This window comes from Cetorhinus maximus, chromosome 3, assembly GCF_964194155.1.
Source record: "Cetorhinus maximus chromosome 3, sCetMax3.hap1.1, whole genome shotgun sequence".
NCBI classification, from domain to species: Eukaryota; Metazoa; Chordata; class Chondrichthyes; order Lamniformes; family Cetorhinidae; genus Cetorhinus; species Cetorhinus maximus.
Genome location: NC_135881.1, coordinates 114,106,527 through 115,259,959, shown reverse-complemented (window position 1 = coordinate 115,259,959; position 1,153,433 = coordinate 114,106,527). Strand labels below are relative to the sequence as shown.

The following is a 1,153,433-nucleotide window of genomic DNA, read 5'->3' as shown; positions in this document are numbered from 1 at the left end:
CACACCCTCAACGTCTCTCTTCCCCCCACCACCCCCCCCACCCCCCCCCCCCCCCCCCCCGCCCCTTAAACCAGTTTATATTTCTCCCTTCTCCTAACTATGCTTCAGTTCTGCCGAAGGGCCATGAAGGCTCGAAACGTTAACTGATTTTTTCTCCGCCGATGCTGCCAGACCTGCTGAGTTTTTCCAGGTAATTCTGTTTTTGTTTTAGCTTGCTGATCATCTCATTCTGTTGGTTCCTGGGGTGACTCTGCCTGTCCGGGGAATGTCGTTGTCTTGGCAACTGTTGCCGCTGATCCATTGCATTTGTTGGGGAGCAGTTGACCTCTGAGACTGATGGTCGTTCCGTTCTTTGTTCAGTTGGCAAAATCAACTCTTCCTCATCAGCTATCTGCTGTGAAGGAGCAGCTTCTCTGGTTGCACGTATGCATCTGCAGTTGTGAATATATATCTGGTCGCTTCCCTTCTTTGTGTACAATTGAGGTGACAACTGCTTTACACAGGTTCCAAGTTGCCAAGTGGGTTGACTTTTGTTTGCATTGAATGTTTGCACTCTGACTGGCTCTCCAACTCTCAAATCTAGCAATAACTTGCCTGCTTTATCAAAGGGCAGAGTCTTCCAGTCGGCGAGCAGGGGCGGGACCCGCTTGCCACCGCATAAAATGACGGGGGGTGACGTCGGGTGGAACTCCCCGATGTTACCCCGCGTCATTTCCATTTTCAGGTTGGTGGGGGCGCAGCTGAGTCAGATGTGCACCCGCCGACCTGTCAACAGCCCATTAAGGCCGCTAGAAAACCAATTCAGCTCATTAATGGACCTGCCCGTCCAACCTTAAGGTTGGTGGGCAGGCCAGGAGCCCAGGTGGGCTTGTGAAAAAACATGAAACCTCATCCACTGGTGGGATGAGGTTACATGAGGGTATTTAAATTTTAATGAAAGGTTTAAATAAATGTTGCGGACATGTCCCAACTCATGTGACAGTGTCACATGAGGGGACATGGCAGGGAAATTTTTTAAACTCCTTTATTAAAAGTTGAAAATCTGAGCCGATCTCCTTGAGGCAGCACTTAGCCTCAGGCAGATCTGTGCGCTTTTTCGTGCGCATGTGTGAAAAAACACACTCCCAGCTGAGGGGAATTCCCCCTCCACCGCCCGCACAGGGAGTGCATAGCGCTTCCTGGCGGACGTCATGCTGGGTGGGCCTTAATTGGCCCACCCACATAAAATGGTGGCGTGCCCCCAAACAGGGGCGGCGATCGGAAACCCAGCCACTCGTGCCCATTCCTGCTCTTCCCCCACAATGGTGGGGGGGGAAATTTTGCCCAAAGTGAAATTTGGCTTACTCCCAGTTCACTTTGATTTGTCACTGGCTCCTATTACTACTTCCAGCTTCAGTAGTGTCCATGCCTTCAGTAGGTGTGTTTCTCCACTGTAGGATTGCCTTGTATACATCTGTGCTGGATCTACTCGATTTTTTGATAATTCCTCTAGCAATTTTAACCGCTGCTTCGGCCTTTGCTTTTGACTGGGGATAGTGTGGAGATGATGTGTAGTGCTGAATTTCCCAATCATTTATGGGGGCTCAGATTTTCGTTCCCAGATCGGGTGCGCAGAAATGATAGAATTCTCAGCTCTGCAAAACCAACCTTTAAAAATGGCCACCAGCAGGTCAGATTTTCATTCCAAGGGAGCAGGCTGGATTGGAAGTCAGGCCTGCTGGCCCCAGAATGAATGTGGAAGCTACTGAATGCAGAGGCAGGCTAGGTGGAAGGCCTGCCTCTGTGCTGCGGAACTTTGTTGAAATAAGTAAATAAGAAGAATAAAACGAAAAACAACCCCTCCCCTACACACACTTTCTATGCCCCATCCATACCAACCTATGCCAATCCATGACCCTACCTACCCCCATGGTACCACATACCCCCTTGCCAGCCATGTTCCTCTACCCACCCCTATGACCCCTCCTATCCCTATGCTAACTTAGTGCCAACTCATGTCAACCCATGAGCCTAACCACCACCCTTTGCCCTTGCCCCTCCATGCCAACTCACCTAGTATCCTTTGACAATTCCTGGATAGTTTTGACAGTTCCTTTACGGCTTTGACAGGTTTGACAGCTTTGACATTTTTTTGACAGCTGGACATTTCTTTGACAGTCCCTTGACACCTGGACAGTTCTCTGACAGCTGGACAGTTTCAATGAGTTTGTGCATAAAAAGTGCATAATCATGTTCACTTTTAACAATCCCAAAGGGTGTCTTGACAAATTCTTTGGGATACCTTACCACCCCCAGATATGTCCTGCAACCCTATCCTTAGGGCTATCTTACCTCTCCAAAGAGGTACCCTGGCTATCCAGATTAATTCACCAAGCTCAGACCTCCTCTTACCTCTTCAAATCTGCACTCTCCGGGTTTCACACTCCTGGCCTACCAAAATCCCACTTCAGTGGAAGCCACTGGTGATTTAAATGTCCAGCTCCCTCTGTGAATTGTGCATGTGTGAACCCAGCCCCGATTCCAGTCCCGCCCCTGTGAAGGTGGGAAATGCCATGTTCCGTGTGGTATGGAGGTGGGCAAATCTTAGTATTTTTAGCTGTTTCTGGGATTTTTGCTGTGATGGAAAACCTCACAGACGCAGCGCAAATCTGGGCCAAAGTGTCTGAATTCTTCACTCGTGAATGGAGTGCCATTGTCGCTCATCACAATGACAGGAATGTCATGATGACTGAAGTGAGCTTTCAGGCATTCTATGATCTCACTGGCAATCGTTGATATCAGCTTGAACTTTAGCTTTGGCTTCATTTTTGGATCATCATCTTGAGCAACTACACACAGGCTTGCGAAACTCATGATCTTGCACATGGCACCAGTGTCTATCTGACACTTTACATGAACTTGATGTTCACCTTCTGCAGTCATCATTCCAATAGTTACGAGGACATTTTGTTATCCTGACACTTGACGATGCCAACCCATTCCAGGTGTAGAGTGATTCATCAGAATCAACGTCCGACATCTTCCAGCAACCATCTGTTAGGCTTGCTTTTCTTCTTTCCAGCAAAACACTTGCATGCAAAGTGATTCAGCATCTTGCAATTACAGCAGTGCTTTCCTCACGCTGTACATGCTTCCTTTTTTGTGTGGTGTCCTCTGCAATATTTACATCCAGTATTCTGGCCTTAATCTTCCTGCTGGCCTTTTTGTAAATAGTTCTTCCTCTTCTCCATTGTCTTGTGCTTGTAAGGCCTGGACTGCCTCTCTGCATAGCGCAAAGCCTCATCAGTTCTCCCATCAATACTCTTCAGCTGATAATTCATCACTTCAGAGCTTCTCCACACATCAGTAGGTTTCTTGAGAGTAAATTTCTCTTCTCTCAGACGTGCTCGCATGGATCTCTTGTTCATGAATCTCTTGTTGTCTGATCAGATCATCCTTCAGTTGCTCAAACTTACAATATTCAACTAGACATCTCGGTACAGTCACATACTGATCAATATTCTCCCCCCCCATCCTGAGGCCTCCAAAATTTCACAAGACTGGCTTTTCTGCTCCCCGGTGAGGTAGAGTGAAATACTACTTGTGGCACTCTTTTCCCATCACTGATAACAGAGTTGTTCCTCTTATTTGTTCAGATTTCTTGTTTAACTCTGTGGAAATTTCATAGTTCTACCATGGAGACCGGAAGAATTTCCAATTCATTCTCAAACCTGCCTTTATCACCACAGGAGCTGGAACTGGAACCTTCAAAGCCATACTGACTCACCCAGCAGCCAATGTCCTGTACAAAGTTGCAGACTGAAGTTTTAATCATTCTCTGCTCTTCCTTACAGTGCTTGGCTCTCTTCCAGTGATTAAAATCCACTCAATTTCAGCTGCACTGTCCTGATACCATGTCCATGTGATGGGTAAAATGGCTTCTGCCTCAATCCTTTACACACAAATATGGCAATAACTATGGCAAGCAACAGCGCACAACGGCAACCGTGCATAAAGGCATTTCTCTGAACAGTTTGGACTCGAGCAAAATATAAAAGCCAGCATGGATTTGTTGGGCCGATTGGTCTGTTTCTGTGACATATATATTCAAAGTAACACTTACCTGGCACCTCCAGTAGTGCAGCACTCCCTATGTATGACACTGGAGTGTCAGCTTGATTTTGTGCTCAGATCTACGGAGTGGGACTTAAATTCAGATCTTTGGCAATTTTCCCAGTCCCTTTGAGATGGTTTTGGAGGAAGAGGGGGCAGGAAAATTGTGGAAAAATGCACCAGGTTGGTCTCCCAAGTCCCACCTCTAGCCAATTTCCCTAAGGGTGGGCTGGGGTTGATGCCGGTAACCTACCCATCCTTGGCAGGAACCCAATTCATCAAGTCCTCAATTACTGATGATTTTTTTGCTAGGAAAGCAAGTTTGCCAGCATTGCACAGGACCCTTGCTGTGTTAAGAGCCCAGCTGCACATTGGAAGGCTTTATAGTGAGAGGTCGGAATGCCAGCATATTATCTTGAGAATTCACATGTTAAGAAGCAAAAAGGTTACATGCAGCAAATCTGGAGGCATTTGGAGCTGTTTCCCCTGCCCACTGCTCCCCAAGATGGTTCTAGATATTGATAGGATGCCTTTTGGCCCTTTAGGTGAGCATATCCAGCTTTTGGTGCTTCTTGCTCTCTATCCACTGAACAACACTCACCCTTCCCGGTGGTACAGCCAGCCAGCCCTCCTTTTGAAATCTCTGATTTCCGGTGTCCATGAGGCAAATGTGAAGGTAATTGGCCACCTCCTGTAAAATTAAGTTGGTGGGGACACTACCCAAACGTGTGGGCTGAGGACATGGAAGTGGTCAGGTCCCGCCACCCACAGGAAAATTTAGCCCCCTGTCTCAGATGTGAGAGTGTTATCAGCTCAGCCATGGTTGACACACATTCACAGTTCACCAAGTTTTGCAGTTGGATTGAAACTGATTTCCACACTCAATATCCTTTCAAAGCTTTTCAGCAAACTAGTTGGGATCAGATGATATATAGAATGTAAAACCAGTATAACCACTCACATGTCCTTGGCAAGAAGTGTTAAAATTATTTCATCTTTGTCATTGTCTGTTAATGTTAACAGGCAGTGTTATGTTCTTGTTACCAATAGCAACAGTCATAATGAGATATGCTTTAGGACTGATAAATTTTGATTGGTAGGCTGGTAGCTTCATACACTGGAAGATTTGTTGATACCCAAATGGTAAACATTATTTTCTTGTTAATTTTAATGTGGCTTGAGAGCATTGCAAGTAACAGTAACACATGCACAATCTTTCTGAGAACTACTTTATTCTCATCTATAAACAACAAGTTTGCAGGGATATTCCAATTCTCTATCACAACAGTTATTTCGTTGTTATTAATAAAATGTTAAAATAAAATAAAATGCTTAGGTGCTGGTATTTATAATTCTGATAAAATGTCAATCCTCTTGACTTATTAAACATCTTCCAATCTGTTACTTTGACTAACAAAATTGCACTGTTTTATACTCAGCTCCATATACAATTGAAGTAACTGCTTTTAATATCAGAAACTAAATAGGGAGCATGGGGAATAATTAATTCGAAGTGTCGATGAATGTCAGTATGGAGCAATAATTCCTGTGTCATTCCTAAAAGAGATCCTTCACCAGTCTAAGTTTGAAATCATTATATTACCACAAAAATTGCAATCAAAGTAATGGCAAGGCTAACAACGCTTGCCATTATTTACGAGTAAATGCCATAGCAACTTCAGATGAGGGCAGGTGTATGATTAAAGGCAGGAATTGACAAATTGCTGTTAGAAATGCTCTGCTCTGCTGTTAGCTTCATGGAAACTATATCTCACTGTCTGGCTTTCCACTCAAACATATTGAGTGGTGTGAGATGCCTGTCTTTGCAGTTAAATACAAAGTAAAGTTGAAGTGTTTATTTCAAGCCGAGGCACCCTTTAATGATGTGAAAAGTGTTAATTAGTACCAGTCAACCTCTCCAGCACTGAAAATTAATTAATACAAATGTGGAGTCTCATTCCTTCAGGTTTTAATTGTTGATGGATATTTATTTTTTAAATTATCTTTCAATATTCTTAACTTTTACTTATTCTATTTTTCTCCCTCTCAATTCAATCGTTTCCTCCCTTTACTTCCTTTTCTGTACCTCATTTGACATTGATTTACCCACTTTAACCTATACTTGCTTGTTCAAACCTTGTTGTCCACCTCAAAATCCTTCCGCCTGATTGGCAAAGGAAATATGCAGTTGCTTGCGTTGTTCACTCAGATCCCAGATGCCCTCTAAAGATCACGGTGTTGTTTCCATCTTATACTTTCAGAAACTTGCCATGCAAAATATTGTGGAGATTAAAGGAGCAAGCCTAACTAACAGAAGGCACCTTTAGTTGGCCAATTACAGGAATTTTGTGGCCATTGTCATGACTTACCTTGAAGTAATGCTCAGGATTTATCTTTTCTACACTGCTTACTATCTTGTGTACTTCCATAAGGTTCTGCAGTCAACTTTTTTCGAGGGAAGACAAGGAACTCTGGTTGCTGTACTCTTTGCACATAATTCAGCTCTCTGCATTAGCACCATAACTTGACTGTTCTGCTTACGTGTTGGTGATCAAAATTGAACAGACTATTGACGGTGCAGTTAACCATGGCACTATACAGTTTGAGCAGAATCTCCTCTAGCCTGTACTTTGCTGATTCGATACAATTTAACATTCTACTGCATTCATTTTGTTGTTTGCTGCACTAGAGTGATTTGATGAGTTAGGCAACGAATCTAATGCACTTTAGTGGCTTTTGACCTTATTTAGGCTACTCCTGCACCATTATTTTTTCTTCCAATGTGCAGTATCTTACAGCTGCCTGATTTTTCATGATCTAATTGATTATACAAGTGTCTTAGGTATTCATCATCTATCTGACTTGATCATATTTTATGAAGCTTCACTCTGCCAGAATTGTGGCAAAATCATCCTCAAGGGCAAAGATAATCACTGGCTCCTTTACTCCTCCATTCTTACCTATCCTATCATAGACAGATGCTCTCTGCAAACAGCTTCTCTTTCCCCACTTTCCTTCACCTTTGGAGTCTTTCATGATTTCATCTGTGATGACTCACATTCTGGGAAAAGCCTATATTTTGTTTTGTATGATGCCCCTTTAAGAACAAAATGTGCTGTGGACTATTTTGAAAGATCATTAATTGGTTTCCTGATTATGATAGCATTAGGTTCCAAGAAATGCCCATATGATATGGAGTTACCACAGGGATGAACAGCTAAGAAGCAAAGGGTAAATAGAAAGCTAATTGTGGTGGGTGGGGTCAGCCTGTTTTTCTCTTTGGCAGTTCAGAAGACTAGAAATTCATGCAAAGAGAAAACAAGCTAGGTGCTCTCTGAATGAAAGAGTTTTCTATTTGGCAGTCTTCAAACAGAACCTGGTGTTGAAAGAGGTCTCTGACATTCAATGTCACGGCTATTTTGTTACTGATCCACCTTCATTCCAGTTTGATCTGGGACAAGAAAATCCATCCCTCTAGAGTCAGTCTCACACGTGCATTAATGACACTCACCTCTACCTCTCTTAACACCCTCCACCCCCACCACAACCACTGCTGCTTTGGGCCTTTTCTGATATCCAGAGGGTCAATTTCAGCAGTACTTTCAGATGTCTATTTATTAATATATCTGAAAAATTCAAGTGATTATTTTTACTGTCTTCCAAAGCGGTTTTTATTGGTGATTTTAATTTTTCACGAAATGTATCACTTCTGCCTCTCTGTAAAGTCAGGTGCTTCCTATCCATTCCAGTCTTTAACAGAGGCATTGAACAATTTAATTTAATTCTCTACAGTCATTGAAGGCCAGGGTGAGGTAGTGGAATATATGGGCAGAGCAACCTTCTACAGAAGGACCAACATGAAGTAAGAGTGAATAAAGGCTGTGCACCAGATGATTTGGATTCAGTGGTTACTATAAATCATAGATGGATGCATGCTTGGCGGAGTGATTTCTGGGAGACATAAGGTAATTTTTATGAATTAGTGATCCTGGTGTAAATCATGAGCCTGAAGCACAAGGGAAAAATTTTCCCCTTGTTAGGGGGGGAAGTGCAGGAGTGGGCGTGGGCAGGCGTGCCTCCGATCAGCGCCCCCAATCGGGGGCACGCCACCATTTTAAGTGGGTGGGCCAATTAAGGCCCGCCCAGCGTGACATCCGCCAGGAAGCGCTATGCGCTCCCTGTGGGGGTGGGGGGGTTCTCTCAGCTGGGAGTGTGCTCTTTCATGCATGCGTGCCAATGAGTGCACTGATCTCCCTGAGGCTAAGTGCTGCCACAGGGAGATCAGCTCAGAATTAAAACTTTTAAGGTAAATGTTTAAAAAATTTCCCTGACATGTCCCCTCATGTGACACTGTCACATGAGTTGGGACATGTCCATCATTTTAACTCAAACCTTTATTAAATATTTAAAAACCCTCTTGAAACCTCATCCCGTCCGTGGATGAGGTGCAGGATGAGGTTTCATTGCTTTCTCTTAAGCCCACCAGGGCTCCCGGCCCTGTCAATAACCGAAAATGTTTTATTAATGGCCTCAATAGGCCTTTGACAGGTCGGCAGGCGCACGGCTGACTCGGTTGCGCCCCCGCCGATCTGAAAATGGAAATGACGCGGGGTGACGTCAGGAGTTCGGACCGAATTCATCCCGTGTCATTTTACGTGTTGGCGACCGGGCCCCGAGCCCCACTCGCTGACCTAAAGATCCTGCCCACAATATAAGCAGACAAATTCCAAATTCTCGAAAGATGAGCTTATTGCATGAAGCTCTATGCAGTGAATGCTTTCAACACATTGTCTTCAGGTTTCTCAGATCCTGGAATGTTCATACGTCCTTTGATAAGGTGCTGCACAGGAGTCTGCTCAGTAAGATAAGAGCCCATGGTGTTAAAGGCAAGGTACTAGCATGAATAGAAGATTGGCTGTCTGGCAGGAGGCAGAGTGTGGGGATAAGGCTGGCAGCCGATGACTAGTGGAGTTCCGCAGGGGTCAGTGTTGGGACCACAACTTTTCACTTTATACATTAATGATCTAGATGAAGGAACTGAGGGCATTCTGACTAAGTTTGCAGATGATACAAAGATAGGTGGAGGGACAGGTAGTATCAAGGAGGCGGGGAGGCTGCAGAAGGATTTAGACAGGTTAGGAGAATGGGCAAAGAAGTGGTAGACCGAATACAACGTGGGGAAGTGTGAGGTCATGCACTTTGGTAAGAAGAATAGAGGCATAGGCTATTTTCTAAATGGGGAGAGAATTCAGAAATCTAGAGTGCAAAGGGACTTGGGAGTCCTAGTCCAGGATTCTCTTAAGGTTAACTTGCAGGTTGAGTCGGTAGTTAGGAAGGCAAATGCAATGTTGGCATTTATTTCAAGAGGACTAGAATATAAAAGCAGGGCTGTGCTGCTGAGGCTTTATAAGGCTCTGGTCAGATCACATTTAGAATATTGTGAGCAATTTTAGGCCCCGTATCTCAGGAAGGATGTGCTGGCCCTGGAGAGGGTCCAGAGGAGGTTCACGAGAATGATCCCAGGAATGAAAGGCTTAACATATGAGGAACGTTTGAGGACTCTGGGTCTATACTCAATGGAGTTTAGAAGGATGAGGGGGGATCTGATTGAAACTTACAGAATACTGAAAGGCCTGGATAGAGTGGACGTGGGGAAGATGTTTCCATCAGTAGGAGAGACTAGGACCCGAGGGCACAGCCTCAGAGTAAAGGGAAGACCTTTTAGAACAGAGATGAGGAGAAACTTCTTTAGCCAGAGAGTGGTGAATCTATAAAATTCATTGCCACAGAAGGCTGTGGAGGCCAGGTCATTGAGTGTATTTAAGACCGAGATAGATAGGTTCTTGATTGGTAAGGGGATCAAAGATTACGGGGAGAAGGTGGGAGAATGGGGTTGAGAAACTTATCAGCCATGATTAAATGGAGGAGCAGACTCGATGGGCCGAATAGCCTAATTTCTGCTCCTATGTCTTATGGTCTTATGGTCCTTTGTTTTTTCAGTCTTGATACCTCTGTCTATCACTTTTTCAGGTGATCTGCTATATAATTCTGCTAATGCTTCTCCTTTGTCCTTTTTTTTTAAGTATGTGTTTTACAACTTTTCTGATCCTATTAATATGTTTGTCAGTCTCTTATTTTACCATTTTGAAAAAGGTAGCACGTACTGACTCTCTGTCCTCTTTCACAGATGCTGAATACATGCATCAAACACATGCAGGGTGGATAAAGAGGAAGCAGTAGATGTAGTGTATTTGGATTTCCAAAAGGCATTTGATAAGTTGCCACATCAAAGAGCTTATGGTGTTGGGGGTGATGTATTAGCATAGAAAGAGGACTGGCTAACAGGAAACAGAGTAGGAATAAATGGGTAATTTTCAGGATGGAAAACTGTAACCAGCAGAGTATTGGAGGCAAAAACACTGGAGTCATTTAAGAAATAATTGTATGCTTCAGTGGAGGGTCAGTGTATCTTTAGATGGTTGAATTAAAATGGGTTAAATAGTCACCTTAATCCAAAATCTTGTGATCTTCTGAAGTTGGAAAATATTGTTGGTGTAGATGAACCATAAAATACAAATACAAATGCAATAAGTGCACATTACACTGCTACAGTCTGCATCTCAACTGTCTTCCACTGTTCCTCTGGGCTTTTGATCTTCTAGCACTTCTAGTGCCACTTGCATTACATATGGAAGCAACCTATCTGTGGTCATTTGCAGAAAGTATTGTAGCTGTTCTGCTTCACTTTTGGCAGCCCGAGTCATGGAATGATGGAGCAAAGAAGGGTGCCTCCTGGCCCACTGTGTTAGTGCCAGCTCTGAAAGAAGTATGCATTTAGTCACATTTTCCCTTATAATTTAAAAAAATATATATTTATAAATTTCTCTTTTAAAAGTTATTATGGATTTTACTTCCACCATTGCGTCTTGTTTAATAACTCTCTTCATTTTTAAAAAAATCTTAGCCTGTCCCTTCATTCTTTTGAAGTCTAAAATTTATAATCTATAATTGCCAACTCACTGCCAACTTATTTAATTTTTTTCCCGATTTACTTTATGAACAGCCTTTCAAATGTTAGAATTAGTCAATCAGCTCTCCTCTAAATTTTCACTTTCTTGCATAAAGTTCCAGCTTCGTTGATCTCTTATCTTAAAATCTCTTATCCATCATCCATATCAGTAAATTCATTCTTTAGCCTCATCATAGCCCTGACATCCCCCCCCACTATAGCAGGATGCCCAAAACTGGATACAATGTTCCAACTGTGGCTTAACTAATTAATTATCTGTTATTCTTCAGCATCCTCTCTTTTAATACTAACAGGCAGAGTCAACATAGTTTTGTAAAAGGGAAATTGTGTTTGACAAATTTATTAGAGCACTTTGAGGATGTAACAAGCAGGGTGGATAAAGGGGAAACAGTAGATGTAGTGCATTTGGGTTTTCAAAAGGCATTTGATAAGGTGTGACATAGAAGAGCTTACAGTGTTGGGGGTGATATATTAGCATAGATAGAGGACTGTCTAACTAGCAGGAAACAGTGAGTGGCAATAAATGGGTCATTTTCAAGATGGCAAACTGTAACCAGTAGAATGCCCCAATAATTGTTGGGGCATCAACTATTTACAATCTATATTAATGACATGGATGAAGGGACCAATTGTATTGCAGCCAAATTTGCTGATGATATGAAAATAGGAAAGCAAGTTGTGAGGACGATACAATGAGCATAATTTTGCAGCCTCATCACAGTGGGGCAGGGCCGTAAAATGTGGTGAGCCGTTCAAAAGTCCATTGACTTTAGTGGGACCGTAAAATTCTGCCAAATGAGTCACAAAGGGATATAGATAAGTTGAGTGGTCAAAAATTTGGCAGTTGATGTATAATGTTTGAAAATGAGAGGTTGTCCATTTTGGCAAGAAGAATAGAAAAGCAGAATATTATTTAAATGGAGAGAGGCTACAGAATACTGCAGTTCGGAGGGCTCTGAGTGTCCTTGTGCATGAATCACAACAAGTTATCATGCAGGTACAGCAAGTAATTAGAATGGCAAATGGAATGTTGACATTTATTACAAGGAGAATGGAGAATAACAGTAGGAAAGACTTGCTAAACTATGCAGGGCATTGGTGAAACCACACTTTAGGGTACTGTATATAGTTTTGGTCACCTTACTTAAGCGGGGTACATTCTTGCATTGGAAGCAATTCAGAGAAGGTTCACTCGGCTGATTCCTGAGATGAGGGCATTGGTTGAGGAAAGGTTGAACAGGTTGGGGCTATACTCATTGGAGTTTAGAAGAATGAGAGGTAATCTTATTGAAACATATAAGATTCTGAGGGGGCTTGACAGGGTAGATGCTGAGAGGATGTTTCCCACCAAGGGGGATCTTAGAATGATGGAGCATAGTTTAAAAATAAGGGGTCTCCCATTTAAGGTGGAGATGAGGTGGAATTTCTTCTCTCAGAGGGTCAATCGTTTTTGGAATTCTGTTCTTTAGCGATCAGTGGAGGCTGTATCACTGAATATATTCAAGGCTGAGTTAGACAGATTTTTGATTGACAAGGGAATCAAGGGGAACCTGGGGGAGGGGGGTGGGGGACAGGCAGGAAAGTGGGACTTAAGGCCACAATCAGCTCAGCCATGATCTTATTGAATGGCAGAGCAGGCTTGAGGGACCAAATGTCTACTCCTGTTTCTTGTGTTCTCTAGATTTATTGCTCTCTGCCTCATTTATAAAACCTAGAATATTGTCCTATTCAATACAAAGCTTTATCAATTTGTCTGCAAAACAAATAACTGATACCATCTCCACAATTCCTCCATCTTCCATGAAAGAATCTCATCTTTCATCTCTAATTGACTATAATTTTTTTCTATCAATATGCTTTACTTTTTGTTTTCACAAAATCCTTTTCTTATGCTGGTCTTTCTTCATACTACCACTTAGCCTTTTAATTTTTACTTTATATTTTCTGTTTGATTTGTGTTATTAGTCCTAGAATTATCATACATCTCTCTTGATGTCTCATTTTAATGTCTCTATTTGGCCGAGGAAATCCAGTGTGAGGTACCTCAGTGCCTAAGTCTAATATGAATTAAAAACATGTCCCTTTGTGCTGCAAGAGCTGCACCTGATAATTGTCCTAATAGTAAAAACAAAGGATGTAAGAGGGTTGGGGAGGGGGTGCAAAGGTCAGAAACCTGCAATACAGAGACATTGTGTATGTAATGTTTCTTTAATTGGATAATGGGGTTTTGGGTGCAAAACCAGTTGTTGAATTAAGAAGGGTCAATAGTTTTTGAACAGAAGCAGAAAGTATAAGAAAGGGGTCCCAATTGTCAATCAGAGCAGAAGAACTGAGGGAAACTAAAGAGATACCTAGGAAATAGGCCAGAAATGAAAGACAGCAGTGTGAACACTTACAGCTACGACCCCTACACATGGTACAATGGAAATAATGCAAAACTCAATTGTACCCTGAGAACAGTTGCTCAAATACTGAATGTACTAAGCCTCACTTATGCTTAAATAAACTCATAACCATTACCACTGTGCAATCAGCTTTGCACCATTGATCAGGAACTCCAAAATGTTATTTCTGCAATGTTGAGCCAGCAGGAATTCATTATTTGTTATTGACATATTTTGGTGTAAGTGGGACTGGCCTGGTTAATCACCTAACTGGTCAAGGAAGGAAATCTTCAGGAAGTGTAGGACACCTTCACTTACCAACAGTATTGTGGCAATTCACGAATGATGATGATGTTGAGAGGGCCAGAGATAAGAAATTTGAGAAGCGTGACAGATTTAGTGTCATTTTTGAGCTGTTCAGAAGGGGACTTATATTGAAGGGTGATGGACTGAATGCAGAACTAAAAAACTGACCAAAATCAAATTCAATAAAGGAAGGCATTTGTTGCATTATACAGCCCATATTTGTGAGCAATGTGGCAATATAAAGGAAAATAACTATCAGAAAGGTGAAATTGAGAGAGGGAACAGGAATGCCAGCAGCTAGAAATCAGGAATGGTGATGCAAGCAGTATGCTAACAGAACTCCAGGTGGTAGCACTGGCACAAGCTCCAGGAGCTGAACAAACAAAAGAGAACAAGGAGTTTGTAAACCAAAACGACTTGTTGAGACAACAGTTCAAAAGATGAAAGAAAAAATACTTAAAGTTGTAACCATCACTGAAGCTGATGTGATTGCTAATGTTGCCAGCTTCTGTGCCAAGAAAAATGAGAACTACTGTGTGAAAGGAAATTAAAGGATGCTAATTTCAACTTGTGTGCTTGTGCAGAAATTTCCAAACCACGAATGTATAACAAGTTACAGCATTTTTTTTGTTTGAAAGTTTGTCTTTAAAAAGCCTGGTTTGTATTTGATTGTAACCACCTCCCACAGTTCTGTGCACAGAGGTAAAAGCCAATTTACCTTCTGTAGTCTTATCATTGTTATCTTAAATTGTTTATTGCTTTCTCCATATATATATACACAAATATCTTATTTATGAGATACCGGAGCCATGTTTTTGGTTTTTGAACTTATTTAAATCATATGAATATTTCCTGAGCTCACAACCTGGGAATATCGCATAAAAAGTTGGCACTTTTGAGTTCTTAATTCATCTTATATGTGAATGTGGTTGATTGAATATGTTCATTTCAACTTAATACTAATCATCAAGAATTGGGATTAAAAAACCTTTTCTGAACTACATTTTAAGCTAAAAATGTAGGTGTGGATTTATTTTGACTAAAGCTTGCTGGTGCAACAGGAAAAAAGTGCGTTAGGTCAATCTGAACTTTTCAAAGTATTGTTTTAATTGGAGTATAGCTAACAATTGCTAGTGCTTTATGAATTACTGCCCTTTGTATAACCATTATGATTCCTAATCCAGAGTTAAAATGACCTCTGGCCATGTCCCAGTATCCATGTCCTGTGGAGAAGTTTACAGTTTGATCGTACTGGCTGGTTTCACAGGACTCAGATGGGTAACCAGCACACTTATAACTGACCGTAGCGAACATAAGATTGTAAATTGGTTTGAGAGAAAAAAAACAATAAATTATTCTATGATGGAATAAAGAAACAGAAAGGAAAAGATCCTGTCTCTTTACTGTCAAAGGCTGCAATATTTCAATGTAAAGGGTCTTTAAAAAGTCGGTGTGAATGATTTGGTGGGTGACTCTGCCCTCTTTTCTCTTTTGTGTAAGATTTTTATTTAAAAATTGTTTAACTGTGAAAGCTAACTTTTTCTTCAGTTATATTACAATTTTGAAAAGGCATCTGAAGAAAGAACAAGAAGAAAATTGCGCATGTAGATTTTTGTAAACAGGTGCTTTTTTGTTTTATCTATTGTGTTATGTTTAGTCTGATTCAAATTGGAATTATTAAATAACCTGTTAAATTGTGAAAACCAGACTTTTTTGTAACTACTGTGAAATTCTGGTTATTGTTCTAAATTATGCGAGAGCCTTTAGTTCCAGAAATGAGACTATACCACAAAATTTCGCAGTTCTGAATTTCATCAATGTTTAATGATTTGAATTGGGGTTTTGGGACATTTGAGGTTATTCTGCTTGTTTAATCATCTTGTTTGTACTGGAAAATTTTGGGTTGGAAATCTCTTTAAATAATTCTAAAAGCAATTAAAGAAAATGGGCCATGAAATGCATTCGTATAGCTCCGCTTCCAGTGGTATAAGTCTGGCTACACAGACCTATCTGCAGAGTTGTAGCATGGCAGGCACTGGGTGTGTCCCCTGCATGTGCCCAAAGTTGTTGAATGGACAAGATCATGATGTCATTGACATCAACAGGCTGAAGCAATGCAAGAATATCAAAATCAGTCAAGAAATGTGCAGGCAACAGCTTTCTTATTCACTCCTGAACCAATGAGCATTAGGAGGCAAAAAGAGCCATGATCTAAGGCTATTAAAAGGGCTGCTAAACAATTTGCAGTTGAGGTAAATTTGACATACTTGCGCTCAGGCAAAGTTGGTGATAGCACTGTGGTGAGCTGCTGCAGGAGTCCAGAGGTTTCTGCCAGTGTCATGAAAATAGTGGGGTTTGTGTTATTTTCTCTGCATGAGGGTGTGCATGTGGGGGATTTAATTGAATTGGAGGCAGCTGGTCTGAGGCTTTTGAGTTATCAAAAGGGAAGCTAAGTTTGAAATGCTCAATACATAAACCTGGTTGAAGTTTTAGAATGTGAAGTGGGAGGAACATTTGCATTTTTAGACAAACCAGAGTAGTGAATTTCAAAGAGATGGTAAGTTGTCACACCTAACCAAAAGAGGCTGAGCCAAACAGTGTGTTTATTTTTCCCAAAGGTTACCGATAATATGAATACTACGAAAGATTTATATTGAGAAAGTAAAGTTGCAAAGACATATAGGAACAATGGAGTTAACATTAAAAGGGATAAACATGTATGAAGGAGATCAGATTATGTGTAAGGGAGAAGGCATTCTACGATCTAACACAAATGTGAAAAGTCTTCAGCCTCTATACATTAAGTTGCTGTCTACAGAAACCAAAGCTAAGAAAACTCACTGCAAATATCACTGTCCAGGGTATTGTGTGCTTTGCCTGGGTCTGTTGAAATTTGTTTGTTTTTACTGTTGCCTTAACAAAGATGTAACTGGAAGTCAGATTAATTAGGGGAGCTAGGAGTTATCATAGTAGTAATTTGTAGGCCAATGTATGTGCTTAAAATCTTTTCTTCTATTAATAAATGTTTAATTTAGTTTTGTAAAAAAAAACCTCTAAGACTTGATGGACTTATTACAACTGAATTCAAGGCACACATCTTGAAATAAAATACAAATTGCAAAAATAATTATGGCAGCTGTTTTAAGTTTCCCTCTGGGATTTGAGCAGCTCAGCATTTACCATCCGCTGTGCCATAACACTGATCACAGAAAGACAAAAATAAAATTGGCTTGCAAAGGTGTATGGGCAGTAGTTGCAGTGCAACATGAGCAGTACATGCAGAGAAGGAAGCAGAAAGGGGAAGCTTTGGGAAGAGAAAGAGGGCTCACTTTAGAAGTCCCTACTCTGACAGGATCTTCCAGAGTGCCACTCATTTTTGCAATTAGCTAGAAGCAGTGTGTCAGGAGGCTTCACTTAAGAGGCTGTGACAGAGTTAAGTCACCTTCTTCGCAATGACTTGGAGCTGTAAAGCACCTCTGTCAACTTCCATATGTTTCTGTGGATGGTGAAATGTAACACGTTGCTAACGTTGCCAATTCTCAGCTGGAAGGAATTGTTGCGAAGAAGGACAGGGCGATGGTGAACTTCAGAGCCATGGGGAGGGCCATCCTCATGTAGAGGAGACTTCATCTTTTTCTCTGAGGAGGAAGACCAGGATGAGAGGGCACGTAGGTTTTCTAGGATAGCAGACTTCCCAATGATTAAGAGCGCATTTGATGACAGTGTTGCAGCACAAGGGAGAGATGCCACAACTATAAGAACCACCACTCCCTTAATGTGCAGTTAGTGTGTGTCCACACCAAGAAATTCAACTCAATGAATGCCTGGTCTGCTGGTAGTACCCACAGTGCTTTTATCCTGTATAGTCTGCAATTTCCACTGTCTTCAGACCTCCAAGGCAGACAACAGGATAGCTGATTAGTGACAAGGGCTATGACCTCCGCACATGGCTGATGACCACCTTCTACCAGATTGAGAGCCTTTAACAAGTGGCATGAAACCACGTGCAGCACCATGGAACAAACCAATGGGCTCCTAAAGCTGAAATTTTGCTGCTTAGGTCGCTTGGGTTGTGGGGTGTGGGATCTCTGCAATACACACCTGAAAAGGTCTCCATGTTTGTGGTGGTGTGTTCCGTCCTGCGCAACCTTGCAATTATGAGGAAGCAGCCACTACCTCCTGGGAGCTGGAGGCCAGGAGTAAGAAGAAGAGGAGGAGGAGTGGAGTAGGCCACATCCACCATGTGCAACTGAATGAAGCGAGATGGACCGCATTGTGAGGCTTCACTTCAGTTAAAAGAAATTTCCCCATCCCCAACTTGGACCCAACATTCCTTAATAGGACATCCATTTCAGACTCCCCTTAACAAATTCAGCTTGGCCACATCAATCAAGGCCAACAGCAAAAACCCTCACACAACAACTTTATAAATCAATACATCAATAATATGGAGAAAAAAAAGCGAATCACCTTTTTGTATCCCCTTAGTGCCTGTATTGTAGGTGCCCTTTCCTGGCCTAATGCTCCTAAGCAGTGCTAGAACAGTGGCTACAGGATGGCTGATGGATGGCTGCTAACTTCACTGGGGGATACGACAGATGGCCTTGGAGGATGATATGGAACAGCTGTGGGCCTTGAAATTCCAACCTTGGACCACAACACCTCAGCATGGATGGAAACAATCTGGGCGGGCTAGCTGAGAGGCAATAGGCAAGAGCACTGGCAGAGTGGCAGGAATATGAATGCTGTCATGTTGAGAGAAAATGGCATGTTTGTGCTTTATGGTGCCACTGCCACTCCCATGAGTTGACATCTTGGCAATCCTCGTAACCTGCTGGAGCTCTCTTCCTCCTTTTGTCCTTTGAGGCTACAGGGGGATGATCAGCCAATAGCTCAAGTATTGAAAGCACAAAAGCATAAGAATGCAGGGATGAGGGAAGGGGGTGGTGGGGAGGAATGCAGAATGCCCAGTGTAACTCCATCTATCATTTCTTTTTCATGGCCCTTTCAGGATGAGGATGGGGAGTTAGTGGAGAAGGTGAATAAGGAAGCAACCTACCACCATCCAGAATAGCAACAGCACAAGCAGCCACTGACTCTGTGCCACTGATGCCCATGGTCCTGCGTATCATCTGCTCAGGGGCACTGATGGGATGGATTTGTGGTGATCCTCCCCTGGTCATCTGCCTTGCTCATCTGTTGTGGGTGACCTTCTCCTGCAAGAGAGGGGAGAATGCCAGTAACTGTCAGTGAAGTTGGGTCTTTTGTCCGCCATAGCTGAATAGCTGGAGTTATGTGGAGGCAGTGAGAAATGGATGTGTGAGGGTGGGCTGTAGTGTAAAGATGTTAGAAGTGAGTCCTGGGTGAATGATCAGGGTGTGGTATTTTGAGCTGAGAGAGAAGTGTTTAATATGATGGGTGAGGGATGTGATGTGCAGATGCATTCATGCACCTTGATCACTCCAGTGAGGCCATTAAACATTTTGTAATACTGCTGCCAGGTTTGTGGGCATTGCCCACCCTTGCCACCATCTCCCATTCTCTTTGGAGGCTACACAGAGGTGCCTCAGGGAGATAAGTTAAGGTTAAACATAGAAACATAGACATAGAAACATAGAAACTAGGAGCAGGAGTAGGCCATTCGGCCCTTCGAGCCTGCTCCGCCATTCATTATGATCATGGCTGATCATCCAACTCAATAGCCTGCTCCCACTTTCTCCCCATATCCTTTGATCCCTTTTGCCCCAAGAGCTATATCTAACTCCTTCTTGAAAACATACAATGTTCTGGTCTCAACTACTTTCTGTGGTAACGAATTCCACAGGCTCACCACCCTCTGGGTGAAGAAATGGTCTACCCCATATCCTCAGACTGTGACCCCGGTTCTGGACTCCCCCACCATCGGGAACATCCTTCCTGCATCTACCCTGTCTAGTCCTGTTAGAATTTTATAGGTTTCTATGAGATTCCCCCCTCATTCTTCTGAACTCCAGCGAATATAATCCTAATTGACTCAATCTCTCCTCATATGTCAGTCCCGCCATCCCAGGAATCAGTCGGGTAAACCTTCGCTGCACTTCCTCTATAGCAAGTACATCCTTCCTCAGATGAGACCAAAACTGCACACAATATTCCAGGTGTGGTCTCACCAAGGCCCTGTACAATTGCAGCAAGACATCCCTGTTCCTGTACTCAAATCCTCTGGCTATGAAGGCCAACATACCTTTTGCCTTCTTTACTGCCTGCTGCACCTGCATGCTTACCCTTCAGCGATTGGTGTACAAGGACACCCAGGTCTCGTTGCACATTCCCCTCTCTCAAGTTATAGCCATTCAGATAATCTGCCTTCCTGTTTTTGCTACCAAAATGGATAACCTCACATTTATCCACATTATACTGCATCTGCCATACATTTGCCCACTCACTCAGCTTGTCCAAATCACACTGAAGCATCTCTGCATCCTCCTCACAGCTCACCCTCCAGCTTTGTGTCATCTGCAAATTTGGAGATATTACTTTTAATTCCCTCATCTAAATCATTAATATATATTGTGAATAGCTGGGGTCCCAGCACCGATCCCTGCGGTACCCCACTAGTCACTGCCTGCCATTCGGAAAAAGACCCGTTTATTCCTACTCTTTGTTTCCTGTCTGCCAACCAGTTTTCTACCCATCTCAATACACTACCCCCAATCCCATGCGCTTTAATTTTACACACCAATCTCTTATGTGGGACTTTGTCGAAAGCCTTCTGAAAGTCCAAATAAACCACATCCACTGGCTCCCCATCATCAACTCTACTAGTTACATCCTCAAAAACTTCCAGTAGATTTGTCAAGCATGATTTCCCTTTCATAAATCCATGCTGACTCTGTCCGATTCTGCCACTGTTTTCCATGTGTACAGCTATTAAATCTTCTATAATGGACTCTAGAATTTTCCCCACTACCGACGTCAGGCTGACTGGTCTATAATTCCGTGTTTTCTCTCTACCTCCCTTTTTAAATAGTGGGATTACATTAGCTACCGTCCAATCTGTAGGAACTGTTCCAGAGTCTATAGAATCTCAGAAGATGACCACCAAATGCATCCACTATTTCTAGGGCCTCTTCCTTAAGTACTCTGGGATGTAGAATATCAGGCCCCGGGGATTTATTGGCCTTCAATCCCATCAATTTCCCCAACACCATTTCCCTACTAATACTGATTTCTTTCAGTTCCTCCCTCTCACTAAACCCTGTGTTCCCCAACATTTCTGGTATATTATTAGTGTCCTCCTTTGTGAAGACAGAACCAAAGTATGTATTTAGTTGGTCAGCTATTTCTTTGTTCCCCATTATAAATTCCCCTGTTTCTGACTGTAAGGGACCTACATTTGTCTTTAACAATCTTTTTCTCTTCACATACCTATAGAAACTTTTACAGTCAGTTTTTATGTTCCCTGCAAGCTTACTCTCGTACTCTATTTTCCCCTTCTTAATCAATCCCTTGGTCCTCCTTTGCTGAATTCTAAACTGCTCCCAATCCTCAGGTCTGTTGTTTTTTCTGGCCAATTTGTATGCCTCTTTCTTGCATCTAATACTATCTCTAATTTCCCTTGTAAGCCATGGTTTGGCCACCTTTCCTGTTTTACTTTTGCACCAGACAGGAATAAACAATTGTTGCAGTTCACCCATGCGCTCTTTGAATGTTTGCCATTGTTTAAAACAGTTTAATAAAATGGTGAAAATTTTTTTATGTCATGTCCCTTCACATGAGCTGTGACATGTGCATTAATTTTAATAAAATTTTTGTGAAAATCATTCATGAAACCTCATCCCGCCCATGGATGTGGTTCCATGAAAAATGTGAAGGCTGCCTGGGCTCTTCGCCTGCCCGACAACCTTAAGGTTGGACAGGCAGCTCAGGTAATTGCTTACGTGGCTTTTTAAATGGCTTTAATAGGCCTTTGACAGTTCGGCGGGTCCGTCTGCGTGCCCGCCGAGCTGAAACTCTAAACGACGTGCGGTGACATCAGGACGCACGCCCGACATCACCCCGCGTCATTTTACGCCTCGGCAAGCGGGCCCTGCCCCCACTCCCTGAGCCGAAGATTCTGCCCATGAAAACAGTAAGGAATGTGTCATGGTGTACTCAGAGTGAAAAGTTTCCAAACAGTTTTTTTTAAAGTACAAAAATGTTTATTCAAAAAATCCCTAGTGTCAAATTACATATCCACAAACTGTTATTAAACTACAAAGGTTGACAAAACTGTGTGTAATGTGCACCAGAGAATTTGAAAAAAAACACCAATAAAAGGAGACCATAGTTATTTCATTTTGGGCTACATGGCTTCCTTTTAAATAGCTTGCTTAATAGTTATAACCTCAAGAACAGAATCCCAAAATACAGGTAATGCTTCAAAGCTCAGTTATTTCACATCAGTTCTTCTACACAAAAGGAAGGCTATCCTACAGTTTCCATTTGATTTGGAATCACAACCTCTTCTACTGCAACCATACAGGTAAGGGAACAGGCCCTACAAACTACACGTTGAACTTGGTCAAGCTGCTGCTAATCATTTTCACCTTCTCCCGATTCAGATTCTAGAAAGAAAACAAAAGTCATACATTTTTGTTAAGTGCTACATCCTTTATTAGTATTCTGAAAAGTGAATGACAAATCACTTCAGCTATTGTTGGTTTGATATCTGCATAATGTGTATGATCAATATTTCAAATGTATCATCAATACTTACTAACTCAATGCAAATCTTCAATAATTGTGGTGTTTTCTTCTTCTCTGGAATTTTAACTGTACTATTTAAATTCATGTCTTATCAGACTTTTTGTAGATATATTTATGAAAAGCTGTGTGCATTTTGTGAGCTTTACTAATATTTAGTAGATGCAGTTTATATGCAACTAACTGTCATGTACAATTCTATTCTTGGTTTCTTACAACTTCAATTCTCAATGTTTTCTCCCAGTGAGATCACTTCTAGGTGGGTAGTTGCAAAATAAACCAGTTAAAATTGCATTTACTTCAATGGCAAATTTGCAAAATGTTACTTTTGGAAACAACAATTTTCAGTACCATGTACTGAGGATCTTTCTATTGCTCAAGTTTCAAAGACAGCACATCCTTGCAGCAAGCATCATGTATTTTAACGAAATACTCTACTGCAAAAATTGACAATTAACAGCAATAAATATTGAATTATTCAATTAATTTGAATTAAGCATACAGCAACTTGGAAATTTAGTTCTAAAATTATAAATTAATTGATAATTTGAATAAGAACTTTGTCTTTACAGTCTACTGTTAATTTTCTAAAAATTGGTATATAATGGCAAGGAAGGAGAATAGACCAGACCAATAAACAAAATCCATTTGAGCTTAGATTAGACTTTACCAGGCTCCTGAAGCTTGTTTCACTTTGCCAGATTTTCCTGCTTCCATTTCTACCTGTTTTACCTTGCCTCCTTCAGCTATTTATGGTGTGTCTGTCTGTCTGTGTCCATGTGTTTTCCTCACTCCCTTCCTTTCTATGTTCCTTTTTAAATGGTCATCCATAGCACCTGCCACTTTTAATGGTGGCTTCATGCCTGAAAAATTGCCTCATCCATTCTCTCCATAGCTACTGACCTGCTGAATAATAAACACAATTGAAATCATCCTGTTTATAATTAAGGGTAGAAATTGCTTTTGAAACATTGAAACTTGGTAATGCAAACAAACAACTGAATCAGGTTGTCAATGCAATTACCTGAAAAAAATCTCTCATTAATTAGGATGGTGTGATCCTCCAACGTCAGTGAAATGGTTTACAAAGATCTTTAATTATGGTGATGCTCTGCAGCAAGCAACTATGCAGCAGCTGATGACAGTCACATGCTCTTCAGCTGCTGGAATGATTAACAATGAACCTTTGTTTTTAAAAAACAATTTCAGTGGCCACGTTAGAAACGTGGTGGTGTAGTGTTCTCAGCACTCAAGAAATATCTCCTCCCTATACTCTCCATCCCCAATAAAATCTATCCTGAAATTTCTGGAAGTCACATATTGCTATGAGTTTTCACACAAAGCTGGCAGGATTTATTAAAGGGCTGAATCTAGTAAATGTGTTCACTTAGCGACAGGAGTAGGCCATTTGGCCCTTCAAACCTGCCCCACCATTCAGTACGATCATGGCTGAGCTGCTAGCTCAATTTCACCTTCCTACACTATCTCCATATCCCTTAGCATCCAAAAATTGATCGATCTTGGTCTTCAACATACTCAACGACTGAGCATCCACAGCCCTCTGGGGGCAGAGAATTCCTAAAATTAACCAATCTTCAATCCATGCCAATATATATTACCCCAATCCCATGAGCCCTAATTTTGTGTAATAATGTCTTCTGTAGCACCTTATTGAATGTTTTTTGAAAATTCCAATACATTACATTCATTGCTTCCCCTTCATCAACTCTGCTAGCTAGGGCTTCAAAAAAACCCTGAACAGATTTCTCAAACATGACTATTCTTTCATAATCCATGTTGACTTTGCCTAGTCTTAGTGCTCTATTACCACGCCATTAGTAATAGATTTTAGTATTTTCCCTACTATTGATGTGAAGCTTACTGGCCCATTGTTCCATTTTTCTCTCTTCCTCCTTTCTTGAACAATGAGGTTACTTTGCTCCCTTCCAATCCATAGGAACTGTTCTGGAATCTAGTCGATTCTGGAAGATCAAAACCAATGCATCCACTTTCCCTGTAGCCACCTTTTTTAAACCCCTAGGATGCAGGCCATCAGTTCCAGGGCATGTGGCAATATTAAGTCCCATTAATTTCTCAAGTACTATTTCTTTAGCAACAATTATAGCGAGTTCCTCATTTCCACTAAACCTTTGGCTTTCCATTATTTCTAGGAGATTTGTCCATTAAAGACAACAGATACTAAACATGCGTTTAATGCTTCTGCCATTTTCTTTTCCCATTAAAATTTCTCCTGTCTCTGCTTCTCAGGGACCCTGTTTGCCAAATTCTTCCTTTTTTTACATACCTCAGGAACTTTTACAATCTGCACTGGAGGCGGTTCAAAGGAGGTTCACTAGATTGATTCCAGAGTTGCAGGGCTAGTTTTATGAGGAGAGATTGAGCAGTTTAGGCCTATACTTGCTAGAGTTTAGAAGGACGAGAGGAGATCTAATTGAGGTATATAAAATGCTAAAGGGGATAGACAAGGAGCGGATGTTTCCCCTTGTGGGGCATCCTAGAATGAGAGGCCATAGTCTTAGGCTAAGGGGTGGTAGATTTAAATCAGAGATGAAGAGGAATTACTTTTCTCAAAGGGTCGTGAATCTGTGGAATTCACTACCTCAGAGTGCAGTGGATGCCGGGACACTGAATAAATTTAAGGAGAAGTTAGACAGATTTTTAATTAGTAACAGGTTGAAAGATTATGGGGAAAGGGCAGGAAATTGGAGTTGAGGACGAAATGAGATCAGCCATGATCGTATTGAATGGTGGGGCAGGCTCAAGGGGCTGAATTGCCTATTCTTGCTCCTCGTTCTTATGTTCTTAATTCTTTGTATCTTTTGCTTGTTTACTCTCATATTTATCTCTATCAGCTTCATTGTTATCCTTTGTTGAATTCTAAAATTCTCTGACTCACTATCTTTTTGGCAACATAAGCCTCTTTCTTTAATCCAATCTTATCCTTAACTTCTCTACTTAGCCACAGTCAGACCTCCTTTCCCATGGAATTTGTATTCTTTAGCAGAATGAATATTTGTTGCATATTATGAATTAATTCTTTAAATGTTTGCCATTGCTTATCAACCATCATATCTTTCAATTTAGTTTCCTAATCTATATTGGCCAACTTGCTTTTCATACTTATGTAATTTGCTTTTTTGGATTTAAGGCCCTAGTTTCACACTCAACTAAATCACTCTCAAACTCAATATAAAATGTTACAACTCTTCCCCAGAGGCCTCTTTACTATTAATTAACCCTTTCTCATTTCACAATACTAGATTTAAAATAGAGTCTTCCGAATTGGTTTCCTGACATGTTGTTTTCTTCCTTGAGAAGAAATTGACAATGTCCATCATCTGGGGTGTTTAGTAGGGCTCTAGTGGATACCTGGATGACTGCTAACACCAATTTGCGCCCAGAAGGTTCTGCTTGTTGCAAATAGGGCAAGATAACACACCAATTGAGCTTTGGGTGAGCTGCTGGCTTGGGATTCTCTCTCCTTGTGTTTCTCTCTGCCTCTGTGCTCGCTTTCGAAGGAGGCTGCACCCTTTTTTATTTGGTTGTGCCAGGTGCAGCAATCCTGGGCAAGCTTCTCCCAGGACTCGGGGTCGATATCAAAACTCCTCAGCAAAGCTTTCAGAGTGTCCTTGTAGCACTTCCTTTGACCGCAACGGCAGTGCACCCCAGACTTAAGCTTTCCATAGATTTGCTTTGTTAAGTAGGCATTAGGCAAGTAAGCGTTAGGCATTCTACTTACTCAGCAATAACCTGCTCACTGTCACACAGTTCAGGTTCTGCCAAGATCACTCAGCTCTTGACCTCATTATAGCCTTGGTCCAAACATGGACAAAACAGCTAAATTCCAGATGTGAGGGAAGACTGGCTCTCCTTGACATCAAGGCAGCATTTGACCAAGCGTGGCATCAAGGAGCCCTAGCAAAACTGGAGAGAGATTGGAAACCAAGCCTAGAAGCAACATGCCTGCTCTGTAACCGGTTCAGAAGTAGCACTAATAAAGATGTGCAAAGCAGATAGGGGTCACTCTTTTAGGACAGAGATGAGGAGAAATTTCTTTTGAGGGTTGTGCAACTTTGGAAGTCTGCCTCAGAAGGCGGTGGAAGCGGGAAATCAAAGGTTATCGGTGGTAGATGGGAATGTGGAATTTGAAACAAACAGATCAGCAATGATCTTATTGAAAGGCGGAGGAGGCTGAAGGGGCTGAATGGCCTACTTCTGCTCCTATTTCATAAGTTTATATGTACTTTTGTAGATACCAGGGTATGTCTACAGTCTGTCTAACTAAGTACCATACCTAGAGTCCAAGATAGAAAGACCATCTCAGAACACAATGCAGAAGTTTTTGATTTAATTTGTTTTGAAATTTTGGTTGTAGATATAAATTCTAAAGAGAGAAGCGAATCTGTTAATTTATATTAGTGGTGGTCATCAACTGGGGATTCACTTATGCCCCATAAATAGACAAAGACGGACACTGTTGATGTTGAATTAGGTGGTGTATGCTCGTAATATGTAACTAAATAAATGCTTATAAAAATGTGCAAACACTGGCCCCCATTCTATCCTTCACCAACTGGCTTTCTGGAGTATAACAGAGATTCAGGTAGTTTGCCTGTGCGTTCACAGTAGGCGGTGTGTAGCTCAGGGAGAAAGTAGAGAGGTTTGAAATCTTCACAAAAAATAAATACATTGCTGAAAGCAGATTGTGGCAAGCAGGGAAGAACAGAGAAAAATATAAAAGGAGGAAATGAGATTTGCTATGTTCCAAGAAGATGCCAACTGTTATACAATCCAACTTACTATGTAACAGAATGTTAAGACATGGATTTATGTGAGCATAGAAAGAGAAAATCTAAAAGCTAGAGTATGGCAAAACTGACTTATAGATATTGCATTTATGTGATATTTTGCACTCTTTTCATACTTTCAAGCCTCAAATTGAGACACTGGCTGGGATTTTCCAGTCCCGTCGTGGCAGGATCCACTGCAGGAGATTCGGCGGCCCAGCCAGAAGTCCATTAACTTTCGGCAGGGCTGGCAAATCCCGCCATGTGTGTGTGTGTGTGTAATCACACTGATGGGAAAATCAGCAATGTCTTCAAATTTCATGGCTCCAGTTATGTTCTCACTCAATGAAAACAAGAATACACTGACTATTTAAAAGAAAATAAAACAGAAGGATTATTTCACTTATTTCAACAGATGTGTTTGCCAAGGGTATGGAATTTGGTGCAGGGGAAGAAAAGAGATATTGTATGGCTTTGCGTTGTAAATACACAAATAAAAATATTTTGTCTAATACTACCTTCTTCAGCATTTTGTAGCCACTCGACAAATTTCTTCATCTGCTCAAGAAACATGCTTTTGCCTTTGGCCACATGTGCTTCCTTGTACCATTTTAGGATGGCTTCTTCACTTAGAACATCAGCTGCAATTCAGAGCAGTCAACAGAACATCAACATCCTTTACAATAACAAAATACACACAATTTCTAGCAAAATAAAATGCTGCCCTTCGCCTTTACCACAGCTACTGAACTCAGAGCACATTTTATGCTAGGGTAATTATCTCTTCTAATGGGCTGACACAGATGCTCAGCGATATTTAAAGGCTATTGACTCAGCAGTGTGTTGAACTGTTCTACTAAGTGCAATAGCTCAACAGATGTTCTTGTTATAAATCTGTCATACGGCAAAACAAATAAAGACTAATTTTTCTAGATTCCACTAAGCATGGGGACTTACTAAATAGGATCATGTGTCAGAGATAGGGCTATTGTACCACATAGCTACAATAGTACTGGTTGAATCTGTACTTGTGTTACTAACCTTGGCTAGAGTGATTAAGATTCATTAAATAACTTTTATCTTAGTCACAGAGGCTACTTCAAATTGGCTCCATGAAATAGGCTCCTTTGACTTCTTCTGAAACTTAACGCAGCAAGGCATGTGCAAGTAATTGCTCATCTCTTGCAATGCATGCGAACAGTGGTCGGAGTTTCAAAGGAAACAGAAAATCTCAGTTCATGGTGTCACCTCAACCTGTATTATAACTAATACTAGCTAAAATTGACAACTCATGCTAATGAGTAGGTTGTGTTTGGATGAATTCACAATTAATTTATAGAATCTGGAGTGTCAAGTTGGCTTCAGCTGTTACACTGCAACCAGCACATGTTTCTCTACCCCCAGTCCACCATCTGGATGTTGATCTTGGTGAAGTTAGAACAACCAAATAACACAAGATTCAGTGGCTCTGTGCAAGGATTTTCAACAGCATATAAACTGTTCCAGGAACAGAAAAATCCAGGAGCACTTATGCATTTTTAATGCCCATATTCAAATTGGCAGAGGCAAGATAGAAAATCATCCTTTTGGTTGGGATGGTGTTAGCTTGGGGAGAGAACCAAAAAAAAAGTGAAGAGAAAGAAATAATCTTCTAGTGTAAAATACCTCTTGCCCCTTAGGACAATTCACAACCACACTCCTCCCTACATCCTCAACATTTGAGATCATTGAGCATACATCAGTAATAGGTACCAGTAGGTTCTATATCGACAGTAGGAATAGAATCCTTAAGGGTGTTGAATACCAATTTACGGTAGCCATTTAATCGCTGAATCAGTAGCAACGAAGTGTGACAGGACACATTCTGGGAATGAACTGTGTCTTTAGAATCAAATTTGTTGCAGCATAAAACCATGGGAACGTTTTTACAAAAAATGTTTCTCCTCTCGTACTAACTGCTGAAAAGGGTATTCTGACACCTGGTTTTTTTATTCATGGGATGTGGGCTTCGCTGGCTGGGCCAGCATTTATTGCCCGTCCCTATTTGCCTTTGAGAAAATGGTGATGAGCTGCCTTCTTGAGCCACTGCAGAGAAGAGCTGTATGAGAAGAGCTTGAAAGGTTTACCCACTGCAGTATTTCCTCACAGGTATTTATTGTAATGTTGCTTACTGATGAGATTGTATTATACAGGATGTACTATAAAATGACTATAATTTTATTCAAACAATTCCATGGAGAAATTAAATTACCTTAAAGAACTAAAACTGCTAATTTTCCACTATCCATTAGTTCTCTCCTTTTAAGAGTGAAAAGTTGGGAAGGCAATTGCTCCTAGGTCTCCAGTAGAATTTGAGAACAGGTTGCATCAACATCTTCCAATTTTGACTGCTTTTGTGTAAAAAAAAGTACCCAATCTCTCTTAATCACTGTCTACTGGCAGTTCCACGATCAGCTAAAACTAAGAACTTGATGCATGGAGGAAAATGTCAGGGATGAAGCCATGTCTGATCATTCTGACAGTCTGTTATTACAACAATATCCTGCAGTGATGTGCCATCACATTCATTACTCTCATCTCTCCCCATTTTCAACAACATTGCCATTATTGCTGAAAAAAGAGATATGTCTAAGCATTTCATCTTGCACTCATCAGGTAACTCGTAAGAATACCAAAATAAGGGGAAAACAACAATTGTTGCGAGTGCCCTGATGAGTGCAAGATGAAATGCTTAGACATGTCTCTTTTTTCAGCAGTACTCAAGTTCTGTACTACCAAACATTTACCATTGGTGAATCCCCCACTACCAACATCCTGCAGATTACTACTGACCAGAAACTTCACTGGGCAAGCCATATAAATATTGTAGCTACAAGATCAGGTCAGAAACTGGGAATTCTGCAGCAAGTAACTCAGCTCCTGACTCCCCAAAGCCTGTCCACCATCTTAAAGGCACAAGTCAAGAGTATGATGAAATGCTCTCTACTTGGCTAGATTTGTGCAGCTCTAACAACATTCAAGAAGCTCAACACCATCCAGTGCAAAATAGCCTGCTTAATAGGCACACCATCCACTGCTTAACCTCTAACAGCAGTGTACCATCTACAAGATGCACTGCAGCAACTCAGCAAGCCTCCTTCAAAAGCTTGTGTTTGGATGAATTCACAATTAATTTATAGATTTTGGAGTGTCAAGTTGGCTTCAGCTGTTACACTGCAACCAGCACATGTTCTCTACCCCCAGTCCACCATCTGGGTGTTGATCTTGGTGAAGTTAGAACAACCAAATAACACAAGATTCAGTGGCTCTATGCAAGGATTTTCAACAGCATATAAACTGTTCTAGGAACAGAAAAATCCAGGGGCACTTCTGCATTCCAAACCAACAACTACCACCTAGAAGGAAAAGGACAGCAGACCCATGGGAACACCATCATCTGCAAGCTCCCCCTTTCCACCCTCAAGTCATACACCACCCTGACCTGGAACTATATCACCGTTCCTTCACTGTCACTGGGTCAAAATCAGGGAACTCCCTTCCTAACAGCACTATGAGTGTACCTATACCACAAGGAGTATGGCAGTTCAAGGCGGCAGCTCACCACCTTCTCAAGAGCAATTAGGAAAAGGAAATAAATGCTGGTCTTGCCAGCAATGCTCAAATTGCATGAAATAATTTTTTTTTTAAATTCGCTGAATCTTTGCGATATGAAAAAAAAGTACAGGCGTCATTAAAAGCTCACCGTAATACAAATTTAACAACAATGAAAATAATTGAGCTGCATAATGCAGTGATAAACTATAAACAAACACCATTCCAAATAAAATAAAGGATATTTGAAAAAGGGGTAGCCTTTCATTTCAGTGCTGCTGATAGTTATAGACTACGTACACCAGCATTTTAGAAACAAAAAGTGCAACATCTTTAGGGGAATTGGGACATGTGTAGCAGTCATTCAGGAAAAGGTAATATTATAGCAACTTTCCCTGGGTCTAGTAGAAATTAAATGCTTCTGGTTGCTATTCAACAGCCTTGCTGTAAGAAAAAAATTACAAATATTAGTTGAGAATGAAGTGAGGCTTTGTTGTAATAACACAGAAAATGCTGGAAAAACTCAGCAGGTTCTGGTAGCATCTGTGGAGAGAGAAAGAGTTAACGTTTCAAGTCTGTATGACTTTTCTTCAGAGCTGACCGTTTCTCTCTTGCTGCCAGGCCTGCTGAGTTTTTCCAGCATTTTCTGTTTTTATTTCAGATTTCCAGCATCTGCAGTATTTTGCTTTTATCTTGAGGCTTAGTTGTGGTGGATCCCACGTTTGAACAGCCTGTTGACAAGTCTCCAGGCTCATGTTTTTGAAATGGCCACTCGGTGAAGTACAGGCTAGGGGTTCTGTCATCTATATGGTTGTATCCCTCCCTTACAAGTCAATATCTTCAGAGCAGACTGAGATAAGGGGAGGCAAACTGGAAGGAAATTTAGAGAGATGAAAACACTTGAACATGTTTCCTGATGTTCACAAGTTTCTCCTAGCCCCATAGAATTATGCAAGATTCTTGATTCAATGTACTTGAAATGCAAGAGCATGATTGCTTTGGCACAAGATAACATAACAAGAGAACATCGCTCATACAACAGTTTCAGCACAAGTTACTGTCATACTGTCACTGCTAATGCTATGTTCATGATTATCTGATGTCTTCTCAAACAGGTTTTTCAGGATCCTCTTATGTTTTAACATTCCATTAACGTGGGGATTACCAATGTCTCCATGCTTCTTCTCGTTCTGTTTATTTATATCATTAACCTCCTGTGCTCGTCATCCAACCTGGCCCACTCTTTTCTGATGATTCCACTCACCATTTATTACTTCAACTCTCATACCGCTGCTGACAATTCCAGAGTTCTCACAGTGCAATGGTTGAATCCAAGCAACTTAATCTTCTCTGCTTTTCAATTGGTACTAAAAAGTTTTTTTCTTGCATTTCCTACAGGGGAGGTGATGGCGTAGTGGTATTGTCGCTGGACTAATAATCCAGCGACCCGGAGCAATATTCTGGGGACCTGGGTTCAAATCCCACCACGGCAGATGGTGATGTTTGTTGGCAGATGGTGACATTTGTAATTCATTAAAAATCTGGAATTAAAAATCTAATCTCATTCATTTAGGGAAGGAAATCTGGCCTACAAGTAACTCCAGACCAACAGACTCTTAAATGCCCTCTGAACAAGGGCAATTAGGGATGGGCAATAAATGCTGGCCTAGCCAGTGACGCCCACACCCCATGAATTATTCTGCCATTTATATATTGTATATATACTGTGCAAGTTCTTTCAATTCTTCTTTCTGGTATGGCTAACTGAATAATTACCATCTTTGATGGTTCCACCCTTCTTTTTCTGTCAAAATTCTTTGCTATCTTCTTTGATCATAAATGAGACTCTCACATTCCTTCCATTGCTATACCTGCCTCCACGAAGCTTCCTTTTCCTTTTTATGCTTAATACTTGTTTTCACCCACAAACAATCTTAGATATATATATAGTCTATATAAAAAATCCAAATCTCTTGCACATCGAACCTTTTACTCCAATTCTCTCTTTTCCAGGACCTTAAAACCATGGATCTCCTCATCTTCCTCAGTTTTTCTTTCATCTTGAGATTTTAAAATCCAGGTTTAGATTAAACTAATCATTCCTGATTAACCTTGACTTTTCTATCGCTCTTTTGATGGTGTCCTGAACTCAGTTTCTTGATAAGAAATTCCCATACGTAAAGGTCATATATTCGTAAAGTCTGCAAGCCAAGATGAACTAACATGATTCTAAGATGCACGTTTATTACAGACATAGTATCTAATTTACAGCTGTTAGGTATAAATTGTAACAGTTTGCTCCTTGAAGAAAACTTGCCAATTCAAAGCGTACCTTTGTAAAAAAGCACAATGATCTTCTGGAAAGCCTTCATAAAGTGGATATTGTCATAGCAATATTCCTGAATCTTCTGGAGTAGGGTCAACTCTGACTGACCTTGGGTACAGAATACTGCAAGGAGTGGTGCATATTGCTGAAAATGATTACAAGTGTATTTAGCTGTCTACAGTTGGCAAATGACTCTGGCTGCTTGCCTCCACTATCAATTGTTACTGAGAATTGTTACTTCTTTCACAAATGTTCTGAATTATAAAAGATAGATTGGGGTACATTTTTTTTCTTCAATGCTATTGATGGAGTGCTGGATGAGCACATTGGAAATTTGGGTATGTGTCTTCTATGAATTTCCATTCATTCAAGTGTACGTAAAATCAGGGATACGTGTTTGTCCATTTTCCCAATACATCCCTGACATGTGATGCTCTGCACCAGGAGCACTGAAGACAAAAATGTATCCATCTTGATTTTTTTCCCAAATATATAAGTTAACAAAATTCTCAGCTAGCATAATAGATAAAAAGATACACTCAAATTTATATCCATTGCCTAAGAGTTAAATAACCAGAAAATATTTATTACAAAAATCTTCAATTTTAAAAATAGTTTGACAATGACTGGGATAATTAATGGATAAAATAGTTTCCAGAAAACCACATTCTGGTAATAGTTTGGGGGAGAAAGGCGACACTAAGATGGGTTAAATTGAACACCCTTTCATCTCTGGAGCCTGATCTATATGCTACTTGTCAGCTGCCCACTAGCAGAAAGCGGGCAGCTGGACAGTGCGTGCAAGCCAAAGATCAGGTGCCCAGCACCAAACAACGGCTTTCCGAGATAGTTGGGTTCTTGGTTGGTAAGGGGATCAAAGGTTACGGGGAGAAGGCGGGAGAATGGGGTTGAGAAACTTATCAGCCATGATTGAATGGCGGAGCAGACTCGATGAGCCGAATGGCCTAATTTCTGCTCCTATGTCTTATGGTCTTATGTCTTGCCATCATATATGCAAGTTGCAGGGAGTGATGTAAAGAAGGTCTTGCAGGAGAGGGGAGCCTGGAGTCGGAAGAGAAGCAACTTTCCTTATGGGGTCTGCCAACAGCTACCGACTTGCCTTCACTTGATATGGCTGGCCTCAATGCAGAAGGTGGAGTTAAAATTCAATTGGGTTCTCAATACATAATGTGCACTGCTTCTTGTGACAGCCAGTGAACTTTAGTGAAAAATTAAAATGGTGACCAGAGGGATTCCAGCAGGAAAGGGCATTAAGGCCTGAATGCTTTATTTTAAAGGATGAATAGTCCATTTTAGAGGCCTATGTCCCATTCAGAATGGTCCAGGAGAGTGCAAATTCCTCCCTAGATGTTTGAAATGAGCAAGAGCTCCAATCGTTAGTGTTAATCTGCTTTGAGCACAAGAATTTACTCTCAACAAACCCGGGGTCACCCTACAAATTTTGCACAATTAAGCAGATACGTAGCACATAGAGAAGTTTGATTTTATTATAACATTAATTACATGCTACACTTGAGTGTGGGACCAAAATTCAGCAGCTGCAATGACTGCAGTTTCAGATATCAAATGTAATCTGTTAGAATTGGTGGCAGGCCATTGTTCAAGCATCTATACGCAACATGTTGGTAAAAGTTTGATTGTAATTCAGTGTGTATCAACCAGCTTGTTTTAATACATTAAGCACAAATAGAATAGGTTATAAATTTATTAGTATTTTCACAGTGACTTTAATTAAACAGTAAACATTTAACCTAACATTAGTTCTTTGAAACAGGTAAAGCATAAAATGCTTCAGTTCTGGTGGTCGTTGGATTACTATCAGCAGAAGCACTCTGCAAGCACTGATACCCCCTTTGTGCCTTTTCAATTTATTAATTTTCAGAACATGCAACGATCATAAAATTATGAGCAGGAGCAGTGAAGTGCAAGATATGTAATATTTTTATACACTGAAGTTTAATGCTTTTAACCATAATTCAGCAGATAAAGGTTCATAAACATGAGCTACCAAGTGCCTCTAAATTATTTCTTTAAGTAGCCACTATGTTCTTAAAATCCCATGCCTAATTAATCTAGAAACGATTTGAGTTAGAAGAATGTAATAACCACATTACCACAGCTCATTAAGGGTCAAAAATTCCAAAAGAATCTATCATCTCATGTTCTTACATCCAAATGAGTTATCATACAAAGCATTGTTCATTTAGATTCATACCTTTAGATGTTTCAGAGCTTGTTCTGTGACTAACTCCTCTTTCTTGTTCCATTCAACAGCATTCATTACACAGGCCCACAGTAGTCCAATCACAGCCTGTTCTGGCAGATCATTTCTCTTCATCTCTTCCTTGACATACAAGACTATCTAAAGACAACAAGTTTAAGTAAAATGATGCTCGCCTGGAAATAACCACTTCATTTTCCTCTCCCCATCTTTCCCCCTGTCCCTTTCCCTGAAAGTGTGATTATTTGGTGCAGAATGTTTTATCATGCCAGTTGCTCTCTCAGACCTCAACCATATTCTTATGCTAGTCTTGGGCAGCAAATGTCACCAGAGTATTTCACTTTGGGTGCATCATGAACATGCCCACTCAAGTTGCCATATTCACATGTATTTCAAGGGTCACTGCATTGTTATCCCCTCCCTAGTTGAGAGATTCTGAAGCCAATAGTAGCTCTGTCACCATCGCAGCTGAGATCAGTTAACTCAGCACCCACTGATGAAACTTATTTGGCCATTAGAGAAGCCAGGCACACTCCCACTTCCACAATAAACAAGTCTATGATAGTTCATCTGCTTTATTTAAAAAAAGATTCTGCATCTTCCCAATTTATGCTATTCAAGATGGCAAGACAATTATCATTTAAAGCTGCTATTTGCATTGTTTGCAATGTCCATAAAGCAAAGCAAAGCAAAGATTTTTTTTTGGCTTCTGCCCTTTTATGAAGTAATGACTAATTTAGGGAGGTGGATGGCACTGAACCTTTTTTTCCAAACGGGGGCTTCTCCTAACAAAAAGGGGAACAGCTTTCTGCCTATCACCTCAATTCTGTACTTCTGTATATTTACATACTCGTGCACTGGGATAGAATGACATAGGGTGGTGGGAGTAGATTAAAATTTCAAAACTCCCGCCATTCTCACTTCCAGTTTTACTGAAATCGAGTTTGGGAACAGGTGACCACCATGTTCTCAGGAGGCAGGTCCATTATTTAATAATGTTTTTGAGGCTGTATGTCTCAAATTACAACAACATTACAGGCTGGGTTTCCCAGGACTTGGGAAATCCGGCAGCTGAAGGGGGACGCAAAGGGCTGAATCTAACTGGTGAGTCCATTTCCAATAACAATTTGGATATTATTTAGTGCCTTTAATGTCATAAAACGTCCCACAATGCTTCACAGAAGCTTTATAAAACAAAATATGACACCAAGCCATTTAAGGAGATGTAAGGTCAGATGACCAAAAGTTTGGCCAAAGAGGTAGGTCTTAAGGAGTGTCTTAAAGGAAGAAAGTGAGGTGGAGAGGCAGAGAGATGTAGGGAGGGCATTCCAGAGATTAGACCTAGACAGCTGAAGGCATGGCAACCAATGGTGGAGCAATTAAGATTGGGGATGGTCAAGAGGCGAAAATTAGAGGAATCCAGATATCTCTTAGGGTTGCTTATGGGCAATTCCTCAAGCAAACCTGCCCTACTCCATGCTCAGATCTCCCTTGTAAGTATTTTGATAATACTAATTTTTAGGGTTCAAACCATAGAAAGGTTATGGTGCAGAAAAAGGCCATTCAGCCCATCATGTCTGTGCCAGCCAGAAAAAGATGAAAAAGAAACTCGTCGTTCATTTTAATCCCACTTTCCAGCACCTGGTCCGTAGCCTTGCAAGTTACAGCACTTCAGATGCAGATCCAAATGCCTTTTAAATGAGTTGAGTGTTTCAGCCTTAACCACTGATTTAGGCTGTGAAGTCCAGGCGGCCATCACCCTCTGGGTGAAAAAGTTTTTCCTCATGTCCCCTCTAATCCTTCTATCAATCACCTTAAATCTATTCCCCCTGGTAATTGACTCCTCAGCTAGGGGAAACAAGTCTTTCCTGTCTACCCTATCTAGGCCCCTCAATTTTGTACACCTCAATTAGGTCACCCCTCAGCCTCCTCTATTCTAAGGAAAACAACCCTAGCCTATCCAATCTTTCCTCATAGTTGCAATTTTCAAGCCCTGGCAACATCCTTGTAAATCATTTCTGTATTCTCTCCAGAGCAGTTATGTATTTCCTGTAATATGGTGACCAGAACTGTACAAAAATTCCAGCTGTGGCCTAACCAGTTTCCATCATTACATCTCTGCTTTTGTATTCAATATCTCATCCAATAAAGGAAAGCATTCCACATGCTTTCTTTACCACCTTAACCACCTGTCCTGCCACCTTCAGGGGCCTATGGACATGCACTCCAAGGTGTCTCACTTCTTCAACCACTCTTTGTTTGCCCTCCCCAAATGCATTACCTCACACTTTTCCAGACTGAATTACATTTGCCACTTTTCTACCCACTCAGCCAAACCATTGATATAATTCTGGAAACAATGGCTATCCTCTTCACTATCAACTACACAGCCAATCTTTGTATCAACGTAGGGTTCTACGTAAGGCAAGCTGGGAGCAGGAAGGTAGTTACTTGTAAGAAGCTATTCTTGATGGATTTTATGAATTTGAAGATACTCAAAAGATCTGGGCTCAAGCAGTTGTATTTTGTCTTAACTACACTATGTGCAATTATGTGCCTTTTTGCCAGCTTTGAAGAAATATAAGAAAAGGTTTGAGCTCAGCAGCTTGAACTTAGTATGACACCTTATCTTTAAACAAGAGCAACATTTTAATAGGTTTTGGTTTACTAAGTGCCTCATTTGATTAACCATATTTGTAAGATAAAATACCTAAACAAAAACAAAAATACCTGGAAAAACTCAGCAGGTCTGGCAGCATCTGCGGAGAGGAACACAGTTAACGTTTCTAGTCCGAATGACCCTTCAACAGAAATAAGTAAAAATAGAAGAGAGGTGAAATATAAGCTGGTTGAAGGGGAGGGGGGCAAGTAGAGCTGGATAGAGGGCCAGTGATAGGTGGAAATAACCAAAAGATGTCACAGACAAAAGGACAAAGAGCTGTTGAAGGTGGTGATATTATCTAAGGAATGTGCTAATTAAGGGTAGAAAGCAGGACAAGCAAGGTACAGATAGCCCTAGTGGGGGTGGGGTGGGGTGAAGGAATCAAAAAAGGCTAAAAGGTAGAGATAAAACAATTCATGGAAATACATTTAAAAATAATGGAAATAGGTGGCAAAAGAAAAATCTATATAAATTATTGGAAAATAAAGGGGGGGGGATCGGAAAGTGGGTGGGGATGGAGGAGAGAGTTCATGATCTAAAATTGTTGAACTCAATATTCAGTCCGGAAGGCTGTGTAAAGTGCCTAGTCGGAAGATGAGGTGCTGTTCCTCCAGTTTGCGTTGAGCTTCACTGGAACGATGCAGCAGGCCAAGGACGGACATGTGGGCATGAGAGCAGGGTGGAGTGTTGAAATGGCAAGCGACAGGGAGGTCTGGGTCATGCTTGCGGACAGACCGAAGGTGTTCTGCAAAGAGGTCACCTAGTCTGCGTTTGGTCTCTCCACTGTAGAGGAAACCACATTGGGAGCAACAAATGCAATAGGCTAAATTGAGGGAAGAGCAAGTGAAATGCTGCTTCACTTGAAAGGAGTGTTTGGGGCCTTGGACGGTGAGGAGAGGGGAAGTAAAGGGGCAAGTGTTGCACCTTCTGCGGTTGCATGGGAAGGTGTCGTGGGAGGGGGTTGAGGTGTAGGGGGTGATGGAGGAGTGGACCAGGGTGTCCCGGAGGGAACGATCCCTACGGAATGCCGCCGGGGGGGGGGGTGAAGGGAAGATGTGTTTGGTGGTGGCATCATGCTGGAGTTGGCAGAAATGGCGGAGGATGATCCTTTGAATGCGGAGGCTGGTGGGGTGATAAGTGAGGACCAGGGGGACCCTATCATGTTTCTGGGAGGGAGAGGAAGGTGTGAGGGCGGATGCGGGGGATATGGGCCGGACACGGTTGAGGGCCCTGTCAACCACCGTGGGTGGAAAACCTCGGTTAAGGAAGAAGGAAGACATGTCAGAGGAACTGTTTTTGAAAGTGGCATCATCAGAACAGATGCGATGGGGGCGAAGGAACTGAGAGAATGGGATGAAGTCTTTACAGGAAGCGAGGTGTGAGGAGCTGTAGTTGAGGTAGCTGTGGGAGTCGGTAGGCTTGTAATGGATATTGGTGGACAGTCTATCACCAGAAATTGAGACAGAGAGGTCAAGGAAGGGAAGGGAAGTGTCAGAGATGGACCATGTGAAAATGATGGAGGGGTGGAAATTGGAAGCAAAATTAATAAATTTTTCCAGGTCCCGACGAGAGCATGAAGCAGCACCAAAGTAATCATCGATGTACCGGAGAAAGAGTTGTGGGAGGGGGTCGGAGTAGGACTGGAACAAGGAATGTTCCACATACCCCATAAAGAGACAGGCATAACTGGGGCCCATGCGGGTACCCATAGCCACACTTTTTTTTTGGAGGAAGTGAGAGGAGTTTAAAGAGAAATTGTTCAGTGTGAGAACAAATTCAGCCAGACGGAGGAGAGTAGTGGTGGATGGGGATTGTTTGGGCCTCTGTTCGAGGAAGAAGCAGAGAGCCCTCAGACCATCCCGGTGGGGGATGGAGGCTTAGAGGGATTGAACGTCCATGGTGAAGAGAAGACGGTTGGGGCCAGGGAACTGGAAATTGTTGACATGATGTAGGGTGTCAGAGGAATCACGGATGTAGGTGGGAAGGGACTGGACAAGGGGGGAGAGAATAGAGTCAAGATAGCAAGAAATGAGTTCCATGGGGCAGGAACAAGCTGACATGATCGGTCTGCCGGGACAGTCCTGTTTGTGGATTTTGGGTAGGAGGTAGAAGTGGGCCGTCCGAGGTTGAGAGACTAACAGGTTGGAAGCTGTGGAAGGAAGATCTCCAGAGGAGATGAGGTCAGTAACAGTCCTGGAAACAATGGCTTGATGTTCAGTGGTGGGGTCATGGTCCGGGGGAGGTAGGAGGAAGTGTCTGCGAGTTGACGCTCAGCCTCTGCGAGGTAGAGGTCAGTGCGCCAGACAACAACAACACCACCCTTGTCAACGGGTTTGATGACAATGTCAGGGTTGGACCTGAGAGAACAGAGTGCAGCAAGTTCAGAGAGAGACAGGTTAGAGTGGGTGAGAGGAGCAGAGAAATTGAGACGACTAATGTCACGCCGACAGTTCTCAATGAAAAGATCAAGAGAAGGTAAGAATCCAGAGGGAGGGGTCCAGGTGGAGGGAGAATATTGGAGGTGGGTAAAAGGATCCGTTGAACGGGGAGAGGACTTCTGCCCAAAGAAGTGAGCACGGAGACTAAGGTGGCAGAAGAAGAGTTCAGAATCGTGCCGAGCCCGAAATTCATTGAGATGAGGGCGTAAGGGTATGAAACTTAGTCCTTTGCTGAGCACTGAACGTTCAGCGTCGGAGAGGGGAAGGTCAGGGGGTATGGTGAATACACGGCCGAGGCTGGGATTGGAAGACGGGATGGGGACAGAGAGCCAGGCAGGGGTGGAGGATCCTGGATGGGTGTTGGTGTTGATGAGTTGTATACCTATATTATTATTATAAAATACCTATATTATTTGTTCTTAATTGTCTTGGTATGTGTGGGAATGGGTTAATATGTATTATGTGAATTGTTTACAATAGGTTGTGTTATTGATGAGGATGTATCATTGTTTGGACAACTGCTCTGTATCAAAAGAATGTGTCATTTGTTCACAATAGAATGCACCTCTGGGGGCCCAAGGAATAATAGTCTTCAGTCTACATGACTCTAGCTAAAGACGTGGGGTGACACCAGATGACCCTCACCCTAAACAATGAAAGAGGCTAATTTAGACTTTCTAAATAAGGAAGAGGGACAGTCAGAATTAGGGATAAAAGTTGGAAATCAGAATCTTTGTTGGCACGGTTTTGCCATCGCTTCTGTGGTATAATTCTTCTAAAACACAGTTCAATGTAACGCCACTTCAGAGACAGAAGAAGAAAGGCATCACTTGTGCTGGCAGCACTCGAGGAATTCCAGAACCTTGAGGGATAAAAACCTTCCATGTTGTCCTCGCTGCTTTTTATTAAGTATATGAAACATTTGCTTAATAAATTCTGCTTGGTTCATAAATACTAGTCATTCGTACCTTGTTATGTCAGGCACAACCGAGAACCCCATTGTTAGAAATTAAAATATCTAAGTTCTGAATTCTTAAGGAGGATGTTACACCACAAAACCCCTCCCCCTGCCTGCCAGCCCACGCTCTGATTATCATGCTCCCACCCACCACCTGCACTCTGACTTCCATCCGACCATCCCGACCTCAAATCAAATGCTTTCTATACCATAGCTTATAATAGTTTCAAGAATGGTGATTTTTTTTTTAATGATAGGCTTATTCTGTTACATTTGCTACAAAAGACTTGTGATCTTTTGATAGTATTTACTGCTAATATGCCAATTATTTGGCAACTAGAATAGTGAATTATTCAAGCCACCTCATTTCTAACATACCTCCTTTATGGGGCATTCCTGAGAAAGTTTTTCTTTAAGTTCTTTTTGCAGTTCTTTGCGAGTTCCCAGTGATTGTTGGACTCGAAGGAAGTCAGATAGTTCTTTCAGACCTGCATCAGTAAAGTATGTGGCAAAATGTTCAAAGTTTTGTTTATTTGCTGGGAAGAGTTCCTGTGGAAGACATAAGAGTTATGTTTTTGTAAAATAGTTCACAGTATAATAAAAATGCCCAGTGTTCATGGTTTAAATTGGGATGTACACTAATCCACTCCTGATAACTCAATCATGTACACTTGTCATGAAGCTATTAATGTATATAATATTTTGGAAAATATTTTTCTTTTAAAATAGAGGTTTAGTCTGCATGTATGCCTTAATTGGATTAAAGTCAGCTAGTCTGAGTGTTTTAATATGTACTAATTTTAATATGTAAGAGAGATAGCGTGCATTTGCATTTTTTGAATAGAGCATTCAAGAAATGGGGTGAAAACTTGATGCCTTTCTAGCAGCTACCATGCCATGTGTTTATATTACTAATAAAATTGGTACAATGAATGGGGTTTCATTGTTAAAAGGTAAAATTCAAAGAGAGTGGTGAGACAATGAGAATTTGAATTCAAATCAGTGGTGGTAGGTATAACTCCAGTAGTTTTCGGGTGTGCAGAGCAGAGGCAATATAAGATCAAAAGGCAGCTGCAAGCCTCCATCTGGTTCCACAGTGAAAATAACCTTATTCTGAATTCATAACGTGAAAATGCTTTGCCTGGTGTTTGGTTAAGTCTATGGGTTGCTGTTGCCTTAATGGAGATTAGTTTGGGAATTTGTCAAAAGCTATGATAGTAGTAATTTGTAGGCACGTGTACATATATTTTAACCTGTGTAAATTGATAAAAATGTTTCAATTAATTTAATGTAAAGCCTCGAGAACTAGTGGTCTGATTGCTGAATTTAGAACCGCATAACACTTAAAAATATGGGTTATGACAGTTGTTTAAAGCTTCCCTCTGGGATTTTTAAATAACTCCACTTTACCATCTGCATCGGTCATAACAAATTCCAAGCTGTACATATTTTCAGACTCTGATTTCTTATAAAATATCAATTGTGCTAATAACTTACATGTGGACAACAAACAATATTTCAGGAGAAGCAATTGGAAATCTTATTGCCCCCCTTCCTATCCCACGGGTGCTAAAGCCAATTGCACTGAATGAATGAACACTTTGGCCAAAATCAGCTAACTGAGCAAGGACTATGATTTGAACTTGGGATCTTTCTGATAGCTATGGCTCAGCTACCCACTGCCTTAACAAGCTGTGCCATTAAGAAGTAAGTAACCTTGTTTTAATTATCTCTCATGTGACGTTTTAGAGATTTCCATTTCTGACAGGAAATCACAGCAAGCTTTGGTGATTTTGAATTGGAAATAAATCTCTTAATTCCTTTCTTTCATTGAATTTTTTTTTAAACACGGACTCTTCATTCAATATATTCATAGTTTGGGGCATGCATAATTGTAGAAATCATAATCATTTGATTTGGATTAAGTATCATCCCACAGCAAATTATTTAAGGTATCTATTGACCTGCATTTTACCTTATAAAACTTTCAAATGCAGATGCAAGTGGATAATTCAGACTGAACATTTAGCAATACATTACATAAAATTATTTTTTTATCCATGTCTCTTAGCTGATATTGCAAGCATACCTTCATTTTCTCCATTGTTGTAATCTCTTACCTTAATTTCCTTTCCCTTACTGAATAAAACACCTAAAACTTGCAAAATTTACTGTCAAGCTGGCTTTTTTAAAAATTAAGGTATGTAATTCTGTTCTAGAATGCCTGGCTCAGACATACTCACCAACAGCCTCTTGTCCAAGTTGGATTTTCTGAGTGATGAGGTAACAGCATTAGCATCTTTTTCTGCCATCCAAGCTTTAAAAACCTTTACAGCGAATGAAGACGATATTCCTGTTTTAAGGGGAAAAAATAAGTTTAAAAAACCTCTTTGCTTGAAAGCCTGATAAAGCAGGCAGATACAGCTTGAAGCAGATGGTTCAAAGGCCATAGTGCCAGCTATGGTTCAGTTGGTAGCACTCTCACTTCCGAGTCACAAGGTTTTGGGTTCCAGTCTCACTCCAGACACTTGAGCACAAAATCTAGGCTGACACTCCAACGCAATACTGCACTGTAGGAGGTGTGTCTTTCAGATGCGACATTAAAGAGAGGTCCTGTCTGCTTTCCAAAGTGGACAAAAAAGACTATTTTGAAGAACAGGGGAGTTATCTGGTCATTATCGATTACTGTTTGTGGGAGCTTGCTATTGACAAATTGGCTGCCACATTTCCTACTTTAAATAGTTTTTAAGTGTAGTCACTGCTTAAACGTAAAGTTATTTATGGCATAGAAGGAGGCCATTCAGCCCACTGAACATAGGAAATAGGAGGAGAAGGACATTCGACCCCTCGAGCCTGCTCCACCATTCAACTAGATCATGGCTGATCTTCTAACTCTCTGCCATTTTCCCACACTAACCCCATATTCCTTGATACCTTTAATATCTAGAAACCTATCAATCAATCACTGTTTTGAATATACTCAGTAACAGTCACCACAGCCCTCTGGGGCAGAGAATTTCACCACCCTCAGTGGAGAAATTCCTCATCTCAGTCCTAAATGACCTATATTTTAATCTGAGACTGTGTCATTACCACTCACTTCATTGGCTGTAAAGGGCTTTGAAACATTTAGGTTGTGAAAGACGCGATAAAAAATATAGTCTTTCTTTCACATCGTGAAAGACAAAACTCATTTCATACGGGATTAAGGCTAGAGGAGACTTTTATCCTCAGCTGGATTTGATTTTAGTTAGTAGCTTTGATCATTCATTCTTTCTGTTGGAATCGTCATGATCCAATGTGTGAGTCCTGTACTTAAGACAGTTCTGGTATACCCATTAGGAAAAGGAACACACTTCATCATGTAACAATAACTTTTCCCTCACTTTTCAATTATGCCATGAATCACAAAACAGTACAAGTAATTGGCATTTAAGACAAGATTAATGTTAACGAACAGCATTTACTCATGATGGTGTTTTGTTTGAATGAATTCTTTGGTCGATCAAAGTAAGCGCTGTAGGCAATGAGAAATGGTATGGCTTTTCATTTGCACACCACGGATGTAAATTTAACTAGCTTATTGGGCGGGAATGCCGTGGGATTGGTCAATATTATATCCCACCTAATATTACCCTCCATGACTTCAGTGGAGTGTAAATTTGGACTGGGTGTAAAACCAGATTTCCACCCAATCTTGTCACTTTCCCAATGTGCAGGTTAGGGATGTATCAGAATCAAGCAATCTTTCTGAATACACACAATTGTTAGATGCAGAGAGAAGCTTCCCCAATAACATGTTTAAACTCCAAACTTGAAAGAGCATCTCACTGAACCAATGTGACATTTCTCCATTTACCATGCCAGTCACCCTATTGTCTCTATTGATAATTGAGGCCTGATTTAGGGTCAGTTTTCAACTGACCATGCTGATCAGGACTTGGGTTCAGACAAAACTCATTTCACAGGGATTAAGGCTAGAGCTAGAGGAGACTTTAATCCTCGGCTGGATTTGATTTAAACCCAAGTCTCAGGTCCCAAGACAGTGAACAATCTATTGCACAGTTCTGTTTCTTAAACTCTATTTTGTTTATGATCTAATGATGTTCGAATGAATTCTTACCTAAAACTTTCTGAAAGCAAACTGTTAAACCGAGTTTAGAGGAAACAGTGATTTATCTAAAAAAAAGTACTGGGAGCTAGGTCCTGCATTTAAGTTAAAATTCAAGCATTCTCCAAATAACCCCAATCTGCAATAGTTACCAACCACCACAAACTTGTTGCTGTAGAATTTAAGAAAAGAATGTCCTTAAATTTATAGCCAACTTTTCCATTCTGGCTTCAAAAGGTGCAGTTTGTTTATATCCATATTTTAAGAAATTTGGAATTAACTGTATACACTTAGCCAGCACTTTACTCCACTTATTTATTTGTAACTGAAGTCTATCACATTATTGCATAAAGGTTTATGAAAAATATTTTAGACACACTTAAACCTGTTACTTTCTGAATATTGAGTGTTCTTTGCTGCTTTTAAAGTCTAAACAATGTTTCTTATAAAACATCTGTTATGCTTGTCACAAATACTATTATAGTCTTTGATGGCAATTCATGGGAAATTAAAGTATGATAGCAGTCACAATATCTATAAAATTGAAAAAGAAAATATGGACATGTAGTTAATGAAGGAAGACCTTTCCTTTCAGAACTATTGAAATTATATTTTTAATGACAAAAATGGGCATTGTCGTTTCTCACTGCAACATAAAAGCTCAATAAAATTATAATTTGTAATAATCATTATGATAATTTATAGTACTACAGTAATATTGTTCTCCAAGGGAATGAAACAGGCACACCATAAGTATACATACATTTTATTTACAATTAGGTTTATGGTCTATTTCAGTAGAATACACGTGTCCCTTTGAAGATATGGCACCCCATTATACATGTTTTTCCAAGCCATAGGCAGGAGATAAAGAAGTCTGAAATAACAAAGTGCTTCAGCACCATTCCTTTGCGAAAAGATTCAAGTCTTTTCCTCTTAGATTACTACTAACTAGAGTCACAATGGAAGCACGAACAGCAGGGGGCAGCTTTGTAAATAGTTCTTTCAAATGAAAGAAAGGTCAGAAAAATAATTTCAAGGGTTCGTTGCTACAGGTGTTATCTATATGTGGGTGGAATGGGAAGTTGGGGAATTGTGAAGTTTTAAATATCTTCAGAAATGAAAAGAAATTTTCTGTCAAACCAGCTACTAAATAGACCAGCGTTATGAATGTTTTAATTTCTTAATTTACAATTGCCAGTATTATAATTTAAGTAGTTCAAAAGCAGTGAAAAGCTGGTTGCTATAACTTTAACAATTTTGGAAGCGCATTTGTTGCTCTTCTTTCTAGTACTTCCATTTAACATGTGCATATGATTAATAGCTGAGCTGTTCTTTCAGCAAAACAGGGTTCAGCTCTAGGCCCAGAGGCAAGTGATTATTTATTTCAATTTAACACCAGCTTTAGCTCTGGAACTACTTTAAAAAATTATGAAAGTATCCTCAAGTATTACCTTCTTTAACCAAATTATCCGAAAATAGGCTTGTTAAAATCGTGGCTGGAAGTGATCCATTGGCCAACAGGATACCAGTGAGTGTTGCCAACTTAGTCTGTTCTGAAGCTGAAAATGCTTTCAGGAATAGCAATAACTGAGAAAGGATAACAAAAATATATATATATTTTAAATAGATGTAGTATGGGAAGAAGGCATAATATGAGATATATTTGATATTACTTGCATCATCTTAAACCTTTTTTGTACTTTCATATTCATCTATGTCCTTTAAATGTTATTTATGGATATCCCAAACTTGAACACAAACTAGTTACTGGAATATAACTATACCTAATTATTGTGCAATTCGGAGGCTGCAGAGTGTTTTAAATGTGTCTCCATGGCCTCATTTGCATGCCAGTGGATTTTGGATGTGCAGCACAGCTGCAGTAGTTAATTTTTATTTCCACTGCCTTATTTAAGTATAAAACGGTTTGCTAATTCACTACCACATAATTGCACAATGTTAAAATCTGCCTCACTGACTTATTATTGTGCTCTTGTGGCTGCTTGTTTCTTACTTGCGCAATATGACTATTAAGTATTTTTGTAACTTAATGTACCTAAATATACTGCTTTAAAACAACTTTCAAATATCCTTCCTATTTCCATATCTTTATTATCTTTAAAACTACTCCCATATACTTATCCTAAACATACTCACTCTCACCAGTAATTTTCCCCAAGGGTCCTCAATCTCCTGCCATAATTTTGACAGAACGCTTGTTCACAACATTTTTCTGGGGCTTCCACCGAAGTTAGGGCAGCAGATACAAGAATCACCTCATGGAAATTCTACCCCTTTATCTTTTACAGAAAAAACTACTCAAAAGGTGGGAGGGCCTAAATAAAACTTTACACTTTTGCAAAGCAGAAACCTGCATTCAGTTTTTCCTCACAATGATTTCCAGATCAAATATACACGTCTAATTCAACATGAGCAACAGAAACAAGTCCCAGTATGCACCCTCCTCTATATTCATCCACTTTATAACTTCATTTGAATCCCTTATTCTGACTATTGTATTATATTCACTCCAGAAACAGTCCTTTTCTATACAAAGGCTCTCTCAGCCATCCTCCCCCACATCTTCTTAAGCCACTGATTCATGCTGTTTGCTGGTCCAAACTACAACTTTGATGTGTTCATGTGAGCTCGGAGAGTGAGCATTGGCAGGCTATTCCACTGCGGAGGCCATCAGAGCTGACCTCACTCCAGGTCCACATGTGCACACTTACAGCAGGTGACACTGGATAGCAAATAGAAGCAGGACTGCAGTACAGTCCTGAAGCCAAATGCAGTGCCCCAACTGATGTCCCAGTTGAACTCAGCAGATATAGGAGATAGGGATATTATGATTTGAATGATTCAGCTCTATGTGCAGCCTTATCAGTAACTGTTAAAAGCATTCAGCACTATAATGAATTAATTCAATTCCATAAAGTAAAACCGAATAAAGGTTGAAAGGAAGTTTGTAATTTCTTCAGAATCCCTGAAAAAGAAAACATTACATTTATTTCACTATAAAAGTTACCTTTTTAATTGCATCTTCAAATGCTTTTTCCAGATACTTGTAACGCCTGATGAGCTTATTGAGGACCTAAAGGAAAAACAAAAAATTAAGGAACATCGCCAAATGTTCAGCCTGTGAATGAAATTAAATCTATACCTTTTTATCTCAAGATTAAAAATAACATAGTACTGGCTTTATGTAGCTACATTGTCAGCCCCTATTCCTGCCTTTATACACAGAGACAGAATGTTTATGTGGAAGATTTTACATCAGTTGATGTGACTCTCTGATGCAATAAGTAGCATGCTATGGGACAAGTTTGTGGAAATGCTTCTCATCCACAAAAAGCAGTACACTAATATTTTTTTATATCAGCAGACATGGTGTTCACTGGAAGGCAGGAGCTTCCAGCAGCTCTGCAAAAGCTTAGAAAAAGGCTTTTTAAAATGACTGTCGAAGCTGCTCTTGCCTCGCTCACAGCGAGGCTTCCGGGGAGGGAAGCAGTGAGTAGCAGCATTTAAATAAAAACATGGATTGTAGCAGCCCCAGCTTGGTACTTCTGCACCATCAGCACTCACATTTCCACAACATTGGAGCTCTGGCTTTGAATCAGATCAGGATCTTGAATGGGAACACAAGTCAAGGAATTGGAAGCGGCGATAGAGCAAGTCAGGGGGCGGGAGCTTCTGTTCTGCAAGAGGGTGGGTCAGAGAACTGGGGGTGGGAGAGAGGCCACAACTCTAAGGTTTAGGGGGGGGAGACCCCGCAATGCTGAGTGTAGGGGAGGAGGATCTGCAGTGACCAGGAGGGAGAATCAGGGAGCAGGAGGTTCAGGAAGGAGGATTGGTGGCAGGCAGGAGGTACTGTAAGTAGAAAGTTACATTTATCTTTTAAAATAAAATAAGTATAAAAATATAAAAGTTATTTCATTTACCAATGTAGGAATTTAGCTCTTCCAGTTTTTAAAGTAAGTTTTGCATTATTCATTTTTAAAAAAGTTTACTTGCATAGGTGCATTTTATTTCCCTGGCTTTTGTCTTATAAATGTTGTACTTCTAAAAAAATTGTACACATGTAGTTATTTTTAAGCATGTGATTTTGTTTTAGTTACACGCATCGCTCTGTAACATTACATTAAGAAGGAGCAGTAAGCAATGATAACTTAGTTGTCCATGTTGCTCTCGCATTACAGGTTTTTTGTTAGGGGCCCTTACTTGAAAAATAGTGAAGATCACTACTCTAGGCTGGAAGCATGGGACCATATTTCTGGCAGCACAGATATGACCAGTTTCAAACTGATCGTGTCCAAATTGGGACAGGGTGAAGAAAGTTGAAAGGGTAGCTGGCAATCCTGTCTTCGTCTCTTCATTGAATTCTCAGCTACGCCATTTATGAAATAAACTTACTAAACTGGGAGTTGCCCTGAATGTAAAATGTTATTTTTTAAAAATAAAACAAAGAAAGGAAATGTTTCTTGTATCCCTGAACTAACTAATACATTTCAAATTTCTTTTCAGTAAACTAAACAATGTTAAGTTGATAAATTGTACTTTGTGTTGCCTCTAGATATCACTGACTAACATGGTTATGTTGCAAGGTTGCAGGCAGGGACCGGTTGGTCTCATCTCTAATAGTTTTAGACAGTGACCGCTTCACAGCCTTGTGCCAAAGCACCTATTTACCTGAGCATAGTTTCGGATTGTTTGCTGATCTTCAGTGGCACCAAACACACAGTATTCAGTCACCTTGGTTTTGTCTCCATCGTCAATACGTGTTCCTCCTGGGGCTACAAGATAACAAACAGCTTTGTTTTAAAAATGTCACATGGTAGCAACTGCCAGTCACATCTTTGAAGTTCACAACAGTATTCAAGCGTATCTTCACACCACCGGTAGGTTGACTCTATTTTAAAAACTGGGTATGTAAATATAATTGCACAAATATCTGTACTTCAATTCTATCTAATGGGCCTTTCTACACCCTGTACAGCTCAGAGCATTGGGACAATGTAATAATTAATTGACCAATTAATCTTAATTACTGACAGCAGCTTCAGTCTCACTTTAGTTCAACAATTTGCATTTATATAGTGCCCTTAAAACAGTAAAACATCTTAAAGCGCTTCACAGGAGTGTAAATGGGCAAAAAAATTGGCACCAAGCCAAAGAAGGAGGTATGAGAGCAGGTGACCATAAGTTGTCATAGAGATAGGCTTTAAAGAGCATCTTAGAGGAGGAGAGAGGGGTTTCGGGAAGAAATTGTATTTAGTGCCTAGACAGCAGTAGGCATGGTGGCCAATAATGGGGCAGAGGAAGTTGGGGAGGAAGAGGAATCCAAAATTAGAAGAAAACCAGACTTGAGTGTTGTAGAGCTGAAGAAGGTTAGAGAGAAAGGGAGGATCAATGGCATGGAGGGATTTGAACAGGGTTATGGGAATTTTAAACTTGAAGTGTTGATAGGCTGGGAGGCAGTGTAGGTCAACAAGTACAGGACTGACGTGCGAACTGGACTTGGTGCCAATTAAATAAGGGCAGAGTTTTGGATCAATTCAAGTTTATGGAAGATGGGAGGCCAGGCAGGAGAGCATTGGAATAGTCAGGTCTGGAGGTAACAAAAGTATGAATGGGGGTTTTAGCAGAAGATGACCTGAAGCAGGACACAGACAAGTGATATCTTAGAGGTGGAAATAGGTGATCTTGTTGGAGAGGATATGGAGCTGCAAGTTCAGCCCATGGTCAAGGATGAAGGCTAAGGTTGCTAACAGTGGTCAGGCAGAGGGAAAGAACTATTGGCTAGGAATCGTCATTTAATTAGAGTAAATCGCTGCTCATGCAGTATTGGCTGCCAGGGAAGCAGCCTGACAACAACTATGCAGTGGAGGGGTCAAGAAAGGGGGTGGTGAGGTAGAGGTAGTCAATGTGTATATGGGATCTAACATTGTGTTTTCAGATATGTCCTCAAGAGGCAGCATGTAGATTAGAAATAGAATGGAGCCCTAAGATAGATCATTGAAGGACTCAAGAGTTGACTGTACAGGGGCAGAAATTTTATGGCTACGGGCGAATAGTTAAGAATGAAACTATAGAGGGCAGTCCCACTTAGTTGGAAAATAGAGGAGAAGCACTGGAGGAGGACGGTGTCGTTGGCTGAGTAAAAGGCTGCACTCAGGTCAAGAAGGATGAGGATCGTGTACCTCGATCACAGTAACAAAAGATGTCATCTGTAGTTTTGATTAGGGCCATTTGAGTGCTATGACAATGATGAAAATCTGACTGAAGAGATTCAAACATGGAGTCCTAGGAAAGATTGATCACAAATGATCTTACTTTTACATCAATAAATTTGGGAAAAGATTTGAGAGGAAGTTTGGTTGGTATTTCTACAGAATCAGGACAATTTCTGTCTCATGAGGCTATTAAAAACATTTTGCAATACTGCTCATTCACTGACTCTTCCCTTCAAACCAGCTGCAACTATTAGTAAAATTTACTGCGCTCAGGTTAGTGCCCTGAATAAATTAGAATTGTTTTAAAAATGTAAAGGGAAAAAGGCTGCAGTTTGATTGAAGCTGTCAAATGCAATAACAAGCTGGAATAAATGGTTTTTGTTACCATAAGCACACGCTATTCTAAGTTAACACATTCATACAATAAAGCATTGAATACAATACTGCCTCTGAGGGATCAAAGTTTACTTTAGCTACTGTCCTTTTTACATACAATACAATACTGCATTTTTAGTTTCTGAATTGATTATCTTTTTCATGGTTTGGCCTCTTCCCTCCCCCATTCATTATGGGGGGGTCTCAAATCCTGCCATTTTCCTCTCTATCCCCACTTCTTCAAGCTATGCACACCTGCAAAAGATGACAAATTTACATCTAGGAGTTGCAAAGAGTAGTGAGCCTGAGGATTGGGAGTATTTTTGGTTAACCTATGCTGGTTTCTAAAAGTTGATAAAAAGGGGAAAAGAATTAAATTAAACTAACCAGGAATAAAAAACAGATTGTAAGGGCTTTTACAAATATGTAAAAAGGACAGTAGCTAAAGTAAACTTTGATCCCTTAGAGGCAGAGACAGTAGAAATGATCATGGGGAATAAGGAAATGGCAGAGACATTGAACAAATTTTTTGCATCCGTCTTCACAAAAGACCATACAAATTACATACCAGAAATAGAAGGTAACCAAGGGGACTAATAAGAGTGAAGAACTTAAGGTAATTATCAGAGAAAAAGTTTTCCATAAATTTAAGGGGGTAAAAGCAGACAAAACCGTGGGACCTTATGGCCCACATTGTAGGGTTCTAAAAGAGACAGCTGCAGTGATAGTGGATATGCTGGTTATGATTTTCTAAAATTCCCTAGATTCTAGAATGCCCGCAGCAGATTGGAAGTTAGAAAATGTAACCATGATTCAAGAAAGGAGGAAGAGAGAAAACAGTGAACTACAGATCAGTGCCTAACATCATTCATTGGGAAAATGCTGGAATTTATTATTAAGGAAATATTAACAATGCACTCAAAATCATCGTATGATCACACAAAGTTAACATGATTTTACAAAAGAGAAATTGCGTTTGACAAATTTATTGGAGTTTTTTGAGGATATAAATCGTAGGGTAGATAAAGGGGAAATGAAGTAAAATTGGATTTTCAAAAGGATTTTGATAACACGCCACACAATGTTGTAATATTGAGATAGCAGCATGACATCACTGGAAGGGAAGTGTGTCACACAATCCAGTCTTAGTTTCACTTCTGCTCTTGAGCTAAGCGCGCACGCACAGCTCTGCTGCTGATGTCTTCAAGCTTTCTATCCACACATATCTGTTCTTATGTGCCTAGTCTAAATAAATGAACCCTTATGGGTGATTGGTGCCTATATCGTTATAACAACACAACATGGCGCTCAGCGGTGATCAAACAGCCTGGCAGCAAGATTAAGTACAATACAACATGGTGAACAGCTTTAGATCGTGTTACAAGGTGACCCTTGACATCTGGTCAGACCACAGTGGAGTTTCAGTGTCAGAGTGTTTAAACTGCAGCATGGGGACTATGCACAAAAGCTTTGAAGAGACAATGCAGGATTGTACTCAAATAAAGGGCTGGCAAGCCATCAGATCCCTAGTGGTGAGATTACAGTGCACAGCCTGTCAGTCAGTGAGTGGGGCAGCGTATTAAGGGGATTAGCACTTGGTTAGCTCAGTCAGGCGGCAAGTCCCCAAGTTTGGGCCAAATCAATAGCAAACGAGGGAGACTCAATCAAAAATGTCATAAAAATCAGGACAGATAAGGGATATTGTCAAAATGTCCACAAAATTCCCCAGTTTGAACTGGGATGCAGCTGATCTACTATACAAATTTGCAATGTTTAAACAGCATACAGAGCCATTGTTTCTTGATTCAGGTATGCCTAAACCAGGCAAGCAAGCCATAAAAATTAGCATAGCAATTGGGATTGAAGGTATACACAGGCTGAACACGTCAGGATGAACAGCAGAAGAACTAAAGGATGAAAGACCAGTTCAGAATTAGGTTAAACTTCCATATTCCTCAACCAGAGTTCATGTCATTTCGACAACAGCCTAAAGAATCCATAGACACCCTTTTCTCTGCATCTGCTGGCAAAGTGATGTACTGTGATTTTTCAAATACAGAGCTAGCAGAGTTGATGATCTCCTCCATTCCCATTGAAACATTCCAAAAAGATCTGCTAGACAAGCCAAAAATGTATAGCATCAAAGAACTACTCAAGAACGGACATAAGTATGAAGCGATCCTCACAGGCCCTGTAAGCTTGACTGACCTAAGTACAACCCCAACTGTTGACCCACTCACTAGAACACCCAAATCTAGGAAGGCATGAGGAAGGTGTGGCCTTCTGCATGCACCAATGGAATATCCAGCAATTCTGCAAAGAATGTGGCAAAAAGGGCCATCGGCAGCGGCAGTGTATTAGAACAAAGGCTAATGCAACAGCAAAGAGCCATGCACTGATCCAAACAGACTGTACACAATGAGTACCTTCAAGCAATAAGAATGGCCATCTGTTATCCCGTCAGAAATATATACACGAGGTGATGTGCAGGGCAAGACAAAGAGCGGTGTTTCACACCACTAATCTTATGGAAAACATAGATGCCGTTGCCGCCATCCAAAGTTTGTCAAGATACAAATTATCTGCCTTAAGCAAGTTGATAACTATTCATTATTGGCCAAGATTGACACGGGGCAATTGCCAAAATACTGACCCTGCGAATTCTAAAAGGCATGGAAGGCCATAGCAAAACCTACTACTGTGAAACTTCCAGCGTACAATGGTTCACTAATTTCATGTGCAGGATCCATAGTCCTGGAGTGCAAATACAATCAGCCCTCCTGGGTGTCACAGATGTTCTACATTGTGGAAGCTAAAGGCCTATTAATTATAGGCCTACCAGCATGCCATGACCTCAGACTAGTACAATCCATGGAATTCATCAGACATCACAAGGCAGACAAACTTCAGAAACTACTCCTATTGCCTCAGTTCATGACCTAACATCAAAATATCCAGAATGTTTCGACAAACTTGGCAGTTTCAAGGGAGCTGCAACATTACACTTGTAGGAGAATGCAATCCCATCAATTGATCCACCACATAAGTGCAGTAACCATTTACAAGACAAACTGATGGTTGAACTAGACAAAATGGAGAAAGATGGAATCATTAAAAGATTACAAGAGCAGAGTCTGGTGCATCTCAATTATCTGTGTCATAAAGGAGGACAGATAATTGAGAGTTTGCCTCAATCCACGATGTTTAAATGCAGCTTTGAAACGTTATCCTTACAAAATACCAAATTAGAAGAGTTAATTTTAAGATCTGCAGGTGCAAAATTTTCCTTATAGCTTGATGCCAAGCATGGCTACTGGTCAGCATATCTCGCAGAGAAGTCCAAAGGCTTATTACATTCTGTACCCCATTCAGATGATACAGTTTTCAACGAATTTCTTTTGGGTTGTTAGCCAGGATCGTTTTCAAGCTCACATGTGCCAAGATGCATCTTATTGTCGATGACATTGCTGTCTTAGGAAGAACAAAGCAAGAACATGACTATAATCTACACTTATTGATGCAACTAAGATTTGGTGTTCAACATCTGAAATGTGCCATAAATGTGCAGCAGGTCAATTTTTGGTTATATTTATTCTAGTGCTGGAAGGTGTCCAGATCCAAGTGAAATAGAGGATACTAAAGCCATGCCAATTCCTCAAGATAAGGATGATCTTTGAAGATGTCTAGGTCTCTTTTCTATGCATTTCCAATTTCACTCAAAAAATAGTTATTGCTAAGGGAGTTGTTGAGAGAGAGGCTGTACCTTTCCTGCGGCACAAAGACCAGCAATAACTGAAACAATTATCAGAAGCATCAGCGTTGCAATCTTATGAATTAACCTGGAGATAGATGCCTCACAGAAAGGTCTGGGAGCATGCATACTACAGAAGGCATATCGATTACGTTTGCTTCAAAATCCATCTGTAACACAATCCAATTACATCAACATTAAAGCTAGTGTTTCCCGCTCAATGTTTGGAATCATACATTTTCATACCTATCCATTTGGCAAAAAATTGATGGTACAGATTGACCACAAGCCACTGGAGGTGATTTGGCAAAAACCATTGCAATCTTGGCAGCACATTGATAAAGATTCAAGGTTATGACTGAGAGATTAGGTATAAGCCAGGTAACTTGATGGTCACTTTAGATGCATTTAGCAGATTGCCTAACCCAACAAAGACAGAAGATATATCCTTACAAGTTGATCTGATCGACATCAAACTTAAAGATACTCTCTAAATTGATCTGGTACATTTGGCGTGACATAAATGCCAGCAGATACAAGAACAAACAGCAAAAGATTCCACATTACAGAAACTGTGAAACACCATTTTGACGGATGGCCTGATTCAACTCAGCATGTCCATGAACACACAAAACCATTGTGGCCTTACCAGGCCAAGCTAGGCTTCTCCAGGAGTAATTTTTAAAGGCAGGCAGGCCATCATACCGGAATCTTTGCGACCCAATATTCTTCAACAACTTCATCACTCACATATGCATAGAACAGATGAGATGACTTGAAAGACAGTCTATTGGCTGGGTGTGAACAATTATACTGAAGTAATCATCAAGAAGTGTGAGGCACGTCAAGAGCACATGCAAAGTCAGCACAAAGAACCACCGATTCCACATGACGTTCCTATCCATCTTTGGTCCAAAATTGTATCCGAACTCTTTCATGTCTGTGGCACTAACTTCATTGTCAACTACTTTATTATTTGACAATTGCACAATACGTCAAGCATAACTGTTGCTCACACTCTAGGTGTTATTTTCGGTTGATTTGGTGTGCCTAGAGAGATCATTATGGTTAATGGTCAGCAATTTATTGGTAAGCCATTTTAGGATGTGTGTGAGAAATGGACCATTGATCACACTACTACTTCTTCTCATTACCCTAGATCTAACGGCCGAGCTGAACGAATAATTCGCATGGTGAAATCCCTAATTCTCAAATGTAGGCAGACCAAGCAAGATCTACACATTGCAATGTTACTTCCGAGAGTGACACCTTTAAGTGCAACTATTCCATCACCGGCACAGCTCATATTTGGCAGACCAATGTGTATCAATTTACCTACTCTTACCCATTCCACACTCTCAGAAATTAAAGAGCAACATTTAAAACTGCAAGATGACCAACGTATATGATAAAAATTCAGATAAAGAATTACTAAGTTTACAGTACGGACAAGCATGGACAACAAGTTTGCATCCTTGATTCCACAAAAGGTACATGGCAACTAGCCAAGGTGACAAAGATTTGTTCAGAACAAAGGTCCTATGAAGTCATTACACACTCACCACAATGGTATGGCATAACAGAGTACAAATCGGACCCACTTCGCCACTGTGCAGCCCTATTGCATCGAGGGCAAGATCCCAAATGCAATCAGGAACAACATCCAAGAATGACAATCCCACGATCACTGTAAGCAATTAAAGATACCTCCATGTAAGGTTACCATCACAAGATCTGGGCCTACCAGCAGATTACATCTGCTTTCAAGACTCAGATTCACCAGTCCTATACACTTCTGTAATGGAAACTAAACATGAATATGTAACATACAAAGTTATACTTCTCTGGATGGGGGAAAGTATCTTTAAAAGGAAGGGGAGATGTTGTAATATGCGTTTAAGGGACAGCAGCATGACATCACTAGAAGGGAATTGTCTCTTGTGATCCAGTCTTAGTTTCACTTTTGCTTTTGAGCAGAACAGACATACACACACACACAAAGAGCTCTGCTGATATCTTCAAGCTTTCTATCCATGTATATCTGTTCTCATGTGCCTAGTCTAAATAAATGAACCCACAATATGTTCATCCAATCCCTTGAGTGATTGGTTCCTATATCATAACAACAACATAACACAAAAGGTTAAGCAAAGTTTAATGGAGTTGGGGATGATATATTAGCATGAAGAGGATTGGTTAGCAAAGAGCAGGGTAAATGGGAAATGTTCAAGTTGGCAGGCTGTGACTAGTGGAGTGCTGCAAGGATCGGTGCTAAGGCCTCAACTATTTACAATCTATATTAATGGCTTAAATGAAGAGACAGGGTAGTGTACCCAAGTTTACTGACAATACAAGGTGACAAAGCTAAGTGGGACTGAAACTGAGGAAGACACAAGAGGCTGAAAATAGACGCAGACTGGTTAAGTAAATGGGCAACAAGGTGGCAGGAGGGTATAATGTGGGAAAATGTGAGGTTATTCAAACTGAATCAGAATAGCAATGCAGAAATATTTTTCAAAAGGTGTGAACATTTTAAATGCTGCAGTTCAGAGAGACTTGGGTGTACTTGTAGTAACACAGAAAGCTAACATGCTAGCACAGGAAGCAATTAGGAAGGTAAATAGTATATTAGCCTTTATTGCAATGATATTGGAGTACAAGAAATATATGAGGCATGCTACAATTTTATAGGGCTTTGGTGAGACCGTCCCAGGAGTGCTGTGTGCAGTTTTGGTCTCCATATCTAAGGAAATGTAAACTTGCATTGGAGGTGGTGCTGTGAATGTTCATTAAATTAGTCCCGGAGATGAAAGGATTGGCCTATGATAAGAAACTGAGTAAACTGAGCCCATATTCTCTGGAGTTTAGAAGAATAAGAGGTGATCTCACTGAAACATGCAAGATTCTGAAGGGTCTTGACAGGGTTGACAAAAGGGTCATTCCCCCTGGCTGGGGAATCTAGAACATAGGGGCACAGTTTCAGGATATGGGGTCAATCACTTTGGACTGAAATAAACAATTTCTTCACTGAGGGTAGTGAATCTTTGGAATTCTCTACCCCAGAGGATTGTGCATTAGTCTATCAAAGGCTGATTTTAGTCATATCTTTGGTATCCCGGGTAATCAAGGGATATGGAAAGTGGGCAGGAATGTGGAGTTGAGGCAGAAGATCAGCCATGAAAGGCAGAACAAACTCAAAGGACTTCATGGTTGACTCCTGCTCCCATTCCTTGTATTCTTATTCACAGTCAATAGCCCTAAACAGAAATATGGGAGGATCTGCTATTTAGCATCATTCAGTTGTTTAATCATACATTGTAACTGACACTATTCAGTGGTATGCATATTCAAATGTCACTAATCAATCTTATTCACACAATTGTAAGTGACACTATTCAGTGGTATGCATATTCAAATGTCACTAATCAATGTTATTCACACAAATGGGATACAATGCAGCAACTTTGAGAGAGATTCCTTCAGCAGCAGCAACAATTTAGATTAATCTATCACCTTTAATGTAATAAAGCATCTCAAGGAGCTTTACTGAAGCATTAGAAAGAAAAATTGGACACCAAGTCACACTTGGAGATATTAGGCCAAGTGGCCAAAAGCTTGGCCAAAGAAGTAGGTTTAAAAAGAGTGACTTAAAGTTGGAAAGAGAGGGGAAGAGCGGTGGAGAGTAGTAAGGAGGGACTTACAGAGCTTAGGGCCTTGGCAGCTTGGCCATAAATGGTGGAGTGATTAAAGTCAATGATGTTCAAGAGGCCAGAATCAGACAAGCACAGATATCTTGGAGGGTTGTGGGTCTGGAAAAGATTAGAATAGGGCAAGGCCATGAAGCGATTTGAAAACAACAATAAGAACCTTAAAATCAAGGAGCATTTAACCAGGAGCTGGTGTAGGTCAGTGAGCACAGGTATAACAGGTTAGGACGACTTTCACTGAGATGATCCATGATTAAGGCATGTTACTGCCTTCTCAAATTGCACCTCATGCTCATCCTGCATGCTCAAGGTAGTGTGACCATAGAAATGTTCCCTCACCCCAATCCTCCACTACTGATTTGATGCTTTCAGATACCAAAGAGCAGTGCCTGCCCAGCCACAGCAGCTTCAGGAGGAAGAAAGAGAGCAACAGCACACCAGGGGTGAAGAAGCTCCGTCACTTAGCTGACACACTCAGCCACCAGCTCACATTTTTTTTTGGAATATATATTCATCCATGGAATGTGGTAGGCCAGCACATCTTTCCCATCCCTAGTTGCCCTTGAGAAGGTGGTGTTGAGCTGCCTTCTTGAACCGCTGCAGTCATGTGGTGTAGGTACGCCCACAGTGCTGTTAGGGAGGGAGTTCCAGAATTTTGACACAGCGACAGTGAAAGAACGGCAAAATATTTCCAAGTCAGGATGGTCTGTGGCTTGGAGGGCAACACCACCATCTGGAATTGCAAGTTCCCATGTGTCTGCTTCCCTTGTCCTTCTAGATGGTAGCAATCATGGGTTTGAAAAGTGCTGTCTCAGGAGCATTGGTGAGCTCCTGCAGTGCATCTTGTAGATCATACACACTACTGCTGCTGTGCGTTGGTGGTGGAAGGAGTGAATGTTTGTGGATGGGGTGCCTATCAAGCAGGCTGCTTTGTCCTGGATGGTGTCAAGCTTCTTGAATGTTGTTGGAGTTGCATTCATTCAGGCAAGTGGAGGGTATTTCATTACATTCCTGACTTGGAGAGCATAGTCGGAGAGTTAAAAGAGCGTGAAAAGGAGAGAGACAGAGTAGAGCCGGAGAGTTAGGAGAGCACGAGAAGGGGCAAGACTGAGAGTGGAGTCGGAGAGTTAAAAGAGCGCAAGGGGCGAGACTGAGATAAACACAGGAAATAGTATATATATGAATTATTCTAAGTTAAGATAATTATTAAAATAAATTAATAAATAATGTAGTAAATGCTTTATACCAAGTATAAGGTATATCAGTGCAGCTCGACCATGTGGAATGTGCATCTTGCAGGATGTGGGTAATGGTGCATGCACAAAGTGCCCTCAATGACTATATCTGCAGGAAGTGTCACCAGCTGCAGAAACCTGAGCTCCAAGTTGCGGAGCTTGAGCGGTGGCTGGAGTCGCTGTGGTGCATCCACAAGGCTGAGGATTTCATAGATAGCACATTTAGAGATGTTGTCACACTGCAGCTAAGTAGTACACAAGCAGAGAGGGATTGGGTGACCAGCAGAGTATCCAATAGAAACAGGCAGGTAGTGCAGGAATCCCCTGAGGCTATCTCGCTCTCTAACCGCTTTTCCATTTTGGATACCGGTAAGCGAGATGGTTCCTCACAGGGCTGTAGCAAGAGCAAGTCCGTGGCACAATAGGTGGCTCAGCTGCACAGGAGGGGAGGAGGAAGAGTGGAAGTGCTATGTTAATAGGGGATTCCAAAGTCTGGGGAGCAGACAGGCATTTCCGCGGCTGTAGATGTGACTCCAGGATGGTATGTTGCCTCCCTAATGCCAGGGTCAAGGATGTCAAAGAGCGGCTGCAGGACATTCTTTTGGGGGAAGGTGAACAACCAGTGGTCGTGGTTCACATTGGGACCAATGACATAGGTAGGAAAGGGGATGAGGTCCCGAAAGCAGATTTTAGGGAGTCAGGAAGGCAATTAAAAAGCAGGGCCTCAGGAGCAGTGATCTCAGGATTACTCCCAGTGCCATGTGCTAGTGAACATAAGAATAGGAAAATTGAGCAGTTTACCACGTGGCTGGCGAAATGGAGTAGGAGGGAGGGCTTTAGATTTCTGAGGCATTGGGATCGGTTCTGGGGCAGGTGGAACCTTTACAAGGAGGACGGGTTACACCTCAACAGGACTGGGACTAGTGTCCTCGCGGGGAGGATTACTAGCGCTGTTGGGGAGTGTTTAAACTAGATTGGGAAGGGGATGGGAACCGGCATGGGGGACATTCAGAGTGCAGAGGAGAAAAACTGGCAGTGGGACGAAGTGAAGTATTAACTGATAATGAGGATGTATCAGAGAGTTGCATCAAGGTAGATAGAATACTTGGAGAGTGTGATAGAATTAGAGTAGGCAATGAGTAGAAGGGAGGGCTTTAGATTTCAGAGGCATTGGAATCGGTTCTGGGGCAGGTGGGACCTTTATAAGAAGGACGGGTTACACCTCAACAAGGCTACTGACTGGTCATTAGGGTCAGAATAAGCAAGAAAGTAAAAAAGCCTAAATCAGGGCTATTGTGTACCTATGAGAAAGCACGGAGTGATTAATAAGATTGGTGAAATGAAAGCACAGGTTGACAAACGGAATTATGATATTACTGCTATAAGACAGACCTGGTTCAAAGAAGGGCAGGACTGGGCGTTAAATATTCATGGGCACAAGGTGTTTAGGAGAGACAAGGAGGAAGAAAGGGGATGGGGGGCAGGGAGTGCCAATATTGGTTAAAGGTGGCATTGCAGTACTGAAGAGAGGATGTTCCAGAGGGGCCAAGGATAGAATCTCTCTGGCTAGAGGTAAGGAATGGGAAAGGTGCAATAAGAATGATTGGTGTAATATATAGACCACCAACTAGTGGAAGAGATGTGAAGAAACAAATTTGCAAAGAAATTACAGAGAGGTGCAAGAGTTATAGAGTAATCATAATGGGGGACCTCAATTATCCAAATATTGACTGGGATAAGAATAGTAAAAAACGACAAGAGGGGTGAGTGTTCCTGGAATGTGTTCAAGATAATTTTCTACAGCAGTATGTTTCCAGTCCAAGGAGAGGACATGCACTTTTGGACCTGGTTCTGGGGAATAAGTTGGCCCAAGTGGATCAAATATCAGTGGGAGAGCCTCCAGGGGACAGTGACCATTGTATCATAAGGTTTAGGTTAATCATGGGAAAGGACAGAACAATCCAGAGCAGTGATAATTAATTGTGGGAACACCAACTTCGATGGGATGAGAATGCATCGAATGAGTTGGAGTCAAATGTTGGCAGAAAAGACAATGGCTGAACAATGGGCCACCTTCAAAGAAAAAATATTGCGGGCAATGTCAAGGCAAATTCCCTTGAAGGGGAAAGGTAGGACAAATACGCCCTGGATGACGAGAGAGATAGAGGTGAAAAGCTGAAAAGGAAGAAGTGCATGTATGACAGATGTCAGGTAGAAAATACAATAGAGAATCAGGCTGAATATAGAAGGACCAGAGGGGAAGTGAAGCAACTAATAACAAAAGCAAGGAGAGAGCATGAAAAAAGCTGGCAGGTGAACAGAAGGGAATCCCAAGGTCTTCTATAAGTATGTGTATATTAGAAGGATAGTTAAAGAAAGAGTAGGGCTGATTAGGGGCAAAAAAAAAAGGGGACTTGCATGTGGAGACTGGAGAAATAGCATAGGTGTTGAACGAGTACTTTGCATCTGTTTTTACAATGGAAGAACTTGCTACCCAGGCTGAGGTGAGAGAGCAGATAACTAGTAAACTAGAAGAACTTACAATCAAGAGGAAGGGGGTGTTGGAAAGGCTATATTTACTTAAAATAGATAAGGTACCAGGATCGGATGTGATGCATCCAAGGGTACTGAGAGAAGTGAGTGTGGAAATTGTAGAGGCACTAGTGATAATCTTCCAGTCTTCCTTAGACACAGGGGAGATGCCAGAGAACTGGAGAACTGTGAATGTTACATCCTTGTTCAAAAAGGGGCGCAAGAATAAAGCTGGCAACTACAGGCCAGTCTGTTTAAGCTCAGTGGTAGGGAAACCTCTGGAAACTATAGTATGCAATAAAATCATTAATCACTTAGACAAGTGCAGGATAGTTAAGGAAAGTCACCATGGATTCATCAAGGGAAAATCATGTTTAACTAACTTGCTGGAGTCTTTTGAGGAGGCAAGGTTGATAAAGGAAACACTGTTGATGTGGTGTATATGGACTTTCATAACGCATTTGATATATTGCCACACAACAAACTTGAGCAAAATTCTAGGTCATGGAATAAAAGGGAAAGTAGGCACTTGGATAAGAAATTGGCCGAGTGACAGAAAACAGAGTAGTGATAAATGGTTGTTTTTCAGATTGGAGCAAGATTTGCAGTGACATTCCTCCGGGGTCAATGTTGAGACCCTCGCTCTACATTGACGACCTAGACTGTGGTGTGCAGGGCAGGATTCCAAAATTTGCAGATGATACCAAGATTGGAAATGTTGTCAACTGTGATGTGGATTGTCTTGAACTTCAAAAAGGACACAGACATGTTGGTGGATTGGGCAGACAAGTGGCAAATGAAGAAGTTCAATGCAGAGAAGTGTGAGGTGATTTGTTTTGGCAGGAAAGGTATGGCGAGACAGTTTAAAACAAAGCGCGAGCCCCTAAAGGAGATGCAGGAACAGAGGGACCTCGGTGGATATGTACATGGATCACTGAAGGTGGCAGAACATGTTGACAGAGCAGTAAATAAAGCATATAGTATCTTAGGTTTTATTAATAGAGGCATTGAGTACAAGAGTGAGGAGGTCATGTTGAACTTGTACAAGACACTAGTTAGGCCTCATCTGGAGTACTGCATCCAGTTCTGGGCACCAAACTTGAGGAAGGATGTGAAGACATTGGGGAAAGTACAGAGGAGATTCACAAGAATGATTCCCTGGATGAAGAACTGTCACTATGAGAATAGGTTAGAGGGGTTGGAGCTGCTTTCCTTGGAGAAAAGAAGGCTGAGAGGAGACTTGATAGAGGCATTCAAGATCCTGAGGGGTATGGGCAGGGTAAAGAGAGAGAAACTGTTCCCACTTAGGAGAACATCAAGAACAAGGGGGCACAGATTCAAAATAATTGACAAAAGGAGTAAATGTGATGGGAGGAAAGATTTTTTCACCCAGAGAGCAGTGGGAGCCAAGAACAAATTTCCTGAAGGAGTGGTAGAGGCAGGTTCGATCAAGGTATTCAAAAGGGAACTGGACTGTTGTCTGAAAAGAGAAAGAATGTGCAAGATTACAGGGATAAGGCAGGGGAGTGGGACTAGGTGGAATGCTCTTACAGAGAGCCAGTGCAGACTTGATAGGCTGAATGGCCTCCTTCTGCACTGTAAAAATATAGTAATACCGTGATTCTGCCTCACAGATGGTGAACAGGCTTTGGGGAGTCAGGAGGTGAGTTACTCACCACAGGATTCCTAACTCTGAACTGCTTTTATAGCCACAATATTTATATGGCTGATCCTGTTCAATTTCTGGTCAATGGTAACCCTCAAGATGTTGATAGTAGGGGATTCAGCGATGCCAATGCCATTGAATGTCAAGAGGCAATGGTTAGATTCTCTTGTTGGAGATGGTTATTGACTGGCACTTGTGTAGCATGAATGTTACTTGCCACTTGTCAGCCCAAGCCTGGATATTGTCAAGGTCTTGCTGAATTTGCACATGGACTGTTTCAATGTCTGAGGAGTCGTGAATGGTGCTGGACATTGCACAATCAGCAGCGAACATCCCCACTTCTGACCTTATGATGGAAGGAAGGTCATTGATGGAAGCAGCTGAAGATGGTTGAGCTGAGCAGACTGCCCTGACAAACTCCTGCAGTGATATCCTGGAACTGTGATGATTGACCTCCAACACCCACAAAGCATCCTTTGTGCTAGGTATGACTCCAACCACTGGTGAGTTCCCTCAATTCCCATTGACTCCAGTTTAGCTGGGGCTCCTTGATGCCACAATTGGTCAAATTCTGCCTTGATGTCAAAGGCAGTCACTCTCACCTTATGAGTTCAGCTCTTTTGTCCATGTCTGAACCAAGGCTATAATGAGAACAGGAGCCAAGTGAGCCTGGCAGAACCCAAACTGAGCATCAGTGAGCAGCTAATTGCAGCTTGACAGCACTGTTGATGGTCCCTTCCATCATTTTACTGATGATCAAGAGTAGACTGATGGGGCGGTTATTGGCCAGGTTGGATCTGTCTTGCTTTTGGTGTACAGGACATACCTGGGCAATTTTCCACATTGACGGGTATACACTAGTGTTGTTGATGTACTGGAACAGCTTGGCTAGGGGTGCGGCAAGTTCTGGAGCATAAGTTTTCATTACTATAACTGGAATATTGTCAGGGCCCATAGCCTTTGCAGTATCCAGTGCCTTCAGCTGTTTCTTGACATCACATGGAGTGAATCAAATTGGCTCAAGACTGGCATCTGTGATGTTGTGGACTTCCAGATGGGTCCGAGATAGATCATCCATTTGACACTTCCGGCTGAAGATTGTTGCAGATGCTTCAGCCTTATCTTTTGCACTGATGTGCTGGGCTCCTCTATCATTCAGAAAGGGGATATTTGTGGAGCATCCTCCATCAGGCAGTTGCTTAATTGTCCATCACCATTCATGACTGAATTTGGCAGGACTACAGAGCTTAGAACTGATCTGATGGTTGTGGGACTGTTTAGCTCTATCGTATGCTGCTTGGCATGCAAGTAGCCCTTTGTTGTAGCTTCACCAGGCTGACACCTCATTTTTAGGTATTTTTAGTAGCCTGGTGCTGCTACTGGCATGCTCTCCTGCACTCTTCATTGAGCCAGATACTGGCATTGTGTGAACTTTAGAGCCGGGATCAGCATACAGGGAGTCACTAGGCATGAGTGAGCTGCAGGCAGGTCAGAGGGAAAGGATAACTCATGTTCCAGCTCCCTGGACAACGAGGACAAGGTCACTGACAACTTCTGCTACACGGGATTCAAGGACTACAGGAGAACACTCACGATACACACCAAGGTGCTTGATGCATTGGCAGACCTGTCAGGCAGCTTCCTGTCACTGTCAAGGAGTATGGAGGATTTCAGCCCCGGCAAGGCACATGGCATTGTGCAGAGTTTAGAGCCCATGCTTTCCGCCATGAAAGTGGTTGCTAACTCCAAGACAACACAAGCAGATCCAACTGTGATGTACAATCTGGTGGTCACCATCTCAGCTACCACTGCAGCTCAAGCTGAAGCCACCCAACATATCAGTGCTGCAGTGGAGGTTCAGGTGTTAGTCATGAGATCCATGCTTTCTGTTGTGCAAGATCAGACTGCTGTCATCTTGCCAACAGATCTGAGTGTTCAAAGGGGCTCTCAGCTGTCCAACGATCTTTCCTTCAACAGATTACTGGAATTGAGAGGTGTCATCCCAGAGGAGGGACAATGGCATTGCCTAACACGAACAGGCCACCCTCTTAGGATAATAGCATTCATCTTCTCACTACAAGTAAGAGAAGTGTTCTCGAAAAAGCCCAGGAGGGTACAAGCTTTGTATGCTCTCCTCCTCCTCCCTCTTGGCAAAGCTTTCCCTCTCTGCAGCCTTCACTCCTTTTGCTGGTAAAGTTGCATATCAGGAGGTACTGCAATCCCCAGACCTGGAATAATAGAAGTTACAACACAGGTGGTGGCCATTCAGCCTGTTGTGTGCATGCTGGCTCTCTAAAATCAACTCAGCAGTCCCACTACCCATCCTTTCCCCGTGGCCCTGCAGATTTCTATTCTCTTCAGGTGCTTATCCAATTCCCTTTCTAAAGCCATGATTGAATCTGACTCCACCACACTCACAGGCAGTGCATTAACCACATCTGTGTAAAAATGTTTTATTCTTAAAGTGTGATGGTCCTTAACTTCCGAGCTCCTGAGCTGTCTGACAGGTCTGCCAATTCACCAAGCGCCTTGGTGTGTATCACCATGAGCATTCTCCTGTAGTACGAGTACCGAGTAGTAGAACTTGTCTGTGAACTTGTCCTCGCTGTCCAGGGAGCTGGAAGACGAGTTATCCTTTCCCTCTTGCCTGGCTACATCCTACTGATGCCTTGTGACTCTCCATGTGCTGATCCTTACTCTAAAATTCACACAGTGCCAGTAACTGTGATGGCCGGGAGTTTCAGATAAGTGATGGTGCTTCTTCATCACTGGTGTGCTGTTGCTCTCTTTCTTCCTCCTGAGGCTGCTGGACATGGCAGGAACAGCTCTTTGAAGCATCAAGTCAGAAGAGGAGGATTGGGATGAGGGAACAATGGTCCCACCACTTTGAGCTTGCACATCATCCTGGGTAGCAGGATGAAAGTGAGGTGGGATTTGAGAAGGGCCATAAGGCAGGAACATGCCTTTATCCTGGATTGTCTCAGTGATTCTGGATTCTGTCTCTGGACTCTGTCGCAGCCAGCACACAAGTGATAGGAAGGTCGGGCGAGATAGGATCGAAGAAAAACTGAGGTAAATAATTAGGCACGGGGTGGCAATCTGATGCTAATTGCCACTCTGAGAAATTTCAGGCCTGATAATGCCTTTTATATTGTTTACGCTGGATCTCTGAATTGACTTCCAAATGGTACTGCAGGGTTCCCACAGAATCAGTGGCAAGAAGGATGCAGAGTGACTGTGAAAGACTGGATCCAACGGCATCAATTTGTGACATTATGAAGCACAACATCTGCCATAATTTGGAGCATAACATTAATAAGGCTGTGCACCAATGTTGTGGTGCTGTGCTTTTTTGAGCATAGTTAGACCAGTGGTAGGCACTTTGGCCCAGGGGACACAGGACTTCCAAGTGACCCAACCACTTTAACAGAATCCAACATTTTTGCCATCTTATTCACACTTGCTCTCAGGGCATGCGAAAAATAGGAGAGAGAAAAACACAAGAGGCCTCAAGATACCCTTCCTTCCCTGAGCCGGGCAGCTTTAGCTTCATTTGGCTGCAGCCTGCAGAAGACAGGAGCCAATAACAGAAGAACATAATACATAAATATCAAATATATTTCATGTGGAACAAAGCCACAGAGAGCTTATACTCCAGTACAGCCTAGGTATAACCATTGACACCATTAAGAGTAGGGACACAGGAGGTCCTGGATTCTCTCTGCTTCAAATTTTCTACTATACTTCTATTTATTTGCTATCCTCCTCCTTCACTGCTTTTCTCTTTCCTCTCTCTTTCTGTTCACTCATCTTTCACCATACTTTTGTCTTTCTCTTTCACTTATGTCTTCTCTCTATTACTTTTCCTTTTCACCCTTGTACCAGTTGTCCTTTTTTGTTTATTTTGTACAATATTGGCCTGGCCGTGTGCAGAGCAAGGAGCAGTGTGGGGATGACTGATGAGCTAGGGAATGGATTTTAAACAGAGTTGGGAATGCGCTATTGAAATGAAACTTGACAAGCCAGCTCATGCTAAATGGTTGCATTAGTGGGACACAGCAGAACAACAGAAAGCCTATTCCCCAGCAGAACTGCAGAGTAACTTGGGGAGGAGGGATGGGGATGGGGGGTTGGTGGTGGTGGTTGTGGTTTGGCAAGGGTGCATCATTTTTATGTGAGCGTCAGAAAGAGGGGATGGTGATATAGTGGTAATGATACTGGACTAGTAATCCAGAGGCCCAGGCTAATGCTCTGTGGACACTGATTCAAATCCCACCACAGCTGGTAGAATTTAAATTCAATTAATAAAATCCGAAATTTAAAGCTACACTCAGTAATGGTGACCATGAAACTATCAATTGTCGTAAAAACCCACCTGGTTCACTAATGTCCTTTAGGAGAAGGAAGTTTGCTGTCCTTACATGGTCTGGCCTACATGTGACTGCAGATCCACAGTAGTGTGCTCAACTCTTAACCGCCCTCTGAAATGGCCCAGCATGTTCAACAGCAATTACGGATAGGTGATAAATGCTGGTGTTGCCAGTAACGCCCACATCCCATCCATGTGTAAATGTATAAATACATTTTTTTTTTTATAAAGAGACTTTGATTTGAACATCAAAAATTGGCTGCTGAACTATGTTATATGTGTCTAATGTCCTAGGTTTATATGTTTTAGAGGTATAGTTTTTTAGTTTTAGAAATTGAGTTTTAAATGAAAGTTCCTTGGGAAAAAATTCCCTTGAAAACATTTAGAGGCTGGCAAACTATGCAAGCTTAAGATAATTACAATCCAAATGGTAACTAGATGAAGCCAGAGTAAAACAGAGAGTCATAAAATGGTAGGCGGTCTTACTTAGCTAAAGAACTGGAGGCATGACATCTGCAGTTATTCCAAAGAAGGATTCATGTTGTTCATGGGGTTTCCCAGAATTAAGGAAAGTTTGGAATGAAAAGCTTGTTAATTTGCATTTCTACCTGGGAACAGGCCGCATATGCCACATTGCAATGGAGATGCGTGGAAATAGTGAGATTCTTTGTTTTGAGTTTATCTTTGTGATTTCAGTTAGGGCATAGCCAGCAGGCAAGTCTGGTTGATTATTGGAAAAACAGCTGAGATTGTGTCATCTTTGGGTCTTACGTAGCTTGTAGCTCCTTGGAAGTCAACAGATAAATCCAGACCTTCACCTGAAGTAGAGTAAATGTTAGATCTCTCGTCCATGACACAGCCTGCAATTGAGTATTCAGCATAAGACAAAGTTGGTAAAGGTGGGAGGAAATGACTGAAAAACTAAAGGGAGAAATCTATAATAATCCTCAGTGGAAGGCAGTTAAACTTGTTGCAGTTGGAGTTCTGGAAGTAATCCGTTTAGTTGCAGTTTGAAACCATAGCAGCGAGCTATAGGAAACCAAGAGTGTTTTCTTATTTTTTAAGCCACTCCACAGGTGTCGCAGGGAGGTCCGTGCTTGAACACTGGAGTCGCAGGGAGACCTGTGCTCGAGCTATGGAATCCAGACTCGTGAGGTTGGTATAGAAATTGGAGGGTCGCTTAGCCAAAAGCCAATTGAAGGACCCTCAAGAAATCCCATACCTTGACGAATAATTGGAACATTGAAGAGAAATCAGAGTGAATTCCAGAGAGCAGTGATATATCTTTTTGGTTTGGTCCCAGGAAAAGGAGAATGAGCCTTCAAGATTTCATAAGATGAGGGAGCTCTTAGTGGGTGTGGTGTAGGATCAGAATCCCCTCCAACTAGACTTTAAATATAAAGCCCCAAAAAAAACTTCGCTTCATGGACATAAATACTGCAAAACAATAAGGCCAAACCTCAACGCACAGAGGCAGGCTGTACTGCCTGGGGTTATTTTCAAAGCATGTCAATGTCAAAACCAAGTCGATACTATGTAAAGAAACTGGGATATTATCATCTCAAAGACACAAAGCAGGTGCCATCAGGCAATCCAATTAGAGAAACTGGGAGACCAGCATAGCAGATGGCCCCTGACAACAGCCATTACATAAACAAACATCGACAACAACTAAGGAGAAATGGACTTCATCACATGCACATCAACTTGGGAGCCAGAGACATCACACCTGGATGGGGTCCATTATTTCAGTCATGGATACAGCATCACAATGAATGGGTTTGTCTGGACCAAAGCAGGAACCGGACTAAAGAGATTAAACGGATGCTAAGCACCAACCATCCAAACAGAATGTCTCCAGGAAATATGTTTTGATATTTTAGATTAAGTTTGTTATAAAAGGCCAAGGCCGTAGGGTCTGGCACTGTAGTCACCAAGAAGGATCAGGAACAGTCAACCTGATTCACGGACCTACAGCTCGCACCAGAACGACCAACCGTATGGGGAGTTGTAAATATCAGCCAGACCTGAAGGATATTGAGGCTGAGGTTTAGGGATAGTTTTAATGGTAGCAACTAAATCCTGAGGGGGTTTGAGTTGGACCGAGAAAGCCTTGGTGCAGAAATGCAGCATTTTGCCTAGGGGTTTTTCTTTTCAGTGGAGGCTATTAATAAGTCGTGGTTTTGAGTGTTGCGTGACGTCGTTACACTAATTTAGAGCTCTTATATTAGGGCATTGCGGCGCTTTGTTAACGAACAAGTTTGTGGTTGAGCCTAAAACCCTGTGTCTGTGCAAGTTTGTCCTTTTATAAAATCCAAAAGTCAAGAACTAACAGTAAGGGTGAACCGGCTTACCAAGAACCCCTTAGTGGAAATAGAAAGTAGAGCTGAGTTTATAGTATAAGTCTTTATAAGCTATATAGTGTTTAAGTTAACAGTGCTTACTTTCTTCAATTCTTCTTGATATAAAGTTTATTTTTGTTAAAAACATGGAATCTTGTGGCATAGTTCTGTCAGTTAATTATTGGGTGTTTGGATTTCTACTTTAAGTGTTAACAGTCCGAACAGGATGGTAACAACTATTAGAAAAACAGTGAGTGATATAACCTGGATTGAAGTAGGGGAAGGGAATCAGAGGATATAGCAACCAAATATAGTTCCAGCCTTGAGAGAGAAGGCAATGAAAGAAAGAAAAGTACAACAGTAAATGTTTAGGCAATCTTTAGCAAAATATGTAAATGTTTAAAGTTTGCGTAATGTTACAAACTTAATTTTTCATTTTACACAGAACAAAATATAAATATATAGAGCTTAAAATAGTGAATGGAAGACTTATGTAAATACATTTTCAGTGATTTGATTGGTTCAACATCTGTTCCCCTCTCCCACCCATTTTTGGTAGATGTTCACAACTAGAACTCAGAACCAAGGAACACTTCAAATTCAATTGTCAACTGTGTTATAGTAAAGATTTGTGTGGCTGTTTACACAAAATTCAATGCATCAAACTTTTTCAATTATATGTTCATTGCTTTGTGAAATGTATTCGAAGATTACTGCAGCTTTTGCTGGCCAGTCCCCTTGCTGTTTGGAGCTTTATTTCCAAATTCAGCTACATCTAAAGCTTTTCAAAAAGAATAAAGCTACCAAACTTAACAGCAAAATGGTTGTTCAAAATAAAATGCAACTTTCTGAAAAACAGGATTTTCCTCAGGACATATATGATGGATATTCTGGCATTAGTCCTTGTTACTGTCACAATTTAAATTGACCACTATATGTTGCACCCATAATCACAAGTGCTAAATTGTACTCTTGCAGCTAAGGACTTACATGGGTTAAAATACTGTAATAGAACTGTCTGTTTTCAGATGACATAGGAAACACAAACTGTAGAACTGCCCCAGTTGATATACATACAATCGTATTATAACACCAGTTTAGGTGATTTGTGACCGTGGTAAAATAAGTGATGTTTGTTAGAAAACCCACTGCAAATAGAAGGCATTTCACAGTGAGTGATGGGAACAAAGCCCAAATCAAACCGTCCAGTTAGCACAGTGTAACAGAAATCCAGTTGTTCTGAAGATATGGTTATACAATGCTGATCTTCATATGTCATTATTTTGTTGTTCTTTTAAATCTTTAACACATGGGCCTATACTTTTTTACTGACTGAAAAGCTACCAAGCCAGCCATCTATGAATTTTTTTTAAATAGTATCACCTGGATAATTTTACTGTGCCATTTCGAAACGAAGCAGCTTCACATTGAAAAAATATTGAATTAACTCTAATAAAAGGCAGAGAGTTTTCCTTGCATTTCTTTCCTTCTTTGCAAAACCTGCTATTTATGATAAGGCTCTTCAGTAATTGAAAGAGATAACAAATGATGCTCTTGACAATGGTTTAAAATAAATGGCATAAGAATTCAATTAGCTAAGCTAGTTGTAATTCCCAGTCTCAGGGCCAGATTTTCATGGAATCAAGACAACTCTGGACACTTTTAAAAACGGCAGACGAGACCAGGGTGCAGAAGTCCTGCCCCCATTTCTAGCCAATACAATTTTTACTGGTAGGGGAAAGGGGATGGGGCGTGAATCGCACAAGCATGGAATATGAATCTGTTGGGCCATTTGAAAATAGTGCTGAGTTTAAGCAGTCGCATTTTGCTTTTCCAATATCTTTAATCCACACTGTAGGAGTCACAAATTTATGGAGAAGAGGTAAAAAATCGAAGGGCAGAAAAGGTCTGTTTAAGTGTCATGATCCAAAGTTACTTAATGCACAGCCCTTTAAGAATTAAAAAAAGACTAGGCTGCAGCTGTCAGTTAGAGTTAAAACACATGCTGGTAGAGTACATTGATTGACAGGTGATTTGGCGTTGCTAAGAAAATAAAATTACCATCTATTCCTGCAGTTTCAATAGTCTTCATTGTTGTTATTTCCCCAAGGGTTTTTATTACTGCTGAGCCCATTATGAATGCTTGGCTGAGCTTCAATATGTCTAAAACAACTCATCTCAGCAGGTGGGCTGAGTTCACATTTTGATTCAGTTTTAAAGAGGCTGTTAAAGGATTAGCTGTCTTTGATGTGGTTACTGAATAGAAGTTTGTTTGTTTATAAAACAGATTGACCACTTGAGGGATTTAGAATCTTTGAATAGGTTTCATGAATGAGTGTTTTGTTTTTCTGTTTCAAGTGCGTATGAGCAAGAGCTCTATTAGATTATTGGAAGTTTAGAGATTTTTTTCATGTCAACATAGCTCCTGAGGTCTGCCCGTAGTGGACAATGGCTGACTAGTTGTCCAGGTGGCATTAGGGTATGAGGTGGCATGGAAGAGGAGCTTGGGGGTGGGTGGTGAGGTGAGAGATGAGGGCTAGAGGGCTTCAAAGCTTTTTATAAAATTGGGCTGAAGTCTCAGAGAAGCAAGGTGGGCCTTTTAGCCAGCCCACCTTGGTATTTGCCTATCTCCATGGCCACCTCCAAACTGCCTCCAGAGGCAGCAGGCCTGACTTGATCATGCCCCCACCTCCCCAGAGTAAAAACTGCATATGATAGGGCCCTTTATATAGAGGCAGATCTGCTGAGTTGGAAAATTTCCTGACTCAAGTTACCCACCTTCAGTGAAAATCTGGTCCTGAGTGCTTCATGACATAAACTTCCTTACATGTTCTGAGAATCACTGAATAAACTGGTATAAACACTGCCCATTTCATTTCAATATACATTTTGTTACAATGTTAAATGGACAAATATCATCAGTGTAGTGCCTCTTCATGATGAGGAAAATAAAGATTTGGATGAGGGAGATAACGCTTGTTCAATTTAGTTAAAACGGTGGTGATACATTTCAGATGATTATCCATTATCTAATGTGATGCGAATGCCCTTACTTGGTTCCATGCTTACCTATCCAATCGTATCCAGAGTAGCTCTACCAAAGGCTTCTCTTTTCACCTTGTACCAATTGCTGAGCAGTCCCTCAAGGATCGATCTTTGTATCCTACTCTTCCTTGTCTTGATATCATCATTTATAGGCATGAGTTCAGCAAACAATTGTACACTGACGACACCAAACCCACCTAGTTTGATCCCCTCCATTGCCTGTGTTGTCATACTGCTTGTCGAATACTCAGTCTTGGATGAACTGCAATTTCCTCCAGTTAAACAATGAAAAAGCTGAAGCCATTATTTTGTTCCCCTCCACAGCATCGGATGGTCACCATCTACTCCATTTCCACTCTCCCTGGCCACTGACTCAAGTTGAACCACATGATTTGTAACCTTAGTATCCTGTTGAACCGCAAGCTAAACTTTCAATGCTAACCATTGCAAAGAATGCCCATCTCAAAAATCTCTCACCTCTACCCTTCAGCTCATGATGCTAAACCCACATTCATGCCTTTGCCACTTTCAGACTCAACTAATCCAATGCTCTCCAAGTTGACCTCACATCCTTCCTCCTCTGTAAACTTTAGATCATCCAAAACTCTGTTATCCATATCCTAACGCCACCAAGTCCAGTTTGCCTATCATTCCCATCCTCACTGATCTTCATTGGTTCTAAATTATTCCAGCACCTCATAATTATCATCTTCATTATTGTATTTAAATCACTTTCAATACACTATATCTGTTACCTCCTCTGGGATATAACTCCAAGAACTCTTGAATTCCTTTGGCATATGCATCTTGTGCATGGTATCTCCTTTCACCCTGTTATTATGGGTATGCCTTCAGCAGACAAAGCCCTACACTCTGGAATTCCCTCCATAAACCCTCTACCTTTCCACCTACCATCCTCCTTTAAGATCTGCATTAAAATCCACCTCTTCGATCAGTCTTTCAATATCTCATCCTATGTCTTTCTTTTCCTTACACCTCCAAGAGCCTTGCAACGTTTTTCTACATTAAATAAGTTAAAATTGCAGTAGCAGCAGCAGCTAGGGACAGTTTATTAAAAACTGCTCCATAACAAAAAATTCCTTGCTTCTGGTATTTCGCATAAATGCTTTATTAGTTCTAAGTATGACCTTTCAAAAAATCTTCCCAGGAATAAACCAGTAGAATGAAGACATAGAGGAAACAATCATTCTCAAAAACTGTAGCTTTTTGATTCTGGTCTAAATAAGTGAGTAAATCTTCATAGTTCTTAAGGATAAACCCCTTAACAGTTACAGTTAAATCACATTTAATTTCATTAGTTACCGATCTATAAAAGAAGCTTGAATTCATATTTACCTAGCATGCTCCCAGCTATCAATATATCAAAGAGTGTGTCTGCATAACGACGGTAATCTAGTCTTGAGCCCGTTACATCCAGAAATTTGGATACTGCCTCAAGGTCACTCCCAGCCTCATTGAGACCTTGAATGATTGTGTCTCTGAAGACTGTTGGTTCGAACTTCTCCTTTTCATCTGCACAAGAGATATTATTTCAGTCACATACTACTTCCAATCTTCCCAGGTAGCAATATAAAATTTCTACCATACTTAAGTCATCAGTCTTTTAAAGCAGCATAGTCACTATGTATTGAGGAAATAGAATAGTTGATCTTTAGTGGAGAGAAAGGCAGAGTTAACGTTTCGCATCCATATGACTCTTCTTCAGAACCATAGGGACATACAGTCATACGGACTCGAAACGTTAACTCTGTCTTTCTCTCCACAGATGCTGTCAGTCCTGCAGAATTTTTTCAGCACTTTTTGTTTTAGATTTCCAGCATCCGCAGTATTTTGCCTTTTTCTGATCATTAGTGTTATGAGACAATTTTTGTGGTGATTGGCATCCTGAAAGAAATTAAGTAATTGTGGTATCAGCTAACTATATATTGTATTCAGTCATTGACTAGTTGACAGACAAATAAATCTCTCCATTTGATTTTACAGACAAAAGAATAAAATTGCATCTTTCTCATTTACTGGTTTGACCAATCAAGATCTTCCATTATTAAAAAAATATTAAGCGCACAATTCTATAGATGACTTTAAAAGTTCCTTGGACTGATCTCTATTTTTTGTGATTGCGAATAAGAATAATGTTAATCTGATTGACAACAGTGCAACTACCTTGATGCATCTATGCTACTTCACAAGTGAAAGAACAAGGCTGGAACGCTTACCCCTCTTCCTGGTCTTGAACCGCTGGCCTGTTAGCACTGGCTTCTGCAACTTACTCATAAACTTTCTGTGGGGTTAAAAAATAAATTAGACACAGCAAAAACCAGTATGAAAATGGAATTCATGATAATTCACAAGATAATACATTGAATGTTTCTATCTCAAGTTCTCAATGTTAATTGGGCTGCTAGGCAGGCAGCTCCCAAACAGAAACCAGCCATCTGGTCACAGGACAAGAAATTGGAGGAATTTAGTCCATGTGTAACTCTTTCACTTACCTACAAGCAGCCAGTGAAGATCAGCTTTCTCTGTTGCGGGAAGGTAGCCTCAAGATTTTTTTAAAACAAGTTCTACTTTAAAAGCTTTAACAGTTTAAAAAAGGAACCATTTCCCAAAGGCTCTCCTATAAATCTTATTGTCTTGGTTCCTGTCGGCTGCCTGTTCCATTGCCTATGTGTCTCATTGATTATCAGTGATGTTTTATTAGAAGATCCTTGCTCATCTGGACCGTAGATTTCAGAATTCTTCTCCAACAATGCCTGTTCAGTTTGCCTGGTAAATTGTTGTTCTGGTCATTGCAAATTGTCACTAGCTCAGTTAAAAATAGTGAAGACCCAGTCATGTTGCCAGCCAAATCATCTACTCACAGCTAGCACCTGCTTAGAACACCTGATCAGCTCCGGACTCACACTGTCAAGTGTCCAGAATTCCTGAAAAAGTACATAACTGTTTCAAATTCTGCTAATTATCTGCAGCCAGCTTATTTTCAGAAAGCCAAACACATGCTGTGTTCACTGATTAGCTGTGGCACTACCTTCTTAAAAAAAAACTTTCAGGCTCAAGTCTATTCTTTTTACTCGTTCTCTGTATCAGAGGGTTGCTGGCATGAACTGCATTTATTATGTATCCCTAGTTGCCCTCAAGAACATAGTGGTTAAGCCTTCTACTTGATTCGCTGCAGCTCATGAAGTGAAAGTAATCCTGCAATTGCTGTTGGATAGGGAGTCCCAGGAATTTGGCCCAGCAACAGTGAAGGAGCGAAGATATATTTTGAAGTTGGGATGGTGCATAACTGGTAGGCGTACTTAAAGGTAATGGAGTTCCGGTGCATTTGATTCCCTTGTTCCTCTAGGTGGTGGAGGTCAAAGGTTATTAAGGTGCTGTAAAAAAAAGCCTTGGCAACGCATTGCAGTGCATCCTGTTGCTGCATTGATAGTGGAGAGATGCTTAAGGTGGTCGATGGACTGATCAAGGAAATTTAGGAAGAGTAATGTCCAACACACAGGGATCAATTTAAACCTCCAACATAGAGGGCACACAGCAATGTTTTCTGGAATGCTGGGGGGTGGCATTTACCAAGAAAACTGCATATGTTAAAGATTGGCTGGTATTTTGGTTTGAAAGCAGCAATTTTACTGTGTTCATGTAGGAATACTCACAGAACCCTTTTACAGATGCCCTTTCATCCTGCCTGCTCCAATGCCCACCTCTGGTTCTCCATCCTGATAGCCTAACTGAACGGTATACCTTTACCTAATTAAGTTCTGACTCCGGGAAAAATAAAAATTGCTGCCACCTCCATTTTCGTGACAAAGGCAGGTTTACAAACTGGAGTCAACCCTCGTTTCCCGTCTCCCATGAAAAAATCCAGCCCCAAGTATCCAAATGTGTCTTCAAATGTTCTGAACGAGGAAATGAGTTCCATTTGAGAACCTCAGAAGCCCCGCTATATTCTACTTGACTTTACAAAATGTTATTTTACAACTTTAGAGTGAAAAAGATTAAGATTTAAAGTTTACCTTCAAATAAAAGTAGACTCGAATTTGACAAGATGAATTCCAAGAATCCTTGATGCAAAAAATATCAGAATTTGGTACATTCCCTATTTTGTTAAGTCCTCTAGGTTTAATAATATCTCAAATTTCTCTCCCCTCCAACAGAAAAAGTTCTTAGCTGCAAACTTGCCCCAGAAATCAAAGAGCTATAAATTATTTCTGCCAATGATCTAAATCATTTAGCCATTACCTGGCAACCATCTCCCACAACTTTCTTTTATCATCCAGTTGCTCCAATAGTTGAATTGGAAATTAATGATCCCTTGGCACTTCTTGAGAAGCAGTTCATTCTGTAAATGTATTGGCTTACATTCCTCATCAACCAATGCCATTAAAAGCTAGTGAACAGGGCACTCAAAGTGCATACCTCTGCCAAGCTGTTTTAACTCAACATTATTACAATTACGCAGCTCTTTACTGAGGCTTTTCCCTGCCTGGTTGATGTTCTGTAGCTACAAAACTGAAAAAAAAGTATTTTTTAGTAAGAGCTTCCATCTCACTGAGGAGGCTTCAGGCCAATCCACATCCAACAACCTGCTCCAAAAACTCTGCTCCATTTTGACAGCTGTGACAAATTGCACCACGACAACTGAGACAATCCACAACATCTAAAACAATCAAATCAACAACATTTTTAAAAAAAAGTCAATTACCCTCTCTCTATGTTGATGGATCCTTCAAAAAATTCCAGGATCCAAATCTGGACCAACATCTTCACCAAAGGAAAAACATCAATCCTTCCTCAGGCCATACGTTTTGTTGAAATCCATTAGTTTTTTAAAAAAACATATTGTTTATAGACAAACAAGGATGAAAACATCCCTCTGCCCACCTTCAGTGCCAGAGGTAATAACAGATCAATCCATCATGCATTTCGTTGTGTTTTGTGGGATCTTGTTGCTGCACAATAGCTATCAAGTTTGCATACAGGTCATCTTCCTCATCGTGTACAATGAACTGGAGTTTTGTATATAATTTACTCACATAAATCAAATATACTGCTATACCTGAACCAGCAGGATATCCATTTCTAGTCAAATTGTACTCAAATAAATATTTCATCTTGGCTTGGTCTTCAGCATGAGATACCGAATGGAGCAAGATTATTACCCACATTGAGTGAAAGCAGAAATGTAAGAGTCCCACACCAGTCTATCTGTATCAGGTTTTAAACAAAGTCTTTACTACAGGAAATGAGTTTCTTTGTGAACTTGGTTTTGTTTGGGTGAGGACAAAGAGAAGAAAAAACTTTAAAAATATGAATTTCAGCCATGATAGTCTTCTTCTCCTTCCTCCGGGCCTCCTCTCCTGTGCTTTGTAAGACCAAAGGCAGTCAGTCTTTGAAGAAGCCTATGTGCAAGGGTCATATCAACTCATCTACTGGAACACTGGTTCTCAAATTTTTTTGGTTGAAAGATGCTTTTCCATATGAATGAGTAATCACATACCCTCACCACTGCCATCTAATTATAGTACTATATAATACTCAATGTGAAAGTACTCCATGTAAAGTAAATAATGTTTTTAAGCAAATTAGTATTAATTACACATTTCAGTGAGTTGGATGTGCTGGTTTCTCACTGCAGTCTGCTTGTTCTTGGGAGGAACACCAAATGGGCAAGAGCATGAAAAGACCAGAGAATATAGAGAGCACTAGGGGAGCAAGAGAAGAGGAAGAGCACAGGGTGAGCAAAGCACACCTCTGGTTAACACTCATTTGATTACTTTTGACTTTGACTCCCTGGACAGTTGCCCACCATAAAGCCAGCCCTGTGTCGCAGACCCTCGGAAAGACTTTACAGAATAATTTGAGAACGACTTTGTGAGAGAATAGTGTGAAAGTAGGAGAAACCCAAGTAATAAAATACTATAAAAGAAAATATAGATCAACTCAGTCATTGTCTATTCTTATCTCACACATTTAATCATTGGTTCCTACATAGATTTACTTCTTGTGATTCTTGTTCTTACACATGGCCCAGTCAACAAAGTAAGTGCATCAGCAGCTTCAATTAAAAGATCTTCCAATACAATGGATAAAATCAAAAGAATAACTGTGCGAAATACAATAACCTACTCCCTTATCACCCGAACATCTGCAATAAATATTACGAAGCAACATGTATAGAAAACTTATGTAGCCAATGTCACTTTTTTCTATAGCTTATTTTTGAGTTTGAAAGGTTTGAAGTTGACTAGTTTTATTTTGCTTGTTCTGAAGAATCCCAAGGGTATCACCATTTGCAGCTCAACTACTGCTTCCATTTATCTTTATTTTTATCCTTAGCGGGTCAAACAATTAATTGGAGTCTCAAGAGCAAGTGAACACAAAGTAAAAAGACGGTCACACAAATTATATACATTTTTGGAAAAAAATTGATAGTGTAGCATTTGCTGACATGCAAAGGAAGATGCTCAGTAATGAGAAATTATGAAAAAATTAAGGTCACACGTTAAATTCCTTTTTAATACCTTTCTATTAATTACATATTTGGTAATGACACAGAGCAGTGAATGACACTGTACATAATATTCTTTTTGGACACTGCAAGAACCACCATGTGTTCCTATTGGCATTTGTCCAACAATAAATTTATCACCAGGACTCACTCGCAGGAGGTCTCAAAAGGACATACAATTATTATATACAGCAACATTCCATCTCATTTTAGTACAGCTTCCCACGAGTGTGTTTGCTTGCCTTGTGACTCAAACTACTCAATCAGATATTTTTCTGAGCTCTGATATACACAACTTCCCACACGCTCCCCATACGCACATGCACATCTTGTGCTTTTTTTAAAATCATGTTGTCAAAGCCAACTGGCCTCCATCATCCATGGTGAGTCAAAATTGTTGCAAATTAATATACAAATACAAGGACTAGACATGTAAGTATCTGTAAATACGTTACAAATTCAAAAGATCCATGTCTGAACTGAGAATTAAGGCATTTTCCAATGTATTGCCGTGCAATCAAAACACTAAGTTAAAACCAGCATGCCCATTTATTACTAACAATATATTGAGAGAAATTTCCAGGCGCCCCAATAAAATTGTAAGAAAGTGGTTAATGTAATTTTTACTGTACTTACACATTCATAATGCTCAGAGCCATTGACCAACTGAATTGCTGAATTTTAAAAGGAAGCTTATACTTGAATACTGTGGTTAACATTTGCTTAAAGTTTGATAAAGCATTAACTATCCAGAAACTGGAATCATATCTGCAATACCATGTATCTGCATATCCAGTTCACTGAACTTGACACAAAGGTTTTAGCTTAAAAATAAACACACTGAAGACATGAATTGTCTGTTGGGTTAAAAGGGAGTACAAGGTAAGTTTGTATTCCTATTGATGCTTTCCAGTTAATAGAGAAAGGTGATCTTACCTAAATTGTATAACATTGTGTTCTTTACAGACAATTACTGTTAATGTTTCACCAGTTAGATGTGTTGTGCAGCATTCACATTACATTATGTAAGGCAACTACAAACACTTAAATCAATGTTGTTTGGTAACTTAGTATTCATAACTAGCAAGCAGTTTTTCCCAACTTCATTGAAGTTTGGGTTTATGCAAAATAAATTGCTTCCATTCAGATTATAACACTTTCAACTAATTTCCACATCAAGACGACCCTGAAGAAATTTTGTTTATGCCACAATGAATTACTTCAGGCATTTGTTGGCTGTGGATTTGACAAAGCTGGAATGCACTGCTGTCACGAAGCTATTAATGTATATATTTTGGAAAATATTTTTCTTTTGTCTGCGGGTGTGTCTTAGTTGGGATTAAAGCCAGCTAGTCTGGGTGCTTTGATATGTACAAGTTTTGATATATAAGAAAGATAGCGTGCATTTGCATTTTTTGAACAGAGCATTTAAGGTGAAAATTGACACCTTTCTAGCAGCTACCAAGCAATATGTTTATATTACTAATAAAAATTGGTATTATGAAAGGCATTTCATTGTTAAAAGGGAAAGTTCAAAAAGGTTGTTGATACAATGAGAATTAACATTAATAATATAGATAAAGAGTAATGTTTGTCGACTGTACAAAGCTAGGTGGAATGTAAGCTGTGAGGAGGACACAGAGGCTGCGAAGAGATATAGATAGGTTAAGTGAGTGGGCAACAAGGTGGCAGATGGAGTATACTGTGGGAAGTGTGAAGCTATTCACCTTGAAAGTAAGAACAAAAAAGCAGAATATGTTCTAAAAGACGTGAAACATAAAATGTTCAGAGGGACTTGGGTGAACTCATAGGAACACAAAATTAGCATGTAAATACAGCAAGCAAATAGTATCTTGGACTTTATTGCAAGGGGACTGGAGTGCACGAATAAAGACGTTTTGTTACCATTGTACAGGGCTTTGCTGTCGCCACACCTCGAGTACTGTATGAGTACAGGGGATGGTAGGGTTGTAGTGGACGGAGTGGCTGCTGCACATGCTCATGACATCAGTCCACTGGTGCAACCCAAATGAACCTTATATTAAAAAGGGTATCCCTCACAGGAGTATAAGCAGTTAATGCTGCATCACTCTAGATATCACTTTCTTCCTTGGAATCATTCAAAGGGCATCTGAGCACTGCACCTTCATCCTCATGGGCTCCAAAATCCAGCAGTCATCAACCAAGAGCACAACAGTCAGAGCAGGGATCTGAGCAGCCTGCCTCTCCCTCTGCTCAGGTCACAAGAGATGCACCACATGGGAGTGGTAGGAAAATGAAGAATAAGGCTTTGCAGTGGCACAAGGGTAGTATGCATGTGGGTAGAAGCTGAATTGTAATTTTTGTTAAGCTTCTGTTATTTAGTTAAAACAAATAAATGTTATTCTTCTGCACTGCTTTGCCACCTTGCCCATTCTTGTTTGCTGTGTGATAAGGTGACTTTTAACTTATTTAATGATGATGAATGGGAAGACATGCATTGATAGGAACCAATGAATTGGGTGGGGGGAGGGGAAGATGTGCAAGGGGTGATAAATTGGACTGGTTGTTTGCGGGACTGTTTTGTGACAATGGCATAGCTAGGGGAATGAGAGCATGGGGTGCGGAGTTATGGAAAAGTGGCTATTGCTGTACTTTCAGCACTACTTCACGGGTGCAACCTCAGTGAACCTTGCATTAATAAGGGCATCTCTAGTGTAATGCCCTCGTCACCATTCTCCTCTTCAGTATCATCCAGAGGGCATCGGAGCTCTACAACATGTTCCTCCTGCAGGTCCCAAACCTTGCAGCTGCATAATGTTGCACAGAGCGCAGCACACGGTGACCATTCCGGATACCTTGTCTGGTGCCAAGAATATGGATCTAAGACAGGCAAATGGAGCTTAGGTCCAGATCAGCTCTGATCTAACTGAATTGCATAATATTTTTAAGTTTGAAAGGCTGAATGGCCCACTCACGTTGCTATTAGAATAATTATAGATAATTAAATACACAGTGTAGGATCCTATAGTAATAATGTGTTGAATGCAGATTTTGAGCTTCAGACAATGTAGGCTGTAGTGGTTATGCAGCATCCTGAGAGTTTTTTGGGTTATATTTGGAGACTATGGAGATGTTTGAAAAATTTCGCTTTTGGAAATTTTGTAAAAAAAAACACGATCTGTTCACCAACGTCCGTTAGGGGAGGAAATCTGCCATCCTTGCCTGGTCTGGCCTACACATGACTCCAGATCCACAGCAATGTGGTTGACACTTAACTGCCCTCAGAAATGGTCTAGAAAGCCACTCAGTTCAAGGGCAACAAAAGCTGGCCTTGCCTACAGCACCCACATCCCTTGAAACAATAAATAAAATTTTACCTTTTAAAAAAAATGGCACAGGCACCATAATGACTTGTGCCAATTGCACCTTTTTTCACCCCAAATAAAACGAGAATATGCAAGAGATATCTTTGAAGATCATAACACTTGGAATCTTATCTTATAACTGCAAAACAAATCCCTTCTTTATGCTGTCCTGCGAAACATGCAACATCACCCACTGTAATGGGTCATATAATTTAACAAATAGGCTGTCATATACAACAGACTTCCTGAATGGTAAGAGCCTACTAATGATGATATGTGTTATAGTACAATGAAAATAAATATGAGCAGATCAAAGGAAAAATGTAGTTTTTGGCTCCAGATGGCTTCCATTAAGTAGCCTAAGTTGTCTCTCACTATTTATGATATATTTTCCCCTGCTAACAAGTGATTAAAGTTCACAATTATAACTGACTTTTCATTCCAAATGGCATTAGGAAGAACAAGGTAACCTTTTTTATCAAATAAACAAACCTCTGTCCTTGGGAGGCTTCTTTCACCCATGAACTAAAGATTCAGTTGGCTGACTTGCTGTAAAACGAGCCACTGTTACATCAGCCCACAGCCAGCTGGAGCACATGTATCCAATACTGAAGGTTAAACTACTTCTGCTTTACCTCACTGTTCTTATTTTCACGATTGTTCTTAAACGACAAACTAGTAGGCAGAAAATCAATTTGAGGCAGCACGTGACTATTAATCTCTATTTATATATCATGGAAAAGTTGGAAGAAATTAACTTGTGAATACATTTCTTACTACAATATGTTTTTGTCTCCATTTTCACTTGGCAGCGCTCTTGTCCTGCAATCTCTGCTCGTGTCATTATCTGAGAATGCCATTATCTGAGAATGCTCTGTACAACTGCATGTTGGCCAACACATGACAAATAATCATTACTTCATAATTTCAAGTACAGAACAAAATTAAACTAATTGTACATAACCACCAGCAGATTAAAAAGGAACAGAATGAGATGTCCCTTCCTGCTATCTTCTTTTATACGGTGAGCAGGCTATTAAAACACAATGCCACATTACCATTTTGGAAATAGTAATTTGCAATTATCTACAACTTGTCAGTTACTAACCCACAGTATTTTGATTTGCTAGCAGGACTCAGCTAACACAGCTAATAAAAAAAAGTAAAAGTAATGAACCCTGGAGGCAGTACAACTTGGAAAATGGTGTGGTGCGTACTTGTAACTGGTGAGGTCTCAGGATCAATTTCTGATTCTATTGAGTTAGTCTAATTTTAACTGAACTAGTTTTAGTGGCACTTACATTAACTTCAAAATGTTTAATTCCCTAGTTAAGGAAATGAGGCAAGAATCAGCCAGATTTCCCAAGTCTCATAGTTACTCAGTGACCCCACCCTACCCCTTCACTACAAAAAGATGTGTGAGCATAACAGAAGAGCAGAATGGGATAGATTGTAATCCCTCCCATAGTCACCTTCCGACTCTCATTGTTTCGACTCACATGTGATTGACCACGTGGACAAGGCATTGATAGGCTGATGGGAACGACTGTGAAATCTGTAAATTAGGATAACTGAGGGACTTGAATCAGGTGTCCTTTATTTGCAGATGTCCTGATTTTCAAAATAATCATTGTATGTAAACCAACTGAGTTTAATATCCCAGGATTTATTTCCCCACTTTCACTTGGGACTATGCGTAATTCTGCAGCCCTACCAGTAGGATGTAATTTCAGTTCATTTTTTGCTTGTTGGGCTTCCTCATCCATCACCATCCCTTGGCCCTTTTCCGTCGAGGGAGGGGTGTCCCTATCCTGGGATCTGCGAAGTTGACAGCCTGCACAAGGCAACATGGCTGTGGTAGGGCCAGAGTGCCTGACAGAGCCCAGCCAAATTGGGACTGGGTGGGGGCCCAGCAGACCCCTTTCCAAGACATCCAAGACGACTTCTGAAGTGCTGAGGATGGTGGTAGTAGTATGGAGCTGTTAATAGCACATCAGTACTTGATGTACTAGTGGGGTAGGGCTACTGGAGCTTTGATTATGTGATGTTCTGACCACATGATATTGGATCATGTGACATCAGATCATATGACTTCTATAACTTTCACAAAGATCCCCTGTGGTCCCGGATTTTATGGTTTTGCAGCAGCAGTGGCTGTGTCAGAAGTCCCAAGAACCAGGAGGCCATCAGAGAGCAGGTGAAGGGGAGAACCCATGGACCAGCGACAAAGGAACCACTCTCTCCAACTCTCCCTCCCAAGAGCCAGTCTCCATCACTGTCCCCCAGTGCTTATTCCAGTCTTCATCTCCCCATTCAACTCGTAAGGATCCCAAGGGCAGAATTTTACAACAGTGGGATTTTACGTTCCCACTGTCGTCAATGGGATTTATAATGGCTTGCCACATTTTACGGCCCTGTCCCCGCTGAAACAGGGCTGTAAAATTCTGCCCCAAGAGTTCAGCATCACTCCTCTTGGCATGCTTAGCACCGTCTGCATGTTCAGGTCACCTTCCCAAAATTCTAGGGTTTCCAATTCCTGACTCCTACTACTCGCGATTGGCAGATCCTGGTTTTTGTATAGAGCTGATCTTTTTATCCAGCATCCATAGCAGCAGAGAAACCCCTCTATCCCTGTATCAAAGAGTTAGAGGTGATCCTCTGCTTCTAGGCATGCTGAATGGAGAGATCCCCAGTACACAACAGCTGTTTCTTTGCGCTGCCACCTCGTAATTATTTGCATGCTTGATGTTTTAATTTGTAAATTGGCTTGATGCATCGAAGGCTGTCCATGGTTAATAACGTGAGTGTGTCTGTTTCAAGTGGGAAGTTTGAATCTATTATACCGCAATCTAATTGGGACCAAGGGGCCTTTTGTCACTGGTGTCCATTTTTGCAGGTTTCACTGTACATTCCAGTTAAATTAATGCTTTCAGGAAAGGAGAGAAAACTGAGAAAAATATTTGCACTGTAATGCACTGTCACTAAACATTTACAGCAATGTTAAATCACTAAAACACAATTGGTCAATGTTCTTCAAAATAGCCTGGAATACAACTCTCCATATGGGAAAACGGGTATAAATAAATTACTAATTTACTGAATATCTAACCGCTGCCACCACCACCCCCATCAAACCATGGTAGCAGGAAGCTTTAGCTCAGTTTTGTGTGGTAAATCCATTCATTCACATGGCCCAGCTGAGGAATTCCTTGAAGCCAATTCTCCCATTCAGATCAATAACATTCTTGAGAAAATTCCAAATAATCAAAACATTGATTTAGCATTTAGTTGTATTTAAATCTGATTATTTTAAAGGGCACTACCTGACCTATGAAAGAGATCATCACAAATAGCACATACAACATAGCATTGATCATAGTTGTTTTAATGCTGTGGGTGTTTCTGCAAAGGATTTCTGGTTGAGGTGGAGAACTGAGGCTCTCTATATAAAAACAGTAATCTAGGACACAAACAGCAGTCCACCCTTCCCCATCTGTAAGGCTGCATAAACTTTTAGTCAAACTGTTTTAATTTCAACCTTCAAAAAGCACCCCTTATTTCCTCAAAGAACTATTTTCATCTCCTACCATCTGCACTTATTGCCTTCAATAATGAAGAGTGCAGGAGGGCATCCCAGGAGCAGCACCAGGCATACCTAAAAACGAGGTGTCAACCTGGTGAAGCTACAACACAGGACGACTTGCGTGTCAAACAGCATAAGCAGCAAGCGATAGAGAGAGATAAGCGATTCCACAACCAACGGCTCAGATCTAAGCTCTGCAGTCCTGCCACATCCAGTCGTGAATGGTGGTGACAACCAAACAACTCACTGGAGGAGGTGGCTCCACAAATATCCCCATCCTCAATGATGGAGGAGCCCAGCACCAGTGCAAAAGATAATGCTGAAGGATTTGCAACAATCTTCAGCCAGAAGTGCCGAATAGATAGTCCAACTCGGCCTCCTCTGGAGGTCCCCAGTATCAAAGATGCCAGTCTTCAGCCAATTTGATTCACTCCACATGATTATCAAGGAACGGCCAAAGGCACTGGATACTGTGAAGGCTATGGGCCCTGACAATATTCTGGCAATAGTACTGAAGACTTCTGTTTCAGAACTTGCCACACCCCTAGCCAAGCTGTCCCAGTGCAGCTATAACGCTGACATCTACCCAGCAATGTGAAAAATTGCCCAGATATGTCCTGTATCCACAAAGCAGGACAAATCTTACCCGACCAATTACCGCCCCATCAGTCTACTCTTGTTCATCAGTAAAGTGATGGAATGGATCATCAACAGTGCTCCCAAGTGACGCTTGCTTAACAATAACCTGCTCACTGACGCTCAGTTTGGGTTCCGCGAGCGTAACTCAGCTCCTGACCTCATTACAGCCTTGGTTCAAACATGGACAAAAGAGCTGAACTCCCAAGATGAGGTGAGAGTGACTTCCCTTAACATCAAGACCGCATTTGACTGAGTGTGGCATCAAGGAGCCCTAGTAAAACTGGAATCAATGTGAATCAAGGGAAAAATCTCCACTGGTTGGAGTCATACCTAGCACAAAGGAAGATGGTTATGGTTGTTGGAAGTCAGTCCAGGAGGTCATCTCAGTTCCTAGACATCACTGTAGGAGTTCCTCAGGGTAGTGTCCTAGGTCTAACCATCTTCAGCTGATCCATCAATAACTTTCCTTCTATCATAAGGTCAGAAGTAGGGATGGTCGCTGTTGATTAGACAATGTTCAGCACCATTTGTGACTCCTCAGATACTGAAAAAGTCAATGTGCAAATGCAGCAAGACCTGGGCAACATCCAGGCTCGGGCTGACAAGTGGCCAGTAACATTTGTGCCACACAAGTGCCGGGCAATGAATGTCTCCAACAAGAGAGAATCTAACCATCATCCCTTAATATTCAATGGCATTACCACCACTGAATCACCCACTATCAACATCCTGGAGGTTACCATTGACCAAAAACTGAACTGGACTAGCCATATAAATACTGTGGCTACAGAAGCACGTCAGAGGCTAGGAATCCTATGGCGAGTAACTCACCTCCTGACACCCCAAAGCCTGTCCATCATCTACAAGGCACAGGTCAGGAATGTGATGGAATACTCTTCATTTGCCTGGAAGAGTGCAGCTTCAACAACATTCAGGAAGCTTGACACAATCCAAGACAAAGCAGCCCGCTTTATTGGCACCCCATCCACAAACATATACTCCCTCCACCGCCAACACACAGTGGCAGCAGTGTGTACCATCTACAAGATGCACTGCAGGAACTTAAACAGCACCTCCCACATCACTACCATCTAGAAGGACAAGGGCAGCAAATAGATGGGAACACCACCACCTGTAAGTTTCCCTCCAAGCCACTCGCCATCCTGACTTGGAAATATATCACCGTTCCTTCACTGTCACTGGGTCAAAATCCTGGAACTCCCTTCCTAACAGCACTGTGGGTGTACCTACAGCACATGGACTGCAGCGATTCAAGAAGGCATCTCACTACCACCTTCTCAAGGGCAATTGAGGATAGATAATAAATGCTGGCCTAGCCAGCGACGCCCACATCCCATGAATGAATTTAAATAAAATACAAAAAACAGCAAAATTAAAAGAGGATTGTAAACAAGACTTCCACAAGAACTGGACTAAAGTTTTACATATTCATTTTATTTAGATGATGGACAACCTTTGCAGGGTCTATGAATGAATGGACTGGCCATGAGACATTGTAGTTGAGGTAGTTAGGACCCAAAGAATACTATAGTATAAATTAGCAGGGCTATGGAAAAACACAACTTCACAACTAATTCTGTGAAAGCCCAGATTAATGAATCATACCAATAAGAATATAGAAATACAGTGATAGATTAATGCTTATCTTTAAATTAAAATTACCAGTAAATAACAAAAGTTCCTTCTGCACTTCAAAAATCAGGCATGGGTGTTTTGTGCATGACACTTAGTTTCACCCATTCCTAAGTACTCCCACTGGTTTATGGAGACAAACTGTTGGAAATTCCATATTCTTTTGCCAATTTTTTTTTTAAAAAAACAAATTTAACAATTTTCCAGGATTTTCAGTGTTTTGGGAATTGTATTTTGTGATTCCATCCCCTTTTCTAGGAAAACACAGATAAGTAGCCTTGATTATAACTGATGAAAAGGATCCAGACCTGAAATATTACCTCTGTTTTTCACCCCACAGATACGATCAGACCTGCTGAGTTCTTTCCAGGATTTTAGCTTTTCATTTCAGGTTTGCAGCACCTGCAGCACTTTTTCTTCTGATTATAAATAAGTTTGCTCCCTGCTGTTGCAAGTTCACTTACTAATTAAAAAAACTCAAACAAAGTTGAAGTTAAAAGCAATGCAAAAATTTGGGAGTTCTGTCCCTATACACTTTTTAGAACAATGCCATTTAGCCTATATGGCCTATCCCTATCCTTCTACCAAATGCTTCACCTCACATTTTCTCTGTATTAAATTCCATCAGTGACCTGTCTGCCCATTCTGCTGTCCTAATGATATCCTGTTGCAGTCCATTGGTATCGCCTTCATTGCTTGCAACACCTCCATGTTTGGTATCATACATCAAATCTGACATTTTATCTGTATTCCAATACCCAAGTCATTTATATTACATGTGTGTATATGATTTTTGGGGATAACCATTGTCTACCATCCTCCAGTCTGAAAAACAACAATTTATCATGACTCACTGTTTTCTGCCCTTAAGCCATTTTTTCTTTATCCAAGCTGATACTGATTCTTCTACACCACGGGAATATTATTAATAAGCCATTTATTTTGTCATGTTCTTAAAATCCATATGGACACCATCCATTGCTTTCCCTTCATCAACTTTCTCTGTTACTACATCAAAGAATTCAAATTAGTCAAGCACAATTGCCTTTTACAAATCCATGAAAACCTCTCCAAGTGCCTGTTATTTTTTTCCCTGATCATTGTTTCTAAAACCTTATCCACTATTGATGTTAAGCTAAACTGAACCTGTCGCTAGCTACCAGGAATGTCCTAACACACTTTCTTGAATAAGGGTGTCACATCTGCTACTCTCTGATCCTTTGACATCTCTTCCGTATTAAGGGAAGATTGGAAGATTATGGCCAGCCTTTCCATTATGGCCATCCCCACTTCCTTTAGCAACCCAGGTTAAGCCATCTGGACCAGGTGATTTATCCACCCCAAGCATAACAAGCCTTTCCAGCGCATCTTTCCTAGCAATTTTCGCCCAATCCATTCCACTACCATCTCTGCCACCTCTGCATCTACTGATATTTTGTCAGAATCCTCTTCCTTCATAACCACTGATACAAAGAGTTCATTAAGTATTCTAGGCTTGCCATGCATCTCTAAGCATATAAAACTGTGTCCCAAATAGGACACCCCCCACTTACTATTTACAGGCCAGTATAAGGATTTTGTGCTCCTTTTTATGTTAGCTGCCATTCTATTCTCATTCTCTCTTTGATAGTCTTCTTTTCCTCTTCGCTTCCCTTTTTAAATTATTGCATTTGGCCTGGTTCTCACTTGAAGAATTCACCTGACATGCATCACACCCTCACTTTTGTTTCATCGTTTTCTCCATCTCTCTTGCCACCCAAGGAGCCCTGGTTTTGGTTCCCTTACCTTTTGCCCTTGTTAGAATGTACCTAGCCTCTACCTGAAACATCTCCTCCTTAAAGATCACCCAATGCTTCATGCTAGTTTTTCCTGTCAGTCATTGGTTCCATTTTACCCTGGCTTGATCCCTTCTCATCATCCCTCTTCCAATTTAGAAGTTCTACTTTAGATTATTCCTTGTTCTTCTCCATTAACTTAAGCCTTATTGTATGATGATCACTTTTACCTGAGTATTCTCCCACAGACACTTGGTCCACTTCATTCCCCAGAATCAGATCTGGCAATGCCTCCTTCCTAGTTAGACCAAGAACATACAGGTCAAGGGAGATTCTAGCAGAACTACATTGATGAAACTCGAAGAATCCTTCTACCCTCAAACATAATGCAGAATGAACAGCACAAACTTCATTATTTGCGGTAGTTCAATCCTTATTTTCCGACCTACTCATTTTTCCTGCGTATTTTCTTCCTATCTCTTCTACTCAAAGCACTAATGCCTTGCTGACATACGAGTACAAAATGTTGATATCCTTTGTACCTAAAATAGCTGTGTTTACTCTTAGTACAAGAACCTCAAAGAATATGTCAGCAAACATTTCCAGCAAGGTGGCTAGACAGCAATAGGAGCAAGAACCCTGCACTATTTTCTTTTTCCTGATCTAGGAGCACAGGGGTCAATTGGCCAGGCTAAGATTAGCTAACTCGATACAGACCAGCCTGAGTCATGTGCTATTTGCAGTCTGACATTGTCTCATACACATACACACCTTAAAAAGATAACTTATTTGGATAAGGCACCCCTTGAAGTAGAGGGGAAAAGTCAAGTTCAATTTTCTTTTAAGAAATATGTGTCCTTACTTGGATAACTAAAATTAACTACTGCAACTAGCTTCCAAGAAAAGTACTATGTTGATTTTCAGGTGACCATATAGCACACAAATCCTTGTAAATTACATCAACATCTGTCAAAGCTGCATCATTGTAATGGGGATTATTACATCTTTCACTTGTCAAAATTTCAGCATAATTGTCAAAAAATGAAAGTAGTGTTTTTAATAAATAATATATTTACATCCTATTATTTGTCTTTGTTTGAATCTATTCTGTTTAGGTACAGCATGTACAGCAGCAATTTTACAAAAAATGAACCAATTGTTTGAATACTATTAAGATTACTACATTGTAACCAACCTTAATGTATTTTCAGAGTCCTGGAATAAACAACTTTTCATCCTTGATGATCTCAACTTCCATCTCAACTCATCACGCTCTCTGCCCTCTAACTTCACTGCCCTCTTATCTTCCCTGAATTTCTCCCTCCATGTAAACTCCCCAGCCCATTTTCACAGCTACTGTTTAGACTTTGCCATTTCACGTGGACCTGCTACTGCCATCATATGAATCACAGACAGGCCATCTCTGATCCATTTCATTCAAACACACTCCACCCACATCCCCCTTCCACATCCCGACCCACCCCTGCAAAAAACTATCCTTAGTTCACTCACAACTGCACTTAAAATCCCAACAGCGATCACCATGGTATTTGATGCGTAATGCTTTGCTCAACCACACCTCACCTCCACCTTTTCCTGTCCTGGTCCCCAATAAAACCGTTATTCTCTCTCAGCCTGACCTCTCTCTTCCACTCTTAAGTCCAAAGGACACAAACTTAACAGGTATGGCGGACAACTGGTTTAGCCATTCATCGCCAGATCAGCTGGACCATGTAAAACACTATCTGGCCCTCTCTCCTCTACTAAAACTGCTCGCTATTCCAGGCCCATCCTGGAATACAAAAGATAACTCCCTCAATTTCTTTACTCAATTGTAATCTGCCTTTTCAAACCCCTCTCCCCCATCTCCTCCAACAATAAGTGTAAGGAGCTCAATAACTTCTTTGTTTATAAGGTTGAGACCACCAGATCAGCTATCTCTTCCAATTCCTTCCCTTCCACAGATTTACCAGGCCAAACTTCCTCTAAGGATCCCCCTAGCTCAAGCCCCTAGCTCAAGCCCTGAACTCAAATCTTTCTCCACTTTCTCGATTTCTGACTTCTTGCCCTCTCCAAGCTCAACTTGTCCATAAGACCCACCTCCTCCTCCTCCTCCCTTGACCTGCTCCCACTAAGTTGCTGATCACCCAATTTCCCCATCTGATTCCCATGTTGGCTGATATTGTAAGCATTTTTTTCTATTCAGATACGGTCCCTCTCCTTTAAAACTTCTATGCAATCTCTAACCTCTCTTTCCCCTCCAAAGTCCTTGAGCATGTTATTGTCCCCCAATCAATGCCCATCTTTCTTGGAACTCCATGTTTCAATCCAATCAGGTTTCTCCGCCCTCACCTGCGCACTCCATCCCACCCGCCATAATACCGTAATAGCTTTTGTCAGGGTCACAAAATACACCCTATATGACTGTAATAAAGGTAATCTGTTCCTCTTCATCTTGTCTGCAGCCTTTGACATGGCAGGCCATGCCATCCTTCTACAATTTCTCTCCAGTGTCACCCAGCTCAGTGGGACTGCTCTCACCAGGTTCCAGTCTTATCTATCTCACGGTAGCAAGAGGATCACTTGTAATGGCTTCTATTCTTGCTCCCATTCCATTATCTTTGGCCCCCTATTTTTCAGCTACCTGCTGTCCCTCAATGACATTACCTGAAAAAACAGCAGTTTTCACATGCACACTGCCAACCACCTACACTGTTGCTAAATTGTCAGACTGCTTGTCAGTACTGGTTGAGTAGAAATTTCCTCCAATTAAACACTGAATAGACTGAAGTCATTATCTTTGGTACCCTCCCCAAACTCCGTTCCCTAGCTACTAATTCCATCCCTCTCCTCCCCAACTGTCTTTGGCTTAACCAGACTGTTTGCAATCTTGGTATCATATTTCACACCAAGTTGATCTTCCAATCGTATATCCACACCATCCAGAGACCGTCTTATTTCCAGCTCTGTGTCATTGCCTGACTTCACCCCGTTGCAGTTCATATACTGCTGAAACTTTCAACCGTGCATTTGTTACCTTTAGACTTGAGTATTTCAATGCAATCCTGATTGGTCTCCCATATTCTACCCTCCATAAACTTGAGGTCATCCAAAACTCTGATGTCTTTGTCCCTACTTCCACCAAGTCATCTTCACCAATCACCACAAGCTTGCTGACTGACACTGGCTCCCTGTCTAGCAATGCTTCAATTTTAAAATGTATTTTTTTCACAAATTCTTCAATGGTCTTGCCCCTCCCTATCTCTAATCTCCCCCAGCCTTCCAACTTTCCAAGATATATGTGCTCATCTAATTTTGGCCTCCCAGACTTAATGTCACAGTCCTAAGGAGTGTGCACAACAGAAGGGCCTGGGGGTTCATGCACATAGATCTTTCATTGTGGCAGGGCAAATTGGGAAATTCAGTGGCATATGGGGTCAAGTGCCTCATAAATAGAGATGTGAGGACAAACGCTGAACATTTATAAAACTCTGGTTAGGCTACAACTAAAGAATTGCATCCAGTTCTAGTCATCACACCAGGAAGGATGAGAGCGTCCTTCAGAATGGGCAGAGGAGATTTACCAGAATGGTTCGAGGAATGAGGGATTTTAGCTACAAGGTTAGGCTGAATACACTGGGGTTGTTGTTCTCCTTGGAACAAGGGAGATTGAGCAGACATTGATAGAGGTGTACAGGATTATGATAGGTTTAGAGAAGGCAGATAAAGAAAAGCTGTTCCCATTAGCTGTTAATTCAAGGACAAGGGGGCACAGATTTAAGGTTTAGAGCAAGGGGTGCAGGGGGATGTAAGGAAGAACTTTTATTTTGCACAATGAGTGACAATGATCTGGAACTCATTGCCTATGGGGGAGGGGGGGTGGCAAAAATGGAGATGATCAATGATTTCAAAAGGAATTTGGATGGACACTGGAAGGGTATAGGGCTGGGTATGGAGAGAGGGAGTGGGACTGGCTGGATCGCTCTACAGATAAATGACATGGACTTGATGGGCTGATTGGCCTCTTTCTTTACCATAATGACTGTTAAACGCTCCTGATTTTAATTGTCCCACTTGTGGCCATACCTTCAGTTGACTAGACCCCAAGTTCTGGAATTTCCTATCAAAACTCTCTGCCTTTAAGACCCTCCTTTAAACCTACCTCTGAGAAAACTTTTGGCCATTTGCCTGAACACTCTTGTGTGGTCTGGCGTCAAATTTGTTTTATTACACTCCTGTGAAGCACACTGGCATGTCTTATATTACAGATGCTATATAAATACAGGCTATCAGAGTAACCATGCGAAAACAATCACAGTGGCATTTCTCAAACAGGATTAATAGCAGCTAAGTCATACTTTCCTCGGTAAGGCTTCCTACAGTCTAAATGGATTTACACAACAGCCAATGCTTACAATTAGGATGTCATTTAATAATCTAGGACACAAGTTCAAGTTGCTAGAGAGGACATGAATCCAGGTAATCCAATGCTAATTGACTGGTATATCCTTTTTCATATTCCACTTTGAGTGTCCCTTTTAAATATCATAATATATGAACTGTCAAGTGCTGGAATCTCTGAAAATAAGCAGAGAAATGCTACGGTAACAATTTTTAAAAAATTCATTCATGGGATGTGGACATCACTGGCTAGGCTAGCATTTTATTGTCCATCCCTAACTGCCTTTGTTCAGAGGGCATTTAAGAATCTACCACATTGCTTTGGGTCTGGAGTCACATGTTGGCCAGACCAGGTAAGGCCGGCAGATTTCCTTCCCTAAAGGACATTAGTGAACTTGATGGGTTTTTACGACAATCACCAATATTATTTAAAACATTCGTAAAACCAGAGGTTTTTTTTATTATATTGTACTCCACATTATACCAGTAGGACTCAATACTGATTTTCCACTTGCTCAGTGTTGCAAGTTATCATCCAATTCAAATGAGTTTTCTCCAGTTGGCTGGTAGCCTCAGTGCTGACAAGTTCAGAGGCACTGATTCATGCAAACTGAGCTGCCTTATGCCAATACTCTTCAATCTATTACTTTTTTAAACTTTGCTCTGTTTACAGTTAAAGAGAAGATAGCTCTAATTTGTTGAACTAAAAATGTTTGGAGTAAAGAGAAAATAATTGGTCGATATTTACTGTAAAATAATTACCACACTTCTGATTCTCCATTCCTCCCACATTCTCATTTGCTATTTATGTACTGCGGTAGTCAGTCATATACTAATAATATATGTAGGCACAAGAGCTGCTCTCTCACAGCTGCAATATGTAATGAGTTTACAAATTATGTGTAAAGTGAAACAGTAATGCTAGAAATATCAGCTCCAGTTATTAGCTATTCACTATAAACACACTCAGGGTGCTTTTTCTCTAGGAAAGCTGGACAAACAGAATCATTATAAAATACAAGAAATGGCAACAGAATAATACATACCCTTTCTGTTCATCTTAATTTCACTTAAAAAGCCAAAAGTGCAGCAGCATGCAACAATTAATTCTTAATTTAACTTGTCCTCCCTCTCACTCTTTTCAACTTTGGTGGCAGCCTGCACTATCACATTGGCCCTTCATTTCCAGTATATATTTAAGAACTAAAATAAAAGCAAAAAACTGCGGATGCTGGAAATCCAAAACAAAAGAAGAAATACCTGGAAAAACTCAGCAGGTCTGGCAACATCTGCGGAGAGGAGAACGGTTAACATTTCAAGTCCGAATGACCCTTCAACAGAACGAAGTAAAAATAGAACAGAGGTGAAATATAAGCTGGTTTAAGGGGAGGTGGGACAAGTAGAGCTGGATAAAGGTGGAGATAACCAAAAGATGTCACAGACAAATGGACAAAGAGGTGTTGAAGGTGGTGATATTATCTAAGGAATGTGCCAAGGGTAAAAAGCATGACAAGCAAGGTACAGATAGCCCTAGTGGGGGTGGGGTGGGGTGAAGGAATCAAAAAAGGCTAAAAGGTAGAGATAAAACAGTGGATGGAAATACATTTAAAAATAAAGGAAGTAGGTGGGAATAGAAAAATCTATATAAATTATTGGGAAAAAAAGGCGGGGGAAATCGGAAAGGGGGTGGGGATGGAGGAGAGAGTTCATGATCTAAAATTGTTGAACTCAATATTCAGTCCGGAAGGCTGTAAAGTGCCTAGTCGGAAGATGAGGTGCTGTTCCTCCAGTTTGCATTGAGCTTCACTGGCCGGGGGGGGTGAAGGGAAGATGTGTTTGGTGTGCCCTCACACCTTCTTCTTCCTCCCAGAAACATGGTAGGGTCCTCCTTGTCCTCACTTATCACCCCACCAGCCTCCACATTCAAAGGATCATGCTCCGCCATTTCCGCCAACTCCAGCATGATTCCACCACCAAACTCATCTTCCCTTCACCCCCCCCCGGCGGCATTCCACAGGGATCGTTCCCTCCGGGACACCTTGGTCCACTCCTCCATCACCCCCTACACCTCAAACCCCTCCCACGGCACCAACCAATGCAACCGCAGAAGGTGCAACACCTGCCCCTTTACTTCCCCTCTCCTCACCGTCCAAGGGCCCAAACACTCCTTTCAAGTGAAGCAGCATTTCACTTGCACTTCCCTCAATTTAGTCTACTGCATTAGTTGCTCCCAATGCGGTTTCCTCTACATTGGAGAGACCAAACGCAGACTGGGTGACCGCTTTGCAGAACACCTTCGGTCTGTCCGCAAGCATTACCCAGACCTCCCTGTCGCTTGCCATTTCAACACCCCACCCTGCTCTCATGCCCACATGTCCGTCCTTGGCTTGCTGCATTGTTCCAGTGAAGCTCAACGCAAACTGGAGGAACAGCACCTCATCTTCCGACTAGGCACTTCACAGCCTTCCGGACTGAATATTGAGTTCAACAATTTTAGATCATGAACATTCTCCTCCATCCCCACCCACTTTCCGATTCCCCCCCTTTTTTTCCCCCAATAATCTATATAGATTTTTCTTTTGCCACCTACTTCCTTTATTTTTAAATGTATTTCCATGAATTGTTTTATCTCTACCTTTTAGCCTTTTTTGATTCCTTCACTCCATCCCACCCCCACTAGGGTCATCTGTACCTTGCTTGTCCTGCTTTCTACCCTTAATTAGCACATTCCTTAGATAATATCACCACCTTCAACACCTCTTTGGCCTTTTGTCTGTGACATCTTTTGGTTATCTCCACCTATCACTGGCCCTCTATCCAGCTCTTCTTGTCCCACCCCCCCTTAAACCAGCTTATACTTCACCTCTCTTCTATTTATATTTAAGAACTGTTGCTTCTATTTTTCATATTGTTGCTACATAGACTTTAGTCTATTAACTGCAAAGTAAACATGAATCTAAAGTAAAAATTACATTGGATACCATTTTTGCAACAATTTGTTTTAGAGAAGGTGCAGAAAGGATTCAGATTCCAAGGATGAGGAACTTCAGTTACATGGACAGATTGGAAAAGCTAGGACTGTTCTCTTTGAAGAGTAGAGTAAGAGAAGATTTGACAGAGGTGTTTAAAATCACAAGGGGCCTGGGCAGAGTAGATAGGGAGAAACCCTAAGCGCTGGCAAAAGGATCTTTTATACACAAGGTTAGGAGGTGGAATGTACTGACTGAGAGAGTGTGGTGGAAGCAAATTCAACCATGGTTTTCAAAAGAGAATTCGACAACTAGGGGAGGCGATGGCATAGTGTAATTGTCGCCGGTCTAGTGATCCAGAGACCCAGGGTAATGCTCTGGGCTTCCAGGTTCAAATCCCGACACAATGGTGGAATTTAAATTCAATAAAAATCTGGAATTAAAAGACTAATGATGACCATGAAACCATTGTCGATTGTTGTAATAATCCATCTGGTTCACTAATCACCTTTAGGGAAGGAAATCTGTTGTCCTTACCTGGTCTAGTCTACATGTGAACCTCCAGACCCACAGCAATGTGGTTGACTCTTAAATGCCCTCTGAAATGGCATAGCAAGCCACTCAGTTGTATCAAACCGATACAAAGTCACAAAAAAGGAATGAAACCTGACGGACCACTCAGCATCGACCTAGGCACCGGAAACAACAACGGCAATCTTAGCCCTGTCGACCCTGCAAAGTCCTCCTTACTAACATCTGGGGGCTTGTGCCAAAATTGGGAGAGCTGTCTCACAGACTAGTCAAGCAACAGCCTGACATAGTCATCCTCATGGAATCACACCTTACAGGTAATGTCCCAGACTCCTCCATCACCATCCCTGGGTATGTCCTGTCCCACTGGCAGGACAGACCCAGCAGAGGTGGCAGCACAGTGGTATACAGTCAGGAAGGAGTTGCCCTGGGAGTCCTCAACATCGACTCCAGACCCCACTAAGTCTCATGGCATCAGGTCAAACATGGGCAAGGAAACCTCCTGCTGATTACCATGCACCGCCTTCTCTCAACTGATGAATCAGTGCTCCTCTATGTTGGGTACCACTTGGAGGAAGCCTTGAGAGAGGCAAGGGCGCAGAATGTACTCTGGGTGGGGGACTTCAACGTCCACCACCAAGAGTGACTCGGTAGCACCACAACTGACTGAGCTGGCTGAGTTCTAAAGGACATAGCTGCTAGACTGGGTCTGCGGCAGGTGATGAGGGAACCAACAAGAAGGAAAAACATACTTGACCTTATCCTCAGCAATCTGCCTGCTGCAGATACATCTGTCCATGACAGTGTCGGTAGGAGTGACCACTGCACAGTCATTGTGGGGGTGAAGTCCTGCCTTCACATTGAGTATACCCTCCATCATGTTGTGTGGCACTACCACCGCGCTAAATGGGATAAATTTCAAACCATTGAAGAACTCAAGACTGGGCATCGATGAGGCGCTGTGGGCCATCAGCAGCAGCAGAATTGTACTCGAACACAATCTGTAACCTCATGGACCGTCAAAGCCCCCACTCTACCAATACCATCAAGCCAGGAGAGCAACCATGGTTCAATGAAGAGTGCAGGAGGGCATGCCAGGAATACCTAAAAATGAGGTGTCAATCTGGTGAAGCTATAACACAGGGCTACTTGCGTGTCAAACAGCATTAGCAGCAAGTGACAGACAGGGCTAAGTGATCCCACAACCAACAGATTAGCTCTAAGCTCTGCAGTCCTGCCACATCCAGTCGTGAATGGTGGTGGACAATTAAATAACTGACTGGAGGAGGAGGCTTCACAAATATCCCCATCCTCAATGATGAAGGAGCCCTGCAAATCAGTGCAAAACAAGGCTGAAGCATTTGCTACAATCTTCAGCCAGAAGTGCTGAGTGGATTATCCATCTCGGCCTCCTCTGGAGGTCCCCAGCATCACAGATGCCAGTCTTCAACCAATTCGATTTACTCCATGTGATATCAAGAAACGGCTGAAGGCACTGGATAATGCAAAGGCTATGGGCCCTGACAATATTCCGGCAATATTACTGAAGACTTGTGCTCCATAGCTTGCCGCGCCCCTAGCCAAGCTGTTCCAGTACAGCTACAACACTGGCATCTACCCAGCTATGTGGAAAATTGCCCAGGTATGTCCTGTACACAAAAAGCAGAACAAATACAACCCAGCTAATTACCACCCCATCAGTCTACGCTCGATCATCAGTTAAATAATGGAAGGGGTCATCAACAGTGCTATCAAGTGGCACTTGCTTAGCAATAACCTGCTCACTGAAGCCCAGTTTGGGTTCCACCAGGGCCACTCAGTTCCTGACCTCATTACAGCCTTGGCTCAAACATGGACAAAAGAGCTGAATTCCCAAGGTGAAGTGAGAGTGGCTGCCCTTGACATCAAGGCAGCATTTGACCAAGTGTGGCATCATGGAGCCCTCGCAAAACTGGAGTCAATGGGAATCAGGGGGAAAACTCTCCGCTGGTTGGATTCATACCTAGCATAAAGGAAGATGACTGTGGTTGTTAGAGATCAGTCATCTAAGCTCCAGGACATCACTGCAGGAGTTCCTCTGGGTGGTGCCCTCAGCCGAACTATCTTCAGCTGCTTCATCAATGACCTTCCTTCCATAAGATCAAAAGTGGGGATGTTCACTGATGATTGCACAATGTTCAGCACCATTCGCGACACCTCAGATACTGAAGCAGTCTACGTCCAAACGCAGCAACACATGGACAATATCCAGGCTTGGCTTGAGAAGGGACAAGTAACATTCGCGCCACACAAGTGTCAGGCAATGACCATCTTCAACAAGAGAGAATACAAACATCTTCCCTTGATGTTCAATGGCATTACCATCACTGAATCCCGCACTATCAACATCCTCGGGGTTACCATTGACCAGAAACCGAACTGGACTAGCCATATAAATACTGTGGCTACAAGAGCAGGTCAGAGGCTAGGAATAGTGCGACGAGCAGCCCACCTCCTGACTCCCCAAAGCCTGTCCACCATCGACATGGGACAAGTCAGGAGTGTGATGGAATACTCCCCACTTGCCTGAATGAGTGCAGCTCCCACAACACTCAAGAAGTTCAGGACAAAACAGCCTGCTTGATTGGCACCACATCCACAAACATCCACTCCCTCCACCACCGATGCACAGTAGCAGCAGTGTGTACCATCTACACGATGCACTACAGGAATTCACCAAGGCTCCTTAGACAGCACATTCCAAACCCAAGACCACTGCCATCTAGAAGGACAAGGGCAGCAAATAGATGGGAACACCACCATCTAGAAGTTCTCCTCCAAGTCACTCACCATCCTGACTTGGAAATATTTCGCCGTTTCTTCACTGTCGCTGGGTCAAAATCCTGGAACTCCCTTCCTAACAGCACTGTTGGTGTACCCACACCACATGGACTGCAGCAGTTCAAGAAAGCAGTTCATCACCACCTTCTCAAGGGCAACTAGGGTTGGGCAATAAATGCTGGCCCAGCCAGTGAAGCCCACATCTCATGAATGAATTTTTTAAAAATTATCTGATGAGAGAAAAATTGCAGGGCCACAGAGAATAAGCAGGATTTTAGGAAACTCATGACTTTTCCCATCACTAATATCTGAAAAATCCTTTATGGCAAGTTAAAGGCAGGTTCAATTTCCAAAACAAAATCCAATCTTTCTCCCGCACCTCCCAACACCCCACCCCCACCTGCTTCCAGACAACACTCATCTTTGTTATTGTTTCACAGCTATGTCGTTGGGGTTTTCCAGTATCTTACCCAGATGGCCAATCTTTATTTGTGAGCACGGATTGTATCACTAGAATTACTTAACCATGATGGGCATCTTAGGTGAATGTGATTCTATTTTGTTCACCTGCTCGCCAAGGTTGCATGTTTCCCCAGGAGTCAGGCAGCAATCCAGGAGCTCCAGTTAGTTTCTTTCATTTGTCTCATCCTAAAATCCTGAGACCAAGCGTAGTGCTCCAAACCCATCACAGTTGCAATTAATGATCTCAGCATGCACATGAAGTAAAACAAAAACAGAATTACCTGGAAAAATTCAGCAGGTCTGACAGCATCGGATGCTGCCAGACCTGCTGAGTTTTTCCAGGTAATTCTGTTTTTGTTTTGGATTTCCAGCATCCGCAGTTTTTTGTTTTTATGCACATGAAGTAAACTTTGTGGCACTTCCTACCCTGTACTTTGCAGGTAAGGCATTTACCCACTGTATGTTTGAAGTGCTCTCAAATATTTTACTTTTTTTTGTTCACATTTCACCATCTTCTTTGATCAACTGTTTCCGAGAAGTTTACTTTACCCCTTTGTGGAAAACAACCTTTTTTTTTTAAACAGAGCTCATAAATCTATCCAAGATTTGAATATTGTTCCAATAAATGGGAAGCTTATACTAGCACCTCACACATACACCTGAATTGAACACAAGCAAATGTCCAACTGCTCCAATCTCTATTTTTGTCACACCTCTGTCAATGATACAACAGTCCCTGCACCTCTGAACCTGTGTTTTATTTCCTGAGCATTAAATGCATATATGTTCCCATAGAGTGTTCCTCCACTACATGAGAACAAAGCTCACAGTTGCTTAGATGCTATCTTCACTAAAATCTGAAAACTGAGCAACTCTCTCTCCATCTTATAATTTCACTTAAAAGGCCAAAGTGCGGCAGCATGCAACAATTAATTCTTACTTTAACTTGTCCTCCCTCACTCTTTTCAACTTTGGTGGCAGCCTGCACTATCATGTTGGTCCTTCATTCCCAGTATATATTTAAGAACTGTTGCTTCTACTTTTCATATTGTTGCAGTTAATCAACTAAAGTCTATGTAACAAAGTAAATATGAATCTAAAGTAAAAATGACATCAGATACCATCTTTGCAACAATTTGATTTAGAGGTGTAGAAAAGATTCAGATTCTTAGTATGAGGAACTTCAGTTACATGTATAGATTAGAAAAGCTGGGACTGTTCTCCTTGAAGAGTAGATTAAGCAAGGATTTGACAGAGGCGTTTAAAATCATGAAGAGTCTGGACAGAGTAGATAGGGAGAAACTGCATTGGCAAAAGAATCTTTTTTTACATAAGGTTAGGATGTGGAATGCACTGCCTGAGAATGTGGTGGAAGCAGATTCAACCATGGTTTTCAAATGAGAATTCGACAATTATCTGACGGGAGAAAAATTGCAGGGCTATAGGGAATAGACAGGAGAGTGGGATTTTAGAGAAGATAGCATGTCGGAGACCATGAGCTTTGTTCTCATGTAGTGGAGGAACATTCTCTGGGAATGTATATACATTTAATATTCAGGAAATAAAACACACAGAAAGGTTCAAAGGTGCAGGGACCGTTGTATTATTGAGAGAGGCGTGACAAAAAGAGATTGGAGCAGTTGGACTTTTTCTTGTGTTCAATCCAGGTTTATGTGCGAGGTGCTAGTATAGGCTTCCCATTTATTGGAACAATATTTAAGTTGCTCTTGCAGACAGTTGACATGAACACGATGGGCTGAATGGCCTCCTTCTGTACTGTAACCACCATGAAAAATTCCCTACAATAATTTATGATATTGTGCTTGCCCTATCAATTTACTAATTGTATCTCAGATTTCCACAGATTGGCTGGCTGGGTCCACGTGAGCAAACACAATCCAAACGTCGAATCCAAAATCATGGCATGTTGCTTCAGCTATAAAAATCTCACTATCTACTGTTCCTGCGGTAAGATTCTTAATTCCTTCTACACAAACATACACAATTCACTGCTGCTCCTCTAACACAATGAAGTCGATAGATTATCGTGTGCGACATTCCTCTAATGTACAGGCTAGCTAAATACAGCAAAGATGGTCTGGATTGGTGTAACCTTTATCTATAAAGTAAGGAACTTAAGCCAACTGTAGACCATCGTGCACATGCGTAAATCTTCACTGTTACAGTCAGTCACACTGCATTTCTATTAATTCTAGTTTTCAGTGTTAGCGATTATCACCAAACGTCTGGGAATGCTATGTGGGTCTGAGGGCGGATTAAATCGTGGCAACTCTCTTAAATATACACATCAATTTTTTTTCGAAAATTGGCACTTCTAGTTACACATTCAGCAAAATCGTATTAAAAGATTGGTTAAAAATACGGCACTGCATTTAAAAGCGGTTTACAGCACAATACGTCCAAAAATCCACTTGGCCAGTGCGTGACTAGTAACTCACTCAGGCAACTTTGCTTTTTTCCCTTTGGGGGTTAATACGTTTCTAAATTCGGCGACAACTGGATAAATCTGCATCCGTCTCAAACTCAGACAGAAGATAAAAGGGGTTATGAGCTCAACTGTCTCTGGGGATAAATGTTGTATCAAACCAACGGCAACTTGCACTCGGGGAATGGGGGCCACCCCTGTTTTTATAAAGCCAATGGTACAATCACAAACATGTCGAGAATGTTACCCGTTGTCATCAAAACTTCCAACACACCTTAACTGGACCCAAATGCAGAAAATAATTCTACACTCTATGACATAAATCTCATTGCATTTTCATGTGTCTTTAATTAATCTGCAAACCGCGAATACTACCTCCCTACTTGACATTCACTCAAAATCGTTTTCACGCTATAGCGGCAAAGCACATTAGTGCATCTGTTAGGACATATACAGTAACTTAATAAACATTAAATAAATATATGCAAACCGATGCTTTCATTACAGATACATGACATTAACGAGGTATCATTTCTAAAATACACACGTCGTTAAGGTCAGAACTTGTTCTATTATTAAACACAATGGCAATACATCGTGGAATCTGCTGACCTGCTAATGCAAACATAATCTGTCCAAGTCAGCCCACCGCAGAAACATGAAAGAAGATAAACTATTAAAAGTACAGTCTCTTTTCCAAAAGATTTGAGTAGTTTGGTGCAATTTAACCAACAATTCGCAACATGTCTAAAGCCCGTTCTTTCTATCTCCGTCGACGTTTTGGTAACCATCCGTTCTAATCGTTTTCTTTAATACACAGTATGAAATATAAAACCTCCCAGGTTATGAAAATTACTTGTAATCGTGAGTCTCTCCCCTCCCCACCTTTAATGAAGTTACAGTGTCTTCAAACGCATGCAATGCAGGAGGGCTGTTTTCCCCTTCCCTGTCTAAGTTCAGACTTGACCTGCTTGGTTCAGCTGCAGTTGCCCCTATTATTCTGCTCTGTACTCAGGAGACAACCCGGGCCAACGTTCGAACTGATTGTTGTTTTGCCCGCTCCGCGTTCCAACCGGCCAACACAACGTTCCAAAGCACTCTGAACAATGCAGAGCGGCCAGGCCCACTACACATGCGCGGGACACTCAGCTCCGGAGGGGCGGGGCTGACAAACACTGCTGGCGCTACCACTGTACCTATGTAGGGGGAAAGGAAATCACTGAAACAGCAAAAGTCTGAGCTGTTTCCCGTATTCTTCATTATAAGGATCATATAACATAGAATCTGAGATGACATATTTATATACGTTGAAAATGCTCTCTACTAAAGAGAGTTATTTTTTCCTGCTAGGTCTCCTCTGACAGGAACCCCTCTGTGTCTCTCTGGGCAGTGGCTTTGCTCCAGTTGCAGGCAGGAGGTTGCATTTTCTTTGCAGCGGGGCTGCTGGTGAGGAGTCTGAAGTCTGTGTCTGCTGACAAGCGGCTGTGTTTGAGCTCCTCTTTCCCCCCTTAAGCATTTAACTGTTGATCTGAAGCATGGCTCCTCACAAGAAAGGAGAGGTGACAGCCGAGGAGAGTGAATTACTGCAAGTCATTTCTGAAGGTGATGTAGGACTGGCAGCCGCGGCCCCGCTCTTTCTCAAAGACATCAGTGTTAATGGTTCGAGACTGGTTAGTGCGGAGGGGAGAAAAAAAAACAAAGAATTGACCGGGATATTTTCCCCCCTGTTAATCGATAAGGTGAATGTTTGGGGGTGGGCAGTGACGAAAACGGGTTGTCACGGCTAAATGGGGCCCAGCAGGATGGATGAATGAGCGCTGCCCTTTCACATTTCAGCATCTTATATTCCAGCACTTTCTAAACTCACAACACGTGGAACTTGCTTGAGGTTGAAACTTAACATGCATGTGAGGGTTCTGGCGAATAAAGGTCTCGGCTCTAATGGTCCGTCGCCCTTTGGAGTAGTTGCTGGCATGTTGGCTGTTGATGTGCGCCATGCTGCATTGGTCTCGTGTGTGTGTTTCTGTTGGTTCGTGTTTTTACAGCCGTCAACAGGAAGTTTTTATGTGTTGGGGAAGCAAACTTGTTAATCGTGAGCTAATTCCAAGGTTTAATAGTGTATTTGCTGGTGTGTCACACAGAAACAACCCCTCACATGGGAATGTGGTATAATGGCTTACGTTACATAGGATTTGGAAAATCAAGCCTGGATTTTCTAGGAATAAGTATGATATTGTACCTGATGGTAAAGTATGCAGGTATGCATTCATATATTCAGGGTTTGATGCTTAGCTCGATTGAGTTGCAGAGAAGCAAGCAGTCATTGATGGCGCTTCGCCCTTCAAACTGGTGGTGATGCACTCAGTTTTGAGGTGGTATTCACGAGGAGTTGCTAGTATTTCTAAGTCCAAAAACCTATTATTGTCAATAATTAGATGACCAATTATGACTGTCTTCCATATGGAGTATTGAGGTAAGTAGGAACTCTTTGGGGTCAACTTGATTTCAAGCCTGCCTGATCGGAAATTAGAATTAAGTCCATCATCTGTGGCAGATTGAGTGATTAACCAGTCAACCTGGTTCATTGATGGAACCTGGGAGGTTACGCTTATCACTGGAACCATCCTAGGGTATTGAAGGAGTTGCCCATGGAAATAGTGGATGCATTGGTTGTCATCTTTCAAAATTCTGTAGATTCTGGAACAGTTCCAGCAGATTAGAGGGTGGCAAATGTAGCCCCACTATTTAAAAAAGGAGGGAGGGAAAAAAACAGCGAATTACAGACCGGTTAACCTAACATCAGTAGTAGGGAAAATACTACAGACTGTTATAAAGGATGTGATAACAGGACACTTAGAAAATATCAACAGAATTAGAGAAAGTCAACATGGATTTATGAAAAGGAAATCATGTTTGACAAACCTACTGGAATTTTTTTGAGTGTAACTAACAGCATAGATAAGACAGAACCAGTGGATGTGGTATATTTGGATTTTCAGGAAGCTTTTGATAAAGTCACACAAGAGAGATTAGTGTGCAAAATTAAAGCACATGCGATTTGGGGTAATATATTGACATGGGTTGAGAATTGTTTAGCAGACAGGAAACAGAGTAGGAATAAATGGATCTTTTCCAGTGGTGGTGACTAGTGGGGTACAGCAGGGATCAGTGCTTGGGACCCAGCTATTCACAATGTATATCAATGATTTGGATGAGAGAACCAAATGTAATATTTCCAAATTTGCCGACGACACAAAACTAGGTGGGAATGTGAGCGGTGAGGAGAATGTCAAGAGGCTTCGAGGCGATTTAGACAAGTTGAGTGAGTGGGCAAATACATGACAGATGCAGTATAACGTGGATAAGTTTGAAGTTATCCACTTCAGTAGGAAAAACAGAATGGCAGAGTATTATTTAAATGGTGATAGATTGGGAAATGTTGATGTACAAAGGGACTTGGATGTCCTTGTACACCAATCACTGAAAGCAGGCATGCAGGTGCAGCAAGCAGTTCAGAATGCAAATGGCATGTTGGCCTTCATTGAAAGAGGGCTTGAGTACAGGAGCAAGGATGAATTACTACAGCTGTACAGGGCCTTGGTGGGACCACAGGTGGAGTATTGTGTGTAGTTTTGGCCTCCTTACCTAAGAAAGGATACACTTGCCAGAGAGGAAGTGCAGTGAAAGTTCACCAGACTGATTACTGGGATGGCAGGATTGTCGTATGAGGAGAGATTGTCCGACTAGGCCTGTATTCACTGGAGTTCAGAAGAATGAGAGAGGACCTCATTGAAATGTATAATACTCTGACAAGGCTGGATGCAGGGATGATGTTTCCTCTGGCTGGGGGTCTAGAACAAGGGGTCACAATCTCAGGATACAGGGTAGGCCATTTAGGACTGAGACGAGGAGAAACTTCTTCACGCAGAGGGTGGTGAACCTGTGGAATTCTCTAACACAGAAGGCTGTGGAGGCAAGTCACTGAATATATTTAAGAAGGAACTAGATAGATTGCTGGACTCTAAAGGCATCAAGGGGTATGGGGAGAGTACAGGAGTATGGTGTTGTGATAGAGGATAAGCCATGATGATATTGAAGGCTGAGCAGGTTCAAAGGGCTGAATAACCTACTCCTGCTTCTGTTTTCTATGTTTCTAATTCTTTCTCGCTTTTATTTTGTCTTTTTATTTATGTATTAATCAGATGTAGATGTCACTGACAACGTCAGCATTTATTGCCCATCCCTAGTTGTATTTGAGAAGGTGTTGAGTTAACTCCTTGAAGCACTGCAGCCCCTGTAGTGAAAGTGAACCCCCCCCCCCCCCCCCCCCCACCCCGGGCACTGTTGGATAGGGAGTTCCAGGATTTTAATCCATGAATGATAAGAAATAGGAGCAGAAGTAGATCAATCGGCCCATTCTCCACCATCCAGTAACATCATGGCTCATCTTCCACCTCAGCTACACTTTTGTGCATGATGCCAATTCCCTTAGTTTTCAAAAACCAGTTGATCTTTGACTTGAATACATTTGAGGTCTGAGCATCCACAGCTCTCTGGAGTAGAGAATTCAAAAGGTTCACAGCTCCTTGAGTGAAGAAATTTCTCATCTCAATCCTAAATGGCTGATCATTTATTTTGAGACCATGACTCCTAGTTCTGGGCTCCCCAGCTATGGGAGAGATCCTCTCAGTATCTACCCTGTCAAGCCCCTTAATAATTGTATATGTTTCAATGAGATCGTCTCTCATTCTTCTAAATTCTAGAGAATATAGGCCTACTCAACTCAATTTCTCCTCATAGGACAATCCCCTCATTCCAAGAATCAGTCTAGTGAAAGCTTGTTGCATCCCCTCTAAGGTAAGTATATCCTTCCTTAGGTAAGGAGACCAAAGCTACACACACTGCTCCAGGTGTGGTCTCACCAAGATGCATACAATTGTAATAAGACTTCTTTACTCTGATACTCCAATTCTTTTGTAATAATGCACCATTTGCTTTCCTAATTGCTTGCTGTACCTGCATGTCAACTTTGTGATTTGTGTACAAGGACACCCAAGTCCCTCTGAATACCAACATTGCCCAATCTCTCACTATTTAAAGAAAAAAATCTGCTTTTCTATTTTTCCCACCAAAAGTGAATAATTTCAGATTTCCTCACGTTATATTCCATCTGCCACGTTCTTGCTCAATCACTTAAATTGTTTAAATTACTTTGCAACTTCTCCGCATTCTCCTCACAGCTTACTTTCCCATCTAATTTGTATTGTCAGCCAACTTGGATACACTACACTTGGTCCCTCATTTGAGTCATTGACATAGATGGTAAATAACTGAAGCCCAAGCATTGATCTTTGCAGTACCCTTCTAGCTGCAGCCTTCCAATCCATTTATTCCCACACTGTTTTATATCTGCTAACCAGTCCTCAATCCATGATGATATATTGCCTTGATCCCATGATGCTAATTTTCTACAGCATCTTATTAAATGCCTTTGAAAATCCAAATACACTATCCACTGACTTCCTCTTATGCACTCATAGTTACAACTTGAAAAAATCCTGTCAAATATGATTTCTCTTTCATAAATCTATGTTGACTCTGCATGATCATGTTATGATTTTCGTAAACCCTTAAAATTACATTCCTAATAATATGCTTATAGCATTTTCCTTACTTCTGTTAGGTTAATTGCCCATAATTCTGTTTTCTCTGCCGCTCTTTATTTAAATAGCAGGGTATTTTTATTCATTCATGGGATGTGGGCATTGCTGGTAATGCAGCATTTATTGCCCATCTAGAATTGTCTTTGAGAAGGAGGTGGTGATCCATTCTCTTGAACTGCTGTGGCCCATGTTATAAAGATACACCCACAGTGCTGTTAGGGAGAAGTGCCACGATTTTGACCTAGCGATGATGGACAAATAGTGATATATTTACAAGTTTTGAATATTGGCAAACGTGAGGACCAAGAGGGAAAACTGGGTGGTCAGCAATTTAGTCGGAATAAGATCAAGGGAATAGGAGGTGGGTCTCATGGACAAGTTGAGCTCAAAAAGGGCAGGCATAGAGATGGAGATAAACTAAAGAAAAATGCAAGTTCAGGGCTAGGGCAAGGGGCGATTAAAGGAAGTTTGTCCAAGTGGACTAGTGGAAGGGAGGGATATGGCTGAGGCAGCTGATCAGATTGTCCCAATCTTAGTAACAAAGAAGTCCATGAGCTCCTCACACTTGCTGTTGGAGGTGAGGGTGAAAGGGACAGGAATGGAGTTTCAGAAAATGTTTTGCAGTAGAGAAAATAAGCCACGGGTTATCTTTGCTTTCCAGGATGGTCCTGGAATAGTGAGCAGTTTTGGCAGATGAAAGCAAGTCCTGATGGTGTTTTTTAAGTGGTCAGGTTAGTGGATGGTGGTGGTGGATGGCTAAACCAGTTGTCCACCATATCTTTTCAAGCCTGTGTCCCTTAGACTTAAGGGAGCAAGAATGAGAACCGTACCAGGGGCAACAGTCAGTGAGAGAGAGCCATGCTTTTATTGGGGACTAATGTATCAAAAGTGAAGGTGAGGGCATGGTTGAGTGCATCAGTAGCTGCAGAAATGTGGTGGATGAAGGGCCAAAGGCTAGATGGTTCAAATTTTAAAGTGAGGTTGCAAGTGAATTAGGGCATAGTTCTTTTGCAGGGTTGAATACAGAAGGAGGTAGGATTGGGGTGTGAAAGGGTAATACAAGGAATTGACCAGAGGTGGCCTTATCTGTAATTCATTCAGTAGGTTGAATAAAACCACATGAGATGACAAGGTCAAGTGGGGTGGCCGTGACTATGCGTTGGGGAGTTTACATGGAGGCAGATATTTCCGGAAGTTAGGAGGGCAGTAAACTCAGAGGTGAGAAAACATGAGTTGAGTAGGAGTTTGAAATCACTGAGGATAAGAAGTTGCAAAAGAATTTTTTTTTAAAGCCAGTGGTGTGCAAAAGGCAGTGGTACTGACCATACTCAGCCATCCCATGCTTGCAAACTCAGAACATAATATCCAAGGTTAGATGTGAATCTGTGTTTGGACAGCACTGGCTGAGCAATCCCGAGTGTGCTAAGAATTACACTGTCAGTTGGGCTTGCAATGGGGCCCACTTACAAATATATGTAACTCCTAAGAAGTGTATGCAAGGATATGTCCTCTGCAGGCAAAAGGAATCTATCCAAGCACTGCACCTTTTTTGAATTAAACAAAAGCATGGGGGAGCAGTAGTTCTGTGGTACATTTTGCATGCCAATGCTTTGACCAATCAGTATAACTGTTGCTTCCTTTGAAATTTGACATTCTTGTGAATCTGCCCTGATGACTGCAAGATGAAAAGCTTCAACAGCGTGACTCTTTTTTTCAGCAATACTTGAGTTCGGTACTACCAAGTGTCTCTTTGGATGTCTGTTGCTTATTGCGAATTAATTATGTAAATATTTGCCCCTGCCTGTGTGCCATCATATCTTTTAATTTAGTTTCCCAATCTATCTAAGCTAACTTGTTCCTCATAGCTATATCATTTGCTTTAAGATTTAAGACCTTGCTTTCATATTTAAATAAAGCGCTCTCAAACCAAGTACAAAATTCTATTGTATTATGATCATTGTTACCCGATGACTCCTTTACAACAAGATTATTAATTAACCCTGTCTGATTTCAAAATATTAGATTTAAATTGATCTGTTCCCTAGTTGGTTCCTTGACACGCTGATCTAGAAAATTATCTTGAATGCATTCCATGAATCCATCCTCCACATTATAATCACAAATTTAGTTTGTCCAGTCTGTATGAAAATTATTGATTATTGCGTTACCCTTGTTACATGCATCTCTTTAATTTCCTGATTTTCGTTCTGCTCAACACCACAGTTACTTTAGGGGTCCAATAAGCTGCGTGCAATATTGTTTTATACCTCTTGTTTCTTAGCTCCACCCAAATTTCTACATTGCGATTGCCTGAGTTAAAGTACTTCCTTTCTGCAGCCTTTTTCCCTTCATTTATTATCAGGGCTAACTCTCCTCAATTTACATTTTTTCTTTCTCTTCTGGAAGTCAGGTATCCTGGATTAGTTAAATCTCAACCGCGGTCACTTTGCAGTCAAGTCTCCATAATGGCTATTGGATCAATCCATTAACTTCTGTCAGTTTTATTGATTCATCTGCATTTTTGCAGATGCTTCATGCAAGTATAAGTGCCGTTAGCTGTTTTACTAATTTTCTTTTATGTCATCCGAGTTATTAATGCCCCACCCCAGCTTTGTTAAGCCTTCTGTCACTTTCTGACCCACTCTGCTTATCTTTTTATTACCCAAATCTCCACCCTGCTATCCAGCCTTGACATTTCTGTTATTGCTTTTAAATTTTCCCTTTACTAGTTTAAAGTCCTATGTACCACCCTAGTTATTTGATTCACCAGGGCACTGACGCCAGTCTGGTTTAAGTGGAGCCTGTTCCGGTGAAACAACTCCCTCTCTCTCGCCAGAACGGGTATCAGTACCTTATGTATAAAACAGCGGCTTCACTCATCTGTCTTTCAGACAGACATTTTACCCAATCTGTTTCCCTGCAAGTCAACCATCTATAAGTTCTTGTGTTTTAATTTCAAACCTAGCCCCCTCAGCTTTCTCAGCAGAATCTAGTTCCTAGCTCTGCCTATGTCATTAGTTCCTACTTGGACCACAGCAACTGGATTCTATCCTCTCTCTCCCAAATTCTTCTCCAGCTGTGAGGACATGCCCTTAACCCTGGCGTCAGGCAGGCAATATGACCATTGTTACTTCAGGCTGCAGAGAACAGTATCAAGTCTATAATGACTCATATGAATGTACAAATTAGGACCAGGAGTAGGGCATTCAGCCCCTCCAGCCTGCTCCGCCATTTGATAAGATCATGGATGTTCTGATTGTGGCCTCAACTCTACTTTCCTGTCTACCTGCCATACCTTTGACTCCCTTGCCAATCAAGAATCTATCGAACTTGGCCTTAAAAACATTCAATGGCCCTGCCTCCACAGCTCTCCAGGGGAAGAAAATTTCACAAACTAACGACCCTCTGAGAGAACAAACTTTTCCTCATCCCTGTCTTAAATGGGAGACCCCTTATTTTTAAATTGTGCCCCCTAGCTTTAGCCTCTCCCACAAGGGGAAACATCCTCTCAGCATCCACAATGTCAAGTCCCCTCAGGATCTTGTATATTTCAATCAGATCACCTCTCATTATTCTAAACACCAATGGATACAGGCTCAACCCACCTATACATTTCTCATTAGATGACCCTCTCATCCCAGGAATCAGTCAGGTGAATCTTCTCTGATTTGCTTCAAGTGCTATTATATCCTCTCTCAAGTAAGGGGACCAAAACTCTGCACAATACTCTAGATGTGATTTCACCAATGCCCTATATAATTGTAACAAAACTTCCCTTCTTTTATATTCCATTCCCCTTGCAATAAACGGCAGCATTCCATTTGCCTTCCTAATCACTTGCTGTACCTGCATACTAACCTTTTGTGGCTTATGCACCAGGACACCCAGATCCCTCTGTACTCTCAAGTTTTGCAATCTTTCTCCATTTAAATAAAATACTGTTTTTCTATTCTTCCTGCCAAAGTGGACAAGTTCTCATTTTCCCACATTATACTCCATTTGCCAAATGTTTGCCTGCTCACTTAATTTATAAAAATCTCTTTGTAAACTCTTTATGTCCTCCTCACAATTTATTTTCCTAACTAACCTTGTGTCATCTGCAAATTTAGCAACCAAACGTTCAGTCCCTTCATCATAATCATTTAGATTGTAAATAGCTAAGGTCTCAGCACTGATCTTTGTGGCACTTCACTGTTTATAGCTTACCAATCCAAAAAAGACCCATTTATCCCTACTCTCTGCTTCCTGTTAGTCAATCCTCTATCCATGCTAATATGTTATCTCTCTACAACATGTGCTCTTATCTTGGCACCTTATCAACTGCCTTTTGGAAACCCCAGTGCACCATGTTCACCTTTATCCATGTTACTCATTTCTTCCTCAAATAACTCGAATAAATTAGTCAAACATGACTTCCCTTTCACAAAACCATTTTGACTAACAGATGTTAGGTTAACTGGCATGTAGTTACCTGCTTTCTGTCTCCTCCGTTTTAGTTCAGCTGAAGACTGTCTCAACGGTAGAGCTCCTACTTGCCCTAGTACTGGTGCCAGTGGCCCCATGAACTGAAACCCAGCAATCTCCCACACCAATCTTTGAGCCATGCATTCAACTCCCTAAGCTTATTTACTCTTTCACAGTTTGCTCGTGGCTCAGGTAATTATCCAGAGGTTATTACCTTTGAGGTTTTGCTTTTTAATTTAGCCTGTAGCTGCTCGTGCTCCCTATGCAGGGCCTCTTTCCTGGTCTTATATATGTTGGTATCCATGTGGACCACAACAACTGGATCCTCCCCCTCCCTCTGCTCTCTATCACTACAGCATCCCCTCTCACTCCCCCTACTTGAATGGCCTCCTGTATTATGGTGCCATGAACAGTTTTCTCATCCACCCCGCAGACCTTTTCCCTTATCTACACACAGGCAGCAAAAAAACCTTGTAGTTTTTAAATAAGGGTAAAGGCCGAAACTCTAAGGCACTGTACTTGGGGTCCTCCTACCTGCCCGACTCTCAGTCATACCCTTCTGTCCACGACATGGACCATTATCTTAACTAAAGGTTGTGCTTACCTCCTGGATCAAAATGTCCTAAGTAACCCTTCCACTCTGCACCCCAATATCTGCAACTTGGACTCCAGCTGAACAATTCTGATCTGAAGTTTGTGATGCACCGACTGCCTATGTGTTTGTCCGTGTACATTATGCTCTCCTCAAACTCCCACTTGCTACAGCCATGGCACGCCACCTGCCCTGACAACCCTGTCTGTCTTTGATTTATTTAATTAATTAAAGTTTATGTGTTTACTCACATACATAAGATATACAGCACAGAAACAGGCCATTCTACCAAACCGGAATGCCGTGTAGGTTTACTAGAATAATATCTGGTCTCCAAGGGTTAAATTGAGGAGGAATCACACAAACGAGAGTTATATTCCCTTGAATTTGGAACGTTAAAAGGTGATTTGATCAAAGTTTTCACCGTACTAAGGGAAACAAATAGGGTACATGGAAATTGTTTCCAATGGTTGGCAAGTCTATGTCTAGGAGGCATGATCTAAAATTTAGACCAGAACTCTTGGGAGTAAAATTAGGAAACGCTTAAGAAATTTGGAATCTATCATAAATGGCAATTGATGCCAGATAAATTGTTAATTTTAAATCTGAGATTGGTTACGAAAATCTATCAAAGGTATTAAGGGATATATTGAGTCAGGTTGCAGATCAGTCATGATCTCATTTTAATAGTGGAATAGGTTTGAGGTACTAGATGGCCTACTTCTCTTCCAATGTCTTTAACAAGTGATTCAGATTTATCAGCTCAAACTACAGTAGGATCTGTCCAGACACTTGGTTCTTGTTGTTGAAGTTAAGTTCTCGGCAAGTAGAAATATGGGACATAGTGCACACTCTAGACAACTGAAAAGTAATTTGGGTCCCTGTCAACATTTCCGTTACAAAATCCTGTGTAAACTTGTCACACTGTTATTACATCCTCCTACCAATGGAGATGCTCTAGTTCCACCATTTGCAGGGTGTAATTATAATACGATCAGCATTTTCCATTTATAAATATGCATGTAGAGTTGGAATGTATGAGATTAAAATGGGAACTAAATTATATTTTCACACCATATCCAATAATCCCCAGGTTTTAGCCTTCCTTCACCTGAAGGCTATGTTTGGATGCAATGCTAGAGGAGATCAACTTGATTTCTTTTTTTTTTACTTACTGCAGGAAATGTTCAGGAGGCTGGAAGGTTGCTAGGCAGTAAAAATGTCCGTGTCAACTGTTTAGATCAGGTAAGATTACTTAAAATGAATTTTTGTTTCAGTTAATAATACAAGGGTATTATCAGTTTCCTTCAATGGGAATGTGCACTTTCAGTTTTGATTCTCATTTCGTATCTTTGGACGATTTTCTTCTTCCACACACATTTCATATGGAAAAGTGAAATGTTATGTCTGAGAAGTTCCTTTTACATTATACGCAATATTTCAACTCTCTTTATGTTTTGTGCCTCATATCAATATACATATTCTGTATGTGTGCATCACTGATTTTGTTGACAATATATCACTATGCTGAAGTCAGAAGGTCACGGGCTCAATTCCCTCTACAGAGAGTTAAGCACTTAATCCAGACTGACAGTTCACTCAGTTTGGAGGGAGTGCTACACTGTTGGAGATGTTGTCTTTCGGATGAAACGATAAACTGAGGTTCCATCCACCTACGGGTGACTTTCCACTATTTGCTACTGAAACAGGTTATCTGATCACTTATATTCATGCTGTTTGTGTGATCCGGCAGGGCACAAACTGGGTGTCACATTTCTCTTCATTATAAAGTTAACAGCGTCTTACAATACTTCCTTTTCTGTAAAGCGTTTAGGGACATCCTAAGGATGTGAATAATACCAAATATTTTTCATTTGGCTTTTCTTTCCTTTCAAGAAATAAATATTGAAGGGGACCAGTAGGTTGTCATAGTTCAGGATTCTGACCATTTTTTTCCTACAAATGTGGTGCAGACATGAGCTTTCTTAAAATGCATTTTGAGTAGAAGCTTGCCTAAAAGTGTACAGCTTACCTAGGTGTCATGCAGCATTGTCGACCCAGTGGCTGTCAATAGGTGTTTTCAATGTGAGATGTGAAGTTAATTCTCTTGGGACCAAATTAGCACCTTAGTTCTCATATACTTTGCTAGTGTCTGCAGAAGGGCTTTTTAAAAAACTGGCACTGACTAATCTTCAGTAAAGCAACAGGCTGAAAAAAGAATCCAGGCAGCAGAAGGGCTGTGGGGGAGAATTAACCTTGTACCATCAGTAGGACAGATAGCAGAGCAAATCTGTCTTTCTAAGCTATGTGAATATGTCAAAGGGGATTGATATATTTGCCTGCCCTTTATTTTTGTGAAAGTACATAAAGAAAAGTTGAACTGAATGTACCAAGTGCCGTTTGTTATACTCTGTGTATTGCCTGTCTTACCTACTGCAGAATGAAGCAAATTAAATCAAACAACAAAGTGAGTAGGAGCAGTGAAAAATGGAAGGTAGAATAAATTCAATAAGCCACATTAAGTTAGACAGGTGAAATAGATTGGGAGAGGCATATTCAAAAAGAGCAGTGGAGGTGGAAAGCCTTGATGTGAGCTAATTGTTTAAAAAAAAACCTCATTGTCCATTGGAGTCCACATTTCTAACACTAATGAGTGATATAAAGTATATATTGTGCATCAAGCTTCAGCATACATAAATGTAAGGGTTTATAGAAGAACAAACTCAAAACCATATGTTCATTGCTGGGTTATAAGCATCTTTTTCTACATGGTTTAACAGAGGTGAATTTCAGGTGGCAAAAATTGTTTCAAAGCAAAATAGAAGCGGGAATAAAGGGGCCAAGAACAAAGGAAAATTCGCAGCAAATGAAACAATCAAAAGCTTGATCAAAAGACATGTTTCTTTAAAATGTCTTGAGGAACAATTCCAGATTTGAGGGAACTTTTGGAAGATTATAGAATGGTTACAGCACAGAAGGCGTCCATTTGGCCCATCAAGTCTATGCTGGATCTCCATATGACTTGCCCCCTTTTTTTTACTTCTAGGACATATTGTTGCAGAGAACTGTCCCAGACACACTCAAGAAATTCACTATCTTTCTGACATCTGCTGGTCTGGTTATACCAATCTATATGAAAATTAAATTGTCCCATTAAAACAACTCTGCGCTAATCTAAGAATTTGTACAAGCTAATACTTCACAGCAGCTATCAGGGGCCTATACACAAGTCCTGCTACAGTATTAAATCTATTTCCATTTCTTAATTCTACACCCAGTTTCCACTACCTGCTTACTCTGGTTTTATCCTCTCTTATCATGGAAATGATTTCATCCATAATCATTAAGGTTACTCTTCCCTTTAAGCAATTTCCCCATCTTTCCTGATGACCTTATATATTTGGTTCTCAGTCTTGATATTTCGCAGCCATGTCTCTGTAATGGCCACCATGATTAAACCTCCAAATTTAATTACTGTTGGCAATTCATTTAGTTTGTTTCTCAGTGTGTTTGTCTAAAGAATGCTATTTGGGCCACACACCCCAACTTGTCCTTCTGCTCTGATGTTTTCTTTTGCGTTTCCTATTTCCATCTTCTGGTTTGATTATATTTTATAGTTTTCCCTTTACCTGTAGTACCAAAAGCACGTTTTCTGACTATCACTTTACTCTCTTCCCTTTTGTTATTTTCTGGAAGGATTGTCTATACTACCTTCTCCAGCCGAGCATTCGTCATTCACCTGCTGCCCTCCGCCCCCCCACAACCCATTATTAGTTTAAAGTCCTGTGACTGCCATATTTATCCTTTCCACTAGGACTCTGGTTCCAGCTTGGTTCATGTGGAGCCCATGCCAACAGTGCAGTTCTTTCCTGTCCTGGTACTGGTGTTGAGCCCCGTGTAATGGAACCCCTCCTCCCCACACCTTCGGCCACATATTTACCTCTCTAATCTGATTGTGCCTGTGTCTTGGGTAATAGCCCAGGCATCATACCCCTTGAGATTCTGTCCTTTAATTTATCCCCTAGTTCCTGGTACTCTCCAAACAGGACCTCTTGTCTACCCTTCCCTTTATTGTTCGTCCTAATGTGGGGGACCACGATGACTGGATCATCCCCCTCCCTCTCCATTATTCTTTCAATTTGGTTTGCGATGACCCTCACCTTGGCACAGGTAGGCAACAAACCATCCTGGTCTCTCAATTCCATTTCCAAAGGAATTGTTTGACTTTGATTATTCAGCAGGTTGCTTCTTTTGCTAATACTTGCTTTGCTCCTACATTGTTATATTTGTGTGATCTTACTGTTAAACATATATTCTCTACTGTTTGGGGGAGGGACAAAAACACACAGTGATGGATTTTATAGTGAATGTGACCAGCCTAATTACAAATAACAGAAGATTACAGCACAAGAGGCAGCTATACATCATGGGGGGGAGGGGTCTAGAAACAGGGAGCACAGTTTCAAAATAATTTCTTAAATTCCTCCTCATCTCAGTCCTAAATGGACTGCCCCTTATTTTGAAACTGTGCTCCCTGGTTCTAGACCGCCCCCATGATGTATAGCTGCCTCCTGTGCTGTAATCTTCTGTGATTTGTAATTAGACTGAATCTTTGGAATTCTCTGTCCCAGAGGACTGTGGGGGCTCAGTCATTGAGTATGTTCAAGACTGAGGGCGATAGATTTCTACATATTAAAACATCAGGGGATATGGGGGCGTGCTGGAAAATGGTGTTGAAAAAGAAGATTCACCATGATCCCATTGAATGGCCTGCTCCTCCTATTTCTTATGCCCTTGTGATAGATTATGTATATTATGTATGTGTACAACTGAATTTAAATAATGTAAATAATTTAGACTAAGAAATGGCATAGCAGGTTGAATCCCTACTGACTACCATATTGGACTCTTCCTCCTCCTCCTTCACTGCCCCCCTTTGGACAGCCTCCTGCTCCCAGTACCATGATCTGCATTCCGGCTATCTGTCTCACAGTCTTTATCCTCACCCTCTTATATACACAGGTAGTTAAGTACTTGTACCTATTGGATAGGACAAGTTTTTGTGGGTCCTCGTTCTCTGTCCCACCCTTGCTCTGTACACTTGGTCACAGCAACCCCATTCTGAACCTGTAGCTTTCTACCAGACTCTGGAGCAAACTGTACAGATACTGCTCCCCCCTCCCCCCCCTTATGCATCAGAATGTCTCCAATTTGCACTCTCACAAAACTACTCTGAACCGGAGAGATTTGTGACTGAGATATCTATTGATGTATTCGCTCAAGGCAGTTTTGCTGTGCACAAACTCTCACATGCTGCAGTCTAGACACACAATGTGCTCTGCCATATCTTAATCTAAATTATGTGCATCATAATAGTCGCATTCATTGTAAAACCCATCATTGTGTTTTTCGTCCCTTGGCCATCTGGCAGAGAATATATGTTTAAAAGTAACATTGTAGAAAAAGAACTTTGTAGGAGCAAAGCAAGTATTAGCAAAACAACTGTTAAATATCTAAAGTGCAAACTAATTCTTACAAGCTACTGTTATGATATGGCAGGTGGTAATTGCCAGGCAGACCAAATCCCAAAGGGAAACTTGGGCAAGCTATCACAACAATTTGCAATTTGTATTTTTAAGATGAGAAGGTATGTGCACTGAAATCAGAAGTGAAGATTCCACTACCACTTTGGGAGATTTTAAATATTAAATTAAACCCATTATTAACAAAAGAAAACTTAAACACACAAGATTACAGTCATACAGTTAAATTTAGTCTTACAACATTTTCCAAAAGAATTCTACCTAGCTAGACTCCCAAATAAACACCATTTTCCAGGCAACAGCCCAAATGGATTCTTAATATTACTGGATGTTTTATATATTACCGCAAGACACCAACTGTTGTTATTAGGGAGGTATTTCACGAGCTTCCCTCTCCCTCTCACTCGACAATGGAGATCCAAGGCTTTTAACAAAACTTTGCTTTCTGGAACAAACAAGCCCTTCTCTGGAGTGGCTAAAGGCTGCTTTTCAGAGGTCTGTCTTCGCACAGCCCACCTTTCAAGATCTCGCATGGCTACTCACATACAGTTTTCAATCTTTCCTTGAATATATTTTCTCACTTTTGATCTTTAAACCCATTGTTTTAACTTTCTTTGGAAGTTACCTTTCCCAGAATATAAAAAATCTTTAATGTTGTCATTATGGCCAGCACTTGCAGGGCAAAATAAACTTAATAACTTTGCCTTATCCATTTACGATCTTTGCCAGTTGTAAAATATCCTGTTACACCTCTTTGAAATTCAACAGTTAACAATTCACTCATCACTTATTCCCTGATGCAAATTCCCATTCATACTGTATCTGCTGGGGTCTCATCTTAGCTTGTCCGTCTCCATTTCAAAATGCCTGCTTTTACACCTAAACCCTTTGATGATTTAAGCCTTGCAGTCTGACTGTCTTCAATTTAATTAAATTAGTCACACAACACACACACAACCCCCACAAGCCTGCTTCACAGCTTGCCACATTAATATTAGGAAAAATGGTATTCTCTTTACACTACCTTTCCCTCTGGAATCCAACAGAAATAGCTGTCAGGACCCTGGGAACACCTTTGTTCTTATTCTTGATCCTGACATCTTCCTGTAGGTTCCAATAGACTAATAGGTTTGTCGGTCTCTCCCCTCTAAGCTGCACTAGAATTTGACCCTGGTTGCAAAGGAATTGAAGTCTTGCCACAGCTTTACAGAGATTTGGTGAGACCACATCTGGAATATTCTGTGCAATTTTGGTCTCCAAACTTGCATTGGTGGTAGTACAGCAAAGGCTCACTGGATTGGTCGCTGGGGTGAGAAGGTTGTCGTGTGATGAGAGCCTGAGTAAATTGGGTTTATATTTTCTAAACTTTAGAAGAATGAGAGGTGATGTAATTTAAACATACAAGATTCTGAAGGGGCTTGACAGGATCAACACTGAGAGGTTGTTTCCCAGGCTGGGGAATCTAGAACACGGGGCACAGTCTCAGGATAAGAGTTCGATCATTTAGGACTGAGATGAGGAGAACTTCTTCACTGGAATTATCTACTCAAAGGGCTGTGGCTGCTCCATTATTGAATATATTTAAGGCTGAGCTAGAGAGATCTTTGGTGTCTTGGAATCAATGGATATCGGGGAAAGTGGGGTTGAAGCCAAAGATCAGCCATGATCATATTAAATGGACTGTACGGCCTACTCCTGTTCCTGTTTCTTAAGTTCTTATAACCTGTATCAAACACTGGTTTGACCTCGACTGGAGTATTGTGTCTAGTTCTTATATGAAGGCATCAGGGAGGGCGCTGAAAAGATTTATGAGGAACTTGAGTTACATGGATAGATTAGCGACGTTGGGGCTGTTCTCCTTGGAGAAGAGAATATTAAGAGGTGATTTGTTAGAGGTTTTCAAAATCACGAGGGAAGTGCACAGAGTAGATAGAAATAAACTTTCCATTGGTGAAACACTGATTTTAAGTTGATTGACAAAAGAAGCAATGGCAATGTGAAAACTTTTTTTACACAGCGAGCGTTTAGGGTCTGGAATGCACTGCCTGAGAGTGTGGTAGCTGCAGATTCAATCAAGGCATTCAAAAGGGAATCAGACAATTGAAGAGAAATAATTTGAAGGACTTACTGGGAAAAGGCAGGGCAGTGGAACTAAGTGATTTGTTCTTGCAGAGATCCGACCTGAGCTGACAGGCCAATTGGCCGCCTCCTGTGTTGTAACCATTCTATGATTCTATTCTAAATTCCGAGAATCTTGTTGCAAGTAGCTTCAGGAGCCTGCAAAAAAAAGGTAATGCCTTCTGCAAAGGCTAAACAGGCTCCTCCCTGCATCTTGTTAACAAATTTCACGTTGTTAAACATAACAAGTACTTTCACTTTCTGCCTGTTCAAATATGCATAAAAGATCCCAGGACACAATTCAAATAAAAAAGGACCCCCCTCCCCCCACCAAGTGTCCTGGTCAAGATTCACCCCTCGATTAACTCTACCAAAAACAGACAGCTTCTCATTTAGTTCTTTGCTGTTTACGAACTTATGCTGTACAGAAATCTCAGTCTTTCAGCATATCTCTCGATTCCCTTTTATCATGTATTTGCCTGGTTTTCTTTTGAAACCATCAAAGTTATTTATCTCACTATTTGTGGTTGCAAGTTCCACATTTATCTACCTAACAACAATGACTACAGTTTACAAGTCGTTAATTGGCTACAGAGTGCTTTGGAATATCCTCCAAGACACTATATAAATGCAAGTTCTTTCTTTCTTACCAATAATATTTAAAATTTGAATGACTGTTAACAACATAAACTGAATTTTCCATTCTGAGGAAGAGTGCAATGGGGCTCTGAAACTATGTAGAATATATAGCACAGAAACTGGCCATTCAGCCCATCTAGTCTGTGCTAGTGTTTATACTCCAGACACTTTCCTCATCTCAGCCTTTCAGCATATCTTTCTATTCCCTTTTCTCATGTATTCATCTATTTCCTTTGAAAGCATCTATGTTATTTATCTCACTATTTGTGGTTGCAAGTTCGACATTCTAAGTCATCTGAGTAAAGAAATTTTTCCTTGTTTCCCTATTGAATTATTAGTAGCTATCTTTCATTTATGGCCCGTGGTTTTGGATTCTCATTTCCGAAAATATTCTCTCAAATCTATTCTGTCCAACCCATTCATAATGTGATTGAGTTTGTAATTGAATGACCATGGGCTTGAATCCATCGACGCAAATGCCACAAGTTGTAAACACTCACTAAATTTCACTTGACTCTGAGTGAGTGCATTGCGACCATAAAGTTACACTCATTACTGTCATGTTAGAGCTTTCAGTCCTTCTGAATCAAAATCCATCTCTTCAACAAGTTTTCGGTCACCCAACCTAATCTCTCCTTTCCTAGTTCAGTGCCCATTTTCTTAATACTGTTTCGGGAAGTGCCTTGGGACTTTTTTACATTAAAGTTGTTATGATAATGCAGGTTTTAGTTAGATAGTAAAACACCCAGGAGGTGTGGACCCCTTTCTGTTCACTACCGACGCACTCAAACCTTGTGCCGCCAGAGCAACCTTGGTTCAGATTACTAAACGGGTAGGCCTATCCATCCATTCATCAGCTGTTACAGGCACTCCTCGATGGTACATCTCGCAAATTAAATTAAAAACCAAGCTAACCCTGCCACAGCAAACTTGATAATCCAGTACCTGAGTTAGGGAGTTTGCATACTTCAGATTATTACTGATGATGCTTTGGCAAGTTTGATTTTCTTGTGGAACTTGGAGGAATGGGTCTGTCACTGGATTTTTTTCTTCTTGGCTCCATATAATCTTGGCCTGCGGGCAAGGTCATCCTAGCTGGACAAACAGTAGGAAACTGGCCAGTTACTTGCTTTGGTAATCAATATGGTTGTAACTGGTTAAACCACTGTCGTACTCCTGTGTAGTCCATGGATTTCTTGAGCCTTGGCTCTGAAACTTGTACCTAAACTCTCTGCGCTTGGATGAATTAGATGTGTTCTCATCGGGAATGTTGTGTGCACTTCCTTTTGGGTAAATAAATTTTTCAGGGCAGTGTAGATTTCTTGGCAGTTTGGTTTGGAGACTCATGAATGTGGCACTTGATTTCCATGTTCCAGCTGACTTGACCACAAAATATTCCAATTCCGACTCCTAAATCAACCGGAGGTTATGAAGCTTAACGGGAATTTATTTTTGCTCTACTCTGGATTTCTAAAGTGCTTTTTAAGCATTTTTTTTTTAAAGTAGCAATATTTGTTGAACATAATACTTTGGTTTTAAAGCTAAAGTTGGCCTAACTTGTAAGGTGTCCTATGTACTCTGAATGAGACACACGTGCTCCACATAATGCAGGAGTAATTATAGGTTTTCTCAAGGAGAAATAATTTGTTATAGTCTCTTTTTAAAGTATTTTTGATATCCAGTTGCTACCTGTGTGGCTCCCCCTTTCTATGCTATCAAGTCATCCCTGTGAGGAGGGAAGGTTTATCTGCAATTAATCAAGTGAAGCCGTCTGGCTTTGATTGTATTTCCCTGGAATTTTTTCTTCAACTAGGCCCCAAGAGACTCCAATGGCCGGCGGAACTGTACATCAGTACCGTGGAATTGGGATACGTTCCAAAAGCATGGCATGAGGAAATGGCCATTGCCACACTCAAACTGGACAAGCCAGCCACCTGACCAGGGAAACTATACACCAGTATCACCCTGTGTATGACCTGAAACTGATCGGCCTTTGGAGGATCATCCTTCCCATTAAGTCACTAATCTCCAAAGAACAAATTGGATTCCAAACAAATGACAGTTGCTGTGACCAAATTTTGGTCCTTAACATTGAGGCCAGATTCCAGAAGAAATCCAAGACCGACACAGTCTTTGTAGACATGTCGCAGGCCTATGACATGGTCCAGATTAAAGGGCTGATGCTGAAATTCGCAAGGATCATCTCCTACTGTCTATGGTCAATGCTGAGCAATAATTAGTTTGCACCAGTTCCTCAACAACGGACTGCCACAAGGTTAGGTACTCAAACTGACACTCCTCAATGTCGACATAAGTTACATGCTGCCAAGGAAGTCACACAAATTTAGGGGTACTATAACATAGTGGTTATCTTACTGGTTTAGTAATCCAGAGACATGAGTTCAAATGTTATCACAAAAGTTGCAAAATTTAAATTCAACTAATTGAATAAAAGCTAGAATTTAGAAAAAAGCTAATATCAGTCCTTGTGACCTTGGAGTTACTGGATTGCCATAAAAATCGATCTGATTCACAAGTAGGGAAGGAAATATGGTGCCCTTGCCCAGTCTGGCCAAGATGCGACTTCAGACCTACATCAATGTGGTTGATTCTTACAATAAAACAGAAAATGCTGGAAACATGGGCTGAATTTTCCCCCCAGTTTGGGGGTGGTGGGGGGGTGGGGGGGGGCGCAGTTGATGGGCTGGCGCATACGGGCACGCTTCCGATCGGCGCCCCCGATCGGAGGCGTGGCGCCATTTTACATGGGTGGGCCAATTAAGACCCGCCCAGCATGACGTTCTCAGAGAAGCGCTATGTGCTCCCTGTGCAGGTGGGGGGGGATTCCTAAAATCAAGAGTGCGCTCTTTCGTGCATGCGCACGAAAGAGCGCACTCATCTCCCTGAGGCTAAGTGCAGCCTCAGGGAGATTGGCTCTAAATGTGAAAAAGCTCAAAATAGAAAAACAAAATTTCCTTAACATGTCCCCTCATGCGACAATGTCACATGAGTTGGGACACATTCATAATTTCCAAAAAAAACTTTATTAAAATTTTTAAAACCCTACATGAAACCTCATCCCGCCCGTGGATGAGGTTTCATGCTTTTTCTAGTTCGCGCCGGGGCTCCTGGCCTACCCACCAACCTTAAGGTTGGAAGGGCAGGTCCACTAACTACTTTAATTGCTCGGTCAATGGCCTCAATTAGCCATTGACAGGTCGGTGGGCGTGCAATTTATATTGCTGCGCCCCCGCCTTCCTGAAAATTTAAATGGGGCACAGTGACGTTGGGAGTTCCGCCTGACATCACTGTGCATCATTTTACGCGTCGATGAGTGGGACCTGCCCCCGCTCGCGGACGGTAAAATCCAGCCCTAAGAGTGTGGAGAGAAACAGTTAACTTTTCAGGTCAGTGACCCTGTCACTCATGAAGGATCATCCACCTGAAACGTTAGCTCTGTTTCTCTCCACTGATGCTGTCAGATCTGCTGAGTATTCCCAGCATTTCCTGCTTTTATTTCGGATTTCCAGCATCTGCAGTGTTTTGCTTTTGAATTAATGGTTGTCTCTTAACTGCCCTTTGTCCTGTGAAATGATCAAGGAAACCACTCAGTTATATTCAAGAAGCTAATTCCTCACCATCTTCTCAAGGATAATTAGGGATGGGCAATAAATGCCTGCCTCACCAGCAACACCAAAATCTAGTGAATAAATAATTGTGTATGCAGATGACCTTGCCCTGGCAATGCAAGCAGCCAACATCAAGGCATTGAGTTCACCTTGAAGGGGACCTAAACACATAAAGGAATATTTCTAGCAATGGAAGTTCAAGCCAAACCCCTCAAAACTACAGTCACTGCATTCCATCTTGATAACGAGAGTATCATGCGCACCCTGAAAGAGATCTTCTGTGACATGATCTCACACTGACCTATCTCCAAATGGAGCTGGGCTGCAAATAACTTCCACAACCACCAAAAGAATGTAACTGCCAAGACAAAAACAAGGGCCAAACTGCTGCAGAAACTGGCAAGTCCATCAGCATCAGTGCTTTAAACACCAGCGATGGATCTTGTGTGCTCTGCAGTCAAGTACTGTGCATCAGTGTGGACCAGAAATAGCCACACTCAACTTATTAATGCCCAACTGTACACTGCAGCTCTCCAGTCAACCAGTTGTTATAACCACAGCTGGTGTTAATTGCTGCACAAACCAAATCCCAGAGGGATTGGCTTATGGGCCATAACCATTTTTTTTTGTGTTCTGATAACAAGAAGACGACGTACAGTAAGAGGTCCAGTAACATTTTTGGTATTTTAAGTTAAAAATAAAACTTTTATTAACAAGAATTTTTAAAAACTTACTTGCACAAGATTACAGCTACACCATGAAGGTTAGTCTGACAAAACATTCCCCAAAAAGACACTCTACTTGGTCAGACCTACAAGTAAACACCTTCAGGCAACTCTCCTTTATAGATGTTAACTATATTTTAAAAATCTGGTAATATTACACAAGGCAAACTGCTGTGGCTTCAATACAGGCATACCACATGACCTCTAATCTTATCTACTCTGCGATGGAATCTAAACATCAGAATAAAACTGCTTGTTTCAGCCCAAGACTTTTCTGGCTTGACTGGATGGCTGGTTCAAATGGCATCCTCTCCCAGCCTAGAGCTCCAACTACAGCTCAAACAGCTCCAGCTATCTCTATCCTAAGCTCTCCACAGTAACATTAAAACACCCTTTGTTCCCCATTCATTTCCAGTTCCATTGTTCTCACACCTCTTTGAAACTCAAATCCTTCCAAATATAAAATCTTTTATGTCTCTAGCTTGCCTTTGCTTTTGGGTCAATAAAATATAACATCCTCACTACTATTTACCTATGGTCCTCCAACAAGATGCAAACATGTTTCTTTCTCTGACTCCCCTTTGATATTCAAACAAACTCTCAACTTATCTGAAAATGCAAATGTTAGATCTAAACTATTTACTTGTACCTCAAACTTAGCACCTCTATCCATTTCATTTTTAAACCCCCCCCAGACAGCCAGACTCCTATTAACCTCTGCCCAGCTTAATTAAATCACACACACACACACACGCAAACACAGTCACTCGCACATCGTTCCATTATTCATTCATGGGATGTGGGCATTGCTGGCTAGGCCAATAATTTTATTGCCCTTGAGAATGTGGTCATGAGTCACCTTCTTGAACTGCTGCAGTCCATGTGGTGTAGGTACACCCACAGTGCTGTTAGGAAAGGTGTTCCAGGATTTTGACCCAACAACCGTGAAGGAACAGCGATATAGTTCCAAGTCAGGATGGTTTGTGTTTTTGAGGGAAACTTGCAGGTGGTGGTGTTCCGATGAATCTTTTTAAAATTTGTTCTTGGGACGCCCATTCCTAATTGCCCTTGAGAAGGTGGTGGTGAGCTGCCTTCTTGAAATGCTGCAGTCCATGTGGTGTAGGTACAACCACAGTGCTATTAGGGAGGGAGTTCCAGGCTTCTGACCCAGCGACAGTGAAGGAACGTTGATATATTTCCAAGTCAGGATGGTGAGTGGCTTGGAGGGGAATTTCCAGGCGGTGGTGCTCCCATGTGTCTGCTGCCCTTGTCCTTCTAAATGGTAGTGGTTGTGCATTTGGAAGGTGCTGTCTAAGGGGCCTTGTTGAGTTCCTGCAGTGCATCTTGCAGATGGTACACACTGCGACCACTGTGAATCGGTGGTGGAGGAAATGAATGTTTCTGGATGGGGTGCCAATCAAGCGGGCTGCTTTGTCTTGGATGGTGTCAAGCTTCTTGAGTGTTGTTGGCGCTACACTCATCTAGGCAAGTGGTGCGTATTCCATCACACTCCAGATTTGTGCCTTGGAGATGGTGGACAGGCTTTGGGGAGTCAGGAGGTGAAGCACTTGATGCAGTGTTCCTAGCCTCTGACCTGCTCTTATAGCCACCGTATTTACGTGGCTGGTCCAGTTCAGTTTCTGATCAATGGGAACCCCCCCACAAGATGTTGATAGTGGGGGATTCAGTGATGGTAATGCCATTGAATGTCAAGGGGAGATGGTTGGATTCTCTCTTATTGGTGATGCTCATTGCTCGGCACTTGTGTGACACAAATGTTACTTGTCACTTCTCAGCCCAAGCCTGAATGTTGTCCAGGGTTTGCTGCCTATTGGCTTGGACTGCTTCAGTATCTGAGGAGTTGCTAATAGTGTTGCACAATGTGCAACCCCCACTTACCTTATCATGGAGTGAAAATCATTGATGAAGCAGCTGAAGACGATTGAGTCTAGGACACTACCCTGAGGAACTCCTGCAGTGATGTCCTGGAACTGAGATGATTGACCTCCAACAACCACAACCATCTTCCTTTGCACTAGATTTGACTCCAACCACCAGTAAGTTTTCCCCCTGATTGCCGTTGACTCCAGTTTTGCTAGGGCTCCTTGATGTCACACTCGGTCAAATTCCAACTTGATGTCAAGGGTAGTCACTCTCATCCTGCCTCTTGAATTCAGCTCTTTTGTCTATGTTTGGTCAGGAGCTGAGTTGCTCTGGCAGAACCCAAACTAAGCCTCTGAGCAAGTTGTTTTTGAGTGAGTGCCACTTGATAGCACTGTCAACGTCTCTTTACATCACTTTACTAATAATTGAGAGTGGACTGATCGGGAGGTAATTGGCCGGATTGGATTTGTCCTGCTGTTTGTGGACCTCAGTGCTGAATGGCCGCAAGTCCAGCAAATTGAGGATAGCAGATGTCTTCCTATTTCCAGGACCTTAACTTCATTTGACACTGCTTGAAGTTACACAAGCCCTTTTGGACCCATTTGCTTGATGTTCAAAAATGCGACTTGAACCCTGATGCAGTTTAATAAGATGTCAGAAATAAACATCTTATGAAAGATCTGACGCAGAAGATCCATAGCGTTAATCAGCCACTAAACCCTTGGCTAACTTTAAACTGCATCCGCACAAACCATGTAGTTATTTGATGCACAAATGCAAGATCAAAACTGTTCAGCGTGTAACTGTTCTCACCCAGAAAAACACCATGTAACATAATGACTCAGTGCCTGAATAGCAAATATAAAGGAGGCATCACAGTGATTCAATCTGCTACTCCTGATGCAATTAATTGGTTTAACCAGCTGAATATAAGATTGTTGTTGTAGTTGCTCTAAATTTACATATGAAATAGTAGTAGGAGGAAACCATACAGCTCCGCCAATCAATACGATCATGGATGATTTTCTGCCTCAAGTCCATTTTCCTGCCCACTCCCCCTCTCCCATGATTCCCTGAGACACCAAAAATCTGTCTATCTCAGCCTTAAATATATTCAATGATGGAGTATCACTGGGGAGGCGATGGCGAAGTGGTATTGTCGCTGGACTGGTAATCCAGAGATCCAGGGTAATGCTCTGGGGACCTGGGTTCGAATCCCGGCAGATTCGAAAGGCAGATGGTGGAATTTGACTTCAGTAAAAATCTGGAATTAAAAGTCTAATGATGACCATTAAACTGTTGTCAATTGCCCTTTAAGGTAGGAAATCTGCCATACTTACCTCCAGACCCACATTGACTCTTAAATGCCCTCTGAACTGGCCTAGCAGCTGTATCAAACCACCACAAAGTCTCAATGAAACTGGCAACACACCGACCACCCAGCATCGACCTAGGCACCGGAAACGACAACGGCAAACTCAGCCGTGTCAACCATGCAAAGTCCTCCATAGTAACACCTGGGGTCTAGTCTGTCTCACAACCTGACATAGTCATCCTCACGGAATCATACCTTACTGATAATGTCCCAGACACCACCATCACCATCCCTGGGTATGTCCTGTCCCACTGGCAGAGGTGGCAACACAGTGGCACCCAATGTGGGAAGGAGTTGCCCTGGGAATCCTCAACCTCAACTCTGGACCCCATGAAGTCTCATGGCATCAGGTCAAACATGGACAAGGAAACTTTCTGCTGATGAATCAGTGCTCCTCCATGTCGAATGGCAGATTCCATCACTTGGAGGAAGCACTGAGGGCGGCAACGGCACAGAATGTACTCTGGGTGGGGGATTTCTATGCCCATCACCAAGAGTGGATCAGTAGCACCACTACTGACCGAGGTGGCCCGAGTCCTAAAGGACATAGCTGCTAGACTTGACTGAACATGCTTGACCTCATCCCCACCAACCTGCTTGCCGCAGATACATCTGTCCATGATAGTATCGGCAGGAGTGACCACCGCACAGTTGTGGAGACGAAGTCCCGCCTTCACATTGAGGACACCCTCCATCGTGTTGTGTGGCACCACCGTGGTAAATGGGATAGATTTCGAACAGATTTGGCAACTCAAGACTGGGCATCCATGAGGCGCTGTGGGCCATCAGCAGCAGCAGAATTGTACTCAAAACACAATCTGTACCCTCATAGCTTGGCATACCCCCCACTCTATCATTACCAACAAGCCAGGTTCAATAAAGAGTGCAGGAGGGTATACCAGGAGCAACACCAGGCACACCTAAAAATGAGATGTCAGCCTGATGAAGCTGTAGTACATGGTTACTTGCGTGCCAAACAGCATAAGCAGCAAGTGGTAGACAGAGCTAAGCGATCCTACAACCGGCAGATCAGATCTAAGCTCTGCAGTCCTGCCACATCCAGTCGTGAATGGTGGTGGACAATTAAACAACTGACTGGAGGAGGAGGCTCCACAAATACCCCCATCCTCAATGATGGGAGAGCCCAGCTCATCAATGCAAAAGATAAGGCATCTTCAGCCAGAAGTGCCGTGTGGGTAATCCATCTCGGTCTCCTCCGGAGGTCCCAAGCATCACTGATGCCAGTCTTCAGCCAATTGAATTCACTCCACGTGATATCAAGAAATGGCTGAAGGCACTGAATAGTGCAAAGGTTTTGGGCCTTCCGGCAATAGTACTAAAGACTTGTGCTCCAGAATTTGCCGCGCCCCTATCAAGCTGTTCCTGTACAGCTACAACACTGGCATCTACCCAGCTATGTGGGAAATTGCCCAGGCATGTCCTGTACACAAAAAGCAGGACAAATCCAACCCAGCTAATTACCGCCCTATCAGCCTACTATCCATCATCAGTAAAGTAATGGATGGGGTCATCAACAGTGCTATCAAGCGGCACTTGCTTAGCAATAACCTGCTTACTGATGCCCAGTTTGGGTTCCGCCAGGACCACTCAACTCCTGACCTCATTACAGCCTTGGTTCAAACATGGACAAAAGAGCTGAACTCCCAAGGTGAGGTGAGAGTGACTGTCCTTGACATCAAATCACATTTGACCAAGTGTGGCATCAAGGAGTCCTAGCAAAATTGGAGTCAATGGGAATCAGGGGGAAAACTCTCCACTGGTCGGAATCATACTGAGCGCAGAGGAAGATGGTTGTGATTGTTGGAGGTCAGCCATCTCAGCTCCAGGACATCACGGCAGGAGTTCCTCAGGGTAGTGTCCTCGACCCAACCATCTTCAGCTGCTTCATCAATGACCTTCCTTCCATCATAAGGTCAGAAGTGGGGATGTTTACTGATGATTTTACAATGTTCTGCACCATTTGTGACTCCTCACATACTGGAGCAGTCCATGTCCAAATCCAGCAAATTCTGGACAATATCCAGGCTTGGACTGACAAGTGCTAAGTAATATTGACACCATACTAGTGCCAGGCAATGACCATCTCCAACAAGAGGGAATCTAACCATTACCTCTTGGTGTTCAATGGCATTGGCATCATTGAATCCCCCACTGTCAACATCCTGGGGATTACTACTGATCAGATATCGAACTGGACTAGCCATATAAATACTGTGGCTACAAGAGGAGGTCAGAGGCTAGGAATCCTGTGATGAGTAACTCACCTCCTGGCTCCCTAAAGCCTGTCCACCATCTACAAGGCACAAGTCACAAGTGTGATGGAATACCCACAACTTGCCTGGATGAGTGCAGCTCCCACTACACTGAAGAAGCTTGACACCATCCAAGACAAAGTAGCCCACTTGATTGGCACCACATCCACATTCACTCCCCCCACCACCAACACACAGTAGCAGCAATGTGCATCATCTACAAGATGCACTGCAGAAACTCACCAAGGCTACTTAAGCAGCACCTTCCAAACGCATGACCACTACCATCTAGAAGGATAAGAGCAACAGATACATGGGAATACCAACACCTGGAAGTTACCCTCCAAACCAATCACCATCCTGACTTGGAAATATATCACCATTCCTTCACTGTCGCTGGGTAAAAATCCTGGAACTCCTCCCTAACACCCCAGGGACTGCAGCAGTTCAAGAAGGCAGCTCACCACCACCTTCTCAGGGGCAACCAGGGATGGGCAATAAATGCTGGCCCAGCCAGCGAAGTCCACATTCCATGAATGAATATAAAGCAAACCCTCTGGGATAGAGAATTCCAAAGATTTACAACCCTTTGAGTGAAGAAAGTTCTCCTTACCTCAGTCCTAAATGATCGGCATCTTATCCTGACTGTGCCTCCTTATTGTAGATTCCCTAGCCAGGGAAAACAGCCTCTCAGTATCCACCATTAGCATAACAAAGAGAGATTGGGCGATCCCCTTGAGCTGATGATTTTATTCTTCTGTTGGAGCATACATACATACTGACGTGAAGGCTAAATAGTCATGTATAAATAAATCCCCAACAAGAAGAAAGGAAGTGTGCAGTATAGATGTTTCCTGCTGATAAAGATCATATTATATAGTCAAAATTATTTTCTTTATTCAACTGTCTCTACAGATAACAGGACTCTGACCCAGTTTTACTTAAGCAGCACTTTTGATCTTATTCAAAAGTTTTCTGCCTTCCGTTGTAAATGCAAAATGCAAATGTGTCATAGTTACCTTCAAAAACATCATATCCCAGTAATCTAACTAATGACAGAGGTCTAAGGTTTTATGAAGCCGTCTAGCTCTGGCAATGAATAAGATGAGGCCTTTTTGCATCTAAATTGTGCATTCTGATTTTTAACGAGGCAAATGAAAATATTTTATACAGCAAATATGGTTTCAACATGGGTGAGTTCCATGTGCTCATGCTTCACAAAAGCAACCACCTCATCCACTAGCTTAAACATCAACTCTTTTCAACCCTGTTGTACTCTGGTTGCAGTGTGTACTATCTGCTGGATGCACATCAGCAAGTTACTAAAGCCTTTTCAACAGCACCTACTGAATCCATATCTGCTATCACCTAGAAGGACAAAGGGCAGCAGGTGCCTAGGAACGCCATCACCTCCGAGTCACATACCATCCTGACTTGGTCACGCATTGCTGTTCCTATGTTATTGCTGGACCAAATCCTGGGCCAGAATTTCCCAGGTGGGGGATGGGACCCACTTGCCGACGTGTAAAATGACGTGGGATGACGTCGGACAGAACTCCCGACGTCACCCCACCTCATTTCAATTTTCAGGTTAGTGGGGACTCAGCTGAATCAGCTGTGCGCCCGCCAACCTGTCAATGGTCTATTGAGGCCATTGTCAAAGTAATTAATGTAATTAGTGGACCTGCCCGTCCAACCTTAAGGTTGGCGGGCAGGCCAGGAACCCTGGCGGGCATTGGAAAAGCATGAAACCTCATCCGTGGGTGGGATGAGGTTTCATGTAGGTTTTTAAAAATTTAATAAAAGTGTATCTAAAAGTGATGGACATGTCCCAACTCATGTGACAGTGTCACATGAAGGGACCTGTCAGGGAAATTTTTTTTCCTGTTTTTTACACTTTTGAATTTGGCGCCGATCTCCCTGAGGCCGCACTTAGCATCAGAGAGATGAGTGTGCTCTTTCGCTTGCATGCGCGAAAGATGACACTCTCGGTTCAGGGAATACCCCCCCATAGTGCGCATAGCACTCCCTTGCAGACATTACGCTGAGCAGGCCTTAATTGGCCCGCCCACGTAAAGTGGCGGTGCACTCCCAATTGGGGGCCCGCTCCTGAACATCTCCTCCTCCCCCCCCCCCCCCCCCCCCCCCCCCCCCAGCCAAAGGGGGGGAAATTCTGCCCCTGGATTTCCCAATTGTATTGTGAGAATACCATCATCAATGGTTCAAGGAGACACTTTACCACCACCTTCTCAAGATCAACTAAGGATGGATAATAAATGTTGGCCTTGCCAACAATGCCCACATCCTGAAGAATGATTTTTTTTTTAAAATACCGCAAGTGCTGGAAGAAATGTTTTCTGTCTGTGGTACTTTAAAAATCATTTGCGCTGGTGTCCCCCAATTGTCTGGCTTTTGTAACCTCCACATCCATCACTTGTCAAATCCGCATAAATAACCTGAAGGAACATAATAGCTTTTTTTCAGGAATTGAACCAAATGTTTTTGACATTTGACAGTTTGGTTCAAGTAATCATTTCACTGGAGAGTTCTATATTGAGCATCTAACCTGAATACAGTGCTGGAGCATCTGGTACGGATACCCTGTTTTCAAGTGTCGGGTGGTAGAATTTCAGTGGCTGTGATTTTCAAGTAATCATCACCATTTCAATATTCATACAGTCATTGCACAGAAGTTTTTTTTTTATTCAATTTTTTAAAAAATTTTATAAAGCAAAACTTGGGAATGAAGGTAAATTATTGCCTTCCTAACGTGAAACGTTGCTCTTATCAGGAAAGGCCTCTTTTGCCTTATTTCAATTTCTCCACCATCTTCCCCCAACTTGCCTGTTTTTTCCCTTCTTTGAGTTTTCCCCATACCTTTCAGCATCAAATGTTAACGTTTTTGTTTTTATGGAAGCTGATTCCCCCAGCCCCCCCACCACCGCCTGCCATTGGAAATTTGTTAAGCATGACCATTTTACCTTTCCTTTATATTTGATATTCTGATGTGTGGTTTTCAGTGCTGCAGCCTCACTGAGCCCAGCAAAGGAAACCTCTTTGTAACTGGATGTAGTTAATACTTGTTGTCTACCGCTGGTCCAGTAATTGCAAACTCAACTGCCCTGCTTCTGCTGAGATCCAAGGATATAATCCAGATGCTGTAAGTTTTCCTTGGTTTCATTGGTTTCCTGTTTTGGAGCAATCCCAATTTCCAAAGACAATTTTAGTTGATGGATATGTATGTTCTGACGTCTGTTTGCCAGCTGATGAAATCTTAAAAGGATGAAGCTGCAAGCAGGTTAATTAGCAGCTTAGGCTTTTCACAGGCTGCAATAGTGTGAAAAACAAAGATTTCAATGGGGTGGAGTTCAGGACGAAAGCGAAACGCACCATCTACATTTAGCACTGCAAGAGGATTAGTAATTTTAGTTGTGTTTTGTCTCACATGGTTTTGTTGAATATTACTCAATGATGGTTAGATTTTCTCTTGCCTCATCCCCAGTCACTGAAGTGGTAAGCTTATTCAGGATGGTAACATGTTAAGTTATGGGTTTATTCAGTGGGTAGAGAAATGTATAGCTTTAACGTAATGCTCGAACATGTACAACGTGCTATGAATAATACGAAAGAAAGCAACTTGTAAATTACTAATGTTATAGACTCTGTTGCTGCATTATAGTTCCCTTTATTCATTTGTGGGATGCGGGTATTGCTTTCTACGCCAGCCTTTATTGCCCTCAAGATGATGCCACCTTGAACTACTGCAGCCCGTGTGGTGTTGGTTCACTCACAGTGCTGTCAGGAAGGGAATTCCAGGATTTTGACCCAGTGACAATGAAGGAAAGACAATATAGTTCCCAGTCAGGATGGTGTATGACTTGGAGGGGAACTTGCGTCGTGTTCTCATGCGACTGTTGTCCTTGTCTTTCTAGCTGGTAGAGACCATGGGTTTGGAAGGTGCTGTTGAAGAGGCTTAATGAGTTGTTGCAGCGTACCTTGTAGATCGTGCACTGCTGCCGCTGTGCATTGATGATGGAGGGAGTGAATGTTTATGGTGGTGGATGGGGTGCCAATCATGCGGGCAGCTTTATCCAGGATGGTGTCAACCTTCTTAAATGTTGTTGGCGCTGCACTCATCCAGGTAAGTAGTGAGTATCCCATCATACTCCTGACTTGCGCCGTTGTAGATAGTGGAGAGGCTTTGGGGAGTCGGGAGTGAGCTGCTCACCACAAAATTCCCAGCTCCTGACCTACTCACTTTATTTATATAGCTGGTCCATTTAAGTTTCTGGTTGTTTTGGGGGGGAATTCAGCAATAGTACCATAGATGTCGGTGTATAAATTGACCTTTGAACCTCAGAAAATCTCTCAAAAAATGGGAGTCAACTTATGTGCCGAGTATAAAAGTGAACCACTGGTGTGGGTGGTCGCCATCTTTGTCATTCGCCACGTAGGGTCTGCTCTGTGTGGGTGCGTCTTAAATCCCTGTGCATCATTGCCTGCTTGATCCCAGGCACCCAGTTATAAGATACCGATAAGTAAAACATCCCTTTGTGGGGTGAAAAATTGAGGCTGACTGCTAATCAGAGCATAGCACATCATGGCTGAAAAGGGGGATTCACTTATATGCCGAGTATATGCAGAAACATTATTTTTGGGGCCTAAAAAATGGGATCGTCATATACAATGGGTTGACTGATATGCTGTGATCTACAGTAATTCTGTTGCAAATAATGGCGAGATGGTAAGATTCTCTCTCACCCTGAATGTTATCCAGGTCTTGCTGCATACGGGCAAGGACCTTGCGTATCTTGACAAGTTGCAAATGGTACTGAACAGCACCTTCCAAACCCAGTACAGCTACCATCTAGAAGGACAAGGGCAGCAGACACATGGGAACACCACCACCTGGAAGTTCCCCTACAAGCCACTCACCATCCTAATTTGGAAACATATTGCCGTTCCTTCACGGTCGCTGGGTCAAAATCCTGGAACTCCTTCCCTAACAGCACTGTGGGTGTACCTACACCAAATGGACTTCAGCGGTTCAAGAAGGTAGCTCACCACTACCTTCTCAAGGACAATTAAGGATAGGCAATAAATGCTGGCCCAGACAGTGACGCCCACATCCGTAAAGTAATATATTAAAAAAATGTGTGTAAACAACAATGAACATCCCCACTTCTGACCTTATGATGGAGGTAAGGTCATTGATGAAGCATAATTGTAGATCCTTAGAGGCTAAAGGAAGAACAGCAAGTATGTTTGTGATGCATATTGATACATATATAATGATTGTGGTGATGTTGCATACAGTGTAGTTGGTACAGAATTATGTACTTTTGATGATAACAGGCACATCGACAACATGTTTCTTTATTTGAATATTCAGAGTAAGAAGATTGTTAGGGCATGGTAAATTTTTGAATGCTGAGGATAAGTTTGCAATTGATGGATATTTGATCATTGTTTTAAGATGGTTCGGCGGGTAATGATAAGCTCTTTGTAGTAAAGTACAAAGAAGGGTGGCACACTCGCTGACTCAGGACTATTCATGGTGGTTAGGGACACACGCACAGTTTCTGAAATTAAGTATCTGATGACACAGTTGTTCAATGGGTATTAGTAAAAGCTTCAGTTAATCAGAATAAAATGAACTATCATATACTTTAATGAGTAACGTATTTAGATCTAACTAATCCAATGTTCTATCCATTCATTTCTCTTCTGTAATGCTTTGAATCTTGTACAATTTTTCATAAGGATGTGTAACTTCTACAAGCCGTAGAGTAGCGATGCCAGTAAAAATATAACCGCTCCTTGTTGTTCTTGATAAGTGTTTTGAAATACATTGCGGACAGCTAGATTTTTGTTCAGTTTGCATTGGATATTAATATATATATGGGGTGAGGTAGCCTAATTGGTCTGTAGCAGAACCAATGCCATGGACTCAGAGTGCACACCATAGGAATCTCTTGGCTGATGCTGCCCTGTCTGGTTAGGGCCACTGCTGCTGGAGACAATTAAAATTTGTAATATGTCCAATTATCATATTTTGTTTAAGGGCTGAGGTAATATTGTGATATGAATATACAGAGAATTGTTTTTTTTCCAAAACCCATGATCATAATTCTACTTTGTTTTGTTTATAATCTAAAATAAATTCCATTACTCTAATTAACCAAGAAGCTGGTGGAAGAAGCCGAGAAACAGAGAAAGGATGCAATTTAGTGAGGGAGGGGTAAGAAATAGTCAAGATATTTATATACTTATTGAAAATTTTCAGCCCACATGCTATTGCACATGGGAACACCACACTACCTGCAAGTCACAGATGACTGACTTGGAAATATATCGCCCGTTCCTTCATCATCACTGGGTCAAAAAACCCAAGAACTCCCTACTTCACAGCACATGAACTGCAGCAATTCAAGGAGGTGGCTCACCACCATCTGCTTGGGACAAAATAGGGATAGACAATAAATCCTGGCCTTGCCAAAGAGGCTCATGTGTCATGGATGATTTTTTTTTAACTGGAGTACTCCGGTATAAGGATAACAGTTTATAATACGTAATCCACAATTTCCCTTTAAAATTGCAAAAAAGGTTTTGATCGACAGCTTAAAATGATTGGTTTCATGATTAGAATTTGTGTTCAGGGTCTACCTCTCAATTGGTCTTCTTAGCCTTAAAGTGACACCCACACTTTCACATAAGAATATGTAATATAATGTTTGCATTTTAGAAAATCACAATGAAAACAGTATGTGTCTATATGTTAAACAAAAACAGAATTACCTGGAAAAACTCAGCAGGTCTGGCAGCATCGGCGGAGAAGAAAAGAGTTGACGTTTCGAGGCCTCATGACCCTTCAACAGAACTGAGTAATATTAGGAGAGGGGTGAAATATAAGCTGGTTTAAGGTGTGGGGGGGAGGGGGGTGGTGGTTGTAGGGACAAGCAAGCAGTGATAGGAGCAGATAATCAAAAGATGTCACAGACAAAGGAACAAAGAGGTGTTGAAAGTGGTGATATTATCTAAACGAATGTGCTGATTAAGAATGGATGGCAGGACACTCAAGGTACTCAAGGGGGGCCCCAGTTATGCCTGTCTCTTTATGGGGTATGTGGAACATTCCTTGTTCCAGTCCTACTCTGGCCCCCTCCCACAACTCCCTTTCTCCGGTACATCGATGATTAATTCGGTGCTGCTTCATGCTCTCGTCGGGACCTGGAAAAATTTATTAATTTTGCTTCCAATCTCCACCCCTTCATCATTTTCACATGGTCCATCTCTGACACTTCCCTTCCCTTCCTTGACCTCTCTGTCTCAATTTCTGGTGATAGACTGTCCACCAATATCCATTACAAGCCTACCGACTCCCACGGCTATCTCGACTACAGCTCCTCACACCCCGCTTCCTGTAAGGACTCCATCCCATTCCCTCAGTTTCTTCGCCTCCGTCGCATCTGTTCTGATGATGCTACCTTCAAAAACAGTTCCTCTGACATGTCCTCCTTCTTCCTTAACCGAGGTTTTCCACCCACGGTCGTTGACAGGGCCCTCAACCGTGTCCGGCCCATCTCCCGCGCATCCGCCCTCACGCCTTCTCCTCCCTCCCAGAAACATGATAGGGTCCCCCTTGTCCTCACTTATCACCCCACCAGCCTCCGCATTCAAAGGATCATCCTCCGCCATTTCCGCCAACTCCAGCATGATGCCACCACCAAACACATCTTCCCTTCACCCCCCCCCCGGCGGCATTCCATAGGGATCGTTCCCTCCGGGACACCCTGGTCCACTCCTCCATCACCCCCTACTCCTCAACCTCCACCTATGGCACCTCCCCATGCCCACGCAAAAGATGCAACACCTGCCCCTTCACTTCCTCTCTCCTCACCGTCCAAGGGCCCAAACACTCCTTTCAAGTGAAGCAGCATTTCACTTGCATTTCCCCCAACTTAGTCTACTGCATTCGTTGCTCCCAATGCGGTCTCCTCTACATTGGAGAGACCAAACGTAAACTGGGCGACCGCTTTGCAGAACACCTGCGGTCTGTCTGCAAGAAAGACCCAAACGTCCCTGTCGCTTGCCATTTTAACACTCCACCCTGCTCTCTTGCCCATATGTCTGTCCTTGGCTTGCTGCATTGTTCCAGTGAAGCCCAACGCAAACTGGAGGAACAGCACCTCATCTTCCGACTAGGCACTTTACAGCCTTCGGGACTGAATATTGAATTCAACAACTTTAGATCTTGAACTCCCTCCTCCATCCCCACCCCCTTTCCGTTTCCTCCCCCTCCCTTTTGTTTTTTCCAATAATTTATATAGATTTTTCTTTTCCCACCTATTTCCATGATTTTTAAATCTATACCTTTAATGCCCTGTTAATCTTTCCACCCCACCCCCACTAGAGCTGTACTTTGAGTGTCCTGCCATCCATTCTTAATTAGCACATTCGTTTAGATAGTATCACCACCTTCAACACCTCTTTGTTCCTTTGTCTGTGACATCTTTTGATTATCTGCTCCTATCACTGTTTGCTTGTCCCTACAACCACCTCCCCCCCCAACTTCTCTCCCCCCACCCCTCCCCCCCCACCTTAAACCAGCTTATATTTCACCCCTCTCCTGATATTACTCAGTTCTGTTGAAGGGTCATGAGGACTCGAAACGTCAACTCTTTTATTCTCCGCCGATGCTGCCAGACCTGCTGAGTTTTTCCACGTAATTCTGTTTTGTTTTGGATTTCCAGCATCCGCAGTTTTTTGTTTTTATCTCTGTGTCTATATGTTTACTGTCTGCCCTAATTGTTACTAGGTAAACAGAGCATCGGGTGAATCAGAGTTTAATTGTTTGCAGGAACTTTGAAGGATGGGGTCAATCAAGAGTTCATTCCTTTTTCAGAATGTAGCTCAGAACCCAAGATAAAATTTCTGTCCTATTCTAAGCATGTTCGCCAGGAAAGCATTCCAACTCCAACGCTTAAAATTTGCCTATATTTGACAATTGAATAATCTTGTTTATAATTCTGACATGACTGACGGGAAATACATGCACGCAATAACTTTTAGCAAACCCTCTTTGATTTTGCTAAATCAAAGTATTAGTTTTATGACAAACATATCACTCTTATGCTAAACTGTAGATGTTTGTCCTCGTAACAGTACAGAATCAAATTGTTAGGTAAACACTAGCTTAATTCATTTCAAGGTTAATTGCTATTCAGTTGCTTTAGGCTGGAGACTGGAAAACAGGTTTTGTTTGTCCTTCTAAGAAATGCAAACATTTGTGCAATGCGTTGCGCTCTAGTGTCTCTTTGTCGATTCAAAATTACTTCTTTGATTTCTTTATTCTTGCTTTTTGAAGTGTGACTGAAATTAGCCTTAGACAGGGTTTGCCATCAAAACTGTGGGCACCTGAAGTGTGACAATGTTCACACAATGTTTGAATAAATCTCCCAAGGGGCTATCATGTAAGTTTGAGAATGTGTGTTATTTTTTAAGACTGGAGCACTATGCCACGTAAAATACAATGCAGTGTTCTTTAAAGTGTAGGTGTGTGTCTCTTTAAGGCCACAATGCCTAATTTTTGTTAAGTGAACACTGGCTGAATCTGAATTACCTGGAAAAACTCAGCAGGTCTGGCAGCATCGGTGGAGAAAAGGATCAAAGAGGTGTTGAAGGTGGTGATATTATCTAAGAAAAGTGCTAATTAAGAATGGATGGCAGGATACTCAAGGTACAGCTCTAGTGGGGATGGGGTGGAAAGACTAACAAGGTATTAGTTGTAGATTTAAAAATAATGGAAATAGGTGGGAAAAGAAGAATCTATATAAATTATTGAAAAAAAAAACGAAAGGGAGGGGGAAGAAACGGGGTGGGGTTGGGAGGAGGGGGAGTTTAAGATCTAAATACAAGTGAAATGCTGCTTCACTTGAAAGGAGTGTTTGGGCCCTTGGACGGTGAGGAGAGAGGAAGTGAAGGGGCAGGTGTTGCATCTTCTGCGTGGGCATGGGGAGGTGCCATAGGTGGGGGTTGAGGAGTAGGGGGTGATGGAGGAGTGGACCAGGGTGTCCCAGAGGGAAAGATCCCTACGGAATGCCGCCAGGGGGGGTGAAGGGAAGATGTGTTTGGTGGTCCTCCCTCCCAGAAACATGACAGGGTCCCCCTTGTCCTTACTTATCACCCCACCAGCCTCCGCATTCAAAGGATCATCCTCCGCCATTTCCGCCAACTCCAGCATGATGCCACCACCAAACACATCTTCAACACCTCTTTGATCCTTTTGTCTGTGACATCTTTTGATTATCTGCTCCTATCACTGCTTGCTTGTCCCCACAACCACCCCACCCTCAACTTCTCTCTCCCCCCGCCCCCCACCTTAAACCAGCTTATATTTCACCTCTCTCCTAACTATACTTCAGTTCTGTTGAAGGGTCATGTGGACCCGAAACGTCAGCTCTTTTCTTCTCCACCGATGCTGCCAGACCTGCTGAGTTTTTCCAGGTAATTCTGTTTTTGTTTTGGATTTCCAGCATCCTCAGTAGCTTTTTGTTTTTATACTGGCTGAATCTGTACTGCTGTCAATTAAGAAACCGCAGCACGTAATTTCAGGGAGAGAAGTGGAGAGGAGCGGAGATGCAGGAGAAGCATAGACCGGGGAGCGGATAAATAAAGCTCAAGGAGTGAGACTGATAGCGCTAACCTTCAGGCAGAAGTCCAGGAGCACCCTGAGTTTGGGAAAAAAAGTGAACATATGAAAGCTGTAAGTTGATTGGCTGTTGAGTATTGCTGTTTAGGGACTGAATCTAAACAACTGGCAGTTTAACAAATGTTATAAATATTAACTAGTAATAACAAGTAACTGGTAAGTAACTGGTGAATCTTATCTTCTATTTTAAACTAAGGTTTATTACCACTCATAAGGTGTATTAAATATTAGTAGAGTATATCAGTATTAGTAAGGTTTATTAATAGCAGTAAGGTTTATTAATATTGGTAAAGTTTAATAGGGAGATGTGTATGTGAAGTAAGGAGCTGGTGAATCTACTGTATTATTTCATTTTAAAGTGGTGAGGTTTATTGTATTACCAGGGTTTAAAGTAGTATGTTAATTGGTGATGAGGAGAGGCATTAATTAAAAAAATTAAGGAAGTAAGTAATTAGCTAATTGGAACGTCAGGAAGAAGCAAGAGTTGAGCAGGGCATAAAAAGCAACCGGTGAGAGTGGAGCACAGGCAGAGTTTGAAACAAGACGTCAGGAATAAAAAGTGACATTGGTACAGGGGAAGGAGCTGATTGGTGAGTAGCTAGTGAGTAATTCTACTTTTCTTTTTCTAGCCTCCAGTTTATAATAAATGGTCTATAAAGTAAAGGCATAATAGGGCAGCTTGACTGTGTGGAATGTGCATCCTGAGATATGTGGGAAGTCATGGATGCTTCCCATGGCCTAGTCAACCATGTGTGCAGGAAGTGTCACCAGTTGCAGAAACATGACCTCCAGGTTTCTGATCTCATGGTGTGGCTAGAGTCACCTTTTGGCGCATCGATGAGGCTGAGGACTATGTGGAAAGCACCTTTAGGGAGTTGGTTACGCTGCAGTTTAAGGGAGTGCGGGTAGAGAGGGAACGGGTGACTGCCAGACAGTCTAGGAGGACCAGGCAGGTACTGCATGAGTCCTGAGTCCATTCTCACTTATTAACTGGTTTTTCATTTTGGATACTGGTAAGGGTGATGGTTCCTCACAGCAGTGCAACCAAAGCCAAGTCCATATCATCCACATGTAGCTCAGTAGCATAGATGGGGAGGAAGGGGAGTGGAAGAGCAATAGTGATAGGGATTCAGTATTTAGGTGAACAGACAGGCATTTCTGTGGCTGTAGACGTGGCTCCAGGATGGTATTTTCCCTCCCTGGTGCCCGTGTCAAGCATGTCATTGAGCGGCTGCAGGACATTCTTATGGGGGAGAGTGAACAGCCAGAGGTCGTGGTCGACATTAGTAACAATGACATAGGTAGAAAGAGAGATGAGGTCCTGAAGGCAGCTTTTAGAGAGCTAGGAAAGAGATTTAAAAATAGGACTTGTGCAACAGTAATCTCAGTGTCACATGCTAGCAAGCACAGAAATAGGAGAGTAGAGCAAATGAATGTGTGGCTGGAGAGATGGTGCAAGAATAAGAGGCATTGGGACCAGTTCAGGGGGAGGTGGGACCTGAATAAGGAGGACAGTTTACACTTTAGAACCAGGACCAATATCCTGGCAGGGAGATTTGCTAGTGCAAGGGAGAGTTTAAACTAGCTTGGCAGGGGTGTGGATATCTGAGAGGGAATTCAGATCTTCACAGAGGAAGATACAAAAACCTCCCAGAAGTACTAGAGAACCAAGGGACTAGTGAGAATGAGGAACTGAAAGAAATTAGTATAAGTAAAAAAGTAGTATTGAAGAAATTAATGGGACTGAAAGTTAGTAAACCCTCTGGACCCAATGAACTACATCCCAGAATGTTGAAAGAGGTGGCTGTAGAGAGAGTGCAGATTGAGAGAAAGCTGATATAATCCCACTATTTAAGAAAGGAGCAAGAGAGAAAACAAGGAACTAAGGATCTGTTAGCCTGACATCAGTAGTAGGGAAAATACCAGAATCTATTATAAAGAATGTGATAACTGGACACTTAGAAAATAATGGTAGGATTGGGCAGAGTCAACAGGGATTTATGAAAGGGAAATCATGTTTGACAAATTTGTTGGAGTTTTTTTAAGATCTAACAAGCAGAATATATAAGGGAGAACCAATGGATGTGGTGTATTTGGATTTTCAGAAGGCTTTCGATAGGGCCCCGCACAAGAGGTTAGTAAACAAAATTGGAGCACATGGAGTTGGGGGTAATATACTGGATTGAGAATTGGTTAACAGACAGAAAACAGAGTAGGGATAAACGGCTTTTTCTCAGCTTAGCAGGCTGTGACTAGTGGGGTACTGCAAGGATCATTGCTTGGGCCCCAGCTATTAACAATCCATATCAAATGAGTTGGATGTGTGGACCGAATGTAATATTTCCAAGTTTGCTGATGACACAAAACTAGGTGGGAATGTGAGTTGTGAGGAGGATGCAAAGAGACTTCAAGGGGATTTAGACAGGCTAAGTGAATGGACAAGAACATGGCAGATGGAGTACAATGTGAAAAATTCTGAAGGTAGGAGAAACAGAAATGATAAGAGTATTTGTAAAATAATTAGAGATTGTGAAGTGTTGATGTCCAAACGGACCCGGATGTCCTTGTTCGTAAGACACTGAAAGCTAACATGCAGGTGCAGCAAGCAATTAGGAAGGCAAATAGTATGTTGGCCTTTATTGCAAGATGATTTGAGTACAGGAGTAAAGATGTCTTGCAGAATTGTATAGAGCCTTGGTGAGACCGAACCTTGAGTATTGTGTACAGTTTTGGTCTCCTTCCCCTAAGGAAGGATATACTTGCCATAGATGGAGTGAAACAGAGGTTCACTAGACTGATTCCTGGGATGGCAGGGTTGTCCAATGAGGAGAGATTGAGTAGAATGTGCTTGTATTTTGTAGAGTTTGAGAGGTGATCTCATTGAAACTTGAAAATTTTTACAGGGTTTGACAGGGTGGATGTAGGAGGGATGTTTTCCCTGGCTGGGGGTAGGGGGATTAGGGTGGTGGTGGTGGTAGTGTCTAGAACAAGGGGACGCAATCTCAGAATGAGGGGTAGGCCACTTAAGGCTAAGATGAGGAAATTCTTCACTCGGAGGGCAGTGAAACTTCGGAATTCTCTACCTAAGATGGCTGTGGAGGCTCGGTCATCAAGTACGTTCAAGACAGACATCGATAGATTTCTAGATATTGGGTGTGATTTTCCAGCCCTGCCCATCACCGGGATTGTCTGGTCTTGCAGAAATTCGGCTAGGCCACCGAATCTCCCGCGGTGGATCCCACCACGACAGGCAGAAAATCTCGGCCATTGGAGGCATTAGGGATATGGGGATATGCAGGAAAAATTGTGTTGAGATAGAAGATCAGCCATGATCTAGTCGAATAGTGGAGAAGGCTCAAGGGGCCGGTTGGCCTGCTGCTGCTCCTATTCCCTATGTTCCTATACCCTAGCTCTGAGATATTATGCCCCTGGAGAGTTACTTTATTAGGTGATGGGGATGGGGGTTAGTGAGCACTGGGAGGCAGATACTGAATGAAACAATGCCATTGAGAAAAATTAAGAGGGAACTTTAAAGGGCTGCATTGGAAGTGTGAATTGGAAAACTGGTGTATATTTGTTAAAGTGGTTACTACACTTTTGCTATCTCAGTAGAAGCTTGTGCAGTTTGAAGAATTTTAACCTAGACCCTGAATTATAGACCAAAACATAGGCCCAGATCTTCTGGTCTCTGGATAGCCTGAATCTGGACAGAACTACAGGACCCCTTGGAAGCCCTAACACACTGACTCTGTGGGAATTTCCCAGGAAGTTTGAACTTCCGATGGGCAATTTCCCTGCTCCCTGTGACCCCCCCCCCCCCAGAAAAAGTCTCTGAATTAGAATCGGAGCCTTTGGATGATTTCAACTTATTTACCTGGATAGTTACCCAGGAAATGTTAGACAGAAAAATCCTAACATAACTCTTGGGTAACTATACAACTGAACCCCCAATCACTCATCCTGTCCTGACCCCACCACCCAACACCCCGAGCTGACCAAACCCCACCACTCGACTCCCATTGGACTAACCGTCTCTCTCCTCCCCACCCAGCGCCCAACCCAACCTGACTAGCCTCCAACCTGACAACCCCTCTCATCCCAATCCACTTACTCACTCACCCACCTGCCTGCCTTGCTACCCGCCCTAGCCCCTTATACGTTTAAGTTTTCTTGGTAGCTTTTCAAAGAAATTTCGGTACAAACTCTTTACCTACCAGAATACAGCAGCTAGTGCTGTAAGAAAGGGGAGTAGCTTGTCTTCACCCAGCAATCCAGCACCACGAACAGTTCTACTTCAGGTCTGCTCCACAATTCTGAAGAAGCTGGGATCTGAAGTCCCAGCCAGAAATGCAGGGCTCCGGCATTGAACAGAAAAGTAGGAGCAGAGTGGCAATCCGACCACTCTGGTGGTGATTGCCACTCTCTGGAAGATTCGGGCCATAATGTTGGAAGCTTATTGGAAGAACACATTGTAAGGAACATATCTTTTTATTTCTGTTGGACTGTTGTAAATAACATTTTTTTCTCTTCTGTTGGACTGTGGATTAGAATTCCAATGGCTGCAGGTTGAAAGACATGTACACTGGAACAGGATGAGAGATAAATACAATGTTGCAGTCCTGGAACAGTGTGTGCCATGAAAGACAGGATGGTGCCAGAAAGGAGCCCTGGACCAAGGGCAGCATTTTAATTGGCCCCTGACCAGGTGACCAGGTTTTGTGTGAGTGCAGCAGAATAGCTCCTAGCCTGAAAGGAACAAGACCTAAAACCCCTTTCTCCTGTTAGTGGAAGATTCCAGTAATTCCACACGAATAGCTAGCAGAAAGCTCCTGGCCTGCCAAGAGAAAACACCTTAAATCTCTTTTCCTCATATCTCTCTGAAAATCCCTGTCAAGAGAAAAAGGGGAAAATCACCATTAGAGACATTGAAAAGCAAGTGCTCAAGCAGTGAACTAAATACTGAAAGTGCTGGAAGACCACCTCGTGTCATCAACAAAGAACTGAAAGGAATTTGGAAGACATCGATCAAAATCAACCCATCAAATCCTGTACTCCGGAATTGGTGCTATTGAACTGTTTTATCCCACCCTTAAAATCTGTGTGTGTGTGTGTGTGTGTGTGTGTGTGTGTGTGTGTGTGTGTGTGTGTGTGTGTGTGTGTGTGTGGATTTAAGAAGGGGGTAGAGTTTAAGTTATAGTGTTAGCAGTTCATATTTCTTTCTTTTGCCACCAGTTAAAGACAATTTGTTCAGTAAAGAGTTATTTACTTATTACGTTTACAAACCTGGTGCTCGTATTCTGTTAACATAAATTAAACAGTTAAGTAGAATTGGCATTCTGCTGGCTTGGTCAAACTTTTCACATTTGTCACGGCTCGGGAAGAGGGGACTTGATATTACAGCGCACTATCCCCAGTGAGTCATGACAACATTGGCTTGAGAAAGGAGGTGAGAGTAGCATGAATGAGTGGCGAGCACAAGGAGAAACCCAATATGAAAATGGAAAATGTTGGAAATATTCAGCAAGTCTGGCAGCATCCGTGGAGAGAGAAAGAGAGTTAACATTTCATGTCAATGGCATTTCATCAGTTCCTAGTTAAAACCTATTACGTTTCTAACTTTTTCCCAGTTCTGATGAAAGCTCATAACCTGAAATATTACTCTGTTTTTCTATCTCCACAGATGCTGCCAGAACTGCTGAGTCTGCACAGCATTTTGGATTTTATTTCGGATTTCCAGCATCCGTGGTGTTTTGGCTTTGTATTAGGAGAAAACCATTTTTGCTTTGCACAGAAATACTTATAGACGACCGGAAGGAGGAGCAAGGGGTAAATACAAAGCAAAGGACACAATTGGAAATCCTATATAAGAAGGAAAAGGTCCCCATTGATTTTGCTGGAGAAGTCTCTATTAGTTAAAGCTGCAACAGTATTTATACTGTACTGAAGATTGCAATCTGAATAGTAGAGGCATCTTGAAAGTGGTATGTCCTCTAGGGAATGTTGCACTTACCAAGCAAGACCCAGTTCACAGTTTTGGCCAAGTGCATGGCTTTTGCAGGGTATTGGCCATTTCTAGGTTATGATGGTAGGAGGAAACAGCCAGCTGTGGTCAAGACACAGAAGTGGGAAAAGCTCAAGGGGCCAAATGGCCTACTCCTCATTTCGTGAGAACGGAGGTGATACGTTGAGTCATTGGCCCAATGTTGACATGCCTGAGTCAAGTAATGCTGTTGTGCGCTCAGCTGTCTGTCTTGAAGGTGCAACTGGGAACACTCATTCGGAAATAAGTATTATACATAGGTGAGTTTTGCAGATAGATGCACACTGTACGAATTTTTTATTAATATGGATGGAAGCTTTTCAAAGCATCATTGCACAAAATTAAAATGTGATCTCAACACTGCTAGAGAATTGATCAGGCTTTCTGTTCATACTTGTTATTTGGTCAAATCATGATTGCTCTCTAAAAATGTTCTGATTTGTATGTGACCGTGGGGGGAGAAGAATGTTTTTTAAAGTTGCCTTTTGTAGATGGTGATTTAATTGAAAACCTAAATAAATTTAGGCATTATAACTTTGACAGTATCAGCTATTTAGTTGAAATGGAACATAGAGGAAAAATTTATCAGTGCTTTACAAGATTGGGGCTGACGGTGAATGGATACTTAACAGGAAATGAAGGAACTGAAGGCACAACTGAATAAGGTTTTGAAGATGCTTTTGAACAGGAAAGATAGCAAAAAAAATGGCTTGGAAGAGGATTCCAGTGGGATGTAGTGACAGCAAATTAGTCTCCAATAATGGAGCAGAGGGCATAGGAATTGAGCAGTAATCTAAATTTTTAGGAACTGAAGGTGAGGGCTGGGATATATGACTGGAGAAGATTTCCTAAGGACAAGGATGTCAATATTAATTTGCTTAGACACAGGGAGCCTCTGGAGTTGGCAAGCATAGTAAAGGGATAATGGGTGTTTGGGTCTTTTCACCAGAGCTCTCCTACACAGTCGTGCTGATTAGCTGCAGCTTTTGAAGCATGGCTGTGGAAGACCAATGAGAGCGTTTTAAAGATATAAAATGGGTGAATTGTGTTCTTTTTCTTTATAACTTTTTTTTGCAGCATGGAATGACTCCTTTGATGCATGCTGCATATAAAGGCAAAGCTGAGATGTGCAAGCTACTCCTGCAACATGGTGCAGATGTGAATTGCAATGAACATGAGCATGGTTATACGGCTCTTATGTTTGCTGGACTTTCAGGTAAACTCTTTGTTTAATATTGTGCATCGTGTTACATTGAAAAGATCCCTGGTATCTGGTGAATGGGTTGAGTTCTTAACTTAAAATAATTGGTAAGTGATGTGTATGATTTATATTACACTAGTTTTATAGTAATAAGAATTGGATGGAAATATTCTCTCCTCTCTGCATTGCATAAATTAAAACTAAATAGCACTGGTTAAGCCATGGAAGCAGCAAAAAGGAACCTTCATTAATGTAAAGAATCCAAGTGTTGATTGTTACTACAGTAGATGAACCACTTGAGGTTGTCTTGACCTGGCAACAGAGATGACAGAATGTGGTAATTAGAGTATTTGAGCCAAACAAATTTTCTAACCACCCTAATCTATTCACATATTGTTGCACATATGGGTAATGTTGTGTGGCAGTTGCCTCTTGCTGTGTGATGGCTTAAGAATAAAATGGTTGCTCTGGCTGTTGTTTTTGCCCCTTACCACTTGTATACCATTTGTGAAATGCCCCTCTTATGGAAGTGTATCCTGCAATTCATCTGAATTCTGTTGTTCTTGGTTAGTGTTTGAAACACTGATTTCATCCAGTTCCCTTTTTTTGAGTTATCTAAGCTGTCTTTATCCTTGGACATTGTAATTCACCCTTCGCCTGAAGATGTACTTGTTTAGGGTGTGGATGAAACTTCTGTGAATATAGAAATTGTAAAATCTTTGCATAGAGTGAGGGATTGAGGGAAACTATAGACAGAATCTGCTCTGCACTACAGATCGTTGTGCTATTGTACATAACTGAGATATGGCATTTACCAAATGTTCTCCTTACATTCTAAATTCTTCACCAAGCTTTGTAATCCACAGTTTCCTAATGTCAACAAGCTGCTCTGTTGCTACATTAAATCATGATACTTTTGTTAGCCGTATTTTTTTTTTCTTTTGTGAAACAGGACTAAGCAATCTGACAATATAACAAAACTGAGTTAATTTAATCATAAAATTGTGAAACAGAACAGTGAACTTGCACATTGAAATACTGATGCAAGATCCTACAGAGTTGGAAGAACCATTATCTATTCACTTACCAATCTTTAAGATCATTCTGTCAAACAAAAGGAAAATCTAACCAAATTATGATCACAAAACTACTATTGTGCATTTCCTGTCATCTAGCCAAAGAGGACAATGTCTGAAAATAGATCTTTGACTCGTCTCTTTGGTAATAGGAAGAGGAGTAGACCATTAAGACCTTCAAACCTATTCTGCCATTCAGTCAGATCATGGTTGATTCATCAATTGCAGTTTTCTGTTTCAGTTGCCTTGCATCCACAACCTTTTGGGGAATAGTGTTCCTGATTTCACTCTTAAATTGATGAGCTTTAATTTTAAGGTTGTTTCCCTTGTTCTGGATTTCCACCACCAGAGGAAATAGTTTCTCTGCATCTACGCTATCAAACCATTTTATCATATTAGATACATTAATTAGATCACCCCTCAATCTTCTAATCTTGAGGAATTATAAGCCTGGTTTATGTGAACTATTCCTTTAAACCCAATTTATTTGGGTGAATCTGCAGTATACTTCCAAGTGCACTCTATCCTTCCTAAGGTTTGGTGCCCAGTACTGAACACAGTATTCTAGATGGGCTCTAGCCAAGGCCCTATACAGCTTAAGCATCACTTTGCATTCCAAACCCCCTTGAGATAAAAGCTAACATTCCATTAGCTTTTTGATTACGTTTTGTACCTGTGCCCTAGCTTTTAGTGAAGTGTGCACAGCCACCCAAATCTCTTTGCTTCTCCACAATTCTTAGTCTTTCACCTGAATACAATACTCTGAATTTTCTTTCTTGAACCCAAAGTCAATGCCCTCACACTGTCCTATATTAAACTCCATCTGACACAGTGTTACCTGCTCAATTTGTCTATATCCCTTCATAAATTCCTGTATAAGAACATAAGAAATAGAAACAGGAGTAGACCATTTGGCCCCTTGAGCCTGCACCGCATTTCAGCAAGAACATGGCTGATCATCTTGTGTTTCAATTTCCACATTCCATCTGACTCCGATGATCTTTGATTCCCTTGCCTAGCAAGAGTCTATCTACCTCTGCCTTAAAAATATTCATTGACCCCGCCTTTACCACCTTCTGAGGCAGAGAATTCCAAAGTCGCACAACCCTCTGAGAAAAAATTTCTCCTCATCTCTGTCCTAAAAGGGCGACCCCTAATTTTAAAACAGTGCCCCCTAGTTCTGGACTCACCCATAAGAGGAAACATCCTTTCGACGTCCACCTTGTCAAAGCCGTTCGGGATTTTGTATTCAATCATATCACCCCTCACTCTTCTAAACTCCAGTGGAAACAAGCCTCGTCTATCCAACTTTTCCTCATAAGACAACCCACTCATCCCAGGTATCAATCTAGTAAAATAAAAGCAAAATACCGCAGATGCTGGAAATCTGAAACAAAAACAGAAAATGCTGGAAAAATTCAGCAGGTCTGACAACACCTGTAGAAAGAGAAAAACAAGGTTAACGTTTCGAGTCCATATGACCCTTCTTCAGAGCTCTCCATGCCAATATGTTACCCCCATACCGTGAGCTTTTATTTTCCGCAGTAACCTTTGGTGTGGTACTTTATCAAATTCATTCTGGAAATCTAAGTCCAGTATGTCCACTGGTTCCCCTTTATCCGCAGCACATATTATTTCCTCAAAGATCTCCAATAAGTTGGTTAAACATGATTTCCCTTTCACAAAACCATGTTGACTCTGCCTGATTACCTGGAACTTATCCAAGTGCCCTGCTATAGCTTATTTAATAATAGCTTCTAACATTTTCCCTACGACAGATGTTAAGCTAACTGGCCTGTAGTTTCTGGCTTTCTGTCTGTCTCCCTTTTTGAATAATGGAGTTACGTTTGCTATCTTCCAATCTAATGGACCCTTTCCCGGATCCAGGGAGTTTCAGAAAATTAAAACGAATGCGCAAGTATTGAATGAAGTCCATCAGGACCCAGGCACTTGTCAGCCCGCAGCTCCAACAATTTACTCAGTACCACTTCTCTGGTGATTGTAATTTTCCTGAGTTCCTCCCTCCCTTCCATTTCCTGATTTATAGCTGCTTCTGGGGTGTTACTTGTATCCTCTATAGTGAAGACTGATGCAAAATACCTTTTCAATTCTTCTACCATTTCCTTGTTTTCCATTATCAATTCGCCAGACCCAATTTCTATAGGACCAATGCTCACTTTGTTAACTTGTTCCTTGTTTAAATATTCATAGAAAGCCTTACTATCCATTTCTATATCTCTGGCTATCTTTCTCTCATACTCTAATTTTTCCCTCCTTAGTAATCTTTTAGTCATCCTTTGCTGTTCCTTATATTCTGTCCAAACTTCTGCCCTTCCACTTATCTTTGCACAATTATATGCTTTTTCTTTAAGCTTGATACTATATTTAACCTTTCCAATTAACCGCGGATGGTGTGTCTGTCCCTTGGACTTTTTCTTACTTGTTGGAAAATATCTATTCTGTGTATTCTTGAAATATCTCCTTAAATGTTTGCCACTGCATCTCTATTTACCTAGCCCTTAACCTAATTTGTCAATTCACTTCAGCCAGCTCTGCTTTCATGCCCTCAAAATTGTCCTTATTTAAGTTTAAAAACATAGTCTCGGGCCCACTCCCCTCTCCCTCAAACTGAATATAAAATTCAAGTATATTATGGTCACTGCTACCTAGGGATGCCTTCACTATGAGATCATTAATCCCATCTAGTATAGCCTGCTCTCTGGTTGGCCCCAGGACATGATGTTCTAAGAAACTATCCCAGAAACATTCTATGAACTCCTCATCTAGGCTACCTTTGCCCATCTGACTTTTCCAGTCTATATGTAGATTAAAATCTCCCATGATTATTGCCGTGCCTTTCTGACTTGACAAGCTCCCTTTATTTCTTCCTTTATGCTCCATTCTACCATGTGGTTACTATTAGTGGGCCTGTAAACAACTCCCACAAATGACTTCTTGCCTTTACCATTTCTCATCTCTACCCAAACTGTTTCCACATCCTTGTTTCCTGAACTTAGGCCACCCCTCTCCATTGTGCTAATACCATCATTAACTATTAGGGCCACCGCTCCACCTTCTCCTCGCTTCCTGTCCTTCCTAAATGTCCTATACCCTTTAATATTCCCAATCCATGTCCTCCTGCAGACATGTCTCTTTAATGGCTATCAAATCATACTTATTTATTTCTATGCGCACTCTCCGTTCATCTGTTTTGTTTCGAATACTTCATGCATTCAGATACAGAGCCTTTAATTTGATCCTTTTATTCTTTTTATAACCTCTAGTCTCATCTGTTGATTTACTGTTAGATTTGTACTCTCTATCCCTTCCTGTCACGGTCTGTTTTTCATTTCCCATAATAACACCTTTCTCTTTTGCCTTGATCCACTCTTTGATTTACCACATCTTCCCAAATTTGTACCCTTGCCCCACTACTTAGTTTAAAACCTTCTTTACTTCTCTAGTTATGTGACTCGCAAGAACACTGGTCCCACCTCGGTTCAGGTGTAGACCGTCCCAACGGTTCAGATCCCACTTTCCCCAGTATTGGTGCCAGTGCCCCACAAACCGGAACCCAATTCTCCCATGCCAGGCTTTGAGCCACACATTCATCTCCCTAATCTTATTTGCCCTGTGCCAATTTGCACATGGCTCAGGTAATAATCCAGAAATTATGACCTTTGAGGTTTTGCTTCTTAATTTGGTGCCAAGCTCCTCATACTATCTATGCAGAACCTCCTTCTTTGTCCTGCCAATGTCATTGGCACCAACATGGACCACGACGAGTGAACCCGCCTTCTCCCACTGCAAGTTCCTCACTATCCCCGAGCAGATGTCCCAAACCCTGGCACTGGGCAGGCAACACAGCCGCCTGGACTCATTCTCTTTGCTGCAGAGAACGGTGTCAATCCCTCTGACTATACTGTCCCCTACTGCCACTACATTCCTTGTAACTCCTCATCTCCATCCTAAGGGGTGTGACCGCTTCCTGGAATTAAGTGTCCACATAACTTTTCCCCCTCCCTGATATGCTGCAGCTCGGCCTCCAGCTCAATAACTTGGAGCTAAATTCCTGCACCGGCAAACACTTAATCTAGATGTGTTTTGCCCTGGATCAAACTGGTATCTAGAAGCTCCCACATCCTACAATTGGAGCACATCACCTGCCCAGCCAGCTCCAACATCTGTTAATTAATCAATTGCTAATAATTTATTTAATTGTAATTAATTAAATAAAGCTTACACTTCCCAACAGGTTTTGGCTCTGCCAGTAAACTTTACAATACTAATAGAACTAGTAACACCAGTTGCTGCTTTACCTACTTCTGCTGCAGCAAAGTGGAAATCAAACACTGGAGGCTGAAAAAAAGTAGAAGGAAGAAAAAAGCACCTCCTCCCTGCCCTTCACTGAATTCCCCACTCAGCACACTTGACTTCTTGCAGTAAACTTTATCTAAAGCACCTCTTTCCTCCTGTGCACCGAGTTCCCACTTTGAACCAAATTCCCAAATATACTCACTCGGTCTCTGTCTCCCCCAGGCGAAGTCTCCCTTCTGTGACCGTGCGCCTCTTACATTCCTTTCGCCCTCGTCCATATCTGGTGAAAAGCTGAGGCCTCGGTAAAGACCTGTGGCATTCAACACTCATTACATCCTGACACTTAAGAGAATATTCCTGTCATCCCAATTCTGTGACACAAGTCCCAACCAATTACCATACCCTGTCACAAGGTTACCACCAGTTCTGTTTGCTTGTATTTTTTTTCTAACAGTGTCATGCTGCATTGGGATAGTAGCCCAGAACAGCAGTAAAATAATTGGGACATATTAAGGCCTTCATGTGATGTTAAATGCCCTTTGCAATTAAATACTTTTATTTAAAAAGTTACATTCTATTTACTTTAAAATGTTTCATTAGAGGGCTGTTTTATTTCACTACAGGTAGCAAAGAGATAACAAGGATGATATTGGAAGCTGGAGCTGAAACAGATGTTGTAAACTCTGTTGGACGAACTGCGGCACAGATGGCTGCCTTTGTCGGTAAGTTATTGGAAAGTACAAGTATATAGTTTTATATATGCAGCTTATTGCTGTCTAGCCCTCATCTACCGAGATTTTTTAAAATGCTAAGACGAAAGGGAATATTTAATAAATAATGGGTAGAAGTTAATATTATGGGTACTTGCATCAATTGTGGAAATATATGAGTAACTGTTGTTACAGACGGGAGGAGAAATAATCTGAAACTCTCAATTCCCTTTCCTTACTGTCTCCAATCGGTTTTTTTTTGGAAGGGTAGATGAGTGTTTCTAAGCCCCCTTTAGCGTGTGGTTAATTTAAAGAACCAGCAGCAGACTTTCATGGGTTTAAATAAAGAGGATTATTTATTCTCACACACATTCAAAAATCTAGACGCTACATCAGTCGCACAGCACACACTCAAGAAAGATACAATTAAAGAAGATGGTACACTTCAAGTGTTAAACCAGAAGAATAGTTAACAATTCACATGTTTGGCTTGTTGTAGGAACTCAGTAATTGATATACAATAGGAGATAGACTGTGCCTTTCACACTTACTTCTGATCTCCTCTGCTCTCTTTTGTGAAGCGTTGGTCTTGGAGATGAGAAGTCTAGAGGTCTGTCGACTTTAAGTTTTGGGTAAATCACAGGCAATAGTGCATGTAAATCCCATGGTCTTGGTATGTCCATTCTAGGAGGAGGCCCCACACCCAGAGTGATTCAATTAGAACTTTCCAGAAGCTTGAGGTAGTCTGTGTTGAATAAGGTCACCTGCCTCTTGGCAGCCACCTTGTGAGTGTCCATTTTATAATATAAAAGGCAGTTCCACAAGTTCTTGCAGGAACACAGTCCGTATTTAAAGTTACCAATAGGATATGCCTTCTTTTAGATGTAGAATCTTCGTGATAATCCTGTATTCCATAACTAAGGCTTTATGACTGTTATGGATGTTATTAAATATGACTAAATACTAGAAAGTCCCTACTTACTCCCTGTACTAAGTATATGCACTAACAAAACCGGTTACTTTGAAAGGTCCCACTGAGATTTTCTCGAGGAAGCCTTTATGTTGAGATCACTTGAATTATTAGCAACACAGTCAAGTCACTTTATTTTGAAACCTTTGGTTCTCCCCCTTTATTAAAAACGAAAGTGAGTTGCCATTGTAATACCACAGGATACGGACTATTGTAAAACCCAATTCCTATGCATACCTATTTTCTTGGAGATGTTGTCAGTTGGTAAATTGAAATCTCATTGTCTAAGTATTGTTACTATTATGAATTAGATATAGTTTAAGTAAATTATAAATGTATCTGTGTATGTTAGGAATAAGGTTTATCTTTAATTTGTATTTTTGTATTGGTGTGTTAAGAAAGGAGGGAACTTGAGTTTTGGTTTCACTTTAAAAGATGCCTGCATTTTAATGAGCTTTTATGACTCTTGAAGAGAAGTTAAAATGAACACAAGGTAGAATAAACTGTGCTGTTGCATAGTAACAGGGGTCCAGAGAGAGGGACACACAGACACCGAGAAACTGAAAGTAGTTTGAGTTCAGTTGATGACTATGCTTCAAGGTAAAGGAAGCAGTTTAAGTATCTCTCTAGTGGGACATACTAACAGATTGATGAGGGAAATAAGTCGGAGAATCTTAGATGAGTTGCTCTAAAGTTAAAGTAACAGTGAACGTCGCGTGAGTTCTGGATCTCAAGGGAAGCATCAAGTTGTCAGCAGTCTACCGGAAGAGGGAATTACAGAGAGCAGGCCCTAAAGGAGAAAGAGAAAGACCTCAAGCTTTTTAAGTTAAATCAAAGGACAAGGACAGGAATCTGGAACAAGACCCTGTTCAGTGGAGGTGAAAGCAAGGAGCAGAGAGGAAGGCTCCAAGCTTGAAGGGAGAAAGCTGCAGGATGCAGATTTATAGCAAAATAGGCTTGCAAGAAGCCAGGAGATCCGAGGAGACAGTCAAGGTTGGTGACTCCTTACTATGGACATGTGAAGCAGTGGTGTTCTGTTGGCACGGCTGAGTATCTGAAAGAGAGTACATGGAAGAAAACTTGAATGCATATGGTGATCCAGGGGAGAGGAAAATCAGAAGGAGAGTTCAAAACCATGGAAGTGGACCCTTGGAAGATGTCTGAGAGAAGTCATAATTCGGGAGAAGATTCGAAAAGTGGGTTCTTCAAGAGTGAAGATTAGAAACCCTCGTGTGAAAGATGGAGTTCAGTGAGACCGGTTGGCTCATGATGTGACAAGCATCTGAGGGGGAGTTGATGAAAGATCCATAGCATCTGTTTGGAGTGGCATCATGGACTGTGTGCTTACAGTGAACATGAGAGTATAAGATAGCTTTTGTAACTTGTGTTATTTTTACAAATCTGTATATATCTGTAAAGGTATAGTTGTGGGTGAAGGAGTATTGTAAAATAGTTCATTTTTTCTTGTTTAATAAATGTTTTATTCTTTTGTTAAAAGTTCATCAGCTGACTCCTGTGACCCCGTTCAGTAGCCACTCTCCATGTTTCTAAACAAAAAATAAAAGTTAAGGATCTACCAAGCTGGGATCTGGCTTGTCCTGTAGTAACATCAGCTGGGATCATCACATTACATTATGGAAATTTATTATTTGGGTGAAACTTGATCATGGATTTTACAAATTACGATGTGAGCTTTTTCAAAGCTTGGAGGTCAAAGTAACAGAAATTCCATTTCTGGGAGGTATAATTTTGTGTTGATTTTCAGATGATATGGCAATCATGTTGTACTGAAAAGTGTAATTGATTGTTTTTCTCTCTTTAGGCCAGCATGACTGCGTAACTATTATCAACAATTTCTTTTCTCGTGAAAGATTGGACTGCTACACAAAACCACAAGGCCTTGACAAAGAACCCAAGCTTCCGGTCAAATTAGCGGGACCCTTGCACAAGATCATCATAACAACAAACTTACACCCTGTTGCGGTTAGATATCTTTGCTCATGATCCATATAAAAATCAGACCATGCTGCAGGTCTTATTTTAGTATGTATTTTCCTTTTTCGTGCTTTTTCTTTGTTCTTAGCTCCTTTTTAACTTTCACCGGTTGCATATAATTTCCAAGCTGGAAGGGTGGTAAGTCTGCCTGTTTCTTCTCTTCAGCTAGCCCCGCAGCGGTATGCAATATTTAACCCACAATATCTCTGAATCCCTTTGTAAGTAATTTGTTCTCTACTCCTGCTTGCCATCTGCTATTCAACATGATTGTGATTAGACTTATGCCATCGGGGAATTATAGGGCCAATTTTGGGCATATTTCATGTCATAGCTCTAGATCACTGACCTGTCCTACTTTGGAAGTTTTTATTGGCCTTTCTTAAATCTCATTAAAACATTTTATTTTTTTAAAAATTCAGAAAGGTTTTTTGAATTTCTAGGATGTAAGGCTGTGATTTTCGAAAATTATTTATATATAATTTAAGTGCATCATGTTATAAATTATATCGCTTACACTAGGTTTCACATAAACAGGTGTATCGGGATTTTAAAAATGGAGCTACATCGGCTGCTCCTGACAAGTTCTTTTGCCTTATTATATGGGTATAACTAATCCACATTTACATTCTGCAGTGGACACTGGCATTCGAAGATAGTGCAGCTTTATAATATAGCCTATGGACAGACTCCATAATGTCACAATTGTTCAATTTCTTTGAATACTATATGCAGGAGTAGCATAAAGGTGTTACCTGTTAAGAGAGATCCATAGGAGGTATTCCATTGCTGAGTGTTGGTTATTATTTCACTATTAACTATTGTGACAAGATTGTGATTTGACTGTGGGAGGAGGGTGACGGGGCAGGAGGGAAGGACCTGGCTTTTATTTAAAAGGAAATGAAGGATATCACAGAATGGGAGCTTGGTTTCTTAAGTTTACTCTCGTGCCCCTGTATTTTCATCTATGAGTTGTGAGGTACAGAGTTGAGCTCGCCACTCCCCAGTGAGCAGGAGGGAGTGAGAACAGTGTTGTGTGTCTTTTTTTTCTGTCCTTGTTAGATTTTTGCAGCATCTTTGATGCGGGCAGCTGCCTGAATCACTGTTAGTGGCATCACAGGCACTGCAACTGCATGTGTGGGGAGTGCGCCTTCTGCAGTTGCAGCATCAGCAAACATAGCCTTCAAAAAATGGTACAAGATAAGCCCTGTATTCATGTTCATGTTCATCTGATTATCTTACTCCTGTACAGATTTCCATCTTTCAATAAATGTGATTTATAGCTTCTGCTTGAGCTATGCATGGTGTATTTCCACCTATTGAAGTGATCAGGAGCATAATAAAGGCATCTAGTACATCTTCAATGGAAAGTATTTGGTAAAAGTGTAACACTTAATCCTGCAAAACATTTTCATTTTACCCACAAAATTTCCCTGTTCTGGTTCACATGTGGCTCTGCGCTACCTATGGAGATTGCCTTGTTTCCATGAACTTGAATTAAATTCCTGAAAGAAAACCCAAATTTTAAACATTACTGGAATGCAAGCTCAATTTTTAGATGTTTTGTGAGATTTGTTTTGAAGTGTAGCTTTAATGTTTCATGAACTTCCAAAACCATAATCTGTTTCTGAGGGCTCAAAGGTTTATTTTTGCACATCATGCTGCAAGTCCATATAGTTCAGGCTAAGGCAACATTATTTTTATTGTAAGATGCAAATTTAGATACAAGTAAGAGAAACCAGCAGACAACAGCGATACAGTACTTGCATGAGTGCTTTAAATAATTTTCTGAAACTTGAATTTCCACGTTCTCTGACCTTTTGATTTAAGTGTCTTGTTTTCTGCTCTTGAATGCACTTTGAGTGAAAGAAGAAATTTTATTCATTGAAAGTACATTGCAGTGTGGATCATGTTGTTTTCAAATCCCAATCAATTTGTGCTTACACAGAATATCCCATAATTTCCAAAATGATAACCTAGACTTGGGTTTTGTTGCAAATTCAAGAGTTTCTGTTTTTTGCATTTTATTGCCCATCCTTAATTCTTGTTCAGAGGGCAGTTAAGAGTCAACCACATTGCTGTGGGTCTGGAGTTACATGTAGGCCAGACCAGATAAGGTCAGAAGATTTCCTTCTCGAAAGGACATTAGTGAACCAGATGAGTTTTTACGACAATCAGCAATGGTTTCATGGTCACCATCTAGATTTTTATTTAATAAAAATTTCACCATTTGCCTTGGTGGGATTTGAACCCAGGTCTCAGAAATACTAGTCCAGTGACAATACCACTATGCCACCACCTCCCCTTGTACACCAAAGAACTGAATTACTTGTTATCTGTGTTTCTCTGTAGATTGTGCTCATGGTTAAGGAAAATCCTTTACTGACAGATGTTGAGGCACTGAGCAAGTGCTATAGAGTGTTGGACCTCATAACTGAAAAGTGTATGAAACAAAGGGAGATCAATGAAGTGCTGGCAATGAAGATGCACTACCTCAGCTACATCTTCCAGAAGTGTAGGAGTTTCTTAAAGGAACAAGAAAATACACTTGATGGGCTTATTAAAAGGTAGACAATTGTTTGGGCATAACCTAAAATAAAAAGGAAGTATTTCCCAGTTATTAGTAATGAAATTATGTGCAGATTGAGCTTTTTTTTAAAATTGTAGTACATCCTTCTTTGGGGAGACAGTTAATTTACAGAGATTCCTGCATTGTCCACTTTTAGTCGAGGAACAGCCGGTTCCTGTGGTAACTTTTGTTTTATTGTCGTGCCTCTGTAGTTTGTATCATAAAATTGAAACAGTATCAAATTGTATTGCAATGCAAAAACAAATACTTTGTATAACGTACAGAATGTATACTTTTCTGGTTTTTGAAATTGTATGGTGTAACATAGAAATATAAATAGATTTATGGCACTGAAAGAGGCTATTCAGCCCATCTTATAGTCAAGGATGTAATCCTGCTTCCAAAATTATTTGATACTATAGACTGGGTGCTATACAACCAAATGGATTATTAGTAGAATGCTAATTATAAATCTCTTTGGATCTTCCACTGAAATAATTTTGGCTGCTAAAAGCCCTTAATGGAATTTATATAATTGCTAAAAGCATAGTCACTTAATATAGTAAATGTATGTTCAGCAGTTAACATAATTGTAGATGTGTTGACAGTTTTATGCAGCCTGAATTAAGTTTCCTTGCTTGTTATTATTTTGCACAGCTTGTTAAAAGGACGTGACACAGATGGTTTCCCATATTACCAAGAGAAATTTATAAGAGAATGTATCCGGAAGTTTCCATGGTGTGAAGCCACGCTTCTACAGCAGCTTGTAAGAACCATTGCTCCTGTTGAAATAGTAAGTTATTTTGGTACTGTTAATCGTTTCAAAAAATATAGTGCTCAGCAACGTTTCTTATGAACATTGTACTATCTCTCAATTTTTCTTAATTCATAAGTGGCAAGTGTTGAAATATAAAAGCAAAAAACTGCGGATGCTGGAAATCCAAAACAAAAACAAAAATACCTGGAAAAACTCAGCAGGTCTGGCAGCATTTGCGGAGAGGAACACAGTTAACGTTTCGAGTCCAAATGACCCTTCAACAGAACTAAGTAAAAATAGAAGAGAGGTGAAATATAAGCTGGTTTAAGGGGGGGTGGGACAAGTAGAGCTGGATAGAGGGCCAGTGATAGGTGGAGATAACCAAAAGATGTCACAGACAAAAGGACAAAGAGTTGTTGAAGGTGGTGATATTATCTAAGGAATGTGCTAATTAAGGGTAGAAAGCAGGACAAGCAAGGTACAGATAGCTCTAGTTGGGGTGGGGTGAAGGAATCGAAAAAGGCTAAAAGGTAGAGATAAAACAATGGATGGAAACACATTTATAAGTAATGGAAATAGGTGGGAAAAGGAAAATCTATATAAATTATTGGGGAAAAAAGTGGGGGTGGATCGGAAAGGGGGTGGAGATGGAGGAGAGAGTTCATGATCTAAAATTGTTGAACTCAATATTCAGTCTGGAACGCCTCCTCTTCACCACGGATGTCCAATCCCTCTACACTTCCATCCCCCACCAGGATGGTCTGATGGCTCTACGCTTCTTCCTTGAACAGAGGCCCAAACAATCCCCATCCACCACTACTCTCCTCCATCTGACTGAACTTGTTCTCACACTGAACAATTTCTCCTTAAACTCCTCTCACTTACTCCAAATAAAAGGTGTGGCTATGGGTACCCGCATGGGCCCCAGCTATGCCTGTCTCTTTATGGGATATGTGGAACAGGCCCTCCATGAATTAAGTAGCCAGTTAAGGCCCTTGAGATACCTATTGTCTCTGAGTCTACGTAGCCCATGTGATTTTCAGGCTGTCGCACGGGCTAAACGGGCAGGCCACAATTTCAAAAACCTCATCCACGGGTGGGATAAGAGGGGTCAGTGGGCTTGTAAATGCAAATAGTGTGTAGTTTAGAATATAACTTGCTGCTGCTGCTTGCTTGTGTGAACAGGGCATCTACATTATGCTTCAGAGCTGCATTGACAGAAATAAGAAGCTTCAGTTCAGGACTCAGTGTTGTTTTCCAGGCCCCCAGAGGCCTCATACCACTTGGGCACTTACAGGTATCAGACAGCCTTCCCTTACCCTGGGTATGGGGATTGTGGTCTCCGCTGGAGGCAACTCCTCTGAGGAGGAAGAGAGGGCCAGATGGGGGAGGAGACCAGGTGTCCTAATGCAGCTTCCAGGGGAATGACCTGTGGGAGGAGAGGCGCAGCACAAGTGGGGAAGTCCAAGGTGGAAGGTGCCACAGAAGATGCCACTATCCTGCTGCCAGGGTTTACAGGTGGTGATACAGCCACCTCAATATGTCTGAGGTGCAATGCCAAAGGAGGCGCTGCCTCTCAAGGGAGACGGTGACCTCCATTTGTCAGAGGATCAGCCCTGAGTTCAGCTCCAACTGTGGGTGGGCACCCCATGCCAGTGGCGCTGAAGGTCATGGTGGCCCTCAACTTCTATGCCTCCGGCTTCTTCCAGGGCTCAATGGGGGATCTGTATGGACTGTCCCAATCATCTGTCCACAGTTGTGTCAAGCTAGTGACAGAAGCTCTGTTCAGGCATGCAATGACTTTCATTCACTACCTTATGGACGAGGCAAGCCAGGCAGAGCGAGCCAGAGTCCTTGCAGCGATCGCTGGGTTCCCCCACGTCCAGGGTGCAATCGACTGGCCATCAAGGCACCAGCGGGTCAGCCGGGTGCCTTCGTCAACAGGAAGGTATTCCACTCCATGAACGTGCAGATAGTGTGTGATTACAGGATGCTGATTCTGCAAGTCTGTGCAAGGTACCCTGGCAGCTCCCATGACGCTTTCATCCTCAGACGCTCCCAGGTGCCGAGGCTGTTCAGTGCTCTAGCCCGACTGGATGGATGGCTGCTGGGTGACAAGGGCTATCCCCTCCAAAAGGTGGCATATGGCGCATCTCCACCACCCTAGAACAGAGGCCAAGTAAGGTACAATAGGAGCCATGCCTCCACAGGGGCAGTGGTAGAGAGAACCAAGGCCTTCTCAAGAGGCACATCCGATCCCTGGACTGTTCAGGGGGTGCACTCCAATAGCCTTCAGATCATGTGTCATTGATAGTGGTTACATGCTGCGCTCTCCACAATTTGGCGCTGGAAGGAGGGGATGCAGTGGAGGAGGAAGATCTTGACCAGCTGCTCAGGCAACAGACGATGAGTCCAGTAGTGAGTCCAAGGACGAGCACGCTCAGGAGAATGCTGAGGGCATAGACACTGACCTAGGAAACCTCCAGGGAGGCAGGGACATCTGGGGCGCTTTGATCCAACGCTTCTTCAGCTAGCCTAGCAAATAAGAACCACCACCACATGCTAGGGCTGCAGGCTCCATACTCGATCCCTGACAGGACCAGTTCCTTGGTCAACAACATACACTATGTACCATTTCAATAAAGTTTAAGGAGAAACACGTCCATCATAACATGGCTTACCCTGCACCTACAGAACAAATGAGGCTAGTTGCACAAAAACACATTTAATTAAATGGTGCTTGGCATATATTCTACAAATTACCATTGACAGGTGTTTTCCATCACACCAATAAACACGGAACGGAAAAATGGGGGAAACAAATATCACCCATGATCAGGCCATGGTGTGATTAAGGTGATTTACGGTTTCACTTGCGGGTGCTACGTCTAGGTGCTCACCCCTCAGTGGCACCAGCATTGGAGACAGCCTGCTCACTCTGCTGTCCTGTTGGCCTTGATGGCCTTGGCGGTCGTTCTCTGGCCCGTGGAGCCTGTGCTGGCCCCGCCTGGGAGGGAGTGATCAGTGCCATGGCTGGCATCTCCCCAGTCGCTGCAGTCTCATCAGATGCCACGGTCACTGGCAGAAGGGCAGAGGAGCTGCTGCCCTCATTCGGAGCGTCCTGAGAGGAGCCTGCAGAGACAACAGGCAGCTCATGCGCCAACATAAGGTCGCTCTGGACCTCTCTGCTCACCATTGATGGATGGGCACCTAGCTGGGATACTGGGTGCCCATTCCATCTCCCACACTAACACTGACCACCTGAGGTCATTGCCAGTGTGAGGGCTTGCAGGCCCGAGCGCATTCCCAGGAACCCCTGATTCAGCTCGTGGAGGAGCCTCTCCGTGAGAGTTGCCAGTCTCTCTACGGAGGAGGCATTGCGCTCGGCCATGAGGGTGAACGCATTGCTCACGCCCCGCAAGGACTCCTCCCTAAAGGAGACCACGGCACACATTCCCTCATGTATCTCCGTCTGTTCCTCCCACACACCCTGCTATATGTCCAGCATCTGCTGCCTCATGGACGACTCCAGAGGCCCATCATCAGCTATCAACTAAGCATTGTCCTGGTCCCCAGCAGCCCTCCGACGGCACTCTCTGCCTCCGCCTGCACCTCAAGCGAGTGTGAATTGCCCTCACCAATGTGCACCGAGATAGTAGCCAGCGATCTAATGCTCACTGAGGTACTGGTATCTGCGCTGGTGCCTGCTTGGCAGAGAGGGTGTGACGCAGGTGCGTTCTGATGGGTGTTGCCCTCGGGTCAGGGGTGGGCCTTCAGATTTCTCATCCCGAAGGGCTGCTGGTGAGCCTGAAAGGAGGAACAAAGACATGTCATTAGTTGAAGTCATCACACTGTTACTGTGCATGCCTGGCAGCCTCATGAGACACAGATCAGGGTACATCAAGGTGCCCTCGTCCTTCCATTATCAATGGGGATTCCAAGTTCGAGGCTCACATCAGTATAAAAACTACAGTGGAATGGTTGTTATTACAGACATTCACACCTCAGTGCACTGCACTCTTACCTCCCTGTGGTACCCCAACTTCTCCATGGCCGTTTGACCAAGGCGCATTGCACCTCTCCAGCTCCAGGACCGCCACCTCATAACAAACAAGGATTAGTAGGTTTGACGGTCGCCCGCCAGTACGCGACTTCTCTGTATTGTTATGGGATGTTTACTCCTGAAAGGATAGAAGAGCATTGATTAGTCCACTCTGTACCTGCAGCGCCATTGCAGCCTGGCCAACCCCATCTGAGGAATACCTCGCAGGGCTCAGCCGATTCATGACTCTGGAGCCGCAAGGCACTCAGTCCAAGTAGCCAAGACTCTCCCCCTTGCCCAGATGCTGCCTCATTGACATTTGCCACTCACATTCTAACACCTCTGAGGTCCACAGGGGGATGGACAGCTCTTAACTGCTATGCAAAGTGACCCATGCCAACATGGTACTCACCTTTCCCGATCGCAGGAGATTGTTGAAGCGCTTCCAGCACTGGTCCCATGTGCGCCTCACCACATCGTGACTGCTGACCCTGGATGCCACTTCCTCCCAGGCCTCTTTGTTGAGGAGGGGGGGCCACCCCTTGCTGTCCCTGGGGACAAGGGTTTCTCTTTGTGCTGCCACCTCCTCCAGGAGGGCAGCGAGGCATTCATCTGAGAAACGTGGGCCGACTGCCCCACCAACTTGCCCTCCCGGCTGCCGAGTCCACCAGCAACGTTGTCCATCATGACTTCCACGTCCTTCGGTGGCAGACTTCCAAGAGCTGCCGAGGCTGCATTTGAATCGGCTGCCGGGTCACCTTTGGACCTGGTGGATATAGAGCACCTGCCCCCGCCACTTCACACTCATTCTACAGCCGCGTCTTATGCTGGGCGGGCCTTAATTGGCCTCCACTGATCCCGCAAGCCAAGAGCAAAATTCTGCCCCAAGTGGCCAGATGCAGTTATGTCAATAAGCAGGGAAGCATCCAATCACATTGAAGTATTCCCACAGACAGCAAACCAGGAAGTAAAAACCACAAATGCCTTCACTTGTAGTTTTTCACACTTTACAGATGATGAAATAAATGATTGGGAAATAAACCTGGGCCGGACTTTTACGACCCCGTTGCAGCAGGGGTGGGGCTGGAAAATGCAGCAAGCCGTTCAAAAGTCCATTGACTTTGGCAGGACCAGAATTTCCCACCAGTGGGAGTGGCCATAAAATTCCACCCATGGGATCAAAATATCAAACTTTGAAAAAAGATAATTTTAATAATATGTGGAGTTTCTTATCACAATGAAAATATTTGACATTCATCAAACAAATTACTCTTTCAGGACATTGAGACTGTTTGGCAGCAATTATGAACTTAGTATACTGTTAAAACTCAGTTACACTGCATTCAATACAGAGCAAATTTTTTAAGGGTTTTTACGGCTATTCTAAAAGCATAAGAGTAGTAAATAGTTCTTGTCAGTGCACTAATTGTGAATTGATTGCATCCTGGAGGAACCTCAATAGCACACCTGCTGGAGAAGCAGAGAATCACTGCTAACAACTTGTAGATTTCCACATTATTCTGTGCATGTGCAGACTCTCTAAAAGTTGTTGTCACTTCCAGTGGTGGAATGACGGAGAATGCTGGCAATTTTGCCATCTTTGCTACAAAATCTGGGCCAATGCAGCTGCTCCTAATTGCAAAAAAATAACTGAGTAAGCCTCATTTGAGTTTGATTTTTACATTGTCATTTACTTTCCTTCAACCCGCCCCACCAAAAATGTGAAATAAATAATTGACATTTTTTTAAGTGAATACTTTTCAAAAAGTGTTCATTGGTCAATTGTTTTTGCAAAATTTGCAGTAATACTATTTACAATGGCATTGCATAGTTTTCATAATAAGCTGAATGACCATCAATATCACAGTGTATTTTACAATTCTGATGAATTCAAGCCCCTGAAAACAGTAACCATTAGAAATCTGAATTTCACGTCAAAGGTCAAGAACTCGTACATACCAGTAAAGATATCAAAATTAAGAACATCCAGGTTTACAATTGGACTTTCTCCTGTAGGAGAATAATAAAAACAGGAAATGCTGGAAATACTCAGAGGGTCTGACAACATCTGTGGAGAGAGAAACCGAGTTAACGTTTCGGGTCTGTGACCTTAATATGGGAATAAAACTTTCATTAATATATTCATTATTTCCATCTATATATTCATTTATTGAAATTTGCTTCTTCTCTTTCCTTTCTCCCTCTCCTTCTCAAACCCTGTACATCCAACCATGCAAATAAAACCAGGGCAATGATCCAACAGCTTTGTCTGTGCTGACCCAGACCATAACTGGTCAAGTTGGCTTCGTGGATGCTGAATTTTGTACTGCTTGTGGTGAAAAGGGAGCTGATAAAAGGTGCTCAATCTGCAAAATGGTAAGAACATTGGATAATCAAGAAATATTTAGTAGAAGTGACATGCAGACAGACAAAAATGTATTTACACTGTTAATCATTCCTGTGGTGGATTAAACTGTTGGTTGAAATACTACCACAAACTTTTTTATGGTTAATTCGGTGAGAGCGTAGATTTACATGTAATCAACCCGCTAACCTAGCTGCCTCCTAATGAGAACATATTGTCTGCTGATGATATCTCAGGTGATATATTGCAACCAAAACTGTCAGAAGATGCACTGGTTCACTCACAAAAAGGTGTGTCGAAAGCTGAAAGAATCAAGAGAAAAACAAGATGCCAAAGAAAAATCAAAGCAGAAAGGTTAGTTTTTAAGCAAGATTGTATTAGCTGTCTTCCATGAAAAATACAAAGTTTGTTTTCTGTGGTTACTGATGATTTTTTTTTTTAATCATCTCTCTTTTTTGAGGCGATCTGGGTTTTTGCCAGTGCTGCTATGAGGCAGCTGCTGAGAGGCACACAAACTGTCCAGAATAAATTTCACTTTCCAAACTTCCTTTCCTGTGGCAACGTGTCTGGATCTCACTGTGTGCTAACCCAACCTTGGTATAACTGTGGTGCAATAAGTCAAAAAAGTGCACTATTTCTGTTGATGGTGATTTTAAATTCTATCACGTCACTCCTTAATGAGGGGTATATTAATCTTAATAGATTCATCTAAAACTCAATACTTACAGCTATTTTTCAAAAACTGAAGCCATAGTCAATACATTCAAACCAACTCTGTTTACTAATTTTGTAAAGTACTGGGTGGATTTAATTTTGGAGATCATCTCTAATGCAGCTGGATTAATTAATAAATTTTCTTTATGGCTCAAACAGAAGGGAAAAACAACATTTCTGAAACCAGTGTACATGAAGCTGAAATTGTTCCAGAACCTACAGAGTCCTCCAGCACCCTACTCCCAAGCTCTGAGGGTGGCCCAGATTCTGGGGATGTTGGTACAGGCGTGACAGCAGAAACTAAAACTCCACAGGAAGAGCTCACTGCAAAAGGAGAGTCCAGTCCTCCGGCAACCACGCACACAGCTGAAGAATAAAGTAGATGTAATAAAGCCCTGGCTTTCCTCCAATTTTTGTAGTGTATGAAGCATAATCCAACCTACATTTAGCAACAAGGTCATTGTTCCCACCGCATGACAGAAGCAGGGGTACTGCATTCTGTTTATTGTGCACCAAAGGAATTACTTGCTTTAATTATGCCTCCTCGTCTGCACCATAGCCACCTGCTGCCGACAGAGAGCAAACCAAGCAACACTCTTGTCTAAAGAGGTCAGTAGGATTTGCTGTCACCCATAGTTAATTCATTAACTGGAACAGGTGGACCATTTACTGCTTAGAGACATCTAAATGATTGGATCTAAAATCCATTCAGATTAATCTAGACAAATTTGCTGAAACATTTCAAAATATACACTATATGATTTGAGAAAATAGTGCAGTATGATTTGCTTTACAATGGTTACGCAGATAAGATCAAAATGAACCAAACCGCCTTCAAATGAAAAATTTTAAAGGTTCCCAGTATTGCCAGTCCTAGGGAAAATGTTAGTTAAGCAGTTTTGCTCTATGGTTAACATTGTTGGTGTTTTCATTACATAGGTTATTTTTCACAAAAATGCATTTTCACTTCTAGTGTATATTGAAGATCAAAATAGATTTTGGAACTGCTAAGTTCAAATGGGTCCAAATGCTTGTTAACAGTAAATTTGTTATTTTTTGTTTGTTTTTGGATTCTTCTCTACTCTTTCTGCAGCCTCCCTTTCTCCACAATAACCCAGCCCCAAAATAAAATTACTTGATTAACTGGTACATCACCTATAGTTGTATCAATACAATCAACTTAAATTCTTGAACCAGCACAACTGGTACCTCAATCCAAGACTGCAATTAGAAATTGTGTGCTTCTTAAGAATTGAATCACAAATTTAATATGACCCAATAAAACATGTTTTTCTACCAAATAAAACTGGATTATTGTCAAATTAACTTGTAAATGACTGTATTGTAGTCTGAATTATGCGGGGTATTGTGGGATACTACCAGCATTTGTAAAATTTTGTGCAGTAGTAATATTTTTTCCATTTTTTTGCTGCATCCTTGTATATTCACCAATGTGCCTACTCAACTGACAAACTCTCTTTTTTGTGTCATATTTTATGGTCATGGTTTAATTACTTAATGCTAAATTAAAGTATGGTTATTAATTACATTATCAGACCCTAACATTCATGGAAGCATTTTCTGTTGAAATGGAGCCTGTTTCAGTCTTTCATGGAATAATAAATTGAAATTTTAAATGCACCAATACAAATTAAAAATTGATAAAATTTAACTTCAAATCGCTTGTCACTGTAAGATTGTTATTGCATCAATAACAGTATTGCTTTGCATGCAGTGAACATTTATTAGCTGTACATGGTAACATATTAACAATGATTAATTCTTCTTAAAAAGATGAGGCTTGATTAACCACTGCTAAGAGGGAGTGTGGCCTATTTTCAGATCTGTCAGGAGGCATGAGGTAGGGGATCTTTACTCAACCTTCCTTTTCCACTACAGGGAGATGTATGACTCCAAACCAGAAAAGAAATTCATTCATTTTTTAGATGGGAACCTTTCCCACTTGAAGTGACCATCTCTAAAAGTCCTGTTTGGCCTTGCATGAATTTGCAATGTTTTCTGATTTTTGTTTTGTCATTTTTTTTCAGTCTTGTCATATTTCAGAGTTTCATTTTATTATCTACTAGTAGATAATCCCCAAATGAAAACAATATTTTATTAAATATTTACTGAAGGCATTGTAACATTCACACACTGGGTAAATAGGAAGTTGGTTTAATGCAGAAGTTATTTTTGCCGTATAATTTACCATATAATTTGGTTTTAGTTCTGTGTTTGGTATTTTCAAAATAATCGTTGATGTATTAGCTACAGAAATAAAATTACAATTTTGGATAGGTAGCTGATTATTTTCCTGTTGCTTTAATGCTGCTGTGCATGTCTGAATATACTGTGGTCTTATTTAAAATGCATCCAATACCTGAGCATTTACTTTATTGAAGCATCAACACCACACTAATGCTTCTTGTTAGAAAGACACATAGAGTGTATTTGTGATTTAGCCTCCCAGACTTCCATACTTACTCGTGGTGTAATTTATATTCTTTGTGTTCCACATTGCGATGGCTGCCAGATACCTGTACTCTTGGTTTACTGTAACATCTGTAACACTTGATTTGTGATCTAAAATATGTCTGATGCTTCTGTAGGACTGAAAGTGGAAACATTTGTGTTTTTTTTCTCATGGGAGATTGTTAAATAAAATAAGAAATGTAGTGGCGTTGGAATTTTTTGTGGAACTTTAATTGTACAATTTGACTGCCAATCTTGGAATTTAAACTTTGTGGCCTTGTTATGGTTCAAGATTCTCACTTAAGAATTAATTCATTGTTTTGTTTCAGGTAAACATAATTTTAAGTACTGTGCATTATCACTGACATTTCATGTGCAGCAATAACAAAATTGCAGTTACTTGAGAATTTATGAAATGGTTTCCCTTTTTTATAATAAACTTGATGTAAGCCATGTTTACTGCATTTGTTTTGTGTCGTGTTAGTAAAATTGTAACTTGAAAATATTTTATTTGCGTTGGGTAAGATTACCATCTGATTCCAAACGATACATCATTGAATCACAGAACAATGCATAACTGGAGGCCATTTAGCACACCATGTTCACTTCAGCACCTGTGTTGGCTCTTGAAAGAGATATCCAGATGTTCATCCCATTTGTCCAACCTTTCCATATAGCCCTGCAAATCTTTCCCCTTCAAGTATTTACCCAGTTTCCTTTTGAAAGTTATTACTGAATCTGGTTCTGTCACCCTTTCAGGCAGTGCATTTCAGATAACAGCAACCCATTTTTAAAAATAAATCTTATCTTACCACCACTTCTTTTGCCAATTTATTTTAAATCCGCCTCTTCTGGTTGCTCACCCTTCAGCTTCTGAAAACAGTTTCTCCTTATTTACTCTTATCAAAACTAGGATTTTGATCACCTCAATTAATTCTCCCATTTACCTTCTAGGTTCTAAGAATAACAGAATCTACTAAAAAGATAGAACTTGAATTAATGTAATACCTTCCTGTCTTAAGACATCCCAAAGTGCTTTACAGCCAATGAAGTACTTACAGTAGTGACTATGCTGCATAGATATAGGAAAAACAGTAACCAAATCGCACACTGCAAAGCCCCAAAACCAACAATATGATAATGACCAGATCATCTATTTTGGGGATGTTTACTGAAGGTAAAATAATGGTCAGGACACCAGGGCAACTTCCCAGCTCTTCTTGAAATAGTGCCTATTGTTCACATCTACTTGAGAGGGCAAAGACGTTAAAACGGCTTTGGTTTAACGTCTCATCTGAAAGACTGCTTCATTATTATTAATTGTTTCTTATTTCTTCTGTTAGATCATTCCAAGAGCCTTTTCTTCCAGCAGCTGCCGCAATGACTTTCCACTCTTGCATTGACTTAATTGCATTTCAAGCAATGGCATTCTGCTACTGCAGCTTTTGTGTTCATCCACTGTGATTCCACTCTCCTGCACCAGTGATTGACTTGCTTCCATGTGGCAATCTAGTCATCAGCATCAGAACATCAGGAAACATTTAAACTATTGGAATGCACACTTGAATGCTCTGCTGTCAAATATATCACCTGTCACCTATCACAGCACTTGGACATCAATTTGTTCGCTGATTGTAAGCACATCTATGTAGCTTAGTTGCCAAGTATCCATCCACATGCATGTTTTTACTGCTGCTTTGAACCTGAGCCCATCACTTGTTGCCCCTTTTCTTGTTTCCTCTTAACCTTTCCCAACATCACACCTCCTTCCAATTTTCCTCCTTCAGCTACTCTGACTTCACAAATTTCGATTCTTCAGTACTCAACATCTTTATTACTCTCCTGCCCTTCCACATTTGACTCCCTATTAAATTATTCTCCAGCTTTACCTCAATGCTTGTCTTTGCATTCTTCGAAAGGTCCACCTAGGCACTTGTTGTTGTCTCCTAGGAAGCATGAACTTCTGTTGCCCCATTATATTCTGTCTCTGCCATGTGTGCCTGTCAGGGGCTAATTGTACAAACCTTCTTTAAGACCTATTTCTACCTCTATAACGCCACCCAGTTCCGCCCTTGCCTCAACTGATATACTGTTGAAACCCTCATCCATGTCTTTGTTACCTCTAGACTTGACTTTTTCAATGGCCAGTTTAGTCACGCCCTCCACAAAACTTGTCATTCAAAACATTGCTGCATGTATCCTAATTCTCACCACTCGCACATATCGCCTGTGCTTGCTGGCCTATGTTGGCTGCTAAGCAACACCTGAATTTTAAAATTGCTATCCTTGTTTTCAAATCCCTCCATGGGCTTGATCTTTCCCTATTTATGTAATCTCTTCCAGCCCTACAACACCACCACCCCTCCCACCCCCCTCCACCTTCCCAGCAAAAAAGAACTTCTGCTCTTCCAATTCTGGCCTCTTGAGCATCTCCTATTTTAATTGCTCCACCATTGACACACAATGTCTTCTGTTGCCAAGGTCTAAAGCCTTGGAATTCCCTCCCTAAACTTCTCCATCACTCTCTCTTACTTCCCTTATTTAAGGTGTTCCTTAAAACCTAGCTCTTTGACCAAGCTCTTGTCATTTGTCTTAATATTTCCTGATGGGCTTGGTGCAGTTTTTTTTGGCTGACAATGCTTGAAAGCATTTTGAGATTTCTTTTTACATTAAAGGTGCTATGTAAATGGGGTTTCAAGTAAATATTGGGAATGACTCATTTGATCTGTATTTCTGAACATAGTTTCTTTAATGCATTTAATTCTTTCAACGCTGTGTGTTGGTTATTGTCTAGAGTACAAGTTCAGAGGAGGATGGTTCCAGTTGAGTTAGCAACAGGTGTATTGAGGTTTTGATTTTTCAATTTGTATACCTCACTGGGAGAAAACATACTTTTATTCTGTTGCTTAAATACATTGCCTATTAGTCATGGAACAAGTTAAGCATTAAAATAACTGGAGGCATATAGTATTTTTCTGCCCTGTGCTCAAGACTGCAACAGGCTAATTGGGTATAAATTATGGGCAATTTACATTTATAGGTCCCCTATACAGTTGCCTTTAATAGCCAAGTTAGAAGACAATGAATGTGTGTTTTATGTATTCTTTACTCTTTACATCCTGGATCGTTCACTACTCCAATGTAAGTGACTTATTAGAAATATCAAAAAGACTTATCCCAAGATGTTTTTTATACTCAAAAGAATCCTGATAAAACATGCAGAGCTTATTGGTAAGATGTGGGTTTGTGCAGTTGTTCACACTATCATCCGTTCTAGAATCTTGTTGGGAAGGAAGTTGTTCAAGAATAGTAGGGAAACATGGAACAGAGAACTAATCTTATTCATTGCTCTTAGTAAACAACTCACTTCACTCACTCCACCACCGATGCACAGTAGCAGCAGTGTGTACCATCTACAAAATGCAGTGCAGGAACTCACCAAGGCTCCTTAGACAGCACCTTCCAAACCCATAACCACTACCATCTAGAAGGACAAGAGCAGCAGGTAGATGGGAACACCACCACCTGGAAGTTCTCCTCCATGTCATTCACCTTCCTGACTTAGAAATATATCACCGTTCCTTCACTGTCAAAATCCTGGAACTCCCTTCCTAACAGCACTGTGGGTGTATCTCCACATGGACTGCAGTGGTTCAAGAAGGCAGCTCACCACCGCCTTCTCAAGGGCAACTAGGGTTGGACAATAAATGCTGGTCCAGCCAGTGAAGCCCGCATTCCGTGAATGAACAAAAAAAAAATTGGTTAAACTGACGGCAACTTCTGGACTCTGTACATGTGTAGTTAAACACAGAAATCCAGAAGGTGCTGTCAGTGGTATCCTGCTGCTCCACAGGCTGCACTATTATAGTCTTCGCTGATGGGATCCACACAGATGTCACTGTAATGGTGTGAATTTAAGCTAATTACCCTAATCTCATTCTAAAGACAGATCAAAAAGTTAAGGCATAGGAAAGTTGGTGAATAGAGAGAGGCCATTCACCCCAACATGTTTGCATTGGTTGAAAAAGCTATCTTCTAGCACTCAGTCCGCTATGGCTACCTTGCAGGTTACAGCACCTCAGGTGCAGATCCAGATACCTTTAAAATGAGTTAAGGGTTTCTGCCTCAACCACCAATCTGGGCAGCAAGTTCCAGATACCTACCTCCCTCTGGGTGAGAGTGTTTTTCTTAATATCCCCTCTAATACTTCACTTTATATCTGTGCCCCCTGGTAATCGACCCCTCCACTGAGGGAAACAAGTCTTTCCTGTCTATCTAAGCCCCTCATAATTTTGTACACCTCAATCAAGTCACCCCTCAGCCTCCTTTATTCTAAGGAAAAGGACCCTAGCCTACCCAATCTTTTCACATAGCTGCAATTTTCAAGCCCTGACAACATTCTCATAATGTCTTCTATACTCTAGAGTAATTATGTCCTTCCTGTAATGTGGTGTCCAGAACTGTATCCAAAACTTCAGTTGTGGTCTAACCAACATTTTGTACATTTCCAGCATTACATCCCTGCTTTTGTATTCTATGCATCGTCCAATAAAGGAAATTATTCCATATGCCTACTTTACCACCTTATGTAGCTGTCCTGCCACCTTCAGGGACCTGTGGACATGCACTCCAAGGTCTCTCACTTCCTCAACCCTTCTCAGTATCCTTCCATTTATTGTGTTTCCCTTGTTTTGTTTGGCCTCCCAAAATGCATTGCACAGACTTCTCTGGATTTTATTCCATTTGCCACTTTTCTACCCACTCAACCAAACCATTGATATTATTCTGGAAACAACAGCGATCCTCTTCACTATCAACTACATGGCCAATTTTTATCATTGCAAATTTCCCAATCATGGCTCCCACATTTATGTCCAAATCCATTAATATATACAGCAAACAACAAGAGACCCAACAATGAGCCCTGTGTAATGCCACTGGAAACTGTTTTCCATTCGCAAAAACATCTGTTAATTATTACCATTTTTTTCCTGTCACCAGGCAAATTTTGGATCCAACTCACCACATTCCCCTGTATCCCACGGGCTTTCACTATCCTGAGCAGTCTGCCATTTGGGACCTTGTCAAATGCCTTACTAAATTCCATGTAGACCACATGCACTGCATTACCCTCATCAATACTCCTTGTTACTCAAAAAATTCACTTGTTATTAAGACACGACTTTCCCTTAACAAAACCATGCTGACTATCCCTGATTAATCCATGCCTTTCTAAGTGGCAGTTTATCCTAGTTCTCAGAATTGATTCTAATAATTTGCCCACCACCAAAGTCAGACTGACCTATTTGGCTTATCCCTCACCCCCTTTTTAAACAATAGTACAATGTTCATAGACCTCCAATCCTCTGGTACTTTGCCTGTACCTAGCCAGGATTGAAAAATTATCCTCAGGGCATCCGCTATTTCCTCCTTGGCTTCCTTTAACAGCCTGGGATACAATCCATCCGACCTGGTGATTTATCCACCTTCAAGGATGCCAGTCCCTCCTCTCTCATTTATCTTTATTGTATCCAATATGTCACACTCCTCCTCATTAACTAGAATGTCTGCATCATCCCTCTCCTTTGTGAAGACAGAGACAAAGTACTCATTAAGAAAAAAGCAAAATACTGCGGATGCTGGAAATCTAGAACAAAAACAAAAATACCTGGAAAAACTCAGCAGGTCTGACAGCATCTGCGGGGAGGGATACAGTTAATATTCCGAGTCCGAATTACTCTTCATCAGGACTAAGGAAAAATAGAAAAGAGGTGAAATATAAACTGGTTTAAGGGGGGTGGGGCAGGTAGAGCTGGATAGAGGGCCAGCGATAGGTGGAGATTGCCAAAGGATGTCATAGACAAAAGGACAAAGAGGTGTTGACGGTGGTCATTAAGAACCCTGCCTACATTTTAATGGTGTAGTGATACTTACTGTAGAACAACCCCTCTGGTCCAGAAAAATTAATCTTACAAGTATCTCATGCTCTCAGACAAAAATTAATGTTGCACATTTAAACAGTATTTTTAACTACTCCTGTGTTTTTCTTTTATGTCTTTCTCTTAATCTCATGTGTATGCCCCAGTCTTTATATTGTTTTCTGAATGATAGTTAAATTGGAATTTATATTTCCTGTTTTTCTTTTTACTTCCTGATATGCAATCTATTTCTTTGAAGTTCCTTCAATCTGATTGAATAGTATCCCTGCTGCTTGCTCCATTCACATGTTCACATGCCACAAATCCTCTATAGAGGATACTGAATTTAAACAGACAGCAGTTGAGTAGAAGCCTCTGCTGACAGCCCTGCTAATGGCCTGTAAACGAGGTGAAAGCCATTTCTTTGCTGCTCACTTAAAAATTCTGGCCATCATGAAAACAAGTCAGTAAACTTAATAGGAGGTTCAACAGATGTAAATTGGGAGCACAAAACTCTATTTGCCTTGGAATCGTTCAAACTCAAAACGCAATTACTTCTAAATTTGTATTATGGCACTCATGTTTTGGGATATTCACTCTTCTCTTCACTAAAAAGGTTTGGGATCAAATTGGGTTTAAGTGTTCTATGTTAGATTAATTGATTAATTCATTCATTTTTAAAGTTGCCGGCATTACAGTTAATTGAGCCATTTTGTGGAATATTATAACTCTGCCTATTTCAAACTGATACAGCAAGGGTCAATTGTCTCACTTCAGACTTATTAACCAGCATGTCTACTATTCACTTCAAGAAATAAGGAAAGATTTTCTTTAAACCTGGGAGAATCATTAAACAGGGAGGAACTCACCACTCTCAAGCCGATTGAGAATACCCAGCAAAATGCAGAAGGGCACCAGGTATTGAATAAAGCACTGCTTTGGCTGGAAGCTAAAATGTATTAAGTCATTTTTTGGTATCAGAAGCTGTTTAAAAAAAATATTGACATTTCTGTAGACCTTTGATGACCACGGGATATCCCAAAGTGCTTTATAGATAAGTATTACTTTTCAGGCCCAGTTGCTGTTGTAATATGGGAAATGTGACAGTTGAGTTTGCACAGGCCCATCAACAATGTGATAATGACCAAATAATGTATTTTTGGGTGTTGGTTGAGGGGTAAGTATTGGCCAAGACACTGGGGAGAATTCCCCTGCTCTTCAAAATGATGCCGTGTGATCTTTTACATCCATCTAAGAGGGAAGGTAGGGCTTCTATTTAACATCACATCCAAAAGTCAGCATCAGAGACACTGCAGCACTCCTTCAGTACTGCATTGGAGTGTATGCATAGATTTTGTACTCAGATTTCTAGAGTGATATTACTGAACCACTGCTTTATAATAAGAAAAGGAATACCAAAAACACATCAGCCAATGTACAAAAGGAATGGAGCCCTTGGTTTATATTTTCCCTTTTTTTGAAGGAAAGGTGTGAGAATGAGTGAACATAGGAGCAGGAGTAAGCCATTCAGCCTCTCGAGCCTGCCCTGCCATTCAACTAAATCACAGCTGATCATCTACCTCAACACCATTTTCCCGTGCTATTCCCATACTCCTTGATGTCATTAGTATCTGGAAATCTATGGGTCTCTGTCTTGAATATACTCAAGACTGAACTTTCACAGCCCTCCAAAGATTCACTACCCTCCGAGAGAAGAAATTCCTCCTCATCTCAGTCCTAAATGGTTTCCCCCTTATTCTGAGACTGTGTCCCCTGGTTCTAGACCCCTCAGCCAGGGATTGGACAGAATTTTCTGCTCCTGCCAATGGTGGGAATTGTGGAGGGTGGGGCACTTAATTTGGCAGGAGGTGACAGTGAGATAAACTGTGAATTTTGTTCTCCCAGCTTTCAGGGGGGGTGGGAATGTGGTAAAAAATGGGTTGTGTTTCCTGATGAAGACTGTCAGGAACTCCATATGCATTCATTAGCATCTCAAGCATGCTAATTAAAAGACCACTTCACCGGAATTAAGTTTGTCCTTCAAATTAAGTTCCAAACCAGCGAGAGTGTTTAGTTTTACAACTATATTTAAGTGGCGTGCACCCAGTGACATGCACCTCTTCCATGACTTTGAGAGTAGATGTTGTTTTTGCTTTCTTGGGGACCTTGCATAACTCGAGTGCCATTAGCAAACGCTGCGCCAAGGCTGGACAAAGGGGGCAGGCAAAGTCTGGAAGGGGGGTGGATAGGGTGGAAGGGTGGAGCAAATGCTGGGCAGGGGAGGCAGGCAAAGGCTGGACATGGGGGTGGGCAGAGGGGAAGGGTAGAGCAAAGGCTGGGCAGGGGATTCAGGCAAAGGGTGGAAGGGTGGAGCCAAGGCTGGACAGGGGAGGCAGGATTACTGGAGAACAGGGAGGAGAGTATCCAGGGAAAGGGGGGTAAGGATTGTCTTAGAGGGTAGGGTTGGTGGTGTTGACAGTGTGGTCCTGGGTGGTGAACTCAGGGTACTGGTGATAGGAGGAAACAGTCAGAGGGGTGAGTGGGATACGGTAGGTGGCAGATCCCGGGTGAGAGTCCAGTAGGTGAAGGTCTCATCAGGAGGGTCTCAGAGGGGGACTACACAGGTGACTCAGATAATGGGAGGGGTCAGGGTGGGAACAGAGATATTAACAGGTGTCAGCTCTGAGAGTAGGAAAAGCATGTGGAGGTGGATCATGATAGGGTCCAGGGTAACTGGGGAGATTTAAGGGTGACAGAGGGGAAAGGAATGGTGATATTGGGTTGGTCAAGCGGGCTGGGGGAAGGTTGTGGATGATGGTGCGGGGGGGGGGGGGGGGGGTGCGGGGTGGGGGGGTTAGAAGGTGGTAGAGTAAATTTCAAAGGTGACATGCAGCATTTTCCAATCTGACCTTGACTACGTAGATGGTCAGTCTTACCCTTGAAGTGGGAAGAGGGTCTTTACAGGTAGGTGGAGTTCCAGGTTAGCACAAGTGACCAACTAAAAGGAAATCCAAATAATTATTAGGCAACTGGGTGTCAACCATACTCACTTGTGTTCTCCTTACTTATGGTGAAGCCCACATGGCAGCAGGTTTGTTCCCAACTCCTGGGTCTCATAACATGAAGATCCCAGCAAGGTGTGGAGCTGCCATTCACTCTGTGCCAGTCAGAGGCAGGGATGAAGGGAGAGGGGGATGCCTTCAATGGGCACGGCTGGTAGCGGGCAGCCAACTTGCATCTCCAAAACTCCATTCTCTCGGAGTAATGGTCTTGGCTGACAAGGGCTCAAGTTGTTAATCTTTCTGTGTTGCCAAGGTAATGGCCTCACTATAGAGTATCAAAGGAAGTGGAGACAAGCAAAATACTGTCCGTGTGAGGCTTCTTGCACATGGTTCTCATCACCCTGGTCAAAGAGCAATGTCTCCATGTGCAGTCAATAATGAACGGGAGGAATACCCATCTCTGGTCCTTGCCATGAAAATATAATAATTTTCATAATATTATTGTGATTTATTGTAAAGGTAGGTTAATAGTGGGGTTTGGAATAGTTTCTCTGTGTGGATGTAAATGGGGGAGATTTAATTGAATTAGAGACAGCTAGTCTGGAACTTTTGAGAGTTCAAAAGGGAAGCTAGGTTTGAAATGCTAAATAGGTAAACATGGCTGAAGTTTTAGAATGTGAGGTGCATGGAAAATTAGCATTTTTTGATAAATCAGAGTAGTGAATTTCAAAGAGATGGTAAGGTGTTACACCTAACCATAAGAGGCTAAGCCAGACAGTGTGTTTATTTTTCCTAAGGATTACTGATAATATGAGTATTATGAAAGATTTATATCATGGAAAAAGTAAAGCTGCAAAGACATATTGGAACAAGGGGATTTACATAAAAAGGGAGAAACATGTATAAAGGAGCTGAGGTAATGCGTAAAGGGAAGGCTTTGTAAGATCTAACAAGTGTGAAAAGCCTCGCGCCTCTAGGTATCAAGTTGCTGTCTACAGGAACCGAAGCTGAGAAAGCTCACTTTGAATATCACTGTCCAGGGTATTGTGTGCTTTGCCTGGGTCTGTTGAAATTTATTTGTTTTTACTGTTGCTTTAACAGAGGCGTAACTTAGAGTCAGATTAATTAGGGGAGCTAGGAATTATCATGATAGTAATTTGTAGACCTATGTATGTGCATAAAATCATTTCTTTTATTAATAAATGTTTAATTTAGTTTTGTAAAAAAAAACCTCTAAATGTTGGTGCGCTCATTACTATCTCAAAATAAAAATACAAATTGCAAAACAGTTGTGGCAGCTGTTTCAAGTTTCCCTCTGGGATTTGAGCAGCTCAGCATTTACCATCCACTGTGCCATAACAAAATTGGGGGCTCTTTGTGGATATATTTGAAATTCCTTGATTGGTTTGGAGTTGGTGAATCTTAAGGTTACGAGTATGAGAAGCACTTTGAATTCAAGAGTTGGTGTGAGATTTTTTTTTAAGTGGTGAGACTGCAATATGGTATTGGAAGTTGCTAAAACTTGTCGGAGTTGAAGTTGTGACTCTGGTTGGTTTACAAATTAGTAGCAAATAAAGCTATGTTAATGGAATTGGCAGATAAATTACAATTAGGATTACCTGCATTGGCAAGGAAATCAGACATAATTGAAGGTATATCACAGCATTTGAAATTGGAAAGAATGCCCAAGAGAATGAGTTCTCTAAGGGGTGGGTCATTGGAATGGGCTCAAATTCAGCTGCAAATGAAAAACATGGAACTAGAGGCAGCAAACAAAAGGAAAGAGAAAGGGCATTTCAAAGGGAGTTAGGAATGGCGAGGTTAGAAAGGCAGGAAAGAGAAAAAGAGAGAGACAATTCCAGCTTAATCTGCTGGCAGTTAAAAAAGAGACACCATAACGTGCAGAAGGACTTATTTCTAGATCAAAACCCAGTGGGAAGATGTTTAAATTTGTACAAGCTCTTTGAAAGTTTGAAGAAAGAGATTTGAAGCATTCTTTATTTCATTTGAAAAGATAGCTAAACAGATTAAATGGCCACAGGAAAACTGGATGTTATTGTTATAATCTAGGTTGGTGGGTGGAGCACATGAGGTTTATGCTTTACTGTCAGAAGAGATGTCGGTGACTATGATGTGGTGAAAAAGGCTATTTTGAGTGCATGTGAGTTGGCTCCTGGGGCATACAGGCAGAAATTTAGGAATACGAGAAAACAGTTGCTCAAACCCCAGAGGGAAACTTGAAACAGCTCAAACTTATATTGCATTTGAGAGAGTAAAACAAAGTAACTTTGACCGGTGGATATGGGCATTAAAGATAGTGAAGACATATGCAGCTCTTAGAGAAGTAATTCTTTTCGAAAAATTTAAAGATTTAATTCTTTTGGTACTGAGAACTCATGTGGAGGGTTGAAACAGTAAGATGTGCAGCAGAGATAGCTGATGATTATGAATTAGTTCATAGAACTAAACCTTTTTTTGTCACCCTTTTAAATCAGAGAAGGGTAGAAAGTGGGAAGGTGAAAGGAAGGTGGGTAGTCAGGGAAGAGGAGGAGTAGGTGAAAATTTCCAGGAAGTTTTTTCTCAGAATAAAAAGGGAGGCTGTTGAGGGTAGAAGTGACATTCAAGAATTGAGGAGTTTTCATTGTAATAAAGTTGGACACACAAAGTCAGTGTGCTAGAAATTGCAGGGAAAATCTGTTGGAATTACAGGGGTGCAGAAAAGTTCTGGAAGTAAAAGCACTGTGGGTTCTGATGTTCGGGCACAGAAAAATCCAGTGGTTTGTGTACAGGTGAAACAGGGAGAATCAGTGATAGGTAAAGAAGTGGGAATGTGTTCACAATTTACCTAAGAGAGCTCTGAGGAACAGGTTGCAGAAATGCTTAAAAAATTTGTGTATGAAGGGAAAGTCTTTCCATGTGCACATGGTGAAGTAGGTAAAGATGCTAAAATTTTAAGAGACACGCTGGCTTGGCAACAGGTGAAAACAGGTAAAGTGATTGTTTGAGTAGTGGAAAAACTGCCCATTGCAGGGGTTCAATTTATTTTAGGTAATGATATAGCTGGGTCCCAGATATGGGTGATACCTATGGTAGTTGAGCAGCCTGTAGAGGTGCCTTCAACAGAAGTGTTGCAGGGAGAGCATCCTGGATTGTTACCAGATTGTGTGATAAGATCACAGGCTCACAGGTTGAAACAAGAAGAACAGGAAGTTAAAAGGCAGGGTGAAGATGTTGAAGTCCAAGTAGCTGACACTGTTTTTGATAAGATTGTTTAGGAAGAAAGAATGGAGAACAATGCAGCTGAGGTGTTTAGCTCAAGGCAGCTGGTAGAGTTAGAGAAAAAGGACATGAAAATAAGACAGATATATCAAGGACCGTACTCAGAAACAGAGGCAGAATGTATTCCAGGATGTTATTACCTTAAGGGTAATGTTTTAATGAGAAAATGATGGCCTTATTATGTTTCAGCAAATGAAAGCTGGAGGTAAGTACATTCAATTGTTATACCATTTGGATATAGAAATGAGATCCTTAGAAATGCTCACGAAATTCCAATGGGAGACATTTAGGAATTAGAAAGACACAGGCAAAAATAAAATAAAAACATTTTTATTGGCCTGGATTGTATAGAGATATAGTCAAATTCTGTAGAACATGTCACACTGCAGGTGATAGGGAAACCACAAGCAGTGATTAAGCTTGCACTTTTAATTCCAATTCCAACAGTTGAAGAGCCTTTACTAGGGTCATGATTGATTGTGTAGGACCCCTCCCTAAGACTAAAAGTGAAAATCAGTACTTACTGACAATAATGGATGTGTCTACCAGGTTTCCTGAAATGATACCTTTAAGAAATATTACAACAAAGAGAATTGTGTAAGAGTTGACTAAATTTTTTACAAGATATGGTTTACCTAAGGAAATACAATCAGATCAGGGTTCAATCTTCATGTCACAGCTGTTTAAGGAAGTAATGGACAGTTTGGGGATAAAACAGTTTAAGTCAACAGCTTACCATCCTGAGTCACAAGGGCTTTGAAAAGATGGCATCAAATTTTAAAAACTATGATGAGGGCATATAGTCAAGGAATGTCCACACGATTGGGGTAGAGGAATTCCATTCCTGTTATTTGTTATTAGGGATGCTCCTAATGCATCGACTGGTTTTAGCCCTTTCAAACAAGTTTATTGTCATGAGATAAGGGGACCACTGAAATTGATTCATGAGAAATTGGTAGGTCAAAATTTGGAAACTACTCTCCTGGATTATGTATCAAACTTCAGAGAAAGATTGGACAGAGCATGTGAGTTGGTTAGGGAACATTTAATGATATCACAGCAAGTGATGAAAGTGAAGGCAGACAGGAAAGCTACAGTTCATAGTTTTGTTGCTGGGGGAAAAGTGCTAGTTCTGTTACCAGTACTGGGTGACTTGTTAAAGGCAACGTTTAGTGGGCCTTACAGGATGGAAAAGAAGCTGATTGAAGTAAATTGTTTAATAAGTACTCCAGATTGAAGAAAGAAACAGGGGGTAAGTCATGTAAATATGCTTAAAAAGTACTTTGACAGGGAAGAGGGCCAGAAAATAGGTATTAGTAGTGGTAGATAAAGAGAAAGAGGTAGAAATGAAGGATTCTGAAATTGATTTTCCTCTAATCAAATTGGACAATGAGGGGGTACTTGAAAATTTAAATGTAATATTAAGCTACGTTCCAGTCAAGTTCCAAAGCGATTTGAAGAAGCTATTGCAGTCACACAAATCTATTTGTGGGAATAAGCTGGGGAGGACAAATTTAGCTATACATGATCTTTGTGTAGAAGTTTCACCTTCGATAAGGCAACATCCTTATAGATTAAATCTGGCAATGTTATCACAAGTACAGAAAGAAATTGAATTCATGCTTCAAAATGATATCATTGAGTCTAGTTGCAGTAATCGGAGTTTGCCTATTATGCTGGTACTGAAATCGGATGGAACACAAAGACTGTGTGTATTGAAAGGTGAATGCAGTGACAAAAGTGGATTCATATCCTGTACCGAGGTTGGAAGACTGCGTTGAGAAAGTGGAACAATCAAAATTGATCACAAAGATTGACTTGAAAAGAGGATATTGCCAAGTACCGTTTTTGGAGAGAGTAAAGGAGATATCAGCTTTTGTGACACCAGATGGACTATATCAGTTTGAAGTCAAGGTGTTTGGTATGAAAAATGCACCTGCAAAATTTCAAAGACTGACAAACAAAGTAATTGAAGGATTGAGCAATTGTGCTGTTTATATTGACGACTTGATGGTTTTCAGTCAAATGTGGGAGGAGCATTTACAGCATCTGGAAGAATTGTTCTGTTGATTACAAGAAGCTAATTTAGTGATGAACTTAACTAAAAGTGAATTTGCAAAAGCATAAGTTACATATCTAGGTCATACCATTGGACATGGTAAGGTGGCTCCGAGAGATGGGAAAGTCAAGGCTATCATGGATTCCTCCATGCCTACAAAAAACAAGAAGTTTTGAGATTTCTGGGCATGAGCGGGCTTTACCGGAAATTTGTATCAAATTTTAGCAGCGTGTTTGCTCCATTGACTGAACTGTTCGAAAAGAACAAGATGTTTCAATGGATACAGGAGTATCAGAAGGTATTTAACAATTTTAAAACTGTGTTGATTATGATATGAATCCACTTTTGTCACTGCATTTACCTTTCAATAGTTCACACACAGTCTTTGTGTTCCATCCAGTTTTGGTACCAGCACAACAGGCGAACTCCGGTTACTGGAGCTAGACTCAATGATATCATTTTGAAGCATGAATTCAATTTCTTTCTGTACACCAGTTTGGCAGTACCCAATTATGCCAAGAAATTTAAGTTGGCCGTTGACTCTAGTGATATAAGCATTGGGGCCATACTGTTACAAGACACTGGAATGAGAAACCAATAGGGTATTTTCCATGGAAGTTGAATGTACAACAGAGAAGATATTCAACGATCGAAAAGGAGACTCTGGCTGTGGTGTTAGCATTGCAGCATTTTGAGATTCACGTTGCAAACAATTCAGCAGAAACAATTGTTTATAGAGGCCACAATCCTTTAAAATTTCTGGGCAAATTTTGAGACAGACGTGCAAGGCTATTCAGATAGAGTTTATTACTGCAACCATTTAATCTACAGAGTATACATGTGGTTGGTCGAGAAAATTTAATTGCAGATGCGTTGTCAAGAGTTTGAAGCTGAAGGGGAAAATAGGGCAGTTAAAAACCTGGACACTGGACTGGGATGATTTCTGTTGATACCAAGGATTTGTATATATATTATGTTAATGCATGCATCTGGTAATGTAATAGTGTGGGTATATAGATAAGTTTAGAAGGTAAGGTAAGATAGGTTAAGAAAATGAAACAAACTTTTTATATTATGTTGGTCCATTCTCCAGTAAGGAGGGGGGGTGTCATGAAAATATAATAATTTTCATAATGTTATGGTGATTTATTGTAAAGGTAGGTTAATAGTGGGATTTGAATTACTTTCTCTGTGTGGATGTGTGTGGGGGATTTAATTGAATTAGAGACAGCTAGACTGATGCTTTTGAGTGTTCAGAAGAGAAGCTAGGTTTGAAATGCTAAATAGGTAAACATGGCTGAGGTTTTAGAATGTGAGGTGCGAGGAACATTTGCATTTTTAGATAAACCAGAGTAGTGAATTTCAAAGAGATGGTAAGGTGTTACACCTAGCCAAAAGAGGCTAAGCCAAACAGTGTGTTTATTTTTCCCAAAGGTTACCGATAATATGAGTACTATGAAAGATATATATTATGGAAAAAGTAACGTTGTAAAGACATATTAGAACAATGATATTTACGTTAAAAAGGGAGAAACATGTATAAAGGAGCTGAGGTTATGTGTAAGGAGAAGGCATTGAAAGATCTATCAAGTGTGAAAATCCTCCCGCTTCTAGGCATCAAGTTGCTGTCTACAGAAATGGAAGCTGAGAAAACTCATTATGAGTATCCCTGTCCGGGGTATTGTGTGCTTTGCCTGGGTCTGTTGAAATTTGTTTTTACTGTTGCTTTAACAGAGGTGCAACTGGGAGTCAGTTTAATTAGGGGGGGCTAGGAGTTATCATAATAGTAATTTGTAGACCCGTGTGCGTGCGTAAAATCATTTGTTTTATTACTAAATGTTTAACTTAGTTTTGTAAAAAAAACCTCGAAGTCTTGGTGGGCTCATTACTTTTGAATTCAAAGCATGCATCTCATAATAAAAATACAAATTGCAAAACAGTTATGGCAGTTGTTTCAAGTTTCCCTCTGGGATTTGAGCAGTTCAGCATTTACCATCCGCAATGCCATAACAGTCCTCCAGAATGTCCTTTAGCTGGAAGGGGTGGGGTGTGTATGCCCTATCTTGACGGAGGCCAGATGAAGGGTTTAGCACTTGCTTGCTGGCTTTGCAATGGAGGGAAACCTGTAAAGAACATGTTCACTAAATGTATTACTTCAATTTGTTCACACATCCACTGAGGTGTCGATGCAGGCTGCAGGCAACCCTGCCTTGGTAATGGCTCTCATGCAGATGAGGAGAAGCAGGGCCCATTGCCTGTAGGCACAGGGCCATGAGGAACAAAGGCTTAAGCAGCAAGAGGCAGCAGGGCCTCTATGAGGTCAAGAGGCTGGTGAGCATTGCCCTGTCCATGGATGTACATCTGGTGGTGCTCTTATCTAGAGATGAGCAAAAGGCTATGTCATAGGTGCCCTCATATGTCCCAAATGTCGTTGCTCACATCTGCCAGTTTCTCCAGTACATGCTGCGTCTGCAAGGATTCTGGAGGAGTAATGCAGAGTTCCTGGCTTGCATTGAGCGAATGTCTGTCCGGGCTCTGTTCAAAGATAGTACCATGAGGTAATGATGGGGCAGGTGACTTCTTGCCCATACCACCACAAGATTTGCCGAGCTCCTCGCAGATGCATAATTAATGAGCTGACCAGCGGGTGATCACGCGTGTTCACCCGCCCGGTCTCCTAGTGGGAATCATGCCGACTTTCCCGCCCGTCACTGGACTTAGTTTCCAGAATGGAAAATTCCACACATCCTTTCTGCATCTACCCTGTCATGCCCTTTAAGAATTTTGTAAGTTTCAATGAGATCACCTCTCATTCTTCTAAACCCTAGAGAATATAGGCCCTGTCTCCTCAACCTCCCCTTTAAGGACAGTTCCACCTTCCCAGCAATTAGTCTGGTGAACCTCCGCTGCATTCCCTCCAAGGCAAGTATATCCTTCCTTAGGTAAGGGAACTAAAACAGCCTAACCGAGGTTCTACACAAAATAAGTGGAATTGCTTTGACTGTTAACTTCACTTACCTGTAAAATTCGACAGCTGAATGATTTGTATCTGGCCTTGCCTCACTCCCCTTAAGCGCTTCTCAATTGTTCTCAGTCTAGCTTTGGAAAGATAGCAGAAAGGTAAATGTAAAAGCTATGGGCCAGGATTTTGCCCTGGTCAGGTGGTCTCAGCAGGGGCGAGCAGGGGGGGCCACGAAAGTGACTGCTGCCCGCGATCGGGCCCCGACCACAATTTCACAGTGGCGTGCCAATTAAGGCCCGCCCAGCGTGAAACACGCGATGCAGCACTTAGCGCTGCCTGGGTCGGGGCGGGAGGAGGGCGAGCGTGGAAGTGCGCGCAGTGAAAGCTCCCTGAGGCACAGAGCTGCCTCAGGGAGCTGAAGATTTTGAAAATGAAAAATAGAGAATTTTAAAATGTTAAAAAACATCTCATGTTATGAATGAATTGTTAAAATTTTAATTTAATTCTTAATTGCTGTTGGAAACCTCACCCTGCCCGCGGATGAGGTTTCCTGAAAAATCCAAAGGCCGCTTGGCCTTTTCGCCTGCCAGCCAGCAGTAAGGTTGGATGGGCAGCGAAAAATTTTATTCAATTGGTACTTTAATGGTCTTAATAGGCCTGTTAATTGTTGGCAGGCGTGCTGCCAACTCCCACGCGCTCCCACTGACTGAAATATCACGTGACTGTCCAATGATGTTGGGACACTCACTTAACATAATCGCGCATCATTTTACACTCGTTCAGGTCGGGTGCCTGCCTGCCCGAAGAGCACAAAATTCTACCCATGATAATTAGTTCACAACACAAGGGGATATTATAGTTACCCCTTTGAATTGCGCTATATTAGGCAGCGCGGATAAATTCCTGAATGTAAGTTGCCTTGATGCTTCTGGGAATGACCAGCCAAGAAAATGCCTAAGACAGACACGTATCTTGCTAAAATGTCATTCCTCATATACCAGCTGAAACGTTGATCAGATTTGGTTCTTGATTTACATCAAGAAAGCTCCAAATTTAGCCTCACTCAAAGGGACAAATTTTAACATACAGGAGGATGTGTTTGGGAGCAGGTGTGGAGCTAAAAAATAAGTGGAAATTGACAGTGTCAAAAGCCAGTTCCAACCTGCCAAATTTCACATTTAACTGCTGTGAGGCTGCATGCAAGCAACCCCGTCAGGAGAGATGGACACGCAACTTCAAAATGTTAGTCACCCAATGACAGAAATATTAATATGGTTGTTGGAAATTAACTGTGTGTCCACAGGTTTCTTGAGCTTCCTGATACTTGCCAGTGAAAGCAAGGCGAGAAGACAATGAAAAATAATGGGACTGCAAATGTGATGGGAAAATAAGACAATTGGAACTGAAACCTCACAGCTGCTTTCTTGCCTGGTTGTGTGAAAGGTTTTGTTCACAGTATTTCTGCTGAGAGGTTACTTTCACAACTTTGAGGGTAATAAGAACATAGGGCAATATTTTACCCCCGTCATGGCGGATGTGCAGGAACAGGCGCAGGCGGGTGGCTTCTCGATTGATGCCCCCAGTCAGGGGTGTGCCGCCATTTTATGTGGGCGGGCCAATTAAGGCCCTCCCAGCGTGACATCCGCTTGGAAGCGCTGTGCGCTCCCTGTGCGGGCGCGGGGTTATTCCCACATGTGCGCGAAAGAGCGCACAGATCTCCCTGAGGCAAAGTGCCACCATTAGGGAGATCGCTGGAAGTTTTAAAAATTTGTGGAAGTGTAGAAAAAAAATTCCTGACATGTCCCCTCATGTGACAGTGTCACATGAGCTGGGACGTGTCAATTTCTTTTATTTCAACATTTCATAAACATTTTCAAGCCCTCATGAAACCCATCCCACCCGTGGATGAGGTTTCATGTTTTGTCTAAAGGCCGCCTGGTCTCCTCGCCTGCCCACCAACCTTAAGGTTGGACGGGCAGGTCATCTAATTAGCTTAATTACTTTTTTAAAGGCCTTAAGTGACCGTTGACAGTTCAGCGGACGCACAGCCAACTCGGCTGCGTGCCCGCCGAACTGAAAATCTAAATGACGCGGGGTGACGTCGGGACATACGCCCGACGTCACCCCGTGTTATTTTACGCATCGGTGAATGGGGCCCACCTCCTGCTCACCGACCCGAAGGTGCAGCCCATAAGAGCATAAGAAATAGGAGCAGGAGTAGGCCATTTGGCCCCTCAAGCCTGCCCTGCCATTCAATAAGATCTGCCCCAGCTACTCATAGCCCTCAACTCCCAGATATTTCAAAAATCTATCTATCTCCTCTTTAAATACTTTCAGTGATCTCATCTCCATAATTCTCCGGGGTAGAGAATTCCAGACATTCACCACCCTCTAAGTGAAGAAATTCCTTCGCATCTCAGTTTTAAATAAGCGTCCCTTTATTCTGTAACTATGTCCCCTAGTTCGAGATTCATCCACTGATGGAAACATCTTCTCAACATCTACCCTGTCAAGCCCCCTCAGAATACTGTACATTTCAATAAGATCGCCCCTCATTCTTCTAACCTCCAATGAATAAAGGCCTAACCTGTTTAGCCGTTCTTGATAAGTCAACCCCTTCATCCCAGGAATCAGCCTAGTCAATGTCTTTTGAACTGCCTCCAATGCCAGCATATCCTTTCTTAAATACAGGACCAAAACTGTACTCAGTACTCCAATCGCGGCCTCACCAACGCCCTGTACAGTTGTAACAAGACTTCCCTATTTTTAAACTCCAATCCCCTAGCAATACAGGCCAAAATTCCATTTGCCTTTCCACAACTTTAGAGGTTTGCACATCTCATCTCTACTTGAGTTGTGATCTATCAGATTAGCATAGTTGTTTATGCTGTTTTACATTGGACCTTAGATCATAGAATCATTAAATGGTTACAGCACAAAGGCCATCCAGCCCATTGTGCCTCTGCTGGCTCTTGGAAAGAGCAGCCCACCCAGTCCCACTCCCCTACTTTTTCTCCATATCTCTACAATTTTTTTCTTCAGGTTCCTATTAAATCATGGCTCTGAAAAGACAATTGGATCTCTCTCCACCACACTCTCAGACCGTACATTCCAGATCCCAACCATTCACTGCATAAATAAGTTTTTCCTTAAGTCTCCTTTGGCTCGTTTGCTATTCACATTAAATCGGTGTTCTCTGGTTTGCAACCTTTCCGCCTGTGGGGACAGTTTCTCCTTAATTACTTGGGCCAGAGCCTCATGTTTTTGAACACCTCTATCTAAACTCCTCCTAACCTTTTCTTCTCTAAGGTGAACAGCCTCTGCTTCTCCAATCTGTCCATTTAACCGAAGGTCGTCATCCCTGGAAGCATTCTCATGAATCTTTTCTGCAAACTTTTAGGACAGAATTTTCCCCCCTTTGGTGGGGAAGTTGATGGGTTGGCGCGTGCAGGCGCGCTTCCGATCGGCGCCCCCAATCAGAGGCATGGCGCTATTTTACGTGGGCGGGCCAATTAAGGCCCACCCAGCATGACGTCCGCAGGGAAGCGTAATGTGGTCCCTGTGCAAGCAAGGGGGGAATCCCTAAAATCAAAAGTGCGATCTTTCGCGCATGCGCACGAAAGAGCACACTCAACTCCCTGAGGCTAAGTGCTGCCTCAGGGAGACCGGCTCTACTTTCAACAATATTAAAAATAGAAGAAAAAAAATTCCCTTACATGTCCCCTCATGTGGCATGAGTTGGGACATGTTCATAATTTCCATAACAACTTTATTAAAATTTTTAAAACCCTATATGAAACCTCACTGCGCCGGTTGATGAGGTTTCATGCTTTTTCTAGTTGCCGCCGGGGCTCCTGGCCTGCCCACCAACTTTAAGGTTGGACGGGCAGGTCCTTTAATTGCTTAATTGATCCCGTCCATGGCCTCAATTGTCCATTGACAGGTTGGTGGGCGCGCAGCTGATTTTGCTGAGCCCTCGCCTTCCTGAAAATTTAAATGGAGCGGGATGACGTTGGGAGTTCCGCCCAACGTCATCCCGCGTTATTTTACGCGTCGGCGAGTGGGCCCCGCCCCCCCACTCGCTGATGGTAAAATCCTGCTCTTAAAGTCTTCACATCCTTCCTAAAGTGTAGTGCCTAGAATTGGACACAATACTCCACTTGAGGCAAAAAAAGTGTTTTTTTAAAGGTTCACTTTAACTTCCTTGCTTTTGTATGCTATTCCTCTATTTATAAAGCCCAGGATCCCATTTGCCCTACTAACTGCTTTCTCAACCTGCCTTCAGTAATTTGTGCACATATACCCCCAGGTCCCTCTGGTCTTTCACCCCTTTTCGAACTGTACCCTTTGTTTTATATAGCCTCCCCTCTTCCTTGCTACCAAAATATATCATTTTACACTTCTCTGCATTAGATTTCACCGATCACACGTGCGCTCATTCTACCAGCCTGTCTATAACCTCTTGAATGCTATCACTTTCGTCTTCACAGTTCACAATACTTCAAAATTTAGTATCATGGCAAATTTTGAAATTGTACTCTGCATACTGGAGTCAAAGTCATTATTACAGATTAAGAAAATTAGTACCCCCAGTACTGACTCCTGTGGAACCCCACTACCTTCCTCCAGTCCGAAAAACAGTCATTCACCACTACTGTTTCCTGTCACTCAGCCAGCTTCAGCTCCATGCTGCCACTGTCCCTTATATTCCATGGGCTTTAACTTTGCTGACAAGCCTGTTATGTGGCACTTCATCAAACACCTTTTGGAAAACCATGTACACTACATCAATCACATTACCCTAATTAACCTTCTCTGTTACTTCTTCAAAAATCAAGTTAGTTAAACACAATTTGCCGTTAAAACTCCATGCTGGCTTTCTTTAAATAAATCAACATTTGTCGAAGTAACTGTTAATTTTGTACTGGATCTAAAATCTTTGCCGCCAATGAGGCTAAACTGATTAGCTTGTAGCTGCTGGGTCAATCCTTGCACCCTTTTTGAGCAAGAGTGTAACTTTTGCAATTCTCCATCCCTCTGTCACCACACCTGTATCTAAGGAAGATTAGAAAATTATGGCTGGTGCCTCTACAATTTCCATCCTTACTTCCTTCAGTATCCTTGGATGCACCTGATCTGGTCCTGTGACCTATCAATTTTAAGTGCAGGCAGACATTCTAATACCACTCTTCATCAATTTTTTAGCCTATCCAATGTCTCAACTACCTCCTCTTTCTTTGTAACTTGGGAAGCATCTTCTTGCTAAAGAGAGATGCAAATTACTCATTCCATACCTCAGCCATACACTCGGCTTCCATGCATAAATCCCTTTTCACGTCCCTAATTGGCCCCACTCCTCTTACTATTTATGTGCCCATAGGAGACTTTTGGAGTAAAAACAGAAAATGCTGAAAAAACTCAGCAGGTCTGGCAGCATCTGTGGAGAGAGAAACAGAGTTAACATTTCGAATCCATATGACTCTTCTTCAGAGCTAAAGAGGGCTAGAAATATGATGGATTTTACACAGTTTAGGAGGGGGTGGAGGAGGTGGAGCATGGTCTGAAGTTGTTGAACTCAATGTTAAGTCCAGAAGGCTGTAAAGTGCCTAATTGGAAGATGAGGTGCTGTTCCTCCAGTTTATGTTGGGCTTCGCTGGTGCATTGCAGCAGGCCAAGGACGGACATGTGGGTACGAGAGTAGGATGGTGTGTTGAAATGGCAAGAGACAGAAAGATCTGGTCATGCTTGCGGACTGAATGAAGGTGTTCCACAAAGTGGTCACCCTTTTGGAGTCCCTATTATGTTAGCTGTCATATTCTCTCTTTGCTTCTCTTGTTTCTTATTTCACTTCCCCTCTGAACTTTCTATATTCAACCTGTTTCTCACGTCTTATCAGCCTGACATCTGTCAGATGCACTCTTTTTCTGTTTCTTCTTACTTCCTATCTCTTTCATCATCCAGGGGGAATATGTAGCTTTGTTTGTTCTAACTTTCACCCTCATGCAAATGCACTTCAACTATACCTGAACCATCTCCTCTATAAAGGCAGCCCAGTGTTCCAAGACAGTTTTGCCTGCCAATCTATGATTCTAGTTCACTTGGGCTAGATTGGTTCTCACCCCATTGAAATTGACCCCTCCCCAAATGATTGTTTTTATTCTGGATTGCTCCTTGCCTTTTTCCATGGCTAACCTAAGCTATGATCACTGCCCCTAAAATTTACCCGTACTGATACTTGATCCACTTAACCCAACTTATTCCCCAGCACTAGATCCAACAATGGCTCTTTTGACCTGGGGTAACAGATTACTCAAAAGAATTGAGGAGTTGAAAGTGGTTTAGTTTATAGGTTTAAAGTAGTTTATTGTGAAGTGACAGTTCAAATGTAACACATAATCAAAATAGACAGGGTAGATGCACAACCCGTGGCAGGTGAGAAGCCCTGGGTTGGACAGACTGGTCTCAGCTGCCTGCAGAAACAATCTTTTTCAAGCCTTTTCCCCTTGTCCATGTTTTCTCTTTTTTTGTTGCCTATTTATATATTTCAGTTTGGGGGCTGGTGGGTGTCTCACACCAATCACTGATTCAATTGTAACTTCCTAATTGTCCAATTGCCAGAGTATACACCTGCTTTACCAACCCCTAGTTCAAGAGGCCACCCTTCTGCTAATTTCTAGCTCGGACTTCTTGTTACCCTTACTCAGAGAGTATGTTTAGATACAGTGCATGAGATCACACCTTATCAGCCCCAGAATATTTTATACAAAGTCCTGTGCCTAAAGTTTTTCTTTGACAGAGATAACAGGCCAATACTGTCCTTGTTTGTGTCAGCTCTGGCAGGCAGCTATAGAATCTTTCTTAATCAGAGATAGAGGGTTATTTCTACAACCAATTAATTTCTTAAAATTCATAGCGTCATTAGACAGTCATTTCATACAATCTCATTACCTTGAGAAGAATATATCCTGAATGGCTTCTCATAATTGGCTCCTGGTTAATCCAGCTATTTCTAAATTATTGGTCAATCTCCCTGACTTCTTAATTAAACATTATAGGTAGCTTATTAAAGCCAATAGAATCACCAACACAAACTCTTGAGCTGCCACCAACAATAAAAGTACAGCGAAAGCTCTTCCCCTAAAAAGTGATCACTATTGAATTGGATTAGCACTCCTCACATGCAGGTCACCTCACTCGGTAATACTCCTTATCCCTTTGCATGAGTGCTGCTAATTCTAAATCACTGGCATTTTATAAATACATATGTTTCAAACAACTGATCATGCATGGACTTAAAAGATCTTCCAGCACTCCCTTCCATTATATCCATCTTGTGGATAGCTCTTGCTAGTTATTATTTCTCCCTGGTCCTCAGTTGTCCCAATACAAATTTTATATCCTTCTGAACTTCAATTTTGCTCTCTCGGACCATTATCAGTGTGTTTAGTTCTGTTTCTCTATCTGGTATGTGCTAATGTCTTTATAATTTAAAATGTTGTCTTACTCTACTGGTCACACTAACCATTTCATGTTGTACTGTTGTCAAGTAACTGAACATGTCTGGGACTCGGTCCCAGTGCAAATTCACAATGGGCAGGATCTTCCGGTCGGCAAGCAGGGGCGGGGCCTGCTTGCTGACGCGTAAAATGATGCGGGATGACGTTGAGTGGAACTCCCGATATCACCCTGCGTCATTTTGATTTTCAGGTCGGGGGAGGCGTGGCCGAGTCAGCTGCGCGCTCACCAACCTGTCAATGGCCTATTGAGGCCATTGAGAAACTAATTAAGGTAATTAATGGACCTGCCCGTCCAACCTTAAGGTTGGCGGGCAGGCCGGGAGACCTGGCGGGCTTTGGAAAAAGCATGAAACCTCATCCACGGGCGGGATGAGGTTTTATGAGGGTATTTAAATTTTTATCAAATCTTTCAATAAAAGTTATGGACATATCCCAACTCATGTCACAGTGTCACATGAGGGGACGTGTCAGGGAATTTTTAAAAATCATTTCCATTAAAAATTTTAATTCCGAGCCAATCTCCCTGAGGTACACTCCTGGCTGAGGGAATCCCCCCACGCCCGCACAGGGAGCGCATAGTGCTTCCTGGCAGATGTCACGCTGGGCAGGCCTTAATTGAAAGGCATGGATTAATCAAGGACAGTAGCATGGATTTGTTAAGGGGAGGCTGTGTCTGACTAACTTGATTGAATTTTTTGAGGAAGTAACAAGAAGGATTGTTGAGGGCAGTGTAGTTGATGTGGTCTGCATGGATTTTAGCAAGGCTTTTAACAAGGTCCTGCATGGCAGACTGGTTAAAAAAATAAAAGCCCATAGGATCCAGGAGGATGTATCAAACTGGTTACAAAATTGTCTCAGTGGCAGGAAACAAAGAGCGATTGTTGATGGATGATTTTGTGACTGGAAGGCTCTTTCCAGTGGGGTTCCACAGGGCTCAGTACTAGGTCCCCTGCTTTTTGTGGTATATATTAATGATTTGAACATACATGTAGGGGGAATGATCAAGAAATTTGCAGAGAACACAAATATTGGCTGCATGTTTGATAGCGAGGAGGATTGCTAGACTGTAGGAAGATATCAGTGGACTAGTCAGGTGGACAGAAAAGTGGCAAATGGAATTCAACCCCGAGAAGTGTGAGGTGATGCATTTGCGGAGTTCAAATATGACAAAGGATTATACAATGAATGGGAGGATACTGACAGGTGTAGAGGAAGTGAGAGACCTTAGAGTGAATGTCCACAGATCCCTGAAGGCCACAGGACAGGTTGATATTGCGGTTAAGAAGGCATAAGGAATTCTTTCATTTATTGGCTGAGGCATAGAATATAAGAGCAGGGAGGTTATGCTGGAACAATATATAAAACATTAGTTAGACCACAATTTGAGTACTCTGTGCAGTTCATTATAGAAAGGATGTAATTATTAGAAAGGGTACAGAGGAGATTTACGGGGATGTTGCCAGGGCTGGAAAATTGCATCTATGAGGAAAGATTGGCTAGGCTGTGGTTGTTCTCTTGGGCTTGGATAGAGTGGATGGGAAGGGCTATTTACTTTAGCAGAGAGGTCAGTGACTAGGGAGCATATATTTAAAGTGATTGGTAGAAAGATTAGAAGGGAGATCAGGAAACATTTTTTCACCCAGATGGTTGTGGAGGTCTGGAACTCACTGCCTGAATCCAGGCTGCTTGTCTGGATATGCACCTCAAGTGCCATAATCTGCAGGGTTACAGACCAAATGTTGGAAAGTGGGATTAGGCCGGATGGCTTGTTTTTCAGCTGGTGCAGACACAATGGGCCAAGTGACCTCTTTCTGTGCTGTAAACTTTCTATGATTCTAACTTCCATTGAACTGCACCCTGGTGATTTATTTTTGAATTCCCATTTAGTGGTGTGGTCTTCCTGTCTGTATCTTCTATTCTGAGTGGGGCATCCCATTAATTACCATTCCATCTCATTCATGAACCCTATAGGGGCTTTACGGTTCAATACAATACAATTTCATAATATCTTTCAAACAAAAATCATACATTCCCAAGTGTTCCCAGTTATTATCCCATTTTCTTTTAGATCATCTTTCATTTCCCAAAAATAACCCATTATATTGCGCCTGACATTTTATCTTTCCAAAATTACCCCAAATTCATTTAACAGTATTGTTGGGCTGGCAGCTTTTGTCAATGTTCAATTTTACTCCTCCACAAAAGAAACGTTCTTGGTACACAAGAACCACCTAGACTGCTTTCCATCAGTTCCTTTTAAATGAAAATGTGATTATCCCCTTAAGCTTCAGGTAAATTGCTTCTCCTCGAGTGCTTGAGATAGCAACTTATAACAATCTATCTTATCAATTCCAATCTCAGAAATCATGTTGCCCAGGTTTGATGGTTTTACATGGGGTAGGATCTTCCCGTCGGCGAGTGGGGTACACTCGCCGACACGTACAGTTACGTCGGGTGGAACTCCCATTGTCATCCCGTGTCATTTCCATTTTCAGGTTGGCGGGGGTGCAGTCAAATCGGATGCGCGCCTGTCAACCTGTCAACAGCCTATTAAGGCCATTAGAAAACCAATTCAGCTCACTAATGGACCTGCCCGTCCAACCTTAAGGTTGGTGGGCAGGCCGGGAGCCCAGGGGAGCTTGTGAAAAAACATGAAACCTCATCCACTGGCGGGATGAAGTTTCATGAGGGTATTTAAATTTTAATGAAAGGTTTAAATAAAAGTTATGGATATGTCCCAACTCATGTGACAGTGTCACATGAGGGGACATGGCAGGGAAAAAATTTAAACTCCTTTATTAAAAGTTGAAAATCTGAGCCGATCTCCCTGAGGCAGCGCTTAGCCTCAGGGAGATCTGTGCGCTATTTCGCGTGCACGTGCGAAAGAGCGCGTTCCCAGCTGAGGGAATCCCATCCCCCCTCCTGCACGCACAGGGAGTGCATAGCGCTTCCCGGCAGACGTCACGCCAATTAAGGCCCGCCTACGTAAAATGGCGGCGCCCCCCCGACTGCGGGCGCCGATCGGGAACCCACCCACTCGCACCCCCTCCCGCTCTTCCCCCCCAACGGGGGGACAATTTTGCCCATGGTGTTTTTACATTAAAGACATAAGTTCTTATAGCTACTTTAGAGGTGGCTTCTTGTCTCTTCTTCTCAAGCAATTTGTCTCGAAAGGTAACAAATGGCCCCGAATAGATTAAGGCTAAACCTTTGAAAGTAAAGCCTGAGACCAAATCATCATTATGCATTAACATTTGATGTCTGCAGTTAAGTTTTTTAAATTCTTAAAACTGTTGCTCCTCTTGCTTTGTCATTAGTATTCATATGGACCTGAAAATCATTGCCAATTGTTTATAAGATAAACAAAAATCCAGAGTGATTCTGGGGTTAATGGGTTAATTTATCCAATCACATCTGTCAATTTAGCAATTTAAAATTTAGCAATACCCAACATATGCTCAGCAATACAAAAGTTGTTGCATAGTGAATAAATTTTTAAAAAGCTGACAGTGGAACCTCCGCTTATTTGCAAGATGGTGGAGTGGAACAGTCTCAGATGCACGCAATTACATCACTTCATGTAATGTTTTTTAAAAATCCAATTGAAAAAGAACCAAACTCCATGCCCACCACCCCCACACCCCCCCAAGTCTTTTATTTCCATTTTTTAAAACTGAAGCAGATTTTTAGAAACAGTAAGATCACATAATGCAAACTGTACAAAGCAATAGTAGCTTTTTAAACTCTGGTCCAATTAAAGCAGTGTTTTGAAAACTTCAAACTGAATTTCTACCTGACACCCAAACAATCATAATTTCAAGGCTGAAGCTTAATTTTTGTGAAACAAACCTTTCAGTTCCTTTCACAGTTGCAAAAGCACATTTTAGTCAAAATAAATCTAGAACAGTATACTTAACTTAAAATGTAATCAGTTCTTTATCCCCATTTCATATGCACAATATTAAATTATTCTTAATAAACTCTACAATCACATTTACACTTTCATACATCTCCTAAACTTCCACAAATTCACACACACTTTCACAAAATCTGAAATACCAGCATTCTTTAAGGTTTACTTTCATTCAGTAATTTTATTATAATTAAAATTAATATTAATTTTTCTCATGTCTTTTAAGCTTCTTCCACAAACCAATTTTTAAAATTTCTGATGTTTGCAGACAGCAGCTCGGACATATGGTATATTCTGAGCAGAGTAAGAGTACTGCTTCACAGGAGCATGTACCAATCTGCTAATATCTTTGGGTCCAGTCATGTTTCTGCAATTGTTTTTGAATTGTGAATGTACTCAAGAATCACCTGTAACTTGGGTAATCAGAGGTGGTTGATTCGTACTTCTCTGCAAAGCCTGATAAAACATGGGACAGGCTTTCATGAATGATGATGGCAGAAGAACTGGACTCAACTAACATTAATTGTTGATAGCCTCCACTATCAATAGTGTGGCCTACTGGTCTCCCATCTCCATTGTTTCGGAGATGAGTGTAAATCACCTCTCCCTGGGAGGCGTGCTGAGTCAATGGGAGTCTGGAGCTACTTGCCCAGGTACCAGATGCACCCTGGCAAATGGCCAAGCAGCATCAGTGAATTGTATGGCCTTTTTTGCTGCCTCCATCCTCTCCAACTGCTACCCCACATGGTCAAAACACGTCTGTACATGAGGAGGGGAAAAGCAGGGGTCTTTGTTCCTGTCAGCCTCTATAAGTGTCTATTGTGGCAGTCACGAGCATAGTGGCCCAGGCAGTAACATTTAAAACAGAAAACCAGGGCACCCTTCTCTGGTGCAGGGTTTTGGATAGCCCTGACCTCTGGCTGGGTAACAGGCCCTCGATGGTCGCTACCTTAGATTTACTGCCATGGATCTGTTTCCAATCCATCAGCGAACGGGTGCACAGTTGGTCTCAGAGTGTGTAAAAACCCAGCTCCTCCTTTCGAGCCTTGAACTCAATGGAACCTATGCCTCCTCAGTGGATATGGATATGATTCCCTTCAGTTTCAGGCTTAGGGTAAGCGACTATACACACTGGTATATTCCTGTTTGTCTTGTATGGGAAAGGAAGAGCAGAGAATGTAGTCTCTTTGCCTATACTGTCCCAACAGGGACAAGGGTCACCTGTTCTGGTTCTGGAGACGGCAGCCACCATTGTCCACTGCTGGCTGATTTGTGCTTGAAGCCTGATTTTAGCTAAACATGAAGCGTGGTCTGCTTCAGTGGAGATGGCAGTTTAGTGCCAGACTAACTCCTCCAAAGCTCCTCTATCTTCTGTTAACTCCTCATCTAATCATTCATTTTCTACCTGTAACTATTTTGTTCCAGTATTTGCTCTAGACTTTCCTTGTATAATGCGCTCCATCATGCCTATTCTTAACTAATTGCGCAGAATGGCAATGCTCTCCTGCCAACCTTCACTTTCTTTTTGTAACTTCTCTACTTGATCCTTTAACTCTTTATTTAACTGCAAGGTACATACGTGAGTCCTGTAGGACAACTTGTCTTGGCCTTCTATAGTTTAAGCTTATGATTCTGGACAACCTCAGGAAGCCTACCAAGAATCAAATCATAATCCCCATTGCACCTTTCTAAAATTCTCAGGATGTCTTCTACCCCAGGTGTGGTCAGACTATATATCAACTGTTCCCTCTAAAATGCAATGCCATTGTACTTCTGGCTTTGAACAAAGTGTTGCTTCTCACAACTAAACAACTCAAGGTCAATGACTCCGACCTCTGTTGTCCTAGTGACAGCACTGTAAGATTTAATCAGGGGTAACCGGTTACTCCAAAGAGTCGAGGAGTCACAAGTGGATTAGTTTAAAGGCTTAAAGTTGTGTATTGAGAAGCAATAGACAGAGTAAACACATGCCCATGGCAGATGAGAAGGTTTACCAATCCTGGATTGAACAGTTGGAATGGCCTGGTCTCAGCTGCCTGCAGTAACAATTTTTTTCAACCCTTTTTCCCTTTGTCCCTGTTTTCCCTTCTCCATTTGTCTGCTAATATATATTTTAATTTTAGTTTTTACTGGTGGGTGTCTCATGCCAATTGTTTAAGTTACAATTATAATTTCCTAATTGTCCAATTGCTAGAGGACAGATACCCAAAGTGTACTTCTGAACTTCCAGCCCTCCTAGCCCTTGAAGTCATCTTCTGATTATCTCTTGCTAGGTCATCTTGTTAACCTTAGTCAGAGAGTATGTTTAAATATGGGCCATGAAATCCCACACTATCAGCCCTGGAATGTCTTACATAAAGTCCAATGCCTAGAGTCATGTCCTTGGCAGAGATAACAGACCTATGCTATCCTGCATTTCTGCCAGCTCTAGCAGGGTGCTATAGATTCTGTTATGCTCTACTATGGGGTCGCTTTGCACACTTATCTGGCGGCGGGTGAGTTGGCAACAATTTACTGCAGACGCAGAGATCAATATAAAATGAAGCACATGTTATTTATTTACACAGACGACAGAGCACTAATATGATGTGTGCTTCTCCAGCCAAACCCTACTCTAGGCTAACTCTTAACATTGTAGCCCATACTTCACAGCAACTAGGTTATACAATCACGTGGCCAATCTGCTCACATTTTCTTAAAGGTGTATTGCGCCTCAGATTACCACAGATTCCTTCTTAATAAGGGAGAAAGAAAGAGAGGGAGGGAGTGCTATTTCTATAACATTCAAAGAGCAGGGCCATCATGCCACTCATGGTTGATGCAGACCCTTTCAACCTCTCTGCAAGTGTGCACATTGCTGGTGGAACACATGCCAGTACATCAAACATTTTTTGCTGCTGCTCTAAGTATCCCCTTCAGTGGCCCCCAAGGTTCAGCATCTGTGTTCAGTTGAGCAGAACTTAGAGGGTCCTGTGGTCCATGACACAGGCACTCCACTGCTGTCCCTGTCTCCACTAATTTTTATTGCTCACTTGTGATATGTGAGTCACCAGCTAAAAACCCAACTATCTCCCTTAGCCATCCCTTAGCTGCTCCATCATCTGCATGAGTCCTGTAACAGTGCATCCTCAGAGTGAGTGATTCCCTCTGAGGTGTTGCCATCATTCTCCTGAACCACATCCTGATGGATGCTTGAAGGTCCTGTAGGAGATTAAAGACATGAATTAGAACTGGCAAGATAAGAATGCTTTAAGTGATCATTATGCACATTATCAGACTTCACTTGCTGCTGTCATCAAGTTAACATTAGTGAGCATTAAATGCCATATTTAATTTTGTAGCCAGGTAGCTGGGAGGCTCCCATCTCTGGTGACCAAGCATATGAGTGAGGTTCAACACATTGACCTCTGCAACTGTCAGTAGCGTGATCACTGAAGGGTGACCTCCTGTTCTTTGAATGTCCTTCGTGTTCTGTGCTTTCTTCTCCTGCTAAGAGGAAAGGAGACCTCTGAGTCTCACAAGTAATGGCTTGTGTTAAAGGGATGGATGTATGCATTTGTTGAGGGTGAATATAAAGGAGAGTCATAACATTGCATAATGATGAGGTTGAGTGTTGGTGGTGGATCGACAGTTGGGGTTATTAGGAAATGCATAGACAGAAAAGAATGGGTGCACCTGCAAGGCATATTGGAGTGAGGAGTGGTGTGCTACATTGGACTTGAGAAGGCAAAGAAAGGGGCTTGGCATGATATACACATCAGAATGTAGCTGAATTTCAAGTTGCTGTCACATCTCCTGCTCTGTTTAGATTATCAAACCACCTTCTGCATTGAATTCAGGAACACTGCACCACACTCCTACTGCTGAGCCTCCTTTACTACATCCAGTCATGCCTTTTTGGTTTCATTGACATGTTTCTTCCTCCCATCAGTAGGCAACAGCATTTCCCTGTGGGCCCTTGCAGCCCCTAGTACTCCGTTGCGTCATTTCCTTGTTTTCTGTTGCCAACTCCAGAATCAGGTTTGCAATGTCCCTTTAAATTCTGCACTTGAAATGGATGTATATGGGTGGTCATCATGCTGGCTCAGCCTAATTAGGAAACCTGGAAATAATGGCCCGGATTTTCATCTCAGGCTCGGGAAACGTGAGTCAGGCCTGTTCCTGACATCTGAAACTCAAGCCCGCCTCCAAACCCCATTCCCACTACATTTTTGTCTCTGAGAGACATGCATGGGGAGGGGTTGGATTTTGCAAACCAGGGTGCAGTGTGGGAGGAGCGTGGGTGCGGAGCCAGGATGGATAGAAGGCCTGCCTAGGCTCTTAAGGACAGCAGCTGAGCTCCCAACATCATTCTTATGCCCCCTAAATCTCACCCCTCACCTCCTCAATCAGCTCCATTCCCTATCATATCCCCCATGCCCTCTCATATCCCCCATGCTCCATGCCCCCTAATCCATGCTCCCTCTACTCCTCATGCCCCCCAACCACCGTACCCCTCCACGATGTTTCCTCCAGAGCCACTCACTCAGTATCCACTCTGGGCAGACTTCGGGATGTCTTTGAAATGGGCGTTAAAAAAATTAAACTTCTAATAATTTAATAGAGTTATTATTCAAAGACTTCATACTGAAAAAGCTCTCATTCATAAAAGCTATTCAAAAAAATTAAATCCCCTTAAGTGGTCAACCTCTTGTAAAAAAATAAACACTTATTCACTTACCATACCTAAGACAGATATTCCTTTAATAACCTCTTAAAATTGCCAATCAAAATGTAAATACAGCCCCCTGCTAAATAAGTGGTTCTTGATCTTTTGAAACTCAGCCAATCATTCATAATGGACTTAGCTATAAAAACAAATCCTTGGAAATATAAACAATGGAGCCTATTGAAACTACAAAAACAATTGTTTTTTATTCTAAGCTACACTTGATGTCCAGTCAATCAAAGCAATCCATGAGCAGATGTCTGCTTCTTTTTCTATAAGTAAAAGTTGTTTATTTTTTTTCAATGTAAAAGAGCTCTAAATTACTTCAGGTCATTACACTACAGATCGCAAGCTATGTTTTCTTCAGTTTTGAATGCTATAAGAGCACTTTTCATAATGGGAAAAGTACACTAATGCACTTAAATGATGCTGGTCAATGTAATGATCAACTTACATTTTCAGGAAAGGGCCCTATGATAAATTACTGCAGTTACAACACATCTACATCACAATACAACATCTAATAGTGACAGCTGAAGTTGTCAAGACATTTAACACTTACCTGTCAGAATGTTCCTGACTCCTCAGCAGGCTTCGCCCAGTGGTCATGAACTCTCCAACAAGGCTGGCGGAGGGGAGTTGGGGGGAGGGGTGCGGTTTTGGGACTCCAAAACTCACACCAGAACATGAAAATGGCGAGGGTGAGGAAATTCAAATTTTCAATAGGTCTCACAATGGCAACTCCAAACTCAGAAGATGTGCGTGCAGGGACAGGACCCAAGGCATTCCCAACAGATTAAAAAACCACATAACAATAGCTTGGGGTTGAGAAGGCAATGCACATTTGACACATGCACTATGTCTTTGCCATCCCCGCCCCTTCCCACCCAATATAGCCATCCCAATATGTTATTGCAGCAACTGGGTGGAAAAGCCATTGGCAGGTGCACTGGACCTACATATGTGTTTCCTGTGCACCCCTCCCACCAATACTGCCGTCCCCCAATCAACACTGATCCCCTGCATGTCAGAAACTAAAAATCCAGCCCAATGCCTCTAAATTGCAATTAATTAGCAGAGTCTTTTCTCGGTTCAGCCCTACCCAAGGATGCAGAGGCCAATGGTAGCAGCCTTAGGACTGCTTGACTGAAATATGATCATTTTTAAAATTTATTCTTTCATGGGATGTGGGCGTCAGTAGCAAGGCCAGCATTTGTTACCCAGCCCTAGCTGCCTCTGAACTGAGTGGCTTACTAGGCCATTTCAGAGGGCAGTTAAGAGTCAACAACATTGCTAGAGTCACATGAAGGCCAGACTGGGTAAGGATGACAGATTTCATTCATAAAGGACATTAGTGAACCAGATGGGTTTTTACAATAATTGGTGAAGGTTTCATGGTCATCATTACTGAGACTAGCTTTATATTCCAGATTTTATTAATTGAAGCTTAAACTCTATCAGCTGCCATTGTGGGATTTGAATCCATGTCCCCAGTGTAAGAACCATATCTCTCAGTACTGAAGTTTTTTTTTACAAAATGGAAGGATTTGACATGATCTGGACATGCGGATGCTAACCTGGGATTCTTTTTAAAAGGTCATAAGTTTACCTTGGAGCTGTCAACAAGCAGGCCTCTTCCAAGAAATCACATGTCCTATATGGTATTTGAGAAGGAGTTGTTTGTTTGTGTTGAACTGCAAAGAACTTTAATTAATGAAAAGCTGGGAGTCAAAAAGGCAATCACATGGGAGAGAGGAATAAACTTAAGTTGTGAACCTGTTTGTTTTGAAGGGGGTCTTGTTGGAGAAAAAGCTAAGAAAGGAAGGCTACCTTGGCTGGATCCCTCCCCCGACCTTGCCTAAAATTATGTGTGGCTATCAACCTGTGGCCAGAGAACCCTCTGAGTGTAACTTGTCTGCATTTGCACCTGCAAAGCTGAGACCAGTGGTGGGAACTTCCAGGCGTCCACTGGGACCAGTGAGAGAACTCCAGGTCGACAGCGTCGAGACCCTGTGGACTTTATCCTTTACTTTATAATGCCCATCCTCCAAAGCCCATCTCTGCAGAGAGACTCTATCTGTTTGTCCTTTGTTTGTCTGTGTGTGTGCTGGGGGAATTCCTTATGAAGAGATAGATAGTTATGCTTCCTGATTACAATTGTGTGTTAACCAATACTTGAAACTTGTTAAAAGAAATTTAATTTTAAAATAAATTAATCATTCTGAGTTTTTGCAAGAAGCCTGGTCAGTCCCTTTTCTTCTAGGTACCAGAGGTACAGGTACACAGCTGGCCATTTCAGTGAGAAAAGCAAACATTTAAATTAATGGTACGGCCTGCATACTCCTCCCATCCCAGTCGTAACACCAGGGCATTAGCCTGGGCCTCTGGATTGCTAGCACAGTGACATTACCACTACGCCACCATCTCCCATTTCCCACATTTGCATTCAAATAGAAAATTGAGTGACATGTAAAAATGGGCTGCTGATTTGCTATCATCTATTTTTTGACTGGCCAATGAAAGTTAATCTCCAAGGAGTGAATACTAAGCATAATCTACAGGTGAAGCAAAGCTTAAAGCTCGGGAATAATTCAGTCCCCATTTTGAAACCGTTCATTCAGTCCTTATTTTTCATATTTCCATTTTAAACTCGAGCCTCTACAATTATAATGATAACTACCTATGTAAACTAGTTACACTGTTAATGTATCCTCATTCCAATGCCAGCGCTGCAGTACAGTTCGACATGCAGCATGGCTGAGACCATAGTTTTAAAAAAATTGAAAATAATAACAGGCTATTTAGCCCATTCAGTTCTGCTGAAGATTATCCTTCACATGAACAGTGGTCTTAATCCCACTTGTCTGCCAAGTTCCCATATCCCTTTATTCCGTTTTTCTTCAAGTCTATTCTGAAATGTTGACATGGTCACTGCTTCAAGCACCAAATCCAATAATACATTCTGTAGCTTCATAACTCTGTGTTAAGTTTCCCCTGCTCTCTGTCCTAAATCTCATGGGCTGAATCTTACCTATGTCAGGCGGGCTGGGGCGGGCGCGGAGTCAATCGCCACCCATGATCGGCTGCGGGCCGCCATTTTACATGGGCGGGCCAGTTAAGGCCTGCCCCAGCATAACACATAGCCGGTAGTCACATGAAGGGGCATGTTTAAATAATGTTTTATTTTATTTATAACAAAATTTTTTTTATCAACTTAATCATGTGACAGTGTCACATGAGTTGGGACATGTTTGTGAGTGTAGCAAAATTTATTGCATTATTTTATAAAACCTTCAGGAAACCTCATCCCGCCCGTCAATAAGCAGAAGGCGTTTTCAATTTTTAAAAAAATATGCTGAGGCATGTTTTCGTAATCCCTCAGTTTAAGGATCCAATTTACTAACAATCTGCAGCAAACTCGAGTTAGGATTAACTCAGAACACACACACACACACACACACACAAATTTCCTCCCTGTTGGGCGGGCCAGTCGGAAGCGGGCGGGCTGGGGCAGGCGTGGAGCCGATCGCCGCCTGTGATCGGCTGCTCGTCGCCATTTTACATGGGCAGGCCAATTAAGGCTGCCCAGCATGACACGCGCCCAGCAGCACTCAGCACTACCTGTGCAGGCGGAGGGAGGAGGTAGAGTCGTGCACATGTGCACAAAAGAGCGCAGAAATCTCCCTGAGGCCTGGAGCTGCCTCAGGGAGATTAAATTCAGTGTCAAAGTTTAAAATAAAGTGAAAAAGCATTTACACATGTCCCGTCATGTGGCAGCATCACGTGAGCTGGGACATATTTATCAAATGTTTAAAAAATATTTATTAATTTAATAAACCCTTCATGAAACCTCATCTCGCCCGTGGATGAGGTTTCATGAAAAACGCGAAGGCCGTCTGGGCTCTTGGCCTGTCCGCCAACCTTAAGGTTGGACAGGCAGCCCTGTCAAATTGCTTAATTAGTTTATTAATGGCCTTAACAGGCCTTTGACAGTTCGGCGGGCGCGCAGATGACTCTGGTGTGTGCCTGCCAAATGAAAGATCGGAATGACACGCAGTGACGTTGGACGAAAGCACAACATCAACGCACGTCATTTTACGTGTCAGCGTGTGCGGCCCACTCCCAAATGGAAGATTCTGCCTATAGTAACAAGAGGGATAGAGAAAATGAGTTTTACAGTATAGGAACCACAGAAATGAATATTACTTCACATGATTTCCAGAGCCCCGAGTCAGGGTCCAATGAGGAATTCTTTCACGTAGGAGTTAGAGTTCAGCTGGCTGAAGACAGGAGTTGTAGTATTCACGTTTCAGTTCGTGCTGACCGCAAGATTAAGTAGGTACACAGAGATTAGATTGGTTCTCTGCAATGACTTCAAAAGGGATGTTTACCCAGTGTCTGGAATCACATTTGATTTCAGGACTGATAATGTCCCTGTCATTAGTTGTTGAAAGAGATATTCAGGGTCTGATGTTGGGATGCTATTGTCTAGGCAGACCTACTGACTCTGCTAGCAAGGTGAACTTATCAGTTGCAAATGACGTCCCTTTGGGTCCCTTTTGAAATGGGCCTGGACAATCCCGGGTGTGATATGAGTCTGTTAGCAGCTTTGCAGGCATAATGGCCTGAATTTTACCCTTGGCGGGTACGTGCGATTGGCGGGCCTGGGAGCGGTCGGGAAACAGGCCTCCACCAGCAATCTGCCCCGACCGCAATTTCACACTGGCTGGCCAATTAAGACCCACCCGGCATGAAACACATCTTCCCAGCGGTCGGGAAGGTCCGGTGGGGGCAGGGGCCTGTTGGGCGCTGGGTCCAATGACGACCTGGCGGGTGGTTTAAAAATGGCACAGGCAGCTCCTTGGAGGCTGCCAGGGAGGAACATATCTTCGGCGTTCTGAAGACCGAAGTTATGGCCTCAAATGCGCCTGGAGATGCCAGGCAGGAGGGCAGTCGGGTGGGCAATTGGCCCTCTGCCTCCGGTTTTCAGACAAGTGCCTCACGATACTGCTGGAAGAGATGGCTGCCAGGAGGCATACCTTTGTCTCCAGAGATGGAAAGAGAAATCCACCACACCTGACAAAAAGAGCTTGAGAAGGGGTAGCAGCGCAGGTCAGCAGCCACAATGTTGTGCAGTGCACATGGGTGCAGTGCCACAAAAAGTTCAATGGCCTGTTGTGCTCGGCAAGGGTGAGTACCATGTTGGCATGAATCAGTGTGGTGAAGTGTTAAGAGTTGGCGGTCCCCCTGTGGCGCTCAGGGGTGTTAGTGTCGAAATGCTACTGTCAATGACTCCGGAGCTGGCCAAGGCGGTGAGCCCTGGCTGCTTGGACTGAATGCCTTGTGGCTCGAGGGCCACGACTCGGATGTGCCCTGCAAGGTGTTCCTCAGGTGGGGTTGGCCAGGCTGCAGTGGCGCTGTAGGTAGAGAGTGGACTAATCAATGCTCTGTTTTTTCAGGAGAAGACGAGCCATAACAACATTGAGAGATCACAGACAGGCGGAATCTCCCCACAAACCTTGTAATCCTTACAGGGTTTGAGCAGGACACCTTAGAGCTGGAGAAGTGCCATGCACCTCAGTCAGCCGGTTGTGAAGAAGCTGGGGTGTCAGGCAAAGGTAAGAGTGCAGCCCATAAAGGTGATGGTGCAAACTTTCTTGTGTAGTCTCATCATTGATGGGAGCCTCAAACCTGGATTCCCCATTGATCATTGAAAGACGATGGCACCATGATGCATATCTCCATTGTCTCACCAGGGTGACTGGCATGCATAGTAACAGTGTGATGACTTAAACTAATGACATGTCGTTGTCTTCCCTTAGATTCGCCAACATGTACTCATTCACATAACTCTGAAGAGCCACCCCTGATACCAGAGGACAGCCGGCTTCATCTGCACCTGTGTCACACCTGCTCTCTGAGGCAGGCAGTAACACAATGCCCCTTGGTGGGCATTAGATCTTTGGCTAGAATGTCAGAGCACAGCAGTGATGGCACTTCATATCACTTGAGGAGCAGGTAGAGGCAGAGAGTGCCCAGGGCACTGGCAGTCGGAGGACTGCTGGAGACCAGGACGATGCTGAGTCAAATGCAGATGATGAACCTCTGCATCTATTAGGCGGCAGATGCTGGATGTCCAGCGGAATGTGCGGGAGGATCTGGCGGAGATTCATGAGGGTATCCGTGCCATGGTCTCTATTGTGGAGGAGTCCATGCAGAACATAAGCACTGTGTTGACTCTCATGTGGAGCACACTGCCTCCTCCATTGACAGAGTAGTGACTCTCATGAAGAGGCAGCTCCAGGTACAGAATCAGGGGTTCCTGGGGACGCGCTCAGACTTGCAAACCCTCACACAGGCAATAACCTCAGGTGGTCAGTGTCAGTGTGGGAGATGAATGAGGCACCCAGTATCCCAGCTAGATGCCCATCCATCAAAAGCGAGCAGGGAGGTTCAGAGCGACCTCACGTTGGTGCACAAGCTGCCTGTCATCTGTGCGGGCTCCTCCCAGGATGCTTCTGATGATGGCAGCAGCCCCTCCACCCCTCTGCCAGTGACCATGGCATCTGCTGAGGCTACAATGACTGGGGAGATGCCAGCTATGGCACTGGCTGCTCCCTCCCAGGTAGGACCAGCACAGGCTCCACTGGCCAGAGGATGACTGCCAAGGTCATCAAAGTTAACAAGACACCAGAGTCAGCAGGCTGCCTCCATAGCTGCTGCCAGCGAAGTTGTGGAGGGGGGGGATGGGGGGGCGGGGAGAGAGGGGGGCAGCTGGAGTGGGGCGGGGTGGAGAGAGGGGGGCAGCTGTGGGGGGGGGAGGATCACCAAGTCGTAGCGTTCACAAACATATGTTTAAGGCACTTTGAGCACTTTGTGCCCTCCGGGACATCCTGGTCCACTCCTCCATCACCTCCTACACCTCAACCCCCTCCCATGGCACCTTTCCATGCAACCGCAGAAGGTGCAACACCTGCCCCTTTACTTCCCTTCTCCTCACCGTCCAAGGGCCCAAACACTTCTTTCAAGTGAAGCAGCATTTCACTTGCATTTCCCTCAATTTAGTCTACTGCATTCGCTGCTCCCAGTGCGGTTTCCTCTACATTGGAGAGACCAAACGCAGAGTGGGTGACCGCTTTGCGGTACACCTTCGGTCTGTCCGCAAGCATGACCCAGACCTCCCTGTCGCTTGCTATTTCAACACTCCACCCTGCTCTCTTGCCCACATGTCCATCCTTGGCTTGCTGCATTGTTCCAGTGAAGCTCAACGCAAACTGGAGGAACAGCAACTCATCTTCCGACTAGGCACTTTACAGCCTTCCGGACTTGACATTGAGCTCAACAACTTCAGATCATGAACTCTCTCTTCCATCCCCAGACCTTTTTGATCCGCTTTTTTCAATATTCATTTTTTAATTCTTATATGTACATGTTTTTTACCCACCTATTTCTATTATTTTTTAAAAATGTATTTCCATTCATTTTTTTATCCCCACCTTTTAGCCTATTTTGATCTTTTCTCCCACACCATCCCCTCCCCTGCACCCTACCCCCACTAGGGCCATCTGTCACTTGCTTATTCTGCTTTCTACTCTTAATGTCAACCTCCTTTAGCCAGTATCACCACCATCAACACCCCTTCAACCTTTTGTTTATGACATCTTTTGCAATCTCCACTTTGCCTCCACCTATCACTGGCCTTCTATCCAGCTTCATCTGTCCCAGCCCCCTTAAACAGTATACATTTCATCACAGTTCTACTTCTCTTTAGTTCTGAAGAAGAAGCGTCTGGACTCGAAACATTAACTCTGTCTTTCTCTCCACAGATGCTGTCAGACCTGCTGAGATTTTCCAGCAATTTTTGCTTTTGTTTCAGATTTCCAGCATCTGCAGTATTTTGCTTTTATATTATGAGCACAAGAGGGACTGTTCACGGGTGATCTTCTGTTCTGGAACACTTTGTTTATGTTTTCTGGTCTGGGAATGAAGACCAGAGAAGGTTATGTTAATTTGTTTGGATTGTCAAAATGACATACGGCAGAATCTTCTGTTCGACATGTGGGATCCGCTGTAAAATGACACATGGTGACATCGGGCTTGCGCCCCAACGTCACTGCGCGTCATTCCGATCTTTTGTTCGGTAGGTGCGCATCGGAGTCAGCGTCATATGAGGGGACATGGGTAAATTATTTTTTACCTTCTTTATTAAAAATTCTCATTCTGAAATTAATCTCCCTGAGGCAGCTCCGTGTCTCAGGAAGATTTCTGCGTGCTTCCGCGCGCACGCGTGAAAGAGTGCAGGCCCCAACTCTCCCTCCTCCCCCTGACCGCACAGGAAGGGTGCGCATCATGCTGGGCGGGCCTTAATTGGCTCGCCCATGTAAAATGGCAGTGCACAGCTGATTGTGGGTGGCGATCGGCTCCACGCCCCGCACCCTCTCCCGACCGGCCTGCCCACCAGGGAGAAAATTCTCCCCATAAATTTTGTTTTTGTCGCAATGACCTAAGTATGCTTCACCTTTTTTCTTGGTGCAGGGTTTGCCAGTATGCAATGCTAGACATGATTGACTCTAAACTTTATTGTACAGGCACTGAGTGGACTTTGGGTTCAAATGAAAGGGTCATTTCAGACATCCGGGATGCAGGCGGCAGGCCTGGCATGAGGTGGAAGCAGGTCTTTGGCAGTTTGGCTGAAGGAACGTTGGAATGAGGCATCCCTGGTGTCCTTGCCTCCCTGAAGGATACAGAGGTCTGCCTCCATGCCCTCATCGTTCTCCTCACCATGCTCCTCTTCTGACTCACTACTGGATTCATCCTCCTTGGCTGTGGAGCTGCGTCAAGATCCTCTTCCTCCAGTGGGTCCCCCTGCCAGTGCCAGATTGTGGAGAGGGTAGCATGCAACGACTATCAGTGACACCCACTCTGGGCGGTATTGTAGTGCTCCCCCTGAATGGACCAAGCATCAGAAGCACACCTTCACAAGATCTATCGTCCTCTCTATCACCACCCTTATGGATGAATGACTCCTACTATTACACTGCTCTGCCTCTGTTCTTTGGTGGCAGATAGATAGCCTTTGTCACCCAGCAGCCATTCATCAAGTCGGGCTGGAGCACTGAATAGCCTTGGCACCTGGGAGTGTCTGAGGATATAAGTGTCATGGGGTCTGCCAGGGTACCTTGCACTGACTTGCAGAATCTGCATCCTGTGGTCACACACTATCTGTACGTTCATTGAGTGGAATCTCTTCCTGTTGATAAAGGCACCGGGCTGACCCACTGGCGCCTTGATGGCCACGTGTGCAGTTGATTGCACCCTGTATACAGGGGAACCCAGCAATCAATTGCAAACCCTCTGGCTCGTTCAGCCTGGCTGGTCTTATCTGCCTGAACAGAGCTTCCGTCACCAGCTTGACGCAACTGTGGACAACTGATTGGGATACTGCACACAGATCCCCCAGTGACCTGAAAGAGCCGTAGGCATAGAAATTGAAGGCCACTGTGACCTTCAGAGCCACTGGCATGGGGTGTCCACCCACATAGTTGGAGTTGATCTCAGGCCCAATCATCTGACAAATGGAGGTCACGGTCTCCCTGCAGAGGCGGAGCCTCCTTTGGCATGGCACCTGAGACACATTAAGATGCATTGCCACTTGTAAAGTCTGGCAGCAGGATAGTGGCATCTTCTGCGGCCCCTTCCACCTTGGATTACCTGCTGGCCCAGCACCCCTTGTGCCTGCACCTCTCCTTCTACAGGTCACTCCCCTGGATGCTACATTGGGACACCTGGCCTCCTCTCCCTTCTGCCCCTCTCTTCCTCAGAGGAGGAGGTGCCTCCAGCGGAGACCACAAACCCCATTACCAGGCTAACAGAAGGCTTTCTGATACCTGGAAGTGTCCACATGGTTAAAATCCTCCGGGGGCCTTGGAGACACCAATGAGTCCTGAAATGAAGCCTAGAAATGCTAAGAATGAAGCTCAGAACTGAGGTGAAGATGTCAAGTTCAAATAAGCAACCAGCAGCAAATTATCTCCTAAACTCCTCATTACTCACACTGGCAATGCTGCTGACCCCTTTTATCCTGCCCTTGGATGAGGTTTTGCAGAATGTGGGCTGCCCACCTGCCCGTTTTGCCCAAGCAATGAGCGCAAAATTGCACTGGCAGCCTAAATCGGGAACAGTTGCCTTTATAATGGCCTTAAGTGGCTGTTGTTACAGGAAGCAAATTAAAATGCGTGATACTTGGTAAGGTTTACCATACTTAAGATCTAAAGGAACTCATTATGTAACACAGGAAGTGTAATGTGACAGATGGAAAATGCATGCTGTGTCGTTCTTATTAAACTAAAAGAACCAAGAATTAGAGGTATGTAATTATATGTAATGTTGGTGTACTTCCGTTTCATATATCCAGACAACAACTGGCATTTATCTAACACAGCAAATATATGTAAAATGAAACTAGTGCAATTTATGAAAGGTTGTATTTTATCCATATCATCTGATTAAAAAGTGCTTGAAGCTGCCATGTATTTCAGAGAAGTAAGATACTTCTATCTGCACTCCTGCAGAGTACAAAAGTTATGGCAAAATAATTATGGAGAAAGATTTGGGAAATAGTACATTACATTTCTATGATTTAAATGGTAATAAGGTAGTAACAATAATATGGTTCAAACCTTTGGCATGTCTCTTTTGAATACAATTTTAAAACATCTTAGTGTGTTGTTTCAATGCAAAATACATTTTAATGCATTGGAGTCATCTGAGATGGGTGGTAATTATTTGAGATGACTGCAAAGGTTCATTTCCCAAACGTTTCTGTTGTGCATTAGGTACTTTAGTCCAGTCCAGAGTGGAAAACTGCATTACTGATCTCCGTCTTATTCGTGAATCAATAGCATCCTCAGAAGGGCCTCTGAAATATACCAAATGGAAATAAAACCAAATAGTATCATTTCAACAATTTTTTATACTTTACATTACAAAAAAGCAAGGAGAAAAAGTAAACTTGCAGTCAATGGAACGACAAATATGTCAAAGCGTTTCTATTGCAGTAAGTGTTCTTAACATCAAATCTACCAAAGATAAACTGAAGAGATATAGAAACTATTCTGTAATTAAGATACTTTCGGTAGAAAATACAGAGGTCAGATTTTCCTCTGTGTTGCTCCTAAATTAAATGTAAACCGAGGTCAAATGATGTTATTCTCGCCTCTTCCCAGGTTTCCTCCTTTAAAAATGGACACTGGTTCTAATTGTGTTAGAGGGACAGAATGCTAGGCTCTAGTAAGTGCCCAAGGTTTGGCAATTGGCTTTTAAATTCATTTAGATATCTGTACCTGAGAAATTGTTCCTGAAAGCTGTAGTATATTACTGAGGAAGGCTTTATTATTTCTTGTTGCATATTCTTGTACCATTTTTGATATATCATGCTGTTAGCTTACTTGGAGGAGCAAGAAAAGGCTGACACTGAGATGGATAACAGAAAGCAACATCACCATAGGAGAAAAAAGATTCCATTTGTCCATACAACAGCAACCCCCTCACTTCTCCTCCAGACAAGTGTAGAGACAGCAGAGAAGCTTTGAAGACCCATCTCATGATCAGTGCATTCACCACCTGAAATTCCTTAAAATATGAGGGAACTTTGTGACCTGTGACCTATAGAAGGACCTGTGATCACTTTGAATCTGCCTTAGATTCTGCTTGTGATAAAATCTCAAAAACAGTGCACAAAACTAAACTTCCCAGAAGGATGCTTCAGGGAAGCAGGTTTAAATTTTTTAACAAAGGAGTTTGTTCATATATGTAGACATTGAACTTTACATACAGACAATCATGAAAATCTAGAAAGCTAACAAAAGCTGACCAACAGTTTCAAAAAAATTGACAACTGAAGAAGAACACTCTCAATTTGCTCGATGATCCTTGGGCATTATCATATGTAACAGCATCAGGAAACTTATTAACAGAATGTAAATTGGGTTTCCGACCTGATTTTGACATAACACAATTGTTTCTCCATTTAGGAACAGATGTTTTCTCAGCAGTGCTCCAATGCAAAAAATTTGGTTATGGTGGAAATATACTATTTATCAAAAATCTCCCCCATTTCTGTCCCCGCTGTGCTGAATTTAATGTATGACTGTATAAATGAGGTTTTGCAGCTTGTGAGGATCAGCTGATCCTGGAGGGAATTATGAAGTTTACTGCTTAGTTAACTTCTGCCCATGAATTAGATTTGGCTGCATATTTCTTGATTTTCTTTTTCTTGGGTATTTACTGAGGTGAACTTTAAATTGTCACAGTGATGAACACTGTTTTAGATCATTTAATTTCAGCATTTGCTCCAGTGCTGCTTCAATTTGCACTGAGACAAATAGCAACAGAAAAAAAAAGACTGCATATTGAGGTCTTATTAATTGCTAAAGCAGTTTCCTGATGTTTTCCAATTACATATCTGCCCTTATCCCATGGTATGTGGAATACAACAAAGATAGCAGAATAGATGTTTAAAAAATGTAAATCTGAACTTGCTTCATAATTGCAGCTGTTTTCATGCATATACCTAAACCCATTTAAAAACATGTTATCACTACAAAAAATTCTTAGTATAAATTAAGAGAATTACTAGCTTAATCTCTTTGTTTCCTTGTCTGAAAACATCTGAAATAAAATCAAAAATGTTTTCGTTAAAATAGTCATTAACTATAATTTTATAAGGCTAGTGGAGCATGTGCTGCTTTCACATTGTTCTATCACAAAGTTTAATGTTAGGATGATAAATGAAAGCTCGGTACATTTGTTAAACATATACATGCAGAGCTCGGCCTTGCATGATTGGAGAGAATTGAGAGTAATCACAAAATAATGCTTGTACCAGACTGATCTGTGTTGTATGACTGAGTTGATTAAAATTGACTCAATTTAGAATATTGGGTGATGCAGTGAATTAGATTATCTATTCACCTTTGGGACATTGGTTCAAATCCAGCGCAGACTGATGAGATAGAAATTTTCTTTATCTGCTGTTTGAAGTCAAACTGTTTTGAGCAGTTCTGGCAAAATGGTGCAAATTCACCACACAAAACTTTCCTAATGATTTAATTGGAGAGGTCACATTGAAAGCTGATACAGGGAACAGAAATGCCATATTTCTACAGTAGGGGTTAGTCTTCTGATTTGAGAGCTAAGCTAAGAGAGAACCTAACCATTGCCCCTTAATATTCAATAGCATGACCATCACTGAATCCCCCACTACCAACATCCTGGGGGTTACCATTGACCAGAAACTGAACTAGACTAGTCATATAAATACTGTGGTTACAAGAGCAGGTCAGAGGCTAGGAATCCTGTGTAAGTAAATCACCTCCTGACTCCCCAAAGCCTGTCCACCATCTAATAAACACAAGTCAGGAGTGTGATGGAATACTCTCCACTTTCCTGGATGAGTGTAGCTCTGACAACACTCAGGAAGCCTGACACCATCCAGCACAAAGCAGCCACAAGCATTCACTGCCTCCCATACACAAGCAGTCGCTCCCTCCACCACTGACACACAGTAGCAGCAGTGTGTACCACCTACAAGATGCACTGCAGGAACTCACCAAGGCTCCTTAGACAGCAACTTCCAAACCCACGACCACTGCCATCTAGTAGGACAAGGGCAGCAGACACATGGGAAAACCACCACCTGGAAGTTCCCCTCCAAGCCACTCATCATCCTGACTTGGAAATTTATCGCCGTTCCTTCACTGTCACTGGGTCAAAATCCTGGAACTCCCTCCCTAACAACACTCTGGGTGTACGTACACCACATGGACCGCAACGGTTCAAGAGAGTAGCTCACCACTGCCTTTTCAAGGGCCATTAGGGATGGGCGAGAAACACAGGCCTAGCCAGCGAAGACCACATCTCTTGAATGAATATTTTTAAAAATCACTCACTGCCAGCTCAAGGGACATCACCACTCACTCTCTCACACAGACCCTCACATTTCCATCTGGTCTCAACTCCTCTAGATACTGCCTCCCTCACCATCTTGAGGCCACTTGCACAGTTCAACATGTGCCCCCACACACACCCTGGGATACCCACCTTCCCCAAGCAAGCCCTAGTCCTGCAGCCATTGAAAAGCCATCCCCGCGTTACTGCTGGTCTGGTAGGTAGAGATCTGCCCATGAGCCCCCTAAAACCGACGTGGCACCGTCTGCGAAGCCTGGCACTGATGACTGTGAGTGCTGTCGAAACAACGTAGGCAGACGAACCTCGAAGTCCCAAGCGAAGTGCAGGTTGCCAGGTGCGTGTCACTTATGTACCGTTGTGAAACACATCAGCATGAGCTCATGATCCAGTGCAGGGGATGAATCTGGTGAGCAGGGCTTATAATGAGATGCTAAAGTATTGAAATTAGGTTCCCGACGTGCAGCGGGTGGAGCGGATGATTGCAAACTGGTTTACGACGATGTGAAACTGATTTTTGCGATCCCCCGATATCTTCTGCTCCCGACTGCTATGATGCCTAATGCAAACGGGAGCAGAAAATCACGGATAATGTCTGGCCTGTGGGTGTTGAACACAAATATAAAGCGAAAAGTATTCTAGCAATTTCACATCTCAACACAATGGGAATGAAAGCTCTCTTGATAAAATAGTTTGTAAAATACTGTTAACAAGAATATTCTGTGATGCGTAGCATGGTGACACAGCATGATGTTGTATCCAACTAGTACTCTACAAAATGACGGGGGTGGAGTCATGTACACTAGGTGAATTCCTGATTTTAGCTACAGGGACACAGCAAGATATTTCCCAAGCAAAAGGGAAATACAATGAAGAGCCACGATTGATGTTGACCTAATTTAAAGCAGATAGTATACTTACTGAATCTTCTGCTGAGAAAATGATGTCTTCTGTCCTAAAACACAAGATAATAATTGGTAGGATTGATTAATTACCTATTTAGTTTGTAGCATCCAAATGTCGAAATATAAATAATACTGATTTCCAAGACTCTGATTTTATGTCTATAATTTTATTTTGAATACTCCTGAGATAAATTGGGCTTGGTTGAGCATTAGTTGGGTGGTGTGATGTTACCATCAGTTTGACTGTTGAATTTGTCCTCGTTTTGCCGTCAGATACATTTACACAGTGTGGGTAGGCTCTAGCTTCTAGGCTGACAACGAGAGATGTTCATGAGGACACAGCAAATTGGATATGTATAAATTGTCCTTCCGATTTTCTAACTTTTCTAAGTGAATTGTCACTTAGGTGCACCTCTGATTTTAAATGTTGTTAGGGAGATAATGACAATTGGGTGCAAACTGCCTCTGGTGCATCCCTCCATTGCACCTGGTTGAATGGGAACCTATTACTCAAATATCTAGCATTAAAAAAGCTAGAACCTGACGCAAAACCAACATATCTCTTGTGGGGGAACCTAGAACTAGGGGTCACTGTTTAAAAATAAGAGGTCATTAAAGACAGAGATTAGGAGAATCTTTTCTCTTAGAGGGTTGTGAGTCTTTGGAACTCTCTTCCTCAAAAGGTGGTGGAAGCAGAGTCTTTATTTTTAAGGCAGAGCTAAATAAGATTCTGATTAACAAGGGGGTGAAAGATAAAAACAAAAAATCTCCAAAATAGCCACAAAATCCTAATAAAGAGCACTTTAAGTGCACTTCCATAAACAAAACACCTTAGTACCCTGGATATATTTTCTAGGGTTTGGTAGGTAACACTGTTTTAGCAGCATAAACACTAGAAATTATGTGCACATTTAAATTACATCATTTGGGCCTAATTTTCATGTAATTACTTCAAAGCGGCAGACACTTCTGGAGCCAACACAAAACCTGACAAGAAAATTAAATGGACTACTTAACAGGTATAAATCCACTGTGAGGATATCTTCCATCAACCACATCGTGCTATACCCCTAAGTAGGATAGACAAAGGACAGGTATTGCAGCCCAATACTGGAATGCCATGGCAAGTTGTGAGCCATCATAAGCAGCAGCAGAATTGTACACCAGCACAGACTATAACATGGGAAAGCACACTGTTTACTCTTCTATCTCCATCCAGCCTGGAGACCAACCCCAAATGAATGTGAAGTGTAGAAGTACAGTCAAGAGCTGCACCAAACATATCTTAGAATGAAGAGCCAACTTAGTAGTCCCATAACCAACAGATCAGGTTGAGAATGGTGGTAGAGAATTAGGCACCTAGCAGGCTGCAGGAAGTGCCATGAACATCTCCATCTTGAGCCAAGGTGGAGCCCAGGACATGAGTGCAAGAGGCAATGTTAGCAGCTAAAAGTGCTGATATTAGACAATTCTACTCAGTCTCATTCAAGAGGTCCTCACCAACATAGGTGGTGGGATCTAGTCAATTCACTTCATGTAAAATTCAGAAGTGACAAAAACACTGGAAACAGCGAAAGCTTTGAGTCCCGATAATAACACTGGCTGCAGTGCATCAGGCTAGCTGCCCCTCTTTACCACTCCCAGTCAAGTTGCTGCCATCTTAGCTGTTCTACTGTGGCTATGATACTGGTAACAACACAAGGTACTTTTGATTCGGGAGAAATAGGACAAATCTAACCAGGCCAAGTACTGATCCATCATCCATAATGAGTAAAGTAGCTAAGGACTCATCAATAATGCCATCTATTCAGCTTGACTACCAATGTTGAGTTTTGAGCTCCACCAGAATCACATAGCTCCAGAGTTCATCACAGCCTCAATCCAGCTATGAATGTAGGAGCTGAGAACCAGAGGGAAAATAAGAACAATCACACTTGATGGGGTATCTGCAACCAGAAGATCATTGCCTGTCCACTCTAAGCCTTGCCATAATCTATAACACTCAAATCAGGAAAACAATGGAATAGTCATCATTTGCCTAAATGTGTGCAGCCAGAACAACACTCAAGAAACTCAACACCTTCTAAGACAGAGCAGTACCTTTAATTGATACTCCTGTCACCAAACTCAATACCTAGCTCTGAAGAAGAGTCATACGGACTCGAAATGTTAACTCTGTCTTTCTCTCCACAGATGCTGTTAGACCTGCTGAGTTTATCCAGCATTTTCTGTTATTGTTTCAGATTTTCAGCATCCGCAGTATTTTGCTTTTATCAATACCCACCTTCCTCCTCCACTAATGCATGGTGGCTTCAACATATTTGACTAACAGGATGCACTGCAGCAATTTACAGAGCCTACTTCAACAGCATCTCTCAGTCTTGTGTTACAAGGGCAACTGCAGCAATGCTGTGACAACACCATAACCTCCATGTACTCCAAGTCACACATCATTCTGATTTGTACAAATATTGTTCTTTCATCATTGCTGGGACCCAAATCCCAGAATTACCTACATAATACCATCATGAAAGCACCATCAATACAAGAACAGCAGTGGTTCAAGAAGAAAGTCTATAACCACTTCAACCACTTTCTCAGGACAACTAAGGGTCGGCTGTAATGACTAGCCCACGTCAGCTATATTCTGGGAATCATTTTTTTCAAAAAATGGAATTTGATTTGTCTATGTGAACCAGTTTCCCTTCTGTTATTTTCTAAATGGCAGAAACACCCCAATTGACCTTGAGTACTGCCATTGGATGCTTACTCACTATTATTTATTATCAATGGATGTCTTATTTTGTTTCATTGACCATATAAATCTCCAGCAATGTGCAAAGTGGCTTCTATACGCCAGTTATAAATTTGGCTCACCAATTTGAAACTGTAGCACAAGTTAATGTAAATTAAACAATTTATATTTATTTCCCAGACTAAGCAGTATTCAATAGAATCAAATGTTTGGGCAATAGTTAGGAAATGCACTGATATGAGTAACAGAATTCAATTGAACTAAGTTGTCTTTCAGAATGAAAGGTTGCCACCTAGTGGAAATTTATATGAATTGTAATTCTCACAGTGTAAATCTGGGATGATACTGCCCTAAGTGTGGTAGCAGGCGGGTAAAAATGGCGGCTTTTCACTCCGTATCATCCCAAACCCGCTGCATTAATTATGCATTCCTGGGAAGCGCACCATTTGCATAGCGGGCAGGCCATCATCTCACCACTTCAGCACACCAGGCGCCATATTTAAAATCCAGCCATGCGCACACCTCTCAGTGCTTCCAGCCCACAACTGCTGCAGGGAAGACATGGCCCTGAAAGGCAAAACAACTGCAGCCCCCAGGTTCAATGAGGCATCCCTCGAGCACCTTTTGGATGCAGTGGAGGCCCACCGTAATGTCCTCTACCCCCACTCTGGCCGCAGGATGGGCAGCAACCTCACCAATCTGGCTTGGGAAGCAGTGGCAGCGGTGGTCAGTGCCAATGCACTGCAAAAGGAGACAGCCATCCAGTGCCGCTACAGGATGAATGGTCTCATCCGTTTGCCAGAATAATTCACTCTTCTCATCATTCTCAACTCATGCACTCACAAACCCACCACACATTCATAGGAATCTCACACCTCAAGGGACACCACCACTAACTACATCTCTATCAGGCTCACATCCCCTTGAGCTCGCATCCTCATCCTGTCCATGGCTCTTTTCACCACACAAACATTCCTGCAACATGTGTACTGCTCACACTCCATCAGTTTTCATGCAAGGGAAGCTGGCTTACATCAGCAGGAAGAGGTCCCAGGCAAGGGTTGGACTGGCCCACATTAGACCCCTCTCTCACTTTGAGAGCATGCCATCTCACTGACTGGCGAGGACATTGACCGTGCCTGCGGTGATAGTGAGGCCGGTGGCATACACCCTCGTAAGGATCCTGCACCTCATCATCCCTCTCTCAATGCGATTGTGAGTGCCCTCTCTCCTGTTTTTGACTCTGCTGCCATGCAATACTTATCTCTACTTTGGTTCACAGGGAGCTCTGCCAAGAGTCCCTCAGCTCCATCCACATCCTCACCTCCAGCCAAGAGGATTCCTTCTCCATTGAAGAGCTGGAAATGAGCAGCCTGGAAGACCATCACAGCGCTTACCCACACCCTCCACCAATGCAGAGACACACACCTCGGTGGGACATAGATCTAGAACAGGCTCGGATTCACAGCCTGGTGGTCACCGCACGGATACAAGTCCACAGCAGCAGTAGGTAGGTTTGGCTGAACTCCCTGGCACTCGGAGAACTGCTGAGGATCAGGCATTCGTGAGGTTCTAGATTGGCCTTCCAACTCATCCTGGAGAGTCAGCAGAAGGCATGGGAACATTACACAGAGCTGCTAGAAGCCCTCAGCAGAGTGGCATGCGAGTAGGACGAGCGCGTCTACCTGCTCTCTGATGAAATGGTGCCCACATGTGCTGTATGGAGGTATCCATGGGGAGATGGCAGACACCAGGGAGATCCTGGTCCAGCAGAATGCGGAGATATGTGTAGACTCGCACTTCATCGCGGCAGCCATGGGTAAGTTCCTGTAGTGGCAATGCAGAGGGAAATGGGTCACATTGACGTCCCTCCAGGTGCTCCTTCCCCTCAAGGAGTCAGGCTGGGGCCTCTGGGCACCCGAAGGGAGGAGCAACAGCTGGACACTCCCTGGTCATCCACTCAGGAATCTCAGAGACTGTCCTCTCCCTCCAAGTCCCCTTTTCCTGTGACCCCCCTCAACCTCGTCCTCTGACATCACAGAGGGAGCAGCTGGCCAACGAGTGATTCTGGAGGGAGAAGTGTGTTCATGGCAGGGCCTTTTGGAGCCTCGTGCAACACTCCCCATGCACGTGGATCCTTCACATTTCACACTCACCTCAATGTCCTGAGCATTTTGAATGCTGCCTGCTGGGGCTCGCTTTCAGTTGTCCATCTGAGGTGACCTGCATCTCGGCCCACGCAACGATCACACTCCCATGCAGCATCCGATCCCATCCACCACGACTGTCGTTTCAGTTTCAATTTGGACAGCATGGTCTGGATTTGGATTTTCCTGTCCTCCCCTGTCTTTTCCCCTCCTCCAGTCACCCATTTCCTTTCCCCCATCACAGTTGACACCCCTGGCATTACCTTCCACCTCCCCTCCATGACCTACCAGCCACAACTGTTTTCCTTCAGGGATGTCCAGGTGAACGTGTACATTCCCTTCCATCCCGAAAATCCCAACCCCATCTACATTCACCTCCCCAACCTCCTCCTTCCACCCCTCAGGGTCCGTGTCTGCGTCTGAATCCCCACCAACCACTTTCACTGTCTCTTCTACCACTTGCGTTGAGCCCTCACCTTCACACCCTACCACCTCATTCTGCCCTCGGTCATTCTCACCATGCCCTCATATCACGCTCACCCTCAGTTCACTCCCCAGGAGGCAGTCATGGACCCATCAGAACTCTCCCATGCATGTTCACCTGGACATGCCCCCTCTGGACCCCTTCCCCCCTGGAAACCCTTCCTCCCCCAGAGCCCTTCCTCCCACCTTAGTCCTCCCACCCCACCAGACACCCCCCTCCCCCTGCTGCTTAGTCCCTCCCCCTTCCTGACTCCCTCAGACACGCTTAACTTCTTCTATCAACCTTAATCCTTCCTTCCTCCCAACTCCTTCTTTCAGCCTTACCTCTTCCTCCAGCCTCACTCCTTCCCCCTTGCTGACTCCCTAAGACACCTCTACTTCTTCCTCCAGCTTTACTTCTTCCCTCTTCCTGACTCCTTCCTCCACCCTTACTCCGTCCACCCCTGGATTCCATCCCCTCTTCACGCTCCTCCCTCCCCCTGGACTCCTTCCCCTCTCCGCACTCCTTCCCTTACACCTTACACCCGTACAGCTACCTCCCCAGTTGCCATCTTCTTCCCCATTACCTCCTCCTCCCCATACCCCCTCCCCCTCCCCCTCCCAACCTCACCCCCTGACACTTTCATTCCCACCCCCCCAACCTCACCCCCCCTTCATTCCCCCCTCCCAACCTCACCCCCCTGATACCTTCATTCACCCCCTCCCAACCTCACCCCAACATATTCATTGGCCCCCTCCCAACCACCCAATATCTCCTTATGTGGCTCAATGTCATATTTTGTTTTATAATGTCTCTGTGAAGCGCTTTGGGGCATTTTTATTACAGGAAAGGTGCTATCAAAATAGAAGTTGTTGCTGTAGTTGAAGCGATCCACTGAACCCGAGTACCTACAGAATTACACTCTGGATATGTAATGTCAGTTGTTGCATCACTACAACGTGGAAATCACTTTTAATTGATGCAAATCTGTAGCTATATTTTTAAATACTATTTTCTAAGTCAAACCCTGAATCATGTGATTGAAAATCTATGAATCCTGTCTTATGGGTTTGCCAATGCAATAAAGATAGAATAAATTTTTCAGATCCTCAGGACCTTCCAATGACTCCCAAAAAGTGACTTACGCTTTCGGTGTAATGACTGTCATTAGGTAAACAAACGCAGCAGCAAATTTATGCAAAGATCCCACAAACAGAAAATTAGATGAGTAACTAGCTCACCTGTCTATGTGCGGTGGTATTGGTTTATGAGGAATTCGAGCCATGACACCAGGGGAATTCTCTGCTCTTCATCCAATAAGTGATGGGGTATTTTTATGTCAGGCAGATGGGGCCTCAGGTTACCCTTGAGGCAGCTGAACTTTTCCTACCTGTCAATTCTGTATGTTTGTATACTGTCGCATAGTGTTTATCTAACTGGGAGAGGAATGGAGTCAGGAGCTAGGGAATGGAGTTTGGAGCTGGCACCAAAAGTAGGGGCTTCAGTCTTCAGTCTTCCCAATATTTAATTGGAGGAAATTTCTGCTCATCCAGCACTGGATGTTGAACAAGCAGCCTGATTATTCAGCAACAGTGTCATCAGTGTACTTGTGAAAACTAACGCTGCGCCTTTGGATGATGTCGCTGAAGAGCAGCATGTAGATGAGAAATAGGAAGGAGACATGAATAGATCCTTGGGGGACACCAAAGGCAACAATGCAGGAACAGGGAAAGAAGCCATTGCAAATGATTCTCTGGCTATGATTAGATGGTTAAGAATGGAGCCAGGTGAGAGCAATTCCACACAATCGAACGGCAGGGGAAAGGCATTGGGGAAGGATAGTGTGGTCAACCATGCCAAAAGCTGCAAACAGGTCAAGAAGGACGTGGAGGGAAAGTTTACTTAAGTCACAGTCACATAGGATGTCATTTGTGACTTTGATAAGAGCTGATAAGAGCTGTTCCGGTACTGTGGCAGGAGCAGAAACCTGATTGGAGAGATTCAAACATGGAGTTCTGGGAAAGATGTTAATGGATTTAGGAAGTGGCAACATATTCAAGGACTTTGGAGAGGAAGGGGAGATTGGAAATAGGGAGGTAGTTTGCAAAGATGTCAAGGGTTTTTTTTTTGAGAGGGGTGATGACAGTATATTTAAATGAAAGAGGGACAACAGCTGAAGAGAGTGAATTGTACAATTTCAGCTAACATGGGGCGCTGGAGGGGAGTGATCAGCAGTTTAGTGGGAATAGGATTATGGGAACAGGATTACAGGAACAATAGGTGGGTCTCATGGACAAGCTATGCTCAGAAAGGGCATGAGGGGAGACAGGAGAAAAACTGGAGAAAAATGCACGTTAAAGGTTAGGGCAGTGGGAAGCATTAAAGGAATTTTAGCCAGGTGGGCTAGTGGAAGGGAGGAACATGGTAGATGCAGCTGATTGGATCATCTCAATCTTAGTGATGAAGAAGTCCAATGAGCTCCTCGCATTTGTTGTTGGGGGTGAGGGTGGAGGGTACAAGGGAGAGAGATTTAAGATTACGGTTTTCAGTGGAGAAAAGAAACCGGGAGTTATCTGTGCATTCAAAGATGATCCTAGAATAATAAGCAATTTTAGCAGATAATAGCAGAAGCCCATTGTCAGGTCCAGTCAGATCTGACGGTTGATGGCTAAACCAGTTGTCCTCCATATCCTTTCATGTCTGTGTCCCTTGGACTTAAGGGAGTGGAGATGAGGGCCGTACCAGGAGGACTGGCAAGGTGTGAGAGAGTAATGATTGTAAAAACCTATTTGGCTCACAAATGCCCTTCAGAGAAATGGAAATCTGCCATACTTACCTGGTCTGACCCTTATGTAATGGCAGACCCGCAACAATGTGGTTGACTCTTGTTATCTGAAACAACCTAGCAAGCCATTTAGTCATCAAAAAGATAGCTCATTACCACATCCTCAAGGGCAATTAGAGATGTGTGATAAAGGCTTGCTTTGCCCACATCCTGTGAATGATTTTTTTTTAAAAGGTCTAGGTATGACCCCAACCAGTGAAGAGTTCTCCTTCTAATTCCCATTGGCATCCATTTTGCTAGGGCTCCTTGATGCCACACTCAGTCAAATGCTGCCTTGATGTCAAAGGCAGTCAGTCTCACCTCACCTCTGGAATTCAGCTCTGTTGTCCATGTTTGTACCAAGGCTGTTATGAGGTCTGGAGCAAAGCTGTCCTGGTAGAACCCACACTGGGCCCCAGTGAGCAGGTTATTGGTAAGTGCCACATGTTAGCAATGACAGTGACACCTTCCATCATTTTGCTGATGAAGGAGAGTAGATTGAAGGGACAGTTATTTGCCAGATAAGACTTGCCCCACCCTTTGTGAACTGGGCATACCTGGGCAATTTTCCACACTATTGGGGTAGATGCCAGTTTTGTAGTTGTACTGAAACAGCTTGGTTTAAGGCATGGCTAGTTCTGGAGCACAAGACTTCAGTACTATAGCTGTGTTGTTGTCCAGGCCTTTGATGTAACCAGTGCACTCAGCTGTTTCTTAATATCACATTGAGTCAGTCAATATGGCTGAAGTCTTGAATTTATGATGGAGGGGTCTCAGAAGGAGACCAAAATCAATCATTCGCTCAGCATTTCTAGCTGAAGGTGGTTGCAAACATTTCCGCTGTGTCTTTTACACTCACGTACTGAGCTCTGCCATTATTGAGGATGGGGATGATCATGAAGCCTCCTCCTTCTACTAGTTGTTTAATTGTCCACCAGTATTCAGGATTTGATGTGGCAGGACTGCAGAGCTTTGATCTGATCCGTTGGTTGTAGGATCGCTTAGCTCTATCACATGCTGCTCCTCTGTTTAACAATGCATGTAGCCCTGTGTTGTAGCTTTACCAGGTTGATACCTCATTTTTAAGTTTCCTGATGCAGCTCCTAGCATGCTATTCTCCACTCATCAAGGTTGATTCCCCTGGCTTGATATTAATGGTAGAATGAGGGATATGCCATGCCTTGATGTTACAGATTGTGGTGGGAGACAATTTTGTTGCTGCTGATGACAGATCCAGTAACATTTCCACTATAGATGTAATGGCTATTATTGAGGGAAGTCAAAATCTCTCATAAAATACTGACAGAGAAACTTTAGATGTGAGCTTATGCAAGCTTAAGGCACATTTTATCAAAGGCAGATGTAAGGAACATGGGCCTCAAGAACTCTCAGGCTAAATTTATAAGTAGCTCTCAGGCTTTAGATGCCTGGAATTTGATTTATGAAGAATCCTGTGTAGGGAGTTATGGCTGATGAATTACAGACACACATTTATTTATTTGAAAACTTTTTCTTTTGAAAATAAATGCTTCTATTCCTTTAATCCTGCCATAGTCACAGCCCAGTCTCATCAATGGCCTATGGGCAATGTGACAGGACATGCAACAGTAATTATGAAGTCATTTTTAATAAATCAACTATTAAAACACGCTGGCAAAATTTATTTGCTGTCATTTGCAGCCGATGTATTCTTAATTGGTAAAAAATGATTTTACAAGTCAATTATAATTATCTACTTAAGTAATATATAAGTTCCCACCTTGATGACTTATCTTTGGTATTATCTGTTCAACAGTAAAGTGGGGTTTCTTCTGCCCAAAAGCCAAAGATTGACGGCTTCGGAATCGGTCTTGGCTGCAGTTATCAAAAGCATTATCTCGCTCCTTCTGGGTAATCACTGTATAAGTAAGGCATGAGTGTGTACTGTAACCTCAACAGCATTCAGAATTCAGAACTTTCAAAGATAAGTAAGTATAAAACTTTGAATAACTAACTCTGTCTATCAAGCAGCTGTACTGAAGGCAGGTGATAGATGACATTGAGGCGATAATCTTGATCCTGTGTCAAAGGATTATTGAATAAGTCTGAAAGAGAATGAAACTTACAAATTAAAATTATATCAAGGAAAGTGAAATTACTATGCTATCTTCACAGCTTGATATTGAAATGCTCAATATTTTGATTCTTTGATAACTCAGGAAGCAAAGTTGACTGGTTTAATTTACTGCAAATGTGTACATTTATCATAAAATTGCCATAATTTTTCAGCCTCCCTTAGAGTGGGGGTGGTGCCAGTTGACTGGGGAATTGCAAACGTTACACTGTTGTTCAAATAAGGGTGCAAAGCTAAGCCCAGCAACTACAGGCTAGTCAGTTTATCTTTGGTGGTGGGGAAACATTTGGAAACAATAATTTGGGACAAAATTAATAGTCACATGGATGAATGCAGGTTAATTAAAGAAAACCAGCATGGATTACTTAAGGGGAAATGGTATATAACTAACTTTCTGGAGTTTTTTGAAGGAAAGAGAGGATTGTTGAGGGTAGTGTAGTTGATGTGATGTGCATGGACTTCCAAAAGACATTTGATACCATGCCACACAACAGACTTGTGAGCATAGCTCACAGAATGAAAGAGGCAGTTGCAACATGAGCCAGAATTTTACTTATGGCAGGAGCGGTGCGGAGCTGATCGCCGCCTGCGATCGGCTCCGCGTCGCCATTTTACGCAAACGGGCCAATTAAGGCCCGCCCAGCGTGAATCGCAGCTCCCAAGATCAGCTGGAAGGGCCGGGCAGCGGCAGGAGACCAATGACCACCAGGTCCAATGGCGACCTGGTGGCCTATTCAAGGACAGTGCAGTGGCCTTCCAAAGGCTGCCATCGATGTTGCACAGGAGGATGTCAGATCGTGTTCTCGGAGAATGAGGCCAGGCGGGAGGGCAGGTTGGCGGGCAGTCGGCCCCAAGGTTTTCAGATAAGTACCTCGCTGCCCTCCTCAAGGAAGTGGCAGCACACCGCGAGATTCTTGTGCCAAGGGATGGGAGGAGAAGCTGGGAGGAGCTGGCAGAAAGGGTCAGCTCCCACGATGTGGTGAGATGCACCTGGGTGTAGTGCCGCAAGCGGTTTAATGACCTCTTGCGATCGGGAAGGGTGAATACTGCTTTGGCCTGGGTCACTTAGCACAGCAGTTACGTTGCCCCCCCACCACTCCCAACTCAGAATTTTGTTTTTGCATTCATTCATTCACGGGATGCGGCCTTCGCTAGCTGGGCCAGCATTTACTGCCCATCCCTAGTTGCCTCTGAGAGGGTGGTGCTGAGCTGCCTTCTGTATCCGTTGCATTGTGGTGCTGGAACACCCACAGTAGTGTTTGGGGGCGAGCTCCAGGATTTTGACCTAGCCACAGTGGTGGAGTGCCAAAATATTTCAAAGTCAGGATGCTGAGTGTCTTAGAGAGGAACTTCCAGGCGGCGGTGTACCCATCTATCTGCTTCCCTTGTCCTTCTAGGTGGCAGTGCTCGTGGGTTTGGAAGGTCTTAGAGTGTGAGTGGCAAATGTGATGGAGGCAGCATCTGGGCAAAGAGGGTCAGCCCTGGCTGCTTGGAGTGAGTGTAGGCAGCTCCAGGGTCATGAATCAGATGAGCCCTGCAATGTTTCACTCAGGTGGGGGTGGCAAGGCTGTAATGGCAATGCAGGTACAGGGTGGACTAATCAATTCTCCTCTCTCCTTTCAGGAGAAGACAGCCCAAAATAACGCAGAGTGGCTGCGGACTGGCGGAGGGCAGCCCCACCTTCTCATCATGACCAGATACAAGCAGGAGGCGCCATGCGCCCAGGTCAAACGTCCACGGTGAGGTTGGGGTGTCACTGGGAGGTAAGAGTGCCATCCACTGAGGTCGCAATGTCTGTCAGTGCAGACATTCCACTGTTGACTGTATATTAATTTCAGCCTCCAACATGGGATCCCCATTGATCATGGAAGGAGGAACACATCCTGACCCGGGTGCCAGGCACGCACATTAACAGTGTAACGAATTCTACTAATCATGTTCTTCCTTTCTGGAGCATGCCCAGACTCAGGAGGCAGAGGGACCGCCACTGACCCCTGAGGGCCGAGAATTTTATAAACGCACCAGCATCACACCCTCTCAGCCAGGCAGGCACCAGAGCAGATACCAGCACCTCGGTGGGGATAAGATCGTCAGCTAGTATCTCAGTGCACAGTGGTGAGGGAACTTCACACTCACTTGAGGTGCAGGCGGAGACAGAGAGTGCTCAGGGCGCAGGCAGTCAGAGGACTGCTGGGGACCAGGACGATACTCAGTCGATGGCTGATGATGTGCCTCTGGAGCCGTCCTTGAGGAAGCAGATGCTGGAAGTCCAGCAGGGTTTGCAGGAGGATCTGGCGGAGATAGATGAGGGAATGCGTGCCCTGGTCTCCGTGATGGAGGATTCCATGCAGAGCATGAGCAATGCTATGACCCTCATGACCGAGCATAATGCCTCCTCCATGGAGAAGCTGGTGACTCTCATGGAGAGATTCCTCCAGGAGAACAATCAGGGCTTCCTGGGGATGCACTCGGACCTGCAAGCCCTCACAAGGGCACTGACCTCAGCTGGTCAGTGTCAGTGTGGGAGATGGATTGGCACCCCGATATCCCAGCTAGGTGCCCATCCATCAATGGTGAGCAGGGAGGTCTAAAACGACCTCACGTTGGCACACGAGCTGCCTGTCATCTCTGTGGGCTCCTCTCAGGGGACTCCGGATGATGGCAGCAGCTCATCTGCCCCTCTGCCATTGACTGTGGTTTTTGATGAGGCTGTGGGGACTGGGGAGATGCTAGCTGTGCCACTGACTGCTCCCGCCCAGTCGGAGCCAGGACAGGATCCACAGGCCAGAGGATTCCCGCTGAGGTCATCAAAGCCAACAGGACAGCAGAGTGAGCAGACTGCCTCAAATGCTGGTGCCAGCAAGTGGGGAGCACCTAGACGAGGCACCGGCAAATGTAACCATAAATCACCTTAGGCACAACACGGGCTTATCACTGGTGGTTTTCTTTTGCCCCCCGTTTCAGTTGTTTTTAAGTAGGTGTGCTGTTCAACACCTTTTAATGGATTTTGATTTCTGTATGCAAGTTGACAATCATTAAATGTTTTGGTTCTCAACAAGCCTCTGGGTGCTTCATTAGTTCTGCAGGTATATAGGAACCCATTATGTTATGAGTGACTTGTTTGTCATTGACAAGGTACATAATTAATGTTCCTGACCAAGCAAATGTTCCTGTCAGGTATCAAGTATGGAGCCTGCAGCCCTGGCATGTGTTGGAGGTTCATCATTGGTAGGCTAGCTGAAGGAGCATTGGATCAAAGCCTCCCGGGTGTCCCTGCCTCACTGGAGGTTGCCCGGGTCGGTGTCTATCCCCTCAGCGTTCTCCTGAGTGTGCTCATCCTCGGACTCACTACTGGACTCATCGTCTGCAGTCAAAGCATCTGTGTCTACATCTTCTTCCTCCACTATGTCCCCCCTTTCCACTGCCAGATTGTGGAGAGTGCAGCCTGCAACCACTATCAGTGACACACGATCTGGGGGGTATTGGAGTGCGCCCCCTGAACGATCCATGCATCGGAAGCGCATCTTGAGAAGACCGATGGTTCTCTCTACCACTGCCCTTGTGGAGCCATGGCTCCTATTGTACCGCTGCTCGGCCTCTGTTCTTGGACGGTGGAGAGGCGCCATGAGCCACCTTTTGAGGGGATAGCCCTTGTCACCCAGCAACCATCCATCAAGCCGGGCTGGAGCACTGAAAAGCCTTGGCACCTGGGAGTGTCTGAGGATGTAGGCATCGTGGGAGCTGCCTGGGTACCTTGCACAGACTTGTAGAATCTGCATCCTACGGTCACACACTTTCTGCACATTCATGGAGTGGAATCGCTTCCTGTTGACGAAGGCACCTGGCTTACCCGCTGGCGTTTTGATGGCCACATGTATGCAGTCAATGGTACCCTGGACGTGGGGGAACCCAGCAAACACTGCAATGCCTCTGGCTTGCTCTGCCTGGCTGGCCTCGTCCAAGTGGTAGCGAATAAAAGTCAATGCACGCCTGAACAGAGTGTCTGTTACCAGCTTGACACAACTGTGGACAGCTGACTGGGACACTCCACAAAGATCACACACCAAGCCCTGGAAAGAGCCGGAGGCATAGAAGTTGAGGGCAACCTTGACATTCAGCACCACCGGTATGGGGTGTCACTGTCTCCCTTGAGAAATGAAGCCTCCTTCGGTGTTGTAACTCAGACATATTGAGGTGGCTGCATCGCTGCCTGTAAACCCTGGCAGCAGGATAGTGGCGTCTTCTGTGACCCATTCCGCCTTGCGTTTCCTGTTGGCCCTGCAATCCTTGTGCCTGTGCCTGTCCTCCCACAGATGGCTCCCCTGGAGGCTGAATATGGACTCCTGGCCTCCTCCTCCTTCTGGCCCTCTCTTCCTCCTCAGACGAGCTGCCTCCAACGGAGAGCACAATCCCAGGGTAAAGGAAAGCTGTCTGATACCTGCAAGGCCCCAAGTGTTATGATTCCTCCAGAGTCCTGAACTGAAGTCTGTTTTTTCTGTCAAAGCAGCTCTGAAGAGAATTTAAGTTGTCCTGTTCACACAAGCAAGTAGCACTAAGTTTAGCACTAACAATTCACATTAGTGAGCCCGTTCACCCCTCTTATCCCGCCCATGGATGAGGTTTTTAAAAATGTGGCCTACCCGCCTGCCCGTGCAATGCACTGGAAATCGCACGGGCTGCGAAAAATCGCTGTCAATTGCTGCCTCAAGGGCCTTAACTGGCCTGTTAATTAATGGCGTACGTGTCTCAGAACTCATAGCGTGCCCACCCTCCAAAATATCGTGATAGCGAGCGGTGACATCAGGACGCACACCTGATGTCATCGCGCGTCATTTTACGTGTCGGTGTGTTGGGCCCGGCCCCGTTCGCTGACGGAAAAATTCTGCCCATGGATACAGAATTGGCTATGTGACAGGAAACACAAAGTAGTAGCTAATGGATGTTTTTCAGGCTGGAGGAAGGTTCCCCAAGGGCCAGTGTTGGGATGCTTACATTTCCTGGTATGACTTAGACTTTGGTATACAGGGCACAATTTCAATTTGGATGATGCCAAGCTTGGAAGCATTGTGAACTGTGGGGTGGATATTGTAGAACATCAAAAGGACACAGACAAGTTGGTGGAATGGGAGGACAAGTGGCAGATGAAGTTCAATGTGATGAAATGTGAAGTGATTCATTTTGGTAGGAAGAATGTGGAGAAACAATATAAAATTAAGGGCACGATCCTAAAGGGGATGGAGGAGCAGAGGGACCTGAATGTATACATGCATAAATCAATGAAGGCAGGACAGGTTGAGAGTATGGTTAATAAAGCATATAGTATCATAGGCTTTATTAATAGAGGTATAAAGAGCAAGAGTAAGGAGGTTATGTTATACTTGTATAGGACATTAGTTCGACCTCAGCCAGAGTATTGCGTCCAGTTCCAGGCACCACACGTTAGGAAAGATGTGAAGGTATTGGAAAGAGTGCAGAAGAGATTTATAAGAATGGTTCCAAGAATGAGGAAATTCAGTTATGAAGACAGATTGGAGAAATTCCAAATTGGCAAAGAGCAAGTAAAATTAGAGAGATAAATGCACGACTCAAAGACTGGTGTGGGAGAAGTGGGTTTTGGTTTGTGAGGCACTGTCACCAGTACTGGGGAAAGTGGGAGCTGTACCGTTGGGATGGTCTACACCTGAACCATGCTGGGATGAGTGTTCTTGCAAATTGCATAATTAGGGAAGTAGAAAGTGCTTTAACCTAACAAAGGCGGGGGGCAGGTTGGGAGGGGGGTTGTGGTGAGGGATCAAGCTTGGGTAGGTGTGGCAAATCAACAGGTAGATTCAAGGCAGCAGAACATAATAGTAATATGGGAAACGATGGTCATAGAATAGCAGGAAGGGATAGAAAGATAAAACCTAAGAATACACCAATAGTCAAGACTAAATGTTACAAAGATAACAAAGAGACAAAACTAAAGGTTCTGCTCCTATTTCGTATGTAGGCAGGTTCAATTGAAGCATTCAAAACAGAGTTAGACTGTAATGCAAAAAGAAAGAATGTGTAGGGTTAAGGAGAGAAGGTGGGGGAATGGTACTAAGTAATTGCTCATTCGGAGAACCAGACACAATGGGCCGAATGGCACCCTTCTGTGCTGTAACATTCCTGTGTTTCAGTGTTTTTCAGTTGAAACCCTTGTTAACAGCTCAGATTATGGCACGTTGGGACACATATTTAATATATTGCTACAAAATGGAGATCTTCGTTTAAAGCTAATCAAGAAACTGTTTACTTTTGATACATCAGCAATAAAGTTTAGTGGAGTAATACACCTCAGGGAAGTTCCAGGTGATTTCCAATCTGTCTTGTGTTAAGTGACTGCACCTACAATGCTAAAGAGAGGTGGCAGCTGTGGCTCAGTTCATAGCACCCTCACCTTTGAGTCAGTAGGTTGTGGGTTCATGTCCCACTCCCGGAAAAAAAAAGTCAAGAACTGTGAATGTACTCAAAAGAGTTACTAGCAATTATTGAGGTGTCAGCTGTGGCTCAGTTCATAGCACCCTCGCCTTTGAATCAGAAGTTTGTGGGTTCATGTCCCACTCCCGGAAACCAAGAACTGTGAATGTACTCGAAAGAGTTACAATCTGTGACTGTTGATAACTCGAAAGAGTTACATCTTCTTAGACGGCGCCCCTTCGCTTTGGGAGAGGGGTACGTCAGGGCTGCCCCCTGTCTGGCCAGTTGTATTCTATTTGCGTGGAGCCTTTCCTGCGCCTCTTGCGGAGGAGGTTGTCGGGATTGGTTCTGCGCGGGCCGGGCATCGGGGTGGTCCTTTCGGCATACGCCGATGACGTGCTCCTAATGTTTAATGACCCGGCTGACCTGCGGAGGATGCGCGAGTGCCAGGAGGTCTACTCTGCGGCTTCTTCTGCCAGGATCAACTGGGATAAATGTTCTGGACTCCTGGTCGGCCCGTGGCAGATGGATCCCCTACCCGAGGAGCTCAGGCCTTTCACCTGGAGCAGGACCAGCATCCTCTACCTGGGGGTCCATCTCTGCCCTGCCGAGGAATCCTGGCCAGCCAACTGGCAGGAACTGGAGACGAAAGTCACCGCTCGCCTGCGGCGCTGGACAGGACTGCTCCGAGTGCTGTCTTACCGGGGTCGAGTTCTCGTCATAAACCAGCTGATCGCCGCCATGTTGTGGTATCGGCTGGTCACTTTGACCCCTCCCCCGGACTTTGTCGTGAAAATCCAGAGAATGCTAGTCGACTTCTTCTGGGACAAAAGATTGCACTGGGTCGCTGCTGATGTTCTGAGTCTCCCGCTTAGGGAGGGCGGTCAGGCACTGGTGTGCCTACGCACACATGTGGCGACTTTCCGTCTTCAGACCCTGCAGCGATACCTTTATGTTGAGCCTCCTCCGAGATGGTGTGCCCTGGCGACGTATTTCTTCCGCCAGGTGCACGGCCTGAATTATGACGTGCAGCTCCTGTTTGTAGATCAGAGGGGCCTCGGTGGCTCCTTCCAGGTGTTGCCCGTCTTTTACCAGGACCTGATCAAAGTCTGGAACGTGGTCGCCACGCGATGCAGCTCTCCCCCGTCAGGAGTAGCGGCTATCGTCAGAGAGCCGCTGCTCAGGAATCCGCCCCTCCGTCCCTTTCAGTGGCTGGCGGAGAGGAGGGCTGTGGCTGCCGGGGTGACCAGGGTAGGGGACGTTCTGGGTGGCGGAGGACTGGGCTGGATGCTCCCGCAGGAGTTGGCGCATCGCGCATCAGTGAGCGTCCAGGTCGCAGCCGATGCCATCCAAGACCTAAGGACGGTCGTGCTCGGACCCGAAGTTATTTTAGGTCTCGAGGTGGCCCAGGTGCGCGGTGATCTTCCGGCTGAACGTTCCCCTGTTCGGACGGAATTCCACATTGGCCCCAAGCCCCGAACCCTCCCTCGGGTGCCGGTGCCCCGCAATAATATGAGCCGCCTCGGGGACATGCCCTCCGTGCCATTTGGCACGGTGCGGAGGGGTTTTCTGTACGGACTGCTGCTGCACACCTTCCATTTTCTCGCCCTGGTCCGCCGCCCGGACACGCCCTGGCGTGCCTTTTTGTCGTCCGGCGGCGGAGGCCCCCGATGGGAGGCCCTCTACGGAGGAATTCTCCCCCTTTCTATCGGGGACCTGGGTTGGAGGGTGTTGCATGCAGCAGTCCCCTATAATAGGAGAATGTTTAGGTTCACGGACTCCCAGGACACATGCCCTTTTTGCGGTCTTGTGGAGTCCGTGGACCATGCGTATATAGGGTGTCTTAGGCTGCACTCCCTTTTTAGTTATTTAAAAAATCTTTTATTGCTATTTTGTTTTCACTTCAGTCCCACGCTCCTGATCTACGGACACCCGGTGCGGAAGGGGGTCGGGAAGGAGGAGGACCTCCTCGTGAACCTGCTCTTGGGTCTGGCCAAGTTGGCCATCAACAGGTCCAGGCAGCGGGCGATCGACGGGGGAGTTCCGCCTGATTGTTTGTCCCTCTTCCGCGGCTACGTTCGCGGCCGGATGTCCCTGGAAAGGGAGCACGCGGTGTCTGCCGGCACCATCGAGGCCTTCCGTGCCCGGTGGGCACCGTGGGGACTGGGGTGTTTTGTTGACCCCTTTAATCACATCTTAGTTTGATGTTTGTAAGGTTCCTTTAAAAGTTTTTCCTTGATTTTACAGCTGACCTGACTTAGGGGCTGTGCTTGATTTCTCCCTTGTTTTTGCTAATTTAGTTTATTGTTTTGACTCAAAAGAGTTACAATGCTAAAGAGAGGTGGCAGCTGTGGCTCAGTTCATAGCACCCTCGCCTTTGAATCAGAAGGTTGTGGGTTCATGTCCCACTCCCGGAAACCAAGAACTGTGAATGTACTCGAAAGAGTTACATGCGATCTGTTGATAACTCGAAAGAGTTACAATGCTAAAGACCTCCATGACTGGACTTATCATATGTCTGTAGTGATCTTTATTTGACACCTGCTGTTAAGATGTTACTTGCCATGTAGCCCTATTGCAGAGGCCTGGACTAATGCTCTGGATGGAGAAATGAGTTCAAATCCCACCATGGCAACTAGGGGAATTTAAGTTCAATTAATTAAATTGAAATAATGATAAACCATGAAATTATCCAATTGTCATAGAAACTATTTCACTAATTAAGGATGGAAATGCTGGCCTTGTTAGCAATACCCATATCTCATGAATGAATTAATAATTTAAAAATGGATTTACCAAACTATTTTTAAAGAGATTTTGACTAGCTTTCCTGTGATATACTTTTGTGTTGTGGATTCAAAATCACTTGAAATCAACGTTGCCTAAAATTAATGCAATCACTCATGAGCTACAACAGCTATCTGACCTACTATGAACTGCACTATTTTCTAATTATACAACACATTTTATCTTTTTCAGCTCAACAAAATCCATTTGTTCTGATCTGGGTAAATGTCATTAATAACTCGGTGTCCCAATGTGGTCACTTGATTGTATCACCAAAGTAGTGCATTCAATATCCCAGGTGTGTATTCATTCAAACTTGCTTTTCTCTGCTCTTGTCTTCTTAATCTTTATTTGTGCGATTTGACTCTAATTCACAGCATTTCCTTCTCCGTTATTGCTCTGTTTCTCTCTCTATCCTTAAATCATGAATTAAGGAAAAAGATAGATGCCCTGCTGACCTCACCACAGTGTCAATAGCTCACACTTCCAACAATTTGTGGCGCAAAAAATTTTCACCTTTTTAATCTTTGATCCCTGCTGTCAGGAAAAACATGGCACAAGGCATAGCTAAGCTTTCATCTTCCTTTGCTTCATATTGACCCACAATTTGCTGAAGTGGGTCATTTCATTGCACGTTTGTTAGATTTTTTCTCACCCTTCAGCTTGAACATTTTTCGTGCCGCAAATTGCTGGAAGTGTGAGCTAATGACACCCTGGTGAGGTCAACAGGGCATCTGTTTTTTTCTTTAATTCATGATTTAAGGATAGAGAAAGAAACAGAGCAATGATGGAGAAGGAAATACTGTGAATCAGTCAAATCGCACAAATAAAGAGAAATAAAGAGAGGGAAAGAAAGATTGGACAGGAAAAATGAGACCAAAAGGAAAAGTGAAAAAAAAATCATTAGGGACAAATTACTACCTGTAGGAATGAAACTCTGTGATTTTGTCTGCTCCTTTTCTGGGAGAAGGAAAAAAATAGCTCAGACCAGTACTCTTATTTCCCAGTTTTACCAGTGTTCTATTTTAAGGTATACAAGACCAATTCGGACCCGTATTCTTATTTCCCAGTTTTTACTGCTTTTTTTTTCCCTACTGGGAATAAATTTCAACATTGAAAGGGTCTTTATGTTTTAATTGGGAGACACAATTTTCTGTAGTCAGGTTAATTCATTTAAACAGTGTAAATACAGTAATTTATTGGCAATTATGGGGAGCTTGACAGCATGCTGCTGCTTTTGCAAGAAAAAAAATTCTGGAGATTCACAACTCAATGTATCTCTTCTTCACCACACACTACTGTGTTATTTACACACTAATAACAGCATGCACTTTAAACTAGCCATTATTCTTCCAAAATATTTTGGGCCAACATGTTATAATTTAATCAAAAACAGTGTTCTTTTGATAAAGCTGAGTTCTGGGGACAGTTAAAAATCATAGTTGAAGGCAGTTTAAAGTTAACAAGCGGTGTGACAAAGGAAAATGCCTGTAAAGTTTGTCATTAGACTGATAAGCAGCGTCAACCATCTGGCCCACAGTTAGAAGACCCCTAATGGGGCTGCATAGCATTATTCTAACTTAAGTCTCAAGTACTTGTGACTACAACCTAAGCTGGTGCTCGGAATTTTGTCATTGACAATCATATCAGTTAATATTAAGCAGCAAAGCTGCTGTTGCCTCAGTAATTGCTAATCAACTCTGCAAGGGGAAAACAGATTTGTAACAAAATAGTTTGCACTGGCCTCAGAGCCTCTCAGCTTGGCTGCAGGTGCTCAGTATTGACACCCCTTTATAAAGAGCCTTGGATTTCCTCAGCTCATTTTGGGTGCACAGAAAATGGCAGCAGCTTGACTCAGGGCACCCACATTGTGGAAATCAGAGTTGTGGCAACATGTGGCTCACTCATCAGTTCCTTCAGGCCAACCACTGGAACTGGCCAAAACACAACAAATTAGATCAATGGTTCCATTATGTTCTGTTAAAACATAGGGACCCCAAATCCTACTTTCCTTTGGGCCCTACATGGTGTTCAGCACTCCTATTACATTGAAACTCATGCGGCAGAATTTTGCCCTCATTGGGTGGGCTCAACAGGGGCGGGCGGGAGCAGTCAGGAAGCTGACCGCCACCCAGGATTGGGGCCCGACCACGATTTCACGGTGGCGGGCCAATTCAGGCCTGCACAGCGTGAAACGTGGCTCATCACTGGCTGGGAAGGGCCAAGCGAGGCCGGGCGCCTGTTGGCCGCTGGGTCCAATGGCGACCCAGTGGCCTGTTTAAAAATGGCCAAGGCAGCCCCAGAAAAGCTGCCATGGAAGGACATCTGTTTGCCATTGTGTGGCAGCAAACGCCAGGTGGGAGGGCCAGTCGGCAGGGCACTCGGCCTCCCCGTTTTTCCGACAAGTGCCTCGCCGCCCTCCTGGAGGAGGTGGCTGCCAGAAGGCACACCCTTGTCCCCAGAGATGGGAAGAGGAGGCCACCGCACCTCACAAAGAAGACATGGGAGAAGCTGGCAGCTCAGATGAGCAGCCACAACCTGGTGCGGCGCACCTGGGCGCAGTGCCTGAAATACTTCAATGACCTGCTGTGCTCACGAAGGGTGAATACCATGTTGCCATGGGTCAGTGTGTTGAATTGTTTTGGGCTGGCTGCACCCCCACCGTGGAGCTCAGGGGTGTTAGGGTCTGAGTACCAACTGTCAATCATGTCAGCATTGGCCAAGGGGCTGAGCCCTGGCTGCTTTGACTGAGCGCCTTGTGGCTCGAGGGCCACGACTCGGATGTGCCCTGCAAGGTGTTCCTCAGGTGGGGTTGGCCAGGCTACAATGGCGCTGCAGGTAGAGAGTGGAGAAGACGTCCCACAACAATATTGAGATGTCGCAGACTGGCGAAGGACCCTTACACCTCCTCATCCTCTCCTGGTATGAGCAGGAGTCCTTGGAGCTTGAGAGGCACCATGCACCTCGGTCAAGCAACCACGGTGAGGCTGGGGTGTCAGAGGAAGTGCAGCGCACTGAGGTGAGAGTTTCAGATTGTGCAACCATTCTAGTGTAGTCTCTTCATTGATGTGAGCCTCATACCTGGAATTCCCATTGATCATTGAAAGACGAGGGCACCATGATGCAGATCTCCATTGTCTCACCAGGGTACTTGGCGTGCACAGTGACAGTGTGATGACTGTAACTAATGACATGTCCTTCTTCTTCCTTTTTAGGCTCACCAGCACACAGGCGTTCACTCTCTGGGCCCTGAAGGGCCATCCGTGGCCCTGGGGGACCACCATGCTCCCCTAGCAGCAGCGTCACACCCACTCTCTGAACCAGGAACCAGAGCAGATATCAGCACCTCGGTGGGCATTAGTTCGGCAGCTAGTGTCTTGATGCACATTGGTGAGGGTACTTCACACTCGCTTGAAATGCAGGCGGAGGCAGAGAGTGCCCAGGTCGCTGGCAGTTGGAGGACTGCTGGGACCAGGACGATGCTCAGTTGAAGGCTGATGATGAGGCTTTGCAGTTGTCCATTAGGTGACAGATGCTGGACATCCAGCTGAGTGTGCGGGAGGATCTGGTGGAGATCCATGAGGGTATGAGTGCCATGGTCTCTGTTGTGGAGGAGTCCCTGCGGAGCGTGAGCAGTGTTGACCCTCGTGGCTGAGCGCAATGCCTTCTCCATGGATAGAGTGGCGACTCTCATAAAGAGGCTGCTCCAGGAACGGAATCAGGGGTTGCACTTGGACCTGCAAGCCCTCACATAGGCACTGATCAGTATCCATGTGTGTGATGGATGGGGCACCCAGTATCCCAGTTGGGTGCCCATCCATCAATGGCGAGAAGGGAGGTCCACAGCAACCTCACATTGGTGCACAAGCTGCTTATCGCCTCTGTGACTCCTCTCAGGGTGCTCTGGATGACAGCAGCAGTTCCTCCACCCCTCTGCCAATGACCGTCACATCTGATGAGGCTGCGGCTACTGGGGAGATCCCTCCCAGCCAGGACCAGCACAGGCTCCACAGGCCAAAGGACGACCGCCAAGGTCATCAAAGCCAACAAAACATCACAGCCAGCTGTCTGTCTCCAATGCCAGTGCCAGCGAGTGGGAGCACCTGGATGTAGCACCCATAAACGTCAATTTAAAGCACCTTAAGCACAAGAGAGTCTGGTCACGGGTGATCTTTTGTTCCTCCATTTTTTTTTCAATGGTGTGACTACCAACACTGGATATTGTTCCGTTAAAAGCTATGTGAGTTCCAACATTAAATACATTTGCTTTTGTGTTATTGGCCTGCATGTGCTTCATTTGTTTTGTAGATGCAGGGTAGGCCAGAATGTAATGCTGGACGTGGGTGGTTCAAAACTTTATTGCACAGGCACTGAGTGTATCTTGGGGGCCAAGGAAAGGGTCATTTCTGCGATCCAGGATGGAGGCAGCAATCCTGGCATGAGGTGGTAGTTCTTATTTGGCAGCCTAGCTGAAGGAGCGTTGGATCAAGGTGTCCCTGCCTCCCTGGAGGTTACCGAGGTCTGGCCCCAAGCCCTCAGTGTTCTCCTCACTGTGCTCCTCTTCTGGCTCACTACTGAATTCATCCTTTGTGGCCTGTGCAGCTGCTTCAAGATCCTCTTCCTCCAGTGGGCCCCCCCCTTGACAGTGCCTAATTATGGAGAGCACAGCATGCAACCACTATCAGTGACTCGCTTTGGGGGGTATTGCAGTGTGCCCCCTGAACAGTCCAGACATCGGAAGCGCATCTTGAGAAGCCTTATGGTTCTCTCTACCACTGCCCTTGTGGAGGCGTGGCTCCTGTTGTACCACTGCTCCACCTCTGTTCTTGGGTGGCGGAGAGGCATCAAGAGCCACCTTTTGAGGGGATAGCCCTTGTCACCCAGCAGCCATCCAGCCAGTCAGGCTGGAGCACTGAAGAGCCTCGGCACCTGGGAGTGTCTGAGGATGTAAGCGCCATGGGAGCTGCCTGGGTACCTTGCACATGGTCACACACAGTATCTGCATGTCCATGGAGTGGAAGCCCTTCCTGTTGATGAAGGCAACTGGCTGACCTGCTGGCTCCATGATGGCCACATGTGTGCAGTCAATGGAACCCTGGACGCGGGGGAGCACAGCAATCACTGCAAAGCCTCTGACTCGCTCAGCCTGGTTGGCCTTGTCTGTACGGGAATGAATGAAAATCAATATCCACCTGACAGAACTTCTGTCAGCAGCTTGATGCAAATGTGTACAGCTGATTGGGACACACCACAAAGATCCCCCACTGAACCATGGAGAGGGCCGGAGATATACAAGTTGAGGGCCACTGTGACCTTCAGAGCCATGGCATGGGGTGTCCACCCACACAGTCGGAGCTTATCTCAGGCCCAATCCTCTGACAAATACAGGTCACGCTCTCTCTTGAGAGGTGGAGCCTCCTTTGGCATTGCAAATCAGACATATTGAGGTAGCTGCATCGCCACCTGTAGACCCTGGCAGCAGGATAGTGATGTCTTCTGCAGCCCCTTCTACCTTGGACTGCTGGCCCTGTGCCACTTGTGCCTGCTCCTCTCCTCCCACAGGTCAATCCCCTGGAAGCTGCATCGGGTGACGTGGCCTCCTCTCCCTTCTGCCCCTCTGTTCCTCCTCAGAGGAGGTGCCTCCCACGGAGACCACAATCCCCATTACCAGGGTAAAGAAGGCTGTCTGATACTTGGAAATATCCACACGGTCCGAATCCTCAGGGAGTCTGGGAGACACCTCTGAGTCTAGAAATGAAGCCTGGAAATGCTAAAAATGAAGCCCCGATCAGAGATTAAGCTGACAAGTACCAATAAGCCACCAGCAGCAAGTTATCTCCAAAACTCCTCACTACTCACATTGACAATGCTGCTGACCCTTCTTATCCCATCCCTGGATGAGGTTTTGCAAATTGTGGTCTGCCCGTCTGCCCGTTTAGCCCATGGGATGAGCGAAAAATCACAAAGGCAACGTTCAATCACTGTCAATTGGGTTGTCAAGGGCCTTAACTGGCCTATCAATTAATGGTGGGTGCGATTCCGATTCCCACCAAGAGAAAAATCACGCGAGTGCGCAATGACGTCGTGATACTCGCCTGACTTCGTCGCGCGTCATTTTACGCTTGAGCGGGTTGGGCGCATGCCTGCCCGCTCAGCGAAAAATTCTGCCCATGTTGTAAAACTTTAATTCCAATTTATACACCCCAGTATTCTACCAGCAAAACTCATCTAAATTAAGCATAATACTTGATGGATTTGTCTGGTACCAGGGCAACTTGAAGGTTACAACAACAACTTGCATTTATATAGCACCTTTAACATCATAAAAGATCCCAAGGTACTGCATAGGAGCTTTATCAAACAAAATTTGACACTGAGCCATCTAAGGAGATATTAAGACAGGTGACCAATAGCTTGGACAAAGAGGTAGGTTTTAAGGAGTGTCTTCGAGGAGGAAAAAGAGATGGAGAAGTGTAGGTATTCTGGAGCTCTAGGCCTGGGCAGCTGAAGGCACTGTGACCAATGGTGTAGCAATTGAAATCAGGGATGGGCATGGGGCTAGAACAGAAGGAGTGCAGAGATCTTGGAAGGTTGTAGAGTAGGAGAAGATTACAGAGTCAAGACAGAGTGAGCTATGGAAGGACTGAAAAAAAGGATAAGAATTTTAAAATTGAGGCGTTGCTGGCCTGGGGGTCTTATGTAGGTCAACACGCGCAAAGGTAACTAATCAGTGCAAGTTGAAGTACAGACAGCAGAGCTACATTCCGATATTTGCACACATACAAATAAAACAGTGGCTAATTGTTTACCAAAGAAGTCCCATAAGCGTATTTGCACTTTAGCAATTGCTACGTTTCAGTAATTTAAGCATTTTTTTTTTTACAGATTATTGACATAAATTAATTGAGTATTTTACTTTGTAGGCATCAATTCAGCTCAATCAGCAGAATAAGAAAACTAAGTTGCAGAGAGCCATTAAAAACCTACTGGTGTTATAACAATATTTATAAAATGGACAATAAGAATTCTCTGCCTCAGAAGGTGGTGGAGGTGGGGTCTTTGAATATTTTTAAGGCAGAGGTAGATAGATTCTTGTTAGGCAAGGGAATCAAAGGTTATCGGGGTTAGATGGGAATGTGGAAATCGAAACAGAAGTTCATCGGCCATGATCTATTGAATGGCAGAGCAGGCTCAATGGGCCAAATGGTCTATTCCTGTTCCTATTTCTTATGTTATGTAAAAACAAAATCTAACAGTAAGAAATTAGCAATATGGTTCATCCTTATTTATTTCTATTATTATAACAGTTGCTGTATGTGGCCTGAATCAGCTGCCAGAATATTGGGTCAGGCCCACCACATAAAATGAGTTTGATACCCCTGAGACAGACACTTGCTTACTTAATGTGTGGAGCCAACTCAATTTCTTGATCTCTTTAATGACCTTCTCAACTCCATGAAGCCAATTATTTTGTAGCATCAATATCTGCAAACACATCAAGTGTTTCAGGGTACCTACAATATAAAGCATATTGCAAAATGTGAATCCTACAAACTTCAGTTCATTGAAAACATTGGGCAGATTTTTCCGTGTCCACTGGCGTCGGGCGTCATGACGGGCGTGAGCAGACAATATGGCAGAAAGGCCAGAAATTGGTTTCACAACGTCTTGAAACCAGTTTGCAATCGTCTGCTCTGCCTGTCAATGGCAGGCCACATTTCCTGCCACCGCATGTTGGGAACTTCATTTTAATATATCTGCATATTATTATAAGCCCTGCTCACCAGATCCTGCTCACCGGAATGCCCCCCACCCACCCCCCCTCCCCCACCACCCCCACCACCCCACCCCACGCTGGATCATTTGGGCATGTCGGCGTGATTGCAAAAGTGAACATAGGCAGCGTGCACCTGGCGAGCTACACTTTACTTGGGACTTTGAGGCCTGTTTGCCTACCTTGCTCCAGGCAACACTCGCGATCATCAGTGCCAGGCTTCGGAGGCAGCACTACATCACTTTTAGGGGGGCTTATGGGCAGGTCCCTACTTACAAGATCAGCTGTAAGATGGGGTGGCTTGCTTGGGGAAGGGGGTGAAGTGGCCTCAGGCAAGGGAAGAGGCTGCAGGGCTCAGGCATTACTGGGGAAGGGAGGTATACTAGGATGTGTGTGGGGACGCATGTTGATCTGCGCAAGTGACCTCAAGACAATGAGGGCTGAGGAGGCAGTCTCTAGCGGAGATAAGGCCAGATGGAGATGTGAGGGTGTGTATGAGAGAGAGAGTGGTGATGTCTCTTGAGCTGGCAGTGAGTGAGATGCCAGTGAAATGTGTGATGGCCTTGTAAGTGTGTGAGTTTAGAGTGATGAGATGGTTGCCTTACCCTGGCGGCACAGATTCAACCTCTTTCTGCACTGGGTGGAGAACCCCTTCTGTGCAGTGTTGGCACTGATCATCACTGCCACTGCTTCCCAAGCCGGAGTGACATGGATAGGCCTCCTGAGTCTAGTGCGGGGGTAGAGGACATCGCGGCGGGTTCCACTGGTGTCCAGGAGGCATCCCAGGGATGCGTCACTGAATCGGGGGGCTGTAGTCTTTTGGGGCCATGTCTTTGTGCAGCAGCAGTTCTCAGCTGGAAGTACTGAGATGTGTGCGCACAGCTGCACTTTAAATATGACGCCCAGCATGAGGAAGCAGCAAGGTGACGACGTGGCGGGTGAATCAGAGGCCACCTGCCAGCAAAATGATGTGTTTCCTGGGAACGCATAGTTAATGAGGTGGGATTGGGACGATACGGCACGAAAACCTGCCATTGTGGCCAGCAGGTAAAACGCCTTTATTCCCACCCTGCCGCACTTTGTGCAAATCTGGGACGATTCCGCCCACTGTGCTTAGTACTGAACTACCAAGTTAGAGATCATGGCTTCAAATCTTACCATGACAAGCTGTGAAATCTATTTCAACAAATCTGGCCATTTGTGTGTTTTTCGCTGTAATTACTCATTTGGTTCATTAATATCCTTCAGAATAGGGAATTTGTCATCTTTACCTGGTCTGGTCTACATTTGACTCCAGTCTCGCACTTTGTGGTTTAGTCGCAATGCCCAGTGAAATGACCTCACAAGCCATCTAGCCATGTCAGTTTCGCCCACATTCCAGGAACAAAATTTAATAAAAATTTAGGTGACCATGGCATGTGGGTTAAGACCAAGAATAGTGTTTCACTAAAAAGGGTTAGTAGATGGGAGATAATTGAACCAGGATGAGCAATATAATCCAGACCCCATTTTAAAGTCATATATTCTAATATCCTTAACTTTACATATTTCCATGACAAATTCATGAGCTAGTAGTGGCACTGCAGTACCTCTAATAGGTCGAAGGTGCAATTACAGCATGGCAAATTCAATAGTTTCCACCATAAATGTGGAGACAGAAATTGCCAATGGAAAAATGTGACGGGAAGTGAATGTAGATTTTAAGTTTTTTAAAGTATTACGCGTAGTGGTCCAGAATTTCGGAGGACATGTACCATTGTATTAGTGCATTTACTATGTAGGAATCCTTGAATGGCACAAAAGAACAAGCAAGTTATGCAGTAAACTGTCATTAACACCATTGATCATGTAACTCCGAATTTTCCTGGAACAACTGTGACTCTTATTGTTGCCCTTGCTGAAAATAGTTAGAAGGTAATTATCATACCTCCACCCCCCATTAAAGTGAACAGTGATCACAATTTTCCTGAATTTAAGCCAGTTTTCAGGCCAATGTTACCCAGGCTTAAAAACAAAAGGTGTAGGCCTGCCAGTGGCACAATTTATTGAATCTGATCATGCTCTCTGATGTCATTTAAATAACATATGAATCAGAACATTGCTGTGTTTGTTGATTGGGATATTGCTTTATGTGCTTGCATATTGGGATGTGTTTGCTGATTAGGACTTGTTGAAAAACAGGTTCTTAAACACTGCATCATCGCAGCAATAAAATGTTCCTTTAAGTATTTTAGTTTAACGATGTTTAATTTTTAAGTCTTTATTGTTCCTAATCTGCTACGTCACAGCTTGTTTAGCTAAAAGGTACCTCAAGAAAAAATAAATGCCTAAAAAATATTCAACAATTGCATATTGATATGTATTCCCATGGTAGGCAAAGCAAAGCAGTGAGGGGCAGTTTAAAAGGAATTAATGAATACCTATGGAGTGACAGAAAGTACAAAAGCTATAGCTGCACCATTTCTGATTGGTTACTCTGCTCATCGCAGTACATTTCAATTAGAAATATGGAAAAATATAGTGTAAATTATCAATGGCAGGGTTGATACTCTCAATGGTAAAATTCGCAGTCTACGTTGCTCATCTTGCTGATGCAGGAAAATGAGGCTGTATTGTTGAAGTAGTTTCTGTGAACCCCACAAGTAATCAGTTCCATCTGGAAAGAGAGAAAAACTTGGAGAAAAAAATCAAAATACGTAAAGGTGATGCCAAGCTTAAGCTTGCCTCTCGAGGGCAGTTAGAGATGGGCAACAAATGCTGGTGTTGCCAGCAATACCAACATCCCATGAAAGAATTTTTTAAAACTTTACAAACTTATAAATTATAGTAAGGTTAAAAGACTGGAGGAGGTAGATATTTTTATCATTTAAACTCAAACAATAAACTAGGTGCTGTGCCTGAACATTTTTATATGGTGTTGAGACATTATTAAATGGTCATTCCCAATTGCTGCTAATCCAAGCCTAAAATCCTTGTTGATAATGTTCTAGCTCAACTTAAATGGTCAGTGTTTGGGTTTATTTAAATGATCATGCTTGCTATGCTTTAAAGGTAGTAATGAATATTATTATACAATTTGCACTATGGGTTGAGATGAGAAGCAACATTAAATTTGATCTAATTAATTTCTGATTTCTCATGCAGAAATAAATGGGTCAAATATAAATTTTAGTGGAACCTAACTTACTTCACTCTCATACTTTGATCTGCATGCTCTATTATGTAAAATCCAGACTGAATTCACAAAAAATTTTCAAAACAGTAGAACATATGGGTAATAGTTCATATTATAATGGTAAGGTCATTATACCAACAACATCCTTACATCATGATTGCATTATTAAAAATTGAAGAATCATAGAAATTTACAGCACAGGAGGATGACATTTGGCTCATCACATCCATGCTAGCCAGCCAGGAGCCATCCAGTCTAATCTCACTTTCCAGTTTTTGGTCCAGAGCCTTGTAGGTTACGGCACTTCAAGTGCATATCTAAGTACTTTTTAAATGTTATGAAAGATTCTGCCTCTACCACCCTTTCAGGCAGTGAGGTTCAGATCCCCACCACCCTCTGGGTGAAAGAATCTCCCCTCAAATCCCCTCCAAACCTCCTACCTCTTACTCTAAATCTATCCTTATTATGGACTCCTTAACAAAAGGAAATAGGGACTTTTTTCCACTCTATCTAGACCCCTCATAACTTTATACACTTCAATTAGGTTTCCCCTCAACCTCGTCTGATCCAAAGAAAACAACCCTAGCCTATTTAATCTTTCATCATGACTAAAATTCCACAGTCCAGGTAACATCCTTGTAAGTCTCCTCTTTCCTATAGTGCAGTGAACAGAACTACAAACAGTACTCCAGCTATGGACTAACCAGTGTCTTGTACTGTTTCAGAATAACCTCCTTGCTCTAATATACAATGCCTTGGTTAATAAAGGTAAATATCCCACATGCCTTCTTGAGTACCTTACCTACCTGTCCAGCCACCTTCAGGGATCTATAGACTTGCAATCTAAGGTCCTTTTGTTCCTCTATACTTCTCAGCATCTTACCATTTATTGTGTATTCCCTTGCCTTGGTAGCCATTCCCAAATGCATGCATTCATACTTCTCTGGATTGAACTCCATTTGCCACTGTTCCACCCATGTGACTAGTCCACTGATAACTTCTTACAGTCTACAACTGTTTTCTTCATTAGTAACCAGCCAGAGGGATTGGAAAATGATAGTCAGAGCCTCTGCTATTTCCTCTCTTACTTTCCTTAGCAGCCTAGAATACCTTTCATCTGGGCCTGGGGATTTATCCACTTTCAAAGATGTTAAACCCCTTAATACTTCCTCTCCTATTGTGTTAATTTCATCTAACATTTCACACTTCTCAGATTGTAGTCTGTATTATCTATCTCTTTTGTGAAAACATGCAAAGTATTCATTAAGAACCATATACATGTCTTCTGCCTCCACAAACAGGTTACTCTTATGGTCCCTAACAGGCTATACTCTTTCTTTAGTTATCCTCTGGTGCTTTATGTGTTTATAAAAAAAACTTTGGCATTTCCTTTATTTTACTTGCCATTACTTTTTTTTGCCCTCTGTTTTTTTAATTTCCTTTTTAATTCTGTCCCCACACTTTTTATACACCTTCAGGTTTTCTACAATACTGAGCCCTAAGTTTCTGTCATAAGCTTCCCCTTTTCCATTTCTCCTCTCCTTTAAGCCTCTTGATATCATGGGGCTCTGAATTTGTCATTCTTGTTCTTTTTCTTCAAGGGAACATACTTGTTCTAAACCTTCACTGCAGCTTCCTTGAATGCATCCTATTGATCTGGGACTAATTTACTTTCCAGAATCTGTTTCCAGTTACTTTGGATAAATCGCATCTCAGCTTAATAAAATTAGCTTTTCCCCATTTGAGAACTTATATTCCTGGTCTATCATTGCCTTTTTCTGTAACTACCCAAATATAACTGAATTATGATAACTTTCATCAAAGTCCACACCGACTGCCTACCCAGCTTCATTCCATAAAACTAAGTGCAGAACCACCCCTCTCTTGTTCATGTTGTTCCTTCCAGAGTGCTTACCCTTATCCTGCTATTATCACATTCTGCTTTCTTACCTTAATGCCACCATCAGCAGCTCCTTTAGCCCATACCACTACCATTAACACTCCCCTTGTCCTTTTGTTCATGACGTATTTGTCAATCTCTCCTTTGCCCTCACCTATATCTGGCCTTCTATCCAGCTTCATCTGCTCCAATCCCCCTTAAACAGTTTAAATTTCATCACATTTTTACTTCTCTTTAGCTCTGAACAGTCATACAGACTCATGTTGTTAGACCTGTTGAGTTATTCCAGCATTTTCTGTTCTTGTTTCAGATTTCCAACATCTGTAGTGTTTTGCTTTTACCACCCCTCTCTTATTGGACTTGTTACGTATTGGCTAAAGAAGTTCTCCTGAATGTATTTTAAGAATTCTGCTCCCTCTGTAACTTTAACGCTAATTCCATCTGAGTTAATATTAGGGTATTTGAAGTAATAATTAAAAATTAATTGTACTCATGCAAAGATGTATTGTACCTGTTAGGTCAATGAGCAGGTTGTTGTTTAAGTATAATTCTTTGAGGTGATAATTCAGTCTCAGGAAATCTAACTTTTTAATCTATAATAAATAAACAAATGGTAACAGAATGATTCAATAATAGCAAAAAATGTCAATAGCGACCATTTAAACTTTATAAAATATTGATCGAAAAGGAGGTTTGGTATGGTCATTTTACATGACCATTCACTTCCGTTTGTAATCACAATGTACAAAATGCTGTTATTGAGGTCCAGTTTTTGAGTAATTTTAAACAATTATTTGATTGCAGTTTGCTAATGAATTAAACTACAAAGAAATATACTAGAAAACTATCTTGAACTAGAAGAGTCAGACACAGCAATTTCATATGAGTATACTTGCCTGCTGAAGTGTGGTGAAACACGATTCTTACTTTTAAATTGGCAGTTGGAGCTTAGGGCCTACTCTGCATTCGCCAGCCAGGAAATGGCCACACATGCAGTTAGTACGTTCTACGTTTTTTAGGCCGGGAACCATCCCTGCATAGAAGAAAGGAGGGAAAAGAAGCAAAACAGTGTGAAAAGCAGGTCAGATGACCTGGAACTGGAGCACCATTGCAGAGAGTGTGTCCCAAGGAGCAGAACATGGGGAGGGGGACAGGGAGAAGGTCCCAAACCAAGAAGGTCTCAAACCTGGGACAAAGACAGGGATCAAAAAGAGGTCCCAGAAGACAGACCCAGGTAAGGGACAGGACAGAGATCAAAAACAGATCCTATTAAGTAAAGTTGAGTTAGGCTCCAAGTTAAAGAAAAAGCTGCGAGGAGCAGACTTGGAGCAAAGTGGGCTCGAGAGAAGCCCAGAAGATCTGAGGGGGCAGCTAAAAATTGGTGACTCTGTGCTGCAGGCCATAAGGGCAAATGTACCCTTTTGGAGCTGTGGTGTTCTGCTGGACATGGTTGAAGATCTGAAATTGTGTTTGGAAGGTGAAGCATGAGTGTACTTTGAGATCCAAGAAAAAGGAATCTCAAAAGGTGAGATTGAAACCCTGGAGGTGAATCCTTGATGAAGCCATCTGAGTAGGAGTGACATTTGGAGAGGATTCCAAGGTGAGTTCTTCAAATGTAGAGATTGGAAACCCTTGTGAGGAAGACAGGGTTTGAGTGAGGCAGGTAGGCTCATGGTGTGACAAGCATCTGAGTGGGTTGTTGAAGAATCCATGGAATCTGCTTGGGTCGTATCTGCCATTTACTTAGGAGTGTGGTGTGTTTGACCACAGTTCGTCTGTTAATTCACATGTGCTGCATACTCACCTTGAATATTAGAATATAGAATAGATATTAGAAATAGCTTTATCTTTCCAAATTTGTATGCATCTGTAAAGATATATCGGGGGTGAAAGAACAGTGGGTATTTGAATCATTTTCTTGTGTTTATATTGTTTAATAAATGTTTTATTCCTTGTGTTAAAAGTGAATCAGCAGACTCCTGAGAGTTCAGTTACTTTCCTCTACGGTTTCTAAAAAACAAAGTTAACATCTATCAAGCCTGGCTTCACTCTGGGATCTGAATTGTCCAGTAGTAACATCAGCTGGGATTGTAACAGAAGTACAAATTTTCCAGCAAAATTTATCGTACAGCATCGCAAAACCTAAAACTTGTAAAACTCTCCTTCAAAATTACATTTCTCCTTTAATGTTATAAAATAACATTTATTTTTTTGATGGGCAATTAGGAGTGGTCAATAAATGCTGGACTTGCCAGTGAGGTCCACATCCCATGAAAAAATAAAAACATGTTTCTTGCCAGCAGGGAAATTAAAGCAAAATTAACAACGATTTGTTCACAATGCTTAGACACAAAGGATTAGAAAATTGACGGCACTGCACCCATTTCTTTGAGCACTAAATAGGTGCTGAAGCCTCCTCTATGGCAAGCAGGAAGTGCCCGCTCATTAATAGTCAGACACATGCCAAACAATTAAGCATCCAGGGTTAATGCCTGAAACAGGTGTTAGTCTGTTTGCATTTGCAAAGAAAGTTTAAGGCCCCTTGGGCAAAACTGAGTGCACTTGACACTGAGCAGGCTGCATTCAGGAAACTCAGTTTACATGTCACCTAAACAGACTTCCTTAAACGGACCCCAAAAAGATAAGTTTGTAAACAAAAAACCTGAATGTGAAGCTAGAAGCATTAGTATTCTTTCAGATATCACATTAAAGCTGCTGGCCACCACTTGTGCTCCATCCCAATCACTGCTTCGGCCCATGTCCCAATTGCTCTCCCATCCAAATGTCCGGATCACCTTAACATTCCTGGTTGATTGCAATCACTGTTCCTTTAATGGCCTGTTATGAGAGCCACTATTGGCAAAGCAATGGCCTAAAATTAAAAGCCTCTGCGCCCACCTGATACGCAGGTGCATCTATATCTGGTACGCCTCAGATCTACCTATTTAGGCATGGACGTTATGATTTCTAGACCATTGATTTGGAATTTCTTGAACATTAATCTTATTGCTGAGCATGAAAATTGAAATATGGATGTGACATTCGAATGCGTAACACTGCTGGAGATAGCACTACATAAGCCTTCCTAGTGGGGCAGGTTGTACCTCCAGCTGCTTCTGGCACTGTCAATGCAGCACACAATACTGAAAAGGATGCTCATGCTGGTGTTCTCTGTGTATGTTGGAAGCACCTAGTCAAGACATCAGTAACTGGCTGATGTAATGCCCAGCTTCCAAGTTAGGACAACATAGGCCTCCTGGACAAATTCACCAAAGAATAAGGGTTCAGCTGCAAGAGGGAGGCCGGCACTATCGTTACATAAAGCACCAGGGCACCCAACTTGCAGGTAAGATAACTTGTAATAATTTCTGCTATTTTAAAATGACTACTCTAAGTACTTTGGAGTGTTTTGAGTGCATTTTGGTGAGTTCCTGGATTTGGAAGGGAATGTTGCTGCATCCTCACAGAAAGGGCAGAGGAGTTGGTGACCTGTCCACACAAAGGCTTGCAACTGGTATGGGGGTTGCAGTTGCAGCACCTCTGCAACACAACTGGCAAATCCAGAAGAGGATGTGAAGAGAGAAAGCTCTGTGCATTTCCCTCTTTTAAGTTGGAGCCAGAATCTTTCATGCTGTTTGACAGTAACAGGAAGTTGCCTGGCAGGCAACAAAACTCAGCAAGAAAAATCTATCCGTGACTTACTAAGGAGGTTAAGGATAGTATTAGATTAAAAGAGGCAGCTATTGTCTTGCAAAGAATGGGAGTAAGTTTGAGGATTGGCAGTGTTTCAGAAACCAGCAAAAGGCCATCATAATGTTGATGAAAAGGGAAAAATTAGAACATGAAGTAAACTAGCCAGGAATATAAAAACAGATTGTGAAAGCTTTTGGAAGTATTTGAAAAGGAAGAGAGTAGCTAAAGTAAACTTAGATGCAGAGTCAGTAGAAATTATCACGGGGAATGAGAAAATAGCAGAGACAGTGAACAAATATTTTTTGTCTGCCTTCACAGTACAAGACGCAAGTTAAATACCAGAAATTGAGGTTAATCTAGGGGCTAAAGAGAGTAAGAATTAAGGCAATTATCAGCAGAGAAAAAGTATTGGAGAAGCTTGAGGGACTAAAATGTGACAAACCCCCTGGACCTGATGGCCTACATCCTAGGGTTCTAAAAGATATAGCTGTGGATGTGGTTGTTATGATTTTCAAAAATTCTCTAGATTCTGAAACAGTCCAAGTACATTGGACATTAGCAAATTTAACACCACCAATCAAGAAATGAGGGAGAGAGAAAACAGGGAACTACAAGCCAGTTAGTCTGATATCAGTCCTTGGGAAAGTGCTTGAATCTATTATCAAGTAAGTCTTAACAATGTACTTTGAAAATCATGCTGCCTACACAACCACAGACTTATCCTGGGTGAATCTCTATATGCAAACCCTTCTAGCTTACCCTCTCTGTTGAATCAGTGGATATCCATTTATCAATTCAGGCAGCAGAAGACATTCTGGGAATCATGGCTGTTTTATTGTTAAACTATACTTCAGCACAAATACAAGTTTCCACTCTTCCCTTCTGAAGCCTCTCCCTATCTAGAAGCCAATCCCCTTACTGGGGAAAAGCCCAGCTCTTAAGTACAGGCTTCAATGAGCATCACCTGCTCTCAATTCACTCTGAAACTTGTCCTGGTTTACTCTGAAAGGGACCTGCATTTCTAACATTGTCACTCTGAACTACATGCAACGTCAATCCCTGAGCAGTTGTCTGCAAGTGGAAAGTTCAGGGTTTGGAATTGCTGACATCTTGTTTACTCCCCCTAGGCCTGTGTTCATCTTCTGGACCTCAAATGTGGGAATGGAAAAGGAGTTAGCATTTAGTGGCTTTTGAAAGCAGCTGCAATCTATCATATGTAACGGTGAGATTTAAGTCAGAAGAGGAGTCTCCAATCTCAGCAGTTGCCACACACCTGACACATCATCTGTCCATGATGTTCATGGCCTGTTCTTGAAGTGGGGACAACACATGAATGAAGCATGGCTCTCTTCTTGTAGTTGCGCTCTCATTATTTTTTCAGCCCTTACTCAGATAAACCTGACCTTGTCTCAGCAAGAGTGCCAGTGGTAGAGTTGTGAGAAGTTTTGAGGACATGCATGTGAGGGTTGAATAGTGTTTCTAGTATGCGCAAGATGGCAGAGATGTGAAGAGGTGAAGGATATAATATTGAGAAGAGCCTAAGGACAAAGAGTGAAGTATGCTGCAATAATTGTGGAAGGATGTTGGAGATCACTTAAGAAGACAGGAGGAAAGAAAAGGCTGTTGGAGCGACAGATAATACAAAGCTAATCATAGAGTAATGATAAGTATGTTACGAGGTTTATCTTAGCTATCCTCATGAAGTTATTGAACTTTTTCCTGGATTGCTACAATGATGAGATTGATGCACTTTGTTCGCTCATGTCGGGCAGCTTGCCTGAAAATTCTCCTGCCACTTGGTAGATAAAAGTTGTCCCTCCCTCCTGCTGAAGCTTCACCAGTACCTTCAAAGCAGTGTTCAAAAATGAATGAGCCCTGCCAGCTTCTCCTGCACCTGCCATTGTCCAACCAAAATGCATTTCCCCTTTAAGGGATGTAGGCTATATTTAAATCAAGTTAGCAATGAGCAAAAATGACAACTTCCATGCAACAAGCTGCCAATCAAAAACACAGCATGGCTGGCAACGTATTTATTTTAATGAATGAATTACATTAGTTTGAGGTGTTCTTTTGCTGTCACCTGATTGAGCGGCCATGTCATGAAGAGATATTAATGTAGATAATGTTATTGGAAACTATTTTTTTGAAATAGATGTTTAGTCCGTGTCTGTGAGTGTGTGTGTGTTAATTGGATTAACGCCAGCTAGTTTGCTTTGATGTATGGTAGTTTTGAGATGTAAACAGTAAGGTAAAGAGTACACATGCATTTCGTTGAATAAACCATTCAAAGACTGGGGGTGAAAACTTTCACCTAGCTAGGAGACACCAAGCAATATGTTTAGATTACTAATAATATTGGTATTATGAAAGGGGTTTTTTTGTTAGAAGGGGTGGAGTTCAAAGGGTCTGGTGATACAATGAGAATTTGCATTCAAAGCACACAAGGATTTTGTGTGAGCAGGGCAGAGGCATGTAATATCTAAGCAGATGTAAGCCTACAGCTGTCTGCAAAGGAACCAAATGAAAGGAACCTCATTTTGAATTTGTAAGGTGAAAATGCTTTGCCTGGTGTCTGTTTAAGTCTATTGGTTATTGTTGCCTTAGTGGAGATTAGTTTGGGAATTTGTTAAAAAGTTATGATAGTAGTAATTTGTAGACATGTGTATGTGTTTAATACCTTGTTGTAAATTAATAAACGTTTCATTTAGTTTGATACAAGACCTCTGGAGGCTTGGTGGGTTAATTTCTGAATTCAGAGTTGCAACTCAAACGTACCAATTGAAAATGTAGGTTATGACAGTTGTTTAAAGTTTCTCTCTGGGATTTTAGGTAACAGCCTTTGCCAATTGCTGTGTCATAACAATTAGGGCTCGTCCGGAATAATACTTATAATTACTTGATTGGTTTGGAATTGGTGAATCTTAAGGTTACGCGTACAAGAAGCACTTTGAATTCAGGAGTTGGTGAGGCATTTTAGAAATTGTGAGACTGCAAGATGGTTTTGGCAATTGATAGGACTTGTCAGGAGTAGAAGATATAACTCTGATTGAAAATAACCAAGTGTAAGCTAACAAAGTTGGCAGATAATTGGGGTTACCTGCGGGGGCTAGGAAATCAGATAAAATTAAAAGTATAGCACAGCATCTACAGTTGGATGTGAACCTGACACTAGTGAGTCACAGCTGGAGATAGTGAGACTTCAGTTTGAAATGAAAAAGCTTGAATTAGAAGCAAAGGAAAGAGAACAGGCATTCCAAAAGGTGCAGGTAGAAAGCAGGAGAGAGAAAGAAAACAGGGAAGGAAATTAGAAAATAGAAATAGAGAGGGAGGAAAGAGAAAAAGAGATAGAGATAATTCCAGCTGAGAATGTTGGCAGTTAAAAAAGGGATTCCAGTAGATGAGGAAGGACTTTCTTCAGAGTAGAACCCAGTGGGGAAATGTTTAGATTTGTACAAGCTCTTCCAAAGTTTAAGGAAAAATATATTGAAGCATTCTTTATTTCATTTGAGAAGCTAGCTAAACAGATGAATAACTGGACGTTATTATTACAGTCTAAGTGGCTGGGTAGAGCGCATGAGGTATATGCTTCGCTATCAGAAGAAATGTTGGTGAATTATGATGTAGTAAGTGCATATGAGCTGGTTCCTGAAGCATACAGACAGAAATTTAGGAATAAGAGAAAACAGCCTGGGCAAACTTATATCGAGTTTGAAAGAGTAAAACAAAGTAATTTTGACCGGTGGATATGGGCGTTAAACATAGAGACAATGTATGCAGCTCTTAGGGAAGTTATTCTTTTGAAAGGATTTAAAGATTCAATCCCTTCGGTAGTGAGAACTCATGTGGAGGAACAGAGGGTTGATTCTGTAAGAAAAACAGCAGAGATAGCTGATGATTATCAATTAGTTCAGAGAGCTAAACCTTTTATTCATCACCCTTTCACATCGGAAAAAGATAGAAAGTGGGAAGGTGAAAGGAAGGTAGGTAGTCAGGGAAGAGAAGGAGTAGCTGGAAGTTCCCAGGAAGTTTTTTCTCAGAATAAAAAGGAAGGTGCTGAAGGTAGAAGTGACGTTCAAAAATTGAGGAGTTTTCATTGTAATAAAGTGAGGCACATGAAGTCAGTGTGTTGGAGATTGCAGGAAAAAACTGTAGGAATTATTGGGGTACAGAAAAGTTCTGGAAGTAAAAGTACTGTGGGGTCTGAGTTTCAGGCAAAGGAAAAACCAGTGGCTTGTGTATAGGTGAAACAGGGAGAATCAGTGAAGAAGCGGGATTGCATGCACAGTTTACTCAAGAAAATTCTGAGGAACAAGTTGCAGAAGTGTTTAAAGATTTTATGTGTGAAGGAAAAGCCTTTCCATGTGTACAAGGTGGAGTAGGTAAAGATGTTAAAATGTTTAGAGACACAGGGTCTAGTCAATTTTTAATGTTGTGGGATAGTGATTTGTTGTTCAAAAGGAGTATTGGAGGAGCAAGTAATAATAAGTGGGGCTCATGGAGATGCTAAATCTATTCCATTGTGGAAGGTAAATTTAAAGAGCAAATGGAGGAGGTGTGAAGTTATTGTTGGAGTGGTGGAAAAATTGCCCATTGCAGGGGTTCAGTTTATTCTGGGTAATAATATAGCTGGATCCTATGATAAAAGCAAAATACTGCAGAAGCTGGAAATCTGAAATAAAAACAAAAATAGCTGGAAAAGCTCAGCAGGTCTGACAGCATCTGTGGAGAGGAAGACAGAATTAACGTTTCAAGTCCGTATGACTCTTAATCAGTTCTGAAGAGTCATACGGACTCGAAATGTTAACTCTGTCTTCCTGTCCACAGATGCTGTCAGACCTGCTGAGCTTTTCCAGCTATTTTTGTTTTTATTATTTATTATAGCTGGATCTTTTGATGCCTATGGTAGTTGAGAAGCCTGTAGAAGTGTTTTCATGAGGTGTTACAGAAGGAGCATCTTGGATTGTTTCCTGATTGTGTGATAACAAGATCAAAAGCTCATCAGGAAGAACAAGGTAAACAAGGAGGGCAGGCAGTACAAAGACAAGAAGAAGGTGTTGACATTCAATTGGCTGGCACTGTGTTTGGTAACATTGTTATCACGGAAAGTCTACAGGACAATTCAGCTGAGGTGTTTAACTCAAGGAGATTAGTGGAGTTACAGAAAAATGATTTGCAATTAAAACAGTATATCAGAAAGCTTACTAAGAAAAAGAAGCAAGATGTATTCCAGTATGTTATTAACTTAAGGGAAATACTTTAATGAGAAAATGGAGGTCAGATCATGTCTTAGCAAATGAAAGCTGGAGGGTGATGCTCAGGCTGTTATCCCATTATTCCAACGGAGGGACATTTAAGAATTAGGAAAGCACAGCAAAAGGTTCAGAGGTATATTTTTTGGCCAGGATTGCATAAGGTTTAATTAAATTCTGTAGAACTTGTCATACATGTCAAGTAACAGGAAAACCACAAGCAGTGATTAAGCCGGCACCTTTAATCCCAATACTAGCATTTGAAGAACCTTTTATCAGGGTTATGATTGATTGTGTAGGATTCCTCCCTAAGACTACAAGTAGAAATCAGTATTTATTGACAATAATGGATGTGCCTACCAGATTTCCTGAAGCAATACCTTTAAGAAATATTACAAGAAAGAAAATTGTGGAAGTGTTGACTAAATTCGTTACAAGATATGGTTTACCTAAAGAAATATAATCAGATCAGGTGTCAAATTTTATGTCACAGCTGTTTAAGGAAGTAATGAACAGTTTAGGGATAAAACAGTTTAAGTCAACAGTTTATCATCCAGAGTCACAAGGAGCTTTGGAAAGATGGCATCAAACTTTAAAAACTATGAGGGCGTACTGTCAGGATTATCCACAGGATTGGATTACAGGAATTCCATTTTTGTTATTTGCTATTTGAGATGCTCCTATTGCATCAATTGGTTTTAACCCTTTTGAACTATTTTATGGTCATGAGGAGAGGGGGCCACTGAAATTGATTCATGAGAAATTGGTGGGTCAAAATTCAGAAACTGATCTCATGGGTTACATATCAAATTTCAGGGAAAGACTGAACAGAGCATGTGAGTTGGCTAAGGAACAATTAAAGACATCACAGTAAGTGATGAAAGTGAAGGCAGAAAAGACAGCTAAAACTCGCAGCTTTGTTTCTGGAGAGAAAGTGGTAGTTTTGTTAACAGTACTAGGTGATTCATTAAATGCAAGATTTAATGGGCCTTACAGGATTGGAAAAGAAATTGAGAGAAGTAAATTATTTAATAAATACCCCAGATAGAAGACAGAAGCAGAGAGTGTGTCTTGTAAGTATGCTTAAAAAGTACGTTGACAGGAAAGAAGTGAAAAAAGAGATATTAGTGATGGTGGATGATGAGAAAGAGATAGAAGTGCAGGACTCTGAAATTGATTTTCCTCGATCAAATTGGATAATGAGGGGGTGCTTAAAATTTAAATGTAATATTGAGTTACCTTCCAAATAAGTGTCAAAGTGATTTGGAAAAGCTATTGCATTCACACAACTATTTATGAAAGTATGTTGTGGAAGACAGATTTAGCTATACATGATGTGTCTGTACAAGTTTCATCTTCAATAAGGCAACATCCTTATAGATTAAATCCAGAAAAGTTATCACAAGAACAAAAAGAAATTGATTTCTTGCTTCAAATTGGTATAATTGAGTCTAGTTGCTGTAGCTGGAGTTCACCTATTGTACTGGTACTGAAACCAGATGGAACACAGACTGTTTGTGGACTATCGAAATGTGAATGCGGTGACAAAAGCGGATTCATATCCTAAAACACGGTTGGAAGATTGCATTGGGAAAGTGGAACAATCAGAATTTATCAGAAAGAATGACTTGCGAAAAGGATATTGGCAGGTAGCGTTGTCGGAGAGAGCAAAGGAGATATCAGCTTTTGTCACACCAAGTGGACTATATCAGTTTAAAGTCATGCCACTTGGTATGAAAAATGCACTTGTGACATTTCAAAGACTGACAAACAAAGTAGTTGCAGGTCTAAGCAATTGTGCTGTTTATATTGATGAACTGATAGTTTTCAGTCAGACGTGGGAGAAGCGTTTACAGCATCTGGAAGAATTATTTACTTGACGACAAGAAGCTAATTTAGTGATGAACTTTGCTAAAATTGAATATGCAAAAGTGCAAGTTACCTATGTAGGCCATACCATTGGACATGGTAAGGTGGCTTTCAGAGATGTTAAAGTCAAGGATATCGTGGATTTCCCCATGCCTACAGGAAAATGACAAGTTTTGAGATTTCTGGGCATGAGTGGGTTTTACCAGAAATTTGTACCAAATTTTAGCCACATTTTAGTGTGGTTGCTCCATTGACTGAACTATTAAAAAGGAACAAGAAGTTTCAATGGGCACTGGAGTGTCAGAAGTCATTCAATAGTTTGAAAACTGTATTAACTATGACACCAGTTTTGGTAGTACCCAATTATGCCAAGCAATTTAAGTTGGCCGTTGATGCAAGCGATATAGGAGTTGGGGCCATTCTGTTACAAGAAGATGACGCTGGAATTGAAAAACCAATAGGGTATTTTTCACAGAATCTGAATGTACAACAGAGAAGATATTCAATGATTGAAAAAGAGACCTTGTGTTTGGTGTCAGCATTGCAGCATTTTGAAATCTATGTTGTAAACAATTAATCAGAAACAATTGTTTATACAGGCCACAATCCTTTGAAGTTTTTGGATAAATTTTGAGACAAAATTGTAAGACTTTTCAGATAGAGTCTATTATTATAACCATTTAATCTATGGATTATACATGTTGCTGGTAGAGAGAATCTCTTCGCAGATGCTTTATCAAGAGTTTGAAGCTTATAGGAAAATTGAACATTTTTAAAAACCTGGTCACTGAACTGGAGTGATTTCTGTTGATACCAAGGACTTGTCTATATATATTGTTATGTTAATGCATGCATCTGGTAATACAATAGGTTAATAAATATATGAGATAGTGTGAAATGGGTTATTTTTAAAAATGAAGCCGTCTTTTAAGATTATGACGGTTCATTTTTTGATAGGCAGGGGGATGTCACGAAGGGACATTAATGTATATAATGTCATTGGAAACTATTTTTTAAAATAGAGGTTTAGTCTGTGTCTGTGAGTGTGTGTGTGTTAATTGGATTAAAGCCAGCTAGTCTTGGTGCTTTGATGTATAGTAGTTTTGAGATGTAAACAGTAAAGTAAAGAGAACACTTGCATTTTGTTGAATAAACCATTCAAAGACTGGGGGTGAAATCGTACAGCTAGCTAGGAGACACCAAGCAATGTGTTTAGATTATTAATAAAATTGGTATTATGAAAGGGGTTTTATTGTTAGAAGAGATGGATTTCAAAGGGTCTGGTGATACAATGAGGATTTGCATTCAAAGGGAAAGAATGGGTATAACAGCAAGGAGTTTGTATGAGCAGGGCGGAGGCATGTAATATCTAAGCAGCTATAAGCCTACAACTGTCTGCAAAGGAACCAAATTGAAAGGAACCTCATTTTGAATTTGTAAGGTGAAAATGCTTTGCATGGTGTCTGTTTAAGTCTATTGGTTATCTTTGCCTTAGTGGAGATTAATTTGGGAATTTGTTAAAAAGTTATGATAGTAGTCATTTGTAGACATGTATATGTGTTTAATACCTTGTTATAAATTAATAATTGTTTCATTTAGGTTGATACAAAACCTCTGGAGGCTTGGTGGATTAATTTCTGAATTCAGAGTTGCATCTCAAACATAACAATTGAAAATATAGGTTATGACAGTTGTTTAAAGTTTCCCTCTGGGATTTTAAATAACAGCCTTTACCAACTGCTGTGTCATAACAGCCCACTCTGAACACAATGCTCATGAAAACACACTCAAAGAAATTTCTACCCCAGTTATGTGCTGAATCCCACACATCTGAAGATTGAAAGCAGTTACTTCCCAGCTGTCCTTTATTTAAATTGGTTATTTGTCACTTCATTGTACTGTCTATGTCAAAAAAGTTCAAGGTATCTCGTCTAAAATTCTTTACAAGCTCCTTACTGTCCCCACATTTGTCTGGAACGTTGCCTACATTATCTGCTGTGACTTCTACAGAAATTGAAAAGAAACAAAACATCATATGTTTGAAAAGAAACTTACTCAGCATTCAGGTGCAAAATCTGTCTGTTTAGCCAATCCACATTCTTTCAATCGGATTACCCTGTGTAACCATAACACTTGCACATATTCAAAAGGTATCCCTAATTAGATGTGGCATAAGAATTGCACCAGGAATCCAAATTCTTGCCATTGCAAAAGAAGCCCTTCTTTAAGGTAGCTGCTTTAATTGTTCTTTTTTGAGGGTAGTATTGCCAACTTTGCTTTGGTACATTCCTGGAGGTTTCATCACATGACCTACAACCCACAAATCGAACACCCCCACCCAAACCCCCAGCCATACTCCCATCATTGGTCCATCTTCCAGCACACTGCCTTCCCACAACCAATTAGAAAGCGAACAGATTTTTTGTCAACCAATTGACTTTTAGTGAAACTCCCCTTTTCCCCATCTTCAATACTTTTCTGACTAATAAATGAAATTGAGCAATGAAAATTAAAATATTTCTTTTGAATAGTTCTATGATTTCCCCCCCCGAGTTGTTCGCAGGTGTGCTCTGGAGATTAATCTTTAATTCCTGGAGATTCCAGGACAATCCTAGAGGGTTGGCAACCTCAATTGAGTGTGACCCTGGTGAACAACCCCTATAAGGGCACACTTGGAGGGCTCGAATTTTCATTCAAGCCAAAGAGTAAATAGATAAGGATCTTGGAAGGAGCTTGGATGAAACAGATTTGGCAGCGTACAGAATCCATTACTAAAATTAAATTACTTATTGTACATTTGGACATAAATTCTGTCAAACACACAACTGTGCATGTGGAACTTAGTTGCAGATATTTTGATTTTTTTTTTAAACCACATAATCAATCCAATTTTCTGAAGGACTTTACATTGGTGTTGCACGATGGACAATAGCACAGTTAGCAAGGTGACTTACCCTTCATGGTACATTGTTTACACAAAAGTATGAAATAGGAGTAGACCATTCAGGACATATCTGCACAGCCTCCATATAATTTAGCCCATTATGGTCTCACCAGTTTGAATCTGCAAACCTAGCAAAATGCTAATTAAATGTGATCAGCAGCAGGCAATTTCATTGTACTTGCTATGCATTATTTCCACGTCAGAAGCGGCGTTTGCTAACTCAAGCGGTTCTTCTTGACATTTGAGGCAGGAAAGGATGTTTAACTGTGTTTCTGCTTTCTAGCAATTCTCATCACTGATGTCAGCGTCAGCTGTCAGGCTGACTAAGACAACCAGCAGAGCTTGCAATTGTTATTCTGAAATACTTTTATGGATTAGCATAATCTATAAACTGTGTAGGATCTTTTAAAAATTTCACTCACCTTATTGTGATTCACCCACAAATACTTTAACAGTTTATATCTTGACAGATCTGGCACTTCAGTTAGTCCTCTAAAAAGCAGATAGTTAACAAACTGTTTTTATTACTGGTTTAAAAGGTGCCATAATATAAACATACAGAGACACTTCAGGATATTTCTTAAAGTCATGCTCCAGCCTTCAGTATTTCCCCAAACATTTGGTGTGGTATTTGATTTAAAACTGCCTGTATTTCATAATTGATGTCGGTTTTTCAGATGTTTCCCTTTTTCTTTCCCTTGACTCTCCAGAAACTATTAAGGTAAATCATGTTTGACTAACTTGGTCAAGTCCTTTGTTGAAGTAAAAAGGATGGGTGAAAGTAAATATGGACTTTCAAAGGTGTTTGTGTTACAATATGTCAGGTGGTAATTGCCGGGCTGACCAAATCCCAAAGGGAAACTTGGCCAAGCTATCACAACAATTTGCAATTTGTATTCTTTACGAGAAAGTATGTGCACTGAAGTCAGAAGTAAAGACACCACTACTACTTTTGGAGATTTTAAATTTTAAATTAAAATATTTATTAACCAAAGAAAAGAAAACTTAAACACACAAGATTACAGCTACACAGTTAAGTTTAGTATTACAACATTTCCCAAAATGCTCTACTTAGCTAGGATCACAAATTAACACCCTTTTTCAGGCAACAGTCTAATAGATTCTTAATCTATAAAATGTCCAGTAATATTACTGCAAGACACCCACTGTTGCTATAAGGGAGGTATTTTAGCAGCTTCTCTCCCCCTCTCACTCTACAGTGGAAATCCAAGGTTTGTAACAAAATCTTGCTTTAAGGAACAAGCAAGCACATCTCAGGGTGGCTAGAGGCTACTTTTTCATAAGTCTGTCTTCGCACAGCCCACCCTTCAGGATCTCACATGGCCATACGTCATGCAGCTTTCAATCTTTCCTTAAATATATTTTCTCATCTTTTATCTTTAAACGCATTGTCCTTAACCTCCTTTTGAAAGTTACCTTTCCCAGGATCTAAAAATCTTTCATGTTGTCATTATGGTCAGCACTTTTGGGAAAATAAACTTAATAACTTTGCTTTATTGATTTATGATCTTCGCCAGTTATAAAACTTCTTTTCTGTCTCTCTGAAATTCAACAGTTGAAGATTCAACTCCTCACTCATCTCCTACTGAAAATTCCTATTCATGTTGTGTTCACCATATCCCTTTTTTATCATGCCCATCTTTACTTCAAAATGCCTACTTTTACACCTAATCACTTTGATGATTTAAACCTTGCAGTCTAACTGTCTTCAGTTTAATTAAAGTAGCACACACACATACACACAACATACACACAGTCCCACAGTAATATTGGTAAACTTTTCTTTACATTTTGATAAAGTACCACATAATGGAAGCAAAATATTACAGATGCTGGAAGTATGAAATAAAAACAGCAAGTGTCAAAAAACTAAATAAGTTTGGCAGCATCTGTGGAGAGAGAAGAAGCGATAACATTTCAAGTCCAATATGATTCTTCATCTTCAAAAAGTCAAATTTGACTTGAAACATTAACTCTCTTTCTCTCTCCACCAGTGGTGGATTTACAGTTAGTGGGAGCTTGTGCTCAGCTTTACTTTTCTCCCCCCTCACCACCCCCCACCCCCCCACCCCCACCCTCAGGACCCCACTCCCCCGGGCACAACCCAAAACTATGGGGCACTGGTTATTTCATTGGCTTTTTGACAATCATTTATCTACTTCTGCAAACTATCAAATAACCTCAGCTCTCACCATTCAGTCGAAAAATTTAGTGCCTCTAACAAGATGATATAACTTAAAACGTGTATGCAAATGAGCCTTCATGGCGCAATTGGTCAGCACATGGTACATTAATGACAGGATTGAGGTGTGTGCAATGCCAAAGTTGTGAGTTCAAGCCAAACCTAGAGGAACACGTGTTGAGCAGTTCATGTTGTGAAAAGCATGAGCTTTCGACTGGCTGGGGAACGGGACATGGTGCAATCTCGAGCAATAAAATAATTTAATTGGAGGGGGCCAATTTCTGTAGATTGAGAACAGATCTGTCCTGGTTAAATGTCTCAAGTTTCAACATAAATGCTGCAAATACTCAGCAGATGAAGCAGCTTCTGTGGAGAGAGGAACTAGGCGATGATCCTTCTGATATTGCTGATCCTGCACTGTCTGTTTCATCGTGGTATGGACTCTAGTTTCATGTTGTTCAATTTGATGCCAATTTCTCAGATTGAAAAAAGTTGCTGCAATGATTAATCTAAACTATCCGATGTTTATTGATAATATAAGATGTGATGAATAGGTTAAACATTCAGGATAGAGAATAAAGTCCGGGGTTAAGCTCAATCTTATAAAACAGTTAATTTATACGCGAGCTCACCTCACAACTTATTTATTTCCCTTTAAAATGCATCAATATATGAAAGAGGCAATAGAATTCTTGAAGTACATTAGGTGATGTGGGTGGGAAGAGGACCATGAAGTAGTTTCACAACTAGCAGACTCCAGGTTAATTTAACCTGTGTTATGACACAGCAGTTGGTAAAGGCTGAGTTGTTTAAATCCCAGAAGGAAACCTATATTTTCATAACCAATATTTTAAACTGGTATGTTTAAGATGCAGCTCTGAATTCAGGAATAAGACCACTGAGCCTCAAGAAGTATTTTTTACATAAAACAAAATTAAACATTTTATAATTCATAAGAAATTAAACACATACACATGTCTACAAATTACTACCATAATAACTTTTAAACAAATCCCCAAATTAGTCACTCCCAGGTAAATCTCCACCAAGACAACAGTAACCCATAGACTAAATAGACACCAGGCAAAGCACGTTTGACTTTACAAATTCAAAATGAGGTTCCTTGCAATTTGGTTCCTTTGCAGACACTGTTGGAGGTTTACAGACTGTTTAGATTTAAAGTGCCTCTGGCTCCTTTCTGTTTATGCCTAGCTTTTCCATTGAATGTAAAGTTTCCATTGTATCACTAGGCTTTTAATGTCACATCTTCTAACAATAACATTTTCATCCCAATAATTTTATTGGTAATATAAACATATTGCTTGGCATCTCCCAGCTAGGTGCAAGATTTTACTCCCACTCTTGAATGCTTTATTCAACAAATGCAAATTTACACTTTACCTTCAATCCTCCTTATGTTTATCTAATTAACATCTCAAAACTACTATACATAAAAGCACCAAGACTAGTTAGCTTTTATCCAATTAAGACACACAGAGTCAAATACATAGACACAGAACCCACTACAATTCCATTTTAAAAATAATTTCCAATGACATTATATACATTAATATCTCTTCATGACATCCCCCTCCCCAACAAAAAATGAACCATCATAATTTTAAAAGATGGCTTCATTTTTAATAACCCATCTCACACTATCTCCTATACTTATTACACTATTACCTTACCAGATGTATGCATTAACATAACAATATATATACACAAGTCCTTGGCATCAATAGAAATCACTCTGATCCAGTATCCAAGTTTTTTTAAATGTCCAATTTTCCCTTTAAGCTTCAAACTCTTGATAATGCATCTGCGAACAGATTTTCTTTACCAGCAACATATATAATCCATATGTTAAATGTTTGTAATAATAGACTCCATCTGAAAAGTCTTACACTTCTGTCTCAAAATTTGTCCAAAAACTTCAAAGGATTGTGGTGCGTATAAACGATTATTTCTGCTGAATTGTTTGCAACATAAATTTCAAAATGCTGCAATGCTAACACCAAGTGCAAGGTCTCTTTTCTGATCATTGAATATCTTCTCTGTTGTAAATTCAGCTTCTGTGAGAAATACCCTATCGTTTTTCAATTCCAGTGTCATCTTCTTGCAACAGTACAGCCCCAATGCCTATATCGCTTGCATCAACAACCAACTTAAAGTGCTTGGCATAATTGGGTACTGTCAAAACTGGTGTCATAGTTAATACAGTTTTCAAACTGTCAAATTCTGACACTCCTGTGTCCATTGAAACTTCTTGTTCTTTTTTAATAGTTCAGTCAGTGGAGCAACCACGCTGCTAAAATTTGGTACAAATTTCTGGTAAAACCCACTCATGCCCAGGAATCTCAAAACTTCTCATTTTGTTGTAGGCACTGGGAAATCGATGATAGCCTTCACTTTAACATCTCTCAGAGCCAGCTTACAATATCCAATGGTATGGCCTACATACATAACTTGCGCTTTTGCAAATTCACTTTTACTCAAGTCCATCACCAAATTAACTTCTTGTAATCGAGAAAATAACTCTTCCAGATGCTGTAAATGTTCCTCCCACATCTGACTGAAAACTGTCAGATCATCAATGTAAACAGCGCAATTGCTTAGACCTGCAATTACTTTGTTTGTCAGTCTTTGAAATGTCACAGGTGCATTCTTCATACCAAATATCATGGGCAGAATTTTCTGCCTGTCGGGCGGGTGGGCCCGACCCAATCTCCGGCGGGCGGGGAGACGATCCCCGCTAGAGAAGCGGGACCCGCCGCCATTTTATGTGGGCGGGCCATTTAAGGCCGGCCCGGCATGACATCTGGCGGGAAGCACTAAGCACTTCCTGTAGGGGCGGGGGGGATTCGCCAAAAGAGCATGCGCACGAAAGAGCGGACATCTCCCTGAGGCTAAGTGCTGCCTCAGGGAGATCGTTTCCACGTTGAAAAATATTAAAAATAGAAACAAAACATTCCCTAACATGTCCCCCTCAGATGGGACATGATCATAATTTACCTAATAACTTTCTTAAAATTTTTGAAACCCTGCATGAAGCCTCATCCCGCCGATGGATGAGGTTTCATGTTTTATCTATTTGCCGCCGGGGCTCCTGGCCTGCCCGCCAACCTTAAGTTTGGACGGGCAGGTCCTTTAATTGTATAAATGATCCTGTCAATGGCCTCAGTTGGCCATTGACAGGTCGGCAAGCCCGCAGCTGATTTTGTTGCGGGACCGCCTTCCTGAAAATTTAAATGGGGCGGGATGACATCGGAGGTTCCGACCGACGTCACCCCGTGTCATTTTACACGTCGGCAAGCAGGCCTCGCCCCCTGCTCACCGATGGCAAAATTCTGCCCCATGACTTTAAACTGACATAGTCCATTTGGTGTCACAAAAGGCAATATCTCCTTTGCTCTTTCCAACAACGGTACCTGCCTTTTAGTAAGTCCTTTTAGTAAGTCAATCTTTGTGATAAATTTTGATTGTCCGACTTTCTCAATGCAATCTTCCAACAGTGGTGTAGGATAGGAATCCGCTTTTGTCACCACATTCACCTTTTGATAGTCCACACACAGTCTTTGCATCCATCCAGTTTTGGTATTAGTACAATAGGCGAACTCCAGTTACTGCGACTAGACTCAATGATATCATTTTGAAGCATGAAGTCAATTTCTTTTTGTACTTGTGATAACTTTGCCGGATTTAATTTATAAGGATGTTGCCTTACTGAAGATGAAACTTGTGCAGACATATCATGTATTCTGTCTTCCCCAACTTATTCCTACAAATAGGGTTTGTGTGACCGTAAAAGCTTTTTGAAATCATTTTGACACATTTAAATCTTCAAGCACCTCCTCATTATCCAATTTGACTTGAGGAAAATCAATTTCAGAATCCTGCACTTCTACCTCTTCCTCATCATCCACCATCACTAATATCTCTTTTTGTTCCTCTTACCTGTCAAAGTACTTTTTAAGCATATTTACATGACACACCATCTGCTTCTTTCTTCTATCTGGAGTATTTATTAAGTAATTTACTCCACTCAATTTATTTTCAATCCTGTAAGGCCCACTGAACCTTGCCTTTAATAAGTCACTCAGTACTGGTAACAGAACTAGCACTTTCTCTCCAGCAATAAAATTCCGAGCTGTAGCCTTCCTGTCTGCCTTCACTTTTATCACATACTGTGATATCTTTAAATGTTCCCTAGCTAACTCACATGCTTTGTCTAATCTCTGTCTCAAGTATGACATGTAATCCAGGAGAGTAGTTTCTGGATTTTGATGCACCAATTTCTCATAAATCAATGTCAGTGGTCCCCTTACCTCATGACTATAAACTAGTTCAAGAGGATGAAGACCAGACAATGCATTATGAGCGTCCCTAAAAGCAAATAACGAGAATCCAACCCTTATCCCAACCCTGTGCATAATCCTGACAGTACCCTCTCATCATAGTTTTTAAAGTTTGATGCTGTCTTTCCAAAGCTCCTTTTAACTCAGGATGATAAGTTGTTGTCTTAAACTGTTTTATCCCCAAACTGTTCATTACTTCCTTAAACAGCTGTGACATAAAATTTGAACTCTGATCTGATTGTATTTCATTAGGTAAACTATGTTATAAAAATTTAGTTAACTCTTCCACAATCTTTTTAGTTGGAATATTTCTTAAAGGTATCACTTCAGGAAACCTGGTAGACACATCGAATATTGACAGTAAGTACTGTTTTACACTTTTAATCTTAAAGAAGGTTCCTGCACAATCATTCATGACCCTAGTAAAAGGTTCTTCCTAGTAAAAAGGGTGACAGAGGGATTTTGGTGAGGAGGGAACGAGGTGATCCTTTGAGTACCATGAGTACAGCCAGGTAAGTATTTACTACTTTGATTATTTATAGTTTTTAAGGTCTTATTTTGTGGTTCATCGTTTGTAAGGGCTATACTCTGTAACAACGTGGAGCAGAGAAGAAGGGCCCTAGAGTAATTGATATTATTTGGTATTAAATATCTTCTAAAAGGTTTAATTTAATATAAAGGGATAAGTCATGGCAGGAGAGCTCAAAGCCGTGGTGTGCTCCTCCTGCTCTATGTGGGAAGCCGAGAACATTTCCAGTACCCAGGGCCAGCATGTGTGCGGGAAGTGTCTCCAGCTGCAGCTCCAGGAAGCCCGGGTTTCGGAGCTGCAGCGGCAGCTGTGGACACTGTGGAGCATCCACGAGGCAGAGAGTATCGTGGATAGCATGTATAGAGAAGTGGTAATGTCGCAGGCTAAGAGTCCACAGGCAAGAAGGGAATGGGTGACCACCAGGCAGAGCAAGAGGACTCGGCAGGCAATGCAGGAATCTCCTGTGGCTATTCCTCTGCAAAACAGATATACCACTTTGAATACTGTTGAGGGGAATGGCCTCTCAGGAGAAAGCAGGAACAGCCAAATTCATGGCACCTTGGTTGGCTCTGCTGCACAGGGGAGGAGTAAAAAGTGTGGGAATGCAATAGTTATAGGGGATTAAATTGTAAGGGGAATAGATAGGCGTTTCTGTGGCCGCAAATGAGACTCCAGGATGGTATGTTGCCTCCCTGGTGCTAGGGTCAAAGATGTCTCAGAGCGTCTACAGGACATTCTAAAGGGGGAGGGTGAACATTCAGTTGTCGTAGTACACATTGGTACAAATGACATAGGTGAAAAAAGGGATGAGGTCCTAAAAGCAGAATATAGGGAGTTAGGAAGTAAGTTGAAAAATAGGACCTCAAAGGTAGTGATCTCAGGATTACTACCAGTGCCACGTGCTAGTCAGAGTAGAAATCGCAGGATATATCGGATGAATACGTGGCTGAAGAGATGTTGTGAGGGGGAGGGTTTCAGATTCCTGGGACACTAGGACCAGTTCTGGGGGAGGTGGGACCAGTACAAACTGGATAGGTACACCTGGGCAGGACCGGGACTGGTGTCCTAGGGGGAATATTTGCTAGAGTAGTTGGGGAGGGTTTAAACTAAAATGGCAGGGGGATAGGAACCTATGCAAGGAGTCAGAGGAAGGGGAGTTGAGGACAAGAACAAAAGACAGAAAGGGGAATAAGAAAAGTGATAGATAGAGAAATCAAGGGCAAGAATCAAACAGGGCCTCAGTGAAAAATAGTGGGAAGGGGACAAGTAATGTTAAAAAGATGAGCCTTAAGGCTTTGTGCCTTAACGCAAGGAGCATTCACAATAAAGTGGATGAATTAACCGCGGAGACATGGCTGCAGGATGACCATAGATGGGAACTGAACATCCAGGGGTTTTCAGTATTTAGGAAGGACAGACAAAAAGGAAAAGGCGGTGGAGTTGCATTGCTGGTTAAAGAGGAAATTAATGCAATAGTGAGGAAAGATATTAGCTCCGACTATGTGGAATCTATATGGGTAGAACTGAGAAACACTAAGGGGCAAAAAACATTAGTGGGGGTTGCATATAGACCCCCAAACTGTAGTGCTGATGTTGGGAATGGCATTAAACAGGAAATTAGAGACACATGCAATAAAGGAACATCTGTAATTATGAGTGACTTTAATCTGCCTATAGATTGGGCAAATCAAATTAATAACAATACTGTAGAGGAGGAATTCCTGGCGTGTATACGGGATGTTTTCTGGACCAATACATTGAGGAACCAACGAGAGAAGGCCATCCTCGACTGGGTATTGTGTAATCAGAAAGGAATAATTGGCAATCTAGTTGTGCGAGGCCCCTTAGGATTGAGCGACCATGATATGACAGAATTCTTATCAAAAAGGAGAGTGACTAGGGTCCTGAATCTTAATAAAGGAAACTACGATGGTATGAGGCGTGAGTTGGCTATGATGAATTGGGAAACGTTACTTAAAGGGATGACAGTGGATAGGCAATGGCAAACATTCAAAGACCACACAGGTGAACTGCAACAGGGGTCACAGTCTGAGGATATGGGGTAGACCATTTCGGACTGAGATGAGAAGAAATTTCTTCACCCAGAGATTAGTGAGCCTGTGAAATTCGCTACCACAGAAAGTAGTTGAGGCCAAAACATTGTATGTTTTCAAGAAGGAGTTGGATATAGCTCTTGGGGTGAAAGGGATCCAAAGAATATGGGGAGAAAGTGGGAGCAGGCTATTGAGTTAGATGATCAGCCATGATCATAATGAATGGCGGAGCAGGCTCAAAGGGCCGAATGGCCAACTCATGCTCCTATTTTCTATGTTTCTATGTTTCAAATGTTTGTGCTGGGAGTAAAGGTGCCAGCTTAATCACTGCTTGTGGTTTCCCTATCACCTGACATGTGTAACATGTTCTACAGAATTTGACTGCATCCCTATGCAATCCTGGCCAATAAAAATGTTTCTGTACTTTTGACCGTGTCTTTCTAATTCCTAAATGTCCCTGCATTGGAATTTCATGAGCAATCCTTAGAATCTTATTTATATACCCTAATGGGATAGCAATCTGATGTACCTTCCTCCAGCTTTCATTTGCTGAGACATGATCCGGCCTCCATTTTCTCATTAAAATATCACCCTTATGGTGATAACATTATAGCTGTCTTATATAACTGTTTTAATTGCAAATCCTTTTGCTGCAATTCAATTAACTGCCTTGAGTTAACCACTTCAGCTGAATTGTCCTCTCCTGTATCTTTCTGAACGGTGTAATCAAACACTGTGCCTGCTAATTGGATTCCGATACCTTCTTCCTGCCTTTGAATTGCTAGTCCTTCATGTTTTTCTTGCTTCAACCTGTGTGCCTGTGATCTCATTATCATATAATCTGGAAACTATCCAGGATGCTCCTCTTGTAACACCTCTGTTGAAAACACTTCCACAGGCTGCTCAATTACCTGAGCTGAGAGCACAGCATGCAGTCCAATTGGCAAAGCTGCCACCAATTGGTCAGGTAAAGTGGGGCAGATTTGCATGGAGTCCTGGGCAGCCGTGCAGTGAATTAAACTCTGGCCATCCAAGTTGTGGCCAGCACTCTCTGGGATGCGTTAAGGGGCCTTCAGACTTAACCAAGAGAGGTTCTTAGAATACCATGCTAACCCATGCATCTCTCTCTTTCACCCTGCAGGAGGAGTCCATCAGGAGCATGGCGACAAGTGACCTAGCTGTATGCCTCATGGCTTACAAAGAGTGAAGACGAAGGAGAAGAGAGCAACAGAGGTTACTGGCCAGGCAGAGGGAGGAGCAGCACCCTAGGGAAGAAGGAGTGACTTAGTCTCCTGTACATGCCACTGAAGAGTCACAGCGAGCCATCGCTGGTGGTGCCTAGCTAGACTCAGGGTCTATAGACACTGCCTTTCATTCCTGCAGATGACCGAGAACCAGTGTCGCTGAAGACTGCGCATGTCTAGGGAACTGGTTGGTCACATCTTTCACCTGCTACAGAATTTGGCTCCACAGGGTCATGGAGGACATCCACTGCCTTTCAGGAAGATATAATAATTCTCATAATATTGTTGGAATTTATTGTAAAATAGAGTAATAGTGAGATGTGTGTGTGTGTGTATGTGTGTGTGTGCGACTTAATTGAATTTGCCTGGGTGCTTTGATGTAAGACGAGAAGTTAGGTTTGAAATGTTAATTAGGTAAATAAGGGGAAGTTTAGAAACATTGGTGTCAAGGGAACATTTGCATTTTTAAATAAACCAGACCAGATTATTTTCAAAGGAGTGGTGAAATTTGTCACCTAGCAGGTGAAATTTAGAAATAGTGGCCAGAATTTTACATTAGTTGGACGGGCTCGGTGGGAGCGGGTGAGGGCAGTCAGGGAGCTGACCGCTGCCCGTGATCAGCTCCGCACCGTGATTTCACATGGGCGGGCCAATTAAGGTGTGTGGATCACGAGCGGTAGAGCGCTACCTGTGCGGGCGGGGGGAAGAGGCAGAGTCGGGTCTAGTACGCAGTTCATGCATGCACATGAAAGAGTGCTTCAATCTCCCTGAGACGCAGAGCTGCTTCAGGGAGATTGAATCACTTTTTTAAAAAATTAATAATGACATTAAAAATTTAATGAAACATGTCCCCTCATGTGACTGTGTCACATCAAATGGGACATGTTTTTAATGGCAAAAGAAAGTATTTAATTTGTATTAGCTTTAGGAAACCTCATCCTGTTCGTGGATGAGGTTTCCTAAAAAATATAAAGGCCGTTTGGCCTTTTTGCCTGCCTGCCAACCATAAGGTTGGATGGGCAGTGTAAAATTCAATTTAATTATCTTGTTAACGGCCTTAATAGGCCTTTCAATTACCGGTGGGTACGCAGCCGACTCCGGCGCGCGTCCGCTGAACGAAATATCACACGAGTTCGCAATGATGTCGGGACACACGCCCGACGTCATCAAGCATCATTTTACGCTCCAGCATGTCGGGCTCATTCCCACAGGCCGAATGTAAAATTCTCACCAGTGTGTTTATTTTTCCCCAAAGATTTCTGTTAAAACTTAGTGCTATGAGAGGTTTTTATTATGAGGCAGATAAAGTCCAAAGACATAGTAAAACAATGGATATTTGTATTCAAAGTGGAAAATAATATAAAGGAGAGAAGACTGTTTGTAAAGGAAGGCATTTTAAGATCTTACAAGTGTGAGAAGTCTTCAGCATCTATGCCTCAAACTGCTGTCTTCAAAGGACTGGAGTTTAGAAAACTCACTTTCAATTTGACTTGTTCAGGGTATCATGTTTCTTTGCCTGGGTCTTTTAAAATCTATCTGTCTTACTGTTGCCTTAACAAAAGTGTAACTGGGAGTTAGATTGATTGAGGGAATTTAGAAGTTATCATGGTCATAATTTGTAGATCTATGTATGTATTTAAAAATCTTATTAATAAATGTTTCATCTAGTTTTGTAAAACCTATAAGACTTGTTGATCTTATTACTACTAAATTCAAGGCACACATCTCGAAATTTATACAGACTGCAAAATAAGTTGTGGCAGTTGTTTCAAGTGTCCCCTTGAGATTTGAACATCTCAGCTTTTAGCATCAGCTATGGCATGACAAAAATTTGGGGTTCATCATTTGAAATTCCTTGATTGGGTTAGAGTTCATGAATCTTAAGGTTATGAGTACAAGAAGCATTTTGAATTCAGGAGCTGATGTGAGGTTTTATTGTAGTGGTGAGACTGCAACATGGCTTTGGGAGTTGCTCAGACTTGTCTGGGAGTTGAAGTTATAACTTTACAACTTTAGCTGGTTTACAAAAGGTAACTAAAGTTGTTACTGGAATTGGCGGATAAATTACAATTGGGGTTACCTGCAGGGGCTAAGAAAGCAGATATAATTGAAGGTATAGCACAGCATTTAAAGTTGGGAGTGAGACCTGAAGTCACAGCTGGAGGTAGTGAGAGTTCTGTTAGAAATGAAGGGGCTTGAATTTGAACAAGCAAAGGAAATGGAAAAATTTGAGCTAGAGGCAAAAGAAAAAGAATAAGGAAGACCATTTCAAAGGGAACAGGCAGAAGGAATGAGAGAGAAAGAAAACAAGAAAGGGAATTGAAATGGCAAAGTTAGAAAAGGAGGAAAGAGAAAAAGAGAGAGTTTCAGCTTAAAATACAGGCAGTTAAAAGAGGGAGGCCAATAGGCAAGGAAGGACTTATTCCCAGATCAGAGCCCAGTGAGGAGTTGTTTAAATTTGTACAAGCTCTTCCAAAGTTTGAAGAAAGAGATGTTGAAGCATTCTTTATTTCATTTGAGAAGATAGATAAACAAATGGAATGGCTACAGGAAAACTGGACATTGTTGTTGCAATCCAGGCTGATGGGTAAAGCACATGAGGTTTATATTTCACGGTCAGAAGAAATGTCGGTGAACTGTAATGTGGTTTAAAAAATAGGCTATTTTGAGTGCATATGAGTTGGTTCCTGAGGCAAAGAAGGAGAAATTTAGTAATATGAGAAAACAGCCTGGGCAAACTTTTATTGAGTTTGAAAGAGTAAAACAAAACAATTTTGACTGGTAGATACGGGCATTAAAAATAGAGACAACATATGCAGCTCTGAGAGAAGTTCTTTTGGAAGAATTTAAATGTTCAATTCCTTCGGTAGTGAGAACTCATGCGGAGGAACAGAGTTGAGTCTGTAAAACAAGCAGCAAAGATAGCTAATGATTACGGGCAGAATTTTCTTAAATTTGCACTAAGTACCGTAGTGGGCGGGTAAAATGGTGTGCTGCCTGCCGACGGTGATGGCAGGTTTTCACGCCGTATCGTCCCAAGCCCGCCTCAGTTAGGTAGGAAATTGAAAAGCGGGACTTCAAAGGTAGTAATCTCCGGATTACTCCTGCTGCCAGGCAGTAGTGAGTATAGAAACAGAAGGATAGAGCAGATGAATGCATGGCTGGAGAGATGGTGCAAGAGGGAGGGCTTTAGATTCCTGAGGCATTGGGACCATTTCTGGGAGCGGTGGAACCTGTACAAGTTGGACAGATTACACCTGAACAGGAACAGGACCAACATCCTCACAGGGAGGTTTGCTAATGCAGTTGGGGTGGATTTAAACTAAATTGACAGGGGGAATGGGATCTTGAAAAGTAGTTCAGAGGGGAGAGAAGCTGAAATGGAATTAGAAGTTAAAACATGAGTAAGTGAGTCTGGAAGGCAGAGGAAACATAGGCTAGATAAGAAAGAAGTGAGTTTAGCAAGGCTAAATAGAATATATTTTAATGCAAGGAGTCTGAGGAATAAGACAGACAAGCTGAGGGCACAGATAGGCACATGGGAGTATGATATCATAGCTATGATGGAGACTTGGCTAAAAGAAGGGCAGGATTGGCAGCTCAACATTCCTGGTTAAAGGGTATTCAGATGAGACAGAGGGGGGATAGAAGAGGAGGGAGGGGTTGCAATATTGATCAAGGAATCAATGTTAGCAGTGAGGTCTTATGATATCTTGGAAGGATCATCAAATGAAGCCATATGGGTAGAAGTAAAAAACACAAAAAGAGCAATCACACTGTTGGGAAATATTCGGAAATAAGCCTAGGCAGGTGGAAGGCGTATCAGTAGGGGAGCTTTTTGGAGATAGCGATGATAACTCAATTAGATTTAGGATGGTTATGGAAAAGGATAAGGTTGGGCTGGGAATAAAAGTTCTAAACTGGAAAAAGACTAATTTTACTAAGATGAGATACGATTTGGCTCAAGTGGATTGGGAGCAGCAACTTGCAGATAAAACTGTGTCAGATCAGTGGGAGGTATTCAAGAAGGAAATAGCAAGAGTACAGGGCAAATATGTTCCCATAAAGACAATGGGGGGTGGGGGGGGAACCAAGTCTGAGAACCCTGGATGTCAAGGGACACAAAGGTTAGGATTAAGGAAAAAAACAAAGCTTATGGCAGATACCGAGGGCTCAATACGGCAGAGTCCTTAGAGGAGTATAAAAAGTGCAGGCGGGAACTTAAAAGAAAATTAGGAAAGCTAAGAGAGTGCATGAGAAAGCATTGGTGGGTAGAATAAAGGAAAACCCAAAGGGTTTTTTAAAAAAAATATATAAAGAGCAAGAGAATAACTAGGGAAAGACTAGGGCCAATTAGGGACGATAGAAGTAATCTGTGTGTGGACCCAGGAGATGTGCGTGCAGTCCTCAATGAATACTTTGCATTGGTCTTCACAAAGGAAAAGGACGACACAGGACGACATCAGGGTGGAGGACTGTGAAATATTAGAGGAAATTAGCATAGAGAGGAGGTACTAGCGGGTTTAGTGGCCTTAAAAGTGCATAAATCCGCAGGCCTGGATGAGATGTATCCCAGGCTGTTGAGGGAAGCAAGGGAAGAGAGGGGCCCTGGCAGTAATTTTCAAATCCTCTCTGGCCACACGTGAGATGCCAGAGGACTGGAGGACTGCTAACATTGTCCCATTATTAAAAAAAAGGAGGAAGGGATAGACCAGGAAATTACAGGCCAGTCAATCTAACCTCAGTGGTGGGGAAGTTAATAGAAAGATTTCTGAGGGACAGAATATATCTGCACTTGGAGAGATACAGATTAATCAGGGATAGTCAGCATGGATTTGTTAAGGGAAGGTCGTGTTTGACAAATTTGATCGAATTTTTTGACGAGCTAACTAGGAATGTTGATGAGGGTAATGCATTTGCTGTGGTCTACATGGACTTTAGCAAGGCTTTTGCTAAGGTTCCTCATGGCAGACCGGCCAAGAAAGTAAGAGCTCATGGGATCCAAGCCAAAGTGGCATGTTGTCCACAAGCATTACCCAGATCTCCCTGTCGCTTGCCATTTCAACACTCCACCCTGCTCTCATGTCCACATGTCCGTCCTTGGCTTGCTGCATTGTTCCAGTGAAGCTCAACACAAACTGGAGGAACAGCACCTCATCTTCCGACTAGGCACTTTACAGCCTTCCGGACTGAATATTGAGTTCAACAATTTTAGATCATGAACTCTCTCCTCCATCCCCACCCCCTTTCCGATTCCCCCCGCTTTTTTTCCAATAATTTATATAGATTTTTCTTTTACTTCCATTATTTTTAAATGTATTTCCATCCATTGTTTTATCTCTACCTTTTAGCCTTTTTTGATTCCTTCACCCCACCCCACCCCAACTAGGGCTATCTGTACCTTGCTTGTCCTGCTTTCTACCCTTAATTAGCACATTCCTTAGATAATATCACCACCTTCAACACCTCTTTGTCCTTTTGTCTGTGACATCTTTTGGTTATCTCCACCTATCACTGGCCCTCTATCCAGCTCTACTTGTCCCACCCCCCCCCACCCCCCACCCTTAAACCAGCTTATATTTCACCTCTCTTCTATTTTTACTTAGTTCTGTTGAAGGGTCATTTGGACTCGAAACGTTAACTGTGTTCCTCTCCACAGATTCTGCCAGACCTGTTGAGTTTTTCCAGGTATTTTTGTTTTTGTTTTGGATCCAAAATTGGCTGAGAGGCAGGAAGCAGATGGTGATGGTAGAGGGATGTTTATGTGACTGAAGTCTGTTTACAGTGAGGTTCCGCAGGACTTGGTGCTGGAACCCTTGCTGTTTATGGTGTACATAAATGATTTGGACTCAAATGTAGGGGGCAGGATCAAGAAGTTTGAGGGTGACACGAAAATTGGTAGGGTGGTAAATAGTGAAGAGGATAGCTGTAAACTGCAGGAGGATATCAATGGACTGGTCAGGTGGGCAGAGCAGTGGCAAAAAGAATTCAACTCAGAAAAGTGTGAGGTAATGCACTTGGGGAGGGCTAACAAGGCAATTGATTACACTATGAATGGTAGGACCCTGGAAACTACTGAAGATCAGAGGGGCCTTGGTGTGCATATCCATAGATCCCTGAAGGTAGCAGGGCAAGTAGACAAGGTGGTTAAGAAGGTATATGGGATACTTGCCTTTATTAGCCGAGGTGTAGAATAGAAGAGCAGGGAAGTTATGCTGCAACTGTATAAAACGCTGGGTCGGCCACAACTGGAGTACTGCATGCAATTCTGGTCACCACATTATAGGAAGGATGTGATTGCACTTGAGAGGGTTCAGAGGAGATTTACCAGAATGCTGCCTGGGCTGAAGGGTCTGAGCTATGAGGAAAGATTGGATAGGCTGGTGTTGTTTTCCTTGGAACAGCGAAGGTTGAGAGGGGACCTGATAGAGGTGTATAAGATTATGAGGGGCATAGATAGGGTGGGTAGGAAGGCACATTTTCCATTAGTAGAGGGGTCAATAACCAGGGGGCATAGATTTAAGGTAAGAGGTAGAAGGCTAAAAAGGGAGTTGAGGAGAAATTTTTTCACCCAGAGGGTGGTGGAAGTCTGTAATTTCTGCCTGAAAGGGTGGTTGAGTCAGAAACTCTCGTAACATTTAAGAAGTATTTAGATAATCACTTGTGTTGTCATAGCCTCCAAAGCTATGGGCCAAGTGCTGGAAAATGGGGCTAGTGTAGTCTGATCTTTGTTGAACGGCACGGACACGATGGGCGGAATAGCCTCCTTCTGTGCTGCAGACGTCTATGAGTCTATAGGACAGATTTACCTATACATGATGTGTCTGTCAAAATTTCATCTTCGGTAAGGCAACATCCTTATAGATTAAATCCGGCAAAGCTACTGAGTTATCAAGAGATTGACTTCATGCTTCAAAATTATATTATTGAGTCTAGTTGCAGTAACTGGAGTTCGCCGACTGTACTGGTACCGAAACTGGATGGAACACAAAGACTGTGTGGACTATCGAAGGGTGAATGCAGTCACAGAAGTGGATTATATCCTATACCAAGGTTGGAAGACTGCATTGAGAAAGTGGGACAATCAAAATTTATCACAAAGATTGACTTGCTAAAAAGATATTGGCAAGTACCGTTATCAGAAAGAGCAAAGGAGATATCAGCTTTTGTGACACCAAATGGACTATTTCAGTTTAAAATCATGCCATTTGGTATGAAGAATGCACCTGCAACATTTATGTGAGAGGAGCATTTACAAAATCTAGAAGAATTATTTACTCAATTCTAGAAGCCAATTTGGTAATAAACTTGGCTAAAAGTGAATTTGCAAAAGTGCAAGTTACATATCTAGGCCATATCATTGGACATAGTAATGTGGCTCCAAGAAATGTGAGAGTCAAGGCTATCGTGGATTTCCCAGTGTCTACAACAAAACGAGGAGTTTTGAGATTTCTGGGCATGAGTGTGTTTTTTCGGAAATTAGTACCAAATTTTAGCCAAGTGGCTGCTCTACTGACTGAACTATTAAAAAAGAACAAGAAGTTTCAATGGATACAGGAGTGTCAGAGTCATTTGATAACTTGAAAAATGTACTAACTGTGACACCAGTTTTGGCTGTACCCAATTACGCCAAGAAATTTAAGTTGGTCATTGAAGCAAGTGATATAGGCATTGGTACCGTACTATTACAAGAAGATGACACTGAAATTGAAAAACCGATGGGGTATTTTTCACAGAAGTTGAGTGCACAACAGAGAAGATATTCAATGATTGAAAAGGAGACCTAGGGTTTGGTGTTAGCATTGTAGCATTTTGAAATTTATATGGCAAACAATTCGTGAGAAACAATTGTTTATACAGAAAACAATCCTTTAAAGTCTCTGGACAAATCTCAAGACAGGAGTGCAAGGTTATTCAGAAAGAGCTTTTTACTGCAACTATTCAATCTACAGATTATACATGTTACTGGACGAGAAAATCTGATGGCAGATGCAGTATGAATTTAAAAGGGAAAATTGGGCATTTAAAACCCGGACTCTGAACTGGAATGATTTTTTTTGATGCGAAGGATTTGTATATATATTATGTTAATGCATACATCTGGCAGTGTCATAGTGTAAGTATATAGATAAATATAGGAGATAGAATAAGATGGGTTAATAAAAATGAAGCCGTCTTTTTAAATTATGACGGTTCATTTGTTAATACAGAGGGCGATGTCAGGGAGATATAATATTCTCATATTATTGGAATTTATTGTAAAATAGAGTAATAGTGGGATGTGTCTATATGCGTGTGTGTGTGTGTGTGTGAATTAATTCAATTAGTTTGGGTGCTTTGATGTAAGAAGAGAAGTTAGGTTTGAAATGTTAATTAGGTAAACATGGGGAAGTTTGGAAACGTCAGTGTCAAGGGAACATTTGCATTTTTAAATAAGCCAGGCTAAGTTGTTTTCAAAGGAAGGGTGAAATGTGTCACCTAGCCAGGTGAACTTTAGAAACAGTGGGCTGAATTTTCTGAGCCCGGTGTGATAGGTGGCATGTGCGGAAAATATGGGGTGACCTGTTTCACAACGGCGTGAAGGCAGGTCGCGGTCATCCGCTCAGCCCGTCGATGGCGGGCCACGTTTCCTGCTATCGGTTGGCGGGGAGATAATTGTAATACATCAACAGATAATTAAAAGGCCATCCCGCCAGGCTCTTGGAACTCCACCGTATTGTCTGTCCATGTCAGCAGGAAAACACGCTGACGTGTTTCACAACAGCAAACAGGCGATGTGCACTTGGTGGCCTTCACTTTGGGGGAACTGAGGTGAGTGAGCAGCAGTGCGGAAGAGGGGATTGTCCAGGAGCAGGTGCTGGCCAGCCTCAGAGGTGACTGCTGAGGGGGGGGGGGCGGTCAGTGTCTGGGGGCAAGTGCTGGCCAGCCTCAGCCTCAGAGGTGACTTCTGGGGGGGTGGGGAGCTGTCCAATGTTTCCCTAGTGCTGCATCCTGCACACAGGCAATCGAGGTGGGGGGCAGGGTAAGCGAGGGAAGTGGCCACACATTAGGGACAGCCATAGTGATATGACTGAGCTTGGGCTCCTAGCCTGCCCGCCCACACAAGCAATGCGGAGCACCCAAGGGCCATCAAGTGCTGCATACCTTAACACCCCCACCACTGCCGCCCAACACCCCCTGGCACAGACTGCGAGTCTGCCACCAATTTATCGGACGGCGGAGCAGTTGGGCTGCACAAGTTGTACAATCTCCTCGCCAACACTGGCCATGTAGCAGTCAAGGGGCTCACAGCCCCTTGCAATCTCAGCATCCCGGTTTGGATCAGTGTCCCACATGTCACAGGTTGACAAGGCAGCCATGCAGCGCACTCTTCTCTGGCCATCCGAGGGGTGTCCAGCACTCTCCAGGGAGTGTTAAGGGGCGGTCACACAGGACCAGGAAAGGTGCTAAGTACAGCCATGATAACCACGCTGCCCAGGAGCGTCAGCGAGCCATGACTGGTAGGCGCCTCGCAACACCCAGGATCTATAGACGCCACTTGCTATTCCTGCAGATGACTGAGAAACAGTGTCGCCGACGACTGCATATGTCTAGGGACCTGGTGGCTCACATCTGCCACTTACTGCAGGACTTGGCGCCAAAGGGACATGGAGAGCATTACTGCCAGTGGCTGTGAAAGTGACCGCGACGCTCAATTTCTATGCCAGTGGCTCCTTTCAGGGCTCCACAGGTGATCTCTGTGGGATTTCACAATCCACCATCCACAAATGCATCCATGAGGTCACGGATGCCATCTTCTCCACGGCACACAACTTTGTGCATTTCGCCCGGGACCGGGACAGCCAGGATGCAAGGGCCATTGGATTCACCCTGATCTCGAGTTTCCCACAGGTACAGGGTGTGATTGACTGCACTCATGTGGTGCTCAGGTCTCCATCGCTACACTCGATGGACTTCATCAACCGCAAGGGCTTCCACTCACTGAACGTGCAGCTGGTATGCGACCACCAGAACTCATCTTGCAGATGTGCGCACGGTTTCCAGGGAACGTGCACGATGCCTACATCCTGAGTTGCTTGCAGATCCCTGCAGTCTTCCAGGGTCCACAGAGGCTGCAGTGTTGGCTTCTTGGAGACAAGGGCTACCCACAGAGGCCATGGCTGATGACACCCATGCGGCGGCCTCAGAGTGCAGCAGAGCGACGCTATAATGAGGCTCATGCAGCAGCTCACAGCTTGGTGGAGCAGACCATCGGGATGCTGAAGATGCGGTTCCAGTGGCTGGACCGGTCTGGTGGAGCCCTGCAATACAGTCCGCAGAGGGTGTCAAGCATCGTCATCATTTGCTGCGCCCTTTACAAACTGGCGCTGCAACGGGGAGAGGAGCTGGCTGAGGAGGAGTTGGAGGAGCTGGAGGTCTCCTCGGATGAGGACGGCGCCGATGGGGATGAGGGTGAGGGGGTCCTCGGTGGTGACAATGACGGGGATGAGGCTTTCGCACTGGCTAGACGAGGCAGGCGCACTCGGGAGGCCCTCATAGCTGCCAGATTTGTGGAGGGTGATGATGACATGCAGTGAGGTGTCCCCATGGATCCCCACATCGCATTTGTGAATGTTTGACTGCAGTCTGGCTTATGGCAGCACCAATACCCTCTGTGAGAATGCTCCTGTCATGGAGATTCAGTGGAGGCCCTCATAGTCACTCAATCGCAGGAGGATGGTGACAACATGCAGTGAGGACATTACACAGCTCTTCACACAGCCTCTGAGAATGTCTGACTCCTGTCTGGCCAAGGGCAGCTCGCTTGTGCTCCATGATCAGGGCCATCTCAGAGACGCAGCCATGAAACTTTACAGGCATCTGATGGTGTGTCCGCCTTCAGCACCTCAGCCCTTCAGGAGCTTGTGCACAGCATCACTGGTCACAGATGCTGGTGTGATAGGGGCCAGCCCCACCTTAAAAGATGCTGAGTGCACACAGAGAGAATGAGAGAACTCTGTGGCACCTGCCCACTACATTCTGGCAGCAATGAACTGCACCACTGAGGTGCAGGCATCAGTAATGTTTCCAGGGAGTGAGAGGCTGGAAAATCGCTGTGGTCTGAAGGCTGTACAGAGCACAGGGAAGAGGCCCTGGACTGAGCCACCTGTCTTTTATCTTGTGCAGAAAAGTTTCACATCTGAGTGACAAGAACACTGCTCACCAGAACAAGGAGCCAAAAGCAGAGAGACATTCGTAGGAGTTTATTGACAATAGTGAACAGTATGTACAAGTGATTAACACTCGTGCCCAGGCTGTGCTTCCTGATTGGTCTCAGTTACAGCTCATTACTGCTGAGTTGTGTGCTGTTGCTATGGTTGAGCTTGGTGCTGGCTGTGGCTGTTCCTGTTATTGTGTTGCTGCCTTCCTTCAAGCCTTCTTCCATCCTCTGTTGCTGGGGTCCTGGAGCCTGCAGAGCCTAAGGCCTGAGGCCTGGAGCCTGGAGGAAAGACAGAGAGAGAGGGAGAGGAGGTGCTGCTACTGCAGGATTTCCTCGTGGCTGTTCCTGCTGCTATATTCTTGTTATTGTGTTGTTGCCTTCCTTCAAGTCTTCTGTGTTCTGGGGACCTGGAGCTTGCAGGGCCTGAGGCGAGAGAGAAGAGGTACCACTGCTGCTGCAGGGCAGGGAGGCCAGGAGGCAAAGACTGTTTTGTTTTAACATCCAATGTGGGTGTCTGGACTTTTGTTCGGTGGGGGCTGAAGACAGCTGTGTGTTTTGTAGAGGGACGGGAGCAGAGCTGCTACACAGAATTGGGGAAAAAAGGGTGCGTGTGTGTGTGTGTGTGTTGTTTAAAATCTTGCCACCGTCGCCCTCCCCCCGCCCCTCACACTCCTCGCTTCAGCTGAGTCTGAGCCCAGGTAGCTGGTGCTGCCTGGTGAAGAGGAACAGGGCTGACTCCTGTGTGCCAGGCAGTACCGGTTGCCTGGTGAAGACATCGCCCTCCCCCTACGGGAAGAACATCGAGGCCCCCGTTCACGCTCCATTCCACTGAGTGACACCCACCGACCCTTTACTCTTTCTCTCCTGTGTCTCCCTGTCCTTTAAACCTCTCCCTCCTCTCCTCTCTGTTTTTTTTGTCATTCTGGAGGGGGAGGTTACACCATCTTTTCCTCCCCTCCCCAGGGTGGGATATTGTTAACTGTAGTTCTCAGAGTGGATGTGGCTCAGCCCCTATGGCTGCGACACAGTCGCCTGTAGCCGGGCCTTCCTGGGCAAATGTGAAGGCGGTGCTAACATCGGTGGTGGGGTCCCCCAAGAAAACCTATGCGGGCGCAGCTGCTTCTGCAGACCCTGCTGCTCCCATGGCCCCATCACCCTTCCGCTTCCTCACTAAGGCCATGGGGGTAAAAAGCTACATCCGCCCCGAAATGGCAAAAAAGGGCCATCGCCTGAGACTATTACAGTGCCCTGTTCTCTCCAAATCAGTCCAGCGAGGATGCTCACAAAGTTTTGTGGGAGGACCTGCCACGGTTATTGCCCTGCTGCCAAAGAAGGGGGATCTCTGCCTGCTTTAAAACTGGCGCCCGGTCTCCTTCCTCAGCATGGATTACAAGATCATTGCCAGAGCAATGTCTTCTTGCCTTGGCACCGTGCTGGACCACGTGATCCACCCTGACCGGTTCTACACGGTCCCGGGCCGCACCATTTTTCACAGCATTTATCTGGTCTGGGACGTCATCCATTTTTCCCAGAGGAATGGCCTGTCGAGCGCCTTCCTGTCTCTTGACCAGAAGGAGTTCGACAGGGTGGATCACGAATATTTATTTGGGACTCTGTGAGCATTCGGGTTCAGGACACATTTCATCGCCCGGATCTGACTTCTGTACACTGCCGCGGAGTGTCTAGTTAAGGTTAATAGGTCCCTGACAGCGCCCCTTCGGTTTGGGAGAGGAGCGTATCAGGGCTACCCCCTGTCTGGCCAATTGTATTCTATCTTTCTATCTGCATGGAGCCTTTCCTGCGCCTCTTGCAGAGGAGGTTGTGAGGATTGATTCTGCGCTGGCCAGGCATTGGGGTGGTCCTCTCGGCTTACACCGATGATGTGCTCCTCATGTTCACTGACCCGGCTGACCTGCGGAGTATGCATAAGTGCCAGGAGGTCTACTCTGCCACATCCTCTGCCAGGATCAACTGGGGCAAATGTTCTGGACTCCTGGTCGGTCAGTGGCAGATGGATCCCCTACCCGAGGAGCTCAGGCCTTTCACCTGGAACAGGACCAGCCTCCCCTACTTGTGGGTCCACCTTTGCCCTGCTGAGGAATCCTGGCTGGTGAACTGGCAGGAGCTGGAGGCCAAAGTCACCACTCGCCTTCTGCACTGGACAAGACTGCTCCGAGTGCTGTCTTACCAGGGTCAAGTTCTGGTCATAAACCAACTGATTGATGCCATGCTGTGGTACCAGCTGGTCACTTTGACTCCTTCCGCGGACTTTGTCACAAAAATCCAGAGAATGCTCATCAACTTCTTCTGGGACAAAAGGCTGCACTGGGTCGCTGCTGAGGTTCTGAGTCTCCCGCTTAGGGAGGGCAGTCAGGTGCTGGTGTGCCTTTTTTAAGGAAGGACGTAAATGCATTGGAGGCAGTTCAGAGGAGGCTTATTAGATTGATACCTGGAATGAGCAAGCTGTCTTATAAGGAAAGGTTAGACAGACTAGGCTTGTTTCCACTGGAGTTTAGAAGAGTAAGGGGTGATCTGACTGAAGTATACAGGATCCTAAATGGCTTGACAAGGTTAATGTGGAAGGGATGTTTCCTTTTTTGGATGAGTCCAGAACTAGGGGATACAGTTTTAAAATTAGGGGTCGCCCTTTTAGGACAGAGATGAGGAGAATTTTTTTCTGAGGGTTGTGCGAACTTGAATTTCTCTACCTCAGAAGGCAGAGGAGGCGGAGTCATTGAATATTTTTAAGGCAGAGGTAGATAGATTCTTGTTAGGCAAGGGAATCAAAGGTAATCGGGTGTAGATTGGAATGTGGAATTCAGAACACAAGCAGATCAGCCATAATGGCGGAGCAGGCTCGAAGGGCCGAATGGTCTACCCCTGTTCCTATTTCTTATGTTTCGTTTGGGCAAAATTTTACACCTCGCGGGCAGTCGCGCCCCCGACCTGATCGGGCATAAAATCACGCAAGATGACATCGGGACGCTCGCTCCGAAGTCATCCTGCACATGCACAATCTTCAGGTCGGAGCTGCGCCTGTCATCAATTAAAAGGCCACTTAAGGCCATTAAAAACCCAACTGATCCAGATTTTACATTGCCTGCATAATTTCGTACTCATCGCATGGGACAAACCGGCAGGCGGGCAGCCCGCGTTTTGCAAAACCTCATCCAAGGGTGGGATAAAAATGGTCAACAGCATTGCCAGTGTGAGTAGTGAAGAGTTTAGGAGATAGTTTGCTGCTGGTTGCTAATTGGAACTTGACAGCTTCATTTCAGTTCTGAGCTTCATTCTTCGCATTTCCAGGCTTCTTTTCAGGATTTATTGGTGTTGCCAAGGCCCTCTGAGGATTTTGACCATATGGACCCTTCCAGACACCAGACAGTTTTTTGTAACCCTGGTAATAGGGGTTGTGCTCTCTGCTGGAGGCACCACCCCTGAGGAAAAAGAAGAGGCAGAAGGGAGAGGAGGCCAGGTGTCCCAATGCAGCTTCCAGGGGAGGGAGCTGTGGGAGGAGAGGCGCAGGCACAAAGGGCGCAGGACCAGCCGGTGCTGGCATCCAGGGTACAATCGACTGCACACATGTGGCCATCAAGGCATCTGCAGGTCAGCCGGGTGCCTTTGTCAGCAGGCGGAAGGGGCCGTAGAAGACACCACTATCCTGCTGTCAGGGTTTACAGGCAGCGATGCAGTTACCTCAATATGTCTGAGGTGCAATGCCGAAGGAGGCTCTGCCGCTCCAGCAAGACTGTGACCTCCATTTGTCAGATGATTGGGCCTGAGATCACTTCCAACTGTGTGGGTGGAAACCCAATGCCAATGGCTCTGAAGGTCACAGTGGCCCTCAACTTCAATGCCTCTGGCTCTTCCCAGGGCTCAGTGGGGTATCTTTGTGCACTGTCCCAATCAACTATCCACAGTTGCATCAAGCGGATGACAGAAGCTCTGTTCAGGCAGGTAATGACATTTATTCATTTCCATAAGGACGAGGCCAGCCGGGCTGAGCAAACCAGAGGGTTTGCAGTGATTACTGAGTTCCCCTGCGTCCAGAATGCAATCGACTGCACACATGTGGCCATCAAGGCGCCAGCAGGTCAACCAGGTGCCTTTGTCAACAGGAAGGGCTTCCACTCGATTAATTTGCAGATAGTTTGTGACCACAAGACGCAGATTCTGCAACTCTGTGCAAAGTACCCTGGCAGCTCCCATGACACTTATATCCCCAGACACTCCCAGGTGCAGAGGCTCTTCAATGCTCCAGCCTGATTGGATGGATGGCTGCTGTCTGACAAGGGCTATCCGTTGAAAAGGTGGCTTATGACGCCTCTCTGCCACCCAAGAACAGAGACAGAGCAGCGTTACAATAGGAGTCATGCCTCCACAAGGGCAGTGATAGTGAGGACCATAGGTCTTCTGAAGATGCGCTTCCGATGCCTCGGACATTCAGGGGGAGTACCACAATACCCCCCCAGAGCGGGTGTCACTGATAGTGATTGCATGCTGCGCTCTCCACAATCTGGCACTGGCAAAGAGGGACCTACTGGAGAAAGAGAATCTTGAAGCAGCTCCGCAGGCCATACATGATGAATCCAGTGGTGAGTCAGAAGAGGAGCACAGCGAAGGGCATGGAGGCAGACCTCTGTATCCTTCAGGGAGGCAGGGACACCAGGGATGACTTAATCCAATGCTCCTTCAGCTAGGCTGCCAAAGATCTGCTTCCACCTCATGCCAGGGCTGCTGCCTCCATGCAGGATGTCTGAAATGACCCTTTCATTTGAACACAAAGTCCACTCTGTGCCTGTGCAATAAAGTTTAGAGCCACTCACGTTCAGCATTACATACTGGCGAACCCTGCACCAAAAAATAGGTGAAACATACTCAGGCCATTATGACAAAGACAACATTTATGTAATTTTCACACTCAAAACAAATTAACATTACCATCTCTGGTGTTCATTTCCACACCAGTGAACATATAAAAAAAAATCCCAGAACAGAAGGTCACCCATGACCAGTCCCTCTTGTGTTCATGGTGCCTTTAACTTATGTTTACGAATGCTGTGTCTTGGTGCAACCCCCTTGCTAGCAGCGGCATTGGAAGCAACCTGCTGACTCTGGTGTCTTGTTGGCCTTGATGACCTTGGTGGTCGTCCTCTGGCCAGTGGAGCCCTTGCTGGCCCTATCTAGGAGGGAGCGGCCAGTGCCATAGCTGGCATCTCCCCAGTCATCGTAGCCTCATCAGATGCCACGGTCACTAGCAGATGGGCGGAGGAGATGATGCCATCATCCAGAGCGCCCTGAGAGGAGCTGCAGAGACGACAAGCAGCTCGTGTGCCAAAGTGAGGTCACTCTGGACTTCCCTGCTCACCATTGATGGACAGGCACCTAGCCGGAATACTGGGTGCCTCATCCAGCTCCCACATTGGCACTGACCATCTGAGTTGATGGCTTGCAGGTCCGAGTGCAACCCCAGGAACCCCTGATTCTGTACCTGGAGTCTCTCCATGGGAGTTGCCACTCTCTCAATGGAGGAGGCAGTGCACTCAGCCATGAGGGTCAACGCAGTGCTTACACTCCTCCACAACAGAGACCATGGCACGGATACCCTCATGGATCTCCATCAGATCCTCCCGCACATCCCTCTGGACATCCAGCATCTGCCGCTGAATGCACTGCAGAGGCTCATCATCTGCCTTCAACTCAGCATTGTCGTAGTCTCCAGTAGTCCTCCGGCTGCCGGTGCTCAGGGCACTCTCTGCCTCTGCCTGCACCTCAGGCAAGAATGAAGTGCCCTCACTGCTGTGCACCAACATTCCAGCCAAAGATCTAATGCTCACTGAGGTTCTGGTACCTGCACTCGTGCCTGGTTCAGAGAGCGGGTGTGACGCAGGCGCAGCTGAAGCCCGGCAGTCCTCTGGCATCAGGGGCGGCTCTTTGGGGTCCTGCGAACAAGTGCCTGCTGGTGAATCGAAGGGAGAACAATGACTTGTCATTAGTTTAAGTCATCAAATTGTTACTCTGCATGTGAAGCACCCTGGTGAGACAGTGGAGATCTGCACCATGATGCCATCATCTTTCAATGATCGATGGGGACTCTAGTCTTGAGGTTCCAATCAATTAAGAGACTACACAAGAATGTTTGCACAATCCGAAACTCTCACCTCTGTGCACTGCACTCTTACCTTCGTCTGGCACCCCAGCCTCTCCGTGACCAGCTGAACGAGGTGCGTGGCAGCTCTCCAGCTCCAAGGCGTCCTGCTCAAATCTGGTCACTATTAGGAGGTTTGGGTGGCCTGTCCGTGATCTCTCAATGTGGTTATGGCTCATCTTCTCCCGAAAGGTCAGAGGAGCAGTGATTAGTCGACTCTCTACCTGCAGCGCCATTGCAGCCTGGCCAACCCCACCTGACCCCACCTTGCAGGGCACATCCGGGTCGTGGCCCTCGAGCTGCAAGGCACTCAGTCCAAGCAGCCAGGGCTCACCCCTTTGGCCAGCTCTGGCGTCATTGATGGTTGGCACTCAGACTCTAACAATCCTGAGCTCCATGGGAGAATGGCTAGCCCTTAACACTTCTCCACACTGATCCATGCCAACATGGTACTCACCCTTCTCGAGCGCAGCAGGCCATTGAACCTTTTGCGACACTGCAACCATGCGCGCCGCACGTCATGGCTGCTGACCTGGGCTGTCACCTCCTCCCAAGATTTTTTTGGCTGGTACGGAGGCCTCCTCCTTCCATCTCTGGGAATGAGGTGTCCCTCCTGGCAGCCACCTTGTCCATGAGCACTGTGAAGTACTCGTCCGAAAAGTGAGGTTCCAAGTCCTGACCTGACCTGCCCTCCCACTTGGCGTCTCCAGCCGCTGTTGAGGCCGTAGCTTCAGTCTATAGAATGCAGAATATATGATTCTTCCCTGGCAGCTTTCAAGGAGCTGCCTCTGCCATTTTTAAACTGCCCACCAGATCACCATTGGACCTGGCACCCAACAGGCCCCCACCCCTGCCCGGCCCTTCCCGACCATTGGGAAGATGCGTTTCACACTGGGAAGCCCTTAATTGGTGGGCCGATGTGAAATTGCAGCTGTGGGCCGATCGTGGCCGGGAGCCTGTTTCCCAACCATTGCAGGGCCCACCAATTGCGTATGCCCGCCAAGGGTAAAATTCAGGCCCATGTTTCTCTTTGATTTTCTGCTTTCAAACACCCAAAACCTGCCGCCTGCCCAGCCATAGCAACACAAGGAAGTGAGAGAGCAACTGATAAAGAAGCATCATTGCTTAATTGGTTACTGGGCGCAAGTGGGCTGCAGTCAGGCCAGGGAAAAGGATGGTTCATAAGTCAGTCCACTGGAGGGCGAGGTTGCAAATGAGTTCTGCTCCAGAGAACTCAGCAGAGGAACACTGAATGCTGATGGGCATGTACACCAAAATGCTGGGTGTATTGGCTGGCTGTCCAGAGAGCTTCCTGTCACTGTTAAAGGGCATTGGAGTGGTCCAGCACCAAGTTGACAAAGGCCATCACGCAGCACTTTCCCTCTTCGTAGCCTCTGCTCCGCCTCCCTGACATGCTGCAGGCACTGCAACTGCAGACCACACATTCGTTGCAGCCTTTGTGTGGACAGGTCACCTACCACTTTGCTCTCCCTTTGAGAATGCAACCAGGAACTCACTACAACACCTCCAAAAATACCCCACAATACTTCCAGGCACTTTGCAAAAAGAGATTTCACAGCTTAACCCTTGACCTCTGAATGATTTCACATCACTTTACAATGGAAACAAATGAGGACATCCAGCATGAGATCAGCTGGTAAGACTGAGTGATAGGATACAGCTAAATCAGTTGTTTGTGGTGCACAGAGGCGACATCCTTGTGGACAGCCTTCGCAAGAGGTCCCAGTGTCCAGGTCTTGCCAAATACAGCTGGTGAGACAACATGCACACCCAGGAGATCTCAAAGCTTATATAGTGCTCCTCCAGTGAACACCACAGGAACCAAATTCTCACCCTTGGTGTCTGAACCATTAATTCTGTATGCTCTTATTTAATATTCCATTTCATATTTTTCCTTTCCTTAATCTTTATCCCAAAATACATAATCTCACATTTCTCCACATTAAATTTCATCTGAAAACAATCTGTGATATCTTGCATGCAGGTCTTTCATTCCCAACCATCCTCCCTGCATCCAGTCTGTCTAGACCTGTTAGAATTTTATACATTTCAATCAGATCCCCTCTCATTCTTCTAAACTCTAGTGAATACAAGCCCAGTCGAACCAATCTCTCCTTATACTACAGTCCTGCCATCCCCTCTATCAGCCTAGTGAACCTTCACTGCACTCCCTCTATGGTGTATATATCCTTTCTTAGGTAAGGAGACCAAAACTGCATGCAATACTCCAGGTGTGGTCTCACCAAGGCCTTGTGTAACTGCAGTAAGACATCCCTACTTCTGAACTCAAATCCTCTTGCAATGAAGGCCAACATACTATTGGCCATCCTAATTGCTTGCTGCACCTGCCTATTTACTTTCATTGACTGGTGTACAAGGACACCCAGGTCCCTTTGTACATCCACATTTCCCAATATATCACCATTTAAATAATACTCTGCCTTTCTGTTTTTCACAACCAAGTGTATAACTGCACATTTATCCACGTTATACTGCACCTGCCAGGTGTTTGCCCACACACAAAACTTGTCTAAATCGCCCTGAAGCCTCTTTGCATCCTCCTCACAACTCACAACCTCACCCAGTTTTGTGTCATCAGCAAATTTGGAAATATTGCATTTGGTTCCCTCATCCAAGTCATTTATATATATCATGAATAGCTGGGGCCCAAGCACTGATCCCTGCGGTACACCACTAGTCACCCGCCTGCCAGCCGGAAAAAGACCCATTTATTCCCACTCTCTGTTTACAGTCTGTCAACCAATTCTCAATCCATGCCAGTATATTACCCCCAATCCCATGTGCTTTAATTTTGCCAACTAGCCTCTTATGTGGGACCTTATCAAAAGCCTTCTTGAAATCCATATACACCACATCCACTGGTTCTCCCTTATCTATTCTACTAGATACATCCTCAAAAAACTCCAGTAGATTAGTTAAGTATGATTTCCCTTTCATAAATCCATGCTGATTTTGTCTAATCCTGTTAATGCTTTTCAAGTGTTCTGTTACCAAGTCTTTTATAATAGACTCTAGCATTTTCCCCACTATTGATGTTAGGCTAACTGGTCTGTAATTCTCTGTTTTTTCTCTCTCTCCTTTTTTAAATAGTGGGGTTACATTTTCCACCTTCCAATCTGTAGGAACTGCTTCAGAGTCTATAGAATTTTGGAAGATGACCACCAATGCATCCAGTATTTCCAGGGCCACTCCCTTTAGTACTCTGGCGTGTAGATTATCAGGCCCTGGGGATTTTTCAGCCTTTAACCCCATTAATTTCTCTAGCACCATTTTTTTAACTAATACTGATTTTCTTCAATTCCTCCCTCTCACTAGACCCTTGGTTCCATAACATTTCTGGGAAATTATTTGTGTCCTCTTTTGTGAAGACAGAACTAAAATATGTGTTCAATTCTTCTGCCATTTCTTTGTTCCCCATTATAATTTCCCGTGTTTCTGACTGTAAGGGACCTACATTTGTCTTTGCTAATCTTTTTATCTTCACATATTTATAGAAGCTTTTACAGTCAGTTTTTATGTTCCTTGCAAGTTTACTCTCAAACTCCATTTTCCCCTTCTTGATCAATCTTTTTGTCCACTTATCTGCAATTTCATTTACCATGTATCTGAAGGAGGATGTAAATATAATAGGGATAAAGACTTGGGGGAGATATAACTGGTTAACACCTGAATCATACATGACTCTAGACTCTGACCACACAATGAAACTGTTCTTTGTAAACTAACACCTGTGGAGACTAACATTCAGGGCTCAGGATGTTCCAATACTTCCTACATTTTATCCTGCCTGGTAACAAGACCGGGACCCTCTTGGAGTGTTTTGATAGGTCACCCAGATCAGTTCAAGGGTCAGTGAAGAGCACTCAAGGATCAGTCAGTTTTAGTCAGAGAGAAAGGCAGGAGTAGGGGAAGAAACTCCATTCAACTAAAGTGCTACTGTTAGCTCTGAGGAGCTGGGTTGGCAGTTTCCAGGCAGTCAGGGCTCAGGAGAAGTCCTGAGGAGCTGAGAAGGTGGAAGAAGGTCACTAGTTCTGAGCTTGTTTGGTTTGAGGCTCAGAAGAAGCCCTGGGAGCCACTTGGTAACTCCATGCAGTTGGAGCTCAGTAAAACTCAATGCTGGTTCTATGTTACTCGGAGAGTTCTGGCTTAGAAGAAGCCTTGGGAGCCATTGATTGCTTGCTAAGGCTGAGAGTTGGGGCTCAAGAAAGCCCACATGACTGGGTGTGTTTGGCAAGAAAGATCTCCAGGCAGGAGAAGTCTGCTGTTAGCAAACCTCAGACAGCTAGGGCTCAGAGAAGTCCAGAAGAGCTAAGAAAGGGACAGAAGGTCACTGACTCCATGCAGAAAAGGGTTTGGGCTCCGGAAAAGCTCTGGGAGCCATATATAGATGGGTACAGCTGGGAGACAAGAGTTCAGACAAACCATGGGGCAGTGCCAGCTTGGTGAAGCCAGCTGTCTTGAAAAGAGCTGAAATTTCACCTGTAAGTAGAGGCTGGAGTGCAAACTCGGTAATCCAGGGGAACATAGTCTCCTGAGTCTAGATTGAAACCCAGGGAGGTGAGCAATCGTTGAGGCAGTCCAAGTTGGAGCAGCTCTTGAAGGAATTCAGAGACCAAGTGTGGAATCGCCTCAGATTTGCACAAAGTGTGGTAGCAGGCAGGAAAAAAGTTGTTTTCCCCACCAGCCGCACTGGAGGGTTTTCACTCCATATTGTCCCATTCCCACCTCATTAATTATGCAGACCCAGGAAACACGCCATCTTTCTGGCGGACAGCCTCCGATTTGTCTGCCATGCCGTTACCTTGCCACTTCCTCACACATAATTAAACTGCAGTCACATGCACACTTCTCAACGCTTGCAGCCCAGGACTACTTCAGTGAAGACATGGCCCCAAAAGCCAAGGAGAGTGTAGCCCCCCCGATTCAGTGACACATCCCTGGGATGCCTTCTGGACACCGTGGAGGTCCGCCACAATGTCCTATACCCCCGCTTTGGTCGCAGGAGGCCCATCAGTCTCATCACTTTGGGTTGGGAAGGGGTGGCAGAGGTGGTCAGTGCCAAGATGGCGCACAAGAAGTCGGCCATCCAGTGCAGAAACGGGTGAATGACCTCATCCATGCCACCAGGATAAGACAACCATCTTATCACTCTAAACTCACACAATCACAAGGCCATCACACATTCACTGGCATCTCACTCACTGCCAGCTCAAGAGATATCACCACTCACTCTCTCATACTCACATATCCATCTGGCCTCATCTCCTCTGGAAACTGCCTTCTCAGCCCTCACCATCTTGAGGCTACTTGCACAGATCAACATGTGCCCTTCCCCAGTACAGTCCTTGCCCTGCAGCCTCTTCCCTTACCTGAGGCCACTTCTCCCCCTTCCCCAAGCAAGCCCTAGCCCTGCAGCCATTGAAAAGTCACACCTGCCTTATGGCAGGTCTAGTAGGTAGAGACCTGCCTGTGAGCCCCCTTATAGGTGATGTGGTGCTGCCTGTGAAGCTTGGCATTGATGACCACGAGCGCTGCCTGAAGCAAGGTAGGCAAACAAACCTCAAAGTCCCGAGCAAAGTGCAGCTCGTCGGGTGAAGGTCACTGATGTACAGTTGTAAAATATGTTGGCGTGCAATTACATCGACGTGCCCAGGTGATCCAGGCGAGCAGGGCTTATAATGAGATGCTAAGTTATTTAAATTAGGTTCCCGGCATGCGCCGGCAGGAAACACATCCCACCATAAACGAGTAGAGCGGACAATCGCAAACTGGTTTCATGACAGATTGAAACCGATTTTTGGCCTTCTTGCCATACTGTGTCACCCCCACCCGCCTCCCCACTGCCCGTCATGATGCTGGATGCCAATGGGGTCCAGCCCACATCTTTGAAACAGAAAAGAGTTTAGAATCCCTTGTGAGGGAGACAGAGTTTCAACGAATTGTACAACTCACAGTGAACACTGACATCTGGATGGGTTGCTGAGAAATCCGTGGAATCTGTCTTGGTCGTATCTGCCAGTTATAGTGCATTATGGTGTGTTCGACCAATTTGCCTGTTAATTCACGTGTACCTCATGTTAACTCCAAATGCTAGAATATAAGATTGATATTGTAAATTTTTTTACTTTTCCAAATTTGTAAAGTTTAGTTTGTTTGTTCCGAAATTGAGGAATCTTGTGGCTTTATTTTTTTAGCAAATACCTGGGAACTCAAACTTTGTCCACTTTGAACAAAAAGTTACTGGCCCTTAACAAGATAGTAACCTAAATTTGGGGGTCTAGCCTAGGATCATAACAATCCATTGAATTGTGTAAAAAATTAAATAACTTATTTGCATTTGATCAGTTTACAGTAACTTCCATATCCAGTATATTTTAACTACATTAGAAAACTCCACTCAAGATTCACCCCCAATCTAACATGACAGCTTTCACACGTCTTCTTGTACTCTTCCATACCTAATGACATATGAGCCAACTCATTTCTTCCACTGCTTAATATCCAGCTGATCATACTCTGAATTATTTCCATAACAAAAGCCTTTCTTACCTGAGTAGATCATTGAGTCACAACTCTACCGGGAGAATTGGCTGGTTCCAATGAGATGGTGGGGTGGGAGTTGGGGGGGACTCCACTCCACTCCAATGGTCAGGAGTGCTTTGCTGGGTATCAACCCAGAATTCAAAAGCAAGAGTTCTGCTGCCTTGCTCATTACGACTGTCTGGAGTGAAGCCTGAATCGGTATCCTTCAGACTCAGACATGGGAATGTTCCCACTGAGTCAAGACTCACTCCGTTCTCACAAGCATTCTCTGCTTCCTATTCTTCTACAGTTCCATATTCATCCTGGGTTTTTGTGGTCATTTGTTAAAAGTATTTCATATGGAAACTCATCAAACGATTTCCAAAAGTCTAAATAAACTATATCATCAGGAGAAACAAAAGCAGAATTACCTGGAAAAACTCAGCAGTCTGGCAGCATCGGCGGAGAAGAAAAGAGTTGATGTTTCGAGTCCTCATGACCCTTCAACAGAACTGAGTAATATTAGGAGAGGGGTGAAATATAAGCTGGTTTAAGGTGGGAGGGGTGGGGGGGTGGTGGTGTGAGAGAAGTTTGGGGGGGGTGGTGGTTGTAGGGACAAGCAAGCAGTGATAGGAGCAGCTAATCAAAAGATGTCACAGACAAAGAAACAAAGAGGTGTTGAAGGTGGTGATATTACCTAAGAGAATGTGCTAATTAAGAATGGATGGCAGGACACTCAAGGTACAGCTCTAGTGGGGGTGGGGTGGAAAGACTGACAGGGCATTACAGGTACAGATTTAAAAATAATGGAAATAGGTGGGAAAAGAAAAATCTATATAAATTATTGGAAAAAACAAAAGGGAGGGGGAAGAAACGGAAAGGGGGTGGCGATGGAGGAGGGAGTTCAAGATCTAAAGTTGTTGAATTCAATATTCAGTCCAGAAGGCTGTAAAGTGCCTAGTCGGAAGATGAGGTGCTGTTCCTCCAGTTTGCGTTGGGCTTCACTGGAACAATGCAGCAAGCCAAGGACAGACATGTGGGCAAGAGAGCAAGGTGGAGTGTTAAAATGGCAAGTGACAGGGAGGTTTGGGTCTTTCTTGCAGACAGACCGCAGGTGTTCTGCAAAGCGGGTCCCTACAACCACCACCCCCCCTTCAACTTCTCTCCCCCCAACCCCCCCGCCACCACCTTAAACCAGCTTATATTTCACCCCTCTCCTAATATTACTCAGTTCTGTTGAAGGGTCATGAGGACTCGAAATGTCAACTCTTTTCTTCTCCGCCGATGCTGCCAGACCTGCTGAGTTTTTCCAGGTAATTCTGTTTTTGTTTTGGATTTCCAGCATCCGCAGTAGTTTTTTGTTTTTATATCATCAGGAGTGCCATTATGTACTCTATCTGTAAAATCCTCAAAGATACAAAGGAAACTGTCAGGGCTAAATCCATATTGAACTTATCAAATTGTTACTATTCAGGTACTTCTTCAGCTTGCCTCTTGAAATAGAACCCATTATTTCGACAGATATTAAGAGTATGTATTTGCACAAATCAATTTTGTTGCCCTCTTTAAATAGAAGTATGTGTTAGCCTGCAAGATTGGAAGAAAGCTTTTAACCCTATGTAGTTCATAACAGGTACTCAAGAGTTCCATAAAGTTTTTCTCTGATTTTCTTCAGCATTCTAGGATATGTACCACCTAACTGACGTGATTTGTTTGTCTAAGGCCCCCTAAGTTTTGAGGGATCTCTGCCATCAGGCTATCACAGGACTGAGTCCACCTGTAATATGACACCTGACAGTACCATTTAAAGGGCATCCGGATATGATGCAATTTTATAATGCTGGCAGGTTGACCAGGTATCCTGGTCTGAATGATCCCAATTTTGTTTAATCTTCTCTGGTGTTTTTCTCAAAGGAATGAATTGTATTAGTTTTAATTTTGCTGTTCATTATTAAACAAAAAGGATTAAAAAACAATGATCACTGAAAATCTATATGCCACCATATCTTTCTGGCTATAAAGCATTTCAGATATCTACAAACAAGAAAAAGTAGTATATGTAGATCAGGTTACATCCCATAAGCAATTCATTCAACATACATTAGTAGTGATGAAACAATTAGTAAAATCTACTTATTCTGCATCAATTGTATGTTCTTCAATGGAAAGTTAAACTTTCTGTGATGGCACAAGAACAGCAAAGGTGAAAGGAGCTGAAATAAATGGAAAGCAGTAGACAGTAGCTTGAGCAAATTTATTTTCTCTCAACTGGCTCTGGTAAATGGGAAATTCCAATTTATCACAGCTGTATCTGTCAGACTTATCCTGGTTTTTGCTCTCATTAATCAGTTCATGGCATGATATTGACATTTTTGGATTGAGCAAGAAAGCACTGCGTCTCCATCATGCCCATGCATTGTGGGTAATGTAATGATTCAGTACCCACAAGTATGAATAGCTGTCGGCAATCAACATGACTGACAAAACTCTAGTTAGAATTCTTTCTATGATTTGTGTATTTAATAGATTTCAGTGAATCCCTGTTAATCTGGTGGCCACAATGTTATAGATTGAAAGGCATATAATCAGATTTTGGTTTATATATCTTTATTAGTTTAGGCTTAAGTATGTAATATAAAAATGTTTCATCTATCCCCGAAGCTCAGCTAGTGATGCAAAACATATATTCTGCGACATTCATAAGGTAGTCCATGACAATCCTACAGAAGTTATTTCATGTTTTATGGCTTAGTAATAAAGAATTATATTACTTACTCTTTAGCCAGATATAGTTCAACGAGATCATTTTTCATCTTGATTTTATAGAGTTTTAATTGATTTTGTATAACCTGTTTTTAATTTAAGCAACAGCATATAAATTACATTTAATTTTAAATCCAAACATTTTGCTGTTAGCACATTTTACTTTCTGACTACCACCCTTAATACCTCTATGTTTAAATCAAACTGTTACAAAAAATAAACCTTAACGTTGGTATCAATTTCTAAATTCTGATGTAGTTTTAGAAAGCTTATACAACACATGCAGAGAAATAGCAGCAAATTACAATAGTACATCACAATGGCAAAGTGATTTCTGCTAATTTTTCGGGTCACAAAAACTGCACGAAACTTACGTTTACATTTAATTTACAGAACTTGTTACCTAAAAACCAATCACAAAGAAGAAGTGACTCATAAAACTGCCATTTAAATAGAGTGATGATGACATTTTAGAAGGTACTCTAAAGTTCTAAAGTGCTGTAGAGGCTACAGGATATCTGCTACATAGATTGCAGATTTCATTTTGAATGTCTTGCAGAGGTTGATAAAGTCAGTTTCATCTAAAGACCATCAAAATCTTGACTCCGCATGTGCAATGCCACAGAGATTAACCAGTAATATATTAAATAGCTTACATCTATATCCACCTCCTGTCTACAAATTATACTTCCAACTGACATGTTTTTGTCAGTTGTTGGATTAATTTTTTCCAATTATAAATACTCACATCCATATCTATAATAGAAACTTATTGATATAAATGTGTCATATTGTAACTACAATTTCCCTCCACTGTTGATGCTGTGACACCTTAACGGTAGCTCAGATGGAGATATTCCCATCTTTGCATTGGATGCTCTTAGGTTCAAACCCCACTCCACACACTTCATTACGTAACCTAGGTTGACATTTCAGTGCAGTGTTGAGGAAGAGCTGCCTTGTCCTAGGTGCCACCCTTCAGATATTAAACCAAGGTACCATCTGCCCTCTCACATGGGTGTAAAGGGCCTATTTTATTATGTAAAGGAGGGGAGGGAAGTTTTCCCAGTGTCCTGGCCAACGTTTATCCCTCAACAACACCACTGAAACAGATTATCTGGTAATAAGTCTCATTGCAGTCTATGGAATCTTGTTGAGCACAATTTGGCTGTAATGTTCCCATACATTACAACACTTCCAAATTAATTTGATGGCTGTGGAGTGCTTTGAGACACCATGACACACATGAAGGTTATTTTCTAAAATATACTAGTTCTTTCTGTATTGTCGTAAAAAAATCCTATGCTCCATGAATCCACTCGCTCCTGAGGGGTGGAGAGGAGGAGGGAAACAGGGGGGAGGGGGGGATGGGGAGGGGAAGGGAAGGAGCGGAGGACGATGGGGAGGCGAGGAAGGTGAAGAACGATGGGGAGAAGGGAAGGTAGGGGATGGAGCAAGGGGAAGGGTAAGGGAGGAGGAGGGGGCAAAGGGAGAGAGGAAAGAGGGAGGAGGCGAATGAGGGGAGGAGGGGGAGGGTGGGAGAAGAGGAGGAGGAGGGGGGAGGAGGACGGGGATGGGGGAGGAGGGCCGGGAGGGCAGGGGAGAAGGGGAGGAGGGGAGGTGGTGGAGGGGGCGGGGGCGGAAGGGGCGGAAGGTGTGGAGGGAGGAGGGGAGGAGGGTGCAGAGGGAAGAAGGGGCAGGGCACAGAGCGAGGAGGGGCGGGGCACGGAGGGGGTGCGGAGGGAGAAAGTAATATGGAGGGATGAGGGAGTGCAGAGGGAGGAGTGGGTGGTGTACGGAGGGAGGGTGTAGAGGGAGGAGGGTGTGGGAGGGGGTAGGGTAGGGGAGGAGGGTAAGTAGTAGCGCAGGAGGGATGGGATAGGTGAGGAGGGTAGGGGTAGGTGAAGAGGATGGGGAGGGGAGGAGGATAGGGGAAGGGAGGAGGGTAGGGGTAGAGAGGAGGGTAGGGGATGGGGAGGAAGGTAGCGGGATGGGGAGGAAGGTAGCGGGGTGGGGAGGAAGGTAGGGAGATGGGGAGGAAGGTAGGGGGATGGGGAGGAAGGTGGGGATGGGGAGGAGAGTAAGGGGCTTGGGGAGGCGGGTAGTGGAGGAAGGGAGGTGGGTAGCGGAGGAAGGGAGGCGGGTAGCGGAGGAAGGGAGGTGGGGAGGGGAGGAAGGGAGGTGGGGAGGGGGGGAGGGGAGGAAGGGAGGCAGGATGGGGGGATATGGGGAAGGGGGAGGGGGAGAGGGGAGAGGGGGAGGGGAGGGAGGGGGAATGTAGGTGGGAGGGGAGGAGAGCGGTGGAGAGGTGGGGCGGGGGAGGGGGAAGGGGCTAGTGGAGGAGGGGAGGGAGGAGGCGAGGGAGGAGGGGAAGGGTTTACTGGAGGAGGCAAGGGGGGTACGGGTGAAGGCGAGGGGGCTACGGGAGGAGGCGAGGGGGCTACAGGAGTGGGGTACGTGAGGAATGAAGAAGGTTTGGGAAGAACATAAGAACCTAAGAACTAGGAGCTGGATTAGGCAATTCAGCCCCTCGAGGCTGCCCCACCATTCATTACGATCATTGTTGATCTCATTTCGGCCTCAACTCCAATTTCCCGCCCTCTCCCCGTAACCTTTCAACTCATTACTAATTAAAAATCTGTCTATCTCCTCCTTAAATTTATTCAGCGTCCCGGCATCCACTGCACTCTGAGGTAGTGAATTCCACAGATTCACGACCCTTTGAGAAAAGTAATTCCTCCTCGACTCTGATTTAAATATACCACCCCTTAGCCTAAAACTATGGTCTCTTGTTCTAGAATGCCCCACAAGGGGAAACATCCGCTCCACTTCTACTTTGTCTATCCTCTTTAGCATCTTATATACCTCAATTAGATCTCCTCTCATCCTAAACTCTAGCGAGTGTAGGCCTAAACTGCTCAATCTCTCCTCATAAGACAAGCCCCACATCTCTGGAATCAATCTAGTGAACCTCCTCTGAAATGTCTCCAGTGCAACTACATCCTTCCTCAAGTAAGGGGACCAAAACTGTGCACAGTACTCCAGGTGTGGTCTCACCAATGCCTTGTACAGTTGCAACAACACTTCCCTATTTTTATACTCTATTCCTTTAGCAATAAATGCCAAAATTCCATTTGCCTTCCTTATCACCTGCTGTACCTGCATACTAGCTTTCAGCGATTCATGCACGAGGACACCCAGATCCCTCTGCACTGAAGCATTCTGAAGTTTCTCTCCATTTAAATAATAAGTCGCCTTTTTATTCTTCCGACCAAAATGGATAACCTCACACTTATCCACCTTAAACTCCATCTGCCAAATTTTGGCCCATTCACCTAACCTGTCCATATCAATTTGTAAATTTCTTATTTCTTCATTGCAATTTACTTATCCACCTGTTTTGGTGTCATCTGCAAATTCAGCTATAGTACCTTCTATCCCTGAATCCAAGTCATTAATATAGATTGTAAATAGTTGGGGCCCAAGGACCAAACCCTGTGGCACCCCACTAGTTACAGCTTGCCATCCAGAAAAAGACTCATTTATCCCGACTCTCTGCTTTCTGTTGGTTGGCCAATCCTCTATCCAAGCTAATATATTACCCCTAACTCCGTGTGATCTTATCTTGTGTATTAATCTTTTGTGCGGCACCTTTTCAAAGGCCTCTGGAAGCCCAGATATACTACATCAACAGGATCCCCATTATCCACTTTGCTTGTCACATCTTCAAAGAACTCTAGCAAATTAGTCAAACACAATTTACTCTTCATAAAACCATGCTGACTCTGATGGATTGCATTTTGACTTTCCAAATGCCCCATTACTACTTTCTTAATAATGATTCCAACAATTTCCCAATGACAGACATTAAACTAACTGGTCTATACTTTCTGCCTCCCCCATTTTTGAATAAGGGCGTTATATTAGCATTTTTCCAATCCACTGAAACCTTTCCAGAATCCAGGGAATTTTGGAATATTATTGCCAATGCATCCACTATCTCCGCTGCCACTTCCTTTAAGACCCTGGGATGTAGGCCATCAGGTCCTGGGGACTTGTCACCCTTTAGTCCCTATAATTTGCTCAGTACTTTTTCTCCAGTGATGGTGATTGTTCTAAGTTCCTCCTTCTCTATATCCTCTGCAATACCTGTTACTATTGGGGTGGTACTAGTGTCCTCCCATGTTTAAACTGAGGCAAAATATCGATTATGCATGGTAGGGCTGGAAGGGTGAGGGTAGGGGAGGGTAGTAAGGAAAGAGGGGAGGGCGGTAGGGGAGGAGGGAGGGTGGTAGGAAGGGAGGGGGGTGGTGGGGAAGGAGGGGAGGGGATAGGGAAGGAGGGGAGTGGATGGGGAGGCAGGGAGAGGATAGGGGAGGATGTACAGGAGAAGAGGAGGAGGGCGGGGTGTAGCGGAGCAGGGCATGGGGGAAGGGGTAGGGTGAGGAAAGGGAAAGTGGGATGAGGAGGGGGTAGGGGATGAGGAGGGATGGGGTAGGGGATGAGGAGGGGGAGGGGATGAGGAGGGGGAGGGCGTAGGGGATGAGGAGGGGGAGGGGATGAGGAGGGGGATGGGGATGAGGGGAAGGGGTAGGGGAGGAGGGGAGGGAAGGGGAGGGGGAGGTGGAAGGGGTAGGGGTGGAGAGGAGGGGGTAGGGGTGGAGAGGAGGGATATAGGGGTGGAGAGGAGGGGATGGGGATTGAGAGGGAGGGAGTAGACCAGGAGAGGGAGTGTATAGTGCAGGAGAGAGAGGGTGTAAGGGAGGAGATGGAGAGGGTAGGGAGAGGAGACGGAGAGGGTAGGGAGGGGGTAGGGGAGGAGAGGGGTATAGGGGAGGAGAGGGGGGTAGGGGAGGAGAGGGGGTTGGGGAGGAGGGAGAGGAGAGGGAGGTGGGAGACGAGAGGGGAGGCGGCAGAGAAGAGGGGGAGATGGGAGAGGCGAGGTGTGAGGAGGGTTGAAGAGGGATGGAGGGGAGGAGGAGGGATGGAGGGGAGGAGGAGGGATGGAGGAGAAGAGGAGGGATGGAGGGGAGGAAGAGGGATGGAGGGACGAGAGGGAGGGATGAGGGGGAGGGACGAGAGGGAGGGATGAGGGAGAGGAAGGTCGAAGGTGGAGGAGGGTTGACAGGGAGGAGGGTCGATGGGGAGAAGGGACGCGGGGGAGCAGTGTCAAGGGGGAAAGAGAGACACTGGGGGGAGGAGGGACAAGGAGGTGGGGAGAAGGAGGGAGGTGAGGGAGGAGGATGGAGGAGGGGAGTGAGGGGGAGTATGGTGGAAGGGAAGGCAGTGTACGGGGAGGTGAACGGGGGAGGGGAGGTGTGAGAGTAGGAGGGTGAGAGGAGGAGGAGAAGGGGGAAAGGAAGGGGAGGAGAAGAGGGGAGGGGATGGGGGGGTATAAGGGTTTAATGTTGGGGCAATGGGGATAAGGGAACAGCGGGGGCACTAGGGGTTTTGCAGGGTGGCAGTTGGGGGTGAGGGGAAGCGGACTTGTTGCCCGTCACCGATCCACACTCGCTGTGTCCTGGCCGCTAACTCAGCCCCGGAGATTTTCTCACCTCCTCCGCTGCTGCCGACATCTTCTGTTTGGAAGGTGTTGCCTAGCAACGTGCCGTCACTCCCGGGTTCGGGTTCCACTTCCGCGCTCGGGTCGGGTCTGAGAACCCACTTGGTCAATAAAGCAGCTTCCACCTGCAGCATCTTAGTGTAGACATTCCGCACAATGTAGCGCCGAGTACAAAAAAACACAAGCGCTGTTTACTGACATTCTCTGGCCCATAACGCTGAGTTTTGTATTTTACCAACTGAACATTTTCTGCCACCTTATGTGTTCCGGATCTGAATTGTGGTACTGCTCCAAATTATAATACCATTCCAAGAGTTTCCTACCAACTGTGACATTTTTGTCAATTCACTTGGGGGGTAAAACCTGGACGATTTTTAACTCCTGTTTAATTCCTGCCAGGTCTACTCTACCAGCTGTTTAATCTGCCACAATGTATTTTGGAGCACTCCAGAGTTCAGATCCTGTCACAGTCCGATGTTCTGTGTCATTATAACGTCCCTGCAAAGTAATCATTTTCTGTTCTTGGCCATGATTATTTGAGGACAACTGTGGATGGAAAGTAATTCTCAACATGAAAAAAACCCAGAAAATGTTGGAAATACTTAGCATCGGTGGGGAGAAACCAGGAGTTAGTTTTTCAGGTTCATGACCTTTATCAGTTCTATTTATATTTCAGATTTTCAGCATCTGCAATATTGAACTGTATTCAATCGTTTAATTGTTCGGTTTTTCATTGTGTATGTCAGTTAACTGTTCTGTGTGCTGTTAGTCAATAAGCCCAAGTGTGATTACAGAGAAAGAGATACTAAACTGGCAAGAAGCTGTAAGCATGAGAGCAGACATTTTTTGAAGCATTTAATAAAGCTCCTGAACACATAGGCCAGAATCTTCGGGTCAGCGAGTGGGGGCCGGGGCTGGCTCACCGATGCGTAAAGTGACGCACGGTGACATTGGGCGTGTGTCCTGACGTCACCGCGCATCATTCAGATCTTGAGTTCGGCGGGCGCGCACCAGAGTCGGCTGTGCGCCCGCCAAACTGTCAAAGGCCTATTAAGGCCATTTGAATTCCAGTTGAAATAATTAACTGAGCTGCCCGTCCAACCTTAAGGTTGGCAGGCAAGTGAAGAGCCCAGGCGGCCTTCGCATTTATCATGAAATCTCATCCACAGGCGGGATGAGGGTTTTAAACTTTAATAAAAAGTTTCAAAAAAATTCATAGATACGTCCCAGCATGTGGCACTGTCACATGAGGGGACAGGTCTTAAAAACTTTTTTCCTCTTTATTTAAATTTTTACATTTCAGACTAATCTCCCTGAGGTAGCTCTGTGCCTCAGGGAGATTTCTGCGCTCTTTCGCACGCAGGCCCCAACTCAGTCTACACCCCCCGCCCGCACAGGGAGCGCTCAGCACTTCCAGGTGTGCGTCACACTGGGCGGGCCTTAATTGGCCCGCCCACGTAAAATGGTGGCGTGCAGCCGATCGCGGGCAGCGATCGTTTCCCCCCACCACCTGCTCCCGCCCAGCTCCCCCACCCCAACGAGGAGAAAATTATCCCCATAGAAAAGTGGCGTGTGTCATCTCTGCGTATCTCTGAGGCATAAAACACAATACGCAGTATTTTGCTTTTGTATCAACAATATGTTTTTGATGTTTGCTGGGCCATGCTGACTGCTGTCAAACGGCATAGCTGGTGTACTATGTTCCATTCATATATTTCTACTGCTACAAGCCAAGGCTGAGTGGTGGACACATGGGCCAGAATTTTTAGCTGGGTGTGCAGGGACATGCACGACACACCTGAGCATGAAATAAAACGCGTTGATGTCAGCCGAGCATGGCAACGTCAATGTGCACTCTCATGATATTTCACTAGGTGGGCGTGCGATGAAAACAGGGGCGTGCCCACCATTAATTAAGTAGCCAGTTAAGGCCCTTGAGACACCTATTGTCTCGGAGTTTACGTAGCCCATGCAATTTTCAAGCCGTCGCATGGGCTAAATGGGCAGGCCACAATTTCAAAAACCTCATCCACAGGCAGGATAAGAGGGGTCAGATGGCTTGTAAATGTGAGAAGTTTGTAGTTTAGGATATAACTTGCTGCTGCTTGCTTGTGTCAACAGGATATCTTCATTTCGCTTCGGGGCTGCATTGACAGAAATAAGAGGCTTTAGTTCAGGACTCCAGAGGAGTCATACCACTTGGGGCCTTCCAGGTATCAGACAGCCTTCCCTTACCTTGGTAATGGGGATTCTGGTCTCTGCTGGAGGCACCTCTTCTGAGGAGGAAGAGATTGCCAGAAGGGGGAGGAGGCCAGGTGTCCCTATTCAGCCTCCAAGGGAGCGACCTGTGGGAGGAGAAGCACAGACACAAGGGGCGCAGGGCCAACAGGATGTCCAAGGTGGAAGAGACCACGGAAGATGCCACTATCCTGCTGCCAGGGTTTAAAGACTGCGATGCAGCCACCTCAACATGTCCAAGGTGCAATGCCGAAGGAGGCTCCACCTCTTAAAGGAGTCAGTGACCTCCATTTGTCAGATGATAGGCCCTGAGATCAGCTCCGACTGTGCGAGTGGACACCCCATGCCAGTGGCGCTGAAGGTCATGGTGGCCTTCAGTTTCTATGCCTCCAGCTCCTTCCAGGGCTCAGTGGGGGAATTTGTGTGGAGTCATTCGCTACCATACGGACAAGACCAGCCAGGCAGAGCGAGCCAGAGGCTTTGCAGTGATTGCTGGGTTCCCCCGTGTCCAGGGTGCAATTGACTGCACACATGTGGCCAAGGCGCCAGCGGTTCAGCTGGGTGCCTTTGGCAACAGGAAGGGATTCCACTCCAGGGACATGCAGATAGTGTGTGACCAAGGGATACAGATTCTGCAAGTCTGTGCAAGGTACTCTGGCAGCTCCCATGACATTTACATCCTGAGACACTCCCAGGTGCCAAGGCTCTTCAGTGCTCCAGCCCGACTGGATGGATGGCTGCTGGGTGACAAGAGCTTTCCCCTCAAAAGGTGGCTCATGATGCCTCTCTGCTACCCAAGAACAGATGTTAACCAGGGCAACCATGGAGGCAGGGACACCCGGGACGCTTTGATCCAACACTCCTTCAGCTAACCTACCAAATAAGAGCCAGCGCCACATGCCAGGGCTGCAGGCTCCATACTTGAACCCTGACAAGACCAGTTCCTCGATCAACGACATACACTATGTGCCATTTCAATAAAATTTAAGAAGGAATACATCCATCATGGCTGGAGTCGTCCATGAGGCAGCAAATGCTGGACATACAGCAGGGTGTGCGGGAGGATCTGGCGGAGATACATGAGGGAATGCGTGCCATGGTCTCCGTTGTGGAGGAGTCCTTGCAGAGCATGAGCAATGCAATGAGCGCAGTGCCTCTTCCATGGAGAGAGTGTGACTCTCATGGAGAGGCTCCTCCAGGAGCTGAATCAGGGGTTCCTGGGGATGTATCAATGCTTACCTGCACCTGCAGAACAAATGAAGCATCCAGAGGCCAGTTGCACAAAAACACATTTCATTAAATGGTGCCTGGCATATATTCTACAAATTACCATTGACAGATGTTTTCCATCACACTATTAAAAACTGAAAGGAAAAATGGGGGAAACAAATATCACTCGTGATCAGGCTATGTTGTGATTAAAGTGCTTTAGGTTTTCGCTTGCGGATGCTACGCCTAGGTACTCCCCCTTCACTGGCACTGGCATTGGAGACAGCCTACTCACTCTGCTGTCCTGTTGGCCTTGATGACTTAGGTGGGCGTCCTCTGGCCCGTGCAGCCTGTGCTGGCCCCGCCTGGGTGGGACCAGCCAGTGCCTTGGCTGGCATCTCCCCAGTCGCCGCAGCCTCATTGGATGCCACAGTCACTAGCAGAGGGCAGAGGAGCCTCTCCATGAGAGTCACACTCTCTCCATGGAAGAAGCACTGCGCTCAGCTATGGGGGTCAACGCATTGCTCATGCTCTGCAAGTACTCTTCCAAAATGGAGACCATGGCACGCATTCCCTCATGTATCTTTGCCAGATCCTCCAGCACACCCTGCTGTATGTCCAGCATCTGCTGCCTCATGGACGACTCCAGAGGCCCATCATCAGCCATCAACTGAGCATCATCCTGGTCCCCAGCCGTCCTCTGACAGCCAGCAGCCTGGGCACTCTCTGCCTCTGCCTCTGCCTGCAGCTCAAGCGAGAGTGAAGTGCCCTCACCAATGTACACTGAGATAGTAGCCGGCGATCTAATGCCCACCAAGGTACTGGTATCTGCCCTGGTGCCTGCTTGGCAGAGAGGGTGTGACGCAGGTGCGTTCTGATGGGTGTTGCCCTCGGGTCAGGGTTGGGCCTTCAAGTTCCTTATCCCAAAGGGCTGCTGGTGAGCCTGAGAGGAACAAAGACATGTCATTAGTTGAAGTCATCACACTGTTACTGTGCATGACTGGCAGCCTCATGAGACAGAGATCAGGGTGCATCAAGGTGCCCTCGTCCTTCCATTATCAATGGGGATCCCAGGTTCGAGGCTCACATCAATATAGAAACTACAGTGGAATGGTTGCAATTACCAACATTCTCACCTCAGTGCTTGGCACTCTTGCCTCCCTGTGGCACCCCAACCTCTCCGCAGCCACTTGACCTAGGTGCATTGCACCTCTCCAGCTCTAGGGCCTCCTGCTCATAACAAGTGAGAATTAGTAGGTGTGCCAGTATGCAACCTCTCTGCATTGTTTTCTCCTGAAACAACAGAGGAGCGTTGATTAGTCCACTCTGTACCTGCATTGCCATTGCAGCCTGGCCAACCCCACCTGAGGAACAGATCGCAGGGCTCAGCCAATTCATGACTCTGAAGCCACAAGGCACTTAGTCCAAGCAGCCTGGGCTCATCCCCTTGCCCAGATGCTGCCTCATTGACATTTGCCACTCACATTCTAACACCTCTGAGGTCCACAGCAGGATGGGCAGCTCTTAACTGCTCTGCAAAGTGACCCATGCCAACATGATACTCACCCTTCCTGATCGCAGGAGATTGTTGAAGTGCTTCCAGTACTGCACCCATGCGCGTCTTACCACATCATGGCTGCTGACCCTGGATGCCACCTCCTCCCAGGCCTTTTTGGTGAGGTGGTGGGGGCCTCCTCCTCCTGTTCCTGGGGACAGGGGTTTCTCTTCATGCTGCCACCTCCTCCAGGAGGGCAGCAAGGCACTCATCAGAGAAACACGGGGCCGACTGCCCCACCGACTTGCCTTCCCACCTGCCATGTCCACCTGCAGTGCTGCCCATCACGACTTCCACGTCCTTCGGTGGCAGATGTCCAGGGGCTGCTGAGGCAGCATTTGAATCGGCCGCCGGGTCACCATTGGATCTGGCAGACATTGAGCACCTGCCCCCACCCCCACCCACCCCTTCGTGCTCATTCCGCAGCCACGTCTTACACTGGGTGGGCCTTAATTGGCCCACCCGCATAATATCGCAGTGCGTTGCCAATCACAGGCGGCAGTCCCGCACGCCAAGGGCAAAATTCTGCCCATGATGATGAATGAATACAGATTCAGCTTATCTTTTCTGAGTTCCAAGGAATATTTACACAGAAGCTTTCTTCTGGAGATTAAGCATGCAGTCCATGATAGATTAGGTTCTACATCAAGTGTTAAAGATGCAGGCTTCATGATATAATTGCCTTTTCTTACCCCATGCTTACTTCTGTTATTATTGACTTAAACAAAATCAGAAGTATGCCTAACATCGAAGCTGGTCTTTTCTCCACACCAACACAGCAAGAAATAAATGTGAGGACATGCTGGTTATTCTCTCCTCTCTCCATTTTAAGCCTTCTGCTTCCTTCTGAGTCCTACTATTCCACACCAGCGATGCTTATGACAAACAAAGTATTAATAATCCTATTTTATTGCTGATTCAACATTGAAAAGCTCGTGGAAGCAGCAACATTGCACGAGCAATGAGGGTGCAGTAAAAAAAAACAGCCACCAGGGGACAGTAATAAATGCTATTGTGCACCTGAACAGAATATGAGGGTGAATCCCATAATTTTGGTACAGATACATCAAAGCTATTGAGTAGTCCTTTGTCATTAATCAATGGTTCAACTCAAGCTATTTGTCATATTTATTTTAGATTATAATTCTGCTGTTTTATTTTGTTAACAGTAAGAAATTTTGTGCTTGTTCTTAATACTTTTTACGTGCTTCTGCTTAAGAGTACGTTTAGCTTATTGATTATTCTGTGTTTCTAATTTTCATAAAATATATTGTGTTGCCTGTAAAATGGCATTTAATGAGATATTTTGCATCAGTGTTCATTGTAAAATGATAAAAAGAAGTCAATATATATGTAAAACCATTTCATTTTATGGGTCTTCAGATGTGAGTAGATGCCTAGATAGAAGGCTGATATTTGAGTTGTGATTCTTGGCTTGAAACAAGTGTGTGGGAAGATAAATGGTAGATAAAATTTAATGCTGACAACTGCAAAGTGCTGGACGTCAAACTGGTAAGTAAACAAGGCACATACTCCACAAATGAAATTGAAATAGCTCAGGATGAAGTGGAAAGGGTCCTAGGAGACTCAGTAGACTCCAGTCAAAACATGTCCAAACAATGCAAAGCAGTGATCAACAAAACAAAATGTTGAACTGCATAGCCAAAACAGTTGAACACAAGTCACTGTACAGTGCTCTGATCAGACAGAGTATTGCACCCAGTTCTGGTTACTGAAACACAAGGGAGATATTCAAGTGCTGGATTTAGTGCTGAAAGGAATCACAAGGCTGATCCTAGTGTCAGGGGAATAGGATAGGGAAAGAGTTATGAGAGGTGATCTTATAGACATGTATAAGATGTATGGTAAATGGTACATATGAATATTACTTAAATTAAGTTGTGGGAATAGAACAAGAGGACACAGGTTCAAATTGGTAAATGATAACTTTAGGACTGATATCAGAAAATCCTTCTTCACACAGAATTTCCGAGTAGAGTGGTGGAGATAAAAACCCATATATTGGAAACAACTTGACACAGTAATGAGGGGACTGTATGCTGTCTCTGAATGAATGAAATAATGTGGTTTGAATATTTGTCCTTCATCTGTAATAAGCTTTTGATCTTTTATTCCTCTTTAAGTTAATATTATTTTTCCTTCCAACTTGCTTTGGAGTGATTTGTGCCTTTGGTTTTTATGCATGTGCATTTTTATTAAGTAATGTTATTTCTAAGGCTGATATTGGAAATAATTTATATATAGTTGACCTGTCTGCAAGTAATATTAAGGTCATGTTTTGCCTGCTTGCATATTCTATTAATGACTGGTGTGCCAGCTCTTCAATGTGACACATTTTCTAGCCTGAGTGCACTTCAGACCAACTATTGATTCCCCTATGGCTTCTTTATGGTTGATCTGTAATTTAATGATTAATAAGATGTTTACTTGCAATCTCACTTAAGAAACAAGGAGACTATTTTAAAAAAATACAGGCAGTAATTTTGAAATTCGCTAAAGTTACATATTCCTGCTACTGTCAGTTGCCTTTTCTATGCCAACATATTGACAAAGAGAAATGTCACTACTGCAATCTGGAACAGGATTTCCCAAACATGCATTTTTTTTTTGCCTTGCAAATATCTTAAACGGGCTTTCAGATAGAAATTCAACATTTTATTTCCTGTTGTCATAGGAAACAAAATTACATTTCCACTTAACAACTTCTGGTTTTAATTTAATAGTATTTTTCAACAGTCAGGGACAGGGCTGCCTGATCTGTACAGTTTAATTCATGTGTCTTTACACAATAATTATGTTGATACATGAGAATATTAAAAGTCAACCAGTTTGCAAGGAGATAATACAATTTGTATTTTTTAATGTATCGCCACTCGAGTCATACTTCAACGTTATTAGTAAATAATGCTGGATATTTATTTAATAGGTACAAAAGATATTTGACAAAATGTTATAAATATTAACATTATATGCTTGTCATCATTCAGTATTAGTCTAATGTTTTGTTATCCAGTGGAAAATGAATAATAATTATGCAGATGAAAAACAATAAGCAATATTATTTTGTAGATATTTGAACGCTTTCCAATATTTTATATTACTTATGGTTTTGCTAGAAAAGTTAACTACATTATTGTCAATTGCAAAACTCAACATATCTGAATATAAATCGAATATACACTGAGTGTGTGCTGAATACATTGCCACTAAGTATAGTTAAGATTAAAAAATTACTTGCCTTTATATAGTGCCTTTCCCAACTTAAATTCCCCCAAAGTACAGCTAATGAAGTACTTTGAAATTAAATTAATATTATACTGTAGGGAAATGGGCAATCAATTGTACACAGCAAGATCCCATAAACAGTAATCAGATAAAGCATACTCCCTCAAAACACAAAGGGAAAAAAACAGGACAAACATGTGGTTTAGTGCCAAATTAAGAACTGCCATTGCTACAAAGAATAAAATGCTCCAAGAAGACCTTGAACATGGATTTAAAGTAAGCTAACTGAAATGATTGGCCATTTTTCATTCCTACCTTTGCTTCAATGAAGTGGGAAATGCAGTTTAATATTTGTTTTACAAGGTCAATCATTTTTAGCTTAATTGAAAGGAACTTATATTTTAAGGAACATATTCAGGACAATAAAAGAGTGGTGTTAATCTTTATAGGGCATTATCTTTTTTGCAAGATTGAAATTTATTTAACGGCAAAATGGAAATCACATTTTCAACATCAAATCTTTACTTTATGAATGTCTCTGTAAAAACATGTGGAAATAGTTAAGTAATTTAAGGGAAGTGACTGTGTTAAACACAAATACTAAATAGACTATTTTCACCCAGAGGTATTGAATATTTTTACTATTTTTAAGCATAGCTTGTTCGCATTTTAAAGTCAAATCTAAAACTGACACAGTCATAGGAGCCCACTTACCAGGATGAGTAATCCAGTTATTGAGAGATCTACACATTTTTCCCCCTCTATGATGCTCCTTTTCCTCCCCTCCTTTTCTGAAAGGCTTCATTCGTGTTACAGTTCCATTGAAACTGGCAGTTCTTCATGCATGCATTTTGAATGTGTTAGCAAATTATTTGACCAATCTTCATTATACCAAAGCTCAATCCTAATTGCATCTAATATCAGTAAGTGCACAACTTCCAGTGGGAACTATAACTGACTTTCTCCTTCCCAGAGCTGGGCTGCTGAGTCCAATTATGTCGCATAGTGCATTTATATGTGGAGTCATTGAGAAAGTTTATATTTGTATTCTTTAAGTATTATAATTACAACATTTATATTACTTACATTGAAGTTACGTTTAAAAGTCAAATGTCTTTACTAGATGTTTAAAGAAACAGAACGTATTAGTGAGTTTAAATAAAAATAAATTACTATCACTCTATAGCAGAGTAATATTTAAACTATATTATTGTTGTAAAATGTTTTTTATCTGAGAAACCTGTGGATCCATGGTGAATTGGTGTCCCATACAACAGCATATATTTATATAATGACTTAAACATAATGAAATGTCCCAAGGCACTTCACAGGAGCATTAAGAAAAAGAATGACACTGAGTCACATAAGGAGATTTTACATCAAATGACCAAAAGCTTAGTCCAAGAGGTAGGTCTTAAGGAGTGTCTCAAAGGAGGAAAGTGAGGTAGGGTGGCGGAGAAGTGTTAAGAGGTATTCCAGAGTTTAGGGCCTTGGTAACTGAAAGCATGGCCACCAATGGTAGAGCAATTAAAATTGGTGATATATAAAAGGCCAGAATTAAAGGAGTGCAGACACCTCAGAGGGTTGTGGGGCTAGAGGAGATTACAGAGTGAGGATGGGGTGAGGTGAAGGAAGGATTTGAAAACAAGGATAAGAATTTTAAAACCAAGACATTTTTGTTTGACTAGGAGCCAATGTAGGTCAGCAATCAAAGGGGTGATTGTGGAACGAGACTTGCTGCAAGTTAAGACATGGGTAGCAGAATTTTGGATGACCTCAAGTTAACAATGTGGGAGACCAGTCAGAAGTGCATTGGAGTAGTCAAGTCTCGAAATAATGAAGGCGCAAATGAGGGTTTCAGCAGCAGATGAGCAGAGACAGGGGCAAAATTGGGCGATGCTACAGAGGTGGAAATTAGTGATGGCGCAAATATGAGTTCAGCAACTCATCTCGGAATCAAATGTAACATCTGTGAACAAACTGGCTTAATCTCAGACTGTTGCCAGGGAGAGGGGAGTCAGTAGCTAGGGAATAGAGTTTTGAGGGCAACCAAAACTAACAGCCTCAGTCTTCCCAATATTTAATTGGAAGAAATTTCTGATCATCCGGTAGTGGATGCCAGAAAAGCAGTGTGATAATTTAGCAACAATGGAAGAGTCAAGAGAGGTGGTGGAGATGAATGCTGTCAGCATACAGTGAAAACTATGCAAGACATGAAGCAATGAGATAAAGCAAATATTGTGGTGATTTTAGAACTGTTCTAAACTGCTTTTATTGGGTGGAGGTAAGATTCACTTGGTAGTATTATGAAATATCTGATATTGCACAATTTCAACTATGTGACAGACTGACAGAAGCCTCATTGTGTGAAACTGAAAATATGTAAACAATATTATGTAAAAATAATTTTAATAACTAGTTTGATACAATTTGTAAATTTAATTTGGATTGATATTAGAGCCATTATCACAGATGTAATTAAAGATAAATGGGTTACAATCAAAAGAATGATTGCTGATTAAAATTAGCAGTAATGCACTGTGTGGATTTACAAGTCATGTACATTTAATGCATAACTTTGGAAATTCACCATATGTCATATATGACAGGAGGGTTCTGTTTCTTTAAGGGGCGTTACAAAGGAAATATTTCACCATGTGAAACACGAGATGTGTGAAATTTGAAACTGACATAATTTGCATATACCACACTTCTATGTGTGTGATCTGGCCTGCTATTGGTTACCAGAATATGTGTGTATGTTTTCATTCTCAAGCTACACTGTTTCCACTTGAATGAATGCCAAGGAGCTTTATAAAAAGGGAAGCACAGAAAATCCTCGTTAAAATCTGCAGTGTTACACAACCTGGTCTTCATTCTGAGAGTTCTGGAGCCATGATCTCACAGTCGCTTGATTGCACTTTCTTTGTGATAGCATGCATCTTTTTCAAATGCTGCTTTGCTTTTGACAAGGGTGTTGGACAAACTAAAAATGATGCTACAGAAATATTTTTCAATCACAAGGTGCTACAAGATGATAATCTGAGTAATTTAACATTAAATCAGGCAAGGAACGGAGGACGGCAACCTAACCCTTCAGATTTGAATCTTAATGGTATGTTTTATATGCTTTAAAGAATATTCTCTTTGCTTTCAAAGTTTTTCTGTTATAGGCATGTCCAACTAATAGAATGACATTGTTAGACTCATAAATTACAGGATTTTATTTTTCCATAAATTAGGTTTATCTTTACACACAAAAGTACAAAGTTGCATGTTTCTATCACGTGGTTTATTAATATAAACATATAGTATAAGAAACATCTTCATACATTTAAGCTAATTTAATATAGTAAAAGTTTATGATTCATTAAATAATGTATGTAAAAAGGAAGGGTTTAAAAAGAAAAAAATAATTGAACGAGAACTAAGAATAGAGGTACCAATGCTTTGCATGAAAATGTAATCACAGTTTCTGCAATGTACAATTTCCAGGAAATTCCACTGACATCAAAATTTTAAAATCTTTCTATAACTCCAAAATACCTAACTATTATAGTTATTCTTCTTGATGTTTTTCAAACATAAACCAGCTTTTGGGCAGGTTTGTGAGAAGCAAACATGCAATCTGATCAATGTACAAAGATTTCAAGAAGCATTTCAACGTTCAGCTAGTTTTTAGTTACAGTTACTAGGATTACATGTGCTATCATGTTGGCTAAACTTGAAATCAACCTATCTCTGCATTGCCTTCAAAGGAACTGCCAGCATATATATGGGACTGCTTCTGCCAGAGATGTCGGCAGAATTTCAGTGAATTTATTCCAAATTGAACATGGTGTTCAAATTTAGATTGATGCATCGATATAAGCCAAATCAAAAGGAGCAATTGCTGTGATTTATTTTCATAGCTACTAAATTTGATTAATTTTCCAACGATATGTATTTATATTAGGGTAGGCCACATTCAAATTAAGTAATTACTTAAAGACAAATTGCTAAGCCATGCAAAACATGTTGGACAATAGAAAAGCAGAACATGAATAAATATACTTATTGTTAAAGTATTTTCTTTTGTGCCTTTAATGACTTTCAAAGTGGAAAGAGCTTGGAAAATAACAAGCAAAATAAATAGAGTCCAACCAATGCTTGACATTCACCCCACATTGCAAAAATCAGTTAAAAGTTTCATGGTTACAGCTATTTGGTTACAAGCCAGTCTTGGATATTAGAAGCAATATATGAAAAATATGTCTTTGTACTTCAATAGAGAGCTCAAATATATAGTGGAACAGATTTTTTAAAGCATTTCCCCATTCATAGATGTGAGAAAGTTAAATGTTTGCTCTATATTTGATAATTAGGAAAACTGTTTTGAGTTTTAAAACAACACCATTCCCAAAAGAAAATTACCGTTCAAGGAACATGATGAAAATTCTCAAGCAACTGAGAATTTTATGCTTAAGATTTATGGTGGCTCTTACTATTGAATCTTCTTCTGGGGTTTATACTGAAAGTGAATTCTATGTAAAATATAACTTGTTCTCTTTGAAATGTAGATCGATCTCAAGTTGGCTGTCGTGAGCTGAGATCAACCAAATACATTTCTGATGGTCTGTGTACAAGTATTAATCCAGTGAAGGAGTTAGTGTGTGCTGGGGAGTGCTTACCTGTGCCAGTACTTCCCAACTGGATTGGAGGTTATGGCAGGAAATACTGGAGCAGGAGGAACAAGCAGGAGTGGCGCTGTGTGACTGACAAGACTCGGACTGAGAGGATTCAGCTCCAATGCCAGAATGGTGGGACACGAACCTACAAAATCACTGTAGTTACTTCATGCAAATGCAAGAGATACACACGGCAGCATAATGAATCAAGCAAAACCAACATTGAAGAGGCATTGCCAGCAAGCAAGAGAAGATCCAGAGGCAAAAAAAGATCCCGTAAGATTCATCGAGAGGATACCAAGCATAAAGTAAATTGGCATGAATCGGAAGATAAACAGTGATTATCTTTTGTCACCATATGAACTGTATTTTGCAAAGTGGACTTCCTTTGTTGGTGTTCTGCATTTATTAAAACAAGCTTATTCCATATGAGTTAGGTATGATTAATTAAAGAAGGAATAGTGCTATGGTCCAGCAGATAAGTATTACCCATCAGGACTCCTGAGTAAAAACATGTATGCCCAGAACCCTGGATACATTAATGTTTTCAATAGCTTTCTTTGCTGTGCACCTTTCACTTAGAAATGACTTCAGAAAAAGACAGTCGCACCACTTTTGGATGCCTAATAGAACAAAAGTTTAATAAATGGATGTAGAATAATTAAGTTATTCAACAATGATTAAAATTAATTCAGATTACAGTTCCCACTGTTTGGATAAATCAAGCTTGGAATTATTTTGGTTCCAATTATTCTGGTGAATTGTATATTTCATCAGATTAATTGGTAACAGTTTATGTATATAGATATTTTTGGGCAAAATTCTAATCTGCCTGGGACCACACATATGATATTAAATATGTTATTTTCAAATCTTTTGTGCATTTATAATTGTACATCACTGGATTTATCTTTAATGCAGAACAAGAGGTAATACAAGGGTACGAAGTAAATACATCTGGTCAATGATGAAAGTTCAACTTATTAAACCTACACCCTCCCAGTAGAAAGTTGTGCCCATTTCTGTTCTCCATATGGTAATAAGGTTCATTAACATGAAAACTATCAAACCCTCAACTTTTAAGGCAACAAGACCCAAATGTTTATTTAATGGATGAGAACTATATAAACTGATTCTCTTATTAAATCTGATGGAGGAGGCGTATATTTCAGCAGTTAAAAGAGCATTTGTTATCTATTTATTTTTTCAATGTAGTTATTTAATAAGCAGTTACCTTTGGCACTAGAGAATTATTCAGCATAAGTTGTTATGGTTTTATCATGTATCTAAAAATATTTTCAAGCTTTGTATTGGAGATCAGAATATAAATGTAGATAATGTAGTATACACTTTGAACAGCTAATAGCATTCTGGCTATTCAAATTTTCCAGCTTTATTTTAGGCTTTTTTGCTGCAGGGCTTGAAGAGTATGCTCTAAAATTAGCTTTACTTAATCAATAAATGAAATGCAAAGGTGTTTATCTTCTATAGAAATCCACTACTCTGGTTTAAACAATTTTTTTGTCTTTTAATGTCTTCCACTGATGTAATGTACTTCCTCACAAGAATAAAATTATGGGAAATAAATCAATAAAGTCACAGCTTCTCTATCTATTTCATCCATACATTCATCTGTTCTAATTATATGTACTAGCAAGCCCTAGCCCTGCAGCCATTGAAAAGCCAGCCACATATGGCTGATCTGGTAGGTAGACATGTGCTGTGAGTCCCCCTAAAAGTGATGTGGTGCTGTCTGTGAAGCCTGGCACTGATGACTGTGAGTGCTGACCGAAGCAAGGTAGGCAAACAAACCTTGAAATCCCAAGCGAAGTGCAGCCCTCTAAGTGCACATCGCTTATGTGCTGTTGTGAAACATGTTGGTGTGTTTTCCCACCGGCGTGGGTGGACGATCCTGCGAGGGTGGATGAGTCCAGCGGGCAGGCCTAATAATAATATGCTGATGTATTACAATGATGTATTCCCGACGTCTGATGGCGGGGAACTCAGCCTGCCATGGGTGAGCTGAGCAGATGATCGTGAACTGGCTTCATGCCATCATGAAACTGATCACACCATATTGTCTGCTCATGCCACTGAACATGCCCCACACCAGTGGGCAGGGAAAATCCCAGCCACTAACTCCTGTTTGTCTCCATAGATGCCAACTGACCTGATGAGAATTTTCAGCATTTTCTGTTTTTATTCTGATTCAGGCTCTCTTCCACTGAGTCCCTTTAACCCAGGAGGAAAGGTATGGTGTGGAATTTACTCTGAGCTACCTGTGGTAACACTTAGATTGAATATGTAGTCTGGATCAGTGCATCTCTTACCACTAATGAAGGATGTACATCTGCCCAGAGGTTTCACCATCGCCATAGATAGATCCTTGTTTGCCTTCACCATTTCTTACCTCTTTTCTTATCCCACTCTTAATAAGAGGATGCTCAAATATCTGGCTTCACATGTCAATATTTACATGGTGCTCATAAAGAAAAACAGTGCATAGTCACAGGAAGAAGGCACTCCAGTGATGCACTCTGTGCTCTGTCCCACACAGTGGCCTCTGCGCTTAGCCAGTGATACGTGGGTTCTCCCCTTGTGGCCTCGGAGGAGGTGGAGGCAAACTGCTTATTTGCCTCTGCCTGCGATGAAATGCATGTGGTGGTTTACCTCATCTTGGACGTGCCCCTAGAGGAACCTCCAGAGGCTGTTGCACTTGCATCATTGCAGGGGTAACTTCCATTACTGGGCCCTGCTTCACAGATGCTCCTGTTGTCAGAAGGGCCAAGCAGGTTGAAGATGATGATGGCGCCCCATAATGGATGGTACTGCCATCCTGTTCATAACTGCTTCAGCTCTTGGATGGTGCTTGAATGGCTGGAGGGGAGCACCAGATAGGGTGCAACTGGCATTCCTTCCAAACATCTTTGTGCCATCAACACCACTGGGCCAAGGCGACAGTATGTGGCATGCATCCTGTGAATATCAGTGCACAGTTCCTGCATGCACCCTGAGTGCTGTCACATATGATTCTCTATGATGTTCACACTCTCAATGGAGGGGCTGATAAGCTCAAAGACCTGAGCCTTGATGGCACACATGCGCTTGATGGATTCTTCCATTTTCAGCCTATGACCAAGCACTGCCTCAGGGATCTCCAAATGTAGGTGCACTGGTCTAAGTACAGACCCCTTTCCTGCAACTCTTGAAGCCCTGCATCTGTGTCCAGCAGAGCAGGGCTATGTCTGTCCTCCATCCTCCAAGGAGCTTACAGTTGCTCTGCTTCTGGTATATCCTCCTGCACATTAATGCCATGCTCGTCATCCAGTGCTACCCTATTGAAACGGATGGATGGACCCACTGAGGTGACTGTATCTAAGCTGGTGGTGCATGTGCTTGGAAGATATGATGGTGCTTCTTCTGGGCTCTGATGTGGATGCACATGCTCCGATAATGATGAAGGAATTGGTCTCATTGTCTTGACCTCTTACACATGTCAGAGGCATAAAACGAGATCTGGGGAACTAGCCTTGGAGGGCAGAAACCTCTGCATGCACTGAGATTTCATAATGTAACTCAGTCTACGGAATGCTGTCAGATGACCCTTAGTGAATGCATTGCGCACTTTAATCACCATCTCCACGACGGTTGCCCATTTCACTTTGCCTGACTTCCTCATGATCAGTGACCCTGGCGATGTCCATGGCTTCCTCCTCCTTGGCAGTGATGACAGGAAGGTAAGGAACCTCTCCTCGTGTCTGGACCCTCTCCTGGGAAATATGAGCTCGTGCAAGGACAAGAAAGAGTGTGCTAAGGCGCTCCTGGCCTCGATGGCCAAAGCCAGCTGCTCCTATTCAATAGAGGCTGCATGATTCAGTGCTGGATGGTCCTCAGTAGCATGGCTTTGAGCTGCGAAGTCAGTAAGGGTTCTCTTATTCATTTATCATTCTTATTCGAGTCTCGTGCTGATATTTTCTAAAGCGCCATGCTTACAAATGAAGGATGATTCACAATTATGCATCAAAGTGGCTTAATTGTCCACATATTGGATAATATTGTAGGAATTAGTTTGGAACTTGTGTGCAAGGATGGAAGTTTTTAATATAATTTGCGCACAGGATATTAGACATAGTTCTCCTGAATTCATGAATGTCAATTTATTACTTTTTAATTTTAATGCCTTAAAGCATTGTTTTTAAAGACAAAAGTCAGGTTTTTTTTGCTACTCGTAGGACAGAATTTTTCTGTCGGTGTGCAGGGGCAGGATCCACACGTCAGCACGTAAAATGACGTGCGGTGATGTTGGGCACACATCCCAACGTCATCACGCGCCATCATGATATTTCGGTGGGCAGGTGTGCGACGATGTCCGTTGCGTGCCCGCCATTAATTAACGGGCCACTTAAAGCCCTTGAGGCTCCAATTGACCTGGATTTTAAGACGACGAGCTGAAGATCGCACGGGCGCAACAGGCAGGCAGGTTTTAGAAATTTGTATGAAGCTCATCCACGGGCGTGTGAAGAGGGCTCAGTGAATCCAGACATTTAAAAGTTACTGCTCAGAAGTTAGTGAAACTTGCCTGTGTGAGGTGGGAAGGTTGCAAACGCATAGCAGCTGCTTGGACTGGACTCATAACCTTCAGGTCAGCACTTTTCAGTGAGGGTTTGTTTTGGGGCCTGTAGGTTTCAGGAAGCCTCCCTGAGCCTGGGAATGGGAGGTGATCTCTCCACTGGAGGCACCTCATCTGAGGAGGAAGGGAGGGCTAGAAGGAGGAGCAGGCCAGGAGTGCACATTCAGCCTGCAGGGGAGCTATCTTTGGGAGGACAGGCACAGGCACAGGGGTGCAGGGCCAAGAGGTAGTCCAAGGCGCAAGGGGCCATAGAAGATGCCACTATCCTGCTGCCAGGGTATACAGAAGGTGAAGCACCTACCTCAATATGTCTGAGGTGCAGTGCCGAAGGAGGCTCCATCTGTCAAGGGAGACAGTCAACTATATCTGTCAGATGATCGGTCCAGAAATCTCAGCTAACTGTGTGGGTGGACGCCCCATGCCCGTGGCTCTAAAGGTCGGAGCTGCCCTCAACTTCTATGCCTCCGGCTCTTTCCAGGGGTTGGTAGGTGATCTTTGCGGAGTCTCCCAATCAGCTGTCCACACTTGTGTCAAGATCACAAACACTCTGTTCAGGCGTGAATTGACCTTCATTCACTGCCACTGGGGTGAGGCCAACCAGACAGAGCGAGCCAGAGGCTTTGTGACAATTGCTGGCTTCCCCCGCGTCCAGGGTGCAATAGACTGTACACATGTGGCCATCAAGGCACCAGCAGGTGAACCCGATGCCTTCGTCAACAGGAAGGGCTTCCACTCCATGAACTTGCAGATAGTGTGTGATCACTGAATGCTGATTCTGCAAGTCTGTGCAAGGTACCCAGGCAGCTCCTACGACGCCTACATCCTCAGACACTTGCAAGTTCCAGGGCTCTTCAGTGCTAAAGCCCGGCTGGATGGATGGCTGCTGGGTGACAAGGGCTATCCCCTCAGAAGGTGGCTCATGACGCCTCTCCGCCATCCAAGAACAGAAGCTGAGCAGCGCTACAATAGGAGCCGCGCCTCCACAAGGGCTGTGGTGGAGAGAGCTGTCGGTCTTCTCAGAAGACTGGACTGTTCCGGGGGTGCACTCCAGTACCCCCCCAGATCAAGTGTCATTGATATTGGTTGCATGCTGCTGTGCTCTCCACAATCTTGCGCTGCAAAGGGGGGATGCTGTGGACGAAGAAGATGTAGACGGAGTGGCTGAGGCTGAACATGATGAGTCCAGCAGTCAGTCCGAGGATGAGAACGCACAGAGAAATGATGAGGGGGCACACGCTGTCCTGGCCATACTCCAAGGAGGCAGGGACACCCGGGGTGCTCGAATCCAAGGAACCTTTAGCTAGTACGGCACATATGGATCTCCAACACAAGCCTGGACTGTAGCTTCCATCCTGGAGACTGTAGTGCAAAATCTGTCTGAATAGGAGCATTGACAATGGGCCCAGTCACTAAATGTAAATGACACACAAATCACTCATCAAATCTCAGGAATCTATGCACCTGCCTGAGAAAGGGGGCACCCCCAGCCATTTTAGACAACATAAATTTAATGCCGTAACAAAAGTCTCTTGACATAACAGAAATAAAATGGTGTTGCACTTCACAGACAATCAGAAGGAACTCATAGGGGGGACAACAAAAAACCATCAGTCATGAACCCAGGGTCTCCCTAAGGTGCCTTCATTTTATGTTTGCAGGTGCTACGTCTTTGTGGTGCCCCCTCGCTGGCACTAGCATCTGAAACAGCCTGCTCACTCTGATGTCCTGTTAGCCTCGATGACCTTGGCAGACTTCCTCTGGTCCGTCAAGCCTGTGCTGGCCCCACCTGGGAGGGAGCTGCCAGCTCCACAGCTGGCATCTCCCCAGTCGTCTCAGCCTCATTGGGTGCCGCGATCACTGGCGGAGGGGCAGAGGAGCTGCCGCTCTCATCCGAAGCGCCCTGAGAGGCGCCAGCAGAGATGACAGGCAGCGGCTCCGCCGACATGAGGTCCATTCGGCCCTCCCTGCTCACCTTAGATGGATGGGCACCAAGGTGGGATACCTGGTGCCCAAACCACCACCCACACAGGCACTGACCACATGAGGTCAATGTCCCTGTGAGGGATTGCAGGCCCGAGGAACCCCTGATCCTGTCCCTGGAGCTGCCTCTCCATGAGAGTCGCCACTCTCTCCATGGAGGAAGCTTGGCGCTCAGTCATGAGGCTCAATGCATTGGCTACGGTCCACGTAGACTCCTCCACCACTGACACCAAACCAAGCAGAGCCTCACGTATCTCCACCAGATGGTCCTGCGCACCTGGCCACATCTCATCAGTTTGCTGCATTGCCGACGACTCCAGAGGCTCATCATCAGCCACGGACTGAGCATGTGCCTGGGACCCTGAAGTCCTCCGACTGCTGGCGCCATCAGCACTCTCTGTCTCCGCCAGCTCCTCCAGCGACTGTGAAGTGACCTGGGACACTCGCCGAAGATATGATGCTCACCGAGGTGCCAGTATCTGTGCTGGTGCCTGCCTGGCATAGACGGTGTGATGCTTCTGATCGTGCAACTTCATGCCTCTCAGGTGTCAGAGGGGCTCCCTGCTGCTCCGGCTCCAGGCCCTGCGCTGCTGATGCTGAAAGGAAGGGTAAGGACATTCAATCAAATAGCCTGCGGACAATGTCAACGTACATGCCTGTCCCCCGGATCATCATGCACTCATCATTCCACAAGCAGTGGGCAAGCCATGTTGGTAACGTCACTCACTCAACAATCAGCAATGGCATGGATGTTGGGAGGCTACTGGTGACGTGAGTGCTGGCTACACATACCTGCCTGTGGAGCCCCAGCCTCTCCGGCTCCAATGGACTTGGGCACGTGGTGCCTGTCCAGATCGAGGGCCTCCTGCTCAAAAGGGTTAAGCAGCAAAATCTGGCCTGGCCCACTGCCAGTCCTCACCCACTCGGCATTGTTATGAGAATTCTTCTCCTGGAAAAGAAAAAATAGCATCGATAAGTGATACTTAAGTGGTACCGTCAATCTCCTTGCGGCCAGCCCACCCCAAGCCCAGTTGCCCATTGCAGGGGTGCAGTGTCATCCTTCCCCCAGTGCTGGCCAGCGCTCACACAAATATGCTAGGTGTGTCCTTCCCCCCGACCCCCACCTGCCCTTGGCCACACTCTGCCTTCATCACAGTTGGGAGCACACAGTTGTATCTGCCATTGCAAGGAGGCACAATGACGTGGAGCGTAGTGGGCAACAGATCTATTTGTGCCACGCCACCTTGAACATACCCTCACACCATGTCTTCACCCTAACTTCGACAAGTCCTGGAGTTCGAGCAATGCGCCTGGGTGTGGATCCTCCAGGTTGCCCCCACCACAGTCATGTGGGTCTCAGTCCAGCACATACTGCGGGTGCAGAACCCATCTCATCACCACCCTCTCAGGCTGACGAACGCCTAGGGAATATCTGGTGGCTCACCCAGCTAAGGACACATACCATCAACGACTCATCACACTCAGGCCACTCAGACATGGGTGGGGCATCAGTGGGGGAGAAGCTTACATGATGGGTGAAGTGAACGATACCAACATGCTACTCACCCTTCCCATGTGCAGCAGGTCGTTGAAGCGCTTGTGGCACTGGGTCCATGAGCACTGCACTACGTCGTGGGAACTCGCGACTTCCACTACCTCCTCTCACGCACGCTTGGTCAAGTGAGGTGGCCTCCCCCTCCCGTGCTGGAGGATGAGCACCTTCCGCTATGCTGCCACCTCCACAAGGAGGGCAGCAAGGCACTCGTCTGAAAACATGGGCGCATAGTGACCACCTGCCCTACCCTCCTGCATGGCTAGTCTCAATGTGCCTTGGCCCCGACCTCTGGCCATGTACAGCAGCCTTGGAGTGGCTGCAGCTTGGCCTTTAAACAGGCCTCCGGGTCGCCATTCGCCCTGACGACGATTGCTGATCGACTTCCGCCCGCCCACTCCCGCCGTCCCCGGGAGTCGGCAAACACGCTGGGCAGGCCTTATTTGGCCCGCTCGCATAAAATGGCGGAGCGGTCCCTATCGCCACCGTGACCACCCACGCCTGCACCCACACGCCCCGCCCAACATGGGGAAAATTCTCCCCATACAGGTGGGTGATAAATGCCAGAGGGAAAAAAGGATTGTTGAGCTGTCAAGGAATTAGCTCATCCAACTAAAGTTTAATGTATATCTTTTCATTCTGGTTGCAATAGATATAACAACGGGAAATATAGGAGACCTGATTTCTCCAGATTGTCTTGCAGATATCTCAGATGTACATCCACCCCTCCTCTTATTGATGCCAGGAATTCACCTGTGTGTTCATTCACATTCAGGAAATAGTGAAATATTCCACAGATACATAAATAACCAAAGAAAAATCAGGAAAGGAGTAGAGCTGCTAAGGGATATAATTGATAAACTCATAAGTAGTAGCAGTGAAATAGCAGAAATTTTAAATAATTACTTTGTCAGATAGATTACATCCTCAAAAATTAAAAGAAGTTAATGAAGAAATAACGGAGGCCCTATTACATAGATATTAAAATTCATTAGAAAAGGGAATAGTGTTGTGGAGCCAAGCTTTGTATCGAAAATTACTTCATGTATTTACTGGCTGAAAACCAATGAGTTTTAAAAGACTAAAACAGCAGCTGCTAAGATGGCTGCCAACAGTCAGGTGCCTTTTGTAATTTCTGCACAGGCTCAGAATTACCTCAAGTCTCAAGGGAAGTTCTTAGTTAAGCTACCATGGACAGGGTACCTTCCCTTGAATGGGCATGCTAGAGACGGAACCACTTGTGGAACTTACCCCTCTTTCAGCCTGTGTGTTAACCCAAAGCTCAAAGCCCATGGACTCCCAGACTCACAGTCTCTGAGTTTGATACTTAAAAAAGAGAGCTGCAGGGAAACCAGTTTATCATAAACAGATGTGAACAGGCTTCATGCATTCCCCATTGTGTAGCAATGCCTTCTAACTTTGAATCATTTGTGTGGGCAATAGAGTTATGGATTATGTGGGTACATGATCAAAACTGACTTCAAATAAAATTCTCATTACTCCAAGAACCAGGGAGAAACAAGCCAGTCTGGAAATCAACAGAACAGTAGGGCCAGAGTACGGAAGGTTCCCAGTGAGAGGCCGCCTCTCGCCCCCAATCCCCAGTCCTGATGCTGCTGCTAGAGGGGCTACCCCTCTGATTGCAGGGACCTACCTGTCTGGCCCCAGCAGAGAAAAAAAAAATTCTGATCGCCCTGCAAGGGCATATCAAAATGGAGGCACTGTCTCATCCTCGTTGCAGCCTCAGTAGCAGCCATCTGTCATGAAGCTGCAGAGCTGTTTGTCGCCTGATTGGGCTGGCAGTGTGGAGAGCCATCCCATTGTCCTTAATTGAACAACAGGCCTAGGGGCGGCTGAATAGAGGCCTCCTCTGGGATATTTGCCACTGTGGTCCTGTTGACTGTCTGTGCAGGCTCAGGACCCGCAAATGGCCCTGAAATTGGGACTTGCCCCCTTCTGAGAACATCCCAGACATGCTGAGGTATCGCTGCATGGGAGTGGCAGTGGTTCCATGGAGGGCGAACCTACTGTCCTCTCTCAAGATGACAGCAGTCATTCACCCACCACCATCATTCCGTCAGTGCCCCTGCTGTTGCTTGTCAGATAGCCAGCCCAGACAGCTGCCATCCATGTCGAGGTAATCTAATACCAGGCCTTCTAGGGCAAGAGCTCTGCAAGGTCATTCTGCAAGACCATTTACATCTTTCCCTCTGAAAGTCAGCAACCTTCCAGCACTCATGCTGCAGCCAATAGGGTAGCACTAAGACAGGCAAAGGCACAGGGAAGACAGGCATGAAGGGAATGCACAAGTGTGATTTGTTGATTTTTTATGTAATATGGAATGGTTTGATTTATGAAGTTGGTTTGGAATATTTGTTTTGTGGTGGCTTTTATTTTTGTGTTGTGACCAAGTCAATGTTGGTGACGTTCAGTAACAGGGGAAAGGTGTGTCAGGTTTCTCAATCCCTTTGTCTAAACAAGTGTTGACAATGATATCATTATCAACCAGGTTAGCTGCTATCTTATGAGCTTTAGCCATATTGGTGGTCTTGATCTGGCAGAAAATTAGACTTGCTGAGGAAATATTTACCTGGTTGATCCACTTGCTTACAAAATGGGCATGAGACCTGTTGGGTGTGTGAGGGAGTTACGGAGTTTTGTCTTGTTAGTCGAGGGTGAAACTGTCCGGTACTCCTGGAAGGAGGAAGAAGCAGTGCGCAGATGTGTGAATCTAAGGGCAAATCCAAGGCTTGGGAAATTTCTGGCTTAATGGATGCCAGAGTGCGTGACCTGAGTTCAGTGCCATACTTCTGCTTCACTTGATGTGGTAGGCTAGGATGAATGAGTTGTAGCCAACATAGAACCACTATGTGCTCCAGTGAAGGTGCCATCTCTTCATCTTCAGCAAAGGCAGGTTGTGATGACTGAGCCCACTTTACAGCAAGAGGTTTTCCTCAAAGATGGCCATCACACATTGATACAGATCCTCATACCTTTCATCTGATTGTATTTTGAAATCAGCCAGATCTAAGATATGAGCACCCATGGCCTGGAAGCCAGAATGCAGGTGGGGTCTGCCATATTGAAGCGAGTGAGATTAATGCTTTAACTATAGAGTTGCGTGATATAACAGGGCAGTAATTCACTATCTGCCCTAGCATCAGGTCCAATAAGCTCACCTCTTATTGAGTGATGTGTCCCATCACTTTCTGCATCTCTGAATCCACAAAGGGGGTTAGTCTTGATTCTCTTCTCCCAGGTGATACCATCAACAAGGCAAGGGCAAAGTTAGGATCAAGTGTAAAAGTGTAATCAAGTTAGAGTGTCATGATCAGCGAATTGACTGTCTCGATCTTCCCTTTAAGCACCACTGCTTTGGTGCCCGATGCAAGGCTGCCATAGTTTCTGCTGTTACTGTACTACAATGGTGTGGACCAGGTTGAGGTCAATACTTGTGTATGCGCACCACATAAACTCACCAGTTTCCTTTGATGAAGGGTGTAAAAACATTCCAATGCTGCCCCCATGCTACTGGCCTGTGTTTACCTTCAGGCTGGCACATAAACTGGATTACAATGTCAACAGTGTTTAGATGAAAACATCGAGCTTTAATGCAACCATGAAATTGAGCTTTATAAGCACGCAAATGGCTGCACCCACATGGGAACTGGTCTCCCAGCCACCAGATGGCGATAACATATAATGGTGCTGTGGACGTGCTATATCTCTGAATTTACATTTGGTGCCTCCAAAGCGACTTTTGTGTAGTCAATGACACCCTGAAGTGTGGGAAAGCCTGCTTCCCATGTACTCACTCCACTTGCTTCTGTCTGGAAAAAAAGAATGTAATATATTCCCGTCAGTGACCTTCCTTATACAAGTGTGGATAGCAAATTATGAGATGTTGAAGATGTTGCCTGCTCCAGTCTGGAAGGGGCCTGGAGCAAAGAGATTCATGGCCATGGTCACCTTTATAGCCATTGGCAACAGTGTTATCGCCCTGCTGAGGCTGCATATCTGCCTACAATTGGTGGCAGATTTCAGCAAGAACCTCCTTGGTTGCACAGAATTCCCCTCTGAGTTTGAGGTAGGAGAATTCCTCCCCTAAGAGCCTGAGTGGATTCCTGCTGAAAACCCTTCCCCTTCTCCTCCCTCTTCTAGCAACTTGCCCTCTGCTCTTTCTCCTTGTCATACTGCAGGTCAAGTGAGATACAAACTACCTATGATTGGGAGCAAAAGGCATGGGCAGAACTTGTGAATGAGAATCAAGGCTTTTAGCACATGCCACACCACTCCATGTAGAATTCACAACTGTAAATAACAATACAGACAGCCAAATACTTCTACTAACTCAGCAACAGGCAGCCAGAATCAATCAGCAACTAACCTGTAAGTAGTTGATGATCTCTTTAAACAATGCTAATGGGGATCCTTCCTGCTGCTGAATGCATGTTCAGCAATGCGAGGTTAAGAGGTGTTGGCTTGAATGCTGGGGTCAAAAATAGCACTGCTGGGCTCAAATTAATATCACATGCTAACTGACATCACGATCTGCCTTCTCTCCATTCTTCTGGTATGCAATCCCAGGCCAATGCTAATATCCTCACTAAAATGGCTTCCAGCACGGCCTGCAAAATTGTGTGCATGTGGCAAGGACAGCATTTTGGACTTGAAATGGCCCCCATAGTGCTGAAAATACAGGCACTAAACAAACAAATTTTGTGCTCACTATATTTGGATTTTCAAATTGCCTTTGATAAAGCATCACATAGTAAACTCATGACTAAGCGTGAACCATGTGGCGTTAGGGAACAAGTAGCATAATGGATAGCCACCTGCCTGGAAAACAAAAAATCAGCAGCCAAGGGATAAAGGTTCAGATTATTAGGTAAATTTATATAAAACTTCAGTTAAAGCACATTTGTAGTATTATGTACAGTATGCTAGCTAGAAATGTGAAAACGAATAGCAAGAGCTTCTACAGGTATTTAAAAAGGAAAAGAGTAAGTAAAGTGAGTGTTGGTCCTCTAGAGGGTGACAGTGGGGAGTTAATAGTAGATAATAAGGAAATGGCAGAAGAAATGAACAAATATTTTGCTTCTGTGTTCACTATAGAGGATACAAAAAACATTCCAGTAGTAGCTGTAAATCAGGATGTGAACGGGAGAAAGGAACTTGGTGAAATTGAAATCGCTAGGGAAATGGTACTGAGCAAATTGATGGAGCTGCAGGCAGGCAAGTCTCTGGATCCCAATGGACTACATCCTAGGATCTTAAAAGAGGTGGCTAATGAAGTAGTTGATGTGCTGGTGTTAATTTTCCAAAATTCGCTAGATTCTGGAAAGGTTCCATCAGATTGGAAAGTAGCAAATGTAACCCCTCTATTCAAGAAGGGAGGGAGGCAGAAAACAGGAAACTAGGCCATTTTGCTTGACGTCTGTCGTGGGGAAGTTATTAGAATTGATCATTAAGGAGGTTATAGCTGGGCACTTGGGAGAGCTCAAGGCAATAGATAAGAGTCAGCGTGCTTTTGTGAAAAGAAAATCATGTTTAACCAATTTATTGGCGGTTTTTGAAGGCGTAACATGCGCAGTGGATAAAGGGGAGCCTGTACTGTACTTGAATTTCCATAAGGCATTTGATAAGGTGCCACATCAAAGATTATTACAGAAAATAAAAGTGCATGGTGTAATGGGTAATATTTTGGTATGGATAGAAGATTGGCTGGCCGGCAGAAAGCAGAGAATGCGCATAAATGGGTCTTTTTCTGGTTGGCAGGATGTGACGATGAGTGGCGTCCCACAGGGGTCTGTACTGGGGCCTCAACTTTTTCCGATTTACATCAATGAGTTAGATGAGGGAAGTAGCTAAATTTGCATATGACACAGATAGATAGGAAAGTATGTTGTGAAGAGGACATGAGGAGCTGACAGATGGATATAGATAGGCTGAGTGAGTGGGCAAAGATCTGGCAAATGGAGTTTAATGTGGGAAAATGTGAAGTTGTTCACTTTGGCAGGAAGAACGAAAAAGCAGAGTATTACTTAAATGGAGAACGGCTGCATAATTCTGAGGTGCAGAGGGATCTAAGTGTTCTAGTACATGAGTCACAAAAAGTTAGTATGCAGGTACAGCAAGTAGTTATGAAGGCTAATAAAATGCTGTCCTTTATTATGAGGGATTGAACATAAAAGTAAGTATGCTATGCTTCAGTTATACAGGGCATTGGTAAGACCGCAGCTCAAATACTGTGTGCAGTTTTAGTCTCTTATTTAAGGAAGGATGTAAATGCGTTGGAGGAGTTCAAAGGAGGTTTACTAGATTGATACCTGGAATGAGTGGGTTGTCTTATGAGGAAAGGTTGGGCAGACTGGGCTTGTTTTCACTGGAGTTTAGAAGAGTGAGGGGTGATTTGATTGAAGTTATCAAGATCCTGAACCGTCTTGACAAGGTGAACGTCGAAAGGATGTTTCCTCTTGTGGGTGAGTCCAGAACTAAGGGGCACCGTTTTAAAATTGGGAGTCGCCCTTTTAGGACAGAGATGAGGAGACATTTTTTCTCTCAGAGGGTTGTGCGACTTTGGAATTCTCTGCCTCAGAAGGTAGTGGAGGCAGGGTCATTGAATATTTTTAAGTCAGAGGTAGATAGATTCTTGTTAGGCAAGGGAATCAAAGGTTATTGGGGTTAGATGTGAATGTGGAAATCAACACACAAAATCAGCCATGATCTTATTGAATGGCAGAGCAGACCTGAGGGGCTGAATGGTCTACTCCTGTTTCTATTTCTTATGTTCTTAGTTGAGGATTTAAAAGTTGAAACAGAGAACTATCATGGCAGCTAAAAGCATTGAAAATTTACTATATAGCTAATAGTTACTTATAAATTAACAGAAAATATCCAATTTCCCCACATACTCAATTTTATCAATCAGCTGGGGATATGTTGACCTGGTCTGAGCACATGACATGTGATGATAAGCACTGGACTTGGATGTTGAGAACAAAGAGCATCACAAATTGCTCCATGTACATTCTTCAATCATGCAAGTGTACTGTTAATAAGGAGGCTTTGGATGACAGAGCCTGTAAGGCATACCGAGAGGCCGGGTGTGAGAACACCTGCTTATGTATTTAGGGTAGCACTTACCAAGACTTGGTTGCAAGCAGGTGTTTTTGAAACACCATACTAATGCAATGTGATGTGTGCCTACCTTGTAATGGGGCAAATGGTGCCAATAATACTCCCACAGCTTATGATGAAGTTATTGCTCGCTGTGTAGTTCAAAAGGAGTTCCTGGTACCTGCTGCAGTCAAAGTTGCTCCAAAATGATATATGCCTGCTGCTGAAAGTCTGAAACAAAGTCACCCTCTGTGGTATGCTAGTTAAATCAATACCCCGGAAGGGCCACAGTGCTATGAGACACTGATAACAATTGACCGAGCTGATCCAGCTCACTATAGGGACCTGCAGACCAATGAATGTGCAGTGGATTCTTCACTATTAACCCAGATATTTGAAAGCCAATGCCATAATAGATAGCATAGATCTAACTGGAAAATGGAGCAAGCCTGCTGGTATGTTGTACTGTGCAATTTTAACTGGCTAAACCTCAGCAGCATTGGTACAGATCTGGGTGTCCCTATTGGCTATGTCAACCTGCCCTTAACATCTTTGGACTTAGCTAAGTGGGTATGTTCCCATGGGATAAGTACACATCCATACTGGGAAATTCCAAACTCTACCTGTGCAAATTTCTCAGTAGTTTGCATTAAACATGGTGATAGGCTTTTGCACATCTTATATATCCAGCTGACCAAAAAAATACATTTGTCTGTGATGCACTGAAATGGCTTTAAAAATTAGAACAATTCCATTGTTGGATCCCTTTTATCATTTTCAAAGAGGTTTACCATTTCACAGTAATTTGTACAAAAAACTAGCCTTGAGCTGTTGTTTTTTGCAGAAAGGTGTATAGGGCTTGAAGATATTTCCGGTACTATTGACCAATAGTATCAATATCAATTCTGCTTTCATGGCCTGTGTTGAAATTTGTACATACATATTTCACAGTGACATCCACAGAATAAAAAGGTTTTGTCTGACTGTCAAGAAAAAGAGACAGAGGATTTAGTCCTGGCAAGGAAAGTGGCTGACACCATTTTAAAGATGTGATGCAACTTAAGGTTTCAAGATAATGTTCTGAGATCAAATTATACCTCGTAGACTCAATCGACAGTTGCACTCCTCATTTTAGTTAAAGAAGATATTTAACCCATTGTAAACTGAATTCTAATATTCTACTCATCCAACATTAAAAAGCATTACATTCTCTACAATAGGACTATCTGTGGTACAGTATTTTCTTTGATAGGTGGAGGACATCATATTGATAATTATTTTAACTGCAAAGTAGGGATTTATTTTGTTTAAGCAACAGATCAAAAAGAAATACACAAATATATCTGGTTGCTTTGCCTTTGTCAGGTAAAATCACAGTCCATAATGGAACCTATTCTGGGGACATCTGAAAGCCAATATCTTCAATTAGGTTTAGCCTGTGATTTAGGCAGAAGTCAGTGATTTTGGAATCAAGAATCCTGAGTTTATTAACAAATAGTGGTTAATTCAAACTTTGAATTGACCTGTCCGAATGAAGTAAAGATCTGGAACAGATGTAATAGTATAAGTGTTTGTCTTCTGTGCTGCGAGGCTTCTACAATTCCATGGTTTAATATACCAACTACTTTAAAACCCCTAATTTTCTGAAGCTTGTCTTAGTATTTGTGCAGAATGGCTAGTGCCCATTTCGTTAAATTAGAGCTCATTCATTCAATGACATTACTATAGTTACTATGTTTAAGAATATATTTTATGTATTGTAAATATATATTTTTTATATATATGCTATATATTTGCGGCGTTCTGAGATCATGAAAGGCACTATATAAATGCAATTGCATTTTCAACTTTTTCAGTTGGTCCTGATAGATTTAAGTATCTAATATGATGAGTCTTACTGCGTCCTTCTCAGGATATAACCATGCCAGTCCATTAAAAATCCCTTACACCCACTCCAATACTTCATTTAATTACAATAAAATTAATGAGTTCTTGGATTAAAATACATTAAACAAATCAAAGCAAACTAAATGCTTCGTTCAAACATCATTGATTCAAGTGAAGTTTTAGAACACTGAAGATTTAACTTGGCCTTTTACACCCACAAATTCTATTAATGAGCTGAAGATGTTCGACTTATGCCCAAAGCAAAGCTGGTATCAGGACGCCTGTATCATATTTGGGTCCAGGCATCTTTTTAATGTAGTCAGCAAATCACAGGCACCAAATGAGCACTCCTTTTGCATCTCATCTGTAGACTGGTAAACTGGATTTGGGGGTTGAGTATGGTCCTTTTTCTCTCCTATCCTTTTCTATTGCTTCTTTGAAATTTCTATAATCAGCTGCTTCTCACTTAGCAATCTGACATCTGTCATACTCACCCTTTCTCTGCTTCATCTTACTCTCTATTACTTCTGTCATTTGGGGAGCTCCAGCTTTGGTTGCCTGACCTTTGCCCCTTCTGAAAATGGACCTTGACTGCATTGGAACCATCTCCTCTTTAAATACAGCCCATCATTCCTTTGCAGTTTTGTCTGCCAATCATTCATTCCAATTTAATAGGACAGGTCCAAATTCAACCTACTGAAATTGGTTCTCCTTCAATTGCGAACTTTTACTTGAGGGTGCTCCTTGTCTTTTTCCATGACTAGTCTAAATCTTGTGGTACTATGATCACTTTCCCTAAATGCTCCCCGAATGACACTTGGTCCACCTCATTCTCCAGAACCAGATCCTCAAATGCCTCCTTCCTAGTTGGGTTCAAAATGTACTGATCAAGAAAAATTTCTAGAACACACATCAGGAACTCCTCTTCTCCGTCCTTTAAACTAGGGCTATCCTAGTTTATATTAGGTAGATTTAAGTCCCCCCATTATCACTACTCTATGGGGAGAATTTTCTCCCCGTCAGGGGGGCTGAATGAGAGCAGGCAGCGATCGGCTGCGCGCCGCCATTTTACGTGGGCAGGCCAATTAAGGCCCATCCAGCATGACGCGCACCCAGAAGCGCTCCCTGTGCTGGTGGGTGAGTAGGCTGAGTCGCGTTGTGCGCTCTTTCACGCATGCACATGGAAGAGCACAGAAATCTCCCTGAGCCACGGAGCTGCCTCAGGGAGGTTAGTTTGATTATCAAAAATTTTAATAAAGAAAAAAAAAATTTAAGGCATGTCCCCTCATGTCACATGAGCTGGGACATGCCAATGAACTGTAATAAAAAAATTTATTTGAATTATAAATCCTTCATGAAACCTCATCCTGCCCGTGGATGAGGTTTCATGATAAATGCGAAGGCCGACTGGGCTCTTTGCCTGCCTGCCAACCTTAAGGTTGGACGGGCAGCTCAGTTAATCACTTTAATTAGTTTTTAAATGGCCTCAATAGGTCTTTGACGGTTCGGCGGGCGCGCAGCTGACTCTGGTGCGAGCCTGCCAAACTGAAGATCTGAATGACGCACAGTGATGTTGGGACGTATGCCGGATGTCACTGCGCGTCATTTTACACATTGGCGAGCAGGGCCCTCCCCCGCATGCCAACCTGAAGATTCTGGCTATGATAAATGTGAAGGCTGCCTGGGCTCTTTGCCTGCCCACTAACCTTAAGGTTGGACAGGCAGCTCAGTTGATTACTTTACTTTAATTAGTTTTTAAATGGCCTTAATAGGTCTTTGAAAGTTCGGCAGACATGCAGCTGACTCCGCACGCCGACCCGAAGATTCTGGCCTATGGTTCTTGCACCTCTCTGTGGTTTCCTTGCAAACTTGTTCCTCTATATCTTTCTCACTAGTTAATGGCCTACACAATAAACCCAGTAGTGCAATGGCACCTCTATTATTTCTCAACTCTAACCAAAGAGACTGAATCCTCGACCAATAAAGGACATCCTCTCTCTCCAAAACTATAATATTCTCCTTAATCGATACTACCACCCAGCTTCCTTCCTTATCTTTCCTGAGCATCTTACATTCTTGGGGGAAATAAGGGCGGAGATTTTGGAGGTACTAGCCATGATCGTCCAATTGTCCTTTGATATAGGGTATTGGCGGAGTGCTGGAGAATTGTTTACACATCATAAAGTCTTCATCCCATGCTCCGATTCACTTTTGAGATGGAGCACTCTAACTGAGAAATCTGCTAATGGGTTCACCACTACTGTCTACTGCAAGCCTACCTTCTCTGTACAGGTTGGGATTCGTAAAGCTCCACGCACCATAAGGTTGGCCTTATCAGTAATCTTGTAAATAGGGCCCTAGCCATTTGCTTACCTTGCAAGCTTGACACCGAAAAAGAGTAAATCAAAACTATCCTGAGGGACATTGGCTATCCTGATCAGATCATTGTTCGCAGTGTATCGCACAAAAACACAAATGAGCCAAAAGCCACTACTTTCTGACCTGAAAAGTGCCTGGTCTACCTCAAATTACCCTGGAAAGGCAAAGGATCTATAAATATGAACAACAGGTTAAAAAGCCATATCATGCTGCTACAATGCAAGTGGCATTTTCCACTAAGAGGATGGTGCTGTAAGTTCAAAAAGATATTCTGCCTGTTTTACAATTGAGCAATGTTGTGTACGAATTTCATTGCCGGTGTGGTGCCAGGTATGTAGGCCGTACGTCCAAACGACTGGTTGATCAAATCAAACAGCATATTTTTTTGTAACAGGCAGAGTAGAGACCATAGTCAACCAGACAGAGCTTGCAAAACCCGAAACAAAATGTCATTCTGCATTTGGGCAGCACTTGCTGAACAATCCTGTGTATGTTAATAGCTACACTAAGAATCAATTTATGATAATCAGTCAAGCTCAAAACGTGGCTCATTTACGCTTCAAAGAAGCGACATTTATTCATATGCAGGGACTGTTCTTTGCAAACAAAATGGCAACACCCTGGCAAATCAGCGTCGACTTGCCAACCTTTTCTCCTGTAGTGCATATTGTTGTGATCATTTGAAGTTCTTGCGTTTATCCTGATGAGTGCAAGACAAAAAGTTTCAGTAACATTTCTCTTTTCAGCAATATTCAAGAGTTGCAAAATGTTACACCCCCTGTTCAAAAAAGTATATCAGGTATGAACTAATCTCCCAACAGAAAGTTAAAGTTTGTTCATTCCAGTCTAAGCACCCTTTTAAAAATGTTATTAGTTAGTGCCAATCAAAATCCCTGCCATTGAAAATGAAGTATTATTCCTTCAGGTATTGTTACTGGAAATATTAATTTTTTTTCACTTTGTCTTTTTTTCTCTCTCTTAATCCAATCTTCCTTTCCTTCTCTATTTCTTTCCGTATCTGATTTGACATCACATTTACTCAATCTACCTCCCTACTCAGTTCTTGTGCTGTTAATTTGCCATCTGTTTATCTGTTTAGTTAATGAGATATACAGTTTCTTGCCCTGTCCACTCAGGTTCCAGATGCCTGGCTTCCCTCACTGCAAAATTACCAGTTTGTACTTTCAGCGACTTGCCATGCAAGAATGTAAAAAACCTCTATGTGCAAGGGCAAGTCCAACTAACAACAGATGCTGTTAAATGCTCTGCTACAGCAAATGATAGCCTAATACCTTGACTGAGCTCCCAATGCAAAAAATCTCCCACATTAGCTTGTTGATTCTAAGTGGCTTCGTTACAGGATAGCCCTGAAATTGTATTTGAAATGAACTGGGTTGCATGTGGTAAAACCTTTGAAAATCAAAGAATGCTTTTCCTCAGTTTGAGGAGCAAAGTTGTACAGTACCACATGGGACAAAGTTGTTTGAGGTTTCTGTGAAAGTGTTACTGTGGCAGATGATAGTGGTCATCTTTGACCACTGGCCACAAAAGAGAGCACCATGGAGTGCTAATCATGCGATGCCAACAATGCAGACAATACCCAGGGCTGTTTCTGCTAACGAATAATAGGTTAGGCTAAGCTAGAATTACCCATTTATTATATTCTTTATATTAAGCAGCTGACCAAACTGTATATCTCTCAATAACATCATCTTAATTTAGAAAAGCTGCTATGCACAGATATACTGCATTAGGGTGCCAACAATTTAGACAGTAACATTTTCTTCAATCACATCCATAAAGGATTTACCTCCTTCTCCATCCTACCCAATCTCACTCACACCAAATGTGTATAATTTGTTTGGAGCTCTGTGGTGAACATGTATGTAGTCACAATTACCATGGGCTGCAGGGTGACATTTGACCATATCAGTATGTACTTCTGTTAATTTCAAATTCTTAATTTTTTTCCCTTTGGCAAGACACAGTCCTTACAACTGCAGTTATGACAGAACCATCTCACTCTATTTTAGTCATATCATTACCCAGCTTGAGTGAAGGCCACCTCATTCTCAAGTTGTTCCCACTGAGACATAGGGGCGAATTTTATACTGGGGACGGCATTAATTAGGTCAGAGTTGGACTTCCTCCATGCCCTAGAGAGCTGATTGGCCGGCAGCTCTGCAGTGCCAGCAACGCCAGAAGACAATAGTGGCAACTGCTGGGACTACAACCAGCTCCCAAGAATAAGTGGAGATGGATACTGGATTTAAGGCAAGCTGAGCGATTTTGGGTGGACATGGCCAAGACCCCAGCGAGGTGCAGGGGGGGGGGGGGGGAGAGTGGTGTTACAGAGGCCAGGGTGGGAGGCATAATGGGGCTATTGTCTTGTGAGGGGTGCCCCTGTTGGGCACACAGAACTCCCGAAGGAGGTACCCTCCCTTCCTGCCGAACAACAGCCTACACAAAGCTGACGAAGGAGTTTTTAAAAATTCATTCATGAGATGTGGGCTTTGCTGGCTGGGCCAGCATTTATTGCCCATACCTAGTTGCCCTTGGGAAGGTGGTGGTGAGCTGCCATCTTGAACCACTGCAGTCCATGTGGTGTAGGTACACCCACAGTGTGTTAGAAAGGGAGTTCCAGGATTCTGAACATTTAAGGTGAATCACGGGGTGCTGATCAAGCAGTTGCTTTGTCTTGAATGGTGTCAAGTTTCCTGAGTGTTGTTGAAGTTGCACTCATCCAAACAAGTGGACAGAATTCCATCACAGTCCTGACTTGTGCTTTTAGATGGTGGAAGACTTTATAACCTGAAATATTTAACTCCCAACCATGACCATCTTGCAGCCATGTTTTAGTAATCAAAGAAGTTAACGGCACAGGAGGCCATTCAGCCAATAGTGTCTATGCTAGCTCTCTGCAAGAGCAACTCAGTCCCACTCCCTCACTCTTTTCCTGAAGCCCTGCAAATTTTCTCTTCAGCTGCTTATCTAATTCCCTTCTGAAAGCCACGAGTGTATCTGCCTCCACCAGTCTCAGGTAGCACATTCCAGATCCTAACTGCTCATTGTGCGAAAATGCTTTCCCTCGTGTCATCATAGGTTCTTTTGTCAATCATTTTACATCAGTGTCCTCGGTTTTTGACCTGTCTACAGATGGAAGTTTCTATCTACTCTGTCCAGACCCCTAATTATTTTGAACACCTCTATCAAATCTTCTCTCAATCTACTCTTATCTAAGGAGAACAATCCCAGCTTCTCCCATCTATTCATAGAACTGAAGTCCCTCATCCCTGCAGCCATTCTCAGAAATCTTTTCTGCATCCTAAAGCCTTCCTTTTTAACCATGGGTGCCATGCCAAACCCTGCAAGTTGCATTTGAGCCTTTAATTCATTCAATTTGTGTGTTACCCTTTGAGCGGTAGTAAATAAAACTCAAATTTGGACAAGAAAACCTAACAGGTTCTTCTGCCCTGATGCTGTCTTTCTCAATGTTAACATATTTGTCACACTTACTCTTAACTACTTATTTATTTCAGTAGTTCCTTCATCTGGAGTATCTTTTAAGTCACTGTCAGTGTGGCCTATCAGAAAATCTTTGACTTTAGCTTTCCTTCTCAGCAGGAATTATGGAGGGGTGACTGCAAGCAACTATGCCACCCACTGTTTGGTATTTTTGGGAAAAACATATTTAGGCCAATGATAGTGACATAAATAGATACATAGAAGATAGATACATAGAAGAGTGGAAGGTAAAGCAGGAGGGAGACAAAGCTCATATACCATCACGATTATAGTTAAGAAAAATATACTTTTCTTCATACAATCATACAGGACAGAAGAGAACTTTTTTAAAGTTACCATGGAAACTGCTTCCAACAACTTTTCAGCCAATATATTCAAAGATCATAAATTGCTGCGTTAAAATAAGTACTCTCCCCCTGGCTTTTTTCAGCAGTGCATGGAAATCAATTAATGTACATGTGCGTATTTGTTTTAAAAATGAAAAGTCGCATCCCCCGAAATGAGGTTCAGTTGCAAGGTCTACAGAAGTGTTGCCTTGTATCCCGATGGAAGCAGCTCCCAATCCCTAACCTGCGCGCGTCTGTCAAACAATCCCCCCCTCCCCCCCCCCCTTGCTGAATCCATTCTCAAAGAGGCGCCAAACCAGTTTTGAAGACTACCGTAAGACAGATTGTAAAGCTTTGCTGGTCTGGTCCCAAAGCCAGCGCACCATTTTATAAGGTGTTTTTTTTTTTGCTTTCATTTTGATGGCGGAGACAGCGAGGGATTCACAACGAAATCGGCCTTTGGTTTGCAACCTATCAAAGCAGACCGGGCAGGCCGCTGGGAACTGGAGGCTCGATTTCTCGGTAGCAGCAGTGCTGCCTGCGGGCGGTAGCGGGGAGAGAATGGGCACGGCGACTCCGAAGCAATTCTGCCAACTCCTGCAGAGGCCGCTCATCAGCATTACTCTGGAAAGATTCGAGAGGTGAGCGAGTTAGGACGGAGCCCGGGGATCACACAACGTTCCACTCGCTGCTGACGTCACTATACTTAAGGGCAAAAACCCGCAAAAGGAAATAAATTGCATTACCCACTCCTTCCCCAGGCGTCCCAAAGCACTTTACAGATGTTTAAGCGCTTTGTAGTATAGTCACTGCTGCAATGTAGAAAACGCTGTCATTGCTTGATTCATACTGGATCTATTGCAGTTCAGGTTGCCAGCTCTGCTAAGGCATCCCTGGAGGTTACCTTTACGGTTGTCAACTCTGGTTGGACATATTCCTGGAGATGTCGCCACATTATTTCCTCCTACCTGCAACTTCTCTATCTTTACATTCTTGCCATTGGTCGCCCATACAGGGCATCACCACCTTAAGGCGATCAGAAACTAGGCTCCTCATTATCTGATTGGATGACTCTTGACTATCAGTCAGTCTTTTACCCCATGTCTAACATTTTTATAACCAATAAACAAAACTGTTCTAAGAAAATCAAAACATAATTTAAAACACTCGATTATTTATTTCTGGGGATACTTACAGCAGTGACCAGAAAATTAATTCTTAGAGATTCAGGGCAATCCGAGAGGGTTGGCAGCTCCAGGTTACATAGTAGTATTGTATAATAATTACAGCATATAAATAGTCCATGCAGCCCAACAGGTCTATGGGGATATTTATCCTCCATATAAAAATCTGTTGTTTTCTCTTTCATGTATTTATCTAGCTTCCCCTTAAATGCATCAATGATCTTTTGGTATTCTCACCACATGATAAATGACCATGTGATGGCTGATAACATGAGATCTGGTGGCATGACTTCTACTAGTACTGTTGCATTTACCTTATAAAGGTTGGGTTCCCTCTAGTTGAATATCTTTGCTCATGGTTTTGTAGCTATTGTGTGAGTTGTTCCAAAAAACAGTAAGTCACTGAGAGTAGGGAAAAGAGAAATCTGAGAGGGGGAGAAAGAAAGGAAACCAAAGGTGGAGGAGCACTTTGCAGAGGGAAAACCCAGTTGGGAGGAATTTCAATTCTACTGATGGTAATTCACTGAAATTGTACTGATCATAGTATACTGGTAACACTCGGATTCCCCTTATAATCAACATTAATACATTAACTCACTGATGGTCGATATGTACCTGGTAATAATAGGTGTTAAGCCCATATATTCTACCTGTAACTCAGTAATCCTATAACCAACTAAGCTTCACCCTAGAACCATAGCCAGAAGTTCCCTAAACTGCACTGCATGCTCTCCCAATCTCCTTAAACTCTGGTTTGAATTCAGATTCTGTGTGAAGGTGACAACTCTGAACTAGGAACCTCACACAGGTGTGATCTGGGACTTCATATGGTAAAACTGGCCAGTACGGGCCAACCTGATATAAACGAGAAATTGCACAAAGGTTTGTGGGCTCAGTGTTTGGATCACCTCTCACAGGGCACACGACCCTAAACATAGCTCAGCACCAAAAATTCTAAACCACTCCCTGGACTCAGTCAAGAGTAAAGAGATTTTGCTTAGAATCATAGAAATTACAGCACAGGAGGGGGCAATTTGGCCTGAGTACTGGTGCTCTTTCCTGTAACCCTATTCCCCCCAGTTTCTTTTATGGTCCTCTTTTCCAAATGTTTATTCCCTTTCCTTTTAAATTGATCTTTAGCCACTATCTAAATAGCCACACATGGTGAAGGATTCCACCGCTTCATAGCGCTCAGTTTAGAAATCTCCCCCCATTGGTTTTTCCAATGAGAAGCCTTGGTTTCTGTCCCTAGCGCCCTATTTCCAAACTTGTGGAAACAATATTTTTCTATTTACTCAGGTTTCATTTACTCCTTTTCTGGCTGCTCCACTCTCGATGACACTCCCACTCACCATGTTGCTACTGTTGGAAAATACAGGCTTCCATTAAAATGTTTAAGATATGCCTTTTGCTTCTGTAAGTAAATACACCATTAATAACTATGAAGTAGACAATCCTAGAAGTTCCAAAAATTGGACTCAATGCTCTTAGGCAATAAGGGGAATATATCAACCAGACTTTATACTGTTTTTTTCCAGATTGAGGCCCCTGATTAAAAGTATGCTATTATGTTGGGCAGAATTGGATCATCTGTGATGTTGGTGCTCTCTATTCCATGTAAAATAGTCTTCTGCCAGTTAGAGTGTACTCTTAAGTATAAAGAATAGCAACATTGGTGAGCTCTTGGGTCATTGCTAGAGTCAGTGGAATCCACTTTCATGGGATACTGCCTACAGCAGTACAGGGGAGAAAAGAGGATAGAATTGGGGAACATTTTTGCTTACCAGTTTTCTATCTGCCTTTTTTCTTCTGAAAGTGTTGTCTCCTTACTGGGAACCTTCCATAGTTAAGCCTTGGCATTAACTAATGGATTACTACTAGTGACATTGCAGCAGCAAGAATCGCAGCAGCTTATATTTATTGTTACAGCCAGACATTGGACCACTTAAGGAGATATTAGGTCAAATGACCAAAAGCTTGGTCAAAGAGGTAGGTTTAGTTAAGGAGTGTCTTAAAGGAGCAAAGTGAGATAGAGAGGCGGAGAGGTGCAGGGAGGGAATTCCAGAGCTTGGTGCCTAGGCTGCTGAAGGCACAGCCACCTGTGGTGGGGCAATATAATTGGGAATGCACAAGAGGCCAGAATTAGAGGAACGCAGATATCTTCGATGGTTGTGAGGATGGAGGAGATTTTAGAGCTGGGAGGGGGCAAGGAGGGATTTGAAAACAAGGAAGAGTATTTTAAAATCAAGACGTTGCTTGACCAGGGGCTAAAGGATGTCAGCCAGCACAGGGGTGATGGGGGAACGGGACTTGCTGAGAGTTAAGACATGTGCAGCAGAGTTTTTGATGACCTCAAGTTTACGGAGGATAAAAGGTGGGAGATCAAACAGGAGTGTGTTGGAATAGTCAAGTTTAGATATAATGAAAGCGTAAATGAGGGTTTCAGCAGCAGATGAGCTGAGACAGGGGCGATGTTTGACGATGTTACGGAGGTGGAAACAGTTTTAGTGATGGCATGAATATGAGGTCGGAAGCTTATCGCAGGATTGAATGTGATATCAAAGTTGCAAATAGACTGGCTTGATCTCGGACTGTTGCCAGGGAGCGGGGTGGAGTCAGTAGCGAGGGAATAGACTTTGGAGCAGGGACCAAAAACAATGGCTTTAGTCTTCCCAATATTTAATTGGAAGAAATTTCCACTCATCCAGTACTAGATGTTGGATTAGCAGTCTGATAACTTAGCAACAGAGGATGAGGCAAGAGAGGTGGTGTTGAGGCGGAGCTGGGTGTTGTCAGCGTACATGTGGAAATTAATGCTGTGCCTTCAGATGATGTCACTGAGAGGGAGCTCGTAGATGAGAAATAGGAATAGAAAATGCAAGCCCAAACAAAATAAATATCATAATTTATTGGTCTGCATGGATAAATGTCCACAAGCTAATTATGATTTTCAAAGAAGAACGTACGAGTTGTATAGAAAGGAAAGAAGGTTTTTCATATAGCACCTTTCACAACCTCAGGATTTCTCAAAGTGCTTTACAGCTAATGAAGTACTTTTGAAGTGTAGTCACTGTTATAATGAAGCACTGCAATTGGCCACAGCAGCCCTAGTCTGGGAAGGTGGGGTGAAAGAGAAATCAGTCAGCGTTCGTACTTCTAATTGTTATCCAATGAAACCTATGGGAAAATGCATGAGCTGATGCCAAGTGGAGTTTTGGTAGGGCTTGGTGACCTCTGCATAGACTCTGATTGTCGACACTTGAGTGAAATATCCCTGTATAAGTCACCAGCCTCTGGAGAGGAAAGAGATCACTGGGGAAAAAAAATTAGCCTGATTATTATGATCAAATATACAGCATTGAAAACAGATAAATGCCATTGCAATTTTACAACAGGCATTGTGGACTATCTGAAGTGCTGTACTAGGGGAACAATGGCTTCAGTCCGTGATACATGGTATGCAAGACAAGATTAAATGAAAGAAGTAAGGGTGCAGCAAAATCTACAAAATTAAGTGACTAGCAGCATAGTTGTAATGTTTATTGTTTGGTCTGGTTCTGTGTCCTACCACACTTTGATTAAATGTCTGAATGTAACACTCATGCGTTAGGCACCTTGAAGTGTAAGCTGACTGGAATTGCAATTAGACATGGGCATTGTAACTTTTGAAGTTCTCTTCATGGTTTATTTTTCAAAGCTGATTATAAATCCTCCTTTGCCAAGGTAGTGCTACTGAGAGAAATTTTTCTTGGTATATTAGATATAGTTTTGGATTGGTTTGGTAAGAGAAGATTTTAAGGCCAAATGTCTCCATTGAAGGTAGTGAGAAAAATCAGAAAAACCATGCATCATTTTTCCTCTGGTGGTCTTGTACACAAGCATCACTTTGATGCTTTTGTCATATAGCATTGTGTTTTGCATCGCCCAATTGAGTGATTGAGAACTACCATCTTTCTGTAAATATATTTAGACTTATTGCAGCATTTCAGATAGTCGACAATGCCTGTTGTAAAATTGCAATAGGATTTATCTGTTTTCAATGCTGCACGTTTGAACCAGGTCATAGTAATCAGGCTAATTTTATTTTCCCAGTCATCTCCTTCCTCTCCTGAGGGTGGTGATTTATACAGGGATATTTCACCGATTCTGGGGAAGATGGGACCTGTACAAGCTGGACGGATTGCACCCGAGCAGGACCGGGACCGATATCCTTGCAGGGCTATTTGTGAGGACTGTGGGGGAGGGTTTAAACTGGGCTGGCAGGGGGATGGGAACCTGAGCAGGGAAATACAAGAGAAGGAAACAAAGATAGGAATCAAGGACAGAAAAGTAGAAAGCAAAGTGGAAGGCAGAGGAAACAAGGGCTAGCAGCAAATAGGGCCATAGTACAAAAAAAGGTGTGTAAAAATGCTAACAACACTAATCTAAAGGCACTGTATCTGAATGCACGGAGCATTCACACTAAGGTAGATGAATTAACAGTGCAAATAGACGTCAACAGGTACAATATGATTACGATTACGGAGACATGGCTGTAGGGTGACCAAGGCTGGGAACTGAATATCCAAGGGTACTCAATATTTAAGACAAACAGGCAAAAAGGAAAAGGAGGTGGTGTGGTGTTATTGGTTAAGGATGAAATCAGTGCAATAGTGAGAAAGGATATTGGCTCAGAGAATCTAGATGTAGAATCAATCTGGGTGGAGCTAAGAAGCAACAAGAGGTGGAAAACATTAGTGGGAGTTGTCTATAGGCCTCCAAACATATAGACTGGGCAAACCAAATTAGCAATAATACTGTGGCTGATGAATTGCTGATGTGTTACGAGATGATTTTTTAGACCAGTATGTCGAGGAACCGACTAGGGAACAGGCTATCCTAGATTTGGTATTGTGCAATGAGAAGGGGTTAATTAATAACCTTGTTGTGCGGGGTCCTTTAGGGAACAGTGACCATGACATGATAGAATTCTTCATTAGAATGGAAAGCGAAGTAGTCGGACCTGAAACTGGGATCCGAAATCTAAACAAAGGAAACTACGAAGGTATGAGTCATGAGTTGGCTAACATGGATAGAAGGAACTTCATTAAAAGGCATGACAGTGGATAGACAATAGCTAATATTTAAGGACTGATTTATGCATTACAACAATTATGCATTCTTTTCTGGCACAAAAACACAACTGAAAAAGCGGCTAATGTGGCTAACAAAAGAAATTAAGGATAGTTTTAGATCGAAAGAGGAGTCATATAAAGTTGCTAGACAAAGTAACAAGCCTGAGGATTGGGAGCAGTTTAGAATTCAGCAAAGGAGGACCAAGAGATTGCCAGGAAAAATAGAGTATGAGAGTAAACTTACAAGGAACATAAAAGTGGACAGTAAAAGCTTCTATTAGTAAAAAGAAAAAGATTAGTAAAAACAAATGTAGGACCCTTACAGTCTGAAACAGGAGAATTTATAATAGAGAACAAGGAAATGGCAGAACAATTGAACAACTATTTTAGCTCTGTCTTCACGGAGGAAGACGCAAATAACTTCCCAGAAATGCTAGGGAATCAAGGGTCTAATGAGAAGGAGGAATTGAAGGAAATTAGTATTACTAAAACAGTAGTGCTGGGGAAATTAAAGGGACTGAAAGCTGATTAATCCTCAGGGCCTGGTAATCTACATCCAAGGGTACTAAAGGAGGTGGCCATGGAAACAGTAGGTGCATTGGTTGTCATCTTCCAAAATTCTGTAGATTCTGGATCAGTCCTGGCAGATTGGAGGGTAGCAAATGTAGCCCCACTATTTAAAAAAGGAGGGAGGGAGAAAACAGTGAATTACAGATCAGTTAACCTAATATTAATAGTAGGGAAAATGCTAGAGTCTATTATAAAGGATGTGATAACAGGATACTTAGAAAATATCAACGGGATTAGACAAAGTCAACACGGATTTATGAAAGGGAAATTATGTTTGACAAACCAACCTGAATATTTTGAGGATATAACTAGCAGAATAGATAAGGCAGAACCAGTAGTTGTGGTGTGTTTGGATTTTCAGCAAGATTTTGATTAAGGCCCAGATAAGACACTAGTGTGTAAATTTACAGCACATGGGATTGTGGATAATATATTGGTATAGATTGAGAATTGGTTAGCAGACAGGAAACAGAGAGTAGGAATAAACGGGTCTTTTTTGGAGTAACAAGCGGTGACTAGTTGGGTACCGCAGGGATCAGTACTTGGGCACCAGCTATTGACAATATTTATCAATGATTTGGATGAGGGAACAAAATGTAATATTTCCAAGTTTGCTGATGACATGAAACTTGGTGGGAATGTGAGCGGTGAGGAGGGTGTTAAGAGGCTTCAAGGCGATTTTGACAGGTTGAATGAGTGGACAAATACATGGCAAATGCAGTACAACGTGGATAAGTGTGAAATTATCCACTTCAGTAAGAAACACAGAATGGCAGAGTATTATTTAAATGGTGATAGATTGGGAAATCTTGATGTACAAAGGGACCTGGGTGTCCTTGTACACCAATCACTGAAAGCAAGCAAAAACAGAAAATGCTGGAAAAACTCAGCAGGTCTAACAGTATCTGTGGAGAGAAAAACAGAGTTAACGTTTCAAGTCTGTATGACTCTTCTTCAGAGCTAAAGAGAAGTAAAAATGTGATGAAATTTATACTGTTTAAGGGGTGCGGAGCAGGTGAAGCTGGATAGAAGGCCAGTGATAGGTGGAGGCAAAGGAGAGATTGCCAAAGATGTCATGAACAAAAGGACAAAGGGGTGTTAATGGTAGTATTTTGCTTTTAACTAAAAGCAAGCATGCAGGTGCAGCAAGAAGTTAGGAAGGCAAATGGTACGTTGGCCTTCATTGCGAGAGGACTTGAGTACAGGAGCAAGGATGTCTTACTGCAGCTGTACAGGGCCTTGGTGAGATCACACCTGGAGTATTGTGTACAGTTTTGATCTCCTTACCTAAGAGAGGATACACTTGCCATTGAGGGAGTGTAGTGAAGGTTCATCAGGGATGGCAGGATTGTCATATTGAGGAGAGATTGGGTGGACTAGGCCTGTATTCACTGGAGTTTAGAAGAATGAGAGAGGATCTCATTGAAACGTATAAAGTTCTGACAGGGCTGGACAGACTAGATGCAGGGATGATGTTTCCTCTCGCTGGGGGGTCTAGAACAAGGGGTCACAGTCTCAGGATATGGGGTAGACCACTCAGGACTGAGATGAGGAGAAACGTCTTCACTCAGAGGGTGGTGAACCTGTGGAATTCTCTGCCACAGAGGGCTATGGAGGCCAAGTCACTGAACACATTTAAGAAGGAAATAGATTTCTGGACTCTAAAGGCATCAAGGGGTATGGGTAGAGAGTAGGAGTATGGCGTTGAGGTAGAGGATCAGCCATGATCATATTGAATGGTGGAGCAGGCTTGAAGGGCTGAATGACCTACTCCTGCTCCTATTTTCTATGTTTTTATGTTAAGTGTTGACAATCAGAGTCTATACAGAAGTAACCAAGCCTATCTAAACTCCATTTGGCATCAGCTCATGCATTTTCCTGTAGGTTTCATTGGACAACAATTAGAAGCAGGAACGCTGATTGATTTCTGTTTCACCCCACCTTCCCAGACTAGGGCTGCTGTGGACAGTTGCAGTGCCTTAGGTTATCTGCTTACTCTGAACAGCATCAGCGTGAATTTGTGCCATAAGTCTCTGACGGAAGTAATACGAGATTTTAAAAGCAACTCCCCCTCTCCCCACTACTCTCACCCTACCCCCCCACCCCCCCACCCCCCCTACTTCCTCCTTCCTTCCCACCTTTTCAAAGAAGCCCTTTCAAAAACGGCCTTCACACTCTGGTCTGCCTGCCACTGACCAGCGTTTTATGGCAGATTGAAGCCCTTAATTGCCAATTAATTGGGCAGTTAAGGACCTCAGTAGGCATAAGGCCAGACAGCCTAGTGGGTGACTTACCCAGCCCCCATATTATGGGGAACAGGTCTGGGATGGGGTGGATGGAGGTGGCCTGGGCACCTGACATATTTTATGTGCCCCCCCCCCACCCCCCCACTGGAAACGTGCCTGGCTGGGGCTGTAAAATCCAGCCCATGATGTATTAAATAGAACTTACAGCACAGAGACAAGTATTTGGCTCAAAACAAAAACAAAAATAACTGGAAAAACTCAGCAGGTCCGGCAGCATCTGCGGAGAGGAACACAGTCAATGTTTCGAGTCCATATGACTCTTCAACAGAACTGTTGAAGAGTCATACGGACTCGAAACGTTGACTGTGTTCCTCTCCGCAGATGCTGCCGGACCTGCTGAGTTTTTCCAGGTATTTTTGTTTTTGTTTTGGATTTCCAGCATCCGCAGTTTTTTGCTTTTATCTAAGTATTTGGCTCAGTTGGTCTATGACTGTGTTCTTACTCCTCATGAGTCTCCTCCCATGCAAATTACCTCCACACCCTTGCCCTATATCCCTGTGTGCCTTTCTCCCTTGTAAAGCTTTGCCTCAGAGGTGTCAGTGTAATTTGTATCAGCTACTCCACATGTTGTGAATTTCACTTCCTTGCCATTTTCTATGGAAAAAGAAGTCACCAAATTCTTTATTTGATCTGTTTTTGATTATCTTATATTTCTTATTCTGGATTCTGTGATTACTGCAGCTGATACTATTTTCCCTAATACAGGAATTTCTAAATAATACAATGAAACATTGTCCACAATTCTAACAATTGCTGGAAAACAGCTTTCAATGAAACTAGTGGAAAGCCTTCACCCGCTCAATACTTTTACCAATAAAATGATATTCCAGCTACTAATTTGCAACAACATTTTTTTCAAACTCGCTTTCTGTTTATCACGATGTATATTTGACTCTTGAGCTGCGTAACACACTCCATATATTGTGGCCCAATGCTTTGGTGCATTTTGTTGATAGGTGCCTATCTTCCTTGAATTTCTGTCTGCAGATTATGTTTTTTCCTGAAACTCAGCACATAACTCACCTATTTTGCTTCCTTGGTGATATATTTTTGTCTTCAGGATATAAATGCATGCCTCAACACCTTTTAAGAGCCTTTTCATTTACCTAGTTTGGCACTAATTTCAGCATGCATTCATTCAGCAGTTTTCAGCTGGACCCTGTCCCATATATTTTGAGTCTGCCTTGAATTATTGAGTCAGCCTGAGCTTGTTATATTTGCTGTTGAGACTTCCCTAGGGATCATTTTGTCAGACTGAAATACTGAAGTATAGCTTTGTTGTACCTGTGAGGGCAGACAGGGCCTTGGTTTAAAATCACATTTGAAAGACAATACCTTCAATAGTGCAACATTCAGTCAGCGCTCTACTGGAATGTCAGCGCAGATTATGCATCCAAGTCTCTGGAGTTGGGCTTGAACCTTGATTTTCTGACTCAAAAATGAAACTGCCACCACTGAGCCAAGGCTGACACCTATGAGACTTTTGCAGATGGGGAAAGTAAATCTGGAAAATTACTTCAAATATAATTGTGAAAATGATATAAGGGGTCACAGGCATCAGCAAATGGTAAAGTTAGGGTGCATAACAGGGAATCCATTTTCATGCAAAGAGTGAAGGTAATATATTTAATGAAATTCAGGATAGCATAGTGGATGCAAAAGCATTAGAACCAATGAAGAAGCAATTGGATGCTGCAATGGGATAACTTCAAGGTCTTTTTGAATAGACTGAACGAAAAATCCTGTAACCTTTCAGGTGATCAATGGGTGTTGACACATGGTCACATGTAATGAGAATTGGAACTGGTTCACACATAATGTAGAGAAAATGTTGCAGAGAGATAATAAGTCAGCTGAGCAAACAAATGAACAAAATATCAAAACCAGAAACTGCAAGCACTAGAAATCTCTCTATCTTGTGTAAATAAGCATTGTGCAATTGACCAAGAGATCAGAGAGGCAGAGCTGTTAACCCAGCAATGTTTTCTCTGTTTCAACAGTCTAATGGATTTCTGGGCACTCAGCTATGAATGCAGAATGAGACTTGGCTCATTATGAGGTGGGTAGGGAACATTCCTTGGCATGAGAAGCCATGGCTGGGGAGGGGCATAACTTGGCACACAGGGTCATGAGGAAGACCTTTCGACTCTATTTTTCAAACTATCCCCACAAGGAATGTGGTTTACTCTTAACTGTCCTTTGAAATGACCCAGCAAGCCAATCAGTTCAAGGGTAATTAGGGATGGACAAAAAATGCTGGCTTTGCCAGTGACATTCACATCCCATGAAAGAATAAAGGTTGTTGTTCATGACACCTCTGAGGTGCCATGAACAACGCCGCTTTGAAAAGCTGGCCCGACTGCATAAAAATTTCAGAAGACTAGGTCATGCCTATCTCTGCAATGGAGCTGGCCAGGTCGGGAGTTCAGGGTGCGGGCTTGTGGTCCAAACAAGCCTACATCCTTAAAAGGCTCTACTAAAAATCAGAAACCGCAGAAATGGGTCAGGAAGTCTGGAATCGGGTCCTGGCCGCCATTTTCAGTCCTCCACAGAGACTCCCCAACTCATTGAAAATCCAGCCCATGATATCTGGAAGTAAGCAATCTCGGAAACAGTAACTGTTGCCAGAATTGGCTATTATGAGATATACATGTATACTGTAAGAATTGTTGAAAAGATAGCTACAAGCCTTTTACATAATTGATCTCATGTTAATATTGGGCCAGAATTTCTGAGGAGTGGCAGTCACAGTTGGATTGCCATTCTGCCCCTTTTTATTTGCATTGGAATGCAGTTGTTGCTTTCTCACCCAACCTTTCGACTTGGGCTGGGTGAGAAAGTACAATGCAGCGGGTTCCCGAGGCCTTCAGTTGAATGCCGCAGAAGTGGAGGAAAGGAAGCCATGCTTCTTTTTTACACTAGCTGCCAAAAGCAGCTAAGTTTAAGGGTGTCAGCCACTTTGAGAAGCCAGGGAGAAGGTAAGTGTAGTAAGTGTGTAAGGTAAGTGGATAGGATGGGGGAGTTGGTAGTCAGTGGCGGGGGAGTGGGTAGGTCGGCTGGTCACTGGGTGGGGAGATCAGATGGTCAGCAGTGGCAGGGGTCAGATGTTCGGGAGGGTGTCGGATGGTCAGTGGGTGGGGGAGTTTGAGTGGTCAGTGGGGAGGGTTGGATGGTCAGTGTGGGGCTTAGGATGGGTTGGGGGTCAGTGGGAGGTAATATGGGTTGGGTGGTCAGTCGGGGAGGTCTTGTGATTGGTCGAGGGTCTGCCTAGGGGGTAGCGGGGTGGGGGTGGGTGTGGGCAGTCGGTCGTGTCTGGTGGTCAATTGGCGGTGGGTTTGTGATCAGTCAGGGGGTTGGGGGGGGATAGTCAGGAGAGTGGTGGGGGTAGTTGGAGGGTCGGGAGAGTAGCCGGTGGGATGGAGAGGTAATGGGGAAGGTAATCAGAGGAGAGGGTGGGATGTAGTCGGGGGGTCGGGGCGACAGGTGGACAATGTTGGGGGATTTTGTGGTCAGTCAGGATGTTGGGGAGGTAGTCGGGGGGTGATGGGGTAGTCGAGGTTTGGGAGGGTAGTCAGTGAGTTGGGGTAGTTGGGGCGGGGGTGATGTAGTTGGGGAATGGGGTAGTCGGGGGTCCGGAGGGTAGTCAGAGTGTGGGGGGTTAGTCAGGGCCTTGGGAGGGTGGTCTGGGGGTTCTCATGGAGGGTCGGTTGAGGGGGGCTGAATACCATCGTTACCCTGGAATTAGAAGTGGTTTTAATTCTAACTTTTCTTGAGTAACAATTCTGCTAAGACAGTTGGAAATATCCAAAGTCTCCGATTTAAATCAGAGTATCAGACAGTTCCAGGTGCAGGGTAATTGCCCATCAGAAGCTTGAACTTCCTAGGCATTCCTGTGCGGTTCTTACTTGGGGACTTCTTGGTGGTGGTGTTTGGGGTGGGGGGGGAGTTGGGTCCCCCAGCGCATCTTCTGTGGTACCTCCCGGGTACTACCCCACCAGAGATCGGAAGTTATGGGTCAGTGAATGTATTCATGTCAATGATGATATCGTTTTGGTTTATGAGTTTGTGAAATGTTTCTTTTTGCTAAATCTTATTTTTCTTTTGCAGAGTTCACTGGATAAAAGAAATTGTGGTGGTGGTGTCAAAACAGAACTTTGAATTGATGAATTCAATTATAGACCGTTATGGTCACTCAAGAGTAACCGTTGTTGAAGGTGCACTCACTCGTCACCAGTCAATTTTCAATGGACTAAAAGCATTTGTGGAAAATCAACCTCATACATCTTGGCTGGAGAAACCTGAGGTGGTGATCATTCACGATGCAGTGAGACCTTTTCTAGAAGAAGACATCTTGTTTAGCGTGGCCACTGCAGCGAAGGAATATGGGGTATGTAAAAATATTGTGATACCACTGATGGAACATAGGAACAAGAGGCCATTCAGCCCTTCAAGCCTGTCCCACCATTCAGTTAGACCTTGATTGATCTGTATCTTAACTTCACTTGCTGCCTTGGTTCTGTAATGCCTGGATTTTTGTTAGGTGAAGGTGTTTTGAAGGATGTTTTTCGTGGCTGGGGGTTCTATAACTAGTGGACACAGTCTCAAAATTAAGAAGTAGGCCATTTAGGACTGAGATGAGGAGGAATTTTCTTCACTCAGAGGATGATGAATCTTTGGAATTCTTTACCCCAGAAAGCTATGGGTGCTTAGCCATTGAATACATTCAACAGAGAAATCAATAGATTTCTAGATATTAAATATATCAAGGAATAGGGGAATAGTGCGGGAAAATGGCGTTGAGGTAGAAGATCAGTCATGATCTATTTGAATGGCAGAGCAGGCTCAAGGGCCCGAATGGCTTATTCCTGCTCCTAGTTGATATGTTCCTATATTATCAATCTCAGTTTTGACATTATTAATTGTCCTAGACTCAGCAGCTTTTGGGGTTAAGAAAGTTCTAGATTTCCACTATTATTTGTGTGAAGAAGTAAGGTTCTTCTCTCTTGTTCTGAACTCCCCTACCAGAGAAAATAGGTGCTCTCTATCTACCTTATCATTCCTTTACAAAGATCTGTATTAATGGACAGGCCTGTTGTGTGAGCTACATTGGTACTTTTCCACCCCCTGCTGATTTCTCTTTTTCTCTCCTGAAGGCAGTGACTTGTGTCGAGGTGCAATTCGAGGTATCCCTTCCATCTTTCCTCACATGTCAGCACATACCTTGAACATTAACTGGTTATTTGACTACATGAGCTGTTATAACAAAGCTAGATTCTATCTTCATCCAACCTTCACACTTTCCATCATGGTCTCAAGCGATCATGAGCCAGAACCTTGGATAACTCCCTCCTCCCTTTGTATCATGGGCAGCAAGGCCAATCTTAGCACTCTTATAGCAAACTTGGGATTGGATCAACTAACTTACCAGAGACTAGGCTTTGAGTCTTAGACCTTTCTGACTCAGTATAACATCATGATGTTTGTTCATCAGCTAGTTTGCACATTAGTATCCTCTTTTGACATTAAGAAACACAGATTTTGTAGATAATGGCTAGAAGATCAAAGTAAGCACTGAGACTAATCTATAATAGACCTGTAGAATCTAAAAATTGCATTAAATATAATGGCCCTGAATTGACGTAGGAGTTGTCTTGACCTCCTGCTGTAACCTTGGTGGGAGATCTGTGGAACTCTGGGAGAAATAGTGTGAAACTGGCCATTTATCCAATTCCCAGAGGATTCTGCTGATGTTTTAGTGGACGATCAGGAACCCCTGTGGAAACTCTGGGCCAGTGTGCCCACTGAAATATTTATTTGACATGATATAAGTGATCGTATGCCTGCCAATTTCTTTGACATGGCATAATTGAGCATCGTATGTCTGCCAATTTCTTTGACATACATTACTTCATAAATCTTTGTAGTCTGTAAATTTTTTACAAAGCTGTGCTCATGATCCAGCAGTTCTTATCCAAACAAGTAGCTGAGTCATACAGATCTGGAGGTCGCAGGCTTTGTCAGAGCTAAACGAAGAGATCTCAGCTAGGGGTTAGGTGGTAGAATCTTCGCAATTTGTTTCAGTGCATTGAGTTAGGAAGGGAAATAACTGACCAGGGTTCCCAATCTAGTATTGTATCAAGTGATCTTTGATGAAAATAGCTTTATTTGGAGATCCAGTGCATTATGAACTGGACAGCATTAACATGAGGTGCCAACAATTACAGATAAATCATTGCTACTGATAGTGGTGGATTCATTTGGAGGTGATGGATTGAGATGGTTATCACTAAAAAGGCAGAATGTACAACATTGAGGCATGTTGCTTTAACTGAATATTGGTGGAGTATTTTACCAATATACTAATTGGCATCTGCTGTAGATAATTTCTCTGGTTCAGAATCACATTTCCCTATATTTATTTTTTTATTCATTCATGGGATGTGGGCATTGGTGACTTGGCCAGCATTTATTGCCCATCCCTAATTGCCCATGAGAAGGTAGTGGTGAGCTGCCTTCTTGAACCACTGCTGTCCATGTGATGTATGTACACCCACAGTGCTGTTAGGGAGAGAGCTCCAGGATTTTAATCCAGAGACAGTGAAGGAATGGCAATATATTTCCAAGTCAGGATGGTGAGTGGCTTGGAGGGGAACTTGCAGGTGGTGGTCTTCCCATCTATCTGCTGCTCTTGACTTTCTAGATGGTAGTGCTCATGGGTTTGGAAGGTGCTGCTTAAGAACTCTTGGTGAGTCCCTGCAGAGCATCTTGTAGTTGGCACGCACTGCTGCTACTGTGTGTTGGTGGTGGAGGTGGAGGGAGTGAATGTTTGTGGATGGGGTGCCAATCAAGCAGGCTGCTTTGTCCAGGATGGCATCAAGCTTCTTGAGTGTGTTGGAGCTGCACTCATCCAGGCAAGTGGAGAGTATTCCATCACACTCCTGACTTGTGCCTTGTAGATGCTGGACAGGCTTTGGATCCACTCGGCACTTCTGGCTGAAGATTGTTGCAAATGCTTCAGCCTTTTTTGCACTGATGTGCTGAGCTCCTCCATCATTGAGGATGGGGATATTTGTGGAGCTTCCTCCTCCAGTGAGTCGTTTAATTGTCCACCACCATTCATGACTGGATGTGGCAGAACTGCAGAGCTTAGATCTGATCCGTTGGTGTGGAATTCCTCAGCTTTGTCTATTGTTTGCGGCTTATGCTGCGTGGCTCGCAAGTAGTTCTGTGTTATAACTTCACCAGGTTAACACCTTATTTTTAGGTATGCTTGGTGTTGCTCCTGCCATGCCCTCCTGCACTTTTTGTTGAACCAGGGTTGATCCCCTGGCTTGGTGGTAATGGTAGAGTGGGGGGTATGCCAGGCCATGAGGTTACAGATTGCGGTTGAGTACAGTTCTGCTGCTGCTGATGGCCCACAGCGCCTCATGGTTGTCATTCTTGAGTTGCTAGATCTGTTCGAAATCCATCCCATTTAGCATGGTGGTAGTGCCACACAACATGATGGAGGGTATCCTCAATGTGAAGACGGGATTTCGTCTTCACAAGGAGGTGGTCACTCCTACTGATACCGTCATGGACAGATGCATCTGTGACAGGCAGGTTGGTGAGGATGAGGTCAGGCATGTTTCTCCCTCTTATTGGTTCCCTCACAGCCTGCCGCAGACCCAGTCTAGCATCTATGTCCTTTAAGACTCAGCCAGCTTGGTCTGTGGTGGTGCTACCGAGCCACTCTTGGCGATGGAGGTTGAAGACCCCATCCAGAGTACATTCTGCGCCCAAGTGGTGTTCAACATGGAGGAGCACTGATTCCTCAGCTGAGGGGTGGGGGGTTGCAGTGGGTGGTAATCAGCAGGAAGTTTCCATGCCCATGTTTGACCTGGTGCCATGAGACTGCATGGGGTCTGGAGTCAATGTTGAGGACTCCCAGGGCAACTCCCTCCCGACTGTATACTGCTGTGCCGTTACCTCTGCTGGGTCTGTACTGTCGGTGGAACAGGACAAACCCAGGGATGGTGATGGCGATGTCTGGGACATTATCTGTAAGGTATGATTCCGTGAGTATGACTATGTCAGGCTGTTGCATGACTGGTCTGTAAGACAGCTCTCCCAATTTTGGCACAAGTCCCCAGATGTTAGTAAGGAGGACTTTGCAGGATCGACAGGGCTAAGTTTGCCGTTGTCGTTTCCGGTGCCGAGGTCGATGCCAGATTGGTCTGTCCGATTTCATTCCTTATCCAATTTTCTGTAGCGGTTTGATACAATCAAGTGGGTTGCTAGGCCATTTCAGAGGGCACTTAAAAGTCAACCACATTGCTGTGGGTCTGGAGTCACATGTAGGCCAGAGCAGGTAAGGATGGTAGATTTCCTTCCCTAAATGACATTAGTGAACCAGGTGGGTTTTTACGACAATGGATTCTTGGTCATCATTCAACTTTTAATTCCAGATTTTTATTTATTGAATTCAAATTGCACCATCAGCCGTGGGGGGGATTCGAACCCAAAGCATTACCCTGGGTCTCTGGATTGCTAGTCCAGTAACAACACCACTGTGCCACCAACTCCCCCATTTATTTGTATGGCAATGTAACTCAGGGATGCAGCAAATGCATCCTTTTGCGATCTGGACCAGAATTCATGTCTTTTAAATATGTTGGCTTGTGTGAACCATAATAACACAGTTGACCTAACAACTGAGCTGTTGGCTCAAAAGGCCTGTTTCTGTGCTATAAACTCTATATATGATTTTATGTAAAGGTGAGCACAGGATGAGATTAACTGTTGTGTCTCTGTTGCTGACTCTCAATATCAATGCTTGCACATAAGTAAATGCTAGTACTGGACATGCATGATGCACTAGAAGCTGCACTCCACAGTTCTTCAGGAAGGTAGATGACTGCTGGGAATTTTTTTATTAAAAAGAACAGCAAAGCAGTGCGTATTGATTGACAGGGTTGGGGGAAAATGCAGGTTATTTTATTGATTACATTAGCATCTATATACTGGAGATGATTTTGTGTTGATTTTATAATACAAATTTTTTGTTATATGAACGCTTTCCATTGTTGGTGTCGCTGGAATGTGATTATTTGAGGTGCTTTGGGATGATATTAGAGACTTTCTGGCCGAGTTATTGATGTTAGCTGTGTTATAGGGACGTGCTAACTACAAGGAGAAAATCAGAGAGCAAGTCACATGTTGCTCTCCTGCGGTTAAAGTTTGTACAGACAAGAATCTTGGAACTCGATCACCTTGTTATTTACTTGGCTGTATATGCTGCATTGAGCAGAGAAATGGGAAGAGAAGAAAAAAAATAAAAACAATTCGGAGGTTCTCGGCTGGGAATTGGTATATGCAATTACCCACAAGGGGTGAATGAAAAATTAGTCAGCAAAGGTTTTCGCTCTTACCAGGGTTGGGACACATAAGGTGGTTGGAAAGATTAACAAAACTGAATTGTTCTGCTTAGAACAGACAAGTCAACCAAGACCATTAAACCAGACTATCTGGTCTTTTTCACATTGCTGTTTGTGGCAGCTTGCTGTGCTCCCCTGTTTCCTACACTACAACAGGTGACTGAAGTACAAAATTACGTCAAAAGTACTTTGTTGGCTATATCATTTTTGTAAAAAACGAGATATCAGAAGCGCTATAAAAATACAAGTATATCCTTTCTTTTAAGGAGAGATTTAATAAGAGGTATTAAAAATATAAGAGCTTTTAATAGAATAAACAAGGACAAACTGCTCCAACTGGCAGGATGGCTGGTAACTCAAGAGCACAGATTTAAATTAATTGGCAAAAGAATCAGAGAAGTGAGGAGACATTTTATGAGTTGTTATGCTATGGAAAAGCACTGCCTGAAATGCTGGTGGATTCAATAGTAACTTCTAAAAAGGAATTTGATATATAGATGAATAGGTTAAAAAATACAGGGCTACAAGGAAAGAACTGGGATTGGGACAAATTGGATAGCTCTTTCAAAGAGTTGACATGGCCTCCTTCTGTTCTGCTATGATTCTTGGTTACTAACGAGTGATCTTTGTGGATATGAGGCCAGGACAAGTTTCAACTTGGCTGTCCACTGACTTTGATGGGCTAACACACTCTGTATAAAATAGTCTAGCATGACTCGTTCAGGAGTGGAAGGTTAATGGGAAATTTGGAGGAAGTGTAACAAATGAAGTGGATTAGAGAAATATATGTGGAGAAACTGGAGAAGCTGAGATTATTTTCTTTGGAGCATGGATGACTAAGAGGTGATTTAATAGAGGGGTTCAAAATCACGAACAATTTTAATGGAGTAAATCGGCAGAAGGGTCAGTAACCAGAGGATAGAAGTTTAAGAGAATTGGCAAAAGAAACATAGGTGACATGGGGAAACACTGCCTGAAAGTGTGGTGGAAGAATATTCACTAATAACTTTCAAAAGGGAACTGGATCAATCCAGAAAGGAAAAAAACACAGCGTTAAGGGGTAAGTGCAGCGGAGTAGAATTAATTGGATAGTGTTCAAAGAGCTAGCACAGATTCAATGGGACAAATGGTCTCCTGTGTGGTATAATTTTATGGGTGGGATATTTCCCCCATTGCACGAAGTGCGGGAGCGGTGTGAAAAACAGTGTTGCACTCACCGGCCGCAGTGGCAGGTTTTCGCGCCATTTCGTCCTCTCCCTGCCTCATTAATTATATGCTCAGGAAATACACGGATCGCTGGTGGGTGGTCTTTGATTCACCTGCCCCGCCGTCAGCTCACTGCTTCCTCATTCCGGGCGCCAACCATCTTAGGTCCAACCATCTTCAGCTGCTTCATCAATGACATCCCTTCCATCATAAGGTCAGAAGTGGGGATGTTTGCTGATGATTGCACAATGTTCAGCACCATTCGCAACTCTTCAGATGCAGCAAGATCTGGACATCATCCAGGTTTGGGCTGACAAGTGGCAAGTAATATTCGCACCACACAAGTGCCGGGCAATGACCATCTCCGACAAGAGAGAATCTAACCATCATTCCTTAACATTCAATGGCATTACCATCACTGAGTCTCCTCACTATCAACATCCTGGGGGTTACCATTGACCAGAAACTGAACTGGACTAGCCATATAAATACAGTGGTTACAAGGGCAGGTCAGAGGTTTGGAATCTTGCAATGAGTAACTCACCTCCTGACTCCCCAAAGCCTGTCTACTATCTACAAGGCACAAGTCAGGAGTATGATGGAATTCTCCTCACTTGCCTGGATGAGTGCAGCTCCAACAACACTCAAGAAGCTTGACGCCATCCAAGACAAAGCAGCCCGCTTGATTGGCACCCCTTCCATAAATATTCACTCCCTCCACTACCGACGCACAGTAGCAGCAGTGTGTACCATCTACAAGATGCACTGCAGAAACTCACCAAGACTCCGTAGGCAGCACCTTCCAAACCCATGACCAATACCATCTAGAAGAATAAGGGTAGCAGATGGATGGGCATGCCACCCTGGAAGTTCCTCTCCAGGCCACTCACCATCCTGACTTGGAAATATATCACTGTTCCTTCACTGTCGCTGGGTCAAAATCCTGGAACTCCTTCCCTAACAGCACTGTGGATGTACCTACACCACAGGGACTTCAGCGGTTCAAGAAGGCAGCTCACCACCATCTTCTCAAGGGCAATTAGGAATAGGCAATAAATGCTGGCCTAGCCAGCAACGTCCACATCCCATAAATGAGTAATAAAAAATAAATTTTCAAAATGCAGGTGCACACAGCATTGTCAATGTTGGCAGTCCAGGACTGCTCCAGGGCTGCCAACATTGGCCCTGAAACCCAAGAAGAAAGCAGCCCCCAAATTCAATTATGCATCACAGGAGTGCGTGCTGGATGCATTCGAGGCTCGCCACCAGAGACTCTACCCCTGCTTTGGCCGTAGGAGGTCCAGAAAGGTGACCAATCTGGCTTGGGAAGCAGTGGCAGCGGTGGTCAGTGGCAATGTGGTTCAGAAGAGATCAGCCATCCAGAACAGGAAGAGGATGAATGATCTCATCCTTTTCGCCAGGGTAAGTCAACATTCTCATCACTCAACTCACACACTCACAAGCCCCTTACGCATTCACTGGCATCTCACTCACTGCAAGTGCAAGGGACATCACCACTCACTTTCTCACACACCCTCACATCTCCATCTGGGCTTATCTACTCTGGAGATCACGTTCTCATCTCATCCATGGCTCCCCTCACCACCCTTGCATACCAGGAATCTATACTATCTGCCCAGGCCTGCGTCTTGCTCACACTCTCTCCATTTGTCTTTATCAGGACAAGCTCATGCACAACAGAAAGATGACTGGGGTCATCAAGGTCCTCACAGAGTTTCCGAATCGAGCCATTGAACTGGCCGGAGAGGACATTGACCATGCCTGTGCCAACGGTGAGGATGGCGGCACGTACCCAAGTGAGGATCCTGCACCAGTTCATCCCTTGGACAACCTGTTTTAGAGTCATCTGCCATGCGGTAATTATCACTCCTTTCTCTCATAGACACCTCTGGAAAGCGCCCGATGGTATCCCCAAGCCTCATCTCCAGCCCTGAGGAAACCTGGGATGAGGAATCAGAGGGGTGTACCATAGAAGACCCGTCACAGCGTTTACACCCTCTACCAGCGCAGAGACCCACACATTGGTGTGACCTAGTTTTAGAGCAACCTCAGGCTCACGATCTGGCGAGCATAGCCCACAATCTTGTCCATAGCAGGTGGAGGTAGGGACTACTGAGTTTGCCAACACTTGGAGAACTTCTGGAGGCCACGATTCTACTGAGCACGAGACAGATGATGAGCCTCAGGACTCTGTCCTAAATCGGTTGCTAAAGCTGCAGTTACAGTCAAGGAAAAATCAGGAAGGGATGTCAGCTGCATTCCTCAGGTTGCAGCATACAATGGAGGAGTCTGTCCGCCGTCAGTCTGAGTGATAGTGCTGGCATGCCAATGCACCAAGGTCAACACTGGCAGGTTGGTGACCACCATAAAGACCTTGGTCCAGGATATTGGTCCTGCACTGCTACAGGACCAGCACTCCATCGCTGTAGCCCTAGGTGGCATCCATCAGTGACTACGTGAGAGGGGGATGCGGGGCTCCTAGATCTCACTCTACTTGTCCCTTCTTCTCAAGGAATGAGCCAAGGGCCCTTGGGCACCCATAGGGAGGAGGACCAGCAACTGCACACCCCGGGGCCATCCAGCCAGGTGACTCCATGACTCTCCGGCCGATCCAAATCCCCTCTTTCTGTGACCCCATCACCTCCAGCTCAACAGCCCATAGCAGGACACCCAAAGCAGGCTGGGGCCCTCCAAGTCTTGGTTCTCCAGAGGATGCCTGCCAAGGTCACCACAGATTAAGGGGCACAGCAGCCAGCAGGCTGCCTCCATCTCCACTGTGGACTTCAGGGAAGCATCAAGACGTAGCGATATGCTTAGGAAAGTTAAAAAGATTTAGGAGCACAGCGGTGGCACAGGTGTTCATAACATATATGTAATGTATACAAATGTAAATAGATTCTCACTCATTTCACATCTCTTGTATATGCTTCCTTTTTATGATGAGCTGTGTTGCTGTCAATCAGGTGCGATACAATGGTCCCTCCTCACACTTATTGCACATATCGCTATTATGGGCTTCTCATCTCTGTAGTGTGCTTCCATATCACCCGTGATTGCTATGCGATGCACGATAGGCGAACTAACCTCAAACTGAGGAGCGAAGTGCAGCTTCCCAGGGGCACATCGCTCATATCCCATTGGGAAACACATTGTTTTAACTGCACATCAACATACCCAGATGATCCAGTGTGGGGGGATGATTCTGGTGAGGAAACCTTACAATGACATGCAAAAATATTGAAATTTTTCCCGAGGCGGGAAACGTGGTCCACCATTGACAGCTGGAGTGCATAATCGCTGACCTGGTTTTATGATGCCACAAAACCAATTTTTGGGCTTCTTGCGATATTTTCCACTCCTGTCCACCATGACGCCCGCCGCGAACGGAAGCGGAAAATCCTGGCCTATGAATCTAGAATGGATTTTATCATACTACTCAAGCCTTGACACTTAACCAGTACTTACCAGTTTACCTCATTTGATAAGTTCAAGTTTTCATTTGTTTGCTGCAGGATGACATAGATTGGGACCTGATTATTGAATGGTAGATGACATTTAGGAAGAACAGGAAGTGAGGAAAAGGTGGAGGGGTGGCACTATTAATTAATGATGATATTAGCACATTAGAGAATGATGACCTAAGTTCATGAAACCGGGATGGAGAAGTGGTTTGGGTTGAGATGAGGAATGATAAAAGCAAGAAGTCATTTGTGGGAGTGGGGTACAGGCCTCCTAATTGTAACTACACAGTTACCAAATAAATAGGTCTTTTTCTTGTTGGCAGGATGTGATGAGTGATGTGCCACAGGGATCAGTGCTGGGACCACAACTTTTTACAATTTATACAAATGACTTGGATGAAAGGACTTGAAGGAATGGTGGCTAAATTTGCTGACGACACAAAGATAGGTAGTAAATTGTAAAGAGGATGTAAGGAGGCTACAAAGTGACATAGATAGGTTAAGTGAGTGGGCAAAGATCAGACAAATGGAGTATAATGTGGGCAAATGTGAAATTGTTCATTTTGGCAGGAAGAGTAAAAAGGAAGCTTATTATCTAATGGTGAGAGATTGCAGAGCTCTGAGATTCAGAGGGATCTGGGTGTCCTGGTGCATGAATGACAAAAGGTTAGTATGCAGGTACAGCAGATAATTAGGAAAGCTAATAGAATGTTATCATTTATTGTGAGGGGAATTGATTAGAAAAGTAGGGAGGTTATGCTTCAGTTATACAGGGCACTCATGAGACCACATCTGGAGTACTGTGTACAGCACTGGTCTCCTTATTTAAAGAGAGATGTAAATGCATTAGAAGCAGTTCAGAGAAGGCTTACTAGACTAATACCAGGAATGGGCAGATTGGCTTATGAGGAAAGGCTGGACAGGTTAGGCTCGTATCCACTGGAATTTAGAAGAGTAAGAGGTGACTTAATTGTAACCTTTAAGATCCTGAGGGGTCTTGACAGGGTGGATGTGGAGAGGATGTTTCCTCTTGTGGGAGAATCTAGAACTAGGGGTAACTGTTTAAAAATAAGAGGTCACTCATTTGAGACAGAGATGAGGAGGAATTTTTTTCTCTCAGAGAGTTGTGAGTCTTTGGAACTCTCTTCCTCAAAAGATAGTGGAAGCAGAGTCTTTGAATATTTTTACGGCAGAGCTAGATAGATTCTTGATTATCAAGGGGTGAAAGGTTATTGGGGATTGGCAGGAATGTGGGGTTGAGGTTACATTCAGATCAGCCATGATCTTATTGAATGGTGGAGCAGGCTTGAGGGGCCGAGTGGCCTATTCCTGCTCCCAATTCGTATGTTTGTATGTTTTGGGCGGGTTGTACTTTGCACATCCGTGGTTCACAGAGGCAGCTGCACATGTTAAAGTGCAGCTGCCTTCAGTCAGATCCAATTTTCATTGGGCTGTCTGAAACACCACTATCAGGAGAAAGTCTAAAGTTAGTGGAGTTCTTTGGAGAGGTAGGGTTCTCTTTTGGATCAGTCCAGGTCCACCTTTGGGAGAACTAAGGTGCCCTTTGGGAGAGGTAAGGCATCCTTTGGGATTGTTAAAATTGGACATGAATGTGTGTAAAAAGTGGATAAACTCAGTGGAACTGTCAAGCTCATTGGAGCTGTCAAGGGAACTGGCAAGGGAGCTGTCAGACTGTCAAGGGAACTATAAAGGGAGTTGTCAAGATGTCAAGGGAACTGTCAAAGCTCACTGGAAATGTGAAGCTGTCAAGGAATTTAAATATCCTGGCCTTTAAATTTAAAAGAACAAGCTGGTCTGTGGGTTAAAAAAAACCAGTATCTGCTATTTCACTCTGTTTGTTGGCATAGACCTGAGGGTTTTCATTGTAGGATTTGTGCTACAGGACAGATTTCACAACCTATCATTACCACAGTGGGGTGCCTGTCAGTTCACAGTTTGATTTACAGCTCCAGGTGCTTATAAAGTCTTTGAAGTAGGACTATGAATACCAATACTTGTTATAAGGGATTAAGTGGTTAAAGGAATTTAAATGTAGTGAATGAGTTTTTAATTACTGAGAGCTTTTTTTTAAACAGTGAATTCATCAAAGACACTTAGAACTTTATTTCCTCACAACTTGGGGAAAGGCCAAAGGGTAGTGGGAGGGAGACATGGGTTGGTATGGATGTATAAGGAGCCATGGGGGTGGATGGAGGGTTATATACTTTGGTGTGGAGGAGATGAGGGGCCATGGGAGTTGTGTAGAGGGGCATGAGGTGGCCTGGATGGGGCATGGAGAGTGTTTGAGTTTTGATGGGATGTGAGTTGGTGAGTGCGAGAGGGCTGTTTTTTGGCTTTATTGTTTTTTGCTGCAGCTGCAACAAAGTGCTGGATCACCAAGGACGGCCTTTCTTCCAGCTCGCCCCCTCACTCAGCAGCCCTTGAGCTGATTCCCAACCATTTCCGGAGGTGGGCCCAACTCCCATTACGCCCTGTCCCCCAGAATGAAAATCAGAGCTTCTGGGTGAGTTTTTCAGGAGTTGGGTTCATGGAGCTGAGAATTCTCCCCACTTTTTGTCCCTGGGAGTGAAAATTGTGTTTCAGTCTTTACTTTGCTTCCTGTCTCCCGAACAACACTGTGGGTGCACCTACTCCGCATGGACTGCAGCGGTTCAAGAAGGCAGCTCACCACCATCTTCTCAAGGGCAATTAGGGGGTCGGCAATAAACGTTGGCCGAGCCAGTGACACTGACATCCCGTGAATGAATAAAAAAAATTCTTATCCAGCCTGGACTACATGTGACTCCAGACCCACAGCTAACTCTTGTATTAGCAAACCACTTTGTTTAAGGGCAACAAATGCTGACCTTGCCAGTGATGCTCATATCCCCCCAAAAATTGAACTTCCAATCCCTGGTGTTGCTAGTCCAGTGCCGTAGTCAATAGGCTACTGTATTTGTTGAGTGTGCCGTATGACGCATTAATTGATTTGAGAAGCACACTTTAATTTGATGCATAAATTATTAATAAATTATTAGTTCAAATTCCACCCAAATATAGCTAAGGATTATGTTTATGGAGAGATCTTAAATCCATCTGGAGGAACAGCACATCATCACCTGACTAGGTATTTTACAGCCTTCCGGACTGAATATTGAGTTCAACAACTTTAGATCATGAACTCTCTCCTCCATCCCCACCCCCTTTCCGATCCCCCGTTTTCCAATAATTTATATGTATTTTTCTTTTCCCACCTATTTCCATTATTTTTAAATGTATTTCCATCCATTGTTTTATCTCTACCTTTTAGCCTATTTCGAACCCCCCCCCCCCCCCACCCCCCCGACCCCCACTAGGGCTATCTGTACCTTGCTTGTTCTGCTTTCTACCCTTAATGTCACCATTAGCACATTTCTGAGCTAATATCACCACCGTCAACACCTCTTTGTCCTTTTGTCTGTGACATCTTTTGGTAATCTCCACCTATCACTGGCCCTCTATCCAGCTGTACCTGCCTCCCCCCCCACCCTTAAACCAGCTTATATTTCACCTCTTTTCTATTTTTCCTTAGTTCTGATGAAGAGTCATTTGGACTCGAAACATTAACTGTATTCCTCTCTGCAGATGCTGTCAGACCTGCTGAGTTTTTCCAGGTATGTCTTAAATCCATCTATTCTTTTCTAAGTTGTAAGTACTTATATACTCACGATTTGGCACTTCTTGTCTGGGTCAGAAGGTAGGTACTGTTCTCTTGAAGTGACAATTAATTAATCTTATTCTGTCCCTTTTGTGGCCATTTTGTTTCCCATATAAGATCTTGTTTAGTCTTCTGCAGCTCATTGTGACACATGTCATCTAATGGACTTCCTTTTACATGACTTATGACAGTGCAAAGCTCTAGCCACTATGAAGCAGCTACATTCTTATCCATGCTCTTCCAAGGTTGTTTTCATCCTCTTAGATTGAACTCATTCCTCTCTTTGCATAGTATTTTCTATTGCCCTAACATTAATTACATTAGATTATTGTTATGTACACATTATTAATCTAATCATGCTTCTTCTTTTAATTCTAAATTCAGTTTGCATTGTGGTTAACTACCACATCTGTTTCTGCTTCTACTTTCTTAATCTTATTCTCCTGTTATGGCTGAATTTCCTGTAGCTTTATGTTGGAAAACTGTTGGGCTATGTGACTGGCTGCATGTGCTAACTCAGCCAAATTTCTTTTACCCATCATTCCTGAGTTAGCCATTTTGCCATTGTTTGATGCTAACATCTCTATGAAACACATTTATTTTCTCACAATACCCGTTTAGTGGAATGCATTAGTAACTTACTCCATAAGTCTATTACCCTTCTGTTAAAATTAAGCTCTGACTTCCGTCTTTAATCCTAACTTCCTGATTTTCAGTTTGTGTTGCCTGGTAGGTTAATCTTTTGCCCCAGTGAGCAATTTGCCTAACCCTAGATCAACTTTGTCAATCTCCCATAATAACTTTGAAACCCAGATTAAAAGTCATACCATTGCCAACATAGCAATGTCAGTGCATTTCAAAAGTCGCAAATTCATGGCCTGAATTTTCAGCTTGGCGGGCAGGCGCGATCGGCAGGCCAGGGATCGGCTGGGAAAAGGACCGCTGACCACGATTGGCCCCCCGACTGCAATTTCACAATTGACCAGCCAGCGTGAAACACATGCTGAAAAGCTCAATGTTGCCGGGGTGGGGGCGGGAAGAGGGTGGGCGATGACATCACACGGGTGCGGGTCCAGCGCTGACAGAAAGCCTCCTGAAGGCAGAGAGCTCCCTCAGGGAGCTGAAGACCTGAAACAGCAAAAATAAAGGTTTCAAAAGCTGGAAAAAATGTCCATACATCGTAATCAGTCACCTGAAAATTTAGCTAATGAAAGTGCTGTCCACAGAAATTTATTTAGATTTAATTTCATCACGGAAATCTCATCCCGCCCGTGGATGAAGTTTGATGAAAAATGCAAAGGCTGCTTGGCCGATTCGCCCGTCCTTCAACCGTAAGTTTGGACGGGCTGTGTAAAATGACAGGCAATTGCACCGTTAATGGGCTTAATTGCACTCTTAATTGTTGGCAGGTGCGCTTCCGACTTTTGCGTGTGCCTGCCGACTGAAAGATTGTGCGAGTGCTGGATGACGTCGGGATGCTCGCCCAGCGTCATCTCGCGTGATTTCACGCCTGATCGGGTTGGGCGTGCACCCGTCAATCAGCGTAAAATTCTCATAGAATTGTTACAGTGCGGAAGGAGGCCATTTGGCTCACTGAATGAATATTTCACCTTGTGTCACTCCCCAGCTTTCTCCCTGTAACTCTGCAAATTATTCCTTTTCAGATAACAGTCTAATTTCCTTTTGGATGCCTAGATTGAACCTGTCTCCAAGGCACTCTCAGGCAGTACATTGCTTTTTTACCTTCCCTCTGAACCTCCTATATTCAGCCTGGTGTTCCATATTATCCACCTGACATCTATTATAAGCATACTTTATCTTCTTCATCTTAATCTCTATATCCTTTTTGTCATCCAGGAATCTCTAGATTTGTTTACCCCACCTTTCCCTTTCAAGGGAATATACTTTGACTGTGCCTGGACTATGTCTTTTTCTGAAGGTAGCCCGTTGTTCAGCTATAATTTTTTCTGTCATTTTTGATTCCCATTTATTTGGCCTAGATCCATTCTTCAGCCATTAAGTTGTCTTTCTCCAGTTAATTATTCTTACACTAAATTGTTTTTTGTCCCTTTCCATATACAACCTAAACCTTATGATACAATGGTTCACTGTCCCCCAAAATGTTCTCCTCCCGCTATTTGATCAACTTGGTCCACCTCATTCCCAAGAACTAGGTCCAGCAGTGCCTCCCCTCTTGACGGACTGGAAATATAGACTGCTGTAGAAAAGTAAAACAGTTTGAGATCTTCTGACAAAATAAGGTGCTATATTGGGTATTGTTTTATCAGTTCCTCAACAAAATACCTGGGGTAGCCAGAGAATTGTTGGGCTCATCTATTGTGTCATACATAACATAAGCAAGGGTTACTACACAATATAAGAGCTCATGATGTAGAGGGTAACATATTAGCATAGATAGAGGATTGGTTACCTAACAGAAAACTGAGAGTAGGCATAAATGGTCATTTTTGGGTTGCTTTATGGCACAGTGGATAGTAAATGCTGAGCTGCTCAAATCCCAGAGGGAAACTTGAAACAGCTGCCGCAACTGTTTTGCAATTTGTATTTTATTTTGAGATGTGTGCCTTGAATACATAGAGCGGGGGTGGGGCCCGCTCGCCGACGCGTAAAATGACATTTGATGACATTGGGCAGAACTCCCAATGTCACCCCGTGTCATTTCCATTTTCAGGTCAGTGGGGGCGCAGCCGAATCAGCTGTGCGCCCGCCAACCTGTCAACGGCCTATTGAGGCCATTTAAAAAGTACTTAACATCATTAATGAACCTGCCCATCCAACCTTAGGGTTGGCGGGCAGGTCGGGAGCCCTGGCAGGCTTAAGAAAAAGCGTGAAACCTCATCCACAGGCAGGATGAGGTTTCATGAGGGTTTTTAAATATTTAATAAAGGTTTCAATAAAAGTGATGGACATGTCCCAACTCATGTGACAGTGTCACATGAGGGGACATGTGAGGGAAATTTTGATATTGTTTCTTCAACATTTTTAATTTTGGAGTTGATCTCCCTGAGGCAGCACTTGGCCTCAGGGAGATCTGTGCGCTCTTTCGCGTGCATGCATGAAAGAGCGCACTCCCAGCTGTGGGAATCCCCCCCCCCGCCGCCCCCTCACTGGGAGCACATAGCACTTCCTGGGGGATGTCACGCTGGGCAGGCCTTAATTGGCCCACCCATAGAAAATGGTTGCGCGCCTCCAAGGGCACTGATCGGAAGGATGCTTGCCGGTGTCTGCTCCTGCACTTCCCCCCCGACGGGGAGACAATTTTTCCTCATAAGTAATAAGACTACTGTGATATCAGAGATTTGGAGAAAACTAAATTAAACATTTATTAATAAAAGAAAAGATTACAAGCACATACATAAGTCAACAAATTACTACTATAATAACCCCTAATTAATCTGGCTCCCAGTTACACCTCCAGTAAGGCAACAGTAAAAACAAATAGATTTAAACAAATAGATTTAAACAGAGCCAGGCAAAGCAACATGACACCCTGGACAATGATATTCAAAGTGAGTTTTCTCAGCTTCAGTTCCTGTAGACAGCAACTTGATGCACAGAGGCTGGAGACTTTTCACACTTGTTTCAGATCTTAGAATGTCTTCTCCCTTACACATAGCCTCATCTCCTTTATACATGTTTCTCCCTTTTTAATGCAAATTCCATTGTTCCTGAATGTTTTTGCAACTTTACTTTCCTCATAATATCAATCTTTCATAGTACTAATTTTATCAGTAACCTTTGGGAAAAATAAACACATTTTTTGGCTTAGCCTCTTCTGGCTACGTGTAGCACCTTACCATCTCTTTGAAATTCAAAAGAGCCTAATTTATCTAAAAATGCAAATGTTCCTCACACCTCACATTCTAAAACTTCAGCAGTGTTTACGTATTTAGCATTTCAAACCTAGCTTCCCTGTTGATAACTCAAAGCCTCCAGACCAGCTGTCTCTAATTAAATTAAACCCCCTCCACACACACATACATAGGCCAGAATATTGCCATCATCGTGCGCGGGCGGGCCCGACACGCCAACGCGCAAAATGACACGAGATGACATTGGGTGTGTCCCGACGTCATCGGGCATCATTCCGATATTGCATTCGGCGGGCGCGTTCCGGAGGCAGCTGCGCGCCCACCGAACTTTCAAAGGCCTATTAAGTCCATTAAGGAAGTCATTAACATCATTAACACCGCTGCCCGTCCAACCTTAAGGTTGATAGGCAGGCGAAGAGCCCAAGCGGTGTTCGTGTTTTTCAGGAAACCTCATCCACGGCTGGGATGAGGTTTCCTGAAGGATTAATAAAATCAGTAAATAAATTTTACTAAATTGACAAACATGCCCCAGCTCATGTGACACTGTCACATGAGGGGTCATGTCAAAATAATTTTTCCCTTCATTTATTAAAAAGTTTCAATATGTACTTAATCTCCCTGAGCCAGGTATGTGCCTCAGGGAGATTGCTGCGCACTTTTGCACGCATGCGCTGAGCGCTACAGAACGCGTTTTACGCTGGGCGGGCCTTAATTGGCCCACCCACGTAAAATGGCGGCGCACAGCCGATCGTGGGCGGCGATCGGCTCCGTGCATGTCCCTGCCCGCTGCCCCCCCCCGCCTACCTGACATAGGTAAGATGCAGCCCATACACACAGAGAAACGAATCCAAACCCCATTATTAACCCACTTTTACAATAAATCACAATAATATTATGAAAACTATTATATTTTCATGATACCCTCCTTCCTTACGAGGAAATGAACCGTCATAATTTAAAAAGCCGGCTTCATTTTCTTGACCCATCTTACACTACCTCCTATACATATCTATATACTCACATTATTACATTACCAGATGCATGCATTAACATAACAATGCGTATACAAATTCTTGGTATCAACAGAAATCATTCCAGTCCAGTGTCCAAGTTTTTTTAAATGTCCATTTTTCCCTTTGAGCTTCAAACTCTTGACAATGCATCTGTAATTAGATTTTCTCGTCCAGCTACATCTATCATCTGTAGATTAAATGGTCGGCGGGGGCGCAGCTGAACCAGCTGTGCGCCCGCCGACCTGTCAATGGCCTATTGAGGCCATTTAAAAAGTAATTGACATAATTAATGAACCTGCCTGTCCAACCTTAAGGTTGCCGGGCAGGCCGGGAGCCCTGGCGGGTTTCAGAAAAAGCATGAAACCTCATCCATGGACGGGATGAGGTTTCATGAGGGTTTTAAAAAATTTAATAACTGTTTGACTTAAAGTGATGAATATGTCCCAACTCATGTGACAGTGTCACATGAGGAGACATGTCAGGGAAATTTTGTTTGTGTACCTTTACCATTTTTAAATCTGGCGCTGATCTCCCTGAGGCAGCACTTAGCCTCAGGGAGATGAGTGCGCTCTTCTGCGCGCATGCGTGAAAGAGCGCTTTCCGGCTGAGGGAATCCCCCCCCCCCCCCCCCGCCCGCAAAGGGAGCACATAGCGCTTCCTGGTGGACGTCACACTGGGCGGGCCTTAATTGGCCCGCCCACGTAAAATGGCGGCACGCCCCCAATCGGAGGCATGCCTGCCCATGCCCGCTCCTGCACTACCCCCCCCACCCCCAATGGGGGGAAAATTCTTCCCAGAATAGCCAAAATCTCCTTTGCTCTCTCCAATAATGGTACTTGCCAATATCCTCTTAGCAAGTCAATCTTTGTGATAAATTTTGATTGCCCCACTTTCTCAATGCAATCTTTCAATTGTGGTATAGGATATGAATCCGCTTTTGTCACCGCATTCATCTTTCGATAGTTTACACACAGTCTTTAGGTTCCATCTGGTTTTGGTACCATCACAATAAGTGAACTCCAGTTATGGCATCTAGACTCAATTATGTCATTTTGAAGCATGAATTCAATTTCTTTCTGTACTTGTGATAACTTTGCCGGATTTAATCTGTAAGGGTGTTGCCTTATTGAAGATGAAACTTCCACACACACATTATATATAGCTAAATTTGTCCTCCCAAGCTTATTCCCACAAATAGCTTTGGCTGACTGCAATAGCTTCTCCAAATCACTTTTGACGCTTATCTGGAAGGTAACTCAATATTACGTTTAAATTTTCAAATACCCCCTCATTATCCAATTTGATTAGAGGAAAATCAATTTCAGAATCCTCCATTTGCACTTCTTTCTCCTTACGTACCACCACTAATACCTTATTTTGTTCCTTTTCCCTATCGAAGTACTTTTTAAGCATGTTTACATGACACACTCTCTGCTTCTTTCTTCTATCTGGAGTGTTTATTAAATAATTTACTAAACTCAGTTTCTTTTCAATCCTGTAAGGCCCACTAAACCTTGCCTTTAACGAATCACCCAGTACTGGTAACAAAACTAGCACGATTTCCCCAGCAACAAGACTACAAGCTGTAGCTTTCCTGTCTGGTTTCCCTTTTATTACTTGCTGTGATATCTTTAAATATTCCCTAGCCAGCTCCATGCTCTGTCCAATCTTTCTCTGAAGCTTGATACATAATCCAAGAGAGTGGCTTCCGAATTTTGACCTGCCAATTTCTTATGACCACAGATGAATTCGAAAGGACTAAATCCAGTCGATGCATTAGGAGCATCTCTAATAGCTAATAACAGGAATGGAATTCCTGTATCCCAACCCCGTGGATAGTCCTGACTATACACTGTTATCATAGTTTTTAAAGTTTGATGCCATCTTTACAAAGCCCCTTGTGACTCAGGATGGTAAGCTGTTCACTTAAACTGTTTTATCCCCAAACTGTTCATTACTTCCTAAAACAGCTGAGACTTGAAATTTGATCCCTGATCTAATTGTATTTCTCTTGGTAAACCGTATCTTGTAAAAAATTTAGTCAGCTCTTCCACAATTTTCTTTGTTGTAATATTTCTCAAAGGTATCACTTCAGGAAACCTTGTAAACACATCCATTATTGTCAGTAAGTACTGATTTCTACTTTTAGTCATAGGGAGTGGTACTACACAATCAATCATGACCGTGGTAAAAGGTTCTTCAAATTCTGGAATTGGAATTAAAGGCACCGACTTAATCATTGCATGTGGTCTCCCTATCACCTGACATGTGTGACATGTTCCATAGAATTTGACTACATCTCTGTGCAATCCAGGCCAATAAAAATGTTTTTGTATTTTCGCCTGTGTCTTTCTAATTCCTAAATGTCCCCACCCATTGGAATTTCATTAGCTATTCTCAGGATCTCATTTCTGTATCCAAATGGTAAAACAATCTGGTGCACTTCCCTCCAGCTTTCAACTGCTGAAACATGATACGGCCGCCATTTTCTCATTAAAACATTACCTAAAGGCAGTAACATTCTGGAATACATTCTGCCTCTGTTTCTGAGTAAGCTGTTTGATATAACTGTCTTATTTGCGTATCCTTTTTCTGTAACTATGCCAACTACCTTGAGCTAAATACCTCAGCTGCATTATCCTCCATTATTTCTTCCTGAACAATCTTATCAAAAACAATGTACACTAATTGGACTTCCACACTTTCTCCATGTCTTCTAACTTCCTGTTTCAACCCGCGAGCCTGGGATCTTGTTCTCACACAATCTGGAAACAATCCAGTATGGTCTTTCTGCAACACTTCTGTTGAAAACACCTCTACAGGCTGCTCAACTACCACAGGCATCACCCACATCTGTGACCCAGCTATATCAATACCTAAAATAAACTGAACCCCTGCAATGGACAATTTTTCCACTACTCCAACAATCACCTCACCTGCTTTCCACTTACTCTTTAAATTTACCTTCCACAATGGAATAGGTTTAGCATCTCCATCAACCCCACTCATTATCACCTTTTCCTGCAATACTCCCTCGGAACAACAAATATCACTATCCCACATTATTAAGGTTTGACAAGCCCCTGTGCCTCTTAAAATTTTAATATCTTTACCATGTCTCCACCACGTACCCAGAATCACACTGCAGAAGAGGCCCTTCGACCCACCGAGTCTGCACTGACATGTGAGAAACACCTGATGTGCCAAGTGCTCATCCAGGTACTTTTTAAAGGATGTGAGGCAACCCGCCTCCACCACCCTACCAGGCAGTGCAAACCGTCACCACCCTCTGGGTAAAAAGGTTTTTCCTCACATCCCCCCTAAACCTCCTGTCCCTCACCTTGAACTTGTGTCCCCTCGTGACTGACCCTTCAACTAAGGGGAACAGCTGCTCCCTATCCACCCTGCCCATGCCCCTCATAATCTTGTACACCTTGATCAGGTCGCCCCTCAGTCTTCTCTGCTCCAACGAAAACAACCCAAGTCTACCTAATCTCTCTTCATAACTTAAATGTTTCATCCCAGGCAACATCCTGGTGAATCTCCTCTGCACCCTGTCCAGTGCAATCACATCCTTCCTATAATGTGGTGACCAGAACTGCACACAGTTCTCCAGCTGTGGCCTCACCAAGGTTCCATACAACTCCAACATGATCTCCCTACTTTTGTAATCTATGCCTCGATTGATAAAGGCAAGTGTCCCAAATGCCTTTTTCACCACCCCAATAACATGCCCTCCGCCTTCAGAAATCTATGGACACACACGCCAAGGTCCCTTTGTTCCTCAGAACTTCCTAGTGTCATGCCTTTCATTGAATACATCCTTGTCAAATTACTCCTTCCAAAGTGTATCGCCTCACACTTTTCAGGGTTAAATTCCATCTGCCACTTTTCTGCCCATTTGACCATCCCGTCCATATCTTCCTGTAGCCCAAGACACTCAACCTCACTGTTAACCACCCGGCCAATCTATACATGGAAAGACTTTCCCTTCACATATAAAATCTTTACACATTTCTGCAGCCTGCTCCTCAGAACGCCCTTGGGTAAATTGTGAACACACTCCCACTTCTTTACCTATCACTGAGTCTTCCTATTTTACCTGTACACAAACCACTGATTTTTCCTGTATCTGAACCTCAGAATCCACAGTACTTTTATTTCCAGAACTTCTCTGCATCGCAATAATCCCAGCAGATTTTCCCTGTAATTTCCAACACACTGAATTTGTGTGCCCAATTTTATTACGATGAAAACACCTCAATTTTCGAGTGTCACTTCTACCCTCGGTATCTTCCCTTTTAGTCTGAGAAAAAACTTCCTGGGAATTTCCACCTACACCTCTTCCCTGACTACCCACCTTCCTTTCACCTTCTCACTTTCTATCCTTCTCTGGCTTAAAAGGGTGACAAAAAAAGTTTAGATCTATGAACTAACTCATAATCATCAGCTATCTCTGCTGCGTGTCTTACTGTTTCAACCCTCTGTTCCTCCCCATGAGCTCTCACTACTGAATTACTTCTCTAAGAGCTGCATATGGTGTCTCTGTCTTTAATGCCCGTATCCACCGGTCAAAATTACTTTGTTTTACTCTCTCAAACTCAATGTAAGTTAGCCCAGGCTGTTTTCTCATGTTCCTAAGTATCTGCCTGAATGCCTCAGGAACCAACTCATGTGCACTCAAAATAGCCTTTTTTACCACATCATAGTTCACCGACATTTCCTCTGACAGTGAAGCATACACCTCGTGCTCTACCCACCAACCAAGATTGTAACAGCAATGTCCAGTTTTCCTGTGGCCATTTCAAATATTTAGATATCTTCCCAAATGAAATAAAAATGCTTCAACATCTCTTTCTTCAAATTTTGAAAGAGCTTGTAAAAATTTAAACATCTCCACATTAGGTTTTAGGTTAAAGGTTTTCTCATCGTCAGAACATTCCTCAGCATCTGATGTCTCTTTTTTAAAATCCAGAATCTGGAAGAATGAGAGGTGATCTTACTGAAATATATACGATCCTGAGGGGACTTGATGTTTCCCCTTGAGGGAGAGCCTAGAACTAGGGGACACAGTTTAAAAATAAGGGGTCTCCCATTTAAGACAGAAGTGAGATTTTTTTGTCTCGCAGAAGGTCGTGCATCTGTGGTACTCTCTGTCTCTTTCCTTCATTCCTTCTTCCTTTTCTAACTTCACCATTTCAAATTCCCTTTCCTGTCTTTTTTCTTTCTCCTGCCTCTCCACCAATTCCCTTTGAAATGCTTGTTCCCTTTCCTTTTCGTCCAATTCAATCTTTTTCATTTGCAACTAAATTTGAGCCCATTCTAATGACCCACCCCTTGGAGAACTCGGTCTCTTGGGTATTTCTTCCAATTTCAAATGCTGTGCTATACCTTCAATTATGTCTGATTTCCTTACTCCTGCAGGTAATGCTAATTGTAACTCATCTGCCAATTCCCTTAACTTAGCTTTAGTTACCTTTTGTAAACCAACCAAAGTTAAAACTTCAACTCCCAGACAAGTGTTAGCAACTCCCAAAGCCATATTGCAGTCTCACCACTTTAAAAATAAAACTCACACCAACTCTTGAATTCAAAGTGCCTTTTGTACTCGTAACCTTAAGATTCACCAACTCCAGCCCAATCAAGGACTTTCAAATATATCCTGCAAAAGGACCAAATTTTGTTATGGCACAGTGGATGGTAAATGCTGAGCTGCTCAAATCCCAGAGGGAAACTTGAAACAGCTGCTGCAACTGTTTTGCAATTTGTATTTTATTTTGAAATGTGTGCCTTGAATTCAGAAGTAATAAGACGACTGCGACATCAGAGGTTTTTAGAAAACTAAATTAAACATTTATTGATAAAAGAAAAGATTTCAAGCACGTACATAAGTGTACAAATTACTACTATAATAACTCCTAAAACTCATAGTTAATCTGGCTCCCAGTTACACTTCTGTTAAGGCAACAGTAGAAACAAATGGATTTAAACAGATCCAGGCAAAGCAACACAATACCTTGGACAATGATATTCAAAGTGAGTTTTCTCAGCTTCAGTTCCTGTAGACAGAAACTTGATGTACAGAGGCTGGAGGCTTTTCACACTTGTTTTAGATCTTAGAATGCCTTGTCTCTTACCTCATCTCCTTTATACATGTTTCCCACTTTTTAATGCAAATTCCATTGTTCCCGTATGTTTTTGCAACTTTACTTTTCTCATAATATAAATCTTTCATAGTACTAGTTTTATCAGTAACTTTTGGGAAAAACAAACACACCGTTTGGCTTAGCCTCTTCTGGCTAGGCGTAACACCTTACCATCTCTTTGAAATTCAAAAGAGCCTAATTTATTTAAAAATGCAAATGTTCCTCGCACCTCACCATTCTAAAACTTCAGCCATGCTTATGTATTTAGCATTTCAAACCTAGCTTCCCTTTTGATAACTCAAAGCCTCCAAACCAGCTGTCTCTAATTCAACTATATCCCCAAACACACAGAGAAACTAATCCAAACCCCACTATTAACCCACTTTTACAATAAATCACAATAATATTATGAAAATTATTATATTTTCATGACAGGTTGGCAGGATGTAACAAGTGCACAGCCACAGGGATCAGTGCTGGGGCTACTTACGATCTATATTAATAACTTGGATGACGGGATTGAATGTATGGTTGCTAAATTTGATGATGACACAAAGACAGGTAGGAAAGTAAGTGTGAAGAGGACATATGGAGTCTCCGAAGGGAAATGGATTGGTTATGTGCGTTGCAAACTAATTGGTAGATAGAGTATAATGTTGGAAAATGTGAACTTGTCCATTTTGGCAGGAATAATTTAAAAAACATTTTTTAAATGGGGAGGGATTGCAGAGCTCTGAGGTATGGAGGGATCTGGGTGTCCTGGTACATGAATCATAAAAAGTTAGTATGTAGGTGTAACTGGTGATTAAGAAGGCAAATAGAATGTTGTTGTTTATTGCAAGGTGAATGGAATATAAAAGTAGAGATATTTTGCTACATGGTATAGGGTATTGGTGAGATCACATGTGGAGTACTGAATATAGTTTTGGTCCCCTTGTTTAAGAAAGGACATAATTGCATTAGAAGCATTTCAGAGAATGAACTGGAGTTCCTGGACTGAGGGGGTTATCCTATGAGGAAAGGTTGGACAAGTTGGGTCTGTATCCATCAGAATCTGGAAGAATGAGAGGTGATCTTATTGAAATATATAAGATCCTGAGGGGACTTGATGCTTCCCCTTGTGGGAGAGCCTAGAACTAGGGGACACAGTTTAAAAATAAGGGGTCTTCCATTTAAGACAGAAGTGAGAACATTTGTCTCTCAGAAGGTAGTGCATCTGTGGAACTCTGTTCCCTAGAGAGTGGTGGAGCAGAGCCATTGAACATTTTTAATGCTGAATTAGATAGATTCTTAATTGGCAAGGCTATAGGCTCCCAGCCAAGCCTCATTTTGTATTCTTGGCTGAAAGCCCAGAAGCCCATTAGCCTGTCTATACAGCTGAGCCCCAGGGAAAACATTGCTTGATTGACACCTCTGGCCCTCTGATCTATGCTGTCAAATTCACAATGTTTATTTACACAAGAGAAAGCGGTTTCAGGTGCTTATAGTTGCTGCTGTTGATACTTTAAAGGGTCTGATGATTGACATTTTTATTTGGCTGTAGTAAAAAGCATTTATTTTTAAAGAAAGTTGAAAGTTATCAATCAATGACTTTTTTTAAAGCATTTTTACACATACTACTGTCACAATAGGGTTAATTTGTTCTATCTAGTGTATAGCGGGTGAATGGGCATGTAATTGCCACAGCTTGGCATGGGGGCATGATAGGCCATAAGGGTTGTTTGTGGGGCATACCTTGGCATGGGAGGCATGAGGGCCCATAGGGGTTGTTTCGTGGCATACCTTAGCCTGGGGGGCATGATGGGCTATTGGGGTTGTTTGGAGGGCATACCTTGGCATGGGTATGAGGAGCCATAGGTAGTGGGCGGGGGGCATATCTTGGCATGGGGCATGAGCTAAAGGGGATGGGTAGGGGGCATGAGGTGGCATGGATGGGGAATGGGGAGTGTTTAGGGGTGAGGACTGGAGGGCCTTTCTGTTGGTATTATAACTGGGGCAAAGTCCCACAGCGCTGAGGTGGGCCTTTTAAACAGACCCCTTGGCACTCACCAGCTCCTGTGGCTGCCTCAGAACATTTTCCCCAAGTTAGCTGGCCTGACTGCAACCCGCAACTGCCACGCACCCAGAATGAAAATCCAGTCGTTGAGGGCACTTTCTCCTGAGCGGGTGGGTCGAGTTGGGAATTTTCCTGACTCCTGCCACCTGCCTCAAGGATGAAAATCCAGCCCATTGTGAAAATGTTGGTGAAAATGAGCCTTTTCGAATATCAGTTTTTGATGCTTTTTGAAATGGTGGTTTCAATACAGACAGGAAAGACCATTCTGCAATGTGTTTCTGGTACTAGATAGGATTTTCATCAGGGTTGGAAAGAATAGTTAAGTACAGTTTTCTTGTGCAGTGGGGAAAAAATGTGCAGTGCCACAAAGTGGAACCACATTGGTTGGATAGTTCATTTTAATCATAGAGCCTTAAAATTTTACAGCACAGACAAAAGCTATTTGGCACCTTGTGACTGCATCACGATTACAAGCGCAATCCAAAACTAACATTACTTGTGCTGCTGTCTCCCCACAGTCCTGCATCCTTCTGTGTCAGATGTTTATCTTAAAAGATGTAACGTCTGTGTCTCCCTGTGGCAAAGCACTCCATGACCTAAGAACACTGCATAAAGATATTACTACAGTACTAATCCCTCTCTACATTGTCCTAGTGACGGTTTCAAATTGATAACCACTCATCACTGACTCCTCAAACAGTGGAAATAGTCTTTTCCCATTCACTGTGTAATGATCCTTCATACTTTAAAACATTTCTAATAAATATCCTCTTTGACTTCCCCATTGTAGTCAAAATAGCCCAGTTTCTCAGGTCAATCTTCTTAACTGTTAATTCTTATCCCTGGTAATATTCTGCTAAATCTATGGTGGACTCCCTACATAGCCTATAATGTCCTTTTTATGAAGGGCCCGCAAGTTGCTCATGCAACTCTAAGGGCAGAATTTTGGCCTCTCTGGATGGGCGCTGCGGGCGGGCCCGGGAACGGTCGCGAAGCCGACCGCTGCCCGTGATTGGACCCCGACCGTGATTTCACGCTGGCTGGCCAATTAACGGCAAGTCAGTGTGAAACGTGCACTGTAGTGCTCAGTGCTGCCGGGGTGGGGGCAGGAGGACGGCGGGTGCTGAAGTTCACGCATGCGCGTGGATGCACGCAGTAAAAGCTCCCTGAGGCACAGAGCTGCCTCAGGGAGCTGAAGATTCTGAACACTCATAATAAAGATATGAAAAATAATGAACACATGTCCCATTGTGTGACTGTCGCATGAGCAGGGACATGTTAAATATGAGTGTTAAATTTTAAAATTTATTGTTAATTACTGGTTGAAACCTCATCCCGCCAGTGAATGAGGTTTCGTCAAAAATGCAAATGCCGCTTGGCCTTTTCGCCTGCCAGCCAACCGAACGGTTGGACGGGCAGTGAAAAATTCTAGTCAATTAATTGATTAAGGGCCTTAAAATGCCTTTTAATTGTCAGTGGGCCTGCTGCCACCTCTCGTGTGCACCCGCTGAGTGAAATATCGCGAGAGTATGCGATGATGTCGGGACCGTCACCTGACGTCACTACGCATTATTTTACTCTCGTTCAGGTCAGATGCCCGATGAGAGAAAAATTCTGCCCTAACTGAAAATGTATAATGACTGTGTTACTCTTGCACTTTATGCCCTGAACTATAGAACTATAAAATGCTACTGGTTATTGTACTGCCTTTATCTACCTGTATTTGCACTTTTAGCCAAAGATATATTTGATTCTTTATGGGTTGAACCATTCCAGATGCTGTGGTGCCTGACCCCACCTCCCAGCTAAAAAGTTGGGTGGAGAAACTCGCCCAGGGCAAGAACGGCTGTCCTGCAGTCATTTAATGACCAATTGGCTGTTAATAGGTTGGAGGCGGGATTTCCACACTACAGAGACAGGAAGTCCTGTCTCACAGAGCTGCTGGTCAATCAGAAGACAACAGCTCTCTTTGTCCCCATCGCGTCAGCAGGAGTGGTGGCCACTGCCGATAATGAACCTGGGCGATGAGGAGGCGAGCTGCGATGCATTAGAACTTTGTAACTATTTGGGGTTGGCGCAGGTATTGGAAAGGGGGCTCAGGGCTGGTGTTTGAGAGGCCATGGGGGAGGGTCTCCCTTGGGTCAGGAGGCAGTTAAGAAGGGACCCTCCCTGCCCATCACCAGTCTGTGCAGGGATACCTGTCCGGCTGGCTGCTTGGTGTGGGCCTCTTCCCCCACTAGTTAAATTCTGGCAGTGGTGGTATGAGACCATTAAGTGGGAATTAATTGCCACTTACTGGTCTCAATTGGCCCACTGGCACCACACCTACCGCTGGTATAATTGTGGTGGGGTCAGGGAGGCGGGCAGGCAGCAGCCAGGCTGCCCGCTGGATTTAACATGTCCCTTCACCTTCAAACCCCTTGGCAGGGGAGTGTTAAAACCAGCCCCTTGGCATTTTTCCATTGAGCAGAAACATGTTTGTCCATTCCATTAATCTATTCATGGTCTCTAAATTATTTTACAGACACTCTTGTTGTTTTCCAAATGCTCACTTTTTGTGACATTGACATTGTGTACCCAATGTCCAAATCATACAAATATTAGAAACAAAAGTGAATATACCAGAATATACCATATAAGGTATACCAATCCTAACACCTTTTGACTCCGAGCATTCTGCATAATCACCATCCCTTTGTTTCCTGTCTGTCAACCAACTTCCTATCCATGCTGCAGCATTTCTCTCCATATTATGCACTTGATTTTTTTTAGAAACTCAATTAAAATTGTCAAACATAATTTGCCTTTAACAAATCCATGGTTATACATGCATCTGTAAATGCTCATTAATGATTTCAAATTATGTCTCTCATTCTGAGCTATGTTAGTCAGGAAATATTGAAGTAGTCTCCTGAGTGGGCTATTATCACAATATTCTTGGCTGAAGTCCATAAAGCAGCATTAATGATGATGTGCAACATGCCACCCATTGTTCTCTTTGATAGCAGAGGCTTCTGGTGCAGAAGGGCCTATGTAAGAATATGGAGGAGGTATCTGAAGTTGCATGCCCATCACTGACAATTAAAGCCATCATTGTCTGATTAATTACAGCCAGTCTAATAAAATATTTGCATTGTGGGTCCCTTGCATTTTAGAACTTTGTACAGCTGGAGGGTGAGGTGTTTTTTAATGATTCAGAAATCACTTGAATGCAGAATTATTCTGCATGCTCTCAGATGCATCAAAATTAGTAGTATTTAAATCAGGCTTGCCTGTGAAGTCCCACTATGTGGCCCCCGGAGCCACTGTCCAAAAGCCGGAAGACAGGCCGCTAAGTTCAAAATGCAGGTAAGTGAAATTCAAGATTTTCCAAGGGTCTGCTCCTCCAATCACAGGCTGTTCTTTTCCTGTGTTTGCTGCTAGTAGGCTCACTAGTGATAGCCTCACTAGTGAGCTGCTATGGCTTGACAATCCACCTCCTGGAAGTTGCTGGATCCACATGGTTGATGCTCCACCTACTCATTACTGTATGTGGTGTTCCAGGGCCCACGGTCGTGGGAGGCCTCCATCCTGATCTTCACAGGCTGCCCCAGGTCTTCTTCAGGCAAGTCCTGACATTTGCATGCCGTGTTGGTCTAGATGTATCCTGGACCGGCGTGAACACCTGCTGGTGGCGCGGATAACTGGGCAGGATGAAAATTCCCGACAGGTCTTAATCTGCAGCCCACTAACGGGATGCAAAACAATTTCACGCTGGCCTCTGGCGGGAATGGCGAACTGTCATGATGGGCGGGAGCGCGCGTCCCCACTGTCATTTTACGCCAGCAGGAAACCGACTTTTCGGCCCCCCCGCCTTTAAACCCACCATGGCGGGGGGGTGGAAGGTCTCTAAAATTCTGCCTTTTTTTTTAGCCCTCTTCTGGTCTCAAGTCTTTTTTTCTTGCTTGATGGACTTTGTGATGAAAGATGCAACAACTTCCCCACTCAGGCCTATGGTTTAAAATAACAAAAGTCGCTTCTGATTTATTATTTAATATAAAAGAATTCCATTGTTAAACTATTAAAAATTGTGTGACTTGTTAGCTAAATAAATATTAATGTTTGCTGAAGCCTCATGTTCTTTCACAAAATGCAATACTGAGTTTGAAAATAATGTACTATAATTGCCATGCGAGGCACACAGGATATGTAAAATATTGAATCAACAGTAACAGGAACTAATGACTTTAGTGAATGTTTCAGCATGTTTTAATGCTCCATTAAGGACCCTCAAGCTAATGAAGGAACAAGGCGTAGCTGGAGACTTTGATCACTTCTCTTCCAGCATAAAACATGTAAGAACATTCATTAGATTTTGAATTCTGCATTACAAAATATATGGCACTATACAGGTTAAAAGTAAAGAATTCCATTATGGCTGCTATTCACTTGGATTTCACATTTTAATCAGGTGTAAATTGCTACAAACATACAGGAAATAACTTACAAATGTGCTTGAATATATTGAATGCTTTTCCGTGGCTGTTTGTCATGTTGTGCCAATTTTGTGTTGGGCTTTAATTTGTGGAATGTCAATAAAGTAGAAAGTAAGTATTTGAATAATGCTTATATTGTAAATAAAACACCTAACTGAACTGTATCATAACATAATATAGCATTTGTAGTTTTTAAATAAAAACTATTCACTGCATAGATGTTAAATGAATGAAATGCTTAAATGAAGATTCCAGTTCCCTGTCATCTTTCAGCTTGGGATAAAAGACTACAGTTAACACTTATCAATTAGCATAGTTAACACACTATTCAAACTGCTGAAATATGACAATTTGAAATACTCAGCAGGTCTGGCAGCATCTGTGGGGAGAAACAGAGTTGACATTTCAGATCTATCATCTACCTGCTGAGTATTTCCAGCATTTTCTGCATCAGAAGGATTTGAAATTGGGATGCCTGTCTATAGCATCTGGTGTCATTTCAGTTTGGTTTTCGAGAGTCTGGCTCACTATGTTTACACTTCTAAATCCACTTCTCTAACAATGGCAGTACATTATAAACCCATTTCTTAAAAAAAAAACTCTACAAAAGTGTTGTAGGGTGGTCCAGTTGTGCTATTAATGATAGAGTTAACCTGCAGACACTTGTTGGGCGGAAACATTAAATTTATTTACAATGTACTCAGTAGCAACTACACGTGTGCTTTCAACTTCAACTCTATTTCTACACTGACTGCTGAGGTAGCCCACGCTACTCTCCTATTGGTTACTACAGATCACGTGATCTTGCCTGACAAGTTTTATTCTTAAAGGTACATTACACACTAAATAAAACCATAATTACTACATTCCTCCCCCTTTAACTCGGCTATACATATTTATGTTTACAAGTACATATTTTTCAAGACAACATAATATTTACACTGGGGAAAGGAATTTACAAGTTCAGTCTTTTAGGTGGTTTTCTGGTACATGTGGAACGTCGTAGCTCCACAACTTCAGATTCTTTGCCAGGAACTTCCTTTTCCGGAGCTGTCTGAACATCAGGTGCTTCGGTGGGCACTTGCAGTTCTGTATCCTCAACTCTTACAGGAACATCAGACATGTCAGTCCTGGGATGAGTATTCTCAACAAGAAATGCAGACCCGGTCATGATCCCTGGTGGAACTATATCTTGGTGATTTGTCTCTCTCTTCCTTAAATGGTCTACATGTTTACAGATGATCCAGCCTTCTACCTTCATGTGGTAAGATAGAGGTCCAGTCACTGCACTTATTTCACCCGGTAACCACTTTGGTCCCTCCCCAAAATTTTTCACATATACCGGCTCTCCCACGGTAAATTTCCTCTTGTGACTATGCTAGTTGTGTCTAGTTTTTTGGCTGCCCTGAGTCCTTTATAATTCCCCTCTAAATTCAGCATTATTAAGCTCAATCTCGTCCTGAGACAGTGTTTTAACAACAACTCCGCAGGTGTGACACCTGTTGTTGTATGATGGGTAGTCCTGTAATGAAAAAGAAAGCGTGCTAGCTTGGTTGCCAAGGAATCACCAGTTAGTCTGCCTTGAATGTTTGAACTGCCCTTTCAGCCAGTCAATTTGAGGAAAGTGGTACAGTGCAGTTTTCACATGGTGATACCGTTGAGGCTGATAAACCATTGAAGCTCAGCACTCATAAATGCCGCACCGTTATTGGAAATTACTACTTCTGATAGTTCGTGAATGGCAAAACTCTGACATAGTTTCTCAATTTTAGCGGCCGACATTGGTGACTTCACCTCATATATGTACAGCCATTTTGAACAGGCATTGACAATGAGGGGAAGCATTGTTCCCAGGAAAGGTCCAATGTAGTTAATGTGTAACTGCACCCAGGGTCTACCTGGCCACTCCCATAGGTGTAACGGAGCTGTCACTGGAAGCTTTTGCAATTGCTGACATTGCACACAGTGCTTTAATAAACTCTCTATTCCACCATCCATCCCAGGCCACCATAGATGGCTGCTTGCTGTGGTCTTCATTTGGGAAATTCCTGGAAGGGCACTGTGTAGTTCAATTAAAAATAGCTCCCTTCCCTTTGGAGGAACTATCGCTCGTGCTCCCCACAATAAGATGCCATCCTGGCTGGTTATTTCATGTCTTCTGTTGAAGTATGGTTTCATTTCATAAGATCTGGGCTCCTGTAACCAACCATGTATCACTTATTCTCGTACTTGAGATAGGACTGGGCCCCAACTTGTTCAATCTCTGACCTGTTGAGCACATACCAGCAAGGAATCTAAGAAATTTAACAGTAAAACAAGTTCCTGTGGAACTGGGACGTGCTCATCATTTTCTTGTAAAGGCAAATGACTAAGGGCATCGGCGTTTGCAAATTGATTGCCAGCCCTAAATATGAAAGTGTATTCGTATGCTGCCAGACTTAAGGCCCATCAGTGTATTCTTGCTGAGGCTATGGGTGGTACAGCCTTATTCTCACTAAACAATCCTAGCAATGCCTTGTGGTCTGAAACAATTGTAAAATGATGACTGTGAAATTTCTTGACACCAAAGATGATGGACAGGCCTTTTACTGTCTGCAAGTATCCCTTTTACGCTGTGGTGAGTGTTCTTGATACGTAATCTATTGGCTGTTCCGTGCTGTCATCCATCTGATGAGATAACACTGCTCCCACTCCATGGGGAGGATGCATCACATGTCAGCACCAATTCTTTCGTCTGGTCATAATGCACTAATAGATTGGACGAGTGCAACAATTTTGAAAGCTTCTTTCTGGGTCATCTCCCAAGACCAACATTGGTTCTTTTTGAGTAGAGAATGCAGGGGGGCCAGCACTGTAGACAAATTGGGTAAGAACCGCCCATAATAGTTGATCATTCCAAGGAATGATTTGAGCTCTGAGGCGTTCTTTGGTGCAGATGTCTCTCTTATGACTCTCACTTTCTGCTCAACTGGGTGGAGGCCCTGTCAATCTACCCGGTGACCCAAATAGATTACCTCCCTTGCTTGGAACGTGCACTTCTCTTTTTTTAAATGCACTCCAGCTTGCAAGAAACATTTTAAGACTTCTTCTAAGTTTGCCAAATGCTCTTTATCAGTGAATCCTGTCACCAATACATTGTCTAAATAGACTAAAACCTGTTGTAGTCCCTGCAGTAAGCTTTCCATTGTTCTCTGAAAGATGGCACAAGCAGAGGAGACAACGAAAAGCAATTGTGTGTATTGGTACAACCCTTTGTGGGTACTAACTATGACAAATTCCTAGGAGGCATTATCCAACTCTAATGGTTGATAAGCATGACTCATGTCAAGCTTTGTGTACATTGTCCCTCCTGCCAGCTTGGCATACAGGTCATCGATTTTTGGAATGGTGTGCCTGTCTACCTTAGCTACTTTATTAGCCTTCAGTTTGTAGTTTGCAGTGTCTACAAATGCGGATGCTTTGGGTGGGTTTAAGGATGGGGTCTATGGGTGCTGCCTAATCTGAGAACTGAACAGGTTGTATGACGCCCAGTTCCTCTAGTCTGTTCAGTTCAATGTCGACTTTTTCTTGCAGGGCATATGGCACTGGTCTCGCCTTCATGAAGAGAGGGGTTGCTTTGGGGTCCACGTGAATCTTGGCCTGCAGCCCACTTGATCTCAACTGGAAAATTTCAGCCCATTCTAACTTAATCTCCTTTAACCAATTTCACCCCAGGAGGCTTGGCCCTTCACCTGCTACCACCATCAAGCTTTGCCAATTAGCTTTGATAATGGACAGTTGCTCTGCTTATGTCTTTTATTTGTTTGTCTTTACCCGTATATGTTTTTAGCTTGGCAGCTGTTTCTTCTAGACTTAATTGATGTTCGCCATTATTCAAATGTCTGAAGGTATGTTCCCCAATTACTGTAGTGGAAGCTCCCGTGTCAACTTCCATTCTAACAGATTTGCCATTTACTTTCACTGTGACAAATATTGGTTCTGTCTTTCCAACTTTCAGATTAAATAACGAGTAAATATCTGAATTTATTGTTTCAGGCTCTTCTACATTGTAGATTAAATTGGGCTTTTTTTGTTTACAAGCCTGCTTGAATCTTTCCTTGCGCTGCCTCATCATATGTCCATTTCTATGACAAAATCAGCATTCGATTCTCTTAAACTGCCAGTCGCTAAAAGACTGATTGGGCAGAATATTTCCGTCGGCGTGCGGGGGCGGGCACGACACACCAATGTGTAAAATGACACGAGGTGATGTCGGGCGTGCGTCCCGACGTCATTTCTTTATTTTGTTTGGCGGGCGCACTCTGGAGGTGGCTGTGTGCCTGCCAAACTGTCAACTGCCTATTAAGGCCAATAAATAAGTAATTTAACTTATTAATAACGCTGCCCGTCCAACCTTAAGGTTGGTGGGCAGGCGAAGAGCCCAAGCGGTCTTCGTGTTTTTTAGGAAACCTCATCCACAGACAGGATGAGGTTTCCTGAAGGTTTTATAAAATAATTAAATACATTTTGCAAACTTCACAAACATGTCCCAGCTCATGTGACACTGTCACATGAGGGGACATGTTTAAATAATTTTTTACTTCATTTTAAAAAAAGTTTTATTATCTACTTAATCTCCCTGAAGCAGCTGCATGCCTCAGGGAGATTTCTGCGCTCTTTGCGTTACGCTGGGCGGGCCTTAATTGGCCCGCCCACTTAAAATGCTGGAACGCAACCGATCGCAGGCTGCGATTCGCTCCGTGCCCGCTCCCATCCAGTCCGCCCGCCATAGGAAAAATTCTCCCCATTGTTTCCACCTCTATCAAAGTTATTATTTGATTTCACTACTAAGTTATTTTTCTTTATTCTTTGGTTAGCGGGGGCTGTTTCCCGCTTCTTGGCAGAGTCTCGCTTTTACGCACCACTTTCGGCTGAGGTTTCCCGTCCAATGTGGAGGACAGTGCTATTTCGCGTACCCTGTATTGTTTTCAAATCTCATACTGCGCTTTTCATGGCCAGCGCTATCCCTAGCACCTTCTTGAAATCCAGATTCACTTCGGAAAATAATCTTTTCTGAATAGTGTCCTCTTTCACACCACACATGAAACGATCTCTGAGCATGTCGTTCAGAGTCATACCAAATTCACAATGTTCCATTAGCTGCTTCAAATCTGCCATGTAGCACGCAGTTGTCTCACCTGCAGCTCTATGTCATGAATTAAACCTGAACCTCTGCATCGTAACTGAGGGCTTTGGTTGAAAATGACCCTTCACAAGGCCCACCAATTCATCGAAATTCTTCGAGTCTGGGGCAGTGGGTGCCTTCAAACTTAGAATCAAGCTGTAGCTTTTGCTCCCACAAGTACTTGAGATGATCGCTCATCTCTTCTTTCCCCCCATAATCTCGTTTGCTTGAAAAAAGAACGTGAGGCATTTTATGTATTGAGGCCAATCATCTGTGGCAGGCTCAATAAGATCAATTCTCCCAAATTGTGGAATTTTGAGAGAGGATAACTTCTTTAATTCTAATGGAGCTTGCTATTTACAATCACTGGGCGAAGTACAATGCTGATTTCTTTCTAACTTGATTTCTTCTGTTCAATCCTGTTTTACCCTCATCGTCAGTTTGTTGTGGTGTGGCCAAGTTGTACTGTTAATGATAGAGTTGATCTTCAGACACTCGTTGGGTGGAAACATTAAGTTTATTTACAATGTACTCAGCAGCAACTATACGTGTGCTTTCAACTCCAACTCTATGACTACACTGACTGCTGAGGTAGCCTGTGCTACTCTCCTATTGGTTACTACAGATCATGTGATCTTGCCTAACAAGTATTATTCTGAAAGGTACATTACACACTAAATAATACCATAATTACTACAAAAAGTAAAATACTGCAGATGCTGGAAATCTGAAATAAGAACAGAAAATGTTGGAAATGCTCAGCAAGTCAGGTTGAGAACCTTTCATGATGCAATACCTGCCCTTTTACCTCCTCCCCTTCCACTATCCAGGACTCCAGACACTTCTTCCTGCCGAAACAGTAATTTACTCGGACTTGTCTTTCAATTTAACATCATGTATTTGCTGCTTGCATGTAGGCTCCTCTATATTGGGGACACCAAACGCAGATTGGGTGACCACTTTGTGAAACACCCCCATTCAGTTCACAGCCATGATCTCGTTGCTTGTCATTTTAATTCTCTGCAACAATCCTATTCTGACCTCTCTGTCCACAGCCTCCTACACCAGTCCAATGAAGTTCAACAGAGACTCAAGAGCAGCACCTCATCTTTCGATTAGCCACTTTACACCCTTCAACATTGAAGTCAGCAGTTTAAGGTCATAACCACTGCCCCCATTTTTTGAACAGCAGCTGGCAATAATCATGCTGCTGTCATCATTTAGCTTCTCTAGACCCATCTTTTATTTCTCTTATGCCATTAGCACCCACCTTGTACTTGCACCATCTTTCCTTTTTGTCATTTAATCCCTGCTCCCTTACACCCTATCACAGACCTTCCTTTTGTTCTTTCCTCTCCACTTCCCTTTTCCTGCTTCTGTACTTGTAAAAACACTATTGCACTTAAACATTCTGATGAAAGGTCAATGACCTGAACCATCAACTTTGTTTCTCTGTCCACAGATGTTGCCTGACTTACTTTTCTGTTTTAATTTTAAAATCATTTTTGTGGGATCTTAGTATGTAAGATGGGAAACCTTAAAACGTTTCCCAGATACAATTTTAAGAAAGCAAGAAGATTTTGAAAAAAAAAAATTGGTTCAGTTTTTGCCTTACTTGGCAGATTGGCAGATTTTCCCAATTACTCATCAATTACAGATTCCCGATTTCCTCTTTTCCTGCACAGTTCATATCTTTCTACAGGCATTACTGAAAGGTATCAGCCATCAGCTGAAAGTCTTCCAACTCTCTCTCCATCTTGTTTGTAAAACAACAAATTGTCATCAGCTAATCATGGGAGGTTTATCAGTACAACATTTTAAAAAAAACTTTCATCTAATGTGTTTTGAGATTATATCATACATCTGGTTCAATACTTTGTAGCTGCCATTGTATGTTTGCAAATTTCTAGCTGGTTGGCTCAAATCTCATATTCATAACAGACAACAAACAGCAAATGAAGTGACAGCAAATGTAGTGTATCAATCAAATGTGTGGAAAACAAGTAGACATATTTTTAATGAGGAATTGCTAAGAAAATATCAAAATGCTGCATCAAGCACAAACAGTCATGGCAGCGGTCTGTCTAAGAGGAGAAGCTGTACTACACATGACAGGTCATCAGTCAGGGGAGGAATATCAAACTTGAAGGAGAGCAGGCCTAGCACGAGGGAGAGCAGTCAATGGTCTCTGAGGGAGGATCAAGGGATACTGAGAGAGGTCAAGGATAATGGAGGGGAGCTCCAGGATAATGGCAAGAAGTTTGAAGGTGATCATTGGAAGGTCAAGGGTCACTTGCTTTGGGTCAAGGGTGGTAGTTAAAGGCTTCATGATGATTGGAGGAAGGAAAAGCGGAATGTTGGGAGGGTCAAGGGAGATGGGAGGAAGCTTGGGGCTGGCAGAGGGAGGATGGAGGTGCAACTGCAGGGTCATATGTTAGTGTCCGTTGACATGGCTGTTAAGAAAGTTTGAGCTCACAGGAGATCAGGTTGTTGTGGGAAGAGGCCACTGTGGCATGGGAGGGGTTCTAGGTTTGGCCCATGGGAGGGTCATGCTTTCCCATTTCTCAAGTGCAGCTGCTCTAGGAATGGAGGCAATGTAAACGGAGGTGTTCATGTCTTTGCTTGCCTTCTTCACACAGCTCATTGCTGGATTCACTATGGGTCTCATACACCCAATTTTTTTGCAGCCTGGGGCAGTGGAGGAGAGAATTTGCCAGAGGAAGCCTTTGGTCGCACAACAACATAGGCCACAAGGCCATCAGCCAGCGCCAGCCGAGGGAGAGGGAGGTCAGGAGGGACCCAATCAGGCATATCATCATCGCTGAAGAGCTTTGATGCTTTAGCACATGTTCAGAAGACGCACCAACTACCTTCAGATGCTGGAGAGTCAATGTTGGAGATGGCTGAGACTTTCTTGGGAGACAGTCACTGACCTGTATGCACTTCTTCAATAAGACTTGCAGCCCCGTAGATTTGGAGGAACCCCATGCCACTTGTCCTCAAGGTGACTGCAGCAATAAACTTCTATGGCAGTGGCTCATTTCAGGGCTCCACGGGGTACATGTGTGGCATTTCCCAGGCTGCAGAACATAGGTGCATATGGTAGGTGACCAATGCCCTGTTCGGAAGGGCCAAGGAATTCATCAGATTCTTAACGGATGATGATAGTTAGGCTGCTAGGGCAGCTGGTTCCCACGACTACAGGGTGTAATCGACTGCATCCATGTGGCCATTAGAGCTCCCTTGGAACAGGCAGCAGCATTTGTAAATTGGAAGGGGTTTCACGTTCAAGTTGTCTGTGACCAACAGTAAAGAATTATGCAGGTGTGTGCTTGGTTCCTAGGGAGCTTTTCAGACTTATACACTTTACAGAGCTCCCAGCTTCCACAGCTATTTGAAGCCCCTGCCCAAGTGCGGGGTTGGATCCTGGGTGACAAGGGCTATCCCCTGAGGATGTGGCTCATGACACCAGTGCATCATCTCCACACCCCATGGAGGAGCATTACAGTACTGCACACTGCTCAACAAGGTAATCACAGACCAGACCATAGAATTGCTCAAAATGTGCTTCTGCTACCTTGACCGCTCTTGTGGAGCTTCACAACATGTGCTATAGAGGGTGTCCAGGATTGTCATCATCTGCTGTGCCTTGCATAACATTACAATTCAGAGGGGAGATGAATTACCAATCGAAGACATGGAGGAACTGTTAACCTCCTCAGAAGTTAATGACAGAGAGGAATATGAGGAAGAAGACAGAGATCTCACAATGGAGGGACAAGGAGAAATGTGCCAGGGATGTCAGAGACAAACTCATCTTCAATCATTTTGCTCAGGAGTGAGGCACCTCCACGACCATCAGTACCTCACCTGCAAGCCTTTGCCTGCTCTGAATGTGTGCCCACCTCTGCCAGCCTCCATCCAGAGCTATCTTACTACCTATGTCCTCTACCACCTAGAAGGCCAATTGCAATGGATCTTTAACGCCCAGGATGAAAAGAGATGACTGTCACCAGGGATACAGGCTTTGAACTGGCACTTAAGTCACTGAAGCAATTATGAGCCATTTTTCTACTCTTTGCCCATATTGGCAGGGCCATGAATGCACAAGCAGCATATTGCTTCTCACGCTTGTACATAACCTCAGCTAAGCTGCTTGACATGTCATTTATGAGTAGGCCAGCAGATGCTGCATGTTCAGCCATGTCACATTGCCTTGAGAATACGAATCGAGGCACATACCTTATCATCCAATAAAGACTGACCCCTAAGACACAACTACATTGTTACCTATACAAGTAAGATGTAATATGTCCTTTGAGCACATCCAAAAAAATGCATGTGATGCACACAATAATCAAGTGAACAAACTATAATGTGAAATATATATATATATATATATATGCATCTACATAAGTTTACAGTGTCTAACCACCAATGCCCTCACAATGTATTAATTTTTCGCTTACATCCACAATGCCTTGGTGTGACTCCAACATCAGCAACTGATGACAAGGAACGCTGCTGAGATCAATGCCCTATTGCAGGCAATGATCTAGGCTATGTCCTGGTTCGAGGGCCCCGGTTTACTGTGGGTCTCCATGCACGCAGAGGCATCTTTCCCAGTATTTCCTACTGGAGGCTCTGTGGTCACTGTCAGAGGGAGATGAGGAGCATTTGCTCTCCCTGGGAGTGCTCTAAGAGGACATCCCAGGGAGCCTGGCTGGCACTCTCCTCCCTCTCAGTGCACAATGGCACCTCCCTGTATCCCTGAGGAGAAGGGGCACCTGAAAGGAGGTCCAGGTGCCTTGTTCCCCTCTCACCTAGTCACTGCTATACTGAGCCCATGACCGGAGCGATGGAATGCAAGTTCTTGTGCATATGGGTCATATGGTAGACCTGGCTCTTCATTGTGGCCGTCAACCTCTTCATGAAGGAAGCCATGCACCCAGCTGCCAGAGCTATGGCAGAAGTCAAGGCATTGATAGACTCCTCCACCATTCATGCAAGGTTCTGCATAGTCTCTGGTAACTCAGCCAGATTTGCCCCTACCTGTTTCTGCATCACCAGCATGATTATTGTGGCTGAGACCAAAGGCCCATCATCAGCCTTGGGCTCAGCCTGATCCCCAACATTTCTCCCGCTGTCAGGGACCTCGGTTGACACAGCTGCTAAGATGTGAAGTGTTCACCAGCATGTGCCCTCAATTCTATACACGAACCCTGCAAAATCCATATAAATGCAACTGAGCTGGTGGAGGATGAGGGAGAGGTAGATAACGGTGCATCCTCTGGGTGTTCTTGGTCTTCATTAGAGGTGGAATTGTCAGTTTTTACCGTGGGCTTTGATTTACTTTGCTTAGGACGACGACCTGCATTGGAGAACAAGAAGAAAGAAATTAAGGAGAAGCTCAGTCTGTCAGACAACCACAATTTCACACGTATCTCTAATGTGCCAAGGTCTCAACAGCAGATTCATGGCATTCTCACTCTCTTGGCTGGCTAGTCCATCCTTGCCATCTGCAACAGACTGGCCACCCTGCTCACCCGCAATCTCCAAAGCTTGCTCTTCATGAGGCACTAGCACTTTGAGGTCAGCCATTTCTCCTCTGGTCTTGGATCTCTTCCTAGCATTGAAGGTCTCCTTATCTTGCATGACAAAGTGGAGACTTAGGCATATCAGCGATACGTAACTCCATTGTCCCCATGTCACATACTGGCCGCACATTTTTAATGATAACCAATTGCCGAATCATGCACAACTGTCATACAGTTTGGCCTGTATTCTGATGATGACTTCACATTTTCTAGCCTGGCTTCTCTCCCTACTTGCAAAGTCCCTTGAGAGACCCTTTGATGCAAAGCCACATTGCCACTAACCCTGGATGATCGGAGGAGGTCGTTCATCCTTTTGAGGCACTGCACTCAAGTTTGCGGCTGGACCCCACAGCTGCTCGCCTCCTCTGCCATCTCCATCCAGGTCGCCTTGGTCAAGTGGGAGGGTCTCCTATTGCCGTCCTTGGGGAAGAGCACCTCCCGCTGGTCCTGGATGGATTGGAGGAGAACCTGGAGGGAGGCATTACTAAGCTGTGGGGCTGCTCTTTGTCTGTATGCAGACATGTCGTTGAATGTGGGGTGGGGAGGTGCGGGGGAAATGATGGGCATCCAAGAAGCTGAAAGGGGGGAGTTGTGGGGAATATTTGATGGAAGGTGTCAAAGGGAATGGAAGCTGTGAGTCACATAAAGTATCTAAATGATTCTGCAGGTAGAGGATCTGTGTTCAAACTTGACACCAGTTCTCCCTGCCAAGTTGTTGGATGGGATTTAATCAAACTGAAAGACTGATGATTTAAAAAAATGCTCTAGTGCCAAATTTTCTGGAAACAGTGCCTCTACCTGGTTTACTAATCTAATTTTTCACTGTATCTTATTCCCTTTACATAAAATGTTTAGTTTCACAGTTTCGGAAAATAATGTGACCGCCACATTTTGCTTTTCTTTTACGCACAATTTTATGGCTCTTTTCAATTTGATGCATATAATCCGTTCTTCAGAAAACGTGCCCCTCAGGGAATGCTTTCTTTGTTTGATCATGTTTCGGTCAGCTTAACAGTTTTGCCTTTGTAATTAACATAAAGGAATTATTGCTAAATAAGGAAGTGTGGCTTGTCCATGTGGATGACCGAGAAAAGGATTTTACAGTAAATGGAAGCACTGACTCACCAAATGGACTTTCCCTGTGAGGAGATGTGCCTACAGGGAAGGCTTCTGCAAACTTACAAGCTTGCAGTCCCTGAATTTCTGTCCATTAACTTGTGGCCTGAAAATCAAGGTCCGCAGGCCCACAATTTTTCTGACCAGTAATCCTTGTGAGTACTATTTCTTGTTGGGAATACTTGATTGAGCAAGAGTATGAAAGAAAGAGCATGAATTTATGTTATGCCTTTGATGATCTTAGTAGGTCTGAAAGCTTTTTATTACAGTTAATTAATATAAGTTGTTGCAGTAGGGTACATGGCAGCCAACTTGCATGCAGCAAGGTCCCATAAACACAAATGAAATACATGACCTAAATCTACTTTTAGATGTTGATTGAGGGCTAAATATTGGCCAGGACAGCAAGTGGACCTCCCTGCTCCTTTTTGAATAGTGTTTATGGGATCTTTAAAATCCACCTGGGAGGGCAGACGGAGCTTTGGTTTACTATTACATTCAAAAGGCAGCACCTCTAACACTGTTGCACTTGGTCAGTATGGCACAGAAGTGCCAGCCAGGATTATGTGCTCAAGTCTCTGGAGTGGTGCTTGAACCCACTGTCTTCTGACTTAGAGATGAGGATGCCACCACTGAATCAAGGTTAGCATCTCTGCTCTAATGCATAAAAATAATTCTCTTCTATAGTTTTGACTGGATCAATGTTTATTTTATGCAAAAAATTGTTGAAACTGATGTAATTCTTTTAGTTATTTATTTTCATACTATTTAGTGCTATTTTTCATTGGTTTGTGCTGGGAATCCCTATTGGCAGTGAAAAGATTTTCCTACCAATGTGATTCAGCTGTCTTGTATGAGTGAGAGTGGAACCACTGAGCAGAGGCTGACATCTTGCTATTTAATAAAATAGTTACTGTTATAGTTAAGGTAAATGAAATTGTACAATCTGACCATCTCCAGATCACTCGAATCCTTCCCAAAAACATATTTTATGTACCATTTTTATCACAAATTGAAATATCTAATATACAAAATTACATAATTCATGAAAATGTAATTTTGTAATCCCCAGGGATCCCCCATTCTACTCCCTAGTGTTCACCTCTCTCTCGTTTTCTTCCAACCCCCACTCAAGCTCTATCCAATCTCATTTTGCTCCATTTATTCATGAGACCCACCTCCTGCCCCCTCAACATCATCGCCACAAACAGCCGTCTACCCAGCTTCCTTTTCAGACCTTGTGCTAACTGACGTTGTGAATGATCCTCAAGTGCTGACCCCAGCCCTGTTAAAACTGCCATTATCACCCCATTGCTGAAAAAAATGCGCTTGACCAACCTGCCATTTGTGAGGAAATCGGTATATTGTTGAGTTAACGGGTTTTCTGAGCGGTGGGCCGAGCGCGTGCGCGGGAGTTCTGACGTAAGTGCAGAGCGTGGCTAGGTGGGGCACAGGCTGCGCATGCGCAAGGACAGTTCACGTGGCGAAGGTGCGAAATCCCGACGCAGGACTGGAGTTTTACAGCAGAATCGAGCCCACTCGGAAGTCGATGAGGAACAAGGTCAGCTCCACGCAGTTGAAGTGCTGCCGTTAGCTCTGTGCTGCTGAGGGGGTTGGGGCTCAGGGACTCCCTGGGAGCCGCTGATAGCTTGGTGCAGTTGTGTTGTGAGTTGGAGCGCCGGGAGGCCCAGGCGCTGTTGTTGGCAGCAGCGCAGCTGAGAAGCTGGGGTCCTTCCTGAGTTTAGATGCTGGAGTGTAGCCAGGCCAACACAGGAGTGCAGAGTCTCGGTAATAGGTCAGATCAGCTGGAAAAGAAGACCAGGGAGGTTTGACCTGGGAGCATATTTGAGGGAGATCTGGTATAGTGTGCATTTCGGGTTACAATTGTACCTGTGGAACTCCGGTGGAGTAGAGCTGCTGGCGGCTGGGGATCTTTGAACGAGAGGAGCTGAAATCTGAGCCTGGGAAGAGTGTCCTGCAGTCAGTTCTTGTTGAAAATAACAAGAGTGACATCACAAGACAGCGGCGGAAAGATCAGAACCAGCACAAGTGCAGGGAAGCTTCAAAAAGTTAGCACAAAGGTGAGAGCTGATTGCTAAGTAGTGGGTAAGTGTTTTTCTCCAGTTTAAAGTAGATTAAGCTAAGGAAAGGGTAAGGGCTCTAGTTTTTATTTTAAGTAAATAAATAATTTAACTTTTTTTTACTGTATTTAACTTTAAGGTTTTTCTTTCAACTGGAGGCATGGCAGGGCAGGTCAGTCCCGCGTTATGTACCGCCTGCAACATGTGGGAAGCCCTAGACGCTCCTTGCACTCTGACCGACCACGTGTGCAGGAAGTGCCACTTGCTGCAGCTACTTGAGCTCCGAGTTTTGGAGCTTGAGCGGCAGCTGGAGGCACAGGTGCATCTGCGAGACAGAGTTTTGTGGATAGCACGTTTTTAGACATGGTCACCCCACAGCTTATGGAAGTGCAGACAGAGAGGGAATGGGTGACCATCAGTCAGAAGAAAGGTGCCAGGCAGGTAGTCAGGAAATCCGCAGGGTGTAACTCGCTCGAGAACCGTTTTTCTGTGTTGGAAAACGGTGAGAGTGACGGTTCCTCTGGGGAGTGCAGCCTTGCTCATGGCACTGTGAGTGGCTCAGCTGCACCGGGGGTGTGGGGTGGGGGGTAAAAGAGGGGAAGAGCAATAGTGGTAGGAGACTCAATAGTAAGGGGAACAGACAGACGTTTCTGCGGCCGTAGATGAGTCTCCAGGATGGTATGGTCTCCAGGGTCAAGGATGTCACTGAATGGCTGCAGGGCATTTTAAAGATGGAGGGCAAACAGACAGAGATCGTGGTACATATTGGTACCAACGACATAGGTAGAAAGAGCGATGAGGTCCTGCAAGCAGAATTTAGGGAGGCAGGAAACAGATTAAAAAACAGGACCTCAAAGGTAATGATCTCTGGAATCTCTAGAAATAGGAGGTTAGTCCAGATGAATGCGTGGCTGGAGAGATGGTGTAGGAGGGAGGGCTTTAGATATCTGGGACATTGGGACAGTTTCTGGGGGCCGTGGGACCTGTACAAGGCAGACGGTTGCACCTGAACCGGAATGGGACCAACATCCTTGCGGGGAGGTTTGCTAGTGCTGTTGGGGAGGGTTTAAACTAACTTGGCAGGGGAATGGGATCCTGAGAGGAGGTACAGCAGGGGGAGATGCACAGCCAAAATTAGAAGAGAGAGCAAGTGAGTCTGGAAGGCATAGAAATTATAGGCCAGTTAAGGCACAAGGCAGCTTGGCAAGGTTGGATGGCATGTATTTTAATGCAAGGAGCCTGACAAATAAGGCAGATGAGTTGAGGGCACAAATTAACACATGGAAGTACGATGTCATTGCTGTCACAGAGACATGGTTGAGAGAGGGGCAGGATTGGCAGCTCAATATTCCAGGATATTGGGTCTTCAGGCGAGACAGGGAAGGAGGTAAAAGAGGAGGGGTATTGCAAAATTGATCAAGGAATCAATTACAGCAGTAAGGAGGAATGGCATCTTAGAAGGCTCCTCAAATGAAGCCATATGGGTAGAACTGAAAAACAAAAAAGGAGCAATCACATTGCTGGGACTGTACTATCAGCCCCCAAACAGCCAGAGAGAAATAAAAGAGCAGATATGTAGGCAAATTTCAGAGAAGCGTGAAAATAATAGGGTAGTAATAGTGGAGGATTTCAACTTCCCCAACATTAACTGGGTTAGTCATAGTGTGATAGGTTTAGAGGGAGCGGAATTCTTAAAATGCACCCAGGAGAGCGTCTTAAGGCAGTACGTAGAAGGCCCTATAAGAGAGAGCGCGGTCCTGGACTTAATTTTAGGTAATTAAGCCAGGCACGTGGTAGAGTTATCAGTAGGGGAGCATTTTGCAGATAGTGATCATAACTCTGTTAGATTCAAGGTTGTTATGGAAAAAGACAAGGATGGGCCAGAAATCAGAGTTCTAAATTGGGGGAAGGCTGATTTGAATAAGTTCAGATATGATTTGGCCAGAATGGACCGGGAGCAGCTACTTTTAGATAAACCTGCGTCAGAGCATTGGGACTCATTCAAGAAGGAAATAGGGAGAGTACAGGGCCAACATATTCCAGTAAAGACAAAGGGTGGGACCAACAAATCCATGGAACCCTGGATGTTGAGGGATATGCAGGATTGGATAAAGAGAAAAAGGGAGGCTTATGGCAGATACCGAGGGCTCAACGCAGCAGAAGCCCTCGAGGAGTATAAAATATGTAGGGGGGGGGACCTTAAAAAGGAAATTAGGAGAGCAAAAAGAGGGCATGAAAAAACATTGGCAGGTAAAATAAAGGAAAATCCAAAGTTACTTTACAAGTACATTAAGAGTAAGAGGATAACCAGGGAAAGAGTAGGGCCCATTAAGGACCATACTGGTAATTTGTGTGTGGAGCCGAAATACATAGGTAGGGTTCTAAATGAATACTTTGTGTCAGTGTTCACAAGTGAGAGGGATGACGTGGGTATGGAAATCAGGCAGAATGACTGTGATATAATTAAAGAAATTAGCATAGAAAGGGAGGAGGTTCTAAGTAGTCTGGCAGGCTTAAAAGTAGATAAATCTCCAGACCCGGATAAAATGTATCCCAGGCTGTTGAATGAGGCAAGGGAGGAGATAGCAGGGGCGCTGGCAATAATTTTCATTACCTCTCTGGCCACATGAGAGGTACCAGAGGACTGGAGGACAGCCAATGTGGTACCGTTAATCAAGAAGGGAAGAAGGGATAAACCAGGGAACTACAGGCCAGTTAATGTAACCTCAGTAATGGGGAAGCTATTGGAAGCAATTCTGAGGGACAGAATTAATCTACCCTTGGAGGGGCAGGGATTAATCAAGGACAGTCAGCATGGTTTTGTTAGGGGGAGGTCATGTCTGACCAATTTGATTGAATTTTTCGAAGAGGTGACCAGGTGTGCAGATGAGGGCAATGCATTTGACGTAGTTTACTTGGACTGCAGCAAGGCTTTTGATAAGTTCCCACATGGGAGACTGATAACGAAGGTAAGAGCCCATGGGATCCAAGGCAATTTGGCAAATTGGATCCAGAATTGGCTGAGTGGCAGGAAGCAGAGGGTGATGGTCGAGGGGCGTTTTAGTGACTGGATGCCTGTGTCCAGTGGGGTTCCACAGGGATTGGTGTTGGGTCCCTTGCTGTTTGTGGTATATATAAATGATTTAGGCTTGAATGTAGGAGGGTTGATCAGTAAGTTCGCGGATGACACGAAAATTGGTGGGGTGGTAAATAGTGAGGAGGATTGCCTTAGATTACAGGAGGATATAGATGGACTGCTGAGATGGGCTGATCAGTGGCAAATGGAATTTAATCCAGATAAGTGTGATGTGATGCACTTGGGCAGGACAAACAAGACACGGGAATACACAATGAATGGTAGGACCCTGGGAAGTACCGAGGATCAGATTGGTGTGCATGTCCACCGGTCCCTTAAGGTAGCGGAACAGGTAGATAAGGTGGTTAAGAAGGCATATGGGATACTTGCCTTTATTAGCCGAGGCATAGAATATAAGAGCAGGGAGGTTATGCTGGAACTGTATAAAATGCTGGTTAGGCCACAACCAGAGTATTGCGTGCAGTTCTGGAATCCGCATTATAGGAAGGATGTGATTGCACTAGAGAGAGTGCAGAGGAGATTTACCAGGATGTTGCCTGGGCTGGAGAGTTTTCGTTATGAGGAGAGATTGGATAGACTGGGGTTATTTTCCCTGGAGCAAAGGAGATTGAGGGGGGACATGATTGAGGTGTATAAAATTATGAGGGGCATAGATAGGATAGACAGGAAGGAACCTTTCTCCTTGGTGGAGGGATCAATAACCAGGGGGTATAGATTTAAGGCAAGGGGCAGGAGGTTTAGAGGGGATGTGAGGAAGATTTTTTTCACCCAGAGGGTGGTGGGGATCTGGAACTCACTGCCTGAAAGGGTGGTAGAGGCAGATACCCTCATAACATTTAAGAAGTATTTGGATGTGCACTTGCGATGCCATGGCATACGAGGCTATGGGCCTAGTGCTGGAAAATGGGATTAGAATAGTTAGGTACTTGTTTGACCAGCGCAGACTCAATGGGCTGAAGGGCCTTTTTCTGTGCTGTCGACCTTTATGACTCGATGAAATCCCTGATGAGGAAGGCAAAGTTTTAAAGCATTTTGTGAGTCACGTTGATTGCTGATTGATGTCTGCGTGGGTTGCTGAGAAATTCAGGGATCTGTTTTGGTTGTGTCTGCCGTTTAACACGCAGTTTGTGGCGTGATGGACCCACCGTTTGCCTGTTCATTTACCTTTACCTCATGTTAATTCTGTATGTTAGGGTATAACGTAGATAGTTTTGACTGCTTTGTTGACTCTTGTTTAGTAAAATCTGTTCTGCTCATTTGAACCGTGGAATCTTGTGGCTTTATTCTCTTAGTAAGTAACTGGAATTTCAAATTCCATCTATTTTAAACAAAAGGTTACGGGTCCCTAACCGGATCATAACAAAATTTGAGGGTTGGGTCTCGGATTGTAACACATTGCAACCTACTGTATCATCTCCAACCTTCCTTTCCTCTTCAGATTCCTTGAACATGTGCTAACCTCTTGGTTCGGCACCCAGCTTTCCATCCATCGAGTTTCTTTCTCTTCCAGTGACCAAACTGGCTGAACGAAAGTTAGTAACACCATTTTCTATGATTGTGATCATGGTGTATTATCCCTTCTTGATCACTCTACATCCTTTGAGATTCTCATCCAACACCCCTCCACTGATGTTAGCCTCAATGGGGCTGTTTTCCTTTGGTTCCATACTTACCCATTTAATCAGTTGCTGTAGTATGTCTATTCTCCTAAAATACATCAGTATAGTTCAGTCTGCTGCATTGATGGGATACTTTAGTTTGCCTCCGAACCCTTTCTGCTCAGTAGCTGTTCTTCAAACAATTTTAAAAAACAAGAGGGTCAATGTTTTACTGAAATAAACATTATATTGAATGTTATTTTAAGGGATAAATGTCAGTTTCCTGAATACACATCTATTGTAATTGTTTTATATCTTGCAAATGTTAAAAATGTATTAAACTATAGGAGAGAGACAGAGGGAGGAGTTGGGGAGTAGAGAGAGGAAGAGAAAGGCGGTATTGTTATACTGCAGAAGGCAAGTTGGTGAAGAATAGAACTGGGATCATTTTTATGCATTTATTTACAGATTTACACATTTCAAGTGTATACCTCCTCTCCCAACAACTACAAATTCAGTCTGTCTATTTACAGGGAAGTCTCCAGTTTTTGCCCACCACCTACATACAATTAAACACAATTCGTAGACAATACGTGCTTTTATGTCAGTTTGAAAAAAAACACTATCTTTGAAGTTTGAAGCCAACCAATTATCCCCACCTGGCAGAATAGGCCTTTGCTCAGTATGTGCAACTGTAAGATAGAGATTCTAATTTCTAACACCTAAGAGAGAGAAAAAGAAAGTGACTCATGTAGCTCCCTTACTCATTTTAATTTGAATTTTTAAAGGAAGCAAGTTCATTTTGGGTGCAAACATTTTCATCATGAGGCAGGATTTGGGAGTCGGGCATTTCCTTGATGTTGTGATCTTGCCTCTGTCCTGGCAGTGCCAGCAGGCAGGATGTTCATCTGCTGGAGGGCAATATGGCCTGGAATCGAGTCTGCCGTCTTTAGCAGGTCGACGCCAAGGTAGCCTAGTTAAAAGGATGGCCTCCATTCCTGAGACATTGGTTCAGTTCTACAGATCAGTGTAAAGTCCGCCTCACCCTGACACCCTTGGGCCCCCTACTCCCCTCCCCCTCCTCATCCCTATCCCTTATGCTCTCTTTAGGTCTCCTTCAACCCCCTAACCCATTCACCTGGTATCTGCTTTATAAACGGAACTCAAAAGCCCTATAATATCTGGAAATTGTTGAAAAGTTCATGAATCTGAGAAAATATGCAGTCAAAATATATAAACAGCCATTGAAGTACCATTATCCTCTTCAAAAGCTCATAAATCTGTCAAAACCACCAAACTCTCATTCCCCAGGACAGCTGTGTAAACAAGCACTGCAGTCCAGAATCCATTAGTGCCTTTGAAGGCAGTTAAAAGCTCATACATTTGTCAGAGTTTTCAAACAGCCAAATGGCTAAGCTCTTCTGCAAAGAATAATTGAATGTCAAGGGAAGAGTTTAAATAATTAGCGCTAGATTTCATGCAGGGATAGTCTATAAATATTGTACGGTGCAGAATAGCACACTAGCTAATGGATAATCTATTCTAATGCATCTGATGACGTTTCCACTTTTACAATGCTGCCTTTGATTGACAGCTTGCCAGTTTTCAGGAGTAACAACTTGGCAACCACATTATTTAATGGTTGCTTACCTTTTCTAAACATAGCACTGTCATCACTCACTTTAGAATAGTGCCAGCAGCTTCTAAACAGCAGCATGTGAGGCCCTTGACCTGTCACTTTCCCACTCTGCCGAAACAGTCAGAGATGGAAATGGAGGTGACACTTCCAGCTTCGCCTTCTTTTAAATTCCCGACTCTTTGCAGTTCTGAAACGGGACAATCTGACCTTCGGCCTTTGAAGGAAATAGAGGAAACTGGAAAACTGGTTGAGGAATAGAGGTCTTCTGACCTCTTGGCTCCCGTTCTTGGGTAGAGTTGATGGGACTGCAGATGATGTGGTGAACTGAGCAACAGCAGAGCAAGCAGGAGAGAAGGATACAGTAGTTGAATTGGTAATTGAAAGGGGAAAAGCTATTGGTAGTGATAGAAGTGAGGAGTTGGTAGGAAGAACAATAGATATTGAGAAGATGAAAGGTTAGAGAACCCATGTATGTGATGAAATGGCTGGGTGAGGGTAAGTAAGTATACGTGTTCTGTTGAAGAGTCATACGGAGTCGAAGCGTTGGCTGTATTCCTCTCCGCAGATGCTGCCAGACCTGAGTTTTTCCAGGTATTTTTGTTTTTGTTTTGGATTTCCAGCATCCGCAGTTTTTTGCTTTTATCTAAATATACAGGGCATTAGGAAAAGAACTGCCTAGGGTCACATTTTCCCCAATACTCCCATCCCCAATGCAGCCTTTTTACTTTGTTGAAGCACTTTTCCCCATTGTACCATCCCATACCACCCAGCACCTCTCATTCAAACATTCCAAAGGAAAGATGAAAAGAAAAAGAGTGTGAGAGAAGCAGAAAAAAGAGAGAGAGAGGGAGAAGTAAAAGGTTAAGGGAACAGAAAATGACAGAAGAGGAGAAATAGAGAAACAGTAACATGAATATATTAGAACCAGCTAAGAGAATGCCATATGCTTTAATTTACATGTTGAAAGCCATGGGAGTTTGACTAGTGCATTTTTATTTCTTTTAAATATTTTTAGATGTTGATGTCATATATAAATTGTTTAATATTGCTGTTAAAAGGTGTAAATTGCATTTTACAATGTGCTCTGTGTTGCAACATGACTATTTATTATGATTAGAGAAATAGCTAATCATCTTTTGAATAACAAGGAACATTGTGTTGTTGCCAGTTGCCTTAATTAGGAAATTGGAACATATAATGATTTCATTAGATTTTTTTTCCTGTAGATCACATTAATCACTCTCTTAAGGCATGCTTATTCTTGGCTAGCATTTTAAAAATATACTCTTTCTATCTCTGGCACTTTGTGTTACAACAGAGACAGCTATGTAATGCTTCTTCAGCATTGCATTGTTCAAAACATACTTGTGTAGTTTAAGAAAGAGTGAAGCCTGTCATATCATAGTGCAGTATAGTAATGTGGAGATAAAACCATATTCAGATTGTTGTTCCCTCTTCTCATAACCTGGAGCCACTGATGTACTTGCAGTTACACCGATGCCAGCTGCCATCTGGGACTTCTGGATAGCTATTCTTTTTTCATAACATAGAAATATACAGGACCCTGAGACATCTGGTTAGTTCTAAAGTTCAAAGAATACTATGTACTGCTCTGTTTTCATAGCCCTCAACCTCTTTCATTGCCAAATATAAATCACTTTCCTTTTGAAATTGCTCACAGTATCCCAGTATGCACACCAACTTTTCTTCAAGCAGTCTGTTCTATATAATTATGTAAGATAGTTCAATATGCTAAGCGTTCATGGAGTGACATTGAATTTGCGACACTGAAATGGGATAGTTCCACCCGCCACTTGACCACATAGTTCACAACCAATAATCCTAATTCCATGTGCCCACTCCATTCCAATGTATTTTTATCTGCTTTATTTCAACCAATTATCTAACCTGCTCTTAATTTTTTTTAATTATTGTTCATTCATGGGATGCGGGCTTCACTGGCTGGGCCAGCATTTATTGCCCATTCCTATTTGCCCCTGAGAAGGTGGTGGTGACAACTGGCTTGCTCGGCCATTTCAGAGGGCACTTAAGAGTCAACTACATTGCTGTTGGTCTGGAGTCACATGTAGGCCAGACCAGGTAAGGACGACAGAGTTCCTTCTCTAAAGGACATTAGTGAACCAGGTGGGTTTCTACAACAATCGATAATGGTTTCATGGTCATCGTTAGACTTTTAATTGCAGATTTTTATTGAATTCAAATTGCACCATCTGGCGTGGTGGGATTTGAACCCAGGTCCCCAGAACATTACCCTGGGTCTCTAGATCAATAGTCCAGGGATCCCCCATTGTCTAGTGTTGCACAATCTTAATTCATTGGCCCTGATTTTGCGGTCAGTGACTAAATGATGGCGCTTGCCACTCAAAGAAACCTGTCCAAAAAGATCTAGTGATCCCTGTGGTGTCAATTTCCCGTTTCCTGAAGTCAGTTTGAATCTGGCGCCAAATCAAGAGGATCTCCAGGCACCCAACAATAGTGATGTTATCAAGCAGTGTAAACAACCAATCACATTGAAATATTTTCACAGGCAGTAAATGAGGGAGTAAATATGATTCAATCCCTTCATCCTTAATTTAAATGTTGCAGCTGGCAAAATAAATAATTGGACATAGCCATGGGATTAAGGTAAAAGTTGAAATATCATAAACAAACTTTAAAAAAAAAATTTAGAAATATGTGGAATATTTTAGCATAATAGAGAAATCTGTCATTCCACAAATATAAAATGAGCTTTTCAGGGCCAGTGAGGCTATTTAGCAATAATTATGAGCTAAATAGACTGTTAAAATCCAAGCTATACATCACTCAATAAGGTATAACCTTTTCAAGGGTTTTTGCAGTGAGACGAATTGCATAAAAGGGCAAGTTTTCATCAGTTCATTGCTTCTGCTTGATTGCAGTCAGTGGGGAACATCAAAAGAGTACCCAATGGAGAAATATAGACTCGCTGACAGCAGCCCCTGGATTTCTGCGTTTAACTACGCATCTGCGGACTCCAGAAGTTGCCCTCAGTTTCTGAGGAGTAATGACAACAAACATTGACAATTTCGCCACCGTTACCTATTGCAAATGCCAGGCCATTTTTAATATTTCTCTTGCTCTCTATCCTAAATCTCTAACATTATTCTTATATCCAATCTTATATCTACACCACATGGACTGCAGCGGTTCAAGAAGGCAGCTTACCACCACCTTCTCAAGGGTAAGTAGGGATGGGCAATAAATGCTGGTCCAGCAGGTGAACGAATGAAAAAAAACCTATTTCACCTCATGGTAGACCTCTCTGGACCAAGGCTCTTGCATCATAATCTTATGTTGCTTCTTGCGGTGCATTCTTCCAGGCCATGATGGCATTTGTGATAGAGTGACCAGAATTAAACACAGTGCTCCAGAGCAGTGCTTAATGCAAGTTCCTTATGACTTCCTGGGACTTAGGTTGTATAGCCAGAAGGATAGAACATAAGATCCTGTTTTCTTTACTGTTGTTGTATGCTCTGCTGGTAGTTTTGGTGAACTGTTTATGAGTACCTGCAGGATCTTCTCCCTTGTTGGTCTGCCTGTTCTTGCTTATTTGCAATACCTCTTTCCCTGAAATTTGGTTTCACCTGCAACTTTAGAAAGCATCTATATTATTTATGCATGTTGCAAACAAACAATAATTGCTAAATCGCTAATCTCCAAGACACTACATTAGTCAATACCTTCCATTCTGATACAGCCCCAAATATAAATACCCTTTGATCCTTCTGAATTTTCAGTACACTTCTGGAATTCTCCACCATTCTATCCTTTTCAAACTTTTGGATCAATTTCCTGCGTGACACTGTACTAAAAGCGTTTTCTAAGTTTTAAAATATGTAAAAACATGAGTTCTGCATGTCTGCCAAATAGCTGTTTCTTCAAAGAACGTCAGTAAATTTGTCATGCATGACCTTACTCCCTGATTCCTCCTCCTTTCACATTTCTCCAGCTACTTCATTATCCCTGGAATCAGGATTCCTTCTGTTGTTTTACCTGTTCCAGGTATCAGGCTCAGCAATTTGCAGTTCCCAAGGTCAGCTTCATGCCCACTTTTAGAGACTGACCCACGCTTTTTGAGTAAAGGGAGAAAATGTAAGCAGGGACATTGTGGCCAAATCTAATACTGCCTTTATCTAATGTTCATGTATTTCCACCAGGACTCCTTGTAGAATGGGATCCTTGGCTAATTCTATCCCTGCTCATGGGCAGAAGTTTCGCTGATTGGGCGGGTGTGCACCCAACCCGCTCGAGTGCGCGCTCGACCCGCTCGAGTGTACAATGATGCGCGGTGACATTGGGCGAATGTCCTGACAGAGCTGCGCCCGCCATTAACAGGTCAGTTAAGGGCCTTGACAACCCAATTGATGGTGATTTAATGTTGCCCGTGCGATTTTTCACTCATTGCACAGGCAAAACAGGCAGGCTACAGTTTGCAAAACCTCATCAATGGGCGGGATAAGAAGGGTCAGCAGCATTGTCAATGTGAGTAGTGAGGAGTTTTGGAGATAACTTGCTGCTGGTGGCTTATTGGTAATTGTCAGCTTAATCTCTGATCGGGGCTTCATTTCTGGGCTCATTGGTGTCTTCCAGGCCCCCTAAGAGTTCGGACCATGTGGACCCTTCCAATTATAAGACAGCCATCCCATTCCCTGATAATGGGGACAGTGGTCTCCGCTGGAGGCACCTCCTCTGAGGACAGACAGAGGGCGGAAGGGAGAAGAGGCCATGTGTCCCTATGCAGCTTCCAGGGGAGGGACCTGTGGGAGGAGAGGCGCATGCATAAGGGGCACAGGACCAGCAGGGAATCCAAGGCGGAAGGAGCTGCTGAAGACACCACTATCCTGCTGCCAGGGTTTACAGGCGGTGATGCAGCTACCTCAATAAATCTAAGGTTCAATGCTGAACAAGGCTCCACTGTGACATCCATTTTTCAGATGATTGGGCCTGAGATCAGCTCCAAATGTATGGGTGAACACCACATTCCACTGGCTCTGAAAGTCTCTGTGGCCCTCAACTTCTATGCCTCTGGCTCTTTCCAGGGCTCAGTGGGGGATCTTTGTGGAGTCTCCCAATCAGCTGTCCACAGCTGCATCAAACTGGTGAACGAAGCTCTGTTTAGGCAGATATTGACTTTCCTTCATTTCTCTACAGATGAGACCAGCAAGGCTGAGCGAGCCAGAGCTTTTCAGCCATTGCTGTGTTCCCCTGCATCCAGGGTGCCATCAACGGCACACATGTGGCCATCATGGTGGCAGTGGGTCCATGAACATGCAGATAGTGTGTGACCATAGAATGTAGATTTTGCAAGTCTGTGCAAGGTACCCTGCTCCCTTGATGTGTACATCCTCAGACACTCCCAGGTGCTGAGACTCTTCAGTGCTCCAGTTCGACTGCATGGATGGCTTCTACTGACAAGGGCTATCCGTTTAAGAGGTGGCTCATGACGCTCCTCTGCCACTCAAGAACAGAGGCGGAGCAGCAGTACAACAGGAGCCATACCTCCACAAGGGCAGTGATAGAAAGAACCATAGATCTTCTGAAGATGCATTCCCGATGCCTGGACTGTTCGAGGGGTGCTCTGCAATGCCCCCCAGAGAAGGTGTCACCGATAGTGGTTGCATGCTCTGCTCTGCATAATCTGGCATTGGCAAAAGGGGACCCACTGGAGGAAGAGGATCTTGACGCAGCTGCACAGGCACTAGAGGATGAATGTCAGACATGAGTCAGAAGAGGAGCAAGGTGAGGAGAACGCTGAGAGCGTGGAGCCAGACCTTGGTAACCTCTAGGGAGGCAGGGATACCAGAGATGCCTTGATCCAATGCTCCTTCAGATAGGCTGCCAAATAAGAACTACCATCCCATGCCAAGGCTGCCACCTCCACCCTGGATTGTGGAAATGACCCTTTCCTTGGCCCCCAAGATACACTGAGTGCCTGTGCACTAAAATTTCGAGCCATGTACATCCAGCATTACATACTGGCCTACCTGCACCTACAAACAAATGAAGCATACTCAGGCCAATGACACAAAAGCAAAAGTAATTTTATGTTGGAACTCACATAGTATTGAATGGAAAAAAAACTGGTGCTGGTAGTCATACCATTAAAAAAAGAAAATCAAAATGGGGGAACAAGAGATCACCTGTGACCAGTCCCTCTTGTGTTTAAGGTGCTTAAAACTTATGTTTACGGGTGCTACGTCTAGGTGCTGCCGTGTCGCTGACACTGGCATTGGATACAGTCTGCTGACTGTGCTGTCTTGTTGGCTTTCATCATCTCGGTGGTCGTCCTCTGGCCAGTGGAGCCCATGCTGGCCCCGCCTGGAAGGGAGCAGCCAGTGCCGCGGCTGGCATCTCCCCAGTCGCTGCGGTCTTATCAGATGCCACAGTCACTGGCAGAGGGGTGGAGGAGCTGCTGCCCTTATTCAGAGCACCCTATGAGAAGCCCACATAGACGACAGGCAGCTCATGCACCAAGTAGAGGTCACTTTGGACCTCTGCTTGCCATTGATGGATGGGCTTCTAGCTGGGATACGGGGCGCCCCATCCATCTCACACATGGACACTGACCAGCTGAGGTCAGTGCCTGTGTGAGGGCTTGCAGGTCCGAGCGCAACCCCAGGAACCCCTGATTCTGTACCTGGAGCAGCCTCTCCATGAGAGTTGCCACTCTCTCCATGGAGGACGCATTGCGCTCACCGTGAGGGTCAAAGCAGTGCTCACGCTCTGCAGGGATTCCTCCACAACAGAGACCATGGCACTCATAACCTCTTGGATCTCCGCCAGATCCTCCCGCACATCCCGCTGGACGTCCAGCATCTGCTGCCGAATGAATGACTCCGGATGCCCACCATCAGTGTTTGACTGAGCATTGTCCTGGTCTTCAGCAGTCCTCTGACTGCTGGCGCCCTGGGCACTCTCTACCTCCACCTGCACCTCAAGCAAGTGTGAAGTGCCCTCACCAATGTGCACTGAGATACTAGCTGCCGAACTACCGCCCACCGAGGTGCTGGTATCTGCTCTGGTGCCAGCTTCAGAGAGTGGGTGTGATGCAGGTGCTTGGGGAGCATGGTGGTCCGTCGATGTCAGGGGTGGCCCTTCAGGGTCCAGAGACCGAATGCCTGCTGGCAAACCTAAAAGGGAGAAGAGGGATATGTCATTAGTTAAAGTCATCACACTGTCACTGTGCATGCCAGGCACCATGGTGACACAACGGAGATCTGCATCATGGTGCCTTCGTCTTTCAATGATCAATGGGGACTCCAGGTTCGAGGCTCACATCAATGAAGAGAATACACTAGAATGGTTGCACAAGCCGAAATTCTCAACTTCAGTGCACTGCACTCTTACCTTCGTCTGACACCCCAGCATCACCATGGTCGCTTGACCAAAGTGCATGGTGCCTCTCAAGTTCCAAGGCCTCTTGCTCATACCCGGAGAGGATGAGGATGTGTGAGTCACCAGTCCGCGACCCCTCAATATTGTAATGGGATGTCTTCTCCTGAACGAACAGAGGAACATTGATTAGTTCACTCTGTACCTGCAGTGCCTTTGCAGCCTGGCCAACCCTGGCTGAGAAGCACCTTGCAGGGCACATCCAGGTTGGGGCCCTCGAGCCGCAAGGCACTCAGTCAGAGCAGCCACGGCTCAGCCCTTTGGCCAGCCCCAGCATGATTGACAGTTGGCACTCAGACTCTAACACCCCTGAGCTTCATGGAGTGACGGCTAGCCCAAATCAATTGAACACACTGACCCATGCCAACATGGTACTCACCCTTCCTGAGTGCAGCAGGTCATTAAAGCAAAAATAAAAGCAAAAAACTCTGGATGCTGGAAATCCAAAACAAAAATAAAAATAAAAATACCTGGAAAAACTCAGCAGGTTTGGCAGCATTTGTGGAGAGGAACACAGTTAACGTTTCGAGTCCATATGACTCTTCAACAGAACTAAGTAAAAATAGAAAAGAGGTGAAATATAAGCTGGTTTCAGGGGGCGGGGTGGGACAGGTAGACCTGGATAGAGGGCCAGTGATAGGTGTAGATAGCCAAAAGATGTCAAAGACAAAAGGACAAAGAAATGTTGAAGGTGCTGATAATATCTAAGGAATGTGCTAATTAAGGGTAGAAAGCAGGACAAGCAAGCTACAGGTAGCCCTAGTGGGGGTGGGGTGAAGGGAAGGGATCGAAATAGGCTAAAAGGTAGAGATAAAACAATGGATGGAAATACATTTAAAAATAATGGAAATAGGTGGGAAAAGAAAAATCTATATAAATTATTGAAAAAAAAAGGAGGGGATCGGAAAGGGGGTGGGGATGGAGGAGAGAGTTCATGATCTAAAATTGTTGAACTCAATATTCAGTCCGGAAGGCTGTGTAAAGTGCCTAGTCGGAAGATGAGGTGCTGTTCCTCCAGTTTGCGTTGAGCTTCACTGGAACAATACAGCAGGCCAAGGACGGACATGTGGGCATGAGAGCAGGGTGGAGTGTTGAAATGGCAAGCGACAGGGAGGTCTGGGTCATGCTTGCGGTCAGACTGAAGGTGTTCTGCAAAGCGGTCAGCCAGTCTGCGTTTGGTCCCTCCAATGTAGAGGAAACCGCATTGGGAGCAACGAATGCAGTAGACCAAATTGAGGGAAGTGCAAGTGAAATGCTGCTTCACTTGAAAGGAGTGTTTGGGCCCTTGGACGGTGAGGAGAGGGGAAGTAAAGGGGCAGGTGTTGCACCTTCTGCGGTTGCATGGGAAGGTGCCGTGGGAGGGGTTTGAGGTGTAGGGGGTGATGGAGGAGTGGACCAGGGTGTCCCGGAGGGAACGATCCCTGCGGATGCTGCCGGGGGAGTGAAACAAAGATGTGTTTGGTGGTGGCATCATGCTGGAGTTGGCGGAAATGGCGGAGGATGATGCTTTGAATGTGGAGGCTGGTGGGGTGATAAGTGAGGACAAGGGGGACCCTATCATGGTTCTGGGAGGGAGAGGAAGGTGTGAGGGCGGATACGCGGGAGATGGGCCGGACACGGTTGAAGGCCCTGTCAACCACTGTCGGTGGAAAACCTCGGTTAAGGAAGAAGGAAGACAAGTCAGAGGAACTGTTTTTGAAAGTGGCATCATCAGAACAGATGCGACAGAGGCGAAGGAACTGAGAGAATGGGATGGAGTCCTTACAGGAAGCGGGGTGTGAGGAGCTGCTGTCGAGGTAGCTGTGGGAGTCGGTAGGCTTGTAATGAATATTGGTGGACAGTCTATCACCAGAAATTGAGACAGAGAGGTCAAGGAAGGGAAGGGAAGTGTCAGAGATGGACCATGTGAAAATGATGGAGGGGTGGAAATTGGAAGCAAAATTAATAAATTTTTCCAGGTCCAATCAAGAGCAAAGAAGCAGCACCGAGGCAATCATCGATGTACCGGAGAAAGAGTTGTGGGAGGGGGCCGGAGTAGGACTGGAACAAGGAATGTTCCACATACCCCATAAAGAGACAGGCATAACTGGGGCCCATGCGGGTACCCATAGCCACACCCTTTATTTGTAGGAAGTGAGAGGAGTTTAAGGAGAAATTGTTCAATGTGAGAACAAGTTCAGCCAGACGGAGGAGAGTAGTGGTGGATGGGGATTGTTCGGGCCTCTGTTCGAGGAAGAAGCGGAGAACCATCAGATCATCCCGGTGGGGGATGGAGGTGTAGAGGGACTGGACGTCCACGGTGAAGAGGAGGCGGTTGGGGCCAGTGAACTGGAAATTGTTGATATGATGTAGGGTGTCAGAGGAATCACGGATGTAGGTGGGAAGGGACTGGACAAGGAGAGAGAGAATGGAGTCAAGATAGCAAGAAATGAGTTCCGTGGGGCAGGAACAGCTGACACGATCGGTCTGCCGGGACAGTCCTGTTTGTGGATTTTGTGTAGGAGGTAGAAGCGGGCCGTCCGAGGTTGGGAGTCTATGAGGTTGGAAGCTGTGGAAGGAAGATCTCCAGAGGAGATGAGGCCAGTAACAGTCCTGGAAACAATTGCTTGATGTTCAGTAGTGGGGTCATAGTCCAGGGGGAGGTAAGAGGAAGTGTCTGCGAGTTGACGCTTAGCCTCTGCGAGGTAGAGGTCAGTGTGCCAGACAACAACAGCCCACCACCCTTGTCAGCAAGTTTGATGACAATGTCAGGGTTGGACCTGAGGGAACGGAGTGCAGCAAGTTTGGAGAGTGACACCTCAACTCCCTCCCATGGCACCTTCCCATGCAACCGCAGAAGGTGCAACACCTGCCCCTTTACTTCCCCTCTCCTCACCGTCCAAGGGCCCAAACACTCCTTTCAAGTGAAGCAGCATTTCACTTGCACTTCCCTGAATTTAGTCTAATGCATTTGTTGCTCCCAATGTGGTTTCCTCTACATTGGAGAGACCAAACGCAGACTGGCTGACCGCTTTGCAGAACACCTTCAGTCTGACCGCAAGCATGACCCAGACCTCCCTGTCGCTTGCCATTTCAACACTCCACCCTGCTCTCATGCCCACATGTCCGTCCTTGGCCTGCTGTATTGTTCCAGTGAAGCTCAACGCAAACTGGAGGAACAGCACCTCATCTTCCGACTAGGCACTTTACACAGCCTTCCGGACTGAATATTGAGTTCAACAATTTTAGATCATGAACTCTCTCCTCCATCCCCACCCCCTTTCCGATCCCCTCCTTTTTTTTTCAATAATTTATATAGATTTTTCTTTTCCCACCTATTTCCATTATTTTTAAATGTATTTCCATCCATTGTTTTATCTCTACCTTTTAGCCTATTTCGATCCCTTCCCTTCACCCCACCCCCACTAGGGCTACCTGTACCTTGCTTGTCCTGCTTTCTACCCTTAATTAGCACATTCCTTAGATAATATCAGCACCTTCAACACCTCTTTGTCCTTTTGTCTATGACATCTTTTGGCTATCTACACCTCTCACTGGCCCTCTATGCATCTCTACTTGTCCTCCCCCGCACCCCACCCCCCCCGCCCCCACACACACACACACTTAAACCAACTGATATTTCATCTCTTCTTTTTTTACTTAGTTCTGTTGAAGAGTCATACGGACTTGAAACGTTAACTGTGTTCCTCTCCGCAGATGCTGCCAGACCAGCTGAGTTTTTCCAGGTCATTAAAGCACTTCTGGCACTGCACCCAGATGCACCGCACCACGTCATGGTTGCTCACCCAGGCTGCCACCTCCTCCCATCTCTGGGGACAAAGGTGTCCCTTCTGGCAGCCACCTCCTTCAGGAAAGCAACGAGGCACTTGCTGGAAATACAAGGGGGCTGAGTGCCGACCCGACTTGCCCTCCCGTTTGCTGCCCTGGCGTTTGCTGCCGCACTTGAGTGTATTCTTACAACAGCAGACAGACATCCTTCCCTGGCAGCCTTTCTGGGGCTGCATGGGCTGTTTTTAAACAGGCCACGGGGTCGCCATTGGACCCGTTGGCTGACAGGCCCCCACCCCTGCTCGGCTCTTCCCGGCCAGTGATGAGCTGCATTTCATGCTGGGCGGGCCTTAATTGGCCTGCCAGCATGAAATTGCGGTAGAGCCCTGATCGTGGGCTACAGTCAGATTGCTGACTGCCCCCTCCGAGCCCACCCGTTGAGGGCAATATTCTGCCGCATGTGTTTTTTCCACAATAAAATAAAACAATATAGATGCAGCCCTTGTGTGAGTAACTGTGTTACACTGTTACACTGCCAACAGGTGTAAGCTTGGCCTTGATTGAGAGTTATTCACTCCCGTGACTAATGTAATAAAAACATTGTTTTTTTTTTGTTTGTACAGCCACGGGAAGGCATGACAGATTACTTTTTCTATGTGGCAGTCTTTAGACTTAGCTTAATTATCAATGGAGATGGTACTATAATACATTCTTTAGAGATCTCTCATTAGTTTGGGTTGGGCTAGCAGCTTGAACCACCTATGGTGTTCACCTGAATGGGTTACTATAAGGAATTGAGCAATAGTTTTGCTTCTCACATACAGAATTATCTTTTCTTCTGTGTTGAATTTGTCAGTGAATTGTGACTGCTGACAGATGAAATGAGAAAGGAAACCACTGATCCATTAAAGACAAAACCAGGGGATTTGGAGCAGGAGGAAGGAGGAAACATTATTCTATTCATGTCATGTTTTAATACTTTGTGCTTGGAAACTTATATAGAGAAATAGGCTGACTTGCATAGCCCCAAACACACACATGGCTATTCTTTTTTAAATGTATGGTCTAGGCAAAAAAAAACATAAAGTAACATTTTTATGCAGGAAGAAATTGGGTGACACAAGGTTAGAGCAAGTGATTTTGTGTAGCGCGATTTTTCCACAAATTTCTACATTTACCTAATGTAACACAATTTGCTGCTAAACTTCTGCATTTTGCATAAAATGTCCAAGACGTATTGGGTCTGAATAATAATACATGGTCTCCCACAATATATCTCTCATCCTTGACACATCAGGCAAAATTTTGAGTTGCTCAAAACCTACATACTTGTAAAGGTCAAATTTGGCATCACCTTGTGTTATGAGACAGCCTTTCGGTAAAGCTGAGTTATTTAAAAATCCCAGGGGGAAACTTTAAACAACTGTCGTAACCTATTTTTTAAGTGGTATGTTTGAGATGCAACTCCAAATTCAGAAATCAGACCACCAGTTCTCGAGAAGTTTTATATTAAACTAAATGAAACATTTTATTAATTTACACACGTTAAATATATTCACATGGCTACAAATTACTACTATCATAACTTGTAACAAATCCCCAAACTAATCTCCATTAAGGCAACAGCAACTCATAGATTTAACCAGACACCAGGCAAAGCATTTTCACCTTACGAATTCAAAATGATGTTCCTTTCGTTTTGGTTCCTGTGGAGACAGTTGTAGGCTTACGGATACTTTGATCTTATATTGCCTCTGCCCTGCGCACATGAAAGCTGCTGAAGTTATACCTAGCACAGCTCATTGATTGTAAATTCTCATTGTATCATCAGCCTCTTCTAACAATAAAACCCTTTCATAGTACCAATTTTATTAGTAATATAAACATATTGCTTGGCCTCTGCTAGCTAGGTGCCAGATTTCACTCGCCTTCTTGAATGCTCTATTCAAAAGATGCAAATGCACTCTACCTCTCTTACATCTCAAAACAAGTACACATTAAAGCACCCAGACTAGCTGTCTTTAATCCAATTAAGACACACCCACAGACTAAATCTCTATTTTGAAAGAAAAATATTTTCCAATAATATATACATTAATAGCTTTATGATACTTTGCTACTGTTTCTTGATTTCACTTCCTAATTTTCTCTCCTACTTTTCAGTTTATATTGTGCTTTATACAAGGTGCCCTGATCACTCACTAATGTTTCTCAAAAAATGGTTTAATTTGGCTTGGAATATATCATGAAAACAGGCTGAATAACATCACAATGTTCCTTGCCCATCCCATGTAAAAACAGAGTATAAGTGCCAGTTTGATATCCTGACAGACAGCAGTTTGTGCAGATGTATCAATTAATTTTCATATGGAAAACAATGTATGGTCCAGGATCTTGTAAGTATATCTTGAATGAAAGGACACGGTGTCATCAAGTATGTTGATCTCCGTGTTGTGCTGGAAATTCACTCTCTGTCCTGAAAGCCTATACATGTTAATTCCTGTTATCCTTGCATTCCAGCTTTACATCTTTGACTGAATATTGGCAACCTCCCTAACACTGTCTGAGTTGTTCACTCTAAGTAATTTAATTAATTGCCAGCAACTTGGCAGAATTATACATTAGGTACAAAGTATATTCCACTGTGGGGTTTATTCCCTGCCACTCCCCATTGAACAGTACTAAACATGAGGAAGTCTTCTGCTTTCCTAACTGACCTTCCTGTTTCTACTGACAAACTTTTCAGTTTTTATGTATTGATTTAATGACATGGTTCTGACTTTCAGAAGGAGCAAATGTGTTGGGTATCCAGAAGAACTCTGGGTTTAGGTACCCTGATAATCAGCCATACATATAATTGCCAAAGAACCACAGGAAGTCTTAAACTCCTCATGTATGCCCTTAGAAAAGGATTGTCTTGGGTGTATCACTCAGCTTAACCTGGGGGTAACTCTTCTGAGTACATTCACAGTTCTTGGTTTCCGGAAGTGGGACATGAACCCACAACCTTCTGATTCAAAGGCGAGGGTGCTATGAACTGAGCCACAGCTAACACCTCTTTAACCTGGGGGTAAATGGTGCCTAAATTTGGCATGCCAAACTGTCTTGCATCACTCAGCTTGGATTGAATATGAAATTACCTCATTATCCCTCAATTAGGATACCCACAAGCTACCAACTGAATGATTCCTGCCAAATTGACAAATAAAGAGCCAGGCAATAAGTCATATTCTAACAATTATTTATTAACAACTATTTGATCATAATAATCACTACTTAAGTTAAAGGACATGAGTATACAAACAATGAACAGTTATAAATAGTTACAGATAATTCAGCTATCAATTTGAATAACAAATTATTAGTAGCAGAAATACTTAAAATGAATTACAAAGGTTGTAAAGGCAATTCAGGAGTATCACCGTAATACAGCATTAACTGGATCACTGATTATCAAATATACTTGAGATCAGTTTCTGAAACTGATATAACTTGGTGAGATTAACCTACGATTGAACTTTTTATATTATAGAACTGTTAGAGCGCAGATGGAGGCCATTTGGCCCATCGTGTCTGCACCGGCTCTCCGAATGAGCAGTTATGCCATTCTCCTGCCTTCTCTCTGTAACCTACCTGACAGATTAATAAGATTACATAGCCAGTCCATTGGATAGATTAAAGTGTATTTGCTAATGGTTAGCAATGTTGCTATATCTTATATGACCTAATTTTTATGAGCAACATGGTTAAGTCAATCTTCTTTACATGTGAACATGCGAATAAGGAACAGGAATAGGCATTTGGCCCTTCAAGCCTGCTCTGCCATTCAGTATAATCATGGCTGATCTGATTGTGGCCTCAACTCAACATTCTGCCTACCCCCTTTCTTCCCTTGCATGATGATGTTAGCTTCTGGAAACAGGGTTATTCCATAGAATCACAGAATCATATAGCACAGAAGGAGGACAAATGCTTATGGAGTCTGTCCTGTGCTGACTGTTTGGAAAAACTATCCAATTAATTCTAGTCCTCTGTTCTGTCCCCATAGCCCAGTAATTTTTTTCCCTTTCAAGAATTTATCTAATTCCCTTTTGAAAGTTATTATTCAATCAGCTTCCATCACCCTTTCTGACATCCACTTGTTACTGATCTTCTGCTACCGGGTACAGTTTCACCTAACTTATTCAATTCACTTCCTGATTTTGAACACTTCTTTTAAATATTCCCTTAATTTTTGCTGCTCTCTAGGAGAGTAGCCACAGCTTCTTTAGTTTTTCCATGTCTGTCAAGTTCCGTATCCCTGATACCATTCTAGCAAATCTTCTCTGCACTTTCTCAAGCTCCGTCACAGCCTTCCTAAAGTGTGGTGTCCAGAATTGGGCACAGTGAGCAGAATTGAATTGCCCTCCCCTGAGGTAAGATTGGAGGCTGAGGGCATTTAAGCACTAGAGGGAGTGGGATGGGGACCCTGCTGTTTTCCTGCCTCGGGCATCTTTCACCCTGGGGCAGGAAGGCTCATGGATGGCCATCCTGCCCCAACAGCGATTGAGGGCTTTAAACTAAACAGGAGGAGTGAGAAATCAAGCTTCGGTAGAGGTAGCAATGCGAGGTGTAGAGTCAAGACAGGAGAGCAAAATAGCAATATGAGAAATGAGGGTCAGAGAATGGCAGGAAGGGACAAAGAGAAAAAAAATCCTAAGAATACATCAACAGAGGTAACAAAAAGACAAAACTGAAGGCTCTCTATCTGAATACACATAGTATTCATAACAAAGTAAATGAATTGATGGCCCACAATGAACTAAATAAATACGACCTGATAGCAATTACGGAGATGTGGTTGCAAGATGACAAAGATTGGTTTCTTAATATTGAAGGGTACATGACATTCAAGAAGAATAGGAAGCTAGCTAAAGGTGGAGGGATAGCACTGTTAATCAAAGAGGGCATTGGTGCAATAGAGATGATCTTGGTTCAGGAGATCATGATCGGTTTGGGTGGAGATGAGGAATAGTAGGGGAAAAAAGTCATTAGTGGGAGTGGTCTAAAGGCCCCCTAACTGTACCCACAGTGTAGGACAAAGTATTCAGGAGAACATATTGTGTGCTTGTGATAAAGGGTCAGCAATAATCATGGGTGATTTTAATCTGCACATAAACTAGAAAAATCAGATTGACAGTGTTAGCCTGGATGAGGAGCTCTTAAAGTGCTTTCGAAATAGTTTCTTAGAGCAGCATGTTCTGGAACCAGCCAGAGAGCAAGTTATATTAGATTTGATATTATGTAACGTGACAGGGTTAATTAATGACCTCAGAGTAAAGGCACCCCTAGGTAGCAGCGACCACAATATGATTGAATTTTACATCCAGTTTGAAAGGGAGAAGAGTGAGTCTAAGACTAGTATGTTAAACTTAAATAATGGCAACTATGTGGGAATGAAAGCTGAGCTAGCTGAAGTGAACTATGAAACTAGGCTAGAGGACAGATCAATAGAAAAGCAGTGGTAGACATTTAAGGGGATATTTCAGAGTATTCAGAATAAGTACATTCTTACTATAAAGAAAAATTCTAAGGGGAGGACCCACCATCAGTGGTTAATTAGAGATGTTAAGGAAAACATCAAGCTTAAGGAAAAAGCATACAGCTCCGCAAAGCTGAGTCAGCATGCTTTGTGAAAGGAAAACCATGTTTAATCAATTTATTGGAGGTTTTTGAGGGTTAATTTACGCATTGGATAAAAGGGAGCCTGTCGATGCACTGTACTTGGATTTCCAGAAGGCATTTGATAAGGTGACACATCAAAGATAATTATGGGAAATAAAAGCGCATGGTGTAGTGGGTAACATATTAGCATGGATAGAAGATTGGCTGGCTGGCAGAAAGCAGAGAGTATGCGTAAAAGGGTCTTTTTCTGATTGGCAGGATGTGGCGAGTGGAGTCCCACAGGAGGCTGTACTGGGGCCTCAACTTTTTATGATTTACGTCAATGATTTAGATGAGGGGAGTGAAGACATGGTAGCTAAATTTGCAGGTGACACAAAGATAGGTAGGAAAGTATGTTGTGAAGAGGAAATGAGGTGGTTGCAGATCTATATAGTTAGGTTGAGTGAGTGGGCAAAGATCTAGCAAATGGACTTTAATGTGGGAAAATGTGAAGTTGATCACTTTGGCAGGAAGAACAAAAAAGCAGAGTATTACTTAAATGGAAAACGGCTGCATAATTCTGAGGTGCAGAGGGATCTAGTACATGAGTCACAAAAAGTTAGTATGCAGGTACAGCAAGTAATTAAGAAGGCTAATAGAATGCTGTCCTTTATTACGAGAGGGATTGAGCATAAAAGTAAGGATAAAAACAAAAATACCTGGAAAAACTCAGCAGGTCTGGCAGCATCTGCGGAGAGGAGCACAGTTAACGTTTCGAGTCCGAATGACCCTTCAACAGAACTAAGTAAAAATAGAAGAGAGGTGAAATATAAGCTGGTTTAAGGGGGTGGGGGGTGGGACAAGTAGAGCTGGATAAAGGGCCAGTGATAGGTGGAGATAACCAAAAGATGCCACAGACAAATCAATTTATTGGAGGTTTTTGAGGGTTAATTTACGCAGTGGTTAAAAGGGAGCCAGTAGATGTACTGTACTTGGATTTCCAGAACGCATTTGATAAGGTGACACATCAAAGATAATTACGGGAAATAAAAGCGCATGGTGTAGTGGGTAACATATTAGCATGGATAGAAGATTGGATTGATTTGGTTATCTCCACCTATCACTGGCCCTTTATCCAGCTCTACTTGTCCCACCCCCCTTAAACCAGCTTATATTTCACCTCTCTTCTATTTTTACTTAGTTCTGTTGAAGGGTCATTCGGACTCGAAACGTTAACTGTGCTCCTCTCCACAGATGCTGCCAGATCTGCTGAGTTTTTCCAGGTATTTTTATTTTTGTTTTGGATTTCCAGCATCCGCAGTTTTTTGCTTTTATAAAAGTAAGGATGTTATGCTTCAGTTATACAGGGCATTGGTGAGACCACACCTTGAATACTGTGTGCAGCTTTGGTCTCCTTATTTAAGGAAGGATGTAAATGCATTGAAGGCAGTTAAAAGTAGGTTTACTAGATTGATATCTGGAATGAGTGAGTTGTCTTATGAGGAAAGGTTGGACAGACTGGGCTTGTTTCTACTGGAGTTTAGAAGAATGAGGGATGATTTGAAGTGTACAAGATCCTGAACAGCATTGACAAGGTGGACGTCCAAAGGCTGCTTCATCTTGTGGGTGAGTCCAGAACTAAGGGGCACTGTATTAAAATTAGGAGTTGCCCTTTTAGGACAGAGATGAGGAGACATTTTTTCTCTCAGAGGGTTGTGGGACTTTGGAATTCTCTGCCTCAGAAGGTAGTGGAGGCAGGGTCATTGAATATTTTTAAGACAGAGGTAGATAGATTCTTGTTAGGCAAGAGAATCAAAGGTTATTGAGGTTAGATGGGAATGTGGAAGTCGACACACAAAAAGATCAGCCATGATCTTATTGAATGGCGGAGCAGGCTCGAGAGGCCGAATGGTCTACTCCTGTTCCTATTTCTTATGTTCTTATGAGGTGCTTAAGTGGGCGCCTAACCAGTGGCAGGCGGGGCAGTCGCATGTGGGAAGCCTGAGAAGCAAATGCATTGATGGTCAAGCATGGCTATCTTCTGGATGTATAGAAGCTGTGATTTTATTCAAATATGTGGTCCTAATTTGGCTCTTGGGTCATTCTACTTAAACTCAATTCAGGAAAATAAAAGCAAAATACAGTAGATGCTGGAAATCTGCAATAAAACCAGAAAATGCTGGAAAAACTCAGCAGGTCTGGCTGTGGGAAGAGAAACAGAGTTAACGTTTCGAGTCCGTCTGACTTCTTCTGAACATTTCGGAATAATTAGGAAAAATCCAGCCACGGTTTAGCTATCAACATGGGTGCAGTGTAACATTGATGAAGTATCAGAAAACAGTTGGCTCACTTCAAAGATATCAAGGATTGAAGAAGACACAAATTGATAAGTTCTGTTGTATTTCACCATGACACAGAAAGTTGCCCACATGATCGTGTTCAGGCCAAAGGACAGCGTCTGTAAAATTGTGCTCTAACACCACTAGAAGCCTAAAATTGCAAAAATATTGGCCAGGACACTTCTGGCCACTTCCGGCATTGCCTGCGTGGCACACTTTGACTGTAAGGGTGCTAGTGGGGCATGTCGGTTGTGCACCAGAAGCATGCAGAGATTTCATGACAACAGACAACTTCTACCACTGATTTGGTGCAAGATCTGCCACTTTGGCGGTTTCAGTCCAATTAATGCCTTCTCCTAATCAATGTGTTCAGCCTCATTTGGGAGCCATGCTCTCCCAACTAGCACTATTTAAAGGGCTAACTATCCAACTTTCAGCAGAGATGCTTTAGACTTTTTGTTGGTGCAAAGGTAATTGTGTTGAGTATTATTGGGGGAATTTTGGAAACTTTTTGGATTCAGGGAAGTGGTGCTGGATCTTGGCAAGGAGGTCAGTGGAGTTGGATGGCTTCAGTAATGAGGCCTAGAGTTGCAGTACCTTTTGCGCTGCAGTTGGCTTGGTAATGGAACACAGGGTAAATCTTTTCAATATATATTCACTGACCTTGACCACTGCATGAGGTCATTAAACTTTTTTCAGCACTGCAGCCAAATTTCTTGTGCCAAACACACTGGGGAATTGACCTCCCTGGCCGCCTTCTTCCTTTCCCTTCATGTGATGTGTCCTAAGGGCATCCTGGTCCCCTGTGTGAACATGGCATATCTCCTCCTTCCCACCTCCATCATTAAAGCATCCAGCAGCATATCCAAAAACCTGGGAACTACTCTTTTGCCTGTTGCTCCATTTGTGTCCTTGCCTTCCACAAGTCTTCCTGAAACTGTTGCAACAGCTCCTATTGCATGAGTGCAGCTCCGCAGCTCCTCTTTAAGAGGGGCAGGCTGCCTTCATAAGGTCCAGGCTAGCTGTTTGACATGCTAGCCACACACATGCTGGGCTCCTTCCTGAGTATGCAGTCAGTCAGAAGCTCATTTCACATTGGACTGCATGCCTCAATCATGTTGATGAGCAGGCAGCAAAAAGGTTGCGTGCTGCCTGCCTCAATGGGATCGGGCACAAGGTAATTGTGCATTCTGATCCTCGTGCCTGAAAATAGGCCTTTTTGAATTTTTCACTGAGTACGTTCTCTGCAAATGTTAAAATCATTAGAAATTCTTAACTTTTTTTTAATGCTTTACATATTACACTGTACAGGAGGTGATCTCACAGCTGTGGCAAAATACAGTCTGGGACCAGATTCCTGACCTCGCTTCCAGTTTTGCATCTTAAATCACTTTGCTTCAGTTTAAAAAATGTAAAATGTCATGGAATAAGTCTCTCTGTGACTTCATTATTCACTGGATAAATACATTGTCTGGTGTCTTTTCAGCGCTTCAGGTTGAGATCTGGAACCTGTACACTAACCCTCTGTGAAATGGGTGGTGCATACAAACTAATGTATTCATACATTGTTGGCCCTTTTAATTCCATGATAAAGATTTCAATTAAAAAAATTCTTTGACAGTGTTGCAGGAAAATATTAATTAACCTGTAGATTTTTATTGCTGCAAAATAAATTGTGAACTCTGGAATTTTGAGTGCAGAATTAGAAGCCACCTATATACTGCATTACTTAAACCAGTTTTTGAATATATGCTCTTGCAATGTTTACTGAAAGAAATGTATTCCCCAGTTATCCCCCTATCATGAATCTGATGATACCAGGAACAGTACCTTACCTAAATTACCAGTTTTCATGTATAAATATAATATAGTGGGCATCAGCAGTTATTTGACTCTGGAGGGTATTACAGTCAAGCCCAATCCTTACCTCACTCAATATGTACATGTGTTTTTCATCAGGAGCAGGAACCATGCAAGACTGTTGACCATATAAACTTTATAATCAGTTCTTCAGATTAAGTGCTGTAGCAAATCTCTTGAAAGCTGGGCTTTTACATACAGGTAATATTGTGATACAAGTTTCTTTTAATGATAGAATTACTAATACAACTTAAACACTTATGGGAAATTAAAGGAACACATCCATCTGTGTCCGCAGAGCAGCATTACAGTATATGTCACTGGACAAAATCTAATTTTGGACGACCTAGGCTTACTTTTTGGATATTTCTGTAAGCAGCTCCTTTAAATTATCATTCCTTGATATTTCTTAATACAATTTAAAGCAAATTCTAGATACATGTATGTACACAGTCTTTAGAAAAAGAATAATCGGAATGTCCGTTTTGGCAAATCCTGCCTTTATGTGGTTTCTGCATTCCTTGCATGACACAAATTTTAAAATAAATTTTGGTGCAGACGTCTGAAACTGTGATACACGTTTTTACCTGTATAAGTACAAGACTCTGCTTGGACCAGAGGTAATGCGGAAGCAATTAACAATAAACTGTCTGAAACTTCATCACTTTAAGTAATCTGAACTTGTATAAACCTATTTTTATGATATTGACATTTGGAAGCAATTTTGAATTATTAACCTCCTCCAAACTTAATTATCTTAATTGTGAGCTCTTGTGCAGCTCAAAGCCAAAATTGATTTCAGCGTAAGCCCAAAATGACAGTGACAAGTAGAGGCCTTTTTAATGATTTCTGATTAAATTAAGTCGTATCCATTAATGTTAGTCACAGAAACATTTTAAACCAGGACTGTGTCATAACTGACCAGTATGTATTGTTTGTTTTCACATTTGCTACTTTAGCACTCTGACTCAGAAGTGCCCTGATATAACCCAAAAGATACAACATGTAAAAAATTGCTATCCAAATATTTTGGGGTGCTGAGAAAGTCAGTGGCATGGGGACGGGGTGGGGGGTGGGAGGGAATGGGGATGGTGAGGGGGATTGGGCTGGGGAAGCAACATTGGCTTCTATGGGACGACAAGCTAGATACCGACTGGCCAATCTCATCCATGCTTACCTTTGTGATCATCTGAAAAGAAGGATAAGAAAATGTCAGGTCCATCAGTGCTTACCCTAGCCATTACCTAGCACAATTTCATTTTTTGCAAGTCCACCCAGATCTTCATTTACACCATGAAATCTAAACCTTGACCATGCAACTGCCTTTCTTTGCTCCATTGCTCACTGATTATCAAAACAGCTAACTTTTCACAGGCACAGCTCACTTTTCTTTCATAATTATGTCCATTAACCTTCTCACCAAAGAAAAACCCTTGCCCCTCCTCTTCTCTGTAACTGTCTCGCCAAGTCTAACCTCCCTTTCTTTGCTAATGTCCTTGAATTCATCATTGCCACTCAGCTCTACAATCGCCTTTTCAGTCATTCCCAGTGCAAACTCCTTTGGTCTAGTTTCATCCTTGCCCACAGCATCAAGACAGCCTTGATTAAATTTACCAGAGACATTCTCTGTGGTCTGGCTATGTTGTGTTATCTTCCCTTGACCAAGAATGATGTTTGACACTGTTGACTTCTCTACTATCTTCCACCACATCTCCTCCATGCCCACCTCTATGGTACTGCTCTTACTGGGTTCTCTGTTCTTAACCATCCAACACCAAGATAGCTTACTTGTACCTCTGACATTAGCTTTCGTCCAACTGGCTTTTTGTATATCCTGACCAGTTTACAGTGTTCCATGTCTGTCAAACTAAATTCTGAGATAATACAATCAGTATGCATTAAGCAAAATGCGTTGTAATTAACTTTGCTTTTGGGCTTTATTAATATGTAACAAAGTGAAAGACTGAAGTTGTCAGCAGTCTGACATCTAGAAATAGTCTTGTGCTGTGTGACAAATACCTAGTTCATGGCTCAGGTTAATATTATAGAGGTAACGTTTAGTTCTGGGAAGATTGTTTTTGTGAAGGTAAAGTAACTAAAATGCTGGGTTTAGAGATTGTCAGAGCACTGAAAAGAAAATGGCAGTTCAGAAGGTTACCCATGTTTGTTTAGTAGAGTCAGAATAGAAGAGATAGAGCCATAAAGCAGAGGTGGGCTTACTTAGCTGGAGAAATTATAAAGGAGGGATAATTGTCTTGGAGGTCAGTTTGAGGATAGATCAGAGCTGGCTACATTGTCATGGAGCTTAAGAAAATTCCCTGGTTTCAATTTATTTGTGTGCATGCTGGGAGAAGGGGGGTGGTGGTGGGTTGGTTGCAGTTTGGACCACACGTGCTTTGCAGCTCATGGAGAAGCCCTGGGAGCTGTTAGCAGGTTCCAGGAAGTTCGGGCTCAGAAAAGTCCTGGGAACCATTTTATAGCTTGGTCCGGCCGGGAGCCTGGAGTTTGGAGAAACCCTGGGTCAGTATCAGCTTAGTGAAGCTAGCAGTCTGCGAAAGAGTTGGAAGTGTGCCGGTAATTAGAGGCAGGAGTGAAGCTTTGTGAATCCCATTGAACACAGTGTCAGGAGAAGAGGTTGAACCATCAGCAGGTGAGTAATTGTTGAGGCAGTCCGGTCAGAGTGGTTTTTGAGGCAATTCAGAGGCTAGATCTTCGAAACTGAGCAGTTGAAATCCCTTGTTAAGGAGGCAGAGTTTTAATGAGATTTTGTGACTTACAGTGATCACTGCCATCTGGGTGGATTGCTAAAAAATCCATGGGATCTGGCTTGGTAGCATCTGCCATTTAATGTGGTGAGTTCAATCACAGTTTGCCTATCAATTCATATTTATCTCATGTTAATTCTGAATGGTAGAGTATAAGATATGTATTGTAGATTGTTTTATTTTCAGACTTTGTGTAGTCAAGTTTATTTTGTTTGTTTAAAACTGTAGAATCTTGTGGCTTTATTCTCCTAGTGGGTAACTGTGATTTTAAACTGTCTACTTAAACAAAAGCTAACTGGTCTCTAACTGGATCTTAACAGCTGTGATGCCTTGGTGTCAATCCCTTCTGCATTGGTCAGATTTAACTCTTTGAAAAATGTAATTTTTAATCATGAGCAACTAGCTTAAATACTCTGGCCTAGGTTTTTCAATTGTAACATTATATCTCATAATATTACAATTGGAAAACTTAGATCAGTGGTATCATAAGTTAATAAATAGTATCCTAGCCTGTTCATGCTGCTGTGTGTGCAAGTGTTTGTTGTAGCGTGGTGTCTTTGCTTATGCTAAGCTCAGTTTCACTTTATATACCATGCAGTTATGAATAGTGGGGCAGGAAATCTGCAATATTCAAGCACATCCTTGGCATTGTAAAAGCTGCAGTCTCTGTCAGTCTTTGCTCAGCCTCGTTAGGGCTGGAACCTCTGCCTCTTGCTAATGAGGTCAACACCATAGGATGGAATGTGGCTATACCTTCTCGACCTTTGACACGTTTGACCACACCATCCTCCTCCAATGCCTCTCCACCCAGGCCCAACCAGCGAATCACCTGTAATGGCTTCTTTTCCCCCTCCCGCACCATTACTCCTGGTATCTCCCAAGGAGCTATCCTTGGTCCCCTCCTATTTCTTATCTAAATTTTACCCCTTGACAACATCATCTGATAACATACCGTCAGTTTCTCTAGTTCATTACCACGTCTCTTGACCTCTCCGCTGTCTCTATTTTGTTAGACTACTTGTTCAACATCCAGTACTAGATTAGGAACAATTTCCGCCAACTAAATATTAGGAAGACTGAAACCATTGTCTTTGGCTCCTTGCACAAACTCTGGTTCCTAGCTACCGACTCTTATCGCTCTGTTTGGCAACTGTATGAGGCTGAAACAGACTGTTGGTAACCTTTGACCCCGAGATGAGCTTCGGATTACACATCGTGCCATCACCTATGAGCTCCGATTTCTAGTTCAGTAACATCACCTGATTCTGACCATGGGTCAGCTTATTTGCTGCTGAAACCCTCATCCTTTCTCATGTCTGTGTTACTTCTAGACTTGACTATTCCAACACATTCTTGACTGTCTCCCATGTTCTATCCTCCATAAATTTAAGGCTGTCAAAGTGCATGCCCGAACTTGCACCAAGTCCCGTCCACCACTTGTCTCTGTGCTTTCTAACTGACAAGTGCTCCTGGTTAAGCAACACCAAATTTTTGTCCTTGTTTTCAAATCCTCTCATGGCTTCTCCCCCTCCCTATCTCTGTAATCTCCTTTTCATACCCTCTGTGTCATGACTCAGTTGGTAGAACCTGCTTCTCAAAGTCACATGGTCCCAGGTTCAAAAACACTCCAAGGTTTGAGTACAAAATCAAGGCTGATACTTCAGTCCAATACTGAGGGAGTGCTGCATTATTAGAGGTGCCACGTTTCAAATGAAAAATCAAACCATGGCTGCAGCTGCCTGCTCAGTTGGATGCAAAAGATCCCATGGCACTATTTCAAGGAAGAGCAGGGAAGTTATCCGTTATGTCCGAGCCAATGTTTCCCCTCAGCCAACAATCACAAAAGCAGATTATCTGGTCATTATCACTTGGTTGTTTGTGGGACATTTGGCTGCTGTGTTTCCTACATTACAACAGGGCCTACATGTCAAAAAGTACTTCATTGGTGATAAAACACTTTGAGAGGCCCTGTGGTTGTGAAAAGCAGTATATAAATGCAAGTCCTTGACCAGAATTTTATGCTGGTTGTGCGGGTGTGCGCCCGACCCGACAGCTCGCGAAATTACGCGAGAAGACGTCGGGTACAGGTCCCGACGTCACCGCGCACTTACACGATATTTCGCTCGGTGGGCGTGCGCGGCAGTCGGAAGCGCACCCGCTGATAAGCGAGCAATTAAGCCCATTAACGGTGCAATTGAGATCGATTTTACGTGGCCTGTCCGCTTTTACTGTTGGCGGACGGGCCAATTGGCCAGGCGGCCTTTACATTTTCGCTTAAACTTCGATCCAGGGCGGGATGAGATGTCTGGGTGAAATATAATTTAAAAAGATATCTGGAGACTGATTTTTTTTTTAGTTCTGCTGTCAGGTGCTTGAATGCGTTGCATAGACACAGTTTGGTGCATTTTTTTCTTGTCATTTACTCTGTCCATGTCTGTAGCTCCTGAGGAAGCTCTGCAGTAGCTGTCTGACTTCAGGGAGCTCGCTAGAAGCACCCTTCCGCACCCTTTTGTCGGCGCCCTCTCTCTTCCTCCCACCCGCCGGCAGCACTGAGGCTTTCTCAGTGCGAGTTTCATGCTGGCTGGCCGTTAATGGCTACCCAGCATGAAATTGCGTTCAGCCGATCACAGGTGGAAGCACATTTCGTGTCCACTTACAGGCCTGCTGATAAGCGCGCGCCCGACAAACGTAAGATTCAGGCCCTTGTTTCTTTCTTTTGTTGTTTCATTCTTTCTTTTGTTCTTTCTTTCTTTCATCTGTGATTTTAATCAGTCTACTAGGTGGCCGTGCCTCCAGCTGCTAAGCTAAGCTCTGGAACTCCCCACCTAACCTCTTCACCTCTGTCTCTCTTTCCTTTTTAAGACACTCCTTAAAACCTACCTCTTTGCTCAACCTTTAGCTCATTTGCTCTGATATCTTTTTATGTGGCTTGGTGTCAAATTTTATTTTATAGTGCCTCTGCAGAGTTCCTTGAGATGTTTAAATATGTTAAAAGCACTATACAACTGCAAGTTGCTGTAATTATCCAATTCCCTTTTGAAAATTATTGAACCTGCTTCCCTTTCAGGTGGCATATTCCAGATCATAATCACTTACTTTCCTTATATTGACCCTGGTACTTTTTCCAATTACCTTAAATCTGTGCCCATATGATTACTGACCCTTCTGCCACGGGAAAAAGTTTTTCTTTATTTATTCTTTATAATTTTGAATGCCTCAGTCTAATCTACCCGTAACCTTTTCTGCTTAATGGAGTACTATCCCAGCTTCACTAGTTACCCTATGCAGCTGATATCTTTCAGCCATGGAACCATTCTAGTACAAAAACAAAAATACCTGCAAAAACTCAGCAGGTCTGACAGCATCTGCGGAGAGGAATACAGCCAACATTTCGAGTCCGAATGACTCTTCATCAGAACTAAGGAAAAATAGAAAAGAGGTGAAATATAAGCTGGTTTAAGGGGGGGGGGGGCAGGTGGGACACGTAGAGCTGGATAGAGGGCCAGTGATAGGTGGAGATTGCCAAAAGATGTCATAGACAAAAGCACAAAGAGGTGTTGACGATGGTGATATTAGCTAAGAAATGTGCTAATGGGGACATTAAGGGTGGAAAGCAGGACGAGCAAGGGACAGATAGCCCTAGTGGGGTTGGGGTGGGGGGAAAACAAAATAGGCTAAAAGGTAGAGATAAAACAAAGGATGGAAATACATTTAAAAATAATGGAAATATGTGGGAAAAGAAATATAATATATATATATATATATAAATTATTGGAAAACGGGGGATCGAAAAGGGGGTGGGGAAGGAGGAGAGAGTTCATGATCTAAAGTTGTTGAACCATTCTAGTAGTTCTCCGTGTATTTTCAATAAGGCCTTTACAACCTTACTGAAGTATGGTGACCAGAATTAGACACAATATGCTAACTGGGATTTAACTAATTTTTAAAGAAGTTTTAGCCTGTTTTCCTTGCTTTGGTACAGTATACCTTTATTTCTAAAGTCAAGATTCCAATATATCTTTAGCAACCTCCTTGACTTTGGAAGACAAGTGTACATACGCCCCCAGGTGTCTCTGTTCTTGTATCATTTCGTTTACGTTGACTCGCCTCAGTCTTCTTAGCAAAATGTAACACTTCACACTACCTTCCATTAAATTTCATTTGCCATATGTCTGTTCATTAAATCACTGTATGTCCTCCTGTAGTCTGTTACTATCCTTCTTATTGTGTACTACATTTCCGAGTTTTGTGCCATCTGCAAACTTTGAAACTATGCACTGCATACTCATGGTCGTTAATATACATCAAAGAAGCAGTGGTTCCAATATTGACCTCTGGGTGCATCACTGAACACTTCCCTCCAGTCTGAAAAGCAACCACTTGCCTCTTTTCTCTGCTTTCTGTTCCATTGCTAATTTTGTATCCACCCAGCTATTGCCCCTTTAATCCCATGAGCTTCAATTTTGGTAACAAAGATATTATGCAGTACTTTATCCAACATATTTTGAAAGTCCATATACACAACATCAGCCACACTAACACTTAGCAATTCTCTTTGTTACTTATTCAAGAATTCAAACATGACTTGACTTTAATAAATTCCTGCTAGCTTTCTCTTCATATTTGCAGGTCAACCAAACTATTGATTCAACTTAACCTTTGTTGGTCATTTTATGCTTTGCTACGGTATGTGGTAGTTAATACAATGCAATGTAAAGGTCATTGATGTGCCAGCCATGGCTCCTGCATAGAAGAGCAAAGGATTAAGCCACTGTTATAGAGTTGATCTTTAGACACTTTTCTTAGTGGAAACATTTAACTTTATTGACAAGACAGCAGTAGCAACTTCACGTGTCCATCAAACTCCATAACTAAAGAAGAACTCCCTTGTAGAGGTTCCCCGCGCTGCTTGCACATTGGTTTATACAGATCATGTGATCTTACAGCACAGGATTATTCTTAAAGCTACAGTCCAACATTTCCCAATACTATAATTACTACATTGCTCCCCCTTTAACTTTTCTGTACATTTTGTATTTACAAGGATATTTATCTCATGATGTTACAATATTTACAAAGGTCATGAAATTACAAGTTCAGTCTTTCAGGTAGTTTCCTGATCCGTGTGGAACATCGTAGCTTCACGACTTCCGATTCTTTTGTAGGAAACACATTCTCTGGAACCACATTAACATCAGGTGTCTCATTAGGCACAGGCAGTTCAGTGTCTTCCACTCCAACAGAGACATCAGGCATGCCTGTCCTTGGTTGAGCATCTTCAATGGAAACCACTGGTTCAGTAATGGTTACAGGTGGAACACTATCTTGTTGAGGTATCTCTCTTTTTCTTAAATGATCCACATGCTTACGGGTGATCCGGCCCTCCACTTCCACGTATTACGACAATGGTCCAGTCACAGAACTTACTTTACCATGTAATCACTTCGGTCCTCCATCGAAATTCTTTACATATACTGCTTCTCCATCAGTAAATTGTCTCTCACGCCTATGCAAATCATGAGTCGTTTTTTGGCTCCCTTGACTTTTTTCCACTTTCCTCTCCAAATTGGGAAGTATTAGGCTCAGCCTTGCCCAAAGATGGCACCTCATCAGTAATTCCACATCTTCTTTCTACGTGTCTTCTTTTTATTACAGAGTTTAGCCTCGGCCTTCTTTTTCACTTCACAGTTGGCCAGATTTCTCTCAGATTCGATCTCAGCTTGTCTTAGTTCAGTAGCTGAGCTGTCCAAGACTTCATTATTTTCTCACATCTTGGAAAGTTCTACGGCTTTTGCTTTCAAAGCCTTTTTAGCTTAATTTACCTGATTCTTCAGCTCTTCTGTCTCTTTCCTGCATCTGTTGGCTTCCTCCTGGAAACTTGAACATTGCTGCGTCTTTTCTGCCAACTGGTTCTTCAGTTTGTTCAGAGAGATGTTAAATTCTTCCTGTTTCTCTTCATAATTTTTCAGAGACTGGTTCCTGGGACCAACCATGTAACACTTGGTCTCTCACTCGAGAGACGACAGTGTCACGATTCGTTCAGTTTCGTATCTGTCTGGCATAGACTGGTGAGGAATCTAGAAAATTCATCATTAGTACGAATTCCTGTGAAACTGGGACATGTTCATCATTCTCTTGCAAAAGAAGGTGACTTAGGGCATCAGCATTTGCTAAATGAATCCCTGATCTATGTACAAAAGTGTATTCATGTGCTGCCAAAATTAGGGCTATCTTTATATTCTTGCAGAAGCTATGGGAGAGATAGTCTTTTCCTTGCTGAGCAGACCCAAAAGTGATTTGTGGTCTGATATTATCGTGAAATTTCACCTGTGCACATATTGTTGGATTTTTTTACACCAGAAATAATCGACAGACCCTCCTTTACAATCTGAGAATATCCTTTTTCAGCTGCGGTAAGCGTCCTGAATACTTAGCCTATTGGCCCCTCTATGCTGTCGTCCTTTTTATGAGATAGTACCGCTCCCACTCCATAGGGGGACGCATTGCAGGTTAGCACCAATTCCTTCATCTGGCCATAGTGCAATAACAAGTTTGAAGAGTATAAGGGCTGTTTTACTTTCATGAAGGCTTCTTTTTGGGGTGCCTCCCAAAACCAACGCTGGTTTTTTCTTAGCAGTGAATGCAGATTGGCCAGAACTGTGGATAAATTTGGTAGAAATCGCCCATAATAATGTATCATCCTTAAAAATGATTTAAGTTCAGAGGCCTTCTTGGGTGCAGGTGCCTCTCTTATTGCTTTAATCTTCTCTTCAACAAGGTGTAACCCTTGGGCATCTACCCGGTGTTTCAAATAGGTGACTTAATTTGTTTGAAAAGTGCATTTTTCTTTCTTCAGACACATTCCTGCTTCTAGCAATAATTTTAGGACTTCCTCTAGGTTAGCCAAGTGTTTCTTTTCTGTGAATCCAGTTATCAGTACATTATCCAGGTGGACCACAACCTGAGGAAGTCCCTGCAGTAAGCTCCCCATTGTCCTCTGAAAAATGGCATGGGCCGAGGAAACACTGAAGGTTAGGCGTGTGTATTGATATAACTCTTTGTGGGTATTTATGGTGACGAATTCCTGGGAGGTGTCATCCAGCTCCAATACTGATATGCGTGACTCTTGTCAAGCTCTGTATACATTGCCCTCCTGCTAGTTTGGCATACAGGTCTTTAATTTTGGGAATAGGGCACTTGTCCAGTTTGGCTGCTCTGTTGACTGTTAGTTTATAGTCCCCACAGATCTGGATGGTCTGGTCTGGTTTAAGGACTGGGGCTATGGGTGCTGCTCACTCTGAGAACTGAACCACTTTTATGACACCCAGCCTCTCTAGCCGGTTCAGCTCAGCATCAACCTTCTCTCTCAGGGCATATGGCACTGATCTTGCTTTAAAGAAGCAAGGGGTTGCTTCTGGATCTATGTAAACCTTGGCCTGTAGGCTTTGGATTTTTCCCAGTTCATCCTTGAAGATGGTGTCATTTTTTTCAGCAGCTCTGGTGGTTCACCTGTACTCAACTGGAAGATTTCGGTCCAGTTTAATCTCCTTCAACCAATCACACCCTAGAAGGCTTGGCCCTTCACCTTCTACCACCATCACTGATAGCTGTGCCAATTGGTTTCTATAATGAACAATTTCTCTGGTGATACCTTTTCCTTGGATTTCTTTCACCTGTGCACATTTTCACCTTGGCAGATGTTTGTTCCAAATTTATTTGTTGAACACCTTTATTTAAATATTTGAAAGTGTGTCCTTCTATTACAGTGGTAGAAGCACCCGTGTCTACTTTCATTTTTAATGGTTTACCATTCACTTGCACTGTAACAAGTAATAGCTCTGTTTTCCCAACTTTCATGTTGAATAGTGAATAAATCTCAGAATTGGTTATTTCAGGCTCTTCTACACTATAGACTTCATTGGACTTGTTTTGTTGTTTGGAAGCCTGTTTAAGTCACGCTTTGTACTGTCTCGTGTGTCCACTTCGGTGAGAAAAATACATTCTACTTTTTAAAATTGCCAATCACTAGAAGACTGATTGTTTCCACATTGCTGGAAGTTATTTTTTGATTTAGTTGTTAAGCTGCTTCTCCTCATTTGTCGCATTGTGACTGAGAGCTGTTTCCCGTTTCGCGGCGGAGTCCCGGCTTTTCGCGCTACTTTTGGCTGACTGTTCCCACCCGATCAGGAGTATGATGCCATTTTGTGCCCCTTGAATCCCTTTCAGTGCTTTCCATCGCAAGCGCTATTTCTAATGCTTTCTTAAAATCAACATTCACTTCAGCCAGCAATCTTCGCTGAATAGCATCTTCCTGCACGCCACATACTAAACAATCTCTGAGCATGTCATTTAGGGTTTCACCGAAATCACAATATTCTGTTAGTTGCTTTAATTTCGCCATGTAGGTAGCAATTGTCTCACCTGGGGCTCTATTCCGTGAATTGAATCTGAACCTCTGCATTGTGACTAAGGACTTGGGTTAAAAATGTCCCTTAACGAGGTCTACTAATTCATTGAAAGTCTTCGAATCTGGGAAACTGGGGGCCATCAAGCTTCGAATTAAACCGTAGGCCTTTCTCCCACAAGAACTCAGGAAGATTGCTCTCTGCTTTTCTTCCCTCGTGATGTTGTTTGCTTGAAAGAAGAACGCAAGACACTCTATATATTAAGACCGATAGCCTGTGACTGGCTCAAAGGGTTTGTTTCAGTCAAACTGTGGCATTTCGGATGATTATAACTTCTGTTATTTTTAACGAACTTAGATACTCACAATCATGGGGTGAGATACAGCACCAAATCTGATTTATCCTCGTCGCCAGTTTGTTATAGAGTTGATCTTCAGACAACTTTTCTTAGTGGAAACATTTAACTTTATTTACAAGACAGCAGTAGCAACTACACATGTCTGCCAAACTCCTTAACTAAAGAAGAACCCTCATGTAGAGGTTCCCTGCGCTGCTTACACATTGGTTTACACAGATCATGTGACCTTACAGCACAGGATTATTCTTAAAGCTACAGTCTAATATTTCCCAAACCTATAATTACTACAGCCACATTTTAGAGTTTCGAGTGCATGATCTATAATGACACTTCAATGCATATTGGGGGAAACCACTGTTGGATGTTGCCTTTCAGATGAGGGGTGGAATTTTCCTTGCCCATTGGCAGCAGGCATGTTTGGCAGTATGAGCGGACCACATGGCGAGAATGCCAAAAATTGGCTTCATGACCAGTTTGCAGTCATCCGCTTTGCCTTTCAATAGTGTGCTGTGTTTCCCGCCGTTGGGAACCTCATTGTAATACATCTGCATTTCATTATAAGGCCAGCCCACCAGAATCATTCCCCCACACTGGATTATCGATCTGCACTGGGAGGGGGGCAAACACGGTGGTGCACAAGTGCGACATACAGAAGTTCCAGCTTACTGCCTGGGCCTTGCTCACATCGCGGACATCCGAGGAGCATAAGATGCTGGAGCCTGACAGGAATGGGATCCTGGAGGAACGTCCATGGCATGCTGGGTGGATTCTCATGGACATGGGTCCGCCGTGAAGCAGCTCACGGAAGGTGGAAAGTCACCATTGAGGGCCTGCTCACAATGCATGATGGTCGATGGGCGGAGAGGATGGTCCAGCTGTGCTTGGGAGAGGAAGATGTACCGAGGGGAGGTGGAAGAAGAAGGTTTAGGGGATTGACTGGGAGAGGAAGAGGTGTCATGGGCGTGTGAGGTAGGAAGCAGGGGAATGAAGGTATCGGGGGGGGGCGGTGAAGTCAGGAGAGGGGAGGGACTACGGTGGGGAGGAGGGGGATAATGGGGAAGAAGATGGCAACTGAGGGTAGATGTAAGGGGGTGGAAGGTGGATGGGAAGGAGCCCAGAGAGGGGAAGGAGCCTGGTGGACAGAAGGAGTAAGGGTGGAGGAAGGAGTCGGGAAGGGGTAAGGCTGGAGGAAGTAGGTGCGTCTTTAGGAGTCAGGAAAAGGGAAGGACTAAGCTGGTGCGGGAGTGGGGGTGTAGTCCGGGAGTGTTGGGGAAGGACGAAGGTGGGGGGAATTCCGAGGTGGGGGCGGTGTGCCAAGCAGTTATGGGGGAGAGGATCTGGGGGTGGGGGTAGGAGTTTGGGTGGGGTGGAGATGTTCAGGTGAACATGCAAGGGAGGGCTTTGATGAGTCCATGACTGCCTCCTGAGGATCGAACTGAGGGTTGGAATGGTACGAGGGAATGGTGAGAATGACCGAGGGCAGAGTGAGGCGGTAGGGTGGGACTGTGAGGGTGCATTGGTATCAGTAGAAGAGACAGCAAGGGTGGTTGGTGGGGACTCGGAGGCAGACACGGACCTTGGGGGTGGGAAGGAGGAGGCCGAGGAGGTTAATGTGGATTGGGGGGTGGGATTTTCAGGAGGGAAGAGAATCTGCATTTTCACCTGGACATCCCTGAAAGAAAAGGTTTGTGGCTGGTAGGACGTGGAGAGAAGGTGAAAGGTGATGCCGGGGTTGGGGGGCAATAGTGATGGGGGAAGAAAATGAGGGAGGGGAAAGGACGGGGAGTGCAAGAAAAGCTGTAGCACAACCATGCTTGCCAAATCAAAACTGAAATGTGAGTAGTGGTGGGCGAGATCAGGTGCTGCATGGGGATATGATCAATGGGTGGGTGGAGATGCAGGTCAGCTCTGATGGTCAACTGAAAGTGAACCCCAGCAGACAGCATTCAAAATGCTCAGGACATTGAGACAAGTTTGATGCCAGAAGGATCTGCAGGCGTGGGAGAGTGCTTGCCTGAGGCTCTGAAAGGCCCTTGTGCCATGACCACAGATCCTATCCCTGAATTACTATGGACATATTGAACTTTTAAGTAGGACATGTGTTTTTTTTAACAAAAAGAGACATATAAGCAAAAGCTAGCTAGGACTATAAGGTAACCACTTGCTGGAAAATTCCTATGTGGATTACTTGATCAACTATTTTAGAGAGAACAGAATGTCACACTTAAAAGGTGTGATACGACATACTTCAGACAGAGGCACTTCAAAGGAAAGGATACAATGCAAACTGAACTGTTATCTCTTGTGGTTGCAGAGATAATGGAAAATGATTGTCATCTCAGCCGAAACCACCAGCTGTTGAGTTATATTCCAGAGTGAACATGAACTGAGTTGAAAAGAAAACAGATTTGGGCGAAAGACATGTTTGTTTTCCTCTTCTGGGAAAGGGGCTTAAAAAAGCCAACTGCAACCCTAGTTCTTTGTGCTAGTCTGGTGTTCTGTTCTGGTGTGTGTGTGTGCTGTGAAGGTCACAGCTGAAGAACACCAACTGGGCACTTGCAGGTTAAAAAAAAATCTTTCTCCCTGATTGCTGGAAGTCACAAGTCAGCAAAGCCATAGTTGAAATGGAAACAGGACAACAACTTTCAGCTAACCTGCAGAACCAAGAGTCTCCAACCCAACTGCTCAACTGCCAAATCTGCGCTACTGGAATCACCCCAACTTAATGGCTGCAATATTTCGCCATCTACTCATGGACAAGCCAAAGGACTGATTTTTATTTCTCAGTCCTAATCTCTGTATGCATGTTGCATTTTTATTATTTTTCCTCATGTTGTAACTAGTAAACTGCCTAGTTAAATTGACTCCTTTTAAAACAAATACATTTGGACTTTTCTTTATTTATGGGATTTGGGATTTATTGCCTATCCCCAGTTCAGTTGTCCTTGTTCAGAGGTCATTTTTGAATCTTCAGAGGTCATTTAAGAGTCAACCAGATTGTCATGGGTCTGGAGTCACATAGGCTAAACCCGGTATGGATGGCAAATTTTTCCTTCCCTAAATGACAATCGACAATGGTTTCACAGTCATTACTAGACTTTTAATTCCAAATTTTTATTGGATTCACATTTCACCATTTGCCGTGGTGGGACTTGAACCTGGGTCCCCAGAGCATTACCCTGGATTATTCAGATTACCAGTCTAGTGACAATACCACTACACCACCACCTCCCCCACTGGGAAAAGGTATCCATGTGGGAAGGGATCCTTTTTAAACTAACTTTGTTGCGCTCAACCAAGGGGGTAAATAAAGAAGGGGAGCCAGTTCATTCCTCCTCACCCGGGAGCATAACAATTTGGGGTACCTTGTCTGGGGACCGGTCATAACACCTGCCACAAACACACACTTCTCCCTCCAGAATCACTCATTGGCTGGCTATGTGCAGTTGAACTGCTGGTGCGGGGCGCTGCAAAACCTGTCAATGAAGCTGAAAGATACCCTTACACATTATTCAGTGAAAGTGCATATATTTCCAGATTGTAAAGTGACAATATGTGCAACTAATTGTGAGCAGAATTTCTTAACTTTCAAATGCCTTAGACTTCTAGTTGCTGCTCTGACATCTGCAGCAGGCGTCGAGAGAGCCTGTGCAGTGGTGCAGTGGTTGGCCCTGTTACCTCTGTTACCTTTGGCATGGGACCTGTGGAGAGCAGACGCCTTGGGGACCCCAGCTTTCTTTGGCTGTCCTCCTGTGGCCCAGCTGATCTGTCTGCGGTGACAAGAGGACGAGGCTGAGGGGGTCACACACAAAGGGGACTCAGAGGGAGTGTACAGCTTCTGAGATTCCTGAGTGGATGACCCAGGGCTGTCCAGCTGTCACTCCTCCTCCCTTCAGTTGGTCGAGGGCCCTGGCCTGACTCATTGAGGGGAAGGAGCACCTGGGGGGGATGTTGAGGTCCCCCATTTCTCTCTTGCGTTGCCACTGTAGAAACTCACTTATGGCTATCATGTTGGAGTGCAGGTCTGCACACATCTCTGCGTTCTGCAGGACCAGGGTCTCCATGGCCTCTGCCATCGTCCGCATGGAAACCTCCATACGCGCACATGTGGACATCTCTTCATCAGGAAGCAAGCAGATGTACTCCTCTGACTCGCGTGCCACTCTGTTGAGGGCTTCCAACAGCTCTGCGAAATGCTCCCCTGCCTTCTGCTGACTCTTCAGGATGAGTTGGAAGGCCAAATCCAGAGGCTGGTTATCTGACTCGGACCTCATAGATGCCTCTTCCCCAGCAGTCCTCCGAGTGCTGGGAAGCTCAGCTGAACTTGCCTCCTGCTGCGGATACGTGTCTGTGTGGCGACCAGCAGACTGTGAACCCGAGCTTGCTGTAGATCTTGGTCCACCGAGGTGTGTGTCTCTGCACTGGTGGAGGGTGTGGGTAAGCGTTGTGACGGGTTTTCCAGGCTGCTTAATTCCAGCTCTTCAGTGGAGGAGGTGAATGAAACTGAGGGACTGACAGCTGAGGGTGTTGGTGGCTTGGCAGAGCTCCCTGTGAACCAATGTAGAGATAATTAGCGCATGGCAACACAGTCAAAAGCAGGAGAAAGAGAGCACTCACATTTGTGTTGAGAGAGGGATGATGTGGTGCAGGATCCTTACGAGGGTGTTCGCTGCCGACCTCATCACCACCGCAGGCATGGTCCACATCCTCACCAGTCAGCGTGATGGCATGCTCCTCAAAGTGAGTGAGGGGCCACCCCCCTGCCCCTTGGCCTGGAACCTCCCCCTGCTGTTGTGAGCCGGCTTCTCCTGCATGAAAACAAATGGAGAGAGTGGGAACAGGACACGTGGCACTGCATGGAATGTCTTTGTGTTGCGTGGAGACATGGATGGGACGAGGACACGAGCTCCAGTCGATATGAGTCTGAGGAAGATGTGAGGGTGTGTGTGAGAGTTAGTGGTGTTGTCCCTTGATGTGTGAGATCCCTGTGGATGTGTGATGGGCTTGTGAGTGAGAGTTGAGAGTGACGAGAAGAGTAACTTAGCCTGGCAGAATGGATGAGACCATTCATCCTGTTGTAGCACTGGGTAGCTGTCCTCTTTTCCAGGTGCTGACCACTGCTGCTGCCGCCTCCCATGCTGGATTAGTGATTTTGCTGCCCCTCCTGCGGCCAGAGTGGGAGTAGAGGACATCATGGTGGGCCTCCACTGCGTCCAAAAGGCGCTCAAGGGATACGTCATTAAACCAGGGAGCTGCAGTCTTCTTGCTTTTCGGTGCCATGTCTTCTGCGCAGCAGTCCTGGGCTGGAAAGACTGAGAGGTGTCTGCGTGGCTGCACTTTAAATATCGTGCCCAGGATGATGAATTGGCGAGGTGATGGCATGGCAGGCGAATGAGAGCCCACCCATCATCAAAATGGCATGTCTCCTGGGAATGCAAAATTAATGAGACGGGATTGGCGTGAAAACCCGCCATTGCAGCCGACAGGAAAAACGCTCTTTTTCCGGCCCGCTACTGCACTTAGTGCAAATCTAGAATAATTCTGCCTGAGATGTTAAATCAAGACAGGTTCCACCCACAGAGATGGATACAAAAGATTCCATAACAGTATTTGAAGTAGAGCAGAAGTGCACATGACAGCTTTGTACATACTCTCAACCAATTTTATCTAATGTGTATTGCGTTTTCATTTCAGCTGTACTCTATTCAATCTTTAATACTTTTATGATATCAGATATAATTACAGCAGTAGTCGATTTTGAATAAAAAGCATTACTGAATGAAACAATCCTTTTGTACAACTATTCAAACAAGTTATAAAATGTGTATACAGGTACACATTGAAATTCATATTTTCTATGATAATGTGTGCAATATATAAAAAAATTTAATTTCCTGATACATGTTTTATTTCAATCCATAAAATTGAGTGATTGGTGGCACTTCATAACGTCCATTCACTGTCTGCCCATTCCTTTCATCTGTTAAGAAAATGCATTATAAAGTTGTATCTCTTTGTTTTCAGGCAGCAGGGGCTGTCAGGCCGCTTGTTTCTACTGTTGTTGCAACAAACCCAGAAGGCTATCTTGATCACTCACTGGAACGTGCCAAATACAGGGCAAGTGAAATGCCCCAAGCCTTCACATTTGATATCATTTACAGAGCTTATCAGCAGGTAAAATCCTTCCAGCTCATCTTGTTTCTGATATTCTGTGAGAACACTTCGCGGAGTGAATGATTGTGTTATGTCAGTTATTGTGTGTATATTTTTTTGTTTATGTGTGTACTCTTTCTTTGGGGACTTTTTCTATGTTAAGGCGCTCTTTATTATTGCCAGTTTTTATCAGTTTACAGTAAGTCTGGTTTTTCGGGCAATGGTATAACTACATTGGAAAGGCTTCCTATTGTTATTGTGATTTCTTTGCATCTGTCATTTTCAGTAGAAAGATATGCTGAAAGGCTGAGGTGTCTTAGATTGAATAGGACGAGTCTTGAGTGGAGTATTAATGCAAGCACAGATTAGTTACACCAAATGCCTGTTTCTGTGCTGTATATTCTATGTAATTCTATACATGCAGGCTGCACTGAAGGCATTAATTCTCCTGCACAGAGGGAACCCATCACTGCACAGTAGGGAACTCCAGCAGAGCTGCAGTGGGAAACATACTGCAGCATTAGAAGAGGGAGGATCAACAATCAAAGGGAGCAGAAGCATCCTGAATACGACCCGAAGATTTTCTAAAGCCGAGCTCTGAATGAGCACAAATCTCATATCATTGCAGAGATAGGGAGATGGGACAGCCATGTCTTCTGCCTCTTTTAGTTTTTTTTCCGTATTGTGACAGTGTATGCCACCCATCTTCTGTTTCATGGGATCAGTGTCTCTGCAGTCAGGAGGTAAGAATTGGGTTAATTTGCCTAGCTTTGCCCTCCACCATTACCCAAATACAGGAAATGGTTATGGGATGGGTGGCGACATCCCTGCTGCATAGAAGAGAAAAGGCAAGGATCCAATGGAAGGCCTCACAAACACAACTACCTCCACTGCCAATATAAAGTTCTATTTTGGATGTTATTTTAAAGGGAAGTCTATTGTTCTCCACACTTGTAGCTTTTATCCCATTCTCAAAAGAAGCATTGAAAATATCAAAGAAAAGAGAATAGAATTTAATAATTTATCCATGTGTCCACACAAAAATGTCCTGATCTATTCTCTGCATCCAAACTTTCCCTTGATGACTATATAAGGTGTATGTGATCTACTGCTTGATCTCAAACTGTGGCATAATGCCTCATGGCTGGAATAACTATGGGGGCAGAAAGAGGTGGGTGCACAGAATTTTATGATGCCCAGTGCTCTGGTTCAGAGGCTCCAGATTGCTGTGAAATAGCTAGGATCATACGTGGCATGTAATGTAATCACTGCCTGCCTGTCCTTATTTCCTCAATCATTTCTGGGGCCTGACCTCAGTGAAAGAATGTAGCCATCTTGTGGAGAACCACCTCATTGACCTTCTTTGTAGCCACACCGCTGGTGCTGAGCAAAGCAACTGGAGACCTGATTGTCTCAAGGCACTAATCATCTTCTCTGGGATTCCAGTTGCTGGGCTGACGCTGAGTTGGCAGGGAATTCTAGACACAACACAATGACCTGGGCTTGGGTATAGTGAGATTAGAATTAGGAGAAGTTATAACAAAAGCATTGGTGTCTCAGCCATGTAGATTATCTTTCACTTACAAGTAGCTCAGCAATGAAGCACATGCTGCGCAGTTTGGTATTTTGTTTTGTTCCGGATGTGTTGCAAAATAATTAGCAACACATTATGATTCTGTTTTGCAACAGTTTTTAAAGACATGTAGTAGCAGCAAATGCTTTTTGGCCTAGCCAGCAGCTGACTGCCTGTTAAGAAATTTGCTGATGAAGAGGTTTTGCTGAAAGAGGCAGCATTTGGATGAAATTGTTGGCAAGCAAGTTATTAATTTGTGGAGACTGTTTTTCTTGTTCTGTGCCTATTTATTTAGGAGCTGTCTTCTCTGATATATTTTTTGAAATCTCACCGTGACGGGCCGCATCCAGCCCCTAGGCCAGGGGTTCCCCACCCCTGTTTTAAAAGATCCCTCGGAAGTCCCAACGCAATGACTCAGTGGGAATTGTCTGGGAAGTTTGAACTTCCGATGGGCAGTTCCCCGTGTCCCTGGGAAAGAGTCGGAGTTAGAGTCAGAGACTTCGGACAGTTCCGACTTCCTTACCTGGATAGTTACCTGCGAAATGTTAGACAGATTAAAACTTAGTCTTACACCTGGGTAACTATACAACTGTCATCCCCAACTCCTCCCCGACTACCCCCTCCCAGACTCCTCCCTGATCGGCCCTGACTACAATTCACCACCCGACTCCCCCGACCCTGACCTGACAGCCCCTCATGTCCCGACTCCCTCCCTGACCATCTGACACCCTCCCAACCCAAATGACCCACCACCCGACTAACCCCCGACTCCCCCCGACCTGACCTGATCCAACCTCACCCCCGATGCCATCGTGCTGACCTGACTAGCTCCCACAACCCAATCTCCTGACTCCCATTGGACCCCTCCACAGATCCAACCTGACCCAACCTCGTCCCCAATTCTCTCCCCGATCTGACCTGACTACCCTTCCCCCCCATGACACCCGGATTCCATCCCCACCCAACCTGACCTGAACTGTTCCCAACACCCCTGGACCCTCGGACTTCCCCCCCACCCCTCCTCCCACAACCCTCTGACTCCCATCCCTGACCTTCTGACCTGACCTCACCACCCTACCCACCTTCCACCCTACCCCCTCACCACCTTCCCTCATCCACCCTCCCCGCTTACCCACCCAGCCCCTTAATCATTTACCTTCTCTCCATTGCTTTTCAAAGAAGCTTTGGGACATTTGAACTTTACTTACCAGAATACGGCAGCTAGTACCATTAATTGCCTTTCACTGTGAGGGTCACTGGAGATTTCTTCCTCCAGCTCCTAGCCAAGCAGTTTTTAAAAAATTTCTTCACAGATGTGGATGTCGCTGGCTAGGCCAGCATTTATTGCCCATCGCTAATTGCCCTTGAGAAAGCGCTGCGAATTCTCTCCGCTGCTCCTTTTGAAGATTCCTGTGCTGACTGAATTCTGCAGGAAGACCGCACAGAAAAACCAGAGGAAGGTAGATATGTATTTCTTTGTCTGTTCAGGGTTGGAACTGAAGATTTAGGCCAATATTACGATCTTGGTAGGGAGCGTTAACATTTAAAGAGAAATTTGAACAGGCTTTGGGGAGTCATGAGGTCAGTTACTCACCGCAGAATTCCAAGCTTCTGATTTGCTCTTGTAGCCACAGTATTTATATGGTTAGTCCAGTTCAGTTACTGGTTAATGGTAACCCCCCCCAGGATGTTGATAGAATGGGGACTCAGCGATGGTAATGCCATTGAATGTCAAGGAACGATGGTTAGATTCTCTCTTATTGGAGATTATCGTTGCCTGGCATTTGTATGACGTGAATGTTACTTGCCACTTATCAGCCTCAGCCTGAATGTTATCCACATCTTGCTTCACATGAACATGAACTGCTTCAGTATCTGAGGAGTTGCAAATGGTGCTGAATATTGTGCAATGATCCACAAATATTCCCACCTTTAACCTGATGGAGGGATGGTCATCGATGAAACAGCTGAAGATGGTTGGGCCTAGGACACTACCCTGAGGACCAAGGCTGTAGTGAGGTCAGGAGTTGAGTGGCCCTGGAGGACCCACCTGAGTGTCCGTGAGCAGGTGATTCCTGAGTAAGTGCCACTTGATAGCACTGTTAACAACGCCTTCTATCCCTTTGCTGATGATCAAACGTGGATTGATGGGGCTGTAATTTGTCCTGCTCTTTGTCGACACGATATAACTGGGCAATTTTCCACATTGCTGGATAGATGCCAGTGTTGGAGCTGTACTAGAACAGAAAATCTTCCAGCTTTGTTTTTCCCCTCACAAATTCCAAGTGAGCTGCATCCTCCACAAGATCAAATCTGCATCCTCCACAAGATCAAACCTGCAATTGCTCTCTGTGAGAAACACCCAGATAAATTAAACAGAAGAACATGCTGTGCCCCACAGCTCATCTCTACGGCAACATGGCATGTTTTGGGATGTTCCAAAGCAGAAATGCAAGCTAATTATGTTTTACCCCCAACATAACTCTTTGATTTTGTACCCCACATGAATAATTTATATCTCTAATGGACAGGATTGCCCTCTCTCCTGACTTGTGGGTCCATCAAGAAACCCTCATGTTTACTAATGGCTTTTTAGCTTTTCCATCTGGGAACTACATATACAATTTAAATATTTTATTGAGACAAGGGCAGACTTTCTGGCTCCATTACAAGCCCAGAGATGGGTCATTCATTGTTTAAGTTTTTTCTACCAACTCTGACCTTGTAAGATAAACACAGGTTACCTTTTAACTATAATTAACATAGGCTTATTTGATTTGCAGTCACATTAGTGTTATTTATTAGTTTCTTAATCAGATATTTCCATTTACCTTACATTTAACATTTTAATTCCTAAAACTAAAAATTACCTCTAAAATCTTAATATAGACCATGACCTAGATGATTATGACAATCAGAAATAGGAGCAGGAAGAGACCATACAGTCTTCAAGCCTGCTGCTTGATTCAGTAAATCATTGCTGATATTCAACCTAAACTCCACTTTTCTTCCTGAACCCCATATCCCTTAATTTCCTTAGATTCCAAAAATCTGTTGATCTTAGTCTTGGATGTACCAACCTACTGAACATTTATAACCCTGTGGGGTACAGAATTCCAAAGATTCACACCCTCTGAGAGAAGAAATTCCTCCTCATCTCAGTCCTAAATGGCCAAACTAAGGAGACTATGGCTCCTATTTCGAGACTCTCTAGCCAGGGGGAATAGCCTCTCAGTGTCTACTGAGTCAAGCCCTCTCAGAATCTTATATGTTTCAGATCAAGCACATCTCATTCTTATAAGTGTCAGCCAATTTAAGCCTATTCTACTCAATCTTTCCTCGTAAGGTAGCCCTCGAACCCCAGAATCAATCTAGTAAACCTTTGTTGAATTCCCTTTAAGGCAAGTACATCCTTCCTTAGGTACAGTGGCCAAAACTGTACATAATACTTCAGGTGTAGTCTCTAGAGCCCTGCACTATTGCAACAAGACATTTTACTTTTATTCTCCAACGCTCCCCACTCCACCTCCCACCCTACCCCTTGCAATAACAAGTCAGGAATGTGGTGGAATACGCAGCTCCAAGAACACTCAAAAAGCTCATCACCATCTAGGGCAAATCAGCCTGTTTGATTGGCACCTCATCTACCACCTTAAACATTCACTGTCACCACCACCAGTGTACAGTGGCAGCAATGTGCACCATCTACAGATGCACTGCAACAACTCACCAAAGGTCCTTCGTCAGCACTTTCCAAACCTGCGAACTGCACTGCCTGATGGACAAGGGCAGCAGATGCATAGGAACACTATCACCTCCAAGTTCCCCTCCAAATCATGCAGCATCCTGACTTGGAACTATGTTGCCGTTCCTTCATTGTCGCCGGATCAAAATCCTAGAACTCCCTAACAGCACTGTGAGCGTATCTACACCACATGTACTGCAACGGTTCAAGAAGGAGACTTACCATCATCACCTTCTTTCGGGCAATTAGAGATGGGCAATAAATGCTGGCCTAATCAGTGATGCACATTTCCCAAGAACAAATAAAAAAGTGATAAAATAGAAGAAAAGAGAGAAACATAAACTTTTCCACATCTTGATTAATATTTGCATAATATTTCATACAGAAATTAAATTTAGAAATAAATAAATGAAGGACTCACACTTGTATAGTGTATTTTACATCCTTAGGACTTATCAAAGTACCTTAAAACAAATAAATTAGATTTGAAGTGCCATCATTGCAGTATTGTGACAAACCTGGCAGGGAACTTGCACACGGTAAAGTCCTGCAAATAGTAAATGAGATGAACGACCAATTAATCATGCCTCTGATATATTTTTAAAAAAATTCATTAGCAGGCAGTGCATGTCCCTGGCAGGGGCAGAATTATTGTCCATCTCTTGTTGTTCTGAGAAGCTGGTTGGGCTTTATTTTTGAACCGCCACAGTCCATGTTGAGGTCAGAATGTTGACCAGGACCGTAGTATAATCCTAAAATCTTACTATGGCTCATCATGCCTGTGTTGGCTCTCGGAAAATGCTGACAAATTTAGTTTCACACCCAAGCTTTTGCCCCGTAACTGTGCAACTTAGTCCGGAATTTTCCACTCCTGTTGGCGGCAGGCCTGTTTGGCGGTGTGACGGACAATATGGTGAGAAGGCCAAAAATTGGTTTTACACCATTGTGAAACCAGTTAGCGATTATCCGCTCCGCCTGTCAGTGGCTGGCCATGTTTCCTCCCATCCAACGTCGAGAACTTAATTTTATTGCATTTGCATCTCATCATTGTGCCCGCAAGCCAAAATCGTCCCCCATGTCAAAGTTACCCCCCCATGTCAGCGTAACTTCAGATTGGTGTGATTTACGACTGCCTTTAAGGGGAACTCGGAGATGAGTGCACACAACCTTGCACGGTGCAGTGCTCGTGAGGATCGCAGGTAGGACATCAAGGAAGAGGTGCCGTGCATTCAAGGCAGGGGACAGGCAAGTCGCTTCTTCCCGGCTGGCTTTCAGTGCGTTGCCAGGAAAAGGACTGCAGTGCGGGTGGGGCTGGGGTGGGGTGGGGAGGAAGAGGGGGCGGGGCCAAGGCAACAGAGATCGAAGGAAGTACACAAGCACATGCCAGGGGGAGGGTAAGGGAAACGGCCACGCACTTGGAAAAGCTTGTCAAAAGTGAGCATTCTCCTGTAGCTGAGACCGTACAGCAGTGGCTCCATTGACATGCTTGGAGTCGGGCCTCTGAAGCATTTCTGCCCGCACAAGTAATGCAAAAGCATGAAAATGCCACCAAATGCTCTAGAACCTTTCACCCCTTGGGCGCAGACTGCAAATTAGTGTGAGTTTTAGGGGGTTACAAAACAATTGGATGACTGGGCAAGATGTAGAATCCCCTTGCAAAAGGTGGCCATGACACAGTCACTGATAGAGGCGCTCCAGCCCTTTGCAATGTCTTCGTTAAAGTTTGGACCAGTTTCTCTCATGGTTCAAGCTAACAGTGCAGCCTTGCAGTGCAGGTTAGGAGAATGCCTGAGCCTGAGCTGAGAGCGCAGCATGCAGTCGAGTGGCTAAAGCTGCCATAGTCGGTCAAGTGGAGTGGAGCGGAGGTGGGTTGGGTTTCGGACAGGCATGAAGCGCACTATACACTGGCCATCCAAGTGATAGCTAGCAATCTACAGCATGCTAAAGGGACATCGAGACGCAGCCGGAGCTGGAGACTTAACCAAAAGAGGCCCTTAGGAGATATATGCTAACCCATGCATCACTCTCTTTGATCCTGCTGAAGGAGAACATCAGGATCATGGAGCTTGGTGATCTAGCTGTGTGCCTCATGGCTTTCATGGAGCAGAGAAGAAGGAGAACAGTGTGACGGAGGCGCCTGACTCTCCAAAGGGAGGTGCATCTCAAGATGAAGGGGCAGCAGGGCCTGCTGTGCACGCAGCTGAAGATCCACAGCGAGCCATCACTCTAGGTGCCTCGCTGGATCCAGGATCTATAGACGGCACCTGGCTTTCCTACAGATGATCGAGGACCAGTGTCGCCGAAGACTGTGCATGTTTAGGGAACTGGTCGGTCACATCTGCCACCTGCTGCAGGATTTGGCACCACGGGGACTTGGAGGGCATGCAAGCGAACGCAGTACTCAATTTTTATGGTAGTGGCTCCTTCCATCTTCGCGAAGGCACAGAACTTTGTACATTTCGACTGGGATCAGGCAAGCCAAGAAGCAAGAGTGCTGGGATTTGCAGCGATCTCTGTTTTGGTGCAGGGTGCCATCGACTGCACTCGTGGTGCTTATGTTATGATCCCAGCTGATGTTACTACTGGCAAGTCAAATCCCAGGGTGGAACCCAGCTTGATAGATCCTAACTTTTATTTTTTGTTTAGAATCGTGGTGGGCAGCCACTGAACAGAGTCACAGGAGTGAGTTGAGGAACTTATAACAAAAGAATAAAATGTTTATTAAACAAGAAAAGATGAACTATATTACAATACAGCTTCACCCGCACCCATACCTTTACAGATATACAGATTCATAAGGATAACACAAGTTACATAAGTTATTTTATACTCTAATGTTCTAATGTAAGTACACAGTGCATGTAAACCAATAGGTGACCTGTGGTCAGGCACACCACACTTTGAAACCTTTTAATAAATGCCACCCCAAACAGATGCTATGGATCTCTCATCAACTCCCCCCCCAGACACTAGTCACACCATGAGCCAACCTGTCTCACTGAGCTCTATCTTCCACACTCGCTCTGGAATCATCTCCCAAACGACACTTTTTCTCGGATGTCTTCCATAAGGGTCCACCTCCAGGGTTTTGAACTCTCTTTCTGATGTTCGTCTCCCCTGGATCACCGCGTGCATTCAAGCTTCGCCTTCCGAGCATTTGGCCTCTCTGATACTCAGCCATGCCAACAGAACACCACTGCTTCATGTACCCGTAGTAAAGAATTATAGACCATCAGCTGTTTCCTTGGATTTTCTGGCTCCTCGCAAGCCTTTTTTGCTTTCAGTCTGCTTCCTGCAGCTTTCTTCTCTTTAATTTGGAATGTTTCCCTCTGCTCCTTGCTTTCACTTCCATTGGGTCTTGTTCCAGATTCCTGTCCTTGTCCTTAGACTTAACTTAAAGGGCTTTTTGGGACCTTTCTCCTTTTTCTTTAGGACCTGCTCCCTGCAGTTTTCCCTCCAAGTAGACTGCTGACAACTTGGTATTTCCCTTGAGATCCAGAACTCACTTGACATTCACTGTTAATTTAACTTTAAAGCAACTCATCCAAGATTCTTAGACTTATTTTCCTCAGCACCTGCTAGTATGTTGAGCTAGAGAGAGGCTTAAATTGCTTCCTTTACCTTAGAGCATAATGACTGACTGAACTCAAACTTCTTTTCTGTTTCTCTGCCTCTCTGTTGCTAGGCATCTGTCCAGTTTTTCTACCTTTTGTTTGTTTTAACTTCCCTTCAAGAGTTGTAAAACCTCATTAAAATGCAGGCATCATTTAAAGTGAAACTAACACTCAAGCTCCCCCTTTTGTTAACACACGAATACAGGAACACAATTTAAACTTAAATTTAAAGCTAAAACTCATTCCAAACACCCACAAACACAGATATAACTTAGTTAAACTATCTCTAGTTCCTAACAATATTTAAACTGCATCCGTGCACACAGTTTAAAAAAAAAAAATTGTTCATGGGATGTGGGCATCGCCAGCTCAGCCAGCATTTATTGCCAATCCCCAATTGCCTTTGTTCAGAGGGCATTTTAAGGGTCAGGAGTTACATGTAGGTCAGGACAACAGATTTCCTTCCCTAAAGGACATTAGTGAACCAGATGGGATTTTATGACAATCGGCAATGGTTTCACAGTCATCATTACACTTTTTAATTCCAGATTTTTGATTGGATTCAAAATCCACCATCTGCTGTGGTGGGATTCAAACCCAGGTCCCCACAGCATTACCCCGGGGTTTCTGGCCCTGTGACAATGCCACTATTCCACCTCATCCCCTTACACTGCTTGCAGCCCAGGACTACTCCAGTGAACACATGGCCCTAAAAGCCAAGAAGAGTCCAGCGCCACCCACCCCCCCCCGATTCAGTGATGCATCCCTGAAACACCTCTTGCATGCCATGGAGGCCTGCTGCAATGTCCTCTATCCCCACTGTGGCTGCAGGAGGCCCATCAGTCTCACCACTCCGGCTTGGGAGCTGGTGGCAGAGGTGGTCAGTGCTAACGTAAGAGGTTGGCCATCCATTACAGAAAAAGGATGCTACTGCCTCTTCCTCCCTTTGCTGAACCAGGCGCCTCTGCTGCTTTCTTCTTCTTCGCTGGTCTCTGTAAGGCATGAGGCATACCGCTAAATCACCAGGCTCCATGATCCTGATGTTCTCCTCCCGCAGGATCAAAGAGAGAGATGCGTGGGTTACCATATGTGTCCTAAGAATCTCTCTTGGTTAAGTCTGAAGGCCCCCTTCACCACTGCAGAAGAGTGCTGGTCACCACTTGGATGGCCAATATGTAGTGCGCTCATTGGCTGTCTGAAACCCAACCCACCTCCGCCCCACTCCACTTGGCTGATTGGCGGCAGCTTCGGCCACTGGACTGCATGCTGTGCTCTTAGCTAAGGTGCAGGCTTCCACCTAACTTGCATTGTTAGCTTGAACCATGAGGGATACTGATCCACACCTGAATAAAGACATTGCAAGGGGCTGTGAATGGCTCCACCAGTGACTGTGCCATGGCCACCTTTCGCAATGGGATTGTACAACTTGCCGAGTCGGCCAATTGCTCTGCTGCACCCTAAAACACACAGTAATTGGCAGTCTGCGTCCGTGGTGGAAAAGTTCTGGAGCATTTGTGGCACACTCATGCTTTTGCATTGCTTGAGTGGGCAGAAAAGTTTCAGAGGCCCAACTCCAAGTATGTCAATGGAGCTGCTGCTGAAAGATCTCATCTGTGAAAGAATGTTCACTTTTGACAAGCTTTTCCAAGCGTGTGGCCGCTTCCCTCACTCTCCCTTCCCCCATTCCCTGGCATGTGCCTGATTCTTTCCCTCAGCCTGTCTGCGTTCTGCCTTAAAGCCATCCACCAGGTCTGGCCCATACTGGAGCCCTTGTCCTGGCATCGCTCTGAAAGCCAGCCAGGAAAAAGTGACTTGCCTGTATCCCCTGTGAATGTGCGGCACCTCATCCCTGATGTGCTATGGGCAATACTCGCGAGTGCTGTGCAAGGTTGTGTGCGCTCACCTCCGAGTTCCTCTTGAAGTTCAGGTTGCCAGCTGCACGCCTTTTAAAGGCAGTCATGAAGCACGCCATTCTGAAGTCACAACGACGTGGGCGGAAAATTTGACATGGGAGGGGGGAATGATTTAGTTGAGTGGGGCTTATAATTAGATGCAAATGTATTAAAATGACATTCCCGACATCTGGAGGCAGTTCGGATGATCACAAAATGCTTTCATGACAGTTTTTGGCCTTCTTGCCGTATTGTCGGTCCCCACCACCCCCCGCCCTTGCTGCCATGATGCTCGATGCCAACAGGGCCCGAAAATTCCAGTCGAAGACTTGTTACATAAAGTACTGTATATTCAGTAGTTATGGTCAGCCTGCTGTAGCCTGACGTATCATATTTGAATTGAAGAGAATTGTGAATCAGGCCTATGTGTGTGTACTCTTCTGATATACAGTTTTAGAAAAAGGTGAGAGCAACTCCTTTTATTTTCTACCTGCTTGTGAATTTTTGCAGAAGAGGAAGACACTTTTGTTTGGCAAGATGGAAAGGGACAGATCAGATTTTGAGGTTAGATTAAATAATATGCCTTTTATTCTAAAGGTTGCGGCTCTATTATTTCAAGTAACTGAAACCTTTAGAGACCATAAAATGTAACTGTCATTTTCTTGAATGATAGCTGTGATATGTAGTAGTGACTTAAAGAAAAGTCTGTGGATGTGGAAAGAAAACAAAAAGATCATTGGAAACAGAGCTGCCTTTTGACTAGAGAGAGTGTGTAATTTATAGATCTTGTTTCAGATAGAAATCCAGCTCCTACTAACACATGATTAATCATTAATCCTATACCCAATATAATTTTTATACCATAAAGAACAATGTTGACTTTGAATAACTTAAATCTAAGCAGAAAGTTTTTTTTATTTATTCATTCACAAGGTGTTGGCATCACAGCATTTATTGCCCATTCCTAATTGCCCTTGAGAAGGTGGTGGTGAACCGCAGCCTTGAACCACTGCAGTCCATGTGGTGTAGGTACACCCACAGTGCTGTTAGGAAGCGAGTTCCAGAATTTTGACCCAGTGATAGTGAAGAAAAAGAGATATAGTTCCAAGTCAGGATGGTGTGTGGCTTGGAGGGAAACTTGTAGGTGGTGGTGTTCTCATGCAACTGCTGCCCTTTTCCTTCTAGGTTACAATTGGAACAAAGTATTGTTTCTTCACCTAAAATATAATCTATAGCACAAGAACAATGAGCCCTATCAGTTTCCCCAATCTTGGAGAGGGATGTATAAATGATTGATTGGACTCGCCCCCCCCCTCCCCCTTTCCTTCCTTATCCAACTTAGTGAAGCATACCACATGACGTGGTAACCAAGGAATCAGTTATGAATTCACAAGAATTTCCAGCAGCTAGGGTGGACTATCTTATCTACCTGATCAATAAGGGTAGCACATTGGACAGGCAAAAATAAAAGGAAAATAACTATCAGAATCCTAGCTAGGCCCAATGACACAAGCAAAAGTATATATTTGATGTTTGGAAACGAGGACAGTTCCATGACATGATGGGAAAGGATTTAAATTGTTGATGAGCAAAAAACTGGTTTGGATATTTGACCAAAGGCACAATCCACACTGTTTTGAGGTCTGGAAACCCAGAAGCATGGGTTTCCTGAATGTCCTGCAGTTTTAACACCAGGGTTCCTTTAAATTTTTTTCTGTCCATTTCCTGTCCAGATTTGCAGGCTAGAGGCCTATTTAGCAGGGAGCCTTCAAGGCAAGGTTGCAGCTGAGGAGAGCAGGTAGCCTAGTGCTGGGTAGGAGAGATCGCAGGGCATGGGTCCCAGTAGCAGGGGGATTCTTGAGCTATGATGCTGTGATTTGAATTTATATTTTGCATTCTGATCATGTGTAGCATAATTCTCAGGATGCGTAACCATTCAGTAGCAAAATTGTTGGAATACTTTCCTTTAGCTTCAGGAGTTTCTTCTCAGTTATTTTTCACAATTATGTCAAGAATAACTAAAGGGATAATTTGACAAACCTTACTGAGGGAAAGATTTGTGTGTGTGTTTTTCTGAATGGAGAGGCTGACTGCGTGTGAGAGAGACAAAAAAGAGGATCTTTAAGTTCCACAAATTTTAGAAAATACCTAAACCTGACAGATAAATCAGATAAACAGAGAGAGAGAGAGAGACAGAGGCTGGAGTTTTAACAGCCCTTGGGCTAGGAGATGGGAGGGGTCATAAAATGTCACTGGGAGGCATTGGGTGGAAAGCCCGATGCCTTACCACCACTATGAGATATCCCTAAAAGCAGGAATAAACTGGAGTTGGGCAGCCAATTAATTCAATTAACTGGCCAATTAATGGCTGCTTTACGCCACTGCCAGTATTTACTGGCATCAGCACAGCCTCTGCCATGTGGAGAGACCAGCCAGGCTCATTGAGGTAGCCTCCCAGTGACTTCTAGGAGAGGCGTGGTTTCCTTTTCTTTCTGGTCATTTCATGTTCATGATCGTTCCAGTGGAGGATACCCCTCCAATTGCCAGGGCCTATCTGCGTGGCCCAGCACATTAGAAGAATTTCTTACCTGCCCTTCGAGGGCACTTAAACATGGAGGTTTCCTCACCCTCTCCCTACAGCCTCAGTAGCGGCCACCTCTATCAATTACACTCTTGGGCTACCAGCCCTCTGGTTGGGCCGGTAGCCATGAGAAGCAGGCCACCATCCTGAATTGGACAATGGTCCAGTGGTGGCAGCCTCTTAATTGGCCGCTGCTGGTAAAATCGCCCTGATGGTCCCGATATCTTCCTAAGGGAGCTGGCAGTGAACCGCCTTGCCTGAAGTAAAATTCAGCCCAGAGTGTCTTTCTTCATTGTAATTTCACTTCATTTTACAGGAAGTTGAATTTTGAAGCAAATATCCTCTGGCTTTCAGCCAATTAGCAATTGGGTTTTGTTGATTATAAATTATAAGCAGGTTTATTAATTAGTTTATAGGATGTGGGTGTCATTGGCAAGGCCCATTACCCATTCCTAATCGCCCATGAGAAAGTGATGGTGGGCCGCATTCTTGAACTGTTGCAATTGTGCGGTGGAGGTACACTTATTGCGTTGTTATTTGGGAGTTCCAGGATTTTTATTCAATGATGCTAAAGCAATGGTGATAGATTTCCAAGTCGTAATTGTATGTGACTTGTAGGGGAACTTATACACCTCTGTCCTTGTCCATCTAGGCGGTAGAGGTCGCAGGTTTGGAAGGTGCTGTTTAAGAAGCCTTAGTGAGTTGCTGCAGTGCATCTTGGAGATAATACACACTGTAGGCACTTTGCACTGGTGGTGGAGGGAGTGAATGTTTAAGGTGCTGAATAGGTTGCCAGTCAGCTGGGCTGCCTTGTCCTGAATGGTGTCAAGTTTCTTGAGTGTTGTTGGAGCTGCACCCATCTAGGCAAACAGAGAGTATTCCATACTTTCTTATGTGTGTCCTGTAGATGGTTGACAGGCTTTGGAAGTCAGAAGATGAGTCACTCACCACAGAATTCCCAGTCTCTGACTTGCTCTTGCAGCCACTGCATTTATATGGCTGGTCCAGTTTAGTTTCTGGTCAGTGATGACCCCAGGATGTTGATGGTGGGGAATTTGATGATGGTAAAATCATTCAATGTCAAGCAAAGATGATTAGATTCTCTCTTGTTAAAGGCGGTCATTGACTGGCACTAGTGAAGTGTGAATGTTACTTGCCACTTATCAGCCCAAGCCTGAATGATATCCAGATCTTGCTGTATGCTGGCAAGGACTACTTCAGTATCTGAGGGGTTATGAATGGTACTGAACATTGTGTAATCACCAGGAACATCCCCACTTCTGCCCTTATGATTGAGGGAAGATCATTCATTAAGTAGCTGAGGCTGGGCTTAGGACATTACCCTGGGGATCTCCTACAGTGATGTAAATATTCCAAGCTATTGGACATGGGTTGACGGGGTGGAGGAAAGAGACAAAGAAAGAGAATTACAGACACAGTGGAATAGAAATTTGTCATGTGAGGAAGTGAAAATTATCCAGATCAGCAATGGTTGCCTGTAATACACCCATTCCAATAATCAGTTCTATTGACTTAATCTACCTTCAATTGCCTGCCTCTCGGATATCTTGTTGTGTATTCTCAGCTTTAAAGATACTATATATATTATTATATATGTATTACTTAAGTATATCACCTTGTTATCATTAAGTTTTTTTCATTCATTCCTAGGATTTATTGCTTATCCTGAATTAAGATTGAAATTCATTATAGTTCCTATAAATCAGTGACCTTCATATTATCCTCTCCATGACACTGAAAAAGCTCTTTTATTATAAAACAGCGAATATCTTAACTAACCATGCACGATGGGAGATAGAGAAATTTATTTAGGGAGATTGAGTAATTTATAATAATTTCTGACTCTGTTTCTGACACAGCCAACAGATTATAAATATTAATTTTAGGTATGTGGAAGGTAGAAAATTGCAAATTGGAACTTCAAAAATGTAGCATCACAGTACCTCATGGCTGCTTAAAAAATTATATCTATCTGTAATGATTTTTAAAAAAAATTCCCTTCACGATCCGTATGGTGTGATTCATATTAATATTTTCTATTCCAGTGCACAGATTATGATTTTGAATATGGGACAGAGTGTCTTCATTTAGCTTTGAAGTATTGTGGCACATCTGCCAAGCTCATTGATGGACTGTCTGATCTGTGGAAGGTAAGAGGGAACTCTTTAAGTTTAAAAATCATGCTCTGTTGAAAGCATCATTGTCCATGGTGCAAACTTGGTGAGGTCTAGAAACTTATAAAAACAGGAAAGACTGGAAATACGCAGCAGGTCTGGCAGCGTCTGTGAAGAGAGAAACTGAGTAAGCATTTCAGGTTGTGAGCTTTCATCAGAATTGATTCTAGAAATTAACTCAAGAAACTTAATATTCCTTAATATTTGCAAGGGTGGTTGAGAGGGTAAAAAGGAGTGTGTATTGACAATATTAATTACATATTCTATTATGGCGTTAGAATGTGAGCAGGTTCTATCGGGTTATATTAGATGAAAATTCATTTGGATAGTTAAGGGATAGAAAGGGAAATTGAATGATACTTGTGATAGTGGAGAAGAGCTGGAAGAGACAGTTCAGAAAGATATTATAATTTTATAAATTATGGTATCAAGTACAAGAGTTAAGAGGTAATGCGAAATTCTCATACAAAACATTGGTTAAACAATTATTCCTATCTAAAGTGTTGGGCACTCCATTATAAAAAGGACATCAAAACCCTGGAGCGTCCATCATGGATCCACAAGCATAATGCTAGGGATGGAAAACCGTAGCAATAAGGAGAAACCTGAGGTGTAGGACTCTTTCCACTGGAGCACAGAAAGCTAAGAGGAGATTTAATCAAGGTTCTCAAAATTGTTGTTCGAAAGTATTGATAGAACAAACATTTCTTGTGTTTGGGAAATTAGTGTTGAGGACTGGTCAATGTAATACTATTAAGAGAATAAGAAGTTAGGAAAAATCCTTTTGCACAGGTGCTCTTGGAACATGGCATGCTTTGCCATAGGGAGTGGTTAAGACACAGGTCATTGAACTTTGTAAGGGAAGAATATATAAACATTTGAGATAGAGGAAAATACAAAGCTTTTTGGAAGAAAGCAGGGCAGTCAAATTAGCTTTGGATTGCACCAGCAAAGAGTTAGCAGAGATACAATTAGACAAATTACTTCTTTTTGTGACTTGAGTTGTCACATAGTTGTATCTGAGAATTGAAACATAACTTTAAATATATTGATGAAATGTGTGTCACAAAATAAAATCTCAGATTGTCATTTTACAATGTTAATTATGTTTTATGTTTTGCGGAGAATAATGCAGTTAAAGCAGTGAAGCAAAAGCATATGGTACTGAGATTAAGGGCAGGATTTTCCCCCCGTCGGGGGCAAAGTTGAAGGGTGGGTGCGCACAGGCGTGCTTCCGATCGGCGCCTCCGTGTGGGGGCGCGGCGCCATTTTACGTTGGTCTGCCCAGCACGATGTGCACTTCCTTTGGAGGTGGGGGGGAATCCTAAAATCGAGAGTGCGCTCTTTCACACATGCACACAAAAGAGCGCACTCATCTCCCTGAGGCTAAGTGCTGCCTCAGGGAGATCGGCTGTTCTGTGACAAATATTAAAAATAGAAAAAAAACATTCCTGACATGTCCCCTCATGTGACAGTGTCACATGAGTTGGGACATGTCCATAATTTTTACAAAAACTTTATTAAAATTTTTAAAAACCTACATGAAACCTCAACCTGCCTGTGGATGAGGTTTCATGCTTTTTCTAATTCTTGCCAGGGCTCCTGGTCTGCCCTCCCAACCTTAAGGTTGGATGGGCAGGTCCATTAATTAGCTTAATTACCCCGTCAGTGGCCTCAATTGGCCATTGACAGGTCGGCGGACGTGCAGCTGATTTGCTGCGCCCCCGCCTACCGGAAAATTTAAATGGGGTGCGGTGACTTCGGGAGTTCCACCCAACGTCACCACGCGTCATTTAATGTGTCGGCGAACGGGCCCCGCCCACTGCTCGCCGATGGGCAAATCCTACCCTAAGTTTTGGGATTGAACCATTTTTAGCTATTATAAATGGGAAGAGTCAGAGGTTTGCATATGAGTGTTACATGGACTTCTGTCTAGTCCATTGGTCTGCAGTCATCCTAATTGTGACATGTATTTTGTTTATGTTGAGGTCATTTGAGAATATGAATGTATAATACATCATTTTCTTGCATTGAAGAGATACAATAATTGTATGTTGAGATTGGCTATATTTTTATTCTAAAGATTGACTTGAGATGTAAAGGGAATATAGCTGCATCTGGGCCTGTCATTTTATGCCCTATTATACTGGTGTTTCCTTCCTCGCTCACGATGGTCTAGTTGGAAATGTTGCATGAAAAGTGCACTATGAAGCCAACAGTACCTCACTGCTGTGGAGAGAATTACTGTGGGCCCTTTGACAGAACTGAAAGTTATTACAAATGAACTGCATTCAAAAAGGAACAGAGCAGAGGGAAGGGGGTGGAAGAACACCTCTACAAGCACACCACAAGAAGAAATTCGACGTGAAACTCATCTTGGGGAGTAACACAAAAGGGCAAAAGAGAATTAGCAGCCAATACTCCATCTAATTCTCTTTTCCATTGGTTTTTATGAAAATTGGTCTGGGTGTAAAAAGTGCAGTTAAAGTACATTGCCCGGGCAGAATTTTAGCCCTACAGAATAGCCGGGAAAGTGCTTAGGTGGAACATATTAAATGGCTAAATGGCTGAAGCGATACTGACATGCGACAAGAATAGTCATACTGAAAGAAATTAAAAATATTTATGAGACACAGAGAGTTTGGAATGGATAGTTGGTTCTGGGGGTGGGAAACAGGAGTCAGGATTGTTTCTGGGTCCCAAACTTGCCCCAAGGGGAAATAATCACTCTTTAGGATGTTTACAGAGTTGTTTCCCCCCTTAATTGGCATGGAGACAGGTAATCTGTCTGATTAAGTGCCTGGGCAGGCCCTTAAAGCTGAAGGGCCAATTAGAGGCCTTCCAGCCTGAGAGAAGCAGCAGGCTGTCGTAAAGGGTAAGTAACTTACCTTACTGGCAGAATATAATGCTCCTCTGCTGGCAGGTTAGAAGGCTGGGGGGCACATTAAAGCCAGTGAACAGCTGGCCCACGCCTACACGCCTGCCCCCTCATGTAATGTTACCAGTGGCATGGTGTCAGGTAGTCAGTGGGCCATTTGAGGACCTTAAGTGGGCGATTAATGTCCACTTAAGGACCTCCTCTTGCCCACATTAAGATTAAACCAGCAACAGGTGGCGTTAGCTGGTGATGGGTGGTGACCTCCTGGGCCCATCGGAGGGCCCCCACCCCAAAGTGTTAGTCCCCAGGTTCCGCTCCCCCAATGGTCCCTCATTTGCCGGCTCAATCTCCCCTTGCTGACCCTCCCTTCCTAACACCCAAACACTCACAATGCTCTGATCCATCCCTGAATGTCTCCTCAAGCCCTGAGTGTAGTACTAGTCATGGCCATGGTGATGTTGTGGTACTTGAGGATTGCTGACCTCTGATTGGCAGGCATTTCTCTGGCATGGGTCCTCCTGTCCTTGAGGGGTGGCAAGACAGTCTTCAGCCTATAAATTTTTCCCTTGGACAGGCTCCTCACCATCACCACCCTCCCCACCATCACCACCCTCCACCCTCCAGACTTTTTAAGATGGGGGTGTGGGGACCATGGAGCCTTTTTTAATTCAGCCCAATGAGCCTATTAGGCTATATGCCTGGTGAGGGTGGTTAGCTCTGCCGGCCCGGAACTGACCTTGGCAAAATCGTTGGTACCCGGAATGGGGTTGGGAGACTAGCATGCCAGCTGGCACCGGTATTTGTGGGGCCTTCTGCCTCTGTTCCTGACCTCAAGGGTCCTGAAAACTCAGTCCAATTTGAATGATTGAGGTAATGTAGGTAAGGCAATTAGACATAGAAGCAGGAAAACTAGCAAATTCATAGAATCATAGAATTCTACGGAGGAGGGACATTCGGCCCATCAAGTCTGCACTTCGAAGACAAATCCAGTTAGCCTCACTCTATCGCCATTTCCTGCAATTTTTTTTCTCCTTCATGTATTTATCAAATTCTGTTTTGAAGGCCATTATTGAACCTGTAGCCACTATCCTATCAGCCAGTGTATTCCAAACCCTACCCCATTTGTTGCATGAGAAAAGTTTTTCCTAATGTCGTCTCTGGTGCTTTTGCCAATCACCTTAAATCTTTGACTTCTAGCTATATCAACCCTTAAGCTGTTGGAAAGAGTTTTTTTTTTATTGGCTGTGTTTCCTGCCAACATTGCAGCCAACGCTGGACGTGCGCAGTCAATTCTGTTGCTCCCTTATGTCATAGCGGTGACAGCGTTGGCAGTGGACAGGACCAAAAATGGCACTGCTCAAATATTCACAGCTGTGTTTTCTCCCTCGTTTAGGCAACAGTCAAAGCCACTCCCTTTTTTAAAGATGCTATAATTCTCAGTTCAGAATATGGTTCTTGATCATCTAGACAATCTTCAAAGTCCTCTATGTGTTATCATTGCTTGGTTTGGGTTCATGTGATTTCATGCAACTTCTGTGTAAGCAGGGTCTTCCTAGGGATGAGTTTTAGCCATGGGAGATTGGGGTTCAACCTAAACTTCCAATCATATTCATTGCAGGCAGTGTGCCCATACAGATATAAGAGCAATTAGACATAGAAGCATACCCAGAGGTGTACTGGTAGGCTGAGCACAGCAAAATGATGTCATTGGCGTTCCGTGCATGTGCAGCCAGTGCACATGTGCAGACCGCCCAAATTGCGTTTGCAGGAGTTACACTTCTTTATTTACTCTATCCAAACCCTTCAAGATTGGAAATACCTCTATGAAATCTCCTCTTAGCTTTCTCTGCTCAAAGGAGAACAACCCCAGCTTCTCCAGTCTATTCACTGGTAATCCCTCACCCTTGGAACCATTATTTTATGTTTTCTGAACCCTTTCCAAAGCCTTTCCGTCTTGTCTAAATTGCGGGGCCTAGAATTGGATATGACACTACAGCTGGGACAAAACTAGTGTTTTATATAGGTTTAGCATAACTTGCCAACTTTTGTAGTCTATGGCCAGAATTTTCCACTTCCATTGGCGGTGTGCATCATGGCGGGTGTGAGCAGACAATATGGTAAGAAGGCCAAAAATCTGTTTTACGCTGCCATGAAACCGGATCGTAATCATCCGCTCCACTCGTCAACGGCGGGCCATGTTTCCTGCCGCCGCCGCATGTTGGGAACCTAATTTCAATACTTTAGCATCTCATTATAAGCCCCGCTCGCTGGAATCATCCGTGGGGGGGGATGCACATAAGCAGCATACACCTGGCGAGCTGCACTTCGCTCGGGATTTCAAAATTTGTTTGTCCACCTTGCTTCGGTCAGCACTTGCGGTCATCAGCGCCAGGCTTCGCAGCAGCACCACATCACTGTTAGGGGGGCTCATGGGCAGGTCTCTACCTACCAGACCAGCTGTAAGGCTGGGGTGACTTTTCAACAGCTGCAGGGCTAGGACTTGCTTGGGGAAGGTGGAGAAGCAGCCGCAGGCAAGGGAAGAGGCTACAGGATGAGGGCTGTACTGGGAAGCGGAATATCCGAGGGTGTGTGTGGGGACACAAGTTGACCTGTGCAAGTGGCCTCAAGGTGGTGTGAGCTGAGGAGGCAGTCTCCAAAGGAGATGAGACCAGACGGAGATGTGAGGGTGTGTGTGAGAAAGTGAGTGGCGATGTCCCCGAAGCTCGCAGCGAGTGAGATGCCAGTGAACGTGGTTGCCGTACCCTGATGGCACGGATGAGATCATTCATCCTGTTTCTGCACTGGATGGCCAACCTCTTCTGTGCAACGTTGGCACTGATCACCACTGCCATTGCCTCCCAAGCCGGAGTGGTGAGATTACTGGACCTCCTGTGGCCAGAGTGGAGGTGGAGGACATCATGGCGGGCCTCCAAAAGGCATTCCAGTGATGGGTTGCCTGACTCTTCTTGGCTCTCAGGGCCATTCCTTTACTGGAGTAGTCCTGAGCTGCAAGCATTGAGAACTGTGAGCACTACTGCAGTTTAGATATGGCACCTGGAATGAGGAAACGGTGAGGTAACGGAATGGCAGGTGATTCAGAGGCCGCCCACCAGTGAGACAACATGTTTCCTGTGGACGCATAATTAATGAAGCAGGAAGCGGACAATGCGGCGTGAAATCCGCAGGTAAAATGCCATTTTTTCACGTCTGCTACTGCGCATAGTGCAAATCTGGGATGATTCTTCCCTCTGACTCTATTTAAAAAGCCCAGGATCCCATATGCATGAACTATTTTTGGAGCAGGCCCAATGGCCTGGGAGCCTGGAAGGAGAAAAGAGTAGGTTGACACCAGGAGAGTGGACTGCCCTGCCAGCAGTGTTCTGATGGAGGGCCTCCAAGTTAAGCACTACCCTGTCTTTCCCTCCAAACCACCCCCTGCCACCTGCTCTGCGCACACACACAGCACATCCATCCTACTCTGCCCAGTACTTCCAGATAAAGAGTTCTGGTCCAAAGCAGTTAAAATCAGTATTAATAACAGGGCTGAAAAATACCTCTTGGTGCTGCAAATAGGGTAGTTTTGTGGGTTAGTGCTAATGTGTGCGTGGATGCAAGTGTCAACATGGACTGGTTGGTAGAATTCTTTGCAATAGATAAAAATGAAATGGGGAATTTTAACCTGTTAGGGTGGGCGGTTCATACAGGAGGCAAGAAAATGCTGGCGCTGAGCAATTGATAGTCTGGAATACCTTTTAGCACTGAGATATGACAGCTCTGCTTTGGTGAACGCCTTTTTCTTCCAGTACTTGTTCCGAGAGTGCACTTTCAGTGCTTTAGAAGTGATTCCCAAGACTTTGGAAATGATTTCTGCTACCTTGGAGTTTTTTTACTTTGGTCTGCACTTCTCCATTCTCACCATTCTCAGCAGCATGAGAGCAGCTCCACCTTGGACCTCTGCTGAGGAATAAGAGGATCAGGGCCAGCAATAGTTTTCTCCTCATCCACCTACCACTCCACCAGGATAGAGGGGATGAACACTGAGCTCCATCACGTCGGAGGTGATCTTCCAGGGTATACAGGCAGAGGCTGAGATTTCTGGACTTGACTGAGCACCAGTCTCTGAGAAGGCTTAGACACTCATATAAGGTGGTTGCTGACATTTGCAGCCTCCTGGAAGATGACATCCTGCCAGGTGGACCAGACTACAGTTTCCAGCGGCAGCCAAAGTCACCACAGTCCTGAATTCCTTCACCTCCAGTTTTCCATGAATCTGCTTCTGACATCGGTAGAATCTCACAATCTGCTATGCACAAGTGCATCTTTTGGGTGACCAATGCCATTGTTGCCAGGATAGTCTTTTACGTACCTTCACTACTGAATGAGAGGATGCCCAGATTTGCTTGGAATCCAAAAGGTCCAAGAAATCATAAATTGCATCTATATGGCAATGAAGCAGCCCTCAGATCACCCAGCAGCATTCATCAATCGAAAGAGATCCATTATTGTTCAGCTGATATGTAACCACAGAAAGGTTATCATTTGTCTGTGCAAGGTGCCCATGGAGCTGCTATGATACCTTCGTTCTGAACTGGCCAAGCCTCCTGAAGATATTTGCACCTCCAAGCAGTGTCAGCGGGTGGCTCCTTGGAGAGAAAGCCTACCCTCTGAGAATGTGACTGATGACACCATTGAGGAACCATGCAACTGGTGCACAGGAAAGCTACAACAGAAGCCACATGAGAACAAGAGTGATCATTGAGTTGGCCATCAAGATGCTGAAAATGCAATTCAGGTGCCTGGACAGTTCTGGGGGAGCTCTTCAGTATTCACCAGCAAGGGTGTCCAGAATGATAGTGGCCTGCTTCACCTTGCACACCTAACATAGTAGAGAGGACTAGAGCTGAAGAAATAGGAAGAGGAGGAGGAAGAGGATGCGGAGGAGGAGCCTCCTGTGTTTAGAGTACCTGCAGCCACTCACTTACCTGCCAGAAATGCCTGGGATGGACTCCTTCAGGAATAATTCAATTAACTTGAGGCAGTGTAACATTCTAGCAAACCAATGCTTAACTCATTGTGCTCCCCATGCCCCACCACAACTATCCCCAACCCCCAGGCCAAAGCATTCACATGGTCAGCAATCCATCACTCTCACTAACACCCATTGCTTGTTTTTACTCTTGTCCTGCCATTTTCCTCAAGACTGAAGATTATTTGGCACACAACAGAAGGTATAACTGGACAATGGAGCTTTGAAATAAAGTTTATGGTGCATAAACATTGAACATAAAATTGACAATTAACATTGTAAATACCCAAGTGATTATCCTTCTGTAACTATGAATTCTCCTTAAATTTTCCTATGACTACAATATGGTGCTTTCCTTGTGGCTTCAGCAGAGCTAGGGACAGGCTGCATGTTTCCCTGCTCAGCTCAGATACTCATGGCTGATGCCCTCTGGGTTTTGGAGCCTGTGAGATCCTTGCCAAAGTCTGCCCCATCTGCTGCAGGCACAGACTAGGCCTACTGGACAGGATGTGGGGCTCTTACTGAGGGGCGGAGTAGGGGAGAGTAAGGTGTGAGGAGTGGGAGTGCTTTGAGCCGAGCCGTCCCTCCATGTCCCGATCCTTCAACCTCCCTCTCATGGCTTACTTGCATTTCTCTGCTGGCCAAGAGCTGGTGAGCACTTTGCTGCACTTCAGTGAGGTGTTGAACAGCCAAGGTGAGGCTTTTCTCCATCCTATTTAATGTGGCAGACTGAATGTGTGGGCTGTTGTTCAAGCATGCATTCGGTTGCCTGTCGTGTTTGATTCTCAATGCAGGTGGCCACTCTTTCCATGGGTGTAGACATTTGCATGTGGGCCTGAGGCACTCATGGTGGAACCAGGCCACTCCAATCTCTCTCCATTGTGCACCGTGCCTCTCAAAATGCTGACAGACTTCACACATTTTTTGCGGCTGCTCCAAAATAGCCCTCTTGGTCAATGACTCCTGAAGTTCAGTATCTACATCCCAACAGAGCAGAGCATGGAGTGTCCTGTACCCTGTCTTCAGTACTTGCTCCCAGACACATGAATTAGTAGTGACAAGGTGAGAATGTTCTCGGTCCTAATTGCTTTTCACTGCCTGCTGACATCAAGTCAACATGAGTGAGTGTTATGTGGCTGTGTGATATCTAATTCCCAGGTAGCTAGGAAATCCCCTTCTCTCTATCGCCAATGGCCATGCATGCCAAGACTTGCCTCCAGTGCGCCCTCCTCTGAGTGATTAAGAAGCAGGAGAGTCACAACTGGAGGGCTGCCTCCACCTCTCCCCTTCTCCCTGGTGTTTGTAAAGATAAAAAGAAGAGAGATATGAGTGTGAGAAATACAATGTGCTGAGAGGATGGAAGGACAAATTGGTGGTGGGGGGTCACTGTGAGGGATGGATGTGACATGGCAGTAAGTTGAAGATGAGTGTCGGCAGTGGCTGTTCTGATGGGGATGTGAAGAAGTGCCTGGAGCAAGAAGAATGGGTGCAGCTTCAAGGTGTGTTGATTTGAGGAGTGCTGGAGAAGTCAGAGTGAGGAGGTTGGCGCTTGAATGTGACATGCCACTCACCTTTCCTGCCCTGATAAGGTCTTTGACCCCCTGTGACACTAGGCAGAATCTCCTGTTCTGGAACCTGTGTTCGATGGTGGGCACGGATGGGGGACTAATTTCCGCTGGGGTAGCGTGGGATGGCTGACCACATGTGAGCTTGTGCTGTTCAGCTCATTATCTGTGCATCCATGCGGAGCATGGTGAATCTCGTGGACAGGGTGGGAAGGAAGTTGCCACCCCTTCCGTTACCTTATGGGGTTGAAGGCCATATTTAAAGAGCACTTGGACAGCCCTTCATTCACTATAGGCCAGGAGTTTCAGTCTGGATGTCATTCAACACTGAAGGAGAATGTCACAGAGAAGAAAACAATGTGCTGTCCCACAGTTAACTGATGCCTCCCTGAAGACTCTCCCCTAAGCCGTCCAGGAAAGATGGGAGGTGTTGTTTTCCCGAGATGGCAGTTGCAGGCCCTCGGGCCTGACCATGGTGGCCTGGGCAGAGATCGCAGTGGAGTTTATTGTCCGTGGGGCCCAGCACAGAAATGCCCAGCAGAGCATAAGAGGATGAACGATATGCTGTGTTCTGCCAGGGTAAGTGCACTGCAAACTGACACTCATAAGGATATCAGGCAGTCTAAGTGTGCGAGTGCACAGGGATGTCAGACAGGAATTTGGGTTGCAGCAGTCATCAGCAGATGGGACACGTGCATTGAATGTGTGCCAGCCACTTCATGCTGTCAATCTTGCATCAGTTGCAGGACATCCTGCTTCTTAATCACTTACTGGGCAAGACTCAGCAGCTGCCATAGGCATGCATGCTCCTGAACTGCCCATTCAACCATTGGGTTGACAATCAATCCTTCTGTCCTGGCAGCATCAGCGGAGAAGAAAAGAGTTGACGTTTCAAGTCCTCATGACCCTTCAGCAGAGAAGCAGACCCTTCTCTGCTGAAGGGTCATGAGGACTTGAAACGTCAACTCTTTTCTTCTCCGCTAATGCTGCCAGACCTGCTGAGTTTTTCCAGGTAATTCTGTTTTTGTTTTGGATTTCCAGCATCCGCAGTAGTTTTTTGTTTTAATCCTTCTGTCCTTCTGCAGGAGAAGTGTGAGCTAACCTAGACGGGATGCGGAATTCTGGACATTTGAGTCCTCACCTCATAGATACCAGGGAGGAGCAGGACAGTACCTGTGCTGAAGGTGAGATAGGATTCTCCCAGGGAGCCAGTGAGGATGCCTCCAGTCTGCAAATGTCAGCTGTGCCCACAGAGTGAGACATTGATTTAATTAAGGAGCCTGCTTAGTCAATCACTAATTCTTTCTTCTCTTAATTCCAGGTACCAACAAGAAAAGGGGGAGGCCATCAACCCAGACCAGTCATGGCTCCATGTCCAAACCTATCTCAGAAGCCTCAGAGGAAGCACTGTCATGGCGTTTACCTGCACCCTCCACTAGCGCAGATACACTCACCTTGATGGGTCCACGTTCTAGAGTAGGCTCAGGGTCATTATCTGGTAAGCACATCACTGACACGGGTCCACAGCTGACAGAGGAAGCGTCAGCCAAGGTTCCTGACACTCGGACGACTGGTGGAGACCAGGTCCTGCTCAGCCCCATGCAGATGATGAGCCTTTGTAGTCAGCGCAAAGATACATGTTGGAGATGCAGAGACAGGCAGGGAACATCAGGCAGAATTGCCAGAGGCCATGCACAGATTGGACCGAAGGCTAGAGGAGTCCGTCCACATTCTGTCTGCTATCTTGGCTGCGGCATGCAAGCACTTGCCCACCACCATGGAATGGGTGTTAGCCACCTTGGAGACCCAGGTCCAGAAGAACGCACAGTGACTGTCAGATATGCATTCTGTCAGTCTAGCCATGGATGCAGTGCAGCTTTGGCTAAGCGAGAGGCGGGTGGGGGTACCACGACCTCTCTCCAGATGCCCCTTCTCCTCAAGGAGTCAGGGAGAAGGTGCACCAGCCAGGCACACCAGGGACTCCATCCCAGCACACTCCAAGGGTTCCCTGCCACTCCACCTCTCCTCTGCCAGTGACCCCAGCGACTCCAGCAGATCAGGCTGAGGAGAGTGCCCCTGCAGGACCAGGAGACCCTTAGCAGGCCAGGGCCCAATAGGCCTCGGGCCACTAGGGGACGCCTGCCAAAGTCATCACAGACATCAGGACGTAGCAGTCAACTGTCTGCCTCCACCTCAGCTGTGGATGTCGGGGCTGCACCTAGGAAAAGAAACATTAAAAAAAACTGAAGGCACACAGGTAGCACGGGTGTACAACCAAAGTATATAGTTTTGGCGCTTGTAAATATATGTTCACTTGCATTGTTTGGAAGTTTCCTAGATTCCATCTTGCTGCTGGTTACTTCAGTGGTCAGGGACTTTTAAGGATCTGGAATGTGGGCCTCGATCAGAGTCTGATAATAAACTCCTGTACATTCAGTTCTCACACATTATCAGCATAGCCATTACTCAATAATTCCACATGATTAAGCACTGGCCATCATTTGTGAATGTGTTGCCTGGCCACGCATCATGAAAGCCATTACTTGCAGATCACCATGTTCTGACCTCTGAAAATGTTTTTCAGCAAGGTCTTTGCATCTCCGGCTGCTGTTGGCCTGATGTCACGTGGGTGGATGCCATGAATACTTGAGGGAAGTTAAATCTCCCAGAAGGAAAAGCCAGTAAAACTTGGGAAATGATTGGCAGGGTCTGAACTGGTCTTGTATACCTTAAAATGGAACTCCAGTTCAGACCAGTAGCTATCATTTCCAAGTTTTACTTGTTTTTCCTTCTGGATATGTGAGTAGCAAGTAACACTGTAGATGCAATTTCAGGGCTGAGAGAATAAAGTTCTGTACTGTCGTCTTAACAGTAGAAAACCAGAGGCTGCCCTACATGTCTGTAGGAAGCCTTGGTGGACCCATCCAGTCGTTAATGGCCTTCTTCGGTGATCTGTCATTTTGAGCTAACATGCAGGTAAAGACAGCAGTTAAGGAGGCAATGGGCAAGTTAGCCTTGACTACAAGAGGGATTTGAGTGTAGGATTTAACAAGTGTGTGTGCAGTTGACTGACCTCACATGGAGGTTTGTTTGGCCTGCTTGTCCCCTTATCATTAGACATCGCATGAAGGGTTTGCAACCGAAGTGCTTCGGATCTCATTGAAGGACCGGGGTATTAGTGCACAAGGTGAGAGAGAGTAGAATGGGTCTGTGTGCTGGACCATGCTGAGGACTGTAAGGCTATTCATGTGAAGCATCAGCTCTAACAGACCTCTGCAGGGTCCATGCAGGAAAGCTGTTTACCTTGGCTGCGATGTCCACAATGACAGATCACAGTCTTGCACTAATGTTAAGGCCATCTAGGACTACTACTTGTAGGAGTCTCGGCGATTGGAGGGTCTGGAGTGGTTTCAACTCAGCAACTCATAGCGCAGGTGAGGCAGTCTACTTGAGTGAACTGCAAAGTAATCTCAAAACTTCTTGGCATAATGAAGATGTCAAGGGATATGTGTTTACTATGGGCGAGTAGTGATTGATGGGTGTGGGGCAGGAACACGATCTTCTTTGATCAGTCTGCACGGAGGAGTGATCTTGAGGGGCCAAATGGTGTTCACCTGCTCCTCCTTGTGGACCCATCTATCTGGTTCTGCCTGAAAGAGTTCTCTGCCAGGTCAGCCCCCCTTTGAGAGGAGGTGTCAGGATGACATGGGTGCATCCCTGCTGAGATTAGATTTGATCGTGCTTCCCAGCTGCCATGCACACAGACATTGTGAGGGCATGGGTAAAATCAGAATTGTACTTTCAGGTGACCGAGGTCATGGGAGAACAGAGTGCTCTGCAGCTAATGTGTGTATTTAGCGTCAGGGCACTGCATATTAGCATAGTTTGGCGCATGCAAAGAATCAAATCAACAGCAGGGCAGACAGTAATTCAATTTAATTCAGCTATCATAAAGCAGGGTATATTAGTGAAGAGTAAATGTGTGTAACCAAAAGGGAACTGGGGCTTCCTAGCCAGCAAAGATAGAAAATCAAAAAGTTAAAGAAATGTGTTGGCAGCTTATTCAGCCTGGAATCTGATAGCTATCATGTTGGCATGGTCCTGTCTGCCCAGTCATTGCCCCACTATGGCCTCTGCATGTTGTCATCGACATCCAGACCTTCGTCAGCTCCATCTCCTTCGCCGTCCTCCTCATCACAGGAGATATCTCGCTCCTCAATGTCTCCCTCAGGCAAGACATCCCCCCTTTGCAGCGTAAAGTTGTGCAGGGCACAGCAGACAACAATAATCTGGGACACTTTCTGTGGTATTGGAGAGCCCTGCCCTTGTCCCACCCAATATCACCTTTCCTCTCCCCTCTGTCACCCTTGAACCTCCCCCCGTTAACCTGGACCCTTTACCATCCACCTCCACATGCCTTCCCTCCCCTCAAAGCCCACACCCGTTACCGTCCTTATGCCCACCCTGAACCTCCCATTATCCGAGCCACCATTGTAGTCCACTTCCTTGACCACCCACCCCATGAAACCTTCACCTACTGGACTATCACCCTGGACCTGCCACCCTACTGCATCCTACTCCCCTCTCTGACTGTGACTGCTCCATCCATTGCCCAGTACCCTCATTTCAACCCTCAGGACCCTACCATCGACAGCACGAAACCCGCCCCCTGGGACCATTTCTCTCCAACCATCCTTGCCCATAATCCCCTCTCCCCCACTCAGCCACAGGACCCCCCGACCCAACACAAAAGGCCTTCGTCTCCATCCCACGTCGTTGCGCTCTCACATATCTTTGCTGCCTCCTGTCCCCCTTCCCCAGACACTCACCCCGCTTCCGTAGACAATCTTCCTCCCTTTCCCAGAGAACCTCTTCCTTTCCCGACCAGTCTCTTCCTTCCCCAGACACTTGACTCCCCTTCCACCCTTCGCCCGCCTCCGATGTTCAGCTTCCACTCCACCCTACCCCCCACGATTCACCCTTCCACCCTTTGCCAGCCCCCCATGTCCAGCCTTCGTGCAGCTTGCCCTGCTGGGACCTGATATGAATCAGGTGTGGGTGGTCCCTAAGAAGGCCAAAGCAGCGTCTACTCACCTCAAACAGGTGGAAGAAGTGAAGGTTGCCAGGTGCACACCACTTACATACAGTTGTAAAAGTGACTGTTCTAATTTCTCGCTGGTGGAGAGCTTAATTTGATGGGAGAACTTAATTCTGGCATGGTGGCCTTTCAATGAGCATGCATGAAATGCTAATGCATGCAGAAAGGCTTCCCAACATTGTTTGTCGGGAAGCTCGACCCATCTCTAACCTGCCTTTAAAGTTCTGAGTACAGAACTCCAAAAGTTCATCCCGCTGTCGAGAAAAAGCCAAGTTCCCCCGCCTGCCAATTTTCCTGCTGTTGGCAGGACCAGAAGATTCTGCCCTCTGGATCCAGGAGGCATACTGTTGCTGCTCACCTTATCTAGCTGCCACTTCCTGCTATGTCTGCTTGGTCTCTGGGGCCTCCTGTCCACAGGGAACAGGATCTCTCTATAGGGCCTTACAACCTGCAGGGCAGCACGATATCCTGGGATGCATCAGAGAAACCCTTCCCTCGTTGAAGCTCAATCAATCAAGTATCAGGCTCTCTTTTGACAGATGTACAATGGATCTGCTCTGATCGTCGCAGGATTCCTATAACTAGTGAAGCTTCAACAGTCAGGTGCAGGTCGTCAATCTCTGATCTGTGCTGAAATAGTTAACCAGCCGAGGAAGTGAAGATTGCCATTATTGGCTTCAGTGTCTCTGAGCACTGAAGGGAAGAATGACTTTGGGTTTTTGACCCTGGTCACATTCTGTTGATACCTGCTGCCTTTAGAAAGAAAAAGAAGAAAGAAAGACTTTGCATTTATATAGCGCTTTTCACGATCTCTGAATGTCTCAAATGCTTTACAGCCAATTAAGTACTTTTTGAAGTGTAGTCACTCTTGTAATTTTAGAAGAGTGTGTAACAGGAGAAAATAAGAAGGAAAATTGTGTCAGAGAAAATGAAAGTCGATAAGAAATGTTGACATTTTGCAAAGATATGCTAACTGAGGAAACACTAAACTACTTTTAAAAAAGTAAACACAATATAACATACTTTAGCTTTGATGTTTATGCTTAACATCAAAATCAGAGATCCAGAGTACATTTGTGATTTTTAAAATTTTTTTAATTTGATGATTTAAAGAAACAGCTTCAGGCTGTGATTACATTAGCTATTGATTTTCTTTCTGTGGTAAACATAATGACATTTGTCTGCCCCTTAGGTGACTTACAAGCGGGACCTCTATGCAGCTGAATCAATTATCAAGGGTATGTCTTCATGTATATGTCAAATTGAATTGTTTGAACTGCTTTACTGAACTAGATATATCTTAACTTTTCCTCGTGTCACTGAATGTTGGACATGCTCGGACTGTGTGTGGCAAATTGCACTGTGATGTATTATTAACATTATTAAATATCAGGCATGCAGCAGGCAAAGTTATAAATGGTCTGCAGACAAAATTGCCGATTTCGGAACAGCTATTTAAAACATTGGTCTCAGAATAGTAATTTTAATATCCTGGTAAACAGAAGTATATGCATTTTATAAAGCTTATTTCATTCCTAGTTTTGCTAACTACTTAATTTGATGTAAACCATTTGAAAAGCAAGCAATACTGAATTTTAACAGTACTTTGAGTGAGAAGACTGAATTTTAATTATCTTATACATATATTGAAAATATCGGATTTGGAATCAATTGTACTTCTTTAGTCTACAGAAGCACATTGTGGTGTTGGTATGGTTGCATATCTACAAACAGGTCTTCTTTTTATGAATTGACCTCTCACCAGTGTGCTGAAAGAGGGGTGGAAGCTTACAATCTGAGATGGAGAAAGCAACTCATGACTTCATTTGAGCATTATTCTTCGAACACAAGCTAGTTTTTCAAAATTTGTTCTTGGGACATAGGCAGCACTGGGAAGTATTTGGTGCCCATCCCTAGTTGCCCTGAGGGCATTTAGAATCAAGCACAATATGGAATAAGGATCACATGCAGGCCGGACTATAGATTGAAGTGCTCCCTTTCCTGCGAACATACCAGTTTGGGTTGATAATTGGGCAACTTCCTTGGTTATCTTTTCCTAGTAGAGCTTATATAGCAACAGATTTATTGAAATAAAAACAGAAAATGCTGGAAAAGCTCAGCAGGTTTGGCATCTGTGGAGAGAGAAACGGAGAGCGGAATCGTCCCAGAATTACACTAAGTGCAATAGCGGGCGTAAAAATAGATGTTTTACCCGGCAGCTGCAATGGCAGCTTATCACCTCCTTCCTGCCTCATAAATTATGCAGTCACGGGAAACACGCAGGATTGCTGGCAGCAGGCCTCCAGTTGGCCTGCCACACTGTTACCCTGCCGCTTTCTCACACTGGGCGCCTTGGTTACACTTCTCAATGCTTGCAGCCCAGCACTGCTCGGGTGAAGACATGGCCCTGAAAGTCAAGAAGAGTGCATCCCTCCCCGATTCAGTAATGCATCCCTGGGACGCCTTCTGGATGCCTTGGAGGCTTGCCACGAAATCCTCTAGCCCCCACTCTGGCTGCAGGAGGCCATCAGTCTCACCACTCTGGCTTGGGAGGCAGTGGCAGAGGTGGTTAGTGCCAGTGGTGCACACAAGAGGTGGGCCATCCAGTGCAGAAAATGGATGTATGATCTCATCCGTGCCACCAGGGTAAGTCAACCATCTCATCAATCTCAACTCACCCACTCGCAAGCCCATCACACATTCACTGGCATCTAACTCAGTGCCAACTCAATGGACATCACCATTCACCCTCACATCTCTATTTGGCCTCATCTCCTCTGGAGATCGCCTCCTCATCCCGTCCATGGCTCCACTCAGCACACACGCATGCCTAGGATCCTTCTCATTTGACCTGGCATGGTCCTTACTCACGCTCTCTTTCAATCGTTATAATGCAGGACGGGAGAAGTCCCAGACTGGGGGTGGAGTGTCGGACATCAAGGTCCTCACTCCGTTCGAGAGTCGTGAGCTAGAACCGACCAGAGAGGACGTTGACCATTCCTATGGTGGTGGTGAGGTTGGCGGTGAACACCCACTTGAGGTTCCTGCACCACATGATCCCTCTCTTGACGCTACTCTGAGTCCACTTCTGTGTTCAACACAGTTGCCAAGCACTAATATCTCCACTTTCTGTCCTAGGCACATCTGATTCATTGGCCTCAAGCAACCTTGACCCTGACCCCAGCGCCGAGAGTACCTCGGATGAGGACCCTGAGGGCAGCACTGTTGAAGACCTGTCACAGCGCTCACACACACCCTCCCCCCACGCGGCAACACACACCTCAGTGGGACCTAGATGTAGAGTAGCCTTAGGATCACAATCTGGTGAGCACACCACACAGTTTGTTCCACAGCAGAGGCAGGGACATCCTTGGTTGCTGACACTCCGAAGTCTGCTGGAGGCAAGGAATTTTCTTGAGTCTGAGCCAGTTGATGAGGCTCTGGACTCGGTCCTTAATCAGTTGGTGGAGTTGCAAAGACAATCATGGGAACATCAGGAAGGGATGTCTGGTGCACTCCTCAGATTGCAAGGGACGATGGCCGGCATGCCGAGGTCAACACTGGTAGGATAATGGCCGCCATGGAGTCCTTGGTCCTGGACATCAGTCCTGTACTGCTGTGTGGGCTGAACTCCATCACTGGCACCATATTTGGCCTCCAACTGTGTCAACACAAGAGGGGCGCAGGGCAGCTTGATCTCACTCCAGCTTCCCCTTCTCCTGAAGGAATCAGCCAGGGGTCGTCGGGCACCCATAAGAAGGAGGACCAGCAGCTCGACATCCCGGGGCCATCCGCCCAAGTGGCTCTGGGAGTATCCGGCCCATCCGAATCCTATCTTCATGTGACCCCCCCCCCCGTAACTCCAGCTCCACAGGCCGAGGAGGGTGCCACCGCCACACAGCAGGACCCTGAAAGACCTCCAGGGGATGCACGCCGAAGTCATCACAGACAGGGCTTAGCAGTCAGCAGGCTGCTTCCACCTCCACTGTGGATGTCAAGGGAGCACCAAGACATAGCAACAGGGTTAGGAAGGTTAAGAAGATGTAACTCTTTCGAGTACACAGTTCATGGTAACTCTTTCGAGTACATTCACAGTTCTTGACCTTTCTTTTCCGGGAGTGGGACATGAACCCACAACCTTCTGATTCAAAGGTGAGGGTGCTATGAACTGAGCCACAGTTTACACCTCGTTAAGAAGATGTAACTCTTTCGAGTTATCAACAGATCGCATGTAACTCTTTCGAGTACATTCACAGTTCTTGACTTTTTTTTTCCGGGAGTGGGACATGAACCCACAACCTTCTGACTCAAAGGTGAGGGTGCTATGAACTGAGCCACAGCTGACACCTCGTTAAGAAGATGTAACTCTTTCGATTACATTCACAGTTCTTGGTTTTCCGGGAGTGGGACATGAACCCACAACCTTCTGACTCAAAGGTGAGGGTGCTATGAACTGAGCCACAGCTGACACCTCGTTAAGAAGATGTAACTCTTTTGAGTTATCAACAGATCGCATGTAACTCTTTCGAGTACATTCACAGTTCTTGGTTTCCGGGAGTGGGACATGAACCCACAACCTTCTGATTCAAAGGCGAGGGTGCTATGAACTGAGCCACAGCTGACACCTCGTTAAGAAGATGTAACTCTTTCGAGTTATCAACAGTCACAGATTGTAACTCTTTCGAGTACATTCACAGTTCTTGGTTTCCGGGAGTGGGATATGAACCCACAACCTTCTGATTCAAAGGCGAGGGTGCTATGAACTGAGCCACAGCTGACACCTCAATAATTGCTAGTAACTCTTTTGAGTACATTCACAGTTCTTGACTTTTTTTTTCCGGGAGTGGGACATGAACCCACAACCTTCTGACTCAAAGGTGAGGGTGCTATGAACTGAGCCACAGCTGACACCTCGTTAAGAAGATGTAACTCTTTTGAGTTATCAACAGATCGCATGTAACTCTTTCGAGTACATTCACAGTTCTTGGTTTCTGGGAGTGGGACATGAACCCACAACCTTCTGATTCAAAGGCGAGGGTGCTATAAGATGTAACTCTTTCGAGTTATCAACAGTAACAGATTGTAACTCTTTCGAGTACATTCACAGTTCTTGGTTTCCGGGAGTGGGACATGAACCCACAACCTTCTGACTCAAAGGCGAGGGTGCTATAAGATGTAGTTGCACAGCCTGGGCATGGGTGTTAGTCACTTGTACATAATGTTCACTATTGTAAATAAACTCCCAAGAAGATCTCCTTGCCAATGGCTCCTTGTTTTGATGAACAGTGTTCACATCACTCAGATGTGATACCTTGGTTCTTGCACAAGATAAAGGCAGATGTCTCAGTCCAGGGCCTCTTCCCTGTACAGCGTGTAACCTTCAGAGCAAAGTGATGGTCCAGCTTCACACTCACTGGATACATTAGTGATGCCTGCGATGGTGCTTGTCATTGCTGGCAGAATGTCATAGGCAGCTGTCAGAGTTCCGTCATTCTCCCTGTGTGCTCTCAGCACCTTTGAAGTGCGGCTGGTCCCTATCTCTTCAGCATCTGTGACCAGTGACGCTGTGCTCCTGAAGGGGTCAGGTGTTGAAGGTGCTTTTAAAGTTTCATGGCTGCATGATATGACCCTGATCACATTGCAAACGAACTGCCCTCAGTCAGACAGGATTCAGACATTCACAGAGACTATGTGAAGATCTATGGAGTGTCCTCACTGCATGTTATCATCATCCTCCTGGAATGTAGCGATTAGTAGGGCCTCCACTTCATTTCCATGACATGAGCCTGAGCACTGAGGGTATGTGCACTGCCATCAGCCACACAGGAGTCAAATGTTCATAGGTGCAAAGTGAGGGTGTCAGGACTGTCCTCATTGCATCTCGTTGTCATCCTCCATGAGTCTTGCAGCTATGAGGGCCTTCCGAGTGCGCCTGCCTCATCTGGCCAGTGTGATGACCTCATTGCCGGCATCCTCGCCTTCAAGGACCTCATCACCGTCATCCCCTTCGACGTCTTCCTCATCGGAGCAGACATGCAGCTCTTCCATCTCCTCTTCAGCCAGGTCCTCCCCCCATTGCAGCGCCAGGTTGTGTGGTGCAGCAAGCGACAATGATGCGCGACACCCTCTGGGGACTGTATTGTAGTTCTCCACCGGAACTGTCGAGGCACCGGAACCTCATTTTCAAAATGCCTATTGTTTGCTCCACTGTCTTGTTTTTTGTTTCAATGATGCACACAGGCCGTCGACATTGTAGCTGAGCTAACTTTATGGATAACACATTTTCCTAACATGAACATATATCTGCAGCAACTGAATTCTATAAAGACAGGTTTTAACATGTGCTATCTGACCTTCAACTCCCAGGTCAGGTGACCCGCTATCTAGTACAGAGTACCATATAGTATCTAATACTGGAGTCCATTACCACAATCAACTATTATCATGACATTTCCCTTTTTTAAAAAAATACTTTTATACAACTCAAGTACACAAAGTCTCATCTATTCTTTCTCACTCTGTTTTGATCAGTCTGTTTTGTCTTTTACTCATCTCTCTATCTCTGTGGTTTATTCACAATTCTTCCACTGGATGTTCTGAATGGTGACAGAAGTGATTTTGAAGGGCAATGGGCCTTTTACAGCTCTCTGTCACTGTCACCCCTTGGATAGTTTTCAGGACTTTCAGGCTTTGTCTGGTTATCTGTGCTTCACTGGTGCATTCTGGTTTTTGATCTTCAGCTACACTTTCTAGTTCAGAGCAGGGTTGTGTTTCATTTGTTTTCCATAAGAATTTCCAGTTTCTCCTGTACTGTTGTCTGTTTGGAGTCTGTACTATGTAAGACCTTGGCTCTCCTGTGATTCCTGTGACAACAGCAGGATCCCAGATCCCTTCATGCTGAATCCTCACTGTCTCTCCCATGTTCAGGTCATGCAGAGGTCAGGCACCTCGATCAAAGTACTGTTTCTGCTTCTGCTGTCTCAGTTTGAGCAGGTACTACACGCTGCAGCTCACTGGCTGTGGAAATAACAGTTGGGGTGCAGTTGGAAGCTTTGTTCTTAGTCTTCTGCCCATCAGGAGCTGTGCTGGAGATGATCTAATGCCCTGTAATGAAGTATTCCTGAAATCCGGCAGAGCCAGGGAGGAGTCTCTTCCGTCCTCCTTTGCTTTCTTCAACAGGTGTTTTAATGTCTGCAATACACGTCCCATCATTCCATTGGATTGTGAATATTTGGGACTTCATGTAGTGTGGCAAAACTCCCAGTCTGTGCAAATTTGTGAAACTCAATGGCTGAGAATTGTGGACCATTATCTGAGATGAGCACTTCAAGTATGCCGTGGCGAGCAAAAATTGATTTTAAATTATTTATTACAGCGATGCTCTTACTATCATTTCTCAGCAGCACAGACTCAAAAAACTTTGAGTAATAACTTTGAGTACTGCTAGTAGGTACTCACTGTTGTCAAATGTGAACAAGTCCACTCTAATTTTCTGCCAGGGCCTCCCTGGAATGCTGTATGGTTGAAGTGGTTCTTTTTGTTACGATTTACTATACTTTTGGCACACTGCACATGCAGTGACCATTTCATCGATTTGTGCTCCCATTCCAGGCCAATACATTACATCTCGAGCTCTTCTCCAGTATGTTTCTATGCTGAGGTGACTTTCATGTGTGCGCTGCAGTATTTCTTTCCTCAGTGTTGCAGGAATTATGATCTTTTCTCCCTTGAAAAGTATTCTTTCTGCTACATGAAGTTCCTCACGAAAGTTTCAGTACTCTTGTACAGCAGAAGGGGCTCCGCTCCGATGTGCGGGCCAACCAGTTTGCACAATCTGCTGCAGTTTTCTCAAGATGGCATCGTTCTTGGTTGCTTCCCTGATCTCATCCAGTTTGGTTACAGCCACAGGTAAGTTCTTTGTCAGCATGTGAACCTGTGCTTCCGTTTCTTTATCCTCTTCCTCCATGATAGGTAGATATGCATGTGACATTTCCTTGCCTGGTTTGTATTTCACTCTGACCTGGTACTTCTACAGATGCATTAGTAGTCTTTGGATTCTTGGTGGTGCACAGTTTAGGGGCTTTTTAAGTGTAGTTTCTAAAGGCTTATGATCAGACTCTACCTCTATGTCTTTGTCATAGAAAAACAGGTGGAAGTGTTCTAGGCCATGCACAATTGCTAGCATTTCCTTCTCTATTTGGGTATACCGCTACTGTGTTTCAGTCATTGCCTTTGAGGCGTGTGTCATTGGTGCCTCATTTTGCAAGACGACGACAGCTCCCAGGCCAGACTTTGAAGCGTCCACTAAGATCTTGACCAGCTGACTGACATCGTAATACTTTAACATTGGTGCCTGGGTCAGTGTTCTTTTCAGGCTGGTCAAAGCTTCCTGGTGATTTTGTTCCCACTGCCATTCCACATCATTTTGTAGAAGTTCTGTGAGAGGTGCTGTCAGGTCTGACATGTTCGGAATGAACTTCCCAAGATAGGTCACCATTCCCAAAAATCTCTCCCAAGTCTTTCTTACATTCTGGGGTGGCATGTTCACGATTGCGCAGGTCCGGCTTCAGTCCCTCACTTGTTAGCACACGTCCCAAGTACTTGATTTCATGAAGACGTATTTTACAGTTTTCCTTCTTCAACTTGAGATTCCTTTCTCTAGCTCTGGCCAGCACCTGACTCAGTCTGTGGCCGTGTTCTTCTCGTGAGGCTCCCCAGACCAGCACATCGTCGATATAAATTTCCATGCCCTTTAACCCTTCAAACAGCTGCTTCACTGTTCTGTGGAACACCAACGGAGCTGAATTAATAGCAAAAAGTAAGCGTAAAAACCTGTATCGGCCGTATGGTGTGTTGAAGGTACATAGATAGGAGCTGCGTTCATCCAGCTTGACCTGCCAGAAGCCTGAACTGACATCCAAGACTGATTAGTATTTAGCATCAGCTTGCTTACACGTGATCTCTTCTACTGTGGGCAGCTGGTAATGCTCTCTTTGTACTTCCTGGTTTAGGTCTCTGGGATCCAGACAGACTCTCAGATTCCCATCTGATTTTTCTATAATTACAATTGGATTATCCCACTTTGTCGCTTCTTCAATTTTCTTGACAATGTGAAGTTTCTCCATTCTGTCCAACTCTGCTTTTAGTCGATCTCTCAGCATTACTGGTATTTTCCAGGGTGGGTGTATTTTGGGTGTCACAGTTTTGTCAACCTTGATGGTGTGTTCTACTTTTCAGCAACCAATCCCCTGAAACACACCTTTATACTCGCTCAGAATGTCATCAATGGTGACAATCATTATTCTCTTGATTAGCTTCAGATTTTCACAAGTTTTGATTCCAAGAATGGGTTTTGCATCAGTTTTCACCACAATGAATGGAAGTGCTGGAGACTGTTTTTTTGTAGTTCACTTTAAGTGTGCATTTGCCTTCCACTGCAATTTTTCCACCTGTACAAGTAGACAGCTTCACTTTTGTTTTAGTTAGCTGTTTTTCTTTGCTTATCTTATGTTACAGGCTTATGGGATTGACATTTGTTTGTGCACCTGTTCAAGCTTGAAGTTCACCATCATGTTGACAATTTTTAAATCAACCTTTCATTCATCTTCTTTGGAATTTGCTGTTGCTGCACCAACGAAAAGTTCAGTTTCAGAGTCTGTGTCATCATCTGCAATAGTGTGCACTTTCTTCAATTTACACATCTTAGTGAATTGATTTAGTTTATCAAAGTTCTTACGCTGCTTTCTGTAGGCTGGACAACTATGTGGTAAATGTTCCGCATTGACTGTATTTAAATGTTTTAATAGCAGTTTTGTTCTTTTTAGGTTCAGACTGCCTATTTGTTCTTTCCAGGGGCTGTTTCTGTTTAACTGCATCTTAACTGCTTGACTGTGTGCAGTTTATAATCTTGTGTCATCTGTTTAATCTGGAATTTTGTTGTCTCCGCCACTCTGCAGATATTTATTGCTTTTTTCAAGGTGAGATCAACTTCTCTCAAAAGCCATGCTCTTAGAGAGTCATTGGCGATTCCGCAAATTATTCTATCTTGGATGAGTAATTCTCCAAGCTCTCCAAATTCACACGATTTAGTTTGTTTTCTCAGCTCAGTTACACACTGACTAATGTTGCCACTGCCGTGCGTGTGCGTAAAAAATCGGTATATTTCATATGTAATGTTTTTCTTAGGGCTGCAGAAGGCTCCGAATTTTTCCATTATTTCTTTCAAGTCATTTCATTTCTCATCACTTTCAAACGTGACTGTGTTATAGATTTCTTGGGCTGCTTCCCCTGCTACGTGAAGAAAGATGCAAGACTGTACCTGAGGGTCTTTTGTTTAACTGCCCCTCGCTGCGAGGTACAGCTCGAATCGCTGCCGGGACCTCCTCCAGTTTTCGACAAGGTTGCCCTCCGAACTGAGCTCTGTCAGTGGTTTCAGAACCTCTATTGGTTTCAGAACCTCCATAACTTTATTGATAACACATTTGCAGTACCTGAATTCTATAAAGACAGGTTTCAACAGGTGCTATCTGACCTTCAACCCCCCAGGTCAAGTGACTCCCCTACCTAATACAGAGTACTGTATAGTATTTAATACTGGAGTCCACTACCACAACCAATTATTATCATGCACTCCACCAAAGTCCGGGTCACGGCATGAGCCTTGTTATACCATCACTGTGCTGCAGTCTGAGGCACCCACTGTGTAGATAGCCCTTGTTCCCGAGGAGCCAACCCTGCAGCCTTTCTGAACCCTGAAAGATGTCAGGGATCTGAGACCTGCTAAGGATGTAGGAGTCATGGATGCTCCCTGGGAATCACGTGGAGACCTGCAGGATGCATTTGTGGTAGTCGCACATCAGCTGAATATTCAGCGATGGAAGTCCTTGAAGTTAATGTAGTTGACAGCTTGTTACCACAATGATCTAAATGCTACATGAATGCAGTCAATGACATCCTGCACTTGTGGGAAACCTAAGATCTGTGCACACCCAGTGCTCTTGCTTCCTGGCTTTCCTGGGCGGAATGCACAAGGTTCTGTGCCTTCGCGAAGTTGGTGGCCGTGACCTCCTGGATACATTTGTGCATGGAGTCTTGAGAGATTCCACACAGGTCACCTGTGGAGCCCTGGAAGGAGCACTGGCATCCCCGTGGTGCCAAATCCTGCAGAAGGTGGCATATGTGTCTGACCATTTCCCTAGATTCCCATGATCTTCGGCAACACTGGTTCTCAGTCATCTGCAGGAATGATATTCATGTGCTTCACTAGACCCAGGAATGACCCTGTGTCTAGTGAAACGCTTATGAGCGACGGCTCACTGTGGATCTTCAGCTGCATGCCCAGCAGGCCCTGCTGCCCCTTCTCCTTGAGGGAGGTGCTCCTCCCTTTGTTGAGCCAGGTGGCTCCATCACACTCTTCTTCTCCTTCTCTGCTCCCTGTAAGCCACAAGGCACAACCCTAAATGACCAGGCTCCATGATCCTGATGTTCTCCTGCTGCATGCTCAAAGAGAGAGACACGTGGGTTAGCATATGCATCCTAAGAACCTCTCTTGGTTAATCCTGAAGGTCCCTTCACACATGCAGAAGAGTGCTGGCCATTATTGGATATGTGTAGTGTGCTTACTGACTGTCCAAAACCCCACCCAATCCGTCCCACCCCACTTGACCGATTGGCGGCAGCTTCGGCCACTGGACTGTATGCTGTGTTCTCAGCTCAGGCGAAGGCATTCTTCTAACCTGCACTGCAAGGCTGCACTGTTAGCTTGAACCATGAGGGATACTGGTCCAAACCTTAATAAAGACATTGCAAGGGGCTGTGAGTGACTCCACCAGTGACTGCACCATGGCCACCTTTCACAAGGGGATTCTACAACTTACCCAGTCGGCCAATTGTCCTGTTGCCCCCTAAAACGAACATTAATTTGCAGTCTGTCCTGAGGGGCGAAATGTTCTGGAATGCTTGTGGCACATTCATACATTCATGCTTTTGTGTTGCTTGAATGGACAGAAAAGCTTTAGAGGCCCGACTCCAAACATGTCACTGGAGCTGCTGCTGAATGTTCTCAGCTGTGGAAGAATGCTCACTTTTGACAAGCTTTTCCAAGTGCGTGGCTGCCTCCCTCATACCCTCTGTCCATAGGCATGTGCTTGTGTACTTCCTTCAGTCTGTGCTGCCTTGCCCCCGCCGCATTTCCACCCCACCACACGTCCCCTGGCCTCACCTGCATTGGAGACCTTGCCCCAGCATTGCACTGAAAGCCAGGCGGGAAAAAGTGACTTGCCTGTGCCCCCACTGAGTGCGCGCTGCCTCTTCCTTGATATCCTATGGCCAATGCTCACGAGTGCTGCGCAAGATTGTGTGCTCTGACCTTCGAGTTCCCCTCGAAGTTCAGGTTGCCAGGTGCATGCATTTTAAAGGCAACTGTGAAGCACGCCGTTCTGAAGTCATGGGTGGTAAATTTGATGTTGGGGGATGATTCTGACAAGCAGGGTTTATAATGAGACACAATAGTATTGAAATTATGTTCCCGGTGTGTGGCGGTGGGAAATGTGGCCCGTGTTTGACGGGTGGAGCAGACGATCGCAAACTGGTTTCATGATGGCATAAAAATGATTTTTGGCCTTCTCACCATATTGTCCACTCACACCATTCATGACGCCCACCGCTAACAGGACCGGACGATTTCGCCCAGAGTTAACATTTCAAGTCTGTATGATTATTCTTCAGAGCTATGAAGAAGTGTCATACGGACTCGAAACGTTAACTCTGTTTCTCTCTCCACAGATGCTGCCAAGCCTGCTGAGCTTTTCCAGTATTTTCTGTTTATATTTCAAATTTCCAGCATCCGCAGTACTTTTGTTTTTTCACAGATTTATTGAATTCAGTTTCACAAGTTGTTGTATTAGGATTTTGAATTCGAGACATCTGGGTTGCTCATAACTCATAGACTGCTATACTCCCATCTTACATTAATATTTCCTCATATCTTTCTTCTATCATATTTAAGTTTAGCAATAGCTGCAATCCATATATAAATTCTATGATTCTAAATACAGAGGAGTCATTGGGTGGAATTTTCAACTGATGTTCCCTGCCAAAAAGGAAACCCACTGAATTGCTCACCGGGCTTTGCTGAGGATCTTTAACTGAGCCAGAGTATGAGCACCCATCTCTGGATTCCCCAGCCAATCAAGGAGGGCAGGTGAGATGGCACTCTGGATCTATCGAAGTAAGGTTGCTAATTAAAGGGTCCACGATGTGGGTTAGAAAGATTCACCTGCACTTTGATTTCTGCGGTTGCAGGAACCACAGGAATGGAGAGTGGACCTGGGAAGGCTGTGCCCCTGTTCTTTAAGTTTTACCTGGAGGCCCTGCTGTGGGATCAGAGGGGTTACAGTGAGGTGATATTACCCAAGGACGGGAGGAAGAGACCAGCCCCTCAAACCAACTAGACATGCATGGAAGTGGCCAAGGAAGTCAGCAGCATGACTAAGGTCCCTCTAATCTGGTGGTAGTGCACCAAGAGAATCCAGGACCTCAGAAGGGTAAGAGAGGTGAGTAGCACAACACTTCCAACTGTCAAGTTCCCACACTCTGCCTTTTCTAGCATTCTCCAGCACAGCACTCCTCTGAACAACACACCTTGCAGCTCTACTTTCTTCCCAGGCACCTCCTAACATTCCCACCTGAACAACCAACACTCAAACTCAACCTGCCTGCCTATTGCCCTCTTTATTCTTGACAAATGTTATCCTTTCCTCCTCTCCACACAAACCATTTCTAACAATCATAAACCTCTGTTTTCTCTCCTTGCAGGAGACGAGAACACACAATCTTGGGGAGAGGCAGGAACTGGGGTTTGGGGGGCTTTGTGGGTGTTCTACCAATGACAGGCACCAGAGAGACCTTGCTGGCCACTGGCAATACCTGTGTATGAGCTCTTGTTCCCGGAGGCTCCAGATGTCAGCAATGACCTACCATGAGAGCCTGAGCTCCTGAGGCACTGGTGCTCACACATGTCGAGAGAGCTGATCCTCTGTACACCCTGTAGGGGGTGATCTCACCTCCCTTGGGCTGGATCTCTGTATCCACCCCCTCCTATGGAGTGGCATGTGGCTGAGGAGAAACAGCTGGTGCTGGTGCCTTTGATGTTGGTGTTGCTGATGTTGCTGCTCTTGCTCTTACATTAGAGGTTCAAGGTAGAGCTGAAATAAGTTGCTCCCATATCAAAGTGAAGGCTGACAGTAGGGAAGTTTTTTTTATTCATTCATGAGATGTGGGAGTCGCTCGCTAGGCCAGCATTTATTGTCCATCCCTAATTGCACTTGAGAAGGTGGTGGTGAGCTGCCTTCTTGAACCGCTGCAGTCCATGTGGTGTAGATACGCCCACAGTGCTGTTAGGGAGGGAGTTCCAGGATTTTGACCCAGCGACAGTGAAGGAAGGGCGATATATTTCCAAGTGAGGATGGTGAGTGGCTTGGAGGGGACCTTGCAGGTGGTGTTCCCATGTGTCTGCTCCCCTTGTCTTTCTAGATGGTAGTGGCCGTGGGTTTGGAAGATGCTGTCGAAGGAACCTTGATGAGTTTCTGCAGTGCATCTTATAGATGGTACACACTGTTGTCACTGTGCGTGGTGGTGGAGGGAGTGAATGTTTGTGGATGGGGTGCCAATCAAATGAGCTACTTTGTCCTGGATGGTGTCAAGCTTCTTTAGTGTTGTAGGAGCTGCACTCATCCAGGCAAGTGGAGAGTATCCCATCACACTCCTGACGTGTGCCTTATAGATGGTGGACAGGCTTTTGGGAGTTAGGAGGTGAGTTATTTGCCACAGGATTCCTAGCTTCTGACTTGCTCTTGTAGCCACAGTGTTTATATGGCTAGTCCAGTTCAGTTTCTGATCAATGGTAACCCCCAAGATGTTGATAGTGCAGCTGATGGTGAGTGAAATGATTTCAAATAAAGTGGCAATTTACTTTCAGGCACCTTCTGAGAAGGATTGCTGTGAGCAACAACCTCTCACCTGGCAGTCTCTCCCTGGCTGTGGCTGGAGGTCTTCAATCTCGCTGATCACAGGTTTTCCAGCCTGTAGTTTTACTGAAGAGCATTTGCCTCAGTGATGTGGATAAGTTGGTGACAGCTTGTAAAATAGGTCTGCTGGTTGCTAAAACTGGAAGGCAGGGTTAAAAAGATGCTTAATTGTCTTTTTGTATGATTGAATTAACTTCCCGACAGCACCAAGGGCGTTTCCCTGCTTGCTTCCAAGCCTCCCAGACTGAAAGCCGGAAATGGGTGGGATGATATCGGGATCCCAACCCAACGTCACTTTTAGGAGATTTAACTCCTCACACTCACCTAAACATGCCTCCCCTTGCCTGTGAAAATTCGCCCCGTTTAAGTTTTCCTTGCCCTCAATGTAATAAAAACTTCTTAATACCTTTTACAATGATATTGAGCACATATAGTTTTGAAGATGACATTGGCTGGTCCAGTCCTTTTATTGAAAACCTCCGACTGAACTTCCCATAATGAAATAGACAGGAAGTTCTTTATCGTCATTTGATCACAGTCAGACTAAATAAATTTTATATAATATAGCCTACTTTCCCAGAGGTGGAAAAGACAGTTTCTTGTTTAAAGTATATTGTAACTTCAGTTCCTCCCTGGCTTAGAAAAAAATCATGTTGTAGATCATTGAAGTATATAGGGGGTAAAATTGTGTTGGTGGCAGCATAGGATGGGTGTTAGTGGTTCGGCCTGCTTGATTTCCTTTTCCATTGAATTAATGGAAAATGGTTGTCATAGCCAGGTCATTAACAGATTTCTGAAGGACTTAATACCTGATAAAATTTATTATGGAATAACATTTAATCAACCCAAACAGATCACTATCCACTATCTTTCCAAGGAATAAGTAGCCACCTTTCATGTCTGAGGTAATTTGTCTTTGCTATCTATGAGTTAGCTTGGAGGTAGTAACAGAAGTATGCTGTCTTCTGGATCCAGGCCTACAGACAAGTTCAAAGATAAGACACAGCTCTGACAGCAATGGTCTATGTGAAAACTGCCTTGAATCTCTGTATACAACTGATTCCTTCCAAGTGCACTGGGGGAATATCTGCCAAATTTCACAAGCAGCAACGAAGGAAGTAGATGGGTCACTCTGGATATCGCACACACACACATCAGTTGCGTTATATGCATTTGGGTTGATGTGCACAGGGAACAAATTTAGTTTCTTTTAATAAATTGAGTTTGCAATCCAGGCAGAGTCAACTTGCAGCGTTGCACACTGCAGCAGAAACACCAATCTAATTCCATGAGTATTGACTTCGCTCAACCAACTGCCCATTCTCATGCCTCAACCAATTCCTTCAGTAAGTATCATCAGATTATTCATCAGGAGTTGGGTATTCCTACTCACTAGATGTCCACAAGTGAAACCTGGAGCAACTGCGTAATGATCAGGCCTAGGAGCCTTGGCTGTTTATTTTTCCTTTCCCAGGCCTGGGGCCAGTTGTAGCACTCCTACTGTTCCTGCAGCTGAAATCAGCTTTCTTTTTTATTCATTCATGGGATGTGGGCGTCGCTGCCTAGGCCAGCATTTATTACCCATCCCTAGTTGCCCTTTTTTCACAGGGCATTAAAGAGCCAACCACATTGCTGTGGGTCAGGGCCACATGCAGGCCAGACCAGGTAAGGAGAGCAGATTTCCTTCCCAAAGGGACATTAGTGAACCAGATGGTCATCATTAAACTTTTAATTCCAGATTTTTATTGAATTCAAATTCTACCATCTGCCATGGCAGGATTCAAACCCAGGTCCCCAGAGCATTACCCTGCATCTCTGAATTACTGGTCCAGCAACAAAACCAGTTATTCACAATTTATATTAATGATTTAGATGAGGGAATTAAATGTAATATCTCCAAATTTGCAGATGACACAAAGCTGGGTGGGAGGGTGAGCTGTGAGGAGGATGCAGAGATGCTTCAGTGTGATTTGGACAAGCTGAGTGAGTGGGTAAATGCATGGCAGATGCAGTATAATGTGGATAAATGTGTGGTTATCCATTTTGGTAGCAAAAACAGGAAGGCAGATTATTATCTGAATGGCTATAAATTGAGAGAGGGGAATATGCAACGAGACCTGGGTGTCCTTGTACACCAGTCGCTGAAGGTAAGCATGCAGGTGCAGCAGGTGGTAAAGAAGGCAAATGGTATGTTGTCTTTCATAGCCGGAGGATTTGAGTACAGGAACAGGGATGTCTTACTGCAATTATACAAGGCCTTGGTGAGACCACACCTGGAATATTGTGTGCAGTTTTGGTCTCCTTATCTGAGGAAGGATGTACTTGCTATAGAGGGAGTACAACGAAGGTTTACCCGACTGATTCCTGGGATGGCAGGACTGACATATGAGGAGAGATTGAGTCGGTTAGGATTATATTCGCTGGAGTTCAGAAGAATGAGGGGGGAATCTCATAGAAACTTATAAAATTCTAACAGGATTAGATAGGGTATGTGCAGGAAGGATGTGCCTGATGGTGGGGGAATCCAGACCCAGGGGTCACAGTCTGAGGATACGGGGTAGACCATTTAGGACTGAGATGAGGAAAAATTTCTTCAACCAGAGAGTGGTGAGCCTGTGGAATTTGCTACCTCAGAAAGTAGTTGAGGTCAAAATATTGTCTGTTTTCAAGAAGGAATTAGATATAGCTCTTGGGGCGAAAGGGATCAAAGGATATGGGGAGAAAGTGGGAGCAGGCTATTGAGTTGGATGATCAACCATGATCATAATGAATGGCAGAGCAGCCTCGAAGGGCCGAATGGCCTACTCCTGCTCCTATTTTCTATGTTTCTACCCCTGTGCCATCGTTTCTAATAGACCTGCGATTGAACCAGGAGCCTTTATGCAGTTGGATCTGAGAATAACAGATATGTTCAATTGCTGTTGAGGATAGGATGGTTCTCACCTCTTATAATGAAAGGGGACCAGCACTTCAATCTCAGCCTGCCACTGCAATCCCTATAACTTCAGGGAATGCACCACCTAATATACAGTTTAAATTACATGAAGACAAACCAGACAAAATCTGGTACTTCAGATGTGGCAAAAGGCCAGTAAGTTGAACCCTCCACACCAGTCTTATAATAAAAATTAACAAAAGAAATTGTCCACCAACAAATGAGTGCGTAACAGCATACGCAGGCTAAGCACAACCAAACCATTAGAACATTATTCAACATCAAGATTATGAGATTTAAGGCTTAGCAGAAATAAGTAGTACAAGGAAAGTAAAATTATAAATCAAAAAGCAGAATACTGCAGATGCTTGAAATCTGAAAAACAAACAGAAAATGCTGGAAACACTCAGCAGGTCAGACAGCATCTGTGGGGAGAGAAATTGAGTTAATATTTCAAGGCGATGACCTTTCATCAGAGCTGGTTAAAGTTCGAGATATAATACGGTTTGAGCAAGGGAGTGGATGGGACAAGGAGAGAGGTAGGTCTGTGATAGGATAGAAAGATAGGAGAGATTGAATGACTGAAGAGTTAGTCTTCCAGGGCTAAAGGGAATGGTGAAGGGGCAAGAAACAAAAGATGTGCCTGGAGCAGGTGTGCTGCTGTCTGAAGGCAAAAAAAAGAAAATGCGTAACATGCAAAGAAAGGAAAACAAAATGAGGGACAGAAAATATGGTCTGAAATTGTTGAACTCAATGTTGTATCTGGAAGGCTGTAAAGCGCTTAATTGAAAAATGGGGTGCTGTTTCTCAAGCTTACAATTAGCTTCAATGGAACAGTGCAGTAGGCCAAGGACAGAAATGTCAGTATGGGAGCAAGCTGGAGAATTAAAATGCCAGGACACCCGAAGCTCAGGGTCATGCTTGCGGACTGAGTGGAGGTGTTCTGCAAAGCAGTCATCCAATCTGTGTATGGTCTCCCCAGTGTAGAGGAGACCACTTTGTGAGTAGCAAATACAGTAGACTGAATTGAAAGAAGTACATGTAAATCGCTGCTTCGTCTGGAAGGAGTGCTTGGGGCCTTGAACAATGAGGAGGGGGGTAGGTGTTTCATCTTTCTCCTGTTTCTGCATGGAAAGGTGTTGTGGGAAGGGGACAGGGTGTTGGCGGTGATTGAGGAGTGGACCAGGGTATCACGGAGGGAATGATACCTTCGGAATGCTGAAAGGGGAGGGTAGGGGAAGGTGTAGTTGGCGGTGGCATCACACTGAAGGTAAAATTACGAAGATGTACTGCAGTTGTGTAATTGCAAGATTCATGGAGTAGGAGAGAGGGCTTTAGATTTCTGAGGCATTGGGATCGGTTCTGGGACAGGTGGGACCTGTACAAGAAGGACGGGTTGCACCTTAACAGGACTGGGACTAGTGACCTCGCGGGGAGGATTGCTAGTGCTTTTGGGGAGGGCTTAAACTAGATTGGCAGGGGGATGGGAGCCTGGGAGGAAATTCAGAGTGCAGAGGAGAAAAACTGACAGTGGGAAGTAGTGAAGTATCAACTGATAATGAGGATATATCAAAGAGTTGCACCAAGGTAGATAGAATACTTGGAGAGTTTGATGGAATTAGAGTTGGCAACAGTAAGTCATTAAATGGGAAAGTAAAGAAGCCTAAATCGGGGCTAATGTGCATGTATGTGAATGGATGGAGTGTGATTAATTAGATTGGTGAACTGCGGGCACAGGTTGACAAATGGATTTATGACATTATTGCTATAACAGAGACCTGGCTCAAAGAAGGGCAGGACTGGGTATTAAATATTCCTGGGTACAAGGTGTTTAGGAGACACAGGAAAGGAAAGGGGAGGAGTGGCAATATTGGTTAAAGATGGCATTACAGTACTGGAGAGAGGATGTCCCAGAGGGGTCAAGGACAGAATCACTCTGGCTAGAGGTAAGGAGTGGGAACGGTGCAATAACAATGATTGGTGTAGTATATAGACCACCAACTAGTGGAAGCGATGTGGAGAAACAAATTTGCAAATAAATTACAGAGGTGCAAGAGTTATAAAGTAATCAAAATGGGGGACTTCAATTATCCAAATATAGACCAGGATAGGAATAGTACAAGAGGACTAGAGGGACGAGAGTTCCTGGAATTTGTTCAAGATGACCCCTAAGGTGGACATAAGAGATCCTACAGCACCATTTATTCCTCGATCAACGTCTCAAAAATAGAAGATTATCTGATCATTATCACATTGCTATTTGTGGGAGCTTGCTGTACACAAACTGGCTGCTGCGTTTTCTACATTACAACAATTGCCATTCACAAGTACTTTATTGGCAGACTTTGGGACATCATGTGGTTATGAAAGGCACAATATAAATGCAAGTCTTTCTTTTTTCTTTCAGTCTTGTTAATGTTGGCTAATACTGCTCGATCATGATTTTTGTTCTGATTAGTTTAGGTAAAATTGTGGTAAACCGTGTATGCAGAAAGGCTTTTTACTTATTTCAACACAGGCTCCTAGTTTTAATAGTTATTTGTGGAAGTGGTCTTGTTGTCATATTTGTACAAGTCAGATTCTGTCTTGGAATGGCGGCCATGTTGGCCTTCAGCTCCATGCTGTGCATGAGGGAGCAACTCACTGAGAGGTGCTTGTTTTCAGTGAAAATATTTACCCCATCATACATTGGAAATGTAATAAAATCTTTAAAAGGAAAATCTGTAATTTATACCAGTTTGAAATAAAGAATGGAAATAGGTCTGTCTGCATTTGAAATAACGAAAATTGGTTATTGATGAAGTTTCTCGCTTAAATCATATAAAGTTTTTAAAAATGCTGATTGACCTGTTGTCTTTTCAACCTTTTTTGTGGCTTGAATTTTGCGCCAGTTGGGCACGCACAGTCAGTGGAAGCAGACGTGGAATCCGCTCCCAACTGACATTGGGGAAGAAACGTGATTTCACACTGGCTGGCCAATTAACTGGTGGCCAACATGAAACGCATGCTGAGAGAGGCTCAGCGCTGCTGGGGGGCAGGGTGCGTGGGAAAAGGGCAGGTACCTGATTCAAATGAGGGTACGGGCAGGCAGTTTACAATGAGCTCCCTGAAGGCTGTCACCTGCTGTGGAGCTGCCTCAGGGAGCTGCAGTGTTGTTCAAAGGATATTTGCAGACAGAAAATGCCACAAACTACCTCCAGTGCAACTACAAACAAACATCAGCAATACTCCCAACTCCTCGACCTTCAAACATTTTCTGGGTATTTTATCGCACCCTGGATCGAGAACGTTGCAAGAACGTGAAGGCCGCCTGGTCAATTGGCCCATGCGCCAAGTGAAAAGCGCACGGGTCACAAAAAATCCCGGTTGATTGGGCTTTAATTGGCATAATTGGAACTTTAATTGTCATTCGCTGCGCTTCCGACTCTCGTGTTATGGCGCAACATCGCTATGACATTGGGACGCCCGCCCGACATTTTCTCACGTGATTTCATGCTAGTTTGGGTCAGATCGTGGCACACAAAATTCTGGTCTGCATTTATTTTCACTGGAATTAACTAGTGCTTATCACATGAAAGGCGGTTTACAAGTTTGGCTACGTTATTTTATGATATTTGTAGACCTATTACTATTTTGTACTGGAAATAATAAAATATGACAAAGAACGGAAGGATTCCTGAACTAACAATATGAACCAGTCCCAGTGTTCAGTTGGGAAAAAGCTCTTTGGCACACCAGAATTTATTAATACATCTCATGGTCAGGCTTATTTCTTGAGTTCCCAGTTTGAACACATCTACTGTTGGCAAAAGTCAAGTTCACTCATGTGATAATAACACCAGGTTCAACATCGGTGGGTGGAGTAACTTTTGACAGCCCTGTTAGATTCTTCAATTTACGCTCAGATCAAACAAGACTCTGGGCGGAATTTTCCGAGGCTGCTGATGGCGGGCGTGATAGGTGGCATCCGTGGAAAATATGGATACAGCGTGAAGGCAGGTCGCGACCATCCGTTCAGCCCGCCGATGGTGGGCCGCGTTTCCTGCCATTGATTGTCAGGGAGCTAAGTGTAATATATCAGCATATAATTAAAAGGCCATCCTGCCAGGATCTTTGAACCCCAATGTATCGTCCGTTCACATCAACGGGAAAGCACACCGACGTGTTTCACAACAGCACACAGGTGACGTGCGTTTGGCGGCCTTCACTTTGGGGGAACTGAGATGAGTGAGCAGCAGTGTTCTCCACAGCTCACCTGTTGTTTACAGACCTCAAGGGTACCTTAGATGGGGGCAACTGATGCCTGGCCCTGGAGGCGACTGCTGAGGGGGGGAGGCATTCGGAGGCGACTGCTGAGGGTGGGGGAGGTGTCTGGGGTCAAGTGTTGGCCAGCCTCGGAGGCGATCAGTGGTGGTCAAGTGCTGCCCTGGCGTTGTATCCCGCGCACAGGCAAATGAGGTGGGGGGCGTGGTAAGCGAGGGAAGTGGCCACGCATTAGGGACACCTGTATAAACTGACCATGCCTCTGCAACTGAGACAGATCAGGCACAGCCATAGTGACATGATTGGGGTTGGGCTCCTAGCCTGCCCGCACATACAAGCAATGCGGAGGCACCAAAGGGCCACCAAATGCACCCTCCACCAGCCCCCCAGCACAGACTTCGAGTCCACCACCACTTTATTGGGCTGTGGAGCAGTTGGACTGCACACGCTGTACAATCTCCTTGCCAACGCTGGCCATGTAGCAGTCACTGCTGGAGGCGCTCACAGCCCCTTGCAATGGACGTTTGGAAGATCTTTCCATTAGTAGGAGAGACTAGGACCCGAGGGCACAGCCTCAGAGTAAAGTGAAGACCTTTTAGAACAGAGATGAGGAGAGACTTCTTTAGCCAGAGAGTGGTGAATGTATGGAATTCATTGCCACAGAAGGCTGTGGAGGCCAGGTCATTGAGTGTATTTAAGACCGAGATAGATAGGTTCTTGATTGGTAAGGGGATCAAAGGTTACGGGGAGAAGGTGGGAGAATGGGGTTGAGAAACTTATCAGCCATGATTGAATGGCAGAGCAGACTCGATGGGCCGAATGGCCTAATTTCTGCTCCTATGTCTTGTGGTCTTATGGTCTTATCTCAGCACCCCAGTTTGGACCGGTGTCCCTCATGTCGCAAGTTGACAGGGCAGCCATGCAGCGCACTCATCTCTGGCCATCTGAGGGGTGACCAACATTCTCCGGGAAGCGTTAAGCGGCGGTCACACAGGGCCAGGAAAGGTGCTAAGTATAGCCATGATAACCACATCTCTCTCTCTCTTTCATGCTGCAGGAGGACCACGTCAGGATCATGGAGCCTGGTGACCTAGCTGTATGCCTGATGGCTTACAAAGACCGTAGAAGATTGAGGAGAGAGCGACTGAGGCTCCTGGCTGCGCAAAGGCAGGTGCAGCAACCTCATGAAGAAGGGGCAGCAGGGGCTCCTGCACACGCTGCCCAGGAGCGACAGTGAGCCATGGCTGGTCGGCACCTAGTGACACCCAGGGTCTATAGACTCCGTTTGCCATTTCTGCAGCTGACTGAGAACCAGTGTCGCTGACAACTGCGCATGGCTAGGGACGTGGTGGCTCACATCTGCCACTTACTGCAGGACTTGGCGCCAAGGGGACCTGGAGGGCATCCACTGTTAGTGGCTGTGAAAGTGACAGCAATGCTCAATTTCTATGCCAGTGGCTCCTTTCAGGGCTCCACAGGTGACCTCTGTGGGATTTCACAATCCTCTACCCACAAATGCATCCATGGGGTCACGGATGCCATCTTCTCCATGGAACATTACTTTGTGCATTTGGCCCAGGACCGGGACAGCCAGTATGCAAGGGCCATTGGATTCGTCCTGATCTTGGGATTCCCACAGGTGAAGGGTGCGATTGACTGCACCCATGTGGCGCTCAGGTCTCCGTCGCCCCACTCGGCGGACTTCATCATCCGCAAGGGCTTCCATTCACTGAACATGCAGCTGGTATGCGACCACCAGATACGCATCCTGCACGTGTGTGCACTGTCTCCAGTGAGTGTACACGATGCCTACATCCTGAGTAGCTCGCAAATCCCTGCAGTCTTCCAGGGTCCACAGAGGCTGCAGGGTTGGCTTCTTGAGGACAAGGGCTACCTGCAGAGGCCGTGGCTGATGACAACCATGTGGTGGCCTCAGACTGCAGCAGAGCGACTCATGCAGCAGCTCGCAACTAGGTGGAGCAGACCATCGGGATGCTGAAATTGCAGTTCCGGTGCTTGGACCAGTCTGGTGGAGCCCTGCAATACAGTCTGCAGAGGGTGTCACGCATCGTCGTTGTCTACTGCGCCCATTACCACCTGGCACTCCAACGGGGAGACGAGCTGGCTGAGGAGGAGCTGGAGGTCTCCTCGGATGAGGAGGATGCTGATGGGGATGAGGGTGAGGGGATCCTCGGTGGTGATGATGACGGGGATGAGGCTCTCGCACTGGCTAGACGAGGCAGTGTGCTGGGGAGGCCCTAATAGCTGCCAGATTTGTGGAGGATGATGCAGTTAGGTGTACCTATAGATCCTCACATCGCAGTTGTGAACGTTTGACGCCAGTCTGGCTTATGGCAGCACTAATACCCTCTGTGAGAATGCTCCTGTCATGGAGATGCAATGGAGGCCCTAATAGTCGCTCGATCGCAGGAGGATGATGAGAACATGCAGTGAGGACACTCCATAGAGCTTCACATAGCCTTTGAGAATGTCTAACTCCTGTCTGGCCGAGGGCAGCTTGCTTGTGCTCCATGACCAGGGCCATTTCAGAGATGCAGCCATGAAACTTCACAGGCATCTGATGCTGTGTCCGCCTTCAGCACCTCAGCCCATCAGGAGTTGGTGCACAGCATCACTGGTCGCAGATGCTGGTGTGATGGGGGCCAACCCCACCTTAAAGGTGCTGAGAGCACACAGAGAGTATGAGAGCACTCTGTGGCACCTGCCCACTACATTTTGGCGGCAATAATCAGCACTGCCAAGGTGCAGGCATCAGTAATGTTTCCAGGGAGCGTGAGGCTGGACCATCACTGTGGTCTGAAGGAGCTCAGGGAAGAGGCCCTGGACTGAGACACCTGCCTTTTATGTTGTTCAGAAATGTTTCACATCTGAGTGACAAGAACACTGCTCATCAGAACAAGGAGCCACAGGCAGGGTGACATTCTTAGGAGTTTATTGACAATAGTGAACAATATGTACATGTGATCAACACCCATGCCCAGGCTGTGCAACTACTTTTACCTGACCTCCCTAACCCTGTTGCTATGTCTTGGTGCTGCTCGGACAGCCACAGCAGAGGTGGAGGCAGCCTGCTAACCGTGACACCCTGTCTGTGATGACTTTGGCGGGCGTCCTCTGGAGGGCCGAGACCCGCAGGGCCCTGGCCTGCTTTCAAGGTTCTGCTGTGTGGCAGTGGCACCCTCCTCGTCCTGTGAAGCTGGAGCTGTGGAGGGGATTCAGATGGGCCAGTCACTCCCAGAGCCAACTGGGTGGATGGCCCGGAGTGTGCACCTGCTGATCCTCCTCCCTATGGGTGCCCGAGGGCCCCTGGCTGACTCCGTGAGTGGAAGGGTTAGCTGGAGTGAGATTGAGGTGCCCAGCACCCCTCTCTCGTACACACTGTTGGAGACCAACTATGGCATCAGCGATGGAGTTAAGCCAGCGCAGCAGTGCAGGAGTGATGTCCTGGACCAAGGTCTCCATTGCGGCCACCATCCTGCCAGTGTTGACCTCGGCGTGCTGCAATGCTGGCGCTATCACCTCAACCTGAAGACAGACATACTCCTCTATCGTGCCTTGCAATTTGAGGAGTGCAGCGGATATCCCTTCCTGATGTTCCCTAGCTTGCCTTTGCAGTTCCAGCAACTGTGACATGACCGAGTCCAGAGGCGTGTCATCTGACTTGGAATCAGCAACGTTCTGACCTTCAATAGTCCTCTGAGTGCCAGGGCCCTGGGAAGTCCCTGCCTTTGCCTGCTGTGGATCAGAAAGTGCGATGTGCTCACCAGATTGTGATCCCAAGACTACTCTAAAGCTAGGTCCCACCGAGGTGTGTGTCTTTGCGCTGGTGGAGGATGTGGGTGAGCGCTGTGACGGGACTTCAGGGAGGGTGCCTCCAGATTCCTTGTTAGAGTTTCTTCGGGGCTTGATTGGAGGCCCTGGGTCATGGACTCTGTCTGCTGTTTGGCAGATGTGCCTGCGAAAGCAAGGGGAGATAATTAGTGCATGACAGTGGCCTGTGAAAGAGGACACATCACTCACGGCATGATTATCTGATAGATGTTGCACTGCTGGATCCTCACTTGGTAGAGCAGCACCGACCTCACCGTCAGCACAGGACCGCTCCCGGTCATTGCCGGTCAGCTGGATGGCTCTGTTTTCGAATTCTGTCAGAACTTTGATCTCTGGCATCCCTCCACCTGTCTGCGACCTTTCCCTCCTGTTGTGAGCGAGTTTGTCCTGCCTGGATAGAAATGGGGAGAGTGAATCAGGACGCCTGCTGGGCCAGATGATAAGTATGCCTGGCCTGTGTGGGTGGTGAGTGGCCCCATGGACGAGATGAGGACAATGACAGTGTGTGTGAAAGAGTGAATGGTGATGTCCCTTGCACTGGCAGTGAGTAAGGGTCCTGTGGATGTGTGATGGGTTTGTGAGTGTGTCAGTTGAGAGCGATGAAAAGAGTGACTTAACCTGGCAGAACAGAGGAGATCATTCATCCTTTTGCGGCACTGGGTGGCTGTCCTCCTCTGCAGCGTGTTTGCGATGACTGCCACTGCCTTCCAAGCTGGGTTGGTGACTTTGCTGCCCATCTGCGGCCAGAGCGGGGGTAGAGCACATCCTGGCGGACCTCAATGACATCCAACAGTCGCTCGAGGGACCCATCGTTGAAGCGGGATACTGTGGACTTTTTTCCTTTGCTGGCCATGTCTCCCGGGCAGCGGTGTTGAGCTGGTGGCGATGAGCGCCTTGCTGGCGGCTGCCTTTTAAAGACGGCGGCAAACGTGATGCAGCAGCGGGGTGATGGCGGGCGGGTGACTGAAAACCTGCGCGCCATGGAAACGGCGTGTTTTGCAGGAGTGAATCTATTATGAGGCGGGCTCGGGATTAGACGGCATGAAAACCCGCCATTTTTGTCAGCAGGTAGGACTCCAGTTTACCTACCCGCCACCGCACTTAATGCAAATTTGGGAAAATTCCACCCTCTGTATAGGGAGTGGAGCCTGGTAATTCCATGGCATCATTCATACATGGCCACTCGGGTGAGGTACTAGAGGGATGCAGACAACTGCGGAACTGTTTGACAGCACAAAACCTGTCTTCAAAAAAATGGAGGGAGCTTAAGAGAAAAAAGCACACAGGTTTGGGAGTGGCCTTCTGCTCTTCGGCAGTGGGGGTGTCCAGCAGAAAATAAATGGAAAATGTTCCTTTAAGGGAGGACCATCAAATAGTTTTAATTGAGAAAGTCATAACAAAAATCTTACATTAATTTGTCTTTCTCTCCATAGAAAGTCTCTCTAGGAGTGTCTGTATTATCACTGGAATGCAGGAAGAAGCAATCCAATTGGGCTGTTTGCTGCAAGAGGCCTTACAAATGGTGATAGAGGTCAGTCAAGTCTAGTGTTTGTGAAATATGTGTAACACATTATGTATCCACAATGAAATGCTTGTCACACTACAGAACACCAGTAAGACGTACAGTATGAAAGCGGCCTAATGATCCACTGAAAATGTCACAGTCACACCATGAGCTACTAAATCTCAACATATTCCACATGAGTGGGCCAGCTGTATGTGCATAGCCATGTATTGCTCCACCATTGTGAAAGTATATTGTAGCATAGAAGCAAGCTTCTTCTCAGTCAAAAACAGCTAAATAATAATAAAAACAAAAAACTACTGCGGATGCTGGAAATACAAAACAAAAACAGAATTACCTGGAAAAACTCAGCAGGTCTGGCAGCATCGGCGGAGAAGAAAAGAGTTGACGTTTCAGTCCTCATGACCCTTCAACAGAACTGAGTAATATTAGGAGAGGGATGAAATATAAGCTGGTTTAAGGTGGGGGGACGGTGGGGGGAGAGAAGTTGGCGGTGCTTGGGGGGGGTGGTTGTAGGGACAAGCAAGCAGTGATAGGAGCAGATAATCAAAAGATGTCACACACAAAGGAACAAAGGTGTTAAAGGTGGTGATATTATCTAAACGAATGTGCTAATTAAGAATGGATGGCAGGACACTCAAGGTACAGCTCTAGTGGGGGTGGGGTGGAAAGACTGACAGGGCATTACAGGTATAGATTTAAAAATAATTGAAATAGGTGGGAAAAGAAAAATCTATATAAATTATTGGAAAAAACAAAAGGGAGGGGGAAGAAACGAAAAGAAAAAAAACAGAAATCTTCTGACTAGGCACTTTACAGCCTTCTGGACTGAATATTGAATTCAACAACTTTAGATCTTGAACTCCCTCCTCCATCCCCACCCCCTTTCCGTTTCTTCCCCCTCCCTTTTGTTTTTTCCAATAATTTATATAGATTTTTCTTTTCCCACCTATTTCCATTATTTTTAAATCTATACCTGTAATGCCCTGTCAGTCTTTCCACTCCACCCCCACTAGAGCTGTACCTTGAGTGTCCTGCCATCCATTCTTAATTAGCACATTCTCTTAGATAATATCACCACCTTCAACACCTCTTTGTTCCTTTGTCTGTGACATCTTTTGATTATCAGCTCCTATCACTGCTTGCTTGTCCCTACAACCACCCCCCTCCACCCCAACTTCTCTCCCCCCACCCCCTCCCCACCTTAAACCAGCTTATATTTCACCCCTCTCCTAATATTACTCAGTTCTGTTGAAGGGTCATGAGGACTTGAAACGTCAACTCTTTTCTTCTCTGCCGATGCTGCCAGACCTGCTGAGTTTTTCCAGGTAATTCTGTTTTTGTTGTAAATAATAATAAATGCAGACTTAGTGCATACGTGGAACTTATGCAACAGCAGATTATTCGATTAAGATACATTTAGCTTTTTTGTTGTTGGTTGTAACTCTGATGATTTTGCTGCTTGTGTTGACTGGTCACTTGTTGAAAGTTATACATTGAATGGCATGTTGCTGCAGATCCTAAGGTAGAAAATTTGGTCTGCTGGAGGTCCTGGTGCTTTACCCCTTGTGTGGCCCTGTCCTAAATCCTGGGACTGGCCTATTGCCATGATAAGAATTGGCACCTGTGCCTGCAGTGGTGTAATAGATGCACCCACTCAAGTGCCTCACTTCAGGAATCTTAAAACAACACCTTGCTGCTTCAAGAGACAGAGAGAAAGAACATGAGAGGGAGTACCGGTCAGCCAGGCTGAAGAGAAAAAAGTGGGCAAATGTTATTTGTGGCTTCCTCATAGGCCCAGAGTTAAAATGGCACAGGCGTGAGAATGTGAGTGGTGAAGAGGGAAGCATGGCACTGCCGTTTTAACTACCCATTCTTGACAGGATGAAAAGGTATTAACATTTTGAAAGTACATTTTCATGTAGCGGGATGTATTCTTGGTGCTAATTGTTATGTGAACATCATGTTGTTAAAGAAACTGATCTATGATAATGTACCATTTTTTTCATAATATACATGTAGTTTCAGGGTGAAAACAGCCAGCTTTATGCACATCCCTTCACATTTTTGTGTGAGTTTTCAAAGATTAGCTCACAGTTGTTAATCTGCTTTAGTGCTGTTAACAAAGCAGAAGGTACGATGAGTTACTATTTAAACACATCATTAAAACTATATTTAAAGCCTGAACTTATATTGTGTAAATATTAGTGGAACAAAGGAATAGAAGTAGGACATTCAGCCCCTCAAGCCTATATCAACATTCAGTTAGATTATGGTGTGTTACCCTTTGAGTGAAAAAGTACTTATTTCAATCCTAAATGGCATAGCTCTAGTTTTATGATTTTGGCTCCTTGTTCTGGATTTCTTCCACCATCTTTCTGTATACCTGATCAAGTTTATTTATCATTTTAAATACTTTAATTGTCTCTTCCCTCAACCTATCAGTAATATAAGCCAGATTTATGCAACCCTGAAGCAAAGCGGGAGACGTCCTGGTGGAATTCCTGGCAATTGTTTTCAAATGCTGCAAGTTTCGAAGGACTGTACATTATACTTATAAGTTCACACTGTAGAATAAGGGTGAGAAATTGGGATCATTGGCACCTATCTTTTAGGTGCTATGAGTGCCCTTAGGGCTCCAAAATGGCATCCACTGCACACGTGCACACTTTTGAGGTGAATCGCGCTGGACACCATCTTGGTGAGCCCACAGTGAACAGCCACTTGAAGTATGCAGATCAGACAGACCATGACATCAGGCAGTGGGCAATGCTGATTTGATGCCAGCAGTGTCATTTTAGAGCTCAGCGCTCCAGCTCATGCCCCTTCTTAGTTTCGCACAGCTGAACATTTGTTCCGCAACAGAAAGGACCTCCCATCAGTGCTATTTACAGGGATCATTAACTACCTGCAGATTAGTTGCTTTCTTCTAGATGTTGCTGCAATTCTACAAGTGTTTGGGGTTTTCTATTGTTGTTTCAGGTTGCAAAAGCCTACAAGGAGTGGTGTTGCAGGTGCTGAAGGACTTTTTGCTGATGCCAAGGGTTCTGCACAAACCAGTTGCTCCCAGACATTGCTGCACTAATGGCATTCTCCTTTGTATACAGCATGGCTTGGAAAATGAATGGAGAGCATGCAGCGCATGACAAACTGCTTGAAGAGGGAGGAGAGGGAGAAGGGTTCTCAGCAAGAGATCATAACCAGCTAGGGTATTGAGGGAGGAATTCTCCTATCTGAACGTCAGCGAGGAACAGTGTGTGATATGTCTCCACTTCACTAAGAACGTCCTCACTGAAATCCGTTACCTGCTGCAGTCACAAATGCTACCTCAGAGCAGGACGAAGGCCACATTGCCAGTGGCTGTCAAGGAGGCCGTTTCATTTTGGAGCTCAATGCTTTGGCTAACACCCTCTCTTAACCTTTTTACAGCTGAACAAGTGTTCAGCAGCAGGAAGGACCCCTCTTCAGTGCTGTTTAAAGGGATCATTAATTACCTACAGGTTAATTGTTAGTTGATTTATACTGGTTGTTGCTTCAATGCAACAGTGTTTCATACTTTTGTAGTCATTTCCAGTTACAGGGAGTGGTGTAGAACATGCTGTAGGACTTTGTTCTAACTTCAAGGCTTTTTCACAAACCACTTGCTCCCAGATATGGGTGTCGTAGTATGCACAGAGCAGGACAAACTGCTGCAAGAAGGAGGAGGAGGGGGAAAAGGGATCCCAATAGGAGCAGTTCTTCTGCCTGAGCCTCAGCGAGGCACAATGTTTGAGATGCCTGTACTTTAATTAGACATCTTCACTGAAACCTGCTGTAACAACAGCTGCAAAATTAGAGCAGGGCAAGGGCTGCACTGCCAGTAGCTGTCAAGGTGACCACAAGCATTTATATGCCTGGCTCCTTCCAGTTTGGAGATATTTGCAACATTTCGCAGTTTGCCACCTATGTTGCATAAGGGAGGTCATTGACACTCTATTCAAAGAAAGCAAATAACATCCCTTTCTGTCTTGCTAGAGACCAACAGGCAGAGAGAACATGCGGCTTTGCTAGGATCATAGGCTTCCCCATGGTGCAGGGTGTCATGGAGTGCGCACATAGTGCTTTGCGAGCAACACATGTCGGCTTTGCTATACACTTGTACCTGAACAGTATTCCACTTGCTCAACATCCAGCAGATGTGTGACCACATGGAGTTCCTCATGCAGGTGCATGCCTGGCAGAAGTCATAATGCTTTCACTCTGTGCCATTTCCCTTTGCCAGCTGCATTTGAGCCACCACCACAAAGCAAAGGGCGAATAATGGATGATAAGGGCTATCAGCTAATGACATGGCTGATGACTCCAGTGTGCAAACTCTTGCGCAAGTGCACAGCATGCACACAATGAAAGCTATGCTGCCACGTGAAATGTGACAGAAGCAACCATTGACAAGCTGAAACAATGCTTCCGACACTTGGAGGAGCACTGAAGTACTCATCAGAATGGGTGTCAAGGTTTGTGGCGGTCTGCTGCATGCTGTCCAACCTCAGTATTATGAGGGATAGCCCTTTCAAGCAGCTATATGATGACCAGCTGAAGAAAAGGACGGAAAGCAGGGAAGGAGGAAAAGGAAAGGAGGAGAAAACCTAGCCAATCCCTTTCTGCCTGGATTGTCTGTACAGATTTCGTCCCAGTGTGATATAAGTAACCGTAACCCGAATTCCTTATTCATCAAGAGTCCCGCATTTTGTCTTCTCTCTGTCACTGACCATCACAATATCTGCCCTGCCATAATGCAAAAGCAAGAGCAAACACAAAATAAATATTCAAAACCAAATTTATAAAGAGGATCATGTCATATCGAATACAAAAGTCAACTAATCATCCCTGTGCATTCCATTACTTCCTGTCTTCCATGTACCTTTGCCTGTCCCATTGCTCCTACCAGCTGCTATTCCACTGGTGGAAACCTGCTGACTTTTATTGGAGCATACTGCAGATAGCCTTGGAGGATACCTTTAAGCAGCTCAGGGCCTACAATGCCTGGTTGCAGTCTACACCATTTTGGCATGTGCGGCTGCTGTCTTGGTGGGTTGGCTGACTGGCATAGGAAGAGTGGCAGGGGTGGGAGGATAAAGAGAGAGAGAGGACAGTAGATAGATGCTCCATGGAGTCACTGCTACTTTATGGCTTCTCAGCAATCCTAGTATTCTATTGGAGAGCAGATTTCTGGATGGCTGTGACACCCTGCAAGCTCATTTGCACACTGCAATCAAGGATCACAATGGTGGCAGTCTGAACTTCCACTGCAGCGCTCAGATGTTGTTGCTGCTGTTTGTGTTGCAATGTAAGCTGAGGCATTGACTATCAGAGGCTGTGCAAGTCTGTGCGAATGGAGTTGGCTATCAGTTCTATGCGGGAAAGGATGCTTTCTTAGTTCTACACAAAGCCCTGTGTAGAATTGGTGCCGAGCTCCTCCATGCCCCTCGACATTAAACACAGGCTTTCTGGCAGGCTTCCCAATTCAGCAAGTGTTTCATTGTGCACATCAATTAGCCATCTTCTGCAAGCTGCTCTATTGATATCCTCAATGTAGCAGATCTCACATGCAACCTTGCCCTAGGGTGAGCTGGCACCTGTACTATCCTTGCTCCCTGTCACGGCTGCAGCCCAGTCATGCGCGATGTCTCACCATGTGCAGATCCCATCCCTATTCTAGGCTCTAAATTATGCGTGAAATCTTGTGATGGTATGCTTTCATCGTCACTAGATAGTTTCTGTTCCTCCTGGTCATCAGGTTGGATTTCTTGGGTCTCTGAAAAGAGAAAAACAAACCGGTATTGTTATGGTGCAGGGAGGGGAGAAAGTAAGAGTTGCATGCTTACGTCATCTGTAGCTTGTAAATCAGGAGAGATAGTGGGATGAGGGGGAGATAGGCTGTGAGATGGAGAATTATATAGGAGGACACCATCATCTTCAGTACTCTCAGCCTAACCGCTAGGCACAGCCTCAGCAATGTATATCCCAATAATGCCAGCACCATCTCCTCCATGGGGATTAGGACATGCAGGCATGCCTGTCCCCTTCTTGTTGGCTTCTGCTGCCTCCATTTGTCCTCTGCCTTGTTTTGCAAGGTATTGTGTGAATGTTGTGAATCCATTTGGGTGATGTGGTTGTCATGTTGAATAGCTGGTAGTGTGCAAACTGTGAGATGTGGGTGTGAGGCTTGCAACCGTGTTAAGTGTGTGAGGGTTTGGTGGAGCACATGAGTCGTGACTGATAAAGATTTATGTCTGATGAATGATGGGGGTGTGGTGAATTGAGGAGTTTCTGAGGCTAGTGGTGCAGTTGATTGGATATGGTATTTGAAGATGCATTTACTGACCTTAACCATTCCTGTGAAGTTTTTGAACTTGCGACACTGCATCCTCAGGGTTTGATTCCTGGCATTGACCTCCACAACTATCTGCTCCCAATGCCTTCTGAGTGTGTGTCCGAAGGGCCTATTGGCGCCCACTGGACAGAGGATATCTCACCTGCTCTACGAAGGCATCTAATACAGTGTCCACAAAGCTTGGAGTCCACTCTTTCATATGTTGTGCTATTCCTCAATGTTTTATGGGTCAGATTTACTTCTTGAACAATTGCCAATACCTGCTTCAGCCACAATACACCTCCCCTTTAAGAGGTGCAGGCTAGCTTTAAGTGGTGCTATCTACTCACAATATTAACCCTTGTTGATAAATGCAGCCACTCAACAGCATTGGTAGCACTAGCCTGATGCTGAAATTATTCAAATCATCAGGCAACATGGATTGGCATGCTGCCTGCAGTGCTGTAAATTGGTCTGGGATAATCAGTTATCATGATTCCTTATCTTGCTTTTGGGAGTTGTCCAATTTAACCCCATAACTCCCTGATAAGGTTGAAATTCAGTTTGTATCCAGGAGCTTAGATGGCTCATTTACAATCTGTTTCAGCAGTTTCATTTAGCCCGTGAATAAATCCAGAGCCTATTCAATAGCAAATAAATTTACTTGCTACCAAACCACATGCACTCTGATTTAAAATTACATATGGATAAATTCTGATTGTTTTGCAAACTGCATGTCATCTTCATCTGAGACTTTACTCGCAAAAGCAGATATAAGAATAATTCTCTTAGAATCTGAGTTTGGCATATTTATCTGTGAATCAGCATTTTGGAATGTACTTAACTACAGACTTGAATCTGAATATGTAGATTTTTTTTGACACCAATCCATGTTGCCTGATGATTTGATATTTATTACGTTAAACAGGGTCGATCAGGACTTTGTGCGACAGTCAAAGTAAGTCAGTCTCTTGGTTTATATCTTTCCCAATTTTTTATTTTCATTGAATTCAGGCGCAAACAAAGATCAAGATATAGTAAACTCATTCTGATTTGGTACATCACATTCCTAAAAGTATATGCGACTCCATATAAACAAACAGGAAATGCACAACAGGGTGATCAGCCTATATAAAGACTGGTGAACATTGTGGGTAGCGACTGTCCCTCTGAAGGTACTCCAAATCATCCAGCTCTTTAATTGCCACCGCAACAACTCCATGCATTTAAACACATTTATTACCAAACATCAAGGTCTATTCCTATGAGAGTAAGGTTTCAGGGATTAAATAATAGAATTTCTGAAATTCCCCAATTTCCTGCTGTAAGCCCCAATGTTGTAAGCTATCTCTGTAGAGATTCTTCTGACCCTTGGTCAAGAGGGAAGAACCCATGTGGACTCTCCAGGCACCATTGTTTTAGCAATGGCTTGCCAGCATCAGGAACTTGCGATGCTGCATGTGTTCAGAAAGTTGGAGCAGTAGGTCCCAGCTTCCGTAAATAAATTTAAGACTGAAGCAGTGGTTCATTTAGATGGTTGTATCTAATTAATTGTAAACCTGTTGCAGGTTTTTAACGGTAATATGGCCTGTCCACTTTAGGTATAAGCTGAGCTCAGAGTTAGCATAAACATAGTACAGTTTAGTGAATTCTGCAAAAGGCGTTTGGGTTAACCATTGGTGTCTTCCTTTTGAAGGAACGATTCGGTGATTGGGAAGTGAAGGAAAGTGAGCAACATCATAGAACATCTGCCAGTAATAATGGGTTGCATTTTACATGCTCCCGTCGGGTGTGTTTTCGGCAGGGGAGTACATGAAATAGAGCTGTGCCCACCCCACCACCTACCCGCCTGCCATATTTAAATAGATAATCATAATCATCATAATGGGTTGGGGACTTCAATGTCCATCATAAGAGTGGCTCGGTAGCACCACTACTGACCGAGCTGGCCGAGTCCTAAAGGACATAGCTGCTAGACTGGGTCTGCGGCAGGTGGTGAGGGAACCAACAAGAGGGAAAAATATATTTGACCTCATCCTCTCCAACCTGCCTGTCGCAGATGCACCTGTCCATGACAGTATCGGTAGGAGTGACCATTGCATAGATGTGGTGGAGACAAAATCCCGCCTTCACATGAGGATATCCTACGTCATAAGATAAAAGCAAAATACTGCGAATTCTGGAAGTCTGAAACAAAAATAAAAATAGCTGGAAAAACTCAGCAGGTCTGACAGCATCTGCGGAGAGGAATACAGTTAATGTTGCGAGTCCGTATGACTCTTCATCAGAACTGAGGAAAAATAGAAATGAGGTGAAATATAAGCTGGTTGAGGGGGTGGGACAGGTAGAGCTGGATTGAGGGCCAGTAATAGGTGGAGGCAAAGAAGAGATTGCCAGAGATGTCATAGACATCATAGACATTTGCCTATGATATCTTTGGCAATCTTTTCTTTGCCTTCACCTATTACTGGCCCTCTATCCAGCTCTACCTGTCCCACCCCCCTCAACCAGCTTATAATTCACTTCATTTCTATATATCCTCCGTCATGTCGAACAGATATAGCAACTCAAGACTGGGCATCCATGGTGCACTGTGGGCCATCAGCAGCAGCAGAATTGTACTCAAAACACAATCTGTAACCTCTTGGCCCGGCATAACCCCCACTCTACCATTACCATCAAGCCAGGGGATCAACCCTTGTTCAATGAAGAGTGCAGGAGAGCATGCCAGGAGCAGAACCAAGCATATCTAAAAATGAGGTGTCAACCTGGTGAAGCAATAACCCGGGACCATTTGCTTGATAAACAGCATAAGCAGCAAGTGATAGACAGAGCTAAACTATCCCACAACAAACGGATCAGATCTAAGCTCTGCAGTCCTGCCACTTCCAGTCGTGAATGGTGGTGGACAATTAAACAACTCACTGGAGGAGGAGGCTCCACAAATATCCCCATCCTCAATGATGTAGGAGCCCAGCACATCAGTGCAGAAGATAAGGCTGAAGCATTTGCTACAATCTTCAGCCAGATGTTCCGAGTGGATGATCCATCTCTGCTTCCTCTGGAGGTCCCCAGCATCACAGATGCCAGTCTTCAGCCAATTCGATTCACTCCACGTGATATCAAGAAACGGCTGAAGGCACTGGATACTGCAAAGGCTATGGGCCGTGACAATATTCCAGCAATAGTACTGAAGACTTGTGCTCTGGTACTTGCTGCACCCCTAGCCAAGGTGTTCCAGTACAGCTACAACACTGGCATCTACTCGGCTATGTGGAAAATTACCCAGGTATGTCCTGTACACAAAAAACCAGGACAAATCCAACCCGGCCAATTACCGTCACATCAGTCTACTGTCGGTCATCAGTAAAGTATTGGAAGGGGTCATCAACAGTGCTATCAAGCGGCACTTGCTTAGCAATAACCTGCTCACTGATGCCCAGTTTAGGTTCTGTCAGGGTCACTCAGCTCCTGACCTCATTACAGCCTTGGTTCAAACATGGACAAAAGAGCTGAACTCCTGAGGTGAGGTGAGAGTGACTGCCCTTGACAGCAAGGCAGCATTTGACCAAGTGTGGCGTCAAGGAGCCCTAGTAAAACTGGAGCCAATGGGAATCAGGGGGAAAACTCTCCACTGGTTGGAGTCATACCAACCACAAAGGAAGATGGTTGTGGTTGTTGGAGGTCAGTTATCTCAGCTCCAGGACATCACTGAAGGAGTTCCTCAGGGCAGTGTTCTCGGCCCAACCATCTTCAGCTGCTTCATCAATGACCTCCCTTCCATCACAAGGTCAGAAGAGGCGATGTTTTCTGATGACAACACAATGTTCAGTGCCATTCGTGACTCCTCAGATACTGTAGGAGTCCATGTCCAAATGCAGCAAGACCAGGACAATATCCAGGCTTGGACTGACAAGTGGCAAGTAACATGCGTGCCACACAAGTGTCAGGCAATGACCATCTCCAACAAGAGAGAATCCAACCATCGACCCTTGATATTCAATGGCATTACCAACACTGAATCCCCAAATATCAACATCCTTGGGGTTGCCATTGACCAGAAACTGAACTGGACTAGCCATATAAATACTGTGGCTATAAGAGCAGGTCAGAGGCTAGGAATCATATGATGAGTAACTCGCCTCCGGACTCCCCAAAACCTGTCCACTAGCTACAAGACACAAGTCAGGAGTGTGATGGAATACTCCCCACTTGCCTGGATGAGTGCAGCTCCCACAACACCGAAGAAACTTGACACCATCCAGGACAAAGCAGTCCGCTTGATTGGCACCACATCCACAAATATTCACTCCCTCCACCATCGATGCGTAGTAGCAGCAGCGTGTACCTTCTGCAAGATGCACCGCAGGAATTCACCAAGGCTCCTTTGACAACACCTTCCAAACCCACGACCATTACTATCTCGAAGGACAAGGGCAGTAGATAGATGGGAACGCCACCACCTAGAATTTCTCCTCCAAGTCACTCACCATCCTGACTTCGAAATATATCGTCGTTCCTTCGCTGTTGCTGGGTCAAAATCCTGGAACTCCCTCCCTAACAGCACTGTAGGTATACCTACACCACATGGACTGCAGCGATTCAAGAAAGCTGCTCACCACCACCTTCTCAAGGGCAACTAGGGATGGGCAGTAAATGCTGGCCCAGCCTGCGGAGCCCACATCCTGTGATTGAATTTAAAAAAAATCAAGGGTCACTTAGGCTTGTTACCAAGCCAATTGACCCTGATATTATAGTGCTGACTGTGTGGGCAGCCGGGCAGGAGTGGGCAGCCCATTTAAAAAAAAATCCTTCAAAGGGTGGGAAGGAAGGGGTGGTGGGGTGCAGTTCTATCTTCAGGGACTGCCCTTTACGGAACAGGGGGTGGTCCCCTTAAGAAATAACCTTTTCTTTCTTCTTGCCTACCTGCTTCCTTAAGCCCTCACCCTCACTCCCCCTCCCTAACCTGCCCAAATCTACCCTGTTTAAGCCCTCGGACTTACCTGTCTCCAGGATCCTTTGGGCCGCCTTCTGCTTCCTTGATGCAGTCCCGGCAGCGCCCACTAACATGCTCTTAGCGCTGTCGGGACTGATGGAGCTGCCGGCCAATCCAGATTAGCTAGCAGCTCCCTGGGGCATGTCTTCCTCCCCAGTGAGGGGGCGGAAATCCCATTCTGCTCCTGTTCTTTATGGCTGCAAGGTGGGCCGGCGTGGAGCACATTGGCTCCATACCAACCTTGCTTCCGGGGAGGGGGCAAGCTGTCTACATTTCTTGTAGGCAATACATAATATCCTTTGCATATGCTTTTTGGTTCAAAATGTAATAGTTATATTTAGAAGTATTCTGAGAGGCAGAAATGGAAGAATTGGTGGAAGACTTTGGTGGAGAGGCAGATTGAATGTCATTCGGTGTACCCAAGGAAAAGGCTATGTTTGAGATTAAAGCCTATTTGACACCTTTGGGAGGGTGGAATTGAAGGCTTTCTCCTGAACTTTATATTATTTTTAAATTCCAAATAACCTCAGAACCCCCAATTCACATTTGCATTCTTCCATTAAATCATCTTGAAATCTAGTCAAAACTGCCAATGTCTGGAAAAAGAAGAAGCTAAATGGAAATAAAATGTAAAAACCCTTCAGACTCTTTGTTGATAGGCTTTGATAGTTTGACACAATAATGGACTGTTTGGGCTGCATTTCTGCATCATCAGAAAGCACCTCACATCCTTGACTCAAATCTTGCTCACTTGTGCATAGATCAAAGTAGCATTGCACAAAACATTAGCAAAAACACAATGGCTGGTCAGGAAGTGAATTACAGGCATATAGGGAGGTTTCCTAATTGGTCCTAGGGATAGTGTGTGCTTGACTGACTGCATCACTCATGCATGTACTTGTCTTCAAATCAGTCTGGGACTTAAGGCATGTCTGACAAATTCACCCTTGAGCATCCATTATTCAACATCTTGTAAGATACATAGTTTGCATTTGCTTCGGTAACATTTTATATGGAGTAATAATGTATTATTCAGTCTTAATAGGACAAAACACTTGAAGGCAAAAATAGTAAGCATAGTTTTGTGGAGGCCCCATGAAATTCATTAAGAGTGGTTTTAGAACTGTTTGTGTTTCAACTTGAATTTTCGATATAGATTTTAATCTTCATTTTGTTCTAAATATACTTTTTGTCTTAATGTCACACAGTGTATGTACCAGTTCAGTGTTCTGGACTTCTTTATGGTAGATAAAGGTCTATATCCTTTGTTATAGAGTTGATCTTCCAGACAACTTTTCTTGGTGGAAACATTTAACTTTATTTACAAGACAGCAGCAGCAAGTACATGCATGCTTCAAGCTCCATAACTAAAGAAGAACTCCCTCCCACAGGTTCCTTGAGCTGCTAACACATTGGTTTACACAGATTCTGTGACTTACAACACAGGATTATTCCTAAAGCTACAGTCCTATGCTTATCCAAACTATAACTCCCCCTTTAACTTTTCTGTACATTTCGTATTTACAAGGATGTTTATCTCATGACGTTACAATATTTACACAGGTCATGAAATTACAAGTTCAGTCTTTCAGTTGTTTTCCTGATCCATGTTTAACATCGTAGCTCCACAACTTCAGATTCTTTTGTAGGAAACACATTCTCTGGAACCGCAGTAACATCAGGTACTTCATTAGACACATGCAGCTCAGTGTCTTCTACTCTGACAGAGACATCGGGCATGTCTATCCTTGGTTGAGCAACTTCAACAGGAACTACAGGATCAACAATGTTTACGGGGCAACATAATTTTGTCGGGGCATCTCCCTTTTTCTTAAATGATCCACATGCTTACGGGTGATCCGGCCCTCCACTTCCATGTGGTATGAAAATGGTCCGGTCACAGAGCTTACTTTAGCAGGTAATCACTTCGGTCCTCCACTGAAATTCTTTACATATACTGCTTCTCCAACAGTAAATTGACACTCACGACTATGCAAATCATGAGTCGCTTTTTGGTTCCCTTGACTTTTCTTCACCTTCCCCTCCAAATTGGGAAATATCAGGCTTAGTCTTGTTTGAAGACAGCGCCTCATCAGTAATTCTGCATCCTCTTTCTATGTGTCTTCTTTTTACCACAGAGTTTAGTTTCGGTCTTCTTTTTGACTTTAATGTTGGCCAAACTTCTCTCAGGTGAAATCTCAACTTGTCTTAGCTTGGTAGTTGAGTGACCCATAACTTCATTACCTACTCGCATCTTGGAAAGTTTTGCTTTCAAAGCCTCATTAGCTATTTAGCTGATTCTTCAGTTCTTCTGTCTCCTCCTTGTATCTGTTGGCTTCCTCCTGGAAACTTGAACATTGCTGCCTTTTCTCTGCCAACTGGTTCTTCCGTTTGCTCAGAGAGATGCTAACTTATTTCTGTTTTTCTTCATAGTTTTTCAGAAGTACAAACTTTGACCTGAGAGATTCTTGTAGTGTGTGAAGGTCTTTCAACAGGTTTTCCTTTTCTTTGCGAAGCTCACTCACTCACTTCATCTTGAATTCTGTAATTCAGCAGAGCCTCCTTGAGTTTCTTCCATGTCATTGTTTAAGACAGTCTTCATTTCTTCAGGTTGCTGAATGCTTACACACTCCTTTTCAATCTTGGACTCTCCAGGCACTTTCTGAAGTACCTTGCCTTGTTCCCTTTTCAACTCAGGAACTCTTCCTGATTCTTTTTGAAATCTCACTGGCCAAGCAAGGTTAATTTCCCTCAAACTAGGAGGCTTGGTTCTCTGACTTCTAATACCGTAAAATAGGCAGTTGTACCTTTTGATGTCTATAACAAACAGTTACTCTGGTGATACCTTTTACCTGAACTTCTTCGCCTGTGTACGTTTTCAACTTGGCAGCTGTTTGTTCCAAACTTAATTGTTGATCAGCTTTATTTAAATATATGAAAGTGTGCTCCTATTACAGTGGTAGTAGCACCCATATCTACTTCCATTTTTAAGGGTTTACCATTCACTTGCAATATTACAATAATTGGCTCTGTCTTCCCAACTTTCATGTTGAATAAGGAATAAATGTCAGAATTGGTTGTTTCTGGCGCTTCTAAATTAAATACTTTATTGGACTTCGTTTGTTGTCTGGAAGCCTGTTGAAATCTCGCTTTGCAATGTTTCACCATGTGTCCACTTCTGTGGCAAAAATAACACTACTTCTTAAAATTGCCAATTGCTAGAAGAATGATTGATTACACGTTGATAAAAATTAGCTTTCGACTTTGCTGTTAAGCTGATTCCTTTCATTTTTCGGTTAGCAGGGGCTGTTTCCTGCTTTGTGGTGGAGTCTTGGCTTTTCATGCTGCTTTCAGCTGATTATTCCCGCCCAAATAGGAAAATGGCGCCATTTTGTGCACCTTGAAGTGCTTGTGAATCCCTTGCAGTGCTTTCCATCACAAGCACTATTTCGAACACTTTCTTAAAATTAAGATCCACTTCAGCCAGCAATTTTTGCTGAATAGTATCCTCTTGCACGCCACAGACCAAACGATCCCTGAGCATATCATTCCGGGTTTCACTGGAATCACAATATTCCGTTAGTTGTTTTAATTTCGCCGCATAGGTAGAAATGGTCTCCCCTGGGGCTCTATTCCGTGAATTGAACCTGAACCTCTGCATTGTGACTGAGGGCTGGGTTTGAAAATGTCGCTTAACGAGGTCTACTAATTCACTGAAGGTCTTTGAATCTGGGGCACTTGAGGCCATAAAGCTTTGAATTAAACTGTAAGTTTTGCCCCCACAAATACTCAGGAGAATCGCTCTTCTCTTTTCCTCCCCTGTGATTTTGTTGGCTTGAAAGTAGAACACAAGATGTTCTATATATTGAGACCGATCATCTGTGGCTGGTTCAAAGGGATCGATTCCGCCAAACTGTGGCATTTCGGATGAGTATATTTGCTTTCCTTTCTCATGATCTTAGATACTCATAATCACTGGGTGAGGTACAGCACTGAATCTGATTTATCCTGGTCGCCAGGTTGTTATAGGGTTGATCTTCCAGACAACTTTTCTTGGTGGAAACATTTAACTTTATTTACAAGACACAGCAGCAATCGCATGCGTGCATCAAACTCTATAACTAAAGAAGATCTCCATCCTAGAGGTTCCCTGTGCTGCTAACACATTGGTTTACGCAGATCATGTGATCTTACAACATGGGATTATTCTTAAAGCTACAGTCCTACATTTATCCAAACTATAATTACTACACCCTTGGGTTGGAAATGGAAAAAATAGTCAGGCTTTTGTTCCTGATTGCTGTCCTGTGGCTGATGATGGAAGGCTGGTGTGTGAACACATTGGCCAGTGCTAGGATGGACACAGATGTGATGACTCCCCAAGTGGAACAGGTTGGCAATCCTTACTTTCGAACTTTATTCTGGAAGCTGAGGAACTGGAAGTAGCTGAACGTCTGTGCAGTTGTACCTCTAGACATGAAGGAAAAAATTGCCTTCCAAAATTCATCTTTTAGGGCCTCCTCAAAATATTGTTCCAACTCCAGTGAGTACACATTGACATGGTGGGAAGGCATGTGTGTTACTTTGACCCTGATAGCTATGCTAGTGATGAAATAACTCCTGTTAGAGCCACACAGGCCAGACAGATCAGAACCTGGGAGCCTAAGTACAATCCATGGTTCTACTGCTATGGGGTTGTGACTAGGGCTAATGATCTGTCCACATAAACATACCTTCTGTTATGGAAACAACCTAAAGACATGACTTACAAACGAGTAGACACATCAGTTTTTTGAAAAACCACAATCTACTGGCTTTAATGCAAGATTATACTCTGATTGAAGCCAGACACCTTAGTCTGGATTGATAGCCCTGAAAAAACTGAGTTACCTCATGTGCCATTAACTAACAAAGTAACATTCAATATTTTTGCCACTAACCCTATAATGTGCAAGGATTTTGTAGCAGGCACATGAATCAGTTCAATTTTTTGAAACCAGGGACAAAGATTGAATGGAAGTGACTACCCTCTGTGTAAGTAGGTGGTTGAGGAAAGTGGGAGGGGGGTGGGGGGTATAATTATTTGAACCTCTGCCTCCAATGAATTTCCTGGACTATACTGCACTTGAATCACTTCACTGACGATGGAGAGTAGACTGACGGGATAGTAATTGTCTGGGTTGCTTTTGTCCTGGTTTTTTGTGTACTGGACATACCTGGGCAATTTTCCACATAGCCGGATAGATACGTCTGTTGTAGCTGTACTGGAACACCTTGGCTAGGGGCGCGGTTCAGGTTCACAAGTTCAGGAGCACAAGTCTTCTGCAGTACCCAGTGCCTTCAGCCGTTTCTTGATATCACATGGAGTGAATCGAATTGGCTGAAGACGGGCATCATGTGATGCTGGGGACCTCTGGAGGAGGCCAAGCTGGATCATCCACTCAACACTTCTGGCTGAGGATTGTTAAATTCTTCAGCCTTATCATTTGAATTTAGCTGCACTCCCCAATTGTTGAGGATGGAGGATATTTGTGGAGCCTCCTCCTCCGGTGAGTTGTTTAATTGTCCACCACTATTCAAGATTGGATGTGGCAGGATTGCAGAGCTTGGATCTGAAATGTTGTTTGTGGAATCGCTTAGCTCTGTCTATCGCTTTCTGCTTATGCTGTTTGGCATGCAAGTCGTCCTGTGTTCAGGCTTCACCAGGTTGACACCTCATTTTTTGGTATGTTTGGTGCTGCTTCTGGCATCCCCTCCTGCACCCTTCATTGAACCAGGGTTCATTCCCTGGCTTGGTGGTAATGGTAGAGTGGGGGATATGCCGGACCATGAGGTTACAGATTGTAGTTGAGTACAATTCTGCTGCTGCTGAGACCCACAGCCCCTCATGGATGCCCAGTCTTGAGTTGCTAGATCTGTTTGAAATCTTTACTATTTAGCATGGTGGTAGTGCCAGGCAACACGCTAGAGGGTATCCTCAATGTGCAGACGGGACTTTGCCTCCACAAGGACTGTGCGGTGTTCACCTCTACCGATACTGTCATGGACAGATTCATCTGTGGCAGGCAGATTGGTGAGGATGAGGTCAAGTATGTTTTTCCCTCTTGCTGGTTCCCTCACCACCTGCCGCAGACCCAGTCTAGCAGCTATGTCCTTTAGGACTCGGCCAGCTTGGTCCGTAGTGATGCTATCCAGCCACTTTTGGTGATGGACATTAAAGTCCCCCACCCAGAGTAAATCCTGCATCCGTGCCACCATTAGTGCTTCCTCCAAGTGGTGTTCAACATGGAGGAACACTGATTCATCAGTTGAGGGGGGTGGGGAGCGGGGTGGGGGGGTGGGGTGGGGGTGCATGGTACATGGTAATCAGCAGGTGGGTTCCTTGCCCATGTTTGATCTGATGCCATGAGACTTCATGGGGTCCAGCATCAATGTTCAGGACTCCTACGGCAGCTCCCTCTTCACTGTATACCACTGTGTCGCCACCTCTGCTGGGTCTGTCCTGCCAGTGGGACAAGACATACCCAGGGATGGTGATGGTGTTTCTGGATCATTATCTATAAGGTATGAATCCGTGAGTACGACAATGGCAGACTGTTGCTTGACTAGTCTATGTGACAGCTCTCCAAATTACTAGCTCTCCACTAGTCCCCAGATGTTCATAAGGAATACTTTGCAGGGTTGACAAGGTTGAGTTTGCAGTTGCCATTGTTTTTTCCAGATCCTAGGTCGTTGCTGGATGGTCCATCCGGTTTCATTCCTTTTAGACTTTGTAGTGGTTTGATACAACTGACTGGCTTGCCAGGTCATTTCAGACGGGCATTTAAGAGTCAACCACATTGCTATGGGTCTGGAGTCATAAGTGGGCCAGACCAGGTGAGGACAGCGGATTTCCTTCTGTAAGAACATTAGTGAACCAAATGATAAAAGCAAAATACTGTGGATGCTGGAAATCTGAAACAAAAACAGAAAAAGCTGGAAACACTCAGCAGGTCTGACAGCAGCTGTGGAGAGAGAAAAACAAAGTTAACGTTTCGAGTCAGTATGACCCTTCTTCTGAGAACCAACTGGGTTTTTACAACAATGGTTTCATGGTCATTAGACTTTCAATTACAGATTTTTATTGAATTCAAGTTTTACCGTGGTGAGATTTGAACCTGGGTCACCAGAACATTTCCCTGGATCTCTGGATTATTAGCTCAGTGAAAATACCACTATGCCACAGCCTCCCCACTGAAGCTATTATAAGTGTAAACAAGGCACTGAGATTCATTCCCAGAAGAATCGAGTTCAAAAGCAGGCAAGTTTTATTAAATTTAACTAGAATCTTGGTGAGGCCACGCTGGGAGCAGGGCCAGGGACAGAAATCATGGCCCCTGGTGCTTCTCCTCTTTCTGGACCCCTTATTTCCCCCTCCCCCTCACTTTAATGTTGCGGGAGGTGGTAGCGTAGTGGTATTGCCACTATAGTGGTATTGTCACTGGACTGGTATTCTAGAGACCCAGGGGAATGCTTTGGGGACCTGGGTTCAAATCCCACCACGGCAAATAGTGAAATTTGAATTCAATAAAAAAAAATCTGGAATTAAAAGTCTGATGACCATGAAACCATTGTTGATTGTCATAAAAAATCATCTGGTTCACTAATGTCCCTTAGGGAAGGAAATCTTCCATCCTCACCTGATCTGGCTTACGTATGACTCTGGGCCCACAGCAATGTGGTTGACTCTTAAATGCCCTCTGAACAAGGGCATTTAGGGTTGGGCAATAAATGCTGACCTAGCCAGCAATGCCCACATCCAATGAATAAATAAATCATGTATGCTATTTTTCTCCTTTCAAGATTCACTAATAAATTCATGAATCATAAAATTGCAAGTAAAATTGTTAACATCTGGTTACAAATATCATCCAATATATATGCAGCATGGATCATTAATATTAAGAGCAGCAACGATATAATGCAGTGTTAGTTTGTGTGCATCCTAAAGGTGCGACTATTAAACCAGAGAATATAAATTTTACTTTATCAAAATCGTGCAATACTGTTAATTTGACAGGAAATTATCCTATTAGTTATTTATAACACTGTGCAGATGATAACACTGATTTCGGTGACTGCCTCAGCCCTCATTAACATGTCCTGCACATTGCACCTTATGAACACGGAGACACTAAGTTCATATTTGGGGGAAAGATTCAATACTTGCAACCCAGATAAACTGCGCAAGATCTTTTACATTCTGTAGAAGATTTGTAAGATTTTCCCTTGCCTGGGCACGTGATATTATTCAATATAATTTATTCCTAGAAAGGATGTAATTGGACTCTCACCTCATCCATCCAGAATGACATACAAACATTCATATTAGGAGCATGAGTAAGCCATTTGGCCCCTCGAGCTTGCTGTGCCATTTGTAACATTGCCTACATTATGCCAGTGACTACAACTCAAAGATATTTAATTGGCTGTAAAACAATTTGAGACATCGTGAAAGGTGTTGTACAAATGCAGGTTTTGTCTTTCTTTCATTACAACTGCATGCAGTAGGCAGAGTGACTGTGGCAATGGTGAAATCGGAGGCCCCATGCTGATTCTCTAAGGATAATTAATCACAGAGCAATCAACTGATGTTAGGAAAGTGGCTACAAAGAAATCACTACATTTACAAAACAATTAAATTCTGTAGCTAATACAACCTTTCCATTCTGACTTCTTTGGCACCAACTCACAATAAACCATAAATGACGTCTGCCCCTTTTACACTAATGATGCTATCCCCAATCAGACATCTCCAGCAGCTTGTGGAAAATGTAGATTGAATTGATGATCTGAATTTTTCTGAAAAGAATGATACTTGGTACATAAATTCAGCATGGCCTTAACTCAAGAACTGGATTGATGCCCAAGAACTGGATTGATGCCCCTCCCCCTAGAAGCTGTTATACAAGTGTATTGCACACCCCTAATTTACAGCCTAAGTGGAAAAATGTAATTGATAAATAAGAAACACCAACAGCAAAGAGTGGCACCCACACCCCCAACCTCTCCCTACACCAGCTCTGCCACCTCACCTCCCCAACTCTCCCCACCCCAACCTACAACCACTCCCAAACCCAACAGCCAACACCCCCAACCTCCCACCCACCCCTCCAACCTCCCCTAACCTCCCACTCACCCCTCTAACACCCCAACCTCCCCTCCCACCCCTCCAACACACCCAACCTACCTCACCCCTCCAGCAACCTGCAACCTCCCCCATCCTCCAACAACCCTCCACCTCCCCCGCCGCTCAACCCCACCACACCTCCAACACCCACCCAACCTCCTACCACCCCCGATCTCCCCAAACCCCTTCAACACCGCCAACCTCCCACCATCCCTCCAACACCTCTAACCCTTATCCCGACCTCTCCAACACCTTCTTCAACACCCCCGCCCCCCCACCCACCACACAGAGCATCCTATTGGCTTTAAAATAGGCTTAGCATTTTTCAAGCAAGAACACTCTCAATTGCTGCACTGCTGCTACCTTCAGGCAGCTTCATGGTTTTCTGGCAGACTTTAAAAAAAAAACCTTCGGAACCACGATGCTGCCTGAAGGTTGGAAGCAGCAGCAGCAACTCAGTGAAACTGACCTGAGAGACCGACTATATAAAAAAATCAGAACTCAGCCTGAAGGTTCCGATTTTTTTTTTAAAAAAGGTCTTTCAGGTCTGCAGCTCTGCCTGTGGCTTCTCAGACTGGGGTACAACAAGAAACTCCATTTAGAGCAACGAGCCTGGACTCCCCCAGCCCTTGGGTCCTGGTATTTGGCACGGTTTGCACTGCCCTGTCCTGGAACCTGACTTGGAGTACTGTGCAGAGTTCCTCAGAGTTCCATGTGACACATAAGGATATAGAAACACTGGAGGAAGTGCAAAAAGATTTGCAAGAATGATACAGGTCTAAAAGGAAAGACTGAACAGGCTGGGATCTGTTCTTTAGAAAAGAGAAGATTGAGAAGTCATCTGATAGAGATCTTTAAAGTTATGAAGGGGTTTGATGGGAATTCAGAACTAGTAGCTACAAATATAATGTAGTCACTAATAAATCCAAATAAGGAACGTAGGGGAAACTTCTTTATTCAGGGTATTGAGAATGTGATTGAGGCAAAAAGCATAGATGCATTGAAGTGGAAGCTAGATGAGTACACGAGGGGGAAAGGAATAGAATGAGATGAAATAAAGTGGGAGGAGGCTCCAGTGGAGCATAAACATCTCTAACCATTGCCAACATTCAGGCAGATTGATGAAATTAAGTCTCTGATTGAAAAAGGAAAAATGGCAGAGTTATTCCTTGTTGGGCAACAACCTGCCCCAAAAAAATGAGCATAATTTGGCAATCTCATTCAAAGAGGCGATAGATATGGCTGGAGTGGTAATGGGATAAAATCAGCTTGTTGCCGAGTTGGCTGAGGTTGGACGTAAAGTATGTCATCGGCGTACAGCTTCATCTTCCTGTGAACCATGTTGTATCTGATCTAGAAGTATTTAATGTCGACACTGAGAGGAAAAGGGTGTTTAATCTCCAGTGCTAATATCACTCACCTTGCAGACCACAATTCAATGGGTTGGATTTTACAGGCCACATATTCCCTGTCCCTCCCGACCAAAAAGTCGGTTGTCAGCCCGACCACCTGAAACGCAGCTGCCCTGAATTGTTTCAGGGTGGGACTTTCATCCCCCATCTGGGAGGAAGTCCCGCCCTAGAGAGCTGGCCAATCTGATTGACTATCTGCTCTGTAGTCCCAGTGGTGCCAGGATCGAGTGGTAGCCACAGCTGGGACTACAGGTTGTCCCCAGGAAAAAGAAATGATGGAGCCCGGACTTAAAGGTAGGTCTGGGATTTTGGATTGGCCTAGCTGGCAGACCCCAGCAAGGGGGGAAAGAGGTGGCTAGGGGTTTGGCTTTGAGATACAAGGTGGTAGAAGGGTTAAAGAGGGGTTATGATCCTGAGGGGGGTCTCCAATGGGCATAGGGGATCCCTCAAAGGAGGTACCCTCCTTTCTGCCCGATATCAGCCCATGCAGTGAAAGCTGCCTGGCTACCTGCCTTGCCTCTGCCTTTCCCTGCTGCATGTAAAATAGTGGCGAAGGCGGAATGAGGCCATTAATTCATGACTTAAGGGCCCCAATAGGCCTCAGGCTTGAGTGACATCCGGCCGCCCACTGTAGTATGGGAGATAGTTCGGGGGTGGATGGGGAGGCAGTGAAAAATCCACCCACTTTATTTTATGAGCCCTCCCCTCCGCACCCACCCCCTCCCAACTTCAAATGTGCTAGTTGGTGGGTGGAGGCCTTAAAATACAGCTCAATGAAAAAAACATACCAGCACATTTTTGTAAGCACGTTCTATTTGTATCAAAATATGATTGTTACCAATTGACTTTGCCATAACTAAAGAAATGATGTATGCTGATCCTTATAGGTCAGAAAACAGATCTACCCATAGCTCTTGGTAAGTTACAAAGAATCTTTTTCATCCCTTCAGCAGTGTCCCACCCTCTTTGTCCTTGCTGAAGTAGGATTCCCTGGGTGATGGTCCCCTTCTGATACCTCACCTGAGCAGCCATTGGCAGTGAGCACTGATGGGCTATTCAACCATACAGGATAAGTGAGAAAGAACAGGAGAGACTTTGCAGCTACTTGGAGATATCAGAAACAACCTAGGTGTTACTTCTCCCTCCAATTGGCCCCTCTTCCACTCCTCACCACCATTCTCTGTATCTGCTTTATGACTAAGAGCAGTAACTCAGTATCTCTATGGTTCTGCAGGCTTTATTTTAAATAGTAACCCAACTTGTACCTAAATTGTTCTGAGGACACAGAGATTATTGGCTGGTTAAGCTTTGATTTATAAAACTCAACAGAAAAGGATTATTATAAAATCTACTGTAAGTCCATATTTAATGCCCTTCTGAAAAATGTCTAGTTACTGTAAGCTAACTAATTTATCAACATGTATTAGATAATTTGTTTCCAAATAGGGCCATGATTTACATGATATAATTAGAAGCAACTTGATTTGGTTACCCTGTTTGTGCTAATGGTATGTGCAAATGAGATTGTGTTGAGTGATCAGACTCCTTGAGGCAGATTGCTAATGTTTCATCACTCGAGAAGCAATTAATTCATTCCTCCAAGCCATTTTAAAGCTCCTTCTTCAGTAAACAAAGAAAACTGTTTATCTTTCTTGGTCAATTAGGCAAGCTAAACGAAAGATTCTGCATTTTCAGTGCTCGAATTACACCAAACAGTGTGTTATCAGGTTAATTTAAAAAAAGGATTGGGAAGGGACAGCTGGGGCTGGTTATACTGTCACTTGCATTGCTGTTGAGTTGGAAAAACAAGAGCTCCACCTGCAAACTCAAATGAATGTGTGGAACTTGCTCACTGGCCAATGACCGGATACAGTTGGAATGAGAGGAAGCAGCTGTTACTTTTTACAGCTGTAAGTAATATGTAGTCTGAGTTCTTTCTAAACTTCATAACAAGTCAGGAGTGCGGTAATGTACAACATGAAGAGTTTGATATAATCTTTTCCAAGTGTTCGTCATTGTTCCACCACCAGTGGTCATGCATTCCATTGTTTAGGTCCTAAGCTCTGCAATCACCCACCCTACACTGCTCCACCTCACTTTCCTCCTTTAAGACACTCCTTAAACACCTACTTTTTTGACCAAGCTTTTGGTCAGCTGTCCTAATAACTCATTATGTGGCTCTGTTTAAAATTTTGCATGGTAATGGTTGTGTGAAGTGTCTTGGAACATTTTACTACATTAAAGGAATTAAATAAATGCAATTAGGGATAGGCAATAAATGTTGGCCGAGTCAGCGACACCCACATCCCATGAATGAATTTAAAAAACAACTTAATTGCATTTTATTTTGTGAAAAGAAAAGAGAAAAGTTAATTTTGAATACAGATACTTTGGACTAAGTGGCAAAGCTTGTGTTGAGTTATTGTACTTCTGAACACACTGGAGAGATTGCTACCTGCCTCCTCTCTGCTTATCTAACTTGGGATGAACACAAAGGGCAGAATTTTGCTGTTGGCGAGCAGGGGGCGGGGCCCGCTCACCGACGTGTAAAATGACACGGGATGACGTTGGGCGGAACCCACGACGTCATCCCGCCCCATTTAAATTTTCAGGAAGGCGGGCCCGCAGCAAAAACAGCTGCGGGCCCGCCGACATGTCAATGGCCAATTGAGGCCATTGACAGGATCAATTATACAATTAAGGTTGGCGGGCAGGCCAGGAGCCCCAGCAGGCAATAGAAAAAACATGCAACTTCATCCACCGGCGGGATGAGGTTTCACGTAGGGTTTTAAAAAGCTTAATAAACTTATTATGTAAATTATGAACATGTCCCATCTCATTAATTTACATTGTCACATGAGGGGGACATGTTAGGGAATTTTTTTTTCTCTACTTTTCATATTTTTAAAAGTGTAAGCGATCTCCCTGAGGCAGCACTTTGCCTCAGGGAGATGTGCGCTCTTTCATGTGCATGCGCGAAAGAGTGCACTCTCGCTTTTGGGGAATCCCCCCCCCCCCCCCCCCCCCCCCGCCCGCACAGGAAGCGCATAGCGCTTCCCGCCGGACGTCATGCTGGGCGGGCCTTAATTGGCCCGCCCACGTAAAATGGCGGCAGGGCCCGCTTCTACAGCGGGGATCAGCTCCCCGCCCGCCAGAGATTGGGTCGGGCCCGACCACCTGACAGGCAGAAAATTCTGCCCATATGATTTTAATCAAAAATAATTGCAAGGAGACTTAATAAACTACCTTATGGAAGTCTTGTGGCACAGTGGTAGCATCCCTATCTCTGGGCCAGAAGCTCTGGGTTCAAGTCTCACTTCTAGACTTGATGGCTACTGAAGGTGTGTTCATAACATGGCCAGGCAGATTGATTATCAGCCTGTAAATCCTTCCAATATGGCAGATGGTAAGAACAGGAGTGTTTCCTGGTCAGCCATACTGGAGAAGGCAAACCACTGCAGTACATTGCCGAGCATAATCATGGACCAAGTCCATGTTTGCAAATGCCCTTTAAAAAAAAAATACCTTATGAAGTTAACTTTGAGCAGTTTTGTGGTCAAGTTAATCACTCATTGTTGGCCACTACAGACGGTGGATTAGGAAAAAATGTGTTGGGAACAGGATTGATAGAGAAATACAGTACATGCTTTATAATTGAATGGCTCTTATCTAGGTGACTCTTCTATAGGAAGGAGTTGTAAGCCAATTATAGCTCGATGGGGAAAGGCTACTATCTAAGGCTCTCCTGCCACAGTATACCGAGGTGCTGGAAACCCCTTGGGCTGTATGACATGAAATGAATACTGTACATATAACTTGTAATTGCAAATGTAGCGAGGCATCTATAAATGCCACATACTGTATGGGCTGGATCTTATACACCCCACCAGCAACTTTGAAGGCTGGGGGTAGCACATAAAATCCAGTGAGTGGCCTTCCTGTGCCGCCTAGGTAGGATGCCACCTACCCACCCGTCGCCTGACCCGTCTGAAATTGTACAGGGGAGGCGTCAGACAACCGGCCCACCCTTGTGCCTGTTGAGGTTCTTTGGCTAATTAATGGCCATTTAACAGCCCCATCCCGCCCCCACTGGTATTTTACCCGTGTCATGCCATGTGGGAAGTCTGACAGCTTTAGCTGCGTGGGCTGATATCGGGAAAGTGGGGAGAACCGACTTTGCAGTCCTGCTGGGTCCATCCGAAGCAACCCTCAAGGTCATCCCCTCCCTTTATCCCTCCCCCGGTGTCTTGAACCTGGCCCCCCACCCCCCTTATTCCCTTGCTGACACCCTCTGACTCCAGACTTACCTGGGCTCTGTAGTGTGGTGGGACTGCCTGTATTTCCAGCAGTGGCCGCTACTCTCAGCTGGTGCTGTTGGTTCTACAGAGTTGCTGGCCATCCGATTGGCCAGCAGCCTTCTAGGGTACGACTTACTCCTGAGAGAGGGGTGGAAGTCTCGCCTTAATGCTGCTCCCAGCATTAAATCGCTGCGGGGCAGCCATCGGGGTCATGGATGGCCTCCCCACAGACTTTTTAGTGGGGGCTTTCAGGGACCGTGCTGCCATGTAAAATTCAGCCCCATACTAATCTTATTTGCACTTGATGTAATGTTAAATTTGAACTGTTACATATTGTACCTTTACAAATTTTATGAACAAAGTATATTTTTGGGATAACAGTTACGCACTGAAGGGTCAGTGATCTTGTGAGCCATGTAGGTTAAGTGCCTTACTGCTGATAATGTATTCAGGAGTAGGTACCGTTTTACAACTTAAATAATAGCTTCTTCAACAGCAGCTGGATCTACTTTATAATATTCAGTGACCAGAATGTAGAAGATGAACGTTATGAATGAGTAATTAGAAATTATGCATTATGCTATGATTTAAATAACAAAAAAACTTCAATGGCTGAATGTGTCGCAGGAGCTTAGAGATGCTCCATTAATTAACAGCATCTTCTGGAAATGTGGGATTAGTCTAAATGACTTAATGCTCCCAGCCTCCACACATCTGGAATATTGTACAGTGATTGAGATTTTGATCAGCAGGTCAGGCATTTCTGAGTAATTTTTCAAAATAAGCTTTTATGTCAAAAATACATGTAATGGTTCCTAAAATATGCAAAGCTGTATTTTCATAAAGTTTGTCTTAAGATTGTTATGGAACTTTACCACAGTGAACTATGTCTATTTTGTATTCAATGTACTGGCTTTCAAATAAGTTCTTAATTACTATTTTATGTGTAATCAGTATCATGAGTTGTCTGCATATGCTTCAGCTTGACATTTTTAGTGTCTTGCAGTTCAATAATCTCTTCATGTTCCTCTGCCAGCAGGTGGATGTGCTGAAGTGGTCACTGAATAAAGAGAGCCACTGTATTCAGGCCATCTCCTCAGGCCTGTACTATAATTTCATTTACATAAATGTGAGTATGAGGTTTATTTTTCAAATGTTTAAATTGACGACGCTGTTTATATCAAACTGATGGTGAATAATTATGACAGAAGCAGAGATTCACAGTTTTTTAAGATTTCTACATTGTATTTTTTATTTAACTTTTTAATATTTTTATTGTAAGGTTAAAATTCTGGTATTTCTAAAATGGAATCTATAGTTTCTGCTTCTGTCAAGTAGCGCCTGTAGATGAAACCAAATGTGCACCACTGACCGGGACCAATGCTTATTTATTACTGATTTATACTGGTTTCTGACTGTTGCTTTCTTGGAATTAGTTTTGTGAGCGTGGGGGCCAGGGTTCCAATCTGCCTGAATTGCCCTGGCATTGCTTGGGAATGAGGATTTATCCCCAGACAATGTTGCTAGTAGCCCAGGAGAAAAATACTTAATATTGGTGGTTTGTGTCTTTAGAGCTGCAGACTACTCTGTAATTAGTAGGTAAATCCTAACTTTACCAATAGCTACTCAGCATACCTCCAGCTGCCAAAAGTCACTTGGAATGTATCTTCCCTATAATTTTAATGACACAATGACAAATATTACAGTTATAAAAATATATATACCTCTCTGTTGAAATCGCGCAGGCTTTGAATTATTCAGAATGCAATGCATTCAGCTAGAGATGCACTGATGAGTTTGATCTTTATAAATAAGGGCATAGAGTACAAAAGCAAAGAGGTTATGATGAGCCTTCATAAATCAATCACTGGTTTGGCCTCAACTGGAGTATTCTGGACCCTGAACTTGTGGAGAGATGTAAAGGCTTTAAGAGTGTGTGCAGAAAAGATTTATGAGAATGATTCCAAGGATGAAGGTACGTGGATAGACTGGAGAAGCTGGGGTTGTTTCCCTTAGGGAGAAAAGGTTGAGAGGAGATCTGATAAAGATGCTCAAAATCATGAGTGGTCTAGACAGAGTAGATAGAGAGAAACTGTTCCCGCTGGGGGAAGAGTCGAATGGCAGAGGACATCAATTTCAGATGATTGGCAAAAGACCTAACAGAAACATGAGGAAAAACATGTTTATGCAGCGGCCGAGTGGTTGGGATCTGAATTGCATTACCTGAGATTATGGTGGTGGCAAATTTAATTGTGGGTTTCAAAAAGGAATTGGATCAAGAACCTGAAGAAAAAAAAAAACAGCTATGGGGAAAGTGCAAGGGAGTGGGACAAGCTGAGTTACTCTCGCAGGGATTCACAATGGGCATGATGGGCAACCTGTACTATAAACATCCTATGATTCTATGTTCTGTGGATGTTTTGCTTTATTCAAAACGTCCAGCTAAGCGAAAAAAGCCTGAACATTAAGAGTTGGCGATAAACTATACAATTATAACCCCTGAAGAACTTTCATGACTAGCAACATGTGCCTAAAGCCTTGTTTCTGTAGAGTGAAGGGGTTGAATAAATCTCTACACCAATCTTATTTCTTTACCTCACAGGCAGTGCCTTTGTGGGGCACAAGCTAGATATAGAAAGGAAAGGACGGAGAATTGTAAGCATTGCTGTGGGGTGGGCTTGCACATTTTCCAATGCGCAACAGCAACAATAACTTGCATTCATACAGCATTATAACATAATCAATGTCCCGAAACATTTTGAGGAGGGGTAGAGACTCCCTAGAATTAGGGAGATGAGAGAAAATATAAATGTACAGAAACTGATCATGGTTGCGTCCATTCTGCACCCAGAAAATGATCAATTTTACAGAGCTGTGCCCTGTACCCCAAGAACGCTGGAAGAATATCTAACGCCAGGTTGGCTTTGGATAATTTATAGGCATGCAGGTGGTTGCCTAAAATCCCCGTTGGACTTCACATGCTCATGAAGGTCCTAAGGCCTGCTTTGGTCTCCTTTGAGAAATTGGACTGCTCTCCCTTTTGGGCTTTCCAGTTGGATTGTGGCCTAGCAAGCGACAGCACCAAAACTATTTAGTTTTGTTTAATCGCTCCTCCCAGCTCCGCAACAATGAGCGGCCCTTCTCCATCTCTCCTCTATCCTCCATCCTTCCTGGCATTTAACTGAGAGGCCCTGCTAGCAAGGCAAGTGACCCAAAATTGTTTGAAATGAGTGAGCTGCCTGTGGAGGCATGATACAATACCTTAATAAGACTTAAGGCCCAATTTCAGCCAGCCTTGGGCCTCCCAGTTCACACTTGCACTGGCTGGGGGAGAGAAGCAGTATTACCCCTGTCAAAGATTAATCAAAATTTGTGATCTCGGCCTTAGTTTATAAAGACATAGCTGATTATCAGAAAAAAACCCATAGTGTTGAGGCTAGTTGTAGTGCACCAGTCTGCTCAGCTGAGCTAACCCAGCAGAGAACAATGTCCAAATTTTTGGCTGTCCTTATCTGTTTGTCAATTTATGTTGATTGCCTCTGCTTTTAGTTCATGGAGATTTAATTAAACCTTTCAACAGGATGGTTCTGCAGGTTGTCACGTGAACAAATGTTCACATGATGGATATTATATGACTATTTATTGGATGTTACATGATCACGCCTCCAGGAATAAGTCCAACTGGAGTTGGGATCTCTAGTAGGAGCGTGAGGCAAATACATATATCCTGTCTGGATTGAAGCTGCTAGCTTCAAGGAACAGCCTGTCTCTGCTAATAGTAATTATATGCTTCCAGACAGATCCCGATCAAGAAAATTTGATTGATTAATTGCTCAGCATTTGCAGTTTAATATTGTGAAGAAGAAATTGATCTGTAATATCTCTTTTCTTAGAAATTTCCAGCTAGGCTGTCTCAACGTTAGCTTGTGGCATGAATACCTTGAGATGGCCAAAAGAGGTAAGTTTTAGCAATGCTTTAAAGGAGGAAAGCAAGCTAGAGACGTAGGGAGGGAATTCCAGAGCTTAGAGTCCAGGCAACTGGAGGCATGGCTACAAATTGCTGGATTGATTAAAATCGGTGGTGGTCGCGAGGCCAAAATGAAAGAAATGCACATCTTGCAAAGTTGTGTGGCTGGTGGAGATTATAGAGATGAGGAGGGATGAAGTGATGGAGAAATTTAAAAATGTGGATAAAAATTTTACAATTGAGGCATTGTTTAAGAAGAAACCAATATAGATCAGTGAGTACACCAAATAGGAGGCTCTACAAAGGCACTGATAGTTTGATCAGGTATCAGAAAAGGCCTACGATTGATGAAGGATAAAGGAAAGTGAACAAGATAGCCTGAAGGCTAAAAAAAATTAAAGTTTTAAAAATTATCTTTGCCTTTCAAATAAAAGCTTATGCTAAAAACTGAATGAAATCTTCAGATTAAAACTTGAAGAGAAGGGAGGGTGAAAAAATCCAAAGCGGACACCAGGGCCTTACATCTCGACAAATCGTGACTGAGTGATGTGTGAGAAGAATCACTACCACCACTATAGGAGGCCATAGTTACAGCGAGTAAGTTTATATAGGCAAAACCCAAAATAAATGCATATTATAGAATGGTCAAAACACAGATGGAGGCCATCTGACCTGTCGAGTCCATGGTGGATCTCTGCAAGAGCAATTCAGCTGTCCCACTTCCTTATCCACAATTTTATTCTCTTCAGATAATTATCCAATTCCCTTTTGAAAGATATGATTGAACCTTCCTTCATTATACTCTTAGACATTGCATTCCAGATCTTAACCACTTACTGCATAAAAAAGCATGTCTCCTCTGGTTCTCCATGTCTCTGGTTCTTATGCCAATCACTTTAAATCAGGTTCTCGACCACTTCGAGCAATGGAAACAGTTTTTCCCTATCTACTCTGCTAGACCTCCCATGATTTTGAACACCTCTCTCAAATCTCCTCTTTTCTGCTCCTATGAGAACAGTCCAGTCTCTCCAATTTATCCTCGTAATTGAAATCGCTCATCCCCGGACCCATTCTTTTAAATCTTTTCTATACTGCCTCCAAAGCCTTTATACCCTTACTAAAGCATGGTGTTCAGAATTGGACACAGTCCTCCAACTGAGGCTAAACCAGGGTTTTATAGTGGTTCATCATAACTTCTTTGCTTTTGTACTCTGTATTGGAATTGATAGCAGGAATAAGTTAATTGAAAATCTTGACAACAGGAGGTCCCAATGGTGCAGATTGAAAGTGCATGCAGATGTGAGGTATATAAATACAGCATAGAAAAGTTTTGAGGCATGTCCCTCAACACTTGAGATATTATATTTTGTATTTAACACCAACTAATCATAACTGATCAGCCTTCAGGATAAAAGTATCCAAAACTGGCCAGTCAATTCCTGCTTGCGTTCTTGAACTAGCTGAGAGCCAAGCAGCTGCCAAAATTGAGAAACTTCAGTAGAAACATTAATTGGCCTGTAATTGACCTCAAGGAGTTGCCTTTTTAGGCCATTTTCCCATTGGAAGTAACTGACTACTTATCTTTAAAGACTAATGTTGATTAGTGACTATCACGATTGTTTTGCAAAGTCTGTACTGCCCTTGAGCAGTGCGACGTAAGATTAACTAGTACATTCCAACCAACCAATAACACATAAAGGAGTATGTTGTAAATTAGTAACACAGCTTGGGATTCAAATGTCACCCAGAGGGTGGTGGGCATGTGGAATTCACTGCCTAAATTGGTGGTTGAGGCTGAAACACTCAACCTATTTAAAAGGTACCTGAAGTAAAAGGTACCTGCATCTGAAGTGCTTGTAACCTGCAAGGCTACGAGCCAGGTGATGGAAGGTGGGATTAAAATGGCCGTCACAGGCATGATGTGTTGAATGGCCTCTTTCTGCACCGTAACTTTTCTATGGTTCTAAATGTCAATTCCTTCTTCCTTGAAAGTTCATTGTGTAATATAGTAAAATCATGGGTGGGTTTGTTTGAAATTCTTAGTCAACTATTTTAATTAAGGTGCTAAATCATTTAAAATAAGTGAGTAACCACTTTATTAAATTGTGAGCAAAGAAATTTTATGCCATTGCATTAAGACATTTGTTATAAGTACCAGAAAGCATGGTTCAAACCAGTGCTTTGCAACGTAGTTTAAACCATCTTTGTTTTACTGTCTTGCAACATATTTTAGCATTCTGTTATCCTTTGTTGATAACATATAATAAAACCAGCAACTCGCCTTTAATTAGAATGTCCCAAGGCACTTCATAGAGGCATGGAAAAACAGATGCTGAGCTAAAAGGCAGAGATTAAGGTGGGATTTTCCAGCCCCGACACCAGTGGGATTATCGTGGGTGGGACGGGAAAATTTGGAGAGCCGCAACGGAGCTGGAAAATCCTGCCCTAAGAATGGTGACTAATAACTTGACCAGTGAGGCAGGGTTTAAGGTGGGTTTTAAATAAATAGAGGAAAGTGAAGAGGTAGAGGGGTTTAGGGAAGGAATTCTGGAGTGTGGGGCTTTGTGGTGTGAAAGGCAGGTCAGAGAGAGGTTGGGAGGGTGTGGGAAGGATGGCCTAAGAAGCCAGAGGGGGAGCAATTATGCGGGTGAAAGCTGGAGAAAGCTATGGAAATGGGTAGATGGTGAGCCAGAAAGCAATGTAGGCAGATGGATGAGAATTGTAAATTTGAGATTTGAGGGGAGGAGTGGGAGTTAATATAGGTCAACGAAGGCATAGGCGATGGGCAAATGGGTGGGATATGAATGGTGTAAAGTTTATGAAAGGCATGAGGCCAACCAGCACTCAAGTCCAGAGGTACCAGAGCCATGTTTAAGAGTTTCCGCCGTGGATAGGCTGAGATGTGGTCAGAGGCTTGCAATGTTATGGAAATGGTGGTAGGCAGTTTGTGTGATGGATAGGATATGAAGTCGGAAGTTGATGTCGGGATTGGAGCGCATAGAGTGGAAGTGAAGACTTTGGATCGTACTGAGGACCAGAGGGGGGGCATGGGGAAATAGAGAAGTTAGTAAGTGTACAGAGTTTTTGACAGGGGCTGAAGATGATTCCTATTATTGCCACATTTTGATTACCCTGATAGGCCACAATATTTCCATATTCAATATTCTTTAAGATAACTTGTGAATAAATGCAATGTTTTGTATCGAGAAACACTAACATGTCACACTCAGAAATGAAATTTAGAGATCAAGGACCAGATTTGCATCTTGGATATGGCAGTTGGGAATGGAGAGATTTTGTGACATCATGACCCCGCCATCCAACTGGTATTGCCCACCAATGCTAGTTCATGGCGGTGAGTCAGGGACAGTCTGGAGTCAAGCTTGCCACCTCCCATGTCAGCAGTAGGTTCAGTCGGTGGTGGGAATGGTGTTGGGTGCGGAGGCAGGCGCATTCCATCTCGGGCCTGATAAAACGCCTGTATCTGCTGCCATCTTGATGCCACAAGAATTGGAGGAAGTATTTTGAAGAACTCATCAATAGCGCTGGAACTGTTTGCTGAGCTTTAACCTGTGAGTACTTACTGTCATTGCTGATGTTGTTGCTGGCTAAAATTTTATTGCCCTGATGAAAGTTGGCTCAGTATGAAGAAACCTTCAGTAAAATTCCAATCCATCGCAGGGTCCAATGCTGTCTTGATCTGCTGCCTCTGAAGACCCAGCTTTGAGGAGTTTGCTAAACCAGCCTTTCTCTGCCCTTCCCTGCAAGTTGTTGCACTTTGCCAAGTGAGCATGCAGCAGGACACAGCGCATCTCTACAAGTGGATACTGCTGGGGGAGATGGTTTCTCAACGGAATGCAGCAAAAGCCAAGTCTGTGGCACCACAAGTGACTTAGCTGCATGGGGGGTGGGGAAGAAGAAAAGGGTGGGAGAACAATAGTGATAGGGGATTCTATTATAAGGGGAACAGATAGACATTTCTGTGGCTGCAGATATGACATCAGGATGGTATGTTGTCTTCCTGGTGCCAGGGTCAAGCATGTCACTGAGTAGCTTTAGGACATTCTGAAGGGTTGGGGGGAGTGAATAGCCAGAGGTCGTGGTCCATATTGGTACCAAGGACATAGATAAAAAGAGGGATGAGACCCTGTAAGAAGAATATAGGGAACTAGGAAATAAATTAAAAGTCAGGACCTCACAGGCAATAATCTCAGGATTACTCCAGGTGCCATATGCTAGCGAGATCAGGAATAGGAGAATAGACCAGATGAATGCATGGCTGGAGAAATGGCGTAGGAGGGAGGGATATAGATTCCTGAGGCATTGGGACCAGTTCTGGGGAAGACGAGACCTGTACAAGCTGGGCGGATTGTGCCCCAGCAGGAATGGGAACAATATCCTCGCAGGGGTATTCGCTAGTACTTTGGGGGAAGGTTTAAACTAGATTGACAGGGGGATGGGAACCTGAGCATGGAGACACAAGAGAGGGAAACAAAGAAAGAAATGAAAGACAGAAAAGTAGAGAGAAAAAGTGGAAGGCAGAGGAAACAAGGGCTAGCAGCAATAGGGCCATAGTATAAAAAAATGTTTAAAAATATTAAAAAGATGAATCTAAAGGCACTTTATCTGAATGCACAGATCATATGAGTGTGTGTTTTTTAGATCAGAACACTGAGGAACCAACTAGGGAACAGGCTATCCTAGATTTAGTGTTGTGCAATGAGAAGGGGTTAATTAATAACAAAAACAAAAATACCTGGAAAAACTCAGCAGGTCTCACATTTCGAGTCCGTATGACTCTTCGACAAAACTAAGAAAAAATAGAAAAGAGGTGAAATATAAGCTGGTTTAAGAGGGGGTGGGACAGGTAGAGCTGGATAGAGGGCCAGTGATAGGTGGAGATAACCAAAAGATGTCATAGACAAAAGGACAAAGAGGTGTTGAAATTATCTAAGGAATGTGATAATAAAGGTACAGATAGCCCGAGTGGAGGTGGGGTGGGGGGAAGGGATCAAAATAGGCTAAAAGGCAGAGATAAAACAATGGATGGAAATACATTTAAAAATAATGGAAATAGGTGGGAAAAGAAAAATCTATATAAATATTTGGGAAAAAGGGGGATCGGAAAGGGGGTGGGGATGGAGGAGGGAGTTCATGATCTAAAATTGTTGAACTCAATATTCAGCCCGGAAGGCTGTAAAGTGCTTAATCGGAAGATGAGGTGCTGTTCCTCCAGTTTGCGTTGAACTTCACTGGAACAATGCAGCAGGCCAAGGATGGACATGTGGACATGAGAGCAGGGTGGAGTGTTGAAATGGCAAGCGACAGGAAGGTCTGGGTCATGCTCGAGGACAGACCGAAGGTGTTCCGCAAAGCGGTCACCCAGTCTGCGTTTGGTCTCTTCAATGTAGAGGAAACCGCATTGGGAGCAGCGAATGCAGTAGACTAAATTGAGGGAAGTGCAAGTGAAATGCTGCTTCACTTGAAAGGAGTGTTTGGGCCCTTGGACGGCAAGGAGAGAGGAAGTAAAGGAGCAGGTGTTGCACCTTCTACGGTTGCATGGGAAGGTGCCGTGGGAGGGGATTAAGGTGTAGGGGTGATGGAGGAGTGGAGCAGGGTATCCCGGAGGGAACAAGCCCTGCGGAATGCCGCCAGGGGGGGTGAAAGGAAGATGTGTTTGGTGGTGGCATCATGCTGGAGTTGGCGGAAATGGCGGAGGATGATCCTTTGAATGCAGAGGCTGGTGGGATGATAAGTGAGGACAAGGGGGACCCTATTGTGGTTCTGAGAGGGAGAGGAAGGTGTGAGGCCGGATGCGCGGGAGATGGGCCGGACAAGGTTGAGGGCCCTGTCAACCACCGTGGGTGGAAAACCTTGGTCAAGGAAGAAGGAAGACATGTTAGAGGAACTGTTTTTGAAAGTGGCATCATCAGAACAGATGCGACGGAGGCGAAGGAACTGAGAGAATGGGATGGACTCCTTACAGGATGCGGGCTGTGAGGAGCTGTAGTCGAGGTAGCTGTGGGAGTCGGTAGGCTTGTAATGAATATTGGTGCACAGTCTATCACCAGAAATTGAGACAGAGAGGTCAAGGAAGGGAAGGGAAGTGTCAGAGATGGACCATGTGAAAATGATGGAGGGGTGGAAATTGGAAGCAAAATTAATAAATTTTTCCAGGTCCAGACGAGAGCATGAAGCAGCACCGAAGTAATCATCGATGTACCGGAGAAAGAGTTGTGGGAGGGGGCCGTAGTAGGACTGGAACAAGGAATGTTCCATATACCCCATAAAGAGACAGGCATAGCTGGGGCCCATGCGGGTACCCATAGCCACACCTTTTATTTGGAGGAAGTGAGAGGAGTTTAAGGAGAAATTGTTCAGTGTAAGAACAAGTTCAGCCAGACGGAGGAGTGTACTAGTGGATGGGGATTGTTCGGGCCTCTGTTTGAGGAAGAAACGTAGAACGATCAGACCATCCCGGTTGGGTATGGAGGTGTAGAGGGATTGGATGTCCATGGTGAAGAGGAGGCGGTTGGGGCCAGGGAACTGGAAATTGTTGATATGATGTAGGGTGTCAGAGGAATCACGGATGTAGGTGGGAATGGACTGGACAAGGGGAGAGAGAATGGAGTCAAGATAGCATGAAATGAGTTTCCTCAACCGTGTCCAGCCCATCTCCCGCGCATCCGCCCTCACACCTTCCTCTCCCTCCCAGAACCACAATAGGGTCCCCCTTGTCCTCACTCATCATCCCACCAGCCTCCCCATTCAAAGGATCATCCTCCGCCATTTCCGCCAACTCCAGCATGATGCCACCACCAAACACATCTTCCCTACACCCCCCCAGCGGCATTTCGCAAGGATCGTTCCCTCCGGGACACCCTGGTCCACTCCTCCATCACCCCTTACACCTCAACCCCCTCCCACGGCACCTTCCCATGCAACCGCAGAAGGTGGAACACCTGCCCCTTTACTTCCCCTCTCCTCACCGTCCAAGGGCCCAAACACTCCTTTCAAGTGAAGCAGCATTTCACTTGCACTTTCCTCAATTTGGTCTACTGTATTCGCTGCTCCCAATGTGCTTTTCCCTACATTGGAGAGACCAAACGCAGACTGGGTAACCGCTTTGCGGAACACCTTCGGTCTGTCCGCAAGCATGACCCAGACCTCCCTGTCGCTTGCCATTTCAACACTCCACCCTGCTCTCATGCCCACATGTCCGTCCTTGGCTTGCTGCATTGTTCCAGTGAAGCTCAACGCCAACTGGAGGAACAGCACCTCAACTTCCGATTAAGCACTTTACAGCCTTCCGGGCTGAATATTGAGTTCAACAATTTTAGATCATGAACTCTCTCCTCCATCCCCACCCCCTTTCCGATCCCCCCCCATTTTTCCAATAATTTATATAGATTTTTCTTTTCCCACCTATTTCCATTATTTTTAAATGCATTTCCATCCATTGTTTTATCTCTGCCTTTTAGCCTATTTTGATCCCTTCCCCCCACCCCACCCCCACTAGGGCTACCTGTACCTTTATTATCACATTCCTTAGATAATATCACCTGCTTCAACACCTCTTTGTCCTTTTGTCTATGATATCTTTTGGCTATCTCCACCTATCACTGGCCCTCTATCCAGCTCTACCTGTCCCACCCCTCCCTCTTAAACCAGCTTATATTTCACCTCTTTTCTATTTTTCTTTAGTTCTGTTGAAGAGTCATACGGACTCGAAACGTTAACTGTGTTCCTCTCTGCAGATGCTGTCAGACCTGCTGAGTATTTCCAAGGTATTTTTGTTTTTGTTTTGGATTTCCAGCATCCGCAGTTTTTTGCTTTTATCTTAGGGATTAATTAATAACCTTGTTGTACCGGGTTCTTTAGGGAACAGTGACCATAACATGATAGAATTCTTCATTAAGATGGAAAGTCAAATAGTCCAATCCGAAACTAGGGTCCTAAATCTAAACAAAGGAAACTATGAATGTATGAGGCTTGAGTTGGCTAAAATAGATTGGGGAACTTCATTAAAAGGCATCATGGTGGATAGCCAATGGCTAATATTTAAGGAACGACTGTATGCATTGCAACAGTTATACATTCCTTTCTGGCGCAAAAACACAACAGGAAAACCGGCCCAGCCATGGCTAACAAATGGCTAACATGGCTAAGAAATTAAGGATAGCATTCGACCCAAAGAGGAGTCATCAAAAGTCGCTAGAAAAAGTCGCAAGCTTGAGGATTGGGAGCCGTTTAGAATTCAGCAAAGTAAGACCAAGAGATTGATTAAGAGGAGAAAAATAGAGTATGAGAGTAAACTTGCAAGGAACATAAAAGCAGACTGTAAAAGCTTCTATAAGTATGTAACAAGAAGAAAATTAGTGAAGACAAATGTAGGTCCCTTACAGTCTGAATCGGGGAGTTTAAATTAGAGAACAAGGAAACGGCAGTGCAATTAAACAATTACTTTAGTTCTGTCTTCATGGAGGAAGACACAACTTCCTTGGAATATTAGAGAACCAAAGGTCTCGTGAAAACAATGAATCGAAGGAAATTAGCATTACTAACAAAGTAGTGCTGGAGAAATTAATGCGACTGAAAGCTGATCAATCCCACATAAGGGGTTGAATTTTCCCCCCGTTGTGGGGGGAGACATTGAATGGCGGGCGTGCACAGGCGCGCTTCAAATCAGTGCCTCCAGTTGGGGGCACGGCGCCATTTTACGTGGGCGGGCCAATTAAGGCCCACCCAGCGTGACTTCCGCACAGAAGTGCTGTGCGCTCCCTTTGCGGGCGGTGGGGGGGGGATTCCCTAAATCGAGAGTGCGCTCTTTTGCGCATGCGCATGAAACAGTGCACTCATCTCCCTGAGGCTAAGTGCAGCCTCAGGGAGATCGGCTGTAAATGTCATAAAGATAAAAATAGAAAAATAAAATTTCCCTAACATGTCCCCATATGTGACAATGTCACATGAGTTGGGACATGTCCATAATTTTCATAAAAACTTTATTAAAATTTTTAAAAAGCTACATGAAACCTCATCCCGTCCGTGGATGAAGTTTCAAGCTTTTTCCAATTCGCACCGGGACTCCTGGCCTGCCCGCCAACCTTAAGGTTGGACGGGCAGGTCCTTTAATTACTTAATTGCCTCTGTCAATGGCCTCAATTGGCCATTGACAGGTCGGCGGGCGTGCAGCTGATTTCGCTGAGCCCCCACCTTCCTGAAAATTTAAATGGGGCGCGGTGACGTCGGTTGTTCCCCCCGATGTCACCGCGCATCATTTTACATGTCGGCGAGTAGGCCCCGCCCCTGCTCGCCAACGCGTAAAATCCTGCCCAAGAGGTTAGTGTGCAAAATTAAAGCACATGGGATTGTGGGTAATATGTTTGCATGGATTGCGAATTGGTCAGCAGATGGGAAACAGAGTTGGAATAAATGGGTCTTTTTCGGAGTGGCAGGCGGTGACTAGTTGGGTACCGCAAGGATTAGTGCTTGGGACTCAGCTATTCACAATATTTAACAATGAGGGAACCAGATGTAATATTTCCAAGTTTTCTGACAACACGAAACTTGGTGAGAATGTGAGTAGTGAAGAGGATGTTAAGAGGCTTCAAGACAATTTAGACAGGTTGAGTGAGTGGGCAAATACATGGCAGATGTAGGCTAACGTGGATAAGTGTGAAATTACCCACTTCGGTAGTAAAAAGAGAATGGCAGAATATTATTTAAATGGTAATAGATTGGGAAATGTTGATGTACAAAGGGACACTGGACCTTGTACACTAACCACTGGAAGAAAGCATGCGTGTGCAGCAAGCAGTTAAGAAGGCAAATGGTATTGTGGCTTTCATTGCAAGAGGACTTGAGTACAGGGGCAAGGGTGTCTTACTACAGCTGTACTGGACCTTGGTGAGACCACACCTGGAACATTGTGTGCAGTTTTGATGTCCTCACCTAAGAAAGGATATACTTGCCATAGAGGGAGTGCAGTGAAGGTTCATCAGACTGATTCCTGGGATGGCAGGATTGTCGTATGAGGAGAGATTGGGTCGACTAGGCCTGTATTCACTGGAGTTTAGAAGAATGAGGGGGGGATCTCATTGAAATGTATAATATTCTGACAGGGCTAGACAGACTGGATGCAGGGATGATGTTTCTTCTGGCTGGGGGGTCTAGAACAAGGGTCACAGTCTCAGGATACAGATTAGGCTATTTAGGACTGAGATGAGGAGAAACTTTGTCATTCAGAGGATGGTGAACCTGTGGAATTCTCTACCACAGATGGCTGTAGAGGCCAAGTCACTGAAGAAAGAAATAGATGGATTTATAGACTCTGAAGGCGTCGAGGGGTAAAGGGAGCTCGTGGTAGTATGGATTTGAGATAGAGAATCAGGCATGATCAAAATGAATGGTGAAGCAGGCTCGACATGCTGAGTGACCTACTCCTATGTTTCTATGACATAGCAGCCTGACTCAGGGGCTGCATGCCACACTCAGACCTTAATTCTACCACCCCTCACACTACCCCACAACCACAACAGAATTCCTATGTTCAAACACTGAGCAATTCCCTGGAAACTCCTGATCTTACTCATCCGAAGGCATATGTACTCCTTAATCAGCACTGTTCCCTTAGAGAGTTACCACGTAGTGTCAGTGCATGCCACCCTGGTACTTGCACTGCAACAGTGAGGCTACCAACTCTGTAGACAGCAAGCCCATCACTGGTATTCAGAGTACAAAGCACCATCCCCTGGCTAACATGTCATCATGCCAAGCTAATGATGTACCACAAAAAGGGCAAGATACATCCTGCTCCATATACCTCATTTACTCCAATGGCAGGATGGCTAAACCAGAAAGCAGCCAAGAGAGCCAGATGCGGGTTGTACTTGCCTTTTTTTTGCCAGCAGGAGTGTGGCGTGCAAGTCAGACATGTTTGGCCACCTCCATGTGATTTTTCCAGAGGTGGTGTGTCAGGGATGACAGCTACATGGCTAGAGGCGGCAGCCAGTCAACATTTATTAGGCATTCAACTGAGGAGTATTTGCCATATCTGCAATTTTGTCAGTGGTGCACAGGCACCCACTCTGTCCGGAGCCCAAAATGGATCTGAGTCAGTTTTTCATCAGGAGGTCCAGGCTGCAACTCATTTCATTTATTTGCTGGCAGTAATTCACAAAGGGGATCTCTCGCCAAGTAGCTGGCACGCCCTTGCAAACACTTCAAGGAGACTGATGTCTCTGCTAATGTTAGCTCTTCTGCAATGGCAACTTCTCCCCTCCCACTGAAGGCACCTCCATCAGTTACAGCTGATGGCATCACCCACACAGTAAAAAAGGCCAGTGCCCCAATTCACTGCCTTCACTGAATGGACCTCCCAACACTGGAATCTTTTTAGCATTCAAATTGGACAGGGCTGTCGGAGGTGGCTTCTTAATTGGTCACCTCTGGGAAGATCACATTCATAATCCTGCTGTGGCCACTTCTGGGTTCCCACCCTGGAATTCATCCCAATGTTGGCATTGTGACCCATATGGGAAAATTCAGCCCAGAAAGTTTGCAACCAGTGTTGTGAGAATAGGATTGCATAACTAACTCCTTGCAATGTTCACTACTGGTTTCAAAAGTAATCAAAAATGAGTAATTTCTCTGATTAGCTCAGATTAAAGCATGCTGGGATTGCTATAGTTAGCACATGGATTGAATCCAGTTTGCTTTGAAATGGTGATAGGAATCATAAAATTTTACAGCAGAGAGAGAGGCTTGTTGGCTTATTTTGCCTGTGTTGGCATCTGAAAAATCCAACCACTTAGTCCTATTCTTTTGGCTCTTTTCCCATGGCTTTTGCATTTTCAAATATTTTTAAATTCTCCTTTTGAACAGTGACCTTGATTACTGTTCCAGGCTTGGCATTTTAAGGTTTAATATGTCCTCTGTGTTAAAAGAAAATCTCCTAACCTCTCTCTTCAATTTTTTGATAACCTTAAATTTATGTTCTGATTATTGATTCATCAATCAGTGGAAATAGTTTTTTTCCTTGTTTGCTTTATCAAAACCTTCATAACATGTCTGTCAGGAATGTAGTATTTTTATTGTTTTTATTTTATCTTTGCCAACCTGAGTGTGAAGTAGTCTGCAAGGATGTTCCTTTTAAAATCAGAACTGCCTTTGCACCAGCCAGGCACAGAGGGAAAGCGCAGATACAACAAAGACTCGTTCAGCCACCAGGATCATTATTGAGCAGGCTATTGGTATTCCTGAAGGAATGCTTCAGATACTTCAGTTGATTAGCGAGGACCTTGCAGTATACTATATGGCCTGCCGCGCCCTTCCAAAGTTATCACTGCCTTCTGCATAAATTACAAATGGGCCAACTGACAAAAGGGAGGAAACCGCCAGCCAGAGCTAAAGGGCTCAGGCTATATTGAGGCCCAGGCCTCATTTAAATGTAACCGGTTAGCTCCCTACCCCAAATGGGGGTCTTAATACGGCTTGCTCGATGGAGCAAACACTGCAAGGTAAATCCTGGGAGAGGTATCACAGTTTTGGAGGGAGAGAAGCCCTCAGTGGCCAGATTATTTTGGGGAGCCCAGCAGAGGCTGAGGGCTTATGAAGCGTAGGTTTTATAGAAAAAGTTATTAAGGTAGCTTTGTGTTTCATGACTAGTCAGAGTTTTTGTGGGAAGCCAGTGACTAATTGTAAGATGCACATATTATATCTGAATTTCTGTTCTAGGAGTTTGAGAGAGATTGTGTGTATCTGGTACTGAGGAGGCACAGAGTGTGTTTTCTGATTTTCTGATAAATTCTTGTTTATACTAAATAGCTCTGTGTGTCCTAGTGTTGTAAAACTCGCTCTACTAAATAAGCAGGGCAGATTGCACAACAGCAGGATAACAAAAACAAAAAAAAAAGGTGCGTGACAGTATTTATGGTTACTGGACAGTACCTACTACCAGAGGGAAGTGCATGAAGGCCAGCAAATGGAAAACTGCAATTCAGGCTGATATATGCAGGCTGACCACTTAAAATTCTGCCAGATGCGGCATAGGGAACTTATGAACACAACCCCTTTTGTCTGACATCATAGAAAGAGGCATGACTGGTGAGGTGAAGTTATTTTCTAGAAATCCCTCTAGTTCTCCTTTGGTTGCCCACAACACTTTGTATAATTGCAAGAAGTAGGTGTGTTAGTATACCAGAACCTGATCGCCAAAGTCCTTGAACATGTTATTGCCCCTCAAATCCGTGCCCATCTTTCACAGAACTCCATGTTTAAATCCCTCCAATCTGATCTCTGCCCCTGCCACAGTACAGAAATAGCTCTATTAAAATTACATGCTATGTGAATGTGGCAAAAGAAAGTTATCCCTCTTCATCCTTACAACCTACCTGCAGCCTTTGTCACAGTAGGCTACAATCTCCATCTCCAAAACCTCTCAACTGTTGTCCAGCTGGGTGGGATTGCACCTGCCTGATGCCACTCTTATCCATCTAATCAAAGCCAGAGTATTGCCTGCAATGGCTTCTCCTCCTACTCCTGAACCATTACCTGGACCTGTCCTTATCCATCTCCTATTTCTCATTTACCTGTTGTCCCTTGGCGATATCATCCAAAAACAGTGTTAGTTTTCACATGTAAACTGATGACACCCAGCTCTTCCTTACCTCCACCGCTTTAGAATCTTCTGTTGCTGCTAAATTAGCAGACTGCATGTCCAATATCCAGTACTGAATTAGCAGAGTTTTCCTCCAATTAAATTGAACCTGGACGTTGGGATCATTTTTGGGTCCTGAGCCCCACAGCTTGGCAGTGTGCCTACTGTGCAACTTTACATGAGATGGCTTCCTAATTGGCCAGTACGCATTTGCTGTCCAATTAAGGATGGCAGATGGAACAGGGATGCAGGAGGCTTAATGAGATAGCCCGTAGGACTGGCCAGTTGGCAGTCCCCTGAGAGAGGTCAGCGATGCTGAGGCAGATGGTGAAAGAGAAGGCACCTAAAAATGGAGGTGCCCTCAAAAGCCTGCTGAAGATCCCATAACAAAGAAGGCCTATTAGGGCCATTAGTGTGGAGCGGGAACCCCTTCACAGGAATAGTTTTTGGCTGTGGCCATTTCAGCCTTGATACTCCATCACTGGGACATTGAAAGCAGGCTCCAATGGCTGTCTCACCTGCTGCCTGGAGGCTGCCAGGCTCCAGACTTAGCAGGGGTCCATCCGATGCCAGGAACATTGCATCGGTGTGACAAAATGGCTCGTAAGTGGGATATTAATTGGCTTGATTGACTACCTGCCTCTGTGGAGCTGGTTAACAATTTGACTGGCCCTGGAAAACATACTTGGAGGTGGGATACCATTAGGGAGCTGTTCTGATGGGATTTTCCATATTTTCCTGCCCGCGGCCCCCACGCTACCACCAGCCTCTAAAGCCTCATCAAGAGGCCAGGAAGATTCTGGCCATGGTGTTTGGTCCCTGCTATAAACTCTGTTCTCTAGCAACTGACTCCTTACTACCCCCTGGGAACTGTCTGAGGTTGAACCAGACTGTTTGTAACCTTGGTGTCATATTTGACCCTGATGTGAGCTTCTGACCACATATTCAAGCTATTACTAAGCCAACCTATTTCCACCTCTGTAACTTCTCCCAACCCTGTCCCTGCTTCAGCTCTTCTGTGGCTGAAACTCTCATCCATGCCTTTGTTAGCTCTAGACTTAGTATTCAATGCATGCCTGACCAGCCCCCCCGACATTCTTCCATCTTGTAAACTTGAGTGCATCAAAACTTTTGCTCTCCATGTTTTTACTCGCACCAAGTCCCATTCATCTATCACCTCTGTGCTCACTGACCAATACTGGCTCCCAGTTGAGCAACGCCTCTATTTTAAAATTATGATTCTTGTTTTCCAATCCCTTCATAGCCTCTTCCTTCCCTATCATTGTGACCTCCAGTCCCACAGTCCTTTGAAATATGTGTGTTCCTCTTGGCCTTTTAAGCATCCCTGATTTTAATTGCATCACTATTGGAGGCCATGCCTTAGCTGCCTAGGCAGTCGTAATCGTGGTCTTCTAAGTGCCATTTCAAGTGGCGTAGGTGACCATGGCCTTCCAAACTTTACAATCATTGGAGCAGTGGATAATCTTCTTGTTGGAGTTCTGGTGAAGCCAGTCTTTAATGTTGCCTAGTTGCTCCCTTCGCTGTAGGTCTCTTGCTCTTCTTCCATTATTTTTACCAGTGGTGGTTAGGCATTCCAACTCTTCTGCAAGGATAACCTGTCTGAAGAACTCTATTTGTCTTCCTTTGATATTATTTAAGATTTCTCTTGTCTTTCCGGCCTCATTCAGTACTTCTTCATTCGTTCTTTTCTCTACCCAGCTTACCCTTAGGATCCTTCCTAGGTACCATATTTTGAAGTTGTTGACATTGTTTTCTTTTTCTTTCTCAAAGCTCCAAGCTTTATTGCTGAGCAGATAAAGCATTTTAGTACACGGATTCTCGTTTCCAGACTCAAGCTGACATTTCTTAGAATGTTGCTCAATGTAAAAGCTCTTTTAGCTTGTCCAGTCCTTTTGTGGATTTCAGTACTGCTTTTGGCATCGGATGTTACTGTGCTTCTTAGTTAATTGAATTGATTGGCGTGTTCTAACTTGCTTCCATTTATTGTGATCTTGTAGTCTGGAATGTCCTTTTTATTGCTGAAAAGAGAGACATGTTGCTGAAGCTTTTCCTTTTCAGCTCATTAGGATAAATGTAAGAATGCCAAATTTCAAACAATCACATCAATGTATACCACAGGAGAAAAGGGTGCTGATTGGTTGGCAAGTCGACTTTGATTGGTTGAGACATTGCCATGTATTCTACCACTTTTATTTATGACAGTATTGATTAATTTTACTGCCTAGGTTGTATGCTGTGGGATTTCCTTCCCTAAACCTCCCCACTCTCTACCAGTCTTTCCTCATTTAAGACACTCCTTAAGTCATGCCTCTTTGACCAATCCTTTGGTTAGCTGCCCTAAAACCGTTTTATGTGACTCAGTGTCAGATGTTTGTTTCACAACGCCTTGGGATTTTTTATTACATTAAAGGTGCATTATAAATACAAGTTATTGTTGTTCCTCCTGGTGAAAGTGAGGCCCACTAGAATTTAAAAGATTGCAGACCACTTGGCCATGGGAACTGAGGTGGAATTAGGTGTAGGCAGGAGTTCTGCACACTGAAGGGGCCTCTCCAAAGTTGTTTACAAGTTGTTATGCATAGGTCACTGTAATTCCTCAGTTAATTGGAGAATATATTCCAATGTCTAGCCTGTAAGTGTCTGTGAAATTAATGCAAATGACAACTTCACTTCTGTTTTCAGTTAATCCAGGATAAGGTATTAGCTAAGTGTTGTCAGTGTTTTATTGTTTTCATGTGTTTATCAGAACACAATGGAGCATAAATTTGTTTGCATTGCGTTGCTTCTAGTGGTGCAGTGTAGATTTATGTTGATTTACTGGGGCAGGCAGTGTAGCGAGCTATTACCTGTGCAGCATATGTGGCGTTTTCCATGGACATCATTAAAGAATGCCACAAAGGCTGTGCAAGAAGCAGTCTATGAACTTCCTCCTCCATGTAACCAACGTAAGTCTGTGTAATGCTGCTAGATCCCCCAAAATATATTTTACCTCCTGTTCAGTGTATTTTTATTGACATTTTTACCTTCTCTTTAGTGCATTGTTTCTTGTTTTGAACAGGTCAACAACTTTGAGTTACCTCAGGAAATTGTGCAACTGGTGGAATCAATTGAAAATGCAAAACTTTCAGCTTTGTATCCTGTGGTTGTGACTGTGGTAGGTATATAAATACTTGCTGTATTCCCTGTAGAAACTTGTCTGATTTATTTACCTTTAAGCTGTTGAATTCACTGAACAAATTAAAAACAACAGTGTAGCAGGTTAAGGATGTTAAACACACGTTTATGATATTTGGGGCACAAAATTTGGATCAGAGGCAGCAATGGAACTTTGGAAGCCTTCCTGGGAATGCGCATTGCGTCTCCAGCCATTTCAGGGCAGCCCACGTGACACACCATATGCGGGCATCCCCGCTTACGCCAGAAGTAACTGAACTCCTATCCTAATGTCTTACTGCCTTAACAGCTGATGTAAATGCTCCATTTTCAACGTCGCACTATGTGGGTCCATTCAATGAATTCACCGTCACTCAGAAAGACAATTAATTTTTCAGCTAGCAGATGGGTGCTGCACTCGTTAATTAAAAGGTCAGGCATTCAGGTGATTTTGAAGAACTTATGCTGTTTCAAAGTCTCTGGAAATACGGTGGAATTGTTTTGGAGGTGTTGTGGTGATTTTCTAGGTTTGGTGGGAAGTGTTGCTGCATCCCCAAAGGGAGGGCAGAGGATTTGTTGCCCTGTCCACACACAGGCTGTTACAGGTATGTTGACTGTTATGGCACAGTGGATGGTAACTGCTAAGCTTCTCAAATCCCAGAGGGAAACTTGAAACAGCTGCCACAACTCTCTTGCAATTTGTATTTTTATTTTGAGATGCGTGCCTTGAATTCAGTAGTAATAAGTCCACCGAGTCTCAGAGTCTTAAACAGTTATTAATAAAATAAATGATTTTGACCACACACATAGGTCCACAAATTGCTACTATGATAACTCCTGATTAATTAATCTAGCTCCCAGTTACACCTATGTTAATGCAACAGTAAAACAACATAGATTTCAACAGACCCAGGCAAAGCGCACACTACCCTGGACAGTGATATTTAAAATGAATTCTTTTAGCTTCGGTTCTTGGAGACAGCAGCTTGGTACATAGAGGCTGGAGGTTTTTCACACTTGTTGGATCTTAGAATGCCTTCTTCCTTATATATAACCTCATCTCCTTTATACATGTTTCTCCCTTTACAATATAAATCCCATTGTCCCATGATGTCTTTGCAACTTTACTTTTTCCATAATATAAATCTTTCATAGTACTCATATTATCAGTAACCTTTGGGAAAAATAAACACACTGTTTGGCTTAGCCTCTGTTGGCTAGGTGTAACACCTTACCATCTCTTTGAAATTCACGACTCTGGTTTATCTAAAAATGAAAATGTTCCTCGCACCTCACATTCTAAAATTTTAGCCATGTTTACATATTTAGCATTTCAAACCTAGTTTCCCTTCTGATACATCAAAGCACCCAGACCAGCTGCCTGTAATTCAATTAAAACCCACACACACACCCCTACACACAGATAAACTAATCCAAACTCCACTATTAACCTACCTTTACAATAAATTACAATAATATTATGAAAACTATTATGTTTTCATGACATTTACTGTAATTGTAGTCTCTGCGTTGCAGCATGACGGGGCAATGGAGCAGAGGCTGTAAAGGGGGGAAACTTTGCACACTGCCCCCTGCCAAGTTGTTGCTGGATTCCTCCTTGGCAATGATAGGAGGCTGTCTGGCAAGTCAACCAATGCACCCAGGATTTCAGGGTGCATACCTAATCAGTGTTCTCCTGTATGCTAACCCATGGAGGTCCTCATCTGAGTTCCTTGCAGCAGAACTCGTCTGGCTGAGCTGGTACACAAACTATCCATTACTCCTGATGTGGCTGCAGCATTCTCATGCCCAGTGACTCACCTCATGCTGATCCAAACTCTGTACGGACTTTTAAAGTAAGTGCAGTGCCAGTATCTGGGCTTGTGGCGCAAATGTCAGATCAAGTGATGGGGCCTCTTCATCAGTTGCATAGTGTTGCTCTCTTTCCTCCTCCGAGGGCTGCCGTGCCTGGGCAGGCAGAAGTTCCTGGGTGCCTGAAAGCAGAAAGTCAAAGGGGGAAGGTTGGGATAAGGGAAGTGGGTGTGGAAAGGAAGATGTTCATGGTCACACCATTTGCAGCTTTCTCATTATACCAGGGCACATGATGTGGGTGAGCTGGGAGTTGAAAAGAGGCACCAGGCAGGAACATACTGTCATTCTCTATATTCTTGGTGATGCTAGATGCCCTTTGCTTTGTTGCAGCTCACCCTATGATGTGGAGAATTGTCTCCTCCATAGGGCTCAGGAAGTGCAGGCGTTGTTTTATCTGCCTGGCTCTGCTCTGCTCCATTCTATTATGGGCCACCTTGTCCTGCAAGAGGGAGGGAAGAATGTCAGTGATTGTGTTGCACTGTGTTTGGGTGATATGCCTGTCATTGCTGAATAGCTGGAGGAACGTGGAGGCAATGAGAGGTGAATGTAAGGCTGGCAACAGCGGTAGGTGTGAGAGGGTGAGGTGGAGTACCTGGATGTTATGCTTGATTCCTGAGTTTTGGGGACTGGTGCTGGGTGAGTGATGGGGGTGTGTTGCATTGAGCAGCATGAGAGGCAGATGGTGAAGTGGGTAGGAGATGTTATATGAAGACGCATTTATTGATCTTGATCAGCCACATGAGATCATTAAACTTCTTGTGACAGTGCTGCCAGGTGTGCAATTCCGATGCTGGGAATTTACCTCCCTGGCATCCTGCTCTCCATCCCTTCTGAGGGTGGTCCTTTAGAGCCTCCTGGTCTCCCACAGAACTAAGGCATCTTTCCTCCTCTAAACACCCACCACCAAGACCTCCAGCCCTGCAGATATAACCCTGGATCCCCCTCTACACCCTGTTTTTCCATTTCCTTGCATAGAATTGCAGCAATTGTGCTCAGCAGCAGCAACCTGTGGTTCAGAGCAACTTCCCTTGAAGAGGGACAGGCAGACTTTAAGAGCAGAAAGTTGGTTACATCATGTGAGATGAAAAAACGCTGCATGGCCCCCTCATAATTGCAGAGGCAGCCAGCAGTGTGGCAGACACTCGCACCTACAAGAAAATGAGATGGCAGAATCAAATTTTTGTGCTGTCCACCTCTACGAGAAGCGACTTGGGCAGCTCACTAGTTGTGAACCCTAGGCCCAAAAATTGGATAGCACCAATTTTTAACCTTTGGCGTTTAAATAGGACTCAAGTCCTCAGACTCAAGAAAGTGGGAAGAAGATTTCAGAACATTTAAGGATAGTGTAGGGTGAGGAGACTATCTTGATTGCACTGGTGTACTGGAAGGGTGTTGTGTGAATTTGAGCATTTTAAGTTCTGAAATAACATTTCACTATAAAGTTGATTATGATCTGGCAATTCCAGTGGGTAGTGACTCCTACTGAAAGTGTATCCTGGGAAAGCTGTTGGGCACCCCATAATATTCCAGCCATTCATTCTAATTACGGTTTGTGAAACTCAGTTTTCTGAGATAAATTCCATGAGTGGCGCTTTTCAGTGGAAGCCTGGATTAGGGAATTAACCTCAATGCTTCATTTAAAAATAATTTTCGTCCTCTGAAACACATAATCACACATTGCTTGTTATATATTTCTTAAGTAAGTATTAACAGTTTAACAGTTGAGCACTAGTCTCTGAGATGAATGTTTGCTACCGAACAAATTCACAAAGTTGGGATCACATGTTCCAGGAGGTGGTCTTGCAGCCCACAGAGAGTTCAGGAGGATTGTAAGTGGGTGATCACTCGTCAGGGTAGGAAGGGACCAGCAGTGCAGGAATCCTCTGGGAGTGTGGCACTTGTAAATTGGTTTCAGTGCTGAATACTCAGTGAGGCTGACAATCTTGGGAGAGTGCAATCCGGAGCACATCCATGACACTGTGGGGCAAATAACTTCACAGGAAGAGGCACAGCAAAATGTTAGAAATGGATTGATTATAGGGCACTCAATGGTCAGGGGAATAGACAGGCTTTTCTGGAATCGCTGGGATGAATCCTGCATGGTGTGTTGTCTCTCTTGGCTCAAGAACATCACTGAGAGGGAGTAAGACATTTTGAGGGGTGGGGGGAAGGGAATTTCTGTGGCATTAGGACCAGTTTTGGGGCAAGAGGGATCTGTTGAACAGGTTGCACCTCAACAGTCCACTACTGCTGTGGGGAGGGTTTAAACTAATTTGCAAGGGATTGGGCACCATGATGAAACATTAGAGAGGGGAAACAAATTGCACTGGGAGAAACAACTAGCGCTAGGGTAAAGAATAGGAGGGAATCAGATAAGGAGACAAATAGACCATAAGACGTAGGAGCAGAAGCAGGCCATTCGGCCCATTGAGTCTGCTCCGCCCTTCAACGAGACCATGGCTGATCTGATAGTGATAAACTCCACTTTCCTGCCCTCTCCCCACAACCCTTGATTCCCTTCTGATTAAAAATCTGTCTCCCCCAGCCTTGAATATATTTAACCCAGCCTCTACATCCCTCTGCAGTAAAGAATTCTAAAGATTCACCACCCTCAGAGAAGAAATTCCTCCTCATCTCTGTCCCAAATGGGCGACCCCATTCTCTGAGATTATGCCGTCTGGTCGTAGACCCTCCCACAAGGGGAAATAGCCTCTCAGCATCCACCCCGTCAAGCCCCCTAAGAATCCCATATGTTTCAATAAGGTCACCTATCATTCCCCCGAACACCAACGAGTACAGGTCCAGCCTACTCAACCTCTCCTCACAAAAAAACCCTCCATACCCAGGGATCAACCCGGTGAACCCTCTCTGGACCGCCCCCAATGCCAGCACATCCTTCCCTAGATAAGGGGACCAACATTGTTCACAGCACTCCAGTTGCGGTCCAACCAGTGCCCTGTATAGTTTTAGTAAGACTTCCCTATTTTTATACTCCATTCCCTTTGAAATAAAGGCCAACATTCCATTTGCCTTCCCTATTACCTGCTGAACTTGTATGCTCACCATTCCTGGGTGTGTCCTGTCGCACCGACAGGGTAGGCCCACTAGAGGTAGCAGCACAGTGGTATACAGTTGGGAGGGAGTTGCCCTGAGAGTCGTTAACATCGACTCCGGACCCCATGAAGTCCATGGCTTCAAGTCAAACATGGGCAAGGAAACCTCCTGCTGATTAACACCTACCACCCTCTCAGCTGATGAATCAGTGCTTCCTCCATGTTGAATACCACTTGGAGGAAGCACTGAGGGTGGTAAGGGCAAATGTGAGGCAATCTAAGGTGAGTTTGAAGTGCATGTGTGTAAATGCACGGAGTGTGGTAAATAAGGTTGATGAGTAGCAGGTATATGTCACTGCATAGAATATATTATATTGACAGTAAGAGAAACCTGGCCCAAAGAAAGTGAGGGTTGGGACTTAATATTGCTCGCAACAAGGTATTCAGGAAAGATACGAAAGGAAATAAGAAGTTGGCTGGGGTGGTGACAGTGTTGGTCAAAGAAACTGCTTTTTCACTCGATGATATGGTCAAGGGCTCAAAAACATGAGTTGCAAAATTCTGCTCTGTAGTGCCCATGTTATTGAAGTTTCGGGTCCAAAATGGCGTCTGTTTTGCACTCACATACATGCGGTACAGTCTATGATGGATGCCATTTTGGCGAGGGCATTAGCATGGGTGTTAGGAGCATGTGCTGGAAGTATGCAGAGTAGGCAGATCATGATGTCAGTTGTATAATGCTGATTTAATGCCAGTGATGCCATTTTCGACTGCAACGACCCACGTAATGCCCTCAATTAACCCCACAGTTGAACATATGGTCAGCAGCACAAAGGATCCCACATCAGCTATTTAAAAGATTATCAATTACTTTCATATTAGTTACTGATTTATTTGTACTAGCTCTTTCTGCATTAGTACAAATGCTGTGAATCTTCTGCCATTTAAAGTTGGTGGAGTGCACAGGGAAAAGACCTTGATTCTTACTTCAAGGGTTTTACTCGGACCACTTGCTTCCAATCATGGGTGCTGTAGCTGCCATCCCCTTAGCCTGCAGCATGACAGGGAGATTGAGCAGAGACAATACAGAGAATGACAAACTGCTCATAGAGGGAGGAGGAGGAGGGGAGAAGGGCCATAGCCAGGAACTACTTTGCATCAGGATTCTTTCAGGTTGGGGCAATCGACATCTCTAACGTCTCCCAGTTTGCTGTCCACTGCTGTATAAGAAGGTGACTGACTCTCTGTATACCAGGAGAGGGGAGCACTTTGCATTCTGTCCGACTAGAGAGAAGTAGCAGAACATGCATGCGGCTTTGTCACCTCCCGGTCATGTCCGCCATTTTTAAAGGTCTCCAGGCCTGTTTGACTCTGCGAAAATCTGGCCCTAAGTTTCAACTAACGTAAGCTGAATTTATAAATATGGTAAGAGAATTGAGTATCTAAGTTGCGGTGTGTAAATATCTCTCAATTATTTAGAAATGTCATATGATAATTGAGGTTTTTAAACAAAAGGCAGCGATGCTTTCTTATTGTATTCTGATCCAGCCTTAGGTAATTACTTCAGAGATTGTGCGCTGTTCTATTGTTTTTTTGAAGTTAATGTGTATATTGTAGAATTCTGATACTGCTGTTGGTAACAATTCACAGCCAGGAGTAAATTTAGGATAATGTATTCCAAACTACGTGATCTAGTACAGTGATGGTGTCACTGCAAGAGCTCAGAATATAATTGATTTATAATATTTAATTATATACATTAACATTTTATTACTTTACAATGTTTTGAATTAATAGCATGCCACCTCATTTTGTCTTTTTATAAATGAAATAGCTAAACATTAACATGCAGAGGAATGTCTTGTGATGCCATTGGACATTTTGACTATATGATTCCACTGTTGTCTGTTTACTTACAAAATGTGTTATGATCTCGGTAGAGACTGGTATTTAGGATCTAAAAACCCAGGTATTCACTAAAATAGCCACAAGGTTCACGGTTTAAATCAAAAGAATTTAACTGCACAAAATCAAATAACAAATCTACTCTATCTTAAATAGTCAGTTAGATTAAAGATAATAAAAGTACAATGCACTCAGTTACTTAATACACCAAACCAACCCCTTTAAATCACATTTCCTTCTACACCCATTAGACTTACACCCCAATAAACTCAAGCCAGATACTTGACAAAAATTGAAAGATTAGCTGCTTGGTTTGAGTACTGCTTCACGGGTTCATATATGGATTGAGATTTCTTGGGCCTTCCGCTAACCTCTGGTAAGTTTTTTACCTCAAATCTCCTCAACCGTCCTACGATTGCAAACTCCCATTCAATGCAGGTATCTTTAATGTTTTAAACGTGACCACCTCAGGTCAGAAGTCCCTGGTTCGAATATTCTTTAACTCTGGTGTTTTGCATCTAAAACTCTCTCTCTCTCTCTCTCTCTCTCTCTTGCATACTCACAAACAGCTTGGCTATCCCAGAAGTTCAACTCACTGCTAGGAGCACTTTGGTTAACAAGATTTTAAACTCTTTTAGCCAACATACAAAATTTCAACTGAACTCTGTTTGAGAGAGATGTTTTCTCTTCTACTGTCAGCTTCTTCTCAAACTTAACATTTAAACTGCTTGAACTCAGAATGGCCCCCATTCATTAACTTATTTTGACTTTTTTCCCCCCTTTATTGTTTATCTCTCAGGCAACCTGGTCACATGATCATTTACTGGAAGCCAGGTGCTTTACCAGAAATCATACCCCAGAGAAACCTAGCCCTTAAAGGGACCATCATCCCAACACAAAATATAGGCTTCCCCCCAAAAAAGCACATGGACCATGACAAAAAAATTTATTGGGGGTTTCCCTAATCTCCCAGATCTCCCACTAGCAGAAGATCAGTGAAAATCCTGAAGAAATGGTCATTTTTGCCACTTTCCCAGAGTTTCCACTGATCCTGCATCAAAGTTGCAGTGGGAGGTTGGGGACCCCTTGTACAAGTTCATTCCCTAAAAGCATAAAGATGATTTGCTTCTTCAAGGTAGCCTTGTATCACCTTCACCTCAAAATACAAAGGCAAAGAAGTTATGTTTAAGTTCCATAGAACCTTCCATTTGGTTTTATTTTCTGCTCCAGCTGCAACTGATATGTGGAGATTAGTTTCTTCTCAGCACAGCCCGATGTGGAAATGTTAGCCGTTTTTGGTGACCAAAACTGGATGCAGTATTCAAAGTTTGATCTGAATATAGGACCCCAAAGTTTAATCATTACCTCTTCCAATTTGTATTCTACTACTTTGGCAACAGAGTTAGTTATCCCACAGATTTTGTTGATTGCTGCTCTGCAATGGTTGGTAATTAGCTTCAATCATCTGATGCTTACTGTGCACAGCAAGACATTGCCACAAGCTTCTCAATGGTCTGATGCACTATGAATGAAATAACTATCTGTGACATAAAAGGCTTTGTTGGTAGAGGCTCCAGGAGTAACTGATTATTACCCGTTCTTCATCTCACATGGCCGTTGCAGGATGTAGCTGGGATTTGGACGGGAAAGGGGCTGATTATCTTTTAGGTTTGTATGCAAGAAATCTTGGGGAGGAATTTTACGGCCTGTTGCAGTGGGGGTGGAGCCGTAAAATGCAGTGAGCCATTCAAAAGCCCATTGCCTTTGATGGAACCAGAAAATCCCCCTAGCAGGAGGGGCCGTAAAATCCTGCCCTGGGCCAGAATTTTACGTCCCCCGCTTGGCGGATTTTTAGGTGTAGGGGGTAGTGTGAAATTGAAGGGCTGGGATTCCCTCCAGGTTCCTGCCCACCACAACCACACAGCGATTTTATGCTGGGGCGGGCAGGGCCTTGGATGGAAAGCCTGCCCTTGACGGCTCCTTTGGCTGGCGGCAAGATTGAACTTCCATGGGGGAGGCCCGACATAGAACAGTTCCATCCCAGGCGGGAACGGTGATGAGGAGGGAGCGCCTCCATCAGAAGCCCCCTTTTGAAGTTAGGTCCCGCCCTCCCCTTAAGCTCCAGTGATCTCCAGACCTCTTTCTCCCCACCCCCACAAAACCGGCCTCTCCCCTGAGACCCCAATTGCCCCCCCTTCACGCTCCACCTCCCTCCCCCAGGCCTTCCCCACCCTCCTAGCCCTGGGACCTCATGAACTTACCTGGGCCTCCAGTGCCTAGATTTAGCCTCCGACGTCCTCCTGCATTTCTTCCTCTGTCCACTATACCACTGTCGCTGCAGGGACTGAGAGCTGCCAGCCAATCAGATTGGAGTGGATGATCCATCTCGGCCTACTCAAGAGGTCCCCAGCATCACAGATGCCAGCCTTGTACCAATTCGATTCACTCCACATGATATCAAGAAACGGCTGAAGGCATTGGATAGTGCAAAGGTTATGGGCCCTGACAATATTCCAGCAAGAGTACTGAAGACTTCTGCTCTAGAACTTGCTGCACCCCTAGCCAAGCTGTTCCAGTACAGCTACAACACAGGCATCTACCCAGCTATGTGGAAAATTGCCCAGGTATGTCCAGGACAAATCCAACCTGGCCAAATACTGCCCCATCAGTCAACAAAGTGATGGAAGAGGTCAGCAACAATGTTATCAAGCAGCACTTGCTTAGCAATAACACTGCGAACTGATGTTCAGTTTAGGTTCCGCCAGGGTCACTCAGCTTCTGACCTCATTACAGCCTTGGTTCAAACATGGACAAAAGAGCTGAACTCCTGAGGTGAGGTGAGAGTGACTGCCCTTGACACCAAGGCAGCATTTGATCGAATCTAGCAACAAGGAGCCCTAGTAAAACTGGAGTTAATGGGAATCGGGGAAAACTCTCCACTGGTTGGAGTCATATCTAGCACAAAGGGAGATGGTTGTGGTTGTTGGAGGTCAATCATCTCAGTTCTAGGACGTCACTGTTGGAGTTCCTCAGGGTCCTAGGCCCAACTGTCTTCAGCTGCTCCATCAGTGACCTTCCTCCCATCATCAGGTCAGAAGTGGGGATGTTCGTTGATTGCACAACATTCAGCACCATTCGTGACTCCTCAGATAATGAAGCAGTCAATGTTCACATGCAGCAAGACGTGAACAATATCCAGGCTTGGGCTGACAAGTGGCAAGTAACACTTGTGCCCCAGAAGTGCCAGGCAATGATCATCTCCAACAGGAGAGAACCTAACCATCGCTCCTTGGCATTTAATGACATTACCATCGCTGAATCTCCCATTGTCAACATCCTGGGGTTACCATTGACCAGAAACTGAACGGGACTAGCCATATAAATATTGTGGCTACAAGAGCAGGTCAGAGGCTAGGAATCCTGCAGTGAGTAACTCACCTCCTGTCTCCCCAAAGCCTGACCACCACCTACAAGGCACAAGTCAGGAGTGCGATGGGACACTCCCCAGTTGCCTGGATGCAGCTCCCACGACACTCGAGAAGCTTGACACCATCCAGGTCAAAGCAGCCCGCTTTATTTGCACCCCTTCCACAAATATTCAGCCCTCAACCACTGCCGAATAGTGGCAGCAGTGTGTACCATCTACAAGATGCACTGCAGAAACTCACCAAGACTCCTTAGGCAGTACCTTCCAATCCCACGACCTCTACCATCTAGAAGGACAAGGGCAGCAGATACATGGCAACACCATCACCTGGAAGTTCTCTTCCAAGTCACTCAACACCCTGACTTGGAAATATATCACCATTCCTTCACTGTCGCTGGGTCAAAATCCTGGAACTCCCTAACAGCACTGTGGGTGTACCTACACCACATGGACTGCAGCGGTCCAAGATGACAGCTCACCACCATCTTCTCAAGGGCAACTAGGGATGGGCAGTAAATGCTGGCTTAAACAGTGATGTCCACATCCCGTAAATGAATAAGGGGAAAGCTCTAAGACAGGACTTCCTCCCGAGTGAGGGATGGAAGTCCTGCCTGCAGCCACTTAAGGCTTATTCAAGCGTGAAATTGCTGCGGGGCACTCGGAGTCGGCGGGGATTTGTTCTCCGCGGATTCTTCGGATGGTGTGAAAAGATACCCTGCCATTCAAAAAATTTCAAGCCATGGGAACTGAGCACACTGACTGATCCATCGAACTGGATCTATCAAAAGCTGCATCTAAGGGAATGACCCTCATATGTTTGTTAGCATTCCTATTTATGTATTTCAAGTTCATAATCTTATAGAATCTGTTTCAAACACAAGAGTCTTGCATTTATAATGTATAAACAAATATTACTTTCTTAAGATTACAAATAAAATCAATCATAGGTTTTGGTATATGCTACTGAAAGGGAAAGAATAATGGCTCCATTTCACTGAACAAACAATTACACATCCTGAGGGAGGGCACTGTACTGAAGCATAGTTCCTTCGATTGCTACCTGAACCCATTGCCATTATAATTATTCAAAAAGCATCATTAGTTTTAGGCTCAGTGCAGCACTTAGCATTGTATCAGATGCTGGAGAGCCATGAGTTTCCCAAACTGGAAACTTAAAAGGAACCAATCAGAGCATCATATTTAAAAATCACCCATAAACTGTAAAATACATCGCCAATAAACAACTGGATTAAATCATTGGTAAAAATAATTTTTAAGTCAGCTCCAGCAACAGAGAAGATTGACGAAGGGCAAGCACATTATGTACCACAGAAAAGGCTGACTAACAAAATTGTGGCTTATGAAATAAAAAAAATTGGTTTAAGGACAGTAACAGAGAATCATTGTGAATGGTTATTTTTCAGACTGGAGGATGGTAGACTGCAGTGTTCCCTAATGGTCAGTGACCAAACCACTGTTTTTTTTATATATATATAAACGATTTGTGTCAGGATGACACAAATTGACTGCAACAGGATATAGGTAGACTAGCAGAATGGGTAGACAAGTGACAGCTGGAATTTAATACAAAGAAGTTTGAGGTTTTGCATTTTGGCAGAAGGGTTGGGGTGAAGCAATATAGACTAAATGACATAGTTCTAAAGAGTGTGCAGGGACAGAAGGACCTGGAGGTGTATTTGCGTAGATTTTTGAAGGTGGCAGGAGATATTGAGCAGAGTGGTTAGCAAAGCAAATGGGATCTTGAGCTTCATAAACAGAAACATTGGGCAGCATTTTCCTGTCGGCGAACGGGGGCGAGGCCTGCTCGCCAACGCATAAAATGACGTGCGGTGACGTTGGGCGGGCGTCCCGATGTCACCGTGCGTCATTTAGATTTTCAGTTCGGCAGATGCGCAGCTGATTCAGCCCCGCGCCTGCTGAACTGTCAAATGCTTATTAAGGCCTGTTAAAAACTAATTAAAACAGTTAAATGAGCTGCCCATCCAACCTTAAGGTTGGCGGGCAGGCGAAGAACCCAGGCGGCCTTCGCATTTTTCATGAAACCTCATCCACGGGCGGGATGAGGTTTCATGAAGTGTTTTAAAATTCAATTAAAATTATTTTAAAAATTAATTGACATGTCCCAGCTCTTGTGACACTCACATGAGGGGACATGTTTTAAAAGTTTCTTTTTCCTTTATTTAAATTTAAAAACCTTAAACTGATCCCCCTGAGGCACCTCCCGTCCACCCCCCCCCCCCGACGAAAGTTCAGCCCATTGAGTACAAAAGCAGGGAAATTATGCTGAACCTCTACAAAGCTCTGACAGTTCTGATCACCACACTTTAGGAAGGCTTTAAAGGTCCTAAAGAGGGTGCAGAGGAGATTTGCCAAAATGTTTCCAAGGATGGGGGATTTTAGCTACAAGACTGGGCTGGAGAAGCTGGGGAATATGAGGAAGAACTTTTTTGCACAACAAGTGATATTGACCTAGCCCTTGCTTCACATGAAGGTGGTGGAGGCAGAATTGAACAATGATTTCAAAGTGAAATTGGATGGGCACTTCAAGGAAATAAACTTGCAGCATCAGGGGAATAGAACGAGGGAATGGGACAGACTGGATTGCTCCACGGAGAGCAGGCATAGACTTGATGGGCCAAATGGCTTCTTTCTGGGCTGTAAATGATGCTATGATTCCTTCGATGAAGTATGTTTAATTAATAAAAATGTCTTTATTGTATCTTTAATATTATAAGAACAAGTATATCAAAAAACAGTGGTCGGATTTATGACAAAGGCATTCAGATTGTGAATAAATGTTTCTAAGAAAATAATAAAACAGCCATGAAGCTACTTTTGGTACAGGAGTATTAAGAGTTACTGTAGGTAAATTTAAATTTGTTTTAACGAACCAGGTTGACCCAGGGAACTTGAGATCTCATGGATTTCCTACCTAGCGTAAGGGTTAAAAAAAACTGTCTAACATAAATTCTATATAATATATACATACACACACAAACACTCACAGCATTTATTGACCATCCGTGATTGCCCTTGAGAAGGTGGTGGTGAGCTTCCTTCTTGGACCGCTGCAGCCCATGTGGTGTAGGTACACCCACAATACTGTTAGGAAGGGAGTTCTAGGATTTTGACCCAGTGACAGTGAAGGAACGGCGATACATTTCCAAGTCAGGATGGTGAGTGAATTGGAGGGGAACTTCCAGGTGGTGGTGTTCCTGTCTATCTGCTGCCCTTGTCCTTCTAGATGATATTAGTTGTGGGTTTGGAAGGTGCTGTCTGAAGAGCCTTGGTGAATTCCTGCAGTGCATTTTGTAGATGGTACACACTGCTGCTATTGTGTGTGGGTGGTGGAGGGAGTGAATGTTTGTGGATGTGGTGCCAATCAAATAGGCTGCTTTGTCCTGGACAGTATTAAGCTTCTTGAGTGTTGTGGGAGCTACACTCATCCAGGCAAGTGGGGAGTATTCCATCACACTCCTGACTTGTGCTTTGTAGATGGTGGACAGGCTTTGGGGAGTCAGGAGATGAGTTACTCGTCGCATGATTCCTAGCCTCTGACCAGTTCTTATAGCCGCAGTGGCTAGTCCAGTTCAGTTTCTGGTCAATGGTAACCCCTAGGGTGTTGATAGTGGGGGATTCAGTGATCGTAATGCCATTGAATGTCAAGGGGCGATGGTTAGATTCTCTCTTCATGGAGAAGAGAGAATATAACCATCTGAGAAACATTTAGATGAGCACTTGAAACGCCATAGTACACAGGGCTACAATCCAAGTGCTGGAAAATGAGATTAGAATAGATAGGTGCTTGATGGCCAGCATGGACACGATAGGCCGAAGCACCTGTTTTTGTGCTGTAAGATGGTCATTGCCTGGCACTTGTGTGGCTCGAATGTTACTTGCCACTTGTTAGCTCAAGCCTGGATATTGTCCGGGTCTTGCTGCATTTGGACTATAATGGGATGAGTAGTTTGTTTTAGTCTTTCCTTTCCATGTATTTTGAAGACCACACTAAGTATCAGAGAAAGTAGAGAGATTGAAATTTTTGAAAGCTATTTTTGTTACCTATATTTTCTTTCTCCATGGAACATGCAGTAGTTTCCAGTTCTGGTTAGTGGACAAGCAGGTAGCCTCGAGTGATATATCCCTCTAATTTTCAGGCTCTCTTCCCCACAACTCCTGCTTCTGGGCAAATATCTGCCTTTTTCATTGTGAAATCCCAATGTGATGCCAAAGGATCAGGAACTCACAATGCCAAGCACCCTGGTTACAAAATCTACTTATTACCACAGTTAGAAAGTGTGTCCCTGTTCTAGCATGTTGTGCCAGATATTTTTCATGTGTGAATGTCTTTTTCATTAGTTGCGCCCATTTGAAAATTGGTGGGCAAACCAGTTTACTCAAATTCTGTAATGCAAATCTATGTTAAACTTCTGCCATCGTCACCCTGAAGAAGAGCCATATGGATTTCAAATGTTAACTCTGTTTTCTCTCCCCAGATGCTGCCAGACCTGCTGAGTTTTACGAGCATTTTCAGTTTTTATTTCAGATTTCCAGCATCTGCAGTATTTTGCCTTTATCACTCATATGTTACTTATTTAAATTGCATGTTTAAATATATTTAACCTGGAAATTTAAACAAATTATTTTAACCTAGTGTAGATCACTGGTGGTAAAATTATTTTTAAAAAATTGGGAGCAGCTTGGATACTCTCACCTCCAAAAAGAATGTTATAGAATATTCAGAAAAGAGTAACAAGGATAAGCTGCAATTCAAGACCATAAATTATAAAGGGAAATGTGTAGAGTTGAACTTATTTTCTTTGGAGAAAAAAAGATTAAGCCAGATTGTGATCCAGATCATTTAAAGTCTGAGAGACAAAGTTGAAGTTGATGGTAAAAGGCTATTGGACTTGGTCTTTGAGTTTACAAGTGGAGGGCACAGGTTTAAAATGAGCAAACCTCAAGCAAGATTAGAGATTAGAAGAATTTTCACATAGATATTGTTAATGTGGAAGGCAGTTAATAAAAAGAACTGGAAAAATGTATGATTGGGAACATTATTGAAGATTAAAGACTGAAGTAATCAAACACTCTGATACTTAGAAGGATAAAGTAAACTACAGATGTTAGAATTTGAAAAAGAAATATGGCGTGCTAATCAACATTTGCAAAAAGAAAGGATACATTAACTTTCGGGTGTGTACCCTTCATCAGAACTGAAAACAGCGTTTTCAGATTCTAGTTCTGTGATACATAGAGGTTCATAAATTGCTGAAACAATGCATGTATTTTTGTCACTGTTGAACAATTTTGGATGTAATGTTAGATATATTTTGCATTTTCTCCAAGTTTTCCTTGTGGCGGGGTTGGTGGAGGGTTGATGGAGTGATGCCATACATCACTAATTGTATAGCAACACTGAATGCAAGGAAGGCATCAGGTTCTGGGAGTCCAGCATTGCCATGGTGTGAGGAAGGGGATTTAATCTTATTGGCCCAAATTTTGCAGTCAGTGTCATTTGCTGCTGATCTCAAAGAAAGCTGCCCGCAGTGATCTCAACAGATCTCTTGTGGTGTGAATTTCAGCTTTCTTGACGTTAATTTCATTCAGGTGTCAGCTGAAGGAGATCTCCAGTGCCCAGTAATAGTGATGTCTTTAAACAGGTTAAACAGCTAATCACAATAAACAGAATTCCCTCAGTGAGCAAACCAGGAAGTGAAAATGCTCTGATTATCCTTCACTTTTTAATCATTTTACAGTGAAATAAAGATTGGGACATACAAATGAGATTAAGGTAGAATCTGAAATACACACAAACATTAAAAAAACCTTACTTTAAAAATCTATGGGTTTTTTTCTATAATGGAGAAATATGAATTTCACAAATATAAAATCAGTTTTTCAGGACTAGAGGGATTCTTGAGCAGTAATTATGAACTCAGTTCACTATTACGAACCCTGTTACACCTTATTCAACAAGGTGTAACTTTTTCAAGAGTTTGTACAATGAGACTAATAGCTTAAAGTTCGAAGTGATTTCAAGTCTTTTCTAGGTTTACCATCTGTGGGAACTTCAGAAGCACACTGAGTGGAGGAGCAGGAAATCACTGACTGAAGCTTCTGGAATTCCACATATAATTGTGCATATGTAGATGCCAGAAGTTGCTGTCAGTTTCAGCGGTGTACTGATATTCTTTTCGAGTTATCAACAGTCACAGATTGCAACTCTTTTCGAGTACAATCACAGTTCTTGGTTTCCGGGAGTGGGACGTGAACCCACAACCCTCTGATTCAAAGGCGAGGGTGCTATGAACTGAGCCACAGCTGACAAGCAGTGTACTGATGGTGAACATGAACAGTTTTGTTGTCATTATACCTGCAAAATCCAGGCCATTAGTTTCAGTTCTTAATGGTGATAATTCGGTATTTTTGGCCCGTTATCCATTCTTATATCATTGCTTTGAACTTAAAAGGGATTTTATGATATATATAAACACAGATTTTATTTTTGCTACAGGTACACTTGAACAACTTGGAAACTGCATGTCTCTGCATTCGAATGGAAGATTTCACCAACATCAAAGAAATGGCAAAGGAAGCAAATCAAAAAAATGTTTTGGTTTACAGACTACTAATTAATTATACCCAGGTAGGGATCCTTTTTTTGTGTTTTACTTATTGCATTAGAAAAGAGACAGTAATCTATCTCAAACGAAGTGCAGTCAAAATGCTAGCACTAATTCTTTGTTTTTTTACATGGATTGTAAAGTTTAAAGAGCCCATTTTTGGAAAGCTATATGGAAGAAAGCATTGAGAACATTTTGTTGTCAGATTGTGCTTTCTTTGCATCAAGGCACTGCATGAAATTTTATTGATCCATTATTACCTTTTGACCATTGACAGTGACAACCTGATGTTGAAAAAATGTTTGCTTTAAATCTTTTTTCTAATATCAGTCATCCAGCAAGATGTACTAGTTTAACATGATATATCGACTTATCAACTTTTTGTTTTCCTTTTATTTGATTGCACATCCAGAGTCGGGATTTCATGATCCCAATCGGGACCAAGTGGAGGCGGGACTGGAAAAAATTGGCCACCAAGCAGAGCGCCTAGAGGTCCCGCCTCCGTTTCCACTCTCGGCCATTTTCATGAGGGCAGGGAGGGAGCAGCTCCTCGAGCCCACCCGCTCATACTAGGGTGGCAATTGACAGTGTTTTAGGTGCATTGAGAGCCCATCTCTGCTAAGTCTTGTCATTTTCAGGGAAGCGGTCAGACTTTATCAGCTGTCGGGTTTTACACCAGCTGTATGGAGGCATGAACCATGGATTGGAGACGGGAAGAATTTTAAAAATGTTTTTACCTTCTTTACAGTTCATAACGAAATGCTGTAACATGAGTTGTATCTCTGATCATTAAGGTGAATCATGTCAGTGCTGTGATTGGAAGATTTAACTACCCAATAAACAATGTGTTTGCCAGATTGTTACTTTACCAGCTGGCAAGCCATCAAGTAAAAGATCAGCATTGTAAATGTGGAAAAGTCTTCCGATAAGTTAAAAATGTTCATCAAATGAATAAAAAGGTAAAGTGCATTCCACACTATTGTAAGGGTAGCCTAATATGATAACGATATGTAAATGTTAATCTTTCCCCATTACTTTTCACCTCAGGTCCACTGAGATAGAAGTCTAGGGTCAGTTTGATTGCTTGGGGAGTTTTATGGGCCTTTGGCTGTAAACCAGTTGCCTCATAATTTTACTAATGCTCGATTCTGTTTACACAGCTGGTTTGAAGAGTCTGTTTGTTTACTTGGGTAGTTTTATGTGCTATTCAATGGCTTCCTGCTGTTTAATAGAAGTTGAGTTATGTTCATAAAATGGATAATGAGTGAGGGGGTGGTGCTGGTTAAATTGATCAGAATGTTTGAATTTCTATAGATTGTGAGACTTTCCTGATATAGTTTAACCTATGCTGCTGATTCCATTGGAAGAACCGGGCTGATGTTTTTGGGGAACGAAGGCAGGTCTTTTAACCTGCTGCTTCATCATCATTCCATTCCCGTCCTGGTCAGCAGGCCGATTAAGGCTAAATCCCATTTCCTGACAGCCTAGCGATAGTGGCAGAATCACGATGGCAGGATTAGTCCTGCACCCCTTTCCCGTCTCCAAGATAAAAATCCAGTTCCCTGTATTATCATTGTAAGATTATTCGGCATTAGTCTCTATTTGGTTAAAGCGGTGGTTTCTCTTGTCATTGGTAGGTGATACAAATACTATCCTTGAAATGATGATGTGCTAGGACAAGTGATATTTAGTAATTCACTCCATATTATAATGGATTGGATCCTCTTCCCTAATGGACAGGAGAAACTGGCAAATAATTGAAAGCCCCCAATCAGTATTAATTGTTGTGCAGACTTCTGAATGCACTGCTTCTCAACTGCCCACTTCAGTTCCCTTTAGTAGCTTTCTCTTTGCTGCTCATTTCCTGCCAGCAAGGCCAACTCATCTACTAGCTGATATACTGACCCATACCCTTTCTTTTGACTGCACAGTCTAGGTCCACCACAGGCCTTAGAAAGCTGACTAAAAATGCTTTACTACACCGAGGATTTCCCTGCTAAGAATGCGAGTGTGAAAGGCAGCATATGATTGCCTCAACTGTTGACATCAACAGCCTCTCTAGATTAGCACTGCAAAACTGCTGACTTTAAAGTCAAAGTAGACTTGCCTGTGCCAGTGAGCAGAGCACGTATTGAATGTAAATTTAGCTGCTTACTGTACTGGCTGGCATTACATTTCACACATTTCAATAATTAGAATGGAAGTCTTTTTAAATAGGCATACTCAGTTTTGATTTTTCAAATCAACAGCTCCACTGAAATCAGTGAAGATGAGTTTGCGCTCTCCTCTGGAACTCATTGACAATAGTTGACGTCAAGGAGCGTTTTTGACTTATTCACAGACTTATTCATCTGTGTGATCGGACTTGCAGCTGGAGTTGAGGACTCGGATATTGGGAGCTTCCAGATGATGGATCAGTTAAATGATTCCAGTGATGTTTAACTTAACTAGCATGAGCAGCACATCAAAGTTGAGTGAGCTATCATGACTTGCACTGTTTTCCCATTATCATCTAAAAATCTGATGGATAATTGAGGTTGCACTTTAATATTATATTTGGATATTCAACTGACCATGCATAAACCGAGGATATTGTATATTGCTGGTATGTCTGGTTGAGTTCCTCTTCTTCATGCACCATTATTTTTCTGCTCTGTATTTACTTAGCTTTCAAGGACACCTACGTACATTCCTTGTTGAGTCTTTGAGTTCTACACTCACTGGGCAGTTGGTAGCACAGTCCATTGATGTAATGAGGAGCTACATCACCAAGTTTGAGATTCTTAATCTTTGGGTAGGTCTTTAGGGGAAAGTGCTGGAAGTTGGTTAGCATGGGAAAATCTGAAAATAGAAAGGGAAGAGTGGAATAACACTTTATAGAGTTGGTATTTTTGTGTAGTAGTTGGTTCGGGAAAAAAAAGTATTTGCAAATTGATCAACTATCAAAAAGAGGATATATTTTGAATTCCCAAGCTACTCAGCTATTCAGAGATAGGAATGCTTGATTTATTTCAACTGGATTAGTACTGATTTCACTATTCTTTCTTTAAGGTCCGATTTGATTTGTTACATGCATGATCACCTAAGAATGTCTCCTCTTTGGATTTGAATGTTCTTGCCTCTCCTTCTTGTTCAAAATCTGAGGCATCTATCTTGAGTGAAGCCAAGTTTAGGTTTACAAAAGTAAGACAAGCTTGTTGGATTGCTCCTAACAGTAGGAAATATTGCGTCAGCTACTCGAGCGTGGCTCAATTCCAAATATTAATCGTCTGCTTGGAAGTCATTTATCTTTGTCATACCATCTGTTTTACTAAATGAAGCAAATATAAGAGTTTGGAAGCTATGGTAGAGGAGTCACTGTTTATTCAAGGTAAGGGTCACTCGCTGTCTAACTATACAGGATCACTGTTTATTCAAGGTAAGGGTCACTCATTGCGTAACTGTACAGAGTCACTGTTTATTCAGGGCATGGGTCACTCACTGGGCAAAGATGGTGTATGCTGGGAAGGGGATTAAAGGGGGAGGAGAGGAATGAAGAGGTGGGGTGAGTGTGGAAGCCGAGAGGGGTGTAGGGGAGGTTGGGGGTGGTAGGGCAAAGGGAGAGATGCTGCAGGAGTCATCAAATGGGTGAGCTGGTACGGAGTGAGTGGGTGGGAAGGGACATGCTGGAGTGCGGGCTACAGGGGTTTGCAGGTGTGAATGGGCATGAGGGGACGAGGGTAAAGGGGTTCAGAGGGAGGGGGCCTTGTATTGTCAATTGAGGAGTCCTGGGGGGCATACTCGGGAATCGATGATAGGAAAGAATAGTGAGGGTTAAAGGGGGCAGTGGGACCCGGTAGGATGGGAGGGTGGGGGCTCGGTGATGGTGGGTGAAGGGGCGCTGAGGGTTGTTGGAGGGGATGTGGAAGGAGAAGCCATGTGGGGGTCGGCAATATGAGAGGGGGGGAACAGATCGACTGTCATGGGGATGGGCTCCTCGAGAAGGTAGGGGACGTTGACATTCACCTGCACGGGATGGGACAGTGATGGGGGAGGGTGGAAGAGTAACTGTGCAAGATCAAATGTTGCGCCTGGGGCGTCAATTGTTATGGGGGGAGGGGTGTGACAGGAGGAGGGGTAAAGGTATTCGCCTGGATGCTGAAGCTCACAATACCATGGATGCTGCAAACCATGCAGAGCCTCGTGGTGGAGTGCAGCATGCAAGTTGGGTCATTGGAGGTGGGTGGAGATTTAGGTCAGCTCAACTGGACAACTGAAGGGGAACCCCAGCATGTAGTACTTACTATGCTAGGGCATTGGGACAAATGAGCATGTGAAGGGCAAAGGCTCAGCGTGCACAGGACACTTCTTGCACATGGTTCACAAGGGCCCTGTCAAATACCTTTGCCTCTCTGGACATGCATGACTCCGGGAGACATAGACCCAGCTGGGACATCCCTTGGAAGTTGTTTGAGTTGGGGGGGTGCGCACAGGCTTAAGGACTACATAACAACAAAACTACATTAGACCTCATTAAAGTGCAAGTGGACTATAGAAGATTAACAATCATAAGATTAACAATCATAGTGCACCCATGCAACCACATGTGAAATCAAAACTTCTTAATCTTTCGTTCCCTACCACTTCATTTAGGTGCCCCCCGACACCTGCTCTGCTCCACTTTGCCCTGGTGTCTTGGATGACCTTGGCGGCCATCCTTTGGAGATCCGAGGCCTGGAGGGCCCCAGCTTACTTTGGCTGTCCTGTTGTGGGGCAGCTGCTCCCTCTGCGGTCACAGAGGACGAGGCTGAAGGGTTCACTGGCAAGGGGGATTCCGAATTGCCGGACACCATCACCGCGACCTGCGATGAGGCCCTGGGGTGTCCAACAGCCAGCCATCCTCCCTTTGGGTGCCTGAGGGTGCCTGCTTGACTCCTTGAGGGGAAGGGGCTCCTGGAGGGAGGTCGAGGTGCCCCACCACCCACTTGAGTAGCCACTGCGAAAGCTCACCCATGGCTAAAGCCACTCACTATGTAACTGTGTAATAGAATCATAGAATGGTTACAGCATAGAAGGAGACCATTTAGCCCTTCATGTCAGTGCTGGCTCTCTGAAGGAGCAATTCACCTAGTACCAGTTGCACTCACCCGCCTTTTCCCCATAACCCTGCACATTCTTCCTTTTCAGATAATAATCCAATTCTCTCTTGATTGACCCTGCCTCCACCACATACTCACGTAGTGCATTTCAGATCTTAACTACTCGCTGCTTGAAAAAGTTTTTCCTCATGGTGTCATCGCTTCTTTTACCAATTCCCTTAAATGTGCCTCCTGGTTCTTGATCCTTCCACCAACGGGAACAGTTTCTCCCTATCTATTTTGTTCAGAACCCTCATTATTTTGAATACCTCTATCAAATCTCCTCCCAACCTTATCTTCTTCAAGGAAAATAGTTCCAACTTCTCCAACCTATCTACTTAACTGAAGTTCCTCATCCCTGGCACCATTCTCGTGACTCTTTTCTGCACCCGCTGTAATGCCATCACATCCTCCCCAGAACTGGGCGCAATACTCCAGTTGAGGCTGAACCAGTATTTTATACAAGCTTAACATAACTTGCAGTCGCTTGGTACTACAGAACTTGAGTATTTCTGGAAAAATAAACATGCCGTTGAAGCTTTACAAAAATGAGAGTCAACTTGTATTTTTTGAATTTAAACAAAAGCTTGGCAGATAAGTGTACCCTAGTGTATTTTCCATGGCAATGCCTCAACCGGTCAGAGTTCACTTGTCAACCAATCAACGCCTTGTTTCTCATGCAGTGTAAGTTGTTGTTCCCCATGAAATTTGATATTCTTGCATCTGTCCTGATGAATGCAAGACAAAAAGCTTCAACAGCATGTCTCTTTTTACAGCATTACTTAAAATAACTTCCTTGCTTTTGTACTCTGCTCCCACTGATAAATCTTAGGATGCTATATGCTTTATTAACCGCACTCTCAACTTGCCCTACCACCTTCAATGATATATGCACATATACGCCTAGGTCCCTGTGCTCCAGCATGTCCTTTAGAACTGTATCCTTTATTTTATATTGTCCCTCTTCTGTTCTTTCTCCAAAAATGAATCACTTCACACTTCTCTGCATTAAATTTCATCTGCCTCTTGTCCGCCTATTCCACCAACCTGTCTATGACCTTTTGAAGTTCTACACTATCCTCCTCATAGTTCAGAATGCTGCCACGTTTGGTATCATCCACAAGTTTTGAAATTGTGCCCTCTATACCAAGGTCTGCATCATTAATATATATCAGGAAGATTAGAGGTCCTAACACCGATCCCTGAGGAAATCCACTATAAAGCTGCTTCCATTCCAAAAAGCAACCATTCGACACTACTCTGCTTCCTGTCTGTCAGCCCATTTCGTATCCATTGTTGCTACTGTCCCTTATATTCGATGAACTCCAACTTTGCTCAGAAGTCTGGTGTGTGGCACTTTATCAAATGCCTTTTGGAAGTCCATGTATAGCTATTTCAACAACATTACCCTCATCTACCCTCTTTGATACCTCATCAAAAGACTCCAGTAAGTTAATTAAACATGATTTGCCCTTAACAAATCCATGCTGGATTTCCTTAATTAACACAATTTTTTTATTCATTCATAGGATTTGGGCTTCGCTGGCTGGTCCAGCATTTATTGACCATCCCTAGTTGCCCTTGAGAAGATGGTGGTGAGCTGCCTTCTTGGACTGCTGTAGTCCATGTGGTGTAGATACACCCACAGTGCTGATAGGAAGGGAGTTCCAGGATTTTGACCCAGCGACAGTGAAGGAAAGGCGATATATTTCCAAGTCAGGATGGTGAGTGGCTTGGAGGGGAATTTCCAGGTGGTGGTGTTCCCATCTATCTGCTGCCCTTGTCCTTCTAGGTGGTAGTGGTTGTGGGTTTGGAAGGTGCTGTCTAAGGAGCATTGGTGAATTCCTGCAGTGCATCTTGTAGATGGTATATACTGCTGATATTGTGTGGGTGGTGGAGGGAGTGAATGTTTGTGGATGTGGTGCCAATCAAGCAGACTGCTTTGTCCTAGATGGTGTCCAGCTTCTTCAGTGTTGTAGGAGCTGCACTCATCCAGGCAAGTGGGAATATTCCATCACACTCCTGACTTGTGCCTTGTCGATGGTGGGCAGGCTTTGGGGAGTCAGGAGATGAGCTACTCGTCGCATGATTCCTAGCCTCTGACCTGCTCTTGTAGCCACAGTATTCATATTGCTAGTCCAGTTCAGTTTCTGGTCAACGGTAACCCCCAGAGTGTTGATAGTGGGGGATTCAGTGTTGGTAATGCCATTGAACATCAAGGGGCGATGGTTGGATTCTCTCTTGTTGGAGATGGTCATTGCCTGACACTTGTGTGGCACGAATGTTACTTGCCACTTGTCAGCCCAAGCCTGGATATTGTCCAGGTCTTGCTGCATTTGGACATGGACTGCTTCAGTATCTGAGGAGCCGTGAATGGTGCTGAACATTTGTGCAAACATCAGCGAACATCCCCACTTCTGATCTTATGATGGAAGGAAGGTCATTGATGAAGCAGCTGAAGATGGTTGGGACTAGGACACTACTCTGAGGAACTCCTGCAGTGATGTCCTGGAGCTGAGATGACTGACGTCCAACAACTACAACCATCTTCCTTTGTGCTAGTTATGACTCCAACCAGCTGAGAGTTTTCCCCCTGATTCCCATTGACTCCAGTTTTGCTAGGGTTCCTTGATGCTAGACTCAGTCAAATGCTGCCTTGATGTCAAGGGCAGTCACTCTCACCTAACCTTGGGAGTTCAGCTCTTCTGTCTGTGTTTGAACCAAGGCTGTAATGAGGTCAGGAGCTGAGTGGCCCTGGCGGAACCCAAACTGGGCGTCAGTGAGCAGATTATTGCTAAGCAAGTGCTGCTTGATAGCACTGTTGATGACCCCTTCCATTACTGATGATGGAGAGTAGACTGATGGGCGGTAATTGGTCGGGTTTGATTTGTCCTGCTTTTTGTGTACAGGACATACCTGGGCAATTTTCCACATAGCTGGGTAGATGCCAGTGTTGTAGCTGTACTGGAACAGCTTGGCTAGGGCGTGCGGCAAGTTCCAGAGCACAAGTCTTCACTGCTATTGCCGAAATGTTGCCAGGGCCCATAGCCTTTGCAGTATCCAGTGCCTTTAGCCATTTCTTGATAGCACGGGGAGTGAATCGAATTGGCTGAAGACTGGCATCTGTGATGCTGGGGACCTTTGGAGGAGGTAGAGATGGATCATCCACTCGGCCCTTCTGGCTGAAGATTGTTGCGAATGCTTCAGCCGTATCTTTTGCACTGATGTGCCGGGCTCCTCCATCACTGAGGATGGCGATATTTATGCAGCCACCTCCTCCAGTGAGTTGTTTAATTGTCCACCACCATTCACGATTGGATGTGGCAGGACTGCAGAGCTTAGATCTGATCCGTTGTTTGTGGGATTGCTTAGCGTTGTCTATCACTTGCTGCTTATGCTGTTTGACATGCAAGTAGTCCTGTTTTATAGCTTCACCAGGTTGACACCTCATCTTTAGGTATGCCTGGTGCTGCTCCTGGCGTGCCCTCCTGTACTTTTCATTTGCCCAAGTGATTATTAAATTTGTGGCAAAATATAATTTCCAAAACTTCCCCACCATTTAGGTTAAACTGACTGGTCTGTAGTTGCAGGACTTATTGTTACACCCTTTTCTGAACATTTGCAATTCTCCAGTCATTGTTTACTTAGTATAAGGATGTTCACTGAGCACCTGCACAGAGTCACTGTTTATTGTGGATAAGGGTCACTCACTGAATTGGTACAGAGTCACCGTTTATTTAGTGTAAAGGTTACTCACAGTGTAACTGTACAGATCAACTTTTTGATGATAAGGGTCACTCTTTGTAACGGTACAGATTGGCTGTTTTTTCATCTTAAGGGTCACTCACTGTAACTGAATTTTGTTGTATTCATCTTTAAGAAAAGTTGAATCAGAATGAAGATGCCAGGGTAGGAGAAATTTGTTTGGACCATATACTTTATGGCTTCGTTCTCTGACTATGGAGCAATTGGACAAAAGCTCACAGTACCTCAAAATCCAGTTACTCACAGGCTTGTCTCTGACCGCTGGAGCACTTTTGGAGGCAAGCATCCTTGCAAACAGAGGGTCTCAATGCCCCCAGAGGCAGTGAGCTCCTCGGGACTGGGATAGTTAGGGTTGACAACTCTGGATGGTAGTATTCTTAGAGGTTCCAGGATTTACTCTCTTCAATTCCCCCGCACCCACACCCACGCCATTGATCACCCAACACCCCCATCCTTGTGGCACACACGCATTGACCACTATGTTCATCCATCTTCATGGTACTCTGTGTTATTCACAATAAGAGGTTGCGGCGGAAGAATTAATCCAGGCTGGTCTTTTGGTTCAAGCTGGTTTATTTTCAAGTCAACTCCTCAGTACTACTGACTTCCAAGTAGCTTCCACACAAAGTGTTCCAGCTATATTCCTTTATTCTATTTAGATGGGATAATGAATGCCCATCACCTGTTTCACTAGCAATTTGTTTTTAAACAAGGTGATTACCATACTAAAAGATTCCCCTCTTTTCTTTTTAAAACAAAAAAAAACTTAAAGAACATTTTTAAAAAAAACAAACAGAAGGAAATAATGTCACGTATTTCCACATCTATAATCTCCATATTTATTTTACCATATATATAAACAATTATAAAACAATTTTTTTTTCCACACTGCATCATTACAAAATAAGACACCCCTCTTCCAACACATTTAATAATTTCTTAGAGGAGGCACTTCTTTTCATAAAACAGGCTGACAGTTGGTGACTTGTGTCAACCTATTTTATCTTGGAGATCTCTCTTCTCTCTAACATTTATTATGCTGGCTAGGTCTGTTCTTAGCCTTTTATCAGTGACACTTTTCGTGGAATGAACGTTGTCCCAAAGGGACCGATTATCAACATAACATTCTGTGGGCAAACCTTTGCCCCTTATATAATATTTCTGTCAGTATATTGGATAAGTAAACCCCCATACCTAATGCTTCTACCAAGGCTGATGTTTCAGCAGCTAAGGTGCTTTTCACTACCCTTTTTATTTTCTTGGCCTCCCAAGCCAGTGGGCAACATTTATCAATCTTTCCCACTAAGAATATGATAAACCCTGCTGTGCTAGAGTACCCATCTGGGAGATCAGCATGTGAAGCATCGCTAAAAATGACCAACTTCATATCTTCTGGATCACCCAAGGCTGGAAGTTTGAGCAAACATCTCAGAAATTAATTTTTTAAGTGTTTTATTTGCTCTCAGAACTTGCTCAACTGTAGCATGTTTCATCGTGATAACATCATAATAAGCATTAGGCCTAGTCAGAGTGCACAACCAGTTCAACTGCCCAATCAAGCTTCTCAACTGTTTCGTTTCTTCCTTGATAGCAGGATCCTCTTTTTGTGAGGATCTACCACATGTTATTGGGATATGATTAACATTTTCTAGATAAGATTGTTGATTCAATGTCACTCCTAACTTGCTCTGCTTAATGTCTAAACCTATGTATCTAAAGGCCTCTGAAGCCTGACTTCCGACCTGGAATTCCTTCTTTATCTTCTCGATTACCCATTGTTCAAATTCTACAGAGCCTCCCCACAGGAAATCAACATGCATGATAAAGATTCCAGCCAGTTTCTCCTTATGGTACCAGTAGACCATCGTGGGGTCTGCCTTTAACTGACTGCAACCTGTTTTCAACAGGACAGACCTCACGGCAAAATACCATACTCTTGATGCATCATTCAACCCATAAACACACTTGCTCAATTTCCATAGCTTTCCTTCTACATTCCCGGCTTCTTTGGGTGGTTTCAAGAAAACTTCCCTTTGAAACTTCTCCCCCTGTAAAAACGCAGCCTTTATATCAGTCAATTTGCACTCCCAGGAATAGGATGGCAAAATATCTAAAAAAATCTTCAAACTTACTTTCCCCGTAGTAGGTGAGTCCACGCTGACACCCTGATCTCCTAGTCTCTCTTCAAAGCCTTGGGCTACTAATCTCATTTCAGCCTTATATGTGCCGTCTGGGAATACCTTTTCTGTGCAGATCCATCTGTGAGATAAAGCTGGCTGTCCTTGGTCAGGTATTTCAGTATATACCCCAAATTCCTTCCAACTTTCTTACTCTTTCCGTTTGGCTTCCTTTATCATCTTACTTTCCAATTTATTAGCAGCTACTAGAATCTCTCAGTCATAAGGACATCTACTTCTATTGAGATTGCTAGCTTACTCTCTAGTCCCCCTTGTTAAGCTATGGCCTCTACTCACATTCCTCTCCCTTTCTGGACTGCTACTATATGATCGTTCTCCCATGCAAATAGAACTCCATTCGCAAGTCTGTGATCTTTTTCTAGGGTCATGACCACTTTCTGGTCCACTGTCAGAACTCATACTGCGCTTTCTGAGTTTCCACTTCTTTCCCTTGGTTTGCCAATCAATAGGTCTTGTCTCCTGTCCTTCATCCTGCACATTTAGCCAATGTTTATATTTCCTAGTCGCCTTTCCTACTCCCCTATGATAGTGGCATCCCTCCACACACTGGTCCCTTCTGGCATGTATGTTACCTTTGTTCCTTCTTTGGGTAGTTGCCCTTTTGGACGAATAGCGTTGTCCTGTATCTCAGTATTACTTTGTTCATAGTCAGCCAACCCTGTATCTGCCGTCGTCTGCTCCTCATAACTACCCAGTGTATGTGTATGTGAAGTGCATGGTGCCTCTTCACGTTCTATTTCCTGTTCAGAACCTGTAAAGGTATAGTCAGTACCAATTAACCGTGAAGAATGTACCCTACCAGTTTGATTGCCATGTTGCACAATTACTACTTTACCACCACTCCCTATTACCTTGCCAGGTCCTTTCCACTCTTTCTGGCCTTCCCTTTTATAATATACCATGTCTCCTTGTCTAAACTGTATTCCTGATGGTCTTATGCGGTGCCGTAAGGCCTGCCGAATTTTCTCCAAAACTTCAGCTTTAATGAAAGCTTTTCTGCCCGCATGCAAAGCGTTCAGATGAGCAGAAAAGGTGCAGCTAATGCTAGTCCCTTCTAGAACAGGGGGAGGGAGCACCTGACAACACCGAAGGTAACTTTGGATTTCTTCCATACACCAGCTGGTAGGGACTGTATCCCCCCCAACCATTTGCAGAGAGTTCTTTCCATGCACTGCCCATGCTAGTGCCGTTTGCAATTTACAATCAGGTTGATCAACTAATATTTTATGTAACATGTCGTCTATTACCGCATGGTTTCTTTCACAAAGACCATTACTAAATGGGCTCTCAGCTGCAGTGTGCATAACTGTGATGTTTAAATTTTCGCACATATCTCAAAATTCCGCATTGGCGAATTCCCCACCATTATCTGTGAGGTGCTTCGTTGGTGTTCCTCATCCTGTTCCTACCCATTTCTCCATGACCTTATCGACAATGGTCTTTTTGTCCTTACCATGCATCACAGTGGATAGAATAAATCTGGTTGCCATATCTATGAAGTGTAATAAGAAAATACCACTATCATTGTCCCAAGCTTTCAATTCCATTGCCACTGCATCGTTAAACTCCCTGGCTAGTGGCAAGCTCACAACAGGACGCAGTGGTGTCTTGCGATATTTAAGGCAAATTTCACACCGAGCAGTGATTTGTTCAGTAAGGTCATCATATCCTTTATCGACCACCCCCGCATCTCAAAGTAGAGTCTTCAGTTTCTGTGGCGCCAGATGTGCAAACTGCCTATGTAATTTCTAAATTATCTTTTTATTGTCCACCAAATTCTTATTCTCGGCAGTTAACAAAACTTCATGAACTTTTTGATGAGAAATCTCTGGCTTCCTTAGTGGCAAGCAGTAATGGCCTGATCGAGTAAAATGTAGATTCACATTTTTCCCCAAACACGACTGCTCTATCATTCTTCATATCTAACATCATCTGAGCTTTCTTCGTTGCAGATCGGCTCAACAATAGTGGTATCTCGCTAGAAACCACATCAGTACTGATAAACAGATTGATCCCTCCTACCTTACAAGGGAGGACCACCTGTTCGGAGGATGTTAATGTATTGTCATCTCTGAACCTGAAGCAGATAGATCTTTCATATTCCTTGACCTTCCGCCGGTTTGCCTCATCAAGAGACTCCAGATAGCAGTCAAGCCAGTCCATGCCACACACCGTAGAAGTGTAAGCACTGTCCAGAACTGCACAGCTGAAGGAATCTACCATCAAGATACTTATCACTGGATTCAAACTCTCAGTGATCAACACAATTCCATCATGGCAGTCACCATTATCATTTTCAGTTTCAGATGAATCTGTCTCATGGGTCAATTCAAAAACAAGATTCTTTCGCTGTGGGCAGTTCAGCACGTAATGATACTGGGAATCACACCAAAAACACTGATTAACCATTCCCTGTGCATTTTTTGGGTTTAAAACCCTACGGTCACCGTCCCAGACATGCTTTTTGTCCCGACTCTCAAATTGGCTAGAGTTACGGCCATTTTCAGACCTCTTGTCATTAACCCCATCTTTGCATTGGAATCTTTATCTAATCTTTGGTCGACCTCGGAATTTAGCCGCCATTGAATCCTCTCTCCTTTGTTTTACAGCATAGTTGTTTGCATTTGCTAAAAAAGTGGCAGGGAACGACTGTTTCCCCAGAAAATTTTTTTAGGGGAGCAACCATTTGATTTAAGAGAGATTCTCTCCCCGGAACTGAACCCCTGTTAGTACTAAAAGACAATCAACGTGGGAAACGCGAGCATAGTCCAGTAATTTAAATGCCAATACCGATTCTGGAATTTCAAGTTCAAATCTCTGTAGTCCCCTGTACCATTATCAAAATCCATGATATATTCTTCCATAGACTGATCATCTGATTTCCTAAACCTATTAAAGATCGCTCATGCTTCATACGCTTCCAATAATTCATCCTTTTTGTAAAACTTATCCAAAAATTGTAACAGAAGGCTTAATCCCTCACCATGATCCAAACCATCTACTTTCCACTCTGAAAATACCTTACTCCTTATCTTACTTTTGGCTGGTAATGATAATGCCAAAGCAATACCTTGCTTCTTCCAGGGTACAGAAGTAACCTGGGTCCACGTTTCAACTTCTGCCTTGCATTGCTGATAAGGCTCAGAGTCAGAAAAAATTGGTGGATAGTCAAAGCTTGCAATTTTGCAATGTCCTTCCGCCATTCCTTAACTTAAATTGTCAGCAACAGTGCACTTCTTTTCCCTCAGAGGATTGAGACAGAAATCTTCATATACAGCAATTAATCAGCAAGGCTTAAAGTTCATCCTCTGCTACCATGTTATTCAAAATAAGAGGTTGTGGTGGAATAATTAATCCAGGCTGGTCTTTTGGTTCAAGCTGGTTTATTTTCAAGACAACTCCTCAGAGCTACTAACTTCCAAGTGGCTTCCACACAAAGTGTTTCAGCTATATCTTTTTATTCTATTTAGATGGGATAATCAATGCCCATCACCCTGTTTCACTAGCAATTGTTTTTAACTCAAGGTGATTGCCATATTAACACCCTGCCTCCACTCTTCTGCCATTGGTGGCCCTACACATCCACCCTTGCGACACACTGCCTTCCCGTGGCCAGCTGGAAAGTGAACAGACCTGATTGGGTGAATCTTGATATCATCCTTTTTAAAACTAATATCAAAAATGTTGAAAGGAAAGGTTTTTCTTAAATGCCTACAGGGATAGGGCAGGGGAGTGGGACTGACTGGATTACTCTACCAAGAGCTGGCATGGACTCGATGGGCAGACTCACCTCCTTCTGTCCCCTAAAGACTCTATGGGCTGGATTTTTGTGGAGGAGATGGAATCGCGAGGAGAGCTCATTTGCAGATCCCGAACCAGAGCTGGTCGGTGTTGAGGCCAATGATTGGAGAGGGGACAGGTCTGCTGGTCAATTAGTGGCTGGGGAGTACGTGGGGGGAAGGGCAGTGCCAGAATGGAGGTGGGACACAGGGATATGGGTCACATTTGGCCTGACTCAGCTCCCATTGCTGTGGCTGTTGTCTGTGAAAGATTTGAAAATTGAAAAGAATCTGCATGTTCATGTTGGCCAGGGCAGATGGAGACCTGGAACCTGAGATCCTTTAGGGAAATGTTAGGATTATTAAAGACTGGCCAACTAATAGAAGACAGAGAGTTGGGATACGGGGGACATTTTCAGGATCGCAACCTGTAACTAGTGGAGTGCCACAGGGATCAGTGCTGGGGTCATATTTATTTAGATTAATGACTTAGATGAGGGAAGCGAATGTACTATCGCCAAGTTTGCGGATGACACAAAAATAGGTGGGAAGGCAAGTGGTGAGGATGACAAAAACAGTCTACAGAGGGATATAGATTAAGTGAGCGGGCAAAAACGTGGCAGATAGAATATAATGTGTGAAAATGTGAGGCTATGCACTTTGCCAGGAAGAATAGAGGAGCTGAATATTATTTAAATGGAGAAAGACTGAAGAAAGCTGCAGCACAGAGGGATTTGGGGTTCCTCGTGCATGAATCCCAAAAAGCTAGCATACAAGTTCAGCAGGTAATAGGGAAGGCAAATGGAATGTTGGCCTTTATTTCAAGGGGAATGGAGTATAAAAATAGGGAAGCCTTGCTAAAACTATACAAGGCACGAGTTAGACCACACCTAGAATTCTGTGAACAGTCTTTGTCCCCTTATCTAAGGAAAGATATACTGGCATTGGAGGCAGGCGAGAGAAGGTTAGATAGACAGACATATTTTTAGTTAGTAAGGGAATCAAGAGTTATGGGGGAAAGGCAGGAAAGCAGAGTTGAGGGTTATCAGATCAGCCATGATCTCATGGAATGGCGGAGCAGACTCGATGGGTCGAATGGCCTACTTCTGCTTCTACGTCTTACGGTTTTATGGTTTCTTTGTGCAATAGATTTGCATCAAAACTTGCACTTTTTAAATCACTTTGAATATTTTCAATGCTGCAGACTCTGTTCGTGACAGGCTGGAGTTGTTCAGCTTTACACAGCTCCCAATGGCCTCCTAACCTCGTGAAATTTTCAGGACTTTAGAAGGCAAGCTCTTAATGAGCCTCTTTGTACAAAAATGCGCCCAATTAATGATGCAGGTGACTTAACTTTCTTGCCCTCCCCCGCCCTCACAAAAGCTGGCAGGGTCGGGAGCAGAGGTGGTAGGCCAGCTCACATGCCATCGGTGCCATTTTTTTTAGTTGCCCACCTTTGTGCTGACCTATTTTGGCACATGAAAATCCAGGCCTGTAACTCCTTGCTGCTGGCAGGGGTTTCGCTCACTGGGATGGTTGGTTTGATTGCGAGTTTCTATTCATTCATTTTAATAGACAGAAAAACATGTGTTATGCATGGCAATTCCTATTTGACAGTACATTTGATAGTAGCTCCTCACTGACTTGGAAGACAACTTATGCATTTAGCACGAGTTTAATTGTGTCACTTATTTCCTTGATAGATGAGTTCCTGCTGTTATCCATATCTTGATATGAGTTCATTCTCATGGTTAAAGACCTCCTCTGCTTCCTCATTCAAGCAAGTGGCCATATGCTCTAGTGAGGAAGTCCTCTCGATTAGTATTCTAGTTGTGTTTTTTTATTGAAAAAGCAGATTTGCATGCAGTTACAGCATGGGCAGAATTTTCTGCTTGTCGGGCAGGTGTGTGCCCGACCTGAATAAGCGTAAAATGACGTCATCGTGCACTTGTGCATTATTTCGGTCGACGCGCAGGAGTTGGCAGCGTACCTGCCAACAATTAAAAGGCCTAATAAGTCCATTAATACTCTAATTGAATTACATTTTTCACTGCCCGTCCAACCTTGGCATTTTTTGCAAAATCTTATCCATAGGCAGGATGAGGTCATTGTCATTGAAAAAAAAATTCATATTAATTTCTAACAAGTCCCTGCTCATGTGACAGAGCACCTCAAATTCTTTATCTTTTTTTTATATCTTCCTCTCCCGGAGGCAGCCCTGTGCCTCAGGAAGCTTTTCCTGCGTGTACCTGCGCACATGCGCGAAGTTCCCCCCTCGGGCCCGCCCCCACACTCAGGCAACAGTGCAGCTCGCGTCTCACACTTGGGCCTTAATTGGCCCGCCTGCGCGAAATTGCGGTTGCGGCCCGATCACCGGCGGTGGTCGGTTTCCCGAATGCACCCGTGCGCCCCCGCTGAGCCCACCCAACGAGCAGAAAATTTCTGCCCCATGTTGCTGAACGATTTGCTGGATTTGCTGTGTTTTCTTTATTTTGCAAATCTTCTGTAAGTTGATTATGATGATCACAATTTGAAAAATATTTTTCAGTGCAATAGAAATTGTTCTAAACTTGTTTGGGTAAAAAAAAATTAAACTGTTGAAAATCAGGCCTGCTCCATATTTGAATAGAAGAAATATCTTTTTGCCTAGAAGATGCATTTAATGCATGGTTTTGTTACAATGCTGGAGAAGTTTATGTTTAAAAGGAAACGGCCGAACAAACATGAAGCTGAGCTGCTGAGTGCTGGACGTGACATGTCATCGTTAGGTGCTACTTTTCAGAAATATGTGACAAGAGATTTGAAGGAAGTGACTAGTGATGTCCCACATGGATATGTGTGGGGCCTCAATTTATGAATGATTTAGGTAACACAATAGAGAGTCATATACCTACACTTGCTGATGACACAAGGATTGTTGACATTGTAATTTTATGCTTCCATCTACACTACTTACTAAGATAGTTTAGGTGATGGACAAAACTGTGGCAGATGGATTTCAATGCAGCTTAGTGTGAGGCCATCATTTTAGACCAAAGAAGGATAGATGTGAATATTTTTTTAAACCTGATAAACTAGGAACAGTGGAGGTCCAAAGAGATTTAGAATTCCATGTACAATATTCATTAAAGGTCGTAGTCAGGTGCAAAAACTAATCAAAAATGTTCTAGAGATCTAGAGGGTTAGAATACAGGTAGGTAATTAGCTAAAATGCAGGGGGGACTGTAGACTCTATTAGAGAGAGAGAAACAACTGGTTATGTAGCTTGAGGGGCAGCACTCTGCATCAAGCATGGGGGCAAAGAGGCATGTCCCAACTCTACCTCAGCTGGAACGAAAACTGAACCTATGCTGTAGGTGTTATTCTGAACCACACACTAGCCATCTAGCCAACTGAGCTAGCCACTCCTTTGCAAGAATACAAAGAACAGGAAATTTTGCTACAGCTATATAAAGTCCTGACTAGACTACATTCAGAGTGCTTTGTACGGTTCTGACATCTTAGGAAGGATATATTGACTTTCATGTTGAAGATTCACCAGAATGTTGCCAGGGTACCAAGTATTAGATTATGAGGACAGGTGACATAAACCAGCTTGTAGTTCCTGAAATATAGAATTACTGATTTGATTCAGGTTTTTGGTACTTTGAAAGGAATTGACGGTGTAGGTATAGAGAAACTTGTTCTTTTGATGGGAGAATCTGGGACAAAGGGACATAGCCTGAAATTAGAGTCAATTAATTCAGCAGATAAGTTAGGAAACACTTCTTCTCTCAAAAGGTGGTAGAAGATGGAACACTCTTCCACAAAAAGATGTTAGGTCGATTAATAATTTTGAGTTATTTTTTATTTATTCGTTAATGGGATGTGGATGTTGCTGGCTAGGCCAGAATTTATTGCCCATCCCTTATTGTCCTTAAGAAGGTGGTGGTGAATTGCCTTCTTGAACTGCTGCAATCCATGTGTTGTAGGAACACCCACAGTGTTGCTAGGGGGGGAGTTCCAGGATTTTGACCCAGCGACAGTAAAGGGACAGTGATATATTTCAAAGTCAGGATGGTGTGTGGCTTGGAAGGGAACTTTCAGTTGGGGGTGTTCCCATGCATCTGCTGCCCTTCTCTTTCTAGGTGGTAGAGGGTGAGGGTTTGGAAGGTGCTGTCGAAGGAGCCTTGGTGATTTGCTACAGTGCACCTTGTAGATGGTACACACTGCTGCCTTTGTGCATCCGTGGTGGAGGGAGTGAATGTTTAAGGTCGATGGGGTGCCAGTCAAGCAGGCTGCGTTGTTCTGCATGGTGTCAAATTTCTAGTGTGTTGTTGGAGCTGCACTCATCCAGTCAAGTGGAATGTGTTCCATCACAATCCTCACCTGAGCCCTGTAGATTTTGGGGTGTCTCTGCAGAATTCCCAGCCCCTGACCTGCTCTTGTAGCCACACTATTTATATGGCTGTTCTAGCTCAGATTCTGGTCCATGGCAATGCCCAGGATGTTGATAGTGGGGGTTTCAGTGATGGTTATGTCGAAGAGATATGGTTAGATTCTCTCTTGTTGGAGATGGTTATTGTCGGCACATGTGTGGCATGAACGTTACATGCCATTTGTCAGCCCAAACCTGGATATTGTCCAGGTCTTCCTGCATATGGACACAGACTGCTTCACTATCTGAGGAGTCACGAATGGTGCTGAACATTGTGCAATCATCAGCAAACGTGTCCACTTCTGACCTTCTGATGGAAGGAAGTTCATTGGTGAAGCAGCTGAAGATGGTTGGGCCTAGGGCACTATCCTGAGGAATTCCTGCAGTGATGTCCCGGGACTGAGATGGTTGACCTCCAACAACCATAACCATCTTCCTTTGTGTGAGGTATGACTCCAACCAATGGAGAGTTTTCCCCGTTTTTCCCTTTGGCTTCAGTTTTGGAGCAATAATGAACCTAATTAGTTAGCGGACGGGTTCTCCGCATTGGCCCATTTCCACCGCTGACTAAATGGGGGTCAGTTATCCTGCCAGCGGGAATGGGCCACGTGGACTCCCCCATGATTCTATGAACCCTCTCATCACCTAGCCTGCTCCAGCAGGCTCCATTAAATCCCAGCCATGATTTCAGAAAATTGGCTCCCATTGCTACACTGTATTCTGTTTAAGGTCTTGAAGAGAGTGCAGGAGGAATTTACTAGAATGGTAGCAGGAATGAGGGGCATTGGTGGATCTGGAGAGATTAGAGAAGGTGAGATTGTTCTCTTTATAGCAGCTTAGTGCTCCTTGATGTGAGATCAATCCAAGATCAATAGATTTTTGCGAACAAAGGTTATTAAGGGATGTAGAACTGAGAGGGGAGGGCGTGTTGTGGAAGGCTGTGGTGTTGTGGTAGGACGCGGGGTTAGTTGGAGTTAGGATGCAGATCAGTCATGATCTCATTAAATGACAGAAAAGGATGAAGGGGACTGAATGATCTGCTCCTATATTCTTAATTCTGACAAATTTCATTATTGTTTTTATTGTAATGAGCCTGGTACAGCCTGGAAATATTCCAGAGATGGAGTTAAAACTTATTCTGACTCACTCTGATCAGTTGGATCTATTTCTAGTCAAACTATGATCGCATACAAATTTGAGAACAGTCAATTGCTTTTCTTTCTCATTTCTCAATGTCAAGCTTCTGCTTGTGTCAAACTTAAAAATAGCTGATGTTGAGCCTAAGTACTTGATAAACTAGAAGATTAGGGAATCCTAGTGTTTGAAATTGTACCATTGATTCCCTTCAGCCTGTGTAATTTAGTCATTCTCATGTAAAATAACCTGATTTTAAAATTTGCATGGATTAGTAAATTCAGCATATGCCAGTTCAGAGGGGCACAATTTAAAACATAGTGGATGACCAGTAAATTAGCTTGAAATCCTTGTTTCTTTGGGATAGTGCAGACATAGCTTTTATTGCTATTTTTTGCCCTTTGGTCATTTTCAGCTTTGAAAATTATTGGTTGTATTAAAAGAGTAGTAACAACTCTGAATCATCTGCAATGCACTATAAGGGTACTATATCAAGGGGACTATATCAATGCACTGTAAGGGTACTGTAAAAAGTGTCCTTAGTTGGGCCTGATTGTGCTTGGGACAAGTTTGAATGTGCAGCATTTGGAGAGACACCAGAGCTGAAGTTGAAATTCAAATTTTTCCTTTTGCAGTACATATCCAATTAACTTTTGAAAGCTATTATTGAATCTGTTTCTAGCACTCTTTCAGGCAGCGTATTCTAGATCACAGCTACTTGCTGCATAATTTTTTGTTTCCTTATATTCCCTCTAGTTCTTTTGCCAAAAATCTTAAATCTGTCTCCTCTAGTTAATGACCTGCCTGTCAGTGGAAACAGCTTTTCCCTATGTGCCCTGTCTAAATGTCTCATAACTTTGAATGCCTCTATTAAATCTTCTGTAAATATTCTCTGCTGAAAAGAGAACAATCCCGCCTTCTCTAATCTCTCCCGATCCACCAACATCCCTCATTCCTGGTATCATTCTAGTAAATTCCCCCCGCACTCTCTTCAAGGCCTTAAGCACAACACAGTGTAGCAATGGGAGCCAGTTTTCTGAAATCATGGCCGATATTTGGTGGAGCCTGCTGGAACAGGCTAGGTAATGAGAGGGTCCATAGAATCATGGGGGAGTCCGCGTGGCAGGATAACTGACCCCCATTTAGTCAACATGGAAATGGGCCGATGCAGGGAACCCATCCGCTAACTAATTACTGAGCCACTTAAAGGCAATTGACCCTGAGCCCACAGGGATTTATTGGTGGCTCAGGGATTCTTCCAAACTTGCACAGGTCTCCAGTGCCTCCTGAAGTGCTCCCAACAACCCTGTCAAAGAAGTCCCTCTTTCAAAGGTACTTAATGCCCGATCAAGGGGCCTGACATCGGCATGGAGGTTGCCTTCTAAGAACCACTCCCTTCCCTTGCATCTGACCCCTCTCCCCCTCGCTGGTGGCCCCCTCCCCTGTGACCCCCATCCCGCTACCCTCACCTGTCTCCAGGGATCCCTGGCGAAAGTCTCACTGAATTACCAGCAACAGCCACTGCCCCCGATGCCGCTGCCTGTAATGTGGAGCTGCCAGCCTCTGATTGGCCAGCAGCTCTCGGGGGCGTGATTTCAGTCCCTCTGGGGACTTACTAATGTTGGAGTGACATGGTGCCTGATTGCACTTAAATAGCATTGGGCACCCATTGGAGAGAGAGACATGGGTTTCCCACCAGCTCTCCCACAGGTAGGCTGAACACGTGTCACCTACATTAAATTCCACCCCATGTGCTACCTTGTCTGGTATTGGGTGCTGTATAAAATAAATGGAAAGTAAGCATCCAGTAGTCTGGAAGATTTATATGTATCTGAGTTTATTAAAACCTTGTTTGGAGCTTGACATAGAAAACCAGGAATTGAGGTCAGCATTTTGACCCAGGTTTACTTTTTTGCACTCCTGACCTTGCGCCCTAGTATGGCATAGCAATTTGAGCTAAAATTTGGACATATTGTATTGCAGTTTGCAATTTTAAATCTTTGACCTGATATGTAATCTCTAACATCTGCCTAAACTGTTTAATGTCATCTTGAAAATTGGCTGAGCAAATCCGTTTTTAGTTAAGCTTTGTAACAGTACTTTATCTGTATATTATCTGAATCTTGCTATGTGTGGAATCGTGAACCTGTAATATGATAGATCCAAATTTAACAGTTCAGACAACATTAGAATTAATAGTGCCTATATCCCAACCTCCAATGTCAACCATAAATGGCATAATATTATCCTAATATTCTGTTTATTTTAATAAAAAAATTTAATTAAATTTAGTTCCAAATAAAGTGGAAATATTAAAGCCTATCTTATACTGCTGTGAGGGAGTCACAAGTGACCTGTAGTTTTTTTGTCAACTTTGAAGTGGAGGCTGCCTATTCATATTTCACTTACCAGCTTTTACTGGGACTCCTCTGATAGCTTGACTCATTAAGACATCAAGGCCTAGATTTTTGTCTGCATTTCGGGCGCACAGAATCGGGAGAATTCCCGGCTCCATGAACCCGATTTCTAAATGTCTGACCAAATGTCAGATTTTCGGTCTGCGGAGACAGGCTACATTAGGAATCGGGTGGGTGACCCCAGAAATAGTGAGGGGTTGAAGGCGAGCCCGGCACAGGTTGGGCAACTCAGGCACAGATAAAAAGCGGGCCCTCAGAAAGGTCTATTTGAAAGGTTGGCTCATGGTGAAGTCCCTGTGCCTCGGAGGAGACGTCATTGACTTATTAGGTGGGTGGAAACTCTGTAAGTAGTGTCCAACTGGCAGCTGAGCCTGGAACAGATGGTCCATCATGGACTTTCCCTAGGAAAAATTGTAATTGTTGCTGCCTATTCACAGTGTATTCTACTGAAGCACTGAAAGCATGAAATGGATTCACAAGACACAGCCATGGAAGCGTACCTGGTACAGATATTCTGCAGTTACGTAATTAGCTGCAAAGACTCAGTGGATGAATGATGAGCAGTACCACGCTCATTATCCCATCCACTTGTCATCTTGCTACGAATCTATCAGGATGCACCCACACAGTTGAGCCTTGATCAAGTCCCTTACATCTGCAAACTGTCATGGCAAAACAGTGTGACTAAGGAGGAGTAAACCAGTAGGGGTGTAAGTGGTTGTGGAGCACAACATGCTACCTTGGTGTCACAGTCGCAACGTACATGGCACCGAGCATTTGTGCAAAGCCATTTTCTCCACCAACCTTAACAGTAATCTTTGATTACTGTGGGAGGTGGTGACATAGTGGTATTTTCACTGGACTAGTGAACCAGAGACCCTGGGCAATGCTCTGTGGGCATGGGTTTGAATCCCACCACGGCAGATGGCGAAATTTGAATTCAATAAAATTCTGGAATTAGAAGTCTGATGATGATCATGAAACCATTGTTGATTGTTGTAAAAACCCATCTGGTTCACTAAAGTCCTTTAGGGAAGATAATCTGCTATCCTTACCTGGTCTGGCCTACATGTGACTCCAGACCCACAGTAATGTGGTTGACACATTGGATGTATCAAACTGCAATGAAATCTAAAAGGACCAGGTGCCCTAGGCACCAGAAACAACAACGGCAAATTCAGCCCTGTTGACCCAGAAAAGTCCTCCTTATTCTGGGGGCTAGTGCCAAAATTAGGAGAGCCATCTCACAGACTCAAGCAATTGCCTGACATAGTCATACTCACGGAATCATACCTTACAGACAATGTCCCAGACACCACCATCACCATCCCTGGGTATGTTCTGTCCCACCGGACAGACCCAGAAGAGTCGGCGGCACAGTGGTATACAGTCGGGAGGGAGTTGCCCTGGGAGTCCTCAACATCGTCCGGACTCCATGCAGTTTCATGACATCAGGTCAAACATGGGCAAGGAAACCTCCTGATGATTACCATTTACCAACTGCACCCCCCCTCAGCTGATGAATCAGCGCACCTCCATGTTGAACACCACTTGGAGGAAGCACTGAGGTTGGCAAGGGCACAGAATGTACTCTGGGTGGGGTTCTTAAATGTCCATCACCAAGAATGGCTCATTAGCACCACTTCTAAAGGACATAGCTGCTAGACTGGGTCTGCAGTAGGTGGTGAGGGAACCAACAAGAGGGAAAAACATACTTCCTCATCCTCACCAACCTGCCTGCTACAGATGCATCTGTCCATGACTGTATCGGTATGAGTGACCACCGCACAGTCCTTGTGAAGACGAAGTCCAGCCTCCATGTTGAGGATACCCTTCATTGTGTCGTGTGACACTACCACCGTGCTAAATGGGATATATTTCAAACAGATCTAGCAACACAAAGCTAGGCAACCATGAGGTGCTGTGGGCCATCATCAACAACAGAATTGTACTCAAACACCATCTTTAATCTCATGGCCTGGCATATCCCCCACTCTACCATTACCACCAAGCCAGGGGATCAACCCTGATTCAATCAAGAGTGCTGGAGGGCATGCCAGGTGCAGCACCAGGCATATCTAAAAATGAAGTGTCAGCCTGGTGAAACTACAACACAGGACTATTTGCGTGCCAAACAGCTTAAGCAGGAAGTGATAGACAGAGTTAAGTGATCCCACAACCAACAGATCAGATCTAAGCTCTGCAGTCCTTCCACACCCAGTCGTGAATGGTGGTGGATGATTAAATAACTCTGGAGAAGGAGGCTCCACAGATATCCCCATCCTCAATGGTGGGGGAGCCCAGCATTTCAGCCAGAAGTGCCAAGTGTATGACCCATCCTGGCTTCCTCTGGAGGTCCGCAGCATCACAGATGCCAGTCTTTAGCCAATTCGATTCACTCCACATGATATCAAGAATCAGCTGAAGGCACTGGATACTGCGAAAGTGTGGGCCCTGACAATATTCCGGCAATAGTACTGTAGACTTCTATGCTCCAGAACTTGCTGAGCCCTTAGCCAAACTGTTCCAGTAAAGCTACAACACAGACATCTACTCAGCGATGTGGAAAATTGCCCAGGTATGTTCTGTACACACAAAGCAGGACAAATCCAACCCAGCCAATTACTGCCCCATCAGTCTATTCTCAGTAAAGTGATGGAAGGGGTCATCAAAAGTACTATCATGCGGCACTTGCTTAGCAATAACATGCTCACTGACGTTCAGTTTGGGTTCCACCATGGTCACTCAGTTTCTGACATCATTACAACCTTGGTTTAAACATGGACAAAAGAGCTGAACTCCAGAGATGAGGGGAGCATGACTGCCCTTGATATTAAGGCAGCATTTGACTGAGTGTGGCATCAGGACGCCCTAGCAAAACTGGAGCCAATGGGAATCGGGGGGGAAAACTCTCAGCTGGTTGGAGTCATATCTACCACAAAGAAAGATGGTTGTGGTTGTTGGAGGTCAATCACCTCAGTTTCAGGACATCACTGCAGGAGTTCCTCAGAGTAGTTTCCTAGGCCCAACCATCTTCAGCTGCTTTATCAATGACCTACCTTCTTTCATAAGGTCAGAAATGAGTATGTTCGCTGATGATTGCACAATGTTCAGCACCATTTGTGACTCCTCAGCTACTGAAGCAATTTCAATGTCCAAATGCAGCACGACCTCAACAATATTCAGGCTTGGTCTGACAAGTGGCAAATAACATTCATGCCACGCAAGTGCCAGACAATATTCATCTCCAACAAGAGAGAATCTAACCATTGTCCCATGATATTCAATGGCATTATCATCGCTGAACCTCCCACTATCAAAATCCTTGGCGTTACCATTGACCATGGACTAGCCATATAAATAGTGTGGCTACAAGAGCAGGTCAGAGGCTAGGGGGAGGATTTTCCCCACTTTGGGCGAGTGCAGTGGGTGGGCCCAGGAATGATCCGCCGCCCGTGATCGGGTCCCGACCACGATTTCAGGCTGGCTGGCCAATTAACGGCCAGCCAGCCTGAATCATGTGCTGAAACACTTCGCGCTGCCGAGGTGGGGCGGTGGGGGTTGGGGGGGGGGGGGGGGGTGAGTGGGGTGGGGGGGGGGTGGTGTGTGCGCTGGGGGATGTGGAGGAAAGAGGGCAAGTGCAGAAGTCTGCGCATGTGCATGGGTTTACTCACAGAAAGCTCCCTGAAGGCACAGAGCTGCCTCAGGGAGCTGAAGATTTTCCACATTAAAAATAAAGTTAAAAAAAAATAAGGAAAACATGTACCCTCATGTTACTCTGTCAGATGAGCAGGGACATGTTACAAATGAGTTCTGAAAATTTTAATTTTATTTTTAATTAGCATCGGAAACCTCATCCCGCCCGTGGATGTGGTTTCCTCAAAAATCGAAAGGCCGCTTGGCCTATTCACCGGCCGGCCAATCGTAAGGGAAAAATTCTAGTTAATTAATGGGCTTAACAGGCCTCTTAATTGCTGCCGACTCCCGCGCACACCCGCCAACCGAAATATCGCATGGGCACGTGATGATGTCAGGATGTTCGTCTGACGTCATCGCGTGCTATTTCACGCTCGTGCATGTTGGATGCGTGCCTGCACGCCAAGGTGAAAATTTAGCTCTAGGAATCCTGCAGTGAGTAACTGACTTCCTGACTCGCCAAAGCCTGTCCACCATCTACAATGCACAAATCAGGAGTGTGATGGAATACTGTCCACTTTTCTGGATGAGTGCAGCTCCAACAACACTCAAGAAGCTTGACACCATCTAGGACCAAGCAGCCTGCTTAATTGGCACCCCATCCGCAAACATTCACTCCCTCTACCACCAACACACAGTGGCAACATTGTGTACCATCTACTAGATGCTTTGAAGTCACCAAGGCTTCGTAGACAGCACCTTCGAAACCCACAGCCACAACCAAGAAAGACAAGGGCAGCAGACAGATGGGAGCATCACCACCTGAAAGTTCCACTGCAAGCTCCACTCACCATCCTGACTTGGAAAAACCACCTTTCCTTCGCTGTCTCTGGGTCAAACTCCTGGAACTCACTCCCGAACAGCACTGTGGGTGTACCTACATCACATGGACTGCAGCGGTTCAAGAAGGCAGCTCACCATCACCCTCTCAAGGGCAGTTAGGGTTGGGTAATAAATGCTGTCTTAGCTGGCAACACTTACATCCCATGAACGAATAAAAGAAAATTGATAAGATGGTGAAAATGGTGAGTCCGTGTAAGCACACAAGTGAATGAGAGCATTGCAATGTGGATACTTCACAACCCTTTTTGCCTTACATATTTATTGGTTATAGAGGTGCTGCAGGGGAAGGGATGGGTCTAGCTGCCCCATGGCTTTTTGATCTTGGTGGAAGAGGTCCAGAAGAGGAGAGCTGTCCTACCCTGTTGACCAGTGCAATCCACCTCCAACAACCAAGAAGGCCTGGATTTACAGGCACAGTGAAGAGAAAAATCGCAACATGCACTTTATATCAGGCTAAAATAAAATCAAGTTGTTGTTGCAATTGAAAAGGGTGAAGAACAATAAGGAGGTGGGCCGAACTAGGTGTGGGTCAATTTGCTCGGTTGAATAGATGGCCATAGGGATTGCCAGGGTTCCTGAACAGCTGATAAAGATATTATTAAAGTCATCTTGGAGCATGGTGCTAATGGTGGAGGTCATGATTTCAGTTCACTGAGCAAGTAAGCATGAGAGGAAGTAAATGAATGGGGTTGTGGACAGTGTGAGCATAGTTAATGGCAGTGGCATGCATCAGAGTGTGCTTTCACAATGAGAAGGGCTACACCTAAATAACTCCTTTCATGTCTCACACAGATCCCAGCTCTGCTCCCTCACCTGCTTAATCCAGATCACTTCTCGGGCATCACGAGGAGGAAGAGATGTCTGAGGAGGTAAAGTCACATTTGACTAGCCCACACTCCGCCAACTCAGATACCAGCATGTTGGAGGGATGTAGCATGGGTGGCTTGGGGTGAAGGGTACTGCACCAGAGTGCAGGAGGGGGTGTCAGAGTCAGAGACATCTGTCCACAGTCCCCCTTGGAGGAGGGAGGAATGTCATGGTGATGCTCCAGTGGGCAGGAATGTGGAGCCTCAGGAGTCACCTTTTGTGACACAGTATTTGGACATTTGGCAGCAGATGTGTGGACATCTGGCAAAATTTTCTGAGATAGTGGGAGCTCTAGACTCCGAATGGAGGAGTCCATCGCCATCATGAGCTCCACATTGCCTCAACCGCATGAACTCCAACCATGAGAGATTGGTCACTTGAATGGAGAGACACATGCAGCAACACTCAGAGTGGATGCAAGAGCAGCATCTCACTAGTAGCCTGGATCAGTCTGTTCAGAGTATGAATGCTGACATCCATGGAATATGTGAGGAGCTGTGCACCTTTAATAGGATGGTCATACCGTTGGCACAGCGATTGCTGGAATAGACAATTGCTGTGCACCTGCAGCCAGCCCCATTAACCCCACCTGAAGGTCAACCCAGGGCTGTACATGTAACTGAGGAGGTGAAGGTACTGGGAGCTTCTTGGCATTCTCATCGTCTTTCACATCCTCAGCCTCTCCGCCAGAGACCACATCTGCTCCACATGTGCCAGTGACCATGGATGTTCATGCAGAGATGCAAAGGCCACAGTCTGAAGGAGATCCCCAATGGGTGCCTGCATGAAGAGGCCAGGCATCATGCTCCTAATTGCCGTATAGAGCGATAAGCGCCTCCACCTCCTCCAAGGTAACGCAGAGGACATTTCATAGGAGTGTGTGCCATCTCACCTAGAGCACTAATGGGTTCACATTGTACATATCATATTTGAGCACTTTTTGAATACATTTACATTCTCTCGTAGATGACTCGGTGTGTGTTTGTATACCACAGAACTCCAAAAGAATGTTAACATTATGAAGGGTGTTTTTACCAGTGATAATGAAGGTGCTATGCTGAGGTCCATCTCGAGGTGAAGTCATCAGAAGCAATGAGGTTTTGGAGGGCTTCTTCCTCCTCTGGTCTATCACATAAGAATCCAGTGCTCAAAGGCCCAAGCACTGAGATGCTCCTTGCACCTTTCATTGTCCATCCAAACTTGACTTTAAGGAAGGCTCAATGATCAGACTCCACAAACAGATTCTGGACAGCTGGTGCATCTCAAGCATGTGTGCTAGATACAAGGCACTCATCCACATGGCATTGCCACACATTGGCCTAGGTGTAAGCATCGCAGCTCAACAGGCCATGTATGCTCCAGGGAATATTGCTTGTCTGCTGTTGCCACTAATTGGTAGCTTTTGCATTCCAGGTGGCAGGGGATGTGTTTTGTGAGGGAAGCTGAGATTTATGGAAGTCTGGGATGCTGCATATGGCGCTCATCTCAGAAACTGGACCATTGTCCAGAATGGATGGTGCGCGGGTTTTTCAAAGAGCTGTTGTTGCACAGTTATGTGCAATGTGCTTATCTGCATTTTTCTGGCACATTCAATTCAATCAGTATGGAGAGGGTGTAAAGTTTTAAGGGGTGTCACTGTCAGCATTTTGGCATGCTTTGATTATGGACAAGACGGGCACCTCACTTACAGGCCCTGGCATTTATGTGAGGGGGCCAGGTTGTGGAGGATTTCTTCCATGTGTGTTTGTAATATGTTGAGGTCAATGGTTATGATTGTAAAGATTTCAACCATTCTAATGAAACTGAGCCAAACTCATTGATGATGATTCTCTCCCCTAGGGGATGGGCATTCCCCAGAGTAATTGTGGTGTCAATGTAAAAGGTTCTTGAAGTTTCTCACCAAGGACTGGCTGATGGTAACTGTGAGATAGGAGGACCTTATGTGAGTCGGTTTTGCACAAGGACATGTCTGGTGATGATTCGCTCCTGCACAGAGTCAGCTCTGGCTACATGGCCGTGCCTCCCAGCTGCTCTGTCATTGGTGGCCTCCTCATCCTCCTCTATTTGGGAATCATCAGAGTGAACAGGGGCTTTGCCCTCCTACTCATCTTCCTCCTCCTCCTTGGAGGTTCTGCCTATGGCATTGTTGTTATCAATTCCAAGGCCCCTCCGCTGCACAATGTTGTGCAGCATACAGCACATCACTACTATTCTTGATATCCTTGGTGGGGCATAATGTGTGGCTCCACCTGACTGATTGAGGTATCTGAAGTGCATTTTTAAAATACCAATGGCCCGCTCGATTGTATCCTTGTGACAACATGGTTGCTGTTGTAGTTGCGCTCTGCCTCAGTTTGAGGGTTCCGAAAGGGGGTCATTAGCCAGGCTCTTAAGGGCCCTTTTCCTCGAAAAGCTAACTACAGACCTGCGAAGGTGGCTGAAAAATCTGAGGGAGTTGGGAACTCCTTAGTATGAAGGAGTCGTGGCAGCTACCAGGGATCCTTGTACACATGAAGGAAGACCTTGTTGTCACAAATTATCTTTACATTGGGTGAGTGGACGGACTTTGGGTTGACAATGGTGTCCCAATCATGAGTTGGAGCCTTTATGGCAACATGGGTGCAATCAAAAACACCCTGCACCTGAGGGAAGCCTGCTAATAGGGCAAAGGGCATGGCTCTTTCCATCTGAGAGGCCAAATCTAAGGGAAATTAATGTGACCCCCCCCTGCCCCTCAAGCAAACAGGGCTTAATGCAGCTGTGTGCTGCTGACTAGGATATACTAGACAGGTCCCCTGCTGAGCCCTGGAAAGAGCCTGAGGCATAAAAATTGAGAGCCACCTTTACATCCACTGGCAGGGCGTGGGAGTCAATCGAGTTGTTGCTGGACCATGTGATATATATCTGTCACCACCTCACGGCTTAAACTCAGTTATCTTCGGCACTGGTTCTCTGTCATATTGAGTTATGATGTCTTACGTCTGTACACTCTTCCCCACACGGGAAGAAATTAAAAGATGTGCTTTCAGAATCTATGGGACGAATGCCATCTCTGGAAGATTTATCTATCCTTCGTTTTTACAGATTAATTATGGTAATGCTCAAACTGCTTAAATCTTTAGAGCATTTTATATATTCAGGAAGAAATTAAAAGTAGTACCTAGTGGTCCTGCCTATCCTCCTCCTCCTTCCTGGTGTAAGTGGTGCTGCCTCTTCATCCTGACCTTCTGCTCTGGCTGTTCACATTAACTGGCTTCTATGGCGCCTATGTGCGAGGTGCCATGTTCACCTTGTGTCTTCCTTCGCACACATTGCAATGTGTGTTCTCAAGCACAAAGTTTTTCCTGCCACCTAGGTGCACATGTCAGGGGCAAAAAAAACTGCTCTGAGAGTCCAGCAGATCCACTCTCCTACACCCTTGGGTTAAAGCAAGACAGTTTGAATGGAGTTTTTGCCAATTCTGGGGCAGTTAAGACAAATTTAAAGCAAATGCTTCAGAGGTACCTGCATCTCTCCAAAGGGGTACCCCTGGTAATCCAAAGAAATGAACAAAGTTCAGACCAGCTCCTACCAGGTCTACTCTGCGCATGTCTATTTCAGACCCCTGTGAGACCAAATTCTGACTTGAGTATGGGCAGCTGCCTCCATGAAACTTGTATGTGCAAACCCTGACCCGGACCCATTCCCACCCTCGCGAAAATTATAGGTGCTGTGTTTGGGGCAACTCTTCCGAATTCCAGGTGCGCCTGCCATTTTTACTACAATGGAAAGGCACTCCGTCATAACAAAAATTCAGGCACAAGTAGTTGAGCCACACAACCCAGAAAATCCCAGGTATGTGCTGATTGCAACTGAAAGTGTGATATGGGTGCCACAAAATGTGGACCTTTGAAGGAAAGGGCAAAATCTGTCAGGATTCCTGTTCCAAGTCACTGTTGTTCCCATATTATAAATGTGACACAGTTCAAAAATGCTTAATTGGCTGTAAAATGCTTTAAAGTTGTGAAAGGTGGTATATAAATGTAAAACTTTGACTCTGTTTTTCTTTGCTGTTCAACAAATCCCTACTGCCCTCATTTATGTGTGAATACCAGATGAAGGCAGAGTTGCACTTGTATGTATTGCCCCTGAAGATGAATAACTGGCTCAGCTGGGTGTAAATCCTGAAACTCCCTCCCTAACCGCTCTGTGGGTACACCTACACGACATGGACTGCAGCGGTTCAAGAAGGCAGCTCAGCAGCACCTTCTCAAGGGCAATTAGGGATGGGAAACAAATAATGACCTTGCCAGCAATGCCCACATTCTGTGGATGCATTAAAAAAACTCATGAAGAATGGTTGTTTAGGTAAGGAATTTGGAAGAAAGTAGGCTTCTTTGACAAACTAAAGCCTTCAGGAGAGGTTGGGCAGAGAAAAAAGTGGTTGGAAAAGGGCAAAACAAGAAAAGGCTACTGCTTCAGAGAGGGTGCTCTTTATTCTTTAGTGGGATGTGGACGCACTGGCAGGGCCGGCCTTTGGTGCCCACCCGTAATTGCTCTTGAACTGAGCGGCTTGCCAGGCGATTTCAGAGGGAAGAGTCAACCACATTCCTGTGGGTCTGGAGTCACATGTAAGCCAGACCAGGCAAGGATGGCAGATTTCCTTCCCTAAAAGGCATTAGTGAACCAGGTGGGTTTTTGCAACAATCATTGATAGTTGTCATAGTAATCATCACTGAGATTAGCTTTACATTCCCGATTTGTTAATTTAATTCAAATTCCACCATGGTGGTGCCGTGGTGAGATTTGAACCCATGTGCCTAGAGGCCCTGGGCCTCTACATTGCTAGTTCAGTGGCATTGCCACTGTCTCCCCTGATGAAAAGATTATTTTTTTACGAAGGATTTTGCAACATGGAATATTTTAACATCAGTGGTTATTAAGACAGAGGCAACACATTCAAAAAGGAATTTGATAGTTATTTGATAAGAAGTAATAAAAAGGTTATAGGGCAACAACAGAAAATTGGGATTAGAGTAGATTGCTGCAGTTTAAGAAATAAAACTGGAGATGATAGCCTCTTTCAGCGATGTAATTTCTGTGATTCTGTGAAACTCTAATGTCTTTCATTTGGTTTTATGTACTGGGACAAAGTGAATAGCCCTAGAATTAGAAGGTTAGTAAAGAGTGTGGAACAGTATCTAACTGGCATGGGTCGAAACATAAATGTCGCATACTGCATGTTTGTTTTAATTATTGCAGTTAAACTCTACCAAAAATCTCCTATCTAATCAATAATACTTGAGTTTTGATGTGCATCAATTCTACTGTCTTTACCAAAATTTTTATGAATATATAAAATGCTCTAAAGATTTAAGCAGTTTGAATATTACCATAATTAATCTGTAAAAACGAAGGATCGGTAAATCTTCCAGACTTGGCATTTGTCCCATAGATTCTGTAAGCACGTCTTTTAATTTCCTCTGGTAGACTGTAAAATTATAATTACATGCTAAATATTACCATTGCATTCCTGAGAGATTAGTTCCTCAAGAAACAGATGTTTTTAATGGAAAGACCTGCGAACATTCACTTAGAATGTTAATGAATTATGGTTTAAGAAAAATAAAACCAATCTGTATTTTATAAGTTCAGCAGGAAAAAAAATGGTTCCATTAAGTCTGTGATAAAGGCAGATAGTTTATGAGCTATAATGCAAACATGCTGAGAGAAAAGTTTTTCCGTTTCTTGTTTTGCTGAAAATTAGCGTTCCAGCACACTTAAATTTGAGGAAGTGTTTGTGTAATCCTGTTTCCTGTGTTGTATACCAAGGTTATGCCTGTTCGATCCCATAATTAAACTTTTTGTAGCCTACCTTTAATGTATTTTCCTTCCTCTGTTCTAACCTGTTATTATAATTTTTTCCACTGATACGTTCACGTCTTCTATCCTGCTAATTATATCCCCCCTGCTACTTGACAGACAGCCATTTCAGAAAAACAGAATTTAAAACTGGATTAGACGATGTTTGGAAATATATGTGTCCTTTTCTATTCCAAGCATCAGAGAACTTTATCAATGAAGCTTGTGCCTACTGCCTGTGAGCATATTCTGCACCCCATAAGGAGAAGCAGAATCTAATTTACTGCAATCTGAGCCTTTGAAAAACCTATGTTTCTCTGAACATTATGCTGGCAACAAGTCAGTTTTGTCCAGTTCAAAAGAAATTTTCAATTAAAAATATAATGCAGAGCATGCTGGATAAATACATTCCCAAAACCAACAAGTTCCAATGAAGCAATGTGATCCTAAATGGATTAGCTAGCAAATTAATAGTGAAATAAAGAGGAAAAATGACCTGTACAAAACTTGCAGGTAGAATGGAAAAGGAGCTCACTGGGATTAATTTAAGAAATCTACAAAAATGTTAAAAAGGTGACCAGAAGGGCAAAGAAAGACAAGGAATAAGACATAGCAAATGGTGCTAAGCATAACAGAAAACAATTCTTTCAGTAGCTGAGTAATAAGAGAGTGGTCAGAGAAGAGGTGAAATGCATAAATGCAAACAGTAAGGAAGATAGATGAGATGCATGCTGTGGTGTTAAAATAGTTAAGGGGAAAGTTGAAAGAGATTTGGCAATCTTAGTAGACATGATCAATATGTTCTTCCAATACAGAGCTGCAACCAACAAAGCAAAAAGGATTTTTAAGTATATAGTCAAAAAAGTGGAATCAAGGTCAGAGGAGGGAAACCATACAGTGCTCTTGTCAGACTGCACCATGAATACTGCATTTGGATTTAGTCGCCAAGAAACCAGAGAGACAATCAAGTGTTAGAAGTCGTGCATGGATAGAGGATTGGCTAACTAATAGAAGACAGATATTTGGGATAAGGGAGGCATTTTCAGGATGGCAGCCTGTAACTAGTAGATTGCCACAAGGATCAGTGCCGGGGCCTCAATTATTTACAATATATATTAATGACTTAGATGAGGAGAGTGAATGTACTATTGCCAAGTTTGTGGATTACACAAAAATAGGTGAGAAGGCAAGTGGTGAGGATGATACAAAGAGTCTACAGAGGGATATAAACAGGTTAAGTGAGTGGGCAAAAACTTGGCAGATTGAATATAGTTGGGGAAAATGTGAGGCTATGGCAGGAAGAATAGAGGAGCTGAATATTATTTAAATGGAGAAAGACTGCAGAAGGCTGCAGCACAGAGGGATCTGGGAGTCTGTGCTTGAATCCCAAAAAGCTAACATATAAGTCAACAGGTAATAGAGAAGGCAAATGGAATATTAGCCTTTATTTCAAAGGGAATGGAGTATAAAAATAGGGAAGTCTTGCTAAAACTATACAAGGCACGAGTTAGACCACACCTAGAATACTGTGAACAATTTTGGTCCCCTTATCTAAGGAAAGATATACTGGCAGTGGAGGCAGTCCTGAGAAGGTTCACGAGGGTGATCCTGGCTATGGAGGGATTTTCTTATGAGGAGAGGTTGAGTAGGTTGGGCCTGTACTCTTTGGAGTTTAGAAGAATGAGAGGCAACCTTATTGAAACACATAAAATTCTTAGGGGGCTTGACAGGGTAGATCCTGAGAGGTTGTTTCCCTTTGTGGGAGAGTCTAGGACCAGAGGGCATAATCTCAGAATCAGGGGGCACCCATTTAAAACAGAGATGAGGAGGAATTTCTTCTCTGAGGGTAGTCAGTCTGTGGAATTTATTACTGCAGGGGGCTGTAGAGGCTGGATCATTAAGTATATTCAAGGCTGAGATAGACATATTTTTAATCAGTAAGGGAATCAAGGGTTATGGGGAAAAGGCAGGAAAGTGGAGTTGAGGATTATCAGATCAGCCATGATCTCATTAAATGGTGGAACAGACTCAACGGGCCGAATGGCCGACTTCTGCTCCTATGTCTTATGGTCTTAGTGCAGAGAAGAACCACAAGACTGATCCTCATTATTGGGGTCTGAATAATGTAGTTAAACAGGGGCTTGAAGCCTGGAATGAAAACATCAGAGAGATTATCTAATAGAGGTATAGGCAATTGCTATAGATATAGAAAAGGTTAACCAAAATGTTACTTCAAACTGTGGGAATAGAACAATGGGACATAAATTCAAACTGATAAAAGGCAATTTTAGGATTTATATCAGGAAACTCTTCTTCACACTTCAGTCTGTGCAATAGGCTTCCAGACAGAGTAGTGGAGACAAATACCCTGGAATCATTTAAGAAATAATCGGATGCTACTACGGGACATTTGGATCTCTGTGGATGGATGAATTAAGATGAATGGTCATCCTCATTTATAATTATCTTCTGAATTGCAATGCATTATTTTTAACAATTTTTAGGATGCAACTTATCCTCACACTCCATATAGGTGGTAGACATCAAAGTAGCAATAAAGAGTATAGAAACCACAGAATTGTTACAGCACAGAAGGAGGCCATTCAACCCATTGTGTCTGCTGCAGCTCTCCAATTATATTGATGAGCAATTCACTTAGTGTCACTCCCCTGCCTTCTCTCTGTAACCCTACACACTCTTCCTTTTCAGATAACAGCCTAATTACCTTTTGAATGTCTCGATTGAACCTGCCTCCATCACACTCTCAGCCAGACCTTAACCACGCTCTGTGTGAATTTTTTTTCTCATATTACTTTTGCTTCTTTTGCCAATTACTTTAAATCTTTGCCCTCTCGTTCTCAATCCTTTCATGAGTGGGGACAGTTTCTCCCTATTTACTCTGCCCAAACCCCTCATGATTTTGAATACTTCTATCAAATCTCACCTCAACCTTCTCTTCGCCAAGGAAAGCAGCCCCAACAACTCCAGTCTATCTTCCTAACTGAAGTCCCTCATTCCTGGAACCATGTTTGTGAATCTTTTAGCCCAAAACGAAACCTCATGATAGAGCGAGCACACTTCAACCAAAGGTCCCAAAGACCAGCGTAATTAGTTACATTATTTCTTACTGACCTATATCGCCTAGCTAGCTCTTGTGGATACAGGGCATTGAAAGATGAACTCATACGTGACCGTATCGTTGTCGGGGTCCATGATGAAAAGCTCTCGGAGCTTTTACAGACTAAGGATGGCCTCACTTTAGATCAAGCAGTTCAATATACGAAGCAGGCCGAACTCAGGACGATAAACCAGGCTGTAATCCATCATGACATTGAGGCTCTAGGTGATTCTGTTAACTGGGTAGGCCCAAGGGCAGCAGCTCCACCCACTCAAAAGCCTGCCAAAATGGGCGAAAGGGCAGGAAACCCCACAGCAACCATTTTGAGATGCTTGCGTTGTGGTGCAAAGAAACAATGCAGATGCCAAGATTGCTCAGCAGGGAGTACAGAATGCTTCCAGTGCAGAAAGACTGGCCATTTCAAGTGCTTCTGTAAGTCCAGCAACTTTAATTGAGGAAGAAGACAACAGAATATTTATGAGACACACTCCATCCAAGAAATTTGAAATCAAGACAGAGATGAAATTGCAGAGTTTCTAGGGGAAGTAAATGATCTTAATCAAGACTATTGGTTACTTACAGTGCAAGTTAAAGGTTTTGACACCAACTTTAAAATTGACAGTGAAGTTGGGGTTAATATACTAGCTGAACATCTGGACTAGCTTTAGTCAATACCCCTTTATCCATCAGATATTAAGTTGCAAGGTCCAGGTGGCACAAACCTCCAATAAAAGACAGGCTAATTGCCCTCTTAGTTACAAGGGGCGACTGAGTGTAGATTCTCTCTATGTTGTTCACAATCAACGCAAATCCTTATTGAGTGGAGATGTTGGAGTGCTACTGGGTGTTCTGTAAAAACCGGATGATGACCTGCATTTAGATAACTTGATGCCTTTCATGGAAGAATTTCTGAAGTTATATGTGGAACAAGTGGATTTTCAGCCTACAGCAGCTGAGGAGTTTATTCACTCAGCAGTGAGTTCCTTTCCATCACAGAGACACCATCCACTAGACCCCGGCGGACATTGAGGTTATGGATCTCTCAGTTCTTTTCGAAGCTAGGCTAGAGGTTGCGGAGACAGAAGGCACTGCGGCAGACAGTGACCACCCACAAGACAACCTTTTGGACCTGAGCTGGCTCCTCCCTGAAGAAGGTATTGAGGAAGAGGCCATTGTAGCACAGAGGCACAGAGTGACCTGTTGGAGGATGAGGTCCTTGAGGTTGGTACCTTATTCAGATCTCTAGCCTCACCATATGAAGTTGCAGTATTTTTTTTTTGAGGAGTCAGCTGTGTTTCTTGCAGCTGAGCAGAATTCAGATCTTTATTCCACTGAACCTACCAATGTAATGTCTTGTGTATCGCTGGTTAACCATGAAAAGTTGTCCAGGGAGAACAACATGCATGCTCCCATGCTTGAGTCCATAGAGGATCACACTGCCAGAGAGTTGGCAGCACCTGTTCCTATGGGTGAAAATAAATTGACACCCACACTTCAGTCTCAGCTGAAAATCATCTTCCCATTAAAACTGTCGTTCAGCATAGAAATCGAGACAGAATCTTCAGAGCTTCTACAGCTTCAGAATCCTGTACAGGAACTCTTAGAGCTTCATCCTATTGTGGAAAATGGTGTTGCCTTATTCTCAACTATCATTCCCATTGCCCAATGTGGAGCAGCCTCACACAGAGGAAAGTATAGCAATGTTACCACTGCCTACAGAAGGTTAACGAAATGTCATTGGGAAATCATCTCTTCTTCATTCCTGCAATGCCTACAGGAATTTCATCATTCTTCTTCTCATTGTCCAGATTCGTTAGTATCTCAGATCTTCAATACCTTTCTCGTCCTCAATGCAGCAGTGAATGATATGGCGCTGAGAGTTTCCATTGGAGTTGAAGATCCTTCGCCTTCTCAGGTCTTTTCCCAGTGTACTTCAAGGGAGCAGAAGATTCCTGAGAGAGTCCTAATTTCTTCTCTTCTTGTTCAAGAGAGTCCAGGTGTTGATTTTGCTCGGTTTTCTCTTTTGGATCAGTCTTGCTCTGAAAAGGATCCACAGTCTGACATCTACACTACGACTCCCAGCAATCCTGCAAATCTGCTGTACACTTGGCTTTTCGTGATGTCCTCCAAGGAAAAGAGGAGCGCCTGCATGTCTCCAAGATGCCTTCCCAAAGAGCTGAGAATAATAGGAGACTGAAACCCTCACAACAGTGACTGGGGGTGGGAGCAGGGGGAAGATCAGGAGTAGGAGTTGGGTAGAATCCGTAGCAGTAAAGGGAGTTACAGAAATGCAATGTAAAAAGTTAAAATATAGTTTCACATTGGGCAGAATCATGCCAGATTTGCACGGTGTGGTAGCGAATGGGAAAAAGAACATTTTTCCCGCTGGCTGCAATGACGGCTTTTCATGCTGTAAGTTCCCAATCCCGCCTCAGTAATTATGCATTGCCATGAAACACGCTGTTTTGATGGTGGGCGGGCTCTCATTTGCCAGCCAGGACATCACCTCACCGCTTCCTCATGCCAGGCATCATATTTAAAGTGCAGCCGCGCGCACACCTCTGCGCTTCCAGCCCAGGACCGCTACACAGAAGACATGGCCCTGAAAGGCAAGAAAACTGCAGCCCCCCGGATTAGTGACGCATCTCTCGAGCGCCTTTTGGACACCGTGGAGGTCAGCCATGATGTCCTCTACCCCTGCTCTGGCCACAGGAAGGGCAGTAATGTTACCAATTCAGCTTCGGAGGCAGTGGTAGCAGCAGCCATTGCCAACGCAAAAGAGGACAGCCACCCAATGTTGCAAGAGGATAAATGATGATCTCCGTTCCACCAGGGTAAGTCACTCAATTCTCATTACTCTCAACTCACACACTCACAAACCCATCACTCATCCACAGGGCCCTCACTCATTGCCAGTTCAAGGGACATCACCGTTCACTCTCTCACACACATCTTCATTGTCCTCATCCCATCCATGGGACCACTCACCACCCACACATGCCAGGCATACATATCATCTGGTCTGTCAGGCATCCCGTTTACACTCTCCCCATTTGTATTCATGCAGGACAAGCTGGCACACAACAAGAGGGAGAGGTCACAGGTTGGTGGAGGAATGCCTGAAATCAGGATCCTCACTGATGACTTTGAAATTTGAGTCATCCAGCTGGCCAGCGAAGATCTGGACCGTTCCTGTGCTGGCAGTGAGGCTGGTGGTGCTCTACCAAGTGAGGATCCAGCAGTGCAACATCCGTCAGACAACCATGCTGTGAGTGATGTTTCCTGTTTCACTGGCCACTGCCATGCACTAGTTATCTCTCCTTGTTTTTGCAGTCACACCTGGGAAACAGCCGTGGGAATGCACCACCCAGGGCCTCCAATCAAGCCATGAAGACATCTTGGAAGAAGAATCTGAAGGGACTCTCATTGAAGACCCATCACAGCGCTTACCCACACCCTCCATCAGCACAGACACACGCCTCGGTGAGACCTAGTTCTAGAGTAGCCTCAGGATCACAATCACACATTTGCATATCGCACTGTCTGATCCACAGCAGGCGGAGGCAGGAATTTCCCAGGCTTCCGGCACTCAGAGGGCTGCTGGAGGCCAGAAATCTGCTGAGTCCGAGTCAGATGACGAGCCTCTGGACTGAGCCTCTGGACTCAGTCATATTTCAGTTGCTGGAGCTGCAAAGGCAAGCTCGGAAATTACAGGAAGGGATGTCCGCTGCACTCCTCAGATTGCAAGGCACAATGGAGGAGTCTGACCACCATCAGGCTGAGGTGATAGCGCCGGCATGCCAACGCACCGAGGTCAACGCTGGTAGGATGGCAGCTGCCATGGAGACCTTGGATCAGGACATCGGTCTTGCAGTGCTGCGCAGGCTGAACTCCATCGTTGACGCCATAGTTGACCTCCAGCAGCGTCAACGCGAGAAGGCTGTGGGGCAGCTCGACCTCACTCCAGCTTCCCTTTCTCCACAGGAAGTCAGCCATGGGCGTTAGGGCACCCATAGGGAGGAGGATCAGCTGGTGCACACCTTGGGGGCCATCCATCCAGGTGACTCTGGGAGTGTCCAGCCCATCTGAAGCCCTGTCTCCTGTGACCCCAGCAGCTCCAGCTCTGCAGGCCCAGGAGGGAGCTACTGCCACACAGCAGGACTCCAAAAGCAAGCCGGGCCCTGCAGGTCTTGGCCCTCTGGAGGATTCCCGCCAAGGTCATCACAGACAGGGCATAGTGATCATCAGGCTGCCTCCACCTCTGCTGTGGGTGTCAGGGGAGCACCAAGACATAGTGGCAGGGTGAGGAAGGTTAAAAAGATATAGTTGCACAGCTTGGGCACGGGTGTTAATCACTTGTACATAATGTTCACTATTGTAAATAAACTCCCAAGAATGTCTCCTTGCCTGAGGCTCCTTGTTCTGATAAGCAATGTTTGTGTCACTCACATGTGAAACTGCATGTTCCTGCATAAGATAAAGGCAGGTGTCTCAGTCCAGGTTCTCTTCCCTGTGCTTTGTGCAGCTTTCAGACCAAAGTGATGGTCCGGCTTCATACTCATAGGACATATTACTGATGCCTGCACCTCGATGGTGCTTGTCATTGCTGCCAGAATGTTGTGGGCAGGCGTCACAGAGTTCCGTCATTCTCTCTGTGTGCCCTCAGCGCCTTTGAGGTGGGGCTGGCCTCCCATCTCTTCAGCATCTGTGACCGGTGACGCTGTGCTCCTGCAGGAATCAGGTGCTGAAGGCTGTCAAAGGTTCAGGTGCATTTAAAGTTTCATGGCTGCATCTCCATGATATGACCGTGATCACAGAGCGCAAGCGAGCTGCTCTCAACCAGGAAGGAGTCAGACATTCATTGACATCTATGGAGTGTCCTCACTGCATGTCATCATCATCCTCCTGGAATTGAGTGACTTTTAGGTCCTCTGCTGCATCTCCATGACAGGAGCCTTATCACAGAGGGTATATGCACTGCCTTCAGCCAGACTGGAGGCAATTGTTCACAGATGCATTGTGAAGATCTATGGTGTCTCCTCACTGCCTGTCGTCATCATCCTCCACAAATCTATGAGGGCTTCCTGAGCACACCTGCCTTGCCTGGTGTGAAGGCCTCATCCCCGTCATCCTCACCTTCAAGAGTTCCTCACCCTCATCCTTGTCGACATCCTCCTCGTCGCAGGAGATATGCAGCTCCTCCATCTCCTCCTGAACCAGCTTCTCTCCCGGCTGCAGCGCCAGGTTGTAAAGGGCACAGCAGGTGACACTGATGCGTGATACTCACTGTGGACTATATTGGAGGGCACCACCAGACTAGTCCAGGCACCGCAACCTCATTTTCAGCATCCCGATGGTCTGCCCCACCAAAGTGTGAATGGCAGCATGAGCCTCATTGTATCTTCGCTCTGCTGCAGCTTGAGGCTGCCGCACGGGTGTCATCAGCCACGTCCTTTATTGGTAGCCCTTGTCCCCGAGGAGCCATCCCTGCCGCCTCTGTGCACCCTGGAATATGTCAGGGATCTGAGACCGACTGAGAATGTAGGAGTCATGCACACTCCCTGGGAACAGTTCGCAGACCTGCAGGATGCGCTGGTGGTTGTCATACACTAGCTGAACATTCAGCGAGTGGAATTCCTTGCAGCTGACATAGTTGACGGCTTGTTGCCACAGAGATCTAAGTGCCACGTGATTGCTGTCGATGGCACCCTGCACCTGTGGGAAACGTCAGATCTGGGCAAATCCCAGTGCTCTTGCATCCTGGCTTTCCTGATCTTGGGTGGAATGAACAAAGTTGTGTGCCTTCGTGAAGATGGTGTCCGTGACCTCATGGATGCATTTGTGGGTGGAGGCTTGTAATATCCCACAGAGGTCACCTGTGGAGCCCTGAAAGGCACCACTGGCGTAAAAATTGAGCGCTGCAGTCACTTTCGCGGCCACTGGCAGTGGATTCCCTCCATGTACCTGTGGCGCCAAATCCTGCAACAGGTTGCAGATGTGACCGACCAATTGCCTAGACGTGCTGCCTTCGGCAACACTGGTTCTTGGTCATCTACAGGAATGGAAGGCGGCGTCTATAGACTCTGGGTTGAGCTAGGTGCTGAACAGCGATGGCTTGCTGTGGCTGGTCAGCAGCGTGTGCAGGAGCCCCAGCCGCCCCTTCTTCCTGTGGGTCCTGCTCCTCCCTCTGCCCACCCTGGCGACTCCACCGCTCTCTTCTCCTTAGTTTCTGCTCTCTGTAAGCCATTAGGCACACAACTCGGTCACCAGGCTCCATTCTCCTGATGTACTCCTCCTGCAGGATGAAAGGGAGAGACACATGGGTTAGCATGGTTTTTTAAGAACCTCTCTTGGTTAAGTCTGAAGGCTCCTTAACGCAGAGAGTGCTGACCACCACTTGGATGTCCAGAGTTTTGTACGCTGCATGGCTGCCCGAGGCCCCACCCATCTCCGCCCCACTCCACCTGACTGATTCACAGCAGCTTTGCCATTCCATGCTGTGCTCTCAGCTCAGGCGCAGGCATTCTCCTAACCTGCACTACAAGGTCACACCATTAGATTGAACCATGGGGGAGACTGGTCCAAACCGGAATGATGACATTTCAAGGGGCTGTGAGCACCTCCACCAGTGACTGCTCCACGGCCAGGTTTAGCAAGGAGATTGTACAATGTGTGCAGGCATCTAACTGTTCTGCAGTCCACTAAATGCTTATTAATTTGCAGCCTGTGCTCGAGGGGTGAAAACCCCTGGAGCATTTGCTGACACTTTCAGGCCTCTGCATTGCTTCAATGTGCAGATAAGCTAGAGGCCCGACTCCAAGGATGTCAGTGTGGCTGCGCCTGGACTGTCTCAGCTGCGCAGGAATGGTCACTTTACACAAGGTTTCTTTGATGTATGGCCACTCCCCTCCACCATCCCGCCGCACATGCTTGTGCACTACCATCAACTGCAGGTCAGCCCTTGCCCACCCACCCCCACCACCCCGCAACTCGCTTCAACTGCAGGGCAGCCCTTGCTCCCTCCCCGAAGCTCACCTCAACAGCAGGGCAGCCCTTGTCCCGGCACCGCACTGTCAGCCAGCTGGGAAAAAGCAACTTGTTTGTGCCCTCGCCTCAATGCCCGGCTCCTCAACCTTGAAGTCCAACAGGCGACTCTCACGAGCGCTGCGCAATATTACTATGCACTCACCTCCACATTCCCCTCAATGTGCAGCTCACCAGCTGCACATCTTATGTATGCAATCCTTGGGGATGAGTGACCACAATATGATAGGATTCTTCATCAAGATGGAGAATGACGTAGGTGATTCTGAGACTTGGTCCTGAATCTTAATAAAGGAAACTACGATAGTATGAGGCGTGAGTTGGCTATGATGGATTAGGAAACGTTACTTAAAGGAATGATGGTGGATAGGCAATGGCAAACATTCAAAGAGCGCATGGGTGAACTGCAACAATTGTTTATTCCTGTCTGGCGCAAAAGTAAAACAGGAAAGGTGGCCAAACCATGGCTTACAAGGGAAATTAGAGATAGTATTAGATGCAAGAAAGAGGCATACAAATTGGCCAGAAAAAACAACAGACCTGAGGATTGGGAGCAGTTTAGAATTCAACAAAGGAGGACCAAGGGATTGATTAAGATGGGGAAAATAGAGTACGAGAGTAAGCTTGCAGGGAACATAAAAACTGACTGTAAAAGTTTCTATAGGTATGTGAAGAGAAAAAGATTGGTGAAGACAAATGTAGGTCCCTTACAGTCAGAAACAGGGGAATTTATAATGGGGAACAAAGAAATAGCTGACCAACTAAATACATACTTTGGTTCTGTCTTCACAAAGGAGGACACTAATAACATACCAGAAATGTTGGGGAACACAGGGTTTAGTGAGAGGGAGGAACTGAAAGAAATCAGTATTAGTAGGGAAATGGTATTAGGGAAATTGATGCGATTGAATGCCGATAAATCCCTGGGGCCTGATAATCTACATCCCAGGAAGTGGCCCTAGAAATAGTGGATGCATTGGTGGTCAACTTCCGAGATTCTATAGATTCTGGAACAGTTCCTACAGATTGGAGGGTAGCTAATGTAACCCCACTATTTAAAAAGGAAGGCAGAGAGAAAACAGGGAATTATAGAGCAGTCAGCCTGACGTCGGTAGTGGGGAAAATTCTAGAGTCCATTATAAAAGATTTAATAGCTGAGCACGTGGAAAACAGTGGCAGAATTGACAGCGTCAGCATGGATTTATGAAAGGGAAATCATGCTTGACAAACCTACTGGAAATTTTCAAGGATGTAACTAGTAGAGTTGATGAGGGGGAGCCAGTGGATGTGGTTTATTTGGACTTTCAGAAGGCTTTCGACAAAGTCCCACATAAGAGATTGGCGTGTAAAATTAAAGCACATGGGATTGTGGGTAGTGTATTGAGATGGATAGAAAACTGGTTGGCAGACAGGGAACAAAGAATAGGAATGAACGGGTCTTTTTCCGAATGGCAGGCAGTGACTACTGGGGTACCACAGGGATCGGTGCTGGGACCCCAGCTGTTCACAATATATATTAATGATTTAGGTGAGGGAATTAAATGTAATATCTCCAAATTTTCAGATGACACAAAGCTGGGTGGGAGGGTGAGCTGTGAGGAGGATGCAGAGATGCTTCAGTGCGATTTGGACAAGCTGAGTGAGTGGGCAAATGCATGGCAGATGCAGTATAATGTGGATAAATGTGAGGTTATCCACTTTGGTAGCAAAAACAGAAAGGCAGATTATTATCTGAATGGCTATAACTTGAGAGAGGGGAATGTGCAACGAGACCTGGGTGTCCTTGTACACCAGTCGCTGAAGGTAAGCATGCAGGTGCAGTAGGTGGTAAAGAAGACAAATGGTATGTTGGCCTTCATAGCCAGAGGATTTGAGTACAGGAACAGGGATGTCTTGCTGCAATTGTACAGGGCCTTGTTGAGACCACACTTGGCATATTGTGTGCAGTTTTGGTCTCCTTTTCTGAGGAAGGATGTACTTGCTATAGAGGGAGTGCAGCAAAGGTTTACCCAACTGATTCCTGGGATGGCGGGAATAACATATGAGGAGAGATTGAGTCGATTAGGATTATATTCGCTGGAATTCAGAAGAATGAGGGGGGATCTCATAGAAACCTATAAAATTCTAACAGGACTAGACAGGGTAGATGCAGGAAGGATGTTCCCGATGGTGGGGGAGTCCAGAACCAGGCGTCACAGTCTGAGGATATGGAGTAGACCATTTAGGACTGAGATGAGGAGAAATTTCTTCACCCAGATAGTGGTGAGCCTGTGGAATTCGTTACCACAGAAAGTAGTTGAGACCAGAACATTGTATGCTTTCAAGAAGGAATTAGATATAGCTCTTGGGGTAAAAGGGATCAAAGGGTATGGGGAGAAAGCGGGAGCAGGCTATTGAGTTGGATGATCAGCCATGATCATAATGAATGGCGGAGCAGGCTTGAAGGGCTGAATGGCCTACTCCTGCTCCTACTTCCTATGTTTCTATGCTGTTGTGGAACTCATTGGTGTGATGGTCCAGCATGGGGGGATGATTCTGGTGAGCTGGGATTATAATGATATGCAGATATGTTACAATGAAGTTCCTGCCGTCTGATGGCGGGAAACATGGCCTGCCATTGATGGGCAGAGCGGACAATTGCAAACTGGCTTCATGACATCATGAAACTGATTTTTGGCCTTCTTCCCATTTTGTCTGCTCACGCCACGAAACACCCCTGTGCCAGCGGATACGGAAAATTCCGCCCATTGTTGATAAGTTGATAGAATACTTGGGGGCGGTATAGTGTAATGGGTTAATAGGATCGCTATGGTAATGAGTGATGTAGACCATCAAGCATCAGTGACATCAGCAGTCATACGCTAGACACTTGAGAGAGAGGATGCAGCAGTTTGTAATTATGAGAGACCTGTATCCTCTCCTATATATGGTGCTAATAAACCAGTTTGAGGCAAGTAAGACTACAGTTCCTCTAGATAAGACAGGCCATGCATACCAGAAGCCAGCATCCATGCCACCAGTATATGAAACAAGAAAAGGAATAGATTCAATTGTGATGTCCCCCTTACTGATATAAAAACAAAATACTGCAAAAATATTGCTGGAAATCTGAAATAAAAACAGAAAATACTAGAAAAACTCAGCAAGTCTGACATCATCTGTGGAGAGAGAAACAGAGTTAACGTTTCGAGTCTGTATGACTCTTCTCCAGAGTTTTGCGGACTTGAAACGTTAACTCTGTTTCTCTCTCCACAGATGCTGCCAGACCTGCTGAGTTTTTCCAGCATTTTCTGTTTTTATTATCCCCTTCACCGATTCTTGTTTGTAGCATTACTGTTGGTGTGTGCAGCAGAGGTTGGGGCGTGGTTTGAAAATAAATATATTCTAACTTGATGCAAATTGAGCTGTGTCTTTGATAATGTCCAATCCCTCTACACCTCCATCCCCCACCAGGATGGACTGAGGGCCCTTAGCTTCTTCCTTGAACAGAGGCCCGAACAATCCCCATCCACCACTACTCTCCTCCGTCTGGCTGAACTTGTTCTCACACTGAACAATTTCTCCTTTAACTCCTCTCACTTCCTCCAAATAAAAGGTGTGGCTATGGGTACCCGCATGGGCCCCAGCTACGCCTGTCTCTTTATGAGGTATGTGGAACATTCCTTGTTCCAGTCCTACTCCGGCCCCCTCCCACAACTCTTTCTCCGGTACATCGATGATTACTTCGGTGCGGCTTCATCCTCTCGTCTGGACCTGGAAAAATTTATTAATTTTGCTTCCAATCTCAACCCCTCCATCATTTTCACATGGTCCATCTCTGACACTTCCCTTCCCTTCCTTGACCTCTCTGTCTCAATTTCTGATGATAGACTGTCCACCAATATCCATTACAAGCCTACCGACTCCCACACCTACCTCGACTACAGCTCCTCACACCCCGCTTCCTGTAAGGACTCCATTCCATTCTCTCAGTTCCTTCACCTCCATTGCATCTGTTCTGATGACGCTACCTTCAAAAACAGTTCCTCTGACATGTCTTCCTTCTTCCTTAACCGAGGTTTTCCACCCACGGTGGTTGACAGGGCCCTCAACCGTGTCCGGCCCATCTCCCGCGCATCCGCCCTCACGCCTTCTCCTCCCTCCCAGAAACATGATAGGGTCCCCCTTGTCCTCACTTATCACCCCATCAGCCTCCGCATTCAAAGGATCATCCTTCGCCATTTCCGCCAACTCCAGCATGATGCCACCACCAAACACATCTTGCCTTCATCCCCCCTGACGGCATTCCGTAGGGATCGTTCCCTCCGGGACACCGTGGTCCACTCCTCCATCACCCCCTACTCCTCAACCCCCACCTATGGCACCTCCCCATGCCCACGCAGAAGATGCAACACCTGCCCCTTCACTTCCTCTCTCCTCACCGTCCAAGGGCCCAAACACTCCTTTCAAGTGAAGCAGCATTTCACTTGCATTTCCCCTAACTTAGTCTACTGCATTCGTTGCTCCCAATGCGGTCTCCTCTATATTGGAGAAACTAAATGCAAACTGGGCGACCGCTTTGCAGAACACCTGCGGTCTGTCCGCAAGAAAGACCCAAACCTCCCTGTCGCATGCCATTTCAACACTCCACCCTGCTCTCTTGCCCACATGTCTGTCCTTGGCTTGCTGCATTGTTCCAGTGAAGCCCAACGCAAACTGGAGGAACAGCACCTCATCTTCCGACTAGGCACTTTACAGCCTTCCGGGCTGAATATTGAATTCAACAACTTTAGATCTTAAACTTCCTCCCCCCATCCCCACCCCGTTTCTACCCCCTCCCTTTTGTTTTTTTCAATAATTTATATTGATTTTTCTTTTCCCACCTATTTCCATTATTTTTAAATCTACAACTGTAATACTTTGTCAGCCTTTCCACCCCACCCCCACTAGAGCTGTACCTTGAGTGTCCTGCCATCCATTCTTAATTAGCACATTTTCTTAGATAATTTCACCACCTTCAACACCTCTTTGATCCTTTTGTCTGTGACATCTTTTGATTATCTGCTCCTATCACTGCTTGCTTGTCCCTACAACCACCTTCCCCCCCCCACCCCCCCCAACTTCTCTCCCCCCACCACCCCAACCTTAAACCAGCTTATATTTCACCCCTCTCCTAACTTTACTAAATTCTGCTGAAGGATCATGAGGACTCGAAACGTCAACTCTTTTCTTCTCCGCCGATGCTGCCAGACCTGCTGAGTTTTTCCAGGTAATCCTGTTTTTGTTTTAAATAAAATACTGACTGTGACTGTGCAATTATCTAATTCCAACCGCCACTTCCACCCCCACCCAAACAGAGAAGGAGGCCCATATGATGCCTGTGCTATCCCCTTGAAAGAGCTATTCAATTAATCCCACTCCCTGCTCTTTCCCCAGGACTCTGTAAACTTTTCCTGTTCCAGTTCTCCCTTTTAAAAGTTATCCTTAAATCTGCTTCCATGAGCTTTTCAGATAATGCATTCTAGATCACAAGAACCCACAGCCTGGAAAAAGTTTTCTCATCGTGCCTTTGTGTTTTTTTTGCCAATTATCTTAAATCTGTGACCTCCAATTACAAACCCTCCTGCCACTGGTAGCCATGCCTCCTTATTTATTCTATCAAATCCTTTCAAGATTTTGAATACCTCTCTCAAATCTCCTCTTAACTTTCTCCTAAGGAAAACAATTTCAGCTTCTCTAGCCTCTCCATGTAACTGAAACCCCAAATCCGCAGTACCACCCTAGCAAATTTCCTCTGCACTGTTGTGACATTGAAGATTAATTTACACAGCAACCTTCATAGCTGTGTAATGAATGCAGGTTTTTCCAAACGGTTATTTGCTTGGGTTATGCCATAGAAAAGGGTGTATTTTGCTATGTGATGTGCAAGTGGGGCCCGGTGTGTTCGCATGGAGTAATTTAACACCAGCAGACCACAATAAAAAGATTAATGTGTGACAAATACTTTGGAATTGCCTCAATAAAATGGGATTTGGAATTGCCTCAATAAAATGGGATACAATAGGTATGCAAGATTCTACAGTGAGCCCTTGCTTTTTTACAGATTACGGTGGTGCCTTATGCTGTTGATTGCTCGCAATGGTTTTCCTGTCTCTGTAATTTATTCTGCAGGTCTGTGAAGCTGCACAATCAATCTTTGACATTAAGGCAGAAGTGCAAAACCCCTCAAGAACTGTAACTTTTATTTCTTCAGTTCCCGTCACTATTTTTTCTTTCCGTCTATTTCCTCATCAGTATTTCTGGTCAGTTATGTTTCAGGATCACTTCATGTCTGCCTGTTCAGGCTGAAGAGTGTACAAACTCTATGGCCAGAATCTTTGGGTTGGCAAGCGGGGGTGGGGCCCGCTCGCTGAAACGTAAAATGACGCGTGGTGATGTTGGGCATGCGTCCCGACGTCACTGACCGTCATTCAGGTCTTGAGTTCGGTGGGCGCGCACCAGAATCGGCTATTAAGGCCATTTAAACAGCAAGTAAACTAACTAACTGAACTGCCCGTCCAACCTTAAGGTTGGCGGGCAGGCGAAGAGCCCAGGCAGCCTTTGCATTTATCATGAAACCTCATCCACGGGCGGAGTGAGGTTTCATGAAGGTTTTTAAAGTTTAATAAAAAATTTTAATTAAATTCATTGATATGTCCCAGCTCATGTGACACTGTCACATGGGGGGACATGTCTTAAATTTTTTTTTCTTTATTAAAATTTTCAAAAATAAAATTAATCTCCCTGAGGCACGGAGCTGCCTCAGGGAGATTTCTGCGCTGTTTTGTGCGCATGTGCACGAAAGAGCACGGGCCTCGACTCAGCCTACTTCCCCTGCCTGCACAGGGAGCACACAGTGCTTCCGGGTGCCTGTCACGCTGGGTGGGCCTTAATTATCCCACCCACGTAAAATGGCGGCATGCAACCGATTGCAGGCGACGATTGGCTACACGCCTGTCCACACCCGCTCCCGGCCAACCCCCCCAATGGGGAGAAAATTCTCCCCTATATTCTGCTTCATCATGAACTGTCTTCCTTATCCCACATCCAGTCTGGCAATTTTACAAAGCAGTAATATTGGGCAGAATTTTCTGCCTGTCAGGCAAGCGGGTCCGACCCAGTCTTCGGCGGGCGGGGAGCCGACCCCCGCCGGAGAAGCGGGCCCTGCCGCCATTTTAAGTGGGCAGGTCAATTAATACCGCCCAGCGTGACGTCCACCAGGAAGCGCTCTGCACTTCCTGTGCGGGCGGGGGGAGATTCCCCAAATGCGAGAGTGCGCTCTTTCGCGCATGCGCATGAAAGAGCGCACATCTCCCTGAGGCTAAGCGCTGCCTCAGGGAGATCGCTGAAAGTTATTCAAACTTTAAAAATAGAAAAATAAAAAAATCATTAACACGAGACGGGACATGTTAATAAATTTCACTCAAACTTTAATAAACTTTTTTAAACCCTACATGAAACCTCATCCCGCCGGTGGATGAGGTTTCATGTTTTTTCAGAAACCCGCTGGCGCTCCTGGCCTGCCCACCAACCTTAAGGTTGGAAGGGCAGGTCCTTTAATTGTTTTAATGATCCTGTCAGTGGCCTCAATTGGACATTGACAGGTCGGCAGGTGGACAGCTGATCTCGCTGTGCCTCTGCCTTCCTGAAGATTTAAGTGGGGCGGGATGATGTCGGGGGTTCCACCCGATGTCATCCCGCGTCATTTTTGAGTCGGCGAGCGGGACCCACTCCCTGCTCGCCGACGGAAAAATTCAGCCCATTGTCTGGTGTCTCTTGTTTCACTGCCAAAACTTTCAATTTATCTCTCCATTATCATCAAAGCACAGGGCTTTGCTGGTGGGGAGTGCGGGCTGTAGAATTGGGTATGGAAGCCAGCAAGCCTAATCTACATAAAACCAACAAGAAAATGTTCATGTTTTTTGGAAGCCATGCTACCGGTCTGGGAATACTAACTCCGAAGGCATCTTTGTGCATATGTGCACTCACACTATAATTACTCCAGCACATGCAAAGTTTGCCTACTGGTGATGTCGTGGGAACGCGTTATTCAGTTCACTGGTGCCAGTATTGGTTTTCGCAGGTGCAGAAGGCCTGTGGTGCCATCACGCACTGGCAATTGCTCAGTGACGTCAGCCCACTCACTGGGTATTTCCTGAGTGGAGTGAATTTTGAAAGCTGTCAGGCCCACACCCGTGCTTTGGATATCTTTCGAGCTGCATACTCCACCAGAACGATTTTAAATTTTGAAAACAGTAGATTAACAACAGCGCAGAGTGTCTCTTTAGCAAAATACTTCTGTGATGAGTCGGTCCTGGCAACCTGTAGCTTCTAAACAATGTCACCGGTTGTCAAGAGCAATTGATGACGCCCTGTCCTAGTTTGGTTAATTGTAGGCACTTCTTCAGCCATCTCTGGACCCAAGTATAATCTTGGCATAAATCAGCCATGTTGGAAATTCCTTGCCTTGCAAATTCCACCTTTGGCCCTTCCTGTCCCAGGAATTTTAGTGTTGCCAGATTTTCTAAGGGGATGATGCATCCCAGCCTTTTATATATGACAAGATTCTATTAAACTGCTGCTGGCAATGCATCATCTATCTACACGCACTTGACATTCTCAGCAGGCAGGGCTGCTAACTTGAGTGGACTCCAGGTAAAGCACCACTTGAGGGAAGTGCTCCCATATGAATACCGAGCTGCTGCCAGAGTGGAGGCCTGAACTTTCAAAGTCACCACACCACTGTGCACTGTTGTTCCTCCGCAGTGACCATTGTCAACTTTCATCCACCAGGATTTTATATCTCACTTCACTAGATGTTCCCAGGTGCCAACTTTGTCTTTGATTGCCTCGCAACTAAAGCAAACATGAACTTGCAGAGTAAGCCAGAGAATAAAAATGCTGAGATCTGGGCTTTCTGTTGCACCATGCCCAACTCTTTCCAGCTGCAATGTCAATGAGGATGGGCTGTCAAGAGATGCCCTCTTCTCTCAGTCCTCTGAGCTTCTGTACACTGGCCTGTGAGGACTCTGCAATGATCTACACTACACTTTCACTGGCTTTGGCGCCACAAGCACTGCAACTGCATGTGTTCAGGAAGTGCGCCCTCAAATGCAACTGAGGGATTGAAAACAGACGATTGTGGCGAATAGCTGTTTTTCAGACTGGAAGAATATAAAGTGCAGTTGCCCAAGTTTCAGAACCAGGACCATTGCTGGGGCTGGGTTTAGTAGAACTGGACAGAGTGAGCATGTTGGCGGCGGGGCGGGGTGGTGGTGGAGAATTGGGCTGGAATTACTCTCATTGCCTTCCCGATGTTGGGACGATGTTGGGAATACTGTCCCCAATTAGGTTGGGGCTGGGAAGGGCCCAATATGGGAATCCTGCCCACCAGCAGCAGGAGGGCAATTAGGCTCATCAATAAGCAAATAAGGCCAATTATCCATGAACCCACCGGAATTTAGTGGTGGCTTAAGCACTGTCAGGCTTGCTTGCAGCATTGTAGGGCATGCCTTTTGTTCACAGGCACTTTATGACTTTGTGCCTGATCGAGGGACCCAGCATCGAGAAGGAGGGGAGCTGCTGAAAGCCACCCCCGCCGCCGCCCCCCCCGCCACCCCCCCCCCCACCGTTTCCTCCAATATCCAATATCTCCCCTCCACATGATCCCCATCCTGTCTTTACTCATGTGTCCTAGGATACAGGAGCAATCCTGGGGCTGGACCTTGCAGGGCATTACTGACAGCAGCCAGTGTTGATTGGCCAACTGCTCTTGTGGGAGGGATTTCCATCATCCAGGGTCCTTAATCGCATGGGAGGCCTGACACTGGTTAGTTAAGTCCCTGACTGGAGCAACATGGGATTCCCATTGGTGCTCCAACCAGTGGGTGGGGGGTGTTGGGGTTAACCCATGTCGCTGGAGCAAAATCCAGTCCCTGGTATTTGATATGCATTAGATGCCATGGACTTGGGGAGACAGGGCACAATTTTCAAATTTGCAGATACTTTGAAACTTGCAAGTGTAGGAAACATAAAGGAAGGTAATAATGAACTTTAAGAGCATGTAGATGAGCTGGTGGCAGATGAAATTCAACACAGAAAAGTGTGAGGTGATACATTTTGGTAGGAAGAATCAGAAGAGACAGTACAAGCTAAACCACAATTTTAAAGGCGCTGCAAGAAGAGACAGACCTGGGGGTGCTTTTGCAAAAACCTATAAAGGTGGCAGGACAGGTTAGCAAAACAGTTTATAAAACATATGAGATCCTGCTTTACAAATAGAGCCACAGAGTACCAAAAACATGAAATGATGCTAAACCTATATAAAGCACTGGCTCGGTTCTAGATGGAGTGTAATAGTTCCACACTTAAAGTGTTAGTTATGTTCCTTAAAATTGCGACTTTAAGTGAAATAACTTTAAGGAATTGGAGGTTCTCAGAGGAAGTTATATATAAACTGGAGTTGGAGGCTTTTGGGCATTTCTCATCTGGTAAAACTAATCACAAATTGAAATACTGTACAGTACATGTTTAATACTGTACATTCCTAAATGAAATAACTTGTGAAATAAAATAAATCACAATGTAAAAGCAGTACTGTATAAATTCACATTAGGTAACACTCACCAGCCTTTCTTCTTAGCAGCCCCTCGGTATTTTTTTTCACTCAGAAACAGTGACTGCAGAGGACACTCTTCCCAGACTGCTTCACGGCGACAGTGACTGCAGAGGACATTCTTCCCACTCTTTGAGGATGATTTGCTTCCTTTCCGGTTCGATGGTTTCTGAGATGACTGATAAATCCAATGCGCAATCTGCAGACTCTGCCACATGTGAGGCAGGTGGCACTTGGCGGATCAGATAGATGAGTTGTTTGGAGCTTTGTGCAGTCTCCCTGATGCTTGACTTTGCCTTTGCGTGTTCCCAGTGAAGTCTCTCAATGTGTTCAGTACCTTCCTGAATGAACCTTCTACATTTTGGTCAGTCACAAGCTAGGGACCCCCATGAATCTGTGGGTATGCTTGACCTCTTCAGGAATGCTTTGAGGACATCCCAAAAGCATTTGAGTGGAGGTGGTTTTGAGTGATTAGGACCTCAATGCTGGGCATATTGGCTTGAGAGAAGACATTGCAGTTGGATTGACTTTCTTGCCACTGGATTTAGTGGATCTTGTGAAGGCACCGCTGGTGGTGCTTTGAGGTGCTTGCTGCAGGTTGTCCAAGTGTCAGAAGCATAGGTGGGAGTGTGGGAACCATTGCTACCTGGTGAACCATAACCTTAGTCTCGGGTTTGAGATCCTTGTCCTCAAACACTGTTATCCTCAATTGGCCGAAGGCTGAATTGGCGCATTGCAGGCGATGATTAATTACGTTGTTTATATCTGCCTTCATCAAGAGGAGACTCCCCAGATATGGAAAATGGTCCATATTTTCCAAGATCTTACTTTTGATCTTAGTTGAGGGGGGAGGGGGCGGTGTTGTGCTGTGGGAGCTGTTTGGAAGAGGACCTTTGTTTTCTGGGTGTTTAATGAAAGGCCTATTTTATTATTTACTTTCTAAATGAGCACAGACACAAGTGTCTTCTGCTGACAGAAGCTCAGCGACTGAGGTCGAAGTAATTTTGGTTTTGAATTAGGTTGAACAGTCAGGTCCTGGTGGAGATAATGGGATGAAGGGCTAGGATCAGCAATGACCTTGAAAATATTTATCCTAGATCTCCTTGTAGCAGTTGATGCCATCATTGAGTGCCCTGTTCACCCTGACACTGCTCTTTTTTTGGGTCATCCTAGAAGATTTTCATTGCTTATTCAGTAAGTTGGAAAGATCTTGACAGTAACTTTGTTAACAAAATCCAAGTGGTGGTATTTCAGTACAATCTTCCTCTTCAGCTCGTTGACTCTCTAGCTGCATTAAATCTTCATTGGACAATTCCACTCTGTGGGACTTGAGCAATTCCACCATGTCAGCCTCCTCTATTTCATCAAAGCTTTCTTCCCCCATCAAGGTGATGATTTCATGCTGAACTTTGGGGACAGTTTTGTGAAATCCTCTGTGGTCGCTGACACACTTAAGCCATACTTTCTGCCTCACATGATTTATACTGGACGACGTAACTTCATCCTATGAGTCAGCGATATTGTTGATACCCTTCAGAATCTTGTAGGACTGCCAAAATTCCTTTGCTGTTAGCACATTCTCATCATTTGTTGTGTTAATGAGCTGGGAGAAGGTGCAACAAAGGCAGTAAACCTTGAATGCTGCTATTGCTTCCTGATCCATGGACTGTAGCAATGAAGTTGTATTGGGTGGCAAGAAAATCATCTTCACATTTTTGAACAAGTCATCAAAGTTGATTGGATAACCTGGGCAATTATCCAAAAGGAGCAACACCATGGAGATGATATTTTCTCTGGTGCAATATTGCCTCCAGGGATGGCATACAAAGAGAACCATTCTTGAAATAGTGCCCCCTGTGTTCCAGGCTTTCTTATTTGAATGCCACATAACGCGCAAATATCCCTTGAAGTAACCCTTCCAAGCCCTTGGTGCCTCAGACTGTGATACCATTAAGGGCTTAAAGGTGAAATCCTGTGTACTGTTCCCACCAAGCAGGATTGTCAAGTGACCTCCGGGCAGGTTTGAATCCTGGTGCCATCTCTTTGGAGATTTATGTTCTCTGTGGCATACGCTTCCAGTAAGACCCCCTCTCATCAACGTTAAAGACTTGTTTTGGTGAGTAGGCACCTTCTTCAACAACTCTCTTCAAATAGACAGGGAATTCATCAGCCACTTCAATATTGGCACTAGCCATTTTGCCGGTTACTTTAATATGATGTAAATAGGAACGTTTCTTGAAACACTTGAACCAACCACAACTAACACTAATATTGGCACTAGCCATTTTGCTGGTTACTTTAATATGATGTAAATAGGAACGTTTCTTGAAACACTTGAACCAACCACAACTAACACAAACTTTGCTTCAGTGTTAGTTGTGGTTGGTTCAAGTGTTTAAAGAAACGTTCCTATTTACATCATATTAAAGTAACCGGCAAAATGGCTAGTGCCAATATTGAAGTGGCTGATGAATTCCCTGTCTATTTGAAGAGAGTTGTTGAAGAAGGTGCCTACTCACCAAAACAATTTTACAGTAGTCTATTAGGAACATGAACAGGGCATTCAGCCTGCCCCATCATTCAACTGGAAATACGGAAGATCGATAAGTCAACCAAATTGATCTACTCCTGCAACATATTCCTCATATAATTACCTAACAAAAACCTATCAATCCTAAGATTGAAAACTTCAATTGACCCAGCATGCAGAGCCTGTTGTGGGAGAGAGTTATGAATTTTTCTCAGCCTTTGTGTGAAGAAAGCGCTTCCTCATTTAACTCCCGAACAGGCTGGCTCGAATTTTAAGACTCTGTCGCCTCACTCTGGAATCTACTCTACTGAGCCTTGTTAAATATTAAACACCTTGTTCAGATGATCCTGTGTCACTCTACTATTCTCAAGGGAATAAAATCATGTTAACACAACCCGTCCTCGTAAGTTATCATTCTGATAAATCTGCATTCCACCCCATCCAAGGCCACATATGTCATTGTCCAGTCTCTACTTCTCGATTTAATCTGTTATCTCTTTATACTCTTTTTCATGTTGTTAGCATACAGCATAATATGCTTTGGCCCAGCAACTGGACTTCACCTAGATGGAAAAATCTTGACACGAACAGTGCTGAGCTAAAAGAATAGAGTTTTGCATACTCTTCATAGCAAGTCAAGAATAGAAAAGCATTGAACTGTACTTGCTATCTACTGGCCCAATTTTATAAAAGATCCCAGTTCTTTGAATCTGGTTGTATTGTTGCTTGTTGTTCACTCTGCTGTGAACTTGATGTTGTTTTCAAAATTGCGTACTATTTTACTGATGCTATTTGTGTTGGAGAAGTAACTACATGCCACACATTAACTTTCTTATGTTGCAGCTGCAGAAGCAGCAAGCCAAGTACAGACTTTATGACCTGCTTGGTTTCTCAGTATCCTGGGAGTTGTATACTTCACATTTGCAGCACTCTGCCCCTTGGTGAGCAAAGACATTTACCAGAACAGGATAAAGATGTCACTCCATTCTCTAGATGGTTGCCACTGATACTCATGGATTTCATGTAAATTTTTTCTCACAGTGTTGTTAGGTAGGAAGTTCCAGGCCCCTGAACAGAAAATCTTGACTTCCTATGAAGAGTATTGTTACGGACAGTAGGGTGCCGGGTTAATTTAAATTGGTTTCTCCTCTCTTCACCAGTCTGTAAACATAAAGGTGTTTTTGATTTGATTTTCCCACTTTATAAGTGGTGGCTTATTACCCAACCCTTCAGTTTTGTTGTGATCCAGTTTTCTATTAATAACCCCCCAGCAAACTAGAGATAAACTCAGAGGGTTTGTTTATTTGCACGCACTCAAAATGTGCGGGGGGGGCGGGGGTGAGGGGGGGCCGCTACGTGTGCACTTATACAATAAAAGCGGGATATAGAAAGAAAAATTGAGAAGACAAAGACCACAGAGAAACTAATTATTGTTTCACATGTGTCCAGAGACCAGAATCAAAGTCCAATGGTGTATTCCTTCATAGAGGTTAGCAGGCTGAAAACTGATGTTCGATAATTCACTTTTTCAATGGAGATGACTTCCATGATGAGATAGGCACATAGAGATGAATAGTCTTGTAGATGATGGCACAGAAGTTCCGGTCAAAACAGTGTAAATGGGGCCAGACATTCAAACCTGGACAGAGCCCCGTTTCTGTGTTGCTGCTTAGTTGATGGAAAGATGGCAGACTGAGCTTTGCAGCTTCACAAGGCAATATTACAGTTTTCCCCATCGAGAGGGTCATGTCACATGACCTCCGCCTTGACCTTGATAAAGGGTGTGTATCTCTTTGCCTCGGTCCTTTGTCCTGCAGATGAATTGGCACCGGTTGGCCATTCCTGGCTCATGGAATGTATATGGCCTCTATATAGTTCATTTTAAATTTGTAGACCATTAGGGCCTCTTCAGAGATAATGAGATGCAAATTTGTTGGGTACTGCAATTAGCTCTTATTGCTTGAGGGTCACAGACAGACATCACTTAAACCATTTTAAAAAGGTCATTGTCCAGTTATAAGATTTTAGAAATTAGCCGTGAGAATATATATATATATATTTTATAAAAATATACAATGTGAGGTCTTAGCCCCCTGACAGTATGTAAAATCCTATTTGGTTTAGCATGTTTTGTGGTAAGACTGTCTCCAGCTAACCGCTTTGCATTCTTCCCTCAGCTGATGAATCACTGCCCCTCCATGTTGAACACAACTTGGAGGAAGCACTGAGGGTGGCAAGGGTGCAGAATGTACTCTGAGTGGGGGACTTTAATGTCCATCACCAAAAGTGGCTCAGTAACGCCATTACTGATTGAGCTGGCCCAGTCCTAAAGGACCAAGCTGCTAAACTGGGTCTGCGGCAGGTGGTGAAGGACCAACAAGAAGGAAAAACATACTTGACCTCATCCTCACCAACTTGCCTGCCGCAGATGCATCTGTCCATGACAGTATCGGTAGGAGTGACTACCACACAGTTGTTGTGGAGACAAAGCCCTGCCTTCACATTGAGGATACCCTTCATCACCGTGCTAAATGGGATAGATTTCAAACAGATCTAGCAACTCAAGACTGGGCATCCATGGTACACTGTGGGCCATCAGCAGCAGCAGAACTGTACTCAAACACAATCTGTAACCTCATGGCCCAACATATACCCCACTCTACCATTACGATCAAGCCAGGGGATCAACCCTGGTTCAATGAAGAATGCAGGAGGGCATACCAGGAGCAGCACCAGGCATATCTAAAAATGAGGTGTCAACCTGGTGAAAGGAGAACACAGGACTACTTGCGAGCCAACCAACTTATTAGCAAGTGATAGACAGAGCTAAGCGATCCCACAACCAACGGATCAGATCTAAACTCAGTATTCATGCCACATCCAGTCATGAATGGTGGTGAACAATTAAACAACTCACTGGAGGAGGAGGCTCCATGGATATCCCTTTTCTCAAAGATGGGGGAGCCCAGCACATCAGTGCAAAAGCTAAGGCTGAAGCATTTGCAACAGTCTTCAGCCAGAAGGCCGACTGGATGATCCATCTCGGCCTCTTCCGGAGGTCCCCAGCATCGCAGATGCCAGACTTCAGCCAATTAATTTCACTCCATATGATATCAAGGAATGGCTGAAGGCACTGGATATTGCAAAGGCTATGTGTTCTGACAATATTCCAGCAATAGTACTGAATACTTGTGCTCCAGAACTTGGCGCACCCCTAGCCAAGATGTTCCAGTGCAGCTACAACACTGGCATCTACCTGGCTATATGGAATATTGCCCAGGTATGTCCTGTACACAAAAAACAGGACAAATCCAGCCAGGCCAATTACCACCCCATCAGTCTACTCTCCATCACCAGTAAAGTAATGGAAGGGGTCATCAACAGTGCTATCAAGCAGCACTTGCTTAGCAATAACCTCCTCACTGATGCCCAGTTTGGGTTCCGCCAGGGCCACTCAGCTCCTGACCTCATTACAGCCTTGGTTCAAATATGGACAAAAGAACTGAACTCCCGAGATGAGGTGAGAGTGTCTGCTCTTGACATCAAGGCTGCATTTGAACGAGTGTGACATCCAGGAGCCTTAGCAAAACTGGAGTCAATGGGAACCGGGGGAAAACTCTCTGCTGATTGGAGTCATACCTAGGACAAAGGAAGATGGTTGTGGTTGTTGGAGGTCAATCATTTCAGCTCCAGGATATCACTGCAGGACTTCCTCAGGATAGTGTCCTAGGCCCAACCATCTTCAGCTGCTTCATCAATGACCTTCCTTCCATCATAAGGTCAGATGTGGTGATGTTCGCTGATGATTGTCTCCTCAGATACTGAAGCAGTCGATGTCCAAATGCAGCAAGACCTGGACAATATCCAGGCTTGGGCTGACAAGTGGCAAGTAACATTTGCACCACACAAGTGCCAGGCAATAATCATCTCCAACAAGAGAGAATCTTAACCATCGCCCCTTGACATTCAAAGTCATTACCATCACTGAATCACTCACTATCAACATCCTAGGAGTTACCATTCACCAGAAACTGAACAGGACTTGCCATATAAATACTGTGCTACATGGGGAGGTGAAGGCATAGTGGCGTTGTCACTGGACTAGTAATCCAGAGACCCAGGGTAATGCCTTGGGGACCTGGGTTTGAATCCCACCACAGCAGATAAGATAGGGTAGATAGGAAGAAAATTTTCCTCTTAGCGGGGGCTTCCATAACCAGGGGGCATAGATTTAAGGTAAGGGGCAGGAGGCTTAGAGGGGATTTGAGGAAATTTTTTTTCACCCAGAGGGCAGTTGGAATCTGAAACACTGCCTGAAGGAGTGGTAGAGGCAGGAACCCTCACAACATTTAAGCAGTATTTAGATGAGCACTTGAAATGCCATAGCATACAGGGCTACAGGCCAAAGTGCTGGAAAATGGGATTAGAATAGATAGGTGCTTGATGGCCGGCAAGTACATGATGGGCCGAAGGGCCTGTTTCTGTGCTGTATAATTCTATGACTATGAGTCTATGGCAGATGGTGGAATTTGAATTCAATAAAAATCTGGAATTAAAAGTCTAATGATGACCATGAAACCATTGTCACAGAATTACAGTGCAGAAGAGGCCCTTCGGCCCATCGAGTTTGCACCAACACGTGAGAAACACCTGACCTACCTACCCAACCCCATTTACCAGTTCTTGGCCCATAGCCTTGAATGTTATCCAATGCTCATCCAGGTACTTTTTAAAGGATGTGAGGCAACCTGCCTGCACCATCCTGCCAGGCAGTGCATTCCAGACCGTCACCACCCTCTGGGTGAAAAAAACTTTGCTCACATTCCCCCCTAAACCTCCTGCCCCTCACCTTGAACTTTTGTCCCCTTGTGTCTGACCCTTCAACTAAGGGGAACAGCTGCTCCCTATCAACCCTGCCCAAGCCCCTCATAATCTTGTACACCGCGATCAGGTCGCCCCTAAGTCTTCTCTGCTCCAACAAAAACAACCCAAGTCTATCCAACCTCTCTTCATAACTTAAATGTTTCATCCCAGGCAACATCCTGGTGAATCTCCTCTGCACCCCCTCCAGTGTAATCACATCCTTCCTATAATGTGGGAACCAGAACTGCACACAATAATCCAGCTGTGGCCTTACCAAGGTTCTATACAACTCCAACATGACCTCCCTACTTTTGTAATCTATGCCTCAATTGATAAAGGCAAGTGTCCCAAATGCCTTTTTCACCACCCCAGTAACATGCCCATCCGCCTTCAGAGATCTATGGACACACAAGCCAAGGTCCCTTTGTTCCTCAGAACTTCCTAGTGTCATGCCGTTCAGTGAATACTTCCTTGTCAAATTACTCCTTCCAAAGTGTATCATCTCACACTTTTCACTGTCAATTGTTGTAAAAACCCATCTGGTTCACTAAAGCCCTTTAGGTGAGGAAATCTGCTGTCCTTACCTGGTCTGGCCTACATGTGACACCAGACCCACAGCAATGTGGTTGACTCTTAAAAATGTCCTCTGAATAAGGGCAATAAATGCTGGCCAAGCCAGTGATGCCCACATCCGATGAACGAATCAAAAAAAAAGAGCAGGTCGGAGGCTAGGAATCCTGCGATGAGTAATTCACCACCTGACTCCCCAAAGCGTGTCCACCAAGGCACAAGTCAGGAGTGTGATGAAATACTCTCTACTTGTCTGGATGAGTGCAACTTGCACAACACTCAAGAAGCTCGGCACCATCCAGAACAAAGCAGCCTGCTTGATTGGCACCACATCCACAAATTCACTCCCTTTACCATCGACACACAGTAACAGCAGTGTGTACCATCTACAAGATGCATTGCAGGAACTCACCAAGGCTCCTTAGACAGTACATTTCAAACCCACGGCCACTACCATCTAGAAGGACAAGGGCAGCAGACAGATGGGAATGCCGCCACCTAGAAATTCTCCTCCAATTCACTCATCATCCTGACTTGGAAATATATTGCCATTCCTTGACTGTCGCTGGGTCAATATTCTGGAACTCCATCCCTAACAGCACTGTGGGTGTACCTATACCACATGGACTGCAGCGGTTCAAGAAGGCAGCTCACCACCACCAGCTCAAGGGCAGTTGGGGATGAGGAATGAATGCTGGCTCAACCAGCGAAGCCCACATCCCATGAATGAATTTAAAAGAGATTCATATTGCCCACCTCTGAAACACATATCTATACCAATGGCAGGCGGTAAGAGAAGAGATTCCTGGTCAGCCATGTGATGGAAAGAAATTGGAGCTTTTACCATCACCATCCATAGCTCCAGGCTACAACATGCAAGGAAATTAGAGACGCATGCAATAAGGGCACAACTGTAATCATGGTTGACTTTAATCTATATATAAATTGGACAAACCAAACTATCAATAATACTGTGGAGGAGGATTTCCTGGAGTGTATGCGTGATGGTTTTTTAGACCAATATGTTGAGGAACCAACGAGAGAGCAGACTGTCCTAGACTGGGTACTGTGCAATGAGAAAGGATTAATTAATAGTCTTGTTGTGTTGGGTCCCTTGGGGAAGAGTGACCATAAAATGATAGAATTGTTCATTAGGATGGGGAATGAAGAAGCTGAATTCAAAACTAGAGTCCTGAATCTAAATAAAGAGAACTACGAGAGTATGTGGCATGAGTTAGCAATGATGGATTGGGGAACCGTACTAAAAGGGTTGACAGTGGATAGGCAATGGCTGACATTTAAGGAACGTGTGCATGAATTACAACAATTATTAATTACTGTCTGGCGGAAAAATAAAACGGGAAATGTGGCTCAACCATGGCTTACAAAATAAATTAGGGATAGTATTAGATCCAAAGAGGAGACATATAAAATTGCCAGAAAGAGGAACAAGCCTGAGGATTGGGAGCAGTTTAGAATTCAGCAAAAGTGGGCAAAAAGATTGATCAAGAAGGGGAAAATGGAGTATGAGAGTAAACTTGGAAGGAACATAAAAAGAGAAGAGAAAAAGATTAGCCGAGACAACATAGGTCCCTTAGTCAGAAATGGGGCAAATTATAATGGGGAACAAAGAAATGGCAGAAGAATTGAACACACATTTTGGTTCTGTCTTCGCAAAAGTGTACACAAATAATTTCCCAGAAATGCTAGGGAACCAAGGGTCTAGCGAGAGGGCGGAATTGTAGAAAACCAGCATTAGTAAAACAATGTTAAAGGCTGAAAAATCCCCAGGGCCTGATAATCTACACCCCAGAGCACTATAGGAAGTGGCCCTGGAAATAGTGGATGCATTGGTGGTCATCTTCCAAAATTCTATAGACTCTGGAACAGTTTCTACAGATTGGAGGGTGACAAATGTAAGCCCATTATTTAAAAAAGGAGGGAGAGAAAAAACAGAGAATTACAGACCAATTATCCTAACATCAGTAGTGGGGAAAATGCTAGAGTCTATTATAAAAGATGTGGTAACAGAACACTTGGAAAGCATTAACGGGATTAGACAAAGTCAGCATGGGTTTATGAAAGGGAAATCATGCTTAACTAATCTACTGGAGTTTTTTGAGGATGTAATTAGTAGAATAGATAAGGGAGAACCAGTGGGTGTGGTGTATTTGGATTTCAAGAAGTCCCACATAAGAGGCTTGTGGGCAAAATTAAAGCACATGGGATTGGGGGTATATACTGGCATGGATTGAGAATTGGCTGACAGACTGGAAACAGAGTGGGAATAAATGGGTCTTTTTCTGGGTGGCAGGCAGTGACTAGTGGTGTACTCGCAGGGATCACTGCTTGGGTCCCAGCTATTCATGAGATATATAAATGACTTGGATGAGGGAACCAAATGCAATATTTCCAAGTTTGCTGACGACACAAAACTGGGCAGGGATGTGAGTTGTGAGGAGGATGCAAGGAGGCTTCAGGGTGATTTAGACAAGTGTGTGTGGGCAAACATGGATAAATGTGAAGTTATACGCTCCAGTGTGAAAAACAGAAAGACAGAATATTATTTAAATGGTGACATATTGGGAAATGTGGATGTACAAAGGGATGTACAAGTCCTACTGCAGTTATTCAGGGCCTTGGTGAGACCACACCTGGAGTATTACGTGCAGTTTTGGTCTCCCTACCTAAGAAAGGATATACTTGCCATAGAGGGAGTGCAGCGATACCGGGGATGGCAGGACTGTCACATGAGGAGAGATTGGTCCGACTGGGCCTCTATTCACTTGAGTTTAGAAGAATGAGAGGGGATCTGATTGAAATGTATAAAATTTTAACAGGGCTAGATAGACTGGATGCAGGGAGGATGTTTCCCCTGGTTGGGGAGTCTAGAACCAGGGGCCACAGTCTTAGGATATGGGGCAGGCCATTTAGGACTGAGATGAGGAAAGATTTCTTCACTTAGAGGGTGGTCAACCTGTGGAATTCTTTCCCACAGAAGGCTGTGGAGGCTGGGTCACTGAGTATATTCAAGAAAGAAATTGATAAACTTTTGGATATTAGGAGCATCAAGGATTATGGAGAGAAAGTGGGAATATGGTGTTGAGATCGAGGATCAACCATGGTCATATTGAATGGTGGAGCAGGCTCGAAGGGCTGAATGGCCTACTCCTGATCCTAGTTTCTATGTTAAAGTGTATGTTGTCACAGCAACTCAGGACTCCTTGGGGTCCAATTGGCTCAGTTGGCTGGATGGCTGGTGTGGGCCAGGTTGGTGGCAACAACATGGGTTGGATCCCCATTCCAGTTGGGGTGGATTCGATACCTGCCTCCTTGCCCTACCCTTGGTGGAGGTTGAGGCACTGTGGGTTGGACCTGTCTAATGGCTGTAAAATTAATTTCTCCCTTTTTTGCCACTTACTTTTGAAAGAAAAGATTTGCATTTATATAGCACCTCCAGGAGTTCTCAAGGAGCTTTATGGTCAATAAAGTAATTTTGAAGTGTCATTACTGTTGTAATGTAGGATACCTGGCAACCGATTTATGCACAGTAAGATCCTACAAATAGCATTTTGATATGAACAGATTATTTGTTTTAGTCATGTTCATTAAGGGATCAATATTGGCCAGGACACTGGGAAGAATTCCCTGCTCTTCTTTGAATATTGCCATGGGATCTTTTACAACCACCTCATTGGGCAGATGCAGCCTGAGCTTCACTTCTTATGAGACAGCACCTCCAACATTGCAGCACTCAGTACTGCACTGGAATGTCACCCTAGATTTTGTGCTCAAGGTCAGGATTTTTAACCCCATTTAGGGGTGGGCATAGAGGCAGGTGGCCATGGAAACATATGCTGTCGACTGGCATGCTGCTTTGCCAGCACCATCCCGCCCCAGGTCGTTTTTCTGGAATTTTCCAGCTGGCCTGCACCCACCTCCTGGTGGCACACTGCAGGGCTAGTACTCCAGGCAGGCTTTGAGGCACACAAATGGGGCCTGGCTGCTCAAGCCATTTTTAAATTTAAAAGTTTAAAAAGTTGGAGAGAGGGTGCCTCAAAATTGAGGCACCCCTCTCTCTCTTAGCTGAACAGTAGGCTTCATCTTCTTCCAAACTAGAGGGCTTACAATTGGCCCTCCAACTTTGAGAAACCACACAACCTTAATTAGACCCTTAGGCACTAATTGGCCAATTCGGGGAAAATCACTGCCGGGCGATTGTTTTCCACACTGTGCGGAGTTGTGGCCCCCATTTGATTCTGATGTTGGGGTCACAACTGGAAGGACAAAATCCTGCCCCCTATTTAATAAGTAGCATCCTTTTAAATTTCACCCAATTTTTTGCCCCAAGACCGCTGGTGGCTCTGCAACAACCCAAACCTGAAGCTAGAGCTGTGAATAACAGACTACTCCATCAAAATTCTGCACTGTTTTCACCAGTTTTTAATTATTTAGAACTGCTTTTTTGCCAAAGCACAAAAATAAGCACCATTTAGTCTTTATCATGCCAATCAGCCTATCCTTATAAAATATGTCTTTAGGCTTCTCAGACAAGTTATCAACATTGGAAAATACAAACCATATGGAGAAACTCATGAAAGAACAAGCATGATATTGTGGAAACTGCATTCATCAGCTGAAACTTCAGTATATGTAACAAATTAACAAGATTACAACCAAAGGTAGAAAACTTGATGGCTAAGGGGAAATTATGTTAGTTACAAATGCGCACTGTAGATATCAATGATGCCAATTTACTTTTCATATCCTCATGATATATCCTAGCTATTGAGTTTGACTGAATAATCTATTGAGCTGACTACACAAAATATTAATGTGCCTTAATTTGCTGAAATGGGGCATCTCATGGTGAGCCTGGTTAGACTGTTTCCTTTTAGCTTAATTCCCAACAACCCATCACTCACCCACCACTAATTTCTATGAATGGCCACTTGTACCTAATGTTCATATGCTTTGCCTCACCCTCACGCACTGTTGCACGCCTCACACTCACATCTCTTGGATACACTGGCAGCTATTCAAACATAACAGCCCTATCACCCAAAACACTCATTGACACACTCCCTCTTTCTTGGAGGAGGAGGTAGAACACAACTCGAGATAGAAGGAGTTAGCAGTTCAGGGACAAGCAGGCCTGCATTTTTAAACCCCTGTGAAGGAGATAGTGCTGGCCATTATGGGAAGAGACATTGCAGAAGCCATGGCCACCAGTGGGGCTGAAGCCATTGAAGATGAGGATACCAGCATACCTAATCCTCTTTTACTCATCCCAATTCTCCCTCATCTCAATTCTCCCTCATCCCTCAACCTCTTCTAACTTAAATGTTGCAGGCGGTGTAAGCATGCACTTCTTACTTTTTCCTCTCTCCTCACCACAAACCAACCTTTGACTCTTTCTCAAGAACTGGAACAGCAGAGGGAGAAGAAGTAGAAAGTGAAGCTGAAGGGACATTGTCACTTTATCTCACAATTGCAGCCATCAGCTCAGATACTAACTCTGCATGTAATTCAGAGGTTAGCACAGAGGCAGGATCCACATATGGTGAGACAATGGGCACAAGTGCACTGAAACCAGGACGGGGAGAAGGGATGGTGCAGGCGCTAGCTCACCAAAGGGAGAGGTCACACACAAGTTCTGCAGAAGACTCACTCAGATGAGGACTTTGATGGGTCAGACCACAGAATAAGTCTGATGGGTGTACATGGCCAAATGCTTAGTGCGTTGAGAAAGCTGCTGGAAAGACTGGAAGATTTAAGGAGCATGGAGAAGCCCAGCACCAACTTGACATAGGACTTTGCACAGAGCTTGGAGCCATACTTTCCAACATGGAACAGGTAGTCACCTAATCAACAAATCTCTTGAGCCAACCATGATGCAACGCCTAATGGCCGATGTCTTAGGTTCCATTGCAGCACAAACACCATCCACAATCTTTTACTGCTACCATCATGTCTCTAGATACCAGTGTACATATGAGCCAAGAAGTTACAGCAATCTGGTAGCTAGGATTGCTAAGGCGTTGCCCCAGGAACAAGGCAGTGGCTCCATGGAGCAGGAATTTGCTGTCCTGTCTCAGGATGATAATGTTTGTGCTTCCACTCCTGCCGCTTTGTCAGTATCATTGCTGTTGCGTTCAGCCAGCCAGCCAGCCCAGACTGTTGCTGCCCAGGCTGAGATGGTGAACTCTGCAGTTAGGACTTCTAGGTCCAGAGCTCCTCAAAGTCAATCTACAGTCTTCTCCATTAGAAGTCAGCAGCCTTCCACTAACCATGCCACCGGGGAAATGCCTCACAGGCAAAGGCACATGGAAGATTACCTAAGGGAATTCACAAAGGTGATTACATTTTTTATACACTGTAGCTTGATTTAATTTATAAATTTGGATTGTGATGGTCAGTGATGAAGGAAAGATAAGGAGTGTGAAACTGTTGGTGAATGAAAAAATGTGATTGAGATTATGGGTATCTCTTTTGTTAATTTATTCATCCATGGCATTTGGGTGCCACTGGCTAGACCACCATTTATTGCGCAAGGATTATTTGCTCACCTAGAGCCTGGAACAAATATAAAATACTGGAGATGCTGGAAATCTGAAATAAAAACAGAAAATGCTGGAATCACTCAGCAGGTCAGGCAGCATCTGTGGAGAGAAACAGAGTTAATGGGCTGGATTTCACAGCCCCCACCGCCACCTCGGCAGGTTTGAAGGTGGTGGGGCTCATAAAATGCAGCACTTAGCCTTCCCACTGCCTTCCTGTCCGCCCCCAGCCTGTCTCCCATTTTATGCTGAGTGGGTGAGGCATCGGGCAGCCTGCCCACCCTTGGGCCTATTATGGCCCTTAAGTGACCAATTAATGACCACTGAACTACCTCATTCCACCCCCGCCACTATTTTACTTGCAGCAGGGAGGAGTTACAAGTCAGGTGAGAAGACCGGCAGCTTTTACTGTGCAAGCTTGTTTCAGGAAAGTTGGGGGGTGGGGTGTGGCAGAGCGCTCTTCAGTGTCCTCTGTGCTCAATGTAGGTACCTTCCCCCAAGGCCATACCACCCCCCCTCCCGCTTTTTAACCTTCCTCAAATCCGACCTCCCTCCACCCTCTCGCTGGGGTCTGTCATCCAGGCCCTGCTGATACCCCAGATTATCTTGAAGTCAGACACCATAAACTCCCTTCTTCGAGGACTCCCAGGAGTCCCAGCAGTGGTCACCACTTGAACCAGGTGCTGCTGGGACTTCAGAGCTGCCGTCCAATTGGATTAGCTGATGGCTCTCTAAGACTTCTGCCCCAGATGTTGGCGGAAACCTTGGGCAATTAATGCTGCTACCAGTGCAAAATGGCTGCAGGGCTGCTAGCTTTCTGGTACAGGAGCTCCCTTCCAACTTTTCAGTTGGTGGGTGGTGGTGGTGGGCAAAATGGCCCTCCATAAAATCCAGCCCAACATTTCAGGTTGATGACGCTTCATCGGAACTGAAGAAAGATAGGTTTGATGAAAGTGAAAGGGGTTAGAGGTGAGGATGATCAAAGGGGAAGACCTGTGATGAGGTGGAGGGAAAGAGAGAGTAAATGACAAAAGGTTTCATAGCACTGAAGCCAAAGGGAGTGGTAATGGGAAATTACTTTGCATTTGGATGACTGCTATGCAGCCATTTACAGCTCATCCAGGCACATCTTATATTTCTTTACACATCGATGTCATGAAATCTTTTGTTTTGCTCCCAAAAATATACTTTATTCAGACAATTTATAAAGGTACATTAAATAACAGTTTAACTTTGACAATTTCAATTGTCAAATACAGATTGTACAGATACAGATCAACTTTGTTCTATAGAGTGCATGAGGTGCCTCATATACTTACCATTACAGACTATGTTCACAATGTATTTATACAGGTACAGTGTCTCATCCGGCTATCCAAAAACCTGCAATGTCCGAAAACCAGCCATTTTTTAAGCTACCATGCGTGAGTTTTAATTATTATTAGATGAGTAAAATAACTTACCAGCTTTTATTAAAAAACCATTCATGGGATGTAGGCATCGCTGTCTAGGCCAGCATTTATTGCCCATCCCTAATTGCCCTTGAGAAGGTGGTGGTGAGCTGCCTTCTTGAACCACTACTGTCCATGTGGTGTACGTACACCCACAGTGCTGTTAGGGAGGGAGTTCCAGGATTTTGACCCAGTGACAGTGAAGGAATGGCAATTTATTTCCAAGTTAGGATCGTGTATGACTTGGAGGGGAACTCCCAGGTGGTGGAATTCCCATGTTTCTGCTGCCATTGTCCTTCTAGATGGTAGTGGTCGTGGGTTTGGATGGTGCTATCTAAGGATGTTTGGTGAGTTAAATGCTTCATTGGCATTCACGCCTATCTTATCCCGTGCTCCAGGTAGTCTGAACGATCTTTGATCCGACCGGGCCCAAACCACCCGACCCGAACTGCCCAACCCAAAATCTGGCAAGATCTGAAATATGGTATGGACTTGGTACCGAGGTTGCTGCTTTTGATAGACTGTACCTGTATTTACAAATCAGAAATGCTTTAGGGATGGCCTCAAAGAAACTTCAAAGAGATCAAGCATCGACACCAACTCCTGGGCGTCCCTGGCTTGTGACTAACCAAAACGGAAAAGGTTTATATGGGAAGGTATCAAACACATTGAGAGACTTAGATAAAAACAAAATACTGCTGATGCTGTAAATCTGAAACAAAAACAGAAAATGCTGGAAAAACTCAGCAGGTCTAGCAGCATCTGTGGAGAGAGAAACAGAATTAGTGTTTCAAGTCGGATACGGACTCGAAACGTTAATTCTGTTTCTCTCCCCACAGATGCTGCTTGACCTGCTGAGTATTTCCAGCATTTTCTGTTTTCATTTCACATTGAGAGACTTCTTTGGGAGCATGCACAGGCAAAGTCACGGCATCAGAGAGAGTGCACAAACCTCCAAACATCTCGTCTGCCTGACCCTTAGAGCACCACCTGCCCCAGTCTGCAGGTCGCGCATTGGATTTATCAGCCATCTTAGAGCCCCTCAAACCAGAGTGGAAGCAAGCCATTCTTGATCCGAGGGATTTTCTAGGAAGCAAGATATTTGCAATGTACATTTATGTTTCATGTCCAACATTCGCTGGTGCAAACAGCCTGAGGGTTTTACATAGGTTCCAGCTCCTTAGTCTACTATGGTGGGAGGTCTTACACAGTGGCCTTTGCATTGCACACTGATTAACACCCTGCTCTGCATACTCCCTGAAGTTGTTAGATGCACACGCACTAACCCCTTTGCAAACATGGCATCTTGCTCACGTTGCGGATGTTAGTTTAAGAGGCCTCATAGTGCCCAAAGAGGCCAAGTTCACACCCTCAACTTTGCTTGTTTATAGTAGCAAATGGGAGCCAAACCTCTCTTTCTTTTGGGAGGAGGGGGACGATGGAGAATGGGCCAATAATTTGCCACTGTACAGAAGATAAACTGAGATAATTACCTTTAACCATCCGAGGTTATTAGAGGTTTCTTGCCTAATTGAAGAAAAAAACATTAATTTCAGACACCGAACAGGAGCATTTGCATATGCACACGTGACACCCACTGCAACCGCAGCGTAAGTGTGCTTTCTCCCACTGCTGACATCATTGCTGTGTACCTGTCAGCTAGTGGTAGTACTGATTTGCATCTCCGTCCAGTACACTGCTGGCCCAAACCCTCATTGCCTTGCTCGCCGCCTCCTGTTCAATGTCCCTCTCCTGAACCCCCACTGCCCTGAACTTTCTGCTGAACACAACAAGTTGGCTACAGAAAGTCAGATGACCACAGGATTGGCATTCTGTTCTGGAAGCTACCAGCAGGAGTTACAAGAACAAAGGAATCCTTCTCTCATCATCATGGAATCTCACATCCAATTGTAAAGACATTATAATCACTAAACCAGGGGACTCGCACATCGTAACTCGTTATTCCGGCAGAGTTGTTAACAGACCCATCTCACACCTGGGACTGTCCAGGTCATTTCAAAAGGGGACCATTAAGGTATAATGGGCATCATTTGCATCTTGATAAGCTTACCCCTCTAGCGGAGTCAGAATGTCTGCCTAGACAATGGCTTCCTGACGCAAGAATCTCAATATGGATGGTAACTCTTTCAAAAGCTAATGGCTGGGGCATTATCAGTCCTGAAACCAAGGCCAGTCCCAGACAATAGATAAACATCCCTTTTGAAATCATTGTGGAGAAAAAAGGTCACATGACTCGAGTGACCATTTTTGAAATCGCTATATTCTTTTGAGAACTCAGAAACTCTCAGTCTGCTGACTTAACACTAGCAGGAAAGAACTCCAGCAACTCCCGGCTGACCAAGCAGCCTGCCAGCATCTTGCAACTCCTCAAAGCCTGTTTGATTTTAAAAGTCTCTGATCATCCCCTGCAAAATAGTCTTAAGCACAGAAATCCAATCGTACTGCATCATCGTTCATTTTAAAGACTTTCATGTTGCTGTCTCAAACTAGAGACTCATCTGCACTCAACTTCACCACGAAGAAAGCACCTTCTGGACTTTAACTTTCTGGACTTTGGAAATCACATGAATTAATATTCATTTCTGTGGTTCTTTTGCTGTTGTTATCCATAGTGTAAAAGCTCCATTTCCCGTCCCCCTTATGGTATATGTGTGTGCGCGAGGTTGTGAACATTCTCTCCCCGCAACCCCCACTGGGTTTGAATGTGAAATAAACTAACCTCCTGAGAGAGAGTTTGCTGCATGGTACTTATAAAATTAGACCACACAAACTGAGAGTTTGGGGAAACACACCACAGCTTACTTTAAAAATAATTCAAAAACACCTCTGTTTACAGACAGACAGGGAGAAGATAAAGAAGCTAAGTTTGCTTCTCTCCTGCCCGTAACAATTAAATACAACAAAGTCATAAGCACACTCTTTAAAATCTTCCTCCTATATTTGTTGTGCTGATTGAACGGAGCAAATGCCAAAGCCAAAACTTTTTACCTATTTTCTGCATAAAGAATCATTCTCTGAGTAATTTTTGAACCCAGGCAGTCAGCATGGTAACACTTCCACATTACTGAGGGAATTCCACCAACCAAAAGCTGCCAGAAGAGCACACAATGAAACCTGAGATAGTGATCATTTTTGTGCCAAGCAAGAGAGGCCCATCAAACTAACAATGGATTTTCACTTAAATCTACTGTGGGTAATATTTTTACGTACTTGCCAATTGGTATCACAGTCTATGCAAATCCACCCTATCAGATTGAACTTCTGTGCTCCTGATTGGTGTATTTTATGTGTAATACTCATTGAGCACGAAGCTTGGATCTATAGCACTGTTCAAAGTGACACTATGGAAACCAGAGGCCCACCTGAAACACGTGAACTGTATAGAGGATTTAGACTTGAATAGAATAAATAATGACATTGTTAAATGTATAGGATTATAAAATTCTCAAACTAATTTTATTGAACTATGTTTCAAAATCACAAGGATATGAATAGCACACTGATAGCTGATGAACAGGTGAATGACACCACGCAAGGCCCATCGTTGGAAAACAAAACTCTTAAACTGACTGCTTTCAATCCAATTTGTGTGCTCATTTTATAAATACCCCAAAAAGCTGAATTCTCCCAATCCACAGGACAGCTAACTTGCTTTACTTTAAACTATGTGATCAAAAGTTTACGCACCCAGTTGCCTAGGTGATATCCACAAAGCTGAATCTTCCACACTGCCTTGCCTTCGATCTCTTTACTTTAGCCCACAGAAAAACTGATCTCAGATGTTGAGCACGCTGCAGATGGCAAATCCATTGACCTTTTACTCTCCGCCCTTTTCCTCATTCAAACCATCTCCAACTGAATTTCCTCTTTGACACCCAAATCTGCCAAATGCCCAGCCGCAGCAGCCTAAGGAGGAGGTGGGAAAGCAACAGCCCAGTACTGATGAAGAGGCCTCATCAGTTGATGTGACACTCACAACCACCACCCCAGATATTGGCACTGTACCTAACTTGGATTGGGATCTGCATGCAATGAGTCACTGGGCACAAGTGGGCTGCAGCCAGGCCAGGGAGAAAGGATGGTTCGTTTGTCAGGACCATGGTATAACAGGTTAATAGATGGGATATGCTAATGTATGACGTAGATGATGATGTACCACTGACACTAGTCAGTCATGTGTTAGATTCTCTCTCTCTCTATCTCTCTCTCTCTTGGGAGAGAGAAAGAGAGAGGTTGGAATCATGGTGTGCAGCTACATGCCTACTCTGTAACCTCTTTAGAAGTAGCACTAATAAACAAGTGTTAAGCAGATACCGGAATGTGTCTACAGTCTAAGAACCAAGTCCCATGTTCAGAGTCCAAGACAGAAGGACCCAATGTCAGAACAAGGAGGGCAAGGTTGCACATGAGTTCCACCACAGGAGACTCAGATAAGGACTTCAGTGGGGCTGCATACATGAGAACACTGATGGGCTCGCACACCGCAGGGTGCATTGGTTGGCCTGCCGGATAATCTCCTGTTACTGTCAAAGAGCATGGAACAATTCGGCTCCAAGTTGGCAGAGGGCATAGCACATACCTTGCCCTTCTGCAGCCTCTGCTGCATCTCCCTGTTTTGTTGCAGGCCCAGAGAATCTGCAATCACAGCCCACAACCTGTAGCAGCCTTTGTATGGACAGGTCACCAAATCCCCTGCCATCCATGTAGGGATCATCAACACTCCCTACCAAATCTAGGAGTTCGCCACAACACTTACAAAAATACTGCATAGCACTTTCAGAGACTTTGCAATTGTAGAAGTTATTCTAATTACGACCAGGAAATAAAGGGATGAAAGGGATTTTAAAAATAAGATAATGTTTTATGAGGTAATAAGCTTGAGATATTCATTCTGTGGGCATCTGAACTGGATGAGATAGGTATTAAAGCTAAAAATCAGACTACAAAAATGTTTCCATGAAGTAATTTATTTGAATTAGTTCTTATGTTTAACAGATTTCATTCAACAATTCACTTAATTATCTTCTTTCACATAATTATTTTAATTAACAAGTTTAATCCCACAAATATGAAACAAAAATACCTAAATTCACACAAAATTATAGTATTCAAATATTATTTGACAAAAAATATTTATTTTCACAATGAATTTACTTTGATTTGCTTCACTTGCCTCAACTCTAGTTTAGTTGGATTTATAATTTTTATTATATGACTTCTGCTAATCATTCTCCAAATCCTCAATGTCACTCTCAAAATCCTCAGAATCAAAATCTATATCTACACCTATTTTTCGATGTTTGCTAATACTCTGAATATTTCATCATTAGTAGCATCTGTAGTATCACTCTCTACATTCTCAGTGTCACTGTCGCATTTTCAGTGTTTGTTGAAACATTAAATATTGCATAATAGATCACATTAGAATTTCTTCCTTCTTGAGCCAAGATATAGAGATTTCTTGACGATCCTACTTAGCTGTTACATGTTCTGTTGTTTTTCAAGATGTGTTTTGATTTTGTTGTTGTTCCCATAAGAACATTCAGTCAGGTGGCTCATTTAAGGATGGCAATTGTACTTTACCCATATGAACAACACATTGAAAGTTGCTCTTTTTTTTCACTTTGTTGTACTACATTTTTCACATACCTCTAACCTACTGCCAATATCATATTCTGGATCTGACTCGTAATTAAGATAAGGATCATAGATGAAAGCTTCCTTAAAGTGAATGGGTCTTTTACTTGCAGCACTGGTTCTTCTTGCATTCTGTAGCTGTCTGTCAACCTCTTGCCTTTTTGCCCTCGCCTCTTCATCTTTTAGTGTCACAGAATATAACTTAAATAAAACAAATGAAATATGAAAGAAAGCCAGGAATTTATCATGTAAATTTGTCGCATGCGTTTTTGGAATGTATGGTTAAGGTAGGTTAAAACATACCTGACTTACGGTGTCAGTGGGCGCAAAATGTAGGCAGGGCTGTGGGATCTCCTGCTAGGAACATAATATAAGAAATAGGAGCAGGACTAGGCCATTTGGCCCCTCAAGCCTGCCCTGCCATTCAATAAGATCATAGCTGATCTGCCCCAGGCCTCAACACCTCTTTCATGCCAGCTCCTCACAGCCCTCAACTCCCCGATATTTCAAAAATCTATCTACCTCCTCTTTAAATATTTTCAGTAATCTTGCCTCCACAACTCTCTGGGGTAGAGAATTCCAGACATTTAGTATCCTCTGAGAGAAGGAATTCCTTCGCATCCTCAGTTTTAAATGAGTGTCCCCTTATTCTGTAAATATGTCACCTAGTTTGAGATTCCCCAAGAATGGAAACATCTTCTCAACACCTACCCTGTCAAGCCCCCTCAGAATCTTGTACGTTTCAATAAGATCACCCCTCATTCTCCTAAAATCTAAAGAAAAAAGGGCTACCCTGTTTAGCTGTTCTTGATAAGTCAACCCCTTCATCCCAGGAATCAGCCTAGCGAATCTTTTTTGAACTGCCTCCAATGCCAGTATATCCTTTCTTAAATACGGGGACCAAAACTGTGCACAGTACTCCAGGTGCAGCCTCACCGACACTCTGTTCAGTTGTAACAAGACTTCTCTATTTTTAAACTCCAACCCCCTAGCAATACAGGCCAAAATTCCATTTACCTTCTTAATTACTTGCTGCACCTGCATGCTAACTTTTTGTGTTTCATGCAGAAGAACACCCAATTCCCTCTGTGCTGCACTTTTTTTGGAGTCTCTCTCCATTTAAATAATAGCCTGCCTTTTGATTCTTTCTGCCAAAATGCATGACCTCACACTTTCCTACATTAAACTTCATCTGCCAAGCTTTTGCCCACTCATTCAACCGATCTATATCTCCTTGCAGATTCCTTATGTCCTTATCACAACATGCCTTCTCACCTATTTTTGTATCATCGGCAAATTTGGATACATTACATCTGCCCCCTACCCCAAGTCATTAATATAGATAGTAAATAATTGAGGCCTTAGGACTGATCCTTGTGGCACTCCACTAGTCACGTCTTTCCAATCTGAAAAAGACCCATTAATCCCGACTCTCTGTCTTCTGTGTATTAACCAATCCTCAATCCATGCTAATACAGTACTCCCAATACCGTGAGCTCCTATCTTGTGCAATAACCTTTTGTGTGGCACCTTATCGAATGCCCTCTGGAAATCCAAATACACTACATCTACCGGTTCCCGTTTATCAACTCTGCTTGTTATATCCTCAAAGAACTCTAGCAAATTTGACAAACCTGATTACCCTTTCACAAAATTTAATAAGTGATAGCTCACTCCATTTAACCTCACAACATGTAAGAAGTATTTAGATGAGCACTTGAAGCGCCATAGCATACGGGGCTAAGGGCCAAGCGCTGGAAAATGGGATTAGAATAGATAGGTGCTTGGTGGCTGGCATGGCCACGATGGCCTGAAAGGCCTGTTTCTGTGCTGTATAACTCTATGACTCTAAAACCATGTTGACCCTGTTTGATTGTGTTAAGCTTTTCTAAATGCCCTGCTGTTTCTTCCTTAATAATGGACTCTAGCATTTTCCCGATGACGGTTGTTAGGCTGACTGGCCTATAGTCTCCTGCTTTTTGTCTCCCTCCCTTCTTGAACAGGGGCATCCAATCCCCTGGGACCCTCCCGGAATTCAATGAGTTCTGGAATATTTCGACCAATGCCTCCACTATCCCTGCAGCCACTGCCTTTTAAACCCTTGTATGCAGGCCATGAGGTCCTGCCGATTTGTCTGCCTTTAGTCCCATTAGTTTGCCAAATGCTTCGTCCCTCATGATAGAGACTGTTACAAGATCTTTCCTCCAATTAGCTCCTTGCTTAACTGATATCTTTGGGATGTTTATAGTGTCATCCACTGTGAAGACCGATGCAAAATATTTGTTGAAGTTATCAGCCATTTCCCTGTTCCCCGTTATCAATTCTCTAGTTGCATCCCCCAAGGGTCCCATGCTCTCTTTCTTTTTATATACTTGTAGAAGCTCTTACTGTTTGTTTTTATATTTCTTGCTAATTTACTTTAATAATAAATTTTCCCCCTCTTTATTAGCTTTTTAGTCATCCGCTGCTGGTTCCTAAAAAATTCTCAATCCTCTGGCCTGCCACTAGTTTTCACTGCTTTGTATGCCTTAGTTTTTGATTGGATGCTCTCCTTGACCGCCCTTGTTAACCATGGGTGGTTCACCCTTCTTATTAGTCCTTCTTTTTGACCGGGATAAATTTTTGCTGAGCTTTATGAAATATCTCCTTAAATGTCTGCCACTGCTCATCCACTGACCTTCCCCTTAGTCTATTTTCCCAGCCCACTTTAGACAACTCTTTCTTCATATCTCTGTAATTACCCTTATTTAAGCTGAGGACACTGGTTTGAGACCCGAGTTGCTCGCCATGTTGTGATCGCTACTCCCTAGAGGGTCCTTAACTACGAGATCTCTTATTAATCCTACCTCATTACACATTATTGATCTAAATTAGCTTGTTTCCAGGTAGGCTCTGCAACGTATTGCTCTAAGAAACAATCCATGATGCACTCGACAAATTCGTCTTCCATTTTACCCCTGCCAACCTAGTTTGTCCAGTCAATATGCAGATTAAAATCACCCATGACAATTGTAGTGCCCTTCTGACATGCCTCCATAATTTCCTGATATATACTTTGTCCTACAGTGAGGCAACTCTTCAGGGGTCTATAGACGACTCCCATCTGTGACTTTTATCCCTGCAATTCCTTATTTCAAACCAAACTGATTCCACATCATGATCTATTGCACCTATATCACGACTCACCACCACACTGATACCTCCCTTTATCAACAAAGCTACCCCACCTCCTTTATCTTTTTTCCTATTTTTACAGAACGCCGGACACCCTCAAATATTGATTTCCCAGCCTTGGTCACCCTGCAATCACATCCCTGTAAATGCTATCAAGTCATGTTCATTTATTTCTATCTGTGCCATCAACTCATCTACCTTGTTACAAATGCTGCATGCATTCACACAAAGAGCCTTAAGCTTTGACTTTTCACCATTATTGTTGATTCTGGCTCTAATTTCTGCTGCACTCTTCTGCATATATTTTCTGCCCCTTCCTGTCACACTTTGATTATCATTCGCCTCTTCACTACCCTGCACCTCTGCTCTCTCTTTTCTTTCTGATTTTTTTAAACTTCCCTTCAATTGAACCCTCCCCTCCACTAATCAGTTTAAAATCCTATCTACAACCCTAGTTATACAATTCGCCAGGACACTGGTCCCAGCATGGTTCAAATGAAGCCCGTCCCAACGGAATAGTTCTCTCCTTCCCCAGCACTGGTGCCAGTGCCCTAAGAATTGGAACCCATTTCTCCAAATGCCAATCTTTGAGCCACGCATTTACCTCTCTATTCTTATTTACCCTTCACCAATTCGCACGTGGCTCAGGTAGTAACCCAGAGATTATTACCTTTGTGGTTCTGCTTTTTAATTTAGCCCCGAACTGCTCGTAGTCCCTCAGCAGAACCTCTTTCCTAGTCCTACCTGTGTCATTGGTACCTACGTGGACTACGATAACTGGATCCTTCCCCTCCCACTCCAAGCTTGATGTGGTCTACATGGACTTTAGCAGGGCTTTTGATAAGGTCCCTCATGGCAGACTGTTCAAGAAAGTAAGAGCCCATGGGATCCAAGCCAAAGTGGCATGTTGGATCCAAAATTGGCTGAGAGGCAGGAAGCAGAGGGTGATGGTAGAGGGATGTTTCTGTGACTGGAAGTCTGTTTCTAGTGGGGCTCCATAGGGCTTGGTGCTGGGGCCCTTGCTGTTTGTGATGTACATAAATGATTTGGACTCAAATGTAGGAGGTATGATCAAGAAGTTCGTGTTGACACGAAAATTGGTAGGGTGGTAAATAGTGAGGAGGATAGCTGTAAACTACAGGAGGATATCAATGGACTGGTCAGGTGGGCAGAGCAGTGGCAAATGGAATTCAACCCGGAAAAGTGTGAAGTAATGCACTTGGGGAAGGCTGACAAGGCAAATGATTGCACAATGAATGGTAGGCCCCTGGAAAGTACTGAAGATCAGAGGGACCTTGGTGTGCATATCCACAGATCCCTGAGGGTAGCAGGGCAGATAGATAAGGTGGTTAAGAAGGCACATGGGATACTTGTCTTTATTAATCCAGGCATAGAATACAAGAGCAGGGAGGTTATGCTGGAACTGTATAAAACACTTGTTAGATCACAACTGGAGTACTGCATGCAGTTCTAGTCACCACATTATAGGAAGGATGTGATTGCACTGGAGAGGATGCAGAGGAGATTTACCAGGATGCTGTCTGGGCTGTAGGGTCTGAGCTATGAGGAAAGATTGGTTAGGTTGGGGTTGTTTTCCTTGGAGCAGCTAAGGTTGAGAGGGGACCTGATAGAGGTGTATAAGATTATGTGGGGCATAGATAGGGTGACTAGGAAGGCACTTTTCCCATTAGCAGAGGGGTCAATAACCAGGGGGCATAGATTTAAGGTAAGAGGTAGAAGGCTAAGAAGGGAGTTGAGGAGAAATTTTTTCACCCAGAGGGTAGTGGGAGCATGGAACTCACTGTCTTAAAGGGTGGTTGAGTCAGAAACACTAGTTTAGGAAGCATTTAGATATTCACTTGCGTTGCCATAGCCTCCAGGGCTGTGGGCCAAGTGCTGGAAAATGGGATTAGTGTAGTCAGATTTTTGTTGACCGGCGCGGACACAATGGGCCGAATGGCCTCCTGTACTGTAAACATCTATGAGTCTATAAGTTCCTCTCCATCCCAGAAGAGATGTTCTTAACCTTGGCACCCGGAAGGCAACACAGCCTTCGGGACTCTCTGTCTTTGCTGTAGAAAACAGTATCTATTCCCCTAACTATGCTATCCCCTATTACTACTACATTTCTCTTTTCTTCCCCCCCACTTGAATGGCGCTCTGTATCACGGTGCTGTGGTCAGTTTGCTCATCCTCCCTGCAGTCTGTACCCTCGCCCACATCGTGAGCAAGAGCCTCGTACTAATTGGACAAGGGCACTGGCTGGTGCTCCTCCAAAGCTAAATTCTGGATCCCCATACCTGCCTAACTCGCAGTCACATCCTCCTGTCCCTGACCACGGTCCAAATTTGATGTAATTAATCTAAGAGGCGTGACTGTTTCCCGAAACACAGTATCCGGCTAAGTCTCCCTGATGTGTCGCATTATCTGCAGCTCGGACTCTAGCTCATCAACTCTGAGATGCAGTTCCTCAAGCAGCCAACAGTTGCTGCAGATGTGGTCACCCTGGATCGCACCGGCGTCCACCAGTACCCACATACTGCATGGTCTAAATTTGGAAAACGGCATCACTGCCAGTTAGGCTGTGTGGCATCATGTGATCACCATTTCAGCTGTTTCTAGTGCACACAGGGCATTCCCATGTGATCACCCTTCTCAACATGGCTGAGGGCTGCATTGGAAGCGACCGGGTGTGCAGTGTGTTTAGCTTCCATGACACTGTCTTCAGCAGGGCTGTGGATCCAAATTTCATGCACAAGGGCTGCAAGTGTACACATGAATGTGTTGCCTGAAACTGTTCTTTGTACATAGAAATTTAAATCCAATAATGGATTAGAAGAAGTCTGCGACTTGAGAATAGTTGACCCATTATGATTGCTTCAAGTTATTCTGTCCTGTCAACAGTCAGCTCGGTCCAATTCAGAAGACACCCATCCTTGTTATGTATCTCTTCAGTTGCCAACAAAGAAGAGAAATCCTGTCCAATATAATATGATTTTTTTGCTGTTTTCTTGCAGTTCCATTGATATTCAATAGTAGCGTATCAGAGAGGATTCTAATTACAGTTCATTTTTAACAATCTAAAGTATCTGATATCTCCATATTTGATAAAGATATCAAAAATGTGAATTGGGAAGTACGGAATACATTAGAATTAGAAAGGAACTTTAGATGCTGCCAGGAGCTCCATCATGGAGTTAAGCGGAGAGACTAGAGAAGCTGGGAATGCTCTCCTGTGAGCAGAGAAGGTTAAAGAGAGTATTGATTGGGGCGTTCAAAATCATGAGGGGCTGTGGTTCAGTAAAAAAGGAGGAACAATTTCCAGTGGCAGAAGTATTGGTCACCAGAGGACACATATTTAAAGTAATCGGCAAAAGAACCAGAGGCGAGTTGAGACGAAGATACTTTATACAGTGAATTGTTATGACCAGAGCTGCCTGGAAGGGTGCTTGCCGTTCAATAATAACTTTTAAAAGGGAATTGGATAAATACTTGAAGGAAAAATATTTCAGGGCTACGGGGAAGGTGCAGGGAGTAGGACAAATTGGATAGCTCCAACTCTTGGGCAATAAATGACAAATTAAGGGATGCTTTGACATCCAAGCAGGGGGTGTGCGGGGGGAGCTGCCGAATCTGTGAGAGTGGTGGTGGGGGGGAGTGTTGTGGCAGTGCTGGGGAGTCTGTGGTCTGTGGGAGTGAGCTGCCAGGAGGAGAGTGCGGGAGGAGTTGCATACTGTGATGCGCAATATTCGCTGTCGTGAATATGGGACAAACAGCGTCCAGAATGCAGACAACGTGGGATGAGCACCTCAAATACGGGACGATCCCAGGAAATCCGGGATGTTTGGTCTCCCTGGCTCCAACGAAGGGTCGGCACAGACTCAATCGAGCACATGACCTCCTTCTGTGTGGTTCTAATAAAACAAATTAATATTTTAACAGTAACTGTGAGCCCTACTTCTGTTTTTCCCTTCCCCTTCTGCAAATGTTTGTTCTAACATACTTCCACCATACTCATAAGTTAGGGAAAGCTTAGATCATGTGTGAAGATATTGCCAAGATTTACCCTCCTTGATGAGAAAACTTACATCATTTAATGATATTACCCTGTATATTGTACTTAATGACTTTGAGCTGCAACATTTTGATTTGGGGTCTTCTGTGCCAACAGATCTACTGCTGCTGTTGACAGAAATGTGATTTCTAAATATTTCTTTTCCTGATGCTTTTAAAAGTCTACAGGTGCATCTTTTGCTCATGTGATATTGCTGTTTAAGATGGCTTCCCAGTTATGAGTTTTATGCATCACCTTTCAACCTTGTCAATAGTTTTAAGAGCTGCCAGGGTGACATATGTGGGCCTTTGTTCCTTAATTCACACAACCCTGATGTTTACTTTTAGGTAATTTCCTCCCTGTTATACAGGAAGTAGAAAGAATGTTAAATGCAAGATGATATTTCCCCTAATTCATTGAGTGTTATGCTTCTTCCATTGCCTGCATTGGTTTGATCCTGTGCTGGGACCCTGATAATATTTATTTAAAAGAAAATCCAGATGTTTCAAAAAATACCTTGTTATGCTTGGCCTTCATAAAGCCTCACCTAATGAAAGAATTTTTCACTCAGTATCCAAAATATTGATGAAGTTCTGCGTTTTAGTTTTAGTTTAATTGCTTTAATATGTTGGAGTAGGCTACCTTGTATACCTAATGTTCAGTTATCATCATAGATCAGTTGCGTGTTCAATTTTGGAATTATGCTCTGTAGTTTCCAGTTTTCTTTGAATTCTTGGACATTGCTTCAAAAAAGAAAATGAATTCCAGAGATTTGTATTTTTTTTAGATTGCTGCATAGTTTTGGAAGGAGAACTATGTAGTGCTTTGCTTTCATTTATACTCGTGGCTTTCGGCACTGTTCAAATCTATTGTTCCTTCCCTATTTTTTTCTTTGAATTTTTATACTTGTTAAGGTGAAGGATGTTAGCATTGCAAATTACTTTCAGGCAGTCAGTCACAAATCTTAGACTATTGTAGCAATTTTCTTGGATGCAGTGCTGTCAATTGCTTAATGTCTTTATTTCTCTGTTTCTTGGGACCAGAACAGATGGATGGAAGAGAATAAAAATTCCTTGCCATCCTCCCCTTTTGTCCTTTCCTCCTTTCCACTGCCACCCCTCTCCTTCCATCCTCGACTATCTCCTGTCCCACTGGTTCCACTTCTACCTCTCTTGATCTCTCCATCTTCTCTCCCACAACATTTTCACCCTCCCTTTCCGTTCCTCCTCTCTGTCCTTTCCCCTCCTCTCTCCCCCCCCCCGGCCCCGCCCTTCTCCCGTGCTTTGAATTGCATTACATTATATAGAATTTACAGAAACAGGCTATTTGGCCAGGTGGTCTAGTCCAGTGTTGCCACTTCACATGAACCCCCTCCCACCCTTGTTCATCCAACCCCATAAGTATATTCTTTCTCTTACTTTCTTCCACGTGTGTTTATCTAGCTTCCTTTTAAGGGCATCTATGTGACTAACCTCAGCTACTCCACGTAGGAATGAGTTCCAAATTCTTACTACTCTTTTGGTAAAGAGGTTTCTCCTGAATTCCTTTTTAGATTGATTGGTGACTATCTTATATTTATGGCCCGTAGTTTTGGTCTCCCCCACAAGTGGAAACATTTTCTCATTGTCAACCCTATAAAATGCCTTCATAATTTTAAAGTCCTCCATTAGGTCATGAGTCAGCCTTCTCTTTTTTGCAGAAAAGAGCCCCAACCTTTTCCTGATAGTAGAACTTCTCAATTTTACTACTGTTCTGATAAAGCTTTCTTGTATCTTTGTCAATACTTCTATATCCTTTCTATAACATGATTCTAAAATGAGAAAGCCCCTGGAAACTAAGTTAAGCCTTTTGAAAAAAAATCTAACCCAAAATGACCAGTCAGGAGAAAGAAAGGAAATGACTCAAAGCAACAATTACATTTTTGTTCCCTTTAATTGGTATGTGCAAAAAAATCGGATTGTGGCAGCATTCCCTCTCATAAGATGATAGTTTGTGCCTTGGTGGTCAACTCTGTGTTAAGCATCGCCTGGTGAGTCTCAGGAGCCCCACTCTGGCATGGCAGTCCCTGCTGCATTTCTTGCAGAGAAAGACAGTGGGTTGAGAAGGTGCACGATTCGCTGGCCTCTGTTTTCCCTAGGCCCTCTTCTCAGCCACCTGAGCTCTTCATTTCTGCACCTCTGTTTCAATGCTGTTCCAACAGTCAGCCTCCAGGGGTCACGGCCATCAGCGACTGTCTCCCAGTTGTCATTGTCAATATCCGCCATCTTCATATCTTGCTTGCAGGTGTTCTTGTAGTGGTAGTCTAAATGCCTAAGAGGTCATGACCCAGTGGCAAATTCACTGTACAGAAGGTCTTTGGGTATACGGGCACCATTCATCTGATGAGCGTGGCCGAGCCAGCGCAGACATCGTTGGCTTAGCAATGAGAGTATGCTGATGGGATTAGCATGCTTCAGAAACTCTGAGTTGGTAACCTTGTCCTGCCAAGGGACTCCAAAGAAACATCTGAGAGAGTGAAGGTGGAAACTTTGCAGGCTTTTCTCCTGCCTGGCATACGTTGTCCAGGTCTCACCAGTATAGAGAAGTGCACTGAGGATGCAGGTTTGGTAGACTCACAGTTTGGTATTCTCGGTAAGGTTGCTGTTATTCCATATTCGCCTACTCAACTTAGACGTAACAACTGCAGCTTTTGCGATGCATGTGTTGATTTCTGCATCAAGTGACAGATTGCTGGTGATTGTGGAGCCTAGATATGTGAAACTATTAACAACCTCCAGCATCACATTGTCAGTGCCTGATGGATGTCGGTATGGCAACATCCTTGATCATGACATTTGTCTTCCTGAGGCTGATGGTCAAACCAAACTTTTTACAGGCGTGCGAGAGGCTGTCCATTTGCCGCTGCAGGCATTCCTCAGTTTGGAATGCGAGTGTGGCATCGTCAGTGTAGAGCAACTCTCTGAGGAGGACTTGGCGTACCTTTGTCTTAGATATTGGGCGAGCAAGGCTGAACAGCTTTCCATCAGTTCTGGTATGTAAGTTAATAACCCCCTGCAGATGACCTGAAGAACCCAACTCTGACCCACTGTGGATCTCAGACAAGTTCCAGTGTAGCCCCGTCATGGCTGACCTTACCCATCATGTTGTCATGGTCTCCTTTATTCACAGCATTTCTCTTACTGCTGCCAAATTGAGAAGATTATATCAACTGTAGATCTACCAATTCTAAAACCACACTGAGATTCATGGTAGATGTGTTCAGCCAAGACCTCAGTTTGACAAGGGCAAGGAGATGCCTCAATATTGGTTGCAATCGCTGCACTCACACTTGTTCTTGTACAGGGTCATAGGGCATTGCCCCCTCCCTCCAGCAGAGACAGAGAAGTTTGAGCAAATGCTGCAAGACTGCCGGTTTCCCATGCTTGTTGAGTTCAGATGGTATAACATCAGCACCTGGAGCTTTGCCCATGGCAAGCAAGTCAATAGCTTTGCTAAACTCCTCCACTATGGGTTTGATATCCATCTCTGTCATGACAGGCAGGCTTTCTATCTTGAGCTTCCTCAGTGACAGTATTCTAGAGTACAACTCAAGGTAGTGTTCCACCCATCTCTCCAACTGTTTATTGCAGTTGGTGATGACTTCCTCTGCCTTGTGAGTATGGGCAAAAATATCAGATTTCAAACATAAGAGCCTAATACAATGTATACTTCATAATAACATGCTTAAATATGATCTTATATTGGTATTATTATAAGTATTGGTTTCCTCCTTTTTCAGTAAATGTATCGATGTTTTTATATGAAGGCATCACCCTTTCTCAAAATAACAGCAAAATACGGCGGATGCTGGAAATATGAAATAACAACGGAAAATGCTGAAAAAATTAAGCATGTCTGACAGCATCTGTGGAGAGAGAAACAGAGTTAATGTTTCGAGTCAGCACGGCTCTTCTTTAGAGCTAAAGAGTAGAAATGTTTAATTCATTCTACTTCTCTTTAGCTCTGAAGGAGAGCCATGCTGACTCAAAACATTAACCCTGTTCCTCTCTCTACAGATGCTGTCAGACCTGCTGAATTTTTCCAGCATTTTCTGTTTTTATTACCCTTTCTCAAAAGCCTAGGGGCAGAATTTCCCCCCCCCCGGTTGGGGGGGAACTTGAAGAGCAGGCGTGCGGAAACGCACCTCCGATCGGCGCCCCCAATTAGGGGCGAGCCACGATTTTATTCCTGCCATGGCGGCAAGGTGGGGTGGCGGGGGAGGACATAAAGTTCCACGGATGGCCTTCCCATCTGTCTACCCCGACCTCACTGCAATTTTATGGTGGGACAGGGATGGCCTAGGCTGGCCCAACAGTACCCCAATTCAGGCCCTTAAGTGGCCAATTAATGACCACTTAAGGGCAGTTTCCCATCCAGCATTGATTTTCAGGCTAGTGGGAGGAGTTCAGGAGTTGGGGGCAAAGCCCGAAAAGTGATCCTGCTCAGGCCTCAGGTAGGATGTGGGGGCTCCCTCCCCTCCTGGCCTCTTCACTACCACCCCCCATCTCCCACACTGAGACCTCAACACTTACTCGGTCCTGGACTCTGGGCAAGGACTCTGGGGATTGCTTGTAGTCCCAGTCCTATCTGCTGCAGCTTCTGGCGCTGCTGGGACTAGATTGGCTGGCACCTCTCTGTGGCGGTAATTCCTTCCTTCCTCTGGAAGTCCCATCTCCAACCAATTAACATTGCTTGGAACGCTAAATGGCTGTGGGGCAGCCAGTATCGGTGATGAAGTGTTCTCCTTTAACTCTTCAGGTGGCTGGTCAGGAAACACAATATAGCACCTTTAGTGTAGTGAAACTTTACAGGAACATTGTCAAACAATTCGTAAATTGAATTTGCATGGTCAGTCATCATAAATTAATGGCCCTGATCATGCATTGGGGGTAATTTTAACAATAGATGACAGTGTAAAATGGGCAAGACGAATTGACCGCTCAATATGCACCGCAGCCAATTTTCAATCGGGAAAACTTCATTGTTTGAGAAATTGTGAATGGAACTGAACATCATCAGTGAACAACTCCATAACTCCATCTTTTGGTGGAGGGAATGTTTTTGATGAAGCAGCTGAATATAGTTTGGCCTAGCACACTGCGTTACAAAATTCCTGCACTGATGACTCAGGGTTGAGACGATTCGCCTGTAATATCAAAAAATATCTTCTAGTGTGCCTGGTATGATTCCAATTCCTGAAAAGTTACCACCCTGATCCTCATTGACTTCAGTTTTACTAGGAGTCCTTGGTGCAACACTTGCTTAAATTAATGCCTGATGTCAGGGGCAGTGACTCTCATCTCACACCTGGAATTCAGCTCATGTCCAAGTTTGGGGCCTGCAGTAACGTCTGATGCTGGTGGGACTCAAACAGTGCATTGATAAGTAAGTACCATTTAAGAACGCCCTTGATGTCTCTTTGTATTTCTTACCCGATGACTCGATCGGACGCGAAATTGCACGAGATGATGTTGCGTGAGTGTTCCGACGTTGTCCCACACTCTTGCGATATCTCGGTCGGTGGGTGTGCGCAAAAGTCGGAAGCCTGCCCGCTGACAATTAAGAGGCCAATTAAGGTAATTAAAGGTGCAATTGTCTCCAATTTTTTGTGGTCCGTCCAACCTTATGGTTGGCGGATGGGCAAATTTGCCAGGCGGACTTCGCATTTTTCATGAAATCTCATTCAAGGGTGGAATGAGGCTTCCGTTATTAAATAAAAGAGAAAGAAAAATCTATGGACAGTATTTTTATCATGTATATGTTCAGGTGACTGATTGTGATGCCTGCACATTTTTTTCCTGATCTTAAAAATTTTATTTAATGCTTTTCAGATCTTCAGCTCCAAGAGGCAGCTCTCTGCCTTCAGGGAGCTTTCTATCAGCGCTCGTCCGCACCCGCGCCCATGCTGATGTCAGCGCCCACCTTCCTCCCGCCTCTATCCCGGCAGTGCTGAGCTTCTCAGCGCACGTTTCAAGCTGACTGATTGTTAATTGGCCAGCCAGCATGAAATCGTGGTCAGCGGTCCGTTCCCTGGCTGATCTTGGACCCGCTGATCGCACCCACCTGCCGACCTAAAATTTCTGCCCCAAGAGTTGGCCAATAGGGTGATAATTGGCTTGGTTGGATTCATCTTGCTTTTTGTGGACAGAGGATTTCTGGACACTTTTCCATAAGGCTGCGTGGATGCCAGTCTTGTAGCTGTACTGAGGTGCCCTGCCTAGCTAGAAGTATGGCTTGTTCTGAAACATAGGTCTTCAGCACTACAACTGAGATGCTGTTGGGGCCCATAACCTTTGCTGAATCCAGTGTGTCCAGCTATTACTTAATATCACATGGAGTGGCTTGATTTGGCTGAAGACTGGCATATATGATGGTGGGACCTCAGGAGGTGGCCAAGAGGAATCATCCACCCAGCACTTCTGGCTGAATATGGTTGTGTGTTCAGATTTGTCTTTTACACAATCCTGATATGTCCGCCATCATTGAAGATGGTAATGTTTAGGGAGCCTCCTTCTCCCGTTAATTGTTTGATTGTCCACTACCATTTGCAGCTGAATGTGTCAGGGAAAGCAGAGATTTGACCTGATCTATTGGTTGTGAAATTGCTTAGCTCTGTCTATAGCAATCTGCTTCCGCTGATTAGCAGACATGTAGTACTGTGTTGTAGCTACACCAGATTGTCATTGTGCATTTGAGTATGCCTATGTTCTCCTAGCATGCTCCACTTTATAACAACCCTCTGGGTAAAGAAGTTTCTCTTGAATTCCCTCTGGAATTTATTTGTGACTATCTTGCACTTATGATCCATTGTTTTGGACTCTCCTGCAGGTGGAAACACCTCTATTTCTACCCTGTCAAATCAAAAGACTATGGGCAGAATTTTTTGCTTGGCGTGTGGCGCGTGCCTGACCTGATCGGACATGAAATCACGCGAGGTGACGCTGGGCGAGCATCCCAACATCATCCTGCGCTCGCGTGATATTTCGGTCGGCAGGCGCACGTATAAATCGGAAGCCTGCCCGCTGACAATTAAGAGGTCAATTAAGGTAATTAAAGGTGCAATTGTCTCCGATTTTTTGTGGTCCTTCCAACCTTATGGTTGGCGGACGAGCGAATCAGCCAGGTGGACTTTGCATTTTTCATGAAACTTCATCCAAGGGTGGGATGAGGTTTCCGTTATTAAATGAAAGAAAAATAAAAATCTATGGATAGCACTTTTATCATGTATATGTTCAGGTGACTGATTGTGATGTTTGCATTTTTTTTTCCTGATTTAAAAAACTTTATTTAATGTTCTTCAGGTCTTCAGCTCCCTGAGGCAGCTCTCTGCCTTCAGGAAGCTTTCTATCAGTGCTCGCCCATGCCCGTGCTGACATCAGCGCTCGCCCTCTTACCGCCACCACCCAGGCAGTGCTGAGTTTTTCAGCATGCGTTTCAAGCTGGCTGGCCGTTAATTGGCCAGCCAGCGTGAAATCGCAGTCAGGGGCCAATCGCAGTCAGCGGTCCATTCCCGGCTTATCCCGGCCCACCGATCGCGCCTGCCCACCCGCCTAAAAATTCTGCCCTATGAGAATTCTGCTCTGTATATCCAAAGGAAAAGTACAAGCAATCATGCTTGAGTTATACAAAGCCACGCTTAGACCACACATGGAGGACTGTGAGCTGTTCTGGGCACCACACCTCAGGAAGGGCATATTGGTCATGGAGGGAGTGCAGCGTAGGATTACAGGACTCTAATGGATAAGCTATGAAAAGAGCTTGCACAAACTAAAATTGTATTCCCTGGAATTTGGATGGTTGAGGGATGATTTGATTGAAGTTTTCGAGATAATGGGCCAAATCTTGCAGTCTCCAGATTGTTGCACATTGGGCATACGACTGAAGATGCGCACCAGGACTTGTGAAAGTCAGAAAGTCCTGACATGTGGATCTATGCGGGAATTGCCCGAGAAGTTTCAACTTTGGAGTCGGAGACTTCACCCACACCTGTGGTACTTACCTGGATAGTTACCCAGGAAACGTTAGATTCATTGAAACCTATCCTAATACCTGGATAATTACATAACTGAAACCACCCGCCACCCATCATCTTACTGATCCCTGACTACCCCATGACTGCCCGACTAACCCCGACTCAACCTGATTACCCCCCTCTCCTGACCTGATTACCTCCTCATCCACCTACTAACTCACCCACCTACCCTCTTACCCACCTACCTGCCTAACCATTCATCTACTCACTCATTCACCAAAATTCAGATTGGACATTCAAACTTACCATACAGCAGTTAGTGCTGTAAAAAGGGAGCATGTCCTGCCTTCGCCTGACTCTACTCTGATGGAAGCTGCATTTCTGTAAAAGCCGGGCTCAGGAGACCCCAGAAGAAATGCGCAGCAGTATTGAGTTGGGGAGATTTTCAAGTGCAGTGGCAATCTGACTATTATTGTCGCTGCTTGGAAGATCCAGACCATTAAGGGGAGCAGATAGGATAGATTGGGAGAAAGTATTTCTGGTAGTTGGGCAGTACAGGTCTCGGGGGCATAATCTAAAAATTAGAGCCAGATCTGTCAGGAGTGAAATTAGAAAACATGAAAACAATTCTACATGAAAAAGGTGGTAGAAGTTTGGAACTCTCTTCTGCAAACTACAATTGATGCTAGATCGGTTGTTAATTTTAAAACTGAGGTTGGTAGATTTTTGTTAGCCAATGGTATCAAAGGGTATAGGACAAAGGCCCACATATGGGGCAGAATTTTCTGCCTACTGGGCGGGCGGGCCCGACCCAATCTCCGGCGGGCGGGGAACTGATCCCCGCCAGAGAAGCGGGCCCCGCCGCCACTTTAAGCGGGTGGGCCAATTAAGGCCTGCCCAGCGTGACGCATGGCGGGAAGCACTATGCGCTTCCTATGCGGGTGGAGGGGTGTATTTCCCACATGCGAGAGTGCGCTCTTTTGCGCATGCGCATGAAAAAGCGCACATTTCCCTGAGGCTAAGTGCTGCCTCAGGGAGATCGCTTACACTTGTTCAAACATTAAAAATAGAAAAATAAAAAAATCCTTAACATGCCCCCCTCATGTGACAATGTCACATGAGATGGGACATGTTAATAAATTTCACTAAAACTTTATTAAAGTTTTTTAAACCCGACATGAAACCTCATCCCGCCGGTGGATGAGGTTTCATGTTTTTTCTATTCCCCGCCGGAGCTCCTGGTCCGTCCACCAACCATAAGGTTGGACTGGCAGGTCCCTTAATTGTTTTAATTATCTTGTCAATGACCTCAATTGGCCATTGACAGGTCGGCAGGCGCACAGCTGATTGCGCTGTCCCCTCGCCTTCCTAAAAATTTTAATGGGGCAGGATGATTCTCCCCGACGTCATCCTGTGTCATTTTGCGTGTCAGCGAGCGGGCCCTGCCCCCTGCTCGCCGACGACAAAATCTAGCCCATGGAGTGAGGTCGCAGATCATCCATGATCTCAATGAACGAGAGTACAGACTTGGGGGGCTAGATGTCTATTCCTGTTCTTACATTCCTAAAATGCACCAACTCACGTTTATCCAAATTGAAATCCATTTGCAAATTACAAGCCCATTCTGCAAGTTTATTAATGTATCCTTGTGTTTGGCAGACCTTAAGGTTACAGATTGTGGTGATATACACTTCTGCTACTGCTCATGGTGCACAGTGTCATACATACCCCATTTGAACTGCTGGAGCTGTTCTTAATCTATTCCTTCTTGCATTCAGTGGTGGTGCTATCAGTGTGAAAATGGGACTTTGTCCCCACAAGTGCTGTGGGTGGTCACTCCTATCAATGTTGTCAGGGACAGATTCATGTTTTGAAAGTTGTGTTCTGCTGCAAAAATAAATATTCTTTGTTAATTGATTGATCTTTGTCTTTGTTAAAGCTTTTGTTAAGGAGATAACACTTTTTAAATATGTAAACTTTTGTTGATATGAAATGTCTGAATATATTGTATCCTTGATGTAAAATTTCCAGATTATTTCCAAGTGCACTTGCCTCAATGATACCACAACATTTTTGTACATTATTGTTACGGTGCATGCCACTAATACTGAAGCTGGCTTGAAATGGAACAGCCCCATGCAACATAAATATCAGTGTGTATGCAGCAAAATTTCTTGGGTTTGATGTCCTTGTCATGATTGTTATCACCAGCTGTACACGTTCTCCTTTTGGATTGGCTGTTGATTGGGTATTTTTTGCTTTCACAAAAAAATGTATGTTTCCTTCTTAAATATACCAACTTCTGTGTTCCTGAGGCCTCAGCCTGCTTTGTCTCATTCTTTGTGCTACATTACTGCTCCAGACTGCCCACTCCTATTCTCGGTAATTCATAAGCAACTGTGGCCTGCAGTCTCCCATTTTGTGCTGTTCATCAGCTGACTTGACCTGTCCCCTCCAATTCTTGGTAGTTCATGAGCAACCCTGGCTTGCTCTTTCCTGCTCTCTCTTGTTCATCAGCAACTTTAGTTTGTTGCCCAGCCTCCTAAAGCTGCTGGTCAGTCCTAAACAAATAGAACAAGGGTCACATCAACAAATGGGAGAGGGATATAAAAGCTAAAGAACAAGTAAAGGGAGGGGGTAGGGGAAAGAGGGAAATTGAAAAGTATAGAGAAAAGAAGTGAAGGGCAAAAAATGCCCAAGGAAGGAGAGAGAAACACACAGCGGAACCTTCCGGTCCCGCCAGCGGCGGGAAGCGTAGCGGACAGGTGGAGTAATTTAATTTGGCATGAGGCCAAAAATCAGTTTCCTGATGTCAGGATGAACTTTTGGAATTCTGTTCTTGGTATTTCAAAGGCAGGTTAAAAGCGGATTGAGATTCCCAACGAGCAATGTCAGGAAGTCCTTTAGTATGCATTAGCATGTCATGCATGCTTATTAAAAGGCCACCTCGCTGGAATTAAGTTCCCCATCCAAATTAAGCCTGACCAATGAGAAATTGAAACATTCACATTCAAGACTGCAAATAAGTGGCGTGCACCTGTAGAAGTAGACTTCTTCCATGATTAACGGTGAGTTGCCACTGTATTGCCCTCTATGGGGAACGTTTGTTAATGCTTGAGACCGTGTGGTGGCAGTGCAGGTTGCGTGGATGATTGCGAAGAAAGGGAGGAAGAGTTGGCAGAGAAGGTGGAGCAGTGGCTGGGCAAAGGTGGAAGGGATAGTGCAAGTTGTCCTTGTGCCCTTTAAATATGGCACTTGGACTTTCGACCCTATGAGGAAACAACAGGGAACAATTTCTTGCCTGCCCCCGCCATGAGATTCTGTGATAGAAACAGAAAGTACTGGAAAAACGCAGCAAGTCTGGCAGCATCTGTGGAGAGAAATGGAATTAACGTTTCAAATCCATATGACTCTTCTTCAGAGCTAAAGAGAAGTAGAAATGTGATGGATTATACTGTTTTAAGAGGGGGTGGTGCAGGTGGAACAAAATAGAAGGTCAGGAATAGGTGGGAGCTCAGGAGAGATTTGACAAAGATGTCATGGACACAGGACAAAGGGAGTGTTAATGGTCATGTTCAAGGCTAAAGAAGGTGCTGATAGTAGCATAAAGGTAAGATAGCAGAATGTGTTAATAGCAGAACAAGGGTCAGCGCTCTGTGAAAGCAATACATAAAAACAAGTAACAGATGGCCCTGTTGGGTGGGGTTGGGGAAAAAGGATAATAAAAATAAATTTTAAAAATTAATAAATAAATAATTTTTTAAAAAAATAATTGGATTTAAAAAGGGGTAAAGAAGGAGCAGAGAGTTCATGGTCTGAAGTTGTTGAACTCAATGTTAAGTCCAGAAGGCTGTAAAGTACCAAATCGGAAGATGAGGTGCTGTTCTTCCAGTTTGCATTGGGCTTCACTGAAACATTGCAGCAGGCCAAGGATGGACAAATGGGCATGAGACCTGGATGGTGCGTTGAAGTGGCAAGCAACAAAAAGATCTGGGACATGCTTGCGGACAGACTGAAGGTATTCCGCAAAGCGGTCACCCAGTCTGCGTTTAGTCTCCCCAGTGTAGAGGAGACTGCATTGGGAGCAGCAAATACAGTAGATCAAATTGAAGGAGGTGCAAGTGAGGTGCTGCTTCACCTGAAAGGAGTGTTTGGGGCCTTGGAAGGTGAGGAGGGTCACGTGTTGCACATTCTGCAATTGCATGGGTAGGTGCTGTGGGAAGGGGATGAGGATTTGGGGGTGATGGAGGAGTAAACCAGCGTGCTCTTGTCCCTATGGAATGCTGACAGGGGCAGGGGGCTGGGGGTGGTGAGGGGAAAATGTGTTTGGTGGTGGAATCATGCTGGAGTTGGTGGAAATGATGGAGGATGATCCTTTGAATGCGGAGTCTGGTGGGGTGAAAAGTGAGGACAAGGGGAACCCTATCATGGTTCTAGGAGGGAAGGGAAGTTGTGAGGGCAGAGATACGGGAGATGTGTCGGACACGGTTGAGGGTCCTGTCAACCACAATGGGCAGAAATCTTGGCTAAGGATAAAGAAAGGCATGTCAGAAACGCATTTTGGAAGGTAGCATCATCAGTGAGTTCCTTGCGGATGCAAATTTTATGAGCTGACCAGCGCAAGATCACACATGGTCAGCCGTCCAGTCCCCAGCAGGAATCACTCCCACTTCCGTGCCTGCCACTGCACTTAGACTCCAGAGCGTAAGATTCCACCCAAAGTTTCTTAAATTAAGATCAAAAGTAAAAGGCATGAGTGTTACAATACTGAAGTAAAAAGTTCCATAATTTTCCCTTACTTCAATATGTTTTTGCACTAAAACACATTTGAGGTCAGTGGAGGTCAAAGGGAAAACCTCCCTTTGGTTTGAGTCATACGTGAAACAAAGAGAGAATGTCAGAGTCCCAGTCGTTGTTGGAATGCTCAACCCAGTCATATCCAATTGCTTCATCGATGGCATTTAAAAAGGTACATTTTAATTTGCAACTTCTCTGATAATGAAGCCCATGATGGTCTACAGCAGGACTTGATCAACATCCAGGCTTGGACTGATATGTAGTCAGTAACATTCACTCCACACAAGTGCTAGGATTGACTATTTCCAACAAGAAAACACCCAAACTTCTCATCCTGATTTTCAATGGTATCTGGGCCTGAATCTTCTGGTCGGCGTGTGGGGTGACATGCAAAATGATGTGCGATGATGTTGGGTGTGTGTCCCTACGTCACCGTGCGTCATTCCGATCTTCAGTTCGGCAGGCGCGCACCGGAGTTGGCAGTGCGCCCGCCAAACTATCAAAGTCCTATTAAGGCCATTTAAAAACCAATTCAACTCATTAACAGGGCTGCCCGTCCAACCTTAACAAAAACAGAATTACCTGGAAAAACTCAGCAGGTCTGGCAGCATTGGTGGAGAAGAAATCAGTTAACGTTTCGAGTCCTCATGACCCTTCGGCAGAACTGAGTATAGTTAGGAGAGAGGTGAAATATAACCTTAAGGTTGGTGGGCAGGTGAAGAGCCCAGGCGGCCTTCGCATTTCTCATGAAACCTCATCCATGGGCGGGGTGAGGTTTCATGAAGGCTTTATAAATTAAATAAAAAATTTTATTGAAATACATAAACATGTCCCGGCTCCTGAGGGGACATGTCTGAGCAATATTTTTAATTCTTTTTTTCCATTTTTGAGAATGAAATAAATCTCCCTGATGCAGCTCCGTGCCTCAGGGAGATTTCTGCGCTCTTTTGTGCATGCGCGAAAGATCACAGGCCCCGACTCTCCCTCCTGCCCCCACCTGCACAGGAAGCGCTGAGCGCTTCTGGGTTCGCGCCACACTGGGCGGGCCTTAATTTTCCCGCCCACGTAAAATGGCAGTGCGCAGCCGATCATGGGCAGCGATTGGCTGCACACCCGCCCAGCCTGCTCCCACCCAGCCCGCATGACAGGGAGAAAATTCTCCCCCTGATTTATCAATATCCTAAACTCACTGTTCTTGTCTCCAATGCCTTTAGATAGAGCCAAGTTAGAAAATGAAAAGTTATTGTAGGCTTTTCAGGGTCACGGCGAGAACAGAACTGACATTTGTATTTTTAGGTTAACTGTATAAACAAGCCTGCAGAAGTTTCTTTTTCTCTCTGTTTGTGTAGTTACAGATCTTGGGCTAGTCAGGATTAGTTCGGAAATGTGAACTGTCAATAAAAAGGCTTTATTCACAAATAAGTAGGTACCATAAACTTTATTAATGAACTTTGACCGCTCCACTTGCACCTATTCCTCACAGCTAAATAGAAATTTGCCTTTATTCTAAAAGTACAGTGCATATGTGTTATGATTGACTAAACTAAGGAATGCTACTTTGTAAATGAAACCACACAACTTTACAATGTCAATAGATAGCTCAGTATGCTGTCAGAAAGAATGGAGTCGAACACAAGCATACAATGGGTCTCAGTTCAAAAGCAAATAGCTTACCTTAACTGAAACACAAAAAATGCTGTCATCTTCTCATACATTTTGACTGAATAGTTATAGAAGAGTGATCAGAAAATCAGACAACTAGGCACCATAATCCTTGGGGAATTCTTAAACTTGACACAGCATGACATAGATTGAAGCTTAGTTTTTTCTAACCCCTATAGTTCTGTCTTGAGCAGACGATCTTTAATGAAAGTAGCATGTGAAAGTGTTTGAAGAGTAAAGCAACAAATATGAATTTACCCATGGTTCTTGGGCTGGGGTTTCATTATCAAGTGCAGTATAGCAATAATAATAACTTGCAATTCTATGGTGCCTTTAAATAGTAAAATATCCCAAGGTACTTAACAGGATTATTATCAAATAAAATTTGAGAAAAAGCCACAGAGGGAGATATATGGGCAGATGACCAAAACTTGATCAAAGAAATATAGGTTTTAAGGAGTGTCTTAAAGAAAGAAAAAAAGGTAAACAGGCAGAGAGGTTTAGAGAGAGAATTCCAGACATAGGTCCTTGACAGTGACATGGCCGCTGATAGTGATGCAATTAAAATCAGCAATGCGCAAGACATCAGAATTGAGTGAGTGCAGATATCTCAGAAGTTTGTAGGGTAGAGGAAGCTGGAAAGATATAGAGGGACAAGGCGATGGAGGAATTAAAATTAAAGATAGGAATCTTAAAATCAAGGCATTGCAGGTCAGCGAGCACAGGGGTGATAAGTAAACAGGACTTGGTGTGTGTTAGAATATGGGCAGCAGAGTTTTGGATGACTTTATAGAGTTTGGAAAATGGGAGTCCAATCAGAAATACATTGGAATAATCATGTCCAGAGGTAACAAAGGCATATATGAGGGTTTCAGCAGCAATGAGTTGAGGTAGGGGCAGAGATGCTACGGAGGTGAAATAGACAGTTTCAGTGATGGTACAGTTATGTAGTCATAAGCTAATTTCTGGGTCAATATGACACCAAGGTTATGTATAGTTTGGTTGAGCCTCAAGACAGTTGCCAAGGTGAGGGATGGAGACGGTTGCTAGAGAATGGAGTTTATGGCGGGATTTGAAGATAAAGCTGGGATTTTCCGGTCGAACCCACCTTGAGACTGGAAACTTCTGCCCGAGGTCAATGGACCTTTGGCTGGTCTGACAAATTTTCCTGGAAAATACTGTCCAGTAGCTTTGGTCTTTCCAATAGTTAGTTTCAGGAAGCAATCTGGCAATTTAGAGACAGTAAAGGGTCTCGAGAGGTGGTGGTGAAATAGAACTGGATGTTGTCAGCTTACATGTGGAACCTGGTGTGTTTTTCAGTGATGTCACCGAGGGACAGAAAGTAAATGAAAAATAGGAGGGAGCCAAGGATGAATCCTTGTGGAAATAACAGCTACAAGAGCATCTGTGTCAGCATTTAAGAATAGGTTAGACAGTGGGTTGGCGTAAAAGACAATAAGGGGGTATGGGAATAGGATGGGCACATGTGTCTGCTACATGTGAATGATTTGTTGAGGTAAACAGTCTGTTTCCATGCTGTAAGCTCCATGTAATTCTATGATTACATCTGCTAATACAAGTTACTTACTGTTACTAATTTTAATAAAGCACCACTACATGGGATAATTGAACAGTCCTGGTCAACATTTAACAGGGACCAGCTTGTCGATTCCCTGCTGCATCTGCACTTTCAGGTTCCTGCTCCTATATCTTATTTTTTTAAAAAATCTTTACTCTCTGTGTTGATGTTGAGGCATTGCCCTATTCAAAGCCCTGCTTGCCCTGTTTTTCATGAAATCATGCTGTCTGATTGATAGAGAGACGTGTCTGGTTTACTCATCTTTTCCATGCTGCTCCTCATGTGGCAAGTCAAAAGTTGTAGGAAGGAAGTAAAAAGAAACCAATTGAACAGGCAAAGCACAGAAAAGGGAAAGTTAAAAATGGGAGAAGGGAAAGAAGAAATCTGAGGGAGGAGAGGGAGATAAAAGTGAGGGAGAAAGAAAAACTAATGTGAAACAGGGGAAAGGAAAACAGTAAAGGATAGTGAGAAATATAAAACTGAAGGACAATGCGATTGAAGTGAAAGAGGGAAGAGCAGAACAGTGAAGGGGTGAATAAGAGAGTGAGCTTTATTTTTGCTAATGTAGCACAAGTAATAGCCTTAGCTCAAGGGGTTTGAGAGGTAAGACACCTTTCATGAGGCCCAACCCTGACAAAGGATATCGGCTACAATTTCCCTGGGTCAAAGATCATTTGTGGTGCAGGGAGTTCAGGGAAGGGTTGTAGGGATAGAAAGGGGTGAGACCATTAAAAGATTTATTTATGAAGAAAAATTGGAGAAATTTGTGCTTTTCAGCCTTGAAAGGAGTTATCTTAGAGATAACATTATAGAAGTATGAGATAGATAATGAAATCAAAAAGGTAAATTCAAATGATTACTAAATTGTGAAGAGTAGGGCAAGGGGATGCAGATTCAAGCCAGTAAAAGGAAATTTTAGGATTAATATCAGAAAGTACTTCACACAATGAGTGATCAGTATGTGGAATGAATTCCTAGGTAAGATAGAGTGAGCAAATTTTTTTTTCATGAAAAAAAAACTGTTGATTATAGTAGTGGGGGAGACTTAATGTCTTTCTGGATGGATTACTGAAAGGTCTTCTTTATCCAGAATTATCTTATGACCTTGTGGTTGGAGTACTGCCACTGTAAATTACTTCTGCCATCATATAAATTTAATGTAAGGACACATCATTTTCCTTCATAGAACCTGTCCATTATTTTATATAGTTAATTTATCAACTTATGAACAACAAACCCATATCTTTTCGCATTTAGGGGGCATAACAGAAATCCCACTCTCTGCCGTATTGATGCCCATTAAATTAGTTAACCAGCTTGTTGGTGGGAGAGGGTGGAATACTGAAAGGGGTGCAGGAGTTAGAAGCTGTCAGTTTCTGATCAGCTGAAGGGAGACAGACAAATAGTAGGGAACCAGTCATGGCTGCCCCAGGGCATCAACCAGCCCGATATGATCAGTGGGACAAAGGAGTACTTGAAATTTGGTAAGAAGGTGCCCTTGGTGCTGCACAGGTGGGAGGGAAAGTGGGCAGTCAATACTCAGGCATTGAATGGGTTCCTAAACACCCCAGCATCACCGGGCAGAGCAGCCGAAGGCAAGGCTGCCAAGGACAATTGGAAAGCCGCCTGCCCGAAAGGAAGGTTGCAGCTTGACTGTCAGATATTGGGCCCAGTGGTGATGAGAGGCAACACCCTCCACAGGAAGGGTAGAATTCCATGCAGCAAGCAGGCACGGGAGAGGAAAGAGGAAGGCAATGGATGCCAAACCCTCAACACAGAATCTACTGCTGAAGGCAGAGCTGCTTGGAGATGAATGAGAACCTGTACCTTAAGTGACTGCAACTCTCCGGACAGATGGTTACAAGGACGTGTGACCTCATCGCCAAAGACCTTGCACATCGCAGTACTGGCTGCCATACCTGTCAGTGGCCTCAAAGTCAGTGTGGCTTTGAACTTCTTCACTACTCACTCCTTCCAAGGATCAACTGCAGACCTTAGTGACATCTCTTTAACGGCTGCATCTCGCTGCTCACTTTTGCCCACTTTGTCAGGGCTGGGCAGTACAAACATTTAACAACAGACAGCAGCCTCACAGGGAGAAGGAATATTGGTTTTTGCTGCTGTTCCCCAGGTGCAAGGCATCATCGATTGTACTCATGTGGCCATTGCCCAGTCAGATTCATCAACAGGAAGGGACTCCACTTCCTCAATGTTCAACTGGCCTGCGGTCACAAGAAGAGCCTCCTCCAAAGGAGGAGGGGTACAGTATTGATTAAGGAACACACCACAGTGCTGCAAAGAGAGCATATCCCAGAGGGGTCAAGAACAGACTCTATGTGGCTAGAGCTAAGAAACAATAAAGGTACTGTTACATTGTTTGGTGTATTTTATAGGTCACTAACCAGTGGGAAAAATATGGAAGAACAAATTTACAAGGAAATTACAGAGCAATGCAAGAATTATAGAGTAGTTATAATGATGGCAAGTTTTAGTGGTCCTTACAAGATTGAAAAGAAATTGGGTGAAGTAAATTATTTAATTAATACTCCAAATAGAAGAAAGAAGCAGAGGGTGTGTCATGTAACTATACTTAAAAAGCACTTTGACAGGGAAGAGGACCAAAATGAGGTGTTAGTGAAAGTAGATAAAGAGAAGGAAGTAGAAGTGCAGGATTCTGAAATTGATTTTCTTCTAATCAAATTAGCTAATGAGGGAGTACTTGAAAATTTAAATGTAATAGAGTTACCTTCCAGACAAGTGTCAAAGTTATTTGGAAAAGCTATTGCAGTCACACAGCTATTTGTGGAAATAAGTTGGGGAGGGCAGATTTAGCTATACATGATGTGTCTGTATAAGTTGCATCTTCGGTAAGGCAACATCATTATAGATTAAATCTGGCTAAGTTATAACAAGTACAGAAAGAAATTGACTTCATGCTTCAAAATGATATCATTGAGTCTAGTTGCAGTGACTGGAGTTCGCCTATTGTGCTGGTACCAAAACCAGATGGAACACGAAGACTGTGTGGACTATCGAAAGGTGGATGCGGTGACAAAAGCAGATTCATATCCTATACCACGGTTGGAGGATTATATTGAGAAAGTGGGACAATCAAAATTTATCACAAAGATTGACTTGCTAAAAGGATATTGCCAAGTACCGTTATCGGAGAGAGCAAAGGAGATAACGGCTTTTGTGATGCCAAATGGACTATATCAGTTTAGATTCATGCCATTTGGTATGAAGAATACACTTGCAACATTTCAAAGACTGACGAACAAAGTAATCGCACGTCTAAGCATTTGTGCTATTTATATTGATGACTTAATAGTTTTCAGTCAGACGTGGGATGAGCATTTACAACATCTGGAAGAATTATTTACTCGATTACAAAGCTAATTTGGTGATGAACTTGGCTAAAAGTGAATTTGCAAAAGTGCAAGTTACACATCTAGGCCATATCATTGCACATGATAAGGTGGCTCTGAGAGATGTGAAGTCAAAGCTATCATGGATTTCCCAGTGCCTGCAGCAAAATGAGAAGTTTAGAGATTTCTGGGCATGAGTGGGTTTTATCGGAAATTTTAGCAGTGTGGTTGCTCCACTGACTGAACTATTAAAAGAGAACAATAAGTTTCAATGGATGCAGAAGTGTCAGAAGGCATTTGATAATTTGAAAACTATTAACTACAACACCAGTTTTGACAGTACCCAATTATGCCAAGGAATTTAAGTTGGCCGTTGACACAAGTGATATAGGCATTAGGGCCGTATTGTTACAAGAAGATGACACTGGAATTGAAAAACCGATAGGGTATTTTTCACAGAAGTTGAATGCACAACAGAGAAGATATTCAACAATTGAAAAGGAGACTTTGGGTTTGGTGTTAGCATTGCAGCAATATGAAATCTACATTGCAAACATCTCATCAGAAACAAGAACAGAAAATGCCAGAAAAACTCAGCAGGTCTGACGGCATCTGTGGAGAGAGAAAAACAAAGTTAACGTTTCGAGTCCGTATGACCCTTTAAAGGTCACTTTAAGGGTCATACGGACTCGAAACATTAACTTTGTTTTTCTCTCTCCACGGATGCTGTCAGACCTGCTGAGTTTTTCCAGCATTTTCTGTTTTTGTTTCAGATTTCCAGCATCCGCAGTATTTTGCTTTTAATTCATCAGAAACAATTGTTTATACAGACCAAAACCCTTTAAAATTTCTGGACAAATTTTGAGACAGAAGAGCAAGGTTATTCGGATGGAGTTTATTACTGTAACCATTTAATCTACAGATTATACATGTCGCTAGACGAGAGAATCTGATTGCAGATGCTTTACCAAGAGTTTGAAGCTTAAAGGGAAGATTGGACATTTAAAAACCTGGGGCAGAATTTTGCCCTTGGCGTGTGGGATCAGCGGAGGCGGCCGGGAAGCCGACCGTTGCCTGTGATTGGCAGTGCTCCGCGATTTTCCGTGGGTGGGCCAATTAAGGCCCGCCCAGTGTGATACGCGAGTGGCAACGCTGAGCACTGCCTGTGTGGGCAGGGAGGAGGGCGAGCAGGCTTAGCATGAACTTCACACATGCGCGCATGAGAGTGCTGAATAATCTCCCTGAGACACGGAGCTGCTTCAGGGAGATGAAGAAATATTTTTTTTTAAATAATGAGCAGAAAAAATTAATGAAACATGTCCCCTCATGTGACTCTGTCACATGAACAGAAACATGTTTTTAATTCAAAATTAAAGATTTTATTTCATTTGTATTTGATTTTGGAATCCTCATCCTGCCCATGGAACAGATTTTCAAAAAAATGCAAAGGCTGCTTGGCCTTTTCACCTGCTTGTCAACCATTAGGTTGAGTGGGCAGTGAAAAATTCAGCACAATTGATAACTTAATGGCCTTACTAGGCCTTTTAATTGTCTGCGGGCGCTCCCAGCTCTGGTGCGCGCCTGCCGACCAAACTATTGCGCGACTGGGCATTAACATCTGCACACTTAGCCGACGTCATTGCATATCATTTCACGCTTGGTCAGGTCGGGCGCTCGCCCACCCGCCGAGCTAAAAATCCTGCCCCTGGACTCTAAACTGGAATGATTCCTGTTGATGCAAAGGATTTGTGTATATACTGTTATATTAATGCATGCACCTGGTAATGTGATAGCGTAAGTATATAGATAAGTATAGAAATAGCATAAGACATGTTAATAAAAATGAAGCCGTATTCTTAATTTATGCTGGTTCATTTTTCAATACGGAGGGGGATGTCAAGAAGATATAATAATTCATGTTATGTTATTAGAATTTATTATAAAACAGTAATAGTGGGATATGTCTATGTGTCTATCTGTGTGTGAGATTTAATTGAATTAAAGGAAGCTAGTCTTGGTGCTTTGATCTAAGAAGAGAGGGTAGGTTTAAAATGTTAATTGGGTAAACATGGGGAAGTTTAGAAACATGGGTGTCAAGGGAACATTTACATTTTGAAATAAACCAGACTAGATTGTTTTCAAAGGAGGGGTGAAATGTGTCACCTAGCCAGGGAAGTTTAGAAACAGTGGGCAGAATTTTTCCCTTGATGGGCGGGCGGGCAGGCCCCACTGGCTCAACGGCAGGTGGGCTGCCGATCGCCGCTGAAACAGGCCCCGCCGCCATTTTAAGTGGGCGGGCCAATTAAGGCCTGCCCAGCGGGCTGCCCGACGGGAAGCGCTATGCGCTTCCAGTGCTGGGGGGCGAGGGATTCCCCAACTGTCAGAATGCGCTCTTTCACACATGCGCGCCAAAGAGCACATATCTCCCTGAGACTAAGTGCTGTCTCAGGGAGATCACTGACTGTTTTAAATATCAAAAATAGAATAATAAAAAAATTATTAACATGTCCCCCTCATGTGACAATGTCACATGAGATGGGACATGTTAATAAATATGACTAAAACTTTATTAAACTTTTTAAAAGCAGACATGAAACCAGTGGATGAGGTTTCATGTTTTTTCAGAAGCCCGCTGGGGCTCCTGGCCTGCTGCCAGCCTTAAGGTTGGACGGGCAGGGCCTTTAATTGCCTTAATGATCCTGTCAATGGCCTCAATTGGCCATTGACTGGTCGGCGGGCAGACAGCTAATCGCGCTGTCCGCCCGCCTTCCTGAATATTTAAATGGGGTGGGATGACGTCGGGGGTTCCTCCCGACGTCATCCCACATCATTTTCATGTCGTCGAGCGGGCCCCACCCCCAACTTGCCGACGGAAAAATTCAGGCCAGTGTGTTTATTTTTCCCAAAGCTTACTGGTAAAACTTAGTGCTATAAGAGGGTTTTATCATCAGGGAGATAAAAGTCCAAAGACATAGTGAAACAATGCGTATTTCCATTCAAAGAGGAAGATATGTATAAAGAAGGAGCAAGGGCTGTGTGTAAGTGGAGGCATTTTTAAGATCTTACAAGTATGTGAAAAGCCTTCAGCATCTATGCCTCAAGCTACTGTCTTCAAAGAACTGAAGTTAAGAAAACTCACTTGGAAAGCCACTTGCTCAGGGTATCATATTTTTTTGCCTGGGTCTTTTAAAATCTATGCGTCTTACTGCTGCCTTAACGAAAGTGTAACTGGGAGTTAGATTGATTAGGGGATTTAGAAGTTATCACAGCAGTAATATGTAGATCTATGTATGTATTTAAAAGCATTTCTCTTATTAATAAATGTTTAATCTAGTTTTATAAAAACCTATAAGACTTGGTGGTCTTATTACTACTGAATTCAAGGCATGCATCTCGAAATTGATACAAATTGAAAATTAGTTGTGACAGTTGTTTCAATTTTCCCATTGGGGTTTGAACAACTCTGCATTTACTATCTGCTGTGTCATAACAATATAGACTTGGATAGTAATAATGTAAAGGGCAGAGAGGGGCAAGAGTTCCTGAAGTGTGCTCAGGATATTTTTCTACATCAGTATGATTCCAGTCCGATAAGAAACAAGGTATTGCTGGACTTTGTTCTCAGGAATGAGGTGGGCCAAGTGTATCAAGCTTCAGTAGGGGAGCACTTAAGGACACTGATCATTGTGTCATAAGGCTTAGGTTGGCCATGGAAAAGGACAAAGCACAATCCAGACTAAGAATCATTCATTGTGGGGAGGGCCAACTTCAATAGGGTCAGAATGGATATAGCCAGATAAATTGGAATCAAAGATTTGCAGGCAAAACTGTAACTGAATAATTTTAAAGAGGAGATAATTCAGGTACAGTCAAGGTATATTCCCATAGGGCTTTAAGGTAGGGCAAACAAATCCAGAGTTCCCTGGATGATAAAAGCAATAAAGATTAAGATCAAGCAGAAAAGGGTTTATATGACAGATGTCAGGTGGATTACACAATCAGGCTTAATATAGAAGGTCCAAAGAGGAATTGAGAAAACATATAGGAGAAACAAAGGAGTATGAGAAGAGACTGGTAGCTGACGTAAAAGGGAATATAAAGTTTTCTACAGGCATGTAAATAGTAAAAGGAGGAATGGGGCCAAGTAATTACACAAAAAGGGGACAAGGGCATGGATGAGGTAAAAAATGAGTACTTTGCATCTGTCTTGACCAAGAAAGAAGATGCTGCCCAAGTCATGGTGAAAGAGTCGGTACTTGACACTTGATGGATTTAAAATTGATAAGGAGCAGGTATTAGATAGGCTGCTATACTTAAAGTTGATAAGTCACTAGGACTAGATGAGATGCACCCCAGGATATTGAGAAAAGTAAGGTTGGAATTGTGCAGGCACTGGCCATAATTTTCCAATCTTCCTTAGATAATGAAATGGTGCTAGAGGACTGGAGGATTGCAAATGATACACCATTGTTCAAAAATTAGTGTAAGGATAAGCCCAGCAAGACAGTTCAGACAGTTTATCTTTGGCAGCGGGGAAGCTTTTAGAAACAATGGGCTGGACTTTACATGCTTTAGAAGTTTAACACTAACTTCCTCAGTTCACAATACTTCCAAACTTCATGTCATCTGCAGTTTTTGAAATGGTGCCATGTACACCCAAGTCTACATCATTGATATATCTCAAGAAGAGCGGGGGTCCTAGTACTGATCCCTAGGGAATCCCACTATAAATCTTCCTCCAGTCTGAAAAACAACTATTCACCAGAACGTTGTTGTCTGTAATTTAACCAATTTTGTATCCATGTTGCTACTGCCCCTTTTATTCCATGAGCTCTGACATTGCTCACATGCTGTAACCATTCTATGATTATCATTTCCAATTTCAGGTGGACATTTGAAGAACATTTCCTAGTGAACTTCAAATGCTTTCGACAATGGCTGTGGGAAATTGTAAACCAATACTCAAAGCACTGCTGACCTTTGTGGATAGGTGTAGGGGGATGTAAAGTCATCTTGAGGGCAGATTGCAGAGAAAATCAATTTCTTGGTCTTGGCCTCAGCAGTATCAATAAATGAAAAGCACTTGTCTCAAAGAAAGCAGGCTATTCAATGACAGAGTTCACCTCTACATTGCTGGGTTATACAATAGATCTACAATATCATAACTGGAGCAACACCACAACAGTTACTAATCTGGTAAATTTCTATGTTTATACCAGAAGTGCAAGAGCTAATATGGATGAACCATGAACCCTGATATTTTGTACCAATCCAAACAATCATCAGGTCATACAGCCTCGAAAAGTTAACTCTATTTCTCTCTCCACAGATGCTGCCAGACCTGCTGAGTTTTTCCAGCATTGTCTGTTTTCATGGCATATATTCTGTAAAGCTTTCTTCCACACATTGCTTCTTTTAAAATTGAGAAACTAAAATGAGAGGACATAACTAATAATTTGGGACATTGCCCAGTTTGAAAGAATTAAAAAGATGAAATTCCAACACTTCAGAGATCTGACTTGTTTCAAGGCATAAGAGACACAATCGAGGTAATTGTTGGACTTTGCTCATTGGAAGAGGAGCCTCACTAGTGAGTTGTGAAAATTGAAATGATCTCCAACTTGTGTTTGCCATTGTCAAGGCTTTGGGCCAACAGCAGAACTGTGCAAGGCTTCTACTTATACTTTTTTCTGGGATTTTGGTAATTCGACTGCTTGTAACCCTACAGTTTTATGTGTCTCACACGCCAAAGCCACTTCAAAAGGGAGCTGAGTTCCCTGTGTCGAGTAGACTGCCTAATGAATGTTAGTTGGCAAGTTCACAGAAGCTTTTAGTATTGGTTGTGTGGGTGCGAGGAAACAGTATTAACTGGTTACAATTGTTTGCCTCAACAGCAACAACTTGCACCTTTGATTTAAGAACCACCTCCAGGCTCCTCATAAAATAGGAACACTGACAATGAGTTCTGGTACCAGGGAAGGAAAAGTTTCAACTGGTAGCTTCTAATCGCGATTGAAGAGATTCAGTGATGGACAAATTTGGCAAGGGAGTTCCCAACATTAAGACCAAGGTTTCTGAATGCTCTGCTACCAATGGCAATGGTGGATCAAATGAGCTGGAGAGGGTGGGGATGTGCCTGTTGTGCAGTCGGGCATAAAGGAAATAAGAGTGCGTACCAAAGGGAATATAGAACAAAAACAAAATTGCTGGAAAAACTCAGCAGGTCTGACAACATCTGTGGAGAGGAAGACAGAGTTAACGCTTCAAGTCCTTAGGGACCATTCCTTTCGGGATACCCTGGTCCACTCCTCCATCACCCCCTACACCTCCACCCCCTCCCACGGCACCTTCCCATGCAACCGCAGAAGGTGCAACACCTGCCCCTTTACTTTCCCCCTCCTCACCGTCCAAGGGCCCAAACACTCCTTTCAAGTGAAGCAGCATTTCACTTGCACTTCCCTCAATTTAGTCTACTGCATTCACTACTCCGGATGCGGTCTCCTCGACGTTGGAAACTACAAACGCAGACTGGGTGACCGCTTTGTGGAACACCTTCGGTCTGTCTGCAAGCATGACCCAGAACTTCCTGTCGCTTCCCACTTCAACACACCACCTTGCTCTCATGCCCACATGTCCATCCTTGGCCTGTTGCAATAAAGCTCCAGTGAAGCTCAACGTAAACTGGAGGAACACACCTCATCTTCCGATTAGGCACTTTACAGCCTTCTAGACTTAACATTGAATTCAACAACTTCAGATCATGAACTCTCTCCTCCATCCTCAACCCCTTTTTGATTCCCTTTTTTCTAATAATTATTATATATTTTTATATATATATATATATTTTTAATATATATATTTTTCTTTTCCCACCTATTTCTATTATTATTTTTAAAATTTATTTCCATCCATTGTTTCATCTCCACCTTTTAGCCTATTTCGATCCCTTCCCCCCGCCCAATCCCACTAGGGCCATCTGTCACTTGTTCATCCTGCTTTCTACCCTTAATGTCACCATTAGCACATCCTTTAGCTAATATCACCACCGTCAACATCCCTTTGACCTTTTGTTTATGACTTCTTTGGCAATCTCTCCTTTGCCTCCACCTACCACTGGCCCTCTATCCAGCTCCACCTGTCCCACCCCCCTTAAACAGCTTATATTTCACCACATTTCTGTTTCTCTTTAGCTCTGATGAAGAGTCATATGGACTCGAAACGTTAACTCTATCTTCCTCTCCACAGATGCTGTCAGACCTGCTGAGTTATTCCAGCAATTTTTGTTTTTGTTTCAGACTTCCAGCATCCGCAGTATTTTGCTTTTATCTAAGGGAATATAGAGCTGATGGGCTTGCAGAGATAAGGTGAGAAAAGGTCATGAAGGCTTTGTAGATGAGGACAAGTGACTTAACTAGTGACATGAATTTGATTATTATGTTGTACGTTTATATACAACTAGGTATTAATAAACACTTCATGAAAATGAAATCGTTTCACAATTTTGTGGTTTAATGTCTATGGTACACTCTGTGGCCAGAATTTTCCCGTCGGCGATTTGGAGGCAGGGCCTGCTCGCCGATGGGAAAAAGACGTCGGGAGGAACCCCCTACGTCATCCCGGTCCCTTTAAGTTTTTAGGAAGGCGGGCGGACAGCGAAATCAGCTGTCTGCCCGCCGACCTGTCAATGGCCAATTGAGGCCATTGACAGGGTCATTAAGATAATTAAAGACCCTGCCCGTCCAACCTTAAGGCTGGCGGGCAGGCCAGAAGCCCCAGCGGGCTTCTGATAAAACATAAAACCTCATCCACTGGCAGGATGCGCATGCACGCGAAAGAGCACAGAAATCTCCCTGAGGCACAGAGGTGCCTCAGGGAGATTCACAGAGGTGCCTCAGGGAGATTAGTTTATGGTTTAAACATTTAAATAAAGAAATTACAAACTTTTAAAACATGCCCCCTCATGTGACAGTGTCACAAGAGCTGGGACATGTCAATGAATTGTTAAAAAAAATTTTATTGAATTTTTAAACACTTCACGAAACCTCATCCTGCCCGTGGATGAGGTTCCATGAAAAATTCGAAGGCCGCCTGGGCTCTTCACCTGCCCGCCAACCTTAAGGTTGGATGGGCAGCTCATTTTATTAATTCAATTAGTTTTTAACAGCCCTTAATAGGCCTTTGACAGTTCAGCGGGCGCGCAACCGAGTTGGCTGCGTGCCTGCCGAACTGAAAATCTAAACGACATCGGGACGCCCACCCGACGTCACTAGGCATCATGTTACGTGTCGGTGAGCGGGCCCCGCCCCCCCGCTCGCTGACCCGAAAATTCTTCCCCTGGAGTTTTGCTGGCATACAGTCTGGTACCTTGCTGTCCAATAGTTAATCGTCCATTTGTGAACCTGGACATCAACAGTTAAAAGTTATTTGACTGCAAGGGGAAAATTAGTTGGGGCAAATCCTGAATACGCATACACACTTTCCAGCAGGGGCCACTAAAAGTGATAAGGAGCAGGGCAGCTGAGGTTAATTGTGAAGTTCTTAATGCTATCAGCACTAAATTAGGTATCGCAGAATTGAACCCAACGTTCTCAGGAATGCAGTTTATGATTTACCTAAAATCTATATTAAGATTAAATTGTAACTTTCTAAACTTCCAAAGATAATTACATTCATAAGGCACTGGAAATAAATGTTAGAATACTTGTCATGTGCATTATCCAAGCAGGACTCAAGTCTTCTCGATGCATTGTCAATTGCAAAGCATCCAGTGTGCAGACTGAAAATGGTTAAATAATTTTGATGGTGCCATTGTGCATTTTAATAAGATATAGGGAGATGATGGGTAATTACAGCCGTGTTCTACTTTGTTGGGAGTGAAGACTTTGGTGCATAGCTTCATTGGAACCACAGCGTGAAGCCATCATGGGCCTCTTTAAACATCTTTTATTTTTAACCTATTTCCTACCAGTTACAGAGCTCACGTGCTTGTCAAGTAGATATTTCTCCCACATTGACACTCAAATAAACAGTAGCAAAAATAGGCACAGTAGTCACAGGTCTCCATGAAACCTGTGCATTTAATTAATATTGTTTTGTTTGAGGCAAAGCACTTGATTGATGTGCAGCATTTAATTGCTAATGCAATAACTCATTGTGGTTGAAATGGTTTCAAAATGATACCCTTGAGGATGGGAGTTTGGAATTGAATCAGTCCTCTGTGGTAGATTACGTAATATGATAGCTCAAGCAGGCAGGTTTGCAGTACTCCAGGATGCTGTGATAAATGACAGCCAGCCAGCCTGATTTATGAGACCTGGGGGAATACACCTATTACTGGGGCTGGAATTCTTCCAGATAATCTTGCAAGCCTGTGCCGCAATGGGTAGAGTTATCCTGACTAGACTTGAAAAGTTTACTAGCCTTTTGTGCTAGTAAGGTGCATGATGTTGGCTGATTGACTTCTAGCAAGACCCCTATGATCTCTAAATCTCATCGACCCAATCCTTTACCAACTTTTTCTGATCTTTGTAAATGGAACATGTGCTTGTTGACAGATAATGTGAACTGCTCATCAGCCAATTGTAAAAGATTTATGTGGATTGCTCAATATTTTGATTTGGAAACCCTTTAGGTATGGTGCTGGGCTTTGCTTATGTCAGATAGCCTAAAGAAAAATGCAATTTTTTGTTTAGAACAGGAATGGAAGCAGTTTTGTTCCCATCCCTCTGCCATTAAACATTTGAGAAATTGGGCATGAGAAAGAATGGCATTTGTGCAATTAAACAGTGCCCCAATCTAATCAGGGCACCGAGTGGATCCAGGGAGAGGCCACCTACGCAATGCTAACTGATCTATGATCTTCTGCCACCTAATTTTCTACCACCAAATGCAGAGATGCCATTTCATAATGGTGCATGTGCAGATTTGACAGCAGATTAAGTAGGTAGTATTTAATATCATTGTCTAGTTAAATGTAGGGGTCCCAAATGGACCTTTTGCAAACAGCCTGCATAAGGGAAATGCCGCTCTCATGGATAAGTACATCATTTTATCATGTCAATTAAGAATGACTCGACAAGCCTGAATGTTATACAAGTAGTGTATAACTTTATTTAAGGACTTTCTGAAAAGTTAGGAACTTCCAGCATTATCATCTGTGCCAGTCCATCCAACTGTGGCAACTGAATATCACAACAAACCTAAAATACATTCTCAGATAGATAGTGTGAATGAGGATGTGACAAGCAGGGTGGATAGAGGGAAACTAGTATTTGGATTTCCAAAAGGTATTTGCTAAGTTGCCACATGAAAGGTTACTACATAAAATAAAAGCTTATGGTGTTGGGGGTGATATATTAGCATGGATAGAGGACTGGCTAACTAACAGGAAACATCTGGGGCGTAACTTCCAACTAGCATCAGAAATAGATGGCCTGCAGGAATTAGAAGAAATAAATACATAATACCTGCCATTGAAAATTACACTGACACTTCCGTTCGCAGGAGCTGCTTGAGGACTGCATCTAAAGACATCTCACAGGCCCCAGAAAAGTGCAGCTCTGGTGGTTTCAAGGAGGTCACGCCCCCTTTTTTATAGCACTAGCTGCCGCAAAGCAGGTATGTTTAAAGGGCCAGTGAAATTGACAGGCGAGGGAGCAGGCAAGTGTCTAAGGTATGTGGATAGGATTTGCGTATGGGGGAGGTTAGAGTGAGGGGGGTGGGGGGGTCGGAGCTTTGGGGGTCAGAGGTTAAAGGGTGGGGCATTGGAGGTCAGGGGGCATGGGGGGGTTTCAGGGTTGGTGGGAATCAGAGGGGTGGGGCGGGGGTCGGAGGTTGGGGGTGCGGGAGGAGTTCTGTGGTGGTCAGCCTGGGTGCTTCCAATAGTTATCCGGAAGTTAGAAGAGGTTTTAATTCTTCTAACTTTCTCTGAGTAACTATTGATGTAACCCTGGATGAACCATCAAAGTTTGTGATTTAACCGCATTTTCAGATGGTTCTCAGCATGGGACAATTGTCCAGAGGAAGTGTTTACTTCTGGGCAATTGTCATGCAAGCCCTTACTTGGGAACTTCCAAGAGGGATCCCCAGCACATCTTTCGGGTACGCCCCAATCCGACGCTGGGGAGCTCGTAGATTACGGCCCAGAGAGTCAGGATAATGGGTCATTTTCAGGGTGGCAAACTGTAATTGGTGGATTATCACAGGGATCAATGATGAAGCCTCAACTATTTACAATCTATATTAATGACTTGGATGAAAGGAAGAAGTGTATTGTAGCCAAATTTGCTGACAATATGAAGATAGGTAGGAAAGCAAGTTGTGAGGAGGATACAAAAAGTCTGCAATGGGATATAGACAGGTTAAGTGAGTTGTAAAAAATGTGAATGATTGGCTATTATGTGTGAAAATGTGAGGTTGTCCACTTTGCAATGAAGATTAGAAAAATAATGATATTTAAATGGAGAGAGACTGCAGAATGCTGCAGTACAGGGGATGTGGGTGTCCTTGTACATGAATCACAAAAACCCAGCATCCAGGTATAGCAAATAATTAAGGTAAAGTGCGGGTTGTGGTGGAGTATAAAATTAGGAAAGTCTTGCTGCAACTGTTCAGGGCATTGGTGAGACTATTCCTGGAGTACTATGTTCAGTTTTGGTCACCTTACTTAAGGAGAGACTTACTAGAAGGCTCACTAGGCTGATTCCTAGGATGAGGGGTTTTTCTTATAAGGAAGGTTGAGCAGGTTGGGTCTATACCCATTGGAGTTTAGAAGAATGAGAGTTGATTTTATTAAAAATATAAGATTCTGAGGGGACTGTCGAGATCACAATGTGGCTCATTGACTTGCTAGAAGCGACATATATTCATATGTTCTCAGCAAATAAAAGGAATATGTTCAAGTCTTCTGCCTTTTTTTGAATTACCTGGAAGTATGGGGAGTCTATAATTCCCTGTTGCTTTCCCCATGGCAACACCTTGGCCAATCAGAGTCAACTTGCCAACTCTTTTTTGCTGTGGTATAAATTGTTGCAATTGTTTGAAATTTGGTATTCTTGCATTCATTGATGAATGCAGGATGAAGGGCTTCAGCAACATTTCTCACTTTTCAACGATATTAAAGTTTTCTAGATTAGAGGCAGCCTAACCAGCACCCATCACTGAAAAAGTAATTTTTCTTTTTAATTTGATGCGAAACCAAAAGAACTTCTGCACACTGTCTACTGTTATCCTTCCCTGGGATATACCTGAAGACCGTTGCCGTGAGACAGGTGATTTGAACTTTGCTTCTTTGTCGGTCCGCCTGTGGAAATGCAACAGACATCACAACTCATCTCCATTCTTTAGCTGAAGCCTATGGACCAATTTCTTGTGATCCTCAGGCCTCCATTTGTTTGGTGCTTGAAAACTGGCCTAAAAATAATTCTAGGCCTTAGGGAGCATTGATGCCCATACATCTTTGATGTGCCACTTTGAACAATTAGCCCATTTTTTCTGTAACCATCAAATTTTCCCTTTTATGCAACCTCACTGGATTCTGTGCTCCCCTGAGAAGTGTACTTAAGGCTAATTTAGCAAGCTTTCCTTGTCCTGATACCTATTCAAATAAGGGGGAAGAGCTTTCAATCAATGATCCCGCTAAGCTGCATAGCTGCGCAGCAGCCTGCAAGGTACAGTACCACACAGGCCTTACTCTGTGGTAAATAACCTGTGTGTATGGCCACATAAAAAAAAATTATTAAATATGTACACTAAAAAATGGGCTGTGCACAACAGCTACATTTTCAAGGGAATATTACTTCCAATACCAAATTAAGCATGGGACACCCCCTCAGCTGCCAATGTAGTTGTGTCTGTGCCATGGGCTAACATAACCTGTCAGCCAATCTCAAAAAATCAATGCTTTCTTATCAATTTCAGTGGCTTGGTAGAAGTCGAAAATTTGAAATATGTGCTTCTTTTTATGAATTAACAAAACCACATAATTTTTGTGGACATCTTAGGGAATCAAAACTTAGCGTTGCAGTCTATCATTGTATTTAATATTTCAGCCATTGTGTATAGTCAGAGTCCATTGTGATGTGCTTGCCATCACCAAGATACTCGCTTTCATATATTATGCAATCAACGTAACAAGTCAAATAAATTTCACATATATGTTTGTAGATCTCATCTCTTGTAATCTGCTCAGGGAAGGAATGAGTCTGGCATTATCATTGTATCAGTCCCATGGTACAATACACCTTCAGATTTATCATTGTCATTTTATGCTTTCCCTTGTGACACTTCATATCTCTGAAATTCTAAGAGGATTTTTACTAGCTCTACCAGAGGGTTCTACCACTCACAGCTAGAGACTGGCGGAATCGCCTCCCATGGAGATACTGTTGTTGCACAAGCCCAGTAGAACCTCTAAGGAATTTCAAGGTGACTCAGTCATCAATGTGCTTCTGGAGAAGAAAAGCTTTTGTTAACTTAAAAAAAACAGCTAGAAGTAATATGGAGCATAACAGTCATTTAGCATTGCGTTTAAGGCAGTAATTCGTTCTCTAAATTCTGCTCATGGGCATGAACACACTGCAGCCTTGTAATTGCCATTTATGAGGTTATTGGATCCATTTGCTTGGATTACTATTTTACAGTTCTATTGTCCTCTATGTAGTTTCCTTTGCTATTAATGCAGTTCCTTTACAGATGGCTTAATATTTAAAGTGTTGTACAGTAAGTATGTTTTATGAAGTTGTGGAATGCCACCTTAGGAGTCTGAGTAATGAGATGCTGTGCTGCCGTTCCAGCAATTATAGAAGGAAAAGCAGCATTTATAGTCAAGCTTCTCAGCAGTTCCATCATTAGAAAACAACAGTGTGGGGAAGGAAATGAATACTCATTTCACATGTTAGGCTGCTTTGACATACATTACTGAGTTGTCAAGAAATAGATACAATTTGATTTTCTTGAGGCAGCCAGTGAAGTGGACAATGTAAGTTTATTCTAGAGACATATTTCCGGAGAAAGAAGGCACTGAGAAAATGGTGGAAAGGTGAGGTTTAGATCAATCAAAGAGGAATATTTTTGTTTGTCTGAATGACTGATTCCTTCTTTTAGAAGTTATTACATTCATATGACTCATGCTTCACAATTGACTTCCAGATACTGCTTTCAATGCAGGAAGTATCATGTAGCCAAATAAGAAAACAAAGGCAAGATATGCAGACCTCTAATTGTATTTAGACATTAAAGCATTTATAGATAAAAATGTTTTAAAATCAGAAATTGTGATTTATTAAATCTGCAGTTTAATACTACATTAATCTCATGTTATAGTTAAAGATGTTTATGGGTTTGTTAATTTAACCTCATAAGACACTAATCAATACACTGGTTTACAATGTTGAAATCAGTCAAATCCCATTTTTATAACAGCAGATTCTCCAATTTTTGCCGGTTCTTTGGGAATATATTCCACAATTATGACTATTTTTCCATGAAAGCTAAATCATATTGCTTGTGTTGATGCTAACAAACATACAGTGATTTTGTATCAATGGTTACAATTTCAGTTAAGTCTTGTAGTCGTGTATATGGAAGCTATGGGAAGAGTTTTTACAGGCAAGGGGAAGCAAGTTTGAGTGTGGGGTGTTAAATTCCTTAACAGTAATGTTGAGTTGCAATCTTGACATCACCCCATCCACTTTTGGGGGTTTCACCCAGGGGAGTTTGAACTCAGCCCCACTCCCCTACTGTTTTCCTACAGCTGTGCCAATATTTTATTTTAATGAAGTGATTATGTGGGGGGTAGGATTAGTAAGTTTGCGGATGACACAAAGATTGGCCGGGTGATTAATAGTGAGGTTGAGTGTCTTGGGCTACAGGAAGATGTAGACGGGATGGTCAAATGGGCAGATAAGTGGCAGATGGAATTTAACCCTGAAAAGTGTGAGGTGATACACTTTGAAAGGAATTTCAATGAACAGCATGACACCATGAAGTTCTGAGGAACAAAGGGACTTTGGTGTGTGTGTCCACAGATCTCTGAAGGCGGAAGGGCATATTAGTGGGGTGGTGAAAAAGGCATATGGGACACTTGCATTTATCAATTGAGGCATAGATTACAAAAGTTGGAGTTGAATGGAACCTGGGCAAGGCCACAGCTGGAGTACTGTGTGCAGTTCTGGTCGCCACATTATAGGAAGGATGTGATTGCACTCGAGGGGGTGCAGAGGAGATTCACCAGGATGTTGCCTGGGATGAAACATTTAAGTTATGAAGAGGGGTTGGATAGATTTGGGTTGTTTTCGTTGGAGCAGAGAAGACTGAGGGGTGACCTGATCGAGGTGTACAAGATTATGAGGGGCATGGATAGGGTGCAGCTGTTCCCCTTAGTTGAAGGGTCAGTCACGAGGGGACACAAGTTCAAGGTGAGGGGCAGGCGGTTTAGGGGGGATGTGAGGAAAAACTGTTTTACCCAGAGGGTGATGACGGTCTGGAATGTGCTGCCTGGGAGGGTGGTGGAGGCGGGTTGCCTCACATCCTTTAAAAAGTACCTGGATGAGCACTTGGCATGTCATACATTCAAGGCTATGGGCTAAGTGCTGGTAAATGGGATTAGGTAGGTAGGTCAGGTGTTTCTCACGTGTCGGTGCAGACTCGATTGGCCGAAGGGCCTCTTCTGCACTGTGTGATTCTGTGATTGGCCTGAGCTATCTTTCCTCTTAACTGGTGTTGTTATGTCAACCAACTAGTTTCCTTCTGCCAAAATCTGTTTTTTTTTCAATGAGCACATTTAATATTCCTGAAAGCTTGATTTCTTAGTTGTTTTCTTTTTTAAAAATAGTTTTGTTTCACTACGGTTCTAGTTAGTATGGCAAAATTATTAATATAAGTGGTGTAACTTTGCATTTCATTCATCTTAAAAACCAAAACATATCACAATAAATACATCAGAGTGGAATTATTGTCACTTTTACTCTAATAGGTGAATTATACTATGCAGTTTGCCTCAGTGGCTTCATATACTGTGGGTGTGAAGTTACCCTTATCAAATTCAAACAAGTGTGTGAAATTGCTTCAAGATGATCATGGGGCCTGAACTTCCTAGGAGTGGTAATCAGCATCGGATTGCCACTCTGTCCAGTTTCTTACCTGATTGTTTTTCCCAACCTGTCTCGCCCGGCCTTCCGGCTCAGGCTGGTCGAGATCCAGGTAGTGCAGCGCATTCCCATGACCGAGCACCGAAGTGAAGGAGGCCACACCCCCTTTTTTAAGGCACTAGCTGCCGTACACCAGGTAAGTTTAAAGGTCCATTGAAATTTAAAAGTCCTTGACATGCCAGGTTGAAGGTAAGTGTCTAAGGTAAGTGGATAGGTTTTGGGGGGTGCGGAGGTTGGTGGAGGTCAGGGGGATTGAAGGTCAGGGTGTCAGGCCTCAGGACAGTCAGATGCCAAGGGGGTGTCGGGCCTTGTGGGGAGGGTCAGAGATCCGGCGGGTCAGGCCTTGGAGGGGAGTTTCGGGCCTTGGGGGATTTTGGGCCTCAGGGGTGTGGGGTCAGGCTGCAGTGTGGGGGATTGGGCCTCGGGCCTTGGGTTTAGTAGGTTAGGCCTCGGAGATTTGGGTGCCGTGCCTCGGGGGAGGGGGGTCGGGCCTCAGATTCGGTCCAGTCTGGCCTGGCGATGGGGGGTAGTGTAGGTGAGAGTTGGTCCCGCCGGGGGGGTGGGGTGTAGGGGAGGAGCCCCATGCGGGCGGGGGAAATCCCGTGGTGGGGGGATATTTGGGGGGTAGGGGAGACCTCTGGGTTTTGTTCTTATTCATTGATGGGATGTGGGAGTCGCTGGTTAGGCCAGTGTTTATTTCCCATCCCTAATGGCCCTTGAGAAGATGATGGTGAGCTGCCTCCTTGAACCGCTGCTGACCATGTGTTGTAGGAACACCCACAGTGCTGTTAGGGAGTTCCAGGATTTTGACCCAGCCACATTGGAGGAACAGCGTTATATTTCCAGGTCAAGATGATGTACGGCTTGGAGGTGAACTTCCAGGGGGAGGATTTTTCAATCGGTGTGCGAGGGCAGGCCCGACACGCCGACGTGTAAAATGATGCGCAATGACGTCAGACGTGCGTCCCGACGTCATTGTGCTGAATGGACATGTTTAAATCAATTTATAAATCTTTTATTTAATAATTTCAGAAGCCCTTCAACCTCCTTGAGGCAGATCCGTGCCTCAGGGAAATTAAAGCGCTCTTTCACGCACAGGCGCGAAAGAGCACTGGCCCTGACTCTCCTCTCCCCCCCCCCCCACCCCCGCACAGGTGGAATTGAGCGCTACCCCTCGTGTCTTATGCTAGGCGGGCCTTTATTGGCCTGCCCGCGTAAATTGGCGCGCGGAGCCAATTGCAGGTGGCGATCGGCTCCGCGACCGCTCCTGCCAAGCCTGCCTGCCAACAAAAAAATTCTGCCACGGGTTTTGCTGTTCCCACGTGCCTGCTGCCCTTGTCCTTCTAGACGGGAGCATTCGTGTGTTTGGAAGATGCTGTCAAAAGAACCTTGGTGACTTTCTGAAGTGCATCTTGTAGATGGTACACACTGCTTCCACTGTGCTTCGGTGGTAGAGGGAGTGAATGTTTGTCGATGAGGTGCCAATCAAGTGGGCTGCTTTGTCCTGGATGCTGTCGATCTTCTTGATTGTTGTTGATATTGCACTTATCCAGGCAAGTGGAGAGTATTCCATCACACTCCTTACTTGTGCCTTGTAGATGGCGGACAGGCTTTGGGGAGTCAAGAGATGAGTTACCCGCCACAGGATTCCTAGCCTCTGACCTGTTCTTGTAGCGACAGTATTTATGTGGCTTTTCCAGTTCAGTTTCTTGTCACTCGTAACCCCCAGGATGTTGATAGTGGGTGATTCAGCAATGGTAATGACATTGAATGTCAAGGAGCGATGGTTAGATTCACTCTTCTTGGAGATGGTCATTGCCTGGCATTTCTGTGGCGTGAATGTTACTTGTCACTTGTCAGCCTAAGCCTGGATATTGTCCAGGTCTTGCTGCATTTACACATGGGATTGCTTCAGTATCTGAGGAGTCGCAAATGATGCTGAACATTGTGCAATCATCAGTGAACACCCCCACTTCTGACCTTATGATGGAAGGAAGGTCATTGATGAAGCAGCTGAGGATGGTTAAGCCTAGGACACTATCCTGAGGAATTCCTACATTGATGTCCTGGAACTGAGGTGATTGACCTCCAACAACCACAGCCACCTTTCCTTTGTGCTAGGTTTGACTCCAACCACTGGAGAGTTTTCCCCACTTCCCATTCACTGCAGTTTTGCTAGGGCTCCTTGATGCCACACTCAGTCAAATGCCGCCTTGATGTCAAGGGCATCACTCTCACATCACCCTAGGAGTTCAGCTCTTTTGTCCATGTTTGAACCAAGGCTGTAATGAGGTCAGGAGCTGAGTGATCCTGGCAGATCCCAAACTGAGTGACAGTGAGCAGGTTGATGACCTGTTCTATCATTTTATTGGTGATCGAGAGTAGACTGATGGGGCGGTAATTGGCCAGATTGAATTTGTCCTGCTTTTTGTGTACAGGACATACCTGTGCAATTTTCCACATTGCTGGGTAGATGCCAGTGTTGCAGCTGTACTGGAACAGCTTGGCTAGGGGTGCAGCAGGTTTTGGAGCACAAGCCTTCAGTATTATTGCCTTCAGTACAGTTGGGCGAGGCAATGGCACAGTGGTATTGTCGCTGGACTAGTAATGCAGAGACCTAGGGCAAATGGTGGAATTTGAATTCAATAAAGAGAAAAATTAAGATTAAAAGTCTAATTAAAGACCATTGTAAATTGTTGTAAAAACCCATCTGGTTTACTAAAGGAAATCTGCTGTCCTTACCTGGTCTGGCCTACATGTGACTCCAGACCCACAGCAATGTGGTTGACTTTTAAAATACTCTGAACAAGGGCTGTTCGGGATGGGCAGCGACGCCCACATCCCATGAATGAATAAAGAAACATTGTCAGGGCCCATAGCCTTTGCAGTTTCCATTGCCTTCAACCATTCTCTGGACGAGACCGAGATGGATCACCCTCTCTGCATTTCTGGCTGAAGATTATCGTAAATTCCTAATCTTTTGCACTGATGTGCTGGGCTCCCCCATCATTGAGCATGGAGATATTTGTGGAGCTTCCTCCTCCAGTGAGTTGTTTAATTGTCCACCACCATTCACAACTGAATCTGGCAGGACTGCAGATCTTAGATCTGATCCATTGGTCGTGGGATCGCTTAGCTCTGTCTACCACATACTGCTTACACTGTTTGGCATGCAAGTCGTCCTGAGTTGTAGGTTTTTAGGTATGTCTGTTGCTGCTCCTGGCATGCCCTCCTGCACTCTTCATTGATCCAGGGTTGCTCCCCTGGCTTGTTGGTAATGGTAGAGTGGGGGATATGCTGGGCCATGAGGTTACACATTGTGGTTGAACACAATTCTGCTGCTGCTGTTGGCCCACAGCACCTCATGGATGCCCAGTCTTGAGATGCTATATCTGTTTGAAATCTATCCCACTTAGCACTGTGGTAGTGCCAGACATCTTGACAGAGGGTATCCTCAATGTGAAGATGGGACTTTGCGTCCACAAGGACTGTGCAGTGGTCACTCCTACCGATACTGACATGGACAGATGCATCTGCAGCGGACAGATGCATCTGCGGCAGGCAGATTTGTGGGGATGAGGCGAAGTATGTTTTTCCCTCTTCCTCGTTCCCTCACCACCTGGAGTTTCCCCAGCACATCTTTGGGGTACCACCGCCCCCCCAACCCGCAAACATGCTGGGGAGCTCAGAAGTCATGGTCCGATATCTCATGCCACTTCAGCGTCACACAGGCTGCAGCAACAAATGGTGGGGAGTAAGCTCATTAAATTTTCATTTGATCTTTTTGATGTTAGCAGTGTGTCATATTGGCTCTTTGTTATGCTCAAATTCAGATGCCAGTCAGCAGAGATCACAACACAGACCTCAGCTTTTCCAGGCCAAGGAATGACTTGAGCTGGCAGGGTATCATAGTTTGCTGACCCCACAGAACTACAAGCAGGTTTCAGTCTTAAACCTTGGAAACAGCTGCTAAAAGAACAACCTAGTTCTTGTATCAGTTTGCACAACTGTTTTCCTCAGTTTAAGTATCAACTAACCACAGATCCCAGAACAGTTTTGCTCTTATAAATTTGTGTCCGTCAACAGTATGCCGCTTCATAATCTGCCATAGGGTTTTCTCTTTATAGACATTGACCTCCTGTATATCTAAAGCATTTTCTGTTTTTATTTTATTTTATCAGCACTTGGAGTTTTTCTATTTATTTTAGCTGCAAATGTTCTAAGTTATCTCACTAGGTGCATGAATTTTTTCCTTGTAACTTATTTTTAAAAGCTTTGCTATAAGCCTGTAGGAAAATTTGCATTATCGATATCTACCTGCTATCGTCTGGTAGTGTATGCATTCCCCCTGTATTTATAATTGTCTTTAAGGACCATAGTTAAGCTACTCTACATCTAGTTCCACAGCATGCGTTTTATCAGTTGGTGCTTGAAGATTATAAGAGCCCTATGAACATCATAGCAGTGATGCCACATTACTGGGCTTTTGGGGTTGCAGGTTGGAGATTCGAGGTGACAGTTTTGTAGCCCCATCTCCCATCTGTATTCCCTACAAGCACAGCTTCCTCATTGCTAGTGTGAAATTGCAGAGTTACCTGTAATATCCCATCTTTTGAACTGCCGATATGGATCTTTTTATCTCGATTTTTAAAAATATCTTTGTGAAGTTGCATAAAAGGCGACTAAATGAGGTTGATCCTTCTGAGATAATCAGGCAGATTTTGGGTTGGATAAGGATTGCATTGTTATAGACAGAAGGTAGTGATTTATAGGAGTAGTTCTATGTAAGGACTGGTCACCACTGGAATTCTACAGAGGCTGGTTCTAGGGTATTCTTTTGCAGTGATAAAGGATTGGGGGAACTCTCCAGCGGTTTTCAGGTGATACAAAATTTGTCAAGTGTAAAGATATTTTCAATGAAAATAAACAAATGACAGTTAGATCCAGGTGTGATGGATGAATGGGCCTATATCTGGCTGATGTCCTTTAATGTATATAATAGGAAAGGAATTCAGGTAGGGACAAACTCAAATATGTGTACATCTTGCAGGGTTGCATACTCAAAGCTGCCGAGGAGGAAAAGAACCTAAGTGTGTTAGTGCATTTTTTAATGTGTTCATGGGATGTGGGTGTCACTGGCTAGGCCAGCATTTATTGCCCATCCCTCATTGCCCTTGGGAAGATGGTGGTGCGCTGCCTTCTTGAGCTGCTTCAGTCCATGTGGTGTAGGTACACCCACAGCGCTGTTAGGGGGGCAGTTCCAGGATTTCTAAATAGATTTCTAGATTCTAAAGTCAAGGGGTATGGGGAGAGTGCGAGAGTAAGGTATTGAGATAGAGGATAAGCCATTATCATATTGAATGGTGAAGCAGGCTCGAAGGGCTGAATGACCTACTGCTGCTCCTATTTTCTATTGATGGAATTTTCCCAGAATTGCACTAATTGTGGTAGCGGGCAGGTAAAATGGAGCCTTACCTGCCGACGAAAATGGCGGGTTTTCATGCCTTAACGTCCCGAACCCGCCTCATTACTTATTCACTCCTGCGAAACATGCTATTTTCATGGCGGGCAGGCTCTAATTCATCTGCCCGCTATCACCCCGCTGTTATATCACGCTGGCCGCCATCTTTAGAAGGCAGCCACCAGCAAAATGCTCATCGCCACCAGCTTACCACCGCTGCCTGGGAGACATGGCCAGCAAAGGATAAAAGACTGCAGCCCCCACCCACCCCCCCCTGCTTCAACGATGGGTCCCTCGAGCGACTTCTGGATGCCGTGGAGGCCTGCCAGGATGTGCTCTACCCCTGCTCTGGCCGCAGGATGGGCAGCAAAGTCACCAACCCGGCTTGGGAGGTGGTGGCAGCGCACACACTCTGCAGAGGAGGTAGCCATCCAGTGCCGCAAAAGGATGAATGATCTCCTCCGCTCCACTAGGGTAAGTCACTCTTCTCATCATTCCCAACTCACGCACTCATAAACCCATCACACACCCACAGGGCCCTCACTCTGCCAGTGCAAGGGACATCTCCATTCACGCTTTCACACACACCGTCATTGTCCTCATCCCGTCCATGGGACCACTCACCATCCATGCAGTCCAGGCATATTTATCATCTTGCCCGGCAGGCGCCCTGGTATACTCTCCCCATCCCTATCCATGCAGGACAAACTGGCACACAACAGGAGGGAAAGGTCACAGACAGGTGGAGGAACGCCGGAGATCAAAGGTCTAACAGAATTCGAACACAGAGCCATCCAGCTGGCCGTTGATGACCAGGAGTGGTCCAGTGCCGACGGTGAGGTTGGTGCTGCTGTACCAAGTGAAGATCCAGCAGTGCAACATCCATCAGACAACGATGCCGTGAGTGATGTGTCCTCTTTCACAGGCCACTGCCATGCACTAATTATCTCCCCTTGCTTTCGCAGGCACATCTGCCAAACAGCCGACAGAGTCCATAACCCAGAGCCTCCAGTCAAGCCCCAAAGAAACCTCTGAAGATGAATCTGAAGGCACCCTCCCTGAAGTCCCGTCACAACGCTCACCCACACCCTCCACCAGCGCAGAGACACACACCTCGGTGAAACCTAGCTTTAGAGTAGCCTCGGGATCACAATCTGGTGAGCACATTGCACTTTCTGATCCACAGCAGGCGGAGGCAGGGACTTGCCAGGTCCCCAGAACTCGAAGGACCGGTGGAGGCTAGAGCATTGCTGATTCCGAGTCAGATGACGAGCATCTGGACTCAGCCATGTCACAGTTGCTGGAGCTGCAAAGCAAGCTAGGGAACATCAGGAAGGGATGTCTGCTGCATTCCTCAAATTGCAAGGCATAATGGAGGAGTCCGTCCGCCTTCAGGCTGAGGTGATTGCGCCGGCATAGCAACGCACTGAGGTCAACACTGGCAGGATGGCGACCGCCATGGAGACCTTAGTCCAGGAGTCACTCCTGCACAGCTACGCGGGCTCCACTCCATCGCTGATGCCATTGTTGGCCTCCAACAGTGTGTACGTGAGAGGGGTGCTGAGCAGCTCGATCTCACTCCAGCTACCCCTTCCGCTCACGGAGTTAGTCAGGGGCCCTCGGGCACCCATAGGGAGGAGGATGAGCTGATGCACACTCTGGGGCCATCCACCCAGATGACTCTGAGAGTGACCGGCCCACCGAATCCCCTCTTCCTGTGACCTCAGCAGTTCCAGCTTCACAGGCTGGGAGGGTGCCACTGCCACACAGCAGGAACCCAAAAGCAGGCCAGGCCCACCAAGTCCCGGCTCTCCAGAGAACGCCCGTCAAAGTCATCACAGATAGGACGTTACAGTCAGCAGGCTGCCTCCACCTCTGTTGTAGATGTCCGGGGAGCACCAAGACGCAGTGGCAGGGTTAGGAAAGTTAAGTAAAAGTAGTTGCACAGCCTGGGCACGGGTGTTGATCACTTGTACATACTGTTCACTATTGTTAATAATCTCCTAAGAACGTCTCCCTGCCTGTGGCTCCTTTTTCTGATGAGCAGTGTTCTTGTCACTCAGATGTGAATCCTTTCTGCACAAGATGAAGGCAGGTGTCTCAGTCCAGGGCCTCTTCCCTGTGCTCTGTGCGGCCTTCAGGTCACAGTGATGGTCCAGCCTCAGACTCCCTGGAAACATTACTGATGCCTGCACCTCGGTGGTGCTGGTCATTGCTGCCAGAAAGTAGTGGGCAGGCGCCACAGAATTCTCTCATTCTCTCTGTGTGCTCTCAGCACCTTTAAGATGGAGCTGGCCCCCGTTACACCAGCACCTGCGACCAGTGATGCTGTGCACCAGCTCCCGAAGGGGGTCAGGTGGTGAAGGCGGACACAGCATCGGATGCATCTAAAGCTTCATGGCTGCGTCACTATGAGATGGTCCAAATCACAGAGCGCAAGCGAGCTGCCCTCAGCCAAACAGGAGTCAGACAATCTCAGAGGCTATGTGAAGATCTATGGAGTGTCCTCACTGCATGTTGTCATCATCCTCCTGTGATTGAGCGACTATTAGGGCCTCTACTGCATCTCCATGACAGGAGCATTCTCACAGAAGGTATTTGTGCTGCCATAAGCCAGACTGGAGTCAAACATTCACAACTGTGATATGATGATCTATAGGGATACCTCATTGCATATTTTCATCATCCTCCACAAATCTGGCAGCTATGAGGGCCTCCCGAGCGCGCCTGCCTCGTCCTGTGCGAGAGCCTCATCCCCGTTGTCACCACCAAGGACCCCCTCACCCTCATCCCCGTCGGCGTCCTCCTCATCAGAGGAGATGTGCAGCTCCTCCATCTCTTCCTCAGCCAGCTCCTCTCTCTGTTGGAGTGCCAGGTTGTAAAGGGTGCAGGAGACGACGACTGTATTGCAGGGCTCCACCAGACTGGTCCAGCCAGCGGAACCACATCTTCAGCATCCCGATGGTCTGCTCCACCAAGTTTCGAGCTGCTGCATGAGCCTCATTATAGCGTCGCTCTGCTGCACTCTGAGGCCACTGCACGAGTGTCATCAGCCACGGCCTTTGCAGCTCGCCCTTGTCCCCAAGGAGCCAACCCTGCAGCTTCTGATGACCCTGGAATGCTGCAGGGATCTGCAAGCAACTCAGGATGTAGGTGTTGTGCACACTCCCTGGAAACCGTGCACACACCTGCAGGATGCATTTCTGGTGGTCGCATACCAGCTGCACGTTCAGTGAGTGGCAGCCCTTGTGATTAATGAAGTCCACTGAGTGTAGCGACTGAGACTTGAGCGCCACATGAGTGCAGTCAATCGCACCCTGCATGTGTGGGAATCCCAAGATCAGGGCGAATCCAATAGCCCTTGCATCCTGGCTGTCCCAGTCCCGGGCGAAATGCACAAAGTTGCATGCCATGGAGAAGATGGGATCCGTGACCTCATGGATGCATTTGTGGGTGGCAGATTGTGAAATCCCACAGAGGTCAGCTGTGGAGCACTGAAAGGCGCCACTGGCATAGAAATTGAGCACCGCGGTCACTTTCACAGCCACTGGCAGTGGATGCACTCCATGTCCCCTTGGTGCCAGGTCCTGCAGTAACTGGCAGGTGTAAGCCACCAGTCCCCTAGACATGCGCAGCCGTTGGCTACACTGGTTCTCAGTCATCTGCAGGAATGGCAGGAGGCGTCTATAGACCCTGGGTGTCGGTAGGCACCAACCAGCCACGGCTTGCTGTCGCTCCTGGGCAGCGTGTGAAGGAGCCTCTGCTGCCCTTCTTCATGAGGTTGCTGCTCCTGCCTTTGCACAACCAGGAGCCTCAGTCACTCTCTCCTCAGTCTTCTACGGTGTCTGTAGGCCATCAGGCATACAGCTAGGTCACCAGGATCTATGATCCTGACGTGGTCCTCCTGCAGCATGAAAGAGAGAGAGACTTGGTTATCATTGCTGTACTTAGCACCTTTCCTGGTCCTGTGTGACTGCCTCAATACTTCCCGGAGAGTGTTGGTGACCCCTCGGATGGCCAGAGATGAATGCGCTGCATGGCTGCCCTGTCAATCTGTGACATGGGGGGGCACTGGTCCAAACCGGGATGCTGAGATTGCAAGGGGCTGTGAGCGCCTCCAGCAGTGATTGCTCCATGGTCAGTGTTGGCGAGGAGATTGTACAGCATGTGCAGTCCAACTGCACTGCGGTCCAATAAAGTGGTGGCGGATTCGAAGTCTGTGCTATGGGGTGGGGGGTGGTGGGGGGAGGCCGGGGTGGGTGGGGTAAGGTATTGAGGCTTAGTGTCCCTTTGGTGCCTCCGCATTTCTTAGATGAGCGGGCAGGCTAGGAGCCTGACCCCAATCATCATTCTGTCTGCGCCTGATCTGTCTCAGTTGCAGAGTTATGATAAGTTTATACAGGTGTCCCTAATGCGTGGCCACTTCCCTCACTTACCCTTCCCCCCCCACCTCAATTGCCAGTACATGGGATGCAGTGCCAGGGCAGCACTTGACCGCCCCATCCCACCGACAACGGTTGCCTCCAAGGCTGACCAGCGCTTTCCCCCGGACACCCTCCCCCTCAGCGATCGCCTCCGAGGCCAACACTTGCCCCCAGACACCACCCCCCCCACTCCATTTCAGCAGTCGCCTCCGGGGCCTGACATCAGTTGACCCCAGCGCCCCTGAGGCCTGTAAACAACAGGCGAGCTGTGGAGAACGCTGATGCTCACTCACCTCAGTTCCCCCAAAGTGAAGGCTGCCAAGTACAAGTCGCCTGCGTGCTGTTGTGAAACATGTCGGCGTGTTTTCCTGCCGACGTGGACGGACGATATGGCAGGGTTCCAAGAGCCTGGTGGGATAGCCTTTTAATTATATGCTGATGTATTGCAATTACCTCCCCACCGACCGATGGCAGAAAACGCAGCCCGCCAAGCGGCTGATCGCACCTGCCTTAACCTCCTCATGAAGCTGGCTGTGCCGTATTTTTTGCGCACGCCACCTATCACGCCCACTGCCAGCAGGCTGGGAAAATTCTGGCCCATGTTTCTAAGTCAGTATGGTGCATGGCTTGGAGGGGAACTTCCAGGTGGTGGTGTTCCCATCTGTCCGCTGGCCTTGTCCTTCTCGATGGTTGGGGTTGTGGGTTTGGAAGGTGCTGTCGAAGGAGCCTTGGTGAATTCCTGCAGTGCATCTTGTAGATGGTACACGTTGCTGCTACTGTGCGATGGTGGTGGAGGGAGTGAATGTTTGTGGATGGAGTGCCACTCAAGTGGGCTGTTTTGTCTTGGATGGTGTCGAGTTCCTAGAGTGTTGTTGGAACTGCACTCACCCAGGCAAGTGGAGAATATTCCATCACATTCCTGACTTGTGCCTTCTAGATGGTTGCCAGTTTTTGGGGAGTCAGGAGGTGAGTTACTTGCCGCAGGATCCCTAGCGTCTGACCTGCTCTTGTAGCCACAGTATTTACGTGGCTAGTCCAGTTCAGTTTCTGGTCAATGGTAACTCCCAGGGTGTTGATAGTGGGGGATTCAGCAAAGGTAATGCCATTGAATGTCAAGGGGTGATGGTTATATTCTCTCATCTTGGAGATGGTCATTGCCTGGCACTTATGTGGCACAACTGTTACTTGCCACTCGGCAGCCCAAGCCTGGATATTGTCTAATTCTTGCTGCGTTTGAACATGGTTTGCCTCAGTACCTGAGAAGTCGTGAATGGTGCTGAACATTGTGCAATCATCAGTGAACATCCCCACTGCTGACCTTATGATGGAAGGAAGGTCATTGATGAAGCAACTGAAGATGGCTGGGCCTAGGACACTACCCTGAGGAACTCCTACAGTGATGTCCTGGAACTGAGATGATTGACCTCCAACAACCACAACCATCTTCATTTGTGCTAAGTATGACTCCAGCCAGCGGGAGTTTTCCCCTCATTCCCATTGCCTCCAGTTTTGCTAGGGCTTCCTCACTCAGTGAAATGCTGCCTTGATGTCAAGGGCAGTCACTCTCACCTCACCTTGGGAGTTCAGCTCTTTTGTCCAGTTTGAACCAAGGCTGTAATGAGGCCAGGAGCTGAGTCGTCCTGGCAGAACCCAAGCTGGGCATCAGTGAGCAGGTTAATGGCAAGCTGGTGCCACTTGATAGCACTGTTGATGACCCCTTCCATCATTTTACTGATGATCGAGAGTAGACTGATGGGGCGGTAATTGGCCGAGTTGGATTTGTCCTGATTTTTGTGTATGAGACATACCTGTGTAATTTTCCACATTGCCGGGTAGATGCCAGTGTTATAGCTGTAAATTAAGTACTGAAGGCCCATATCCTGTGTCATGAGGCTATCACAAAAGCAAATTGAGTGGTGGGATTTTTTTTCAGGATTATTAAATACAAATCAAGATATATTATTCTACTTTGTACAGTAACCTGTTCCTTTCTTAGATAGAATTGTGTCTCCAGTTTTGATCCACTCACTGATGATATATAAGCCCTGGAAAAGTTATGGAGGAGGGCCGTGCTGCTGTGAAACACGGCGGCGTGCTTTCCTGCTAACGTGGATGGACGATACGGCATGGTTCGAAGAACCTGTCGGGATGGCCTTTTAATTATATGCTGATGTATTACAATTAACTGACCGATGGCGGGAAACACAACCTGCCCGAGGAGGGCCACTACTTTAATAACTACATTAAAAGCCATTAGTTGTGCTAGGCTTACAAGGCTATTGCTTTTTACTCTAGAAAAAATTGACTTTAAGGAGGTTTGATTGAGATCCTTAAAATAATGAAAGGATTTTGCTGTAGTCCAAGTGTATACACTATTCAAACTAGACAAGTTTGCAAGGACATGGGGATACGAGTATAAGTTATTTTAGCACAGAACCAGGTTAAATGTGAGATAGTACTTCAATTGCAGAGAGTCATCAACCTCTGGAGCAAGTTGCTGGCACCTATAATGAGTGCAGATTTGCTACAAGTATTCAAAAGGGAGCTGACATAGTAACATAACCTGAGACAGACCGTAGGGTTGTATTAGTAACTGATGTCTGCTAAAACCTATTTGATAGCCTTCATAGGTTGGAGCAGAATTTCTCAGAACTTTTTTTTCATTGGCCTGAGGCTTTCTCTCTGTTTTTTGCCTCTCCCATTTTGTAGCTGTTGGGTGGGTGTGGAGAAGCTGAGGGAAGTGGTTGGAGGTAACATCGCCTGACTCTGCCCTTGCCTCAATTCATCTGCTGCTGTAATCCTAATCCATACCTTTGATACCTCTACACTTTACTATTCCAACACACTCCTGTCTGGCCTCCCATGTTCTGCACTCCATAAACTTGAGGTCATTCAAAACTCTGCTGCCCATGTCCTAACTCCCACCATGACATGTTCGCCTATCACCCCTGTGCTTGCTGATCTACATTGGCTCTCAGTTAAACAACATCTCAAAAATTTTATTTGTATTACTCCAACTCTAGCCTCTTGTGCATCCCCAATTTTAATCACTCCACCATTGGCGGCTGTCTCTGGAATTTCCTCCCTAAACTTCTCCACTTCTTTCTTCACCATCATTTGCTTCTCAAAACCTACCTCTTTGACCAGTTTTTAGTCATCTAGCCTAATGTCACCTTATGATCTTCAGTGTCAATTTTTAAAATAATATTCCTGTGAAACAATTTGGGATGTTTTAAAGGGATTATATAAACACAAGAATGTTGTTGTTATTCTTTTGGCTGTGCAGAAGCCACATAATGACAATGTGGGACCATTTTCCCCTGTCTTCCATTTTTATATGTTTACTGGTCTACAACCAGTAGCTCGTCATGAGTTATTGAAGCGCATTTATGACCTGGACTATGCATTTCTCAGTAAAGTGTCTGGATAATTGTAGTAAACTCAGGAATTAAACAGAAAACATATGTCATTGTATTTCAATCTGTAAGTTATATCACAAGCCCTTACTATCTTCTTCAACTTTGGAAGGTGATAGAGGAAGCATTTCATAGACTGTCACGAGGGTATAAACTGCCAGACAGTTGGATGAGCAAATAGATATGTGAAAAGAGAGATAAAACTCTATAAATGAAATTATAGGCTGAATATAACTTCCCTCAGACTATGGAAGAGAAGTTGTGTTTACTTTGCTAAATTGGTCAGAATCCCTTCCATTAACAACAGGACTCAGGAAGAAGCAGTGCTGAGGAAAGAGAGAAGGGAGACATGAAGGGGAGAAGGAAGAATTAGAAGCTAGGGCTGGCAATTTTGGATGGGAAAGGAGGAAGAGTCCCAATATTAAGTGCAAGGGAATGTAGAGGAAGAGCATTAGGCTTATGATCAGGTTCGGTCTTAAGTTGACAGCCCTTTGGGAGCTATGTCAGTTTTTTTTGAAGCTGTTGTTGACATTTTCTAGTTTTTGTAATTGCCATACATGTTTGATCATGAACTGCAGAAAATCACTTTGGTCTAATCATTCTAATCAGTGCTTTGCCTTAAGGCCATTTTATTTATTAATTAGGTTGTTATTCATATCTCTGTTGGTTAATGTTTGTTCTAGTATTCTGTTGGACATATAAACAAAGGTCCTTCATTGAACTGAATCATCCACAACAGTTCTTGTTTTAATCTTCCGCAATTCAACCTGTTTATATTTCTGGCTAATCATGGCATTGAACATCCAATTTGAGACCTTCATTAATTAGATCATTCCAAGTATAACTCCTCACCAATATAAAGCTTTGAATGGATATCATGGTAGAAATTTTTACATTGTTACGACCGGGTGAGGAGGGACGAACTGGCTCCCCTTTATTCAACCTCCTCGGTTGTTCTCAGCAAAGGTTATTAAACTTCTTTTCCTTGTAAATGCCTTTTCCAACACAAATGTGTAAACTTTTTAATAAGGAGCCAATCAAACCAGGTTTTCTTGAATCAAAAAGAGAGTCATTAAACCTGAGAAAAAATAATAAAAGATGCGACGATACGCACACACACACAGATATCAGAAGCAAGTAAAGCTAGAGTCAAAATAAAAGTTAAAAGAATATACAATTAACTCCTTTGCTTGCCCTTGAGGCACAGATTGTTGAACGTTGTAGCCGTTTGAAGTTAACTGGTTCCTTTACAAATCCTGGAGTTAAATTGTAGTTCAGGTAACTACACTTAGCTGGAGACAATTTCCTTCCTTTTAATTCCGTGATCTGTCTCCCAGTAATCGATGGGTGTCTCCTGAGGTTCTTTCTGGTGAACAGTCACTATCTCTTGGGTTGGATTTTTTAATACTGCAGAGATAGGGCTTTTTTTAACTTATGAGAGAGAAAGAGAGACTCCTTACTGCTCCCTTCAGCAGTTTATCCAGATGACTTTGATGACTTCTCTCTGTCTCTGGCTTGGCAAAACCAGTTCTTAAAAACCTCCTGTCTGTATATTCCCAAAAAGGAATTCAATTAATGTGTCTTGCAATCATTGTTGTAGAACAGGTAGTCACATTTTGATCTTTCATCTCAGAAACTTTTCACACATTTCAACATAGTAGAAACCAACAATAGATGGGGTTATTTCATCCTCCACAGGGGATTTTGAGTGTCTGCTGGGTGTATCTGGCTGGTTAGCAGTTCCCATTGCCTTTACTGTTGATTAAAATTCAGCACTTCACATTTTTAATCTCTTCCTTAGTTAGAGTCTTGGGCTTTGATGTCTGTAGATTTCCTTTGAAATGTCTCTCTCTTCACACTTCCTTTCATTCTTGTTTGCTTTTCTGACGTTCACCTTGGAAAGAGGTCTTGCATTTTAAAGCAGTTTGCTCTCATTTTTTAAAGTATTGAATTTCCAGTTAGTTGAAAGTTTTTCAAAAAAATAATTTTTCAAAAATAGAGGCATTTTCGTGACATATTTAATCAAATCTACATATGGAAATATTTGGGGGGGTATAATTATTCCCCTCAATACATTAAAGATTATTGGGTTAGAGAACAATCTTATTAGAGGGTTAGCTAATATACTATATCATTCCATAATTCTCAACTATCAAGGAGGGCCAGTCTCATTAGCTTTTGTGAGAGAATTCATTCATTTTCAGAAGAGATTCACAATAAATGCCTCATTTTTGCTTTCCAATTGCACATGATTCCTTTGGTGACTGCTACATCTTTATATATGTAGGTAAGCTCCTGTTTTCTTCCCTTTAGTGACCAAGAGGGAAAGTTATTGAACAACCTTTTCCTGCATCTCATCTATCACCACTCTGAATCAGCCCTCATTATGTTTGCAGTAAAACTCTCGGGATAATTTCATGGGCAGCTTTTTCCTGTTGGCAAGTGGGGGCAGGGCTTACTCGCCGATGCATAAAATTTCGCAGGGTGACATCCGGCGTGTGTCCCGACTTCTCCCCGTGTCGTTTAGATTTTCAATTCAGTGGGCGCGCAGCCGAGCCGGCTGCGTGCCCACCAACTTGTCAACGGCCTGTTGAGGCCATTAAGAAAGTAATGAAATGATTAATGGACCTACCCGTCCAACCTTAAGGGTGGTGGGCAGGCGAAGAGCCCAGGCGGCCTTCCGAAAAAGCATGAAACGTCATCCATGGGTGGGATGAGGTTTCATGAAGGATTTAAAATTTTCAGTATATTTTTAAAAGTAATGGACATGTCCCAGCTCATGTAACAGTGCCACAAGAGGAGACATGTCAAGAAAAATTTTTCTAATCTTTAAAAAATTTTTATAACTTCAACCGATCTCCCTGAGGTAGCACTTTCAGGGAGATCTGTGCGCTCTTTCACGCATATCCGCGAAAGATCGCACTTCCGGCTCAAGGAATCCCCCCCCGCCTGCACAGGGAGCGCATAGCACTTCCGGCGGATGTCACGCTGGGCGGGCCTTAATTGGCCCGCCCATGTGAAATGGCGGCGCGCCTCTGCGCGCCAATCGGGAACCCGCCCACCCGCTCCTGCTCCCACACAACCCCCCCAACGGGAGGGGGGAAAAGCTACCCCATGTTTCAGTAATGCTGTGGAAACATAGAGATAAAAACAAAAAGCTAAAAGCTACTGCGGATGCTGGAAATCCAAAACAAAAACAGAATTACCTGGAAAAACTCAGCAGGTCTGGCAGCATCGGTGGATAAGAAATCAGTTAACGTTTCGAGTCCTCACGACCCTTCGGCAGAACTGAGTATAGTTAGGAGAGGTGAAATATAAGCTGGTCTAAGGTGGGGGGGCGTGGGGAGAGAGAAGTTGAGGGTGGGGTGATTGTGGGGATAAGCAAGCAGTGATAGGAGCAGATAATCAAAAGATGTCACGGACAAAAGGATCAAAGAGGTGTTGAAGGTGGTGATATTATCTAAGAAAAGTGCTAATTAAGAATGGAAGGCAGGATACTCAAGGTACAGCTCTAGTGGGGGTGGGGTGGAAAGACTAACAAAGTTTTAGTTTTAGATTTAAAAATAATGGAAATAGGTGGGAAAAGAAGAATCTATATAAATTATTGAAAAAAAAAAATGAGGAGGGGTGAGAAACGGGGTGGGGATGGGGGGAGGGGGAGTTTAAGATCTAAAGTTGTTGAATTCAATATTCAGCCCGGAAGGCTGTAAAGTGCCTAGTCGGAAGATGAGGTGCTGTTCCTCCAGTTTGCGTTGGGCTTCACTGGAACAATGCAGCAAGCCAAGGACAGACATGTGGGCAAGAGAACAGGGTGGAGTGTTGAAATGGCAAGCGACAGGAAGGTTTGGGTTTTTCTTGCGGACAGACCGCAGGTGTTCTGCAAAGCGGTCGCCCAGTTTGCGTTTGGTCTCTCCAGTGTAGAGGAGACCACATTGGGAGCAACGAATGCAGTAGACTAAGTTAGGGGAAATGCAAGTGAAATGCTGCTTCACTTGAAAGGAGTGTTTGGGCCCTTGGACGGTGAGGAGGGAGGAAGTGAAGGGGCAGGTGTTGCATCTTCTGCGTGGGCATGGGGAGGTGCCATAGGTGGGGGTTGAGGAGTAGGGGATGATGGAGGAGTGGACCAGGGTGTCCCGGAGGGAACGATCCCTACGGAATGCTGCCAGGGGGGGTGAAGGGAAGATGTGTTTGATGGTGGCATCATGCTGGAGTTGGCGGAAATGGCGGAGGATGATCCTTTGAATGCGGAGGCTGGTGGGGTGATAAATGAGGACAAGGGGGACCCTATCATGTTTCTGGGAGGGAGGAGAAGGCGTGAGGGCGGATGCGCAGGATATGGGCCGGACACGGTTTAGGGCCCTGTCAACGACCATGGGTGGAAAACCTCAGTTAAGGAAGAAGGAGGACATGTCAGAGGAGCTGTTTTTGAAGGTAGCGTCATCAGAACAGATGCGGCGGAGGCGAAGGAACTGAGGGAATGGGATGGAGTCCTTAACAGGAAGCGGGGTGTGAGGAGCTGTAGTCGAGGTAGCTGTGGGAGTCAGTAGGCTTGTAATGGATATTGGTGGACAGTCTATCATCAGAAATTGAGACAGAGAGGTCAAGGAAGGGAAGAGAAGTGTCAGAGATGGACCATGTGAAAATGATGGAGGGGTGGAGATTGGAAGCAAAATTAATAAATTTTTCCAGGTCCCGACGAGAGCATGAAGCAGCACCGAAGTAATCATCGATGTACCGGAGAAAGAGTTGTGGGAGGGGGCCAGAGTAGGACTGGAACAAGGAATGTTCCACATACCCCATAAAGAGACAGGCGTAGCTGGGGCCCATGCGGGTACCCATAGCCACACCTTTTATTTGGAGGAAGTGAGAGGAGTTAAAGGAGAAATTGTTCAGTGTGAGAACAAGTTCAGCCAGACGGAGGAGAGTAGTGGTGGATGGGGATTGTTCGGGCCTCTGTTCAAGGAAGAAGCTAAGGGCCCTCAGACCATCCTGGTGGGGGATGGAGGTGTAGAGGGATTGGACATCCATGGTGAAGAGGAAGCGGTTGGGGCCAGGGAACTGGAAATTGTTGATGTGACGTAAGGTGTCAGAGGAATCACGGATGTAGGTGGGAAGGGACTGGACGAGGGGAGAGAGAAGGGAGTCAAGATAACGAGAAATGAGTTCCGTGGGGCAGGAACAGGCTGACATGATCGGTCTGCCAGGACAGTTCTGTTTGTGGATTTTGGGTAGGAGGTAGAAGCGGGCCGTCCGAGGTTGGGCGACTATCAAGTTGGAAGCTGTGGGAGGAAGATCTCCAGAGGAGATGAGGTCAGTGACAGTCCTGGAAACAATGGCTTGATGTTCTGTGGTGGGGTCATGGTCCAGGGAGAGGTAGGAGGAAGTGTCTGCGAGTTGACGCTGAGCCTCTGCGAGGTAGAGGTCAATGCGCCAGACAACAACAGTACCACCCTTGTCACCGGGTTTGATGACAATGTTGGGGTCGGACCTGAGAGAACAGAGTGCAGTAAGTTCAGAGAGAGACAGATTAGAATGGGTGAGAGGAGCAGAGGAATTGAGACGGCTAATGTCACGCCAACAGTTCTCAATGAAAAGATCAAGAGAAGGTAAGAATCCAGAGGGAGGGGTCCAGGTGGAGGGAGAATATTGGAGGTGGGTAAAAGGATCCGTTGAACGGGGAGAAGACTCCTGCCCAAAGAAGTGAGCACGGAGACGAAGACGGCGGAAGAAGAGTTCAGCATCATGCCGAGCCCGAAATTCATTGAGATGAGGGCGTAAGGGTATGAAGCTAAGTCCTTTGCTGAGCACTGAACGTTCAGCATCGGAGAGGGGAAGGTCAGGGGGTATAGTGAATACGCGGCTGGGGCTGTGATTGGAAGATGGGGTGGGGATGGAGGGACAAGCAGGGGTGGAGGGTCCCAGATGGGTGTTGGTGTCGATGAGTTGTTGGAGCTTGCGTTCCTTAGCACTTGAGAGAACGAGAAAAAGTTTCTTGTTGAGGTGACGGATGAGGCGAAGAATAAAATGAAACTGGGGGCACGCGCAGCTTTGAAAAAGGGTGCGGCGGTGCTGCTGGAGGGAGAGGTCGAGTGTGTTCATATGGCGGCGCATGGCACTGAGTGTGGATCTCAGAATACGACGGGAACAGCAGTCCGAGAAACGTTTTATGTCCTGGAGATACCTGCAATCCTGGGTGGGTTCGAAACAAGAGGGATGGAATTTCAGTTGAAATCCACATGGGGTGAGTCGGAGACGGAGACAGTCACTGGGAAAGGAGATATGGCTGTGAAAGCGGGTTTTAGTAAACACCTTGTCAAACACCAGGAGAGAAATGGAAAGCAATGAAGGTTTTTTTTTTCAATAATTTATATAGATTCTTCTTTTCCCACCTATTTCCATTATTTTTAAATCTAAAACTAAAACTTTGTTAGTCTTTCCACCCCACCCCCACTAGAGCTGTACCTTGAGTATCCTGCCTTCCATTCTTAATTAGCACTTTTCTTAGATAATATCACCACCTTCAACACCTCTTTGATCCTTTTGTCCGTGACATCTTTTGATTATCTGCTCCTATCACTGCTTGCTTATCCCCACAATCACCCCACCCTCAACTTCTCTCTCCCCCCGCCCCCCCACCTTAGACCAGCTTATATTTCACCTCTCTCCTAACTATACTCAGTTCTGCCGAAGGGTCGTGAGGACTCGAAACGTTAACTGATTTCTTATCTACCGATGCTGCCAGACCTGCTGAGTTTTTCCAGGTAATGCTGTGGAAACATGCCTGGTTTCTGCTCAGCAGCTCACCAAAACTGGTTAGTTGAGATTGGGAGTTCAGTTATGTGGGGAACTGAACTTTTATCCCACCACTGTCACAATGTAACTCACTGTGCAGTACTCTGTTGCAACACAGCTCCACATACAGGCATATATTTTACTCTGACCAATTGAGATTTGGGGCAAGTTCACACTGGAATCAAAGAAATGAAATTTCTCCTATGCCGCATTTCTGGTGAGTGTCGCCACCAGAATTTTATTTTCCTGGTGGAATTGAAGAGGTGGTTAGATCAGTGAATGACAGTGACCCAGTTGATATTATATAACTTGATTTGCAAAAAGCCTTTTGTTAAAGTGTCACATAGAAGCTATTAAGTAAGGTCTCATTGTGTGAAATTGACAGGCTGATTTCAAAAGCTGGATAATGGGTTGCTTACATTCTTGCTGTCAGCAAATAGTAAATGGGGGAAAAATGCTCTACTGGGGTTTAATCATAAGCAGAGACCCATAGGGATCCATGTTGACCGGCACTTTCTATGGTATATTTTAATGATTTGGATGAAGGAATTAAATAAATAATTTACAACTTGATTGATGAGAAAAATGCATGTCAGAGTTACAAATGAAGATGAAATACATAGGGTGCTGGTCAATTTAGATACAGTGGGGGCATGGGCCCTTATGTGCCAGATGTGCTTCAATACAGATAAATGCAGGTGATTCATTTGGGTCTGATTAATTTTTGGCACGTATTTATCATGCCAAGTTAACAACTAAAGGTTACAGAAATGGAGAGGGACATGGGACTCATGGTGGATGAAACACGAAAGGTCTGTAACACAACAAATAGTGTGTTACATTGTCCCAACAATTCACAAATGGCCATCTTGTTGCATAAGTGCACATTGCGAATCTCCGCTAAGATCTTTCTGGAGTCAGGGCGGAGTAACATTTCTTAACATTTTTTACACAAAGATTATGGAGAAAAAGGTTACATTTAGGTTGTGCTTTCTTTTCAATGCAGTCCCTCCAGATATAGATTGTTATACTTTCTAATATCTATGATTTAGTTTATGGAAAAATACCTGCTTTCTAGATAATCTGCCCATTTGATATTGTGATGAGCAGTGAATGCCTGATTCAGCCATTGAGGTTGTTTTAAACACATCTGGTTATTGCCAGATAACTTATGTTTCTTGATAGTTAGAAAATAAAAATGTTCTAACTACTGAGAAAGGCAGCTTGACACACTTCAAAGAATCAAATCACTGAAGGCAAAAATGGAGCAGTGCAGAGTTACAAGCCTGATCTGAGGCCCCCACAATCCCAATGGGCTGATGTGAGAGATGTGGCTATGTTCAAAGAAAAGATGCAAAAACATCAATTGGAGTTCTGCTGTGGAAGTCCAAGGGGGAAATTTTAACCTAAAAAGTGAATATACTTGGGAACAGGGGCTGGTTAAAAGATCTGAAACTGATGGCTGATTGGGAAGCCAGCTGCAACCCTGCATCTTTAACTTGAGCACAGAGGTGTCAGCTGTGGCTCAGTCCATAGCACCCTCGCCTTTGAATCAGAGGGTTGTGGGTTCATGTCCCACTCCTGGAAACCAAGAACTGTGATTGTACTCAAAAGAGTTGCAATCAGTGACTGTTGATAACTCAGAAGAATTTAACTTGAGCACAGAGGTGTCAGCTGTGGCTCAGTCCATAGCACCCTCGCCTTTGAATCAGAAGGTTGTGGGTTCATGTCCCGCTCCCAGAAACCAAGAACTGTGATTGTACTCAAAAGAGTTGCAATCTGTGACTGTTGATAAGTCGAAAGAATTTTTTAACTTCGGCACCTGCTTTGGGAGAGGAAGGCTGCCAATTTAAATATGCTAAAAGCCAATTAATCATTTTAACTAGGCTTTTGGAATCTAACTCTGCACGGGTTTCCCCGGGTTCCTGGAATTCTCAGTGAAAGCAAGGTGAAGGAGCAGTGGAAATTGAGGGAACTGAACAAATGGTAGGCAAAAACCCCTGTAAATGCTCAGACATGGAACTTTACCTTGGACCTCAGGTGAGGACCAAGTGAGCAGCAGCAGCCACAGCACCAGGAGCAGTATCAGCATTTTCCTCTCCCACGTACCACTGCACAGGAGAAAAGATGTGAACACAGAGATGCCACTCAGAGGAGGCCATTTCCCAAGCACAGGGTTTATAGGCAGAGGATCAGCTTCCTGAACATCTCCAAACAGTCCGGAGACTCGAGGAGACTCAGGTGTGCCAACCTGTACAGCCTCCTGGAGGAAGCCCTACTGTCAAGTGGACAAGGCAGCCACACATTGTCAGTGGCTGTTAAAGTCACAACTACACTTAATTTCTTTGCCTCTGATTCCTTTCAGGGGTCCACAGGAGATATTTGCAGAATTTCACAATCTGCTACTCATTAATGAATCTCACAGATGCCATACTTGTCAGAGTGTTATGTGTGTTTTTCATCCGATGATGCTGGTTAGAATACGTGGCCACTTGACTTTACGGCTCTGGTTCTCTTCCCTCAAATCCAGAGAGTCATCGACTACACGTGATAATCAGAGCACCTTGGAGTCTTTGTCAATTGCAACGTACAGCTTGTATACAACCACAAAAATATCTTCATGCATATTTGTCCCAGCGAGCTGTCATGATGGTTTCATCCTGCACCAGTTAAGCCTCCCTTAGCCCTTCACATCTGGAAACATAATTAGTGGCTGGCTCCTTGAAGACAAGGGCTACCCACTGAAGACCAGACTGATGACACCCATTAGGAGCCTAGACAATGATGCCCAGGAAAGAACCAAGCCAGGTTACTGATCACAAGCACGGTTATTGAGCAAGGAATCAGAATGCTATAGATGAGCTTTAGATGCCTGGACTCATCAGGGTGTACCCTTCAAGATGCACCAGCCAAATTTGTGAACAATATTGGTCTGCTGTGCCTTGAACAACATAGTGCAGCAATGAGGAGTGGAGCTCCAAGAGGAAGGTGCTGAGCACACTGCCTCTTTAGAAAAGTAGCAACTGAGGAGCAGGAGGAGCATGACATGGCAAGGGCATCAGCAGTAGCGCACATAGTTCCTTAGGAAACCTGGGACGGCCTCTTTCTGTCATGGTTCAGTTAGACTGAAGCAGTGCACCCACCTTGCAGCCATATCCTGACTCCACAAGCCCCTCCTCCCTCCTCTGCACCCTCTGTCCCCCAGCACAAAGCAATCCTACCATCAACAAAGCACCCGTCATTTACACCCTTTGCTTGTCACCACTGAGAATGCCATTTGCCAGGCAGCAGTCAGTAATGGGCAATATGAGAAAATGGTACAAATAATTTTAATTTCACAGAAAAATTAAACAGAAGTGTAACCCTTTGACATTGTATTAAACACCCATGCACATACCATTATGCAATTACAAATCCTTAGTCTTTTTTTTGACTACTCCTATATAGTGTAAACCCTGGCTGCTCACTCTCTTGCTCTGCCTGCTGAGATACTCTTTGCTGATGTCTTCTGTGTTTTGGAGTCCATGAAGGCCCCGCCAAAGATTGCCCTTCCTGCACCTGTGCAGATAGACTTGGTCATCAGGACAGGAGGGAACACGTACGACACTGGAGGGTAGTAGGGATGGGCATTGGATGAGAAGTGGAAACAGTTTGAATAGAGTCCCCACTTCCATGTTCTCTTTCCCCATCTTCCCTCTCAGCTGCACTTCTGTGAAAGCAATGATCAAGAGAGCACTTTGCCGCACCTCAGTAGGGCACTGAAGTGCCTAGTGTTACGGACAGGAGGGGGTTTAATTTACACAGCACCCTCCTCTCACCATCTGTCCATAAACAGAAAGGTATTTTGACTTGTGTCTCTCTTTATCAGCAGTGGTGTATTTCCCAACCCCTCAGTTTTGGTTTGATCCAATTTTCTATTAATAACCCCACAGCAAACTCAACACAGGATGAGCTCAGAGAGTTAATTTATTTGTGGACAGTCAAAACGTCCTTCTGGCCAGCCTGGGTTACTAAATGTAGATTTTCAAAAAATTAGAAATAGAGGGTTTGCAATATCGCCTTTGTATTCAGATAGTAAAAAGAGGGATAGAGAAAAGAAAGATTTACATTACAGAGGCCAGAAAGAAAAGAAATATTGTTTCATGTGGGTTCCAGAGCCTGGAATCAAAGTCCAATGAGGTATTCCTTCACAGAGGTAGTGGGCTGAAAACCAGTGCTGTAGAACTCAGTTTATCAGTGGTGATGACTTCACAAGATGAGATAGGCACACAGAGCTGAATCAGTCTTATAGGCAATGGTATAGAATTTCCAGAAGAGGCAGGGTAGAATGGGGCCAGGCAGATAGTGTACAGCCTGGGCCAGAGCTCCTTCTGTGTGGCCTGCTAGTCAGATGTTAAACAGCAGACTAAGCTTTTCAGTTCATCAAGGCCATATTACTTGTTCCACAAGGCAGAGGGCCATGTCACATTCTCACCTCTCTACGATCTTTGACAAATGATTTGTATCCATCATCTGGATTCCAACGACTGTTAAACGACAGGCAAGTTGTGGAGCCTTTGCCGTAGCAGATGATCCATCTCCTTCTGGCCAGCCTGGGTTACTAAAAGTAGATGGCCTTTGTTTGGCTCTCTTGGAAGTTGGGCTGTACAGTCCGCAAGGGTTGTTAGTGGCTGCTCAGAGATAACGAGGTGTGAGATTTCCTAAAACTGTCAAGTGGCTTCTTTTGTTCAGGGCTTACAGACAGAAACAGTTTCAACCATTTTAAAGACCTTTGTTCGGTTTTCCAAAAAATTAGAAATAGCGATGAGCATATCTATATTTTATAATAATATGTGGTGTGAGCCCTTAGTCTCTAACACTAGTCTAGGTTTTCATCAATCCTGTTTCTTGTGGTATTCATAGTCCAAACCATTGCTGAGGGTCAGCAAACACCCTTTTGATTGTTACATTTGATGCTTCCTGCAGGTATTCACTCTTTCTGTGGGGACAGTGACATCATGCCACTCAGTATTGAGATGGACTCCTTCAATCTTTCTCCAATCTTGCACAATGTGCTTGGAAAGGCTGCCTTGTTTTCCATATTTTCTGCTGCTGCTCCAGAATTATCCTCTTCATTGACAGCCCCCTGCATCCAGCTGAGCAGAGCTTGGAGTGTCCTGCACCATCCAACACGGTCTTTCCATTACTGTCCCTACCTCCACCACCTGTTCTTGCTCTCTTATGACGTGTGAGACACCATGTGAAAATCCAAATACCTATCTTGCCAGTCCCACTGAAGTATGTGTATCTGAGCTGGTGGATTGCCTACTTGAGACCCGTGACAGTGTATCCTCAAGAATGAGTGACCCTCATCCTCCTTCCACATCACCTCCTTCAGGATGTTTGATGAACCTGTGAGAAATGAAAGACATGATTTAGAACTGCCTAGGTAAGAAAGTGTTAAGACATCACTGTGTATATAATGAGATTTCATTCATTACTGAAATCAAAACAAAGTGAGTGAGGGCTGGATGCCAGGTGTCCGTGTGACATTTAATTCTGTCACCAAGGTAGTTCTCCTTCTCCAACAGCCATCTCTCCATCTCCAACAACCAGCTGCCCATCTCCAACAGTCAGCTCTCCATCTCCAACAGCCATCTCTCCATCTCAAACAACCAGCTCTCCATCTCCAGCAATCATCTCTCCATCTCAAACAACTAGCTATCCATCTCCAACAACCAGCTCACCCATCTTCAACAACCATTTCTCCAACTCCAACAACCAGCTCACCATCTCCAATAGCCAGCTCTCCATCTCTAATGGCCAGCTCTCCATCTCCAACAACCAGCTCACCATCTCCAATAGCCAGCTCTCCATCTCTAATGGCCAGCTCTCCATCTCCAACAGTCAGCTCTCCATCTCCAACAACCAGCTCTCCATCTCCAACAGCCAGCTCTACATCTCCAACAGCCAGCTATACATCTCCAACAGTCAGCTCTCCATCTCCAACAGCCAGCTCTACATCTCCAATGGCCAACCATGCCGAGATTTGACGTATATCAAGCTCTGCCTCCTCCGCCTGTCAGTATGGAGATGGCAGCCTCTGGTTTTGTGCCTCTTCCTGGTGTTCTTTTTTTATTCATTTACGGAATGTAAGCGTCGCTGGCTAGGCCAGCACTTATTGCCCATCCCTAATTTTCCTTGAGAAGGTGGTGGTGAGCTGCCTCCTTGAACTGCTGCAGTCCCTGTGGTGTAGGTACACCCACAGTGCTGTTAGGGAGGGAGTTCCAAGACTTTGACCTAACAACAGTGAAGGAACGGCGATATATTTCCAAGTCAGGATGGTGAGCAGCTTGGAGGGGAACTTCCAGGTAGTGGTGTTCCCATGTGTCTGCTACCCTTGTCCTTCTAGATGGTAGCAGTTGTGGGTTTGGAAGATGCGGCCTAAGGAGCCTTGGTGAGTTTTCGCAGTGCATCTTGTAGAGGGTACACACTGCTGCCACTGTTCATTGGTAGTGGAGGGAGTGAATGTTTGTGGAAGGGGTGCCAATCAAGCAGGCTGCTTTGCCCTGCATGGTGTCAAGCTTCTTGAGTGTTGTTGGAGCTGCACTCATCCAGGCAAGTGGAAAGTAATCCATCACACTCCTGACTTGTGCCTTGTAGATGGTGGGCAGGCTTTGGGGAGTCTGGAGGTGATTTACTTGTCACAGGATTCCTAGCCTCTGACCTGCTCTTGTAGCCATGGTATTTATATGGATAGTCCAGTTCAGTTTCTGGTCAGTGGTAACCCCAGGATGTTGATAGTGAGGAATTCAGCATTGGTAATGCCATTGAATGTCAAGGGTAGATGGTTAGATTCTCTCTTGTTGGAGATGTTCATTACCTAGCACTTGTGTGGCGCGAATGTTACTTGCCAATTGGCAGCCCAAGCCTGGATACTGTCCAGGTCTTGCTGCATTTGGACATGGACTGCTTCAGTATCTGAGGAGCTGCAAATGGTGCTGAACATTGGGCAGTCATCAGCAAACATTCCCACTTTATGATGGAAGGAACGTCACTGATGAAGCAGCTGAAGATGGTTGGGCCGAAGATACTATGCTGAGGAACTCCTGCAGTGATGTCTTGGAACTGAGATGATTGACCTCCAACAACCACAGCCAACTTCCATTGTGGTAGGTATGACTCCAACCACTGGAGCGTTTTCCCCCTGATTGCCAATGATTCCAGTTTTGCTACGGCCCCTTGATGCCACACTCAGTCAAACGCTGTCTTGATGTCAAGGACAGCCATTTTCCCCTCACCTCTGGAGTTCAGCTGTTTTGTCCATGTTTGAACCAAGACTGTAATGAGGTCAGAAGCTGAGTGACCCTGGCGGAACCCAAACCGAGTGTCAGTTAGCAGGTTATTGCTAAGCAAGTGCCGCTTGATAGCACTGCTGATGACCCCTTCCATCACTTTACTGATGATCAAGAGTAGACTGGTGGGGCAGTAATTAGCCGGGTTGGATTTGTCCTGCTTTTTTTGTGTACAGGACGTACCTAGGCAGCTTCCCACACAGCCGGGTAGATGCCAGTGTTGTAGCTGTATTGGAACTGCTTGGCTATGGGAGTTGCATGTTCTGGAGCGCAAGTTTTCAATACTATTGCCAAAATATTGTCAGGGCCCATAGCCTTTGCAGTATCCAGTGCCTTCAACCATCTCTTGATATCACGTAGAGTGAATCAAATTGGCTGAAAGCTGGCACCTGTGATGCTGGGGACCTCCAGAGGAGGCCGAGATGATTCACTGGTCTTTTTACCTGGAAGGAGGAAAAGCAAAGACCTATGAGTGGAATATGTTTAATGCAAGAATGGACCATATCTGTTGCGGGACTAGGATGAAGGTTTGTATCGGAAGATTATTTGAGGAGCAATGTTCCCTTTGGAATTTAGTTGTTGTGCACAGCCCATTTTCTTCAGGTGGAGTACCTTCAAATTGTCTTTGTGCAGTTGTGCACTTGTGTAATGTATTATAGAACAAAGCCTGTATGGTATCTTTCAGGCTGCTATATGGCTGTGGACGTATGCAGCTTAGCAGAAACTTTGTTGAGGGGATGCATAGGCAAAGAGGGATAGGCTTACCTGCAAAGTAAATTGCCATGAGGAGTGATTTGTGGGAGAAGGCAGAGTGAGGGGAGGTTCAATTAGGCGCACATCATTGTATGTGCCATGCTACTCATCTTCCCTGACCTGATTAGATCTCTTTTGGCACTGTATCAAGGGAAATGAGACCACGCTCGTACTGCTAACCCCCATTGCAATCTCGAGCCATAGCTTCTGGTTCTCTGAGGCAGGCTTCTTCCTCCTGTTGTAAAGAAACGTATCTCCTGGCGGGTCCTTACAGATTGCAGCATCAGCTGTAGGGAGGCAGCAGTGAAGTGAGGCGCTGCCATGCAATATTGAGAATCCAGTGCTTCAGTTCCTTCTTCTGTTGACGCATGTGGACAATCCTTCTTCTGTTTCATCTTAGCAGAGTCCTTGTAAACACTTCAGCTGAAATAGACTCATGCAAGACATTGCTAAATGCGCTAATTGCTTGATGAAATCTGGAAATCAGATACAAGTGCAGTGGCTGGGTTAAAAAAGCCACTGATGCGAAAAAAGCCACAAAAAAAGTCCTGAAACTTCCACGTTCCCCGTGCACCTACTGGGCTTCCCCACTGCATTGGTCAATTAAAATACACTCTGAGTGGCCTGGTTTGTAGTAAAAAGCAAAATTGCCATTTTTTCCAATAAAATATGCATGGCTTTTTTATATATGAGATGATGGTATATTTATTTATTTAGCTACCTGCAATGGGCAAGAAATTTCTATTTATTCATTTCCCAGAGAGCAACAGCATAACCTGCAACACTCTTTAGCGATTTCAGGGATATGCTAATTTCCAGAGGACTTATGGTCCTTTTTCCTTTGCTATCTGTAATAGTGGGGCTATGAAAACTACTGGCTAGCATCCTTAGAACCTTGATCATGTAGAATCTCCTTGTAGCATTTTAGAACATCTTGAAAATATCTGAATGTCAAATTAGTTATGGTTTGTAATTCCACAGTCATTTCACTCAGCCACAGTCTATAAAAATAAGAATGTATAATTTTCTGCAATGAAAAAGTGCTTGAACCTAAATTTAGATACTGTTTTTTCACTTATTTTGATAATTTCCTGGTGCACAACATAAATTGTCAACAGACGTTCTTTTAAAGCATGTATGATATCCCTAATTTTATTGATTTGGGTTTAGTATGAATCTGAATGGTACGTAGTGTTCCAGGCATGAGCAAGTTCAAGGATTCGAAGATGTTCTTGTTAAATTAATTTTTCGTCTGGTTTTACATTTGGCAAGTCTAAGTGGAAAGTATTGAAATATAGACATTTTAGCATCGAAGCTAAGAGAATTATCCAAGTCAGATGGAAACTCATAATCTCAAGTGGCCTTCATGGCTGCGGTGATAATAGAGCATGGAGTGGAAAAATGCATACCAAATCCAAGCATGAAATTCAACTTACCATTCTTGTTTGCTTCGGTTATGCACAAGGCCTGTCCAACTATAACATTTCAGCATGAATTAGTTCTGCATTTGTCAGGATTCTGCAGTAATAATTTTCTAGGTTGCTTTACCTTTAATTCAAAAGATCAGCATACCCAGTCCTCTAAATTTACTAACTGACTTTATTTAACAGCATTTTATTCTCAGCTACTGCTTTTCCACTTGCTTATAATTAAGCTATCATCCTTTCACTTAAAGCATTTAAAATCATAATGGAAGTGTGCCTGACAAAAACACCCTTACAAAACTATTGAACAAAGTTTTTTTTATTCATTTTATTGTAAAATTCCATTTGGAATTCTGGTGCAAGAAAAATTGATTTGAGAAGATGGTACCACAACCTTTTATTACTGTCAAGTTATATTGAAAACTATAAAAGGTGAATGCACTACCAAAACACAGCATTTATGGTATTCACATCAAAAAGTGACTTCTTAATTATGTTACATAGATGTCTGTGAAGAATGCATATTGCAGCTCTAAATGGTACATGTCAATGACCTACTGCACAAATTATAATCTGCTGTGGAGCAACATGGATATCAACCTCATTGAAGAATAACGAAATTGCAGTTATAGAGTGCCTTTCTCGACCTTAGGATGCCCATAGTGCTTTACAGCCAATTAAGTGCTTTTGTACCGTAGTCACTTGTAATGTAGGAAAACAGGGATCTAATTTGTGCACAACAAAGTTTCATAAACAGCAATATTATAATGATCAGGTAATCTGTTGTTAGTGATGTTGGCTGCAAGATAAATATTGGAGAGGACACCTGGAGAGCTTCCCTGCTGTTCTTTGAAGAGTATCATGGGATCTTTTACATCCACCTCAAAGGACAGACCAGACCTCGGTTAACATCTCATCTGAAAGATCTGGTAGTGCAGCACTCCCTCAGTACTGCAAGTGTCAGCCTAGATTATGTGTAGCTGTGAAAGTTACATGCTCTCAGTTAATGCCAGATCTTGGAAATAAAAACAGAAAACATTGAAATAAAAACAGTAGATTAATTGTATCTGAAAGATCATGAAATAATGTTTTGGGTGAAATCCTAGGGCGAAATCTTGTGGAGGCAACAGGGGTCTTGGTGGCCTGCTGAAGAGCTGGTGAGGCCCCCGCGACGCCTCTTTTCGGGAAGGCCTGCTGCACCTCGTGCCACTCAGGCACTTGACAGGCCATCAGCGAGCCTTTCATGGGATCAAGAACCCTGGGGGCGGATGTCCCACCCACTGAGAGCTGCCAGCCAATCAGAAGCCAGCAGCTCCTCTGTACTCAACAGTACCACTGGGAAGACGGTGGCAGTTTCCAGAACTACACCCACCCAAGGCCTCAGATCGAGGAGGGATCCAGACACAGGTGAGTGATGTGGGAAGGGGGTTTGTGGGCTGGAAGAGGGGGTCAGCAGCAAGGGTAGAGGGTTGGCTCTCAGCGAATGCCACTTTCCCAATGCCAGGCCTCTCGATCAGGCACTGAGTGCCTCTGAACAAGGAACCCCCGCCTCCCACACCCCCAAGAGCTCACAGCAAAGTCGCCCATTTTTGAGCCTCAATTGGTGGCAGGGCAGGAAGGCCATCCATTGACCTTCCAGCCCTAGACTTAATTGGGGTGGAGCTGGAAAGGTGGTGGGATCCCCACCAGATTAAATGTCCTCCTGCCACCAAACTCACCACCAGGGATGGCACAAGATTCTGCCCTGAACCTCTGATGAAGAATCCCCCTCAAATGTTAAGGTATCTTTATTTTTAAGATGCTGACTATATATATGCAGTACTTCATATTTTATTGTTTTATGAATGTTTTATACCACTACTAGTTAGGCCAATAACTCCTGTGCCTATGTGGTTGCAAATTTATATGCCAATGTTATATGTTCATATTTCTTAAGTAGAGTACAATTCATACATACTCAGGTTTTCAGCACTACAGTAAAAAAAGTGTTTTGCACGAAGCACCACAAAATTGAAGTCTCTTTCACTTACTAAAATTGATATGGTCTTGAGGGTTTGCTCATTTTACTGAATATCTCATGTTTTACTTTTTTAAAAATTAATTATGGGATGTGGGCATCACTGGCTAAGCCATTTAAAGCCCATCTCTAATTACCCCTTGAGGGCTGAGTGGCTTGCCAGGCCATTTAAGAGTCAACCACATTACTGTGGGTCTGGAATCACATGTAAGCCAGGCCAGGTAAGGACAGCAGATTTCCTTTCCTGAAGGGCATTAGTGAACCAGATGGGTTTTTACAACAATAATTTCACAGTCATCATTAGACTTTTAATTCCAGATTTTTTTATTTCATTCAAATTCCACCATTTGCCATGGTGGGATTCAAACCTGGTTCTCTGGATTACTAGTCTAGTGAAAATACCATGACACCACTATTGAGCACATGATTGAATATTTGTATCTGATTAACCACACTGAGTTACAGAGTATAGTGATAGGATTATCATAACTATAATTGATGCCAGGTGGTCTTTCAACAAAGATAAACAATTAAATTTAGGGTGAAAATCATAGTATTAATCACATGGGACTGAATTTTCGCTCCAGGTTACAAAGGCAAAGTCGGGGAAATACCTGACTCTGCAAACCCAACTTAAGATGTTCTAATTTTCGTTCCAGGGTAGTGGGTCCGCTGCCCCTGGAAAGAGTTTAGAGGCAGTCTCAGATGCTGCTGGATGTGGAAGCGGGCTGTGTGAAAGGCCTGCCTTGGTATTCCGGTACTTATGAGAAAAAGAATAAAACATAAAACAGCCTTCTAGCCCTCACCCCTCATGCCCCATCACCCCCTACACACTACCCATGCTTCACTCATGCCAACTCATGCCACCTGATGCCCCCACCCATCCCCATAGCACCTCATATCCCTATGCCCCTCTACCCACCCCTATAGCACTCATACCCCTATACCAACCTCTGCACCTCTATCCACCCCATTGACCTCATACCTCCTATGCCAATCTCTGCCCTCCATTCATCCCCATAGCCCTCATACCCCCTGTACCAACATATGCCCCTCTACCCACCCCATAGCCCTTCATACCTCCTATGACAACCTATGCCCCTCTATCCATCCCCATTGCCCTTCAAACACCCATGCCCCTCTACCCACCCTCATGGCCTCTCATATCACCTATGCCAACTCATGACAACCCATGCCACCACCCTTTTCCCATACTCCATCCATGTCAACTCACCAGTATCCATCATGGGCAGAGCTCAGGAGCCATGCTGAGATAAAGTAAAGTTCTAAGTGTCCATTCCAGTCTTTATTTTAAAAATCACTCTCATTTATAAAAAAATCAATACATTTAAATTCATTCAACTACTTAATCCCTTATAAAAGCAAACATGTCATTCAAGTTCTTAATCCTTTGTAAAACGCACATTTGTATTAATAGCGCTACATCAATGGCTTTATAACCACTTGGAGCTGTCAATCAAACTGTGAACTGACAGGGACCCCACTGTGATAATTATGGGTTTTGGAATCAGTCATGCAGCACATATCCTATAATGATGATCCTCAGACTTACGTCAACAGAATGAAATTGCAATGGATGATTTTTTTTAAATTTAAAGGGCAAGAGATTTAAAATGCTTTGAAAGCTTGACAGTTCCACAGAGCTTATCCACTTTTTACTTACATTCATGTCTACTCTTACCTCTCCTAAAGGGCACCTTACCCCTCCCAGTGGTGTCCCTTGACCTATCAAAAAGGGTACCCTTCCCCTCCAAATAACTCCAGCAGCTTTACACCTTCTCCTCAAAGGCCTAAAGCCCACCTGTGGTGTTTTGGACATCCCACTAACAAAAATTGGATCTGTTTTAAGGCAGCTGCACCTTTCAATGTACAGCCCCCTCCGTGAACTACGGGTGCGCAAGCAACAGCCCGCCCCCACATCCTGGTACAAGTGGTCTGGGCCCCGGTGCCATTTTGGCTCAGCTGGACACCCTTTCCATTCCTGCAAAAATTCAGGCCATACTATCACAAAAATTAGTAAAAATACAAAGCTCAATAATGTACAAAAACATCATCCTGGAAAATGTTGTTGGTTACATAAGCACGAACTCTCACTTTTGAACCACAGTATAAAAATTAGCCATTTATAAAATAAAAAGTTATTTCCTCTGGTTCTTTACATAGAATTAATTTCATAGAAACATAGAAATTGGGCTCATTTGGTATGTTCTTACATTAATGTTTTACAGGAGCCTCCTCTTTTTCTAATTACCTCTTCCTGCACTTCCACTCCATCCCTCTATTCTAATCCCTCTAATGTGCCAATATTACCAAGAAACAAGAGGGAAAAGAATTGTGAAGGAAGAATCTAAGATTTCGTCAACTTGACTCTCTGGACTGTTTGTTATCTTCCTTTCCAACTTAGGATTGATCCAGATATTGAAGTTTGGGTTTTGTGTGAGCTCCGGGGAACCTTTACTGTAAACCCAGAAGGCACTGTTTTACATTTATAAAGCCAGTATAGATAGCCTCATAGCAGATGGCCTATTTTCACCTCCATACCATCACCTGCCTCTGCCCCTGCCCTGCCTTAGCTCTTCCGCTGCTGTAACCCCACTGCATACCTTGTTACCTCTCTACCTGGCTATTCTAATGCACTCCTGGCTGACCTCCCAAATTTTATCTTCCATTAATGTGAGGTCACCCAAAACTCTGCTGCCCGCATCCTAACTCCAAAATCCTAACTCTAACACCAAATGCCATTCTCCCATCGTTCCTGAGCTCTCTGATCTACACTGGCTCCACGTTAAACAATACCTCAAATTTAAAATTCTCTTCCCTGTTTCAGATTCTTCCATGGCCTGGCTTCTCCCTATCTTTGTAATCTCTTTCAGCCCTACAACCGTCCGAGATATTGGCACTCATTGAATTCTGGCCTCTTGAGCATCTCCAATTTTAATGCTCATGGTGCCTTCAGTTGCTTATGTTCTGGAATTTCCTCCCTGAATGTCTCCATCCTTCTATCTCTTTTTCCTCTTTTAAGACAGTCCTTAAGCCTACCTTTTTGACCAAGCTTTTGGTCATCACTCTAATGTCTCCTTACGGTATCATATTTAGTTTTATAATGCTACTGGGAACTGCCTTGAGATGTTTTACTATGGTAAAAGTACAATATAAATACAAGTTGTTGTCATTATTGTTGACATGGCCAGGTATGTGTAGAGGGGTAGATAAATACAAAGCTGGAGTTATTAACTGTATGTATAAAATAGGTCCTGTGTCAATGTACTCATAGTTGTTCGATACTTATAAACCCCTCTTCCATATCTCAATCCTGCTGTACATTCTGAACCCTCAGAGAAAAACTCAACCACACAACTTTGTATAGTGTGATTTAAATAGCAGCAGCAACTAAGGATAATAATGAAATGGATATAAAGAAAATTCAGTTAACCAGAAAAACAACCTCATGTATGCAGCAAAATATCTTTTAAAATGGTCAAATTATGATGGAATCTGTGGGCAAGGCTTGTATTTTTTTGAGACAGACCCTAATTAACAAGGGAAACTAAGAAAGGAAACTGACGCTCCCAGTTGTTAAGGAAACTAAGACTGAGATTGGAAATTAAAACCTCTTGTTTAAACTATATAAAATGAGACAGAACCATCAGAGCTCAGTAGAGGATGATGAGTCCAGTGGTGCAGTACAGGCAGGTTGAAACAGACAAAGGCTAGATCCAGAAGCTGAGAATAACCAAAGATACAGTTGCTGTAGCTGTTTCTGTTACTTGAAAGTAACATCCATCCAGACCAAGCTGAAGAGATTCTGCAGATGTGTTCTATTTCTAGCGAAGACTGTGCCTTGCAACTCTGGTTGGTTGTGCGCTGATGTCGGCTGGAAATCAGACTATGACCCCTAACGAGAGGAGCTGAAATTCTTTGTGAGGGAGACAGAATTTTGAAGGACTTTGTGACTCAGATTGATGACCGATATGCTAAGTGGACTGCTGAGTCATTTCATAAGATGTTTTAGTTGTATCAACTTTTTAATGTGTAATTTATAGCATATAATTGACCACAATTTACCTGTTAATTCATGTTTAACTTATGTTGATTCTGGGTTTTAGAGTATAGGATGTTAGCTAAGATAGTTTTTAGTATTTGCTTTGTTTGACTCTTCTATCTTAAAAATTCTTTTGTTTAAAACTGTGGAATCTTGTGACCTCATTCTTTCAGTAAATAACTGGGAATTCAGATCTGTTGCATTTCTAAGAAAAGGTTACTGGTCTCGCCTGAGACCATAACCAAATAAATTCCACCAACTAATTAATTGGCTTTTCAGAGACCTACTTAAGCAGGCCAGGTCCCAGCACTCCCCCATTCTGAGCTTGAAAAGCTGTGCACAGAGCCGTGCCCACAGCCACAAGATTCCTTTAGGGACCTGATCTTGATATTAATGTTATGCTAAATTCTTGAAGTCCAACCTTACTTTTATCTCCAAAAGTTGCATGCCTGATTTTCCACTACTTGCCATCTTGCAGGGAAAATTTGTGTTATTGATGGGGCAACAGAAAATGGAGGACTTACATGTTTTCTATTTCTGTACTTGGCATCATCAGCAGGCACTGATATGTCAAGTAGAGGAACGGTACAAGTTGCTGTAGCTTGGATTACCCAAGCAATGTAGTTTGCCTCATACTAATATTTTCAAGTTGATGCTGAGTTCAGTAGCTACTCTTCATTGTTTCTCGTTGAGCACCGGGGTTGCCTGGCTCCTGGCTTAAGGCTCTCAGGCAGCTGGTAGCAACCCCAAAGTAAACTTGCTAAAATTGTGCATTGACTTAAGCAAGATTACTTTGGGATTCTTGTGTATTGGGATTTGCAATGTAATGAATCAAATATAAAATAGCTAAAGAATCAAAACTATTCTTTCCCTGTTTAGCTATCTGTCACTTTTATGAACACAAAATGTATACCCTTTCTCAAAGTATTTAATTGCGTATTTTCAGTTACACTAACTTTATTGACCAAATATGCAATTTATACTTGGCATTTTATGTTCACTTTTGCAAAATGTAACCAGATTTCATCCATGTAATTAAGATATCAACTGTTATTAATCTCAATTAAAGCAATTAAGTCACACAGAGAGACAAATTAAGGCTTTATAACAAGGTCTTTTGGGTTTCAGTTGAAAATAATAGAGACTTGACCATAGATTCACAATTCTTCAAATCACTAACTGAAACCTCTGTACTTCTGTATAAAACTCCACTGGATCATTGCCAAATAGATTTTCTAAAAAAGCAAATGATTATATAGCTTCCAATGTAAACTTTAGAAGCATATTTTCTGATTATGCCACTTACTGGAAATAAGTGTTTTTCTACTTCCATACTGCGCTCATATCAAACAAATGCAAAGGCCCAATATTTATGTGGAGGATGTGCAGAAGCATAGTAGCATTGGGAAAACCCAGCAAGGCCAAGGACGCGGAGCTGTTGCGGAATTTAGAGGCAGGAACACATTATAATTTTTTTCTCCCATTTCTAACTCGCAGGCGGCCAATTGGCTAGCTGCTGAGCAGAAAAATTAGCAGCAGGAAGCCGCAGTCAGGGACCCTTGGGGCCGGTCCCTGGAATTCGCAATCATGGGGCAGGCTACAGATTGGATTTTGCGGTGCAGGTGTGCGAAGAAGGTTGGCAATTACTGCAGGGGTGAGGGAGAGGCCACGATCGGCAGAAGGGAGACTTAAGCTTTCCTCGAGAGGCCAAGGGAAGCCCTACTGCTCTACCTGATCCAAAAGATATCTTGCAAAAAGCAGTTACCTTTTGGACCCAGCAGCCGTCATCTCCCCTTCGCTGCCCAAATTCTCATACCCTAGGAGACCTGGCCTACAGCAGTTAAATTTAAAACAGGCTCCCAATTACATTTTAGCAGTCTGATTTAAATATGTTAATAAAATGCCTCGCTTCTGCAAGATACTGCGGGACATGCCATCCACTGCCAGTAAAACAGCAACAGTGCACACAGTGGGTTGAGGACACGTTTTCCATTTGTTATGGTTTAACCCTGCCTCTGGGACCTCATTTCCCACTCGTCTTTGTGGGGGGTAGGAGTTAATACAAGAAAAAATGATTGAATTAACCATATTGGATAGCAATACTTCAACTAGACAGTTTTCTCACATGACCAAACATTGAAATCTAAAGTGAAGCTTAAATCTGTGTGCAGAGAAAGATATTAAGCCAATCATATTTCCGATTAATGTGAATTTTTTTTTATTATTTTGATGGGATGTGGGCGACACGCAAAGCCAGCATTTGTTGCCCATCCCTAATTATTCTTGAACTGAGTGGCTTATTAAGCCATTTCAGTGCTTTGGATCTGTTGTCACATGTAAGTCAGACTGGGTAGGGAAGGCAAATTCCCTTCCCTAAAGGACAAAAGTGAACTAAATGGGTTTTGACAACAATTGATGATAGTTTTCTGGTCACCATTACTAGTTTTCCATTCCAGATTTTATTAATTTAATTTAAATTCCACCATCTGCCATGGTGAGATTTGAACTCATGGTCCCCAAAGCATTAGCTAGGGTCTCTGGATTACTAGTCCATGAGCCACAAGCTCCCCATGAATAAACACTACATGAGATATGATTGTCAAAGGGATCTGCAGGCTAAGATGATAAAATATTCAATCTAATAGTATAGAGTCATTGTCCTTTATTTTCAAGTTATTGTAGGTTTTAAGAGTTGTTTTAATTAATTCAATCTGCCATTGCCATTCCTAATCATTTCTACATGCCTCTCCATGTATTGGCATAGTGCCAATACCACAACTAAATGTTTACATATCCTAAAATTATATTAGATTCAGTGAAAGGGAAAGATCGTTCCTAATTAAAATGGAATAATTCTAGTTATATATAATTATAGCTATGTGGTATCAAGGAGCCCTAACAAAAATGGAGCCGATGGAAATCATGGGGAAAACCCTCCGCTGGTTGCAGGAGCTCCTCATGGTAGTGTCTTAGGCCTAACCATCTTCAGCTGCTTCATCAGTGACCCTCCCTCCATCATAAGATCAGAAGTGGGGATGTTCGCTGATGATTGCACAATGTTCAGCACCATTTGAGACTCCTCAGATACTGAAGCATGGGCAAGAATTTTATGCTCTAGCAGCATGAGCGTGGCCAACTCGAACTCGCGTGAGATGTCGGGTGTGCATCCCGAAGTCATCGTGCTGTCGTGCCACATTACGGTTGGCATCCGTGTGTAGGAGTCAGAAGCATTCCTGCTGACAATTAAACAGGCAATTCAGCCCATTTAAAGGGCAATTATCTGGAATTTTACACGGCCGCTGTGATTTTGCAGTCGGCGCACAAGCCACACGGGCAGGCAGCCACCCTGTTGTTGTAACCTCAACCCAGGGCAGGATAAAAGTCAACTAGGGCCGGGACAATGTGAGTAGGTAGCAGTTTAGGTGAGAGTTGGTTGTAGATGTTTTTCTGCTAGGTCTTTGCATTTTCTATGTTTTCCGGAGGATTTTTTGTCTTACAAGCTTTCCCTGAGGCTTTCTGACGGTGTACTCTTCGGGGCACTATCCTGTGGCATCTGCATTTCAGCAAATGGAGATAGTCTACTCTGCCGGAGGGACGAGGGCTAGAAGGGAGAGGAGGCTGTTGCCTGCAGGCAGCATCCCAGAGAGCAACCTGACGGAGGAGAGGCTCAGCCAGAGGGGGTACAGGGCCAGCGGGATGTGCAAGGTGGAAGGGTCCACAGAAAACGCCATTATCCTGCAGCCAGAGTCTACAGGCAATGCTCTAGCTACCTCAACTTGTCCGAGGTCCCGTACCAAAGGAGGCACAGTGTCTAGGGACACTGTGACCCCCATATGCTATATGATTGGCTCAGAGATTGCCCCAAACTGTGTAGGTGGCCACCCTATGCCAGTGCCCTTAGGGTAACAGTGGCCCTGAGCTTTATCACCTCCGGTTCTTTCCAAGGGTCAGTGGGAGATCTATGTGGTGTTTCACAATCTGCTGCCCACAGTTGCGTCAACTTGGTCACTGGGGCTATGTTTAGACGGGTCATGAACTTCATTCTTTACTGGACCGATGAAGCCAGCCAAGCTGAGAAGTAACTTACTTTGAAATGTGTTTTGTTCTTTTGAAACCACCATATAAATGTCTCGTTATGTGCGATGGCCCGAATGTGCCTCATGATTTTCAGCGTTGATGGGCCTGGGAGTTGCAATCGTCTTGTTCCCCCGCATTCAGGATCGCACGCATGTGGCCAGAAAGGCGCCAACAGATGAGCCGGGTGTCTTTGTCAACAGAAAGGGTTTCCACTCTCTGGACTTCCAGATCGTTTGCAACCACAAGACACAGATTTTGCGCCAGGTACCCGGGCAACTCCCACGATCCCAGGTGCCAAGGCTCTTCATCGCTCCAGCTTGATTGGATGGTTGGCTCCAGGATGACAAAGACTATCCCCTGAAAAGGTGGCTCATGAGGCCAGTCAGACACCCAAGAACAGAAGTGGAGAAGTACAATAGAAGTCATGCTTCTACAAGAGTAGTAATTGAGAGGACCATTGGGCTGCTCAAGATAAGATTCTGCTGCCTGGACCGATCAGGGGGAACACTGCAATATCCTGCAGAGTGTCCCGCTTATTGTCATTGTGTGCTGTGCGCTGCACAATCTGGCCCTGGCAAGGGGGGACCCATTGGAGGATGACGACCGCGAGGCAGCTCTAACAGGTCACAGAGGATGATTCAACTGATGGGTGTGATGAGGAGCTGGTGGAGGCCCAGGGTGAGGATGTGGATGCAGAAGTGAGGAACCTTGTTGGAGATGGGAGACCAGGGAGGCCTTGATTCCCTTTTTATCAGCTAGGCATCCAAGGCATGGATTTAAAGTGAGGGCAAGACTGACGGCTACTTACTGATCTTCCTTGTTAAGGCCATCCTGTCATCCTCAGGTCAAGGTACATCCTCTAAAATAAAGTTTGCAGCCATTCCCCTGTTTCACACGCAACTTCCCATAAACGTTGAAAATCATGAGGCACATTCAGGCCATCGCACATAATGAGACATTTATATAATGGTTTCAAAAGAACAAATCATACAGAATACATTTTTCTAAGAAAGTTACTTCACCCGTGACAACCCCTCTTGTGCTCAAAGTGACTTAAACTTCCATTTGCGAGTGCTGTGTTTTGGTGCCCCCCACCCCGTGGAGGCAGCCTGCTGACTGTGATGTCCTATTAGTCCTGATGACCTTGGTGGGTGTCCTCTGGCTGGCGGAGCCTGTGCAGGCATCGCCTGGGAGCTAGCGTCCAGCGCCATGGCTGGGCACCCCTCAGTGGTCGTGGCCTCATCAGATACCACGGCACTGACAGAGGGGCAGGGAAGCTACTGCCTCCATCTGGAGTGCCCTGAGAGGAGCCCGCAGATGTGACATGAAGCTCTTATGCCAGCATGAAGTTGATTTGAACCACTCTGCTCACGATTGATGGACGGGCATCTAGCAGAGAGACAAGGCGCTTGCATCTTTCACACTGGCAATGATCTGCTGAGGTCACTGCCAGTGTGTGGGCTTGCAGGTCCGAGTGCAGCCCCAGAAATCCCTGATTCTGTTCCTGGAGCTGCCTCTCCATGAGAGTCGCCACTTTCTCAATGGAGGAGCCTGTGCGCTTGGAGCCCTGGGTCAGTGCAGTGCTGACGCTGCACATTGACTCCTCCAAGACAGTGACCATGGCACGCAGACCCGCAGGGATCTCTGCCAGATATTCACGCACATCCAGCTGGATGTCCAGCATCTGCTGCCTGATGGATGACTCCCGGGGCTCATCATCTGCCTCGGACTCAGAATGGTCCTGGTCTCCAGCAGTCCTCATGCGAGTGTGATGTGCCCTCACCACTGTGCACTACCAACTGAGCAGATGCGCTATTGCCCACTGATGTGCCTGTACCTGTGCTGGTGCTTATTGCAGAGAAAGGATATGACGTGGGTGCATCGGTCAGCGGCTCCTTCTCGGGTGTCAAGGGGGGGTCCTCAGGGTCTGCGGCGCGTCATGAGGATGGCGCATTAGAGGGAGGAAGAGAATATGTCAGTTGCAAACATCATTACTAACTGATTGTGCATGCATGACGGTTGCTTGTCAAAAAGGACAACAGCCTCACTGAGACATTATGATTGGGCAAGCAGTGGGTACTCTAGATTTGAACTTCTGATTGGAGATGCCATGACCCTACCTTTGTTACACACTTCCCCAGTCGCTCCTCCATCCATTGGACTCTTACCGTCCACTGAGACCCCTGTCTCTCCGCGACCTTATTCCCCTCTTGCATTCCATGTTCAGGGCGTCCATCTCAGATCTGGAGAGGATCAGGATGTTGGGCACCCCACCACCCGTTCGTGCTTGCTGCAGCACATTATGGTTTCTCTTCTCCTGTCAGACAAAATTGCATTCATTAGTCCATCTTCTACCTGCAACACCATACTAGCCTCGCTCCTTCCCCCCCACCACCAATCCCAGGAGAGCCAGCTTGAGGTGCCCATCAGATGGGTATACCTCACCCTTCTTTTTACCAAGGTAAGCGGATACATCTCCCAGCCTTGGCTGGTACAGGGATATGTGCCATTTGGCACTCTTCATTTCACACCCCTGAGCGCCACGAAGAACGGCCATCCTCCAAGACAACTATACACAGTTCCATGCAAAGTCGATACTCACCCTTGCGATCAAAGAAGATCATTGAACTTTTTCCAGCACTGGATTCATGTGTTGTGTACAATATAATGTCTGTTCAACTAGGCAGCCAGCTGCAGGCCTTCTTTGTCAGGTGGGGTGACCTCCTCTTGCCATTGCGCAACATGAGTATGTCACGTCAGGCACTCACTGCCTCCACAAGTGCGCAGGCACTCGTCAGAGAGTCATGGGGCAGAGTGCCCAAGGCATTGCCTTCCCACCTGGCATGCCCAGTGGGTGCTGAGGGCATAACTGTTGCCAGATGTTAGACTCACTCCTGGAGAGCTCCCTGAGGCTCCTCACCAACTTCAGGCAGCCTTCAGGGAGCTGCGTGTGCAGTTTTTGAACCCTCCTTCTGGGTCCCCGTTGTACCCGGCCCCCACCATGCACCCACCCCCACCAGCAGCGCTGCCCCAATGTCCGGGCGCGTTTTATGCTCACTGGGCATTAATTAGCCAGACGCGGATATCGCGTCCGCATCAGGTTCGTCGATCGCGCGCTCGCAATGCACGCAAAATTCAAGCCCATATGCAGCAAGACCTGGACAATATTCAGGCTTGGGCTAATAAGTGGCAAGTAACTTTCATGCCACAAAGGGCCAGGCAATGACCATCTCCAACAAGAGAGAATCTAACCATCTCCCCTTGACATTCAATGGCATTATCATCACTGAATCCCCCACTATCAACATCCTAGGGTTTACCATTGACCAGAAACTGAACTGGACTAGCCATATAAACACTGTGGCTACAAGAGCAGGTCAAAGGCTTGGTATTCTGCGGCGAATAACACACCTCCTGACTCCCCAAAGCCTGTTCATGATCTACAAAGCACAAGTCAAGACTGTGATGGAATACTCTCCACTTGCCTGGATGAATGCAGCTCCAACAACACTCAAGAAGCTTGACACCACCCAGGACAAAGCAGCCCACTTGATTGGCATCCCATCCACCATATTAATCGTTTACTCCCTCCATCACTGACACGCAGTGGCAGCAGTGTGTACCATCTACAAGATGCACTGCAGCAACTTACCAAGGCTCATTCGACAGCACCTTCCAAACCCTCAATCTCTACCATCTAGAAGGACAAGGGCAGCAGATGCATGCGAACACTCACACCTGCAAGTTCCCCTCCAAGCCACACACCATCCTGACTTGGAACTATATCACCGTTCGTTCATTGTCGCTGGGTCAAAATCCTGGAACTCCCTTCTTAACAGCACGGTGGATGTACCTTCACCAGATGGACTGCAGCAGTTCAAGAAGGCAGCTCAAGAAGCCCTTCTCAAGGGCAATAAGGATGAGCAATAAATGCTGGCCTAGCCAACAACACCCACATCCTGTGAACGAATAAATTAAAAAAACTTCTAAAATTATAAGTAAATGAGGAAAACAACTTGATGATATTCCTTTACATTATGTTATGTTATCTGAAATACATAACACTTTAACATTGCATTATGTGCAAGTACCTTTGGGAGCGTACCTTAGTGAATGATTCTTATGACATTGAATGATTTAATGTCATCAGTGTTGACACTCATAGGTTTGCATTTCTTTTTTTTTAACCAATTTCCTCCTCTTCTTCTTCTACTTCTCCTCATGGTGTTGACTCCATGCTAGGCTGCAGTTCCATGAGGTGCACTCTTCAAGTGTTCATGTGTTGGCAAACTATTCAGAGAGGTTGTGGATCACTTGTGGTCATTATCGTAACACTAACTAACTCCACACTGATAGACTTTTTTGGATGGCTTGGGAGGAAGAGTTTGTTGGGCAGTGATCCAAATTGGAAATGTCATTGATTTTTCCCTTCCCTAACCTAGGGCCACATGGAGATGATTGCAGCATTTCTACCATGACCAAGTCAGAGGACTGCTAACATAGAACAGACTAGTAATTAAACTGAAACCATGATGGTTGGTATGGCTCAGCATCTCACTTGATGAACTCACTGAGCCACCCCTTAAGGTGCTATCTCTCTGCTGCATGTCTCATTGCAACATTTGAAAATGATGCATTTTCCTGTCAATAATTTTGTAGTGAACTGCTTAGGGTATCATGCTACAATAAGGCTGTTTTTAAATGTGAAAACTGAAATCATTCCGATGCGACTAAATTAGACAGCGTTTCAATAGTCTTTTTAGAGTTTCCTAATAAATAAATACGTCACCATATCATACCGTGAGATGAAGACTAAGTATGGTCTGAGAAGTGTTTTACTTAAGAGAGAGCTATGCAATAAATAGTATATTACTGTGCAAGGCTAGCTCCAATAGACTAGGTTACACAAGCAATCTCTGTACAATGTGAAATACTTAAATTAAGTACTTTAAATGCTGCTGCAATAGTTCTGTACATTTTGGAGGAACAAACATTGTTGAACAAAGCTAAGCAGCTGTAAATTTTGTAGGGAGCTGTGGAAATTTACAGACCTGTTGTACCCATATAAGATGCTGGAGACATTAACAGAAACTCCTTCATCATCAAGCAACTTGCTCAGTTTACATCAGGTACAATGATGCATTTAATTAAGTACGTAAAGGTGAAAGGAATAGAATGATGTACATACGAACATACAAGTTAGTTGCAGGAGTAAGCCACTCAACCCTTCAAGCCTGCTGCACCATTCAATAAGATCATGGCTGATCTGACTGCAACATCCCGCCTACCCCCGATAACTCTTTACCCACTTGTTTATCAAGAATCTATCTACCTCTTCCTTGTAAACATTCAAAGACTCTGCTTCCACTGCCTTTTGAGGAAGGGAGTTTCAAAAGATTCATGACCTTCAGAGAAAAAAAAATCCTTCTCATCTCTCTCCTAAATGGGTGACCCCTTATTTTTAAACAGTGACCCCTAGTTCTAGATTCTCCCACAAGAGGAAACATCCTCTCTACAACCACCCTGTCAAGACCCCTCAGAATTTTATAGGTTTAATCAAATCGCCTCTTATTCTTCTAAATTCCAGCGGATACAAGCTTAGCCTGTCCAATCTTTCCTCATAAACAACCCATCCATTCCTGGTATTAGTTTACTAAACCTTCTCTGAACTGCTTCTAATGCATTTCCATCCTTCCTTAAATAAGGAGACCAATACTGTACACAGTACTCCAGATGTGGTCTCACCAGTGTCCTGTACAAATAAAGCGTAACCGATTTTTATATTCAATTCCCCTCACATTAAATGATAACATTCTATTAGCTTTCTTAATTACTTGCTGTACCTGCATAATAGCCTTTTGTGATGCATGCACTAGGACACCGAGATCCCTCTGCATATCAGAGCTCTGCAATCACTCACCATTTAGATAATATGCTTTTTATTCTTCTTGCCAAAATGGATAATTTCCCATCTCCCCACATTATACTCCATTTGTCAGACCTTTTCCCACTCACTTAACCTATAGGTGGGATTTTTCGCACCCGCCTGCCGCTGGGGTCTTCCGGTCCTGCCACAAGTCAATGGACTTCTAGCTGGGCTGCCGCCTCGCCTGCGGAGTGTCCCACCCGTGACGGGGCCGGAAAATCCCAGCCTATCTACATCCCTTTGTGACTTCCTTACATCCCCTTCACAGCTTATTTTGTTATCATCAGAAAATTTAGCAACCATATCTTCTCTCCCTTCATCTAAGTAATTTATATAAATTGAAAAAAGCTGAGGCCCCAGCACTGATCCCTGTGGCACACCACTTGTTACATCCCGCCAAACAGAAAAAGTGCATTTATGGCTACCCTCTGTTTCCTGTCAGCTTGCCAATCCTCTATCCATGCTAATATGTTACTCCCTACACCATGAGCTTTTATTTTCCGCAATAACCTTTGATGTGGCACCTTATCAAATGCCTCTGGAAATCTAAGTACAGTACATCCACAGCACATGTGACTCCTTCAAAGAACTCCAATAAATTGGTGAAACATGATTTCCCTTTCACAAAACCATGTTGACTCTGCCTAATTGCCTTGAATTTTTCCAAATGCCCTGCTGTAACATCTTTAATAATAGCTTCCAACATTTTTCCCATGACAGCTGCTAAGCTAACTGGCCTGTTTTCTGTCTCCCTCCCTTTTTGAATAAAGGAGTTACATTTGCTATTTTCCAATCTAATGGCACCTTCCCCGAATGCAGGGAATTTTGGAAAACTAAAACCAACACATCAATTATTTCACTCGCCACTTGTTGATTGGGAAACATGAAGATAGTGTGAAGGGGCTCACGTGCAGCATAATCATGAGCTTGTTGGGTCGAATAGCCTGTTTCTGTGAATATAAATTCTGTGAAAGTTATATGTGCAGAATAACATATTCGTAAAATAGACTTTACTTTTACCTTCAAATTATATTTGTGGTGCTATTTTTTTCTTGCATTGGTAGTGGTATATAAAATGAAAAAAATATTTTGTGCTGGAGTAAGTGAAAACCCTCAGTGGTATGACTTAAGAGTGACTACTTCAGTAGGTGATATCTTCAATCATATTATTTTATATGCAATACGTATTATCAATGGAATCTTACAGAAGAAATTGCATGTTGTCTGCTGCTCTATACATAGATCGTTTGCAGGTGAGCTTTATTCAATTTTTACTTATGCAAGATCTAAACATACAGTTTTCTAAACAGTTAGTACAACACTACACAACACTTAAATATTGTTTAAGGAGAGATGAATAAAAGAACATTTGATATAGGGTGGAATCGTCCCAGATTTGCACTAAGTGCGGTAGCGGGCGGGTAAAACGACATTTTAGCCGCCGGCCGCAATGGCGGCTTTTCATGCCGTATCGTCCCAAACCTGCTGCATTAATTATGCATTCCCAGGAAATGCATCGTTTCGATGGCAGGCAGGCTCTCATTTGCCCACCATGCCATCACCTCGCCGCTTCATCAGGCCAGGTGCCATATTTAAAGTACAATCGCGCGCACAAATCTCAGTGCTTCCAGGCCGGGACTGCTGCAAGGAAGACATGGTCCAAAAGGCAAGATGACTACAGCCCCCAGGTTCAATGATACGTCCCTCAAGCACCTTTTGGACTCAGTGGAGGCCCACCGTGATATCCTCTACATCACTAATCCAGCTTGGGAGGCAGTGGTCAGCGCCAACGCCAACGCCGTGCAAAAGAGGACAGCCACCCAGTGCCGCAGGAGGATAAACGACCTCCTCTGTTCCGCCTCTTCTCATCACTCTCAACTCACACACTCACAAACCTGTCACACGTCTACAGGGCCCTCACTCACTGCTAGTTCAAGGGACATCACTATTCACTCTCTCACACATGATTTCATTGTCCTCATCCCATCCATGGGACCACTCACCACCCACACATGCCAGCCACACATATCATCTGGCCTGGCAGGCATCTCACTCCATCTCTATATTTATAAACATTTCTGTTTTTGGTTCACACTATCCTCAAAATTTATTTCCATACAAGTTTATGATCATTCCCTCAATCTATTAAAATTGAACTGCTCTAAGTTACTTCCACCTTTTTTTACCTTTAGTAATAATTGCAAATGGAGTTGGTTAGCTTTAGAAGCCATATGGATAATATCTCTCTATAAGATGTAAGGAGTGCCTGTGACTGAAGACACAGCTTCCAGTGGTGTGATGAAGTGAGGTGTGTGGTGCACAAGAAAATAAAATCAGAGAAGAAATTTTAAATTATAGGATTTGGGAGACTAGCAAATTTAGCAGCTATGAGGGCCTCCCGAGCGCACCTTCATCGTCTGGCCAGTGCAAGGGCCTCATTACCGTCATTGTCGCCTTCAAGGACCTCCTCCCCCTCATCACCGTTGACATCCTCCTTACCAGAGGAGCTCCTGCATCTCCTCCCCAGCCAGCTCCTCTCCCCATTGCTGTGCCAGATTGTAAAGGGTGCAGCAGGTGATTATAATGTGTGACACCCTCTGTGGACTATATTGCAGGGCTCCACCAGACCGGTCCAGGCACCGGAACCTCATGTTCAGCATCCTGATGGTTTGCTCCAAGTTGTGAGTTGCAGCATGAGCCTCATTATGTCTTCACTCTGCTGCAGTTTGAGGCCACTGCATGGGTGTTATCAGCCACAGCCTCTGCAAGTAGCCCTTATCCCCAAGGAGCCAACCCTGCTGCCTCTGTGGACCTTGGAAGATGTCAGGGTTCTGTGACCAACTGAGAATGTAGGAGTCGTGGACGCTCCCTGGAAACTGTGCGCAGACCTGCAGGATGCGTTTGTGGTAGTCACACACCAGCTGCACATTCAGTGAATAGAAGCCCTTGCGGTTGACATAGTTGATGCCTTGTTGCGACTGAGATCTGAGTGCCACTTGAGTGCAGTCAATTGGGAAACCCAAGATCTGGGCAAAACCAATCGGTCTTGCATCCTGACTCTCTTGGTCCTGGGTGAAACGCACAAAGTTGTGTGCCCTTGTGAAGATGGCATCCGTGGATGCATTTGCGGGTGGAGGCTTGTGAGATCCCACAGAGGATCCCTGTGGAGCCCTGAAAGGAGCCACTGGTATAAGAATTGAATGCTGTGGTCGCTTTCAGGACCACTGGCAGTGGATGCCCTCCATGTTCCCATGGCTCCAAGTCCTGTAGTAGCTGGCAGATGTCACCAACCAATTCCCTTGACATGCACAGTCCTCGGCGACACTGGTTCTCGGTAATCTGCAGGAATGAAAGGCGGCATCTGTAGATCCTGGGTCTACATAGGCACTGACCAACAATGGCTCACTGTGGCTCTTCAGCACCGTGTGCAAGAGCACCAGTCGCCCCTTCTTCCTGAGGGTGCTGCTTCTCCCTCTGTGCAGCCAGGCGCCTCCGTTGCCTCCGCTCTCTGTAAGCCACGAGACATACAATTAGTTCACTCGGCTCCATGCTCCTGATGCATTCCTCCTGCAAGATGAAAGACAGAGATGCGTGGGTTAGCTTGGGCTTGGGTATACGAAGAAGCTCTCTTGGTTAAGTTTGAAGGCCCCTTAATGCATCCCGGAGAGTACTGGCCACCACTTGGATGGCCAGAGATTAGCGCACTGCATGGCTGCCTGAAACCCCAACACCTCCGTTCCACTCCACCTGACTGATTTGGCGGCAGCTTTACCCATTGGACTGCATGCTGTGCTCTCAGCTCAGGTGCAGGCTTTCTCCTAACTCACGTTGCCAGGCCGCAGTGTTAGCTTGAACCATCGGGGAGACTGGCCCAAACCAGTATGCTGACATTGCAAGGGGCTGTGAGCGCCTCCACCAGTGACTGCTCCATGACCAGCTTTAGGAAGGAGATTGTACAACGTGCCCAGTTGTCCAACTGTTCTGCAGTCCCCTAAAATGCTTATTAGTTTGCAAGTTGTGCCCAAGGGGTGAAAAGCTCTGGAGCACTTGGTGACGCATTGATGCCTCTGCATTGCTTGAGTGGGCAGATAAGCTAGAGACCCGACTCCACGCATGTCATTGTGGTTGTGTCATAAAAGTCTCAGCTGTAGAGGAATAGTCACTTTATCTAAGGTGTCCCTAAAGCATGGCCGCTTCCCTCCCCACCACCTGCATGTGCTTGTGCATTATCTTCAACCGGAGGGTAGCCCTTGCCCCTATGCCTCTGTTGCCTCAACTGCAGGGCAGCCCTTGCCCGCACCCCCAAGTCGCCTCAACCGCAGGGCAGCCCTTGCCCCCACCCCATGTCGCCTCCGTCGCAGGGCTGCGCTTGTCCCCACCCCCAAGACACTTCAACCGCAGGGCAGCCCTTGCCCCCACATCTCCAATGTGCTTCAATCTTGAAGTCCAACAGGCGACGCGGCCGAGCGCTGCGCAACGTTACTGTGTACTCACCTCTGAATGTCCCTCAAAGTGCAGCCTGCCAAGTGCAAGCCTTATATAACCTGTTGTGAAACACATTGCAGTCATGTATTGCAATGAGGTTCCTGATGTCCGATGGTGGGAAATGTGGCCTGCCATCAACGGGCTGAGCAGACGATTGCAAACTGGTTTCACAACATTGTGAAACCGATTTTTGGCCTTCTCGCCAAATTGTCTGCTCACACCACTGAGCACGCCAAACCAGTAGGCATGGACAATTCCACCCTATAGTTTCTGCTTATATCAGTAAAACTGAAGTAGTGTGTCCTGGTACATGGATCACAAAAGTTAGTATGGAGGTACACCAAGTGATTAGGAAGGCAAATGGAACGTTGGCATTTATTGCAAGGAAAATAGAATATAAAAGTGGGGAAGTTTTACAACAGCTATACAGGACCTTGGTGAGACCACATCTGGAAAACTGTACAGTTTTGGTCTCCTTATTTGAGAAAATATATAATTGTGTTAGAAATAGTTCAGAGAAGATTCACTTGACTCATTCCTGGGATGAGGGGCTTATTTTATGAAAAAGGTTGAACAGGTTGGGCCTATACCCATTGGAGTTTCGAAGAATGAGAGGTCATCTTATTGAAACTTATAAGATCCTGAGGGGACTTGACAGGGTGGATATTTGGAGGATGTTTCTACTTTTGGGGGAGACTAGAACTAGGTGAGTTCTAGCGAATTTAAGAATAAGAGGTCTACCATTTAAGACAAAGAATAGGAAAATTTATTTCTCTCAGAGGGTTGTTAGTATGTGCAATTCTCTTCCCCAGAAAGCAGTGGAGGCTGGTTCATTGAATTTATTGAAGGTAGAGTTAGACACATTTTTGATAGACAAGGAAGTCAAAGGTTATGAGAGGTGGACAGGAAAGTGGAATTAGAACCATAATCAGATTAGTCATGATCTTATTGAATGGCATATCAGGCATGAAGGGCTGAATGGCCTCCTTTGCTCCTAAGCCCTATGTTACCAACAATTGTATTCCCTGTTATGTAGACAAACACAGATTTAAAAAGGAAAAGAGTAAGTAAAGTGAGTGTTGGACTTCGAGAGTGACCATGAGGAGTTAATAGTAAATAATAAGGAAATGGAGGATGAAATGAAGAAATATTTTGCTTCTGTTTTCACGATAGAGGATACAAAAAACATTCCAGTAATAGCTTTTAATCAGGAGGTGGAAGGAACTTGGTGAAATTACAATCACTAAGGAAGTGTACTGAGCAAACTGATGGAGCTGCGGGTTGACAAGTCTCCGGGTCCAGATGGACTTCATCTTAGGGCCTTAAAAGGGGTGGCGAATGAGGTAGTAGATCTGTTGGTGTTAATTTTCCAAAATTTGCCAGATTCTGGAAAGGCTCCATCTGACTGGAAAGTAGCAAATATAACCTCTTTATTCAAGAAGGAAGGGAGGCAGAAAACAGGAAACTATAGGCCAGTTAGCTTGACATCTATTGTGGGGAAGGTGTTAGAATCAATCGTTAAGAAGGTAATAGCTGGGCACTTAGAGGCCTGAATTTTCCCATCGGCGATTTGGGGGCGGGGCCCGCTCGCCGATGGGAAAATGACGCGGGATGATGTCAGGAGGAACCCCCTTTAAATTTTTAGGAAGGCAGGCGGACAGTGAAATCAGCTGTCTGTCCGCCGACCTGTCAATGGCCAACTGAGGCCATTGACACACTAATTAAGATAATTAAAGACCTGCCCGTCCAACCTTAAGGCTGGCGGACAGGCCAGGAGCCCCAGCGGGCTTCTGATAATACATGAAACCTCATCCACTGGCGGGATGAGGTTTCATGTCCATTTTTAAAAACTTTAATATATTTTATGTGATATTTATTAACATGTCCCATCTCATGTGACATTGTCACATGAGGGGAACATGTTAATAATTTTTTAATTTTTCTATTTTTAAAGTTTTCTGGACTGTCAGTAATCTTCCTGAGGCAGTACTTTGTCTCAGGGAGCAGTGCGCTCTTTCGCGGGCATGCACGAAAGAGCGCACTTTGACAGCTAGGGATTCTCTCTCCCCCACCCCCGCACAGGAAGCACATAGCGCTTTCTGTCGGGCAGGCCGCTGGGCAGGCCTTAATTGGCCGCCCACTCAAAATGGTGGTGGGCCCCGTTTCGGTGGCGGGGGTCAGCTGTCTGCCCGCCGCCGAGCCAGTGGGGCCCGCACGCCCACCAAGGGGAAAATTCTGCCCAGAGAAACTCAAGGTAATCAGGCAGACTCAGCATAGTTTTGTGAAAGGGAATTCATGTTCAACCAATTTATTAGTTCTTTGAAGGAGTAACATGCATAGTGGATAAAGGGAATTCTGTAGACGTGTTGTACTTGGATTTCGAGAAGGCATTTGATCAGCTGCCACATCAAAGTTTACTGCGGAAAATGAAAGCTCATGATTAAGGGGGGTATCGTATTAACATCAATAGAAGATTGGCGGGCTGGCAAAAAACAAAGAGAATGCATAAATGGATCTTTTTCTGATTGGTAGGGTGTGATGAGTGGAGTCCCACAGGGGGTCTGTGCTGGGGCTTCAACTTTTTACAATTTATATCAATGACTTAGATGAGGGGAGCGAAGGCATGGTAGCTGAATTTGCAGATGACACAAAGGTAAGTAGAAAAGTAGGTTATGAAGAGGACGTGAGGTTGCAGACGGATGTAGATAGTGTGAATGGATAAAAATCTGGCATATATGGGAAAAGGTGAAGTTGTTCACTTTGGCAGGAAGAATAAATAAGCAAAGTATCACTTAAATGGAGAATGACTGCAGAACTCCAAGGTGCAGAGAGATCTAGGTGTTCTAGTGCATGAGTCACAAAAAGTTAGCATGCAGGTACAGCAAATAATTAAGAAGGCTAATGGAATGCTATCCTTTATTATGAGAAGAATTGAATGTAAAAGTAAGGATGTTATGTTTCAGTTATACAGGACATTGGTGAGACCACATCTCGAATACTGTGTGCAGTTTTGGTCTCCTTATTTAAGGAAGGATGTAAATGCATTGGAGGTGGCTTAGAGGAGGTTTACCAGACTGAAACCTGGAACGAGCGGGTTGCTTTATGAGGAAAGGTTAGACAGACTGTGCTTGTTTCCACTGGAGTTTAGAAGAGTGAGGGGCGACTTGATTGAAGTATATAAGATCCTGACTGGTCTCACCAAGGTGGATATGAAAAGGATGTTTTCTCTTGTGGGTGAGTCCAGAACTCACGGGCACTGTTTTAAAATTAGGGGTTGCCGTTTTAGGACAGAGATGAGGAGAACTTTTTTCTCTTCAGAGGGTTTTGCGACTTTCGAACTCTCTGCCTCAGAAGATAGTGGAGGCAGTGTCATTGAAAAATTTTAAGGCGGAGGTAGATAGATTCATATATAAAGGCAAAATACTGCGAATGCTGAAAACCTGAGACAAAAACAAAAAATGCTGGAAAAACTCAGGAGGTCTGACAGCATCTGTGGAGAGAAAGAGTCCGTATGACTCTTCTTCAGAGCTAAAGGGAAGCAGAAATGTGGTGAAATATATACTGTTTAGGGGAGATGGAATAGGTGAAGCTGGATAGAAGGCCAGCGATAGTTCGAGGCAAAAGAGAGATTGCGAAAGATGTCATAAACAAAAGGTCAAAGGGTTGTTAATAGTGGTGGTACTGGCTAAAAGAGGTGCTAATGGTGACATTAAGAGGAAAGCAGAATGTTATAATGGCAGGACCAGGGTAAGCACTCTGGAAATTGAAAGATAGCCCTAGTGGGGGTGGGATGGGGGGAGGGGACAGTGGTGGGAAGAAAGATCGAAAAGGTTAAAATCTGGGGATAAAACATTGAATAAAAATGGAAATAAATTTTTTAAATAATAATAATAATGAAAGTAGGTGGGAAAAAAAATATATAAATAAATTTTTAAAAATTAAAATGAACATAGGAAAAAAGCGGAGATCAAAAAGTGGGAGGGGATGGAGGAGAGAGTTCATGATCTGAAGTTGTTGAGCTCAATGTTAAGTGCGGAAGGCTGTAAAGTGCCTAATCGGAAGATGAAGTGCTGTTCCTCCAGTTTGCGTTGAGCTTCATTGGAACATTGCAGCAGGTCAAGGACGGACGTGTGGACATGAGATCAGGATGGTGTGTTGAAATGGCAAGCGACAGGAAGGTCTGGATCATGCTTGCAGATAGACCGAAGGTGTTCCGCAAGCGGTCACCCAGTCTGCGTTTGGTCTCCAATGTAGACGAGACCACGTTGGGAGCAGTGAATGCACTAGACCAAATTGAGGGAAGTGCAAGTGAAGCGCTACTTCACCTGAAAGGAGTGTTTAGGCCCTTGAATGATGAGGAGGTGGGAATTAAAGGGGCAGGTGTTGCACCTTCTGCGATTGAATGGGAAGGTGCCGTGGGAGGGGGTTGAGGTGTTGGGGTGATAGAGGAGTGGACCAGGATGTCCCGGAGGGAACAGTCCCTACAGAACGCCGACAGGGGGGTGAAGGGAAGATGTGTTTGGTGGTGGCATCATGCTGGAGTTGGCGGAAATGGCGGAGGATGATCCTTTGAATGCGGCGGCTGATGGAGTGAAAAGTAAGGACAAGGCCGACCCTATCATGGTTCTGGAAGGGAGAGGAAAGTGTGAGGGCAGAGGCGCAAGAGTTGGGTCGGACACAGTTGAGGGATCTGTCAACCACCGTGGGTGGGAAACCTCAGTTAAGAAAGAAGGAAGACATGTCAGAAGCACTGTTTTGGAAAGTGGCATCATCGGAACAGTTGCGACGGAGGCAAAGGAACTGAGAGAATGGGATAGATTCTTGTTAGACAAGAGAATCAAGAGTTATCGGAGGTAGATGAGAATGTGGAATTCAAAACATAAAGATGAGCCATGACCGTATTGAATGGTGGGACTGAGTGGCCTACTTCTACTCCTATTTATTTTGCACGTTCATAAGACCCCATAAACAGCAGTGAGGTAGATGATGAATGAATCTTTTAACAATATTAGTTGAGGAATGCATTTTTTACCAGGACAAGAGGAAACCTCCCTTCTTTGAATATCAGTTTGGGATCTTCTAAATCCACTCATGTGGACAGAGCCTCGATTTAAGGTCAAGACAGCCTATCTGACTTTACAGCACTCAATACTGCATCTAATTATGTGCACAAATCATGGAATTAGGCTTGAACAAACAATCTTCTGACTCAGAGGCAAGTGCGCCAACACTGAGGCAAGCATGACACCTGTAGTGTATTTAGTACTATTCTAGATAAATCTGTGGTGTTCCCATTACAATGACCCAGCCAGGGTCTGGTATATATCTGGAGGCCCAATGGTGAATGAACTGCAGTATATTGGCCTCCAGATGGGCAAGAGTGAGCTTCAAAACAAGGCAATAGATTGGACTGGAACACCGAAAAGGGCAGGTTTTTTGAAAAGGTTGACCACAGTGTCGAAAGCAACATATTTGGGATTAGATAACCACTGGTTCACCATGGACACAGGTTTAATTTGATCACTTGGGGCAGGCACCAAAGTTCTACTCATAATGGTTTATGCTTTATAAAAGTAAGCTGTCCTCCACTGTCCTCTGGTAGGGTCATTGCTGGAGAACACAAATGGGAATAATCCCCAGAGTAATCCCTGGGATTTCAGCCTCATCGTTTCTAAACTCATAGGTAACTTTCTTTGTTAATAAGACAAAAGTTAAAGAAATGACAAGGAAAAACAAAAAATGCACAGCAGCTGAAAGAAAACAATAGCTTAATATTATGAAATAGTTGCTTGGTAGTACAGAACTTGAATATTGCTGAGAAAATACTTTTTTTGTCAAAGCTTTTTTTCTTGCATGCATCAGGATAATTTGCAGGAAAATACTAATGTCAGGGGAAACAACATATTTATGCTGGATGAGAAGAGAGTGCTGATTAGCTGGCAAGTGGATTCTGATTAGTAGAGGCATTGCCATGGACAGTGCACCAGTTGATGGTGACTGGCAGTTAACTGCTGAGCATTGTTTGAAATTGAAACCAGACAGCTTGACTTTGATTGGTCAAGATATTGCCCTGGGGAATGAACCAGCAAATGGTTGTCACTTATTTTGTTTAGCTGAATCAGATGCAATGTGTGTATATGTTCTTTCTGTCTGTAAGTAAGTTATATTCTGAGTATAATTTATAATGATTGGCTACAGCTGAAGTGTCAACTTTTTTATTTTCCTTTGGCACTGACCAATCTCTTGTACAGTTTCAGCAATTTTTTGATTCTATTTCAGATTTCCAACATTTCTTTCCCTTTGATAATTATCAAGTGAATCTTGATTTCATAACTTGTGAAGCAGACATGATAAAAAATATTCCTGTAAACCTGCACCCACTCCATCATAGGATTTTGGGGACAAGTACAATACCGTAAGGTGCTAAAGAGGTTAATTGGTAGATTGCCAATTCCAGCAGCCTGAGCCCATCAATTACAACATTAGCGAGAGGTCTTGCAGAAGATCATGATAAATTTAGTGAGGCTCCAGGGTGCTGACAGTTTCTGAAGTAGCCTGCGTGTATCAGGCAATCATGGGTACATGGCTAACAATTTTCCTACATGAGAATGCAGGAGGCCCTGCTAGCCATGCTGGACATGTAAAACTTGTATGCAAAATTGGTAGAGCCACAGATGTTGCGAATGGTGAATTCATACCATCATGTTTATGGAAAGAACATGGGGGCAGCTGCAACTCCAAATTCTGTGTCAGTCCGGATCTGTACAGTGGCAAAGAAAGAAGAATATTGCTGCACGGCACACTAGATAAGCTCATAGCCATGTGGGCTACAAAGAGGAATGTGAAAGTTAAATCTGAAGAAGGAAAGCAAAGGTGGCTATAAATTCCACATTAGAACCCTCCTCTATTACAAGGTGGTTCCAGCTGGGGTTTATTTCATTGTCTAAAATGTTGATATCAATATAAAAACTCGTTGAGAAGCTAGCCATTATCTGAACATCAATACTGCCAAATGCATTCACAGTTTCTCCAACTTTGGCACTTCAGGTTAATTTGGATTTGTGTTTCAAAGTCCTGAAGCTTGTTCCTCATTCCAATGAAGGAAGTTACTAATTTTTCTTGCAGCTGAGTGGCACTCTGTTAAACTCCAATCAGCAACATTTGAATTCAACTCAGACCCTGACTTCAAATAATGTCAGCAACGCATGTGCTGATTGCAAGAATAGCGGGTAGTTTCTTTCATTGTCAGGTAGCGATATTGGATAATATAGTTGGGGGACTGGATAGCGTTCTCTGCACCCACGCCTGGGGAGTCCCAAAGGTTGTGTTGCCTGCCTGTTGCCAAGGTTAAGGACATCTCCTTACGACTGGAGACAAACTTGTAGTGGGAGTGGGAGGATCAAGTTGTCATGGTCCACACAGGAAGAACTGGGAATGATGTTCTACGAATGTACGAATTAGGAGCAGGAGTAGGCCACTCGGCCCCTCCAGCCTGCTCTGCCATTTAATAAGATCATGGCTGATTTGATTGTAACTTCAACCCACATTCCTGCCTACCCACGATAAACTTTCACCCCCTTGTTAATCAAGAATCTATCTAGCTCTTCCTTAAAAATATTCAAAAGCTCTACTTCCACCGCCTTTTGAGGAAGAGAGTTCCAAAGACTCACTACCCTTGGAGGGAAAAAAATCTCTCCTCATCTCTGTCTTCGTTTTAAAAAGTGACCTCTAGTTTTAGATTCTCCCACCCTGTCAAGACCCCTCAGGATCTTAAATGTTTCAATCAAGTCACCTCTTACCCTTCTAATTTCCAGTGGATACAAGCCTAACCTGTCCAACCTTTCCTCATAAGACAACCCGCCCATTCCTGGTATTAGTCTAGTAAACCTTCTCTGAACTGCTTCTAACGCATTTACATCTTTCCTTAAATAAGGAGACCAGTTGTGTACACAATACTCCAGATGTGGTCTCACCAGTGGCCTGTGCAACTGAAGCATAACCTCCCTACTTTTGTAATCAATTCCCCTCACAATAAATGATAACACTCTATTTGCTTTCCTAATTGCTTGCTGTACCTGCATACTACCCTGGGTGCACTAGGACACCCAGATCTCTTTGAACTTCGGAGCTCTGCAATTTCTCACCATTTAGATAATAAGCTTATTTTTTATTCTTCCTGCCAAAATGAACAATTTCACATTTGCCCACATCATGCTCCATTTGCCAGATCTTTGCCCACTCACTTAATCTATCTATGTCACTTTGTAGTCTCGTTATGTGCCCTTCACAATATACTTTCCTACCTTTCTTTGTGTCGTCAGCAAATTTAGTAACCATTCCTTCGGTCCCTTCATCCAAGGAATTTATATAAATTGTAAAAAGTTGAGACCCCAGCACTGATCCCTTTGGCACACCATTCCTCATATCCCACCAACCAGAAAAAGACCCATTTATGCTAACTCTCTGTTTCCTGTTAGGTAGCCATCTTCTATCCATGCCAATATGTTACCCCCTACACCATGACCTTTTATTTTCTGCAATAACCTTTAATGTGGCACTTTATCAAATGCCTTCTGGAAATCTAAGTACGGTACATCTACCAGTTCTCCTTTATCCATAACACACGTGACTCCTTCAAAGAACTCCAATAAATTGGTAAAACATGATTTCCCTTTCACAAAACCATGTTGACTCTTCCTGATTGCCTTGAATTTTTCTAAGTGTCCTGCTATAACATCTTCAACAATAACTTCTAACATTTTCCCTATGACGGATGTTAGGTTAACTGGCCTGTAGTTTCATGCTTTCTGTCCCCCTTTTTGAATAAAGGAGTTACATTTGCAATTTTCCAATCTAATGGAACCTTCCCCAAATCTAGGGAATTTTGGAAAACCATAACCAATGCAGCAACTATCTCACTAGCCACTTCTTTCAAGACCTTAGGATGAAGTCCATCCGGACTTGCGGAATTGTCTGTCCACAGCCCCAACAATTTGCTCAATACCACTTCCCTAGTGATAGTAATTTTCTCGCGTTCCTCCCTCCCTTCCATTTCCTGATGTTACTGGCATCCTCTATAATGAAGACAAAAGCGAAATACCTGTTTAATTCACCGGTCATCTCCTATTTTCCATTATCAATTCCCCAGAGGCACTTTCTATAGGACCAATGCTCACTTTGTTAACTCTTTCCTTATTTAAATATCTATAGAAACTCTTAGGGCAGAATATTGAGCTCGGCAGGCGGGCGCACGCCTGACCCAGCCAAGCGTAAAATGATGCATGATGCCGAGCGAGCACTGAGTAGTTGCATCACTGTGTAATCCCGCGATGAGCCGGAGTTGTCAGCGCGCCCACCGACAATTAAAAGGCCAATTAAGACCATTAAAAAAGTAATTAATTTCAAATTTACGCTGCCCATCCAACCTTACAGTTGGTGGGCAGGCGAAAAGACAAGCGGTCTTTGCACTTTTTAGGAAACCTCATCCACGGGCAGGATGAGTTTCCTAAAGGAAATGAAAATAAAATTAAAATTTCACACTTGAAATAAAAGCATGTCCCTGCTCATGTGACAGAGTCACATGAGGGGACATGTTTTATGACATTTTTATTCTCTTCATTTTTTTTTTAAACAGCGCTTCATTTCCCTGAGGCAGCTCTGCTGCCGCTCGCATTCCACGCTGGGCGGGCCTTAATTGGCCCACCCACATAAAATCACGGTGCAGTGCCGATCTCAGGGGGTGGGTTTCCTGCCCGCCACCGCCGAGCACCCCCACCAAGGGCAAAACTCTGCCCAAAAAGTTCAAAGGCCGCTTGGCGTTTTCACCTGCCCACCAACTGTAAGGTTGGATGGGCAGCGTAAATTTGAAATTAATGACCTTTTTCATGGCCTTAGTGGGCCTCTTAATTGTCGGCGGACTTGCTGCCAAACCCGGTGCGCGTCTGCCAAACGAAATATTGCGTGACTACACGATGACGTCGGGCACTCACCCGACGTCATCGTGCGTCATTTTACACTTGGCCAGGCCAGGCGAGCGCCCGCCGAGCTCAATATACTGCCCTTAGTATTCGTCTTTATATTACTAGCTAGCTTTCTTTAGTACTCTAATTTTTCCCCCCTTATTAATCTTTTTGCTGCTCTTTATACTCTTTCCAGTCTTCAGACCTGCCACCCTTTGTGTATTTATCTTCTTTTTCTTTAAGTTTGACAGTGTCTTTAACTTCTTTAGTTAACCATGGATGATGGGCCCTCCTCTTAGAATTTTCCTTTCTCATTGGAATGTATATATTCTGTATATTTCGAAACATTTCTTTAAATGTCTGCCACTGAACCTCTATTGATATATCCCTTACCTTATTTAGATAGCTCTACTTTCATGCCTTCGTAATTGCCCTTATTTAAGTCTAAAATACTAATCTTGGATGTACTCGTTTCTCCCTCAAAATGAATGTAAAATTCAATCATATTATGATTGCTGCTACCTAGGGGTGCCTTCACTATGAGATTATCAATTAATCCTATCTCGTTGCTCAATACCAGGTCTAGTATAACTTGCTGTCTGGTTGGCTCCAGAACATGCTGTTCTAAGAAACTATCCTGAAAACATTCTATGAACTCCTCATCTATGCTATCTTTGCCCATCTGGTTTTTCCAGTATTAAGCCAGAATTTTCCGGTCGGCGTGCGGGGCGGGCTCAACACGCTGACGTCTAAAATGACGCGTGATGATGTCAGGTGTGCATCCCAAAGTCATCGTGCATCATTGCGATATTTCGGTGGGCGGGCACGCTATGGGTTCCGAGGCACACCCGCCATTAATTAACAGGCCAGTTAAGACCCTTGAGGCAGCAAATGGGAATGATTTTCGCAGCCTGTACGATTTTCAGTGCATCGCATGGGCACAACGGGCAAGCGGGTAGGCCACATTGTTAAAAACCTTATCCACGGACAGGATAAGAGGGATGAGTGGACTCACTAATGCGAGTAATTATAACTTTAGTTTTTAACTTATTGCTACTTGCTTCTGTGAACAGAACAATTTCAATTCTCTTCAGAGCTGCTTTGACAAAAAGAACAGGCTTCAGTTCAGGACTCTGGAAGAATCAAAGCACTTGGGGCCTTGCAGGTATCAGACAGCCTTCTCTTCCCCTGGGAATGGGGATTGTGCTCTCCGCTGGAGGCAGCTCCTCTGAGGAGGAAGAGAGGGCCAGAAGGGGGAGGAGGCCAGGAGTCCATATTCAGCCTCCATGGGAACCACCTGTGGGAGGCCAGGCACAGGCACAAGGGGTGCAGGGCCAACAGGAAGTCGAAGGCAGAAGGGGCCGCAGAAGACACCACTATCCTGCTGCCAGAGTTTACAGGTGGCGATGCAGCTACCTCAGTATGTTTGAGGTGCAATGCCGAAGGAGGCTCCATCTCTCAAGGGAGACAGTGACCTCCATCTGTCAGATGATCAGCCCTGAGATCAGCTCCGACTGGTATGGGTGGACACCCCATGCCAGTGGTATTGAAGGTCACGGCAGCCCTCAACTTCTATGCTTCTGGCTCTTTCCAGGGGTTGGTGGGTGATCTTTGTGGAGTCTCCCATTTAGCTGTCCACAGTTGTGTCAAGCTGGTGACAGAAACCCTGTTCAGGCGTGCATTGACTTTCATTCACTACTGCTCGGATGAGGCCAGCCAGGCAGAGCGAGCCAGAGGCTTTGCACACCTGTGGCCATCAAGGCCCCAGTGGGTGAGCCGGGAGCCTTCGTCAACAGGAAGGGCTTCCACTCCATGAACGTGCAGATAGTGTGTGATCACACGATGCAGATCCTGCAAGTCTGTGCAAGGTACCCAGGCAGCTCCCATGACGCATACATCCTGAGTCACCCCCAGGTGCCAAGGCTCTTCAGTGTTCCAGCCCGACTAGATGGATGGCTGCCGGGTGACAAGGGCTATTCCCTCAAAAGGTGGCTCGTCTTGGATAGTCTCTCTGCTATCCAAGAACAGAGGCCGAACAACGGTACAATAGGAGCCATGCCTCCACAAGAGCCATGGTAGCCAAGGGAAGTGACTTCTTGCCTTTAACATTTCTCATCTCAACACAAACTGCTTCTACATCCTGGTTTCCTGAACTTAGACCATTACTCTCTAATGTGCTAATACCATCATTAATTAACAGAGCCACCCCTCCACCTTTTCCTACCCAGAACGAAAAAACAGTTTGGACCATTGCTCTTATTTACCAATTTTTATTGGTGTTCCATTTTAAGGTATAAAGTCCTGTTCAGAACAGTATTCTTATTTCCCAGTTTTTACTGATTTTTCCTTCTGGGTAAATTCCTGTGTTTCCTAAATGTCATGTACCCTTCAATATTCAGGTCCCAATCTATGTCATCCTGTAGGCATTATCTGTAATGGCTATCAGTTTGCATTCATTTATTTCTATTTGTGCTATCACTTAATCTGTTTTGATTTGAATGCCACGTGTGTTTAGATACAGAGCCTTTAGTTTTGTTCTTTTACTTTTGTAGCGTCTAGCCTTATGTGCTGATTTACTCTTAGAGTTATACTGTTTGTCCCTTACTGTCACAGTCTGTTTATCATTTCCCATATTAATACCTTTCTCTCTTCCCTTGTCTCTACACTTTGGTTTAACACATCTTCCCAAATTTGATCCCTTGCTGCCACTATTATTAGAACCATCTCTACTTCCCTAGTTATGCAGCTCAGGAGGACACCAGCCCCAGCATGGTTCAGGTGTAGACCATCCCAATGGTGAAAATCCCACTTTCCCCAATATTGGTGCCAATGCCCCACAAACCAGAACCCACTTCTCCCACACCAGTCTTTGAGTCACATATTCATTTCTCTAATCTTATTTGTCCTATGCCAATTTGCACGTGGCTCAGGTAATAATCTAGAAATTATTACCTTTGAGGTTCTGCTTCTTAATTTGGTGCCTAGCTTTTCATGCTGACTATCCTCCTTCCTCATCCTGCCTATGTCGTTGGTACTTACATAGACCACGAAAACTGGATCCTCCACCTCCCCTCTCTCTACTGAGAGAGTTGAAGAGTTAAGGTCAAAATTAAAACACAGAACTTCAAATACTACTTCAAACCTTTAGGTTGTTACCTGAGCCAAGCACCAATTGGCTTAGGATCATCAAGAGTGCTGTGAAAAGGAGTTTTAATTCATGGGCTAGTGGCACTGAGGAAAGGAGGAGTTGTTCTCTTTGGATGGGTTCCACTTAGACCTGGTAGGACCAGCATCCTGGCAAATCATAAAATTAAGGCTGTGGATAGGACTTTAAACTAAAAGAGATGGTGAAGGGGTCAGATGAGGGAAATTTAAAAGTCTAAAGAGAAAATTCAAGGCAATAGAGTAGGCAATGGACAATCTGCTGGCCTTCAAATAACAGCCTCTTAACCTCCTTGAGGGGTTTGTTAACAGGCTGGGGAGGGCGAGAATGGAATTTTCGGTGTGGAAAATGGTGAATCCATACAATCTGTTGCAGGTTAGCATATAGCTGTCAGGTTCAATGTGGGGAGAAGTGCAAATTTTCTTTAACAAGGTGGAAAATGTTGAGATCTGGGGGATCTTGCGCCAGGTACTGCGCATTACCATTCATTTGGCTGCATGGTCACTTTCATGTGTTGTCAGGCTGCTAGCTCTCCAAGGAGCTGCCTGCTCTCTATGGCAAGGCAGTGGCAGGCTCCCTTGTGGTTGCCATCTGCCTTTGCCGCTTGCAGCCTGTAGGCATCTCCTGCCTTCTGGTAATGTTTGGCATCACTAATTGGGTGCCAAGCTCAATTTGAGCTTTTACATTTCAAAAGAACATCGCGGGGTCAGGACTTGAAAATGATCTGGGCTCAAAAATCAAGCTCCTTGACCGTAATAGTGTACCAGTGATTAATGTCAATGCAAAAGCATACTTGACAAGATTGCAGCTCAAATAGAGATAAATGGGTTTGATCTAATTGCCATTACAGAGCTATGGTTGTCGTGTATTCAAATTTTGGAAATAAATATTCCAAGATATGCAACATTTTGAAAAGGCAGGCAAAATAGAATCACAGAATCGTTACGGTGCAGAAGGAGGCCATTTGGTCCATTGTGTCTGCGCTGGCTCTCTGACCATTTTAACTTAGTGCCAATCTCCTGCCTTTTCCCCGTAACCCTACACATTGTTTCCGTTTAAATAATCATCCAATGCGCTCTTGAATGCCTCCACCACACTTCCAGGCAGTGCTTTCCAAACCCTAACTACTTGCTGTGTGAAAAAGTTTTTTCTCACCCCACATTTGCTTCTTTTGGGAAACACTTTAAAACTGTGCCCTCTGGTTCTCGATCCATTTACAAGCAGATAATAAAAAATAAAAAAGGAGTGCCCTGATAAGTGCCCGGACAAAAGGATGGTAGAAATAAAGGATTTCAGAAGATCAGAAAGTAGAATCAGTATGGGTGAGGTTAGGAACAACAGGTGTCAGAAATTACAGGTGGGAGTTGTTTATAGGCTTCCTAAGAGCAGTTATACCATTGAACAGAGTATTAAGTAAGAAATAATTGGAGCTTGTAACTAAGGCATTGGAATCATTGAGGGGGGCTTTAATCTTCATGTAGACTGGACAAATCAAATGAACAAAGATATTCTGGAGGATGCGTTTGTAAAATGCCTTCACATTTCTGGAATAGTATCTGGTGGAACTAACCAACGATAAAGCTATTTTGGATCTCATATTGTGTAATGAGTCCTCCGAATCTCCTCTGCCCCACCCGCTCCCGCAGCCCCCCCACCCCACAATCCTCATCCCACCTTCACTCACCTTTGGTCTGGGATCCCACAATGATCCTGGGCCTCTGGTGGGTGCAGTGCCTTTAGCAGTCACCGCTCCAGCTGGCACTGGCGGCATATGGAGTTGCTGGCCTCTGATTGGCTGGCAGCTCTCTGTGAGCGGGACTTCCGCCACCAGGTACCTCAATTGCGTGAAAGGCCAGACAGTGGCCACTTATTTTGGCAGGCTTCTCCCATGGAGCTGACCAGGGTTCCCTGCCAGTTCTTTGACCAGTGGGCAAAACCACTGTCGATCCAACAGAACCCCAAACCATGTCTCTGTAATGGTGATTAGGTCTAAACCATTTATCTCTATTTGTGTCACTAGTTCACCTATCTTATTGCAGCTGCTCCATGCATTCAGGTAAAGTGACTTAATTTTATTTTTTTCTACTATCACCTGCCTGGACCTTACTCTTTGAGGCACTATTACTGTTAAACACTCTTTCCATTTCTGTCCCACTCAGCTTGTCTTTACCTACATTGATATACTTTCCTGTTGCCTCAACTTTTATCTTCGGATTTCTAAATCTCCCTATACCAGAACCTCTTCCTAGTTAGTTTAAATCCATTTTCCCTACTCTGACCATATTTGCTGGCACGCTCATAATTTGTACACTCTGTCCCTTCCTGTCACATTTGACTCCCATTACCCGTATTCCTACCCTGCGTCATTGCCTTGTCATTTCTCTTTAACTTTCCAAATCTCCCCTCATGTGGACCCTCCCCCCTGCTATTTAGTTTAAACTCCTCTCCATAGCCCTAGTAACACAACTCGTCAGGACACTGGTCCCAGCGAGGTTCATGTGAAAACTGTCTCAATGATACAGCTCTCTCTTTCCCTGGTACTGGTGCCAGTGCCCCATGATTCAAAATCCATTTCTCCCAAACCAATTTTGAGCCATGCATTCAACTCTCTGGTCTCTGCCAATTTTGCTCATTGCTCAGGTAGTAATCCAGAGATTTATTACTATTGTAGTTCAGGTGATTACTGCTACCTAGAGTGTCCTTTACTATGAGCTCATTAATTAATCCTGCCGCATTGTACACTGTCAGGTCTAGAATAGCCTGCTCTCTGGTGGGCTCTAGAGTGTGCTGCTCTAAGAATTGTCCTGAAAACACTTGATGAGCTCATCTTCCAGGCTACCTTTGCCAATCTGATTCACCCATGAATGGACATTCAAGTACAGAGCCTTTAGTTTTGTCTTTTTCCATTTTTGCAACTCTGGCCTTATCTGCATGCACACTCTTAAGTTTGTACACTCTGTCCCTTCCTGCCACACTCTGGTTATCATTATCCTTATTGCTACCTTGCTCTCTTGCCTTACCCTGTCCCTTTAATTTAGCACATCTTCCTTCACATGATCCCTTGCCCCCACTGTTTAGTTTAAACTCCTCTCTACTATCCTAGTTATAAAACTCACCAGAACACTGGTCCCTGCACAGTTCAGGTGAAAACCGTCCAAATGGTATAGCACCTACTGTCGCCAGTACTAGTACCAGTACCCCATGAATCGAGACCCATTTCTCCCACACCAATCTAACCTGCCGAGGATTTCCCGCATAGGTGCACGTACACCCTCTTCAGTCTCACCTGCTGGAGGTGATGTGGTCACTGGCAGAGGGGAAGCAGAGCAGCAGCGCACCCTTGGTATGCCCTGAGATGATGCCACCAGGGTGGCTTGCCGGTGCTCCTCAGTGCCCAATGGCACCTCCCTGACTCCAAAAAGAGAAGCGGCACCTGGAAGAAGATGAATGCGCCTTGTTCTCCTCTCACCTAGCCACCACTATATAAAGCCTACGGCCAGTGGGACAGAATACAGGTCCGAGCACATATTTGGCAGCCACTAGACCTGGCTCTTCATGGCGATTGCAATCTTTCCATGGAGGAAGCCTTGTGCTCAGATGCCAGAGACATGGCAGAGCTTGGAGAGACTCCTCCACCTTTTGCTTAAGGCTGCAGATGGCATTGGGCATCACTGCCAGACTGCCTATCTCTGCACCTTCATCAGATTTCCTACAGCCATTTCCAGAGGCATGTCACCTGCATGAGGCTCAGAATGGGTCTGGTCTCCAGCAGTCCTTTGACTTTCAGGGACCTCGGGGACGTGTCTGTGATGTGCTTACCAGATTGTGACCCTGAGTCTAATCATGAAAACATAACTACCAAGTCGAATGTCTCTGCACTGGTGGAGGGCGCAGGGGTGTGATGTGATTGTGCATCCTCTGACTGGTTTCATCATCCTCATAGGCGGAGATCAGGCTTGCTGTAGGCTGGTTTTACTGTCTTTTGTGATATTGAGTACCTGTAATAGAGAATACAAAGAATTAGCAGACGGTTATGTACATTCCATTTTCCCATTAATGTATCACATTTATATGCTGTATGTCCAGTACTGAATGGCAGGCTGGAGACATCCTCACTCTGATGCCCTGAAACTCTGGCTCTCTGTTGGCACAGGATTGGGCACCATCCACCCCTGCCAGTACTGTAGCCTCATCTTCTGCAGAGATTAGGATTCTGATTTTTGGAACAGCTCCCCCTGTCTTTGTCCCACTCCCTGGTGTTATGCGCTCTTTTGTCCTACAGACAGACAGAAGGATCGACTGTCATTTCAATGGGGTCCTAACCCCATTATGAGCATGCTGGCTATGACAGCTCCTGTCATCTCCTGACTAAGTGTTCCACATATGCACTCTCCTGCAACTGGTACAACTTTCACAGCATGAACTGGCTTCCACACATAGGTCCACATGGTCCATTTGGTACTGAGGTTTAGAACCCAATCTCCTGCTTGTTATCCCTCTCCACTCACACAGTTACATTGCTTTGTGCCCTTATGAGTGCACTTTGCTGTGACTACACTGTGCCACTTACCCTTGCAGGAGCTCATTGACCCATTTTCTGCACTAGACCCAGTTTCGCTGGGGGATTCCATGGCTGCTAACCTCTACTGTGACCTATGTCCAGATTGCCTTGGTTAGGCAGGAGGGGTTCTTGCTGTTCCTAGACGTCCTGGAGGGGAACCTGCAGAGAGGCATTGCTTATCTGTGGGGCCACTTGTTTTCTGCTCTGAGACATCACTACAGAATAGTGGGTGGTTGCAGAATTTGTAGTTATCCTGGTGGGGGTGGGGTGGTGGTGGGGGTTGGGGGATGATGATCAAATTGTAGCAGAACTTGAGGTTATCTGGCAGGGGGAAAGATCAGAAGGTTCTAGCAGCTTCTGTTGCCTCAAGGCATCCATTCGCGCAGCTAGACTGATGCTGCTTGATTGTAGGGAATGAATGCCTGTCCGGGTGTCCTTTAAATATGGTGCCCAGACCTTCGACCCCATGACATAATGCCAGGGTTGTCGACTTCCTGCCCACCTCCACTGCATGATTGGCCGTGTACCTCGTCCATGAATATCTAATTGGCTGGCTACCACATGATTGCAAGTGACCAGCCATTCCGCCTACAAGAAGAAGTCTCGAACACTCCCATCCCGCTGTTGGGACACTTGATGCTACGACAAGATTCTGCTCCGTGTGCACTTATTTACTCATGCCTACAGTGTTTCATTCCCAAGCATTTACGTTTGGAAGGTGAGGTCTTGTGGTGTATCCCTACCTCTGAGCCAGAAGCTCCAGGTTCAAGTCCCACCACAGAACTTGATGGCCATGGAAGGTGCATTCATGGCATGGCCGAACAGGTTAATAGGCAACCTGTAAATCCATCCAATACGCCTTTGGCAGGCGGTAAGAGTGAGAGCGTTTCCTGGACAGTCAGAACTGTGTGATTGTTACAGCACAACAGCCTCCACACATTAAAGGACTCCACGTGCAAACTATTGCCACGGGCTCCGTTGCAAGCATCCTCCTCACTTCAAGGGACTGCTAGCAAGAGAGAGAGAGATACTTGAAAATTTTGAAGAGTATTAGTCCTTCCTCAACAACTGGGGAACAAATCTGGGTAAGCTTACAATATAGCCAAAGAGTCCCTTTTCAAACCAAATTAACACTTTACACTATAGTTGTACTACAGATGGTGCCAGGCTCAAGCAATTTGAGGCCAACACTTCCAAAGTTTTTCGCACCCCATTCCAGAGACAGGTTGGGACTTAACCCCAGAATTGACCTATTCTTCTCTTGGTGAACCTGAGGGACTGTATCCTAATTTGCCAGTTTCAATTTCAGGCCTAATTTACAGATTTTTAATTAATTTTCTTACCTCCTCCTGTGTTTCCTTAGCCTTTATTTCAAAGGGAATAATGTATAAAAATAGAGAAGTCTTGCTAAAACTATACAAGGCACTAGTTAGACCACACCTAGAATACTGTGAACAATTTTGGTCTCCTTATCTAAGGAAAGACATACAGGCATTGGAGGCAGTCCAGAGAAGGTTCACTAGGTTGATCCCAGAATGGAGGGATTTTCTTATGAGGAGAAGTTGAGCAGGTTGGGCCTGTACTCATTGAAGCTTAGAAGAATGAGAGGTGACCTTGTTGAAACACATAAGATTCTTAGAGGGCTTGACAGGGTAGATGAGAGGTTGTTTCCCCTTGTGGAAGAGTCTGGGACCAGAGGGCATAATCTCAGAGTAAGGGGTCACCCATTTAAGACAGAGATGAGGAGGAATTTCTTCTCTCAAAGGGTAGTGAACCTGTGGAATTCTTTACCTCAGAGGCTGGGTCGTTTTGTATATTCAAGGCTGAGATAGATGGATTTTTAATCAGTAAGGGAATCAAGGGTTATGGGGAAAAGGCAGGAAAGTGGAGTTGAGGATTATCAGATCAGCTATGATCTCACTGAATGGCAGAGCAGACCCGATGGGCCGAATGGCCTACTTCTGCTCCCACATCTTATGGTCTTATGCTGAAAATGTGAAACAAAAACCAAGACTGCTGCTAATAGCAGGTCAGGCAGTGTCAGTGCAGAGTTCATGTTTCAGGTGTCGACCCTTCATCCCCTTTGCTCTCATTCTATTACCTTGTTCGTCTTCCACTTTTTCAGATCTATTGAGGAGCTGTAACATTGATATTTATTCTAGCCAGAGATGCTGACTGCTTCATGTATCTTGCATATTCTGTTTTTGTTCCATTTTTTTCTGCTATCTGGCAGAGTCAGCCAACTCTTCACTGACCCCAGATTGAATTTGAGAACTTGTTGGTAAGTGTGGCTCGGTCTCATACAAGGCACTGCATTTATACTTGGAAAACAAAGAATTAACAGACTGTGGGTCTTTTAAATCAGGAGACCATGAATCATAGGAGTTTTATCTTGAAGATCTTTTGTCTTCTGGCAGGGCTTCACTCTAATTACTTGACATTCTAGAATAGGTTTAATTCACAGTGCTGGCGCACAGATTCTCATGCCTGAAAAGTAGATCATAAATTTGGGTGTAGATGGTGACAAAGTTACCCTTTGATTCTTTGAAGAAAATGAATCAATGCATTTTTTGGCCCTGATTCATGCTTCAAGTTTCTCGTTGAAGTGCAATGCAGGATGCAGCTCTGACTTCTGCCTCCTCCAGATGTGGGCATCCACTCAGAATATTGTAATGACCCTGTTCCCAGTATTTGGGATGGTAGAGGCACCACCACAAAACAACAGACAGTAGTCTCGCCCCACTGTACTTTCACTCTCTCCATTTTCACTTGGCAGAATCTTTAGATTCAAATCTCTTGCAGGAGCTATAAGTTTGAGGGGTGTGACATTGTGATACATAGAAAGGTGAAAAATGAAGCTAGTGATGGAGTTGAGATGATATCTGCAGTCAAAAACAAATGGGGGATTTTGTGGGTTATCTTCTTGGCTGGCTGGTTCAATAGCTGAGAGACAGGTTAACTGAAGCAAGGTTTTTGGAGCATGCATTGGGCTGTGGCAAGTTGTAATCCAGTAGAATTGCTACAAATATTTTTGTGTTAACTGCAGCCACCAGAGTCAAATTAGTTAGAGAGTGAATATTGCCCCTGCTTTGCAGCCCCTGGCTAATAAACATCTTAAAAAGTATCTGTTTTTAAATTATAACTTACAGTGGAAGTATTCCACTAATTGCTACCTGCTGAAGTAAAATTTGAATGTTAATCTTTTTTTGATTCAGGCATACAAAGCAGTGGAATGTGTTCAAAGATCAATGGAAACCAGTGCTTCCGAGTTGGAAGGAGTTGAACTATAGTTCTTTCACTGAAACTCGTAATTACACTTTGAAAAATTTAACTTCACTTTAGCTGCAGGAAAAAAACATTTTCGGGACTGCAAGCTTTTAATGTAATTGTCATTTTTACATCTGTTTTTTAGTTTATGATTCACTGCAAAATGTCTCGATTATCAAGCTTCACTGAACTTTAATTAACTGCTTTTCCAGTTTCATTTATTTTTCAATAATATTCTATGTAATACAGTGGGTCCAGTTTTAACTCATTCAAATCCCATTAACTTGGAGTTAAAATCGGGTCAAGTGAAACTCCAGATTTGATGGCCCAAACTTTATAGTCCCAGGGAGCAAGATGACACTGGAATTTTATGGCACCTGTGGTCGGGGCGGCATTTGGTAGAGGGGGGTGCTGCAAAACTGGTTGCCATGGCGGTGGTGTTGTGCCCACCACCCACCTACCCCACCCGCCATGTTGCGATTTACCAGCCCTGGGAAAGGCCTGCTCGTCTGTAGGCCAGTTGAGGCCCATGTGTGCCCAATTAATGGTCACTTGAGAGCTTCCTCCAATTGCCGCTGGGAATTTACCCGTGCTGAGAGAGGCCAGTGCCAGGAGCCCAGCCCACCGGGTGAAACCTGCATGAGGGGAGGGTAGAATTCCTACAAATATTTTTGGACCCCCTGTGGCCATCAGAGCACCCCCACCTCCACTTTCCATGTAATTCCTCATTGCCCCAATTTCCCCTTCCCCGCCGCCCTAATGATCCTGCCCCCGCACCCCCAGCTGCCACATCGGGCCAGCAGGACCCCAGGCTTACCTCTAAGTCCAGGTCCATCTCTGCATGTTCCCTCCTGGGCTGCCTGCAGTCCCAGTGGTGGCACCACTGCTGATGGCACTGCTGGGACAAGAGAATTGCCAGCCCATTGATTGGTCAGCAGGTCTCTGAGGCGGAGCTTCCTCTATGATGGGTTGATGGTCAAGAGTAAACTACTCATGTGGTTTCAAATATTTTGTATTCATTGAGTTGAACACATTCGAAACAAGTAAAGAGGGTACTTAGTAGAGCGTATATGTTCACGATGATATGTTCACTCAACGTCATTACAATTATACATTTTTTCCCTGCCTGGTTGTTGCACTGTAACTACAAAGCTGAAAAAAGATTTTTTTTTTATTCAGAGCTTTCATCTCACTGAGGAGGCTTCAGGCCAATCCACACCCAACAACCTGCTCTGAAAACTCTGCTCACATTTTCACAGTTATAAGAAATTCCACCACCGCACCACAATATTCTAAAACAACCAACAGCATTCTAAATAAAACAGCCCACAACACTCTAAAAAAAATGTCAATTTGCCCAATCTCTCATACATACTCTCTTATGTACCCCATGGCATATCACAGTTGTCAACTGTGACTTTAACAACTAAGTTCTTCCAACTCTATTGGCTGGACAGAGTGATGCTGTACACTACAGGGTAAAAATTCCATTACAGCCACTTATCTTAGTGAATTTTACTAGAGTTTTTTTCTGCACGTCCTGTCTTTCAGATATAGCTGTTTAACCTTTCCCCCATACATTGACAACAGGACTTTGTTACTGTGTAAGTTGCCAACCCAAAGAATTTGCTGCTGGCATCTACAAGCATAGCAACAGTCAGTGAATACCCCTTCATCTTATGGGGAACTGAGAGGTTCCTCCATTGTCCACAGCTCTTTTAATGATATATCCATATTTGTGTGTCAGTGTTTAGAGCTGTTCAGATGCTTTTGTCTAGAGCCAAATACTTTTGGAAATGACATTTCAGCTGAGAAGTTGATTTTACCTATTTTCCTCTCAAAATGATCAGCTGTCTCTGAGCACTCACTGGAAGCTGGAAGTCCAAGGCACAATCAATATTGGGACTTGGAGCCGGTCAATATATTTCTGATGAGCTGAGGGCACCTGTCAGAGGCAGCTGAATGTTGTATTAACCTCCACAGAGAGAGCAAGCCTAAGAGAGAACAGTTGTTTTTTATTGGTATGGCTGGGGAAGCTGTTATAACTCGATGTTAAGATCAACAATCCATTCAAGAGCTTCTGCTGACTCGGTGTGAATAGTTGTGATGCCACCAGGAATGGATCTCTCAGGGCAGGAGTTCAGTATGTGGGCAATGGTCTGACTTGGATGGCCACAGTCACAATTTGAGCTATTCCTCTTGTTCCACTTGTGGAACAAGTGGCCATGTCTTCCCTGGCCCGTTCTCAAGCAGTTGAGGGTTCTTCAGATTTTCTGTGGAAGGCTGAAACCTGGGACTTCACCACTCAGGTCAGTTACCAGGTTCTGGTTGGTAGTGTTTGCAGACAACCAGGAGGTGCTCCATACAGAGGTGGGTCTGTCTTCAGTTTGTAGGGTGTGGAGTGTGTTGCAGAAGAGAATTCGGGATTTCGGACAAGTCTGTGGGGTTTTTTGAGGTCCTGTGTCAATGGGAGTGCTTCGTTGACTGTCGGCAGTGGTGTTCTTTGAGGAAGATGTTTTCCCTGCAGACATCAGGAAGCACAGGAAGCCACTCGAGCTGTGTTGATCTCAATGTCCCAGAAATAATTCTCATGGCTTCCCAGAGGTGAGTACTCAACTGTGTGGCGGTTCCTGAGCCAGGTTGAGCAGCAGGTCTCTGCTGTTGAGTAGGCCAGGGTGAATGAAGCAGTGCATAGTGTGTTGGCTCTGCTGCCCCAGGTGGTACCTGCCAGTTTCGATATGAGATTCATTCTCATCTTGACCTTGGCTCCAGCCTTCACATGGTCCTCCTGAAACAAATAAGATGCTCAGGGGGGTTGACAGAGCAGATGCTGAGAGCTTGTTTCCCCTTGTGGGAGAATCTAGGACCAGAGGGCATAATCTCAGAGTAAGGGGTCGCCCATTTAAAACAGAGATGAGTAGGAATTTCTTCTCTCAGAGGACAGTGAATCTGTGGAATTCTTTACCACAGAGGGCTGTAGAAGCTGGGTCGTTAAGTATATTCAAGGCTGAGATAGACAGATTTTTAATCAGTAAGGGAATCAAGGGTTATGGAGAAAAGGTATGAAAGTGGAGTTGAGGATTATGAGGTCAGCTATGATCTCATTGAATGGCAGAGCAGACTCGATGGGCCAAAAGGCCTACTTCTGCTCCTATGTCTTACTTAAGTTTTCCATCTGAAAACATACAAACTAATGCTGTCAAGAAGGCGACTGAACCCTGGCCACCAGGCTCTCGATCCAAGCAGTTAAAAACTCACTGGAAAAGAGAACAGTGTCAGAGACCCAGGGTTAAAAGTGGCGATGGGAAGTCAGCGGAAGAAAGAGCAAGCGCTTTCGAGAAAAGAGAAATAAAATCAAAGTGTGACTTCAGAGGAAAGTGGGTAAGTGATTGGTTGGTGAGCATTTTTCTTTATATCCCTCTAATCTAAGGCACTAAGTTAAACTAGGAAAACTCGGAAATTAAAACATCTGAGATTTAAAGAGCGCAAGAGATGAGAGCCAGAGCAGAGATAAACAGTGGAAGCTGAGAGCAGAGGCTTCAAAGAGTGGGATCTTGAGAGTGGAGATTTAAAAACAGCAGGAGCTGAGAGTCAGAGTGGAGATAAAGAGCAGGAGCTGAGAGTGGAAATTTAAAAAGGGTGGGAGCTGAGAGCGGAGATTTAAAAAGTACGAGAGCTGAGAGAGCAGAGATTTAAAAAGAGTGGGAGCTGAATGACCGAGCTGTGCAAGATTAGGCTGTCCTGGAAGTGAAGTGATGTCACAGGACAAGAACATACATATAAACATAAATACAAACATACAAATTAGGAGCAGGGTTTGGCTCCTTGGCCCCTCAAGCTTGCTCCGTCAATTGATAAGATCATGGCTGATCTGATTGTGGCCTCAACTCCACTATACCCTTTGGTTCCCTTGCCAATCAAGAATCTAACTCAAAACAAAAACAAAAATACCTGGAAAAACTCAGCAGGTCTGACAGCATCTGCGTAGAGGAATACAGTTAACGTTTCGAGTCCATATGACTCTTCATCAGAACTAAGGAAAAATAGAAAAGAGGTGAAATATAAGCTGGTTTAAGGGGAGTGGGACAGGTAGAGCTGGAAAGAGGGCCAGTGATAGGTGGAGATTGCCAAAAGATGTCATAGACAAAAGGACAAAGAGGTGTTGACGGTGGTGATATTAGCTAAGAAATGTGCTAATGGTGACATTAAGGGTAGAAAGCAGGACGAACAAGTGATAGGTAGCCCTAGTGGGGGTGAGGTGGGGTGAAGGGATCAAAACAGGCTATAAGGTAGAGATAAAACAATGGATGGAAATACATTTAAAAATAATGGAAATAGGTGGGAAAAGAAAAATATATATAAATTATTGGAAAAAGGGGGATCAGAAAGGGGGTGGGGATGGAGGAGAGAGTTCATGATCTAAAGTTGTTGAACTCAATATTCAGTCCAGAAGGCTGTAAAGTGCCTCTAACTCAGCCTTAAAAATATTTAGTGACCCTGCCTCCACTGCTTTCTACGGAAGAGAACTCCACAAACTAATGACCCTCTGAGGGAAAACAATTCTCCTCACCTCCGTCTTAAATGAAAGAATCCTTATTTTTAAACTGAGTTCCCTAGTTCTAATCTCTCCCATGAGAGGAAACATCCCTGTCAAGTTCCCTCAGGATCTCATATGTTTTAATAAGATCGTCTCTCATTCTTCTAAACTCCAATGGGTACAGGCCTAACCTGTTCAACCTCTCCTCATAAGATAAGCCCTTCATCCCAAAAACTCTCTGGGACCTTCTCTGAACTGCTTCTAACACAATTATATCCTTTTTTGAATAAGGACACTAAAACTAAAAGTACTCCAGCTGTGGTGTCACAAAGCCTGTACAGCTGCAGTCAAACTTCCCCTCTTTTATATTCCATTCCTTTTGCAATAAAGTCATATGGGGTGAGTTTTGAGGTAAGTTTTTAATTTAATCTAAATTAATCAATTATTAAGTAAGGCTACATTGGATGATTAAAAACTGAAGCCAATTTTATAATTTTTCATATAATTACAATCAGTGCTCAATTCTTAATCAAATCTAAAGGATAAAGTTGTTATTAAATTACAAGGGATAGTCACACTAAACAGTTCTGAATTTTGCTGCAAATTAAAATCTAGGGTTTTAAATAATAAGTAAGTAAAACATTTCAATTAAACCTCTCTATAAAATGAAACGACATTAGCAGAAGAGAAGCAGCTGATTGATGAGTCGCTGGCAGATGAAACTGGACATTGGGCTGCCTTTAAAGAGGCGGCAGTTTGGGTGCAGTCAAGGTACATTCCCACGAAAGAAGGGGAGGGCAGACAAATTCTGAGCTCTCTGGCTGAAGAGATTGAGAGTAAGATGATGCAGAAAAAGGGTGCATATGACAGATGTCAGCTGGGCACTGCAATTGAGAATCAGACTCAACAGAGAAGGTTCACAGAGGAATTGAAAAGCTAAGAGAAACAAAGAGAGAATGAGAAGAAACTGCAGCTAACATTAAATGGAATCCAAATGTCTTCTATAAACATATAAATAATAAAAAGGCTTTAAATGGAGGAGCGGGGCCAATTATGAACCTAAAAGCAGATTTATTCATGGAGGTAGGATCATGGCTGAGGTACTAAGCATCTGTCTTTACCAAGGAAGAAGATGCTGCCCAAGTCATGCTGAAAGAGAAGGTAGTTGAAACACTTATTGGTTTTAAAATTGATAAGGAGGAGGTATTGGCAAGGATGGCTATACTTAAAGTTGGTCAGTCACCAGGACTAAATGGCACAAGCAAACTGAGGAAAGTAAGGGTAGAAATTGTGGAGGCACTGGCCATAATTTTCCAATCCTCCTTAGATACAGGAATGGTGCCAGAAGACTAGAGAATTACAAATGATGAACCCATGTTCAGAGGGGTGGAGGAGCTGCTGGTGTCATCCAGAGCGCCCTGAGAGGAGCCCGCAGAGATGTGCGCCAACGTGAGGTTGCTTTGGACCTCCCTGCTCACCATTGATGGACGGGCACCCAGCTGGGATACTGGGTGCCCCATCCATCTCCCACATAGACACTGACCAGCTGAGGTCATTGCCGGTGTGTGGGCTTGCAGGTCCGAGTGCAATCCCCAGGGACCCCTGATTGTGTCCCTGGAGTAGCCTCTCCATGAGAGTCACCACTCTCTCCATGGAAGAGGCACTGCGCTCGGCCATGAGGGTTAGTGCATGGTCATGCTCTGCAGGGTCTCCTCCTAAACGGACACCATGGCACAAATTTCCTCATGTATCTCCGCCAGATCCACCCGCACACCCCACTGGACTTTCAGCATCTGCTGCCTAATGGATGACTCCAGCCCTTGACTGAGCATTGTCCTAGTCTCCAGCAGTACTCCGACTGCCAGCGCACTGGACACTCTCTGCCTCCGCCTGCACCTCAAGCGAGTGTGAAGTCCCCTCACCAATGTACACCGAGATACTAGGCGGTGATCTTATGCCCACCGACGTGCTGGTGTCTGCGCTGGTGCCTGCTTGACAGAGCAGGTGTGACGCAGGTGTGTGCTGAGCATGGTGGTCCTCTGGGGTCAGGGTGGCCCTTCATGGTCCTCATTGTGATCGCCTGCTGGTGAACCTAAAAGGGAGAAGAAGGACATGTCATTAGTTTAAGTCATGACACTGTCACTGTGAATGCCAGGCACCCTGGTGGGACAAAAGAGATCTGCATCATGGTGCCCCTGTCTTTCGATTATCAATGGGGACTCCAGATTCGAGGCTCACATCAATATAGAGACTACACTAGAATGGTTGCAATAACCGACATTCTCATCTCTGTGCACTGCACTCTTACCTTCGTTTGGCACCCCAACCTCACTGCAGCCAGTTGATCGAGGTGCATGCTACCTCTTAAGCTCCAGGGCCTCCAGCTCATAGTCGATGAGGATGAGGAGGTGTGGGGTCCCCCGCCAATCCGCGACCTCTCAATATTGTTATGGGATGCCTTCTCCTGAAAGGATAGAGGAGCATTGATTAGTCCACTCTGTACCTGCATCGCCATTGCAGCCTGAGGATATTTTTTGAAATTTAACTTCCCTTAATATGGAAGCAGGGGAGCAAGAGCGCTTCTCCCTGCTCCAAAGCACTTATGAGTTCCTTTGCTAGCCCAAAATCACCTCAAGGCCATTAGCAATGAGGTAGCTGATCCAAATAGAATCATAGAATGGCTACAGCACAGAAGGAAACCATTTGGCCCGTTGTGCCTGTGCTGGCTCTCTGAAAACCATTGTTTTATACAGGTTTATCATAACTTATTTCCTTTTGTACTCTGTGCTCCTATTTATAATGCCCACATTCTCATATGTGCCAACCCCACCCGAGGAACACCTCGCAGGGCTCATCTGATTTGTGGCCCTCGAGCCACAAGACACTCAGTCCAAGCAGCCAGGGCTCACCCCCTCAGCTCTGGCATCATTGGCAGTTGCCACTCACACTCTAACATCCCTGAGGTCCATGGTTGTGGGGGCAGGGGTGGCCCCCCCTTAACTGTTCTGCACACTGACCCATGCCAACACGGTACTCCCGTCCCGATCACAGCAGATCATTGAAGCGCTTCTGGCACTGTACCCATGTGCGCCTCACCATGTCGTGGCTGCTCACCCTGGATGTCACCTCCTCCCATGCCCTCTTGGTGAGGTGCGGTGGCATCTCCAAACCATCTCTGGGTACGAGGGTGTCCCTCCTGGCTGCCACTCCCTCCAGGAGGGCTGTGAGGCACTCTTCGGAGAAACATGGGGCCAACTGCCCCGCCGACCTCACCTCCTCCCTGCTGTGTCCAACTGCACTGGAATCCATTGAGAGTTCAACGTCATTCCGTGGCAGCCTTCCAGGGGCTGCCTGGGCCGCATTTGAATCGGCTGCCGGGTCGCCAGTGGACCCAGCAGACATCATGCCCTCGCCCCGCCTGCCCCTTCCCCACGCGCCTTTCAAGTTGGGCAGGCTTTAATTGGCCCGCCAGCGTGAAATCGCAGTCCGTTCCCGATTGCGGGCGGCTTCCCAACTGCCTCCGCCTGCCAAGCCCATCCGTCAAGGGCAAAATTCTGCCCATAGACTGGCTGGTGGAATAAGCGATGAAGTGGCAGGTGATATTTAATGCAGTGAAGAGTGAAGTGATTCATTTTTCTAGGAAAAATGCAGAGACACAATATATAATAAACAATTCTAAAGTGGGTGTAAGAGCGGAGGGACCTTGGGGTATATGTGCACAAATCATTGAAGATGGCAGGACAGGTTGAGAGTGGTTAATAAAGCATATGAGAATGTGGGCATTATAAATAGGAGCTTAGAATACAAAAGGAAAGAAGTTATGATAAACCTGTATAAAACAATGGTTTTCAGAAAGCCGGCAGAGGCCCAACAGGCCAAATGGTCTCCTCCTGTGCTGTAGCCATTCTATGATTCTATTTGGATCAGCTACCTCACTGCTAATGGCCTTGAGATACATCCTAGGAGGTGATTTTGGGCTAGCAAAGGATCTCAGAAGTGCTTTGGAGTTGGGAGGAGCTCTCTTGCTCCCCTGGTTCCACATTAAGGGAAGTTAAATTTCAAAAAATATCAACTTGTTCAGCCACAACAAGTGCTTGAAGACCTGAGCTGAATTTGTCTGGCATATGCTTTGGTGAATTTTGCTGAGGGGCCTGTTTTAGTAACAAAATATACCAACTTCTCCCATGATCTACTTTTTATACCGTCCTGTCCCTTTGTTGAAGCTGTTCCTTGAAATGTGATGCAACCTAACAGATCGTATGCCCTATGACATGTTATGATTGGCCTTTTTCACCCTATGCTCGAATTCCCAGCTGACTGTGGTACTAATTGCTTTTAGCACATTTGCAAGAAGACCTTTTAATTAATTTCTTAAAACTTTTAAAAATTCTTATCACTGTATTGAAATTTAATCTTCAACTATGAGCAGAATTTTGCCCTCAGCGGGCGGGGGCTGGTGGGGCGGTCAAGAAGCCGACTGCCACCCGCGATCGGGGCTGGACCACGATTTCATGCCAGCAGGCCAATTAAGGCCCGCCCAGCGTGAAATGTGTGCTTTAGCACTCACGCTGCCTGTGTGGGGGGTGGAGGAGGGCGAGAGCACAAGTATGCGGGTATGCACTGGATAAACTCCCTGAGGCACAGAGCTGCCTCAGGGAGATGAAGAGTTTTGAAACTTAAAAATAAAGATTTTTAAAATGTTAAAAAACATGTCCCCTCATGTGACTCTGTCACATGAGCAGGGACATGTTAGAAATTAGGATGAAATTTAACTTTTTTTTTTAATGACGAATTGAAACCTCATCTCGCCTGTGGATGAGGTTTTGCAAAAAATGCAAAGGCCACTTGGTAAGGTAAGGTTGGATGGGCAGCAAAAAGTTTAATTCAGTTACATTTTTAATGGTCTTAATAGGCCTTTTAATTGTCAGTGGGGGCAATGCCGACCCCAGTGTCCACCCGCTGACCGAAATATCGCGCGAGTGCTTGCCCGACATGATTGCGCATCATTTTACACTCAAGCGAGTCGGACACGTGCTCGCCCGCTCAGCGAAAAATCATGCCCTATGGGTCTGATTAGTATAATTTTAAATAACTGTAAGCCTTCTGAATAAGTTAAAAAGATCTGCTTTTGTGTTACACTCATAGTCATTGCATTCGTTGTGAAACTAGACATTACAAGTTTAAACTAATTAGACACAGTCAATTCTACTGAAACGTCTGAAATCCATAGCTAACACTGTGGCTCAAACTAAAAGAGATCATTCTTTGTTTCTTAGCTTCCTTTCATTTGTGGCAAGTTTCCGTTTGTTTAATTATGAGAGCTTAGCTCAACATGTTGTGAGTTTACCCAACAGCTATAAATCACTTTATAATTCTTGAACTTGCCCAACGAGATTGAGTAATTTCTGGTAGGCGAATGGTATTCAGCATGCCTCCACTTGACTAAAGAAAAATAACTGCTTCTTTGAATGATTCAACATTAGTTTGAGTGACTTTACAACGTATTTACAATAATACACATTCTGTTAATCTATTACTGTAATTTGTAATTCATGATATTGTGTGCTCTAAGAAATTGAGCTCAAAGATAGAATAATGTATATTTTCATAAAATATTCTGATTTTGGAAGAAGAAATAGCATTTTTTATTAATTATGCCAGGTATAGAAAAGTAGAATTTACCTGTGTTAAAATCTTATTGTTGAATTTGAAAGAGATGAATCTTCATCATTCACCACAAGCAAAAATGAAGTGTTAGAGTGGTGTTCTTTTAGGTGGAATGAATAGGCTTAATTTAGTCGATTTTGTTATCCATTTGAAGACAGTGCAAACTAGTCAGATTTGTAGACATCCGTGTTGTCAAAAGTAAGATCTCATAAAAGTCCAATTAAAAAACATTGGCCTGAATTTTTCAGGTGGCGGGCAAGCTCAGCGGGAGCAGATGGGGGTGGTCGCAGAGCCGATCACCGCCCACGATCGGCTCCGCGCTACCATTTTATGCAGGCGGGCCAATTAAGGCCTGCCCGGCATAATACCTTAAGGTTGGACGGGCAGTGCTAATAATGACCTTAATCAGCTCCTTAATGGCTTCAATAGGCTGTTTACATATCGGCGGACGCGCAGCCGACTCCGGCATGCGCCTGCCAGTCGCAACATCGCGGGACTGTGCGATGACGTCGGGCCGCATGCCCCAGGTCATTTTAAGCATTGGCATGTCGGGCCCGCCCCCAGACGCCGACTGAAAAATCCTGCCCATTATTCTGTCTTTTCCCTTTCACCTACTGACTGACCTGCTGGGTCTTCCCTACATTTGTTGAGAAATGAGGAGATGCTTTTCTTTTATGCAGTGAGTTGTTCTGATCTAGAATCTGTCTGAAGGGGTGGTGGAAGCAGACTCAATAATAAATTTAAAAAAGGAATTTGGTCTACATAGTTGAAAAGGAGAAATTTTCAGGCTTATGGGGAAAGAGCAGTCGAGTTCAGTTTTAATCACACCATGTATGCAACCTAGAAGGTGTAGCCATGGAATCTCCTCTAGGTCCAGCATTTGCTAACATTTTATTGGTTTCCATGTGAAACATGTTTTTGATGGAATGAGACCTAACCTCCTACCCTGTGTGTAATATGATAAGTTCTGCAGTCACATGTAAGGATATCCTTACACACTTTAATGCCCTGCATCCCACACTCCAATTCGCTTTTGAGCCAGAGAAGCCTAACGCACTCCCATTCCTCAATGTTCTAATTGACAAATCCACTCATGGGTTCTCCACTACTTTCTCCAGCCAATGTACACTTTGGGATTCATTTTGCTCCACGTGATATAAGATTGGCCCTGTCAGCAATCTTGCAAATAGAGCCGTAGCCATTTGTTCATCTTGCAAGCTTGATGTGGAAATAGAGCGCATCAAAGCTACCCTGCAGAGCGATGGTTATCCTGATCAGATCATTGTTGCTGCGCATCACTCAAAAATTCGCTAATGGGGCAAAGGCTACCACTGTCAGACCTGAAAATTGCCTGGCCTATGTGAAATTACCTTGGAAAGGCAAAATATCTCAAAAATTTGAACAGGTTAAGGAAGCCTGTTCCCTGCAGTGGCTATGCAAGTGGTATTTTCCAATAACAGGATGATGCCATCAGCCCAAAAAGATGTTCTGCCTACCACACAATTCAGCAACATCATGTATCATGTATGTGATGTTAGGTATTTAGGCTGTACATTCCAGCAATTGGTAATCAAATCAAACAACATATTCCTTCAGTTGTTTGAAAGGCAGAGTAAAGACCGTACACAATCAGCCTGCACTTGCAAAAGCTAAAACAAAATGTGTACTGTATATGTGATTCTGCAATTGATAGCCCTTGCTGAACAAGCTTGAGTGTGCTAACAGCTACACTAAGAATCAATTTAAGATAATCAGTCAAGCTTGTCACGTGACTCATTTATGCTTGCTAGAAGTGACATAAATTTATACACAGGGTCCCACCCCCTGTAAACAAAAGGAATATGTTCAAGCCTTGTGCCATTTTTGAATTACAAGGAAGCTTGGGAGCCTATTTTCCCCTTTGCTTTCCCCATGGCAACACCTCGGCCAATCAGAATCAACTTGCCAACCAATCAACACCTTTTCTCCTGTGGTATAAATTGTTGTGATTATTTGAAATTTGGCATTCTTGTGTTAGTCCTAATTAATTCAAGATGACAGGCTTTGGCAACATGTCTCTCTTTTCAACAAATTCAAATTCTATACTAGCAGTAGCTTATTTTAAGTCCTGTATGTTCTCTCTCCTTTACAACTTGATAATGTATAAACCCTTTAAAATATTTTTTCCTAATTACTCAGGCATTGATAACTTGATGTGCTTTGTCACAGGTCTAAAATGAAACTATGAGTTACTTTGCTTGCATTACAGTCCTTTGATCTCTTAATGTTGGCAAAAGCCTGAAAACCTTTCAGCAAAGATAATTTAATGAGATATTTGGACGTAATATTTACAATAATTGCCAGCAACAGAACCTTAATTGGCAATCAAGTGCCTAAAAATATCAAGAAAAATAAACAAATTACTGGTAAGCAATTCTGACTTCTGTGAAAATAAATCGATAATAGATTTTAAAAAAAACTGTAACCATGAAATACTTAACTGCATGTAAACTTTGATGCATGTGCCTGAATGTCTGACTACAATAGTGGATCTAAATTCTTATAGTATAGCATTGCCAATCAGTGTTTCACAATGGTGTTTGCCTAAAATGTGAAACCGTGTTATTTATAAAGACTATTTTTTAAAATTAAAATATTATTTCTATTACGGTCAGAACCTAAATTTATTGAGCTTGTTTGGGTATTACAAATTTCAGTTCTGCTCTAGACAATTCCCTGGATTGAATAGGCGAATTTTCATAGAGTGGTGGAGGTGGGAAAGGTGATGGGTGCGCCCAACAAATCACGCTGCCGAGCAGGTGACAGATTCCCAATGCTGTTCCAATGCACTGCGATTATTGAAAAGGAATCATGAAGCAGCAAAACCCCAAAAATGGCAGCTTTGTTGTAATTGAGCATGCAAATGAGATAATTGTCAACTCATTGAAAGGCAGTTTGCAATTTTGGAGAAGAGGCATGGGAAACACACAGGGTTTCAATCCTCTCCAAGGAGAGGAGGCAGCATCACAGCGGCAGGCTGGGTAGACATCAGAACTGGAGACTCCTTTCATTGTGGAAGATGGCGCTCTAAAATTCAGCCACATCCCAGGCAGTGCCCCTTACTGTAGGGGGCTTTCTCCCTCATGTCCATGGCCCTAATTCTTTTGCCCCTTTTATTTACCCCTTTTGTGGCCAGTAACCGGCAATGGAGTCTCCCTGTATACTTCAGCAGCACCACCTCTGATGTTACTGCTGTATGGGCTCCTGTTGGCCCTCCAATCTCAGGAGGCTGCCCACCATCCTTAATTGGATGAGTCTTCTGGAGGTGGCCACTTAATTGGCTGCCTGCTCCAAAATCACCCCCTGAATGTGCCGCCAGCAAATGGGTTCCCAGCCCACACTTCATCCAGACCCAGGAACAAAAGTCCTGCCCAAAATCTCTGATCTCTCTCATAAATGCTCCCTAAGTCTCGTATGATTAGGAATTCATTTTCACCACTTAATATTTAGTTGGCGTGACTGGGAGGATAGTAGCAAAGAGACATATTGTAAGAACTGTTTACTATAAACTCACCCATGCCCTGGTATGCTTCCCCAATCTTCCATGTGATAGACTGATTAAAACCTTAATTTAATTTCATCCCATGTCATATTACAGCAACACCGCAATGTCCCTATTATTTACTGCGGAATCTGCCTTAAATGCTATTCTCTAGATTCATGTAGAATAAAGCAGCTCAAGGACAAAAATCTGTGTATGAAAACCATAGAGGAATCTCACTGCTTGTGATAGCTGGGAAGATTCTAACAGAAGTTGTACTCACCAGAAGAGTAAGCCAGATAGCAGAACATGTACAGCCAGAAAGTCAAAGTGGATTCAAGAAAGTCAGAGACACTTGTGACATGATCTTTACTCTTCAGCAAATACAAGAGAAATGCAGCGGAAAACAGATAGGACTCTGCTATGCCTTTGTTGACCTGATGAAGACCTTTGACACATAAATAGAGAGGCCTTGTGGAAAGTCTTAGCCAAACTTGTATGTCCTGACAAAGCTATAAATCTGATACAGCAGTTTCACAATGGAATGACAGCCATAGGCACTGACTGTGGTGAATACACTGACCTCTTTGACGTAACAAGTGGTGTGAAACGGGGTGTGTCAGGGCCTCTGTGCTCTTCAATATATTCTCTGCTGCCATGCTTTCTGGGGCATTTCATGGAAATGTCGATGGAATATACATCCAGTTCAAACAGGTCTCTTCAACCTGAGACGACTGAAATCCTCAACTAGGGCATCAGAGATGATGATACGGGAATTGCTGTTTGCCAGTGACTGTGCCCTTGTGTCACACTTCAAGGATCATGGACTGTTTTTCAAAAGCAGCTGATGACTATGGGCTACCCATCATCTTAAAGAAGACAGAGATGCTCCAGAAACCATCACCAAATTCTGTCTATACCCTACCTTCTATAACTATCAATGACACAGCCTTGAAGGCTGTAGTAAGTTCAGCTATCTCGAAAGCACAATCTGCAGGAGTATGTGTTGACAGCAAGGTGGCAAATCGAAATCCCCAAGCAAGCTCATCATTTGCCTGTTTACGCAAGAGACTGTGGAGGAAACGAGGTATCAAACTCACAAGAAAACTTGCTGTGTACAAAGCTGTCGTAATACCTACCCTCCTATGGCCCAGATTTTCGCTCCCGGTTCCGGTGCACAGAGATTGGAGAATTTCCAGCTCTGCAAGCCCAAACTTTAAACATGGCCACCCACACGTGGGTTCCAAATGTGGGAGGGTGGGCAGAATTGGAAGTTGGGCCCGCTGCCCCGTAATGAGTGCAGAGGCTGCCGGGTGCAGAGCCGGGCTGGGCGGAAGGCCTGTCTCTATGCTCCGGCACCGTGATTAATTAAATTTAAGAAAAGAATAAAACAGAAAACGACCCTCACCCCTCACTTTCCCTCACCCCCCACCACTCACTTCCCATGCCCCATCCATGTCAGCCTATAACACCGCAGCCCCCCCCACCCACAAACTCCCATGGCCTCTCATACCACCATAGCAACCCATGCCCCTCTATCCACACCCAGGGTCCCTCATAAACCTATTCCTACCCATGCCTCTCTATGTCCCCATATACCCCCTATTTCCTCCCATCCCCAAGGCCCTTTATAGCCCCTATACCAACTTAGTGCCAACTCACGCCAAACCATGCCCACCACCCTTTTCCCTTACCCCCTCCATGCCAACTCACCTTTGACAGTTCCTTGACAGATTTGACAGTTCTTTCCAGCTTAACAAACCCTAGACAGCTTGACAGTCCCAATGAGCTTATGCTCTTTTTATGCACAATCATGTTTACTTCTAACAATCCGGCAGGGTGCCTTACCTCCCCCAAAGGGTGCTTTATCTCTCCACAAGGGTGCCTTATCTCTACCAAAGCTATCCGGGGACCAGTTCCAAAGGGGTACCTTAGCTCTCCGAAGGGGTACCCCTGGCTATCCAAATGAATCCACTAAATTGAGACTGGCTCTTACCTGGTTTAATTTGCACATTTCGGGCTTCACACTCCTGGCCTACAAAAATTACACTTCAGTGGAGCCAGCTGATGATTTAAATGGCCAGCCGCCGCCATAAGACCATAAAACGTGGGAACAGAAGTGGGCCATTCACCCCATCGAATCTGCTCCGCCATTCAATGAGATCTGATCTGATAACCCTCAACTCCACTTTCCTGCCTTGCCCCCATAACCCTTGATTCCCTTACTGATTAAAAATCTGTCTATCTCAGCCTTGAATACACTTAACGTCCCAGCCTCTACAACCCTCTGCGGTGAAGAATTCTACCGATTGACTACTCTCTGAGAGAAGAAATTCCTCCATCTCTGTTTTAAATGGGTGACCCTTTACTCTGAGATTATTGCTTCTGGTCCTAGACTCTCCCACAAGGGGAAACAACTTCTCAGCATCTACCCTGTCAAGCCCCCAAGAACCTTAAATGTTTTAATAAGGTCGCCTCTCATTCTTCTAAGCTCCAATGAGTACAGGCCCAACCTACTCAACCTCTCCTCATAAGAAAATCCCCCCATACCCGGGATCAACCTAATGAACCTTCTCTGGACTGCCTCCAATGCCAGTATATCTTTCCTTAGATAAGGGGACCAAAATTGTTCACAGTATTCTAGGTCTGGTCTAACTAGTGCCTTGTATACTTAGCAAGACTTACCTATTTTAATACTCCATTCCCTTTGAAATAAAGGCCAACATTCCATTTGGCTTCCCTATTACCTGTTGAACTTGTATGTTAGCTTTTTGGGATTCATGCACAAGGACTCCCTAATCCATCTGTACTGCAGCCTTCTGCAGTCTTTCTCCGTTTAAATAATTTCCAGCTCCTTTATTCCTGCCAAAATGCAGAACCTCACATTTTCCCATATTATATTCCTTCTGCCAAGTTTTTGCCCACTCAATTAACCTGTCTATATCCCTCTGTAGACTCCTTGTGTCATCCTCACCACTTGCCTTTCCACCTATTTTTGTGTCATCCACAAACTTGGCAATAATACATTCATTAAACCCATCTAAATAATTAATATATGTTGTAAATAATTGAGACCCCAACACTGATCCCCGTGGCACTCCATTAGTTACAGGTTGCCATCCCGAAAATGCTCCCCTTATCCCAACCCTCGATCTTTTATTAGTTAGCCAATCCTCTATCCATGCTAATATACTACACCCAACACTATGGTCTGTTATCTTATTAAGTAACCTTATGTGCAGTACCTTATCGAACGCCTTTTGGATATCCAAATATATTACATCTACTGGTTCCCCTTTATCTATCCTGCTTGTTACATCCTCAAAGAATTCTAATAAATTTGTTAGGCATGATTTCTCCTTCAGGAAGCCATGCTGACTCTGCTTGATTAGATTATGTATTTATAAATGCTCTGTTATTACGTTCTTTATAATAGACTCCAACATTTTCCCAGTGACAGATGTTAAGTTAACTGGCCTATAGTTACCTGGTTTTTGCCTCCCTCCGTTTTTGAATCAGGATGTTACATTGGCCGTTCTCCAATCCTCTGGGACTTTTCCAGAATCTAACAAGATTACTACCAGTGCATCCACTATCTCTGTAGCTACTTCCTTTAATATCCTAGGATGCAACCCACCAGGTCCAGGGGACTTATCGGCCTTTAGCCCCATTAGTACTAATACTTTTTCTCCAGTGATAGCTATTGTATTTATTTACTCCCCCCCTTTTGCCCCTTGATTATTTAGTATTTTTGGAATGCTATTAGTGTCTTCTACTGTGAAGACTGATACAAAGTATTTATTCAACTCCTCTGCTATTTCCTGGTTCCCCATTATTATTTCCCCAGCTTCATGCTCTAAGGGGCCTGTGTTCACTTTGGCCTCTCTCTTCCTTTCTATATATTGAAAGAAGCTCTTATTGTCTGTTTAAATATACTTGCTAGTTTACCCTCAAAGTTTACTTTCTCCTTTTGTAATTTTTTTTGGTCATCTTTTGTTGATTTTAAAAACTTTCTCAATCCTCTGGCTTAGCACGAATCTTTGCCACATTGTATGATTTTTCTTTCAATTTGATACCGTCCTTAACTTCCTTGGTTAACCATGGTTGGTTTATCCTCTTCCTTGAATTCTTCTTCCTCACTGAGATATACCTTTGTTGAGAATCATGAACTGTTTTCTTAAACATCTGCCATTGTTCATCAACCGTCTTTTCTGCTAAACTGCTTTCCCAGTCCACTCCAGCCAATTCTGCCCTCATTCCATTATAATTACCCTTATTTAAGTTTAGCACATTTGTTCCCCACCCAAGTTTCTCATTCTCAAACTGAATGCTAAATTCTACCATATTATGGTCACTGTTTCTGAGGGGGTCCTTCACTCTGAGATCATTTATTAAACCTGCCTCATTACACATTACCAGATCCAAAATAGCCTAATCCCTCGTTGGTTTCACAACATATTGTTCTTGGAAACTGTCCCGAATACGGTCTATGAATTCTTGCTCGTGTCTATCTCTGCCAATTTGATTTTCCCAATCTACATGAAGATTAAAGTCACCCATGATTAATGTACTTCCTTTTTTACATGCCCTCATTATCTCCTTATTTGCTCTCTGTCCTACAATATAGCTAATGTCAGGGGGCCTATAGACTACTCCCACCAGTGTCTTCTTCCCCTTGTTATTTCTTACCTCCACCCATATGGATTCTACATCTTCCGATCCAAGGTCTTTTTTTGCTGTTGTACTTATTCCATCTCGTACTAACAAAGCTACCACACCACCCTTTCCATCCTGCCTGTCCTTTCGAAAAGTCACATACCCCTGAGTATTTAGTTCCCAGCTTTGATCCCCTTGTAACCATGTCCCCGTAATGGCTATAAGATCATACCCATTAACTCTACTTGTGCTGTTAATTCATTTATTTTGTTCCGAATACTATGGCCAAAATTTTTGGCTGCTCACCGAGGCATAAAATGACGCACAGTGACGTCAGGCATGCGTCCTGATGTCATCGCACGTCATTTAGATTTTCAGTTCGACGGGCGCGCAGCCGAGCCAGCTGTGCGCCCACCGAACTGTCAAAGGCTTATTAAGGCCATTTAAAAACTAATTAAACTAATAAACTGAGCTGCCTGTCCAAACTTAAGGTTGGCGGGCAGGCGAAGAGCCCAGGCGACCTTCGCATTTTTCATGGAACCTCATCCACGGGCAGGATGAGGTTTCATGAAGTGTTTATAAATTGAATTAAAATTTTCATTAAAATTCATTGACACTGTCACATGAGGGGACATGCCTTAAAATTTTTTCTTTTCTTTATTAAAATTTTTAAAACTTAAACTAATCTCCCTGAGGCACCTCTGTGCCTCAGGGAGATTTCTACGCTCTTTGGCACGCATGCGTGAAATAGCGCAGGCCCCAACTCAGGGAATCCCCCCTTCTCCCCCCCCCCACCCCCCCCCACACACAGGAAGCGCTCAGCACTTCCAGGTGCACATCACGCTGGGCGGGCCTTAATTGGTCCGCCCACGTAAAATGACGGCGCAGACCTGATCGGGGCGCCAATCGGGTCTGCACCCACACCCGCACAACCCCCCCTAACGAGGGGCGAATTCTCCCCTATGTGCATTTAAGTAAAGAACCATTAATTTTGCCTTTTTACCATTTTTGCCCCCTTTGACCCTATTTGCTGCCTTTTTTTTATGTTTGTCACTCTGTCCCTTCCTGTCATACTCTGGGTATCATTACCTAAATAGCTGCCCTGCAATGCTGCCAAATCCTTTTGCTTTGTAAGCCTATGTATCCCCTCTCCAGAACCCTCCCCCGCTCTATCGCTCTATTTAGTTTAAAGCCCTCTCTACAGCCCTAGTTATTAGGTTCACCAGGACACTGGTCCCAGCATGGTTCAAGTGAAGCCCGTCCCACCGGAACAGCTCCCTTCTACACCAGCACTGGTGCCAGTGCCCCATGAACTGAAACCCATCCCTCCCACACTAATCTCTGAGCCACGCATTTAACTCCTTGGCTTTATTTACCCTATGCCAGTTTGCCTGTGGCTCAGGTAGCAATGCCGAGATTATTACCTTGGAGGTTCTGCTTTTTAATTTAGCTCCTAACTGTTCAAATTCTTTCAGCAGAACCTCCTTTCTAGTCCTATCAATGTCATTGGTAGCAACATGGACGACGACAAATGGATCCCTCCCCTCCCACTCCAAGTTCCTCTGCAACCCTTAGGAGATGTCCTTAACCCTGGCACTGGGCTGGCAAACCAGCCTTCGGGACTCATGCTTATGGCTGCAGAGAACAGTATCTATCCCCCTAACTATACTGTCCCCTACCATTACTATGCTCCCATTTCCTCCCCGCACTTGAATGGTTCCCTGTACCATGGTGCCGTAGTCAGTTCGCTCATCCTCCCTGCAGTCCCCGCTCATAAACCACACATGTGCATACCCCAGCCTGACTCCATTCCCATCCCCAGGAAAATGGAACATGCTGTGTTCAGGGCGGGTCTTAGAATTTCTGGCCATTTCCAGGATTTTCACCATGTCAAAGTGGCCCTCCGCCATGACGAAAATCTGGGCCTATGGGCTGTATTTTCTGGTCAGCAAGCGGGGTGACAGGTGGAACTCCCGACATCACCCCGCGCCATTTCCATTTTCAGGTCGGCGGGGGCACAGCTGAGTTGGATGCGCGCCCGCCGACCTGTCAACGGCCTATTAAGGCCATTAAAAAAGTATATGAAGTCATTCGTGCACCTGCCCCTCCATCCTTAAGGTTGGCGGGCAGGCCGGGAGCCCAGGGGGCGGGTTTCTGAAAAAACATGAAACCTCATCCATGGGCAGGATGAGGTTTAATGAGGGATTTTAAAATTTCAGAGTGTGTTAAAATAAAAGTTATGGACATGTCCAAACTCATATGATAGTGTCACATGAGGGGACACGGCAGCGAAATTTTTTCATCATCTTTATTTAACGTTTCAAGTCTGAGCCGATCTCCCTGAGGCAGCACTTTGTCTCAGGGTGATCTGTGCGCTTTTTCGTGCACATGCGCGAAAGACCACACTCCCGGCTCAGGGAATCCCCTCCCCCCGCCCACACAGGAAGCGCATAGCGCTTCCTGACGCACATCATGCTGATGATGACATGCCACTGTCCCACTTCTTGTCCAGAACAAGCAGAGAACAGACAGGAAGCAGTTTCTGCCTCTGATAAAGCATCTACTCTTGGCCTCACAAAGGAATCATATTTGGGTCTCCATATTTGTTAGGTAAGCTGCGATTCTCTTCAGCATGAAGAAAAGGTCACTGCAACTTCCCCACTCAGCCTTGAGTTAAAATTGCATTTTGGGGGTAGCTACATAATTGGTCCTCAATTTGCATATTTGAATACTTTGGATGTGTAGCTTAACCGCTTTTCTAGAGGTTTATGTAAAAAGATACCATTGGTGGGATTCAGGTGGCCTCAGAGTGGATAGGATTTCCATTGGATGGATAGGGTTTAAATGCCTTCATCGTATATTTGAGGTTGAACACGGATGCACAAATCTGTTGCTGGCATAGATTCTAAATCAAATAGTATCATACACACAGCTGCAATTATATTGTCCTGGATCATACTTCCACACTGTAACTGTATGCAACATCTATTTATTTTTAAGTCTCCCACTGCAGCTAATCCTGCATGGAGCCAATTTACCTCTAGAGTTGACAATTCTAACACAGTCCTGGCCAGCTTCCCATTTCTACCCTCTGCAAACTTGATGTCATCCAGAATTCTGCTGCCCGTGTCCTAACTCGCATCAAATTCTGTTCATCTGCTAACCCTGTGCTCACTGAACTACACTGGCTCCCAGTTAAGCAATGCCTTGATTTTAAAATTCTCATTCTTGCTTTCAGACCTTTCCATGGGTTTCCTCTCTATTTCTGTAATCTTCTCCAGCCCCACAAACCTCCGAGATATCTGTGCTCCTCTAATTTTGACTTGATGAGTATACCCGATTGTAATTGCTCCATCATTGGTGGCCCTACCTTCAGCTGTTTAGGTCCTAAGCTCTGGAATTCCCTCCCTAAACCTCTCTGTCCCTCTATCCTGCATTCTTCCTTTAAAACACTCCTTAAAACCTACCCCATTGACCAAGCTTCTGGCCATCTGACTTAAAGGTCAGGATATTTCCCTCGTTGGGCAGGCTCGGAGGGGGCGGGCGGGAGCGGTCGGGAAGCCGACCACCGCCCGCGCTCGGAGCCAGACTGCGATCTCACAGCCAATTAAGGCCCGCCCAGCGTGAGACATGCGCTTCAGTGCTCACGCTGCCTGTTGCGGGGGGAGGAGGAGGGCAAGTGCGCAAGTTCGTGCATTTTTTTAAAACATTTTTTTGATTCATTAATAGGATGTGGGCTTCGCTGGCTGGGCCAGCATTTATTGCCTATCCCTAGTTGTCCTTGAGAAGGTGGTGGTGGTGAGCTGCAAGTTCGCGCATGTGCGCAAGTGCGCACAGGAAAAACTCCATGAGGCACAGAGCTGCCTCAGGGAGATGAAGAGTTTTGAAAATTAAAAATAAAGATTTTTAAAATTAAAAAAACATGCCCCCTCATGTGACTCTGTCACATGAGCAGGGACATGTTAGAAGTGAGGATGAAATTTAAAAATTTTTTTTTAATGACGGATTGAAATCTCATCCCGCCCGTAGATGAGGTTTCGCAAAAAATCCAAAGGCCACTTGGCCTTTTTGCCTGCCCGCCAACCATAAGGTTGGATGGAAGTGAAACATTTAATTGAATTATATTGTTAATGGCCTTAATAGGCCTTTTAATTGTCGGCTGGCGTGCTGCCGACTCCCATGTGTGCCCGCTGACCGAAATATCGCACCTGCCAGCTCAGCGAAAAATCCTGCCCAATATCTACTTACGTAGCTCTATTATAATTTGTTTTATATTGCCTTGGGATGCTTTATTACATTAAGGGTCATATGTAATTGTAAGGCATAGGTCGTAACTGAACCTTTATTTGGTTAGATTTTTAAAAAAATATTACTCTTAAGACTTCCGAATCCATTGGTCACACAGAACTTGATTTGACACATAAAGTACCCGTCTATCATGAGCTGAATTCACATCTATCCACCAAAAATTATGTTCAAATCAGATGGTTGTATTATTTTGCCTTAATTCATGCATCTTGACAGATCTGTTTTTGTTGGAAAATTGTTTCATGGTAAACTGAAATTCTATTTGTTTTGAATGCTATTTGTCTGGAAAATATAAGCATTTCCTGTGCAGTCATTATTCTTTCAGACATGCTGCTAGTGATACTCAATCCATCTGTCCCAAACTCATTTGCATTTCCCCAGACCCTTTCAGCTAGCTACAATAGTATTGCTTGAATGTTGGCTTTCCATTTCACATGCCACACCTGACTGAGAATATGCAGGCACAAAGTCATATAGTTTCAAATTCAGACCATTTTTGGAGAAAACAAGAACCTGCAAACAATTGTGTCAGAATATGCCAGCTGAAGCTATTAAATCAGTGTTTTCCTTCATCAACATAGGTTGCTAGACAACAATTTATAGTCCCTTATGGATCAGCATTTCCTGAGAATGACACAAGTGCAGGTCCTATTCCTTAGTTGTTTGCTTGATGTTTCTGTTACAAGAACAAATTAATGAATATCACAGTATTATCAAGACTTGGCTGCTCTAACACACATCTGTTTTGCAGAGATTCTGTTCACATCATTTCTAAGAAGTAACACAAAAACATCAATGTGTTCATTAAAATAACTAAAAACTAAGACAAGGTTATTGTGCCAGATCAGTTCTGGTTAGATTTTATTTTTTATTTCTTGCATCAAACTGCAAATTCATTTCATAATACCTGTTGCCTGTTTGCAATCCAAATTTTAAAATAAAGTGTTCAGGAATGCTAAAGGCCTTGCAATGGTCATCTGTTTATCCCATGGAAGTGACTCCAGAATCTGTTGAATTTGTGGGATCATGCAAGGACGTGTGGGGCATAACAGTCTATCTGACCCACTCAGCCAATGGACCTGACAGGTCAGCTTGCAACTTGGCAGAGGAGGAGGATGAATAACCAAGGCTGATACTCAGCCAGGAAGACCGGCAAGTCAATTGTTGATTGCTGGGGTTTTTAACTTAAAAAAAACTCCACTTGTTGCTCTGTATTAATAGTCTTACAATTCTCTCCATTCGATATTAGTTCCAATATTCACATGCTGAGTCTAAAGCCTCAACTACCGTGACTGCCATTCTTCCCAGCAGTACTTATATCTTTTTCCTGAGAATAAATCTGCAAATACATCCCTACAAAGGTGCAACCAGTTTATTTTCCTATTACAACGTTGTGTCTTTGCTTCAGTGTTTAGCTCCTAGGTAGAAAGGATATTGGAATCTATAATAAAATATATGGGCCCGAATCTTCTGGTCGGTGTGTGGGGGCGGGCCCTGTTCGCCGATGTGTAAAATGACGTGCGGTGACATCGGGCGTGCGTCCCGACATCACCACGCATCATTCCGATCTTCAATTTGGTGGGCGCACACCGGAGTCGGCTGCGCGCCCGCAGAACTGTCAAAGACCTATTAAGGCCATTATTGAACTAATTGAAGTAGTTGTCTGGGTTGCCCGTCCAACCTTAAGGTTGGTGGGCAGGCGAAGAGCCCAGGAGGCCTTCGCATTTATCATGAAACCTGATCCATGGTTGGGATCTTTATAAATCCAATATATTTTTTTATTAAAATTCATTGACATGTCCCTCCTCATGTGATACTGTCACATGAGGGGACATATCTTGAAATTTTTTCTTTTCTTTATTTAAATTTTTAAAACTTAAACTAATCTTCTGCGCTCTTTCGCGTGAAAGAGCGCAGGCCCCAATTCTCCCTTTCCCACCACTCGCACAAGGAGCACGTCACGTTGGGCGGGCCTTAATTGGCCCGCACACATAAAATGGTGGCGCACAGCCGATCACGGGCAGCGATCGGCTGCGCACCCACCCATGCCCACTCCCTCTCAGCCCCCCCTGACGGGGAGAAAATTCCCCCCATGATAAATGAGCGTCTAAAGACGAAAATACAGTAAAAATAGTCAGCATGAATTCCAAAAGGTGAAGACATGCTTAATAAACTTGATAGAGTTTTCTAAAGAGGTAATGGAAAGAGTAGACAAGGTTAATGTTGTAGATGTTACAGACCTGAATTTTCAAAAGGCATGCAATAAGGGACCAAACACTAGGCTAGGGCATGCAAAGTCAATGGACAAATAGCTAAATGAGGAGCAAATTGGCTGAAGTGTACTAGAGAGTCGAGGTAAATGGTTATTCATATTGGACAAAGGTAGAAAACAGTGTCTGTCCAAAAGGATCAGATCTGAGGCTACTGTTATTCATGATTTGCATTAATAATTTGGACTTAGAAACAAGTAATGCGGTATCACAAGATGCAGATGATATCAAGCTGTAGGTTAGACTAACATTGAGGAGGAATGCATCATTATACAAGAAGACATTAGAAAACTTGCAAATTGAGCAGTTAGGTGACAAATTAACTTTAACATAAATAAATGTGTGGGAAAAATTGAAAATAAGAAACTGAATGGGGTGGAAAAGCAAAGGTATCTAGGAATACAGGTGCAAAAATCATTTAAAGCAACATCACAGGTCAGAAATGTAGTTGAAATGCTAACAAAGCACTCACAGTTATTCCTGAAGTATAGAATTCAAAAGTAGCAAAGTTATGTTAAACTTTTGTAGGATCCTGGTCAGGCTGCACATGAGTACTGTGTACAGTTCTGGTCTCCATACCACAAAAATGACACAGAAGCACTGGAGCAAGTACAAAAAAGATTTACAAGGATGGTACCAGAAATAAGAGATTATGGCTATAGGAAAGATTGAACAGGTTGTGCCTTTTGTTTAGAAAAAAAACTTAGTAGAGACCTGAAATGTTCTTTAAAGTTCTGAATGGGTTGGACAAGGTGGATGCAGAGAAATTGTGGGAGAATTCAAACTAAGGGTCATAAATACATTATAGTAGTTACTAATAAATCCAATAGGAAAATCAGGATAAATTTACTCGAAGAGTGGTTAGAATGTGGAACTTACTGCCACACAAAGTGGCTGAGACAAATAGCTTAAATGCTTTCAAAAGGAAGCTAGACGCATACATTAAACAGAAGGGAATAGAAAGACATGCTCAGCAGCTGAGATGAGACAAATGGAATGTGAGAAAATTCACATGGGGCTGCATCTTCCGGTCAGCAAGCTGGGTGCGGGGCCCGCTCGCTGACGCGTAAAATGACACGGGGTGACATCGGGCGGGCATCCTGACATCACCCCGCCAAATGATTTTCACGTCAGTGGTGCGCAGCTGACTCGGCTGCGCTCCCACCAACCTGTCAACAGTCACTTAAGGCCATTAATAAAGTAATTGAATCAAACAATGGACCTGCCCGTCCAACCTTAAGGTTTGCGGGCAGGCTGGGAGCCCAGATGGGCTTCTGAAAAAATATGAAACCTCATCCACGGGCGGGATGAAGTTTCAGGAGGTTATTAAATTTTGTATTAAATGTGTAAATAAAAGAAATTGACATGTCCCAGCTCAGGTGACAGGGGCACATGAGGGGACATGTCAGTAATTTTTTTTCTAATCTTTATTCAATGCTTCAAACCTGAGCCGATCTCCCATGAGGCAGCACTTTGCCTCAGGGAGATGAGTGCGCTCTTTCGCATGCATGCTGAAAGAGCGCGCTCCCGGCTCAGGGAATCACACCACCTCCGCCCACACAGGGAGCGCGTATCGCTTCCTGGCGGATGTCACACTGGTCAGGCCTTAATTGGCCCGCCCACGTAAAATGCCGGCGTGCCCCCGACTGGGGGCACCAATCGGGAACCCGCCCGCCCATGCCCGCTCGTGAACATCCCCCCCCCCCGACAGGAGGAAAATGTTGCCCATGGAGTATAAACACCAGAATAAACTAGTTGGGCTGAATGGTCTGCTTCTGTGCTGTATATTCTATTTTTTTACCTCCACCACCAAAGGTGGGTGGAGGTAATGTTTTGCCCCTGTTTGTCTGTTTATCTATGTACAATATGTCTCAAAAACTAATGGACGGATTTCACTGAAACCTGGTACACAGATAGGGTATGGCCCAAGGCAGAGCTGATTAATTTTTGGAAAAGATGCGGATCTGGATCCTGGAATTTTTTAAAGGATCCATTAACATTGGGATATATGGTGAATTGACTTTCTTTTAGAATGTTGTGTATTGTTTTATTTAGAATGTTGTTGGTTGTTTTAGAATGTTGTGGGTGGTCTCAACGGCTGTGGTTGAATTTGCTGTCAAAACATGAGCAGAGTTTTCAGAGCAGATTTTTAGATGTGGATTGACCTGAAGCCTCCTCAGTGAGATGGAAGCTCTTAATAAAAATATTTATTTTACAGCTTTGTCGACAGAGCATCAACTGGGCAGAAAAAGGCCTGAAGAAAGAGCTGCATAATTGTTATAATGTTGAGTTAAAAAGCGTGGCAGAAATATGCATCCTGCTGAGTGCTGTCTTCACATGTTCTAGATGTTTTCCTTTGGTGAGAGTATAGGATGTTTGTGTCTAGCTCCTAGTTTCATGCTGCTTCTATATGTCACTTCAGGTGGAAGGAACAAGTTTGGTGACATGTTGCTGCTCTTCAGCATGTGTGCCAATTCCTTTCTTTCTGCTGGGTCGTGAAAAAGTCCTAAACAACTGAGAGGACTTTAGTCCCTGTGCAGGTGGGCCATCCATCCCATTCCTTGCTTTTTCTATTGATCTCTCATGGGGCTGGCTGGACGAGGCAAATGAGAGGTAAATTTCTTATTAGTGCTCCTTGCTGGACCACTCATCGAGCATTGGCAATTTGGAGAATTCTCCTCAGCACCAAATGGCCACTTTTGATGATTGCACCCCATGCAACAGCACCTCTGGAGATCTGTTCTCACAGCTTCCAGTGATGGAGTCTGAAACACAGTAGTCAAACTCCAGCTAAAATTATACATCTTGGTTCATCAAGAGTTACTGCATTCCTTTTTCCCTGTCCATCAGTTCCAAGTGCGCTCCCTGTGCATGAGGGTAGCATACAGGAAACTCATTCAAATTATTAAAATGTAATGCCCTCCCTAATTAAATGAAGGTAATTTGTAAGAGCATTGCTAATTTTTCTCCAAAATTGGGAAATGACTCTCTAACTCATTTATTCACTTTATTACCGCCACTGCAGAGGTAATATTTTTGCCCATTAGTCTGTAAACAATATATCTCCAAAATTAATGGACAGATTTCAACAAAACTTGGTACACAGATAGGATATGGCCCAAGGAAGAACTGTTTAGCTTTTGCCAACAGTGTGGATCCGGATCCTGGAATTTTTTAAAGGATCCATAACATTGGAAGATAGGATGAATTGACTTTTTTTTTGAATGTTGTGAGTTGTTTGATTTAGAATGTTGTTGATTGTTTTAGAATGTTGTGAATTGTCTCAGCTGCTGTGGCCGAATTTGCCACAGCTGTCAATATGTGGACAGAGTATTCAGAGCAGGTTGTTGGATGTGGATTGGACTGAAGCCTCCTCAGTGAGATGAAAGCTCTTAATGAAAAGATTTATTTTTTCAGATTTGCAGTTACAAAGCATCAACCAGACAGGGAAAAGCCTCAGGAAGAGCTGTGTAATTGTAATAGTGTTGAGTTAACAAAGCATGTTGGAGGTATGCGCTCTACTGAATTCCCTCTTCACTTGTTTGTAATGGGTTTTATCATATTACCATGACATTATCATTCAACAGAAGCTTATTTTACATGGACTGAAAGCCCAACTTAATCTAAAGTCTTTTGATAGGCTCTTGCTTAGTTCACACAGATGCTGCCATGCGTCCCCATTGCCTCCTTGGCTGCATGCAGCAGGTGCCTGCTTCACACTTACTGTCACTAGATTCCTGTGAATTTGTAGATTTTGTTAAGGATAATTAATTAATCAGAATATGTTTTAAGAAAAAGCTCTCTGAAACATTAAAAAAAACAATAAAATAAATGTTAGTACTCCAATACTACTAAATTCCTGCTCCAGTGAGAAAGCCCCTTTGTGGTTTATTTTGGTAGGGCAAGATCCTACTGTATTCTGTAAAATCACACATAACACCTACTAATTTCAAATTGGCCATACAATCCTTGGCACGTAGCTGGTGTGCCTTAGCAATGTTGACATTTCCAGTTACTATAACTATCAAGTGATTTATTCAGATATCTGCAATGTGTCAGGCATAGTGTTATCAATGTTTCACATGTTAATCCAAAAATCAAGCAGTAAAATATAGACTTGAAAAATTTGTACTCCATCAAGGATGGATTATTCCGCAAGGTCCATTGATCTCTTTACTCAGGCTCCTTCTATCTACAGCTAGTAGGCAAAGCTGCATTCAGAAGCAAATTTTATTCGAATTTCAATTTCTAAGGCCAGGATTTTCCATGTGGGGTGGGGGTGGGGAGCAGGAGCAGGCACGGGTGGGCACAGACCCAATCACTGTCCGCGATCGGGTCCGCGATCTGGTCCGCTCCGCCATTTGACGTGGGCGGGCCAATAAAGGCCCATCCAGCATATTTGCCGACTCCCGTGGATAGTGGGAGTGGGCAGGCGGTGGCAGACGTGCACAGACCGCCAGGTCCAGTGGCGACCCAGCAGTCTGTTTAAAAGAAGGCCTGGCAGCCTTTTGTAGGCTCCTCACAATGGCCAGTTCCAGGCAGCAGCAGATGGATTCGGGTGTGCAGGCCAGGCTGGAGGTAAGGCCAGAGGAGCAGGTGAGGTGGCAGGGTAGGCCAGTGGGAGCCCAAAGCGCCCCTCCTTTTTCTGATGAATGCCTTGCTGCCCTCCTCAAGGAGGTAGCAGCAAGGCGTGAGGTGTTGGTCCCCCAAGATGGGAGGAGGAGGCCTCCCCACATGACCAAATGTGCCTGGGAGGAGGTGGTGAGCTCCCGCCACGTGGTTCGGTGCACCTGGATCCAGTGCCACAAGCGCTTAAATAATTTGTTGCGCTCTAGCAGGGTGAGTACCATGTTGGCATTGGGCATTTAACCCAGCAGGTAGCCTTACCCTCTGCGCACCCCCCTGACCCAAGTCTTACTGTTGTGACTGCATTGAATCATTTAGGGCATTTTTCCTTTGCTGGGTGGCCAAGAAGATAGTGCCCATGCTGAGGTCAGCCTGAGTGGGTTATGAGGAGATGAGTTCTCCCCCATACCATGTGTTGTTCTTAGTTGCACATGACTAGTTTGGGGGCAACCTGGAGGAGCTGCAGCTAGGCGTATACTCAGAACTCCAAGACATGTCCTATTCAGGGTGATGAGATGGTGGAAGGGGAGCCTCAAGGTGTCGTGGCAAAGAACCATCTGCTGCCTTCTACGCTGCACATGCTTGTGCCTCTTTGCTATGGGAGGAAATACCGTGTGGTTCCTAATATGATGTACACAGCATGCGTCCACGGGGTGTTGGGGGGGTGGGGAGCAGGCCTAGCATCTTGGTCTGAGTGATCAGCAGCAGCAGGGAGAGGAGGCACTGGGGGCCTGATATGCCCCACTCTGGTTGGAGTGTGGCATGCACGAGCAGAGTCCATGTGCAATTTGCCCTAATGAATGGTCTTCTCTCTTTTTCAGGAGAAGAATGCTCATAGTGCGTCCAAGGGTGCGAGGACTGGAGGCAACCAGGCACAGCTCTCCATATTAAGCCGTTTCAAACAGGAGCCCCTTGAGCTGGAGAGGCACCACCCATCCAGGTCTTCTGGTATCGGTGAGGCTGGGGTGGCACGGCCAGGTATTTAAGACCAACAGTGAGGTCCGCATTATCCTCCCAACAGCCATAGCACTGAAGATTGTTAAATTAGTTACTGTTGCAACATTGCTGGGCCATAGAGCCGTACAGTCATAGAGGTCTACAACACAGAAAAAGACCCTTCGGCCCATCGAGTCTGCGCCAGTCAAACAAGTACCTAATTATTCTAATCCCATTTTCCAGCACTAGGCCCATAGCCTTGTATGCCATGGCATCGCAAGTGCACATCCAAATACTTGTTAAATGTTATGAGGCTTTCTGCCTCTACCACCCTTTCAAGCTGTGAGTTCCAGATTCCCACCAGCCTCTGGATGAAAAAATTCTTCCTCACATCCCCTCTAAACCTCCTGCCCCTTACCTTAAATCTATTTCCCCTGGTTATTGATCCCTCCACCAAGGAGAAAAGTTCCTTCCTGTCTTCCCTATATATGCCCTTCATAATTTTATGCACCTCAATCATGTCCTCCCTCAATCTCCTCTGCTCCTGGGAAAATAACTGCAGTCTATCAAATCTCTCCTCATAACTAAAATTTTCCAGCCCAGGCAACATCCTGGGAAATCTCCTCTGCACTCTCTCCAGTGCAATCACAACCCTCCCATAATGCAGATTCCAGAACCGCACGCAATACTCTAGCTGTGGCCTAACCAGCATTTTATACAATTCCAGCATAACCTCCCTGCTCTTATATTCTATGCCTCGGCTAATAAAGGCAAGTGCCTTCTTAACCACCTTATCTACCTGTCCCGCTACCTTAAGGGACCAGTGGGCATGCACACCAAGGTTCCTCTGCTCCTCGTTACTTCCCAGGGTCCTACCATTCTTCGTGTATTCCTGTGCCTTGTTTGTCCTGCCCAAGTGCATCACCTCACACTTAGCTGCATTAAATTCCATTTACCATTGATGAGCCCATCTGACCAGCCCGTCTATATCCTCCTGTAATCTAAGGGTATCCTCCTCACTATTTAACACCCCAACAATTTTCGTGTCAATTGGTTCTGGAAGGTTGAGCACATAAGGAGCCAGGGATGAAGTATGTCAGTGTATGCACGCCAACTGACCCACTGTCCTTGTTCTTCCTTTCAGCATCATCAGAGCAGGGCCGGGAGGAGGAGCAGCAGATACCCCCTCTCATTCCTGAGGGACCTGAAGTCTCACCAGCATCACACCATTTCTGCGAGGCATGCACCAGCGCAGATACTAGCACCTCGATGGGAATTGGAACATCGGCTAGTGTCCCGGGGCACAGTGGTGATGGCACTTCACAGTCGCTCAAGGAGCTGGCAGAGACAGAGAGTGCCCATGGCGCCAGCAGTCGAAGGACTGCAGGGGACCAGGCATATGCTCAGTCGGTGCCTGATGATGTGCCTCTGGAGTCGTCCGTGAGGCAGCAGGTGCAGGAAATGCGGCTGGGTGTGCAGGAGCATCTGGGTGTGATACATGATGCTATGCTTGGCTTGGTCTCCATGGTGCAGGAGTCTACGCAGACGGTCACCGAAGCAATGAGCCGCATGCCCAAGCGCTATGTGTCCTCCATCGAGAGAGTGGTGACTCTCCTGGAGAGCTTACTCCAGGAGACCTACCAGGGCTTCCTGGGAATGCACTCTGACCAGCAAGTCCTCACATCAGCATTGACCTCAGATGGTCAGTGCCAGTGTGGGAGATGGTGTGGGCATCAAGCTTCCTAGCTCGTTGCCCCTCCATGGTGAACAAGGAGGTCTGAGACGACCTCACATTGGCGCAGTAACCGCCTGTCATCTCTGCGGGCTCCTCTCAGGGCGCTCCGGATGAGGGCATCAGCTTCTCCACCCCTCTCCCAGTGACCGTATCATCCGGTGAGGCTGTGTCGACTGGGGAGGTGCCAGCTGTGGAACTGGCAACTCCCTCCCAGGCAGGGCCAGCACAGGCTCCACGGGCCAGAGGACGACCGCTAAGGTCATCAAGGCCAACAGGACAGCAGAGTCAGCAGGCTGTCTCAGATGCCACTCCGAGCGATGGGGCAGCACCAAGATGTAGCACCCGGAAACGAAAACATAAGGCACATTAGGCACAACACGGGTTTTTCATTGATGCTTTTGTGTTGGCCCGAGATTAGGTCCTTATGATTTATTTTTGATTGTTTACACTAGTGTTTAATAATTGTGAGAATTTCTGAATCTCACATGGTTTAGGGTGGCCTATTTCTTCTGCATGTGTATGTTTAAGAAAAGTGTCATGAGTGTTTCTTTGCACATTCAACTTTATGTACAAGGCCCTTAGTTCCTGCTGATGACCTGGCAGATTTTGCACGTAGGTGTTCGATTATCGAGGCGCCAGGCAAGGCTGGTCCTGGTGATCCATCTGTGTTGTGCTAGCTGAAGGTTCGTTATTAAAGCATCCCGGGTGTCCTTGCCTCCTTGGAGTAGTCCCGGTTCAGCGTCTACCCCCTCAGCATTTTCCTGTGCGTGCTCACCCTCGGAATCACTGCTGGACTCATCGTGTGCAGCCACAGCCACAGCGTCGACGTCTTCATCGTCCACTGCGTCCCCCCTTTCCAGCGCAAGATTGTGGAGAGTGCAGCATGCAACCACTATCACAGAGACATGATCTGGGTGGTTCTGGAGTGCACCCTCTGAGTGGTCCAGGCATTGGAAGCGCATCTTGAGAAGACCGATGGCTCTCTCCGCCACAGCCCTTGTGGAGGTGTGGCTCCTATTGTACCGCTGTTCAGCTTCAGTTCTTGGATAGTGGAGAGGAGTCATGAACCACCTTCTGAGGGAATAGCCCTTGTCACCCAGCAGCCTTTCATCAAGCCAGGCTAGAGCACTGAAGAGCCCCAGCACCTGGGAGTGTCTGAGGATGTTGGCGTCGTGGGAGCGGCCTGGGTACCTTGCACAGACTTGTAGAATCAGCATTCTGTGGTCACACACTATCTGCACGTTCATGGAGTGGAAGCCCTTCCTGTTGACGAAGGCACCGGGCTCACCTTCTGGCGCCTCGATGGCCACATGTGTGCAATCGATTGCACCCTGGATGCGGGGGAAGCCAGCAATGGCCGTGAAGCCTCTGGCTCATTGTATCTGGCTTGCCTGGTTCCAGCGGAAGTGGATGAAGGTCAATGCACACCTAAACAGAGTATCTGTAACCTGCTTGACACAAGTGTGTGTCACAAGCTGATTGGGAGACACTGCAAAGATCACTCACTGAGCCCTGGAATGAGCCAGAGGCATAGAGTTGAGGGCAGCTGTGACCTTAAGAGTCACTGGCATGGGGTGTCCACCCACACAGTTAGGGGAGATCTCAGACCCAATCATCTGACAGATATAGTTGACTGTCTCCCTTGATAGTCGGATCCTCCTTTGACACTGCACCTCAGACATATTGAGGTAGCTGCTTCACCGCCTGTATACCGTGGCAGCAGGATAGTGGCGTCTTCTGCAGCCCCTTGCACCTTGGACAACCTCTTGGTGCTGCACCCCTTGTGCCTGCGCCTGTCCTCCCAAAGGTGGCTCCCCTGGAGGCTGATTGTGCACTCCTGGCCTCATCCCCCTTCTAGCCCTCCCATCCTCCTCAGAGGAACTGCCTCCAGTGGACAGATCAGATCCCACACCCAGGCTAAGGGGAGGCTTCCTGAAAGCTACAAGCTTGCAAAAGATTCCACACTGTAGGGTGCTGACCTGAAGGTTAAAAGTCCAGAAAAAGCTGCTGAGATGTGTTCTGAAGTACTGCAGATCCCACAGGCAAGTTTAAAACATTTTCTGCAATAAATACTTCACAAAGCAGATTCACGACCCCACTGAGCCCTCTTATCCCGCCCGTGGATGAGGTAAATAGAAAAGTCTCTTATCCACCTGCCTGTTGTGCCCATGCGCCAACCTGAAGATCGCACGGGCGCATAAAAATCGGCGTCGATTGAAAACTAAAGGGCCTTAACTGGCCCCTTAATTAATGGCGGGCGCGCGTCGGACTTCATCATGCGCCCACCCAGCGAAATATCGTGATGGCACGCGGTGACGTCGGGACACTCACCTTGCGTCATTTTATGCACGGATGTGAGGGGCCCGCCTCACGTTCGTCAAACGTAAAATTCTGCCCTAAGTCATCATGTGAGAGATGGCAACTTGGAACAAAATAACTAAGGGTTTTAATTCCAACTACCTGACTTGGCTTCTTGTGATTCAGGTGAGTTTGCCTTAATTAATTTAGTTTCATCAGATATTATTCAGAATACTTTGTGGTGTCCCATGTATAGGCAAGACCACTTCAAAGAGAAACTGATATTAACCAGCTCTGTTTTTCCCAAGAAGTGCTGCTTTTTATGCACATCTAAGAAACAGGATGATATCAAAATTATTTATCTCGTAAAGCTGTATTCTTATAGTGGTCTTTTTAGTGTTTGAAGGCAACCTAGTTCTTCATAAACATCAACTGTTAAGATATATTTCTTTTCCTTTCACTATTTATTAATTACAAATCCTTGATTAAAGCTATTAAATGTAAGACTTGAAAGTGAATTGGAACATAATAAGTGGCTAAAGTGTAAACACTGGGACTTCAAAAGCTTTGCTTTGAATTTCTTCGCGGGCATAACTCAAAATAATTGAAATCAATCTGCTGCCAATTATTTGTTCTAAGTGTTTCAGAAGTTAACTTGTGAATTTTTGATAAAAAAGAACATTGAATCTTTGACACAGAGCCAAATATATAACTGATTCATATCTCCAAATATACTTGCGCAACCCCTATTATCATGAATCTTTATTGGACTCCATACAATGCTCTTTGAAATTCATTGTTGGCTGTTTTTTATTTCCCAGAATGTGTGACTGTATGTCATTATCCAACAGATGAAATAACATTGTAATGGAGTGACCCTGAGACCAAGCAAATGTTTGCTTTTGGGATACTGGACATATTTTAGCTAAAAAAACAATGAATGTGATTTCTTCTATGCATGGCAGTTTTTCTTCCAGTCTTCAATATCCTTTTCCACGTAATTGATCACATAGGCAGGATCAGAAGTTTGAAATGATTTCAATGGGATAGAAAGTACTGAGTTTGCAATATGAAGTGATTGCACCTCACACTGGTTTTCTAATGTTATTGCAGCCTACTAAGAAATTTACAAGAACAGTCGCACATTTTGGGCAATAATGAACAATGAAGATATTTATAATACTGTATATAGAGGCTAGTAAAGATTCTTGATAATGATTGTACACGTTTATTTGGTGATGTTAATCTACTGAGACTACAGCCTGAGAACACCCAGTATGGTTTCATAACTCCAACTAATGGTAATACTATATCCTAACCCATTCACAAATGCAATAGCATACTGTGCTCCTAATGGTACAAATATAGCATTTGCTTTTCAAAACTGAAAATACTGAAACCTCTGCAGGTCAGTAAGCATCTGTGGAGGTAAAAACAAAGTTAATGTTTCAGGTTAATGACTTTTCATCAGAACTCAGCAATGGCATTTTGAGTCACAAGTTTGAGTCAAGCCCATTTCCTAGCTTCCTGACTTGTTTTCTAGTGCTTTAATTTCCAGCCTAGCTTGGGCATCTGTTATCTACATATGCTCCTTCACGTGGGAGTTCATTTAAAATCATGAGAATGGCAATGCGTGTCTAAAGTCCCATGATTTCTGTTGCTATTGTAACATATGTAAGTGCTGCCAAGTTAAAAGGGGTATGTATACCTGTTGTCAGCTGCATTTAACAATGGTAAACATTCTTCCTGTCTACAGCTTGTCTTATATCTGGATTTGCAAATAATATTTCTGACACCTTTTTTGCTTTGCTGCATTGAAATTGATTTCATGAAGAGAGATAGAATGCTTTAAAAACTAAGATTGGCATTACCTAAGCATTGGTTACTTACTCATCTCTTCCTACTCTTGTTCTTTTATCTTAGTTTCTCAATAATGAAACAATACCTTTGACTTGTTATTAGGAAGTGTAAGCCATTATCCTCAACTGCTTTGGCAACAAATTATTTAGATGGTAGTGCTTTTGATTTTGCCTGAAGATTTTGGATAAGGCCTATCCCTTGGCACTGTCTCAATGACCAAAGAAAGGCATTTCTCATCTGTCAAAAATAGATTCAGATTACTTCCTAAAATACAAATAATTTATTTGTATAAACTTCTTACAGATAACTCTTAATGAACTTAGAAATTACAATTATACAAAAATATCCTAACAGGGATAGATCAAAATAATTAAATACCTTTAGTTGGGTTTCCACAGTTTATTAATTATTGCTATTAATGCTTGGACCATAGGGTTGTTCTACTGATGAATCACCCTACCTGTGATGGATATTCCTGTTTAATAAAAACAAATTTGTTCAGGAATTGAGTCATTGACGTAGTATAACATCATCAGAAATTAATATGAATGGAATGAAGATATCTCTAGTTCATAATTTGATCAATATTATGCTTTTGACAGTTCTGATTGTCCTCCTCACAGCCTAGCAGAGATTTGACTCAGAATATGTTTAATAAACAACTTAGGTAGTGTGTCATGAGCACTGTTAGTGATAAATAAGAAGATGGTATGGGATTTCATGCTGAAGTTAATGTATTATGCCCACAGTGGGTGTTAAAGGATTGTTTTCTAATATATGGCACCATATGAAAATGAAGTGATTATCTTGAGTCAGACATGTCCATCAATGAACTGAAGAGATATATTTTCTAATTATGATACTCTGCAATGGATGTTGAACAAGTTTGAGACAGTGAAAATCCTAGAAGGCTAGGGTCTTTGGTCTCAAACATCTTTCCGGGAGGAATGCCACATTCATTGTTTATATTGCAAAGTAATTTATGGCCTCTCTTATATTCTGTTTAAGTTATGAATATTGTTGAAGCACTAATGAACATCATTATGCAAATAATAGGTTATTTATTGTACGAATAAAGGTTGGGATAGAAAGTGCTAGTATAAAGGGCTATATTTGGCGGTCGGGAGTGGGTGCGGGTGAGATAGTGTTCCCCGAGGGCGCCCTGGATCCCGATGCCCTCAGGATATGCTTCGATTTTCAAAGGGAGGGCGGGAGGGGTGAGCAGAGAACCCACTCAACTCCAATTAATGGCCCATTAAGCTCTTTGAGGAGCTTGTTAATGGGTTGGGGAGGGTGAGAATGCATTGTTCAAAGTGCACATTAGTGCGTAGCCGTCAGATTCAAAGCAGGGAGAAGTAAAAAAAATTATGCAGTGAGAAGTTTAGGAATATGGGGATCAAGTACATTATCTCTCAATTGGCCATATGACTACTTTTGTGAGCATTTATGCTGCTGGCCCTCTGAGGAGCTGCCTGCTCTCTTTGGCAAGGTAGTGGCAGGCTCCATCATGGCTGTAGTCTGCCTTTGCTGTTCACACACTGCAGGCACCTCTAGCATCCTGGGGATGCCTGCTGCCACTAACTGGGCGACAAGCTTGCCTCCAGCCCAATTAGGGCATTTATGTTTTCGCATGACGCAGAGGTAGGACCAGAAATTATCCGGGCATCAAGTTCCCGACTCTACTTTGAAAATCCGGCCCAAAATGTCTAAATGCTGATATGAAAATGATCATCCTACAGATTACAAGAATGGTGAAAGTGTTCACGTGTGCCTGATACTTAGTTTTTCAGTAAAATGTAGGTAAGCAGAAACCAGAAAAGATGGTAGAAGTTGCAGTTATGTCACTCAAAGCTGATCTAACAAAACAGTAAAAGAGACTTAAGTCTCCTTCACTAATATAGGAGGTTTTATACCTTCAGTGTTCTTTCAAAATAATAGGTATTTTAATGAACGGATTAGCAAGGAAAATGAAAGAGAAGAATGTGTCTGTATCCCCAAGCAATTCACTTGTAAACAAATATCATCCATGGTCTCTCAATCTTTGTCTGGCCTGCAGAAAGATAAGGGAAAAAAACTCCTTTCCAGAAGGAAGCACAAAGGATTGAAGCAGCAGAGCCCAGGTAACCCAAACATCAGTGCCTCAGGCACGCTGTAATATAACTTGTCTGCATTGAGGTGAGAGATTCAGGTCTATTCCCACACTTGATGCTCCTACTAGCGTTACCAGGACATATTATCGTATCTGCCCTTGTCAGAATGTAAATGTGTCAGAATGTAAAGTTTGTGCTACAAACCTAAGATGGCAAAGTGTTTGCCTCAGAAGATTCTGCCAGTTGAGCAGTCAAGATGGTTTAATGTAAATGTTGGAAATACAAAAATTTGGTAGTCCCATCCTTAGGAAATAATTTTCTTGAAATAGTTTTTCAGGGGGAATATGGGGGATTAAAATATCATCTACCTTGCCCACACTACACTTGCACCCCTGGTATTTGAACATCTGCATCAGCTCAGAGGCTCTCAACCGAGGCAGGAGCATGTCCAGAAGAGAGTCATGAAGGTAAGTTACTTACATTTTTAAGGATTCTTTGTGGGCTTAGTGGAACAGGAGTGTTCCCCTGAGCTCTACAAAGAAATCCTTGGATTTTCCTGCCCCAGACATCTGTCCCCTTCAAACATGATCATGTCTGTACACCCACCCCACCATCACCACCACCCATCAGCCAATGCACTTAACTGATTGTACGGTACTTGTCACAGGGGTCCCTGGTAGGAGCCTTCTGCCATACGCAAATATGAAATAGGAGCAAAAGTAGGCCATTCAGCCCCTCAAGCTTGCTCCGCTATTCAATAAGCTCATGGCTGGTCTGCTTGTGCTTCAAATTCCACATTCCCTTCTACCTCCTGATAACCTTTGATTCCTTTGCCTAACAAGAATCTATCTACCTCTACCTTAAAAACATTCAATGACCCCACCTCGACTGCCTTCTGAGGCAGAGAGTTCCAACCCTCTGAGAGAAATAATTCCCTCTCAGCTCTGCGCTAAAAGGGCGACCCCTAATTTTAAAACAGTACCCTCTAGTTCTGGACTCACCCACAAAAGGAAACATCCTTTCCATATCTACCTTGTCAATACCGTTCAGGATCTTATATACTTCAATCGAGTCACCCCTCACTCTTCTAAGCTCCAGTGGAAACAAGCCATTCTAACCTTTCCTCATAAGACAACCCACTCATTCCAGGCATCAATCCAGGAAACCTCCTCTGAACTGCCTCCAACACATTTACATCCATTCATGCCCTGATCTCACCTACCAGCCAGCACAGCATTCCTGCTGGATGTGGACAGAAATATGGTAACCAGGCCTTGGAGACAAAATAGCCTGAGCTTCAGGTCAACAAGTTGGTTCATTCTCAACTTTTGGTCCCACCAGCTTTTTGCTGACCTCTCACCGGAGTTAAAATCAGGAATTAATGGCTTGGTTTATGTCCTTTGTTACACTAAAAAAAAAAGAAATGGTCAGTTTAGTCCTAATTGCTAGCTCGTCTTCAGATATAAAAGTAAAAACCTTTTTTTACATAAAGATTTTTGTTCTTCACAATTGGATTCCCAGGACCACACTTAATCTACACATACTCTGGTTTGGCCTCAGCTGAAGTATTATGTACAATTCTGGGCACTGCACTTTAAGAAAGGATGTGAAGGCTTTAGCGAGGGTGCAGAAAAGATTTACAAGAATGGTTCAGTGATGCAGTACTTCAGTTACATGGATACATTGGAGAAACTGGGGTTAGAGAACAGAATGTTGTGAGGAGATTTGATAGAATTGTTCAAAATCATAGGGCTGCATTTTTCGGTTGGCAAGCAGGGGCGGGGCTCACTCACCGATGCATAAAATGATGTGCGATGATGTCGGGCGTGCGTCCCGACGTCACCATGCGTCATTCCGAGCTTTAGTTCGGCAGGAGCGCACAGTCGGCTGTGCGCCCGCCGAACTGTTAACAGCCACTTAAGGCCTTTAATAAAGTAATTAACCCAATTAATGGACCTGCCCGTCCAACCTTAAGGTTGGCGGGCAGGTGAAGAGCCCAGGCGGCCTTCAAAAAAACATGAAATCTCATCCATGGGCGGGATGAGGTTTCATGAGGGATTTAAAATGTGTATAAAATTTTTAAACAGATGTCATTGACATGCCCCTACTCATGTGACAGTGTCACATGAGGGGACATGACAGGAATATTTTTTCTTCCTTTAATAAAGTTTTCAAACTTGAGCTGAGCTCCCTGAGGCAGCACTTTGCCTCAGGGAGATCTGTGCGTGCATGCGCGAAAGAGCGCACTCACGGCTTAGGGAATCCCCACACCCCGCCCTCACCCCCTGCCCTCACAGGGAGCGCATAGCGCTTCCGGGCAGACGTCACGCTGGGCAGGCCTTAATTGGCCCGCCAATGTAAAATGGCAGCGCACCCCCATTTGGGGGTGCCAATTGGGAATCTGTCTGCCCGCGCCCTCACCTGTGCAACCCCCAACGGGGGAAATATACTGCCCATGATGTGTCTAGACACAATAGATAGAGAGAAACCGTTCCCATTGCTGGACGGATTGAGAACCAAGTGAAACTAATTTAAGGTGATTGGCAAAAGAACCAACGATGACATTAGAAATATCTTTATTATGCAGCAAATTTTTACAAATTTATTCATGGGATGAGGGCATCCCTGGCTAGACCAGGATTTATTGCCCATCCCCAATTGCCCTTGAGTAGGTGGTGGTGAGCCACCTTCTTGAACCACTGCGGTCCATGCGGTGTAGGTTTCAGTCATTTAAGAATCAACCACATTGCTGTGGGTCTGGAGTCACATGTAGACCAGACCAGGTAAGGACAGCAGATTTCCTTCCCTAAAGGGCATTAGTGAACCAGATGGGTTCTTACGACAATCAACAATAGTTTCACAATTCCACATTTTTTATTGAAGTCAAATGCCACCATCTGCTGTGGTGAGATTCAAAGCCGGGTGCCTGGAGCACTACCCTGGATCTCTGGATTACTAGTTCAGTAACGATGCCACTACACCACTGCCTCCCCAATGGTTAGGATCTGGACTAAACTACCTGGGAGTGTGGTGCAGGAAGATGCACTCAGGGCTCTCAAAAGGGAACTGGATAAGCACCTGAAGAGAATAAACTTGCAAGGCTACAGGGAAAATGTGGGGAAGTAGGACTAGGTGAGCTGCTCTTGCAGAAAGCCAGCACAGACACAACGAGATGACTTAATGCTCTCCTGCCTACGTTTTGAAGGTGGGAGGAGCTCTTAAAGTCCAGCGGGTGGCTTGCCTCCCACCTACCCTCCTAGTCCTATCCCCACCACAATTATACCAGCGGTAGGGATGGAATCAGGTGGCCTGCTCACCTGTGAGCCAATTGAGGCTCTTAAATGGGCAATTAATGCCCACTTAAGAGCTTATTCCTGCCACCACTAGGAGAGGCCCACACCAAGTGGCCAGCCCAGCAGGTTTCCCCGCGCAGGTTGGTGGCAGGCAAGGGGCAGGGCCCTCTGGGCCCATCGGAAGACTCCCACCCAAGGTTTTCCCCATGTACTGCCCTCAGGTTGCCCTTCCCCCATGACTTCTGAAACTCCAGTCACCAACTACCCTCGCCAGGTCCTGCCAGCTTGGTACCTGGCAAAACTACCAACCATACCTAAATGATCAAGCATTGCACATCCAAAGTGCTGGACAGCTGCCAGTCTCTGATTGGCTGGCAGCTCCCTGAGGTGGGACTTTCTGATCCAGAAGGGCAGATGTCCAACCTCCAGCCTATTAACAGCCAAATGGATGTTAAATGGCTGCGGGACAGCCGGTCTTCCCCTTGGCAGCTCCCCCCTGACTTTTTAGACAGCTGGGGGATGTGGGTAACCCGGCACCTCATGTAATTCAGTCCAGTGGGCCAAGTGGCCCCCTTCTGTATTGTAATCATTCTATGGTTCTAAGTGGGTGGATAAGTGACCTGATCCCAGGTCTGCATCAGTGTTATCCTGAAACTGGCTGCCAAAGGGAGATGATGAGCAACCTGGGAAGACTCCTTCCTCTTTAGGGAATGCTCTGGTCTGTGTACAGTTTAAATTCACTGTATGACTTTACTAGAGACACCTGAATAAAAGAACTACACAAATAGATCTTTTACCCTCATTTTTCTACACTTGTACAACTGGTTAGTACCTGCTCTCTTTGGCTGCATGTTTAAACAAAACATGTGGATTAGTATTGTAACAACTAAACATGAAAGTTATTAAAGCAACATAACTGATACATTGCACATTTGGTTCAGTGCTTCCCACAATGGCAGCCAGCTTATCTATGATGTGCCTCTGTTTCCATTAAAAGCAGATCTAAAAATTTAAGTGCTGAAACATGAAATGATATAAATATTGCAAGAAAAAGCTTAATGCAGCAAAATTAAAACCGTACTGGAGGAGTCCTATTGATACTGGTACGGGTCTGTGCATTACTGTGGATCTCTTTGTTGTTTGCAGCCTTTTGTTCTCCATACCTACTATAATGCATTTCCTCTGCAGAGCACTGAGTAAATCTATATGTAGATCTCCATTTTCTTTGTAACTACCAAGCTGAGAATTGTGCAGGGTGATTAGAAGAATTTTGAAACAATGAGCGACCTTTGTTTATGAATAATCACTGTCACATCATAAAGAGTGGAATCATGTCTTTAAAAATAACCAAGTTGTAGCAGTTTGTATCAAATCTTTCTTTTTGCAGCTGTTTTGAATTTGTTATAGTTGTTTAAGGAGTTCTGCAGATAGATCTCCATAGATTGTAACATTCCTTTCATATAGTGTAAGCAAACGTTTTATTCTGGATTTCTGTGGGACTTTTTTCTAGGACTAGAGTTGAGAAATGTTATAAGGTTCAATGGATTAGGGAGTGCGTTCAGCGAGTGCTTTCAATTGAAAAGTAAAACAGGAAATAAGTGGCACATGGATTAGTGCACCGGCTTTCACTCTCAGATTCCCTTGAGTTATGAAACCAGCTGGAACTAGTGGGATTGAGAGTTTCCTGCCTTTGCCGAGCGTTAGTCCTAAATGAGATGACTTTGGGCACTCCCTCAGTTCTTGCCCTTTATTTCATTCCCGCTTCTCCGGGTCCTGCTAAAGCACAGCTCAGATTTCCCACACTTTGATCACCTCTGGGGCTTTGAAAGGAATTCCCCCAGAATTCTTTTTCCCTGATTGGCCTAGGGTTTTTTCCTGTGGTATCTGTATCCTTACCTATAATTATCTTGTAGTTAGTGCAGAACGCAGATGTGATATTGGGGTAGACTTTCACCTTCATACCTGGAGCAATCACCTACTCGTTATAGAAACTGCCTGATTTTCATTCTATCGATTGGAAATCAGGTGGGTTGTCCACTAGATTACTGCCCAGTCAATGAAGATGAAAATTCATTCCTGAAAGGCATTTTGATATTTTGTGTATTTCTGTAATGCTGTGAGGCTCTCCTTTCTTTCTTTTCAATATGTATTATCTTTATATTTGTGGCAAAATGTAACCAGTTGTGTGGTGGACCAATGTCTTGATCTACGAGCCAGGTGGTAAGAACATGGAGTGCGGAGGACATCGGATGAAGATTTCTGACTGAAGACATCAACACTGAGGCTTATATGGAACTTTTTTAAAAATGAAGACTGGACAAGGTTACACAGACACACAGACACAGATGTGTCAGGACAGGCCACTGAGGCGGTGGCTAACCACCAGACACCCTGATTACAGAAACTGACCTAACGCTGCAGTTCTGCCACATCCACTCGTCAATAGTAGTGCACAATTAAACAACTCACTGGAGGAGGAGGCTCCACAAATATCCCCATCCTCGATGGGGGAGCCCAGCAAAAGATAAGGCTGAAGCATTTGCTACAATCTTCAGCCAGAAGTGCCGAGTGAAAGATCCGTTTTAGCCTCCTCCAGAGGTTCCCCAGCATCACAGATGCCAGTGTTCAGCCAATTCGATGTACTCCACGTGATATCAAGAAATGGCTGAAGGCACTGGATAGTGCAAAGGCTGTGGGCCCTGACAATATTCCGGCAATAGTACTGAAGACTTGTGCTCTAGGACTTGCCACACCCCTAGCCAAGCTGTTCCAGTACAGCTACAACACTGCCATCTACCCGGCTAGGTGGAAAATTGCCCAGGTATGTCCTGTACACAAAGCGCAAAACAAATCCAATCCAGCCAATTACCGTCCCATTAGTCTACTCTCAATCCTCAATAAAGTAATGGAAGGGGTCATCAACAGTGCTATCAAGTGGCAGTTGCTTAGCAACAGCCTGCTCAGTGACGCCCAGTTTGGGTTCCGCCAGGGCTACACAGCTCCTGACTTCATTACTGCCTTGGTTCAAACATGAACAAAAGAGCTGAACTTCCAAGGTGAGGTGAGAGTGACTGCCCTTGACATCAAGGCCACATTTGACCGAGAGTGGTATCAAGGAGCCCTAGTAAAACTGGAGTCAATGGGAATCAGGGAGAAAATTCTCCACTGGTTGTAATCATACAAAGCACAAAGGAAGATGGTTGTGGTTGTTGGAGGTCAGTGATCTCTGCCCCAGGGCATCACTGCAAGAGTTCCTCAGGGTAGTGACCTGGGCCCAACCATCTTCAGCTGCATCATCAATTACCTTCCATCATGAGGTCAGAAGTGGGGATGTTCACTGATGATTGCACAAATGTTCAGCACCATTCGCGGCTCCTCAGATACTAAAGTAGTCCATGTCCAAATGCAGCGAGACCTGGACAATATCCAGGCTCAGGCTGACAAGCTGCAAGAAACTTTCACACCACACAAGTGCCAGGCAATGACCATCTCCAACAAGAGAGAATCTAACCATTACATGAGAAATCGGAACAGGAGTAGACCATTCGGCCCCTCGAGCCTGTGCCGCCATTCAATAAGATCATGGCTGACCTTCCCATGTTTCGATTTCCACATTCCCATCTAACCCCGATAACCTTTGATTCCCTTGCCCAACAAGAATCTGTCTTTGCCTTAAAAATATTCAATGACCCCGCCTCCACCACCTTCTGAGGCAGAGAATTCCAAAGTCACACAACCCTCTGAGAGAAAACATTTCTCTTCATCTCTGTCCTAAAAGGGTGACCCCTAATTTTAAAACAGTGCCCCCTAGTTCTGGATTCACCCACAAAAGGATACATCCTTTCGATGTCCACCTTGTCAAGGCTGTTCAGGATCTTGAATACTTCAGTCAAATCACCCCTGGCTCTTCTAAATTCCAGTGGAAACAAGCCCAGTCTGTCCAACCTTTCCTCATAAGACAACCCACTCATTCCAGGTATCAATCTAGTTAACCTCCTTTGAACCACCTCCAATGCATTCACATCCTTCCTTAAATAAGGAGACCAAAACTGCACACAGCATTCGAGGTGCAGTCTCGCCAATGCCCTGTATAACTGAAGCATAACATCCTTACTTTTATGTTCAATCCCTCTCGTAATAAAGGATAGCATTCCATTAGCCTTCTTAATTACTTGCTGTACCTGCATACTAACTTTTTGTGACTCGTGCCAGAACACCTAGAATACCTAGATCCCTCTGAACCTCAGAATTATGCAGCTGTTCTGCATTTAAGTAATACTCTGCTTTTTTGTTCTTCCTGCCAAAGTCAACAACTTCACATTTCCCCACATTAAACTCCATTTGCCAGACCTTTGCCCACATACTCAACCTGCATCCATCTGCAACCTCCTCATGTCCTCTTCACAACATATTTTCCTATTTATCTTTGTGTCATCTACAAATTTAGCTACCATGTCTACACTCCCCTCATCTAAGTGATTGATGTAAATCGTAAAAAGTTGAGGCCCCAGTACAGAACCCCTGCGGGACGCCACTTGTCACATCCTGCCAATCAGAAAAAGACCTATTTCTGCACACACTCTGCTTTCTGCCAGCCAGTCAATCTTCTGTCCATGCTAATATGTTAACCACTACACACGCGCTTTTATTTTAATCTCTGATGTGGCACCTTTTCAAATGCCTTCTGGAAATCCAAGTACAGTATGTCTACAGGTTCCCTTTTATCCACTGTGCATGTTATTCCTTCACCCCTTGACATTCAATGGAATTACCATCACTGAATCCCCCACTATCAACATCCTGGGGGTTACCATTGACCAGAAACTGAACTGGATTATCCATGTAAATACTGTTGCTACAAGAGCAGGTCAGAGGCTAGGAATCATGCGACAAGTAACTCACCTCCTGACTCCCCAATGCCTGCCCATCATCTACAAGGCACAAGTCAGGAGTGTGATGGAACACTCCCCAGTTGCCTAGATGAGTGTAGCTCCTACAACACTCAAGAAGCTTGACACTGTCCAGGACAAAGCAGCCCGCTGGATTGGCACCCCACCCACAAACATTCACTCCCTCCACCAACAACGCGCAGTAGCAGCAGTGTGTACCACCTACAAGATGCACTGCAGGGATTCACCAAGGCTGCTTAGACAGCACCTTCTAAACCCATGACCACTACCATCTAGAAGGACAAGGACAGCAGGTAGATAGGAACACCACCATCTGGAAGTTCCCCTCCAAGTCATTCACCATCCTGACTAGGAAATATATCGCTGTTCCTTCACTGTCACTGGGTCAAAATCCTGGATTCCCTTCCTAACAGCACTGTGGGTATACCTACACCACATGAACTGCAACGGCTCAAGAAGGCAGCTCACCACCACCTTCTCAAGGGCAACTAAGGATGAGCAAAAAATGCTGGCCCGGCCAGCAACGCCCATATCCCGTGAATGAACCTTAAAAAACAAAAATGGCCTCTCTGGTATGTAAGAATGGCTTTCTTCCTGCCTTACCAAGATACATAAATCACATCCATTGCTGGAGCAGGTACCTGGAAACACACCCCCCATCCTGCTGAGAGCAGGAAATGACCACATGCAGGTTGTCTGTGCATGGCAAAGGTGGGCTTGATAATCCAATCGGATGACTTGATTTAAGGCATTACCTTATATGCCGAGAGACCAAGGTCAGAAAGGGGTATATGCCACAATTCTCAAGGACATTGGGGCCGCAGCCAGGAAGTGTGACTTGGTCAGTCACGGGAAGTCATGTGGAAGATTGTTCAGCGTACCGACCACCTGGGGCCGAGCTCCTGCACCTGGGTCTTACTACACAACTGGTGTTGTAAGTATTTACTACTGTTTAGTGGGTCAATAATGGTTTTCCACATAAAGTGGAAATTGTATGCATACTTTCATGTCATTGATATCAAAGTACAGGGTGAGGACCTAGAGGATAGTGAGACCTCCTGATTAAACGTCTTGCACTCCATTGTATCAGATTTCTAATCACTACCAGATCCATTATTTAAATACTGATAATGGATGTCACTCATTCCATATTTCACAAAAGGACTGCTGTGTTTATTGCCAGAGTAACCCATTGGCATACTCTGTTGTCTAAAGATATGTAGTAAATGAAAGGGTCCATATTTACAAATTGTGGCTAAAGCAAACCCATGGTAGAAGGATTTACTCTAAAATTGACTACATTCCAGAAGTAAATATGTTACACAAAAAGTATTCAGATGTGAGCCCAATTTGATATGTGAAGCATGCAGGTTACAATTCATACCTTTATTAGTTGAGTGCATTTGACTCCAGATATAACAAAGCACAAGATCGTATCTCAAGCTCAATTGCCATCCATGTGTGGTTCCTGACAAGTAATCCAGTTTTGGGATAGATGGTCACTTGAGCAGGATTAAAACCTGATCGGACAGCCCGACTCCACAAAATGAGATATCATGAATTGGCATTGATAGAGAGGCGTCTCGACACCCTTTCTAAGGATGGAAGTGTAGACACGGTAGATAGCAACGATTGACCTGAACTGCACAAGAAGAAGAGAGATAAAGTAACTACTTAATGTATATCACACCTTCAAGCAAATATCTCTAAAATATGAAATTAATTCATTTGAATTCATTTCTCTACCACAGAAGGCTGTGGAGGCCAAGTCATTGAATATATTTAAGAAGGAAATAGAGAGATTTCTTAACTCTAAAGGCGGCAAGGGATATGGGGAGAGAGTGGGATTACGGCATTGAGATAGAGGATCAGCCATTATCATATTGAATGGCAGAGCAGGCTTGAAGGGCCGAATGACCCACTCCTGCGCCTATTTTCTATGTTTTTCAATATTTCTATGAATTTAATTGAAATCAATATTGATTCCTTTAGTCTCTATAATGCCTAAAAATATCAATATTAGTTGGTATTCTCTGGTGTGCTGCATTCCCTGTGCATGGCACAAGCTTCCTCTCCCATGTTGGTGAGAGCTCAATCAGAGGCGCATCACAGTTGGTAAAACTGATATGAAACTAGTGGCCTGTCCATAAGAGACAGAGAAAATTGGAGGCAAATTTTTCATTGAACCATTGCTTCTAATCTCCAAGCATCTGTCTTAGAGATAGGCTGGTAAAGCCCAGAGAAGAAGTGACCTACCCTCTCAGTTGAACTCGGGTGGTGCAAGGATAGAACACTTATGTCTGGATTTTCCTAATCTTGCCTCTACAGGGTTTGGGCAGATCTTACATCAGTACCCCTGACCATTCCATGGCCCAGGCCCAGGTAGTATCCAACAGGATTTGTGCCAACAGTGGCTTACCGTTACCCTGTGGGAAAAGCCAACATAAGAGGTGCTAGCTAATTAAAGGGGAAGGGATGCCCCAAAGACCACAGCGCATATCCCATTGATGATCTTGACTAAGGCAGGCGCTGGGGGTGAAATGGAGAGAGAAGGCACAACTACAAAGCCCTCACAAGGCACCTGAAGACTTAATGGCCTCCTCGATGCTAGGGGCAACATTTTCCCTCTGTCAGGGGCAAAGTGCAGGGGTGGGCGCGGGTGGGTGGGCTTCTGATCGGCACCCCCGGTCAGAGGCGCGTTACCATTTTATGTAGGCAGGCTAATTAAGGCCCGCCCAGTGTGACGTCCACCAGGAAGCGCTATGCACTCCCTGTACGGGCAGGGGGGGGATTCCCTCAGCCGGGAGCACGCTCTTTCGCGCATGCTTGCAAAAGCACGCACAGATTTCCCTGAGCAAAGTGCTACCTCAGAGAGATCGGCTCACGTTTTAAACTTTAAATAAAGCTGAGAAAAAAATTTCCCAGCCATGTCACCTCATGTGACATGTCCATAACCTGTATTTTAAAATATTGCGAGATATTTAAATCCTCATGAAACCTCATCCCGCCCATGGATGCGGTTTCATGCTTTTTCAGAAACCTGCCAGGGCTCCCGGCCTGCCCGGCAACCTTACAGTTGGACGGGCAGGTCCATTAATGACTTCAACTACTTTCTTAATGGCCTTAATAGACCATTGACAGGTCGGTGGGCGCGCAGCTGACTCGGGTGCGTATCCGCCAAACTGAAAGTCTGAATGACGCGCTGTGATGTCGGGACGCACGCCCGACTTCACCCCGTGTCATTTTACGTGTCGGTGAGCGGGCCCTACCTGCTCGCCGACCAGAAGATACAGCCCTAGGCTAGAAATTACCATCAGGCTTTATCTACCACTCCCAGCAGAAGCAGGGATGGAAATCCAGGTCATGCAACTACCGCGCACACCACCCCCCCACACCCCATCAGTATTTGCATGCACTGGGCAGACAAGGAGGCAGTGGCAACAATCCCAGCAGGGGTAGGGTAGGGAAATTCAGGTTGAATTTTTGAGGCATTGGTAGGCCTCAGTGCCAAATTTTGCCCCATTTTCGGGCAGTGTAGTGGAGGTCGATTCCAGCTCTTGGTGTTAACATAAACACAGTCACCAAAGGACCACCATTGTGTTGTAATTACATTTTAAATTTCCAGCATTTTTTCTTCAAATAACGTTATTTAAATGGATCATCTAATGCAACTTCTGGTGTATTCAGATATCATCCTCAATCCTTTACCTTAACATCATGGTACAAATAATTGGACTGTCATCAACTTCTTAGCCTGAACACTGCAGAGATCTGCTGTTAATCTGGGGCAGTGCTGCTTCTTAAACAAAAATCTGGGTTCTTTGGAATAAAATTACATTAATGTCATTGATGCAAATGCAGTTTTAACAGTGGCACTCAAATCTATAAAGTAATGCTTTGTGTTCCACGGCTGCCAGCCTTTTGCAAAATGTTCAGCAGGAAGCTGTTTTAAGTCATAGTTGAACTGCAGCTATTGATATTTTGCCTTCTTTAATATGCACTTAGAATCTTTTTTATTATGAGAAAGACTTACATGGGTCAAATATTTATGTGAAAACTAAGAAGTGATGCATGTTTCCTGCAGTGAGTAAATCAGTTGTTGCTGCCATGCCTTGAGAGGTGATGGACAGATGGAGCAGCTATTAGATTACAACACCCGCGTTATTAGTCTCTTGAGACTTTATTTAAAAAATGGAATTAAAAGAAACAATCTTTGCTTGTTTAAAAATAACTTTGCACGAGTTTTTAAACAGTGATTGATGGTGCAGAAATCATTAAATAAACTCAGGTAATTTTATGAATCCATGCTCCTATGTTCTTATGTTCCTAAGGTGGAGCTTCACCCATTGGGAATGCATACTAGCCCTCAGTGCCAGCTTAAGTTCAGAGATCAAAGAGAACTTAACTGCAGAGGTCAACAAACTGCAGGATTTTCTGTCTGAGAGTGCATATTCATTTGGTTACCCATTACAGTCTTGTTTTGCCATGTGAAATTCAGAAAATAATGGTACTTTGCTGTGCCTTGTCATAGTGGTGCTTGTATGATTTTCTTTAATTTAAAAATGTTGCTCACTTTTGCTGTAACTATCTAGTAGGTGATGCATTTGTTTGCTAGAACATTGCACCGCATGCATAATGGGCTGCATTTGTGTGGCTCAAAGGGATGGGTTGGGAGGCTTGTGGGGGCTCAAAAAAACTGGGATGGGACTAGCTCGCCCAGAAACTCGACGTTGTGATGTCGGATCAGGATTTTAGCAGGGGCGGGAAAGCTCCAAGGTGGCGTTACCGTTATGATGCATCCGGACTGCAGTTTAAATTGCTGAGCAGGCACTTAACCTGCATTGGCATGGAGATCACTTCAACTTTGTGGGGTCTTTTGAATTTAATCCGCAATGCACAGGGATCATGTGCCTTTTGACCTTCGCCTGGTTAAAGGTGGCGGTACCTAGGAAAGGCCTCTATGCCACTTCAGGAAGACAGCCATGGGGAGTGCTGGGTGAAAGGAAGAAGTTGAACAGAGGGCTGGGCATACCTTGGCTAACAGCAATACAGCATAAAGGGAATAGAGGGGGTGCTACATTCACAGAAAGGGCGGGAGAAAAGGGGCATCAGTGCATGTTCTGAGGATCAGAGTGGCAAAGGGAAGATATCAAAGGCAGGGTCCTCTTTCAAGGATCAGCACATGCAGTGGGGGGAGAAGCCACAGGGAAGGGTCACATACACCCAATCTTTGTAGACCCTTGTGCTGTGCAGCAGAGGCTCAGAGGGATGTATGGCCAGGCGGTCTGGACAGGCAGTGCTCCACCGGTGGAGTGTCAGCTGTCATACCAAGAAGGGCTTTTCCGCGGTAGAGAGTGTACCAGACTCGCCTCAATTACCAGCAAATGTCCAATTGCCAGTGTCAACAAAGACTGTGGCTCCTCCAGGTAGGCTGTCATGGTAGGTATGCACCATGCTGCAGGATGAGCTGAGACCCAAGGGCCTTAGTGGATGCTCAATGCCTGTGGCCCTGCAGATCACTGTAGCACTCAACTTCCATGCATCTGGATCTTTCCAGGGATCCACTGGAGACGTGTGGGATGTCATAGGCAGCAGCAAATCCCCATCAAGGAGGTGACTAATACCTTGTTCAGGAGGGCTGGCAACTACATACGCTATCAAACTGACTCTGACATTTAGGTGGAGAGAGCCATTGGCTTCGGAGCCATTGCTGGATTTCCACAGGTGCAGGGTGTCATTGACTGCATGCATGTGGCCATCGAGGCTCTCCCGGACCAGCCAGCTATGTTCATCAACAGGAAGGGCTTGCATTACATCAATTTCCAAATGGTGTGTGACCACCAAAAGCGCATCCTCCATATGTGCGCATGGTTGCTGGGAAGTAGCCGTAACACCTGCATACTCAGACAATACCAGGTGCCACAGTTTCTCCACCTCCCCACCTTCCCCAAGGCAGGTCAGAGGCTAGGATACCTGCGGTGAGTAACTCACCTCCTGACTCCCCAAAGCCTGTCCATCATCTACAAGGCACAAGTCAGGGGTATGATGGAATACTCTCCACTTGCCTGGATGAGTGCAGCTCCAACAACACTCAAGAAGCTTGACACTGTCCAGGGCAAAGCAGCCCACTTGATTGGCACCACATCCACAAACATTCACTCCCTCTGCCACCAACACACAGTAGCAGCAGTGCGTACCACCTATAAGATGCACTGCAGAAACTCACCAAGACTCCTTAGACAGCACCTTCTAAACCCGTGACCACTACCATCTAGAAGGACAAGGGCAGCAGGTAGATGGGAACACCACCACCTGCAAGTTCCCCTCCAAGTCACTCACCATCGTGACTTGGAAATATATCACTGTTCCTTCACTGTCGCTGGGTCAAAATCCTGGAACTCCCTCCTTAACAGCACTGTAGATGTACCTACACCACAGGGACTGCAGTGGTTCAAGAAGACAGCTCACCACCACCTCCTCAAGGGCAATTATGGATGGGCAATAAATGCTGGCCTAGCCAGCAAAGTCCATATCCCTTGAATGAATAAAAAAAAGGCACCTTCAGGGATGTATTCTCAGTAACAATGGCTACCCATTGAAGACATGGCTACTCACAACTGTGAGGAACTCTCGTACTACAGCAGTGGAGAGGTACAATACCTGCCACAGCCTATTCCGAGTGACCATCGAGCATGCATTGGGCTGTTGAAAATGAAACTCTGTTACATCGATCGATCCGGTGAAGCCCTGCAGCGTGCCCTAGCCAGGGTCTCATGTATTTTAATGATCTGCTGTGCTTTCGGCAACCTAGCAATATAGGGGATGGAGGCCTTTCATTAAGGGGACATGACTGATTGCCAGTCTTCATCCTATGAGGAGGACATGGGGTAGATGCTGAGTAGGCAGCGTAGGGTGAGAAAGATCTTGAACTGTAGGCGAGGGGCACCAAGAGATGAACAAGGGACAATTAATATGTACCCAGTTCCTAATACCATGATGCCTTTCCTAATGAACTCAATAAAGACTCACCTTAACATATACCGCCTGTCACCTTCCTGTCACAATCCAACACCTGGAGCCCTGGTCACCACATGCACTCACAAAGCTGAGAGGTTAAACAAATGCTGTCGAGCCCAATATTGGCAGCCCATTGAGCGAACCAAGGCGAATGTAGCATCTGTCAAGGTACGAAGAAAAACATGAGAAATTTTCTACAATGAAAGTGACCTTCCTTTATTTGAAGTCTCACAACAACCAATAATAAGACCCAATTGTTAACACCTGTGAGAGCCCAAGTTTGTCTAGTTGCTGTTCTTCACGCACTTACCGTGCTCGTACGAGGTGCTGCTTCTGCATTCACAGCTGAGGTAACAGTAGACTGCTGAACTTACTGCCCTGTGTCCTGGGATGACCTTGGTAGCTGTCCTCTGACAGCCTGAGGCCTAAAGGGTGCTGGCATGCTGAAGGGCTCATGCACTGAAACAGGAGTCTCCACAGTCGATACTGCTACTGGAGCTGGGTCACTGACATGTGAGCTGAGGAGCTGCTATCTACACTCCAAGTGCCTTGAGAGGAGCCCCCAGTTGTGAAGGACAGCTACTCCTCATCCCTTTCAAGGCTCACTTGAATCTCCCTGCTGACCAGAGAAGGATGAGGACCTGGTGGAGACTATAGGTGCCTTGTCCCTCTCTCAGCTTGTTGCTGCTGCATTGAACTCCTGGACAAGGCGATGATATGCAGATCTGCTCGCATCTGTGGAATTTGACTCTCCATGAAGGTCACCAACCTCTCATTGGAGGAAACCATACACTCACACGTCTGAGACGTGGCAGCACTTATGGCCTGGATGGACTCCTCCATCGTTCACTCACGGCTGTGCACTGTCTCCAGTAAGTCTGCCGAATACTCCCTCATGTTTTGCTGCAACTCCAGCAATTTTTGTGTTGCCAACACCAGAGGCTCGTCATCAACCTGGCGCTTTGCATGGCACAGTCTCGCACACTCCTCCGACTGTCAGCGGTCTTGCCTTTCACAGCCTCCATCTGCTGCTCAAACAAGCGTGAGATGCTCTTACCAGTTCTGACGCAGCATCTAAGCCTGAGCACATACCCACCATGGTGAGAGTATCTGTGCTGGTGGCGAGTGCTGGGGGACGATGGGATGGTACACCTCAGAGACTGATCAGCTTCCTGTGGCCCCAGCAGATGCTCTTCCCTCAAGTGCCATGACCTGCATGAATAAACACAAACATTTAGGAGTCATAGTACATAGATCTTCCTATGTCAACTTTGCATTTTGTGGAACTGTAGAAGGCCAAAGGTGGCACATGAACAGAATGCCTTCTCACTCTATTGGTAGACACTGCAGTCTCTCCGTCTGCTGTGGAACAGCCAGCCTGGGGGTTGATAGTTCAAGGGCCATCTCCTCTAGGATCAGCTCTTGGATTTCCAGGATTCCACCTCCAGTCTTCGCCCTTTCCTGCATGTTGTGGGCACCTTTTCTCCTGCAAGCAGAGATAGTGACACTGTTAGTTCTTCCACGGTCACCAACGGGGTATTCGTTCTGGTGGCATGCCTTCAACCCCTGATGGGAGTTCTCCAATGCCTCCTCCTCACGTCTACTTACAAGGGACATGGAGCGGAATGCTCAGACTGAGGACTGGATCTTCTGGAGAGGCAACCATACTTCTGTCAGGACCTATTACTGCCTCAGCCCCTTGCCAACCACTTTGCGGCCAGACCATGACCATGTAACACTCCCTGCAGATACATGCATTCCCCATTCAGGAGATCAGGATGGAGGATTCACTCGTCTTGGGGGAGCAAATGAGATTGTTGACCTGTTGCAACATTTGACACATATTTGGTGGGTGACCCACTGGCTGTTGACCTCCTCAGTAATCTCCTTCCAGGCTTGTTAAGTCAGGTGGGGTGATCTCTTCTTCCGGCCCTTGGGAAGAGGACTCCCCACTCCACACACAACCCCACCCCACCACCCCCCGGCCGCCTTTCCCTTGCAGCCTAGGGGAGAACCTCCAAGCTAAACCATGAAACTTTATGGTGTCTTCCCACGGACAAGGTCCCAGTTGGCTCCCGGTTCATCTATTAAGTGGTGGTTTCCAGCAACAGCAGGAACAGAAACAGAGGGGATGGGGTTGGCGGGGCTTGGGGGGGGTGGGGTGGTGGTGTGGGAAATCCAGACACACCCTGGACTCTGATTCAGCCAAAGGCAGCAGTATATGCAGGTCTGGCAGCAATTTAAATATGGCACCAGCACCTGTGTTCTCTTCACCTGATGTCGCGATCATCGCCTCTTTGTCCAACCCCCGTCCTGCAATAGGGAACAGATCATGGACGGCATTTTCCCCCCGTCGGGAGGGCTGTGCGGGAGCAGGCGCAAGTGAGCGGGTTCCCGATTGGTGCCCCCAGTTGGGAGCACATGGCCATTTTACGTGGGTGGGCTAATTAAGGCCCGCCCAGCATGACGTGCACCAGGAAGCGCTGTGTGCTCCCTATGCGGGCGTTGGGGCGGGTGGGGGGGGGGCAATTCCCTAAGCCGAGAGTGCGTTCTGTCACACGCGTGCGCGAAAGAGCACTCAGATCTCCCTGAGGCTAAGTGCTGCCTCAGGGAGATCAGTGTTACTTTTAAAAAGATAATAAGTTATGTGAAAAATTTTATTGACATATCCCCTCATGTGACACTGTCAGATGAGCTGGGACATGTCAATTACTTTTATTAAAAATGTAACACAAATTTTAAATCCCTCATGAAACCTCATTCCGCCTGTGGATGAGGTTTCATGTTTTTCCTGAAGGCCGCCTGGGCTCTTCGCCTGCCCGCCAACCTTAAGGTTGATGGGGCAGCATCCTTTACAACTTTAGTTAGTTTAATAATGGCCCTATTAGGCCTTTGACAGTTCGGCAAGCGCGCAGCCCCCGAACTGACAATCTAATGATGTGCAGTGATGTCAGGACACCCACCCGACGTCACTGCGCATCATTTTACGCATCGGCGAGCTGGCCCCGCCCCCACTTGCCGAAGGGAGAATTCTGCCCCATATATCTGTGCTCTCAGTTAGTGATGTATAGTATGGTGCTGGGGGTTGGGGAGTTGAATCAGACCTAAAAGAGGTGAACATTAATCATTTTGCATGTTACTGTTTCTTGTATTAAGAAAGTGTGCCTCACCTCAAACTTTGTTGGTTAAATCAAACTGTTGCTGCAATGTTTTTCAATTTAAACGTTTTGAATACTTATTTTAAAATGAATGAAGGAGTGTACAATAAGAAGACAGCTGTAAGGGTTGACCATCTTTAACCTGTGTAGCTGTGGGACCAAATATATGGATAACTTGTTCCAGACAGGAGGGGGTTTAATTTAGACAGCCCTGATTTCTCCTCTTACCACCCGCCCATAAACAGATTTTTGATTTCCCCCTTTATAAGTGATGGCGTGTTTTTCCCAACCCTTCAGTTTTTGGAGTCTATTTGTAACCCCACAGCAGACTCGAGATAGGGTAAAATCAGAGGGTGAGTTTATTTTACACACACTCAAAAACGCGGGAAGGGGGTTCACAACATATCCCCCGCCCGCCCCCCCCAGCCCCCGGCACATTCATGCAATAACAGAGGGATGAGGAAAAGAAAGAGGGACAGGGCAAAGACCACAGAGAAGATAAGAATTATTGTTTCACGTGAGTCTAGACTCCAGAATCAAAAGTCCAATGGTGTATTCCTTCAGAGGAAACTGATGTGGGGTGATCCACTTTTCCAGTAGTGCTGACTTCCAAGATGGGAGAAGCACATAGAGATGAATCAGTCTTGCAGTAGGCACTGGTAGGCACTGCTTTGTTGATGGAAGATGGCAGACTTCCTGGATTCAGCTCCACAAGTCAATATTAGAGAATGGAGTGAATTTATGATAGTTTAGTTTTGATATATATAGAAATCGTCAGCATGCTTGTGAGTTTTCCAAAACAAACTGCTGAAAAATCCACATTAGTAGACTTCTGGTTACCCTCTATGAAGTACATATAGTATGAATACTCCCACTTAATTGCAGGATGCAGGTTAACGAGAGCCAACCTTTGGGAATTTCCAAATATGTACAGGGTTACAGCAATGGGTTTTAACAATTGAAACCGCACAGCTGTGATGCCTGCTGACATTAGCTAAGTAACACAGTGTGAAGTCCACTTCCCAGAAAACTAGTTCATTAATTCATTTTCTTCTGCATCAGCTTTTCCAAACAAATGGACCCTTACGTTAGGTCACATGGCACATTACTCAATATTGAGCTGTGTCCTGATCCCAAGGATAATCTTGCAGGTTTGTTGGAGAGCTCTGGATTTGCTGGTCATTTGCCCTACTGCAAAGTAACCTTTTTGGTCATGGCTGATGATAGACTTTAGCCAATTGAAAATTGTTTGAGAACCATTTTACTCTAATGAGCTTTCTGTGATCAGTTTCTATAGATGAGTGAGAAGGAATGTCTGACTGTCCACAACCCAGCAATGAATTAATTTTGATCAGTGGAAACTGCTTGAAAATAAAGTCAAAACAAGAAGCTCATGAACCTACATTATACAACACTGGCTACTTTCAAACTGAAGGAGCTGAAACACCTTGGTAATAGGTCAAGTTTGAGTTCAGGAATTCATCTATTGAGCTGTCCTTCAAGGATAGTACGTGCATGTCAGATCAAAATAATTACATTAAATAGGACAAGGAAAGTTCATTGAGCAAATTGGCCTTGATTTTTGTTCTAGAACACAACCCAGAAGTTGCACTCAAAATTGCATCCAAAGCCATGTTCATTTGCTGTTGGCAAGTTACTCCCAAGTATTATGCCTGAACTTTAATTGAGCAGAAATCAACATAACAATTGAGGTTCAAAAAAAATATATAAAATAAGGGGTAAAATTCTTAACAGGAGTGGGAGCAGAGGGTCTTGGGTGTATATATAGATCATTGAAGGTGGCAGGACAGGTGGAAAGAGCAGTTAATAAAGCATATAGTATCCTGGGCTTTATTAATAGAGGCATAGAGTACAAGAATAAGGAGGTTATGCTGAACTTATATAAGACACTAGTTAGAGCTCAACTGGCGTATTGTGTACAGTTCTGGGTGCCACACTATAGGAAGGATGTGAACACATTGGAGAGAGTGCAGAAGAGGTTTACAAGAATGGTTCCAGAAAAAACTTCAGTTATGAAGATAGATTGGAGAGGTGAAGGCTAAGAGATTTGGTAGAGATGTTCAAAATCATGAGGGGACTGGATATAGTAGATAGGGAGAAACTATTCCCATTCATAAAAGGATTGAGAACGAGAGGGCACAGATTTAAAGTGATTTGCAAAAGAAGTGAATGTGATGTGAGGAAAAACTTATTCACACAGCGAGTGCTTCGGGTCTGGAGTGCACTGCCTGGAAGTGTGGTGGAGGCAGGTTCAATCAAGTCATTCAAGAAGGCATTAGATGATTATTTGAATAGAAACAATGTGCAAGGGTACAGGGAAAAGGCAGGAAAATGGCACTAAGGCATGATGCTCATTTAGAGAGCTGGTGCAGACGTGATGGGCCAAATAGCCTCCTGCACCATAATAATTCTGTGATATTAATCCTGTACATCTTAAAAATAAAGTTTCAGCATATTTAAACATCATTCATACACATTAGCCACAGCTAATGTTTAAGAACCTGCAGTCATCAGCTTTTAATTTTAAGGTGACTTATACTTTTCCATAGATGAACACAGCATAGAATAAGAAGAAGATACTCCGACATGAAAGTCTAGTCCAAGAGAAAGGAAATACACAGTGGGCCTCAGTGAAAACACATTCAATAGAAGAGCAGCAAAAGTATTTTCTTCTGTTCTGAGTCTCGCCTCAATGTTAAGCGATCCCCCTCCCCACCCTGCCACCCCCCTTGCCACCCTCTCCTGCCCTCAGACATTAATAATTGAAGAATATTTAATTTGAGAGTCATAAGCATGCTTGTCTTGTAGGCAGAGATTTGGTCGGACAAAAGGTTTGATGGTCAGCCATAAAAGATTGAGGAGACTTGGATGTATTGTAGTTATGAATGTGATTCATATGAAGTTTAGCAATCTTGTAAGCCACAGAATTAGTTTGTGCCTGATCACAAGTGTCCCTGGATGCCTTTGTGGAGAAAAGTCCAGGCCATTGTGTTTAAGAACCATGGCTGAGAGAAAGCAACAAAGCTGACTAGGTTAATAATAAAATGGGGGTAGGGGGAGTCCTGAGACCTTGCTTTTGTACATATTTCTAGTTAGTAAATTAAAGGTGAGTTACTAAATAATTTAGCCTTTAAGCAACTAAAGTAAATCTCAAGTAATTATATTCTTGAATTCCAATTTTAAATCTAATGTGTTAATTCTAAGAGCCTAATGTATGGCTATATTTGTATGTTATGGATCTAAGGAAGAGAATCAAAACTAACGTAATATTACCTCATTTAGATCTTGTAGTTAACTTGTTGAAATAACAGATTGAATTCAGCAATTGTAGGACAACATAATGATCATATTTGCTTGAATCAGTCTTTAGGTGTTTCTCATAAGAAAGATATTTGATCCTAATTCCACTGAAAGTGACCAAGGACCAAAGCATTTACTGAGGATTGGATGGTATATATAACTTTTTATGACTCTAAACATGGCACCTTCTCATATTAGTTCTAAGTAATATAATGCCACTGTGAAATTTAAAAAAAAACTTAAGCACCACAAGGTTTGTATTAAACAAATGTGAAGAATGTGCTTCCAATCATATATTGAATTTATCCACTCTGAGTTGCTGTAGGAAATTAGATCAAAGCGTTGAATTTGCAAAAAATGTACCCAATAAGTGGACAGATTTTATAGTTAAATAAGCGTGAATATTTCCTTTTCACAGGGGTTGTTGATGATTACATTTTCTAGAAATTGGTTGTTGTATCAGATATCATTCAGATGATTTACCATATAAGATTACCATTATTACTTATGTTATTGATATTGCTTGCAAATCAAAGTAACACAAAAATACTTAAACATTACCATCGTTTTACTTTATGAACAAGATGATAGCACTACCTTCTCCTGGCAGACACGGGCTAAACCTCACTATCTCACCCAAATAATTATCCACTCCCATCCTTGACTGACATCCTTGCATGTAGGCTATTTTGCAGAGGTCACCGGTCAGTCAAGAATGTGACCCTAGCTGATCTTTCCTCTCCCTAAGACAAGGGCACTGAGGCCAACTGGAGAAGCCACTTATCAGTTTGGGTGAGATTAGGGCTCAAATATTCTAATCAGCATTGGAACTGCTGTGTACGATGTTGATCAGACAGAAAACTACCCACTTAGCTGGATATGTTGAAATATACCAGACTTCAAATCCATGATGCAGAAGAACTCCCTGCGCGCAGGAATCCTTGCAGAGAGCAATGAAGATAATCAGTGCAGACGTCAGCCCCTTTTTACAGCACTAGCTGTCATAAGGTAAGTTTAAACGTCCAGTGTGAATATTAGTGAATGAGTAAGTAGGTAAGGTGGGTGAGGTAAATGGGTAGGGTGGCAGGTGGGTGAGGTGGTTAGGTTGGTATGAGTTAGGGTTTCGAGGGTAGTTGAGTCATCCGAGTCAGGAGGGGTCGTCAGGTCGGTCGGCGGGGCTGTCTTCTGGTGGGGGCTAGTCAGGTCGAGTCTGGTCAGGGATTAGTCAGGTGGTGGGGCTAATCAGGTAAGTTCAGGGGCATAATTGTGTCGGTGGGGAGTCAGGGCAGTTCGGGGGAGCGGGGGGTCAGTGTGAGTGACTGAATGGTCAGTTGTATAGTTACCCAGGAGTTAGACTAGATTTCTGTCTAACATTTCCTGGGTAAGTTTACAGGTAAGTAAATAAGAAGGATCCGAATTCTCCTACTCTATCTCAGTGTTGGAGATCTCGGAGGTCCCAGGAAGCAGGAGAATTGCTCGTCAGAAGTTCAAAGTTCCCAGGCAGTCCCGACAGAGTCAGTGCATCAGGACATCCATAGGGTCCCAAAGCATGCCTTGGGTCAGACTTGCTCAGTGACCTACATTGAATACCGCTCCAGCAATGACTCAATTCTAAAATTCTCATTCTTGTTTTCAAATCCCTTCATGGCTTCTCACCTTCCTACCTCTGTAACTTCCTCAAGCACTACAGCCTTCTGAGATCTCTGTGCTCAACCAATTCTAGCCCCTTGCATATCCCCAATTTTTATTACTCTACCATTAGCTGCTGAGGGTGGCAAGGGCACAGAATGTACTCTAGGTGAAAGACTTTAATGTCCATCACCAAGAGTAACCCAGTGGAATCTCTACTGACCGAGCTGGCCGAGTCCTAAAGGACATAGCTGCTAGACTAGTTCTGTGGCAGGTGGTGACTGAACCAACAAGAGGGAAAAAACCTCGTCCTTATCAATCTACCTATCGCAGATACATCTATACATCTGTCCATGACAGTATTGGTAGGAGTGATCACCACACAATCCTTGTGGAGACGAAGTCCTATCTACACATTGAGGATAGTATCCATCTTGTGTGGCACTACAACCGTGCTAAATGGGATAGATTTCAAACAGATCTAGCATCTCAAAACTGGGCATTCATGAGGTGCTGTGGGCCATCATCAGAAGCAGAATTGTGTTCAACCACAATCTGTAATGTCCTGGCCTGGCATATCCCCCACTTTACCATTACCACCAAGACAGGGGATCAACTTGGCCGATGAAGAGTCCAGGAGGGCATGTCAGGAGCAGCACCAGGCATACATAAAAAATGAGATGTCAACCAAGTAAAGCTACAACACAGGACTACGTGCATGACAAAGCGGAAGCAGCATGCGATAGACAGAGCTAAGAGACTCCACAGCCAATGGATCAAATCTAAGCTCTGCAGTCCTGTAACATCCAGTCGTGAATGGTAGTGGACAATTAGGCAATTATTTGGAGGAGAAGGCTCCACAAATATCCACATCCCTAATGATGGAGGAGCCCTGCATATCAGTGCAAAAGACGAGGCTGAAGCATTTGCGACCATCTTCAGCCAGAACTGCTGGGTGGTTAATCCATGTCGGCCTCCACCGGAGGTTCCCAACATCACAGATGCCAGTCTTCAGCCAATTCAGTTCACACCACGTGATATCAAGAACTGGCTGAAAGCACTGGAAACTGCAAAGGCTATGGGGCCTGACAATATTCCGGCAATAGTACTGAAGACTTGTGCTCCAGAACTAGCCACACCCCTAGCCAAGCTGTTCCAGTTCAGCTACAACAGTGGCACCTGCCCAGCAATATGGAAAATAGCCCAGGTATGCCCTGTCCACAAAAGGCAGGACAAATCCAACCTGACCAATTACCAGTTATCAGTTTACTCTCAATCATCAGCAGAGTGTTGGAAGGCACTGCCAACAGTGCTATCAAGCGGCACTTACTCAGCAATAACTTTCTCACTGATGTTCAGTTTGGTTTCCACCAGGGCCACTCAGCTCTTGACCTCATTACACCCTTAGTCCAAATATGGACAAAAGGGATGAACTCAAGAGGTGGGGTGAATGACTGCCTTTGACATCAGGGCAGCTTTTGACCGAGTATGGCATCAAGGAGCCTTAGCAAAACTAAAGCCAATGGGAATTAGGGGGAAAACTCTCCACTGGTTGTTGTCATATCAAGATCAAAGGTAGATGGTTGTGGTTGTTGGAGGTCAATCATCTCTGCCCCGGGACATCACTGCTGGAATTCCTCAGGGTAGTGTCCTAAGCCCAACCATCTTCAGCTGCTTCATCAATGACCTTCTCTCCATCATAAGGTCAGAAGTGTAGTTGTTCACTGTTGATTGCTCAATGCTCAGCGCCATTAGCAGTCCATGTCCATATGCAGAAAGATCTGGACAACATCCAGGCTTGGGCTGAGAAGTGGCAAGTAACATTCATGCCACCCAAGTGCCAGGCAATGACTATCTCCAACAAGAGAGAATCAACCTCCTCCCCTTGACATTCAATGGCATTACCATCACTGAATCCCCCACTATTAATGTTCTGGGGGTTACCATTCACCAGAAACTGAACCGGACAAGCCCTATAAATACTTGGCTACAAGAGCAGTCAGAGGCTGGGAATTCTGCAATGAGTATCTCACCACCTGACTCCCCAAGCCTCTCCACCATCTACAAGGCACAGGTCAGGAATGTGATGGAATACCCTCCATTTGCCTGGATAAGTGCAGCTCCAACAACATTCCAGAAGTTCAACACCAGTCAGGACAAAGGAGTCCGCTTGATTGGCACCCCTTTTACCACATTAAACATTCACCCTCTCCACCACCGACACACAGTGTCAGCCACGTGTACCATCTTCAAGATGCACTGCAGCAACTCACCAAGGCTCCTTCGATAGCATCTTCCAAACCCACGACCTCTACCACCTGGAAGTACAAGGTCAGCAGGTGCATGGGAACACCACCAGCTGCAACTCCCTTCCAAACCACACACCATCCTGACTTGGAACTATATCACTGTTCCTTCATTGTCGCTGGGCCAAATCCTGGAACTTCCTTCCTAGCAGCACTGTGGATGCACCTACACCACATGGACTGCAGCGGTTCAAGAAGGTGGGTCATCACCACCTTGACAAGGGCAAATAGGGATAGGCAATAAATGCTAACCTAACCAGTGACGCCCACATCCCATGAACAAATAAATAAAAGAAATTCAAGAGATTGCTGCCGTTGTCTCCAAGTGCAAATGCTTGGCAGCTTCTTCTCAGTAAAACAATCTAAGTCTACCTCAAACAATGAAATCACCCAGGCTTACTGTCGGGCAGACTGCAGAGCATGTCACAGGACCACCTTCATTTACTCTTAATTTAAATCTACAGTCCCAAAATATAATCCTTTTATAAACCACATAATTGTAAAATAGCTCAGTATACAATATTCCACATCACTCCACTTAAAACCAAGCATGGTCATCAAACCTTTCACATCATTCAAGGTGTTTTATATCACTTTAGTTGCAATTTGCTTAAATACAATTTTTAATATTTAATTAATGCATTTTTTACAAAATCACTTAATGGGGAAAAATTTGAAGCTCACACATTCCAGTAAATAGTGGCTAAGTGTGAGCTCAGTTTGCAGTACTCACGCCTCTTAGTCAGAACATTGGCTGTTCAAGCCCACTATGGACTTGAGCACATAAATTAAGCTGACATGAAGGCACATTACTTTGGGAGTGCTGCATTATCAGAGTTCTCGCCTTTCCAATGAAATATTAAGCTGAGAACCAATCTGCCTGCTCTTGTTGATATAAAGAATCCCATGGCACTTTGTTTTTGAAAAGAGCAGGGCATTCTCACCAAGTAATTTGTTAGTTGCAAAGTGCTTTGGGTCACCCAGAGGATGTGACAAGGGACAATATAAATGCAAGTTCTTTCTTTCCTTAACACTGAGTCAATCAAGCAATTCCAGTTGTAATGGCTACAATATCAACTTAAAATGTCTCAGAATTGGCTCTCTGCATGCTGCCCAGTTTATCAGATTTTTTCGAGCAATGTGTCTGACCTCATTTTCGGCAATAGATTATGTGATAAAATGAGTGGAAAACTAAAAGACCTGAATTTGAACAGCATATAAAGTGATTATAAAAATAACATGTCAGTGTGAGGTTATATAAGGCTATATACAAAGATGGCACTCTTTAATGCTATTTTCCAAATCTTCAAATTTGTAATGAAAATCACTTTATACTACTTATAATTATAACTGTAAGTTAATTCCAGTTTAATTTACTAGTCCTTGGGTAGTTGTAATTAAGAAGAGCAGCCTGTACTGAACCACAAAGTACATCCACTCATATTTTGACAAGAGCTATTTTACCCTTGCTATTTTTATGTTGTTTTTGCCATCTACATTTGAGCACTTTTATAGGGTGGCTTTGGCCAAGACACAATACTCTTAATTAAATGCACATCTTATTAATACTTGACTGGTCCTTGAGAAACCCAGTTGTATCACAAACCCAGTTTTTTGTGTCTGACCAACAATCACTGGGTTACCAGACAAAAGTAAAAACACAGAAGCTGAATTTCCTCCCTTTTGGCAATATGAATTGTGGGCCTTGTCTTTGACTTGAAGCAGCAGAAGAAAGAAAGGTAAATTAGGAGGAATTCCCTATGGGTGAACTTACCCAAACAGCATTTTTATTTTGTAAAAGCACATGAGATTCCACTGTGTTTCAGGCCAAGAAGGGACCAAGAGATGCCCCCTTTCTACTCTAATGGAGCGGTCAGATTTAGTAAAGATCGTCCTTCCTGTAAATTCCCAGTCTGACCTATAAGCTACATAGGAAAGTAATGGGCACAATAAATTCACTACACTTTTTTGTTGTAAGTTTAAGTAAACCCTACCAAAAAAGCTAATTCTTAAATAATTAATTTTTTACGTGAATGTTAATGTTTATCAAGGTGAAGGATGGAATTAGGAATGCTGGCAAAGGCGTGTCATATTCATGATTTTAAGCATGGACTGTGCTCATGTGAAAGATTCGGGAACTGCCTTTTATTTATTTAAAACGGACACAAATGAACTGTTAAGATGGCTGCCAAGGAGTTAGGTGACCTTTGCAACTTCAACACAGACTATCAAGCTTCCAGAAAGTTCCAAATTTAATAGCCGTGGGTGGGAGACCTTCACCTTGAATGGACACACCCAGACGGAACCTATTTGTGGAATTCGCACTTGCCATTGTTTGAAGCTTACCCCAAACACAGAATCAATGGACACTTAGACTCCATGGGCAGGATTTTGCCCTTGAGAGGGTGATTGGTGGGAGCGGTCGGGAAGCCAACCGCTGCCCACGATTGGCTTCACTCCACGATTTCACCAGCATAAAAAGCAAGTGACAGTGCTCAGTGCTGCCTGTGCAGGCAGGGGGAGGAGGGCGAGCAGGCCTAGAGCGATCTTCGCACATGCGTGCGAAAGAACGCTTCAGTCTCCTTGAGGCATGGAGCTGCCTCAGGGAGATGAAGCGCTGTTAAAAAAAATAAAGGAAATGAATTGTCACAAAACATGTCCCCTCATGTGACTCTGTTTGTCACATGAGCTGGGACATGTTTTTAATTCAAAAATAAAATTTTTATTTAATGTTTATTTACTTTAGGAAACCTCATCCCACCCATGGATGAGGTTTCCTAAAAAATGTAAAGGCCGCTTGGCCTTTGCCTGCCAACCGTTAAGTTGCATGAGCAGCGAAAAGTTGAATTTAATTAGCTTCTTAATAGGCCCTTTAATTGTCGGTGGGCATGCAGCCGACTGCGGCGCGTGCCCGCCAAACGAAATATCGCGAGACTGTGTGATGATGTCAGGGCGCTCACCCGACGTCATTACACATCATTTTACGCTTGGGTGCGTCGGGCGTGCGCCCGCATGCCAAGCGTAATATTCTGCCCCATGTCTCCAGGTTTGCAATGTAATAAAGGAAAGCTGATGAGACCAGTTATCCACCATTTAAGTGTATAAGACCACCATTTATCTCCTATTGTATATCAATGGCCTTTTAGCTTTAAGCCTTTCTAGTTGGACAATGACCATTCATCATTTGACTGTAACTGGCTTCTGAGGCTGAAATCCTTTATCATTCCAAGACTTCGAAGAGACGGGAGTTAGTCTACAGAAGAACACCTTAAAACTGGAAACAAATCTTAGAAGTCTCCCAGCCAAGTTCCGAGAAGTCCATCTGTAAAGAAATTTGGTCTCCTGATATGAAAGCTATAAGTTCCTAACTTCATGAGCTGCTGAACACTCATCTCTTTGAAGGAATCTTCCAATAATCCTGATATCCAATTCAGCTATTTGAACTCCTCTAAACTAAAAGAGTGGAAATATTTCCTTCATCACTGGATCCGAAAAGACTGTTTTGCTACAATGAGCTAGACACTTGAACTATTAACTATTCTTTGGTTCAGTACTTGTAGAAGTGCACTATCTTTGATAACTGTATCTTTCTTGAATGTGTGGTGTGTGAGTCCTGTAGAATTTAGATTTTTCAGGTTGAGTGTGTGAATAAATAATCCCCTTTATTTAAAACCCATGAAAGTCTGCTGCTGATACTTTTAATTGATCACAGGCTAACGGCAGCTTAGAAATGCACACATCTACCTTTCCAAAAAAAAGACACTGATTATGGACAGAAGGGTAGGGAATTGTGGGTTTCAGTTTGCCTCTCCTCGCCTGTCTGTAACAAAACCTTTCCATTTTTAGACCATCAAGCAGCTCAGGATCAAATATATAGGCTAATTTGATGAAGTCTCAATCCCAGCAGCTGAGGTTGCCCACCAGATGCACTGCTTTGTACAACCATTCAATGAAGCAGAATTGTAACTGCTAAGGAGAAGCAGATTCAAGTGCAGGAGGGAGGTTAAGAAACTGAAAAGTGGCATCAGGTCGGGAACCTGATATGTCCTGCCCACTTTTGGGTTTTACTCGGAGGTGTTTGCTGGCGACAGGGGAACCCCTCCTGTGGCTATTGGCTAAGTAATTAAAATACACAAAGATACTGAATTTAATGCAGCATTCTGGCTTTAACAACCAAAGCATGGGTTTCCAGAGCTATGTGCGTCTACGAGCTGAGGGCACAGCATAATGTGCTACTGTAGTAAAACTGACAGGCTTGGAAGCCTCAAACAGTGAAACTGACCAGCAGATGCCTTCCTAGGTGAAAGACTCACAGCACCGCTTCTGAGAGAGCACTCTCACTGCTTGACAGGTAATTCCAATTTCTTGAAAGTCAGTTCACCTGCCTTAGACTTCATTCACCTTGAGCTGCATTCCCTGCTGTCAGTCTTTACAGCACAGGAGCAGTTTATGCAGCTCTACCTCGCACCTCTGATGAAGAAGAAGGTCGGCACTAGCAGCAGCACCAGCTGCCTTATCCTCAGCCACATGCCGCTCCACAAGATAGAGAAGATGGACACAGAGATCCAGTTCAAAGGATGTGCAATCCCCCGTCACAGGGTCTACAAGCAGAGAGGATCGACTCTCAACAAGTCTAAGCCTCAGGAGGCCCAGTGCCTCAGGAGGCTCAAGCTTTCACAGCAGAACATTGCTGACATCTTCAGTCTCCTGAACAAGACCTTCTTCCCAATGGGAACACATTACCAGTGATCGTCAAGGTGAAGGCTTCCCTCTAACTAGAGGCCTCCCCATCCTACCCGGGTTCTCTGCCTCCCCCTGGAGTTCTGTGAGGTGTGAGTATTAGACATAGATTGTGTGGAAGGAGGGAAGGACAACATTTGTGGACAGTGAGTGTGAGAGGACACAAAGATATGTGTGAGTGTTATCTGTTCAGATGGGTATGTGAGGAGATGCCTGGAGAGAGAGGAATAAGTAGAGCTGCAAAGTGTTCCCTCCTGAGGGGTGCTGTGCAGAAGAATGCTGGGCAAGTCAGAGTGTGAGGCTTGGCATCTGAAAGTGTTAGGCCATTCACTTTTCCCAGCCTACTGAGGTCCTTGATCCTCTCGGTGTACTGCCTCCTGGTTGGAAGGACCACACCCCTGCTGCCCAATTCCTCAGCTATTTCCATACATGTCTGCCTGGATTGAGAGGCTGGCTTCTTTCCCCCATCCTGGGAAAACCTCACCTCACTTCAGTCCCTCAGATCCTACAGGAAAACCTCTAGGTAAGGGTCTGAGACCTGGGTGGGGTGAGGTAGCCTCCCCAAGGTTTGTTTCCATTCCTGTGATTGCTGAAGCCTCAGGAATTAATGTACAGTACAGCCAATCTGACCCTTGACATATGCCCAGGCATTGCACATTTTTCAACTAAACAAGAGCTTGGAAGACAACTGTTTCCTGTTGCATTCCCCATGACAATGCCTTGACCAATCAAGGTTGACTTGCCTGTTTGAATTTAAAGCAAAACTTGGTGCATTGCCTGTGGCAACACCTCTACCAATCAGAGCCCACTTGCCAACCAATCAGCACCCTTAACTCATGCAGTTTAAATTGTTGTTTCCTTTGAGATTTGCTATTCTTGCGATTCTGTCCTGATGAGTGCAAGATAAAAACCTTTGACAACATGTCTCTTTTTTCAGCAATATTCAAGTTCTCTTCTACCAATTTGCTATTAGTTTAACTCAACAAAATACAAGTGTCTCAGCAAAGAGGAGTAAAAATCTCCGTATGGAATGAACTTTCTGTTAAGTTGAATTTGTTTATTCAAGGCAGAATCTTTTCCCAATCAGCAGGTCCAATAAAATCAGACAGCGACAAAAATCCTGATGAACTTTTAAACATTTTTGTTCTCTGTGTATTGACTGATGTTTTCCAAAGATATGTTCAGTGGAAAATATGACATATTCATTAGAATTCACCCGGATGACTTACTGAGATCAGCAGAATGAGGCTGGTTCAGACATTTTGGTAATTTATTCAGTGCCTCAGCAATTTTACCATTCCACCTGTTTGATATTAGCAACATTATTGATATTGAAATCAGCAAAAATAATGACATTGTGATGCATTTTGCTAAAGCAGCTACATGGTGTGACATGCACCTTTGGGCTGTTAGTCCCTCATTTACTAAGCTAGTTTAAGTCTACCACTATAAAGAAGAACCAAATTGAATTGCAATGCAGAAAAACATGAAGAAAATGTTTTCTTCAGGCATTTTGCACATACTGCCATAAGCTGCTTTTTAAGTGGCATTAGGGAAATCTGGACCAGATATAGCTAATAGGTTGGATGGTGAGAACAAACAAAACACAAGAAAAAAATAAATAGTAAAGAGACAGAAAAATGTCAACATTAATCACAGTTCTGTGCAACTGTGGTATTTAAATGAAATACTAGTAGTAAGATTCTCTATGTTCACTGTTCTTGTCTGCAGTGATTGGTTTGCAAAATATTTTGCATTAATGATTAGCATTAATAAAATGCACATATGCTGGGACACCAGTTGCATATTTTGATATTTACATTCTTATTTAAGTATAAAGTGTCAGATGTATTTAGAAAAAAAATTGTAAATTGTGGTAGATTTTGATGCTCTACGTTAGGTCAGTAACCAAAAAAAAAGGAATAGTTTAGATCAAAATTGGAATTCTCTACATCTCCTTAACTTGGTAAAGCCGATGATTTGTTATCAATCTTTCATTTTTGTATAGGACATGGACAAAGTTCAAGAATCTGCAAAACAAGGAGCTTCAATCATCGACTCATTAATAAAGCAGCGTAGCCCAGCTCTAATTGGACAGCTCCTTGTGGTATGACTGCAGTCACGAGCTGGACTTCTTCAGTCACAGATGTTGTGATGTCTGAATACTGGTTGAAGGAATGTACTGCCCTCTGATGGTGGCTGTGAAAAACTGCAAGTATCGTCTGTCAACTTTTTCTCAGGAAGATAAAAAAGACACAAAATCTAGTTTAGAGTGGCAACGTGCTCTCAAAATTCAGGATCCAGACTTACTAAGATCAGCAATAAGAAGTCTACTTAGCTGTTATTGTCCATCCTGCTCTTATAGAGACTCTGTTCAATGGTGTCCCATGTTAGAATCAGTTGTGATTATGTTGACCCTGTCCCAATGCTAGATTAATCCATCTTTACGTGCACAAAACTTACAAGAGAAATTCTACTCCACAACTTCAAGAAAGGCTTCTTCTCACCAGCTGTATAAAATTACTTGGAATCCAGCCAAACAGTACATTATATTAATGGAGGTACAAAAACCTGAGGAGAAGTTCATGCAGGAGAGCTGTCACTTTGATTTAATTATTAAGTTTTGTTTTTAAATAATTGTCTGGTAACCACTTCTCCACAAGTTACAGTGAGGTATTTTAAAGGTACTTACCAGGAGCAGGAAGTTCTTTTTTCTTTTAAAATTGCTGTTCTAATTAGAGAATTAAATGCAGTGGAAGAATAAAATTACAGTAAGTTATAAATTAAAAGCTTTTCAGCATTGATATCCACTGTATTAACAGTGCTTGCATTTCAGTCCTTTTCAATTAATGGTGAAAATCAATCTCAAGTGTCACATTTAGAGCTAGCACTGAAGTTGCCTTTTGGTGACTGCATTTAAAACTTGGTGCCTCTTGGCTTGTGCGCAGCTCCACTGCTTGTAATATTGGAAAGCTATGTCAAAAACACTAAGTAATTACTGCTCACTTTCCCATTATGCTGTCCTCCCTGCACTGTTTCACTGTACTACTGTCCTTCCTGCTACAGCTGAACTCATTCATGCATGATGCATATATGCACAGACTAGCTAGTCTTTTGGGGGGTTTTATTCATTTCATTTGATTTTTTGCATGCCAAAATGGACAAGAGTGAGTAGCCAAAGAGCCACTGAGAGATACAGAAAGTAAAACAAAGACTGGATGAGAGAGTCAGAAAGAGTTACAAGGAGACTGGAAAAGTAAATAGGAGATACAGAAAGCAGGAGAAGGAACTAGGAAAAGTTGAGCAAAAAAATCCAGAAATTAGACAAAACAATTGCAGGGAAAAAAAATTATCAGTAAAAGGAAGGTCCAGACAAAATAGGTTAGAAGAGATAAAATGAGGCAATAATAAGAAAAGCATGAGAAATGTTCCTGGAACGTGGGAAGAGCAAAGCCAAAAAAGAGTTTTGAAGTGGTCTGATGAAATGACAGATGAAATTACTGTAATTATCAGTTCTACTGCAATTTTATAGCTTTATCTGGATTGTAAACAGTTAAGTGTTTGAATGTGAATTATTTCTTTGATTTACTGTCTTATTTGGTACTCGAAGATCAAAGAAAATGCCAGGATTCAATCATCTATGGTATTTTACAGAATTACAGTATTATAGTAAAGATGGTATCAGAGAAGAGAGACCTAATAACAATAATCACAAGGCACTCTAACTAACATTACCCCATGCATTCCCTCCTTATTTCATCTGCAAGCTTCAACTTTTTAATCCAAAAGATTAAAAATCATAAATATTATTAACATTCTTTCTTAACACCTTTCATCTGTGCCAACCTAGAAAACATAAGAACATAAGAAATAGGAGCAGGAGTAAGCCATTTGGCCCCTCAAGCCTGCCCCACCATTCAATAAGATCGTGGCTGATCTTCCCCAGGCCTCAACCCACTCTTTTGTGCCAGCTCCTCTTAGTCCTCAACTCCCCGATATTTCAAAAATCTATCCACCTCTTTAAACACTTTCATTGATCCAGCGTCCACAACTCTTTAGCGTAGAGAATTCTAAACATTCACTACCCTCTGAGAGAAGAAATTCCTTCGCATCTCAGTCTTAAATGAGTATCCCCTTATTCTGTAACTATGTGCCCTAGTTCGAAATTCCCCCACTAGTGGAAACATCTTCTCAACATCTACCCTGTCAAGCACTCTCAGGATACTGTACATTTCAATAAACTAGTGGATGCTTGCAGAAAAGCTGCGATGCCTGGCCCTCCCCATCCCCCGCAACAAAAATGTGACAGACCACAAGAAACCCTAAATGTAGGTCTATGACACATGTCAGGGAGTTAGTCTGAGAGTGCAATGGGAAAGCTAAGCTTAGCCAATATTTCACTCATTTTATTGCAAAAGAAAAATACTTTTGCTTAGTGGTAGCGTTCCTGCCTCTCAGTTAGAAGGTGAAAGGTTATAGCTCGAACTCTAGACAGTAAGTGCAGACCAAGGCACCAGCTCTAAATACTGGATTGAGGCCCATTTGAGATCCTTGCATCAGATGGGTGAGGGTGCCCCACCCCCACCATCATAAAGGGCAAGTATCTTTAGCCTTAGCTGCAGCCCATCTAGGAGAAGGGACTCAAAACGTCAACTCTTTTCTTCTCCGCCGATGCTGCCAGACCTGCTGAGTTTTTCCAGGTAATTCTGTTTTTGTTTAGGAGAAGGTACTGCCTAAATAAAAGCCATGAAGAAGACAACAGGAAACCACCTTAGCTATTTGACCCTAGTACGTGGTTCAAGAATAAAATGTGTGACATTTAAGCTTGGAACTGCCTTAGGGCAGAACACAATGGACGCATTTCAAAAACATGGTTTGCAGAAATGGGGGCAGAATGGCTGAAATTTTCACCTCATGTGGAACTGAGTGATGAGCTCCAATCAGTAGCTGGCAATCAGTTCATGTTACTCCTCATGTTACTCTGCATATGTCACTGGCAATCTCCAAGAATTAAATGGTAACACCCTACATGCAGTCCCGAGTCACGTCAGATATTGGGCATCAGGCCTCATTTTAATAAGGCCTTTGAGCTGCAGGCGCATGCTGAGCATTCCAGAGAGCCCGCTGGTCAATCGGCATTTGAATTTAATTTTGCTGTGCCAATGCACTGAGGGAATCTAAGAGCACATCAGAGAAGGAGGGAAAGAGTAGGTTCTGGGATTCAATTATTTGGTTTGCAGATAGAACTCTGCACAAAGTGATCTTAGCAAAAATAATAGCTTGCTGCCTCATGGGTGCACGGGTTGAGGTTCTGGTCGCATATTGACAGAATGGTTGAGGGAGAAGGTGAAGAATCATTTATTGTCCTCCATGTGGGACTAAATAACATGGGTAGTAGTCACTTAGAGCTTTGGTAAGGAAACTTAAGGGAAGGAACTGAAATGCATTATTTTCTGAAATATGGCTGAGCCCCTTGCTAGTGAAGAGAGACAGCATAATTTGATTGAGTAAAGCATGGCAAGACTTTGGTGAAGGGAATCAGGGTTTTAGTTCCTCAAATAGTGGGTTAAAAATTTTTAAATGGAAAACTCGATCCCAGCTCTCCGCAAATTTGCCTGCTTCTGGTTTTAAGAGAGGTGGGTGGGAGGAGGTGGTGGGAGGGAGGTGACCAACCCACTCTCAGGAGGTGGCTTGATCACTAAAATATAGTTCATTTGATTATGCCCCAGTGACCTCCTGCCTCAGCAGCTTCCCAAAATGTTTGGACCATGCTGAAGATCCATATGTTCTTCAACCCCCTCGATCTAAACCCCGAACATCCTGATCTCTCCCTAAGCTCCAAGTTCAAATCCCATAGGCCCTGATCTCTACCAAATCCCTGATCCAAATCCCAAAGACCCTGATCTTCCCCTGACTCCCTTGAGCTAAATCGCAAGCCCCAATCTCTCCCCGACCCCCTAATCTAAACCCAATCTAATCTCATCTCGAGCCAATCCTCCGGATCCAAATCCCAAAGATCGTGGTCTCTGCCCAATACTCCCAATCCTAAGACCAAATACCTCAGTCTGCTCCCTGCTCTTTTCCTGCCTAATAAGCAGCCAGCATGTCAGGCTGTTGGCAAGAAACCCATTAAAAAAAATCTAAAACAGGTCCTGCCGAACCAACACTTACTTGTTTTTCCCATCCATACATCCTCCCCACAGCCCACTTTCTTCCCACCTCAGACTTATTATCAGGGCCAATAAATCAAATCGATGAGGTACATATCTGAAAATATATATAAACTGTTTAGAACAGACAGTATGGGGAGAAAAGGAGGTAGTGGGGCAGTTTTATAAACCATTGAGTCACAAGTGAGAGACATTAAAGATCTATCACGGGGAGGCTGGGATTCTTCCCGATTAACTTTCCATAACACTGCAAGCTAATATCATAAGGGAAATGAGGGCTTGTGTTGAAGCATCAAAACTTGTCTTTCCTCGTTAAAGCTGCTAAGTGACCAGCTACATATTTCCTGTTTTCATTTTAGTTTTCTAAGATTTGCTATTTTTCCTTCCTCTTTTCCCACCAAAATAGGCTGATTCTGACTGTATTACTAATTAATAGCAGGAGTCATACATATACAAACTGTGCAAGTCTTGATCCTGCTAACGTACACCCATTTTCCTTAGCCATACACGTGTACACCAAGACGGGGAAAGTGGGGAGTGAAAGTGTGCACTCTCTGTTGTGGAAAGAGTATTTCTACCTGTATGAACTTATCAGTTGCTTAGTTTGAAAACTCATAATTTCAGATTTCCATGTAAGTTAGATACTCAGCTGATCAAATTTTAACAGCCCTATGGGTACAGGATGGGAGGTGCGAGGGCTGGGGGAAGGTGTTGGGAGGGAGTCATGTGGGAAGACCCACAAGGTAAACTTCGGCAGCCTCCCACTAGGTAGCAGGTTCCTGGGGGAGGGAAGGTGGGGTGGGGGGAAATGTGGTGGCCTCTTTAATGGCCACTCCATGGCTCACAGAGAGGACCCCCAATGGTTGCCCCACGTCCCCACAGCTAATGTCCCATCGCTTGAACATGGCTCCTCCCCCCTACCCCAATCGCTAGTACCTGCATATCTGGCCCCAGCTTGCTGAAAGAAACTTACCTCGTCTTCAAAAGCGCCTCACCATGGAGGCACCCTCTTTCTGATCCTGCAGTTTCAGCAGTTGCCACTGCTGATTGGACCAGCAGCTCTGGGATGCGAGCCACTGTCCTAAATTGGACAGCAGTAGCTGGCAAAATTCCACCCATGGCCTTGCTGCCCGCCAGCCTGGGGCTCGCCCTCACTTTCAGTCCCAATGGCAGGACATCTCAACTTCTGAGAAAATTCAGCCCTTAAAATCAAAAAATTCTAGCAAGCTCAGATTCCTAGACTCTAGTGCCACCTGCTGGATTTAATTATGTGGCTCAAACACAAACTGAGGGCCGAAGTAGGGCCAATTTCACAAAATTGTACAATGGAAAATTTTTGTGACGTATCCATCATTTTCTGGCAAGGGAAGATTTCCGCTCTGAGCACACATTTACACAGCAAGTCCTGTCAACCAAATAATTTAAACATCTCCATTGTGTTTTAATGACTGTTTTGGATTTAAAGGAGTGTAGTAATCTGATGTGTAATATACATTTAAGACAAGTGTTGTAATGTAAGATCACATGATCTTAATACCCAATAGCAGAGTAGCACAGGCTACTTTTGTGAGAGAGTCTTGAGTTAGACACTGAAGAGTGAAGACAGAGTTTTGAGTTGTGAGCACACAAGTGTAGCTGCTGAGTTTAGTTTGTAAATAAACAGCATGTGTTTAATCTAACAACGATCTCCGGATGTTCCCTGTCTCTGTACCAACCCGTCACCCCGAAACAACCAAAATAGTTTAAAGGTAGGAAGCACGGAGCCTATCTGTGTAACCATGAGAGTGAATGAGAAGCCTAACAGAATGGAGGTGGATACCGGAGCAGCCACTACAGCGATTGGTGAGCATACTTTTAAATACCTGAATCAGGGAGAACATAAGCTAAATTTAGAATAAACTGATGACAAATTAAAAACTTACATGGGAGAAGACATACAAGTCAAGGGCGTATGTAAAGTTACAGTACAATACAAAGCTCAAACAGTAAGATGATCCTTGATGGTAGTAGCAGGCAAGGGACCTAGTCACCCCGGACAAAACTGGCTGAAAGAAATTAAATTGGAATGGACGGAAACCTTCCAACTGAGAACTAATTGCCTTTCAGAGCTACTACAAAAATATGCCTCAGTTTTCAAGGAAGAACTTGGAAAAATTGAAGGGCTACAAGCAAAAGCTCATATAGATCCAGAGGCAACACCAAGATTCATGAAGGCAATACCAGTACCTTATGCAACGCGGGATAGGGTAGACATCAAACTGGACAGATTAGAAAAACTGGGAGTGATACAACCAGTACAGTTTTCAGAGTGGGCAACTCCAATTATACCTGTTCTCAAACCTGACCGAAGCATTAGAATATGTGGGGACTACAAATTAACAGTCAATAAAGTGCACATTCCAGGCGAAAGAGGTACTTACCTAGGTCACAAGGTCAATTCACAAGGCATACACCCAGTTGAAGAAAAAGTGAAAGCCATTAAAGAAGACCTAGAGCCAAAGAATACATCTGAACTGAAATCATTCTTGGGGATGATCAATTACTATGGATGCTTCTTGCCTAATTTGTTGACAGAACTGGCACCATTGTATTACTTGCTCAAGAAAAACCAGAGATGGGCATGGCAAACGCCAAGAGGATAAGCTTTCACAAAAGTGAAACGGTTGTTGCAATCATCTACACTTCTAGTACAGAATTGATATTAAAGTGTGACGCATCACCCTATGGAGTGGGAGCAGTGCTTTCCCATCAAATGGATGATGGATCAGAACCACCTATAAGGATATGTGTCGAGAATGCTCAGTACTGCAGAGAATAAGTATTCTCAAATCAAAAAAAAAGTCCTGGCGATCATTTTTGGTGTTAAGAAGTTTGTTTCATCAATATATACAGGGTCGTCATTTTACTGCCATAACAGACCACAAGCCTTTATTAAGACTATTCGGGGAAGACAAGGCTATATACCCTATACCCTCACCAAGACTACAAAAATGAGCGTTGATCTTGTCAGCGCATGGATATACTTTTACTCATGGGCCTGGAAGTCAAATTGCAAATGCAGATGCACTCAGTCATTTACGCTTGTAAGTAAAAGATGAGGATGTTCCAATTCCTCAAGAATTCGTTTTGTTATTGAACTTCCTGGACTCATCACCGATATGTACCAGACAGATTAAAGATTGGACAAACCGAGACCCAGTCTTATCTAAAGTGAGAAATCAAGTTCTTCATGGTTGGTCACAAAAACAAGAATTTGGTGAAATGAAACCGTATTTCCAGAGAAAATACGAGATAACCAACCAAGAAGCTATTTAATTGTGGGGAGCTCGTGTGATTGTTCCTCCAAAAGAATGAAAGCCATTTTTATCTGAACTTCACAGTGCACATCTCGGAATTTCCAAAATGAAGGCAATAGCACATTTGTGGTGGCTGGGAATGGATGGAGAAATAGAAAACTTAGTTGTATGCAGTGTCAACAAGTACAAAAATTACCTGCAACACCCCTGGGAGTGGCCAGGAAGGCCATGGGTACAAGTACACATCAACTATGTGGAACCTTTTATGGGAACAATGTTTCTACTTATCGTAGATGCTCATTCAAAATGGATGGATGTATATGAAGTGAGGTCACCCACACCTTCAGCGACAATAGACAAGCTTCGACAAAGTTTCGCGATTAATGGACTACCTGAAGTGCTAGTATCAAATAATGGAACAGTATTCACGTGTGCTGAATTTAACCGATTTACAAGTCTCAATGGTTTTGTTCATGTGAAAACATCTCCAGAGCATCCTTCTTCAAATGGACTCGCCATGAGAGCAGTTCAGACGTACAAATCTGGTATGGAAAAATTGCCTGGAGATTCGATAGCGACTAAATTAGCACAATTTCTTTTCCATTGTAGAACCGCCCCTCATACGACAACAGGTGTCAGATCTGCGGAATTATTGATGAAGCGCAGTCTCCGATCAAGACTGAGTTTAATTATGCCAAACTTGGTTGGTGGCAGGGACGGGGGGAAGGTAGGAAGAAGGCAGAAAAGTCAGAAAATGGGACATGATTGTCACAGTCGGGACAGAACAATTAACGTAGGAGAGAAAGTATTTGTGAAATATTTTAGAGAAGGACCAGCATTGTTGTTTGTTGAAATAAGTTCAGTAACGGGACCTCTGTCCTACCACGTGAAAGCCGAAGGTCGAGTAATAGGGAGACATGTGGATCACATAAGAAGAGGGGAAACCATATACCCTGAAATGATTCTATCAGTGTTCGAGACTGAATCAAAATCTTCCTGTTGAAAGAACTCAACTGAGTACAAATGTGTTTGAAGGGCTGACTGTACCCGGAAGAGTTGAAGAAACAGATTTACAGATGCCTACTGAAGAACCAGATGCTCAGATTACTTCAGTAAAGGATCAGACTTCAGAAGCTGTAGAGCTAAGATGTTCTACAAGCATAAGGAAACCTCCAGAGAGACTGACTTTGTACATAATTGATCTGTGTAACTAACTTGATATATTGAAAAATTGTAAAATATATTTTTCAATAAATGAGGAGGGATGTAGTAATCTGATGTATAATATACCTTTAAGCCAGGTGTTGTAATGTGAGATCACATGATCTTAATAACCAAAAGCAGAGTACTGCGGGCTACCTCTGTGAGAGAGTCTTGAGTTAGACACTGAAGGCAGAGTTTTGAGTTGTGAGCACACAAGTGTAGCTGCTAAGTTTAGTTTATAAATAAACAGCATGTGTTTATTCTAACAACGATCTACTGATGTTCTCTGTGTCTGTACCAACTCGGTCACTGTGAAACCAAGCATGCAACCCAGATCCTTTAGCCCCAGCAAGCCAGGACATGGGATCCAAGGAGATAAGCAAAACTGGGACTAAGCTATCATTTAGAAAAAAAGTAACCTGGGGCAGAATATTGTTCTCGTTGGGTGGGCATGTGCCTGACCTGAACAAGCGTAAAATGACGTGTGATAATGTCGGGTGAGCATCCCGACCTCTCTGCACACTAGCAATATTTTGGCACACAGGAGTCAGCTGCGCGCCTGCCAACAATTAACAGACTTATTAAGGCCATTAAAGTACCAATTGAATTAAACTTTTTGCTGCCCTTCCAACCTTACGGCTGGTGGACAGACGAAAAGGACAAGAGGCCTTTGTATTTTTTAGAAAACCTCATCCACAATACAATACAAAAGCAATTAAAAATTAAATTAAAATTTTAACATTTCATTCATAACATGTCCCTGCTCATGTGACAGAGTCACATGACGGGACATGTTTTTTAACATTTTAAAATTCTTAATTTTTTATTTTTGAAATCTTGCCTCAGGAAGCTTTCATTGCATGCAGCCGCATGCTCACCCTCCTCCTGCCCCGACCCAGGCAGCACTGAGCGCCGCAGTGCGCATTTCACGTTGGGGGGCCTGAATTGGCCCGCCAGCATGAAATCGCGGTTGGGGCCCGATCATGGCCGGCGGTCGCTTCCACAACTGCTCCCGCTCACCCCCAACGAGCCCGCCCAATGAGGGCAAAATCCTGGCCCTGGAATTGACCTCAGCATCAAAGCCATTTGAACGTGACTCATCCCAATTCAGCAAATTTCTATAAGCACTGAACTGAAGTTACTGTATTTCTCAATAAACAGTCTTTAAAGCCTGCTAAAGGATTTGTTTGATCTAATAGGACTGTATTGGATCCCAGTTAATGGTGTGAATCTGAGCTGTATGAAGCAGAAACGCCCCAGGTTTGATTGAGAACCTATGCTCGATGAACTGCTCTCAGCAAGGGCAGTGGGTGTGATATTACAACTGATTTCTTTAGCCTTCAGTGTCAATCAGATTTCCTGCTGTAAGTCACTATCTATGAATCCCAACCAGGACACTGGAGCTGTGGATGTTAGGTGAGATCAGTATCAGCAGGGAAATTTTCTGTTAAGTGGTTTTCGGTATGTTTTCTTGAGGATTCCATCCTAATACCATCTATTGGGAAATTTCCCTTAGTGAGTCTATGATATCACCAGTCTGCTGAAACTCACATCCTAGGTTCACATATCATTTCTTATCGAACTAGGCATTTATTTCCAATCCTCTACCTATGACTTCCTTGGGCTAGTCACTGAAAGATGTTCAAGAATGATCTAAAGAATACCTTTAGTTCTACCTCCGTTCACAAGAACATGTAAAAATCAGAGCAGGAGTAGGCAATATGGTGGATTGAATCAAGGCTGAACTCCTACCTCAACTCCACATTCTCACCCTATCCTCATATCCCTTGAATTCCTTAGTATCCAAAATTCTATCAATTTCAACCTTGACTATACTAATCAACTGAGTTTCCCTCTAAAATAGAGAAGTCTAAATATTCATAATTCTCTGAGTGAAGAAATTTCTCCTCATTTCTGTTCTCAATGACCAACCCCTTATCCTGAGACGATGATCTCTAGTTTGAGACTCCCCAGCCAGATCAAACAGACTCTCACTATCGACCCTGTAAAACCCTTTAAGAAGTTTATATTTCAAAGAGATCATCTCTCATTCTTCTAAACTTCAGAGAGTATAGGCCCATGTTGCTCAATCACTCCTCATAAGGAGACCAAACCTTGTAGATATTACTCCAGGTGTGGTCTCAATAAAGCTCAACAGATTGCAGCAATACTTCCTTACTCATGTGCCAACCTCCTTGCAATTGAAGGTAACAAATATACCGTTTGCCTTCCTAATTGTTGGCTATACCTGTATGCTAGCTTGCGGAAGAACTTCAAGCCTACCTATGAAAAAGAAAATAGACAAAATTAGAAATTGTTACATACAGAATTGTTCCAGAGAAGGAAACACAGCACAGAGTGAATATGTGTCCGTTTTCCTCATCATACTGGGGTGTGGGGTCTGGAATAATTTACATTCTGATGAGTTCAGATCTTTGGCTTCATTTAGGTCCTTGTTACAAAACCCTGGAAATGGAATCACAAAGACCCTCCTGAATTCAGTTCGGAAGAAGAGTCATATTTAACCTTGAAATGTTAACCTGGATTTTCATTTTCAAGGGTTGTAGAGAGAGTTGGGAAAATGCTCGGCTTGGCCCACCCACCTCGGGAGAAAGTGCCCGCAAAAGGTGGGATCTTCATTGCTGGGACGCGGGTGCAGGCTAGAGTCAGGCCAGCCAATCTGGGAAGAAGTGCAGAGGCAGCCACAGGGGAGGCTCTTTAAAAGGCCCGCCTCAGTGCCGTGGGACTTTGTCCCCATGGGCAGAATTTTTCCCTCGACGTGCAGGCGCGTGCCCAACCTGAACAGGAGTAAAATAGTGCGTAATGACATCAGGTGAGCATCCTGACATCATCGTGCACTCGTGTGATATTTCACTTGGCGGGCATGCAGATGCTGGAGCGGCGCCCGCCATTAATTAACAGGCCATTTAAGGCTCTTAACAGTCAAATTGACTGTGATTTTTCCTTGCCCATGTGATTTTCTGCTCGTTGCACGGGCAAAACGGGCAGGTGGCCAGCCAACATTTTCACAAACCTCATCCAAGGGCAGGATAAAAAGGGTCAGCAGCATTGCCAGTGTGACTAGTGAGCAGTTTTGGAGATAGTTTGTAGCTGGTTGCTTATTGGTACTTGGCAGCTTCATCTCTGTCCTGGGCTTCATTCTTAGCATTTCCAGGCCTCATTTCAGGGTTCATTGTTGTCTGCCAGGATTCAGAGCGTGTGGACCCATCCAGGTATCAGACAGCCTTCCCTTACCCTGGTAATGGGGATTGTGGCCTCCGCTGGTGACACCTCTATCCTACTGCCAGGGTTTACAGGCGGCGATGCAGCTACCTCAATATATCTGAGGTGCAATGCCCGAAGGAGGCTCCATTTCTCAAGGGAGACCATGACCTCCATCTGTCAGATGATTGGGCCTGAGATCAGCTCCAGATGTTTTGGTGGACACCCCATGCCAGTGGCTCTGAAGGTCACAGTGGCCCTCAACTTTTATGCCTCCAGCTCTTTACAGGGATCTGTGTGGAGCCTCCCAATCAGCTGCATCAAGCTGGTGACAGACACTCTGTTCAGGCAGGTATTGACTTTTATTCTTTACCGTATGGACAAAGCCAGCCAGGTTGCGAGCCAGAGGCTTTGCATTGATTGTTGGGTTCCCCCGTGTCTAGGGTGCCATCGAATTCGCACATGTGGCCATCAAGACTCCTGTGGGTCAGCCGGGTGCCTTCGTCAACAGGAAGGGATTCCATTCCATGCACGTGCAGATAGTGTGTGATCACGGGATGCAGATTCTGCAAGTCTGTTCAAAGTACCCTGGTAGCTCCCATGACGCATACATCCTGAGACGCTTCCAAGTGCCGAGGCTCTTCAGTGCTCCAACCCGATTGGATGGATGATTGCTGGGTGACAAGGGCTATCTGTTGAAGAGGTGGCTCATGACGCTTCTTTGCCACCCAAGAACAGAGGCAGAGAAGTGTTGCAACATGAGTCATGCCTGCACAAGAGCAGTGGTAGAGAGGACCATAGGTCTTCTCAAGATGTACATCCAATGCCTGGACCATTCAGGGGGTGCACTACAAAACCCCCCGAGAGCGGTTGTCACTGATCGTGGTTGCATGCTGCGCTCTCCACAATCTGGCACTGGCAAGGGGAAACCCACTGGAGGATGAGGATGTTGCTGCAGCTGCACAGGCCACAGATGATGAGTCCAGTAGTGAGTCAGAAGAGGAGCACAGTGAGGAGAACGCTGAGGGCACGGAGGCAGACCTCAGTAACCTCCAGGGATACAGAGACGTCTTGATCCAATGCTCCTTCAGCTAGGCTACCAAAGATCAGATGCCAGGGCTGCCTCCTCCATCCCGGATGTCTGAAAGGACCCTTTCATTTGAACACAAAGAACACTCAGTGCCTGCGCAATAAAGTTCAGAGACACTTACACCCAGCATTACATACTGGCGTACCCTGCACCAATAAAATAAAAGGTGAAACATACTCAGGCCATGATGACAAAAACAAAGTTTTTCTCAGGTGGACAATTCCAAACTATTTACAAAGACATCTCTGGTCTTCATTCTCAGACCAGTCTAGATAAAGTGAACATAAATGAACATAAAATTACCCATGACCTGTCCTTCTTGTGTTCATGGTGCCTTTAACTTATGTTTGCAAGTGCTACGGCTAGGTTCTTCCCCCCTCGTTGGCACCGGCATTGGAGGTAGCCTGCTGGCCCTGCCATCTTGTTGGCCTTGATGATCTTGGCGGTCGTCCTCTGGCCAGTGGAACTTGTGCTGGCCCCGCCTGGGAGGGAGTGGCTAGTGCCATGTTTGGTATCTCCCCATTAATCACAGCTTCATCAGATACAATGGTCACTGGCAGGGGTGGAGGAGCTGCTGCCGTCATCCAGAGCACCCTGAGAGGAGCCCGCAGAGATGACAAGCAGCTCGTGTGCCAACGTGAGGCCGCGTTGGACCTCCCTACAGCCCTTTGATGGACGAGCACCTAGCTGGGATACTGGGTGCCTCATCCATCTCCCACACTGACACTGACCACCTGAGGTCAGTGCCCGTGTGAGGGCTTGCAGGTCCGAGCACAACCCCAGGGACTCCTCATTCTGTCCCTGGAGCTGCCTCTATGAGAGTCGCCACTCTCTCAATGAAGGAGGCGGTGTGCTCGCCCTTGATGGTCACAGCAGTGCTCACGCTCCGCATGCACTCCTCCATCACGGAGACCATGGCACGCAAAGCCTCATGGATCTCCACCAGATACTCCCGCATATCTCACTGGACACCTAGCATCTGCCGCCTAATGGACGACTCCAGAGGTTCATCATCAGCCTTCGACTGAGCATCATCCTAGTCCCCAGCAGCTCTCTGACTGCCAGTGCCCTGGACACTCTTTGCCTCTGCCTGCACTTCAAGCGACTGTGAAGTACCCTCACCAATGTGCACCAAGATACTACCCGCTGCTCTAATGCCCACCGAGGTGCTGGTATCTGCGGTGGTGCTTGCTTCAGAGTGTGGATGTGACGCAGGTGCAAATGATGTCCAGTGATCCTCCGGTGTCAGGGGTGGCCCTTCAGGGTCTGCCGATCAAACACCTGCTGGTGAACCTAAAAGGGAGAAAAAGGACATGTCATTAGTTAAAGTCATCACACTGTCACTGTGCATGCCAGGCACATGGGTGAGACAATGGAGATCTGCATCATGGTGCCATCACCTTTCAATGATCAATGGGGCTTCCAGGTTCGAGGGCCCCATCAATGAGGAGCCTACACTAGAATGGTTGCACAATCTGAAAGTCTTACCTCTGTGCACCGTGCTCTTACCTTTGTCTGGCATCCCCGCCTCTCCATGCCCAGTTGCATTGGGACCGTGCCGGCTCTCCAGCTCCAGGGCACCCTGCTCAAATGTGCTGAGCAGCAAGAGGTTGGGTGGGCCTCCGCCTGTATGTGCCCTCTCTGCTTGGTTATGGCTCTTCTTCCCCTGAAATGACAAAGAAGCATTGATTAGTCCACTCTCTACCTGCAGCGCCATTGCAGCCTGGCCAACCCCAGCTGAGGAACACCTCACAGGGCTCATCCGAGTCGAGGGCCTCGAGCCACAAGGCACTCAGTCCAAGCAGCCAGGGCTCATCCGCTTGGCCAGCTCTGGCGTGATTGACAGTTGGTACTCAGACCTTAACACTTCTGCACACTGACCCATGCCAACACATTACTCACCCTCCCTGAGTGCAACAGGTCATTGAAGTGCTTCCGGCACTGCACCCATGTGCGCCGCGCCACATCATGGCTGCTAACCGGGGCTGCCACCTCCTCCCATGTCCTATATGTGAGATGCAGTGGCCTCCTCATCCCATCTCTGGGGACAAGGGAGTCCCTCCTGTCAGCCACCTCCTCCAGGAGAACAGCAAGGCACTGATCTGAAAAGTGAGGGGGCCTAGTGCCCACCCAACCTGCCCTCCCACCTGGCGTTTGCAGATGCACTCGACTCCATCATTGCAACAGCAGACAGACGTCCTTCCCTGGCAGCCTTTCTGGGGCTGCCCAGGCTGCTTTTAAACCAGCCGCCAGGTTGCCATTGGACCCGGCGGCCAATAGGGCCCCGCCCCCCACTCAGCCCATCCTGGCCAGTGCGGAGCCGCGTTTCACGCTGGGCGGTCCTTAATTGACCGGCCAGTGTGAAATCACAGTCAGGAGCTGATTGCGGACGGCAGGCGGTTTCATGGCCTCTCTCGGGCCTGCCCACTGTGCCTGCCCAAAGAGGGAAAAATTTTGCCCCATGAATATAAAAATAATAAGGCCCTCCATCCCTCACCCCTCATATTCTCTTCACCCTCCAAACACTCCCCATGCCTCATCCTTGCCACCTCATGCTCCCCACCCACCGCATGCTCCCTCATGACCCTATATCAAGCTCTGCAATTCCACCCACCCCTTATGTCCCCTCATGACCCTTATGCCGAGCTCTGTCCTTCCATCCACCCCATGTTCCCTCATGCTCAAATGCCAATTTCTGCACTTCTACCCATGCCCTATGGCCCTCATGCAACCCTACGGCAATCTCTGCCCTTCCACCCACCCGCATTGTTCCCTCATACCCCTATGCCAAGCTTTGACACTTCCATACCCATTGACCCATTGTACAGTTTCTAGAACCAATGAACCCTATAGTGTAAAATGGGACGTATAAAAAAAATCCCATTAAAAAATGTTATTCATTGAGTTGTTTTTCCATGTGAAAAAAAAGTCTGAGCTGCAAGCTAATAGAAGCGTCAATCATATGGGTCATTTGAAGTTTCAAAAACCACAAACCTTTGAAACCACTTAATTTGTGTAAACAAACATTCTGCATTGACTGCAGAGAGCCTGAGCTGTTTTTCAAACAATGCTTCCCCTGGGGAGTTGGTGTTCTGTATTCTAATAGCTGTCTGGGCTTTCAGGCCAGTATACATAATGAAGCTTGGCTGGGAGCCCAAACAGCTATTTTAATAATAGAATGCCTGCTCCCCATAGGAAACATTGTATGATTGACAGCTCAGCTTCTCCTATCCCTGTGATAGATTTCACAATGTTTGGTTGCACAAGTTAAAGTGGATTCCAGGGTTTGTGGTTTTTGAAACTTCTAAGGGCCTGGATGATTGACACTTTTATTAGTTTGTCCTTCAGACTTTTACTTCAAATAGGAGAAAGTATTTTTTTATTCGTTTGTGGAATGTAGGCACCACTGGCTAGACTAGCATTTGTTGCCCACCCCTAATTGCCCTTGAGAAGGTGGTGGTGAACCACCTCCTTAAACTGCTGCAGCCCATGTGCTGTAGGAACATCCACAGTGCAGTTAGGGAGGGAATTCCAGGATTCTGAACCAGCGATGGTTATGTTAGTTCCAATTCAGGATGGTCTGTGGCTTCAAGGGGAACCTGCAGATGGTGGTGTTCCCATACATCTGCTGCCCTTGTCATTCTAGGTGGTAGAGGTTGTGGATTTGGAAGGTGCTGTTGAAGGAGCCTTGGTGAGTTGCTGCAGTGCATTTGTAGATGGTACACACTGCCGCCACTGTGCATCACTGATGAGGGAGTGAATGTTGAAGGTGGTGGATGGGGTGCCAATCAAGCAGGTTGCTTTGTCCTGGATGGTGTTGTGCTTCTTGAGTGTTGTCGGAGCTACATTCATCCACACAAGTTGAGAGCATTCCATCAAACTCCCAACTTGTGCCTTGTAAATGGTGGACAAGCTTTGGGGAGTCACCGCAGAATTCCCACCTCTGACCTGCCCTTGTAGCCATAGTGTTTATATAGTTGGTCCAGTTCAGGTTCTGGTGAATGGTAACCACCAGGATGTTGATAGTTGGAGATTCAGCAATAGTAATGCCATAGAATGTTAGGTTCTCTCTTGTTGAGATGATCATTGACTGGTACTTGTGTGGTGCAAATGTTACTGGCCACTTATCAGCCCAAGCCTGAATATTGTCCAGGTCTTTCTATATATGACCACATATGACTTCTTTTTAAAGGTCTTTTTTTTACACATATCACTTTACACTATAGGGTTCATTGGTTCTAGAAAGTGTACAGTGGGTCAATGGGCATGGAAGTGCTATAGCTTGACATAAGGGGCATGAGGAGACATAGGGTGTGGGTGGAAGGGCAGAGCTTGACATGAGGTATAAGAGGATACGGTGGGTGAAAGGTCAGAGTTGGCATGGAGGCATGAGGGGGTGGATGGATGGGCGGAGCTTCATATAGGGAGCATGAAGGGCCATGGAGGGTGGATGAGGAGGTGTAAATTAGCATAAAGGGCATAAGCAGGACCTTTTGAACTTACCTTTTAAAAGGTCCCTTCATGCACACTTGGATTCATGACTCCTCTAAGGGGCTGTGAACCAGAACTGTTTAGAAACCCAACTCCATAAAAATTACAGAGGAGTAGGAGAACCTATCTCTGCACTAGAGTCGGCCAGGTCAGGAGTGCTGGATGTGGGATTTTGACAGGAACCAGCCTGTACTCTTTAAAGGCACTCCCAAACGTCGCACAGACCAGGAATGGACCTGGAATTGGGACTCATAGACGTCTACAGCACAGAAGGAGGCCATTCGGCCCATCGTGTCCATGCCGGTCAACAAAGATTTACATTTCCATCTACACTAATCCCATTTTCCAGCACTTGGTCCATAGCCCCGGAGGCTATGGCAATGCAAGTGAATATCTAAATACTTCTTAAATGTCACGAGGGTTTCCAACTCAATTACACTTTCAGGTAGTGAGTTCCAGACTCCCACCACCCTCTGGGTGAAAAAATTTCTCCTCAACTCCCCTCTTAACCTTCTACCTCTTACCTTAAATCTATGCCCCCTGGTTATTGACCCCTCTAATAATGGAAAAAGTGTCTTCCTATCCACCCTATCCATGCCCCTCATAATCTTATGCACCTCTATCAGGTCCCTTCTCAACCTTCACTGCTCCAGGGAAAACAACTCCAACCTATCCAATCTTTCCTCATAGTTTAGACCCAACAGCCCAGGCAGCATCCTGGTACATCTCCCCTCCAGTGCAATCACATCTTCCTATAATGTGGTGACCAGAACTGCACGCAGTACTCCAGTTGTGGCCTAACCAGCATTTTATACAGTTCCAGCATAACCTCCCAGCTCTTGTATTCTATGCCTCGGCTAATAAAGGAAAGTACCCCATATGCCTTTTTAACCATCTTATCTACCTGCCCTGCTACCTTCAGGGATCTGTGGACATGCACACTAAATTCCCGCTGATCTTCAGTACATTCCAGGACCCACCCGCCAAGTCAAGCCAACTCAGTGAAAATACAGGCCATTAACTTTGTTTCTCTCCATAGATACTGCCAGACCTGCTGAGTATTTCGCACACTTATTGTTTTTATTTCAGATTTCCAGCATCCACATTATTTTGATTTTATGTTATCCTGAACTCCTTGTTGTTATTGCCTGTATCAAGTTGAAACTGCAAATAAGCATAGCAGAAGGAGTATACAGTGTGACCCTGAAACCTATGGTAATTGTTTTCAATGTACACAAATTCCAGGCTTAACAACGCATGTACACATTATACACCCATCCCTTTCTCTATTTAGCATTCTAATGCACAAAATACTATCCAAAGAAAGGGAGTTCTTAGCAAAAGTGGGAATCACATTTTCTGTTTACCTACTGTAATTAGTCAGAACCGGTTACAAAAATGGAATGGTTAATTGTTTTTCATGTTATCACTTATTGGTTGGGTGACACTTCAACCCAGTGGCAGGCGGCTGTGCTGTTAAATGCCTTGACCTCTCACCTTTGGGCACTCATGGGAAACTTCTGTAACCCATTCATTGAAGTCACTAAGACTGTTCAGGAATAACTGACAAACACAGTCTTACTGCAAACACAGTGCTCATTCCATCAAAATTCTAATTTGTCATTAAGAATACTTTATTGTTAAAAAAAATTGAAAAATGTAATTCTAAAAATAATAACAGCACAGAAATTTTTTAAAAGTGAAAGCTTAAGCACTCAATGTTTAGGAAAACTTTTCATAAAATTTCACTAATATGCGGTTGCTGCATTTTAGTGATTTGTTTTTTTAAATTATTATTTCTAAAATCTCAGCTTGTCCCTGGACCACACCTTGTGTCTTTTTGCTTTAAAATATTCCAGAGGTACACCTTGGTTAGGCAGTGGAAGAATACCAAGAAGAGAGTGATGAAGAAGACACAGAACCATCACTTGATTTCACACTCGCACCATCAGTTCAGATGCAGACAATACATTTGTCTTAGAGGACACATTAATGGTGGGATCTGCATATAGTCAGCCACTGGGCACAAGTGAGTTTTAGCCAGTGCAAGGGTGTAGGATATCACAGGTGCCAGCTTGCCTGAGGATGGGGGTGCATGCTAGTTCCACTGCAGAGGTCCCAGGTGAGGTAGATAGAGCAACCTAGAGAAGAATGCTGATTGGTATCCACAACAAAATATTTGGTGCATCTGCAATTCTGTTAAAAAGCCTGTGATCAATGTCAAGGAACATGGAGGAGTACATCACCAACTTAGCACAGGGCTTTGTGCAGAACTTGGAGCCCATCCTTTTCAGCATGGAATGGTTGGCCAACTCCATTCACAAAATTGGTGACCTAATCTGATGCTGCATCTGTTGGCTGATATTGCAATTTCCATTGAACACAAGTAGCAACCACACAATGCCTGGATGCTGCATGGAAAACTCAGACTGCTGTCTCACAGGTTCAGTCAAGAGGCTGCCTAAGTAGCTTCTTCCCTTCCCCTTCTTCATCCTCCTTCTTCATCTTCTCCTGTTTATGCCTCTGCTCCTCAGTTGCTCACCATATAGCTGGTATCAAGGTTGTCCCTTCATGATGGCGAGATTGTGCAGCATGCAACAAAACCACCACGAATCGTGACAGCCACTCGGCCGAGGGACTCCTCCAGAGCAATCCAGGCAGCAGAAGCATTATTTCAACATGCCGGTGGACTGCACTATGACATTTCATGTGGCAGCATGGCTCTCTCTGTATATATGCTATCTATTTGTGCATGGGTTACACATCAGAGTCATCAGCCATGTGGTCAGTGGATAGTACTTTGTAGGAATTTTTGGATGGATCCTATTGGAATCTACCCAATTCATCCGTGATTCACTTTAACTCTCAGGTGTCAAACGAGACTTTAAACCCACAAGGTAAGATGAAACCCTTCAGATAGTAAATTTGAAGAGGTTTTATTTAAAGACAAATAATAAAGGGTTGTAATATAGAATTATGAAGTTATAACGCAGAATTGGTTAAATCAAAATATATATAAGAATCATACATCCGTACAACTAAACCTTCTCATGAGCACCATTCTCTGTCTTCTTTCGGCAGTAAATTAATTTCAAGTATATAACACAAAACATGGTGTAAACTTATCTCACCCATAGGGTCTCTGCGACTTTCAATGGGTGATCAATGCCACGAAAGCATATATCTCCTTATCTTCAGTTAGAATACGACTAACAAACAGTGTCTCTTGAGATGAGATTTTTAACCCCAAGAGAAGGTTCAAGACCCTCCCTCTCCATGTGTTAATGGGGTCTTGTCACCCATTAATTGTCTGACATATTCTTTAATTTATCTTAATTGCTTTTGGCCTTTTGCATAATTAATCTTGATAATAGAACAATGAGCTATTCAATGTGTTCTTTTAATCTTATTTCAAACATACAACTTTTTTTGTACAACATTTGGTTTCTAAGTTTTCTTCCAATCTGATTTCAATACATTCTTTTGTAGCCATTTTGTGTCTACATTTTGACTTCACATTTATAAGAAGGCTTTATATCAAACATAAAACCTCTTTAGGAACATACCTGTGTAAGTTTAAAGGCCAATCTTGTGATAAAACTGCTAGTTAATCAATAGCTATTTCATTATAATTGAGGCTCAATCTTAATTTTTGGGCTGAGGTCCAACTATTCATATGAGTTGATGGATCAAAGTCTCAGCTGCCAGTGGCCCTTATCTGTTGTTTCCACATATACATTCTTATAGTGCAGATTTGTCTTGTTTTAAACTGCAGAAGTAATTCTAGCACGTTAATCTTAATTTAAATGCAAAGACAAAAAATAACATACTAGGTTATGTACTTTTTATTATTTGTTCACAGGATGTGGGCATCACTGGCTAGGCCAGCATTTATTGCCCATCCAGAGGACATTTAAGAGTCAACCACATTGCTGTGGGTCTGGAGCCACATGTAGGCCAAGCCAGGTAAAGACAGCAGATTTCCTTCCCTAAAGGACATTAGTGAACCAGGTGGGTTTTTACAACAATCATCATTAGACTTTTAATTCCAGATTTCTACAGAATTCAAATTCAACCACCTGCCGTGGTGGGATTCAAACTCCGGTCCCCAAAGCTGGGTCTTTGGATTACCACTTCAGTGATGATACCACTATGCTACTAACTATGCTTATAAAAGGTGAACTAATAATGCCAGTTCTCTTAATGATCAGAGGTTAAATCTTTGATTGTTGTTAAAAGGCATACTGTGTGCAATTTTGATATTACTGGCACATATTTCAATACATAGTTATACATCGTATCACTGTAAGGGACATGCAGTAATTATGTTAAACTTAATTGAAATTTTATAAAATTGCAGTCATGTATTTTGTTAAAAGACTTCTTTTCAAGCCTTTTAAAATAACTATCAATTCATCTAATGTCTTCAATTAAAATTAATTGAGATTCACTATCTTGCCTAATTCATTGTCAATATAATCATGTAAAAAATTACTATCAAGGGATCACATGTTATTTCTAAGAGGGCTTCTTCTGGCCCTGTTAGTTTATTCAGTAAGTTTTTAGTCTGAGAATGATTGATTTTGGCTGTAGGTCCTATGATGGTGCACCTTCAAAACGAGTGAGATCCTCTGAGGAATTGTCCTAATTGGTGCCTTGCTGTATGTGTGAAGGGCTTGGAAGACAAAGGAAAGGAATATGATTTAGTTGTGGCAAAATTATAATCTTGACAATCACCATGTTCAGTCTTCTAGTTCAGTCACTGATGAAATTGAATCAACAAATGAGTGTCAGAGATATTTGTAATTCTATCACCAGCTAACCGCAAGCTCTTGTTAGTCCCCCTTGGGGCCAGGAATGGAGATGGGTGGGTGTGGAATTTTGTGCTGCTGGCCTGCATGCCAGTTCCCTGGGTTCATCCCACCCCCTGGACTATTTTCCCAGAGACTGGATGGGGGCCAGCAAGGCTATTCGCCAGCAAGCAACAGGGAACCAATTGAAATAGTTAAGGACCTACTTGAAGGAGGCCAACTGGGATTTTCCAGTTGACTTCCAGGCTTTAGTAGGCAGTAGGGGGACAGTTTAGCTGCCTGGAAACAAACTCCCAACTGCAGACCGGTGGTGGCCCAGCTACAAAGGCCATTTTGTATTTAAAGTTTCCAAAGGTTTAACTGATTGATGTATTAATCTTAGGCTCAGTAGCAACATCCAAAATTGCAGTCAGAGTCAAAGGTTAGAATCTTCAGGCTTCTTGGAAGGGGCTTTGGAGGAGGAGGAGGAGAGAAGGAGGAGGGGGTTAGATAAGTTTGCACCCTGGTATGTTCTCGCCTCTATGCACTTTTGCCAGAGGGTGGGCTCCCAGTGACAGCAGCTCCGCACTTGGCAACAGTAATTAGGGTAGATTACAAGGGCAATTAGCCTGTATTCATCCATTGCAATGATATCTTCCGAGCAGTGCATGCCCTCACCTCAGCAGGTAAGAAGAAGCAGATTCACAGTGGGAGCTTGGAGCCTTGTAACTTCTAAGGCTCTTGAAAAGCTCACTGATAGCAAGTGGCAAAGCTGCTGTCCATTCATATAACATCCTGGCCGTTGAGTGATAAAATCATGGAGACGGATGTCTCCATGGCCATATGCAGTGAAGCTTTCATTCAATCCATAGACTCTAATGCAGTACCTTCCTAAGGCTTCATCAATCTGGCCCTCAGCAATGCTCCCACTGCTCTCACTCACACTGGGATTTGTGATGCCCTGCATAACCACCTTCAGAGCAGACTGATAAATACAGGGATTCACTCTGCCAGTGCACCTCGCACCCTTGATTATTATCCATGTCTGGAAGATTGCAGCCGAACTATCTTCCATCAAAATTCCCTCCAGGAAGTTTCAATGTGGTTATACTGTCTTTGTCCAGCAGGAGGAGTAAGAATACCAGCCAGGGGAAAAACTGTTCAAATTTCTGTACGTCATCTGGTTTGAGTTAATAAATGAGTACGTATGTGGATAATGCATGAGTGAAGGGAAAATGTATGTTACTGAATTATTCTATAATCTGGTAACAAGGGGAGAATTGAGAGAAAAATTATGCTGCAATACAGAAGCATACACCATCCATTCAATATTGCACTTGGTAACATATTACCTAGCTCACATATAACTCATTTGAGGTAAATTTTATGAGTATCTGCTTCTGTGATATCTTACATGGATAATGTAACATTAGTTCCAATTGAATGTGTTGGCCTCAAAAATTGGATCACAACACTAACCGTTACACTGAGCTTTTTTTTATTCATTCATAGGATGTGGGCATTGCTGGCTAGGCCAGCATTTATTGCCCATCCCTAATTGCCCTTGAGAAGGTGGTGGTGAGCTGCCTTCTTGAATTGTTGCAGTCCATGTGGTGTAAGTACACCCACAGTGCTGTTAGGGAAGCAGTTCCAGGATTTTGACCCAGCGACAGTGAAGGAACGGCGATATATTTCCAAGTCAGGATGGTGAGTGGCTTGGAGGCGAACTTCCAGGTGGTGGTGATCCCTTCTGTCTGCTGCCCTTGTTCTTCTAAATGGTAGTGGCCATGGGTTTGGAAGGCGCTGTCTAAGGAGACTTGGTGATTTCCTGCAGTGCATTTGTAGATGGTACACACTGCTGCAACTATGCGTCGGTGTTGGAGGGAGTGAATGTTTGTTGGGTGCCAATCAAGCAGGTTGCTTTGTCCTGGATGGTATCAAGCCTTTTGAGTGTTGTTGGAGCTGCACTCATCCAGGCAAGTGGAGAGTATTCCGTCACACTCCTGACCTGTGCCTCGTGGATGGTGACAAGCTTTGGGGAGTCAGGAGGTGATACACTCGCCACAGGATTCCTAGCCCCTGACTTGCTCTTGTAGCCACAGTATTTATATGGCTAGTCCAGTTCAGTTTTTGGTCAATGGTAACCCCCCCAGGATGTTGATAGTGGGTGCTTCAGTGATGGCAATGCTATTGAATGTCAAGGGGTGATGGTTAGATTCTCTCTTGTTGGAGATGGTCATTGCCTGGCATTTGTGTGGCATGAATGTTACTTGCCACTTGTCAGCCCAAGTCTGGATAACACCCAGATCTTGCTGCATTTGGACATAGATTGCTTCAGTATTGAGGAGTCGCAAATGGTGCTGAACATTGTGCAATCATCAGCAAACATCCCCACTTTTGACCTTATAGTGGAATAAAGGTCATTGATGAAGCAGCTGAAGATGGTTGGGCCTAGGACACTACCCTGAGGAACTCCTGCAGTGATGCTTTGAAACTGAGATGATTCACCTCCAGCAACCACAACCATTTTCCTTTGTGCTAGGTATGAATCCAACCAGTGGAAAGTTTTCCCCCTGATTCCCATTGACTCCAGTTTTGCTAGGGTACCCTGATGCCACACTCAGTCAAATATTGTCTTGATGTCAAGGGCAGTTACTCTCACCTCACCTCACCTCTGGAGCTCAGCTCTTTTGTCCATGTTTGAACCAAGACTGTGTTGAGGTGAGGAGCTGAGTGACCCTGGTGGAACCCACGCTGAGCATCAGTGAGCAGATTATTGCTGAGCAAGTGCCACTTGACAGCACTGCTGATGACCCTTTCCGTCACTTCACTGACGATCGAGAGTAAATTGATGGGGTGGTAATTGACTGGGTTCGATTTCTCCTGCTTTTTTGTGTACAGGCCATACCTGGGCAATTTTCCACACTACCAGTGTTGTAGCTGTACTGGACCAGCTTGGCTAGGGGCACGACAAGTTCTGGAGCACAAGTCTTCAGTGCTATTGCTGGAATATTTTCAGGGCCCATAGCCTTTGCAGTACCCAGTATCTTCAGCCATTTCTTGATATCACGTGGAGTGAATTGAATTGGTGGAAGACTGGCATCAGTTAGGAAATAGAGATAGCTTAAGTAAGTTATATTGGTATTTGTGGGTGTTAGGAATGAGTTTTAGCTTTAAAGTTTAAGTTTTGTTTGTATTTCTGCATCTGTGTGTTAAGAAAAGGTCAAGTTGAGTTTTAGTTTCACTTTAAAAGATGCCTGCATTTCTAATGAGTGTTTACGACTGTAAGAGAAGTTAAGCAAACACAGAGTAGAAAAAAAACTGGGCTGTTGCCTAGCAACTGGGGTCCAGAGAGGCAAGCCCCCCACAGTCACACACACAGAAGAAACTAGAAACAACAGTTTTTGAGTTCAGTTTTGAAGACAGCTGCCAGGCAGAAGCAACCTCAAAGGGGCAGGTGGCCAGTCCCAAGCCAAAGTTCATTGAAGGTAGCTGCCAGAGAGAGACTGGAGTAAAAGGGTCAAATAACCAGTCCCAAGTTTAAGAAGAAAGTCCCCAAGAATCCTGTAGAGTGGAACAGGAGAAAGTCCCAAGCAGACCTTCTAGTCAAAGGAAGGACAGGAACCTGAAAGAGGTACTGTTAAGAGGAGCTAAGAATGAGGAGCAGAGAAAGGCTTCAAGCTTAAAGAGATAAAGGCTTGTGAGAAGCCAGAAGGACAAGGAGACAGCTGAAAGTCTGTAATACTTTGCTATGAGCATGTGAAGCAGTGGTGTACTGTTGACAGCTAAATCAGTGAGAGAGAGTGCATAGAGGAAAGCTTGGATGCATGTGGTGACACAGGGGAGAGGAACATCGGAAGGAGAGTTTGAAACCCTGAAGGTGAACCCTTGTGGAAGGCGCCTGAGAGAAAACATCAGTTTGGGAGGAGATTCCAAGGCGAGTTCTTCGAAATTGGAGATTGGAAACCCTTGTATGAAAGACAGAGTTCAGTGAGACTGGTTGGTTCACAGTGTAACAAACATCTGGGGGGAGTTGAGCAGAGATCCGTAGCATCTGTCTGGGGTAGCATCTGTCACTTAATTTCAGATTATGATATGTCTGACCACAGGTTGTTAATTGGTTTACATGGACTGTACTTACTGTGAACATTAGAGCATAAGATAGCTTTTGTAACTTGTGTTATCCTTACAAATCTGTATATATCTGTAAAGGTATAGTTCTGGATGAAGGAGTATTGTAATATCGTGCATCTTTCCTTGCTTAATAAATGGTTTATGCATTTGTTAAAAGTTCATTAGCTGACTCTGATGACTCTGTTCAGTAGCTACTCTCCACATATCTGAACAAACAAATAAAAGTTAGGATCTATCAAGCTGGGTTCTACCCTGGAATCAGGCTTGTCCAGTGGTAAACTCAGCTGGGGATCATAACACATCTGTGAAACTGGGGACCTCTGGAGGAGGCTGAGATGGATCATCCACTCAGCACTTCTGGCTGAAGATTGTTGCAAGTGCTTCAGCCTTATCTTTTGCACTGATGTGCTGGGCTCCTCCATCATTGAGGATGGGGATACTTGTGGAGCCTCCTCCTCCAGTGAGTTAATTGTCCACCACCATTCATGACTGGATGTGGCCAAGACTGCAGAGCTTAGATCTGATTGTTTGGTTGTGGAATCACTTAGCTGTCTATCACTTGCTGCTTATGCTGTTTGGCACACAAGTAGTCATGTGTTGTAACTTCACCACATTGACACCTCATTTTTCGGTATGTCTGGTGCTGCTCCTGGTATGCCCCTCTGCACTCTTCATTAACCAGGTTGATCCCCTGGCTTAATGATAATGGTAGGATGGGGGATATGCTGGGCCATGAGGTTACAGATTGTGGCTGAGTACAATTCTGCTGCTGCTGATGGCCCACAGACTTCATGGTTGCGAGATCTCTTCGAAATCTATTGCATTTAGCACGGTGGTAATGCCACATAGAAACATAGAAAATAGGAGCAGGAGTAGGTCATTCGGCCCTTTGAGCCTGCTCCGCCATTCAATATGATCATGGATGATCCTCTATCTCAATGCTATACTCCTGCGCTCTTCCCATAACCCTTGATGCCTTTAGAGTCCAGAAATCTATTTACTTCTTAAATATATTCAGTGACTTGACCTCCACAGCCTTCTGTGGTAGAGAATTCCACAGGTTCACCACCCTCTGAGTAAAGAAGTTTCTCTTCATCTCAGTCCCAAATGGCCTACCCCGTATCCTGAGACTGCGAGCCCCTTATTCTAGACCCCCCAGCCAGAGGAAACATCATCCCTGCATCCAATCTGTCCATCCCTGTCAGAATTTGATATGTTTCAATGAGATCCCTTCTCATTCTTCTAAACTCCAGTGAATACAGGCCTAGTCAGCCCAATCTCTCCTCATATAACAATCCTGCCATCCCAGGAATCAGTCTGATGAACTGCTGATGATCAATGATGAATGTGGCTGCACTCCTCTATGGCAAGTCTATCCTTTCTTAGATAAGGAGACCAAAACTGCACACAGTATTCCAGGTGTGGTCTCACCAAGGCCCTGTACAGCTGCAGTAGGACATCCTTGCACCTGTACTCAAGTCCTCTTGCAATGAAGGCCAACATACCATTTGCCTTCTTAACTGCCTGCTGCACCTGCATGCTTGCTTCTAGTGACTGGTGTACAAGGACACCCAGGCCCCTTTGTAAATCAACATTTCCCAATCTATCACCTTTTAAATAATACTCTGCCATTCTGTTTTTCCTACCAAAGTGTATAACTTCACACTTATTCATGTTATACAGCATCTGCCATGTATTTTCCCACTCACTGAACCTGTCTAAATCGCCTTGAAGCCTCTTAACACTGTCCTCATTGCGCACATTCCCACTGACTTTCATGTCATCAATAAACTTGGAAATATTACATTTGCTTCCCTCAACAAGATCATTGATGTATATTGTGAATAGCTGGGGCCCAAGCACTGATCCCTGCGGTACCCCACTAGTCACCACCTGCCATTCCAAAAAAGACCCATTTATTCTTACTCTCTGTTTCCTCTCTGCTATCCAATTCTCAATCCATACCAATATATTACCCCCAACCCTATGTGCATTAATTTTACACACTAATCTCTTATGTGGGACTTTATCAAAAGCTTTCTGAAAATCCAAAAACAACACATCCACTGGTTCTCCCTTATTTATTTTGTTAGTTATGCCTTCAAAGAACTCCAATAGGTTTGTCAAACATGATTTCCCTTCCATAACTCCATGTTGACTTTGTCTAATCCTGTTGATATTTTCCAAGTGTCCTGTTATCACATCCTTTATAACAGACACTAGTATTTTCCCTACTACTGAGGTTAGGCTAACCGGTCTGTAACTCGCTGGTTACATTTGCCACCCTCCAACCTGCCGGGACTGTTCCAGAATCTACAGAATTTTGGAAATGACAACAAACACATCCATTATTTCCACAGCCACTTCCTTTAGTACCCTGTGATGTAGATTATCGGGCAGATAACCCCCTGGGGATTTATCGGCTTTCAGTTCCGTTAATTTCTCCAGCATTACTGCTTTAGTAATGCTAATTTCCTTCAATTCCTCCTTCTCATTAGACCCCTGGTTCCCTTGTATTTCTGGGAAGTTATTTGTGTCTTCCTTCCTAAAGACAGAACTAAAGTAGCTGTTTAATTGCTCTGCCATTTCCTTGTTTTCTATTATAAATTCTCCCGTTTCATACTGTAAGGGACTTATATTTGTCTTTACTAATCTTTTCTTGTTTACATACTTATAGGAGCTTTTACAGTCTGCTTTTATATTCCTTGCAAGTTTAATTTCATATCCTATTTTTCCCTCCTTAATCAATCTCTTGGTCCTTCTTTGCTGAATTCTAAACTGCTCTCAATCCTTAGGCTCACTACTTTTTCTAGCAACTTTACATGACTCCTCTTTGGATCGAATACTATCCTTAATTTCTTTTGTTAGTCATGGTTGGGCCGCTTTTCTTGTTGTGTTTTTGTGCCAGAAAGGAATATATAACTGTTGCGATGCATACATTAGTTCCTTAAATATTAGCCATTGCCTATCCACTGTCATGCTTTTTAATGAAGTTCCCCAATATATCTTAGCCAACTCATGCCTCATACCTTCGTAGTTTTGTTTGTTAAGAATTAGAACCCCCATTTCAGATCGTTCTACTTCACTTTCCATCCTAATGAAGAATCTATCATGTTATGGTCACCGTTCCCTAAAGGACCTCGCACAACATGATTATTAATTGAACCCTTCTCATTGCACAAAATCAAATCTAGGATAGCCTGTTCCCTAGTTGATTCCTCGACATACTGGTGTAAAAAAGCATCTCGTACACACTCCAGGTATTCATTTGCCGCAGTATTATTGCTAATTTGGTTTTCCCAGTCCATATGTAGATTAAAGTCATCCATGATTCTGTCACACCCTTGTTACATGCATCTCTAATTTCCTGTTTAATGCCATCCCCTACCTTATCACTACTGTTTGGAGGCCTATAGACAACTCCCACTAATGTTTTCCACCCTTTGTTGCTGTTTAGCTCCACCTAGACTGATTCTACATGTAGATTTTCTCAGCCAATATCCTCTCTCACTATCGCACTGATTTCACACTTAACTAACAATGCCACACTACCTTTTTTTTTCTTTTTGCCTGTCTGTCCTAAATATCGAGTACCTTTGGATATTCAGTTCCCAGATTTGGTCACCCTGCAGCCATGTCTCTGTAATTGCAATAATATCGTACTGGTTTATATCTATTTTTGCTTTTAAGTTATTGCGAATGCTCCATGCATTCAGATACAGTGCCTTTAGACTTGTCTTTTTAACATTTTTACACATTTTTTTGTACTATGGCCCTATTTGCTGCTAACCCTTGTTTCCTCTGCCTTCCACTTTTGCTTACTATTTTTCTGTCTTTCATTCCTATCTTTATTTCCCTCTTTGTGCCTCACTGTGCAGGTTCCCAGCCCCTTGCCAATCTAGTTTAAACCCTCCGCCACAGCACTAGTGAATACCCCTGTGAGGATATTGGTCCCGAACCTGCTGGGGTACAAACCACCCAGCTTGTACAGGTCCCATCTTCCCCAGAATTGGCCCCAGTGCCTCAGGAATCTAAATCCCTCCCTCTTACATCATCTCTCCAGCCACACATTCATCTGGTCTATTCTCCTATTCCTGATCTCACTAGCATGTGGCATTGGGAGTTATCCTGAGGTCCTGCTTTTTAATTTATTTCCTAGCTCCCTATATTCTGCTTTCAGGACCCCATCCCTCTTTTCACCTATGTCCTTGGTACAGATATGGACCACAACTCCTGGCTGTTCACCCTCCCCCCTCAGAATGCCCTGCAGCTGCTCAGTGACATCCTTGACCCTGGTACCAGGGAGGCAACATACCATCATCCTGGTTTCACATCTGCGGCCAGAGAAACGTCTATCTGTCTCCCTTATAATAGAATCCCCTATCACTATTGCTCTTCCAAACTTTCCACCCCCCCACCCCCTGCCGCCATGCAGCTGAGCTATTTGTGGTGCCATGGACTTGGCTGTTGCTGCATCCCCCTGAGAAACCATCTCCCCAGCAGTATCCAAATCAGAAAATCAGTTGGAGAGGGAGATGGACCCAAGGGATTCCTGCACTACCTGCCTAGTGCTTTTACTCTTTCTGGCAGTCACCAATTCCATTTCTGCTTGTAGTGTGACCACCATACTGTATGTGCTATCCACGCAGATCTCATCCTTGCGGATGCTCCACGGTGACTCCAGGCGCAGCTCCAGCTTCGAAACACAGATCTCGAGTAGCTGCAGCTGGAGACACTTCCTCCACACATGGTCCCTTTGGACAATGGAAGTGTCCCTGACTTCCCACATCACACAGGCGGAGCATTCCACATAACAAAATGGAGGGTACCCTCGATGTGAAGATGGGACTTTGTCTCCACAAGAACTGTGCAGTGATCACTCTGGATGTCAAGTGTGTTTTTCCCTCTTGTTGGTTCCCTCACCACCTGCTGCAGACCCAGTCTAACTGCTATGTCCATTAGGATTTGGCCTGCTCGGTCAGTAGTGGTGCTACTGAGCCACTCTTGATGATGGACATTGAAGTCCCCCACCCAGGGTACATTCTGCACTCTTGCTAGCCTCAGTGCTTCCTCCAAGTGGTGTTCAACATGGAGGAGCACTGCTTCATCGGCCAAGGGGGGACAGTACGTAGTAATCAGCAGGAGGTTTCTTTGCCCTTGAATGATGCCATGAGACTTCATGGACTCTAGAGTAGATGTTTAGTATCCCTAGGTCAACTCCCTCCCAACTGTATACTACTGTGCTTCCACCTCTGCTGGGTCTGTCCTGGTGGTGAGACAGGACATACCCAGGGATGGTGATGGTGGCGTCTGGGACATTATCTGTAAGGTATGATTCCGTGAGTATAACTACGTTAGCCTGTTGTTTGTCTACTCTGTGAGACAGCTCTCCCAATTTTGGCACAAGCCTCCAGATGTTAGTAAGGAGTTCTTTGCAGTGTCGACAAGGTAGAGTTTGCCGTTGTTGTTTCCAGTGCCTAGGTCGATGCCAGGTGTTCCTTCCAGTTTCATTTCTTATTAACATGATTTTAGTTGGTTGATACAACTGAATGGCTTGCTAGGCCATTTCAAGAGTCAATCTGAAATCACATGTAGGCCCTAAGGGATATTAGTGAACCAGATGGATTTTTACAACAATCAGCATGGTTTCATAGTCACCATTAGGCTCTTAATTCCAGATATTTTATTGAATTCAAATGCTATCATCTGCCATGGTGGGATTTGAACCCATGTCCCCAGACATTATCCTGGGTCTCTGGATTCCTAGTGTAGTGACAATACTACTAAACCATCGCCTCTCCTTTTGAGCCTGACTGTGCCCCCCAGCATCGACCCTGCCAGAGCTTGCAGGTCAGTAGGTGGTCATCTCATTAGAATGAGACAGGAAGGTACAAATGTCCCTTCAAACCCTAAAACGCATGTCCACTAAAACTCTGGTGTTGTTCTACCCTTTTGTGGGGCTTCTCCAGGCATCCCGCATCCCACATCCCTCCACCCAACCTGGCCCAAGCATTCCCTCTTCTATCATTTGAGCAAAAGCGCCAATATCCAAACATTTTGCCAAAAAACTCCAGGTGATAAATGGGTTACTTGGGGGGATGGATATTCCTTTGAGAAGGCTGGTACTCCTCCACTGGGTTGGTATACCTGAATGGTATAGCTCTAATTATATGATTGTTCCCACTTGTTCTAGAAACCCTTACCAAGGGAAATAGCTTTCCTGTATCTTCTAATTTATTCATTCATGGGATGTGGGCATCACTGGAAAGGCTAGAATTTATTGCCCCTTCTTAACTGCTGTTGAGACAGTGTTGGTGAGCCACCTTCTTGAACTGCTGCAGTTCATGTGGTGTAAGTACATTCATAGTGCTGTTAGGATTTTGACCCCGTGACAGTGAAGGAATGGTGATATAATTGCAAGTCCGGATAATGTGTGGCTTGGAGGGGAACATGAAGGTGGTGTTGCTCCCATGTTTCTGATGCTCTCGTTCTAGCTGGTAGAGGTCGTAGGTTTGGAAGGTGCTGTCTAAGGAGCCTTAATGAATTCCTGCAATGCATCTTGTAAATGGTACACACTGCTGCTACTGTGCGCCAGTCGCGGAAGGAGTGAATGTTTGTGGATGTGGTGCCAATCAAGCGGGCTGCTTTGTCCTGGACAGTGTCAAGCTTCTTGAGTGTTGTGGGAGCTGCACTCATCCAGGCAAGCGGGGCGTTTCCCATCACACTCCTGACTTGTGCCTTGTAGATGGTAGACAGACTTTGGGGAGTCAGGAAGTGAGTTACTCGTTGCACAATTCCTAGCCCCTGACCTGCTCTTGTAGCCACAGTATATATATGGCTAGTGCAGTTCAGTTTCTGGTCAATGGTAACCCCCAGGATGTTGATGGTGGAAGATTCAGCGATGTTAATGCTGTTGAATATCAAGGGAAGATGGTTAGATGCTTTCTTGTTTAGATGGTCATTATTTGTACTTGTGTAGCATATATATTACTTGCCACCTATCAGCCAAAGCCTGAATATTGTCCAGATCTTGCTGGATGCAGGCATGGACTTCTTTAGTATCTGAGGAGTTGTGAATGGTAATGAACACCGTGCAATCATCAGCGAACATCCCTGCTTCTGACCTTCTTCTGTAGGAAAGGTCATTGATGAAGCAGCTGGAGATAGTTGGGCCTGGGACACTATGCCGAGGAACACTTGCAGCAATGTCCCAGGCTGAGATATTTGGCTTCCAACAACCACAACCATTCTCTTCTGTGCTGAGTCTGACTCCAGCCAGTGGAGATCTTTCCCCAGATTTCCATTGACTTCAGTTTTGCTAGGGCTCTTTGATGCCATGCTCAGTCAAATGCTGCCTTAGCATAGTGGCACTGGCAGAACCCACTCTATTAATCTACCTAATCTACTCTTTTGAATCCCTTTATGATTTTAAACACTTCAATTAGATGAACCCTCAACCTTCTAAATTGAAGGGAATGCAAGCCTGTTTGTGAAACATGACCTAATAAATTAATCCGATAAGCCTTGGTGTCATTTTATTGAATCTATATTGTAGGCCAAAATATCATTCTTGAGTTGCAGTGCCAAAACTGAATGGGGTATTCCAGATGGGGCTGTCCCAAGGCTCCATTCAACTGAAGCACTCCCGTTTATTGTCCCTTGGTATAAGCACCAGTCCAATGGAGCCTTTTGATTATTTTTTGCATTGGACTAGCTTTTGGTGATTTGTATACCTGGGCACCTAAATCCCTTTGTTCCTCCAAAATTCCTAGTCTCTCATCATTATGAAAACATTCTGATCTGACTTTCTTGTATCCAACATGGATGACCTCACACTTCCCTACATTTAACTCCATCTGCTACAGTTGTGCCCACTCATTTAACCTTTCTATGCCCCTTTGTACAGTTAGCTCATTTGGCTAGTTGACTAGCGTGTGGTTCAGAATAACACCAAGAGTGCTGGTTTGATTCCCATTCTGGCTGAGGTATATTTGAGACCTGCCTCCTCACCCTGTCCCTGAGAAAAAACAGCCAAGGAAATGTCTCAGGATGAAGCATCAGCAAACAATGAGCCAAAGATTGCCTTTGACAGAGCACACATGAATGAATGAATGTCCATTGGTACCTCCCATGTTCCAATCCACTGTGCCTTCTAACCTGTTTTCATCTGTAAACCTGGGTATAAAATTCTCTATTCCTTCATTCCAAACCATCGATATATACGATGTAAAACTGAGGCAACCGTACAGACCCCTGCAGAACACTACTTGTCCCATTCCACTGTGCCCCCTACCTTCCAACCATCTATCAGTCTATGTCACAGAGCTACTCCAATTCTGTAGTCTTTCACTTTTGTTAGTAATCCCTTTGAATTGCTCAAATGCCTTCTTCCTTCATATAGACGTACCTCTAACCAATATGGTTACTATTTAACTAAATTAGTAAGACATGACCAATGTTTTACAGATTCATGTTGAACCTTTATTATGAACTGATTCTTGCTCAAGTGAACAGACTTATTCCCTAGCGATTTTCATGGTGTTCTGTCTGAGATACGAAAAAACTCTCGTGACGTATCAGGGCAATTGTCTTGCATGATGGCCTACTTGATCTGAAAACTCAAAGATAAAAATGAAAGAGTATTTTGGAATTCAGACTCTCGCAAGTTCATGACTGGAATGGAATTTCTGGGGCAGAATTTTACGTTTGATGGGCGAGCGGGCCCGACCCAATTGGCGGCGGGCGTGTAGCTGATCTCCGCTAGTGAAACGGGCTGCACCATTTTGGGCAGGCAAGCCAATTAAGGCCTGCCCAGCACATTGCAGACTCCCGTGTACAGCGGGAATTTCAAATGTGTGGCATGCGTGTACAGACCGCCTGTTCCAATGGGGAACCAGCAGTCTGTATAAAGAAAGGCCAGGCAGCCTCCCTTAGGCTGTTCACCATGGCCAGCAACCAGTCTGCACAGCGGGCTTTAGAGGAGGGCAAGGCAAAGGAGGAGGGGGTCAGGCTGCAGGGTGGGCCAGCGGGGAGCCAATGTGCCCCTCGGTTCTCTGATGCCTGCCTTGCTGCCCTCCTCGAAGAGGTTGCAGAATGTTAGGAGATCTTGTTTCCCGAGGATGGGAGGAGGAGGGCCCCCCATGTTACCAAGCAGGCATGGCAGGAGGTGGTGGAGGTCGTGAGCTCTCTAGGTGCTGTCCGTCAAACAGGGACCCAGTGCTGCAAATGCTTCAATGATTTGTTGCGCTCTGGAGGGGTGAGTACCATGTCACCCTTGGCCATTTAACCAAGCAGGTAGCCTTAGCCTTTGACGCCACCCCCCACCCCACGTCTTAGTGTTGTTACTGCATTGGGCATTTGGCGCACGCTGGGTGGGCAAACAGATAGTGACCATGCTTACATCAGCCTTAGTGATTGAGGAGAAGTTGGGTTCTCCCCGCAGCATATGTTGGTGTTTGTCACATTTCAGTAGTCTGGGGGCAACCTGCAGGGGAGGCAGCTAGACACATACTCAGAACTCCAACACATGTCTTATTGATGGTGATGAGATGGTGGAAGGGCCTCTGTGCCGCACCTAGTTGCACCTCCTTGCCATGGCCACTGAGACCCGTGTGTTATTCAAAGTGATGGATGCCAAATGTGTCCAAGGTGGCCGTTGGAGGAGGGGGTTGGGAGCAGCCGTACTATCTTCTGGTGACTGATCACCAGTAGTGTGGATAGGAGCTGCTGGAGGCCTCAGATGGGCCACTGTGGTTGGGGTGCGACATGCGGGTGCAGAGTACATGAGCGATCAGCCCCAATGAATCCTCTTCTCTGTTCTGCAGGCAAAAACAGAACACAACAGCTGGGAGCGTTTGCAGACTGGTGGTGGGCACGCCATGCTGAAGCATGTCACCAACTTTGAGGAGCAGGCCATGGAGCTGGGGAGGATCTGGGGATGAGGATGAGGGGGGAGCTGATTGAAACTTACAGAATACTGAAAGGCCTGGATAGAGTGGACGTGGGGAAGATGTTTCCATTAGTAGGAGAGACTTGGACCCGAGGGCACAGCCTCAGAGTAAAGGGAAGACCTTTTAGAACAGAGATGAGGAGAAACTTCTTTAGTCAGAGAGTGGTGAATCTATGGAATTCATTGCCACAGAAGGCTCTGGAGGCCAGGTCATTGAGTGTATTTAAGACCGAGATAGACAGGTTCTTGATTGGTAAGGGGATCAAAGGTTACGGGGAGAAGGCGGGAGAATGGGGTTGAGAAACTTATCAGCCATGGTTGAATGGCGGAGCAGACTCGATGGGCCGAATGGCCTAATTTCTGCTCCTATGTCTTATGGAGGAGGCAAGCGGCCAGGTCAGGAGATGTCAGTGAGGCTGGGGTGCAGTGGCCAGATATTTGAGGCCCACAGTCCTATCCACTCTGTCTTCCCACCATCCAAAGCACTGATGATTGCTGCCATCGTTAATACAGCAACACTGCTCATTCACAGACTGATACAGTCAGACGTGTAGGTCATACACAAAGTTCCCTTGGCTCCTTGAGGATACGTGCCTCTAGCACCTTCCAAAGTTGCCTTATCCCATTTCTGAGCACTATCCCCATGGCCTAACATGCCATGGCATCACTGCTGCACATCCAAATACATATTGCATCTTAGGAGGGTTTGTACCTCCTTCACCCTTTCAGCCACTGCGTCCCACATTACTCTGTCAAAAAGGTCCTCAGCACCTCACCTGTCAACCTCATGGCACTCAACTTAAATTAATGCCACCACGTTAGTCATCCCTGCACCAAGGGAAAATGTTGCCTTCTGTCCACCCGTTCTATGCCCCTCATAACGGTATGAAGGTCACTAATGTGACCTGTCAATCTCCTGTGCTCCACGCAAATGTTGCAAGTATATGCAATGTTTCCTCATCAATCCAACTCTTCAGGCCAGCATGCATCCTGGTCAGGTACCTCTACATTCTCCCCACTCCAGTGCCATCCCTCCATGAAGCGCAGGTCACAACTGAATGCAGAAGTGTAGCTGTGGCCTCGACAGCATTTTCTGCACTTGCAACATGACCTCCCTTTTCCTACATTCTATCCCTTGGCTAATAAAGGCAAGTCTGGCTTTTACCTTGTTAAACGCCTTATGTTCCAGTTCTGCTACCTTAACGGGTCTGCTCAGCAAGGTGCCTATAATTGTAAAAACAAAAAGCTAAAAGCTACTGCGGATGCTGGAAATCCAAAACAAAAACAGAATTACCTGGAAAAACTCAGCAGGTCTGGCAGCATCGGCGGAGAAGAAATCAGTTAACGTTTCGAGCCTTCATGGCCCTTCGGCAGAACTGGAGCATAGTTAGAAGAAGGGAGAAATATAAATTGGTTTAAGGTGGGTTGGGGGGGTGTGGTGGAGAGAGACACATTGAGGGTGTGGTGATTGTGGAGATGAGCAGATAATCAAAAGATGTCACAGACAAAAGGGTCAAAGAGGTGTTGAAGGTGGTGGTATTTGTCTGAGAAAAGTGCTAATTAAGAATGGAAGACAGGATATTCAAAGTACAGCTCTAGTGGGGGTGGGGTGGAAAGACTAAAGGTTTTAGTTTTAGATTTAAAAATAATGGAAATAGGTGGGGAAAGAAGAATCTATATAAATTATTGAAAAAAAAAGAAAAAAAAAGGCGGCGGGGGGGGGGAAAGAAACGGGGTGGGGATGGGGGGAGGGGGAGTTTAAGATCTAAAGTTGTTGAATTCAATATTCAGTCCGGAAGGCTGTAAAGTGCCTAGTCGGAAGATGAGGTGCTGTTCCTCCAGTTTGCGTTGGGCTTCACTGGAACAATGCAGCAAGCCAAGGACAGACATGTGGGCAAGAGAACAGGGTGGAGTGTTAAAATGGCAAGCGACAGGGAGGTTTCGGTCTTTCTTGCGGACAGACCGCAGGTGTTCCGCAAAACGGTCGTCCAGTTTGCGTTTGGTCTCTCCAATGTAGAGGAGACCGCATTGGGAGCAACGAATGCAGTAGACTAAGTTAGGGGAAATGCAAGTGAAATGCTGCTTCACTTGAAAGGAGTGTTTGGGCCCTTGGACGGTGAGGAGAGAGGAAGTGAAGGGGCAGGTGTTGCATCTTCTGCGTGGGCATGGGGAGGTGCCATAAGTGGGGGTTGAGGAGTAGGGGGTGATGGAGGAGTGGACCAGGGTGTCCCGGAGGGAACGATCCCTACGGAATGCCGTCAGGGGGGGTGAAGGGAAGATGTGTTTGGTGGTGGCATCATGCTGGAGTTGGCGGAAATGGCGGAGGATGATCCCTTGAATGCGGAGGCTGGTGGGGTGATAAGTGAGGACAAGGGGGACCCTATCATGTTTCTGGGAAGGAGGAGAAGGCGTGAGGGAGGATGCGCGGGATATGGGCCGGACACGGTTGAGGGCCCTGTCAACGACCGTGGATGGAAAACCTCGGTTAAGGAAGAAGGAGGACATGTCAGAGGAGCTGTTTTTGAAGGTAGCGTCATCAGAACAGATGCGACGGAGGCGAAGGAACTGAGAGAATGGGATGGAGTCTTTACAGGAAGCGGGGTGTGAGGAGCTGTAGTCGAGGTAGCTGTCTCGTAGCTAGGTAGCTACCTCGACTACAGCTCCTCACACCCCGCTTCCTGTAAAGACTCCATCCCATTCTCTCAGTTCCTTCGCCTCCGTCGCATCTGTTCTGATGACGCTACCTTCAAAAACAGCTCCTCTGACATGTCCTCCTTCTTCCTTAACCGAGGTTTTCCATCCACGGTCGTTGACAGGGCCCTCAACCGTGTCCGGCCCATATCCCGCGCATCCTCCCTCACGCCTTCTCCTCCTTCCCAGAAACATGATAGGGTCCCCCTTGTCCTCACTTATCACCCCACCAGCCTCCGCATTCAAGGGATCATCCTCCGCCATTTCCGCCAACTCCAGCATGATGCCACCACCAAACACATCTTCCCTTCACCCCCCCTGACGGCATTCCGTAGGGATCGTTCCCTCCGGGACACCCTGGTCCACTCCTCCATCACCCCCTACTCCTCAACCCCCACTTATGGCACCTCCCCATGCCCACGCAGAAGATGCAACACCTGCCCCTTCACTTCCTCTCTCCTCACCGTCCAAGGGCCCAAACACTCCTTTCAAGTGAAGCAGCATTTCACTTGCATTTCCCCTAACTTAGTCTACTGCATTCGTTGCTCCCAATGCGGTCTCCTCCGCATTGGAGAGACCAAACGCAAACTGGACGACCGTTTTGCGGAACACCTGCGGTCTGTCCGCAAGAAAGACCGAAACCTCCCTGTCGCTTGCCATTTTAACACTCCACCCTGTTCTCTTGCCCACATGTCTGTCCTTGGCTTGCTGCATTGTTCCAGTGAAGCCCAACGCAAACTGGAGGAACAGCACCTCATCTTCCGACTAGGCACTTTACAGCCTTCCGGACTGAATATTGAATTCAACAACTTTAGATCTTAAACTCCCCCTCCCCCCATCCCCACCCCGTTTCTTTCCCCCCCCGCCGCCTTTTTTTTTTTCTTTTTTTTTCAGTAATTTATATAGATTCTTCTTTCCCTACCTATTTCCATTATTTTTAAATCTAAAACTAAAACCTTTAGTCTTTCCACCCCACCCCCACTAGAGCTGTACTTTGAATATCCTGTCTTCCATTCTTAATTAGCACTTTTCTCAGACAAATACCACCACCTTCAACACCTCTTTGACCCTTTTGTCTGTGACATCTTTTGATTATCTGCTCATCTCCACAATCACCACACCCTCAATGTGTCTCTCTCCACCACCACCCCCCCCCGCCACCCCCCCAACCCACCTTAAACCAATTTATATTTCTCCCTTCTTCTAACTATGCTCCAGTTCTGCCGAAGGGCCATGAAGGCTCGAAACGTTAACTGATTTCTTCTCTGCCGATGCTGCCAAACCTGCTGAGTTTTTCCAGGTAATTCTGTTTTTGTTTTGCCTATAATTGTCCTGACTTTCCACGGTCCTACCATTTCTTCTGTATTCCTGTACCTTGTTTGTCTTGCCCAAGTGCTTAACCGCACACTTATCCACATAACATTCCATGTGGCATTCCTTAGGCCATCTGACCAGCCTGTCTGTATGCACGTGTAATGTTTGGGCCTCCTCTTGACTATTTACAACCCTACCAATGTTTGTCTCCTTAGGTTCTTGAAGGTTGAGCGCATTATGAGCCTGGGGGGGAAAGGGATGAATTGTGTTACTGACTGAATGCTAACTGATCCACTGTCCTTGTTGTTAATTTCAGCATCACCACCGCATGGCCGCCAGCACCAAGTCCAGAGCCCCCCCTCCACACCTGAGGGGCGTCACTTGCAATTTGCGTCGCATCATTTCAGCGAGCCAGGCACCAGCGCAGCAACTACCACATCAGTGGGGATTTTTACATCGGCTAGTGTCCCGGTGCACAGTGGAGAGGGCACTTTACAATCGCTGGAGGAGATGGCATGGACAGAGAGTGCCGATGGCACCAGCAGCCGGAGGACTGCAGGGGACCAGGCACATGCTGAGTCAGACAGTGATGATGGGCCTCTGGAGATGTCCGCCACGCAGCAGCTGCAGGACAAGCGGCCGGGTGCGCAGGAGCATCTGGCAGGATTGCATGAGGGTGTACTTCAGTTGGTCTCTGTGGTGGAGGAATCCAGGAATCCAGTCAGTGATGGCATGAACCTCAGGACAGAGCTTCAGGCTTCCTCCATGGAGAGGTTGGCGACTCTCATGGAGAGGGGCTTCCAACAGATTGATAATCATCTGATTGGGTTACTCTCTGACCTGCAAGCCCTCACAGCACTAAAGGCCACAGGTGGTCATACGCAATGTGGGAGATGTTCTGGGCACCAAGTGTCCCAGCTCGGTGCCCATCCATCTGCGGTGAGCAGGGAGGTCCAATGTGACCTCACGTCAGCGCAGCAGCTGCCTGTCGTCGCTGCGAGCTCCTCTCAGGGTGCTCCGGATGAGGGCAGCAGCTCCCCTGCCCCTCTGCCAGTGACCGTTGCATCCATTGAGGCTGCAACAACTGGGGAGGTGCCAGTTCTGGAACTGGCCACTCCCTCCCAGGCAGGGCCAGCACAGGCTCCACGGACCAGAGGATGGCCGCCAAGGTCATTGAGGCCAACAGGACAGTGGAGTCAGCAGGCTGTCTCACAACCCACTCCGAGTGATGGGGCGGCACCTCAATGTAGCACCCGCAAACGTAAACATAAGGCACGTTAGGCACTCCACAGGTTTGTCCTGGTGATTTTATGTTGGCCCGAGATCAGGGAATGTTTGATTCTCAATGTCAGAGCGACGTTTGTTCATTTTTTTGGTGGCAATAAAGTCCACATTTGTGACCATGGCTGAGGGTGTTTCCTTTGTGCTGCATTTGTATGTTTCACAGACATATCATGAGTGTTTGAGTGGACATTCATGTTTATGTATTAAGTCCTTAGTTGCAGCTGATGAGTTGAAAGATGTAGCACCTAAGTGCCACATGTGGAAGTGCCAGGAAATACTGGTCCTGCAGATCCATGTGTGTGGAGCTAGCTGAAGGTTCGTTGGATTAAAGTGTCCTGGGTGTCCCTGCCTCCTTGGTGTAGTAGCGGGTCGCCGTGCTGCCCCTCATCATTGCCCTGTGCTTCCTCATCTTCTGAGCCACTGCTGGATTCATCATGTGCAGCCACATCCACTGCATCAAGGTCTTCATTGTCAACTGCATCCCCCCTTTCCAGCGCAAGATTGTGCAGAGCGCAGCATGCTACCACTATCACAGAGACGCGATCTGGGGGTTACTGGAGTGCACCCTCTGAGCGGTCCAAGCATTGGAAGCGTATCTTGAGAAGACCGATGGCTCTCTCTACCACAGCCCTTGTGGTGCCATGGCTCCTATTGTAGTGCTCCTCAGCTTCTGTTCTTGGATGGCGGAGAGGCCTCATGAGCCACCTTCGCAGGGGATAGCGCTTGTCACCCAGCAGCCATCCATCCAGCTGAGCCGGAGCACTGAAGAGCCCCGGCAACTGGGAGTGTCTGAGGATGTAGGCGTCGTGGGAGCTGCCTGGGTACCTTGCAGGATCCGCATCCTGTGATCACATACTATCTGCACCTTCATGGAGTGGAAGCCCTTCCTGTTGACAAAGGCACCGGGCTCACCTGTTGACCACGTGTGTGCAGTCTATAGCACCCTGGACGCGGGGGAAGCCAGCAATGGCCGCAAAGCCTCTGGCTCGCTGTGCCTGACTTGCCTGGTTGCAGCGGAAGTGAATGAAGGTCAATACCCGTCTGACCAGAGCGTCTATAACCTGCTTGACACAAGTGTGGACAGCTGATTGGGAGACAGCATAAAGATCACCCACTGAGCCCTGGAAGGAGCCAGATGCATATAAGTGGAGGGCAACTGTGACCTTCAGAGCCGCTGGCATGAGGTGTCCACCCACACACTTAGGGGAGATCTCAGACCCAATCATCTGACAGATATAGTTGACTGTTCCCCTTGACAGTCGGAGCCTCCTTCGGCACTGCACCTCAGTCATATTGAGGTAGCTGCTTCACTGCTTGTATACCCTGGCATTAGGATAGTGGCGTCTTCTGTGGCCCCTTCCACCTTGGACAGCCTCTTGGCCCTGCGCCCCTTGTGCCTGCACCTGGCCTTCCAAAGGTGGCTCCCCTGGAGGCTGATTGTCCAGTCCTGGCCTCCTCCTTATTCTATCCCTCCCTCCTCCTCAGAGGAGCTGCTCCAGTGGAGATGTCAGAACCCATACCCCCAGGCTAAATGGAGGCCTCCGGAAAGTTGCAGGCCCGATAAAGATGCAGAGTGTTGAGCTGAAGCTTCAAAGTACAGAGAAAGCTATTGGAAATCGATCTGAACTGCTACCGATCACACAGGCATGTTTAAAACACTTTCTGCAATAAATACTTCACATAAAACATTAACAACCCCTCTAAGCCCACATATCCCTCCCGTGGACGAGGTTTGTTAAAAAGTCACTTACCCGCCTGCCCGTTGCGCCCGTGCGTCAAGCCAAAGATCACACGGTCGCATCAAAATCGGCATCAATTGCCGAGTTAAGGGCCTTAACAAACCCTTTAATCAATGGCGGGCGCGCATCGCGCTTCATCACACGCCCGCCCAGCTAAACATCGCGATGGTGCGCGGTGATGTCGGGACACACAATACCAATGATGAAACTTCAACATTTCATTTGTCCTGCTTTGGATCTCCCTCCCAAACCATATTGTCACTTAGATTAGTTCCTTGGCCACCAATGTCCTACCACTGCCTGGCATGAGAAAATGTGGAATGTCCCCTTTACAACCCAGTACAAAACCTCAGTCCTTTGCACTTTGGAAAATCACCAGAGTCAAATTTAAAGCAGCTGCTTTCATTATGGTTCTTTGCTGCACCTTAGCCAATCTTAGATAAGTATACAAATTCACAGGTTTCCTGTGGCCTGCAAGTTCAAGTTATGATTTAACTTTGTGATTAAGAAGTATTTGCAGTGGCTGTGGGTTTAGGGAAAATATTTGGTTGTTTTAACATTAGACTAGACTATGGAAGCAGCTTCAAGTTAGAGAAAAAAAGAGCCTTTCTAACTCTAGTAAAATGACAATTGTATTAGTGATCCATGGAATAGCTGGCTACATGTGAAATCTGGCAGTAAGCCAGAACATGAAATAGATAAAGCTGAGGAAAGCCATAAGTCTCCTCTTTGCTGATCTATACAGAAGTAACATCCAGTTCCCATCGTAGTTTCCAGATGTGTTGTAAGTTATTCCAGGAATTTTACCTCCACCAAGCCTTCCCAGAGGTATATTCACACATTGATCATGTTAGTATTTTCTCACCATTTTTCCCCCTTCCCTCTTGAAGGTACTGACTCATGCCTTGTGTTTGAGTGCATGAGCGCTAGTCATCTCCAGTGCCTCGACCCCATGTAGCTCCCAGTTATGAGATTTAACAGCAAACATTAATAGGCAGTTCTAACTGGGAGGGGCATTGCAGATGATCATTAATCTGTCCTCTTGTGATATCTGTATTTTTGCACCTGTAACAGAGATTGCTTGATCTCTGCTTGATTTTCCTCTCCCTAATCTGGGTTGTCAACGCCAATTGCTAAGATTGTACTGATACAATTACAATTGGAGCCATTAAGAGGTCCAGGCAGCGGGCAATCGAGGGGGTTGTCCTACCCGACTGTTGTCCTACCCTACGCGGCTACGTTCGCGGCCTGGTGTCCCTGAAGAGGGAGCACGCGGTGTCTGCCAACACCATCGAGGCCTTCCGTGCCCGGTAGGCACCGGGGGGGCTGGGGTGCTTTATCGACCCTCTTAATCACATTTTGATTTGATGTTTGTAAGTTTTCTTTAAACTTTGTCTTTGGTTTTACAGCTAACCTAACTTAGGGGCTGTGTTTACTTTATCCCTTATTTTGTTAATTTAGTTTAATTGTTTGACTCAGAAAGAGTTGCAATTATAATTGGCACACATCAGCTCAACCTGCACGGACCAAGGATCAAATTTGGAAATTTTCAGAGATAAAAACAAAAAACTCCTGCGGATGCTGGAAATCCAAAACAAAAACAAAAATAGAATTACCTGGAAAAACTCAGCAGGTCTGGCAGCATCGGTGGAGAAGAAAAGAGTTGATGTTTCGAGTCCAATGACCCTTCAGCAGAACTGAGTGTAGTTAGGAGAGGGGTGAAATATAAATTGGTTTAAGGTGGGGGGTAGGGTGGGGTGGGGGGAGAGAAGTTGAGGGTGGGGTGGTTGTAGGGACAAGCAAGCAGTGATAGGAGCAGAGAATCAAAAGATGTCACAGACAAAAGGATCAAAGAGGTGTTGAAGGTGGTGATATTATCTAAGAGAATGTGATAATTAAGAATGGATGGCAGGACACTCAATGTACAGCTCTGGTGGGGGTGGGGTGGAAAGATTGACAAGGTATTAGTTGTAGATTTAAAAATAATGGAAATAGGTGGGACAAGAAAAATCTATATAAATTATTGAAAAAAACAAAAGGGAGGGGGAAGAAATGGGGTGGGGATGGGGGGCGAGGGAGTTTAAGATCTAAAGTTGTTGAATTCAATATTCAGCCCGGAAGGCTGTAAAGTGCCTAGTCGGAAGATGAGGTGCTGTTCCTCCAGTTTGCATTGGGCTTCACTGGAACAATGCAGCAAGCCAAGGACAGACATGTGGGCAAGAGAACAGGGTGGAGTGTTAAAATGGCAAACGACATAAGGACATAGCAGTCAGCAGGCTGCCTCCACCTCTGCTGCGGATGTCGGGACTGCACCCAGGCATAGCGCTAGAGTTAGGATAGTTAAAAAGTTTAAAAAAAAATTGATGCCACTTTTGGGTCACAGGTGTGCTAGACATGTAAATAAATTGAACTTTTGTGAATACATTTGATGGTTATGTGAATGTTTCTGTTAACTGAAGACATTGTGATTTTGTACTTCGAATCCTCTTCTTTTGAAGTTTAGCCTTCCTCCCACTCAGTGATAGTGTCCCACTGTGAGATTCATATTCCTGTGATGTCAACCTCAGTTGAACATTGGGGAGATGTGTTTAAATCTTTATTGGGAGTGTGTGATATAAGCACTTCTAACCCTTCTTCCTCAAGGAACACCATTGAGTGAGGGCAGCTTATCAACATTGATAATCTAGCAGCATTTGTGTCTCCTCAGTGGTCGTGGCAGAAGAAAAGACATGCACAGGAGGAGGAGATCCCTAGGCATGTCCACATCTCAGTCGCAGCACTCAGTCAGTTGACATCATTAGGTGGCGGTGAAGGCTTCAAGTCTTCTCTCACATCGCTCTTGTTCTGAAGTGGACTCTCAGTTCCCAGAGTGAGCTCATCACAGGGCCCCATGGACCAAAGCAACGATCATGGCCTGGTGATTCATGAGGCCAGAATGCGCAAGTGACTCGTTCTCACTGCAAGTGAGTGGACATCCCTTGAGATGATAGAAAATGGCATTGAGGGCTAGGAGAGATGTAGTCATATTCTCTCACTTAACTTTATTCTTCCTGGAATCTGTCAGAAATTAATTTATTATGGGCATGCCTCCCACGTCTTCCTTCTTCCATGGCGTGATCACGCTCATACTGACCCTCAGCAGCCTCGTAAGGTTCTTGGGCCTCCGGATCTTCATCTTCCAATGAGCTCTCATCCTCCTCCAGTTCATCCTCTGACAGATGGGTTACCTCTTTGCATTTCCAGATTGTGAAGGGCGCAACATACTGCGATGATGAGGGAAACCCTGTTGGGAGCTTATTGGAGTGAGCCACCTGAGCGGTCCAAGCATCTGAAGCGCATCTTCAGAAGCCCTATGGTCTGCTTTTAAAGGGGAGCGTGTGGAGCTGTAAGCAGCATTGTACCCCTCCTCAGACAGACTCTGAGGGTGTTATGACGCAGCAGTTGGTAAAGGCTGAGTTGTTTAATTCCCAGAGGGAACAACTGTCATAACCTATGTTTTCAATTGGTATGTTTGAGATGCAGCTCTGAATTCAGTAATAAATCTGCCAAGCCTCAAAAGGTTTTTTTTATATAAAACTAAATTAAACATTTATCAATTTAACAACAAATTTAAACACAAACACATGTCTACAAATTACTACCATAATAACTTTTAAACAAATCCCAAATTAATCACTACCAGGTAAATCTTCACCAAGGCAACAATAACCCATAGACTTTAACAGACGGCAGATAAAGCACATTTGACCTTACAAATTCAATTTGGTTCCTTTGCAGACAATTGTAGGCTTACAGCCTGGTTAGATATTACATGCCTCTGACTCACACAGAAACTCCTCTTGGCTTATTCCTAGCTTTCCCTTTGAATGTAAATTTTCCATTGTATTACTAAGTTTTTAAATTTTAATCCTTTCATTCCACCAATTTCAATTGTAATATAAACACATTGCTTGGTGTCTACTAGCTAGGTGCAAGATTTTACCCATTCTTTTGAATGGTTTATTTAACAAATGCAAATGTACTCTTTGCCTTCTACCCTTAATTTTTTCTAATTAACATGTCAAACTACTATACATCAAAGCACCCAGACTAGCTGGCTTTAATCTAATTAAGCCACACACAGACACACACATAGACACAGACCCTACTACAATTCCAATTTAACAATCATTTCCAATAACATTATAGAAATTAATATCTCTTCATGACAGAGGGCGACGCACGGGTGTTATCAGTCAGCATTGCAGTGGGTTCCCCTTATCCCCAAAGAGCCATCCCTGCAAATGTAATGGCCCCTCAAAAATCTCAGGCACCTGGAGTGACTCAGGTTGTAGGAGTCATGGCAACTCCCAGGGTACCATGTACAAATGTGCAGTATGTACTCCCGGTGATCACACACCAGTTGTACATTGAGGAAATGATAGCCCTTGCGGTTTATAAACATTAGGGCCTGCTGCCATGAAGCCCATATGGCCACATGTGTGCAGTCTATTGCATCCTGCACCCTTGGAAAGCCTAAGATGGCGGTGAAGCCGGTGAATCTTGTAGCCTGGCTATCTTCGTCCAGAGTAAACCTGACATAATGATGGGCCTTCCTGTAAAGGGCATCTGTGACCTCTTTTATGCATCAATGAGTTGCAGACTGAGAGATGCTACACAGATCGCCTGTTGATCATTGGAAAGGCCCAGAGGCCAAGAAATTGAGTGCTTCAGCCACCTTCAAAGCCACTGTCAGGGGATACCCTCCAACTCCACATGGCGTCAGGTCTTCAGAAAGAATGTGGCATATGTGATGTACCAGATCGCGGGACAAGCGCAGACGTGCATGGCATTGCCTCTTGTAAATAGGAGACTCTTCCACAATAAACCCTAGATCTGGTGAGTTGCCTTGGGTCTCTGGGTCTCTCCTCCTGACCCTCCTGTTCATGCTCTGGCTCCGCTTGACCATGTCCCTCCTGCTGAAGCTGCTCGCAGAGCTGCCTCTTCCTCCTTCATCTCCTCCATTGTATTAGTACCCTGACAAAGGCAGCATTGAGCCCTGGATCCATATGTGCACTAAAGGAAAGGAAACATTGAAGACATTAATAATTCAAGGGACAAGAAAATGAAGCTCAGAAGATGAAATGTAAGGGCCCATAGTTTTTTCTGACCTACTTGCATGGTGGCTGATGCCGCCTTGTCCCTGAGGTACTAGCACACACATCGAGGTGACCAAGATGGCATTGCAAATGTGTAACATTTTGAGCCCTGCGTGAGATGCTAAAGTTTCAGTGAGGTGAGTGACCCAACCTAGCTCTGTGCTCCAATCTCTGATGTGGCATATTAATGACCAATCAGTTGCTCATGGTTAATGAGTGGATGCCCTTTGGCCCGTTAGGAATGTCAAATCTGGTGAACGCGTGACAGGCCTTCATTGATGGAATGCCATATGTGATACAGCTGTGCCTCCCTCACTATTGCCTACATTCCCAAATTCTTCATTCCTATGGGCAGAATTTTGCCCTTGTCATGCGGGCTCGGCGGGGGCAGTCAGAAAGCTGACCGCCACCCGCAATCGGGACCGGACCACGATTTCATGCCGGTGGGCCAATTAAGGCCCGCCCAGTGTGAAATGCATGCTGCAGCGATCAGGGCTGTCTGTGCGGGGTGTGGGGGGGAGGAGGGTGAGCGGAAAACTTTGTGCATGCACGCGGGTGCATGCTGAAATAGCTCCCTGAGGCTCAGAGCTGGCTCAGGGGGGTGAAGAGTTCTGAATAACAAAAATAAAAAATTTTTAAATGTTAGAAAACATGTCTCCTCATGTGACTCCATCGCACGAGCAGGGACATGTTATGAATGAGATGTAAATTTTTAAACTTTATTTTTATTTGCTGTTGGAAACCTCATCCCACCTGCGGATGAGGTTTCCTAAAAGGTGCAATGGCTGCTTGGCCTTTTCACCTGCCTGCCAACCATAAGGTTGAATGGGCAGTGAAAAATTTAAATTAATTAATACTTTAATGGCCTTAATAGGCCTTCTAATTGTCGGCGGGCATCTGCCGATTCCCATGCACGCCCGCTGACCGAACTATCGCGCAACTGCGCGTTGATGTCAGGATGCGTCATCATGCGTCATTTCACGCTCAAGCGGGTCGGGTGGCGCCCGCTACCCCATGGGTGAAAATTCTGCCCTTTTACTCTTGCAATGCAGCGACTGTCATGTGAAGCCACTGAGTTCTGAGTAGCCCTTTAACAGTGCTAATAAAGCCATTGACTTTCAGTGGCTTTCATCGCAAGGAGGTCTTCCTCCTTTCTTTCTAAGCAGGCTCCTGCTCACTTCTGCGGCAACAACAGATTAGACGACAAGTCCAGAAAGGCCTCCCTCATGTTTGCCCTTCCCCCTCACTGCCATTCCACAGTCTTCCCTCCCCGTTGCCCCTCTCATGTTCATCAACCCCACCTTCACCACAAAGCCCACCCCTGGCTGAAGTGTTTCTGGAAGTGGAGGCCTGCATGAGTACCACAGCACAGTGGTGTCCTTCGGGACAATGTAGGCAAAGAGCAGGAGCAGACCAACCCTACAGCCCCAGCAGTGTGGCGTTCATTGCTGCAACACTGGCGCAGCGCTGTGGCAGGTAGGCTATGTATGTTCTACTCACCTCAAAGTTACCAGAGAACTGAGGTCCGACTTTTTTATAGTATACTGATGTTCAAAGAAATGTTTATGTCAAGAGAGTGTCACCTCCCTCTTCTGAAGTTGAGTTGAATTTAAATTTGTAAATGTGAGGCAGTAGAAGAAGATACAAAGGTAGACAACAAACTCAACAGTAAGCCAGGGGTTCCCAAACTTCTCTGTTGCTGCTCATGGTATGAGCAAAATTCCTTTATTACATCCAGCCATAAACTAACTTTATTGTGTCTATCAACCTCTGTATGCTGTTTCATATTTTAATCATTATCAGCTGACCGGTTTTAAACCAAATAAAAAGAAAAATAAATGGAATGTGGGAGAACAGCATTCTTTGGAGTTGTGGGTTTAGAGAAAGCATTTGGTTGTTTTAACATTTGACTAGATGATGGAAGCAGCTCCTAGTTTGAAAAAAAAGTCACTCTAGCAAAGTGACAATTGTATTAGTGACCCATGGAATAGCTGGCTACATGTGAAATCTGGCAGCAAGCCAGAACATGAAATAGATAAAGTTGAAGAAAGCCATAAGGCTCCTCTTTGCTGATCTATACAGAAATAACATCTAGTTCTATTGTAGTTTCCAGATGTGTTGTAAATTATTACAGGAGTTTTACCTCTACATTACTCAGAGGTGCATTCACACATTGATCACTCTTTGGGGTAGATATTGACATTGTGCAATCTTGCAAATGGGTGATATCAAATTGGTGTTCTGCTTTGCATCTCTTCTGATGTTTATTTCCATTCAGTTTTAATGATGTACTCTGCCAATCACCAACTAAGAGTATAGCAGGAGATTGGGAGAACAATTGGTGAAATTTCAGGACTAGTGTTTATATCACTTCAGAGAAACTGATCTCAGTTTGGAACCTTGGGTGGATCCTACACCTGCTGGCCAGGTGTATCTGCACCGCAACACACCAAGTCCCAAAGAATTAAGGCATAAACTACAAGAATGTTTAATCCCTCTGTCCTTAGCCCTACCTCAGTTAAATAGATAACCTTCTTAGAGGTACACGGAGCCACTGCCTTCATAAGACTAATTCAGGAACTTCATCGCTACACATGGGGATATGACAGATCTGAGTGCCAAGTTAATTTCCAGTTATTCTGGTAGACTACCTCTGAAGTTGTCTTGTTCCCCTTCATTATTTACAGCCCCTAGGAAATCTTCAGCAAGCCAAATTCTAGATTCCACTCCCCAGTTCTCCCAGCCCTTAGGTTTGTCACCAGCTGCAAAATGCCAGGTACCAGATCACAGGACCATTTGCATACAGTCCACCCTTAGTTCTGCATATTCCACAACCAATCGTCCAGTGCAGCTAAACCCCACTCACTTTGTAGTATTGTTAAATACCCGATAGCTACATGTAGCTGGTGCTTTTCACTGTGTGCTCTCAGCTTTAAAACGTCAATGGATAAAAATGAAATGCATAGGTAACATATGTAAAATTGCTTTTTCCCAATAAATGTTTATATATTATATATATATTAAAATTAAATATTACACAGCCATACAGACACTTGTTTCTGGTTTCAGAGAATAATGGATAGAGTCAAAGAATTTGATTCCCAAAGCACCAGTAAAAATTCCAGTATACTATGTGATAAAAACAGAACTTGGCTTATTCTGTAGCTTTGGTGTTATACTCTGCATGGTATAACAGCTCCATTGTTATAAAACAGTGTACCCTCAGACTCATCGTAAGCAGTACCATGGGAGATATACCAATTATGTGTCTGTGTAAATATCCTGGATTAGCTAAAGTTAACATGGGCTACATAGAGCTATATCACCTTACTGTAAATTTTAAAGACATCAGGCAAAGAAACTAATTTGATATCTTTTATTTAATGCTCTTGGCACATGCCACTTCCATTTTTTCTAAGACTGTCTGGCTGCATAGTGCAGTTACATTTCCCAGTTCATCATAATGTTCACCAAACTTGGAATCTAAGCCATACTAGGAGAATCTCAATGTTTACTGGGCTCTTCTGGTTTATATCAAGAAACATCTGGTACACATCTTTAATACATGACATCATTTTGTGCTACTTTTTTTTCTTCTTGCCTATTTTAATTGATCACAATCACGTTTTGCTTTGCAGACAAAGGGGACAGATCATCTGGGCTGAGAAGGTTCCAACAGTGTGAAAGTTTAAGCTGAGAATGACCCAGATCCATTCAACAAGGCTATAGGAGTCCAGCCTAGGATTCAGAGCTCCTAATCCTTTATTTAGCCTGTCTCATTTGACACTGTCTCTGTCAGTGTTGTACTTGATGTACCTTAAGGGCAGGCAGGACCGGAAATGCCTGCCCGAAGTCAACGGACCTTTGGCTGGTCCATTAAATTTCCCGTCCCATCCACAATGATTCCTGCCACAGGCAGGACCAGAAAATCCCAGCCTAAGTCTCAATGTCAAAAGTGGTTGTTTATCTATAGAAATTGAGTTATTTTAAACTCTCCTGGTCTTTATAATTAAACAAATGAACTCTCCCCATGCAATTGAAAGCATCTATCTCCACTCATTATCTGTTTTTCTAGTATAGGACATCATACTGATTGGAGAGCCGCATTAGATTCATTATATTTATTTTGAATAATATAATCCATAGGACCCATTTTGGATTTTACCAAAATAATTTTTCCTGTAAAGTTTCAAATTTATTTTTCTTTGTTGGTAAAGTTGTGTATTTTATTTTCTTCTAGCTTTTCTGCTGTCTTCCATGTCATTTCATCTGATTTCTGCTACTCCTACTGCAGTAATTATGGTTTTAATTAGTGAGTAATGTACCTCTAAGAATAATACTTGTTAAGGAAGATCACATGATCTGTAGTAACCAAAAGGAGAGTAGCATGGGCTCCCTCAGCAGTCAGTGTAGAGATAGAGTTAGAGGTGAAAGTGCACATGTAGTTGCTGCTGAGTGTTTTGTAAATAAACTTAAAATTTCCACCCAAGAAGTGACTGCAGATTAACTCTTTCTTTAACAGTACAACTCAGCCACCCAACAACAAACTGGCGATAAAGAAAAAATAGGATTAAACAGAAGAAATTAAGTTAGAAAGAAATCGGCACTGTACCTCGCCCAGAGATTGTAAGTAACAAGCTCCATTAGAATCAAATTATCTCCTCTCAAAATCCCACAATTTGGGAAAATTGATCCTTTTGAACCTACCACAGATGATTGGTCTTAATACATAGAACACCTCATGTTCTTTTTTCAAGCAAATGAGATTATGGGGGGGAAGAGAAGAGGTGAGTAATCCTCTTGAGTACTTGTGGGAGCAAAACCTGATTCAAAGTTTGACAGCACCCAGTGCCCCAGATTTGAAGAATTTTGATGAATTGGTGGACCTCATGATGGATCATTTTCAACCAAAGCCCTCAGTCATAATGCAGAAGTTCAGGTTTGATTCATGAAATAGAGCTGCAAGTGAGACAATTGCACACTGTGTGGCAAATTTGAAACAGCTAACGGAACATTGTGAGTTTGGTACGACTCTGAACGAAATGCTCAGAGATTGTTTAGTATGGTGTGAAAGAGGACATTATTCAGAAAAGATTATTGTCCAAAATGAATCTGGATTTCAAGAAAGCGCTGGACATGGAAAGCTCAGTAAGAGATTCAAAAGCAATACAGGATGCGCAAAATGGTGCCATCCTCCACATCGGGCGGGAAACCTCAGTCAAAAGAGGTGCGAAAAAGCGAGACTCTGCCGAGAAGCGGGAAGCAATCCCCAATAGCCGAAGAATAAAGAAAAATAACTTAGCAACGAAATCGAAGAATAATTTTAATGGAAGTGGAAACAAGCAGTCTTTTAGCGATTGGCAGTTTAAAAAAATCGAATGCTACTACTGTCATAGAAATGAACATATGATGAGGCAGTGCAAGGAAAGATTTAAACAGACTTGTAAACAAAACAAATGAAATCTACAATTTAGAAGAGCCTGAAACAACAAATTCAGACATTTACTCATTGTTTAATCTGAAAATTGGAAAGATAGAACCAATATTTGTCATAGTGAAAGTAAATGACAAACCTGTTAGAATGGAAGTGGACACGGGAGCTTCCATTACAGTAATTGGGCAACTTACCTTCAGACATTTGAATAATGGTGAACATCAATTAAGTTTAGAAGAAACAGACGCCAAGCTAAAAACGTATACGGGAGAAGACATTCAAGTAAAAGGCATAATCAGAGTAACTGTCCATTATGGAAGCCAATCGGCAAAACTACCCATGATGGTGGTAGCACGTGAAGGGCCAAGCCTCCTGGGGTGAAATTGGTTAAAGGAGGTTAAGTTAGAATGGGCTGAAATTTTCCAGTTGAGAGCATGTGAGCTACCAGAGCTACTTAGAAAGTATGCCATCATCTTTAAGGATGAACTGGGGAAAATCCAGGGCCTGCAGGTCAAGATTCATGTGGATCTGGAAGCAACCCCTCGCTTCATGAAGGCATGACCGGTGCCATATGCCCTCGAGAAAAAGTCGGCATTGAGCTGAACAGATTAGAGAAACTGGGCGTTATATAACCTGTTCAGTTCTCAGAATGGGCAGCAGCCATCGTCCCCATCCTAAAACCCGACCCGACCAAAAGCCTGAATTTGTGGAGATTACAAACTGATGGTTAACAAAATAGCCAAGCTAGACAGGCACCCCATTCCAAAAATTGAAGACCTGTATGCCAAGCTGGCAGGAGGGACAATGTACACAAAACTTGACATGAGTCATGCTTATCAACAATTAGAGTTGGATAAAGCCTCCTGGGAGCTTGTCACAATTAATACTCACAAAGTTTTGCACCAATATACACGATTGCCGTTCAGTGTCTCTTCCACTTGTGCCATCTTTCAGAGAACAATGGAAAGTTTACTGCAGGGACTGCCCCAGGTTGCAGTCTATTTAGATCATGTGCTGGTGACAGGATTCACTGAAAAAGCATTTGGCAAACTTAGAAGAAGTCTTAAAATGTTTCTTGTAAGCTGGAATGCATTTCAAAAAAAAGTGCACATTCCAAGCGAGGGAAGTAATCTATTTGGGTCACTGGGTAGATTCACAGGGCCTCCATCCGGTTGAGCAAGTGAGAGCCATAAGAGAGGCACCTGTGCCAAAGAACGTCTCAGAGCTCAAATCATTCTTAGAAATGATCAACTATTATAAGCGGTTTGGACCCAATTTGTCTACAGTGCTGCCCCGCCCCTGCATTGTTAACTGAAAAAGAACCAACATTGGTCTTGAGAGGCGCCCCAGAAAGAAGCTTTCATAAAGGTGAAACAATTGTTGCACTCATCCAATCTGTTCGTGCATTATGACCAGACGAAAGAATTGGTGCTAACATGTGATGCATCTCCCTATGGAGTGGGAGCAGTGCTCTCTCATCAGATGGACGATGGCACAGAATGGTCAATAGGTTAAGTATCAAGAACAGTCACCACAGTGGAAAAGGGATACTCACAGACAGAAAAAGAAATCCTGTCCATCACCTTTGGTGTCAAGAAATTTCACCAGTACGTATACGGTCTCCATTTTACAATCGTTTCAGGCCACAAACCACTGCTAGGATTGTTTAGTGAGGACAAGGTTATGCCACCCATGACCTCAGCAAGAATACAATGATGGGCTTTAATTCTGGCAGCATATGAATACACATTCGTACATAGGCCTGGCAATCAAATCGCAAACGCCGATGCCCTTAGTCGTTTGCCTTTACAAGAAAATGATGAGCATGTCCCAGTTCCAGAGAAACTTGTTTTACTGTTAAGTTTCTCAGATTCCGCGCCGGCACGTGCTCGATAGATCAGCGGCTGGACAAGCCGGGACCCAGTCAAATCTCAGGTATGAGAACAAATGCTACATGGTTGGTCATAGGAGCCCATATCTGACGAAATGAAACCGTGCAACAGAAGGCGTGAAATAACCAGCCAGGGCGGCATCTTATTGTGGGGAGCGTGAGTGATAGTTCCTCCAAGGGGGAGGGAGCCACTTCTAATTGAACTACACAGTGCCCATCCAGGAATTTCCCAAATGAAGACCCTAGCACACAGCTATCTATGATGGCCTGGGATAGATGGTGAAATAGAGAGTTTAGTAAAGCACTGTGTGGAATGTCCGCAAAAGTTGCCAGTGACAGCTCTGTTACGCCCATGGGCATGGCCAGGTAGACCCTGAATGTGGTTACACATTGACTATATAGGACCTTTCCTGGGAACAGTGCTCATTGTCAATGCCCATTCAACATGGTTGGACGTATATGAGATGAAGTCACCCAACGTCGGCCACTACAATTGAGAAACCACATCAGAGTTTTGCCAATCACGGACTACCAGAAGTAGTCATTTCCGATAATGACACAGCATTTACGAGTGCTGAGTTTCAATGGTTTATCAATCTCAGCGGTATCACTCATGCAAAAACTGCACTGTACCACACTTGCACAAACGGACTAGGGGAAAGGGCGGTTCAAACATTCAAGACAGGCATGAGAAAGCTAACTGGTGATTCCTTAGCAACCAAGCTAGCACGCTTTCTTTTTCATTGCAGGACTACCCCTCATACAACAACAGGTGTCACGCCTGCGGAGTTATTGTTGAAATGCCATCTCAGGATGAGATTGAGCTTAATAATGCCAAATTTAGATGGGAAGGCGGAAAGGAGCCAGGGCAACCAGAAAACTAGACACAACTGGCATAGTTGCGAGAGGAAATTTACCATGGGAGAGCCGGTATATGTGAAAAACTTCGGGGAAGGACCTAAGTGGTTACCGGGTCAAATAAGTGCGGTGGCTGGACCTCTATCTTACCACGTGGTGGTGGAAGGCTGGATCACACGTAAACATGTGGACCATTTAAGGAAGAGAGAGACAAATCACCAAGATTTGGTTCCACCAGTGATCATGACCGGGTCTGCATTTCCTGTTGAAAATACTCAACCCAGGACTGACATGTCTGATGTTCCTGTAAGAGTTGAGGATACAGAACTGCTTGTGCCCACCGAAGCACCTGATGTTCAGACAACTTCGGAAAAGGAGGTTCCTGACAAAGAACCTGAAGCTGTGGAGCTGCAACATTCCAGGAAACCACCTGAAAAACTGAACTTGTAAATTCCTTACCCAATCTTGTTGTTCTCTTGAAAAATATGTACTTATAAATATAATATGTATAGCCGAGTTAAAGTGGGAGGAATGTAGTAATTATGGTTTTATTTAGAGTGTAATGTACCTTTAAGAATAATACTTGTTAAGGAAGATCACCTGATCTGTAGTAACCAATAGGAGAGTAGCGTGGGCTACCTCAGCAGTCAGTGGAGAGATAGATTTGGAGTTGAAAACACACATGTAGATGCTGCTGAGTATATTGTAAATAAGTTTAAGGTTTCCACCCAAGAGGTGTCTGCAGATCAACTCTATCATTAATAGTACATCTCGGCCATCCTACAACACCTACTTAGCCCCAATCTGTCTTTTTCTACATTATTTCACTGTAATAATTTGAAAATTAATATACATTCCATGAAATAATAGGGACCCAAACAATCAGTTCTGCTATTCTCTGAGCAACTATTTTGACCTTTCTCTGAGCAACTAGTTCTACCTTTCCCCTATCCTTTCACCCAACTGTTACCTTTCAATTTAAGAATGAGCAGGAATTGGTGCAGCCACTACAATTTTTAGTCAGTCTGGTGGCTTTGACTTTCTGATGTGAAGGGAGAATTGAATCTTAGAATGTGCCAAAGACAACATTGTTTGTGACATTAAGGCTGTTTCAGTGCAATGGATGGGTCAGAAATCAGATTGGAGAGAAGCAAACGAAATGTTTCACAGACGGGCACAGATTTGGAGGCAACAACACTTGCAGACAACAATGGGATTCTTCACATAGTTGGTTGTATACCCTCAGCTCACTTGAACGTTGGCAATGTAAGAGCTCCTTTCTCATGTCTCCTGTTTTGATTGGGCTCGTCTTGTTCTTTTTGGGCGCTTGTTCTGCTGAAGTCTTGGATTCTCATCAGTTGCAGTCAGCTTTGCGGTGAATTAGCTGATAATACATATAAGTTCCAATTAAACATTGCACACTGTTATAGAAATAAAATCATACTAGTAAAGAGTTTGGTTTGACCATCGGCATCAGTAAGGCAATTTTCATGAGCCAAGATGTTTCCATACTGTATTTTATCAGCATCAACAATGTGACATTGGAGGTTGTTGATAGCTTCACACATAAAGGCTCCACAATCACCAGCAATCTAACACTTCAACACATGCATCGCAAAAGCTGCAGCTACTATGTCCAAGTTGAGTAACAGAGTGTGGAACAACAGCAATCTGACTGAGATCACCAAACTGTGAGCCTACCAAGCCTTGTCCTCAGCACATTCCTCTACAGTGGTGAGACCCGGATAGCATATACTAGGCAGGAGAAAAGGCTGGACATTCTACACTTTCACTGCCTCAGATGTATTCTCAGCATCTCTTGGCAGGTCACCAACATGAGGTCTGGAAGAAGGTGCTAGTTCCATCAGCATACACTCATTGTTAAGCCATTGCTGGCCTAGCCAAGTTCATTGGATGGATGACAACTGTATACCCAGACACCTTATGTATAGTGAATTGACCACTGGATTACCGCCTCCTGGGCATCCATAACTCACTGGATTCCAGGAGGGCCCCAGAGGATTGGAAAACCGCTAATGTGACACCCCTGTTTAAGAAGGGAGGGAGACAAAAAGCAGGAACCTATATGCCAGTCAGCCTAACATCTGTAGTAGGGAAAATGCTGGAGTCCATTATTAAGGAAGAAGTAGAAGGACATTTAGAAAAGTTTAATGCAATCAAACAGGGTCAACATGCTTTGTGAAAGGGAAATCAGGTTTGACAAATTTTCTAGAGGATATAACAAGCTGAGTTGATAAAGGGGAACCGGTAAATGTGGTGTATTTGGATTTCCAGAAGGCATTCGATAAGGTGCCACATAAAAGGTTATTGCACAAGATAGGAGCTCACGGTATTGGAGTAATAGATCAGCATGGATTGAGGATTGGTTAACATACAGAAGATAATAGGTCTTTATCAGGTTGGAAAGACGAGTGGAGTGCCACAGGGATCAGTCCAATGGCCTCAAATCAGGATGTCCTCTAGGACACCCTGGTCCACTCCTCCATCAACCCCTACATCTCAACCCCCTCCCACGGCACCTTCCCATGCAACTGCAGAAGGTGCAACACCTGCCCCTTTACTTCCCCCCTCCTCACCATCCAAGGGCCCAAACACTCCTTTCAAGTGAAGCAGCACTTCACTTGCACTTCCCTCAATTTAGTCTACTGCATTCACTGCTCCCAATGCGGTCTCCTCTACATTGGAGAGACCAAACGCAGACTGGGTGACCGCTTTGCGGAACACCTTCGGTCTGTCCGCAAGCATGACCCAAACCTCCCTGTCACTTGCCATTTCAACACACCACCCTGCTCTCATGCCCACATGTCCGTCCTTAGCCTGCTGCAATGTTCCAGTGAAGCACAACGCAAACTGGAGGAGCAGCACCTCATCTTCCAACTAGGCACTTTACAGCCTTCCGGACTTAATATTGAGTTCAACAACTTCAGATCATGAACTCTCTCCTCCATCCCCACCCCCTTTCCGATCCCCCCTTTTCCAATAATTTATAATTTAAAAAATGTATATTTTTCTTTTCCCACCTATTTTTAAATTTATTTTGATCTATTGTTTTATCTCCACCTTTTAGCCCATTTCAATCCCTTCCCCCCACCCCACCCCCACTAGGGGCATCTGTCACTTGCTTGTCCTGCTTGCTACCCTTGATGTCCCCATTAGCACATCCTTTAGATAATATCACTACCGTCAACACCCTTTTGTCCTTTTGTCTGTGACATCTTTGGCAATCTCTTCTTTGCCTCCACCTATCACTGGCCCTCTACCCAGCTCTACCTGTCCCACCCTCCTCTACCAGCTTATATTTCACCTCATTTCTCTATTTCCTTAGTTCTGATGAAGAGTCATACGGACTTGAAACGTCAATTGTGTTCCTCTTCGTAGATGCTGTCAGACCTGCTGAGTTTTTCGAGCTATTTTTGTTTTTGGCCTCAATTATTTACTATCTATATTAATGACTTGGAGGAGGGGGCAGAGTGTAATGTATCCAAATTTGCTGACGATACCAAAATAGGTGGGAGGGCATGTTATGATGAGGATATAAGGAATCTGCAAGGGGATATGGACAGGTTGAGTAAGTGGGCAAAAACTTGGCAGATGGAGTTTAATGTAAGAAAGTGTGAGGTCATGTAGTTTGGTAGGAAAAATCAAAAGGCAGACTATTATTTAAATGGAGAGAGACTCCAAAAAGTGCAGCACAGAGGGATCTAGGTGTTCCTGTGCATGAAACACAAAAAGTTAGCATGCAGGTGCAGCAAGTAATTAAGAAGGCAAATGGAATTTTGGCCTGTATTTTGCTAGGGGATTGGAGTTTAAAAATAGGGAATTCTTGTTACAGCTGTACAGGTATTGGTGAGGCTGCACCTGGAGTACTGTGTACAGTTTTTGTCCCCTTATTTAAGAAAGGATATACTGGCATTGGAGGCAGTTCAAAAGAAGTTCATTAGGCTGATTCCTAGGATGAAAGGGTTGACTTATCAAGAACAGCTAAACAGGTTAGGCCTTTATTCATTAGAGTTTAGAAGAATGAGGGGTGATCTTTTTGAAACGTACAAGATTCTGAGGTGTCTTGACAGGGTGGATGTTGAGAATATGTTTCCACTAGTGGGGGAATCTCAAACCATGGGACATAGTTACAGAATAAGGGGACACTCATTTAAAACTGAGATGTAAAGGAATTTCTTCTCTCAGAGGGCAATGAATGTCTGGAATTCCCTACCCCAGAGAATTGTGGAGGCTAGATCACTGAAAGAATTTAAAGAGGAGGTAGATAGATTTATGAAATATTGGGGAGTTGAGGGTTATGAAGAGCTGGCGTGAAAGAAGAGTTGAGGCCTGGGGCAGATCAGCATGATCTTATTGAATGGCGGGGCAAGCTTGAGGGGCCAAATGCCCTACTCCTGCTCCGATTTCTTATGTTCTTATGTTCATACCTCTGCTACAAGGACATCTACAAGCGAGATATGAAGATGGTGGACATTGACACTGACAGCTGGGAGACAGTCACTGACGACCATGACCTCTGGAGGCTGACTGTTTAGAAGGGAATCAGAAGAGGTGAGCAGAAATGAAAAGCTCAGCTGGCTGAAAAAAAACAGAGGCCAATGAATCGTGCAGCTCCTCATCCACTGTCTTCCTCTGCAGCAAATGCAGCAGAGACTGCCATGCCAGAGTGGAGCTCCTAAACCACACCAGGCGACGCTAACACAGGCTTGACCTTCATGACACAAACCGTCGTCTTAAGAGACAGAAGGCTGCCACCACTGTTATAAGGAAAAGCAAACTCAGAACAATACTAAAATAGATGTATTTTTGAATAATATGCCATGAACAATGAAAAACAAAAATTAGTACTTAAAATAAACTGGAAAACAAGAAAAGCTTTGAGAACTTTCAGACCTCTGCTGTCAATGCGAACATACATACAAATAAATGAATTAGGAGCAGGAGTAGGTTATTAAGCCCCTCGAGCCTACTCCATCATTTGATGAGATCATGGCTGATCTGATTGTGGCCTCAACTTTACTTTCCTGTGTATCTCCTGTAGCCTTTGACTCCCTTGTCAATCAATAATCTATCTAGCTCAGCCTTAAAAATATTCCATGACCTTGCCTCCACTGCTCTCTATGGAAGAGGATTCCACAGACTAACGACTTTCTAAGAGAAAAACATTTCTCCTCATCTCTGTCTTAAATGGGAGACCCCTTATTTTTAAACTGTGTCCCCTGGTTCTAGTCTCTCCCATAAGGGGAAACATGCTTTCAACACCCACCCTGTCAAGTCCCCTATATGTTTCAATAAAGTCACCTCTCATTCTTCTAAACTCTAATGGATACATGCTCAGCCTGCCCAACCTTATCTAATAACATAACCCCTTCATCCCAGGAATCAGTTGAATGAATCTTCTCTGAACTGCTTCTAGTATAATTATGCCCTTTCTTAAATAAGGAATCCAAAACTGTACATAATACTCCAGATGTGGTTTCAACAATGCCCTGTACAACTATAGAAAAACTTCCTTTTATGTTCCATTACCATTGCAAGAAACAACAACATTCCATTTGCCCTCCTAATCATTTGCAGTGCCTGCAAACTAACTTTTAGTGATTCATATACCAGGACAGCCAGATCCCCCTGTACCACAGAGTTCTGCAATTCCTCTCCATTTAAATAAGACACTGCTTTTCTATTCTACCTACTAGAGTGGACACGTTCACATTTTCCCACATTATAATCCATCTGCCAATTTTTTGCCCAATCACTTAACCTATCTATATCCCTTTGCAGACTCCTTATGAACTCTTCACAACTTACTGCCCTAGCTACTTTTGTGTCATCAGCAAATTTAGTAACCATACATTTGGTCCCTTCATCTAAGTCATTGATATAAATTGTAAATAGTTGAGGGCCCAGTACTGATCCCTGTGGCAGTCCACCACTTACAGCTTCCCAGCCCAAAAATAACCCATTTATCCCTACTCTCTACTTCCCCTTAGCACTCTACCAGTTACAGCTTCCCAACCCAAAAATAACCCATTTATCCCTACTCTCTACTTCCCCTTAGCACTCTACCAGTTACAGCTTCCCAACCCAAAAATAATCCATTTACCCCTACTCTCTACTTCCCCTTAGCACTCTACCACTTACAGCTTCCCAGCCCAAAAATAACCCATTTATCCCTACTCTCTACCCTTAGCTAAAAAAATCCTCTATCCATGCAAATATGTTATCCCTGAGCACTTATTTTGTTTAGTAACCTTTGATGTGGCACTTTATCAAATGCCTTTTGGAAATCCAAGTGCACAAAGGACAGAATTTTGCCCTTGGCGTGTGGGCTCGGCGGGTGAGGGTGGGGGCGGTCTGAAAGCCGCCCACGATCAGCACCACACCGCGGATTCACGCTGGCGGGCCAATTAAGGTCCGCCCACTGTGAAATGCAAGTGGCAGCACTCAGCGCCGGAGGAGGGTGAGCGAGCCGAGTGCGAACTTTGCGCATGTGTGCGAGCGAGCGCTTCATAATCTCCCTGAGGCTGACTCAGGGAGATGAAACGCTGTTAATAAAAAATAGTAAAGAAAATAAAAATGTCATAAAACGTGCCCCCTCATGTGACTCTGTCACATGAGCAGGGACATGTTTTTAATTCAAGTGTAAAATTTTTATTTGATTCTTACTTGCTTTAGGAAACCTCATCCTGCCTGTGGATGTTTCCTAAAATGTGCAAAGGCCGTTTGGCCTTTTCGCCTGCCCGCCAACCATTAGGTTGGACGGGCAGCATAAATTTGAATTTAATTACTTTTTTAATGGCCTTAACAAGCCTTTTAATTGTTAGCGGATGCACTGCCGACTCCAGTGCGGGTCTGCCGAACAAAATATTGTGGGACTGCGACTGCTCTTCCAACGTCATCGCACGTCATTTTACGCTCAGCCGGGTCTGCCGCAAGCCTGCCCATTGAGCTTAATATTCTGCCCCAAATCTACAGGTTCTCCTTTACCCGCCCTGCTTGTTACTTCCTCAAAGAACACCAATAAATTTTCAAATATACCTTCCCTTTCACAAACCATGTTGACTCTGCCTGATCGCATTGAGATGTCCTAAGTGACCTGCTATAACCTCCTTAACAATAGATTCTGGCATTTTTCATATGACAGATGTTAGGCTAACTCGCCTGTAGCTTCCAGCTTTCTGTCACCCTCCTTCTTTGAATAGAGGAGTTACATTCACTATTTTCCGATCTGATGGGACCTTTCCAAAATCTATGGAATTTTGGAAAATTACACCTAATGCATCTACTACCTCCAATCCCCTTTTAAAACTCTATGGTTCAGGTCATCAGATCCTGGGCACTTACCAGCCTTTAGGTCTAAGTGTTCTTAGTACCCTTTCCCTGGTGATTGTAATTGTTTAAGTTCCCCCCCTCCCTTTCACCTCTTGATTTACAATTATTTCTCGGATGTTATTTGTGTCTTCTGCAGTGAAGGCAGATGCAAATTATCTGTTCAATGTTTCCACAATTTCCTTATTTCCCATTATTAATTCCCCAGACTCACTTTCTAGAGGCCCAGTGCTCACTTTAGTTAATCTTTTCTGTTTTAAGTGTTTGTTGAAACTCTTATTATCTGTTTTATATTTCTAGCTAACTTTCCTTCATACCCTAATTTCTCCCTCCATTTTTATTAGTCTTTTTTTGCTGGTTTTTAAATTCTGTCCAATCTTCTGATCAACACTGATTTTTGCAGAATTGTACGCTTTTTCTTTCAATTTCATGCTATCTCTAATTTCCTTAATTAGCCACAGGTGGTGCATCCTTCTCATAGGGTCTTTCTTTTTCACTGGAATATATCATTGCTAAGAGTTATGAAATATCTCCTTAAATGTCTGCCACTGCCACTCTACTGTATTACCCTTTAACCTAATTTCTCAATTCACTTTAGCCAGCTCTTTCTTCATACCCTTGTAATTGCCTTTATTTAGTTTAAACACTAGTCTTAGACCCACACATCTCACCCTCAAACTGAATGCGAAATTCAATCATTTTGTGATCACTGTTACCAAAGGCTCCTTAACAAGGAGCATTAATTAATTCTGTCTCATTGCACATTACCAGGTCTAAAATAGCCTGCACTCTAGTTGACTTTAAAATGTGCTGCTCTAAGAAATTGCCCCAAGAACACTCCTATGAACTCATCTTCCAAGCTACCTTTGCCAATCTGATTTGCCCAATCTATACCTATATTAAAATCACCTATGATTATTGCAGTGTCTTTCTTACAAGCCCCCACTATATCTTCCTGTACTCTCCATCCTACAGCGTGGTTACTGTTAGGGGGCCAATAAACTACTCCTATAAGTGAAACAGGAGCAGAAGTATGCCATTCGGCCCCTCAAGCCTGCTCCACTATTCAATAAGACCATGGCTGGCCTGTTTGTGTTTTGAATTCCATATTCCCATCTACCCCCAATACCCCTTGATTCCCTTGCCTAACAAGGATCTATCTACCTCTGCCGTAAAAACATTCATTGGCCTCACCTCCACTGCCTTTGAAGGCAAAGAGTTCTAAAGTCGCACAACCATCTAAGAGAAAAAATTCTCCTCATCTCTATCCTAAAAGGGCGACTCCTAAGTTTAAAACATTGCCCCTAGTTCAGAACTCACGCACCAGAGGAAACATCCTTTCCATGTCCACCTTAATACCGTTCAGGATCTTATATACTAAAATCAAATCACCCCTCACCCTTCCAAACTCCAGTGGAAACAAGCCCAGTCTGTCCAGCCTTTCCTCATAAGACAACCCGCTCATTCCAGATATCAATCTAGTAAACCTCATCTGCACCGCCTCCAATGCATTTACATCCTTCCTTAAATTAGGAGACCAAAACTTCACGTAATATTCGAGATGCGGTCTCACTAATGCCCTATAGAACTGAAGCATAACATCCTTACTTTTATCTTCAGTTCCTCTCGTTATAAAGGATAGCATTCCATTAGCCTTCTTAATTACTTGCTGCACCTGCATACTAACCTTCTGTGACTCATGCACGAGAACACCTAGATCCCCCTACACCTTGGAATTCTGCAGTCGTTCTCCATTTAAGTAATACTCTGCTTTTTTAATCTTCCTGCCAAAGTGAACAACTTCACATTTTCCTACATTATGCTGTATCTGCCAGATTTTTGCCCACTCACTCAACCTATCTATATCCATCTGCAGTCTCCTTATGTCCGCTTCACAACATACAGTCCTACCTATCTTTGTGTCACTGCAAATTTAGCTACCATGCCTTCACTCCCCTCATCTAAGTCATTGCTATAAATTGTAAAAAGTGTAGTAGTTAAATAAAGACAGCAAATTGCTTTCGTGAGATGATTTTTATATCAGCAAAGTGAACCCCTCACACCTGTTTTCCTTTGTTACAGACTGTAGTGACTATAAACTAAATCTTATATAATCGGGGTCACAGCAACTGGAAAATATATCCCATATGCTGTTGGAAAATATACCCTATAAATCTTTCCTTTAATAGCTTATTTTCTTTACTCTTTAATTTCATTTAATTTCCAATCTACTGTATAAATGCATATCTGGAAAAATCTTATAAACTACTTTAGAATGGAAAATCCTACTTTTCTTTGGCTGGATTTCTGAATGCTAACTTCAGCTGCCAGCAGATCCCCTGGTCAGATTGTCATCATCGTTCAGGAGTTCATCTCATAAGGCCACTATGCTTGCCCAGTGCAATATTTTCTTTTATCACATCTTAATATATATTTTTAATTGGAAATAAATGTTGCTATTATCAACCATTTTACTCAAGGATTATTATTGTGGGGCTTATCATGTCACAAAAGGAAATTGATTTCATTTTGTGCAGTTAAATTTAGATTAAGCTCATTTTGTGGTTACCTTTGAAAGTTGATAAACATGTCTATTCACAGTCATTTATTTCTGGCTACAGGGACTTGCACTACAGCTGAAATAATTCTTAGATCAATCTATACTTTACATGATAGTTGATTATAACAAATGGATCAAATTGCAATCCAAAAAAGCTCTGCATAAACAAACATACAACAAAGGTTTTGTATAAATCTGTCACTAGTTAGATAAATGACTTCCTTTCAGTGTTTAAACAATCTAATGTCTTTTTTTATATGTATAAAACTATGCGCCAATTAATTTAGAGACTGCCCTTTTTCCTTTCCTGAACTAGAGTAGCAAACTTATCATTGATCTTTTTCCAAGAGTTTATCCATAAGCACTTCAGAAGCTCACTCCTAATGGGTAATTTTCGGATTTTGTGCTGCCGTTCAGGAGGTTTGCTGCCAGTAGTGCATACTAGAAATTTGGTGAAGCACTGCACAAAGTTTTCCATCCATTATTTTAAATAAATATTAATGGCTGATTCTTTCATTGGTCCTATTGTTCCTAAACGTTAACATTTTCCATGCATACCCAATGATGGATTTCATCAATATACACAATGGGGGCAATGTTCCCTCATGGGAGCAAAACTGGCTCTGTAACTGAATGGTGAACTTTATGCCCACTGTCGAGCGAGCTGCCAGGAAATTCTGAAGGCTATATATGCACATTCATTCAGCCTGCAGGAGTTGATCGACAGCTAGAGGAGGAAATTGTGTGCAGCTGCAACTGGCAAAGGCTGCAGCTGCCATTTAAAAGAGCGCATGAATTGCTGCCAGGATAAGAAGCAGAAATGGCTGCGGGAAAGAGCAGATGTCCAATTACAGATGCATGTTTGAAGGTGTTGATAGAAGAGTGCAGCAAAAGAGGGTTGATATATTTGTCATATTGTCCCATCAGGAGGTCCTCATAAAAGGTGCCTTTTATGTGCAACTTTGTGTTCCATGGATGATAGCCCAAGGAGCTGCAGGATGTCAAAATATTTCCACTGCAATAGTTGACCAAACCGACCAGTGAATTCATCACCACTTGGGTGCAAAGATGTAGTCAGCCACCCTGATCTTCATCTTTATATGTTAGGTTCTGGCTGCCAGAAAGTATAAAGATCCAGCTGCATTTTTGTCATGTGATGCATACAGCTCCATGATCAGAAACAAAGATATAAAAGATGCAAGCTCCCACAGAAAAGTCTGAAAGTATATGGAAGTATCTTGAAGCAAAATAATAATGGGTTTGCTTTACTGGACACCCTAACTTTCAGGAGATGGCAGCACACTGAAGCACATTCACTGTGAAAAGGAATCTCTCATTATGCGCTGAATTGAAATTGTATCAGGAACAAGAGCTGGAAGTTTTTCTAAGTGTGATTTTGACCTGGGGAACTCACAGTAATAGCAAAACATGGTCGGGAATGGGCTCCAAGGTTTAACAACACTGCAATTGAGGCCTTTGTGCAGGAGATGGAGAGGAGGAGTGATGGAGAGGAGGAGAGATGTCATCCATCCACATGGGGCCAGGAGGCTCTCCAGAGAAAATTTGCAAAGGCAGTGGGGCTAGATAACGTGGTTGTCAATGTTTAGCCCCAAAGACATGGGGCAGTATTTTTAGCTCGGGGGGTGGGCGGGCAAGTGCCCGACCCAATCGGACGCGAAATCGCGTGAGATGACATCAGGAGAGTGCCCGATGTCATCCCGCACTCACGCAATATTTTGGTCGGTGGGTGCGCATAAAAGTCGGAAGCACAGCCACCAATAATTAAGAGGCCAATTAAGGTAATTAAAGGTGCAATGTTCTCTGATTTTTCGTGGTCCGTCTAACCTTACGATTGGCGGACGGGCGAATTGGCCAGGCGGACTTTGCATTTTTCATGAAACATCATCAAAGGGCGGGATGAGGTTTCCATTATTAAATGAAGGAAAAATTAAAATCTATGGACAGCAATTTTATCATGTATATGTTCAGGTGACTGATTGTGATGTCTGCACATTTTTTTCCTGATTTTAAAAACTTTATTTAATGCTTTTTAGGTTTTCAGCTCCCTGAAGCAGCTCTCTGCCTTCAGGGAGCTTTCTGTCAGTGCTCGCCCTCGCCCGTGCTGACGTCAATACCCACCCTCCTCCCGCCCCCCTCCCTGGCTGATCCTGGTCCCGCCAATCATGCCCACCCACTGACCTAAAAATTCTGCCCATGGACACAGTGCTGCAAAAAGTTCAATGACTTCATTCGAGTGGTCAACGTCAATGAATGCATCTTTAATGCTATACCCCACCACAGCATCATTAACCTCAGTTGCTGCTCAAATATGCATTGCACTCTCTTAATTCCCCTAACATTCACATACCTCACCTGACCCTCACACACTTAGCATGGGTGCAAGCCTCATACTTGTCGTATAAGGGTCTGTCACATGAAGGGCTAAGGTGCGACTGAGTACAGTACTGCCCACACAGTGTTGTAAAAGAACATATGAGCCACACCTAGGAGTCAGTGTAGTGTCGCACAGAGCCGTGAGTAGAAGCAAACATGGAGAAGGCTGCTAGCTTGGACCTTTACTGTACCTAAGTATATAGTTTCTAGCAGTTAATAAATACTGTTGAACTACCTAAGACTATGAATGCCTTAATAATACTTACCAAACTACATCCAACATCTTACAACAATACAGCCACATTACCAAAAGACATTACACCATAATCACTAATGTACTTACCTCTCTCTTATAAGACAAGGTGACATGTAACAGGAGGCAGGAGCATCTAATGGGCAGAGGACAGGCATAGCTACATGTTTCTATTCCAATGGAGAAGAATGGTGCTCACCTGCAAACTATCAAAGGTGATGGCATTTCCCTCTCACCCAACAATTTCTTCTGATTTACAAGCTGCAGATGGGTGTAAGCGCGCACCTCCTACTTATAGGCCTGAATTATTCCCTCATCAGGAAATGAGCCCTGACTGCGATTGGCCCATGAGTGCGATTTCACACTGGTTGGCCAATTAAGGCCTGCCCAGGGTGAAACGAGTCTTCCGAATGGTGGGGAAGGGCCGGGCGGGGATGGGGGCCTGTTGGGCGCTGGGTCCAATGGCGACCCGGCGGGCGGTTTAAAAACGGCAAAGGCAGCTCCCTGAAGGCTGCCAGGGGAGAATCTCTATTCAATTCGGAAACTGGAACAATGGCCTCACCAGCAGCAGGAAATGCCAGGCGAGAGGGCAGGTCGGGTAGGCACTCGGCCCCCCCATTTCTCGGATGAATGCTTCACTGTCTTCATGGGGGAGGTCAGTGCCTCATTCCCGGGGATGACAGGAGGAGGCCACCACACCGGAACAAAAAAGCTTGGGAGAAGGTGGTAGCCAAGGCCAGCAGCCATGACGTTGTGGGGTGCACATGGGTGCAGTGCCGTAAAAGGTTCAATGACCTGCAGCGTTCTGCAAGAGTGAGTACCGTGTTGGCATGGATCAGTGTGGAGAAGTGTTAAGGTCTGGCTATCCCTCCATTGGAGCTCAGGGGTGTTAGAGTCTGAGTACCAACTGTCAATGATGCCAGAGATGGCCAAGTGGGTGAGCCCTGGATGCTTGGACTGAGTGCCTTGCGGCTCAGGGGCCAAAAATCAGGTGTGCCCTGTGGTATGTTCCTCGGGTGAGGTTGGCCAGGCTGCAATGGCGCTGCAGGTAGAGAGTGGAGAAACCAATGCTCCTCTGTCCTTTCAGGAGGAGAGGAGCCAAAACATAGAGAGGTGAAGGACAGGCGGAGATCCACAAAATCTCCTAATCATGACGAGGTTTGAACTGGATGCTTTGGAGCTGGAAAGCCCCCGCCCACCTTGGTCATCGGATGTGGAGAGGCAGGGGTCACTGCCGAATGTAAGGGTGCAGTGCACAGAGGTGAGAGTGTCTGAATGTGCAAACATTCTTGTGTGTCTCATCATTAATGGGAGCCTCAAACCTAGATTCCCCATTGATCATTGAAAGAAGAAGGCACCATAATGCAGATCTCCATTGTGTTACCAGGGTGCCTGGCATGCACAGTGACAGTGTGATGACTTAAACTAATGACATGTCATTGTTATCCCTTAGATTTGCCAGCAGGCACTCGAATGTAGGACCCCGAAGATCCACCCTTGATGCCAGAGGACCGCTGGGCTTCAGATGCACCTGCATCACGCTTCGTCTCTGAACCAGACATCAGCGCAGATACCAGCACCTCAGTAGATGTTAGATCTTCGGATAGAATGTCGTTGCACAGCGGTGAGGGCACTTCACACTCGCTTGAGGAGCAGGCGGAGGTAGAGAGTGCCCAGGTGACAGCAGGCGGAGGACTGCTCGAGACCAGGACCTTGCTGAGTCAAGGCAGATGATGAGCCTCTGGAGTCATTCATTAGGCAGCAGATGCTAGATGTCTAGCGAGATGTGCAGGAGGATCTGGCAGAGATCCATGAGGGCATGCTTGTCATGTTCTCTGTAGTGGAGGAGTCCATGTGGAGCATGAGCACTGCGTTGACCCTCATGGCCGAGCGCACTGCCTCCTCCATTGAGAGTGGCAACTCTCATGGAGAAGCAGCTCCAGGGACAGAATCAGGGGTTCCTGGAGTTGCGCTTGGACCTGCAAACCCTCACACAGGCACTGACCTCAGGTGGTCAGTGTCAGTGTGGGAAATGGATGAGCACCCAGTATCTTAACTAGATGTCCGTCCACCAATGACGAGCAGGGAGTTCCAGAGCGACCTCACATTGGCGCATGAGCTGCCTGTTGTCTCTGTGGGCTCCTCTCAGGGTGCTCTGAATGACAAACGCAGCTCCTCTGCCCCTCTGCCAGTGACCGTGGCATCTGATGAAGCTGTGATGACTGGGGAGATGCAAAAAGTGACACTGGCTGCTCCGTCCAGGGCAGGCTCCACTGGCCAGAGGGTAACCGCCAAGGACATCAAGACAAACAGGACAGCAGAGTCAGCAGGCAGCCTCCAATGCCGGTGCCAGCGAGAGTGGGGGTGGTGGGGGGGCGGGGCGGGAACAAGATGTAACTCTCGTAAACTTAAGTTTAAGGCATCATGAGCACAAGAGGCACTCTTCACAGGTGATCTTCTGTTCTGCCATGTTTTGTTAATATGTTTACTGGCGTAGCCATTAACACCAGGGCCAGGATTTTTACCTTGTCGGGCGGGCGCGGCAGGTGGGCCCGGGAGCGGTCGCAAAGCCAATCGCCGCCCACGATTGGGCCCCAACATCGATTTCACGCTGACCGGCCAGTTAACGGGCAGCCAGCATGAAATGCGCGCTGCAGCACTCAGCACTGCCCGGGTGGGGGCGAGCGTGGAAGTTTGTGCATGTGCACGGATGCGCACACTGAAAGCTCCCTGAGGCACAGAGCTTCATCAGGGGGCTGAAGATTTATAACATTAAAAATCAAAAACACTTAGCAATATTAAAAACATGTCCCCACTCATGTGAAGGCTCTGTCACATGAGCAGGGACATGTTATAAATGAAATTTCAAATTTTTTATTTAATCTTTAATTGCTGTTAGAAACCTCTCATCCCGTCCGTGGATGAGGTTTCCTCAAAAATCCAAAGGCTGCTTGGCCTTTTCGCCTGCCCGCCAACTGTAAGGTTGGATGGGCAGTGAAAAATTTCATTCAATTATTACTTTAATGGCTGTAATAGGCCTGATAATTGCCGGCGGGCATGCTGCTGACTCCTGCGTGTGCCAGCTGACCGAAATATCATACGAGGGCATGATGATGTCGGGACGCTCGCCCAATGTTGTCAAGTGTCATTTTATGCTTGAGCAGGTTGGGCGTGCACCCGCCCGCTCAGCGCAAATTTCAGCTCCAGATATAATAATGTTCATTTATTGTGAGCGTCAGAATTATATAATTTTTGCTTTTGTCTTAATGGCCTGTGTATTCTTCACCTTTTTTTGGTGCAGGGTATGCTGGTATCTAATGCTGGACGCAAGTGGCTCTAAACTTTATTCCATGGGCACTGAGTGGACTTTAAGCTCAAATGAAAGGGTCATTTCAGACATCTTGCATGGAGGCAGCAGCCCTGGCATGAGGTGGAAGCAGATCTTTGGCAGCCTAGCTGAAGGAACGTTGGATCAAAGTGTCCCCTGAAGGATACAGAGGTCTGCCTCCACGCCCTCAGTGTTCTCATCACCATGCTCCTCTACTGACTCAGCACTAGATTCATCCTCTGTGGCCTGTGGAGCTGCCTTAATATCCTCTTCCTCCAGTGCACACCCCCACCCACCCGCCCCACCCACCTTGTAAGTGTCAGATTGTGGAGAGCGCAGCATGCAACTACTATCAGTGACACCCGCTCTGGGGGGTATTGTAGTGCTCCCCCTGAATGGTCCAGGCATTGGAAACACATCTTCAAAAGATCTATGGTCCTCTCTAACACTGCCCTTGTGGAGGCATGACTCCTATTATAACACTGCTCATCCTCTGTTCTTGAGTGGTGGAGAAGTGTCATAAGCCACCTTTTCAATAGATAGCCCTTGTCACCCAGCAGCCATCTATCTAGTCGCGCTAGAGCACTGAATAGCCTTTACACCTGGGAGTGTCTCAGGATGTTTGTGTCATAGGAGCTGTCAAGGTATCTTGCACAGACTTGCAGAATCTGCGTCCTGTGGTCACACACTATCTGCACGTTCATGGAGTGGAATCCCTTCATGTTGATGAAGGCACCCTGCTGACCCGCTAGTGCCTTGATGGCCACATGTGTGCAGTCGATTGTACCCTGGATGCGGGGAAACCCAGCATTCGCTGCAAACCCTCTGGCTCACTCAGCCTGGCCGGCCTTGTCTGTACAGAAATGAATAAATTCTGAACAGAGCATCTGTCACCAGCTTGATGCAACTGTGGACAGCTGATTGAGACGCTCCACAAAGATCCCCCACTGAGCCCTGGAAAGAGCTGGAGGCCTAGAAGTTGAGGGCCACTGTGACCTTCAGAGCTGCTGGCATGGGGTGTCCACCCACACAGTTAGAGATGATCTCAGGCCCAATCATCTGACAAATGGAGGTCACAGTCTTACTGGAGAGGCTGAGCCTCCTTCAGCATTGCGCCCCAGACATACTGAGGCAGCTGTACTGCTGCCTGTAAACCTTGGCAGCAGGATAGTGGCGTCTTCTGGGGCCCCTTACTCCTTGGACTACCTGCTGGCCCTGCGCCTCTTGTGCCTGTGCCTCTCCTCCCACAGGTTGGTCGCTTGGAGGTTGCATTGCAACACCTGGTCTCCTCTCCCTTTTGCCCCTCGCTTCCTCCTCAGAGGAGGTGACACCAGCGGAGACCACAATCCCCATTACCGGAGTTACAGAAGGCTGTCTGATACCCAGAAGGGTCCACATGGTCAAAATCCTCCGGGGGCCTTGGAGACACCAATGAATCCTGAAATGAAGCCTGGAAATGCTAAGAATGAAGTTCAGAACTGAGATGAAGCTGTCAAGTTCAAATAAGCAACCAGCAGCAAACTATCTCCTAAACTCCTCACTCCTCACACTGGCAATGCTGCTGAACCTTTTAATCCCACCCTTGGATGAGATTTTGTAAAACGTGGGCTGCCCACCTGCCCATTTTGCCTGTGCGATGAGCACAAAATCACACGGGCAGTGTAAAATCAGGGAATAATTGCCTTTTTAATGGCCTTCAATGGCCTTTTAATTGATGGTGAGCATGCCTCTGACACCCAAGCACACCCGCCGACCTGAAGATTGCTTGCATGCGGAGTGATGTTGAAACACTCGCCCGACATCATCTCGTGCGATTTTACGCCCAATCGGGGCGGGCGTGCGCCTGCCCATGGGTCGTAAAATTCTGCCCATAGAATCATAGAATGGTTGCAGAATAGAAGGAAGTTATTCAGGCCTTTGTGTCCATGCCAGCTCTCTGCAAGTGCAACTCACCCAGTTCCATCCCCCCACATTTTCCCCATAACACTGCAATGTTTTTCTCCTGCTCTCCTCAACACATCCTTATCCTTATGCCTTTCTCCTTTCAGATACCCAAGAACAGCAAACTGTCCAGGCACTGGTGGAAGAACAAGAAGTGGAAGAGGAGGAAATCAGTGATGAAGGAGAAACACTAGAAATAATCTTTGCATCTTACTTTTTAAACACGGACCAGGAGCATTTGTGGATCCCAACCCTGCTGAATTCCGAGTGCCACCTGCTTGCACACTCTTCTGAAAAATGACCAAGTAACAGGCTGCCTCCAGGAGTCCTAACCAATTAGGGACGGAGGATGAGCTCCGCAAGTGGAAAAGTGCCCAAGGCTGTGTACGGCAGGCAGCTCCACTGGGAGAGGCAGGCGAGGCTGATAAAGAAGGGAAGCCACACGGGTGCCCCAAGATGGAAGCACCCTCTGATGATTTCAGAAAAAAAGGTTAAAATAGTGGACGCCACTGCCAGGCCATCATTGCGAGGGAGAACCCCTCCATAGGATGGCATGTGGCAAAGGTTGTGGCCCTCCAGGAGTTGCTGTTCCAGGAGAAGGAGGGGAAAATTAAAGGAGACCCTTCTGGCTCCCTTGCTTCCCATGGGAGGCCATCTCCAAGCAGCAGCCAGCCCTTAGCCCCAGTGCGGGGCCCTTCCACTGTCAGAAAGATGCTGGCTCATTATCAATCTGGCCCCAAGTGGCCACTTAATTGGCACTAAATGGCTCCCCTCTGCTCCTGGGGGTGGGGTTGGTGGCGGGGGGGTGGGTAGCCAGTTCCAGGATGACCCCACAACGTCCCTCCTGACCAATTAGGGATGATGGATGGGCTTACTATAGACGAACCTTTCTAAAATGCTCCACCTATCTCCAGAGCTGCCTCTGTGGGGTTGATAAAATTCCATGCACTGTCACTTGCTTGTAGTGACCAGCTGAGTTTGGCACTGTGCACACAGGTTAGCTCAGAGGTGCAACCTGTTGTGGTTGGACACCAGGCACAAGTGACTTGCTGCCAGGGCAGGGGGCAAGGATAGCACAGGTGCAGTTCACTGGAGGTCAAGGTCACAAATGAGTTCTGTTGCAAAAGATTCAGATAAGATGTAAGGAACATATCTTTTATTTCTGTTGGGCTGTTGTAAAGAACATATTTTTTTTATTTTCTGTTGGACTGTGGATTAAATTTACAATGGCTGCAGTCTAAAGGACATGTCCACTGGAACAGGATGAGAGATATATACAATATTACAGTCCTAGAACAGAGTGAAAGACAGGATGGTGCCTGAAAGGAGTCCTGGACCAAGGGAGCTGCCTGACAACAGCATTTTAATTGACTCATGACCAGGTGACCAGGGTTTTGTGTGGTAGAATGCAGCAGAAAGCTCCTGGCCTACAAAAAGAAAACATCTAAAATCTCTTTTCCTCATATCTCTTTAACCTGCTCTCTCTCTCTGAGGAAAGCCCTGTAAAAAGGAAAAGGGCAAAGCCACTGTTAGAGACATTGAAAAGCAAGTTCTCAACCAGTGAACTAAATACTGAAAGTGCTGGAAGGCCACCTCGTGCCATCAACAAGAACTGGAAGGAATTTGGAAGATAGCGATCAAAATCAACCCATCGAATCCTGTACTCCGGATTGGTGCTATTGAACTGTTTTATCCCACCCTTAAAATCCATGTTTTGTGTGTATTACGTTTTGTGTGTGTGTGTTGTGTGTGTGTATAGGGATTTAAGAAGGGGGTAGAGTTTAAGACCAAAATTTTCATGCCGGCGTGCGTGGTTGTAAAATTACGCTCGGTGACGTCAGGCGAGCATCCTGACATCACCGCACACCATCACAATATTTTGGTGGCCGGGCGCATGATGATCTCTATTAATTAACAGGCCACTTAAGGCCCATGAGGTAGTAATTGACGCCGATTTTTCGGGGCCTGTGCGATCTTCAGGTCATTGCACGGGCGCAAGGGCAGGTGGGTAGGCCACATTTTTATAAACCTCATCCACAGGCGGGATAAGAGGGGTGAATGGGGTCGCGAGTGTTATTTGTCAGACATTTAATGCTTAAAGTTACTGCTACATTCTTGCGTGAGCAGGAATACTTCAAAACTCTTCACAGCTGCTTGGGCAGGAGTAACAGCCTTCAGGTCAGGATTCTGAAGTGAACATCATTTTTGGGGCCTTGCTGGTTTCAGGAAGCCTTCCCTTAGCCTGGGAATGGGAATGGTGTTCTCCACTGGAGGCACCTCCTCTGAGCAGCCACTATCCTGCTGCCAGGGTTTACAGGCGGCGAAGCAGCTACCTCAGTATGTCTGAGGTGCAGTGCCAAAGGAGGCTCCTTCTCTCAAAGGAAACAGTGACATCCATTTATTAGATGATAGGCCCTGAAATCTGTGCCAATTGTGTGGGTGGACACCCCATGGCAGTGACGTTGAAGGTCACGGCTGCCCTCAACTTCTATGCCTCCGGCTCTTTCCAGGAGTCGGTGGGTGATCTCTGCGGAGTCTTCCAATCAGCTGTCCACACTTGTGTCAAGCAGGTGACAGACGCTCTATTCAGGCATGCATTGACTTTCATTCACTACCACTGGGATGAGGCCAGCCAGGCTGAGCGAGCCAGAGGCTTCGCAGCGATTGCTGGTTTCCCCGGCGTCCAGGGTGCAATCGACTGCACACATGTGGCCATCAAGGTGCCAGTGGGTGAACCCGGTGCCTTCCTCAACAGGAAGGGCTTCCACTCCATGAACGTGCAGATAGTGTGTGATCACAGGATGCAGATTCTGCAACTCTGTGCAAGGTACCCAGGCAGCTCCCACGACGTCTACATCCTCAGATACTCCCAGGTGCCAAGTCTCTTCAGTGCTCTAGCTCGGCTGGATGGATGGCTGCTGGGTGACAAGGGCTATCCCCTCAAAAAGTGGCTCATGGCGCCTCTCCACCATCCAAGAACAGAGGCCGAGCAGCGCTACAATAGGAGCCACGCCTCAACAAGGGCTGTGGTGGAGAGAATCATTGGTTTTCTCAAGATGCGCTTCCAATGCCTCGACCATTCAGGGGGTGCACTCCAATACTCTTGGGTGCGCTTTCCACAATCTGGCGCTGGAAAGGGGGGATGCAATGGAGGAAGAAGATGTAGACGCAGATGCTCCAGCTGCAGACGATGAGTCCAGTAGTGAGTCCAAGGATGAGCACACACAGCAAAATGCTGAGGGGGTAGACGCTGATCCGGGCATACTCCAGAGAGGCAGGGACACCTGGGAGGTTTTAATCCAATGAACCTTCAGCTAGCCCACCACAGATGGACTTCCAACACAAGCCAGGGCTGCAGGCTTCATACTCGATACCTGAGTGCTAAATCTGCCTGGGTAGGAACATGAACTGAAGGCCTTGTCAATAAATCTCAATGACAAACAAGTCACTCATAACATCATGGGTTCTCGACCATCTGCAGAAGTAAGGAGTCACCCTGAGCCATGTTCACATATCAAAATTTAATGAATTAACAAAATGAAGCAGAAAATAAAATGAATGCAAAGGTGTTACGCATCAGACCAACTTGTCATCAACTAATAGCGGGGCAACATAAAACCACCAGTGAGAAACCTGTTGTGTGCCTAAGATGCCTTAAGTTTATGTTTCCCGGTGCTACGTGTAGGTGCTCCCCCTTCGCTGGCGCATGCATCTGAGACAGCCTGCTCACTGTGCTGTCCTATTGGCCTCGATGACCTTGGCAGGCGTCCTCTGGCCCATGGAGACTTTGATGACCCCACATGGGAGGGAGCGGCCAATTCCACGGCTGGCATCCCCCAGTCGCCGCAGCCTCATTGGATCCCATGGTCATTGGCAGAGGGGTGGAGGAGCCGTTCCTCATCTGTAGCGCCCTGAGAGGAGCCCGCAGAGACGATAGCCAGCTCCTGTGCCAACATGAGTTCGCTTCGGACTTCCCTGCTCACCATTGATGGATGGGCACCGAGCTGGGATACTTGGTGCCCAATCCATCTCCCACACTGGCACTGACCAGCTGAAGTCAATGCCACTGTGAGGGCTTGCAGGTCCAAGCGCAACCCCAGGAGACCCTGATTGTTCTCCTGGAGGAGCCTCTCCACGAGAGTCGCCACTCTCTCCATGGAGGAAGCATGGCGCTCGGCCATGAGGCTCATTGCATCGGTAATACTTCACGTGGACTCCTACAGCACGGGGACCATGCCACACATAGCCTCATGTATCTCCGCCAGATCCTCCCGCACGTCCTGCTGGACTTCCAGCATCTGCTGCCTCACGGACCACTCCAGAGGCACATCATTAGCCACCGACCGAGCATGTGCCTGGTCCCCTGCAGCCGTCCGACTACCGGCGCCATGGGCACTCTCTGTCTCCACCTGCACCTCAAGCGAGTGTGAAGTGCCCTCACCGCTGTGCCCCAGGACACTAGCTGTTGATCTAACTCCCACCGAGGTGCTAGTATCTGCGCTGGTGCCTGCCTGGCAGAGATGGTGTGACGCTGGTGATTCCATTAGTTCAGGGCCCTCAGGTATGAGAGGTGACCCCTCTGCCTCCTCCTCCCGGCCCAGCTCCGGTGATGCTGAAAGGAAGAACAAGGACATTTGATTAGTTCAAGTGGAGACAATGTCAATGTGCATGCATGGCCCCCGGATCAGTATGCGCTCATCCTTCCATAATCAATGGTCAACCCATGTTGGAAGTTTCAATCACTGAACATTCAACAGTGGGATGGTTGCTGGGACACACATGATGACCTCAGTGCACAGCAATCTTACCCCACCGTGGCACCCCAACCTCACTGGGTGCATGGCGCGTCTCCAGGTCCATCGCCTTCTGCTCGCATATGGTGATTATGGCCAAATGGGCCTGGCCTCCGCCAGTCCGCATCCACTTGACGGCATAGTGTGAGGTCTTCTCCTGAAAAGGAGAGAGGAGCATTGATTAGTCCACCCTGTACCTGGATACCCATCGCATCCCTGCCACCCCAACCAGAGTGGGACATTCACGGCTCCAGTAAATCGTTGCCCTGCTGCTGCCTCACACTCTCACCAAGAAGCCAGGGCTGACCCCCCTTGCTCACATGCTGTCTCCATCACATTTGCCACCACATGGTCTAACCTTGCAAAGCAAGGATGCACAAGCATGTGGAATGCCAAGGGCAGAAGATGGATTGGTGCCCCACCACCTGGAAGCTCCCCTCCCTGCATGTCAGCAGCCTGACTTCGACATGTTTTGCAGTTCCAGCACTGCGCCTGGGTGCAGATCCTTGAGGTAGCCCCCAAAACAGTACTCTGGGTGTCAGTCTAACACATGCTGCGGGTGACCCTCTCAGGCATGGGCAATATCTGCTGGCCCGTCTAGCCAAGGACACATGCCGTGAATGATTCAATGCTGTAACTGCACTCAGAGTTGGGGCGTGAGGGGGGTTGCGCAGGGGGGATGCCTACCTGCTGTGTTAAGTGACCTCTGCCAACATGGTACTCACCATTCCTGAGCGCAAGAGGTCATTGAAACGCTTGCGGCACTGGACCCACGTGCGTCGCACCATGTCATGGAAGCTGGCTATGTCTGCCATCTTCTCCCACATTTGGTCAGGTGGTGGGGGGGGCTCCTCCTCCCGTCCCTAGGAATGAGGACCTCCAGCCGTGCTGCCACCTCCTCGAGGAGGGCAGCAAGGCACTCATCAGAAAAGCGAGGGTCACAATGTGCGGCTGCCCTATTCTCCTGCCTGGCCTGCTCACCAGCAGCGCTCTGGGGAGCCCTTCTGTTTGCCATGATGAAAAGCCTTTGCAAGGCTGTCTGCGCGCTACTTGAACAGGCCATCGGGTCGCCATTGGACCCAGTGGTCATTGCACTCCCGCTGCTGCCCGCCCACTCTTTCAATCCTCGGGAGCCGTGTTTCACGCTGGGTAGGCCTTAATTGGCCTGCCCACGTAAAATGGTGGCGTGGAGCCAATAGCGGGCAGCAATCGGCTCTGCGCCCGCTCCCGAACAGCCCACCAATGGGGAGAAAATTCCCCCCTAAGTTATAGTGTTGGAAATTAGCAGTTCATATTTGTTCAATAAACAGTTATTTACTTATTAAGTTTACAAACCTGGTGCTCATGTTCTGTTCACTTAAATTTAACATTTGTCACAGCTCAGGGAACAGCGGGGCTTAATATTACAGTGCACTATCCCCAGTGAGTTGTGACAACGAACATATGAAATAGGAGCAGAAGTAAGCCATTCGGCTCCTCAAGCCTGTACCGCCATTCAATAAGATCATGGCTAATCTGTTTGTGTTTCAAATTCCACATTGCCATCTACCCCCAGTACCCTTTGATTCCCTTGCCTAACAAGAAACTACCTATATAAAAACAAAAAGCTAAAAGCTACTGCGGATGCTGGAAATCCAAAACAAAATAAAAACAGAATTACCTGGAAAAACTCAGCAAGTCTGGCAGCATCGGCGGAGAAGAAATCAGTCAACGTTTCGAGCCCTCATGGCCCTTCAGCAGAACTGAAGCATAGTTTCAACAAGGGAGAAATATAAATTGGTTTAAGGTGGGTGGGGGGGAAGAGACACATTGAGGGTGTGGTGTGAGCAGATAATCAAAAGATGTCAGAGACAAAAGGGTCAAAGAGGTGTTGAAGGTGGTGGTCTTTGTCTGAGAAAAGTGCTAATTAAGAATGCAAGACAGGATATTCAAAGTACAGCTCTAGTGGGGGTGGGGTGGAAAGACTAAAGGTTTTAGTTTTAGATTTAAAAATAATGGAAATAGGTGGGGAAAGAAGAATCTATATAAATTATTAACTCCTCTCACTTCCTCCAAATAAAAGGTGTGGCTATGGGTACCCGCATGGGCCCCAGCTATGCCTGTCTCTTTATGGGGTATGTGGAACTTTCCTTGTTCCAGTCCTACTCCGGCCCCCTCCCACAACTCTTTCTCCGGTACATCGATGATTACTTCGGTGCTGCTTCATGCTCTCGTCGGGACCTGGAAAAATTTATTAATTTTGCTTCCAATCTCCACCCCTCCATCATCTTCACATGGTACATCTCTGACACTTCTCTTCCCTTCCTTGACCTCTCTGTCTCAATTTCTGATGATAGACTGTCCACCAATATCCATTACAAGCCTACTGACTCCCACAGCTACCTCGACTACAGCTCCTCACACCCCGCTTCCTGTAAAGACTCCATCCCATTCTCTCAGTTCCTTCGCCTCCGTCGCATCTGTTCTGATGACGCTATCTTCAAAAACAGCTCCTCTGACATGTCCTCCTTCTTCCTTAACCGAGGTTTTCCATCCACGGTCGTTGACAGGGCCCTCAACCGTGTCCGGCCCATATCCCGCGCATCCTCCCTCACGCCTTCTCCTCCTTCCCAGAAACATGATAGGGTCCCCCTTGTCCTCACTTATCACCCCACCAGCCTCCGCATTCAAAGGATCATCCTCCGCCATTTCCGCCAACTCCAGCATGATGCCACCACCAAACACATCTTCCCTTCACCCCCCTTGACGGCATTCCGTAGGGATCGTTCCCTCCGGGACACCCTGGTCCACTCCTCCATCACCCCCTACTCCTCAACCCCCACTTATGGCACCTCCCCATGCCCACGCAGAAGATGCAACACCTGCCCCTTCACTTCCTCTCTCCTCACCGTCCAAGGGCCCAAACACTCCTTTCAAGTGAAGCAGCATTTCACTTGCATTTCCCCTAACTTAGTCTACTGCATTCGTTGCTCCCAATGCGGTCTCCTCTACATTGGAGAGACCAAACGCAAACTGGGCGACCGTTTTGCGGAACACCTGCGGTCTGTCCGCAAGAAAGACCGAAACCTCCCTGTCGCTTGCCATTTTAACACTCCACCCTGTTCTCTTGCCCACATGTCTGTCCTTGGCTTGCTGCATTGTTCCAGTGAAGCCCAACGCAAACTGGAGGAACAGCACCTCATCTTCCGACTAGGCACTTTACAGCCTTCTGGGCTGAATATTGAATTCAACAACTTTAGATCTTAAACCCCCCTCCCCCCATCCCCACCCCGTTTCTTTTCCCCCCCCACCCGCCTTTTTTTTCAATAATTTATATAGATTCTTCTTTCCCCACCTATTTCCATTATTTTTAAATCTAAAACTAAAACCTTTAGTCTTTCCACCCCACCCCCACTAGAGCTGTACATTGAATATCCTGTCTTGCATTCTTAATTAGCACTTTTCTCAGACAAAGACCACCACCTTCAACACCTCTTTGACCCTTTTGTCTCTGACATCTTTTGATTATCTGCTCACACCACACCCTCAATGTGTCTCTTCCCCCCCACCCACCTTAAACCAATTTATATTTCTCCCTTGAAGAAACTACCTATCTCTGCCTCAAAAATATTCAATGATCCCACCACATTCTGAGGCAGAGGGTTCCAAAGAGTTCTCTGAGAGAAAAGGTTTCTCCTCATTTCCATCCTAAAAAGGGAACTCCTAATTTTAAAACTGTGCCCCCTAGGTCAGGACTCACCCACAAGAGGGAATATGCTTTCCACGTCCACCTTGGTGAGTCTGTTCAGGATCTTATATACTTCAGTCAAGTCACCCCTCACTCTTCTAAACTCCAGCGGAAACAAGCCCAGCCTGTCCAACCTACCCTCATAAGACAACCCGCTCATTCCAAGCATCAATCTAGTAAACATCCTCTGAACTGCCTCCCTTAAATAAGGAGACCAAAAGTGCACACAGTATTCGAGAACTGGTCTCACCAATGCCCCGTATAACTGAAGCATAACATCCTTACTTTTATGTTCATTTCCTCCTGTTATAAAGGATAGTATTCCACTAGCCTTATTGATTACTTGCTGTTCCTGCATACCAACTTTTTGTGACTCATGCACTGGAACACATAGATCCCTCTGCACCTCAGAATTCTGTAGTCATTCTCCATTTAAGTACTCTGCTTAATACTCTGCTTTTTTATTCTTCCTACCAAAGTGAACAACTTCACATTTTTCCACATCATACCCCATCTACCAAACTTTTTCCCACTCACTCAACCTATCTATATCCCTTATGTCTTCTTCACAACATACTTTCCTACCTATCTTTGTGTCATCTACAAATTTAGCAGCCATGCCTTCGCTCCACTCATCTAAGTCATTGATGTAACTCATAAAAAGTTGATGCCTCAGCACAGACACCTGCAGGACTTCACTCGTCACATCCTGCCAATCCGAAAAAGACCCATTTATGCATACTCTCTGTTTTCTACCAGCCAACCAATCTCCTATCCATGCTAATATGTTACCTGCTACACCATGAACTTTCATTCCCCGCAATAACCTTTGATGTGGCAACTTATCAAATGCCTTCTGGAAATCCAAGTACAACACATCTACAGGCTCCCTTTTATCCACAGCACATGTTACTCCTTCAAAGTACTCTAATAATTTGGTTAAACATGATTTCCCACTCACAAAACCATGCTAACATATCCCGATTACCTTGAGATTTTCTAAGTACCCAGATATAATCTCTTTAGTGATTGATTCTAATGTCTTTTCCACAACAGGCGTCAAACTAACTGGCTTATAGTTTCCTGTTTTCTGCCTCCCTCCCTTCTTGAATAGAAGGATTGTATTTGCTATTTTCCAGTCTGATGGAACCTTTCCAGAATCTAGTGAATTTTGGAAAATTAATGCCAAGCATCTACTACCTCATTAATCACCTCTTTTAAGGCCCTAGGATGAAGTCCCCATCAGGACCTGGGGACTTGTCAGCCTGCAGCTCCATCCATTTGCTCAGTACTGCTTCCCTAGTGATCGTAATTTCACTAAGTTCCTCCCTCCCTTCCACCTCCCGATTTACAACTATTATTGGAATGTATTTTGCATCCTCTATAGTGAAGATATAAGCAAAATATTTGTTCATTTCATCTGCCATTTCCTTATTATCCACTTTTGGGGCAGCATTCAGAAAGGGCTGATGGGTTTGCTCACTGAAATGCTTGGTGCATTGGTAGGCCTGCCAGTAAGCCTATCATCAGTGTCAAGGGGTATGGAATACCAACTTGGCAGATGGCTCTGTGCAGAGCTTGGAACCCATTGTTTCTAATGTGGAAGTGGTAGACAACTCCATGAGTGCACTTGGGAACCCAACCATGATGCTGTATCTGATGGCTGATGTCTCAGCTTCCATTACAGCACAAGCCACCCAATGTTTGGGTGCTGTGTTGGAAACACAGACTTTTCTAATGCAAAGCTAACTCGCTGACATGCAGACTGCTGCCATCATGGCTGTGGATGCCAGTTTTTAAAGGGCCCTACAAGGGTATCGCTAAAGTCTCACAATTTGCCCTCTAACACAATACTGATTGTACGAGGCAGTGCCCCAAGGGACTGACGTTGGTTTCGTGAAGCATAAACCTGCTGTCCTCTCTCAAGCTGAGAGCATTTGTCCTCTCCCACCACTGCCACTTTGCCATTGCCCTGGCTGCTGCCTGTCAGCCAGTAACCACCTGTGCCAAGATGATGCTGTGCTAAACTAGGTCTTCTGGGGCTAGAGCTGCTCAAGGTTGACCTTAAAGGCCATCTGCAGCCTCCCCCACTGATAATCAGCAGCCTTCCACTAGCCATATACAGTCATTAGCACTGTGTAGAGGCACTAGAACAGGAACATGGATAACAGCGCTAAGGAAGTTGACATTTGCATGTAATGTGGCCTGGTTTGATTTCTGAGTTTGGTTAGGAATGTTAATTTGTGTTTTGCATTGTAGAAAAGTAGACACCGTGATCGTCAATGACAGAATGAAGGGAAGGTGTAGGCTGTTGGTGAATGGGGAATTGGAGTTGCATTTACTGATATTGCAATCGGATGAGTCGATCATGAACAGCCAGGTCAGAAAGTTGGTTGTGTTCATTGCCTCCTGCCTTCCTTTTCCTCTTCCTACTCCTCTACTGATTACTATGAGTGGCAAGGGGGTATACCTTCATGATGGTGAGGCTGTGCAGAGTGCAGCATACCATCAGGAATCATGGATACACGCTTTGTCGAATACTGCAGGGCTCCTCCACAGCATTCAAGGCAGCGGAATCATTGTTTAAGCACCTCAATAGTCTGCTCTATTACATTTTGTGTGGCTGTATGGCTTTCATTGAATGCATGCTGCCCTTGTGTGCATGAATTGCACACCGGAGTCTTGAGCCTCGTTATCAAAGGCCCTTATCACCCAATAGCCACACTCTGGTTTGCCATGGTGGCTCAATTGCAGATGGTACAGTGGACTGCTGCAGAATGAAGGTGTTTTGACTGCTGCTAGCATGCCAGGCATTGACCTGCATGATTCATAGGGCGGAATCATCCCAGAGTTGCAATAAGTGTGGTTATGGCTAGGAAAAAGGACATTTTACCCACCACCCACAATGGCAGGTTTTCACACCGTATTGTCCACTTCCCGCCTCATTAATTATGCAGCCACAGGAAACACGCTGTCTCGCTGGAGGGCAGCCTCTGAATCGCCCACCACGCCGTTACCTCGCCGTTTCCTCACTCCGGGTGCCTTATCTAAACTGCAGCCGCCCACACAGTTCTCAATGCTTGCAGCCCAGGACTGCTTCAGTGAAGACATGGCCCTGAAAACCAAGAAGAGTTCAGTGACCCATCGCTGGAATGCCTTTTGGAGGCCCACCGTGATGTCCTCCACCCTCGCTCTGGCCGCAGGAGGCCCAGTAATCTCACCACTCTGGCTTAGGAGGTGGTGGCAGAGGCGGTCAGCGCCAATGCTGCATAGAAGAGGTCAGCCATCCAGTGCAGAAAGAGGATGAATAATGTCATTCATGCTGCCAGGGTAAGGCAACCATCTCATCACTCATGAGGCCATCACACATTCACTGGCATCTCACTCACTGCCAGCTCAAGGGACATCACCATCATTCTCTCACACAATCTCACAGTTCCACTTGGCCTCATCTCCTCTGGAGACTGTCTCCTATGCCCTCACCATCTTCAGGCCACTTGCACAGATTAACATGTGCCTCCACACACACCTTGAGGCCACTTGCACAGATTAACATGTGCCTCCACACACACCTTGAGGCCACTTGCACAGATTAACATGTGCCTCCACACACACCTTGAGGCCACTTGCACAGATTAGCATGTGCCTCCACACACACCTTGAGGCCACCTGCACAGATTAACATGTGCCTCCACACACACCCTGGGAAACCCCCCTTCCTCAGGACAGTCCTCACCCTGCAGCCTTTTCCCTTGCCTGAGGCCACTTCTCCCCCTTCCCCAAGCAAGACCTCGCCCTACAGCTGTTGAAAAGCCATCCCCACTTTACGGCTGGTCTGGTAGGTAGAGACCTGCCCGTGAGCCCCTCTAAAAGTGATGTGGTGCTGCCTGTGAAGCCTGGCACTGATGATTGCGAGTGCTGCCCAAAACAAGGTAGGCAGACAAATCTAAAAGTACTGAGCGAAGTGCAGCTCGCCAGGTGCACGTTGTTTATTTACAGTTATGAAACACGTCGGTGGACAGAGTGGACGATCGCAAGCTGATTTCTCGATGGCGTAAAACCAACTTTTGGCCTTCTCACCATATTGTCCACTCATGATGCCATGACGCCTGATGCCAACGGGCACGGGAAATTCCGCCCAATATGTATGTATGGTCATGCATCAGCTGCGCTAAGAGGGAGTGGAATCCCTTTTGGTTGAAATACACCTCAGAGTTGAGATGCTGCACTTATAAAGTGGCAGATATTTAAGGAGATATTCAATTCCTCCCAAGTAAAATATATCCCAATGAGGAAGAAAGATGCTAAGAGGGGGAAAAAGCATCCATGTCTAAGCAAGGAAGTTAAAGATAAATTAAAGGCAAAAACTAAGGCATACCAAATTGCAAAGGTCTGTGGCAGGCTGGAAGATTGGGAAACTTTTAAAGATCAACAAAGGGTTACTAAAAAAATAATAAAAAGAGCAAAGGTAAATTATGAAAGAAAACTAGTGCAAAATGTAAAAACTGATAGCAAAAGCTTCTACAAGTATATAAAAGGAAAGAGAGTAGCTAAAGTGAAAGTTGGTTCCTTGGAGGACGAGACTGGGGAGTTAATAGTGGGGAATGCAGAAATGGCAGAGATGCTTAATCAATATTTTGCCTCAGTTTTCACAGTGGACGACACTAGTACCACCCCAATAGTAATAGGCAGAGGATAAAGAGAAGGAGAAACTTAGAACAATCACCATCACTAGAGAAAAAGCACTGAGCAAACTATTGGGATTAAAGGATGGCCTACATCCCAGGGTCTTAAAGAAAATGGTAGCAGAGATAGTGGATGCATTGGCTATAATATTCCAAAATTCCCTGGATTCTGGAAAGGTTCCAGTGGATTGAAAAAATGCTAATATAACGCCCTTATTCAAAAATGGGGGAGAGGCAGAAAGTAGGAAACTATAGAAGTTTAATGTCTGTCGATGGGAAATTGTTGGAATCCATTATTAAGGAAGTAGTAATGGGGCATTTGGAAAGTCAAAATGCAATCCATCAGAGTCAGCATAGTTTTATGAAGAGTAAATCATGTTTGACTAATTTGCTAGAGTTCTTTGAAGATGTGACAAGCAAAGTGGATAATAGGGATCCTGTAGATGTAGTATATCTGGACTTCCAGAAGGCCTTTGATAAGGTGCCGCACAAAAGATTAATACACAAGATATGATCACACGGAGTTAGGGGTAATATATTAGCTTGGATAGAGGATTGGCTAACCAACAGAAAGCAGAGAGTCAGGATATATGGGTCTTTTTCTGGATGGCAATCTGTAACTAGTGGGGTGCCACAGGGTTCGGTCCTTGGGCCCCAACTATTTACAATCGATATTAATGACTTGGATTCAGGGATAGAAGGTACTATAGCTAAATTTGCAGATGACACCAAAATAGGTGGGAAAGTAAGTTGCAAGGAAGAAATAAGAAATTTACAAATGGATATGGACAGGTTAGGTGAATGGGCCAAAATTTGGCAGATGGATTTTAGCGTGGATAAGTGTGAGGTTATCCATTTTGGTCGGAAGAATAAAAAGGCAACTCATTATTTAAATGGAGAGAAACTTCAGAATGCTTTAGTGCAGAGGGATCTGGGTGTCCTCGTGCATGAATCGCTGAAAGCTAGTTTGCAGGTACAGCAAATAATAAAGAAGGCAAATGGAATTTTGGCATTTATTGCTAAAGGAATAGAGTATAAAAATAGGGAAGTGTCGTTGCAACTGTACAAGGCATTGGTGAGACCACACCTGGAGTACTGTGCACAGTTTTGGTCTCCTTACTTGAGGAAGGATGTAGTTGCACTGGAGGCGGTTCAGAGGAAGTTTACTAGACTGATTCCAGAGATGCGGGGCTTATCTTATGAGGAGAGATTGAGCAGTTTAGGCCTATACTCGCTAGAGTTTAAAAGGATGAGAGGAGATCTAATTGAGGTATATAAGATGCTAAAGGGGATAGACAAAGTAGACGTAGAGCGGATGTTTCCCCTTGTGGGGCATTCTAGAACGAGAGGCCATAGTTTTAGGCTAAGGGGTGGTAGATTTAAGTCAGAGAGGAGGAACTACTTTTCTCAAAGGGTTGTGAATCTGTGGAATTCACTACCTCAGAGTGCAGTGGATGCCGGGACGCTGAATAACTTTAAGGAGGAGATAGACAGATTTTTAATTAGTAATGGGTTGAAAGGTTATGGGGAGAGGGCAGGAAATTGGAGTTGAGGCAAAAATGAGATCAGCCATGATCGTAATGAATAGCGGGGCAGGCTCGAAGGGCTGAATTGCCTACTCCTGCTCCTAGTTCTTATGTTCTTATGTGCGTGCACTTGATGGCATGCACCGTGGGGAAGTCGTAATTCTCACGAAGCCACATGCTTGCTGCAGCTACTTCTCTCTGGCAAGAGAGGAAGGAATGTATTCAGCTCCCTTGAATACAGAGCCTTATGTAACACTGGACAGCAAAGTGAGAAATGTTGCAAATATCTCCTGCTCCAGCCTGGATGGAGCCAGATGCAGAAAAGTTCACCTTCATAGTAATTTTCACAGTGCAAGATTCTGGTCCGGGAGTCACAGGTTAACCAAAAAAGGGGGTCAACCTCATAAGTGATGTTAAAGCACTGTGGTCTATTAAAAAGCAATAGTTTAAATGTGATTCATAAGCTAAACATAAGATAAAACATACGACCTGTGAAAGGTGAGGACGGTTTACCAGTCCTGGATGGGACAACTGGGTTGTGAAAGTAAAGGATGCTGATCTCCATGGCTGGTGGTTCTGAATGGTTTACTGGTGCCAGGGTTGGGCTGAAGCCAGCATTCTCACTTCCAAAAACTCTTGCCCAAAGTGATTTTTTTCCCCTGTTTTTAACCTTTTGGTCAGATAGTTGTTTTATGTATGGGTCTTGAGATCCAACCTTATCAGGAATATCTTATTTCAGGGCCTGTGCTTGGGACAAGCCCTTGGCAGAAATTACAGGCCTATGGCTGTTTTTCAGCCAGCAAGCTGCTATGGAAGCATTCTTCATAAGTGAGAGAGAGCAATTTCTGTAATATTCTAAAACCTACCATTTCTTACAAGTCACTGCGAATATCATCTTCAACTGCTTTGAGATTGCAGTTGTGGCTGCAGTAGGTGGCAGATTACAGTGCAGACATCCTTATTGAAGTAGATGACTGACTGCTCCTCACTGAGGTTCAGGTTGGAGAATTGCTTCCTGAACACCGTGGATGGGTATGATTTCCTGCTGAGAACCTTTCTTCCTTCCTCCCATTCTAGCAGCTTGTCCTGCTCGGTTCACCCTCTGTTCATTCTCCCTGTCTTGCTCTAATTCAAGGGCATTGCCTATTATTGTACCAATGTCTTGTGCAGAGGACAAAGTCCTTCAGCACCTGCCACACCAGGAGCAACTTGAAAAAATTATCTAGAATCTCAACAACAGCTAATAGAAATCAATTAGCAGCTAACGTGAATGTAGTAAATGATCGCTTCAAGTAGCATTGGTGGGGACTCCTGTCTGCTGCTGAATGTCTCTTCAGCTGTGTAAGGTTAAGAGAGGGCATTAGTTGGAATGTTGAGCTCAAAAATGGCAGTGCTGGTGCCAGATCATCCTTACATATTGCAATCTGCCTACTCTGAGGCTTCTGGTGGACACTTCCTTGCACCAAAATGGTGTCCTGTGTGACTCGCACTAGATGTATGTGTGCACAATTTGGAGCCACAAAGGCACTCATAATGCTAAAAAAAGGATGCTAAGGAACCAAGTTTTGCAGCTATATATCTTTAAAGTAATAATTCGTAACCATATAATATTGAATTTACTTTTCTTTTATTTAGTCACGGGATGTGGGAAAAAAGGCACTAAAAAAGGCACTCACAGCGTAAGATTCTGGTCTGGGAGTCACAGGTTAACCAAAAAAGGGGGTTGACCTCATAAATGATATTAAAGTACTGTAGTCTATTAAGAAGCAATAGTTTAAATGTGATTCATAAGCTAAATAGGCAAATTTTGTTATTGCACAACACCTGTCTAATGAAGTGCATCGAAATTGCATATATGTAGTGACTGGTGGATATAAAGCTGATGCAGACACTGTAAAACAAGTATTGTCCATCTACCATCTGTCTAAACTTTAGTTATTTCTCTTTTCTTCTTCCTGCTCTTAGCTTTGCACATGGAAACATGATGGAAAGCCAACTGTTGCTGTTGGCCACACAGGCTTGCTGCATTAATGGTCGCTGGCTCTTGAGCCAAAACAGCAGCCATAAGCCCTCCAGCTAACAATAATCTATGCTGCAACTGAGGTTTTTTTTAGCTTCCAGAGTATTAATATTCTATTAAAAGTACAGTAAGACTTCCCGTAACATGAATGATAACACTTTGAAAATTTAAGTGCTAGTCGAAAAAGAGACACACTGTTGAAGCTTTTCATTTTGCACTCATCAGGACAGACACAAGAATACCAAATTTCAAAAGGAACAACAATTTATACTGCATGAGAAATGGATGCTGATTGGTTGGCAAGTGGACTCGGATTGGTCAAGGCGTTATCAAAGAGATTAAATTAATGTTCCCTTTGAAATTTGGTATTCTTACATCTGTTCTGATGAGTGCAAGTCAAAAAGCTTTGACAGCATGTTTCTTTTTACAACAATACTCAAGTTTTGTACCACCAAACAACTTTAAAAATTGAGAATGTGTTCATCTTGCAAAAAGGTGGAAAATGACAAAGTCATTTCTAACGTCCTATAGACCACATTCAAGACAGAGATCAACAAATTTTTGGGTACTAAGGGAATCAAGGGATAGTGCAGGAAAGTGGAGTTGACGTAAAAGAGCAGCCACGAACTTACTGTGTAACGGAGGAAGCTCGAACAGCCAATTGGCCTACACCTGCTCCTATTTCTTATCTTCTCATGTTCTTAAACTTTTGGAGGCAAACTGTCAGAAACAAGTCTGCGCATCAGTTAAGGCTGACAGTTTGCCTCCGAATAAGATATAAGCATAAACAATGATGAGATTTCACATGCCTGACTGTGGAAGTTGCTTCAGGGGACCTTATGCCACTTGGGCACTTAACTAGACAGGGGCAGGGTTCTCTCCACGAGTTCAAGGACTCTGGAGAGAGAAGTACCAACCGCCGAGAGCTGCCAGCCATTCAGAGACCGGGAGCTCTATTGAATGGCAGAGCTATCGGGGAGATGGTGGCTGCTGCCAGTATGTCACCCACCTGAAGCCCAATCTCATTGCTAGATCCCAGGGTACATGTGAGTGATGGCAGGAAGGGCAGTTATTGGGCGGGAGATGGGTCGAGGGGCAGTGGTGTAGAGGGCGTCAGCAGCAAGGGGAGCATGACAAGCAAACCCGTGTGAGGTTGCTTGCAGGCTCCTGCGTTGCGGGGGTGGGGTGGGGGGCTGGGGGGTGGTTCCTTCATTCAAAGGCATTTAGTACCTGATTGAGGGACCTAGCAACAGGAAGGGGTGGTGCCCACTGAGAGCCATTGCGCTCCTTAGACAGCAACTTCCAAACCCATGACCACTACCATCTAGAAGGACAAAGGCAGCAGATAAATGGGAACACCACCACCTGGAAGCTCTCCTCCAAGGCACTCACCATCCTGACTTGGAAATATATCGCCGTTCCTTCACTGTCGCTGGGTCAAAATCCTGGAACTCCCTCCCTAATAGCACTGTGGGTATACCTACACCACATGGACTGCAGCGTTTCAAGAAGGCAGCTCGCAAACACCTTCTGAAGGGCAATGAGGGATGGGCAATAAATGCTGGCCCAGCTAGCGAAGCCCACATCCTGTGAATGAATAAAAAAAAATGCCCACTTAAGGGCCTCAAATGGTGGTGGGGCGGGAAGGTAACTGTCCTTTCTCCACGGCCTTAATCTTGGGTGGATGAGGAAGGCAGTGAGGTCTCACCTGCCACTCTCCCGTCCGATTAAATGCCCCCACCACCAAACCTGCCACAGGGGAGAGTATTATATCCTGTCTAATAAGCTAAAAAAATATTATTTGCATTATGAAGGAAGAATTTAAGTAGCACAGAATTGTGCAGAAGTTTTGTTTGAACAATTAGCTAAAATATACATATAACATATAAATATAACATATGCATTTACTGTTTACTTTTCAAATTTACTGACTCTGCCACAATGGTTACTTAGTCAACTTGGTGTAATGCCTTGATTTTAAAATTCTCACGCATATGTTCAAATCCTTTCATGGCCTCACCCCTTGCTGTCTCTAATCCCATCCAGACCCGCAATTTTCCAATTGTTAATTCTAAGTCCTTCTTACACATACCAGTTGCAATTTTCCTCAATTCACAGATAGTTAAGGCTCCAGAAGACTGGGGTTGCTGAATTAGTTTCAAATTAATAAAACGCAGTCCTCTACTGAACGCACCTCTATTATTCGGAAGTTTGGCCACCAAGTTAATTAATATTTTTCCTACAATATCCTTTCCTTTCTGCTTGAGTTAAATTAGCAGTGGCGAGAATGACTGAGTGTAAATAACATACCAAGGCCAATGATTGGCCCTAATCACTGTACAGTAAGTCAAGGTTACCCAAAGGAAAATACTTTGGACCCAAACAGTTAATGTGATTGGCTTCAAAACAGTTGCATAGCTCATTCTTGAGCCAAGCAAATTGCCTGGCTGCCATCAGTCACAAACCTTTTTTATGATTGCTGTGAAATATTTTGTGTTGGAAGCTATCAAGTTTAAAAAAAAATTGCTTAACAAGTAAAAAAGAAACAAGCAAATGAACTTATCCACGTTTTAACAACTCCAGTAGTGATCAGTAATTTTTAGATCTCTTCCAACAATTTTGCCACTACTGTCTTTGCAGGGATATTCCAGCAAAGCAATAAAAAACATTTGTCAGTGACTTTGGGAGATGAATTGTCTGATACTGGCTTGCAGCAGAGCAGTTATAAGGAAAAAAATAGTTATTTGAATGTTATGTCAATGCTTTTGGGCAAACTTTACTCAGGAGTTGAAGGAGATCTGGTTAATAAATGCTCAGCTTTCAATTTTACTGATTGGTCTTATGCCCAATGTTTAATGTTTAACATTCCTCCTTCAACTAACACCATCAAAACCTGTAAGTAAAATTTGTACTCCACTTTTTAATCCTCTCTTGTAACATTTAAACAAAATTTCCAGGTCTTTTCTTAAAACTGAAAGTAAAGTATTTAAAAGAAATAATAAAATGTCTATGAATTTGTTACATGACCAACATGAACATTTTTACTGATTCAGTCATAGGTCATTAATCTTATTTGCCATCTGTGCAAGCTTGCTGAATGCAAATTGCCTCTCATTATGGAATACATAGTAACATTTCAAAGTAATTCATTGTCTACAAAGAACTTTGAGATATTTCTGAGAGACTTTGGTGACATTATGGTATTGTTATCATCCCATTTCTTAGCAGGAAAGGGATAGTAATGAGGCCAGGGTGCAGTGCTTCTGGCCATGTTCACACTGAAAGTAAATGGTCATTCAGCACTCCTATCCAAACCATGCAGGAGCATCTATGCAAATCAGGTTCTTACTTTTCACTCAGGCCCCTGATACAATTTTAGTCTCCTCCCTCCCTCCGTTCCTTCCTTTCTTGTAATGGGTTAATATAATAAATATACTAATGAGTGATGTAGATAACGATGTATCAGTGATATCAGCAGTCATGTGCTAGACTCTTGAGAGCAACGATGGAACATATTGTACCCAGGAGAGACATACCTATTCTGTAATCTGTTTTATATCTACTGTTAAAAGCCAGTTTAAAGAAAGCACAAGAGTGAGACCAGTCTGCTGAGGAAGATAGGCCGCTATACCAGCAGCCAGGAACCACGCCAAGAGTTCGCAGATGATGGTGGCAGTTCAAAGCCCTTCTTTCCTCCTTCCTCCTTCCCTTTCTCTTTCCCTCCCTTCCCTTCCCTTCTTTCCCTCCCTCCCCTCCCTCCCTCTCCCCTTCAAACTGAATGTTATATAACCAAATGAAACATGCAGGGATGGTATAGATCATGCAGGGAGAGCAATTTGGGAGCAAAGTAAGATGGAGGAGGGCCTTAGGTGCATAACATGGGGAAAGGATATACAGCATAACAAGATGGGGGGGGTTCAAATGCATATTGTATGGACATAAAAAAGAAGAATTTGCATTTATATAGTATATTAACATCTTTCACAACTTCCAGACACTCCGCAGTACTTCACATTTAAGAAAGCACTTTTGAAGTACCAGGAACGGTGGCCACTGCTGAGGAAGACAAGGGCCCTGCAGCTTACATCAAGTAGGCCGAAGAAAATTTTTAAAAACATAAAAATTAGATTGATGGAAGGGAAACCCCTCCGAGGTAATTGCTGGGCCACTAGGGCTGACTTCCCTGCCCACAGCTCCCTCTTTGAAGAAAGAAATGCTTTCCCCCATGCTGTCCCTGGGAGACCAGCATTCAGCTGGCGGCCATTGCATCCGATGTGGGGGAGGGTGGTGGTGGGTGCAGTTGATCCACTGGGGGCAAAATGCCGCAGGCTGGCAAAATGATGATGAGGGCATTTCAATATTTAAATTTGCTTCTCTCCTCCTTGTGGCGGGAAATGGTCAGGGAGCAGATCTGAAACACCTCCCTCTGATTTTATCCCCCCGTTGTGATCCTGCTTCATTTGGGCTAGTGAGATTCTCCCCACCGTTCCTGCTACTGATCTTCTGGGACACCTCCAGCCACACATTCTTCGTGCCAGCAGCAGGTTTCTTCCTCTCATTACTACGGAACTCTCTGGCTCCTCACAGGATCACATCAAGGGGGGCATCATTGAAGTGGGGTGCAGCCTTTCAGCCTTGAATCCATTGTCACACCTTTTCCTCTTTTGCTTCCAACTCCAACAGTCCCAAATTCCATCTTTGGATTGTCCCTTTAAATACTGGAGTCAAGATCTTGTCACGGGAGTCCTTATCATACCCACCACATCAACATCAAACCTGGAAGTAAAATGATAATGAATTGGCTGCATAAAATGCTTCTGACAGAGAGGTTGAATTTACTCCCAGATTTCTCAAGAGATATCAGACCCCCCCAATCCCACCAATCTCAAAGTGCCTCTTGAGTTAACATCTGCACCACTGTGTCTGTGTCACCTCTGAGTTAGACCAACCCAAAATGAATTCCACTGTCCCACTCTCTCCTCTACCTCCAGATATTTGTCTGATTTTTCTCTAATAGGATGAAGTAATCTCTGATTCAAACAGCCCCGGTGTAAAAAATTCCTCCCTCTGAAAGCCCCCTGCATAAAAATTTTCTCCTAGCCTCACTCTCTTAGTAAGGTGAAGTCAGGTGAAAGTGACTGCCCTCGACATCACGATAGTATTTGACTGAATGTGGCATCAAGGAGCCTTAGCAAAATTAAAATTAGTGAGAATCAAGGGGAAAGTTCTCCACTGGCTGGAGTCATACCTAGCACAAAGGAAGATGGCTGTGGTTATTGGAGGCCAATCATCTCAGCCTCAGGACATGGCAGTAGGAGTTCCTCAGAGAACATATTCAGCTGGTTCATTAATGATCTTCCCTCTAATATAGGGTCAGAAGTGAGGAAGTTCGCTGATGAGTGCACAGTGTTTAGTACCATTCATAGCTCCTCAGAAACTGAAGCAGTCAGTGCCCACATGCAGTAAGACCTGGACAAAATTCAGGCTTGGGCTAATAATTGGCAAATAGCATTCACTCTACAAAAGTGCCAGGCAATGACCATCCCCAATAGGAGAGAATCTAATCATCTGCCCTTGGGCCAGTATTTTACGGACCCATCGCAGCGGGGACGGGGCCGTAAAATGCTGCGAGCCATTCTAAACTCCATTGACTTCATCAGAAACATAAAATCCGGCTGCTGTACAATTCCGCCCTTGGTGTTCAATGAGATTAATATTGCCATTGAATCCTACACCATCAACATCCTGGGGTACCATTGATTAGTAACTTTAGATCAACTATATGAATACCGTGGCTATAAGAGCATGACAGAGACTGGGAATTCTCCGATGCCTAACTCATCTTCTGACTCTCCAAAGCCTGTCCACCATCTGCAAGGTACAAGTGGGAGTGTGATGGAAAACTCTCCACTTGCCTGGATGAGTTCAACTCCAACAACACTCTAGAAACTCAGCATGATCCTAAGTGCTGATCCTTTATCATGGACTTCCCATCCACAGGCAATCCCTATTTACTCTATTAAAGCCCTTCATAATTTTAAGAACCTTTATTAAATCTTCTTTTAATCTTCTCTTTTCCAGGGTAAAGTATCCCCATATCTCTACTTATAATTGAAGTTTTCCATCCCTGGTATCATCATGGTGGTGATCTTTGTTTGCTGTTGGTGTGTTGTGTGGGTAGAGGAAGGATATAAAAGCAATGGAAAAGATGTAATGTATATTCACTTGGACTTCTGAAGGATATATGGCTTCTCTACTGAAGAAAAAGCTTTTTATTATTAGGGTTGAGAAAGTTAATAGATGCGCTGATAGATAGAGGTATTCAAGATCATGATAAACATTTATTCTTCTTTAGAGTGTATAGTTTGTTTATTTTTAAAAATTTTAACATTAAGGGACGACCACACTGAGCGTGAAAGATGTAGGTGAAAGGTTAGTACAAATAAGGAGGAAGTAATAGATGAAGGGATTGGTATCAGGCCATTTACCTTCAGCACCTTCATTAGAAAGAGTTTTAGTATACATATTTAACAACAATTCCAATGAAATGATCAACACACTATACATTATAAACTGAGAAAGTTAAAGGAGATCTCGCCATACAGTCCAGGTCACTAACAAGGTGCTTTATTAAGTCAAGAAAGTGATAGATAGTTTACATTCATGTTTCCTAACTTAGTGCATTCTGGAACCCAGTTGTGTCATCTAGGATTTGGTACTTACTGCAGAGAAAAAAGGGAAACAAAATTTAACAGGTGAGCTAACCTGAATCTCTCCAGGAACAGGCTAGTGTACATATCAAATCTCCACACGCAATGCATAATTTACCCCATTATGAAATTGATCCCATTTATTCAATCTCTATTATAATCCATCATTGTTACAAGCCTGAAAGCAGATAACTAGCTACTGCCATGTGGAGGGACCTAAATGTGGAAGAAAATATTTTTTTCATTATTACAGTGAAAGTTAGCAAATGAATTTTAACATGCATTTGACAAATAGTAGTAGTAACAGGATGTTCATGCTGAGCACGCTGCTAAGCACAGTGATTTTTCATAGCTGAAAACCACAGTCAACAGCAGGAAGCATCAATGTTTTAAATGCACACTACTGTTCATTTTGTAAATTTGAAGTTGTGAATTTGAATAGAATTTACAAAACTATTGGATATGAGTGATGCAGCTTTGCTAAATTTCTTGCTTTCCTCTCTTTATACTGGTCATTCAGGCCTTGGAGATAATTTTAACTTCCATTGCCTGAGTGATAGTGATGGTGAGGTGTCAGATGAGCTGCTGATTCGCTATCACCTGTTTTTCACAAGGTGATGCAAAGTTAAAATTTATTTTCTGCTTTATAAGGGAGCAATCAAGTGTAAACATAACCAGGAACTCTGGAAGATGAGGAGAAGAGATGTTCAGAGAACTGCACACTGATGGAATTGACACACTCCTCAAAATGTACACAAGGAAACTATACAGCAAGGCAAAACAGGAAAAACAAAAACAAAGAGAAAATAAAGAATTTCCTTACACACCTTAATGGGCTCCATCCCATGCTCAAATTCACCTTTGAAATGAAACAATCTAATGAGCTCCCTTTCCTCAACGTGCGAGTTGAGAAATCCGCTAATGGGTTCTCTACTAGTGTCTACTGCAAACCTACCCTCCTTATTTAAAAAAGGGATTGAGATTCCTACAGCTTCACACGCAAGAAGACTGACCTTATAGATGACCTTGTAAATCAGGCCCGAGCCATTTGCTCACCGTAGAAGCTTGATGCCAAAATAAGGCGCATCAAAGCTATCCTGTAGGATAATGTGTATCCTATCAGATCATTGCTCACTGTATATCATGCAAATTCATGAATGGGCCTAAGGCCACCAATTTCAGTCCTGAAAAGTGCCCAGTCTACCTCAGATTACCCTGGAAGGGTAAAGTGGCTCAAAAATTTGAGCAACAGGTGAAGTTAGCCGTTTCACATTCCTATTGTACAGCACAAGTGGTATTCTCTACTAACAGGATGCTGCCGTCAAGCCAAAAGGACATTCTGCTACCACACAAAAGTGTAATGCGATATATGAATTTTAATACCAGTGTGATGCCAGGTATGTAGGCTATATGTCTGAAAGGCAGGTGGATCATATCAAACAGCACATCCCTTCGGCTGTTCACAACAGGCAGAGCACTAGCCGTATTCAGTTAGTCCTTGCTTGCAAAACTCAGAACATAATGTCCAACATTAGATATGATTCCACAATTGGACAGCACTTAGAGTACAACCCCAAGTGTGCTGCCCATTACACTAACAACCAATTTAGGATTATTAGTTAGGCTTGCAAGTGGCTCACTTACACTTGCTAGTAGCTACACATATTCATGTGCAGGGACCTGTCCTCTGCAAACAGAAGAAACATGTTCAGGCACTGCAGCTTTCTCAATTAAACAAGAGCTTGGGGGACAACTGTTCCCTTGTGCATTCTTCATGGGAATGCCTTGACCAATCAGAGTCCACTTGCTAACCAATCAGCATCCTTTTTCTTATGCAATATAAATGGCTGCTCCCTTTGAAATTGGTATTCCTGCATTAGTCCTGAGATTAATCTGAAACTTGTCTGGGATATTTGAGTTATATAGCTGTGAAAAGTACAGCAGAAATCACTAGAGTTTCTTTTCTTTTTGAAATCACTCAACGCTGCTTCCTCTGTTGGTCCCAGAATTGTGGAGGGGATTATGCACCCCATTTGCATACATTACTATGTGCAATAAGCCGCATGAAAATTGATTAACTGTCCACATATGGTTGGTGTATTTCAGTATTAGCCTCTGCTTGGTCTTCACAGTGTGAAATAAGAACTTCAGCCAGTCTGCTTGCTAAGTTCACTACAGTTTAATTCATACCATGTATGGGCGCCCTGTAATGGTGCAACTCAGACCATATCTGCACACTCTGTATTTTTATAATTTAAATAAACACTTTGTAAAGGATTGATTAAACTTCAATTGGATCACCTTTGACTTCTGCTAGCAAGAAGCAGAAGCTCATTTGTAGAAAGAGTTAGTTTGCATAACATCTGTTCTGATGAGGAGTCTTGAAAGCATTCAACATTCCCATGGACAATTTCCATTTCCAAACACCCGATGGGTTTAAGAACTGGGCAAATGAAACCTGTATAACAAACCTTAGTTCTTTCACAAAAGCCCTGTTTGTGATGTAGCTAAGTATGTTTAATATTAGCTGTTTTTTTTTCAGCTGATTTCAGGAGTGATTTGTTTTGCATGCCACATTAATCCTTTCCACATTTTCTGGAACCAGACAGTTAGAATTCCACTTGTGAGGCTTTTTTTAATAAAATAATCTCAGAAGCGAAGCAGCAGGGACCCAGGCTTGACAAGTTCCCCCAAGGCAGCCAGCAGAGTGGGCTATCGTGACAAGCCAAAGCTTTTAAACTCAGTGTCTGTGGCCAATATTCGTGGTGGGCTGTGCCTCACAGCTGGTAGGAGGTCCAATTATCCTTTGTAATTTGGTTGCAATTAAGTCATGCAGTGACTTGGTGTTTATAAATACTGAACAGAACATATTGAAGATCAGGTGCATTCATCTCAGGAACAATATGCTTGTCCAAATGGAAGACGGGCAAGAGCTTTCCTAAAGCAATTTCAATACTTATGAGGGCATAGAATTAATGACAAAGTCAAACAATGGTTACGTTTTTGGTTCAATGAGATATCAATATGAATACCGCACACCTGGTGACATCATTACCTTCTGAAGCAGGCTTTTGAAATGATTAATTTGCTTTCATAATTTTTTATTCCATTATGTGGTACTTTTGCTTCTCTTTCAAAGAGGAGAAAAAAAACCCAACAGTAACTAAAAGAGATTTCTGCTGGGTCTTTACCAACAATAAATGCAGCATTTCAGTAAAAAAAAATTGACATAAGCAAATTGCCTACGGCTTTTTCACATTTGACACGAGCTCCCACCGCCCCTTAGTATATGTTGTTAAAATGATTAATGGCACTGACTTGCTGCACATATTTTTTTGGCTTCCTTATTGGAAGGAGTACAAAGGTAGTTGACCAGATTGCGATGGTGCAGCCAGAGATGCCATTTATGAGAGAGGTGCAGCTAGCCGCCACATGTGTTTGAACCAGTTCATTCAGCATGTCTGAGATTTCCCCCTGGGCCAACAAACTGCAATTAGAAAGAGAGTGAAAAGAAAAGGAACAAATAAGTCTAAAGAATTACAAAGTGCAGGTGATTTTTATAGACATTCCAACACCTCCGGGAAACTTGAACCCTAACCAATGAGTCTGACATTCATTAACAAAACCCTTGTACTGGAGAACATATGCACTTGCTCACGCATACACACACCCACATCCACACCTCCCCCCGCCCCCACCACACACACAGGCACTCCCCCCACAACACACACCCACATCCACACCTCCCCCCACCCCCACCACACACACAGGCACTCCCCCCCAACACACACCCACACACACCCACATCCACACCTCCCCCCGCCCCCCCACACACACAGGCACTCCCCCCACAACACACATCCACACCTCCCCCCGCCCCCACCACACACACAGGCACTCCCCCCCAACACACACCCACACACCCCCACATCCACACCTCCCCCCGCCCCCACCACACACACAGGCACTCCCCCACAACACACACCCCCACATCCACACCTCCCCCCGCTCCCACCACACACACAAGCACTCCTCCCCCCAACACACTCACACCCCCATATCCACACTTCCCCAGCCCCCACAACACACACAGACACTCCCCCCCAACACACACACACACCCCCACATCCACACTTCCCCTGCCCCCACAACACATACAGACACTCCCCACCAACACACACACCCACATCCACACTCCCCCTGCCCCCACAACACACACAGACACTACCCCCCCACAGAACACACACATCCACATCCACACCTACCCCCACCCCCACAACACATACGGACACTCCCCCTCCACAGCACACATGCACACACATCCACATCCACACCTACCCCCGCCCCCACCACACACAGACAGTTACCCCACCCACAACTGACACACACCCACACATCAATACCTCCCCCGCCCCCACCACACACACAGGCACTCCCCCCTGACAACACAGACACCCCCACATCCACACCTCCCCCTGCCCCAACCGCACACAGGCACTCCCCCACCCCCTCCCCAACAACACACACACACAACCACAGACATACACCTGCTGTAATGGAAAATCTCCTGTGACCTTGAAGTACTCAGAGCTTAGATATTCTCCTTTCCCTGCATTGGAATTTCTTTTTCTACACTCACTTTAGCTTCTAGGTAACTTTTCACCTAGACCAATTATTTTTGTTTGCTAATTTAGGATGATGTCTGAAGCTACAATTTCCAATGAGCTTCATCCGGGCAAAGTTCTCTTTCCTGACATTCCATTAAATGTGCTCTTTTAGATTTCATAAATTAACTGAAAGTCATGTGTTTCACCAGTATATCCAACTCAATGAGTATCATAATAAAAATAAATTAAAGAATTAACCAGTTGCCCAAATGCATTTTCTTAAGTTAATCTAACAATAGAAATTATAAGAAGAAGGGTATTTTAATGCTTCAATGGAAAAGATTTAGTGGGTATACTTCTGGGCTAGCCAAATACAATCTCTCTGAGAACTTTATTGCTGAACTTAGGAAGGTTACTGGGAATAGTTTCTGCCTCTCAGCAGATGGCATATTTGCTGCAGGGCAGACCTTTTTACAGCACAATGCTTGTGTTTTTATCTTAGTTATTAAATTTATGAGAAACATAATACATTTGAAGCAGCAGACTCGATGGGAACATAATTAAATCATTGCGACCCTAATTGTATAAGTGGAAAATGGGGCTTGGTCTAATTAAAGTGGAAGCACATCCTTATAGATGCCATAAATACATATTGCTTCTCAGATTACATCATTATATTCTCTTCTATTTGAGAACCTGGTAATTAAACTTTCAACTTAATTTTAACCTGGAAGAGCTTGGGTGCCAGTGAGGGCACAAAACAGAGAAAACTGTCAATGCGTTAGGAAGCTGGCTCCAAACTGCCAACTTCACTATTTAACTAGAGCATATAAGGCCGAATGACCACAACCCTCTCAGGAAAGGCAGGTTGCCAATTAGCATATGTTAATCGATCCACTAGAGTGATATTACACACACTTTCGAGTTTGATATCAGTTCCACAGATTTTCCCAGCTTCCTGAAACTCACCATTGAGTGCAAGGTGAGTACACAGTGGGAATTGAAGGGACTGGATCAATCTCAGGAAGTGCTCAGTGGCGACAGCCACTTTCTTACCTGCAAGTGAAAAAGTGTTTGTTCACAGTACTTTTGCTGAGAAGTTACTTTCTGCACTTTAGAGGTTTGCTCTATCACATCAGGATGGGTGCCACATATGATGCCTTGGATTGGATGTCACAAGAGGACCAAGATGATCAACAACAGCACCGGCAGCAGCGCCCTTAGCAGCCTGCTGCTCACAGACCTGTAGCTCCACAGCAGAGAAGGAAACCAAAGAGAGGCAACCAGCAGAGAGGCACAGCTCACAGGAGGAAATACCCACAAAAAAGGTTGAGTCTCCTTGACATGTCTGAACACAAGTGTCTCAGGTGGTTCAGGATATCATGTTAGGTAATGGTAAATATCTGCAGCCTTCTAGAATGAGACCTGCGTCCTGCTGGACTTGGTGGCCGTGCGTTACCAATGGATGTCAAAGTGGGCAAGGAAATACAAATGCCATTCTTCATGCTCCACCCACCACCGCCAATGCCACTGGCGCAAAACAGTCCTGTAATCAACCAACCACCCCTTGAACATCCCTACGTTGGTCTCCATCAATTCATATCCTCACATGCATCATCAAACAACTTAGAAGCACATAAGAATTGAAAATATGGAAAAGTGGTGAAAAAGAATAGCATTTAGGTGATGTAAATAAAGACCACCAATTTATCAAAATAACATTTCCTCAGACGTCCATGTCCATACATTTGTGCAACTACAAATCTTTATGCTCCTTTTTTCTGCTACTCCTACATGGTGCAACCTGTGCATCTTCAGCTGAGGTAGAGGCAAACTGCTCAGATCCCTGCTCTAACTGCTGAGGCGCTCTTGGCCAGCATCCTCTGGTTTTGGAGTCCATGCGAGCCCCCTCCAAGGACTCCATCACTTGCATCTGCGCAGCTGCATACTTGGCTATTGGAAGACAAGGCTACAAGGATGTAGGCTACTGACTGAGAGGTGGTGGAAGCACTTTGAGTGGAGCCATCACCTCCAGGACCTCTTTTGACATCAATCCACGCATGAACCAGCCATACTTCACTACTACCACTGGAGAACACTTTGGTGCAGGTCAATGCGGCCCTGTAAGGCCAAAGCCAAAGTCAACCTACTTAAGATATCAGGCATCCGAAGTCTGACAGTGGAGGCTTGGATTCATTTGATTTAAGTATGACACCACAAGGTGCTGGCCACTCTATCCATGGAAGGAGATATTGGCCAGAATTTTACATCCAATGGGCAGGTGCACGCTTGACCCGAATGGGCGTGAAATAGCGCGAGATAATGTCAGGCGAGTGTCCCAACATCATTGCACACTTGCGCGATATTTCGCTAGGTGGGCACACGCGGCAGTCGGAGGTGGGCCTGATGATAATTAAGTGGGCAATTAAGCCCATTAACAATGCAATTAACAGCGATTTCACATGGCCCATCCACATTTACGGTTGGCGGACGGGCCATTCTCCCAGGCGGAATTCACATTTTTGCTCAAACCTCAATCCAGGACGGGATGAAATCTCAGTGGGGAAATAAAATAAAAAGAGATATCTGTGGACTGTTTTTTTTGAGGTATGCTTTCAGGTTTCAGGTGCTTGATTGTGCTGCATGGACATATTTTGCAGCGTTTTTGTCGTGTCCTTTAGTCTGTGGAGGTCTGCAGCTCCCTGAGGCAGCTGTTTGCCTTCAGGGGGCTCTCTCGAAGCGCTCACCCGCACCTTTGGTTAGGCGGCGCCTGCCCTCTTCCCATCTCCACCCCGGCAGTGCTGAGCATTTCAGTGCACGTTTCACGCTGTCTGGCCATTAATTGGCCAGCCAATATGAAATCACAGTTGGGAGCTGATCGTGGCCAGTGGCCCATTTCCCATTCGCTCCTGGGCCCTCCGATCGCGTGCACCCAACGACCGAAAAGTTCAGGCCATTATCTCAGTGGCCTGAGACATTACTCCCTCGCATGCTTCAAGTGGACTCTTTGAACCTCTGCTATCAGTAAAATATGATCATCTTCATCATGATAACTTTCAACACTGTTATTGTGCCATGCCGTGGCTTTTATCTCCCACAGGGTCATCATGTGTGCAGCAGGAATCAGTGAACATGGCAAGCAATGTGTCCTCAGAGGATCTGAGTCCTTCTGAGGGATTCATTCAGACCACAAACTCTGGTTCTCACCCTACAATGGGACCAGAGGGCAGATAGATTTTCCCCTGGTGACTCATACTTCACTTTGAAAGCCGGTCAGGACATTGTCTGTTGCTACTGTTCATTGATTCTCTTATTCAGTGATGGACACCAAGGTGCAGCAACTTCCTCCAGATGAGCAGAGTTTAGAGCAGGATGTGCCCTCTGACATGGGGACTCTCCATTGCTCTCCACCACCTGCTCTTGCTCATGTATGCAGTGTGAGTCACCAGGTGAAAACCCAACTATCTGCCTTACAGTATGAGGTACGAATATCTGAGCTGTGCTCAGATGGTCTGAATTAGTCCAGTAGCAGTCTAATTTAGTAATATTGTATCATTCATTCAAAAACTCACAGGACTTCAATGGAGTTTCTGTATGAAATACAATATTAACAAATTTTCCAAAAATAATGAGTTAAATTTAGGTATATGATTTTATGTGGATTGACTTTACTTTCATTTTATTCTGCAATATTTAGCATTGCGTCCTAAATTATCCAATATTTGCTGGCAGTGCCTTACCTATTATCAGTGGATAATGAAAGATTGAAGGCACGCCATCCATAATTTAATTCATAGGCAATGCATCTACAAAATTTCACTGTGCCCTTGCATTAGCAATGTTTCTTGCTACCATCGTGTGTTCAGAAACCTAAGGTCTCAATATTTGTTTAATCATTTTAGAAATATTATGCTTTTTTTGTGGCCATTGGTGGCAGGACTGACAGTTAGAGCTGGGTTTTTGCCGAGGATGCCGGAAGGTTGAGTTGGGAAACTTCCCAACCCAGCAGGCCCGTCTCCTTTAAAAAGACTCCTCCCACCATATTTTTGCTCCAGGGTAGCAGGGGCGGATGGAGTTGGACCTGCCATCTCCAGAGGCAGTCCTTGGCAGTAACAATACTTGAAATAAAAGTGTGAACTTTAATCATTTGCGGCTTCCTTCAGGCTCAGGTGCTGCCAGGGTGGCCAGACCAGCAGGCTAGAACATCCGGCTCCGTTTACTGGGATATCAGCCCAGTTTTAATGATTGAATATCTTCAAACCTTTACCCCTCACTCTCTCAACCCCACCCTCATGCTCCCCATGTATCCTTCATAGCCATCCACCCAGTATCCACTCTTGGTAGACCTTAGGATGTCTTAGAAATGGACATTAAAAAAATAAACTTCTAACAATCTAATCTCATTCCAACACATTGGGCAGAATCTTCTGGCTGGCGTGCGGGTGGCGGAGTCCGCACACCAGCGCTCAAAATGTCGCGCGAGTGTCCCGACGTCAGTGCGCGGCATCGCGATATTTCGGTCGGCGGGCGTGCTATACAGTGGGACGCATGCCTGCCATTAATTAAAGGCCTCATTAAGGCCCTTAACTTGCCAATCATCGACGATTTTGAGGGGCCCATGCGAACTTTGGCTCAGCACACGGGCCCAACGGGCAGGTAGGTAGGTGATTTCTTTTACAAACCTCATCCAGTGGCGGAATGAGGTTTGATAGCGGCTTTAAAAAAGTTTAATAAAGTTTTTAAAACAAAAACAGAATTACCTGGAAAAACTCAGCAGGTCTGGCAGCATCGGTGGAGAAGAAATCAGTTGACGTTTCGAGTCCTCACGACCCTTCGGCAGAACTGAGTATAGTTAGGAGAGAGGTGAAATATAAGCTGGTCTAAGGTGGGGGGCAGGGGGAGAGAGAAGTTGAGGGTGGGGTGGTTGTGGGGATAAGCAAGCAGTGATAGGAGAAGATAATCAAAAGATGTCACAGACAAAAGGATCAAAGAGGTGTTGAAGGTGGTGATATTATCTAAGAAAAGTGCTAATTAAGAATGGAAGGCAGGATACTCAAGGTACAGCTCTAGTGGGGGTGGGGTGGAAAGACTAACAAAGTTTTAGTTTTAGATTTAAAAATAATGGAAATAGGTGGGAAAAGAAGAATCTATACAAATTATTGAAAAAAAGGGGGAGGGGGAAGAAACGGGGTGGGGATGGGGGGAGGGGGAGTCTAAGATCTAAAGTTGTTGAATTCAATATTCAGTCCGGAAGGCTGTAAAGTGCCTAGTTGGAAGATGAGGTGCTGTTCCTCCAGTTTGCGTTGGGCTTCACTGGAACAATGCAGCAAGCCAAGGACAGACATGTGGGCAAGAGAACAGGGTGGAGTGTTAAAATGGCAAGCGACAGGGAGGTTTGAGTCTTTCTTGCGGACAGACCGCAGGTGTTCTGCAAAGCGGTCGCCTAGTTTGCGTTTGGTCTCTCCAATGTAGAGGAGACCGCATTGGGAGCAACGAATGCAGTAGACTAAGTTAGGGGAAATGCAAGTGAAATGCTGCTTCACTTGAAAGGAATGTTTGGGCCCCTGGACGCTGAGGAGAGAGGAAGAGAAGGGGCAGGTGTTGCATCTTCTGCGTGGGCATGGGGAGGTGCCATAGGTGGGGGTTGAGGAGTAGGGGGTGATGGAGGAGTGGACCAGGGTGTCCCGGAGGGAACGATCCCTACGGAATGCCGCCGGGGGGGGTGAAGGGAAGATGTGTTTGGTGGTGGCATCATGCTGGAGTTGGCAGAAATGGCGAGGGATGATCCTTTGAATGCGGAGGCTAGTGGGGTGATAAGTGAGGACCAGGGGGACCCTATCATGTTTCTGGGAAGGAGGAGAAGGCGTGAGGGCGGATGCGCGGGATATGGGCCGGACACGGTTGAGGGCCCTGTCAACAACCGTGGGTGGAAAACCTCGGTTAAGGAAGAAGGAGGATATGTCAGAGGAGCTGTTTTTGAAGGTAGCGTCATCAGAACAGATGCGACGGAGGTGAAGGAACTGAGAGAATGGGATGGAGTCCTTAACAGGAAGCGGGGTGTGAGGAGCTGTAGTCGAGGTAGCTGTGGGAGTCAGTAGGCTTGTAATGGATATTGGTGGACAGTCTATCATCAGAAATTGAGACAGAGAGGTCAAGGAAGGGAAGAGAAGTGTCAGAGATGGACCATGTGAAAATGATGGAGGGGTGGAGATTGGAAGCAAAATTAATAAATTTTTCCAGGTCCCGACAAGAGCATGAAGCAGCACCGAAGTAATCATCGATGTACCGGAGAAAGAGTTGTGGGAGGGGGCCGGAGTAGGACTGGAACAAGGAATGTTCCACGTACCCCATAAAGAGACAGGCATAGCTGGGGCCCATGCGGGTACCCATAGCCACACCTTTTATTTGGAGGAAGTGAGAGGAGTTAAAGGAGAAATTGTTCAGTGTGAGAACAAGTTCAGTCAGACGGAGGAGAGTAGTGGTGAATGGGGATTGTTCGGGCCTCTGTTCAAGGAAGAAGCTAAGGGCCCTCAGACCATCCTGGTGGGGGATGGAGGTGTAGAGGGATTGGACATCCATGGTGAAGAGGAAGCGGTTGGGGCCAGGGAACTGGAAATTGTTGATGTGACGTAAGGTGTCAGAGGAATCATGGATGTAGGTGAGAAGGGACTGGACGAGGGGAGAGAGAAGGGAGTCAAGATAACGAGAAATGAGTTCCGTGGGGCAGGAACAGGCTGACACGATCGGTCTGCCAGGACAGTTCTGTTTGTGGATTTTGGGTAGGAGGTAGAAGCGGGCCGTCCGAGGTTGGGCGACTATCAAGTTGGAAGCTGTGGGAGGAAGATCTCCAGAGGAGATGAGGTCAGTGACAGTCCTGGAAACAATGGCTTGATGTTCTGTGGTGGGGTCATGGTCCAGGGAGAGGTAGGAGGAAGTGTCTGCGAGTTGACGGAAGTTGAAACAAGTTTTTGTTTATTTCATTAACATGTCCCATCTCGTGTGACATTTTCACATGAGGGGGACATGTTAATAAATTTTTTATTGTTCTATTTTTTATATTTGCCAGCCTTTCAGCGATCTCCCTGAGGCAGCACTTTGCCTCAGGGAGCAGTGCGCTCTTTTGCGCGCATGCACAAAAGACCGCACTCTGACAGTTGGGGAATCCCTCCCCCCACACAGGAAGCGCATAGCGCTTCCCATTGGGTGGCCTGCCCACTTAAAATGGCAGCAGGGCCCGTTTCAGTGGCGGCGATCAGCTGCCTGCCCGCTGCTGAGCTGGTGGGGCCCACCCACCCATCAAGGGCAAAATTGTGCCCATTGTGTTGAAAAGAAAACTCCCCTTCAAAAAAGAAACAATCCCAAAAAAATTAAGTCCCCTCAAGTGGTGAATCCATTGTAAAAAGAAACATCTAGTTCACTAACCATATCAAAGACAGCTAATATTTAATAATCTCTTAGAAATGTCAATCAAAATGTCTATACAGCCCCCTGCTGAAATAAGTGGTTCTGGCCATTTTGAAACTCAGCCAAGCATTCATAATGGGCTAAGTTGTCATAGCAAACCATTCCAGCTCAAAGGCAATGGAGCATATTCACGTCATTCATGGGATGTGGGTGTCACTGACTAGGCCAGTATTTATTGTTCATCTCTAATTGTCCTTGAGAAGGTGGCGATAAGCTACCCCTTGAACTGCTGCAGTCCATGTGTTGTAGGTACACCGACAATGCTGATAGGAAGGGAATTCCATGGTTTTGACCCAGCAACAATGAAGGAATGGTGACATTGTTCCAGGATGGTGTGCAGCTTGGAGGGGAACTTGCAGATGGTGATGTTTCCATGCATCTGCTGCCCTTTTCCTTCTAGGTAGTAGGGTTTGGAAGATGCTGTCAACTGCTGTCACTTCTAAAGCTGTGCACCAGTGGTGGAGGGAGTGAATGTTGAAGTCAGCGCATGGGATGCCAAACTAGTGGGCTGCTTTGTCCTGCATAGTGTTAATCTACTTGAGTGTTGTAGGAGCGGCAGTAATCCAGGCAAATGGAGGGTATTCCATCGCAGTCCTGACTTGTGCCTTGTGGTTGGTGGGCAGGCCTTGGGGAATCAGAAGGCGAGTTACTCACTGCAGAATTCTTAGCCTCTGACCTGCTCTTGTAACTTCAGTATTTATATGGCTAGTCCAGTTCAGTTTCTGGTCAATGGTAACCCCCAGGATGTTGATAATGGGGGCTTCAGCAATGGTAATGCCATTAAATGTCATGGGGAAATTGTTACATTCTCTCTTATTGGAGATGATCAATGTCTGGCACTTGTGTGTTGTGAATGTTACTTGCCACTTATCAGCCTAAGCTTGAATGTTGTCCAAGTCTTACTGCATTTGGACATGGACTGCTTCAGTATCTGAGGAGTTGTGAATGAACATTGTGCAATCATCAGCGAACACCCCCACTTCTAAACTAATGTTGGTGGGAAGGTCATTGATGAAGCAGCTGAAGATAGTTGGGCCTAGGACACTACCCTGAGGAACTCCTGCAGTGATATCCTGGGACCGAGATGATTGACGTCAAACAACCACAGCCATTTTGCTTTGTGCTAGGTATGCTAACACCATGAATTTCCTTGGGGCAGATGTTTGGAGAGAATCATGTAATAATAGAAGAGAAGCCATAAAAGAATCGCCCCCTTACAATTTGAGGTTTTGCTCCTTTCCCATAGAGATATTGGACAGATTTTCCAATTTGTTGTAATGGTGGATGATCTTCATTTGGAATGATGTCCCACCCAACCAATTGGCTGCATTCCTGACCTAGACCAATTTTTCCAGGTCAGAGTAATTTAACTTATTGGATAGATGCCAGGACAATTTATGGTGCTACTGAGGTGCCTATGGTGAGAGGAAATGAAGTTCCAGAAACATCTTTTGTTCCTGTACTCTGAATTTGTCACTTTGACGAAATCTAGCCTTTGTCATAAGGGTCCTTAACATCTTCCTCTCATGGCCCTTTAAAAGTTATACATAGGAAAACATGCAGGTTCCTTTTGCCCAACATTTCCATAGTGAAAATGATGGGAACTGCATCAAATAGTTCCATACAATTATTTGCATCTTAATAGTCATCCAAGCTTATCACTTCTTTGAGAACATCTGAGAATTGTCGAGGAGTTGGCAGTATGGCTCCCCACTTAATTTTTCTGCCCGCTCAAGTCACCCCATTTGTCAGCTTGCAGATGGAAGAGAGAAACCTGTTAGCCATTTTAGTCTGAATTTTGCAAGTACATGCTCATGACACGTGTTATGGACAGGGGAGAGAGGCAAACGGAGCTCCTTTATTTTCCTTGCCATCTGTCCGTAGGCAGAGGTGTTTTAATTTTTTTAATAGGCAGTGGTGTGTTTCCCCAGCCCTCTGTTTGCGAAGTAAATTTTAAAATGACTCAAAGCAAACTCTCTTTAGGGTTAAATCAGAAGTATTGATTATTCATACATTCAAACCCAAGGGATGGTCACAACTATACACAGACACAAGAAGGAGATACGAATGAGGAGCTTTACAACTATGAATAACTTAAAAGAAAAAGTTTCAAAGATATGGATAGTAATTCACCTGAATGATAGGGTCCAGAATGTTAGAGTCCATTGTGGGTTCCTTCACGAAGGAGTTAAAGTTCAGGAAGGTTCAGCTAGCTGAAAGCAGGGGTTGCAGAATTTCTTTAAAGTTGGTGGCGACACAGCAAGATGAGATTGGTATATAGAGACTTTGTCTGCTCTGCAGGTGATGGCAGGAATCCTCCAGAAAACGAGGCTTTGAGGAGGAATAGACTTGGGCAGACTTTGTCAGTCTGGAGACCTGTTTTGGTGTTGATAGGCTGGGTGTTAACAGCAGACTGAGTTGGTAGTCTTGGAATGTAACATTAAAACATTCCAAAGGCCAGGAGAGTTTAAAGTCATGTATTGTTGCCCATTGATGAGTCAATTGCAGGTCAACAAGCAGTTTCTATGGCTCTGGTCAAAATCCATTATTCACCTTAGTAGATAAATGTTGGCTCTTCGCATCTCCACAGGTATAACTAGTTTCAATGGCTCTCCCTTTGTTATAAGTCCAGGCTGGAGCGACAGACTGTCTGCTGGTCCTTGGTTTCGGTGATTGTAATGGATCCACACAATGATACATGTGAGACTCCACAAGGATGAGGGTTGAGCTTTTGTCCTGTAACCATAGTTGGAAGTTTCCAGAACTGTAGCTAACTTGCAAATCATGCGACCTGTAGCAACGATGTTTTGGTCCAGCAAAGCCCATTGTAAATAAGCAGAAAATAAAATTTTATTTAAACAGTTTATAATTGCTTTCATGTCTTATGGACCTGACACAAGTATTCAGATTATCTATCTCTGTGCTTTCTAAGCATTCTTTTGGGAATTCTAAAGGGTTGTTTTTAATTTTCATCAGTGACGGAAACTAGGCAGTTGTGAATCAGCTGCTAGGTATATATTCTACACTTTCTACTTACAGGAGCAAACACCTCTTAATTGAGCAGTCCACTACTACCCTCCTTCTGAGGCACCTGGAGTTGTTTCATGGCAGTGGTGCTAGGAAGTGTGCATGTGAAGCATAATGGCATTGTGATATTTTTCTGTAACACTCATTTCATAACTTACATAACGAAGCTAGGGTGGCTATCAAGCTGAATCTTGCATTCAACAGTATTCCAAGATATGCAAGATTATTCAGTTTTTCATGCACATTTACCAAGTTTATGAGGTCACTAAACATATTCCTTTACTATCTGACAGCAACCAGAGTGTTGAAGGTGTCACTCACTACTTGTCCATAAAGTCACTGAAATTTCTTCTATGGCTTCCATTCCATGATGCCAAGGTGCTGGTTTCTCTTTGCACTTATCTAGGAACTGTTGCAGCAGCAGCAGTGGCTCCCCAGTGCTTTGCCTTGTTTTGCTATTTCCATCTTTCTATGTGTTTGTCTACTTCCCGTGCTCTGCTTTAGGTCCTTTAGATGCTACAGTCTTTTAACTGCTGCACTTACACCACATTTTATTCCCTTCCAGCAATGGTAAATCAGTCTGGAGTGAAAAGACCACTTAAAACACCCCCTGCAAATAAAATAAAGACCAACTCCTAGGCAAAGGAGAAAGCTTCTTGCAGTGTCAAGCGGGCGGGTGGAAGTCCTACTTTATCGTGTTTGTAGCGGACAAAGGAAATTTCAGCCTCTATACTTTGGAGGCTAAAGGAGCCGCAATATGCAAAAGGTCAATTCCTCAACTTGCTTTATGGTACATCACTCATTGAAGTGTAAATAAGAGACCAGTCTTCCTGCAACAATCCATCATTCATGGGTTCTGCTCTAGGTTATTTAATTAATTGATCAAGGAAATCTGCAGAACTGAGATTGGGCATATTTACATTAAATTCTTCAACATCTGGCATATGAATGGTAAAAAAAAAAATTTTTCCTAACTTGTCTTCCCCAACTAAAATAAGTTTGGCAGTTGTATTTTCTCCATTTGTACACAACACTTTTACAATCTTGGGAAGCAAGGCATTCCTAAGGCTTCAAATTATGAAACGCTTTAGAAAAACTAATGCTTACAATGTCACAGGATTAGGAATAAAGAAGTCTGATCTGATTGCCATTGTAATTATAAATTTGTACAGAATCTGAACACAAATACCCTTTTGACTGTGCAAAATAAGAACCATCTTTACTTCTATAATATATTCTAGAAATAATTTTCTCAAAATTATAAAGTCAACTGTAGAATTGAACCACAGAAATGCACAGTTAGAATTTTAGATATATTTCTGATTTATGTAGAGAGATAGAGGGCATGAAACTCTAATCAGTTGGAAGTTGCACTGTACATATAGATATAAATTGTCTTATATATAAGACAATCTTCCTCCTGGGGTCCAGGCCGCCCTGGCACCTACTTCCAGTGTGCCCCACTATAGAGTTTTTTTTGGAGGTGTTGTTGTGAGTTTCTGGATTTGGCAGGGAGTTTTGCTGCCTCTTCACAGGGAGGGCAAAGGAGTAGGTGACCTATCCACACAAAAGCTGCAACAAGTAAGGGGGGGCTGCACTTACAGTGCCTCTGGGTGCAGCACAACAGGGAGATGGAGAAGAGACTGTGGAGAGGGAAAGCTCTGCACGATGCCTGCTGCCAAGCTGGAGCCAGACTCCTCCATGCTCCTTGACAATAACAATGAAGTTGAAGAGTCATACGGACTCGAAACATTAACTGTATTCCTCTCCGCAGATGCTGTCAGACCTGCTGAGTTTTTCCAGCTATTTTTGTTTTTGTTTCAGTAAACCCAATATCTTGGTATATGCTCGTCAGCTATTTCCTGTATGCTGCCCCACTGAGTTCCTCATCTGAGTCCCCTGTGGCAGAAATCATTTGTGACCCTCCGGTGAGCTGGCAAATGAATCACCCTTTCCCCCGGGCTTGGCTGCAATCCTCTTGTGCCCAGTGACTCACCATGTGCTGATCCCAACTCTACACTAGCCTTTAAGATACAGTCAGTGCCAATATTTGAGCTTGTGGCTGCAAGTGTCAGATCAAGTGATAGAGCTTCTTCATTAGCGCTGTACTGTTGCTCTCTTCGTCTTTGGGCTGCTGTGACTGGGAGGTAGCAATTATGGGTCACCTGAGAGCAAAAAACCAGAAGGCTAAGATCGAGGTGAGGGAAGATGAGTGTAGAGGGAAGCGAGAGGTCCACGGTCACACCATCTTCAGCTTGCTCATTGCGCTGAATGACAGGGTGAATGTGAGCTGGGAGTTGAGAAGGGGCATAAGGCAGGAAGAATGTTCTCAACAATATGGGGTGCCATGGACTCTGTGACAACTGGCCCGTGTTATGGAGAATAATCTCCTAATGGGCTCAAGAAATGCAGACATCCTGGTCTCTGCCTTGTTCTGCTCTCCTCCCTTCTGTTATGGGTCAACTTGTCCTGCAAGAAGGAGTGAAGAGTCTCAATGATTGTGTTGCATGTATTTGGGTGGTGTGCCTGCCATAGCTGAATAGCTGGAGGTATGTGCAGGCAGTGAGAGGTTAGTGTGAGACTGGTAGCATTTGAAGGTCTGAGGCTGAGGTGGAGTATGTGAATGTTATGTATGCATGAGTCCTGAGTGCCATGGACTGCACATGGGTGAGTGACGAGAGTGTGGTGCATTAAGCAGCATGAGACACTGGTGGTGCGATGGATAGGACGTGTCATGCGAAGATGCCCAAATAACACTGCAAAGCAATTTTTAGCCCAGAGTCCTCAAATGACCAATAGCAACCTTTCAACACTGTGAGGATTGACAATGAGACCACGGATGTGGGCAGCATTCAGCATGGGTGTTGCGCTTTGGCCGCGGGGAAATGGGGAAATCACAGGAGCAATCTTTGTCTTGTTCCAATGAATCTTGATGCTCCAGTCTTCTGTGGGGGATTTCCTGTGGGGATGGCAGGGAGCATCATCTGGCTAGAATGGAGCTATTGAAGGAGTTTGTTCAGCAGCCAGAAAACAATGTAGCTCTAGTTAAACAACTAGATGGTGCCTTGACTGCAATGTAGGATGTGCTTAATGAAAGTAGTAAACTGCTTTGTGAACTACGGCCTAAGTGGAGGCAAATTGGCAGTGCACCTACATGGTGTGCAGCATTAAACTAGTGTGTGGCGTGAAATCTAGCCAGAGGAGATCAATCTGGGCAGAAGAAGGTTAGCAGCAGTCGCTAGATGAAGCTGAGTTGGGAGCTACAGCACGGGAGAAAGCCTGTGAAGAACAGTCATTGGGAAACCACAGCTAGAGTCCTGTAGCCTGAAAACTAATTGCAGGTAGAAGAAGCAAGAGGGCCTCCAGGCTGAGTTAGAGCTGCTGTCGAAAGGAAATGAGAAGTTAAATCCTCAAAGGAGGGGAGATGAAGTCTCTCATGAGGAAGACAGAGTTTAAAGGACTTGGTAACTTACAGTGATCAGTAAAATCCAAGTGGACTGCTGAGTAAATTAGTAAGTTGGTCTTAGTTATATCTGCCATTTAATGTGCAATTTATAGTTTATATTTGACCACTGTTTGCTGGTTAATTCATATTTACCTTGTTAATTCTGGCTGTTAGAGTATAGGATAGATAGTATTTAGTGTTTGTTTTGTTGACTCTTGAATAGTAAAAAAAAATCTTTTTTTAAAAACTGTGGAATCTTGTGTCTTTATTCTCTTAGTAAATACCTGGGACTTCAAATTTTGTCCACATTAAAAAGGTTACTGGTCTCAAACTGGATCATAACTGTAACAAATGAAAGAGTCCACGAATGCCTGAAACTGGTGTTTTCATATCATGGCCCATCCTTCTTACCTCACACATGTTGTCTTACTTCTGTGGCTGTATGGAGCAGACTTCATTATCTGAAGTGCTGCCTGGGAGGTTTTTAATGGCCAGGACCAGCCTGCTTTGTAAATGCCATTTAACTGTGGTGCTGGCTGCTGGCATAGGTTTGTATGGCAGAAAATACTTAAGTGATAATTTTCTGACATTGTGCGATTGATAATCAGATTTGTCCACAGGAACAGCATGTTGCCCAAGTTTCTGGTTGCATGAAAGTCAGAAAATGGCTGTTTATAAGTCTTTTAAAGGAAATTCTTACAATGAGATCTTTCTTGTTTATTAATTTTCATTTTTAATTACATTTTATAGAAACACCTTCTGCAACAGAATTGCAAAGAACTTTACCAGATAACTCAGTCCTTTTAAATTCGCTGGTATTGGGACATGTTGTTACAATGTATTTTTTTTTTAAATCAAGGCATGTAGGTGCTGACTAATGACAGCTTTCCAATTTTTGCACTTTGTTGGTGTCAGTTACTCCTAGGTCAGATATAGCACAGGCCAGATGCATGGTAAAGCTCTCTTTACTCTTCCGCAAACATAGGGAAAATTTTTAGCTTGGCGGGCAGGCGCACACCTGACCCGCTTGACCGTAAAATGATGTGCATTGACGTTGGGCGAGCGTCCCGATGTCAACGCGCAGTTGCGCGATATTCCGTTCGGCGGGCACGCGCTGGAGTCGGCAGTGCGCCTGCCGACAATCAGAAGGCCTGCTAAGGCCATTCAATTATCAATTAAGTTGAATTTTTTGCTGCCCGTCCAACTTTGCACATTTTAGGAAACATCATCCACAGGTGGGATGAGATTTCCAAAAGCAAATAAAAATAAAATAAAAATTTTAAGACTTTATTAATAACATGTCCCTGCTCCTGTGACAGTCACATGAAGGGACATGTTTCATTACATTTCTAATTTCTTTATTTTTTTTATATAACTCTTCATCTCCCTGAAGCAGCTCTGTGCCTCAGGGAGATTATGAAGCGCGCACTAGCATGCATGCACGAAGGTCATGCTCGCCCCACTTGCCCTCCTCCTGAGCACTGCCGCTCGCGTTTCATGCTGGGTGGGCCTTAACTGGCTCGCCAGCGTGAAATCACCTTTTGGCCCCGCCCGCCTCCGTCCTCCCCCACTGAGCCCGCCCGACTAGGGTGAAATTCTGCCCATAGGTTTTCATCTCAAAGACAGTAAAGCACTACCAAATTGTCCTTGTTTCCTTGTGTACCAAATATTTAGGTATGTTCTCCTTGGACAAATTTACAATGCTACTTATATATGGTGATCAGATTAATCCCCACAGCCCAAAAGCTAGGTTTTTCAATTTTTCACACCCTTTTGAGTGACGTTCATCTTCCAGAAACCGAATTGAGATTGCCCAAATCTACATTCCATAGAGGGAAGAGATATTCTCATCCAATCAATGTGTCAATGTGTGCTTGCTTTGAATGAGGGTGAAGATGAAGGAAACCCACTTTACAGCCAGTCTGTAGAATCAAGGGACAACTGTATTATAAAGAGTGGACAAGTGCTGGGTCATTGCCACTAGACTTTACCGCACTAGGTTTGTTTAGTTTTGTTTGTGCTGATCTGAGGAAAGCTGTGAGTGTGACTGGAATGTCTCCCTTGGGTATTTGTGAACACAGTAGTTACATTTTGATTTCCTCCTCCACACATGTGCCAGGGAAGTTAATGTTGTATCACATCCTGTTCCATCCAAAAACTGGATTAAAAAAAAACTAAGCTGCATTGTCTCAACAGAGGGAGGAGTTTGATGTTGTTGTCTTGTTGATCACAAAAAGTTTTTGAATCCGCTCTGGCAAAATCTTTTAAAATGGACTTTGAGTTACCTTTGTAGTTTTATTTTATCATATAAATTCTGTTTTTTAAGCATGGTAATAATTTTGAGCAATTTTATCTTTTATTGCAAGACTGATGTAATATATCACCTTTCATGGGCTCAGGGCATTCTAAATCTTTGAAGCCAATAAAGTATTTTTGGAATAAATCATTGTTATAAATAGGCAAATGCAAGGTCCTATAAACAGCAATGAGGTAAATTACCAGGTTAGTTGTTTCAGTGATGTTGATTGAGGGATAAGTGGCATTAAGAAATCCCCTTCTTGAGTATTGCTGAAAAAAGAGACTTTTTTGTCAAAGCTTTTTTCTCTCCTCCCCTTCTCTTAGCCATGGGATCGTTAATGTCTACCCAAGGTAGTGGATGTCTCATTTGAAAGGCAGTTGACACTCTTTCAGTAATGCACTGAAATCCCAAGCTAGATTAAGCATTCAAGTGTCTGGAGTGGGTCTTAAGGGCTCAACATTCCGACTCAGAGGGAGGAATGTTCCCATTGAATCAAGACTGACGCTACTAAATTAGGCTTCCCTTTTTGGTAACTGGCATTCACAATAATCATACAAACTTAGTATATCCTGAAAACTATGTTGGAAGATACAGGGGTAGAAAATTTGTTGGGTTTCTGGTTTTGGGTGCAAAGGTATATGGTGTTATGAAATTCCATTCCAAGTTGCACCTCAGGTCTCATTCATCTTAACTGACTGAACTGCTGGTACCTGTCACACTGACATGGCAGCTTGACCATTTGAATAAAATCAGTATTGAGTCATTGGCTCGCTGGAAGCACCCAAACTTAAGTCCAGGTTGGGGGTTGCAGGGGGTGGGATGGCAACGTGGCAGGGTAATAAGGGCACTATGGAGTCAATGGAATATTCATCTCCCTCCTAGCTCTACAACAATGTTTAAAAAGATCCTTTTTTTAAAAACTTACCTGCTGACGATGACCACTTCTTAACAGCCTGCAGACTTTGAAGAATCTTGAGCTGAGCAGGCTCAGCTCCTGCTCCACTCATTGGAAATCCAGAAGGGTCCATAAACAGGCATTAGGCTGATTATTAACTTGCACAAGGAGCCTTAACGCCTGTTTTAAGATTGTCACCTGGGATAACTAAAAAATAGGCTCAACAAATTTAGCAGTGGCTCAAATTCACACTTTAGTTTAACAATCCCACTGCTAAATTTGTTACCATCACACAATTTTACACCTGAAAAATAGCACAATGCATAGCAACTTTTAGTCCTAATCACCAGAATTATGGAACACAAATCTGATGGGAAATCCTGTACTGGAGGGAAAAAAGTGTCCAGTGTATGGGAATTCTGAGTTGAGCAGGTTTCTTCCATCCAGCAGAGATAAAAATGATAAAACTAAACAAACTCTAACATTTTTCATATTTGGAAGTAAAATGCAAGTATTTACATTGGTTTAAGTGAATGAATATCAAGCTGTAGTACTTAAAAATGCCAGAATTTTACCTTTGGCGTGCGGGTGCGTGCCCGACACGCCCGAACTTAATATGATGCGCACTGACATTGGGCGTGCGATAGTTGAAAGGCTTATTAAGGCCATGAACAAGGTAATTAACTGGAAATTTACGCTGCCTGGCCAACTTAACAATAGGTGGGCAGGCGAAAAGGCCAAGCGGCCTTTACATCTTTTAGGAAACCTCATCCACGAGCGGGATGAGGTTTCCTAAAACTAATACAATTTAAATAAAAGCTTTATTTTGAATTTAAAAACATGTCCCATTTCATGTGGCACACATGTCATGTTTCATTAGATTTTTATCGTCTTTAATAATTTTTTTAAAAAGCGCTTGAATCTCCCTGAGGCTGCTCCGTGCCTTAGGGAGATTGAAGCGCTCTTTCGCGCACATGCACGAACTGCGCGCCAGGCCTGCTCTCCCTCCTCCCCCCGCCTGCACAGGCAATGCTTAGTGCTGCCGCTCACGATCCACGCAGGGCGGGCCTGAATTAGCCCACCCACGCAGTGCGGAACCGATCGCGGCTGGCGGTCGGCTTCCCGACTGCCCCCGCCCGCTCCTGCTGAGCCTGCCCGACGAGGGAAAATTCAGTCCTATGCTACCATTACAAAAGAAAGAGCTTGAAGTTACTGCTCCATTTGACAGGTCAACAAATGGACGAATGCGTTGAGGACATTTAATTTTCTTTATTGAGTAACCAAGGTAAAGGAACAAGCTCAATATTGTCGGACATAGTGGGTTAAAAAGACTGCAACAAGTTAGGGCTTGTGTGAGGCTAAGTTTGAGTTTTAAAAGCCTGAACACAGTAAGAGTAATGAAAGATTTAGGGAGGTCTTGCGGTATTGAGAGAGAATTCCTTTGTAAAGATGGGTACAGTAGTAGTACTGTCAAAATGTGTCAAAAGTCTTTTCACATTTGAAAGGCATGTAACTTATCAATTAAAGTAGAACTAAAACTAATATTAAATTGATTTCAATATATTTACAATCAATGTTATGGTATAAACTGAATATTAGGTTGTAATCCATTCAATATGATAGTTGTTTCACATATGTTCTGTACACACACAAAAGACGTGAAGAGTTAAATGATCACTCTCAACTATGGAATAAACTCCAATTTCAACCATGAGTATCCTCTATAAATATAAATAGCGTGATCCACAAAATAATGTAACAAATCAACCAATACTCAGAACTTATGGTAACAAAATGTTTGTTGAAGCATGGTTACGCTCCTTTGCTAAAGAAAGAAAAATATACACTAGAGAAAGGGCCAGAAGCTGTTTCCTGTGGATTAACTAACCATGAACCATTGCATTGCTTCACTGAATTTCATTGATCTCCCCAGATTCACTTCTTCAATCGGATGTTACAGATGTGACCTGGTGCAGAAATGATGTGCCTTTTCTGCTACCCTGGTGCACCTTTCATAGTCTCTTGCATTTTTTCAGTCCTGCATTATCTTACAATAAGACATCTGCTGGTTCCATCACTCTTTAGAGGGTTACTGTGGTGAATCTCTGCTTTGGAGACTCCAACGTGAATGACTGGTGTTTGTACATGCACTAGTAGCTTTTCTTTATTATGTGATAAAGATTTTTAAGTTGTGAACACCCAGGAAATTATGAACGTTCAGCAGATTCAGATGAATAAAAATTTGCATTCAATTGTTTTACATGTTCAATGTACTAATCCTAAACATAACTGCATATCAGCAACTACTAAATGTGGCATTGTAAGTTTCTGAGCATCGGTGGAGGAGATATAGGCCACAATATTCAGCTCCATAGTGCCTGTAGTTTTGGCACCACATGTGCTGTTTTGGTACCAAAATTTCATATAAACACCACGTTAGACACCATTTTGGTGAGGAAGTTAGGAATTTAGAATTCAGGATGATGGCATCTTCCTGCCTAATGCCACTTCTCAACTCCCAGCTCATCCTTATCCTTCTATCTGGAGGAGCAAGCTACAGATGGTGTGAGCATGACCTCTTGCTTTCTACTCCACCCCTCTGATTTCAACCCAACCTTCCCCTTCTGATTTTCTACTTTCAGACACTCAAGAACTGCTGCCAGCTCAGCCACAGCGGCCAAGGAGGGGAAGAGGGAGAAAAACACCCTGTCGCTTGATCTGAAACTTACTTCCACTATTAGCACAACACATACCTTAACAGGTGGCATAGAGTTAGGAGTTAGAGCAGTATTGAGTCACCAGTGTTGAGGTTGCAATTACGCCTGAGGAAAAGATGGTTCACATGTCAGCTCACCAGAGGGCGAGGATGCAGATGTGTAATGCTGCTGGGAACTCAGGTGAGGACCTCATGGAGCAGCATACATGAGAATGCTGATGGGCATTCACATTGTGATGCTGGGTGCATTTGACAGCCTCCTGTCACCGTCAAAGAGCATGGAGGAGTCCAGCTCCAACTTGGCTGCGGGTATAATGCAATTTCCCCTCTCAGCAGCCTCTAGTCCAGCTCCTTTTTGTGCTGCAGACCGAGAGGTACTGTAGCTGCAGCCCCCATATCTTTGTGTGATCAAGTCACCGAGTCCTCTGCCCTCCCTGTGAGGATGCAGCAACATTCCCTGCCAAATCCAGGAACACACCACAACACTTCCAAAAGCACTCCACATTACTTCCAGAGACTTTGCAATAACAGTAGTTATTGCTTGCAAATTCTTTATCAAATCTACTTTTTTGCACCTTTATTACTTTCTGAGCATCATTTAAGCCCTCGCTTTTTCTCGCATTTGTGTAAAAGCCTTTTTATTTTAGCTTGATGCTTCATTAAACAAGTGGAACTTTTGCCTTTTATGTAGCGGAGTAGCCCCACAGGAAGTTAAGTACCTCTGTGCTATTTTACAAACAGCATAGATCATATCTTTTTTAATATTCTGCTTCAGTGAAGCACCCTATTGATCTGGTATACCGGGGTGTATGAACAATTATTTTACATTAATGCATGTAAGAGATGTAAAACTGGCAGTTATTGTGTGATATTATCAAATGAGCACATCTGCGTCAATATTCTCTTTGACTGTTTTAATAGAGCCATTAACACTTTTTCTAACAATCATTTGAAGTATGATAGAGAAATTTGATGTCTGGTGAAGAACATCTTCTAGTGCTTAGTTTTGCTTCATACTCGTTAATTTTGCTCCCATGCACTCAACTTCTGGCTCATAATTCAAGGTATATAACCTCATTACACCTTGTCCCATTAATATTTATTTCTTCAATTAAAACAAGAGTAAATCTTAAATGGGTTTATGGGTCATTAATGCACAGCTGTTGGATTACAGCAGTAACACACAATCAAATAGCTGTGCTTTATGGAACATATTTGCTGTCTCATCTTCCATTTTGCACCTTTCTCTTTTGCTCGAAACATGGTTTGTTGTCTAGGTCCACGTCTTTCTCTGCCATCAGTGAGTTTCATTGATCATGACTCCACCCCCTTCTTCTATTACAAATTTTGGCATTCAGGTTCACATTCTATTTTCATTACGGAGATTTGATGCTGAAGGGGAGGGTGAACTGAGTAAGCAGTGGATATAGGTAAGTTAATGTGAGTTCAAGATTATAAAATAGCTGCATCACATCACATGAATATTATAAAGGGTTTTTTAATGGTGTAATTTAACGGATGGGTTAAGAGGTTATTCTACAACTTAAAAGTAAACCTTAACCAATCCGTAAAGTTATCTGCAGTTTAGCATTGTATTACTACCTACACACTTACTTAAGGTAATTATGTTCTAGATTATGGCCATCAATATTTTTAGTTTGGGGCTAATTTCATGAATACTGAAGTGGGACAGTGAAGATTGGTATTAAAATATATATACAATATATGCATTAATAACCTTAGATTAGACTCAAGGGGCATAATGGGGTAATGGACATGCTGGAGATGAACAATAGTAACTGCTCACAACCTGTGGAAACTGGGCAGAATTCTCCCTTCGGCGAGTGGGGGCGGGGCCTGCTTGCCGGGGCCTGCTCGCCGACGTCTAAAATGGTGCGTGATGACGTCGGGCAGGTGTCCCGACGTCACTGCCTGTCATTTAGAGTTTCAGTTCGGCGGGCGCACAGCCGAGTCAAAGGCCTTTTAAGGCCTATTGAAAAGTAATTAAAATAGTTAAAGGAGCTGCCTGTCCAACCTTAAGGATGGTGGGCAGGCAAAGAGCCCAGGCGGCCTTCAGAAAAAGCATGAAACCTCATCCACGGGCGGGCTGAGGTTTCATGAGGGATTTAAAATTTGTGATACATTTTTAATAAAAGTAATTGACATGTCCCAGCTCATCTGACAGTGTCACATGAGGGGGCATGTCAACTAAATTTTTCTCATCGTTTATTATCTTTTTAAAAGTAACACTGATCTCCCTGAGGCAGTACGCGAGTGACAGAGCGCACTCCCGGCTCAGGGAATCCGCCACCCCCCTCGCCCACGCAGGGAGCGCTTGGGCTTCCTGGTGCATGTCACGCTGGGCAGGCCTTAACTGGCCAGCCAACGTGAAACCGCAGTCAGAGCCCAAATGTAGGCAGCGGATTGTTTCGCGGTCGCTCCCGGGCCCGTCCATCGCGCCTGCCTGCCCTGCCCGCCCACCGCGCCCACCTGAGAAGGGGAAAATCCTCCCACATGTATTGTCTAGCTCACTGATTAGGACAAAGAAACTTACCAGGTGATGTAACTATTTAGAATAATCTGTCATTAGTGGCTATTAATGAGGTCTAGCAGTAACGCTTCGAAGTAAGAATTATAAAAAGGTATTGCAAACTGTAAGATTTTGAAAAGTTTCCCTTGGAAGTCTTGGGAGCCTTCTCCCATGCTTGCTTGAATAAAGATGTTTTACTTACCCGAACCTCATAGACTCCAGAGTGGCTGTTTTTGCTCCACAACAAACAGTATACAAAAAACGGTTTGTGTTTGTTAGGTTTACCTCCTCTCACTTCAAGCCCCAAATGTCTCTCTCCATCATAACCTTCCTACTTTGTTGATATCATTTTCCTTTTCTAAGCTGCAGATACTTTCTTTTTCCTACATCCTCAATATACTTTGTACAGAGGCATTTAAATTCCTGTGGGGCTATTTCACCACATAAAAGACAAAAGTGCCACATGTTTAATGAAGCATCAAACTAAAATAAAAGGGTCATACACAAATGTACTTTGAAACTAAGAATTTGTGCACCATGTTCAAAGTAATTGTTGTTCTGGAGCCCAAAACTGTACCACTTCTGTACCTCCTTCAGTTTTCCCTTCTTCCCATAATGTACAATCCTTTAAAACGAATCCTGAGCATCAGTTAATTACTACTTTTTGACTAATTTCACCTCTCTCCTCTCTGCTATATCTTAATGATATTGTGCACACTAGGGAGTTGGGATTATTCTGAGGTAGCACAATAAAAATGTGTGTATTTTTTTTATTCATGCCACATTTGGATTGGCATTCTTAATGAAGATAATAAAGTTATGAAGGGATTAAGTAGAGCCAAGTGTGCTCTGCTGCATATGAACAATCTGAATAATAATAGCAGTACGTGACTGATCTGTCTGATTGCTCCTGTCATATCTGGTGGTAATTTATCAGCTGCTATTCTTCTTAATGTATATAATAGTTGAATTGAACTGTGTTACGATTGTAACTTAAAACAATTGAGCTGGTGAAACAGTAGGATTTTGCCACTGAGAATTTTGTGTAGAACTTCACTCATGCCAAAAAGACAGCCATTTACTAAAACATATGAAGGATCTAGCACTTTCTTGATTATTAGCAATTTGGGTGCAATTAAGACATTATAGGGTTGCAGTAATTGGATCGATATGACATCATAGACATGATTGTTAAAGAAATAAACAAAGAAGTTTCTTAAAAACTTGTCGCATGTAAAACAATACCATTCAGCATAATTTCATCCTACTTGTACAAAAGAGGATAACTTGAACATCAGTGAGAAGAAACTTTCTTAGTTACATTGCAGCATGAAACAAAAGGAATGAGCAAGACTTCATCTTGTGAAACTGGAAATTAAGTATTTTTTAACAGTGTATCTTTTGAAGCATTATGTTCAGCTTTTCACTGTCTTATATAAGAACATAAGAAATATGAACAGGAGTAGACCGTTCAGCCCCTTAAGCCTGCTCCGCCATTCAATAAGATCATGGCTGATCTTCTTGTGTTTCAATTTCCATATTCCCATCTAATCCCGATAACCTTTGATTTTCTTGCTTAACAAGAATCTATCTACCTCTGTCTTAAAAATATTTAATGACCCCGCCTCCACCTCCTTCTGATGCAGAGAGTTCCAAAGTTGCACAACCCTCTGAGAGCAAAAAATTCCCCTCATCTCTGTCCTAAAAGGGTGACCCCTAATTTTAAATCAGTGCCCTCTGGTTCTGGACTCACCCACAAGAGGAAACATCCTTTCAACGTTCACCTTGTCAAGGCTGTTTAGGATTGTGTATACTTCAATCAAATCACCCCTCACTCTTCTAAACTCCAGTGGAAACAAGCCCAGTCTATCTAAACTTTCCTTATAAGACAACCCACTCATTCCAGGTATCAATCTAGTAAACCTCCTTTGAACCGTCTCCAATGCATTTACATCCTTCCTTAAATAAGATCAAAACTGCACACATTATTCGAGGTGCAGTCTCACCAATGCCCTATGTAACTGAGGCATAACATCCTTACTTTCATGTTCAATCCCTCTCGTAATAACAGATAGCATTCCATTAGCCTTCTTAAGTACTTGCTGTACCAGCATACTAACTTTTTGTGACTCATGTACTAGAATACCTAGATCCCTCGGCACCTCAGAATTATGCAGCCGTTCTCTATTTAAGTAATACTCTGCTTTTTTGTTCTTCCTGCCAAAGTGAACAACTTCACATTTTCCCACATTAAGCTCCATTTGCCAGATCTTTGTTCACTCACCCAACCTATCTATATCCATCTGCAACCTCCTCATGTCCCTTTCACAACATACTTTCCTATCTATCTTTGTGTCATCTGCAAATTTAGCTAACATGTCTTCACTCCCCTCACCTAAGCCATTGATGTAAATCGTAAAAAGTTAAGGCCCCAGCACAGACCCCTATGGGACTCCACTTATCACATCCTGTCAATCCAAAAAAGATCCATTTATGCATACTCTCTGTTTTCTACCAGCCAGCTAATCTTCTATCCATGCTAATATGTTACCCACTACACCATGCGCTGTTATTTTCTGTAATAGCCTTTGATGTGGCACCTTATCAAATGCTTTCTGGAAATCTAAGTATAGAATGTCTACAGGCTCCCCTTTATCCACTGCCCACGTTACTCCTTCAAAAAACTTCAATAAATTGGTTAAACATGATTTTCCTTTCACAAAACCATGCTAACTCTTTCCGATTGCCTTGAGCTCTTCTAAGTGCCCAGCTATAACCTACTTAATGATTGATTCTAACAACTTCCCAATGACAGACGTCAGCCTAACTGGCCTATAGTTTCCTGTATTCTGCCTCCCTCCCTTCATAAATAGAGGGGTTATATTTGCCATTTTCCCAAGGTCTAATGGAACCTTCCCCGAATCTAGCGAATTTTGGAAAATGAACACCAGTGCATCGGCTACCTCATTAGCCACCTCTTTTAAGATCCTAGGATATAATCCATTGGAGACTTGTCAGCCTGCAGCTCCATCAATTTGCTCAGTACCATTTTCCTCGTGATTTCAATTTCACCAAGTTCCTCCCTCCCTCTCACCTCCTGATTTGCAGCTATTACTGGAATGTTTTTTGTATCCTCTATATTGAACACAGAAGCAAAGTATTTGGTCATTTCTTCCACCATTTCCTTATTATCTACTATTAACTCCCTACTGTCACTCTCTAGAGGACCAACACTCACTTTACTTACTCTTTTCCTTTTTAAATACCTGTAGAAACTCTTGTTATCTGTTTTTACATTTCTAGCTAGTTTCCTTTCATACTCTAATTTCTTTCTTCTGATTAACCTTTTAATCATTCTCTGCTATTCTTTATATTCTGTCCAATCATCAGTGCCGCTACTCATCTTTGTGGAGTTGTATGCTTTTTCCTTAACTTTGATGCTTTCCTTAACTTCTTTAGTTAACCATGGATGGTGGGTCCTCCCCTTGGAATTTTTCTTTATAATAGGATACTCTGAAATATCCCCTTAAATGTTTGCCATTGCTTCTCTATTGAACTATCCTCTAGCCTAGTTTCCCAGTTCACTTCAGCTAGCTCAGTTTTCATCCCCACATAGCTGCCCTTATTTAAGTTTAAGAGACTAGTCTTGGACCCACTCTTCTCCCTTTCAAACTGGATATAAAATTCAATCATATTGTGGTCGCTGCTACCTAGGGGTGCCTTTATCCTGAGGTTATTGATTAATCCTGTCATGTTACACAATACCAAGTCTAATATAAACTGCTCTCAGCTTATATAAGTGACCACAGCATGATTGAATTTTACATCCAGTTTGAAAGGGAGAAAAGTGGGTCTAAGACTAGTATCTTAAACTTAAATAAAGGCAACTATGTGGGGATGAAAGCTGAGCTAGCTAAAGTGAACTGGGAAACTAGAGCAATAGAGAAGCAATGGCAAATATTTAAGGGGATATTTCAGAGTATCCAGAATAAGTACATTCCTATTATAAAGAAAAATTCCAAGGGGAGGACCCACCAACCATTGTTAACTAAAGGAGTTAAAGAAAGCATCAGACTTAAGGAAACAGCATACAACTCCACAAAGGTGAGTAGCATGACTGGTTCCAAAACATGCTGCTCTAAGAATCTATCTTGAAGACATTTTATGAACTCCTCATCCAGGCTACTACTGCCAATCTGATTTTTCCAGTTTATGTGCAGATTAAAATCACCCATGATTATTGCCGTCCCTTTATCACAAGCACACAATATTTCCTCTTGAAAACTTTGTCCTACAATGCGGCTACTGTTAGGGGGCCTGTAGACCACTCCCATTAATGACTTTTTTCTCCTACTATTCCTCATCTCCACCCAAACCAATTCTACATCCTGATCTCCTGAAGCGAGGTCACCTCTAGCTATTGCACCAATGCCCTCTTTGATTAACAGGGCTACCTCTCCACCTTAACCTAGCTTCCTATTCTTCTTGAATGTCATGTACCCCTCAATATTAAGGGCCCAATCTTTGTTATCCTGCTGCCACGTCTCTGTAATTGCTATAAGATCATATTAATTTACTTCAATGTGGGCCATCAATTCATTATCTTTGTTACGAATACTATGCACATTCAGATAGAGAGCCTTCAGTTTTCTCTTTTTGTTACCTTTGTAACATCTAGTCTTGACTGTTGACGTATTCTTAGGTTTTTTCTCTCTGTCCCTTCCTGTGTTTCTCATATTACTATTTTGTTCTCCTGTCTTGATTCTATACCTTGAATTGCTAACTCTACGCAAGCTTGATCCCTCACTCCTCTTGTTTAGTTTAAAGCCCTCTCTACTTCCCTACTTATGCGATTTGCGAAGATACTCGTCTCAACATGGTTCAGGTGTAAATCGTCCCAACAATACAGCTCCCACTTTCCCCAGTACTGATGCCAGTGCCCCACAAACCGGAACCCACTTCTCCCATACCAGTCTTTGACCCATGCATTCATTGCTCTAATCACATTTGCCCTATGCTAATTTGCATGTGGCTCAGGTAATAATCCACAGGTTATTACCTTTGAGGTTCTGCTTCTTAATTTGTTACCTAGCTCCTCATACTGACTTTGTAGAACCTCTTTCCTAGTTCTACCTATGTCATTGGTACCTACATGGACCAGGACAACTGGATGCTCCCCCTCCCACTGCAAGTTCCTCTCCAGCTCTGAACAGATGTCCCAAACCCTGGCATCGGCAGACAACACAGCCGTCTGGACTCTCGCTCTTTGCTGCAGAGAACAACGTCAATTCCCCTCACTATACTGTCCCCTACTACCACTACATTCCTTTTTGCTCCCCCCGCTTGAATGGCTTCCTGTACCACAGTGCCATGGCCAGCCAGCTCATCCACATTGCAGACCTCGCTTTCATCCACACAGGTTGTGAGCGCCTCAAACCTGTTGACAATTGCAAAGTCTGAGGCTCCTCCACTACTGTCTGCTCAATCCCATTACCTGCTTCACTGACAGTCACATCCTCCTGTCCCTCACTGATGACCAAAACAGATGACTGTCTTCTGGAACAAAGTATTCAGCTATTTCTCCCCCTCCCTTATGTCGTGTTGTGTCTGCATTTTGGCTTCCTGATCAATAATCCTGATCCAGAGTTCCTCAAGCTGCTTACACTTCCTGCAGACATGTTTGTCATGGATCGCCTTGGCATCCAAAAGCTTCCACATCCCACAGCTGCAACATAACACCTGTCCCGCCATTCTAACTTATGTTATTTAGTTAATTTACTTTAATTACTTTCTTCCTATGTATGCTACAATTTACTATGCTTATTGAATACTAGTACCACTGACAACTAAAGGTTCTTAATTACAAAGGTACGTGTTTTAGATGTTTGTTTAAATTACTTTATTTTTATTGCTTTTTTATCTTTATCGTTTTATTTTAATTTTAAAGTTTTCAAATTTTGGTTTATTATTTTAAAGTTTTAGTTCTTTTTATCTATAGATCTACCTGAACTCACCTGTCCTAAGCTGGTTTCTCACACACTGTCCCTTGGACTGAGCAGTTACCAGCCAATCAACTTCCTAGCTTCCTGTGATGTCACAGTTGCTTTTTTTCACTTTTTCCCGGACTGCAGCCTCACAGCAGCCGAAACACTGAAACAGCGTACTCCTCAGCTCCCGACTGCCTCCCACAGGTCTGCTCCACTCCCCTCCGACTTCCAGCAAGGTAGGTTTGTAATGTATATATAAAATTTGCTTTCACATCGGCAACATTAAAAGAAAAACAAATTGCACTTTAATAGCGCCTTTAACATGTAAAATGTGTCATGACATTTCACAGGGATGTAATCAGACAAAAAATTGATACTGAGCCAAAGATGGAGACAATAGAACAAGCAACCAAAATGCTTGGGGTTGAATCATCCCAGACTTGCACTAAGTACAGTAGCGGGCATGAAAAAAGTTGTTTTACCCGCCAGCTGCAATGGCAGGCTTTCAAGCTGTATTGTCCCCGACCCAGCGTGTCCTGCCCCATTACTAATGCATTCACGGGAAATATTCTGGATTTCGGGCAGGTGGGATTGGATTTGCTCACCACGCCATGGCCTCAGCGCTTCCTTGCTCCCCGGGTGCCATATTTAAAGCACACCAGAGTGCAGCCCCCATCATGTCGACAGACCGGGATTGCTCCAGATGACAGACGGCCCTGAAAGAAGACAGCAGCCCTGAAATTTAGTGATGCCTCTCTGAGATGTCTACTGGACCCAGTGAAAGGCCGCCATGATGTCCTCTACCCCTGCTCTGGCTGCAGGAGATCCACCAGAGTCACCAATCCAGCCTGGGAAGTGGTGGCAGCAGCAGTCAGTGGCAGTCAGTGGCAACAGAGCATAGAGAAGGTCAGCCATCCAGTGCAGGAAGAGGATGAATGCTCTCATCTGTTCCGCCAGGGTAAGTCAACCACCTCATCACTCTCAACTCACACTCAGAAGCCCAGATACATTCCAACGAGTAAGAAAAAGTCCACGATCATGTCAAACTTAAAGAAAAAGCATATAATTGTGCAAAGATAGGTAGAAGGCCAGAAAAGTGGACATGATATAAGGAACAGCAAAGGATGGCTAAAAGATTACTAAGGAGGGAAAAATTAGAATATGAAAGAAAGCTAGCCAGAAATATAAAAACAGATAATAAGAGTTTCCATAAATATTTTAAAAAGAAACGAGTTAACAAAATGAGTATTGATCCTATAGAAATTGAGTCTGGAGAATTAATAATGGAAAATAAGGAAACGGAAGATGAATTGAACAGTTATTTTGCATCAGTCTTCATTGTAGAAGATACAAATAACAACCCAGAAGAAGCTATAAATCAGGGAATGAATGGGAGGGAGGAACTCAGGAAAATCACAATCACCAGAGAAGTGGTACTGAGTAAATTGTTGAAGCTACAGGCTGACAAGACCCCGGGTCCTGATGGACTTCATCCTAGGGTCTTAAAAGAAATGGCTAGAGATATAGTTGATGCATTGGTTTTAATTTTCTGAACTCCCTAGATTCAGGAAAGGTCCCATTAGATTGGAAGATAGCAAATATAACTCTGTTATTCAAAAAGGGAGGGAGAAAGCAGGAAACTACAGACCAGTTAGCTTAACATCTGTCATAGGGAAAAGGTTAGAAGTTATTATTAAAGAAGCTATAGCAGGACACTTGGATAAGTTCAAGGTAATCAGGGAGAGTCAACGTGGTTTTATGAAAGGGAAATCATGTTTAACCAACTTATTGGAGTTCTTTGAGTTAGTAACATGTGTTGTGGATAAAGGAGAAACAGTGGATGTACTGTACTTAGATTTCCAGAAGGCATTTGATAAAGTGCCACATCAAAGGCTACTGTGGAACATAAAAGCTCAAGGTATAGGGGTTACATATTGGCATGGATAGAAGATTGGCTGGCTAACAGGAAGCAGAGAGTAGGCATAAATGGGTCTTTTCAGGTTGGCAAGATGTAACGAGTGGTGTGCCAGAGGGATCAGTGCTAGGACTTCAACTGTTTACAATTTATATAAATGATTTGGATGGAAGGGATGGTTGGGATGGTTGCTAAATTTGTTGATGACGCAAAGATAGGCAGGAAAGTAAGTTGTGAAGAGGATGAAGGGAGGCTACAAAAATATATAGATAGTTAAGTGAGTGGGCAAAGACTTGGCAAATGGAATATAGGGCAGAATTTTGCCCTCGGTTGGTGGGCGGGCTCCACTGGCTCGGCGGCAGGCGGGCAGCTGAACTCCGCCGCCGAAACGGGACCCACCGCCATTTTGAGTGGGCGGGCCAATTAAGGCCCGCCCAGCGGCCTGCCCGACAGGAAGCGCTATGCGCTTCCTGTGCAGGGGGTGGAGGGATTTCACCATCTGTCAACGTGCGCTCTTTCGCGCATGCACTGCTCCCTGAGACTAAGTGCTGCCTCAGGGAGATTGCTGACAGTCTAAAAAACTTTAAAAATAGAAAAATAAAAAAATTATTAACATGTCCCCCTCATGTGACAATGTTACACCAGATGGGATATGTTAACAAATATCACATAAAATTTATTAAAGTTTTTAAAAATGGACATGAAGCCTCATCCCGCCAGTGGATGAGGTTTCATGTTTTATCAGAAGCCCGCTGGGGCTCGTGGCCTGCCCGCCAGTCTTAAGGTTGGACAGGCAGGGCCTTTAATTATCTTAATTACCCTGTCAATGGCCTCAATTGGCCATTGACAGGTCGGCGGGCGGACAGCTGATTTCGCTGTTCGCCTGCCTTCCTGAATATTTAAATGGACCGGGATGACGTTAGGGGTTCCTCCCGACGTCATCCCGCGTCATTTTCCCCACCCCCAAATCGCCGACGGGGAAATTCAGGCTATAATGTTGGAAAATGTGAAATTGTCCATTTTGGCAGGAAGAATAAAATAGAATTTTATTATTTAAATGGTGAGAGATTGCAGAGCTCTGAAATGCAGAGGAATATGGGTGTCTTAGTGCATGAATCGCAAGAGGATAGTACGTAGGTACAGCAAGTAATTCGGAAAGCTAATAGAATGTTATCATTTATTGCAAGGCAATTGAATACAAAAGTAGGGATGTTATGCCTCAGTTAGACAGAACACTAGTGAGACCACATCTGGAGTACTGTGTACAGTATTGTGTCCATGTTTAAGAAAGGATATAAATGTGTTAGAAGCAGCTCAGAGAAGGTTTACCAGACTAATACCTGGAATGGGTGGGTTGTCTTATTGGAAAGGCTTGATACTAGGCAGTATCCACTGGAGTTTAGGAGGGTAAGATGTGGCTTGATTGAAATATATAAGGTCCGGAGGGGTCCTGACAGACTGACAGGAAGTGGAGAGGATGTGTCCTCTTGTGGGATAATCTAGAACTGGGGCCACTGTTTAAAATACAGGATTGCCCATTTAAAATGGAGATGAGGCAACATTTTCTGTTTCAGAGGATCATGAGTCTTTGGAACTCTCTTCCTGAAAAAGTGGTGGAAGCAGAGTCTTTGAATATTTTTAAGGCAGAGATGGATAGTTTCTTGGTAAGCAAGGGGGTGATAGGTTATCGAGGGTAGGCAGGATGCAGATTTGAGGTTACTACCAGATCAGCCATGATGTTATTAAATGGCGGAGCAGGTTTGAGGTACCGTATGGCATACTCCTGCTTCTTGTTCCTATGTTCTGTCTGCTCCATCTGAGTCCCTTTTGTCTGTGAATCCCTTAACCTCGGCATCTGTCACTGCAGAGGGAGCTGCTGGCCCACAGGAAGACAACCAAAGCAAGCCAGGGCCCTCAAGGCCTCAGCTCTCCAGAGGACACATGCCTAAGTCATAAGAGGCAACAGGGCCAACCATTGCACAGGCTGTCTCCATCTCTGCTGCAGATGTCAGGGTAGCACTTAGAAGAAGTGGGAGGTCTAGAAAAGTTAAGAAATTTTGATCACAAGTGATTGCCTGGGTGAACACATTTTGTCACTTTATAATCTGAAAATATATTCACTTTCACTGAATAATGTGTAATTTCAGCTTCATTGACAGGCTTCGCGAATCCTCCCACTGTATCCCTCCCCCAGTAGCAGTTCAGCTGCATGCAGACGGACTGCGAGTGATCCTGGAGGGAGAATTGTGTGTGTGGCAGAGCCTATCGGAGCCTCATGCAAGCATTCTCCCACGCCTGCGGAGCCTTCATCCATCACGCTCATCTCACTGTCCCAGGCATTTTCAATGCTGCCTGCTGGGGTTCTATTTCAGTTGACCATCTGAGCTGAGCTGCATCTCCGCCCACCCACTGATTGCACTCCCATACAGCACCCATGCCTGTCCAACACGAGGCTCCTCTCACTTTCAATTGCAACAACCAAGGTAGTAGTGAAGTATATTGTTAGCTTCCTTTCCCTCGTCACTGTCGACACCCTTGGCATCGACTTCCACCTCCCCACCATCACATTCAGTACCTTCCTGAGAATCCCACCCCCATCCATATTGACCTTCCCAACATCCTCTTTCCCACCTTAAGGGTCCATGTCTGCCGCAGAGTCCCCACCAACAACCCTTGCCATCCCTTCTACGGATGCACTCTCACACTCCCAGCCTATTGGCTCACTCTGCCCCATTTCATGCTCACCATTCCCTCCTACTACCCTCAGATTGCTCCCCAGGAGGCAGTCATTGAATCCACTAACCCCTCCCTTGCACATTCATCTGGATATCTTTCCCCTTACTCCCTCCTCCCCCCTGAGACCTGCCTCCGCCTGGAAACCTCCTCCGAGCTCCCTCCTCCCCTGGACACCATCCCCCTCTGAACACCTTCCCCCCTCCAAAATGCCTCCTCCTTGCGAGGCATCTTCCCTCCCTTCTGAACTCCTTCCCCCCTCTGAACTTCTTCCTCCCCATACATTTCTCCCCCCTCACACCTACCTCCCACTTGGTGCATTCTCCCCGTTATACCCTCCTCCCCCTGTGCTCCGTCCTCCCCCTCCCAACCTCACCCCCCCCAACACCTTCGTCCCCCCCTCCCAACCTCACCCTGCAGTCCGTCCCCCCACACTGGTACACCTTCCTCTCTCACTTACAGCTGGATCTTCCTCTGTGCACCACCCCCCCCACCAAACCCACCCCACCCCCCACCCACTGTGCTGATCATCTGTTGCAGCCCATGGCCAAGACTGTGATGTTCTGGAGCAGACCCGAAGCATCACCGGAGACCTCCCACCTTCCGTGAGCTGCTTCATGGCAGAGCCATGTCCATGAGAATCCACCCAGCACGTGTTCCTCCAGCATCTTCTTCTCTTCGGATGTCCGCAATCTGAACAAGGCCTTAATGGTAAGTCCTGGCTTCTGCACATCACAATTGTCCAGGCCCGTTCTGGGCCGGCATGTTTTTCCGCCAGTGTAACAGTAAATCAGGTGTCGGGGGACGATTCTGGTAGGGCCTTACTTTGAGTCCCATTAGCAGGATGCAAAGCGGGTTCACGCCGGCCTCCAGAGGGATTTGCATTCCGCTATGGTGGACACCATCAGATGATCCCGCTGTGCTTTCACGTTGGCGTGAAACCAATTTCTGCACCTCCCACTGAATTGTCACCCTGCCTGCTGTGATGCCCGCCACCAGCGGGACTGGATGATTCTACCCTAGGTTAAATAGGTAGGTTTTAAGTAGAGTCATAAAAGAGGAGAGAGATACCGAGAGAAGGAGGTTTAGAGGGGAATTTCAGAAGCTTAGGGCCTAGGTAGTTAAAGGAACAGCCATCAATAGTAGAGCAAAGGTAGCCTTTATATGTGAAGAATATTTGAGGAAACATCACAGCTCCTGACATCCTGACACGCCTGAACCTATCTGTGAATAATATTAACAGTGGTAAACACAACTATCAAATAGCACCAGAAATCCTGTCAGAGTAGGAATGGATAAGGTTTATAATGTAATCAGGAGAGATGGAAAGATCATCAAGTCCTGAATGGAGAAGAGGCAGAGTTCCAACAAAATTCTGGACAGGAGTTTGCAAGATTCCATTGCGACCTTGAGAGTGACTTGAATGGCAGCCTCGAGTAACAACAGACATAGTTCACATATAAAACAGATTTACATTTCAGAGATATATGTGTGTTTTAGTTTTGTTACTTTTATGTAAATTCTGGTGAGATGCTTATGGATTTTAAAAAGACTATACACTTAGCAGGATAGAAATAATTTTAATTCAAATCAGCAGTGTAAAATATTAAAAAGGTACATTGTATAGAATAGAATATGCATTGTTAATTTATGTGCTCTTATAATTCAGATTTGATCACCAATACATACCTGAGCACGCCATTTGAAACTTTAAATAACATATATAGCTGAAAAATATAGCCTGTAACCTAAATCCCAATCTTAGAAGATCATCATCTGCCAGCAAACTTTTCAGCCCTTTTCCAAGCAGTTTTGGTGCTGCATTCTCAGGTGTATTGTTTGATGAGTGTGTGATTGTCTGAAGTTATCATTCCATTCTGGACCATTAACAACTGCCTGTTGGAAGTGATTTCACTGCTCCCCATTGGGTTGGATCCCAACTGAAGAGATGAAAAGCAATTTCCATCATCTCACAATCTGTTTACATCACTACATTTCCAAGTTCTACTGAATCATGTTTCCACCAAACTTAAGTGCATTCTTCTTCAAGTCATGTGGACTCACAACGTTGACTCTGTTTCTCCCTTCACAGGTGCTGTCAGACCTGAGCTTTTCCAGCATTTTCTGTTTTTATTTCATGTTTCCAGCATCCGCAGTACTTTGTTTTAACAAGAAAATGGAGACTTTTTCAGGCTCAGACTTTGCAGTCAGCAGCAAAGAGATATCGCTCGCTGCTGGCCTCTAAAGTTGCCCATAGTGATTTAACGATCTCTGTGGCATGGTATTTATTTTCCATCATTAATTTGAGTCTGGCACCAAGTCAAGGGGATTTCCATTCATCCAACAACAGTGATATCATCAAGCAGGGTAAACAGCCAATCACATTGAATATGCTCACACACAGAAAATCAGGCAGTAAAAATATACTGATCATCCTTCACTGTTATTAAGTTCTAATAACATTGAAATAAATGATTGGGACATACACAGTAAGAGTTGAAAATCATAAACAGACTTTTAAAAATTATTATATTCAAAAACATGGAACATTTATCAGAATGGAAAGATCTGACATTACATAAATATAAAATTTGATTTCCAGGGCCTGAGAAGCCGCCTACCTGAAAACGCTGACAAAATCCTGGGGTAGTATTGTCACTGGACAAGTATTCCAGAGATCCAGGGTAATCCTCTGGGGACCCGGGTTTGAATCCCACGACAGCAGTTAGTGAAATTTGAATCCAATAAAAATCAGGAATTAAAAGTCTAATGACAAAATCATTGCCGATTATTGTAAAAACCCATCTGGTTCACTATTGTCCTTTAGGGAAGGAAATCTGCCATCCTTACCTGGTCTAACCTACATGTGACTCCAGACCCACAACAATGTGGTTGACTTTTAAAATGCCCTCTGTACAAGATTAATTAGCGATGGGCAATAAATGCTGGCCTTGCCAGCGATGCCCACATCCCTAGAACGAATTAAAAAAAAGTGTTACCTTGCTCTCGGGTGCAATACTCTGTGTTCCGAAACGATCTTTCAGTCATCATTAGACATCTGAGAGTGAAGTCATTGACCTGAAATGAATTCACACAGCACTCAAACCACATCAATAACAAACATTTATTTGCCTGCAAGCATTCAGCTGACATCATTGGTGTTCAACTGACATGGAATGATGCCAAATCAGCTCTCAGCGAGCTTCAGCTGCGCTCACAGCAAGTACACTAGGGCTGTTTAAGCACTCACAGTTAGAAATATAAATCCCTCCAGTTGTTAGAAATTTAACTAATTCGCTGCAGTGTGGTTTAAGTGCAGGTTCGAGGTGTCAGCTGTGGCTCAGTTCATAGCACCCTCGCCTTTGAATCAGAAGGTTGTGGGTTCATGTCCCACTCCCGGAAACCAAGAACTGTGAATGTACTCGAAAGAGTTACATGGGATCTGTTGATAACTCGAAAGAGTTACTAGCAATTATTATGGGCCGACCTCCAGTGAACGTGTCCACCTCCCAATTTCCAATGTCATGGAAATGAACCCAACAAACCCTTGACACACCCCCACCCTCCCCGACTACCCCCCCGACCAATCAACTCCCCACAACCCCTCCTGAACCACCCCCCTGCCCCTAGAACTCACCCTGGAACTCCCCTCGAACCCTACTGCAGAACACATCCCCCAGCCCTGAACCTGGACTTCAGATTGTTTCAATTTTCTGCAGAATAAAAACAGAAAAAGCTGGAAAAACTCAGCAGGTCTGGCAGTAACTGTGGAGAGAGAGAGTCCAATGTGATTCTTCTTTGGAACTGACCTGTTTAGTTTTCCCGCTTATTTTTCTGTTTTTATTCAGAACCCTCCCCACCAACAACCTCCACCCCACACCCCGCCACCCCAGCCCCCTGAACCCATCTCCAAATTTTGGACTGTGGAGACTCATGGTGGAGGGGGGTAAGTGGAGAGGGAGACAGGAGGCGAGAAATAGAGAGAGACAGAGAAAGAGAGGCAGAGAGAGATAGAGACAGAGAGAGAGAAATGGAGAGAGAGAGAGAGACAGAAAGAGAGAGAGGCAGAGGCAGAGAGAGAGAGAGGCAGAGGCAGAGAGGTAGAGGTGGTGGCTGGGAGAAACAGGGGGTTGGGAGCGATGGGACTGGGAGAGGGAGGGAGGCTGGGGGTAGAGAGAGAGAGAGAGATGGTGGGGGCTGGGAGATGAGAGAGAGGGGGAGGGTCTGCGGGGGAGAGAGATAGAATGAGGGGGCTGGGGTAGAGACAGAGAGGGGGCTGGGGATGAAAGGGGGCTGGGCAGAATGAGAGAGGGGTGCTTAGGGAGGAGAGGGGGTGCTGGGGGAGAGAGACAGAGAGGGGGAGGGGGTGTGAGATAGGGAGGCTGGGGGGGTTGAGAGAGGGGTGCTTTGGGGGGGAGAGAGGAGGTGCTGGGGGACAGAGAGAGAGAGGGGGGCTGGAGGTAGACAGAGGAGGGAGGGGCAGGGGAGAGTGAGGGGGATGGAGAGAGAGAGAGATCGAGAGAGAGAGAGTGAGAAAGAAAAGGGGTGGCTGGGGGAGGGGGTGAGAGAGAAGCTGTGGGGAAGGTGGAGAGCAAGACTGGAGGGTACTGGGGAGAGGCCGGTGGGGGGATGACTTTGAAGAGGAGGAAAAGAGGCCTGAGGCGTGACGGTGGAACGTGTAGGCCCGAGGCTTAAGCGGGTGTTGGAATTGGCCCTGATGTTGGAGTGGGTGGTGGCACACAGTCCCATGTAGGTACATTCCCAGCAGGTCTGAAGGGAAGGGGAAAGGTCCAAGCCAGCCTGAGAGCTGGCTGCTCAGTGTTGCTGACTTACAGCATGGAAAGTGGGATCAGGGTAGAACTGAAGGTTGGGTTGGGGGAGGGGGGCAGGTGGTGATGATGTGCTACAAGATTCTGGTTTTTAGCCATGCATCAGGAGGTATATATTTTCTTTTAAAATGTTTCTATTCACAATGTGTTTTTACCTTTTTCTGATCCTTCCCCTTCAAACGAAAACCTTGCCGGGATGTCAAGTTTTCATGGGCAGCATACAACCGGGATGTTGGGCCGGACCCCACCCTGGGCCATGATGACTCTTCCTATCTTGTTCAGCTCCTCGTTGATGGTCAGCAGCAGGTGGTGAAGGATGAGGCGGGCCTTCTTATTGTCCTGGGCCACATTGCCCACCAGCCCCTGGATCTCGGTGATCAGGTACTCAAGAACAGCGGCCAAGTAGATGGAATCTGTCAGGAAGGGAGTTCCAGGATTTTGACCCAGCGAAGAAATGGCAATATAGTTGCAAGTCAAGATGGTGTGTGGCTTGGAGGGGAACTTGCATCTGTTGCCCTTGACCTAGGTGGTAGAGGTCACGGGGTTGGAAGGTGCTTTCGAGGAGCCTTGCTGAATTGCTAGCTTTCTTATTTCATTATAAGTTTTAAAATTTAATTCCACTGCTCTGTTACTTCTCAATGGTGCCACATTTATTTATTACTTAAATTGTGGTCTATTTCTTTGCCCCCCGCCCCGGACAAATCGTTCCTTATTTTTCCACAGAGTTGGTGACCTTGGTGTAATATGCACAGCAGAATGACCAGAAGGATGGAGTAACATGTCAGCTGAAATGGATCCATCATAACATGTAGGAAGCTGCGCTGATATCATCCTGATCACTCTGATGCCTAATGATTACGCTTACTGCCCATAACACCCAATGATCACTTTCGAACATGAATGATCGCTTTCCACTAATTTAACAAGCTGCGATAGCTTTCTTGTTGAGTGCTTCAATGATCTGCAATCAGTAGTCATTCCAAATTACAGCATTTGATTTCAGATTAGTAGTCATCGCTTCAAGCTTTTATTGAATGCTGAACCAGTGTCAGATCTCTCAGATGGGTTGTTATAGTAGTTATGACTTAATACACTGTTAGAAACCTAGTTACTCCTCATTAACAAGGCATAGCTTTGTCGGTGGTTTTTAACAGCAACACTACAGTGTAAAATGGGAAGTTCTCGTCAGTTCAGTGATTTCTAATTAAAGACACTTTACTGGAACTTCAACAGTCCATCCTTTGCATCTCATGTGTAACCATTTCTGAGTAGGGAGCACAGTGAAGATGAAATATACCATTAAAAACATTGTATTACTCACAATATTCAAGTACTTCAGGTTGTACAAAGCAACATCAGTGGTGACCTTGAGCATGGGTGGCATAGTGTTCAATGGGAGTGAAGATAAAATAGTTGGCCATGCATTCAAATGCACTAGCCATTTTTCTGATGTGTTTGTGAGGAGCACAGTAGCTGATGTTGTATTTGCTGAGAATGATTCATAAACATAACAATTGAGGGTAGGGGTGCTTTTGACAAGCCCTGGTAGTGCTATCCTTATGTTGTAAATTTTCTACAAATGTTCCTGATACAGATGATAATGTTCTATGCCAAGGTACATGGTTATTTGTGCACAGAGGACTGAAGAATATTTTGGAGCCTGCTAACCTCCTTGATATGCCTTCTCCCATCTTGTATCACTCCATCATGAAATATATATTTCAATATATATTATGAATATCTAGCTCACATTAATATTTTAGAGGTAATTTTTAGTTCTGAGAAGATTAAAGTTGTAATGGGAAGGCAATTAATATTCTGGCTTTAGAGATTGTAGAATATTGGGTTAATAGTTATGATAATGCGTTGTGACTTCTACCATGACGTAACAGTGACATCAGCAGTCATGTGCAAGAGACTGAGAAGATAAGATGGGATAGTCTGTACAAGAGAGAGATGTGCTTACCTAGAAGCTTAGAATGTACTCTGGTGTAAATAAATGGGTTTTGTGAAGAAACCTACCGGTAAATAGACCTAAGTCACTCATAAGTAGTAGGAAACCTTCCCAATCCAGATCAGGCCACAAGTTACCCGAAGAGAGATCCAAATACTATTCAAAATGGAAACCAAACCACAAACCAGAGATTGCCGGAACATCTAAAGAAATGGCAGTTCAAAGGTGACCCATATTTGTTTTAATGTAGAAAAGACAGAGCTATTAAACAGCAGGTGGGCTTACTTGGCTAAAGAGCTGGAGGTGTGATGTCTGCAATCCTTGCAAGTGCATTCCAGAGAGATGTTTTAGTTTTGGGAGTTAGAGCTAAATAAATTTAAAACCATTTAGTGAAAGCTAAAAGGTTGTAAAACCCATTTACTTCAGATCAAAGAAGAAATTGTAAATGAGTGATAATTAAGCTAAAGGTTGGTTTGAGCATCCTAGAGCAGGCTACATCATTATGGAGATGGGTGGAGCTTAGAGAAGCTCTCTGGTTTCAATGGGCTGGATTTGCATCCTCAAAGCGGGTAGCAGGAGTTGGGAAATTTTCTTTCTTGACATGCTTGGTTTGGGAGGAAGTGCACACAAAAGCAGGATTTTCGTTCTAGGTTGGGGAGGGGGCATGTCATGCTGGGGTCGGTTGGGCCCACCACCCCTGGAAACTGTTCGAAGGCAGCCACAGGAGCTGCCAGGTTTGGAGGTGGGCAGTTTAAGAGGACCATCTCAGTGCTTTGGGACTTTGTCCCAGTTATAATGCAAACAGTAAGGCTTCCTAGACCTCACACACTCACACACTCCCCATACCCCATTTGTGCCACCTCATGTCCTCTAACCATTCCCCATGGCCTCTCATACCCTCCATTTGAAGCTATGGCATTCCATGCCCATACCCTCTGTATAGGACCAATGAACCCTAGAGTGAAAATAGGAAGTGTTAAGAAAGCTTTAAAAATAGTCATTCATTCATTCATTTTGCTTTCACTACAGCCCAATAAAAGTGTCGAACATCCAGATCCTTTAAAGTTTGAATAGCAGAGACTGCAAGCACTTTATCTTGTGTTAGAAAACATTGTGAAATTGACAGAAGAGATCAGAGAGCCAGAGCTGTCGAGCAATGTTTTCCCTGGGGAAAGCTGTTTGAACACTCTAATGGATATCTGGGCTTTCAGCCAAATTGTCTCTATCAGGTTTATTGGAGTGAATGGACATGGAAGTGCCATAGTTTGACATGGAGTATATGGGGGCTATGGGGTGGTAGATGGAGGGGCATAGCTTGGCATGGAGGCATGGGTAAGACCTTTTGACTGAGGACTGTGACATACCTATGTGTGGTCCCTACAGGAGTAAACAACTTTAAGATTGATGTATCTTATAAGAGTACTCTTGGAGGAAGTGTTATGATCTTTGGGAAGACCCTGGGACTTTGTGGGGGGGAGGTTCAGTTAGGGGCTTGTAAGATTTTGTTTAAAGTAGTTAAGGTTGAGATTAAAGACACCGACAGACAAGCTATGGTCGGACGCACCACACTACAGAGTAAATGACAGGTGCAACCAAGACAGAGTCTTTTGATTTACATGGAAGTATGATGTCATTGCTGTCACAGAGATATGGTTGAGAGAGGGGCAGGATTGGCAGCTCAATATTATTGGATATAGGGTCTTCAGGTGAGACAGGGAAGGAGGTAAAAGCGGAGGGGGTACCGCATTATTGATCAAGGAATCAATTACAGCAGTAAGGAGGGATAACATCTTACAAGGCTCCTCAAATGAAGCCATATGGGTAGAACTTAAAAGCTAAAAAGGAGCAATCACATTGCTGGGAGTGTACTATAGGCCCCCAAACAGTCAGAGAGAAATAGAAGAGCAGATATGTAGGTGAATTTCAGAGAAGTGTAAAAATAATAGGGTAGTAATAGTGGGGGATTTCAGTTTCCCCAACATTAACTGGGTTAGTCATAGTGTGATAGGTTTAGAGGGAGCAGAATTCTTAAAATGCATCCAGGACAGTTTTTTAAGCCAGTGCGTAGAAGGTCCTACAAGAGAGGGGGCAGTCCTGGGCTTAATTTAGGGAATGAAGCTGGGCAAGTGGTAGAGGTATCAGTGGGAGAGCATTTTACAGATAGTGATCATAACTCTGTTAGATTCAAGGTTGTTATAGAAAAGGACAAGGATGGGCCAGAAATCAGAGTTCTAAATTAGGTGAAGGCCGATTTGAATAAGACCAGATTTAATTTGGCCAGAGTGGACTGGGAGCAGCTACTTTTAGGTAAATCTGTGTCAGAGCAGTGGGACTCATTCAAGAAGGAAATAGGGAGAGTACAGGGCCAACATATTCCAGTAAAGACAAAGGGTGGGACCAACAAATCCAGGGAACCCTGGATGTCGAGGGATATACAGGATTGGATATAGAGAAAAAGGGATGCTTATGGCAGATACCGAGGGCTCAAAACAGCGGAAGCCCTAGAGGAGTATAGAATGTATAGGGGGGAACTTAAAAAGGAAATTAGAAGAGAAAAAAAGGGGCATGAAAAAGCATTGGCAGGTAAAATAAAGGAAAATCTAAAGTTATTTTACAAGTATATTAAGAGTAAGAGGATAACTAGGGAAAGAGTAGGGATAAAAACAAAAAACTACTGCAGATGCTAGAAATCCAAAACAAAAACAGAATTACCTGGAAAAACTCAGCAGGTCTGGCAGCATCGGTGGAGAAGAAAAGAGTTGACGTTTCGCGTCCTCACGACCCTTCAACAGAACTGAGTATAGTTAGGAGAGGGGTGAAATATAAGCTGGTTTAAGGTGGGCTGGGGGAGAGAAAAGTTGAGGGGGGGCGGTGGGTGGTTGTAGGGACAAGCAAGCAGTGATAGGAGCAGATAATCAAAAGATGTCGCAGACAAAAGGATCAAAGAGGTGTTGAAGGTGGTGATATTATCTAAGAAAATGTGCTAATTAAGAATGGATGGCAGGACACTCAAGGTACAGCTCTAGTGGGGGTGGGGTGGAAAGACTGACAAGGTATTAGTTGTAGATTTAAAAATAATGGAAATAGGTGGGAAAAGAAAAATCTATTTAAATTATTGAAAAAAACAAAAGGGAGGGGGAAGAAACGGGGTGGGGATGGGGGGAGGAAGTTTAAGATCTAAAGTTGTTGAATTCAATATTAAGCCCGGAAGGCTGTAAAGTGCCTAGTCGGAAGATGAGGTGCTGTTCCTCCAGTTTGCATTGGGCTTCACTGGAACAATGCAGCAAGCCAAGGACAGACATGTGGGCAAGAGAGCAGGGTGGAGTGTTAAAATGGAAAGCGACAGGGAGTTTTGGGTCTTTCTTGCGGACAGACCGCAGGTATTCTGCAAACGGTCGCCCAGTTTGCGTTTGGTCTCTCCAATGTAGAGGAGACCGCATTGGGAGCAACGAATGTAGTAGACTAAGTTAGGGGAAATTCAAGTGAAAGGTGTGTTTGGGCCCTTGGACGGTGAGGAGAGAGGAAGTGAAGGGGCAGGTGTTGCATCTTCTGCGTGGGCATGGGGAGGTGCCATAGGTGGGGGTTGAGGAGTAGGGGGTGATGGAGGAGTGCACCACGGTGACCCGGAGGGAACGATCCGTACGGAATGCCGCCGGGTGGGTGAAGGGATGATGTGTTTGGTGGTGGCATCATGCTGGAGTTGGCGGAAATGGCAGAGGATGATCCTTTGAATGCGGAGGCTGGTGGGGTGATAAGTGAGGACAAGGGGGACCCTATCATGTTTCTGGGAGGGAGGAGAAGGCGTGAGGGCGGATGCGCGGGAGATGGGCCGGACACGGTTGAGGGCCCTGTCAACGACCGTGGGTGGAAAACCTCAGTTAAGGAAGAAGGAGGACATGTCAGAGGAACTGTTTTTGAAGGTAGCATCATCAGAACAGATGCGACGGAGGTGAAGGAACTGAGAGAATGGGATGGAATCCTTACAGGAAGCGGGTGTGAGGAGCTGTAGTCGAGGTAGCTGTGGGAGTCGGTAGGCTTGTAATGGATATTGGTGGACAGTCTATCATCAGAAATTGAGACATAGAGGGATATTGGTGGACAGTAAAGAGTAGGGCCCATTAAGGACTGTAGTGGTAATTTGTGTGTGGAGCTGGAAGACATAGGTGGGGTTCTAAATGAATATGTTGTGTCAGTGTTCACAAGTGAGAGGGACGACGTGGGTATGGAAATCAAGCAGAAGGCCTGTGATGTAATTGAAGAAATTAGCATAGAAAGGAAGGAGGTTCTAAGTGGGCTGGCAGGCTTAAAAGTAGATAAATCACCAGGCCCGGATGAAATGTATCCCAGCCTATTGAGTGAGGCAATGGAGGAGATAGCAGGGGCATGGCAATAACTTTCAAAATCTCTCTGGCCACAGGAGAGGTGCCAGAGGACTCGAGGAACGTCAATGTGGTACCGTTACTCAAGAAGGGAGGAAGGGATAAACCAGGGAACTACAGGCCAGTCAGTCTAACCTCAGTGGTGGGAAAACTATTGGAAGCAATTCTGAGGGACAGAATTAATCTATACTTGAAGAGGCAGGGATTATTCAAGGACAGTCAGCATGGTTTTGTTAAGGGGAGGTCATGTCTGACCAATTTGATTGAATTTTTCGAAGAGGTGACCAGGCGTGCAGATGAGGGCAATGCATTTGATGTAGTCTACTTGGACTTCAGCAAGGCTTTTGATAAGGTCTCGCATGGGAGACTGATAACGAAGGTAAGAGCCCATGGGATCCAAGGCAATTTAGCAAATTGGATCCAGAATTGGCTGAGTGACAGGAAGCAGAGAGTGATGGTCGAGGGGTGTTTTTGTGACTGGATGCCTGTGTCCAGTGGGGTTCCACAGGAATCGGTGTTGGGTCCCTTGCTGTTTGTAGTGTATATAAACGACTTAGACTTGAATATAGGAGGGTTGATCAGTAAGTTCGCGGATGACACAAAAATTGGTGGGGCGGTAAAGAGTGAGGAGGATAGCCTTAGATTACAGGAGGATATAGATGGGCTGGTCAGATGGGCTGATCAGTGGCAAATGGAATTTAATCTGGATAAGTGTGAGGTGATGCATTTAGGCAGGACAAACAAGGCACGGGAATACATGATGAATGGTAGGACCCTGGGAAGTACCAAGGATCAGAGGAACCTTGGTGTGCATGACCACCGGTCTCTTAAAGTCGCGGGACAGGTAGACAAGGTGGTTAAGAAGGCATATGGGATATTTGCCTTTATTAGCCGAGGCAAAGAATATAAGAGCAGAGAGGTTATGCAGGAACTGTATAAAATGCTGGTTAGGCCATGGCTGGAGTATTGCGTGCAGTTCTGGAATCTGCATTATAGGAAGAGTGTGATTGTGCTAGAGAGAGTGCAGGGGAGATTTACCGGGATGTTGCCTGGGCTGGAGAGTTTTAGTTATGAGGAGAGATTAAATAGACTGGGGTTGTTTTCCCAGGAGCAGAGATGGAGGGGGGACATGATTGAGGTGTATAAAATTGTGAGGGGCATAGATAGGGTAGACAGGAAGGAACTTTTCCCCTTGGTGGAGGGATCAATAACCAAGGGATTTAAGGTAAGGGGCAGGAGGTTTGGAGGGGATGTGAGGAAGAATATTTTCACCCAGAGGGTAGCGGGAATCTGGAACTCACTGCCTGAAAGGGTGGTAGAGGCAGATACCCTCAAAACATTTAAGAAGAATTTGAATGTGCACTTGCGATGCAAGGCTATGGGCCTATTGCTGGAAAATGGGATTAGAATAGTTGGGTACTTGTTTGACCGGTGCAGATTCGATGGGCCGAAGGGCCTTTTTCTGTGCTGTAGACCTCTATGACTCTAAGAACCCACCTAGACGTTAGTCAACCAATCTCACTGAAATATCGGCTGGGATTTTCCGCTCCGGATTGGGGAAGGTGTTATCGCAAAATCTCGCAAGAAGTCCCGAGACCTAATTTCCAATGATGTAAAATTAGGAAGGTTTTGCGCACTCCCCTGTCAATGGCAGGCCACGTTTCCCGCCACCAAACGTCACGAGCGTCATTATCATATATTTGCATCTTATTATAATGCCTTCTCACCGGAATCAGTCCCCCGCCTTGAATTTAAGTCCCATGTTGGTGTGAAACCAGAACGACATGTTTTACAACAGCATTTAAACAACATACCGTTGGCAACCTGCACTTCACTGGGAACTCCGAGGTTAGTTCGCACAATTTAGTGCAGTGCTCGCGGGGATCAGCACAAGGCTTCGAAGTAAGCGCCGCCATGGATTCATGGGGGTCTCTCACAGTGGCCAGACCAGCATGGCTGGCTTTTACTGTGCTGCAGAGCAAAGGCTCCATTCTGGAAGGGGCAAGGCAGCACTCACTAAAGGGATGGGCTCCACTGGGAATGAAGAGTGGGGAAGGTTGTGCACAAACACATGACTTTGGGGGGCGGTGGTTGGCGGGGAGTAAATGGCCACCTAACTAGAAAATAAGTTCAAAAATGAGGGCACTGCCACAGCTGAGACAGTTCAGCATCCACTCAATTGACATGAATGGAGTCAGTCACTTGAAGCAATTATGTCACTCAAGCAACACTGATTCCTCAAAGTCGCAATGATTGTTCCTCTAGTTTTAACCCCTTGTGCGCAGCCTTCAAAATCAACAGTATTATGGAACAGCAAAACTATTGGGCAACTGGACAAACTTGAGAATGCCCTTTGGAGAAATGGCCACGGAACACTCACAGAGCGGAATGCTCTGAACCCCCTGAATTATTGTAAGGTACACACTGAACATTCACCCTCAGGGTCATACTAAAATGCGCCATCTTGGGGTACAGGTTAGGATGATGCCAGCACCTCAGATGACAGCAGAACATCCAGTTGAGAAGCTGAAGCTGTCGGCAGTCATCATGTGGGTTGCGGCAATATTGGGGGTGTTGTGGTCAACCTTAATATGCACCTCCCACTAGGCAACATTTCAGGGGCCAGGACTTTCCAGCATGCATAAATGGTCATTGTGGCCACAATTTCAGATGATGCCTTAACCAAAAGTGGACCTTAGGAAACAGATGCTGTTTCTTGTGTCTCATTGATACTGCAGTGAGGAGACCATCAGGAAGATTGAGCCCGGTGTTATCGCTGCCTGCATTATTGCATATCAGCAGGAGAGAAGAATGAGAAGAATGCGATTGAGCCGCCTGGCTCGCCAAAGGGAGGAGCAGAACCCTCAATATCAAGGGGCAGTGGGACCTTCTCCAGACGCAGAGGATGAACCCCAGAGGACTGTCATGTGTAGGAATCTCACTAGACACAGGATCTATAGATGTCTCATGTGCTACCTGCAGTGAGTGAGAACTAGTGTTGCCGACAGCTGCGCATGTCAAGGGAACCAGTCACTCACATATGCCACCTTCTGCAGGAATTGGCACAATGGGGATTTGGAGGGTATCCACTGCCACTGGCAGTGAAAGTTACTGCCACTCTCAACTTCTACAGCATTGGCTCCTTCCAGGGCTCCACTGGGGACCTCTGCGGGATTTTGCAAGCCTCCATCCACAAGTGCATCCAGAGGTCACGGACGTCATTTTTGCCAAGGCACAAAATTTTGTCAACTTCGACAGAGGTCAGGCAAGCCAGGACGTAATAGCACTGGGCTTTGCTGAGATTTCTGGTGCAGGGTGTCAGCAACTGCCCTCACATGGCTCTTAAACCTCCCTGGCAACAAGCAGTCCAGTACATCAACCGCAAAGGTTTCCACTCTTTCAATGTTCAGCTGGTCTGCGACCATAACAAATGTATCATGTAGGTTTGCGCAAGATACCCTGGAAGGTTCATGACTCCTTCATCCTCAGGAGGTCTCAGATCCCTGACATCTTCCAGGGACCACATAGGATGCAGGGTTGGTACCTCAGGGACAAAGGCCACCCACAAAGGATGTAGCTGATGAAGCCCATGCTGTGGCCTCAGACTCCTGCTAAGAGAAGGTATAACAAGGCTCATGCACAACCTGGACTTTGGCAGAACACACCATCGACACCCTAAAAATGCGATTCAGCTGCCTGGACAGGTTTGACGGAGCGCTCCAGTACAGTCCCCGGAGGGTCTCACACATCAACGTGGCTCGCTGCATGCTAACAACCTGGCGATGCAAAGGCAGGAGGACCTGGCTGATGAGGAGATGGAAGAGCTGCACATCTTCTCTGATGAAGAGGAAGTCGAAGGGGATGAGGATGATGAGCTCCTGGAAGCCAAAGAGGCAGGTGAAGAGGCCATTGCACTGGCCAGATGAAGCAGGCATGCTCGTGAGGCCCTCATTGCCAGAAGATTCCAGGTGGAGAATGATGAGATGCAGTGAGGACATTCCTGGACAAGCGCCTCCATCATGGGCCAGCATGAAGATGATCATTGCTACTCCTCTAATTTCAGCCATGAACTTCCAGACGACAGTGCATCGTTGCACAGCTTGCTCACACCGCCCTGATGCTTTGAAGGATGAGGATGCCTCGAGGTCATGTGTCAGTCCTGAGATGATGTGTTACCTGGAGGAGGTCTTTCTGGCCTTAGACATCAGAAACTGCTGCATCCTCTCACGTTCATCCAGCATCCCAGTCGCAGCACCACCCTAAAAGACGCACGGGCACTTGGACAATCATGGGTGTGATAACGGCTGCGTGCCTTTGATCTGGCAAGGCGCCGCAGTGAGATGCATCATGATCAAGACAGCCATGCATGATGTGTTACCTCATAGGTAAGAGGTAGACTTTACACTTGGGATGAGGGACCCAATGAAATCCCACTGGTATGACAGTACGTTTGATGACTCAGTGGGCTGTGGCATGCTTACTGAAATGACACTCTCATCCAGCAGTTTCAGTTTGGGTTGAAGAGTGATTACAATGCAAAAATGGAGGCAGCACACCTGAGAATGAAAAGGCCAGACACCTGGCTGCACGATATTGAGATGCCTCCTCTGGCATACAAACAGTGTGTTCTCATGTCCAGATCTTGCCCTTGCGAAGTCCAAAATGATAAAACAAGATGAAGCCCTCAAGGATACGCATCTTGGCTTATGAGGAGCCCTGTTCTGGCTCATCACACACTCAATCCTATCACATTGGTCCTCGGCACATTGTGAGAAGCAACGATGAGTGATTCCAGTGCAGGCCTAAATGGCCCTCAGAGGTCACCATTTGCAAGCTGCATCAGTAACCTGCTGGGGAGGGAAACGTAATGGGATGGAAATCGCTGTCCATCAATTTTGTGAAGATACCATTCTCCCGCAACACTCACAAGTTCAGGGTTGCAGATGCTCAAGGTTGGATGTCTCAGCGCCTGCACACAAATGTGCTATTGCTTTGTCAACTTGAGGTGGCAAGTTTCTCCAACTTTGAGCTGAGATCATCATTTTATACCTGGGAATGTCTGACACCTGTGTGGCTGAGGGCAGCGCACATAATCACTGTGAAGAGGCTCATAGCATGGAGGCTCTGCTAAGAGACAGCGGGCACATACATGAGCCTTCTGCAAGCGTCGCCACCTGTTCCATTCAACACCACACCTTCACCTCTCAAGAGTGCAGACAAGATAGTGGGACACCTATGCCTCAATGGTGCAGAGCCAACCCAGCACCTCACGGGTCCCTGCGACGCTTGGGTACAAGATTCTTGCAGCAACCACATTTTACATTAAGGTACAGGCATTACTGATTTGGAGTGTGATGTTGAAATGGGACGCTCACTATGGTCACACTGCACAGAAGAGAGGCCCAAGATACTGATAATTGTCATTAATATGTGCAGAAACCAAGGTTTCACATCTGATTGACATTAACACAGCTCATCATAAGAAGGAGGCATCCCCAAGGAGACATGAAATGATTGGGAGTGCACTTGCATTTGTGAACAGTATGTACAAGTGTTTAATACCCGTGCCCACATAATGCAACTACATCTTCTTCACTTTCCTTACCCTGCCGCTATGTCTTAATGCTCCCCCAACATCCACAGCGGAGGTAGAGGCAACCTGCTGACTGCTATGCCTCGTTGTCTGTGATGACCTTGGCGGCCGTCCTCTGGAGGGCCGAGACCTGAAGAGCCCTGACCTGCTTGCGGGGTACTGCTGTGGGCCAGTTGTACCCTCCTCAGCCTGTGGAGTTGGAGCAGGTGGCGTCACAGGACGAGGGGCTTTGGACCAGCCGATACTCCTGGAGTCACCTGGGGGTGGATGGCCCCAGGGTCCTGACCTGCTGGTCCTCCTCCCTATGGGTGCTCAATGGCCTATGGCTGACTCCTTGAGGAAGAGGGGCAGCTAGGGTGAGATGCCTGGCACCACTCTTGCATTGCCACTGATGGATGCCACCAAGGGCTCCAGTGATGGACTGCAGCTCATGCAGCAGTGCAGGACTGATGCCCTGGACCAAGGTCTCCATGGCAGCCATCATCCTGCCAGTGCTGACCTCGATGTGTTACCATACCAGCACTATCACTTCAGACTGAAGCCAGACGGACTCCTCTATTGTGCCTTACAATCTGAGGAGTGCAGCGGACATCCCTTCGTGATATTCCCTTGACTGTCTCTGAAGACCGAGTCCGGAGGCCCGTCTTCTGACTCAGACTCAGCAGACTCCTGGCCTCCCGTGGTCCTCCGAGTGCCGGCAACCTGGGATGGCCCTGCCTCCGCCTGCTGTGGATCAGACAGTGTGATATGTTCACTAGATTATGATCCCGAGGCTACTCTAAAGCTTGGTCTCACCGAGGTGTGTATCTCCACACTAGTGAAGGGCGTAAGTGAGCAGTGTGACAGGTCTTCAATGTGGCTCCCCTCAGATTCCTCATCCGAGGTTTCCACAGGACTGGAGTCAATGGCCTGGCTCATGCCTGACCTCAGCAGCTTTCCAGAGGGGCCTGTGAAAGAAAGGAGAGATAATTAGTGCATGGCAGGGAATGGTGAAACAGGAGATATCACTCACAGCATGGTTGTCTGATGGATATTGTAGTGCCGGGTCCTCACTCGGTTGAGCACTGCCAACCTCACCCTCAGCGCAGGAATGGTCAAGATCATCACCGGCCAGCTAGATGGCTCTATTCTCAAAGTCAGAGAGGATCTTGACCTTGGTGGCTCCTCCACCAGTATGGGACCTCTCTTTTTTATTGTGAGCCAGTTTGTCCTACATGAAGGCAGGTGGAGAGAGCGTGACCAAAACGTATGTGAACGCAGATGACAAGGATGCCTGGCATGTGTGGGTGGTGAGTAGAGCCCTGGACAGGATAAGTACACAAGCTTCAGAGGGGATGAGGCCAGGTGAATATGTGAGGATGTGTGAGAGTGAGTGGCAATGTCCTTTGAGATGGCAGCAAGAGGGACCCTTGTGAATGTGTGATGGGTTTGTGAATGTGTGAGTTGAGAGTGATGAAATGGGTGACTTACCCTGGTGGAACGGAGGAGATCATTCATCCTCTTCCTGTACTGGGTGGCTGACCTGTTTTGCAGTGCGTTGGCACTGACCACCACTGCCACCACGTCCCAAGCTGGTTTGGTCAACTTGCTTTCAGAGTGGGGGTACAGGACACTGTGGCGGGCCTCCACTCCAGTGAGGTGTCACTAAATTTGGGCACTGCATGCTTCCTCCCTTTGGATGCCATTTATATCCTGCAGCTTTCCTGAGCTGAGAGAGTGCCCTTTAAATATGGTGCCTGGAGTTAAGGAGCTCTGAGGTCACAACAGGGCAGGCAATCAAAGGCTGCCTGCCAGCGATACGATAAGAACCCTGTGGATTACTAATTACTTAAGCTGGGAGCGCACACTATGGTGCAAGAACACACCATTGTGGCTGACAGGTGCAATGCCAATTTTTACACCTGCTAACGCACCTTGCCGATTTCAGTTAAAATCCTGACCTTCGTCTTTCTCACGAGGGTTTCCAATTTCCACCTTTGAAGATCTTGTCTTGGAATTCTCTCCAAAAGTCACTACCACTCCCAAAGGGATACCTTCCTTTTCCCCAACGACCTACAGTACAGAGACACTTATTTAACTGCAGCTCTTTCTTTAATTTAACTTAACTGGTTGCAGCAGTGGTCAGCGCCATTGCACTACAAAAGAAATCAATTACCCAGTGCAGGAAGAGGATGAATGATCTGCCTATGTCCCTGTCTTGTTTATGACAATTTTTGGCAGGCTCCCTCAAAGCTGACTGCCTGACTGACTAAAATTGTCTGACCCTTGAACTGGTCAGGTGATCTATCAACACACTCCCATAGGGTCTCATCCTTGTTACTTAGCAGAAACCAATGTAGCAGTATTGGAACATGCTGTAGCTTTAAATGTTACAATGTCCATTGACTGCGAACTTACATAGCACACACAGACATAATGAGTTGAATTCATAACAAATAATAAGTAAACTTGAGTGCGTAACATACAAAGTTGCAAACCATATTGTTAAGTTAATAGTGTTTGTTTTCAGTCTTTTATATACAATAAAGTTTGTTTTGTTTAAAAAAAGGTGAAATCTTGTGGCATAGTTCCATTGGTTCAAACAAAGTGACTGGATTTCCCTTTAAATGTTAACAGTCCCTAACCGGATCATAATGAAATGTATAAATATATTTATAAACATATCTTAAAAAGTGGTTGACAAATTATTACTTAAAATTCAAAAAAACAAAAGAAATGCCAAACAAAATATATTCACTAAAAAGGCACTATGAGCATTACAAAAGTACCGTTCCAAATACTAGGAGTTCCTGCTTCAGTAGACACACACAGGAAATGTTTGCAATCAACTTAGCTTGCTAAACATAGTAGAATGGAGAATGGTAGGTCGGAATGAGATTGATATAGGGCCAAAAAACAAAAAGCTAAAAGCTACTGCGGATGCTGGAAATCCAAAACAAAAACAGAATTACCTGGAAAAACTCAGCAGGTCTGGCAGCATCGGTGGAGAAGAAATCAGTTAACGTTTCGAGCCTTCACGGCCCTTCGGCAGAACTGAAGCATAGTTAGGAGAAAGGAGAAATATAAGCTGGTTTAAGGTGGGGGGGGGGGCGGGGGGGCAGAAGAGAGAAGTTGAGGGTGTGGTGATTGTGGAGATAAGCAAGCCGTGATAGGAGCAGATAATCAAAAGATGTCACAGACAAAAGGATATAGGGCCTATTGCCCTAATTCTGTGCCACCTCACCCCCTTGCCAATTATATGTTTTGTCTTCTGATGTGTAGCACCAGGGAATTTGGCACAATTGCTTGTCTATGGCACATTTCGTAGTTTAGTTTTATAATAGCTTTAGGTAAAGAAGCAGTTTCTGCCTGCAATATATGGGTATCATTAGCAATCAAGAAGATAATTTAGAAATAAATAAAATCTAGAAATGCCACATTGTTTGAGTGGTGTTTTTGTGCTGGAACTGGACACAGTGTTCTGGTAATCAGACTTTTAAACAGTGAAGTCCTGTTTCCTATTAACAAGCTGATGTGGTATACATTCAATTACCAATCCAAGGGGTCCACATCACATGATTTTTCTTCTGTGTCTTGTGTTCTTTACTTACAAGTTTGTAACTCAATACATTGAAGATGCAGGAATCTTTCCAGTTGTCGTGTTTATTTGCAGTTGGGAGCACCGTTTTTTTTAGTTGACTGATTGAAACTTAGTTGGCAGAACAGGTTAAATTTTACTTACCTATATCGAAATAATATTTTACATTTTTACATTTCTACAGCATCTTTAGTTCTTTCACAAACCTAGGATTAATGACAAGCTCTGGAATTTCCCAACATCTGGTGTGTGCATGAAGACAGAATGACTACAAACAAAATATTCTGATTGCTTTATGATCAATGCTTGTGGTGGCCAATATAATGTAAACACAGTAGCCTTAGATATCAATGACAGGAACTGCCCGACTTGTCTTGGAACTCCTCCTCTGAGGCTGGGATTATAGGATTCTGTTTAAGACACATGGTATTCCAGAGTTCAATCATAGCTTCTAGCCATAAGTAGGGAGATCCTATAGGGATAAATAACTATTCAGGAATCTCAGTGATATCTCACAATGTTAAGGTAGACCTTTGAGATTTGATGCAATGCAAATGAGATGTGTTGGAAGTTTATGATGCAATCAGAAAGGGACAGTTGGATTTGTTCTTGTGAAGAATGCATGGGGCCGATTGACATGAGTGACATTTATAATCTATAACCCATTCTCTTTGCTTTCATTGATTGGGTAAGGCTTTTGACCTAGTTCCCCATTGTAGCCCCTCTGATGAAGCTGGAAGATATAGAAGTACATGATTCCAGTCAGCATGTCAGTGCTTGTTGATACTATTCTGTGCAACTGGAATTCCTTACACAACCAAGTTATGCTCCTATCTGAATCCAGTTTCTTTTTATATTTATTCATTGATGGGTTTGTGGGCATCACTGGTAATGCCAACATTTATTTCTCATCCCTATTTGACCTTGAGAAGGTGGTGAACTGCTCTCTTGATCAATGCAGTCCATGTGTTCAAGGTACATCCACAGTCCTGTTAGGGAGGGAGTTCCAGGATTTTGATCCAACAACGAAGAAGGAATGGAAATGTGTGCCCAAGTCAGGATAGTTTTTGATTTGGAAGGGAACTTGCAGGTGGTGGTGTTCCCATGTGCCTGCCTTCCTTGTCTTTCTAGGTGGTAGAGATTGCGGGTTTGGAATGCTCTTGGAGAAGCCTTGAAGAGTGCTATAATGCATCTTCTAGGTGCTACACACTGCTGCCATGGTGTTTGATGGAACTATACTCATGTAAGCTAGTGAAAAATATTCCAATACACTCCTGACTTGTTCTTTGTAGATGGTGAAAGGCTTTGGGGAATCAAGAGGTAAGACACTTGCCAAAACACACCCAGCTTCTCATCCCTTATAGCCACGGCATTCCTGTAGCTGATACAGTTAAGTTTCTGGGAAATGGTAACCTCCCAGGATGTTGATGGGGTGGCGATAGTAATGCCTTTGAACGTTAAGAGAAAGTAGAGGTCTATCCCTTGTTGGAGCCATTGCTTTGCGCTTATGGATGGTACTTGCCACTTAGCAGCCTAGACCTGAATGTTGTCCAGTTTTTGCTGCATGCAAACGCAGAGTACTTCATTATTTGAGGAGCTGTGAATAGAACTCAACACTGAACAATCATCAACGAGCATTCCCATGCCTGACCTTATGATTGAGGGAAGGCCATTGATGACGCAGCTGAAGGTGATAGGGCCTAGGACACGGCCCTGAGGAACTTCAGCAGCAATGTCCTGGTGATGTGGTGACTGACCTGCAAAAATCACAATCATCTTCCTTTGTGCTAGGCATGACTCCAACCATTTGAGAGCTGTCTCCGATTTCCCAGTACAAGGGCTCCTTGATGCCAAATTCGGTCAAATGTTGGCTCAATGTCAAGGCAATCATTGACTAATGTAATGGGAAAACATCACTCCTCATATTTACATGCTTACATATCCAATTGCCTGCCATCTTTGGGCATTGAAGGGAAGAACTCTCATAAGGACAAGAGTTCCCATCTCCAGTATTTAGATATGGAAATTAGGCCTGCACCAGTGCGAATGAGTGAAGATGACGAGCAGGGTCTGTTGACACTTTAGCCGCTTAATTCAAGTGTGGGTGAGAAAAGGAGAATTGGATACCAATGGTGGGGGGAAGGATAAATGGTGAGGGCAAAGGGTGGTGGATGTGAATGATGGCAAGGAGGAATTGTGGCAAACATGTATTCTTGCCTGTATTGAAGTTTTAATTTATATTTTTGCCTCAATATTCCTATTGCTATAATTTTGATCCTTTAATAGTTTAATTAACCTCTTTCCATAAATGCCAGCATTCCATTAGCTTTTTCTTTTTGAAGTTCTGCTTTTAATACCTTGTAAATTTGGATCTCCAAAAAAGTTTGCTCTTCTACAACACCCAGTTTCTCCCTTGGTAAAGTATAATGATCACTTCTATATTTTACCATCATATCCTCAAGTTTACTGACTTAGAATTTTCTCGAGAACTACTTCTGCTGTACTTACAACGTCAAAGTGAGAGCAGCTCTGAGGAAATTCTGAACCACTGACAAATTCCACCACCCCAATTTTTTGCACATTTCACCAATTTATCAATATCCCCATTGCAGATTCCATTTGTGATCAGAATTATTTATGGTTATGTTTAGAAACAGAATGTACACACACAGCTTTACCAAAAAAAAAAAAATCAAGGGACTTTGACTAAGATGCTAGACTTTGAAGTTGTCGCAACAGAGACTGTAAACCATAAATCATTCATTAATCTGTGCTGGCATTTGAGAATACCCAGTGTGTTGGTAGAGTCCTGGTTTGCAGCACTCAGCAGGGGTAATATAGCATATCTACCCCACCCCAATTCCAATCCCTCTTGAGTTGTGAACACAGGAAGTTGAATAACAGAGCCACATACTGACAGCCATGTTCTTGAACAGAAAGCTACAAGGGCAATGCTGGAATTTAATTATTCCAGTATTTTGGACATAGCACAACACCAGCAGGATACTACGCATACCGGTGGGCTATTATTTTTTCACATTTGTGTGATGGATGGAGCTTGCCACTTTTAACTACATTTATATTTTCATCATAAGGCAATGCCCCTGACAAGCAATTGACTCATGACTAAGAATCCCACAACTAGTATATGCCCAATATAGAAATCTGTGGTGTAGGTGCACATATCATGCATATACACATGAATGAACATGCATGTGCACATGTGACATTAAACACTGATGCAGCAGAATGTCTATCACAGTTTGAATTTGAAAATGCAATCCAGTAAGAGATATGACTGTCTAAAGTAAATTAATCTTGAATTACCAAATCCATCCGTGAAGAATTGTCAGTAGAAATGTTAACCCCCTCAACACATTCCCTCTCTCAAATAGCCTACGGTTCCAGATTAACCTTTTTTTGCAAAGCAACATATTACGTAATGTGATGCAATCTTCAACTTTCACCAACAGGGAGAGTGCCTGCCAAATACGAATAGGTTCAGTGCAGTTAGTCCTGTATGCTGTTTGGGAGCAGAGTTCATTAGCTGAGCCTTGCTGTTGTTTAGTATGTGCCACTCCTATTGGCAGACTGCATGTGTCCTCCCAAGGTGAGGTTCTGCTGGTAGCTTCAAAGTGGGTCTTCCTCAAGCTGGTCATTTTCCCAAAATACAAAACAAATGTGGAAAATATTGCACACGGCTGGCACCAGGGCATAAATACCGCAGGCTGGCACTCTTTTCCCCCAATTAAAATAGATGGTGACATTGGACTTTATCCTAATGGGAAGTAATTTGTATTTGTTGGGATAGTTTGATTTCAAACATCCTGTCAATTGGAGACCATTTCCCAGGTGCTTCAACTGAAGAGATCACAATCCAGCCTCTTTCTGTCAGTCTGCAACATATCAGAATCAATCAAAGAGTACACTCTCACAAATTACACCAAGCACCTATAGACAGATAATTGGTGTCAGTTTTTCTTTGACTTGTATTTAGTAAGATCTGAAATTCAGACAAGTTGCCAGGACTTGATGGCCTGCATCCAAGTGTTTTAAAGAAAGTGGCTGCAGAGATAGTGGAGGCATTGGTTGATATATTCCAGAACTCACTGGATTCCGGGAGGGTCCCAGCAGATTGGAAAACTGCTAATGCGATACCCCTGTTCAAGAAGGGGGAGAGACAAAAATCAAGAAACTATAGGCCAGTCAGCATAACATCCGTCATTGAGAAAAATGCTACAGTAAGGAAGAAATAGCAGGACATTTAGAATGCAATCAAACAGGGTCAACATGGGTCTCTGTCAACATGGTTCTATGAAAGGGAAATCATGTTTGAAAAACTTGCTAGAGTTCTTTGAGGGTATAACAAGCAGATTTGATAAAGGGGAACCAGTAGATGTAACGTATTTGGATTTCCAGAAGGCATTTAATAAGGTGACACATGGAAGGTTATTGTACAAGATAGGAACTCATGATATTGTGAGTAATGTATTAGCATGGACTGAGGATTGGTTAACACACAGAAGACAGAGAGTCAGGATTAACGGGTCTTTTTCAGGTTGGAAAGATGTAACTAATGGAGTGCCACAAGGATCAGTCCTAGGGCCTCAATTTTTTACTATCTAGATTAATGACTTGGAGGAGGGGGCAGAGTCTAATATATCCAAATTTGCTGATGATACAAAAATAGGTGGAAGTGCATGTTGTGATGAGGACATAAGGAATGCACAAGGGGATATAGATAGGTTGAGTGAGTGGGCAAAAACTTGGTAGATGGAGTTTAATGTAGGAAAGTGTAAGGTCATGCAGGTAGAAAGAATCAAAAGGCAGACTATTATTTAAATGGCGAGAGACTCCAAAAAGTGCAGCACAGAGTGATCTGGGTGTTCTTGTGCATGAAACACAAAAAGTTAGAATGCAGATGCAGCAAGTAATTAAGAAGGCAAATGAATTTTGGCCTGTATTTTGCTGGGGGGTTGGAGTTTAAAAGTAGGGAAGTCTTGTTACAACTGTACAGGTTGTTGATGAGGCTGCACCTAGAGTACTGTGTACAGTTTTGGCCCCTGTATTTAAGAAAGGATATACTGGCATTGGAGGCAGTCAAAAGAGATTTACTAGGCTGATTCCTGGGATGAAGGGGTTGACTTATCAGAACAGCTAAACAGGTTAGACCTTTATTCATTATAGTTTAGAAGAATGAAGAGTGATCTTATTGAAACGTAAAGATTCTGAGGGGTCTTAACAGGGTAGATGTTGAGAAAATGTTTCCACCAGTGAGGAAATCTCGAACTAGGGGACATAGTTACAGAATAAGGGGACATTCATTTAAAACTAAGATGCAAAGGAATTTCTTCTCTCAGATGGTAGTGAATGTCTAGAATTCTCTACCCCACAGAGTTGTGGAGACTAGATCACTGAAAGTATTTAAAGAGGAGGTAGATAGATTTTTTGAAATATCGGGGAGTTGACGGCTATGAGGAGCTGGCACAAAAGAGGAGTTGAGGCCTGGGGCAGATCAGCCATGATCTTATTGAATGGCGTGGCAGGCTTAAGGAGCTGAATGGCCTACTCCTGTTCCTTTTTCTTATGTTTTTATGTTCTTATTTGCATACATCTCACTTAGCTAATACCCAACTAGGATTTCTGGTTGACTTACTGCTGCATGTTTGTACTTGTTATTCAGGTAGCGGCTGTAGTAATTTTAGTTTTGATAAACGTAGGACTGTAGCTTTAAGAATAATCCAGTGTTGTAAGATCACATGATCTGTGTAAACCAATGAATTAGCAGCACGGGGAACTTCTAGAGGGAGTTCTTCTTCAGTTATAGGCCAGAATTTTCCGTTCGTCAGGCAGGCACAGTAGGCGGGCCTGGAAGCAGCCCGCCGCCCACGATCGGCCCCCAACCATGAATTCACACTGGCTGGTCAATTAATGCCTGCCAGCGTGAAATGCATGCTGAGGAGCTCAGTGCTGCAGGGGTGGAGGCAGTAGGATGTCTGCGCATGCATGGGGGCGAGCGCGCGGAAAGCTCCCTGAAGGCATAGAGCTGCCTCAGGGAGCTGAGGAATTGGAGAGACGAAAATAAAGGCCAGAATTTTCCCCTCGGAGATTTGGGGGTGGGGCCCGCTCGCCGACGGGAAAATGATGCGGAATGACGTCGGGAGGAACCCCTGACCTCATCCCGGTCCATTTAAATTTTTAGGAAGGCGGGCGGACAGCAAAATCAGCTGTCCGACCGCCGACCTGTCAATGGCCAATTGAGGCCATTGACAGGATCATTAAACTCATTGAAAGACCTGCCCATCAAACCTTAAGGCTGGCGAGCAGGCCAGGAGCCCCAGCGGGCTTCTGAAAAAAGATAAAACCTCAACCACTGGCAGGATGAGGTTTCATCTCAGTTTTTAAAAAGTTTATTAGTTTCACTCATATTTATTAACATGTCCCATCTCGTGTGACAGTGTCACATGAGGGGGACATGTTAATAATGTTTTTCTTTCTCTATTTTTAAAGTTTTTTAAACATTCAGCACTCTACCTGAGACAGCACTTAGTCTCAGGGAGCAGTGCGCTCTTTCGTGCGCATGCGCGAAAGAGCGCACTTTGACAGGTGGGGAATCTCTCCCCCTCGGCACAGTAAGCGCATAGCGCTTCCCATCGGGCAGGCAGCTGGGCGGGCCTTAATTGGCCCGCCCACTCATAATGGCGGCCGGCCCCGTTTTGGCAAGGGCAAAATTCTGGCCAAAGATTTTAAAGATGATATAAACATGTCCCCACATTGAATCAGCCACATGAACAAGGACATGATTAAAACGATGAAGAAAAATATTTAATGGATTTTTATTTACCGTTGGAAACCTCAACCCACCCGTGGATAAGGCTTCATTAAAAATGCAAAGGCTGCCTGGCCTATTTGCCCACTTGCCAACCGCAAGGTTGGACAGGCAATGAAAAATACAAATTAATTAATTGCTTAAGGGCCTTAATAGGCCTATTAATTGTCAGCGGTCATGCTGCCGACTCACCCGCATGCCTACCGTTTGAAAGGTCGCAAGAATGTGCAATGACATTGGGGCCTTTGCCCAATGTCATCATGCGTGATTTTACACCCGATCAGTTCGGACGCACGCCTGCCCGACGAACGTAAAATCCTGCCCATAGAGTTAGATGCACACATGTAGCTGCTGCTGTTGTCTTGTAAATAAAGTTCAATGTTTCCGCCAAGAAAAGTTCACTGGAAAATCAACTCTATAACAAACTGGTGACGAGGATAAATCAGATCTGGGGCTATCCTCGCCCAGTGATTGTGAGTATCTAAGATAATTAAAAAGAAAGGAAGATATATTCTCTGAGATGCCACAGTTTGGCAGAATTGATCCCTTTGAGCCAGCCAAAGATGACTGCTCTCAATATATAGAATGTCTTGAGTTCTACCTTCAAGCCAACGAAAGAGGAAAAGAGGGAGTAATTCTCCTGAGTATTTGTGGGAACAAAACCTACAGTTTAATTCAAAGCTTGATGGTCCCCAGTGCCCCTGATTCGAAGACCTTCAGTTAATTAGTAGACCTCATTAAGGGACATTTCCAACTCAAGCCCTCAGTCACAATGCAGAGGCTCAGGTTCAATTCACGGAATAGAGCCTCTGTGGAGACCATTGCTACCTACGTGGTGAAATTAAAGCAACTAACTGAATATTGTGATTTCAGTGAAACCCTGAATGATATGCTCAGATTGTTTGGTCTGTGACATGCAAGAGGATGCTATTCAGTGAAGATTGCTGGCTGAAGTGAATCTTGTCTTTAAGAAAGCATTAGAAATAGCACCTGTGATAGAAAGTGCTGTAAGGGATTCATAAGCAATTCAAAGTGGACAAAATGGCGCCATTTTCCAAGTTGGGTGGGAATAGTCATCCAAAAGCAGTGCGAAAAGCCAGGACTCCACTGTGAAGCAGAAAATGACCCCCGCTAACCGAAAATTTAGAGGAAAAAGCTTAGCAGCAAATTCGAAAAATAATTTTTATCAATGTGGAAACAATCATACTCCTAATGATTGGCAATTTTAAAAGATGGAGTGCTATTTTTAATCACAAAAATGGGCACATATTGTAACATTGTAAAGCAAAATTAAAACAGGCTCCCAGGCAACAAACAAAGTCCAATGAAGTATATAGCATGGAAGAGCCAGAAACAACCAATTTTGACATTTATTCCTTATTCAACAAGAAAGTTGGGAAGACAGAGCCAATTACCGTCACATTGCAAGTGAATGGTAAAACCTTAATAATGTAAGTAGACACTGGTGCTTCTGCCACTGTAATAGGAGAACACACTTTCAGATATTTAAATAAAGGTGCTCAACAATTAAATTTGGAACTAACATCTGCCAAGTTGGAAACGTACACAGGTGAAGAAATCCAGGTAAAAGGTATCACCAGAGTACCTGCATATTATAGACACCAAATAACACAACTACCAGTGATGGTGGTAGAAGGTGAAGGACAAGCCTTCTAGGCTGTGATTGGTTGAAGGAAATTAAATTAAACTGGTCCGAAATCTTCCAGTTGCGAGCAGGAGGACTGCCAGAGCTGCTGGAAAAAATGACACCGTCTTCAAGGATGAACTGGAAAAAATCAAAGGCTTACAAGCCAAGATTTGCGTGGACCCAGAAGCAACTCCTCGCTTCTTGAATGCAAGACCGGTACCATACGTCCTGAGAGACAAGGTTGACACTGAGTTGATCTGGCTAGAGAGGCTGGGTGTCATAAAAGCGATTCAGTTCTCAGAGTGAGCAGCACCCATAGTCCCTGTCCATAAAACAGACCAGACCATCCAGATCTGTTGGGACTATAAATTAATGGTCATCAAAGCTGCCAAACTGGACAGGTACCCTATTCCCAAGATTGAAGACTTCTATGCCAAACTAGCAGGAGGGACAACATCTACAAAGCTTGACATGGGTCACGCATATCAGCAACTGGAACTGGACGACGATGCCTCCTGAGAATTTGTGACCATAAACACCCACAAAGGATTATATCAATACACACGTGTAAACATGTTCAGTGTTTCTTCGGCCAATGCTATTTTTCAGAGGACAATGGAGAGCTTGCTACAAGGGCTACCTCAAGTTGTGGTCTCCCTGGACGATGTACTAATAACTGGATTCATGGAAACAGAACACTTGATTAATCTAGAGGAAGTCTTGAATTGATTTTTAGGAGTGCACCTAAAGCGAGAAAAATGCATTTTTCAGGCAAAATAAGTCATTTATTTGTGCCACCGGGTAGATGCCCAAGGGTTACACCCTGTTAAACAGGAGATTAAAGCAGTCAGAGAGGCACCTGCACCTAAAAACGTCTCTGAACTTAAATCATTTTTAGGGATGGTAAATTATTAAGGCCAATTTCTTCCAAATTTATCAACGGTTCTAGCTCATCTCCATGATAAACCAGCGTTGAGTTTGGAAGTCACCCCAAGAAAAAGCCTTCATAAAAGTAAAACAGCTCTTACACTCTTCAAATTTGTAAGTGCGTTACGACCCGACTGAAGAATTGGCGCTAACCTGCGATGCGTCCCACTATGGAGTGGAAGCGGTACTATCTCACAAGATGGACAACGGTATAGAGAGGCCAATAGATTATGTGTCCAGAACACTTACCACAGCTGAAAAAGGATATTCTCAGATCAAAAAGGAAGGTCTGTCGATTATTTTTGGTGCAAAAAAATTCCATCAAATATGTGCATGGGGGACACTTCAATAGCATCGGACCGCAAACCAATTTTGGGTCTGTTTAGCGAGGAAAAGGCTATCCCTCCCAGAGCTTCTGCACGAATTCAGAGATGGGCCCTAATTTTAGCAGCATATGAATACACCTTTGTGCATAGACCAGGGATTCATGTAGCAAATGCCAATGCCCTAAGCCTTTTGCAAGAGAACAATGACCGTGTTCTGATTCCCCAAGAGCTCGTATTAGTGATGAGTATCCTGGATTCCTCACCAGTCTGTGCTGAGTAGATAAGAAACTGGATGAATTGTGAACCAGTTGTGTCTCAAGTGAGAAACCAAATGTTACATGGATGGTCCCAGGAACCAATCTCTGATGAATTGAAGCCATTTTTCAACTCAAGTATGAGATGAGCAGTCAAGATGGTATTCTATTATGGGGTGCACGAGTAGTAGTTCCTTCACTAGGAAGGGAACCACTCTTAGTGGAGTTACACAGTGCCCATCCGGAAATCTCAAGAATGAAGACGATAGCACAAAGTTATCTTTGGTGGTTGGGAATGGATGACGACATTGAGAAGGTGCTTAAACACTGTGTGCAATGCCAACAGCTACAAAAGTTGCCAGCGGCAGCCCCATGGGTGTGGCCTGGTAGACCCTGGGTGAGATTACATATGGATTACGTCGGTCCTTTTCTTGGAACCATGTTTCGACTGATTATTGATGCTCATTCCAAGTGGTTAGACTTTTATGAGGTTAAATCGCCAATGTCAGGCGCTACTATAGAAACTATGCCAAACTTTCTCTATCCATGGATTGTCAGAAGTAATCATCTCAAATAGTGGTATTGTGTTTACTAGTGCTGAATTTCAAGGATTTGTCAGCCTGAATGGTATCAGCCACGTGAAGAGTGAACTATACCATCCGTCATCTAACAGACTGGCGGAAAGAACAGTACAAACTCTTAAGGTGGGAATGAAAAAGTTACCAGGTGAATAGTTAGAAACTAAACTTGTTTATTTCCTATTTCACTACAGAACAAACCCCCTCAAACTATGACAGGTGCAATACCTGCAGAGTTACTGATGAGGCGCCATCTTCAAACAAGACTAAGGGCAGAATTTTGCCCTCGGATGGCGTGCAGGCCCCACTGGCTCAAGGGCGGGCGGACAGCCAACCCCCGCCACCAAAACGGGGCCCGCAGCCATTTTGAGTGGGCGGGCCAATATTCGCTTCCTGTACGGGGAGTGGGGTGGGGGAGGTGGAGGGAATCCCCATCTGTCAAAGTGCGCTCTTTCGCGCATGCGTGCGAAAAAGTGCACTGCTCCCTGAGGCAAAGTCCTGTCTCAGGGAGATTAGTGACAGGTAAGTAAAGTCTAAAAATAGAAAAATATTAAAATTATTAACATGTCCCCCTCATGTGACAATGTCACACGAGATGGGACATGTTAATAATAAACACTTAAAATTTATTACATTTTTTAAAAACGGGCATGAAGCTTCATCCCGCCAGTGGATGAGTTTTCATGTATTATAGAAGCCTGCTGGGGCTCCTGGCCTGCCTACCAGCCTTAAGGTTGGGCGGGCAGGTATTTAATTATCTTAACTAGCCTGTCAATGGCCTTAATTGGGCATTGACAGGTCGGCGGGCGGACAGCTGATTTTGTTGTCTGCCCGCCTTCCTAAAAATTTAAAGGGACCGGGATGATGTCAGGGATTCCTCCCGACGTCATCCTGCGTCATTTTCCCCTTGGCAAGTGGGCCCCGCCCCCAAATCGCCGAGGGGAAAATCCTGGCCTAAGCCTGATACTTCCCAATTTGGAGGGGAAGGTGGAGGAAAGCCAAGGAAACCAAATAGAGACTCATGATTTGCATAGTTGTGAGTGACAATTTACTGTTGGAGAAGCAGTATATGTAAGGAATTTCAGTGGAGGACCGAAGTGGTTACCTGGTAAAGTAAGTTCTGTGACCGGACTATTGTTGTGCCATGTGGAAGTGGAGGGCTGGATCACCCGTAAGCATGTGTATCATTTAAGAAGAAGGGAGATACCCTGACAAAATGATGTTCCACCTGTAACTATTGCTGAACATGTAGTTCCTGTTGAAGTTGCTCAACCAAGAATAGACATGCCTGATGTCTCTGTTGGAGTGGAAGACACTGAACTTGCTGTGCGTAATGAGGTACCTGATATTAATGCAGTTCCAGAGAATATGGTTCCTGCCAAAGATTCAGAAATCGTGCAGCTACAACATTCCACATGGATCAGGAAACGACCTGAAAGACTGAACTTGTAATTTCATGACCTGTGTAAATATTGTAATGCCATGAGATAAATATCCTTGTAAATCAAAATGTACAGAAAAGGTAAAGGGGGAGGAATGTAGTAATTATAGTTTTGATAAACGTAGAACTGTAGCTTTAAGAATAATCCTGTGCTGTAAGATCACATGATCTGTGTAAGCCAATGAGTTAGCAGCATTGGGAACCTCTAGAGGGAGTTCTTCTTTAGTTATAGGGTTAGAAGCACACATGGAGCTGCTGCTGCTGTCTTGTAAATAAAGTTTAATGTTTCCATCAAGAAAAGTTTCCTGGAAAATCAATTCTATAACAAGGGCATAAAGATTTTAATTTGTAGTGTATAAGTACATAAACAATCTCTGGTTCCTAACAGTATGCAACTTGTATATTATCATATGGTGGCTGACTATTTGACATAAGAGTGTGTAATATTAACACAGCCACATTTCATAATGTTTATGTTTGTGTTGGCAGCATCAATTTTATTCCAGTGACCCATGCAAATGGAGCAACACTTCTTAAATTTGAAAACAAATTGCCCGTAAATCTTGCTTACTCATGAAAATTGCCTCCCTGTTCCCTGCTTTTATTATTTCTCTGCTTATGACCTTTGCTGCAGCTACATGAAAAAATCTTCGATCCTGCATACCAAATCAATAAAACATTTATGAGTTACTTGTTGTTTTGAATTAAACACACTAGAAACAGTCAATAGAATTTAGCCTAATCAATAAATGACACTTCCATACCCTATTTGGCTCTACAACAGATCTGTTCCTTTGCCACATATGCCCTGAAGATTATGCTAGGAAGACAAATAAATATCCTTTTAGCTTTGATCACAAGACTGTGTTTATCATCACTACAGTTGCAAGGAATCTGTCTCAGAGGGACTTTACTGTGTATACAGTATATGCAAGAATTTGTAATATTTAGGATGTTGTAATGTAAGATAGAAACTGTTGAGTCTTTATTATAGAATTAGTATTATCCTATGGGATAAAATTCACTGCACCAGCAGCTACACAGAAACAAATGTGCATTCAAATATGTTGTCTATCTGATTAGTATTTGAAAGCCAGTCATGACTTCTTTACCTTCCCTGTGAGCAAAAGAAGAGATCCCAAAGATCTGAATTTCAAAAGACTCAAAAGGGGGAAGCCCACAAATTCCTCTCTTCCCCAGTCCACTGCCTCCCTAAGGTCATCCATTTAAAATGGTCACTCAAGATAAGCAAGGTTATTGGCTGTCAGGAAGGGATCCAATAAAAGTATGTTATCATGTTTGTTTCTGCCAAGAAATGAAGATTACTTTCAAATATCCCATTTTAAAGGAAAGGGTAAAAAAGCCATGTCAGGGAAAACACTTCCAGTGGAAAATCATCTAACTTATCACATCTTTCTTCGGCAGAATAATTTAAAAATCCAACTGCGTCTTTTCATTACTTTTAAACTTTTTGTATAATGTGGCACGCATTATTCAACTTCAGTCAAACCTTTACGAGTTTAACAGTACCTTATAGATTTTGTATTCAGTGAGGTGGAATTCCTTGGTGCCCAGCTCTGGACACAAAGACCATGACATACATTCAAGGCTGAGGCTGGCCCAGTATTGGAATATGGGCTTTATCTAAATACTAGACCTGGTCCTCACCTGTCTACCTGTCATAGATGCATCTATCCATGATGACCACTGCACAGTCTTTGTGACAACAAAGTCCTGACACTGAGCATATCCTCCATCTTATTGTGTGGCCACAGTGCTAAATGGGATATATTTTGAACAGACCTAGCAACTCAAGACTGGGCATCCATGAGGCACTGTGGGCCATCAGCAGCAGCAGAATTGTACTCAACTACAGCCTGTAATCTCATGGCTCGGTATATCTCTCATCCTACCATTACCATCAAACCAGGGGATCAACCCTAGTTCAATGAAGAGTGCAGGAGTGCATGCCAGGAGCAGCATTAGGCATACCTTAAAATGAGGTGTCAACCTGGTGAAGCCACAATACAGGGCTACTTGCGTGCCAAACAGCAGAAGCAGCATGTGATAGACAGAGCTAAGCAATTACACAATCAATGGATCAGATCAGAGCTCTGCAGTCCTGTCACATTCAGCTGTGAATGGTGGTGGACAATTAAACAACCGACTGGAGGAGGAGGTCCTACCAATATCTCCATCCTCAATTATAGGGGGGCCACTATATTAGTGCAAAAGATAAGGCTGAAGCATTTGCAACCATCTTCAGCAAGAAGAGCTAAGTGGATGATCCATCTCAGCCTTCTCCTGAGGTCTCCAGCATCACAGATGCCAGTTTTCAGTCACTTCAATTCATTGCATGTGATATCAAGAAATGACTGAAGGCACTGCATACTGAAAAAGCTATGGACCCTGACAACATTCTGGTATTAGTACTGAAGACTTGTGCTCCAATACTAGCTGCATCCCTACCAAGCTGTTTAAGTACAGCTACAACACTGGCATCTCTCCAACAATGTGCAAAATTGTCTAGTTATGTCCTGTGCACAAAAAGCAGGACAAATCCAACTCAGACAATCACCACCCCATCAGCCTCTTCTTAGTCATCAGCAAAGTGATGGAAGGGGCCATCGACAGTGCTATCAAGCAGCACTAAGACAGCAATAACCTGCTCACTGATGCTCAGCACAGATTCCACCAGGGTTATTCAGCTCCTGACCTATTTATAGCCTTGGTCCAAACCTGAAAAAAAACTGAATTCCAGAGATGATGTGAGGGTGACTGCTGTTGACATAAAGGCAGCATTTGACTGAATGTGGCATCAAAGATCCCTGGCAAAACTGAAATCAATGGGAATTAGGGGGAAAACTTTCCACTGGTTGGAGTCATACCTAGCACAAAGGAAGATGGTTATGGTTTTGGTGACCAATCATCTCAGTTCGAGGACATCGCCACAGGAGTTTCCTAAGCCTAACCATCTTCAGCTGCTTCATCAGTGACCTCCTTTCATCATAATTTCATAAGTGGTAATGTTTGCTGACCATTGCACAATGTTCAGTACCATTCGCAAGTCCTCAGGCACTGAAGCAGTCCGTGTCCATGTCAACAAGACTTAACATTCAGGCTTGGGCTGATAAGTGGTGACTGACATTTGCACCACACAAGTGTCAGGCAATGACCATCTCCAACAAGAGAGTATTTAACCATTTTCTCTTGATGTTCAATGGCTTTATCATTGCTGTATCCCCCACTATCAACATCTTGGGGGGATAACCATTGACCAGAAACTGAACTAGACGAGCCATATAAACGCTGTGACTACAAGAGCAGGGCATAGGCAGGGTATTCTGCGGTGAGTAACTCACCTCCAGGCTCCCCAAAGCCTGTCCACCATCTGCAAAGCATAAGTCAGGAGTGTGATGGAATATTCTCCACTTGCCTGGATGAGTGCAGCTCTCACAGCACTCAAGAAGCTCAACACCATCCAGGACAAAGTAGCCCACTTGATTGGCACCCCATCCACGACCTTAACCATTCATTCTCTCCACCAGAGATGTACAATGGCAGCAGTGTGTATAATCTACAAGAGTAACTCATGAAGGCTCCTTCAACAGCATGTTCTGCACACATGACTTCCAGCACCTGGAAGGACAAGGGCAGCAGACCCATGGGAACACCACACCTGCAGGTTCCCTTCCAAGCCTCACGCCATCCTGTCTTGGAACTATATTGTTGTTCCGTCACTGGGTCAAAATTCTGGAACTCCCTTCCTAACAGCACTGTGGGTGTACCTACACTATATGGACTGCAGCGGTTCAAGAACAGCTCACCATCATCTTCTCAAGGGCAATTAGGGGTGGGCAATAAATGTTGGCCCAGCCAGCGACACCCGCATCCCGTGAAAGAATTAAAAAAATGTAAGTGAGGTGCCAGCACCTGCTGTGCTCCCAGATACAGCTTGCCCAAGCAAATTTTGTGCTGCCTGCCTCATTGACAGACATTCGCAGGTAAGGGATTGCTGAAGGAGGAGAATGGGGTGTGGGGAGGGTGTGGGGAGCAGGCTGATCCTGGGATGGCAATGGCCCTCCGACTGAACAAGAACGTGTTATTTTAAACAACTTTTTAAAAAAAAAATCGCCTGTGACAATCACTGCTTAAAAATCAGGAGAGATGTAAAATGGCTGCCACTGTCACCATTTTACACGATCACTTAAAGTCAAAACCTAACCATTTGGGCTTTTCCACTGAGCACGAAGGCGTTCAAGAGTTGATTTTATAGCGATGTGCAAGATAGATAAGGGAATAGAAAAGGCAGAGCCAAGATTTTGCTTTCAATTGCATTGCACAATAAATTCAGAGGACACAGGTTCAAATTAGTTAAAGGCAAATTTAGAACTGACATCTGGAAGCTCTTGTTCAAATAAAAAGTCATCCAGAATGGGATGGATTTCAAAAGCAAAATTCCGCAGATGCCGGAAATCTGAAATAAAAACAGAAAATGCTGGAAGTACTCAGCAGATCAGCCAGCATCTATGGAGAGAAACAGGGTAAATGTTTCAAGTGAATGACCTTTCATCAGAATTTCATTCTTACCACTCTCTGTGTAAAGGAATTTCCTTATTTGCTCTATTGGTGCCTCCCTTGTTCTGTACTCAACCACAAATGGAAGCAATTTATCTGCATCCATTCTATCAAATCCCTTTGGAATTTTAAAGACTGTTATCAGGTTGGATTCTCTCAATTCTGTTAAATTCTTGTAAATCTTTTCTGAACCTTCTCCATTCCTTCAATAATTTTTCTGCAGTATGAAAACCAGAGCTGCTTACAGTGTTCCAAGGGCAGAATTATGACCTTGGCAGGTGGGCTCGGTGGGGTGGGCAGTGGCATTCGGGAAGCTTACTGCCGCCCGCGATCGAGGCTGGAAGGTGATTTCACGCTGGTGGGCCAATTAAGGCCCGCCAGCATGAAAACTGGCTGGAGAACCTCCGAGAAGGGCTGGGCGGGGGCAGGGTTTTCTTGCCCGCTGGGTCCAAAGGCGACCCGGCAGCTGATTCAAAAATGGCGCAGGTAGCCCCAGAGAGGCTGCCCGCGTCGGAATTCCAGCAGCGACATGGCTGCGACCCAGGAAGGCAAACCCAAGCATGAGGTGAGATCGACGGGGCAATCGGCCGTGTGTTTCTCTGACAAGTGCCTCGCTGCCATCCTGAAGGAGCTGGCTGCCAGAAGGGACACTCTTGTCCCCAGGGATGGAAGGAGGAGGCCACCGCACCTCACCAAGAAGGCATGGGTGGAGGTGGCACCCTGGGCAGACAGCCATGGCGTGGTGCGGCACACCTGACTCCAGTGCCAGAAGCGCTTCAATGACCTGCTGCACTCAGGAAGGGTGAGCATGGGTCAGTGTGCTGAAGTGTTTTGGGCTGGCCATCCCCCGTGGACCTCAGGAGTGCTAGAGTTTGAGTGCCAACTGTCACTGATGCAGGAGTTGGCCAAGAGGGTGAGCCCTGGCTGCTCGGACTGAGTGCCTTCTGGTGCAAGGGCCATGACTTGGATGTGCCCTGCGAGGTGTTTTTCAGCAGTGGTTGGCCTGGCTGCAATGGTGCTGCAGGCAGAGAGTGGACTAAAATGTTTCTCTGTCCTTTCAGGAGAAGACATCCCATAACAGCATTGAGAGGTCACGGACTGGCGGGGGACCCCCACATCTCTTCATCCTCTCCCGCTATGAGCAGGAGGCCTTGGAGCTTGAGAGGTGCCATGCACCTCGGTCAACCAGCCATGGTGAGGTTGGGGTGTCAGACGAAGGTAAGAGTGCAGTACACTGAGGTGAGGATTTCAGCTTATGCAACCATTCTAGTGTGGTCTCTTCATTGATATGAGCCTTGAACCTGGAGTCCTCATTGATAATCGAAAGACGAGGGCACCATGATGCAGATCTCCATTGCCTCACCAGGGTGCCTGGCATGCACAGTGACGGTGTGATGACTTTAACTAATGACATGTCCTTCTTCTCCCTTTTAGATTCATCAGCAGGTGTTTGCACTCTCGACCCTGAAGGGCCACCCCTGACCCCAGAGGACCACCGTGTTCCCCAAGCACCTGCATCACACCCGCTCTCTCGAGCAGGCACCAGCCCTTGGAATACTGTGCTCTTTTCTTGTGTAGTAATCTTTTGACATGGTACTTTATCAAATGCCTTCTGGCATACAAGTACACCACATCTACAGGCTCCCCTTTATCCACCTTGTTTGTTATTTCCTCAAAAACTCTAATAAATTAGTTAAACATGCTTTCCCTTTCACAAAATCATGTTGACTTTGCCTGATCACATTATGATTTTGTAAGTACACTGCTTTAACCTCCTTAATAATGGATTCTAGCAATTTCCTATGGCAGATGTTATGCTAACTGGCCTGTAGTTACCTGTTTTTAGTTCGCTCCTTTCTTGGATAAAGGTGTTACATTTGTTATTTTCCAGAATCTAAGGAATTTTGGAAGATTATAATCAATGCCACTTCTTTTAAGACCCTAGGATGTAGGCCATCGAATCCTGGGGACTTGTCAGACTTTAGATTTAATAGTTTTTCTAGAACCTTTCCCCTGGTGATGGTGATTGTTCCTCCCTCCCTTTCACCTCTTATTTTCAAGTATCTTTGGGAAGTTTTCCAAGTCATCTACAGTGAAAACAAACACAAAATACCTGTTCAACACATCTGCGATTTCCTTGTTTTCTAGTATTAATTCCCACACTCACTCTCCAGAAGACGAACACTAGCTTTAGTTATTCTTTTCCTACTTAAATACTTGTAGAAACTCTTGCTATCTGTTTGCATATTACTAGCTAACTTACTCTCACACTCTACGTCCTCCCTCCCTATTATTTTTTAGTCATTCTTTGCAGGTTCTTAAAATCTGCCCAATCTTCTGACCTACCACTATGCTTTACAGAATTGTACAGTGTTCCTTTTAATTTGATACTATTCTTAACTTCCATATTTAGCCACGGATGATGCATCCTTCTCAAAGCGTCTTTCTTTCTCACTGGGATAAATCTTTGCTAAGAGGCATTAAATGTCTCCTTAAAAGTCTGCCACTGCATCTCTACTGTTTATTTTAGCTATGTTTTATTTCCTTGTAGCTTAAATTGATCCACAGTGGCAGTCAGAGATCGACCACTGGAGGGGGCCACCCGAAACTTTAACACCTCACAATCCTTCGAGGAAAAGGTGAGTTGATAACTAAAGAACTCTGCAGGTAAGGAGCTCAAAAATGCACGCTCCTGAATTTATCCCTCAGTTTGTCTACAGAATCTTCTTGGAGTCTATCAATGGTGGCCGGCAACTAAACAACTATAAAGCTTTATTTGCCTTAAATACAGGTGTTCTGAGTTCAGAAAAATACGTAAGTGAATTAGAAGAGTGCTGCTGTCCAGATTATCATCCTGAAATACATACGTACATTTTGCTGGAAATTTCCTCAGGGCTTACCTTGCCCTGCCACTGAAAATTTGGTGAAATATGGGCAGTCACCCTCTTTATGCAGTCTAGTCAGGACTTCCTCCAATCTTCCACTGAAGTTACACTGATCGATTGAGAAACCTCCCCAGAGGAAATTCTCAGGAGATGGGCCTGAATTTTAAGCTCCCCCCACAGTGGATTTTTAGGCAATCTGACCACACAATGATTTTATGCTGGAGCGGGCAAGGCCTCGGACGGGAAGCCCACCCTGGGCCCAGTTGAGGCTCTTAAATGGCCAATTAAAGGCCCCTTGAGGGCCGTTTCCTGACCAGGCTCAATTTTTAGGCTGGCAGGAAGATTGAGCCTCCATGGGGGATGCCCAGAGTACATCAAAGTTACATCCCGGGTGGGAAGGGTAGGGGGGTACCTCCATCAGAAGCCTCCCTTTCTGAAGTTGAAGTTGAAGTTAACCCTCCGTCTTAAGGTCCAGTGGCATCCCGACCTCCCTCCCCGCCAGCATCTCCTCTGAGACCCTGATCACCCCCCCATCATGACCTCCCAAGTCTCCCCTACCCTCCCCGCCCTGTGACCCCCCTGAACTTACCTGAGCCTCCGGTTCCCGTACTTAGTCTCCAATGTCTTCTTGGACTTCCTTTTCTGTCCACTGCAGTGCTGTCACTGCAGGGACTGGAAAGCTGCCAGCCAATCAGATTGTCCATCAGCTCTCTAGGCTGGACTTCCTCCCAAGTGAGGAGCACAAGTCCTGCCTGCAGCCAATTGATGCTCATTGGAATGTAAATTGGCTGCGGGGCAGTTGGAGTCGGCGGTGATGTGTTCCCCACTGATTCTTTAGATGGCAGGAAGCAAGACCCCACCATCCTAAAAATTCAGACCATGATTTTTTTTCTCTGCTGCTTATGACATTAAAGAGCTCTGAGGTGGCCAAAATAAGGGCTTAAGCTGCAGGAATGGTTTAGCCTGGTGTTTAATACCATTAATATAATCTTTGTAAAAGAGTTGAAGTGTGCACAGGGAGCAGCCACCCAGAGGGTTATTAAGCTGCTGATTGCCACTTAAACTGCCTGCTCATTAATATACTCATTAATAAGGTTGCACAATATTTTGGTGGAAGACACTTGGCCTAACACCCTCTCCTAACAGTGCAAAAGATAAGGCTGAAGCATTTGCTACAACCTTCAGCCAGAAATGCAGAGTGGATGATCCATCTCGGCCTCCTCCAGAGGTCCGCAGCATCACAGATGCCATTCTTCAGCCAATTTGATTCACTCCATGTGATATCAAGAAACAGCTGAAGGCACTGAATACTGCAAAGGCTATGGGTCCTGACAATATTCCAGCAATAGTACTGAAGGCTTGTGCTAGCCAAGCTGTTCCAGTACAGCTATAACACTGGCCAGCCATGTGGAAAATTGCACAGGTATTTCCTGTACACAAAAAGCAGGACAAATCCAACCCGCCCAATTACCGCCCCATCAGTCTACTCTCGACCATCAGTAAAGTAATGGAAGGGGTCATCAACAGTGCTATCAAGCGGCACTTGCTTAGCAATAACCTGCTTGCTGGTGCCCAGTTTGGGTTCCGCTAGGGCCACACAACTCCTGATCTCATTACAGCCTTGGTTGAAACATGGAAAAAGAGCTGAACTCCCGAGGTGAGGTGAGAATGGCTGCCCTTGACATCAAGGCCGCATTTGACAGAGTGTGGCATCAGGGAGCCCTAGCAAAACTGGAGTCAATGGGAATCAGCGGTCAAACTCTCCCCCGATAGGAGTCATACCTAGCCAAAGCAAGATGGTTGTGGTTATTGGAGGTCAATCATCTCAGCTTCAGGACATCACTGCAGGAGTTCCTCAGGGCAGTGACCTCGGCCCAACCCTCTTCAGCTACTTCATCAATGACTTCCGTCCAACATAAGGTCAGAAGTGGGGATGTTTGCTGATGATTGCACGATGTTCAGCACCATTCGCGACTCCTCAGATACTGAAGCAGTCCATGTCCAAATGCAGCAAGACCTGGACAATATCCAAGGCTGACAAGTGGCAAGTAACATGCATGCCACACAAGTGTCAGGCAATGACCATCTCCAACAAGAGAGAATCCAACCATCACCCCTTGATGTTCAATGGCATTACTATCACTGAATCCCCCTGGGGGTTATCATTGACCAGAAACTGAACTGGACTAGCCATTTAAATACTGTGGCTACAACAGCAGGTCAGAGACTAGGAATCCTGTGACAAATAACTCACCCCCACTTCCCAAAGCCTGTCCACTATCAACAAGGCACAAATCAGGAGTGTGATGGAATATTCCCCACTTGCCTGGATGAGTGCAGCTCCCACAACACTCAAGAAGCTCGACACTGTCCAAGACAAAGCAGCCCACTTGGTTGACACCACACCCACAAACATTTACTCCTTCCACCACCGATGCACAGTAGCAGCAGTGTGTACCATCTACAAGATGCACTGCAGGAATTCACCAAGGCTCCTTCGACAGCACCTTCCAAACCCATGACCACTATCATCTAGAAGGACAAGGGCAGCAGGTAGATGGGAACACAACCGGCTGGAAGTTCCTTTCCAAGTTACTCACCATCCTGACTTGGAAATATTTCACCATTCCTTCACTGTGGCTGGGTCAAAATCCTGGAACTCCCTTCCTAACAGCATTGTGGGTGTACCTACACCACATGGATTGCAGCGGTTCAAGAAGGCAGTTCAACACCACCTTCTCAAGGGCAATTAGTGATGGGCAATAAATGCTGGCCCAGCCAACGAAGCCCACATCCCGTGAATGAATAATAAAAAAAATCAGCTGATAATAATAAGTCATCACAGAGGATTCCATGCACCACTTCTGCTGGAGATGGAGTGAACATTTCATCAACATTGACAACCTTACTCTGAAGGTTGTCGACAGCTTCACATACCTTGGATCAACAAGAATACCAAGGCTACAATTGTCATGTCAAAGTTCAGAAGGCAAGAGTGGAACAACAGCAAACTAACTGAAAATACAAAGCTCCGTTTGTACCAGGTTTGTGTTCTCAGCACCCTCCTTTACAGGAGTGAGGCATGGACAACTTGTGCAATCCAAGAAAAGAGGTTCGACAGCTTCTACCTCTGTCGCCTCAGACAAATATTACGCATCTCTTGGTAATACATAGTGTTGAATATGGAAGCATACATGCGTGCAGGGATCCCCAGTATGCTTTCCTTCTCGAGTCAGCGGCGACTCCATTGGCTGGGTCATGTGAGCTGAATAGATTCCCAAAGACACACTCAAAGGTGAGCGTGCCATCGGTACAAGACCAATATCTGTGATACAGGATGTCTGAAAGCAAGACTTCTTCAAGTTGACAGGGATTGGAGCTGATGTATGGGAAGCCCTTCGCTGCTGACTGGAGTGCCTGGAGACAAGCAGTCAGAAAGGGTGTGGAGAAAGCAGAGGGCAAAAGAAATGATCAGATGGCAGAAAAGAGAGTCCACCATAAGGAATAAACATCAGCCGACCTCAGGCCAACACTGTTCACCTGTGCCAGCTGTAGAAGGGACTGCCACTCACAACTCAGTCTCTACAGACAAATTTCCATACAGGAATGATGCACACCCAGGGCGCAGTCCATCTTCTCCCGAGGAGGAAAGATTAGGAGGTTTAAGAAGAACTTTCGAACATCAGGAGACTTATTGAGATACTTTATCAAGACTTCACCAATATTTTACCAACATTTATTCTGGAAATTCTTTGAGGATTTCACCTAAAAAGAGTAAGCACTTTGTTCCTCTGCCTTATTGAACAGCTGTTAGGAGTCAGTAAGAGAAAGAGAATGCTCGGTCATGGGTATCTTGTTAGGGGTCTGCCTTGGTCTGCCAGAGGAGAACACGAGGATAGGTGGAAAGAGGGACAAGAAGGTGAATGGAGTCCTTCCTCCCACTGTAGGTAAAATACATTCCTCCTCCACCACACCTTTCCCACCAAGACCTTCGGTGCTGCATCTGAGAATCTGTGCATCCTGTCACTCAGTACCTGAGCCATCCTGAAACAGGTGGCTGTCAGAACACTCCACACTTTCAGTGGAAGTGGGTGATTGGAGCCCACATTTTCTGCTCCACAAATATTGTACCTGCCTAATCAGTGCTCGAGTACCAAACCTGAAGGTATCTGATTTAGTGCCTCCAGACAAATTCAAATTATGGTAATTTGCAATTAGGAGCAAATTGTATGCTAAAACCAGACTTTCGAACAAGAATATCCTATTGGCACAGCACCCATTTGGGATTTGTTTTTAAACTTTTCACCAAATATCTCCTCGCTGTTTAAAAAGAGCATACTTCTGATGATCAAGTAGATAAAGAGAATATGTCCAATGGTCAATTCTCCACTCGAGCAGACCCTTGACAACATTTTGCAGCACCTGCTTAATCAGGATGGGAGGCGTCAACGTGCTGAGCGCTGATTTTCCATTCCCACACAACTTAAAGGCATTGAGGTGTGTTTGATAGACATTTAAAAGGCCATACCGGCCTCATTATACATGGCAATTGATGTAAATAAATATAAATTGATATCACTTTGGATTCAGCATGTTACCTCATAGCATAGATTGGCTGAACTCCTGTATGAAACAGGCACTGGGGGGGCCTGCAAATAGCCCATTGAAGAACACCTCCAATTGGAGCCTAGGTCACTACATTACTGAGAATTGCATTCTGTTCTCTGCTGTTAATTTGACAAAACTGAACCTTGTACATTAAAGGAACTGTATTTATTTTTGTGGAGCTGGGAAAGCCAAGGCCACAACTAGTGTGAAGACAACATGGTGTATTAAAACTTCCAAGAAGGATTTAACAAAATTCCACACAAAGGGCCAATAGTAAACTCAAAGCTTGCTATTGCTTCCCTTTAACTAACGCACTTTCCACAGCAGAATCCCTGTTCATCCCTAAAGCAGCAACCAATACAGACCATAGACATCCTATTCAACCTACCACTGGGTTCTAGCTGGATTTCCAGGAGGGAGAGGAATGTAATAAAGATCATACCTTCACCTGAATTCTTGTCGAACAAACCACTGCGATTTGAAGTAGCATTTCTGCTGTCTCAACAGATCAGATGGGATTGAGAAAGTTTTGAAGATGATTTACACCTGTTGTGTTCTGCACAATTTTTTCATTAGAAGAGAGGAATGTTAAGTAGCCAAAAGGGCTGGCAAGCAAGCCTGCATCTTTGTCTACAAAAGAGAAAAAGAAATGGGCAGAAGGTGGAAAAGGCAGAAGGAGAATGACCCTGAGAGGGCCAGTAAGAGTTTCCTGAATAATCGGTACATTTAGAGGTTGTAATCTTGCTTCTTTCTGACTGTTACCTTTTCTGGACCCTGCACCCAAGACAAATTTCTGTCTGTTCCCTACCAGTTGAAGCAGCCCAGGAGGAAAAAACGGTTCGAACTAGTATTCTAATTTCCCAGATTTTACTGTTTTGCGTTCTGGGAGATAATGGGCTGGATTTAATGGAGGTGATGGGGTTCTCACCTGCCAGCTGGAGAACTGGCTGGAGGCCCACATCACCTCTTTTAGAGAAGGCTCACCAAATTAAGTGCTACTCAGGCACTTTACAGGCCAGCTTCAGGCCTTCCCCGGGATCAAGAATCCTGAGGGTGGAAATCCTGCCCATCAAGAACTGCCAGGCAATCAGAGGTCAGCTGCTGTATTGAATGGCAGCGCCATCTAGGTGGTTGTGGCTGCTGCTAGTATGACAACCACCTGAGGCCTAGTATTGGTGCTGGATCTCAGGCCACAGGTGAGTAATGGCAGGAGGGAGAAGGGGGGCGGTGGCTCTTATGGTGGTGGAAGGGGAGTGGGTTCAGAAGCAAGGGCAGAGGGTTGGCTTTCAGTGGGCACCCACCTCCTTCCCAATGCCGGGTTCCTCAATCAGACACTGAGTGCCTATGAAAGAGGGCACCCCCACCTCCAGGAGCCTGCAAGCAACCCCATGCAGTCTTGTTGTGCTCCCCATATGTGAGCCACCCCCTCTCACAGTGGGAAGAAGCCCTTAAGAGCAGAATCTTGTCACCTCCCATGATCCTGCAGGCCTTCCCGAAAAGAAGCGACGCCAAGATCTCAGCTGCTCTCCAGCCAGCAGCCAAGACTTCCATCATCTCCACAAATTTCTGCCCTGAGGAGGCATTAATAGCCCACTTAAGGGCCTTAGTTGTCAGTGGGCCAGGAAGGCTGTCCACTCGCCTTCCCGCCATGGACTTAATTGGGATGGAGGCAAGAAGGCGATGGGGTTTCCCATGATTATGCTCGGCAAAGTGCTGCAGTGGTTTGTCATTGCCTTCTGTAGTATGGCTGACCAGGAAACTCTCCCTCTTCTGCCACCTATCTGTCATCAGGTGTATTGGAGTTGAAATCTCAGTGATGCAAAGTGGGAGATATTAAGATAAAATCAAGTTGTGGTTTTTGGATACTGGTTTACCGCTTAAAGGGTCAATAGATCATAGTTTTGATTATCTGGCTGACAGAAATATTTTAACCATGTTGGTTCCCAATATATGTAAAACAAAGAAATAAATGCAAATCCAGCAGACAAAAAATGTTAATAATAACATCAATTTGCATTTATATAAAGTTTTTAATGAAGTAAAATGTCGCAAGTAGCTGCATAGAAGTGTTATTTGACACCTGAATACAAAAGGAGACGTTAGGGCAAGTGATCAAAAGCTTGGTCAAAGAGGCAGGTTTTATGGAGCATCATAAAAGACGGGAGGGAGGTGCAGTGGTTTAGGCAGAGAATTCTAGAGCTTAGGGCCAGCCTAGGCTGAAGGTAAGCCATCAGTGCTGGAATGAAAAAGCCTATTGTGTTTCATCCCAATCTACATTTTAATATAAAGAACAAAGCAGCAGAATAGATCCAGATTTTTCTCGAAAACAACCTCTTTTCAATTAAAAATTACAGTCAACATTTTTTTGCAGCCTATTCTCTCAAGCAATCCTGAAATTTCTAGAACATTTGAAATAAAAAATAATGAATAAGCTGCAACTCAAATTTGTTCACAATATTTAACTTCATTTGAAAGAACAGCGCCATGCTGCCAATCTCCTGTGGCACCTAAATGAAGCCAAATTTGGCTCAAGCTTGCACAAAGCTGTCACTGCATTTTGCCCCCATTTTGGATACGTGTTATATATCTCAGCCCACATCCCCATTTTCACCAGGATGGCACTCATAATCACTTTGTCCAAAACATTTTAAATGATATTAGAAAATATTTCAGTCATTTTGACTTTATTCTAAAGTTCTAACTTAATAAGTATTTGAATTATTTAACATGAGTTCAATTAGATACATTCACCCACATACCTACAAATGCCAACATACCCTCCCTGACACATACACAAACACACCCACGCATTCAATAGTTAGGTAAGCAATCCTTTTAGTCCATCAGCATAAAAGAGTTGCTTGTTAAATCTTAATTCTTCATGAAAGTACTATAGTATCTGATGGAGAAACTGTACTTTTGTGGATGCTAAATATAAATATGACTGATACGGTCATCTTTAATATATTTACTGAATGATAACTAATAAATAAGGGGATGTTTTATTCAATAGTGTGAGCAATACACATTTTACTGTAATATCCAAGTGATTTTACATTTTTATTGATCTGATACAGACAGTAAGTAAAATTGTTTTTTTAACTTCTATCAAAGTGGTGAACCAGGGGGTAATTCTAATCCCCCAAAACAGGTGAATTTGGATCGGGCGGGTCGGTAAAATCTAAAAAAAACTCAAAATTGAACCAAACCCTCCTCGAACCCACTGTCTTCCGGTTTTAGCAGAGGCAGAATGGACAACAGGCAGGCCACCTACTTCCAGGAGACATTTCACTCATTTGAATATTTATTGAGACTGCAGCACCTCAGGTTTTTATTTCTCTTCCGGAGAAACCTGACAGCTAAAGGCGGGTAAGGACTGCTACATGGAAGTAGTAAATTCCTTTCCAGCACTGCTTATGGGCAAGGAGAAGTAGCATTGCTTCCCTTCCCTGGCTCGCCCTAAGCTGGCCTGTTTCTTACTCTATAATCAGATATCCCCCACTACCCTGCTATCACTGAGTGCCCATCTCTGCCACGGTCTCTCTGAACCTCCATGATTATCCTCTGAAACACCAACTGACCTCCCACTTCCATCCACAGTGTTGGTAGAAACCCAGACCAGAAGATCCCCCATCCCCTCCCCCTTCACCACCAACTAGAAATCCCTCTTCAGTAAAGATCAAAGCTTTTGTTTCTGTGCACTTATGGTCCCAAAGTGCACTAAATCTGCTTTTAGGCGTCATGCAATGGCTATGTTTAAAACTCCTTTTTAATTGCTCATTATCAACTCTTTTCTCTCAACATAACTTCTCTTCCATTGTCATTTTTAAAGTACAACTTTGTTCTTATTACTTCAAATTGAAAAACTCTGTCTATTTATGTTTTGGAAAATGGAATGAATGTCTTCATAATTATCAGTTATTCTCCAAAGAAATAAATGTTGCTTTTTAATTAAATACTAATATCATTTCACATGTGTTATAGAATTGATTTTCTAGGCAATTTTTCTTGGTGGGAACATTGAACTTTATTTACAAGACAGCATAAGTACATAAGAACTAGGAGCAGGAGTAAGCAATTCAGCCCCTCGAGCCTGCCCCGCCATTCATTACAATAATGGCTGATCTCATTTCGGCCTCAACTCCAATTTCTCCCCATAACCTTTCAACCTGTTACTAATTAAAAATCTGTCCATCTTCTCCTTAAATTTATTCAGCGTCCCGGCATCCACTACACTCTGAGGTAGTGAATTCCACAGATTCGCAACACTTTGAGAAAAGTAATTCCTCCTCATCTGATTTAAATCTAACAACCCTTAGCCGAAAACTATGGCTTCTCATTATAGAATGCCCCATAAGGGGAAACATCTGCTCCACATCTACTTTGTCCATCCCCTTTAGCATCTTATTTCCTCAATTAGATCTCCTCTCATCCTTCTAAACTCTAGTGAATTTAGGCCTAAACTGCTCAATCTCTCCTCATAAGACAAGCCCTGCAACTCTGGAATTAATCTAGTGAACCTCCTCTGAACTGCCTCCAGTGCAGCTACATCCTTCCTCAAGTAAGGGGACCAAAACTGTGCACAGCACTCCAGGTGCGGTCTCACCAATGCCTTGTACAATTGCAACAACACTTCCCTATTTTTATACTCTATTCCTTTAGTAATAAATGCCAAAATTCCATTTGCCTTCCTTATTACCTGCTGTACCTGCATACTTGCTTTCAGCGATTCATGCACGAGGACACCCAGATCCCTCTGCACTGAAGCATTCTGAAGTTTCTCTCCATTTAAATAATAAGTCGCCTTTTTATTCTTCTGACCAAAATGGATAACCTCACACTTATCCACGTTAAACTCCATCTGCCAAATTTTGGCTCATTCACCTAACCTATCCATATCCATTTGTAAATTTCTTATTTCTTCATTGCAACTTACTTTCCCACCTATTTTGGTGTCATCTGCAAATTTAGCTATAGTCCCTTCTATCCCTGAATCCAAGTCATTAATATAGATTGTAAATAGTTGGGGCCCAAGGACTGAACCCTCTGGCACCCCACTAGTTACAGCTTGCCATCCAGAAAAAGACACATTTATCCCGATTCTCTGCTTTCTGTTGGTTAGCCAATCCTCTATCCAAGCTAATATATTATCCCTAACTCTGTGTGATCTTATCTTGTGTATTAATCTTTTGTGCGGCACCTTATCAAAGGCCTTCTGGAAGTCCAGATATACTACATCTACAGGATCCCCATTATCCACTTTGCTTGTCACATCTTCAAAGAACTCTAGCAAATTAGTCAAACACGATTTACTCTTCATAAAACCATGCTGACTCTGATGGATTGCATTTTGACTTTCCAAATGCCCCATTACTACTTGCTTAATAACGGATTCCAACAATTTCCCAATGACAGGCATTAAACTAACTGGTCTATAGTTACCTACTTTCTGCCTCCCCCACTTTTTGAATAAGGGCGCTATATTAGCACTTTTCCAATCCACTGGAACCTTTCCAGAATCCAGGGAATTTTAGAATATTATAGCCAATGCATCCAGTGACTGCAAAGGACACTCTTCCCAGACTGCTTCCCGGTGACAGTGACTGCAGAAGACACTCCTCCCAGCAGCAGCTACTACATGTGTGCATCTAAATTTATACCTAAAGAAGAACTCTCTCCTAGAGGTTCTCCATAGTTCTAACTCATTGGTTTACACAAATCATGTGATCTTACAACATAGGATTATTCTTAAAGCTACAGTCCTACATTTATCAAAACTATAATTACTACACTCCTCCCCCTTTAACTTTTCTGTACATTTTGTATTTACAAGGATATTTATCTCATGCAATATTTACACAGGTCTTGAAATTACAAGTTCAGTATTTCAGGTGGTTTCCTGGACTGTGTGGAACATTATAGCTCCCACAACTTCTGAATCTTTGGCAGGAACCACATTCTCTGGAACTGCATTAACATCAGGTGCCTCATTAGGCAGAGCCAGTTCAGTGTCTTCCACTCCGACAGAGACATCGGGCATGTCTATCCTTGGTTGAGCAACTTCAACACGAACCACATGTTCAGCAATGGTTACAGGTGGAACATCATTTTTTGGGGGTATCTCCTTTCTTCTTAAATGATCCACATGCTTACAGCTGTTCTGGCCCTCCACTTCCATGTGATTCGACAATGGTTCGGTCACAGAGCTTACTTTACCAGGTAATCACTTCGGTCCTCCACCGAAATTCTTTACATATACTGCTTCTCCAACAGTAAATTGTCACTCATGACTATGCAAATCATGAGTCGCATTTTGGTTCCCTTGACTGTTCTCCACCTTCCCCCCAAATTAGGAAATATCAGGCTTAGCCTTGTTTGAAGACAGAGCCTCATCGGTAATTTTGCATCCTCTTTCTACGTGTCTTCTTCTTTTAACCACAGAATTTAGTCTCGGTCTTCTTTTTGACTTCGCTGTTGGCCAGATTTCTCTCAGATGCAATCTCAATTTGTCTTAATTCAGTAGTTGAGCTACCCATGTCTTTATTATCTGCTCACATCTTGGCAGGTTCTAAGACTTTTGCTTTCAAAGCCTCTTTAGCTTCATTCAGCTGATTCTTCAGCTCTTCTGTCTCCTTCTTGTATCATTTGGCTTCCTCCTGGAACCTTGAACATCGCTGCGTCTTCTCTTCCAACTGGTTTTTCAGTTTGTTCAGACTGATATTAAATCCTTCCTGTTTCTCTTCGTAATTTTCCAGCGGTATAAACTTTGACCTGAGGGATCCTTGTCGTGTGTGAAGGAGTTTCAACAGGCATTCCTTTTCTTTGCGAAGCTCACTTGCTTATCTTGAATTCTGTCATCCAGCAGAGTCTCCTGAGTTTCTTCTGCTGTTCTTCCATGTCGTTGTTTAAGACAGTCTTCATTTCTTCAGGTTGCTGAATGGCCTCACACTCATTTTTCATCCTGTTGAGGTGCTTGGACTCTTCAGGCTCTTTCTGAAGTACCTTGCCTTGTTCCTTTTCCAACTTAGGAACTCTTCCTGCTTCCTTTTGAAATCTCACTATCCAATCAAGGTTAATTTCCCTCAACCGATTTCAACCTAGAAAACTTGGTCCTCTCCCTCCTAATACCATGACTGGTAACTGTGATGTTTGGTGCCTATAATAAACAGTTACCCCCGATGATACCTTTTACCAGGATTTCCTTGCCTGTGCACATTTTCAACTTGGCAGAGGTTTGTTCCAAATTTAATTGTTGAGCATCTTTATTTAAATATCTGAAAGTGTGTTCTCTTATTACAGCGGTAGCAGCACCAGTGTCTACTTCCATTTTTAAGGGTTTACCATTCACTTGCAATGTTACAATAATTGGCTCTGTCTTCCCAACTTTCATGTTGAACAAGGAATAAATGTCAGAATTGGTTGTTTCTGGCTCTTCCACGCTATATACTTCATTGGACTTTGTTTGCTGCCTGGAAATCTGTTTTAATTTTGCTTTGCAATATTTCAATATGTGTCTACTTTTGTGACAAAAATAATGCTCCACCTTTTTAAATTTCCAATTGTTAGGAATATGTTTGTTTCCATGTTGATAAAAATTAGTTTTTGACTTCACTGCTGTTTCCTCTAAATTTTCGGTTAGCAGGGGCTGTCTCCCACTTCGTGGTGGAGTCTCAGCTTTTCGCGCCACTTTCGGCTGACTGTTCCCGCCCAACTAGGAAAATGGCACCATTTCGCGCACTTTGAATCGCTTGTAAATCCCTTACAGCGCTTTCCATCACAAGCGCTATTTCTAACACTTTCTTAAAGTCAAGATCCACTTCAGCCAGCAATCTTCGTTGAATAGCATCCTCCTATACGCCACAGACCAAACGATCCCTGAGCATGTGATTCAGGGTTTCACCAAAATCACAATATTCTGTTAGTTGTTTTAATTTTGCCACATAGGTCGCAATGGTCTCCCCAGGGGCTTTATTCTGTGAATTGAACCTGAACCTCTGCATTGTGACTGAGGGCTTGGGTTGGAAATGTCTCTTAACGAGGTCTACTAATTAACTGAAGGTCTTCGATTCAGCGGCACTGGGGGCTGTCAAACTCTGAATTAAGCAGTTGGTTTTGCTCCCATAAATACTCAGGATAATCGCTGTCCTCTTTTCCTCCCCTGTGATTTCGTTGGCTTGAAAGTAGGATGCAAGACGTTCTATATATTGAGACCAGGCATCTGTGACTGGTTCAAAGGGATCAATTCTGCCAAACTGTGGCATCTCAGATGAGTATATCTTAATTTCTTTTTAATTATCTTAGATACTCACACTCGCTAGGTGAGGAGCAGTACCGGATCTGATTTATCCTTGGCGCCAGTTTATTATAGAATTGATTTTCTAGGCAACTTTCCTGGTGGAAACATTGAGCTTTATTTACTAGACAGCAGCAGCATGTGTGCATCTAACTCTATAACTAAAGAAGAACTCTCTTCTTGAGGTTCCCCATACTGCTAATTCATTGGTTTACACAGATCATGTGATCTTACGACATAGGATTATTCTTAAAGCTACAGTCCTACATTTATAAAAACTATAATTACTAGGTTACCAGGCCAAAATTAATAATAACCAATAATTCCATACGCAATCCGTCAAGTCATATTTGATACCTCTTATCCATTCTTTGTACAAATAATGTAAGCTGATGTGATCAGTGTGCGACGAAGGCTGTGGATGTGAGACAAATAGGATGATACGTATTACAATCATCAATGGAATGAAGAAGCATTGTACAGAACCATATAGAGAGAAGTATTTTATTACATTAAGAACAACAGGGTTGTTTACACAGAATGCACTGCTTCAAAGTTATTAGATAGTATAAAATTAATAAATGAGTAACCATCTCACTCTATCATAATATACACAATTAGAGTAGAGATTTCAGGGGCATCATCTCTTCAAAATCTGAGACTATTAACACCCAAGCAGTGTAGTTAGGAGCTGTATGAAGATCCTGTTGCTTACTGAGGGCTGCAGATGTCTGCCTCAGCAGGAAGCCCTTCCCCCTTCCTTAATGGAGCTCTGGGGAACGTAGAGGATCCTGGAATAAAATCCTATCCTTCCCTTCCAACCTCCACCCCAAACTCCTGCTGAGAGAGGAAAAGAAATCATTCAGACATCTCTAAATGTTTCCGTGGCACTGCTTCTGGAAACAAATTTGCAAAATTTCAGTTGGATATTAAAGTGCTTTATTCATTTTCTGTATGTTGATTGGGACAGGTGAGGGGAGCAAGTATATTTTAAATTGTCAAACTGCAACTTTGCCTCTATTAATTAATTTGCAGAGTGGTTATGTGTACATTTTTGCTCAATATCCTCCAATTGTTAAAACTTGCAACATTGGAAGATTTCTATGTAATGTAACAATGTAGGCTCCAGTAATCTGATTACTGTTTTACCAGCACAACAAAATCATTTACCTGTACATTTGCCAACTGTAGCCAAATCCAAACAAAATTAAATATTTTTCTGCTTAAAGAAAACAAACGTAAAACTGGGGCAAGTTTCAGGAATTATAGTCGATTATATATAGATTATGACAGAATGATATATTTCAGACTATGTAAAAGATTATAAAATGATTCATAAGTCAGTTTCTCTTTTCCAGCTTTACTTCTTTTCAATTGATTTTAAAAACTCAAGGTTGAGAAGTTGCATTTTCTGGATGAAAATGGGAACTACAAAAACATCAGGAGAAATTTTCCATGCTGCTTCATTAAATAGAAACTTTTACTGGTTATGTAATCTTAATTAAAATCCAGCTTAACTTTATTTACTTTGTACATTTTTTTATTCTTTCACGGAATGTGAGCATGATTAGTATGGCCAGCATTTGTTGTCCATCCGGAATTGCCCTTGAGAAGGTGGTTGTGAGCCAACTTCTTGAACCGCTGCAGCCCATGTGTTGTGGGTATACTGTTATGACCGAGATGGGAGGAATGCACTGCCTGTCTCGAGTTCCACTACTCCACGGGTCACAACATATATTTAAATGAGTTCTCCAGCGACCTATACAGACAAATATGTGCTTTCCCTATGAACATCAGAATGACCACTCAATGCCCAGATTTCTTTAATAAACAACAAAATTATTAGTTTATTATAAAACCAAACTTGTCAAGTAGAAGGCAAAGCTTATTAACATACACTATGAAATATGAAAGCATAATAATTACTCTTTCTAAATAACCTAACAATTGTTCAAGGGAAAAGTGTAGATGATGGAGTCCTTGAAATGGTGTCCAGGTTATACGGTTGGTCTCTCAGCAACGGTCTGCGAAACAATCAATGACCCTTGTACCACTTTTCAGGCAGACTTTGGGACAAACTTGCAGTCAGTTGATTTCAGAACGTAGGGTATAATCGTCCAAGATTTGCACTAAGTACAGTAGTGGGCTGGAAAAAGAACGTTTTACAAGTTGGCCACAATGGCGGCTTTTCACACCGTATCGTCCCAATCCTGCCTCATTAATCATGCATTCCCGGGAATCACGCCATTTTAATGGTGGGCAGCCTCCAATTCGCCCCACGCCATCACCTCACCGTTTCCTCATGCTGGGCCCCATATTTAAAGTGCAGCTGTGTGCACACCTCTCAGTGCTTCCAGCCCAGGACTGCTGCAGAGAAAACATGACCTCAAAAGGCAAGAAGACTGCAGCCCTCAGGCTCAGTGACACGTCCCTGGAACATCTTTTGGATGCCATGGAGGCCCGCTGTGATGTCCAATACCCTGTCTCTGGCTGCAGGAGGGGCAGCAACATCACCAATCCAGTTTGGGAGGCGGTGGCAGTGGTGGTCAATGCCAATGCCCTGAAAAAGAGGACAGGCACCCAGTGCCGAAAGAGGATGAATGATCTCCTCTGTTCCGCCAGGGTAAGTCACTCTTCTCATCACTCTCAACTCACACACTCATAAATCCATCACACGTCCACAGGGATCTCACTCACTGCCAGTTCAAGGGACATCATTATTCACTTTCTCACACTCACCTTCATTGTCTTCATCCCGACCATGGCACCACTCATCACCCGCACATGCCAGGCATACTTATCATCAGATGAAAGCAAAATACTGCAGATGCTAGAAATCTGAAATCAAAACAGAAAATGCTGGAAAAACTCAGCAGGTCTGGCAGCATCTATGGAGAAAGAGATAGAGTTAACGTTTCGAGTCCATATGATTTTTCTTCAGAGCTAAAGAGAAGTAGAAATGTAATGGGTTTTACACTGTATAAGAAGGGGTGGAGCAAGTGAAGCAAGATAGAAGGTCAGGGATAGGTGGGACTAAGGAGAGATTAACAAAGATGTCATGGACACAAGACAGAGGGAGTATTAATGGTATTCGTAAGGACTAAAGAAGGTGCAGGTGGTGGCAGAATGCGTTAATAGCAGAAAAGGGTGAGCTCCCTGTGAAAGCACAACATACATGCAAGTGACAGATGGCCCTGTGGGAGTTGAGGTGTTGTTTTAGGCAAAAAAGATTTGAAAAATGAATAAATAAATAAAAATAAATAAATAATGAAACTGAAAATAAATAGAATAAAACTAAAAGTTATTTTAAAAAAAGATTTAAAAAGGAGTAGAGATGGAGGAGAGAGTTTGTGGTCTGAAGTTGTTGAACTGAATGTTAAGTCCGGAAGGCTGTGAAGTGCCTAATCTGAAGATGAGGTGCTGTTCCTCCAGTTTGCATTGGGCTTCACTGGAATATTGCAGCAGGCCAAGGACAGACATGAGGGCATAAGAGCAGGATGGTGTATTGAAATGGCAGGCGACAGGAAGGTCTGGGTCATGCTGGTGGACTGAGTGAAGGTGTTCTGCAAAGCGGTCACCAAGTCTGTGTTTAGTCTCCTCAATATAGAGGAGACTGCAGGGTCACAATCTGGTGAGCATGTTGCACTGTCTGATCTACAGCAGGCAGCGCCTGGAACTTCCCAGGTTTCCGGCCTTCAGAAGACTGCTGGAGACCAGAAACCTGCTGAGTCTGAGTCAGAGGATGAGCCATTGGACTTGGTCATACCTCAATTGCTGGAGCTGCAAAGACAAGCTCAGGACCATCAAGAAGGCATGTCCACTGCACTCCTCAGATTGCAATAAGTGCAAGGCACGATGGAGGAGTCCATTAACCTTCAGTCAGAGGTGATAGCGCCGGCATGCCAATGCACTGAGGTCAACACTGGTAGGATGGCGGCCGCCATGGAGACCTCGGTCCAGGACATTGCTCCTGCACTGCTGCGGGAGTTGAACTCCATCGCTGATGCCACAGTTGGACTCTAAAAGTTTCAACACGAGAAGGGTGCAGGGCAGCTTGATCTCACTCCAGCTTCTCCTTCTCCTCAAGGAGTCAGGCACCTGGGGAGGAGGATCAGCAGGGGTGCACTCTAAGGCAATCCATCCAGGTGACTCTGGGAGTGTCCAATCCATCTGACTCCCCTCTTCCTGTGACCTCAGCAGCTCCAGCTCCACAGGCTGAGGAAGGTGCCTTTGCCACACAGCAGGACCCCAAAAGCAGGCCGGGGCCCTCCAGGTCTCATCGAGGACACTCGTCAAGGTCATCACAGACAGGGGTAGCTGTCAGCAGGTTGCCTCCACCTCCTCTGTGGATGTCAGGGGGAGCACCACGACATAGCAGCCGGGTTAGGAAAGTTAAGAAGATGTAGTTGCACAGCCTGGACACGGGTGTTAATAACTTGTACACAGTGTTCACTTTCTTAATAAACTCCCGAGAATGTCTCCTTACCTATGGCTTCTTGCTCTGATGAGCAATGTTTGTGTCCTCAGATGTGAAACCTTGGTCCCTGCACAAGATAAAGGCAGGTGTCTCAGTCCAGGGCCTCTTCCCTGTGCTTTGTGCAACATTCCCAGCACACTGAAGGTGTGCCTTCACTGTCACTAGTCACACCAGTCATGCCTGCACCTCCATGGGGCTTGTCATTGCTGCCAGAATACCCTGGGCCAGCGGCACAGAGTTCCGTCAGTCTCTCTGTGTGCTCCCAGCATCTTTGTGGTGCGGCTGGCCCCCATCTCATCGGCATATGTGTTTGGTGACAGTGTGGCCCTGAAGGGTACAGTTCATGAAGGATGCCATAGGATCAGGAGAAGTTAAGGTTTCCCCACTCCATTTCCATGATATGACCCTGTTCACAGAGCGCAAGTGAGGTGCCATCAGCCAGACAGGAGTCAGACATTCACATAAGCTATGTGAGGATTTATAGAGTGTCCCCACCGCATGTTGTCATCATCCTTCTGGAGTGTAGGGACTATGGGCATCTACTGCGTCTCCATGATAGGAGCCTTATCATAGAGGGTATGTGTGCTGCCATCAGCCAGACTGGAGTCAAACGTTCACAGATGCAATGTGAGGATCTACGGTGTCTCCTCACTGCATGTCGTCATCATCTTCCACGAATCTGGCAGCTCTCAGGGCCTCCCAAGTGATCCTGCCTCATCTGGTCAATGCGATGGCCTGATTGCCATCATCCTCGCCTTCTAGGACCTCCTCACCCTCATTCCCATCGACATCCTCCTTATTGGAGGAGACATGTAGCTCCTCCATCTCCTCCTCAGTCAGCTTGTCTCCCCATTGCAGTGCCAGGTTGTGAAGGGGCGCAGCAGGCGACAACAATGTGTGACCCCCTCTGTGGACTGTATTACAGGGCTCCATCAGACCCAGCCCAAACACTGGAACATCATTTTCAACATACTGATGGTTTGCTCCACCAAGGTGCAAGTTGCAGCATGAGCCTCATTAAACCTTCTCTCAGCTGCACTTTGAGGCTGCCACCTGGGCATCATCAACAATGTCCTCTGTGGGTGGCCCTTATCTTCAAGGAGTCAACCCTGCAGCCCCTCTGGACCCTGGATGACATCAGGGGTCTGAGACCTACTGCGAATGTAGGAGTTGTGGACACTCCCTGGGAATCGTGCACAGATCTGCAGGATGCATTTCTGGTGGTCGCAGACCAGCTGAATATTCAGTGAGTGGAAGTCCTTGTGGTTGACATAGTTGACCGCTTGTTGCCATGGATATCCAAGCGCCACGTGAGTGCAGTCGATGACACCTGAGACCTGGGCAAATCTCAGCACTTGTGCTTCCTGGCTTTCCTGATCCCAGGTGAAATGCACAAAGTTCTGTGCCTTCGCGAAGATGGCGTTTGTGACCTCCTGGATACACTTCTGTGTGAAGGCTTGTGATATCCCACAGAGGTCACCTGTGGGGCCCTGAAAGGAGCCACTGGCGTAAAAATTGAGTGCCGTAGTCACTTTCATGATCACTGACAGCAGATACCTTCCATGTCCCTGTGGCACCAAATCCTGCAACAGATGGCAGATGTGCCGACCAGTTCCTTGGACACGTGCAGTCTTCGGTGACACTGGTATTCAGTCATCTTCAGGAATGACAAGTGCCATCTATAGACCCTGGGTCTAGCTAGGTTGCAACCCGCGATGGCTTGTTGTGACTCTTCAGCAGTGTATGCGGGAGCCCCAGCCGCCCCTTCTTCCTGAAGGTGCTGCTCCTTCCTCTGCCCAGACAGGTGCCTCTGTTGCTCCCTCTCCTTTGTCTTCGCTCTCTGTAAATCATGAGGCATACAGCTAGGTCACCAGGCTCCATGCTCCTAATGTACTCCTCCTGCAGGATGAAAGAGAGGGGGGTTCGTTTGGGTGTACTAAGGACCTCTCTTGGTTAAGTCTGAAGGCCCCTTAATGCATCCCAGAGAATGCTGACCACACTTGGATGGCCAGAGTTTAGTGTGCTACGTGGCTGCCTGAAACCTCACCAACCTCCACCCCACTCCATCCGACTGATTGGCGGCTGCTTTGCCCATTGAACTCCATGCTGTGCTCTCAGCTCAGGTGCAAGCATTCTCCTAACCTGCACTGCAAGGCTGCACTGTTAGCTTGAACCATGGGGGAGACTGGTCCAATCCGGGATGCTGACGTTGCAAGCGGCTGGGAGCGTCTCCACCAGTGACTGCTCCATGGCCAACGGAGATTGTACAACGTGACCAGTCATCCAACTGTTCTGCAGTCCTCTAAAACATTCATTAGATTTTACTCTGTGCCTGAGGGGTGAAAAGCTCTTGACCATTTGGTGGCACTTTCAGACCTCTGTGTTGCTTGAGTGGGCAGATAAGCTAGAGGCCTGACTCCAACTATGTCAATGTGGCTGCACCTGAATTGTCTCAAATGCGGAGGATTGGCCACTTTATACAGGGTTTCCCTAATGTGTGGCTGCTTCCCTCTCCCCACCCCCGCACGTGCTTGTGCGCTGACATGAACCACAATGCAGCCCTTAACCCCTCCCCCCCCATCCCCCCCCTGCAACTTGCCTTGTTCCCCCGGTGCTCGGATGATCCAGCAGGGGGGTGGGGGCAGGGGGGTGATTCCAGCAAGCCCGGCTTATAATGATATGCAGATGCATTAAAATGAAGTTCCTGACATGTGGCAGCGGGAAATGTGGCCCGTCATTGATGGACAGAGCACACGATTGCAAACTGGTTGCACGATGTCATGAAACCAATTTTTGGCCTTCCCACTATATTGTCCGCTCAGGCCCATCATGACGCATGACGCCTGACGCCAACAGGCACAGAAAATTCTGCCCATAGAGAGACTTTGGAGCAACTTCCATTCACGTTTTGCTTTTGACTGGGTCTGGAGCTTCAGGAGTTGTTGTCTTCTTTACCCAAGCAGTTGATCCTTCTTGTTTTTCCCCCCAAAGTAAAGCAGTCTACCAGCTTTTAAACACAGTTTTCTCAAGCATGTTTTTTTCCAAAGCCATAAAGCACCATGTGACCCTTTTGTAAGCAGTCCACCAGGGTCAAGAGGTTTCCAGTTTCTCTAAAACTGCTTAATTATCTTTTCTTGTAAAATGCTGTCTTTTCCAGGAACAGCAGCAACTAGAGTCCTTGCATTAACCCTTTAAGGGACAGTGTCTTTTAAAAAACACAAATTCTTCCAGAACGTTTTTGGTTCTTGAAGATGAACCATTTTCCACGATTAAAGGACTTATGGCAACACCCACAGGAAGGGAGTTCCAGAGTTTTGGCACAGGGACAGTGAAGGAATGGTTCCAAGATATAGTTCCAAGGCAGGATGGTGAGTGGCTTGGGGGGAAACTTGCAGGTGGTGGTGTTCCCATCTGCTGCCCTTGTCTTTCAAGATGCTAGAGGTCACAGGGTTGGAAGGTGTTGTCGAAGGAGCCTTGATGCTTTGCTGCAATACATCTTGTTGATTCTGCACACTGCTGCCACTGTGGGTCGGTGGTGGAGGGAGTGAATGTTGAAGCTGGTGGATGGGGTGCCGATCAAGCAGGTTGCTTTGTCCTGGATGATGTTGAGCTTCTTGAGTGTTGTTGGAATTGTACTCATCCAGGCAAGTGGAGAGGATTCCATCACATGGAATATTGTAACATAGCAACATAGGAACAGGAGTAGATAATTCAGCCCATCGAGCCTGCTCTGCCATTCGATAAGATCATGGCGGATCACCGATATAGTCATTGCCTGGCACTTGTGTGGCATGAGCTTTGCTTGCCACTTAACAGCCCAAGTCTGAATGTTATCATTTCATAAATAGTTTTTGATGATCAGTTGAAGAGGAGTTCTGAGGATTCATTGTGAACTACACCGAATATCATTGCCATGTGTTGTCGAAGGAGGCACAACAGCAACCTCTTGAGATTTACAAAAGCCATGTGACAGAAAATTGCCAATTTTGGGCTGAAAATGGTCAAAGGTGATTAACAATAATGAAGAAATCTGGATATTTATCAGTGAAAATTTGATAAATACTTAAAAGAACCTTAGGCTCAGAATCCAATGTGCAAATTTACTGAAGACCGATAGGTATTCTATGTTGATATAAGACAGAAGGAATGAATGAACATCCATTATTTATGGGGTGGAGGAAGACCTTCCAGGAGTATCCAATCATCTCTCTGATTATTAACATTCTCCTCTTGCCTTCCTTGTAAGGAAAACAGTAGAGAAATATTACATAATCTTTAGCTGAACTGGTCACAAACCTTCTTAGGTGTAGGCCTCTGTTATAATCTGTATACATCTGAGACTTATGCACATACTTTTGAGAAATATATTAATACAAAGTTGCTAATGTAAATGAGAAGCTGGCAAAAATATAGATGAAGTTGATTGCAGTGGTGTGTCGCTCCTGACAGATGGGTATTCAACAACTGATATCTCAACGTTTTTAAAACATTATGCAGTGTGTATTTGACCCTCAAACTGTCATACGCACAATATAATAATTCCAAAACAGAATTCTCTTTCTCCCAGAAGAGTTTCGTTAGAACCAATCAATGATTAGATTTACTGTCTCTGTAACTGAGATGATCTTAACCTTTGAAGAGCTAAAGTGAAATTTTGATTTGAAAATAAAAATGTATATGTTAGTGATTTTGATTTGATTCACTGGTTACCATGAACACAGGGGGCGGAATTGTCCCAGATTTGCACTAAGTGTGGTAGCAAGCAGGTAAAATGACATTTTACCCACCGGCCGCAATGGTGGGTTTCCACACCATATCATCCCAAACCCATCGCATTAATTATGCATTCCTGGGAAACAAGTCGTTTCCATGGCGGGCGGGCTCTCATTCGCCCACCACGCCATCACCTCGCTGCCTCATCACGCCAGGTGCCACATTTAAAGTTCGGCTGCACACACACATCTCAGTGCTTTCAGCCCATGACTACTGCAGGGAAGACATTCACGGAAGGCAAAAAGACTGCAGCCCCATGGTTTAGTGACGCGACACTGGAATGCCATTTGGACAAAGAGGAGACCTGCTGTGATGCCCTTTACCCCAGTTCTGGTCGCAGGATGGGCAGCGGCATCACCAATCCAACATGGCAGGTGGTTTTGCAGTGGTGGTCTGTGCCAATGGTGCACAGAAGAGGTTGGCCATCCAATGCAGATAGAGGATGAATGATCTCATCCGTGCAGCCAGTGTATGGCAACCATCTCATCACTCTAAACTCACATACTCAAGCCTAGCACACATTCACTGGCATCTCACTCATTGCCAGCTCAAGGGACATCAGCATCCATTCTCACATACATACCCTCACATGTCCATCTGGCCTCATCTCCTTTGGAGACTGCCTCCTCAGCCCTCACCATCTTGAGGCCACTTGCACAGATCAACATGTGCCCCACACACACCCTGGGTTACCCTCCTTCCCCAGTACAGCCCTCATCCTGCAGCCTCTTCCCTTGCCTGAGGCCACTTCTCCCCCTTCCCCAAGCAAGACCTTGCCCTGCAGCCATTGAAAAGCCAGCCACATATGGCTGATCTGGTAGGTAGAGACCTACCCATGAGCCCCCCTAAAATTGATGTGGTGCTGTTTGTGAAGCCTGGCGCTGATGACTGCGCGTGCTGACTGAAGCAAGATTTTTTTTATTCATTCATGGGATGTGGGTGTCACTGGCTAGGCCAGCATTTATTGCCCATCCCCAATTGCCCTTGTTCAGGGGGAATTTAAGAGTCAACCACATTGCTGTGGGTCTGGAGTCAAATGTAGGCCAGACCAGGTGAGGACAGCAGATTTCCTTCCCTAAAGGACATTAGTGAACCAGATGGGTTTTTACAACAATCGACAATGGTTTCATGGTCATCATTAGGCTTTTAATTCCAGATTTTTATTGAATTCAAGTTTCACCATCTGCTGGGGTCCCCTGAGCATTACCCTGGGTCTCTGGAATACCAGTCCACTGACAATACCACTATACCACTGCCTCCTGTAAACAAACAAACAAACCCTGAAGTCCCGAGTGAAGTGCAGCCCGCCAGGTATATGTCGCTATTGTGAAACATGTCGCCTGTTTTCCAGCTGACGTGGACAGATGATCCAGCAGGGAGGCATAATTCCGGCAGGCTGGGCTTATAATGATATGCTGATGTATTACAATAAGGTCCCCAACGTCCAATGGCAAGAAATGCGGCCTGCCTTTGGCTGGTGGAGGGGGCGATCGCAAACTGGTTTCATGATGCCGTGAAACCGATTTATGGCCTTCTTGCCATATCGTCCACTCACGCCACTGAACACGCCTGACACACCGGCGGGCATGAAAAATCTCGGCCAGAGGGTGGGATTTTCTCAGGCGAGGGGAGGCTTTATATTCGGGGGTGGGAGGGTGGTGGGAGGGGCAGTGCAGACGCATTAGGAAAATTACAAAAAATAAATGCCATCAGGATCCTGACTTGTTCCTTTCTTCTTCTGTCTTTTCTGGGGTGGGTTGAGGGTGAAGTTGGAAACCCATCCGTGGCTGATGCAGGGAGCCAATTGAGGCAATTAAAAGCCGTTTTCTGCTTGCAATGCCTTTTTCCCAAAAGCACATGGGTCACATGCTGTGTCTGCAGCTCAGCAGGTTAGGGAAGGGAAATGTACAGTGGAAAGTCATTGAGTCCTGAAACTGACATGATATCAGCAGTATAAAGGGGGAACATGGCAATCGAGGTCAGCTACTGCCAAAGACTCGCAATAGAGTCTTGCCTTAGGTTAATCTCACTGCGTGTGTGTGTGTGTGTGTGTGTGGAGGAGGTGGGGAAGCAATTTGATGACATTGTCTAGAAATGACTTGGAGACCTCTAAGGGGCTGATGACCTTTGCACTTTATTTGCGCAAGGACATGGGGTCCACATATTCTGAAGTTGGTTGCATCACTGAGGAGGCGGTGTGGGGTCCTCCAGATCAGTAACCACAGTGACAGGGCAGAAACTGCAAGATGAGCAACAGATACAGCATTCTCCACAACCACGTACGGATGGACAGATCAGGCAGGATGGCCACAGGGTAGCATCTCATTGAAGGTGATGCCCTCAGCACAAAGACTTTAGGCCAAAGATCAGCTTCTTGGGTCTCTCAGAGCAGCAGTACCTTCGAAGGTTGTGACTCTTGCCTCAGGTGGTCACAGACCTCTTCTTCTGTTAAAGGAAGACCTTAGGCCAATTAAAGCAGGGGCCACCTATTGCCCATGGTGGTCAAGGTGACCACAGTCCTCAATTCTTTTGCATCTAATTAATTCCAAGGCTCATCAGCTGCCATCTGCAGAGTCTCATAATCTGTAGCCCCCAACTGCATTAGCTGGGCTTGTTTGAGAGAGCATCACAGTCCATTAAGCTTGAGAAGGATGCACCCAATCAAGGCAAGAGAGCTGTTGGCTTCACCTCTCTGGCAGGAGTTCCTTAGGTCCAGGTAGGGGGTTGGGGTTGTAAACTGCACCCAAGTAGTGATCAAGGCTGCTTTGGAACTGCCAGGTGTCTTTGCCGTTTGGAAAGAGCTTCTCCTTCAATGTGCAGGTGGCACGAGACCAAGAGGATATCCAATGTGTGTGACAAGTATCCAGGGGGCTGCCTTTATCCTTCAGTGTCTCAGGTGCTGCAGGTTTTCACTCCACCAGACAGCCTCAACAGATGGCTCCTGGGTGACAAGAGGTACCCACCAAAGATCTTACTGTTGACACCGTGCAGAACCCCACCATACAGGCACAGAAGAAGTACAATCGGAGCCTCCTAATGACCAGGGCCACAACAGAGCAAGCCATTAGCTTGCTCAAAATGAGGTTTGGGTGCCTTGGCTGATCTGGGGCTGCCCTTCAATACTGGCGTTATAGTCTCCCAAGTGTAAAGCAAATACGATAATATATTAAAAATGGATACAATTTAAAAATAGCATCTACGAAAGATGGATAAATTATTTTTAAAAAACATAAATGGGGCTAAATTCAATAGCCCATGAAATCGGGCACAGGCATTGTGATATGTGATTAACCTGGGCCTGTTGACTTCAATGCAGGCAGCACCGCAGCATTCAACCAGTGCTAACCACTATTAATTGGGTGGACACCTGAGCAGGGGGCCAATAGTGGCTAGAACCAGTTGAAGCCAGCCTGCTTAAGGCTAGTCTACACCTCTTAAAGAGCTGGCAGTTTTGTGAGACCTGACCTGGGGAAAAACATATGAATGGCACAATATGGCAGAGAAAGCATGCCCCATGATTTTTGGAGGCTCAACTGGAGCACTTAGCGGAGGAGGTGGATGGGAGGAGAGACATCCTGCATCTTCAGGGAGCTAGGAGGTCCTTCAGTCACATGGTGAAAATGTAGTGGGAGCCAGTAGTTGAAGAAATCAATGGCTGTCTTGCTCTGAGAACCTGCTGAATTTATCACATGCCCACCACTCACCTCTGCCAGGGTAGGTTGACAAAGTTGTTAAAAAAAACACACAGGTTGTAGGACTATATAAGTACAGGCATAGAGTATGAAAGCATGGAAGTTATGATGAACTTTTATATTTGAAGTTCAACCTTAAGTCGAATATTGTGCTCAGTTTTGGGCACTGCACTTCAGGAAGGGCAATGATGGCCATCAAGAGGTCACGGCAGGCTGGCAGATGAAATTTCAATGTAAGTTAATTTCAGAGAGGGTGCAGAAAAGATCTGAGAGCGGTTCCAGGGATGAGGGACTTCTGTTACAAGGATGGATTGGTAAGTTTGGGCTGTTCACTAAAGAGAAGAGAAGGTTGACAGGAGATTTTGTAGGGATGTTCAAAATCCTGAGGGGTCTAGACAGAGTAGATAAAAATAAACTGTTCCCATTTGCAGTGGGTCAAGAACTAGAGGACACTGATTTAAGGTGATTAGCAAGAGAACCAACAGCAAACTGAGCAAAAGCTCCTTAATTAAGGAGGCATGTTTTTGGAGGCAGTTCAGAGAGGGTTCACTAGGTTGATTCTTGGGAAGAAGGCGTTCTTTTATGAAGAAAGGTTGAGCAGGTTGGGCCTATACACATTAGAGTTTAGAAAAATGAGAGGTGATCGTATTGAAACATATAAGATTCTGAGGGGGCTTGACAGGGTAGATGCTGAGGGATGTTTCCCTTTGTGGGGGAATCTAGAACTAGGGGACGCAATTTCAAAATAAGAGGTCTCCCATTTAAGAGGGAGATGAGAAGTAGTTTCTTCTCTCAGAGGGTCTTTAATCTTTAGAATTCACTACCTCAGAGAGCAGTGGAGGCTGGCTTATTGAATATATTCAAAGCCGAGTTGGGCAGATTTTTGATCTACAGGGGAGTCAAAATTTGGGGGTGGGGAGGGTTCAGCAAACAGGAAAGTGGAGCCAGATGATCATGGCTTTCAAAGGGGGATTGGATAAGCACTTGAAGGGAATACATTCTCAGGCCTATGGAGAAAGCATGCAAGTGGGGTTAGCTGACTTAAATACCAACATGGACACAACAGACTGAATGGCCTCCTGTCTGATTCTATGATGTCATGGAATTTAGGAGGTTGCATGGAAGATTCACAAAATCCAGTGTAGGGGTTCCTGGGTTGGTGCTAATGTTCAGATTATTGGATTGTGCTAATGTGTCTCATTTGGACGGGCTATTGATTTGAACTGGTGTTTGGTTCTTTGGAGAAAGAGACCTTGTTGGATCAGATGTCTACTGCCTCAAAAGAATTCTTTGGCAAATGATAATTTTCTTCAGACTTTGTGACACAGAGGCCTGAATTCTACCCTTGGGATGCACCCAAAGTCGGTGAGGCCTGAAGTGGATATAAAACCTACTTCTGGCTGAGTTCGCGCAGTGAACGCAATATTACGCTGGGTGGCCAATTAAGGCCCACCCAGCATGAAATGCAACTGCCGGATGTGTTTTCCGTGCTCAGGGGTGCGAACACATTGGATGCCGGGCCCAATGGGGACTTGGCGGGATGTTCAAAAAATAGAAAGGACAGCTCCCTGAAGGTTGCCAGGAGTTGTCGGGGAGGCTGAGGGAGCTGTTTGGAAGCAATCTAACAAATGTCCTAGTGTGCAGTCATGGCCTCAGCACCTGGTGGTTATGGAAGGTGGGAGGGCAAGTTGTGTGGGAACTCTGCCCCCTGTTTCTCAGATGAATGCCTGGGAGTGCTGGTCAAGGTCATCAGTGCCAGATGGCATATGCTAATGACCAGGGATGGCAAGAGAAGGCCGCCCCACCTGACCAAGAAGGCCTGGACAGAGGTTGCCGTCCAGGTCAGTGGGCACGACGTGGTGCACGCATGGGGCTTCAGTGCCGCAAAAGGTTCAATGATCTGCTGCGGTCAGCAAGGTTAAGTGCAGAAATGGCATGGATTTTGCAGAGAACTTTAGTCGGGTGCCCGTTTATTAGAATGTTCAGGGGTCTAAGAGTGTGGACGCCAACTGGTACTTAAGCCCCCCTTGCCAAGGCTGGGATATCTGCACGACTGGCTTCAGTACATTGCAGGGTCATATGTGCCACAGTGACACAGCCCGCCTAATGCCTGGGTGGGAGGGCAGGGGGGGAAACCAGGAAAGGACCTTCAGGTATGCGGAGCAATAATGAAGCTATTTTTCCCTGTCAGGAGAAGAGCAGTCATAACGCTGCAGAGTGCCGCAGAATGGGTGGAGGAGGGCCAAATCTGTGCATCCTCATGAAGCACAAAAGCGATGCACTGGACTGGAATCCCACTGGCCAGCTCGTTCCTCCGGTCACGGTGAGGCTGGGGTCGCAGATGAAAGTAAGGGTGCAGGTGACAGGTGAATGTGCGGTGGCTACTGGAAACATGACGGTCTCTCTTATCAGAAACTGAACTGTCATAGCTAGAGAGCCCATTGAAACTCCAATGCAGTTGGCATCATGCAGCAGGCCTCTACTGTCTCCTCAGCCTGCCTAACATGCATAGTGACTATGATGATTGAATGTACGGATCTTTTGCCTTCCTCCCACAGATGCACCATCTGCAGGAGCCACTGGCGACCCTGAGGAACCCCCCATTGAGCTCTGAGGAAGACATCACACCTGCACCAGCATCACACTGTCTCTCTGAGCCAGGCACCAGCGCAGATACTCACACATCGATGGCATTCATTATTTGGCTCCGTGGCAAGGCACAGCGGTGAGGGCACATCACACTTGCATGAGGAGCTGGCAGTGACAGAGAGGTCCCAGGGAGCTGACAGTGGGAGCACAGCTGGAGACCAGGGCCATGCCGCGTCCAAGGCAGATGACAAGCCTCTGGAGTTGTCCATCAGGCGGCAGATGCTGGATGTGCAGGGAGAAGTGGCGGAGATCCATATGGAGCATGAGTTCAGCATTGACCCTTAAGACCGAGTACACAGCCTCCTCCATGGACAGAATGGTGACTCTCATGGAGAGGCAGCTCCAGGAGCTGACTCAGGGGTCCCTGGGGTTGCACTCAGGCCTGCAAGCCCTCACACAGGCAATGACCTCAGGAGGTCACTGCTAGTGTGAGAGATGGATGAGGCACCTAGTCTCCCTGCTATGTGCCCATCCATCAGTGGTGAACAGGGAGGTGCAAACACACCCCACACTGGCAGACAAGCTGCCTGTTGTCTCTATGGCCTTCTCTCAGGGCACTCTGGGTGAGGGCACCAGCTCCTCCAACTCTCTGCCAGTGTCTGCTGCATCTGATAATGCCGTGATGACTAAGGAGAGCCCAGCCATGGGGCTGGATGCACCCTCCCAGCCACTGTAAGTGAGAGGAGGGCATCAAGAAACAGCACCAAGATACAAGACGTAAGTTGAAGGAACCTTGAACACAGCAGGGGCATGTCATGGGTGACATTTTTTGCATTAATTATTTTGACTCTTGTGTTAGGGATGGACACTTTGTTCTTTGTTTGTTCATGTGAAGTAACATAAACATTTATTTGACTTAACTGGGTTGAGTTGGCTGGATGGTGTGAATAGGTGCCAGATGCAGCACAGGCTTGTAAAAGTATGGCGTTGTGTGGTGCTGGCATACTGAGGTGGGTTCTCATTTACTGATTGTTAGCAAAGGAGATAGTGACATTGGCTCGATGAGGCATTGATGCCTTGGCTGCCTAGCAGAAGGTTCACTGGATCAAAGCCTGCCTGGTGTCCCTGCCTCCGTGAGTATTCCTGTCCTCTGCCTCGAGGTCCTCACCCTCCACATCCCCAGGTTCTTCCTCTGATCCATCACTTGAGTCATCCTCTGTGGCCTGTGAAGTTTTCTCGCTCTCCTCAGCCTCCAGTGCGTCTCCTCTTGACAGAGCCAGGCTGTGCAGGGCGCAGCTTGCGACGACTATGAGGGAGATATGCTCTGGAGGATACTGCAATAATCCCCCTGACCGGTCCAGCCATCTGAAGCGCATCTTCAGCGGCCCGATGGTCCTCTCCACCACTGCCCTTGTGGAAGCCTGACTCCTGTTGTATCTCTCCTCGGCCTCAGTTCTTGGGTAACGGAGTGGAATCACCAGCTACCTCTTCAAGGGATAGCTCTTGTCACCCAGGAGCCATCCATCCACTGTGCAAGAGTCAAGAACAGCCTTGGTACCTGTGAGTGCCGGAAGATGTAAGCATCGTGTGAGCCCCCCAGGGTAAAGGGCACAAACTTGGAGAATCTATGTCCTGTGGTCAGAGATGATTTGAACATTCATTGTTGGAACCCTTTCTGTTTACGAAAGCTCCAGACTCACCTTGATGGCCACGTGAGTGCAAACTATTACACCCTGGGCGTGGGGGAACCCAACCATCGCAGCGAAGCGATCTCTCTGCCTGGCTCATCTTGTCTGTCCGGAAGTGGATGAACATGCGGATGTGTCTAAAGATAGCATCAGTCATGAGCTTGACAACTGTGTGTGCAGCTGATTGATAAATGCCGCACAGATCCCCCACTGAGCCCTGAAAAGAACCGGAGGCACATGCATGGGGTGCCTGCCCACACAGTTGGAGGCTATTTCCAGACCTATCATGTGACATATTGGTGCCACTGTGTCCCTGGAGAGGTGGAGTCTCCTGCGGCACTGGACCTTGGACATCTGGAGGTAGCTGGAGCGCTGCCTGAACCCTCTAGACACTGGGTAGTGGCATCTTCAGCGTACCCTCCCACCTTGGCCTGCCTGCTGGCCCTGCACCAGCTGAGCCTGTGCTTCTCCTTTTAAAGGCCTGTCCCTGGGATGCTGCCCACACCCACCTGGCCTCTTCTCCCTCCTGTCCCTCTCTTCCCCTTCAGAGGAGGTTCCACTGGCAGAATACACTATCCTCATTAGATGGGATGCAGAGGAGCAGTGCCTTGAAAATGAAGGAACACTGTGCTGCAATACTCAGGGGATACTTCCAGGGAAGATGAGGACCTGACATGCTGAAAGGCAGGCTTGACAATCAAACAAGATGCCATGGAACTCGTCGACAACTCTGTACTCACACAGCAAAGAACTGCCAATGACAAAGTGCAGCTGTCCTGGGGGCCTTTTATCCCGCCCGTGGATGAGGAAATGATTAAAACATGAATTCTGCCCACCTGTTTTGCCTGTGTGATGAACTAAAAATCGCACGGGCAATGTAAAATCGCGATGAATAGGATTGTTAATGACCTTAATTGGCCTTTTAATTGGAGGTGGGCACAACTCTGACTCCTGTGTACGCCCGACAACCTCAATATTGCACACCAGATATCTTTTCATGCAATTTCACGTGCGTTTGAGTCAGGCGCACGCCTGAACTCGGAACGCAAGATTCAGGCCAAAGAGTAGTGTAAAATAGAGTTATCAAGAATACTCAAAAATAAATGAAAGGCAGGTTTCATAGGAGTTCAGGGACTGGATGTAGAAGTCAATACAATGGAAAGATGGAAGAGGATAAAAGTGCCTTTGGCAGACCTACTGACGAATCAGAAGACAAAATGGGAATAGCAATGATGGACGAATGAATCCCAGGAATACCCAAGGAACAGATAATAAGTGTTTCAGGTGCAACTCGCAGTATCATTTTGTGGTGAAGCGAAGAGGTAAGGTCCTTGAAATGACACGTGGCTAAGAAAATTCTGAGACAGAGGATGGAGATAATGATGAATCTGAACAAATTATACTGGTCATGAGGAGTTTTAGCCTATGGTAAATGTGTCAGTTGAATACTCCTTTAACTGTGCAGTACGAGATAGTACTTGTATTTCAACAGTATGTAGGATAGATTGGTTAAAATGTTGTCTTGATTGGCCAAGTAGGGAGAATTGTGCAAGGTTAAGAAATATATAAGTACTATTTGCTTTAGGTTTGGCAATGACAATACATTGAGTTAGCTAAAGAGTGTTGTAATTCCATGTAAAATAGCTGGAGTAAGCCACTTTATAAGTACTGAAGTTGTCTCTAGTGAGAAATCTACACTGTTCAGTAAACAATTTATAAAAAAAGCTCAAATGAACCTTGACACTGAGCAATATAAGGCAATTATTTTTGGAAAGTCAGTTCATCCGCAGTTTACCCAGTCAGGACATTATTGTATCCCCTTAATAAAGCCAGGTATATTCCTCATCAGAGTGTTGGACAAGCATTCATGGCATCAGGCAATAAGAATGAGAGAAGCAAAGAAAAACAAAGGCCGGAATTTTGTTGGGCCAAAGCGGGTCTTGCCTACGTATCGGAGAACAGGTGGGGAATCCCCATCAGTCCCAGGGGAGGCCCAATCGAATCAAGTGCCCTTCAGGCACTTAAATTGCTACTGTTGGGCCTTCCCCATGATTGAGGTCCCTAGTGGCGGAAGTCCCGCCTCCTGAGAGCTGCTGGCCAATTAGAGGCTAGCGCTTCCTCATGCCGCCGGTGGGCTGCTGGCAGCAATGCACCCACCAAAGTTGCAGGGTTATTGTGGGGCCCAAGGCTACAGGTGAGTGAGGGAGGGATGGAGATTGTGGGATTGCAGGAGAAGGGTCCAGGGGAGTTGGAGGCAAGTTCAGGGGGTTAACTTTCAGCAGTCAACCCACTGCCCAATGCCAGGTGCCTCGATTGGGCTCAGAGTGCCACGTAGCAAGGGACCTCCCTGGGAGGCCACTGACAGACCCCGCAGTTTGCTGGGTGGCCTTCCGAGGATGTAGGAAAGCCACGTGGCCCTCATTTAATCCCTGGCCCACCACCAAATCACTGTGAGCTCAAGGGTAATGGGTGTCAATTGGCCCATTAATGAGCCTAATTGACATCCCACTGGCGGCAGCCAAGAATTCTGCTTCAGTCTGTTCTGCCAGCCAACTTAATCGGAGGAGATTTTACAGTTGCCGGGAGACTGACAGGGGCCTCTCCTATGATGAAGTGGATCTGGCTGGATTAAATCCAGCCCAAGTTATCTGAAAGTTACATGAACAGTTTGTTCACCCGACTTGCCAAAGGTTAAGAATCCCACTAAAACATCCAAGTACAGTTGATGCAGAGTATACAAGACTAATCGAAGAGAGAGTGAGAATTGTGAAATCTGTAAAGAGTATCAGAAGATGCTGCCATGTCCTATTGTAAACTACTAGCAATGTGATCCTTACCCTGCTCTAATATGTGAGTTTGTGTTGCAGCAATTGTAAGATTTCAGTGAACATATCATACTTTGCACATATTAGGTGGAATTTTCCAGGCTCTTTGTGGTCAGGCTGGGAGGCAGGAAGACTGGAAAAATAGCATGGGAAGGAATCCAGGGCATGACCATTGTCTTCCCACAACCATGCCAATGCCAGCGGCAGGAAAGGTCGCAGATCAGTTACCCTCCAAGGGCCCAATTGGGCTACTTAAGTTGCCAATTAAGGTTTCTTTCCACCTTTCTGGGCATTTTGCCTGCATTAGAAGACCCTTTGCCACATGGGGAGACCACCCAGTGAAACCTGGTGGCCTTCCAGCAGACATGTGACCTGTTCTGCAGTTTGCCTGACAGTAAGTCTGGGTGATTTGATTCTTAGTGATTGAAGCTTAGATTGCTTTAATGAAAATAAGGTGCAAGGTTTTTACGCTTAGACGCAATAGCAGCAGTCTCTTAAGTTTGCAATGAGCAGACCCTGAGTTGCCCAAAGTCCCAGAAAGGTGTTGAAGGTAACAGTTGCAATAAGTGTGCTATAATCTGTCTATTTACTTAAATATGAAAGGGAGTAGAGATCAAGGATAGCTAATTAGCATTTCTACCTGGATACAAGACTAATGTGTTTCATGTTGCCATGGGGAAGAGGGCAGAGGAAGCCATTTTTGAGATCATGTTACAGGCTTCCTTATAAATCAATGAATATCAGAACAGACAGCTGTTCTGTGTGATCAACAGGGTGAAAAGGCTGGAAAAACTCAGCAGGTCTGACAGCATCTGCGGAGAGGAATACAGTTGATTTTTCGAGTCCGTATGACCCTTCATTAGAACTAAGGAAATAGAGAAATGGTGTGAAATATAAGCTGGTAGAGGGGAGTGGGACAGGTAGAGCTCGATAGAACCCTGCAGCCACCTAAGGATTAAAGTCCTGGTGTGGCCATGGCGGAAGAAAAATCATCAGAACAGGCTGTACTGCTGATGGTAGATTTAAGGAACTCTCTCTCCAAAAGTTGAGAAAGCACCTGGAGACGGTCACTCGAAGTTACTACTTGGTGAAAAGGGGAATGGGAACCCACTGGATGCTGGGAGCAATTATGGACTGCTGAAAGGATTGTAATTCTGTGGAGAGTGTGAGAGTATAAAAGGGAAGTGCTTTTCTCTGTAGTTTAAAGTGTAAGTTGCCTACAAATAGAAAATAATGTTTAGAGGATGGTGCTTTTAGTTATTCGTTACAGTGAAAATTTTAAAATGTGAAATTGTAATGTCATTCTTTCAGCTATTAACTGAAAGCTCGAATTTCTTTTTAAATGTTATTTGTCTCTATGAAGATCATAACAATGGTCTTCAGCAACATGGTCACAGATGTCTAACCATCTGCCTGGAGAGTCACAGTCTCCTGCAGCACTAGTTCTTGGTCATCTCCAGGTAGCTCCACCTTCAGTGATGAGGTTTGGCATTCATTACCTTTTTTTTGCCTTTTTTCCCTTGTCCCATCTCCCGTACCCTCCTGAAGCCTAGCATGTTATCTTCCCTCTGAAAGGTGTTGCCCTTCATCATCATGGGGCCCAAAACCTAACAGTTGTACCCCCTTGCCAGCTGAAGCCTTCCTCCTGGACAGCTGACTGTCCAGTTATCCTTGGCAGCATTGCCACCTGCTCTTCTGCCAAAGTGATGCCATAGGGGTGCCGACCCTGTTCAAATCCCATACTGAGTGCCCACTCTCCCTGCCACATGTGTAGCATCAAGGGTACCTCCTTACTGAGTGCCCAGCCCACTTTTCCTCACTGACCCTCTTACTGGGCCGAGGCAATTCCCTGAGCTAGCCATTACTGGCTCCCCATTCTATATTGTCTGCCTTCAGTTGGTCCATTTCTGCCTGGCCCTTTAAAAATCAGATCTTCAGACTCTTAAAAGCTCTTGACAAGCTTCTAAACTATTTTAATTGGCCTGAATTTGAGCAACAGTGGGATTTCTGCCCCGCTGTACTCCTGCCCTGGATTATTGTTTGTGATGGGAGAGACCTGGATAGCATTCAGGCTTGGGCTGTTAAGTGCCAAGTAACATCTCTGCCCAACAATCACTACCTCCAGCAAGCGATATTCAACAGCATTACCATTAACGTCCTGGGGAGGGGGGGTGGTCACTTTCGACCAGAAACTTAATTGGACCAACCATATAAATACTGTGGCTATAATACTGTGGTCACCACACTCCAGGAAGAATGTCCTTGACAGGATGCAGAAGAGATTATTTGAATGGTACCAGCAATGTAGGATTTTAGCTCCAAGGTTGGATTGGAGAAGTTGAGATTGTTCTCCTTGGAACAAAGGAGATTGAGGGGAGATTTGATAGAGATGTATAAGATTAGGATAGGTTTAGATAAAGTAAACAAAGAAAAGCTGTTCTCATTAGTTTATGGTACAAAGACTAGGGGTCAGAGATTTAAGGTTTTGAGCAAGAGATGTGGGGGCTCTGAGGAAAAACATTTTTACACAATGAATGGTAATGACCTGGAACTCATTGCCTATGAGGATGGTGGAAGCAGAGATGATGAGTGATTTCAAAAGGAAATTGGATGGGCACTTGAGGAAAATAAACTTACAAGGCTATGGGGATAAAATGAGGAAGTGGGACTGACTATATTGCTTGACAGAGAGCATAGACTCAATGGGCCAGTTGGCTTCATTCTGTGCCATAATGGCTCTATAACTCTATGACATAAGAACAAGTCAGAGGCTGGGAATTCTGCGGTGAGTAACTCACCTCCTGACTTCAAAAAGCCTGCCCGCCATCTACAAGGCACAAGTCAGGAGTGTGATGGAATTCTCTACACTCACCTGCATGAGTGCAGCACCAGCGACACTCAAGAAGCTCAGCCCATTCAAGACAAAGTAGACTGCTTGATCAACACCCCAATCACCACCTTAAACATTCACTCCCTCCACCACTGATGCACAGTGGCAGCAATGTGTACCACCTACAAGATGCACTGCAGCAATTTACCAAGGCTTCTTCAACTGCACTTTGCAAATCTGTGACCTCTACCACCTAGAAGGACAAGGGCAGCAGTTGTATCGGAATACCACCACCTGCAAGTTCCCCTCCAGGCCACACACCATCCTGACTGGTAACTATATCACCGTTCCTTCACTGTCACTGGATCAAATCTTGGAAGTCCCTTCCTAATAGCACTGTGGGTGTACCTACACCGCATGGACTGCAGTGGTTCAAGAAGGCAGCTCACCACCACCTTCTCAAGGGCAATTAGATAGGCAACAAATACTGGCCTAGCCAGCAACACACATATGCCAAGAAGAATAAGGGAATAGTCTATAGAAGGTATGACATCTTTAGTAATCACAGCTTAACATGTATCTTCCAGAGGAAATATTGGATACACTGAGCAGCTGGCATTTTTGAATAGAATGGATGAGTTAGTGTTTCAGATGCGGGCCCTTCATCATAACCCATTACAGTAACTCTTTCGTTCCAGCCACAGATTCCGACTGACTTGCTGAGTCGCGCTTTCAACCGCCCGCTTCAATTCTGATAATTGTCAGTCCACTTTGATGTCCACTGTATGTCTTGTTTAACTGGTTCTGTTTGGTAATCTATTGAAAATTGGGAGATTTCCATCCGTCCCCCCCGCCCCCCAACGAACCCTCTCACTGAACCCCTTGAAAATATTTTAAGTTCAATAAATCGGCGATGTGGAAGTTCAGTAACTCGGTTGACTACTTGTTTACCCATCAGATGACCCAGGCTCCGGCTCTGCCTGCCGTTCAGATTCTCTAGCCCCAGTTTTCTCTATTCTCAGACAAGTTGGTAGATGAGGAATATGTAAAATCTCCTGGTTGTTCGTGAGAAAGTGTTAAAAGGCTCTAGCATCATCTGTTTCACGTTACTTGAGTTGTGCCATCTTCCAGGACCCAGATCATTATGTTTCACTGCGTTTGTTGCCAGATCCCTTTGTTAATCTCTGAAACCTGATGGTAGCGATCAGCCCGCAATCAGACTAATGTACAATTGCTTGGCTTTCCTTTTTTCCATTTTTATATTGAAGTTAAGGTAAACAAGCTTTTTTTAAAAAAAAAATCTAGCTGGAAGAATGCTACCATGAATTATTTCAGGGTATTTTTCATTTTAAAAAATCATATTAGCAAGCTCGCAGATCATGGAATAAAAGTAGAAAAAGAGCAAAACAGTGATCTGGCCTTGGAAATTTGGGAATAATGTTTGATGGTCGGGTAGTATTCAGAAAGCTACGGTGAGTTTCCCAAAATGTACCTGTTCGAACTTAGCTTCCTAAATGGAGATTCAGGGAAACAATTCATAGTAGGCAGGCTCGTTAAATAAAAAAAAAGACAGAAAATACTCATTCAGCGGGCCAGGCGGCAATGCATGGAGAGAGAAACAGAGTTACCGTTCCACGTCAATGACTTTGCATCAGAACTCAAACTGGAAGGTTAACTCGGTTTTTGCCCTCTCCGGATGCTGGAAGACTTGCTGCGTATTTGCAGCATTTTCTGTCTTTATTTCTGATGTTCAGCATCGGCGGTGCTTCACTTTTGTACTAGGTTCATTTTCTTACCGGTGGTCAGCCACCCCGACAGGTTAAATAAATTAGGTAACACCGATAAAAACAAACGTGCGCTCGAAGGGGAAGCCTGCAGCTACTGAATGGCCTTTACTCGCCGCCACCCTTTCGCCACAACTCCTGGTTCCAGGTAACAAGCTACACTCCTATGAAAGTAGTGAAACCTGGCCCTACTGTCAAAACATCTCTCCCGCACATGGAAACAAAAAAGGTTCGCTCCTTTGGCAGCGAATGGCTTGGAAACTAGATGAAAATTATCGCAGTGAAAATTAGTGGCAGAAATGTTTTCGATTCAACCTCCAAAAGATGGTGAAAAACGCACCCTCAAAGTGGAGCTAAACCAAATTCCAGCGCTCGCTGCGAGGGTCTTAGTCCTGGTGTTAAAGCAGCCGACTGTTGGGAACAAAACCATCGTTCAGCATGTTTGACACTATTTAACCCGCATAAAAGTGAAACTGTAGCAACAATTCAACGGATGGAGGTACCTGAGCTCCGATTAAACCATTTGACGGTGAGGGTCGCGGGGATTTCGAAGAGTTTAATTGTGTTCAATAAAATTCTCGAAGTGTCAGGAAAGCAGTTTATAAATTGTTTCAATTTCGTTATTTAAAGGATCCTGATTCTTAACCGCGACGGGAGTGGAAAAGAGGAAACCCTGCCCTTCCACTATATGAAAAATATATTTAGTTCTGAAATGGTGGTGCTGTTACCTGTAGGGAAATGGGAATTCTGCAATGCCAGCTGCATTTAAGATAATTATTTTATAGTTGATTGTATTATATATATAAGTATAATTATTCTATAATTATCACTGAATATTATGTTCAGTGATTAATGATCTGCTGTACATTTATGCCGCTGTAATTATCAATGGATATGTTTTCAGAGGAGACGGATATCTGGAATTCGGTCCTTTGGTACTTTCCAGAGTTTCTATATTCCATATTAATTGAGCCCCTGAGTCGGACTGATGTGAGTGAAACCCTGGGGTGGATAGGGTTAGTGGAAATTCCTCCACACATCTGTCGAGCGGAGAAAGAAATCCTTGAAACTCAGCGGAGCATCTCAACCCGCACTGAATCAGCCCGGTGGATGATAAACCATTCACTACAGTTTGATCCATTCCAGTAGCACAATCCATTCAACATCTCCCCTACACTTGTAGAAACATATGATTAATGTGGCAATGTCACCATTACTTTAACAGAGACTGGACCGACAGCGAACATCACATTATATTTGTGTACACAATGAACGTGTACTTATTGTGGATTTTATTTTCTGCATTCATTTCTAATGAGATGCTATTACTCTTTTTAATTGCTGTATTTTGGAACATGTCACTGATTAGTGTGCGATAAAAGTGCGGTTGGCATAATTTATAGAATTCAGATACCTATTTTTGCAGCTTCACAACAATTAATACCTTCATTTTCGCGAATGAACGAAAACATTTCAAGCATTTATCCACAGTGTGGAAACCACTTGGACAAAGCGATGTGATTCCAGGGCAAGATTAAGTTAATAATTCCCACTTCATGGACATTCTGCTCTTCGATGGGAATATAGAATATAAAGGCAGACCATATATTTACGCAGGAAACGCGTTGCATTCAGTCGTATTAATTTATTCCAGGTTTATTTCCCATCGTGGTTTAAATATTTTAATTAACTAACGTCACTGACAAAGTTTTTAAGACTAATTCTGACGATGAATTTTCTAAGTAGTATTTTGAAAGACTGCTGGGAGGCAGTGCGGAATGCACGATTCATTCAAAGCAATCATGTTTAAATGTAATTCTAATCAGTTTCGTTGGGTAATCCTTTTTTTAAAATTTCCTCTTTAATTCCCCCCTGTTTGAGAATTTTTCCACGGGAAAGAGGAATTAATCAGGGACCAACGAAAATAATGTGTTCAAGGGCAATGAAAAGTGATAATTAAATAGAAAACTTTTCATGATATTCTCTTATTTTTTGCAAATGAAAACATTCAAATAAAAAAAAATACACATAATTAATGAGGACGGCACAACCGACTGAGGAAGGCGGGTCGAGGCAGGGAAATCTCCCAGTTTTTAAAAAGTGCCCTGTACCAAAATTCAAAAACCAACTGGTTTACATTCTCATGACTTCATCAGTTAGGAATTTATTCTGTCATCTGAAGATATGCTTTTCTGTTTGCTTTACGGACTCCGATGACAGGGTCAATCTTTTTCTTTCGCTCTCTCATTCCTTGCTGCTTTTCTTAAAGACTTCTCGTAGGAAAGCCGCAGACAGACTTTCCCCTGGCTCTCGCGGCACTGATTGACAGCCACAGGTTCCCCCCCTCCCACCCCCCTAAGGTACGGCACGTTATGGACATCTGACACCCCGAAGGTCCAAGAAATTTTAGGGAAAAGTTTGCCACCCCCCCCACCTCCCTCCCACACTTCCACATCACCCGTTAATTGCAAATGTACAATTCTAAGATCGACAGTAGCAAATCAACAATATCTCGAGTAATACAAAAGAATAAAGCCTCCCCTTAACTTTGAGAAACGCTGTTTCTCTTTCACTGTGCCTGCCAATTTCCGGTCATTAATTGCCATGATTTATAGGGCTGATGTTTTTTTGGAGGTAGCTTCACATGTGGTTGGGACCTTGCCTTAGATCCAGCCCCCCTCTCACATTACAAACTATTTATATATCTTCCACGATTTTCCCCTTAAAGCAGCTCCCTGGGATAACGTGCGATTGGCTTCACTTGTCATCCGAGAATCAGGGTTAGCTGGTGTGCGTATGTGTGTTTATTCACAAAGCACTGGCTGTTAAACAGCGATTGATCCAGACCGCTTTTAAAGACCCTTGCTTTTTTGGAAGCTGTTTACTTTGAAATCGAAGGTGCTTTGGATATAATTCCAGCCTCTTGGAATCTGAAACCCTGCTACCATGGATCATACAATATTTAGCTGCCTGCGTAGCTCACATGCCCCAGCCCAGAGCCTGCACCAATTCTCTCAGTCTCCACTAGCTCTTCATGGAAGATCAGACCATGTGGCTTTTCCAGACCTGTCTTCTTCTTGTATCATAACTGGATTTCCTAATGAAGAAAACATGTTTACAGCCCAGCGTCATCATCATCACCTACATCATCACCACCGAGGCCATCCACAGCAGCAACAGCAGCAGCAACAACAGCAAGCGGCTGCCCAGGCTACCTGGCACATCCCCCAGATTTCCTCGCCCCCTCCCCTGGCCAGGCACACACTCTGTATCCAGTCGGAATCAGGACCCCCAGAACTGGGCTCGAACCCTTCAAGCCTGGTGGACAGCAATCCGAGCTTGGCCCCCAACAACCCCAACGCGGGGTCCTGTGTTTCTGGAGATTACGGGAGGCCGGCAGTCACTCCTGTGGAGACAGAGAAAAGGAATTCCAAGAGGAAAAGTGACTGCTCAGGTAAGCGACTCGGGGTGGGGGCATAGAGTAAATTCGCAGCTACTAATGCACAGTGCAGAGGCGTCAGCTATTCCTCTTTCAAAGTATTTAAAGCGAATATTTTATTCCATTCTACAGTTCCAAATTGTACTTAAATTGTTTAAAATCAGTTTGCAGTTTACCGTCACTGGCGTAACATTGTTCAAACCTGGTCTAGATCTGATTCATTCGGTTGCTCCCACCAGTTTACACTCGTCTCCAAAAGCACGCATTTGTATTTTTCCGCAGCCTTTAACCGATTCGGTTTGAGCTGGTCTGTTTTCTCCCCACCCCTAGAACACTTTTGTTGAAAGAAAGCAGTGCTTTAATATGGTTCATAGACAAACCCCGCATTAAGCAGCCTCCAGGTCACACCTAGAGCGGTGTGAAGCTCATTTCAACCAGCCAGACTCTTCTAATCTGAGCGACCGGCCGACCTAAATTGAGGAGAGAAAGTTTTTAATTTAAAGTTAAAGACTTGCGATCGTCGTTTCCATTGATGTGTCGCTTTGTTGTTTTCTAGAATATTTGAATTGTTGCTGAACAAGCAAACATAATTCAAAATTCAATATAATCACATTCTACATACTTAAATTTTAAATCCTAATGTGTTTCAGCTTGTTGCTTAACTCAAGGACACAACCAAATAACACTTTAAATCTGAAAGAAATCATGGGAATTTATGTTCCTAAATAACAAAGATAATTTCTCAAACAGCTTTGACTTTACATACAGATCCTAACGTTTTCCATCAATGACACTGAATTTGATAACCGTGGTGTTTGAGCACATTCTGGTTCCAGAAGCCTTAAAATATTTTTATGTGGGTTTTGCTATCTTTAACTTTTCTGTGTAGTAAAAACAATAGATTGTTCAAGAGCCCGGATGAATGTAATTGTTTAATTTAATGAACGATACCACTAAATAGGTGACCTCGTGGTAACCAAAACAAGCATTCGATTAAATAATAGTACAACATTGTACTCAAGAGTGTGGTTTTGTGCAAAGACGGTCATTCTATCTTACTTGAAGCAAATATTTTTTTATAAGTTCTATAACGCAAAGGCTTTCTATATTCTAGTACAAAACTTATGCATTCTGTAACATTAAATGAAAGCCCCTGTTTTTTTTTAAATAATTCTTTCGATTTAAATTTAAAGACACCGATAATAGGAAATTGCACATACACTGCACAATGTTTCCACTTCATGAAAGCGATCATCTTTCTCCGAAGATTTATGCCAAAATTTACTTTGTAACAATAAATCTATCGTCGGTTAATGGGCTGCATTTCCTCTGATTCACACATTCATCACCAAACCTTACAAAAATAAAGCATAGGCAGGAAATATAAAAGTCCTTTCCAGTTTCACTACAAAGACGGGACGTTTAAACTGCAAAGGGCCAGACTCCATGTTACTGTTTTTACACCTGCTGCCAGCACCATTTCGGTCCTCGGATTACTTGTATTCATTTCGTGGTGTAAACAAAGATGCATGTCTTCAGCGAGTCACATAGAAAACTCTTCACCCTTGGAAATTGCTTCTAGTGACGGTAACCGCTTCACACCTTGGAGAACCCGTTCCAGGAGACCACTCAGCGATTGCCATACGCAGTAAATAAAATCATATCTTCATGAACTGGGAAAATTCAAATAATAGATTAATGTCGTGTGGAACAGGCATATAATACAAAAGACAAGTCAGTTTTTAAGAAATCCAGATATGGGTTCCATGTGGAAATTTCTCAACTGAAATATTTCCTCCTCACTAGCTTTCTTTTACGTAAATAAATGTACTTTAAAAAAAATCTAAGTATGGTAACCCTTTTTATACGATGTAATCTAATAATAGCATTTAGTTAATATAACCCTTGTGATTACAAAACGCAGAGCATTGAACTTAACATTATAAAAGGCAATCTTAAATCTTATATATCATTTATCTTTCCAGCAACTGCTGTTTTAAATGTATTAAAATTCAGTTTTGTAATCCTGATTTTTTTTCTTAGTTATTTGTAGCAATTTAGAAACAAAAGTTTAGAAATTTAGGAATCAGTCAATTGATTAATGGTTAGGTTAATGGAAAGCAAAATAATCAAATGAGTACTTTTTGGTTCCTTTATGATATAAATTTTTATATATATATGAGAGAGGGAGAGAAGGAGGGAGATCCTTTAACAATATATATATACAACGTTTTGAAAACAAACATAAATTGCTTCAAAGGCGGATAATAGAAAAAGCTCTTTAGTTACTATTTGTGTTAACTAACTATATTTAATCTGCATTATAAGCATGCATAAGGAATGATTTGTGTCTTTAAGGGAATATATTCACTCATCAATAGGGGGAGGCGGTGGCATAGTGGTATTGTCACTGGACTGGTGATCCAGTGATTCACAGTAATGCTCTGGAGACCCAGGTTTAAATCCCACCATCACAGATGTCATAATATAAATAAAGCATATAAATATCTGGAATTAAAAGCTTAATGATGACCATTAATTGCTGAAAAAAAATATCTGGTCTGCTAATGACAGAAAGAAATCTGTTGTCCTCACCTAGTCTGGCCTATATGTGACTCCAGATCCACAGCAAAGTGGTTGACAAAATGCTCTCTGAACAAGGGATGAGTAGCTCCCACAAACAAATGAAAAAAACACTAATGCCACTAATTTAAATGCATTGATGTTGTTGAGAAAATATTAATTTCAGCTTCAGTCCCTCATGATTTGTGTATGGTTAATTCCCATAATGTGACTTTACTTACCAGATAAGGATTATTTTAACCATATATTTGTAAGCATGTTGAAGTTGGTATTGCCATTAAGTATAAAAAGAGCTCAAGCAATGATTTGCAACCTCCTTAATCCTACAAATATGGCCTTTTTCCCAAAAGAAACACAATTTGATTATTAATTTATGAAATATTATTTTATTAATCCACGGATGGGTCAACCGTTTTATGACAATAATTATAGTGAACTGAAGGGAGACCCCCGCTGTTAATATTTTGATATCCAAAAAAAATACAATTTTTGTTTTTGTTGAGAAGCTTGCTGAAAAAGGGAAATTGTCATCATTCACAATCAGGTATGTACATAATGCGTACACCTTGTGACAATACAAATATAAAGTGTTCTCATTAAATTTGTCATTAAATGTACACAAATAAAATGTATACAAATTGCATTACAGACCTATAACTCTTATTAGAAATTTTACAGTATAATTCTCAGTGTATGTCTTCCAAAAGTGTAGCAGACCAATGATTGGTACACATTAAATTGAGACCCCACTGTCCTCTCACATGAATATAAACGGTCCTCTGGCACTATTTTGGAGACGAGCAGGGGAGTTTTCCATGATGTCCTGGGCAATATTTCTCCCTCAAACAACATAATTAAAAAATAGATGATCTGATCATTAAAGGTTGGCTGATTGTGGGCCACTGCAATACGCAAAGTGGCTGCTGTGTTTCCCAAATTGCAACAGTGAATACGCTTCAAAATGATTCATTAGTTGTAAAGCACTTGAGATGCCCTAAGATTGTGAAAGGTACCATATAAATGCAAGTTATTTCTTACAATTAAAAGTACACTTTATTTTAGCTGTTTAATGATTATCAGAAATCTGAACTGAAATTACTGTGATCCTGGTTATAGAGACACAAGAATGCAGCTACAAGGGAGAGATGAACAGCAAACCCAGAAAGGAAAGAACAGCCTTCACCAAAGAACAGATTCGGGAATTGGAAGCTGAGTTTGCTCATCACAACTACCTGACCAGGCTGAGAAGATATGAGATAGCAGTAAATCTGGATCTCACTGAGAGACAGGTAGGATAAAATGAAATATATTGGCATAAAAACTCGGATGCATAGCGCCTCTTTGTCAGTGCTATAGCAGCATTTTTATCCTTCAAAATGGTATCTACGATGTGCACACGAGATATCACTTTGGTGAGGGTGTTCGTGATTTGCGCTGGAAGTACACAGAATAGGCAGATCGTGACATCAGTCAGTATGAAACAATAATTTGATACCAGCACTGCAATTTTGGAACTCAATACTACAACTACCCTCTCTTAACCTCGTACAGCTGAACACGTGTTCAGCAGCTGGAAGGATCCCCACACCAGTGCTATTTAAAGGTATCATCAGATACTCTCAGGTTAGTTGCTGATTGATTTCTTCTGGCTCTTGCTGAGATTGTAGAAGGGTTAGGTGGTTTTCAGAGTTGTTTAAAGTTGCTGAAGTTGACGGGGAGCAGTGTGGCCTGTTCTGAAGGACTTTGTCTTGATTTCAAGCATTCCACACAAAGCACAGATTTGGGCACAGTGGGTTGCAACCCTATTGGCTTACAACATCACAGGGAGAATGAACAGAAGCAACACAGAGCAGGACAAGTTGCTGGAAGAGGTATGGTGGTGGGAGACGGCTGGGGAAGGGGAGAGAAAAGGGCTCTCAGCAGGAGGCCATACCCTCCCATAGTGTTTAGGACCAATTTCCCTACCTGAAAATCAGCAAACAACAGCGTATCTGATGTTTTTGATTCACTAAGAAGGTTACCACTGTAACCTGCCACTTGCTGCAGCCACAACTGAAGCCTCAGAGTAGGGTCAGCACAGCATTGTCAGTAGCTATGAAGGTAATCTTGGCCATGAGGTCTAATGCACCTGGTGGCTTCCATTCTGGAGTAAGTGTTATTAGCAACATTTCCCAGTTTGCCATCCACTGTTGCCTAATGAAGGTCACTAAGGCCCTGTATTCCAAGGGAGCTGAATACATTTAATTCTCTCTTGCCCAAAAGAAACAGGAGAAGCAAGCATGCTGCTTCACTGGGATTCCAGGATTCTCCATGGCACATGGTGCCATTAAGTGCACGCACATTGTTCTGCAGGCACCCCATGCCAATTCTGCAATGTACCGCAGCCAAAAGGGATTCCACTCCTTCAACATCCAGCTGGCATATGGCCATAGGCAGCAACTCATGCAGGCTTTGCCCGGTATCCTGGCAGCAGTCATGGCTTCATTCTGCGGCAGTCCTCAGCACCAGCTGCATTTGAACTACCAAACTAAGCAAACCAAAGGGTGGCTACTGGGTGACAAGGGCCATTAGGATCAAGCCTCTGGAAATAATGCACACTTGGGCAGCAGCCATATAATGAAAACCATGTTGCTACACAAAATGTGATCAAGTAGACCATTAGGGTGCTTAAGCAATACTTCTGCTGCCTGGACCACTCTGCATTCCTCAGCAGAGAACCTGCCCAGATTTGTCCATGTCTGCTCTATGCTGCATAACCTCATCAAATGAGGGCACAGCCCTTTTCCACCGTTTTATGGTAACCAGCTGAGGAGGAGGAGCAGAAGAGTAGCAAGAGAAGATGGAGGATGAAGGGAGGAGGCAACCAACATAGTCTCTTTCTGACCAGGCTGGCCAAGTGATTGACTGATCTGACTCTGGTATAGGTGCACAAAACCCCAAATCACCATTCACCAAGAGTCTTACACCTTACCTTCTCTCTGTTACTGACCATCATGGCCGTAATCCTAAAATAAAAACTACTCCAAAACAACATTCCAAACTAAATTTATAGGGCAAACACTGCCACATTTACCCTTGTACATCATCTCAGTGCCTGTCTTCTGCATACCTTTGTCTGACCTAGTTTCCTTCGCAACGTTACTCCAGTGGCTGCAGCATGGCTGGTGGAAGCTGCTAATATTCAGTAGGGGACACTGCTAGTGGCCTTAAAGAATGACTTCGTGCAATTCTGCAGCTAGAAGGCTCAGTTTCAGAAAGTACCACCTTGGAAGGGTTGTCAGCAACCTGAGCTGAAAGGCTGACAGGCAACAGCATGGGCACTGGCAGAGTGGCAGTGGTGGAAAGATGAATGCTGCCAACCTGAGGGAGGACAACAGGCTTGTGCCACTTCCCTAGGTGGGGATGGGGGGTGCGCCTCAGAAACTCGAGCAATGATTATCATATTAGTGTGCCACACTGCAAAGCCCTTTAAATACTGGTATCTGTGGCTATGATGACAGTGGTCTGAATCTCTGTGGCAGCCAAGCTGAACTTGCATGACTTCAGCCTGAACTTTCACACTTAGATGTTGAGTGGCTTCTGTTTGTGCTGAGACATAGGTCATCAGATGCATCATGGTTGGATACGCAGAGTTGGCCACCACTTCCACCCTGGAGAGGACAGGCTCCAAACTGCGCAAAACCTTGTGACAGACCCTGCCATGTTTCTTGACAGTGACCACAGGCTTTTTGGAAGGCCCACCAATACATCAAGCATTTCATTGGCAATACTCCTCAGCCTTTTTCAGTAGGCCATTCCATCAAAGTGCTCATCTGAATCCTCTGCAGCAGAACTCTTATGAGACCTCATCCTCCAATGAGCTGGCACATTTGTTTGCCTCAGCTCCTGTTGAGGCTACAGTCCATTTGTGCCAGTGTATTGCCACATGCCAATCCTGCTTCTAAGTTATCATATAAGTTACCTGCAGTACCAATGGTTAGAATTTTACCAGCCATTTGGAGATGGGCTAGGGGTGGGAGGGGTCTTAAGATGGCATAGGGAGGGAAACCCAATGTGCTCCCACCACTAGGGAATATTCCCACTGGTGGGAATGACAGCAGCTTGGCCGCACGCCTCCCGATGGCAGGTGGCCAATTAAGGCGATTAATTGACTATTGACGGCCATGTTACCAGGCCACCAAGATTTTATGAGCATCTAACCTGTCATAATTTTGAACCCTGTGATCAGGCATGCAGCTACTCAACAGCACATTTAGCACGGGCTGCATGCTACAATCATGTAGATGAGCAGGCAGCAGAACATTTACATTTTGCTTGCATCAGAAACACCAGGCACAGGTTAATTGCCCATCCATTTTTGGGTCTTCTTCAAGTTCATGGTCGATGATTTTAAATCCTTCTCCAGGTACCATGCTCTAAGAGGGCACTGGCAACCATGGGCTTCCATTGGATTGGCCCATGCCTATGCTTGGCAAAGGATGGCAATGGGCTGCTGTTGCCTTTTGCAGCTTGGTTGACCACCTGCCTTCAGGGGATAATCAGCCTGTTTGGCCTCTTTGTGAATGCACCTTCCATGGTCATCAAGTCCTGGACTTAAACCCGGAGCTTCTGGCCCAGAAGTAGGGACACTACCACTGCACCACAAAACCTCTGATTTTAAATATGTTTGAAAATGAGAAAACAGTCACCTGGGACTTCAACTGAGATAGGTACAGCAATGCGTACGTATAAATGGCCGATAGGTGTAGCAATCAATTAACCTTTACTGAAAAGATATGATCAGAGTTTAAGTGTGATACAACTGTTAACTTAGGTCTTGGTTATCACTACTCACCTATATAAGATTAGATATTACACTGAAAATGAATAAGGCATGGTGGCACAATGGTTAGTGTTGCTGTCTCACAGCTCCAGGGACCTGGGTTCAATCCTGATCTTAGTTATCTGTCTGTGTGGAGTTTGCATGTTCTTCCTGTGTTGGTGTGGGTTTCTGCTGGGTGCTCCAATTTCCTCCCACCAACCAATGGTAAAATTGCCCCTTAGCATGTGACTGTGTGCTATCTGATGGACTGGCATCCCATCCTGGGTGTACCCTGCCCATTGCCTGTCAGGATAGGCTCTGACTCCCTGTGACCCTGAATTGAATAAAGCAGTTGTGGAAGAGTGAGTGAATAAGGCATGTCATCTTAAGGCTGATGAGCACTGAGTAGCTTCTGTGCCATGCATGTAACTAGAGATAGAGGGTGACACTAGGTAGGATTACATGGGTGCATTTGTCCAAATGTTGATCCTTTTACTGTTGCTTTTCTTTTCCCATTTCTCAAATATCTTTACATAATTTCCTCCTTCGAAAACATGTGGCCCTTTTTTTGCTTCTGTTTATCTTCTTGTTACTTAAAGCTTTCATGTATTCCATTGATTTGGTTAATTTAATTCCTTCTCATTTTTATAGGCCTGTGTGAATAAACAATATGAAATGTAATTAATTATCCATTCAGTGTGTGATAAGAGATGAATTGGAAATCTTTAAATGGATATTAATTTTTGCATGAAATTGTTAGACAACCTTTCTCCCCACTCAAAAGTACACAATGCAATGCTATTGTTGGTGTTGGGATGATGTTATCCTTAAGAACATAAGAAATAGGAGTAGTAACAGGTAATCCAGCCCCTCGAGCCTACTCTGACATTCATTAAGATCATGATTGAACTTCTACATCAATTCCATTTTCCTACCTTTTCCCCAAAACTCATGATTCCCTTAATGCCCAAAAATCTATCAGTCTCAGATTTGAATATACTCCAACCCACTTGTGATAAAGGAAATTTGCCTTCCTAATTGCTTGTTGCACTTATAAGCTAACTTTCTGTGATTCATATATAAAGACACCCAAATCCTTCTTCATGCCAACATTTTCTAGCCTCTCACCTTTTTTTTAAATTCTGCTTTTCCATTCTTCCAACCAAATTGATAATTTCACACTTTCCCACATTATATTTAATCTGCCACCTTCATGCTCAATCAGTTAACAGGTTTATATTCCTTTACAACCTCTTTGCATCCTCCTCATAGCTCACTTTACCACCTAACTTTGTATCATTAGCGAACTTGGATTTGTTACTTGGTCCTCCCATCTTAGTCATTGATATGGATTTTTAGAGTTGAAGCCCAAACCCTGATCATTCCATCACTCCACTAGTTATACCCTGCCATCATAAAAATGACCCATTTTTTCCCAACTCATTCTTATTCCCCAATCCCATGAGCCCTAACCTTGTGCAAAAAACTATTGTTTGCCACTTTATCAATTGTTTTCTGTAATCCAAAATCCAATTATACTATATCCACTGGTCTCCCCCTGCTATTTACAACCTCAAAAAACTCTAATTGATACATTAAACACAATTTCCCTTTCATAAATTTGTGCTTAATCATATTATGATTTTCCAAATGCCCTAATATCACGTTCCTAATAATAGGTTTATTTCTCCCACTGCTATTGTTAGGCTAACTAGCCTTTGGCCCCCCCAGTTTTTCTTTCCCTCCTTTCTCATATAGCAGGTTATGTTTGTTATTTTTCCAATCCACGGGGACCGTTCCAGAATCTGGAGAGTTTTGGAAGATCAAAGCCAGTGCACCCACTATCTCTACATGTGAATGTACAAATTAGGAGCAGGAATAGGCCATTCAGCCCTGGCTGATCTTATTGTGGCCTCAACTCCACTTTTTTGTCTACCTTTATACCCTTTGGCTCTCTTGTTAGTCAAGAATTTATCGAACCTTGGCTTTAAAAACATTAGCTTATTAAGACTAGCTCTGCAGTTATCTTTTTAAAAACCCTAGCATTTAGGCCATCAGCGAGCAGAGATTTGTTGGCTTTTAGTTCTATTAATTTCTCCAGTAATTTTTCTTTACTAATATCAATTATTTCAAGTTTCTCACTATCACTAAGGGATGGATTATATGCTGAAAATGCAGTTGAAGCCCAAGATCAACTATGATTGTATTGAATGGCAGAGCAGGCTTGATGGGCCTTATGGTCTACTTCTACTGCTATTTCTTATGTTCCTATGTTCTAAGGACAGGCTATCTGCACCCCAGCATAAATGTTAGGAGTGAGTCCTGCTCCAGTTGGCCCGCTTGCCCTACTTTAATTTTTCGGCCAATGGGTCTTTAATTATTATGAGGCCAATTGGAGGCAAGAAGCTCTGCAGTAGCAGTCGTATCGGAAATGGTGGCCACTGCTGGTACTGCAGCTGGGCCAAAGAGGAGACATTCAGCAGTGGACCCAGACCTCCAGCTAAGCCTGGATCTCGCCAGGGCCCAGCTGGTAGACCCCAGCGAGGGGGGTGAGAAGGGTGGGGGGGCATGTTGGACAGGGCAGTGTGAGAGGGTGGATGCAGGAAGGGGAAAAATGTGGAGGTGCTTCCTACTGGCATCAGGGACCTGCAAAGGAGGCACAACCCCCTTTCACTGGCCAGCAGCCTGCAGGGTCAAACCTGCCAGGATGCACATTGGGTGCAGGCCTCTCCCACCACCCATTAAATAGGCATTAATTGCCCACATAAGAACCTCAATTGGTCCAAAGGCGAGCAGCCCACCTAACAACTCCCCTGCTGCTCATAAAATTGCAAATTTATAAGTGGTGGGGGTGGGAGGTGGGTGGGCTTGTGCGGGCATGCTGCCGATGGTACAGCACCTATTTAATGGGTCCATCTGCCTACTTTCCACTGTGGGTGGCCCATAAAATCCAGCCCTAGATCTTTGGTTATCTTTCCGATAAGTCCTTTATATCTTCCACTGTGAAGAGTTAAAATATTTGTTATCAGAACACAATACTTTAATATTATCTAACATGATAAGTTTATAGCTTGTGACTTTTCCAGCTTTCCTTAAGCAAAACAACTGATACACCTTTTAAAAATGTAGTTAAATGTTTGTACCTGTTAAGATTGTATTCACTTTGCGCTATGATAAAAGCAGCCTGGCTGAGATTTCTCCCAGACTTCATAATGAAGGAAAAAGCACCAATTACAATGTTTGTATTGATGCATGACAGAACCAATTGTTGAATTCCAGTTTAAAATTAAAGGAGATTTACAACACATTTATACCATTCTCATACGAACGTCCCAATTTGTAGCCACACACAAGGTTTTGAGCAGGAGGTGAACATTATTTACCATGAAATTTGATCTTAGAAATTAACTCCCCACTGTTTATACTTGCCTCGTTTCTTTGATTGTGCTGTAAATCCATAATGAGTGCAGTGCATGTGTATAGAGTATAAAAGTGCAATGCTGAGAAGCAATAAAAAACTCTGAAAAAGGCAAAAAGAACGGCTTGGAGCTTTATTTCAATGTGTCATCATTACCAATTAGTAAATAAAGAAGTAAATATAGAATGTTTGATGGGAGTTACGATATATGAATATGCATCACTGAATAACACAAACGCTATAACTCAGAGTCTTGTAGGCATAGATGAACGTTGATTGTTGTCCCTTAATGGCTTTTAAAATATAAGGTGCCATCTCTTGACTTTTTTTTGTTTTAAGAATAAATTTCTTAGATCTTTGGCTATTTTACTGCAGTGAAGACAGTGAAAGGCTAGCGATCATTGCAATGTAACTGCTTAAAATTCATAACAAAAAGTTAGAATGAATTAAAATGTTCATCTACTATCCACTGAAAAGTATTGTAAAAGCATCAAATGGATTTTAGATCTTTGTTCAGGTAATGGTTAGATATGTTTAAAAAAAAATAAATAGCAGGCACATCAGGCATGGGTAACTTTAAAAAAAAAGATGGTGAAACACTGATTTTTTTACAGTTTTTAAAAAAAATTTGGAGGCAACTCAGGGGAGTCATTAGCTCCAGAGCAGATACCACCTGTATAAACTAAATATGCTTTACACAAAATAAACACAAAATAGTAGCTTCCATTGCCATTCTGGTCAAAGTGTTCATTATCAGTTTCATGATCATAAGAATCACAAGGAATCTCGGATGCACTTCCAAAATATTTTGAGCTAAAGGCACAAATTTAAAATGTCCATGAACATGCAACTTTATACAAATACACATATTTGACGAAGCCACGCTCTGTTATTAAATGTAACATTCAATACAATTTAATCTATTTTTGTAATTGATAAATAGTTTGAAAATAAATACCCATTTTTATTTATTATTAAACCTTAGTGAATTAAATTCAATAGTTTCAAGAAGCTAGGATTTTTAGGGCCTGATCTTTCAAGGAGCGGCAACCATTGTCGGATTGCTGCTTGGCTTGAAAAATTCCCTTGACTCGGTGCTACTCCATGGGCAGGATTTTTGGGTTGTTAGGCATTGCGATGGGTGGGCCCGGGAGCAGCCAGAAAACGGTCTGCCGCCCGCGATTGGCCCCTGACCGCGATTTCACACTGGCTGGCTAATGAATGGCCAGCCAGTATGAAGGGTGCACTGAGAATCTCAGCGCTGTCAGGGCAAGTCTGCACATGCGCGGGGGAGCATGTACTGAAATCTCCCTGAAGGCAGGGAGCTGCCTCAGGGAGCTGAACAATTTTAAAATCAAAATGAACCAAAATCTGAAAAAAACGCCCCGACATGGGACTCACTCACAGTAACACAAACAGAATAAAAATTCTGCCCAAAAGTTTATATTTAGTTTTTATTTAATTGTGGAAACATCATCCTGCCCGTGGATGAGCTTTCCTAAAAAATCAAAAGGCCGCCTGGCCGATTCGCCTGCCCGCCAATCTTAAGGTTGGTCGGACAGTGAAAAATAACTTTTAATTAGTCGCTTAATGGCCTTAATAGGCCTCCAAATGATTGCCATGCATGCTGCAGACTCTCGTAAGTGCGCGATGACATCGGGATGCTCGCCTGACGATATCGCGCGCTATTTTACACCCAATCGGGTCAGATGCATGGCCACCCGTGGGACATAAAATCCTGCCCCATGTTTCTTCCAAGTCCCCCCGAGCTCAAATTTTCCAGAAATGTGCAATGCAGCATCATTCGGGGAATGCTGTCGATGTGGAGTAGATCTGGGGGGAAGACAGGGCACTCTTCATTTTTGCAGCGCCAACTGCAATATGATAAGTTTAAATGTCCAGCCTTTGAATAGTGAACTGAGTGAATGAGTGAGTGAATGGGTTTGTGGGTACACTAGATAGGTGGGTGAGTGGGTAGGTGGGTACAATGAGTAGATGGGTAGGGTGGGTTGGTGGGTAGGTGGGTGAGTGGGTAGGTGGGTGAGGTAAGTAGGTAAGTGGGTATGCGGGTAGGCGGGTAAGGGGGTAGATGGGTTGTGGGGCACATGGGTAAGTGGATAGGTTGGTAAGTGGGTAGGTTGGTGAGGTGGGTAACTAGGTGAGGTGGGCGGGTGGCAGGTGGGTGGGGGTAGGTAGGTAGGTGGTAGGTAGGTAGGTGGTAGGTGGTTAAGTGGGTATTTGGGTGAGGTGGGTGAGTGGGTGGGTGGGTCGGGGCTAGTCGGTTCAGGTCCGGAGGGGTAATCATGTTGGGGGCTAGTCAGGTCTGTTTGGTGGCGTGGTTGGGAGGTGGGGCTAGTTAGGTCTGGGGGTGGGGCGGGGGGTGGGGGGCGTTGCTGGAGTAGTGGGGAGTAGTCTGATGGCCAGCGTGAGTGACTGGGGGTCAGCTCTGGAGTTATCCAGGAATTAGGCTAGGCTTTATTCTAACATTTCCTTTAGTAACTGTCCAGCTAAGTACATTGAAACTGTCAGAAGTCTCTGATTCTAACTCAGAGTTGGAGACATTCACTGAAGGTCCCAGGGAGCAGGGGAATTGTCCATTGGAAGTTCAAACCCCCCAGGCAATTCCCACATAGAGCAATCTTACATAATTGGGTTGACTGTGTAGAGTGTGGCAAAAAGTTTAAATTTTATTAAGGCACACGAATTAAAAATAAAAGTAATGGAGATAATGTAAGTTTTTTTTATTCATTCATGGAATGTGATATCACTTATTACCCATCATTAAGTGCCCTTGAGAAGGTGATAGTGAGCCTCCTTCTTGAACTGCTGCAGTTTGTGTTGTGTAGGTTGACTGACCGTGCTGTTGGGGTGTGAGGCAGAGGAATTCCAGGATTTTGGCCCAGTGATGATGAAGGAACAATGACATCTTTCCAAATCAAGGTAGTGCGTGACTTGGAGAGAATGCGCAGTTGTTCCCATGCACCTGTTGCCCTTGCTCTTCATGTTGGTAATGGTCGCAGGTTTGGAAGGTTCTGTTGAAGAAACCTTGAGGAGTTGCTGAAGTGCACTTTATAGAAGGTACATGCAGTCATGTATGCTGGTAGAGGGAGTGGATGCTTAAGGTGGTGGTTGGAGGGTGTAGTGTAGTGCTTGTAGTATATGCCTCATAGCGTGCCAAGATCACTCAAATATCTCCCTTAGTTTCACAAATAAGTCTTCAAATCAGTTCTCCAACAATGTTGTACAATTTGCAGCTCTTAAAAGCATGATTACTGTGCTGCAAAAAATATCCATTGGCCAACCAAAGCTACCTCTAAATTTTCTTCTTGTGCATGGCCTGTATTTTATAAATACAAGGTAACATTTTTTTTTTATGCAGCTATGTAAGTGTAGTATCTTAAAAGGGACAGCTTGTGAGTGATCCATGCAGTACCTTCATGATTGCTGTATTTGTACAGCTTAGAGGGAACACTGTCCAACCCTTATTTTGCACTGTCCACAGTTTATTACAAAATTATCACAACAAACGTGTGACGAAAAACAAAACAAATTTACAAAACTTGGAAAAAGATATGCAAAAATACACAGAATATTTGGGATTATGGATGAAGCCGCATTTGTTGCATGACTGAGGCAGGGCCGGCTTAACTCTGTTGTGTTGTCATAATGATACAAAGGCACCAATCACTCATAAGGGATTGGGTAAACACATTGTGGGTTCATTTATTTAGACTAGGCACATGGGAACATCAGACATCAGCAGCAAGGCTGTGTGTGTGTGTGTGTGTGTGTGCCCTGCTCAAATGCGAAAGTGAAACTAAGACTGGATCACGTAACACACTTACTTTCTAGTGATGTCATACTGCTATCCCTTGGAGACATATTACAACAAACTCGACTTATAGCTCACCTCTCAAAAACTATGAAACTGGTCTCCCTCATGGTAATAATTTCACCAACTAACATATAATACAAGTTGTTCCCTTGGATACGTTATTAATCTGGTTGGGTTTCATTTCATATTTTTGTTAGTATTTTTCATTTGGCACTGGCTATTGCTGTCAACATGACAGAAGCAAGCTAAAAGAAGGATAGCTTCAAGGTTAATCCCCAATTTTTTACAGGAAAGCTTCTGACAACATTACCCTCCTGTACAAAACTGGGTTGGGTCCGATGAAAACAGTTTCAATGGCAATGCCATCTGGAATTTTAACTAAGTAGCTATGGGTGGAGTATTTTACAAGGGTTACAGGCGTCCTGTAGTATTTTGATTAGGAACAAGACTGTGGTCAAAACAATGTTTTTCCAAATCTGTGACTTCACTTACTTCAGTGTCAAACATTGAACCATAACAAAACTAATTGCACAAAATCTTTGAATAATAATTGAAGATATCAAAGTATTAAATAAAAGTTTACCTTTAGTCATTTTTATGAAGTCAGATTATAGGTTCCTATATCTTCACATCTTGGTGACAAATAAATATAACTAAACCAAACAGAGAAAAGAAGTCAGTTTTGTAAAGTGTTGAAGCCTGGTGAGCAAAAAATGTCACATAAACATTGCCACCAAGAGCCTGAAGATTTTAAGAATTGTTGTTCAGAGTTTTTCAGAGGTTATTCAGCTTCAACCTCAGATTCATTCATCATTGCCATAAAAAATATACTCAATTAACAGCTATATGAGTGTTAACAAAACAATAAATTGCATTTTAAAATAAATGTTAAATGCACTCTTTTACACTATTACTGACATTTCCCAAAACCTCAGCATTAATTCCTGCCTTTCTAAGCACCATAATTAATTGAAATCTCAATGTCCCATTTAATTCTTTTACAACATTCTTAATTTAAAATCTTACATATTAGGTCTTTCCAAGTGAGTATTGCAAAACCGCAAACTTTCTCACATATTTCTTCACAGAATCCAATCTGTAGGCTAGAACAGAGAGCCTACAGTTTGGCTTGTGTCCAGAAGCTGTGAGCTTGAGCAGCTTGCACTGAAGAGCTATACTGCATTTTTAAAATCAAAATGTTGAACAGGGAAATTAAGTTTGATTGAAGAAGACTAGTATTAGAAGAAATCATTTAAATAATTACTGATGTTCTGAAAAAAACATACAAATCTATTAGGTCTTGTTCTTAGCAAATTTGTCTGATTTGTTAGGAAAATCCAGTTTGCTTTCTAAATGAGCATTATAAATAAATACTAAATCCCAATAAAGTATTCTGATTAATGTTGTAAGTGTGACAGTTATCATATGCGTATATTTAGGTATAATGATTAAATATTGAACTATGCATTCTGAGAATCTTGTATTCTGTTTGGCTGGATGCTGTGCTCTTTACCTGACTGCTTATATCTTCACATGTACTATTTATCCAACAGAGCTGCATCACAATGCTGGATCACCAGAGCGGAGATGGACAGACAATCCATGTTTTTATCTTTTCTATATTTTACCCCCTGAACCCCCCTCATCCACACCACCCCTTCCACACATACATACATGCACAATGAAGAAATCCTGTACAGGATCAACAGACACAGAACACACCATTCCACATGCCTGATACCGCGGTTAAGTATGATAGGCAAAAATTTGAATGTATATTAAGAAATGTAAAGATGTGGTTAAGTAGCAGAAAAACACATTTGTCTAAATGAGTCTAAATTGTCCAGATTATCTTCAGTTACTCCTTAGAATACATGAGGTCCACAAAAAAAAGGTATTTAAGGTAATCTCAAATTAAACAAATACAGAAACATATAACTAGATGTACACATGCAGCTACTACAGATTGTATGTGTGTACTTAATGCTTTTCACAGATTATTTAAAAAATATATTAATAACCTCATCTAACAATGTCAATAACCAAACAATGCCCTAGGGTGGTATGTTGAATCTAAGCCTCCCAGCAACTGGTGCTGAAATATAGGGTCATTGGTAAAAGAATTGTTGCTCCCAGTGAGGGAGAGAATTGGAATGAGCTTAGGTGTTTAATTATTCAGTGTTGGAAAATTTAAAAAAAGTTCAGGACTGCTCTGAGAGTTTTGTTGTTATTCTGTGCCAGTGAGCCACATACCTCTTAAAGCAGAATGGATATATTTGGAACAGAGCAGGTAAACAGTGTTTTAAAAATAAAACCACAGGTTCAGTGTCAAGCAATAGTGGCGAATTGAAGATAAAAGCAATGATCACAACCATACTTAGGTTAGTCATTGCTGCACTTCATTAAAAGTGATTGCTTGAGACAGGCATAACTAGGTACCTCAATAAAATCAAACATCGTTAATCATTCAGAAAACAGATGTTGAACAACATAAGGCGTTTCTATAATATTGTTAGTTTAATATTACACTGAATGTAGCTGTAAGAAATCATTTCAAACAACAAAGAATACCGATTTGATGTTCAAATCCTACATGCACAACCATTGAACAATAGTTTAAATATAAAATTGATTTTAATATTCATTTTCCCTAGTTACTAAGACTCGCATTTTGGAATTCAAATACCAGAAGCTGCAGTTTCAAGTTATTTATCTGGAATACTTTACAGTAACCTATGTTTTTCTTTTGAAAGTCTTCATTTGTAAAGCTACTGAAAAGTAATCCTGCTGCTGGAAATATGCTGAGTATAAATATTCCAGTGCTCTTTCAGTTAGAATCCTTAGTGGGATCACATTTATGGCTGACAGTTCCTTGAGTAATTGTAATTATTTATGCTGTTTGTTTTGGAAAAGATAACTATAATATCTAATACTTACTTGTAGATCTGAACCACACATTTCTAATCAAGGTTTTTATATTGATTATCCGATTTTGAATTCTTGAACAGTGATTCATGTTTTTCCATTTTTTGAGTTACAACAACATTTGCTGCATGATTTCATCTTACCTAAGGGCCAAACAGCGCTGGGAAATAGGGGGAAATCTTTAACAAATGACTTTTTTTTTACTTAAATCAAACCTATTGGTTGAGATAATCACATTTGAACAACCTCTTCATTGTGGGCCTGTTAGTCTCATTTTGCTCAGTGAACTAATGGAATGGACACACTGGGCTGATGCCAACCTAGGAAAATGCTTTTGGATTATATCTGCTTCCCTGAACTGGTGCCTATTGTGAATTTGATCTGTTTTCAACCTGATTGTAAATTTGTGTTTTTTCTGTCCTTCATTTATGCTGAGTTGCTTGCTGTCTAGTTGGAAGCCTTCATTCACACAGGCAGAGAGAAAACAAAAGGGAGATGGCTCATGATCAGACTCAAAGGTGACTGAACTTACTGACACCCATAATAGAAACCCAGCAGGCTTCAAGGAAATCTTCTTTGCTATATCGCCATAGTGTGTCTCACCAGTAGAAGTCCTTAAAGAATAACCATGTTATCAAAGGTTTAGACTACAGCTCAAGGACGGAATTGTCCCAGAATTGCACTGAGTGCGGTAGCGGGTGGGAAAAAGAGCATTCTGGCGGCTGCTCACGCCGTATCGTCCCAATCCCGCCTCATTAATTATGCATTCCCGGGAAACATGCCGTTTCGATGGCGGGTGGGCTCTCATTCGCCTGCCACACCATCACCTCACTGCTTCCTCACGCCGGACACCGTATTTAAAGTGCAGCCTTGCATGCATCTCTCAGCACTTCCAGCTCAGGACTGCTACACGGAAGACAAGGCCCTGAAAGGCAAGAAAACTGCAGCCCCCCACAGTTTAGTGACGCATCCTTCAAGCACCTTTTGGATGCTGTGGAGGCCCGCCGTGACATCCTCTACCCTCCACTCTGGCCACAGGAGGGGCAACAATATCACCAATCCGGCTTGGGAGGCGGTGGCAGGGGTGGTCAATGCCAATGCCTTGCAAAAGAGGACAACCACCCAGTGCTGCAAGAGGGTGAATGATCTCCTCTGTTCCGACAGGGTAATTCACTCTTCTCATCACTCTCATCTCACACATTCACAAACCCATCACACATCCACAGGGCCCTCACTCATTGCCAGTTCAAGGGGCAGCACCATTCACTCTCTCACACACACCATCACTGTCCTCATCCCATCTGTGGGACAACTCATCACCCACACATGCCAGGCATACTTATCATCTGGCCTCACCAGGCGTCCTGCTTACACTCTCCCCATCTGTATTCATGCAGGACAAGCTGGCACACAACAAGAGGGAGAGGTCGCGGACTGGTGGAGGAATGTCTGAAATCAAGGTCCTCATGGGCTTTGAAAATAGAGCCATCCGGCTGGCCAGCGAGGATCTGGACTGTTCCTGTGCTGACAGTGAGGTCGGCGGTGCTTTACCAAGTGGGGATCCAGCAGTGCAACATCCATCAGACAACCATGCTGTGAGTGATGTGTCCTGTTTCACAGGCCACTGCCGTGCACTAATTATCTCTCCTTGCTTTCGCAGGCACGTCTGGGAAACAGCCGAGGGCGTCCGTGACCCAGGGCCTCCAATTAGCTGCCAAAGACACATTGGAAGAAGAATCTGAAGGCACCCTCATTGAAGACCCGTCTTAGCGCTCACCCACACCCTCCACCAGCACAGAGAGACACAGCTCGGTGGGACCTAGTTCTAGAGTACCCTCGGGGTCATAACCTGTCGAGCACATCACACTATCTGATCCACAGCAGGCGGTGGCAGGGACTTCCCGGGTTTCCTGCACTCAGAGGGCTGCTGGAGGTCAGAAATCTGCTGAGTCTGAGTCAGATGATGAGCCTCTGGACTCGGTCATACCTCAGTTTCTGGAGCTGCAAAGGCAAGCTCGGGAACATCAGGAAGGAATGTCCACTGCACTCCTCACATTGCAAGACAGGATGGAGGAGTCCATTCACCTTAAGTCTGAGGTGATAGCACTGGCATGCCAACGCATTGAGGTCAACACTGGTAGGATGGCGGCCGCCATGTAGACTTGGTCCAGGACATCGTTCCTGTATTGCTGTGTGGGCTGAACTCCATCGCTGATTCCATAGTTGGCCTCCAACAGTGTCAACAGGAGAGGGGTGCAGGGCAGCTCAATCTCATTCCAGCTTCCCCTTCTCTTCAAAGAGTCAGCCAGGGGCCCTTAAGCATCCATAGGGAGGAGGATCAGCAGGTGCACACCCCAGGGCCATCCACCCAGGTGACACCAGGAGTGTCCGGCCCATCTGCATCCCCTCTTCCTGTGACCCCAGCAGCTCCAGCTCTGCAGGCCGAGGAGGGTGCCACTGCCACACAGCAGGACACAGAAAGTAGGCCAGGGGTTCCAGTTCTCAGCCCTCCAGGGGATGCCCATCAAGGTCTTCACAGACAGGGCGTAGCAGTCAGCAGGCTGCCTCCAACTCCACTGTGGATGTCTGGGGAGCACCAAGATGTAGTGGCAGGGTTAGGAATGTTAAGAAGATGTAGTTGCACAATCTGGGCATGGGTGTTAATCACTTGTACATAATGTTCACTATTGTGATTAAACTCCCAAGAATGCCTCCCTGCCTATGGATCCTTGATCTGGTGAGCAGTGTTTGTGTCACTCAGATGTGAAACCTTGGTTCCTGCACAAGATAAAGGCAGGTATCTCAGTCCAGGGCCACTTCCCTGTGCTTTGTGCAGCCTTCAGACCAAAGTGATGGTCCGGTCTCAAACTCACTGGACACATCAGTGATGCCTGCACCTCGAAGGTGCTTGTCATTGCTGCCAGAATGTCATGGGAGGTGTCACAGAGTTCTGTCATTCTCTCTGTGTGCTCTCAGCACCTTTAAGGTGGGGCCGACCCCCATCTCTTCAGCACCTGTGATCAGTGACGCTGTGCTCTTGAAGGGGCCAGGTGCTGAAGGCGGACAAAGGATCAGATGCTTTTAAAGTTTCATGGTTGCATCTCTATGATATGACCCTGATCCCAGAGCACAAGCGAGCTGCCCTTGATCAGACAGGAGTCAGATATTCTCAGAGGCTATGTGAAGATATATGGAGTGTCCTCACTGCATGTTGTCATCATCCTCCTGCAATCAAGCGGCTATTCGAGTATTCACTGCGTCTCCATGACAGGAGCATTATCAGAGAGGGTATGTGCGCTGCTATACCCAGACCGGAGTCAAACGTTCACAGATGCAATGTGAGAACCTATGGGGTATTCTCACTGCATGTCACCATCATCCTCCATAAATCTAGCAGCTATGAGGGCCTCCTGAGCACGCCTGCTTCATCTGGCCAGTACGAGGGCCTCATCACTGTCATCGTCGCCATCGAGGACCTCCTTACCTTCATCCCCGTTGTTGTCCTCCTCATAGGAGGACACCTCCAGTTCCTCCATCTCCTACTCAGCCAGTTCCTCTCCCCATTGCAGCTCCAGGTTGTAAAGGGCACAGCAGGTGACGATGATGTGTGGCTCCCTCTGTGGACTGTATTGCAGGGCTCCACCAGACTGCTCCAGGCACCGGAACCTCATTTTCAGCATCCTGGTGGTTTGCTCCACCAAGTTGTGAGTTGCAGCATGAGCCTCATTATATCTTCACTCTGCTGCAGTCTGAGGCCGCCGGTGTCATCAACCATGTCCTCTGTGGGTAGTCTTTGTACCCGAGGAGCCAGCCCTGCAGCTTCTGTGGACTCTGGAAGATTTCAGGGATCTGTGACTGACTGAGAATGTAGGAGTCATGCACACTCCCTGGAAACCTTGCCCAGACCTGCAGGATGTGTTTGTGGTGGTCGTGCATCAGCTGCACATTCAGCGAATAGAAGCCCTTGTGATTGACATAGTTGACAGCATGTGGCGACGGAGATCTGGGTGTCACGTGAGTGCAGTCGATGGCACCCTGCACCTGCGGGAAACCTTACTCTTGCATCCTGGCTTTCCTGGTCCTGGGTGAAATGCACAAAGTTGTGCACCCTCGCGAAGGTGGCATCCGTAACCTCATGGATGCATTTGTGGGTGGTGGCTTGTGATATCCCACAGAGGTCACCTGTGGAGCCCTGAAAGGAGTCACTGGTGTAAAACTGAGTGCTGCTGTCACTTTCACGGCCACTGGCAGTGGATGCCCTCCATGTCCCCATGGCGTCAAATCCTGCAGCAGGTGGCAGATGTGACTGACCAGTTCCCTAGACATGTGCAGTCTTCAGCGACATTGGTTCTCAGGCATCTGCAGGATTGAAAGACAGTGTCTATAGACCCTGGGTCTAGCTAGGCGCTGAACAGCAGTGGCTCATTGTCGCTCTTCAGCAGCGTGTGCTAGAGCCCCAGCCGCCCCTTCTTCCTGAGGGTGCTTCTCCTCCCTCTGCGCAGCCAGGCCCCTCTGTCGCTGTCTACACCTTCATTTCTGCTCTCTCTAAATCATGAGGCATACAGCTAGGTCACCAGGCTCCATGCTCCTGATGTACTCCTGCACAATATAAGAGAGAGACATGTGGGTTAGTTTGGGTGTTCTAAGAACCTCTCTTGGTTAAGTCTGAAGGCCCTTTAATGCATCCAGGAGAGTGCTGGCCACCACTTGGATGGCCAGAGCTTAGTGCGCTGCATGGCTGCCTGAAGCCCCACCCACCCCCACCCCACTCCACCCGACCGATTGGCGGCAGCTTTGTCCATTGCACTGCATGCTGTGCTCTCAGCTCAGGCGCAGGCATTTTCCCAACCCGCACTGCAAGGCTGAACTGTTAGCTTGAACCATCGGGGAGACTGGTCTTAACCGGGATGATGACGTTGCAAGGGGCTGTGAGCACCTCCACCAGTGACTGCTCCATGGCCACCTTTAGCAAGGAGATTGTACAACATGCCCAGTCGTCCAACTGTTCTGCAACCCACTAAAATGCTCATTAGTTTTCAGTTTGTGCCCGAGGGCTGAAAGGTTCAGGAGCATTTGGTGGCTCTTTGATACCTCTGCGTTGCTTGAGTGGGCAAATAAGCTAGAGGCCCGACTCCGTACATGTCAATGTGGCTGCGTCTGAACTGTCTCAGCTATGGAGGAATGGTCACTTTATACAAGGTTTCCCTTATGCATGGCCACTTCCCTACCCCCCCCACCCAGCATGTGCTTGTGCACTAGTATCAACTGCAGTGCAGCCCTTGCCACCCCCAACATGTCTCAACCGCAGGCCAGCACTGCATTGTCAGCCAGCTGACAAAAAGTGACTTGACTGTGCCATTGATGGATGCGCAGCACCTCAACCTTGAATTCTAACAGGCAACCCTGCTGAGCGCTGCGCAACATTACTATGCACTGACCTCCGACTTCCCCTCGAAGTGTAGCCCACCAAGTGCATGCCTTATATATGCTGTTGTGAAACACGTTGGCGTGATTGTCTGGGCAGAGTGGATGAATGGAAACTGTTTTCACGATGTCATGAAACCAGTTCTTGACCTTCTCACCATATTGTCCACTCACACCGCCAAACCTGCCCGCCATCAGCGGACACAGAAACTTCCACCCCTGGTCTGCATTCATATGATGTGTTTCCTTCTTCTTTATGCCTGTTCATTTTCTGCTCTCAGTTCTCCACATGCTAGGACCTTCAGTGCGCTGATAGTCACTTTAAATAAATACAAGTCTCCAACAATTAAATTAGAAGAATACTCACAAATCACAATGAAGGTATTCTCTGAGGCGTATCCGTCATCTGGGTCCCTGAGATTGCTAAATGCCTCAATCATTAAGAGTTGAAATGATGTTTGTCGGGCCCTTTGTCTGAGCAGATTCCTGTTGGCCAGCCTGGGCTATGAAATGCAGATGGCCTTTGTATAGCTCTCTTTGAATTTGGTCTGTGCAGCCCACAGGGGATCATTAGTGACTCTTCAGGGATAACTGTGTATGAGTTTCCCCAATGCTGCAAGGTAGCTTATTTTTTTCCAAGGTCACAGACATAGATTTAGCCATTTTAGGTCTTTGTCCAGTTTGAAATTTTTAGAGTTAGTAATGAGCATATCGCTATATATCGCTCACTTTTCCAGAACTGCTTTATCCAATTCAGGGTCGCAGGGATTTGGAGCCTACCCTGAAAGGCAATGGATGCTAGGCGGGGTACACCCAGGACAGGACGCCAGTCCATCACATAGCACACACTCACACACACTAAGGGGCAATTTAACCGTAACCAATCCATCTAACCAGCAAGTCTTTGGATGATGGGAGGAAACCAGAGGAAACCCACACAGACAAGGGGAGAATGCGCAAACACCACACAGACAGACAAGTAAGGTGAGAATCGGACCCGGGTTCCTGGAGCTGTGAGGCAGCAGCACTAACCACTGCGCCCCATCACTATATATATTTTATTTAGAAAAAGATACAGGGTGAGGTCTTAGTCTCTAAAATAAGATGTAACTTGTATGAGGACATAGATCTGTGTACAAGATTAGTTTGGAAAACTTGTCATACAAAATCAAAACCTGTTAATGTTTTGTAAGCGATTGTGATTTTTTACAGATTCCTTTTTCCCTTTATGGATCGATAGTCTATTTTGCATTTTGTACCTTCCCTCAATCCTCTTGTTTGTTAATGGAAGTATGTACAAAGCTGTATAATAACAGCCTTACCTCACAAAGTATTCTATAGCCCCTTTAGAGGTTTCAAATCACAGCTCGTTCACACTATACATCTCAGAAAAACATGTAATGATCATGTTTGTTGCATAGAATTCTATAAAGCTAACCGTGCAAGTGAAAGTGGGAGGCAGAAAGCCATGAGTCACAACTTTGGTTAAAGAACTGAGAAAATCCCTTAGGTGACTTACAATTTCACTGTTATGACTTATAAAATGGAATTACTTTATTTAATGCTTGCTTTCCTTGGGACCTACCTTCAAAAGTAATAGATCAGCATTTGAGCAGTTAATACTATGACATGTTCACCGTGAAAAGTTCTTTTGCTACATTCCACAATGGAAATGAGCTTTAAAGCAAAATATTTGCTTACAAGTAAAAGAAATAATTTAATTGCCATCCACACCATGGAAATGTCTTAAAACACATCACACTGTGAACTGATGTTTTTAGAACCCAATTTTAGACTCCTGTTGTTTGGTTAAAAACGGCAGGCAGTGATGCCCCACAAGAAGCAATGGGATAAATAACCAGTTAGCCAGTTTTTTTATTGCAGTATGACTTAAGAGTAGAATGTTGATCATGACATTAGGAGAAGCCTCTGGTCTTCTTCAAAGAGTATCATGAGATCTTTAACATCCACCTGAACCACTAGAGCAGGCGGTTGTGATCGTAGTTTAACAATTTCCTTTGAAGGACAGCACCCCCAACAGTGCAGCAGTCCCTCAATAATTGTATAATTCATATGTTTGCATATTGGTGTGGGGCTTGAACCCATAGACCCCTGCGCAGATGGGAATTCTGAGTCAGGCTGAATTTATTGAACACCAAAATTAATATAATCACAATCCAAGCTAAACAGGCTATTGCGAAAACCAACTCTTACTACTTTATGTTAGTTTTTTTTGTCTAAATTCTACTCAGTAGATTTATAATCGTTTTGGAACTAATAAGAGGAAATTTTCCTGAGTCTGCCCCTGAGGGCAACAAGTAACAGAAAATCCAGTAGGTGAGAAAGAGCACTCAATTTTCCTTCAGTTAATTGAAATGGAGGGAAAGTAGGTTGGATTCCATTACAGGCATGATCTTTGACCTGCCCAATCTTTTGATGTTTACCACTGCAGCTGGGTGCAGACCAGGGAAGATCTCCCTCTATAATGCATATTATTATGTATAAATTTCAAAGAGAATGTCCTCTTTCAGATGTCCTGAATAATGTCATTCTCTCTTATGGAAATTCATCTGGTTTTCCAATGCTGTTTAATGGCAAGGTTCATAAAAACTACATTAAAATTGGCAGTAGACTGGGAGCTATCAATGATGACATCAAGAATGATGTTAATGGAGCCAACTTCTGCTAATAGCTCCCAGAGAATTTTAGTTCACAATCCAAACACATACTTGTAATTTTTGGTGAGCAATATTCCTGTGGAAAGTTTAAAGTCAAGCTATAGTGATTCCTGCAAGTGCCAATGGTTCTGGCACAGCAGGAGCCAGTTGAGGAAAAAATGGCAGGGATCTGCTCCCAATCACATCCAAAAAGCCCATGCCGATTGTTTTGTTGTGGAGAGCAATAGTGTGGGCGTCCTGTATGTGCACCAGAAGTAAACAGAGTGGGCAGATGGTAACATCTGTCAGTGTCTAATGCTGATTTGGCACCTGATCTGCCATTTTGGACCTGACAGATTCTGTTAACACCATCTCTTGAACATGCACAGCTGAGCAAGGTCATCAAGGTCACCATGACCCTCAATTTTTACACCATTAGATCTTTCTAGGCTGGAGAAGGTGGTAACATATCACAGTTTGCCATTTATCTCAGCATCCGGGAGACAGAATCCCTGTTCACTAGGAGAGAGGATTTCATTATCTTCTCCCTCAGCAGAGAAAAGCACAAGGAATAGGAATGTGGCTTTGCCAGGATAGTGGCCTTTCCCATCGTGTAGGAAACCTTCGCCTGCACACATGTGGCCTTGTCTCAACAGGGAGATATACTAAAACCACAAAGGCTACTGTTCGCTGAATGTGCAGCTGGTGAATGGCCACGTCGAGAACATCATGCTGGTGAATGCTGACTATCCTGGCAGCAGCCAGAATGTTTTCCTCCTGCGTGAGCTCAAAGTTCCAGCCATCTTTAAGCCTCTACGTCAAATCAGGGGGCGGCTGCTTAGTACAACGGCTATCTGCTCTGCACATGGCTAATAACTCTCCTCTGGTCCTCTGGTCCCCAACCACATGTGTCCAGCACTCATATAATGACAGTTATGCTGGAGGAGGAGAAGGAAAGGAGGAGGCAGCTAGAACATCTGTTGTCTCGGACTCTGGTACCTGTGAAAAAATCCCCAGGTTCCCGTTGCTCAACACTTCCTTGTCTTATCACCCTTCTGTTACAGAACATCGCTAGCACCATCTTAGCTATAATTGTGAAATAAAAGACACCACAAAACAACCATTCCATATCAACTTTATGCAACAGCACTTCCAATACCCCATACTCATGGGCCAGAATTTTACGCCCCCCCACCCCACCCCCCCTCCCCCAGGGGCGTGATGGCAGGTGGGGGGAGCGGTTGTAAAATTGGGTGCCATGCCAGCAGTGCCATTTCTGGGGCCTACCCGCCCCCGTTGCAATTTTAACAGCTGCAGGGGAGGCGTGGGGCAGCCCGCTCACATGTGACCCAATTGAGGCCCTTAGGTGGATAATTAAGGGTCACTTAAAGACCTCCTCCTGTTGCTGCTTGGATTTTAACCAGGGAGGGGGAGGTTGGCATCAAGTGTCCAGCCCATCTAGTGAAACCTGGCAGCTTGGTGATTGGGCAGGTGTAGGGTGCCACCTTCTCAGGCCCCTTCTGCCAAATGCAGGCCGCTCCAAGTTATTCCTCCTACCACGTTTCCCCTCCCCCTTGCCCTGCCCGCCCCAGCTCCCTACCACCCCCTCGCTGGAGCCTGCCAGCCTGAACCTGGCAAAACCCCAGATTCACCATTAAGTCCTGCTCCAGTGCTGGACACTTCCCTCGGGGACTCCCTGCAGTCCCAGTGGTGGCCACTGCTCTGGTGGCGCTGCTTGGAACGGTTAGCTGCCAGCTATTTGACCCTGGTGATGGGGCTTCCACCCCGATGGGGAGGGGTGGGTGGGGGAGCAAAGCCTCACCTCAAGCCTATTAACAGCCTGCTAAATGGCTGTGGGGCAAGCCAGCCAAGCAGGGGCAGGCTTGCCCCTGACTGTTCCACTAGGAGGAGGGGACACTACCCCCAGCATAAAATTTAACTCTTGGTTTAGTCGATGAAAGATAGTCAAACGGCTAGCTGCTGCGGTAGGCAGTTAAAACATTATGGAAATACCTGTTTATTCAACATTTTGTACTATTTTGTTTACATTCTTGCATTAATGATTATACAGGCTTTGCTGTAATAAGTTGGAAATTGGTAATTTTATCTGCGACTTATGAAAATCCAGATGCCAGCAAAACCTTTCTTGGCAAACTGTTTATAATGATTGTGCCTACTGTGATTTATTAGATAATGCTCTAAAAATGCAACCACTGGCGTTCCAAACTTGGAATGATTCTTTGCCAATATTCCTTGTCAGTTTAAAACTTTGACTTAAATTCTCTTAGCATTATGCTATCATCTTGTCAACCTCCATGCCTGTATGATTCGGTCTTCTTGAGGTGGTATGGCAAGAAAGAAGGGGCCTTTCAATCTCTCACCATTGTTAAATATAGCCTTAAGTGAGAAATTTACAAATTCAGGATTTAAATCTATGTCACACAGCCCTAATAAACTATAACACCAAAGTCTGCAATGAGGCACATAAGCAACATCTGAGCTCTTTTCAGTGCTTTTTCAAGAAATATGACTGGAAAATATCTCCCTTTCTGCTCCGAAAAGATGCAAGATATTGCTTTAACTGAGTTCTGTGGATATAAATATACAAAAATAGAAAAAATAATTTGCAAACTAGAAACATTTAATTAGTATGGAGAGCTATGCTGTCACAGCTTTAACAAAACCTTGGCTTCAGCCAGGAAGGACCGGAGACTAAAAGCCCCTGGCTGTAAAATATTCTGAAGTGATGGAGAAGGCAAAAAGGGAGAAGGGGCAGGCTATTAATTGAGAAAGAAAATTGATTTATTAGTGCATTGTCTTGTTCTCAGACATTTAAGGCATTTCACGTTTTGTTTTATGGGCAAACAGGACAGCTAACTTGTTTTTAGCAAGCTAGGCCTCACAAACAACAGCCGAATAAGTAATCAATTATTGATATGACTGCAGCATTTGTAAGAAAGGATGGGCGAAATTTTCCGTGCCCATTGGCATCAAGCGTCATGGTGGGTGTGAGCGGACAATATGGCAGGAAAGCCAAAAAGACGTTGTGAAACCAGTTTGTGATTATCCTCTCTGCCCATCGATGGTGGGTTGCCTTTCCCGCTGCCAGACATTAGGAACTTCATTTTAATACATCTGCATATCATTATAAGCCCTGCTCAGCAGAATTATCCCCCCACGCTGGATCATCTGGGCAATCATGCCGACATGTTTCACATCTGAACGTAAGTGATGTGCACCTGGCAAGCTGCACTTCACTGGGGACTTTGAGGCTTGTTTGCCTACCTTTCTTTGGGCAGCGCTTGCAGTCATCAGCGCCAGGCTTTGCAGGCAGCACCAGATCACTTTTAGGGAGGTTCATGGGCAGGTCTCTGCCCACAAGACCAGCCGTAAGGTGGGGTTGGCTTTTCGATGGCTGCAGGGCTAGGGCTTGCTTGGGGTAGGGGGAGAAGCAGCCTCAGGCAAGGGGAGAGGCTGCAGGGCGAGGGCTGCACTGGGGAAGATGGGGTATCCCAGGGTCTGTGTGGGGGTACAAGTTGATCTGTGCAAGTGGCCTCAAGAGGGTGAGGGCTGAGGAGGCAGTCTTCAGAGGAGATGAGGCCAGATGCAGATGTGAGGGTGTGTATGAGAGACTGAGTGGTGATGCCCCTTGAGCTGGCAGTGAGTGAGATGCCAGTGAATGTGTGATGGCCTTGTGAGTGTGTGAGTTTAGAGTGATGAGGTGGTTGCCTTACTGTGGCGGCATGGATGAGATCATTCATCCTCTTTCTGCACTGGATGGCGGACCTCTTCTGCGCAGCGTTGGCACTGACCACCACTGCCACCACCTCCCAAGCCAGAGTGGTGATGCTGATGGGCCTCCTGCAGCCAGAGCGAGGATAGAGGACATTGCAGCGGGCTCCAGCAGTGTCCAGAAGACATCCCAGGGATCTGTCACTGAATTGGGGGGCTTCAGTCTTCTTAGCTCCCGGTGCCATGTCTTTTGTGCAGCAATTCTGGGCTGGAAGCACTGAGAGGTGTGCTCACAGCTGCACTTTAAATATGGCGCCTGGCGTGAGGATGCAGCAAGGTTACGGTGTAGCGGGCAAATCGGAGGTTGCCTGCCAGCGAAACGGCGTGTTTCCAGGGAATGCATGATTAATGAGGTGGGATTGGGACAATACGGTGCGAAAAACCACCATTACGACCAACAGGTAAAATGTCCTTTTTCTAGCCCGCTTCTGCACTTAGTACAAATCTGGGACAATTCCACCTGATATTATCAAATCTGGTGATGGATTGGATTGAATTGAAGAATAATAAGGGCTCTGTGACAATATGGGCATTTATTAGAGATTACTAAGTAGTGAGAAAGCAATGGAGGGAGAGAAAGAAAGTACGTCATGGACCTTGAAACATCTTTAACAACCTTGTATTTAAAACAACTTGTATTTATGCTGTGCTTTTAATGCAGTAAATATCCTAAGGTATTTCCCAGGATTATTACCAAACAAAATGGGTTTTAAGGAACATCTTAAAGGAGAAGGATGAAGAGGTTTAAGGAGGGAATTCCAGGCCTTTAGACCTCAACAACAGAAAGGATGGCCACCAATGGTAGTGAAATTCAAGGATGCACAGGAGGCAAGAATTGAAGGAGTGCAGAGATCTCAGAGGTTTGTAGGACTTGACAAGGTTACAGAGATGGAGAAGAATGAGGCTACAGAGGGATTTAAAAACAAAGATGAGAATTTTAAAATAGAAACATCGACAGAGCTGGAGCCAATGTAGGTTAGCAAACATGTGGGTGATAGGTAAATGGAACTTAGTGCAAGATGGGATATGGAAATAGCGCTTTGGATGGACTTAAGTATACGGAGCTATAGCGGTTCCTGCAAGTGCCAGTAGTTCTGGCACTTCGGGAGCCAGCTGAGGGAAAAAATGGCAGGGAAGTTGGGAGGCCGGCCGGGAAGGCAATGGTATTGTTGTGACTAGAGGTAACAAAAGCTTGGATGAGAGCTAAAGCAGCAGATGAGCTGAGGCAGGGGTGGAATCAGGGAATGTAATGAAGGTGAAAGTCGGTAGTCTTGGTACCAGAGTGGATAAGCTCATCTCAGGATCAAATAGGATGCCAAGGTCGAGAATGGTCAGATTCACCACATAAGTGACCAAGAAGTGGGTTGGAGTTGGTGATCAGGGAATGGAGTTAGTGGCTGGGGCTGAAGACAATGTCTTTGATCTTCCCAATGTTTAGTTAGAGGATTTGTTTGCTTAGCCAACATGGATGTCAGAAAAGCAGCATGTTAAGATAGTGATAGTGGGGAGGTCAAGAAAGGTGGTGGTGAGGTGGATGTCATTAGCATACATGTGGAACCTGACACTGCTTTCAGATATTGTCACCAAGAAGCAGCGTGTAGATGAGAAATAGGGGGGGGGCAAGGATAGATACTTGGGAAACACCAGAAGTAACAATGTTGGAGCAGGAAGAGAAACGAGAGCAGGGATTCTCTGGCTAAGAGTAGAAGGAAAAAAATGGAGCCAGACGATGGCAGTCTGACCCAACTGAATGTTGGAGAAGTGTTGGTAGAGGATGTAGTGGTCAACTGTGTCAGAAATTGCAGAAAGATTGAAAATGATGAAGAAGGGTAGTTTACCATGATCATAGAGGCAAATCAAATGTTTTTTCAGTGCTGTGGACTGGCAAAAACCCAAATCGATGGGATCAAACATGGAGCCATGGTTAAGGTTGTCATGGATTTGGGCGATGACAATACTTTCTAGGGGAAAGGGAGATTGGTGATGGGGTGGTAGTTTGCATGGATGGAGGGGTCAAGGGTCCACCATGTGAAAAAGCAGATTATGATAGTGAATTTTATTGGGAGCAGTACCTGAGGAAAGGGAACTGTTAACAATATCAACTAACATGAGGGCTAGAAAGGGTGTTCACAGTTTGGTGGAAATAGGGATTGAGGGAGCAGGAAGTGGACCTTGGACCGATGAGCTCAAAAGAGGCATGATGGGCGATAGAAGAGAAACCAGATGAAGATACAAGTTCAGGCCTAGAGCAGAGGGAAAATAGAGAAAGTTTGACCTAGTGAGCTAAACAAAAAGGGGGAACCAGCAGAAGCAGCTGAATGAATGGCCTCAATCTTTTGCAATTAATTACTTTAGTGTAGTAACTGCTGTTATGTGAGTAATCATAGCAACAATTTGCATGGAGCAAGATCTCGCAAACAGAAATTGGATGAATGAAGAGCTAACCTGTTCAGTTTTGATGGGCCAGAATCTTCGAATTGGTGTACGGGGGCGGGCCCCGCTCGCTGATGCGTTAAAATGACATGCGGTGACGTCGGCCGTGCATCCTGATGTCTGCTCGCGTCATTCTGATCCTCAGTTCGGTGAGCGTGCACCAGAGTCGGCTGTGTGCCTGTCGAACTGTCAAAGGCCTATTAAGGCCATTTAAAAACTAATTAAAGTGATTAACTGAGCTGACCATCCAACCTTAAGGTTGGCGGGCAGGCAAAGAGCCCAGGCAGCCTTTGCATTTTTCATGAAACCTCATCTGTTGGCGGGATGAGGTTTCATGAAGGCTTTTAAATTTCGGTAAAAATTTTTAATAAAACTCATAGACATGTCCCAACTCATGTGACACTGTCACATGAGGGGACATGTCTTAAAATTTTTTTTCATTCTTTATTTAAATTTTAAAAATTCAAACTAATCTCCCTTAGGCAGCTCGGTGCCTCAGGGAGATTTTTGCACTCTTTCGCGCACATGCACGAAAGAGCGCAGGCCCCAACTCAGCCTGCACAGGGAGCACTCAGCGCTTCCGGGTGCGCGTCATTAATTGGCCCACCCACGTAAAATGGCGGTGTGCACCCACTCCCGCCCAGCGCCCCCGATGGGGAGAAAAGAATTAACTCCATTTGGTCACTTCCTCCAAATGTTTCACTTAATAATTCAGTAGCACAAGAGATTAAATTTATCAATTTGTCAATTCTCATTGATTATATCTCAAAAGGCTTCCCTGGAAATCAAGCAATTTTTTGATTTAAAGAAAAATAAGAAAAGACTTGCATTTATATGGTGCCTTTACTGCCACCAGAAGTTTCAGGTGCCTTACAGCCAAGTACTTCTGAAGTGTCTGCAATTTTGCAATGTAGGAAAATGGCAAGCTCCCACCAACAGCAATGCAATAATGACCAGATTGCTTTTGTGATATAGATTGAAGGATAAATATTGACCAAGGTACTGGGGATAACTCCCCTGTTCATCTTCAAAGTTGTGCCATGGGCTCTTTTATATCCACCCAAGCAGGCAGATGGGGGCCTCAGTTTAACATCTCATCTGAAAGACAGCACCTCTGACAGTGCAGCACACTCTCAGTACGGCGCGGGAGCACCAGCCTTGAGTTTTGTGCTCAGGCCCTGGAGTGGAACTTGTACTTTGTGATTAAGAGACAAGGTTTCTCCAAACTGAGCCACAGCTGCCATGGCGGAGTTAATATTAACGTAGCAGAGAATGTTTTAAGAATTTCCTGATCACAAGAAATAAGAATACCCATTTAGGACAAATGTCTCCCACTCAATAAGCTAGAAAGGACTGATCTCACTGCTAATTATGTGTTATTGTTCACCAATATCACAAAAAATGGGGTTTGCTTAGCCAACTGAAGTCAATTTTTAAAAAGGATTCACCCTAACTATCTTACATGGCACCCTGTAGCTGATGGAGTAGAGGTTACAGGACAGCTTTTTCATGGCCCTCTTGGTCCCTGACAATACACCTTATACTTGTGGATGGGTGGACTGCTGATTTAGCCCAAACCTGGGGTTCTAGTGCCATGGTGATGCACTTAAAAAAAGCAAACCAAAGGCCTTTCTAAACCATAATTTATTCATTCACCATCAGGCAGTTCCATATCACATATCTGGATAAAATACCATCAGTACTTGTACTAGGGCCAACAAACATTGAGAATAATCCCTTTCCCTCTGTTTATAAACTCTACCTCCACCCCTACCTAGAATATACACAGTTAAACAAGTGTAGCAGCCCTTCAGGATGTCATAAAGTTACCATTCATCATCTTCGAGGTCAGATTATGAGTGTTGGTAGGCTTCTTAACTATGGAGGACGATCACAATCAAGACTGGTCCTGTATTCCCCAGAAGGAAAAAAAAACAGTAAAAACTGGGAAATAAGAGTACTGGTCCGAACTGTTTTTCCCTTCTGGGTCACCCAACATTGGGTGCATTTTCTCAGAGGGATCAGTGGAAAATTGATTAGCAAAAAAGAACTCTGGTTGATCCTTAGCTTAGTAACTGAGGCGAATCATACCTGCTAGTCCTGCTGAGATGAGCTAACTGAATAAGAGCAGGGACCGAGCCTGGTTACCTATTAGCACAGCATGCAAGATTCATTCATCCTGCAGCTTTCATTACTGCTGTGTTGCTGATATATCTTAACTGAGGTTGGGAATTCCCAGAATGAATACAGTCATTAGACAGTAATCTGCCAAAAGATTAAGACTTGGCATAGGGTATGCCATAATTATTTATTAATATTGTTTCCTTTAAAAAAAAATTAAAGAGGCAATTCTAATTTACTGAGCAACAGTTTCATAGAACGATACAGCACAGAAAGAGGCCATTTGGCCATTTGTGCCCATGTCAGCTTTATGATAGAGCTATCTAATTAGTCCCATTGCTTTGTTCTTTCCACTTAGATGTGTAAATTTTCCATCAAGTGTTTATCCAATTCCAATTTGAAAGTTACACTTGAACATGCTCTCACCACCCTTTCAGGCAGCGTCTTCCAGATCACAACAACTCTTTCTGTAAAGAAATGTTTCCTCATGTCACCTCTGATTCTTTTGCCAGTTATCTTAAATCTTTGTCTCAGGTTACTGACCCTTCTGCCACTGGAAACAGTTTCTTTTTATTTTCTCTATCAAAATCCTATATGATTTAGAACACTTCTATCAAATTTCCTCTTAACCTTTTCTGCTGCATGGAGAACAACCCAAGCTTTTTCTGTCTCTCCACATAACTCACATTCTTCAACCTTAATTATTGTTCTTTAATTCTAACCAAATAGATTCTGTCTTTGACTACTCATCCACACCATCTCTTTCCAATGCTATAATAATTTATTTGATCTATTTCATCGCCCCCACCACCCTTTTTTTCTTTCCCTATTTTCTGAATCCCTTGCAGCCTGGAATTTTAAGTTCCCAATCCTCTCCTTCTACCTTATTGTCATACATCATAGTCTTATGTGGCGGTTTGTGCCTACAGCTTGCCAACCTTATTTACCATACTACGTGCAGTTACACACATGCACTTCAAAATTATCTTTTAGACTGCCTCATATTTGGCTCTTGTCAGACTCTTCCTATTTCTGAACCATTCTTTACTTCTCTGCCATTTGTCTCTCCCAGTCTTTACGCACCTTGCTTCTCTTTAATGCTTCATCTTTGTGCCAATCATCCACAGCGCTAGTTAATCTCCTAATGTGGGGACTTGGTCCCAGTTCTGTTGAGGTATTTGTTTATGTTCCTACCATGGATCTTGTCCCAATTCCTCAGGAATTTGAAGCCTTCTTTCCTGCATCATTTTGTCAGCCATGCATTAACCTCTTATCCTACTATTCCTATAATCATTAGTGTAGGGCACTGGCAGTACAATAATCCAAAGAGTGCTACCTTGGCAGTCCTGCTTTTTAATTTTATTCCAAGCGCCTGAAACTCTAACTGCAGGGCCTCAACCCTGTTTCTCCCTGTCACTGGTACCCACATGGACCACAACTTCTAACTGTTTCCCTTGCCCACCTTAAAATGTTCTGCACCAATTAGTGATGCCCTTTATCCAGGTACCAGGGAAGCAACAGACCATGTGGGGCTTACATCAGTGATTTCAGAAATGCCGATACACCCCACTGACTTTTGAATCTCCCCTGACCATTGCAGTTCTACTTTGCTGCCACTCCCTGTCCAGTTGTTTGCCCTACAATGACGTGGATGCCCTCCCACAAGGTGTCATCGCCAATGTTCCCTCTAAGCTGTCAGATCACTCTGTCACACAGCAAGCTGAAAGTTCCTGCGCAGGTTCTTTTTAACTTACCCTGCAGGCACACAAACTATTCAAAGGGCCCGTGCACTTAAACGAATTGTCTGCAATCTACAAAAAAATTAGCGCACGCATTTGTTAGTACTGAAAACCAGTTTGAGAGTGCCACACCCCCACATAATTCAAGTGGTGCCTGTGCTTGCTACACTGCTGGAGAGCCACCCACTTCCTAGCCTCCTGAACTATCTGCAGCTGCACGGTGACCACCTCCTGGAGTGTGTGTTGCAGGAAATTCTCAGCCTCCTGTGTGCCCGTAAGTGACTCCAGCTGCTCCTCAAGCTCAGGAACCCTGAGTTTGAGTTCAAGCAACTGGAGGCACATCCTGCACACCAAGGGTGGAATTTTCTGGATTCGGTGGAGATGGATCTTGAGGTGAGAGGGCAAGAAAAATGAGAAAATCTCTTGTTAGGGCGGCTCCCTGATGCGTTCTCACCTACGAGTGATTTGCCGGAGGTGGGGTCAGCCCGGCACTGACTACCCGCCTGGCAGCAGTGGATAGCCAATTAGCAGCAAATATGTACCCACTTGGGGGCAAATTGATGATGCAACTGGGGACTTCTCGACAGTGGGTGGTTCCCCCCTCTATATCCAAAGCCTGGCAAATGCCTGAATGGCACCCTGGCCTCCTGCTGCCAGCCCAGGGTGGCAGTGACTCCTCCTTTAAATCCACCCCCCCTCCTCAAATCCTGAAGAATCAGAGAGCCACAGCCGTGACGGCAGGCCATCCTGTGAAAATGACCCCCCTCATAATGATGGCCTCACAGCTGTGGCCAAAGTTAAATGTTAAAATTGTAGAAGCATTCAGAGGGGCTGAGAACATGAAATGTTCCTGAAGTCTGAGAATCTTCCTAGTCCAGCAAATTCTGTCCCCATGGTTACCCAGGACACATGAAGGATTCCAGAGTTCCTCCATGGCATAGGAATTACAGGCAACAGGTCTCTGCTCTCCCATCATTTTGCTTAGATTATTAGGTTATTTATTTATGTTTTATAGTTTTGTGTCACCTTACTCCTGTTACTTATTTTTTTATTTATTCGTAGCAGCTTTTTATTTAATGCAATTTGGATCCTTTTAAAGTTAGTATCCTCTGCTGAATTAAATTTATCTTAATCCACTTGATCCAACTAATTATTCTGATTATTTGTGTATTTATCCATTTACCGTCACTCCTTGGCATGAATTACTTACACCTGCCCCTCTGCATTGAATGACCACTCTACCAAATTGGTACTCTCACAAAATTCCCATTGTCACTCCGTTAACAGATTGGCCATGCTCTGTGCTTACTGCTCTGTGTTTTGGTCTAATGTGTGCCCTTCAGAGACACACTAGTTAGAACTGGTCAGCTAACTTGCAGACACAATGGGCTGTGTCAGCTGTGGCTCAGTTCATAGCACCCTCGCCTTTGAATCAGAGGGTTGTGGGTTCACGTCCCACTCCTGGAAACCAAGAACTGTGATTGTACTCGAAAGAGTTGCAATCTGTGACTGTTGATAACTCGAAAGAGTTTCAGAGCTCCAGGGTGTCATAAGGAGGTGGGGTGGGTAGCTGCTGTACTCCAAAGGTGCGTTGGGGAATCCCCTTTGGAAGCTCACAGGTAATGTCTGCATAGTAATTGCCCAGAAGTGCAAACTTCCCCTGGGCAATTACCCTGCATTTAAAAATGTGATTTAAGTCACAAACTTTGAATGGTTCCGACTGGGTTACACCAATAGCTACCCAGAAAAAGTTAGAAGGATTAAAGCTGCTTCTAACTTCCGGGTGACTATTGCACGGACCGAGACCCCACAGGACTCCCCCAACACTCTGAACCCCCAAGGGACTCCCTCCAGTGCCCCCCCACAAAGGGACACCCCCACACCCGACACCCCCAATGCCTCCCTCCACCACCACCGGCTGCCCTTCCCCCCACAGGACACCCCCACCTCCAAGGTACTACACCACACGACAGCTTCCCAACCCAGAGGATCGCCCCATCCCCATGGGGACTCTAATCTCCGCCCGGCTTGACTCTCACCCCCATCGCACCCTGAGGCCTGACCTGACCTGTCCCCTCCCCCCAAGGCCCTGACCCGACACCCACCCGAGGTCCGACTCGACACCCCTCAGGCCCAACATCCATTCCCCCAAGGCCGGACCCGACCCCTACGAGGTCCGACAACCCCCATCCCCCCCAAAGCCTGACACCCCCGCCTCACCTCCTAGGCCCAAAAACTCCAAACCCTCTAGGCCTGAAAACCCCAAACCCCCGAGGCTCAATGCCCTCCTCACCCCCACCCAAGGTCTGAACCCCCACCCTGCCCTCAGACCTGAACCTTACCCGTTTGAAACCTGACCTCCCCATCCCCCACCCCTCAAAACCCAACACCCCCAAACCCACCCGAGGCCTGACTCCGCCCTAGCCTCGACCCCCTTAACCCCCACCAAGGTCTGACTCACCCCCCACCCCATCTGAGGCTCTACAACCCACCCCTGAAGCCCGACACACCCGAGCCCTCCCTCCCCATTACTCCGAGGCCTGGCCCCGCAACCCCGAGGCCTGAACCCCCAACCCCTGAAGCCTGACCCCTCCAACCCCCCTGAGGCTCACCCTCCCTAGCACCCCCGAGGCCCAGCCCCAATGAGGCCTGCACCCCCCCCATCCCTTTCCGAGGCCTGACCTCCCCCCCCACCCTGAGGCCTGACTACCCCGCCAACCCTTCCAAAGGCTCGACCACCCCCTCCCCCCCACCCCCAGGACCGACCAACCTCCCATCCCCCCTGACCCTCCGACCCCACCCAAATCCTATCCACTTATCTTCTCCCTGGCCTGTCAAGGACCTTTAAACTTGACTGGACTTTGGCTTCCTTCCCTTCAACAGAGCTGCACTCGACGCTAGGCCCCGGGGATGTGCTGCACCGCTCCAATCTTGCCCGGCCTGAGTGGAAGGTTGGGTGAGACAGGATTTTGGGTAAGAAACTGGGAGTGGTGTGACAATCTGACGCTGACTGCTGCTCCCAGGAAGTTCAAGCCAATAATTAACACTGAGTGAGGAACACACTTAGAGCTGACTGGCTGTTAACTTCCAGTGTCTTGCAATTTTTATAAGTTAGAAAATCTGGTTAATTTTCAGCTTAATAAAAGCACACTCAATGCTACTGACCCTCTACTGGAGAATTCTCACCCTCACCAAATTTTTCATTTGTTACTATTTAGCAAGCCACCCCCTTTAGCACGTTCTTCCAACTCTCACCAATTCAAAAGGTTGTAGTTATTTTCATATTTCTATATTATATTTTCATATCTTCATACCCTTCCTATGATGCTGAACTAGGTCATTCACAATCTTGACTGTGAGATGAGTTTCCACTCCATCATAAAATCTTCTTACTTTCACCCGCAAAACATCTACTGTCTCTGACTCTGCCTCAGTACATTTGCTGCTGAAACCTCACCCATGTCTTTGTTCCTCTAGACAACTATTCCAACACTCTCCTAACTGGCCTCCCACATTCCCATCCTCTATAAATTTGAGCTCATCCAAAACTCTGCTGCCCATATCTTAACTTGTGCCAAGTTCCATTCATCCATCACTCCGTGCTCACTGACTTATATTGCCACCTGTTCTGGCAAAATCTTAATCTTAAAATTTGCACCCTTGTTTTCAAATCCCACCCTAGCCTCACCCCTCCCTAGCTCTGTAACCTCCCCTGGTCTTACAACCATCCAAAATCTCAGTGTTCTTCCAATTCTGACCAAATCTATGTGTCCTCAATTTTGATTGCTTATTCCTAGGCAGCTGTGCCTTTGCCAGCCTAGGGTCTAACCTCTGGAATTCCCTCCCTAAATCTCTAAGCTTCTCTAGATCTCATTCTTCCTTTAAGCCACTCCTTAAAGCCAGCCTCTTTGACCAAGGGCTTTATCTTCCGGTCGGCGAGCGGGGAGTGGAGCCCGCTCGCCAATGTATAATATGACGCAGGGTGACGTTGGGCGGGCGCCCCGACATCACCCGTGTCATTTAGATTTTCAATTGGGCGGGCATGCAGCCAAATCGGCTGCACACCTGCCGAACTGTCAAAGGCCTATTAAGGCCATTAAAAAAGCAATTAACATGATTAATGGACTAGCCCGTTCAACCTTAAGGTTGGTGGGCAGTCCAAAGCACGGCGGGGGGGCTTCAGAAAAGGCATGAGGTTATTAAAATTTTTATAAAATCACTAAATAAAAGAAATTGACATTGGCATGCGTGAAAGAGCGCACTCCCAGCTCAGGGAATCCCCACCCACCTTCCGCACAGGGAGCGCATAGCGCTTCCTGGCGGACGTTACGCTGGGCGGGCCTTAATTGGTCTGCCCATGTAAAATGGCGGTGCACCCCTGACTGGGGGCGCCGATTGGGAACCCGCCCACTCCTGTACATCCCCTCCGATGGGGGGAAATGTTGCCCCAAGTGTTTTGTCGCCTGTCTTTATTTCTACTTACATGACTCTGTCAAATTTTGCTTGATAAATTGGCAGGGTTTGCTTTGATAAAAGTACTCTATAAATGCAAGATGTTGAAAAATTATGTGAACTAGTGGCAATACGCACAGAACAATTAGCAGATCAACAGGCCGTGATTTGAATGCTCCTTCCATGGTCGTAGCCACATTAGCTCTTGTACAGCAGTGGAGTTTTTATGGATTCCCACAACATATACAGTGAGGGGGGTACAGAGATCCTGTGGGTCTCCCATGGAATGTGAGTATCCCAATGGATATCAGTCCAGAATTCAGATCCAGTCTCCACTCACTGGGAGCATCTGGAGCAGGTTTCCAACCAAGTACCTTCTGAGTTGGAGGTGGGACTGTTACCACTAATTCAAAAGTTCACTCCAACAACAGGTAAATAATAATGCTGTGTTAATTAAATTCAAAATTTTGCAGCAAACTAATGGGCTTAGTGGTTTATTGGACAATGGGCGGGATTTTCCAGTCCTGCCCATGACAGGGATATTCTGGTCCTGCTGAAAGTCAATGGACTTTTGTTGCCAAATTTTCTGTTCCTGCTTGTGATGGTTCCCATCATGGGTGGGACTGGAAAATCCCCGTCAATCTGTGTCATTTAAAAAATGTCCTGTCATATTATGGACCTTTCCCCAACAGGAGTGGATGTTAGGATTTTGGGCACTCACTCCCCACAATTTTCGATCCATAGGGCGGAATTTTATGCCAGTGGGATATTATGGTCCCGCCAAAGTCAATGGATTTCTGAATTTCTCGCTGCATTTTATGACCCCGCTCCCGCCGTGACAGCGCTGTAAAATTCTGCTCATAGAATCATGGTTTGGTTACAGCACAGGAAGAGGCCCTTCAGCCTGTCACATCCATGCTGGGTTTCCATAAGAGCTATTGGGCCAGTTCCACTCCCGTCCATTTTCCCAATAGCCCTGCAAATTCTTTTCTCTTCAGATAATCATACAATTTCATTTTCAAAGCCATGATTGAATATGCCTCCACCACATTCTCAGGCAGCTCGTGCTTTCCAGGTCCTAACTACTCACTGTGTTAAAAAGTTTTTCCTCATGTTGCTGTTGGTTCTTTTTGCCAATCAATTTAAATCAGTGTCCTCTGGTTCTTGACCCTTCTATCAATGGGAAGAGTTTCTCTCTATTCACTCTGTCTAGAACCCTCATGATTTTGAACACCTCTATCAAATTTCCTCTCAACATTCTATCCTCTAAAGAGAACAACCCCAGTTTCTCCAATCTATCCTCGTAACTGAAGTCTTTCATCCCTGGAAAAATCTCTGAAATGTTTTCTGCACTGTCTCTAAAGTCTTCACATTCTTCCTAAAGAATACAATACTCCAGTTGATGCCGAATCAGTGTTTTACAAAGGTTCATTGTAACTTCCTTGCTTTCGCACCTTATGCTTACATTTATAAAGCCCTGGATCCCTCAAGACTCATTGACCGCTTTCCCAACCTTTCCTGCCACCTTCAATGCTTTGTGCACATATGCCCTGGGTCCATCCAATCCTCCAATCCATTTCAAATTTTATATATTGCCTTTCCTTATTCTTCCTACCAAATGTATCACTTCACAATTAGATTTCATCAGCCACATGTTTGCGCATTCCACCAGTCTGTCTATCTCCTCTTGAAGTATATCACTATCCTCCTCACAGTCCACAATAATTCCAAGTTTTGTGCCCTGCACATTTTGAAATTGAGCCCAGCACACCAAAGCCCGAGTCATTAATATTGATCAAGAAAAACAGTGGTCTCAATACTGATCCCTATATACCTTCCTCTTGTCTGCAAAAAACAACTGTTCACCACTATTTTCCATTTCCTGGTCATCCAGTCAACTTCCTATCCATACTATCCCTTTTATTCCACGAGCTTCAACTTGATAAACCTGCTTTGTGGCATGTTATCAAACATGGGACACAGTTTCCCCTATGGTACAGAATGCTTTTATTTTTCCTTTTTCTCCAATCCCTTCCTTTCCAAGGGCATTAGCACTCTTACTAAGATAAAGTTCCATGCCATACAATGATATCTCAACCTAGTGCCCATTATTCATGTGTAAGCTTTGGCAGTGAGCTTTGGCCAGCCATCTAACTGCAGAATACTCATCTTATAGCTATATTTTCAAATGGAGTTGCTGCATAGCAGTCAAGAAGTGAGAACCCTGGCCAATTTTGCCTATCCTAACCAAGGCACTGTAACATCCTAAGCATTGTCCCAGCTGAAATACATTAATTCAACACAGTCCAGGGATGGAATCTGGAACTGGTCTTGTTTGTCAGCATGATTTAGAGAAGTGAGGCAGATTTTCCTCTTTTGCACCTGAGTGTAAGTAACTGCTGGGGCAGAATACATAGAGAAAAATTGGGCAAGGGATCACATGCTTGGACTGGAGCTCTCCTGAATGTTTTTGTGTGCTGCCCAGGCACCCCTGTTACAAGTTTCAGTTATGCCTTAGATATTCTCTCAGTATTGCTCACTCCTATAAGCGGTCTGAGCATCTTATGTTCAGGAGTGTGTTGGTTCTGTCCAATATATAATTGTATGACCGAGTAATCCAAAGTTCCCTTGTGATCTGAAATGGGTATCATGGCCTAGAAATGATGGTGCTGCGCCTGTCATTTGGGTGCTAAAAAGGTGCTAAAGCCTCCAATAATGGTGGGCATAAATTGTGTGCTTATTACAAGCTAGGGGTGAGCTGTCTGCCATATTGATGAAGACAACAAAAAAGGCATCCAGGGCCCATAATTGAAACTAGGTTTAGATCTTTTGTGCATTGAAATGAAGGACCGAGTGCCTGTTAGAGCCTCTCTGGGCAAAATCTGTGTTGTCCTCAATGTAGCTGCTGCTGGGCTGGTTGCAGTCAGAGAAACAGGGGTCAGGATTTTCTGTGCCCGCCGGCATCAGGCATGTTCAGTGGCATGAGCGGGCAATATGGCGCAATCGGTTTCATGATGGCGTGAAACCTGTTTGCGATTGGCCGCTCAACCTGCCAATGGTGGGTTGCGTTTCCCACCATTGGACGTTGGGAACCTCATTGTAGTACATCTGCATATCATTATCAGGCCAGCCCGCCGGAATCGTTCCCCCACCTCAATGCTGGATCGTCCACCCACATCGGTGGGAAAACATGCCGATGTGTTTCTCATAAGCACATAAGTGACGTGCACCTGGTGGGCTGCACTTCACTCAGGACTTCGAGGTTTGTTTGCCTACCTTGCTTCATTCAGCACTCGCAGTCATCAGCACCAGGCTTCACAGACAACACCACATCACTTTTAAGGGGGCTCACAGCAAGTCTCTACCTACCAAACCAGTCATATGTGGGTGGCTTTTCAATAGTTGCAGTCTAGGGCTTGCTTGGCGAATGGGGAGGAGTGGCCTCAGGCAAGAGAAGAGGCTGCAGGACGATGCCTGTGCTGGGGAAGGAGGGTAACCCAGGGTGGTGGGGGCATATGTTGATCTGTGCAAGTGGCCTCAAGATGGTGAGGGCTGAGGAGGTAGTCTAGAGGAGATGAGGCCAGATGGATATGTGAGGGTGTGTGTGTGAGAATGGGTGGTGATGTCCCTTGAGCTGGCAGTAAAATGCCCGTGAATGTGTGATGGGCTTGAGTGTGTGAGTTTAGAGTGCTGAGATGGTTGCCATATCCTGGCTGCACAGATGAGAAAATTCATCCTCCATCTGCATTGGATGGCCAATCTTTTCTGTGCACCATTGGCACTGATTACCACTGCCATCACCTACCAAGCCTGGTTGGTCACGCCGCTGCCCATCCTGCGGCCAAAGCGAGGGTAGAGGACATTGCGGCGGGCCTCTGTGGCATCCAAAAGGTGTTCCAGTAACACGTTGCTAAACCTGGGGGCTGCAGTCTTTTTGCCTTTCCTGGACATCTTCCCTACAGTAGTCCTGGGCTGGAAGCACTGAGATGTGTGCATGCGTCTGGACTTTAAATATGGCACCCGACGTGATGAAGCAGCAAGGTGACGGTGTGGCAGGCAAATGAGAGCCTGCCTGCCTGCCATAGAAATGGCATGTTTCCTGGGAATGCATAACTAATGCAGTGGGTTTTGGACGATATGGTGTGAAAAGCCGCCATTGCAGCTGGTGGGTAAAACGATGTTTTACCGGCCCGTTACTGCACTTAGTACAAACCTGGGACGATTCCACCCAAGGTCTCCATCCTGCCTAACCACCAGTCCTTAGAGGGAACACTGCAGGCTGCTAGCCAAGAGGAAAGTTTGTGAAAAAAAAACAAACTGAACACGAAGCCAAGACATGTGGGAAGACTCCCTCCAATTCCACATTAAAACTATGGGCCACTGCCAGATAGCACTTCCTGCTCTGGATCACTGCCTGAAAATCCCCAAAACACACTCACCAGATTGCCACCTCAAACCCTGTCCCAAATTTCTGATTGCACCACATCCCAATTTGTCCTGTCCCGATACCCCAAGCAACCCCTGTCCTGTACAGCCCTCTCCCAAACGGGCATCCACCCGGTCACCATGCCAGCCAATCTCCTTTCCTTTCCTAATTTTCAAATCTGTACAAATTCACTTCCTTTTAAAACACAAAACAAATGTAATTCATTCTCAAACCTTTTCTTTGAAAATGAATGCCCCAAAACCATGAAAGCAACAACATTAGAGAGCAAAAGAAGAAATTCTGCCCCAGCGATTTTGTAGCGTGCCCAATTTACATTTTAAATGTGCCATATTAAGAATAAAGCTTTTACATGTGACATATTCAGGTTGAACACAAAACATTGAGTTTCATAAAATGTAGCTTTGCATTGGACAAATATTGTCCAATTTATTTTATTGCCCCCATAGGTGTTAACAAATAAGGAAGAATTTTGAGAAAGGAAACATAAATAGAATAGTCTGGACGTGGTTATTGAAACAAAATTTGTTGTAATTGGAACATTTACATTAGAATGATTGAATCACACAAACAAAATCTGACTGTTGAGCTATTCCTCAATCCATAATCCAAACTGTAGATGTGCATTTGAGGATAGCAAATTAAATTGTCAAAGTCTGGTCCCACATGGGCAGCAGAAGTCTCAGCTTATGGCTATTTATTTGGTGACTTTTTTAAGTAACAGCTTATTCATCATTCTGTAAGACATAAATACGAAGCAACTTGTTGACTAAGGAAATAGAAGAAGCTTATGACATTCTGCAACAGGTGTATTAATACATCAATCTTTCATATTATACTGGTGTAGAAATAGTAGCTAATCCAGAGCACTGCATTATATCGCACCATAAGAAAACTATGCATTCGTGTTACCATTGTTTTTCTCTTTGATTAGCTTAGGATGGGGGAATTGTTTGTAAGCTGGTTTTACATTTTATTTCAGCAATCAATCAAAATGATTAAATATTACAGCTTGAAAATGATATTCAGCAATTTTCTTTGTTCGTGGGATGTGGGCGTCCCTGGCTAGGCCAGCATTTATTGCCCATCTCTAATTGCTCTAATTTAAGAGTCAACCACATTGCTGTGGGTCTGGAGTCACATGTGAGCCAGACCAGGTAAGGACAGCAGATTTCCTTCCCTAAAGAGCATGGTGAACCAGATGGGTCTTTACAACAACAGTTTCCTGGTCATCATCAGACTTTTAATTCCATATTTTTATTAGATTCAAATTTCACCATCTGCTGTGGTGGGATTTGAACCCAGGTCCCCAGAGCACTACCCTGGGTCTCTGGAATACTAGTCCAGTGACAATACCACTATGCCACTGCCTCCCAAAATGTGTGCACCAAACTTATTTCACTCACCATTTATTTCACTTCACTGTTATTTTGACTGAGGTGTTAAGGGGACATAAAAGGGGAATGTCTCTGTAAAAATAGCAGAGGAATTTGATACAAACACATTAAGTGTACATACATTAGCATTACTCATAATAACTTCCAGGATTACATTTCTCAATCTTTATTTTAAAGCGTTGCCCTTTATAATATTTTTCCTTCTTTCCTGAAAGCACTGAAGCCTGTTGGAATCTGGTTCCACAGGCACTGGAAGCCACCCACACTACGCCTATTGGCACTTCCGCTTGTGTGAACCTGCAAAGTGGCTTCTTCTATCATGGTGGGTGTCACAACTTAACTTGACCCTTTCCTCACATGGCATTTATCTATGCACATTTTCCAAAAAAATCTCTACAGTGTTCATTTTATATAATTTTGTAGCAATCAGGAGAGATAACTGTGAAGTGATCTTTCCTTTCTTCAGCCCAGGGGCTCTGATGTGGACTAGTGCCTCCCTACCCCTGTCCTGGCTAAGATCAGCAATGACCGGGTACCAATGGAACCCTTTCAGATCTGAAAGGGTGAGTTCTGCCTGAGGCATTGAGCTACTAAATTCCCATTCGTCTGCTCAGCAACAATGATGGGCCTGAATGAATTCACTTCAGTGCAGTTGGTTCTGAACAAACCAGCCTGGTACCCTGAGTCATTTGTAACCTTTTCTATGACCATTCACTTCATATTGTCTATCCAGTGCTTCCTTGGCCTTCTTTGACTTCTTGTTCCATGCAACCCTATATTCTAGCTGTTTTCATTCTTGAAACACATCCAGACTGTCAGAGTCATCTTTCCAGAGCTTTCGTACCAGCTCAGTTTATTATCCAAGCAGTGTTCTTATATTATGTTCGGTTTCAGAGGTTTATAATTCACCAAGCGTTTAGATTCTCCCAAAGGGGAAACATCCTCTCCATATCCATCCTGTCAAGACCCCTCAGGATCTTAGAGGTTTCAATTAAGTTGCTTTACTCTTCTAAATTCCAGCTCTGGAAAGACGACTGTGACAGTCTGGATGTGTTTCAAGAATGAAGACAGCTAGAATATAGTGTTGCATGGAACAAGATGTCAAGGAAGACCAAGGAAGCATTGGATAGACAATATGAAGTGACTGGTCATAGAAAAGGTTACAGATGACTCAGGAGACCAGGCTGATTTGTTCAGAACCAACTAAAGTGAAGTTAATTCATTCATTACTCATTTAATAATACTCAATATAATACACTTTCACTAATGGCTCCGACTGCCACAGTCTAATACCAGGAATGGGTGGGTTGTCTTATGAGGAAAGGCTGGACAGGTTAGGCTTGTATCCGCTGGAATTTAGAAGAGTAAGAGATGACTTAATTGAAACTTTTAAGATCCTGAAGGGTCCTGACAGGGTGGATGTAGAGAAGGTGTTTCTTCTTTGGGAGAATCTAGAACTAGGGGTCACTGTTTAAAAATAAAGGGTCGCTCAATTAAGACAGGTGAGGAGAAACATTTTTTCTCAGAGGGCTGTGAGTCTTTGGAACTCTCTCCTTCAAAAGGCAGTGGAAGCAGAGTCTTAGAATATTTTTAAGGCAGAGCTAGATAGATTCTTGATTAACAAGAGGGTGAAAGATTATTGAGGGTAGGCAGGAATGTGAGGTTGAGATTATATTCAGATCAGCCATGATCTTATTGAATGGCGGAGCAGGCTCGAGGGGCCGAGTGGCCGACTCCTGCTCCTAATTCGTATGTTCATATGTTTGTATGTTTACTCTCAGTAGGATTAGCATGCAAATGAGGCAAAGACCCAGAGTGTGGAAGTTGGAGCCACTGGTGAAAGCTGGGTGAGTCGTCAGAACCAACTCATTGTAACACTAACCTTCTGGGTGCGATTGTTTACCATGCAGTGATGCTGGGGTAGAATTTTCAGTGCAATCCAGTTGAAATTAATTGAACCAACGCAAAAGATTGGGGAATCTTAAGTGTAAGCTACATAAAGCATAAACTAACATTCTGAAATTCTTAACACTGTAAAAATCATTTCACCAAAAGCAAATCCTTTCCACAAAACTGTCCCGATTGAAATAATGAGAATTACGTGTTTTTGCTAATTGCACTGTTTGCGGCTATTCGAGGATAGTTTACAAATTGTATTAATTTTCTTGGGCACACAGTCACAAACTCAACAAAACTCTACCCCAACATCTCTGCATGGTAAACAATCAACCCAGAGGCTGGTCTTACTAGCAGTTGGTCGTGGCAACTCACCCAGCTTTCACCCCGGGCTCCAAGTGTCACACTCTGGAACCTTGCCTCATTTGACATGTTAATCCTACTGAGAGTAGTCAATGAGTAGTGCTCAAACTCTTGGTGAATTCTCAACTTCTGAAACTGAATATTACAACACGGCTTGGAAGAAAAAGCAACTGATCTACAAACGATGACTGAGATAGGTTGGGCATGTTTCAAGAATGGAAGCAGCTGCAATTGCAGGCACATTTTAAAACTTTTTGCGTTTTAAAAAATATTTAATTTTTTTAAGAAACTGGCCAATGTACACCAACTAAACAAGTAAATGATTCATTATAGATTTTTTAAAGGTCATTTCCATTGATTCAAAATAATCATGGTGGAGTACTAGATGCTATTATTAAGAATGCTTCTACTTTGTGATGAACCAAATCTCAGCTGTATTAATAAGACTGTACAAGGTCACTACTCTTAAAGATTTCAAGGAATGCTTTTTAACGCCAAAGGAAAAGCAATAATTATGTTTATTGCATTAACCAATTGTGCTATTTTATGAAAGATTTGATGCTTGTGATTTTGCAAATGCATTTTAACAAAAATTTGAATGATAACTTAACCAGTGCCATTTATGCTCAGTTATCTTATTCTGACTATAGCGGAAACTTATCCCCCGCTACTGTTAGGGCTTACATCATACATCCCCTTAGGGAGCATCAATTATTTCATAAGGGTTGCATTCAGTTCATCTAGTTGCAAATGATTTTGGCTGATATGTGTAGAGAAATTGTGAACTTGTTCTTCTCAAATGCTATTGTAATTGTAGTGAATTTGCAGCAGGGAAGGTGTTGGAGGGGTTGCATCAAGGGAAATTAAGCAGGCATGGCCCATGTTTTTCCATCTAGCAAAAGATCATGGACTCTGTATCTGTGATATCCTGAGATGCATTCACTGCTAGCTTCGCTCCTTTTGGTTCCATGGATTCAGAATCACCCCTGTCGAGCACTTGCCCCCGAGCTTAAAATAAATCAATATATTAAAAATGTGTTTATTTATGGCATGTTCAAAAATGAAATTTAATTTATTTTTAGTAGCAGATAAATTTTCACTTAAAAAATTAAAACTATGTAAAACTTAGTCAAATGCCAGAACATTCTTAAATAAAACCTGGAATCCTGTGTCCACAATGGATGCAATCTCCAACATCTAACACATCTACCTCTGGGATCTTCCTTGGGGATTCTCCTGATTAGTTGGTTTGACTTCATAGAAAAATGACAGCAATTTGTTTCCACTGTTTCCACTGATCTCTCACTGAAGATATGACAGCCAATCGGAAGGATACCTGAGTAAATTCCCAGCATGTGCATGTGGCATTTGGTTATTTTTCTGATTTACGTTAAAACAAAAGAAATAGGAGCAGAAGCAGCTGGGTCTTTTGGCCCCTCAAACCTGCTCTGCAATTTTAAAAAGATCATGGCAGACCTTTGATCTTAACTCCACTTTCCTGTCTGATTTTCATAGCCCTCCTTTCCCTAACTGTATAAAAATCAGTTTTTGAATATACTCAATAACAGCATTCTAGGGTAGAAAATTCCATAGATTCACAACCTTTTTAGTGAAGAAATTTCTCGTCACCTCAGTCCTAAATGGTCAACCTTTTACCTTGAGACTATAACTCCTAGACTGTCCAGCCAGGGGGAACAACCTCGATATACACTGACAAGCCCCTTAAGAATTTTATGTGTTTCACTGAGACCACCTCTCATTCTTCCAAATTCGGGGAGCATATTCCACTCAACGTCTTGTCATAGGACAGCTCTCTCATCCCAGGAATCAACCTAGTGAACCTTGGTTGCATTTCCTTCCTTAGGTATGGAGACCAAAACAGTTCACAATGCTCCAGGTATGGTCTCACCAAAGCCTTACTGAAGTAAGAGTTCTTTATTTCAAATCTGTCAACATATCATTTGTCTTCCTAATTGCTTACCGTACTTGCATGCTAACATTCTGTGTTTCTTGACTAAGGGCCTGAAACCCCTTTGCACGCCAGCATTTAACAGTCTCTCACCATTTAAAAAAACTTTTGTTTTCCTATTCTTTCTACCAAAGTGAATATCCTCACATTTCCCCACAAAAGATTTCATCTGCCACCTTCTTGTCCGATCACTTAACTTGTCAGCATCACTTTGTAGTCTCTTCGTGGGGAATTTTAACTTGCCAGGGTGGGTGAATGTCAGTGTGTGTGAGCAGTTAAAACATCAAAAAATTCCGGCATGTTGGGAATGGGCAGGAGCCCACCGACTTCCACAGCTAAGGCGAGCGCATTCATGAGCGCATGGGAAACTCAAGTGGAACAGTTGACTCTGCAGTTAACATATGCTAAAGGTCAACTGGCTGCATCACTAACCATTGATTCTGGTTTTAATTACCAGCACACAGATTTCCCAGGCTATCTAAAACTCACCAGGCCAGAGTACAACAAAGATTGATGGAGCTGAGCAATTAACAGGCCAGAAAGCCTTTAACAAGTGAGAAATGATAGTTGTTGCTTTGCCCAGGTGAAGGGCCTTTGCTCACAGAACTTATTCTGAAAGCGTGCTTTCACTGCTTTGGAGTGACTTTGGAGGTCATTCTTGCTACCTTGGAGTCTTTTTTTTAACCTTTGTCCTTCACATTCCAGCTGTTATTCTTCTCAGCAGCATGGGAGTAGCTTCTGCATCTCTACCTTGGACTTCTGATGAGGAACAAGAGGAGCAGCAACAGCGGAAACTGCAGCTGCCTTGTAGCCACCTACTGCTCCACAGGACAGAAGGGATGAACACAGAACTCCATCTCGCAGGAGGTGATACACAGTGAATCCGGGCAGAGGGTCAGCTTTCTGTGTATGAGCGAGTACCAGTGCCTCAGGAAGCTTAGACTTTCATGACAGGTTGCTCCTGACTTTTGCAGCTTCCTGGAGGAAGACGTCCTGCTAAGTGGACCAGGCAGGCACGTTTTGCCAGTGATAGTCAAAATCATCACAGTCCTTCCAGGAATAAGATGGTGACCTCTGTAGAATCATATAATCCGCTGAGCACAAGTGCATCTCCCAGTGGACAGATGCCATGTTTGCCAGGGCTGCCACTTGGGTCCACTTTGCTACGGATGAGGTCAGTCAGAATGAGAGGACACTCAGATTTGCTGCTTTGGCTGAATTCCCAGAGGTCCAGGTGGTCACAGACTGCATGCATGTGGCAATCAAAATGCCCTCAGGCTAACCAACAGCATTTGTCAATTGAAAGGGATTCCATTCCATTGCTGTTCAGCAATTAGGAAAGATACCCGTGAAACTGCCATGATGCCTCTACTCTCTGCCAGTCACATCTCACACAGATATTTGCACCTCCAAGCAGTGTTAGCAGTGGTTTCTTGGAGACAAGGGCTACCCTCTGAGGATGTGGTGAAGACACCAGTGAGGAGCCCTACATCTGATGCAGCTGTAAGGTACAACTAAAGCCACAAGATAGGTCACTGAGAAAAGCATCTAGATTCTGAAAATGTGATTCAGTGCCTGAGCAGAACTAGGGGCATCCTTCAGTATTGACCAGCAAGGGCTTCCAGGATGATAGTGGCCTGCTGTGCCTTGCACAATATGACACAGCAGAGATGGCAACAAATGCAGAAAGTGGAAGGTGATGACTGCTCTGCATTTTTAGAGGAGGAGGAGGAAGAGGCGGAGCAACAGGAGGAGCATAAGGAGAAGAAGGAGGAACCCAATATGGCCAGGGTACTTTCAGGGGCTCACCGCCTGGGATGCCTGCATTCAACCCATTCAGGCACGCTTCAGCTGATCTGTGGTAGTGCAGCCATCTGGCACACCAATGCTGAAACCCATTGTCCTGCACACTGAGCCTCCGGCCCAAAACATTCCCACAGTCAACAATCCATCCCTCTCACTGACACCCATCGCTCATTTTCTACTCACGGCACCATTTTCCTCAAGGCTGAGGTCACTTGGCAGGCAACAGGTAACAGTGAAAGCAGTTGCACAATGGAATTTTGAAATGAAGCTTTGAAATTAAAGTTGACAATGTAACACGGTGTTAAAAACCCAATGTAATTACAAATACTTTTTACTCTTACATGGTGCTACACCTGTGGCTGCAGCAGAGCGAGAGACAAGTTGCTTGAATCCTTGCTCTGACAACTCAGATGCTCTTAACTGTCGTCCTCTGGGCTTTGAAGACCACGAGGTCTTCATGATGAAGACCATCAAAGACTGCCCATCTGCACCTGTGCAGGGTCAGACTGACCATCAGGAGGCCATTTTGTATGGTTGCAACTGGAGTGGGGGGCAAGTAGGGGGGAATGGGAGTGGCTTTGAGCAGAGTCCCCACTTTCCCCTTTCTCCAACCTCCCTCTCATGGCCCACCTGCACTTCCCTGCTAGCCAAGAGCTGGAGAACACTGTGCTGCACTTCAGCGAGGCACTGAAAGGCCGAAGTGAGGCTTTCCTTCCATTGTATTTAAAGTGGCAGACAGTGTGAGCAAGCCATTGGTCATAGACAGCATGCACCCGGTTGCCTGTTGTCTCTGATTCTTCATGCATTTGGACACTCCTTCTGTGGAGCTAAATATCAGCAAAAAGGCCTGCGAGATCATGGCAGTCATGAAGGAGATGGACTCCCTCAGTCCCTCCAATTGTGTGCAGTGTGTATAGAAATTACAAAACTTTACACATTCTCTGCTGCTGTTTAGGATAGTCCTCATTGTCAGTGATCCCTGAGGCTCAGCATCTGTATCCAGCTGTCGAGTATGGAGTCTCCTGAGCCCTCTGATAGGGTCTCTCCACTGATGTCCATGTCTCCATCATCTGCTCTTGCTCACTTAAGCTGTGTGTCTCACCATGTGACAACTCAACTACCTATCTTGAAATTCCCATCATTATTTGTATACGAGCTGGGGGAGGGTGTGCATGAGTCATGTGATGTTTCTTCATCAGAGTATGCAACCTCTTCTAAGCAGTCTTTGTCCTCCTCCAATACCAGCTTCTGAGGGAGACTTGCATGACCTCTGAGAGATGAAAGACATGAATTAGAACCAACAAGGTAAAAGTGTTCTCTGTCTTCATTGTGCAGATCATCATTTTTCATTGCCAGCTAACATCAAGTGATGATTGTATGCTGAGTGACTGTGCGGTATTTGCCCTGACAGCCTTCATCCTGAGGCAGTTAAGCCATCACCACAAACCAGATGCTAGCTGTCTGGAGACAAGATATAACCTTTGTACACCTGACTCGTGACTCCCCTCCTCCTCCTGGCCACACAAGGACAATGCGCCTATAGTAAGAGTCCTGCAGCCATAGGGAACCTCATGGAGCAGATCATCGACATCCTCAAGCAACAGTTCCAATATCTGGACCACTCAGGGCAGCACTCTGGTACTTACCAGGGTCTGTGTCCAAGTTTGTGGTGGTCTGCTGCATCCTTCACAACCTCACTGCCATACGGGTGTAGCCCTTGCTACTGGGCATTCGGGGACCATCTCAGGGGGAGGAGGAAGCATGAGGGAAGCATCTGGTTTTCCTCCACCCCAGATGGGCTATCCATGAGCACCCACTGAGACTCAGCTTCCCTTAGGATATCATCCCATATCCATCATTGCTTCACAATTCCCCACCTTTCAATCCATCTGCTACATCTGAGTACAGCTTCCTCTTGCTCAAAATCCTGACATGAAAGGCACCAATGAACAAAACCTTTGCATAACAACTATATTCATTCTTGTGTACCGCTGCCTTGAGAGTGCCCTTGCCTGTCCCACTGCTCCTACAGTGCTGACCAGTGGCTGCAGCATGGTTGGTGGAAGGCTGCTGACTTTCACTGAGGGAGACTGCAGATAGCTTTCAAGCAGCATGCAGCTTCAGACTGTACCACTTTGGCAGGAATGGCAGCAGTCTACGCTGGTTAGCTGAGAGGCAATAGCAAGGGCATGGTGGAGTGGCTGACATCCTGAGATAGGAAAACAGGTTTGTGCTCGACAGTGCCAATGCCCCTGTCCAGGCATGGGACCTCAGCAATCCCAGTAATCTGTTGGAGCACAGATTGCAGGACCACTGTGAGAGCCTGCATACCCCTTTAAGCACTGGTCTCCACAGTCATGATGTCAGCAGCCTGAGCCTGCATGGCAGCAAGCATGGATCTCAGGACCTCAGTCTGCACGTCCACTGTAGCATTGAGATATTGGCTGGTTTCTGCCTATGCTGCAATGGAAGTGGAGACAGTGGCCATCAGACACTACATCACAGAGTGCCTGCAAGTGTTGCCATGGAACTGGCCACCATTTCCATGTTGGAAAAGGTGGGCTCCAAGTTCTGCAAGATGCCCTGTGCCACACTGTGGCTGGGCCCTCCATGTTCCTTGACAGTAATAGGCTTTACGGCAGGCCACCCAATGCCCCAAGCATCTTGGTATGCATCATTACCAATGTTCTCTTGTATGCTCCCCAATCAAGGTCCTCATCTGAGTCCTCTCCAGCAGAATTCGTATGTGACATCTCCCTTTAGTGAGCTTGGGCATCTGCTCTCTTTATCCCCTGGCCTGGCTTCAATCCACTGGTACCCGGTGACTCACCACATGCAATTCCCACCTTTATAGTACACACTAAGATACACCTCCTGACAGTATCTGAGCTGGTGGCTACAATTGTCAGATAAAGTGACAGTGCTTCTTACTCAGATGTCTGTACTAACTCTCTCCCTTCCCCATGAGACTGCATGACTTGTCAGGCAGCAGTTCTTGGGTATTTGAAAGCATAAATGCAGAAGGGCAGGGCTGGAGTGGCAGAAGGTGGGTGGATTGGCAAGGAAGATGGTCACACCGTCATGCCAGATAGCAGGATGAGGAGGTGGTGGTACTTGAAAACTGGCATACTGTTCTCCCGGAGGTTGTTAGCAACACTGGATACAACAACCTCAGCCACTGCTGGCCCCATGGTGAGGAACGCTGTCTCCCCAGAGGTCTCAGGTAAGGGAGGTGCCTGTCCCCCTCCTGTTCTCCTGTTATGTGTCACCTCTTCCTGCAAGAGAGAATGAAGGACATCAGTGAGTGTGTTTGGGTGATGTCTCTACCATGGCTGAATAGCTGGAGGTATGTAGAGCAGTAAGAGGTCAGTGTGAGGCTGGCAACAATGGGAAGTGTGTGATGGTAAGGTGGAAAAGCTCAAAGGTAGTCCTGAGTCCTGATTGTTAGAGATTGCCGATGGGTGAGTGATGGGCTTGTGGTGCCTTGAGCAGCATGAGCGATTGGTGGTGCAGTGGGTAGGAGATCTCTTTGAAGAGTCATGCACTGCCCTTGACTACCCGTGTGAGGTCATTGAACTTCTTGCGGCACTGCAGGGTCGGGGTGAGACTCGGAAATTGACCTCCCTGGCCATCTGCTCCCATTCCCTTCTCAGGGTGTGCATCGTGGGTCTCCAGGCCACTCTGAAAACGTTGCTTTTCTCCTCCTTTTGACCTCATGCAAAAAACTTCCAGTGCAGGATGGGAAATTCTGGTTGCCCCTCTCTCTTGGCTGCTGCTCCATTTTGGGTGGTTCTTCTAATAACCAATCCTTACAAAGAGAGTCAGCAGCAACTTCCTTATAATGAATGTAGCTCCCTTTAAGAGAGGCAGGCTACCTTTAAGACATGAAGGCTAGCTGAAGTAGATACTCTCCCTGCATGCTGCTGAGCTCTCTGTTGATGGTTGGCTGAATGCTACATTTATTGAAATGAGGAAGCAGCACATAGTTTATGTGCTTTCTGTCTCAACAGGATTGAGTGTGGGCTAATTACAAATCATGGTCCCCAAATCCGAAAACAGGATGAACTGAACTTATCTCCTCATAAACCTTTTCTTTTAATCTAATACCATCCTTAACCTCTTTAGTTTTAATCACTTTTCCCATGGGGTTTTTATTTCTCAATATATTAATTGTATATTCATGGAGAATCATAAAATATTTCTTTAAATGTTTGTCATTACTCCTCTACCATCATACCTTTTGAGCTAATTTCCCACTCTACCTTGGCCAACTTGCCCCTCTTACCTATATAATTGGCTTTATTAAAGTTTGATAGGCTACTTTTGGACTTAAGTATGTCACACTTAAACTGCAAATTCTATCATATTGGGCAGAATTTTTCCGTTGTCGTGCGGGGCACATCCACGCGTAAAATGACGTGCGGTAAGGTCGGGCAGACGCCCAGCATTAATTAATGGGCTACTTAAGGCTCTTAAGTGTTCAATCGATGCCAATTTTTGGGTGCCCGTACAATCTTTGGGTCGGCGCGTGGGCGCAACGGGTAGGCGGGTAGGACACATTTGTATCAACCTCATCCATGGGCGGGATAAGAGGGCTTAGTTGTGTGGTGAATGTGCATAGTCAAGTATTTATTTTTGAAAGTTTGACAAACTTGTCTGTGTGATCTGCAGTACTTCAGAATGCATACCAGCTGCTTTTTCTGGACTCTTAACCTTCAGGTCAGCACTCTGCAGTGAGTAATCTTTTCTGGACCTGCAGGTTTCAGGAAGCCTTCTCTTAGCCTGGGAACAGGAGCTGATCTCTCCATTGGAGGCAGCTCCACTGAGGAGGAAGGGAAGGCTAGAAGGGGGAGGATCCCAGGAGTGCACATTCAGCCTCCAGGGGAGCCATCTTTGGGAGGCCAGGTGCAGGCACAAGGGGTGCAGGGGCAAGATGTAATCCAAGGTGGAATGGGCTGCAGAAGACACCACTATCCTGCCAGGGTATACAGGTGGCGAAGCAGCTACCTCAATATGTCTGAGGTGCAGTGCCGAGGGAACCTCCATCTCTCAAGGGAGACAGTCAACTATATCTGTCAGATGATAGGCCCTGAGATCTCTGCTAACTGTATGGGTGGACACCCCATGACAGTGGCTCTGAAGGTCACAGCTGCCCTCAACTTCTATGCCTCTGGCTCCATCCAGGGCTCGGTGGGTGATCTTTGCGGTGTCTTCCAATCAGCTGTCCACAGTTGTGTCAAGCAGGTGACAGATGCTCTGTTCAGGTGTGCATTGACCTTCATCCACTGCCGTTGGGACCAGGCAAGCCAGTCAGAGCGAGCCAGAGGCTTCGCAGCCATTGCTGGCTTAATCTGTGTCCAGGATGCTATAGACTATACACATGTGGCCATCAAGGCGCCAGCAGGTGAGCCCGGTGCCTTCATCAACAGGAAGATATTCCACTCCATGAACATGCAGATAGTGTGTGATCACAGGATGCAGATTCTACAAGTCTGCGCAAGGTACCCAGGCAGCTCCCACGACCCCTGCATCCTCAACACTCCCAGGTGCCGGGGCTCTTCAGTGCGTCAGCCCGGCTGGATGGTTGGCTACTGGGTGACAAGTGCTATCTCCTCAGAAGGTGGCTCATGATGCCTCTCCACCATCCAAGAACAGAAGCTGAGCAGCGCTACAATAGGAGCCAGGCCTCCACAAGGGCTGTGGTGGAGAGAACCATCGGTCTTCTCAAGATGTGCTTCCGATGCCTGGACCACTCAGGACGTGCACTCCATAACCCTCTAGACCGTGTCTTGGTCATAGTGGTTGCATGCTGTGCTCTCCACAATCTTGTGCTGGAAAGGGGGGATGCAGTGGACGATGAATACACCGATGCAGTGGCTGCGGCTGCACACGATGAGTCCAGCAGTGAGATCGAGGATGAGCATGCACAGGGAAATGCTGAGGGGGTAGACACTGACCCAGGCATACTCCAGGGAGGCAGGGACACCCGGGAGGCTTTAATCCAACAAACCTTCAGCTAGCACACCACAGATGGACCTCCAGGACAAGCCTGGGCTGTCGGCTCGATACTCGGCACCTAAGTGCAAAATCTGTTAGGTTAGGAGCAGTAACTAAGGGCCTTGTTAATAAAGCTGAATGTCCAACAAAGCACTCATTACAGTTTTGGAAACCATACACATGCAGAAGAAAAGAGGCACCCTCAGCCATGGCAACATATCTGAATTTAATGTTTCAAACAAAGCAGTTTATTACAAAAAAAAAGTCAAGAACATTACAAATCAAATAAAATCAGAAGGGCCTCATCTCGGGCCAACACAAAAGCACCAGTGAAAAACTCGTGGTGTGCCTAATGTGCTTAATGCTTTTGTTTCCAGGTGCTACGTCTTGGTGCTGCCCCATCGCTTGGAGTGGCACCTGAGCCAGCCTGCTGACTCTGCTGTCCTGTTGGTGGTCGTCTTCTGGCCCGTGGAGCCTGTGCTGGCCCTGCCTGGGAGGGTGCTGCCAGTTTCACAGCAGGCACCTCCCCAGTCGTTGCAGGATGATATGGTCACTGGGAGAGGGGTGGAGGAGCTGCCGCCCTCATCCGGACCGCCCTGAGAGGTGCCCGCAGAGACCCCGTGAGGCAGCGCCAACGTGAGGTCGCTTCGGATCTCCCTGCTCACCGTGGATGGATGGGCACTGAGCTGGGAAACTTGATGCCCACACCATCTCCCACACTGGCACTGACCATCTCAGGTCAATGCTGATGTGAGGGCTTGCAGGTCAGAGCACATCCCCAGGAAGCCCTGATGGGTCTCCTGGAGTAGGCTCTCCACAAGAGTCGCCACTCTCTCCATGGAGGATGTGTGGCGCTTGGACATGTGGCTCATTGCTTCGGCGAGCGTCCGCGTAGACTCCTCCACCACGGACACGAAGCCAAGCATAGCCTCTTGTATCTCCCCCAGATGCTTCCACACACCCGGCCGCATTTCCTGCAGCTGCTGTGTTGTGGACGACTCCAGAGGCACATCATCAGGCACCGACTGAGCATGTGCCTGGTCCCCTGCAGCTCTCCAGCTACTGGTGCCATGGGCACTCTCTGTCTCTGCCAGCTCCTCCAGCGACTGTGAAGTGCCCTCACCACTGTGCCCCGGGACACGAGCCGATGTTCAAATTCCCACTGAGGTGCTAGTATCTGCGCTGGTGCCTGCCTTGCAGAGATGGTGTGATGCTGGTGAGACTTCAGGCACCTCAGGTGTGAGAGGGGGCCTCTGCTGCTCCTCCTCCCGATGATGCTGAAAGGAAGAACAAGGGCAGTGGATCATTTAGCATGGAGACAATGGTATAGTCCATCCCTGTCCCCTGGACCATTGTGCGGTCATCCTTCCATAAGCAATGGTCAAGTCATGTTGCAAAATTAAATCATTTAACATTCAGCATTACTATGGCCATTGGGAGAACAATGGTGACCTCACTGTTGGGCATAAATACCTGGCCGTGGCACCCCAGCCTCACCGACACCAGTGGACCTGGGTGTATGGCACCTCTTCAGATCCAGGGCCTCCTGCTCGACTGGCTAAGAATGGCAATCTGCGCCTGGCCACTGCCAGTCCTCGCTCTGCTGCGTTATAAACATTCTTCTCCTGAAAATGAGAGAAGAGCATTGATTAGTGCAAATTGCACATGGACTCTGTTCACGCACGGCTCACCCCAACCAGAGTGGGACCTATCAGCGCTCCAATGTCTCCTCACCCAGCTACTGCCGAACACTCACACAAAGGTGCTAGGCTGCTCCCCACCCCCCCACCCCTTTGGCCACATGCTGCCTGCATCACATTAGGCACCACACGGTATACCCTTCCATAGCAAGGAGGCGCAAGCACGTGGAGCGTAGAGCGCAGCAGATGGTTCGTTGCCATGACACCTTGAAGCTCCCCTCCCACCATCTCATCACCCTGACTAGGACATGTCCTGCAGTTCTAACACAGCGTCTAGGTGTAGCTCCTCCAGGTTGCCCCCACACCAGTCATGTGGGACTCAGTGTAACACATGCTGCAGGGGCAAAACACATCTCTTCATCACTCTCTCAGGCTGCCCTCAGCATGGGCAATATCTGCTTACTCACCCAGAAAAGGACAAATGCCATCAATGATTCAATGTTGTCGCTGCATTTGAGCTTGGGGGTTGGGTGGGGAGGATGCGGTAGCGGGCAGTGGGGGGGGTTAAGCCATCCTGCTGGGTTAAATGCCCATTGCCAACATTGTCCTCACCCTGCCAGAGTGCAACAAGTTGTTGAAGCGCTTGTGACACTGGATCCAGATGCGCCGCACCACGGGAGCTCACCATCTCCATCACCTCCTCCCAGGCACGTTTCTTCATGTTGGGGGGGGCCTCCTCCTCCCATCCTGGGGGACCAGCACCTCCCGGCGTGCTGCCACCTCCTCGAGGAGGGCAGCAAGGCAGTCATCCCCCGGGCCCTATCCTCCAGCCTGGTCTGTCCCGCTGGCCTACCCTCCGGACTGGCCTGCTCACCAGAAGCCCTCTGCTGTGGCCTTGCATTTGCCATTATGAGCAGCCAAGAAAAGGCTGTCAGGCCTTCATTTAAACAGGCTGCCGGGTCGCCATTGGACCTGATGGCCTGTGCACACCTGCCACCGTCCGCCCACTCCCACTATCCTCGGGAGTCGGGAAATACGCTGGGCGGCGATAGGGTCCGGGGCCACCTGCGCCTGCTCCGCCGCCCCCCCACCCACCCCCGTGCCAACAGGAAAATTCGGGTCATTATGATCACTCTCCAACACAGGATCCCTTACTATGTGATTACTAATTAACCCTGTCTCATTACACAAGGCAAGATCTAAAATAATCTCTTCCCTGGACATTTCCGTGACATATTGTTTTAGGTAACCATCTCACATGCAATTCATGAGCTCGTCCTCCAAACTACTTCCACCATTTTGATTTGTCTGGTCTATATGAAGATTGAAGTCCCCCATATTTACTGAATTACCTTTGTTACAAACTCCTTTTATTTCTTGATTAATATCATGTTCAAGAATATAGCTACTGTCAGGGTACCTATAAACTAGCCCCATCAGTGTTTTCTGCCCCTTATTATTTCTTATCTCCACACATGCTAAATCTACTTCCTGCTCTTCTGAGCCAATATCCTTCCTCAGTACTGCCAATGTCATTCTTTATTATTGGGGCTACCCTCTCCCCTTTTTTGATTTGTCTATCTTTTCAAACTGTCAAGTACTCTGGAATATTTAGATCCCAACCTTGCAACTATGCAACCACGTCTCATAATGGCTATTAGATCAAGCCCATTTTTCTCTACTTGTATCAAGATAAACTTGTGAAACCCAATCAGTAAATGTGAACTGTTCCATATCACTCATTCCACCGTGCTGCTCACACTCATTCCTACACAAAGGTCTTAGCTGTGCAATCTTGGCTGTGCAATGTAAGGGTAGTTGCTATGCAGAAGCTCAGCACTTCCTCACAAGGACATTGGCATTCATCAAAGAAACTAACTAATTGTGGCCATTTTTGCAAACTTCCTTAGCTGGTGGGTCAAGAGTGACATCGGAAGAGACCTCAGAGGAGGATGGCTTAGCCATGGATTGATAGTTAAGGAAGAGCAGCTAAAGCTAGGAGAGAAAATAAAAAAATCGCAGTTGAATATGGAGAAAAGCGGCCCATTCTTTTGTCTATTTTTGCCCTCTTTCTTTGTTGGCTTCCATGTTAATTGACTCTGTACATTGTGGCTGAGATTGAGAACTAAGCAAGGCGGGTTTGAAACTGCCTCCAGCCTGGCTGTGTGGTCGTGCGCATGTTAATGTGTCAGTACCTTCCCTACAGTGAGTATACTTAGGGACATTTCAGTCTGATGAAATAAGTGATTATTTCAACTTGTTAGATTAGTTTAATTGGCAGCAACAATAGCCCTATCCAAAAAATGTAGGAAAATAAACAGAACAATCACAGTATTTTTGAAGAGTGATCACAGTATCTTCAGATGAAAGCTTCTTCAGAGCTAACTGACCTCAGTGATCCGATAGTTGCGTGACGACATATCTCTTTCTCTGCAACAGTAAAAATGTCACAGAAACTGATGATCACAGCAGATGTCCAGCTCAGTGCCATGTTGGATAATGCCGAGCAGGCAGTTTATTTTACATCAGGAATTCCTGGCTTGCAGTCCAGAAATACCCGACAGCTACACTTTGTTAGCTCATGTAATCCTTCAGGATTTCCTAACAAAACATTTCTATTAGTATCTAAGTGGATCATATTTATCTGAGAAAGAAAGTCCAAGAAATACCAAGAATATACAAAAAGGAAATACATTGCAGTAAGCAGCAGTTTCATTAAAATTCCTTTAACTTAGAGTCCCTTTATTGTAAGGGGCCCTTCCTTCTCTTAGTTTTGAAGGCAAACACTACAGACATATTAAAGAGCTAGCTTTTACTTGTTCATGTGTTTCTCTGTGTTGACTCTTGTTAACAGTCGGCTTAATATTATGTTGCTGAGACTGGTACCATTGATTATAGAGAACAGGCATTCAACACTAGTAGAATGTTTCTCTGAGAGGGAAAATTACCTGCAAATAACTACTACATGAATGTAAGTTTCCTCACTTATATCTCATTGTTCAAAGGATCATAGGATCTTACAGGAGGCCATTCAGCCCATCATGCTTTTCTGGCTCTTTGGAAGAGGTAGTTAACTAGTACTAGTCTTCCGCTCTTTCCCCATAGCCCCGAAAATGTTTCCTTTTCAAGCTTACATCTAATTTCATCTTGACATTTATTATTGAGTCTTCTTCCACCTCCTTTTCAAGCAGTGCATTCAAGATCTTAACAATTTGCTGCATAAAGCAAATTCTCGTTATCTCTCCTCTGCTTCTTTTGAAAATTATCTTAAATTTGTTTCCTCCAATTACTGATCTACCTGGGACACCCCTGTTAAGGTTCCCTTAGCCTTCTCTGCTTGAAGAAGAACAATCCCAGCTTCTCCAATATAAATAAAAACAGAAAGTACTGGAAATACCTGGCAGGTCCGGCAGTGTCTGTGGAAAAAGAAACAGAGTTAACGTTTCGAGTCCAATATTTCTTCAGAGTGAAGTTTAACTAGTCATTTATAAAGGTTTAGCATAACTTGTCTGCTTTGTTTTGTAGCTTTGTTGTAATTTTTGTTATTTGTTTCAGATTTTAGGTGTAATTTTTCTAATCAAGTTGATTTAGATTAGGATTGGAATATTTTCCACTTTTGTCACCCAGTGTCAGTATTAAAGATTCTCCAATTGGCATAATATCATTAGATGCTACTATTCTGCCCCAACAATATGACTCAGTCCCAACCTCAGGAAAATACTGGGCTGAGCCTACATAACCTGCCTCCTTGTGAGTTATTTGCACTGGACACTTTCATTCTGATCCACCTGGGCTTGGTTTGAACACAGGTCTAAAAGGCGAAATGCCAATTTCTAACCCTATACACCACACAGTTGGGAGGGGTGTGGCGGGGGGGGGGGAGGGGGGGGGGGTGGGGGTGGTTAGTGGTGGGGGGCTGCTGGTTAGCTGAGTTGCTAGACAGTTAGCACCTGGTCCAGAATAACATCAACAGCATGGGGGTTCGGTTACCATCCCAGCCAAGGTAGAGCTGTGACATGTATCTCCACTCTGCCCTTGAGAGTGGAAGGCAATGGCAAACCATCCCTGACAAAAACTGCCAAGGAAAGCAGCTCAGAATGGAACATCAGCAGACAATGAGCACACATGAATGAATGAACACCACACAATCTGCCTTATTTATTAATAAACAATAACTTGTACGTGTTCAGCTTTAAATGAACACTATCTTCATGGAAATGCCTGGCAAACTGTGATGTTTTTGTTTGGGGGACAGAGAAAAGCAAGAAGAGCATGAGTTATTTTTTGGCATTTTGACATCTGATAATAATGAACCTCAATGTCACTGTATTAATTCAGAACTATAAAATGGTCGTCATTAAGATGATGCTACATTTACTTGTCACCATTGTAATATATAGGCACAATTGATAAGTTCCTTCACATGATAATCAGCTCTTAATTATTTTAGGTCAAGGTATGGTTCCAGAACCGGAGGATGAAATGGAAACGTGTTAAAGGAGGCCAACAAGGAGCTGTCGCAAGGGAAAAAGAACTGGTTAATGTGAAGAAAGGGACATTACTGCCCTCTGAGCTCTCTGGCATCTCCACGTCAGGAGCTCATCATCCTGGAGACATTCTATCAAATGATGAAAGCCAAGACAGTGATCATAGCACTGAACTCGGCCACTTGTGATGTACAAAGAAAGAGAACACCTTGACAGATTCTCAGGAAAGAAATGGCATGAGGAGAATGCAAACAACATTGTCTTACAGCCTCTGTGTGAATGACTCCTTGTGGACATAGTGCAAACATCAGAGCCTCTGAACATTCCATATTTGCATATGACAATCAGACAGTTTGCAAGTTTATGCCTTGACTTCCACTGTAAATAAGAACAGGAATTAATGCAAAAAAGCAAAAGAAATATTATCAGAAATTCAAGAGAGAACAAAAGGGAAGGTTTCTTCTATGTAATCGGAGAAACAAAATAATAAACACATTTACAAATAATTCAATCTTGCCACAGAAGAAATATTCACCCAGTAATAGGAAATGTAGCAATTCAATGTAATTGAAATTTAAAAATAGTGCTCTGAAAGAGACAGCTAGAAAATGCAGTCACCTTCACCAGTATTCTTAAACATCGGTGCAATACTTATTCAAATAGAAAAATAACTTGTTAGACAGCAGCAACACACAAGGCATTGATATTTATAGGGTTGCCATGTCATGTAATTTAAAACCTGCTGAAGTTAGCAAATATTTGGCCAGATCAACAAAAGCTTGAAACTTCTATATACTGCTACTCTAGTGAATGATACCAAAGTCATGCAGTAATAATAAAGGCTTAATTTGTTGCCCTGTCGGTAGTCATTTCATACACATCAGAGATATCAATCAAAAGTCAACTGTGTTGGAAATATTAATATTATTTCCAAGGCTAAATATTATCAAATTCTATCAAGTAAATGAAAATAATATGTAACTAGTTATTAGCAGAATGTTAAACAAACATTGAAACGTTCAGTGCAGCCCAATGTTCAAATATTGTTTCCTTTTTCATTTTTCTTATTCAAAGATCAAACAGAAAGTCCTGTTTCCATTCTGTTTTTGTCAAATTACTTTTACTTCAGTTATTAATAACAATCAAACAAACGTAATGAAAAACAAAGTGTAATTGGAAATTTGACATTGATCAATAAAGACCATTAGTTTAACTAATTAGTTATCAATCTTAGCCAAGTGACAATAAAAACAGTTTCATCCAGTGTTATAAAAATAACCTATTGGCATTGTCCAACATTTGAGAAGTTTTTAGAGTACTTCTAAAATGTAAAATGTTGATAATATAATTTTTTGCACTGATGTTTAATGCATGTCAGGGTTAGGTGATGTAAAACATGAATGTCTAATAGCATCCTGGAATTCTTTTTGGCCCTCTCATGCTTAATATTTCTGTTTGGGAAGAACTTTCAATACAAATGATAGATTTATTAAGTAGATCGTACATATTTTATTGAGATTTAATAAACTGTTGAATAATGTGCACATCTAACCCAACCAAATTTCAATCAATGTCTTCTCTATGGTATTTAATGTAGTATAATGGGTACTCAGGAGTGAAATACAAGGTTGTACCTCAATTGAAAATTGAGGATAAAATTCCTGATCTACCAGGAAGTAGAGAGATATGAGCTTGGTGCCGGAATAGTGTTGAGTTACAACTAGGTTGTGGGTTTTGTATGTAATGCTTAATGACAGGGTGGACTAGATGGCTGAATGTTTTCATTCCTATATTATGTATAAGTAATAAAAGTAACACCAGAAAGGTTTACAAATGCTGTCTGATTCAGAGATTAGGTTACAGCTTTTACCTCACTCCTGCTGGTATGTTTTATTATATTTACTGTGTATGATATTTTGGTAAAAATTGTCAAATTGACATTTTGAGTGTGTTCCTAATGTGGTTATGCATTCCTTCACAGGTTTACAGGTGAATAACTTGCAATGGATTGCAGGAAAATTTCATACACAATATATATTATCATAGTATCTGTAGTACCAATATGCTTCATACATCAATCAAAATATATAAATAGTTGTAAATAATGTTTTAAACTTAGAGTTTCATGAATTACTTGGTAAATATGACTCAATGTTCTGAGTAAATGATTATGTGTTAATTCTGAGAAAGTCTGATTCACAGTGAGTTCAGCATTGCAGTAATGCTGCACTTTAGTCTTCTAAAATAGAACATTTGACAGTGATAGAAATATGCTTTCATAAATCTGGATATGCAATCCCAGGTAAAGATTTTGCCTCAGCAACTGTGATATTTAAAATAACAAATGACCAGAGAAAGGATGAAAACACCATTGGTATAAAAAACATATCTGGTTTTATCTTCAAAGCTTCTGTGTAAGAATTGCAGGAATGTAATAAATGGGATTGTCTTCAAAAAATAAAAGAGTTTGGCATGCTGATATCATATGCAAGTGATGTAATTACAGTTTTCAACACAATGTACACTATGGCAATAATGTGTTAGTGAAGAAATGAAAAAAAGGGTTGTCAAAGACTTTTTCATAAGATGTTGTCCCTTTCAGCAAATAATACTGAAACTCCTTGTTCTGTCTCTTGGATAATTCTGCTTATATAACAATTCCTAAACTAAGAGCTAATGGTAAATTTCAAATGGTTTCTGAAGTAATATATAGACAACTCTTGATGGCATCAAAGCAAATCAGTTCAATTAATTACCTGCTCTGAATGATAATTATGCAATTGGCTTAATGAACTTCAAGCTTGATAGTAATCACCTGAGAAACATATGGCTTCCTGATGGTGCAGCAGAACAATGAAACAGCCAAACCTTTGGCAGCATATTGTTTATAATGCCCCAACTGCCTTTGCCTTCATACAAAGCTTGCACATGATGTCTCTTAATTTTTTGCTGTGTCTTGTAAAAGAAATACTATTTCTTGCAATTGTTTATATGTTTAATGAAAAGATTTTAAAACAATTTTGAAATATGCCCCTAATCAATTCACATTGAAATCATAATCACCAGGGAACATGTTATTTTAAGAATTCTAATGTGGGCTTTTTCCCCAAAAAAGAATCACAACTGATTTTGATTTATTTTGGGCAAGTCTAGATACTTACAGGACCACATAAATTGGATTTCACTCCCTCAATTTTGTTGGCTTTTGAGAAAAATACAAAGAGAACAGCATGGAAACAATGCATCATATCTTATCTGCTTTATATAATTTAGTACTATTTGCCCATCTACCTTTCAGAAAAGTGAAGGAAGGACATCTTCCATAAAAAATTTGGACGCCTCTGCCCTATGCTCGCTCCAACACTCTGACACGAGCATCAGAGACCCCATACAAAGAGCAAGATGCTACAAATGTTGGAAATCTGAACTAAAAACAGAAAATGCTGGAAATACTCATCAGGTCTGACAGCATCTGTGGAGAGAGAATCAAAGTTAATGTTTTAGGTTGGTGACTTTTCATCAGAACTGGAAAAGTTAGAGATGTACCAGATTTAAAGAAAGTGAAAGGCAGGGGAACGGGTGGGGAGAAAAGGATCAAAAAGGAATGTCAGTGATAGGGTGGAAGACGGGGGAGGTTAAATGGCAAAAGATGATGGTGCAAAACAAAAGTGGGGGTGACAATGGGGCAAGTAAGGAAATAAAAGATGTATCTAGAGGAACTGTTAACAGCTGCAATCCAAATACAAACACATAAAAATGGAAACAGAAGTTATGATCTGTGCAGTCAGCTTGTTACATTGTGAAAGCTGCATCCAGAATACCAGTAAATTATGTATTATCTAACATGGTGTCATTTAAGTTTCTCCCAATTTAAGTCTTCTACCAGTGCAACATTGGTAATTGACATGCATTGTAATTAATGCTCATGATCAACAAATCTGGATAGGTGCAGGCTTAAATTGGGCACCTGTAGCAGTAAATTCACACAAATGGATAGTGATCTTTTGCAGTCTGAGAGTCCTGTAGGATTTTGCTGTGCTTCTCCCTCCTTCTTACTGATAGAGAAAAAAAAATCAATTTGTGGAACGTATTCATCCCCATAAACAGCCAGAAAACTTTCACTGCAACTGACTGCAATGGAGTGAACATCTTGGAATGAATATAGGATTGACTCATTTCCACGATCAGCTCAAGAATGCCTTCTGAACACTCAAACAAATGAGTTGATTTCAAAATGGAAATGTTTTCCACAGCAAGTGGTTAGGGCCTGGATTGCATTGCCTGAGATTGGGGTGGATGGAGATTCAACCATGGCATCGTGAAGTGAAAAAAATGGCTGTGCTGTGGTGAAAGGAGTGGGACTGCTAGAGTTGATGTTGTGGAGAGTCAGTATGGACATGTCAGCTGAAATGGCCTCTTTCTATGCTGTAGCCATTCTATGATTCTACAAACTGCTTACAGTTAATACACTGTACCAATGCACCCTTTTTCATTTCAAGTTAAAATATTAATGGACAGAATTTTGATGTAGAAATAATGGTGAGGCTAACAGATTAAAGCATAAATCGAACAGCAGTTTCCTGCAATCATACATGACCAGTTAAAAGCTGCCCTGCTCTGGAAGCTTCTGTACACCAGTATGTCACTGAGAAACTTAGCAATAAAGCAAAAAAAAATGCCACAAAGTTGCTGTACTTTTTTTTCCATGGGATGTGGGCATCGCTGGCAGGGCCAGCATTTATTTTCTATCCCTAATTACCCTTGAGAAGTTGGGGGGTGAGCTGTCTTCTTGAACTGCTGCAGTACATGTGGCGTTGATACACCCACTGTGCTATTAGGGAGGGAGTTCCAGGATTTTGACCCGGCTACAATGAAGGAATTTACCCACCAGATACCCACTAAACTCATCAGATAAAGTTGGGGTTGTCCATTCCAGTGTAAGTAAATTGTTGGCAGTGTGATAAATTTTAATTACTGTCAATCAACATTTTTGCCATTGAAAATTTACTTTTACAAGCATAGAGTCTCATTCCTCCAGATTTTAATGATTGTTGGAGATTTACTTTTTTAACTTTTTATTTCTGCCTCCTATTTTTCTTTATCCCATTTTTCTTTGTTTTTCTTTACTTCAGTTTCTGTACCTGATTTGACATTGACATTCTATATTCTAGCACTTTCTTCCTGGTTCAGACTGCACAACTCATTAATGGTTCTTCAATCTGATTGGTTAAACTTGCCTTGCTTGCTATTATTCTCAGAATCCCAGTAGAAGGTGCTAATCACAGCAATTTTTCGTGCAAAAACCCTATAGAAAATCTGGGGGCAATTGAAATTGTAACAAATGGCTGAGAGCAAATTCCTGCCTTCAATCAATGGTTTATCTTTTTCAAACTACAACATTTGAAACCTGGTTTATGTATACCATGCTCTGGATTGTAACAGCAATATCAATTGCCCAGTTGAAAACATTTTTAGCCATGATCTATAATCTCAGTATAACATATCTGAACCTCATAACAATGTCTCTGATTAATGTATCTATATCCACTGTGCAAGTCTCCCAATGTTTGTCACATCTATTTTGATACTTTTAGCCATTGTTTAGTTGATGGAGCCTCAATTACCTCTGTGGGATTTAGAAGAAGGTTCTGTTCACAGTCAAATGATTGTCAGTTTGATAATGCACCTGTTGGTAACTTTAATACCAGCTACCCATCATCTAATTTTGCTTTCAAGTTTTCTGGGGTGGATCCCAAATTCTTGGGATTTGCGATTTCCCAATGGGCTCAATAGGGTTATAACATATGGCAATTGTTAGCTTAACAAGACCAATTAATCCAATTATTGGGAAATGGATTCAATTACTTTCAGCCATTGAGGCACTTCTAAATCGTAACATGGATGATATATTTATTTTTGCGATTATGTTTTCCTTTGCTCATGTTGCACATGTGTTCATTCGGTAAGTATGATGTCAGATGCAATGTTAAGTGAGTTCACATCCATGAAATTTGAAATGATTCATTCTCCGTAGTAATGCATGGGTTTATAAAAGAAAATTAAGAGAAACAAGAGACAAGCAGTTTTTTTTTACTTTTTCTGTCTATGTCTTTTATCCCTCTTAATCACTTCTGTAGTTTCCAATCTTTATTTTACTTCCTGTACATCATTTAAATGATTTAAAAAAAATGTCCTGCCTCATTATCTGGATTCTGGATATCTCGGTGAAGATTCTTCAATCTGATTGGGTGAAGAACCTCAATGTTCCTTGCCCTGCTTACAAACGTTAAAATATCCACTGCAGAGGCTGCTGTACTGGAAAAGATGCTGGAATAGAGTAAATCTACACTGAGAAACCCACAGAAACCTTGGCAGCAGTCAGTGAATTGAAGCAAGTGCCATTTCTTTTGCTGCTGATAGCAAAATCTGGGCCATTATGCCTGTTCTTAACATGTGAATTCATCTTTATTTGAAATGTGGGAACTGTCAACTTCACTATCTGGGTAGTAAATCTGCAAAGCCAATTGCCTGTCTGTTGTAGAAACCTCCTGACTTTCATCCCCTTAAAATCTATATGAGATAAAAACAGGCAAGTTCTACAATGGTCAGGTGATCTACTCTGCCTGGTTACCACCCAGGTGGTTAAATTGAAAATTGGCCCCTAAAAGGTTTATGATTTATGATGTATCCTTTGCAATTGTAAATGGTGCCAGTATTACCGAGAGATAAAGTCACATCCAAAGGAGTGTTTGTCGTTTGGAGGGAGGAAAGCAGCAACAGCAACACTTTTTAATATCTGGACATATAAACATAAAGTGGACAGAGACATCTCCAATGAGAGTTTAATGTCATCAGAGGAATGCTGAAACTGGATAGTGCTAGGATTCTCAGACATCATTGACACATCAATGACCTCAGAGCTAACATCTCTATCATGTTGCTGATTCTGTGTACTGCATTCACTGAGGATAAACACTGTCTTTCATCTGCCTGCGACCATATTGAATGACAACCTTCATTCCTGATAAACCTTCTTTTAGCAATGAGCCCACTTCTTCTCCAATTTCAGACAACTATGACTTCAGTACTGCTTGGCGAGTTGACCTCATATAAGATACAACAACACAAAAAGTAAAGCTCAATACTGTCTCATGTTGCAGAATCTAAAAAGAAGAACCTATATATTATTGATGCCTTTCACGTCTTCAGGACATAAAAAAGCATCACTGAGCCAATTAATTGCTTTTGAAGTGTAGACATTGGTTTTACAGGGAAATGCAGCAGCCAGCTTGAACACAACAAACAACTATAAGATGAACACCCAGGTCATCTGTTTTGCTGCTTTAGTTGTAGGAAGAACTCTGAACTGAACAACAGTCAAAATCTCTGCCCTTCTTCAAAAAAGTGATGTGGTTCTTTAATACTCACCGATGTAGGTAGACAAGTCCTCAGTGTGACATCTTATCCAAAATAAATTGCTTCTGAAATTGCAACACTTGCTCAGTACTACATTGAGGCACCAACATCGATTCTGGCTCAAGTTTTAGAGTGGGACCTAAATCTATAGACCTTCCAACTCAGAGGTGAAAGTGTTACAACTGAACCAAATGACATTTGGTATTCTCACTCAGAGAGGTACAGGATAGCTGGCATGGAAAAATGTCCAGGTAACTGGGTGTCAGGGAGGCTAGGGCTTAGCCAAGTACCGGCATTACCCCATTCCTTCTAATGTTATGGGCTATGTTTGGGATAGACAGAGGTTTAGAAGAATTGCTGGGCCATAGTATACTAGATTGGCTATATTGGCCCAGATTTAACTGTAATAATAAAGGTACGGATATTAGTGTCGCTGTTGTTACAGGGTAAATCAGGTAGCAGTTAGACACGGAAATCCAAAAGCTCCTGTCAGATATACCCTGCTCCTTCACTAAGTCCATTATGGCAGTCTTTGTCAATAGACTCGGCAGTGAAATTGATTGTTAATACTCACTGCACTCAAGATGGCTGAAAAAGCTAGGGCTAGTGTATCTGGGAGTATGTGAGTTGTTAACAGTGTCATAATGATAATGAGCGATGAACTACTTTTCTGGCCTGGAAAAGTTAATGTTGGAATTGTAGAGCCTCATTCCCTCACAAGAAAATTAATGTTGGGGTTTCTTTAAAAATAATAAAATCAAAGTTTTTTCAGTCTGCTTCATTTATTTTGCTCCTTTAATTCCCATCTGTATTTATCCATTTTTATTTCATTTTCTGTACATGATTTAAATATAATTTATATTTCCTGTTTTTACTTCCTAGTTTGGACTCTGCGTGACTCACCAAAGATTCTTCAATCTAATTGGTTCATGAGCTTTGCTGTTGCTCATCCTGTTCAAAAATGCCACAGATCTCATAGGTTCTGAGTGTAGAGGGCACTGCACCATAAAAGATGCTAGGTTATTAAAAATTTCTGCTTCCAGTTACACCCCTGTTAAGGTAACAGTAAAAACAAATAGATTTAAACTGACCCAGGCAAAGCAACACAATATCCTGGATAGGAGAATTCAAAGCGAGTTTTCTCAGCTTCAGTTCCTGTAGACAGCAACTTGGTGCACAGAGGCTGGAGGCTTTTCACACTTATGTTAGATCTTAGAATTCCTTCCCCTTAGATGCATAGCCTCATCTCCTTTATACATGTTTCTCCCATTAAATTGCAAATTCCATTGTTCCGACATGTCTTTGGAACTTTACCTTTCTCATAATATAAATCTTTTCATAGTGGTCATATCATCAGTAACCTTTGGGAAAAATAAACACACCGGGGAGAATTTTCCCCGCATTGGGGGTGTTGTGCAGGGGCGGGTGGACGGGGGTGGATGTGGGCCTGATCGGCACCCCTGATCGGGCCTGCACCATCATTTTACATGGACGGGCCAATTAAGACCCGCCCAGCGTGACGCGTACCCAGAAGCGCTGTGTGCTCCCTGTGTGGGTGGGGGTGCTCCCTGAGTCGGGAGTGCGGTCTTTCACGCATGTGCACAAAAGAGCGCAGAAATCTCCCTGAGGCATAGGGGTGCCTCAGGGAGATAAGTTTTAAGTTTGAAAAACTTTAATAAAGAAAAAAAAAATTTTAAGACATGTCCTCTCATGTGACAGCATCACATGAGCTGGGACATGTCAATGAACTTTAATGAAAAACTTTATTTAATTTATAAACCTTTCATGAAACCTCATCCCGCCCGTGGGTGAGGTTCCATGAAAAATGCGAAGGCTGCCTGGGCTCTTCGCCCGCCCGCCAACCTTAATGTTGGATGGGCAGCTTTCTCAATAGGTTTAATTAGTTAATTAATGGCCTTAACAGGCCTTTGACAGTTCGGCAGGTGCCTAACTGAGTCGGCTGCCTGCCCGCCGAACTGAAAATCTAAATGATGTGCGGTGACATCGGGACGCACGCCTGACGTCACCCCCGCATCATTTTACGCCTTGGCGAATGGGCCCCGCCCCCGCCCCCACTCGCCGAGCTGAAAATTCTCCCCACTGTTTGGCTTAGTTTCTTCTAACTAGGTGTAACATCCTACCAGCTCTTTGAAATTTAAACTAACCTAATTTATCTAAAAATGCAAATTTTCCTCACATCTCACATTCTAAAACTTCAGCTATGTTTACGTATTAAGCATTTCAAACCTAGCTTCTTTTTTGATGACTCAAAGCCTCCAGACCAGCTGTCTTCAATTCAATTAAATCCCCCTCACACACATACACACAGAGAAACTATCCAAGCCCCACTATTAACCCACTTTTACAATAAATCACAATGATATTATGAGAATTATTATATTTTCATGACACTTGGCATTCTCATACTTTTCATGTATTTCTTTTTTCTCTTTTTGGCCCGTGCAGACAAGTAGGGCTGAATGGCCTCTTTCTGCACCTTAACTTTTCTATGGTTCTATGTATGAATCCTGAAGTATGCACCATCTATAAGATGCACTGCAGCAACTTGCCAAGGCTCATTCATCAACACCTTCCTATTAGTGACTTCTACCATCTCGAAGGACAAGGGCAGCAGACACATGGGAATACCACCACCTGCAATTTCCCCTTGAAGTCACTCACCATCCTGACTTGGAACTATATTGCTGCTCCTTCCCTGTTGCTGGGACAAAAATATGGAAATCCTTCCCAAAGAGCACTATAGGTGCATCTACACCAGGGGTAAAATTTTTAGCTCAGCGGGTGGATGCGCGCCCGATCCGACTGAGCTTAAAATGACGTGTGATGATGTCGGGTGTGCGTCCTGATGTCATCGCACAGTCATGCGATATTTTGGTCGGCGGGGGCGCACCAGAGTCAGCAGCACACCCACTGACAATTAAAAGGCCTATAAAGGCCATTAAAAAGTTAAGTAAAGTAAATTTTTTGCTGCCTGCCAACCGTAAGGGCTGGTGGGCAGGCAAAAGGGCCAACCGGGATTTGCACTTTTTTGGAAACCTCATCCACAGGCGGGATAAGATTTCTGTCATGAAGCTATTAATGTATATAATATTTTGGAAAATATTTTTCTTTTAAAATAGAGGTTTACTCTGCAGGTGTGTCTTAATTGGATTAAAGCCAGCTAGTCTGGGTGCTTTGATATGTACTAATTTTGATATATAAGAGAGATAACGTGCATTTGCATTTTTTGAATAGAGCATTCAAGAAGTGGGGTGAAAACTTGATGCCTTTCTAGCAGCTACCAAGCAACATGTTTATATTACTAATAAAATTGGTACAATGAATGGGGTTTCATTGTTAAAAGGTAAAATTCAAAGAGGCTGGTGAGACAATGAGAATTTGAATTCAGTCAGTGGCTGGTAGGTATAACTTCAATAGTTTTCTGGTGTGCAGAGCAGAGGCAATGTAAGATCAAAAGGCAGCTGCAAGTCTCTAACTCGTTCCACAGTGAAAAGAGCCTAATTTTGAATTCGTAAGGTGAAAATGCTTTGCCTGGTGTCTGGTTAAGTCTATGGGTTGCTGTTGCCTTAATGGAGATTAGTTTGGGAATTTGTTAAAAGTTATGATAGTAGTAATTTGTAGCCATGTGTACATATATTTTAACCTGTATAAATAAATAAAATGTTTCATTTAGTTTAATGTAAAACCGCAAGAACTAGTGGTCTGATTCCTGAGTTTAGAGTCGCATCTCAAACATAACACTTAAAATTATGAGTTATGACAGTTGTTTAAAGTTTCCCTCTGGAATTTTTTAAATAACTCTGCTTTGACAACTGCATCAGTCATAACAGTTTCCAAAAACAAATAAAAACCAAATAAAAACTTATTTTTTCTATAATAACATGTCCCTGCTCATGTGACAGAGATACATGAGGGGACATGTTTCATAACATTTATAAAATCTTTAATTTTTTAAAAAATCAGTTCATCTCCCTGGGGCAGCTCCTTGCCTCGGGAAGATTATGAAGTGCCGACTCAGGCGCATGCGTGAAGGTCGGGCTCGCCCAGCTCACCTCCCTCCCCCACTGCCCCCCACATAGGCAGTGCTGAGCGCTGCTGCTCGTGTTTCACGCTGGGCGGGCTTTATTGGCCCACCAGCGTGAAATTGCCTTCCAGGCCCGATCACGGACGGCAGTCGGCTCCCTGACTGCCCCCTCCCACCCCTGCTAAGCCCGCACACCAAGGGCAAAATTCTGCCCCAGATGGGCTGTAGTGGTTCAAGAAGACAGCATATCATCGCCTTCTCCAGGGCAATTAGGGATGGGCAACAAATGCTGGCTTTGCCAGAGACACTCACATCCCATGAAATAGTGAAACAAAATGGTGCATTTTAATTGCAAATCTCTTTTGGTTCATATGAAGGCAAGCAATTATGAACAGCAATAAGAATGTCAGCCTGGGTGTCTTTGAATTCTTGGGAAGCCAACAGTGCCATTTAAATGCATTGCTTATTATGGTGATGCTGTTGCTCCATTTAAAATAGTATGAAATGGCAAACAGTGAAACTTGCTACCTAAGTGAAGGGTCTGCACTTGCCTAGAATAAGTCCTGAGGAAAAGGCTTGACCCTTGAAATGTCAACTTTTCCATAGGCGCTGTCTGGCCTGTTGCATATTTCTATCTTTTACTTCCAATCTTGCTTTCTTGCCTGGAATAGCTGGAAGTATAGAAACACAAAGCTGTGGTGATCTTCATTGCTACTGTCAGTTCCATACTGCTACTCCCTTGCATCTGTGCCTTTGTTCATCAGATAGCACAGTTTAATCATAGCCTCCTAAGACACTGACTCTCCATAGATTGCCAATAGTGTTGGCTGCGACAGATGCATTACGTGGAGGTCAGCAGGGAGCTGGGAGAGGTATTGTGGCCGGAAAACCCGGGTTGCCAAGAGATCCTGCTGAATGTAATGACAAGACCTCATTTAAATTTTTCCCCTCTATTTCTTGGCTGGACGTTAAGCACGAAGGCCCTCATCAATAGGTCAGGGAGCAGCGAGGAGAAAGTGAGGGAGAGATCATGGGGTGTGGGAGATTGGGGGGGAGGCCAGACAAGACACATGAGTGGGGAGTGGGTGGGTGCAGATTAAAGAGGACATTACACACTTGGAATTGGTTGGGGGCTGGTAGGCATAAACTGAGATTGGGGTTGCGTTGCCAGTGAGGATATCGCTTTGGGGAGGAGGGTGTTCGATCACGGGGAGGGCGGGCTGGATTGCAGGTGAAAGATCCAGTCACAGGAAGGGAAGCAGGTTAATTTGGGGGGCTGAGGGGAAACATTCTTACTTCTCCTGCTCCGCAGGCTTTCCTGGAAAAACATTTTCCAGATAGATCTATCCGCTCTCGTCTCCCCTCAATTTCTGCATTTCTGGAAAACATGACCTGCAGCCATTAAATTTTAAACTAAAATGTGGGAGAAGCAGCCTCATGAAAATACTTAAATTATTTGCCCACCTTTGGAGAGCAGGTTAGCTGACCCCTCCCTCCCCCACCCCACATCCCAACCTGCCTCTGTTAAGAAAAGAATTAGGCATGTTGGAGTTGGGTTGAGATTGGGTTTCCCATTTTTGAAGTTTTAACTTCTCTCCCACCTGACCTGGGTTAGTTAAAACTGCCCCCATACAGTACCCAACTTTACCTACCAATACAATTTCTGTGGCATCTCATCTCATGTCCTGCACTCTGCTGTTCCTCCTCAGCCAGTTGCAGTATGACTAGCTCATTGAATCCAACACCAACAGTCAAAATTCATCCTTGTTGTTGTTGGCGATCTACTGTAACTAAAATGAAGAAGTTGCAGCAATGCCATTTTTAAATGACCACTCTCAGAACATTACACATACAAAGTGAAAAAGCTACTGGAATATTATGCAAGCCACGTACAAAGCTGAGAACACTAGCACATTACTTCAGCATTTCAACACTGAGTATCTACTTCATGCCAGGGGTAATTTTCTAATGCAGGATAAACTGAGCAGAATTACCAGTATGCAGCACTCATGAAAATACTACCCTTCATGATAGCATTAAATAAATCACACATTAATTTGCTGGTTTAAGTAACTGTCATTTTAAATGTCTCATGTTGTAATATTCAGAATTGCACAGATCATTTTCAGTGATTTATGTAATTCCTCTAATGTCTCATCATTCCATTATCTGACAAAGCCCTATGCTATTATCCAAACACATTTTCTCTTCAGATTTAGGTTTCAACAGGTCTACTTGCTGCAACTCGGAAATATTCAATAAGAAATGTAATATTTCCAAGCCGTACTGATGGAGGTTAATTTCTTAATTATGATATTAATTTTTGCCTGTTTCTCAGCAGCCTGTCTCAAATTTCTGTCAGCTTTTGCAGACAGTCTGGCTTGCTTCCAAAATAAATACTGATGTTGTAAAAGCTAAATTTACTTTTTCGCGTGTGAAATTTTGACTAACAGAGACTGAATTCCCTGAGCACTGATCATGGGGGGGAAAAGGCATAATATCAGTTAAAAAAATCATTGAAAAATAATTTAATATTAAACAATCTGACGACCACAATGGAATAAACCTGTAAGTTAAGTTGCCGTTCACCCTTTTTTTTTATGGTAAACAATATGCTCATTAAATCAATTTAATCAGAGAACTCGTTAGCAAAACTAACAAAAATTATTGTGTATCTAACATATATATAGATATCAAAGACTTATGGTAAAATTACTCATGGTTCTGAATTGGTTTTGAATTAAAGTTCACATGCACACAGCTCAGAATGTACATAGTAGCCCAAATGAATCAGGGATCCACATACTCCTCATTAAACATGGATGGTCAAGGGTAGATTAATAAGGAGTGCCCCGCCGCCATTTTAAGTGGGCGGGCCAATTAAGGCCCGCCCAGCGGGCTGCCCGACGGGAAGCGCTATGTGCTTTCTGTGTGTTGGGGGGGCGGTGTGGAGGGATTCCCCAACTGTCAAAGCGTGCTCTTCCACGCATGCACGCCAAAGAGCACACAGCTCCCTGAGACTAAGTGCTGTCTCAGGGAGATCAGTGAAAGGTTTATTAACTTCAATAATAGAAAAATAAAAAAATTATTAACATGTCCCCCTCATGTGACAATGTCACACAAGATGGGACATGTTAATAAATATGACAAAAACTTTATTAAAGATTTTTTAAACAGACATGAAACCTCATCCCACCAGTGGATGAGGTTTCATGTTTTTTCAGAAGCCCACTGGGGGTACTGGCCTGCCCACCAGCCTTAAGGTTGGACGGGCAGGTCCTTTAAGTGGCTTAATTATCCTGTCAATGACCTCAATTGGCCATTGACAGGTCGGCGGGCGGACAGCTAATTTTGGCTGTCCGCCCGCCTTCCTGAATATTTAAATGGGGCAGGATGACGTCGGAGGTTTCCCCCAACGTCATCCCGCGTAATTTTCACGTTGGTGAACAAGCCCTGCCCCCAACTTGCCGACGGAAACATTCTGGCCTATGTATATTTTTAGCATACCATGTTTGTGAGTATTAGTTCAAAATCAATTTAGAACCATGGTCAGAATTTCCTGGTTGGCGTGCGGGGGTGGACCCGACACGCTGACGCGTAAAATGATGTGCGGTGGTGTTGGGCATGCGTCCCAATGTCATTGCGCAACATCGCGATACTTCGTATGGTGGGCATGTGCCGGAGTCAGCTGCGTGCCTGCTGAAACGTAAACAGCCTATTTAAGGCCATTAAGAAATCAATTGAGCCACCTGAGAACGCTGCCCATCCAACCTTAAGGTTGGCGGGCAGATGGAAAGCCCAAGCGGCCTTCACATTTTTCAGGAAACCTCATCCACAAGCGGAATAAGGCTTCCTGAGGCTTTTATTAAATTAATTAATTAATTTTCATAAATTTAAAAACATGTCCCACTCATGTGACACAGTCGCATAAGGGGACATGTTTAAATAAATTTTTACGTCATTTCTTTCATTATTTTAATATTCATTCAATCTCCCTGAGGCAGCTCCGTGCCTCAGGGAGATTGCTGCGCTCTTTCACATGCTCCCGCCCAGCACGCCTGCCATAGGAAAAATCCTGGCCCATGAGTAGTTTTTCAGTAAGGCTTTGAATATTCATTATTCTGTATGTAAACATAGGCTATGTCACAATCAAAACCAATGAATGGTAAAAAAAGAGTCTACACATGAGGCTGGCTAGTTCATTCATGATCAACATAGTGATAGGTGTAGTCATCCTCACAAATAAAGGGATATGTATAATTTCACCGCTAACCATGACATTTCTATTTAAAATAAAATTTACGAGTAAAATTAAGTTTTGATAACACAGAGGGCATAAAATTACTTTAATATTTTATTTGAAAATGGAAAATATCTTCACAGTGACACAACGGCACATCTGCTACAGTGTTAAGAGTTAAACATTGGTAAAAATTCTTCAGTATTATTTAAATGTCTGGATCTTTAGCATATTTATTTATTTTACAATAACATTCAAATGATAAAAACTGACATTTTAAATCTGAAAATAAACACATTTTGAAATGGAATATAATTTTGACATGTCTGTGAATCATTTTCTAAAATCTATCTGGCACCAGTTAATTGTACTGAGGGTTGTTGGGAATCAATGGTGATTGTTGAAATGCTGCTTAATGCTCAGTATGTAGGATGAACTGTTAACACTAAAACTGCATTCCTGAGAAGTGGAAGCATTTTCCCTAAAATCTGGGTGAACATTACTCTCACAGTTAATTCTGGATGAAGTGTAAGTCTCAAAACAATGTTACTTTACAAGGTTTACTTGGTGACAATTGGTGATAATCAAATTCATTATCACTGAGACTTATTGTGAGTTATTTTATTCATATCTCCAAGGTAACGGTCCATTCATTGGTTATAAGGGATACACTGATGTCCTGGACTGCCAACCTTGGCTCAGTGGTAACCTTCTGTTGCGTCAGAAGATCGTGGATTCAAGCCCTATCCAGAGGTTTGAGTGCATAATCTAGTCTGTCACTTCAGTGCAGTGCTGTTCTGTTGGCAGTGTCATCTTAAAATTAACCCCAGGCTCTTTCTGTCCTCTTAGGTGGAATGTGAGTAATCCCATGGCACAGTTTGATGAAGTGCAGGAGAGTTCTCCCTGGTGTACTCGCCAATATTTATCCTTCAACAAACATCATTAAAATCAGATTATCTGGTCATTATCTCATTGCTCTTTCTGGGGCCATCCCATGTGCAAATTGGATGCCACATTTCCCTATGTAACTACAACGTCTAGACTTTAAAAATACCTCATTAACTGTAAAGCACTTTAAGATGCCCTGAGGTTGTTATATAAATGGATGTCAATTCTTTTCTCAATATGCCTTTGTCAATAGTTATGTTACAAGATACACGGAAGTAACCTGCAGATGATGTGGTCTCTAGTTTTCTCTCCCACTCCTGTGGAGAAACCGCTGGCCTCCACTTGGCGACTCTCCTTTGAACTGAGGACTCATTGCATGAAACACTGTCACTGCAAATCTATAACCTGCCACTGGGTGGCAGAAAACATCAAAGCATTTATGCTAAAATGCATGACACCACTGCATTTTAAAATGGGCAGGATTTTCCTGTAAAGGTAATGACGAGGCTAAAACACTTCACTATTAGTTATGTGCAAATCAGACAGCAGCTACTGCTGACTGTATGTGCAGCTAAACAGGGAAATTCAGAAGTTCTATCTGAGATGCCTTGCTCCTTTGATTGTTCGTTGGAAATGGAATCCTGCCATCTGACTTGCCATTCAAATACATTTAATGATGTGAAATTTCTGTAATTGACACAGACTAAACTCTAAACTAACAAGTTGGAGATTGTCCATTCCAGTATAATTAATCGCTTTAAAGGCATTCTAAGTCTTAATTGTTGTCAAACAACTTTTGTAGCACTGAAATTAACTTTTACAAATGTGGGGTCTCATTCCTTCAAATTTAAATGATTGTTGGAGATTTAAAAATGTTTTAAAAATTAAACTTTTTCTTTATGTCTCTTTTATTTCTCTCTCATAATCCAATCTTTCCCTCTTTTTTAGTTTGCTTACTGTATTATATTTGACATTAAATTCACCATTCTAACTCACACTTCCTGATGCAGGATCTGCTCTGCTCAATAATGACTTTTCAATCTGATTGGTTAAGGAGATACACAATTGTTTTTCCCTTTTGTACAGGAAGCAGATGCCTATGGAGGCTGATATACTCTTTGGATAGTTGACTGACAGGGATTTCCACTGTAAAACTCCAGAGAAAGACTATAGTGAAGGGCATGTCTGATAAATAGTTGGCATTCAGAGCAAAATCTGGGGAAAAACGATTTGGGAAGATAGCGCCCTGCTGCTCCTGTAATTAAAAAAATAAAAATAGATGCATAACTTTAGTGAATATACATGTGCTGACTGTGAAAAGTACTGAAAAGTGCATTGTATTGGTTAATTCAAATGGATATTGTTTCAGTATAAGACTCACAAAAAAGAGAGAAATTGCTTTACTATTGATGAAATACTTTTGAAGTGTAGTCACTGTTGACAGAACGTTAACAGATAATTTAGGAAACCGCAGCAGGTCGCTATTTTAGTGAGTGTGTGTGTGCATGTGTTTATGAGAAGGAGATATGCATAGCTTCTTTCAGTTTTAAATGTTGCAGACAGGGTGAGAGAGAACTGTTGAAATCTCTGTTTTCTTCTCAACTGTCCATAATCAGTAAGCTTTTGAGAGGATGTGTGTGTATTTTTAAACCCCCAAGTGTGTGGATGATTTGATTAACCAGCAGCAAGCTTTTTGTGGATTTAAAGTAAAGATAATTGTTTATTTAAGCACTCACCCTGAAATCTAATGCTACAGCATTCACTTCCACAAGCACACATACAAACACACTCAAGGAAAGTACAGTCGAAGAGAATAGTGCACCTTTAAAATTATAAACAAAAGAATAGTTCATATTTCACATGATTGTCTTGTTCTGGAAAACAAGTGTTGCAGGACTGATGAAAAGACGTCTTCACTCCTTAAGTATAATTCTGGTGAATTGAATAGCCAAAATCATTTTCAGGATTTTCTTGAAGTGGTGGACTTTCTGCAGGTCACGAAGCTAGTTGCTTGTATTCTTGCTAGCAGAAGATCAATTTGTTGTATTGGTAGACCCCAAAAGCAAAAGGCTTGGAGACGTAACAATGTTACAGGTTCCAATTCTTAAAGGCACAGATGCTGCTGCTGCTGCTGTGTCTTACGTTCTGCAGTCAGCGTTTAATAAACACATGAACATACAAACAAGGAGCAGAAGTAGGCCATTTGGCCCCTCAAGCCTGCTCTGCCATTTAATAAGATCATGGCTGATCTGATAGTAATCTCAAATCTGCATCCCACCTATCCCCGATACCCTATCATCCCCCCCGCTTACCAAGAATCTATCCACCTCTGCCCTAAAAATGTTCAAAGACTCAGCTTCCACTGCCTTTTCAGGCAGAGTTCCAAAGATTCATGACCCTCTGAGAGAAAATATTTTGCCTCCGTTTTAAATGGGCGACCCCTTATTTTTAAACAGTGACCCCTAGTTCTAGATTCTCCCACAAGAGGAAATATCCTCTCCACATCCACCCTATCAAGACCCCTCAGGATTTTATATGTCTCACAAGCTGTCTGTGCTATATGTCTGTACAACTGAAGCACAACCTCCCTACTTCTGTATTCAATCCACCTTGCAATGAGTGATAACATTCTAGCTTTCCTAATTACTTGCTAGACCTGCACACTAGCCTTTTGCAATTCAAGCACTAAGACACCCAGATCCCGCTACATCTCAGAGCTCTGCAATTTCTCACCATTTAGATAATATGCTTCTCTTTTATTCTTCCTGCGAAAATGGACAATTTCACATTTCCAAACATTATACTCCATTTGCCAGATCTTTGCCCACTCACTTAACTTATCTATATCTTTTTTGTAGCCTCCTTATGTCCTCTTCACAATTTACTTTCCTACCTATCTTTGTGTCATCAGCAAATTTGACAACCATTCCATCCATCCCTTCATCCAAGTCATTTATACAAAGCGTGAACAGTTGAGGTCCCAGCCCTATTTCCTCTGGCACACCACTGGTTACATCTTGCCTGAAAAAAAGACCCATTTATGCCTACTTTCTGCTTCCTGTTAGCCAGCCAATTTTCCATCCATGCCAATATGTTACCCCCTAAAGCATGAACTTTTATTTTCCACAATAAACTTTGACGTGGCACTTTATGAAATGCATTCTGGAAATCTAAGTACAGTTCATCTACTGGTTCCCCTTTATCCACAGCACATGTTACTTCCTCAAATAGCTCCAATAAATTGGTTAAACATAAGGCAGAATTTTTCATATGGTGGGAGGGCTGGGCAGGAGTGGGCAGTGACGAGTGTAGAGCCGATCGCTGCCTGCGATCGGCTCCGCGCTGCCATTTTGTGCGGGCGGGCCAGTTAAGGCCTGCCCTTCGTAATTCATGACTCCCGGGATCAGTGGGGGGTGGGGAGGGGGGTGGGGGGCGGCGGCGGCAGGAGTCCAACGTCCGTTGGGTCCAATGAGGACCCGGCAGCCTGTTCAAAAACGCCACAGGCAGCTGTCCTAAGGCTGCCACTGATACCGGTTGGGCGCTACATGGTTGAGAACATCTTTGGAGAGCAGGCCAGGCGGGAGGGCAGGTTGGCGGGGCAGTCGGCCCCGAGGTTCTCCGATGAGTGCCTTGCTGCCCTCCTTGAGGAGGTGGCAGCACGCCGTGAGATCCTGGTCCCAAGGGATGGGAGGAAGAGGCACCCCCACCTAACAAAACATGTGTGGGAGGAGGTGGCATCACGGGCCATCTCCCATGATGTGGTGAGATGCACCTGGGCACAGTGCTGCAAGCGGTTTAATGATCTCCTGCGATCGGGAAGGGTGAATACCGTGTTGGCCTGGGTCACTTAGCACAGCAATTACGTTTCCCCTCCCCCCCCACCCCCACCATCTCAGAATTTTGTTTTTGCATTAATTCATTCACGGGATGTGGGCTTCACCGGCTGGGCCAGCATTTATTGCCCATCCCTAGTTGCCCCGAGAGGGTAGTGCTGAACTACCTTCTGGAACTGCTGCATATGGTGCAGGAACACCCATGGTGCTGTTTGGAGACGAGTTCCAGGGTTTGAACCCAGCGACAGTGGAGGAACAATGAAACATTTCCAAGTCAGGATGCTGAGTTACTTGGAGGGGAACTTCCAGGCGGCGGTGTACCCATCTATCTGCTGCCCTTGCGCTTCTAGGTGGTAGTGGTTGTGGACCTGGAAGCTCTTAGAGTGTGAGTGGCAAATGTGATGGAGGCAGCATCTGGGCAAAGAGGGTCAGCCCTGGCTGCTTGGAGTGAGTGTAGGCGGCTCAAGGGTCATGAATCACATGAGCCCTGCAATGTTTCACTCAGGTGGGGGTGGCAAGGCTGTAATGGCAATGCAGGTACAGGGTGGACTAATCAATGCTCCTCTCTCCTTTCAGGAGAAGACAGCCCAAAATAATGCAGAGTAGCTGTGGACTGGCAGAGGGCAGCCCCACCTTCTCATCATGACCAGATACAAGCAGGAGGCACTGGAGCTGAGAGGCGCCATGTGCCCAGGTCAAATGTCCACGGTGAGGTTGGGGTGTCACTGGGAGGTAAGAGTGCCATCCACTGAGGTCACAATGTCTGTCAATGCGGACATTCCACTGTTGACTGTATATTGATTTCAGCCTCCAACATGGGATCCCCATTAATAATGGAAGGAAGAGCGCATCCTGACCCGGGTGCCAGGCACGCACATTAACAGTGTAACGAATTCTATTAATCAAATGTCCTTGTTCTTCCTTTCAGGCTCGCCAGAGTACGCCCAGACTCAGGAGGCAGAGGGACCGCCACTGACCCCTGAGGGCACAGAAGACATTAATGCACCAACGCCACTCCCTCTCAGCCAGGCAGGCACCAGCGCAGATACTAGCACCTCGGTGGGGATAAGATCATCGGCTAGTATCTTGGCGCACAGTGCTAAGGGCATTTCACACATGCTTGAGGTGCAGGCGGAGGCAAAGAGTGCCTAAGGCACCGGCAGTCAGATGAACATGCTCAGTCGGTGGCTGATGATGGGCCTCTGGAGTTGTCCGTGAGGCAGCAGATGCTGGAAGTCCAGCAGGGTGTGCGGGGGGATCTGGCAGAGATACATGAGGGAAGCGTGCCATGGTCTCCGTGATGGAGGAGCCCATGCAGAGCATGAGCAATGCAATGACCCTTATGGCCGAGCGTAATGCCTCCTCCATGGAGAGAGTGGCGACTCTCATGGAGAGGCTCCTCCAGGAGAACAATCAGGATTTCCTGGGGATGCGCTCAGACCTGCAAGCCCTCACAGCAGCAATGAACTCAGGTGGTCAGTGTCAGTGTGGGAGATGGATTGGGCACCCAGTATCCCAGCTCGGTGCCTATCCGTCAATAGTGAGCAGGGAGGTCCAAAGCGACCTGACGTTGGCGCACGAGCTGCTTGTTTTCTCTGTGGGCTCCTCTCAGGGTGCTTCAGATGATGGCAGCAGCTCCTGCGCCCCTCTGCCAGTGACTGTGGCATCCATTGAGGCTGCAGCGACTGGGGAGATGCCAGCCGTGCCACTGGCCGCTCTCCCCCAGTCATGGCCAGCACAGGCTCCATGGGCCAGAGAACAACATCCAAGGCCATCAAGGCCAACAGGACAGCAGAGTGAGCAGGCTGTCTCCAATGCCAGTGCCAGCGAGGGGGTAGGACCTAGACGTAGCACCCGCAAACGAAAACGTAAATCATCTTAGGCAACAAAATGGGCCCGTCACTAGCGGTTTATTTTTGCCCTGCTTTTAAGTTACTGTTAAGTTAGTGTGCTGTTCAACACTTTTTAATGTACTTTGATTTCTGTATACCAAGCTGCAACTTATTAAATGTTTTGGTTCTCAACAAGCCTCTGGGTGCTTCATTATTTCTGGTGAAGGGGAACCCATGATGTTATGAGTGACTTGTTTGTCATTGAGCTTTATTGAAATGACACATAGTTCATGTTGTTGACCAAGCAAATGTTCCTGTCAGGTATCAAGTATGGAGCCTGCAGCCCTGGCATGTGTTGGTGGTTCATCATTGGTAGGCTAGCTGAAGGAGCGTTGGATCAAAACCTCCCGGGTGTCCCTGCCTCCCTGGAGGTTGCGGGGTCGGTGTCTATCCCCTCAGCATTCTCCTGAGCGTGTTCATCCTCGGACTCACTACTGGACTCATCGTCTGCGGCCAGAGCAGCTGCGTCTACATCTTCTTCCTCCACTGCGTCCCCCCTTTCCAGCGCCAGATTGTGGAGAGTGCAGCATGCAACCACTATCAGTGACGCACGAGCTGGGGGGTATTGGAGTGTACCCCCTGAACGGTCCAGGCATCAGAAACGCAAGTTGAGAAGACTGATGGTTCTCTCTACCACGGCCCTTGTGGAGGCTCGGCTCCTGTTGTACCGCTGCTTGGCTTCTGTTCTTGGATGGCGGAGGGGCGTCATGAGCCACTTTTTGAGGGGATAGCCCCTGTCACCCAGCAGCCATCCATCCAGCTGGGCGGGAACACTGAAGAGCCTCGGCACCTGGGAGCGTCTGAGAATATAGGCATCGTGGGATCTGCCTGGGTACCTTGCACAGACTTGCAGAATCTGCATCCTGTGATCACACACTATCTGCACATTCATGGAGTGGAATCCCTTCCTGTTGATGAAGGCACCCGGCTCACCCATTGGCGCCTTGATGGCCACATGTGTGCAATCAATTGCACCCTGGACGTGGGGAAACCCAGCAATCGCGGCAAAGCCTCTGGCTCGATCTGCCTAGCTGGCCTCGTCCGAGCAGTATTGAATAAAAGCCAATGCACTCCTGAACAGAGCGTCTATCACCAGCTTGACACAACTATGGACAGCTGAATGGGAGACTCCACAAAGATTACCCACCGACCACTGTAAAGAGCTGGAGTTATAGAAGTTGAGGACAGCCGTGACCTTCAGCGCCACTGGCATGGGGTGCCCACCCACACAGTTGGAGCTGATCTCAGGGCCGATCATCTGACAGATGGAGGTGACTGTCTCCCTTGAGAGACGGAGCCTCCTTCGGCATTGCACCTCAAACATATTGAGGTAGCTGCATCGCTGCCTGTAAACCCTGGCAGCAGGATAGTGGCATCTTCTGTGACCCCTTCCGCCTTGGACTTCCTGTAGGCCCTGCGCCCCCTTGTGCCTCTGCCTGTCCTCCCATAGGTGCCTCCCCTGGAGGCTGAATATGGGCTCCTGGCTTCCTCTCCCTTCTGGCCCTCCCTTCCTCCTCAGAAGAGGTGCCTCCAGTGGAGAGCACAATCCCCATTCCCAGGGTAAGGGAAGGCTGTCTGATACCTGCAAGACTCCAAGTGTTGTGATTCCTCCAGAGTCCTGAACTGAAGCCTGCTCTTTCCGTCAAAGCAGCTCTGAAGTGACTTGAATTTGTCCTGTTCACACAAGCAAGTCGCAGTAAGTCATAAACTAAAGTTCTAACTACTCGCATTAGCCTCTTATCCCACCTGTGGATGAGGTTTTTAAAAATGTGGCCTACCTGCCTGCCTGTTGTGCCTATGCAATGCACTGAAAATTGCACGGGCTGTGAAAAATCATCTTCAATTGCTGCTTCAAGGGCTTTAATTGGCCCGATAATTAATTGCGGGCGTGCCTTGGAACTCATAGCGCCCGCCTTCCGAAATATTGCGGTGACGTTGGAACGCACGCCTGACATCATCGCGTGTCATTTTCCGCATTAGCACGTCGGGCCCGCCCCCGCACGCCGACCGGAAAATTCTGCCCATAATTTCCCTTTCATAAAACCATGGTGACTCTGCCTGATTACTTTGAACTTATCCAAGTGCCCTGCTATAGCTTCTTTAATAATAGCTTCTAACATTTTTCCCTATGACAGATCTTAAGCTAACTGGCCTGTAGTTTCCTGCTTTCTGTCTCCATCCCTTTTCGAATAATAGAGTAACATTTGCTATCTTCCAATCCAATGGGGCCTTCCCCGAATCTAGGGAGTTTCGTAGAATTAAAACCAATGCATCAACTATCTCACTACCATTGCTTTTAAGACCCTAGGATGAAGCCCATCAAGACCCAGGCACTTGTCAGCTCCAACATTTTACTCAGTACCACTTCTCTGGTGATTGTAATTTTCCTGAGTTCCTCCCTCCCTTCCATTTCCTGATTTATAGCTGCTTGTGGGATGTTACTTGTATCCTCTATATTGAAGACTGATGCAAAATGCCTATTAAATTCATCTGCCATTTCCTTGTTTTCCATTATCAATTCTCCAGACTGACTTTCTACTGGGCCAATGCTCATTTTGTTAACTCGTTTCTTTAAAAAATATTTATAGAAACTCTTATTATCTGTTTTTATATTTCTGGCTAGCTTTCTCTCATACTCTAATTTTTCCCTCCTTATTAATCTTTTAGTCATTCTTTGCTGTTCCTTATATTCTGTCTGATCTTCTAGCATTCCACTTATCTTTGCACAATTTATACGTTTTCTTTAAGTTTGATACTATCTTTAACCTTTCTAGTTAACCACAGATGGTATGTCCGTCCCTTGGACTTTTGTTTACTCATTGGCGTGTATCTATTCTGTGTATTCTGAAATATCTCCTTAAATGTTTGCCACTGCATCCCTATTGACCTATCCCTTAACCTAACTTGCCAATTCATTTTAGCCAGCTCTGCTTTCATGCCCTTATAATTGCCTTTATTTAAGTTTAAAAACCTAGTCTTGGGCCCACTCCTCTCTCCCTCAAACTGAATGTAAAATTCAATCACATTATGGTCGCTGCTACTTGGGGTGCCTTCATTATGAGTTCATTAAATAATCCCAACTTGTTGCACAATACCAGGTCTAGTATAGCCTTCTCTCTGCTTGGCTCCAGGACATGCTGTTCTAAGAAACTATCCCAGAAACATTCTATGAACTCCTCATCTAGGCTACCTTTGTCCATCTGATTTTTCCAGTCTATACGTAGATTAAAATCTTCCATGATTATTGCTGTGACTTTCTGATAAGCGCCGATTATCTCTTCCTTTATGCTCTATCCTACCATGTGGTTACTATTAGGGGGCCTGTACACGACTCCCACAAGTGACTTCTTGCCTTTACCACTTCTCATCTCTACCCAAACCGTTTGCATATCCTAGTTTCCTGAACTTAGGCCACCCCTCCCTATTGTGCTAATATCATCATTAACTAACAGATCCACCCCACCACCTTTTCCTCATTTCCTGTCCTTCCTATATGTCCTGTACCCTTTAATGTTCAGGTCCCAATCCATGTCCTCCTGCAGCCATATCTCTGTAATGGCTATCAAATCGTACTTATTTATTTCTATGTGCACTCTCAGTTCATTTGTTTTGTTTTGAGTGCTTCGTGCATTCAGATGCAGGGCCTTTAGTTTTATCCTTTTACTTTTTTTATAACCTCTAGTCTGATCTGTTGATTTACTGTTAGATTTGTACTCTCTATCCCTTCCTGTCACGGTCTGTTTTTCATTTCCCGTAATAAAACCTTTATCTTTTGCCTTGCCTCTACACTTTGATTTACCACACCTTCCCAAATTTGTACCCTTTCCCCCACTACTTAGTTTAAAACCCTCGCTACATCCCTAGGGCATAATTTTTCAGTTGGCGTGTGAGGGTGGGCCCGACACACCGACGTGTAAAATGATGCACGATTACATCAGGCATGCATCCCGATGTCATCATACAGTCCCGCGGTATTTCGTTCGGCGGGCGCGCACCAGAGTCAGCTGCGCGCCTGCCGAAATGTAAACAGCCTATTAAGGCCATTAACAAAGCAATTATTGTAATTGTTAATGCTTCCCGTCCAACCTTAAGGTTGATGGGCAGATGAAAAGCCCAAGCGGCCTTCGCATTTTTTAGGAAACACAGTCACATGAGGGGACAAGTTTAAATAAATTTTTAAACCTTTTATTTAATAATTTTAATATCGATTCAATCTCCCTGAAGCAGCTCTGTGTCTCAGGGAGATTGAAGCGCCCTTTCACACACATACGCAAAAGAATGCAGGCCCCAACTCTCCCTCCTCCCTCTGCTACCGGTCGTGTTTTACACTGGGCGGGCCTTAAATGGCCCGCCCGCGTAAAACAGCGGTGCGGAGCCGATCGCGGGCGGTGATTGGCTCTGCACCTTCCCCTGCCCGCTCCCGCCGAGCCGTCCCGCCACATGAAAAATTCTGCCCCTAGTTATGCAGCTCGCAAGAACACCAGTCCCAGGAAGGTTCAGGTATAGGCCAACCCAACGGTGCAGACCCCACTTTCCCCAGTGCTGGTGCCAGTGTCCCATGAACCGGAACCCGCTTCTCCCACACCAGGCTTTGAGCCATGCATTCACCTCCCTAATCTGATTTGTCCTATGCCAATTTGCATGTGGCTCAGTTAATGATCAAGAGATTATGACCTTTGAAGTTCTGCTTCTTAATTTGGCACCAAGTTCCTCATACTGACGATGCAGAACCTCCTTCTTTGTCCTGCCAAGTCATTGGTACCAACCTGGAGCATGATGGCTGGATCCTCCCCTTCCCACTGCAAGTTCCTCGCTGTCCTCGAGCAGATGTCCCAAACCCGGCAGCAGGCAGGCAACACAACTGTCTGGACTCACGCTCTTTGCGGCAGAAAACAGTGTCAATCCCTCTGACTATATTGTCCCCTACTACCACTACATTCCTTGTAACACCCCCCACTTGAATGGCTTCCTGTGCCACAGTGCCACGGCCAGTTAGCTCATCCATCCTGCAGCCCCCACTCTCATCCAAACAAGCTGAAAAAACCTCAAACCTGTTGGGCAATTGCAAGGCTTGAGGCTCCTGCACTCCTGCCCTCTGGGTCCCCTTACCTGCCTCTCTTGCAGTGACACCCTGTAACACCCTCCTATGCCTGACCACTGACCAAATCAGAAGACTCTATCCTAAGAGGTGTGACCGCCTCTGGAATAAAGTGTCCAGGTAACTTTTCCCCTCCCTGATATGCCGCAGTGCTTGAAGCTTGGCCTCCAGCTCAACAACTCAGAGCCGAAGTTCCTGCAGCGACAAACACTTACTGCAGATGTGTTTACCCTAGATCAAATTGGTATCCAGAATCTCCCACATACTGCAATTGCATCACATCACCTGCCCTGCCATTTCCAATATGTGATAATTAATTAGCAATTGCTAATTAATTGATTATAATCAATAAAGCCTACACCTCCCAATAGGCTTTGGCACTGCCAGTAAACTTTACAATGCCAATAAAACAATACAATACTTACAATTCTGACAAAATTAATAATACCAGTTACTAGTTTACCTGCTCCTTCTGCTGCACCAAAGTGGAAATCAAACACTGGAGGCTGAAAAAAAGTAGAGGAAAAAAGCACCTCCTCCCTGCCCTTCACCGAACTCCCCATTCAGCACATTGTGCTTCTTGCAGTAAACCTTACCTAAAGCACCTCTTTCCCCAATGCACTGAATTCCCACTCTGAACCAAATTCCCAATTACACTCACTCAATCTTTGTCTCGCTCAGGCCGAAGTCTCCCCTCACTGACCATTTGCTTCTTACTGATCGTGTGCGTTAAAAATCTCTTTCTTAAATAGAGCTGTGATGAGTCACTCTCTAGTTTAGCTTCTTGCTACAGTAATCAACACCTATTCAGGCAAGAGTTTTCAGATGATTGACAGTTAACTGCCACTAAGGCAGTTGCCTGTTTAACTAGGCTATTTAATTTACCGAAAGGCTGCTCGTTCTATGTCAGAATCTGACTCTTGCTCTAAAACTGAACTTGAAAAAGATCTACCAGTTGAATTCCCACTTTGAACCGAATTCCCAAATGTTCTCACTCGGTCTCTGTCTCACTCAGGCCAAAGTCTACCCTCACTGACCATGCACCTCAAACAAATTTCAAAGGGACAAACATGGCTACCTTACCATGTGACTCCTCACCATTGCAGTTCCTTGTCCAAATATGATAGCGGTCTGGGGTTGATTAGTACACACCGTTGTTTGAAGACATTCACCCTGAGGAGGTTAAGACAATCATCTTCTTTGTTTCAGGAAAAAACCCAATTTAATTCAGGAATGCCTTCAGGATGGGGTATCTGACACCTCTTAGTCTGAATTATCTGAAGGATTTTCCCCTCAGCGATTTGGGGGCGGGGCCCGCTCGCCGAGGGGAAAATGAAGCGGGATGACGTTGGGAGCAAAATCAGCTGTCCGCCCGCCGACCTGTCAATGGCCAATTAAGGCCATTGACAGGCTAATTAACCTTGTTAAAGACCCTGCCCGTCCAAGCTTAAGGCTGGCGGGCAGGCCAGGAGCCCCATGGGGCTCCAGATTATTCATGAAATTTCATCCACTGGCTGGATGAAGTTTCATGTCCATTTTTTCAAAATTTAATAAACTTTATCTGTTTCTTATTAACATCTCCCATCTCTTGTGACATTGTCACATGAGGGGGACATGTTAATAATTTTAATATTTCTCTATTTTTTAACTTTTCTTACCTGTCAGTAAACTCCTTGAGACAGCACTTTGCCTCAGGGAGCAGTGCGCTCTTTCGGGCGCCTACGCAAAAGAGCGCACTTTGACAGTTGGGGATTCCCTACCCCCACCCCCCGCACAGGAAGCGCATAGCACTTCCTGTCGGGCAGGCCACTGGGCGGGCCTTAATTGGTCTGCCCACTCAAAATGGCGGCAGGCCCCGTTTCAGCGGTGGAGGTCGGCTGCCCGCCCGCCGCTGAGCCGGTGGGGCCCGCTCGCCCATTGAGGGCTAAATTCTGCCCTATGTCCTTTTGTCCTTGTGAGACAAGGAGGCAGCTTTTGAATACACAAGCCAGGACACCTGACATTTGGTGGCCATATTTGCAGCAGCACATTGTACATTTTAAAACTAAAAGGTTCATTTCAGAGTCCATATTGAATAATGTTCATATCTTGAAAGTTAGGAATATGACATGTCTGCACTGGGGATATCATAAAGAATGACACTGAATCCTGTGAACAAATTGTCAAAATGGGTGCATGTTATATCAGAACTTTATGGATGAAATATTTTGCCTTCAATTGCTCAAGTTAGAGAAGCTTCAAGACATCTGTTATCAATCTAAGAAATCCACATAAGTCAGGGATAAAAGTTATTTTGAGGAGTAACTAAACTAAAATTGTAACCGTGTGAACTGAAGACAATACGTTGCTCAAGTCATAAAACTGAAAGTCTCACATCACTTAAACTTGTTTTGTCTTGGTTGAATAAATATTATCAAATATTGAACTGGTTCCAAGATGCAGGAATAAACTGACAGGGAAGTATTCCAGCTTAAGAGGTAGGTTGTTGAAGGAAAAAGGGAAAATAAATGTTACATTATCTTCTTTGTTCAGTCTACACTGTGCCTCTTTTGGATAATCGCAGTGTTGTATTGATTGAGGAAGTGGCCACTTAGGCCATGTCAATCTCTCCAGTTGGCAGACAATGTATTCTGGTAGACAGTTTTGCACAAAATATGTGAAACTACAGGGGGAAAAAAAAATGCAGAAAGATTTGTATTTTTATAGTGCCTTTCATGACCAAAGTGCTTCGTGGCCAGTGAAATATTTTTGAAGTGTTGTAATGTAGGAAACACAGCAGCAAATTTGCACACAGTCAGCTCTCACAAATACCCAATGTTATAATGACCAGATAATCTATTTCAGTGATGTTAGCTTAGGGATGAATATTAGTGTAAAATAATATATGCATTAATACAATGCCTTATAATGTTAAAGTATGTCACAGATAATTTCTATGTTCTTTAAAGTTCAATGAATTACAGTTATAAAGATTAAGCCAGCAGCCATTAGTAAAAAGGAATAGCAGAAAACTGGGATTGTTCAGCAAGCTACTGCTAAATGAGAGTCTGAGCTGCATGAGAAGAACCTGAAATAAAGACTATTTCGAGTTCTGTGCATATTTGTTATTTAGTTGATCCAAAAAATCTAAGGCAATCTTATTGGCTGCATATCATAAAAAAATTATTACAATTATTAACATGGCCAATCGTGGTACAGGCCAAGAAGCAAATCAGCATGTTCTATTTAGAGAAACATTCATGGCTGTTATTTTTTCAGCAGTTTCTTTTATCTGGTGAAGAAGGACAATGCTTCCAAGATTTGATATTGTCTTCTTTCCAATTGATTTGGGAAAATTATTCTATGCTGCAAAAGTTCTATTTGCCCTGCTGGAGTAATAAGATTTGTTTAAATTAAGTGATTAAATATGCAAATAATTTGTAAATTGTTTCATAGCAGACCATGTTCATTGTAGCAATAAATGCTCTCTTTGGTAACCACTACACTAACGTGCTGACATCTGTTTGTTTTTCAATTAGAGATAGTGGATGGTGTCAGGAACCAAGTCCATCTTTTACCTTGGGGTTTAGGAGACTATATGCTCCTCCCATTGCTAGTTGACAGTCTCCTTTTCATAAGAATCTTCCTTTTCTCCCATTGCTGCCCCTGCATTTTTAGCTGAAGCTATTAGTTATTAACTGATTTTCACATCTTTTTTTTTCAAACCTTATACAATGACTTTTTGTATTTAGTATTTTAAAGTTGCGACGCTGAATGAAGACAGTGGCAATATTTTACGATTGTTCCATCAAAACTTGTTTACTCTAATGACAAACATGGAAATGGCAAAAACAGAACAGATATCATCACATTGTTGCAGCATGATGACCCAAATAAAACATTTTTTGTTGTAATGAGTGCTTCAACGTTGCATAAATAAGTAGGCAATTGGCTTCCCATATTTTTGTTGTTTGGAATTTGTGTGAATTTTATCCCCGTACCTGCAAAGAAAAATGCTGCAGTTTCTTTACTCATGTCATATGAACTATAATAAACTAAAAGTGGCTCCTACCTTGGAGTAAACTGCGGATCTAAACTGGTGTTTGTCATTTTGAGTGTTTTTTTCACTTGAGTTGAAAAAGACTTTTATTAGACCACATACCCCATTACAAATTAAGCACATTATCTAGACTGACACTTCAGGAAGGAATGTTGCATTGCATAAGCTCCAAATGCACCAAAAAAATCAGATCAATAAGACAGAACATGATGCAGTTAACATATATACAATATACAGACCACAGACCTATTAACACTAACAGTCCCCTTTGACCAAATTTAAATGTGGATGAACCAGCTTGAGGTAGGCTTCAAATGGAACTGGTGTTTTTTGGGAGGAGAATTCAGGTGCAGCTTTTGTGGTGGATTTGAAACAGTGGCCTTTAAAAGCACATTTGTTTAATGCTTCAAAACTGTTTGAAAATAGCTAGCAACCCAGAGTTCCTTTTTTTACAGATGAAATAACATAGAAATCAGTGATTTGGCTTTAACTTAAACTAATTACCCACTGTTCTCACTGGAAAGACCAATGAAAAAGTTAAAACAAAAACAAAAATACCTGGAAAAACTCAGCAGGTCTGGCAGCATCTGCGGAGAGGTACACAGTTAACGTTTCGAGTCCGTATGACTCTTCAACAGAACTAAGTAAAAATAGAGAAGAGGTGAAATATAAGCTGGTTTAAGGGAGGGTGGGACAAGTAGAGCTGGATAGAGGGCCAGTGATAGGTGGAGATAGCCAAAAGATGTCATAGACAAAAGGACAAAGAGATGTTGATGGTGGTGATATTATCTAAGGAATGTGCTATTTAAGGGTAGAAAGCAGGACAAGCAAGGTACAGATAGCCCTAGTGGGGGTGGGGTGGGGTGAAGGAATCGAAAAAGGCTAAAAGGTAGAAATAAAACAATGGATGGAAATACATTTAAAAATAATGGAAATAAGTAGGAAAAGAAAAATCTATATAAATTATTGGAAAAAAAGGGGGGGATCGGAAAGTGGGTGGGGATGGAGGAGAGAGTTCATGATCTAAAATTGTTGAACTCAATATTCAGTCCGGAAGGCTGTAAAGTGCCTAGTTGGAAGATGAGGTGCTGTTCCTCCAGTTTGCCTTGAGCTTCACTGGAACAATGCAGCAAGCCAAGGACGGACATGTGGGCATGAGAGCAGGGTGGAGTGTTGAAATGGCAAGCGACAGGGAGGTCTGGGTAATGCTAGTGGACAGACCGAAGGTGTTCTGCAAAGCGGTCAGCCAGTATGCGTTTGGTCTCTCCAATGTAGAGGAAACCGCATTGGGAGCAACGAATGCAGGAGACTAAATTGAGGGAAGTGCAAGTGAAATGCTGCTTCACTTGAAAGGAGTGTTTGGGCCTTTAGACGGTGAGGAGAGGGGAAGTAAAGGGGCAGGTGTTGCACCTTCTGCGGTTGCATGGGAAGGTGCCGTGGGAGGGGGTTGAGGTGTAGGGGGTGATGGAGGAGTGGACCACGGTGTCCCGGAGGGAACGATCTCTGCGGAATGCCATCCGGGGGGTGAAGGGAAGATGTGTTTGGTGGTGGCATCATGCTGGAGTTGGCGGAAATGGCAGAGGATGATCCTTTGAATGCAGGGGCTGGTGGGGTGATAAGTGAGGACAAGGGGGACCGTATCATATTTCTGGGAGGGAGAGGAAGGTGTGAGGGCAGATGCGCAGGAGATGGGCCGGACATGGTTGAGGACCCTGTCAACCACCATGGGTGGAAAACCTCGGTTAAGGAAGAAGGAAGACAAGTCAGAGGAACTGTTTTTGAAAGTGACATCATCAGAACAGATGCGACGGAGGCGAAGGAACTGAGAGAATGGGATGGAGTCCTTACAGGAAGCGGGGTGTGAGGAGCTGTAGTCGAGGTAGCTGTGGGAGTCGGTAGGCTTGTAATGGATATTGGTGGACAGTCTATCACCAGAAATTGAGACAGAGAGGTCAAGGAAGGGAAGGGAAGTGTCAGAGATGGACCATGTGAAAATGATGGTGGGTTGGAAATTGGAAGCAAAATTAATAAATTTTTCCAGGTCCAGACGAGAGCATGAAGCAGCACCGAAGTAATCATCGATGTACCGGAGAAAGAGTTGTGGGAGGTGGCCGGAGTAGGACTGGAACAAGGAATGTTCCACATACCCCATAAAGAGACAGGCATAGCTGGGGCCCATGCGGGTACCCATAGCCACACCTTTTATTTGGAGGAAGTGAGAGGAGTTTAAGGAGAAATTGTTCAGTGTGAGAACAAGTTCAGCCAGACGGAGGAGAGTAGTGGTGGGTGGGGATTGTTCGGGCCTCTGTTTGAGGAAGAAGCGGAGAGCCATCAGACCATCCCGGTGGGGGATGGAGGTGTAGAGGGATTGGACGTCCATGGAGAAGAGGAGGTGGTTGGGGCCAGGGAACTGGAAATTGTTGATATGATGTAGGGTGTCAGAGGAATCATGGATGTAGGTGGGAAGGGACTGGACAAGGGGAGAGAGAATGGAGTCAAGATAGCAAGAAAAGTTAAGCTTTGTTCATTCAGGAGTAACTGAGATTTGAACAGAATATTAAGTTCTAATTACTACTGAGCTACTTCTCCAGTCCACAAAAATTAATTCAACAAGTGTGGAGTCTTATTCCATTACAAAAAACTTAAATGGCGCAGATCACTGCCTTCCTGCCCACCCCTTTAGTCCTGCTCCTCAGGCGCCAAAATTAGCAGCCGCCTGCCATTTAAAAAAAATTATTCACAGCTATTGAGCTTGTTAACAAGGCAACTGGCCCAAATATTACTCTGCCAAAGCCATAATGAGGTTGGCGTGGCCAGGCTGGTGAGAGTGGGGAGTCTGCTTTTTCACCATCTGAGACGAAAAAGTGGGAAGGTGCATCCTTTGGGGATGTGTGCTGTGTGCATCGGGGGCATGCCACCAATATGATGTACCGTGCTTTGTGCCTCCCCTCTTGACCTCCAAAGCCTGTCCTTCCACCCCCAACCGAGGGCAGAATTTTGCCTTTGGCATGTGGGATTGGCGGGGGCAGGCGGGGGCAGTCAGGAAACCAAACGCCGCCTGTGATCAACAGCTCACCCGCCCAGCGTGATATGCGAGCACTGCCTGTGCGGGCGGGGCGAGGAGGGCGAGCAGGCCTAGTACGAGAGCACTGAATAATCTCCCTGAGGCATGGAGCTGCCTCAGGGAGATGAAGAGATATTTTAAAAAAGTAAAGAGCAGATAACTGTAATGAAACATGACCTCTCATGTGACTGTCACATGAGCACAGACATGTTTTTAATTAAAAAATAAAGTTTTTATTTTATTTGTATTTGTTTTTGGAAACCTCATCCCGCCCTTGGATGAGGATTCCAAAAAATTGCAAAGGCCGCTTGGCCTTTTCGCCTGCCCACTAACCATTAGGCTGAGTGGACAGTGAAAAATTAACATTAATTGATAACTTAATGGCCTTAATAGGCCTTTAAATTGTCGGCGGGTGCGCTGCTGGCTCCAGTGCGCACCCACCGACTGAACTATCGTGCGAATGTGCATTGATGTCAGCACGCTCGGCTGACATCATCGCGCGTCATGTCACCCTCAGTCGGATCGGGCGTATGCCCACCAGCCGAGCTAAAAATTCTGGCTATAGCATTCCTTTTTGTCCTAAATGCTTGGGACTTAACTTAGCCTGGAATCCATTGCTCTTCCTTTTGCTGTCCTTCCAGTGCCCACTACTGAGTTCTGGCGATGCTGGGACTGCTGGAGCTGCTTGTCAATCAGATTGGCTGACAGCTCTTGAGAGTGGGACTTCCTCCCACGGAGGAGCGGAAGCCCCATTCTCTGCTCCTTAAGGCCACTAGCAGCGTGTTATCAGTCTGTGATCGGCTTTTTAAGTGGGGGACAAGTATTACACACCCTTGTAAAATTCAGACCCACAACCCACCTTGCTGAATAAACCCCTTCAAACATAGGGCAGGATTTCCTGGTCGGTGTGTGGGGGCGGGGACCGCTCGCCGACGCGTAAAATGACGTGCGGTGTTGTCGGGCGGAACTCCCGACGTTACCGTGCCCCATTTAAATTTTCCGGTAGGCGTGGGCTCAGCAAAATCAGCTGTGCACCCGCCGACTTGTCAATGGCCAATTGAGGCCATTGATAGAGTCATTTAACTAATTAATGGACCTGCCCGTCCAACCTTAAGGTAGGCGGGCAGGCCAGGAGCCCCGGCGGGAATTAGAAAAAGCATGAAATCTCGGGCGGGATGAGGTTTCATGTAGGTTTTAAAAAATGATATTAACGTTTTAAAAAAAATTATGGACATGTCCCAACTCATGTGACGGTGTCATGAGGGGACATGTCAGGAATTTTTTTTTTTCTATTTTTAATATTTATGACAGAACAGCCAATCTCCCTGAGGCAGCACTTAGCCTCAGGGAGATGAGTGCGCTCTTTCATGTGCATCTGTGACAGAGCGCACTCTCGGGTTTAGGGATTCCCACCCACCCTCGCACAGGGAGCACATCACACTTCCGTGCGGATGTCGCGCTGGGCGGGCCTTAATTGGCCCACCCACGCAAAATGGCACCACGCCCCCAATTGAAGGCATCAATCGGAGGCGCGCCTGTGCGCCCGCAATTCAAATTTGCCCCCAACGGGGGGGAAAATCCTGTACCATAGACTCAAACAGAAGTTTACATACTGTAGCTTCAATCATGTCTAGATTCTGTGCCATATGCCACAAAACTTAAAGCACACAACTTTACAGCTGATGATTTCAAATTCAACAGTTACTACTGACTACATTTCAAAGACAAGCTTACCCACAGAAATATGATCTATAATCCTTTGAAGCCATACCAAAAGGCAGTAGAAGAATGCAGCCCTCATAATTACACTGAATTAACGGTCATCCAACAATATGGAATACATTCTCATTGTTCTACACTGTCACAGGATATGTACTAGGAGAAATGCACATTATAATATGTAATATGGCACACATGATGTAACGCTATGTGTTCCTGCAACTGATGATTTTATGGGCAATTTACACAATCAATAATCATCATGATAGAGTATTCATGCTAGATTAAATTATGTTCTTTGATATTATTTACTAGCTTTCAATTTTGGAATAATCATGTTGATGTCCAAATTTGTAAAACTGTCGTATAAATAGAATGAGGAAAGTAATATGAAACTTTGGGAAAGACTGCAATGTGAATACATGGAAATCTATTGGTATTTCAATATATATGGATGTATATCAGCAGATCCATATCTTTCATTCTTACTCCTGAAGCCTGTTTGTATACTTATATAGTTTCATGAATAGATCGTTCAGTTTTTTGCTACCCCTTTCCCCCGCCACTGCTCCCCTACGCTGCCCCTGCTCAAATGTTGCTGTTATAAGTGACCTCCTGGTTTGCTTAGCGGTAGCACCAGCCCTAAAAATATATGTTAAAAACGCAACCAGCCAAAAGTGCATTTTTGTCACATCGCATCCTCCACTTTTTAAGAAAACCTCACTATAAGTCTCATTTATGATAGGCATGTCACTGCACCTGCTACTTCTTTTGATTTCTAACTTTCACAGGATTTGTGGTAACCTACCGGATAGGAGCATCACTCCACACCAGGCATCATATCCACTGTGCTGCGACCTGGTCGAAAGCCACACTGAGCCTCAGGTAGATTCAATTCTGCCACAATGATAAGTCTGTTCAGGATGATGCAAGCAAAGACCTTTCCTGCTATGGCATTGATGGCATGAATATGTGATCGGAAACTCATCTCAGGGTCACGTGTGACACCAAGGTTATGAGCAGTTTGGTTCAGCCTCATATAGTTGGAAGGGAGTGGTATGGAATCAGTGGGCTAAGGAGCAAAGTGGTATTCCCGCTTCTAAGTGTTTGTAATCGATCTGGTTTGTGGTGATCAAGAGTTGAGGAACAATATCTAATTGCACAGTCCTGGGACCAATGATAATGGCTTCAGTCATCCTAATATTTAATTGAAGGAAATTTCTGTTCATTCAGTACTTGATGTCAGACAAGGGTTCTGATAATTTAGAGATAGTGGAGCATTCCCTCAGTACTCCAAAGAAGGGTCAGCCTAGATTAAGTGCTTTATTCTCTGGAGTGGGATTTGAATTCATAGTCTTTAGACTTGAGGCGAGGGTGCTTGTAGTTAGAGGTTGACACGTCCAAATAAGGCTAGTTACACTATAGTGGAAGCATGTTCATATGGCCCAAGATTTGAAAATGAAATGTAATGAGTTACTGACTCAATCTGAGATAAATAAGTCACATAGAATTTACAGCACAGAAACAGGCCATTCAGCCCAACAGATCCATACCAGCATTTATGCTCCCCACAGTCCTCCAACCACTCTACTCACCCAATCACATCAAATATATCCTTTTATTCCTTTCTCCCTTAACTACTCCATGTGATAGCAAGTTCCACATTCTAAACACTCTCTCGGTAAAGAAGCTGCTTCTGAACTCCTTATTTGATTTCTTCATTATGGCTCCTTTTGGATTCTCCCACAAGAGACCTTTATTAGGTCGCCACTCAGCCTTGTCCTTTATAAAGCGCCCCAGCTCTTAGTAATAGTGACAGATAGCATAATAACAGATAACAATAACCTGTCGGCATCACCCTTGCAAATCTTTCTGCACCTTCTCCAGTGCATG

General features: G+C 44.1%; 5 protein-coding genes across 8 annotated transcripts; 4 read left to right on the top strand and 1 right to left on the bottom strand.

The window, feature by feature from the left end:
• Positions 1–21,969: 21,969 nt before the first annotated feature.
• On the bottom strand, positions 21,970–107,228 carry bzw2 (basic leucine zipper and W2 domains 2). 2 transcript variants are annotated; one of them, XM_078538843.1, is made up of 12 exons: positions 107,053–107,228; positions 77,168–77,232; positions 76,287–76,463; positions 50,365–50,468; positions 48,704–48,769; positions 47,127–47,262; positions 43,805–43,914; positions 41,940–42,110; positions 35,498–35,644; positions 33,268–33,406; positions 27,863–27,985; positions 21,970–22,397 (listed from the first exon to the last, which is right to left on the bottom strand). In XM_078538843.1, exons 2-12 carry the CDS (start codon positions 77,223–77,225, stop codon positions 22,366–22,368), a joined length of 1,263 nt encoding a protein of 420 aa, XP_078394969.1. In that variant the 5' UTR covers positions 77,226–77,232; positions 107,053–107,228; the 3' UTR covers positions 21,970–22,365. The 2 variants fall into 2 exon arrangements, with proteins under 2 accessions (XP_078394969.1, XP_078394970.1); XM_078538844.1 differs by having other exon boundaries at positions 106,971–107,106.
• Positions 107,229–107,505: 277 nt separating this feature from the next.
• ankmy2a (ankyrin repeat and MYND domain containing 2a) lies at positions 107,506–175,381 on the top strand. 3 transcript variants are annotated; one of them, XM_078538839.1, is made up of 10 exons: positions 107,506–107,687; positions 117,985–118,049; positions 152,819–152,957; positions 158,959–159,057; positions 161,838–161,998; positions 164,360–164,574; positions 165,234–165,369; positions 171,623–171,751; positions 171,977–172,094; positions 172,614–175,381. In XM_078538839.1, exons 1-10 carry the CDS (start codon positions 107,621–107,623, stop codon positions 172,829–172,831), a joined length of 1,347 nt encoding a protein of 448 aa, XP_078394965.1. In that variant the 5' UTR covers positions 107,506–107,620; the 3' UTR covers positions 172,832–175,381. The 3 variants fall into 3 exon arrangements, with proteins under 3 accessions (XP_078394965.1, XP_078394966.1, XP_078394968.1); XM_078538840.1 differs by having other exon boundaries at positions 107,667–107,755; XM_078538842.1 differs by lacking the exon at positions 107,506–107,687 and adding an exon at positions 107,748–107,824.
• Positions 175,382–323,022: 147,641 nt separating this feature from the next.
• sostdc1a (sclerostin domain containing 1a) lies at positions 323,023–326,416 on the top strand. The gene is made up of 2 exons (XM_078538837.1): positions 323,023–323,277; positions 324,722–326,416. The coding sequence occupies exons 1-2, from the start codon at positions 323,058–323,060 to the stop codon at positions 325,168–325,170; spliced, it is 669 nt and encodes a 222-aa protein (XP_078394963.1). The 5' UTR covers positions 323,023–323,057; the 3' UTR covers positions 325,171–326,416.
• Positions 326,417–348,534: 22,118 nt separating this feature from the next.
• On the top strand, positions 348,535–835,546 carry crppa (CDP-L-ribitol pyrophosphorylase A). The gene is made up of 10 exons (XM_078535079.1): positions 348,535–348,868; positions 361,509–361,788; positions 451,614–451,763; positions 467,214–467,318; positions 483,102–483,147; positions 509,419–509,516; positions 536,774–536,866; positions 556,441–556,536; positions 573,331–573,462; positions 834,741–835,546. The coding sequence occupies exons 1-10, from the start codon at positions 348,648–348,650 to the stop codon at positions 834,843–834,845; spliced, it is 1,326 nt and encodes a 441-aa protein (XP_078391205.1). The 5' UTR covers positions 348,535–348,647; the 3' UTR covers positions 834,846–835,546.
• A 214,825-nt stretch (positions 835,547–1,050,371) lies between these two features.
• meox2a (mesenchyme homeobox 2a) lies at positions 1,050,372–1,117,785 on the top strand. Its single transcript, XM_078538836.1, has 3 exons — positions 1,050,372–1,051,142; positions 1,054,827–1,054,999; positions 1,115,270–1,117,785. The coding sequence occupies exons 1-3, from the start codon at positions 1,050,635–1,050,637 to the stop codon at positions 1,115,492–1,115,494; spliced, it is 906 nt and encodes a 301-aa protein (XP_078394962.1). The 5' UTR covers positions 1,050,372–1,050,634; the 3' UTR covers positions 1,115,495–1,117,785.
• The last annotated feature ends 35,648 nt before the right edge of the window (positions 1,117,786–1,153,433 follow it).

What these genes read in the sequence shown, in the direction of transcription:
- crppa (XM_078535079.1), top strand. Translation starts at nt 348,648, where the DNA reads ATGGCGGAGACAGCGAGGGATTCACAACGAAATCGGCCTTTGGTTTGC. An exon ending in TTTACAGAGCTTATCAGCAG is followed by an intron (nt 451,764 to 467,213) that starts GTAAAATCCTTC and finishes TTTCTATTCCAG; the next exon opens with TGCACAGATTATGATTTTGA. An exon ending in ATAATTTCATTTACATAAAT is followed by an intron (nt 536,867 to 556,440) that starts GTGAGTATGAGG and finishes TGTTTTGAACAG; the next exon opens with GTCAACAACTTTGAGTTACC.
- sostdc1a (XM_078538837.1), top strand. Translation starts at nt 323,058, where the DNA reads ATGATCTCACAGTCGCTTGATTGCACTTTCTTTGTGATAGCATGCATC. An exon ending in TTCAGATTTGAATCTTAATG is followed by an intron (nt 323,278 to 324,721) that starts GTATGTTTTATA and finishes TTTGAAATGTAG; the next exon opens with ATCGATCTCAAGTTGGCTGT.
- ankmy2a (XM_078538839.1), top strand. Translation starts at nt 107,621, where the DNA reads ATGGCTCCTCACAAGAAAGGAGAGGTGACAGCCGAGGAGAGTGAATTA. An exon ending in CAAACTTACACCCTGTTGCG is followed by an intron (nt 161,999 to 164,359) that starts GTTAGATATCTT and finishes GTTTCTCTGTAG; the next exon opens with ATTGTGCTCATGGTTAAGGA. An exon ending in GGTGCTCAATCTGCAAAATG is followed by an intron (nt 171,752 to 171,976) that starts GTAAGAACATTG and finishes ATGATATCTCAG; the next exon opens with GTGATATATTGCAACCAAAA.
- meox2a (XM_078538836.1), top strand. Translation starts at nt 1,050,635, where the DNA reads ATGGATCATACAATATTTAGCTGCCTGCGTAGCTCACATGCCCCAGCC. An exon ending in GAGGAAAAGTGACTGCTCAG is followed by an intron (nt 1,051,143 to 1,054,826) that starts GTAAGCGACTCG and finishes TCCTGGTTATAG; the next exon opens with AGACACAAGAATGCAGCTAC. An exon ending in TGGATCTCACTGAGAGACAG is followed by an intron (nt 1,055,000 to 1,115,269) that starts GTAGGATAAAAT and finishes TAATTATTTTAG; the next exon opens with GTCAAGGTATGGTTCCAGAA.
- bzw2 (XM_078538843.1), bottom strand. Translation starts at nt 77,225, where the DNA reads ATGAGTAAGTTGCAGAAGCCAGTGCTAACAGGCCAGCGGTTCAAGACC. An exon ending in TTGAAGATGCAATTAAAAAG is followed by an intron (nt 47,263 to 48,703) that starts GTAACTTTTATA and finishes ATCCTTTCTCAG; the next exon opens with TTATTGCTATTCCTGAAAGC. An exon ending in CATTGTGCTTTTTTACAAAG is followed by an intron (nt 27,986 to 33,267) that starts GTACGCTTTGAA and finishes TCTGAATTGCAG; the next exon opens with CTGATGTTCTAAGTGAAGAA.